This window comes from Hypanus sabinus, chromosome 8 (assembly GCF_030144855.1).
Source record: "Hypanus sabinus isolate sHypSab1 chromosome 8, sHypSab1.hap1, whole genome shotgun sequence".
NCBI lineage: Eukaryota > Metazoa > Chordata > Chondrichthyes > Myliobatiformes > Dasyatidae > Hypanus > Hypanus sabinus.
The window spans coordinates 118,641,119-119,794,551 of NC_082713.1; the positions used below are offsets into that span (position 1 = coordinate 118,641,119).

At 42.5% G+C, this 1,153,433-nt stretch overlaps 4 protein-coding genes across 4 annotated transcripts; 3 read left to right on the top strand and 1 right to left on the bottom strand.

Annotated features, from left to right (window-relative positions):
- Positions 1-40,584: 40,584 nt before the first annotated feature.
- LOC132397661 (cysteinyl leukotriene receptor 1-like) lies at positions 40,585-41,445 on the top strand. Its single transcript, XM_059976428.1, has one exon. The coding sequence runs from the start codon at positions 40,585-40,587 to the stop codon at positions 41,443-41,445; it is 861 nt and encodes a 286-aa protein (XP_059832411.1).
- A 65,238-nt stretch (positions 41,446-106,683) lies between these two features.
- Positions 106,684-107,511, top strand: LOC132397662 (probable G-protein coupled receptor 139). Its single transcript, XM_059976429.1, has one exon. The coding sequence runs from the start codon at positions 106,684-106,686 to the stop codon at positions 107,509-107,511; it is 828 nt and encodes a 275-aa protein (XP_059832412.1).
- Positions 107,512-424,173: 316,662 nt separating this feature from the next.
- LOC132397663 (A disintegrin and metalloproteinase with thrombospondin motifs 20-like) lies at positions 424,174-941,427 on the top strand. Its single transcript, XM_059976430.1, has 39 exons — positions 424,174-424,303; positions 425,105-425,448; positions 471,256-471,421; positions 571,455-571,723; positions 618,060-618,143; positions 620,872-620,996; positions 622,192-622,232; positions 635,187-635,292; positions 639,224-639,370; positions 643,816-643,957; positions 644,875-644,979; positions 672,302-672,447; positions 676,454-676,635; positions 676,722-676,858; positions 678,830-678,947; positions 714,207-714,302; positions 715,242-715,408; positions 715,599-715,728; positions 717,604-717,730; positions 731,432-731,642; positions 733,555-733,719; positions 737,953-738,117; positions 739,545-739,664; positions 739,878-739,985; positions 743,356-743,520; positions 744,916-745,209; positions 749,213-749,374; positions 754,552-754,728; positions 852,402-852,569; positions 861,906-862,079; positions 882,333-882,503; positions 884,432-884,632; positions 887,418-887,547; positions 895,918-896,012; positions 896,917-897,011; positions 900,568-900,701; positions 928,063-928,154; positions 935,640-935,744; positions 939,715-941,427. The coding sequence occupies exons 1-39, from the start codon at positions 424,174-424,176 to the stop codon at positions 939,802-939,804; spliced, it is 5,784 nt and encodes a 1,927-aa protein (XP_059832413.1). The 3' UTR covers positions 939,805-941,427.
- A 40,647-nt stretch (positions 941,428-982,074) lies between these two features.
- htatsf1 (HIV-1 Tat specific factor 1) lies at positions 982,075-1,007,955 on the bottom strand. Its single transcript, XM_059977683.1, has 9 exons — positions 1,007,558-1,007,955; positions 1,004,457-1,004,631; positions 1,000,850-1,000,897; positions 993,898-994,052; positions 991,596-991,759; positions 990,290-990,389; positions 988,834-988,923; positions 988,607-988,744; positions 982,075-984,081 (listed from the first exon to the last, which is right to left on the bottom strand). Exons 1-9 carry the CDS (start codon positions 1,007,714-1,007,716, stop codon positions 983,689-983,691), a joined length of 1,422 nt encoding a protein of 473 aa, XP_059833666.1. The 5' UTR covers positions 1,007,717-1,007,955; the 3' UTR covers positions 982,075-983,688.
- Positions 1,007,956-1,153,433: the final 145,478 nt, after the last annotated feature.

Consider the following 1,153,433-nt stretch of genomic DNA (forward strand, 5'->3'; position numbering starts at 1 on the left):
TAAAAATAGGAGGTTACTAAGTTGGAGTCTGTTGTTACAGAAATTTGATATTAAAATACAACATGTAAAGGGGAGTGACAATATAATTGCTGTTTGTTTATCTAGATATTAACTTGAACATGTATCTGTATTATTTTTGTAGTTAAGACAACAAAATTTTATTTTGTTAAAATCTGTAATTCAGTCATGTGCTTTATTAGTTAATTTTCCCCCTGCTGAAAACTCCAGAAGGATTGGGGTGTTATGGGTGATGAACAGACCTGATGGAGCATGGGGTGAAGAGTTAACCATCCCCCCCCCCCGAGAAACACGAACTATGGTTGCTATGCTGACCATGAGAGAGAGAGATAAAGCCCAGGCAAGAACATGAGCTACAGGTAAGAGGGGGAGAGAGACTGTTGATGTTACTGTATTATGACTTCTGCAAGGGTTATTTTTCTTCTACTATTTTGCCCATGAACATTCCCCAGTGGACTGAAGGCGTGGCCTTATGTGATGGACACAGCCATTCAGGAGTGATGGATATCTGAGTCCCCGTTAGTAGGGATAAAAAAGAAAGATCTGGAGAGACACTCTCCAGACACGCCAGTGGACACTGATTGAGTGTTGGAACCCGCAAGAAAGATGGGGGCTTCGGAGACCGAATCAGGAGATCGGTCAGCAAAGCTCACAGTGTTAAAGCAGGGCCGGTGGAGACTTGTGTGTGTGTCCGCTCATGCCAGAGTGACGAGTCCACCACAGAACAACGGACTACCTGAAGGACGGAGAGGTCATAACTGAATGACCACACCGATACGACGGATTAAGAAAGCAAAGGAAGGTTTGCCTGACTGTAGCTGTTACATCTCGCTCGCTCGCTCTCTCTGTCTCTCTCTCCAACGATTACAATGCAGCAACCATAAGTACATCAACACTTATGAACTGAACAAAACTTTATACTTTTCTATGACAATTTATTTACCCCTAGATATCGATAGAGCTTGTATATTATTGATTATTATTATTCCTACACTTTTAGGTTTATTACTGCTAACTTGATTTACATGTATATTTGCATTATTGATATGATTTTGCTTATTTTTATTAATAAACACCTTTAGTATAGTACCACCAGACTCCAACGAATTCTTCGTTCTCTGCTGGTTAGACACCCAGTTACGGGGTACGTAACAGTACGTTCATGTGTCTATCTAATAGTCTCTTAAATGCCTCTGTTCTACCATATTTGTTTCCACCTAGCAGTCCCTCCTAGCAGTGCATTCCAGGCACCCACCACTCTTTGTAAAAAGAAATGCCTTAACATCTCCTTTAAGCTAACTGTCTCATCTAATTTGCATACCCTTAAGTATGAGACATTTTGAGCCTGGAAGAATGATCCACATTATCTGTTCTGTCTATGCCTCCTATAGTCTAGTAAATTTCTATTAGATCTCCGCTTGGCCTCAACCACCTGAGAGAGAACAACCCAAGTCTGTCCATCCATTAAGTAATTGTGTAGGCCGTGTAAACCTTTTCTGCATCTCCTAAACCATTCCACATGATTCCCATTATGGGGTGACCAGATCTGAATGCAGTACTCCAAATGGGCCCTAATCGAAGTTTTATGAAATAAAGCAGAAAATGTTGGAAACAATTGGATCTGCAGATTTGTCTGCAGCAGTGTGGGAAGAAGAACAGTATTTGTTACAGGTTTATTAACTGGCATCAGAACAGATAGTTCATATTTATTAATGTAGGGATGAATACGGGAGAGAAGGATTGAAGAATGAGCAATTTGTTAAAGTTTACAAGGCGGAGTCAAAAATGGCAATCAAAATCATTGAATGTAATGGACGTGACATGTCAAATGGTGACCTGGTTAAACTGATGATGAGATTGATAGGACTAGCATCAGAATCTGAGGAGGGAGATTATAGTGAAGGGAGCTATTAAAACCCTGGTGGACAGAGATACCGGGTCAAATGTGTCTATTGAACAGTCCATGGAAATTTATTATCAACGTATGTGGATGTCACCATATACAAACTTGAGATGCATTTTCTTGTAGTAATTTACAGGAAAATAAAGGAATACCACACTGTGAACACCAAATTTCAAGAAGAACACAGCATAATGATGTGCAAAAGAAAAAAAAATGCAGAAAAAAGAAAAACCATAAATTATACCGAGAATATGAGTGGTAAAGTCCTTCAAAGTGAGTCTGTAGATAGTTTTGGTTCTGCCTGCTCATGGCACTCCTTCTAAGTGTGCTCAATGGTGTGGATGACTTGTCCTGTGATGGACTGGGCAGTATTCAACTTCTTCTGTAGATAGAACAGCAGTGATCATTGCATATGCCTCACGTTCACATCACTTACACGGTAAAGAGGAGGAACACAATCAGTGGAAGTGGGGTCCAGTTCCAAGGGTCATTAATGCAATGACTTGGAACATAGCTGACTCGCCCACATTTGGTGATTTTCCAGAGATGAGAATTCAGTTCTTTCACCCACATTACCAAGTTCATTCTGCAGTTGTTGGGACTGGAAATGGGGCTGTCATTCCCACGCTAGCACAGGAGCAATATTCTAGAGCAGAAACTGGATTGCTTTCCTCATATTAGTCCGGGCCAAGGTACCTGGCCTGTTATCCAATCAAATTCAGAGTTATTAGGAAACAATGAGGAGCAGGAATTTGAACTAATTGCCCCATCCCAATCAGGGTCAGAGAATAATAACTAATAGAAGAATCCTGGATTATTCTGTCATCGCAACCCAAGGTCACTAGGCAATAACCAGTAGCGGGGACTTGGTAATTTCTCTCATGGTCATTCGGTCATTAGCTAATGATCAGGGTGTAGGCTGGATATTCCATTTGAGTATCCCAACGTCACTGTATAATAGCATAAGTGACCAAAAGTTCTCAGTGAATCTGTTATCTTATTCTTTAACCTCATACATAATCCTCCTGTTTATTTTTCTCCACACAGTGAATTCTGTGACGATTGCGATTCTATCCAGGGGGAAGTGCGGGCTCTCCAAAGTTGTCACTCGCTACCTTGTTGCTATGGCAGCGGCAGATCTTCTGGTCGTTTTTCTCGACCTGATTTTGAGGCAGATTCCGGTTGTTTATAAGAAGTACTTCAGTTTCCTCTTTTCCCTACGCATGTGTCACATCCAGGGTGCCATGCTTTACGCAGCCACCGACTGTTCGGTTTGGTTTACCGTCGCTTTCACATTTGATCGATGTGTGGCCATTTGTTACCAGAGGCTGAAGACTAAGTACTGTACTGAGAGAACGTCGGCAGTGGTCCTGGGGACAGTGACGGCTGTGAGCTGTTTAAAGAATATTTTCTGGTGTTTTATTCTCACAGGTGTGTATGTTGTCGATGTTAACCCCAGATTTTGCGGGACAGCAAATGGTGTTGTGGGCTCTCCAGTCTGGGGAACAATTGCTATCCTGCATTACCTGATCACCCCCGTGGTCCCGTTTGTCTTGGTCCTGCTGTTCAACGCAGTGACCATCAGACACGTTTTGGTGGCCAGCAGAGCCCGCAAGAGACTCCGAGGTTCCGGCACTGGGGAAACTCACAAAGACCCAGAGATGGAGAGCCGCAGAAAATCCCTCATCCTATTGCTAGCAATTTCGGGGAACTTCATTTCCCTATGGGCATTGTTTACAGCAAATTATGTATGGGTCCAACTGATTCAGCTGATGCGGGGGACAGAATTTCCACCTTATTCAATGCAGGAGGTGGCCTACATGCTGCAGCTCCTCAGCTGCTGCACGAATACGGCTCTTTACGCTGTGACCCAGACGCTTTTTAGGGAGCAGCTGAAAAATATTGTGAAATATCCTCTCACTCTCATTATAAAACACACCCAGTTCCGAAGAGGGCCAAGCAATCCGCTGCCTCGTTCTCCCCAACATGCCTAATTTTCCCGCACACCCCTCTCCTTTAACACCGTCTCTGTTCCACTGATACTTGGCAAGGTCCGTGACACATGCTGTTCCCACGGTTTAAGACCTTCGTCGACCAGATTCAGAGTGGATAATGTGCTGGGCTGCTTATCATTCTGTTTGTGTATCATTTGTTTCTATTTAAACGCCATTTTTTCACAGCCAACTAATGGATAATTGTTCTCCTCTATCTAACAGAAAACTCCAATTTATTGTAGATATTGTAGATTTATCAAGGACCTTAAAATGGAAGATACACAAACTTTCTTCAGTTAATTCAACAATTCCTTTTTTCCAATGTAAAAATGGTTGAAGGATGACTTGAAGGAGGTATATAAATTAGAAATTTATAATTATAATTGATAATATAAATTATCAAAGGCAAAGATGTGGTACATAGTCTGTTTTAATGGTTTGGTCTGAGCAAAGTAGGGGTTTGACAACTTTATCATACTTGATAAGTTATTTCATTCATCTTCCTTGCCAGCTCAACAGGATTGGCGAGCTTTGCAAAATGGAGTCTTATAAAATTTTTAACAGTTTTGAACAAAATAAGAATCTGTCTCTACCATTAATTTCGTTGTTACTAATACTACTCTATTATAAATTGTTCAAGCCTCAATAAAGCATATTTGTACAGGTAAATCATTTTCAACCTTTTCTATTCCATGCCTCCTTCTGATCAATCTTTTAAAGGAAGCTTACAATGCTTCCATTTAAGCTGAAGGTGCTATGCTGTCAATTCCCAAAATCACACTGATTTAGCTCCATTGTTGCCACACTAATTTGGCAGTTTCCTTTTGGTCATAATTAAGACACTTAGCATTCTCCGATAACCTAACTGTCTTATACTGTGTATTTCCAGTACCACCTGATCAATAAGGACCAAACTCCAGAATGTATTTATTGCTCAGTACATTTGTCCTGGTATGTTGGTAGCATAACATTTAGCATAATGCTTTACAGTGGAAGTGACTGGCGCTGTACTCAATTCCCATCACTCTAAGTACATTTGCCTGGTTTCAATTCCCATCACTGTATATACGTTCTCCACTTGATGGCATGTTGTTTCCTTTGGGTGCTCTTGTTTCCTCCAACATACCAAAGATTTGGCATAATGGTTAGAGAGTTGTGGTCATGTTATTTTGACAATGGAGGTATGTTGACACTTGCTGAGCTACCCCCAGCACATCCTTGGACTCAGGTCATTGATGCAAATAGCACACACTGTATTTTTTAATACTTCTTAGTGCATTTGACAAATAAGTAAACCTCAGATACAAAAATCAAACTAGTTCAATAGTTATATTTAATATCAGAGAAAGTATGCAATATAGAACCTGAAATTCTTCTTCTTCACAGACATCCGTCTAAACAGAAGATTGTCTCTAAGAATGAGTGAAGGCAAAAGTGTTATAACCGTAAAGTCCTCCACATAAAAGGCAGCAGCAAAGCATTGACCTCCCACATCTACTTCAGCAAAAAATCATTAACACCCTCCACACACTAAGCAAGCAACAGCAAAGCCCAAAGAAAGATCATGATCTACAGTAGAACAAAAACAAATGGTTCTCCTGACACAATTTGACACACTGCTCTCTCTCTCTCTCTCTCTCTCTCTCTCTCTCTCTCTCTCTCTCTCTCTCTCTCTCTCTCTCTCTCTCTCTCTCTCTCTCTCTCTCTCTCTCTCTCTCTCTCCCTCCCTCCCTCCCTCCCTCCCTCCCTCCCTCCCTCCCTCCCTCCCCCCCTCTCTCCTTCATAAAGGGGCAGAGAGGAATCAATTCTCTGGGAGGTGTTAGTTCACTTCAGTTAGATTAATTAATCTAATTTGCTTTGACAGTTTAAGAAATGTTCTCAATCTAGTTGGGTGATCCGTTATGAACTAACTCATTGTGTATTGCTCCAGAGGCCCAGGGCTATGGAGACTGGCCGGGCTCGGTCATCACTCTTTGGAAATTAGTAGACTAAGGGAAGACCTTATGGATGTGTTTAAACTTATGAGAGACATAGATAAGGTGGATGGCCACAATATTTTCCCAGGGTAGGGAAGTCCAAAAAGGAGCATCAATTAAGGAAATGAGGGAAATTATTCTGAGAGGCCCTCAAGGAGCAACATTTCCATGCAGACAGTGGTGAGTAAATGGAATGTTCTGCCATAGGAAGTGGGTGAAGCATAAATGATAGCACCATTTAGGGCCTGGAGGGAAATTAGCTGAATATAGGCTACTGGGACTTGGGTGATGGACAATATGGTAAGCATGGACTCTTTTGTCTAAAAGGCCCGTGCCAATGTTGTATTGCTCTCCGCCTCAATTGTGACAATTAAATGGTCTGCTTAAGTGCACACTTAATTCTGCTGCTTTGTTTTCAAATGAACGATACAGTCAAAATATTCATTTTGTCATGTAACACTGGCCAAACGCTTGATTTTGTGCACCAAAGTAAATGTTCTTTACCCTTCTTTAGATTTTAGAAACATGATACATTCTAGAGTATTTACCAACTTTATTCTCTGCAGGTAATTGATCTAAAATGAAAAATTCAAAGTAGATTTATAATCTATTTTTGTATATAGTATACAGCCCTGTGATTCATCTTCCCACAGACTGCTGCGAGACAAAAACCATGAAATCTATTTAAAGAAACACATCAAACACCAAAAAACTGATCAAATCACACAAACATCAAAAAAAAACCTAGCCTGTACCAGAAAACCAGGTATGATTTGCAGAGGGCTATTTCAAGGGCAAAGAGACAATTTTGAATGAGGTTGAAGGCGATATCAGATGCACAGCAACTTGGACAGGGTCTCCAATATAATACTTTCTAAAAAGTGAAACCCTAAAGTATGAATGGCAGCGATGCTTCACTAACAAATCAGCTCAATGCCTTCTATGCATGCTTTGAAAAGGAGAACACAACTACAGCTGTGAAGATCCCTGCTGCAGCTAATGACCCTGTGATCTCTGTCTCAGAGGCTGATGTTAGAATGTCTTTAAAGTGAGTGAACTCCTGCAAGGCAGTAGGTCCCGATGGCATGCCTAGTAAGGCTCTGAAATCCTGTGCCGGCCAACTAGCTGGAATATTCACGGACATTTTCAACCTCTCACTGCTACGGGCAGAATTTCCCACTTGCTTCAAAAAGGCAACAATTATATCAGTTGCAAAGGAGAATAATGTGGGCTACCTTAATGACTATTGCGTGGTAGTTTTGACATTGACTGTAATGAAATGCTTTGAGAGGTTTGTTATGGCTAGACTGAACAACTGCCTCAGCAAGGACCAGGACCTATTGCAGTTTGCCTATCGCCCCAATACGTCAGCGGCAGACACAATCTCAATGGCTTTCCAGAAGGCTATAGACCACCTAGACAACACAAACACGTACATCAGCATGATATTCATTGACTATATCTCAGCATTTAATACCAACATTCCCACAATCCTGATTGTGAGGTTACAGAACCTGAGCTTCTGTACACCCCTCTGCAATTGGATCATTTGCTTCCTAACCAGAAGACTACTGTCTTTCCAGATTGATGATAACATATCCTCCTCACTGACGATCAACACTGGCGCACCTCATGGGTGTTTGCTTAGCAACCTGCTCTACTTTCTGTATACACTTGATTGTGTGGCTTAGTACACCTCAAATGCCATCTACAAATTTGCTGATGATACAACCATTGTTGGTAGAATCTCAGGTGGAGACGAGAGGGTGTGCAGGGCTGGCATATACCAACTAGTGGAATGGTGTCACAGCAACAACCTGGCACTCAACGTCAGTAAGATCTAAGAGCTGATTGTGGACTTCAGGAAATGTAAGGTGAAGGAACACATACCAATCCTCACAGAGGGATCAGAAGTGGTGCGAGCGAGCAGCTTCAAGTTCCTCGATGATAAATCAAATAAATTGTTGGCTAATCAATTGAAAGCAGCTCTGGTGAAACGTCAGATTAATAAAGTTCATAGAAGGTATGGTGTCTTGATGGTTACTCATGATGAAATTAACAGATCTTTTGAAGAATTTTATACTAATTTATATCAATCAGAATTCCCTGATGATACTACTATAATGAATGAATTTTTAAGGAAACAACATTTTCCGGAATTAACAGTTTTTGAACGTTTAGTATTAGATGCACCCATTACTGAAGAGGAAATAAAGAAGACAATTTTTTCGATAAACTCAGATAAAGCACCAGGTCCATATGGTTATATCACTGATTTTTTAAAACCTTTTCATATTTGCTCTCTCCCTGGTTATGTAAATTTTTTAAAGAAGTTTTATTAGAAGATAAGTTAACACAATCCTTTTATGAAACATCAATTTCCTTAATTCCTAATAAAGATAAAGATCCCACTGATTTACATCATATAGGCCTATATATTTGTTGAATACTGATTCTAAAATCTTTTCCAAAATATTAGCAATTAGATTAGAGAAGGTATTGCCTCAGATTATTTCTGAGGATCAGACAGGATTCATTAAAATTCGTTATTCACATTTCAATGTTAGGATGTTAATGAACATTGTATACTCTACTTCATCTAATACTTCAGAATGTGTTATTTTGCTTGATACTGAGAAGGCATTTGATAGACTTGAATGGGAATATTTATTTAATATACTTGAGAAATCTAATTTCAGTTCAAAATTTATATCTTGGATTAAACTGTTATATCTTATACCCTTGTATTTACCAATTATCAGAGATCCCATTTGTTTGGCTTTTTCGAGGTAAAAAAAAAAACATAGAAACATAGAAAATAGGTGCAGGAGTAGACCATTCAGCCCTTTGAGCCTGCACCACCATTCAGTATGATCATGGTTGATTATCCAACTCAGAACCCTGAGCCTGCTTTCTCTCCATACTCCCTGATCCCTTTAGCCACAAGGGCCACATCTAACTTCCTCTTAAATATAGCCAATGAACTGCCCTCAACTGTATCCTGTGGCAGAGAATTCGACAGATTCACCACACTCTGTGGGAAGACGTTTTTCCTCATCTCGGTCCTAAAAGTCTTCACGTTTATCCTTAAACTGTGACCCCTTGTTCTGGACTTCCCCAACATTGGAAACAATCTTGCTGCATCTACCCTGTCCAATCCCTTTAGAATTTTACACGTTTCAATAAGATAACCCCTCAATCTTCTAAATTCCAGTGAGTATAAGCCTAGTCGATCCAGTCTTTCTTCATATGAAAGTCCTGTCATCCCAGGAATCAATCTGGTGAACCTTCTTTGTAATCCCTCTATTTCGAGAATGTCTTTCCTCAGATTAGGGGACCAAAACTGCACACAATACACTAGGTGCAGTCTCACCAAGGCCTTGTACAACTGCAGTAGAACCTCCCTGCTCCTGTACTCAAATCCTTATGCTATGAATGCCAACATACCATTTGCCTTTTTCACCGCCTGCTGTACCTGCATGCCCACCTTCAATGACTGGTCTACAATGACACCGAGGTCTCGTTGCACCTCCCCTCTTCCTAAACGGCCACTATTCAGCTAATAATCTGTTTTCCTGTTCTAGCAACCAAAGTGGATAACCTTACATTTATCCACATTAAATTGCATCTGCCATGAATTTGCCCTCTCACCTAACCTATTCAAGTGACTCTGCATCATCTTAGCATCCTCCTCACAGCTAACAACACGGCCCAGCTTCGTGTCATCCGCAAACTTCGAGATACTGCATTTCATTCCCCCGTCTAAATCATTAATATATATTGTAAACAACTGGGGTCCCAGCACTGAGTTTTGCGGTACCACACCAGTCACTCCCTGCCATTCTGAAAAGGTCCCGTTTACTCCCACTCTTTGCTTTCTGTCTGCTAACCAATTCTCTATCCACATCAATACCATACCCCCAATACCGTGTGCTTTAAGTTTGCACACTAATCTCCAGTGTGGGACCTTGTCAAAAGCCTTTTGAAAATCTAAATTTACCACATCCGTTGGCTTTCCCCTATCCTCTCTACTAGTTACATCTTCAAAAAATTCCATAAGATTTGTCAGACATGATTTTCCTTTCACAAATCCATGCTGACTTTGCCCAATGATTTCACCTCTTTCCAAATGTGCTGTTATCACATCTTTGAAAACCGACTCTAGCATTTTCCCTACCACAGATGTCAGACTAATTGGTCTATAATTCCCCGGTTTTTCTCTCCCTCTTTTTTTTTCAAAACTGGGGTTACATTTGTCACCCATCAATCCTCAGGAACTAATCCAGAATCTAAGGAGTTTTGAAAAATTATCACTAATGCATCCACTATTTCTTGGGCTATTTCCATAAGCACTCTGGGATGCAGACCATCTGGCCCTGGGGATTTACCTGCTTTAATCCCTTCAATTTACCTAACACCACTTCCCTACTAACATGTATTTCCCTCAGTTCCTCCATCTCACTAGACCCTCGGTCCCCTACTATTTCCGGAAGATTACTTATGTCCTCCTTAGTGAAGACAGAACCAAAGTAGTTATTCAATTGGTCTGCCATTTCCTTGTTCCCTATGATTAATGCACCTGTTCCTGACAGTAAAGGGCCTACATTTGTCTTGACCAATCTTTTTTCTTTTCAGATATCTATAAAAGCTTTTACAGTCACTTTTTATGTTCCTGCCAGCTTTCTCTCATAATCTTTTTTATTTCCTTTCCTAATTAAGCCCATTGTCCTCCTCTGCTGGACTTTGAATTTCTCCCAGTCCTCAGGTGTGCCGCTTTTTCTGGCTAATTTATATGTTTCTTCTTTGGACGTGATACTCTTCCTAATTTCCCTTGTCAGCCACGGGTGCACTACCTTACCTGGTTTATTCTTTTGCCAAACTGGGATGAACAATTGTTGTAGTTCATCCATGTGATCTTTAAATGCTTGCCATTGCATATCCACCGTCAACCCTTTAAGTGTTATTTGCCAGTCTATCTTAGCTAATTCACTTCTCATACCTTCAAAGTTACTCTTCTTTAATTTCAGAAACTTTATTTCCGAATTAACTATGTCACTCTCCATCTTAATGAAGAATTCTACCATATTATGGTCACTCTTACCCAAGGGGTCTCGCACGACAAGATTGCTAACTAACCCTTCCTCGTTGCTCAATACCCAATCTAGAATGGCCTGCTCTCTAGATTCCTCGACATGTTGATTCAGAAAACCACCTCACATACATTCCAAGAAATCCTCTTCCTCAGCACCCTTACCAATTTGGTTCACCCAATCTATACGTAGGTTGAAGTTACCCATTATAACTACTGTTCTTTTATTGCACGCATTTATAATTTCCTGTTTAATGCCATCCCCAACCTCACTACTACTGTTAGGTGGCCTGTACACAACTCCCACCACCGTGTTCGGCCCCTTAGGGTTATGCAGCTGTATCCATATCAATTCTACATCCTTCAGGTACTAGACAGGGCTGTCCATTAAGTCCTTTATTATTTGATATTGCCCTGGAGCCCTTGGCGATTGCTATTTGTGATTCACCTAACATACTTGGCATTATTCATGGGAACGGGACGCATAAAATACCATTATATGTAGATGACCTGTCATCATATATTTCTAACCCAGGGAAATCCATTCCTGCAGTAATAGCTCTACTTGCCTGGTTTCGTAGTTTTTTCTGATTATAAATTGAATCTTGATAAGAGTGTGTTTTTCCAATTAAATATGCAAATCTCTATTTATGGACAATCACCATTTAGATTGGCTACTGATTATTTTACTAATTTGGGGGTTAAAATTACTAAGAAGTAAAAGGATATATTTAAAGTTAACTTTTTACCTTTAATTGATCACGTTAAACAACTGTTTACTAAATGGTCCCCACTGCCCCTATCTTTGATCTGTAGAATTAATGCTATTAAGACGTTTATTTTACCTAAATTTCTGTATCTATTTCAGCCAGTATCATTTTTTATTCCTAAATCTTTTTTGATACTATCGATTCTAAAATTTCTTCATATATATGGCAATATAGAAATCCCAGGTTAAGTAAGAAATATTTACAGAAATCAAAAAAAGGAAGGTGGTTTGGCTTTGCCGAATCTTACATTTTATAATTGGGCAATTAATATTCGATATTTAATGTTTTGGACACAAGAGTTGGATAAAATCGCCACGATGGATGAACTTCGAGCGGGAGTCTGTACCAGGGTTTTCACAGGCTTCTATTCTAGGAGCTGTGCTTTCCTTTGTATTTACTCAACACTATAAACAAATGATAAATCCAATAATTAAACATACAATACAAATATGGTTTCAGTTTCATAATTTTTTGGATTGAACAGATTTATCCTGTCAAGCTCTATTATATCTAACTTTTTCATCCAACCATCTAGAATTGATCAACATTTTTTGTTATGGAAAACAAAATGAATAACATGTTTTCGTGATGTATTTATGGATGATTGCTTTATGTCTTTTGAACAGTTGTCTAATAAATATAATTTGCCTAGATCACACTTTTTCAGATATTTACAGATTAGAAACTTTCTGAATGCCACTTTACCTACCTTTCTGATACCACATCCAATCGAAGTTACAGAAAAAAATAGTGTTTAAACCCCTTTCAGAAGAGCTTAACAGCAATTATTTATGATTTGATTACAAAAAATAAGTCTAAGTACTGCTGATAAAATTAAAAGTGAGTGGGAAAGAAAACTTCAATTATCTTTATCTACAGAGAAATGGGAGAAATTTTTTAAACTAGTTAATACTTCATCAATATGTGCCAGACATGCTTTGATACAATTTAAGGTTGTTCATAGGGCTCAGATGTCAAAGGAAAAGTTAACACATTTTTACTGTCACGTAAACCCTGTTTGTGATAGATGTAATTCTGAAGTAGCTTCTTTGACACATATGTTTTGGTCGTGCCCTCTGTTAAGAAAATATTGGGAAGATATTTTTGATATTGTTTCAGCAGTTCTGCGTGTTGATTTACAACCTCATTCTTCTACTGTAATCTTTGGACGACCAGTGATAGACTCTAGTCATTTATCCTCATCAGTTTGTTATTTAATTGCTTTTGTGACATTAATAGCCAGAAGATCCATTTTATTTAAATGGGAGGTTTCCAACTCACCTACCACATTTCAAGGGTTTTCCCAAAAGATAGAATCTTTAAATTTGGGAATAAAAAATAGGAGCAGTACTATGGACGCTCTGTTAACTTTGAAGAAACTTGGAAGCCATTTATTCAATATTTTCATATAATTCAAATTGACCCTTTCTGAATCCTTATTTCAGTATTTTTTTTAATGTTTAGAGGTGTGGAGTTAATGACAAAATACAATTTTAACTGGTGAATTATGGCAACCCAATCTTTGTTTATTTTTTTAAGTTAGTTTGCTTTAGATTGTTTTTTCTTTCTTTTTCTCCTTTGTTGTAATTATAATTATCTTTTTCATGGTTAATTACTTAGAGATTGGGAGGTTAGACTCCATTTGTTACCTAGAATATGAGCTTCTACATGTTAACCGTTATTAATGTGTTCCTAATCTCTATGTATTAGTATTAATATTGTTTATTGGAAACAAAAAAAAAGATTGAAAAAGAAAGAAAGAGAAAAGTAAGAGAGGAGTGAAGAAAAGTGACATATATAGGATTAAAATGTTACAAGATTGTAAAACCACGGTGAATGTAAGGAACACACACAAAATGCTGGTGGAAAACAGCAGCCCAGGCAGCATCTATAAGGAGAAGCACTGTCGGCATTTCAGATGATTCCCAGATTTTTGATCGTTTTTATTCTCTCTATTGCCTGAGTTGAGTCTGTATTCTCTTATATTGGGTGGTGGCTTTGACTGTTGATTCAATCCAGTTTTGGATGGAACGAATGGAACTTCAAACTAAGTTTGAAGTTATTTCCACTCAACCAATTAAACGCGAACTTCAAGAAAGTAAGAGCTGGTTTTATATTCATGGCGATAAATCCAGTAAATTTTCAGTCAACCAACTAAGACGCTTCGAAGCTAAACAGCACATTACAGATATTTGAATGGGAAATGTAAACATTACCTTGAATCATTCTGAAATCAATGAAACATTTAGGAATTTTTATTCCCGACTCGTTACTTCTGAATCTTTAATTGATAACATCTCGGCCAGGAATTTCGTAAATATTCTAAATATTCCTACACTCTCTGCTGATCTCAAAGCAAATCTGAATGAGCCAATATCAGTAGACGAAGTATCCTCAGTCATTTCTATACAGCAGACTGGTAAATCTCTTGGACCTGATGGGTTCTCTGTAGAATCATATAAATCATTTTCCTCAATGCTTTCACCTCGAATAACATTGGTTTTATCTGACTTGTTTGAACAAGTTAAGTTGCCAGCATCATTTAATGAGGCATGTATCCTTCGTTTAGCAAAAAGAGGCAAATATCCAACAGACTTTTCTTCGTACAGGCCAAACCATTTGCTAAATGTTTATGTCAAAATTTTGGCTGATGTTTTGGCCCGTGAATTGGAGAATATTCTACCCTTAATTATTTCTGAAGAGCAAACTGGTTGTATTAAAATTTGTCTCCCATTTCTCAATATACAGCGTCTATTTAATATCTTATATTCACCTTCAAATGGGATTCCTGAATGTGTTATTTATTTAGACACTGAGAAAGAGTTTGCTCATGTGGACTGGAACTATCTGTTTATGGTTTTAGAAAAAAATGATCCTAGACAAAGTTTTATTACATGGATTAAATTGTTATACTCCCATCCCACTGCCTCTGTTCTGACTAACTCTCAGCAATCCGAACCTTTCAATCTTAAACATGGCACCCGGCAAGGGTGCCCTTTAATTCCGCTAATTTTTGATCTGGCCATAGAGTCATTAGCAATTGTGTTGCATGTCAGTGCTGATCTGATGGGGAGTTGGAGCGGGGTGGTGGTGATCGTTGTTGAGCACAAATTATCTGTTTATGCTGATGATCTTTTAATTTTTATACCAAATCCAACTACCTCACTACCTCCAATGTTTTCGCTCCTTAACAAATTTAGCTAGTTTTCTGGATACAAACTTAATTTACATAAGAGTGAACTCTTTCCAATAAAGAGAGAAGCACAAATATTAAAGTTCACAACTGCCCTTTTAAAGTAGTGAATAATCAATTTACTTACCATGGCATTACAGTGACAAGGAACTATAGGCGCTTTCTTGGGGAAAATTTTCCTAACACCTTAAATCACATAAAACAGTGTCTAGTAGAGTGGTCCTCTCTGTCCATGTCTCTAATGGGTCGAATTAATGTCGTTAAAATGTATATCCTTCCTAAATTTTTATGCTTATTTCAATCTTCACCAGTTTTTATTTCTGAAGCTTTCTTCGACTCATTAGGCCCAATTACTTTGTCCTATTTATGGAAGGGCAAAGATCCCCGACCAAATAAAGCTCACCTTCAAAACCGTAAAAGTGTAGGGTGTATGGCCTTGCTTAATTTCCGCTTATATTACTGAACAGCCAACATACACTGTCTTATCTTTTGGTCTTACTTTCATAATCAGTCTGACTGCCTGATATGGGTGGCAACGGAGTTGAACTCTAATAAGAATTTCTCTATCGCCACACTTCTTGGTTCCGCACTTCCTTGCCATCCACCTAAACCTGTTAATCCTGTTATCAGGCACACTTTGAGAATATGGGCTCAGTTTAGATGTATAATGGTCTTCGCAGTTCCTCTTTTTCTAGTCCTATCCTACATAATCATCTCTTTCGGCCTTCTATGCGAGATTTAACATTTCAACTCTGGCACAGAAAAGGGTGTTAGTGGCTTTGAAGATCTTTTTATAGACAAATACTTTGCACCTTTTGAACAACTGTCTGCAAAGTTCAACATACCCAACATCACTTCCTTAAACAACTCCACATTAGACATTTTATCATCCCTTTAATATCAAACTTCCCTGAAGTATCCAAAAAAAATGGTGACTTCTTTCTTCGCATGATTCCATTGGGTAAAGCTTTACTATCTGCTATTTGATATAAGTCAGTGGCTTTGAGGCAAGCCCCCTCGACGAAATTAAAACTTCCTGCGAGCAAGATTTAAATTTTCCTTTGTCCGATGATGTATGGGATTCAACTCTCAAGTCAGTTAATTTAACTTAGTTATGTGTTCGCCATTGCTTGTTAAAGTTTAAGGTCATACACAGGACTCATATGTCTAAAACTAAATTATTGCGTCTCTATCCAGACATTAGTCCCTGTTGCAATAAGTGTAAAGGGGGCAAGGCTTCCCTTATTCATATGTATTGAACGTACTCTGGCTTGCAGAAATACTGTAGAGATGTCTTTATAACTTTATCCCATATACTTCATTACTATTGGGAACGTAATCCTCTGATTGCCCTCTTCGGCACCTCGGGAGAGGTTGACACGCATCTGAGTCTGACTAAACATCATACACTGTCTTTTGCCTCTTTTTTGGCCAGATGCACAGTCGTTCTTAGGTGGAGAGATGCTGCCCCACCCACTCATGCTCAATGGCTCAGCGACATTATGTCCTGCTTAGACCTTGAAAAGATTCATTATTCAGTTCTTAATTCAGACAAAAATGTCCAAAGACTGTAGGGACCTTTTCTTGAACACTTTCTTAATTCCCCCATAGATTAAAGGTCCACTCTTTTTCCTCCTTACGTCCAACTTCTTTCAGTTAAGATTTATGATTTTTGATGTGTAAACATATTATAGTCCAGTTAGTAGGCAATGTACATTCTTTTTATAAATACAGATCTGTGGAGATAAAAGTTTTGATTAATTCTTCTATATATTGTAAGGTTGGCCTGAAGTCGGACAATGGAAGTTTGAAATGGTAACTAACTATATATGATTCTACCATGGTTGCTATTTTAACTGTTATGAACTCTACATTCGATACCTTTGTATTGCACTCTGCAAACTTCTTCCTTACTGTGATTTTTTTTAATTGTAAAATCTAATTTTATTTTTTTTATAAAGTTACCTCTGTTTGCAGCAAGTGTTGACGACTCGAAGAACTCAGGCTCAAAAAGTTGATGACCTGGAATCTGACCTTCAAACACTGAGGCACATCAGAGAGGGGTTAGTTATCTGGATTCTCTGTTTCAGGAGGTAGTCACACCTATTAGATTAGCTGTGTCAAATTCAGTCTGTGCTCAGGGACAAGACAGTATGATTGTGAGTGAGGTGGGTAGTGGGATCCAAGAGACCGTGCTGGAGTAGCCTCAGCCCCTGAGCTTGTCCAACAGGTCTAAGATTCTTGTTCCCTATGTGGATGAGAGTGAGGGCTGTAGGAAGGATGAGCAACCTAACCGTGACACTGTAGTTCAGGGAGCCATCCAAGAGGCGGGAAGGAAAATAATGTAGTGGTAATTAAGAATAGTATAGTTAGCAGAATGGAGCAGAGTTCTCTGTTGCGAGCATAAAGTGTCTTGAAGGCTGTGTTGCCTGCTTGGTGCCTGGGTTCGAGACATCTTATCTGACCTGCAGAGTATTTTGGAGTAGGAGGGGCAAGAACCAGTTGTCATGTTCCACATAGGTACCAAGGACATAGGTAGAATGAGGAAAGAGGTACTGCTGAGAGAATTTGAGCAGGTAATGACTAAATTAAAAACCAAAGCTAGAAGGTGGTAATTCATGGGTTACGACATGAGCAACGTGCAAATTGGCATAGGGCCAAGAAGACTGGAGAGTTAAATGTGTGGCTCTCGGACTAGTGTGGGAGAAGTGGGCTTGAATTCATGGGAAATTGGCACCATTATAAGGGAAAGAGGGAGCTGTACCAATGGGATGGGCTCCACCTGAACCATGATGGGGGGGAGTAAGGTTCCTGGATCCTAGTGAATTGCATAACTACAGCTGTGAATAGTGGTTTAAACTAGATAGTGGGGGGGGGGGGTTGTTCAACTGATTGGAGAAGTATGGATAAAGTAAATAATGAAAAATGTGCTATAAATAAAAAGCAAAAAATAGAAAGTGAAAAGTAAGACTGGACTAAAGAAAAGTGATGTGCATAAGAGTAAAAGAATACAAGATTTTAAAAGCACGGGGAGTTTAAGGACAGTATTTGAATGCCTACAGTGTTCAAAAAAAAAGTTCAGTGAACTTGTGGCACAAATCGGTACAAAGGGTTATCTCAAAAAACTAAATGATCCATGATTTCCAACTCAATTTCTCTCATTTCTCCACATCTTAATACTCTCCGAATGCAGTAGGTTCCAGTTTCTTCTGATAACCTCCTGTATGGAAATATGTTAAAAGTCGTCCTAAAGTTTATTTATCCATAGCCAGTGTTTCACCCTCAATTGTGCTGCAAGCTACAACATCAAAACACCAACAAGCAGTTAATTGATATTAGCTCAGTTTCATAAATCCCTGTTGAATCGACCCAAATTCATTTTATCACCCTAATTTACTGATACTGATTCTTTCACAACAGAATCTATCTTTCCCATTTAGCGTAGCCAATCAACCTTGACTAAGTTTCAATGGCTTCAGTCTCTGCTGTTAAGTTGTGCTCAGACATATGTATTTTATGTATTTATTTTATTTTGCCAGACTGCATAAACAAATGTGAAGATATCTGATGTGCAGGTACTTGGAACCATTTAGATGCATTAGAATTTTGATTATGAAGTCTTGATATCATCAGTCCTGCTGACTGTGACTGAATGTTTATCTCCCTGGATAACAAGGCTGACATCCATTCGCACTGCTGACCGCAATCTGCTCCTGTTGCGAAAGCCTTCTGGACAGAAAGGGATTCACCTATTTGTTGATTAGCTGCAATTAAGGTCGGTCTCCATGGAGCTGGATTGTGTCACTGATGTATCTCTTTCCTTTATTAATGAGGGTTTCTTTCCATACCTGTTTGCCACAGCAGTTCCATTAACACTAGCAGAGATTAGTAGCACTTGAAGAAGGGAGGGTGAACTCGGTGAACAGTAGAGTGGAAGAGGAACGAGATCCATCAGAATATGAGAACAGCTGTGTTGAATATTCCAGAAATGGGGAGAAATGTATTCTGGGCAGCTCACTATATATTTGCAGATGTGGACTGACTGACAATCGATGACCGGATCTACTATGCATTTGTGACTATTCAACAAATTTACCTTCCCATCTTTGCTATTGTTGCTGATCTTGGTGAGTCTCTCAACTCATTGACGAATTCCAAGATGTGCTTAAATGCCTCACTTTTCCTGAGGGATAGTCTCCCTTCTTACTTTGTGTTACAGTTGTTAATGAAGAAAACTTCTGTGGTTCTAGGAAGTTACTTACTCACCACTGCTACATTGGGTGTGGGTGTTTCAAAAAAGTCACCATTTTCAATTGTCAAAACTGTTATTTTTTTATTGTGTTTTAGTTACTGACTTTTCAATATTTGGACGTTTGTGGGCTATTTTCAGGGTATAAACTCTTGATTCCTGTACGCTCACTCCACTCTCTACCGGATAATACCTGTCACTGAAGGAGAATGTTTTGTCAATCATTTTTCCTCTGGAAATTCAGCCTTTTCACATTTTCTACCTTACGAACAACCCTGACAGCTATCCAAGTCCATTCTGGACATATCTGTTGAAACTCTCCATCATGCCATAATCTTTCCTTGGCATCTGTTGTTAAGAGGCTTGACAAAGAAGAACTCTTCGGAGAATCTGCTGCCTTATACAAATTTAGATCCAGTAGCATTAAGCCCTTTTATCAATTTTATCATTCTTAGCACATTAAGAAGTGAATTCATCCTCTCAGAGAGACACATTTCCCTATATTTTCCCTATAATATTGTAAATGTTTCTGCCTTCCTCCATAATTCAACCACTCCCTCTGTATCTATTTCTGTCTCTTCCTCTTTCACTTTTTGTCATATCTCTCCTGTCTTCCCTCGTTCTCTTCCCCCACTGATCCTTCTGTTCTTTATTGCTCTCTCCTCCATTACTCCCTCCCTCCCTCATCAGACTAAGAAGGGGATAAGACACAGCACACAGCTATATTTTTAACTGGCATTGAGTAGAAAGAGCTATCTCTTCAGGATCTCGCTCTCTCTTTTGTTCCAATCTCTTTTGGTCTCCAATATCTGACTTTGCCAAGAAATCAACTTGACAGATTACACTAAAATCCCTTATGAACTGGAACTGCATAAAATATTATTATGTCTCTGAACAGAGGAATAACACAGTCCTTCATCCATTATAAAATCACTGGTCCCTCTTGTTCATTTTCTCTGAGTGTTTGTGGTGAATGTCGCTGTCCTTGGTGCTGAAATGGATACAACCGTCCAACCAGTGTTCACTGGCCTTAAAAATGATTCCTGGCATTTACAGACTGCCTGATATCTGTATGTGAACCTAATGACAAGGGATTGTTTTTGCATTAAAAACGTAATTCAAAAATGAAAATAGAAAGAAATAGCACAGAAGCAGGTCCCATGGCCTACTATATTGTGCCAACCTAATTAACCTAGAAAGGAGATGTCTAACCAAATTAATTCCCTCTGTCTGCACAACATCCATATCCATCTAATCTCATATATTCATGTGTCTCTCCAATAGTCTCTTTAATGCTTCTCTTCTACTGTATTTGTTTCCACTGTCACTCCTTACAGCGCATTCCTGGCACCCACCACTTTTGTTAAATATAAACACCCAGACATCTACAACTAATTTGCATGCCCCTGAGTATCAGTCATTTTGAACCTGGGAGAATGATGCACATTATCTGCTCTACCTATGCCTATCATAATCTAGTAAATTTCTTTTAGGTCGCCACTTGGTCTCACCCTCTCTAGACAGAACCAAACAGGTCTGCCCGTCCATTTTGTAATAATGTAGGCTAGCTAATCCAGACAGTATCCTGGTAAGTCTCTTCTGCACCTCCTACACCATTGCACATGCTTTCTATTAAGTGGTGACTAGATCTGAATGCAATACTGCAAATGGGCCCTAATCAAATTTTCATGAAATAAAGCAGAAAATGTTGGAAAGAATTGGATCTGCAAATTTGTCTTCAACACTGTGGGAAAGAAGAAGTGTCTTTGTTACAGGTTCATGAACTTGCATCAGAACCGGTAGGTCATATTTACTAATGTATGCATGAATATGCGAGAGAAGGAGTGCTGAACGAGCAATCTGTTAAGGTAAACAAGGTAAATTCACAGATGACAATCAAAATCCGTGAATGTGAAGGACATAACAGGTCAAATGGTGACCTGGTCAAGCTGATGATGAGTTTGATATGACTACCATCAGAGTCTGAGGAGGGAGATCATAGTGAAGAGAGGTATTGATACTTAGATACTAGGTCAAGTTTGTCTAATAAACAGTCAAAGTAAATATATTGTCAACGTATGTGGATGTCACGGTACACAAACTTGACGTTCATTTCCTTGTAGTAATTTACAGGAAAATTAAGAAATACAACACTATGAACACTATACGTAAACAGGAACACAACATAATGATGTGCAAAAGAAGAAAATAGTAGGAAAAATAAAAATAAACATAAATAATACTGAGAATGTGAGTTGTAGAATCCCTCAAATAGACTCTGGAGGTAGTATGGGTGCTGCCTTCTTGTGGTAATGCTCCTTGAAAGTATGTTCAATGTTATCGATGACTGCCTGTGATGGATTGGGCAGTGTTCACCACTTTCTGTAGATATAACAGCAGCGATCATTGCACTTGCCTCACGTTCACATTACTTATACGGTAAAGAGGAGGAATACAATCAATGGAGATGGGGTCGAAGTCCAAGGGTTGACATGCAATGACGTGTAACATGGCGGATTGGCTGACACTGAATAATTATCTAGAGATGAAATTTGAGCTTTTTCATCCACATTACCAAGTTCATTCTCTAACCGTTGGGACCTGGAAATGAGGCTGTCATCCCCACGCTAGCAGAGGAGCAATAGATTGAAGCAGAAACTGGATGGATTTCCTCATATTATTCAGGGACACTAGCGGAAAGGCCAAGATGCCTGGCCTGTTATCGAGACAAATTCAGAGTCAATGGGAAAGAATCAGGAGCATAACATTGAATTGATTGTCCCTCCCCAATCAGTCAGTGAATTATAGTTAATAGAAGGATCCTGGATGATTCTGTCAAAGCAACCAAAGGTCACTAGGGAATAACCAGTAGCAGGGACCTGGTAATTTCCTTCACACTTAACGCAGGATTGAAACCCACTCATGGTCACTGGGTCATTAGCTAATGATCAGGGTGTAGATTGGTTATTCCATTGGAGTATACCAATGACACTGGCAACATATAATGGCATAAGGTAGTTCCGACAACACCACACACACTCGTGTTTCGTGCACAGGAAAGAGCAGGAAGGATTTGAGCTGATTTAACCGCCCACATCATACACAGGCCGCCTCCCCACACTCCCCCAATGACCCAGGATCTCTGGGTAAAGGTCAAAAGATGAAGCATGCATTATTTCTCCCAGCGTCCATAGCTTTTGTTAAATAATCAGGAACACAAAACTGGACTAAGTCCCTCACATTTGCCCAAGGTCTTTGAGTGATGCTGAAGAGCTGAAACAAGTACTCCTACTTAGACATCAGCGGACGGTACTTGCGCATGCTTGTCAGTGGCAACTTATGCTGATTACCTCGTTGATATTTATAACCACAGTTACACTATTATAATGTCCGGGTACATATCTTTACTGTCATGCTATAGCTATTTCATTTAGCAGCTGTGTAACAACAGTCTGTTCTGTGTTCAGCCTGTTTGGGTTATTGCTGAAGATTAGGGATGATTAGGAACCTATGCAATCCAATTATTGGGAGGTTTTCTTGGTGAGGGACAATGGGGCTGGTGATGTGTTCTCTGATCAGCGGGAGATAGAGAGAGAAGGCGCTGGGGAGAACCGATAATTTTTTCATCGTATGCAATGTGCTGTCTTTTATTTCATGCTACAAATTTGTAACAGGGAAGGAAATTACGCAGCATCCACATATATCGGGTATGAGGCGGGATCGGGGAGTGTATTCCCCAGACTTACACGGACAAGAAAACCTGCCTCTTTCACAACTAAACGGACTCAGTGAATCGATTATTTTATTCTTTGTCCTCATGCGTAATCCTCCTGTTTATTTCCCTCCACATAGTGAACATTGTGACGATTGCAATTCTATCCCGAGGGAAGACCGGACTCTCTAAAGTTGTCACTCACTATCTGGTTGCCATCACAGTGGCTGACCGACTGGTCATTTTTCTTGCCCTGATTTTGAGGCAGATTCCGGTTGTTTGTAAGAAGTACTTCAGTTTCCTGTTTTCGCTGCGCATGTGTAAGATCCAGGGTGCCATAATTCACGCAGCCACCGACTGTTCGGTTTGGTTTACCGTCGCTTTCACATTTGATGTGTGGCCATTTGTTGCCAGAGGCTGAAGAATAAATGCTGCACTGAGAGAACGGCGGCAGTGGTCCTGACAAGTGACTGCTGTGCGCTGTTCAAAGAATATTTTCTGGTATTTTATGCTCACAGGCATATATTCTTTTGCTGACAACCCCAGATTTTGTGGGACAAGAAATGGTCTTGTGGGCTCTCCAGTCTGGGGTACAATTGCTATCATCCATTATCTGTTCATCCCACTGATCCCGTTTGTTCTGGTTCAGCTGCCCAATGCAGTGACCATCAGACACGTTTTGGTGGCCAGCAGAGCCCGCAAGAGACTCCTAGGTCCCGGTATTGGGGAAACTCCCAGAGACCCAGCGATGGAGAGCCGCAGAAGGTTCCTCATCCTATTTCTGGCCATTTCGGCGAGCTTCATTTCCTTTTGGGCATTGCTTGCTGTAAATGTTATATGGGCTCGACTAGCTTACTTGATGCCGGATATAGAAATTCCACCTTATTCATTGCAAGACCTGGCCTACATGCTTCAGCTTCTTAGCTGCTGCACAAACGCGGCGCTTCACGTGATAACCCAGACTTTCTTTAGGAAACAACTGAAAGGTATTGTGAAGTATCCTCTCTCTCTCTCTCTCTCTCTCTCTCTCATTATAAGACGCATCCAGTACCTATGAGCGCCAAACAATCCACTGTCACGTTCTGCCTAACATGCGTGACACTCCTGCTACCAGCGCCCCTCCCCTCTCGTTCAACACGTACTCCGTTCCACTTATACTTCGCCAGGTCCTTGTCATCCACAGCTATCTATCAGTTTCAGAGCGGATATTCTGCGGGGCTGCTTATCATCCTGATTGTGAATCATTTGTTTCCATTTCAACGCTATCTTTTCATAGCTAACTGATGGATAATTATAGTTCTTTCTCTGACACAATTAATGCAACAAGTTATTGCAGATTACTAATGAGAGAAAAACAAACTTTCTCCAATTAATTCAACGATTCCTTCGTTCGTTCTAATAGCTGAGAGATAACTTGATAGACGTATTTAATTCTAAAAGGCACCAATATGGTACATAGTTTTTTTTTCATAGTAGGGTCTAAAGCATGTAGAGCATCAGGGAAAAATGTAAAAGGAGATTGAAGGTGTTTCAGATGATGACGAAGCGGAGCACTGAAGTGCAAAAAAATCACTGAAGAGGACAGTTGCCTGAGGACTTCGTGGATACACCACATTTAGGAAAGAAGAACTTGGGCTAAAGTTCGAATGACGGTAAGTGATAATGGGGGGCTGGGGAACATTGTGTCACACAGTAGAGTAAAAGGCCCTATGATGGTCCATTTGACTCTCTTTAATGTGGTATACTAAAAATAATATGCCTGAGTAACATAAACATAGAAACATAGAAAACCTACAGCATAATACAGGTCTTTCGGCCCATAAAGCTGTGCTGAACATTTCCCTACCTTAGAACTACCTAGGCTTCAGCCATAGCCCTCTATTTTTCTATTTGCCATCCAGGAGTCTCTTAAAAGACCCTATCGTTTCTGCCTCCATTACCACCGCTGGCAGCCCATTTCATGCATTCACCACTCTGCTTAAAAAACATACCCCTGACATCTCCTCTATATCTACCTACAAGCACCTTTTTGCCCTCTCATTTCAGCCCTGGGGAAAAGTCTCTGACCATCCACACGATCAATGCCTGTCATTATCTTGTACACATCTATCAGGTCACCTCTCACCCGCATTCGCTCCAAGGAGAAAAGGCAGAGTTCACTCAACCTGTTCTCATAAGGCATGCTCCCCAGTCCAGGCAGCATCCTTGTAAATCTCCTCTGCAACCTGTCTATGGTTTCTACAACATTTCTGTAGTTAAGCGACCATAACTGAGCACAGTACTCCAAGTGGAGTCTGAACAGGTTCCCACATAGCTGCAACATTACCTCTCGGCTCTTGACAGGCATAATACCAAATGGACAATAGTTACGCAAGGTACTATCAAACAATAGCACACCTCATACGGTGCCTTCTCAGGTTTGACAACTTGATCTTCATCTATTATTTCATCTATGGACTAAACCTTCTGAAGAACAGGATTGCTAGGTTTTGCAAAAAGGATTTATAAAATCTGCACCCGTTGTAAACAAAATAAGATTGTTTCTGCCCTTTATTTCATTGTTCTTTGTAACTAAATCTACTCTATTATAAACTGTTCAAACTTCAATAAATCGTATTAATAAATCATTTTCAGAACTTTCTATTCCATTCCTCTTTCTGATCAAAATGTAGCATCATCTTTCCTTTCAAACTGAACTTGGGAATCTTTCAATTCCCAGAATCATGTCCATTTACCCCATCTGTTGCCACACTAACTTGGCAGCTTCATTTTGGTCAAAATTAAACTGAACAGCATTGTCTTGTAGAATAAATGTCTTACACTATGTATTTCAAGTACCACATGATGAATAGGAAACAAACACTAGATTGTTCTTAACACAAAGTACACTGCAGATGATGTGGTCCAATCAACACTTACAACACGCTGGAGGAACTCAGCAGGTCGGGCAGCATCCATGGAAACGAGCAGTCAATGTTTCAGGCTGAGAGTCCTGCTGAAAGGACTCGGCCTGAAACGTTGACTGCTCATCTCCATGGATGCTGCCCAACCTGCTGAGTTCCTCCAGCGTGTTCAACGTGTTGATTAGATTGTGCGTGTTGCTCAGTACATTGGGTAGCATGGTTGCATAACAGCTAGCGTATTGCTTTTCTGTGCCAATGACCTGGGTTCAGAGCCCCACCGCCACACACACAAACAGCAGCAAGGAATCGAAACTCCACTTCTCCCACTTCATCAAAAGAGCATCAACAGCCTCCACTCACCTAGTAAGCAATAGTAAAGCCCTGCAAAAGAGACCATGAGCTGCAGTACAACAAAAACTTATCATTCACCCAACGCTTTGACATACCACAGGCTCTCTTTCTCTTCCTAATAAAGGGGAAGAGTAGAGTCACTTCTCTGCAAGGTGCTACTTCACTTAGATTAGATAATTAATGTTTTTGACAGTTTAAGAAATGTTCTCAGTCTAGTTGGATGAACTGGTATGAGCCAACCCATTGTACATTGCTCCAGAGGCACAGAGTTAGAGAGGTTGACCCGGCTAGGTCTTCACTCCTGGAGGGAAATGGGCTAAACACACGCTACTGAGGCTGGCTTGATGGACAATATAGTAGGCTTGGACTTCTCAGGCTAACGGGCATCTGCCTGTGCTGCATTGCCATCTCATTCTATTGTAACAATTCGATGGTTTACCTCAACTAACACTTACTTTGCTGCTTTGCTCCCAAATGAACTATACAGTTGAAAGACAAACAAGAGAAAATCTGCAGATGCTGGAGTACTGCCAAAGGGTTTTGGCCCAAAACGTCAACTTTAATGGCACTTGCACCAAAGCTAATTTACATTTGCACCCTGCTTTCCCTAGCATGATGCATTCTAGAGTATTTACACGCAATTTTCTCTACAGCTAATTGACATAAATTGTAAGATTCAGAGCACATTCATCATCTGACCAAGGCTCTGTACAACTGCAGAAAAACCCTTTTTGCTCCTATACTCAACTCCCCTTGTTATGAAAGCAAAAATGCCATTAGCTTTCTTCATTGCCTGCTGTACGTGCATGCTTACTTTCAGTGACTGATGAACAAGGATACGTAGATATAATGGTACATCCCCTTTTCCTAATTTGGCACCATTCGGGTCGTATTCTGCCTTCTTGTTCTTGCCAGCAAAGTGGATAAACTCACATTTGGCCACATTAAACTGCAACTGCCATGCATCTGCCCACTCACCCAACCAGTTCAAGTCACCCTGCATTCTCATAACATACTCCTCACATGTCACACGGCCTTCCAGATTTTTGTCATTTGCAAATTTGCTAATGTTACTTTTAATCCCTTCATATGACCCAATAATGTTTATTGTAAACAGCTGCCGTCCCAGCACCGAGCCTTGTGATACCCCATTAGTCACTGCCTGCCATTCTGAAAGGGACCCGTTAACCCTATGCTTTGTTTCCTGTCTGCCAACCAATTTTCTATCCATTTCAGTCCCCTACTCCCAATACCATGTGCTCTAATATTGCCCACTAATCTCCTCTGTGGAACCTTATCAAAGGCTTTCTGAAAGTTCAGGTACAATACATCCACTGGCTCTCCCTTGTCCATTTTCATTGTTACATCCTCAAAGAATTCCAGGAGATTAATCAAGCAGGATTTGCCCTTCATAAATCTATACCGACTGGGACTGATCATGTTACTGATAACCAAACGTGCCACTATTTCATTATTTATAATTGACTCCGGCATCTTCTCCACCACTGATGTTAGGGTTATAGACAGCCATGAGACAAAGAAAACCATGGAAAATATCAAACACCAAAAACGCATAAAAAAACTGAACAAATCTCACAAGCAGCAAAACAAAGGTGTGAAATACACAGAGTAGGAAACACCAAGTCACGAAGTCATCAGTAAAGGCATATTCATTTCAGTTTGATCTCACTATCTATAGATCATAGAGTCAGTCCACCCTCATTAACATTGCACAAAAAAAGGAAGTGACCAGAAATCAGGACATATCTAACATGAACTAGAGTGCATCCACAAAGCCAGTTGACTACACTTTGCTCAAGAAGAACGATTCCAGCAAGATTGAGTGAGAGGGAAAAAGACCATTCATCCACTGCCTTCTTCCTCCAAGAGTAGTGGACGAGCAGGAGAGAGAGAGAGAGAGAAACTGGTTTCGCGTCGGTAGACACCATTGAACACTGCCTTCTGCTCTTGTCAATGATTTCAATCTTCCTTGAAGGTTTAATTGGTGAGGTCAGCAAGAAATAGAGTCAGACAAAGGCTATCACCCAGTCTACAGGCCGTACGCTTTACTGGATACCTCACTGAACCCCCTCCGTGACAGCAAAGTACCTGATCATTCAATCAGCCGAGAAACACACCACCAAACTGTAGATCACAGGCTCCAATCGTAGCATAACCACGCCTGAAAGGAAAAGATTAAGTAACCATAGTGAAAGAAGTAGTTTCATGAACTGCTTGAAGGATGTTGCCCTTGGATGCGTTGTTCACTAGCACAAACTTCAATGATGAACACCAATCAGCTTCACCGGATGCAACTGTCTTCTTCATCCATTTGCAGTATTATTTCTTAAAGACACGTGCAAGTGTTTTACTGCTTTTTGCGTCTTTATATGCTTACGTGGGTTGTTTAAATATATGGGCTATTTACTTACAACATGTGTATATTTTGTCTTTTGCAGGGTGTCTCACACACCATACACTGCAAGTCCGCTGGAAGTTGGAGCAGAGAATTCTGGCCCTCAGAGATTGCGATTGCAAGGATTTCATCTGTCTTCTGTGGGGATAAAAGATATCGTCCTTCTCTGTCATGTATTAAGATGAAACTTAAAGAAACAAATTATCAACAGACTAGTCACAGTCCCTGACCTAACTTTAATTCATGGAACATGTTGTTAACAGCTTGACGGACTTCCATCTTTAATGTCTTAACGATTTCATCTTTTTCACATTGAGCAACTATTGAAACTCAGAGGAAGTTGCCATGAGCAAATGAAAATATAGGAAAACATTATTTTGTGGGGGATCTTGGAGTCCAAGTCAATAGATACTGGAAAGTGACTGCAAAGTTCAGATGGCTCCAAGATCAAATTCACAATCATGATTTTAACTGACAGGGTTTTTGAGCTATTGCAGAGGTTGGGAGTGATCAAGAATAGTCATTGTAGCTTTACCAAAGAACCAAATTAGTGGGGAAAGGCATTAATTCTGGCTCAAGGTCTGTGACCAGTGGTGTCCATTAAGAATCTGTGCAATTATGGTCAATACATATACGGGAAGGAAGTGCCAAACAAATAATCTAGGCAACTGTGCACTTAGAGAGGGTAAATGAAAGGGAAACAGTATACAGTAAAATTCTCTAGCTTTAAGGAATAAGGAAGCAGGTGACGTTTGTCAACTGCAGATGTCAGACAACAAAGTTCCCGGAAGGACTGAGCTCGCTGGATATAGTAACCCCATCTCATTTTTATGTATAAAATGAACACTTTGTAAACCTTATATTAGAGGTCTCCCAGCATCCTAGGTGGGAGTGGAGATGAACTGTCCTGTTGCGAGTAATAAAGGTGTGTGATAAAGATCCTTTCAGTGTCGGTACTGTGTTTTTGAGAGATATGGTTGTCAGAGACGTGACACTTCCCTACCACTGATATAAAAGTCATCAACATATTACTTACTTAAATACAGAACAACAACAGCTACTTGCTCATTTTCCAGGACTTTGCCTGGCTTAAGAAGACCCGGAGTTCTGTATCAAGAATCCAGTAATCTCACCTCTCTGTTCTGTAAAAAAAAATAGGATATATCCGATAAGGCGCTGGGAGATAATCCACCATGGTGTTTCGACACCTGCACCTTCTTCATCTCAAAATGTGCTTGCATATTAATACATTCTGTACTGATCTCAGTGCTCATGAGCAGGTCAACACGCTTTTCTTAGCCAGCAATACAATAGATGCCCTTCTGAGCAGGTGGGAAATTGAACTGCATGTTAACATTTGGCGAGCTTGCTAAAAGAGGAGTTCTACTTTTGTGGATGTAAGGTAAATGGACTGGAGAAGCCAGACACTGTAGGATACATAATGGCACATCAGACTGTACAGAGGTAGCTGTAAAACAACATGACATAATGTAACTAACATCACAGTACATAAAACACTGGCTAAGAATTCAATCTGTGACTCCTGTGTGCTGAGTGGGAATTCTTCCAATGAGTGACCAATAGTGGTAAGTTAAAACTGTGTCCGTATCTGACTATTTGCAGTGAAACAGTTAAATCTGCAGTCAGAATAATGAAAGCAAACATTTCCAATAATACACATTATAAGCCCACGATATCATGCCAACATTTTTACCTAGGCTAAGATCGATCTGACCCCTCCTTTCCACATAGCCCTACATTTTTTTGTAATCCATGCCCTTGACTAAAATGTTATTATATTTCCGTAATATACTTGCATTTACCACCACAGACAATGGTATGTCATATGCTCTAACCACACCATGTTTAAAGATAAATCTCTCCTCTTCTCCACCATAGACTTTTTTCCGATTGCGTTAAAATTGTGCCCCGTATTACTTATTTCCACCCTGGGGGAAAAAGTCTCTGACGATCCATTTGATCAATGCCTCTTATTGTCTTGTACACCACTATCAAAACACCCCTGGAATTCCTTGCCAAAGAGAAAAGCCCTAGCTCACTTAATTTTTCCTTGTAAAATATGTTCTCTATCCAGCAGCAGCCTGGTAACTCATCTCTGCACACTCTCTAAAGCTTCCACATCCTTCTTGTATGAGGAGATCAGAAACATAGACAATATTCCAATTGTGGTCTAACCAGGGCTTCACATGGTTACGTCATGGCCCATAAACATCATTCCCCAGCTGATGAAGACTAACACACCAAACACTTTTTACCAGCCTGCTCAACATACAAAGCAACATTAAGGGATCTATGGATATGGTCCACAAGATCCCTCAGTTCCTCCACACATTAAAGAACACTGCCATGCACCCTAGAAACTGCCCCAAAATCCAACCTTCCAAAGTGAATTATTTCACAACTTTCTGATTTGAATTCCATCTACAATTTCTCTGCCAGCTTTGCATTTTACCCCACCTCAATGTTACTTGCAACAACCTTCTACACTATTAATAATTCCGCCAACCTTCATCTCATCTTCAAGCTTACTAGCATACTCTTTCACTTCTTCATTCAAATCATTTATTAATATCATAAATAGCAGGGATTCCAGAGTAGATGCCTGCAGAAACCCTGCTGGTCAGCAACCTCAAGGCAGCATACACTACATCTACTACCAGCGTTTTCTTTGTTTCTCTCTAGATCCTTCCTTACAGTATTGCTGCTCATGCCATTTAACTGCCTACCCTGAAGAAGTATTAGCTACAATCTTTTCATTGTCTGTTACGCTTCCTGCCTCCTCCTAATGTAGTTTTAACCCTCCCGCTTCGTAGCATGGAGCCTTACCACCTGAATTTTAGTTCCCCTCCAGTCCATTCCTCTTGTACAGCCCACACCTATCTAAGAAGCAATTCCATGACACACAATACTGAAACAGTGTACACAGCGCCAGTTCCTCATCCACACATCCTATGGTTCTATAGTTCTGTTCCTCCCCTCCCCCCACATTTTCATGTGACATTGGAAGTAATCCAGCGATTACTGCACGAGGTCCTCTTCTTTATTTCCCTGTTAACTCCATGTATTCACCTCATCCCTCTTTCTATTTTTGTCATTTATTCCAAAATGTACCGCAACCTCTGACTGCATACGTGCCCCCTTAAGGACATTCTGAGAAATCCCTGATCCTGAAGAATGAGAGCAGCACAGCATCCTGGGAAAGAGCTGCTGTGGTTTCAGCACCAAAATATGAATTCCACAATCAATAATTAGTCAAAGCATAGATAGAATTATTGGAGGGAGATCATGGTACAACTTCATAAAGGTTGATCATAGCAGGAATATTTTGTGTAGTTCAAGTCACTACATTAAAGGGAGGGTATGCTTGCAGAGCAGAGGGTGCCATTTTAAAGGTTCAAGGAGGTTCAAAGATTCATTTTATTGTCAATGCATGTATTAAATTGAACTGAACTGTTTTTTAATTTATTACATACAGCCGTCATGTACATGAGGAGTAAAAATATTTACATTACATTGCTGTCTAAATATGCAACGTGCAATTTACAGTAATTTATAATAAATAGTCTGTACAACAATATAACATAAAAATAAGGTTGTGTCAGCATGAATTAATCAGGCTGATGGCCTGGTGGAAGAATCTGTCCCAGTGCCTGTTTGCCCTGGCTTTTATGCTGTGGTACCGCTTCCCAGATGGTAGCAGCTGGCACAATTTGTAGTTGGGGTGACTCAAGTCTCCAATGATTGTCAGGCATTTTTCACACACTTGTCTTTGTAAATGTCCTGAATAGTGGAAAGGCACATCTACAGAATTATGCTGCTGTCTGCACAACTCTCTAGAGGGTCTTGCATTTGAGGGAAGTACAGTTCCCGTGCCAGGCAGTGATGCAGCCTGTCAGAATGCTCTCAATTGTTCTCCTCTAGAAATTTATTAGGATTTGGGGACCCATATCAAACTTCTTCAAACGTCTGAGGTGAAAGAGGTGCTGTTGTGCCTTTTTCACCTCACAGCAGGTTTGTACGGAGCATTTGAGATCCTCAGTGATGTGTATGCTGTGGAACGTAAAACTGTTCACCCATCCAATCCCAGATCCATTGATTGAAATAGGGGTAAGCCCATCTTCATTCCCATTGCATTCCAATACCAACTCTTTGTTTTTTTCGACATTGAGAGAGAGGTCATTTTTTTCACACCCATGTGTCAGGGTAGTGACACTTCTCTGCAGGACTTCTCTTCATTATTTGAGATTAGACAAATCAGTGTACTTAGATCTGATATTTCTCTACTCTAGATATGCATTAATCACATAATGATAAAAGGTCATGAAAGAAAAGACATCAGTTAACAATTCCACCCACCCCCCCCCCCCACATGAAAAGTAACAATTTCAGTTATGAGGATAGGCTGGACAAGCTGTGCATATTTTCTTTAATGGGGGAAAGCTGATATGGGTTTTGACTGAGGCATGCAATGTTATAAGGGGCATTATTAGAGTTTATGGTAATAAACAACTTCATCAGATCAAAATCCCACCCACATACACAGGTAAATGCATTTTAGATCAGATGTGCAAACTGTAACATTTTTGGAAAGTAAAACCCAGGAAGACTTTTTACAGTCAATGGCAGTGATCTGCAGAGTGTTGTAGAAAAGAGCAACTTTGGTGTGCAAGTATGTCTTTTGCTGAAAAATGGGAGAAGAATTCTTTTGTCATGCTGGCAATCATACGCCAGGGCAATGGTACAAATGTTGTGTGTCATGCACAATACTCTGGTGATGCCGCACTTAGTGTATCTTGCTCAACTATGGTCACCTTGGTATTGGAAAGATTTTATTCCACTGGAAAGTGTATAGAAAATACTTACAAGTATGTTTACAGGACTTGAATGACAGGGATATTGGAAGAGGTTGGAGACATTAGGATTCCATGGAGTGCAGGACAATAATAGGTGATATTATAGATGTCTAAACAATCATGAGGGGCATAGAGTGAAGGTACTCTCTCACTTTTAGAAGGTTGGGAAATCAGGAATTTAAAGGACAATAGGTTTAAGGGAGAAGGAAAAAGATGTCACATGAACTCAAAAAACAATAATTTTTTAACACAGTGGTATCTATGGGGAAGAGGATGTCTGAGAACGGGAGTAATAATGCTTTTAAAAGACACACATATAATGCTGGATGAACTCAGTAGCAGGCGGCGCCTATGGAAGAAAGTAGGGTTGACATTTCCGGCCGAGTTCCTTCGGCAGGACTAGAGAAATAAAATCTAGGAAGTTGATTGGTGAAAGAGACAGAAGGCCATGCAAGAAGAAAGTACGGTGGGTAGGGGAAGAGCACCACAGTGAGGTGATGGGTGGGCAAGGAGGTAACATGAGAGAGGGACAATGGGATGGAAAATGGTGGATTAATGATGGGGTTGGTGGAGGCATGACTGGAAGTCGAGAAATTGATATTCATGCCATCAAGTTGGAGGCTACCCAAATGGAATGTAAGCTGTTGTTCCTCCAACCAATGTGTGGCCTTGTCCCGGCAGAGGAGGAGATCATGGATGGTTATATCAGATCCTTCCTGTTTTGCTGCTCTTGAACACTTAAAAAAACAGTTTGAATGGGAATATTTAGAAGGATATGCATTAAACGCTGGCAAATAGTAGGAGCTTGGATCAGGATTAAGGTCAGCATGCGTTAGTTGAGCCAAAGAGCAACTTCCAACTGAAATGATTCAACCCTCAATATCGGGATGTGAATCAGGTTGTGAGGCTTTGGAGATTTTGAGAGTATCTGAGGAAGATTTTTCTTCACTCAGAGGATGGCTGCACACTAGAGGGCATTTTACCTGTGGGATGGTTCAGGCAAGTTCTCTCACAATGGTAAAGAAGCATAATTATAAATACTTGAATCACTGTTGCATTGTAGGCTGAATCCAGGTACATAGGACTAGTGTGGATGCGGATTTGATGGTTGGCATAGACATAATGCATCAAAGGGCCTGTTCCAGTGCTGAGTGACTCTGTGACTCTACATACTTGCACTAAATGTATTGGAAAATCTCAGTTTACATCGTTAAATCATCCTGCAACTAAGCCAAAACTAATTTACATTATCGATCATATGCTGGATCTCTGTATAGACTTTCTGAGACAGGTAGATTCAGGTGCACAGCCTCCTCTGTAAAAAAGGCAATTGCATCTTATCACTGTGGTATATTAAACTGAAGTACCTTTTCAATGTCAATATGGGTGATCAACATTTATCCACCTACTTTGCCATCTACCACACTGTCGCCAGCTGTGTTAGGTATACTCCACAAAGGCTTTCAGCATCCTCCTTCAAGCTCCATTAATGCAAGCTTAGAGAAAGTATCTCAATAAACTGGTTTGTACTGATCTTCTGAATCAAGTCATGGGCATAAATGGCTCAAGCACATTACAAATCACAATCTCCCAAGAATAAATGATCCATTATTCCCAACTCGATTTTCTCTCATTTCACCACATCGCAATTCTATCTGAATATATTTAACTCCTGCATCTTTTGATAATCTACTGTGTGGAAATATGTTGAAGGTCTTCGTAAAGTTTATTTAGTCATAGTCACTGTTTCACCCTTAGATGTGCTGCAAGCTACAACATCAAAACACCAGCAAGCAGTTTATCAATCGTAGCTCAGATTCATAAATCTTTTCTGAATCAACCTAAATCTGTTTTAATCACTATAACATACTGTTAAAAATTATTTCAGATCAGAATTTTTTTTTTCCCAATTCGGGAAGCTGGTAAAGCTTGTCTGTGTTTCAATGGCTTCACTGTCCGATATTAAGTTGTGTTGAGACATTTGCATTCTATTTATTTATTGTATTATTGAGTGAAACAGGCCCTTCCAGCCCTTTGATCTATGCGACCCACAACCCCAGTTTAACTCTAGCCTAAATCATAGGACAATTTACAATGACCAGTTAAACTGCTAATGCATATGTCTTTGGACTCTTGGAGGAAATCAGCACACCCAGTGGAAACCCATGGTTTCAAGGGAGAAAATACAGGTATTTGATTTGCAGTTACTGGGAACCATTTGACCATTGGAAGCAATGGAATTTGGATTATGTAAGTTTTGATATGATTAGTCCTGCTGACAGTGACTGAATATTCTTCTCTCTGGATAGAAAGGCTGACATCCAATAGCCCTGCTGACTGCTCTCTGCTCCTTTTGCTAAAGCCTTCTGCATATAAGGGATTCAGCTATTTGTTCATTATCTGCAATTAAAGTCAGTCTCCAAGGAGCTGGATTGCATCACTGATGTGTCTTTCTCCTGTATTAATGAGAGTTCCTTTCAATATATGTTTGCAACATCAGTAACAGCAGCTTCTCTAGAACCTGCAGAAATTTGTAGCACATGAAGGGGAGAGGGTGAACTCTGTGAACAGTAGAGTAGAACAGGACAGATATCCATCTGAAGATGGGAACAGATGTGCCGAATATTCCAGGAATAGGGAGAAATATATTCTGGGCAGCTCACTATATTTTTGCAGATGCAGACTGGCTGACACTGGACGACCGGATCTACTATGCACTCCTGACAATTCAACAAATTTACCTTCCTATTCTTGCTATTGTTGCTGTTCCTGGTGAGTCTTTCAATCCGTACTAATTCCAAGATATGGCTAACTAGCTCAGTCTTCACGTAGGTCATTTTTCCTTTCTCATTTGTGTTACAGGTATTAATTAAGTAAACTCTTGCAGTTATTTTAAGTTAATTGCACTCCACAGCATTGGTGGGTGTTTTAATTAAGTTATCTCAACTGTAAATTTGGATTGTGTTTTGGTGTCTGTTGTTTCAATATTTGGAAGTTTGTTGACTATTCTCAGGCTATAAACTCTTGATTCCTGTACACTAACTCCAGTCTCTCCTGTGGCTGAAGGAAACTGTTTTGCACCCATTTTTTTTCTGGAAATTTAGCCATTACACATTGTTTACATTGGCAACCACTCTGACAGCCATCCCATTCCATTCTGGACATGTACATTCTAAGTTACCACTATGCTATCATCTTCCCCTGGCAGCTCTTGTTAAAAGGCTTGATAAAGAAGAACTCCTGCCAGAATTTGCTGTGTTTTACAAATATTGATCCAATAGTTTTTAACATTATTAACAATCTTTTGATTCTGAGCAGTTTACAAAATGGACTCACCCCTTCAGAGAGACCCACTTCCCTAAATGTTCACTACAATTTCATAAATGTGCTGTTTCCCTGTATTCTGACTCTCTCTCAACCTCTCTTTCTCTTTCATCTTTCCCTATATCTCTCCCTCACTACCTATCTCCCTCCCTTGCTCCCTCTCTCACTCCTTCCCTCGCTTGCTCTCTCCCTCATTCCCTCCATCCATCAGTATGAAAAGGGGATAACACACAGCAGAGAATGGCACATAGACATTTTTTTAAAAACTGCTATTGAATAGAACAAAAAACATCTCTTTGGTATTGCACTCCTTCTGTTTCAATGCCTTTGGTCTCCAATATTAGTGTTTACCAAGGAATCAACTTGAATGATTACAACAAATGCCTTTATGAACTGAAATTCAACATAAACTATCATTGCCCATCTCTGAACAGAGAAACAAAGTTCTTCATACATTGTTAAATCTCTGGTCCCACTTGTTCACTCTCCTCTGCATCTTCTCTGAGTGTTTGATGTGATTGCAAAAGTCTTGGCTCTGAAATGGATACAGCAGCCAAACAGTGTTCACCGGCTTTAAAAAATTCATTTCTGACATTTACTTCCTGATGTAACTTGGGAATTTTATGTTCCCAGGGTTGTTTTTGCATTAAGGATGTCATTCAAAAATATAACATGGAACCAAACAGCAAAGAAACAGGTCCCATAGGCCATTATGTTGTGCCAAACTAATTAAACTAAAATGTCTAACTGAACTAAATCTAATCTAATATATCTAACAAAACTGATCCCATCTCTCTGCACATCTATATGGCTCTAATCTAGTAGATTCATGTACTATCTAATAGTGTCTTAAATGCCTCTCTACTGTTCTATTTGTTTCCACTGTCTCTCCTGGTGGTGCATTCAAGGCACTCACATATCTGATTCAAACTTACCCCTCCCACTGGATTTAAATGCCTTTGAGTATCAAATATTTTGAGCCTGGGAGAGTGAGCCCAGTATCTACTCTATCTATACCTCTTATAATTTAGTAAATTTCTGTCAGACCTCCACTTAGCCTCAACCACTGCAGAGAGAACAACCGAAGTTTGTTAATGCTTCTTCTAATAGTACAGGCCCTCTAATCCATACAGCACACTGGTAAGCCTCTTCTGCACCTCCTGCAGAGTTCCACATGCTTCCTATTATGGCGTGACCAGAACTGAATGTATACTCCAGATGAGGCCTAATCTGAGTTTTATTTAAAAAAATAGAAAATGTTGGAAAGGATTGGAGCAGCAGATTGATATGAAGTAGAGTGGGAAAGAACCACTTTCTTTGTTACAGGTTCATGTACTGGCAGCAGAACAGGAGATCATGTTTACAAAGGCATGGATGAATATGGGAGAGAAGGATTGAAGAGTGAGAAATCTTTTAAAGTGTACAAGGTGAAGTCAAAGATGGCATTCAAATTCAGGGAATGTTCAAGACATGACAGTTCAAATAGTGACCTGTTCAAACTGATGATGTCACTAGGTCATCAGCTAATGACCAGGATCAAGACAGGATATTTAATATGAGTATGCCTTGGTCAGTGGCAATGTATAATGGCATAGGCTTGACCTGACAGCATCAGCATACTCAAGTTTAGTGCACAACAAAGAGCAAGAAAGATTTGGACTGATTTCTCCTACTCCCTACATCATAAACAGGCCCCCTCACACACTCACATTAGTGACCCAAGATCACGGGATAAAGTTCAAAAGAAGAAGCTGGCAACTGTTTTCCTCACAAGCCCATATCTTTCATAGGATAATTAAGAACACAAATCTGGGCTGAGTCCCTCACATTTGCTCAAGGTCTTTGGGTGAGGCTCAAGACCTGGACACCAGACAAGTGTACTTGCATATTCTTGTCAGTGGAAACCTATACTGATTATCTGAAGTTGTTATTTATAGCCACAGCAAGTCAGGAACTACTTGAAAGTCAGGAACAGAAACTTTGTCCCTCTCCACTTCACCAGTCCAGTATCAGAGTACTGAGACATGGTTGGTGATATGGTCAGCACTAACAGCTCTGTGTTCCAGGATTTTGTTGTTTTCAATGTGATCAAAGGGAGGTAAGAGAGGGAAACTATCACAAGCTGAACTCAGAAAGAATATACTAGAGGTCTCATTCACAGAGATAGAATGGGCTGAGCTCAAAAATAGTAAAAGTAGAATCACTGTGATGAGATTTATCTGTATTGTATGCATTCTAAAAGTCTCTTGGGGACAGAGGAATGGAAATATTGGTTGATTATGGAATAATATAAAAAAGCGACTGTAGTAATGGTTAATTTAACTACTCTAACATTGATTGGGGCTTGCTTTGTGTCATAGGCTTAGATGGGGACAATATTTGTTCAAGAAACAGTCAACAGCTAGTCCAACAGGAGAAGCTATATTAGGCCTTGTTTGGTCAATTGTCCTTGCCAAGTGATTGGAGTTTCATTGGGATAGCATTTTAGGAACAGTGATCAAAGCTCCTTAGGTTTTTTGATAGTTATGAATAAGGGTAAGTCTGAATTTTGGAGGGAAATGACTGTGCTATTATACAGGAACAAGACAATGTTAATAAGGAGGATTTATTATCAGCAAGTCCACATCTGACATGTGGGAGTCATTTGAATACCAAATGTTCAGAGCTGAGAACTGACATGTTCCAGTAAGGAGGAAGAACAGGGATGGCAAGGTAAAGGAAAGTTAGATGCAGACAGAGGTTGTGCCTTTCATTAAGAGTAAAAGGCCACAAGGTAAGATTTAAAAAGCTGAAATTGGCTTACGCACATAAATGGCTAGAGCGCTGTGACCAGAAGTGTTTCACATTTACATACATTACAGACCTCTACTGTCTGTGACAGATATAAATGAATTTCACATAAACATAGTGGGTGGCTTCATAAATTTACAGATGATTCAAAGATTAGAGGGATTGTGCAGAGTGTCAATGATTGCCAAAAGATACATATTAGTTGCATATATGGACAGAAAAGTACAGATAGATTTTCATTCAGCTAAACGTTGCAATCTGGAAGATCAAATGTAAAGGGAGAGTACACAGTTAATGGCAGGATCCTTAACAGAGATGATATACAGGAGATCTTGGGGTGCAATTCAAGAGCTCCCTTCATAGGTTCATAGGGTGGTAAAGAAGAGATATGGAATACTTGCCTTCTCAGTCAAGCATTGAGACCAAGAAGTGGGATGATACAGCTTTATAAATATTCAGCTGCGCTGCACCTTGAGTATTATATTAAGTTCTGATCACACCATCATAAGAAGAATATAACAGGTTTTGATAAGGTGCAGAAGAGGCTCACTCAGATGTTCCCTAGATTGAAGCCATGTAATATAAAGAGTGTTTGTACATGCTTAAGTTGTGCTCACTGGTGTGAAGACGTTTGTAAGATTATGAGAGAGGTAATCTCAAGAATCACAGGGTTGTTGAGTCAGATATGCTGTGAGATATAACACCGAATTAGGTGATCCCACATGAAGTTATTCATCACCAATAAAAGTAAGGACATGATCGGTGAATTGAGGAAGATGAGTGAGAGGGAATATGCAGCAGATGTGACAGTCAGCAGCTTTAAATTTTAGGGCATCAATATAATAGGGGAAAAATGGACATTTTTTATCCTGACATTATCAGTGAATCTGTTATCAAATTCTTTGGTCTCATATATAATCCTCAGTTTTATTTCTCTCCCCGTAGTGAACATTATGATGATTGCGATTCTATCCCGGGGGAAGTGCGGACTCTCCAAAGTTGTCACTCACTACCTGGTTGCCATGGCAGCGGCAGATCTACTGGTCGTTTTTCTTGACCTGATTTTGAGGCAGATTCCTGTTATTTACAAGAAGTACTTCAGTTTTCTGTTTTCGCTGCGCATGTGTAACATGCAGGTGGTCATGATTTACGCAGCCACCGACTGTTCGGTTTGGTTTACCGTCGCTTTCACATTTGATCGATGTGTGGCTATTTGTTACCAGAGGCTGAAGAATAAGTACTGCACTGAGAGAACGGCGGCAATGGTCCTGGGGACAGTGACCGCTGTGAGCTGTTCAAAGAATATTTTCTGGTATTTTATTCTCACAGGTCTGTATTCTTTTGCTGATAACCCTCGATTTTGCGGGACAAGAAATGGTTTTCTGGGTTCTCCAGTCTGGGGAACAGTTGCTATCCTCCATTACCTGCTCACACCTGTGCTCCCGTTTGTCCTGATTCTGCTGCTCAACGCAGTGACCATCAGACACGTTTTGGTGGCCAGCAGAGCCCGCAAGAGACTCCGATGTTCCAGCGCTGGGGAAACTCACAGGGACGCAGAGATGGAGAGCCGCAGAAAATCACTCATCCTTTTGCTGGCAATTTCGGGGAACTTCATTTCATTGTGGGCATTGTTTACAGTAAATTACATATGGTTCCAATTGTATTACCTGGTGCGGGGGATAGATTTTCCACCTTATTCAATGCAAGAGGTGGCCTTCATGCTGCAGCTCCTTAGCTGCTGCACAAATACGGCTATTTACGCTGTGACCCAGTCGCTTTTTCGGGAGCAGCTGAAAGATATTATGAAATATCCTCTCACTCTCATTATAAAATACACCCAGTTCCGAAGGGAACCAAGCAATTCAGTGACTTGTTCTGCCTAACATGACTGGTTTTCCTGCAGCCTCCTCGCCTTTCAAACTTTCTCCGCTCCCTTGAAACTCGGCAAGGTCCGTGTCACACGCCGTTCCTCCAGTTCATGACTCTCATCGACCAGATTCAGTGTGGATAATGTGCTAAGCTGCTTACCATTCTGTTTGTGAATCTTCTTTCCATTTAAATTCCATCTTTTCACAGATGGATAATTGCACTTCTGCTTAATACAAAACTACAAATTATTGCAAATATTCTACATTAATAAAGGAATTTAAAATGTAAGAAACACAAACTTCCTCCAGTTAATTCAACAATTCCTTCTTTCTAATGCAAAAGTGGTTGAAGTATGACTTGAGGGAGGTATATAAAATATCAAATGCATAGATATGGAACATAATCTTTTTACATGGATGGGTCTGAGCCAAGTGGAGGAAGGTGAGGTGAAGAAATTAAAAAATGGATTGGAAGGGTTTCAGATGACCACTAAGAAGGGAACCAAGGAGAAAAAAGACATCGCTGAGAGGATAGCTGCAGGACACCACAACATTTACAAAAGAAGAACACATGAATTGGTTAAGCTTCAAAGGCTGGCAAGTGGTAATTGGATAGGTAAGAATTTGATGGTCATCATAGAAATTGTGTGGGGTGGGGAGAGAAAAAATGAGTCACACAGCGGGGTTACAGGCCCTGTGATAAGATGGTCCAGCTGACTCTCTTTATCAGTTTGAGTATGACGGGTGCATCCTATCAAACAATTAACCATATAACCATATGACAATTACAGCTTTTAAACAGGCCATCTCGGCCCTTCTAGTCCGTGCCGAACGCTTACTCTCACCTAGTCCCACCGACCTGCACACTGTGCCCATAACCCTCCATTCCTTGCCTGTCCATATACCTGCCCATTTTTTAAAAAATGACAATATCGAAGCTGCCTCTACTACTTTTACTGGAAGCTCGTTCCACACAGCTACCACCTTCTGAGTAAAGAAGTTCTCCCTCGTGTCACCCCTAAACTTTTGACTCATGTCCTCTTGTTTAAATCTCCCCTATTCTCAATGGAAAAAGCCTATACACGTCAACTCTATCTATCCCCCTCATAATTTTAAATACCTCTATTAAATCCTCCCTCAACTTTCTTCGCTCCAAGGAATAAAGACCTAACTTGGTCAACCTTTCTCTGTAACTTAGGTGCTGAAACCCAGGTAACATTCTAGTAAAAGTCCTCCGTACTCTCTCTATTTTGTTGACATCTTTCCTATAATTCGGTGACCAGAACTGTACACAATACTGCAAATTTGGCCTCACCATTGCAATTTTATCATTATAAATTTTAACAATACAATTAGCAAGTATTATATAGTGCTTTCTCTGGGTTGACAACTTTATTGTACTTCATTGATTACTTCATCTATCTTCCTTGCCGTCTCAACAGGATTTATGTGATTTGCAAAATGGTGCCTTATAAAATCCTTACCAGTTGTGAACAAAATAAGATTCTGTTTCTACACTTCATTTCATTTTTACTAATACTACTCTATTATAAACTGTTCAAGCCTCAATAAATTATACTTGTACAGGTAAATCATTTTCAAACTTTTCTAATCCGCACCTCCTCCTGATCAAACTGTTGCAGGAAGCATACAATGTTCCTGTTCAAACTGAAGGTGCTAATCTTTCAATTCCCAAAATCACATCAATTTAGCTCTGTTGTTGCCACACCAATCTGGCAGTTTCGTTTTGGTCAAAATTAAAACAAATAACATCATCCTATACCCTGACTCTATTTCAATTACCACCAGATCAATAGGGACCAAACACCAGAATGTATTTATTGCTCAGTACATTTGTCCCGGTATATTAGGCAGTATGGTATCATAATATTTAGCATAATGCTTTACAGTGCCAGTAACTTTGGTTCAATTTCCATCACTGTAAGTACATTCTCCCGTTGATGGCATGAGTTTCCTTTGGGTGCTTATGATTCTTCCAACGTTCCAAAGATTTAGGGTTAGGGTTCGAGAGTTGTGAGCGTGTTATTTTGGCATTGGAAATATGGTGACACTAGCTGGAGTACCTCCAGCACATCCTTCGACTCTGTTGGTAATTGATGCAAATAACACACACTGTATTCTTTGATATTTCATAGTGCATTTGAGAAATAAGTAAACCTCTGATAAAAAATACAAACTAGTTCAATAGTTATATTTAATATCAGAAACATGTATACAATATACAACCTGAAATTCTTATTCTTCATGGACATCTATGGAAACAGAAGAGTGCAACAAAGAATGAGTAACGGTAAAAGTGCTCAAACCCCAATGTTCCCCACAATCAGAAGCAACAGTAAAGCATTGACCATTCCCCTCCCCCATCTGCTTCCGCAGAAATACATCAACACTCTCCACCCACTAAACAAGGAATAACAAAGTTCCAAGAAAGATCATGATCTGCAGTAGACCAAAAGCTAATTGCCTCCTGACAATTTGACAGACCACAGGCTTAACCTGTCCTTCATAAAGGGGCAAAGATGTGTCACTTCTCTGTGAGGTGTTAGTTCATTTCAATTAGATTAGCTAATATAATCTCTTTTGACAGTTTAAGGAATATTCTCACTCCATTTGGGTAATTGTTATGAACTAATACATTGTGTATTGCTCCAGAGGCCTTGAGTTATGGCCTGGTTAGGTCTTCACTCTTCGTAATTTAGGAGACTGAGGTACGATCATTTCTGCGGCAGTTTGAACGGGGCACGACCGCGAAAGCGCATAAAAATCGGCCTCTGAGATCAGCGGGAGATTTTAAAAAGTGATCAAATTAACGGAGTCAGCGATGGAGTAGAGGGAAACAGAGTAGGAAGGCTTTGGCTCGAGGAGCTTCTGCGAGCTGAGGCTGAGGATGAGCTTGCTTCCAGTCAAGTAACGCCGGGTAAGCTCCTTTAATTAAGTGGGTAATTGAGGCAGCAGTTAGGACAGTTGAGAGCTCCGTTCGCAGTATGTGGGAAGCACCGTATGTGCAAGCACAATTGTCACGATAACTATACCTGCAAAAGGTGCATCCAGCTGCAGCTCCTGACAAACCGAGTTAGGGAACTGGAGTAGGAGCTGGATGGACTTTGGATCATTTGGGAGGCAGAGGCAGAAATAAACAGGAGTTACAGGGAGATATTCACCCTTAAAAATCAGGAGACAGGTAGCTGGGACACTGTCAGGAGAGGGAAAGGGAATAGACAATATGAGCAGAGCACCCCTGTGGACGTTCCCATCAATAATAAGTATACCGTTTTGGATACTGTTGGTGGGGACAACCTACCAGGGAGAAATTGCAGTGGTTGCGTCTCTAGCACCGAGACTGGACCCTCAGTTCAGAAGGGAAAGAGGAAAAAGAGGGGGGTGGTAGTGATAGGGGATTCCATATTTAGGCGGACAGGATAGGAGGTTCTGTGGAAGAGATCGAGAATCTCGGATGGTCTGTTGCCTCCCTGGTGCTAGGGTCTGCGATATCTCAGATCGAGTCCTTAGTATTCTGAAGAGGGAGGTTGAGCAGCCAGATGTCGTATTCGATGCATGGACCAATGATGTGTGTAGGAAGAAGGAGGAGGTCCTGCAAAGAGAATTTAGGGAGTTAGGTGCAAAGTTGAAGGATAGAACCTCCAGAGTTGCAATCTGAGGATTGCTAGTGAGGCCAGAAATAGGAAGATAATGAGGGTAAATACGTAGCTAAGGAGTTGGTGTAAGTGGGAGGGCTTCACGTTTCTGGACAATTAGGCTTTGCTCCAGGGAAGGTGCGACCTGTTCCCACGGGACGGGTCGCATCTGAACTGGAGGGGGGCTAACGTCCTCTCGGGAAGGTGTGCTGGTGCTGCTCTGGGGGGATTTAAACTAGATTTGCATGGGGAGGGGAACCAGAGTGTTAGAGCAGATAGTGAGGTGGAGGAGGATAAAAGTCATGAAGGAGCTGCAAGTATAGTACATGGAGTAAAGCAAGATTTAGCATATAAAGAGGCTTTGAGGAAAGTGAAAAAGAATAAAGGGTGTAAAGGTAGTAAGGTAGAAGGGCTAAAGTGCATGTACTTCAGTGCAAGAAGCATCAGGAACAAAGGTGATGAAATGAGATACATACTTGGAATTACGATGTACTGGCCATTGCATAGACTTGGCTGGCACCAGGGCAGGAATGGATTCACAATATTCCTGGATTTCAGTGCTTCAAAAAGGATGGGTGGGAAGAGGGGGTGGCATTACCGGTCAGGGAGCTGCAGAAAGGGTGGGTAATGTAGCAGGATCCTCATTTGAATCAGTATAGGTAGAAGTCACGACCAGGAAGGGAGCAGTTACTCTATTGGGAGTATTCTATAGGCCCCCTGGTAGCAGCAGAGATACCAAGGAGCAGATTGTTTGGCAGATTTTTGAATGGTGCAGAAATAACAGGGTTGTTATCATGGTTGACTTTAACTTGTATAATATTGATTGGTACCTGACTAGTTCCAATGTTTTTGACTGGGCAAAGTTTGTCATGTGCGTCCGGGACAGATTCCTGTCATGGTATGTTGACAGGCCGACTGGGGGGATGTCATACTAGATCTGGTATTTGGTAACAAACCGGGTCAGGTCACAGATCTGTCAGTGGATGAGCAGCTGGGGGACAGTGACCACTGCTCCCTGTCCTTTAACATTATCATGGAAAAGGATAGAATCAGAGAGGACAGCATTTCTTTTTTAATTGGGGGCGGGCAAATTATGAAGCTATAAGGCTAGAACTTGCGGGTGTGAATTGGGATAATGTTTTTGCAGGGAAGTGTATAATGGACACCTGGTTGATGTTTAGTGATCTCTTGCAGGATATTAGGATAAATTTGTCCCAGTGAGGAAGATCAAGAATGGTACGGTGAAAGAACCATGGGTGTCAATTGAGGTGGAGAAGATCTGATGGAAGAAGGTAGCATACATAAGGTTTAGGAAGCAATAATCAGGTGGGACTATTGAGGAATATAGGATAGCAAGAAAGGAGCTTAAGAAGGGGCAAGAAGGTGGCATAAGAAGGCCTTGGTGAGTAGGGTAGAGGAAAACCCCAAGGCATTCTTCAGTTATGTGAAGAACAAAAGGTAGACAGGAGTGAAAATAGGACCGATTAGAGATAAGGGATAGAAGATATGCCTGGAGGCTGTGGAAGTGAGTGATGTCCTCAATGAATACTTCTCTTCACTCTTTACTAATGAGAGGGAGCTTGATGACAGTAAGCACAATATGAGTGAGGTTGATGGTCTGGAGCATGTTGACATTAAGGGAGAAGAGGTGATGGAGTTGTTAAAATATATTAGGATGGATAAGTCCCCGGGTCCTGACAGAATATTCCCCAGGCTGCTCCATGAGGCAGGGAAGAGATTGCTGAGCCTCTGGCTAGGATCTTAATGTCCTCGTTGTCCATGGGAATGGTACTGGAGGATAGGAGGGAGGCAAAAGTTGTCCCCTTGTTCAAAAAAAAAATAGTAGGGATAGTCCGGGTAATTGTAGACCAGTGAGCCTTACATCTGTGGTGGGAAAGCTGTTGGAAAAGATTCTTAGAGATAGAATCTATGGGCATTTAGAGAATCATGGTCTGATCAGGGACAGTCAGCATGGCTTTGTGAAGGCCAGATTGTGTCTAACAAACCTGATGGAGTTCTTTGAAGAGGTGACAAGGCATATAGATAAGGGTAGTGCAGTGAATGTAATCTACATGGATTTTAGTAAGGCAATTGACAAGGTACCACACGGTAGGCTTATTCAGAAAGTTGGAAGGCATGGGATCCAGGGAGGTTTGGCCAGGTGGATTCAGCATTAGCTTGCCTGCAGAAGGCAGAGGGTCATGGTAGAGGGAGTACATTTGGATTGGAGTGTCATGACTAGTGGTCACCTACAAGGATTGGTTCTGAGACTTCTACTTTTCATGATCTTTATTAATGACCTGGATGTGGGGGTAGAACAGTGGGTTAGCAAGTTTGCATATGACACAAATGTTGATGGTGCTGTGGATAATGTTGAGGATTGTCAAAGATTGTTGAGAGACATTGATAGGATGCAGAAGTGGGCTGAGATCTGGCAGATGGAGTTCAACCTGGAGAAGTGTGAAGTGGTACACCTTGGAAGGATAAACTCCAAGGCAGAGTACAAAGTAAACGGCAGGACACTTGGTAGTGTGGAGAAGAGGGATCTGGAAGTAGATGTCCACAGATACCTGAAAGTTGCTTCACAGGCAGATAGTGTAGTTAAGAAAGCTTATGGGGTGTTAGCTTTCATAAGTTGAAGGATAGAGTTTAAGTGTCGTGGGGTAATGATGCAGCTCTATAAAACTCTGGTTAGGCCACACTTGGAGTACTGTGTCCAGTTCTGGTCGCCTCACTATAGGAAGGATGTGGATGCATTGGAAAGGGTAAACAGGAGATTTACCAGAATGCTGCCTGGTTTTGAGAGTACTGCATGCTTTATGATCAGAGATTAAGGGAGTTAGGTCTTTACCCTCTGTAGAGAAGGAGTATGAGGGGAGACATGATAGAGGTATACAAGATATTAAGAAGAATAGATAGAGTGGTCAGCCAGCATCTCCTCTCCAGGACACCAACTGTTGAATACAAGAAGACATGGTTATAGGGTAAGGGGAGGAGAGTTCAAGGGGAATAGTAGAGGAAGGTTTTTGACACAGAGAGTGGTTGGTATGTCGAATGCACTGCCTGAGTCAGTGGTAGAGGCAGATACACTACTGATATTTAAGAGACTACTAGACGGGTATATGGAGGAATTTGAGGTGGAGGGTTATTTGGGGGGCAGGGTTTAAAGGTCAGCACAAAAGTATAGGCCAAATGGCCTGTAATTTGTTTTATTGTTCTTTGTTCTCTGTTTGGTTCTTTGACGTAATAGATTTGTTTAAAATTATGAGAGACATAGATAAGGAAGATGGCAACAATATTTTCCCCAGGGTAGGGCAGTCCAAAAAGGAGCATCGATTTTGGATGTGAGGGAAATAATATTGAAAGGCCCTGAAGGAGCAAGATTTCCATATAGACAGTGAGTAAATGGAATGTTCTGCCAGAGGAAGTGGGTGAAGCATAGATGATAACATCATTCACAGCGTGGAGAGAAATAAGCTGAACACAGGCTATTGGGACTGGGATCATGGACAATATGGTAAGCATGGACTCTTTTGGCAAAGGGGCCTGTACCAATGTTGGATTGCACACTGCCTCCATAATGACAATTCAATGGTTTGCTTCAGTGCACTCTTAATTCTGCTGCTTTGTTCTCAAATGAACTATGCAATGTAAATATTCATTTTGTCATTTAACACTGCCCAAATGTTTGATTATATACATCGAATCTAATGTTCTTTTGCATCTTGTTGTCCCTTGTTTAGATCTCAGAACTATGATATCTTCTAGTGTATTTAACACATTTATTCTCTACAGGTAATTGACGTAAATTAAAAGATTAAAAGTAGATTTGTTGTCTAATTTTATATGTAGTATACAGCCCTGAGATACATATTCCCACAGACTGCCACAAGACAAAAATCTTGGAACCCATTCAAACAAATACATCAAACAACGATGTGCAAAACACTGATCAAATCACACAAAAATCAGAAAAAGTGAAAAACACAGAATACAAAACACAAAGTCATTGATCCAAGCATATTCTGTTCAATTCAATGCAGTGCCAAATCTCTCAATATCTATGACTATCTGTGGCTTTCAAGACTGGTAATGCAGGCCTGTACTGGATAACCAGGCATGATGTGCAGAGGGCTATTTCAAGGGCAAAGAGACCATTTTGAAAGGGGTTGGAGGCGATATCAGATGCACAGCAACTCTGGAAGGGGCTGCAAGACATTACTTCCTACAAAGCGAAACTCAATAGTTTGAATGTCAACGATGCTTGACTACCAGATGAACTCAAAGCCTTCTGTGCATGCTTTGAAAGAAATAACAAAACTACAGCTGTGAAAATTCCTGCTGGACTGAATGATCCTGTGATCTCTTCGCACTTTCTGGACGCTTTCAACCACTTTCCGCTACGGAGAGAAGTTTCCACTTGTTTCAGAAAGGCAACAGTTATATCAGTGACTAAGAAGAAAAATATGGGCTCTCTTAATAACTATCGCCTAGTAGAACTCACATTGACAGTAATGAAATACTGGATCTTTTACTTCTTAACCAGAGGACAACAGACTGTCCAGATTAGTGATAGTGTGTCCTCCTCACTGACGTTCAACATTGGCACACCTCAGGAGTGTGTGCTTAGTCCACTGTTCTACTCTCTGTATACACATTACTTTGTGGCTAGGCATAGCTCAAATGTCATCTACAAATTTGCTAATGATACAAATATTGTTGGTAGAATCTCAGGTGGTGATGAGAGGGTGGACAAGAATGTGATATGCCAGCTGGTGGAATGGTGTTGCAGCAACAACCTGGCACTCAATGTCAGTAAGCTGAAAGAGCTGATTGTGAACTTCAAGAAAGGAAAGACAAAAAAGCACATACCAATCCTCACTGAGGGATCAGAAGTGGAGAAAGTGAGCAGCTTCAAGTTCCTCAGTGTTAAGTTCTCTGAAAGTCTAACCTTGTCCCAATATAGTCATAAAGACAGTGGCTATACTTTATTAGGAGTTTGAAGAAATTTGGTATGTAAAAAAAATTACTCAAAAACTTGTATAGTTGTCCCGTGAAGACCATTCAGACAGGCTGCATCACTGTCTGGCATGGAGGGGCTACTGCACAGAACCAAAAGACTCTGCAGAACATTGTAAATCAAGTCAGTTCTACCTTGATCACTAGCCTATAAAGTACCAAATGATATATTTAGGGAGTGGTGTCTTAGAAAGGAAGCATTCTTTATTGAGGATCTCCAGCACCCATGGCATGCCTTTTTCTCACTGTTAACATCAGTCAGAGAAACAGAGGCCTGAAGGCATAAACTCAGCAATTCAGGAACAGTTTGTTCCTCTCAGCCATCTCATTCCTAAATGGACAGAAAAGCTTTGGACACTACCTCATTTTTTTGATATGCAGCATTTCTGGGGGGTTTTTTCACATTTTATACAACCTATTCAATATAAGTAATCGATTTACTTGTTTATTTATTATTATGTTTATTTATTTATTACTTGTTTATTTATTATCGGCCCAAAACATTGACAGTGCTTCTTCCTATAGATGCTGCCTGGCCTGCTGTGTTCCATCAGCGTTTTGTGTGTGTTGTTTGAATTTCCAGCATCTGCAGTTTTCCTTGTGTTTGTTTCCCCATTTAGATAATGTTGGATTTTAAAAACTTCCTAATCATCCAACTTCCCATTCACTTTTATACCTTATATACCATTTCCTTGGCTTTTATGCAGTCCTTAACTTCCCTTGTGAGCCATGGTTCCCTACCCCTGCCATATGAGAGCTGCTTCTTCTGTGGGACATATATATCCTGTACCTTGTGAACAATTCCCGGAAACTTCAGACATGTCTGCTCTGCCATAAATTCAGTCATATTATGATCACTGGCTCCGAAGAGTTCCTTTACCTTACATTCACTAATAAGATTTGAGTTAGTACACAACAACCAATCTAAGATAGCCTTTCCCTAAGTAGACTCATGTGCAAGCTACTGAAAAAACAGTCACCTCGTAGGAATACAACAAATTTCCTCTTCAATTTCGACATCAACCTGATTTTTCCAATCTCCTTGCATATTAAACTCCCACATAACAACTGTGACCTTACCCTTATCACATGCCTTATCCAGTTCCCTTTGCAATCTCAACTCCACATCCTGGCTATTATTTGTAGATCTACATGTGACACAGAATTTGTTTTCAACACTTGCAGTTTCTTAACTCCACGCACAAAGATTCAACATTCTCTGACCCTATGTCACCTCTTTCTAAGGATGTAATTCCATCTCTTACCAACAGAACCACTTCACTATCTATGCCTTCCTGCCAGTCCTTATGATACTGTTATGTGGTGGGAAACAATGAATGTCAAATTGAGTCAGGTTTTATAATCAAACATAAACTTTTATTAAACATTGCTCAACAAAAGTGAAAACTAAACAGAATTTAACTGTATACAGCAATTTAACAAACAGCCAGACTCTGGAATAGTTCTTAATAAGGTAAGTTCGAATACCGTATTAAAGTGATAAATTAGAACACAGTCTTAAAGTGGTGAATTTGAAAGTCCAAGTGATATATATACTCAGTAAGGAGAGACTTTCCTGAAGCAAATGATTACTTCAAAGTATTGAGGTTACTGCTTATCCCAGCCGAGAGATGCCCTCTCCAAAGGATTCATAATGAAGGAAATAAACCAGCTTAAAGGAACTGATCTCTTTGCTGGAAGGTGATTACTACACAAAACTTCCTGATCTTGCAGGGTTTATCTCAGATGCAGGCCATTATTCCTGAACAAATATTCAATAAGCTTGATCCTTTACAGAACCACCGAATGACACCAACTTTACGCAATCCTTCGGGTTCCCATACTTTACTAAAGTCTTCACTCTCCAATACTAGAGTTAACAAAGTTGTACAAACAAAAAACAGGCAACAATTGGCAAAACTGCCAGTAATAATGTTTCCATGTTAAAATAGAAAGTAAACTCCACTTTAAAATGAAACTGCATCATGAGACGAATACGCAGCAAAGCTAAGGAATTCACTCACGAACTAGCTCACAACAGGGGTTTCCCCTTATATGCCTGTTGGAACATGCCATCACCTGACTTCACACTGGCCGGAAAATTACATCACAAGACAATTGCATCATGCTCACAAGATACTCAATTACAGCATGGTCATTAGACAGTCACAAGATACCCACAGCGTATGTAACACCTCCCTCGAAAACAGGGAAAATTTTGGTCTGTTATGAGCAAACATTTTAACAACTATTTACAAAAAAAAGACAAATGTATCAAATCTACAACATACACAATATGCAGAGTATTATCATACAGCACCTTATGAACTAATATACAGTAGGAGTGTTACAAATGTTAAAATACCACTCCGTAAAAAAAAATTACATTGTACATTCAACATCTAGATAGACAGTCAGCAATCACATTATTTTTGTCTTTAATATGAGTTGTCAAAATCCTGTAACAATGAACTCCAATTCAGTAACCTATTTTTGTTTTTCATCTTACTGAAAAACACTAAAAGATTATGATCTTTGTAAACATTGTGTGGTTTCTGAGTTGTACCAACATACACATCAAAATGCTGTAAAGCCAAAACAAGAGGAGATAATTACTTTTCTATGGTTGAATAATTCCTTTGATGCTCATTAAATTTCTTAGAAACATAAGCTATTGGATGACCAACCTTGTCACCTTCATTCCTTTGCAGTAATACTGTTCCTGCAGCTTCATCACTAGCATCTACACCTAATGAAAATGTTTTTTTTCAAAATTTGCTGCCCTGAGCACAGGTTGATGACATTGCATAGTTTTCAGTTTCTCAAATGCCTCCTGACAAAGCAGTGCCCATGCAAACTTCTCATCTTTCTTCAGGATGTTAGTTAAGGGAAGGGTAATATTAGCAAATTTTTTACAGATTTTTCGGTAATATCCCATCTTTCCCAAAAATCTTCGGAAAGTGTTTTTTTTTAAACCAGTTGGAGTGGGTACCTCTAAAATTGCCCGAATTTTTGCCTGAACAGGAGTTAATTTACCTTGACCCACAACATATCCAAGGTAGCTCACAGTTGCGTGAACAAATTGACCTTTATCTAAGTTAATATTTAAGTTAGCTATTGAAAGCCTTTCAAATAATTTCTCCACCGCACTAATATGTGCTTCCCAAGTATCATTTCCTGTAACTAAATCATCAATATAGGCATCTATATCTTCAAACACATGAATCAGAAAATTAATCATCCATTGGAATGTACATGGTGCATTCTTCATCCCAAAAAGGAAGAACATTATATTCATATAATTCAGATGTGGTTACAAATGCAGAAATCTCTCTACCTCTATCTGTCAATGGAACACACCAATATCCTTTTAACAAATCAATCCTTGAAGTGAATTTTGCTTGCCCAACTTTGTTAACACAACCATCCACTCTAGGGATTGGATACGCATCAGATTTGTTACAGTATTCACCTTCCTGTAATTAGTTCAAAACCACACAGTACTGTCTGGCTTAGACACCCTAACACAAGGTGAACTCCAATTCAAATTAGAAGGTCTAATAATGTTATTCTCAAGCATGTACTTAATTTCTTCTTCAGCAAGTTCACATTTTTCCATGTTTGTCTGATATGGATGTTGATTTATGGGTTTGGCATCTCCAACATCTACATCATGTGAGGCTACTGTGGTTCTTTTAGGAACGTCTGGAAATAAAGCCCTGAATTTCAAAAATAACTGGTTCATCTGCTGCCTCTGCTCTGGCTGTAAATGAGGTAATTTCTCATCAATATTTTCAGAATTGTTGAGTTTGGTAATATGGCAGAAATAATATTTGGTTTAAAATGAATTTCAGATGAATCATTGAATAAGTCCCTAGTCAGATCAGACTCATTGTTAATGATCGCAACAGTCATATCAGCAGACTGTTTCTCATAATATGGTTTTATCATATTTATATGACCAAACTGGTTTGGCCTTCTTCGATTGGGCATTTTTATAACATAATCCACATCATTAACTTCAGACATAATTTCATAAGGATCATGAAATCTAGCTTGGAAATGATTCATTTGCACTGGGAAAAGAGCCAACACATTATCTTCAGGCTTAAATGACCTTATTCTAGCTTCTTTATCATACCAGGTTTTCATTTGATCCTGAGCTGACTTTAAATTTTCCCTGGCTAGGCAACAAGCTTTATGTAATCTATCCTTAAATTTTAAAACATAATCCAGCAAGTTAGTGTGTACCTCTTTAACAATCCATTGTTTTTTTTAATAAGGCCAAAGGTCCTCTAAATATATGCCAAAATGCATGTTGAAACCGACTAAAACCTAATGATTCCTGTATTGACTCACGTACTGCAAATAGAAGTAGATATATGCACTCATCCTAACCTTTTCATTTTCTACACAATACATCCTAATCATCGTATGGAGGGTAGAATGAAACCTCTCCAAGGCTCCTTGCAATTCTGGATAGTATGCAGACAAGGTAATCTGCTTGGCTTCCAGGTTATAAACTATCTGTTGAAACAATCCAGACATAAAATTTCTACCTTGATCAGATTGCATTTACTGAGGCAACCCAATATAAATAAAGAACTTTATATGAGCCTTTATTACAGTTTTAGCTGTTATATTCCTAAGTAGTATTGCCTCTGGAAGCCAGGACGCTTTGCACATTATGGTCAATAAATATTGAAGGCCAGTTTTTGTTTTTGGCATTGGCCTACACAACCTATAATGGTTTTAGTAAATGGTTCACCAAATGCGATTGAAGTGAGGCCATTGGAGTAACTTGATTAGGTTTACACACAACTTGGCAAGTATGACACATTGTACAAAATGTCGCCACATCTTTTCTCAAACCAGGCAAGTAAAAAAGTTCAAAAACCTTGTTCACAATTATTTTCACCCCTTGAGGTCCACCCGAGGGCACACTATGAGCTAAAGTTAAAATTTCATTCCTATAAGCTTCAGGAACAACAAACTGGTGAACAACCTTCCATTTATCGCTTGCAGGAATTGTAGGTGATCTCCACTTCCTCATAAACACTCCTTTCTCAAAATAATATCCTACAGGCACCTTTACAATTTCACTATCCGATAGAGATTGTTCCTTTAATTCTATAATCTCTGGGTCTTGACTCTACTCTGCTATCATCTCTTTCCAAGACAGAGTCAAATCTTCATCATCAGACTTACTCTAAGAAGTTTGATCAAACAATGAAGGTAAGAAAGTTTCTGACACATCCTTAACATTTGAATCAAGAGTTGAACAATAACATCTTCATCCTGCATATCAAGCTTTTTAGCCATTGCTTGAGTTACAACATGAAAGGAATCTGGGTTACAATTCATCCGTGGTTCCTCTGACTTTATTTTCAAATGCACTTCAGAAAAGACTTGTCTATCTGCTAAGTGATTCCCCAACGATAGAGAAACGTCATTCACAGGTAAGCTGGGTTGTAGACCAATTTTAACTGGTCCTGTTACAAATCGTGACTGTAAATTTACTCCATGCAAATGTACAGGCATAAGGGCACTTCCAACACCTCGTATATTGTATACATCACCAGTCTCAGACTCATAACTAAACTTTAACACGCTAACATCAGCGATTGAGAAGCTCCAATATCACTAAGGATTTTTATTGGCACTGGAGTGGATCCCTCTTTCAAAGATGCGATTTGTTCAGTTATAAAATTATCATATCCCCTCTTAACTTCGTCAAACTCTGACAAAGCTTCATTTGCACTTATTGAACCCTGTGGATTTACAGGTGTTTCAATATGTTGCACACAAGCATCTGGGAATGCTTCCATCTGCTTCTTCTTCTTCAACCGGAAATGGTTATCTATTAGGTGACCAAGTTGTCTTTCCTTCACATGTTTCCCTTCATCCTTACCTTTCTCACTAAGTTCTGATTTATTTTTTGGTTTACCTTGACTCTGTGCTATTTTTCCTTTTAAAAGTTCTACCCTGAGGAAATTTATTCTTATGGATTGAAGCATGTTCATCAGCTAATTTAGCAGACTCATATTATGTAGCGGAGTCCCTCTCACTTAAGTATGTTCCTACTTCAACAGGGATGCTCCTTTTAAATTCCTCCATTAAAATCAACTCTTTCAATTTATTATACTCCTCATTCAAATTTTTAGAGGAAACCAATCTCTCAAAACACACAGCTTGATCGTAGGCAAATTCCACAGATCTTTCCACGGATTTCTTCAAATTTCGGAAACTTTCTCTATTATCTTCTGGAACCAGCGTATACATTTTCAGATTATGCTACTTCACAGTATCATAATCAAGCGCTTGCTCAGCAGTCAAAGCTGTATAATCTTGTTATGCCTTGCCTTTAATTACACTCTGTAACAGGACTGGTCATTTAACTTTCAGCCACTCAGAAACCTCATCAACAGTTTCAAACCGTTGGAAATATTTATCCACTTCTCTTTCATTAAATAGAGGAGCTAATATAACTTATTGACTAGCAACAAACAGTTTCCTAGCATCAGAGGACTGATTCTTGGACCTTAATTTTGTCATCGCAAGTTCAAATTCCCTCTGTTTATTTGCAGCTTCTAACCGACTTAGTTTCAAGTCAGCTTCCAATTGTTTCTGTTTTAACTCACCTTCCATTCTAAACATTTCTAACACTTTACATTGCTCTGACTTCATTCGTTCGATTTGCAACTGCATTGCCAGGTTACCTATTGGAAACATATCTAACACTGCTTCATCAGAATCACCCAACTCTACATAGTTCAACACGACTTTGCTCTGAATTACAGGCTTTGCTGTAGGCATCAAAATTTGGCATTTTATCACATAATCTACATCATTAATTTTAGACATAATTTCATAAGGACCATGAAATCTAGCATGTAAAATGCTAAATATTGCGAAAAGATTAAAACTCACAGAGGTGAAGTCGTCAATGAAAAAGTGGGAGATACAGAGGGCCATAGCTCAGTATTTTGTTAATAAGGAGGTGTTTTCGGCTGAGGTAGTGGAACCTACCCCTGAAAAGGTGCCAGCTAGTGGGATGGTTCAGTTAGAGTTGGAAAAATTGAGGCTAGCTGCGGAAGAGAAGAAGAGGGAGCATAAAGGTGGGTTAAAACAACTGGAAAGAGCTGAAAAGGAGAAGTAGAGAGCTGAGAAGGAGAAGGAAAGAGCTAAACAGGAAAAACAGAGGAAGCATGAGCTGGAAATAGAGAAGTTAAGGTAAGAACGAAGAGCTCAAGGGGCAGACCGAGAGGAGAGGTTTAATGTTAGTAGGGAGTTTAGGCTAGTACCTCCGTTGGAGGAGATGGATGTTGATAGTTATTTCTTGCATTTTGAAAAGGTGGCAGTGAATCAGAAGTGGGCCAGAGATCAGTGGGTGGTGTTGTTACAAAGTGTGTTAAAGGGATGGCACAACAGGCATACGTGGTGTTGTCTATGGAGAAGTCTGAGAATTACGAGGAAGTAAAACAGGCCATTCTTCGGGCCTACGAATTGGTGCCTGAGGCATATAGACAAAAGTTCAGAGATTTAATGAAAGTGTGGAATCAGACGTATGCAGAGTTTGCCTATGAGAAGGGTGTGCTCTTGGATCGTTGGTGTTCGGCAGAAAGGGTGGAAGAGGGTTTTTGGCATTTCAGAGAGTTAATTCTGATTGATGAATTCAAAGGTTGTGTTTCGGATGATATCCGGATGTACTTGAACGAGAAGCCGAATAAGTCCATATCCGAATTTGCCAGGTTCACAGATGAATATGCCCTAACCCACAAGACAACATTTTCCTCGAGTAAGAGTTACCAGAAAGACCGTAGGAATGGTAGAGAAAGCCCGCTGGCTGAGGCAGAAATTCAGCCCGGAGCTAGTGGAAAAAATAAGGAGAAAGAAAGGCAAGCGGGCAGGAGGGTTCCTGGCTTGACCTGCTTTAATTGTGGAAAGGTGGGTCATATTGCATCTAAGTGCTTTGCTCCAAGGAAGGAGACAGGAAAAGGGAACGCAGCAGTCCCTACAGGGTGTATTGTGTCGATCAGCAAATCGATGAGAAAGCCCCATGTAGATAGAATACGAGAGGGGCGTGAGAAATTTATTTCAGAAGTGACCGTGTCTGTGAAAGCGGCAGAAACACCAGTTCCATTGCGGATCTGGAGAGATACTGGAGCAGAGCAGTCATTGATTCTCAGGAAGGTACTAGATGTTGGTCCTGAGACTGGAGAGGTAGCTTGGAGAGGCATAGGAAAAGGGACAGAAGCTGTGCTTTTGCATAGGATCATTATAAATTGTGATCTGGTATCTGGACCAGTTGAAATAGGGCTGTGATCAGAATTTCCGAGAGCCGGCGTGAACGTCCTTCTTGGTAACGATTTAGCATGTAGTGAGGTTTGGTCAGCAATGAAGCTGATAAGCCAGCCTGTAAGTGTTGAGGACCGCCCCTAGATTCCAAGATCTATCCCGAATGCGCAACCATTTGCAGCATGTCGAGAAAGGCAGCTGAGAAAGAGACCAGTTTAAATGAGTCCTGTATCGATTTGGCTGAGATGTTTTACCGATCCTGTACCAACAGGGTTTAGAGGGTGGTAAAATGGAGAATAGGGAGGTGAAAGAGAGTAAAGGAGAGGAGGTAGACCTACCCTTAGCCAGGAGGAAATTAATAGAGGCACGGAGTAAAAATGAGAAACAGATAAGGCTGTTAGAAGGTCCAGGGTTGGACATGGATGATCTGTCTGGTTTGACAGAACTGTTTGAAGAAGTTGAAAATTTTAAATGAGTTCCCGATAATGAAATAAGGGCAGTCCTAGATGAAAAGGATGCCATTACCTTGAAGAAGTCTGCTGGGTTAGCAGATGAGGTTGTTTTAACCAGTAGGGTTGAGCTTACTCCGGAAGGGAGTAACTGCCTATTGAAAAGGCAGTTTCTTGCCCAGAGAGTAACTGGGAGGATCAGGGGAACTTAGAATTTGAAAAGGGGATGGGTATTGAAAGCCTGGAAGAGGCAAATGTCCCGATTGAGTGTGTTCAAGATGTGGATGCAGATGGAACTGAACCTAGTAATGAAACTCAGGAAAAGTCTGAAGTATCTGATGTAGTTGAAAAGGAATCCAGTCCTTTTGGGTCAGATGGACTTGGTTCAGTGAAGAAAGGGTTAACCTTGTTCCTAGTGGGAAGTGAGACTTCCTAGTTGTTTGTGTTAGGAGGTGTGTTAAACGTTAGCGAGGAGATAAAAGGTGGTGATGTGGATATTATTATTGAAAGAGAAGGGAAAATTGTAGTTCCTAAATTGAATGAAGAAAATTTAAAGTCTGGATTGGTGTCAGAAGCAGGAACCAGGCTAAAGGAATAATGGCTTGTTAACAAGGTGCCTGCGAATCAATTACAGTTTGATTTGGAATGTAAAGGTAACCCACTCACTAGTGTTATTCAAGGGTGTGCTGTGAAGAGGCAGAATTTGAAATGTTGTTTGGACAAAGAGGGATCACTTGCAGATGTTAACCTGAAAACTAATAGAATGAAGGGACCTGAAGATAAAACTAATAACTTGCTTAAAAATAAAGAATTGTGTGGAAGTTCAAAAGCTGGGCTAAGTTTGGAAAACATTGTTGATAAAATAACTCCTATGGAAGGAGTATGCGAAAGCCTATTCCACAGTGGTGAGCAAGCTAACCACGTGAGAGTTAAGTGGAAAAGAGGTGAAGGTTAAAAAAAAATGCCACTTTAAATAACAGGATCTGGTTTTAAGGGATTTCGACAAAGCATGTAAATAATAAAGACAACACCATGGAAGATTGTCTGTTAAGTTTAAATGTAAAATAAAGATTAGTATTTGCATAAACTTATGTAACGTACACGTAAGCTAAGATCACAACTCTTTAGTTTCGTTTTGCTGAAGAAAAGGAATAAAAATAGGCGGTTATTAAATTGGAGTCTGATGCTACCGGAATTTCATTAGGTACCAGATATTAGGATATTAAAGGAAGTGACAATGTAATCGCTAAATGTTTAGATGCTAAATTGAATGTATAACTGTATTACTCTGTAGTGAAAAACTCTTGTATTGTGTTAGATTCTGAAATTCTGTAAGATCCTGTATTAGTTAATTTTCCCCTTTTGGTGAAAATTCTTAGAAGGATGGGGTGTTACGAATGAGGAGCAAATCTGATGGGCAGAAGGGTACAGAATCGCCAATGCCCCCTCCCCCCCCCTTTTTGGAGAATCGCAAATCGCTACTATTCCGATGCTGTTATCAAAGGAAATGAGAGAGATAACAGCTCATACAAATTTATGAGAGGGGGCACAGCACAGGTTGGAATGTCTCCTATTGACAAAGAGAGAGATTACTGCTATTGTCTCTTGGAGAAGGAATCCTGTATTGAGATCTGTTCTATTCATTGAAACCCCTCAAGGTGCAACCAGAGTGGTCTGGTTGAGGGATTGCATCATCCCAACCTGATTGACATCTGAGACCCCGTGAGTGGGGATAAAAGTAGGGTCTGGGGAACACCCCTCAGACGCACCAGGAGAGATGCTGCGGGACCGGTGGGGGCTAGTGTGTGTGTCTCCACTCTTGCCTGGGTGATGAGTCCTCCATGGAATGGTCTAGCTAAAGGACGGAGACTGATCAAGATCGTAAAAGGAAAGTCGGCAAGTTACTCTCTCTCTCTCTCCAACAATTGCAACACAGTGAACAACAACTACTACAGCCTGTATGAACTGAACTGAACTTTATATTTCCATCGGACAATTCATTATCCCCTAGACAACGATAGAGCTTATTTCTTATTGATTATTATTATTATACCCGCACTTTTAGGTTTAGTATTGATGACGTAAATTATCTGTATATTTGTATTGATAGTATTTTTGTGTATTTTTACTAATAAATACTGTTAAAAATAGTATCATCAGACTTCAACGGCTACTCCTACCTTTGCTGGTAAGACACTCAAGACTTTACAGGGTTCGTAACACTATGACTGTTGTGGTTAATAATAATGAGTCCTGATCAAACCACCATCTTAATAGATGAATCATCTGAAACTCATTTTAAACCCAATATCATTTCTGCTAGATTACCAAACTGAACAATTCTGGAAGGTATTGAAGATAAACTAGCTCATTTACAGCCAGAGCAGAAGCAGAAGATGAAGTAATTTATTCTTAAATATAGGGAATTATTTCCAAACGTTCCTAAAAGAACCACAGTAGCTTCACTTGATGTATGTGTTGGAGAATCCAAACCCATAAAGCAACATCCTTATCGGATGAACATGGAAAAATGTGAACTTGCTGTGAAAGAAATTAAGTATATGTTAGAGAATAATATGATTAGACCTTCTAATTGGTATTGGAGTTCACTTTGTGTTATGGTGCCTAAGTCAGACTGTAGTATTCAGTTTTGTACTGACTACAGGAAGATGAACGCTGTAACAAATCTGATGTGTATCCAATCCCTAGAGTGGATGATTGTGTGGATAAAGTCAGAAAAGCAAAGTCCCTTGCAATTATTGATTTGGAAAAGGGTATTGGTGTGTTCCATTGACGGATAGAGGTAGAGACATTTCTGCATTTGTAACTCCATCTGAGTCATATGAATATAATGTTCTTCCTTTTGGGATGAAGAATGCACCATGTACTTTCCAACAGATGATTAATTCTGTGATTTATGGGTTAATAGATACGGATGCCTATATTGACAATATAGTTACAGGAAATGATACTTCGGAAACACATGTTACGGTGGTGGAGAAACTACTTGAAAGGCATTCAAAAGCTAATTTCAATATTAATTTAACTAAAAGTGAATTTTGTCATGCCACTGTGACTTACCTTGGTTATGGTGTGGGTCAAGGTGAATTAGCTCCTGTTCAGGCAAAAAGTTCAGGCAATTTTAGAGCTCCCCACTCCAACGGGCCAAACAACAACTCTCCGAAGATTCTTGGGAATGGTAGGATATTAGCAAAAATTTTGTAAGAATTTTGCAAATATTGCTCATCCATTAACTAACCTCTTGAAGAAAAATGAAAAGTTTGTGTGGACAGTGCTTTGTCAGGAGGCATCTGAGAAATTGAAAGCGATGCTATGTCATCAACCTGTGCTCAGGGCACCAAGCTTTCAAAAGCCATTTTCATTAGCTGTAGTTACTAGTGATGAGGCTGCAGGAGCAGTATTAATTCAAGGGAATGAGGGTGACGAGGTTTGTCATCCAGTAGCTTACTTTTCTAAGAAATTTAATGACCATCAAAGAAATTATTCAACCATAGAAAAGTAATTATTATCCCTTCATTTGGCTTTACAAGATTTTGATGTGTCTGTTGCTACAACTCAAAAGCCACTCATAGTTTACATCGATCATAACCCATTGGTGTTTCTAAGTAAGATGAAACACAAAAACAGAAGGTTAATAAATTGTAGTCTGATGTTACAGGAGTATAATATTTTAATAACTCATTTTAAAGGCAAAGATAACGTGACTGCTGACTGTCTAGATGTTGAATGTGCAATACAATTTTTTATGGAGTGATATCTTAACATCTATAATATTACTACTGTTTATTACTTTGTATGTTGTATGATAATATTATGTATATTGTGTATGTACATTTTATACATTTATATTTCTTTAGGTAATTAGTTAATTGTTAAAATTTTGCTCATGACAGACCAATTTTTTGGAGGGAGCTGTTACATACCCCGAGGGTATCTTGTGAATGTCGTCTGACCATGATGTAATTGAGTATGTGGTGAACATAATATAATGGTCTTGTGATGGTGGGGTGATATAATTTCCCGCCAATGTGAGGTCATGTGATGGCCTGTTCCAACAGATATAAAACGGGAAACCCTGTTGTGACGCAGGTTTGTTCATTGTTTGATTATTTATATTCATATAACCCAGATGGGGTTACAAATGCAGAAATCAATTGTCAGTCACTCCAGTATGCTGCGTATTCATCTCACTATGCAGTTTTGTTTAAAGTGAAGTTTTACTTTCTATCTTAAGTCTGAAAGTTTATTGCCAGCAGTTTCGCCAAATGCTGCCAGTTTTGGTTTGATCTACGTTTGCAATTCAGTTGGAGATTGAAGCATTTACCGACGTACAGAAACCCAAAGGATCGAGTAAAGTTGGTGTCATCTGCGGTTGAATACAGGATCGAGCTTATTGGATCTTTGTTCAGGAAATAGTAACCTGCATCTGAGACAACCTCTGCCTGTAAGAGCAGAAAGGGTTAGGGCAGTGTTATTCGCCAAGGAAAAGGTCATTTTCTTTAAACTGTTTTTATTTCCTTCATCTTGAGTCCTTCGGGCAAGGCACATTTTAGTTGGGATCAACAGTAACGTCACATCGTTGGGGAATTTGCTACTTCAGGAAAGTCTCTCCTCATTAACTGTATAAGTCGGTTGGACTTTTGCATTTATCACGTTAAGAAATGTGTTTTCATTTATTGCTTTAAGAACTGATCAAGTTGTCGTATAGCAGTTAACTTCTGGTTAACTTACTCTTCTGCTTACATTTCATTTTTTTGTTGAACAGAGTTAAATAAATGTTTATTTGTTTATAAAAAAAAACCTGTCTCAATTCTATATTCATTGTTGCCGGAGACATACAATAACAATAGTCTTGAAGTGATGAGTTCGAAAGTCCAAGTGATTTATAGTCAGTAAGGAGAGACTTCCCTGAAACAAACGATTTCTTCAAAGTATTGACCGTACTGCTGATCCCAGCGGAAAGATATCTTATTCAAAGGATTCATGACGAAGGAAATAAATGGCTTAAAGGAACTGATATTTTGCTGGAGGGTGAACACTGCACAAATCTTCCAGATCTTGTAGAGTTTATCTCAGATGCAGGTCATTATTCCTGAACAAAGATTCAATAATGTCGATCCTTCACAGAACCGCCGAATGACACCAACTTTACTTAATCCTTCGGGTTCTCATACTTTACTAAAGTCTTCACTCTCCAATACTAGTGGCAACAAAAGTGTACAAACAAAAATTGTCAGCGATTGGTGAAACAGCCAGCAAGAAGGTTTTCCCCTTAAAATAGAAAAGACTCCACTTTAAAATGAAACTGAGTCATGAGATGAATACACAGCAAAACTAACGAACTAACTGTGTCACAATAGGGCTTTCCCCTTATATACCTGTTGGAACATGTCATCACATAACCTCACAATGCCAGGAATATTATATCATGTGATCTCACACTGGCAGGAAGGTTACATCATCCCACCATCACAAGACAATTACATCATGTTCGAAAGATACTGTTACATCATAGTCATAAGGTAGTCAGTAGATACCCACAGGGTATGAAACACCTCCAAATTATAACATTCGATATTCAACTCCCAACTATGGCTTTCTTTCAACCATGACTCATTGATGACCATTACATCATAATGACCAATCTCAAAATGCATCATGAGTTCATCCACCTTATTCCAAATGCAATGCACATTTAGTTACAACATCTTCTCCCTGTATTCTTCATACTTTTATGTTTGCCCTGTTTTTTCTTATTTTATGCTTTTGTCCCAGAGCTGTATTCGAGTTTCTGACATTGCTTATGCCTATTACCCAGTATCTCTTTTAAAGGACCATGTTTAGTCCATTGAATTTTGTGAGCTGGAATGTTAAGGGATTGAACCATCCTGTTAAAAGAAGGAAGGTGTTTTTGCATCTTAAAAAGCTTAATGCATCAATAGACCTTATGCAAGAAACACACTTTCGTAGTTTTGATAACGCTCGTCTCATATCAAGGTGGGCTGAGCAGCACTTGCATTTTATTTTTCAGGCTGAAGCTGGGGGGGTCCCAATTCTCATAAATCCAAATGTTCCCTTTGATCTCCATAAAAAAGTATCAGATACAAATAGTCATTTTATCATTGTCTTGGGGAAATTATAGAATATATTGGTAGTGTTGACTAACGCATATGCCCCTAACTCGGATAATGTCCAGTTTTTTGATCGTTTTCTCTTCTATTGCCGGAGTTCATACTCTCTTATATTGGGTGGTGACTTTAACTGTTGATTCGATCCAGTTTTGGATCGAACATCTTCTATTCCCAGACTACCAGTCAAATCATTAATTCTGGCCTTTCTTTCCAATTATGTTATCTCCAATATATGGCGTTTTCTCCACCCAAATGAGATAGATTTTTTTTCACCCGTTCATCACATTTGTACTGCAAATTGATTATTTTTTAATTGATAATCAGTTGGTCCCATCTGTCCCTTTTTGTGACTATCAGGGTATAATGATTTCAGATCATGGCCAGCCACCCTGTCAATAATTCTTCCTGGTTCTCCACAAGTAAATAAGCATTGGCATTTTAATCCAGCCTTACTGTTAAATAATGATTTTGTAAAATTTATGGAGGACCAGATAATTTCTTTCTAAGTACTAACATATCATCTAAAACTTCAAGTCTGGTTTTTTGGGACGCAAAGAAAGCATACCTGAGGGGTAAAGTAATTTCATACTCTGCGAATTTGAAAAGCAGGACCTATAAAGAGAGATGGGATCTGGTCAATCAAATCAAAGAAACAGACCAACTATATAACTCCACCAAAAATCTGGAGCTGTATAAGAAACTACTGGAACTTCAAACTACGTTTGAAGTTATTTCCACTCAACCAAATAAATGCTAACTTTTGGAAAGTAAGAGCCAGTTTTATATTCATGATGATAAATCCAGTAATTTTTTAGTCACTCAATTAAGACGCTTCAAAGATAAACAGCACATTACAGATATTCGAATGGGAAATGGGAATATTACTTTGAATAATTCTGAAATCAATGACACGTTCAGGTATTTTTATTCCTGACTCTATACTTCCAAATGTTTAAATGACAACATTTTGGCCGAGAATTTCTTAAATACTCTAAATATTCCTACGCTTTCTGCTGATCTCAAAGCAAATCTGAATCAGCCAATATCACTAGACAAAAATTCCTCAGCCATTTCTATACAGCAGACTGGTAAATCTCCTGGACCTGATGTTAGAGTTCTATAAATCATTTTTCTCATTGCTTTCACCTCAACTACCCTCGTTTTTATCTGACTCGTTTAAACAAGTTACGTAGCCAGCATAATTTAAACAGGACAGTAGGGCAAGGTGTCAGTCCAGGCCTCAGTTATTGAGGAGTCTGATAGCTTGGGGGAAAAAATTGTTACATAATCTGGTCATGAGAGCCCGAATGCTTTGGAAGCTTTTCCCAGACGGCAGGAGGGAGAAGAGATTGTATGAGGGGTGCATAGGGTCCCTCATAATGTTGTTTCCTTTGCGGATGCAGCGTATCGTGTAAATGTCCGTGATGGCAGGAAGAGAGACACCGATGATCTTCTCAGCTGAACTCACTATCCACTGCAAGGTCTTGCGATCCGAGATGGTGCAATTTCCAAACCAGGCAGTGATGCAGTTGCTCAGGATGCTCTCAATACAACCCCTGTAGAATGTGATGAGGAGGGGAGTGGGAGATGGACTTACCTCAGCATTCGCAAAATTAGAGATGCTGCTGGGCTTTCTTTGCTATGGAGCTGGTGTTGAGGGACCAGGTGAGATTCTCCATCAAGTGAACACCAAGAAATTTGATGCTTTTTATGATCTCTACCGAGGAGCCGTTGATGTTCAGCGGATAGTGGCCGCTCCGTGGCCTCCTGAAGTCAACAACCATCTCTTTTGTTTCCATTCAGAGACAGGTTGTTGGCTCTGCACCAGTCCATTATCCGCTGCACCTCCTCTCTGTAAGCTGAATCGTCGTTCTTGCTGATGAGACCCACCACGGTCGTGTCATCGGTGAACTTGATGATATGGTTGCAGCACAGTCCTGGGTCAGCAGAGTGAACAGCAGTGGACTAAGTACGCAACCCTGGGGAGCCCCCGTGCTCCCAGTGTGACGGTGTTGGAGATGCTGCTCCTGATCCGGAATGATTGAGGTCTCCCAGTCAGGAAGTCTAGGATCCAGTTGCAGAGGGAGGTGTTCAGGCCCAGTAGGCTCAGCTTTCCAATCAGTTTCTGAGGGATGATTGTGTTGAATGCTGAACTGAGGTCTATGAATGTATGTGTCTTTTTCGTCCAGGTGGGTTAGAGCCAGGTGGAGGGTGAAGGCAATGGCATCAGCTGTTGAGCGGTTGGGACGGTATGCAAACTGCAGGAGGTCCAGTGAGGGGGCAGCAGGGTCTTGATATGCCTCATGACGAGCCTCTCGAAATGCATCATGATGATGGATGTGAGTGCAATGGGATGGTTGTCATTTAGGCAGGACACTGAAGACTTCTTCTGCATGGGGACGTTGGTGGCGGCCTTGTAGTGCGTTGGAATGGTGGTGCTGCTGAGGGAAATGTTGAAGATGTCAGTGAGAACATCTGCTAGCTGGTCTGCACATTCTCTGAGCACTCTACCAGGGATGTTGTCCGGTCCAGCAGCCTTCTGTGGGTTCACCCTGCACAGGGTTATCCTCACATCGGCCACAGTGAGACACGGCACCTGGTCAATTGTAGGAGGGGAGGACTTCTTCGCTGCCACGTCATTTTCCACCTCAAACTGGGCGTAGAAGGTATTCAGCGCATTTGGGAGGGAGGCATCACCTGCACAGTCAGGTACTGTTGTCTTGTAATTGGTGATGTCCTGGATGCCCTTCCTCATGCGCCGTGCGTCGCTGCTGTCCTGGAGGTGACTGTGGATTAGCTGGGCATGTGCATGCTTTGCCCCTCTGATGACTCGGGACAGTTTGGCCCTTGCTGTTGTTAGAGCTGCCTTGTCGCCTGTTCTGAAGGTGGAGTCGCCTCAGTGCACACACTTCTGCGGTCATCCATGGCTTCTGGTTGGCATGTATAGTGATGGTCTTGGAAAGAGTAACATCATCAATGTACTTTCTGATGTAGCTGGACACTGATGCTGTGTATTCCTCTAAGCTGGTAGAGTCACCTTTGGTTGCAGACTCCCTGAACATGTGCCAGTCAGTTTGCTCAAAGCAGTCTTGAAGAGCAGAGATGGCTCCTGCTGGCCAGGTTTTCATCTGCTTCTGAACTGGTCTGAAGCACCTGACAAGCGGTCTGTATGCTGGGTTTAGCATAACAGAGATGTGGTCTGAGTATCTGAGGTGGGGTCAGGGCTCTGCCCGGTATGCGTCAGGGATGTTTGTGTAAACCAGGTCCACACGTTCTCCCTCCTCATTGCAAAGTCCACATACTGATGGAATTTGGGGAGCACTGACTTAAGGTTTGTATGGTTAAAATCACCAGTGACAATAAACAGACCATCAGGGTGTGCCTTCTGCAGTTCATAATAGCCGCGTACATTACACAGAGCGCCTCCTTAGCATTAGCGAGGGATGTAGGGCCATTCCCCTCAGCAAGCCAACGTTGCGTAATTCAGCCAGCAGATCTTTCTGAAGGTTTGTTTTTGGACGATCTCTGTATCATAGTAGTATCTGGCAATGCTAGATAGCGGCTCTGTTATCTATGTTGCCTAATTGAAAAATTGTGTATCAAACTTAAAATAGAAAAATTAAGTTTAAGTAACACGAGGTCTGAAAGGCTGCTGCTGGGTGCCGTGCCGCCTCGTTTGGAAAGATACATAATTCATAAAAATTTGGCTGAAGAATGGAGAAGGAGAAGGGAAAGAACAATGAGTCAACACCCAGGTGTGTTAAACAGGAGGGAAGAAACTGATCTATTTGATGAACCATTTATGTTGGCAGAGATGGTGACAGCAATAAAGAGATCGAGACCAACCTCCTCAGGGAAAGATCTGATATGCTATGTTATGCTAAAAAATCTACGAGAAGGAGCACTCTTGAAGTTGCTGCATCTTTACAACAGAGTGTGGGAGGAGGAAAGATTACCAAGTGCATGGAAAGAAGCAGTAGTAATTCCAATAAGGAAACCTGGTAAAGATCCATCAAAACCTACTAGCTACAGGCCAATAGCATTAACATCAAATATATGCAAGATCATGGAAAAGATGATAACAGAAATGTTATTGTATGTGCTTGAGAAGAGCGGAATGCTGGCATGTTATCAGAGTGGTTTTAGGAAGGAAAGGAATTCCATGGACTATGTGATAAATTTAGAGACAGAAACAAGAAATGTTCAGGCAAATAAAGAGTTAGTAGTTACAGTATTTTTTGACATAGAAGAAGCCTATGACCTGATGTGGAAGGAAGGATTGTTAATTAAACTGCACAAGATGGGGGTTGGTGGGAGAGTTTTTAATTGGATAAAAGATTTTTTGTTTGGTAGAGAAATCAAAGTTTAGATTGGGTCAGAGTTATCAAATCAGTACATAATAGGAAATGGGACACCTCAAGGTAGTGTGATTAGCCTGTTACTTTTCATCTTTACGATCAATAATAGCTTCACAAAGCTACCAGTGGAAATAGGTAGTTCACAGTTGGCAGATGATGGGGCCTTGTGGAAAAGAGATAGGAACATGGAGCATATCATCATGAAGCTACAAGGAGCAATTGATGAAGTGGTGGAATGTGGTTATGATTGGGGATGTAGATTTTCAGTAGAAAAAACTCAAACTGTATGTTTCACTAGGAAAAGAATTAAGGTAGGGAAAAAATTAAGGATGTATGGGATAGAATTAGAAAGGGTTGGATCATTTAAATTTCTGGGAGTTATATTTGATTCACGGTTAACATGGGCAGACCATATCAGGAAAGTTGAGGAGAAATGTGAAAAAAATAATAAATGTGATGAGATGTTTGACTGGTAGGGAATGGGGAGCAAGTTGTTCAACATTGAATTGAATGTATGTGGCTTTAGTAAGATCTCTGTTGGACTATGGAAGTGTAGCATATTGATCAGCAGTTAGGCCTCTTTCAAGGAAACTAGATGTGAATCAGGCTCAGGCTTTGAGAATGTGCAGTGGGGCTTTTAAATCATCACCAATAGCAGCCCTACAGGTAGAATTGGCAGTAATGCCTTTGGAGATAAGAAGGAAGCAATTGATGGCAAACTACTGGGCTAATTTGCAGGGGCACAATGATTCTCACCCTGCAAAAGGAGTTTTGCAGGAGTGCTGGGAAAATGGGAAGTTCCAGAGGGATAACTAGCCAAAGTGTTGACATGCTCAGATTCATCCTCAGTTCTAGCAAATTTAAGGTCTTCTCACTCGAACTGCCAGCAAGATGTACTTTATGAAGTCCTTTAATCAGTCACAAGAGTTGCAATTCAGGGAGGTCAGGTGAAATTTCTATGGGTTCCATCTCATATAGGGGTGAAGGGGAATGAGAGTGTGCATAAGTTGGAGAAAATAGAGGAATGCACATTAGTATCAGCAAAGCAGAGGCTAAGTGTATTATCTGGGAAAGAATTATCCAAATGTGGCAAGAAAGATGGGACAGAGAGCAGAAAGGGAGGCATTTATATCAAAAGAAAAGAGTGTTACAGGTACTAGGGTAGGCAATGGATACAGAAGAGTGGAAACTGTGGACTAGGTTAAGGCTGGGGCACTATGCACTAAACAAAACATTGAAAATGATAGGGAAACACAAGACAGGATTGTGTGAGGAATGTCAGGAAGAGGAGTCAGTAGAACACGTAATTTTGAGTTGCAGTAAGTATAGGATACAGAGAGCTATGAGAATTACTCTAAGGGAAATGGGGGTACAGGAATTAACATTAAAAGGGTTACTGGGCATGGGTGAGAGAATACAGGCAAGGGTGCTTCTAGCTTTCTCAAAGGATACAGTAGTTTATTATCGGATATGATGGATAAGCAAGAATAGGGTACTAGGATGGCCAAAGAAGAAAGGATATAGTGTACATTAAGGTGTGTGAGGGAGAGGGGGAGAGAGAGGGGGAGAGGATCTAGAATGTAAGTCTATCACTGATTTATACTCCGGAGCAGAAGGTACACCGTTAAGCTGGGTGCCAACTGCCGTAAAACACGGAGAAGAAACTTCAGTAATGGACTGTTCCCTTACTCTTCCTTCTGCAGCCTATGCCTGAAACCTTGCCTGCTCAGGAGTCCCGTGTCCTCCCCAAGACCTTGGCTCTGTGTTTCCATTCTCCCAAGACCTAGCCAAATCCAGTCCTGTAGCCCAGCCATGCCACGACCTGTAGCCATGTCTTTTCCTAGCCTGGACCTGGGTTCCGGTTCAGGGTCAAGACACAGGTTCCTAGTTCCAACCAAGACCTAGGTTCTGGGTCTTTGTCCAGGCGCTGTTCGGGAGTTCCGTGTTCCCTGTCCAAATCTGAGCTTTGTGTCTTCATCTAGTACCAGTTCCTCGCCCAGCCTAGGTGTTCCTTGCACAGCCTAGGTATTCTTTGCCCAGCCCTGTGCAGGAGATTTGACATCCTCTGCTGGGGTACCTCGTTATGGCCTGTAGCCACGTCCTGTCATTGGCAAGATCTTAGAACCATGTCCTCACCTGGAACCGGGATCTGAGCCCGAGTCAAGTCCCATGTTCCTTGGTCCCTGTCCAGCCTTTGGCTCCGAGTCCTCGTCCAGGCTCCGAGTTCCAAGTTCCTCATCCCGGTGCCACTTTCCTAGTCTTAGTCTTAGCCCAGGCCCTGAATCCTAGTCTCGTCCAGACCCTGTGTCAATGCCCAGCGTTGTTTTGTCCCCACTTTCCATGCTTTCTTGTCACAACTAGTCCTGTGTACTTTAGTGTCTGTGCCTTGCATTTGGGTCTGCTCCAGCGCATCCCCTATGACACCAAGAGTATAAAAGGAGCAGCGCAGATTGTTCCAGAGAGACATTTCGGTAGAGAGACACTTCGGTGGAAAGTTGTTGTGTTTAAACTGCAGAGTCGTTAGTGAGACTGAAGAGTACAAGCTTTGTTCGAACCCAAAAGGGAGTGGGTAGTTGATAAGACTGTATTTCGGAGCTGTACTGACATTTTGTAATCCAAACATGGATTTTGGCACCCACTTTGCTAAACCCCTGCAGGGTCTTGGGTGTGGTGAGAAGTCCTGCAAAAGGGACATCTGTCAGTTACAAGGTGAAATTCTCACTTTTTGTGGACTCTTCGAAACAGACTGCATCACGAACTCACTTCCACTTAAAGGTACAGTGGCTGTGTTGTGAGATCAGTGTTCGAGAGGTACTGTGTGTCTCTGCTAGGTCGGCTTCGGAAAGGTACGGTGGCTGTTTTTGGTGTATCTCTGCGAGATTCGCCTCTTCCTTGTATTTTAAATCTCCATCTTCAAGATTGTCTCTTTGCTACACTTCGAATCTAAAAGTCTCTCCTAGCAATTCCACCGTGAATCCCTGACACTTTCTGAACTGACATTCTGAGATCGTGCTTCAGTAAGACTCTGTTAAGAATAGTTTCTAGTTTAAATGTTTTGGAGTTAGAGATGCATAGCGCTGTTAACTTCATTTTAAGTTAGTCACCTGTTTAGTTTTCTATGTTTCTGTTAAAATGTTAATAAATTTAGTTGTTTTGCAATAATTCCCCGACTCCATTCTACAATTATTTTTGCTGGTTCGTAACATAAAAATCGGGGGCTCATCAGGGATCAGACAAATTTAGAGATTATTGTTAAAATAATGATTTAATTTGGAGAACGGGAATGCCCAAACCTTTTTGTTCAATGGGTTTCTGTATGCAATTCAGCAGCAATGAATGTTGGGAGCTTTCTGGAATCACCAACCCCTGTGGCATTAGGAAAAGCGAAAAAGTGTGTGGTGCTGGAAATTGGTAAGAAATTGAAACTTACAGGGATAACAACAGAACAGGTGATTAAAAGGAAGATGGCTGAGCACTATGTAGCTACGAATGGGTTTGAAGATGAGGTGTTAGAGAAGTTTCCAGTAAGTAACCTTGATATGCAACAGCAACTGGAGCAAATGAAGTTAGAGAAATTTAAAGCGAAGGTGGCAGAAAGAGATGTGAATAAACAGAGGGAATTTCAGCTACTGATGGACAGGTTAAGGTTCGAGAATAAGGCTTCTGGTTCTAGGAAACGGTTTGTTGCTAGTCACAAATTTAAATTGGTTCCTGCATTGAATGAGGCAGAAGTTGATAAGTACTTCCAATATTTTGAGAATGTTGCTCCCAGTGCCCAAAGGTTTAAAGATAGATGGCCAATCTTTATACAAAATGCAACTAAGTGTGAAGCACAACACGTTTATATAGCTTTATCTGTTGAACAGGCAGCTCATTATGTCTTTGTGAAGCAGGGTATGTTTAAGGCTTATGAGCTTGTTTCGGAAGCTCAGAGACTAAGGTTCAGAGATATAAAGAAATCTGTGAACCAGACTTGTGTAGAATTTGCCTATGAGAAATCTGTATGCTTTGAGAGGTGTTGCACAGCTGAAAATGTGGAAAATGATTTTGACCACTTAAAGGAGGTGATTCAAATTGAGGAATTTAAAAGCTGGTCCCAAATGATATAAAGGCAAATTTGGAGGAGAAGGATGCTGCCGTGTTACGAGAGTCTGCTAAATTGGCAAATGAGTATGCCCTAACCCACAGGGTTAAGCCTACCCCTAGTAACTCATTCCAAAAGAGTTGTGGGGATAGTAAGAGAAAACTAGAAATTAACATGGTAACTAGTGGGAAATGTAAGGAGGAAGAGAAGCAAGTGAAGGGAAAACCTTTTGGTTGTGTTTTCCACTACTGTAGAGAATTGAGATATGTTATGGCCAACTGTTTCCATCGGAAGAAGAAGGAAAAGAAGTCCATTCCAGATGCCTGTGTGCAAAACATTGAAACACTCAAAACACCACAGGATTTGGGATATGTGAAGGAAGTTCAACCCCTGATAGAGATGTCTGACATAGTCAGAACGAAATTTACCCCTTTTATATCAGAAGGATTAGTGTCAGTGAATGAAGGGTCCACCCCATACCAGTAAAGGTTCTTCGGGATGCTAGGGCTTCTCAGTCACTTATATTAGGCAGTGTTCTAAAGTTTTATGATGAAACTGACACCAATGAAGTAAATCTTATTTGAGGTATTGGGTGCAATGTTATGTATGTACCTCTGCACAGAGTAAATTTGAAATCAGGGTTGGTTTCAGAATTCGTTAAAATAGGACTAAGATCTAGTTTACCAGTGGGTGGGTTTCTCCACTGTTAGGAAATCACTTAGCAGGTGGTAAAGTCGTTCCTGCAGTGCAGCTAACAACTAAACCCATTTCGGATGATCCAAAGATAGATTCTAGCATTTATCCCTCATGTGCGGTAACCCGATCACTGACCAAGAAATCTGCCAATGCAGATGGTTCAGTGCAGCATGGTTCTACCCATTTTGATGATTTGTCAATAACTTTTCTACCTTCAGTGTTGGATCAGTAAGTTGATAATGAAGATCTGTCTCTGTCTAGGAAGGAGTTAATAGCGGAGCAGAGCAGAGACCCTGATATTGCAACCTTGAGAGAAACAGCCCTTCCAGATAATGATATTGCAACGGTGCCAATCCGGTATTATTTCAAAAGAGGAGTGCTGATGAGTAATGGAGACCCCCTAAGATTTCTGCAAGTGAGGAGTGGGCAGTTGTTCACTAGGTGGTAGTTCATAAAATCTACAAGAATGAGATTTCAACTTTGGCTCATAGAATGCCCTTTGGTGGCCATCTTGGGGCAAATAAGATTGTGAACAATGTTTCTAAACACTTCTTCTGGCCTGTGCTAAAAAAAGATGTGGCGACATTTTGCCAAACCTGTCACACTTGTCAGGTTTTGGGTAAACGTAATCAAGTTACCCCAGTGGTCACACTGCAACTTGTTCCTGCATTTCGTGATCAGTTTTCTAAAGTTATTGTAGATTGTGTTGGTCTATGGCCATAAACAAAAACAGTCCATCTGTTAAACTGTCCATCTGGGACGTTGGAAATGGACTCAAATGGAAGACACAGTCACAGTTCTACCAGGAACAGGACTCGGTGTGAGAAAGAAGCAAGGGATGTGAGGAAGAAAGGGCACTGGACATGACACAGGCCCCAGCCGAGACAAGGAAACCGGGCCTGGGCTTGGACTTGCCAAGGATGACAGAACCAGGACATGGAACTAGGAACTAGGAGCTTGGGCTTGGACTCCAAGCCAGAGACTGAACAAGAATCCAGAATCTGGGTCTTGACTTGGGCTTGGATTCCAGAACCAGGCAAGGACGAGATATGGTTATAGAATGAGGAGAGGCACAAGACTGAACGTGAGACTCCTGGACAGGACAAAGGAACCCCAGCACCAGACAAGTGAATCCCAGCATTAGGCTGGGCAAGGTACTCCTGGGCTGGGCGAGGCAAATCGACAAGACAAGAACACAGAACCTTGGTCAAGGGAGAACAGGAATGTAGAACACAGACTCGAGGCAGAGACAAGAACATGTAACATGGAGCCGGGACCTGTCCTTAGATTCAGGACATAGGGCCAGGACTCATTATATAGAATGCTGAACAGGACGAGACAGTTCCCAACGCTAGGTAGTGGCAAAATGGCCGGACCTACCTAGTGAAGGCGTGGACATGGAGAGGCAGTTTGCAACCCTAGCTAGCAGCAAAATGGCAAGCCCTCCCTAGCGAAGGTGTGGACATGGACAGACAGTTCCAAACAGGGCAAGGCTCCAGGCAGAAGCGAGGCCAGGCAAGGCTCCTGACATAGGTTGCAGGGCAGGGCTTTGGAGGGAAGGAGGGGAACAGTCCAGCCTCAGGGTAATGGCAATGAAGACCTGACTTAACCAATGGAGGCAAGGACAGGGAAGGATAGATCCCACTGTAGCGTAAAGGTAAAGACAGCCTGACTTACCCCACGGAGGCAAGGACAGGGTACCAACAGGACGAATCCACACAGAGGCAAGGGCAGGATACTGACAAGTCAAACCCCACAGAGACAAGAACAGGATACTGACAAGACAAACCAGCAAACACCCTTGAACCCAGGGCCACTTATATTCCCTGCCCCAAGATGAGAATCAGGTGTCTACAATTAAGCCCCAAATGAGGCAAGGGACAGGTGGAAGACCCGGAGTCTTGAGTCCATGGACGGGACCGTAAGCTGAATGCGGACTTCACGGACTGGACCATGATAGTTACAACCGCCCCACCGTGGGAGCCGCCGAGCGACCTAATAAGCTATCCAGGACTAAGGATGACCTGGGAGGGTGGGGGGTTGTATTCAATCAGAATGGAACCCAGGATAGCAAGAGTTAAATGACAGTGTCTGTGTCGCTGGGTCCAAGTCTGGCTTATTTGTTCTGTGATATGGGGAACATTGGGAGTGGACCCAAATTCAAGACACAGACACTGAACTACCTTGAACAGGACTAGGCATGATAAGGAAGCAAGGGAAGTGGGGAAGAAAGGACGCTGACATGACACAGGCCCCGGACGAGACAAGGAATTCGGACCTGGGCTGGGACTTGAAAGGGATGGTGGAACCAGGACATGGAACTAGGAACTAGAAGTTTGGTCTTGGACTCCGAGCCAGAGACTGGACAAGGATCCAGAACCTGGGTCTTGACTCAGGCTCGGACTCCAGGACCAGGCGGGACAAGACATGGCTATAGGATGAGGAGAGGCACAAGACTGGACGCGAGAGACCTGGACAGGACAAGGGAACCCCAGCACTAGGCTGGGCGAGGCACATTGACAAGACAAGAACACAGAGCATTTATCGATGGAGAACAGGAACACAGAACACAGAGTCTGGGTTGAGGAAGAACAGAAACACAGAACACAGAATCGAGAGAGAGACAGGAACATGGAACACCGAGCCGGGATCCCTCCTTGGGAAAAAGACGTATGGCAGGGACACTTTACACAGAATACAAAACATGACAAGACAGCACACTAGGGCAAAACGAATGAACCTACCTAGCGAAGGTGTGGACATGGACAGACAGTTACAAACAGGGCAAGTCTCCAGACACAGGCAAGGTGAGGCTAGACTCCAGGGAGAAGCAAGGCGTGGCAAGGCTCCAGGCAGAAGCAAGGTGATGGAAGGCTCCAGGTAGAGGTGAGGAACAGTCCAGCCTCAGAGGAACATCAATGAAGGCTTGACTTACCCAACAGAGGCAAGGACCGGGAGGGACAGATCCCACCATAGGGTAACGGCAAGGATGGCCTGACTTACCCCACGGATGTGAGGACAGGATACCGACAGGATGAATCCACACACAGGCAACGGCAGGATACTGACGAGACAAACCCCACAGGGACAAGGACAGGATACTATCAAGATGTCCAGCAACCACCCTTGAACCCAGGGCCACTTATGTTCCCGGCCCCAAAATCAGGTGCCTATGATTAAGCTCCAAATGAGACAAGGGACAGCTGAAAGACCCAGAATCTGGAGTCCACGGAGCGGACCGTGAGCCGGAACGCGGACATCACAGGATGGACTAGGACAACTTCAATATTTGTTAACCATAATGAGTATGGTATCTAGATTCCCAGAAGCCATCCGTCTCAGAAATATAAAAGCTGAAATTGTGTCATAGGCTCTTATAATGTTCTTTACTTCGTTTGGATTGCCTAAGGAGATCCAATCTGACCAAAGCAGTAACTTTATGTCCGGATTATTCCAACAGTTGATTTACAAACTGAGAGCTAAACAGATTACATCATCTACGTTCCATCCAGAATCACAAGGGGCCTTAGAAAGGTTTCATTCCACCATCTAAGCCCTGATTAGGTAATTCTCTGTGGAAAATAGAAAGGATTGAAATGAGGGAGTATATTTTTTTGTTTGTGGTAATATAGTCAGTGCAGGAGTCCCTAGGTTTTAGTGCCTTTGAACGTGTTTGGGCACTGGGCCCGAGGACCGTTTGAATTGTTAAAAGAACGGTGGGTTAACAAAGAGCTACTGGATTTACTGGATGATGTTTTAAAATTTAAGGAAAGACTACAAAAAGCTTGCAGCTTAGCAAAAGAAAATCTAAAATCAGCTCAGGAAAGAATGAAAAATTGGTATGACAAGGAAGCCAAATGAGGTCATTTAAATCATGAGACAAAGTTTTGGTTCTTTTCCCTGTGCAAACAAACCTTCTACAAACCAAATTTTATGGTCCTTATGAAATTGTATCTAAAGTTAATAATGTAGACTAAGTAGTTAAAATACTCCATCAGCAAAGACCAACATAGCTCTGTCATCTGAATGTGTTAAAACCATATTATGCAAAACAGCTCACTGCAGTCACTGTTGTTGTTTGGGAATTATAGATGCATAACATTGTTAACTTCATTTTAAGTTAGTCTCTTGTTTAATTGTTAATTAAATGTCAACAATTAAATTAACATTTGCTTAAATCTTAATGAATTCATTTGTTTTACAGTATGTGCCCGACTCTATTCTATATCTATTGTTGCTGGTTCGTAACATTTTACATATCCTTCACCTTCTGGCTTTTCCAGTCCATTTATCTTACATTCACTAAAGTATAACTCCACTTTTACCAAGCTTGCTATTTGTTAACATGCAGTTCAAATTCCCACCTGCTTCAGAAGGGCGTCTATTGTATTGTTGGCTAGGAAAAGCCTGGTGACCTGCACATGAGTACTGAGATCAGTGCAGAATATACTAATATGCTAGCGCATTTTGAGATAAAGAGGCGGAGGTGTTGAAATGCCATGGTGGATAAACTTCCAGAGCCTTATCGGATATATCCAAAATATTTTGACAGAAGTGAGAGGTGAGATTACTGGGTTCTTGATCCAGATGTCTGGGTCTTCTTAAGCCAGGCAAAGTCCTGGAGGATGGGCAGTAGCTGTTGGTGTTCTGCATTTAAGTAGATAATTAATTGGTGACTTTTATATCAGTGGTAGGGAAGTGTCATTTCACTGTCCACTAAGTCTTACAAAAACATAATGCCAACATTGAATAGATCTTTATCACTTGCAAGATTACTTGCAAGAGGACAGTTCATCTTCCAAGGTAATCATAATCAAGATTACCTTGATTACTTGCAAGAGGACAGTTCATCTTCCCTCCCATCCAGGATGACAGGAGACCTCCAACATACTGTTTTTCAAAGCATTCATTAATACATAAAAACGAGATGAGGTTACTTTATCCAGTGAGCTCAGTCCTTTCTGGTAGCTTTGTTGTAGTATGCCATCTGCAGATGACACACTTCTCCTGCTTCCTGATTTTTCCTTATGCTAAAGAATTTTACTGTATACAGTTCCCCTTTCATTTGCCCTCCCTAAGTGAACACTTGTACACTTGTCTGGATTATTTGTCTGCCACTTCACCTCCCATATAGGTGTTGACCATAATTCCACTGATTGTTAATAACATCACTGGCCACAGACCTTGAGTGAGAATTAATGTCTTTTTCCACGAATCTGCTTCTTTGGTATAGCTACAATGACTATTCTTGATCACTCCCAACTTCCCAAATAGCTCAAAAACCCTGTCCCTCAAAATCATTAATGTGAATTTGATCTTGGAGCCATCTGAACTTTGCCGTCACTTTTCCAGGATCTATGGACTTGGACTCCAAAATCCCCCATGAAATAAGATACTCCTATATTTTCCTTTATTCAGGGCAACTTCTTCTAAGTTTCAACAGTTGCTCAATGTGAAGAAGGTGAAAAGATTATTAAAGATGGAAGTACGTTCATTAAGCTGTTACCAACAAGTTCCATGAATTTAAGGTAGTTGAGGGACAGTGACTGGTCTGTTTATTAGCTTCTGTCAGTTTCATCTTAATGCATGACAGAGAAGGACTATGTATTTTAATCTGACAGAAGACAAATGAAAATCTGCCCTTTGATCCATTCACAATCCTTGAGGGCCAAAAGTCTCAGTTCACACTTCCAGAGGACTAGCAGCGTATGCTGTGTGAGACAGCCTGCACAAATACACAAATGTTGTAAGTAAATAAGCCATCTCACCTATTAAAGCTTTATGGAAGATTGAAATAGTTGAAAAGAGCAGGAGGCAGGTGGGTGTTCAATGGTGTTTACTGGTGCAAGACAGGTTTCTCTCAGCAGGCCATGTAGCATCTATGGGAGAAAGTGCAATAGACATTTCAGTTCGAGACCCTTTGGCAGGACTCCAGCATTGCAGATTTTCTCTTGTTTGTGTTTCAACTGTGTAGTTAATTTGAGAGCAAAGCAGCAAAATATAAGTGTCAGTTGAAGTAAACCATCAAATTGTCACAATAGAACTAGACAGCAATAAGGCACAGGCACAGGCCCTTTAGCCAGAGAAGTCCATGCCTTCCATATTGTCCATCAAACCAGTGCCAGTAGTCTGTGTTTAGACAGTTTCCCTCCAAGACCTCACCCTCCATATAACTATTGGTGTTTCTTCAATGATGCTAGTATACACACTTCACTCACTTCCTCTGGCAGAATTTTCCATTTACTCACCATCCTCCCCATGATGAAGTTGCCCTTGAGTCCTATTTAAAATCATTCTCCTCACATTCTAAACAAATGCTCTTTTTTCAGATTCCCCTACCCTGTTGCCTCATAATTCCTCATAATTTTAATCACATCAATAAGGTCGCCCTTCAGTCTCTCATGTTCCCAGGATTGAAGACCTGGCCAGGTCAACCTCTCTAACTCAGGGCCTCTGGAGCAATACACAATGTATTGGCTCATACTAGTTCATCCAAATAGATTGAGAATATTTCTCAAACTGTCAAAAATATTAATTAGCTAATCTAATATAATTGAAGTAGCACCTCACAGAGAAGTGACACTACAATGCCCCTTTATTAAGGGGAGAGAGAGAGCCTGTGGTACGTTAAGTTTTTGGGTGAATGATTAGATTTTGTTTTACTGCAGATCATAATCTCTCTTGTCAGGCTTTACTATTGCTTACTTGTTGGGTGGAGGGTGTTGATGTTTTTGTTTGCTGAAGCAAGTGGGAGAAGGAGAGGGTCGATGTCTTGCTGCTGTTTCTGTGTGTGCGTGGGGCAGGGATGCATGTGCATTGGCATTCGAACTTTTTAACCGTCACTCATTCTTTAGGGCACACTTCTGCTTTTATGGATGTCTGTGAAGAACAAGAATTTCAGCTTGTACACTGTATACATTCTCTGTTATTAAATGGGACTACTGAACTAATTTAATTATTTTAATCTGGGTTCTATTTATTTGTCATATGCAGAACAAAACTTTAAAACATGCAGTGAGTGCGTGTTTGCATCAATGACCAACACAGTCCAAGGATACGCTGGAGGTAGCCCAACCAGTGTCTCTATGCTTCCAGTGCCATAATGACATGCCCACAACTGACAAACCCTAACACTACTCCTTTGGAATGTAGGAGGAAACAGGAGCACCCAAAGGAAACCCACACCATCAAGGGTAAAACGTCCTGACAGTGGTGGGATTTGAACCCAGGTTACTTGCACAGAAAAGCATTACGCTACCTGTTATGCGACCATGCTGCCCAGTGTACCGAGCAATAAGAACAACCTAGTGTTTGTTCCTTATTCATCAGATGGTACTTCAAATACACAGTATAAGATATTTCTGCTAATGACAATGCTGTTCAATTTAATTTTTACCAAGATGAAACTGCCAAGTTAGCATGGCAACAGGTGGGGTAAATGGAAATGATACTGGGAATTGAGAGATTACCAACTTCAGTTCGAAAGGACAGATGGTATGCTGACTGCAACATTTTAATCAGAAAGAGGAATGGAATAGAAAGGTTTGAAAATGATTTATTAATATGATTTATTGAGGTTTGAACAGTTTATAATAGAGTAGTTTTAGTAACAATGAACAGAGCAGAAACAGAATCTTATTTTGTTCACAACTTGTGAAGGTTTTATAAGACTTCTTTTTGCAAAACCCACCAATCCTGTTCTGTGAAGGTGAAGACAATCGATGAAATAATAAAGGAAGATCAAGTTGTCAATTCTGCGAAGGCACTGTATGATGTGCGTACGTTATCTATTGTTAGATAGAATATACCTATCATGCTCATATTATTCTTAACATACAACATTAAAAAGAATCAGATGTACGGTCGTATCATAAGGCCTTTTTAACTATTGTGTGACTCAGTGTTCCATAGACCCTCTTGTCTATGATGACCATCAAATACTCATACAGATTATTGTCACTTACCAGCATTTGAACTTTACCCTTTGATGCACAAGGGATGATGTGCTCTTCTTACCTAAATGTTGTGGTGTGTCCACGAAGTCCTCAGGCAACTGTCCTCTTCAGTGATTGTTTCCCCAGCAGTTCAATGCTTAGTCATCACCTGAAACCTCTCCAATCTCCTTTTGAATTATTTCACTAATGCTGTATTGTTTTCAGACCCTACCAGGAAAAAAGGAATATGTACCATATTGGTGCGTTTTAGAATTTAAATATCTCTACCAAGTCATCCCTCAGTCATCAGAACGAAGGAGCAGTTCAATTAATTGGAGAATGTTTGTGGTTCTTTCATGATTAATCTGCAATAACTTGTTGCATCAGTAGTGTCAAAGAGATTAGTATAATTATCCATCTGTTTGTTCTGTAAAGATTGCGTTTAAATAGATTTATAAGCAGGATGATAAGCAGTCCAGCATATTATCCTCTCTGAATCTGGTAGATATCTGTAGGAACAGCGGATGACAAGGACCTGGCGAAGTATTAGTGGAACGGAGCGCGTGATGAAGGGGAGGGGAATAGCGCTGATTGCGGGAGAGTCACACATGTTAGGCAGAAAGGGACAGTTGATTGCTTGGCGCTCATAGGTACTGGGCGTGTCCTTTACTGAGAGAGAGAGGGTATTTCACAATATCTTTCAGCTGCTTCCTAAAAATCGTCTGGGTAATCGTGTAAAGAGCTGCGTTGGTGCAGCAGCTAAGAAGCTGCAGCATTTAGGCCAGCTCATGCAATGAATGAGGTAGATTTTCTGTCCCCCGCACAAAGTAACCTACTCGACCCCATATAAAATTCACTGCAAGCAATGCCCATGATGAAATGAAGTTCCCTGAAATGGCCAGCAATAAGATGAGGGATTTCCTGCGGTTCTCCATCTCTGGGTCTCTGTGAGTTTCCCCAATTCCGGGACCTCGGAGTCTATTACGAGCTCTGCTGGCCACTAAAACGAGTCTGAGGGTCACCGCATTGAACAGCAGAACCAGGACAAACGGGGCCACGGGGGTGAGCAGGTAATGGAGGATTGGTAAGCCCAGACTGGTAAACCCAGAAGTCCACTTCGTGCACAACAAAATCTGGGATTATCAGCAATAGCCTGCACACCTGTGAGCATAAAATACCATAAAATATTCTTTGAATATCTCACAGCGGCCATTATACCCAGAGCCACTGCCACCGTTATCTTGCTGCAGAACTTACTTTTCAGCCTCTGGGAACAAATGGCCACACATCGATCAAATGCGAAAGCGACAGTAAACCAAACCAAACAGTCGGTCTCTGGGTAAATCACAGCCTCCTAGTTGTTACACATGCGCAGCGAAAACAAGAACTGAAGTAGGTATCCGCCGGCTCTGAAAATTCGCTTTAAACACTTCGCTTTTATGAAAGACCAACATTAGTACCAGTTTTTGCTAAACGAAAGAAATCTGAAGAAAATTTTCGCTTTTATGCAAAAAGCCGATAAGCGAAAATAATGTTTAGCGTTTGTTTTGCAGCGAACCGCCATAGCTTTGAACTGCGTGAGATTTTCGCTACGATTGACAGTGCTGTAATGGTTGCAGAAAAGTATGACTTTAATTTTGAAAGGACACGTAGGTTTACGGCAGGGAGCAGGATGTTTTGAGTGCTTGCATACAACTGTATAATAGAAAAATGCACGAATCTTCTAGAGTGCTCGCTGTCTTCCCGAAAAGGGAAAGTGGAACTGCACTGTTCATTTCTTCAACAGTTAGAATGGGGCACGACTGCGCAAGTGCGTGAAAGTCAGCCGGTGAGGTAGCGGGAGAATTTAAAAAGTGAGTAGATTAATGGAGCAAGCGATAAAGTAGCGGGAGATAGAGTCGGAAGGCTTTGGCTAGAGAGGTTTTGGCAGGCAGAGGCTGAGGACGAGCTTGCTCCCATTCAGGTAAGGCCGGGTAAGTTCCTTTACTTAATTAAATTACCTTAGGAGTAGGTAATGGAGGCAGCAGTTAGGGCAGTTGAGTGTTCTGTTTGCAGTATGTGGGAAGTCAGTCCCAGCACAATTGTCCCTGATGACTACACCTGTAAAAGGTGCATCCAGCTGCAACTCCTGATAAACCATGTTAGGAACTGCAGCTGGATGAACCGGTTCTTTTGGGAGGCAGAGGCAGAAATAAACAGGAATTACAGGGAGATAGTCACCTCTATGAGTCAGGAGCCAGGCAGCTAGGTGACTGACAGGAGAGGGAAGGGGATTAGACAGAATGAAGAGAGCACCTCTGTGGCCGTTCCCATCAATAATAAGTATACCGTTTTGTATACAATTGGTGGGGATGACCGACCAGGGACAAGTTGCGTCTCTGGCACTGAGACTGGACCCTCAGCTCAGAAGGGAAGGAGGGAAAAGCGGAGAGCAGTAGTGATAAGTAGATTCGATAGTTAGGGGTAGTATAAGAGGTTCTGTTGAAGAGATTGAGAATCCCAGATGGTTTGTTGCCTCCCTGGTGCCAGGGTCTGTGATATCTCGGATCGAGTTCACAGTATTCTGAAGAGGGAGGGTGAGCAGCCAGATGTCGTGGTCCATGTAGGGACCAATGACGTGGTTAGGAAGAGTGAGGAGGTCCTGAAAGGTGAGTTCAGGGAGTTTGGCGCCAAGTTAAAGGACAGGACCTCCAGGATAGCAGTGCCATGTGCAAGCGGGTTTAGAAATATCAAGATAGCGCAGTTCAACACGTGGCTGAAGATATGATGCAGGAGGGAGGGCTACAGATTTGTAGATAATTGGCCAGTTTTCCAGGGAAGGTTGGACCTGTTCCGGCGGGACAGTTTACATCTGAACTGGAGAGGAACAAATATTCTTATAGGTAGGTTTGCTAGAGAGGCTCCGGTGGGTTTAAACTAGATAAAAGGGGTGAGCGGAACCAGAGTATAGGAACTGATGTATGGGAGAAGGAAGAAAAAGTAGTAAAGTTGTTTGCACAGTTAGTGATCAACAGAGATCCTTCCTACAACCGCCACTCTCATCCACAGAGGGATTAAGAATCTCAAACCTGCTGGACAAGCTCAAGCGTTGACTCTCCGCCAGCTCTCCCACTATAAATCACACCATCTTGTCCCTGAACACAGACCAAATTTGAGGCAGCTAATCTAATGGGTGTGACTACCTCCTGAAACAGAGAATGCAGGTAACTATCCCCCTCTCTGATGTGCCTCAGTGTTTGAAGCTCCAATTCCAGGTCATCAGCTTTCAGCCTGAGCTCCTCGAGTAGTCAAAACTTGCTGCACATAGATGTAACTTTCAAAAGGAAGAAAAATACAGGGCTGAAAGTGTTGTATTTAAATATGCTTTGGAATAAGGTGCGCGAACTCATGGTGCATTCAGCGATTTGGAGAGGGAAGTCTGAGAATCAGAACGGGAGTTACAGGAGCCATTTTGATTTTTTTCCTTCTCATCGGGGTTAGGAGATGTGGGAGTGCGCAGGTGTGTGATGTCAGGCAGTGAAGCACCGAAGATTTAAAAGGAACACAGCCTTATACAGCGGGCAGTGGAGTGAGCTGGGAGCAGAGTGAAGGCTTAAGTGCTTTGGCTGAACTGGCTTAGGCAGAAACGGGCAAGGCAAGGTAGGTTGAGTTTTCAATTTTTCCTGTTATTTCAGGAAAGGGGGAATTATGAGGGTGAGATCAGCTTGTTGTTCTCGGTGTCGGATGTGGGAGTTCCTGGAGTCTCCTAGCCTCCCGGACCTCCATATTTGCACCAGGTGCGCTGAGCTGCAGCTCCCAAGGGACAGTGTTGGTAAACTGGCGCTGCAGCTCGATGACCATCGCCTGGTCAGGGAGAGTGAGGAGTTGATAGAGAGGAATTACAGTCAGGTGGTAACATCGGGACCATGTGTGGCAGACAGGTGGGTCGGTTAGGAGGGGGAAAGGGAAGAGTCATGTAATAGAGAGTACCCCAGTGGCTGTACACCTTGACAATAAGTACTCCTGTTTGAGTACTGTTGGGGGGGACAGCCTACCTGGAGGAAACAACAGTGGCCGTGCCTCTGGCACAGAGTTCAGCCCTGTAGCTCAGAAGGGTAGGGAAAGGAAGAGGGAGGCAGTAGTAATAGGGGACTCGATGGTCAGGGGTTCGGGTAGGCGATTCTGTGGACGCAGTCAAGAGACCCGGATGGTAGTTTGCATCTCTGGTGCCTGGGTCTGGGATGTTTCTGATCATGTCCAAGATATCCTGAAGTGGGAGGGTGAGGAGCCAGAGGTCGTGGTACATATAGGTACCAATGACATAGATAGGAAAAGGGAAGAGGTCCTGATAGTAGAATACATGGAGTTAGGAAGGGAGTTGAGAAGAAGGACCGCAAATGTAGTAATCTCCGGATTATTGTCTGTGCCACGCAACAGTGAGAGTAGGAATGGAATGAGGTGGAGAATAAATGCGTGGCTGAGAGATTGAAACAAGGGATAGGGATTCAAGTTTCTGGATCATTGGGACCTCTTTTGCACTTGAATCCTAGGGGGACCAATATCCTGGCGGGGAGTTTTGCTAAGGCTACTGGTGAGACTTTAAACTAGAATGGTTCAGAGTGGGGATCAAATTGAAGAGACTAGGAGAGAGGAGATATTCTCTATTTCACAAATAGAGAAGAATTTTAGACTGTGTGTGAGGGAGGATAAGCAGGTGATAGAGAAGGGAAGTGCTCAGACCGAAGATGTAGGGGAGAAGTAAGAAAATAAGATAGTAAATTTGGTTGCACCATTAGGGATAAACAGAGAGTAAGAGGTGGAGAATTTCTTAAATGCTTTTATTTTAATGCTAGGAGCATTGTAAGAATGGTAGATGAGCTTAGAGCATGGATTGATACCTGGAAATATGATGGTGTAGCTATTAGAGAAACATGGTTGCAGGAGGGGTGTGATTGGCAGTTAAATATTCCTGGATTTCATTGTTTCAGGTGTGATTTAATCAGAGGAGCAAGAAGCGGAGGTGTTTCATTGCTTGTCAGAGAAAATATTACAGCAGTGCTTTGGCAGGATAGATTAGCGAGCTCGTCCAGGGAGGCTATTTGGGTGGAATTGAGGAATGGGAATGGTGTAGTAACACTATAGGTGTGTATTATAGACCACCTAATGGGAGCAAGAATTGGAGGAGCAAATTTGTAAGAAAATAGCAGATATTTGTAGTAAGCACAAGGTTGTGATTGTAGGAGATTTTAGTTTTCAACTGCATAAACACTCGAGCAATCTGGCGTTCTCTTGCTAATTTCCATTTGATAACTTGGTACAACAATTGCAGACCCGGTGGCATCTGTTTTTGGATCATTTGATCCATCCGTAAAAATCTGTACGTCTTTTTCTTTACATTCCCTATACCTATAATATTCACTGAGCATATAAGCCGTTTTATTACTGCATTTAATCTTAAGCAATTCCAAATCCACAGAGGGATTTTCTAATACTCGGAAAGGTCTGACAGGCCACACCACACTTGGACAAAACTCTTTATCATATACACCCATATCTTTTGCTGTTTGCTCTACTGTCCAGCCAAAACTTTCCTTTTGTGTCCTTTCTACCAGCATGTCTCCAAGACCCTTTTTGTAGGATCTCTATCACCATGCCCCCTTAAGTTAATCCAGTAACTGGCCTCCAGCTGTTTACATCACAGCCCCAATGGCGTTTCATTTGCTTCAACCTGGAGTGCACTGAGGAAGTTCTAACTGCTCCCAAGCACACCCTTTGAGCCCGAGCATGCACGATATCCAGTTTTGCTAACTCAGATTTTGCTGCTGACCCATAATCAATACTTCCATAATCTAATCTTGATCTTATTATTGCTACATAAATATACTTCAGTGATGCAAAATCAGCACCCCATTCCAAACCAGCAAGACACTTCATGACATTAGTCACATTTTTACATTTACCAGCTACATATCGAACATGTTCTCTCCATGTTAATCTCAAGTCAAAGTACACTCCCAAAAGCCAAAAACTTTCAACTCTCTCCAGGTTACTTCCATACAGAGTCTAATTAAGACCCCTGAGCTTTTTCCTTGTAAAGAACATGGTTTTTGTCTTCTCCCCTGAAAATTTAACACCCCACTTTGCCCCCACTCTTCAGCTTGATTAATTCTATCTTGCATTTTCATAACTATATGTTCGATATTTCTCCCTCTTTTCAACTAAGCCCCTTCATCTGCAAGCAATGACCTCCCAACAACCATTGGTATATATTTGAATATATTATTTATCTAAATGGAGAATAAAGTTGGACTCACTACACTCCCCTGAGGCGTCCCATTTTCTACAACATACTGGCTTGATAGCTCTGATCCTATCTTCACCTGAATAGTTCTCCCATTAAAAAAGTCCTTAACCCAATTGAACATTGCCCTCCCCCCGATTCCCATTAAATGCAACTTTATTAGAAGCCCCTCATTCCATAATAAATCATAAGCTTTCACAACTTCAATGTAAAGGGTTTTTTTTTCTTATTACTGTGTATGTTAATCAAAATGGCTTCTTTGTTTTGTTAAAAGTAGGAATGCTTCTTTGTTGCGAGAGAGTGCTGGAAGCTTGTTTGGGTTAAAATTTACTGATAACGAGAATTATATTCCTTTGTAAACCAATTGGGATTAATGTTGTTCTTTCTTCTGAGTCTGTAAACTATTGTTGGCGGGCTTTTGGGGAGATCAGCGCGAGGGGTGAGAGAGAGAGAGGGTGCGATGCTGTAAACTGGCCCAAGCGAGGGTCCGAGGCCAGGAGCTACCCTGAGGTGAGGAGATCAAGATAGATGTGCTTGGTTGACCACTTCGGGTGGTCCTGAGCTGCGAGTCGAGGAGTTGGGAGGGGATTGTCTGGTGGCCAGAAGACTTCAGTAATTGAGCTCCAATGGTTGTGCACGAGGTGGTTTGGACTTTGAAAAGTTTGGCGCCTTTTCTTTATTTTCTTTTCCTTCATGTATACTGTATTGTTATTAATTACTTTGTTATCGTCATCTTTATAAATTGTAATAATTTAATCACATATGGTGTCCTGTCTGTTCTTTGGCAAGGAGGGGACATCACACAGCATGCACACAAGCTGATTACCCAGTTAGGTGGGGCCAAAGGCTGCTCCCGAAGACAAGAATGAGCTGAGTGAGCCTGAGGCGACCCAGGGGATTACATTGAAAAAAAAAACTGGAACCACTGTCTCTTTATTTACTTGTGCTTTTCTTATTTTGTCCTCTGGACACACCACTGGATCCATAGTATTGCTTCCTTTCCTGAACCAGCTTTGATACGTAGCCACCATACCTCTACTCTCCAGAAAGTACACTAACCTCTCATTTATCATACGTTCCATAAGTATACATATATGAGAAGTCAAGACAATTGGCCTGTAATTTCCTGGCCTGCAGGCATCTTTTCCAGGTTTCCTTATTGGAATAATTATTGCCTCTTTCCAGCTCCCTGGTATTCTCCCTTCTTCCCAGACTTTGTTATACAGAAGCAGTAGTTTCTCCAGACTTCCTTCACTCAGGTGTTTTATCATACTATAGCATATTTCATCTTTACCTGGTGCTGTCTTTCTTATTCTATCTAGTGCCTTTCTTAATTCTCCCATGCTGAAAGGGAAATCTTGCACACTGTCAAGGTTAGTTTTTCTACATAAAGCCTCCATATTTTCAGCTTTTGTGCTCTCTCAACTACTTCTTCCCTTCTCAACAAAATTATCAGAACTATGTACCATAACAAAAGTACTTGCCAACAACTCTGCCTTTTCCTTATTTGTTACTGCAGTCATATTTCCATCCACCAGAACCGGGTACCTCCACTCTCTCCTGTCCCCTCCCATCCTTTTTATCATCCCCAACAACTCTCCTACTTGGGTTGTGTTTCCAATTGAATCACAATACTTTTTCCAGTGCAACCTTTTAGCATGTCTTACTGTCCTCCTCACTACTGCCTGAACTTGTTTGTACTGAATCGTATGTTAGAACATAGAATAGTACAGCACATTACAGGTCCTTCGGAGCACAATGTTGTGCCAACCCTCAAACACTGCCTCCCATATAACCCCCCACCCTAAATTCCTACATACACCTGTCTAGTAGTCTCATAAATTTCTCTAGTGCATCTGCCTCCACCACTGACTCAGGCAGTGTATTCCATGCACCAACCACTCTGAGTAAAAAATCTTCCTCTAATATCCCCCTTGAACTTCCCTCCCCTTACCTTAAAGCCATGTCCTCTTGTACTGAGCAATGGTGCCCTGGGGAAGAGGCGCTGGCTGTCCACTCTGTCTATTCCTCTTAATATCTTGTACACCTCTATCATGTCTCCACTCATCCTCCTCTCCAAAGAGTAAAGCCCTAGCTCCCTTAATCTCTGATCATAATCCATACTCTCTAAACCAGGCAGCATCCAGGCAAATCTCCTTTGTACCCTTTCCAATGCTTCCACATCCTTCCTATAGTGAGGCGACCAGAACTGGACACAATACTCCAAGTGTGGCCTAACTAGAGTTTTATAGAGCTGCATCATTACATTGTGCCTCTTGATCTCTATCCCTCGATTTATGAAAGCTAACACCCCATAAGATTTCTTAACTACCCTATCTACCTATGAGGCAACTTTCAGGCATCTGTGGACATGTATCCCAGATCCCTCTGCTCCTCCACCCTACCAAGTAGCCTGCCATTTATTTTGAACTCTGCCTTGGAGTTTGTCCTTCAAAGTGTACCAGCTCACACATCTCCAGGTTGAACTCCATCTGCCACATCTCAGCCCCCTTCTGCATCCTATCGGTGTCTCTCTGCAATCTTCGACAATCCTCTACACTATCTACAACACCACCAACCTTTGTGTCATCTGCAAACTTGCCAACCCACCCTTCTACCCCCTCATCCAGGTCATTAATAAAAATCACTAAAAGTAGAGATCCCAGAACAGATCCTTGTGGGACACCACTAGTCACAACCCTCCAAACTGAATGTACTCCCTTCATCATGACCGTCTGCCTTCTGCAGGCAAAACAATTCTGAATTCACCTGGCCAAACTTCCCTGGATCCCATGCCTTCTGACTTTCTGAATAAGCTTACCATGTGGAACCTTGTCAAATGCCTTACTAAAATCCATGTAGATCACATCCACTGCACTACCCTCATCTATATGCCTGGTCACCTCCTCAAAGAGCTCTATCAGGCTTGTTAGGCATGATCTGCCCTTCACAAAGCCATGCTGACTGACCCTGATCAGACCATGATTCTCTAAATGCCCATCGATCCTATCTCTAAGAATCTTTTCCAACAACCTTCCCACCACAGACATGAGGCTCAGTGGTCTATAATTACCTGGACTATCCCTACTACCTTTTTTGCACAAGGGGACAACATTCACCTCCCTCCAATCCTCCGGTACCATTCCAGTGGACAACGAGGACATAAAGATCCTAGCCAGTGGTTCAACAATCTCTTCCCTTGCCTCGTGGAGCAGCCTGGGGAATATTCCATCAGGCCCGGGGACTTATCCGTCCTAATGTATTTTAACAACTCCAACACCTCCTCTCCTTCAATATCAACATGCTCCAGAACATCAACCTCACTCATATTGTCCTCACCGTCAGCAAGTTCCCTCTCAGTGGTGAATACTGAAGTGAAGTATTCATTGAGGATCTTGCTCACTTCCACAGCCCCCAGGCACATCTTTCCACTTTTATCTCTAATCGGTCCTACCTTCACTCCTGTTATCCTTTTGTTCTTCACATAATTGAAGAATGCCGTGGGGTTTTCCTTTACCCTACTCACCAAGGCCTTCTCATGCCCGGTTCTTGCTCTTCTCAGCCCCTTCTTAAGCTCCTTTCTTGCTACCCTATATTCCTCAATAGACCCATCTGATCCTTGCTTTCTAAACCTCATGTATGCTGCCTTCTTCCACCTGACTAGATTTTCCACTTCACTTGTCACCCATGGTTCCTTCACCCTACCATTCTTTATTTTCTTCACGGGGACAAATTTATCCCTAACATCCTGCAAGAGATTCTTAAACATCAACCACATTTCCATGGTACATTTCCCTGCAAAAACATCAAAGCAGTTCACACTCGCAAGTTCTAGCCTTATAGCCACATAATTTGCCCTTCCCCAATTAAAAATGTTCCTGCCCTCTCTGATTCTATCCTTTTCCATGATAATGCTAAAGGTCAGGGAGCGGTGATCACTGTCCCCCAGATGCTCACCCACTGACAGATCTGTGACCTGACCTGGTTCATTACCTAATACTAAATCTAGTATGTCATTCCCCCTAGTCGGTCTGTCAAAATACTGTGACAGGAACCAATCCTGGACACACTTAACAAGCTCTGCCCCATCTAAACCCTTGGAACTAATCAAGTGCCAATCAATATTAGGGAAGTTAAAGTCAGCCATGATAACAATCCTGTTATATTTGCACCTTTCCAAAATCTGCCTCCCAATCTGCTCGTCGGTATCTCTGCTGCTAGCAGGCGGCTTATAGAATACCCCCAGTAGATTAACTGCTCCTTTCCTGTTCCTCACTTTCACCCATACTGACTCAAAAGAGAATCCTGCTACATTACCCACCCGTTCTGCAGTTGTCATAGTACCCCTGAATAGTAATGCCACCCCTCCACCCCACCCCTTTTTTCCCCTCTCTCTATCCCTTTTAAAGCACTGAAATCCAGGAATATTGAGAATCCATTCCTGCCGTGGTGCCAGCCAAGTCTCTGTAATGGCCACAACATCATAATTCCATGTATGTATGTTGGCAGTTATGAGTTATTTTAACCAATTTTTAAGCCTTATTTCTATTTCTCACTGTTTCCTTACAATAATCATCCCACCATGGCTTTACTCTCTTCTTTGTTCCTCCTTTACTTTCAGGAATGAATTCTAATGCAGCTGATGTTATACCTTGTTTTAATATGCTGGCAGTTGTTTCCATGTCCATCTTATCACTGACCCGACTTAGATATCTATCACTTTTCGTCCAGAAACTTCTCCCAATTGGCTTTCTCAAGGATCCATTTCCCACCTATATTCTCTGTGACCCATAAGGCAGAAATATTTATCTTCCACCAGATTGGGTAATGATCACTCCCTACAGTTCCTTCTTGGTACACTAACCACTCACATACTGATGCAATAGAGTTTGATATTAATGTAAGATCAAGCACAGCTTCTTTACCTGTATTAACATCAATTCTAGTACTACTGCCATCATTTAGGCACACTAAATACTTCTCATCTAGCAACTCCTCCATGACTTGACCACTGATGTCTGTTTTGTCACTCCCCCATAATTCATTATGCCCATTAAAATCACCACACCAAACAACATTACTACTATTTTGCCCTTCTATCTCCGCAAGCTTGTTTAACTCTAGCTTTTTGCATGGATTATGATGATTCACAATCACCAACTCTTTCCTTTCAGCCCATACTTTTACTACGACATACTCTTGTTCACTTCCTCTACCTAGTATTCCATGAGGAACACCTTGCTTTACATAAGTTACACATCCCCCTCCTCCCACCTTTCTCTTGTCTCACCTTACTTCCTCATAACCATATAAAACAAAATCTAAATTAGGTTTTAACCCGATCTCCTGGATACACACAACATCTGGCTTTTCTCTTAAAGAGCTATAAACTGCTTGAAACCTTGTCCATTACTAATCAGGCTTATTTCATTCTATTTAAGAATTAGCATTATTAGTAATATCAACCCACACATCCTGTCTCTTGACTGTACTCTGAGTTCATCACTTACCTCTTTCCATTTTAATCCTATCATACCCAAATGGTGCTCTGCAGCTTAAACAATAATCTGAATCCTTTCAGTTTTAGATTTGATCTCACAAGTTGCATTTACCACTCCTGCTATAAAGGTCATCAATTTCTCCTTTCTTTAGCTGCCACTTGCTCTTTGCTATATCCTCCCTCATTCATTTTCTTCTGTCTTGCCAAATTGACTGCCTCAGCATATGAGACTTTTTCCTTCACCCTTATCTTCGGCACCTCCACCTCTTTGTTCACCACTTCAAATCACCTCCACAATTATAGTACTTTGGTCCCACTCCCTCTCCACATTTTCTGTATTCATGTTCCCCACCACACCTTCTCTTTCCTTTGCACACTTTGGCCACATGCACAAACTCCTGGCAATTGAAACATCTCATAGGTTTTGGTATCTATTCTCTTACATTGCATCTCAGAAATCCAAGATATAACTCCTTTGAAGGCACCTTATCCTCAAATTCTACCAGAACAGTTTCAGTCTCCCTTTTCTCTGCACCCCTTGTCATTCTTTTCACACTCTGCACTGAACTATTCCTCACCCTTAAGTTCTCCATTAGCTCCTTCATATTAACACTGAGGGGAACACCAGAGATAACCCTCTTGCAACCATTGACCAACTCTTACAACCCTGGACACTTTGACTTTCCCAACATTAGTCACCTTCATTGCCTTCTCCATCTGCTCTTTAGTTTTACATCCTATCAGCAGGTTTCCTAAAATTCTCACATGGTTCACTTCCCCTACTTGCACTTAAGCAGATTGATGTTCTTTACTCCCCCTTCCCCCTCAAATCTTACCACTACATTTAGCAATTTTGCCCTCGGCTCCTTCTCCTCAACTTCTCTTCCCTCATTTACCAATCCACCTACACTAGACCCACCACCTTTCTTTCTCTTCCAACCCATTACCTTCCTATTCTTAGTCCCTCACCCGCCACATCTTCCCACTCAAACTCCGTGCTGCTGCTGTCACCATCAGTCTCCCTCCCTGCCACCCTATCAGAGGTTGCAAGGGATCAAGTACAAATATCATTTCTGACCTATACAGGCAGTCGGTCAATATTCCCACAGAACGACCCCACAACACCCCAGCAGTTCCTCAGCACCAAGTCCAGCCCAGAGAACAAACTTCAAAACAAGGCAGCCTTTTTCCAAGCCACCCAACTGAAGCTGAACCCAGGAGCTATTTATGTAGACAGCCCAAAATCAGAATCAGGTGCCTCAATGGAGGCACACCAACAGAACAAAGGGAAAACTAGAAAACCTGGAATAAGGATCAATGGACCGGACCATGACCTTGAATACAGACTTCACGGACCAGACCATGACTCTTGGGGTAGGATGTCACGTGACACTCACAGAAACAAAGTCACAGATTCCCAGTACATCTCTTACCATCCCAGGAATTGAAACTGGGATACATATCACACAGATTTCCAGTACATCACCTATCATCCCAGGAATTGAAACTGGGGTTCATAACAAAAGGCACATCAAACTTTACAGATGTAGCTGTAAACCACATGACTTAATGTAACTGATATCACAGTACATAAAACGCTGGTGAGGAATTCAACCTCTTCTCCCATGTGATGAGTGGGAACTCTTCCAATGAGTGACCAATAGTGATAATTTTAAATAGTGCCCATATCCCGCTATCATCAGTGAAGCAGATACATCTACAGTCAGAATAATGAAAGCAAACATTTCCAATAATACACTTTATAATACAGACCTTAAGCCCATGATATTGTGCCAACATTTTAACCTATGCTAAGATTAACCTGACCACTCCTTTCCACATAGCCCTGCATTTTTCTGTAATCCGTGCCCTTGTCTAAAAGTTTACTAAATGTCCCTAATGTACCTGCATTTACCACCACAAACAGCAGTATGTCATGTGTTCTAACTACACTGTGTTCAAAGATAAATCTCACCGCTTATCCATAATATAATTTTCTCCAAGTACTTTAAAAGTGTGCCCCAACTCTGTATTACTTATTTCCACCCTGGGAAAAAAATATCTGACTATCTGTTTGATTGATGCCTCTTATTATCTTGTACACCTATATCAATCCACCTCTGGAACTCCTTGGCAAAGAGAAAAGCCGAAGTTCACTCAACTTCTCCTTGTATGATGTGTTCTCTAATCCAGCAGCAGCCTAGCAAATCTCCTCTGCACACTCTCTAAAGTTTCCACATCCTTCTTATATCAGGAGATCAGAAACATACACAATATTCCAATTGTGGTCCAACCAGGTCTCTATATGGTTACATCATGGCCCCTATTCTTAATTCCCCAGCTGCTGAAGACCAACACACCAAATGCTTACCAAACACTTTTTAGCACTTCCTCAACTTACAAGGCAACATTAAGGGTTCTATGGATATGGTCCATAAGATCCCTCAGTTCCTCCACACAATCAAGAACGCTGCCATGAACCCAATATACTGCCTTCAAATCCAATCTTCTAAAAGTGAATTTACTTCACACATTTCTGGTTTGAGTTCCATCTACCATTTCTCTGCCAGCTTTGTATTTTGTCCCTGCCTCATTGTTACCTGCGACTACCTTGTAAATGATTCATAACTCCACCAACCTTCATCTCATCTTAAAGGTTATTTACCCATTCTTTCACTTCCTCATCCAAGTCATTTATAAATATCACAAATAGCAGGGATCCCAGAGCAGATGCCAGCAGAAATCCTGCTGGTCAGCAACCTCAAGGCAGTATACACTACATCTACAACCACTCTCTACCTTCTCTGGTCAAGCAAATTCTGAATCCGTGCAGCCAGATTCCCTTGGGTACCCTGTCTCCTGATATTCTGAATGAGCCTACCATGGGAAACTTATCAAGTGCCTTCCTGAAAACCATGTACATCACATCCACTGCTCCACCTGTATCAGTGTGCTTTGTTACATCCTCAAAGTATTCAAACAGCTTCATGAGGCAAGATCTATCCATCACAAATCCATACTGAATGCTTCTCCAAATATTCATATATTCTATCTCTAAGAATCTTCTCCAATAATTTGCCCAACACTGAAGTAAGACTCACTGGTTAATAATTTCTTGGGTTATCCCTGCTTCCTTTCCTGAAAAAAGCAATATCATCTGCCTCTCTCCAATCATTTGGTACTATTGCTGCGGCCAGTGATGTTGCTCAGATCATTGCCAAAGGTGCAGCAAACTTTTCCCTCACAACTGGCCGTAAGCTGGGGTATAGACAATCTGGTCTTGATGACATATCTAACCTAATGTTTTTAAAACCTTCCAGCACATCCCCTTTCTTCATGTTAACATAATCTATCATACAACCTGTTTTATGCTGTACTCACAAAGAACAAGAATGCTCACTTGAGAGAATATGGAAGAAAGGAATTTATTAAGAACCTTGAAACTTCTCTAACTACAGGCAGATGTCTTCTCTTCATTCTCCTGTTCTTCATGTAAGTGTAGAATGCATTGGGACATATCTTAATCCTTCTCAGAAAGGCTTCTTGTGGCACCTTCTTGCTCTCCTAAATCTTTTCTTCAGCTCCTTCCTGGCTACTTTATTAATCTATAGAGTCTTGTCTGATCCTTGCTTTCTAAACCTTAAAGAAGTTTATTTTTTCTCTCTCTCTCTATCCTTCCTTACAGTTTTGCTGCTCACGCCATCTAACTGCCTACCCTGAAGAAGTTTTAGGTTCAATCCTTTCATTCTCTGTTATGCTTCCTCCCTCTTCCTAATGTTGTTTTAGCCCTCCCAGATAGCAGCAGGGAGCCTTGCTGCCTAGAATTTGTCGTCCTCCAGTCCATCCCTCTTGCACAGCTCATGCCTATCCAATAAGAGATTCCATGACTCAGAGTCCTGAAACCCTGACTACAGCACTGGATCCTCATCCACATATCCAGTGGCTCTAAATTTCTGTCCCCACCCTCATCTGCACATGACACTGGGAGTAATCCAGAGATTACTGCATGAGGTCCTCTTCTTTATTTCTCTGTTAATTCCACGTATTCACCTCATCCCTCTTTTTATTTCTCTCATTGATTACAACATGTTCCACAACCTCTGGCTGCACACATGCACCCTTAAGAACATTCTTTAGCCACACTGAGAAATCCCTGATCCTAAAGAATAAGAGCAGCACACCATCCTGGGAAACTACTGCTGAGATTTCAGATCCAAAATAGCATTCAATAACCATAACAGTATGCCTTTGGAATGTGGGAGGAAATCGGAATATTCAGGAGGAACCCACAATCTTATTGAGGAGAATGAACGAACTCCTTGCATACAGATGCAGAAATTGAACCTGGGCCACTGGTGATGTAAGGTGTTACTCTGTCTGCTACACTTCCATGCTGTACACTACTAGGATAGTGAGGAAGTAAGGGGAATGAGGATCATCATTCGCCAAAACATAGGCAGTATTATTGGAGGGAGACCATAGTACAACTTCATAAAGGTTGGTCATAGCAGGAATATTTTGTGTAGTTCCAGTATCTACATTAAAGGGAGGGTATGTTTGCACAGCAGAGTGTACCATTTTAAAGGTTCAAAGAAGTTCAAAGGTTCATTTTATTGACAATGCATGTATTGAATTGAACTGAATTGATTTTGAATGTATTACATACATCCTTCATGTCCATGAAGAGTAAAAATCTTTTTTATCTGTCTAATTAAGCAATGTGCAATTTAGAGTAATTTATAATAAATGGTCTGTACAACAATATAACATTGAAATATCCTGCGTCAGCATTAGTTAATCAGTCTGATGGCCTGGTGGAAGAAGCAGTTCCAGAGCCTGTTTGTCCTAGCTTTTATGCTGTGGTACCACTTCCCGGATGGTAGCAGCTGGCACTATTTGTGGTTGGGGTGATTCAAGTCCCCAATGATCCTTCGGGCATTTTTTAAACACCTATCTTTGTAAATGTCCTAAATAGTGGGAAGCTCATATCTACAGATGCACTGGGCTGTCTGCACCACTGTCTGCAGGGTTCTGCAACAGAGAGAAGTACAGTTCCTGTACCAGGCAGTGATGCAGCCTGTCAGCATGCTCTCAATTGTTCTCCTCGAGAAATGTCTTGGGATTTGGGGTCCCATACCAAACTTCTTTAAATGTCTGAGATGAAAGAGGTGCTGTTGTGCCTTTTTCACCTCACAGCATGTATGTATGGAGCATTTGAGATCCTCTGTGATGTGTATGCCAAGGAACATGAAGCTCTTCACCCTCTCAATCCCAGATCCATTGATTGCAGTAGGGCTTAATCTGTCTTCATTCTTCCTGTATTCCACAACCAGCTCTTTGTTTTTGCAACATTGAGAGAGAGGTTGTTCTCTTCACACCAATGTGTCAGGGTGATGACGTCTTCTCTGTAGGTATCCTCATCATTATTTAAGATTAGGCCAATCAGTGCAGTTAGATCTGATATTTCTTTATCCTAGGTAGGCATTAATTACATAACGATAAAGGGTCATGAAAGACATCTACTAACCAATCCCCCCACACACACCCCCCATATGAAAAATAACAATTTCTGTTATGAGGATACACTGGACAAACTGTGCTTATTTTCTTTAATGTGGGAAAGCTGACAAGGGTTCTGACTGAGGCAAGCTATGTTATAAGGGGCATTATTAGAGTTTAAGGTAATAAACAACTTCAGCAGTTCGAGATTCATCCATATACACAGGTAAATGGAGTTTAGATCAGATGTGCAAACTGTAACATTTTTGGAAAGTAAAACCGAAGATGACTTTTACAGTCAATGGCAGTAATCTGCAGAGTGTTGGAATCTGCAGGGCTTCATGTACAAGGCTCTGGTGATACCACACTTAGAAAGCATCTTGCTCAGCTATCGTCAACTTGGTATTGGAAAGATTTTATTCAATTGGAAAGAGTACAGAAAATACTTACAAGCATGTTTCCAGGACTTGAGGGACTGGGATATAGGGAGTGGTTGGAGACATTAGGATTATTTGGAGTGCAGGAGAATGACAGGTGATATTAGAGATGTCTAAACAATAATGAGGGGCATAAAGTGAAGGTACTCTGTCATTTTAACAAGGTTGGGGAATCAGGAATTTAAAGGGCATAATTTTATGGGAAGAGAGAAAAGATTTCATATGAACTCCAAGAACAATTATTTCAATTATTTTCAGCAAACAGTGGTATCTAGGGGGAAGGAACTGTCTGAGAAAGGGAGTAATAATGATTTTAAAAAACACACACAAAATGCTGGAATAACTCAGCTGACCAGGCAGCATCTATGGAAAGCTGTACAGTTGGTGTGTTGGGCCGAATCCCTTCGGCAGGATTAGAAAAAAAAAGCCAGCAAGTTGATTGGTGGAAGAGACAGAAGGTCATGCATTAAAGAACAAAGGTCAGTGCTGGAAAAGCACCAGAGTGAGGTGATGGGTGGGTAAAGAGGTAACATGAGAGAGGGACAATGGAATGGAAAATGGCAAGGAGGGGGGGCGTGTTGGTGGAGGCATGACTGGAAGTTTGAGAAATTGATATTCATGCCATCAAGTTGGAATGGCAATATTTAGAAGAATACATTAAACGCTGGCAAATAGGAGGAGCTTGGATCCGGATTACAGTCAGCATGGGTTAGTTAAGCAAAGAGCAATTTCCATCTGAAATGATTCTGTCCCTCAATATCAGGATGTGAATCAGGTTAAGGTGAGGATTTGGAGATTTGGAGAGTATCTGAGGAAGATTTTTCTTCACTCAGAGGCTGGCTGCACACTAGAGGGCATTATACCCGTGGGGTGGTTGGGGCAAGTTCTCTCACACTGGTGAAGAAGCATCTTTGTAAATACTTGAATCACTGGTGCATTGTAGGCTGAGACCAGGTACATAGGATTAGTGTAGATGTGGATTTGATGGTTGGCATAGACATAATGCATCAAAGGGCCTGTTCCTGTGCTGTCTGACTCTGTGGCTCAATGTCCTTGGACTAAATGTATTGGTGAGATCTCAGTTTACATCATGAAATCTTCCTGCAACTAAGCCAAAACTAATTTACATTACTGATTATATGCTGAATCACTTTATAGACTTTCAGAGACAGGTATATACAGGCACACAGCTTCCTCATTAACAAGGCCATTGCACCTTATCACTGTGGTATATTAAACTGAAGTCCTTTTTCAAGGTCAATATGGGTGATCAACATTTATCCACCTACTCTGCCAACTACCTCACTGTCACCAGCTGTGTTAGGTATACTCCACAAAGGCTTTCAGCATCCTCCTTATGGCCCCATTAATGCAAACCTAGAGAATGTATCTCAAGAAACTGGGTTGAACTGATCTTCTGAATAAAGTCATGGGCATAAATGGCTCAAGCACATTACAAATCACAATCTCCCAAGACAAAATGATCCATTATTTCCAACTTGATTTTCTCTCATTTCACCACATCGCAATACTATCCGGATATAGTGAGTTCCAGTTTCTTTTGATAACCTCCTGTGTGGAAATGTTTTGAAGGTCATCCAAAAGTTTATTTTGTCATAGCCACCGTTTCACCCTAATATGTGCTGCAAGCGACAGAATCAAAACACCAGCAAACAGTTTGTCAATAGTAGCTCAGCTTCATAAATCCTTATTGAATTAACCCAAATCCACTTTAGTCACCTTAGTTTATGGTTACAGATTCTTTCGTGACAGCATCTAGTTTTTCCCAACTCGTGAAGCCAGTAACACTTGACTAAGTTTCAATGGCTTCACTCTCTGATATTAAGCTGTGTTGAGACAATTGCATTCTATTTATTTATTGTATTCTTGAGACACAGAGTGAAACAGGCCCTTTCAGCCTTTGATCCATACTGCCTGCAACTTCAAGTTTAACTCTAACCTAAATCACAGGGCAATTTACAATGACTAGTTAAACTGCTAAACCATACCTCTTCATACTGTGGGAGGAAATCAGCATACTCAGCAGAAACCTATGCTTTCAATGGAGAACATATAGATATCTGTTTTCAAGTACTGAGAACCATTTGGAAACAATGGAATTTTGATTATGAAGTCTTGATATGATCAGTCCTGCTGACTGTGCCTGAATATTCTTCTCTCTGGATAGAAAGGCCATCAGCCCTGCTGACTATTTTCTGCTCCTTTTGCTAATGCCTCCTGTATATAAAGGGTTCAGCTAGTTGTTCATTATCTGCAATTAAAGCCAGTCTCCAAGGAGCTGGATTGTGTCACTGATGTGTCTCTCTCCAGTATTAATAAGGGTTCCTTCCAATATCTGTTTGCAACATCAGTAACAGCAGCTTCTCTAGAACCAGCAGAGATTAGTAGCACATGAAGGAGAGAGGGTGAATTCTGTGAACAGCAGAGTGGAACAGGAAAGAGATTCATTAGAAGATGGGAACAGATGTGTCGAATATTCCAGGAATGGGGAGAAATGTATTCTGGGCAACTCATTATATATTTGCAGATGCGCACTGGCTGACACTTGATGACCGGATCTACTATGCACTCGTGACAATTCAACAAATTTACCTTCCTATTCTTGCTATTGTTGCTGTTCCTGGTGAGTCTCTCAACCTATCTACTCATTCCAAGATGTGCCTAACTAGCTCAGTCTTGTTGAAGTTCATTCTCCCTTCCTTACTGCTGTTACAGGTATTAATTAAGTAAACTCCTGCAGTTCTTTTAAGTTACTTACACACCACTGCTATGTTGGGTGTTTTAATTAAGTTATGTCAACAGTAAATTTCGATTGTGTTTTGGAAGTTTGAGGACTATTTTCAGGGTATCAACTAACATTTCAGGGATCAATTCATATCCACTAACTCCACTCTCTCCTGCGACTGAAGGCAATTGTATTGCACTCAATTTACTTCTGGAAATTTAGCCATTACACATTGTTTACATTAACAACAACTCTGACAGCCACCCCATTCCATTCTGAACATGTGCTTTGGAAGTTTCCATTGTGCTATCATCATCCCCTGACAGCTCTTATTAAGAGGCTTGATAAACAAGAACTCCACCCAGAATATGCTGTGTTTTACAAATTTCAATCCAGTGGTTGTTAATATTTATTATCAATCTTTTGATTCTGAGCATATTGCAAAATGGACTCACCCTTTCAGAGAAACCCATTTCCCTATATGTTCAGTACAACTTCATAAATGTGCTGTTTCCCTGTATTCTGTCTCTCTCACAACTTCTCTTTCATCTTTCTCGATATCTCTGCCTCCCTAGCTATCTCCCTCCCTTATTCTCTCCCTCCATCAGAGTAAAAGGAGGATAACACACAGCAGAGAAAGGCACAAAGTCGTTTTGCTTAAACTGCTATTGAATAGAAAGAACCTTTTCTTTTAGAATGTCTTTGGTCTCCAATATTAGTCCTTGCCAAGGAATCCACTTGAATGATTAGAACAAAAGCCCTTACAAGCTGAAACTCTGCATCTAATATCATTGCCCTTCTCTGAACTGAGGAAAAACTAAGTTCTTCATCCATTATTAAACCACTGGTCCCTCTTGTTCATCCTCCTCTGCATCTTCTCTGAGTGTTTGACATGACTGCAAATGTCCTTGGCACTGAAATGGATAGAGCAGTCAAACAGTGTTTGCAGGCATAAAAAATGTCATTCCTGGCATTTACTTCCTGATGCCAGTGGGTGATTTTTATGTCTCAGGTATTGTTTTTGCATTAAGGATGTAATTCAAAAATGTAACATTGAACCAAACATCAATGAAACAGGTTGTGTTTCCACCTTGTCGTGCCAAACTAATTAAACTAAAATATCTAACTAAACTAAATCTAATCTAAAATGTCTAAATAAACTAAATGTAATCTAAAATGTCTAACTGAACTGATCCCATCTGCCTGCAGAATATCGATATGATTCTAATCTTGTAGATTTGTGTGTCTACCTAACAGTCTCTTAAATGCCTCTCTTCAGTTGTATTTGTTTGCACTGTCAATCCTGGTAGCACTTTCCAGACACTCACCATTATTTAAAAAAATGCCCACACATCTCACTGATACTTAACCCTCCTACTTGATATAAATGCCTTTGAGTATCAAACCTTCTGAGCCTGGGAGAATGATGCCCAGTATCTACGTTATCTATGCCACTTATAATCTAGTAAATTTCTGTCAGATCTCCCCTTAAGCTCAACCACTCCAGAGAGAACAACCTAAGTTTGTTGATGCTTCTTCTAATAGCACAGGCCCTCTAATCCATACAGCACTCTGGTAAGACTCTTCTGCACCGTTAAGCACAGTTCCACATGTTTCCTATTATGGGGTGCCCAGAACTGAATGCAATACTCCAGATGGAGCCTAATTAGTCTTTTATTAAATAAAATAGAATATGTTGGAAAGGATTGGAGCAGCAGATTGATCTGAAGTGGTGTGGAAAAGAACCACCGTCTTTCTTACAGGTTCATGAACTGACAGCAGAACAGGAGATCAGATTTACTGAGTCATGGATGAATATGGGAGAGAAGGATTGAAGAATGAGAAATCTGTTAAAGTGCACAAGGTGAAGTCAAAGATAGCATTCAAAATCAGTGCATGTTAAAGACATGACAGGTCAAATGGAGACCTGGTCAAACTGATGATGTCACTTGGGTTATCAGCTAATGACCAGGGTCAAGACTTATTTGATATGAGTATACCATGGTCAGTGGCAATGTATATGGCATAAGCTTGATCTGACAGCACCCTCAGATTTAGTGCACAACAAAGAGCAAGAAAGAATTGGACTGATTTCACCCAGTCGCTACATGATACCCAGGCCCCCTCCCCACACTCACACTAGTAACCCAGGAAAACTAGATAAAGTACAAAAGATGAAGCAGGCAACTTTTCTCCTCACAGCTCATAACTTTTATAGAATAATTAGGAACACACATTTGCCCAAGGTCTTTGGGTGATACTGAAGTGCTGGAACAAGTATTCCTACTTTGACACCAGCCATGGGTACTTGCACATGCTTGTCAGTGGAAACCTATACTGATTACCTTAAGTTGCTATTTATAGCCACAGAGTTACACTTGTAAACTGCATGACCATCAGGAACAGAAGCTTTAGCCCTCCCCACTTCACCAGTCCAGGATCAGAGTCACTGAGGCTTGGGTGGTGAGAGGGACAACACTGACAGCTCTGTGTTCAAGGATTTTGATATTTCCAATATGATAAAAGGGAGGGAAGGGATGGAAAATATCAGCAGCTGAACTGAGAAAGAATATACTAGAGGACTCATCCAGTGAGGCAGTATGGGCTGAGCTCAAAAATAGTAAAAGTAGATTCACTGCAATGGGATTTATCTGTATTGTATGCCTTCTAAAATCCTCTTGGAGATAGAGGAATATAGATATTGGTAGATTATGGAATATTGTAAAAAAAAAACAGACCTGTAGCAATGGGTAAATTTAACTACCCTAAAATTGACTGGGGCTTACATTGTGTCAGAGGCTTTGATGGGACAATATTTGTTCCAGAAACAGTAAATAGCTAATAAAGGAGAAGCTTTATTAGGCCTTGTTTGGGAAATAATCCTTACCAAGTGATTGGAGTTTCACTAGGATAGCATTTTAGGAACAGTGATCAAAGCTCCTTAGGTGTTTCGATAGTGGGAGTCATTTGAATACCAACTGGTCAGAGTTGAGAACTGACATGCTCCAGTAAGGAGGAAAGACAGGGATGGCAAGGGAAAACAAACTTGGATGCAAGCAGAGGTTGTACCTTTCATAAAGAAGTAAAAGGCCACCTATGTAAGGTTTAAGAAGCTGAAATTGTGTTACTCACATAAATGGCTAAAGGGCTGTGATCAGTCGTGTTCCACATTTACATATATTACAGATTTCTGCTGTCTGTGACTTGGATGAAAACATGGTGGGTGGGTTAATAAACTGACAGATGATTCGAAGATTAGAGAGATTGTGTGGAGTGACAATGATTGCTGAAAAATACAGCTTAGTTGCACAAATGCACAGAAAAAATATAGATAGATTTTCATCCAGCTAAGTGTTTGCAATTTGGAAGATCAAATGTGAAGGGACATTACACAGTTCATGACAGGTTCTTTAACAGAGATGATATACGGGGGATCTTGGGGTGTAACTCAGTAGCTCCCTTCACAGGTTGATAAGCTGGTAAAGAAGAGAAATGGCATGCTTGCCTTCTCAGTCGAGCATTGAGTTCAAGAAGCGGAATGTTACAGCTTTAATAAATATTCAGCTGAGCTGCATCTTGAGTATTATATTAAGTTCTGATCACCCGATCATAGGAAGGATGTACAGGATTTGTATAAGTGCAAAGCGGTTCACTCAGATGCTCCCTGGATTGAAGCCAAGTAATATAAAGAGAGTTTGCACAAGCTTTGGGTTGTGTTCACTGGAGCGAAGGGGTTTGTAAGATTATGAGAGGCACAATCTCAAGAATCATAGGTGCTGATGAGTCAGTTTTGGCCATAAGATAGAACACATAATTAGGTGATCCCACGATAAGTCATTCATACCAATACAACTAAGGACGTGATTGGTGAATTCAGGAAGGCGAGGGAGTGAATATGCAGCAGTCTGCAGTGGAGGATTGGCAGATGGCACAGTCAGCAGCTTTAAATTTTAGGACATTAATATAACAGGAAAAAAAGACATTTTATTATCCTGACATTATCAGTGAATCTGCTATCTTATTCTTTCGCCTCATATATGTTTCTCATGTTTATTTCCCTCCTCACAGTGAACATTGTGACAATTGCGATTCTATCCCGGGGGAAGTGCGGACTCTCCAAAGTTGTCACTCACTACCTGGTTGCCATGGCAGCAGCAGATCTTCTGGTCGTTTTTCTCGACCTGATTTTGAGACAGATTCCGGTTGTTTATAAGAATTTCTTCAATTTCCTGTTTTCGCTGCGTATGTGTAACATCCAGGCGGCCATGATTTACGCAGCCACCGACTGTTCAGTTTGGTTTACCGTCGCTTTCACATTTGATCGATGTGTGGCCATTTGTTACCAGAGACTGAAGACTAAATACTGCACTGAGAGAATTGCAGCAGTGGTCCTGGGGACAGTGACCGCTATGAGCTGTTTAAAGAATATTTTCTGGTATTTTATTCTCACAGGTATGTATTTTCTTGTTGATAACCCCAGATTTTGCTGGACAAGAAATGGTGTTTCGGGTTCTCCAATCTGGGGAATAATTGCTATCCTTCATTACCTGCTCACCCCTGTGGTTCCATTTGTCCTGGTCCTGCTGTTCAACGCAGTGACCATCAGACACGTTTTGGTGGCCAGCAGAGCCCGCAAGAGACTCCGAGGTCCCGGCATTGGGGAAACTCCCAGAGACCCAGAGATGGAGAACCGCAGAAAATCCCTCATCCTATTGCTGGCAATTTCGGGGAACTTCATTTCATTATGGACATTGTTTACAGTAAATTATATATGGGCAGAACTGTACAAGTTGGTGCGGGGGACAGTATTTCCACCTTATTCACTGCAGGAGGTGGCCTACATGCTGCAGCTCCTCAGCTGCTGCACAAATACAGCTCTTTACGCTATGACCCAGACACTTTTTAGGGAGCAGCTGAAAGATATTGTGAAGTATCCTTTCACTCTCATTATAAAACTCACCCAGTTCCGATGAGGGCCAAACAACCCGCTGCCTCTTTCTGCCTAACATGCCTGGTTTTCCCGCACCCCAATCTCCTTTAACACGCTCTCCGTTCCACTGAAACTTGGCAAGATCTGTGTCACAAGCTGTTCCTATAGTTCATGACCCTCGTCAACCAGATTCAGAGTGCTGGGCTGCTTATTATCCTGTTTGTGAGTCAGTTATTTCTATTTAAATGCCATCTTATCATAGCCAACTGCTGAATAATTGTACTCCTCCCTCTAACATAATTAAAGCTACAAATTATTCCAGATATTGTAGATTAGTAAATGACTAAAATGAATGAGCCACAAACTTTCTCCAGTTAATTCAACAAATTGTTCTTTCAAAAGCAAAAGTAGTTGAAGGATGACTTGAGGGAGATATATAAATTATAGAAGGCATAGTTATGGTCCATAGTCGTTCTTCATGGTTGGGTCTGAATCAAGTAGCACAAGGTGAGGGGAAGGAATTTAAAAGAGGATTGGAGGGGTTTCAACTGACCAGGAAGGAAGGAACAAAAAAGTAGGAACATTGCTGAGAGGATAGTTGTGAGAGCACATCAATCGGTTAAGCTTCAAAGGCTACAGTCCAAGTGCTGGTAAGTAGTAATAGGATACCTAAGTATTTGATGGTCATCATAGACATTGAGACATTGAGTCACACAGCAGGGTAAAAAGCCGTAAGATAGATGGTGCAGCTGACTATTTAATGTTATATACTGGAAATAATGAGTATGACAGGCATGTCCTATCAAACAATTAACAGATATTGTGCACATATTATACAGGGCTTTCCCTGGTTTGACAACTTTATCATACTTTAACTTCCTTGTCATCTCAACAGGATTGGTGAGCTTTTCAAAATGGAGTCTTGTAAAACCTTTACCAGTTGTGAACAAAACAAGATTCTGTTTCTACTCTTAATTTCATTGTTACTAATACTACACTATTATAAACTGTTCAAGCCTCAATAAATCATATTTATACAGGTAAATCATTTTTCAACCTTTTCCATTCCGTGCCTCTTCTGATCAAACTGTTGCAGGAAGCATACCATGTTTCCGTTCAAACTGACGATGCTAATCTTTCAATTCCCAAAATCACATCGATTTAGCTCCGTTGTTGCCACACCAATTGGGCAGTTTCATTTTGGTCAAAATCAAAACAATTAGCATGATCCTATACACTAACTGTCTTCTACTGTGTATTTCAAGTACCACATGATCAATAGGGACCAAACACCAGAATGTATTGATTGCACAATACATTTCTCCTGGTATATTGGGCAGTATGGTAGCATAACATTTAGCATAATGCTTTACAGTGCCAGTAACCTGGGTTCAATTCCCATCACTGCCAGTACATTCTGCCCTTGATGGCATAGGTTTCCTTTGCATGCTCATGTTTCCTCCAACATTCCAAAGATGTAGGGTTAGGGTTAGTGAGTTGTGAGCATGATATTTTGGCATTGGAAGTGTGATAACACTGGCTGGTCTACCTCCAGCACATCCTTGGACTGTTGGTCATTGATACATATAACACACTGTATATTTTGAAATTTCATAGTGCCTGGGACAAATGAGTAAACCTTACATAAAGAAAATCAAACTAGTTCAATAGTTATATGTAATGTCAGAGAACGTATGCAATATACAACCTGAAATTCTTGTCCTTCACAAAAATCGATGAAAACAAGAGTGCCCAAATAATGACTGACGCTCTAAGTGCTAGAACCCCAAAGTACCGCACATGCACAAACAGCAACAAAGCATTGACCATCCCCCATCTACTTCAGCAAAAAATCATCAGCACACACCACCCAGAAAGCAAGCAATAGCAACACCCAGCGCCCCAAAAATGATCATGATGTACAGTAGAACATAAACTAATGGTTCTCCTGACAATTTGACAGACTTCACACTCTTGCTCTCCTTCATAATGGGGCAGAGAGATGTCACTTCTGAGATGTTAGTTCACTTCAACTAGATTAGCTAAACTAATTCAGTTTTAGAAATGTCCTCAGTCTATTTGGGTGAACTGTTATGAACTAATACATTGTGTATTGCTCTGGAGGCCCTGAGTTATGGAGTTTAGGTGGGCTAGGTCTTCACTCTTTGGAATTTAGAAAACTAAAAAACGACCTTATGGATCTGTTTAAAATTACGAGAGACACAGATAAGCTGAATGGCAGCAATATTTTCCTGAAGGTAGGCGAGTCTAAAATGGAGCATCGATTTAGGATGTGAGGGAAATGATTCTGAAAGGCCAACAAGGGCAACATTTTCATGTCGATAGTGGTGAGTAAATGGAATGTTCTGCCAGAGGAAGTGGGTGACGCGTAGATGTTATAATTTTGGACCTGGAGGGAAATGAGCTGAGCACAGGCCATTTGGCCTGGGGTGATGGACAATACAGTAAGCATGGACTCTTTTGGCAAATGGGCCTGTACCAATGCTATATTGATCTCCACCTCTATTGTTACAATTGAATGTTTTGCTTAAGTTGACACTTAATTCTGCTGCTTTGTTCTCAAATGAAGTATATGTTTGAAATATTCACTTTGTCATTTGACACTGGCCAAATGTTTCATTTTATGCACCAAAGCTAAGCTTCTTTTGCATCCTCTATTTTCTTGATTAGATCTTAGAAGCATGATACATTCTAGAGTATTTACCAATTTTATTCTCTACAGGTAATTAACATAAATTAAAAGATTCAAAGTAGATTTATTTTGTATATAGTACACAGCCCTGAGATTCATCTTCCCACAGACTGCCACAAGACAAAAACCATTGAACCCATTCAAGATAAAACATCAAACACCAATGTGCAAAAAACTGAAGAATTCACCAAACTTCATAAAAAAGAATAAAACACCAAGTAATTGATCAGAGCATATTCTGTTCAATTCAATCCAGTGCCATATTTGTCAATATCCATGACTATTTGTGGCTTTCAAGTCTGGCAACCCAGGTCTGTACCAGAAAACCAAGTCTGATTTGCAAAGGGCTATTTCAAAGGCAAAGAACAATTTTGAACAAGGTTGGAGGCGATATTAGATGCATGGCAACTCTGGCAGGGTCTGTAATATATTGCTTCCTATAAAGTGAAACCCTACAGTATGAATGGCAGTGATGCTTCACTACCAGATGAACTCAATGCCTTCTATATACACCTTGAAAGGGAGAACACAACTACAGCTGTGAAGATCCCTGCTGCACCTGATGACACTGTGATCTCTGTCTCAGAGGCTGATGTTAGTCTATCTCTAAAGAGAGTGAACTCCCGCAAGGCAGAAGGTCCCAATGGTGTGCCTGGTAAGGCTCTGAAAACCTGTGCCAGCCAACTAGCAGGAGTATTCAGGGTCATTTTCAACCCCTCACTGCTACAGGGAGAATTTCCCACTTGCTTCAAAAAGGCAACAATTATATCAGTGCCTAAGAAGAATAATATGGGCTGTCTTAATGACTATCGCACGGTAGCATTCACATCAACAGCAATGAAGTGCTTTGAGAAGTTGGTTATGACTGGACTGAATTCCTGCCTCAGCAAGGTCCTGGACACTTTATAATTTGCCTATTGGGACAATAGGTCAGTGGCAGGTGCAATCTCAATGGCTCTCCGCAAGGCTGTAGATCACCTAGACAACACAATCACCTACATGAGGATGCAGTTCATCAACTACGGCTCAGTATTAATACCATCATTCCCACAATCCTGATTGAGAAGTTACAGAACCTAGGCCTCTGTACATCCCTCTGCAATTGGATCCTTTACTTCCTAAATGGAAGACGACCGTCTGTGCAGATTGGTGATAATATATCCTCCTCGCTGATAATCAACACTGGCACACCTCAGGGGTTTGTGCTTAGCTCACTACTCCAATCTCTGTATACACATGACTGTGGCTAGGCATAACACAAAGGCCATCTACAAATTTGCTGATGATACAACCATTGTTGATAGAATCTCAGGTGGCGATGAAAGGGTGTACAGGCTTGAGATATGTCAACTAGTGCAATGGTGCCACAGCAACAATTTGGCACTCAACGTCAGTAAGATGAGAAAGCCGATTGTGAACTTCAGGAAAGGCAAGACGAAGGAACACATACCAGTCCTCAGAGGGATCAGAACTGGAGAGAGTAGGCAGCTTGATGTTCCTCAGTGTCAAGGTCCCCAAGGATCTCACCTGGTCCCAACATATTGATGTAGTCATAAAGACAGGGGCTATACATTATCAGAAGTTTGAAGCGATTTGGCATGTCAACAAATATACCCAAATCTTTTATAGTTGTACGGTGGAGAGCATTCTGACAGGCTGCGTCACTGTTTCGTGTGGAGGGCCACTGTACAGAACCGAAAGAAGCTGCAGAAGGTTGTAAACCTAGTCAGCTGCACCTTGAGCACTAGCCTAGAAAATACCGAGGACATCTTTAGGGAGCGGTGTCTTAGAAAGGCAGCATTCCTTATTAAGGACCTCCAGCACCCAGGGAATGCCTTCTTCTCACTGTTACCATTAGTAGGAGCAACAGAAGCCTGAAGGCACACAGTCAGTGATTCAGGAATAGCCTCTTCCCCTCTGCCATCTGATTCCTAAATGGACATTGAAGCTCTAGACACTACCTCACTTTTTTTTTAATATGGTTATTCTGTTTTGGCACATTTTTTAAAAATCTATTCAATATGCATAATTGATTTACTTGTTTATTTATTATTATGTTTTAATTTAATTTTTTCTCTATCTGGTAGATTATGATTTACATTGAACTACTGCTGCTAAGTTAACAAATTTCACATCACATGCCGGTGATAATAAACCTGATTCTGATTCACAAATCCACAAACCATGTCAACAGAACCTTGCCCAAGTTCTAGCAAGAGGGAAAAAATGTCCATTCTTGTGCAGCCACCTTACACTCTTGTCCTTATTGATTTCAATCTTCTTCAATGCTTTAATCAGTGAGATTGGCAAGAAATGGCATCAAACATGGGCTCATGCCTCATCACCAGGCTTCTTGGCCTCCAGGCCATACAGTTCACTTGAAACCTCACTGAACTCCCTCAGAGACAGCAAAGCACAAAATTGCTTGATCAGCCTGAAAACACCAAAATGAAGAGCACAGGCTCCAATAACAGCAAAACCATTATTGAAAGAAAGAGATAAAGTAAATGAAGTGAGGCACGATCTTCAATAATGAGCACCGATCAGATTCATCAGATGTAGCTGACTTCCTCGTCAGGGTTTTACTCTGTCATGGGTCTTTATATACTGATGTGGTCGTCTAACAGCAAATATAGGGTTGGTTAATTATATGGCTTAAATATATGGTTGGTTAAATATACCTATAGACTTGGCCTCCACTGCAGTGTGTGGGAGAGCATTCCACAGATTCAATGCTCTCCAGCAAAGAGAAATCTCCTTACATCTATTCTAAAAGGTCGCTCCTCAAATTTGAGGCATTCCTGTCCAGTTATGGATACCCCAACAATAGGAAACATCCTCTCCACATCCACCCCATCTAGTCCTTTCAACATTCAGTAGGTTTCAGTGAAATCTCTTTACATTCTTTTCAATTCCAATGAGTACAGACTCAAAGCTGCTGAACGCTCAGCATATGTTAACCCCTTCCTTCCCAGAATCATCCTTATGGAGCTTCTCTGGACTCTCTCCAAAGGGAACACATCCTTTCCAAGATGGGGCCCAAAACCATTGACAATACTCCAAGTACAGCCTGGCTAGTGCTTTATAAAGCCTCAGCATTATCTGCTTGCTTTTAAATTCTATTCCTCTTGAAATAATTGTCAACATTGTATTTTCCTTCTTTACCTCAGACTCAATCTGTAAGTTAACCTGGGAGTCTTGCAGGAGGACTCCTCAGTCCCTCTGCAACTGTGATGATGGAACCTTTTCCTCATTTAAATAATGTTTGATTTTACAAGCTTCCTAATCATATAACTCACTTCCTAATCATCTAACCGACTCACTTTTGATTCCTTATATAGGCTTTCCTTGGCTTTTATGCAGTCCTCAACTTACCTTGTGAGCCATGGTTCCCTACCCCTTTCCATTTGAGAGCAGCTTCTTCTGTGGGACATATCTATCCTGTGCCTTGTGAACAATTCCCAGAAACTTCAGCCATGTCTGCTCTGCTGGAATCCCCACCAGTATTCTCCTCCAACCCACCTGGGAAGCTCTTGTCTCATGCATCTGAAATTCCATTTATTCCATTGTGATACTGATACATGTGACTGAAGCTACTCCCTCTCTAATTTTAGTATGAATTCAATCATATTATGATCACTGACTCATTAGGGATCATTTACATTACACTCCCTAATAAGATTTGGGTTATTACACAACACCCAATCCAAGATAGCCTTTCCCTAAGTAGACTCAAGTGCAAGCTACAGAAAAATGCCACCTTATAGGTATACAACAAATTCCCTCTCACAATTCGAGATAGACAGTCATACTTTATTGATCCCGATGGAAATTAGGTTTCATTACAGCCACACAAGAACAGTGAAGAAATATAGCAATATAAAACCATAAATAATGATATAATAATAAGTTAATCATGCCAAGTGGAAATAAGTCCAGGACCAGCCTATTTGCTCAGGGTGTCTGACACTCCAAGGGAGGAGTTATAAAGTCTGATGGCCACAGGCAGGAATGACTTCCTATGCTGCTCAGTGTTACATCTTGGTGGAATGAGTCTCTGTCTGAATGTACTCCTGTGCCTAACCAGTACATTATGGAGTGGATGGGAGTCATTGTCCAAAATGGCATGCAAATTGGACAGCATCCTCTTTTCAGACACCACCGTCAGTGAGTCCAGTTCCACCCCCACAACATCACTGGCCTTACAAATGAGTTTGTTGATTCTGTTGGTGTCTGCTACCCTGCGCCTGCTGCCCCAGCACACAACTGCAAACATGATAGCACTGGCCACCACAGACTCCTAGAACATCCTCAGCATCATCCAGCAGATGTTAAAGAACCTCAGTCTCCTCAGGAAATAGAGATAGCTCTGACTGACTGAATGTTTAACTCTCTGGATAGAAAGGCTGACATCCATTGGCCCTTCTGACTGTTCTCTGCTCCTGTTGTGAAAGTCTTCTATACAGAAAGGGATTCACCTATTTGTTCATTAGCTGCAAGTAAAATTGGTTTCCATGGAGCTGGATTGTGTCACTGATGTCTCTTTCTTGTATTAATGAGGGTTTCTTTCCATACCTGCTTGTAACAGTATCTCCTCTAGCACCAGCAGAAATTTGTAGCACTTGAAGGGAAGGTGAACACTGAACAGTAGAGTGGATGACGAACGAGATCCATCATAATATGGGAACAGATGTGTCAAATATTCCAGGAATGTGGAGAAACGTATTCTGGGCAGCTCACCATATATTTGCAGATGCAAACTGTCTAACTCAGGATTACCAGATCTACTATGCACTCGTGATACTTCAACAAATTGAAATTCCCGTCCTTGCTATTGTTGCTGTTCCTGGTGAGTCTCTCAATTCATTGACTAATTCCAAGATGTGCTTAAATGCCTTACTCTTCCTGAGGGGTATTCTCCCTTCTTACTTAGTGTTACAAGTATTAATTAAGAAAACCCTTGTGGTTCTTGTAATTTACTTACTCACCACTGCTACATTGGGTGTGAGTGTTTCAATGAAGTCACCATTTCCAGTTATTGCAACTGTAAATTTCTATTGTATTTTAGTTATTTTTCAATATTTAGAAGCTTGTGGACTATTTTCAGCGTATAAACTCTTAATTCCTGTTCACTCACTCCACAATGAATTCAAAAATAGAAAATGAAAACAAATAGCATAGAAACAAGTCCCATGGCCTACTATGTTGTGCCAAACTAATTAACCTAGAAAGTAAATGTCTAACCAAACTAATTCTCTCTGTCTGCACAATATCCATACCCATATAATCTCATACATTCATATGTCTATCTAATAGTCTCTTTAATACCTCTGTTCTACTATATTTATTTCCGATGTCACTCCTAGAAGCACATTCCAGACACCCACCACTCTTTGTAAAAAGAAAAATACACCCACTAATCTCCTTTAAGCTAACTCCCTCATTTGATGTGCATTCCCTTGAGTATCAGGCATTTTGAGCCTGGGAGAATGATGCTCATTATCTACTCTATCTATGCCTCTTATAATCTAGTAAATTTCTATTAGATCTCCCCTTGGCCTCAGCCACTCGAGTGAGAACAACCAAAGTCTGTCCATACATTTTGTAATGGTGTAGGCAGTTTGGTCCAGACAGCATCCTGGTATGCCTCTTCTGCACCTCCTACACTATTCCACATGCTTCTTATTATGGGGTGAGCAGAACTGAATACATGCTCCAAATGGTTACTAATCAGAGTTTTATGAAGTAAAGCAGAAAATGTTGGAAAGAACTGGCATCGGAACAGGTAGTTCATACTTACATATGGATGAATATGGGAGAGAAGGATTGAAGAATGAGCATCTGTTAAAGTGTACAAATGGATTCAAACATGGCAGTCAAAATCTGTGAATGTTAAGGACATAACAGGTCAAATGGTGACCTGGTCTTACCAATGGTGAGTTTGAAAGGACGAGCATCAGAGACTGAGGAGGGAGATCATAGTGGAAAAAGTTATTAAAATCCAGGGGGACATAGCTACCAGATCAAATTTGTCTATTGTCAATATATTATCAATGTATGTGGATGTCACCATATACAAACTTGTGATTTATTTTCTTATAGTAATTTGCGGGAAAATACAACCCTATATATAAACAAGAATTTAACAATGATGTGCAATAGAAGAAAATAGCAGAAAAAAGGGAAAAACATAAATAATACTGAGAATATGCATTGTAGAGACCTTTAAATTGAGTCTGTATATAGTATCAGTGCTGCCTTCTCGTGACAACACTCCTTGTAAGTATCCAAAATGCCTTTGCCTGTGATGGACTGGGCAGTATTCACCAGTTCCTGTAGATAGAACAGCAGTGATCATTGCACTTGCCTCACGTTCACATCACTTACACAGTAAAGAGGAGGAACACAATTAATGGAGTTGGGGTCCAAGCCCAAGGGATGCGATGACCTCCAACATGGCAGGCACGCCCACACCTGGTAATGACCAAGAGATGAGAATTCAGCCTTTTCACCCACATTGCCAAGTTTATTCTGTAATCGTTGGGACCTGGAACTGGGGCTGTCATCCCCCCTCTAGCACAAGAACAATAGACTGGAGCAGAATCTCCAGCAGATTGATTTCCTCATATTAAGCCAGGGACACTGGAGTAAAGGCTAAGCTGACTGGCCTATTATCCAATCAAATTCAGAGTCATTGGGAAACAATCAGGAGCAGGAATTTGAATTGATTGCCCCACCCCAATCAGGGTCAGTGAATAATAAATAATAGAGGGATCCTGCATGATTCTGTCATCGCAACCGAAGGTCACTAGTGATTAACCAGTAGCAGGGACCTGGTAACTTCCATCACACTTACCCCTGGGTTGAAACCTGTTTATGGTCACTGGGTCATTAGCTAAAGATCAGGATGTAGATGGGTTATTCCATTGGAGAATCCCAAGGTCACTGGCAATATATAATGGCATAAGCTTGATCCGATAACACCACACACACACACACTCAGGTTTAGTGCACAGTAAAGAGCAGGAAGGATTTGGGTTGATTTACCCCCACACACACATCTTACGCAGGCCGCCTCCCCACATTCCCCCACTGACCCAGGATCTCTGGATAAAGGTCAAAAGATGAAGCTGGCTTTTTTTTCTCCTAATTTCCATAGCTTTTGCTTGCCCAATGTCTTTTGGTGTTGCTCAAGAGATGGAATAAGTGCTCCTACTTTGACACCATCGGAGGGTACATGCGCATGCTTGTCAGTGGCAAATTATGTTGATTGCTTCATTGGTATTTATAACTGCAGTTACACTATTATAATGCCCTGGTTCATATCTTTACTGTTATCCTATAGGTATTTCATTTAGCAGCTCTGTGAGAGCAGTCTGTTCAGCATTCAGCCTGTTTGGGTTATCGTTGAAGATAAGGGATGATGCGGAATGTGTGCCATTGAATTAGCGGGAGGTTTCCTTGGTCAGGGACAATAAGGTTTGTCTTGGTGTTTTTTTTCCAGCGGGAGATGGAGAGAGGAGACACTGGCGAGAACCGGTTATAGGTTACGACCCGGTAGGAGACCTGTTTGTTCGAGATGAATTACAAGCGATGTTCGGAAAGTAGTGTGTACTTTCACACTGACTGAGGGCCCAGCTTGTGAATGACAGAAGTTTTAAATGAGCTCCAACTTGTGCATATTTGACTTTTAAATTAGAGTGGGCCCTTTTCTTTTTTGTTTTCTATACTAACCCTTAAGTTTCATAAATATATTTCCTTTAATTGTATGCAGTGTACTGTCCATTATTTCATGGCACCAATTTGTAATAGGTTAGCCAAGTACACAGCATCCACACAAACTAGGCTTTGGGGCGGGAGTGCCATCGCCGAGGAAACCAGGTGGTTTCACTACTAAACGTTCAGAGTGAATCTGTTATCTTATTCTCTGGCCTCATGCATAATCTTGTTTATTTTCATCCCCATAGTGAACATTGTGATGATTGCAATACTATCCCGGGGGAAGTGCAGACTCTCGAAAGTTGTCACTCACTACCCGGTTGCCATGATAGCACCTGATCTACTGGTCATTTTTCTCAACTTGATTTTGAGGCAGATTCTGACTGTTTATTCAAAGTTCCCCCCGTTATCCAGAAGTGGAGCATTCCTATGAATCCCTTCGTAAGCCCAAATGGCGTAAAGCGAAGAAGCAATTACCATTAATTTATAAGGGGAAAATTTGAGTGTTCCCAGACCCAAAAAATAACCCACCAAACCATACCAAATAACACATAAAACCTAAAATAATTGAACATGTAGTAAAAGCAGGAATTATATGATAAATACACAACTTCTATGAAGTAGAAATAATGTATGTACAGTGTAGTTTCACTTACCATTATCGGGAAGACAGTGAGCACTCTGGAAAGTTCATACATTTTTTTATCATACAGTTGTTTGTAAGCTCTCAAAGCATCCTGCAATCCTTTTCAAAATTAAAGTTATACTTTTCTGCAAACATTGCGTCAATGAACTTTCGAAACTGGGGGATACCTACTTCAGTTCCTGTTTTCACTGCACATGTGTAGCAACCAGGCGGTCATGATTTACGCAGCCACTGGCTGTTTGGTTTGGAACAGTAGCAGTGGTTCTGGGAACAGTGACCACTGAGCTGTTCAAAGAATATTTTATGGTATTTTTTGCTCACAGGTATGTATTTTAATGCTGATAACCTCCGATTTTGTTGCGCACCAAATGGAGTTCTGGGCTCTCCAGTCTGGGGAACAATTACTATCCTCCATTATCTGCTCACTCCTGTGGTCCCATTTGCCCTGGTTCTGCTGTTTCATGCAGTGACCATCAGATGTGTTTTAGTGGCCAACAGAGCCCGCAAGAGGCTGTGAGGTCCCGGCACTGGAGAAACTCCCAAAGACCCAGAGATGGAGTGTCGCAGAAAATCCTTCATCCTGTTGCTGGCCATTTCAAGGAACTTCATTTCATTATGGGCATTGCTTACAGCAAATTTTATATGGGTTTGACTAGGTTACGGTGCGGGAGACAGAAATTCCATCTCATTCATTGCAACAGCTTGTCTACATGCTGCAGCTTCTTAGCTGCTGCACCAATGCGGCTCTTTACGCAATAACCCAGACGATTTTTAGGAAGCAGCTGAAAGATATTGTGAAATACCCCTCTCTCTCATTATAAGACACACCTAGTACCTATGAGCACCAAGCAATCCACTGTCCCTTTCCACCTAACATGCGTGACTCTGCCACGACCAGCTCTCCTTCCATTGATACTTTGCTAGGTCCTTGACATCTGCTGTTCCTACAGATATCTACCAGATTCAGGGTGGATAATATGCTGGGCTGCTTATCATCCTGCTTGTAAATCTATTTAAACACTCATTTTTCACAACCAACAGATAGATAATTATACTCATCTCTCTGACACAGTTGATGTAACAAGTTATTGCAGATTAATCATGAAAGAACCACAAACTTTCCCTAATTAATTGAACGGTTCCTTCATTCTCATGACTGAGGGATGACTTAATAGAGATATGTAAATTCTAAAAGGCACAGAATTGGCACATAGTCAGTTCTTTTCATGGTAGGGTCCGAAAACAGTACAGCACTTGTGAAAGAATTCAAAAGGAGATTGGAGGGGTTTCAGGTGAGGACTAAGCATTGAACTGCAGGGAAAACAATCACTGAAGAGGACAGTTGCCCGAGTATTTTGTGGATACACTACAATGTTTAGGTGATGAGAACATATCATCACTTGAGCACCAAAGGGTAAAGTTCAAATAGTGGTAAGTGACAATAATATAGATGAGTATTTGATAGACATGAGGGGCTGGTAAACATTGAGCCATACAGCAGTGAAAAAGGCCCTATTCTAAGATGGGATGGTCTCTTCAATATTGTATGCTAAAAATAATGTCTGAGTATGATAGGTATATTCTATCAAACAATAGATAAGTTGCACACATCATACAGTGAACTCTCAGATTTGACAACTTGATCCTCCTTTATTATTTCATCTATTGTCTTCACCTTCTCAAACAGGAATGGTGAGTTTTGCAAAAACGAGTGTTATAAACCCTTCACAAATTGTGAACAAAATAAGATCCTGTTTCTGCCCTTTATTTGCTACTGAAGCTATAGTTCATTGTTACTAAAGCTATTATAAACTGTTCAAACTTGAATGAATCATATTAAGAAATCCTGTTCAAACCTTTCTATTCCATTCTTCTTTCTGATCAGAATGTTGCAGGTAGCATACAATCTCTCCTTTCAAACTGAAGTTGATAATCTCTCAATTCCCAGAATCATATCCATTTATCCCACCTGTTGCCACACTAACGTCAGTTTTACCTTGTTCAAAATTAAACTGAACAACATTGTTTTTAGCATAAGTGTCCTATACTGTGCATTTCAATTACCATCTGATGAATAGGGAACAAACACTAGATTCTTCTTATTGCTCAGTACATTGGATAACATGTTTGCATAACAGATAGCGTAATGCTTTTCTGTGCCAGTGACCTGGGTTCAATTCCCAGCACTCAGTACATTTTACCCTTGATGCTGCGGGTTTCTTTTGGGTGCTCCTGTTTCCTCCCGCATTTCAAAGATGTAGAGTTAAGGTTCACGAATAGAGGGCATGTTATTTTGGCACTGGAGGCATAGCAACTCTGTCTGGGCTACCTCCAGCACATCCTTAGACTATGTTGGTCATTTATGCAAACACACACTCACTGCATGATTTAATGTTTCATTCTGCATATGACAAATAAATAAACCTCAGATTAAAAACTTAGTTCTGTAGTTCCATTTAATAAGAGAATGTATACAACATACAACCTGAAATTCTTGTTCTTCAGAGACATCCATAAAAGTAGAAGTGTGCCCTAAAGAATGAGTGACAGTTAAAAAGTTAGAACACCAAAGCGCACCCCTGCCCATACACACAGAAACAACAGCAAGGCATGGACCCTCCCTTTCTCCCACTTGCTTCAGCAAAAAAAAAAGCAGCAACACCCTGCACCCACCAATTAAGCAACAGTGAAGCCCCGCAAGAGAGACTATGATCTGCAGTACTGTTGAACAAAAATTAATCATTCACCCAACAATTTAGCATACTACAGGTGCTCTCCCACTAATAAATGGGAAGTGTAGGGTCACTGCTGTGAGGTGCTACTTCAATTAAATTAGATTAGCTAATTAATATTTTGACAGTTTAAGAAATATTCTCAATCTTGTTGGATGAACTGGTATGAGTCTATACATTGTCTATTGCTCCAGAGGCCCTATGTTTGAGAGTTTGGCCTGGCCAGGACTTCACTCCTGGGAACATGAGAGACTGAAGGGCGACTTTATTGATGTGATTAAAATTACGGAGACAGCAGGGTTGAGGAATCTAAAAAAGGCACATAGGTATAGGATGTGAGGGAAATTATTTTGTTAGGCACTCATTGGTGGGGATGATGCTGGAGTCAATTAAAAAAGATGAAATAGCTGCACACCTGGATAGCAGTACCAGGATCAGTCTAAGTGAGACTGGATTTATGAAGGGGAATCATGCTTGACTAATCTTCTGGAAATTTTTGTGGATGTACCTATGAAAATGGACAAGGGAGAGCCAGTGGATGTAGTGTACCTGGACTTTCAGAAAGTCTTTGATATGGTCCCACATAGGATATTAGTGGGCAAAATTAGAGCACATGGTATTGGGGGTAGGGTACTAACATGGATAGAAAATTGGTTGGCAGATAGGAAGCAAAGAGTAGGGATTAACGGGTCCATTTCAGAATGGCAGGCAGCGACTAGTTGGGTACCGCAAGGCTCGGTGCTGGGACTGCAGCTATTTACAGTATACATTAATAATTTAGATGAAGGGCTTAGAAAAACAAGCAAATTTGCAGATGACAAAGCTGGGTGGCAGTGTGAAATATGAGGAGGAAGTTAGGAGAATGCAAGGTGACTTGGACAGGTTAGGTGAGTGGGCAGATGCATGACAGATGCAGTTTAATGTGGATAAATGTGAGGTTTTCCACTTTTGTGGTAAGAACAGGAAGGCAGATTACTATCTGAATGGTGTCAAATTAGGAAAAGGGGGAAGTACAACAAGATCTATGTGTTTGTGTACACCAGTCAGTGAATGTAAGCATTCAGGTACAGCAGGCAGTGAAGAAAGCTTATGGCATGTTGGCCTTCATAACAAGGGGAGCTGAGTATAGGAGCAGAGGTCCTTCTGCAGTTATACAGGGCCCCGGTGAGACCCCACCTGGAGTATTGTGTGCTGTTTTGGTCTCCAAATTTGAGGAAGGACATTCTTGCTATTGAGGGAGTGCAGCATAGGTTCATGAGGTGAATTACCAGGATAGCGGGACTGTCATATGTTGAAAGATTGGAGCAACTGGGCTTGTATACTTGGGAATTTAGAAGGATGAGTGGGTATGTGATTGAAACATACACGATTATTAAGGGGTTAGACAAGCTAGTTGCAGGAAACAGGTTCACGACTTTGTGGGAGTCCAGAACCAGACGCCACAATTTAAGGAAAAACTTTTTCACCCAGAGTGTTGTGGATCTATGGAATACTCTACCTCAGAAGGTAGTTGAGGTCAATTCTCTGGATGCATTCAAGAAAGAGTTAGATAAAGCTCTTAAAGATAGTGGAGTCAAGGAATATGGGGAAAGGTGGGAACTGGGAATTGATTGTGGATGATCAGCCAAGATCACATTGAATGGCGGTGCTGGCTTGAAGAGCCAAATGGCCTACTCCTGCACTTATTGTCTATTGTCAAGGGCAACTTTATTATATGGAGGGTATTGAATAAATGGAATACGCTGCCAGAGGAAGTGAGTGAAGTGTGTATGATATCATTGAAGTAGTACCAATAGTTAAATGGAGGGTAAGGTCCTGGAGGGAAATGGGCTAAGCACAGACTACTGGGACTGGCTTGATGTACAATACAGTAGGCATGGACTTCTGAGGCTAAATGGCCTGTGCTTTATTGCTGTCTAGTTCTAATGTGACAATTTGATGGTTTACTTCAACTGACACTTATTTTTCGGATGGGGTGGGTAAATACCGTATAAGATGAAACTTAAAGAAACAAATCATCAACAGTCCAGTCACTGTCCCTCATCTACCTTTAATTCATGGAACTTTTTGGTAACAGCTTAATGAACATACTTCCATCAGTAATGTCTTAATCTTTTCACTTTTTTCCCACATTGAGCAACTATTGAATTTCAGAGAAAGTTGCCCTGAACAAACGAAGATATAGGAATATCTTATTTTGTGGGAGATCTTGGAGTCCACATCTATAGATACTGGAAAGTGACTGCAAAGTTCAGATGGCTCCAAGATCAAATTCACATTAATGATTTTGAAGGAAATGGTTTTTGAGCTGTTGCCAAAGTTGGAAGTGATCAAGAATAGTTATTGTAGCTTTACCAAAGAAACAGATTAATGGGCGAAGCCATTGGTTTTGGCTGAATGTCCGAGACCTGTGGTGTTCATTAACAATCAGTTGGATTACAGTTAATACATATACAGGAAGGGAAGTGCAAGACAAATAATCCAGACAAGTGTGCACTTGGCAGGGGTAGGGGGTATAATGAAAGGGAAGCAAATTCGTGGAAAAAGACATTAATTCTCACTCAAGGTCTGTGGCCAGTGATGTTATTAACAATCAGTGGAATTATGGTCAATACCTATATGGGAAGTGAAGTGGCAGACAAGTAATCCAGACAAGTGTACACTTAGGGAGGGCAAATGAAAAGGAAACCATATACAGTAAAATTATTTAGCATAAGGAAAAATCAGGAAGCAGGAGAAGTGTGACATCTGCAGATGGCATACTACAACAAAGCTACCAGAAAGGACTGAGCTTACTGGATAAAGTAACCTCATCTCATCTTTCTGTATTAATGAACACTTTGTAAACAGTATGTTGGAGGTCTCCTGTCATCCTGGATGGGAGGGAAGATGAACTGTCCTCTTGCAAGTAATCAAGGTGTGCGATAAAGATCTATTCAATGTTAGTATTGTGTTTTTGTGAGACTTAGTGGACAGAGAAATGACACTTCCCTACCACTGATATAAATGTCACCAATTTATTACCTACTTAAATACAGAACAACAGCTACTTGCCCATCCTCCAGGACTTTGCCTGGCTTAAGATGACCTGGAGATCTGGATCAAGAACCCAGTAATCTCACCTCTCTTATGTCAAAAATTTTGGATATATCCAATAAAGCTCTGGGAATGTATCCACCATGGCGTTTCAACACCTCCGCCTCTATCTCAAGATGCGCTAGCATATTAGTACATTCTGCACTGATCTCAGTACTATGAGCAGGTCACCATGCTTTTCTTAGCCAACAATAAAATAGATGCAGGTGGGAAATTGAACTGCATGTTAACAAATGGCGAGCTTGGTAAAACAGTTCTACTTTAGGGCCTGGAAAAACCAGAAGGTGTAGGATACATAAAGAGTTACGAACCAGCAACAATAAATGTAGAATGAAGTCAGGGAATTATTGCAACAACTAAATTTATCAACATTTAAGTACAAACATAGAAAATTAAACAAGCTACTAACTTAAAATGAAGTTAACAGTGCTGTGCGTTTATAACTCCCCAGCGGTTAAACTTAGAAACAATTCTTAACAGAGTCTTACTGAAGCACAGTCTCAATGTCAGTTCAGGAAGTTTGAGATTCATGGGGGAATTGATAGGAGAGACTTTAAATTTAGACCATAACTTTACTAATGTATTATGATCGGTGTAAACAATGAGTGGCTTCCGAGTTGTGCAGAGCCAAATTAAGCGATAATAATTCCTTTGCTATTGTTGAATAATTTTATTTGGTGCCCATTAAATTTCTCAGAAAAGTAATCTACTTGATTAAGCTACAAAATTCGTAGCCAACCTTTATCACAATTATCCCTTTGGAGTAACACCGCTCCTGCAGCCTCATCATTGGCATCCACAGCTACGAAAAAGGGCTTTCCAAAGTCTGGTGACCTGAGCACAGGTTGGTGACATAAGGTAGTTTACAATTTATCAAAGGCCTCCTGACAAGGCTCTTTCCAAACAAATTTTTCATCTTACTTTTGGAGGTTAGTTAGTGGGACAACAATCTCAAAGTTCTTGCAGAACTTACGATAGTATCCCACCATTCCCAAGAATCTTCTGAGAGCCATCTTACCAATTGGAGTGAGAACCTTCAAAATGGCCTGAATCTTTGCTTGCACTGGAGCCAACCTGCCTTGACCTACAATGTAACCCAGGTAGGTCACAGTGGCATGGACAAATTCATTTTTAGCTAGTTTAACCATAAGGTTGGCATTTGAGAACCTCTCAAACTACTTTTCCACTGCCAAGTTGTGTGTTTCCCAAGTGTCATTCACTGCCTATATTATCAATATAGGCATCTGTATGTTTTAACCCTTGGATTACTGAAGTCATTTATTGGAAGGCTCCTGGAGCACTCTTAATTCCAAATGGCAAGAGATCATATTCATATAATCCAGATGGCATTATGAATGCACAGATTTCTCTACACTTATCCGTTAGTGGTACACACCAATATCCCTTTAACAAATCGATCTTTGTGAGGAACCTAGCTTTTCCCACCTCGTCCACGCCATAATCCACTCTAAGGATTGCATAGGCATCTGTTTTTGTTACAGCATTTACCTTCCAGTAATCCATACAAAACCAAACACCACCATCTGGTTTAGGGACCATGACACAAGGTGAACTCCAATCTGAAGTAGAGGCTCTAATATTATGTTCTAACATATATTCTATTTCCTGTACAGCCTTTTGACATTTTTTCAATGTCCATTCGATATGGATGTTTTATGGGTTTGGCATTTCCAACATCTACCTTATGGGATGTTACCGTGGTACTTTTTGAAAGGTCAGGAATTAAATCTCTAAATTTCATAATTAGCTGCTTCATTTCCTGTCTCTGCTGTGGCTGCAAATGAGCCAGTTTCTCATTAATATTTTCCAAAGTTGTTGAATTCATTAGTCTGGTGGAAATAATGTTTGGTTTGAAATAGGTTTCAGATGGATCAGCTACCATGTTCCCAGGGAGGTCAGACTCATTGTTATTGACAATAGTCACCATGGTGGGCTGTCTTGCATCATATGGTTTCAACACATTCACATGACAGAGCTATATTGGTCTTCGTTGATCGAGTATTTTAACTATGTAGTCTACATTAACTTTAGATAAGAATTTCATAACGACCATGAAATTTGGCTTGTAGAGGGTTCGTTTGCACAGGGAAAAGAACCAACACTGACTCCTGGTTTAATGACCTCTTTCTGGCTTCCTTGTCATACCAAGTTTTCATTCTTTCCTGAGCTGATTTTAAATTTTCTCTTGCTAAGCTGCAAGCTTTTTGCAGTCTTTCCTTAAATTGTAAGACATAATCCACTAAATTAGTAAGTAGCTCTTTGTTAACCCACTGTTCTTTTAACAATGCTAACAATCCTCAGACCCAATGCCCAAACACAAGTTCAAAGGGGCTTTGAAACCTAGGGACTTCTGCACTAATTCCCTTACCGGAAACAAAAGCAAATATATCCCTCATCCCAATCCTTTCTATTTTCCTACAGAATGTCATAATCAGTGTTTTTGGGGTGGAATGAAACCCTTCTAAGGCCCCTTGTGCTTCTAAATGGAACATAGATGTGGACGTCACGTGATGACGTAGGATCGAGACACTGGAACTCAGCTCTCCCGTAAAAAAATCAATAAATTAATGTTTAAGTGAAGAAAAGTTAATCAATACTTTCTTAAAGTTACTTATAAACTACTCCAGATTGTTTCAAGCTATGCCTCAAAAACAGAAGATGAAGGAAGACAAAGCAACTTGGAGCAGAACCAAGGCCCACTTCTACCAAAGAACCATGGACTCAGGTACATTATATCACCGGCGATACGGAACAGGAAACTGCGGCAACATCGGACATTCCTGAAGGAAAAGACCAACGAGAACTATGCAAGCACAAAGGGGAGCAACCAGAACTACAAAGCCCAGATACGACTGCAACTGAAAGTGAAAGTGAATCTGAGGGAGAGTCAGATTCTCTGGAAAGATCAGACGGAGATGGAGATAAAAGTTCTTCTGGAAACATAGAAAAGACTGAGGCAAATAATGCGTAAATTAGGCACATTAAAAGTAATCAAAAAGAAATCAAAGTAAAATGATAATTATGGAGATTATGTTTGACAAAATGACAAAAACAGGAAAAAATGGAAAAGAGAATTATAGACTTGGAAACTTCAACGGAGGACATGGTTGAAAGAATGAACAAAATGGAAGATGAGAATACTGCTTGGACATCAGAAAGAAAACAATTTATGGAAAAAATTGATAAGCTTGGAAATTTTAGTAGAGGAAACAATATTAAAATTGTTGGACTTAAAGAAGATGAAGAAGGTGATGATCCAATAAGTTTTTTTCAAAAATGGATCCCTGAAAAATTGGAAATGGAAGGAGAAACTCCAATTGAGATATAATGGGATCACAGATCCTTAAGGTCAAGACCTCAACCTGATCAAAATCCACGATCAATTTTGATAAAATGCTTAAGATACCAAGATAAAGAAAAGATCCTGAAGGCGGCTGCCCAAAGAGCCAAACATAGAAACGGGCCATTGATGATAGCAGGGAAACCAGTTCTTTTTTATCCTGATAAAAGTTATAAACTTTTGAAGAGAAAGAAGGAATTTAACCCAGCAAAAAAACCCTTGTGGGAAAAAGGTTATAAATTTATGATGCGTCACCCAGCAACATTGATAATTTTTTTTTGAAGGAGTGAAAAGGAGGATTTTTTTCCAATTATCGAGAAGCGGAGGTATTCGCACAAGAACTTCCATCTAGTGGCTAATTATACATAGAGTCTTCCAAACGTAATAGATTAAAGATGAAGATAGAGACAGTGAACAGAAGTGATGGACATTTAAGGATAATAGAGGAGAAAAGCAAAATTATAGAAACACTAATCGAGAAAAGTATTTTTCTTCTTATGTATATACTTTGTTACGGGGGGGCGGCTGGGGAGCTTTGGACCGGTTTCTGCGGGATTCACGTGTGTAATCATGGCGATTGCCATGACCCGTACACCCGTACAACAGAGGGGGGTAATGTTATGTTTTTTCACAACATTAGTAAGGGGGTATTTTGTTTTTTTTTTTCTTTATATTCTATTTTTGCCTGGATGATTGGTGGGATGCACATAGCAACATAGAGTATTTTAAAAAGATTTCCCAAGATATCAAAAAAGTTGAAAGATTAGGTATTACAGCTTGGAGTAACATAATTAAAAATAATGACTAATTTACTGATTTTTTTAAGTTTTAATGTTAATGGGCTTAATGGACCGGTAAAAAGAAAAAGAATTCTAACATACATTTAAAAAAAAATTAAGATAAATGTGTTTCTTATAAAAAAAGAAAACAGATAAAGAACATCAGAAATTAAAAAGACTGGGTTGGAAATGTTATTGCAGCTTCATTTAATTCAAATGCGAGAGGAGTTGCAATTTTGGTTAATAAAAAATTAACAATTAAAATACAAAACATATTAATTGATTCAGCAGGGAGATACATAATTACACATTGTCAATTTTTTTCAGAACAATGGACTCATGAATAATTATGCACCAAATGAAAATGTAAAATTTATACAAGAGGTCTTTTTGAATTTGGCTAACGCACATGACAAAATATTAATAGGAGGAGATTTCAACTTTTGTTTAGATCCAGTTTTAGATAGATCAACAAAGGTGGTCACAAAAGCAATAGTAAAATTAACTCTATCATTGATGAAAGATTTAAACTTGATTGATATATGGAGAAGAATTAATCCAAAAGAGATTACTCATTTTATTCAAATAGACATAAAACATATTCAAGGATAGATTTTTTTCCTATTATCAACAAATATTCAAGATAGAGTGAAAATGTGGAATATAAAGTGTGAATATTGTCAGATCATTCTCCTTTGATAATGACAATGATAATGACAGATAAAGAGGAATCAATTTATAGATGATTTAATTCAATGTTACTAAAACATCAAGATTTTTGTGATTTTATGAAAAAGCAGATTCAATTCTACTTAGATACAAATTCACATTCAGTTGATGATAAATTCATGTTGTGGGAAGCAATGAAGGCATACTTGAGAGGTCATATAATAAGTTATACTTCTAAAATTAAGGAATATATGATAGAAATAGATCAATTGGAAAAAGATTACAAAATTAGAAAAAGAATCTCAAAGAAATATGACAGAAGAAAAACAAAGACAACTTAATAAGTTAAAATATAATACACTCCAGACATATCGAAAAGAAAAAGCAATTATGAGAACTAAACAGAGATATTATGAACTAGGTGAAAGATCATATAAGGTCCTTGCATGGCAGTTAAAAACAGACCAGACTTCTAAAACAATAAATGCAATTCGAACAACAGTAAATAAAATTACTTATAAACCTTTAGAAATTAATGAAACTTTTAAGAATTTTTATTCTGAGTTGTATAAATTGGAATCACAAAATGATAACGTCAAGATAGAAAGATTTTTTTTATATCACAAATAACTCTTCCAAAATTAAATACGGAAGAACAGAAGGGATTAGATATGCCTTTTGCATTGAAAGAGGTCGAAGAAGCCCTAGGATCACTTCAAAGTAATAAATCTCCAGGAGAAGATGGTTTTCCACCTGAATTTTATAAAAAGTTTAAAGATTTATTAATTCCTCCTTTTATGGAGTTAATACACCAAGCAGAAAGAACGCATAAACTTCCAGAATCTTTTTCGACAGCTATTCTAAAAGTATTGCCAAAAAATGATAGAGATCTTTTAAAGCCAGCATCATATAGACCTATTTGTTTATTAAACACCGATTATAAAATAGCAAAAATCTTATCTAACAGATATCTAAATACTTACCAACATTAATACATATGGATCAAACAGGATTTATTAAAAACAGACAATCGGCAGATAATGTAACTCGGTTATTTAGTATAATTCATTTAACACAAAAGAGGGAAGAAATGAGCTTGACAGTTGCTTTAGATGCAGAAAAGGCATTTGATAGGTTGGAATGGGATTTTTTAATTAAAGTATTGGAAAAATATGGATTAGGAGTATCTTTTATAAAATGGATTCAAACCTTAAATACTAATCTCAAAGCTAAAGCAGTGACAAATGGTCAAATTTCAACACCATTTCAGTTAACAAGCTCAGCTAGGCAAGGCTGTCCTTTATCACCTGCTTTATTTGTGTTGGCGATAGAGCCATTAGCTGAATTAATTAGAATGGACCCAGATATTAAGAGTTTTAGAGTTAATCAGGAAGAATACAAGGTTAACTTATTTGCTGATGTTCTGCTTTATCTAACAAACCCATTACATTCATAGCATAAATTATCCAATAGATTAGAAGAATATGGGAAAATATCAGGTTATAAAATGAATTGGGATAAAAGTGAAATTTTACCTCTTACTAAAGGAGATTATAGTCAATGTCGATTAATAACCCAATTTAGATGGCTGGCAAATGGTATAAAATATTTAGGCATAAGAGTTGATAATGATATAAAGAATTTATATAAATTAAATTACTTACCACTATTGAAAAAAATTCAAGAAGATCTTGATAAATGGATGGTATTACCAATAACATAGGTAGAGTAAATACTATAAAAATGAATGTATTTCTGAGATTACAATATTTATTTCAATCACTACCAATACAAATACCCCAGAAGTTTTTTCAAGAGTTAAATAAATGTGAGGAAATTTCTTTGGAAAGGTAAGATGTCAAGAATATCATTGGAAAAATTGACTTGGAAATTTGATCTAGGAGGGTTACAACTTCCAAATGTTAAGAATTATTAACAAGCAAATCAACTTAGATTTATTGCATCTCTTTTTGAGAAAGATAAACCGGCATGGATTAGAATAGAACTAGATAAAATAGGAGAAAATATTCCAAAAGATTTTATATATAAATGGGAATCTAAATGGATATGGGAAAAGAAAGAATCTCCTATATTAAAACATTTGATTGACTTATGGTATAAGATAAATGTTGACGATGAGATAAAGAAATCCTTATTAGCAAAGAGATCTTTAATTCAAAATAGACTTATTCCTTTTACAATGGATAATCAACTTTTATATAATTGGTTTCAAAAAGGGATTAGATATATAGGTGATTGTTTTGGAGGTATATTAATGTCATTTGATCAATTAAATAAATATAAAGTATCAAACAACACTTTTTGTTAATTTCTCTTAAATAAGCCCTTAGTTGAAAGTCAAACAATGTTATTGCCGAAATCTAATGAAATAGAAACTTTAATTTAAAAAGGAAAGATTTAAAAATTCATTTCTTGTGTATAATTTGATTCAAAAACAGACAATTAAACGAGTCCATAAGTCAAGACAAAAATGGGAAAATTGAAGAAAAAAATTGGTCAAGACTATGTCTTGAGTATGACAAATACAATAAATGTCTGGTTAAGATTAGTGCCATATAATTTTTTTACATCGATTATATATTACACCACAAAAAATAAATTAATTAAACCCAAATTTATCTGATCAATGTTTCCGATGTAACCAAGAAATTGGTACTTTTTTTACATTACTTGGTCTTGTCCTAAAATTCAACCTTTTTGGACAAATTTGAGATTTATTGGAACAAATTATTGGAATACATCTTCCACATAATCCAATATTATTTTTATTAGGTGATATTGAAGGGATAAAACCGATACCCAAATTGAATAAATACCAGAAAGAATTTATAAAAATTGTATTGGCAGTAGCCAAAAAGGCTATTGCAGTTACTTGGAAATCGGATACATATTTAAGTAAAGATCGTTTGAAGAAAAATTTATAGCTGTATTCCACTTGAAAAAATTACTTATAATTTAAGATAAATATGAAACATTTTTGAAAATCTGGCTCCCTTATTCACAAAAGACAGGATTAAATATATAGATGCTCCAAAGATGAAATAATTGGTTATTTGGGGAAAGAAATAAATAGGTATACTAAAGTTATTACAAACTCCGTGGAGCATGTGGGGATCTTCCAATATCCAGGCACTTTTTTTCTTTCTTTCTCTTTTTTTTCCTATAGGGATGCTAGGTGGGGAGGGGGTAAGGGGGGTTGGATAACATACATTTTTTCTCTACTTTTATTTTGTAACTACTTGAAATACAATAAAAAAGTTTAAAAAAAATAAATGGAACATAGATGATGTAATCTGTTTAGCTTCCAGTTTGTAAACCAACTGCTGGAATAATCCGGACATAAAGTTACTGCATTGGTCAGATTGGATCTCCTTAGGCAATCCAAAGAAAGTACAGAAGTTTATAAGAGCCTTGGACATAGTCTTAGCATTTATATATCTGAGTGGGATGGCTTCTGGGAATGTAGATGCCGTACACATTACGGTTAACAAATATTGATGGCCAGTTTTAGTTATTGGCAATGGGCCAACACAATCAACAACTTTAGAGAATGGGCTCACCAAATGCAGGAATAGGTTGCAGTGGGGCCACTGGGGTAACCCGATTAGATTTACCCACAACCTGACGAGTGTGGCAGGTTCAGCAAAATGTTCCCACATCTTTTAACCCAGACCAGAAGAAGTGTTTAGAAACTTTGTTCAGTCTTATTTACCACAAAATGGTCACCCAAGGACATACTATGTGCCAAAGTTAAAATCTCATTCCTGTAGATTTTAGGAACTACCACCTGGTGAACAACTGCCCACTCCTCACTTGCAGGAATCTTGGGGGTCTCCACTTCAACAGCACTCCACTTTTGAAATTATACCCTACTGGCACCTTCACAATCTCATTATCTGGAAGGGGGATTTCACTCAAGGTTGCAATATTAGGGTCTCTGTTCTGCTCCACTATTAACTCCTTCCTAGACAGAGATAGATCTTCATTAATGGACTTGCTGCAAGGAACTTGATCCAACAATGAAGGTAGGAAAGTTACTGATATATCAGCAAAATGGGTAGAACCATGCTGCACCGAACCAACTGCATTGGCAGACTTCTTGGTCATTGCTCAGGTTACCTCACATGAGGGATAAATGCTGCAATCTGTCTTTGGATCATCCAAAACGGGTTTAGTTGTTAGCTGCACTGCAGGAACAACATTACCACCTGCTATGTGATTTCCTAACAGTAGAGAAACCCATCCACCAGTAAACCAGACCTCAGTCCTATTTTAACAAATCCTGAAACCAACCCTGATTTCAAATTTACTCTGTGCAGAGGTACATACATAACATTGCCCCCAATACCTCAAATAAGATTCACATCACTGGTGTCAGTTTTGTCATTAAACCTTAGAACACTGTCTAATACAAGTGACTGAGAAGCCCTACTATCCCAAAGAACCTTTACTGGTGCAGGGGTGGACCCTTCATTCACTGACAGTAATCCTTCTAACATACAAGGAGTAAACTTGGTTCTGACTGTCAGATATCTCTATCAGGGGTTGAACTTCCTTCACATATCCCAAACTCTGTGGGGTTTTGAATGTGGGGTTTTGAATATTTTGCACTTAGGCATCTGGAAGGGCCTCCTTTTCCTTCTTCAGATGGAAACAGTTAGCCATAACATGACCCAATTTTCTACAGCACTGGCAAATAAGACAAACATTTTCCCTTCACTTGATTCTCTTCCTTCTTACCTTTTCCATTAGTTCCCATGTTGATTTCCGGTTTACTCTTACTATCCCCGCTACGCTTTTGGAAAGAGTTAATTGGGGCAGACCTAACCATGTGGGTTAGGGCATACTCATTTGCCAATTTAGCAGACTCTTGTAGCGTGGCAGCATTCTTCTCCTCCAAATATGCCTTTATATCATTTGGGGCCAGCTTTTAAATTCCTCAATTCGAATCAACTCCTTTAAGTGGTCAAAATCATTTTCCACATTTTCGGCTGTGCACCACCTCTCAAAGCATACAGATTTGTCATAGGCAAATTCTACACAAGTCTGGTTCACAGATTTCTTTAGATTTCTAAGCCTTAATCTCTAATCTTCTGGAACAAGCTCATAAGCCTTAAGTATAACCTGCTTCACAAAATCATAATCAGCTGCCTGTTCAACAGATAAATCTATATAAACTAGCTGTGCTTCACCCTTAATTACACTTTGTATGAGGATTGGCCATCTATCCTTCAGCCATTGGGCACTGAGCAAATTTCGCAAAATATTGGAAATACTTACCTTATTAACTGCAGGAACCAATTTAACTTTGTCTAGCAACAAACGGTTTCCTAGAACCAGCAGTCTTATTTTCGAACCTTAACCTCACCATCACTAGCTCAAATTCCCTCTATTTGTTTGCTTCTCTTTCCACCACCTCCACTTTAAATTTATCCGACTTCATTTGCTGCAATTGTAGCTGCATCTCAAGGTTACTTACTGGAAACTTCTCTAACACTTACTCAAACACATTCATAGCCATATAATGCTCATCTATCTTCCTTTTAATCGTCAGTTTTCTTGTAGCCATTGCTATCCCTGTAAGCTTCAAATTCTTGCCAATTTCCAGCACCTCACCCCTTTTTCCGTCTAATGCCACAGGGGTTGATGATTCCAGAAAACTCCCAGCATCCATTGCTGCTGAATTTCACACACACACACCACTTAAACAAGGATTGGGCGTTACCCATTTCCCAATTAGATCGTTATTTAACTAATAAGCTCCAAATTGGTCGGATCCAAGATGAGCCCCCAGTTTTTATGTTACCAACCAGCAACAATAGATGTAGAATGGAGTGAGGGAATTATTGCAAAATAACTATTTTTTTTCTTTCTTTTTCAATCTTTTTATTAAATTTCATATAAGAAAAACATAACATAATATTAAATAGGTTATAAATGCAGTAGACTTAGTTAAATTAGTAATAAGGTAACAATATCTTATTAAAATATCAGCAAAAAAATCATACAATAATCAAACCTATATTGATTATACATGAAAAAGAATAAGAAAAGTCACCAAAAGAAATATATATATATATATAAATAAATATAAATGCAAGAAAAAAAATGTATTAGAAAAAAATAAACCTAAAACTAACATGGGCAATAATAACAGTTTGTGTACATGATAGTTTCAAAAACTCTGGAACTCCATACTAGAACGAAAATAAAAAGAGAAAAGGTCTGGAAGAGGCCAAATTAATTCATATGAAAGTGTCGAATGAATGGTCCCCAAGTTTCTTCAAATTTAATTGATGAATCAAAAATAGTACTTCTAATTTTTTCTAAGCTCAGAAAATAAATAGTTTGCGAGAACCACAAACATGGTAGGAGGATTTACTTCTTCCAATTTTGTAATATAGACCTTCTGGCCATTAATGTTGTAAAGGCGATCATTCATCTAATTGAAGGGGAAAGTCAACTACCATCCTCATTTGGTATACCAAAAATTGCAGTAATAAAATGAGGTTGTAAATCGATATTCCAAATTGAGGAAATGGTAGCAAATATGTCCTTCCAATAGTTATGTAAGGTGGGACATGACCAAAACATGTGGGTCAATGAGGCCACATCTGAATGACATCTGTCACATTGAGGGTTAATATGAGAATAGAATCGAGCAAGCTTATCTTTAGACATATGAGCTCTATGTACGACCTTAAATTTTATTAAAGCATGTTTAGCACATATAGAAGAATTAACCATTTGTAATTTTTTCCCATTTTTCTGTTGATATATTATATTGAAGTTCTTTTTCCCACTCTTGTTTAATTCTACCTGATATTTCTGGTTGTATCTTCATAATCATATTATAAATAAGAGCCACTAATCCCTTCTGACAAGGATTTAAGGTAAAAATCATATCTGAAAAATCTATCAAAGTTGAATTGGGAAAGGATGGTAAAACTTTATATTAAAAATTTCTGATTTGTAAATATCTAAAAAAGTTAGATTTAGGTAACTTAAATTTGTTAGAAAGTTGGTCAAAAGACATCAAACTACCTTCAGAAAAAAGATCACGAAAACATATTATACCTTTCCTTTTCCATATGCTAAAAGCTTGATCTGTTAAAGGTTTAAAAAAGTTAAGTAAGATAGGGCTATAAAGAACAAAGTTTTTCCAGAGTTAATTACAAAATTGAAACCAAATTCGAAACGTGTATTTGACAATAGGGTTGGATATTTGTTTATTGAGTTTAACTAAATCAGCAGGAAGAGAAGAACCAAGAACGGAGAATAAAGAATATCCTTGTGCATCATTACATTCTAAATTTACCCACTGTGGGCACAATGGTGAATCCACATCTAGTTTCCAATATATTAATTTCGAATATTATTCGCCCAATAGTAAAATCTAAGGTTAGGTAAAGCTAAACCACCATCTTTTTTAGATTTCTGTAACTGTCTTTTACTTAACCTTGGGTTTTTATTTTGCCACACAAATGAGGAAATTTTTGAATCAATGTTATCAAAAAAAGATTTAGGAATAAAAATTGGTAAGGCTTGAAATAGATATAAAAATTTCAGTAAAATAATCATTTTAATAGCATTAATCCAACCAACCAATGATAAGGATAAGGGAGACCATCAAGTAGTAAGTTGTTGAATTTGATGAAGCGTAGGTAAAAAATTCAATCTGAATAAATCTTTATATTTCTTGGTAATTTTTATACCTAAATAAATAAAGTTATCAGTAACAACTTTAAATGGTGTCCTGTCATTCAATAAAGTTTGCGCATTTAAAGGGAATAATTCACTCTTATCCAAGTTTAGTTTATAACCAGAAAAACTACCAAATTTAACCAACAAGGATAGAATAGCAGGAATAGACCTATCAGGATCAGAAATATATAACAAGTCATCAGCATAAAGTGATAACTTGTATAACTTCTCATTACGGATAATACCAAAAATATTAGGAGATTCACGAATAGCAATGGCTAGAGGTTCTAATGCGATATTAAATAATAAAGGACTTAAGGGACAACCTTGTCTTGTACCACGAGATAATTGAAAACAAGAGGATCTGTAATTATTTGTAAGAACAGAAGCAACCGGTTTATAATATATTAATTTAATCCATGATATGAAATTAGAACTAAAATTAAAATTTTAAGGCATTAAGTATGTCCATTCAACTCTCAAAAGCTTTTTCAGCATCTAATGAAATAACACATTGAGGTTGTGGGTGAAGTATAAATTATATTAATCAATTTTCTAACATTAAAAAAGGAATACCGATTCCTAATAAAACCAGTTTGATCTTCTGAAATAATCTGTGATAGTATCTTTTCTAACCTAATAGCTAAAATTTTTGTTAGAATCTTAGAGTCTACATTTAATAACGATATAGGGCGATAAGATGCACATAAAGTAGGATCCTTATTTTTTTAAGAATTAGAGAGATAGTAGCTTCATAAAAAGACTGGGGTAATCTCTTCTTAGTAAATGCATCATTAAAGATTTCACATAACCAAAGGGAAAGCAAAGAAGAAAAAGTTTTAAAAAATTCTATAATATAACCATCAGGACCAGGAGCTTTCCCTGAATTCATTGATGAGATAGCCTCTCCTACTTTGGCCATAGAAATAGGAGCGTCGAACAAACTTTGATCTTCATTTGTCAGTTTGGGAATATTCAAGTTGGTAAAAAAGATTATCCATCATGGACAGATCGCCATCAAATTCTGATTGATATAAAGATTTATAAAAATCTTGGAAAGTATTAATTTCTTTATAATCAGTAGTCAAATTACCATCTTGTTTATGAATTTTAATAATTTGTCGCTTAGTCAAAATAACTTTTAATTGGTTGGCTAACAATTTACCAGTTCGATCACTATGAATATAAAATTGAGCCCTGGTCTTAATTAATTGATTCTCAATTGAAGATAATAATAAGCTAAGTTCCATTTGAAGCTCAACTCTCTTCTTATAAAGTTCTTTGGTAGGAGTCACGGAGTAAATCTTATCAATTTCTTTAATTTTATCCACCAATAAAGCTATATCTAAATATCTTTGTTTTCTTTTACCAAAGGAATGAGATAATTTGTCCACAGATAAAAGCCTTAAGAGTCCCAAAGTATTCCTCTGTCAATCTCTTCGGTATAGTTTGTTGAAAAAAACAAGTCAATTTGCTGTTTATGAAAGTGATAAATTCTGGATCTTGAAGCAAAGTAGCGTTGAGCTCCAAGATCTAGTATTAATGGAAGAGTCCAAAATTTTAATAGATAACTTCAAAGGTGCATGATCCGAAATGGCAATAGAATCGTATTTACAATCAGTAACATCTGTTAATATACGATGATCAATAAGGAAATAATCAATTCTAGAATAACTATGATATACATGTGAAAAAAATAAAAATTCTTTATCTTTAGGGTTCAAAAACTGCCATCTTTCAGTCATTCCCAAATCAACCATAAATAAATTAATAAGTAAGGCTGATCTATTTGGAAGAATTCGAATAGGTTTAGATCTATCCATCAAAGGATTCAAACAACAATTGAAATCTCCACTCATTATCAACATATATTCATTTAGATTAGGAAGGGAAGTAAATAAACATTTAAAAATTCAGGGCAGTCAAAGTTTGGAGCATAAATATTAAATAGAACACTTTTCGATTAAAAAGTAAACCAGTAATCAACAAAAATCTGCCCTGTGGGTCAGAAATAATTTCATGTGTAAACAAAATTGAGGGGTCTATAAAAATAGACACACCCCTAATTTTGGCGGTACAATTCGAGTGAAATTGTTGACCCTTCCAGAACCTAAAATCCATTGATTATCCTCCTTCCCAATATGGGTCTCCTGTGCAAAGATATATTAGCATTTAGTCTATGGAATACTTTAAATATTTTTTACATTTAATTGGATGATTTAAACCATTAGTATTCCGAGATAAAATAGACTTATCCATCATGCCAATATTAATTGTATATATCATAAAAGGTTAAAAAGACACTTAACCCATAATTCAGGAAGGAAAAATGATTCAGGAGCAACCGGAGAACATGACACCTCAACAATATTAATAATTTAAAGTCGGCCCATAAACTAAAAGCAAAAAAAATAAAAAGCAAAAGCATGATAAAAGATCCCTACCCCCTCCCCCAACCCCAACCCCTCGGAAAAAAAGCCAAGCGGCAGGCTCACAAACTAATACTAATATTACCCACATTTCAAGATGGCAACTCCATGAAAAGATAAAAAGAGACTATATAACACCCAGATTTAAATACAGGGTTGCAAAAAAAAGAATATATATCAATCAAAATGAAAAAAGTAATATAATAAAGCAAAAGATCATTAATAAAGGATAAACATTAAAGTCTGAAAAAGTGTAATATGCCTTTAAAAAAAGATTCCATATTCAAATACAAAAAAAATGACGTTTCAAAAGCAAAGACATGGAAAGTAGTAAAGACATTTTGAAAAAACCATATTACAAAATATAAATGTAAATTCTCCAATCTATTAAAAAAAATTTTAAAAAAGGTCATCAAAATAGGATTTAAAAAGGATTCAATAATCACTACAATATAAAAAAAGGTCCAAAAATCCAAAACATTCGTCCCATTTTCAAGTACAAGCAAACAAATGAATGCTTACAGAAAGCAAAGTCTTATGGGAAGAAGAAACGACATCTTAAAAAATAAATTATTACAAAATATAAACGTGTATATCTAATTCAGAGAAAAAAAAATTAAGACATTATAGTAAAATTAAAAGAGCATCTATAAACCATAACAAAAAAAAAAAACAGGTCTACAGACCAAAGTAAAAAGCTATAACGCAGCTTCATATGTTAAAGCCCAAAACGAAATGGCATCTTCTCTCCAAAAATTCTTCAACACATAGTTCAACTTATACTAGAAGATCGATATTCTTCAACGAATTTCTTCGCATTTTCCGGAGTATTAAAGAAGTGCTGACTGTCATCACTCAACGTAATTCTGAGATTCGCTGGGTATCTTAAAGCTTGTTTAAATCCAATTGAATGAATCTCTGCCATCACTGGTTTAAAAGCGATTCTCACTTTCATCACTTCAAATGAATAATCTTCAACAATACAAAACTTATCGTTTCTGTGAGAAATCATACCTTTCTGATGAGCTAATCGGATTAAAAGCTCTTTCTCCCGAGGATAATGGAGGCGAACAATCACAGCTCGTGGCTTGTCGCTCGAGACCGTAAATCTCGAAACTCTGTGGGAACGATCAATAGTAGGTTTAGCCTGCAAAGCTTCAGCACCAAAAACTTCCCATAATAAGTTAGAGAAAAATTCAGTTAAGTCACCAGACTCAACTTTTTCGGGAAGCCCGATGATTCCCAAATTCTGTCTGCGAGATCGGTTTTCAAGATCGGTGATTTTAAACTTATAATGCTCTACTGTTTTAGCAGTAGACAGTACCTTCTCCAATGTTTCAATTGTACATATTTTTTCACAAATTAAGTTTTCAAGAATCGTGATCTTGACTTCATGCCGTTGAATATCTGATGCCTGCGATTGAAGCTTGGTATCAACTTCTTCAAGCTCAGACATTTTTGCGGTAATCTTATTTTCCAAACTTGCCATTTTACTTTCCATTTTACTTTCCAAACTTGCAAGTTTAGTAACCAGTTTAGTATCCAGAAGATTAGAAATTGCCTCGAGGGATAAAGACTCTTTAGACGATTTCTTAGCTGTAGCCATTTTAAGTTTGAAAAGATTAGATCAAGTATTGTTTTAGAAAAAAGGTAAATCGTAAATATCAACCCATGTGATTAAGTACAAAAAGATTTGATTATAGGGTGATTATAGTTTAAAAAATGAAGAGCGCCTAAAAGGCAGATGTCTACATCGCCATCTTGAAACTCCGCAACAAACGGTTTCCTAGAACCAGCAGTCTTATTTTCGAAACTTAACCTCACCATCACTAGCTCAAATTCCCTCTGTTTGCTTCTCTTTCCACCACCTCCACTTTAAATTTATCCGACTTCATTTGCTGCAATTGTAGCTGCATCTCAAGGTTACTTACTGGAAACTTCTCTAACACTTACTCAAACAATTCATAGCCATATAATGCTCATCTATCTTCCTTTTAATCGTCAGTTTTCTTGTAGCCATTACTATCCCTGTAAGCTTCAAATTCTTGCCAATTTCCAGCACCTCACCCTTTTTTTCCTTCTAATGCCACAGGGGTTGGTGATTCCAGAAAATTCCCAGCATCCATTGCTGCTGAATTTCACACACACAACACACCACTTAAACAAAAAGGATTGGGTGTTACCCATTTCCCAATTAGATCATTATTTAACCAATAAGCTCCAAATGGGTCAGATCCAAGATGAGCCCCCAGTTTTTATATTACCAACCAGCAACAATAGATGTAGAATGGAGTGAGGGAATTATTGCAAAATAACTAAATTTATTAACATTAAACAATTCATTAAAATTAAACAAGCATCTAGCTTTAAACAAATTTAACAGCACTATGCATTTATAACTCCCAAATGGTTAAACTTCAAAACAATTCTTGAGAGTCTTACTGAAACAGAGTCTCAGAATGTCAGTTCAGAAATTTTCAGGGATTCATGGGGGATATGATAGGACAGACTTTTAGATCTGAAGTGTAGCGAAGAGATGATCTTGAAGACGGAGATTCAATATACAGCAAAGAAGTCTCGCAGATATACACCAAAAACTGCCACCCTACCTTTCCGAATGTGAACCAGCAGAGAGTACTTCTTGATCGCTGATCTCACAAAGCAACCACTGTACCTTTAAGTGGAAGTGAGTTCACTATGCAGTCACGAAGAGTCCACAAAAAGTGAGAATTTCACCATGTAACTGACAGGAGATGTCCCTTTTCCAGGACTGGTCACCACACCCGAGACCTTGTAGGGGTTTCCCAAAGTGGGTGCCAAAAATCCATGTTTGGATTATGAAATGTCAGTACACCTCCAAAATGCACAGTGTTATCGACTACCCACTCCCTTTTGGGTTCAATCAAAGCTTGCATTCTACTCTCACTAATGACTCTGCCGTCCAAACACAACAACTCTCCACCAAAGTGTCCTTCTGGAGCAATCTGTGCTGCTCCTTTTATACTCTTGGTGTCAAAAGGGGGACACTGGTAGCAGACCAAAATGCAAGACACAGGCACAGAAGTACTAGGAACAGGGCTAGGTGTGACAAGAAAGCAAGGGAATTGGGGACGAACAACACTGGACATTGACACAGACCCTGGATGAGACTAGGATTCAGGGCCTGGGTTAAGTCTAAGACTAGGAAAGCAGGACCTGTACAAGGAACTTGGAACTAGGAGACTGGAATAGGACTCCAAGTGAGAGACTGGACAGGGACCCGGAACCTGGGTCTTGACCAAGATGCAGAACCTGGATCCAGGTGAGGACACAGGACTAGAACCTTGGCAAGGACAGGACACGGCTACAGGAGGTACCCTAGCACAGGATGAGGAATTGCCAGCATGGGGCTGGGCAAGGAACTGGAACTAGATGAGGACACGAAACTCAGATTTGGACAGGGAACACTGAACTCCCGAACAGAGCCTGAACCTAGGTCTTTGTTGGAACTAGGAACCTGGGTCTTGACTCAGAACTCGAACCCAGGTCTAAGCTAGGACAAGACGCGGTTATGGGTTGTGGTGTGGTTGGGCTACAATTCAGGATGAGACACATGGACAGGACAAGAACACAAAGCTAAGTCTTGGGAGACTGGAAATTCAGGGCCTGGGTCTTGGGCAGGTCATGGGACTCCTGGGCAGGCAAGGCTTCAGGGATAGGCTGCAGAAGGGAGGGGAAGGGAGCAGTCCAGCACTGAAGTTTCTTCTTGTTTTACGGCAGTGGTACCCAACTTAATGGTGCATTTCCACCATCTTCTGATCTGGAGTGAGAATCAGACAGTAGACTTACATTCTAAATCCCTTCACCCAAACACACCCTAGTCTAAACTTTACCTTTTCTTCTTTGGCCATCCTAATACCCTATTCCTGCTTATCCATCATATCCTATAATAAATGCCTGTATCCCTTAAGAAAAGCACACTGACCTGTGCTCTCCCAGCCATGCCCAGTAACCCTTCTAATGTGAAATCCTGCACCTTCAGTTCCCTTAGATTAATTCTCATTTCTCTCCGTATCCCATATTTCCTGCAACTCAAAATTATACATTCTACTGATTCCTCTTGCTGACATTCCACACAATCCTGTGTGATATTTCCCTATCATTTTCAATGTTTTGTTTAGTGCAGTGTCCCAGCCTTAACCTAGTTCAGTTTCCTCTCTTCTGTATCCATTGCTTACTCTAGTAACCATAACACTTTTGTATTTGATACAAGTACCTCCCTTTCCCTTCTGTCCCGTCTTTCTTGCCACTTTTGGATAATTCTTTCCCAGATTATACACTTAGCCTCTGCTTTGCTGATACTAATGTGTATTTCTCTGTTTCCTCCAACTCATCCACCCTCTCATTCCCCTTCACTCCTACATGAGCTGGATCCCATAGAATTTTAAAGTGACCCCCCCCCCCCCCCTTATTTGCAACTCTTGTGACTGACTGAAGGACTTCATAAAGTGCATCTTGCTGGCAGTTTGAGTGAAAAATGTTAAACTTGCTAGAACTGAGGATGAAACTGAGCATAACATTTTGACTAGTCTAGCTTTTCCCACCAATAGCAACACAACCAACACTGCCACCATCTCCACTGTATACACTTCTAACTTATTAGATGTTTTTCTGTTGATTCCAGTTTCTTTTACTGGTATAACCACCCCAAACCTTGTCACTCCTGTTTCAGGTTGCTTAGCACCATCCTTATAAATCTGAGTATAACCACTATATTTTCCATCACATTATAGTTAAATGCACTTACCAAATCAGTTTTATTTTTTCCTTTCCTTTTAACCTCTAATAAATTCCATTCTATGTCAGGCCTTACAATCTTCCATGGAGCTACAACCAGATAAACTACTAAAGGACTTTTCCTTAGATCAAACAGTCCACATTCTTGAGCAATGTCATTTCTACCTGACTAAAGTTATCCCTCTGGAACTTCCCATTCTCCCAGCACTCCTGCAAAACTCCTTTTGCAAGGTGAGAATCATTGTTCCCCTGCAAATTAACCCAGTATTTTACCGTCAATTGCTTCTTTCTTAGCTCCAAAGGCATTACTCCCAAGTCTACCTGTAGGGCCGCTATTGGTGATGTTTTAAAAGCCTCACTGCACATTCTCAAAGCCTGAGCCTAAATCACATCCAGTTTCCTTATAAGAGACCTTGCTGCTGATCCATATGCTACACTTTCAGAGTCCAACACAGGTCTGACTAAAGCCACATACATTCTCTTCAATGCTGAAGATCTTGCTCCCCATTCCCTACCAGTCAAACATCTCATCACATTATTTTTACAGTTCTCAACTTTATTGATATGGTCTGCCCATGTTAATTGTGAATCAAATACAACTCCCAGAAATTTAAATGATCCAACACTTTCTAATTCTATCCCATACATCCTTAACTTTTTTCCCTACCTCAGCTCTTTCTGGCAAAACATACAGTTTGAGTTTCTTTCTACAGAAAATTTACATCCCCAATCATAACGCCACTCCACCAATTCAGCAATTGCTTCTTGTAGTGTCACGATTATATGTTCCAACCTCTTTTCCACAAGGCCCCATCATCCGCAAACAGTGACCTACCTATATCCACTGGTACCTTTGTGAAGACATCATTGATCATAATGCTGTAAAGCAACGGGCTAATCACACTACCTTGAGGTGTGCCATTTCCAACTATGTACTGATTTGATAGCTGACCCAATCCAAACTTTAATTTTTCTACCAAAAAAAATCTTTTATCCAATTAAAAACACTCCCACCAAGCCCCACCTTGTGAAGCTTAATTAACAATCCTTCCTTCCACATCATGTCATAGGCTTTTTTTGTTTTTAATATGTCAACAAACACTGCAACTGCTGTCTCTTTATTTGCCTGGGCCTCTCTTATTTCTGTCTCTAACCTTATTACCGAGTCCATGGAATTCCTTCCATTCCTAAAACCAGTCTGATAACTTGCCAGCATTCCCTCTTCTAAAGCTCATACGATAACCTTTCTGTTATCATCCTTTCCATTATCTTGCATATATTTATTTAATGTTAATGCTATTGGCCTGTAACTAGTAGGTTTTGATGGATCCTTGCCAGGTTTCCTTATTGGAATTACTATTGCTGTTTTTCATGTACTTGGTAATCTTCCCTCCTCCCACACTGTTGTAAAGATGCAGCAACTTCAAAAGCGCTCCTTCTCCTAGACTTTTTATAACATAACATAGCAGATCCTTCTGAGGTGTTTGCTCTCAATCTCTTTATTGCTCTCATCATCTCTGCCAATGTAAATGGTTCATCAATTATTTCAGTTTCTTCCATCCTGTTTAACACACCTGGGTGTTAACTCATTGTTATTTCCCTTCTCCATTCTTCAACCAAATCTTCTGAATTATGTATCTTTAGAAACGACTTGGCCATGACCTCATCCTTATCACTGCTGTAGACTGCTGCTTCGTCCTCGGGTATCATTACTGGGTATTCCCATACCCTTCTGTCTCCGCTCAACTCTTTAATCATTCCCCTGATATGGTACGTCTCCAGCAACAATGAATGTAGAATTAAGTCAGGTTTTCAGTAAACAAATAAACATCTTATTAAACTCTTCTCAACAAAAATAAGTAGTAAACAAACGACCAACTTAACTGGAAATTAACTGCCATAAGGATGTAACTTTCCTGATGTAACAAATTCCTCAACGACATGACGTTACTGCTGATCCCAGCCAAAATATGCCTTGCCCAAAAGATTCACGACGAAGGAAATAAAAACGACTTAAAGGAACTGACCTTTTCTTGGGGAACGACCTCTGCACAACCCTTTCTACCCTTACAGGTAGGAGTTCTCAGATGCAGGTCACTATTTCCTGAACGAAGATCCAATAAGGTTGATCCTGTATTAAATCACCAAACGACACCAACTTCATTCGATCCTTTGGGTTCCTGTACTTCTGTAAAGTCTTCCATCTCCAATACTTGGACATTAGAATTAAATCAAAGATACATCAAACAACTGGCAGCGATTAGCAAAAAATGCTGGCACAACAACTCTATACCTTACAGTAGAAAGTAAATCTCCTCTTTAAAAGAAAACTGCGTCATGAGACCAAATACGCAGCATAACAGATTAACCGATGTATTGAATGATGACTCAGCACAAAACTCTTCCATCACAGCAGGCTTTCCTGTTTTATACCTGTTGGAACATGTCATCACATGACCTCACACTAGCAGGAAAATTACATCACCCCACCATCACAAGACCATTACGTCATGCCCACTAGATAGATACATCATGGTCATAAGACAGTCATGCGATTCCCATGGGATATGTAACACCTCCCTTCAAAAAAATTAAAATTTGTTCTGCCATGAGCAAAATTTTAACAATTCACTAATTACATAAAATATAAAAGTATAAAATACTATGCATACTGTGTATATTATAGATTATGTATAATCTTTGTAGAACAGAATGATCTAGGATTAATGGTGCATAGTTCCCTGAAGGTGGAATCTCATGTGAACAGGGTGGTGAAGAAAGCTTTTGGTATGTTGGCCTTTATAAATCAGAGCATTGAGTATAGGAGTTGGGATGTAATGTTAAAATTGTACAAGGCATTGGTAAGGCCGAATTTGAAGTATTGTGTGCAGTTCTGGTCACCAAATTATAGGAAAGATGTCAACAAAATAGCGAGAGTACAGAGAAGATTTACCAGAATGTTACCTTGGTTTCAGCACCTAAGTTACAGGGAAAGATTGAAAGATTGAACAAGTTAGATCTTTATTCTTTGGAGTGTAGTATGTTGAGGGGGGACTTGATAGAGATATTTAAAACTGAGGGGGATAGATAGTGTTGACGTGGATAGGATTTTTCCATTGAGTAGGGGAGATTCAAACAAGAGGACACAAGTTGAGAGTTAAGGGGCAAAAGTTTAAGGGTAACACGAGGGGGAATTTCTTTACTCACAGTGGCAGTAGAAGTGGTAGAGGCAGGCTTGGTATTAACATTTAAAGTAAAATTGGATAGGTGTATGGACAGAAAAGGAATGGAGGGTTATGGGCCGAGTACGGGTCAGTGGGACTAGGTGAGAGTTAGCGTTCGGCATGAACTAGAAGGGCCGAGATAGCCTGTTTCTGTCCTATAATTGTTAAGTGGTTATACGGGTATATCATACAGCACCTTACATATTAATATATAGGAGTGTTACAAATGTTGACATCTACTCCGTAAAAAATTTACATTGTACATTCAACATCTAGATAGACAGTCAGCAATCACAATATCTTCGCCTTTAATACGAGTTATAAATATTATACTCCTTAAACATCAAACTCCAATTTAGTAACCTATTTTTGTTTTTCATCTTACTCAAAAACACTAACGTATTATGATCGGTGTAAACTATGAGTGGTTTCTGAGTTGTACCAACATACATATCAAAATGTTGTAAAGCCAAAACAAGGGATAATAATTCCTTTTCTATAGCTGAACAGTTTATTTGATGCTCATTCAATTTCTTGGAAATGTAAGCTACTGGATGATCAAACCCATCACTTTCATTCCTTTCAAGTAATACTGCTCCTGCTGCCTTATCACTAGCATCTACAGCCAATGATAAAGGTTTTTCGAAGTCGGATGCCCTGAGCACAGGTTGATGACATAGCATAGGTTTCAATTTCTCAAATGCCTCCTGACAAAGCACTGCCCACACAAACTTTTCATTTTCCTTCAAGAGGAAAGTTAATGGAAGGGCAATATTATACAGATTTTTACAGAATTTTCAGTAATATCCTACCATTCCCAAGAATCTTTGGAGAGTTTCTTTATTTTAAAACCAGTTGGAGTGGGGACCTCTAAAATTGCCCAAAATTTTGCCTGAACAGGAGCTAACTTACCTTGACTCATAGCATAACCAAGGTAAGTCACAGTGGCATGACCAAATTCACTTTTACCTAAATTAATAGTTAAGTTAGCTTTTGAAATCCTTTCAAATAATTTCTACACCAGTAATATGTGTTTCCCAAGTAACACTTCCTGTAACCAAATCATCAATATAGGCATCCGTACCTTTTAACCCCTCAAATCACAGGATTAATCATCTGCTGGAAAGTATCTGGGGCATTCTTCATCCCAAATGAAAGAACATTATATTCATATAGCCCAGATGGGGTTACAAATGCAGAAACCTCTACCTCTATCCATCAATGGAACACACCAATAACTTTTAACAAATCAACCTTTGTAAGGAACTTTGCTGTGCTGACTTTATCCACATAATTATCCACTCTAGGGATTGGATATGCATCTGTATTTGTTACAGCATTCACCTTCCTGTAGTCAGTACAAATCCAAATACTACCATCTGACTTAGGCACCAAAACACAAGGTGAACTCCAATTCAAATTAGAATGTCTAGTAATATTACTCTAACATATATTTAATTTCTTTCTCAGCAAGTTCACATTTTTTCATTTTCATCTGATATGGTTTTTGATTTATGAGTTTGGCATCTCCAACATCTACATCATGTGAAGCTACCATGCATTATTTTAGGAATGCCTGGAAATATATCCCTATATTTAAAAATAAATTGTTTCATCTGCTGCTTCTGCTCTGGCTGTAAATGAGCTAATTTCTCATCAATATTTTCCAAAATTGTTGAGTTTGTTAATCTGGCAGAAATAATATTGGGTTTCAGATGAATCCCAATATGTTTCAGATGAATCATCCATTAAGGTCCCAGTGAGATCAGACTCATTATTGACCACAACAGTCATAGTAGCAGACTGTTACTCATAATATGGTTTTAACATTTTTATATGACAAAACTGTTGGCCTCTGATCTGGTATCTTTTTCATATAATCCACATCATTAACTTTAGAAATAATTTCATAAGGACCATGAAATTTAGTTTGTAAAGGGCTCGTTTGCATTGGGTAAAGAACTAACACCTTACCTCCATTCTTAAATTACCTAATTCTAGCTTCTTTATCATACCAGGCTTTCATTTTTCCTGAGCCAAATTTAAATCTTCCCTGGCTAAGCTACAAGCTTTATGTAATCTATCCATATTTTATCAGGAAAGAATTTTATAAGATCCTTTATTACAGTTTTAGTTGTTATGTTCCCAAGTGGCATTGCCTCTGGAAACCGAGATGCTGTGTACATGATGGTCAATAAATATTGATGGCCAGTTTAAGTTTTTGGTAACGGGCCTACACAATCTACAATAAGTTTAGAAAACAGTTCACCAAATGCAGGATTAGGTTGCAGTGGGGCCACTGGAGTAACTTAATTAGGTTTAACCACAATTTGGGGAGGATGACACATTCTGCAAAATGTCACCACATCTTTTCTCAAACCAGGTCAGTAAAAATGCTTAAAAACCTTGTACAGTTTTCTTCACCCCTTGATGTCCACCCAGGGCACGCTTCTTGGAGTCAGTACAAAACTGAATACTACCATCTGACGGTTTCATGGGTAAAGTTAAAGTCTCATTCCGATAAACTTCTGGATCTACTACCTGGTGAACAACCTTCCAGTCATCACTTGCAGGAATTGCAGGTGATCTCCACTTCCTCATTAATACTCCCTTCTCAAAATAATATCCTACTAAAACCTTACCAATCTCACTATCTGGGAGAGCTTGTTCCTTTAATTCAATAATTTCAGGGTCTCTACTCTGCTCTGCTATCACCTCCTTCCGAGACTGAGTCAAATCTTCATGGTTAGACTTACTCCAAGAATCTTGATCAAACAATGAAGGTAAGAAAGTTGCTGACACATCCTCGAAATTCGAATCCCGAGTTGAACAATCATGGGCGACAAACTCATCCTGCTCATCAAGCTTTTTAGCCATAGCTCGATTTACAACACAGAAGGAATCTGTGTTAGAAGCCATCAGTGGTTCCTCTGACTGTATTGTCAAATGTATCTCAGGAAAAATGTGTCCATCAGCCAAGTCATTCCCGAACAATAGAGAAACATCATTCATGGGTAACCTGGTTTGTAGTCCTACTTTAACAGGTCCTGTAACTAACACTGTCCTTAAATTTACTCTATGCAAATGTACAGGCATAAGGGCACTCCCATCACCCCGTATATAGTTTACCTTACCAGTGTCAGACTCATCACTAAACTTTACACTGCCTAACATTAGTGTTTGAGAAGCTCTAGTATCCCCAAGGATTATTTTTTGACACTGGAGTGGATCCCTCTTTCAAAGATACAAATCCTTCAGTTATAAAATGATCATATCCCCTCTTAACTTGGTCAGACTCTGACAAAGCTTAATTTGCATTTATCAAACCCTGTGGATTTACAGGTGCTTCAATATGTTGCACACAAGTATCTGGGACTGCTTCCTTCTTTTCCCAATTGGAAACAGTTATGACGTGACCAGATTTCTTACAATAATTACAAATGGGACCAAACAGTCTTTCCTTCATGTTTCCCTTTATCCTCAACTTTCTCACTATCTTCTGATTTATTTTCTGGTTTACCATGACTCTGCTATTTTTCCTTTTAAAAGTTTTACCCTGAGGAAATTTACTCTTATGGATTAAAGCATACTCATCAGCTAGTTTACCAGACTCCTGCAATGTAGCAGTGTCCCTCTCATTTAAATATGTCCTTACTTCAACAGGGATTCTCCATTAAACATTTCTCCATTGAAATCAACTCCTTTAATTTATTTTACTCCCCATTCACATTTTTAGAAGAAACACATCTCTCAAAACGCACAGCTTTACCATAAGCAAATTCCACATACGTTTTTCCATGGATTTCTTTAAATTTCTGAATCTTTCTCTATAAGCTTCTCTTTCAGTACATGCTACTTTACAGTATCATAACCAAGTGTTTGCTCAGCCGTTAAAGCTGTATAAACTTGTTGTGCCTTGTTTTTAATTACACTCCGTAACATCACTGGCCATTTCTCTTTCGGCCACTCTGAAGTCAGAGCAATAGTTTCAAAATGTTGGAAATGTTTATCCACTTCAGCTTCATTAAATGCAGGAGCTAATATAACTTTGACTAGCAACAAACTGTTTCTTAGAACCAGAGGACTGATTCTTGGACCTTAATTTCTCCATCACTAGCTCAAACTCCCTCTCTCTCTACTTCTTTAGCTTCAAATTCCCTCTTTCTATTTTCATCTTCTAATCAGCATCGCTCCAAGTCCTAACATCATTTGTTTGATTTGAAACTGCACCTCCACATCACGTATTCAAAGCAAATCTAACACTGCTTCACCAAAAATCCGAATCTACATAGTGACACAATTTTACTCTGAATTACTTGCTTTGTTGTAAACTTTGAAATACCTTTAAGATCCAACCTGCTAGCAATCTCATATACATCATTCTATTTCACTTTCGCTCATAAATCCGGGTCTGATGATGCCAGTAAGTCGTCAATATTCATTGTGGCCAAATACCACCCACAAACCAATCAATCAAAAGAATCAGGTATTTCCCTTCTCCAAATCAGACTGATTATTAAACACTTAAGCTCAAAAATGTAACATATCCTGGATGAGAGCCTCCAATTGTTTTGGTACATCTCCGGCAACAATTAATATAGAATTAAGTCATTTTTTTATATAAACAAATAATCATTTTATTGAACTCTGCTCAACAAAAATGAAAAATAAACAAATGACTAACTTAACCAGAAATTAACTGCCATAAGGCAACTCTAACAATTCTTAAAGTGGTAAATGCGAACACAGTCTTAAACATGTTAAATATGACAGTCCAAGTGATTTATGCAGTCAATTAGGAGAGACTTTCCTGAAGTAAAAATTCCTTAATGACATGACGTTACTGTTGATCCCAGCCAAAATATGCCTTGCCTAAAGGATTCACAATGAAGGAAATAAAAATGGCTTGAAGGAACTGAACTTTTCTTGGCTAATGAACACAGCAAAACCCTTTCTACTCTTACAGGTAGAGGTTCTCAGATGCAGGTCACTATTTCCTGAACGAAGATCCAATAAGGTCGATCCTGTAGTAAATCACCAAATGCCACCAACTTCACTCAATCATTTGGGTTCCTGTACTTCTGTAAAATCTTCTCTCCAATACTTAGACATTAAAATTAAATCAAAGATACATCAAACAACTGGCAGCGATGAGCAAAAATGCTGGCACAACAACTCTATACCTTACAGTAGAAAGTAAATCTCCACTTTAAAATGAAACTGTGTCATAAGACCAAATATGCAGCATAATGGAGTAACTGATGAATTGAAAGACGACTCAACACAAAATTCTTGTATTACAGCAGGATTTCCCATTTTCTATCTGTTGGAACATGTCATCATGTGACCTCACACTGACAGGAACATTACATCACTCCACCATCATGAGGCCATTACATCATGCCCGCCAGATACTCAATTACATCATGGCCATAAGACAGTCATAAGATACCCACAGGGTATGTAAAACCCCATACCTCTCCCACAGGCATTGTTCTTCCCATTTTGTTGCAAAAACTCCTCCAACTTGCCCTTTTTGCTTGACATACATTTCTTCTCACCACTGCCTGTGCCTTCTTATATTGAATCAAATGCTGCATATTATGTGTTCATTTAACTAGACTGAATGTTCTATTTCTGTTATTTTACAAGCTGACAACATTCCTCTGTCCACCACAGAACCATTTTTCTTTTCATCCTATTTTTACTCCTGGGTATAGATCCTTCTGCTGCCATAATAACTGCTGAAGTCACCTAACTGTTTAATTCATCCATATTTCTAGACTCGTCATCCTTGTCTATGCTTCTTCACTCAACTTCTGTAACTTACCCAATCTGCTTTTCCCAAACACTCACTTTGGTATTCCACCATCGGATCTTACTTCAGTTCTTTCACCCATTTGAACATGAAGCTGGATATTGATCGCCACCTACTGTTGAAGCAGTCCAAACTCCCCAGGTACCAACTCCAGGCAAGGTATTAGACACTAACATAACATCTAATACTGACTCCATTCCTGTTGCTATGTTTATCCTTGCTCCTCTACCATCATTCATACACACCAAATCCTTTTCTTCCATCAAACCTTCAATTACCTTTCCATTTGAATCTGTAAACAAATCCCCCCCATATTGTGCTGTGAGCATTGAAATCTGCAAACCACACTAAATTATGTCCTTTTTGTCCTTGTATCCTTAGTAGGCTATCCAAATCTAACCTTTTACATGGATTATAGTAGTTAATTATAACCACTTCCTCCCTTCTCTCCCACACTTCCACCACTATGTATTCCTGATCATCTCCTTTTCCTGTACGTTTTACGGTATACCTTGTTTGATTAATATAGCACAACCCCTCCACCCCCTAGATTTTAATCTTTCCTTATGATTGTATATCCAGATACCACAAAGTCTAAAGTTGGTTTCAACCAAGTCTCCTGAATACACACTACATCCAGTTTTACAACCATTTCTTTAATAAACTGCTTGAAATCCTGGCTATTGGCCAGCAAGATCTGTGCATTCCATTGCAAAAGAATCACCATAATTAGTATTAACCAGCCCATGACACTTCCTGGTTTGAGTGATTAGTGAGGTTCTCCCTCACTTCTTCACATGTCAGTTCTACTAACCCTAAATGGTTCACTGCTGCTTTGACCACCAGCTGATTTTTTTTCCACTTTTTGACTTTACCTCAGCCGTACTATAAATTACTCCAGCAATGAATGATAATAGTCTTTTTGTCTACATAAATCCAGTCATTTGTTCTTTGTTGCATCTCTCACATCCCTCTTGCTCCCTGCTCATTAGCATTATTCTGGTCTCTTGACATTCTTACAGCTTCTGCATAAGCAATCTTTTCACTCTTATTTCCTGAATTTTATTCTCCTCTCATAACCTCACACACAGTATATGCCATATTATGAGCTCCTCCACAATTACAGCATTTTGGTTGCATTCCTGTTCAACACTTTCCTTACTCATGATCACTCCCACATCTAGCACATCTCCTCTGCCTATTACAATCTTCAGCTGTGTCCAAACCTTTCACAGTTATAGCACCTCAATGTCTTTGGCACATTCAATCTTTCTGGATAACTCATGAAACCCAGGAACACCTTCTTTAGCAATCTTTCTTCTTCAGATTAAATCAAAACTGTTTCACTTCCCTTTTTCACTCCAACCTTTGTTGGTTTCAGTGTTTGAACATTCATTACTTCTCCTTTGAAATTCCTCTTTACCTCATCCATATTAATACACATTGGTATCCCCATGATCACTTCTTTACATCCACCACCATTTCATGCTCCCACGCTCCCTGTGTATTCCAACTTACATTTTCCTATCTCTCTTTATATGAGTGTTTTCTCAAGCTATTCCTCATTCACACATCTTACCAATAGGTTGCCATCATTAAGGACTTTTTGAAATACTATTCCCCCTATCTTATTTCCCAATATTGTTGTTAGCACAAACAGGTTAATTTTCTTCATGTTTCCTTGAGCCTTCTCATTAAACCTTATTATGAGAACACCTCCTCTCCAAACTTGTTCATCTTCCTCACTTTCAGAGGTCTCTCCACTATCATTTCTTATTTTTCACTCTTTGCCTCAGTTTTCATTCATCCATCATCTCCTCATTCCCTTTAATTCTCCCTTCACAACTATCCATTTCTCCCCAGCTGCCTCCACAAAGGCAGCAGTTCAGCAGCTTGCTCAGGCTCTCTGCTAACCTACACCAGAACCACAAGCATACACTCTCAGTTCTACTCTCAAACCAGGAAACAAATTTATCACAGCAGCCAACCCAACACTGAAGCTGAACACAGCAACTATTTATGTAGCCAGCCCAAAATGCAAAACAGATGCCTCAGTTGAGACACCCCAATAGTTCAAAGGGAAAACTGGAAAACCTGGAATAAGGATCGATGGACTAGACCATGAACTGGAATGTGGACTTCAGACCAGACCATGACACTTGGGGTAGGTTGTCGCATGACACTCACAGAAACAAAGTCACAGATTCCCTGTATGTCTCAGACCGTCCCAGGAATTGAAACAGGATACATATCACACAGACTCCCAGTAAATCACGTGTCATCCCTAGAATTGAAACTGGGGTTCATAACAAAAGACTCAAACTTTACAGAAGTAGCTGTAAACCACATGACTTAATGTAACTGATATCACAGTACATAAAACACTGGCGACTAATTCAACCTCTGTCTCCCATGTGATGAGTGGGAATTCTTCCAATGAGTGACCAATAGTGATAAGTTAAAACAGTGTCCATATCCCATTATCAGTGAAGCAGATACATCTGCAGTCAGAATAATGAAAGCAAACATTTTCAATAATACACTTTATAATACAGACCTTAAGCCCATGATATTGTGCCAACATTTTAACCTACACTAAGATTAACCTGACCACTCCTTTCCACATAGCCCTGCATTTTTCTGTAATCCGTGCCCTTCTCTAAAAGTTTAATAAATGTCCCTAATATACCTGCATTTACCATCACAAACAGCAGTATGTCATGTGTTCCAACTACACTGTGTTCAAAGATAAATCTCACCACTTATCCACCATATACTTTTCTGCAATTGCCTTAAAATCATGCCCCACTGTATTTCTTACTTCCAGCCTGGGGGGAAATAAGTCTGACTATCCATTTGATCGATGCCTCTTATTATCTTGTGCATGTCTATCAAAACACCTCCAGAACTCCTCGGCAAAGAGAAAAACCCTAGCTCACTCAACTTTTCCTTGTATATGTTCTCTAGTCCAGCAGCAGCCTGGTAAATCTCCTCTGCACAGTCTCTAAAGCTTCCACGTCCTTCTTATATGAGGAGATCAGAAACATACACAATATTCCATTTGTGTTCCAACCAGGACTCTGTATGGTTACGTCATGGCCTCTATAATTAATTCCCCAGCTGATGAAGACCAGCACACAACACTTTTTAACAATCTCCTCAATTTACAAGGCAATGTTAAGGGATCTATGGATATGGTCCACAAGATCCTTCAGTTCCTCCACACAATCAAGAATGCTGCCATGAACCCAATATACTGCCTTCAAATCCAACCTACCAAAAGTGAATTACTTCACACATTTCTGGTTTGAGTTCCATCTGCCATTTCTCTCCCAGCGTTGTAACCTGTCCCTGCCTCATTGTTACCTGCGACTACCTTGTACATGATTCAAAACTTCACCAACCTTCATCTCATCTTCAAGCTTGGTTACCCACTTTCACTTCCTCATCCAAGTTATTTATAAATATCACAAATGGCAGGGATCCCAGAGCAGATGCCTGCAGAAAACCTGCTGGTCAGCAACCACAAGGCAGAATATACTATCTACAACCACCCTCTACCTTCAATGGACAAGCAAATCCTGAATCCATGCAGACAGATTTTCTTGGGTACCCTGTCTGATATTCTGAATTAACCTACCATGGGAAACATATCAAGTGCCTTCCTGAAAACCATGTACATCACATGCACTGCTCCACCTGTATCAGTGTGCTTCGTTACATCCTCAAAGTATTCAAACAGCTTCATGAGGCAAGATCTATCCACCACAAAGCCATACAGAATATCCCTATGCTTCTCCAAATATTCAAATCTTCTATCTCTAAGAAACTTCTCCAATAGTTTGCTCAACACTGAAGTAAGACTCAATGGTAAATAATTTCCTGGGTTATCCTTACTTCCTTTCTTGAAGAAAGGAATATCACCTGCCTCTCCAATCATTTGGTACTATTGCTGCAGCCAGTCATGATGCACAGATCATTGCCAAAGGTGCAGCAAACTCTTCCCTCACAACCGGCTGTAAGCTGGGGTATAGACAATCTGGTCTCCATGACATATATGCCCTAATGTTTTCCAAACCCTCCAGCACATCCACTTTCTTCATGTTGACATATTTTATCACACTGCCTGTTTTACGCTGTACGCACAAAGAACAAGATTGCTCACTTGAGAGAATATGGAAGAAAAGAATTTATTAAGAACCTTGAACCTTGAACCTTCTACCTTCCAGGCAGATGTCTTCTCTTCATTCTCCTGTTCTTCATGTAAGTGTAGAATGCATTGGGACATATCTTAATCCTTCTCAGAAAGGCTTCTTGTGGCACCTTCTTGCTCTCCTAAATCTGTTCCTCAGCTCCTTCCTGACTACTTTGTTAATCTAAAGAGTCTTGCCTGATCCTTGCTTTCTAAACCTCAATTTTTTTCTCTCTATCCTTCCTTACAGTGTTGCTGCTCACGCCATGTAACTGCCTACCCTGAAGTAGTTTTAGGTTCAATCCTTTCATTCTCTGTTATGCTTCCTGCCTCCTCCTAATGTAGTTTTGACACTCTCAGATAGCAGCAGGGAGCCTCGCTGCCTGGATTTTGGTCCCCCTCAAGTCCATCCCTCTTGTACAGCCCACGCCTGTCTAAGAAGAGATTCCATGATACAGAAACCCTGTCCACAGCAGCAGATCCTCATCCAGTGGCTCTAAAGTTCTGTTCCCACCCTCATTTGCACATGACACTGGGAGTAATCCATCAATTACTGCATGAGGTCCTCTGATATTTCTCTGTTAATTCCACATATTCACCTCACCCCTCTTTTTATTTCTCTCATTGATTCCAATATGTACCACAACCTCTGACTGCACACTTGCACCCCAAGAACATTCTTTAGCCACTGAGAAATCCCTGATCATCAGGAATGAGACAATAGACAGTAGGTGCAGGAGTAGGCCATTCAGCCCTTCTAGCCAGCACCACCATTCATTGTGATCATGGCTGATCATACACAATCAGTACCCTGTTCCTGCCCTCTCCCCATATCCCTTGACCCCGCTATCTATAAGAGCTCTATCTAACTCTCTTGAATGTATTCAGAGAATTGGCCTCTACTGCCTTCTGGGGCAGAGCATTCCACATATCCACCACTCTCTGGGTGAAGTTTTTCAGCATCTCTGTTCTAAATGGCCTACCCCTTATTCTTAAACTGTGGCCTCTAGTTCTGGACTCACCCATCAGCAGGAACATGCTTCCTGCCTCCAATGTGTCCAATCCCTTAATCTTATGTTTCAATCAGATCCCCTTCATCCTAAATTCCAGTGTATACAAGCCCAGTTGCTCCAATCTTTCAACATATGAGAGTCCTGCCATTCTCGGAATTAACCTTGTGAACCTATGCTGCACTCCCTCAATAGCAGGAATGTCCTTCCTCAAGTTTGGAGACCAAAACTGCACACAATACTCCAGGTGGGGTCTCACCAGGGCCCTGTACAGCTGCAGAAGGACCTCTTTACTCCTATACTCAATTCCTTTACTGCCTGCTGTACCTGCATGCTTGCTTTCATTGACTGATGTACAAGAACACCGAGATCTCGCTGTACTTCCCCTTTTCCTAACTTGACTCCATTTAGATAGTAATCTGCCTTCCTGTTCTTGCCAGGAAAGTGGATAACCTCACATTTATCCACATTAAACTACATCTGCCATACATTTGCCCACTCACCCAACCTGTCCAAGTCAACTTGCGTTCTCATAGCATCCTCACCATCCTAGGAAAGTACTGCTGTTATTTCAGCACCAAAATAGCATTCCATTATCAATAACCATTACAGTACACCATTAGAATGTGGGAGGAAACTATTATCCAGGAGGAACCCGCACTCTTATTGCCGAGAGTGAACAAACTACTTGCATACAGAGGCAGTAATCAAAACCAGGCCACCGGTGACAAACTCTTACTCAGTCTGCTACACTTCCACATTGTGCACTACCAGGATAGTGAGGAAGCAAGGGGAATGTGTGTCATCATTCCCCAAAACATAGGCAGTATTATTGGAGGGAGATCATGGTATAACTTCATGAAGGTTGGTCATAGCAGGACTATTTTGTGTAGTTCCAGTTGTTACATCAAAGGGAGGGTATGCTTGCCCAGCAGAGGGTGCCATTAAAGGTTCAAAGGATCATTTTATAAACAATGCATGTATTGAATTGAACTGGATTGATTTTGAATGTATTGCATACATTCTCCTTGTCCATGAGTAAAAATATTTATATCTGTCTAAATGTGCAATGTAGATTAATTTATAATAAATGGTCTGTACAATAACATAGAAATGCCATTGTGTCCGCATGAATTTATCAGTCTGAAGGCCTGGTGGAAGAAGCTGTCCCAGAGCCAGTTGGTCTTGGCTTTTATGCTGTGGTACAGCTTCCCGGATGATAGCAGCTGGAACAGTTAGTGTTTGGAGTACCCAATATTCCTTTGGGACTTTTTTCACACACCTGTCTTTCTAAATGTCCTGAATAGTCAGGTGTTCCCATCTACAGATGCACTGGGCTGTCTGCACCACTCTTTGCAGTATCCAGGAATTGAGGGAAGTACTGTTCCCATTTAAGGCAGTGATGCAGCCAGTCAGGATTCTCTCAATTGTGCCCTGTAGAAAGTTCCTAAGATTTGGGGACCCATACCAAACTTCAAGGGTCTGAGGTGAGAGGTGCTGTTGTGCCTTTTCCTCCTCACAGCTGGTATGCTCAGAGCACTTGAGATCCTCACTGTGCCACAAGGTGGGGACAAAGGTGCTGGGAGAGGACCCACACGCAGGAAACATGTCTTTCTTAGGTACAATAAAATGGCATTTATTACTCGCTACACGGGGGGGGAAGCATGGACAGCCGCCGACCCGGGACTTGGGGACGGGGGAGCATGGACAGCCGCCGACCCGGGACTTGGGGACGGGGGAGCATGGACAGCCGCCGACCCGGGACTTGGGGACGGGGGAGCATGGACAGCCGCCGACCCGGGACTTGGGGACGGGGGAGCATGGACAGCCGCCGACCCGGGACTTGGGGACGGGGGAGCATGGACAGCCGCCGACCCGGGACTTGGGGACGGGGGAGCATGGACAGCCGCCGACCCGGGACTTGGGGACGGGGGAGCATGGACAGCCGCCGACCCGGGACTTGGGGACGGGGGAGCATGGACAGCCGCCGACCCGGGACTTGGGGACGGGGGAGCATGGACAGCCGCCGACCCGGGACTTGGGGACGGGGGAGCATGGACAGCCGCCGACCCGGGACTTGGGGACGGGGGAGCATGGACAGCCGCCGACCCGGGACTTGGGGACGGGGGAGCATGGACAGCCGCCGACCCGGGACTTGGGGACGGGGGAGCATGGACAGCCGCCGACCCGGGACTTGGGGACGGGGGAGCATGGACAGCCGCCGACCCGGGACTTGGGGACGGGGGAGCATGGACAGCCGCCGACCCGGGACTTGGGGACGGGGGAGCATGGACAGCCGCCGACCCGGGACTTGGGGACGGGGGAGCATGGACAGCCGCCGACCCGGGACTTGGGGACGGGGGAGCATGGACAGCCGCCGACCCGGGACTTGGGGACGGGGGAGCATGGACAGCCGCCGACCCGGGACTTGGGGACGGGGGAGCATGGACAGCCGCCGACCCGGGACTTGGGGACGGGGGAGCATGGACAGCCGCCGACCCGGGACTTGGGGACGGGGGAGCATGGACAGCCGCCGACCCGGGACTTGGGGACGGGGGAGCATGGACAGCCGCCGACCCGGGACTTGGGGACGGGGGAGCATGGACAGCCGCCGACCCGGGACTTGGGGACGGGGGAGCATGGACAGCCGCCGACCCGGGACTTGGGGACGGGGGAGCATGGACAGCCGCCGACCCGGGACTTGGGGACGGGGGAGCATGGACAGCCGCCGACCCGGGACTTGGGGACGGGGGAGCATGGACAGCCGCCGACCCGGGACTTGGGGACGGGGGAGCATGGACAGCCGCCGACCCGGGACTTGGGGACGGGGGAGCATGGACAGCCGCCGACCCGGGACTTGGGGACGGGGGAGCATGGACAGCCGCCGACCCGGGACTTGGGGACGGGGGAGCATGGACAGCCGCCGACCCGGGACTTGGGGACGGGGGAGCATGGACAGCCGCCGACCCGGGACTTGGGGACGGGGGAGCATGGACAGCCGCCGACCCGGGACTTGGGGACGGGGGAGCATGGACAGCCGCCGACCCGGGACTTGGGGACGGGGGAGCATGGACAGCCGCCGACCCGGGACTTGGGGACGGGGGAGCATGGACAGCCGCCGACCCGGGACTTGGGGACGGGGGAGCATGGACAGCCGCCGACCCGGGACTTGGGGACGGGGGAGCATGGACAGCCGCCGACCCGGGACTTGGGGACGGGGGAGCATGGACAGCCGCCGACCCGGGACTTGGGGACGGGGGAGCATGGACAGCCGCCGACCCGGGACTTGGGGACGGGGGAGCATGGACAGCCGCCGACCCGGGACTTGGGGACGGGGGAGCATGGACAGCCGCCGACCCGGGACTTGGGGACGGGGGAGCATGGACAGCCGCCGACCCGGGACTTGGGGACGGGGGAGCATGGACAGCCGCCGACCCGGGACTTGGGGACGGGGGAGCATGGACAGCCGCCGACCCGGGACTTGGGGACGGGGGAGCATGGACAGCCGCCGACCCGGGACTTGGGGACGGGGGAGCATGGACAGCCGCCGACCCGGGACTTGGGGACGGGGGAGCATGGACAGCCGCCGACCCGGGACTTGGGGACGGGGGAGCATGGACAGCCGCCGACCCGGGACTTGGGGACGGGGGAGCATGGACAGCCGCCGACCCGGGACTTGGGGACGGGGGAGCATGGACAGCCGCCGACCCGGGACTTGGGGACGGGGGAGCATGGACAGCCGCCGACCCGGGACTTGGGGACGGGGGAGCATGGACAGCCGCCGACCCGGGACTTGGGGACGGGGGAGCATGGACAGCCGCCGACCCGGGACTTGGGGACGGGGGAGCATGGACAGCCGCCGACCCGGGACTTGGGGACGGGGGAGCATGGACAGCCGCCGACCCGGGACTTGGGGACGGGGGAGCATGGACAGCCGCCGACCCGGGACTTGGGGACGGGGGAGCATGGACAGCCGCCGACCCGGGACTTGGGGACGGGGGAGCATGGACAGCCGCCGACCCGGGACTTGGGGACGGGGGAGCATGGACAGCCGCCGACCCGGGACTTGGGGACGGGGGAGCATGGACAGCCGCCGACCCGGGACTTGGGGACGGGGGAGCATGGACAGCCGCCGACCCGGGACTTGGGGACGGGGGAGCATGGACAGCCGCCGACCCGGGACTTGGGGACGGGGGAGCATGGACAGCCGCCGACCCGGGACTTGGGGACGGGGGAGCATGGACAGCCGCCGACCCGGGACTTGGGGACGGGGGAGCATGGACAGCCGCCGACCCGGGACTTGGGGACGGGGGAGCATGGACAGCCGCCGACCCGGGACTTGGGGACGGGGGAGCATGGACAGCCGCCGACCCGGGACTTGGGGACGGGGGAGCATGGACAGCCGCCGACCCGGGACTTGGGGACGGGGGAGCATGGACAGCCGCCGACCCGGGACTTGGGGACGGGGGAGCATGGACAGCCGCCGACCCGGGACTTGGGGACGGGGGAGCATGGACAGCCGCCGACCCGGGACTTGGGGACGGGGGAGCATGGACAGCCGCCGACCCGGGACTTGGGGACGGGGGAGCATGGACAGCCGCCGACCCGGGACTTGGGGACGGGGGAGCATGGACAGCCGCCGACCCGGGACTTGGGGACGGGGGAGCATGGACAGCCGCCGACCCGGGACTTGGGGACGGGGGAGCATGGACAGCCGCCGACCCGGGACTTGGGGACGGGGGAGCATGGACAGCCGCCGACCCGGGACTTGGATACCATGGATCGCTGCAGCCAGAAACGTGGACACAGAACACAAAACACAGTACAAGGAATCTTGAACCAGGACTTCTTCAGATCAGGCATCGAGCCGGGACTCGTCGAGAGGTAAACACAGACAACGGGCAAGAATGTCGAGCCAGGACTCCGCCTTCAGCTCAGGCACCGAGCCGGGACTTTTCGAGGGGTAGACACGGACAAGGGTTATAAAAGTTGAGTCAGGACTCCGCCTTCAACTCACCCCTCGTAGATTGACCTTGCCCGGATCCACTCTGGCGACAGAAGACGAATTGCTGGTACTCCGATGCAGGCTGGATCACTCTGGCTTGTCGCAGTGGCAGCGACTTGCGAAGACTTTTTAACACTCTCGCCCCGAACGGCTAAAGCCAAGGGCTTATAAACTGCCGGTTCAGGTCGAGGGTAGATTACCTTGATTGCGAAGCTCAAGGGACGCGTGAAACGGAATTAGAAGGGAACAAGGCGTCAATGGTCCGGATCGCAACCTAAGTTTAAAGGGGAACCGATCCGGACCACGACACACTGATGTGTATGCCAAGGAATGTAAGGCTGTTCACCATCTCAATCCCAGATCCATTGATGGCAATAGGAGTTAGCCTGTCTTAATTCATCATGTATTGAACAATCAGCTCCTTTGTTTTTGCGACATTGAGAGAGAGGTTGTTTTCTTCACACCAATGTATCAGGGTGATGACGTCTTGTCTGTAGGTCTCCTCATCATTATTTGAGATTTAGCCAATCTGTGTAGTTAGATCTGATATTTGTCTATTCCAGATAGGCATTAATTACAGAATGATAAAGGATCACGAAAGAAAAGACATTGACTAATCCACCTTTCCCCACCCACCACGCCCGCGGCATGAAAAATAACAATTTAATAACAATTTCAGTTGTAAGGATAGACTGAACAAACTGTGCTTATTTTCTTTAATGGGGGGAAGCAGATGAGGGTTCTGACTGAGGCATACAATGTTATAAGGGGCATTATTACAGTTTATGGTAATAAAAAAACTTCAGCAGATCAAGATTCTACCCATATACACAGGTAAATGGAGGTTAAGTCAGATGTGCAAACTGTAACACTTTTGGAAAGTAAAACCCAGGAAGACCCAGGCAGTGATCTGCAGAGTGTTGTAGAAAAAAGCAGCTTTGGTGTGCAAGTATGGCTTTTGCTGAAAGTGGAATCAGAAGTCGTCACGTAAGTGAAAACATCTTTTGAAATGCTGGCCGCCATAAGTCAGGGCATTGGTACAGAAGTTGGGCATCATGTGCAGAACTCTGGTGATACCACACTTAAGTATCTTGCTCAGCTGTGGTCATCTTGGTATTGGAAAGGTTTTATTGAACTCGATAGTGTAACCGAAATCTGCTCTTTTCACCTTTTTCACATTAAGCAACTATTGAAACTCAGAAGAAGTTGCCCTGAACAAATGAAAATATAGGAATAACTTTTTTTTTGTGGGGGATCTTGGAGTCTAAGTCCATAGATCCTGGAAATTGATGGCAAAGTTCAGATGTCTCCGAGATCAAATTCACATTAATGATTTGAGCGACAAGGTTTTTAAGCTGTTGTGATTAAGATTTCATTGAACTGCAAAGTGTACAGAAAATACTTACAAGCATGTTTCCAGGACTTGAGTGATTGGGATATAGGGAGAGGTTAGAGACATTAGGATTGCTTGGTGTGTAGGAGAATGACAGGAGTTATTATAGATGTCTAAACAATCATGAGGGACATAGAGTGAAGTCATTCTGTCCTTTTCACAAGGTTGGGAAATCAGGAATTTAAAGGGCATAGGTTTAAGGGGAAAAGATTCCATAAGAACTCAAAGAACAATAATTTTCAACAAACAGTGGTATCTATGGCGAAGGAGCTGTCTGAGAAAGTGATAATGCTTTTAAAAGACACACACAGAATGCTGGAAGAACTCAGCATCTATGGAACAAAGTACAGTTGGTGCTTTGGGCCGAAACCCTTCAGCAGGGCTAGAGATAAAATGCTAGGAAGATGATTGATGAAAGAGACAAAAGGCCATGGAAAAATGAAGAAAAGGATATGGGGGAAGAGCACCAGAGGGAGGTAATGGGTAGGCAAAGAGGTAAGATGAGAGAGGGAGAAGGGGATGGAAAATGCTAAAGTGGGGTTGGTGGTGGAGGCATTACTGGAAGCTTGAAAAATTGCTAGTTATGCTATCAGGTTGGAGGCTACCCAAATGGAATACAAGTTGTTGTTCCTCCAACCTAAGTGTGGGCTTATCTCCGCAGGGGAGGAGAATATGGATGGTCATATTGTCTCCTTTCTGTTTTGCTGCTCTCCAACACTTTTAAAAGACAGTTGGAATGGCAATATTTAGAAGGTTATGCTTTAAACATTGGAAAATAGGAGGAGCTTGGATCAGAATTAAGGACAGCATGGGTTAGTTGAGCCAAAGAGCAATTTCCACCTGAAATGATTCTACCCTCAATATCGGTATGTGAATCAGGTTAATATGAGGATTTGGAGATTTTGAGAGTATCTGAGGAATATTTTTCTTCACTCAGAGGATTGTTTCACACTGGAGGGCATTGTACCAGTGGGGTGGTTGAGGCAGGTTCTCTCACATCAGAGAAGAGCGTCTTTATAAATACTTGAGACACTGGTACAATGTAGGCTGAGTGCAGGTACATTGGATTGGTGTGGATGTGGATTTGATGGTAGGCATAGACATAATGCTTCAAAGAATCTGTTCCTGTACTGAGTGACTCTGTGACTCTATGTACTTGGACTAAATGCATTGGTGAAATCGCAGTTTATGTCCTGAAATCTTCCTGCAACTAAGCCAAAACTAATTTCCATTACCAATTATATGTTGGATCTCTGCATAGACTTTCTGAAACGGGTATATACAGGCACAGAGCTTCCTCTGTAAACAAGGATATTGCATCTTATCACATTGGTATATTAAACTGAAATCCTTTTCAAATTCAATATGGGGGATCAACATTTATCCACCTCCTCTGCCATCTACCACATAGTCCCCATCTGTGTTAGGTATACTCCACAAAGGCTTCAGCATCCTCCTTGAGATCCCATTAATGCAGACCTAGAGAAAGTATCTCAAGAAACTGGGTTGTACTGATCTTCTGAATCAAGTCATGGGCATAAGCAGCTGAAGCACATTACAAATCACTATCTCACAACACTAAATTATCTATTATTTCCAACTCGATTTTCTCTAGTTGCACCACATCGCAATACTATTCGAATATAATGAGTTCCAGTTTCTTTTGATAATCTCCAGTGTGGAAATGTGCTGAAGGTCTTCCTAAAGTTTATGTAGTCATAGCCACCCTTAGATGTGCTGCAAGCTACAACTTCAAAATACCAGCAAACAGTTTGCCGATAGTAGTTCAGTTTCATAAATCCTTATTGAATCAACCCAAGTCTGCTCTTATCACCATAATTTACTGTTAAAGATTCTTTTACATCAGAATCTATTTTTTCCCAATTTGTGAAGCCAATAAAGTTTGACTAAGTGTCAGTGGCTTTGCTCTCTGATATTAAGCGGTGTTGAGACATTTGCATCCTATTTATTTATTGCAATATTGAGAGTGTGAAACAGGCCATTCCAGCCCTTTGATCCATGCTGCCCACAACCCCCAGTTTAGCCTAAATCATAGGACAATTTACAATGACCCATTAAACTGCTAACCCATATGTCCAGACTATGGGAGGAAATCAGCGCACTCAGCAGAAAACCATGCTTTCAAGGCAGAACATACAGATATCTGATTTGCAGGTACGGGAAACCATTTGGAGCAATGGAATTTTGATTATGAAGTCTTGATATAATCAGTCCTGCTGACTGTGCCTGAATATTCCTCTCTCTGGATAGAAAGGCTGACATCCAACATCCCTGCTGACTGCTCCCTGCTCCTTTTGCTAAAGCCTTCTGCATATAAGGGATTCAGATATTTGTTCATTACCTGCAATTAAAGTCAGTCTCCAAGGAGCTGGATTGTGTGATTGTGTCACTGATGTGTCTTCCTCCTGTATTAATGAGGGTTCCTTTAAATATATGTTCACAACATCAGTAACAGCAGCTTCTCTAGAACCAGCAGAAATTAGTAGCACATGAAAGAGAGAGGGCGAATTCTGTGAACAGTAGAGTGGAACAGGAAAGGGATTCATCAGAAGATGGAAACAGATGTGCCGAATATTCCAGAAATGGGGAGAAATGTATTCTGGGCAGCTCACTATATTTTTGCAGATGTGGACTGGCTGACACTGGATGACCGGATCTACTATGCACTCGTGACAATTCAACAAATTTACCTTCCTGTTCTTGCTATTGTTGCTGTTCCTGGTGAGTCTCTCAATCCATCTATTCATTCCAAGATGTGCCTAGCTAGCTCAGTCTTCGTGAAGGTCATTATCCCTTCCTTACTGGTGTTACAGTTATTAATTAAGTAAACTCTTGCAATTCTCTTAAGTTACTTACACACCACTGCTACGTTGGGTCTTTCAGTTAAATTATCTGAACAGTAAATTTCAATTGTGCTTTGGTGTTTGTCATTTCAATACTTGGAAGTTTGTGGACTATTTTCAGAGTATAAACTTTTGATTCCCGTCCGCTAACTCCACACTCTCCTGTGAATGAAGGCAACAGTTTTGCACTCAATTTTCTTCTGCAAGTTTAGCCATTACACATTGTTTACAATAGCAACAACTCTGACAGCCACCCCATTCCATTCTGGACATGTGCATTGAAAGTTTCCGTTATGCTATCATCTTCTCTCGCAGCTCTTGTTTAGAGGCTTCATAAACAAGAACTCCTCCCAGAATCTGCAGTGTTTTTCAAAATTTCGATCCATTAGTGGTTAACATTTATTATCAAACTTTTGATTCTGAGCACATTGCAAAACCTTTCAGAGAGACCCATTCCCCTATATGATCACTACAACTTCATAGATGTGCTGTTTCCATGTATTCTGTCTCTCTCTGAACCTCTCTTTCTCTTTCATATTTGTCTATATCACTCACTCCCTAGCTATCTCCCTCCCCTGCTCCCTCCCTTGCTCCTTCCCTCATTACGTCTCTTGCTCCCTTCCTGATCCCTTCTCTCAGTCAAAGTAAAAAGACGATAACATATAGCAGAGAAAGGCACACAGCCATTTTTTTTTAAATCTGCTATTGAGTAGAAAGAACCATCTCTTTACTATCGCTTTCTCTTCTGTTTCAATGTCTTTGATCTCCAAAATCAGTCTTTTCCAAGGAATTACCTTGATTGATTACAACAAAAGCACTTATGAGCTGGAATTCTGCATTAAATATCATTGCCCAGTTCTGAACGGAGGAAAAACAAAGTTTTTTATCCATAATTAAATCTCTAGTCTCCCTTGTTCATCTTCCTCTGTCTCTTCTCTGAATATTTGATGTGACTGCCAATGTCCTTGGCTCTAAAATGGATACAGCGGACAAACAGTGTTCACTACCTTAATAAAAATCATTCCTGGCATTTATTTCCTGATGCCAGTAGGTGATTTTTATGTCCCAGGGTTTGTTTTTGCATTAAGGATGTAATTCCAAAATATAACATGAAACCAATCAGCAAAAAAACAGATCCCATGGGCCACTATGTTGTGCCAAACTAATTAAACTAAGATATCTAACTAAACTAAATCTAATCGAAAATTTCTAGCTGAACTAAACTTAATCTAAAATGTCTAACTAAACTCATCCCATCTGCCTGCACAACTTCTATATGACTCTAATCTTGTAGATGCATGTGCCTATCTAATAGTCTCTTAAATGCCTCTCTTCTGTTGTATTTGTTTCCACTGTCACTCCTGGCAAAACGTTCAGACACTCACCATTATTTAAAAAAAAATGCCCACACATCTCATTTAAACTTATTCCTCCAACTTGATTTAAATGCCTTTGAGTATCAAACATTTTGAGCCTGGGAGAATTATGCCCAATATCTACTCTATCTATGCCACTTATAATCTAGTAAATTTCTGTCAGATCTTCCCTTAGCTCAACCACTCCAGAGAGAACAACCTAGGTTTGTTGATGCCTCTTCTAATACTTCAGGTCCTCTAATCCATACAGCACCCTGGTAAGTCTCTTCTGCACCTCCTGCACAGTTCCACATGCTTATGGGGTGACCAGAACTGAATGCATACTCCAAATCGGGCCTAATCAGAGTTTTATGAAATAAAACAGAATGTGTTGGAAAGGATTGGAGCAGCAGATTGATCTGCAGTGGTGTGGGAAAGAACCACTGTCTTTGTTACAGGTTCATGAACTGGCAGGAGAACAGGAGATCACGTTTACCGAGGCATGGATGAATATGGGAGAGAAGGATTGAAGAGTGAGAAATATGTTAAAATGTACAAGCTGAAGTCAAAGATGGCAATCAAAATCAGTGAATGTTAAAGACATGATAGGTCAAATGCTGACCAGGTCAATCTGATGATGTCACTGGTTCATCAGCTAATGACCAGGTTCAAGATTGGTTATCTGATATGAGTATACCATGGTCAGGGGCAGTGTATAATTGCATAAGCTTGATCTGACAGCACCAACACACTCAGGATTAGTGCACAACAAAAGAGCAAGAAAGATTTGGACTGATTTCTCCTACTCCCTATATTATACCCAGGCCCCCTCCCCACACTCACACTAGTAACCCAGGATCACTAGATAAAGTTCAAAAGATGAAGCAGGGAACTTTACTCCTCACAAGCCCATAACTTTCATATAATAATTAGGAACACAAAGCTGGACTGAGACCATCACATTTGCCCAAGGTCTTTGGGTGATGCTCAAAAGTCGGAACAATTATTCCAACTTTGACACCAGCCAAGGGTACTTGCACATGCTTGTCGGTGGAAACCTATATTGATTACCTGAAGTTGCTATTTATAGCCACAGAGTTACACTGGTAAACTACATGAAAATCAGGAACAGAAACTTTGGCCCTCTCCACTTCACCAGTCCAGGACCAGAGTCACTGAGGCTTGGGTAGTGAGAGGGACAACAACGACATCTCTGTGATCCAGGATTTTGATGTTTCCAAGGTGATAAAAGGGAGGTAAGAGAGGGAAAATATTACTAGCTGAACTCAGAATGAATATACTGGAGGACTCATCCACTGAGGCAGAATGGGCTGAGCTCAAAGATAGTACAAATAGAATAACTGTGATGGGATTTACCTATACTGTATACCTTCTAAAAGCCTCTTGGAGACAGAGGAATAATGTAAAAAAAAGGGGATGTTGTAATGGGTAATATTAACTACCCTAAGATTGACTATGGCTTCCATTATGTCAGATGCTTAGATTGGACTATATATTTTTGAAGAAACAGTAAGTAGCTAGTCTAAAAGGAGAAGCTATATTAGGCCTGACATGTTCCAGTAATGAGGATGGACAGGGATGGCAAGGTAAAGCAAACTTCGATGCAAACAAAGGTTGTGTATTTCATCGAGACGTAAAAGGCCACCTACATGAGGTTTAAGAAGCTGAAATTGTGTTACTCACAAAAATGGCTAGAGGGCTGTGACCAGTCATGTTCCACATATAAATACATTACAGGTATCTACTGTCTGTGACAGATATAAATGAATTGGACGAAAACATGGTCAGTGGTACAGATAATACAAAGATTAGAGGGATTGTGGGGAATGTCATTATTTGCCAAAAGTTACAAATTAGTTGCAGATAGGGACAGCAAAGATGTAGATAGATTTTCAACCAGCTAAGTGTTTCAATTTGGAAGATCAAATGTGAAGGGACAGTACACAGTTAATGGCAGGATCCTTAACAGAGGTGATATACAGGGGATCTTGGGGTGTAACTCAAAAGCTCCCTACACAGGTTGATAGGCTGGTAAAGAGGAGATATGGCGTGCTTGCCTTCTCAGTCAAGCATTGAGTTCAAGAAGCAGGATGTTACAGCTCTATAAAAAATCAGCTAAATTCGTCTTGAGTATTATATTAAGTTCTGATTATCCCATCAAGGGAAGGATGTAGAGGGTTTGGTTAAGGTGCAGAAAAGGATTACTCAGATACTCTCTGGATTGAAGCCAAGTAATATAAAGAGAGTTTTGACAAGCTTGGCATGGGTTCACTGGAGGAAAGGAGTTTGTAAGATTATGAAAGGCATAACTTCAAGAATCCGAGGTGATGATGAGTCAGTTATTGGTGTGAGATAGTACACCTAAGTAGGTGATCCCACAATAAGTAATTCACCACCAGAAAAACTAAGGACATGATTGGTGAATTCAGGAGGGTGATGGAGAGTTAATATGCAGCAGTCTGCATTGGAAGTTTGGCAGATGGGACAGTCAGCAGCTTTAAATTTTAGGGCATTAATATAACAGAAAAAAAAAGACATTTGATTATCCTGACATTCTCAGTGAATCTGTTATCTTATTCTTTGGGCTCATGTGTAATCCTCATGTTTATTTCCCTTCCCATAGTGAACATTGTGACGATTGTGATTTTAACCCGGGGAAAGTGCGGACTCTCCAAAGTTATCACTCACTACCTGGTTGCCATGGCAGCAGCAGACCTTCTGGTCGTTTTTCTCGACCTAATTTTAAGGCAAATTCCGGTTGTTTATAAGAAGTACTTCAGTTTCCTGTTTTCACTACGCATGTGTAACATCCAGGCAGCCATGATTTATGCAGCCACCGACTGTTCGGTTTGGTTTACCGTCGCTTTCACATTTGATCGATGTGTGGCCATTTGTTACCAGAGACTGAAGAATAAATGCTGCACTGAGAGAATGGCGGCAGTGGTCCTGGGGACAGTGACTGTTGTGAGCTGTTCAAAGAACATTTTCTGGTATTTTATTCTCACAGGTATGTATTTAATTACTGATAACCCCAGATTTTGCGGGACAAAAAATGGTGTTGTGGGCTCTCCAGTCTGGGAAACAATTGCTATCCTCCATTACCTGCTCACCCCTGTGGTCCCATTTTTCCTGGTTCTCCTGCTCAACGCAGTGACAATCAGACACGTTTTGGTGGCCAGCAGAGCCCGCAAGAGACTCCGAAGTTCCAGCACTGGGGAAACTCACAAAGACCCAGAGATGGAGAGCCGCAGAAAATCCCTCATCCTATTGCTGGCAATTTCGGGGAACTTCATTTCATTATGGGCATTGTTTACAGTAAATTATATATGGGTCCGACTGTGTTACCTGGTGAGGGGGACAGAATTTCCACCTTATTCAATGCAGGAGGTGGCCTTCATGCTGCAGCTCCTTAGCTGCTGCACGAATACAGCTCTTTACGCTATGACCCAGACGCTTTTTAGGGAGCAGCTAAAAGATATTGTGAAATATCCTCTCACTCTCATTATAAAACACACCCAGTTCCAATGAGGGCCAAGCAATCCACTGCCTCGTTCTGCCCAACATGCCTAGATTCCCAACACCCCCTTCCACTTTAATACTCTCTCCGTTCCACTGATACTTGACAAGGTCCGTGACACACGCTGTTCCTACAGTTCATGACCCTCGTCGACCAGATTCAGAGTGGACAATGTGCTGGGCTGCTGATCATCTTGTTTGTGAATCAGCTATTTCTATTTAAACACCAACTTTTCACTGCCAGCGGATGGATAATTGTACTCCTGTGTCTAACACAATTAAAGCTAAAAATTATTGTAGATATTGTAGATTAATAAAGGACTTTAAACTGGAGGAGCCATAAACCTTCTCCAGTTAATTCCAAAATTCCTTCTTTCCAATGCAAAAGTGGTTGAAGAATGACTTGAGGGAGGTTTTTACAGTGGCATGCTGAAGTTTAGGCACCCCTGGTCAAAATTTCTGTTACTGTGAATAGTTAAGTGAGTAGAAGATGAACTGATCTCTAAAAGTCATAAAGTTAAAGATGAAACATCCTTTTCAACATTTTAATCAAGATTAGTGTATTATTTTTGTTATGTACAATTTTAGAATGAAAAACAGGAAAGGAGCACTATGCAAAAGTTTGGGCACCCCAAGAGATTTGAGCTCTCACATAACTTTTACCAAGTTCTCAGACCTTAATTAGATTGTTAGGGCTGTGGCTTGTTCACAGTCATCATTAGAAAAGACCAGGTGATGCAAATTTCAAAGCTTCATGGATACCCTGACTCCTTAAACCTTGTTCCAACAATCAGCAGCCATGGGCTCCTCTAAGCAGCTGCCTAACACTCTGAAAATTAAAATACATGATGCCCACAAAGTAGGGAAGGCTATAAGAAGATAGCAAAGAGTTTTCAGGTAGCAGTTTCCTCAATTCTTAATGTAATTAAGAAATGGTAGTTAACAGGAACGGTGGAGGTCAAGTTGCGGTCTGGAAGACCCAGAAAACTTTCTGATAGAACTGCTCATAGGATTGCTAGAAAGGCAAATCAAAACCCCCGTATGACTGCAAAAGACCTTCAGGAATATTCAGTAACACTGGAGTGGTAGTGCACTGTTCTACTGTGCAGCGACTTCTGCACAAATATGACTTTCATGGAAGAGTCATCAGAAGAAAATGTTTCCTGCATCCTCACCACAAAATTCAGTGTCAGAAGTCTGCAAAGGAACATCTATACAAACCTGATGCATTTTGGAAACATGTCCTGCGGACTGATGAAGTTAAAATAAAAAGTTTTCTTGCAGTGACAAAAAGTGTGTTCGGAGAAAAAAGGGTGCAGAATTTCATGAAAAGAACACCTCTCCAACTGTTAAGCACAGGGGTGGATCAATTAACCTTTGGGCTTGTGTTGCAGCCAGTGGCACGGGAAACATTTCATTGGTAAATGGAAGAATGCATTCAATTAAATGCCAGCAAATTCTGGAAGCAAACATCACACTGTCTGTAAAAAAAAAAGCTGAAGATGAAAAGAGGATGGCTTCTGCAACAGGATAGTGATCTTAAACACACCTCAAAGTCCACAATGGACAACCTCAAGAGACGCAAACTGAAGGTTTTCCCATGGCCCTCACAGTACCCCGACCTAACCATCATCGAAAATCTGCGGATAGACCTCAATAGAGCAGTGCATGCAAGACAGCCCAAGAATCTCACAGAACTAGATGCCTTTTGCAAGGAAGAATGGGCAAAAATCACCCAAAGAAGAATTGAAAGATTCTTAGCTGGCTGCAGAAAGTGTTTACAAGCTGTGATATTTGCCAAAGTGGGTGTTACTATGTACTGACCATGCAGGGTGCCCAAATTTTGCTTCAGGTCCTTTTCCTTTTTTTGTTAATTTGAAATTGTAAACAATGGAAATAAAGAAGAATCCTTGCTTAAAATATTGAAGAAATGTGTTATCTTTGACTTTATGCCTTTTGGAAATCAGGTCATCTTTTACTCGCTTAGTTATTCACAGTAACATAAATTTTGACCAGGGGTGCCCAAATTTTTGAATGCCACAGTATATTATCAAAGTACATTATTTTATCATGGTTGGTTCTGAACCAAGTAGGGTAAGGCGAGGGGAAGGAATTGAAAAGAGGATTGGAGGGGTTTCAGCTGAAGAAAGGAACCAAGGATAAAATAGAACATTGCTGAGAGGATGGTTGTGAGACATCACAACATTTACAAAATAAGAACAAATGAATCACTTAAGCTTGAAAGGCTTAATTGCTGGTAAGTGGTAATAGGATAGATAAGTATTTGATTATCATCATAGAAATTGGTAGGGGAGGGAGACATTGAGTCACACAACAGAGTAAAAGGCCTTATGATAAGATGGTCCAGCTGACTCTCTTTAATGCTGTATGCTGGAAATAGTGAGTGCAAGTATGACAGGTCTATCTGATCAAAATATTAACAGGTATTGTGCTCACATTGTACAGTGCTTTCTCTGGTTTGATGAACCTTGCCATCCTTTATTGATTATTTAACCTATTTTCTTTGCCATCTCAACTACAGGACTGATGAGCTTTGCAAAATGGAGTCTTATAACACGTTCACCAGTTGTGAACAACATAAGATTGCTTCTACCCTTAATTTCATTGTTACTAATGTTGCTCCATTATAAACGGTTCAAGCCTCAATAAATCATTTTGTGCAGTTAAATAATTTTTCAACCTTTTCTATCCCGTGCCTCTTTCTGATCAAGGACGCATACCATGTTTCCATTCAAGCTGAAGGTGCTAAAATTTCAATTCTCATTAAACACCCAAAATCACATCAATTTAGCTCAGTTGTTGCCACACCAATTTGGCAGTTTCATTTTGGTCAAAATCAGAACAAATAGCATTGACCTATACCCCAAATTGTCTTGTACTGTCTATTTCAAGTACACCTGATCAATAGGGACCAAACACAATAATGTTTTTATTACTCAGTACATCTGTCCTGGCAGATTGGGCAGTATGGTAGCATAACATTTAGCAAAATGCTTTACAGTGCCAGTAACCTGGGTTCAATTCCCATCATTGTAAGTACATTTTCCCCTTGATGCCATTTGTTTGCTTTGGGTTCTCATGCTTCCTCCAACTTTCCAAATATTTAGGGTTAGGGTTAGTGAGTTGTGGGCATATTATTTTGGCATTGGAAGTATGGTGACACTGGCTGGGATACCAGCACCATGCTTAGACTCTGCTGGTCATTGATACAAATGACACACTCACTGTATTTTTTTTGATATTTCATAGTGCATGTGACAAATAAGTGAACCTCAGATAAAAAAACAAATTAGTTCAATAGTTATATTTAATATCAGAGAATGCATGCAATATGCAACTTGAAATTCTTGTTCTTCACAGACAACAATGAAAACAGAAGTGTGACACAAAGAATGAGTGACAGCTAAAATGTTAGACCCCCAAGTCCCCCACATGCACAAGCAGCAGTAAAGCATTGACCATCCCCATCCTTATCTATTTCAGCAAAAAAGCATCAACACCCTCCACCCACCAAGCAAGCAATATCAAAGCCCCCAAGAAAAATCATGATCTGCAGTAAAAAAAACTGCTTGTTCTCCTGATAATTTGACTTACCACAGGCTCTCTTTCTCCTTCATAAAGTAGCAGAGAGGTGTCACTTCTCTGTGAGGTTTTAGTTCACTTAAATTAGATTAGCTAATCTAATTTGTTTTGACAGTTTAAGAAGTGTTCTCACTCTATTTGGGTGATTTGTTATGAGCTAATACATTGTGTATTGCTCCAGAGGCCCTGAGTTCTGGCGGTTAGCTGGGCTAGGTCTTCACTCTTTGGAACTTAGCAGGCTAAGGCCTTAGAGATGTATTTAAAAATATGAGAAACAGTTAAGGTGGATGGCAACAATATTTTCCCCAGGGTAGGGGAATCGAAAAAGGAGCATCAATTTAAGATGTGAGGGAAATGATTCTGAAAGACCCACAAGGGGCAACATTTTCATGTAGACAGTGATGATTAAATGGAATGTCCTGCCAGAGAAAATGGGTGAAGCATAGAAAATAACATAATTTAGGGCCTTGAGGGAAATGAGCTGAACGCAGGCAATTGGGACTGGGGTAATGGACAAAATGGTAAGCATGGACTCTTTTTGGCAAAAGGGCCTATACCAATGCTGCATTGCTCTCTGCCTCTATTGTGACAATTCAATTGTCTGCTTCAGTGGACACTTAATTCTGCTACTTTGTTCTCAAATGAACTATACAGTTGAAATATTCATTTTGTCATTTAACACTGACTGAATGATTGATTTTATGCACCAAAGCTAATGATCTTTTGCATCTTGTTTTCCCTTGGTTAGATATTAGAAGCATGATACATTCTAGAGTATTTACCAACTTTATTCTCTACAGGTAATTGACATAAATTAAAAGATTTGAAGTAGATTTATTATCTAATTTTGTATGTAGGATACAGCCCTGAGATTCATCTTCCCACAGACTGCCATGAGACAAAAATCATGGAAACCATTCAAAGAAATACATCAAAAAACTATGTTCCAAAAACTGATCAATTCACACAAACATTAAAAAAGTGACAAACACAGAATACAAAACACAGACTGATAGATCAAGCATATTCTGTTCAATTCAATCCAGTACCGTATCTCTCAATATCTTTGTCTATCTGTGTCATTCAGGTCTGGCAACCCAGGCCTGTACCAGAAAACCAGATATAATTTGTGGAGGGCTATTTCAAGGGCAAAAGACAATTTTGAATGAGTTTGTGGGCAATATCAGATGCACAGCTACTCTGCCAGGGTCTGCAAAACATTACTTCCTACAAAGTGAAACCCAATAGTATGAATGGCAGTGATGCTTCACTACCAGGTGAACTCAATGCCTTCTATACATGCTTTGAATGTGAAAACACAACTACAGCTGTGAAGATCCCTGCCGCACCTGATGACCCTGTAATCTCTCTCTCAGAGGCCAACGTTAGACTATCTTTAAAGAGAGTGAACTCTCACAAGGCAGAAGATCCCAATGGTGTACCTGGTAAGGTTCTGAAAACCTGTGCTGGCGAACTAGCTGGAATCTTTAAGGACACTTTCAACTTCTCACTGCTACAGGAAGAAGTTCACACTTGATTCAAAAAGGCAACAATTATATAAGTGCCTAAGAAAGAATAACGTTGGCTGCCTTAATGGCTATTGCCCAGTAATACTCACATCGACAGTAATGAAATGCTTAGTCAAAAAAAAACAAGGATATTCTGAAATAAATGTAGAAAAATTGGTAAAATCATCATTTTGACTATATGGATGCGACCAGCAAGTGAAAATGTAAGTGGGTTCAATCTACTAAATAAATACCTCATAGAATCTACCAAGGGGACAAAATTAGCTTTATAAAGATCCTTTATATTTTTAGTGATTGTAATGCCTAAATATCTAAAGGAATCTGTAACTTTAAAAGGAGTATTATCATATATAGAAACAGATTAATTTAAAGGATACAGTTCACTTTTATTAAAATTTATTTTATATCTGGAAAAATTTCCAAATTCATTAAATAATTTTAGCAAGGCAGGGATAGGTTCCTTGGGATTAGGTATATAAACCAGTAAATCATCAGCATAAAGAGAAATATTATGAATGGTCTCATTCACAAGAATCCCATGAATATCTTTAGCTTCACGAAGAGTGATAGCAAGGGGTTCTAATGTTAAGTTAAATAACAAAGGACTTAATGGACAACCTTGTCGTCCCCCGTGAAAGCTGAAAAAAGGGGGTCTACAGTTATTAGTAATAATAGTAGCAATAGGAGTTTTATATATCATTCTAATCTAATTATTAAAATTAACACCAAATCCAAATTTCTCAAAAACATTAAATAAATATTTCTAGTTTCACTTGATTAAATGCTTTTGCAACATCCAAAGAGACAACGCATTGTGGAGTTTTAAAAGAAGATGAGGTTATAATGTTAAATAACCAGGGAACATTTGAAAAGGAATAATGACCAGTTATAAGTACTGTTTGATATTTAAAAATAATTTTACCCAAAATATTTTACAACCAATTGGCCATTATCTTTGACAGGATCCTAGCATCAACATTCATTAATGAAATAGGTCTATATGAGGCATAATCAGTAGGATCTTTATCCTTTTAAACAATTAAAGAAATAGAAGCCTCATAAAAAGTAGAGGCTAAATCACCTTTCACAAAAGAGTCCTTAAATATTTCCAACATACAGAGAGAGCAATTTTCCAAATTTTTTATAGAATTCTACAGGGCAGCCATCAAGTCCAGGGGCCTTACCAGATTGCATTGAAAAAAATAGCTTTATGAATTTGGGCGTCAGTAATTTGGGCATCAAGAATATTTTGATCCTGAACAGAAATTTGAGGAAAAGCAATCTTTCATTAAAAAAAAACATTCATTTTAGAAGAACCTACTGGAAATTGAGATTTTTAAAGTTCAGTATAAAAATCTTGAAAAATCTTATTGATTTCTTAATATTTTCAAGCCAGGGTACCATCTTTCCTATGGATTTTCAAAATTTGCCTTTTGGTTCTGTCCGTTTTAATTGAGATGCAAGCAGTTCGTTATTTTTATCTCCAAACATGTAAAATTGACTTTTTAGCTTAAGCAAGTAGACTTCAATAGGATGAGTTAATAACAAATTATATTGTGATTGAAGTTTCTCCCTGTGTTTAAGTAGGTCAATATTAGCAGAAATAGCATAAATATTATCTAAGTCATTAATTTGTTTTGAAATCTTATCTAATTCAACTTTAGTCTGTTTTTTTAAGCTTAGCTGAATAAGAAATTATCAGACAATGTAAAAATGCTTTAAATGTATCCTATATGATTAATTTAGACTTACCCCTTATATCATTAAAAAGAAAAAAATAATTTATCTGGGTTTCAATGAAGCTAACAAAGTCAAAATTCTGCAATAATGTCTGAGATAGTTGAACAAGGTGAGCGAGCAAGGATGACGTCATCGAATTCGAAAGACAAACTCAAAGGTGCATGATCAGATACAGCAATAGCGTCATATTCACAATTCTTAATACTAGACAAGAAGTGAGGGTCAACTATAATATAATAGATCCTCAAATATTTTCTATAAATGTGTGAAAATAATGAATATTTCTCTGTTAACAGGGTGTAAATAGCCCCATAGTTCAATCAATCCAAATTCAGTCAAAAACAAATTAATAAGTGACACAGTGCGATTTGGAAGTCGCTGGTTGGTTGAGCTCTCATCAATCAAGGGATTTAGGCAACAGTTAAAATCCCTGCCCATTATCAACATATATTTATTTAAATCAGGCAGAAAAGCAAATAAATTTTTCTTAAAAAAGAAGGATCATCTAAGTTAGGACCATACAAATTGACCAAGACAACCTTTCTGTTACAAATTACTCCTTTAACAATTAAAAATCTACCATTAAAATCTCACTTAATATCCTCCTGAAGGAATAAAATATTGGACTTAAGAAAAATAGACACTATCCACATGACTTTAGACCACCTAAACAGCACAAACACCTAGGTCAGGATGCTGTTGATAGACTATAGTTCAGCATTTAATACCATCGTTCTCCCAATCCTGATTGAGAAATTCCTGAACCTTAGCCTCAGTACCTCCCTCCACAGTTGGATCCTCGACTTCCTAACTGGAAGACTACATTCTGTGCTGATTGGTGATAACATCCTCCTCACTGATGATCAACACGGGCACACCTCAGTGGTGTGTGCTGAGCCCACTGCTCGAAAATATTTCAGTTTATTCACATTTTTTAAAAACTATTTGAAATATGTAATTGACGTACTTGTTTATTTATTATTATGTTTTATTTCATTTATTTTTTTTCTCAGTCTGCTAGATTATGTATTGAACTGCTGCTGCTAAGTTAATAAATTTCATGTCACATGTTGGCCATAATAAACTGATTCTGATTCTGATATCTGCAGGCCACAGAGCCAGTCCAGCCTGATGAAAATCTCACAAAACAGCAACAAAACAAGGAGTGACCAGAAGCTAGAAGCACATCATAATGTGAACTACAAAGTGCGATCCACAAACCACATCAACTAACCTTTCCCAAGACTCCAGCAGCATCAAGCAAGAGGGAGGAGAAGTCCATTCATGTGTAAGCACCTTCCACTCTTTTCTTCATTGATTTCAATCTTCCTCAATGCTTTAATCAGTGAGATCGGAAAGAAATGGCGTCAATCATGGGCTCATGCCTCATCACCAGGCCTCTAGGCATCCAGGCCATACACATCACTTGAAACCTCCCTGGACACCCTCAAGGACAGCAAAGCACCAGATCACTTGATCAGCCTGGAAACACACTACCAAAATGTAGATTACTGGCTCCAATAGTAATAGAACCACATTTGAAAGAAAAAGATGAAGTAAATGAAGTGAGGTGCAATCTTCAATAATGAACACCAATCAGATTTATCGGATGTAACTGGCTTCCTCGTCAGGGTTTTACTCTCTCTTGGGTTCGCCTAGCTCATTCCAAATACAATAAACATTTAAATACAACACCTTTAGTTCTGTCTTCTTCATCCTTTTAAACGTTGCCTCTGTGCAGCAAGTGTTGACTACTCGAGGAACTCAATCTCAAAGTTGATGACCTGGAATCTGAGCTTCAAACACTGCAGCACATCAGGGAGGGGAAGAATTACCTGGATTCTCTGTTTCAGGAAGTAGTCACACCCATTAGATTAGCTGCCTCAAATTTGGTCTGTGGTCAGGGACAAGACAGTGTGAATGCAAGTAAGGTGAGTAGTGGGATCGAAGGGCTGGAGGAGCCTCAGCCCTTGAGCTAGTCCAACAGGTCTAAAATTCTTGCTCCCTGTGTGGATGAGTCTGAGGACTGTAGGAAGGATGATCAATCTAACTGTGGCACTGTAGTTCAGGGAGCCATTCAAGAGGGGGGAAGAAGAGAAATGTATTGGTAATTGGGGATAATATAGTCAATCAAATGGAACAGAGTTCTCTGTCACAAACATAAAGTGTCCTGAAGGCTGTGTTGCCTGCCTGGTGCCTGGGTTCGAGCATCTTATCTGACCTGCAGAACACTTTGGAGTGGGAGGGGAAAGATCCAGTTGCCATGGCCCATGTGGGTACCAACGCAATAGGTAGAACAAGGAAAGAGGTTCTGCTGAGGGAATTTGAGCAGTTAGGGACTAAATGAAAAAGCAAAACGAAAAAGGTGGAAATTTCTGGGTTACTACCTGAGCCACATGCAAATTGACATAGGGTCAAGAAGATGATAGAGTTAAATGTGTGGCTCAAGGATTGGTTTGGGGAAGTGGATCTGAATTCATGCGAAATTGGCACCAGTATTGGAGTAGGAGGGAGCTGTACCAATGGGTCTTGCTCCACCTGAACACTGATGGGACCTGGATCTTAGTGAAGTGCAAAACTAGGGCTGTGAATAGTGCTTTAAAATAAATGGTGGGGGAGGGAGTTTCAACACATTGGAGAAGAACATACAAAGTAAAAAAAGAAAAATGTGGATAAAGAAAAAGCAAAAGATAGAAAGAGAAAAGTAAGAGTGGAATGGAGAAAAATGATGTGCATAAGAGTAAAAGATTATAAGAATTTAAAAGCACAGTAAGTGTAAGGACACTGTTTGAATGCCTGTAGTGTTCAAAACAAGGTCAGTGAACTTGTGGGACAAATCAGTACAAGGGGGTATCTCACAAAACTAAATGATCCATTATTTCCAAATCAATTATCTTTCATTTCACCACATTGTAACACTCTCTGAATACAGTGAGTTCCAGTTTCTTTTGATAATCTGCTGTGTGGAATTTACTGTTACAGATTCTTTCACAACAGAATCTTTTTGTCCCAATTAGTGAAGCCAGTCAAACTTGACTAAGTTTCAATGGCTCCACTTTCTGATATTAAATTGTGCTGAGACAGTTGCATTCTATTTATTTATATTATTATTGAGTCACCCCATCAGTGTATGTACAGGTATCTGATTTCAGGTGCTGGGAACCATTTAGATGCAATGCAATTTTGATTATGAAGTGTAGATATCATTACTCCTGCTGACTGTGACTGAATGTTTAACTCTCTGGATAGAAAGGCTGACATTGATTAACCTGCTGACTGCTGTCTGCTCCTGTTGTGAAAGCCTCCAAGACAGAAAGGGATTCACCTATTTGCTCCTTAGCTGCAATTAAAGATGTTCTCCATGGAGTTGGATTGTGTCACTGTGTGTCTCTCTCCTGTAGTAATAAGGGTTTCATTCCACTTGTTTGCAACAGCATTTCCTCTAGTACCAGCAGAAATTAGGAGTACGTTAAGGAGGGAGGGTGAACTCCGTGAACGGTAGCGTGGAAGAGGAACGAGATCCATCAGAATATGGGAACAGCTGTGTTGAATATTCCAGGAATGGGAAGAAATGTATTCTGGGCAGCTCACTATATATTTGCAGATGCAGACTGGCTGACACTGGATGACCGGATCTACTATGCACTCGTAACTATTCAACAAATTTACCTCCCCATCCTTGCTATTGTTGCTGTTCCTGGTGAGTCTCTCAATTCATTGACTAATTCCAAGATGTGCTTAAATGCCTCATTCTTTCTGAGGGGTATTATACTTCTTACTTTGTGTTACATGTCTTAATTAAGAAAACCCTTGCAGGTCTTGTAATTTACTTAATCAACACTGCTATTTTCGGTGTGGGTGTTTCAATGAAGTCACCATTTCCAGTTATCACAACTGTAAATTTATATTGTTTTTTAGTTACTGTATTTTAAACATTTGAAAGTTTGTGGATTATTTTCAAGGTATAAACTTATAATTCCTGTTCACTAACTCCACTCTTTACAGGACAATATCTGTCAGTGCAGGAGAGTGTTTTGTCACTCAGTTTTCTTCTGGAAATTTAGCCACTTCACATTGTCAACATTACCAACAACTCTGACAGCCCTCCCACTCCATTCTGGACATGTGTATTTGACCTCTCCATTATGCCATCATCTTCCCCTGACATCTCTTGATAAGAGGTTTGACAAACAAGAACTCTTCCCAGAATCTGCTGCTATTTACAAATTTCAATCCAGTGTCATTAACCCCTTCTTATCAATTTTATCATTCTTAGCACATTAAGAAATAAACTCATCCTTCAGAGAGACCCATTTCCCTATATGTTCACTGCAGCCTTTTCTATTTCCTGCCTTCCTCCATCTCTCAGTCTCCCCCTCTGTATCTACCTATTTCTCTTTCTCTTTCACCTTTCTCCATGTCAATGCTCCCCCTCTTGTTCTCCTCCTCCCTTCATCCCTTGCTCCTTCAGTCCCTCATTGCTCCCTCCTCCTCCACTCTATCCATTCCTCAGTGAGACTAAAAACAGAATAACACACAGGAAAGGCACACAGCTATATTTTTAACTGTCATTGAGTAGAAATAGCTATCTCTTCAGTATCTTTCTCTCTCTCTCTTCTGTTCCAATGATTTTTTTTGTCTCCAATATCTGTCTCTGCCAAGAAATCAACTCAACAGATTACAACAACAACCTTCATGAGCTGGAGCTGCATAAAATATCATTACTGTTCTCTGAACAGAGAAATAACAAAGTTCTTCATTCGTTATAAAATCACTGGTCCCACTTGTTCATTTTCCTCAGCATTTTCTCTGAGTGTTTGATGCAACTGCCACTGTCCTTGGGCCTGAAATGGATACAACAGTCAAACCAGTGTTCACTGGCTTAAAAAACTAATTCCTGGCATTAACTTCTGAATGCCAGTATGTGAATCTAATGACAAGGGATTGTTTTTGCCTTAAAGATGGAATTTAAATATATAAAATGGAAACAAATAGCACAGAAACAGGTCCCGTGGCCTACTATTTTGTGTCAAACTAATTAGACTAGAAAGTAATTGTCTAACCAAACTAATCCCCTCTGTCTACACAAGATCCATATCCATCTAATCTCATACATTCATGTGTCTATCTAATAGTTTCTTAAATGCCTCTGTTCTACCATATTTGTTTCCACTGTCACTCCTAGCAGTGCGTTCTGGGCACCCACCACACTATTTTAAAATAATGCCCACTCATGTCCTTCAAGATAACTCCCACACCTGATTTGCATGTCCTAGAGTATCAGATATTTTGAATCTTGGAGAACAATGTACATTATCTACTCTATTTATGTCTCATAATCTAGTTAATTTCTACTAGATCTCCCCTTGGCCTCAACACTCTAGAGAGAACAACCCAAGTATGTCCATCTATTTCATAATGGTGTTGGCCATTTAAACCAGACAACATCCTGGTAAGCCTCTTCTGCACCTCGTACAAAATTCCACATGATCCTATTATGGGGTGACCAGATCTGAATGCAATACTCCAAATGGGCCCTAATCAAAGTTTTATGAAATAAAGCAGAAAATGTAGGAAAGAATTGGAGCTGCAGATTTGTCTGCAACAGTGTGGGAAAGAAGAACTATCTTTGTTACAGGTTCATTAACTGGCATCAGAACAGGTAGTTCATATTTACTAACATAGGGATGAATATGGGAGAGAAGGATTGAAGAATGAGCAATCTGTTAAAGTGTACAAGATGCAGTCAAAGATGGGAATCAAAATCAGTGAATGTTATGGACATGGCAGGTCCAATGGCAACCTTGTCAAAATGATGATGAGTTTGATAGGACATCGGAGTCTGAGGAAGGAGATCACAGTGGAGAGAGGTATCAAAATCCAGTGGGACAGAGAGACCAGGTCAAATTTGCCTACTGAACAGTCAAAGTAAATTTATTATCAACGTATGTGGATGTCAGCATATACAAACTTGAGATGCATTTTCTTGCAGTAATTTACAGGAAACTAAAGAAGTACAACACTATGAACACAATATGTCAACAAGAATAGAAAATAATGATGTGCAAAAGAAGAAAATGGCAGAAAAAGAAAAAAAAAACAAATAATACAGAGAATATGAGTTGTAGACTCCTTCGAAGTGAGGCTGTAGATAGTCTGGGTGCTGCCTTTTCGTGCCAACACTCCTTGTAGGTATGCTCAACAGTATGGATGACTTTGCCTGTGATGGACTGAGCAGTATTCACCACTTTCTGTAGATAGAACAGCAGCGATCATTGCACTTGCCTCACGTTCACATCACTTACATGGTAAAGAAGAGGAACACAATCAGTGGTGGTGGGGTTGAAGTCCAAGGGTCACCATGCAATGACGTGGAACATGGCAGACTCGCACACACCAGGTGACTATCGAGAGATGAGATTTGAGCTTTTTCACCCTCATTGCCAAGTTCATTCTGTAACCATTGGGACCTGGAAATGGGGCTGTCATCCCCACGCTAGCATAGGGCAATAGACTGAAGCAGAAACTAGATTGATTTCCTCATATTAATCAGGGACACTAAATGAGAGGGCAAGGTGCCTGGCCTGTTATCCAGTCAAATCCAGAGTCATTGGGAAACAATCAGGGGAAGGAATTGAACTGATTGCCCCACACCAAAGAGGGTCAGTGCATTATAACTAAGGATCCTGCATGATTCTGTCATCTCAACCCAAGGTCGCTAGGGAATAACCAGTAGCAGGGACCTGGTAATTTCCCTTACACTTACCACAGGGTTAGTCACTGGGTCAGTGGCTAATGATCAGGGTGTAGATTGGTTATTCCATTGAAGTATCCCAACATCGATGACAATGTATAATGGCATAAGCTTGATCCAACAACACTACACACACTTGGGTTTAGTGCACAACAAAGAGCAGGAAGGACTTGAGCTGATTTAACCCCCCACATCATACACAGGCCACCTGCCCACATGGCCCCCAGAGACCCAGGATCTCTGGGTAAAGGTCAAAAGATGAAGCAGACATTTTGTCTCCTGGTGTCCATAGTTTTTTTTTAAATAATCAGGAACATAAAACTGGACAAAGTCCCTCACATTTGCCCAAGGTGTTTGGGTGATGCTCAAGAGCTGGAACAAATATTCCTACTTTGACACCACCGAAGGGTACTTGTGCATGCTTGTCAGTGGCAACTTATGCTGATTGCCTTGTTGCTATTTATAATCACAGTTACACTATTATAATGCCCTGGTTCATATCTTTACTGTTATGCTATAGATATTTCATTTAGCAGCTCTGTGAGAGCAGTCTGCTCTGCGTTTAGACTTTGGGTTTTTGTTGAAAATAAGGGATTATGTGAAATGTGTGCAATTCAATTATCGGGAGGTTTTCTTGGTGAGGGGCAATAAGGTTAATCTTGGGTTTTTTTGTCAGGTGGATGATGGATAGAGAAGAATCTGGGTAGAACCGATAAATCCTTTAATTGTATGCAGTGTACCGTCCGTTATTTCATGGGACCAACTTGTAACAGGGTAGTAAATTACACAGCACCCACTCATACCGGGGTAAGAGACTGGGCCGGAGAGTTTTTTTCCCCAGACATACGCAGTCAAGGAAACCAGGTGGTTTCACGCCAAAACGTTATCAGTGAAACTTTTAACTTATTCTTTGGCGTCATGCGTAATCCTCCTGTTTATTTCCCTCCCTGCAGTGAACATTGTGACGATTGTGATTCTATCCCGGGGGAAGTGCGGACTCTCCAAAGTTGTCACTCACTACCTGGTTGCCATGACAGCTGCTGATCTTCTGGTAATTTTTCTCGACCTGATTTTGAGGCAGATTCCGATTGTTTATTCGAAGTACTTCAGTTTCCTGTTTTCGCTGCGCATGTGTAACATCCAGGCGGGCATGATTTACGCAGCCACCGACTGTTCGGTTTGGTTTACCGTCGCTTTCACATTTGATCGATGTGTGGCCATTTGTTGCCAGAGGTTGAAGAATAAATGCTGCACTGAGAGAACGGCGGCAGTGGTCCTGGGGACAGTGACCGCTGTGAGCTGTTCAAAGAATATCTTCTGGTATTTTATGCTCGCAGGTGTGTATGTTATTGCTGATAACCCCAGATTTTGCAGGACAAGAAATGGTGTTCTGGGTTCTCCAGTCTGGGGAACAATTGCTATCCTTCATTACCTGCTCACCCCTGTGGTCCCGTTTGTCCTGGTTCTGCTGCTCAACGCAGTGACCATCAGACACGTTTTGGTGGCCAGCAGAGCCCGCAAGAGACTCCGAGGTTCCGGCACTGGGGAAACTCCCAGAGACCCAGAGATGGAGAGCCGCAGAAAATCCCTCATCCTATTGCTGGCAATTTCGGGGAACTTCATTTCCTTATGGGCATTGCTTGCAGTGAATTTTATATGGGCTCGACTATGTTACTTGGTGCAGGGTACAGAAATTCCACCTCGTTCATTGCAAGAGCTGGCCTACATGCTGCAGCTTCTTAGCTGCTGCACCAACGCGGCTCTTTACGCTGTGACCCAGACGATTTTCAGGAAGCAGCTGAAAGATATGCTGAAATATCCTCTCTCTCTTATTACAGGACGCAACCAGTACCTATGAGCGCCAAGTAATCCACTATCCCTTTCTGCCTAACATGTGTGACTCTCCCGCAACCAGCGGCCCCACCCTTTCATCCCGCGCTCTGTTCCACTGATACTTCGTCAGCTCCTTGTCATCCGCTGTTCATACAGATATCCACCAGATTCAGAGTGGATAATGTGCTGGGCTGCTCAACATCCTGCTTGTAATCATTTGTTTCTATTTAAACACTATCTTTTCATTGCCAACAGATGGATACACCGCAACATTTAGGTAAGAAGAACACACAATCACTTGAGCATTAAAGACTAAAGTTCAAATACTGGTAAGTGACTATAGTATAGATGAGTATTTGATGGTCATCATAGACATGAGGGGCTGGGGACATTGTGTCACACAGCAGTGAAAAAGGCCCTATGATAACATGGTCCATCTGACTCTCTTTAATGTTGCATGCTAAAAATAATATGTCTGAGTATGATAGGTATACTCTATCAAACAATAGTTAATGTGCACACAAAGTACAGTGCCTTTTCAGTTTTGACAACTTAATCTTCCTGTATTATTTCATTGATTGGCTTCACCTTCTGAAGAACAGGATTGGTGGGTTTTGCAAAAAGGAGTCTTATAAAATCTTCACAAGTTGTGAACAAAATAAAGTTCTGTTTCTGCCCTTTATTTCATTGTTCATTTTTTACAAAACTACTCTATTACAAACTGTTCAAGCCTCAATAAATGATATTAATAAATGATTTTCAAACATTTCTATGCCATTCCTCTATGATCAAAGTGTTTCAGGATGCATACCATCTCTCCTTTCAAACTGAAGTTGGTAATCTCTCAATTCCCAGAATCATGTACATTAACCCCACCTGTTTCCACACTAACTTGGCAGTTTCACCTCGGTCAAAATTAAATTGAACAGCATTGTCTTGTAGCATAAATGGCTTACACTGTGTATTTCAAGTACCACCTGATTATTAGGGAAATTGATTGTTCTTATTACTCAGTACATTGGGCAGCATGGTAGCATAACAGTTAGGGTAATGTTTTTCTGTTCCAGTGACCTGTGTTCAATTCCAACCACTGTCAGTACGTTTTACTTTTTATGGTGTGGGTTTCCTTTGGGTGCTCCTGTTTCCACCCGCATTCCAAAGCTGTAGAGTTAGGGTTCATGAGTTTTGGGCATGATATTTTGGCACTCAAAGCATGGCGACACTGGCTTGGCAACCTCCAGAACATCTTTGCACTGTGTTGGTCATTGATGCAAAGAACAAACTCACTATATGTTTTGATGTTTCATTGTGCATGTGACAGATACAGTGGCATGCAAAAGTTTGGGCACCTCTGGTCAAAATTTCTGTTACTGTGAATAGCTAAGTGAGTAAAAGATTACCTGATTTCCAAAAGGCATAAAGTTAAAGATGATACATTTCTTTAATATTTTAAGCAAGATTATTTTTTTTATTTCTATCTTTTACAGTTTCAAAATAACAAAAAAGGAAAATGGCCGGAAGCAAAGTTTGGGCACCCTGCATGGTCAGTACTTAGTAACACCCACTTTGGCAATTATCACAGCTTGTAAACACTTTCTGTAGCCAGCTAAGAGTCTTTCAGTTATTGTTTGGGAGATTTTTGCCCATACTTCTTTGCAAAAGGCTTGTAGTTCTGTGAGATTCTTGAGCTGTCTTGCATGCACTACTTTTTTGAGGTCTATCCACCGATTTTTGATTATGTTTACATCGGGAAACTGTGAGGGCCATGGAAAAACCTTCAGTTTATGCCTCTTGAGGTAGTCCATTGTGGATTTTAAGGTGTGTTTAGGATCCTTGTCCTGTTGTAGAAGCCATCCTCTTTTCATCTTCAGCTTTTTTACAGACGGTGTGATGTTTGCTTACAGAATTTGCTGGTGTTTAATTGAATTAATTCTTCCCTCTACCATTGAAATGTTCCCCGTGCCACTGGGTGCAACACAAGCCCAAAGCATGATCGATTCACCCCCGTGCTTAACATTTGGAGAGGTGTTCTTTTTACTCTAAACATACCTTTGCTCACAATGGCTAATAAGTTATGTTTTAACTTCATCAGTCCACAAGACTTGTTTCCAAAATGCATCAAGCTTCTTTAGATGTTCCTTTGGAAACTTATGATGCTGATTTTTCTTTTTTGGTGAGGACACAGGAAAGGTTTCCTTTTGATGACCCTTCCATGAAGGTCATATTTGTGCAGATGTTGCTGCTCAGTAGAACAGTGCACCACCATTCCAGAGGCTACTAAATCTTCCTGAATGTCTTTTGCAGTCAAACGGGGGATTTGGTTTGCCTTTCCAGCAATCCTATGAGCAGTTCTCTTGGAAAATTTTCTTTGCCTTCCAGACATCAGCATGACATCCACCATTCCTGTTAGCTGCCATTTCTTAATTACATTACAAACTGAAAACAGCTAACTGAAAACACTTTGATATCTTCTTATAGCCTTCTCCTGATTTGTGGGCATCATTATTTTAATTTTCAGCGTGTTAGACAGCTGCTTAGAGGTTTCATGGCTGCTGATTGCTGGGACAAGCTTTGAGGAGTCAGGGTATTTATAAAGCTTTGAAATTTGTATCTCTTGGCCTTTCCTAATGATGACTGTAAACAACCTATAGCCCTAACATGCTAACTAATGTGGGTGCCCAAACTTCCGCATGGTGCTCCTTTCCTTTTTTTTCCACTCTAAAATTGTAGAAAACAAAAATAATACACTAATCTTGCTTAAAATGTTGAAAAACTGTTTTATCTTTAACTTTATGACTTTCAGAGATCAGTTCATCTTCTACTCCCTTAACTATTTACAGTAACAAAAATTTTGACCCGGGTGCCCAAACTTTTGCATGCCACTGTAAATAAAGCTCAGATTAATAAATTAAATTCGTTCAATAGTTCCATTTTATAACAGAGAACATTTTCAATATACAATCTGAAATTTCTGTTCTTCACAGACATCCATGAAAGCAGAAGATGCCCTAAAGAAAGAGTGACAGTTAAAAAGTTAGAATCTCAAAGCCCCCCCCCACACACACACAGAAAGAGCAGCAATGCTTCGACCCTCCCCTTCTCCCACTTGCTTCAGCGAAAAAGCATCAACAACCTCCACCCACCAAGTAAGCAATATCAAAGCCCCTCAAGAGTGACCATGATCTGCAGTACAACAAAATTGAATCCTTCACCTAACAATTTGACATACCACAGGTGCGCGCACTCTCTCTCTCTTCCCCCCTCTTCCCCCCCTCTTCCCCCCCTCTTCCCCCCTCTTCCCCCCTCTTCCCCCCTCTTCCCCCCTCTTCCCCCCTCTTCCCCCCTCTTCCCCCCCTCTCCCCCCCTCTCTCTCCTCCCCCCACATATAAAGGAGAAGATTACAGTCACTTGTCTGCAAGGTGCTACTTCAATTAAATTAGACTACCTAATTAATTTTTTTGACAGTTTAAGAAATGTTCTCAATCTAGTTGAATGAACTGGTATGAGTCAATACATTGTATATTGTTCCAGAGGCCCTGAGTTAGAGAGCATGGTCTGGCTAAATCTTCACTCCTAGGAGTATTGGAGGCTAAAAGGCGACCTTATTGATGTGTATAAAATTATGAGAAATTATGGAGGCAACTGAATTTTCCCTAGGGTAGGGGAATCCAAAAAGGAGCATGGGTTTAGGATATGAGGGGAATGATTTTAAAAGGCAATCAAGGGCAACTTTATTATGTGGAGTGTGGTGAGTAAATGGAATATTCTGCCAGAGGAAGTGAGTGAAGTGTGTTTGATGGCATAATTGATGAAGCACTAATGGTTATATAGAGGGTGAGGTCTTGGAGGGAAATGGGCTAAGCACAGGCTACTGGGGCTGACTTGGTGGACAACATAGTAGGGGTGGACTTAGGCTTAAGACCTGTGCCTGTGCTATATTGCTGTCTAGTTCTATTGTGACCATTCCATGGTTTACTTCAACTGACACTTATTGTTTGCTACCTTGTTCTCAAATGAACTATGCAGTTGAAACACAAACAAAAGAAAGTCTGCAGATACTGGAGATCTGCCAAAAGGTCTTGAACAGTAACCTCAACTGCACTTTCTTCAATAGATGCTACCTAGCCTGCTGAGTTCCTCCAGCATTTTCTCTGTGTGTTGTACAGTCAAAATATTCCTTTTGTCATTTAAAAAAACTTGCACCAAAGCTCATTTCCTTTTGCATCCTGCTTTCTCTAGCATGATGCATTCTGGAGTATTTACCAACATCATTGTCCACAGCTAATTGACATAAATTCAAAGATTCAAAGTACATTTATTACCTAAGTATGCATGCAGCATACAGCCTTGAGATTCGTCTTGTCAAAACAAAGAAAACCATAGAAAATATCAAACACGCAAAAAAAAACTGAGCATATCACCCAAGCAGCAAAACAAGGCATGAACTACACAGAGTACAAAATACCAAATCACAAAGTCATCAGTCAAGGCATATTCAGTTCAGTTCAACCTCACTATCTGTAGGCCACAGGACCTGTCCGCCCTGATCAACATTGCACAAAAAAAAACAGGCGCGACCAGAAATCAGGACACAGATAAGGTGATCTAGAGTGCAATCTACAAAGCACGTTGATTACACCTTGCTCAAGACCAAGGATTCCTGCAATATCAAGTGAGAGGGAAAAAGAGAACATTCGTCTCAAGGTTTCTTCCTCCAGGAGCAGTGAATGAGAGGGAGAAAGAGAGAATCTGGTCTCGCGCTGGTAGACACCATTGAACATGCACCTGCTTTCTGCTCTTGTCAACAATTTCAATCTTCCTTGAAGGTTTAAATGCTGAGATCGGCAAGGAATAGAGTCAGTCAAGGCCTCATGCCCAGTCTGCAGGTCATACACTTTGCTCGATATCTCACTGAACCCCCTTGGGGACTGCAAAGTACCTGATTTGTACAATCGGCCCAAAAACACACCATCAAAATGTAGATCACAGGCTCCAATTCTAGCTGAACCACGTTTGAAAGAATAAAATTAAGTAACCGTAGTGGAAGAAGTAGTTTCATGAATTGCTTGAAGGATGTTGCCCTTGGGTGCACCATATTCAATGATGAACACCAAGCAGCTTCACCGGATGTAACTGTCTTCCAGACCATCCTGCTATTATTTCTTAAACACAGGTGCAAGAGTTCTACTCTTTCTTCAGCCTTCATACGTTGACATGGGTTGGTTAAATATATGGCTTATTTACTTAGAACATTTGTATATTTGGTTTTGGTGCAGGCTGTCTCACCCATCATAATCTGCAAGTCCTCTTGAAGCTGGAACTGAGACTTCAGGCCCTCAAGGATTGTGAATGGATCAAAGGGCAGATTTTCATCTGTCTTCTGTGGGGATAATATATATAGTCCTTCTCTCTCATGTATTAAGATGAAACTTAAAAAAAATAAATTAACAACAGACCAGTCACTATCTCTCAACTACCTTTAATTCATGGAACTTCTTGGTAACAGCTTAATGAAAGTACTTCCTTCTTTAATGTCTTAATCTTTTCACCCTTTTCAGATTAAGCAACTATTGAAACTCAGAGGAAGTTGTCCTGAACAAATGAAAATACAGGAATAAATTATTTTGTTGGTGATCTTGGAGTCCAAGTTCATAGATCCTGGAAATTGATGGCAAAGTTCAGATGTCTCCAAGATCAAAATCACATTAATGATTTTGAGTGACAAGGTTTTTGAGCTATTGTGATTAAGCTTTTATTGAACTGGAAAGTGTACAGAAAGTACTTATAAGCATATTTCCAGGACTTGAGGGATTGGGACATAGGGAGAGGTCGGAGACATTAGAATTGCTTGGACTGTAGGTGAATGACTTGTGATATTATAGGTGTCTAAACAATCATGAGGGGCATACAGTGAAGGCACTCTGTCATTTTCACAAGGTTGGGAAATCAGGACTTTAAAAGGCATAGGTTTTAGGGAAGAAGGAAAAGATTTCTTAAGAAATCAAAGAACAATAATTTTCAACAAACAGTGGTATATATAGGGAAAGAGCTGTCTGAGAAAGGGAGTAATAATGCTTTTAAAAGACACACAAAATGCTGGAAGAACTCAGTAGGCCAGGTGGCATCTATGGAAAAAAAAAAGTACAGTTCATGTTTTGGGCCGAATCCCTTCAGCAGGAATAGAGAAAAAGAGCTAGGAAGTTGATTGATGAAAGAGACAGAAGGCCATGGAAGAATGAAGAAAGGGGGTGGGGGAGGAGCACCAGAGGGAGGTGATGGGTGGTCAAGGAGCTAACATGAGAGAGGGACAAGGGGATGGAAAATTATGTAGTGGGAGGGGATTGGTGGAGGAATTACTGGAAGTTTAAGAAATTGATATTGATGCCATCAGCTTGGAGGCTACCCAAACGGATTATAAAGTGTTGTTCCTCCAACCTAAGTGTGGCCTTGGCAGAGGAGGAGACCATGGATGGTCGTATCAGATCCTTTCTGTTTTGCTGCTCTCGAACACTTTAAAAAAGAAACAGTGGGAATGTCAATATTTAGAAGGATATACATTAAACACTGGCAAACAGGAGGAGCTTGGATGAGGATTAAGGTCATCATGGATAGTTAAGCAAAGAGCAATTTACATCTGAAATGATTCTATCCCTCAATATCGGGATGTGAATCAGGTTAAGGTGAGGATCTGGAGATCTTGAGAGTATCTGAGGAAGATTTTTCTTCAATCAGAGGATTGTTGCACACTGGAGGACGTTACTGTTCCTGCGGTGAGGTTGAGGCAGGTTCTCTCATCACAGTGAAGAAGCATCTTTATAAATACTTGAATTCCTGGTGCATTGTAGGTTGAGTGCAGGTATATCGGATTAGTGTGGATGTGGATTTGATGGTTGGAATAGACATAATTCATCAAAGGACCTGTTCCTGGGCTGTCTGACTCTGTGACTCTACTTACTTGGACTAAATGTATTGGTGAAATCTCAGTTCACATTGTAAAATCTTCCTGCAACTAATCCAAAACTAATTTACATTATCGATTATATGCCAAATCTCTGTATAGACTTTCTGAGACAGGTATATACAGGCAAACAGCTTCCTCTGTAAAAAAGGCAATTGCATTTGATCATTGTGGTATATTAAAATGAAGTCCCTTTTCAAAATCAATATGGGTGATCAACATTTATCCACCTATTCTGCCAACTACCACACTATCACCAGCTGTGTTAGGTATACTCCACAAAGGCTTTCAGCATCCTCTTATGGCCCCATTAATGCAAACCTAGAGAATGTATCTCAAGAAACTGAGCTGTTGACTGATCTTCTGAATCAAGTCATGGGAATAAACAGCTCAAGCACATTACAAGTCACAATCTCACAGGACTAAATGATCCATTATTTCTAACTCAATTTTCTCTCATTTCACCACATCGCAATACTACCTGAATATAGTGAGTTCCAGTTTCTTTTGATAATCTACTGTGTGGAAATATGTTGAAGGCATTCTGAAAGTTTATTTAGTCACAGACACTGTTTCACCCTTAAATGTGCTGCAAGCTACAGCATCAAACACCAGTAAGCCGTTTGTCGATAGTAATTCAGTTTCATAAATCCTTATTGAATCAACCCAAATGTACTTTTGTGACCTTAGTTTACGGTTTCAAATTCTTTTCTGACTGTATATACTTTTTCCTAATTAGTGAAGCCAGTAAAGCTTGACTATGTTTCAATGGCTTGCTCTCCAATATTAAGTTGTGTTGAGACATTTGCATTCCATTTGTTTACCATATCATTGAGACACAGAGTGAACCATGCCCTTCCAGCTCTTTGATCCGTGCTGCCTGCAACATCCAGTTTAACTCTAGCCTAAATCATAGGACAATTTATAATGACCAATTAACTTGTTAACCCGTATGTCTTCGGACTGTGGGAGGAAATCAGAGCGCTCAGCGGAAACCCATGCTTTGAAGGGAGAACATACAGATATCTGATTTGCAGGTACGGGAAACCATTTGGAAGCAATGGAATTTTTGTCATGAAGTCTTGATATGATCAGTCCTGCTGACTGTACCTGAATATTCTTCTCTCTGGAGAAATTGGCTGACATCCAATTGCCCTGCTGACTGCTCTCTGCTCCTTTAAAGAAAGCCTTCTGCATATAAGGGATTCAGCTATTTGTTTATTATCTGCAATTAAAGTCAGTCTCCAAGGAGCTGGATTGTGTGATTGTGTCACTGATGTGTCTTTCTCCTGTATTAATGAGGGTTCCTTTAAATATATGTTCACAACATCAGTCACATCAGCTTCTCTAGAACCAGCAGGAATTAGTAGCACATGAAGGAGAGAGGGTGAATTCTGTGAACAGCAGAGTGGAACAGGAAAGAGATTCATCAGAAGATGGGAACAGATGTGCCGAATATTCCAGGAATGGGGAGAAATGTATTCTGGGCAGCTCACTATATATTTGCAGATGCAGACTGGCTGACACTGGATGACCGGATCTACTTTGCCCTTGTGACAATTCAACAAATTTACCTTCCCGTTCTTGCTATTGTTGCTGTTCCTGGTGAGTCTCTCAATCCACCTACTAATTCCAAGATGTGCCTAACTAGCTCAGTCTTCGTGAAGTTCATTCTCCCTTCCTTACTGGTGTTACAGGTATTAATTACGTAAGCCCTTGCAGTTCTTTTAAGTTATTGCATCCCACTTCTGTGTTGGGTGCTTTAACAGTAAATTTCAATTGTGGTTTGGTGTTTGTCATTTCAATATTTGGAAGTTTGTGGACTATTTTCAGGGTATAAACTCTTGATTCCTGTCCACTAACTCCACTCTCTCCTGTGACTGAAGGCAACTATTTTGCACTCAATTTTCTTCTGCAAATTTAGCCATTACACATTGTTTACATTAGCAACAACTCTGGCAGCCATCCCATTCCATTCTGGACATGTACATTGTAAGTTTCCATTATGCTGTCATCTTCCCCTGGCAACTCTTGTTAAGAGGCTTGATAGCAAGAACTCCTCCCAGAATTTGCTGCATTTTACGAATTTCGACCCGGTGGTTGTTAGCATTTACTATCAATCTTTTGATTCTGAGCATATTGCAAACTGGATTCCCACTTTCAGAGAGACCCGACTCCCTTTATATATTCACTACAACTTCATAAATGTGCTGTTTCTCTTTATTCTGTCTCTCAATCACTCCTTCTCTTTCATCTTACTCTATCTCTCCCTCCCTTACTCCATCCATCACTCCTTCCCTCACTTGCTCCCTCTTTCACTCCTTCAGTCAGAGTAAAAAGAGGATAACACACAGCAGAGATAGGCACATTGTTGTTTTATGAAACTGCTATTGAATAGAAAGAGCCATCTCTTTAGTATTGCTCTCCCTTCTGTTTCAATGTCTTTGATCTCCAATATCAGTCATTGCCAAGGAATCAACTTGAATGATTACAACAAAACCCCTTATGAGCTGGAATTCTGCATTAAATATCATTGCCCAGTTCTGAACGGAGGAAAAACGAAGTTTTTTATCCATAATTAAATCTCTAGTCTCCCTTGTTCATCTTCCTCTGTCTCTTCTCTGAATGTTTGATGTGACTGCCAATGTCCTTGGCTCTAAAATGGATACAGCGGACAAACAGTGTTCACTACCTTAATAAAAATCATTCCTGGCATTTATTTCCTGATGCCAGTAGGTGAATTTTATGTCCCAGGGTTTGTTTTTGCATTAAGGATGTAATTCCAAAATATAACACAAAACCAATCAGCAAAGAAACAGATCCCATGGGCCACTATGTTGTGCCAAACTAATTAAACTAAGATATCTAACTAAACTAAATCTAATTGAAAATTTCTAACTGAACTAAACTTAATCTAAAATGTCTAACTAAACTCATCCCATCTGCCTGCACAACTTCTATATGACTCTAATCTTGTAGATTCATGTGCCTATCTAATAGTCTCTTAAATGCCTCTCTTCTGTTGTATTTGTTTCCACTGTCACTCCTGGCAGCACGTTCAGACACTCACTATTATTTAAAAAAAATGCCCACACATCTCATTTAAACTTATTCCTCCAACTTGATTTAAATGCCCTTGAGTATCAAACATTTTGAGCCTGGGAGAATTATGCCCAATATCTACTCTATCTATGCCACTTATAATCTAGTAAATTTCTGTCAGATCTTCCCTTAGCTCAACCACTCCAGAGAGAACAACCTAAGTTTGTTGATGCCTCTTCTAATACTACAGGCCCTCTAATTCATACAGCACCCTGGTAAGTCTCTTCTGCACATCCTGCACAGATCCACATGCTTATGGGGTGACCAGAACTGAATGCATACTCCAAATCGGGCCTAATCAGAGTTTTATGAAATAAAACAGGATGTGTTGGAAAGGATTGGAGCAGCAGATTGATCTGCAGTGGTGTGGGAAAGAACCACTGTCTTTGTTACAGGTTCATGAACTGGCAGGAGAACAGGAGATCACATTTACCGAGGCATGGATGAATATGGGAGAGAAGGATTGAAGAGTGAGAAATATGTTAAAATGTACAAGCTGAAGTCAAAGATGGCAATCAAAATCAGTGAATGTTAAAGACATGATAGGTCAAATGCTGACCAGGTCAATCTGATGATGTCACTGGTTCATCAGCTAATGACCAGGTTCAAGATTGGTTATCTGATATGAGTATACCATGGTCAGGGGCAGTGTATAATTGCATAAGCTTGATCTGACAGCACCAACACACTCAGGATTAGTGCACAACAAAAGAGCAAGAAAGATTTGGACTGATTTCTCCTACTCCCTATATTATACCCAGGCCCCCTCCCCACACTCACACCAGTAACCCAGGATCACTAGATAAAGTTCAAAAGATGAAGCAGGGAACTTTACTCCTCACAAGCCCATAACTTTCATATAATAATTATCTTATGAGCTGGAACTCTGCATTAAATATCATTGCCCTCTCTGAACAGAGGCAAAACAAAGTTCTTCACCCATTATTAAATCACTGGTCCCTCTTGTTCATCCTCCTCAGCATCTTCTCTGAGTGTTTGATGTGACTGCCAATGTCCTTGGCTCTGGAATGGATACAGCAGTCAAACAGTGTTCATTAGCTTAAAAACATCATTCCTGGCATTTACTTCCTGATGCCAGTAGGTGAATTTTATGTCCCCAGGATTGCTTTTGCATTAAGGATGCCATTCAAAAATGTAAAATGGAAGCAAACGGCAAGGAAAGAGATCCCATGGGCCACTATATCGTGCCAAACTAATTAAATTAAGTTGTCTAACTGAACGAAATCTAATCTAAAATGTCTAACTAAACTGATCCCATCTGACTGCATATCATCGATATGACTCTAATCTTGTAGATTCATGTGTCTATCTAATAGTCTCTCAAATGCCTCTCTACTGTTGTATTTGTTTCCACTGTCTCTCCTGGCAGCACGTTCTAGACACTCACCATTCTTTAAAAAAAATGCCCACACATCTCATTTAAACTTACTCCTCCCACTGGATTTAAATGCCCTTGAGTATCAAACATTTTGAGCCTGGGAGAATGATGCCCGGTATCTACTCTATCTATGCCACTTATAATCTAGTAAATTCCTGTCAGATCTCCCCTTAGCCTCAACCACTCCAGAGAGAACAACCTAAGTTTGTCGATGCTTCTTCTAATACTTCAGGTCCTCTAATCCATACAGCACCCTGGTAAGTCTCTTCTGCACCTCCTGCACAGTTCCACATTCTTCCTATTAAGGGGTGACTGGAACTGCATGCATACTCCAGATAGAGCCTAATTAGAGTTTTATGAAATAAAACAGAATATGTTGGAGAGGATTGGAGCAGACAATTGGTCTGAAGTGGTGTGGGAATGAACCACTGTCTTTGTTACAAGTTCATGAACTGGCAGGAGAACAGGAAATCATATTTTCTAAGGCATGAATGAATATGGGAGAGAAGGATTGAAGAGTGAGAAAAATGTTAAAGTGTACAAGGTGATGTCAAAGATGGCATTCAAAAACAGTGAATTTTAAATCCATGACAGTTCAACTAGTGTCCTGGTAAAACTGATGATGTCACTAGGTCTTCAGCTAATGACCAGGGTCAAGACTGATTATCTGAGATGAGTACACCATGGTCAAGGGCAATGTATAATGGCATAAGCTTGATCTGACAGTGCCAACACACTCAGGATTAGTGCATAACAAAGAGCAAGAAAGAATTGGACAGGAACTAGACAAAGTAAGTAAGGAGCATTTGTTATTGGCAAGTCCACATCTGACATGTGGGAGTCATTTGAATACTAACTGGTCAGAGTTGAGAACTGGCATGTTCCAGTAAGGAGGAAGGACAGGGGTGGCAAGGTAAAGCAATGGCATATTTTATTTCTTGTTCCATAATAGCAGCATCTAATACTAAACGTTTATTAGGTGATAATTTCGGAACATTCAATTTCCTTAAGAATTTGTGCATTATAATGGGGTCATCAGAAAATTCTGATTGATATAAGGAGCTGTAAAATTCTTGAAAAAATTTGTGTATTTCATCATGATCAACTGTCATAGTTCCATCTCATTTTCAAAGTTTAATCATCTGTCATTTAGACGAAGTAGATTTCAATTGACTAGCCAATGGTTTAGCAGATTTATCACCATGTATATAAAATTGAATCCTAGAATTAACTAATCGAATTTCAGTCGAGGATGTTAAAAGTAAACTATGCTCCATTTGCAGTTTGACCCTCTTTTTATAAAGCTTCAGACTAGGAGCAATGGAATATTTCTTAGCAATTGCTTTAATCTTATAAACCAACATACAAATCTCCTTATTAATTCATTTTTTCAGTCCAGCAGAATATGAGATAAGCTGCCCACGGATGTCTGCTTTCAAAGTATCCCATAGAACCCCGCTGGAAATTTCTTCTCTTTCTTAATGAAATTCACAAAGTCCAAGTCCTGTAGTAATACAGAATTGAATCAGCATTGTCCAGAGCTTGAGGGTGTATCCATTAATTTAATAGAGAGTGTCAGGGGTGCATGGTCAAAGATAGCAATGGAATTGTAATTTCAGTTAGTGACAGAGGGAATTAAACAAGAGTCAATAAAAAAGTAGTCAATTGTAGAATATCTGTGGTATACATGGGAAACTCTTTATCCTTTGGATGTAAAAACCTCCAAATTTCTGAAATTCCAAAATCAAGCATAAAGGAATTAATAAAGGTAGCCAATTTATTCGGAAGTGCCTGATTAGACTTAAATCTATCCATTGAAGGTTTTAAACAGCAATTAAAATCTCCACCCATTATCAACATATAATCATTTAAATTGGGAAGGGATGTGAATAAGTGTTTAAAAATTCAGGATAGTCAACATTTGGAGCATAAACATTAACTATAACCACGTTTTTGTTACAGAGTAGATCAGTAATTAACAAAGACCTACCGTTCAGATTCAAAATTGTTTCATAATGAACAAATGAAATTGAAGAATCTATAAAAATAGAAACTCCTTTCACTTTAGCCTAAGGACTTGAAACCTAAAAAAAAAACACTGATTGTCCTCTTTCCTCACATGAGTTTCTTATGCAAAGATAATATGGACATTCATTCATGGAATACATTGTTTTTTTTTCCATTTAATTGGATGGTTTAAACCATCTGTATTCCATGAAACAGAAGTAATAATCTTATCCATCATAGTAAAACCAGTAGTATGGTACATGAAGGGTTAACCAGAATACAAACTCATCAACCTGGAAGAGGAAGAAAGGTTCAAGGAGGAACCAGATGTTACAAAATACCGGACATTCCAGTAGTTTCAAAATAGTCCTGGTGAAAAAATCTAATCAAAAAAAGAAATACCCCTTCCCCTCACCCACAAAGAACTGGAAATAGGTCAGAGATTGGCCAAGAGATAAACTAATGCTGAATCTACCCCCATCTCTCCTGATCACAGCCCAAAAGATAAAAGTCTTGAAAGAAAAGCCACCCATAATCCAAAAAATATATGAAGAAATGTATCAAAAAAGAGAACAAGAAAAAAAACTACCACGATTTTAAAAAAGTTTAAATCATAAAACAGAGTACTAAAATACTAGTATTTCAGAAAAAGGAGTAACCAAACACCAATTCATGTTGTTGGTTATTTTCACCATGAACAATTGAAAATGATGCAGCAAGAAAATAAGGTCTTATGGAAAGAAGAAAGCAGGTCATCATAAAATGTAAAAAAAAAGACAGCGAGTGCATTTCCATTCAAAAAAAAGAAATCAAACAAAAAAAGTCTACTAAATAGTTTCAAAAAACAGTACAAAGCCAAAAAATAAAACACTCGCATTCTAATTGACCAAATGAATAAGCTGTTAAATAGCTTAAAAATTTAATTAAAGCCAAAAAAAAGGCAGAACCTTCAATAGGCCGTAGCAGCGGAAGTTTGTTGGTCGAACATTTTTTGAGCTTCATTTAATGACTTAAAGAAACAATGGGAATTATCAGAGAGGACAATTCTCTATCAAGTTGGGGACAGGTGGAATGGTCTGAGACCCATATGGAAGAAATCTGATATCAGAGGCTTAAACGCCATTCATTCCTTCAGAACCTCAGTGCTGAAATCTTCAATGAAGCGGAATTGGAAACCTTTAAATTCGTACATGCATTTCCACCGAGCAAAGCATATCAAACATTCCTTGATATGAACATAATGGACATGAACAACAACTGGACATGGTTTAGAACGATCAGAAGATTTTAGATGTGGTGTGCAATTAATGGAGGGGTGTCCAGAGATTCTGTGCCAAACACATCGAAAAAAAATTGAGAAACGAACTCGATAGGATCACCCTCCTCAACATCTTCAGGGAGACCGATTATCTGTAGATTCTGTCTTCGAGATCGATTTTCAAGGTCGGTAACTTTGAATTTATAACGATCCAGCTGTAGAGACATCGAAGTTAGATTCTGTTCCAGAGTTGTAATCTTCCGATCTCTCTGACGAGCTCCTTTGTCAACTTCCAAAATTGTTGCTTGCTGTAGTTCAAATTCACGTTTGAGTGATCTAAAATTATCCTCAACTGCCTTTAAAACTCCTTCAAAAATGGCAAATTTTTAAGTAAGTTTATCATCTAGAAGTTTACACATTGTTTCAAAAGTAAAAGGAGGTTGCTTAGATTGTTTAGGATCAACATCCTTTTTCCCATTAGGATCCGAATCTTTCCCACTTTTTGCTTCTCGTGATCTGGCATTCATTTCCAGCAACTTAAAGTCAAAATCCAAGAATATGTCTATAACATAAGCCTTTTAGTGTGGGTATAAAACAAAGTAAATAAGGGTGGCTACAGGTAATAGAAGTAAAGGGAATGGAACAAAGCCAAATTGAACCTCACCCCATGAGCGCCACCAGGTGTGAGATAGAACACCTAATTCGGTGATCCCACAGTGAGTTATCACCAATAAAACTAAGGGCATGATTGGTGAATTCAGGAAAGTGAAAGAGAGTGAATATGCACCAGTCTGCGTTGGAGGATTGCAAGATGGGACAGTCGGCAGCGTTAAATTTTAGGGCATTAAGACAACAGAAAAAATGACATTTTATTATCCTGACATTCTGAGTGAATCGGTTATCTTATTCTTTGGTCTCATGCATAATCCTCATGTTTATTTTCCTCCCGATAGTGAACATTGTGACAATTGTAATTTTATCCCGGGCAAAGTGCGGACTTTCCAAAGTTGTCACTCACTACCTGGTTGCCATGGCAGTGGCAGACCTTCTGGTTGTTTTTCTCGACCTGATTTTGAGGCAGATTCCGGTTGTTTATAAGACGTACTTCAGCTTCCTGTTTTCGCTGCGCATGTGTAACATCCAGGCGGCCATGATTTACGCAGCCACCGACTGTTCGGTTTGGTTTACCGTCGCTTTCACATTTGATCGATGTGTGGCCATTTGTTACCAGAGACTGAAAAACAAATACTGCACTGAGAGAACGGCGGCAGTGGTCCTGGGGACAGTGACCGCTGTGAGCTGTTCAAAGAATATTTTCTGGTATTTTATACTCACAGGTGTGTATTTTATTGATGAGAACCCCAGATTTTGTGGGGCAAGAAATGGTGTTCTGGGTTCTCCAGTCTGGGGAACAATTGCTATCCTCCATTACCTGCTCACCCCTGTGGTCCCAATTGTCCTGGTTCTGCTGTTCAACGCAGTGACCATCAGACAGGTTTTGGTGGTCAACAGAGCCCGCAAGAGACTCCGAGGTCCCGTTATTGGGGTAACTCCCAGAGACCCAGAGGTGGAGAACCGCAGAAAATCCCTCATCCTATTGCTGGCAATTTCAGGGAACTTCATTTCATTGTGGGCATTGTTTACAGCAAATTATATATGGGTCAGACTGTCTTACTGGGTGCGGGCGATAGATTTTCCACCTTATTCAATGCAGGAGGTGGCCTACATGCTGCAGCTCCTTAGCTGCTGCACGAATACGGCTCTTTACTCTGTGACCCAGACGCTTTTTAGGGATCAGCTGAAAGATATTGTGATATATCCTCTCACTCTCATTATAAAACACACCAAGTTCCGATGAGGGCCAAGCAATCCACTGCCTCATTCTGCCTAACATGCCTGGTTTTCCCGCACCCCAATCTCCTTTAACATGCTCTCCGTTCCGCTAATATTTGGCATGGTCCGTGTCACACGCTGTTCCTACAGATCATGACCCTCATCGACCAGATTCAGAGTGGATAATGTGCTGGGCTGCTTATCTTCCTGTTTGTGAGTCAATTATTTCTATCTAAACACCATCTTTTCAGAGCCAACTAATTGATAATTGTACCCTTCTGTCTAACACAAAGCTAAAAATTATTGTAGATTAATAAAGGAATTTAGAATGGAAGAACCAAAAACTTTCTCCAGGTATTTCAACAATTCCTTCTTTCCAATGCAAAAGAGGATTAAGGATATAAATTATATAAGGATATTAAATTATATAAGGATATAAATAGTGGGAGGGATATAAATTATCAAAGGGATAGATATGGTACATAACCTTTTTTCATGGTTGGGTCTGAGCCAAGTGGAGGAAGGTGAGGAGAAGGAATTTAACAGCGGATTGGAGTGGTTTCAGCTGACCACTCAGAAAGGAACCCAGGAGAAAAAGGAACATCGCTGAGAGGATAGTTGTGAGACACCACAACATTTACAACAGAAGAACATATGAATCAGTTAAGCTTCCAAGGCTACAGTCCAAGTGCTGGAAAATGGTAATAGGATAGGTAAGTATTTTAGGGTCAGCATAGACATTGGATGGATGGGGGGGGGGGGGGGGGAGGTGGTGCAGAGACATTTAATCACACAGTAGGGTTAAAGGCCCTGTGATAAGATGGTCCAGCTGTCTCTGTTTATTGTTGTATGCTGGAAATAATGAGTGTGAGTATGACGGGTATATCCTATCAAACAATTAAGAGGTATTGTGCACATATTATACTGTGCTTTCTCTGGTTTGACAGCTTTATTGTACTTTGATTATTTCATCTATCATCCTTGCCATCTCAACAGGATTGGAGAGCTTTGCAAAATGGAGTCTTATAAAATCTTTACCAGTTGTGAACAAAATAAGATTATGTTTCTCCCCTTAATTTCATTTTTACTAATACCACTATTATAAACTGTTCAAACCTCAATAAATCAGATTTCAACTGGTGAACCATTTTTCAACCTTTTCTATTCTGTGCCTCCTTCTGATCAAGCTGTTGCAGAAAACATACCATGTTTCCATTCAAACTGAAGGTGCTAAGCTTTCAATTCCCCAAAATGACATCAATTTAGCTCCATTGTTGCGACACCAATCTGGCACTTCCATTTTGCTCAAAATTAAAGCAATTGACATGGTTATATACCCTAATTTTCTTTTATTGTGTATTTCAAGTACCGCCTGATCTATAGGGAACCAAACACCAGAATGTATTTATTACTCAGTATATTTGTCCTGGTATATTAGGCAGTGTGATAGGCTAACATTTATCATAATGCTTTACAGTACCAGTAACCTGGATTCAATTCCCATCACTGCAAGTAAATTCTCCACTTCATGGCATGGGTTTCCTTTGGGTGTTCCTGATTCCTCCAACATTCCAAAGATATAGCATTAGGTTTAGTGAGTTTTGGGCATGTTATTTTGTCATTGGAAGTATAGTGACACTGGCTGGGCTACCTTCAGCACATCCTTGTGCTCTGTTGGTCATTGATGCAAATAACACACACTGTATTTTTTCATGCTTCATAGTGCATTTGACAAATAAGTTAAACTCAGATAAAAAAATCAGATTAGTTCAATAGTTATATTTAAAATCCGAGAATGTATGCAATATACAACCTGAAATTCTTATTCTTCATGAATATCCATGTAAACAGAAGAGTGCCCCAAAGGATGGGTGATGGTAAAGTGTTAGAACCCCAAAGTCCTCCACATGCACAAGCAGCAGCAAAGCATTGACCATCCCCTTCCCCCATCTTCTTCAGTAAAAATGCATCAACACCCTCCACCCAGCAAGCAAGCATTAACAAAGCCCCAAGAAGGATCATGATCTGCAGTAAAACAAAAAGTCATTGTTCTGTCAATTTGACAGACCGCAGGCTCTCTCTCTCCTTCATAAAGGGGCACAGAGGTGTCACTTCTCTGTGAGTGTTAGTTCATTTCAATTAGATTAGCTAATCTAATTTGTATTGACAGTTTAAGAAATGTTCTCAATCTAGTTGGGTGATCCGTGATGAACTAATACATTGTGTATTGCTCCAGAGGCCCTGAGCAATGGAGACTGGCCAGGGTAGATCTTTGGAACTTAGGAGACTAAGGGATGACCTTATAGATGTGTTTAAAATTATGAGAGGCATAAATAAGGTGGATGACAACAATAATTTCCCCAGGGTACGGGAGTCCAAAAAGTAGCATCGATTCAGGATGTGAGGGAAATGATTCTGAAAGGCTCACAAGCGGCAACATTTTCAAATAGACAGTGGTGAGTAAATGGAATGTTCTGCCAGAGGAAGTGGTTGAAGCATAGATGATAACGATTCAGGGCCTGGAGAGAAATGAGCTGAACACAGGCTATTGGGACTGGGGTGATGGACAATATGGTGAACATGGACTCTTGGCAAAAGGGCCTGTATGAATGTTGTAATGCACTCTGCCTCCATTATAACAAATCAGTGGTCTGCTTCAGTGGGCACTTAATTCTGCTGCTCTGTACTCAAATGAACTATACAGTCAAAATATTCATTTTCCCATTTAACACTTGCCAAATGCTTGACTTTATGCATCAAAGCTAATGGCTTTCAGCATCTTCTTTTCCCTTGGTTAGACCTTAGAAGCATGATACATTCTAGAGCATTTACCAACTTTATTCTCTACAGGTAATTGATATAAATTAAAAGGTTCAAAGTAGATTTACTATCTGATTTTGTATGTAGAATACAGCCCTGAGATCTTCCCACAGACTGCCAGGAGACAAAAAGCATGGAACCCATTCAAAGAAAAACATCAAACACCAATGTGCAAAAAATTGATCAAATCACAAAAATCAAAAATAAAGTGAAAAACACAAAATACAAAACACAAAGTCATTGATTAGAGCATATTCTGTTCAATTCAATCCAGTTCCATTTCTCTCAATATCTATGACTATTTGTGGCATTCAAGTCTGGCAACCCAGGCCTGTACCAAAAAATCAGGTATGATTTACAAAGGTGAAGGGACAATTTTGAATGAGGTTGGAGGTGATATCAGTTTCATGGCAACTCTGGCACGGTCTGCAAGACATTACTTCCTACAAATCGAAATGCAATAGTATGAATGGTGGCGATGCTTTACTACTGGATGAACTCAACACATTCTATGCATGCTTTGAAAGGGAGAACACAACTACAGCTGTGAAGATCCCTGCTGCACCTCATGACCCTGTGATCTCTGACTCAGGTGCCGATGTTAGACTGCCTTTAAACAGAGTGAACCCTGGTAACGTGGTGCACCTGGTAAGGCTCTGAAAATCTGTGCCAACCAACTAATGGGATTATTCAAGGACATTTTCAACCTCTCACTGCTACGGGCAGAAGTTACCACTTGCTTCAATAGCCAGCAATTATATCAGTGCCTAAGAAAAATAATGAGTTCACCCAATAGTACTCACATTTATAGTGATGAAATGCTTTGAGAGGTTGGTTATGACTGGACTGAAGTCCTGCTTCATCAAGGATCTGGACCCATTGCAATTTGCGTATCACCACAATAGGTCAGCAGCAGATGCAATCTCAATGGCTCTTCACAAGGTTTTAGACAACCTAGACAACACAAACAGTTACCTGGGGATGCTGCATATCGATAACAGCTCAGCATTTAATACCATCATTCCCAAAAACCTGATCGAGAAGTTACAGAAACTGGGCCTCTGTACCTCCCTCTGCAATTGTGTCCTCGACTTCCTAACTGGAAGACTACAGTCTGTGCAGATTAGTGGTAACATATCCTCCTCGCTGATGATCAACACTGGTGCACCTCCGGGGTGTGTGATTAGCCCACTGCTCTACTCTCTGTATACACATGACTGTGGGGCTAGGCATAAGTCAAATGCCATCTACAAATTTGTTGACAATACAACCATTGTTGGGGGAATCACAGGTGGTGAGGAGAGGGTATACAGGAGTGTGATATGCTAACTACTGGAATGGTGCTGCAGAAACAACCTGACACTCAACATCAGTAAGATGAAAGAGCTGATTGTGAAGATGAAGGAACACATACGAATCCTCACAGACCAATCAGAGGTGGAGAGTGTGAGCAGCTTCAAGATCTCTGAAGATCTAACCTGGTCCCAAAATATCGGTGTAGTCATAAAGACAGCGGCAATACTTTATTAGCAGTTTGAAGAGATTTGGCATGTCAACAAATACAGAAAAACTTCTAAATTTGTCCAGTGGAGAGCAATCTGACAGGCTGCATCACTGTCTGCTATGGAGAGGCTACTGCACAGAACCTGCAGAAGGTTGTAAATATAGTCAGCTCCATCTTGAGCACTAGCCTACAAAGTACCGAGGACATTTTTAGGGAGCAGTGTCTTAGAAAGGCAGCTTTCTTTATTAAGGACCTACAACAAACAGGGCATGCCTTTTTCTCACTGTTACCATCAGTAGGAGATACAGAAGCCTGAAGGCACACACTTAGCGATTCAGGAACAGCTTCTTCACCTCTGCCATCTGATTCCTAAATGGACATCAAAACTTTGGACACTGCCTCACCTTTTATAATATATAGTATTTCTGTTTTTGCACATTTTTAAAAATCTATTCAATATACATAATTGATTTACTAGTTTATTTTTTATTCAGTTTTATTTTATATTATTATTTTTTCTCTCTCTGCTAGATGATGTATTGCATTGAACTGCTGCTGCGAAGTTACCAAATTTCACATCACATGCTGGTAATAATAAACCTAATTCTGATTCACAAATTCACAAACCGTGTCAACCAAACCTTGCCCAAGACCCAGGATTCCAGCAACATCAAGCAAGGAGAAAACGTCCATTCATGTTCAGGCACCTTACATTCTTGTCCCCATTGATTTCAATCTTCCTCAATGCTTTAATCAGTGAGAATGGCAAGAAATGGCATCAATCATTGGCTCATACTTCATGTTGGGGCATGGCCAAGTTGTTAAGGGGTTCATCTAGTGATCTAGAAGTTGCTAGTTCGAGTCTTGGCTGAGGCTGAGTGTTGTGTCCTTGAGCAAGGTACTTAACTACACATTGCTCTGTGATGACACCAGTGCCAAGCTGTATGAGTCCTAATGCCCTTCCCTTGGACAATACCGGGGCATGGAGAGGGGAGACTTGAAGCTTGGGCAACTGCCGGTCTTCTGTATAAAATAACTTGCCCAGGCTTGCGCCCTGTAAATTTTCCAAGGCGCAAATCCATGGTCTATCGAGACTAACGGAGACGTACACAAACCTCATCACCAGGCTTCTTGGCCTCAAGGCCATACACTTCACTGGAAACTTCACTGAACTCCCTCGGGGACAGCAAAGCACCAGATTGGTTGATCAGCCTGAAAACAAACCACCAAAATGTATATCATCAGCTCCAATAGCAGCAAAACCACATTTGAAAGAAAAAGATGAAGTAAATGAAGTTGGGCATGATCTTCAATAATGAGCACCAATCAGATTAATTGGATGTAGTAACTGGCTTCCACATCAGAGTTTTACTCTGTCTTGGATCGTTATGTACTGATGTGGTCTTCCAACAGCAAATATTGAGTTGGTTAAATATATGACTTATTTACTTGCCACATTTGTATATTGATCTTATGCAGGGAGTGTTACACCATACTCTGCAAGCTGCAGCCGAGACATCTGGCCCTCAAGTATTTTGACTGGGTCAAAGAGCAGATTTTAATCTGTTTTGGACCATGAGACAATGAGACAAAGGAGCATAATTAGGCCATTCAGAACATTGAGACTGCGCTGTCATTCTATCATGGCTGATTCTGGATCCCATGCAATCCCATACATCTGCCTTCTTGCCATATCCTTTGATACCCTGTCCGATCAGGAAACAATCAACTTTGACCTTAAATGTACCTACAGACTTAGCCTCCACTGTAGACTGTTGCAGAGCATTCCACAGATTCGGTACTCTCTGGCAAAAAAAATCCTCCTTACCTCTGTTCTAAAGGGTCGCTCCTCAAATTTGAGGCTGTGCTCTCTAGTTCCTCTCCACATCCACCCTATCTAGTCCTTTCAACATTCAGTAGGTTTCAATGAGATCCCCTTGCATTCTTTTCAATTCCAATGAGTACAGGCCCAAAGCTGCCGATCACTCATCATATGTTAACTCCTTCATTCCCACAATCATCCTCGTGGACTTTCTCTGGACTCTCTCCAATGGCAACGCATCCTTTCTGAGATGCAGCACAAAACCATTGACAATACTCCAAATGCAGCCTGACTAGTGCCTTATAAAGCCTCAGCATTATCTCCTTGCTTTTATATTCTATTTGTCTTGAAATAAATGTCAACATTGCATTTTCTTTCATTACCTCAGGCTCAACCTGTAAATTAACCTCCTGGGAGTCTTGAATGAGGACTCCAAAGTCCCTCTGCACCTCTTATGATGAAACCTTATCCCCATTTCGATAATATTGGATTTTACAAGCTTCCTAATCGTTCAATTTCCCATTCACTTTTGTACCTTATATACCTTTTCCTTGGCTTTTATGCAGTCCTTAACTTCCCTTGTGAGCCATAGTTGCCTACACCTGCCATTTGAGAGCAGTTTATTCTGTAGGACATATCTAAAGTGTGCCTTGTGTACAATTCCCAGAAACTTCAGCCATAATCCCCACCAGTAAGCTCCTCCAATGCACATAGGCAAGCTCCTCTCTGCTGCATCTGTAATTCCCTTTATTCCACTGTGATACCGATACGTGTGACTTAAGCTGCTGTCTCTCAAATTGTAGTATGAATTCAATCATATCATGATCACTGCCTCCTAAGAGTTCCTTTACATTACATTCCCTAATAAGATTTGGGTTATTACACAACACCCAAAACTCAAGTGTAAGCTACTAAAAAAAAGCCACCTCATAGGTATATAACAAATTTCCTCTCGCAATTCGACACCAACCTGATTTTTCCAATCCGCTTGCCTATTGAAGTCCCCCTTTACAATTGTGACATTACCCTTATTACATGTCTTATCCAGCTCCCATTGAAATCTCAACTCCACATCCTGGATACTATGAAAATGTTTTTTTTGTACACTTGTAGTTTCTTAACTCCACCCACAAAGCTTCAACATTCTCTGACCCTATGTCTCCTCTTTCTAAGGATGTAACTCCATCTCTTACCAACAGAAACACAACTGCCTATGCCTTTCTGCCAGTCCTTCCAACACAAAGTATATATCCTTTGGTGTTAAAGTCCCAACTATGGCTTTCTTTCAACCATGAATCAGTGATGCCCACAGCATCATACTGACCAATTTCTTAATGCACCATGAGTTCGTCCACCTCATTCCAAATGCAATGCACCTTTAAATACAGCACCTTCAGCCCTGTATTCTTCCTTTTAAAAGTTACCTCTGTGTGCAGCAAGTGTTGACTACTCGAGGAACTCAGGCTCAAAGTTGATGACCTGGAATTTGACCTTCAAACACTGAGCACAGCAGAAAGAGGTAGAGTTACTGGGATTCTCTATTTCAGGAGGTAGTAACACCTATTAGTTTAGCTGTCTCATATTCAGTCTGTGGTCAGGGACAAGGCAGTCTGATTGTGAGTGAGGCGAGTAGTGGGATCCAAGAGAGAGAGCTGGAGGAACCTCAGCCCTTGAGCTTGTCCAACAGGTCTGAGATTCTTGCTCCCTGTGTGGATGAGAGTGAGGGCTGCAGGAAGGATGAGCAACCTAACTGTGGCACTGTGGCTCAGAAAGCCTTTCAAGAGGGGGAAAGAAGAGAAATGTAGTGGTAATTGGGGATAGTATAGTCAGCAAAACAGAACAGATTTCTCTGTCACAAGCATAAAGTGTCCTGAAGGCTGTGTTGCCTGCCTGGCTCCTAGGTTCAGGACTTCTTATCTAACCTGCAGAGGAATTTGGAGTGGGAGGGGAAAGATCCAGTTGTCATGGTCCATGTGGGTACTAATGACACAGGTAGAACAAGGAAAGTGGTTCTGCTGAGGGCATTTGAGCAGTTATGGAATAAAGGAGTGCTAATAGGACTTGATGTTTCAATCCCTATAATAAGTCGGCCCTCATGATATTGGCAGTGGACTTGGAGTGATGATAAGGAGGGTAGGTACCTAATCGGGTCCATCAGGTGGGCACCATCATTCTCTGACATTTCATTGATAAGCCCATGACATCTCTAGTGGGCTGAATGGTGCTACCTGGCATCCCAGATACACCCCTTTCAGTTTCATACCCTCCTGTCATCATCTTGCAGCCCAGTTGTTTATTTCCTTTTAATGCAAATCCAATTACTGCTTTCTTCTGCTGCATTTGACAAATACTTGAGTGCTTGATGGAGTGAGTAACCCCTCACCTGCATCTTCTTCAATAGACTAGTCATAGACGTAGCCACGATTCCCCTGCATCCCACTTCTACAGGGAAAATCTTGGTCTTCCAGCTGTTCTGGGCAGCTTTAGTTGCCAGTTCAGAGTACTTGGTCTTTATCCTCTCATAAGCGTCTTCAACACCATCTTTCCATGGTACTGTCATTTGCAGCACATATGCCAGCTTGGCTGTGGTGGACCACAGGACAGTGTTTGGCCAGAGTGTTGTAACCGCAATGTCTGGCGGAAACACAGGCTTTTATTTTTCCAAGTCCACCCCCATATTCCAATGCTGAGCAACCTGCAGAATGCTTCCCTCTTTTGATGTTATATGGTGCTCTGGAGGATGGCCTGCTGATACAAATCATGTGATGTGAACATTTCTTGCTGATGTTTGTGGGAGATTCTTTGTGGTGATTTGCCTCTGTTCCAAGATTGATGCCACCTGACTGAGAACTTGGTTATGCCTCCAGGTGTACCGCTTCTGGCTGAGGCTCGTGGTGCATCCTGTTAAAATGTGCCTTGGTGATCCAGGTGCCTGACAAAGAGAGCAAGCGGGGTCTTCTCCCCACCACTGGTTCAGGTTCTAGGGTGTGGGTAGGAGCTCATAAGTGGCTCTGATGACAAAACTTAGCTGATTGCTCTCCAATTCCTAGATGTCACACCAGCTGAATTTCTTCTTTTCCAGGTTCACCCAATTAGCCCATTGGCCATGCTTGGCCATTGAGATGGCCTTGGCATGTGGCTCTGCCTCCTCCTGTCTTCTCATCTACTCCTGTCTCTTTTGCACTGATGTTGCCCTGCGCTATTAGGAGCCTTTGGGACGAGCCTGAGTCCAGCTCTCCCAAGTTGGACTTGGCCAACAACATCCCTGAAGTGAAGAGCAGACTTAGCACTCCGAACGGCTTCAGATGGGGTCCACTTCCTCCCCGTTGCCACACGGGGAGAGGCCGCTATTTGAATAACAGTATCTTCAGATTCAGTAAGAGTCATGACCAACTTTGCTTTGGTGCATTTGAATTCTTCCACAAGACTTCCAATTGGTTATTCTAATTTGCCATTCACATACAGTCCAACAGGGCTTAAGCATCGTGGAATTCCAAGTCACTGTTTCACATGTGTACTGATCACTCTATTGAGCTTTTCCACCTTGTTGATGGGGATTTCATACACTGTTAAAGGCTACATGAGTTTTGAGAGTATAGTGAACTGGAAACACCGCAGCTTGAGTTTTCCTGGCAGCCAGGTCTTGTTGATGCAAGCTAGGTACATGATGGTATCCTTTTTGAGTTGTTTAAACTGCTTAGTGTCCTTGAACTTAGCATTATACCATCAGCCTGAGCTCTTCACTGGCACTTCTGAAACAATTGGGACAGGTGTTCCATCAATATAAAATCTTTGATCTGAGTCTTGACCTTTGACAATGGAGATGCTTCTGCACATGCCTACTTCCAAGCTGTAGAGAAGTCTGATATTGTGAGACAAACTTGCAGATCCTGGAAGTTGTGTTATACAAGATTTATTATTGTTGCAGGCACTTGAAAGAATTCAAAAGCAGTCCACAATAGGAAATGAGAAACTGATTCATAGGCATTGGCCAGGTCACGGAACAAGACGTGCAGATCTTTTCCTTCATTCTTAGCCATCTGGATTTGATGCCATATGATGTGGGTATGTTCAAGGCATCCCGAGAAGCCTGCTATGCCAGCCTTTTGGATTGACGTATCTATGAAATGGTTTTGTTTCAGGTACTTTGTAAGTCTTTGTGCCAACACGTTGAAAAAGATCTTGCCTTCTATGTTCAGAAGGTTTATTCAGTGAAACTGTTCAATGGTGGACAAGTTCTTTTCTTTTGGGATCAGAACTCCCCTTGCTCTTCTCCAGGCTTTGGGGATCACTTCCTTTTCCCACACAACCCTCATGTTTCTCCAGAGAAATTTCAGAACATCTGGGGCATTCTTGTAGATGCAATACGGAACACCGTTAGGACTTGGCGCTGATGCAGATCTTATTTTCTTCATTGCCTCTTTCACCTCACTCAGCTTGGGAGAGCTGATATTAAATTGACGTTGTGAGGGTGAGATTGGTGGAATGTCAGCTGGGATAAGTATTGGTTCATCCTTTAGCTCATCAGTGTGGATGGTTCTGAGATGTCTTTCAACCTTTTCTTTTGATACTTTCAAGGATATGCTTTTCTCTTTTGAGAAAATGCCTTTCACATACTCAGAGGGTTCTTTGTAGAAGTCTTCTGTTCATTTTCCTTCTTGTGTCGATTCCTTAACTTCTCTGCTCTGCACAGCTTCAAGACCCTCTGTTTTAGGTCCTCTTGAAGGAGGTCGATGCCCTCCCTTCTTCCGCTGTTGCTTTTTTCCACGACCTCCTCAGGCCTCTTCTTTCTTTAAATAGTTGTTGAATTTCCTGGAGATAGCGGGATTTGGGGGGAGGAGGCATAAGGCCTATTTTTCCTGCTGACATGTTCAGTTGCTCCAAATTTCTCCTTTCCGTAGATGTAAATCAGGTTGACCATCTTCTCCACTTCTTTTCTGCTGATCTCTTCATGCCACTTAAGATCAGGCTCATATCTGCATTGATGGTTTCCAACTCCTTACTGTTAGACTTTGGCCCATTTCACCAACAGCTTACATCCTTGCATGTTCTTTACTTTACGATATGCCTGGCTGTGTGTTGGACTACTGCTTGTGCCTGAAGCTTCTTCCACATTGCGTAGGGTGCTGACACTCTGTGGACTGTGGGTTTCTTCCTGCCACTGAGCTTCATCCGACTGATTTGACCTGCCTTTTAACAGAATCTGGTGAATGCAGGGCCCTGGGTTGGAGATTTACAAGCATTTCTTCCGTCCTTGATGAATTTTAAGACCACAAGTTAATGTTACTTTAGTCTAGCTACACCTACAAGTCTGAAGAACATGTCCAGCTGCTGGTTTCTCAAGAGTATTGCCACTTTCTTGATTCATTGTTGTGTCCATGCCAAGGTTTGTTAGTGGGAGGTCAGTTAGAGAGTCTTCTTGTGCCCACACTCTCGTAGATTCTGGGGTAAACATCTCTTTAAACTTTCCATAGCCAAGTGAGGGTGGCTCTAGTTCCCAGACAAGGTGATGGAGCCTTTTGTTATGGATAGCTAACTCATAACAGCCCCGTTTTGGTGTATTTCCTCCTGTCAGCTGTCTCTCCAGCTGTCACAAGGTCTTTCCCTCATCATCAGCTACACTTCCTTAGAAGTCACTGGTTCTCTCCCAGAAGATCAGTGGAGCAAATAGGATGATGCTTCAGTCCCTAAGGTGAGTCGGCTCTCTCGATGTTGGTAATGGACTAAACTAAAAAGCAGAACTAAAAATGTGGTAATTGCTGGGTTACTACATGAGTTACGTGCAAATTGGCATAGGGTCAAGAAGTTTAGAGAGTTAAATGTGTGGCTCAAGGATTGGTGTTGGAGAAGTGGATTTGAATTCATGGGAAATTGGCACCAGTATTGGGGAAGGAGGGAGCTGTACCAATGGGACAGGCTCCACCTGAATCCTGATAGGACATGGATCCTAGTGATTTTCATAACTAGGGCTGTGAATAGTGCTTTAAACTAAATAGTTGGTGGGGGGGTGTCAGCAGATTGGAGAAGCATGGATAGAGTTATAAAAGGAAAGTGTGGATAAAGAAAAAGCAAAGAATAAAAAGAGAAAAGTAAGAGTGGAGCGAATAAAAGTGACGTGCATAAGAGTAAAACAGTACAAGATTTTAAAAGCATAGTGAGTATAAGGACACTATTTGAATGCCTGTAGTACTCAAGACAAGGTCAGTGAACTCGTGGCACAAATCAGTACAAAGGGGTATCTCACAATGTTAAATGATCAATTACTTCCAACTCAATTTTCTTTCATTTCACCACATCGTAATACTCTGTGAATACAGTGTGATCCAGTTACTTTTGATAATCTCCTGTGTGGAAATATATTGAAGGTCTTCCTACAGTTTATTTAGTCATAGCCACTGTTTCACCCTTAGGTGTGCTGCAAGCTTCAACATCAAATCACCAGCAATCAGTTTGTCCATAGTAGCTCAGTTTCATAAATTGCTGTTGAATCAACCCAACTTTTATCACCATAATTTACTGTTACTGATTCTTTCACAACAGAATCTATTTTTCCCCAATTAGCGAAACCAATCAAGCTTGATTAAGTTTCAATGGTTTCACTCTCTGATATTAAATTGTGCTGATTCATTTTGTCATTCTTAGCACATTAAGAAATGAACTCATTCTTTCAAAGACCAGTTTATCTATATGTTCACTACAGCTTTGTAAATTTCCTGCCTTCATTCATCTCTCAACCTCTCCCTCTGTACCTATCTATTTCTCTTTCACTTTCGCATTTCTTCATATTTCTACTTCTCCCTCATTTTCTCCTTTCCTTGCTCCTGATTTCCCTCATTGCTCCCTCCTCCATCACACCCTGCCTCCCTCAGTCAGACCAAAAAGAACATAACACACAGCAGAGAAAGGCACGCAGCTATATTTTTAACTGGCATTGAGTAGAAAGAGCTATCTCGTCAGGTTCAATCTCTTTCTTCTGCTCTAATGTCTTTTGGTCTCCAATATCTGTCACTGCCAAAAAATCAACTTGACAGATTACAACAAAAGCCCTCATGAATTGGAATTGCATAAAATATCATTACTGTTCTCTGAACAGAGGAATAACAAAGTCCTTCATCCATTATAAAATCACTGCTCCCTCTTGTTCATTTTCATCTGCATTTTCTCTGAGTGTTTGTTGTGACTGCCGCTGTCCTTGGCTCTGAAATGGATACAGCAGTCAAACCAGTGTTCACTGGCTTAAAAAAAAATAATTCCTGGCATTTACTTCCAATGCCAGTATGTGAATCTAATGACAAGGGATTGTTTTTGTTTTAATGTTGGAATTCAAAAATAGAAAATGTAAACAAATAGCAGAGAAACTGGTCCCATGGCCTACTATATTACGTCAAACTAATTAAACTAGAAATTAAATGTCTAACCAAACTAATCCCCTGTGTCTACACAACATCCATATCCATCTAATCTTGTACATTCATGAGTTTATCTAATAGTCTCTTCATTGCATTCCAGGCTCCCAACATTCTTTGTAAAATAAAATGCCTACTCATCTCCTTTAAGCTAAGTCCCTCATCTGATTTGCATACCCTTTAAGTATGGGACATTTTGAGCCAGGGTGAATGATGCACATTACCTGCTCTATCTATGCCTCTTATAATCTAGTAAATTTCTATTCAGGCTCCCCTTGGCCTCAGCCACTCTAGAGAGAACAACCCAAGTCTGTCCATCAATTTTGCATTTGTGTAGGCAGTTTAGTCCAGACAACATCCTGGTAGGCCTCTTCTGCACCTCACACACCATTCTTCATGCTTCCTATTATGGGGTGACAAGAACTGAATGCAGAACTCCAAATGGGCCCTAATCAGAGATTTACGAAAATAAAGCAGAGAATGTTGGAAAGAATTGGATCTGTAGGTTTGTCTGCAACACTGTGGGAAAGAAGAATTGTCCTTGTTAAAGGTTCATTAACTGGCATCAGAACAGATAGTTCATATATACTAACGTTTGGATGAATATGGGCGAGAAACGATTGAAGAATGAGGAACCTGTTAAAAGTTTACAAGGTGGAGTCAAAGATGGCAATCAAAATCAGTGAATGTTAAGGACATGACATGTAAAATGGTGACCTGGTTAAACTGATGCTGAGATTGATAGGACTAGCATCAGAACCTGAGGAAGGAGATCATAGTGGAGAGAGCTATTAAAATCCTGGAGGACAGAGAAACTGGGTCAAGTTTATCTACTGAACAGTCAAAGTAAATTTATTATCAACATATGTGGATGTCACCATATACAAATTTGAGATTCATTTTCTTGCAGTAATTTACAGGAAAATAAAGAAATACATCACTATGAACAGTATATTTCAACAAGGACAGAGCATAATGATGAGCAAAAGAAGAAAATTGCAGAAAAAAAAAGAAAAAAACACTAATAATTCTGAGAATATGAGTGGTAGAGTCCTTCAAAGTGAGTCTGTAGATAGTATCAGTTCCGCTTTTTCATGGTAACACTCCTTCTAAGTATGCTCAATGGTGTGGATAACTTTGCCTGTGATGGACTCGGCAGTATTCAACACAGCAACGATCATTGCATATGCCTCACATTCACATCAATTAGACGGTAAAGAGGAGGAACACAATCAGTGGAAGTGGTGTCCAATTCCAAGGGTCGCCATGCAATGAGGTGGAACATGGCAGACTCGCCTACACCTGGTGATTGTCAAGAGATGAGAATTCAGCTTTTTCACCCACATTGCCAAGTTCATTCTGCAACCGTTGAGATTGGAAATGGGGCTATCATCTCCGTGCTAGCACAGGAGCAATAGACTAGAGCAGAAATTGGATTGATTTCCTCATCTTAGTCAGCGACACCAGAGGAGAGGTCAAGGTGCCTGGCCTATTATCGAATCAAATTCAGAGTCATTAGGATACAATCAATAGCAGGAATTTGAATTAATTGCCCCACCTCAATCAGTGTCAGTGCGTAATAAGTAATAGAAGGATCCTGTATGATTCTGTCATCACAAACCAAGGTCACTAGGAAATAACCAGTAGCAGGGACCTGGTAATTTCCCTTGCACTTACCGCAGGGTTGAAATCCCTCATGGTCACTGCGTCAGTGGCTAATGATCTGGGTGTAGATTGGTTATTCCATTGGAGTATCCTAAGGTCTCCGGTAATGTATAATGGCATAAGCGACTAAACATTCTCAGTGAATCTGTTACCTTATTCTGTGTCCCTATACATAATCCTCCTGTTTATTTCCCTCCCCACAGTGAACTCTGTGACGATTGCGATTCTATCCCAGGGGAAGTGTGGACTTCTCCAAAGTTGTCACTCACTACCTGGTTGCCATGGCAGCGGCAGATCTTCTGGTCATTTCTCTCAACCAGATTTTGAGGCAGATTCCGGTTGTTTATAAGAAGTACTTCAGTTTCCTGTTTTCACTATGCATGTGTAACAGCCATGATTTATGCAGCCACCGACTGTTCGGCTTGGTTTACCGTCGCTTTCACATTTGATCGATGAGTGGCCATTTGTTACCAGAGGCTGAAGAACAAATACTGCACTGAGAGAACGGCGGCAGTGGTCCTGGGGACAGTGACTGCTGTGAGCTGTTCAAAGAATATTTTCTGGTATGTTATTCTCACAGGTGTGTATGTTGTCGATGTTAACCCCAGATTTTGTGGGACAAGAAATGGTGTTGTGGGCTCTGCAGTCTGGGGAACAATTGCTATCCTCCATTACCTGCTCACCCCTGTGGTCCCTTTTGTCCTGGTTCTGCTGTTCAGCGCAGTGACAATCAGACACGTTTTGGTGGCCAGCAGAGCCCGCAAGAGACTCCGAGGTTCCGGCACTGGGGAAACTCACAAAGACCCAGAGATGGAGAGCCGCAGAAAATCCCTCATCCTATTGCTGGCAATTTTGGGGAACTACATTTCATTATGGGCATTGTTTACAGCAAATTATAAATGGGTCCAACTGATTCAGCTGATGCGTGGGACAGAATTTCCACCTTATTCAATGCAGGAGGTGGCTTACATGCTGCAGCTCCTTAGCTGCTGCACGAATACGGCTCTTTACGCTATGACCCAGACGCTTTTTAGGGAGCAGCTGAAAGATGTTGTGATATATCCTCTCACTCTCATTATAAGATATACCCAGTTTTGACGAGGGCCAAACAATCTACTGCCTGGTTCTGCCTAACATGCCTGGTTTTCCCACACCCCACTCTCCTTTAACTCGCTCTTCTTTCGATTGTAACTTGGCAAGGTCCGTGTCACACTCTGTTCCTGTGGTTCAAAACCCTCGTCGACCAGATTTAGAGTGGATAATGTGCTGGGCTGGTTATCGTCCTGTTTGTGAATCATTTGTTTCTATTTAAACACTGTCTTTTCACAGCCAACTAATGGATTGTTGTTCTCCTCTGTCAAAGAGAAAGCTACAAATTATTGTAGATATTGTAGATTTATCAAGGACTTTAAAATGGAAGATGCACAAACTTTCTCCAGTTAATTCAACAATTTTTTTTCCAATGCAAAAGTGGTTGAAGTATGACTTGAGGGAGGTATATAAATTATCAAAGGCATAGACATGGTTGTGTCTGAGCCAAGTGGAGGAAAGTGAGGGGAAGGAATTTAAAAGGGGATTGGAGGGGTTTCAGCTGAGGAGAAATAGAAACTTCGCTGAGAGGATACTTGCAAGACACCACAAGATTTACCTCTCTGGATAGAAAGGCTAACATCAATTGGCCCTGCTGTCTGCTCTCTGCTCTGATTGCGAAAGCATTCACGACAAAGAGGGATTCACCTATTTGCTTATTTTCTGTAATTGCACTGGATTGTGTCAGTGATGTGTCTCTTTCCTTTATTAATGTGGGTTTCGTTCCATACCTGTCTGCAACAGCAGTTCCTCTGGCACCAGCAGAGATTAGTAGCTCTTGAAGAAGAGAGGGTAAACTCTGTGAACAGTAGAGTGGAAGAGGAAAGATATCCATCAGAATATGGGAACAAATATGGGGAATATTCCAGGTAAAAGGATGAATGTATTCTAGGCAGCTGACTACGTACTTGCGGATGTGGACTGGCTGACACTGGATGACCGGATCCACTATGCACTTGTGAGTATTCAACAAACTTACCTTCCCATCCTTGCTATTGTTGCTGTTCCTGGTGAGTCTCTCAACTCCATAGAACCATAGAATACTACAGCACAGTACAGGCCCTTCAGCCCTCCATATTGCGCTGACCCATATAATCCTTTAAAAAAAAGTACTAAACCCACACTACCCCATAACCCTCCATTTTTCTTTCATCCATGTGCCTGTCCAAGAGGCTCTTAAATACCCCTAATGTTTTAGCCTCCACCACCATCCCTGGCAAATCATTCCAGGCACTCACAACCCTCTGTGTGAAAAAACTTACCCCTGATGTCTCCCCTAAACTTCACACCCTTAATTTTGTACATATGCCCGCTGGTGTTTGCTACTGGTGCCCTGGGAAACAGATACTGACTATCCACCCTATCTATGCCTCTCATAATCTTGTGTCCCCTCTCATTCTCCTATGCTCCAAACAGAAAATTCCCAGTTCTGCTAACCTTGCTTCATATGACTTGTTCTCCAATCCAGGCAACATCCTGGTAAATCTCCTCTGCACCCTCTCCATAGCTTCCACATCCTTCCTATAATGAGGTGACCAGAATTGAACACAATACTCTAAGTGTCATCTCACCAGAGATTTGTAGAGTTGCAACATGACCTCTCTACTCTTGAACTCAATCCCTCTGTTAATGAAGCCTAGCATGCCATAGGCCTTCTTAACTACCCAATCAACCTGTGCAGCGACCTTGAGGGATGTATGGATTTGAACCCCAAGGTCCCTTTGTTCATCCACACTCTTAAGTAACTGACCATTACTCAGTCTTCTGGTTTGTCCTTCCGAAATGCATCACCTCACACTTGTTTGGATTGAACTCCATCTGCTATTTTTCTGCCCAACTCTGCAGCCTGTCTATATCCTCTTGTAACCTTCGACTACCTATAGCTCCATCGACAACTGCTCCAATCTTTGTGTCATCCGCAAACTTACTCACACATCCTTCCACCTCTACATCCAGGTCATTTATGAAAATCACAAATAGCTGGTGTCCCAGGACAGATCCCTGCGGCACTCCACTAGTCACCGACCTCCAGGCAGAGTACTTTCCTTCCGCAACTACCCTTTGCTTTCTTCCTTTAAACCAATTCTTTATCCAGACAGCCAACGTTCCACTTATCCTAGCTTCGTGACTTTCTGGATGAGTCTCTCATGAGAGACCTTGTCAAATGCTTTGCTAAAGTGCATGTAGACCACATCCACTGTCCTACCCTCATCAATTTCTTTTGTTACCTCTTCAAAAAACTCAATCAGACTTGTGAGGCACGATCTTCCCTTCACAAAGCCATGTTGACTATGCATGAGTAGACTGTACTTCTCCAAATGCTCTTAGTTCCTATCCTTAAGAATCCTTTCCAGTAGTTTGCATACCACTGACATAAGACTCACCGGTCTATAGTTCCCAGGTTTCTCCCTATTACCTTTTTTAAACAAAGGAACTACATTTGCCATTCTCCAGTCCTCCGGCACTTCCCCTGCAGCCAACGAGGATTCAAAGATCATGGCTAATGCTCCTGCGATTTCTTTTTTCAAGTCCCACAAAAACCTGGGGTGTATCATATCTGGCCCTGGGGATTTATCAATTTTAATGTTTTTGAGAAGATCCAGCACTTCTTCTTCCCTAATGTCCACATTGTCCAGCACACAGGCCCACTCTACTTCAACCTCACCCTGATCAAGATCCTTTTCCCTTGTGAATACTGAAGCAAAATATTCATTTAGGACCTCCCCAACCTCCCCCGCCTTCAGGCACATGTTTCCCTCTTTATCCTTAAGCAGTCCCACCTTAGTTCTCGTCATCCTCCTATTCTTCACATACACATAGAACGCCTTGGGGTTCTCCTTAATCCTACATGCCAAGGCCTTCTCATGCCCCCTTCGAGCTCTCCTAAGTCCTTTCTTTAGCTTCTTCCTGGCTACCCTATATTTCTCATAAGCCCCTCCTACTTCCTGCTTCTTATATTTAACATATGCTTCCTTTTTCCTCTTGACGAGTTGCCTCACATGTTTCATCAGCCATGGTTCCCTTTTCCTATCATATTTTCCTTGCCTCAGTAGGACAAACCAATCCTGAACCCAGCTCAAGTGGTCCTTGAACTTCTCCCACATTACTTCTGTGCTTTCCCCTTTGAGCATCTGTTTCCAATTTACTCTCGCTAGTTCCTGCCTCATCCCTTCAAAGTTAGCCCTTCCCCAGTTAAGCACTTTACCATTTTTGTCTGATTTTATCCCTTTCCATAGCTACGCTGAAGCTAAGGGAGATGTGGTCACTCTCACCAAAATGCTCCCCCACCAAGAGGTTTGTCACCTGACCAGGTTCATTATCCAGAACTAGATCCAGTATAGCCTCTCCTCTCGTTGGCTGGTCCACATACTATGTCAGAAATCCTTCTTGAACACATCTGACAAATTCAGCCCCATCTATCCCCCTTGCATTCAGGAGGTGCCAGTCAATATGAGGGAAGTTGAAATCACCCATAACTACTACCCTGTATTTCCTGCTACATCCTAAAATCTGACTGCTTATCTGCTCCTCAGTGTCTTGAGGGCTATCTGGGGGCCTATAGACTACTCCCAGCACGGTGATTGATCCCTTCCTATTTCTGACTTCCACCCCGACTGACTCCATGGACACTCCTTCTGCAGTGTCCTCCCTTTCTATAGCTGTGATACTATCCCTGACCAGCACTGCCACTCCCGCCCCCTTTTCTACCTCCCATACTATTTCTTTTAAAACACCTGAACCCCGGGACCTGCATCATCCAATCTTGGCGTTCCTCCAACCAAGTTTCAGTAATGGCCACAACATCGTAGTTCCACGTACTAATCCATGCTCTAAATTCATCCTCCTTGTTCCTAATACTCCTAGCATTTAACTGGCTACAATTATGTTCTGTCCCCTGCCTGTCCTTCCTCATCAACTCTGAACTCTTAGCATCATGCTAAGACCTTAATACCTGCACTCACATTCTGATTCCCAACCCCCTGCCAAACTAGTTTAAACCCCCCCCCCCCCCAACAGCTCTATCAAACCTGCCCACCAGAATATTGTTCACCCTGGGATTCAAGTGCAACCCGTCCTTTTTGTACAGGTCACACCCTCCCCAAAAGAGGTCCCAATGATCCAGAAATCTGAATCCCTGCCACCCCTGCTGCAATCCCTCAGCCATGCATTTATTCTCCACCTCATTCTATTCCTATTCTCACTGTTACGTGGCACAAGCAGTAATCCCAAGATTACTACCTTTGAGGTCCTGCTTTTCAACTTCCTTCCAAACTCCCTGCAGTCTTCTTTCAGGACCTCTTCCCTTTTCCTACCTATGTCATTGGTACCCATATGTACCATGACCTTTGACTGTTCTCCCTCCCACCGCAAGTTATCTTGGACATGATCAGAAACATCCCGGACCCTGGCACCTGGGAGGCGAACTACCATCCGAATTTCTTTTCTGCATCCACAGATGCAGTCAACTCATTCACTAATTCCAAGATGTGCTTAAATGGCTCACTCTTCCTGAAGGGTATTCACCCTTCTTACTTGGCGTTACAGGTGTTAATGAAGAAAACCCTAGTAGTTCTAGTAAGTTACTTACTCACATTGCTACATTGGTTGTGGTTGTTTCAATAAAGTCACCATTTTCAATTATCAAAACTGGAAAGTTCTATTGTGTTTTAGTTACTGTCTTTTCAATATTTGGAAGTTTGTGGGCTATTTTCAGGGTATAAACTCTTGATTCCTGTTGACTAACTCTACTCTCTACGGGCAATATCTGTCAGTGAAGGAGGGTGTTTTGTCACTCATCTTTCCTCTGGAAATTTAGCCATTTCATATTGTCAACATTACCAACAACTCTGACAGTGTTCCCACTCCATTCAGGACATGTGCCATCATCTTCCCTTGGCATCTCTTGTTAAGAGGCTTGACAAAGAAGAACTCTTCCCAGAATCTGCTGCTTTTTTACAAATTTTGATCCAGTGTCATTAACCCCTTTTTATCAATTTTATTATTCTTAGCACATTAAAAAATGAACTCATCCTTTCAGAGAGACCCATTTCCTGATATTTTCTCAACAGTTTTGTAAATGTTCCTGCCTGTACATGATGGAGTCAAAGATGACAATTGAAATCAGTGAATTTTAAGGACATGAGAAATCAAATAGTGACCTGGTCATGCTGATGATTAGTTTGATAGGACTAGCATCAGAGTTAGAGGAGGGAGATCATAGTGAAGAGAGGTAGTGAAATCCAGGGGGACAGAGATACTAGGACAAGTTTGTCTACTGAACAGTCAAAGTAAATATATTATCAATGGATTTGGATGTCACCATATACAAACTTGAGATTCATTTTCTTGTAGTAATTTACAGGAAAATTAAGAAATACAACACTATGAACACTATATATGAACAAGAACACAACATAATGATGTGCAAAAGAAGAAAATTGCAGAAAAAAACAAATAATACTGAGAATATGAGTGGTAGATTCCTTCAAAGTGAGCCTGTAGATAGTCTGGGTGCTGCCTTCTTGTGGCAACACTCCTTCTAAGTATGCGCAATGGTGTGGATGACTTTCCCTGTGATGGACTGAGCAGTATTCAACACTTTCTGTAGATAGAACAGCAGTGATCATTGCACTTGCCTCATGTTCACATCACTTACATGGTAAAGAGGATGAACACAATCAGTGAAACTGGGGTCCAAGTCCAAGGGTCATCAATGCATTGAGGTGGAACATGACAGACTTGCCCATACCCGGTGACTGTCAAGAGATGAGAATTGAGCTCTTTTACCCACATTACCAAGTTCATTCTGCAATGGTTGGGACTGGAAATGGGGCTGACATCCCCATGCTATCACAGAAGCAATAGACTGGAGGAAAACTAAATGGATTGGGGAGTTCTCTTGGGGCACTAGATGGAGTAAATCAGATTTTGGCTTTGCTCCGTTCATTGTTCAATCTTTTTTTTTACCACCCTTTCACTATCTATATCAAAGTGTGTATTACATTTTTATATGCTTGAACTTTGATTTTTAATCGCAGCACTGAAGCTAGAGGAAAAAAGGCATCAGATGAAGATAAGGGAGTCGATAATCAAAAGGAGACGAGAGAACGTGATCCTAAACAGTCTCCACTCACTTTAGAAGCTATGTCAAAGCTCCTGGATGATAAACTCGATAAAAGGTTTTCTACTTTGAAAGTAGTATTGAAGGAAATTGAAGGTAGAGGAATGGGAGCACTTAAGCAGGAGACTGAAAAGCAACTTCAACAAATCTCTGAACTCAATAAAGCCAGAAGACAAAGGGATCATAAACTGGACGTGTTGGAATAGGAATTAACTTCGACTATTCAAACAACGGAACAGTATAAAGTCAAGATTATTGACATGGAAAGTCATAGCTGTAGACAGAATTTGTGAATAATAGGGCTCTGTGAAGACATTGAGAGTGGTGACCTTACTAAATTATTTTCTCAATTTTTAATGGACGTGTTCTGGTCTGATGCTTTTTCTACTCCCCCTTTAATTGATCACGGACATTGGGCACTAAGAGTTAAACCCACTAAAGAGCTGAAGCCCCGATACGTGATACTCCGATTCCATCATGTGCATACTAAGGAGCATTTAATTCAAATTGCCCATAGAAAAAGGATTATTCAACACGGGGATTTTAAGTTCCGTTTGTTGGAAGATTATAGTCCAGAGGTAATGCAAGAAAAATCACTTTTTAAACCTGTGATGTCTGAGCTCTATCAAAGAAAATTCCAACCAGTTTGCTATTTCCAGCTCGCCTAAGGGTGGTGCTGCCAGATGAAGCACGTAAATGGCTTAAATCTGTGGATGAAGCTAATTAATTCCTTGAGGATCAACGTTCAACTTCAGCTGTTTCGTAAATTTACTGTTTCTTCATTCTGTGTTCATTGATGACGTATCAGGGACAAGTGGTTGTGTCTCTGGCACCGAGTCTGGACACTCAGCTCAGAAGGGAAGGAAGGAAAAGAGGACAGCAGGAGTGACAGGGGGTTCGATAGGGGGACAGGTAAGAGGTTCCCTGGAAGAGATCGAGAATCCCGGATGGTCTATTGCCTCCCTGGTGCTTGGATCGAGTTCTCAGCATTCTCAAGAAGGAGGGTGAGAAGCCGGATGTCATGGTCCATGTAGGGACAAATGACATGGGTGGGAAGAGTGAGAAGGTCCTGAAAGGTGAGTTTAGGGAGTTTGGCGCCAAGTTAAAGGTCAGGACCTCCAGCAAAGCAATCTCAGGATTGCTACCAGTCCCACGTGCAGGCGGGTTTAGAAACAGTAAGATAGCGCAGATCAACACGTAGCTGAAGACAAGGTGCAGGAGGGAGAGTTTCAGATTTATAGATAATTGGGCAGTTTTTCAGGGACAGTGGGACCTGTTCCGGTGGGATGGTTTACATCTGAACTGGAGGGGGACAAATAGTCTTCCAGGTAAGTTTGCTAGAGAGGCTCCAGTAGATTTAAATTAGATACAAGGGGCGAAGGGAACCAGAGAGTAGGAACAGTTATATGGGAGATGGAAGAAAAAGAAGATAGTAAAGTTGTTTTCACTGTTAGTGATAAACAGAGAGTAATAGGTGGAGAATTTCTTAAATGCATTTATTTTAATGCTAGGAGCATTGTAAGAAAGGTGGATGGGCTTAGAGCATGGATTGATACCTGGAAATATGATGTTCTAGCTATTAGTGAAATATAGTTGCAGGAGTGTGTGATTGGCAACTAAATATTCCTGGATTTCATTGTTTCAGGTGTGATAGAATTGGAGGGTCAAGAGGGGAGGTGTTGCATTGCTTGTCAGAGAAAATATTACAGTGGTGCTTTGGCAGGATAGATTAGAGGGCTCATCTAGGGAGACTATTTGGGTGGAATTGAGGAATGGCAAAGGTGTAGCAACACTTATAGGGGTGTATTATAGACCACCTAATGTGGAGTGAGAATTGGAGGAGCAAATCTGTAAGGAAATAGCAGATATTTGTAGTAAGCACAGGGTTGTGATTGTGGAAGATTTTAATTTTCCACACGTAGACTGGGAAGCCCATACTGTAAAAGGGGTGGATGGCTTGGAGTTTGTAAAATGCGCGCAGGATAGTTTTTTTTTCAGCAATACATAGAGATACCAACCAGAGAAGGGGCAGTGTTGGATCTCCTTTTAGGGAATGAGACAGCTCAGGTGACGGAGTTATGTGTTGGGGAGCACTTCGGGAAGTGATCACAATGCCATTAGTTTCAATATATTAATGGTGAAGGATAGGACTAGACCCATGGTTGATATTTAGATTGGGGAAAGGCTAACTTTGAGGAGATTCAAAAGGATTTAGAAGGAGTGTATTGGGACAATTTGTTTTATGAGAAGGATGTAATAGAGAAATGGAGGTCATTTAAAGGTGAGATTTTGAGGGTACTGAATCTTTATGTTCCTGTTAGGTTGAAAGGAAAGTTTAAAAGTTTGAGAGAGCCATAGTTTTCAAGGGATATTGGAAACTTTGTTCGAAAAAAGAGAGATATCTATAATAAATATAGGCAGCATGGAGTAAATGAAGTGCTCGAGGAATATAAAGAATGTAAAAACAATCTTAAGAACAAAATTGGAAAAGCTAAAAGAAGATAACAACACACACAAAATGCTGGTGGAACACAGCAGGCCAGGTAGCATCTATAGGGAGAAGCGCTGTCGACATTTCGAGCCGAGACCCTTCGTCAGGATGAACCAAAAGGAAAGATAGTAAGAGATTTGAAAGTAGTGGGGGGAGGGAGAAATGCGAAATGATAAGAGAAGACTGGAGGGGGTGGGGTGAAGCTAAGAGCTGGAAAGGTGATTGGCGAAAGTGATACAGAGCTGGAGAAGGGAAAGGATCATGGGACAGGAGTTCTCAGGAGAAAGAAAGGGGGGGAACACCAGAGGAAGATGGAGAACAGGCAAACAACTAAATATGTCAGGGATGGGGTAAAAAGGGGAGGAGGGGCATTAACGGAAGTTAGAGAAGTCAATGTTCATGCCATCAGGTTGGAGGCTACCCAGCTGGTATTTCAGGTGTTGTTCCTTCAGCCTGAGTTTGGATTCATTTTGACAATAAAGGAGGCCGTGGATAGACATATCAGAATGGGAATGGGACGTGGAATTAAAATGTGTGGCCACTTGGAGATCCTGATTTTTTTGGCGGACAGAGTGTAGGTGTTCAGCGAAACGGTCTCCCAGTCTGCGTCGGGTCTCACCAATATATAAAAGGCCACACCGGGAGCACCGGACGCAGTATACCACATCAGCTGATTCACTGGTGAAGGACCGATTCACCTGAAAGGACTGTCTGGGGCCCTGAATGGTGGTGAGACCCAACCAATTCCCCTCTACCACAACTCTTTTTCGTCTAGCGGAATTAGTTCTTACTCTCAATAATTTTTCCTTTGGCTCCTCCCACTTCCTCCAAACCAAGGGTGTATGCATGGGCGCCCATATGGATCTCAGTTATGCCTGCCTTTTTCCTTTTTATTGGCTTTGTGGAACAGTCCATGTTCCAAGTCTATATGGGTATCCGTCCCTCTCTTTTCCTTCGCTACATAAACGACTGCATTGGTGCTGCCTCCTGCATGCATGATGAGCTTTTTGACTTCATTAACTTTGCCTCCAACTTTCACCCTGCCCTCAAATTTACCTGGTCCATTTTCGACACGTCCCTCTCTTTTCTTGGTCTTTCTGTCTCCATCTCTGGAGTCGGCCTATCTACTGATATCTATTATAAGGCTACAGACTCTCACAGCTACCTGGACTATTCCTCTTCCCACCCTGTCTCTTGCAAAAATGCTATCCCCTCCTCACAATTCCTCCGTCTCTGCTGCTTCTGCTTTCAGGATGAGGCTTTTCATTCCAGGACGAAGGAGGTGTCTTCCTTTTTTAAACAAAGGTGCTTCCCTTCATCCACCATCAACTCAGCTCTCAAACTCATCTCTCCCATTTCCCGCACATCTGCCCTTACCCCATCCACCCGCCACCCCACTCAGAATAGGGTTCCCCTTCTCCATACCTACCACCCCACCAGCCTCCAGGTCCAACGTAAATTTCTCCATAACTTCCGCCACCTCCAATGGGATCCCACTACCAAACACATTTTCCCCTCCCCTCTCTTTCTGCTTTTCACAGGGATCGCTCCCTATGCGACTCCCTTGTCCACTCGTACCCCCCATCCCTTCCCACCAATCTCCCTCCTGGTACTTACCCTTGTAAACGGAACAAGTGCTACACCTGCCCTTACACCTCCTCCCTCACCATCATTCAGGGCCCCAGACAGCCCTTCCAGGTGAGGCGACACTTCACCTGTGAGTCGTCTGGTGTGGTATACTGTGTCCGGTGCCCCCGGTATGGCCTTTTATATATTGGTGAGACCTGACGCAGACTGGGAGACCTTTTCACTGAATACCTACGCTCCATCCGCCAGAAAAAGCAGGATCTCCCAGTGGCCACACATTTTAATTCCACGTCCCATTCCCATTCTGATATGTCAATCCACGGCCTCCTCTATTGTCAAAATGAATCCAAACTCAGGTTGGAGGAACAACACTTTATATACCGGCTGGGTAGCCTCCAACCTGATGGCATTCAGGTTGACTTCTCTAACATCTGTTAATGCCCCTCCTCCCCTTCTTACCTTATCCCTGACATATTTAATTGTTTGCCTGTTCTCCATCTCCCTCTGATGCTCCCCCCCCCTTTCTTTCTTTCTCCCGAGGCCTCCCGTCCCATGATCCCTTCCCTTCTCCAGCTCTGTATCACTTTCGCCAATCACCTTTCCAGCTCTTAGCTTCATCCCACCCCCTCCAGTCTTATCGTTTTGCATTTCCCCCTCCCCCCACCATTTTCAAATCTCTTACTATCTTTCCTTTTGGTTAGTCCTGACGAAGGTCAACAGCGCTTCTCCCTATAGATGCTGCCTGGCCTGCTGTGTTGCACCAGCATGTTGTGAGTGTTGTTGTTTGAATTTCCAGCGTCTGCAGATTTCCTCATGTTTGCTAGCTAAAAGGAGATATGAGGTTGCTTTGGCAAGTAAGGTGAAAGTAAATCCAAAGGGTTTCTACAGTTATTTTAATAGCAAAAGGATAGTGAGGTATAAAATTGGTCCCTTAGAGAATCAGAATGGGCGGCTATGTATGAAGCCAAAAGTGGTTGGAGAGATTTTGAACAATTTCTTTTCTTCGGTATATGCTACGAGAAGGGTATTGAATTGTGTAAGGTAAGGGAAACAAGTAGGGAAGTCATGGAAACTATGACGATTAAAGAAGAGCAAGTCCTGGCACTTTTAAGGAATATAAAAGTGGATAAGTCTCCAGGTCCTAATAGAACATTTCCTAGGACCCTGAGGGAAGTTAGTGTAGAAAGAGCAGAGGCTTTGACAGAAATATTTCAAGTGTCATTAGAAACTGGGATGGTGACAGAGGATTGGCGTGTTGCTCATGTTGTCCCATTGTTTAAAAAGGGTTCTACAAATAATCCTAGCAATTATAGGTCTGTCAGTTTGACATCAGCAGTGGGTAAATTAATGGAAAGTATTCTTAGAGATGGTATATATAATTATCTGGATTGACAGGGTCTGATTAGAAAGAATCAACATGGATTTGAGCGTGGAAGGTCATGTTTGACAAATCTCATTGATTTTTTGAAGAGGTTACCAGGAAAGCTGACGAGGGTAGAGCAATGGATGCTGTCTATATGGACTTCAGTAAGGCCTTTGACAAGGTTTCACGTGGAAGGTTAGTTAGGAAGATTCAATCGTTAGGTATTAATATTGGAGTAGTAAAATGGATTCAACAGTGGCTGGATGGAAGATGCCAGAGAGAAGTGGTGGATAACTGTTTGTCAGGTTGGAGGCCGGTGACTAGTGGTGTACCTCAGGGATCTGTACTGGGTCCAATGCTGTTTGTCCTATACATTAATGATGTGGATGATGGGGTGGTAAATTGGGTTAGTAAGTATGTAGATGATACTAAGAAAGGTGGTGTTGTAGATAATGAAACAGGTTTTCAAAGCTTGCAGAGAGATTTAGGCCAGAGAGAAGAGTGGGCTATAAAGATGACAGAAGGAGTTTAATGCTGATAAGTGTGAGGTGCTGCATTTTGGTAGGAATAATCAAAATAGGACACACATGGAAAATGGTAGGGCATTGATGAATGCAGTAGAACAGAGTGATCTAGGAATAATGGTGCATAGTTCCCTGAAGGTGGAATCTCATGTGGATAGGTTGGTCAAGAAAGCTTTTGGTATGCTGGCCATTATAAATTGGAGCAATCAGTATAGGAGTTGAGTGGTAATGTTAAAATTGTACAATGCATTGGTAAGGCCAAATTTTGAGTATCGTGTACAGTTCTGGTCACCTAATTCTAGTAGAGGATGTCAACAAAATAGAGAGAGTATAGAGAAGATTTACTAGAATGTTACATGGGTTTCAGCACCTAAGTTACAGAGAAAGGTTGAACAAGTTAGGTCTTTATTCTTTGGAGCATAGGAGGTTGAGGGAGGAACTTCATAGAGGTATTTAAAATAATGAGGGGGATAGATTGAGTTGACGTGGATAGGCTTTTTCCATTGAGAGTAGCGGAGATTCAAACAAGAGAACATGATTTGAGAGTTAGGAGGGAAAAGTTTAGAGGTAACATGAGGGGAACTTCTTTACTCAGAGAGTGGTAGCAGTGTGGAATGAGCTTCTATTAGAAGTGGTAGAAGCAGTTTCACTATTGTCATTTAAAGTAAATTGGATAGGTATATGGACCAGAAAGGAATGGAGGGTTATGGGCTGTGTGCATGTCAGTGGGATTAGTTCAGAGTAAGCATTTGGCATGGACTAGAAATGCCAAGATGGCCTGTTTCAGTGCTGTAATTGTTATGTGGCTATATAGTTAATAACCAGTTTATAGTTCTGCATGTTTAAAGTTTGAAGAATGTTGCCCTTGGTTTGATAACATTCATACTTTGGCTTGGGGTATGGGTGCTTATCATTTTGTTATGTTAAAGTTTCTTTTTTTCCGTTATTATTTTATTATTTCAAGTGTTCGTGTTTGAAAATAATTAAGAATCTGATTTGCTGGTTGACTGTTTTTTCCTGAAATATTAATAAGATTGTACTTTGTTCCATCTTTCAAGATTTCTCCCTTCAAATTGTTTTGTAAACGGCTGTTTTTTTTAAACATTTATTTGGTCTTCCTTGTGGTATTTTTCTCTGAATGTTTTGGCTAGGGTTGGACTTCGTTTTTTTTTATTATTAATTTTGGAGACTTGCCCTTAAGAGCAATGATGGTGGTATGGTAATATCTAAATGGTTTTTGGGCTGTTCATTGGTCAGGTTTCCGACTGTTGTGGCTGGAGGAGTGGCTATTTTAGTTTAGTTGGTTTTTTAATCTGAGCTGATCTGAAACTACAAATATGTCTGAATTGTCGCAACTTCTGGTTCTTCTTTAAACCTTTTTCCCTCTTCCTGATTCATGAGCTTCCTATGCAGCAAGGTTGACCCTTTCCATACCATATGGTTTATTCAAGTAAAATTAATAATATTATTAACTTTGTTTCATAGAATACGAATGATCTCAATCATCTGATTAAACAGAAGAAGGTTTTTAAAGTTTTTATAGATTGAATGCTCAGATTATCTTTGCTCAGAAGACTCATGTGAGGAAGGAGGATAATCAGCATTTTTTAAGGTTTTGAAAAGGCCAGCAGTTTCATTCCAATGCATAGGCTGAGGTGAAAGACATTTCTATTTCTGTAGATTCCTCAATTTCATTTATACACTATGAAACTATCTCAGACCGGAATGGTAGATTTCTGTTAATTACTGGTTTACTTCATAACCAAAAAATTTGTTATGGTTAATATCTATGCACGTAATACCAACTACTGTGAATTCTTTAAGCATCTATATGCATCTTTTCCCAGTTTAAATGAATATATGTTGATAATGGGCAGAGACTTTAACTGTTGCCTGAATCCATCGATGGACAGGTCTGCGTCCAATCAGGTACTTCCAAACAAATCTGCTATTTTTATCAATTCTTTTTTAGTTGACTCTGGAATTTTAGAGATCTGGAGGGTTTTATATCCTAATGATAAACTGTTCTCATTTGTTACTCATGTATATCATAATTACAAGATAATTGATTACTTTTTTACTGACACTTGATTAGTTTCATCTGTTACTGCCTGAGAGTACACTGCAATCGCCGTCTCTGATCATGCATCCTTGAAACTATCGATCACATTAACAGATGTAGCTTTTAGTGCTAGAGAATGACGGCTCAATTCTACTCTGCTTCAGGACTTAAAATTTGTTAACTTTATTAAACAACAGATTGTTTTTTTTTCTTTTCAACTAACTATACAGACGAAATTTCCAGTGCGATATTATGGGATACTTTTAAATTATAAATCTGTGGACAAATTATTTCATAATCTGCTGGATTGAAAAAAAATTAATAAAGAACTATGTATATTGGTAGATAAGATTAAATAAATTGATAAAAAATATTCTGTTGCTCCTAATTTGGAGTTCTGTAAAAAGAGAGTTGAATTTCAGATCCAACACAGTTTGTTATTAACATCCCCAATTGAAAATCAATTACTTAAAATTAAGAGTCAAATTAATATACATGGTGATAAATCGGGTAAGTTACTGGCCAACCAATTGAAAGTTGCTTTGTCTGAATGTCAGCTAATTAAAGTTCATAAATGGGATGGTATTTTGATAGTCGACCATGAGGAAATTAATAAATCTTTTCAAGATTTCTATACCTCTTTCTACCACTCAGAATTTCTTGATGATTCTACTATAATGCTTGAATTTATAAGGAAACTGAATATTCCAATATTGCTACCTAATGAATATTTAGCATTAGATGCACCCATTATGGAAGAAGAAATAAAGAAAGCAATTCCTTCAATGAATTCTGATAAAGCAGCTGGTCTGGATAGGTATACAGTAGATTTTTAAAAAATCTTTTTTCAACTCTACTTTCTCCTTAGTTATGTAGAATTTTTATGGATGCCTTATTAATTAAATTGCCACAATCCTTTTATGAAGCATCTATTTCTTTAATTCCTAAAAAAGATAAAGACCCTACTGAATGTGCATCATATAGACCTATATCCTTGTTGAATATGGACTCCAAAACTTTCTTCTAAAATATTGGCAATTAGATTGGAAAATGTATTGCCACACATTGTCTCTGATGACCAGACAGGATTTATTAAAAATCGTTATTCATAATTTAATGTTAGGAGGTTACTGAAAATTGTATATACTTCTTCATCTAAAACTCCAGAATTTGTTATTTCGCTTGATGCTGAGAAGGCGTTTGATAGAGTTCAATGGGAATATTTATTTAACATGCTTGTAAAATTTAACTTTAGCCCAAAATTCATATCTTCGATCAGATTGATATATCATACACTTTTGGCTTCTGTACTTACCAATAATCAGAGATCCACCTTTTTCAAGCTTTTTCGAGGTACTAGACAGGGTTGTCCTTTAAGCCTTTACTATTTGATATTGCCTTGGAGCCCTTGGCAATCACTCTTCGTGGTTCATTCAATATATTTGGCATTATTTGTGGGAATAGGACGCATAAGGTATCACTATATGTAGATGACCTTTTACTATATATCGCTAACTCAGAGAAATCCATCCCTGCAGTAATATCACTACTCGCTCAGTTTAGTAGTGTTTCTGGCTATAAGTTGAATCTTAATAAGAGTGAGCTTTTCCCATTAAATATGCAAGTTCCAATCTATAGACAATCAGCATTTAGACTGGTTACTGATTATTTTACTTATTTGGGTGTTAAAATTACTAAGAAATGTAAGGATCTATTTAAAGTTAACTTTTTACCCCTAATTGATCATGCTAAATAATTGCTTACTAAATTGTCCCCATTATCCTTATCATTGATTGGTTGAATTAATGCTATTAAGATGATTATTTTACCTAAATTTCTTATCTATTTCAGGTGGTACCAATCTTCATCTCCAAATCCTTTTTTTTATATTATTGATTCTATAATTTCTTCATATATATGGCTCAATAAAAATCCTAGGTTAAGTAAAATATACTTACAGAAGTCAAATAAGGATGGCGGTTTGGGATTGCTTAACTTTGGATTCTATTATTGGGCAATTAATATTCGATATCTAATGTTCTGGACACAAGATTTGGATGAAATTCAATGTCCACGATGGGTGAACCTCAAATGCAAGTCTGTACAGGGGCTTCTATTTTAGAGGCCTCGCTTCCCTTTGCACTTACTAAACTGAATAAGCAAATGACTAATCCAATAAGTAAACACACAATATGAATATTGTTTCAATTTTGTAAATGTTTTGGTTTGAATAAATTTATCCTATCAAGTCTTATTATATCCATATTTTTCTTTCAACCGTCCAGAACTGATCACGATTTTCTTTTATGGAAAATGAAGGGAATAACATGTTTTTGTGATTTATTTTTGGATAATTGTCTCATGTCTTTTGAACAGTTGTCTAATAAATATAATTTGCCTAGATCACATTTTTTTCAAATATTTACAGATTAGAACCTTCTTGAAAGTAATTTTACCTACTTTTCCAATACCACATCAAAGTGAAATTACAGAGAAAAAAAATTAGGTTTAAACCCCTATCAGACAAGTTTAATAGCAATTATTTATGATTTAATTACGAAAATACATTTAGGTACATCTGATAAAATTAAGAATAAATGGGAAAGAGAAATATAGAGAAATGGGAGAAAATTCTCCAAGTAGTTAACACTTCTTCAATTTGTGCTAGGCACGCTCTGAAGCAATTTAAGGTGGTTCATAGGGCCCATATGTCCAAGGATAAGTTAGCTCGCTTTTAATTGCCATATAAATCCTGTCTGTGATAGATGTAATTCTGAGGTAGCTTCCTTGACACATATGTTCTGGTTTGTCCTCTTTTGGAAAAATATTGGAAAGACATTTTTAATATTATTTTAGTAGTTTTGCATATTGATTTACAACCTCATCCTATTACTGCAATTTTTGGATTACTAGTGATGGAGTCTAGTCATTTATCCCCTTCAGCTTGCCGTTTGATTGCACTTGTTACATTAATGGCCAGAAGATCCATTTTATTTAAATGGAAATATTATAATCTCCCTACTGCATTTCAATGGTTTTCCCAAACTATAACATGTTTAACCTTAGATAAAAATAGGAGTTGTACTATCGATCCTTCGGTTATATTTGAAGAAACTTGGGGGCCATATATTCAACATTTTCATATGATGTAAACTGACCTTTTTCCGAATCCTTTTCAATAACTTTTTGTTTGTGTACAGAAGAGCGGAGTTGATGACAAATAATTATTTTAACCGATGAAACATGGCAGCCCAGTCCTTGTTTTGTTTTGAGGTTTTTTCTTGTTTTTTCTTAGAGTAGGTTGTTTTTTTCTCTTCTTTGCAAACGTCTTTTGAATTTTTTTCAGTTATTCAGAGATTGGGAGGCTTGAATTGCATATGTTACTCTGAGTCTGTGTCTGTGTTATTAATTGTTATCAACATAATCCCAACCTCTTTGTATCATTATCATTGTTATGTATATCAATTTGAAACTTAATAAAAAAGATTCAGAAAGAAACTGGATGGATTTCCTCATATTAATCAGGGACACTGGAGGAAAGGCCAAGGTGCCTGGCCTATTATCCAATCAAATTCAGAGTCATTGGGAAACAATCAAGATCAAAAGATTGAATTGATTGTCCCTCCCCAATCAGTATCAGTGGATAATAACTGACAGAAGGATGCTGCATGATTCTGGCATCATAACCCAGGATAACTAAGGAATAACCAGTAGCAGGGATCTGGTAATTTCCCCCATACTTACAGTGGGATTGGAACCCCCTCATGGTCATTGGGTCAGTGGCTAATGATCAGGGTGTAGATTGGTTATTCCATTCGAGTATCCCAAGCTCACTGGCAATGTATAATGGCATAAGGTAGATCAGACAACACCACACACACTCGGGTTTAGTGCACAGCAAAGAGCAGGAAGGATCTGGGCTGATGTAACACCACACATCATACGCAGGCCGCCTCCCCACACTCTGCTTGTGACCCAGGATCTCTGGGTAAAGGTTAAAAGATGAAGCAGACATTTTTTTTCTCCTTGCGTCCATAGCTTTTGTTAAATAGTCAGGAACACATAGCTGGACTGAGTCCGTCACATTTGCCCAAGGTCTTTGTGTGATGCTCAAGAGCTGGAACAAGTATTCCTACTTTGACATCAGCAGACGGTACTTGCACATGCTTGTCAGTGGCAACTTATGCAGATTTCCTTGTAGCTATTTATAACTGCATTTACACTATTATAATGCCCCAGTTCACACCTTTACTGTTATGCAATATATATTGCATTTAGCAGCTCTGTGAGAGCAGTCTATTCTGTGTTCAGCCTGTTGAAGATAAGGGATGATTTGGAGTGTGCGCCATCCAAATAGGAGGAGGTTTTCTTGGTGAAGGACAATAAGGTTAGGCTTGGGTTTTTTGTTCAGCTGGAGATGGAGAGAGAAGATGCTGGGGAGAAATAATAATTTTCAAATGGTATGCAGTGTACTGTCCGTTATTTCATGGCACCAATTTCTAACAGGGTAGTGAATTGTACAGCATCCACACATACCGGGGTATGAGGTGGGACCAGAGAGTGTTTTCTCCAGACTTATGCAGACAAGGAAACCAGGTGTTTCACAAATAAATGTTCTCAGTGAATCTGTTATCTTATTCTTTGTCCTCATACGTAATCCTCCTGTTTGTTTCCCTTCCCATAGTCAACATTGTGACAATTGCGATTCTATCCGGTGGGAAGTGCGAACTCTCCAAAGTTGTCACTCACTACCTGGTTGCCATGGCAGCGGCAGATCTTCTGGTCATTTTTCTCGACCTGATTTTGAGGCAGATTCTAGTTGTTTATTTGAAGTAATTCAGATTTACACAGCCACTGACTGTTCGGTTTGTTTTACCATCACTTTCATATTTGATCGATGTGTGGTCATTTATTGCCAGAAGCTGAAGAATAAATACTGCACTGAGAGAATGGCGGCAGTGGTCCTTGGGACAGTGACTGCTGTGAGCTGTTCAAAGTATATTTTGTGGTATTTTATGCTCAAAGCTGATTAACTGTTATTTGTGAAGTGGGATGCCATGTGCAATCATAATCAATTGAAAATGGACGTGGGAGCATGCAGGAACATCGGGAAATCTCCAGGAAGACCTTCTTCATTGCTGCTGCTGCAGCTGCTGCTGCTGCTGTGAGGTCTGGGACTCTGCTGGGAAGAACAGGCCCCCAGTCCTCGGGGTCGCATTGCCGATGACCATTGGCAGGGTCGTCTTAATTCGCTCGGCAGAGGATGGTGCTCGGAGAAGCTGCGCCGGAGGGGATGGACGTCGGCTTGGAGATTCGACTGACTCAGAGTCCACTGCGGTCAGGTCGCTTTCAGTGTGTGCTGCATCTGCGAGGCTGGGTTTGATGGAGCATTCTTGTGTGCTGCGTTAGCAAGGCTGAGTCAGGCGGCGCTGTGGAAGTTCTTAGCGGGGGTATTCCCTTCTGCCACTGGTGTGGGATGGCGAGTCTGTCAGGACCCAGGGGACTTGTGGAAACTGTGTTGTGATTTCATTTGAACTTATAGTCCTTTAACATCTTTGGACTATTTTTACTGTGCCCATAGTTCATTTTTTATCAATTATGCTATTGTTTGCACTGTTGTAACTATGTGGTTTTGTGCAGGTCTTGTAGCTTTAGTTTTTGGTCTTGTTTGTCTGGTGGATTTGGAGATCCTTTCCAGGGAAAGGGCTAAGATGGTAGCGTGATATTAATACGCAGCAGCCTCTCCGGACTCTGGATTGGAGATTGCCAAACGTTATGTGGATTTTCTAGTGTAGTCTGTTTTGTCATATGCTTTTATGATATCATTCTGGAGGAACATTATCTCATTTTTTAACTGCATTGCATTTGTGGTTTCTAAATGACAATAAACTGAATCTGAAAGGTGTGTATATTACTGCTGATAACCTCAGATTTTGCAGGACAAGAAATGGTGGTCTGGGTTCTCCAGTGTGCGGAACAATTGCTATCCTCCATTACCTGCTCACTTCTGTGGCCCCATTTGTCCTGGTTCTGCTGTTCAATGCAGCGACCATCAGGCACGTTTTGGTGGCCAGCAGAGCCCATAAGAGACTCCAAGGTTCCGGTATTGGGGAAACTCCCAGAGACCCAGAGAAGGAGAGCCGCAGGAAATCCCTCATCCGGTTCCTGGCCATTTCAGGGAACTTCATTTCATCATGGGCATTGCTTACAGTAAATTTTATATGGGCTCAACTAAGTTACTTGGTGCTGGGGACAGAAACTCTATCTCATTCATTGCAAGAGCTGGTCTAAATGCTGCTGCTTCTTAGCTGCTGCACCAACACAGCTCTTTACACGATAACCCAGACGATTTTTAGGAAGCAGCTGAAAGATATTGTGAAATATCCACTCTCTCTTGTTATAGGAAGCAACCAGTACCTATGAGTGCCAAGTAATCCACTGACCATGGATAATTATACTCCTGTCTCTGACACAATTAATGTAACAAGTTATTGCGGATTAATCATGAAAGAACCACAAACTTTCTCTAATTAATTGAATGGTTCATGCATTCTAATGGCTGAGGGATGACTTGATAGAGATTTTTAAATTCTAAAAGGCACGAGTATTGTACATAGTAAGCCTTTTTTCATGGTATGGTCTGAAACAAGTCTGAGCATCGGGGAAATAATTCAAAAGGAGATCAGAGGGGTTTCAAATCATGACTAAGTGGTGAACCAAGGGGAAAAAATCACTGAAGAAGTCAGTTGCCTGAGGACTTCATGGATAAACCACAACATTTAGATAAGAAGAACAAGAAATCACTTGAGAATCAAAGGCTAAGGTTCAAATACTGGTAAGTGACAATAATAAAAATGAGTATTTGATGGTCATCACAGACATGAGGGGCTGGTGATCATTGAGTCACACAGCAGTGAAAAAGGGCCTATGACAAGATGGTACATTTGACTCTCTTTATTATTTTATGCTAAAAAGAATATGTCTGAGTATGATAGGTATACTCCATCAAACAATAGTTAATGTGCACACATCATACAGTGCTTTCTCATGTTTGACAACGATCTTCCTTTGTTATTTCATCTATTGTCCTCAACTTCTCAAGAACAGGATGGGTGGCTTTTGCAAAAAGGAGTCTTATAAAATCTCACCAGTTGTAAACAAAATAAAATTTTGTTTCTGCCCTTTATTTCATTGTTCATTGTTACTAAAACTACTCTATTATAAACTGTTCAAACCTCAATAAATCGTATTAATAAATCACTTTCAAAACTTTTTATTCCATTCCTCCTTCTGATCAAAATATTGCGGGAAGCATACCATCTCTATTTTCAAACTGCAGTTGGTAATCTGTCAATCCCCAGAATCATGTCCATTAACCCCGCCTGTTGCCACATGAACTTGGCAGTTTCACTTTGGTCAAAATTAAACTGAACAGCATTGTCTTGTAGCATAAGTGTCTTATACTGTATATTCCAATTACCACCTGATGAATAGGGAACAAACACTGGATTGTTCTTATTGCTGAGTACTTTGGACACCATGGCCACATAACAGTTAACCTAATGCTTTACTGTGTCAGTGACCTGGGTTCAATTCTCAGCACTGTCAGTATGTTTTACCCTTTATGGTGTGGGTTTCTTTTGGGTGCTCCTGTTTCCTCCCACATTCCAAAGATGTAGAGTTAGGGTTCGTGAGTTGTGGGCATGTTATTTTGGCACTGGAAGCACATTGACACTGGCAGGGCTACCTCCAGCACATCCATGGACTGTGTTGGTCATTGATGCAAACACACGCTCACTGCTTGTGTTGATGTTTCTTTCTGTATATGAGAAATAAATAAACCTCAGATTAAAAATTCAGATTTGTTCAATAGTTAAATTTAATAACAGAGAATGTATACAACATACAACCTGAAATTCTTGTTCTTCACAGACATCCATAAAAGCAGAAATGTGCCCTAAGGAATGAGCAACAGTTAAAAAGTTAGAACCCCATAACCCCACCACACACACACGCACACACACACACACACCAGCAAGGCCCCTTCTGTCACCTGCTTCAGCAAAAAAACATCAACACGCTCCACACACCAAGTAAGCAATAGTAAAGTCCTGCAAGAGAGACCATGATCTGCAGTATAACAAAAATTAATAATTCCCCAAACATTTTAAGATACCACAGTCTCTCTGTCTCTCTCTCTCTCTCTCTCTCTCCCTCTCCCTCTCCCTCTCCCTCTCCCTCCCTCCCCCCAATAAAGGGGAAGAGTAGAGTCACTTCTCTGTGAGGTGCTACTTCGCTTATATTAGGTTAGCTAATCAATATTTTTTGACAGTTTAAGAAATGTTCTCAATCAGTTGGATGAACTGACATGAGCCAATAAATTGTGTATTGCTCCAGAGGCCCTGAGTTAGAGAAGTTGGCCTGGCCAGGTCTTCACTCCTGGGAACATGGGAAACTGAAAGACAACCTTATTGATGTGTTTAAAATTATGTGAAATTATGGAGGCTACAGTATTTTCCCCAGGGCAGGGGAATCCAAAGAGGAGCATAGGTTTAGGATGGGAGGGGAATGATTATATAAGGCAGTCAAGGGCAACATTATTATGTGGAGTGCAGTGAGTAAGTGGAATATTCTGCCAGAGGAAGTGAGTGAAGAGTGTATAATAGCATCATTGAAGAACTGCCAATAGTTATATGGAGGGTGAGGTCTTGGAGGGAAATGGGCTAAACACAGGCTACTGGGGCTGGCTTGATGGGCAATATAGTAGGCATGGACTCTTAGGCTTAAGGGCCTGTGCCTGTGCTTTATTGCTGTCTGGTTCTATTGTGACAATTCGATGGTTTACTTCAACTGACACTTATTATTTGTTGTCTTGTTCTCAAATGAACTACACAATTGAAACAGAAACAAGAGAAAGTCTGCAAATACTGGAGTCCTGCCAAAGGGTCTCAGCCTGAAACATCAACTGCACTTTTTTCCATAGATGCTGCCTGGCCTGCTGAGTTCCTCCAGCATTTTCTCTGTGTGTTGTACAGTCAAAATATTCATTGTGTCATTTCACAACACTTGCACCGAAGTTCATTTCCTTTTGCATCCTGCTTTCTCTAGCATGATGCATTCTGGAGAATTTACCAACATCATTATCCACAGCTAATTGACATAAATTCAAAGATTCAAAGTAGATTTATTATCTCAGTATGCATGTAGCATACAGCCCTGCGATTCATCTTGTCAAAACAAAGAAAACCATGGAAAATATCAAACACCCAACATGCAAAAAAAAACTGAACAAATCACCCAAGCAGCAAAAAAAGGTGTAAAATACACAGAGTACAAAACACCAAATCACAAATTCATCAGTTGAGGCAGAAACATTTCAGTTCAATCTCACTATCTGTAGGCCATGAAGCCCGTCCGCCCTGATCAATATTGCACAGAAAAAAGGGAGCGACCAGAAATCACAACACATCTAACGTGAACTAGAGTGCAATCCATAAAACACATTGATTATACCTTGCTCAAGACCAAGGATTCCAGCAGTATCGAGTGAGAGGGAGAAAGAGACCATTCTTCCGCAGGATCCTTCCTCCAGGAGCAGTGGATGAGAGGGGGAGAGAGAGAAACTGGTCTCACGCCGATAGACACCACTGAACACCCACCTGCCTTCTGCTCTTGTCAATGATTTCAATCTTCCTTGAAGGTTTAATTGGTGAGCTCGGCAAGGAATAGAGTCAGACAAGGGCTCACACCCAGCCTGCAGGCTGTGCACTTTGCTCGAAACCTCACTGAACCCCCTTGGGGAACAGCAAAGTACCTGAGCATTCAATCAGCCCAAAAACACACCACTAAAATGTAGATCACAGGCTCCAATTGTAGCAGAACCACGTTTGAAAAAAAAAATTAAGTAACCATAGTGAAATAAGTAGTTTCATGAATTGGTTGAAGGATATTGCCATTGGATTGATTGTTCACTGGCACCATCTTCAATCATGAACACCAATCAGCTTCACCGAATTTAACTGTCTTCCTCACCATCCTATTATAATTTCTTAAAGACAGGTGCAAGAGTTTTACTCTTTCTTGAGTCTTGGTATGCTGATGTGGGTTGGTTAAATATATAGCTTACTTACTTACAACATCTGTATATTTGGTCTTGTGCAGGGTGTTTCACACACCATACTCTGCAAGTCCTCTGGAAGCTGAAACTGAGACTTCTGGCCCTGAGGGATTGTGAATGGATCAAAGGGCAGATTTTCATCTGTCTTCTGTGGGAATAAAATGCATAGTCTTTCTCTGTCATGTATTAAGACGAAACTTGAAGAAACAAATTATCAACAGACCAGTCACTGACCCTCAACTACCTTAAATTCGTGGAAATTGTTGGTCACAGCTTAATGAACATACTTCCATCCTTAATGTCTTAATCTTTTCACTTTTTTCACATTGAGCAACTATTGAAACTCAAAGTAAGTTGCCCTGAACAAATGAATATATAGGAATAAATTATTTTTTGGGCGATCTTGGAGTCCAAGTCCATAGATCCTGGAAGGTGACTGCAAAGTTCAGATGGCTCCAACATCAAATTCACATTAATGATTTTGGGTAACAGGGTTTTTGAGCTATTGCAGAAGATGGGAGTGATCAAGAACACTCATTGTAGCTTTACGAAAGAAACAAATTAATGGGAGAAGGCATTAATTCTGGCTCAAAGTCTGTGGCCACTGGTGTTCATTAACAACCAGTGAGATTATGACCAATACCTATCTGGGAAGGGAAGTGCCAGCCAAATAATGCAGACAAGTGTGCACTTGTCTGAGTAAATGAAAGAGAAACAGTACACAGTAAATTTCTTTAGCATAAGGATAAATCAGGAAGCAGGAGAGGTGTGTCATCTGCAGAAGGCAGACTACTGCAAGGGTACCAGAAGGACTGAGCTAGCTGGATATGGTAATCTCATCTCATTTTTATGTATAAAATGAACACTTTGTAAACAGTGTATTTGAGATTAGGCCAATCAATGTACTTAGATCTAATATTTGTCTATTCCAGATAGACATTAATTACAGAATGATAAAGGGTTATGAAAGAAAAGACATCAACTAATCCACCTCCCTGAACACCCCCCTCCCCACCACCACCACCACAGCATGAAAAATAACAATTTCTGTTATGAGGATAGACTAGACAGGTTGTGCTTATTTTCTTTAATGGGGGGAAAGCTGACGAGGGTTCTGACTGAGGCATACAACATTATAAGGAGCGTTATTTAAGTTTATGATAATAAACATCTTCAGCAGATTAAGATCCCACCCATATATGATAGGATATGTCCACATGAAGAAAGGGGATGTGCTGGAATGCTTGAAAAACACTAGGATAGATATGCCATGGAAATCAGGTAGTCTATACTCCAAACACAAGGGAAATCTGCAGATGCTGGAAATACAGTCAGCACACAAAATGCCGGTGGAACCCAGCAGGCCAGGCAGCATCTACAAGGAGAAGCGCTGTTGACATTTCGGGCGGAGACCTGATGAAGGGTCTCAGCCCGAAACTTTGACAGTGCTTCTCCTTATAGATGCTACCTGGCCTGCTGTGTTCCACCAGCATTTTGTGTGTGTAGTCTCTACCCCAGCTTACTGCAGGTAGTGAGGAAAGAGATTGCTGCAGCTTTGGTAATGATCTGTGCATCATTACTGGCCACAGTAATAGTACTAAATGATTGGAGAGAGGCAGATGTTATTGCCTTTTTCAAGAAAGTGAGTAGGGATAAAGCAGGAATTTATTTACCAGTGAGTTTTACTTCGAAGTTTGGCAAATTATTGGAGAAGATTCTTAGAAATAGAACATATGAATATTTGGAGAAGCATAGGGATATTCAGTTTGGCTTTGTAAAGGATAGATCTTGCCTAATGAAGCTGTTTGAATACTTTGAGGATGTAAGAAAGCACACTGATACAGGTAGAACAGTGGATTTGGTGTATAAGGTTTTCAGTTGATAAGGTTCGCCACGGTACACTCTTTCAGAAAGTCAGGAGACAGGTTAAAGTTAAAGTCTGTCCCGAGCCTTATAGGCTCACCAGGCCAGTCCTTATGCTGGTTTCTGTGGCGTGAAGTGACTGAGAGTATGAGACTCTTCCCCCCCCTCCCCCCCCGGATAGGCTGCCAGTCTATCGTGAGTTTAACCCCCCAACATTTTGCCGGTACCCATTTTCAGTTCGGTGGACTGGAGCAATGTGTATTTAAGTGCCATGCTCAAGGACACAACACACTTCCTTGGCTGGGGCTCGAACTCACGACCTTCAGATCGCTAGTCTGATGCCTTAAGTGGTCACCTAGGTGAAGAAGTCTTTTGGCATGCTGGCTGGCTGTCATAAGTCGGGTTATTGGTACAGAAGTTTAGGCGTCATGTACAGGACTCTGGTGAGGCCACACTAAGAGTATCTTGCTCAGCTGTGGTCACCTTGGTATTGGAAAGATTTTATTGAAGTGGAAAGCATACAGAAAATACTGGCAAGCATGTTTCCATGATTTGAGGAGCTGGGATATAGGCAGAGGTTGGAGATATTAGGATTCCTTAGAGTGTAGGACAATGACAGGTGATATTACAGATGTACAAACAATCATTAGGGGCATAGAGTGAAGGCACTCTGTCCTTTTCACAAGGGTGGGAAATCAGGAATTTAGAGGGCATAGGTTTAAGGGAAGAGGGAAAAGATTTCATAAGAACTCGAAGAACAATAATTTTCAACAAACAGTGGTATCTATTGTGAAGGAGCTGTCTGAGAAAGGGAGTAATAATGCTTTTAAAAGACACACACAGAATGCTGGAAGAACTCAGCAGGCCAGGCTGTATCTGTGGAACAAAGTACAGTTGAAACCCTTCGGCAGGACTAAAGCAGAAAAGCTAGGAACTGGATTGGTGAAAGAGACAGAAGGCCATAGAAGAATGAAGATGGTGGGGGAGGAGCACCAGAGGGAGGTGATGGGTGGTCTAGGATGTAACATGAGAGAGGAACAAGGGAATGGAAAATGAAGTGGGGGTGTGGTGGAGGCTTTACTGGAAGTTTGAGAAATTGATATTCATGCCATCAGGTTGGAGGCTACCCAGACAGAATATAAGGTGTTGTTCCTCCAACTGAAGTGTGGCCTTATCCCGGCAGATGAGGAGACCATGGATGGTCATATCGGATCCTTCCTGTTTTGCTGCTCTCGAACACTTTTAAAAGACAGTTGGAATAGCAATATTTAGGAGGATATATATTAAATGCTGACAAATAGAAGAAGCTTTGATCCGGATTAAGGTCAGCATGGGTTAGTTGTGCCAAAGGGCAATTTCCATCTGAAATGATTCTACCCTCAATATCGGGATGTGAATCAGGTTAAGGTGAAGATTTGGAGATTTTAAGAGTATCTGAGGAAGATTTTTCTTCACTCAGAGGATTGTTGCACACTAGAGGACATTAATCTACCAACGGGGTGGTTGAGGCAGGTTCTCTCACCACGGTGAAGAAGCATCTTTATATATACTTGAATCACTGGTAGGCCGAGTGCAGGTACATAGGATTAGTGTGGATGTGGATTTGATGGTTGGCATTGACATAATGCATCATTGGGACTGTTCCTGTGCTGTCTGACTCTGTGACTCTATTTACTTGGATTAAATGTATTGGGGAGATCTCAGTTTATATCCAGAAATCTTCCTGCAACTAAGCCAAACCTAATTTATATTATCGATTATATGCTGGATCTCTGTATAGACTCTCTGAGACAGGTATATACAGGCACACAGCTTCCTCATTAACAAGGCCATTGCACCTGATCACTGTGGTATATTAAACTGAAGTTCCTTATCAAAGTCAATATGGTTGGTCAAAGTTTATCCACCTATTCTGCCAACCACCTCACTGTCACCAGCTGTGTTAGGTATACTCCACAAAGGCTTTCAGCATCCTCTTATGGCCCCATTAATGCAAACCTAGAGAATGTATCTCAAGAAACTGGGTTGTACTGATTTTCTGAATCAAGCCATGGGAATAAACGGCTCAAACACATTACAAATCACAATCTCACAAGACTAAATGATCCATTATTTCCAACTCAATTTTCTCTCATTTCACCACATCACAATAATATCTGAATAAAGGGAGTTTCAGTTTCTTTTGATAATCTCCTGTGTGGAAATATGTTGAAGGTCTTCCGAAAGTTTATTTAGTCATAGCTACTGTTTCACCCTTAGATGTGCTGCAACCTACAACATTGAATCACCAGTAAGCCATTTGTTGATAGTAGCTCAGTTTCATAAATCCTTATTGAATCAACCCAAATCCACTTTTGTCACCTTAGTTTATGCTTGCAGATTCTTTCATGACAGCATCTGCTTTTTCCTAATTAGTGAAGCCAGTAAAGCTTGACTAAGATTCAATGGCTTCGTTCTCAGATATTAAGTTGTGTTGAGACATTTGCATTCTAATTGTTTGGCATATTATTGAGACACAGAGTGAAACAGGCCCTTCCAGACATTTGATCCATGCTGCCCACAACCCCCAGTTTAACTCTAGCCTAAACCATAGGACAATTTACAATGACCCGTTAAACCACTAACCCATATGTCCAGACTATGGGAGGAAATCAGCGCACCCAGCAGAAAGCCATGCTTTCAAGGCAGAACATACAGATATCTGATTTGCAGGTACGGGAAACCATTTGGAGCAATGGAATTTTGATAATGAAGTCTTGATATAATCAGTCCTGCTGACTGTGCCTGAATATTCCTCTCTCTGGATAGAAAGGCTGACATCCAACATCCTTGCTGAATACTCTCTGCTCCTTTTGCTAAAGCCTTCTGCATATAAGGGATTCAGATATTTGTTCATTACCTGCAATTAAAGTCAGTCTCCAAGGAGCTGGATTGTGTGATTGTGTCACTGATGTGTCTTCCTCCTGTATTAATGAGGGTTCCTTTAAATATCTGTCTGCAACATCAGTAACAACAGCTTCTCTAGAACCAGCAGGAATTAGTAGCACATGAAGGAGAGAGGGTGAATTCTGTGAACAGCGGAGTGGAAGAGGAAAGAGATTCATCAGAAGATGGGAACAGATGTGCCGAATATTCCAGGAATGGGGAGAAATGTATTCTGGGCAGCTCACTATATATTTGCAGAAGCACACTGGCTGACACCTGATGACCGGATCTACTTTGCGCTCGTGACAATTCAACAAATTTACCTTCCCATTCTTGCTATTGTTGCTGTTCTTGGTGAGTCTCACAATCCATCTACTAATTCCAAGATGTGCCTAACTAGCTCAGTCTTGGTGAAGTTCATTCTCCCTTCCTTACTGCTGTTACAGGTATTAATTAAGTAAGCCCTTGCAGTTCTTTTAAGTTATTGCATACCACTGCTGTGTTGGGTGTGTTATGCCTGCAGCCCCCTCCTTTGTGAGAATCACAAGATCACTATTGGGTTGTGTCAGGGGACCCAGGAAATGAGAGAGAGATTTGCAGAATGTCTCATTCCCCCGGCAATATAAAGCTAAGGGACATGGCCATTGTCTTCAGAAGGCGGATTTGTGGATTGAAGATTGTACTACGTGGAAGCCCTCAGGCAAAGTGGGCTGGTTGAGGGAGGGATTGCATCACCCCCAACCTGATTGACATCTGCGACCCTGCAAGTCAGGATAAAACAGGGTCTGTGGGAACATCCCCTCAGACGCACCAGAAGAAACACTAGCGATCCCGTGATAGCAGGAAGCCATTTGAAGGAGGCCACATGCGTTCAGTTCCAGTGCCTGGGACTGGAGGCTGGTACCACGGAAAACAGCTTTTAGCCAACAACGGGGAAACCAACTCCCCTGACTCAAAGGATTGGCATCGTAAAAGACCTGGGCTGGTTTAAACTGCCTCTCTCTTAAACCCAAAATGCTGCAGCTTGAACGAACTAACAGTGACTTTTATATTTCCATCGGACAATACATTATCCCCTAGACAACAATAGAGCTATTTCTTATTGGTTATTATTATACCCGCGCTTTTAGATTTAGTATTGATGATGTAGATTGACTGTATGTTTGCATTAATCTTATTTTTGTGCCCCTTTATCAATAAATACTTTTAAAAATACTACCATCAGACTTCAACGGACCTCTCTATCTTTGTTGATAAGTGACCCAGTTATGGAGCTTCGTAACAGGTGCTTTAATTAGGTTATCTCAACAGTAAATTTCAATTGTAGTTTGGTGTTTGTCATTTCAATATTTGGAAGTTTGTGGACTATTTTCAGGGTATAAACTCTTGATTCCTGTCCAGTAACTCCACTCTCTCCTGTAACTGAAGGCAACTATTTTGCACTCAATTTTCTTCTGCAAATTTAGCCATTACACATTGTTTACATTAGCAACAATTCTGACCGCCATCCCATTTCATTCTGGACTTGTGCATTGTAAGTTTCCATTATGCTATTATCTTCCCCTGGAAACTCTTGTTAACAGGTTTGATAAACAAGAACTCCTCCTAGAATTTGCTGTGTTTTACGAATTTTGATCCAGTGGTTGTTAACATTTACTATCAATCTTTTGTTTCTGAGCATATTGCAAACTGGATTCACACTTTCAGAAAGACCCATTTCCCTATAAGTTCACTACAACTTCATAAATGTGCTGCTTCCATGTATTCTGTCTCTCTCTCAACCTCTCTTTCTCTTTCATCTTTCTCTATATCTCTCCCTCCCTTGCTCCATCCATTGCTCCTTCCCTCGCTTGCTCCCTCTCTCATTCCCTCTTTCGCTCCCTCCCTCATTCCCTCCTTCACTCAGAGTAAAAAGAGGATAACACAGAGCAGGGAAAGGTACATCGCCATTTTTTAAACTGATATTGAATAGAAAGAGCCATTTCTTTAGTATTTCTGTCCCTTCTGTTTCAATGCCTTTGATCTCCAATATCAGTCTTTGCCAAGGAATCAACTTGAACGATTACAACAAAAGCCCTTATGAGCTGGAACTCTGCCTTAAATATTATTGCCCTTCTCTGGACAGAGGCAAAACAAAGTTCCTCATCCATTATTAAACCACTGGTCCCTCTTGTTCATCCTCCTCAGCATGTTCTCTGAGCGTTTGATGTGACTGTCAATGTCCTTGGCTCTGGAATGGATACAGCTGTCAAACAGTGTTTATTGCTGTTTACTACCTGATGCCAGTAGGTGAATTTTATGTCCCAGGGATTGGTTTTGCATTAAGAATGTCATTCAAAAATATTAAATGGAACCAGACAGCAAAGAAACAGGTCTCATGGGCCACTATCTCATGCCAAACTAATTAAACTAAGTTGTCTAACTGAACAAAACCAAATCTAAAATGTCTAACTAAACTGATCCCATCTGACTGCATTTCGTCTATATTAATCTTGTAGATTCATGTGTCGATCTAATAGTCTCTTAAATGCCTCTCTACTGTTGTATTTGTTTCCACTGTCACTCCTGGCAGCACGTTCTAGACACTCACCATTCTTTAAAAAAAATGCCCACACATCTCATTTAAACTTACCCCTCCCACTTAATTTAAATGCCCTTATCAAACATTTTGAGCCTGGGAGAATGATGCACAGTATCTACTCTATCTCTGCCTCTTATAATCTAGTAAATTTCTGTCAGATCTCCCCTTAACCTCAACCACTCCAGAGAGAACAACCTAAATTTGTTGATGCTTCTTCTAATACTACAGGCCCTCTAATCCATACAGCACCCTGGTAAGTCTCTTCTGCACCTCCTGCACAGTTCCACATTCTTCCTATTATGGGGTGACCAGAACTGAACGCATACTCCAGATCAAGCCTAATCAGAGTTTTATGAAATAAAACAGAATATGTTGGAAAGGATTGGAGCAGACAATTGGTCTGAAGTGGTGTGGGAAAGAACTACTGTCTTTGTTACAGGTTCATGAACTGGCAGCAGAACTGGAGATCTTATTTACTAAGGCATGGATGAATATGGGAGAGAAGGATTGAAGAGTGAGAAATCTGTTAAAGTGTACAAGCTGATGTCAAGAATGGCATTCAAAGTCAGTGAATGTTAAATCCATGACAGGTCAAACAGTGACCTGGTCAAACTAATGATGTCACTCTGTCATCAGCTGATGACCAGGGTCAAGACTGATTATCTGAGATGAGTACACCATGGTCAAGGGCAATGTATAATGGCATAAGCTTGATCTGACAGCACCAACACACTCAGGATTAGTGCACAACAAAGAGCAAGAAAGAATTGGACAGGAAATACACAAAGTAAATAAGGAGTATTTGTTATCAGCAAGTACACATCTGATATGTGGAAGTCATTTGAATACAAACTGGTCAGTGTTGAGAACTGACATGTTCCAGGAGGAAGGACAGGGATGTCAAGGTAAAGCCAACCTGGATGTAAGCAGAGGTTGTGCCTTTCATCAGGATGTAAAAGGCCACCTATGTAAGGTTTAAGATGCGGAAATTGTGTTACTCACATAAATGGCTGGAGGACTGTGACCAGTCGTGTTCCACATTTAAATACATTACAGACCTCTACTGTCTGTGACAGATGTAAATGAATTGGATGAAAATATGGTGGGTGGATTAATAAATTTACAGATGCTGCAAAGATTAGAATGATTGTGGGGAGTGTCAATGATTGCCAAAAGATACAGATTAGTTGCAGATATGGACAGAAAAATCATAGATTTTCATCCACAAAATGGTGGTTGAACACAACAGGCCAGGCAGCATCTATAAGGAGAAGCACTGTCGACGTTTCGGGCCGAGACCCTTCATCCTGCTGCCTGGCCTGCTGTGTTCCATCAGCATTTTGTGTGTGTTGTTTGAATTTCCAGCATCTGCAGATTTCCTTGTGTTCGATTTTCTTCCAGCAAAGTGTTGCAATTTGGAAGATCAAATGTGAAGGGAGAGTACACAGTTAATGGCAGGATCCTTAACAGAGATGACATACATGGGATCTTGGGGTGTAGCTGACCAGCTTCCTTCATAAGTTGATAGACTAGTAACAAAGCGATATGGCATGCTTGCCATCTCAGTCAAGCATTGAGTTCAAGAAGCGGGATGTTACAGCTTTATAAATATTCAGCTTAACTGCATCTTGAGTATTATATTAAGTTCTCATCACCCCATTATAGGAAGGATGTAGAGGGTTTGGATAAGGTGCAGAAGAGCCTTACTCAGATGCTCCCTGGATTGAAGCCAAGTAATATAAAGAGAGTTTGGACAAACTTGGGTTGTGTTCACTGGAGGGAAGGAGTTTGTAAGATTATGAGAGGCATTATCTCAAGAATCACAGGTGCTGAAGAGTCAATTTTTGATGTGAAATAGAACACATAATTAGGTGATCCCACAATATGTCATTCATCATCAATAAAACTGAGGACATGATTGGTGAATTCAGGAAGGTGACGAAGAGTGAATATGCACCAGTCTGCATTGGAGGATTGGCAGATGAGACAGTCAGTAGCTTTCAATTTTAGGGCATTAATATAACAAGAAAAGAAAGACATTTTATTATCATGACATTCTCAGTGAATCTGTTATCTTATTCTTGGCCTCCTGCGTAATCCTCATGTTTATTTCCCTCCCCGTAGTGAACATTGTGACGATTGTGATTTTATCCAGGGGGAAGTGCGGACTCTCAAAAGCTGTCACTCACTACCGGGTTGCCAAGGCAGCGGCTAATCTTCTGGTCGTTTTTCTCAACCTGATTTTCAGGAAGATTCCGGTTGTTTATAAGAAGTATTTCAGTTTCCTGTTTTCGCTGCGCATGTGTAATATCCAGGCAGCCATGATTTACGCAGCCACCGACTGTTCGGTTTGGTTTACCGTGGCATTCACATTTGATCGATGTGTGGCATTTGTTGCCAGTGGCTGAAGAATAAATACTGCACTGAGAGAATGGCGGCAGTGGTCCTGGGGACAGTGACCGTTGTGAGCTGTTTAAAGAATATTTTCTGGTATTTTATTCTCACAGGTGTTTATTTTGTTGGTGACAACCCCAGATTTTGCAGGACAAGAAATGGTGTTCTGAGTGCTCCAGTCTGGGGAACAATTGCTTTCCTCCATTACCTGCTCACCCCTGTGGTCCCGTTTGTCCTGGTTCTGCTGCTCAACGCAGTGACAATCAGACACGTTTTAGTGGCCAGCAGAGCCCGCAAGAGTCTCCAAGGTTCTATCATTGCGGAACTCCCAGAGACCCAGAGATGGAGAGCTGCAGAAAATCCCTCATCCTATTGCTGGCAATTTCTGGGAACTTCATTTTACTACGGACATTGTTTACAGTAAATTATATATGGGTCCGACTGTATTACCTGGTGCGGGGGACAGAATTTCCACCTTCTTCAATGCAGGAGGTGGCCTACATGCTGCAGCTCCTTAGCTGCTGCATGAATATGGCTCTTTATGCTGTGACCCAGACACTTTTTAGGGAGCAGCTGAAAGATATTGTGAAATATTCTCTCACTCTCATTATAAAACACACCCAGTTCCGACAAGGGCCAAGCAATCCACTGCCTCGTTCTGCCTAACATGCCTGGTTTTCCTGCAACCCCCTCTCCTTTAACACGCTCTCCGTTCCACTAGTACTTTTCAAGGTCTGTGTCACACGCTGTTCTTACAGTTCATGACCCTCATTGACCTAATTCAAAGTGGATAATGTGCTGGGCTGTTTGTGAATCATTTGTTGCTATTTAAGTGCCATCTTTCCACCGCCAACTGATGGATAAATGTACTCCTCTATCTAGCACAATAAAAGCTACAAATTATTATAGATATTGTAGAATATTAAAGGAATTTAAAATGAATGAACCACAAAATTCCTCCAGTTAATTCAACAATTCCTTTTTTCCAATGCAAAAGTGGTTGAAGGATGACTTGAGGGAGGTATATAAGTTATCAAAGGCATAGATATGGTACATAACCTTTTTTCGTGGTTGGGTCTGAGCCAAGTGGAGGAAGGTGAGGGGAAGGGACTTAAAAGGGGATTGGAGGGGTTTCAGCTGACCACTAAGAAAGGAACCAAGGAGACAAAGGAACGTCGCTGAGAGAGTTGTTGTGAGACAACACAACATTTACAAAAGAAGAACATGAATCGGTTAAGCTTTAAAGACTACAATCCAAGTGCTGGTAAGTGGTAACAGGATAGGTAAGTAATGAGTGTGAGTATGACGGGTATATCCTATAAAACAAGTAACAGGTATTGTGCACAGGTTATACAGTGCTTTCTCTGGTTGACAATTTTATCGTACTTCATTTATTATTTCATCTATCTTCCTTCCCGTATGATCAGGATTGGCGAACTTTGCAAAATGGAGTCTTATAAAATATTGCAATATACAACCTGAAATTCTTGTACTTCATAAACATTGATGAAAACAGAAGAGTGCCCCAAAGAATGAGTGATGGTAAAAGTGTTAGAACCCCAAAGTCCACCACATGCACAACCAGCATCAAAGCATTGACCATCCCCTCCGACATCTGCTTCAGCAAAAAAGCATCAACACCCTCCACCCACTAAGCAAGAAATAACAAAACCCCCAAGAAAGATCATGATCTGCAGTAGAACAAAAACTAATTGTTCTCCTGACAATTTGACATACTGCACTCTCTCTCTCTCTCTCTCTCTCTCTCTCTCTCTCTCTCTCTCTCTCTCTCTCTCTCCTTCATAAAGGGAAAGAGAGTTGACACTTCTCTGTGAGGTGTGTCAGTTCACTTCAATTAGATTAGCTGATCTAATTTGTTTGATAGTTGAAGACATTTTCTCAATCTAGTTGGGTGATCTGTTATGACCTAATGCATTGTTTATTGTGTTATGGAGGTTGGCCGGGCTAGGTCTTTGTTCCATTGAACTTCGGGTACTATGGAACGACCTTAGAGATGTGTTTGATTATATTACAAAATTAAAAGCAGCTATTATTTTCTTACAAGAAACACACATATGCAGCTGTGAAATTTTACGTTTTTTTTACCCGGTGGAAGGGTATGCAATTCCATTCTTCGTTTAATGCAAAATCACGTGGAGTTTCGATTTTTGTAGATAACACAGTTTCCTTTGTTCAGCATAAAGTTTTTTTCAGATCCTAATAGTCGATTTGCTATTGTATCAGGGAGTTTAGACAATAAATTGATACTTTTTGCAAATGTATATGCCCCCAACGTAGACAATCCAGGATTCTTTGAATGCCTATTTTTGTTTTTGCCAGATTTGTGTACTTACTTTCTTGTAATTTTAACTGCTGATTAGATCCAGTATTAGATCTCTCATCTGTCAAACCAGCCACACCTAATAAATCAGCTTTGTTTATCCAATCCTTTCTAACTAAATGTGGTATAGTTAATGCTTGGTGTTTTCTTCATCCGACGACAGGGAGTATTTTTTCTCTCATGCCCATCATTCTTATACCAGCATTGATTAATTGTTTTATTGACAGTTGAATTATTCCATTTATTTGATCAATCGAATATAAAGGGGTTGCTATTTCTGGTCACTCTCCTGTGCTTCTATCTCTAAACCTTCCTGGCCATATCCCTATAAGTCGATTTTGGCAATTTAACTTACCTCTGTTATCCGATGAGGACTTTTTAAAATTTATGAAGAATCAAATTACTCTTTTTTTTGAAGGAAACACATTGGAAGAGATGTCTCATCTTATTATATGGGATCCTTTTAAAGCATATAACCGGGGTCGCATTATTTCTTATACTGCAAATATCATTAAAAATCTAACAAAGAGAGAAATGAACTAGTTAATCAGTTAAAACAACTGGATCATAAATATGCTTTTGTATCTGATCCTGAAACATATAAGAGATGTATTGAAACCAGTACTAAATATGATCTCCTTTTAATGTATCCAATTGAAAGGCAGCTATTAAAAGATAGAAGTCAATTTTATATTCATGGAGATAAAACTGGTAAGCTACTGGCTAGTCAATTGAAATCATTCATAGCCAAGCAACAAATTAAAGAAATACGTAAAATTAATGGGGATATGACAACTGATCACTTTGAAATTAATGACACTTTTAGTGTATTTTATTCCAAATTGTATAGATCTGTCTCTGTTAATGATGATATTACAATGAATAATTTTTAGATCAATTAAATATTGCTAATCTTTTGATAGATGATTGCAGGCAATTGGTTCTACCCATTTCCCAGGAGGAAATTTCTCAGGCTATTCGAGAATTGCATTCGGTGAAATTCCCAGGATCTGATGGATTCTCTGGAGGGTTTTATATGGCTTTTTCCTCCTTGCTTATACTACATTTATGTTCTATGTTTACAAATTAGGAAGATTACTACAGTCTTTTTACAAAGCTTCCATTTCGCTTATTCTCAAAAAGAATAAGAATCCTACTGAATGCTCTTCGTATAGACCTATCTCCTTACTCAAATTTGATATGAAAATTTTACCTAAAATTTTATCTAAAGTGTTGGCTTGCGGACTTGAAAATGTTATATCCTCTATAGTTTTGGATGATCAGACAGTACTTATTAAAATCGATGTTCCCATTATAATATACGGTGTTTGTTAAATGTTATGTATTCCCCATCTAAGAAAATATCCAAATATGTGATATCTTTTGATGTGGAGAAGGCCTTTGACAGAAATGAATGGAATTATCTTTTTACATTCCTAGAAAATTTTAATTCTAGACCTAATTTTATTTATTTTAAAATTGATTAATTCTTCATCATTATGTGTTTGTCATTCTTTATTACAATTCAAAGTGGTACATAGAGTTCATATTTTTAAAGACAAGCTCTCTCGTTTCTATGCAGATAATTCCCCTACTGTGATAGATGCACTAATGGAGTGGCCACACTAATTTTGGAGATGTCCGAGCCTTGAAAACTTTTGGAAAGATGTATTTCAAACTTTTTCTGTACTTTGCAATGTTAGTTTTAAGCCCAATCCCTTGACCCCCATGTTTGGTATTGTTGAGGATAGTATTACAAATACTATCTAATTTGTGGGTAATGACCTTTATCTCTCCTATGGATAAGAGGGCAATCTTGCTCAAATGGAAGGAGGCTGTCCTGCTCAATCATTTTCAAGTCAAGTCAAGTCAACTTTTATTGTCATTTCGACCATAACTGCTGGTACAGAACATAGTAAAATGCGACAGTGTTTTTCAGCACCATGGTTTATGTGATACAGTACTAAAGACTAGACTGAACTACATAATAACAAAACACAGAGAAAGCTATACTAGACTACAGACCTACACTGGACTGCATAAAGTGCACAAAAGCAGTGCAGGCATTACAATAAATAATAAACAGGACAGTAGGGAAAGGTGACAGTCCAGGCTTTGGGTATTGAGGAGTCTAATAGCTTGGGGGAAGAAACTGTTGTATAGTCTGGTTGTAAGAGCCCGAACACTTCAGAGCCTTTTCCCAGACAGCAGGAGGGAGAAGAGATTGTATAAGGGGTGCATTGGATCCTTCATAATACTGTTTCCTTTGCAGATGCAGCGTGTAGTGTAAGTGTACGTGATGACGGGAAGAGAGACCCCGATGATCTTCTCAGTTGACCTCACTATCCGCTGCAGGGTCTTGCGATCCAAGATGGTACAATTTCTGAACCAGGCAGTGGTGCAGTTGCTCAGGACGCTCTCAATACAATTCCTGTAGAATGTGATGAGGATGGGGGGTGGGAGATGGACTTTCTTCCGCCTTCACAAAAAGTAGTGATGATGCTGGGCTTTGTTTGCTATGGAGCTGGTGTTGAGCAACCAAGTGAGATTCTCTGTCAGGTGAACACCAAGAAATTTGTTGCTCTTTACAATCTCTACCAAGGAGCTGTCAATGTTCAGTGGGGAGTGGTCGCTCCGTGCCCTCCTGAAGTCAACAACCATCTCTTTTGTTCACATTAAGACACAGTTTGTTGACTCTGGACCAGTCCATTAGCCACTGCACCTCCTCTCTGTAAGCTGACTCCTCGTACTTGCTGGCAAGACCCACCACAGTGGTGTCTTCGGCGAACTTGATGATACAGTTCGAGCTGTGTGTTGCAGCACAGTTGTGGGTCAGCAGAGTGAACAGCAGTAGATTGAGCACACAGCCACAGGGGTGCCCTGTGCTCAGTGTGATGGTGTTGGAGATGCTGTTCCCGATCCGGACTGACTGAGATCTCTCAGTCAGGAAGTCTAGGATCCAGTTGCAGAAGGAGGTGTTCAGGCCCATTAGGCTCAGCCTTCCTATCAGTTTCTGAGGGATGATTGTGTTGAATTCTGAACTAAAGTCTATGAAAAGCATCCAAATGTATGTGTCTTTTTTGTCCAGGTTGGTTAGGGCCAGGTGGAGGGTGGTGGCAATGGCGTCATCTGTTGAGCGGTCGGGACAGTACGCAAACTGCAGAGGGTCCAGTGAGGGGGACAGCAGGGTCTTGATATGCCTCATGACGAGCCTCTCAAAACATTTCATGATGATGGATGTAAGTGCAACGGGACAGTAGTCATTTAGGCAGGACACTGAAGACTTCTTCAGCACGGAGACGATGGTGGCGGTCTTGAAGCATGTTGGAATGGTGGCGCTGCTCAGGGAGTTGTTGATGATGTCAGTGAGAATATCTGCTAGCTGGTCTGCACATGCTCTGAGCACTCTACCAGGTATGTTGTCTGGTCCAGCAGCCTTCCGTGGGTTGACCTGCACAGGGTTCTTCTCACATCGGCCACGGGGAGACACAGCACCTGGTCATTCGCAGGAGGGGTGGTCTTCCTCACCACCACATCATTTTAAATGGCTCTCTGAAATTATGTTGTGCCTTGATCTAGAGAAGATTTGTTGTTCGATTTCTGATTCTAAACATGATTTTCTAATGTTATGGGGACCCTTTCTGAATTATTTTCATAATCTTTGAACTGTTCTTAAAGTATGGATCTGAGTCATTATTAATATAATATTATATGGTAAGGTTTTTTATTCTCTTTTTTTTCACCAACCAGCTCATTTCGGTAGTGGAGGTAGATTGTTTTTAAATAAAACACAATAATTCTATTTCATTTAATTTAATAATTCAGTCTTTTTTTTATATGATTGATTTGGAATATGAGATACTGTAAGCACATTACTGTGATTTTAATGTAATTAAATTCATATTACTTGTATCTTTATGAATTTTGTATTTGTATTCAAGCAATTTATATAATATTAATAAAAATATTGAAAGAGAGATGTGTTTAAAATTATGAGAGACATAGATAAGGTGGATGGCAACAATGTTTTCCCAGGGTAGGGAAGTCCAAAAAGGAACATCAATTTAGGATGTGAGGGAAATGATTCTGAAAGGACCTGAAGGGGCAAAATTTTCATGTAGACAGTGGTGAGTAAATGCAATATTCTGCCAGAGCAAGTGGGTGAAGCATAGAAGATAGCATCATTTAGGGCCTGGAGGGAAATGAGCTGATCTCAGGCTATCGGGACTGGGGTGATGGACAAAATGGTAAGCATGGACTCTTTTGGCAAAAGGGCCTGTACCAATGCTGTATTGTTCTCTGCCTCTATTGTGACAATTCAATGGTCTGCTTAAGTGAACACCTAATTCTGCCACTTTGTTCTCAAATTAACTATATAGTTGAAATACTTATTTTGTCATTTAACACCAGCCAAAGGCTTGATTTTATGCACCAAAGCTTATGTTATTTTCCATCTTGTTTTCCCTTGTTTACATCTTAGAAGCACGATATGTTCCAGAGTTTTTACCACCTTTATTCTCGACAGGTAAATGACATAAATTAAAAGATTCAAAGTAGATTTATTATCTAATTTTGTATGTAATATACAGCCCTGAGATTCATCTTCACACAGACTGCCACGATACAAAAACCATGGAACCCATTCAAAGAAAAATATCAAACACCTATGTGCAAAAAACTGATCAAATCACACGAACACCAAAAAAAGCAAAAAACACAGAATACAAAACACAAAGTCATTGATCAGAGCATATTCTGTTCAATTCAATCCAGTGCCATATCTCTCAATATCTATGACTATCTGTGACTTTCAAGTCTGGCAACCCAGGCCTGTACCAGAAAACCAAGTATGATTTGCAGAGGGCTATTTCAAGGGCAAAGAGACAATTTTGAACGGGGTTGGAGGTGATATCAGCTGCATGGCAACTCTGGCAGGGGCTGCAAGACATTACTTCCTACAAAGCGAAACCCAATAGTATGAATAGCAGCAATGCTCCACTACCATTTGAACACAATGCCTTCGATGCACATTTTGAAAGGAAGCTCAGTGAGGAAGTTGCTGCACCTGATGATCTCTGTCTCAGAGGCTGATGTTTGACTCTCTTTACAGAGAGTGAACCATCACAAGGCAGAAGGTCACAATGGTGTACCTGGTAAGGCTCTGAAAACCTGTGCCAAACAACTAGCGGGAGTATTCAAGGACATTTGCAACCTCTCACTGCTACAGACAGAAGTTACCACTCGCTTCCCAAAGGCAACAATTATATCAATGCATAAGCAGAATAATGCAAGCTGCTTTAATGACGATTGACCAGTAGCACTCACATCGACAGTAATGAAATGCTTTGAGAGGTTGGTTATGACTAGACTGAACTCCTTCCTCAGCAAGGACCTGGACTCATTGCAGTTTGCCTATTGCCACAACAGGTCAACAGCAGACACAATCTCAATGGTTCTCCTCAGGGCATTAGACTACCTAGACAACACAAACACCTACATCAGGATGATGTTCATCAACTACAGTTCAGCATTTAATACCGTCACTCCCACAATCCTGATTGGGAAGTTACAGAACCTGGGCCTCTGTACCTCCCTCTTCAATTGGATCCTTTATTTCCTAACCAAAAGACTACTGTCTCTCCAGATTGGTGATAACCTAACTTCCTCATTGACGATAAACGCTGGCACACCTCAGGCCTCTGTGCTTAGCCCAATGCTCTAATCTCTGTGTGGACATGACAGTGTGGCTAGGCATAGCTCAAATGCCATCTACAAATCTGCTGACGATACAACCATTGTTGGTAGAATCTCAGGTGGTGACAAGAGGGTGTACAGAAGTGAGATATGCCAACAAGTGGAATGGTGCCACAGCAACAACCTGGCACTCAATGCCAGTAAGACAAAAGAGCTGATTGTGGACTTCAGGAAAGGAAAGACAAAGGAACACATACCAATCCTCATAGAGGGGTCAGAAGTGGAGAGAGTGAGCACCTTCAAGTTCCTACTTTTCAAGATCTCTGAGGATCAGGCCTGGTCCCAACATATTGATGTAGTCATAAAGACAGCAGCTATACTTTATTTGGAGTTTGAAGAGATTTGGCATGTCAACAAATACACTCAAAAACTTCTGTAGTTGTACGGTGGAGATCATTCTGACAGGCTGCATCACTGTCTGGTATGGAGGAGCTGTTGCACAGAACCCAAAGAAGCTGTAGAAGGTTATAAATCTAGTCAGCTCCATCTTGAGTACTAGCCTACAAAGTACATCTTTAAGGAGCGGTGTCTTAGAAAGGCACCATTCCTTATTAAGGTCCTTCAGCACCCAGGGCATGCCCTTTTCTCCCTGTTACCATCGGTAGGAGATACAGAAGCCCAAAGGCATGCATTGAGTGATTCAGGAACAGTTTCTTCCCCTCAACTATCTGATTCCTAAATTGACATTGAAGCTTTGGACACTACCTCAATTTTTTAATATAGAGAATTTCTGTTTTTGCACATTTTTTTAAAAAATCCATTCAATATATCTGTAATTGAATTACTTGCTTATTTATTATTATGTTTTTTTCTCTCTCTGGTAGATTATGTAATGCATTGAAATGCTGCTGCTAAGTTAACAAATTCCACTTCACATGCAGGTGATAACAAAGATGATTCTGATTCTCAAATCCACAAACCACATCAAGTAAACCTTGCCCAAGACTGAGTACTCAAATTATTAAGCAAGAGGGAGAAACCATCTATTCATGTGTGGGCAACTTCCACTCTTGTGATCATTGATTTCAATCTGCCTCAATGCTTTAATCAGTGAGATCGGCAAGAAATGGCATCAATCATGGGCTCATGCCTCATCACCAGGCCCCTTGGCTCCAGGCTATACACCTCACTTGAAACCTCACTGAACTCCCTCAAGGACAGCAAAACACCAGATTGTTTGATCAGCCTGAAAACACACCACCCAAAATGTAGATCATAGGCTCCAGTAGCAACAAAACCACATTTGAAAGAAAAAAGGTGAAGTAAATGAAGTAAGGCATGATCTTCATTAATGAGCACTGGTCAGGTTCATTGGATGTAACTGGCTTCCTCATCAGAGTTTTACTCTGTCTTGTGTATATCAGAGAGGGGGGAGAGTTACCAGGCTTCTCTGTTTCAGGAGGTAGTCACAACCATTAGATCAGCTGTCTCAAATTCAGTCTGTGGTTAGGGACAAGACGGTGTGATTGTGAGTGAGGTGAGTAGTGGGATCCAAGAGACAGTGCTGGAGGAACCTCAGCCCTTGAGCTTGTCATTTTTCATTTTTAAAATCTTTTTATTGATGCATAATCTTCTACAGCTATAAAATGAGACAAAACTGCAACAAGTTAATATATATATATATATGTATATATATATATATATATATATATATATATACAATTAGTAAAGCTGAAAAAAACTTATCAAAAAAGGATAATATATGATAATGAAAAAAAAATTTATAAAGAAGGAAAAAAGAGAACCCCAACTTTTTTTGAAAAAGAAACCACACTAACTACAAAAGAAAGAGAAAGAAAAATGAAAAAAAAGCATTAGGTGTCAACTCCTAGAGCAATAACACTTACCATCATCCATATACATAAAAAAGAATCATCAACCACCAATTCATGTTTATTTAAAATAAAATTGAAAGGAAACCATATAAAATAGTTCAAATTAAATGATAATATTTGGCAAAAGAGCCCCATCTTCTCTCAAAATCAAATCAAGGATCAAAAGTTCTACTTCTGATTTTTTCCAAACTAAGACATAACATTCCTTGAGAAAACAAGGTAGGGGCAGAGGTATCTTTCCATTTTAATAAAATAGCCCTTCTTGCCAACAATGTAACTATTGCAATTAATTACATTTTGGTCTGAAGATGAAGTACCCTGAATAAGGTGCAGAACTATTCCAAATGGAACAGTTAATGCATTAGGTTGTAAATTAATTTTCAGAGCTTTAGAAATTGTAGAAAATAAAGATTTCAAAAGGATTTTAATGAAGGACCTGACCATAACATCTGAGACAAAGTGGCTCCTTCAGTTTTAGACCTATCGCAGTAATTGTCTATGTTAGGAAATATTTTAGACAGTCTCTCCTTTGTTAAATGATAACAGTGAGCAATTTTAAAATGAATTAAACAGTGATTGGCACATATTGAAGAAGAATTGACCATTTTCAGAACTTGCAACCAATCTTTGTTAACAAAGGTCATGTTAATTTCCCTCTCCCAATCTTGTTTAATCTTTAGTGAGAGGTTATCTTTTTGTAGTAAAAATAAATTGTAAATTCTACCAATAGAACCTCTTACTAAAGGACTCATATTCAAAATAATATCAAACAAATCAGGTTCTTGCAAATATGAAACTTAGATAAGGAATTTTGTAAAAAATTACTGACCTGAAAATATTGCAAAAAGTGTGTATGAGAGAGAGAATATTTACTAGTTAACTCTTCAAAAGTCATCAATCAACCATCACTAAATAAATCTGCAAAAGAGCAGATCCCTTTATTTCTCCATTGTAGAAAAATGGGATCAGTTATTGAAGATTTAAACAAAGAATTTCGATAAAGAGAGCTAGACAATTTAAATTGTTTAAAATTTTAAAAACTGCGAAACTGAAACCAAATCCATAAGGACTGTTTAATAATAGGGTAGAGATTTAAATTTGGAATTTTGGAGAGATGTAAAGGTAATGGAGCTCCTAATAATCAGGTTAAATAAACTTGTTTGATAGCTTTTAATTCCAAGCTGGTTTTTGGCTCTTGTCAAGCCAATATAACCAAAAACATAATTGTTGAATATTAACAGCACAATAATAGTCTTAAATTAGGAAGTGCAAGTCCACCATCTATTTTAGATTTTTGTAAATGATACTTATTAATTCTTGGTCTTTTATTGTTCCAAATAAAGGACGAAATAATACAGTCAATTTGATCAAAACATTTTTTAGTTAAAAAGATAGGTATATTTTGAAAGAGATATAAAACTCTAGGTAAAATCATCATTTTCATGGCATGGATACGACCTATTAAAGAAAGTGTAAGTGGGTTCCATCTAGAAAATAGTTGTTTGATAAAGTTCATTAAAGGAACTACATTAGCTTTATAAAGATATTTATTTTTTTAGTAATTATAATACCTAAATATTTAAAAGAGTTAACAATTCTAAATAAAATATCATTATATATGGAAACAGAAGTATTTAGTGTAAACAATTCACTTTTATTTAAGTTAAGTTTATATCCTGAAAATTTTCCAAAATCATTTAGTATTTCTAGAAAGTTATGAATATATTCTTCAGGGTTAGAAATATAAACCAAAATACCATCTGCATAAAGAGAAATTTTATGTATAGTCCCATTTATAGAGGTACCATGAATATTTTTAGCTTCACAAAGTTTTATGGCCAAACGCTCCTATACAAGATTAAATAATAAAGGGCTTAATGGACATCCCTGTCTAGTACCTCGTGAAAGGGAATAAAAGAGGACCTAAGATTATTCATAATAACAGTAGCAGTAGGACTCTTATAAATCACTTGAACCCATCTATTAAAGTTATTACTAAAACCAAATTTTTATAATACCTTAAAGAGATATTTCCACTCAACTCTATCAAATGTCCTTTCTACATCAAGAGAAATAACACATTGGGGTTTCTTAGATAATGATGAATATATAATTATGTTCAGTCTCCGAACATGGAGAAAGGGGAATGACCTTTAATAAAGCCTGTTTGATCCATAGAAATAATGTTTGTAAAAATATCCAAACGATTAGCCATGATCTTAGAGAAAGTTTTTTGCATCCACATTTAATAACGAATTCGGTCTATATGATGAACGTTCAGTAGAATCTTTATGCTTCCTAAGGATTAAGGAAACAGAAGCTTCATAGAAAGAAGGTAAGTTACCCTTCTCAAAAGATTCATGAAATATTTCCAAAAGATGTGGAGAAAGTAATTTTTCAAATATTTTGTAAAATCCTACCGAATAGCCATCAAGTCCAGGAACTTTAATTGTTTGCATTGACAACATAGCTTTCTGAATTTCATGCTCAGTGATTGGAGCATCAAGCATCTGCTGCTCTTCAGCAGTAATTTGTGGAAATTTAATCTTATGTAAAAAAGCATTCATTTTAGAGGATTCTGCAGGAAATTGAGATTTATAAAGATTAGAATAAAAATCCTGAAAATTATTATTAATGTCTTCATGGTTACATACTATATCCCCATTCTCTTTAAGAATCCTTAAGATTTGTCTTTTAGCTCTGGCTGCCCTTAATTGGGAAGCAAAGAGCTTATTACTTTATCCCCAGAAATATAAAACAGATTTTTCAATTTAAGCAAATATCCTGTATCAAGTGTAGTGTAGTGTAGAAGTCTGATGTCACTTCACCTCCCAGTTGTGGACATGTAAGACACTGTCACTTTTTGTCCGCCTTTAATCTCTCCCTTTTCTGAGTTAAACTTTGAAATTTCAACTTTATTCACTTGGATCTGTAGAGTAACAATTATAATTATGGCTACTCTCAGAAGCACCAAAAGAAATCCTGATCCAGGCAATGGAAAGCCCAATAAAGCTGATGAATTCTCGGAGGAACCCTCCTGGGTAAAGAGACTAGAATCTCAAGTCAGCAATATCGGCATTGAGATAACTCAATTAAAAGAGAAATTCAAAGGAAAAGTTAACCCTTTGAGCCTTGATCTTAAAGAAGTTAGTCGAAATGCTACTAACCTTTCTTCTCATTTGGGAAAAGCTCAACAATAGATCATTGATCTCAAAGCTCGATCACGTTGGAATAATATTCAAATTCTTGGATTAAGAGAGAAATCTGAACCGGCCGACACACTGGGTCATTTTGCAAAAATGTTTCAGTCTTTATTTCTGGAGGTTTGTTTACAGCCTTCAGTTATTGAAATGGCTCACAGAATCAGCACTTTAAATTTTTTGGATCAAGGCAAAAACAAACATATTGTGCATTTTCTCCATTTTAGAGATAAAGACTATTATTAAGCTTGCAAGAAAAAAAGACTTTCAGTATCAGGATTCAAACATTTGATTTTTGGAAGATTTTCCATATGAAACTGTTAAGAAGTGTGCTAGATTTGCATTGATTATGAAATTAGTGTATGAAAAAAAGCTCTTTCCAATGCATCAATATGCAGCGAAAGGCTTTTTGTCAAAAAGTCTAGCGTTCAGATTTTTGATGATCCAGTCGAAGCATTGAGTTTTGTTAATTCTTTATCCAACGCATCCAATGACGAGTCTAAAGCCTGAAGATTGAATGATTTATAATGGCTTGATTGTTTCGCTGTGTAATTAGTGATGAGATTGGAAGATTTGATGGTTACAGAAGTCTTTACTTTAAAATGCATTTTTATCTCTGAGAAAGACTGGTTTGGATGGCTTCAATTTCAGAAGACATAGAGGGAGAACTGTTGATAGACTGTAATAAGTGTGAACCAGTTAGAATTTTTTTTCTGCAGCATTTAAATTAATTAATTGTTTTTTTTTGTTTTGTATGCTTTTGTAAAGATTTTTAAAGCAATTATTTGGATTTCTTTATGTTTTAAAGATAAACTGTACAATTTAAAGATGGCATTTTTTTTCTTCTGTGCAAATATTTCAAGAATTGTTTTGGATGTGTTTTTCTGCCCTTATCTAATGTTATGAAGGTTATTTTCAAATTGAAGGTCGTTTTGTTTTACAAGAAAACCACTTTCCTTCCAAATTAATTATACTGAGATACATGACGACTGTAATGAGTTTTATGTTTGGTAAAGGGAGACAGTGATTATTTTTTTCTCTTTTTTTTTACTTAGGTAGGTGGAGTTTGTATTTGCATCTATGCTTTTCCTGGGGCTTGCGTCAATTGATATCGAGTTGTTTCCGGGCTTTGTAGTTTGGATGGGATTTTTTTCCCATTATGGAATCCCCGAGCATACGCCAATTATTTTTATTGTTGTTCATCTCCGCCATTTTCAACTACCTTGTCCTGACATGAATCTAAATATTCTTTTTAGATACAACGTTCCATGCTGATATCTAAACAGTTAAATATTTTAATTTGAAATGTTCTGGTTGGAATCATCCTTTTAAGCATTAGAAAACATTTAAAGTTATTAACCGATTTTAGCCTAATATAATCTTTGCTCAAGAAATGCATATCAGGTTATGTGATAATAATCATTTTTTTAAATTTTGGAAGGATCCTCAGTTTCATGCAAACTCCCAAAGTAAAACTAGAGGTGTCTCTATTTTTGTTGATTCCAATATTCCTTTTAATCAGGAGAATATTATAGCTGATATTATTGGTAGATTTTTGATTGTTAAAGGAATAATTTGTAATTGGAAAATGGTTTTGGTTAATACTTATGGGCCAAATGTTGATAAGACCTTATTTTTTAAAAACTGTTTTTGCTCCATTAGCTGATTTAAATGAATCTATGTTAATAATGGGGGTTGATTTTAATACTTCTCTAAATCCTTTAATGGATAAGTCATCATCCAAATATCAACTCCCTGATCGTTCTGCATCACTATTAATTCCTTTTTAATTGATTATGGTTTAATCGAGCTCTGGAGGCATATGCACCCTAGTGATAGAGAATACTTTTTTATTCTCACATGTTCATAATAAATATTTAAGTATCGACTATTTTATAATTGACCCTCGATTTTTATTTAACGTTCAGAAATGTGAGTATGATGCAATCGCTATCTCTAACCAAGCTCCTTTAAACTTAGTATTTGAACTGAAAGATGTTGTTTTTACCAGAACATTTTGGCATTTTCCAGAACATTTATTACAAAGTTCAGAATTTGTTGAGTTTATCGAAGCTCAGATAAAATAGTTTTTTTCTCTTTAATAATATGGGAAACGTCTCTAAGTTAGTAATTTGGGATACATTAAGAGCTTATTTACATGATCAACTTATTTCACATATAGCTAAACTGAAGAAACAAACAAGAATGGAATTAGAAAAAATCTCTAAAAAAATTAAAGAATTAGATAACATCAATGCAATTTCTCCAAATGTTGTTTCATTTACAAGAAGAGTAGATTTACAATCACAGTATAATTTATTACTAACATATCCTATTGAAGGATATTTGCTTAAATTGAAAAGTCAATATAATATTTTCGGGGATAAGAATAATAAGCTCTGAGCTTCTCAATTAAGAGCAGCTAGAACTAAAAGACAAATCTTAAAGATTTGTAAAATTAATGCAGATATAGCGAGTAATCATGAAGAGATTAATAATACTTTTCAAGATTTTTACTCTGATTTTATAGATCTCAATTTCCTGCAGATTCCTCCAAAATGAAAGCTTTTTACATAAAATTAAATTTCCACAAATTTCTGTTGAAAATCAACAGATGCTCGATGCTCCAATTACCGAGCATGAAATTCAGAAAGCTATTTTATCAATGCAATCAGGTAAAGCTCTTGGGCTTGATGGTTATTCAGTGGGATTTTACAAAAAAATTGAAAGATTACTTTCTCTGTATCTTCTGGAAATATTTCATGAATCCTTTGAGAAGGGTAATTTACCTTCTTTTTATGAAGCATCTATTTCCTTAATTCTTAAAAAAGATAAAGATCCTGTTGAACGTTCATCATAGAGAACTATTTTGCTATTAAATGTAGATGCAAAAATTCTCTCTAAAATAGTGGCTAATCGCTTGGAAAATATTTTAACTAAAATCATTTCTATGGATCAAACGGGCTTTATTAAAGGTCGTTATTCTTTCTCTAATGTTCGGAGATTGATGAACATTATATATTCATCACTATCTAAACAACCTCAATGTGTTATCTCTCGATGCAGAAAAAGCATTTGATAGAGTTGAGTGGCCATATTTGTTTAAAGTATTAGAAAAATTTGGTTTTGGTAATAATTTCAATAGATGGATTCAAATCATTTATAAGAATCCTATTGCCAAGGTCATTATTAATAACTGCATGTCTTCTTTTTCTGCACTTCCTCGTGGCACTAGACAGGGATGTCCATTAAGCCCTTTATTATTTAATCTTGTATTGGAGCCTTTAGCTATAACACTATGTGAGGGTAAAAGTATTCATGGTATCTCTATGAATGGAACCATACATAAGGTTTCTCTTTATGCAGATGATCTTTTGGTTTTTATTTCAAATCTTGAGGAATCAATTCCTAATCTTTTGGAAAACTTGAAGATTTTAGTAAATTTTCAGGATATAAACTTAAGTTGAATAAAAGTAAATTGTTTCCATTAAATGTCACGGTTTGTATATATAATGATATTCCTTTTAAGATTGTTAATACATTTAGATGTATAGTTATTATAATTACTAAAAATATAAATATCTCAATAAAGTGAATATAGATCCTTTAATGGACTCCATGAAACAATTATTTTCTAGATGGAATCCATTTACTTTTTGTTTAATAGGTTGTATTCATGCTGTGAACATGATGATTTTACCTAGATTTTTATATATTTTCCAAAATATATAACTAAAAAACAATTTTTGATCAAATTGACTCTCTTATTTCTTCCCTTTATTTGGAACAATAAGAAACCAAGAATTAATAAGTATCATTTACAAGAGTCTAAAAAGATGATGGACTTGCACTTCCTAATTTAAGACTGCATTATTGGGCTGTGAATATTAGACAATTATGTTTTTGGTTATATTGGCTTGATAAGAACCAAAAACCATTATGGGTTGACTTGGAATTAAAAGCTGTTAAACAATTTCATTTAACTTCAATTTTAGGAGCTCCATTACAGCTCTCTAAAATTCCAAATTTAAATCTTTATCCAGTTATTAAACAATCCCTATGTATTTGGGTTCAGTTTGGTAATTTTTAAAATTCTAAAAACATTAACTTGTCTAGTTTTTTATATTGAAACTTTTCATTTAAACCTTCAACAACTGACCCAATTTTTCTCCTATGGAAAAATAAAGGAATCCATTCTTTTACAGATTTACTTTGTGATGGTTGATTGACAACCTTTGAAGAGTTAATTAATAAATTTTATCTCGCTCATACATACGTTGCAATATTTTCATGTTAGACATTTTTACAACAAAATTTACCTAAGTTTCCATATTTACAAGAATTTGATTTGTTGGATACCATTTTGAAATTGAACCCCTTAGTGAAAGGTTCCATTAGCAGAATTTATAATTTATTTTTGTTACAAAAAAATAACCTATCACTAAAGATTAAACAAATTTGGGAGGGAGAACTTAATATGACCTTTGTTAATGAAGATTGGCTTTGAGATTTGAAAAACGTAAATTCTTCATCCATATGTGCCAACCATTGTTTAATTCAATTTAAAATTCTTCACCATTATTATTTAACAAAGGAGAGACTGTCTAAAATATTTCCAAGTATAGTCAACTACTGTGATAGGTGTAAAACTGAAATAGCTAATTTGTCATATATGTTCTGGACATGTTCTTCATTAAAATCATTTTGGAAATCTTTGTTTTCTACAACTTCTAAAGCTTTGAAAATTAATTTACAACCTAATAGATTGACTGTTCTATTTAGAATAGTTCTGCATCATATTCAGGGTATCTCATCTTCAGAGCAACGTGTAATTGCATTTGTTACACTACTGGCAAGAAAGGCTATTTTATTAAAATAGAAAGGTATTGCTTCCACTACATTAATTGAATGGTTTTCTCAATTAATGTTATGTCTTAGTTTGGAAAAAATTAGAAGTAGAACTTTTAATCCTCGATTCGATTTTGAGAGAAGATGGGGTTCTTTTGCCAAATGTTATCTTTTAATTTGAATTATGCTTTGTGGTTTGCTTCCAATTTATTTTTATAAATAAGAAATGGCGTTTGATGACTTTTTTTTATATTGTCACGCAGGTGAGAAGCTGCTAGAAAATTCAGCAGTCTAATGAACAAGGTGGCAATTAAAAGAGAGAGAGGACTCTGACTTGGTTTTGATAACACTTTTAATTGTAACCTTGAGAAAGAGAGTACAGCACCAGCTGAGGCACGAGCTGGGAAGTCGCTATGTAACAGCTCAGAGCGGTTGAGCTAATGGACAGTTGGAATTCCGGATGGAATATAAAAAGTAGAGGCATTGGTCTGATAATGACAGAGGAGACACAACATGGGAGAAGTGCGGAGGGTACCCAAGAAATCACTGGGAGTTTAAGACCACCATGAGGGTGGAGGCCACGGACTGATTAATTTCAACCTGTGATTACTAGTCTGGGTAAGAGCTTGTCGGTGGGGGTCTGCTGGTGGTGAACCCGTGCCGTGGGTTAGTAGACCGTTCCTTAGAAGGGGCTCTGTCCATCTGTGTCTGTGTGGGGTTCACATGAAGTGACTTTAAAGACTTTGGAAGCATGACAAACTAAAGCTTCCAACTTAAACAACAACTCAATTAACTCTCTCTCTCTCTCTCTCTCTCTCTCTCTCTCTCCCTCTCTCCATCAATTCAACTCAACACAACACTAAGTGAACTGAACTGCTTAAGCTTACTTGACACCGTAAGACTGATATCTACCTCTGGGATTATTATCTTTGTATCCACACACACACATTTGCAGATATATATATAATAGTTCATAACCTGTATTGTATTATCTGGTTTTAATGATATTACTTCACAGTAGTAATAAATATAGTCTTAATTTATAGTAAATCAGACTCCAGGTGTGTTCCATTTCTGCTGGTCATTTTCAACTTGACAGAGAATTCATGACAATATTTAGATGATGGTCAAACATATTGCTCCAGGGGGTTGATTCCTAATAGGTTTTTTTTCCCTATTTTTTGTAGTTAGTGGGGTTTTTTCCTAGTTGAATGGGGTTCTCTTTTTGCCTTCTTTTTCGTATATATATATATATATATATATATATATATATATATATAAAATTCTTTTTCCATTTTTATATTTTACAACTAGGTTTTTTTCCTTCAGCTTTGCTAATTGTATATATATTAATCTGTTGAAGTTTTGTATCATTTTATAGCTGTAGAAGATTATGTACCAATAAAAAAATTCTAAAAATGAAAATGAAGTCTGATGTTGTTAGACAAACTTGCAGATCCTGGAAGTAGTGCTTTATCAGATTTATTATTGTTGCAGGCACCTGAAAGAATTCAGAAGCAGTCCACAGCAGGGAATGAGGAACTGATCCATAGGTGTTGGCCAGATCAAAGGAACAAGACATGCAGATCCTTTCCTTCTTTCTTAACCATCTGGATTTGATGCCATATGATACAGGTATGTTCAAGGCATCCCGAGAAGCCTGCTATGCCAGCCTTTTGGATTGACGTATCAATTAAATGGTTTTGTTTCAAATACTTTGTAAGTCTTTGCGCCAACATGCTGAAAAAGATCTTGTCTTCTATGTTCAGAAGGTTTATTTGGTGAAACTGTTCAATGGTGGATGAATTCTTTTCTTTTGGGATCAGAACTCCCCCCGCTCTTCTGCAGGCTTTGGGGATCACTTCCTTTTTCCACACAACCCTCATGTTTCTCCAGAGAAATTTCAGAACATGTGGGGCATTCTTGTAGACACAATACAGAACACCACTAGCGCTTGGTGCTGATGCTGATCTTGCCTTCTTCACTGCCTCTTTCACCTCACGCAACTTGGGACAGCTGATGTTAATTTGATGTTGTGAGGGTGAGATTGGTGGAATGTCAGCTGGGACATGTATTGGTTCATCCTTTAGCTCATCAGTGTGGATGATTCTGAGATGTCTTTCAATCTCTTCATTTGATATTTTCAAGGATCTGCTTTTCTCTTTTGTGAAAATGCCTTTCACAAACTCAAAGGGGTCTTTGTAGAAGTCTGCTGTTCATTTTCCTTCTTGTGTCAATTCCTTAACTTCTCTGCTCTGCACAGCTTCAAGACCCTCTGTTTTAGGTCCTCTTGAAGGAGGTTGATGCCCTCCCTTCTTCCACTGTTGCTTTTTTCCACGACCTCCTCAGGCCACTTCTTTCTTTAACAAGTTGTTGAATTTCCTGGCGATGATGGGATTTGGGGGGAGGAGGCATAAGGCATATTTTTCTTGCTGACCTGTTCCTTTGCTCCAAATTTCTCTTTTCTGTAGCTGTAAATCAGATCGCCCATCTTCTCAAAGTTCTTTTCTGCTGATCCCTTAATGCCACTTAAGATCAGGCTCATATCTGTACTGGTGGTTTCCCACTCTTTGCTGTTAGACTTTGGCCACATCACCAATGGCTTACATCTTTGCATGTTCTCCACTTTACCATGTGCCTGGCTGTGTGTTGGACTACTGCTTGTGCCTGAAACTTCTTCCACCACCCGTAGGGTGCTGACACTCTGTGGATTGTGGGTTTCTTCCTGCCGCTGAGTTTCATCCAACTAATTTGACCTTCCTCGTAACAGAATCTGGTGAATGCAGGGCCCTGGGTTGGAGATTTTCAAGCATTTCTTCTGTCCTTGATGAATTTTAAGACCATGAGTTAATGTTACTTTAGTCTAGCCACACCTACAGGTCTGCAGAACATATCCAGCTGCTGGTTTCTCAAGAGTATTGCCACTTTCTTGATTCATTGTCATGTCCATGCCACGGTTCGTTAGCAGAGGTCAGTCAGAAAGACTTCTTGTGCCCCTGGTCTCATAGGTTCTGGGGGTATACATCTCTTTAAGCTTTCCATAACCAAGTGAGAGTGGCTCTAGTTCCCAGACAAGGTGATGGAGCCTGTTGTTATGGGTAGCTAACCCATAACAGCCCTGTTCTGGTCTATTTCCTCCTGTCAGCTGTCTCTCCAGCTGTCACACTGTCTTTCCCTTGTCATCAGCTGCTCTTCCTCAGAAGTCACTAGTTTTCACCCAGAAAATCAGAAACTTGATGTTTCAATCCCTACGATAAGTCAGCTCTCTTGATGTTGGCAGTGGATTAAACTAAAAAGCAGAACCAAAAAGATGGTAATTGCTGGGTTATTACATGAGCCACGTGCATAATTGTCATAGGGTCAAGAAGTTTAGAGAGTTAAATGTGTGGCTCAAGGATTGGTGTGGGAGAAGTGAATTTGAATTCATGGGAAATTGGCACCAGCATTGGGGTAGGAGGGAGCTGTTCCAATGGGACGGGCTACATCTGAACCATGATGGGACCTGGATCCTAGTCAATTGCATAACTAGTGCTGTGAATAGTTGGTGGGGGCGGGGAGGTCAACACATTGGAGAAGTATGCATAAAGTAAAAAAAGAAAAATGTGGATAAAGAAAAAGCAAAGATAGAAAGAGAAAAGTAAGAGTGAAGAAAACTGAGGTGCTTAAGAGTAAAAGATTACAATATTTTAATAGCACAGTGAGTATAAGGACACTATTTGAATGCCCATAGTATTCAAAACAAGGTCAGTGAACTTGTAGCACAAATCAGTACAAAGGATTATCTCACAAAACTAAATTATCCATTTTTTTCAAATCAATTTTCTTTCATTTGAACACATCGTAATACTTTCTGAATACAGTGAGTTCCAGTTTCTTTTGATAATCTCCTGTGTGGAAATATATTGAAGGTCTTCCTAAGGTTTATTTAGTCATAGCTACTGTTTCACCTTTAGATGTGCTGCAAGCTACAACATCAAAACACCAGCAAACAGTATGTTGATAGAAGCCCAGTTTTATAAATCCCTGTTGAATCAACCCAAATCCATTTTTATCACCATAATTTACTGTTACTGATCCTTTCACAACAGAATTTATTTTTCCCAATTAGCAAAGCCAGTCAAGCTTGACTAAGTTTCAATGGCTTCATTCCCTGATATTAAATTGTGCTAAGATATTTGCATTCTATTTTATTTATATTATTATTGAGATACCGCATGAGTGTATGTACAGATATCTGATTTGCAGGTACTGGGAACCATTTAGATGCTATGGGATTTTGATTATGAAGTCTTGATATCATTAGCCCTGCTGACTGTGACTGAATGTTTAACTCTCTGGATAGAAAGGCTGACATACATTGGCCTGCTGACTACTCTCTGCTCTGATTGTGAAAGCCTTCAAAACAGAGAGGGATTCACCTATTTGTTCATTAGTGGCAATTAAAGTCGGTCCCCATGGAGCTAGATTGTGTCACTGATGTGATCTCTCCTGTATTAATAAGAGTTTTCTTCCATACCTGCTTGTAACAGCATTTCCTCTAGCACCAGCAGAAATTAGTAGCACATGAAGGAGAGAGGGTTAACTCTAAACAGTAGAGTGGAAGAGGAAAGAGATCCATCAGAACATGGGAACAGATGTGTCAAATATCCCAGGAATGTGGAGAAATGTATTCTGGGCAGCTGACTATATATTTGCAGATTCGAACTGGCTAACACTGGATGACCGGATCTACTATGCACTCGTGACTATTCAACAAGTTTACCTTCCCATCCTTGCTATTGTTGCTGTTCCTGGTGAGTCTCTCAATTCATTGACTAATTCCAAGATGTGCTTTAATGCCTCACTTTTCCTGAGGGGTATTCTCCCTTCTTACTTTCTGTTACACTCTCTACTTAACAATATCTGTCAGTGAAGAAGATATTTTGTCACTCATATTTCCACTAAAAATTTAGCCATTTCATATTGTCTACATTACCAACAACTCTGGCAGCCATCCCACCCTATTCTGGACATGTGTATTGAACCTCTCCAATATGCTATCATCTTCCCCGGCATCTCTTGTTAAGAGGTTTGACAAACAAGAACTCTTCTCAAAATCTGCTGCTTTTCACAAATTTCGATCCAATGTATCAATTTTATCATTTTTAGCACAATAAGAAATGAACTCATCCTTTCAGAGATCACTTTCCCTATATGTTCACGACAGCTTTGTAAATTTCCTGCCTTCATTCATCTCTCCACCTCGCCCTCTGTACCTATCCATATCTCTTTCACTTTAGCTTTCACATTTCTCCATATCTCTGCTTCCCTCCCTCATTCTTTCTCTCCCTTGCTCATAATGTCCCTCATTGCCTCCTCCTCCATCACTCCCTGCCTCCCTCAGTCATACCAAAAAGAGGATAACACAGAGCAGATAAAGGCACACAGCTAAATTTTTAACTGGCATTGAGTAGAAAGAGTTATCTCATCAGGATCTCTGTCTCTCTTCTGCTCTAATGTCTTTTGGTCTCCAATATCTGCTTCTGCCAAGAAATTGACTTGACAGATTATACCAAAAGCCCTTATGAATTGGAATTGCATAAAATATCATTACTGTACTCTGAACAGAGGAATAACAAAGTTTTTCATCCATTATAAAATCACTGCTCCCTCTTGTTCATTTTCATCTACATTTTCTCTGAGTGTTTGATGTGACTGCCGCTGTCCTTGGCTCTGAAATGGATATAGCAGTCAAACCGGTGTTCACTGGCTTAAAAAAATAATTCTTGGCATTACTTACTAATGCAAGTACGTGAATCTAATGACAAGGGATTGTTTTTGCTTTAATGGTGGAATTCAAAAATAGAAAATGTAATCAAATAGCAGAGAAACTGGTCCCATGGCCTAGTATATTGTGTCAAACTAATTAAACTGAAAAGTAAATGTCAAACCAAATTAATCTCCTCTGTCTACACAACATCCATATCCATCTACTCTTGTGCATTCATGTGTCTATCTAATAGTCTCTTAAATGCCTCTGTTCTACCACATTTGTTTCCACTGTCACTCCTAGCAGTGCATAGCAGGCACCCACCACTCTTTGTAAAAAAAACCTAAACACCTCCTTTAAGCTAACTCCTTCATCTAATTTGCATACCCTTAAGTATGAGACATTTTGAGCCTGGAAGAATGATCCACATTATCTGTTCTGTCTATGCCTCCTATAGTCTAGTAAATTTCTATTAGATCTCCGCTTGGCCTATCCACTTGAGAAAGAACAACCCAAGTCTGTCCATCCATTAAGTAATTGTGTAGGCCGTGTAGTCCAGACAACATCCTGGTAAGCCTTTTCTGCATCTCCTAAACCATTCCACATGATTCCCATTATGGGGTGACCAGATCTGAATGCAGTACTCCAAATGGGCCCTAATCGAAGTTTTATGAAATAAAGCAGAAAATGTTGGAAACAATTGGATCAGCAGATTTGTCTGCAACAGTGTGGGAAGAAGAACTGTATTTGTTACAGGTTCAGAACAGATAGTTCATATTTACTAACGTGGGGATGAATATGGGAGAGAAGGATTGAAGAATGAGCAATTTGTTAAAGTTTACAAGGTGGAGTCAAAAATGGCAATCAAAATCATTGAATGTAAAGGACGTGACATGTCAAATGGTGACCTGGTTAAACTGATGATGAGATTGATAGGACTAGCATCAGAATCTGAGGAGGGAGATTATAGTGAAGGGAGCTATTAAAATCCTGGTGGACAGAGATACCAGGTCAAGTTTGTCTACTGAACAGTCAATGGAAATTTATTATCAACGTATGTGGATGTCACCATATACAAACTTGAGATGCATTTTCTTGTAGTAATTTACAGGAAAATAAAGAAATACAACACTATGAACACAATATTTCAACAAGAACACAGTATAATGATGTGTAAAAGAGGAAAATTGCAGAAAAAGAGAGAAAAATAATACTGAGAATATGAGTGGTAAAGTCCTTCAAAGTGAGTCTGTAGATAGTTTTGGTTCTGCCTGCTCATGGCAACACTCCTTCTAAGTATGCTCAATGGTGTGGATGACTTTGCCTGTAATAGACTGGGCAGTATTCAACTCCTTCTGTAAATAGAACAGCAGTGATCTTTGCATATGCCTCACGTTCACATCACTTACACGGTAAAGAGGAGGAACACAATCAGTAGAAGTGGGGTCCAAGTCCAAGGATCATCAATGCAATGACATGGAACATGGCAGTCTCACCCACACCAGGTGATTGTCAAGAGATGAGAATTGAGCTCTTTCATCCACATTACCAAGTTCATTCTGCAACAGTTGGGAATTGAAATGGGGCTATCATCCCCACGCTAGCACAGGAGCAATAGTCTAGAGCAGAAACTGGATTGCTTTCCTCATATTAGTCAGGGACACCACAGGAGAGGCCAAGGGACCTGGCCTGTTATCCAATCAAATTCAGAGTCATTAGGAAACAATCAGGAGCAGGAATTTGAATTGATTGCCCCACCCCATCAGGGTCAGTGAATAATAACTAATAGAAGGATTCTGGATTATTCTGTCATCGCAACCCAAGGTCACCAGGGAATAACCAGTAGCAGGGGCTTAGTCCTTTCCATCATGGTCACTGGGTCATTAGCTATTAATCAGGGTGTAGATTGGTTATTCCATTGGAGTATCCCAAGCTCACAAGCAACGTATAATGGCATAAGCATCTAAAAGTTCTCAGTTACCTTATTCTTTGTCCTCATACATAATCCTCCTGTTTAATTTCCTCCCCACAGTGAATTCTTTGACGATTGCGATTCTATCCCGGGGGAAGTGTGGACTCTCCAAAGTTGTCACTCACTACCTGGTTGCCATGGCAGCGGCAGATCTTTTGGTCGTTTTTCTCGACCTGATTTTGAGGCAGATTCCGGTTGTTTATAAGAAGTACTTCAGTTTCCTGTTTTCGCTGCGCATGTGTAACATCCAGGCGGGCATGATTTACGTAGCCACCGACTGTTCGGTTTGGTTTACCGTCGCTTTCACATTTGATCGATGTGTGGCCATTTGTTACCAGAGGCTGAAGAACAAATACTGCACTGAGAGAACGGCGGCAGTGGTCCTGGGGACAGTGACTGCTGTGAGCTGTTCAAAGAATATTTTCTGGTATGTTATTCTCACAGGTGTGTATGTTGTCGATGTTAACCCCAGATTTTGTGGGACAAGAAATGGTGTTCTGGGTTCTCCAGTCTGGGGAACAATTGCTATCCTCCATTACCTGCTCACCCCTGTGATCCCTTTTGTCCTGGTTCTGCTGTTCAACGCAGTGACCATCAGACACGTTTTGGTGGCCAGCAGAGCCCGCAAGAGACTCCGAGGTTCCGGCACTGGGGAAACTCACAAAGATCCAGAGATGGAGAGCCGCAGAAAATCCCTCATCCTATTGCTGGCAATTTCGGGAAACTTCATTTCCCTATGGGCATTGTTTACAGCAAATTATTTATGGGTCCAACTGATTCAGCTGATGCGGGGGACAGAATTTCCACCTTATTCACTGCAGGAGGTGGCCTACATGCTGCAGCTCCTTAGCTGCTGCACGAATACAGCTCTTTACGCTGTGACCCAGTCGCTTTTTAGGGAGCAGCTGAAAGATATCGTGAAATATCCTCTCACTCTCATTATAAAACACACCCAGTTCCGAAGAAGGCCAAGCAATCCACTGCCTCGTTCTGCCTAACATGCCTAGTTTTCCCGCACCCCAATCTCCCCCACCTCCCCACCACTTTAACACGCTCACCGTTCCACTGATACTTGGCAATGTCCGTGACACATGTTGTTCCTACAGTTCATGACCCTTATCGACCAGATTCAGAGTGGGCAATGTGCTGGGCTGCTTATTATCCTGTTTGTGAATCATTTGTTTCTATTTAAAGGAGATCTTTTCACAGTCAACTAATGGATTATTGTTCTACTCTGTCTAACAGAAAACTACAATTTATTGTAGATATTGTAGATTTATCAAGGACTTTAAAATGGAAGATGCACAAACTTTCTCCAGTTCATTCAACAATTCCTTTTTTCCAATGCAAAAACGGTTGAAGGATGACTTGAGGGAGGTATATAAATTATCAAAGGCATAGATGTGGTACATAATCTTTTTTCATGGTTTGTTCTGAGCCAAGTAGGGGAAGGGAAGGAATTAAAAAAGTAATTGCAGGGGTTTCAGCTGGCCACTAAGACAAGAACCAAGGAGAAAAAGGAACATCACTGAGAGGATAGTTGCGAGACAACACAACATTTACAAAAGAAGAACACATGAATCAGTTAAGCTTCAAAGGCTACAGTCCAAGTGCTCGTAAGTGGTAATAGGATAGATTAGTATTTAATGGTCATCATAGACATTGGGTGAGTGAGCAGAGACATTGAGTCACACAGTAGGATTAAAGGCCCTATGATAAGATGGTCCAGCTGACTCTGTTTATTGTTGTATGCTTGAAATAATGAGTGTGAGAATAACGGGTACATCCTATCAAACAATTAAGAGGTATTGTGCACACATTATCTGGTTTGACAACTTTATCATACTTTATTGGTTATTTCATCCATTTTCCTTGCTGTCTCAACAGGATTGGAGAGTTTTGCAAAATGGAGTCTTATAAAATCTCTACCAGTTGTGAACAAAATAAGAATGTCTCCACCATTAATTTCGTTGTTACTAATACTACTCTATTATAAACTGTTCAAGCCTCAGTAAATCATATTTGTACAGGTAAATCATTTTCAACCTTTTCCATTCCATGCCTCCTCCTGATCAAACTTTTGAAGGAAGCTTACAATGTTTCCATTTAAACTGAGGGTGCTATGCTGTCAATTCCCAAAATCACATCGATTTAGCTCCATTCTTACCACACCAATTTGACAGTTTCATTTTGGTCATAATTAAGACAATTATCATTCTCTGATACCTAACTGTATTGTACTGTGTATTTCTAGTACCACCTGATCAATAGGGACCAAACTCCAGAATGTATTTATGCTCAGTACATTTGTGCTGGTATATTGGGCAGTATGGTAACATAACATTTAGCATAATGCTTTACAGTGCCAGTAAGTGGCACTGTACTCAATTCCCATCACTGTAAGTCATTTGCCTGGTTTCAATTCCCATCACTGTAAATACGTTCTCCCCTTGATGGCATGTTGTTCCCTTTGGGTGCTCTTGTTTCCTCCAACATTCCAAAGATTTAGCATTAGGGTTAGTGAGCTGTGGGCATGTTACTTTGGTATTGGAGGTATATTGACACTTGCTGGGCTACTCCCAGCACATGCTTGTGCTCTGTTGGTCATTGATGCAAATAACACACACTGTATTTTTTGATACTTCATAGTGCACTTGACAAATAAGTAAACCTCAGATAAAAAAATCAAATTAGTTCAATAGTTATATTTAATATCAGAGAATGTATGCAATATACAACCTGAAATTCTTATTCTTCATGAATATCCATGTAAACAGAAGAGTGCCCCAAAGAATGAGTGATGGTAAAGTGTTAGAACCCCAAAGTCCTCCACATGCACAAGCAGCAGCAAAGTATTGACCATCCCCTCCCCCATCTTCTTCAGTAAAAATGCATCAACACCCTCCACCCAGCAAGCAAGCATTAACAAAGCCCCAAGAAGGATCATGATCTGCAGTAAAACAAAAAGTCATTGTTCTGTCAATTTGACAGACCGCAGGCTCTCTCTCTCTCCTTCATAAAGGGGCACAGAGGTGTCACTTCTCTGTGAGTGTTAGGTCATTTCAATTAGATTAGCTAATCTAATTTGTATTGACAGTTTAAGAAATGTTCTCAATCTAGTTGGGTGATCCGTGATGAACTAATACATTGTGTATTGCTCCAGAGGCCCTGAGCAATGGAGACTGGCCAGGGTAGATCTTTGGAACTTAGGAGACTAAGGGATGACCTTATAGATGTGTTTAAAATTATGAGAGGCATAGATAAGGTGGATGGCAACAATAATTTCCCCAGGGTAGGGGAGTCCAAAAAGTAGCATCGATTCAGGATGTGAGGGAAATGATTCTGAAAGGCTCACAAGGGGCAACATTTTCAAATAGACAGTGGTGAGTAAATGGAATGTTCTGCCAGAGGAAGTGGTTGAAGCATAGATGATAACATGATTCAGGGCCTGGAGAGAAATGAGCTGAACACAGGCTATTGGGACTGGGGTGATGGACAATATGGTGAGCATGGACTCTTGGCAAAAGGGCCTGTATGAATGTTGTAATGCACTCTGCCTCCATTATAACAAATCAGTGGTCTGCTTCAGTGGACACTTAATTCTGCTGCTCTGTTCTCAAATGATCTATACAGTCAAAATATTCATTTTGCCATTTAACACTTGCCAAATGCTTGACTTTATGCATCAAAGCTAATGGCTTTCGGCATCTTCTTTTCCCTTGGTTAGATCTTAGAAGCATGATACATTCTAGAGCATTTACCAACTTTATTCTCTACAGGCAATTGATATAAATTAAAAGGTTCAAAGTAGATTTACTATCTGATTTTGTATGTAGAATACAGCCCTGAGATCTTCCCACAGACTGCCAGGAGACAAAAAGCATGGAACCCATTCAAAGAAAAACATAAAAAAACCAATGTGCAAAAAATTGATCAAATCATAAAAATAAAAAATAAAGTGAAAAACACAAAATACAAAACACAAAGTCATTGATCAGAGCATATTCTGTTCAATTCAATCCAGTACCGTATCTCTCAATATCTATGACTATCTGTGGCATTCAAGTCTGGCAACCCAGGCCTGTACCAGAAAATCAGGTATGATTTGCATAGGGCTATTTCAAAGGAGAAGGGACAATTTTGAATGAGGTTGGAGGTGATATCAGATGCATGGCAACTCTGGCATGGTCTGCAAATACTGTAAATATGTTCTCCCCTTGATGGCATGTTGTTCCCTTTGAGTGCTCATGTTTCCTCCAACATTCCAAAGATGTAGCATTAGGGTTAGTGAGCTGGGGGCATGTTATTTTGGTATTGGAGGTATTTTGACACTTGCTGGGCTACCCCCAGCACATGCTTGTACTCTGTTGGTCATTGATGCAAATAACACACACTGTATTTTTTGATACTTCATAGTGCACTTGACAAATAAGTAAACCTCAGATAAAAAAATCAAACCAGTTCAATAGTTATATTTAATATCAGAGAATGTATGCAATATAGAACCTGAAATTCTTGTTCTTCACAGTCATCCATGGAAACAGAAGAGTGTCTCAAAGAATGAGTGATGACAAAAGTGTTAGAACCCGAAAGTCCTCCACATGAAAGGCAACAGCAAAGCATTGACCTCCCACATCTACTTCAGCAAAAAATCATTAACACCCTCCACACACTAAGCAAGCAACAGCAAAGCCCAAAGAAAGATTATGATCTGCAGTAGAATAAAAACTAATGGTACTCCTGACAATTTGACGCACTGCTGGCGCTCTCTCCCTCTCCCTGTCCTTCATAAAGGGGCAGAGAGGAGTCAATTCTCTGTGAGGTGTTAGATCACTTCAGTTAGATTTGCTAATCTAACTTGCTTTGACAGTTTTAGAAATGTTCTCAATCTATTTGGGTGATCCGTTATGAACTAACTCATTGTGTATTGCTCCAAAGGCCCTGAACTATGGAGACTGGCCAGTCTAGGTCTTCACTCTTTGGTAATTAGTAGACTAAGGGACAACCTTATAGATGTGTTTAAAATTATGAGAGGCATAGATAAGGTGGATGGCAACAATATTTTCCCAGGGTAGGGAAGTCCAAAAAGGAGCATCAATTTAGGATGTGAGGGAAATTATTCTGAGAGGCCCTCAATGAGCAACATTTCCATGCAGACAGTGGTGAGTAAATGGAATGTTCTGCCAGAGGAAGTGGGTGAAGCATAAATGATAGTATCATTTAGGGCCTGGAGGGAAATGAGCTGAACATAGGCTATTGGGACTTGGGTGGTGGACAATATGGTAAGCATGGACTCTTTTTTCTAAAGGGCCTGTACCAATGTTGTATTGCTCTCTGCCTCAACTGTGACAATTAAATGGTCTGCTTAAGTGCACACTTAATTCTGCTGTTTTGTTCTCAAATGAACGATACAGTCGAAATATTCATTTTGTCATGTAACACTGGCCAAATGCTTGATCTTGTGCACCAAACCTAATGTTCTTTTCCCTTCTTTAGATTTTAGAAGCATGATACATTCTGGAGTATTTACCAACTTTATTTTCTACAGGTAATTGATATAAATTGAATAATTCAAAGTAGATTTATTAACTAATTTTGTACATAGTATACAGCCCTGAGATTCATCTTCCCACAAACTGTTGCGAGACAAAAACCATGGAACCCATTCAAAGAAAAACATCAAACACCAATGTGCAAAAAACTGATCAAATCACACAAACATCAAAAAAAACCTAGCCTGTACCCAAAAACCAGGTATGATTTGCAGAGGTTTATTTCAAGGGCAAAGAGACAATTTTGAACGAGGTTGGAGAAGATATCACATGCATAGCAACTCTGACAGGGTCTCCAATATATTACTTTCTAAAGAGTGAAACCCTAAAGTATGAATGGCAGCGATGCTTCACTAACAGATGAGCTCAATGCCTTCTATGCATGCTTTGAAAAGGAGAACACAACTACAGCTGTGAAGATCCCTGCTGCAGCTAATGACCCTGTGATCTCTGTCTCAGAGGCTGATGTTAGAATGTCTTTAAAGTGAGTGAACTCCTGCAAGGCAGTAGGTCCTGATGGCATGCCTGGTAAGGCTCTGAAATCCTGTGCCGGCCAACTAGCTGGAATATTCATGGACATTTTCAACCTCTCACTGCTACGGGCAGAATTTCCCACTTGCTTCAAAAAGGCAACAATTATATCAGTGCCAAAGGAGGATAATGTGGACTAAATTAATGACTATTGCGTGGTAGTGTTGACATTGACTGTAATGAAATGCTTTGAGAGGTTTGTTATGGCTAGACTGAACAACTGCCTCAGCAAGGACCAGGACCTATTGCAGTTTGCCTATCGCCCCAATACATCAGCGGCAGACACAATCTCAATGGCTTTCCAGAAGGCTATAGACCACCTAGACAACACAAACACGTACATCAGCATGATATTCATTGACTATATCTCAGCATTTAATACCAACATTCCCACAATCCTGATTGAGAGGTTACAGAACCTGAGCCTCTGTACACCCCTCTGCAATTGGATCATTTGCTTCCTAACCAGAAGACTACTGTCTTTCCAGATTGATGATAACATATCCTCCTCACTGACGATCAACACTGGCGCACCTCATGGGTGTTTGCTTAGCAGCCTGCTCTACTCTCTGTATACACTTGATTGTGTTGCTTAGTACACCTCAAATGCCATCTACAAATTTGCTGATGATACAACCATTGTTGGTAGAATCTCAGGTGGAGACGAGAGGGTGTGCAGGGCTGGCATATACCAACTAGTGGAATGGTGCCATGGCATCAACCTGGCACTCAACGTCAGTAAGATCTAAGAGCTGATTGTGGACTTCAGGAAATGTAAGATGAAGGAACACATACCAATCCTCACAGAGGGATCAGAAGTGGAGAGAGTGAGCAGCTTCAAGTTCCTTGGTGATAAATCAAATAAATTGTTGGCTAATCAATTGAAAGCAGCTTTGGCGAAATGTCAGATTAATAAAGTTCATAGAAGGGATGGTGTCTTGATGGTTAATCATGATGAAATTAACAAATCTTTTGAAGAATTTTATACTAATTTATATCAATCAGAATTCCCTGATGATACTACTATAATGAATGAATTTTTAAGGAAACTAAATTTTCTAGAATTACCAGTTTATGAACGTTTAGTATTAGATGTACCCATTGCTGAAGAGGAAATAAAGAAGGCAATTTTTGCGATAAACTCAGGTAAAGCAGCAGGTCCAGATGGTTATTTAACTGAATTTTTTAAAACCATTTCAGATTTCCTCTCTCCCTGGTTATGTAAAGTTATTAAAGAAGCTTTATTAGAAGGTAAGTTACCACAATCCTTTTAAGAAGCATCAATTTCCTTAATTCCTAAAAAAGATAAAGATTCCACTGAATGTACATCATATAGGCCTATATCCTTGTTGAATGTGTATTCAAAAATCTTTTCCAAAATATTAGCAAATGGATTAGAGAAGGTATTGCCTCAGATTATTTCTGAGGATCAGACAGGATTTATTAAAATTCATTATTCACATTTTAATGTTAGGAGATTAATGAACATTGTATAAACTACTTCATCTAATACTTCACAATGTGTTATTTTGCTTGACACTAAGAAGGCATTTGATAGACTTGAATGGGAATATTTATTTAATATTCTTGAGAAATTTTATTTCTGTTCAAGATTTATATCTTGGATTAACCTGTTATATACCCTTGGATGCCATATTTACCAATAATCAGAGATCCCCTTTTATAATGCTTTTTCGAGGTACTAGACAGGGCTGTCTTTTAAGTCCTTTATTATTTGATATTGCCCTGGAGCCCTTGTCAATTGCTACTTGTGATTCATCTAATATATTTGGCATTATTCATGGTAATGTGATGCATAAAATATCATTATATGTAGATGACCTTTTGTTATATATTTCTAACCCAAAGAAATCCATTCCTGCAGTAATAACTCTACTTGCCTGGTTTAGTAGTTTTTTTTGGATATAAATTGAATCTTGATAAGAGTGTGCTTTTTCCATTAAATATGCAAATCCCTATTTATAGACAATCACCATTTAGATTGGCTACTGATTATTTTACTAATTTGTGGGTTAAAATTACTATAAGGATATATTTAAGGTTAATTTTTTACCTTTAATTGATCACGTTAAACAACTGTTTACTAAATGGTCTCCACTGTCCTGATCTTTGATCGGTAGAATTAATGCTATTAAGATGTTTATTTTACCTAAACTTCTGTATCTATTTCAGGCAGTATCAATTTTTATTCCTAAATTTTTTTGATACTATCGATTCTAAAATTTCTTCATATATATGGCAATATAGAAATCCCAGGTTAAGTAAGAAATATTTACAGAAATCAAAAAAGGAAGGCAGTTTGGCTTTGCCGAATCTTAGATTTTATTTTTGGGCAATTAATATTCGATATTTAATGTTTTGGACACAAGAGTTGGATAAAACTCAATCGCCATGATGGATGAACCTCGAGCGGGAGTCTGTACAGAGGTTTTCACAGGCTTCTATTCTAGGAGCTGTGCTTCCCTTTGTTTTTACTAAACTGAATAAACAAATGATAAATCCAATAGATAAACATACAATATGAATATGGTTTCAATTACGTAAATTTTTTGGATTGAACAGATTTATCCTGTCAAGCTCTATTATATCTTACTTTTTTTCCTAACCATCTAGAATTGATCAAACCTTTTTGTTATGGAAAACAAAAGGAATAACATGTTTTTGTGATGCATTTATGGATGATTGTTTTATGTCTTTTGAACAGTTGTCTAATAAATATAATTTGCGTGAATCATACTTTTTCAGATATATACAGATTAGAAACTTTCTGAATGCCACTTTACCTACCTTTCCGATATCACATCCAATAGAAGTTACAGAAAAATTTTGGGTTAAAACCCCTTTCAGAAGAGTTTAATAGCAATTATTTATTATTTGATTACAAAAAATACGTCTAAGTACTTCTGATAAAATTAAGAGTGAGTGGGAAAAAGAACTTCAAATACCTTTATCTACAGAGAAATGGGAGAAAATTTTTAAACTAGTTAATATTTCATCAAGGTGTGCCAGACATGCTTTGGTACAATTTAAGGTGGTTCATAGGGCTCATATGTCCAAGGATAAGTTAGCACATTTTTACTGTCATGTAAACCCTGTTTGTGGGGATGTAAATCTGAAGTAGCTTCTTTGACACGTATGTTCTGGTCGTGCCCTCTGTTGGGAAAATATTGGAAACATATTTTTGATATTATTTCAGCAGTTCTGCATGTTGATTTACAACCTCATCCTATGACTGCAATCTTTGGACGACCTGTGATAGACTCCAGTCATTTATCCTCATCAGCTTATCGTTTAATTGTTTTTGTGACATTAATAGCCAGAAGATCCATTTTATTTAAATGGAATGATTCCAACCCACCTACCACATTTCAATGGCTTTCCCAAACGATAGCATGTTTAAATTTGGAAAAGATTAGGAGCAGTACTATGGACCCCTCAGTTAAATTTGAAGAAACTTGGAAGTCATTTATTCAATATTTTCATATGATGTAAGTTGACCCCTTCTGAATTCTTTTTTCAGTATTTTTTAATGTATAGAGGAGTGGAGTTAATGACAAAATATAATTTTAACCAATGAATTATGGCAGCCCAATCTTGTTTTTTTAAGTTAGTTTGTTTTTTTTTTTCTTTTTCTCTTTTGTTATAATTATAATTATCTTTTTCATGGTTAATTACTAAGAGATTGGGAGGTTAGACTCCATTTGTTACTTGGAATATGTGTTTCTACAAGTTAACCATTATTAATGTGTTCCTAATCTCTATGTATTAGTATTAATATTGTTTATTGGAAACTTAATAAAAAGATTGAAAAAGAAAGAAAGAGAAAAGTAAGAGTGGAGTGAAGAAAAGTTACATGCATAGCAGTAAAATGTTACAAGATTTTAAAAGCACAGTCAATGTAAGGAACACACACAAAATGCTGGTGGAACACAGCAGCCCAGGCAGCATCTATAAGGAGAAGCACTGTCAACATTTCAGGCCAAGACCCTTCATCAGGACTAATTGAAAGGAAAGTTAGTAAGAGATTTGAAAGTGGGGGGAGGGGAACTGCAAAATGATAGAAGACCGGAGGGGGTGGGGTGAAGCTGAGAGCCGGAAAGGTGTTTGGCAAAAGGGATACAGAGCTGGAGAAGGGAAAGGATCTTGGGATGGGATGCCTAGGGAGAAAGAAAGGGGGAGGGGAGCACCAGAGGGATATGGAGAACAGGCAGAGTGATGGGCAGAGAGAGAAAAAAAAGGAAGGGGGAAACACTAAATATATCAGGGATGGGGTAAGAAGGGGAGAAAGGGCATTAATGGAAGTTAGAGAAGTCAATGTTCATGTCATCAGATTGGACGCTACCCAACCGGTATTTAAGGTGTTGTTCCTCCAATCTGAGAGTGGCTTCATCTTGACAGTAGAGGAGGACATGGATAGACATATCAGGATGGGAATGGGACGTGGAATTAAAATGTGTGACCACTGGGAGATCCTGCTTTCTCTGGCGGACAGAGCATAGGTGTTCAGCAAAATGGTCTCCTAGTCTGCGTCGGGTCTCACCAATATATAAAGGGCCACACCGGGAGCACCAGACGCAGTAAACCACACCAGCTGACTCACAGGTGAAGTGTCGCCTCACCTGGAAGGACTGTCTGGGGCCCTGAATGGTGGTGACGGAGGAAGTGTAAGGGCAGGTGTAGTGCTTGTTCCGCTTACAAAGATAAGTGCCAGGAGGAAGATCGGTGGGAAGGGATGGGGGGGACGAATGGACAAGGGATCCCTGCAAGAAGCAGAAGGGTGGGGGGGGGTGAAGATGTGCTTGGTAGTGGGATCCCATTGGAGGTGGCGGAAGTTATGGAGAATTATACGTTGGACCCGGAGGCTGGTCAGGTGGTAGGTGAGGACAAGGGGAACTCTATCCCGATTGGAGTGGTGGGTGGATGGGGTGGGGGCAGATGTGTGGGAAATGGGAGAGATGCATTTGAGAACAGAGTTGATGGTGGAAGAAGGGAAGACCCTTTGTTTAAAAAAGGAAGACATCTCCTTCATCCTGGAATGAAAAGCCTCATCCTAAAAGCAGATGCGGTGGAGACGGAGGAAATGTGAGAAGGGGATAGCATTTTTGCAAGAGACAGGGTGGGAAGAGGAATAGTCCAGGTAGCTGTGAGAGTCTGCAGGCTTATAGTAGATATCAGTAGATAAGCCATCTCCAGAGATGGAGACAGAAAGATCAAGAGAGGAGAGGGAGGTGTCAGAAATGGACCAGGTAAATTTGAGGGCAGGGTGAAAGTTGGAGGCAAAGTTAATGAAGTCAACGAGCTCATCATGCATGCAGGAGGCAGCACCAATGCAGTCGTCGATGTAGCAAAGGAAAAGCGGGGGACAGATACCCGTATAGGCTTGGAACATGGACTGTTCCACAAAGCCAACAAAAAGGCACACATAACTGGGACCCATGCGGGTGCCCATGACTATACCTTTGGTTTGGAGGAAGTGGGAGGAGCCAAAGGAGAAATTATTGAGAGTAAAAACTAATTCCACTAGACGGAGGAGAGTGGTGGTAGAGGGAAATTGGTTAGATATGGAATCCAAAAACAAAGGGAGAGCTTTGAGACCTTCCTGGTGGGGGATGAAGGTAATGTAAGGACACTATCTGAATGCCTTCAGTATTCAAAAAAAGGTCAGTGAACTTGTGGCACAAATCAGTACAAAGGGGTATCTCACAAAACTAAATTATCCATTATTTTCAACTCAATTTTCTCTCATTTCACCACATTGTAATACTCTCTGAATATAGTGTGATCCAGTTTCTTTTGATAATCTCCTGTGTGGAAATATATTGAAGGTCTTCCTAAAGTTTATTTAGTCATAGCCACTATTTCACCCTTCGGTGTGCTGCAACCTACAAATTCAAAACACCAGCAAACAGTTTGTCAATAGTAGCTGAGTTTCATAAATCCCTGTCGAATCAACCCAAATCCACTTTTATCGCCATAATTTACTGTTACTGATTCTTTAACAATAGAATCTATTTTTCCCTATTAGCGAAGCCATTCAACCTTGACTAAGTTGTATTATATTATTTATTAATAATATAATAAATAATATTTATTTATATTATTATTGAGAAACCGCGTGAGCGTATGCACAGGTATCGGATTTGCAGGTACTGGGAACCATTTAGATGCAGTGGAATTTTGATTATGAAGCCTTGATATAATCAGTCCTGCTGACTGTTGCCGAATGTTTAACCCTCTGGATAGAAAGGCTGTCATTCATTGGCCCTGTGGACTGCTCTCTGCTCCTGTTGCGAAAGCCTTCTAGACAGAAAGGGATTCACCTATTTGCTCCTTTGCTGCAATTAAAGTCATTCTCCAAGGAGCCAGATTGTGTCACTGATGTGTCTCACTCCTGTATTAAAAAGGGTGTCATACCATACCTGCTTGTAACAGCATTTCCTCTAGCACCAGCAGAAATTAGTAGCACTTGAAGAAGGGAGGGTGAACTCGGTGAACAGTAGAGTGGAAGAGGAACGAGATCCATCAGAATATGGGAACAGAGGTGTTGAATATTCCAGGAATGGAGAGAAATGTATTCTGGGCAGCTGACTATATATTTGCAGATGCAGACTGGCTGACACTCGATGACAGGATCTACTATGCACTCGTGACTATTCAACAAATTTACCTTCCCATCCTTGCAATTGTTGCTGTTCCTGGTGAGTTTCTCAACACATTGACGAATTCCAAGATGTGCTTAAAAGCCTCACTCTTCCTAAGGGGTATTCTCCCTTCTTACTTTGTGTTACAGGTCTTAATTAAGAAAAGCCTTGCTGTTCTTGTAAATTACTCACTCAACATTGCTACCTTGGGTGTGGGTGTTTCAATGAAATCACCAATTCCAGTTATCGCACCTGTAAATTTCAATTGTGTTTTAGTTACGGTCTTTTCAATATTTTGAAGTTTGTGGACTATTTTCAAGGTATAAACTTTTAATTCCTGTTCACTAACTCCACTCTCTACTGAACAATATCTGTCAATGAAGAAGATATTCTGTCACTCATATTTCCACTGAAAATTTAGCCATTTCATATTGTCTACATTACCAACAACTCTGGCAGCCATCCCAGTCTGTTCTGGACATGTGTATTGAACCTCTCCATTATGCCATCATCTTCCCCTGGTCTGTTTTAAGAGGTTTGACAAACAATGAATCTTCTCAGAATCTGCGGCTTATTACAAATTTCAATCCAGAGTCATTAACTCCTTTTTATCAATTTTTTCATTCTTAGCACATTAAGAAATGAACTCATCCTTTCAGATAAACCTGTTTCCCTATATGTGCACTGCAGCTTTGTAAATGTTCCTGCCTTCCTCCATCTCTCAACCTCTCTCCCGGTATCTATCTAATCTATTTCCCTTTCTCTTTCTCTTTCACCTTTCTCCATATCTCCACTTCCCTCCGTCATGCTCTGCCTCCCTTCCTCCCTTGCTACTAATGTCCCTCATTGCTCCATCCTCTATCATTCCCTTTCTCCCTCAGTCAGACTACACAGAGGATAATATACAGCAGGGAAAGGCACACAGCTATATTTTTAACTGGCATTGAGTAGATAGAGCGATCTCTTCAGGATCTCTCTCTCCTCCGTCCTAATGGCCTTTGCTCTCCAATATTTGTCTCTGCCAAGAAATCAACTTGACAGATTACATCAAAAGCCCTTAGGAATTGGAATTGCATAAAATATTATTACTGTTCCCTGAACAGAGGAATAACAAAGTTCTTCATCCATTATAAAATCACTGCTCCCTTTTGTTCGTTTTCCTATACATTTTCTCTGAATGTTTGATGTGCCTGCCGCTGTCCTTGGCTCTGAAAAGGAGACAGCAGTCAAATCGGTGTTCACTGGCTTAAAAAAAATAATTCCTGGCATTACTTACTAATGCCAGTATGTGAATCTGATGAAAAGGGATTGTTTTTGCTTTAATTGTAAAATTCAAAAATAGAAAATGTAAACAAATAGCAGAGAAACTGGTCCCATGGCCTACTATAGAAAGTAAATGTCAAACCAAACTAATCCCCTCTGTCTACACAACATCCATATCCATCTAATCTCGTGTCTATCTAATTGTCTCTTAAATGTCTCTGTTTACCATGCCCACTCATCTCCTTCAAGCTAACTCCCTCAGCTGATTTACATGCCCTTAGGTATCAGACATTTTGAGCCAGGGCGAACGAAGCACATTATCTGCTCTATCTATGCCTCTTATAATCTAGTAAATTTCTTTTAGATCTCCACTTAACCTCAACCACTCTAAAGAGAACAACCCAAGTCTGCTCATACATTCCATAATTGTGTAGGCCATTTAGTCCAGACAACATCCTGGTAAGCCTCTTCTGCACCTCCTACACCATTCCTCATGCTTTCTATTATGGGGTAACCAGATCTGAATGCAGTACTCCAAATGGGCCCTTATCAAAGTTTCATGAAACAAAGCAGAAAATGTTGGAAACAATTGGATCTGCAGATTTTTCTGCAACAGTGTGGGAAAGAAGAACTGTATTTGTTGCAGGTTCATTAACTGGCATCAGAACAGGTAACTCATATTTACTAACATAGGGATGAAAATCCGAGAGAAGGATTGCAGAATGGGCAATCTGTTAAAGGGTACAAGGTGGAGTCAAAGATGACGATCAAAATCAGCAAATATTAGGGACATGACTGGTCAAATGGCGACCTCGTCTAACTGATGATGAGTTTGATAGGACTAGCATCAGAATCTGGGGAGGGAGATCATAGTGGAGAGAGCTGTTAAAATCCAGGGGGACAGAGATACTAGGTCAAGTTTGTCTACTGAACAGTCAAAATAAATTTATTATCAACATATGTGAATGTCACCAGATACAAATTTTCTTGCAGTAATTTACAGGAAAATAAAGAAATACAATACTCTGAACACTATATTTTGACAAGAACATAACATAATAATGTGGAAAAGAACAAGTTTGCAGAAAAAAGAAAAAAACATAAATAATATTGAGAATGAGTTGTGGAGTCCTTCAAAGTGAGTCTGAAGATAGCATAGGTGTTGCCTTCCTGTGGCAATGCTCGTTGTAAGTATGCTCAATGGTGTGGATGACTTTGCCTGTGATGGACTGGGCAGTATTCACAACTTCCTGTAGATAGAACAGCAGCGATCATTGCACTTCTGTCACATTCACATCACTTACACAGTAAAGAGAAGGAACACGATCAGTGGAAGTGGGGTCCAAGTCCAAGGGTCACCATGCAATGGAACATGGCAGACACACCCACACCAGGTGATTATCAAGAGATAAGAATTGAGCTTTTTTACCCACATTGCCAAGTTCATTCTGTAACCATTGGGACCTAAAAATGGGGCTGTCATCCCCACGCTAGTACAGGGGCAATACACTGGAGCAGAAACCGGATTAATTTCCTCATATTAATCAGGGACACTGGAGTAAAGGCCAAGTGCCTAGACAGTTATCCAATGAAATTCAGAGTTATTAGGAAACAATCAGGAGCAGGAATTTGAATTGATTGCCCCACCCCAATCAGGGTCAGTGCATAATAACTAATAGAAGGATCCTGCATGATTCTGTCATCGCAACCCAAGGTCACTAGGGATTAACCAGTAGCAGGGACTTGGTAATTTCCCTGACACTTACCCCGGGGTTGAAACCCGCTCGTGTTCACTGAGTCATTAACTAATGATCAGAGTGTAGATTGGTTATTCCATTGGAGTAACCCAATGTCACTGGCAACATATAATGGCATAGGATTCATCTGACAACACCACGCACACTCTGGTTTAGTGCACAGCAAAGAACAGGAAGGATTTGGGCTGATTTACCCTCCACCATCTACACAGACCGCCTCCCCACATTCCCTCAGTGACCCAGGATCTCTGGGGAAAGGTTAAAAGATGAAGCTGATGTTTTTTTTTTCCTCAGCACGTCCATAGGTTTTGAAAAAATGATCAGGAACACAAAACTGGAGGAACTCCCTCACGTTTGTTCAAGGTGTTTGGGTGATGCTCAAGACCTGGAACAAGTACTCCTACTTTGACACCACCGGAGGGTACTTGCGGGTGCTTATCAGTGGCAATTTATGCTGATTGCCTCGTTGCTATTTATAACTACACCAGTATAATGCCCAGGTTCGCATCTTTACTGTAATGCTATAGCTATTTCATTAGCAGCTCTGTGAGAGCAGTCTGTTCTGCGTTTCACCCTGCTTGGGTTATTGTTGAAGATAAGGGATGATGAGGAATGTGTACCATCCAGTTAGGGGGATGTTTTCTCGGTGAGGGACAAAAAGGTTGGTGTTGGGTTTTTTGTTCAGCGGGAGATGTAGAGAGAAGACGCTGGCGAGAACCGATAATTCCTTTAATCGTATGCCGTGTTCTGTCCGTTATTTCATGTTAACAATTTGTAACAGGGAAGCAAATTAAACAGCATCCACTGGTATGAGGCTTGACCGGAGGACTTTCCCCCAGACTTATGCAGCCAAGGAAACCAGGTTGTTTCACTAATAAACGTTCTCAGTGAATCTGTTATCTTATTCTTTCGCCTCATACATGTTTGTCATGTTTATTTCCCTCCCCACAGTGAACATTGTGACAATTGCGATTCTATCCCGGGGGAAGTGCGGACTCTCCAAAGTTGTCACTCACTACCTGGTTGCCATGGCAGCGGCAGATCTTCTGGTCGTTTTTCTCGACCTGATTTTAAGGCAGATTCCGGTTGTTTATAAGAAGTACTTCAGTTTCCTGTTTTCGCTGCGCATGTGTAACATCCAGGCAGGCATGATTTACGCAGCCACCGACTGTTCGGTTTGGTTTACCGTCGCTTTCACTTTTGATCGATGTGTGGCCATTTGTTGCCAGAGGCTGAAGAATAAATACTGCACTGAGAGAACGGCGGCAGTGGTCCTGGGGACAGTGACCGCTGTGAGCTGTTCAAAGAATATTTTCTGGTATTTTATTCTCACAGGTGTTTATTTTGTTGACGACAACCCCAGATTTTGCGGGACAAGAAATGGTGTTCTGAGCTCCCCAGTCTGGGGAACAATTGCTATCCTCCATTACCTGCTCACCCCTGTGGTCCCGTTTGTCCTGGTCCTGCTGTTCAACGCAGTGACCATCAGACACGTTTTGGTGGCCAGCAGAGCCCGCAAGAGACTCCGAGGTTCCGGCACTGGGGAAACTCACAAAGACCCAGAGATGGAGAGCCGCAGAAAATCCCTCATCCTATTGCTGGCAATTTCCGGGAACTTCATTTCCTTATGGACATTGTTTACAGTAAATTATATATGGGTCAAAGTGTATCAGCTGGTGAGGGGGACAGTATTTCCACCTTATTCAATCCAGGAGGTGGCCTACATGCTGCAGCTCCTCAGCTGCTGCACGAATACGGCACTTTACGCTATGACCCAGACGCTTTTTAGGGAGCAACTGAAAGAAATTGTGAAATATCCTCTCACTCTCATTATAAAACACACCCAGTTCCGACGAGGGCCAAGCAATCCACTGCCTCGTTCTGCCCAACATGCCTAGTTTTCCCGCACCCCAATCTCCTTTAACACGCTCTCCGTTCCACTGATACTTGGCAAGGTCCGTGACACACGCTGTTTCTACAGTTCATGACCCTCGTCGACCAGATTCAGAGGCGATAATGTGCTCGGCTGCTTATTATCCTGTTTGTGAATCATTTCTTTCTATTTAAATGCCATCTTTTCACAGATAGATATTTGTACTCCTCTGTTTAACACAAAGCTACAAATTATTGCAGGTATTGTAGATTAATAAAGGAATTTAAAACGGAAGGACCATAAACTTCCTCCAGTTCATTCAAGAATTCCTTCTTTCCAATGCAAAAGTGGTTGAGGATGACTTGAGGGAGGTACGTACATTATCAAAGTCATAGATATGGTACATAGTCTTTTTCATGGTTGGGACTGAGTCAAGTAGAGCCAGGTGCTGGGAAGGAATTTAAAAGGTGATTGGAGTGGTTTCAGCTGACCACTAAGACAGGCACCAAGGAGAAAAAGGAACATCGCTGAGAAGATAGTTGCGAGTCAACACAACGTTTACAAAAGAAGAACACATGAATTAGTTAAGCTTCAAAGGCTATAGTCCAAATTTATCGTACTTTATTGAATACTTCATCTGTCTTCCTTGCCGTCTCAACAGACCTGTACAAAATAGAGTTATATAAAGTGTTTACCAGTTGTGAACAAAATAAGATTGATTCTGCCCTTAATTTCATTTTTACTAATACTACCCTATTATAAACTGTTCACGCCTCAATAAATCATATTTGTACAGGTAAATCATTTTTCAAACTTTTTTATTCCATGCCTCTTTCTGATCAAATTGTTGCAGGAAGCATACCATGTTTCCATTCAAACTGAAAAGGCTAATATTTCAGTCCCAAAATCACATCAATTTAGTTCTGTTGTTGCTACACAAATTTGGCAGTTTCATTGCGGTCAAAATTAAAACAAATAACATTGTCCTATACCCTAACTGTATTTCAAGTAGCACCTGATCAATAGGGACCCAACACCAGACTGTATTTATTGCTCAGTACATTTGTCCTGATATATTGGGCAGTATGGTAGCATAACATTTAACATAATGCTTTACAGTGGCAATAACCTGGATTCAATTCCCATCACTGTAAGTACAGTCTCCCCTTGATGGCATAGGTTTCCTTTGCGTGCTTGTGTTTCCTCCAACATTCCAAAGATGTATGGTTGGGGTTAGTGAGTTGTAGGCATGCAATTTTGGCATTGGAAGTATAGTGACACTGGCTGGGCTACCTCCAGCACATCCTTGGACTTTGGTGGTCATTGATACAAGTAACACACACTGTATTTTCTGATATCTCATAGTGCATGTGACAAATAAGTAAACCTCAGATAAAAAAAACAACTAGTTCAATACTTATATTTAATATCAGAGAATATATGCAATATAGAACTTGAGATTCTTATTCTTCATGGATATCCATGGAAACAGAAGAGTTCCGCAAAGAATGAGTAACAGTAAAACTGTTAGAACCCCAAAGTCCTCCACATGCACAAGCAGCAGTAAAGCATTGACCATCACCCTCCTCCATCTACTTCAGCAGAAGGGCATCAACACCCTCCAGCCACCAAGCAAGCAATAGCAAAGCCCCAAGAAAAATCATGATCTGCAGTAAAAAAAAACAAATTCTTCTCCTGACAATTTGACATACTGCTGGCTCTCTCTCTCTCCTTCATAAAGGGGCAGAGAGCTGTCACTTCTCTGTGAGCTGTTAGTTCACTTCAATTAGATTAGCTAATCTGATTTGATTTGACAGTTTAAGAAATGTTCTCAATCTAGTTGGGTGATCGGTTATGTATTACTCCAGAGGCTCTGAGTTATGGAGGTTGGCCGGGTTAGGTCTTTGGAACTTAGAAGGCTAAGGGATGACCTTATAGATGTGTTTAAAATTATGAGAGACATAGATAAGGTGGATGGCAACAATATTTGCTCCAGGGAAAGGAAGTCCAGAAAGGAACATCAATTTAGGATGTGAGGGAAATTATTCTGAGAGGCCCTCAAGGAGCAACATTTCCATGCAGACAGTGGTGAGTAAATGGAATGTTCCATCAGATGAAATGGGTGAAGCATAGATGATATCATTATTCAGGGCCTGGAGGGAAATGAGCTGAATGCATGCAATTGGGACTGGGGTAATGGACAATATGGTAACCATGGATTCTTTTGTCTAAAGGGCCTGTAACCAAAGCTCTCTGCCTCAATTGTGACAATTAACTGGTCAGTTTAAGTGGACTCTTGATTCTGCTGCTTTGTTCTCAAATGAACTATGCAGTCAAAATATTCATTTTGTCATGTAACACTGGCCAAATGCTTGATTTTATGCACCAAAGCTAATGTTCTTTTCCCTTTTTTTAGATTTTAGAAGCGTGATATATTCTAGAGTATTTACCAAGTTTATTTTCTAGATATAAATTGAAAAATTCAAAGTAGATTTATTAACTAATTTTGTACATAGTATACAGCCCTGTGATTCATCTTCCCACAGACTGCTGCGAGACAAAAAGCATGGAACCCATTCAAAGAAAAACATCAAACACCAATATGCAAAAAACTGATCAAATCGCACAAACTTCAAAAAAAAACCTAGCCTGTATGTGCAAACCAGGTATGATTTGCGGAGGGCTATTTCAAGGGAAAACAGACAATTTTGAATGAGGTTGGAGGCGATATCAGATGCACAGCAACTCTGGCAGGGTCTGCTAGACATTACATCCTACAAAGAGAAACCCAATAGTATAAATGGCAGCGAAGCATCACTAGCAGATGAGCTCAATGCCTTCTATGCACGCTTTGAAAAGGAGAATATAACTACAGCTGTGAATATCCCTGTTGCACCTGATGACCCTGTGATCTCTATCTCAGAGGCCGATGTTAGACCGCCTTTAAAGAGAGCGAACCCTCGCAAGGCAGAAGGAACCCATGGAGTACCTGGTAAGGCTCGGAAAACCTGTGCCAACCAACTAGTGGGAGTATTCAAGGACATTTTCAATCTCTCACTGTTACAGGCAGAAGTTACCACTTGTTTCAAAAAGACAACAATTATATCAGTGCCTAAGAAGAGTAATGTGGGCTGACTTAACGACTATCACCCAGTAGCACTCACATCGACAATGATGAAAAGCTTTGAGAGGTTGGTTATGACTGGACTGAACTCCTGCCTCAGCAAGGACTTGGACTCATTGTAATTTGCCTATCGACACAATAGGTCAGCGGCAAATGCATTCTCAGTGGCTCTCCACAAGGCTTTAGACCACCTAGACAACACAAGCACATATATTAAGATGCTGTTCATTGACTACAGCTCAGCATTTAATACTATCATTCCCATAATCATGATTGAGAGGTTACAGAACCTGGGCCTCTGTACCTCCCTCTGCAATTGGATCCCTTACTTTCTAACTGGAAAACGACAGTCTGTGCAGATTAGTGATAACATATCCTCCTTGCTGACGATCAACACTGGCGCACCTCATGAGTGTTGGCTTAGTGCACTGCTCTACTCTCTGTATACACATAATTGTGTGGCTAGGCATAGCTCAGATGCCATCAGCATTGTATAATGCTGATTATACAACCATTGTTGGTAGAATCTCAGGTGGTGACACAAGGGTGTACAGGATTAAGATATGCCAATTAGTGGAATGGTGCCACAGCAACAACCTGGCACTCAATGTCAGTAAGATGAAAGAGCTGATTGTGGACTTCAGGATCGGTAAGACGAAGGAACACATACAAATCCTCATAGAGGGATCAGAAGTGGAGAGAGCAAGCAGCTTCAATTCTCTGTCTGCTAGATTATATATTGCATTTAACTGCTGCAGCTAAGTTAACAAATTTCACGTCACCTGCCAGTAATAGTAAACTTGATTCTGATCCAAAAATCCACAAACCACGTCAACTAAGCCTTGCCCAAAATCCAGCAGGAGGGAGAAAACGTCCATTCATGTGCAGGCACCTTCAACTCTTGTCCTCGTTGATTTCAATCTTCCTCAATGCCTTTATCAGTGAGATCCACAAGAAATGGCGTCAATCATGGTCTCATGACTCATCACCAGGCTTCTAGGCCTCCAGACTATACAGTTCACTTGAAACCTCACTGAACTCCCTTGGGGACAGCAAAGCAACAGGTCACGTGATCAGCCTTAAAACACACCACCAAAATGTAGATCACAGGCTCCAGAAGCAGCAAAACCACACTTGAAAGAAAAAAAGATGAAGTAAATAAAGTGAGGCATGATCTTCAGCAATGAGCACCAGTCAGATTCATCAGATGTAACTGGCTTCCTCATAAGAGTTTCACCCTGTCTTGTGTCTTTATATACTGATGTGGTCTTCTAACAGCAAATATTGAGTTGTTTAAATATATGGCTTATTTACTTAACACATTTGTATATCAATCTTTTGCAGGGTGTGTTACACCATACTCTGCAAGCTGCAGCTAACACGTCTGGCCATCAAGTATTTTGACTGGGTCAAAGGGCAGATTTTAATCTGTTTTGGAGCATAATTCGGCCATTCAGCACATTGAGTCTGCTCTGTCATTCTGTCATGGCTGATTCTGAATCCCACTCAATCCCATACATCCGCCTTTTCGCCATAACCATTGATGCCCCGACCAATTTAGAAATTATCAACTTCAGTCTTAAAGACACTTACAGACCTGGCCTCCACCGCAATCTGTAGCAGAGCATTCCACAGATTCTCTACTCTCTGGCAAAAAAAATCCACCTTACTTCTGTTCTAAAAGGTCACTCCTCAAATTTGAGACTGTGCTCTCTAGTTTTGGATACCTCCACCATAGGAAACATCCTCTCCACTTCCACCCTATCTAGTCCTTTCAACATTCAGTAGGTTTCAGTGAGATCCCCTTGCATTATTTTCAATTCCAATGAGCACAGGTCCAAAGCTGCTGACACTCATCTGACTGTTGCTTTATAAAGCCTCAGCATTATCTCCTTGCTTTTATATTCTATTCCCCTTGAAATAAATGTCAACATTGCATTTTCCTTCTTGTCCTCAGAGTCAACCTGTAAGTTAACCTTCTGGGAGTCTTGCATGAGAACTCCTAAGTCCCTCTGCTCCTCAGAAGATGGAACGTGATCCCCATTTAGATGATGTTGGATTTTGCATGCTTTCTAATCATCCAACTTCCCATTCACTTGTAAAGTTAGATACTCTTTCCTTGGCTTTTATGCAATCCTTCACTTCCCTAGTGAGCCATGGTTGCCTACACCTGCCATTTGAGAGCAGCTTCTTCTATGAGACATATCTATCCCATGGACTGCAAAGAATTCCCAGAAACTTCAGCCATGTCTGCTCTGTCGTAATCCCCACCAGTATTCTCCTCCAATCCACCTGGGCAAACTCCTCTCTCATGCCTCTGTAATGCCCTTTATTCCATTGTGATACTGATACATGTGACTTAAGCTTCTCCCTCTCAAATTGTAGTATAAATTCAATCATATTATGATCACTGCCTCCTAAGGATTCCTTTACATTGCACTCCCTAATAATATTTGGTTTATTACATAACATCCAATTTATGATAGCCTTTCCCCAAATAGATTCAAGTGCAAACTGCTGAGAAAAAGCCACTTCATAGGTATACATCAAATTTCCTCTAGCAATTCAACACCAACCTGGTTTTTCAAATACCCTTGCCTATTGAAGACCCCCATTACAATTGTGACATTACCCTTATTACATGCCTTTTCCAGTTCCCTTTTGCAATCTCAATTCCACATCCTGGCTACTATTGGAGTTTCTTAACTCAACCCACAAAGATTCAACATTCTCTGACCCTATGCCACCTCTTTCTAAGGATGTAATTACATTTCTTACCAATGGAGGCACACCACTGCCTATGCCTTTCAATGCGAAGTATATCCTTTGATGTTAAACTCCCAACTATGGTTTTCTTTCAACCATGACTCAGTGATGCCCACAACATCATACCGACCAATCTCTAAATGAACCATGACTTCGCCCGCCTTATTCCAAATGCTCTCTGGCTATCCATCCCATAGAATGATGATGGTTCCTTTCGGTCAGTTAGTGGGGTTTGAAATGTGCCTCCTGTAGTGGCTGTACAGGCACTGTTTGCCACATACATGGCAGGTGAGGCCTGGAGGGGTAGCAGGGGCAGAAGCTCTGTGGTAGCGCTACCTGTGCCTTTCTTCTGTTGCCTCTTTGAGCTTGTTCTCAGCAGCATCCACATCTTTTCCGATGGCGTCCCTCCACTGTGAGCGATCTTGTGCCAGATTCTGCCATGTTGATGGGGCAATGTCAGCTTTCTTGAGGCTCCTGTGCAAAACATCCTTGTACCGTAGTCACTGGCCTCCTCGTTTTCAGGTACCAGTGCACATTTGGCCATACAAGATGTCATTGGGCAGTCTTCCATCGGGCATTCTGACAACATTACCTGCCCAACGCAGTTGGGCTGACATCACCAAGGTTGAAACTGCTGGCATTCTGGCTCGAGAGAGGACCTCGGTATTGGAGACCTTGTCTCGCCAGGTGATCTTCATCAGAGAATGTAGGTGACGCTGCTGCAGTTGGTTAAGCTGGCGTAAGTGACTCTGATATGGGCACCATGTCTCACATCTGTATAGCAAGGCTGATATGACAGCTGCCCTGTATACCTTGCACTTGGTGGCCAACCTGATGTTCCATGATCAAACTCGATCTTTCAGCTGACCAAAGGCAAAGCAGGCTTTTCTGGTTCTTGACTCAATCTCTACATCCAGAGAAGCTGAGGGGTCTTCCTTTAAACAAGGGTTGATGGTGGTCTCCTCAACCCTTCGAGACTGAGAGCAAAAACAAAAGTCAGGGACATTGTGGAGCATGGGTTACAGTTTGCTGATGACTGTGCACTGGTTGCCCACTCTCTCGATGACTTACAGGAGATCACCAGTCACTTTGCCAGTGCAGCCAAAAGATTCGGACTGACAATCAGCCTGAAAAAGACGGAAGTTTTGTACCAACTGGCTCCTGGCTCAAGCTACGAAGAACCAACTGTCCTCATTGATGACACTCATCTCAAGTTTTGGTACCTGGGCAGTTTTGGTACCTGGATGTAGAAATTGAGTCAAGAACCAGAAAACTGTAAATGCAATGCACTTTTATATACAACACCTTCAGTCCTGTATTCTTCATCCTTTTAAAAGTTGCCCCTGTGTGCAGCAAGTGTTGACTACTCGAGGAACTCAGGATTAAAGTTGATAACTAGGAATCTGACTTTCAAACACTGAGGCACATCAAAGAAGGGGATAGTACCTGGATTCTCTATTTCAGGAGGTAGTCACACCCATTAGTTCAGCTGCCTCAAATTCAGTCTGTGGTCAGACACAAGATGGTGTGATTGCGAGTGAGGCACGTAGTGGGATCCAAGAGAGAGACCTGGAGGAGACTCAGCCCTTGAGCTTGTCCAACAGATCTAAGATTCTTGTTCCCTGTGTGGATGATGGATGAGCAACCTAACTGCGGCATAATTCAGGGAGCCATTCAAGGGGAGGGGTGGGAGAAAAAGAAATGTGGTGGTAAATGGGGATAGCATAGTCAGCAGAATGGACCAGAGCTCGCTGTCATGAGTATGAAGTGTCCTGAAGGCTGTATTGGCTGCCTGGTGCCTGGGTTTGGGACTTCTTATCTAACCTGCAGAGGAATTTGGAGTGAGAGGGGAAAGATCCAGTCATCATGGTCCATGTGGGTACCAATGACATAGGTAGAAAGAGGAAAGAGTTTCTGCTGAGGGGATTTGAGCAGTTAGGGACTAAATTAAAAAGCAGAACCAAGAAGGTGGTAATTTCTGGGTTACTACATGAGTCACGTGCAAACTGGCATAGGGTCAAGAAGATTAGAGTGTTGAATGTGTGGCTCAAGGATTGGTGCAGGAGAAGTTGATTTGAATTCATGGGAATTTGGCACCAGTATTAGGGAAAGAGAGATCTGTACCAATAGGATGGGCTCCACCTGAACCCTGATGGGACCCGGATCCTAATGAAAAGTGTGGATAAAGAAAAAGCAAAAGATAGAAAAGTGAAAAATAAGAGTGGAGTGAAGAAAAGTGATGTGCAAAAGAGTAAGATGTTACAAGATTTTAAAAGCACAATGAATGTAAGGACACTATTTGAATGCCCATAATATTCAAAACAATGTCAGTGAACTTGTGGCACAAATCAGTTCAAAGGGGTCAGATTTAGTGGCCATTACAGAAACGTAGTTGCAGGGTGGAGAGGCTTGGGAGTTAAATATCCAAGGATATCAGGTAAAACAGAAGGTTAGGCAGGAAGGTAAGGGAGGTTGGGTAGCACTCTTAATTAAGGATAAGATCAGGGCAATAGTGAGAGATGATATAAGAGACAAGGAGCAGAATGTTGAAACCATCTGGTTAGACCATATATGTCAAACTCAAGGCCCGCTGGCCAAATCCGGCCCGCGAGATAATATCTAATTACTATTAAAGCTGGCCCCAGTAATCGAAGCGCCTATGGCTAATGCTGAGTTTATTCAGGTACCAGGTTTTCAGGGTTTTTAGTGTTTATTCGGTTTCCCTGGTTTATTTCCTGAATATCATTAATGAATAAATTTTTTTTCTATTAGAGCTGGCCCGTTGGTGTATTTCATGCTCCACTAATACTACAAATCCCACAATGCACTGCCAGAGCATTGCTCATGCTTGCCTTACTCTCTCATCAGCATCCTTATGGCGCTAGTCACGTGTGGTCAACTTTCAGCTATCCCTCACCCCAAAAATGGCTGAACGAAAGGTGGACTTTGAAAACGGGTTTTCAAGGCAGGTGGGAGGCAGAGTATATGTTCGCAGATATAAAGGGCAAACCTGTTTTTCTTGTGTGCAGAGACAGTGTGGCTGTAATTAAAGAATATAACGTAAGACGACACTATGAAACGAAACACCACGACAAATACAAGCATCTGGACAAGAAACAGAAGCCCGCGATGTGCGGTCAAAAGAGTGGATTGGTGGGCAGGATCCGTGAGAAGATGCGGGAGGAAAACAGTGCAGGTGAGCTGACAGCTTATCACTGCATCATACACCAGGAATCGTTGTGTGGCAAAGCCTTGAAAATGGAACATATAATGAGCACCATAACACGAGCAGTTAACTTCATAAGAGCCAAAGGTTTAAATCACCGCGAGTTCAAGTCATTTCTGGAGGAGTTGGTTTTAGAATATAATGATTTGCCCTATCACACAGAGGTGCGATGGTTAAGCCAAGGAAAAGTGCTGAAAAGATGTTTCGAGTTGCGTGAGGAGATCTGTCAGTTCATGGAAAGCAAAGGGAAAGACACAACAGAGCTCCGGGATAAAAAGTTGCTTTGTGAAATGGCGTTTCTGTGTGACATCACGAGCCATCTCAATGCGCTCAACCTGCAGCTTCAGGGGCAGGGTCGTGTGATCACAGACATGTACGCTGCAGTGAGGGCTTTTAAAACCAAGCTGTGCCTGTGGGAGACGCTGATGCAGCAAGAAAACTTGAGCCATTTTCCGTGTTGCCAAACTATGAAAGAGCAGGTTTCTACCGCAGTGTTCCCACGTGCAAAGTTTGCTGAAAAACTTAGCATATTTGGTGCCGACTTCACACGGCGATTTACCAACTTTGAAGCCCAAAAAAGCAGGTTTGAACTGCTCAATAATCCATTTGCAGCTGACGTGGAAAGTGCACCAACCAACATACAAATGGAGCTGATTGAACTCCAATGCAGTGACACACTCAAGGCAAAGTATGACTCGGTGGGTGCTGCACAGTTTCTACGTTTCATTCCCGACACAATGCCCCAGCTGCGTACCCAATCTGCTCAAATGCTCTCTATGTTTGGCAGCACATATCTGTGTGAACAACTGGTCTCTTTGATGAAGATAAACAAAACATCACACAGGAGTCTTCTTTCTGATGAACACCTTCACTCAATTCTGAGGATTTCCTCAGCTCAGAGCCTGACTCCAAACATTGATGAACTTGCATCCAAGATGAGATGCCAAGCATCTGGCTTAGACTAGTGTGAATCACAGAGTATTGGCCTGTGGAAAAATGTTTTCATTAGAAATTACTCCGGAAAAGCTGCAGATAAAGCCATAAGAAATAAATGCAACTGATTTTTTTTATTTATTTAATGTTCAATGTTGTTTTTGTAGGCAATAACCTAAGCTTTGTTAGTTCCAGGTTAATGTGTGTAATAAATTCATTTCAATAAGTTTTGCAATAAATGCTGAACCAGTCCGCCCCTCGACTTGTACCGATTTTTAAATTTTGGCCCACTGTGTATTTGAGTTTGACACCCCTGCGTTAGGTCTACATTTGTGTTTGCTAATGCTTGATTTCAAACAGTTTATTAATGGAAGAGGTATGGCTCCCAAAACAATCTTAGCCGAAATAGCATCGTTTCTTTCTCATTGCCTACTTCCTTGTAATCTACGTCTGTAAGTTAATACCAATCATAAAAAGAATGCTTGCTAGGCAATCTGCTTCATAAAAAACAAGATTCGTAAAGTGAAACAACTTTAGATATAGCAGAGACTGAGACACATGAGAGCAGGTTGAAAAAATGAAGGCAACGAAAGCTGTGGGAGCACGTGCGCGTGCATTCGCGCGTGCACAACTGATCCGGCCCGCATGAAGTCGCAGTTTTTCTCAATTCGGCGCGTGACCTAAAATGAGTTTGACACCCCTGGGTTAGACATTTGGAATAGTAAAGATCAAAAGTCACTGGTGGGAGCTGTCTAACGGCCACTGAATAATAATGTTGCAGTGGCACAGGCAATAATCAGAGAAGTATCTGAGCCATGTAAGAATGGAACAGCAGTTATCATGGGGGATTTTAACTTGCACAGAGATTAGGTGAATCAAGTTGCTCATGGCAGACTTGAGGAGGACGTCATAGAATGCATATGTAATAGCTTTCTTGAACTGCATGTTAATGAACCTACAAGGGAATGTGTTATCTTAGATCTGGTCCTGGGCAATGAGACAGATAAAACTACTGGTCTTGTAGTTAGGGATCCTCTTGAAAAGAGTGATCACAGCATGACTGAGTTTCTCATAAAATTGGAGGGTGCAATAGTTTGATCTAAAATCAGTGTATTTTGCCTAAACAATGGCAACTACAATGGAATGAGGGAGGATTTGGCTACTGTGGACTGGGAGCGCTGGCTGGGATGTTTGTGGAACAGTGGAAGACTTTCGGAGAGATTTTTCATGGTGCTCAGCAACAGTGTATTCCAATTAAAAGCAAAAACAGTAAGGGTGCAGAGAGGCAGCCTTGGGTAATAAAGGAATAAAAGAAGGCATCAAACTAAAGAGTTCCTGCATACTAAGTCACCGAGAGTATTGGGAAGCTGGAAGATTGGGAAAACTTTAAAAAGCAACAAAGAACCACTAAGTGAGCAATAAAAAAAAGGAAACTAGATAATGAAAATAAACTAGAACAAAATATAAAATTGGATAGGAAAAGTTTTTATAATTATATAAATCGGAAAAGTGTTGCTATAGTGAACGTAGTCCCCTTGGAGGAAGAGAAGGGGGAATTAATATTTGGTATCAATAAAATGGCAGAGGCTTTCAATAGTTATTTTGTGTTATTCTTCACAGTGGAGGACATGTCTAACATGCCAAAGAGTGAAGTTATGGATGGTGAGGACCTTGATACAATAGCTATCACTAGAGAAGTGGTGCTGAGCAAACTTGTGATCCTGAAGATAGAAAAGTCCCCTAGTCCTGATGGAATTCATCCCAGGGTATTGAAAGAAATGGCAGAAGTTATAGTAGAGGCTTTGGTGATAATTTACCATAATCCTTTGGACCCTGGGCAGGTTCCAGCAGATTGGAAGATGGCAAATGCTACGTCATTGTTCAGAAAAGGATGTAGACAAAAGACAAGTAACTACAGACCAGTTAGTTTAACATCTGCAGTTGGAAAAATGCTTGAAGCTATCATTAAAGAAGAAATAGTGAAGCATCTGGAAAGAAATTGATCCATCAGGCAGATGCAGCATGGTGTCAACAAAGGCAGCTCCTGATGGACAAACTTACTGGAATTCTTTGAGTCTGTAATGAGTGCAGTGGATAGAGGGGAACAGACGGACGTTATTTACTTAGGTTTCCAGAAGGCATTCAATATGGTGCCACATAAAAGGCTTATCCATAAGATAAGGATGTATAGAGTTGGGGGTGATGAACTAGCATGGTTAGAGGATTGGTTAACTAATAGAAAGCAGAGAGTTGGGATACATGGGTGATACACTGGATGGCTATCTATGGTGAGTGGTATGCCGCAGGGGTCGATGCTGGACCCACAACTGTTCACAATATACATTAACGATCCCTAAGAGGGGACCCAGTGTAGTGTATCTAAGTTTACTGGTGATACTAAATTGAGTGGAAAAGCAAATTGTGTAGAAGTTATGGACAGCCTGCGGAGAGATATAGGTAGGTTAAGTGAGTGGGCAAGGGTCTAGCAGATAGAGTACAATGTTGGTAAATGCGAGGTCATCCAACTTGGAAGGAGAAATGAGAGCAGATTATTATTTAAATGGTAAAAATGTTGGTTAGTGGCATAGTGGCAGCAGCACTGGACTTCAGGGCGAGAGGTCCCGAGTTCGAATCTGGCTGGCCCCCTTGCACACTATCCATCTGTGCTGGGTTAAGAGCTGGTGATCTCTTAAAAAAAAGCTCATCCAACAGAGGGCAAAGGCAAACTACTGCTGTAACTTGCCACGTACATGATTTCCCAATATGTCAGAGCGGCATGGAGGGAAATCGTCAGTCAACAGGAAATTCCAGATGCAACCTACCGACGACGATGAAAAATTGCAGCATGCTGCACTGCAGAGGGACTTGTGAGTGCTTGTGCATGAATCATAAAAGATTGGTTTGCAGGTGCAGCAGGCTATTAGGAAAGCAAATGAAATGTTGGTCTTCATTGCTAGAGAGACTAAACTTAAGAGCAGGGAGCTTATGCTGCAACTTTACAGGGTACTGGTGAGGCCACACCTGGAGTACTGCATGCAGTTCTGGTCTCCTCACTTGAGGAAGGATATACTGGCTTTGGAGGCAGTGCAGGGAAGGTTCACCAGGTTGATTCCAGAAATTAGGGGGTTTGACTATGAGGAGAGATTGAGTCACCTAGGACTGTACTCATTGGAATTCAGAAGAACAAGAGGAGTTCTTATGAAATATGTAAAATAATTATTGAGATAGATAAGTTAGAGGTCGGAAAGTTGTTTCCACCGGTAGGTGTGATGAAAACTAGGAAACATAGTCTCAAGATTTGGAGGACTAGATTTGGGACAGAGATGTGGAGGAAATGCTTTTCCCATAGTCTCTGGTATTCTCTGCCCAAAGAAGCAGTGGAGGCTACCTCAGCAAATATATTTAAGAAAAGTTTGGATAGATTTTTACACCGTAGGGGTATTAAGGGTTATGGGGAAAAGGTAGGTAAGTTGAGATGAGTCCATGGCCAGATTAGTCATGACCTTATTGCATGGCAGACCAGGCTTGACAGGCCAGATGTGCTACTCCTGTTCCTATTTCTTATGTTCTCCATACAATTTAACACTTTGCTTTGTCTGTGTTTGTACCCAGTCATTGGTGTGTCATTCATGTTACATCCATCATCTACCTGTAAACCTGCTGGCTCATCTCCTTCTCTATCATTCTGGTTCCCATCCACCTACAATATTAGTTTAAACCACTTCTAACAGCTCCAGTAAACCTGCCTGCAAGTATATTGGTCCCCCTCGGATTCAAGTACAACCCAACTCTTTTATACAGGTCACACCTGCTCCAGAAGAGATCCCATTTATTCAGAAATCTGAATCCCTGTCCCCTGCTCCAATTCTTCAGTAGCATGTTTCTCCGCCACCTCATTCTATTCTTATCTTCACTGTCGCGTGACGCAGATAGCAATCCTGAGGTCCTTGAAGTCCTACTTTTCAGTTTCCTTCCTAACTCCCTGTAAGCTTTTTTTCAGAACCTTCTCCCTTTTTCTAACTTTGTCTTGGTACCAATATGTACCAAGAGGAGAAAAGATATAGTCCTGGGTCATGTATGAAAATGAAACTTAAGGAAACAAATTGACAACAGACCGGTCACTGTCACTCAGCTACTTTTAATCCATGTAAATTGTCAGTCACTGCTCAACAAACATACTTCCGTCTTTAATTTCTTAATCTTTCCACCTTTTTCGCATTGAGCAGTTATTGAAACTCAGAGGAAATTACCCTGAACAAGCCAAAAAATGGGAATCACTTCTTCTGGGGGGGATCTTGGAGTACTAGTTCATAGATCCCTGAATGTGACGGCATAAGTTAAGATGGCTCCAAGACCAAATTCATGTTAATTAGCTTCAGTGGCAGGGTTTTTCAGCTATTGCAGAAGTTGGGAGTATTCAACAATAGTCATTATAGCTTTGGCAAAGAAGCATAGATTAGTGGGAGAAGGTTTTAATTTTGGCTTAAGGTCTGTGACCAGAGGTGTTCAACTTCTTTTGCTGGTGATGTATATCAAAGATTTGGAAGAAAATGTAGATGGAAGGATTAGCAAGCTTTCAGATGATACCAAGACAGGTGGAGTAGTGGACAGTGTAAAGGAATACAGTGGGATAGTAGACAGTTACCTATATGAGAAGGAAAGTGGCAGACCAAGATAATTCAGGCATCTGTGCACTTAGGGAGTTTAAATGAAAGGCAAAAATGTACAGTAAATGCTAGGTCCTCAAATAAATAGCATTGAGCATCTTGGTGAGAGCACATTTGGGAGTATTATTTGTAATACTCATCACCTAAATATAGGAAAGGTATTATTAAACTGCAAAGGATATAAGAAAGATTCACAGAGGACTGAAGTTCCTGAGTTAAATATAAGGAGAAGCTGGATGAGCTGTGCCATTATTCCCTGGAGCAAAGGAGACTCGTGGATGACTCTTGGAGGTATATAAACTTCATGAGGAGTCTATCAATCTCTGCTTTTTGACTGAAAAATTAATGATTAAGCACACCAAATTCCCTTTTAACACCACACACCATACCCTTTGAAGTGGAGAACACTGGTCATCGAGTGAAAAGGGTTTTCCTCATTTGCGTCCTAAATGGTTTATTCCTTATTCTATGACTCTGACCCTTGGCTCTAGACTCTTTAGCCAAGGGAAACATTCTACTGCTTGCAGTTGTAGAGCACTTTATTGGTATTGGTAATCCTTGATTTATTGTTGTCACATGCAGCAAGATACAATGAAATGTTTGTTTTGCATTTTGCTTATACAGATCAAACCACAGTATCGCACAGAATACTGAGATAAAATTAGGAAAAACAGTAACAATGTAGAATAAAGTGTTAGACACAATAGTGTGAAATTATCATAATAAAAGTAAAGTTCAAGATTGTTTAATGTTATTTCCCTAATACAAGTGTAAAGGAGAGCAAAATAATTGAAAATAATTTTAACTCTGGATCCAGTGTAGCATAAAAGAACACAATAAGGAACACAATAAAAAAAAACAAACACAGTACTGTCCAAAAGTCTTAGATGCTAGATTTTTATTTCAGATGGGGTGGCCTCCACAGAGCAAAGATCTCCACATCATGGAAATTGTCTGGGATTACCTGGAGAGACAGAGGCAAGCGAGGCAGTCAAGTCTGCAGAAGAACTTTGGCAATTTCTCCAAGATACTTTAAACAGTCTACCAGCTGACTTTCTTATAAAACTACATGAAAGTGTTTGTTCCTTCATTTTGTGTTGTGTCATTTGACGTAAGCAATACTAGTCATCCAATGACCATGATTGTTCTTGGCAAATTTTTCTACAGAAGTGGTTTGCCATTCCCTTCTTTTGGGCAGTGTCTTTAAAAAATGAGTGACCCCAATTATTATTTCTTCAGAGACTGTCTGCCTGGCATCAGTAGTCGCATAAACAGGACCTATGATGAACACCAGCTGCTCATATGTCCATCTACAACCTGCTCCCATGGTTTCATGTGACACTGATTAGGGAGCTCAGCAGATGCTACACCTTGCCTACGGGTGACCTGCAGGCTAGCAGAGGAAAGGAGCACCTTCCACCTCTTATGGTAGAGACATATCTCCACTCTGCCACCCAACACGACAGTATAGCTAAGAGAACTGATGCAATTTTAAAGGCAAAGAGTGGTCACACCAAATATTGATTTGATTTAATTTTGTTTTTACTGTTTACTGCTCTTTATAGTAAATTTTCTAATATTTAGAAAAACATTTCATTTTAGAAAGCATCTTCACCTTACAAATGTTTTCTCTGCACAGCACTGTAAAAATATATAAGATAGTTTATATACATTGATTGTATAAAGTGTTAGGTACAGGAGCATCTATACATAAAGTGATTCTGACAGAAATGATGAAGTAGTGGAGGTGCTGGGGTGGACTAGTGAATGAGGTGCTGAATAGCCTCACTGCTTGGGGATTGCAGGTGTTTTGAGCCCAGTGGTCCTGGATTGATGCTGCATTCCTTCCTCCCTTAATGGAGTGGGACAAGCAGTCCATGAGTCCATGGTGGGTGGGATTCTTCATGGTGTTACGGTCCCTTTTCTGATACCTTTCTGTACACGTATCCTTGATGGTGAGAAGACTGGTGCTGGTGATGTGATGGGCAGTTTTGACTACCCATTGTAGAGCTTTGTTGCCTGCCACAGTACCATGTTGTGATACAGCATGTTAGGATGTTGTCTACTGCACATTTGTAGAAGGTTTAGAGTTTTGATGTGCATAGTTTAGCTCCTTCACCCTCCACCGAAAGTAAAGGTGTCGATGAACCAGCTTTCCTTCCAGTCAGGTAGCGGCACATTCAGGATGCCACAGCCTCTTGGGGGGCCAATCACAAGTAGTCTTTTCTTTTAAAAAACCTTTTATTGTGACTGTAGGACAATGCTGGACATTAAGAACTTCAGGTGCTGCTCTTTGTTGGAGGAACTAGGCTCGCTGGGGACTGTGCTTTTGCTTGCTAAAGGAAGGCATTGTAGTTGGTACGCAAAAGCAGTGTATGGTCCAACAGTGAGTGATTCTCCAGGACATTTCTCTTGTGATCACAAGACCCTGTTGGACATTGATAATGTAAAGCAAATGCAAGTCCATTTCCCTTGCTTATTGGTGGGGGAGCTGTGTGGACTCTGTTGTAGCACAGATAAACCTCAAGCCATGGGCAACAGTCTAAGAGAGGGGACACTGGTTAATTACAGCAGGGAGTTCATCTGACAGCCAGTATGACTTTGAGATGTGGAAGAATCTGAAGCACTCCTGAGACCAAAAGACAGAGAAGTAGAATGAAGACATTCAGGCTATTGAGTCTGCTCCTCCATTTCATCATTAATGTTATCCACTATTATTTGGGGCAATGTCATAGCTGCATTATTAATTGGAGACAATATCACAGCTGTACTGAGAGGGGATGTAATGGATGGCTCACTACTGAGTGTGTGGGTGGAACTCAAAATAAGAGGAGTTGTAATCACCCATTGATTATATGACATAGTAGTAGATTACTGCCATTTAGCCCACCAATCTGCTCCTGTTTTCCTTCTCAATCCCATTCTCTTGCTGTTTTCCCATAACCTTTGGTGCCCTTACTAGTCAAGAACCTATCAACTTCAGCTTTAGATATACTCAATGACTTAGCCTCCACAGCCGTCTGTGGCAATGTGTTCCACAGATTCTTCACCTTCTGGCTAAAGTATTATCCTCGTATTCTGAGGCTGTGGCCTCTAGTCTCCCATTATAGGAAACACCTTCTCCATGTCCACTCTGCTGAGGCCTTTCAATATTCAATAGGTTTCAATAAGATCCACCGACCTGGAAAACCTGTATGCAAATTCCACACACTCAGCACCATACATCAAAATCAAATCCCCATCACTGGAACTGTGAGACAGCTGCACTACCCGCAGCACCACTTCACCACAGAATTACCAGTCTCTGTACATTTCCTGATATAAGCAGGGAAAAAAAACAAATTCACTTATTTTTAAAACAATGAGTTATCTTGCTTTTATTTGAGAAGATCACCCAAAGTATGAGAAGATTTGCAGTGTTAGAGGTAGATTATGTTACAGAAGTAGCAATCACTTAGAAAATAAAAAGAGCATTAATCAGCAAGTGATCAGGCCTATTTTTAGAACCTAAGTTCACTAAGACAGCATTTAGCATTCCCTGCCCAAATTTTACATCATTGGTCAGAAAATTATGTGCATTATGCACTGAACCTGTGATATTTCAAGTAGTTGAAGCTTTCAACATGAGACAAAATGTCTAAAGAACACTGATATGATTTCATGGAGAGCATTTTAACTCAGTGCACTGTGTGAAAAGACCATCTGGTGATTGTTTACATAATTAATATCACAGAATTTGTTTCCACTTTATTAGCAAATATTATTTACTTAGGAAGCTGCATGATGTTTATCCTGATTGTATGATGTTTACCCTGATCTACTTGGGATAATCCAGTAGCAGAAACTTGGAATATGGAAATATTCCTGAATTTATCTGTACAAATCCACACTAACAGCAATCTGATACCTTGTATTTAATATTTGACCTTTTTAGATAAATAGATACTTTATTGATCCCAAAGGAAATTACAGTATCACAGTAGCATTACAAGTGCACAGATATACAAATATTAGAAGAGAAGAAACAAAGAAAAAAAAGTTACCTCAAGCAGTGTAACAGGAGGGGGTTATCACTTCATGACTATAGGTTGACTCATTATAGAGTTAAAAAGCCAAGGGAAAGAAGGACCTCATATAGCGCTCTTTGGAGTAGCACAGTTGTCTTATTTTTTTTACAAAAGTGTACCTCTGTTAAGCCAGGGTGGCAGGCAGAGGGGGAGAATCATTTTGAGAGTTGTGTGTATTTTAGCTGATTTGAGGAATAGCTGATTTTTTTTGATTAATTTTAAACTTTTTGTTAAAATGTTCTCCCAAATGTTTAAATTAATCAAGTTTCTTGAAAATATTCTCCTAACCTCATCATAGAACTGCATATTGTTATTTTTAAAAAATTGCTGTTTTATGATTTTATTTTTTGAATTTGGGTTTGAGTAAGATATTTATGATCTGCTGCACCATGAGATGTCTTCCCACCCATTCTTTTTCATCTCAATCTTTTTTTATTGATTTAAAAGAATAAATACAAGTCAGAGGAGAAGTTATCTCAAATACATGTTTCAAAAATAGTACAAAGAAAGCAATACACACTGTCAAAATCATATATAGTATAGTATTAAGCTAATATAAAGAAAAAAAGGACCACAACTCATCTTAACCATTCATAGAAAAAAAGACTCAAAATTTTCTATTATTGAGAGAGAAAAAAAACACTAAACTAACCTAAAACAAAAAAAAAGGGACTGGGGAGTCCATTTTGAGGATACAATTTTAAAAAAAGGAAAAATCCTTCTGGTCAAATCTAAAACTTTGTGGAGAAGAAAAAAAATTAACTGAAAGAGTAAAAAAAATTAGATCATATGAAAATATTGAATAAAAGGTCACCAAGTTTGTTCAAATTTAAAAGATGCAACAAACGTCCAAATTCTAATTTTCTCCAAACTTAAACACGACATAATGGAGGAGAGCCAGAAAAAAAAACAGTAGGTGGATTAGGATCCTTCCAATACAATAGAATAGCTCTCCTAGCCAATGAAGTTGAAAAAGCTGTCATGCATTGAGCGGAAGCAGAAACATTTCCTGCTTCCTTTGGAATAATCCCAAAGATTGCCGTAAATGAATTGGGTTGTAGGTCCAAACCTATGACTTTTGATAACATTCTAAAAATTATTTAACTTTATACGGAACCAAAACATATGAGTTAAGGTAGCCACCTCAGTGTTGCATCTATCACAGTTGAGATTTATACTGAAAAAGTGTGCGCTAGTTTATCTTTTGACATATGCGCCCTGTGTACTACCACTCCCCATCCATTCTTGGGGCTCCAACAGAACTCTTGCTGCCCAACTCACTGCCCGTAATACCTGCTTGCTCTGACATCATTATTCCAGCTACAGAAGACTGAAGAAGTTGAATTTGCAGATGATATCAATATTGTTTAAATTGTGAACAGTATAGAGGATTGCCAAGTGATACAGTGGAATACAGATAAGATGCAGCAATGGTTGGAGAATTGGCAGGTGGAGTTTAATCTGGCTTTGTGACGGTGTTGCAACTTGGGAGTTCAAATGCAAAGGTCCAGTAAAGGCAGAACCATTAACAGCATTTATGTTGAAAGGGGTCTTGGGGATCAAGTCTGTAGCTTTCTGGAAGTGGCCGCACAGGTTTATAGGGCAGTAAAGAAGGTATTTGGAATATTTGCCTTAATTAATCATGCTACTGAGTCCAAGAGTCTTGAGGTTATATTGCAGCTTTATAAAACTTTTGTTAAGCTGTGCTGGGTTCATTGCATTGAATTCTGGCCATGCCATTATATAATGGATCTGGAGGCTTTGAAGAGGATTACCAGGATGCTCTCTGTATTAGAGAGAATGTGCAATAAGGAGAGACTGAACAAAGTAGGATTGTTTCATCTGGAGCAGTAGTGGCTGAAGTGAGAGCTAATATGTATAAGGTTATGAGAGACATTGACAGAATTGTCAGTCAAAATACCTAATATTAGAAGGCAGGCATTTAAGGAGAGAGAGAGTTAAGGTCAAAGGAGATGTACTGGAGAGTTTTGTACACATGATTTTGCATGTAAGGAATGGTTGTGCTGTATATTATTTCAAAGGCTATAAGATAGGCACAAGAATATACAGAGAATGGAGAGATGTGAGCTTTTGTTGGCTGAAGGGATTAGTTAGGTTTTAATTAATAGATTAATTAGCCTGGCACAACAGTGGGTGGAACAATGAGATTTTATTCCTGTTCTGTGCTGTATGTTGTACACCTGAGAGATCTCTGATGCTGTTAAATATCAAAACGTCTAAAAAGTATACATATGGATAAAATGATTATAGATTAATAACTTACACTGATTAAGTGGTGTTACAGCAACAACCTTGCACTCAGTGTCTGAAGAATGATCATGGATTTCAAGGGGAGGAATTGGCAGAACATACATCAGTCCTGAGCAGGGGTGGCAGCAGTGGATAAGTTGAGCAGGTTTGAGTTCATGGATGTCAACCTCTCCATGAATCCATTCTGGGCCCAACTCTTTGATGCAATCATGAAGGAGGCACACTAGTGACTATAATTCATTGGAAGTTTGCGGAGATTTGGTGTATCACCAAAAACTCCAGCACATTTCTGCAGATGGAAGTGGAGAGTGGTTGCAACACCGCTGAGTACAGAGGTGCCATTCTATGGAACTTAAGAGGCAGCAATTGCTGTAAGTTCAGACATCTTCATCATGGCGCAAACCTCCCCACCATCAATGACATCTTCAAAAGACGACGCCTCGAAAAAACTGCATCCTTAATTAAAGAGCCTCACCATCCAGGGCATGCCCTCTTTTCACTAGTACCATCAGGGAAGAGGTACAGGATTCTGAAGACCCACACATCATTTTAGGAACAGCTTATTCTTCTCTGCCAGATTTGTGAATAGTTTATGCGCACTACCTCACTATTCTCCTTTTGCAATCTTTATTTATTTATTTTAATTGTAACTTACAGTAACTTTTTGCATCTAGCACCATACTGCTGCCAAAAAGCAAGAAATGTCACAATTTTTCCAGAGATTTTCAACCTGATTTCAATAGTGTGTGATGAATTGTGCCCTTAATGTGATTACGCTGTTAGACATGCAAATGATGATTCTGCACCATTCCAGTATAATTAGTGTCAAAGTGATGGTGACATTGAACTGGGAGATGGTGCAAACTCTGGTTCTCTTTTTCCCCCCACAGATATGATGGGTGTTGAGGAGAAGGTGGTGCCTCTCCATACCTTAGCCTGTTTGCTCTGAATAGTTCATGTTTCTGAAGTGCTTGGGAGAATGGGGGTCTCATCTGGCCAGAGCATGATGAGCTTTGTGCCTGGTTTGATATCTGGTTGCTCTGTGCCACAGACAGTCAGAGACAGCATTGCTCCACAGGACATAGCATGGAATATCATCATGGATCTTCATGTTCCTTGAGAGCTGTTTTGCAGGTTCTCATTGTGGACTTTTATTGGCAGTGTGGTGGGGCTGATATTTTGAAGTTGGAGCAGATTATAGAGAATATTTTGTGGCTGTTTTGCAATAACAAAGGGGCATCCATTTTCATGAAAGGTGACAAGGAACTTATGTCTTCAGTTAGAGCATGAAAAATTTGTGGAATTAATTGTTGGAAGGGCTGTGGAGGTCGAGACATTGGGTGAATTTAAGGCAGAGATTGAGAAGCTCTTGATTGGTAAAGGGGTTAAAGCGTACTGCAAGAAGGTGGGGTTGAAAATAATCAACTCTGATTGAATGCTAGATGAGACTCAATGGTCTCAATGCCCTGATTCTACTCCTATATCTTGTCATCATATCTTCTTGTATATTGAGGCAGGCAGGTACAAAAGCCCTTTTGTCTGGAATATTCCTTCAGTTAGCGCTGTTGGATAATCAAATGAACAGCTGGGGAAATTCTGTCCTGGTGTTTGTGTCATAACTAATTCTAACCGGGAATTAAATTCATTTAACAGACAGAATTTAATGCAGTCTCTTGTCACTGACAGCAGCTTTATTAACTGTACATAGGGGGAGCTATAGCATTGTTCTTCAAAGGCAGGCATGCGGTACAATGGGTGTAGTGTGGTTTGATGGCCATGGATTGTAAAGAGCAGGCTATTAGAACACACAATTTTATGCCACATTCCACTCCAGAGTAGACTGCCGTCTTGGGATCAGAGAAGTCAGAGTACATTAACAACAACTTCATATAGGAACCGCACTGCCCATGATGCAAAAAATCTGCAGAGTTGTGGGCACAGCTCAGCACATCGTGAAAACCAGTCTGCTTACCATAGACACTGTCTACACTTATTGCTGCTTCAGTAAAGCAGCCTACATCATCAAGCTCCCTACCCACCCTTTACATTTTCGCTTCTCCCCATGCAACCCCACCCCCCCAAAATCAAGCAGATGTTTTAACAGCCTGAAAGCATGTCCCACTAGGCTCAGAGACAGCTTCCATCCTGCTGTAATTAGATATTGAATGGTCCCCTAATATCATGAGGTGAACTCTTGACGCCATAGTTTACATTGTTATGATCTTGTGTCCCAACTAATCCCACTGGGAATAATTAGTTTAACATAGAATAAGAATTGAATGCAGTCTCTCCTCATTCATGGCGAATTTATCAACTGTACCATAGGGGGCGCTATAGCATTGTTTTTCAAAAGCATGTCAGAGAGACAAGATTTCAAATTTCAAAGTAAAATTATGAAAGTACATATCTGCATTGCATACAACCCAGAGATTCCTTTTATTGCAGGCATGCAATAAAACATAACAAGAAATATAACAGAATTAATGAAAGACCACACCCAACAAGACAAGAAACAACCAATGTACAAAATACAACCGTGTTGTGTACATACAAAAGAGAAAAACAAAGAAATAAAAATAATAATAAATAAGCAATAAATAATAAGTGCATTTCCCAAATAATTTCTGGTGTTGTGTGCTTTGATGGACATATAAAGTAAATCTACGATAATATTTGAATATGCCTTATTATGATCGTCCACTTTATTGTCCACACTGTCAAGTCAAGTCAAATTTATTGTCAGTTCGACCATAAACTACTGGTACAATACAGAGTAAAAATGAAACCAAGTTCCTCCAGGACCCTGGTGCTACATGAAACAACACAAAACTACACTAAACTATGTGAGACAGCACAAGGCTACACTAGACTACCTAAAACAACATAAAAACTGCACTAGTCTACAGACCTGCACAGGACTACATAAAGTGCACAAAACAATGCAGGGCTGTACAATAATTAATAAACAAGACAATAGGCACAGTAGAGGACAAATTACAATATAATAATAAATGATGTAGACTTTACAAACAATGTTATGTTGTTAATGAAGACAGTAGTATTTTAATGAGGAAAGAATTGTTAAGAAAAGAACTGAAGGAAGTTGTTTATTTTGGTCTTTCCAATGCAAATGGTGAACTGACTACAACACCACTGCTGGATCCTGACTCAGGCAGTGGGTGCCCACCTGGTCCACTTCACTGCCCTTCTCTTCTGATGAACCAGTTCTGGAAAGGCCAGTCAGCTGTTTCATATCATCTCTACAATTCTAAATGCATAGGTTTGTGTTGCTCATAAATCCATAGAAGGTTGTCATTTTGTTCCCTGTGTCCTTTCCATGGTCCTAGGGAGTAATCCCATTCCCATTCCTCTCCTTTCCTTGTAGCCCTTCCACTTACTCTCCCTCATGTGGTTCAAGTTCGAGTTTAACTTGTGCGTGCATCAACTGCCATAGGTTTCCTTTTGCCTGAGCTTGCAATACAAGGCCAGTTAGTATGTTGTTAGGATATGGGAGAAAATGAAACATACAGAGGAACCCTATGTGGGTGCAGAGGGATTATGCATATTATGCAGAGACAGCACTAGAATTCTGCATTGAAACCTGGGCAGCACCTAGCATAATGTTATTACAGCGACAGTGACTCAGGTTCAGTTTTTGTCACTCTAAGGAATTTGTGCTTTCTTCCCATGATGTCCTCGGTTTCCTCCCACATTCCGAAGATGGACAGGCTAGAAGGTTAACTGGTCACATGTGTGTGATGGGGTGGTGTGGCTCGTTGGGCCAAAAGAACCTGTTACTGTGCTGTATCTTTAAATAAAAACAAAATGAAACATGGTTATGGAAACGAAAAGCAGCAAGATTCATTATCAAACACGAGGAAATCTGCAGATGCTTTAAATTCATTATCAATCACCATTATAAACAGGATTGTCATCATCATGATTATGTGCTGTGTCATAGACAGTGTATTTTTTTAAGATTAATACTCACATGTGGATCTGTTCAGGTCTGTGATCAGGGGATCACAAACTATCAGGGACAATGGATGGTTAAACTGGTAGATTTAAAAGTAGTGGGGTGGGGTGTGTGTGTGTGTGTGTGTGTGTGTGTGTGTGTGTGTGTGTGTGTGTGTGTGTGTGTGTGTGTGTGTGTGTGTGTGTGTGTGTGTGTGTGTGTGTGTGTGTGTGTGTGTGTGTGTGTGTGTGTGTGATCTAAGAGTCTAGACATTTTGTGTTAATTTGGTGAGACAAACACCAGTTGTGAAGGGAGGTTACTGAACAGCGGGATGCATGTATATTCATTCAGGGAACTGCATAGTAGCAGACACATTTGTGAGTGGTTTAAGAATATGTCTGTAACTTTGGTATAACAGTTTTACACACTAAGGAACACAGCAGGCATTATGAGTTCAGACGCACATAAGTGGCATTTTGCATACTTTGTACTCTGCGGTTTTATGTCTGTACTTTTTAATTTTTGTCCATCATTTATATTTTGCATAATGCGGGAATTTTTGTGGTTTTACCCAGATACATCTGTTGGGATGGCACCTATTAATGTCTGGCAATGTCAAGTCGAGAACCCTGATGACCCAAACCAGCCCTTGACCTTGATTATGACCGTCCATAAGCTCTTCACTTCCAGGGAGAAGCAAAGCATTTTGTCAGAGTTGCCTGCACTTAAGGCTCACTTTATGCAGAATTCTGGTGCAAGCTTAAGGAAGTGATTGAAATTCACCAGGTGCACTCTAAAGATAGACATATATTGGTAAAAGCGAAGTGCCCGAGGAACATGTGGGTCAGTATGGCTCAGGGAACGAAGGATGGAACATGGGCAACTACCGGGAATGCCAGCAATGAAGAGAGATATTGCTTCTTTAAGGGGAAAGAGAGAATAACTGAGGAATGATGCTGTCTGTGGTTCAGAGAGCTGATGGGTCAGCCATGGACTTTGCAGAGCATAACTATCGAGCGTATGAGGAGTATTCTGGGTTGGATAATCCAGGGAGGGAAAGTTTGAGGATCACTAACCACAGCAGACTGAATCCACAGCAGCACCTTCTTCCTGATTTGACTGCTGTCCAGATTATAGAGCTGGTGAGGTCAGACAAACAGTTGAAGGCAGCTTCTATTGCCACTGCTGGTCATCCACAGATCTACACAAGGTTCATTCGGGGACCAGCAATATGAAATGTCAGTGAACTGATCTACCCTTGCCCACGACTGGAGAGGCAACTTACATTACCAGTGCAAGAGGTGAAACAATGAGGGTAGAGAGAAGTCAGCCCCAGGTACCTGAGATTGAGGGAGCGCAGCTTCCTGGAGATTTTTGGGTGTGCCCAAACAATGAAGGTACTATCCTGGGAAAGGCAGGTGCTATCATAGACCCAGGAAAAGGAGGAATAACATGGACAAAACAAGAATGCCCAACGTGTGACCCACAAAGCAGCTGACATGGCTCACAGAGAGACAACAGCCTCAAGCAGGGAGAGGAAACAGGGCAATATGTGGGAATCATGTCAGGAGGTCACAAAGAATGGAGCCAAGCACAACCAGGAGTTGTTAGAAATAGGGCAGGTGCTGAGGAGGTAGCAGTGATTACTGTAAAGGTTCACCAGAAAGTAGATAGTAAGGAGCAGGAAGGGAATGAACGGGCAGGCATTAGTACGAGGAGGGAAGTGGAAGAACAAGAAGCAACAGAAATTACAAGTGTACAGGAAAACACCACAAATGCCAAGTTAGTAAGACTACATGGAGGTGTGAAGGAGCACTGTAACCAGTGTAACTCAGTGAGGGATCAAGCAAAGCAGCAGCAACACATTGCAGATCAAAGAGAACACGAGGGAGAAGATGGTCCTCCCACAGCCAAGTGGCCAAGCCATAGTAAGGGAGTTGGCTGAAAAGACGGGTGGATAGAACCATGGATGGTGCTCTGGATGAATGACACCTGTGTTGGTGTACAGTCCTGACGAGGCGGCCAGTGGAAACAATGGTTTCAGGTTACAGCCAGTGGAAACACTGGATTCCAGTTACACCTTATGACCCATCTTCTTGTCACCCTCACAGACAGAGCAAGTGAACAAGTGTACCCCATAACAGTGTCATTGCAGAGTAAAGTGCTGAACTTCAGAGGGCTGCATCAGTTCTGACCAACCATTAGAATCAGACCCACAGCAAATGCAAAGGCAGAGGACACCAAGAAAGCACGATACCAAACCATGAAAAGTATGTAAATGTATAACAGTAACTGTACCCTGTAATGAAGGCTGGTTGCTGAAGGTAGGTGATTGGTTGTATACCTTAGAGTAGAAAAATGTTGAGGAAAATGGATGGGAAAGGATCCAAGTTACAGCAGAGACATCAGGTTCCACAACTTCAATAGCATGGCAGACTGAGAAAGAGAAGAAATTACACACAGTGTCCAAAGGCGGTCACACCAGTCAGAATGGGGAGTGAATGCAAATGAACTGGGCTCTTCCAGTGGTTGGTCCAGTGATTGAATGGACAGTCCTTAAGGGAGTGCCACTGGGGTGAGATCCTTGCAGCTGTTCAAGTAGAGACCACCCCAACCAACCAACATTGGTGAAAGGGCCTGAGAGATTTGTTCATCTAATCTTTCTGACTATGTTTTATCATAGCATGGAATGTGAGCCTGGTACACTTACCTTGCTGGTGCCCCAACCAGAAAGTAACCACTGATAGCCATTGATGAGGTTCAGCTATCAGAGAATGAAAGGGTGAAGGTAAAGAATGTCATTAAACTGCAATCAGACAACATGGAAGGAGGCAACAGGCACACGAAATACAAAGCTGCATTTTAAAAACTGTTGGTCAACTTTCTGGAATAACCTCTGCTTAGAATCTTGCATGTAGCCATCTGCATAGATATAGATGAACATAGGGACATAGGGATATGATAGATAATTGTGGAAAGGGATCCAAAGTACAGGGCATTTTCTGCTGTCCTACTTGATTAGATTCCCCCTTAAGGTTTGGCCTTTGCTAGATCAAAATTATTTTTGTCCAGGAGAGCCAAAAGGAGGGACTATTAGGGTGTATTCTGGAGGTATGGTATATAGAAAACACTAATTTCAACACTAGCCAGTCTTCAGACCTGATTGTGAATTGTAGATTGAATTTAAAATACATCTCTGAGCTATGGGCTTTCTGGAGCTGGAGAAACATTCCATTTGACCAAAGATGTTTGCATATCTATGAATATGGCCTAGAGTCAGTGAGAATTAACATTTATTTTGTGTGTCTAAAGTGTGGGTGTGAAGATGGAGGAGTTTGAAAATTGTATGTAAGTCAAAGGAAGCATTGTAGGTATGGTATGTTATAACTATAGAATTGTCCTGCTGTTACCTTTGATCATATAAAAATGTGATGTAATGTTAGGTCAGGAGGTCTCTCCTCCCAAGAGTGTTTCCTGAATGATGCTTGCTCGTTTTGCTAAATAAAGACTTCCATATCCAATAGCTTCAATGTCTCTCTGGTGACTTTGTTCACAGTCACAGCATCAAGCATCAATTTATGACATGGGATCCCAATTTATGTTGGTGAATTAGACAACTCCTCTTCCTTTCCACAGCAGGAGAAGATGCATGCAAATGGATTGTTGTCATGTTCCACCCTCTTAACTGACTTCCATCTCCTCCAACCTCAATACCCATGCCATTCCATGGCAGTCTGTTTTGGGGCCATTTACAATACCTAGAATGATATCTGAAACACTTGTGACTCTGAAGGAAGGACTGCAGTACAAGAGAGAAGGTGAAGGAGTTTGATCTAATCTGAAACTATATTAATAAGATCAAAAAACTGTCTTTTCAGACAACAGAGTTATCAGTGAAATCCCCTGAAAGCCAATGGCAAATGGAATATAGTGGTGTAAAGTGCATGGTCGTGCGCTTTGGTAGATGTAAAAAAAATAGATTATTTTATAAAAGAGGAGCAAATTCAGAAATCAGAAGTTGAAAGGGACATGGGAATCCTAGTGCAAGATTCCATAAAAGTTAACTTGCTGTTTGAGTCAGTAGTATGAAAGGTAAATGCAATATTAGCATTCATTTCAAGGATGTAACATTGAGACTTTATATACCTTTGGTCAGACCATAATTGGGGTATTGAGAGCAGCTTTGGGTCTCATATCTAAGAAAGGATGTGTTGGTATTAGAGGAGCTCCACAGGGGTGCACAAAATGATCCGAGGATTGAAAAGGTTAATGTATGAGGAACATTTGATGGCTCTGCACCTGTACTTGCCGGAGTTTAAGAGAATGAGTGAGATCGCAGTGAAACACTGAATATTGAAGTGGCTGGATAGAGTGGACGTGGAGAGGATGTTTCTTTTAGTGGGGTAGACTAGGACCAGAGGGCATAGCTTCAAAATATATGGATGTCTCTTTACAACAGAGATGAGGAGGTATTTCTTTAGCCAGAGGGTGGTAAATCTGCAGGATTCATTGGCACAGATGGCTATGGAGGCCAAGTCATTGGGTATATTTAAAACAGAGGTTGGTATGTACTTAATTACTTAGGGTTTGAAAGTATGTGGAGAGAAAGCAGGAGAATGGGATTACGAGGGAAAATACATCAGAGAAGATTGACTCAAGGGACTGAATGGCTCAATTCTGCTCCCATGTCTTATGGTCATATGGAGATGTACATATGTTCCTGTCTGTTCAGCAAACACACAAATCATTGCCAGCACTAAGTAAGGCCTTTGTCTCTCAGGACTAAATACATAAATTTTGACACCAACTGGATACATAAAAACTTGTCTTTCATTGCTTATCTCTCAATAAAAGAAAATTGTAAATTGTTTTAAGTAGGTCTTACACTGGAAAGGGGAACTCTGGTACTTAAAGAGAATTGAATAGCCTGCATTCCGCACCTATGACTGCAAGCTGTTAAGAGCATCATGCACCAGCTTCAGCTAGCACAGTGGAAGTGCCACAGACAATAAAGTTTGTGTGAGTTAAAAGTAATGATACAACACTCACTGAACGTTTAAGGAACACACAAAAAATGCCAGAGGAACTCAGCAAAAGAGGCTGCACAATTTTGTGAATGTTGCTTAAAATTTCCAGCATCTGCAGAACCTTTTGTGTTTATGAACATTTAAGGATTGAGTGGCCTTGATAAAATGCTTTGTCATTGGAGGATTAGTTGATGTCAACCTTAAAAATAAATGAGTAATTTGGGTGGTTGTTCATTGCTTGCTTGAGGCCATGTAATGGCAGCCAGACTTGTGTACTGTACTGGTTCACATAGAACTTTTTAGATTTGTTTACTACCCATCTGAGGCCTGACATTGGCCCCTCCAAATAGAGCCAATTTCACAATTTCAGAAATTGTGCAGGTGCAGGCAAGGCGTCAGCTTGATATTTTTCTTCAATAGTGAGGGGAGGCTGTTGGATTCTATCACTCTATATGGTGACCCTACCCACAGAGTGAACAGTGAAATCCATGAAATAGTTGAGAATAACTGTAATTTCACAATTTACTGTGTTAAAATGCAAGGACTAAAGTTGAAAAGCCATGGTTCTTCTATTTCCAACAAGGATGAATCTTTAATCCATATGGAATATTGAGATGTTGAAAATAAAGATCAGGATATGATAGCAGCTGTATAAAACTCCTATAGAACAAAATTTGGAGTACTGTGTGCAATTTTAGTCACTTCGATACAAGAAAGATGTGAAGGCTTTGGCGAAATGCAGATGAGCTTTGTCAGTCTGGTACTGTATGGAAAGTATTAGCTACATGGAGGGATTGGACAAACTTGTGTTGTTTTCTGCAGATTATTGCAGGCTGGGGACAATCTGACAAAATATAAAATTATGGGAGGGAAAGATAGGTTAGATACTGCAAGTACTTTTATCAGTTGTAATTTCTAAAAGGATTAAAATTTGAGATGGAAAACGTATAAAAGAGATTTATGAGGCAACTTTTATTACATAAAGTGGTAGGAGCCTGGAACATGCAACCAAGGCAAGTGGTTGAAGCAAGCATGATTTGCAACATTCCAGAGGCATTTGAGTACCCTCATGAACAGGCAAGGAGTGAGGGAATATGGATCATATAAGGAGATATGCAATTTAAATCTACAGCCTGCTCAGCTCACAAACAAAGGGCCTGATCCTGTATTGTCCTGTTCTATGTCCCATGTTCTACTAGTGATCACCCTGAAAATCTAATTTTACACATGTGATATTTTATTCTTTTTAAGTAAATTTTAAAGAACAATTTGAAACACAGTTTTACGTGTTCAATCTATCAACATTTTTCTCTATTAATCCCATTTTTTTCTTTGTATTGTATCATGCATTTTCTACTTGATTTTTAATTAAACTCAAATCAGAGAATGGTAAGCAACAGGAAAGGCTCATCAACTTTGCCTCCTACTTCCATCCTGCCCGCAAATTCATGGTCTATCTCCAACACCTCTCTTTGCATTCTTGGTCTCTGTCTTGATCTTTGAAGATAGGTTATCTTCTGACATCTTTTACAAACCCATTGAATCTCACAGTTACGTTGTCTAAATCTCTTCACACTTTATTGCTTCCCAGTCCCATTTCCTTCAGCTCCAATCCAGTTCTCACCTGTATCTCTTCTATTTCCTGCATTTCCATTTCCTCACCCAATCCTACCTGCCCCCTCACCCTGACATACGTACTACCACACGAGCCTCTTCCCCTCCATTCTCTGCTCTCTAGAGTGATCACTCTTTCTGAGATTTCCTTCCATGCTCAACCCTTCCCAATCCAGGTGCTTGCCCCTGCAACCGTGACAAATACTACAACTGACCCGACACCTCTCCCCCACCCCCACCTCCCCACCATTTAGGGCCCTGCACAGTCCTTCCAGACCATGAGTTCCTCGATTACGTTGAGGCTAGGTGCAGATTGGAGGAGCAACATCTCATAAGCCATCTACAACCTGATGGCATCAATATCAATTTATTCAAATTTTTGTATCCCTACTTTTTCCCCCATGTCTCTGGCCTCTTCACTCCATTGACCTCATGAACTACTCATTACTTTCCTCTGGTTCCTCATCCCCTCCCCTTTGTTCTGCTGTCCTTTCCAATAACATTCCTTCTTCTTCAGCCCCTTACCTCTTCTAGCATCACCACCCAGCTTCTCATATTATCGCCCCTCTGCTACCCACTCACCTTCCCCCTCACCTAGTTTCACATATCATCTTCCAGCTTCTACTTCTTCTCCACCCCTCACTTCTCATTTTTGCCCCATTCCTTTCCAGACTTGATCAAGGGTCTTGGCTCAAAATATTGACTGTTCATTGCCCTTCATTGATGCTGCATGAAATGCTGTGTTTCTCTTGTATTTTTGTGTGTGTTTTCGTACATGGATATAGGAGGTTTAGAGGGTTGTGGGCCAAATGAAGACAGGTGGGACTAGTATTGCTAGCAACACCATCTCAAAAAGGCACTAAGGATCCTCACCATCTGGGACATGCCCTCTTCTCTTTTCTACTATCAGGAAGAGGTACAGTACAGGCATCTGAAGACTTACATATAATTATTGAAGAATAGCTGTTTGTCCTCATGTTTCTGAACATCCATGATACCATGAATGCTACCTCATTATTCCTTTTTTTTTGCCTAATTTGATTATCTTAATAGTTTATAGAATTCTAATAATGCAAAACAAAAAATTTCATGCCATATCAGATTACTCTGATAATCTGATTTTATGATTCTGGCCTTCAATCCAGTAAAGTGCGAGGTGTTGCACTTTGAAAGATCAACTGTAAAGGGCCAGTACCATTTAATAGGGTTAATGATTTGTTAGGGATGTCTGTTCTAGTTCAGAGGGGCTTGGGGTCCAGTTCAATTGCCCACTGAAAATGGTTGATATGGTGTAAGAAGGCTTTCATGGTACAATGCTTTTATTAGTTGAGGCATTGAGTTCAAGAGTCAGAAAGTTATATTGCAACTTTATAACACTCTGGATATTCCACATCTTCAGTATTGCATTCATTTCAGGTCACCCCATTGTCGTAGGCTGTGAACATTGGAGAGTGTGCCGAAGAGGTTTGCCAGGATGCTGCCCAGATTAGAGAGCATGTACTATAAGAAGAGGTTGGACAAAGTAGTGGAGTGGCAAAGGCTGAGCAGAGATCTGATAGAGTTTATAAGATTATGAGAAGCATTTGACCAAGCTTTGTTTGATACAAATTTCATTTTATCCTGTTCCATTGGGAATCAATTTAAGACATGCCTACGTTAAAACCACAGTAAAATGAAAGTTGCAGAATTTTATGTTGACTAAGATGAAAGCTAAATGGCCCAGTCATTTTGAGAGATGGAATATTGTTAATCTGTCATCAGGACGTTTCCCAACATCACCCATGAACTCAGATGATGTTTCGATCTTACACTGTATTCTCTCAGGGAGCTCCCAGGAAAGGAAAGGCATTCTCACCACAATCTCGCAAATGACCTTGCTGCACCTAGAGTGGGACTGAAGTTGTTGAAAACAGAGAATGCTTATTGCTGAGGCAATCTTCACTGTTCTCCAGCTAAGGATAGAGTTCATCAATGACAAGAAAGTCAGGGCTTCTGGGTATGCATTCCCATCCAACTGAGTGAGTAATTGCACCGATTGATTTAATAGTGTTTGCCTTTACAGGTTGTGATAAGCATTTGGATTGTCTTAACACAGGTGCCAGACCATTTTTAGAAGCTGTTCTCATCAATTTGACCCTCCTGCCTCCCTCTCCATGACATCCCTGTAATCTAAGCAGAAAGCGCTTGCCATAGTTGTCCACCTTGATGACCTTTTATTTTACAGGGATACGAGGTTGGTATAGCAAGTTTCAGACTTTGACTCAAGAGATTCTGCAATGCTAGGACCCCTGAGCAATGCACAAATACTAGAGGAAATCAAAAGGTCAGGGAGCAAGCTATACAGAGAAATGAACAGTCAACATTTCAGGCTGACACCCTTCATCAGGAAGTTTCAAACTTTACTATGGTATTTAGAGCAATAAGAATGTAGCTATGTATTAAGCTTCTTCAAATTAAGGGAGATTGTTAGAAACCAATAAAATGACAAGTTATTTTCCAAAGGCATAATTAAAGGCATAGATTTAAAACTTTAAATTTCTCAGTCTAAGGAAGCCTGTTAACTCAAAGTTAAACATCTCATCCAGGAATGGAAAGGATTTTTTTTTTTTGTCTCATTGTACATAAACACTGAACAGGGTCATGTTCTGCAAGCCTCCGTAGGGTATCAACCCAAAACAGATAAAATTCCTTTCCCCCCTCAGATGTTACTCGACCTGCTGTGTTCCTCCAGCAGAGCGTTTAATATTTGAAGCCTGCTTATTACAGTTCTGGATCAGAATTTGAATGGAAGTAGATCAAATATGTCTACTTTATCCACGCAGCTAAATATAAGTAAAATCCTCTGTCATTTAGCTACCCAGGGCTATATTGTGGGTTGGTATTTTACTGAGTAAAACATGAAAATAATAATCTGTTTCTGATTATAGATTAATAGACAACTTATGATGCATGATGAGTTGTTTGGCTCATTATGTTCATGTCAGTCAACAACAAGACTACCTATAATTATCTGATCTTCTAGCACTGGGGAGTCTGGAGCCCGCAGGAACACATTTTAAATATGATGAGCAGCTCTGGTTCTATTGACAGTGAGTTAACTCTCTCGGGTGAAAAATCCATCCTCCAATGAATCTGCTAAAGAGATAACTTACTGCCCATTAACCACTGGCATTTGGAGAAGCAATGAAGTTCCTCCATCTCTGGTGATGCTCAGGGCTTCGTTCATCATGTCAGTACCTTCCTCTCAGTTTTCCTCACCATCTGTCATGCAAGTCCCGGCTAGAGCCTTTGGAATGCCAGCGCTTTCAGCTGCAGAAAGATTCTTCATTGCTGTTTCTATAACAATTTTATTTTCGTTGTTGTAGCTATCCCTCAAGGTCGAGGATGATGGTCTTCGTTCCATTGATCTGTAAGATGTGGCCCACAGAGCGAAGACGCCTGTACGTGTATTTGCTTAAGGTGTACTTGATGTTGCTCTCCAAGAAGCACACGATACTTCACATATCAACCAACTTATTCCAATGGCATGGAAACCACAATGATTGGAGCTGATGGATTTGTTGCAGCCTTCATAGCCTTTGAGTTTGAAGAAACTTTGTCCGCCTGTTCCACTGTTGAGGTCTTGGTTGGATTGTTCTTTGTCAGGGACCTCACCTTCGACCTTACCGCCATGGGTGACCCAACCAGGAGCATAGCTCCAGAGGGCATCGCTCTCAGGATCTCAGAATCACACAAGTTTCTCCACCATGACATGGTGACAATCCACAGAGAAGAATTTTATTTTACCAGTCAATGTAGTAAGCCCTAAACTGACCTATGAACCTGGAGGACCACATGTAGTCTAGCCTCTACCCTTTGACCTGTTAGGCTTGTGTGATTCTACCAAGAACTAAAGTATAAAGTCCTGTCTCCAGCCAACACACCTCTCCAGTTCATCTAGACATGCAAGCCTCCAAGCCACAAGAAGGTTATGGTCCTTTTGTAGGTAAAGAGACAATCATGGACTTTAATCTGATAAAATAATCACAATGACAAAATCTGTAAAATTTGTGAAGACAAATTCACAAGGTGCCACACTCCCCTCCACTTAGCAGTGCCCCGGTAACTTTGCATCCTCGCTGCTCATCAGAGCCCCAGTTCCCATGCTCTCTTTAAAATCCCTGGTTCTTTTACCAGTGTTCTTTTTAAATTTGTGTTTTACTGGAACATTTATTATTAATTCTTAAATAACAAGTGAATTAAACATAGAATGAAATAATTGTAGAATAACATCTGATACTCCAAAAATTTCTATTTGTCCAGCCCACCAATGTCCTGAGCATCCTCAGCTAAAGGAGTATTCATGAATCATGAATTGATACAGGAAATAAGTGCAAAGGTGTTGTGCAGTGCAGACATGCCAAAATATCACTGGTAATCTATATCTGCCTTCCAGAGAAAATTGTAATATAAATTATGACACAATGAGCATGAACTACAAATAAACTAAATCACCTTCAGAGATTATGTCAGCAAGAGAGTGAATACTGAATCATGACCTTCTTTCTCTGATGGGCTTATACCACGGGCTATGTCACTCAATTACCAACCTCTCCCCTGCCATAGTCAAAGGGATATGTAGAAACAAATATACTAACAGATTATGAAAAAATGTAGATCAATGTGATTGTTGTAGCGAGTGACCTCAGCTTCTCTAATATACAGCAGACTGAGACCTCTTTGTGCAAGGGTTTGAGATGGGGAAGATTTGTTAGGAGCATCAAGGAGGGCTTCTTAAATCAATATATAGATATTCCAACGAGATGAGGGACCAAACTAGACTTAATATTGGCAAATGAGCCTACTAAGTAATTAATCTTTCTTTGGGAAAACATTTAGGGAACAGTGATCATGACTCCTTAAGTTTTAAGATATGTAAGAATAAGGATAAATACGAACCTTGGAGGAGAGTATAAAATTGGAGCAGGGCAAATTATGAGACTATTGAGCAGGAACTAGGGAGAGTTAAGTGGCAACAGCTGTTTTTAGACGAGTCCATGCCTGACATTTGAAAGATGTTTAAACCCAACCACACAATGGACAAGGCAGGTACGCTTAGAGTAAGAAGGAAGGTCAAGGTGGCAAGGTAAGGTAACATAGAATTTTGTAAGAGGCAGTGAATTTACACAGGAAAGAAAAGGAAAATGAATTGTGTGCAAGGTGTAAAAGAATAAATCAAAATGCACCTTGAGGAAGCCAGGTGTCAGAACACTGGAGCAGGGATCCAATTGCAGACCCAGCACTGTGCACACAGTGATATTAATTGATTAACAAATCCTGAGGTGCAAACTAGGCCAGTGTCAAAGTTCAGGCAGAGATCAAAAAATCCAGAGAAATCCAAAAACCAGAATCGGGAAACAGGCAGAGTCAATATTCAGACAGACAGAGTACAGATACGAATGCTGGAAACCCTCAGAAAAAAAATTAACTGGCACAGTCTGGTGAAAACACAGGACTCAAATACTGTACACTGAGCAATAAACAGAGGCAGATGATAGGTGGAGCACAATGAGACACAGGTGGCAGCAATACAGGTAATAATGAGAGACGGAGTACTTCAGTAATACAGGGGCTGGAGTAGAGCAGGAGTGGGGACAGGAGCACATGGCAATGCAAAACCACAGAGTAACAACTGGGGGAAAATACACAAAAAGACAAAGTTCAACTGGACTTACTGATGGTACCACCACCTCTAAAGACGCCTCCTGGTGTCTTGGCAGGTTGAACTGGGTGCTGGTGATGAAAGTCCCTGATGAGAGAGGGGTCCAAGATGTAATGGGCAGGGACCCAGCATCTCTCCTCAGGACTGTAGCCCTCCAGTCCACAAGGTACTGGAGGCCGCTGCCCTGCCGATGAACATCCAGCAGTTGACGCACCATAAAGGCCTCTGCCCTATTGATGAGCCGTGGGGGGTGGGAATGGGGACAGGACACAGGGGGTGGCTCATGAAAGGCTTGATTCGGGACACAGAAGGTGGGATGAATGTGGCAGAGAGTGGAGGGGAGCTGGAGATGGACAGCAGCAGGGCTGATGACTTTAGCAATGGAAAAGGGACCAATGAAGCAGGGGGCAAGCTTGTGGGAATCCACCCTGAGAGGCAGGTCTCAGGTTGAAAGCCACACACCATATCCATGGCAGTAACATGGGTCCTTGGAGTGACGGTGGTCAGCTTGATACTTGATCCTAGCAGAGGCACAGAGAAGGGCAGAACGAGTGTGCCTCCATGACCGCTGACAATGGCGGATGATTGCCTCGGCAGATGGAATGCCAACCTCCTCTTCCTGGGCAGGGAACAGTGGAGGTTGGTAGCAAAGGCAGCACTTGAAGGACAGACTGGTGGATGAGGACAGATGGGAGTTTATGGTGTACTCGGCCCAGGCTAACCGCTGACTCCACACGGAGGGGTTCTGGGAGACCAGACACTGCAATACTGCCTCTCGCTGTTGGTTGGCCGGCTCGGTCTGCCCATTGGTCTGTGGGTGGAATCCTGAAGACAGACTCAGAGGCACCCAGAAGATATCAGAATGCCCTCCAGATGCTGGATGTGAATTGAGAGTCTGTTGTGTCTGACACAACATCTACAGGTAAACCATGTAATTTAAAAACATGCAGTACTAGTAATTTGGCTGTTTCTATGGCAGAGGGAGTTTAGGTAAAGGAATGAAGTGTACAGACTTGGAGAAACGTTCAACTGTGAGAATAGTGTTGTTACCATCTGATGCGAGAAGACCAGTGACAAAATCCAGGACAGTGTGGGACTAGGGTCTCTTGGAGATAGACAGGGAATGTAACAGACCAGTGGATGACTGGTTAGAGTTCTTGCTTGAGCACAGACCGAGCAGGCTGAGATGAAGTTGTGGATGTCATCTCCCATGGAGGGCCACCAGAACTGCTGACTGATGAAGGCCTGAGTATGTTTGGTTCAAGGGTGACAGGATAATTGGGAAGGATAACTCCACTGTAATGCCTGTGAGTGGACAAAGCTGGGAACATAACCACGGTTAGTGGGGCATTGACTAGGGGCTGTCTCGCTCTGTTGAGCAGCTTGCACCATGGATTCAATGTCCCAATGCACTGCACCCACGAGACAGTGAGCAGGGAGGATGACATCGGGGACCTCGGGAGTCTCAGAGGAAGGAAATCTTCCTGCGAGGGCATCAGGTTTTCCATTCTTGGAACCAGGGCAGAAGGACAGAATAAAATTGAATCTTGAGAAAAACAGGGACCAACGAGCTTGACGGGAGTTGAGACACTTGGCCATATGGATATATTCCAGATTCTTGTGATCAGTCTAGACAAACTATGGCACCCTGGCTCCCTCCAGCCAATGCCTGCACTCCTCTAGAGCAAGCTTCACAGCCAGCAGGTCCCGGTTTCTGACATTGTAATTCCGCTCCATTGGAGTGAGGCAGTGAGAGAAGATGCAGGGGTGTACCTTCTCATCCTTGGCCGAGCGTTGAGAGAGAGCAGCTCCTACGCCAATGTCAGACGCATCCACCTGCACAATCAACTGCTGGTCAGTGTCGATTTGAATCAGGATAGGGGCAGAGGTGAAACATTCCTTCAGGCAGAGAAAGCTTTTTCAGCAGCAAAGGGACCAGAAGAATCTTAAAGCAGATGGGGTAAGAGCAGTGAGGAGTGCAGCCAATGTACTGTAATTTCTGATGAAGCAGTGATAGAAGTTAGCAAAGCCCAAAAAGCGTTGCAACTCCTGATGAGTCGAAGGTTGGGGCCATTCGACCTCCACCTTGACCTTCTATTAGTCCATCTAAACAACGGAGCCACTTGAAATTGCATACCGCAGGAAGGAGACAATATTGCGATGAAACTCACATTTCTCTGCCTTCACAAAGAGCTGGTTCTCCAGAACACACTGCAGAACTCTGCGGGCATGACCTGTGTGTGCAGCAAGGGATTTAGAAAAAAATCAAAATGTCTTCGAGATACCCAAAATCAAATTGGTTCAGTATGTCATTTACCAGGGCTTGGAAGACGGTGGTAGGATTGGTGAGACCGAATGGCATGACCAGATACTCGTAATGGCCTGAGGTGGTGTTGAAGGCCGTCTCCCACTCGTCCCCTTTGCAAATACAGACAAGATGGTAGGCATTACGGAGATCAAGCTTGGGGAAAACTGAGGCTCCTTGCAGTAGTTCAAATACCGAGGTCATGAGTGGAAGAGGGTAACGGTTCTTAACAGTGACTTCATTCAGTCCCCAGTAATCAATACATGGGCGTAAGGAGCCGTCCTTCTTTTCAACAAAGAAAAGAAAACAGCAGCAGCAGGGGAAGAATTCAGCTGGATGATACCTACAGCCAGAAAATCTTGAATATACTTATTCACGACTTCTGTTTCAGGTACGGACAGGGAATACAGGCAGCCCCTTGGGAGAGATGTGTCAGGCAAGAGGTCAATGGCACAATCACATGGATGATGAGGAGGCAGGGAAGTGGCCCGGGACTTGCAGAACACAGCCTTGAGGTCCATGTATTCAGGAGGGATGGCACTAAGGTCCAGAAAGTCCTGGAAGCAGTGGGAGTGACAGAATGGGCTCCAGCCTGCAATCTTGCGATTGAGCTAGTCAATGTGAGAGATGTGTTTAACTAACCAGGGATGGCCCAGGACAATGGGAGCTTGAGGACAGTCAATAACATAAAGGGTTAACTGTTTATGATGGTTGCCAGATAAATTGAGTCTCACCGGGGCAATGACATGAGTGATGTTAGCCAGTCTCTGACTGTTCAAAGTGTTGGCCACCAATGGTGACTGGAGAGCAGACGTGGGTAATCCCCACTGGGCAGCCAAGCCGGAATCAATGAAACACCCCTCCACATCAGAATCAACCAAAATGGAGACAGCTCACAATTGGATGCCCCACTCAGGAGAAGCAGGTATGAGAGTGAGTGGTGTCGAGGAGGGCCAGACAGGGGTCATGCTCACTAATACTCCTTGACCTACTGGTGAGCACTTGGCTTTTGCTGTGCAGATGGAGATGAAATGGTCTGGTTAACCACTGTACAGACAGGAACGGGTGCCAATTCTCCTTTGTCTTTCAGTCAGAGTCAGGTGGGTACAGTCAACCTTCATAGGCTCGGGCTCTGGAAGAGGAATTGTAGATGGGAGCAAATAGCAGTGCAATGTAGACTGACATGGAGCTTGGAACTTACCTGGTGCCCCCAGGGACCCTCTCCGGTGATGCTGAAGGTGAACATCAATACAAATGGCCAAATCCACCAGGGCTTTAAAGGTGGCAGGAAGGTCCTAGGAGACCAGCTCATCTTTGATGTCCTCAGAGAGGCCAGTCAAGAAGGTGTCGTACTGTGCCTCCGAGTTCCAGCCTCCGGAGGTGGCAATGGTCAGGAACTCTATGGTGTAATCTGAGACAGATCTGCACCCCTGCTGTATGTGCAGCATTTCATGGGCAGCCTCTCTCCCATTTTTGGAGCGATCAAGCACTTTTGTCAATCTCCTCAGAAAATAACTGATGCAGGAGGGTGAGCCTACCTCCCAGATGGTCATTCCCCATTCTCTCACATGGCCAGACAGTTGAGTGAGGATGTAGGCCACCTTGGCTCAATCAGTAGGAAAGGTTGTTGGTTGCATTTCAAAAGTGAGGGTGCACAGGGAAAGAAAAGAGCAGCAAGTACCAGGCTCACTTGAGTACTTTTCTGGAGGCAAACAGGGCTCTTGTATGGGAGGGAGCATGCGAGGACATGGAGGGCAGAGCAGAAGATGCAGTCACAGAATGTTGATGGGTGCACTGGGACAGCTGGAGTGACTGAATCTGGGCAAAAAGATCAGCTACATTGGCAGGAAGTGACTGAGCACTGAGTCCAGCTGGTTCTAGTCTCTCCTTAACATCACTCCCTGTTGTTCTATGGCAGCTCTCAAACAACCAGGTTCTGCTGGATCCATTCTAGCTAGCTTGTACTGTCAGGGCACTGGAGCAGGGATCCAATCACAGACCCAGTAATCTGCACACACTGATATGAATTGAGTAACAAATCCCAAAGTGCAAACAAAGTCAGTGTCAAAGTTCAGGCAGAGATCAAAACATCCAGAGAAATCCAAAAACCAGATTTAGGAAACAGATAGAGTCAATATTCAGACAGACAGAGTACAGATACAAATGCTGGAAAGGCTTAGGAAAATTCACTGGCAAAATCTGGCAACAAGCAGGTGAAAATACAGCACTGAAATACACTGAGCAATAAACAGAGAGGCAGATGATAGGTGGAGCACAATGAGATACAGGGGCAGCAATACCAGTAATAATGACAAACAATTAAGAGATGGAGTACTCAGTAATACAGGGCTGGAGTAGTGCAGGAGTGGAAACAGGAGCAAATTGCAATAGAAAACCACAGCTAGGGGAAAAACACACAAAAAGACAAAGTTCAACTGGAGGTACTGACACCAGGAAAGAACTCAAGAAGGGAATTAAGGGAGCTGGGAAAAGGCAATGCAGAGTCTTTGGCTAGTAGAATTAAAGAGAATCCAAAGGCATTCTGCATATACTACAACAGCAAGCGGATGACTACAGAAGTATTGGATTCCGCAAGGCTAAATGTGGAATGTGTGCTTGGAGACGGAAAATGTGGGCAAGGTCCTAAAAGAGAGCCTTGTGTCAGTAGACATTTATCGAAGACATGAAGGACAATGAGATCTGTGTGGAGTATACAAATATGCTAGTGTATTTTGAGATAAATATAGAGGTAGTTTTGAATCTCTTAAAAAACATTATGGCAGAGAACGTCCCTAGGGTTCAATAGGAATTGCCCCAGCTTATTGAGAAAGGCATGAGATGAGATTGTTGTGCCCTTGACCAAAGTCTTTATATCCTCTCTAGTCACAGGGGAGGTCTCAGAGGACAGGTAAGTAGTTAACATCATTCCTTTATTCAGGAAAAGTGTCATACATGCCCGTGTCGGCATCTCCCAGACTCCACCTAGCTAATTGTTCATTGTCCACTTGCTGCTCATTTTGAATTCATCACCTGTAGCCTATAAAACCCCAGTTCTCATACACAGTCCTTGTTCACTTGTCGAGCCTGCTAGAGATAACCAGTTGATGCTAGCCTCCAGTTGCCTCATTGTCTGTTGTGTTTACTATCTGATCTTTCTTGTTTTGTGGCCACTCCTGGCTTGTTATTTTGCAGTCTATCGTTAAAATTATCACTCACTGCTAACCCACCTTTACTGCTCTGCTTTAAGATCAAGCCTCCTCTACAGTTCTTGGCAGGTTGAGTGAGTGATCAATTGTTGAGCAGAGTATGCTCCCCAAAAGGAAGTCATCCATCAACATGAGTACATAATCCAGAAATGCATGAAACCATCTGCTCACCAATCTCTTCCAACTCTCCGTCTCCATCAATCTCAAACACGTCAGTCAATCTCCTACCTCTGAGCCACAGATTCCATTGCCAGAATGCTTCAATGGATCCTCTACGTGACACTGCATCTTCCTGTCCCTGTGTGTCTTAGACTCTGAGCTCCAGCTATCTCTATGTTCGATGGACTGAACCAAGATTACCCTCCTCATTGCTACCCTGAGTGGGCAATCTCTAATGTGTGCCTCTGCTAACTGAGACAATAAAGCCACCATTTGCAACAAATATCAGGATTTAACTGCAGAGAGGTGTTGGATTGTCAACCATTCCTGAAATGGAAGGGAGGCTGCATATTGGATATTTTGCCTATGTCAAGGCTCATGCTCAGTGCTGGTTTACACCATGGAATTCAGGACCAGCGCAACAGAATGTGGCTGGAATGCAGAAGCACTGCTGGCCCATAGCCATCATAGTGTCTCAGAGCACTTGGAAGATGACTTTTCTTCATGGGATTTGCCCACCAATCCCAAAAACCTCATCAATTAAGCCCCCCATATTGCGAAGTGGCTTATTTAATGACGCTCGTGATCATCAACAGGAACCCAAGTTCCATTCCCAAACCTATATCAGGCTGCAGGACCTTCATCATACTTTTTTCAGTACACAGCAAGATTATCGCCATAGTCATTGTCCAATAGATTACAGATGCTGTCAATGAGTACAACCATTGTTAGAATCTCAGGTGGTGATGAGAGGGCGTTCAGGAGTGAGATATACCAACTGGTGGAGTGGTGCCACAGCAACAACCTGGCACTCAATGTCAGTAAGACAAAAGAGCTGATTGTGGACTTTAGGAAGGGTAAGATGAGAACACATACCAATCCTCATAGAGCGATCAGAAGTGGAGAAAGTAAGCAGCTTCAAGTTCCTGGGTGTCAAGATCTCTGAGGATCTAACCTTTTCCCAACATATCGATGAAGTTATAAAGAAGGCAAGACAGCAGCTATACTTTCTTAGGAGTTTGAAGAGATTTGGCCTGTCAACAAGTACAGTCAAAGATTTCTCTAGTTGTACCATGGAGAGCTTTCTGACACACTGCATCACTGTCTGGTATGGATGGGCTACTGCACAGGACCAAAAGAAGCTGCAAAAGGTTGTAAATCTAGTCAGCTCCATCTTGGGTACTAGCCTACAAAGTATCCAGGGCATCTTTATGGAGGGGTGACCTCCAACACCCAGGGCATGCCCTTGTCTCACTGTTGCCATCAAGTAGGAGATATAGAAGCCCGGAGGCATGAACTCAGTCATTCAGGAACAGCTTCTTCCCCTCTGCCATCCAATTCTTAAATGGACATTGAATCTTTGGACACTACCTTATTCTTTTTTATATGCAGTATTTCTGTTTTTGCACTTTTAAAAATCTGTTCAATATACATAATTGATTTACTTGTTTATTTATTATTATGTTTTAATTTAATTTTTTCTCTCTCTGGTAGATTATGATTTACATTGAACTGCTGCTGCTAAGCTAACAAATTTCACATCACGTGCCTTTGATAGTAAACCTGATTCTGATTCTAATTCTGTACTTGAGGAAGCAGCAAGCTGGCTTCAGGAAGAACAGAGGATCTTTACACTGTGTAACATCACAGAGCATTGCACAGAGTGGCAGAGACAACTTATGTAAATTTTGTTCACATTGATAAAGCTTTTGATAGCATCCAAAGGAAGAGCCCCTGGCAAATTCTCAGATAATAAGCGATGCCATTCAAAATTGTGCAAATTATCCGGTGTTTCGATATGTTTTACCTGCACAGTTCGGGACTTTGGTTTGAGCTTTGAAGTCAACACAGGAGTCAGGCAAGGCTGTGTAAAGTCAATGACATTGTTTTAACCTGGTGATTAACTGGATTACGAAGCAAACTAAAGATAAGCAAAAAGGTGAACCTTACAAGACGTTGACTTTGCATAGGGATCGGGGTTTGTGGGCCTCAGGACTCTTATAATGTGATTGTGATTTCGTGGGTGACAGTTAATGAAATCTTTTTACTTAGACCCCATAGTAATTCTGTCTCGTTTGGCTCTATTCATGAGTATTCATATATGGTTAGATGACAATTAAACTTAAATTGAATTGGCCTCTGGAAGATTCTCCATATTTGCTGGCCAGGAAAGATCTCCAACTATGCCACACTCCTTCAGTGTTTTCAAGAGGACATGGCCACAATCATGATGAGGAAATTTTGGAGATGGATTGGGCAAGTGATGAGAGAAGATCATCAAGACGGCACTTCATTAAACCCCTGAAAGGGGGAAGAAACGCAGGAGACTAAAAACAACTTGGTGCCATACTATAGAGGTAAAATGAGGACCATGAACCACACAATAACAAAGACAAGTGAAGACAGAGCTGGAGGGCTTTCACTGCTGACCTAAATGCCTGCATATCACTATATTGAAGCCTCTCCTAGGGAGTTGACAGGACTGAAGATTGAGATGTCAATAGGTGAATATTTTGGGGACAGTAATCATTGTTCTATTAGTATTAAATAAGTTTTAGAAAGAGACAGGTTAATGATCTGAATTTGGACAAGACAAAATTTAATGGCATTAGACAGGAACTTGAAAAAGTTGATTGAAGTAGGTTGCTTGTGGCAAAGGGACCGCAGGCAAGTGGGAGGCATCTAATAGTGAGATATTGAGAGTTCAGGTTCTATATGTTCATGTTAGAGTGAAGGAAGAGGCTGGCAGGGATAGGAAACCCTAGATGAGGATGATTATAAAGTCATAGGTCAAGGAAAATCAGGAAGCATAGGTCAGGTACAGTCAGCTGGGATCAAGTGAGTTCCTGGAGTATAAGGGAGGCAGGGGCATACTCAAGAAGGAAATCAGAAGATCAAAGAAGGGGATGAGATAATGTTGGCAGAAATTGTTAGGGAGAATTCAAAGAGATTTTATAAGTTTATTGAGGGAAAAAGCGGGAGAAAATAGGGACTCCCAAAGCCGAAAGTGGACATTTTTGTGTGTCTGCAGTCCCAATGTATAGGACCCAAGGAGTAGGATATGGGCATGGACATTACATGCAGAAGGGTATTAAGACTTAAGACAATTAATGGGGATGTCTTGGGGATAGTTGGCATAACAGCAGAGGAGTTATTAGCTGTCCTGAAACATATAAAGGTACATGAATCTCCAGTGTCTGTTCAGGTATATCTAATAATACCTTGGGAAGCTTGAAGAAATTGGTGGAGTCCAGGCTGAGATACATGCATCACCCTTAGTAAAGGGGACGTGATGGAGGGTGGCAAATGGTGTGGTTTTATTTATACAACTGAAGAGGATTCTGAAAACTAAGACATACGAGGTAAAAAGGCAAAGATTGATTAATGAATGGCAGCAAGGCTTTGTTCATAGGAAATCATGTCTTACAAATCCAACCATTTTGTTGAAGAATTAACCAAAAAGGTTGATGAGGGTTAAAAAAGTACTGATAAAAATGTTTGGTTTTTTGTCAAGTTTATTGATCAGGAATCTCTGTTTTGGAGCAACACACAAGATGATGGATGTTCTAATGGGGTCAGGCTGGTCTCCTGGGGAAAGTGAGTGCAGTTGTTGTCTCAGAGTGAATCTCTTCATGTAGAATTTTTTGCCCCTAAGACTTCCCTCCACAGTTGCTTCCTGACCTGTTGTGCCTCTGACATCTTGTGTGTTGCTCCAGTTTTCAGCATCTGCCATCTCTTTTTAAGGAGTCTAATCCTTTTGTAGATGATACAATAAAAATTTCAAATTTTATCATAAGTAATTCTAGAAAACTGCTGTTTTACACAATAGAAAGTTGTTGTCACCTGGTCATATTTCAGCTGATGTCTAGACAGGAAGCTGGAGTTTTTGCCTTCCCAGAATGTGTTCTATGAAAGATGCTGTAAACACTTTTGGAAATAGTTTAATTTCAGAAACATCCCTTTAATTAGTCCAGTATAGCCTGATTCCTGATATGGAAGCCCTCTAGAGAAAGCCATGTTTGATATGAGCTTCACCCAGACCATAATAGATAGAAATATTGTGCAGAAAGCATTGGTATAATTCAGACCCAAACTTTGTGCCTACAAGAAGGATAATTTTGATGTTACTTTTTCCTGCTGAACATGATGGCATTTTCTAGAAAATCATTTGGGACAAAAAGCGGTTCCAGAGGAGGTTCAAAAGGATGATTCCAGGAATGAAAGGGTTATCTTACAAGGAATGTTTGATGACTCAGGGTCTGTACTCACTGAAATTCAGAAGGATGAGGGGGATCTCATTGAAACGTTTGGAATCTTGAAAGGCCTAGACAGGATAGATGTGGAAAGGATGTTTCCCATGGTGGGAGAGTCCAGGACAAGAGGACACAGCCTCAAGATAGAGAGGCTCCCTTTCAAAACAGAGATGTGGAGACTTTTTTTTAGACAAAGGGTGATGAATTTCTGGAATTTTTTGCCACATGCAGTTGTTGAGTCAGGTTGTTGGGTATATTTAAGGGAGAGATTGATAGCTTCTTGTTTGGACATAGCATCAAAGGTTACAGGGAGAAGGCCGGGAACTGGGGTTGAGGAGGAGATAGAAAAAATGATCAGCCATGATTGAATGGTGGAGCAGACTTGAAGGGCCAGATGGCCTAATTCTGCTCCTATGTCTTATCATCTTATGGGCTAAGGAAATTAAGCATTGAACAATCTGCATCAGAATTTTCAAGACGAAATGTGGGTAATTCCATTGTTTAATCAGATTGTTTATTATTTCCGAAAGTGCAGGAATTCATAGTCGTACCTTACATGGTGTAACCCCATCCAGTAGCCTCTCTTGCTACCTTTAGAGGCTTCTTATTTCTCACATATCCTCCTCATCGGGCCATCACACCTTTCCACTCTCAGGTCTGATGCAGGAGTTCGACCTGAAATGTGCATAATTCCTTTCCCACTACAGATGCTGCTCGATCCCCTGAGTTCATCCAGCAGATTGTTTGTTGGTCCGGGTTCTAGCATCTGTTGTCTCGTGTATCTCTATCAACAGTTAAATGATTTTTCACCAGAGTTCATTAAAGTTTAGTGGAAACCCCAGCAAAATGCCAAAGAACCTTCCTAGTGCAGAGAGATTGAAGTGATGGCTGCACATTTCAGCCATTCCTGTCTCTGACATTCATTTGTAATGACATATTTCCAATCCTTACACTCCTTCAGTCCTTTACCACTTACACCTGTCACTTCCAGCTTCTTACATAATTTCCAGTTATCCACCCACCCACCTTCCCCCTCACATGGTCTCACATCTCGTAATCATCCATTCCCTATTCCTTGTTCTTAATCGGGTTTCTGCCTCCTCCATTTCAGTCCTGATGATGGATCATGGCCCAAAGAGTTGACTGTTTAATACATTCCATTGAAGCTGCATGATTTGTTAGGCTCCTCTGTCATTTTGATTGAGTTGCCCAAGTTTTGCAGCATCTACCGAATATATTGCGTTAAATCCCAGACATAATTGATCTTTTCTTCCTACTGCTTCAATGATACAGTGAGTGAACTGGCATGATATGTAACTGTGTTAATCTCTGAGCAATACACTACCATAAGGAAAACCACAAACTAGTTCATCAGTTTTAAACTCAAAAGTAAAAGTGCTTCAATTTAATATGAATAAATGACTAACAGCTTAGAAATGAGGTTGAGAGGGAAAATAAATCGGCCATGATTGGATGGCGGAGCTGACTTGATGGTCTGAATGGTATAATTCTGCTTCTGTGCATTATGGTCCTTACCGTCCAAACATTAACAACTGTGTATAATATTCATTACCATACTAGTGCCACATTCTCAGGGCACTTCTTATTGAATCTTTTCTTTCTGTAACTAATTGCCAATCCTTGCCTTATGTGTGATTCTATTTTAGGACTCTACTTAAGGAATCAACGTTCAATCTGGAACTCAAGTGCTGTCTCATTCTTCTTTCCTCTCTGTTTAAAACTTACATCTGGGTACAATTAGGTAAATATCTTATCTGCAAAAATGGATGCAGAGGATGAGGATGCATACATACAATTTATATCACCTCCCTCCCACAGTGTATACATTAATGGGCAGATGTTGAATGGGGAATAATACCTGGATGTCAAAGGTGCTCTATTGAATCATACTTCACTGACAATTTATTTAAATTTTCTGTTATTAGAGTGAATTGGATTTTTTTTGTTTAAACTGCATCAATGTGATTTGATTGTAGACCTGTTATTAAGAAATGAGGCACTGGATAAGTATCTGAAATGCCTGTCAATACCATTTTTGTAGTTTCAGAAATCCATTAATGCCAAAGCTCAAGATACGGAGGGAAGAATTCAAAACTATCCCAGGATGTAATTTTGGGGCCCAAGGGAGATGAAAAGCCAAAGAAAAGATGTGCACACTGAATCAAGTAGCCCATTTACTTCCATCTGGCATTGTCTTGCTTGTGTATATGCTTGCCAACTCTTATACAATTGATATTGCTTACAACATATTTGACAGGGTGATGCTTTTAATGAAGAAAGTGGCTGAACATTTGCTTCAAGCAACTTCTAAAATGAAGGTACAATATGCATAAATGGTTCCTTCTGTGTAACTTGTGTTCTTCTTTTCCTTTTTCAAGTCTTTAAACATCAAGATTTTAAGTAGCATTCCATGACACTGTATACTAGTAGGTCATTCATAATAATTGTCTAGTGCTTTATGATGATTCGATCTGTCTGCTGATTGGTGTGATATTCCATGACACCTTTGCTCCGTCCACCATGAAAGGTGGGCTTTCTCCATTTTACTTCAATTTACCATTCCCATTTCGACATGTTGTTCCATGGCCTCCTCCACTAACATGATGAGGCCACTCTCAGGTTGGAGGACGAATACCTCATATTCCAAGTGAGTAGCTTCCAATCTGACAACATAAACATTTATTTCTCTAATGTCCAGTAATTTCTCTCTCTTCCCCTTTTCTCTTTATCCATTCCCCATTCTGTCTCCACTCTTAACTCTTCTCTTCTACTCACCTGCCCATCATCTCCCTCTGGTGCTCTCCTCCTTCCCTTTTTCCCATGTTCCACTCTCCTCCCTTATCAAATTCCTTCTTCTTCCTCTTACAACATCTCAGCTTCTCTGTTCATTACACTTCCCAATGCACCACTCATTCACCTGGTTTTGCCTATCACCTCTTCCCCTTCTAGCTTGTACTCTTTCCACTCTGCCTACCATCTTATTATTCCCCTCCCTTTCTATTCCTGATGAAGGGTCTCATCCCAAATGTCAACTGCTCATTCCTCTCCATTGATACTTTCTGACCTGCTGAGTTCCTCTGATATTTTGTGTTTGTTACTCTGGATTTCCAGCAGAATCTCTTATGTTTATCTACACTGTATGCTTACACCAATTCATCTGATCTCTATTATGCTTAAGGGAAAAATGCTACCTTTCATTTTGAACACAGGCATCTATTTTTAAATATATTTTAATCATGTTAATGTTTTAATTGCAACATTTTATTAACATTAATTTATTTTTGTGGGCTTCAATTGTCTTAAATGATGAGTGCAATGCTTCATTTGAATTCTAATTCTCATGCTTGCTGCCCCATTTCACTAAATATGTGCATCCTATGGTTCTAGTACTGCAACTTTAAGTGCCTTTGTCCGGAACAGATTGAAACCAGAAATGTAGATAAACAGTGTAATGAACCAGGTGTAAAGTACAACATTTGATTGTTTTGGCTGTTACTGCAGCCAAATTAACACCAACAATAGCATAATGAATAAATATAATTGCTTAAATTTTTAGTTGTCTTACTGGAAAATCTGAGTTTACTTCTTGTGTTCATGTGGTTAGAAGCCTTTTCAAAACACTCATAATAGATATATTGGTTTAAAGTTGCATTTTATTCATAGCACATCGTCCAAAGCCATTATTAAGTGCAAAGATCCAGTTTACTGAAACCAGTTCTATGTAGATCTTTGTGGAATGAAGATTATGATTCAGCTAAAATTGCCAACAAGAGTAGAGCAACGAAATTCTTCTGACGTAATCACATTTTTACGAAGAGCAAAACAAATAAAGATCAAAAATAGGAACACATTTTTTAATTGAGGTACAGTGCATAATAATCCATTTTGGCCCTTTGAGCCATGCCACCCAGCAATCTACCAATTTAATCAGAGCTTAGTTATGGGAAAATTTACAATGTCCCAGAAATGCTGAAGGATTACCGGTATTCTAGTGAAAGGGAAAGTCAAAGAAATCAAAATAAGATCAGTAAAGGAAAAATTAGAGGAATAGAGAAGTTATAAAATCAAGGGCCTAATGACCTACATCCCTAGGTTCTGAAGGAGAATGATCTGTAGTGTGTACAGTGGTAGTCATCTTGCAAATTTTCAGAGATTCTAGAATGGATCCCACAGGTTAGAAGGTGGAAAATATAACCTAACATTGAAGGAGGAAGAAATCCGGGAATTTTAAGGTTAAATGGCCTGAGATCAGTAGTAAATGGAAATGCTGGAATTGGCTAAAAATAAGATAACAGCACTTATACAATACTGTGTAGTTTTAACTTGAATCTGCAAAAAAGAAATCATAATTGATGATTTGTATTTAAAGCAATGACTTCTAGTGTGCACAACAGTGGAATTGGAATTAGAATAGATTTATGTACCAAGGTAGATAACAGGTTTGCCTTGCTTGTTGTTCATACATATCAATTCATCGAAGTAGAACAAGGTAAAACAATAACAATGCTGAATAAAATGCAACTTCTACAGAGAAAGTGCAGTGCAGGTAAACAACAAGGTAGAAGAAAATAAGGTAGATTATGAGGTCGACAGTCCATTGTATTGTACTAGGGAACCAGTCAGTAGCTTTGTAACAGTGGAATAGAAACTGTCCTTGAGCCTGGTGATATGTGCTTTTAGGCTTTTGTATCTTTTTCCCAATTTGTTAGGGGGGGCAGGGGAGGAAGAAGAGAAAATGTCTAGTGTGGATGACCAGTTCTACTTCTGAATTATTTATTTGTAAATATAGCACAGTAACAGGCTCTTCAGGCCCAATGAGCTTGCATCATCCAACTACACCCATCTGTCCAATTAACCTACTAACCCATACGTCTTTGGAATGTGGGAGGACACTGGAGCATCCGGGAGAAATCCAAGTGGTCATGCTGAGAATGTACAAGCTTCTTACATAGAGCAGCAGTACTAAACTGGGATTGTTGTTGCCCTATGATGTTATGCTAACTGCTGGGCTGCCCCAAGTTGATGTGATGTATTGGAACTTTAAGAAATCCTTCGATAAAGATTATGGCCGAAACATAGTGTGCGTCAAAATTAGGGGCTCATTTTTGAGTTGTCAGGGATTGAAGCTTGTGCTCCTGCTTTTCAGATGGCTCTTGGAGTACTGTGTGCAGTTCTGCAACCCATGTCTAAGAAAAATTATATTGCATTGAATACCATCATGAGGTCTACAAGAATGATCCCAGGAATGAATAAGTTGCCAAATGAGGAGTGTTGGTGGCCCTGGGCCTGTGCTTACTGGAGATTAGAAGAATGATGGAGGATCTCATTGAAACTTACCAAATATTGAAAGGCCTAGATAGAGTGGATATGGAGAGGACATTTTAAATAGGTGTGGAACAAAGTGATGACGGTGCTAAATGGTGACTCCTTTGCTTGCATCTTCAGAAATAGCTCTATTTCTATTTTTAGTATCTCTATTTTTCCCTTTCAGGTTTCTTTTGGAGACCCTGACCTGGAGTTACATGCTGGCTCTGGTTCTTTATGGGAGTGGGACCCGCTGTCGGGGTTTCATAACTGGCCGTTGTTCGGGACGCCAAGGGCTCAGCCTAAGAGTTGCGCTCAACTTTGAAGGCTTAGGATCTCAGGGCTCTGGAGATGGGCGGATTGAAGGTCGGTGTCCCAGACTGGTGGTCGTGGGAGCTGGAACATCTTTGGCTGTGTGCCCAGAGACTTGAGATCTTTGGGCACAGAGCTCGAGAAAAAGCGATGGAACGAACTTTTAAGATCGTAAATCAGTGAGTTGTTTGTTATGTCTCTTCTCTCGCTGTGAAACAGAGACATCTCTTTCTCCCTTATTAGGGAGAGAGAGAACCTTTGGTATGTCAAATACCGGGTGAGCAAGTAGTCTCTGCGGAACTGCAAGCCTGTGTCTTTGCTGTTGCTTTGCTCCGGCTTGAGTGTTCGTTGGTGGGTGCCAGTACTTTTTTTTGGGGGGGAGGGAGAAATGTTGCTTGCTGCTGCTTACACGTGGGAGGGAGGGGAATTGGGGGGGCTTTGGGGTTCTAACATTCAACTGTCATTCATTCTTTGGGGCACTCCGCTGTTTTCATGGATGGTTGTGAAGAAAAATCATTTCAGAATGTATTTTGTATACACTTCTCTGACATTAAGTTGCATCTTTGAAACCTTTGAAATATTCTAGGACTATAGGACACAGCCTCAGGGAGAAAGATGTTCCTTTAGAGCAGAAAAGAGGAGGAACATCTTTCAGCAGGGAGTGGTGAATTCATGTTAAGGCCATCATGGGGTATATTTAAAGAGGAGGTTGATAATTTCTTGATTAGTCAAAGGTTGTAGGGAGAAGGCAGAAGAATGGTGTTAAGAGAGAAAGTAACTCAGCCATGATGGACTTAATGGGTCAAAAGGCTTAATTCTGCTCTTACATCTTATGGCCCTTTCAGTTACTTGTATACAGTTTGACCAATCCTGCCAATGAAACAAAACTATTGATGGTATGGGCTGTGGGACAGAAATAGGCCCCTCAGCATCTGCCCAGCCCACGCAGACCACTAAGCATCCACTAACCCTCACTGCAATCAAATTCTCCAGGCTGGGGATAATTCACAGTTGTCAGTTACCAAAATACCAACTGCACAACTTTGGTATGTGAGCAAAATTCACACAGTAAAAGGAAAAACATGCAAGCTCCCTACAGACAGTACCAGGAGATTAAAGCTGAGTCTCGCGCTGGGAGGCAGCATCTCTAGGTGCTGAGAGTAGGCCAGCTTTGATTTGAGGCCAGAGATAAGGTGAGTGGGGTCAGGTATGAGTTAATCCACTATGAATTACAGAAAAGTAAGGCAGAGTACATCTTAAGCGGTGGGTTCTTGAAAGATGGTGTTGTTCTAGGTGAACAGAATGTTTTGCACGCACATCACTTAAAGTGAATGTGCGGCTCCTGCAAGGATTTAGGAAGGCAAACAGTATGCTAGTACTTATTGGAAAAAGATTTGGCTACAAGCATAGAGCATCTTGCTCCAATTATATGGAGCAAAGGAGAATCTCCATCTGGAATATTGTTCTTGGGTTTGGTCTCCCTAATTAAGGAAGGATATGTTTGTATTGTATATAGAACTGTATAATAGTCCCTTCAGCCTATGGATTTGTGCAAAGCTGTGAACCTACTCAAAGATCAACCCAATACTTCCCTCTCACATAGTCCTTCATTTTTCTTTCATCCACGTGCCTACTTGAGTCTCTTAAGATGTCCCTAATACATCCTTCTCTACATCAACCCTGGCACAGTGTTCCTCTCAGGCTGGTCATATTTGGCCAAAAGTGGGATTGTCAGTTGGCTTGTTAAATTTGACAGCAAAAGAATGGACAAGAAACATGGGAAATGTACTTGGTTTCATTTATTAGACACCTCCTGTCTGTATTAAATTGGACACAGAAGGTGTGTTCATGGTTTTCTGCTGCTGCAGCCCATCCACTTCAAGGTTTGACACACTGTGTCTTAGGAGATGCTCTTCTGCACATCACTGTTTTAATGCATGGTTATTTGAGTTACTGTCACCATTCTGTCGGCTTGAACCAGTCTGGTTTTTCTGCTCTGACCTCTGTCATTACCAAGGAGTTTTCACCCAAAAAGCTGCCACTCACTAGATTCACTGGAAACTGTTGTGCACGGATGGATGTCCAAAGCAGGCAAACGTCAGGCTGAGGCTAGACATCAGATAAAGGAGTCAAAGTAAATTATTTTGCCCATCAAGTTGGTTCTACCATACAATCATAAGCATTTTTTTTTCTTTTCTCAATCCTATTTTCAATGCATGCAAGTGTGAGCTGTTGTAATTTGGGAGGATTTACAGAATAGATGGTAGAGCACAGAGGAGTTCAGTAGAACAAAGAGACCTGCACATATAGATCTATAATTCCTCAAATTTGGAATCACAGGTAGATAGGGTAATAGAAAGAGCTTGTGGCACATTGGTCTTGATAAATCATGGTAATGTGTCCAGGAGGTGGGTGTAACATGAAGAGTTAACTTACTTTGGTTGAAACACTGTGCCGATCATTGATTGGCTGACTTTCATGTCTCTGTACCAGCTTCCATTTCTGTGTACCCCAGAGGAAGAACAATTGCACTTGCAAGACACTCTATCTTTCTCTCTCCAACCTCATCTTAGAATGAGATTGCGACAAGTGCTAAAGGACCATTAGGAAAGTGTGCTATAGCACACTCACTTAGATACTGTAAGTACCTGTTGGTTGAATGTATAGTTCTGTAGTTGTGAAACTTGGGAAGACTTAACAAAGTACCTTTTGAGTTAGAAGTGTTACTGAATGTTTGGTGTTGTAGTCTTTTGTAACTCAGGGAGGCTGAGATGAGTGTCTATTTGACGTTTTGTTCAGTGTTCCACTGTTTGTTCATAAATAAATAGTGAATGTGTTTACTTGCAATCAGAGACTTCTAACCTGTGCACCAAATCCATGAATCTGCTTCCTCATAACAATTGGCATAGTCAGCAGGATTCAGTGATGGAACAGAAGGTGAGTATCTTTGGAAGTAAAAATAAAGTAGATAACCTCTTGTGTAAGCATTGCTGAGGGGATCAGTGTGGACCAACAACAGTGTGGGATTTCGGAGTCTTGCCAATCTGCAGGCAGACTATTGGACACCTGTAGACTCTTGCCGGGTAAAAATTGGATACCACATCATGTCCGCACTTAATAAGGCAGGATTCGCCAAGAGGAAGGAGAGACAATGGTATGCTTTCTGGCTGCCGGCAGCCATCATAAAACACTGTCATGAGACAATTGCACAGAGAGAACAGGAGAGGTGAGGTGAATGTGCTGCAGGAATGCTGTACTACCATGGAGAAAGCTGCACACTTCGCACAAATCCATGCCAAAGAGCTGGAAGATAAGTGAATGGAGATAGTCTGTCAGATAGTTGTTGTTCTTTCATATGGCAGATGTTTTTCTCTTCTAATCGGATTTTGTGAAGCCACTGCTCCAGCTCATGCAAAGCCATTTTGGCATGTTTGGACCAGGTGGACAACATCCTGGGTTGGGGCACCACAGGAGCAAGGTGGGTTTGTCAGGTGTCTCATCGGTGTAGTGTTTATCTTGTTTTGGCATGTCAACTTTTGAGTATATTTGCAGCTGTCAAGTTTTTTCTGGTAACTGCAGTAAAGTCTGGGGGCAGTGAAGTGGGGTCATCGTTCAAACCTCTGCTGGTGAGGTGGCCTGTTGGTGTGTCAAGTATTGGTGCCATTCAGGGGTCTTTGAAGTTGGAGAAAGGTTTTCGGGATTTGAGTCGGGAAGCTGGAAGAGCATTTTCAATGAATTTATGAACTGGAATGTTGTTGGATTATCTTGGATAATTATCTTGGATGTTATCTTGGATTTGCCCTGTAGAATTTTGCTGAGGCTGCTCTTCTACAGATCTCCAGGAGTGCTAAGCCACTCGTTGTTGGGAGCTATCGGACAGGTGTGGATTTTAGGATTCCTAGGGTTATTTTCCTAGAAATATTGAGCTGTGTGTTGATGATGTTCTCCTCCTGTCCTGTGAGGATCAGAGGGACCGTGGGCCAAAGCCACTCGTGCTAGTTATGCGTGGTGACCGGTCTGCCCTTACTGTAGGAGGCGAGAGCAATCATTTCAAAGAGGAATCATAGGGCTCTGCTCTACTCTCTTGTCCCCAGACTCACCATCCGGCCGGATATCCCCATCCTGAATCCACGTGTTGGGATCATCTCCCCATAGCTAGTAAAGGCACAGTGACTACATTGCTTGATGGGGTAATTAGTAATTAGAAACTGTATGCCGCTCAGGTCCAAACCTCGATGCCTGCTGAATTCCTCCAACATTTTGCATGTGTTGCTTTGGATTTCCAGCCTTTGCAGATTTTCTCGCATTTGACTCCTCGCCCATAAAGTGGGTGAACCCTGAGGAGAAGCAACAGGTCGGTTCACCGACAGGTCCAGCCATTGATAGGGTGGCAGCTGATCTCCAATCTGTGATGATCAAACTCATCACACAGTGGAGAGAGGAGGTATCCAGCCAACTGGCTGAGTTGGTGTCTGTGACTGTACCCCTCTGAGAGGCAACAGTGTCTTTTGGAGTCTATTCCAAATCCCAGGCAGTAGCCAATTGGCATAGTGTTATGGATGTCTCACTGGCATGAGCTAAATTGGGAGGTGATCTCTCTGGGGGAGCTCCTATTGGAGGGAGACACAGCAGCAGAGGATTATGGTCCATCATGAAGAAGACCACACTCTGGAGACACTGCGAAGACACTGCAGTAGATAGAGTAGTGCACATGAGGATGGCCGCCGTGTGTACCAAGGAGGAGGAGCACAGTTTCCTGGTGAGCTGGGCACACCAGAAAAGTGGGCACTTCAGGTAGCCTGTAACAAGGAAATGGGAGGCTCTAGTTAACTGATGATGAGACCAAAATGGCAGCCGTAAACTGCCCGTGACCTGCCAAAATGTTAAGCCCAGGGGATGGCCAGCAGGTTCTTCAGGACATATCCAGAAGGGTATGGGAGATGGTCAGATCTGACAGATAGATCATTTTGGGCCTCTGCTGCGACAAAATAAAATGCAGTATTTGCTCTCCATGGTTGATACATATATTCTGAAACCCTGGTGACATTGCTGTGTAGCCATGATGACCAAGAAAACACATTAAAATAATTATAAATGTTATCCATGTATGGGAATCCTTGGGAAGTTTAATAAGACAGTGGTCCGCATTTTGCTTTTCTTGTAATCGCAAGACCCTTTTGGACATTATTAATTTAGAATTCTGCAAGCTCCATTCGCTGATTTATTAGCTGACAGCAGGGGTGGATGATGAGGAGATGCCTGGCCTTGACCATAGCAAGGACTAGGCTTCAAGCAGCCACTGGAAAGAGGCGCAGAAGCCAGTGCAAACCATGGGGGTCGGTGTTACTTGGCATCCAGGCAGGAGTCAGTGCTGCTCCCTCAGTGTTCACTCCACAAAAAACAAGCTCTTTTGTGGTCCACCACAGATTTCTCCGGCATTCAATAGACTTGGGGCCTCAAGCCATGGCATCACCTGTTTACAGCTACCAGGAGAGAGACATCAGATCCAGTGTGCTCCACCTGTGGCAGTGTGGAGCAGTGTCCATGTTGGCCCACACACCCCAGCACACCCCCAACCTATCATGGTCCGGTCCTTGGTGTCCGCATTCCAGTTCACGGTCCGGTCCGTGGACTCTGGACTCCGGGTCTTCTGACTGTCCATTGTTTCACTTGGGCTTAATCACAGGCACCTGATTCTCATATTGTGGCTGGTAAATAAGTGGCCCTGGGTTCATGTGTGGTTGCAGGTTTCCTGTCACTCTATGGTGTGATTTGTCCCTTCCTGTCCTTGCCTCTGTGGGGTAAGGTCAGGCTGTTCTTGCTGTTACTCTATGGTGGGATCTGTCCCTTCCTGTACTTGCCTCTGTGGGGTAAATCAGGCCTTCTTTACTGTTACCCTGAGGCTGAACTGTTCCCTTCCTTCCCTCTGAAGTCTGGCCTGTAGCCCTGCTGTTACCCTATGGTGGGATCTGTCCCTTTCTGTCCTTGCCTCTGTTGGGTAAATCAGGCCTTCTTTACTGTTACCCTGAGGCTGACCTGTTCCTTTCCTTCCCTCTGAAGTCTGGCCTGTAGCCCTGCCGGCAACCTCGCCTGTGTCCTTGCCTGTATCACCGTCAAGTTCAGCTGCCTGAGTGAGACCGGAGCCTTGCCCTGCCAACAGAACTATCTAACGTTGAGCTTGGAACTATCTCTTTGTGTCCCTGTGTTTAGTGTCTGTGTATGAGTCCTGGCCCTATGTCTTGTCCCCAAGAAGGGGTCCTGACTGTGTGTAAAGCTCCAGAGCTACGTCCTGCTCCCCAGGAGGGGTCCTGGCTTGGTGTTCTGTGTTCCTGTGCTCCAGCCCAAGGCTCAGTGTTCCTGTGCTCCAGTCCAAGGCTCTGAGGAGGTTCCAGTCTGTGTCCAAGTCCAAGTCGCAGCCTGGGCCCTGAGTCCTGGTCTCGTCCAGGGCTCGTGTCTGTGTCCAGCTATGCCTCTCCCTGCTTCTGCTTTGCTGTCCCTCGACCTAGGCTCTGTGTTCCTGCTCTCCCTTGATCAAGACCAACTCTGAGCTTCATGTCCTCGTCCAGCCCTGGAGTCCCGTGTCCTGCCCCGACATCCAATCCTGTTGCCTTGCCACGTCCAGTCCTCACCTGGATCCAGAGTCCGAGCCTGAGTCAAGACCCAGGTTCTGGGTCGCTGTCTGGACTCTGGCTCTGAGTCCTTGTTAAGTTCCTAGTTCCCAGTTCCTAGTTCCTTGGCCAGGTCCCACTTTCCTACTCTAGTTCCATGCCCTGTCTCCTAGTCTTGTCCAGGGCCTGTGTCTTGTCCAGTGTAGTTTCTTCCCCACTTCCCTTGCTTTCTTGATACACCTAGTCCTCTCTCAAATACTTCAGTGTCTGTGTCTTACATTTGGGTCCATTCCCAATGCCCATCTTATTACACAACCAGTGTTCACTTGACAAAAGACAGGTGGTATCGTGGTTGACTACAAATTTCTGCAGCATTGATGGCTTGAGTCTGAGCGTTTTTATTGTGTTACTGTATCTTACTAATATCTTTCTTGTGGCCTCCATCGGTCGTGGTCGATCATGGGTACCGTGCCTCTGGTAGTCACTGGTTTGCCGAGTAGCATCGACTGTGGCGATTGAGGCCGATCCTGGAACGGCAGACTCTGCCACAGTTGCTGCATGTGTAGGGCGTTGTGGAATTGTTGTCCGCTGTACTTTCCGTTTATCTCTCCCCTCCTCAGACTGACTCAGGATCACTCTTTCGCCTTGCTCTAGGTGTTGTTGAAGAGTACCTCACCATTTGTTGCGGTCTTTATGTGCTTGCTATCTTGCATGAGGTATGTGTAATTTGTGCTACGTATGGCAGATGGTATTGTGTTTTGCACCTTGGCCCCAGGGTGAAGTTGTCTTATTTGGCTGTATTCATGTATGGTTAAATGACAATTAAAATTAAATTGAACTAAATTTTATGGGAGCCAAGGTCCAAAACTGGGTCGCAGAATCTAGCATTTTGTAAGTGTTTCACATCCCATCGCACCTGCAAGAGGTGGGATGAATTGAAAGCATGAATGTGTAGTTGAAACAACAGATCAACAGATAAACAAGTTAGCTCTATGCAAGCCCTTTAATGGTGGCTGGGTGTTCTGCGGCAAACAGTGGACCACCAGAATTCAAAGTTAAAAGTAAATTTATTATCCAAGTACATGCCACCAGATACAACCCTGAGATTCAGCCTTACTGACTCCTAGCAGAGAAAAGGCTTTAAGGGCTGATATTTCCCTCCATATACCTTGTTTAACCCTGACTCTGAAAGTGATTCCCCAGCTGACAGGGCAGGTGACAGGAACAGATCCAACCAGTTGGTGGGACAAAGCAAGTGTGAGCAGAAACTGTATTCTGTGATGACTATCTGCACCGAATGCTGAGTGTGTTAGGGGGCACTTCCTGGACACTGAAAGACACTGACTGAATATGCGGCTCCTGGGCTCCTCACGGAGTGGTACAGCTTCTATCTTGGGTATGTGGTGCTGTACATAAACCACCCCGGTGCCCTGGATGATCACCCTGCCCATGTTGATTGGTTTTGAAAGAGGTCTATCACAAGGGCAGAAAGGTTTTAGATGCTAGCCTTTCCCCACTATGGTATGGCTGGACCACCCCAGGAATTGATACATATGACCTTTCTGATGGAGACACTGGCTAATGAGAGAGCCATAGCTCTCAAGCACATGGAGGATGTGCTGACCTGAGTATTGGCTGAAATGAAACTGGTGGCACTTGTGCTGCTGTTGAGCATCAAAAATACTGTACCTCCCTCCCTGACGAGTCATCACTCACCTAGATGATCATATCCAAGAGACGGCAGGTAAGATTAAGAAAGTGTGTGACCAGTTTCATAACTATTACACTCCAGGGTGAAGTTGATGGCTTTTTAGGGTGCTGGGAAGTTGGTGGTCTACCATTGTACACTGGGTTGTGACTATTGGGCTTAGAGTGCTGAGCATTGTATTTTTGTGCTTTATACATTGTTTAGTGGGGCGGGTGCAGTGGTGAAAATAGCCTGAGGGCTGAATTGTCAAGATGATGTGTCTTTCAAGGGGTGAAAAGTAATGGGAAGGTTTATCGTACTTGCCGGTTAAAAGCCATGTCTGCCATGCTGGTCATTTGAAATATGTAAAATTGGCTGGCATTTCCACCTCAACCCAGGTTTTTGGTTCCAGGTACCCCAGAAGAAAAGAAAAGCACACATGAGGATCTTGGGCCTTTTCAGTAGGGGTTATCTTCAGACTGAGATCACAGCCAGTGCTGGAGAGCCATTGGGAAAGTCTGCTGCAGATTAGGACCATTTTGTTGATTGTTTGGCTTTGTAGTTGTGTAACTTGGGGGGACATAAGGAAATGCATTTATAGTAAAAGTATTACTAAATGCTTAGTGTCATAGTCTTAAGGAACTTAAGGTAGCTTAGATGTTTGTAAATAAATGGTTAAGGTGCTTACTCACAATTAGTGTCTTCTGTCTTACTTTGCAAATCTGGTTCCTTGTAACATTGGATTGTTATGTTGAAGTATTATAAAACATTTTTAAGGCTGAATTTGGAGTATTCTGTGTAGTTTGCTTGCCTACCTACAGGAAAGATGTCAATAAGCTTGAAAGAGTGCAGAGAAAATTTATAGGGATGTCGCTAGGACTTGAGGACCTGATTAATAGGGAAAGGCTGAACAGGATAGAACTTTATTCGGTGAAGCATAGGAGAATTAGAAATATCTTGTGGCGGTCTCCAAAATGATAAGGGGTATAGATAAGGTGAATGCGAGGAAGCTCGCCCCCGCAAAAAAAAAAATTGATTGGCTACGATTAGACTAGAGGTCGTTGGCTAGGGAAAAACGTGAAATACTTAAGAGGAGTCTGAAAGGGCTCAGAGAATGGTGTGAGAATGGAAGTGGTGGATGGGGCTCAATTGTAACACTCAAAAGTTTGGATGGGTATATGGGCGGGAGGGTTCTGGAGATACATGGGCTTAGCCAGATGGCCAGGATGAGCCTGAAGGGACTGTTTTTGTACTGTAGTTCTCTGTGCCCTATGCTCTCCAGCCTGCTCCAAATAACTGTTAACGCATCTAGCAATTAACAATCTACCAGCCTCAGCCTAATGACTTGGCATTCACTGCCATCCAAGGCAATACTTTCCACAATTCAGCACCAGCTGGTCTCATCTCAGCACTAAAGGGGCATCAAATTATTCCCGATCGTACACTCTCCTGCTGAATTGAAATGTCTGCTCCAGTTCTTTTCTGTTCAGGCCATTCAGTATCCTGTGGGTTCCGTCATCTTTCTGAACTTCATTCAGTACAGACACAGAGACATCGAACACTCATGTTACATCAGGCTTTTCATTTCTGGGATTACTTCCCTTCCTTACTACAAACTCAATCTGCAAGTTAACCTGAAAGTAATGCTGAACTGAGACTCTCAGGTCCCCTTGCACATCTGATTTCTGAATTTTCTTCACAGTTAATAAACAGTCTACACCTTTGTTCTGCCTACCAAAGTGCATGTTTCACACTTCCTACACAGTACTCAATCTACCACTTTTTCGCCCACTTTCCCAAACGTCCAAATATTTCTGTAGTCTCCATGCCTTTGAAACACTATCTGCTTAGTAACTTCTGCAAAACTTAACAGCAAAGCATCGGTTCCTTCAGAATCAAAATTGGTTTTAATATCACTGGCATATGTTATGAAATTTGTTGTTTTGCAGCAGCCATTGCAATGCACTAAAAAAAATAAAAGTTACAATAAGTCTATATAAAAAATTAAATTAAATAAGTAGGGCAAATGAGAGGAACAAAAAAGTTAAATTGTTCATAGGTTCATAAATCTGATAGTAGAGGGATAGAAGTTGTTTCTGAAACATTGAGTGTGTGTCTCGTGCTCCTGTACCTCCTTCCTGATGCCTGTAGTAAGAAAAGGTTATGTCCTGGGTGATGGGCATCCTTAATGATGGATGCTGCCTTCCTGAGGCATTGCCTTTTCAAGGTGTCCTTGTTGCTGGGGAGGCTAGGACCAATGATGGAGCTGGTTGAATTTGCAACTTTCCAATCCTGTGTAGTGGCCCCTCCACAAGAGATAGTTGCAACTATTTTATCATGAACCTCCAAGTACCCCTAAACTTCATCCTTAATAAAGGACTCCAACACCTCTCCAACTATTGAAGTCAGGCTAGCTAACCTAAAATTTACTTTCTTCTTCCTCTCTCCCTCCTTAAGGAGTGGATGACATTTGCAATTTTCCTCTCCTTCAGAAAGGTCATTTCTTAATGCATCCATAATCTCTTCAGCATCCTCTTTCAAAATGTTGGTTGTAATCCATCTTGTCCAGTTGATTTATTTACCTTCAGACTTTTCCGCTTCCCAACCACTTTCTTTCTAATAGCATCAACTATACTTCTGCCCACAACATTCTCAAATTTCTGCTAGTATCTTCCAAAGTGAAGAATGATGCAAAATTCTTATTAAGTTCATCTGCCATTTCTTTACCCCCATTACAACCACTCCAATGTTATTTTCCATTGATCCAATATCTACTCTCACCTCTTTTATTCTTTACGTATCTGTTTCTAATATTACTGGCTTGCTTACCTTCATATTTATTCTTTTCTCTCCTTAAGCTTTTTTTTAGTTGCCTTTTGATGGTTTTTAAAAACTTTGCGATCCCCTAACTTCCCTTTTTTTTGTTATATTATATACCCCCCCTTATGGTTTTATGCTGGTTTTGTATTTCCTCAGTTGCCACAGCTGCATCATCTTGCCCTTAGAATAGATCATCTTCTTTGGAATGTATCTGTCCTGTGCCTTCTGAATTTTTCCCAAAAACCCCAACCTTTGTCATTCTGCCATCACCCCTGTGAGTATCCCCTTGGTAATTCCTCTTACTCCATTGTAATACTGACAATTTGGAAGCCTTCATATAGCTTCCACCAGGGTTTTTTTTTACCCTTGTAGTTTCTTAACTCTACTCATAAAAAATTTTACTTCCTATGCAATGTCACCTCTTTCTCAGGATTTTCTCAGGATTTTATTTCACTCTTTTTACCAATTGAGATGCCCTATCTTCTGCTGATCTGCCTGTCCTTTTAATACAGTAGTATCCTTGCATGTTAAGATCTCAACTATAATCTCTTTTCAGCCACGACTCAGAAATGCCTGTAAGTTCCTACCTGCCAATCTCTAACAGCAGTACAAGATCATCGACCTTATTCCATAGACTGTGCATTCAAATATAGTATCATCAGTCCTGTATTCATAACTCTTTATGATTTCTCCCTATGTTACACTTAACTCATCTGACTGACTGCAATTTTTCCCTATCATCTGTCTGTCCTTCCTCTCAGTCTCACTATATACTGCATCTATTTTGGTATCAACTGCTTCATTCTCAAACCTACCTTTCCCATTCCCACCCACCAGCAAAATAGTTAGACATTTTCCAACAACTCTAGCAAAACTGTGAGGATATTGATCTTCACTCTTCTCTCTCTCTCTTTCAAACAGTAGGGTGAATTCCATCATATTGTGGTCACTGTTTCCCTTTCTGCTCCTTCACCTTAAGCTCCCTGATCAAGTCTGCCTCTTTATGTAATACCAGCCCAGAAGTTCCTCAAACTGCTCTAAAAACCATCATGTAGACATTCCACAATTTCCTTTTCTTGGGCTCCACTACCAACCCTATTTCCAATCTATCTGCATCAAAGCCCCATGATCACTGTAACTGCCTTTCTCACATGCTTTTCCATTCTCTGTGTATTTTGCACTCTATATCCTGACTACTATTCACGGGTCTATAGTTATCTCCTATCAGGGTCTTTTTATCTTTGCAGTTCCTGAACTCCACCCAAAAATATTTTATATCATAGAACATAGGCATCTACAGTATATTACAGGCCCTTTGGCCCACAATGTTTTACTGACCATGTAACCTACACTAGAAACTGCCTAGAATTTCCCTGCTGCATGGCCCTCCATTTTTCTAAGCTCCATGTACCTATCTAAGAGTCTCTTAAAATACCCTATTTTATCCACTGCCACCACCACCGTCTCTGGCAGTGCAATCCATGCACCAACCACTTTCTGTATGGAAAAACTTACCCCTGACATCCTCTCTATGCCTACATTCAAGAACCTTAAAACTATGCCCCCTTGTGTTAGCCATTTCAGCCCTGGGAAAAAGCTACATGATCAATGCCTCTTATGATCTTATTCACTTCTATCAAGTCACTTCTCATCCTCCATCACTCCAAGGGAAAAGGCCAAGTTCACTCAACCTATTTTCATAAGGTACGCTCTCCAAACCAGGCAACATCATTGTAAATCTTCGCTGCACTCTTTTTATACTAGCCACATCCTTCCAAGTGGGGTCTAACTAAGGTCTTATGTAGCTCATTACCTCATGGCTCTTGAACTCAATCCCACGGTTGATGAATGCCAACACCATAAGCTTTCTTAACAACACTGTCAACCTGTATAGTAGCTTTGATTGTTCTATGGACATGGACCCCAAGATCTGTCTGCTCATCCAAGAGTCTTACCATTAATACTTTTTGACGACTACATTGGTGCTGCTTCTTGCACCCATGCTGAGCTCATCAGTTTCATTGACTTTGCCTCTAACTTTCACTCAGCCCTCAAATTCACTTGGTCCATCTCGGACACTTCTCTCCCCTTTCTCGATCTCTCGGTCTCCATCTCTGGAGATAGACTGACCACTGACATCTTCTATAAACCCACTGACTCCCATAACTACCTTGATTAAACCTCTTCCCACCCTGGCAAATGCAAAAATTCTATTCCCTATTCCCAGTTCCTCCGTCTCTGCCACATCTGCTCCAAAGATGAGGCTTTCCATTCCAGGACATCCCAAATGTCCTCTTCCTTTAAGAATCGTGGTTTTCCTTCTGCCATCATCAATGATGCCCTCACCTGCATCTCCTCCATTTCCCACACTTCAGCCCTCACCCCATCCTCCTGTCACCACAACAGGGACCGTGCCCCCTTGTCCTCAGCTACCACCCCACCAGCCTCCGGATCCAGCATATTATCCTCTGCAACTTCTGCCACATTCAACAGTACCCCACCACTAAAGACTTCTTTCCCTCTCTACCCCTCTCTGCTTTTTGCAGGGATCATTCCCTCTGCGACTGCCTGGTCCACATGTCCCTCCCCGCAGATCTCCCGCCTGACACTTATCCCTGCAAGTGTAAGTGCTACACCTGTCCCTACGCCTCATCTCTTACCACCATTCAGGGCCCCAAATAGTCCTTCCAGGTGAGGCAACACTTCACTTGTGAGTCTGTTGGTAACCTATTGCATCCGGTGCTCCTGGTGCGGCCTCCTCTACATCGGCGAGACCCGACACAGATTGGGGGACCGCTTCGTCGAGCACCTATGCTCAATCCACCACAACAGACAGGATCTCCCAGTTGCCACTCACTCCAACTCACCTTCACATTCCCATTTGGATATGTCCATACATGGCCTCCTCTACTGCCATGATGAAGCTAAACTTCAGTTGGAGGAACAACATCTCATATACCATCTAGGTAGTCTCCAGCCCCTTGGTATGAACATCGAATTTTCCCGCTTCCGGTAATTCCCTCCCTCTCCTTTTCCCCATCCACTCTGTCTCCTCTTCCAGCTGCCTATCAGCTCTCATGATTCTGCCTTCTACTACTACCCATAGTGCTTTCCCCTTAGATTCCTTCTTCACCTCTCCTGCCTATCCCCTGCCCCACCCCTTGATCTTTCCTCTGATTGGTTTTTCACCTGGCACCTACCAGCCTTCTCCTTCCCACCCTCACTCACCTTCTTTGTAGGGCCCCTGCCCCCTCCTTCTTCAGTCCTGACAAAGGGTCTCGACCTGAAACTTTGACTGCTTCTTTCAACGGATGCTGCCCGACCTGTTGAGTTCATCCAGCTTTTTTATATGTCTTGATTACCATTAATACCGTACTTTGCCTTCAAATTTGACCTTACAAAATGAACCACTTCTCACTTATCTGGGTCAAACTCCATCTACCACTTCTCAGCCCAGTTCTGCATCATATTGATGTGCTCTGATCGTATATTGTTTCTTACATTTGATGTAATTTAATATTTTACCAACAAGGCCACCACTATCCCTCTGCTCACCTGCCTGCCTTTTCAATTGATAAGTGCTCCTGGCTGCTTCACTCCCTGTTCTGATCCACTTTCAGGCATGTTTCCATGAAGCAAACATCAATTTTCATCTGTGCTCCAAATCATTTACCTTGTTACATATACTGCTTGACACCCACAATCCTATATTCACTGCCACCCCTCCCATTTTCAAAGTCATTCCTGTGCTGCCTGGTTAGATCCTAACACTTGCTAAACTCTTTTTTACATTTGTGGACCTGTAGGGAAAGGACAGTTTCCTTTCCCTTCATCCTAAACAAAAGGAATAGTTTGGAATCGCTAATTCTGGTATAGGAGTTGCATTCACCTTGGCAAAAAGGCATTGCACACAGCACTGAAAAAGGTATATCAACACAACATGTTCATACTGAGTACCCAGCTACACCAATCCCAATTTAACTGTTGCATTCCTTTCAATTACACCCACACTCCCCTCCCTTCTCTCCTGCTTCACTCCTACTCCACAGGCAGTTTATAGCAGCCAGTGAATCAACTCATCAATGTGGCATTGGAATGTGGGAGGAAGCAAAAATGTTGGGAAACCCGCACAGGGATAGGGGGGTCTATAAAGCCCAGGTGGACAGTACCCGAGATTGGAACCAAATCCAGGTCCCTGAGCATTATTGGTTTTAATTTGCAATGTGAGGACACAAAAACAGTCCAATAGATATTTAGAACAGTGTGATTAAGTCTGGGGCAATAAATGTTTCACTTAGATCAAGTATAACAAACTTTTATATGATTGTTAATATATAGCAGAAATCATTGGCTGGCAGCATCCTCATAAATATTTTGTCACTCTTGCCAGTTTAACCAATTCTTTCCTTTAACAGAGTAACTAAAACTATACATGATACTCGCAGTGCAGGTCCAGCAACAACTTACATAACTGTGCATTAATGTCCCAACTCCAATACAAGGTGCCCTGGTTGAATGCTCTCATTATAAATACCTCTTCATCACCCTGTCTACCTGTGATACTGCTTTCCACAAACTATGCACTTGTACTCCTGTATCCCTCTGTTCCTTTACATTACACAGTTCACTACTATTTATAGTAAAAATTTTATGCTGGTTTGACTTTCCAAAGTGCATCTTTACACATATTTGTATTGAAATCTAATTACCGTTCCTTCATCCCATTCACTAACTGATCAAGATCCCCTGTAATCTATTATAACCTTCACTATCAATAACTCCTACTTCCATATCATCTGCAAATTTACTGATCAAGCCTTGGTAATTAGTATCCAAATTGTTTCTATAAATAATGAGTAATAACGATCCTAATACTGTCGAAAGTGACACACTATGCATCAGGAGTCATAATTTCGAGAAAGCAAGCTTCATCCATCACCATCTGCTTCTTTTCACTGATCCAATTTTGAATCCACTTAACTAGCTCTTCGATTCTATGGTAACTAACCTTCCAGACCTGCCTACCATGCGGGACCTTGTTGAAGGCTTTGGTGAAAACCAGATAGACAACATACACTGTCCTATCCACATCTATACTTCTAGTTACTGTACATCATCAAAAATTACTAATACATTCCATCAGATGCAAATTGCCATGCAGAAAACCATGCTGACTCCTTTTAAGCAGACTCTGTCTAACCAAGTGCTTGTAGATTCTGTTTCCCCAGAATAATTTCCAGTAACTTGCCCACCAGTGATGTTAGAATGATCAAAAGTGTCTTTGCTACCCCTTTTAAAAAGCAAATCAAATTTACCACATCGGTCTTTGGGAGCCAGACCAGTGGCCAATAATGAAGCATGTATCTCAGCAGAGCCCTCCACAGTTTCCTCTTTAACCTTATACAGAGCCCAGGGGTCACCTGGACAGACTCTGGGGATTTTATCCACCTTAATGAGCTTTAAGTTGCAAGTAGTGTGTCTCCATCCTGGTAATGAAAACATCTCAATGAGTTCCCATTATTTTTTGAACAACCATGATTTTTTTTTCATCAGCAAACATCAGGGAGAAGTATTCATTAAAAGTCTTACCCTTTTCCTGCGCTGAAGACATATACACCCCTGCTGAGGGGACCTACTCTGTCCCAAGTCACCCTTTTACTTTATATAGCTATAGAACCTTTTGGGATTTTTCTTAATGTTATCTACCAGATCCATCTCATACTCTCTCTGTCCCTTCCTGATATCCCTCTTAAGACTGTTCTTAATCTTTTTCTATAGTCATCAGGGGATTCACTGTTCTCTGATCTCCTAAATCCCATTTGTGCTTCCTTTTTTCTTGGCCAGAGCTTCAATATTTCTCATTAGACAAGATTCCCTAATCTTGCCTGGCTTACCCTTCACTCTAACAGTGTTATGCTGCTCTGGGTATGGGATAACTTGTGGCCTGTAATTATTATGACACTTAATCACTTAAGTAACTCAAATGTCAAAAAAGGTTGTCTTACAAACTAGGCCAAAGTACTATAAACCAACTACAATTTCTGAGGAGAAACCTATTTTTATCATGAGAAGCATGTCAGCACTGAAAGAGTTCTAACCCGCAGAGAAGGCATAGGTTATCCAGAGCCATCGTTTCCTCCTTTTAGTTGTAGTTATAAAAAAGCTCAGGTCGTGAAAATATGCTCAACTTGAATGGAATGTAATAATAAACTGTCCTCCTTTGGTTGGCAGTACTCTTAAATAATTAATTGTCCAAAATTTGATCAGTAAACTTCAGAGGGAAAAAAAGAAGTTTTCAATGATATGTCTGTTAATTGCAAAGAATTCCCCCAATACTGCTTTGTTACAGTTTTAAAGCTTTTAAACCACATTGCTGAAGCAACTGCTCCCATGGACTTTTCGTGGTGATGTGGATATTTACGGATCTGCTAGAATCCTTTGATTTAAATTCAGCTTGGAAGTCTTATTCATTAAGTTTTATGGCACAAAAGCAGAGTATTTAGTCCAGCTCCTTCATGCTGACCATGGTGCCCACCTCAGATAATCTCAATTTCCTGCATTTAATTCAAGACCTCTTAAACTTTCCTATCCATATACTTATCCAAGTGTCTTCTAAATGTAATTATCGTACCTGTCTCAATCACTTCCTTTGGTACTATCCATCCCTCTCTCCCTTTTCTCTCCCTCAGTTCTTGAAAGACTGTGATTCCAAATTAAGTGATCGGAAGTCAAATGCATCAGAAACTAAAGATGGTTTATTTCCTGACTTAAAGATAAAAACACTTTTAATCTGTGGCAACTTGTATTGATGGTGAACAGTCTTAATTTAATTCAGAGGTCTAGCAACATAGCACCGTGAAGGGATCGGTTGCTGTGACACTGTACACTTGCACTTTCATGACTGCCAGTAGATGGAGACAATCAAACTTCAAAGCAGATTTATTATCAAAATACATATATGTCATCATATAGAACTCTGAGATTTGTTTTCTTACAGTCATATAATAATCCAAGAAACATAATAGAATTAATGAAAGTGCACCCAACAGAATGAACAAACAGCCAATGAGCAAAAACAAACTCTGCAAATAGAAGAGAAAAATATTATCAAATCAGCATTAAATATTGAGAACATGAGATGAAGAGTTCGTAGGTTGTGGGAACAGTTCAGTGATGGGGAGAGTGAAGTTGAGAGCAGTTATTGCTGCTTGAAGAGACGGATGGCTGAGGGGGCTTTATCTGTGATGTGCTGGGCTGTATCCACTATTTCTGTAGAATATTTCTGTTCAATGTCATTGGTGTTTTCATACCAGGCTGTGATGCAGCAATCAATATACACTGCACCACATATCTATAGAGGTTTGTGGAAGTTTTAGATATCATGATGAATCTTTGCATACTTAAGCGCTACTGTGCTTTCTTCACAACAGAACATGCACACTGGGCCCAGGACAGATCCTCTGAAATGATAATACTGTAGCGGTGTGCTACACGCAGCGCTAAAATTACGACACGGAGTCGGTAACTGCAGTCGAAGGAAAAAACTTTATTCGAAAACTTCAGCCTCACTTTTAAGCCTCTGTCAACCGGCCCCCCATGGCGCAGAGGCTCCAAAGCTCTGTGCTCGCAAACCCCCGTAGGCTATCTAATTGTGAGTCGGTTCAGATACGCTAGGAAATGGGTCGCCACATAACCCCCCCCCCCAGAACCGGCGATACACCCCCCAATGTCCACAGTCTGGGCCAGAACCTGCTTGGGAGGTCGGCCTCTGCGCCGAGGCGCCGGAAACTCGGCCGGTTGCGCCAGGTCCACATGGGCCGGCTTGAGGCGGTCCACCGTGAAAACCTCCTCCTTCCCCCCAACGTCCAGCACGAATGTGGACCCGTTGTTCCGGAGCACCATAAACGGCCCCTCATATGGCCGCTGCAGTGGTGGCCGATGCCCGCCCCTTCGTACAAACACAAACTTACAGTTCTGTAGGTCTTTGGGTACGCAGGTCGGGTGCCGCCCATGCTGTGAAGTGGGTATGGGGGCCAGGTTACCGAGCTTCTCGCGAAGTCTGCCCAGGACTGCTGCGGGTTCTTCCTCTTGCCCCCTTGGGGCTGGTAGGAACTCCCCGGGGACGACCAGGGGCGCGCCGTATACCAACTCGGCCGACGAGGCATGCAGGTCGTCCTTGGGCGCTGTGCGGATGCCGAGTAGGACCCAGGGAAGCTCGTCCGCCCAGTTGGCTCCTCGCAGGCGGGCCATGAGGGCCGACTTCAGGTGACGGTGGAAACGCTCCACTAGCCCGTTCGACTGTGGGTGGTAGGCAGTTGTGTGGTGCAGCTGAGTCCCCAAAAGGCTGGCCATAGCTGACCACAGGCTGGAGGTGAACTGGGCGCCTCTGTCGGAGGTAATGTGGGCTGGTACACCAAAGCGAGATATCCAGGTGGCGATCAGGGCTCGGGCGCAAGTTTCGGAGGTGGTGTCGGTGAGCGGGACCGCCTCTGGCCATCTTGTGAACCGGTCCACGATAGTCAGGAGGTAACGCGCTCCGCGCGACACTGGCAGGGGGCCCACGATATCCACATGAATGTGGTCGAAACGCCGGTGGGCGGGATGGAACTGCTGCGGTGGGGCTTTGGTGTGCCGCTGCACCTTGGCCGTCTGGCAGTGCATGCACGTTCTGGCCCATTCACTGACCTGTTTGCGGAGTCCGTGCCAAACGAACCTGCTGGAAACCATCCGGACAGTTGTCCGGATGGAGGGATGCGCCAAGTTATGAATGGAGTCGAAAACGTGGCGCCGCCATGCTGTCGGGACGACTGGACGGGGCTGGCCGGTGGCGACGTCACAGAGTAGGTTCCTCTCACCCGGGCCCACGGGGAGGTCCTGGAGCTGCAGACCGGAGACTGCGGTCCTGTAACTCGGAATCTCCTCATCCGCCTGCTGTGCCTCTGCCAGCGCCTCAAAGTCTACCCCTTGGGAAAGGGCATGAACGGTAGGGCGAGAGAGCGCATCCGCCACGACATTGTCCTTACCCGAGACGTGCCGGACATCCGTCGTGTATTCAGAGATGTAGGACAGGTGGCGTTGCTGGCGGGATGACCAGGGGTCGGATGCTTTCGTAAACGCAAAGGTAAGCGGTTTGTGGTCCGTGAACGCGGTGAAGGGCCGGCCTTCTAGGAAGTACCTGAAATGCCGGATTGCCAGGTAGAGCGCCAACAGTTCCCGGTCGAAAGCACTGTACTTAAGCTCGGGTGGCCGCAGGTGTTTGCTGAAAAACGCCAGGGGTTGCCAGCACCCCACCGACTGCCGTGTTGGATGCGTCCACTGTGAGGGTGGTAGGGGTGTCCATTCTGGGATGTACTAGCATTGCGGCGTCCGCCAAAGCTTCCTTCGTTTGAACGAAAGCGGCGGCGGACTCCTCGTCCCAGGTAATGTTCTTGCTCGGACCCGACATCAGGACGAACAGGGGGCGCATGATCCGGGCAGCTGAAGGGAGGAAGCGGCGGTAGAAATTGACCATACCTACGAATTCCTGAAGGCCTTTGATCGTGGTGGGTCGGGGGAAGTGGCGGACCGCATCTACCTTAGCGGGCAGAGGGGTTGCCCCGTCTTTAGTAATTCTGTGGCCCAGGAAGTCAATGGTATCGAGTCCGAACTGACATTTGGCAGGGTTGATTGTAAGACCGTACTCACTCAGTCGGGCACAGAGTTGACGGAGGTGGGACAGATGCTCCTGACGACTGCCACTGGCTATGAGGATGTCATCCAAATAGATGAACGCGAAGTCCAGGTCCCGTCCCACCGCGTCCATTAACCGCTGGAACGTCTGTGCGGCATTCTTCAGGCCGAACGGCATGCGGAGGAACTCGAAAAGGCCGATGAGAGCCGTTTTGGGGACGTCGTCAGGATGCATCGGGATTTGATGGTATCCCCGGACGAGATCTACCTTGGAGAAGATCCGTGCGCCGTGCAGGTTTGCCGCAAAGTCCTGAATGTGCGGCACAGGGTAGCAGTCCGGTGTGGTAGCCTCGTTCAGCAGGCGGTAGTCGCCGCATGGTCTCCAGCCCCCCGTCGCTTTGGGCACCATGTGCAGGGGGGAAGCCAATGGGCTGTCAGACCGCCGGATGATCCCCAATTCCTCCATCCTCTGGAACTCCTCCTTCGCCAGTCGGAGCTTGTCCAGGGGAAGCCGCCGAGCGCGGGCATGGAGGGGTGGTCCCTGGGTCGGGATGTGGTGCTGTACACCGTGCCTGGGCATGGCTGCTGTGAACTGCGGTGCCAGAACCGATGGGAACTCCGCCAGGACCCTGGTGAAGTCGTTGTCGGACAGCGTGATGGAGCCGAGGTGAGGGGCCGGCAACTGGGCTGCACCCAGGGAGAACGTCTGAAAGGTCTCGGCGTGTACCAGTCTCTTCCTGGGCAGGTCGACCAGCAGGCTGTGAGCCCGCAAAAAATCCGCACCCAGAAGCGGTTGGGCTACGGCGGCCAGTGTGAAGTCCCACGTGAACTGGCTGGAGCCGAACTGTAGCTGCACCTGGCGGGTGCCATAGGTCCTTACGGTGCTGCCATTCACGGCCCTCAGGGGGGGACCCGGTGCCCTGCTGCAGGTGTCGTAACTCGTCGGAGGTAAAACGCTGATCTCAGCCCCAGTATCGACCAAAAACCGGCGTCCCGACCTTCTATCCCACACATACAGGAGGCTATCCTGAAGGCCAGCCGCCGTAGCCATCAGCGGCGGCTGGCCCTGGCGTTTCCCGGGAACTTGCAGGGCGGGCGACAACGGCGGGCTTCTGCACCCCACCGCTGGTGGTAGAAGCACCAGTGTTCATTGGGCCGGGGGTTAGCGGGCTCTGCGGCAGGGCCTGGACTGGTTTGCTGCCGGGAGCGGGGCTGGGAGATCCGTGCGATGGACCTTTTTGGCGTTCCACAGCAAGTCCGCCCGGGCTGCCACCTTCCGGGGGTCACTGAAATCCGCGTCGGACAGCAGCAGGCGGATGTCCTCGGGCAGCTGCTCCAGGAATGCCTGCTCAAACATGAGGCAGGGTGTGTGTTCGTCGGCGAGAGACAACATCTCATTCATTAAAGCCGATGGAGGTCTGTCGCCCAAGCCATCCAGGTGCAGTAAACGGGCAGCCCGCTTGCGCCGTGAGAGTCCGAAAGTCCTGAGGAGCAGGGCTTTGAATTCCGTGTACTTGCCGTCTGCCGGGGGTGACTGTACGAACTCCGCGACCTGGGCCGCTGTGTCCTGGTCGAGGGAGCTCACCACGTAGTAGTAGCGGGTGTCTTCTGAGGTGATCTGGCGAACGTGGAATTGGGCTTCGGCTTGCTGGAACTATAGGTCCGGGCGCTGTGTCCAGAAACCTGGCAGTTTCAACAAAACCGCATGAACAGAGGCGGCGTCGGTCATTTCTGGTCCAAAAATCGTTTGGACCGTCGGGGTCACCAATTGTAGCGGTGTGCTACATGCAGCGCTAAAATTACGACACGGAGTCGGTAACTGCAGTCGAAGGAAAAAACTTTATTCGAAAACTTCAGCCTCACTTTTAAGCCTCTGTCAACCAGTCCCCCATGGCGCAGAGGCTCCAAAGCTCTGTGCTCGCAAACCCCCGTAGGCTATCTAATTGTGAGTCGGTTCGGATACGCTAGGAAATGGGTCGCCACAATACCAAGGAATTCAAAGTTGCTGACTCACTCCACCTCTGATCCCTGAAAAGGACTGACTCATGGACCTCTAGTTTCCTCCTCCTGAAGTCAATGAACCAAGAATAAAGAAGGTGAGACTGTCAATTCACTGGATTAATAGTTTGCATATATGATAAATGTCTTTCATTGCTCACCAGAGTAGGGCTGTTCTCAGCACCTCATAGAACAACAGGAGCAGGCATACTTTACACAATATTTAGTGTACTCACTCATGATCTCCTTGTACTTCGGAAAGGCTTATCTTCACTTTCTGTTCTTACTACTCAATAGACCCATGACCTTCAATGACTCAACAATATTCACGGTGCTCACTTTTTCCTTGGAGTCACGTGTTCAGGCTCCACAATTCAGGGATGGCATTTCCTCCATCATATCTCTGATCGGATCATGAACCCATCAACAGGATCTAATTGTTCATTCTCTTTTATACTCGTTATTGATTTTGTGATTTTTTTTCTTTTAACTACTGCTGTAAAAAACCAAAGCTCATGAGAAGTGAGAATAAATCTGATTCTGATTCTAATACTCCATTCCATTCCATTCCTGAGTGACCATAATACAGTTGAAAATACTCATTTCAGTTCACAGGTCTCATCTCCCTGAGGGCAGTGCAAGAAACTAAGCAAATAAGCAGAATTAGCCAAATGTCATTCATTCAAGTCATTGTTGGTCTTCTAATTGAGTGTCAAATTCTAACATAGTTAATCGATTCCCTCAATCTACTGAAATCTATTGAATGGAATCAATGGCTAAGCCTCCTCGGCCTTAGGTTCACCACCCTCCTCATGTTACTAAACTGCTTATTCCTTACACTCAAACAGAGCCACCGGCTCCAAGACTCCCATAGCGGAGGAAACATCCTTACTTCTACTGCAATTGCCTTTTGGCATATGGCCTGCCAAGGCCTTTAAGAATGTTGTATTTTGCAATGAGATTTGCTCTCATTCTTCTAAACTTTGAAATGCAGTCCCAGCCTACTCATACAGTAAGCCTGCTGGCCTTGGGACAAGCTGGACCTCCTCATGAGACTCTTTTGGAGGGAGGGGACCGAAAAATGGATACAGCATTCCATGTGCACTCTCCTTGGTCACATGATAGTGTTACGTATCCCGTAATTGGATAACTTACCAGCAAAGATAGAGAGGTCCGTTGAAGTCTGATGTCACTATTTTCAAACGTTTTTATTTATAAAGGGGCACAAAAGTAAGGTTAATACAAACATTCAGATAATGCACGTCGTCAATACTCAATCTAAAGCGCGGGTATAGCAATGTTCATCATTAAGAAGTAATCTCGACTGTTGTCTAGGGGATAATATATTGTCCGTTGGAAATATAAAAGTCACTCAGAAGTCTGCAGACTTTAGCCTTTCGGGGAATCGCTGGGTTTCACGTGTTTTAGAGGGATTGGTGAAAAACGGAAAGAAAACTTGCCTGGGTCTTTATGAAGCCACTCCGTTAAATCAGGGGAGCGTTGTTTCCCCGTTGTTAGTTCGAAGTCCTTCTCAGTATTATCAGCCACCCGCTCCCCAGGCAAAGGAGTTAGGAGCGCACGTGGCGTTGAGTGGCTTCCAGCCACGGGAGCACTGAGCGAGGGTGTCCTTCTGGTGCGTCACTGGGGTCCCCTTTTATCTTGACTTGCAGAGTTGTAGATGTCCATCAAAGTAGGGGGATGCAATCCCCACCCCCACATTGCCTGAGGGTGTCCATATCCATGGTAGCTGTCACGTAGCAGGGACATGCACGTCACACAGGTGTCTCTAAGAACAATGGCCAAAACCGTTGCATTGTCTCTCACTTCCTGGGTCCGAGACCCAAATTAATAGCGATCTTGCGATTCTTCGGCCCCTCAGAGCTGTGGTACATTCATAACAACAGTATTAAAACAAGCACCTCAAACCTCAAAACACGTATTTCATTAAAATGGTCGCTGCAATTCAGAAGATACTTAATGGTTTGTGAAGAATGCTAAATGCAAATATATCTGAGCTAAAGTAATCTCAACTAGGTTCCCAGGAACCTCAATGTGCACTGGCATTTAAACCTTGTGAAAGATACTTACAATAACGAAGTTTTAATGTGTTAAACTTAAAAGTGTAGTTGGTATTACAATAAGAGATGGTGGTGTTTTTTTCTCTCATGTGAATCACTGATGCTGAAAATGGGGACACTAGAGGCGTAGATTGCTATGTTTGGTCATTAATTGCAGAAAAAGATAAATAGAGTGCATTGCTTTGGATTTCCAGCATCTGCACACTTTCCTTGTATTCTGGTCATATCTGTCTCTATTTAATATGACCTGAATAGACCTAGTCTTGACCTTAACACAACATGGCTGGAGATCATACCAGAACCTCCTGTTTCTTATTTGGTCACCAGATCTGAGTACCAGTCATCTGGTCCTCAGCGGATTGTGGATCTCATGCTTCATCCAGTACTTCTGGTTGGGGAAGACACTGAATGATTTTGTGAGTACATAATAATCTACAATTGTTTTATAAAGTCCCTGACAACAAATGATCATCCGATGAGTTCTTGGACATGCCCAATCCACTGTTTTGAAGTAATCCCTTTGTGGCTACTGTGTCTCCTGCAATCACTTTGTTGTCGTATGTCTAGAGCCTTGCTATTTAGCTTCTGTCTGTTGGCAGGTAAAAGGATAGCCAAGTGATCAGATTTCCCAAAATGCAGCTAGGCATGGCATGGTAGGCATTCTTTATTGAAGTAGAGCAGTGGTTGAATGTGTTAGGACCAATAGTGCTGCGCACAGTATGCTGATGATAACTGGGAAGAGATTTCTTCAAATGAGCCGGACTGAAGCCCCTGATCATGATTTAAAATGCATCAGGGTGGGCAGTTTGTTGTTTGATGATGGTCGCATTCAATACCTTGAGTGCCTGATTAATGTCAGCTGTTGGTGGAATGGAAACTGCGGTCAGGAACAAGGAAGAGAACTCTTGGCAAATAGAATAGAGGACTCTTAATCGTTTGATGTTCCACTTCTGGGAGATCAAGTGTTTGAGAAAACTGCCACGCCTGAACACTGTTAGTAAGTTAATTGGCACCTGGGTGTAATTAGGTGAGGCAGGCTTGTTAAGCCAGAAGGGCCCTAACCGTGCTGTATCTCTAAAACAACTTAAAAAAATCATGGAATATCAAGCGTTCTGTCTCAGATGACAGAAGAAAAATTATAAGCATTGCAAAGCCAATTTATTATCCCAATACTGATCAGGTCTGCATGGATTTCAGACGGTATCATTCAATGTTACAGATTCTTGCAACCATCTAGCATGCACCAAGCTGGCATGAAACATTTCCTATGAAAACATCTCCCTGTTCTCAGGCTGTGAAAAATCATTTGCTACATTATTTGGCAGTAATGTATCTTTTATTATGGTTGGTGTGTAAAGAATTGTGAGATGGGCGGCACTGCACACCTGCCAACAAAATTTTTGTGCATACCATCCTGGGCACATAAGTTATAGGTTCACCATCCCTGGATTAGCGATCACTAGTTGCATTGTTTATAAAGTACTGTATGTGATTGATTAGGAATCACTATTTGCATTATGTGCACTGGATTTATTACAGCACAATTATAAGAAAAAGGCATAGGAGCAGAAGTAAACCATATGACCCATCGAATCTGCACTGCCATTCCATCATGGCTGATTTATTATCCCTCTCAACCACATTCTCCTTCCCTTTTCCCTGTGAATTTTGACCCCTCTGACTTGACAAGAACCTATCAATCTCAGTTTTAAATATACTCAATGATTTGGCCTCCATGGCCATCTGTGGTAGTGAATCGGACAGATCCAACTCCTTTTGGCTGAAAAGATTCCTCCCCATTTACGTTCTAATTGGATGTTCATCTATTCTGGGGCCATGCCCTCTGGTCCTAGACCTACCCACGATAGGAAATGCCTTCTCTTCATCCACTTTATCTTGGCCATTCAATATTTGATAAGTTTCAGTGAGATGCCTCATCATTCTTCTAAACTCCAGTGATTACAGGCCCAGAACCATCAATTTCTCCTCGTACATTAACCCTTTCATTACTGAAATCATTCTGGTGAACCTCCTCTGGATGCTCTCCAATGCCAGCACAATTCTTCCTTGATAATAGGCCCCAAACTATTCACAATCATCCATGCAATCTGATGAATGGCTATAAAGCCTCTGCACTACATCCTTGTTCGTATATTCTAGTCCACTCAAAATTAAACCAAAACTTGCATTTGCCTTCCTTACCGCAAACTCAGCCTGAAAGTTAACCTTTAGGAGATCTTGCACAAGGACTCAAATCCCTTCGCATCTGAGATTTGAAATTTCTCCACATTTAGAAAACTGTCTCTGCTTTTGTTCCTTCTATCAAAGTGCATTACCATACACTTCCCTGCACTGTATTCCATCTGCCACTTCTTTGCTCTCTCTCCCAATATATCCACTGTAATACCTTGTACAGATTCATTACTTCCCTAACACAATCTGCCCTTCCGCATATCTTTATATCATCTGAAAACATGGCCACAAACCCATCAATTCCATCATCTGAATCACTGACATAAAATATGAAAAGAAATGGTCACAATGCCAAACTCTGCGAAACACCATGAGTCCCCGACAACCAACCAGAATAGGCCCCCTTTATTACCCCTCTTTGCTTCCTGTCAGTCAGCCAGTATCTTTCTAGTAATACCATCTTGTTAAGCAGCCTCATGTGCAGCACCTTATCAAAGAACTTCAGAATATGTAAGAACACAACATCCACTGACCCTCCTTCGTCTATCCTGTCTGCTATTTCCTCAAAGAATTCCAACAGATTTGTCAGTCAAGATTTCCCCTTAAGGAAACCATGCTGACTTTGCCCTTCTAATCAGGAAAAAAACTGCTTGAGTTTGTCGTTTGAAACTAACTACAACCTGTTCTGCAGAGATGTGAGGTTTCTGTGGAGAGTAAATTATTATATTTTTCCAGAACTATTTGTACATATGGAATCTTCTTCCTGGTGTCATTCACTTCAGCCACATTGAAGCTCGTGTGTTTCAGTAAGTTCACCTCTCATTCTTCCAAATTGTAGTGAGTATCAACTCAATCTGCTCGACTGTTCTTCATGTTAACACCTTGCTCTCCAGAGGCAAGCTGTTTCTTAAATATGGAAACCGGAGCTGTACGTACTCCTCCGGATTCAGGGTCGCCAGTGGTTCGGAAAGTTCTAGCTCCATCTCTAACTTCTGTGCCACAGAATCCCTTGCCACAGAAGACAAACTTTCACAGCTGCAGATCTGTCTAGCACAACATTGGTCCGGAAAAGCAAGAAGCAGTAACAGCCAGGTAACCAACCCTTTTGCAAATAAAGTGACCTTTAAATCCTCTACTATGGGTGTCATCCTTAAGTCTTGAGGAACTGCGAAGAAGATGTTTTCAAAGATTGTATTGATAAGGCTTAAAAATGTTAATTTTAATGCTGTTTCCCTGCATTTTTTCAAGTCGCGCCTTGTGCTGTACTGTTTAATCTTTCCTTGAGATCAACTTCTTTTTGATGTTGGCTGCTTGTAAAATGTTTCTTTTTTGAAACTAAATTGAAACGTGCAGGCGGCATGCCTGCAATTAGTGTCTCCTGCATGGCTGCATAGTCAAAGCAAGCTTTGAAATACCCACAGATCAGGCTGATCTTTACATTTTTCAATAACAAGGCTGCTTGTTCAGCACAATGACATAATCGTACAATCTCTGCAGACAGAGTGACACAAGTTGTTTCAGACCACTCTCCCACTGGGAAGGATAGGCAGGATCTACGTAAGAGCTCAGCTGCTTCTTGTGTCACTGGTCATATTTTACACAATATTCAGTCTTTATCCCTGGAGTTATTCTATCCTAAAGAATAATGCTGCAACACTCCACTCCTTTTGCACTTAACCTCTGGCTGCCTGGAATTTTAAAGTATCTTCCACAAGCTCAGAATCACAAAGCACATTAAAGTACTTCTGGACTGTGGTCACAAGTAATGGAGGCAATAAAGCGACTACATACACTGCACATATCAAAGTCTTACAATTGTCCAAATAACTCTTCTCGCTGATGTCCTTTGAACTATACATATTGAGCAGGATATGGTGGAGAAATAAAATAAAGACAGATAATACTGTATGCACTTGGATTTGGCAGTGTCACTGGGGAAAAGCAGAGCCAATGTTTCGGCCTGATGACCTTTCATCAGAACTCAGAAAATTCTGAAAATGTGTACATATTCCTCAGATGGGAATGAGCATAGAGAGGATGAAGAAAAAGTCTGATAAAGTGATGAAGGAAGCCTGCATCATAGTCCAATCAATAAATCAGAGTTGATGCTCAACCTCCTTACCAATTCTCTTAACTTTAATCCTCTCTAAACCAATGGACTACTCAAATGACATTCACAAATAGATAAGCAGAAGCTTTATCTTCAGCACCCAGAATCAGTTGGGTTTATTGTCACTGACATAAGTTATGAAATTTGTTGTTTTGGTGTGGTAGTACCATGTGCGCATAACAAATGAAAATAAGTTCTGAAATAAATAGTATAAGAGGAATAGTGAAATAGTATTCATGGGTTCACTGACTATTCAGTAATCTGATGGCAGAGAGGATGAAGCTGTTCTTAAAACATTCAGTGTAGGTCTTCAGCCTCCTGCATCTCCTCACAGATGGCAGAAATAAGGGGATGGCATGTCCCAGTTTCTAAGGGTCCTTAATTATGGATGATGCCTTCTTGAGGTATTATCTTTTGAAGATGTCCTCAGTGTGGTGGCTTGTGCCTGTGATGGAGTTAGCTGAGTCTATGACACTCTGAAACCTCTTACGATCCAGTCCACTGGCCCCTTCATACCAGATGGAGATGCAAACAGTCCCAATACTCTCTAGGATGAATCAAAATCAGGTTTACTATCACTGGCATGTGACGTGAAATTTATTACTTAGCAGCAGCAATTCAATGCAATACATAATCTAGCAGAGAGAGAGAAAAAATAATAAATAAAATGAAGCATAATAAATTAACAGGTAAATCAATTACATATATTGAATAGATTATTTTTTAAAATGTGCAAAAGCAGAAATACTGAACATTAAAAAAAACCGAGGTAGTGTCCAAAACTTCAAAGTCCATTTAGGAACCTGATGGCAGAGGGGAAAAATCTGTTCCTGAATCACTGAGTGTGTGCCTTCAGGCTTCTGTATCTCCTACCTGATGGTAACCGTGAGAAAAGGGCATGCCCTGGGTGCTGGAGTTCTTGAATAGTGCACACTGCATTTCTGAGACATCGCTTCCTAAAGATGTCCTGGATACTTTGTAGACAAGCACCCAAGATAGAGCTGACTAAACTTACAACCTTCTGTAGCTTCTTTTGGTCCTGTGCAGTAGCCCCTCCATACCAGACAGCGACGCAGCCTGTTAGAATGCTCTCCATGGTGCAACAATAGAAGTTTTAGAGTGTATTTGTAGAAAGTTGCAAGATGATTTGGTGACATACCAAATCTCCTCAAACTTTTAATGAAGTATAGTCTCTGGCATAGCTGCATCAACATAGTGGGCTGAGGATAGATTTTCAGAGATGTTGACATCCAGGAATTTTAAGCTGCTCATCCTTTCCATTGCTAGCCCCTCATTGAGGACTGGTGTTTGTCCTCCTGATTTACCCTTCCTGAAATCCTCTACCAGTTCCTTGGTCTTGCTGACATTGAGTGCAAGATTATTGTTATGACAACAGTTGACAAGCCAATCTATCTCATTCCTCTTTACCTCTTCTTCCTTTAAACATGAGGATGACCTAAGCCAGTGCCTCATGTTCTCTTTGCAAACACTGTTCCTGTGCTGCCAGATCCATCCTCTCCATAGAAACGGTCTGAAATTGAGACAGACTCTTAGCAGCCTCCATGTCAGAGTTAATTGTGTCAAAAGTTTCACAACTACACAGCCTCTGATGCTGGAAATCCAAAACAGAAACAGAAACTGTGCAAAGTACTCAGATGGTCAGGCAGCATCAGTGAGGGGAGAAGCAGAGCCAGTGTCCACCGAGACTCAAAAGACTCTGCAGATGTTGGAAATTTTGAGCAACACACAAAAAATGCTGGAGTAACTCAGCAGATCAGGCAGCATCTATGGAGGGGAATAAACAGACAACGTTTCGGACTGAGAACCTTCATCAAGACTGAAAAGGAAGGGCCTGAAGCCAGAATAAGCATTTGAAGGAAGGGTGAGGAATGCAGACTGGCAGGTGACAGGCTGAGGGAGGGGTATAATGTGAAAAGCTGGGAGGTGATAGGGTGGAAGAGGTAAAGGTTTGAAGAAGAAGGATTTTGATAGAAAAGGACAGTGGACCATGAGTGAGGTGATCTTCAGGTTAAAAGGGTGAGGGATGTGAGGGTAGAGAAGTGAAGGTAGTGAGGTTCTTAAGTTAGCACATTAATTTGCAGATAATGAAGGATTACAGATATTGTGTAGGTTAAAGGGATTAATTTATTTATGTATTACTAAAAATAGGATCTAGTATTTTCTTCTAGAACATATGATGCAAAAACTCTTGGGCTTCCAGCTGGGTCCAAGTATCGATTTTAACCGACTTTTCAATGACAAACTCTGCCATCTTCATCAGGGATCCCTCAGCATGTCTAGTTCAGGAGTATATATATTAAGCTCCCATCATCCATCCCTCCTTGTTGGTTAGTCCTCAACCAATCAGGTTTCCACTGTTTCACTTTGTTTAAAATCATATTCAAGTTCTTAATTAGAGGGAGAGCTGTGTCTTTGTTGATATTGTTATTTCTAGGTTTTTTTTAATGGTTCCCTTTACCAGGTGGTCCCAAAAGCCATTGGTGTGGCATTGTAGTTCTATACTGCAAAGTCAATCCTATGATCATTGTGTATGCAATGTTCTGTTACCACCATTTTCCCCAGGTAACACAAACAGATTCATCCCAATGATCCTTGATGTAGGTTTGCAACACGCGCCCCCACCTAATTACTAGTTTAAATAGATCAGCTCAATATTTTGGGTTACATGTCTTATTACTATGCTGTACTGTTGCATGTTCTATAAATGACTTGTGAGTGTTAAATTCAATTATGCCCTGAGGGCTTCCAGGTCACCAGGTGACAGATGAATTTGCTGTTCTCTGAACCTACTTTGAGCATGATTGGGGCTTACTAGGAGGTTGAATGGAGAGGTCAGAATAGGAGTTTGATATGGAATCAACTGTCAGGAGGCTGGAAGTTTAGGGTCACAGTGTGGACTGAATGGAAGTGTTCCAGAAAACAGTTAATCCACTTGTAGTGTCTCTGAACTGAGGAGACCATCAGATGTTTTCCATGATAGTGAGCATCAGATTCAATGTGCAAGTAAAATTGTAATTGCACTTATGTATTTAACAATAAAATTGGCTTTGAGCTAATTAACAATTTACCAAATTGCTTTCAGTTGGGTCAGTTGCTTTCACGTCCTTTCAGTTGGGACGTGGTGAGGTAAGGGAGCAGCACATTGAAAAGGCTGGAGGAGCTCGGCAGGTCTACGGAGAAGAATAAACAGTCAACATTTTGGGCTGAAGCAATTCATCAAGACTAGAAAGGAAGGGGGCAGAAACCAGAATTAGAAGATAGCAGGTTGATAGTACAAGCTGACAGGTGATGGGTGAGATCAGCTGAGGGAGACGACAGGTGAGTGGCGGCTGGAGGATGAAGTAAAAAGGCTGGGAGGGCTTAGGTGAAAGAGGTGAAGGGTTGAAGAAGGAACAATCTGATAGGACAGGACTGGGGACCAGGGAAGGAGGGGGAAGATGAGGAGAAGGAGTGAGAGAGTAACAGAATGGGGAATAAAAAAAAGAGAGAAAGAGGGACTGAGGAGTGATTACCAGAAGTTAGAGAAAGTGATATTCATGCCATCAGATTGCCACCTTTGCAATGTGTGCTCAGCCTCATCATGGAAGTAGAGGAGACCACAGACAAACATGGCAGAATGGGAAGTAAAGGTGAAGTGTGTAGCAACCAAAAGATCCTGGTTGTTGCAGCAGATGGAGTGAAGTGGAACAAACTTGTGTTGGATCCACCAAGGTAGAGGAGGCCGTACAGAGAGCACTGAATAAAATAGATGACCCGAACAGACACGCAGGTGAAGTGTTGCCCCACCTGGAAGAACTGTTCGGGGCCTGAATGGGTGTTGATGAAGATGTGAAAGGGCAGGTGGAGTACTTACCCAACTTACAGGGATAAATGCCAAGATGGAGATCAATGAGGAAATACGAGTGAACAAAGTACCATGCACAGACACTTCTTCAATGTTGAGGAGGGAAGGAAATTGGCAAGCAGAGGTAAGTAGGTCTGGAAGTAGGTCTCCTGGTACAAGAAGAGCAGTGAAAGTAGATGATCAAAAATAAAATTATAGAATTGGAAAAGTATGCAAGAGTGAGGGCAAATGGGCTTGATCTATTTTCCAGCTATATAATTCCATAGGTACTTCAGTGTAAGTAAAATGTCTGTGAATTTTCCAAGGATTTCTTCAACCTTGTGGGAGTCTGAAAACGTTGCAGACTGCAGCCAACTTTTCCACTTTTAATCAAGCATCTGCCAAGCATTAAAGGCAAGAATCACGAAGTAGTCAGTGGGTGTGGGCCATTTTCACTTCATCCTGGGTCTGATCAGAGAGTGGATCTGTAACACATCAGGCAGGCTGTTGGAATAAATGATTAGACAATCCATCTTAGCCAACACAATTCTCACCTCTGGCATAATCATTCTTGAGGCCAGGCATTGATGACATCTGATCATAACCACACAATAAAGACTTGTTACTATAAAATGTAACTGATACTAATCTATACATACCAAAAAAAATTTTTTAAAATGGTTACAAATCCTTTTAATGGTCTTGGACTGAAATGTCAACTGTTTATTCTCTTCCATAGTTGATGTCTGAACTGAAGTGTGGGTTTCACTGTTGCATTGTTTTCAATAGGCATTCTTTGGTCAATTATACGCTTGATCTTATCAGGAAGATCACTTTATTTTCGGTTAAAGTTTACTAATCTGTATGCTGAGGGCTGCGTTCTCTAAAACTAAGTGGGTTGAACAGACAATATAAAATTGTCTACCCATTTCTTGTGAGTTAATCAACATAAAGTCAAAAGGCATTGCTGATCAAATTGCTGGACTCCCCCATCACACAGACTGCAGCAGTTCAGAAAGACCCTTCACTGTGCTAAAAATAAGGGCAACAAAGCATGAACAATAATTATCAGTAATACCGTTAAAACATGCAGCCAGTACATGGTACATTCCCAGGAAGGACTTGAGTCTGGAAAAAATGCATTCAGTCAAATGAAGGAGAGGAAGGTCAGGGTTTGAGCAAGACTTCTACTTTAACATGAATGTTTGTTCCTTGGGAAATTACCCTGATTGGATAAGAAGGATTAGTTTTATTTGTCACTTGTACATCGAAACACAGAAACACACTTCTAAATGCGTCATTTGCGTCAATAACAAATGCAGTCTGAGGATGCGCTGGGGAGAACCCATATGTTTTGCCTCGTTTCTATTGCTACCTACAACTTACTAACACTAGCCCCAATGTCTGAGGAAACCGGACACCTGAAGGAAACCCATGGTGTCACGGGGAGAATGTACAAAATCTTTACTGATAACGGTGGGATGTTTGTTAGATTGAAATGCACAGGAGATATTTGCGCGCTTCCACACAGGCGTATTCTTTCTTCTATGGGCTGCTGAATAAAGTCAAACTATGGTCCAAGAAACTTAACATCAGCATTTAAATGGAGAAAGAGAAACACAGCATGCATAGTCATAGAATAGATGCATAAATATAGCTATTGTGTCCAATGCCTTTGGGCTTCACTTATTATTCTGGCCTGACATTCTGGCACAGCACGGAAAATGTGTTGAATTATAAGAGGTGCTTCCTTGTTGATGAAATTTTAACTCAAATCCTTACTGTCTATTAAGTTTAATATTTGTAGATGTCATGGGATTAGTTGAAGCACTTCTGGTGTCCTGGTGAACACACTGATTAGCTAACATAAATATAAGAGACTCAGCAGATGCTGAAAACTCAGAGCAGCTCACACAAAATGCTGACAACCTGACCAGTTCAGGCAGCAGCTATGGAAAGGAATAAAGAGTTGACATTTTGGGCTGAGACCCTTCATCAGGACTAATTAGCTAACACTATATTCCTTGTGAGATCATTGTGTGTAAAAAGAAAGCTACAGTATTTGAAAATAATTAATATTACTCAACACTGACAACATTGGCACACATCAAGGCTGTGTGCTTAGCCCACTATCTCTACATTCACACTGTGTGGCTAGACAAAGCTGAAATGCCATCTATGAATTTGCTGATGACACAACTTTAGTAAGGCATTTGACAAAGTCCCAAATGGGAGGCTGGTCAAGAAGGTTCAGTTGCTCGGTGTTCAGGATGAGGTAGTAAATTGGATTAGACATTGGATTTGTGGGAGAAGCCAGAGAGTGGTAGTGGGAAGTTGCCTCTCTGACTGAAGGACTGCAACTGGTGGTGAGCCGCAGGGATCAGTGCCGAGTCCTTTGTTGTTTGTCATCTACTCCACTGATCTGGATGATAATGTGGTTAAACTAGGTCAACAAATTTGTGGCTGAGACCAAGATTCAGGGTGTTGTAGACATTTTGAAACAGCGATCATGGCTTGCAGAGGGATCTGAATCAGCTGGAAAAATGGGGCAAAAAATGGCAGATGGAATTTAGAATTGTTTCAGACTTACGGAATTATTTGTGCTGAATTTTATTTAAATAACAAAATCATTTAAATACCTGATTTTGTTGAAAGAAATGATGATTTCTTATTCCTCTGTGGTACCATTTTTGTGATGAGGTACACTGATGAGGTATGCTTGCTTTCCATTCCACCTTGTCTTGAGTTATACATTTCTCTCATCATCAAAATGTGTCTGTGTTTTAATCAAGTCATTATTTAGGTACAACGTCCAACTTTTAATAAAGTGCTATTTCTTGTTTGTTGATTGTGCACAGCATTACAAAATCCCATCATCCTCTGCTCTATGGTTACATATATTTTGGCATTTATTGCCTTGTATTGTGGTAACATCCAGTTTGATAAAAGACTGCAGTACACAAGTACATCACTTTGCAACCATTTTTCTCCTTAAGATTTCATTTTTTTTTTCCAAAGCATTCACAGTGTTGAATACTAAAGTGCTTGCCACTGACTGAAATTGCACTTTCAAGCTGCAAATGAAATCTGGAAATACTCTCTTGTGTGTTAGCAATCAGCACTCCTACAACACTGAAGTGCCAGGGGAAAGGGAACATGATAATGTAGTCTGACTTAATAGGTTTCTAAAACAGACTATGGATGCCTTTGAGACAAATCATGTACTTGAGTGGTGCAGGATATAAGGAGCATTTCTAACAGCAGGGCCTGCACTGAGATGACATTTGAAATTGTGCCTCAGCAGTTCTCAGTAATGATTTATAGCTTGCCCTCACTGGTACGTCTCACCCTGGAGTGGTGTTAACAAATACTCAGAAATTTTTGAGCATTTTAAACACTAATTTTTATCCCCTTGCATTGAGCATAGAGCATCTTAGCATCTGCATGAAGTCCAAAAGGGCAAAATGTTTGGAATTTATGAAGATCTAGAATGATCTCACTGCTATAGAATGAGTGTGTAATATATTTTCAAGAGGTGGTTACAGCCACAGAGATACATGGTCATACAAGCAAAGGAGTTCAAAGTATATTTTATCATCAAAGTGCATATATCAAGATTAAAAGAGAGGTGAAAGTGGATATTGGACTGGAAAATGACACTGGAGAGGTAGTAATTGAAAAAGAAGAAATGGTGCAAGAAGTTAGTAAGTATTTTCTGTTGAAAGACACCAGAAGCATGCTAGAACTTTGGGAGTACCAGGGGTAGCAGTGAGTGTAGCTCCTATTACTAAGGAGAAGGTACTTGGGAAGCTGTAAGATCTGAAGATAGAAAAGTACCCTGAACTAGATGGAGTATACTGAAGGAGATAGCTGAAAAGATTGTGAAGGCATTAGTAGTGATCTTTCAAGAATCTCTGGATTGAGAATGGTTCTGGAGGATTGGGTAACTGCAAATGTCACTCCAATCTTTATGAAGGAAGGGAAGACAGAAGAAAAAAAATTATAAGCCAGTTATTCTGACCTCTGTGAAGATGTTGGAATTGATTGTTAAGGATGATGTTTTGGAGTACTTGGAGGCACATGGAAGCGAAAGGCAGCATGGTTTCCTTAAGGGAAAGTCTTGCCTTACGATTCTGTTAGAATCCTTTGAGGAAATGTCAGGCAGCATAGACAAAGGAGAGTCAGTGAATATTGTTTACTTGCATTTTCAGAAAGCCTTTGACAAGGAGCACACAAAAGGCTGCTATACAAAATGAAACTCCATGGTATTACAGGATAGATACTAGCATGGTTAGAAGATTGGCTGACTGGCAGGAAGAAAAGAATGGGAATCAAGGGGGCTTTTATGGTTGACCTCCGGTGACTACTGGTGTTCCCCAGGGTTTGATGTTGTGTCCACTTGTTTTCACATTTCTGTCATTTATTTGGATAATGGAATTTATAGCTTTGGGGCCAAGTTTGTAAATGATACAAATGTGGGTGGAGTAGCAGGTAGTGTTGAGGAAGCTGGGAGGCTGCAGAAGGTCTTTGACAGATTACGAGAATGGGCAAAGAAGTGGTAGATGGAATATAGTGAGGAAAGTGTATGGTTGTGCACTTTGGTAGAAGGAATAAAAGTTGAGTCTGTTTTCTAAACAGGAGGAACATAACAAAATCCAAGGTGTAAAGGGTTCTTGGGAGCCCTCATGCAGGATTCCCAAAAGGTTAACTTGAGGAATGAGTTGTTGGTCAGGAAGACAAATGCAATGCTAATATTCATTTTGAGAGGACTAGAATATTAAAGAATGTAGTGCTACAGCATTTTAAAGCACTGGTCAGAACACACATGGATAATTGTGTGCAGTTTGGGCCCTTCCTCTAGGAAAAGAAATTTTGGCATTGGAGAGGGTCCAGAGAAGGCTCATGAGAATGATTCAGGAAATGACAGGGTTAAAGCATGAGGAGCATTTGATGGCTCTGGGCCTGTACTCATCAGTGTTTAATAGACTGAGTGAGCAGGACCTCATTGAAACCTATTGAATATTGAATGGCCTAGATAGTGTGGATGTGGAGAAGATGTTTCCTGTATTGGGAATATCTAGAACCAAAGGGAACAGCCTGAGAATAAAGGAATGTCCTTTTAAAGCAAAGATGAAGAGGAATTTCTCCATTTTCAATTTTTTTTATTGATGTAAAAGAATAAAGATAAATACAAGTCAGAGGAGGTTATCTCAAATAAATATTTCAATAATAGTACAAACAAAGAAAGGAATATACACTGTCAAAATCATATATAGTATAGTATTAAGCTAATATAAAGAAAAACAAAGAACCAAAACTTCTCTTAACAATCCATAGAAAAAAAAACTCAAAAATTTCTATTATCGGGAGAAAAAAAAAACCCACTAAACTAACCTAAAACAAAAAAAAAAGAGGACTGGGCAGTCCATTTTGAGGACACAATTTTTTAAAAAAAGGAAAAATCCTTCTGGTCAAATCTAAAACTTTGCAGAGAAGAAAAAAGATTAACTGAAAAAGTAAAAAAAAATTAGATCATATGAAAATATTGAATAAAACATTGCCAAGTTCGCTCATATTTAAAAGATGTATCAAACATCTGACTTCTAATATTCTCCAAACTTAAACACGACATAATGGAGGAGAGCCAGAAAAAAGCAATAGGTCGATTGGGATCCTTCCAATACAATAGAATAGCTCTCCTAGCCAATAAAGTTGAAAAAGCTGTCATGCATTGAGCAGAAGCAGGAACATTTCCTGCTTTCTTTGGAATATTCCCAAAGATTGCCGTAAATGAATTAGGAATTTTCTAGTATAAATCTCACCTGTGATAGATGCTACACTGAGGTGGCTACCTTAACACATATGTTTCGGTCCTGTATATAGTTAAATATTTTTGAAGAGATGTTTTTAGAACATTATCAAAAGTCATAGGTTTGGATCTACAACCTAATTCATTTAAGGAATTTCCTTAGCTAGAAGTTGTTGAATCTGTGGGATTCATTCCCACAGGTGGCTTTGGAGGCCAAGTCATTGGGTATACTTAGATTCTTGCTCAATATGGGCATTAAAAGTTATGGGCAGATAGCAGGAGAATGGGCTAGTGAGGGATAATAAATCAACCAATGTGAATCGTGGAGCAGACTCAATGTTCCAAATAGCCTATTGCTGCCCCTGTATCTTTTGGTATTATGCCCTGTGACCCACAATCAGATACTCATCTATATTAATCACATTTGCCACCACTTGGTGCATAGCTTTTTATACCTTGAAGACTCAGGTGCCATATACATTAAAGTTGCATATGTATTAAACATTGTGAGAGTCTCTGCTTTCACCACACTCAGGGAGAGCTTTCCATCTTCCACACACCCAATAGATGAAGTGATTCTTCTACAGATGTTCTCGCCTTGTATCTTAAAAATACGGTTGTATACATTTTAATTTTATATCTGATACTACCTACCTGTTTAAGGTCCTCATAATTTTGCATGATTATATCTCATCCTTCAGCCTGTTCCATAAAAACAGAAGAAAGAGGAGAGGAGTATGCCCTCTCACCTGTGATCCTGCTCTGTCATTCAATAAAGACCATAAGGTATAGGAACGTTTAGCCCATTGAGTCTGTTCCTCCATGGCTGATCCAATTTCCTTCTCAACCCTAATTTCCTCCCTTTTATCTGGTTCTTCTCCACATCCAATCAATCGAGGCCTTTCATCATTCAATAGGTTTCAATGTGCTCGTTCTTCTGAATTCTAGTGAGTAGAGGCCCAGAACCATCAAATGCTCTTCATATGGCAAACCTTTCAATCCCAAAATCAATTTTGTGAAAACCTTTTCCATTGTCAGCATATCCTTTCTTAAAGAATAGGTTTAAAACTGCTCGTAATACTCCAAGTGAGGTCTCACCACTGCTTCATAAAGGCTCAATATTGCATCCTTGCTTTTATTTTCTAGTCCTCTTGAAATTAATGCTAACATCATTTTTGGCTTCCTTACCACTGACTCAACTCAATCGTTTTCCAGTAGTCTAATATCTACTCTCAACTTCTTTTACACTTTCTATACATTTGAACAAACTTTTGGTATCCTCTTTAATACTATTGGCTAACTTAACTTTGTATTCCATCTTATCCTCCCTTATGACTTTTTAAGTTACCTTCTATTGGTTTTTAAAAGCTTCCCAGCCTTCTAACTTCCCACTAACCTTTGCTCTATTATATGCCCTCACTTCAGCATTTGTTTCTGGTTTTAACTTCTCTGGGTCAGCCACAGTTGTGTCATCATGCCTTTAGAATAGATTTTCTGCTTTGGGATGTATATATTCTGCACCTTCTGAAATGCTCCTAGAAATTCCAGCCATTGCTGTTGCTCTGTCATCCCTGCCAGTGTTCTTTTCCAATCAATTTTGGCCAGCTCCTCTCTGATGGCTCTGTAATTCCCTTTACTTCACTGTAATACTGATACATTTAATTTTAGTGTCATGGTCCGGTCTGTTTTATCCGTGGTCTGGTGTGCGTACTCCAGACTCTGGGTCTTCCGGCTGTCCCTTGTCTCATTTGGGCTTAATCGTAGGCACCTGATTCTCATCTTGGGGCCGGGAATATAAGTGGCCCTGGGTTTAAGGCTGGTGGCTGGTTCATCTTGTCAGTATCATGTTCTTGCCTCTGTGTGGGTTTGTCCTGTCAGTATCCTGTCCTTGCTTCTGTGGGGTAAGTCAGACCGTCATTGCTGTTACTCTGAGGCTGGTCTGTTCCTTCCCTTCCCTCTGAAGTCCTGCCTGCAACCTGTGTCTGCAGCTTTGTCCTGCAGCCTCTGCCTGGAGCCTCGCCACAGCCTGGGGCCTCGCCTTGCCACGCCTCTGCCTGGAGCCTCGCCCTGTTTGGAATTGTCTGTCTGTGTCCATGCCTTCGCTAGGTAGGTCCGGCCGTTTTGCTGCTACCTAGCATTGGGAGTTGTCTCGTCATCTTCAGCATTCTGTGTAATGAGTCCCGGCCCTACATCCTGTACCCAATGAGGGTTCCCGGCTCAGTGTTCCATGTTCCTGTCTCTCTCTCTCGACTCTGTGTTCCGCGTTCCTGCTCTCCGTCGACTGAGGCTCTGTGTTCTGTGTTCCAGTTCTCCTTTGACCAAGGCTCTGTGTTCTTGTCTTGTCGTTGTGCCTCACCCAGCCCAGGAGTACGTTGCCCAGTCCGGTGCTGGGAGTCCCTCGTCATGTGCTGCGGTTCCCTTGTCCTGTCCAGGAGTCTCGCGTCCAGTCCTGTGCCTCTCCTCATCCTGTAGCCACGTCTTGTCCTCGCCTGGTTCTGGAGTCCGACCCTGAGTCAAAACCCAGGTTCTGGGTCCTTGTCTTGTCTCTGGCTTGGAGTCCAAGCCCAGGCTTCTAGTTCCCAGTTCCATGTCCTGGTTTTGCTATCCTAGTCAAGTCCTAGCCCAGGCCCGGATTCCTTGTCTCATCCGGGGCCCGTGTCATGCCCAGTGTCCTTTCTTCCTCACCTCCCTTGCTTCCTTCTCATGCCTAGTCCTGTTCTTGGTAGTTCAGTGTCTGTGCCTAGCTTTTGAGTCCACTCCCTTCACCCCCCCTTATGACAGTTAGCTTCTCCTTCTCAAATTGCAGGGTGAATTCTATCATATTATGATCATTGTCCTCCAAGCATTGCTTCACTTAAGCTCAATTCGGTTCATTGCACAACACCTAATCTAGAACAGCAGATCCACTATTGGGCTCAACCTTGAGCTGCTCAAAAAAGCCATTTCATAGGCATTCTAGAAATTCTTCCTCTTCGGATCCAGCACTAACCTGATTTTTCCAATCTACCTGCATAGTAAAATCTGCCATGACTATTGTAACTTTGCCCTTTGGACCTGACATAAAATTGTGGCTGATCTGGCCAAGGAATCAGCTCACCACCTAGCTTTTCCCTATAACCCTTAGTTTCCCTGCTATGCAAAAATCCATCTAACTGAGTCATAAATATAGTTAGTGGGGTAGCATCTACTCTTTCTCTGGGCAGAAATTCTACAAGTCTGCAAGTCTCTGGGAAAAGCAGTTTCTCCTCATCCACTTTACTTCATTACACTCCACAGTCAACAAGCCCAGTCTGTCCATTTTATGTTATATTTAAACTCTAGTCTTACATTTCCCTACATCCATAGCTTCCTCAGCCACACAGTCTTCACAATTTTCTGCACCCCTGCTATTGTGGCCTTTTGAATATCCTTGAATTTGATAGGTCCATTTTTAGTGGCTGTTCCTTCATCTGTCTTCTTGCATAAACTCTTGAATTCAGAGATGCTGCCTGACTTGCTGAGTTTCTCCAGCATTTTGATGCTCTAGATTGCCAGTATCTGCAGAATCCATTGTGGCTATTGCCTTTACCTCCATTATAACAACAATTCTGTTTCCAACATACTACATTTCTGACGAATCCCTTTGGAATGCTCTGACAGGGAGAAGGAGGCATCAGAAGTGTATGCCTTTTTTCCTTCACTGTAACATAATTTGCTGTTTATTAGAATTTAGTAACAAACTTGAGTTACTCTGCTCTGCTGCTTGAGGAATGTAGTGTTACCTCCTCAGGGGCAGAGTTCTAGCTAAAAGTTTCATAACTTATCTTGCATTGTAATATCTTGAACAATCCTCTGAACTTTGAAAATGTTTTTCCCATTTGGGTGCTTAAATGAAAAAAGAAATCAGGTTTTTGAGAATGGAATTCACATCACCAGCTCAAATTCATCTGTTGAAGACATGTATAGTAGGTCCAGTGTTTAGAGCAAAACTTTTAATTGCAACACCACATGCAGAATGATTTTCTCCTTTATTTACGTGGTTTGAGATTTACTAGTTACCGATAGCTGTGCAACTGTTGGTGATTTATCACCTTTTGCCCTAACCTGGCTCGAGTGGATGTTTTATAATATGAGTACCTTGAATGTAAAAACATTGAAGGCAATGTTGTAATGTCAAAAATTTAGAGCACGTCAACACTGAGGGAAGCAACGTCATCTAAATCAGTATCAAACATTCATTCATCTTCTGTTTTTTACCCACTTATAGAGCACAAACAATGACATAGAATCATTAAGCACTGCTGCACAGAAACAGACTCTTTGGCCCATCTCGTCCATTCTGAAATGTTTTTCTACCAAATCCCATCTATCTGCACTCAGACCATAGCCCTCCTTACCTTCTCAGCCATTTATCTATCCTAAAATCTCTTAAATTATTTAATTGAATCTACGTCCACCACCTCTACTGGCAGCTCTTCCAATCTCACTGAGTGAAGAAGTTCCCCCTCGGGTTCCACTTAAATATTTCACCTTTCACCCTAAACCTTTGACTTCTAGTTCTAGCCTCACCCAACCTTAGAAGAAAAAGCCTGCTTACATTTTCCCTATCTACACCCCTCACAATTTTGTATGCATTTATCAAATCCCCTTTATTCTCTTACACTTCTGTGAATAAAGTCCGAACCTACTCAACATTTCCCTATAATACAGGTCATTCCCTAAAACTCATGTTTTGGATATCTTCAACAATGTTTTGTTTTGTTAAGAGTTTCAGATAGCATTTTGCATCTAGGGAATTCTGCAATCTAGTGGGGTAAGTATTTAGATGATTGAGGAAAGGAAACCCACTTCCACTTGAGCAAAGCTAAACAAAGATAAGAAATTAGAAGATTATCTTTACAATGCATGAACAGTGTTCACTCGGTAATTAATGCAAAGACCAAATGTACTAATTAGATTATTGATTTCTATGTTTATTCATTCAAATTCAGATTCAGATTAATTTATCACATACAGTGCAGAGAATTGTGACATTTGTGTTAGCAGACAGCATACACAACAATAAGTTGGGGCAGCCTACAAGTGTCACCGCATTTTCCACACAATTCTCAGCAGAATAGAACACAACAAAACCCAGCCAGTGACAAACAACAGTAACACAAGCCCTGTTTCTCGCTTCCACCCACTCACACATGCACATACAGTCCTCTAATGTCAGTTCAGGTTGGCTTTGTTGTGATAGTTAATGGGTTAATCCTATGCCACATGGGTGGAATTCACATACTGCCAGGAAATGCCTTCTAGCTACTCTCAAAAGTGGATACATCATAATAATCTGTGAGCCACTAGCCTGGGGAAGTGCTCAGAGACACAGACACAGCAGAGAAGTCAGAGAAACCAGTCAGACTCGCAGGGAGAGAAAGAAGGCTGTTGTAGTCCAAATAAATAAAATTAATGAACAAACAGGAAAATGGAGCAAACATCTGCAGTACCTACACCTATTTACCTAATAAAGTCCCCGACGCATTTGATTTCTCTAAACCAGGGTCTTTGAGAGATAGCTCAGACACTTTGAGAGATTTAGGGTTGCAAGCAAATTAACTCAGGCTTTAGAAAATCATCAAGTAAGCACACTGATGTACTGCATGGTGGGCATAGTAAAGGGCATCATGGGTGGATTAGGACTGACAGATGCTCAGGAAAAGGAGTACAAAACAGTGCAGGATGAATTCAAAGAATATTTCACAGGAAAGGGAAATGTGATACATGAAAGGAAGCAAAATGTAATCAGAAAGACTACAGAAAGAGGAGACAGTAGAGCTCAGCTCAGTCAAACAAAACAGTGAAGCAAAACAAAGAGCAGGTAGAGTCCAACTGCAGGAGATGCAGCAAGTCGCCATTTCATGACAAAGAGCTCTGTCTAGCAAATGAAGTGAAATGCCAGCAATGTAATAGAGTTGGCCAACATACGTAAAAGCCAGTGGCACTCAAAAACTGTCCTTCAGGAGATCAAAGAAGACCATAATTTAAATGAAGGGGCTCTAGATTCGAATAGACAAGGCTGGTGCACCACAGTTCAGTTGCAAAATGAAGCAGCGATGTCATAGCCATTTCCGAATGTCAGTTCACAAAACTGGTGAAGTAAAAAGACATTATGCCTAGCCCAACAAAGGAAGTGCTCACAGAACCAGGGAAACGTAAGCTCAGTATGAAAGGAATGTTTACTACTTCCATCCGTAAATGTGTGAAACAGTTAAAAGAGGATGTCTATGTTGTTCAGAATCTCCTCTCACCTCTACCAGGGTGACATGCCATTGAAAAGCTGAACCTCATTGCAAAATTGGATTTGCTAAACAATCTTCAGTGGCAGTAGAAGTACCCAGAGTTGTTCACAGGCCTGGGGATACTGAAGGAAGAAAACTGTATCCAGCTGAGGCCAGAAGTGATGCCCTACTCTCTGACCACAGCAGGGTGTATACCAAAGCTGAACTTGAGAGAATGGAAGCGCTTGACATCATAACTAGAGTGAATGGACCTACTGACTGGTGTGTGGGCATTGTTTCTACTCCCAAGCCAGATGCCACAGTGAGGACTTGCATTGATCTAACAAAATTGAATAATGCAGTGAAGCAGGATAGGTTTATTCTTCCCTCTACTGAGCACACATTTGATATGCTGGGGAAAGCAAAGCTCTTCACCAAACTAGATGCAAACTCAGGGTTCTGGCAGAACTGTTTAGCCCCTGAGTCACAGAATCTCACAAACTTTATCACATCATATGGATGCTAAGCCTTCAAAAGACTCCCTTTTGGCATTTCATCAGCCCCTGAACTCTTTCAGATGAAGGTGGCCCAAATTTTGGAGAGACTGGAAGGAGTAGTCTACCACATGGATGATATACTCATCTTCAGAGACTCAAATTAGGAATACGACAAAAGAGTGGAAGCTGCCTTGGAGAAACTGAAACAGTCTGGAAACACCCTGAACAAAAAGAAATGTGAATTTGCAAAGTTAGAGGTGAAGATCTGAGGCCAACAACTGCCCTCAGAAGGAGTGCAACCTGATTCAGACAAACTGGCAGGAGTTCAGAACATGGAAGAGCCTAAAAATGTATCAAAGATCTGTAGTTTCCTTGGCATGGTAAACCAGTTGGGAAAGCTCAGTCCAGATTTGGCAGAGAAAACAAAGCCACTACAAAACTTTTACTCTCAGTGAAACATTTGGACCTGATTCGCACCACATCAGTTAAAGCTGAGCTTATCTCTCCGCTGACATTGGCATTGTTTGATCTGAACAAAGCAAAAAAGGTCTCAGCATTCGCCTCTTCCTTTGGCCTATGGGCAGTGCTCAGTGCTGTTTGGAAACCGGTGGCTTATGCACCAACAGCACGACTCCTGCTGGGCAATATTATGCCCACATTGAAAAGTAGATGCTGGCTCTCAGGTGGGCTTGTGAACCCTTCATCTGCTACTTGATAGGTACTAAATTCCTACTTGAAACAGTGCACAAGCCACTACTCAGCCCCCTCAGCTCAAAAACTTGGATGACTTACACGCACATCTGCAAAGATTGAGAATGAGGCTGATGTGATACTCTTATGAAATTGAACATGTCTCCAGCACCAGACACTGTTGAGAATGCCATGCAAAAGTGAGTAGATGGAAGTTGATTCCGCCCCCATGGAAGATACCAACATTTACTTAACTCAGGTACATGAAAGCTTCCGTGCATCACAGAGTAAACTAGACAATATTCATGTTGAGTTGAAAAAGGAAAGAGACAAATATTTTCTCCTGAAAAATTGGCCATTTATTCTGCTCTATGGATGCTATTAGACCTGCTGAGTTCTTCCAGCATTTTGTGTGTGCTCCTCATGCTCTGAGTTTCTCTGCTTACCTGTCAATCCTCGAGCATTGAAATAAATGCAATTTAATTGAGTAGATAACCAATGACTTCTGCTGCTCTGGTCACTGTTGTTCACTGAGCCAGCAGAGGTTATTGTTTTTCTGGCATGGACGTGTGTTCCCATCTTAGGCATTTGCCGTTTTGGTTTTTCTGTGTTGATGCAGGGCTGCATGCACAATACATTCATAAGATTTGAAGTAAGTCAATGAAGTTCATGAAGGATCAAGCCCAATCTTCACCTCTGTTTGTATGGTACCTTATAAACTATTGGCTGCAATGAAAACCTTTCTAGGTCAGGGAACATTAAGGAGAAACTTTTGCTAAAAAATAGAGAAGGAATGTCTCACCATCCTGCTTGTAAAATAAGGAAAGGAGGCATAAAAGACTGCAGATACTGGAAATCTGGAGCAACACACAAAATACTCATAGGTTAGGCAGCTTGTATGGTTGTAAATGGATGGTTGGTGTTTGGGGCTGGGACCATTCACCTGGACAGAAAGCTAACAGGGAGATAGCTAGTATAAAGTGGAGGGGAAGGGGTAGAGCAAGAACTGGCAGGTGATGGGTGGATCCAACTCTTGGAGAAGTGGGGGAGAATGGGAATAGTGGCAGAGGCTGGGAGATGGTAGGTGGAAGTGACAAAGAACTGAATATGTTGGAATCTGATTGGAGAAGAGAGTGGACCATGGAATAAAGGAAGGGAAGTGAGAATGAAAACTGGTGGGAAAAGTGTGTGGGCGATAGGCAGATTGAGAGAGTGAAGCAGAAGAAAAAGTTATGCTGATGGCTGCTAGTTTGATCAAGAAGAGATAAGAGAGAAAAGGGACAGAGAGAGAGCAGTTACCAGAAGTTAGAAGATTTGATGTTCATTCTGCTGGCTTGTTGACTATCCAAACATAAAGGAAGATGACCACAGGAATAGTTTGCCGAATTTCACTGTCATGTTTAGACATCGGTTGAATGTTCCAAAGGTTATCTGGTACTGCCAACAACATTGATGATGAACACATCCTGACGAGTTAGGGGACGGTAACAATGATGTGAAGCCCTCTGATCTTGAAGAAGTCATGTCTTTAAACATTAAGGGAATTTGTGGCTTCATGTTAACTCAAAGCGTAGCAGGAGTGTACAAATGCTTAAGTCTGATTCACTGTTAAGCAAACCTTACGAAACAGTGATGGAACCTATAGCCAAACTGAGGAAATTATCTTGCAGCTATAATTATGGCAATACTCTCTGATGTTAAGGAAGAGGTTAGAGTGCAGAAACAGCGATGTCTGGATTCCGAGGTGGTTGTTAGCAGAAGTAAATCCAGCTCTTTGAGAATGACTAAAAATTGCCCTAGCTGTGTCATTGGCAAGTACAGACATGCCAGTGAGACGGCTGTTCGATGTAACAATGGGTAAGTGGGAGATATGGCAACATACACTGTTCTGAGGAAGCTGAGCATCAGCCCCAGAAGGTTAATGAAACCTGCTACCAGCATGGAGGGAAACGGTAGCCGAATGTTTGTGCAAGCATGGAAAGCATTGCCGAAGTGGATCAGAAGTCCGTAATTGCCAAAGCTTGAAGGAGTAAGCATAAAGTGGAGCCCCAATAGCAAAGTAAAACAAAATAATGGAAGCTTCTTAAACTCTGTGGAGTTATTACCACTTTTGCTGCATAGGACAGGAAATAATACAAAAGTTATGGTTACAGTGTTTAATGTAAACAAAGCTGACTTAACAAAGTTAGAATCACTACGTGTTATGATGTATGTTAATGACAGAGGTGTGCAGCATTACACCGAAGAAGCAGAATCAATATGCAGCTGGCTGGTGAGAAAGCAGTGCACCATAACTTCAAACAACATAGGTAATTCTAAAAACAGATGAAAGCATTGAAGTAGTTGGAGGTCGCTGATGTAACTGGATACAAAGGATGAGCTAAATCTTTACCAACAGAAGTCGCTGCAGGCACTGGACTGCATTGCTGAGACTAGGCAGGCTGATAGAAGTTCTCCGAGACTGGAGGAGGATCTGACATTATTAAAGTAGGTGAGGCTGGAATGCTGCAGGAAGAACTAGGGAGGTATGAAAATATAGCAAGAGGTGGATAAGGTGGTAAAGAAGGCATATGGCATTGGTAGGGTGTTGAGTATAAGAACATAAGAAATAGGAGCAGGTACTAGCCATCTGGCCCATGGAGCCTGCTCTGCCCTCAATGAGGTCATGGCTGATCTGGCCTTGAACTCAGCTCCACCTAACTCCCTTTTACCGATAACCCTTAATTTCCTACTAGGTAAAAATCTAACTGTGTCCTAATTATATTTACTAAATATATTTTTTTGCTAGTTCACTGGAAAGAGAATTCCATAGATTCATTACTCTCTAAGAATGGAAATCCCTCCCCATTTCTGAAATAGATCTGTTCCCCTGAATCTTGAGTCTACGCCTCCTACTTCTCCTCTCACCTATGCACAGTTACTACCCCTCAACCATCGGGCTCTTGAATGAAAGGGGATAAACACACTCATTTGCCACATTATTGAAGTGTTCCTACAACCAAAGATCTCACTTACAAGGACTCTTTATCTCATTATCTTGCATTCTTAATATTTATTGCTATTTGTTTATATTTGCATTTGCACAGTTTGTTATCCTTTGTACTCTGGTTGATCTTTCATTGATCCCATAATTGTTATTATTCTATAGATTTTCTGAGTATGCCCACAAGAAAATGACTCTCAGGGTTATATCTGCTGACATATATGTACTTTTGTAGCGGTGTGCTACACGCAGCGCTAAAATAACGACACGGAGTCGGTAAACTGCAATTAAAGAAGATTTTATTCGAACTTCACAGCCTTGCTTTAAAGCCTCCCACATCCCGCCCTCCCCTTCACCAACGAAGGAAAAGCCTGCGGGGGTTTGTGAGTAGGTTCAAGTGCGCTAGGAAGTGGGTCGCCACACTTTGATAATAAAACCTACTTTGAACGTTGAACTTCGTGGAAACAACTTTCCTACCTCTTTGGTATTTATCCTTTTCACAATTTTGTATGCTTAAATAATTCCCTCTTATCCATCTGAAATCATGCTGCAGAATATAAAACTTCAATCATACCACACTTGAAGTTCTGGTCACTCCATTGCAGGAAAGATGTGGAGACTGTAGAGAGTGCCCAGAAAATGTTAACCAGGATGTTGCCTGGATTAGTGGGTACGAGCTATAGGGAACGGTTGGACAACTTGGGTTGTGTTGGAGGCTGAGAGGAGACCTGATATAAGTATAAACTTTATTATGAAAGATATTTAGACAGTAGACAGTCGGAGGCTTTACTTTCGGGTAGAAATGCTGAACAACAGAGGATATGCTTTTAAGTTTAGAGGGGGTAAACTTAAAAATGAAGTGAGGAGAAAGTTCACACAGAGAGTAGTGTGTGCCTGGATAGATTAACAAGGGTGTAGTTAAAGAGCATTTTCCATAGGTATTTGAATATGAAGGAAACGGAGGAATGTGGATGATACACGGGAAGAGTATAGCTCACATAAAATGGCATCAAGATCAGCACAATATTGTGGGCTGAATCGCCTGTCCAGTGCTGTACTGTACTGTGTTCCATATAAGTTTTTAGCAATTAGGTGGACACATAAATCGGCATCCAAACTGCTCAGCTTTTTAATATAACTCAGGCCCTTCAGTCCTAGCACAATTTGTGTCAATATTCTTTCCTGTAACAGGGTAACTGTTCTCTAGGTTAAGATTTTGGTGACTGAAGATTTTGCAAAGTTCCCTCCCCCCACAGTCTGGCTTCTTCCCCCTTGCTTTCCAGAACTGATGAAGGGTCTCAGCCAGAAACGTTGACTGCTTGTTCCTCTCCATAGATGCTGCCTGACCTATTGAGTTCCTCCAGTGTGTTATGTGTTTTACTAACGCACAGATGCCCAGATGCCATTGTGCCCATTCAGGAGAGCCTTGGACAGTTGTAGTTCAATGCCTTTTATGCACACTTTGAAGTGGAGGATAAAACCACAGCTGTGCAAAATTCCCATATTATCAGGAGATCCTGGGACTCCGTCTCCAAGGCTCACATCAGAATATCCTACAAGAGGATGAACCCTCACAAGGCATCAGGCCCTGATGGTGTCCCTGGAAAGGTGCTGAAAAGCTGCACCAACCAGCTAGTGGCAGTATTCAAGGATATCTTCAAACCTCCATTGTTGCAATTGGAGGTTGCCACCTGATTCAGAAAGGCATCAATCATAAGGCCAGAGAAAAGCAAGGTGAGCTGTCTAAATGACTACCACCTAGTAGCACTCACATTCCTGTGAAGAAGTACTTTGAGAAGTTGGTTATACATCCTGCATAAGCAAGGATCTGGGTCTACAGCGGATGCAATCTCACTAGTTCTCCACTCAGCCTAGGACCACCTGGATAGCAGCAATACCAACATCAGGCTGCTGTTTATTGATTACAGTTTGATGTTCAACACATTTATCCCTTCAGTACTAATCAACAAACTTCAAAAACTGTGTCACTGCAAATGGATCTTTGACTTCTTCACTGGGAGACCACTGTCAGTAGAGATTGGAAATAATATCTCCTCCTTGCTAATGATCAACACCAGTGGACCTCAAGGATGTGTGCTTAACCTGCTGCTCTACTCTCTGTACACTCAAGACTCTATGGCTAGCACCATCGATCAATTTGCTGATGACATAACTGTTGTTGCTAGAATCTTAAATGGTGACAAGGAGGTGCAGAGATGTGAGATAGATCGATTAGTTGAGTGCTGAGACAACAGCAACGTTGCACTCAACATCAGTAAGACCAAGGAATTGGTTGTAGACTTCAAGAAAGCAAAGTCAGGAGAACACACACCAGTTATTGTTGAGGGGTCAGTCGTGGAAAGGGTGAGCAGCTCCAAGTTCCTGGGAGTCACCATCTCCGATGATCTATCCTGGCCCAAACAAATTCATACAATCAGGAAGAAGACACGCCCGTGGCTGTACTTCATTTGGAGTTTGAACAGGTTTGGTATGTCATCAGAGACTCTGGCAAATGTCTACAACGTATTCTGACTGGTTACATCACTATCTAGTATGAAGGCTCCAATACAAAGGACTGAAAGAGACTGCAAGGGGTTGCAGATCCAGCCAACTCCATCAGTTATTTCATTTTTACTTATTTAGAGATACAGCACTTAACAGGCCCTTTCGGCACAACAAGCTGCATGCCAAGCAAACCTACAGTTTAACGTTAGTCTAATGACAGGTCAGTTTTCAATTACCAATTAACTTACTAACCGGTACATTTCTGGATTGTGGTAGGAAACCAGAGCACCCAGTGGAAACCAATTCAGTCATGGAGAGAATATACAAACCCCTTTCAGATGACATTCGAATTAAACTCCGATGCCCAGATTTATAATACTATTACACTAACAGCTACACTACCATGGCATAACCCTTCAATGGCAATATCGTCATAAGGCTGTGCTTCAAGAAGTTGGTATCCATCATGAAGGACATCACCATTCAGGAATGCCCTCTTCTCTTCTTCTCATTACTACCATCAAAGAGCAGGTACAGGACCCTGAAAATCCATATTTTAAGAACAACTTCTTCCCCTTTGTCATCATATTTTTGATTGGTCTGTGAACCCATGAACACAGCCCCACTATTCTACTTTTGTAACTTCTAATGTGTAGTCTGTACTGCTCTCACAAATCAACAAATTTCACAATATATATCAATAATATATCAATAAGTCGAAAGAGCTGATTGTGGACTTCAGGAAGGGTAAGCCGAAAGAACACATACCAATTCTCATAGAGGGATCAGAATTGGTGAGAGTGAACTGTTTCAGGTTCCTGGTGTCAAGATATCTGAGGATCTAACCTGGTCCCAACATATCAATGCAGTTATAAAGAAGGCAGTGGCTATACTTTATTAGGAGTTTGAAGAGATTTGGCATGTCAACAAATACACTCAAAAACTTCTACAGTTGTACCATGGAGAGCATTCTGACAGGCTGCATTGCTGTCTGGTATGGAGGGGCTAATGCACAGGACCAAAAGAAGCTGCAGAAGGTTATAAAGCTAGTTAGCTCCATCTTGGGTACTAGCCTACAAAGTACCCAGGACACCTTCAGGGAGCAGGGTCTCAGAAAGGCAACGTCTATTACTAAGGACCTCCAGCATCCAGGGCATGCCCTTTTCTCACTGTTACCATCAGGTAGGAGGTATAGAAGCCTGAAGGCTCACACTCAGTGATTCAGGAACAGCTTCTTCCTCTCTATATCTGATTCATAAATGGACATTGAATCTTTGGACACTACCTCACTTTTTTTAAATATACAGTATTTATGTTTTTGAACATTTTTAATCTATTAAATATACATAATTGGTTCACTTGATTATTTATAATTTTATTTTATTTATTATTTTATCTGCTAGATTCTGTATTGCATTGAACTGCTGCTGCTAAGTTAACAAATTTCATGTCACATGCTGGTGATAATAAACCTGATTCTGATAACAGTAAACCTGATTAGATTGTCCTGAAAGCTCCTGTTGCTCTCCCTCTACCAACCACTCATCCTACTGTGTCCTCCTCACAGTCCTTCCTTACCTTACAAGCTCCCTGTAGGAAGTCCTTCCTCACCTGCTAAGGGCGCCTGCAGGCTAAGGAACTGTAAAGACTTTTGAACAATTCTGGGATAGGTAATAGCCTGTAACAATTAGTTGGCAAGTAACTTACAAAGAACTCTTTAAAAAGCAGCTATACTGGGAGGCTTCTGGTATGATTGAACAAATGTTTTATACTTATGTAGTAACAGGTGACAGATTCCGTCCATTTATCAACTGTAGTAAGTTGGTCTTTATAAACAAGTATAAAATTTCATTACATCGGGTATAAAGAGGAAATGTTTCCTAGGTGGTATATAAAGCTGTCATCAGCTAATGACACCAAGATGATTTTATAGCAGGACCAGGGGGTGATGTGATTTCAATAAGACCTCCGATCAAGCATGGGGCCTGACTGAATCCTCCTTCTTGTCTCATATATCTAGTCACAGATCCCTCCAGACAGCACCTCAATTACCGGCAATTAAGTGGACTCAAATATTTTTTTTCACATTTTTCTTAATTTTGATATTTATTTATTTTTATTCATTTCTTTAGAGATACAGAGTAGAATAAACCCTTTTGGCCCATCAAGCTGCACCAGCCAGCAAATCCCAACAACCCTGATTTAACCTAACCTAGCCACAGGACAGTTTACAATGAATGACCAATTAACCCACCTGGTACGCAAAGTTTCCAAGCCATACAACAAGGTTGTTGTCCCCTTGGAGGGAATTACACTCATGTGACCAGTTAACCTACTAACCTGTACCTCTTTAGACTGTGGGAGGAAACCAGAACACCTGAAGAAATCTCATGCATTCCATGGGGAGGATGTACAGAGGCTCCTTACAGACAGCACCAGAACTGAATCCAAACTGCAATGCCTCAGACTGTAATAGTATAGCACTAACTGCTACACTACTGTGATTGTCTCCATCAGACTTGTTAGAACTAAAGTGTGAGAAGGAAGAAAGCTGTTAGAATATTCACTGTGTTTGAAGGTATAGGCTCCATATTGTCTCCTTCATGTAAGCAATCTCCTTTACAGACCTGGCCACTTCATTCTGAAGATGCAGGGTCGTATCTGATACAGTACTTGGTCTCAGAAAAACTGACATCGGAACCAGTTTATTATTAACAGATGTTACAAGGTGCAGTGAACAGTTTGTCTTGCATACTGCTTGTATAGATCAGATCATTAAAGAGTTTATTGAGGTAGAACAAGGTAAAACAATAACAGAATACCGAATAAAGAGTAACAACTACAGAGAGATTGTAGTGCAGGTAAATAATATAGAGAAAAATTATTAAGGTAGATTCTGTGGTCAAAAATCCAACATCATAATAAGGAACTACACTTCAGTTAGATACATTATTTTATGGCCTCTTTAATAGGCACTCCTGTACACCTGCTTGTAAATACAAATATCTAATCGGCCCATCATATTGCAGAAACTCCATGCATAAAAGCATGCAGACATGGTCAAGAGGATCAGTTGTTGATCAGACCAAACATCAGAACGTGGAACAAATGTGTTCTTAGTGACTTGATCGGGCAAAGATTGTTGGCCAGGTGGAGTGGTTTGAGTATCTCAGAAACTGCGGATCTCCTGGGATTGCCCTACACAACAGTTTTAAGAAAATGGTGTAAAAGCAAACAACATCCAGTGAACGTCAGTTCTGTGGGGGAAACACCTTGTTAATGAGATAGGTCAGAGGAGAATGACTAGATTCAAGCTTCCAGGAAGGCAACAGTAACTCAAACAACTATGCATTACAAAAATGGTGGTCAGAAGAGCATGTCTGAATGCACAGCATGTTGAACCTTGAGGTGAATGAGCTACAGCATGAGAAGACCAGGTACATATACTCAGTGGCCACTTTATTAGGTACAGTAAGTATCTAATAAAGTGTCCACTAAGCATATCTAGTGGTCTTATAACAATGGGATAGAAGCTGTCTGTGAGCTCTGTGATCAGAGCAACTGTGTCACACCATCATTACTGAAGTAATTCAACTACCGCCCATTTCAAGTAATAAAGTGATACAACACAGAAATAGGCCATTCAACCCAGCTAAGTCCATATCCAATTAGATGCCCGTCTTAGTTTACCCCATTTGCCTGCATTTAGCCCAAAATCCCTCTAAATTATTCCTATCCAATGTACACATCCAATGTTGCTATTATATCTGCTTCAGCCACTTCCTCAGACAACTCATTCAATATATAGTGACCACTGTCAGAGAGGAAAAAGTTGCCCCTCGGATTCCACTCAACTTAAACCCGTGCCCTCTAGTTTTTGATTCTTCTTCTTGCGGAAGAAGACTGAGTGTGTGTAACCTATCCATGTCCCTCATGATTCTTACCTCGATAAGGTCACTCATCAGCCTCCTGTATTCCAAAGAATAAAGTCCTTTCCTAGCATCTCGATAGAACTCAGGTCCTTGAGTCCTGGCAACCTGTTTTTTTGTCAGTGATCTTTGCATTGCTTCTAGCTTAAGGATACCTTTCCTGTAATGGGGGAGCTGTTCTCTAGGTACACTTTTCAGTGACTGAAGTTGCGACATACTAGAAAAGTATTTAAAGTGAACAAAATTGAGAACTGAATAAAATTGAATTTGGAAGCACTATTCTGTCTATAGGGGTGCTGATCATTTTGTATGCAGCTCATTTTGCTCAAACATAACTTCCTGTTTGTAAAAAACACAAAATGCTGGCAGAACTCAGCAGGCCAGACAGCAATTATGGGAGGAGGTAGTGACGATGTTTCAGGCCGAAACCCTTCATCAGGAGTGAAGTAACATGGGATGGTCGAGGGGGGATAAGAAGTGGGGGGGGGGAGGGATGAAGTAGAGAGCTGGGAAGTGATAGGCTGGAGGGAAATGGGCAAGGGGGAAGGTGGAGAATTATGGGAAATAAAAGAGAAAGAAAGGTAGGGCTGGGGGAAGATTGTAGTGAAGGGGGAAAAGAGAGAGAAAGAGAACCAGACTAAAATAATAGATAAGGATGGGGTGTGGGGGGGGCAGGGGTATCAACGGAGGTCTGTGAGTTGAATGTTCATGCCAGCAGGTAGGAGGCTACCTAGGCAGGAGATAAGGTATTGCTCCATCGACCTGCGTGTGGCCTCATCTTGACGGTAGAGGAGGCCATGGACAGACATGTCGGAGTGGGAGTGGTCTGTGGAATTGAAGTGTGTGGCCACAGGGAGATCTTGCCACAGCTGGAGGACCGAGCGCCGGTGTTCGGCGAAACGGTTTGTAAGATGTTTTTTCTAATCTTTTCCTGCATGGCTTAGGATTTCAACTTGTAACACATAGAGTAGAAAGACATCTGTCTCCATCCATTGTATTTGTGCTTGAAACAGCAATACCTATGAGTCTTCAGCTTCTTAATGTTGGTAAACTTTAGTAGATGTACCTTGCAGAAAGTACAATGCTTATCATTTATCGCTATTAAACTGTCGTCGTGCCACCAGTTCACTCTAGTCCACAGCATAGCTATAGAATTTTGCACGTGTGTATTACCTTGTCTTACACCCTTCATGAGATTAAATGATAATATTAGTATCTTCAGGTATGTGTTGATTCTGTATTGAATCAAGTATGTGTTTTACTAAATGCTCTGCAGTTCCACAAGGTATTTTTTTTAAAACCCTGAAGAAAGCTTCTGATGTTTTTTAGAAGGTGCTAACTCCCTGCCTAGCTTTGTATGCAATGCATTATGAGTGCAAGAGAGTGAAAAGTTAACTCATCTTCAAAGGCATTAACGTGGATCGGAGACATGTATGAGTGGCGCACGGTGCAATGTCAGTTTCTGACTCTTGCAACATAATCACCAAACCCTGGAAGTCAGATCAGAACCTGATGCATCAATCATGTCTTCGTGACGCTTAAGCAAAACCACACTTAACATAGCTGTAGCATCAGCCCAATCCAGAGCTGTAATGGCAAGGAAAAGAGCAGCATACGTGAAGCGGAAATGCTCATTGAAAAAGCTCATGTAAACATGGAGAAAGCACGTGTAGAAGTTACACTGAGTGTGCTCAAGGAGTGTGAAGCTGAGACTGCCTTAGCATGGATGAAGGTGTATGAAATAGTAGATGACTTAGTGGTAGCCGGCTCTCTAGGAAGGCGACTGAACCATAGAACCATAGAAAATTACAGCGCAGAAACAGGCCTTTTGGCCCTTCTTGGCTATGCTGAACCATTTTTATGCCTAGTCCCGCTGACATGCATCTGGCCCATATCCCTCCATACACCTCTCATCCATGTACCTGTCCAAGTTTCTCTTAAATGTTAAAAGTGAGCCCTCATTTACAACTTCGTCTGGCAGCTCATTCCGCACTCTCACCATCCTCTGTGTGAAGAAGCCCCCCCTCCAATGTTCCTTTAAACTTTTCCCCCTTCACCCTTAACCCATGTCCTCTGGATTTTTTCTCTCCTAGCCTCAGTGGAAAAAGCCTACTTGCATTCACTCTATCTATACCGATCATAATTTTATAGACCTCTATTAAGTCTCCCCTCATTCTTCTACGCTCCAGGGAATAAAGTCCTAACCTATTCAACCTTTCTTTGTAACTCAGTTTCTCAAGTCCTGGCAATATCCTTGTAAACCTTCTCTGCACCCTTTCAACCTTATTAATATCCTTCCTGTAATTCGGAGACCAAAACTGCACACAATACTCCAAATTCGGCCTCACCAATGCCTTATACAACCTCACCATAACATTCCAACTCTAATACTTAATACTTTGATTTATAAAGGCCAATGTACCAAAAGCTCTCTTTACTCCCTATCTACCTGTGGCGCCACTTTTAGGGAACGTTGTATCTGTATTCCTAGATCCCTCTGTTGTACTGCACTCCTCAGTGCCCTAGCATTTACAAGAACCTACCATTGGTGCAAGTCCTCTAATATGAGGTGGTTGCTCAACAGAAGATGAAATCAAAACAGCAGAGGAAGATAGGAACCAGCTTCTTGTCATGCATCACACCAAATTTTTACCCAGTCCTCCTCCTGAACTTGCACCCTCTGCTTCCTCTGCTCCAAGGAAAGATGAACCCTCATTGAAGGTGCAAATTGTGAAGTGTCCAAAGTCAACCACTTACCACAGAAACAAGTGACAGCACAGCCCTCACTCACTGCACCAGGCTGTGGTGATGAATCACCATTGGGCAATAGTTTGAGTGAGATGCCAGAGAAGCCCGGAAGCAGAGTCAGTCAGAATGTGGACAAGATAGTCATCAGGATAGTGGTGGAGAATCTAGGTAGGGTAGAAAGGAGGAATGGAGAAAGAGTATTGAACTGACTTGAATTGACTTTATTTCTTACATCCTTCACATACATAAAGAGTAAAAATATTCATGTTATGTTTCGGTCTAAATGTGCAATGTGCAATTTATAGTACTTTGTTATAAACAGTATGTACAACAGGTCAGAGAAATACAACAGTATCAGCATAAATTAATCAGTCTGATGGTGGAAGAAGATGTCCCAGAGCCTGTTGGTCCTGGCTTTAATGCTGCGGTACCATTTCTCGGATGGTAGCAACTGGAACAGTGTGTGGTTGGTGTGACTTGGAGTCCCAATTATCCTTCAGGCCCTTTTTACGCACTTATCTCTGTAAATGTCCTGAATAGTGGGAAGTTCGCATCTACAGATGCGTGGGGCTGTCCACACCACTCTCTGCAGAGTCCTCAGATTGAGGGAAGTACTGTTCCCATACCAGGCAGTGATGCAGTCAGTCAGGCTGCTCTCAATTGTGCCCCTGTAGAAAGTCCTTAGGGTTTGGGGACTCATGCCAAACTTTTTCAACTGTCTGCAGTTAAAGAGATGCTGCTGTGCTTTTTTCACCACACAGCCAGTATGTACAGACCACGTCAGATCCTTGGTGATGTGTATGCTGAGGAACTTGAAGCTGTTCACCCTCTCAACCCTGGATCCACTGATGTCAATAGGGGTTAGCCTGTCTCCATTCCTCCTGTAATCCACAGCCTGATCCTTCGTTTTGGCAACATTGAGGGAGAGGTTGTTTTCTTGACACCACTGTGTCAGGATGATGGCTTCTTCTCTGTAGGCTGCCTCATTATTATTTGAGATAAGGCCAATCGATATTGTATCGCCAGAAAACTTAATGAGCAGATTAGAGCTATGGATGGCGACACAATCATGGGTCTACAGAGAGTAAAGGAGTGGGCTTAGGACACAGCCCTGAGGGGCTCCTGTTTTGAGAGTTAGAGGGGCAGAAGTGAGGGAACCCACTCATAGAATATATTGCAGAACACAGATGGATATGCACTGCAGCAAACACCAGTGGTCTACAGGGAACTGAGCCATGGACTTATTGACACTTCAGAAAAATTAGACCCAGATACAGCTGTAAATTCAGAGCCTGCACTTTGGGCTTCTGGTTCCAGCACAGCTGCAGCAGAGCATGGTGGAGAGCAAGGTGAGCATCCACCAGATGTGGCTACTTCCCCTCACACTCTAAAGACGTATTCTGGAACATCGGAGGTTACTGGAAGCAGAGCTGATGGATTTGTCATGGAGTCAATAGGAGGGGGGATCTGCTTACCCCTGTCAACTCTTATATTGACTGTGACCATATTCCCAACAACAGGGATGAAATCTCAATTCCTGAAGAGGCACACTGTTAGTCAAACCTTAAGGACATAGCTGACAACATCCCTTCATTTGACTCATCTACTGAGATTCTCCTGTTGCTTGGCAGAGACACCATCTGTGCACATAAGGTATGATGCATCTTATGCCCAACGACTGAACCTGGGGGGGATCATAGCGGATGAAACCTGCCTACGCCTCATAGTGGATGCTCATCAGTGTACTGTCAGTGCATTTTAGACTTAAATCTGAAGAATGGAGATCAACACAGAGGCACGGAGCGACCACTCCCCGCTGAATATTGACGGCTCCTCAGTAGAGATTGTAAAGAGCACCAAATTTCTTGGTGTTCACCTGATGGAGAATCTCACCTGGCCCCTCAGCACCAGCTCCATAGCAAAGAAAGCCCAGCAGCATCTCTAATTTCTGCGAAGGCTGAGGAAAGTCCATCTCCCATCCACCCATCCTCATTACATTCTACGGGGAATTTATTGAGAGCATTCTGAGCAGCTGCATCACTGCCTTGTTCAGAAATTGCACCATCTCGGATCGCAAGACCCTGCAGCGGATAGTGAGATCAGCTGAGAAGATCATCGGGCTCTCTCTCTTCCTGCCATCATGGACATTTACACTGCATGCTGCATCCACAAAGGAAACAGCACTATGAAGGACCCCATGCACCCTCATACAATCTCTTCTCCCTCCTGCCGTCTGGGAAAAGGCTCCGTAGCATTCAGGCTCTCACGACCAGACTATGTAATAGTTTCGTCCCCCAAGCTATCAGACTCCTCAATACCCAGAGCCTGGACTGACACCTTGCCCTATTGTCCTTTTTATTATTTATTGTAATCCCTGCACTGTTTTGTGCACTTTATGCAGTCCTGTATGGGTCTGTCATCTACTGTAGCTTTCTCTGTGTTGTTTTTTTTTAAGTAGATCAGTCTAATTTTTGTACTGTGTCATGTAACACCATGGTCCTGAAAAACATTGTCTCATTTTTACTATGTACTATACCAGCAGTTATGTTCAAAATTATAATAAAAGTGTCTTGACTTGACTTGACTTGAAGTCATTTAAGACCCTGTGGGAATACTGTCTATATGAAGATTGTAGAAGTAGCCAAAGACAGTCTTTGCAGTGGTTGCCACATTTGTAAACAACTTCTCAGCACAGAGCAACTGAGTTATGCAAAGGTTAGATTCCTTGTGTGTAAAGCCAGGTGTATTTGGAAGAAGTGTAGTGTATCACAAAGCAGGAACCTCTTCCAATTCAAAATTACCTTAGTGAACTCTGTCCCTTTCTTGACTCTGAGGGGCTGCTGTAAGTTGGAAGATGTATCAAAAGAGCACGACTCACTTCAGAGGTACCTGACCCAATCATCATTCTGGGAGAGCAGCATGTCACCGGTCGGCTTGTCAAACGTTACCATCTGTCATCAAGGATGACCTTTTTAAAGTGAAAATGGTTAAGACTGTGCAGGAAGACTGTTTCAAAACTAGTCTCTGAGACTGTCTACTTTTTGGTCAAAGATGTAATGAAATGATCAGTTGACTTTTAGTTTTAGTTTTAGTCTGACATCAAGTTTGACATCATGGATGTCAAGCAGGGAGTGTTCTGCCTCGAAAAGTGCTGTTCATTTCATATGCAGTTCATTTTGTAAAACATTAGTTTCTGTACAGAAGGGTTTGGCCCAAAAAGTCAGCTACATTTTTTCCGTAGATGCTACCTGGCCTGTTGAGTTCCTCCAACATTTTGTGTGTGGTGTTTGGATTTCCAGCATTTGCAGATTTTTCTCTAGTTTCTGTTCATAAGCTGTTTTTTATACATCTTTTCCTGCAAAGGTTAATTTGGACTTCAGCTGGAAGCACATGCGCTGGAAACACATCCATCTCCATCCACCCTTTATTTGCCCATGAAACAGCAGTATCTAAGAGTCCTGAGCTTAATATTGGAGAAAATTTATTAGATGTAGTTTGAAGGAAGTATTACATTTATCGTTTATCACCATTAAGCTATCATTGCACCACAAGTTAACTCGAGTCCATAGCAAAGCTATAGAATGTTGCATATGTATATTACCTTGTTTAACACAGAACGTGAGAATAATCAATAATATTAGTATATTTTGGAGCACAACAATTCTGTATTGAATTTAAATCATGTCTCTACAGTTTCACAAATTTTTCTCATTGAAAACCCTGAAGAAAGCTTCTGGCTCGGGTGATTTTTGAGAAAATGTTTAACTCTCTGCCTGCCTTTGCACACATGCACCGTGAGGGCAGTTGAATATGTACTTATCTGTTATAAAACTGCACTTGGGACCTTCATATGTGCAAACTTTTCACCTGTCACCACTTCACCTTACTAACTACACTTCGACAGCACTTAATCAGTAGTGAGCTCTTTTTGATGTCCTATGGTTCTGGGAGATGCTAGAAAGAATATTTTCTTATGACAAGTGAGTGTTAATTAAATTCACCTGTCTCACACTAGCACTGAATTACGAATACACCAAATATGATCAATTAAAGAATGTTTCTACATACTGTGACTGCACAGATTCAGTATTTGTGCAGAAATACACAACATTCCTGATAGAAATTATTTGTTCAAATCCCAAAAAAGCTGAAGTCAAAAGTTCAAAGTACATTTATTATCAAAATACACACGTCACCACATATTACCTTGAGATTCATTTTTACATTCATTTACATTTTTACAGGAACTCACAGAACAAAAATATTCAATAGAATCAATGAAAAACTACACATAAAGACTGACAAAAAACTAATGTGTAAATGAAGCAAAGTGTCCAAATACTAAATAATAATTTAAAAAATAATAATTTTATATACTCGAAACATTATGTAACCCTCAAGTTTAGCCAACTTCTGGCCCTGCCAAACTGAGAAATTTCATTTGTGTGGATGTTGTGTGATGTGTTGCCCGGTTACAAATCTGCACTGCAAAATATCAGACAGTACACCATATGCAAATAAATGATTGAACTTTATGAATCTTAATCTGAATATAGGGTTGGTAATGAAAATAAAAAAGGGCCCATTTTAGGGAAAAAGTCAAAAGTGCATGCACATTGACGCTCACTGATACGGCCATTCCTCAACCATCATCCTCCTCCGAGCATCACTGATCTTCGGACCCTCACTCCCAGTCCACTCCGTCCAGTGGTCTACCAGCTCTCACCACATGCATCTTCCTTCTTCTTCTCTCCCGACAACAGACTGCAAAAATCTCTCTTCCAGACTCACAAGAAAGAACAACATTTCTCTCATTGGATAGCCCCCACATTCCAAAGCCCTGTTATCTCTAGTCATAACCCAAACATCGCTGCTACAGAGAAACCATTACATTAGCAGTGAAACCTTACAGCATGTTGCAATTATATATAATTATCTATACATACTCAGCAGATAATTTATTAGGTACCTACTGTTCTAGAGCCCACTCTATAAATATAATCCATCATATAAATATAATTGTGAAGAAAGCATGACAGTGCCTCTATTTCTTCAGGAGTCTGTGGAGATTTGGCATATTACGTAAAACCTTAGCAAACTTCTATAGATGTGTGGTGAAAAGTGTGCTGACTGGCTGCATTACAGCCTGGTCTGGGAACACCAATGCTTTTGAGTGGAAAATCCTACAAAAGGTAGTGGATTAATTCCAGTACATCATGGGTAAAACTCCCAACCATTGAGCACATCTGCATGAAACATTGCCACAGAAAAGCAGCATCCATCATCAAAGATCCTCACCACCCAAGCCATGACCTCTTCTTGCTGCTGCCATCAGGTAGAGGGTACAGGAGCCTCAGGACTCACACCACCAGATTCAGGAACAGTTACTATCCCTCAACCATCAGGCTGTTGAATAAAAGCAGATAACCAAACTAATTTAAGAACTCCTCTATCTTATTAATTCATGTTCGTTATTTATTGCTATTTATTTATTAGTTGCATTTGCACAGTTTGTTTACAGTTTACAGTTCCTGATGCTTACAGTTTACAGATCCTGTTTACAGTTACTTTTCTACAGATATACTAAGAATGCCCACAGAAAACAGAGTCTCCCAGTTGTATGTGGTGACATGTATGTTCCAAGGTTGTCAAACCGAGGAGTGGTAGTGGGGACAAGCTCCCACTACCTAAAAATGCTCCTCATGGCATGCGCCTCAAATAGCCTCTGACAACCAAGTCCAACTCCTGGCCTTCTCATGTGGCTTAGCCTCTAAGCCCAGTGGAACTGTTTCTAATGACAGGAGAAGGGGTAAAGGCGGGTCCTGGTGCCTTAAAACCAGTGCTTTGGGTAGATGGAACTCATCGGCTGGGAAGGCAGTCCATCTAAGAGAGGGAAAACTCTGACTTCACACCTCTGCTGCCTTGCGGCCATACCCTCTCATGGGAATGGCTGCGGGAGTAAACCCTGAGGACAAATCCGGAGCTGGAGTCCCTAAGGCAGTCCGATGTTGTCTTCAACCTCATTCTGGAAACTCCTGCGACGACACCGGTCCCAAGCTGTATCAGTCCTTGCCCTTCCCTTGGACAATGTCAGTGTCATGGAGAGGGAAGACTTGCTGCTTGGGCAACTGCTGGTCTTCCATACAACCCTGCCCAGGCCTGCACCCTGGAGAGGACACAGAACCATGGTATCACAAGACTAATGGATGCCACCATCTATATACTCTGATAATAAATTTTACCTTGAATGTTGAACTCAGTTGCCACTGAGTGTATGTTCGTGCTCTTTTGCTGTTGCAATATATCCACTTCAGAGTTCAATGTGTTGTGTATTCAGAGATGCTTCTTGGCACATCACTGTTGTAACAGATGGTTATTTGAATTACTCTCAGCTTCCTGTCATCTTGAGCCAGTATGGCCATTCTCTTCTGATCTCTCACAATAAACAGAAGGTGTTGTGCTCAAAATTGCTGCTCACTGGATATATTTTGTTTCTCACATCGTACTCTGTAAACTTGAGAGACTGTTGTGTATGAAAATCCCAGTAGATCAGCAGTTTCTAAGATACTCAAACTAACTCCGTCTGGCAGCAATAATCATTCCACAGTCAGTCACTTAGATCACATTTCTTCCCCATTCTGATGTTTGGTCTGAACAACAACTAAATGCCTGACCATGTTTACCTTCTTTCATGCATTGAGTTGACTACAGCTTGGCATTCATTACTATCATCCCCCAAAACTAATCAATAAAGCTTCAAGACCTTGGCCTCAAAATCTCATTGTGCAATTGGATCCACAAATTCCTCACTTGCAGACATTGGTCAGTGTGGATTGGCAACATCTGCTCCACAATTTTCATCAGCAAAATTGCCCTAAAAGACTGTGTGTTTAGCTCCCTGCTCTGCTCGCTTTCCACTTATGATTGTTTCAAAGGTTTCAAAGGTACATTTAATGTCAGAGAAATGAATACAATATACATCCTGAAATGCTTTTTCTTTGCAAATATCCATGAAAACAGACAATAAAGAATAAACAACAGTTAAATGTTAAAACCCCAAAGTCCACCCCAGCTCCCCTCCCTCCCGCAAGTAACTGGCGGCAGGCAACGATCCCCCCCCCCCACCCCATCGGTAAAAAAATCATTGGCACCCACCACCGAGCACACAAGTGTGAGCAAGGCAACAGTAAAGACACAGACTTGCAGTACCCTAAAGACTACATTGTTCACCTGGTATTCAACACACCATAGTCCTCTCTCTTTCTCCCTAATAAGGAAGAAAGAGATGTCTCCATTTCACAGTGAGAGGGGAGACATAACAAACAACTCACTGGTTTACAATGTTAAAGGTCCGCTGGGTCACTTTTTTTCAAGCTCTGTGCCCAAAGATCTCAGTTCTCTGGACACACAGCTGTAGACCTTCCAACTCCTCCGACGACACACGGATCTCCTGCTGTGACGCCAGCCTTCGATCCGCCAGTCTCCAGAGCTCCAAGATCCTCTGCCTCCAAAGGCAAGCTGAACTCTTAGGCCAAGCCCTTGGCGTGTCAAACAACAGCCAGTTGTGAAACTCCGAGAGCAGGTCCCATTCCCGGAAAGAACCATAATCAGTGTGTAACTCCAGGTCAGGGTCTTCAAAAGAACCTTGAAAGGGAAAAATAGAGATATTAAAGATGGAAGAGCTGTTTCCGAAGATGCAAGCAAAGGAATCGCCATTAGGCACCATTAACCCCCCCTTAAACTCTGCCTCCTGAGGCTAAGTATAGTCACAATGCCATATTTGATTTTGCTGATGACACCACTGTTGTCACTCTGGTGACAAATCAGTATATACGAGGGAGACTGAAAATCTGGCTGAGTGCTACCACAGCAATGACCTTTCACTCAATGTCAGTAAGACCAAGGAGTTGATTATTGACCAGGAGGTGGAAAACAAAGTCTGTGAGTCAGCTGTTATTTGTTTTATTTGGGGGATAAAAGATGGACAGGGTCAGCAACTTCAATTTCTTTGGTATTGTCATTTCAGAGGAGCTATCTTGAAAATGCATTACGAAGAAAGCTTGGCAGTACCTCGGAGGAAATGCACGCATTCCATGGTGACAATATACAGAAACTCCTTACAGAACAGTGCCAGAATTTAACTCTGAACTCTGGAAAGCACTGAGCTGTAATAGCATTGGGCTAACTGTTATGCTACCATAACAGCCTGGCTGTCAATGCCTCTGAAGATCTATCCTGGGCCCAATACTTTGTTGAAGGAAAGGCAGCAGCTATATTTCATTAGGAATTTGCGGAGACTTGGTATGTCTCCAAACATTGATATATTATTGAGATCATTATAACTAGTTGCATCATCATCTGGTATGGAGGGACCACTTTGCACGATGGGAAAAAGCTGCAGGAAGTTGTAAATCCAGCCATCTCCATAATGGCCACTAGGGCATATTCAAAATGCAATGCCTCAACAGGTGGCACCCATCATTAAGGACCTCAATTATCCAGGATGTGCTCTTTTCGGATTGTTACCATCAAGGAGGTGGTACAGGAGCCTGCTGGCACATAGTCAACAGTTGCTTCCCTTCCAGGGAAGGGAATGAGCTATGAACCTATGAACACTATAATATTTTTTTCCTCTCTTCTTGTACTACTTATTACATATATACTGTATAAACATTTACTGTAATTTATTGTTTTAGTATGATATATCGTGCACAAAATAACAAATTTCACAATATTTTACAATGGTATTAAACCTGATTCTGATTTCAGTAAGTAAAGATACTGTAGATAAATATAGTGCAAAAATAAAGTAGTGCAAATGACTCTCTGATATGAAGAATTTTATTCTGATTTAACCCTTGGTATTAATCTGTAATTCTATTCTGACTATGGGTAAGTGTTCATAGCACTGTGAATTTATTTAATCGTTCTTAACTTCTCCCTTCAGTTTCACTACTCATAGGAAATCTAGCATCATCTTACACATCTTCCATGACATCTGGTGAACCAGCCTGCAGCAATGGCAACCATTCACCTTGTTTATGACTCCCTTTGTAAAAATAATACCCTATAAAACTGAAGGAATATAAACCACTGGAAGAAGAATTACATAAAACCACTGAAAGAAGAATTACATCCTTGTACTTAATTGCTGGTCTTACTGTGGGCATTATATGGTACAGCATAAATGAGAGATCACCAAAGAAATTTAAATGTGAATAACTTTTAGGAAACAAAAATAAGAGTACAAATTCTTTGAGAATTTATGGAGAATAATCCATTGTATGGACATGATCAGCAATAGTGAGGTATTTGGAAACCCGATGGAAGAAGGGAAGAAGCTGTTTCTAAAATTTTGAGTGTGGGTCTTCAGGGTCCTGGACCTCTTCTCTCATGGTATTAATGAAAAATGGGCCTATCCCAGATAGTTAGGGTCCTTAATGATGGATGCTACCTCCTTATATTGTAACTTACAGTATTTTTTGTGTCTTACCTTGCACTGCTGCTGCAAAATACAAACATTCTCAATGTTTGTCAGTTATAACAAACCTCATTCTGTTTCTGATCTTGCTGTAGTTTGTTTTCCTTAAGTATGTACTTAAGTTCCTTAAATACTTCACTGACCTGCTTAGTCAAGACAATGGCGGTGCTGTGTGTGAGCAAAGTGAAATTACTTCCTTTGCCACTGCTGTCTACATCAAGTGCTCAAATGATGATATTTGAATATCTAACTAAATCTGTACTTACTTGTCTCATTTGTGTTATTGTTTTCCGCTTTGTCAACAGAAAAATTAATTGGATGCAGTCTACCATCGCTGCAGGACTTACATGTGCCCACCAAAAAGAGGCAGGCAGGGAAAAATCATTATGGACATTTGCCACCTTGCAAACTGCCTTTCCAAATACTCCCTTCTGGAAAGTGCTCTTGGTCTATTAAAACTAAAACTTCACGCCACCTTCGAAGATTCTTCCTTGAGGCAGATAATTTGATCAACCATTCTAGTTAGACTCCTCTACTGCCCTCTACCTAATACCCCATCATTGCATCGTAGACACTTTAAACTATTTTTATAATGCTGTTTACATTGTAAATATATGTTGGTATTTATATATTTATGTGTATTTTATTCCGTATCCGTACTTTAAACACAAACATTATTTTTATATCATTTGTTATACTTGATAATTGTTGAACATTGTCTTCATTGCATATCACACCCTGACCAACACACCACAACAAATTACTAATGCACGTAAACTTAAATGGTGAATAGTGTAGAGACTAGAGTTGATCCTTGATCTGTATTGGTGAAAGAAGGTCCTGTTCTTCACATTGGAGAATAAGATGCTGGCATCCGTCCGTTGGTCTTTCGCCTTGGCTGGTCTCATTTCTGAGTTTGATGATCTCACTCATACTCAGGTGAATTACTATGAGCACACACCATTCCATTCACCTGAATAATTCATTTAGCCCATGTCAGAACTAGAAAACTCCTGATCCTAAGAAAACACTATGCTCCTCAATCTCCCTTCTGCATTTGGGAGAAAAATAAGGTGCCTGGAAGTAGGTGCAAGGGGGGAATGTCAGGGTTAAGTTTTTCTCACAGAGTGGTGAGTGTGTGGAATGTACTGCCAGCAGCAGCGGTAGAGACAGATAAAATAGGGTCTTTTAAGAGACTCATACATGGAGCTTAGAAAAAATAGAGGGCTATATGGTAGGGTAATTCTAGGCAGTTTCTAGAATAGGTTATGTGCTCGGTACAACATTGTGGGCTGAAGGGCCTGTAATGTTCTGCAGATTTCTATGGTTCTATGATTCTATGAAAATGAAGCGCCCCGCTCAGTAGCTGTCTGCAAAACCATATTATATAGAGCATATTGTATCTCAAACCTGCTCTGTCATTTAAGAATCAATGATCAAAGATCAAATTTATTTGCCCTATACACTTACATGTATTAAGGATTGCTGTGGTGTGTTGAGCATGGTGCAGCATGCAACAAAAGTAATAATATTCAACAATTACAAAGAATACAGAATCATATGAAAATTAAAATATATATACGTTTATAAAAAACTAAGAAAGCTTGAGGTTCAAGGATGAATGTGAAATAAACTGATATGATCATGACCTCAACTTTCACCAATCCATGGCTGTCTTTCAACCCTTGCTTACCCAGAATCTGTCTGTCTTTGCCTTTAAAACTCTGCTATTTACCCCATTTCTTTCCTGCTGATTTTGACATCAGTAAATTACTTTTGGCAGTCACTAGTTGGCAACTTGTTTGTAATTAGTTGTCATCCTCGTGGATATAAAGATATATGCCTGGATTACTTAATGTACAGCTGACCAAGCTTCAAAGTTTTTGGATCCAAATTGGTGAATTCAAATACTAGATATGCTTTGTGGTCTTGGCCTCTGAATTCACTATTTATAGGGAGGTTTGAAGTTCAACAGATAGACAATGGTGTTATTATTTTGCAGGATAACGTATACTTGGATGCTGAATATCTGCATTCACTGTTAGTTGTTGGCATTTATATCTAATTCAATTCTGCAGACAGACTTCATTGCTACAATAAAACAAACTCTGCAAAAGTTGTGCTCTAGTCCAAACAGTTGATTGAATTCTGCTCATTTTATGAAGATAGAAAACCACGTTACAGCACAGAGCATCATTTATCAACAAGTCTCTTGAAATTTCATGAGGACTTGAGCCATGATACATCACATTAAATAATCCACACTGTCTGGTCATTTCAAGATTCTGGAGGGATATTCACTAAGAGAAAAAGTGATCAGAATTTAGCTACAACATTATGAAAAATTGAGAACTTGGTTAGAATGCATCTTTCATAACCTTGAGATAGTGCAGCAGTTTGAAGATAATGAGACCATTTTGGCTGTAGATCAAATTCTCTTTCAGATCACAATCCAGCAAAAACAGTGGATCATATATTATTGAACAAAGCAGCACAGGAACAGACCCTTCAGCTCATGATATCTGTTCCATGCTATTTAAGCTAGTGGTATCCAATTCAACCGATCCCTTCTGACTGCACATGGTCCATATGCTCCATATATTCATGTGTCTATCTGAGTGCTTCTTAAATGTTTCCATTGTATCTGCCTCCACCACCACTCCTGGAAGTGTATATCAGGCACCCACTACTCTGTGTAAAAAAAATCTTGCCCCGCATATCTCCTTTGAAGTTTACCCCCTCACCATGATTGCACACCCTCTAGTATTAGATATGTTGATCCTGGGGAAAAAAAGATCCAGACTGTCCATTCTATCTTGCATAATCTTATAAGTTTCTGTCAGATCTCCCCTCAGTCTCTGCTGCTCCAGAGAAAACAACCCAAGTTTGTCCAACCTTGCTTTATAGTGCATGCCATCAAATCCAGGCAGCACCCTGGTAAAATTCTTCTGTACCCTCTCCAAAGCCTCTACGTCCTTTGTGTAATAGGAAGACCAGAAGTAAATGTACTACACCAGACATGACATAATCAGAGTCTTATGAAACGGCATGCTAACTTCCTGACTCTTGAACTCAGTGCTACCACTAATAAAGGCACACACTCCCTGATATCTTCCTTACCACCCTATCAACCTTTGCAACTACTTTCATGGAGCTATGGACTTGGACTTGTACATTGACACTGTTAAGGGTCCTGCCATTAACTGTGCATTTTTCCTCTATATTTAATCCCCCAAAGTGGAACACCTTGCACTTGGTTGGATAAATCGCTATCTGCTATTTCTCCCCCTATATCTGCCACTGATTTACAGCCTGCTGTACCCATTTGCAACCTCCTACACTATCCTTTCAATTAACTCCAAGAGTAGCTCTAAATACACACAGAAAACAAAAATTCAGACAGTAATCACAAACTTAAAGATTGCAGTCGCAATGTAGAAGTTTATATGAACAACTCCATCCTCTAGAGCTCTTTCCTCTCCAGCCAGAAGTGGGGCTAGCTCAGCCAATTACTGGGGCACTTTCAATATGAATGTCAGTGCAGTCTCCAGCCATAAACTATGATAAGCCCTGAAAAGTGACAGGAAAGCCAAGCCCTCCTTCTCCACATTCTCCAGTTCAACAGTCTGGATTCCAGCTTTCTCCCAGTCATACAAGTAATAGAAAAATACAGCACAGAAACAGGCCCTTCCGGCCATTTAGTCCATGGCAAACAATTTCATCTGCCAACTCCCATTAACCTGAACATTGACTATAGTCCTCTATACCTGGCCATCCATGTACCTATCCAAACATCTCCTAAGTGCTGAAATCGAGCTTGTATGCACCACCTAAGCTGGCAGCTCGTTACACACTATCCTGATCCTCTGAATGAAGAGGTTTCTTCTTATGTTCCCCATTAAACTTTTCATCTTTCATCCTCAACCTATGACATCTAGTTATAGTCCCACCCAACCTCAGTGGAAAAGGCTGCTTGCATTTACCCTATGTATTGTCAGATCTTTTTACTTTGATGAAGGTAGACTGGAAGTAGAGAGAATGTTTCCTATAGTGGGGAAAGTCTAGGAGCAGAAAGTATGGCCTCAGAATAAAAGGATATCCCTTTACAACAGAAATGAGGATGAATTTCTTTAGCCAGAGGGCAGTAAATCTGTAGGATGCATTGCCACAGAGGGCTGATGAGTATATTGTGTATGTTGAAAGCAGAACTTGATAGGTTTTTGATTAGTAGGGGTGTCAAAGGTTATGGGGTGAAGGAAGGAGGAATGGGGTTGAGAGGGATAATTAAGAGCCATGATAGAATGGTGGAGCAGACTCGATGGGCCAAATAGCCTAATTCGGTGTCCATGTCTTATGGTCATTCCAACCATAATTGTTCCAATACAAGCGCATTAGATACACTGGGTGTATCTAAATACAGTGAAACGATAGAAATGATTAAGACTTTGGATGAGGAAAATAACCTGTGACATTTTAGGATCTCGGGGTGTAGTTAAAACTTCCCCATTCACCGGAATATTTCATAAAAATCCATGCTTTTGAACGGCACGACTTCCAATGTCATTCCAGTTGGGGTGGGGACGTTCAGTTTATGGTGAACTGGACTGCATGTTTCCTTCTGCAGAAGTCGCCGACCTGTGGACTTTGGGCAGCTGTTCCGAACCAATTGTCTGCTGTATTTTCTACTTTATTGCAAAGACCAGCTTCCCGGGATGTACCGAAGCTGGCGCCATTCGAATGCACGGTTTTGAAACTTGCGACTGCCGGTGCCGTCGCTCAGCGAAGGGAAAGAGCCGCTAAGGGTCCCCGGAGAAAGGGTAACGGGATGATGCTCTGCCTTTGCCTCCGGAACACGGACAAAATCGCCTGGATGCAGTGACAAACTCACCAAGGAACCTCATCGGGGAACTGAACTAAAAGTGATGACACTAAAGTGTAAAAAAGTGATGACACCGTGTAAAGGGAGTTCGCATCCGTTCAGTGGCCGCGTCGTGATGCTTTGGGGGTGTTAAAGGGACTGTCGTTGCCGCGTCTCCCAGTGCAGAGCGGATCGGACCCCCTTGCAGCTCGAAAGGGGTTAAAGTACAGTTGGAAGCCAGAGCAGCGCCTGCCTCTCCCGACAGACAGACGGATTGGTTAGGTCGCGAGGCAAGAGGCGTGTTCCGGCCGTTTGATGTCGGATGGCCGAAAGGATCAATGGAGCGGAGCTCGCACCGTCCCCTGCCGGGTTTGTCTGCCGCCGCTGCCTTCAGCCTGGGTTCGAATGACTGGGAATGGCGAGCGCCTGCCCCAGCCGGCACTTGGTGAGATGAGCTCAGGCGGCAATGGGCGCTCGGGGTATTTGTGCAGATTTTTCCCTGCCTCTGGATGTTACTGCACAGAGCATTTACGTAACCCGCAGCCTCTCCCCCCAACCTCTTCAGCTTCTCCCTGTGCTGCTGGCAAGCCCGAGCCGAGGGTGTTTTGTGTTATACCAGAGGAGCTGGTGACGATTTGAATGCCTGCTACGCCTAGGAGGGAAAAACTCGGCTGCTTCACTCAGGGGGAACCATGCACTCGGTGATCTGGGTGGAAGGGCTCCTGTGTCAACTGTTTGTATTTCTAACTTCATCTCGGGGATTGCGTTTACATCCAAAACAAGGTACAGTGCTGGCACGTTGAAACTTTGCGGGTGCAGATTATGCACATGTAGATGCCTGGAATAGATGTGAGTTTGAGAGAGAGACGTCTCAGACGTCTACACACAATAACCTCTCTAATTTATACTTTCATATACTGGAGTTATTGTGTGTAGACGTCTGAGAAATAGGTTTATTCAGCTGGATACATCTATGCACTCCTTACTCATTTTTATTTAGAACAAGTTTATATGTGCAAATGTAGTTTGCTTGTGTGTTCAGATGGTTTTCTATATGCGATATATGTATTATGTAGTAAATCATCTGTAGCTATTGAACTACAATACTATACAACTATAATACTATACAACACAATATTGTTAAACTATATTACTATGGAAGTGAACAGTTCTGACTTCGTATGACAGAAATAACCCGTGACATTGCGGGACTCGCAGGGTAACCAAACTTTCCTTATCACTGCAGAGAACTTCATAAAGCAGCTAAGATCTTATGAAATAGTCACGCCGACGCGGGTGAACGATTTCGGAGAGGTCTTTCCTCACGCCCTTCACTTCAGGAGGAAAAAACGGAGCTCTGGGCTGGAGCTGTGGACAACCCGGGCTCACTACCAGATCAGCGCATTCGGTCACCTCTACCACCTGAACCTCAGCGCCGACTCCGGCTTTATCGCACCAACCTTCCGAGTCAGTCACCTGGGCAGCGCCGAGCACGGGGAGACGCACTCGGACTTGAAGCACTGTTTCTACGCGGGGCACGTCAACTCTCAGACTGAGCACACTGCCGTCGTCAGCGTCTGCACTGGCCTTGTGAGTATATCCCCGGTTGGGGTCGGGGGGGCGGGGGGAGAGCAGATCATCCATGACATCCTCAGGTTGGCAGCCTAGCAGGTTGAAGTGAGAATGAGAGTTGTGGAGAGAAGGAGCGCGGGGAAATGTCACCCCGGGGATTGCCGCTGTCTGTCACAAGGCAAGATGAGGTGTCGGTTGCTGGAATGGCTGTCTTTGACCCGTGCTCGCTGCCTTTAAAACGAAGGGTTGCTGGGTTGGTCACGTAGACAGGAAACTTAGGTTGAAGAGAAGTTATCAGCTAAGGGGAGAGGGCCGGAACACTCGTCACTGCGGTCCAGGGAAGCAAAGTGAACGACTGAGGTAAAGTGTATAGGGACGATCTGACGCCACGATCCCCGCGAACTCTGTGGCAACGATAGTTGCAGGGAAACCGGTGGAGGGCGGGAATCGACTCGTACAGATGTCAACTTCCTGCAATTCGGAAAGAGGTCAGAGTCAACTAAAGCCAACGTCTGAAAACTATTGTCCCCCTCTTTCACAGCCGTTTCTACTGATTATACGAGCCAAAAATTGAATTTTCACGGCAATTCACACAGTAATTATAGCAGTGATATTCTCAGCCTTCTCAGATATCGCTTTGCCTGTTCTAAGTTACACGTGTTACACGGTTTGAAACCCTACCGCTGCTCTGCTGCATCTCAGAACATGGGGCATGGAAGCGCTGGCAAAGGAGTTGAACTGCATCTGTCAGTGCCCCTGACCCAGGAGACTTCCGTCCCGTGGCTTTGGCTAATTTAAAGAATCGGTCCAATGGTGTTCTCTAAGTGAGGGTGGAATTTCTGATCACGCTAATGGATTTTCATCTGAAAGTTGTTTCTTAAGCAAACATTTGGTGAGTGGAAGGAGCTTTTCCACAAGTGTGGCTGTGCACAACGTGATCTTCATTCAACTAGGCATATTTGGGACAAGACTGGCTTCCATTTTAGAGGAACATAACAAGAGTGCCTATAAGCAGACCTGAATTACTTGACAGCGGATGTGCATCACAAAAGCAAGCATATTAGAGAGCAAAAGATTACAAACACATCAAAGAACATAGTTTATGCACCTCCAGGCCTTGACTTCCCTGGCAGCCCCCGGGCTCCCATTCCACCACCACTCACCAATCCCGGATCTCTCAGGTTCCACCGTCACTTCCTGGGTCCTCGGAGCTTCCATCTTCCTCCCACCCCACCTTCACTAAACATCCCAAACCTCTCCTCTCCTGTAGGAACAGCTTTCCTCTTCCTCCACCATTGATGTTGCTCCCAATTAACCGCGCTCACCCCACTTCCCACCGCCCGAACAGTCATAGGGTTCTTCTTGCCCTTATCTACCACCCCATGGGCCTCCGCATCCAACACATCATTCTCCGCAACTTCCACCATCTCTAAAGGAATCCAGCCACCAAACATAACTTTACCTCTACCTGCCCCCCACCCCTTTCCGCAGATACCGCTCCGTCCGTCAATACCTTTGCCATTTGTCTCTCCCTTTTAATCTCCCTCCCGGCACTTCTCCCTGCTAGTAGTCAGTGCCACACCTGCCCATTCACCTCCATTCTGGGCCCCAAGCAGGCGAGGCAACACGTCCCTGTGAAACTACTGGGGCCGGCTGTTGTTTCCGGTGCTCCCGGTTCTGCCCCTTCTACATTGGTGAGACCCTTTGTAAATTATGGGACCGCTTCGTCCTGCATCTCGCTTCATCCGCCAAAAGTGGAAATCCAGATGGCCAAACATTTTAATTCCAATTCCCATTCCTGTTTTGTCATATCGGTTGATGGCCTCTTCTTGTGCCACCATGATGTGGCGCTCAGCGTGGAGTAGCCACACCTTATGTTCCATCTGGGTAGCCTTCAACCTGATGGAATGAGTATAGATCTTTCCTTCAGGTAATTCTCCTCCTCCCTCTCTCCTTCTATTTCCCACTCTGGCCTCCTCCTTCTCACATGCCCATCACAGCTCCCCCTCTCCGTCCCCTCCTCCTTCCCTTTCTCCTATGGTACACTCTCCCCTCCAATCAGACTCCTTCAGCCAACATAAAAGCCAAAGAGAGGGCATATAATAGAGTGAAATTTAGTGGGAAGTAAGAGGATTGGGAAGATTTAAAAACAAACTGAAAGGAATTAAAAAGTCATTTAAAAATTAAAGATGGAATACAAAGGGAAGCTGGCCAATAATATTAAAGAGGATACGAAAAGTGTCTTCTGATAGATAAAGTGTAAAAGAGAAGTGAGAGTGGATATCCAATTCCTGGAAGATGATGTTAGAGCAGTAGTAATGGGAGACAACGATATAGCGGATGAATTGAATAAATATTTTGCATCAGTCTTCACAGTAGAAGACACTAGCAGTATGGTAGAAGTTCCATGTTTCACAGGAAATGAAGTGAGTGAAATTACCATACCTAGTGAGAAGGTTCCTGGGAAGCTGAAAGGTCTAAAGGTAGATAAGTCACCTGGACCAGATGGCATCCATCACAGAGTTCTGAAAGAGATGGCTGAAGAGGTATTAGCAATGATCTTTCAAGAATCTCTAGATTTTGGAATGGTACTGGAAGATGGGGAAATTGCAAATGTCACACCACTCATCAAGAAGAGAGAGAGAGGCAGAAGAAAAGAAACTATTGGCCAGTTAGTCTGACCTCAGTGGTTAGGAAGAAGTTGGAGTTGATTATTAAATATGGAGGCACATGCTAAGATAGGCTGTCATCGGCATTGTTTCCTCAAGGTAAATTCTTTCCTGACAAATCCATTGGAATTCTTTGAAGAGATAACAAGCAAAATAGACAGAGGAGAATCAGTTGATGTTGTGTACATGGATTTTTCAGAAGGCTATTGACAATGTGCTTAGCAAGCTATGAACCCATGGTATTACAGGGAAGATGCTAGCATGGATAAAGCAGAGGCTGATTGGCAGGAGGCAAAGAGTGGGAATAAATGGAGCCTTTTCTGGCTGTCTGCCAGTGACAAGTGGTGCTCCACAGGGGTCTGTGCTGCCATCGATTCTTTTTAAGTTTTATGTCAATGATTTAGATGATGAAATTGATGGCTTTGTTGCAAAGGTTGCAGACGATATGAAGGTAGATTGGGAGCAGGTAGATTTCAGGAAGCAGAGAGGATACAGAAAGACTTATGCAGATTAGGATAATGGGCAAATAAATGGCAGATGGAATACCGTCTTGGGAAGTGTATGGTCATGCTGTTTGGCAGAAGAAGTAAAAAGCTTGACCGTTTTCTAAATGAAGAGAATATACAAAAAACTGAGGTGCAAAGGGGGTGGCAGTCCTTGTGCAGGATTCGCTAAAGGTTAATTTTCAGGTTCGGTCTTTGGTGAGGAAGGCAATTGCAATTTTAGTATTATTTTCAAAAGGACTAAAAATAAAAGCAAGGATGTAATGTCAAAACTTCCTAAAGCACTTGTGAGGCCTCATTTGAGTATTGTGAGCATGTTTGGGCCCTTTATCTCAGAGAAAAATGTGCTGAAACTGGAGTGGATTCAAAGGGCGCTCATGCAAATTATTCCAATATTGAATGGCTTATCAAAAGAAGAGCATTTGATAGCTCTGGGCCTGTATTCACTAGAACTCAGAAGAATGAGGGGTGACCTCATTGAAACCTGTGGAATGGTGAAAAGCCTTGATAGAGTGGGTGTGGAGAGGATGTTTCCTATGGTGGGAGAGTCTAAGACCAGACAGCACAGCCTCAGAATAGAGGGGCGTCTGTTTAGAATGGAGATAAGGAGGGATTTCTTTAGCCAGGGAGTGGTGAATCTGGAATTCTTTGCTGCAGGCAGCTGTGGAGGCCATCTTTATGTGTATTTAAGGAAGAAGTTGATAGATTCTTAATTGGTCAGGTCATGAAGGGATAAGGGGAGAAGGTAGGAGATAAGGGCTGAGAGGATAATTGGATCAGCCATGATGAAATGGCAGAGCAGACTTAATGGGCCAAATAGCCTAATTCTGCTCCTATATCTTGTGGTTTAATGATTTTACCTCACACTCTCTATCTTTTCTACCCACCTAGCTTCACACGTACCCCACCTTTTTAATCTGGTGTCTTCCTCCTTCTTTTATGGTCCTGAAGAAAAGTCCCGACTCAAGAAAACAATTGTTCATCAATTTCCATATACAGAGGCATGCAAACGTTTGGGCACCCCTGATCAAAATTTCTGTTGCTGTGAATACTTGAGTGGAAGATGAACTGATCTGCAAAAGTCATAAAGTTAAAGATGAAACATTCTTTTCAACATTTTAAGCAAGATTATTATTTTCATTTTGTACAATTTTAGAGTGGAAAAAAAAGGAAAGGAGCACCATGCAAATGTTTGGGCACCCCAAGAGATTTGAGCTCCCAGATAACTTTTACCAAGGTCTCAGACCTTAATTAGTGTGGGGTTGTTCACAGTCATCATTAGGAAAGGCCAGGTGATGCAAATTTCAAAGCTTTATAAATACCCTGACTCCTCAAACCTTGTCCCAACAATCAGCAGCCATGGGCTCCTCTAAGCAGCTGCCTAACACTCTGAAAATTAAAATATTTGATGCCCACAAAGCAGGAGAAGACTATAAGAAGATAGCAATGCGTTTTCAGGTGGCCGTTTCCTCAGTTCATAATGTAATTAAGAAATGGCAGTTGACAGGAATGGTGGAGGTCAAGTTGAGGTCTGGAAGACCAAGAAAACTTTCCGAGAGAACTGCTTGTCGGATTGCTGAAAAGGCAAATAAAAAACCCTGTTTGACTGCAAAAGACCTTCAGGTAGATTTAGCAAACTCTGGAGTGGTGGTGCACTGTTCTACTGTGCAGCGACACCTGCACAAATATGACCTTCATGGAAAACCTTTCCTACATCCTCACCACAAAATTCAGCATCAGAAGATTGCAAAGGAACATCTGAACAAGCCTGATGCATTTTGGAAACAAGTCCCGTTGACTGATGAACTTCAAATAGAACTTTTTGGCCGCAATGAGCAAAGGTATGTTTGGAGAAAAAAGGGTGCAGAATTTCATGAAAGGAACACCTCTCCAACTGTTAAGCACTGGGTGGATCGATCTTGCTTTGGGCTTGTGTTGCAGCCAGTGGCACAGGGAACATTTCACTGGTAGAGGGAAGAATGAATTCAATTAAATAGTAGCAAATTCTGGAAGCAAACATCACACCATCTGTAAAAAATGCTGAAGCTGAAAAGAGGATGGCTCCTACAACAGGATAATGATCCTAAGTACACCTCAAAGTCCACAATGGACTACCCCAAGAAGCGCAAGCTGAAGGTTTTGCCATGGCCCTCACAATCCCCCAACCTAGACATCAATGAAAATTTGTGGATAGACCTCAAAATAGACAGCCCAAGAATCTCACAGAACTAGAAGCTGTTTGCAACGAAGAATGGGTGAAAATCCCCCAAACAAGAATTTAAAGACTCTTAGGTGGCTACAGAAATCATTTACAAACTGTGATAATTGCCAAAGGGGGTGTTACTAAGTACTGACCATGCAGGGTGCCCAAACTTTTGCTTCAGACCCTTTTTTTTTTGTTATTTTGAAACTGTAAAAGATGGAAATAAGGAAGTAATCTTGCTTAAAATATTAAAGAAATGTGTCATCTTTAACTTTATGCCCTTTGGAAATCAGGTCATCTTTTACTCACTTATCACTTCACAGTAACAGAAATTTTGACTGGGGTGCCCTAACTTTTGCCTGCCTCTGTATGCTGCCTAACCTGCTGAGTGGCTCCAGCATTTTGTGCGTGCTGCTTTGGATTTCCAGCATCTGCAGAATTTCTTGTGTTTATAGCTTACGCTTAACCTATCATGTACTGTATCAAGTTATGATAGACTGATAACTTGACATCAGTCCTGCTTCCTCCTTGGTGCAGGGACTAGGAAGAATTTTCTGCAGGAATAGATTCTTTAGTTACTTGTATGAGCCCTTTCTATCCTCTCCTTCCATGTGAGCTAACTTGTTGAACTCAATGTGCTGTCCAAGTGCATTCATAAGAGTACATCATTCACAGTAACCTTTGACGCCCCTCCTAATCAAGAACATATCAACCTCCATTTTAAGTATATCCAGTAACCTGGCTTCCCTAGCCATCTGTGGCAATGAATTCCACAGTTTCACCACTCTTGGTATAAAGAAATTCCTTGTCATCTCTGCCCTAGTCACATCCTTTTATTCTGAGGATGTTAACACTCATCCTACACTCTCCCACCATAGAAAACATCCTCTCCATGTCCACTCTTAATAGGCCTTTCAATATAGTATTCCATAGATTTCATTGAGATACCCCGCTCCCACAATTCTTCTAAGCATCACTGAGTATAGGCCCATGACCTATCAAATGCTTCTCATAAGACATTATCTCTAATCCAGAGAGCATCCTGGTAAACCTCCTCTGCGCTATCTCTAATCATATAAAGTGATAGCCAGAACTGAGAACATATCCAAGTATCTTCTAACAAGTGTTTTATAGAGCTGCAACATTACCTTGTGGCTCATGCTCAATCTCCCGATTAATGTGAGTCAACACACATATGCCTTCTTAATCACCCTATCTAATTGTGCAGCAACTTTGAGGGATCTAAGGACTTGGTCTACAGGATCCCTCTATTTCTCCACGCTGTTCAGAATTACAGAGGCATAATCTTCTGCAGAATTAGCCTGTTCTGATACAGACAGAGAAAGCGAATTAGCTGAAATTGTTGAATTCAATATCGAGCCCTAAAGGTTGCAGTAAGTCCAGATGGAGGACAAAGAGCTGTACTTCAGTCTTATATTGGGGTCTCATTGAAACAATGCAAGAAGCTAAAGCTAGATAAGTCAGCATAGGAGTGGGACAATGAATTATAGTGACAGCTGCACCACACACATTCAAAATGCTGGAAGAACTCAGCTTCTATAAAGAGAGATAAACAGTTGACATTTTGGGCAGAAACCCTTCATCAGGTTAATCCCAATGAAGGGTCTTTGCCAAAAATGTGGACTGTTTATCTCCCTTCATAGATGCTCCCTGACCTGCTGAGTTCCTCTAGCATTTTGTCTGTGTTGCTTAAGATTTCCGGCATCTACAGAATTTCTTGTGTCTCTGTATAGTGATAGGGAGCAGGTGTTCTGAGAGGTAAATGAACCCATGAACACTAGCTCATTATTTCCATTTGCACTTTTTATTTCATTAGTAACCTACAGTCATTTTTATGTTCTGCATTATACTGCTGCTGCAAAACATAAAATTTCATATCGTATGTCAGTGATAATAAAGTTGGCTCTGGTTCGGGTCACCCAAACTGTTCTGTTTTTTCTAGTGCAGAAATGATTCTTATCAACAGTGTCTGACCTGAAATATTCACTTTGTTGCTCTCTCCACCATGGCACCTGACCTGCTGAGTGTTTCAGTATTATACTTTTTATTTCAGAACGATAGCAGGAAAATTATGTTATTGTGGATATTTTTTGCATGCTTGGCCTGGGACTGACTATCTAACTCCCTGAGTTTCTACTTTTCTTTTAGAAAATGGATTTATTGTAACTTAAACTTTATCGCTTCTGTTATTTTTAATCTAATAGAAACTCATCAATCTTGGTGCTGTAGATTTCTATCTACTTAATGCCATGAGTTTTGGTCAGATATTTCCAAGTATCTATGATCTCTTATGGGTAGAAGTACTCTCTAACTTTGTTGCCAAATAGTGTAACTGTAGTTGTAAGGTTACAACCCTTGTCTTGGAATTTCCTCATTAGAGGGAATCATTTGTTTCTGTGAATACCTTAGCAACATTTATCATTCTAAAAAGCTTGGACCTCATCTTTCTAACCTGAAACAAGGACAGCTTTAACCAAGCTGTTAAGATAGCTAATTCCTGTAAACCCTGATATAAATTTGAACTTTGCAGAAAAAGATAGAAGTATTTTATGTTTCTGACGGAGCAATAACTACAAAAGATTCTTGGAAGAAACCTATGTGCATCAATTATGTTATCATAGAAAAGTTTGATTCAACCGAGTTCCATTTGAATTCAGCTTCTATTCCCATATATGTCAGTTGGTCCATGGTTTCCTCTACTGCTACAGTGAGTCCAAATTCAGGTTGGACAATCAGCACCTCATATTCCATCTAGGTATACTCTAACCTTATGGCAGGATCATCAATTTCTCTAGCTTCTGGTAGACACTTCTCCCTCCTCCTCCTCACTTTTTCCATTCCCCACTCTGGATCCCTTCCTCCTTTCTTCCACAGTGCTCTATCCTCTTCTATAAGATTCCCTCTTCTTCAATCATTACCTCTTCCACCTATCACTACGCAGTTTCTTATATCATTACCCCTCCCACACACACTCAACTTCCCCCTCGCATGGTCTCACCTACCATCTGCCAGCTTGTACTTCTCCCTCAACTTCTTAGGCTGGCTTCTGCTCCCATCCTTTCCAGTCGTGATGAAGGGTTGAAGCTCAGAATATCGACTGAATAGACACTGCCTGACCTGCTGACTTTCCCCAGCAATGTTTATGTGTTGCTCAAGATTTCCAGCATTAGCAGAATTTCTTTTGTCTACAGAATACAGAAGTTGGCTGTGTGGTTGATGGCACTGATCCGTTTTATGGGTAATAGGTTGAGATGTTTTGTGGACAGCTGGTGTTATGGGCTTCATCAGCCTGGCTATAAACTGAAGTCCAGATAACTGAAGCATACACTTCAGTTTTACAATTATTTAAAAACATCCCTTTGAGATTACGAGATTGCTCCCTTCAGGCTTAATCCTCTTTAAAGGACCTAATTACACTATATATACGGGTTTCAGAAAAGTGATTTGAAATACAGTGACTGTTTCTATACGGCTAGATTGCTACTGGTTGAGGCAGAAGGATCAACTGAGGGATATCCTTCCACTTTGTGAGACATGACCATGAGTTCTCAAAAGTCTTACAAATCTATCAAGTGAACTCAAAGCAGGTTGGCTTGAACTCTCATCAATTTGAGATTAACTTGAGCCAGCTGTAATCTATTACCTCAGTACAAATTGTTGACCAACTTTTGATATTCTGAATGTTCACAAGTTTATTCAATAATATAGCTATAACAGAACAGAGAAACCAGACCATAGTCTATACTTACTGAATCATATTCATGGAATATGATGTGTCCTAAAGTGTCCCTGACAGTCATCAAATACTTAACCATGCTCCCTTCCAAAATCTGTCTTCTGGAAAGTGCCATAGGGTTACTAAAACAAAAAATTCACACCATTTTGGAAATTTCTTCCCCTAGGCAGTTAATCTGATTAACCATTCTCGTTAGTTGCACAAACCCTCTATTATCCTCTGTCACTGCACTGTAAACACATTAAACTAATTATTTCTGTTTTATGCATATTTTACTCTATATCCATACTTTCCCTTTGTCTTATACAGATCTGTATTCTTTATAATTGTTGAAATTTGGTTTTTTTGCATGTCGTGCCCAAACACACCATAGCAAATGTGGAATACATGTAACTGCATATGGTGAATAAGGTTACCCTTGATCCTGATGTGAATCCAGTTTCCCAGTATTCAGCCCATTGCCTTTTATGTCTTGCTATTTCAAGTGGTCATGCAAGGACTAAAGGTCCCTCCTTGCACTATCACCTCAGGCAATGCTTTCAGATTCCACCCACATTGTCAATGGAAACAGGTTTCCCCAAAACCCTTCTAAATCTCTTACACCAATATTAAACACATGCTTTCTAGTCAGAGACACTTTTGCTAAGGGGAAACGTTCCACACCATTTATTTTATTAATACCTCTAGATATTCTGTATACCTCAAAAGATAACTTGTGAGTATCCTGGTGAATCTGGCCAAGTGTAATTATACCGTTCCTCTAAAAGGGCAACCAGAATTGCCCACACTACTCTATTTGTAACATAATTAACAACATATAGTTGCACTGTCACTTCCCTGCTCAGATATTTTGTCCTCAGCCAATGAAGATAATTGATTTAGTAAACCTCAACCACCTTACCTACATGTATGGTTGGTTTCAGGATTGTTGGATGTGTTCACTGGAGTTTCTTTGTTCCTCAGCTGGCTCTGACCACTAATGCTACACTTATTACACTGAACAACAAATTTTTTTTGAAAGTGTTGCTTCCTCAGAATTATTTTTGTTTATGGCAGACCACTTGAAGCTGAACACAAATATAATTTCAGACTACTTGTGTCACATAGGATTTCGGAGAAACAAGAAATTGACTTATTGAATATAATGCATTTAATTGCATAAAAGTACTGATGTTTTGCAATAATTCAACTAAGCTAAAGATGCTTTGTTAATGCTTTGTTAATGATTTTCTCAATGTCTGAGACTTCTCGCTTAAGTGTCCAACAATAATCAGCCAGCAGTGATGGAATCCATGCTGGACAGTGCTGTGATTTGAAGGGAAGAAGTCTAAATGGGAATGCAGATAATGAATCTTTAGTGACACGTTGCACTTCATAGTGTTGTATGCTTTAAGCATGTTGTCAATCAGCTGCATGTAGTTTGGTACTCTGTAGTTACCAAGAAAATTTCCAACAGTATCTGTGAATGCCTTCCATGTGATTTTCTCCAGTCCTATTAGAAGTTCTTTGAGTTGCCTGTCATTGATGACCTGATTGATTTGTGGACCAACAAAATGCCTTCCTTAATCTTGGCATCAGATATTCCGGGAAACATCTGTCTCAAATATCAAAATCCTTCACGGAAATTTTTGTGCCTGATGCAGCAGATTCCATCCTTGCTGTCTTGAACCCAGTAATTCTGCTTTCGCCTTTGACAAAGCCAAATCTTTGACCAGGTCATTTAACTCAGATTGAGTTAGAGACATAGCTCACTTGAAATAAAGGATTCAAAATCTGTATCAGCATCAGTTTTATTTTCCATTCCTGACTCGGGCATCATGGCATTTTCATCTGCCTCTTCTAGACTCTGTGTCTCTGGTGGCTTCAGTACTAAAAGACTATCATCATGTGTCAGAGGTCTCATGGCTGAAGAGAGATTGGGGTATTCACTTGGCCCATGGAGTCTGCTCAATCATTCAATCATGGGCTGATCCAATTCTTCTAGTCATCGTGGCTCTCCTGCCTTCTCCCCAAATCCTTTGATGCCCTGGCTAATCAAGAACCTATCTATCTTTACCTTAAATATAACTAAGGACTTGACCTCCACAGCCACTCATGGCAACAAATTCCACAGCTTTACCACCCTCCGACTGACGTAATTTCTCTGCATCTCCATTCTAAATGGACTTCCTTCAATCCTAAAGTTGTATCCTCTTGTCCTAGGCTCCCCTAGCATGGGAAATAACTTTTCCATATCTAATCGGTTCAGGCCTTTTAACATTTAAAACATTTCTATGAGATCCCCCCTCATACTCCTGATCTCCAGGGAATACAGCCCAAGAGCTGCCAGATGTTCCTCGTATGGTAACTCTTTCTTTCCTGGAATCATTCTCGTGAATTTTCTCTTAACCCTCTCCATTGTCAGTATATCCTTTCTTAAATAACAAGCCCAAAACTGCACACGATACTCTGTGTGATCTCACAAGTGCCTTAGAGCCTCAGCATCACATCCTTGCTCTTACATTCCATACCTGCAGAAATAAATACCAAAATTGCATTCACCTTCTTTACCACTGACTCAACCTGGAGGTTAACCTCTAGGGTATTCTGCACAAGGACTCGCAAGTCCCTTTGCATCTCTGCATTTTGAATTCTCTCCCCATCTAAATAATAGTCTGCCCATTTACTTCTTCCACCAAAGTGCATGACCATACACTTTCCAACTCTGTATTTCATTTTCCATGTCTTTGCCCATTCCTCTAAACTATTTAAGTCTGCCTGCAGGCACTCTGTTTCCAAAACACTACCTGTTCCTCCACCTATCTTTGTATCATCGGCAAATTTAGCCACAAATACATTAATCCCATAGTCCAAATCATTAACATACATAGTAAAAAGCAGCGGTCCCAACACCAACCCCTGTGGAACTCCACTGGTAACTGGCAGCCAGCCAGACTAGGATCCTTTTATCCCCGCTCTCTGTTTTCTCCTAATCAGCCAATGCTCCACTCACACTAGCAACTCCCCTGTAATTCCATGGGCTCTTATCTTGCTAAGCAGCTTCATGTGCGGCAGCTTATCAAAGGCCTTCTGAAAATCCATGTACACCACATCTACTGCATCTTCTTTGTCTCCCCCTGCTTGTAATTTCTTCAAAATTTGCAGTAGGTTAATCAGGCAGAATTTTCCTTTCAGGAAACCATGCTGGCTTTGGCCTATTTTGTCATGTGCCTCCAGGTACTCTGTAATCTCATCCCTAATAATCGATTCCAACAACTTCCCAGCCGCTGATGTCGGGCTAGCATTCTACGTTTCCTTTTTACTGCCTCCCACCCTTCTTAAATAATGGAGTAACATTTGCTATTTTCTAGTCATCCTGTACAATGCCAGAATTTATCGATTCTTGAAAGATCATTGTTAATGCCTCCTCAATCTCTCCAGCTACTTCCTTCAGAACCTAAGGGTGCATTCCATCCAGGAGATTTATCCAGTCTCAGACCATTAAGCTTCCTGAGCACCTTCATAGTCCTAATTTTCACTGCACATACTTCACTTCCCTGACACTCTTGAATATCTGGTATTCTGCAGATGTCTTCCACTGTGAAGACTGATGCAAAATACGCAACCATTTCCTCTGTGTCTCTCATCTCCAGCGTCATTTTCTATTGGTCCTATATCTACCCTCGACTCTCTTTTACCCTTTATATACTTAAAAAAGCTTTTAGTATCTTCTTTGATATTAGTTGCCAGCCTCCTTTCATAATTCATCTTTTCTTTCCTAATAACCTTAGTTTCCTTCTGCAAGGTTTTAAAATCTTCCCAATCTTTCCACTAGCTTTGGCTTCCTTGTATGCCCTCTCTTTTGCTTTTACTTTGGCTCTGACTTCAGTTGTGAGCCAAGGTATTGTCCTTCTTCCATTTGAAAATTTCTTCTTATTTGAAATATGTCTGTCTGCACCTCCCTCATTTTTCACAGAAATTCCAGCCATTGTTGCTCTGCTGTCCTTCCTGCAAGTATCCCTTTCCAGTCAACTTTGGCCAGTTCCCCTCTCATGCCATTGTAATTTCCTTTATTCCACTGAAATACTGACACATTGGATTTTAGTTTCTCCTTCTCAAATTTCAAAGTGAACTCAATCTTATTGTTATCTAGGTAAATGAAAGGGACCAGGAGTTCCCCGATGGTGTGACATGAGTATCCTGCTTGGCCAAGCTATCAGTAAGGTTACAGCTTGTAGCTTATAAAATTGACAGTGGTAAATACAACAATCAGTTACCTTTCAAAATTGTTTCTGAAACCTGGCATTGTTCCACAGATGAAAGGAGATGGCAAAACCACTCTCCAAGTCTTGCAATCTGGCCTGGAAAAGACTTGCAGGAAAGGATCCAAAAATAATTAAGATTTTGCTTAGTTTTTGAATATTAAAATTCATTTTCCTCTCTATCTTAATAGTAAATGATAAATAGCATTTTTATAGACAGGACAACCCTCCAACTACACTCAATCCCCGAGCCACTTATATTCCCAGCCAAAATGATGAGCATCAGGTGCAAATGCTTAAATCCAAGCCAAAACAACAGACAGCCAGAGGACCCAGAGACCGGAGTTCACGGTCCGGACTGTTAACTGGAATAGGTTCACAAGGCTTGGCTAAAGGCTGGGGGTTCTCGAGGCTTGGCTAAAGGCTGGGGGTTCTCGAGGCTTGGCTAGAGGCTTGGGGGTTCTCGAGGCTAGCCTCTTGGGCAGGTCGCAGGGCACAACCCAACAGAGGCAAGGAACCAGAAGGGACAGAACCAACCACAGGGCAACAGTAACCAGCCTGGCTTACCCAGCAGAGGCAAGGGACAGGAAGGGAGCTTGGTCTGGGTTGTCTTCAAGACTCAAAGCAGTCAGTAACCATCAGCAGGCTACAGAACAGCCAAATCCATTACTCATTGAAAGACCTCACCTTCCACTGGTGGCTTACTCCAAGCAGAAACTGACAGGACAACCCCCCAACTACACACAGTCTCCAAGCCACTTACATTCCCAGCCAACCCGATGAGCATCAGGTGCAAATGCTTAAGTCCAAGCCAAAACGAGGGACAATTGGAGGACCCGGAGTCTGGAGTCTGCGGACTAGACCGTGACAATTTAGTCCAAGCCAACCTGATTTGCCCAGTTCCTTATGCCTGCATCCAAACCATAGCTCCACATACCTTTTGCTTCCAAGTACAGTACCCATCCAAACTTTTCTTAAATGTTATAATTGAATTTGCATCTATCAAGTGTTTATGTCAATATCCTCTTAGTTTCTGTTATGTATTGTTTGTGGTAACATAGAAACGAATGCATGCTCTGACTTTCAGCACGTGAACACTGCAGCACTACTTGTCGTACACATGCCTATGAGTTTACATTAGTTGCTGTGAGTATTTGATGTCTCTTCTCCCACTCGGTATTGAATTTGTACCTTTGAATGTCGGTATTTTCTGTGCGTCTATTTCTGATCAGTCTTTGTCACTGTGTCCTCTCCCTTTCAATAATGTAGTCTTTTGAGGCATTTTGGGACATATAAACATTTGTGGTACAGCTGGTCGAGCCATGGCCTCACAGCAGCAGATTTCTATCCTGACCTCAGGTACTGTCTGTGTCGAGTTTGCATGTTCCCCTTCTGATTGTGAAAGTTTCTTCCAGATGCTCCAGTTTTATTTAGGTTCATTGATCATTGTAAAATGTCTTTCAGTGTTGGTGACTGCAGGAGATATTGATGGAAATGCAGAGACTGTAACGTTAGCTTAGCATTTAACTTTTGCTCTATTCTCTGGGCATTCATGACTGTGTGGCTAGGCACAGCACAAACAACATCTGTTAAATCAGCCATAACACCACTGTTGTTGACAAAATCGCATAATGACAAGGAGGGAAAAGAACAAAATAGATCACCTCATCAAGTGGTGTCACAGCAATAACCTTGCACTCAACACCAGCAAGACCAAGGAATTGATTATGGACTTCAGGAAGGAGAAGTTGGGAGAATACGTACCAGTTCTCACTGAGGGGTCAGCAGTGAAAAGAGTGAGCAGTTTCGCGTTCCTGGGCATGACCATCTCAGAGGATGTGTGCTGGGCCCACCATATTGCTGCAATCATGACAAAAGCTCAGCAACAGTTCTATTTCATTAGAAGCTTGAGGAGGTTTGGTGACACCAGCAAAGACCTGTGGAGGGATAATAATGCTCCAATGCCAACTGCACTCACCTGATAGAAACTGGGCAACAAAGGGTGTGCGACTGGGGTGCTGCTAAAACAACCCCGGGTAATTCACCCTTATTTGGGCTCTGCTGTTTCTTTTCTGCCATGTTCTGATGTTAACCTGTTCTTTCATATGGTGTGCAAGACACCCACAGAAAGGAAAAAGGATCTTCTCACTTTGATATGGGCTGGTAGTGTCCAGTGACATTATCAGTGCCCTATATCTAACTACAGGCTTCGACTTGGAAGATGCCAGAATCTAATTGTCTCTCCATCGAAGCCTGCCGTGTGTTGAGTGTTGTCACAACATGTAAATCTTGTTTCCTTTTTAATTCTATGGGCAAGGAAGCACAATAAGCTCCTCCAGGCATAAAAAGAACCTTTTATCTTCCCTCAGATTGCAGAACACATCTCTTCCATCATAGCAGCAATTCCTGTCTGCACCCAACCTCTTTGGGAAGTTAAGTTACAAAGAAAAATGAAAATAAGTAAGTAAATAAATAAATAAATAAATAGTGCTGAAGAGGAATGATGTGGAAGTTTAGAACATTACGAAATTTGATGGCAGAAGGGAAGAAGCTGTTTCAAAAATGTTGAGTGTGGGTCTTCAGGCTCCTGTACCTTCTCTCTGATGGAAGCAATGAGAAGAGGGCACATAACAGAACTGGAGAATTTTCAACCTGAAAAAAAAGTTTGTAAAAAAATTAATGAGGGCAAGCATCTTCATCAGAAAGGTTAGAAATTTAGAAACTTATGATAGGGTGCAGGGCAGGAGGGATAAAAAAAAACAATGATAATTGTGCAAAACAAAAGGAGCTGATAAAGAGCTTTCTAGCACCAGCAACATGTCTCAAAGTCATAAAGCATGGAAACTGGCCTTTCGGCCCAACTGGGCTATGCTGAAAAGGATGCTCATCTAAGCTAGTACTATTTGATTGTATTTGCCCCATACATACCCTTGTCATATCCATGTATGTGTCCAACTACCTTTTAAATGTTAAATGTATCTACCTTGTCAACTGCCTCTGGCAGCTCATTCCACATACTGACCACCCTCTAAATGTAAAAATTTTCTTTGTGGCTTTAGGTCATGATGAAATTTCCCAAATTTTTGCAATTACTGTGCTGTCCGTTAAGTAAAAGGAGAAGCGTGGATTTCTGAACTTGGATAACATTTTCCAGCCAGTTTTCAATGCTATTTTGATGAATGGTAGCTGTGTTACTTGTGTGCCAGGAAGTTGGCTGGATGTCCACATTGTGCAAATAGAATCTTCTGTTCCTCTCTATATCAGAATGACATCATATGTCAATTCTCTTCACCAATTAATTCAAATGTCACCATTCTGTTACAGCAGAAGGTGGAAAAGGCATCTTGCATGGCCTGCTCTCCTAAATTAGTAGCAAACAAAAACTGAAGTTGTGTACTTGGATGAGAGTTGTAGGTGGAAATACTTGTAAATTTAAATTGGATGATTCAGTCACAAAGATCACGGAACAAGGGGCTTTCATATCCTACTCTATGGGGGTGTTCCATCTAAAAGAGGCCGTTAAGTTCAAGTGTAACTAATGAATACTCTGATGAGGACAGCTGTACTAAAGGAGGCAGGGAAAATAGAAGATATGTCAGCTGTGCATTAAGGATTGAATGAGAGTTAAAGTGAATCAGATTGGAGTGAGCTTGATATGTTAAGCAATCAATTAACTCCTGGCACATGGCCACAATATTCAACAGGGCAATAGGGCAACTGGGCAGGATTGCATGGAGAGTACGTCTTTATGCTGTCTGTCAATAGACTCAATTATGCTGAATAAAAGAGTCTACAGAATCAACATTCTTAATGCAGTTTTCTTTGTTTACACTAGAAGTGATTTGGAAACATAGTTCAAAAGATCTGCATTAGCACCATTAACAAACGACACATTGCTTAGAATGTCACAACGTGGTAATATAATAGTATGGGATAGCTATTGTCATGGGCCACTGGGAAGATAGATTAGTTTGGAATATGCCTAAGGATGATATTCCTCTATACAGATGCAGTAAGTGAGGCTGCCGATTCTAGTTGGAGCATTTCTGGAAGTTTATGTGATCCACAGAACTATATGCCATGGCTTTGGCGGAGATGTTAGTTCGGTGACCTTAAGTAAATCTGAAATTAATGCGTAAGTTCACTTGCATGCTGCTCTCTTTATTAACTTACCTCTGTTTGCCCCTGCTTCTTGTTCCCACCATTAATCCCCACTAATAATGTACACCAACTGACCCTGGGAGATATAAGCTGAATTGGAGAAGATATTGTTTACTGAAACTCTGCGGCAGCTGAGTAATGTGTGATGGGATAATACTGGTGTTTCATTGAGTCTGTGGTTTCTCTCTGCTGGTAGCTGGTACTGATGCAGTGGTGGGTCCTGAGTTGCACAAAGTAGAGTCTGAAAGATCCATTCTGTTGACAATGTTCACCAAACTGATAAGGGATTCCCTTATCAGGGTAAAATTTGAGTATTTTCTGTTCTCCAGTAACCAAACTTATCACAGAAAACTTGAATCATTTTGGAATATCCTACCTGACCAACTTGTTGTTGAGAGTAGTATCTTAAACATACAGTTCCAGTGCATTGGCATGATTAATTAAATTCAAAATTACAGACATTTGGGTTAGATTTGGGGAATTGGTGAGGAATTGATTAGAAAATTGCTATTAGATTGAGGGAGGGAAAATTCAGAAATTTAGACTAGACTCATTAATGTTTGCTCTGGTTCCCAAAAACATGGGCCAGCTATTCAAATAATATCAAATTAAGAGTGGCTGTAGATATACCAAATGTTAATAGGACAAAATGTATAATAATGTGTTCCAAAACTTAATATGGGCATTTAAAGCTCTCTGAGAAAAAAAGGGGGATGACACAACTATTGGTAGGAGGATGAGCCCTGATGGCAAGAAGATCCAGGTTGATTTGGGGAGATGGAGACCTGAGGAGCTCATTGCCAATGCAAGTTCAAAGGTCAAAGTATATTTATTATCAAAGTGCACATATCCCACCATAACTAAGATTCATTTTCTCACAGGTATTCGCAAAGAAATGCAATGGAATCAATGAAAAAGTACACACAAACAAATGTGGAAAAACAACCTATGCACTAAATAACACTGCAAATACAAAAAAAAATGTAAGAAATAATATTTGGAACATGGGTTGTAGAGACTGTGAAAGTGAGTCCATAAGTTGTGGAATCAGTTCAATGTTGAGATGAGTCAAGTTATCTATGCTGGATCAGGAGCTTGGTGGCTGAGGGGTAATAACAGTAACTGAACTTGGTAGTGTGCAGCCTAAGGTTGATGTAATTCTTTTCCAATGGCAGAAGCAAGAAGAGAGCATAGCCTGTATGATGTGGGTCCTCTGGCAGCGACCCTTTTAGATGTGTTCAATGGTGATAGGGCTTTTTCCCTGAATGACTGGGTTATATTGAAAGACTTAAATCTGCTCCTATATCCTATAATCTTATGGTCTAATGGCCCATCAAGTCTGCTCTGCTATTCCATCGTGACAGATTTATTATCCTTCTCAGCTCCATTCCTTTACCTTCTCCCCATAACCTTTGATGCCCTTACGAATCAAGAACATATCACCCTCCGTTTTATATGTACCAATGACATGGCCTCCACTGTTGCATGTGGCAATGAATTCCACAGGTTCACCACCCTCTGGCTAAAGAAATTCCTCCTCATCATTGTTCTAAAGGGATGTCCTTGTATTCTGAGGCTGTGCCTTCTGGCCCTAGACTCCTCCACTATAGGGAACATCCTCTGCACATCCCCTCTATTTAGGCCTTCCAGTATTTGATAGGTTTCAATGAGATCCACCCTCATTCTTCTAAACTACAGTGAGTACAGGCCTAGATCTATCAAATGCTTCCCAGATGTTAACCCTTTCATTCCTGCATTCATTCCCATGATCCTCCTTTGGATCTTCTCCAATGCCAGCTCATCCTTTCTTTGATAAGGGGCCCAAAACTACCTGTGATATATCTAATCCTATATAAATCCTCAGCATCACGTTCTTGCTTTTATATTCTAGTCCTCCCAAAGTAAATGTTAACATTGTATTTGCCTTCCTTACAATTAACTCAACTTGCAATTCACTTTTAGGGAATCCTGCACAAGGACTCCAAAATCACTTTGTGCCTCTGATTTTTGAATTTTCTCTCCATTTAGATAATTAACTATGCCTTCATTCCTTCAACCAAAATCCATGCACTTTTCCATACCTTATTACATCTATCAATTCTTTGCCCATTCTCCCAATGGTCTAAGTTCTTCCGCAGACTCCCTGCTGTTGTGTGCTGGGACAGCAGGCTGAGGGTAGCAGACACCAACAGAATCAACAAACTTATTTGTAAGGCCAGTGATGTTGTGGGGGTGGAACTGGACTCTCTGACGGTGGTGTCTGAAAAGAGGATGCTGTCCAAGTTGCATGCCATCTTGGACAATGTCTCCCATCCACTCCATAATGTACTGGTTAGGCACAGGAGTACGTTCAGCCAGAGACTCATTCCACTGAGATGCAACACTGAGCATCATAGGAAGTCATTCCTGCCTGTGGCCATCAAACTTTACAACTCCTCCCTTGGAGCGTCAGACACCCTGAGCCAATAGGCTGGTCCTGGACTTATTTCCACTAGGAAAAATTTACTTTCTATTATTTAATTATTTATGGTTTTATATTGCTATATTTCTACACTATTCTTGGTTGGTGCGACTGTAACGAAACCCAATTTCCCCCGGGATCAATAAAGTATGTCTGCCTGTCTGTCTGTCAGTACTTGCCACTCCACCTATCTTTGTGTTGCTTAAAAACTTGAGCACTAAGCCATCAATTCCGTCATCCAAATTATTAACATATAATGTGAAAAGAACTGGTCCCAATACCAACCCAACTAGTCACCAGAAGCCAACAAGAATAGGTCCCCTTTATCCTTTATTCCCAGTCTTTGCCTTTTGCCAGTCAGCCAATCTTCTATCCATGCATATCTATATCATTCCTGTAATTCCATGGGCTCTTATTTTGTTAAGCAGCCTCATGTGCAACACCCCGTCAAAAGCTGCCTGAAAATCTGTACACATTTACTGACTCTCCTTTGTCTATCCTGCCTGTTATTTCCTCAAAGAATTCCAACGGGTTTGTTAGGCAATATTTCCCCTTTAGGAAACTATGACCTTGGCTTATTTTATTATCTGCCTCCAATTACCCCAAAATCTCATCCTTAATAAAGGACTCCAACGTCTTCCCAAGCACTGAAACAGGCTAACTGTCCTATAATTTCCTGTCTTTTGCTTCCATCTCTTCTGGAAGATGGTATCAACATTTGAGAGGTGACTTTGGTGAGAAAGCTAAGTTTAGAAATTTGTTTGAACCCATATTAGTAAGAAAGTGACAAGTTCAAACAAAGCAGATTTCTGCACTGATATCAGGAAATTATTTGGTTAATATGTAGTAGACATTCACTCCCAGCACCCATTGGCTAAATAATTTCCTGGTATCAGTCCAGAGATCTGCTTTGATTGAACTTAAACTTCGGGCAGAAAGGAAACAAAGTAAATTTCCAGAGATGTATATTTTTTGCCAATTTGTGCTTGTATGAAGCTCCTAGAATTGTAAAGAAATAATGCAATTGTAATTTATAAATACACGAGATTCAGCAACTGCTGGAAATCTAGAGAAACACATACAAAAAGCTTGAGGATCTCAGCGGGTCAGATAGCATCTATAAAGGGGAGTAAGCAGTCAACGATTTGGGGCTGAGATGTTTCTTCAGTAGTGGAAAGGAAGGGGGGCGAAACAAGAATAAGAAAGTGGGAGGAGGGATGTAATATAAGCTGACAGGTGAGAAGTGAGATCAGGTGAGGGGGAAGGTGAATGGCTGGGGTAGAGGGGTTGAAGTAAGAAGGTAAGGGGTGATAGGTAGAAGAGGTAAAATGCTGAAGAAGAAAGCATCTGGTAGGAAAGGACAGTGAACCACGGAAGAAAGGGAAGGAGAAGGGGAACCAGAGGGAGGTAATGGGCAGATGAAGAGAAGAGAAGGAGTGAGTAGGTAACCATAATGGAGATTGGAAAAAGAGTGAAGGGGTGGGGTATAATTTACCATAAGTTAGAGAAATCGATATTCATACCATCAGATTGGAACCTTCCTAGAAGGAATATGATGTGCTGCTTCTCCAAACTGAGTTTGGCCTCCTCCTGAGATGTTGATGATGAGTTCCTACAGCATTTTGTGTGTTACGTGTAAGTGTAATTTATTGCTGAGTAATAGAGTTGTACTTTTATTCTCACCTATCACTATCTTCTGGTCGTTCATCTTTTGTTAAGGCATTCTACGTGATCAAAGTTGCCTTGTTTCCAGTTCACTTTAGCAGCTTGAGATGGAGGATAAGGATAATGTGAGGAACAAAGAACCTGCTTGTAGAGTGATGGGTGTGCAGATTGTGATTACTTCCCATTACACAGACTCTGCGATTCGTGGTTCTCAATAATAAAACATTATTTCTCCATTGTAAGTGCTCATGGGCCAGAGATTCTCAGAACTCAAGCATGTTATATTTTATCAGGCAGACCCTTGAGAATGTTCTTCAACCGTTTATGTGGTCCACTGTGTAATCTGTGGTCTTGACAAGACTTGGTCTGTTTTGGGAGTAGCTTATTGGATATGTGAGTATTGTGGCTTGTCAAATAGAGCTAGCTGATGGTGGTCTGTCCCCGATGTTGGTGATGTTGGCGTGGAACATTCCATTTACTTATCTGTGTGTGGCTATAGAGTATGTATAATTCTTCAGAACTGCCAAGACTATCTGTGTACCAGACCACCCAAAGACCCTCCCTACTAAGAGCCCAGATTATCATGGACGTAAAGAAAATAAATTGGAGGATGAACACAAAGGGTCAGGCAGCATCTGTGGAGGGAGGTAAAACAGTCAACGTATCAATTCAAATAGCTTCATTTAGACAGGAGTCCAGATGAAGGGTTTCAACCCAAAATGTTAACAGAAATCATTCCATGCTTTTAATGATAGGAGAGGAAGCAACTGTTCCTAAAACAATGAATGTGTATCTTCAGACTTCTGTACCATCTTCCTGATGATAGCAAGCGAATAAGGCATGCCCCAGATAGTGAGGTTCATGAGTATGATCCTGAGAACGAGAAGATTAATGTATGAGGAGCATTTGATGACTCTGGGCCTGTACTCGCTGGAGTTCAGAGAAATGAGGGCCAGATCTCATTGAAATCTATTGAATATTGAAAGGCCTAGACGGAGTAGATGTTTCCTTTAGTGGGGAGTCTAGGACCAGAGGGCACAGCCTCAGAATACAAGGACATTTCTTTATAATGGTGATGAGGAGGAATTTCTTTACCAGAAGGTGGTAAATCGGTGGAATTCATTGCCACAGATGGTTGTGAAGGTCGTCATTACATATAATTAAAGCAGAGGTTGATAGTTTTGTGACTAGTAAAGTTATCAAAGGTTATGGAGACAAGGCAGAAGAATGGGGTTGAGAGTGACAGTAAGTCAGCTGTGATGGAATGGTAGAGCAGACTCAATCTGCTGATTGGACTCACTCTGCTCCCATGTGTTATAGTCCTATGGTGTTATGGTCTTATAATGTAATGCTGCCAAATTCTGAAAGCTAGACTTGCATGCTATCCCACTTCTTTGATCCCACTGTTATCAGTCTCTTTAATAGATCTCTTCTGCACACAGTCTAACCTGTTATGATCTCGCAATTTATCATTTACCTGCACAATATTTTTTTGGTAACTTTTATATTTTATTCTGCACTGTTATTGTTTTATCTCACTACGCTGGAGTAATGGTTTGATCTGCATGAACACTATGCAAGACAAGCTTTTTACTGCATCTGGGTACATGTGGCAATAATAAACCGACACATATATCAGCTTATGTAGCTCTATCCATGGCCTTAGGATGACCCCAAATGACCTCAAAGCAATTAAATGGTTTGAAAATGTCGTGATTTTCATTGTGTGAAAACAGCAGCATCCAATTTGCCTTTTACGGCTCTAATATACTGAAGTTGGGTAGCTCCTCCTTTTGTGGGCAATTATTGCCATGGGTCATTTATCCTCAACTGAGAAGGCCCAATATATAACTAATAATATTTAGAGTGGAGGTTGATACATTCTTGATTAGGAAGGGTGTTAAAGGTTGCAGGGAAAAAGCCGAAGAATGGGTTGAGAAGGATAATAAATCAGCTATGTGGCGGAGCAGACTTGATGGGCTGAATGGCTTGATTATGCTGGTATGTCTTATGGCCTATTGGCCTCAGTCTATCTGGTCTAAAATGTCAGATCTAACAATATTTCATTATCAAATCTCTAAAGTTACTATGCCTTCCAATACAAGACTAAAGTTACTGCAACTTCCATTACAAATCCATCAATTCAAAATGTTTTGAAACTTCATAGATAGCCAATCCTTTCCTAATGTGTGCAGTTCACCTTGCTGAACATGTCAGTGTACTCTGGCATTTCTTGTACATAGATCAAATTGATGCATACTGTGCATCTGAGACACCAGTTACTCTTGCATGTTCTAACATTAATTTTATAACAAGTTGGTGACAATTGAATACAGGAATAAAGAAATTGACCTGCAATAACAGGGTTTGGTGAGTGTACTTTCCATAGAGCAGCAAAGATTCATTGGCCTGCTTTCAAGTATGGTGGGTTGGGCCGTTTGAAGTAGTGAAAGGATTTTATGCTGATTAAATAACGGACATTGATTAGTATGTTTTCAACCACTGCCAAAATGATAAAACAATCTCGAGACACAATATGATCTGCCATTAATGTCATGTAGTAATATCAGTCGGTTGATTTACTTTGTGCTTTATGGAAAACACCTCTAAAATTGTTTTTGTAGATGCTGACAGGAGTAAATATAGAAATGATAAGGATATGGAACTCTGTTAAATTATTTATTGGGTGCCAACTTAAATGAGCACCAAGTCAGGTTGCATCTGGAGGTTCTAGTATTTCTGACACAGCCTTGCAACTTCGTTGAATTGTCAAGTGATGGACCTAATGCAAAGAAGCATGCTCTGTCTTTTAGTCAAATACATGATGATGCTACATATGGAAAAAGTGACCACACAACTGTCCCATGACATGTGGGAATTCCTTCACACATGATAGTTCTATATCTTCTCATATGTTGTTAAGGATTATCTATGATAGGGCCAGTACCATGGGGCACATTAAACATTCCAGCTCTGCATTAAGCGCTATCACAGATAGACCAACATTCACAACGAGCTGGAGGAACTCAGCAGGTCAGGCAGCATCAATGGAGGGAAATATGTGCTCAATGTTTTGGGCAGAAAAGGAAGGGGCAGAAGCTAGAATAACAAGATGAGGCAGTGGGAGAAATACAAGCTGGCAGTGATAGATGAGTCCAAACGGATTCCTTCTCTTCCACCTATCACCTCCAAGCTTCTCACTTCATTCCCCCCTTCCCCACCCACCCACCTTCCCACATTTAGACACATCTATCACCTGCCAGCTTGTACTCCTCCTGACATTTGTTCTAGTCTTTCCCCTTCCTGTCCACTCTGGATGAATGGCCTCAGCCTGGAATGTCGACTGTTTCTTCCCATCCATTGATGCCACCAAACCCACTGAGTTCCTCCAGAATTTTGTGCGTGTTGCTCAAGATTTTCAGTATCCACAGAATTTCTTGTGTCCTAGATATAGAAAATTATAGGAAAAAGGAAAATTAAAATTTTATAATATTATAGAATTTTAGCTCAATGTGTCCATCCAGCAATAAAAGGAATAGCTGAAGCTCCCACTACCCAGCTCTCAATCCACATACCTGATGGTCATAACACATCCATTCTTAGCTAGGTACACGTTAAAGCAGGGGAGGTGTTTCTCCCAGTCTATAATGCACTGTTCCAGACCTCATCCACTATTCAGGCGAAGACAGTATTTCCCAATTCCTTTCTAATCAGAATCAGAATCAGGTTTATAATCACCGGCATGTAACATGAAATCTGTTAACTTAGTAGCAGCCATTCAAAGCAATACATAATATAGAAGAAGAATAAATAAATAAATAAAACTTATTCTGTATACTTAATACAGTATGCATATGTTTAATAGATTAAAATTCTTGCAAAAAACAGAAATACTATATATTTTAAAAAGGTGAGCTGGTGTCCAAGGGTTCAATGTCCATTTAGGAATCAGATGGCAGAGGGGAAGAAGCTGTTTTTGAATCGTTGAGTGTGTGCTTTCGGGCTTCTGTATCTCACAGCTAATGGTAAATGTAAGAAAAATGCATGCCCTGGGGGCTGGGGGTGTTACATAAAATATGCCTCTTCATTAATCACTTTTCTGTTAAGAGAAATAGCTCTGTATTCACATTATAGGACTATACCACACAGAACTTTACTGTTATGGAACACCTCAAACATGCTGAATGTGATCAACATATTAAATTTAGCTACGACCATCGAGCAGTAAGTAAAAGAGCATTAAGTCCCACACCTCCAGTTACAGGAACAGTTACCACCCTACAACAATCAGGCTTCTGAATTCCTCATGGCCGCATCTACTGTCACGATTAGCCCAAACACAGGTTGAAGGAGCAACTTGATGACATGAACATTGATTTCTCAATCTTACAGTAATTTCTACCACTCCCTCTTTTCATTTTTCTGTTTCTAATTCTGGTTACCCTCTCATCCCTCTTTTCTCACATGCTTATTATCTCCCTCTAGTTCCCCTCATCCTGCTCTTTCCTCGATGATCCACTCTCTTCTCCTCAGATTTCTTCTTCTGCTTCGGCCCTTTACCTCGTCCACCTATCACCTATCACCTTCTTACCTCATTCCCCCTCCCCCACCCACCCTCCTTCCCCCTCACCTGGGTCCACCTGTCACCAGCCAGCTTGTGATCCTTCTCCTCACTCTACCTTCTTATGTTGGCTTCTGCTCCCTTCCTTTCTAGTACTGCTGAAGGGTATCAGACTGAAACATCAACTGTTCACTTCCCTTCATAGATGTTGCACAACTTGATGAGTTCCTCCAGGAATTTGTGTAGGAGGCTCCTGTGCTGGGGTGAGCAACTTCATACACCACTACTCTGGATTCATTCTAGAACCTACAGACTTGCTTTTAATGACTCCTTACAACTCATCATCTCAGTATTATATTTATTTGAACCGTTGGTCTTCTTTTCCTTATTGGCTGCTTGTCAGTCTTTGTCTGTTTATGTGTGGTTTCTTGTAAAATTTATTTCTTTTTTTTCTGTAAATATCTGCATGAAAATGGACCTCAAGGCAGTATATGGCAACATATATGTATCTCAATAATAAATTTACTTTGAACTTTCAACATTGATGCCTGTCCACACTAACTCCATTTGCTGCATTAAGCCCAGATCCTTTTATGCCTTTCCTGATCAAATATCTTTTCAAATGCCTGTGACTGCTAAATGTTATAATTGCATCTGAAAAATCTTTCCAATTAACTTTATTTCAGTTTGCAGATCAGAATCAGATTTAGTATCACAGGGAAACGTCATAAAATTAGTTAAATTAGCGGCAGCACTACAATGCAATATATGATAAATATTGAAAAAAAATGTACACTAAGTATATATATGCATATTAAATTAAGAATAGTTGTCAAAACATAAGTAATAAAAAATGAGGAAGTGTTCATGCTATCAATGTCCATTTAGAAACTGGATGGCAGAGGGGAAGAAGTTGTTCCTGAATTGCTGAGTGTGTGCCTTCACATTCTGTACCTCCTTCCTGGCAGTAACAATGAGAAGAGGCATGTCCTGGAAGATGAGGGTCCAAAATGATGGCACTAAAATTAGTTCTGCAGTGGACAGCGAACAGGTTATCTGTGTGATTCATTTTGGGAAGTTAACCCAGGGCAGAACTTATACAGTGAGCATCAGGGTTCTGAAGAGTGCTATTGAATAGCGAGCATTTGGGTTACAGGTAGATTATTTTATGAAAACTGCAACACAGGTTGACAGGTGCTGAGGAAAGGGTATGGTGCATACCCTTCATTGCCTGGAGCACTAAGTATAAGAGTTGGCATGTCTGGATTACAGATGTATGAAACTTTGGTTGGGCTTCAGCTTGAGAATTGTGTGCGTTTCTGGCCACACATGAATGGTTAAGTTAGAGACAACATTACCTGCACCTGAGGCCTTGAATTATCAGGAGAGATTGGGCAGACTCATTCTGTTTCCTCTAGTCTGACAAAGGTTTATCAAATAATGAGAGCTATATATAGGGTAGATAGTCAGAGTTTGTTTCCTATAGTAATTATATCTAAAATTAGAGGGCATAGGTTTAAGGTGAGAGGGAGGAGACTTAAATGAAATCTGCAGCATAATTTTTTAACACGGACACCCAGAGAGGTGTGCAAGGCATAGAGAGATACGGCATCAATGCAGGCAAGTGATTTTAGTATAGATAGTCATAACGATAGACTCAATGGTCCAGCATTATGCAACAGTAACATTTTGAGTCCTCTTATAATTTTATACAAAGGGACATAGAGTCACGCAGTATAGAGATTGGCCCTTCAGCCCAAATGATCCCTTGACAAACAAGATTGCCAACTAAGCTAGCACCATTTGCCTGCATTTAGCCTAACCTCTCCTATTTGTGTACCTGTCCAAGTATTTTAAATACCGTTAAAGCACCTGCCTTAACCATGTCCTCTGGCAGCTCATTTCAAATCTGCCTACCCCCTCAGTGAAAAAGTTGCCCTCCAGTTTTTATTAAAACTCCCTCCTCTCACAATCCCATGTCATCTCGTTCTTGATTACCCAACACTGGGAAAAAGATTGTAGGTTTTGACTCTAGTTATGTCAATAATGTTTTTAAACACCAATAAGATCACCTCTCATTCTCCCATGAAAATATTTCAATCTGCCTAACACCTCTCCATAATTCAGTCTCTGATGTTCCAGCATCATCATGTAAATCTCGTTTGCACTCTTTCCAGTTTAATGGCATCTTCTATATCAGATGACAAAAGCTGAACACACAGTAATATTCAAAACTCAGCCTCACCAGGGTCTTGTACAACTGCAATATAACATTCTAACTTCTGTAGTCAGTGCCCCAACCGATGAAGATGTGTACTTCTAGGTACTTCTGTTCTACAACACTTCCCAAGGCCCGATCATTCACTGTGGAAGAGTTACCTTGATTAGTCTTGCCTCATTTGCCATTCCTCCATCCACTTATCCAGCTGATCAAGAATTTTTTTACATCCTTATAACCATCTTCACTGTCAATGACACCAGCTATATTAGTGTCATCTGCAGACTTATTAACCATGGCTTGTATAACTTCATCTAAATCATTGATATAGCAGACAAATAGTAATGGTCCAAGCACTGAGCACTAGGAACACCACTAGTCACTGTCCTTTAAGCTGTAAAACAACCTTCCACTCTCACCTTCTGCTTTATTCCATCAAGCTAATTGTGTAACCAATTAATAATAATAATAATAATAATAAGTACCTTATGATCCCGAGTTGGAAAACTATTTTGTTACAGCAGTAATGTTTAAAACTACTGGTTCGAGCCTTAGCTGAGGCAGCGTGTTTGTGTCCTTGAGCAAGGCACTTAACAACACATTGCTCTGTGACGTCACCGGTGCCAAGCTGCATGGGTCCTAGTGCCCTTCCCTTGGACAACATCGGTGGTGTGGAGAGGGGAAGGCCTGCAGCTTGGGCAACTGCCGGTCTCCCATACAACCCTGCCCAAGCCTGCACCCTGGAAACTCCAGGCACAGATCCATGGTCTCTCGAGACCGACGGATGCCAACACCAATGATTAAAAACACAATTATCAATAATAATAAATATAATAATAACTTTAATAATTAAGTACAGAATAATAATATACACAATAATAATTTATCAATGTGCAACAATAATGTTTGAAATAATAATACAGAGACTATTGTACTATGACAACACGAGTGAATCGGCAGATGCTGGAAAACCATCCCATGTTACTTCACTCCTGATGAAGGGTTTTGGCCCGAAACGTCGTCACTACCTCCTCCCATTGATGCTGTCTGGCCTGCTGAGTTCTGCCAGCATTTTGTGTTTCTATTGTACTATGATGTGTGTTCTCCCATCATACTGAGATGAACTGTTGTATATGTTTATTGTATTTGGTAGGAAAGATTTTCTGTAACAATCCCTGTGACAGTGCAGCTGAATGAGCCTATTTGAAAAGGTGCTCCTCTGCTTATTCAGTAGATCATTGGAGAGGATATGCCTGATTGTCCATAATGGATAACAGTTTGTTTAGTGACCTCCTCTCCACCACGAATGCAAAAGAATCCAGATTGTAGCCAAGGACGGATCCAGCCTTTCCAATGGGTTTAGCTAGCTCTCCCTAGATCCCATGCAATCTGACTCTCCATAGCAGCCTACCATGCAAACCTTATCAAAGGCCTTAGTAAGGACCGTAAGGACCACATCTACCTTCCTAACTTCATTGAAACCTGGTGACCTAATCAAAAATTCTCAATCAAATTTGCGAGACATGATTTCCCAAACATAAAGCCATGCTGACTTTTCCTAATCAACTCATCTTTCCAAATACATGTATATTTTTTTCACAAAATCCTCTTCAGTAATTTGCCTACTACAGATTTTAATTTAATTGTCCATAGTACCCAGTTTTTTTTAAAGCTTTGCAGCCTTTTTTAAATAAAGGTAGAGCGTTCACCACCCTCCAATCATATGGCACTTCCGCTTTGCTAAGGATGAGTTCAGAATTCCCACAATTTCTTCTCAACCTTCCCACAGTGTTATTGAAAATATCTGACCAGGCCTTGGAAATGCATCAACCTTCATACATTTTAACACATCCGGCATACCCTCTGCTGTAATGTGGACTAGTCACATAATATCCCCATTAACAATCTCAAGTTCTGAAATCTTCATGTCATTCTCTATGATCAAAACAAAGGAGAAATATTAATTGAAGACTTCACCCAACACTGAGACTCCACAGAAAGATGTCCACTTTGGTCTTTTAAGGGCCTTATTCTCCTTCCAGATACACTTTTTCCTTTAAACTACTTATATAACCTTGTTGGATTCTCCTCAATCTTCTTAGCCAAATATATCTCATGTCCCTTTCAGCCTTCTGATTTCCTTCTTGAGTACACTCCTGCATCCCCTTTACTCCTCCAGGGATTCACTTGATCCCAGCTGCCTGGACCCATGCCATCTCATTTATCCTGACCTAAGCCTCAATATTTCTTATCATCCTGTGTTCAAGCCTTGCCCTTCACTTAAAGAGGAACATACAGACCTTGTTCCATCAGTATCTTACTTTTAAAAACCTCTCACTTGCCAGACAACTTACACCAATTAAACTTGGTAAATTCCTGTCTCACACCATCAAAATTTGCCTTGGCACAATTTAGAACTTGAATCTGTGGACCAGGTCTGCCACATTAAAAACTAGTAGAGCTACGTTCACTGGTACCAAAGAGCTCCTCCACTGAGACCTCAATCACATATCCTGCCTCATTTCCTAATCGTAGGTCAAACTATGCCCTCTCCCTAGAAAGCCTCCTTTATGTTGCCTTGTGGCGACCCACTTCCTAGCACACTCGAACTGGCTCACAAATAGCCAGCGCGCCGGCATAAAGGCCAGTCCCAAAAGGGCGCCAGGTTTGCTTCACCAACAAAGGGAAAAGCTCACGCGGGACTGTGAATACGTGCCTCCTATAGCATCCGCGCCCGGGGAGAGGGGGATCAGGGAGGCTTTAAAGCGAGGCCGCGAAGTTCGAATAAAATCTTCTTTAACTGCAGTTTACCGACTCCATGTCGTTATTTAGCGCTACATGTAGCACACCGCTACAATTGGTGACCCCGACGGTCCAAACGATATTTGGGCCGAAGATGAACGATGCTGCACCTGTTCATGCAGTTTCGTTGAAACTGCCAAGCTTCTGGACGCTGCGACCTCACCTGTGGTTCCAGCAAGCAGAAGCCCAATTCCACGTTCGGCAGATAACCTCGGATGCCACACGTTACTACTATGTGGTGAGCTCCCTCGACCAGGACACAGCGGCCCAGGTTGGGGAGTTCGCACAGCCTCCCCCAGCGAACGGCAAGTACAAGGAATTCAAAGCCCTGCTCATAAGGACTTTGGGACTCTCACGGCGCAAGCGGGCTGCCCGTTTACTGCACCTGGATGGTTTGGGGGACAGACCTCCATCGGCTTTAATGAATGAGATGTTATCTCTGGCTGGTGGACACAAGCCCTGCCTCATGTTTGAGCAGGCATTCCTGGAGCAGCTGCCCGAGGATATACACCTGCTGCTGTCCGACGCGGATTTCACTGACCCCGGAAGGTGGCAGCCCGGGCGGACTTGCTGTGGAACGCCAAGAAGGTGAGAGGGGCATCCGTCGCACAGATCACCAGGCCACATTCCCAGCAGCAAACCAGACCCAGCCCGGTCACAGAGCCCGCTAACCCCAGAGGCAGGGGTGGGGAGACCAATGAACAATGGTGCTTCTACCACCAGCAGTGGGGCGCAGAAGCCCGCCGTTGTTGCCCGCCCTGCCAGTTCCCGGGAAATGCCAGGGCCAGCCGCCATAGCCATCGGGATAGCCTCCTGTATGTGTGGGACAAGCGGTCAGGACCACGTTTTTTGGTCGACACCGGCACCAAGATCAGCGTCTTACCTCCGACGAGTTACGACACCTGCAGCAGGGTGCCGGGTCCCTCCCTGAGGGCCGTGAACGGCAGCACAGTAAGGACCTACGGCACCCGTATGGTGCAGCTACAGTTTGGCTCCAGCCGGTTCACGTGGGACTTCACACTGGCCGCCGTAGCCCAACCGCTTCTGGGTGCGGATTTTTTGTGAGCTCACAGCCTACTGGTTGACCTGCCCAGGAAGAGACTGGTCCATGCCGAGACCTTTCAGACGTTCTCCCTGGGTGCAGCACAGTTGCCAGCCCTCGGCTCGACTCCATCACACTGTCCGACAACAACTTCACCAGGATCCTGGCAGATTTCCCATCGGTTCTGGGACCGCAGTTCACGGCAGCCATGCCCCGACATGGCGTACAGCAACACATCCCAACCCAGGGACCACCCCTCCATGCCCGTGCTTGAAGGCTTCTCCCGGACAAGCTCCGACTGGCGAAGGAGGAGTTCAAGAGGATGGAGGAATTGGGGATCATACGGAGGTCCGACAGCTCATGGGCCTCCCCCCTGCTCATGGTGCCCATAGCGACAGGGGGCTGGAGACCGTGCGGCGACTACCGCAGGCTGAATGAGGCTACACCGGACCACTACCCTGTGCTGCACATTCAGGATTTTGCAGCAAACCTACATGGTGTACGGATCTTCTCCGAGGTAGACCTCGTCCGGGATACCATCAATTCCCGATGCATCCGGACGACGTCCCCAAAACTGCTCTCATCACCCCGTTCGGCCTTTTCAAGTTCCTCTGCATGCCATTCGGCCTGAAGAATGCTGCACAGACGTTTCAGCGGTTAATGGACGCGGTGGGAGACGACCTGGACTGCGTTTTCATCTATTTGGACGACATCCTCATATCCAGCAGCAGTCATCAGGAGCATCTGTCCCACCTCCGTCAACTCTGCGCCCGACTGAGTGAGTACGGTCTTACAATCAACCCGGCCAAATGCCAGTTCAGGCTCGACACCATCGACTTCCTGGACCACAGGATTACTAAAGACGGGGCAACCCCTCTGCCCACTAAGGTAGACACAGTCCGCCATTTTCCCCGACCCACCACAATCAAAGGCCTTCAGGAATTCGTGGGTATGGTAAATTTCTACCACCGCTTCCTTCCTTCAGCTGTCCGAATCATGCGCCCCCTGTTCGCCCTGATGTCGGGTCCGGGCAAGGACGTTACCTGGGACGAGGAGTCCGCCGCTGCTTTCATTAAAACGGAAGAAGCCTTGGCAAATGCCGCAATGCTAGTACACCCCAGAATGGACATCCCTACCGCACTCACAGTGGACGCATCCAAAACGGCAGTCGGTGGGGTACTGGAGCAACTCATCGTGGGTCGCTGGCAACCCCTGGTTTTTTTCAGCAAACACCTGTGACCACCCGAGCTCAAGTACAGTGCTTTCGTCCGGGAAATGTTGGTGCTATACCTGGCAATCCGGCATTTCAGGTACTTCTTAGAAGGTAGGCCCTTCACCGCGTTCACGGACCACAAGCCACTTACCTTTACGTTCACGAAGGCGTCCAATCCCTGGTCGTCCCGCCAGCAGCGCCACATGTCCTACATCTCTGAATACACGACGGATGTCTGGCACGTCTCAGGTAAGGACAACGTCGTGGCGGACGCGCTCTCTCGCCCTACCGTTCATGCCCTTTCCCAAGGGGTAGACTTTGAGGCGCTGGCAGAGGCGCAGCAGGCAGATGAGGAGATCCTGAGTTACAGAACCGCAGTCTCTGGTTTGCAGCTCCAGGACCTCCCCGTAGGCCCGGGTGAGAGGACCCTACTCTGTGATGTCACCACCGGCCAACCCCGTCCCATTGTCCCGGCAAACTGGCGGCGCTGTGTTTTCAACTCCACTCATAACTTAGTGCACCCCTCCATCAGGACAACTGTCCGGATGGTCTCCAGCAGGTTCATTTGGCACGGTCTCCACAAGCAGGTCAGTGAATGGGCCAAAATGTGCATGCGCTGCCAGACGGCCAAAGTGCAGCGGCACACCAAAGCTCTGCCGCAGCAGTTCCATCCCACCCACCGGCGTTTCAACCACATTCATGTGGATATCGTGGGCCACCTGCCAGTGTCGCATGGAGCGTGGCACCTCCTCACTACGTGGACTGGTTCACCAGGTGGCCAGAGGCGATCCCGCTCACCGACACCACCTCCGAATTTTGCACCCGGGCACTGATCGCCACCTGGGTGTCCCATTTTGGTGTACCGGCCCATATTACCTCCGACAGAGGTGCCCAGTTCACCTCCGGTCTGTGGTCAGCTATGGCCAGCCGTTTGGGGACACAGCTGCACCACACAACTGTCTACCACCCATAGTCGAACGGCCTGGTGGAGCGTTTCCACCGTCACCTGAAGTCGGCTCTCATGGCCTGCCTGTGAGGAGCTAATTGGGTGGACAAGCTTCCCTGGGTCGTACTCAGCAACCGCACGGCGCCCAAAAACGATCTGCACACCTCATCGGCCGAGTTGGTGTACGGCGCACCCCTGGTCATCCCTGGAGAGTTCATACCAGCCCCAAGGGAGCAAGAGGAAGAGCCCACAGCAGTCCTAGGCAGACTACACGAGAGGCTCGGTGACCTGGCCCCCATACCCACTTCACAGCATGGGCAGAAACCGACCTGCGTACCCAAAGACCTGCAGAACTATAAGTTTGTGTTTGTACGAAGGGGCGGGCATCGGCCACCACTGCAACGACCCTACGAGGGGCCGTTTACGGTGCTCAGGAACAACGGGTCTACGTTCGTGCCGGACGTTGGGGGGAGAGAGGAGGTTTTCATGGTGGACTGACTCAAACTGGCCCATGTGGACATGACGCAACCGGTCAAGTTCCCAGCATCGCGGCGCAGGGGCCGACCTCCCAAACAGGGTCCGGCCCAGACTGTGGACAATGGGGGGTGTATCGCCGGTTCTGGGGGGGGGGGTGGTTATGTGCTGACCCACTTCCTAGCACACTCGAACCAGCTCACAAATAGCCAGTGCACCGGCATAAAGGCCAGTCCCTAAAGGGCGCCAGGTCTGCTTCACCAACAAAGGGAAAAGCTCGCGCAGTACATGCCTCCTACAGCATATGCGCCTGGGGCGGGCGGGATCAGGGAGGCTTTAAAGCGAGGCCGTGAAGTTCGAATAAAATCTTCTTTAACTGCAGTTTACCGACTCCGTGTCGTTATTTTAGCACTGCGTGTAGCACACCGCTACAGCCTGAAGAAACCTTCCTGAACACAGTCAACAAATTCCATCCCATTTAAACCTAGGCCACAGTTGTTGTTAGGAAAATTAATGCCCCTTTCTATGATGATCCTATTATTCATGCAATCTTCTGCAATCTCCCTGCCATTTGTCCTCTAATTCCAGTTGACTATCCAGGGGACTATAGTACAACACCAACATGGTGAGCATCCCCTTCTGATTTCCTCTCTCCTCCCGTAAAAACACACTGGGCGATCGTTCAGTGATTTCATCTCAGACTACAGCCACTCTAGGATGGCCACACTACAAGAGCCAGCCTCCCTTTTGTACCCAAATACTAGACTTAACGCTGCTGGCTCCTCCCTTGACACCTTGACAAAATCATCACTCTGCTTCATCTATTTGTACCTTATAAATTTATCATTCCTTTCAGGATGTTTGTATCTTTCCTCCACAACCATCTAGCATTGTGGTAAAGTTTTACAGTGTTGTGTACAAAGTTTTCTCACTGTGAACTAACATACACCTAATAGGCTTTATTCCATCATATGCAACTTGCTCTTGCAATCTGCATCAAAGCTGATCAAGGGAAATATCTCACACTGTTTTATCTAAAATTAAACCTTTCTTATCAGTCACTTTCCTGATTAATTGATAACATTGAGAAATTCCTTTCAAAGGCAGTTAACAGTGGGCTACTAGTCGCTTTGATGGTCTTGATTTTGCAAAATACACAGCCAGTTCAGTCAGTTTTGTTCTAATATAATGAGTCTCCAGTTGGAGGGTGGAGGTGTGTCTTTTCTGCTTCTGAAAGACATGGTCCCAGAGTAGGAAGGTGAAGAAGATGAGGGAGGGGAAAGAGAAAATGCAAATGAAAGGACCATCTCCTTTAGTTACTAAAGAATTTATGGGACCAAGTTTATTGGAGGGGGAGGTGTTTGTCGACCTTTACCAATTTTTATTGATGCACTGTTGGAAGCATACGAATTGGATGCCTAATGGCTTGATATGGCAACTGCTCTCCACATGATCATAAGAAACTGCAGAGAGTTGTGGACACAACTCAGTACATCACAGAAACCAATCTCCCCTCTGCAGACGCTGTCCATACTTCTCAATGTCAGCTAGCATTATCAACAACCCCACTCAGACATTCTTGCTTCTCCCCTCTCCCAATGGGCAGAAGAAACATAATCCTGAAGGCATATACCACCAGGCTCAAGGACAACTTCTGCCCCACTATAATAAGAATATTAACTGATTCCAAAGTAAAATCAGATTGATGCTTGACTATACTATCTACCTCATCATGGTCATGCACTTTATTGTTTACCTGCATTGCTCTTTTTCAGTAGCTTTTACACTTAATTCCACATTGTTGTTGGTTCACCTTGTTCCACCTCAATGCCCTGAACAGTGATTTGATCTGTAGGAACAATAAGCAAGACAAGTTTTTCACTGTATCTTGATACATGTGACAATAATAAAACAATTCTAATTCCAATTCCAGTACCAAGGTGGAAAGGCAGGAGAATAAGGATTGAGATGCTGGAAGTGTAGAAACGTGCAAAAGGTAATCCTTACTCATTCGGTTGATCCGAGTGCTTGTTTGTTTGGATAGAAATGATCTAGAGAACAAAGTTGGGATCTGTACGTTGAGATGAGTCAAGATTGGTGAGAAGGATATGATTGTGCAGTGGAATGAAGGCATCAGAATTTGAGGTAGAAAAAAATAGATGATAAAGTTAATACACAAAGAACTGTTGTGTGTAGTAACCAAAGCCTAGGAGTGCAAAAGTGCACCTGATTTGTGGAAGAGTATTTTAACTGGTGAAGGACACAAATCAAATTAGGAAGGAGATTATGAATATGAGAGATAGAGATGGCTTGTCATAAACTGAGATTATAGCAATGAATAGGCCATGGAAGTCACAGAGTCAGAATTGAACAAAATGGAAAGAAAACCCTACAGTTCTTATGTCTCCATATCGACCAAGATGTACTGTCGTCATTCACAGACCTATCCACATGGTAATTAAACGTATCTAATATACCCACATCAACACTCCCTCTGGCTGCTGCTGCTTCCATATAGCTACCATTTGTTTCCTATTAAGCTTTTCACTGCAAAACCTAAAATTAGGTCAATAGACAAAAAATTCTACAGGCATCAACTTTTGAAGGTGTCCTCAATGCTGGGGAGACTAGTGGCCATGATGGAGCTGGGTGAAATAATAACTTTCTGCTGTTTTTTCTGATCCTGTGCAGAAGCCCCTCCATTCCAGACAGAGTTGTAACAAGTTAGAAGGCTCTCCACTGTACACCTTTAGAAATTTATTAGAGTCTTTGGTGACATACCAAATCTCCACAAACTCCTAAGGAAATATACCTGCTGTTGTGCCTTCTTTGTAATTGCAAAGAACAGATCTTTAGATAACACAAAGTACACTGCAGAAGCTGTGGTCAAATCAAGACGTACAAAAAAACTGGATGAACTCAGCAGGTCGGGCAGCATCTGTTGAAAGAAGCAGTCAATGGATGCTGCCCAACCTGCTGAGTTCATCCAGCTTTTTTGTAGATCTTTAGATATGTTGGTGTCCAGGAACTTGAAACTGTTCACTCTTTGCACTGTGATTCTCTCGATGAGGAACGCGAACCAGAATCAGAATCAGGTTTAAAAGCACCGGCATATGTCATGGAATTGTTGTTATGTGGCAACAGTACATTCCAATACATAACAATAATGAGGGGAAAATTGGATCAGCCATGATGAAGTGGCAGAGTAGACACAATGGGCCAAATGGCCTAACCATACTGCTCCTATATTTTATAAAAAACTGTAAATTATAGGATATATAACATATATATATACATACACACATGACTCCACTCAACCAGCTGATCTATCTTACTCCTGTATGCTTCTTTATCACCATCTAAAATTATGCCAACAATAGTTGTGTCATCAGCAAATTTATAAATGGCATTTGAGTTGTGCCTAGCCATACATGGGTGTAGAGAGGGTTTTGTGTCTTAAAATTATGATCTCTAATCTTTGATTCCACAACCTTGCATTTGCCTTGTCTATGCCCTCATGATATTATATGCCTTTTTGAGATCATGTTCAGTTTCCTGCTCTCTAGGGAACAAAGGCTCACACTGTCTGACCTCTCCCTATAACTCAGTCCCTCGAATTCTGGCAACGCCGTTGTAATACTCACAAAATGTTGGAGGAACTCAACAGGCCAAGCTGCATCTATGGAAAAGAGTTAACCTTTGATGTTTTGGGCCACGATCCTTCTTTGGGACTGGAGAAAAAAAAAGAGAAGTCAGTGTAAGAAGGTGGGGGAAGGGGAGGAAGATTTACAAGGTATAGGTGATAGGTGAAAACGGGAGAGGAGGAGGGATGAAGTAAAGAGCTGGGAAGTAAATTGTTGAAGGACATCAAGACTGGAGAAGAGGAATCCAATAGGAGAGGATGGAAGGCCATGGAAAAAAGGGAAGGGGGAGCAGCAACACAGTGGGAGGTTATGGGCAGGTAAGGAGATAAGGTGAGAGAGGGAAATGGGAATGGGAAATGGTGCATTGGGGGGGGGGGGAGCCATTACCAGATGTTCAAGAAATCGATGTTCATGCCATCAGGTTGGAGGCTACCCAGACAGAATATAGGGTGTGGCTCCTCCAACCTATGTGTTGTCTCTGCGGCAGAAGAGAAGGCCATGGGCTGACATGTTGGGAATGGGAATGGGAATGGGAAGTAGAATTAAAATGGGTGGTCTCTAGGAGATCCCACTTTTTCTGGTCGATAGAGTATCAGTGCTCAGTGAAGCAGTTTACCTATCTATGCCGGGTCTCACCGATATAAAGGAGGACACACCGGAAGAACTAGATGCTCTCAACAGACTCAGAGTTGAAGTGTCACCTCACCTGGAAGGACTGTTTGGGGCCCTGAATGGTAGTGAGGGAGGAGGTGTAGGGGCACTTGTTCTGCTTGTAAGCGTAAGTGGCTGGAGAGAGATCAGTGGGGAGGGACGAATGGACAAGGGAGTTGCATAGGGAATGATCCCTGTGGAAAGCAGGAAGGGGAGGGGTTAAGGAAAGATGCGCTTGGTGGTGTGATCCCATTGGAGATGGCAGAAGTTATGGAGAATTATGTGCTGGATGTTGTGGCTCGTGGGGTTGTAGGTGAGGGCAAGAGGAACCCTGCTGGGGTGGTGGGAGGATGGGGTGAGGACAGACATACGTGGAATGAAGGAGAGGCAGGCAAAGGTAACATCCTTGTGAATCTTTTGTGTGCTCTTTCCAGTTTAATCACATCCTTCTTTTAATGGAATGACCAAAACAGAACACACTACTGCAAGTGTGGTTTCACCAATGTCTTATACTATTGTTGTCCAAGAAGGCAAAGGCAAAGAGCAGTCATGAATAATGTAAACTTATGCGCCCTTTTACTTGTGCATTGTCCACCACTGATTAATTCTTGCTTATATTCCCTTGCAATGTTTCCTCTCTGTCTTTGTGATGCCAGGCAGAGCTCTTTTGGGTTGCTAATTACTTCCTCCTGACAACGCAAATCTATCTTTTTCACAAAACATAAACATAAACAGCAGACTGAAACTCCTGGTGTGTGGCGTATTGCCTGGGTGTTGATCAAGATAGCTGGAGGAGCAGGTTGTGTTGAGGAAGCAGGGAGTATGTAGAGAAATATTTGATAGCTCTAAGCACGTATTTGCTGGAGATTAGAAGAATGGGGGAGGGGGGGAAGTGGAAGGGATTTTTCCTATAGCGGGGGTGGGGGGGGGAGTCTAGGACCTGAGGGCACAGCTTCAAAATAGAAGTTTGTCCCTTTAAAATGGAGATGAGAAGGAATTTCTTTAGCCAGAGGGTGGTGAACCTGTAGAATTCATTGCCACAACAGCAGACTGAAAAGCTTGAGCATATAGACATTAAGAAAGAGGATGTACTGGAGCTTTTGGAAAGCATCAAGTTGGATAAGTCACCAGGACTGGACGAGATGTACCCCAGGCTACTGTGGGAGGCGAGGGAGGAGATTGCTGAGCCTCTGGCAATGATCTTTACATCATCAATGGGGACAAGGGGTTCCGAAGGATTAGAGGGTTGGAGGTGTTGTTCCCTTATTCAAGAAAGAAAGTAGAGATAGCCCAGGAAATTATAGACCAGTGAGTCTTACCTCAGTGGTTGGTAAGCTGATGGAGAAGATCCTGAGAGGCAGGATTTATGAACATTTGCAGAGGCATAATATAATTAGGAATAGTCAGCATGGATTTGTCAAAGGCAGGTCATGCCCTACAAACTTGATTGAATTATTTGAGGATGTGACTAAACACATTGATGAAGGTAAAGAAGTAGATGCAGTGTATATGGATTTCAGCAAGGCATTTGATAAGGTACCCCATGCAAGGCTTATTGAAAAAGTAAGGAGCAGGGGATCCAAGGGACTTTGCTTTGTGGATCCAGAATTGGCTTGCCCACAGAATGCAAAGAGCAGCAGCAGATGCGTCATATTCTGCAAGGAGGTCGGTGACCAGTGGTGTGGCTCAGGGATCTGTTCTGAGAGCCCTACTCTTCATGATTCTAGTAAATGACCTGGATGAGAAGGTGGAGAGATGGGTTAGGAAATTTGCTGATGACACTAAGGTTGATGATGTTGTGTACAGTGTGGAGGACTGTCAGAGGTTACCGTGGAACATCAATAGGATGCAAAACTGGGCTGAGAAGTGGCTGATGGAGTTTAATCCAGATAAGAGTGAGATGGTTCATTTTCATAGGTCAACTATGAAGGCAGAATGTAATATTAATGCTACGACTCTTGGCAGTGAGGATCAGCAGGATCTTGAGGTCTGAGTCCATAGGACACTCAAAGTTGCTGTACAGGTTGACTCTGTGGTTAAGAAGACATAATATGTGTTGGCCTTCATCAACTGCGGGATTGAGTTCAAGAGCCGAGAGGTAATGTTACAGCCATTTAGAACCCTGGTCAGACCCCACTTGGAGTATTGTGCTCAGTTCTGGTCACTTCACTACAGGGAGGATGTTGAAACTATAGAAAGGATGCAGAGGAGATTTACCAGGATGTTGCCTGGATTGGGGAGCATGCCTTATGAGAATATGTTGATTGAACTTGGCATTTTCTCCTTGGAGCGATAGAGGATAAGAGGTGGGCTGATAGAGATGTATAAGATGATGAGAGGCATTGATTGTGTGTATAGTCAGAGGCTTTTTCCCAGGGCTGAAATGGCTAGCATGAGAGGGCATAGTTTTATGGTGCTTGGAAGAAGGTACAGAGGAGATGTCAGGGGTAATTTTTTTTACATAGAGTGGTGAGTGCATGCAATGGGTCGCCAGCGATGGTGGTGGAGGCGGATACAATAGTGTCTTTTAAGAAACTCCTGGATAGGTACATGCAGCTTAGAAAAATAGAGAGCTATGGGTAACCTGAGGTGATTTCTAAAGTAAGTACATGTTCGGCACAGCATTGTGGGCTAAAAGGCCTGCATTGTGCTGTAGGTTTTCCATGTTTGTAACAGCTGTGGAGGCAAAGTCATTGGGTATACTTAAAGTGGAGGTTGATCGTTTCTTGATTAGTAAGGATGTCAAATTTACGCGGAGAAGGCAGAAGAATGGGGTTGAGAGGGATAATAAATCAGCCATAATGGAATGGCAGAGCAGACTCAGTGGGCCAAATGGCCTAATTCTGCTCCTTCTTGTGTGGCCTTAAAAGTACCAGCTACCTAAGGGAATAAAGCAAAGCAGCATCTTTTTCAGCTGATCAGTATCAAGTTTATTATCACTGATAAGTGTTGTGAAATGTGTTGTTTTGCAGTAAGACTACTGTGCAGGTGTATAAAAATTACTATATGTTACAACAAGTAAATAAAATTAACAGTACAAAAGCGGGCATGTTCATGAGTTCATGGACCTTTCAGAAATCTGATGGCAGAGGGTAGTAGCTGTTCTTTAAACACTGTGTATATCTTGAGGTTCCTGTACCTCTCCCTTGAGAAGAGGGATGGTGAGGGTCCTTAATGTTGGATGCTGCCTTCCTGATGCATTGCCTCAAAGGCATAGAAGATTGACACTCTAATGGAGCTGGCTGAGTCCGTAGCCCTCTGCAGCCTCTTGTGATCCCACACAAATAGGACTCAATACCAGTTGGTGATGCAATCAGTCACCTACAAGAGCCTTTGGTGACATTACAAAAATCCTCAAACACCTAATGAAGTATAGCCACTGTATTCCTTCTTCATGATGACATCATCATGATGTAAGGCCCAGAAAAGATTCTCTGAGATGTTGACACTCAGGAACTTGAAGCTGCTTCAAGTTAACTGTGTGCAGTTATAATTTGGTAATGTATAGCGTAGAGAACAGGGAGGAAGAGACCGTGTGATTTCCATTTCTAGAACTTAAAGTATTGGAGGTCTGCTAGATTTCGAAAATGCTATTTGTCAAGTAATTTCGCAACCTGAAAATTTACATATTGCACCTCTATAGAAGTTGACGTAATTACTGACCCTGACTTGCATTCTTCGAGTTTCTGAGGTTGTGGACTACAGAGTCGCACAGCTAGGAAACAAGTTCTCCAATCCATTGTGTCCATCCTGGCCACTGTAACTATCTATACTAACCTCACTTTATACTCTGTCTCTAGGGATTTTCATGTGTCCATGTCAATAATTGTGAGATAATCTCTTCCTCAAGCAGTACATTCTAGATCTCAGACTTTTAGTAATTAATTACAAATCTCCTCCTCTTAATTTAAACCTCTCATTTGAGATACCATGTCTGAAGGAAAGGGTGAGTGTTCCTTTCACTCTCCTGTCTAGGCCCCTCATGATATTGTAGATCTAATTAGAGTTCCAAGGAAAACAAACTCAGTCTCTGCTCATAACTGAATTGTTCCTTCCTAGGCAACATCCTCTTCACCTTCCCTGGTGTAATCACTTGAAGTATTTCAGCCAGTCTTGTATAAAAGTATTTCTGAAACCCAAAAGTACTTCAATCTGTTTAGAGATAATATGTTGCATTTTCCTGCAGCGTAGAAATGAACTTTATTAGTTTTGGCTGGCTTTCTTAGACAAAAACACTGTATGATTATGTAATTTAACCTTTAAATTGTTTGTTACCAGTTTTCCAGAAGCAATCAGGAGAAAACCACACAAAGCACATTGAAGTAATGGACTTAAAGGAATGAATGCTTTGTCGTAGGTTGTTTAAAAACTTGCAGTGTTAATCAAGTAACTGTCACTGCCTTTGTTTTCTAAGTGGAAATACAGGAATGACTTTGATGTCTACATACAGAATCAGGATCAGAATCTGGTATATCATCACTCACACAGGTTGTGAAATTTATTGTTTTGTGCCAGCAGAACACCATAAGAGTTAAAAAGTACTATAAACTACATGAGTAAGAACATATGTAAATAAATAAATAAAACTTGATGAATAGATAGATAAATAAACAGCACAAAAATAGAATAGTGAGATAGTGATCATCTGGCTGAAAGTGGGAATGGAACCTATTCACTGAGGCTACATTCACACTAGACCAGATAATTTTGAAAATGTCAGTTTCGAGTAAAAATGATAGGCGTCCACACTAGGCATTTTTTAAAAATATCTCTGTCCACATTGAAATGGATATTTCGGTGAATCTCCTCCTACTGTGCATGTGCAGGACTCATCTACCGAAAACAAGCGACATGTTTGGTGTCGAATCTCACTGTGAAAGACTGTGAAAAGACTCACTGTGAAAACACTGTGCGTGTTTGTTCAGTCAGACTAGAAAAACTTAAAAAGATGGGCAGCTGTTGGCTCTCATGCAGGAGGACTTAAAGGTAAAAAAAAGTACTGGAGCATATGGAGGCAACTGACAGGAAGTTCATGGACAGTATGACCTGGCTGACAACGAACATTGAAAAACTGACGAACTCTGTTGCATTAATAAAGCACCTTGTTAAATGTATAAAGCATGTCTGTATCAGTATCATCTTGTATTTCCATACAATGTTACATTAGGCTGTTACACATCTATTGTCAGAAAAGTACTTGCATAAATAGGTAATCAACCTTCATACAAGCAAGGACAGAAAACAGGGCAAAGTGAGTATACTTATTTATTCAGTAAGTTATGGGTCAAAGTATTTGGTGAGTACATTTCTAACTCTTCTGGCTTCAGTCTCGTTGCCATCTGTTCTGAAATTGTTAGGTTGCATTCAAGAAAATGATGAAATGGCACGCGGCTGTCTGACAGCATTTTCAGATTTCTCCGGTTACCCCATCCACACTGATCTGCCCAAGTGGCATTTTCAAAATTACACACCCTGGAGATTGTTTCGGAAAAGCTACGGTTTAGGGGGATGAAAACACCGGTTTAGTGTGGACTGAGGGTAAAAACGAAGAGAAAAAGCTTCGGTTATGGATTTATCTAGTGTAGTGCGGACGTAGCCTGAGAGATCCCAGTGACTGGAGTTTGTAGTGGGAATATCATTAGTTCAGTGAGAATCTTCTCATCACCAGCCTAGCAAGATCTTGGTTCCTGTTTGAATAGTTTTTTTTATTTTTTTTCATTTATTGAGATATAGCATGGAATAGGTCCTCCCAGTCCTTCAAGACACACTGCCCAGCAATCTCTCAATTTAATCTAAGCCTAACTACTGGACAATTTACAATGGCCAGCTAAATCAGCCAGTACATCTTTGGCCTGTGGGAGCAAGCTGGAGAACCCAGAGGAAACTCATGTGGTCATGGGGAGAACATACAAACTCCTTATAGGCAGCACTGGTTTTGTGATGAGGATTTCTGCCAAATGAATTGTACAGGCAATGAACATAATCTACTGTGACATGTTCCCAGAGGTCCTTGTGACTTTATGTGCAGACATCGCCCAAATGATTTTGTTTTATTGTTTTATTTATTGAGCTACAACACAGAATAAGCCCTTTCTGGCCCCTCGAGCCAGGCCGCCCAGCAATGTTCTGATTTAATCCTAGCCTAATCACGAGACAATTTACAATGACCAATAAACCTGCCAACCAGTATGTCTTTGGACTGTTGGAAGAAACTGGAGCACCTGGAGGAAACCCACACGGCCATGGGGAGAATGTACAAACTTGGCCAGGCCCTTCCTTGGCGATGTTGGGGACAGGAAGAACATCGGTATGTGATGGCTGACTGCTCAGCATGATCTGTGTGCTCTGACCATCACTGATGTCCGTTATCAGATCGGGCTCTACCTCCCAGATGCTTCTCTTCTCTGCTTCCCCAGTTTAATGCGCAGTGAATTGATCTCAGCCCTGTCATCGTTCCATTGCAGTGACTGTTTCTTGGTGACCTCCCAGTGTTCCTCAGTGTGGGCTGCACCAGATAGCACTAATTTGCTGACTTCCTCAGGTAATATGTACTCACCAATTTTAATGATCCATGATTGGTTTTAAATATTCATTCTTATTGCTGTCTGTGACAGATGGGCACTTTTCAATCCGCCGATGGACAGTATTTTTTGGAACCTCTCCTGAATCCAGATGGAGACCAGTATGAAGATGAGCACAATAAACCCCATCTCATTTACCAACATGAACCACTGGATAATAACCTCCTGAGGAAACCTTCTCATCCTTGTGCATCTTTAGGTAAGCAAGGAATAATTTGATACACCTTAACTTAAGAAGAAATGTATGAATTTCATGTTATTTCTCTAATTTTTCTACATTTGGACAGTTGGGGGTTGCCTGGTCACTCTGTATCCTTGCTAATGTGGTCATGTTGCCTTCTATCTGAATATATGAAGGGGCTGCTCCTCAAGTTCTGGCTGTACTTCAGCCTCCAGCTCCTGATCTTTGGTCATGCTTTGGGAAGGTAATGGTAGAGGGGGGAAATCCCCTCGTTCGTTTGCTCTTGGGCCTGGCCAAAGTGGCCATTCACATGTCCAGGCAGGAGGGCATTTGAAGATCCTGCCCAAGCTGATTGCCTTCCTCTCTTCTAGGGTTACATACACACCCGTGTGTCCCTGGAGAAGGAGCACACTGTGGCTATGGGTAGAGAGGGGAATTTCCAGCAATGGTAGACACTACAGGACCTGAAATACACTCTGGATAGAGATGATCATGTTAGAATTTGAAACTATGAACAATGTGTCATGGAGCACTGCATCATAGAAATAGGCCCTTTGGCCCATCTAGTCTGTGCCATACTCTTATTCTGCCTAGTCCCATTGACTTGCACCTGGACCATTGCCCTCCATATCTCTCCTACCCATGTACTTATCCAAACTTCTCTTAAATGTTCCAGTCCAACCTGCAACTATTACTTCTGCTGCAGCTCATTCCACACTTGCACAACCTGCTGTTTGAAGATGTTGGCTCTCATATTCCCTTGAAATATTTCAACTACCTCTCATAACCTCTCATTCTAGTCCCACCCCAACTCAGTGGAAAAAGCCTGCTTGCATTTACCCTATCTATACCACTCATGATTTCGCATACCTCTATGAAATCTTCCTCTCTTTCTCCAATGCTCCATGGAGTAAAGTCCAAACCTATTCAATACTTCCCTCTAACTCCAGTTCAGCTCCTGGCAACACCCTTGTAAAGTGCAAATCTCCTGGTCAGTCTGCTCCTGGGCCTGGCCAAGGTTGTCATTCATGGATCATGACAGGAGGGGAGTTGAGGGTTCTGCACAAACCGACTGGGGTAACGTCCATGCCCATGTGTTCCTGGAGAAGGTGCATGCAATATGCACGGGTACAATGGGAGATTTCCAGAACTGGTGGGTGAAACAGGACCTTGGGTACCTTCTGGTTAGAGATTGTCAGGTTGTAATTTGATACTGTAAATAGATTGTATCATGAAGCACTGTATTATTGTAATCCTGTGATACTGCAATCACTGAATAGACCTCGTATGGGAAAGGAAGAATGTGGGCATGTTTAGTCACTTTTCACTTTGGAGTCACTCTTGTGAGCAAGCAGAAGGAGCTGCTGATTAAGGGTCAGCCTTGGAGACTTCAAAGACTTCCTGACTGAGACATTGGTTGAGTTCTGTGCTCCCAGCCGATTACAGACTGAGGAGCTCCATCTTTGCAATGTAATTACTCAGAGACTTCACGGTTTGATTCAGTGGGATTGCCTACAATTTCAGAGGTGGCGAACCTATGACATATGTGGTGTGCCCAAGATGCCACATGCAAAACTTTTGCTGGCATGTGGCATGCAGTGCCATCCCTCAATTCTTTAAGCACCACCTATAATAAAAAGGTATGTAAAGGTCAACTTTACTGCCAAATGATGCAGTGAATGATTTTTTTTTACAACTCGAGAGCAGTGAGATGTTTTCACATGTCATACCAGCTAGATGGCTGCAAATATGTCTCGTTGGATGATAGGTTTTGAAATTCCCTCAGATCTGGTACACGGTAAACTGCTACAATAACAATACTATTTAAAAATGATGTTATTTTTCAACTATCTTTTTAAAAGATTCACATTAGTAATTTTTGAACAGGTTTTCTTAGATGAATCATTTGTTTCATTCTGTCTCTATTATAATTTGATCAATAATAAAATAATCAATATACATAAATAAGCAACAGGACTGAAGTTCTTCATTAAAAATGTCAATAATTACTATTACTAATTCATTAATCAATGATAATCCCTGCTCAAATTTACCATGGCATATGAGAGAATTTTCTTAGAAAATGATCACCAATTTGGGCACACACCTCTTAAAAAGGTTTGCTAGTGCTGGCCCACACCTCACTCTGCAATTGTTATGCCCAGTATATAAAGGTCTCCCTGTCACACATAACGTTAAGAATATATATCAGTGGTATTCTGAGTGTGGGTGATTTATTAAAATAAATGCTGGCTTCTGTATGAATAGCATATGAGTCTTGCTTCTTGCAAAGTGTTTGATCCCATGTCCCAAGCTGTGTCTTGGCATCAGAGGACAATATGTAACATTGGTTATCTCAGATAGACTTACAGGTGGCTTGGACGCAGGTGAGATTTTCTCTTCAGAGAGAGATCACAGACCTATGTAACAATTGACCAGTCTTTTAAATTTAATCTACTAGCAGATTACACTGAGCAAATACAGATTATTTTTGGCAGTAATTTATTGATTTTGGCTCTGAAATTGTGCTAACCTGCAAATGCTGAGTTATGCGTTTTGATGTATATTCTGTTTGACTGTAAACATGACTCACAAGTATATATCTAAATGGGTTTTGAATGGGATTGTGGTGAAACCACACTGAGCAACGCTTCAGATGTTGGTGCCACTGCTTCAAAAATCATCCTTTGATCCTGTACTTGGAAGCAGTCACCATGGAGTTTCCACATTCTTCCTGTGACTGTGAGGGCTTTTACTGGGCACTATGGTTCCCTCCTCTTTTCAAAGATGTAATGGTAAGTTAAACACTTATCACAAATCACTTCTTCATGTAGTTAGTTGGGAGAAGAATCAAAAGAAATGTGAAGGAAAGTGGAAGAAAGTAGATTACAGGGATACCAGAAGAGGGTAATGGGACTGATGAGATTGCTTTGGTGGAACCAGTATGGAGCCAAATGGGCTGAATGGCCTCAAGTATTGTTATTTAGTAGGACATTTGTGAATGCTACAATGAACAATATATTTTAATCAAAATATTTTGCTGTTGGAGTTTGTTTAATTAGTATTAAGTACAGTTGTGTTTTAGTTGTAAATGTCAAATACCCTCCCTGAGTATACAGTACTGTGCAAAAGTTGTAGGCACATACAGTATGTACAGCTAGGGTGCTTAAGACTTCAGTACTCTAATATTGCACTGTACTGCTGCTGCAAAACAAAAACAAATTTCGTGACACATGTGAGTGATGTAGCCTACTGAATGCTGAAAGGACTAGATAGGGTAGATGTGGAGAGGTTGTTTCATCTGGTGGGGATATCCAGAACTAGAAGGCACAGCCTCAAAATTGAAGGGATGACCTTTTAGAAGAAAGGTAAGGAGGAATTTTTTTTTAGCCAGAGAGTAGTAAATCTGTGGAATGCTCTGCCACAGTCTGTGGGTATATTTAAGGCGGAAGTAAAAAGTTTCCTGATCAGTCAGGGCATCAAAGGATATGGCGAGAAGGCAGGTGTATGGGGTTGAGTGGGATCTGGGATCTGCCATGATGGAATGGTGGAGAAGATTCGATGGACAGAATGACCTAATTCTGCTCCTATGTCATGGTCTTATGATAAACCTTATTCTGATATAGGCCTCTATTCTAGATTGAGAGTGGGAAGGGGTAGAGGGAGGGAAACTATGGTTGGTAGAAGGAGAAGAGAAAGAGGAGGAAGAGAGGAGGGAGCAGAAAGCTCCTGAGAGACTTTCTGTAATGATGAATAAATCAATTGTTTGGAATCAAATGTCCTTGCATGGCGTCTCAGGGCTGGGTGTGTCTGCAACCTGCCAGCCCCTGACCCTGGCACTCCTTCTCTGCCACAGTCCCACACTCTTCCTGTGGCACTCCATCCTCACCATTCCTAAAATCCTTTGCTCCCACCAGATTTACATATTTGCTCGCTGCTCCACGTTGATAAATACTGTACTGTTGAAAGGTCTCAGGCACACTGGCTATATATATACACACACACCTAAGTCTTTTGCCAGTACTGTACATGAGGAAACATTAGAATAAGCATACAAAAAAGCATATGCAAATGAGTGATGTGTTTTTGTAGTTATATTTCAAATGAGAACAATTTAGGTACCTTCAGGCAGGATAACAAAAATCTGCCAATCTGGATTTCACCAAACGTAGAATATCATTCATATTAAAACTGAGCATACTGGTCACCTTCTATGTGCAATGATTCTTTGCCCCTTTGTGAGCACCGAGAAATGAACACTGTAGAAAGTTTACAGCAACCTTGCTGACTGAAGTGATCAGTATAAATTGTAAAAGTAGTCAGACAATCTCTGAAACTTCTGATGGAGAAGGCATGATGGTATCGGGGAAAGAATGAATGGCAATTTGTGAGTTGCCAATGAAACAATTGCATGGAAGCATTGAACTTGGACTGAGATCAAAGACTGTCAGCACTTTCAAGAGCAACTATGGAGAAAAACCGGCAATGTGCTTTGCCAGGACAGGAAAGTGTGGAAAAACTATCCAACAAACTATGGTAAGTGTCTTCTCTTTGATATTGTGAAATAATTTTACATTTCAGATCAATAGATACAAAGTTATGTCTGTGTTATCTGAGCAAACTGTGACTCATTGTTAACAATATAAAATTCTATGCAGTTGTGAAGAATCCAAAACACATAATTATAATGATGTCTTTTTAAATTGGTTAGTTTCTTCAACTTACAGTGACTTGAAAGATTCAAAGGTCCAAATTAATGTCAGAGAAATATATACATTATACATCCTGAAATGTTTTTTCTTTGCAAACATCCACGAAAACAGAGAAGTGCCCCAGAGAATGAACAACAGTTAAATATGAGTCCCTCCCCAGCTCCCCCTCCCATGCATAAGTGGCAGCAAGCAATGATCCCTCCTCCCCCCACCAGCAAAAAAAATTGTGCATCGATACCATCACCAAGCCCAAGCATGTGGTAAACAATATCAAGGACACAGACCAAAGTTATCCCAAAGGCTTCGCATTCATCCGACACTCGACAAACCATAGGTTCTCTCTCTCCCTGGCAAGGGCGAGGGAGGTGTCGCCCATTTTCACAGCGAGTGGGAGACATAACAACAACCTGCTGGTTTACAATGTTAAATGGCTGTTTTGTCACTTTTTTCAACTTGTGAACTTATTTGGTTTTGGAACAAATACTGAACTGCAAGCAGTAAGAGGGCCAATAAAAAATTGCATCAAACACATGAGTCAAAAACATCAAATAATGTCTCCATGCACAAGGAATGTGTAAAGCCAACTAATGAAACTAGAACATAGAACATTACAACATAGTACAGGCCCTTCGGCCCAAATTGTTGTGCTAACCATTCAAACCTTGGCAATATCAAACTGACCCTATCCTTCTACATAGTTCTCCATTTTCCTACCATCCATGTGCCTACTTAAGAGTTTCTTAAATGCCGTTATGTATCTCCAATACCACCACCTGTGGCAGGATGCTCCAGTCATTCACAACTCTCTGTGTAAAGACATTATCTCAGCCATCCCCTCTATACTTTCTTCCAATCACCTTAAAATTATGCCCCATTGTATCAACCAATTCCACCCTGGGAAAATGTCTGTCTATCCACTCGACCTATGCCTTTTAAGCTAGTCTGCAGAAATCATTTGAGTGAGTGGGGAAATGTACTGATTCAACTTTCAGGGCAGTGGTATGATTGCAGCTACAAACTACTGGACTTAAGATGGAACACTTCATGTTCCACACATTAGGTTCCTGATCTGCTGCAGCAGGTCTGATCGTAAGGTAAATCTGTCTGCACATTTCAAATGATAGTTGTAGTCATCTATTCTTGAATCTTACATCCCAAAAACAAGCAGTGTAGCCCATCTTGGCCAAACTATCCATGATAACTATCACTTTAATCCCATTTGCCCACATTAGGCCCATATCCATTGAAAGACCATAAGGCATTTGGTCCATCAAATCTGTTCTGCCATTCCATCACGTCCGAGGCTGGTCATGGCTAGAATGAACTTCTGCCTCAGTAAGGAAATGGACCCACCGCAATTTGCCTGTCACCAAAATAAGCCTACTGCAGACAAATCTCAATATCATTTCACACGACCTTCGATCACCTGGACAATACAATCATTTTTGTCAAGATATTCTTCATTGACAATACCTCAGCATTTAACCCCGTCATTCCTACATTCCCACTCAAAAAGCTACTGCCCCTGGGCCTCTGTACTTCCTTCTGCCATTGGATCCTTGACTTCCTGACTGGACCACAATCTGTAATAACATCTCCTCTTCACTGACAATCAGCACTGGTGCCCCTCAGGGGTGTGTGCTTAGCCCACTGTTGTACTCTCTCTGTACCCATGACTCTGCAGTTAGGCATAGCTCAAAAACCGCCAATAAATTTGCTGATGATACCACCATTGTTGGTAGAATGGTAGATGGAGATGAGAGGGTGTACAAGAGTGAAATATACCAGCTAGTTGAGTGGTGTCGCAGCAGCAACCTTGCACTCAAAGTCAGTAAGACGAAAGAGTTGATTGTGGACTTTGGCAAGGATAAGACAAGAGAACACAAACCATCCTTATAGAGGGATCGGAAGTGGAGAGCGGAGCAATTTCAAAATCCTAGGTGTCAATATCTCTGAGGATCTAGCCTTGGCCCGACATATCAATGCAGCTATAAAGAAGGCAAGATAGCGACTATATTTCATTAGGAGTTTGAGGAGATTTGGTTTGTCACCGAAAACACTCAAAAACTTCTACAGATGTGCTGTGGAGAGCATTTTAATAGGCTGCATCACCATCTGGTATGGGTGTGGGGTGCTGTTACTACACAGGATCAAAAGAAGCTGCAGAAAGTTGTAAAATTAGTCATCTCCATCATACTAACCAGCACTGTATCTAAGACATCTTCAATGAGCAGGGCCTCAGAAAGGTGATGTCCATAACCTCTCTTCTCATTGTTACCATCAGGAAGGAAGTACAGAAGCCTGAAGGCACACACGCAGTGATTCAGGAATAGCTTCTTCCCCTCTGCCATCCGATTTATAAATGGACATTGAACCTTGAACACTGCCTCACATTTTTATTATTTCTGTTTTTGCACTACTATTTTTAATTTAACTTTTATATATACACTTACTATAATTCTTTAAAAAATATTTATCATTATTGTATTATACTGCTGTCACTAAGTTAATGAAGTTCAGGACACATGACTGTGATATTAAACCTGATTCTGATTGTGATTTATTGTCTCTCTCTACCCCATTCCTGCCTTCTCACCATAACATTTGACACCCTTACTAATCAAGAACCTATTAGCCTCTGCTTTAAATATACCTAACATCTGTGGCAAGGAATTCCACAGTTTTACCACTGTCTGACTGAAGAAATTTCTCCTAACCTCTGTTTTAAATGAATACCCTTCTATTCTCATCCCAGACTCCCATCATAGGAAACATCTTCTCCTTAACCTCTAGGCCTTCCAATAACACCCCACCCCCAACTGCATGAAAAATACTCTCTGAATGTGGCTACACAGGGTAATAGAGTGGTAAAGAAGGCATGCAACATATTTGCTTTTCTTAAGCATAGAACTGAGCTTGAGTCAAGAAGTTATCGTCCATCTCTGGTTAGGCTGCATCTGGAGAACTGCATTTAATTCTGGTCATCACATTATAGAAAGGATGTGAAGACTATGGAAAGGGTGAAGAAGGATATTGACTGGATTAGAGGGCTACCAGGATGCTGAATGGATTAAAAGGGCTCCAGAATGCTGACTGCATTAGAAGGTTGGACAAACTTTGGTTGTCTTCTCTTGAGTGGCAAAGGTTTATAAGATTAAGAGAGACAAAGAGTAGGCAGCCAATATATTTTTTGCTCCTAGGGTTGAAATGTCTAATACCAAAGGGTGTGCATTTAAGATGAGAAGAGGTAATTTCAAAGGAGATTTTCAGGGCAAGTTTTCTTACGCAGTTAGTGGTGGGCACCTAGAATGTGCTGCCTGGGGTGGTGAGGGAGGCAAATATAATAGGGGAATTCAAGAGGCTCTTCAATAGGCAATGGAAGGATATGGACATTGTATATGCAGAAGATATTAGCTTAGTTGCAAGTTTGATTACTAATTTAATTAGTTTGGTACAACATTGTGCTCTTTACTATAGGGTACTGTTCTATGAATATCCTATCTATGCACCCCATTTATCTCCTTAGCTCCTATGTTCCAGTGAAAATAATCACAAGCTATCCAATGTCTCCTTATGATTAGAATTCTCCATTCCAGGGAGCAACCTTTTGAATCCCTTCTGCACTCTCTCCATTGTTACTACACCCTTCCTATAGTCTGGTTTCCATACATGTATGTAATACTTCAAGTGTGATCTAACCAATGTTTTGAACAGCTTCAGCATGGCATGCCAGCTCCTCAGGCCTATCAAAGCAAGTTTTCTTTACAACCATATCTATTTGTGATGGCACTTACAAAAAAATTATGAATCTGTATTCCCAGATCCCTCTTTTCTACCACACTCCTCAGTGGTCTACCACTCACCGTGTAAGACCCATCCTGTTTGATCCTCCCAAAGTGCAACATCTCACACTTGTCTGCATTAAACTTCATCTGCAGTTTTTCAGCCCCATTTGACCAGCTGGTCCTGATCCTGCTGCAAGTTTTGATAGTCTTCCTCGCTTTCTATTACACCTCCAATCTTTGTTTCATCGCAAATTTGCCAACCCAATTTACCGCATTATCATCCAGGTCATTGATGCAGGTGACAAACAACAATGGACCCAGCACCGATTAGTACAGCACAGCACTAGTCACAAGCCTCCAGTCAGAGAGGCAAGTATCTACAACCACACTTTGGCTTCTTCTATAATGCCAATGTCTAATCCAGCTTACTACCTTATCCAGAAAGGCAAGCGACTGAGCTTTCTTGACCAATACCCCATGTGGGACCTTACCAAAGGCCTTACTAAAGACCATGTAGACAACATCCACTGCCTTGCCTTCATCAACTTGCCTGGTAACTTCCTCAAAAAACTCTATAAGATTGGTTAGACATGACTTCCACACATTAAAGCCATATTGACTATCACTAATCAGTGCCTATCTATCCAAATACTTATATATATGGTGCATTAGAATACCTTGCAATAACTTCCCCACCACTGATGCCAGGCTCACCAGTCACAATAATTTCCTGGTTGATTCTTAAATAACAGAACAATATTAGCTATCCTCCAATTCTCTGGAACTTCACCGGTGGCTTAGTACACTTTAAATATCTGTACTAGTGCCCCTCCAGTTTCTGCACCAGCCTTCCACAGGGTCCAAGGGAACACAGTATCTGGCCCTGGGGATTTATCCATCCTAATCTGCCTCAAGACAGCAAGCACCTCCCCCTCTGCAATCTGTGTAGGGTCTATTATGTCACTGCAGCATTGCCTCACACCTATAGACTGAGTAAATACCAACAAAAAATCCATTTAAGATCTCCCCCATCTCTTTCAGCTTCACACATAAATGAACACTCTGATCTTCCAGAGGACCAAATTTGTTCCTTGCTGTCCTTTTGCTCTTAATATATATCAGTAGAAGTCTGAGGATTCTCTTTTGCCTTGTCTGCTAGAGCAACCTCTTGTCTTCTTTTAGCTCTCCAGATTTCATTCTTAAGTTTTCTTGCATGTCCTATACTTCACAACGGCCTCATTTGTTCTTGCCTGCCTGCACCTGCTCCTTCTTCTTCACCAGCACCTCAACGTTTCTTGAAAACCAAATTTCCCTAAACTGTTGTGCTTGCCTTCTATTTTGACAGGAACATGCAAACACTACTCTCAAAATTTCACATTTGAAGGCCTCCTATTTACCAAGTACACCCTTACCAAAAAGCAACCTGTCCCTATCCACACTTGTCAGATCCTTTCTGATACCATCGGAATTAGCCTTACTCCAATTTAGAATCTCAACCTGAGGACCAGACCTATCTTTTTCCAAAATATCCTTGAAACTAATGGCATTATGATCATTAGTTACGTTGAAGTTCTATAAGACATTGGGGAAGCCTATTTTCGAGTATTGTGTGCAGTTTTGGTCACCTACCTTCAAGAAAGATGTAACAAGATTGAAAGAGTGCAAAGAAAATTCACAACTATGTTGCCGAGTTTGGAAGGCCTGAGTCAAAAAGGGGTTAGGACTTTATTCTTTGGAACGTTCAAAGATTCAGGGGACATTGTTAGAAGTATACAAAATTATGAAGGGTACAGATAGGGTAAATGCAAGCAGGCTTTTTCCATTGAGGTTGGATGTCACTACAACTAGGGGTTGTGGGTTAAGAGTGAACGGTACAGTGGTTAAGGGGAAAATTTCTTCACCCAGAGGGTCATGAAAATATGGAATGAGCTGCCAGTGCAAGTGGTGGATGTGAGCTTGATTTGAACATTTAAGAGAAGTTTAGATAGGTACATAGATGGGAAGGGTGTGCAGGTCGATAGGACTAGGCAGTTTATTAAATGGTTCAGAGTGAACTGGATGGGCCAAAGGGCCTGTTCTATGTAATATTTTTCTATGGCTCTAGATGCAAAGTATTCCCCTACATAAACTTCTGTCACTTACCCTGTCTCATTCCCTACTGGGAGATCTAGTATCACAAATCCAATGTGACATTGAACTTGTTGCAAAGGCAGTCTAATCTTTTGCAGGAGTTTGGAAAATTGCTATGACAATGAAATGCATGGATTCTCCAACAATCATGCCACAGGAAATGTTTTGGGATAAACTGATCTACTCACAAATCTTGAGCAGATATCCCTGACAATATCTTGTATCCATTTAGTTACAAGGAATGGAATGTGAAGTTGGGGGAGATGCACCACAAGCTACTGATGCTCAGGCTCTGCGCGTAGGCACAGCTGACAGTGAACATTTTGTGCTGAGAGTAGGGGACAATCTGATGAGCATCTGTAGCTGTGTTTCAGAGGGTTTTCTACTGAATGTCTCTGCTGATCACATACAGCAATAAACTAGAAACCAATCCATAGGGACTGGCAATTCTTCCACACCACACAAAAAGAGAGTTTTGTCAACTAAGTCCATATTGGATATGCCCATATCAAAATAATAGAGACAGCGGTTTAATTAGAGATCTAGGACCAGAGGGCATAGCCTCAAAATAGAAGGACATCCCTTTAGAACAGAGATGGGAAGGAATTTCTATAGCCAGAGTGTGGTGAATCTGTGGAATTTGTTGCCACAATTGTCTTTGTAGGCCAACTCATTGGATATATTTAATGATGAAGTTTGTAGGCTGCTCTAGGCAGTGGATCTCAGGACTTAATCTGGTTTGGAACACCTTCGTTTTCTTCTATTGTTTGCATGATATGTGTTTTTTCCCTCTTTTTCAGTGCAGTGCTTATGGTTTTTTTAAATTAGGTTCTTCAGTTTTCTTGCTTTGTGGCTGTTTGTAAGCAAACAGAGCTCATGGTGCATAATATATACAATCTTTGATAATAAATGTACTTTGAATCTTTGGATCTTGATTAGTAAGGGCATCAAAGGTCACAGGGAGAAGAGAGGAGAATAGGGTTGAGAGAGATAATAAATCAGTCATGATCGAAAGGCAGAGTAGACTCGATGGATCAAATGACTTAACTCTGCTCCAATGGTGTACGGTCTTAAGGCCTTATACTGGGCCTATGAGCCTGTGCTGCCCATGTGACCAATTATCTTCTAACCCATGCACCTTTGGAATGCGGGAGGAAACTAGCACCTGGAGGATACCCATGTGTTCATGGGGAGAATGTACAAACTCCTTACAGGCAGCAGCGGGAATTGAATCCGGGTTGCTGGTACGATAATAATATTACACTAACAGCTATGCTGCCATGCAGAATTGATTTGTTGATAGTCTTCTTTCTGATAACATTGCTCTGAAGAGCGATATATAAATACAAGTTTTGCTTGACAACAACTCTAATTGTTGGCAACTGATTTTTTTTCTCACACCAAACAGTTAAGTAATATAATTTGTAAATATATGTTATTACACATTTATAAGTAACTGCTAATAGTGCAGACATGTTATAGTCATTCATATAGTACATGGCACACTGGGATAACTCATTCCAGATTCACTTTACATCAGCATGACATCAATTATTTCTTTACCTTCATTCGGCATCAGTCTGTGGGGGGTGTAAAAGGATTCCAGAAAGTTATTGCCATCTCTGATTTGTACTAACCATGTGAGGTATGGCAGTCAAACAGAAGGATGCTGTTTAACTGGGCTAACAAAGGACAGAGGGATCGATGAATAGATAAACACAACTGTTTTATTGCTCCTTTAGTATGCTTTGAATCAGAACCAGGTTTATTATCACGGGCATGTGATGTAAAATTTGTTAACTTAGCAGCAGCAGTTCAATGCAATACATAATCTAGAAGAGAAAAAATATAAATAAAATAATAATAATAAATAAACATGTAAATCAATTACGGTATGCTGTACCTATATTGAATAGAGTAGAAACATGCAAAAAACCAGAAATACTGTATATTTTAAAAAAGTGAGGTAATGCCCAAGGGTTCAATGTCCATTTAGGAATTGGATGGCAGAGGGGAAGAAGCTGTTCCTGAATCACTGAGTGTGTGCCTTTAGGCATCTGTACCTCCTACCTGATGGTAACAGTGTGAAAAAAGCATACCCTAGCTGCTGGAGGTCCTTAATAATGGACATTGCCTTCCTGAGAAACTGCTCCCTGAAGATGTCCTGGGTACTTTGTAAGCTAGTACCCAAGATGGAGCTGACTAAATTTACAACCTTCTGCAGTTCCTCTTGGTCCTGTGCAGTAGCCTCCCCATAGCAGACAGTGATGCAGCCTGTCAGAATGCTCTCCATTGTACAACTATAGAAGTTTTGAGTGTATTTGTTGACATGCCAAATCTCTTCAAACTCTTAATGAAGTATAGCCGCTGTCTTGCTTTCTTTATAACTACATTGATATAATGGGACCAGGTTAGATCCCTAAAGATTTTGACACCCAGGGACTTGAAACTGCTCACTCTCTCCACTTCTCTCCCCTCTATGAGGATTAGTATGTGTTCCTTCATCTTACCCTTCCTGAAGTCCACGATCAGCTCTTTCGTCTTACTGACATTAAGTACCAGGTTGTTGCTGTGACACCATTCCACTAGTTGGCATAACTCACTCCTGTACACCCTCTCATCACCTTCTGAGATTCTACCAACAATGGTTGTTATGGTCAGCAAATTTATAGCTGGTATTTGAGCTGTGCCTAGCCACACAGTCGTGTATATATAAACATCAGTGTGCTGAGCACATGCCCCTGAGCCAGTGATGACTGTCAATGAGGAGAATATGCTTGTTCTAAATATTGTGACATACAGAACACCTGAAGCCACAATCAAAGAACAAATTTTTACACAAGATGAACTCCAATTACAAATGTGGATGTCCTGCATCAGTGGATCCAGACCATCTTTCAAAGAGATTCATTGACTTTGAGGTAAAGTGGCAAGATGCCAGATAGCTTTGGAACATAAAGGTCTTCTGTCTTTACCAGTTAAAAAAAGTGACTTTCTTGGCCTTGTTTTGTATGATGTGATTATGCGATACACCTGATTTTCTGACTTTGTCTGTATAATGATGTTTGTCTGAAGATGAGGTTCCTCTATTTCCCATTATTTATAGAAAACAAAATAATGAGCATGATAGAAATTGAAGGAGATAACAAAGTGTTTCATGCCTACCCACATACAGTAAACATTAGTGAGACAAGTTGTAACATGTTTCAAGATTCCTTTTAGTCTAAACAGGTTTATTGATAAACCATTAATTTGTACGTAATAATTAATTTCATTAATTAGCTTTGAATGGCAGAGCCATACAGCACAGAAACAGGCCATTTGGCACCCCCATATCTAAGCTGAGCATCAAATACCCATTAAACTAAGCCCATTTACCAGCATGTGGGCCATCCATGGCCTTCTATACCTTAGCGATTCAAGGGCTTGTCCAGATACTCATTGAATGTTACGAGACTCTGCATCCACCACCTACTCAGGCAGATTCCAATCACTCCTTGGGTGACAAAGAACTTCCTGAGGCCCCAAGTAAACCTTTTGCCTGCTATCCTAAAATATGTAGTTTTTGGCACTTCTGCTGTGCACTTCTGCTTTTACTATCTATTGCAACAATGTCCTGTGTACCCCTTTCACAACCCCCTCTCCATGCACCTCTGCTTCAGGAACACAAGTTCAGTCTATTCAGTCTCTCTTCAGTGATTTGTCTTCACCTCCATCTACTTTAAACATTGAGAGGCCTACAGTACCATCCCAGCAAAGTGATCCATTTTCCATCAAACCCGCAGACAAGTGGGTGCTGTTATACTCTGGCGGACTGACCTCAACCTTGCTGAGGCCAGGCGGCAACAATCAGACACCTCCTCTTTCATACCCCTTGAACAGAACCCTACTGCCATTTGTCTCCAACACCATCAACAACCTCATCATCTGGAGATCTCCCATTCACTGCCACCATCCTCAGTTTCCTTATCTCACACTGCTCGTTTCTGTCTCCTACCCAAGATCCATAAACCTGACTGTTCAGGTGGCCCTATGTTTCTGCCTGTTCCTGACCCACATAACTTGTGCATGAACGCCTCAACTCCATTTTGTCCCCCTTGGTTCAGTCCCTTCCCAGCCACATCCACGACGTTTCACATGTTCTCGACCTCATCAATCACTTTCAGTTCTCTGCCCTGATTACCTCATTTTCACTATGTCTAGTCCCTATACATGTCTATCCTCCATCCGGAAGGCACTAAAACTCTCTGCTTCCTTCTAGACAACATATCTAATCATTTCTACTCCACCACCATGCTCCTTTGTCTGGGGCAGAACTGGCCCTCACACTCAGTAATTAAAATTTTGACTCTTCCCACCTTCTTTACGTCAAAAGTGTAGCTATGGGCACTCATATGGGCCCTACCGATGTCTGCCTTTTAGATGGCCAATTAAACAGTCAATGTTTCATTGGGAGTGCTCCCCAAATCTTCCTGATGACAATTGCATCATTGCTCCCATTCTGAGTTTATCAATTTAATCAACCTTGCCTCCAACTTCCACCCTACCCTCAAATTTACCTGGTTAACCTTTGACACCCCTCTCCTCTTTCTTATTCCCTCTGCTTCTGTCTCTTAACAGGTTGAGCTTTAGTGAGACCACACCCAGAGCATGGTATACAGTTTGGTTACTCTAGTTAGGGAGGAATACACTTGCTTGAAACCAATTAACCAGACCAGATGCTCAGAAAAATATGACTGCAGTAAAACAATACATTGATTTGGTGAAACTATGCATTAAGAAAAACACACATGATTTGATTGAAAGGTGCAGAATTCTGTGAGGTATGTTTTATTTCAATATTTATTTCATTACATGCACAAAATGCAATCGATGCATGCCTTTCTTTAAATTAATGGTCCCACCAAATAAATGCATTGTTTTACAATGTGTCAGTGCATTCAAGGCCCTCCTTCAGAGTCCTCAATCATCATCATCTGCAAGACCAGGTTTGATACTGATCAAAGCCTGAAAGTCAATTGGAGGACTGGATCAAAGTCCGAAGGTCAAGTGGAGGTTCGAATTGAAGCTCAAAGTTTGATCAGAGTTCTGGATCGAAGCCTAAAGGCTGATCGTAGGACTGGATCAAAGCTGAACAATCAATCAGAAGTCCTTTTAATTGAGCCAAAGCCGAAGCCTGTGAAACTCTGCAAGTCCACTGGGGAAGTCAGATGCCAGTGTCTGTGAATCCAGAAGCCTGCTGGAGGCAGGCAACTGATGGATGTCTGTCTAGGGGTTAGAGGACTGTGTATTTGCGTGTGAGGTGAGGGAGGACTAGGGCTTTTTTTTGCTATTGTTGCTTTGTTACTTGGTATGTTCTGTTTTACTGTGTTGTGCGCAGTTCTGCCAAGCATTGTGGCGTACTATGTTTGGCAAGATGCTCCCAGCACATCCTTGCGTGTGTTGGTTCTTAAATCAAATGACAATTTTCACTGCATGTTTCAATATACAGTACATGCAATAAATCTGAACCTGAATCTCTTTCTGCCTAAACAATATACCAATGAAGTGTTGGAGAGGCAGGCCATCTTGGAAGATTCTGAGGCAAAGTGGTTGATTCCATACTTCTTAAGTTCCACCTTGGAATACAGTAGGAACAGACTCTGCATGCTTTTCCAAAGTTGGTTCAATATTCTTTGGATCCAGCTTGCTTTTGGGACACCGTTAAGAAAGAAAAACCTCTTGAAGGTTACCTTACAGCAAACAAGCATCTAGATGAAGGGTCTCATCCAAAGTTTCGAAAGTCCTTTTCCTTCCACGGATGCCACCTGGCCTGCTGGCATCCAGGTTCCAGCATCTGCATTCTCTTGGGTCGCCCTACTCTACTTATTTCACCAGTACTTCGGGGAGTCAAAGAGGATCCTTATGGTTTGTCATGCTGAATAATCCCTCTGTATTTCCTCAATATTCTCTAGAACACAGCTGAAAATGTAATTTCCACATGCCACTCCCAGCGGTGGGAGCTGCCAAATGGCAGCCACAGTTGGGATGCATGGAAACAGCTGAGCAGACTTGATTGGCAAAATGGTCAAATTCTGCTCCTATATCTAATGCTCTTAGTGTATACACTGATGAGTAGGAGCAGGAGCACAGTGTTTCTGAATTGTTATCTTCACCACAAGGTGTCCCACCAGCAGCCATGTTTGTGACTTCAGTGATGGTGAAGTTCTCTCCACACAGCACAACACTCAGACTGGAGGCATAATACCAGTTGTCCCTGACCACGTTGACAATCCATGGGACCACCTTTATTCGGGACATTTACAGCAGCAGGTGCATTAAAAGGGCCAGGGGGGACTCCAGCTAATCCAACCACAAACTGTTTCAGCTACTTCCATCAGACAAACAGTATGGCAGCATTCAGGCCAGGACCAACAACCCTGGGACAGCTTCTTTCACCAGGCCAGCACATTTATCAATACACATTGATCTGATTGCATATCTGACTGCATATATATATCTACACAAAACAATTTTATTTACAACCGTAGTGTTTGGGCAATATCCTCCCATATGTCCCTTCCTTATTGCTTGTACTTAGCAACGGAGATACAACATGAAGATTTTGGCTCTCTCATGTTGTGAGATGGATGTAAGAAATAAAATTCTAATTCTAATATCCGATTATTGTGGAGGGGTGGTAGGTCGCACTCTCACAGAAACATCACACCACTTTAAACTTTACCAGGTATTCCAAGGTGAGCAAACGTTGTTCAGTTTCTTTCACACCATGCACATTGAATCAGCTTTCATATCCATAGTTTGAAGGCCTGACATTCAAAGTCAGATCACTGTCAATTGTCCTGAGCCTACATGACATGCCCATTGTTTTTGTGCTGAGATATAGACACAATTCTCCCACAGGCTCTGGGTCCTTGTGGTGAATCTGCTGGCATTGTCTTGGAGACCAAGCTGGTTCTGTATGACTGTCAATGTCTCCAGCTGCTTCTGGTCTGTGCAGATGTTCTGGAAGTCCTGGAGCTGGGGAGATTTGGGATCTGCACTGGTCTCAGTTGCTTAGAACTGGGCTATGTTATATCTCGTGGAGATGGGCTGTGCCAGCCCCAGATCAGAACAGTCTTAATCTTACCAAATGATAGAGCAAACCCATGTGGCCACTGGCCAACTCTTGTCCGTATTCCCTATTGTTGAGTGATGGATACAACACTTTGCTTGGGATAGAATGTAACTAGCAGATATCTGCGTGTCAGGATCTGCCCTGATTAGAGCTTGAGTGGAAGGACATTGAAAAAAATTAAAGCAGGACTTCAAAATGGTGGAAGTGCAGCAAAAAGTTAACAATAGAAATAGATATAAAACTTAACTCAGAATGTGGGACACTCTAACAATGGGCTCCGACAGAAGTCAGGTGGAAGTTTGATCTGTCACATGGGTGCAGTCATAGGGGTGGGTTTGTGGATCAAACGGAATGCCTTCAGTTTTTCTGACCTTTAGTTGAAGATGCTGGTGGAGTGACAAAGGGTTGGTGCTGATATGAAGACTTCTCTCAGCATGCGTGTAACTGCAAAAGGCTTGAGACAGTAAATAGAGGTGGAAAGTTCAATAACATGATTGTAAGTGTTGTGACTGACTAAATCTGATCCACATAGAAGCTGAGACACGGAAATATAAAACTTTTGATTTACACAGCAAACCTGCAGGATGGAGAGTTCAATAAAATCCCACTCTCCTGAGACAATGTTTTGAACCCTTTACACAGAAAGATAACAATAAATGATTGACAAGAGTTTCAATAGTAGTGATGAGGTTCTGTGCCACATGCCAGGATGATTTGGCAGATGAATGTGTGGCTGAGAAACTGGTGCAGGGGACAGGGTTTCAGATTTCTGGGTCATTGGGATCTCTTCTGGGAAAGGTATGACTTGTACAAAAGGGACAGGTTACGCCTGGGGACCAATATCCTTGAAAGCCGGTTTGGTAAATCTGTTGGGAGGGATTAAACTAATTTGGCAGAGGGGAACTGAGTGATAGGGCAGCAATGGGGCAGTTGCTACACAAGCAGAGGCAGTGTGTGATGACACTGTCGAGATGGACAGGCAGACGATAGGGCAAAATTGGAATCAGTGGGATGAGTTGCAGTCTAAACAAGGGGACAAAATTGAAAAGGGTGACAAATACGACACTGGAGGTGTTATAATTGAATGTACACAGTGTATAAAATAAGGTAAACGATATTGTAGTACAGTTAGAGTTTGGCACATATGATGTTGTGAGCATCACTGACTTGTGGTTGAAAGTAGATTATAGTTGGGAGTTTAACAGCCAAGGACACACTTTGTACCAAAAGGACAGGCAGGTATGCAGAGGGGTGTCATGGCTGTGATGGTAATAAAATGAAATCTAAATCTTAAAAAGATGTGGCACGGGATGAAAAACTTAAGGTTGTGGTGGGTAGAGTGAAGGGTAAGGGTACTGCAAAGGTAAAAAGACTTGATGGAAGTTATGTACAGGTCTCCCAACAGTAGCCAGGATGTGGGCTACAAATTACAATGGGAGATAAAAAATGCATGTCCAAAGGACAATGTTATGATAGTCATGGTGGAATTCAATATGTAGTTAGATTGGGAAAATCAATTGGTGCTAATTTTGGACCTTGAGAGAAAGAGTTTGCAGAATGCCAACAAGATGGCTTTTAAGAGCAGCATGTTGTTGAGCCAACTAGAAAACAGGTATTCTGAACTGGGTTTTGTGTAATGAACTGGATTTGATCCTGGAGCTTAAGGTAAAGGAACCATTAAGAGAGGTAATCATAATATGATAGAATTCACGCTGCAATTTGAGAGGGATATGCTCAAGTCAGATGTATCAGTATTACAGTGGAGAAAAGGGAATTGCGGAGGCATGAGGGAGGAGTTGGCTAGAATTGATTGCAAAGGGTCACTAGCAGGGATGACAGCAGACCAGTAATGGTTGGAGTTTCTGGGAGCAATTTGGAAGGTGCAGGATAGATACATCCCAAAGAAGATTAAGTATTCTAAAGGCAGGATGACACAATCATAGTTAATTAGAAAAGTCAAAGCCAACGTAAAAGCAAAAGAGAGGGCAAGAAATAAAGCAAAAATTAGTGGAAAGTTCAAGGATTGGGAAGCTCTTAAAAACCAACAGATGACAACTCAAAAAGCCATAAGGAAGGGAAAGATGAAATATGAAGGTAAGCTGGCCAGTAATATCGCAAAAGATACCAACGTTGTTTTCAAATATATAAAGAGTAAAAGAGCGGCTAGAGTGGATATTGGGCCACTGGAGAAAGATGTTGGAGAGATAATACCGGGGGTCAAGGAAATGGCAGATGAACTGTGTAACTACTTTGCATCAGTCTTCTCTGTGGAAGACACTTACAATATGCTGGAGATTCAAGAGTGTCAGGGGGGCAGATGTAAGTGGATTTGGAATTACAAGGGAGAAGGTGTGTGCTTGGGAAGCTGAAAGATTGAAAGGTAAATAAATCACCTGAGCCAGATGGACTACACCCCATGGTTTTGAAATAGGTAGCTGAAGAGATTGTGGAAGCATTAATGATGATCTGTCAAAAATTACTAGACTCTGACATGGTTCTGGAGGACTGGAAAATTGCAAATGTCACTCTTCAAGAAGGGAGAGAAGTGGAGAAAAGGAAATTATAGACCATTTAGACCAAACTCAGTGGTTGGGAAAATGTTGGAATTGATTGTTGAGGATGAGTTTTCAGGGTACTTGGAGGCACGTGGAGGCCAAAGTTAACATGGTTTCCTTGAGGGAAAATCTTGCCTGACAAATCTGTTGGAATTATTTGAGGAAATAACAAACAGGAGAGATAAAGGAGAGTCAGTGGATTTTGGGAACTTGAATTTTCAGAAGGCCTTTGACAAGGTGCTGCACATGAGGCTGCCTAGCAAACTTGGCTGCCAGTGACTAGTGATGTTCCTCAGAGGTTATTGTTGGGATCATTTTTTTTAAAATTTTATATAATGATTTGGATGACGGAATTGATGACTTCCAGGCTAAGTTTGCAGATGATACAAAGATAGGTGTAGGGGCAGATAGTGTTGAGGAAACAGGAATGCTGCAGAAGGACTTAGACAGATGAGAAGCATGGAGGTATTCTAAGCAGTTTTGGACTCCTTATCTAAGCAAGGAAGTGCTGATATTGGAGAAGGTTCAAAGGAGGCTCAAGAAAATGATTCCAGCAATGAAAAACTTATCACATAAGGAGCTTTTGATGGCTCTGGGCCTGTATTTGCTGGAATTTAGAAGAATGGTGGGGGAGGGAAATGTGGAATCTCATTAAAACCTAACAAATATTGAACAGCCTAGATAGACTGAATGTGGAGAGGATATTTCCTAGAGTGGTGGAGTCTAGAATCAAAGGACACAACTTCAGATTAGAGGGAAGTCCATTTATAATTGTGGGATTCGTTGCCACATCTGTCTGTGGAGGCCAGGTCGTTTAGTGTATTTAAGACATTGGTTGATAGTTTTTTTAATAAAAAAACCTTACCAAGAGAATCACCGCTGATCAATTACAGACATCAGTCTACAGGAAAGCAACACACACCGATCATATTCTGAACTTCAATTGCAATCACTCAAAGTGTCACAAACAAAGCTGCGTGAAGACCTTGTTAAAGAGGATTGGGTCACATTGAAAGGCCAGAGACACAAAACTGGAAGAAGAAAAGAGCCTCTTCAAGATCTTACAACAGAACGGAAATCCAATTAGCTTCATTTGAAGGTGCCTCAAGGTCAGAAACCCGAATGATGAATAAACAAATTGTATTGCCGTACATAAAGAATGTCTTAGAAATTACAGCAAGACTGCTTCAACAATGCAACATCACAGTTGCTCACAAAATGACTGCAACTTTGAGGAGGAACCTATCAGAACTCAAAGCACAAGAAAATGTCACTGATAGAACAAGTGTTATCTGCAAAATCCAGCATAGTGACGGTGACAAGTACTACATTGGTCAAACAGGAAGAAAACTATTAACCAGGTGACACGAACATCAGCTAGCGAGTAGATGCACGATGCACTGTTGTTAGTATCAGTTCATGAAGACAAAGAAGGACACCATTTTAACTGGATGACAGCCAGAGTCTTGAGTCAAGCAAGAACAAGAAAAAAATGAGAATTTCTCAAAGCTTGGTTCTCTGCAGAAGGATCCATCAACATAGATCTGGAATCTATCGCCATAGATCTGGAATATGAACCCATTACCGAGAAAAGAGAAACAATGATGCCAACAATTAATGAATTGCCAGTAATCTCGGGATCTGGACAGCAAAGCAAACACTTCCAGTGGACCTCCCTTGAAGCTAGCCAATCAGAATCTTCTACTGTATTTTTAACTATCCAACCAGATCATGACATCTAATCAACATCTACTTGGACCCTGGAAGAGTATATAAGCTGGGATTCAGAGGAGACAACACCCTCAACTGTGCGTTGATGATGGCTTCTTGATTGGAGCCAAAATGTCTGCAAACATTTTGCCTAGCTCGGTGACCAACTAAACTTCCAAATAGCCAACTTGAGCTATATTTCAGATTTTTGATGTCAGGTATGAAAGGTTACATGGAGAACACAGGAGAATGGGGTTGATTGGGAAATACATCAGCCACGATTAAATGGTGGAGCAGATTCCTTTAGTTCATGCTTTTGCTTACACTTTTCATGGGTGTTTATCTTCTGTTCTATTGGGTCTATTCTGACTGTTTCACAATCTTGTTTGTGTTCAAACGATACCCTGGGATCTCCTGACATAATCTATATACACCATCCTGTCTCTGGTGCTCATCAGGGCTGCTGTGAAAATGTTGTCCACTGTGTGAATCTTGTTTGCTGACCCTGACTTGTCCATGTAATCTGTCCCTTCCCTGAGTCTATGACAACACCTGCCTTACTAAGTGCATCTACCCCAGAACTGTGCTCTCATTGTTTGGGCACACCCAGAATTCCACTGAAAAACACGTTCCTTCTATCTCAGGTACTTGAGGCTCACTTGTTTCTGCCCTCATTGTTTTGCCCCCGACACCTGTGAGATAGATAGCCTCTCCAGTTATGGCCAAAGAAAGGTGAGTTATAGATACTGTAGCTCCTCTGTCCACAACATATTCCATTGCTGGTCTCCTATTAAACCTCTTGTGTACATTAAGGATAACAATGGGAGCTGCTGATAGCTCATTGTCTGACTGGATACTGTCTTTACTACTTCTATATTCTGGTCAGCGGTCAATATGGGGCTTCTGCCTGTCCTGGTGGGTGACGGTCACATCTTTGTTCCTTCTTCTTTTCCATTCCCAAAGAAGGGTCTCGGCCCAAAATACAATTGTTTATTCATTTCCAAAGATGCTGCCTGTCCTGCTGAGTTCCTCTAGGGACACTGTTCCTTCTTGGGACATTGCTTCTGAACATGGCCTGACAGGCTACAGCTATAACATGATCTTTATCCTTCTAGTCTGCTTTGGAAGTCCTTCGCTAGCTACCCTGATGCTATCACACAAAGAAAGTCTTCTGTGTCATTGCAGCAGTAATACCCACTACAGCCACATTACTACCCCTCCTCTCTCTCTTTCAGTCTGTTTCCTTGGCCCATGAAACTATTGTGGAGTAGGTGGATGTCACAGTTATCCCCAAGTCTAAAACTTCCTGGTAGTCTGAGTCCAGCTGTTCCTTGAGCATTTTCATGGTGACTGGATCACAAAACTATGCAAACATACTTAAAAAGGGTTTTTGGAGTAATTTTATATTCAGCCTTATGCAAATAAGTAACATTGGATGGAGGCTATGGATTATTTCAGAGTTATGAGATTATCAATAGTATAATAAAAGATTAATTGAAATGAGAATGTCTATTTCCTCAGGAGGCTAAAGAAAGCTGGCAGATCCCTGTTGACTTTCACCAATTTTTTTTTACCAATGTACCACAGAAAGAATTCTATCAGGATACATAATGGTCTGGTATGTCAACTGTTCTGCATATGACTGCAAGAAACTGCGGAGAGTTGTGGACACAGCTCAGCACATCACAGTAAACACTCATCTATTTTTCTCACTGCCGCAGTAAACCAGGCAACATAATTAAAGACCCTACCTACCCTGGACGTTCTCTCTTCTCCCCTCTCCCATCATCTCCCATAAGGCTGAATATAATATTACTCCAAAAACCCTTTTTAAGTATGTTTGCATAGTTTTGTGAACATCTTTGAGACTTATTTGAGTCATGGTGTCATACAACAGAGAAACAGGTCTTCTTGTTCATTGTCCCCATGGCAGCCATCAAGAGCCCATTATACCAATCTCACCAGCACATTGTCCTGAACATTCAGTGACTCTCCATACAAATGCTTACCCTGGCTACTTCAATACTGACTATTAACCATTACATTTTGAAATGATAAAATAATACTTTGTGTGAATGTCATTGGGAGTGCATGCCGGCTCATGACCCCTAGTTCTCCAATGCAATAAGAGGAGTTTGTCAAATCAACAATGTGTCTCATTTTCACCATTCCCACTACATCAAAGAGAGAAGCTGACAATTTAGTTGATTGTTTATCACAGGTAAATTTATAACTTGTATCCAGGAGTCATATGCAGTAGTTTTTTTTTAACATCATCCTTTAAATTGTCACTATCTTCAGCTCCACTCTGCTGTGGAGAAACACATTAATTGTCCAGTGAACTCTACCATGTTATTGACAAATTGGGAGGGAGAGACAGGGTTCAGAGACTGATACTTCGCATAGATAAAACAGTTGCATATCAGAATTGGCCCCACTACATATTAGTGTTTACCTAACAGGGAAGTGGGTGTTGTTAGGAAGTTGTAAATCTGTCCACCTCCTTTAATCAAACAGTTCTTAAATTAGAAGCCAGTAGACTGTAGCAGTAACTGGAAGGTGCATTCACGACCTGAGATATTTTATGTGACTAACATCATTTGATGACCAGGTCCACTTCACAGAGCTGAAGAGAGCCTATGGTAGTTGACATCATCCCTTTGGCTTTGATCATTTGATCTTGTTCTGAATTTGTCAGCTAATTTACATTGAAAGATTTTCACAAGGTGACATGGAAAATTTCTGATCTTCTATTTACAGCCTTTTATTAATCTTCAGTCTCTATTTCAAAACGGAACAAAACTGTTGTGATGATCAGCATGGACTCAATGGGCCAAAGGGTCTGTTACCTCACAATATCTCTTTGTGACTCCATGTTCTAGCCAAACTGTCCCAGTGAGGGTTGCAGCCACATTCACTTTCCATCAGGGCATTCTTTCTGATTGTCGAGTCCTTTAACCAGATCTAATTAAATGATATGGAAGTTGCAAATGTTGATTGCTTGTTTGCAGGCAAAGGGCTGATTAGCCGGTGGGAAGCTTTCAAAAGTGAGATGTCAAGAGTTCCTGTTAGAGAGGAGGACTAGGTTGACAGGCGTAGGGAACCCTCGATGATGAAGGGTATTGAGGCGGTTTGTAGGAAACTGAAGGAGGTGTGTGTCAGGTGCAGGGAGCTGGGATGAAGTGAATCCCCGGAGATGTATGAAGTATGCAGGTGTGTACTCAAGAAAGATATAAGATGGGGCGTGACATAGCTTTGGCAAAGAAAATTAAGGAGAATCTTGAGAGATTTAAAATATACTAAGGATCAATAGAGATAGACTACAATCCCTCAAAGACTAAAGTGGATGACAATGTGTTGAATGAAAGGAGATGGGTAAGACCTCAATGGATATTTTCCCTTGTTTTTACCATGGACGATATAATAACTTCAGAACCTGTGATAGTTAATGGGAATGTCTCGGGGATAGTCTGCATTACAGTTGAGGAGGCGCTGAATGTTTTATAGCATATAAAGGTACAATACTGTTGAGAAGAGTAAAGCACAGACTGTGTGTGTCTATAGCTAAGGCGCCTAAGACTTTTGTACAGTACTGTATTTGTCAGTGTGTAACAGAGAGTAAGTTTTTATCTGGCAAAGGATTTTGGGAATGATGAGGGTCAAGCACCATGAAAATAGTATGGGACAGTTGGCAGAGAAGGAGCGCTGGGGTGGGGGCAGACGCACCCAGCCCTCAGACACCAGGCAAGGTCAGTTAATTCAAAACAATTTATTTATTTATTGATTATAGAATGTTTCTCTGGTGCTTCCCACTCCCTGCCCTCCCCTCTCCCTTCTCTATTGTCCTCCCCTTTTCCCAACCATGATTCCCCTTTCCACCCTCAGTCCACAATAGAAATCTATATCAGAATCAGGTATCTCATTACTCACGTCATAAAATTTGTTTTTTTTTCACAGTAACAGTACAGTGCAAGACATAAAATTATTATAGTACTATGAAAATGTCTAAGGCACCCTAGATATATATATGTGGCTAAAACTTTTGCACAATACTGTAGATGTACCACCAAGGCCTGATCAGGACCATCCAAGAACACTGTTGAAATCTAAAGATATTGTGTGAGTCCTGGCTGAGGTAATATATATGCAAAGGGTAAAGTGTTTGAAAACTGGAATAATGTTGTGCCTTTATTTAAGAAGAGCTGCAACAAAAAAAAATGGGAAATATAGAATAGTAAGCCTGATGTCCATGCCAGGTAAGTTATGCAGGTATTCTTAAGATGTACATGCATTTGGGATTGATTAGGGATGGTCAGTCTGTGCATGGCTCACTAATTTCAGAAGGTCAATGAGGGCAGCCTTTGATAAGGTTCTGATTAGATGCTGCTATGGAAAGTTAGATGGTGTGGGATCGAAGGAGACCTGGCTAATTGGTTTCACAGTTTGCTTGATGATTGAATCAGAGATTGACGGTGGAAGTTTATTTCTCGGAGTGGAGTCCCGTGACTAATGTTTCTCAAGTGTTGGAGCTAGACCCATTGCTATTTGTCATCCATTACAATTACGTGGATGAGAATACACGAGGAAAAGTTAGTATGTTTGCAGAAAACACAAAAGAGATGGTGTCATTGACAGTGAAGATGGTTATGAGGATTTACAGAGGGATGCTGATCAGTTCAATGTGGTCCAGGGAATGGCAAATGGAGTTTAACTCATTAAGTGTGAAGTGTTGCATTTTAGGAAGACAAATGAAGGTAGGAATTTGGCAGTGAAAGGTAGGGCCCTGGGGAGAGTCACAGAACAGAAGGATCTAGGAGTGCCAGCGCTTGATTCTCTGAAGGTAGTATCACAGTAGACAGGTTGTTGAAGAAGGTTTTTGCCAAGTTTGTATCCAACAATCAGACATTGAGCATAGAAGTTAAGATGTTAGGTAACAGTTGTACAAGACGTTGGTGAGGTGCATTTGGAACATTGTGTTCAGGTTGGGTCGTCCTACTCTAGAAAAGACAATAAGAGTGCAGAAGAAACTCTTTTCCCAGAATTCGAAGGACTAAATTATGCAGAGAGGTTGAGTAAGCTGGTACTTAATTCACTAAAGCTAGGAGAATCTGAGGTGACATTATAGCTCATGAGGCACATTGATAGGGTGAATGAATACATTCCCTTTCTCAAGGTTGTAGAATCAAAAACTAGAGGGCATAGGCTTAAGGTGAGAGAAGAGAGATTTAATAGGAACCTGAGAGGAAACTTCTCTACCTGAAGACAGGTCTATGTATGGTCTGAGGCAGATGCATTACCAGCATTAAAAGGTACTTGGATAGGAAAGGTTTAGAGGGAAATGAGCTAAATATGGGCAAATGGGACTAGCTGAGATGGGAATCTTCATTAGCAAGAACCAGTTAGGCTGAAGGGCTTATTTTTGTACCATATGACCCCTTGACTCTATATTACAAGCAGACTACTTGCTTTTCTGTTTTCTTCTTACCTAAATATTTCTGGGAAAATCTTCTGGAACTTTGCCAAATAAGCATTGTTCATGTGTCAGTCCAGATCATGACACTCTCAGTTCTGTGTCTCTTCCGATCTCTGTGCTTACTTGAGATTCATTCCTGCACCTCTTCCTCGCTGCATCACCTGTTTTTGTTTTTGTCTGGTGTTGGAAACCACCAAAAGCTGCTTAAAAATGTGCCCCTTTGGCCAAGTTCTTTGTCCCTGCTCCTTTGTTTCTGTTTGATTTTTTTCCCCCTGATTACTCTCCTTGTAATGTTTTGTAGCATAGGAGGTGATGTATAAAGGCCATTTTGTAGTTAGTGTTGCTGTCTGTTGACAAATTTCAGAGTCAGACCCAATTGTTACTTGGTCATTTTCTGATCTTTGTAATCTCTATTGCATATTCGAAGCATTCTGTGACCACCAGAAGAATGGCAGCACCGTGGGTTAACTATGTGAGATTGTTTCACTGGCTACACCAAGGTACTGCATGCAATTTGAAATACAAATTCATTAGATCATTGGGTGCAGTTGGCATGATTGTTCCTAAGCAAGCACTTCTTTATTAGCTTCCAGCTAATGGATAAAGTGTTGAAAATTAGAAAACAGATCACCGAACATAGAACATGGAAGATAGAACAGTATAGCACAGGAACAGGCCCTTCAGCCCACTATATCATGCCAAATTAATTAAACTAGTCACTAAATGGGTAACTAACCTAATCCCTTCGGCCTACGCTATGTCCACATCCATCCATTCCCTTCAAATCCATGAGCCTACAGTATCCAAGAGCCCCTATCTTATTTGTCTCCACCACCAACTCCACCAGCACACTCAAGGCAGCTACTGCTTGCTGCACAAAAAACTTGCCCCTTACACCTTTTTGAAATTCTTCTATCTCACCTTAAATGCAACTCCTCCTGTATTAGGCATTTCAACCTTAGGAAAATGACATCGGCTATTACAACTATGCCTCTCTAAATATTATTAACACAGGGGTTCCCAACCTGGAATCCGTAGACCTCTCAGTTAATGGTAGGTGTCCATGGCATTAAAAACGGTCACCCCTCAGCCTCTGCTATTCTAGAGAAAACAACCAGTTTATCCATCCTCTCCTTATAGCACACGACGACTAGCATTCTCGTAAACCTTCTTCACCCATCTTCATTGCCTCTACATCCTTCCTATAATGGGTTACTAGTATTGTGTGTAACATTGTGGATGTGGCCTACCTAGAATTTTATAGAACTGCAACACCCTGACTCTTGTACTCAATGTCTCAGGAAATTAAAGGAAAACAAACCACCTTCTTGACCACCCTATCAACCTGTAGTCACTTTCATGGAGCTATGGACTTGGACACCAAAATACCACTGTAAAAAGTCCTGCCCTCAACAGTGTAATATACCTTTACATTTAATTTCTCGAAGTGCAACGCCTCACACTTGCCTATTTGAAACTCCATTTGCCATTTCTCTGCCCATACTTGCAAATGATCTATATCTCACTGTATCCTTTGACAATCTTCTACACTATTCTCTACACCACCAATCTTTGTATCATCTGCAAACTTACATTTGCAGGTGATACAAATTACTTTACTTCCATGCTTTCAACCAAGTCAGTTATATCTATCACAGTCAGCAGAGGTCCTAGTACAGATCTCAGTGGAACACCACTGGTCATGGACTTCCTGCAGAATAAGTCCCATTGATCAATACCCTCTGACTACAATGGGCAAGCCTATTCTTAATTCACAGCCAAATTACCATGGATCTCATCCATCTTATTCTTCTGAATGAGTCTATTATGAGAGACCATGTGAACGCTTTACTAAAATACTCATATACAATATCTATGGCTCTATCTTCATCAATCACTTTTGTCACCTCCTTAAAAAACTCTATCAAATTTGTACTTGCACTGCCCAAAGCCATGCTAACTGCCTCTCATCAGTCCATAGTTGCCCAAATGCTCATAAACCCTCTCCCTGAGGATCTTCCAGTGCCTTGAGGCTCACTGGTTTATAGTTTCCATGATTACCACAATTTCACCTTTGAAATTGCTTTCATTGCGTGCCGTGTCTGCAAGGCTGAGTCGGGCAGCGCTGTTGAAGTCCATAGCGGGGGTATTCCCTTCTGCCGCCAGCGTGGGATGGCAAATCTGTCGGGATCCTGGGGACTTGTGGAAACTGTGTGGTGATTTCTTTTGAACTTATAGTCCTTTAACATCTTTGGACTATTTTTACTGTGCCCATGGTCTGTTTTTTTTAACAATTATGCCATTATTTGTACTTTGTAACTATGTGGTTTTGTGCAGGTCTTGTAGCTTTAGTTTTTGGTCTTGTTTTGTCTGGTGGATTTGGAGCTCCTTTCTGAGGAATGCGCTAAGACGGTAACACGATATTAATATGCAGCAGCCTGTCCGGACTCTGGATTGGGGATTGCCAAACGTTATGTGGATTTTCTGTTGTAGTCTGTTTAGTCTTGTGCTTTTGTGATATCATTCTGCAGGAATGTTGTCTCATTTTTTAACTGCATTGCATTTGTGGTTTCTAAATGACAATAAACTGAAACTGAATCTGAATAATGGAACAAAGTTAGCAATTTGCCAGTCCTCTGAAAACTTGCCTGTGACTGTAGAAGAGATGAAGATCTTAGTCAAGGCTCCAGTATTCTTATCTCTTGTCTCTCTCAGTAACCTGGACTATATCCCAATACATCCTGGATGCTTACATATCTTGAAATTCTTCAAGTGGCCCTTCTTCCATCTATCAAAACGCCCTAGCTTATTAACATGTTCTGCACTGATCTTCTGATCCTCCACATCCTTCTTCCTGGTAAATACTGGCATAAACTACTCATGTACCCAGTGCTGTAGAAGGACATTGGCCCGACATGTTGCTGTTTGTTCATTTCCATAGATACTGCCTGACCTGCTGAGTTTCTCAGGCATTTTGTGTGTGTTGCTTTGGATTTCCAGCATCTGCAGAATCTCTTGTGTTTATCATTTAATACCTTGCTCACATCCATCCACATGCTTTCTCCTTAATGCTTGAGGCGTCCTACCCTCACTCTAGTTAACTTCTTGCTCTTGACATGCATTTCATTCATTGTCACTAAAACAAGTCTCTCAGTAGGGAAAGCTTCCTGTCGTCTCCGCCACTGCTGTGCTCCAGCTCCTTTGGTCCTCAGTCTGCTGACAGGCCTGTACCCTACTGTACTTTAAAGAGGATGTCCACTTGGGCTGCTCCTGCAGGGACTGGGGACTCAAGCATGAATCCCTTCCCCACCTCCAGTCGTTGCGGAGGACCCCCTGTGTCGCCTGACTTTGGTCAGCTGGCTGGGTGGGACAGCTGCTCTGCACTGAGATTTGGGATACAGGGCTGTTCTCTATCCTGCACAGTAAGGTGAGGGTCACTGCAGATACTGGCTGCACCTGCTTGATGTGTCTGTCCCAGCTTGCCTCAGTTCCTGCAGGTACCCTTCATCACCTTCTGCCAGATGTGATGGAAGGTACTGCCTTCTCACCTCTTCAGAGGCTGCCCAGTCCTCCCCAGCAGAGAACTGTCTTTATCGTAACAGATTCAGCTGCAGTCATTGGCTCCCTCTGGACTGGGCAGAGCTGTGGAGTCAAACAGCGGCTTCAAGTTCCTCCGGCAGGTGAGGAGGCAGACCTTAGGACTCAGGCAGTGTTGCCCATCCTTGGTAGTGACCATTCTCCTTGAAAGTCACAACTTAGCACGGGGGGTGGTCTGCAGTGCTCACCGCCAGCCCCAGCACCCATCCTCACCGCGAGCATCTCCATCACGAGTTGTGGGGCCATTTGTTCTCAGCGAAGTACTGAATCTTCCTGCTGAGGGTCCCAACACAGCATGATGTTAGTAAAACATCTCTCTCTCTCTCTCTCTCCCTCTCTCTCCCTCTCTCCCTCTCTCTCCCCCTCTCTCTCCCTCTCTCTCTCTCTCTCTCCCTCTCTCCCTCTCTCTCGTTATGATATCCCCCTTTTAGAACTGACTTAACTCACTCTTTTATTTGTGGAAATACATTTTACATGATGTTATATTGAAATTGTATAAGATATTAGTGAGGCCTAATTTGAAGTGTTTTCTACATCCCCTGATCACCTACCTACAGGAAAGATTGAAAGACTACAGAGAAAGTTAACAAGAATGTTGCCAGGTCTTAAGGACCTGAGTTATCAAGGAAGGTTAAATTGGTTAGGAGTATAGGACAATGGAGTCTTGATAGAGGGTATATAAAAATATGAGGGATATAACTATGGGAAATGCAGATAGGTCTTCTTTCCACTGAGGTTTTGTGAAACTTGAACTAGAGGTCATAGGTTAAGGGTAAAAGGTTATTTAAGAGCAATATGAGAGGGGATCTTCTTCACGCAAAGAGTAGTGAGATTGTGGAATGAACTTCCAGTGGAAATGGGCGATGCATGTTTGATTTAAGCATTTAAGAGCAATTTGGGCTACAACTGTTGAATGAGCTCTTCCACAAAGTTCTGATCACAGATCATAGCAATCTGTCCGTGACTTTCAAAGCACCCACAGATGTCATGGATGAGATGAGTAGCAGGGATATGGTTCAGGTGCAGGTTGATGGGACAAGGAAGAATAATATTTCAGTATGGATAGAATAGTGAAAGGCCTGTTCTGTGCTTTAGTGCTTTATGACTCTTTTCATAAAGAATCTATTGTTATTTATTTGCTCAGCTGTATTCATTCCTAGTCACCTCATTACAGGAAAGATGTGGAAGCTTTAGAAAGTGTGCAGAGGAGATTTACCAGGATGCTGCCTGGATTAAAGAGCATGTCTTACGGGGATAGGCTAAGTGAGTTTGGGCTTTTCTCTTCAGAGCATTGAAGAGTGAGAGGTGACTTGATAGAAGTGCAGAAGGTAAGAGGGATAGATGGAATGGACAGATAGTGACTTTTTCCCAAGGAAAAAATGGTTTCAAGAGGGATTAATTTTACAGTGCCCTGCAAAAGTCTTAGGCAAGTACAAAGAAATTCTGTAAAGCATAGACACTTTCAAAAATAATTAAATAAAAGTTACTAAGTATTAAAACATTTACTGTAAAGTGCAGTAAACTGGAAAATAAATCAAGTCAATATTTGGTGTGACTTTGCATTTAAAACTGCATCAATTCTCTTTGGTATGCTATTGTGCAGTTTTAAAAGGAACTCATAAGTAGATACATGGAGCTTAGTAAAATAGAGGGCTATAGTTTGTCATTTCTAAGGTAGAGACGTGTTTGGCACAACTTTGTGGGCTGAAGGGCCTGTATTGTGCTGTAGGTTTCCTATGTTCTATGTTCATCTGCTAAGTTGTTCTAAGCATCTGGAGAACTTGGCACAGTTCTTCTGCAGTCTTCTGCAGTTTCACTTGCTTCTGTCTCTCCAGGTAATCCGAGACAGCCTCGATGATGTTAAGATCAGGGCTCTGTGGAGGCCATATTATCTGTTGCAGAACTCCTTGTTCTTCTTTTCACTGAAGGTGGTTCCTTATGACCTTGGCTGTGTGCTTGGAGTCATTGGCCTGTTGCAGAATGAAGTTCAGACTGATCAGGTTCTCCCTGATGGTATTCTGTGATGGATGAAAACCTGCTTGTACTTCTTAGTATTGCGGATTCCATTAATTCTGACCAGATCACCATTCCATTTGCGGAAATGCAGCCCAAACTTGTAGGGAAAATCTCCGTGCTTCACTGTTTGCTGCAGACTCATCCATGTAGCACTCTCCAGTTCTTCTACAGATAAACTGCCTCCTGTTTAAGCCAAAAATGTCAAAGTTTGACTTGTCAGTCCTGAGCACTTGCTCAGCTTCTCGGTTTTTGTGCATTAAGTGAGTCTCTTGAATTTGTTTTCACTTCAGACAATTGGCTTTTTGATAGCAACTTTCATGAAGACCACTTCTGACGAGACTTCTCTGGACTGTAGAGGGGTGTACTTGGGTTTCAGTAGTTTCAGTGTGTTCAGAGCTGATGGCAGTGCTGGACTTCTTCCAATTTAAAAGGGACATCAGTTTGATGTACCTCTCGTCTGCTGCACTCAGTTTCCATGACCGACCACTCAACCTTGCCCATTCCTTTGTGCTTCTTCAAAAAAACTTGGAAAGCGCAGCTTGAAGCTCCTGTCTGCCATGAAATTTCTGCTTGGGTGAGACCTTGCTGTTAAAGGGTGGGCACTTTATGTCTTGTTACAATGTTCACTCTTGCCATGGTGGAAGAATTAATGATTTGAAGGTTAAACTGTCACATCTGAACACCCTCACCTTTTAGTTTGGTTGTTCTTCACTCAGTTTGATTCCTTTTACACCCATTTCTGTTTCAGTTAATCCATTCAGCTCCTTCAACTCATTATGTCATTGATCATTATCATCCCATTTATTATCTTTGTTTAATCATGCTCTGGGCTATATACTTACAAAGGAATCAAGTTTTTATTTGAGAAGTGGCCTATTACTTAAAATCACAAACAAGAGAAAATTTGCAGATGCTGGAAATTTGTGCAACGCACACAAAATGCTGGAGGAACTCAGGAAGTCAGGTAGTATCTAGGAAAAGAATACAGTCGACATTTTGGCCCAAACCCTTTGGCAGGACTGTTGACTGGTGGGGTCCTGCCGAAGGGTTTCAGGCTGAAACATTGACTGTACTCTTTTCCTAGATGTTGCCTGGCCAGCTGAGCTCCTCCAGCATTTTGTGTGTGTTGCTATTACTTAAAATGTTACTTTCTTTAACGAAATGCAAAAATTTCTCTAACATTCAATCTCATGGAAAATGAATGTTTGGAAATCTGAACTTTGGTCTGTTCTACTGACACGCTAATCAGGAGAACAGAAAATAAACATCTAAAACAACGTTTATATTTTTAAAAACCTAGGGTGCCTAAGACTTTTGCACTGTTCTGTAGGTGATTAGAGGAATGTATTGTGGGTATGTCAGAGGTAGGTTCTGTACATAGAAAGTTTTGGGTGTGTGAAATACTCTGCCAAGGGGGGTGGTAGAGGCAGATACGTTAGAGGCATTTAAGAGCTAGATAAGCACATGGATGATAGAAAAATGGAGGGCTATGTAGGACAGAAGGTTAAATTCATTTTGGAGGAGGTTAAATGGTCAGCACAACATTGTGGGCTGAAGTGCCTACACTGTGCTGTACTGCTCTATGTAATGTTCTATTCTCAGAATTGGCTCTGGTCTCAATTATATCTGAGTGCAAAAATCTGCTTGTAAATCCTGAATGCAGATCCCATTTAAGGGCTCACTGGGTCGACCATTGTTACTTGTGACACCCCTGCCCAGCCTGAGGCAAAAGTGAGTGTCCTCCTCTATTATTATCTTCTGAAATCAAAGTTAGTGCAGCATGAACTCTGCAATCACTCGGCGGCTAATTGCCTCTTTAATGCTGATATCATATGCTTGGAAAGGAATAACATAATGATCCATGAATTGTGTGAGTCTGTGTGTCTCAAATATTTGTGTGAATGAGCAAATCTAAATCAGCACTGTTCTGAGCATGTTCATAGATGCTGTTTGACTTGCATCAAACATCCTTGGTTGAAGTTGCTACACCTGCAGGGAATCCATTTCACATCGGGCCTTGGTAATGATTCGTTTTTATCCTAACCCAGACTCCAATCTCTGTCCAAAACTTTCAGAAGGTAGTTGAAACAAGTATGTACTTAGAGGACAAACAATTTGTAAATCATTTCAATTCTTTGTGAACTCAATGTACAATGTTGCTCACACACATGGAATAATTCCAAACTAAGCGCAGAATATCTAAAAATTAAATACTCAGGGCTGAAAATTAATGTTTTTGTGATCTGCCTGGCTTGAGAGTTCTAAATGCTAACAAAAAATGTTGGCAATGTTAAGCTGTCAGGATAAAAGTAACACTCTGTCTTGGAGGAGTTTCTTTTGCATTTTCTTCTCTGGGTATTGCTCTAATGGATTCAGTTTCCTTTATGGTTTTGAAAGAGTTGTCATTTATATTTACTTCTCTTTAAGAGACCACGTTTGGTTTTGCCAGTGATACTTAATGCCTAATTATAATTAGTGCCTGTTCTGCAGAGTGAATTCAGTCAGGAGTGTATGGGTGAAGTTTCAAGGTGAGGTCACTAGAGGTTCCCGTGATACATAGATACATAGCTTGGGTTGTGAACAAAAATGAATGTCTTTTCCTTTTATTTATTTATTGAAATACAGCATGGAATAGGTCCTCCCAGCCCTTTGAGCCGTGCTACCAGCAACCCCCAGTTTCACCCTAGGCTAATCATGGGACGATTTTCAATGACTAACTAACTTCTCAATCAGTACATCATTGGACTGTGGGAGGAAACCGGAGCACCCAGAGGAAACCCACGTGTTCACAGGGAGAATGTATAAACTCCTTAGAGACAGTGGCGGGAAATGAACCCAGGTCGCTGTTACTATAAAACTTAGTGCTAATCACTAAGCTACTGTTAGAATTCCATTTTGGGAAAACACCATGGTACTTAATTATGATCAGTGACCTTATGTTAATGTCACTTTGGATGGACATATAATGCAGTCAGGATTATACCTTGAATTTGTGATCCAGTCTTTGGAGTAAGTGTTGAAGTTGGATACTGACTTTGAACGTGCAGTCATGATCATATTGAACCTGAGCAACCAACCCCTGCACCTGTTTTCTGTGTATCAACACAATTATCCCGGGTACTTGGGATGGCTGCTTCCCAAGGCATCACAAAATAAAATCACTCCAGACTTGAGTACTGATGCTGGAAGAATACTGCTTCCATTGCTGCCACTGAAATCTGAGTGATCAGGAAGGGTCGTCTCTATAGTGTGCCTGGTGCGGTGGGGTAGGTCTGACAGTGACACTAATTGGATTTCTCTTTCAGACGCTGAGGACTGAACAAGATAGGCTATTAACAGCTTTGAAACATACATATCATATAGTTCAAGCTTCCCGATGATTAAATCTGGAAAATCCATTGCATTCGTTAAGATCTCATTCTGCTAATGAAATTGGATTAAATTTATCAGCAGTATGGTCAACACACACAAAATGCTGGAAGTACTCAGCAGGTCTGTCTGCGTCTATGGAGAGGAATAAACAGTTGACATCTCAGGCTGGAACCCTTTATCAGGACTGAAATAATAATTCATTATTCCTCTCCATTGATGCCTCCTGCCCTGCTGGGTTCTCCCAATATATTGTGTGTGTAGCTCTGGATTTTAGCATTTGCACCATATGACCATAAGATATAGGAGCAGAATTAAGCTGTTTGGCCCATCGAGTCTGCTCTGCTATTTCATCATGGCTGATCCAATTTTTGTCTCAGTCCCAATCTCCTGCCCTCTCCCTGTATACCTGCATGCCCTGACCAATCAAGAATCTATCAACTTCTGCCTTAAATATACATAAAAACTTGGCCTTCACTGTTGCTTGTGGCAAAGAATTCTACAGATTCACCACACTCTGACTAAAGAACCTGATGGCATGAACATTGACTTCTCTAACTTCCGTTAATGCCCTTCCTCCCCTTCTTACCCCATCCCTGACATATTTAGTTGTTTGCCTGATCTCCATCTCCTTCTGGTGCTTCCCCCCTCCCTTTCTTTCTCCTGAGGCCTCCCGTCCCATGATCCTTTCCCTTCTCCAGCTCTGATCACTTTCGCCAATCACCTTTCCAGCTCTTAGCTTCATCCCACCCCCTCCGGTCTTCTCCTATCATTTTGCATTTCCCCCTCCCCCCCCCCACTACTTTCAAATCTCTTACTATCTTTCCTTTCGGTTAGTCCTGACGAAAGGTCTCGGCCTGAAACGTCGACAGCACTTCTCACTATAGATGCTGCCTGGCCTGCTGTGTTCCACCAGCATTTTGTGTGTGTTGTTGTTTGAATTTCCAGCATCTGCAGGTTTCCTCGTGTTTGCTCTTTAAATTCCTCCTCATCTCAGTTCTAAAAGGATGCCCCTCTATTCTGCAGCTATATCCTTAGATCTTAGACTCTCCCACCACAGGAAACATCCCTTCCATCACCACTCTATTACCATTTCATAGGTTTCAATGAGGTCACCCCTCATTCTTCTGAACTCTAGCGAATACAGGCCCAGAGCTATCAAGCGCTCTTCATATAACAAGTCAGTCATTTCTGGAATCATTTTCATAAACCTTCTTTCAAACCTTTCCTAACGGTTAACATGTGAAAACACATATTTCAAGTAGCAAATGGAACCTAACCTCCCAATCTCTTAGTAATTAACCATGAAAAAGATCATTATAAAAGGAAAAAAAAGAAAAAAAACCCAAACTAAATTAAAAAAAAAGCAAAGATTGGGCTGCCAAATTTCGTTGGTTAAAATTATAATTTGTCGTTAACTCCGCTCCTCTATACATAAAAAATGAGTGAAGAAAGGATTCAGAAAGGGTCAACTTACATCATATGAAAATATTGAATAAATGGCTTCCAGGTTTCTTCAAATTTAACTGAGGGGTCCATAGTACTGATCCTAATTTTTTCAAAATTTAAACATGCTATTGTTTTGGAAAACGATTGAAATGTGGTAGGTGGGTTGGAATCTTTCCCTTTAAGTGAAATGGATCTTCCAGCACACATTGAAGAACTATTAACTAGTTTAAGAATTTTCTCCCATTTCTCTGTAGATAGGTACATGGAGCTTAGAACAATGGAGGGCTATAGGTAAGCCTAGTAATTTCAAAGGAAGGGACATGTTCAGCACAACTTAGTGGGCCTAAGGGCCTGTATTGTGCTGTATGTTTTCTATGTTTCTATGTTCAATGTTAGTCCTGCTCATAATACTGCAAGTGAGGCCTCACCAATGCATATAAAGTTCCAACATTACATTCTTGCTTTTATATTTGAGTCCTCTTGAAGTGGATGCTAACATTGCATTTGCCTTCCTCACTGCAGACTCAACCAGCAAACTAACCTTTTGCAATCCTGCACAAGGACTCCCAGGCCCCCTTTCACCTCAGTTTCTTGTAGGTTCTCTCCATTTAGAAAATATTCAACCCTTTCATTTCTTTTACCAAAGTGCATGATCATATACTTCCCAACACTGTATTCCAATTGCCCTTGCTTTGCCCATTCTCCTAATTTGTCTAAGTCCTTCAGTACCTCTCTTCTTCCTCTAAGCTATTTGCCCTCCACTTGTCGTCAAATCATCTACAAACTTTGCAACAAAGCCATCAATAATCAGTCCCAACACAGACCTCTGTGGAACACCACTAATCACTGGCAGCCAGCCAGAAAAGGCTCCATTTATTCTGACTTTTTGCCTCCTGCCAATCAGCCACTGCTTCATCCATGCTAGAATCTTTCTTGTAATCCCATGGGCTCATAGCTTTAAGTCACCTCATTTGTAGCACCTTGTCAAAGGCCTTCTGAATATCCAAGTGCACAACACCAACTGATTCTCCTTTGTCTATCCTATGGGCAGATGTGTACAAAAATAGCATCTTAAATCTAGCTGTAATATTTAATAAAAGGATGCACATCTGCAAAACTGCAATTTAAAACAAAAAAGGTAGCATAATTCAGAAGTTCACAGAATTTGGAGAGATGAAGCCCCATGAGTGACCATCTGACACCAGACTTCTAGTTAGACTAAGGGCAGTATGCTGTAGCTGACATGAGAGTGACTCAAACCCAGATTGCCAACCTCTACTGAAGATCGTCAGATGGAGTTGCAAAATTAACAATATCTGCATGAAAGCAGCAGTTGTACACTTTTACAAGACTAAAATAATGCTCATTTAGATAGAAAAGAAGAGGAACTAATGTTTTTTCATTGGTTCTTTTATCTTTCACCTCCTTCTCTTCTTTCTTTTTCATTTGTATTATCAGAGAGCTTAGGCAGGTTTGACCTTACATCTTTCCTGCCACCATTCCATCAGTGTGAGATCAGCTGGAGTGGTAAAGCCTAATTCTTCCTGAGAGCAGGCTGTAAGTTCATAAGTGTGTCCAGTGGCAGGGTGTCCCATGGGTACTTTTAGTACTTTTAGTACTGACAGTACTTTTAGCAGGACTTGTGAATCTCTCACTGCTCTCAGCAGAGATTGTAAATATAAATCTTATTAATAAAAAAACTATTGAAATCCAGTTAATTGCTCAAGAACTCATTCCGTCAGATCCATTTTAGACTAAGTTAGGGAACGTGGAGATTAGTAGTGACATCCACATCTTATTAATGTATATAAATAACTGGAAATCTTGCTTTGTGAGGCAGGCCAGGATTCAGCAATGGCTCAGGAGGTTGCTGAGAGAGCGTGCAATGCAGAATAGATTGCTAAAGATGTAGGTCAAAGATACAGACAGTAGTACCTATCTAAAATGCACTTTCAGGGTGGTGGTGGTAGAAGCTGAAATTAGGAACATTTGAAAGAATCATAGATAGGTACATGGATGAAAAGGAAAATAGTCACATGGTTAAAAAGTAGGCACAACATCCTGTGCTCCGTTGTTTATGTTCTATGTTATAACACCATAAACTGCAAGTGTTCTCCAGGATTATCTCTTCCAGATGTGCATTATAAACATTGTTAAAAATTTAGGGCTGTTCTGTCGATGAACCTTTGAACTCAGTTGATTAATATGAGCTCCCTACCTGCAGCAGGATGCTGGTACGACACAGTATTCAAATACAAAATAACCGGAATGTAACAATGTGGGATATTGAGCTAATGCAGTGGGCATTGCTTCATCATGCTGTACTTTGGTTTCAATATTTTCCTGCAAAATATTTATAGAAAAGATAGATGAAAATATTCAGATAAACATGATAATGAAGCTTAGATTTTGCAATACAAAAACATGGGGCTTCAAGCATAAGGATCAGAAGGTTACATGGCAACTGTATAAAACTTTGGTTAGCCCATATTTTGGAGTATCTTGTGCAGTTCTAGTCAGCCTATTAACAAGAAATGTGTAGAGGTGTTGGAGAGAGTAGAAAAAGTTCACTAGGATGTTGCGTGGATTAGAGAGTATGAACTGTAAGGTTACACAGACCTTGGTTGTTTTCTCTGAAGCAACACACGGAAAATGCTGGAGGAACTCAGCAGGCCAGGCAGCATCAATGGAAAAAAGTACAGTCGACATTTTGAGCCAAAACTTTTCATCAGGACTGTAGAAAAAAAGATGAGGAGTAGATTTACAAGGTGGGAGGAATGGAGAGAGAAACACAAGGTGACAGGTGAAACTGGGAGAGGGAAGGATGAAGTAAAGAGCTGGGAAGTTGATTGCTGAAAGATATACAGGGCTGGAGAAACGGGAGTCTGATAGGAGAGGACAGAAGGACACAGAAAAAAGAAAAGGGGGAAGGAGCACGAGAGAGATGGACAGGCAAGAAGATAAGAGGGAAAAGGGGATGGGGAACGATGAAGGGGGTGGGGGGCATTACCGAAAGTTAAAGGTATCAATGTTCATGCCATCAGGTTGGAGGCCACCCAGACAGAATATAAGGTGTTGTTCCTCCAACCTGCGTGTGATCTCATTGCGACAGTAGAGGAGGTCATGGACAGACGTATCAGAATGGGAATGGGAAGTGGAATTAAAATGGGTGGCCACTGAGAAATCCCGTTTCTTCCGGCATACAGAGTGTAGGTGCTCGGCAAAGCAGTCTCCCAATCTATGTCAGGTCTCACTGATATACAGAAATCCACGCCGGGAGCACTGGGTACAGTATATGACCCAACAGACTCAAACTGTCCTTCCAGGTGAGGCAACACTACACCTGTGAATCTGTTGTGTTTCTTCCTTGGCCTTCTGTCTTCTCCTATCAGACTCCCCCTTCTCCAGTCCTGTATCTCTTACACCAATCAACTTCCCAGCTCTTTACTTCATCCTTCCTCCTCCCAGTTTCACCTATCACCTCGTGTTTCTCTCTTCCTCCTCCCCCCCACCTTTTAAATCTACTCCTTATCTTTTTATTTCCAGTCTTGTCAAAGGGTCTCAGCCTAATATGTCAACTGTATTTTTTCCAGTGATGTGGCCTTTCCTACCTAGTTCCTCCAGCATTTTGTGTGTGTTGCTTGTATCTGCAGATTTTCTCTTGTTTGTTTTCTCTGGAGTGTTGTTTGTTGAGGCGGCGACCTCATAGAAGTTTATAATATTGTGAGAGGCATTGACAGATTAGGTGGTCAGAGTCTTTTTTTCCCCAAGCTATAAATATCAAATAATAAGGAGTATTACTTTCATGGAGAAGAGGGAAATTTTAAAGAAGATATATAGGACATTTTCTTTACACAGAGAGTGGTGGGTGTCTGCAAGTTTCTCCCAGAGTAAGTGGTGGATGCATATTTGATAGGAGTATTTAAAAGGCAGCTAGACAGGCACATAAACATTAAGGAAATAGAGGGATGCGTGCAATCAGATGGGATTTGTTTAACTTGATATCATCAACACCGACATTGTGAGCAGAAGAGCCGGCTCCAATCTGTACTGTTCCATGTTCTATGAACTTTCAAGAGAAAGATAGAAAAAGGCAGATCAATAACTAGGTGCTACATTTGTGTAGGTAGAAACCAATTGTTTCAAATTCAGAAATTGTAGCATTATTCATTATAACCTTTTCCTCAAGTAGGAAGTTCTCTGGAACAGATCTCATTTTTCAAAATTCTTTACTTTTGAATTTTTTGCTCAATTGTTGTTGTCTAATACATATCCTTTATGGGAAACTAAATTCTTACTCACTTTGTATGATTGTGTGGTCATACAGTATAGAAATAGGCCATTCAATGAAACTGATCCAAAAGGACCAAGGTTGCCGTCAAAGCTCATCCTGGACAATATCCAGGCTTGGGCTGACAAGTGGTAAGTAACATTTGAGCCAGGTAAGTGCCAAACAATGACCATCTCCAGCAAGAGAGGATCTAACATCTTCCCTTGACATTCAGTGGCATCGCCAATACTGAATCCTGGGAGATTACTATTGACAGGAAACTGAACTGGTCTAGCCATAGAAAACCATGGCTACCAGAGCAGGTCAAAGACTAGGAATCCTACAGAATGTAATTTTCCTCCTGACTCCCCAAATCCTGTCCACCATCTACAAGGCTCAGGTCAGGAGTGTAATGGAATACTTGCCACTCGCCTGGATGAGTGCAGATCCATCAACACTCAAGAAACTGGACACCAACCAGTAGAGGGCAGCCCACTTGATTGGTACCCCTTCCACAAGCATCCAATCCCTCCACCATCGATGAGCAGTTGCAGCAGTGTGTACTATCTACAAGATGCACTGCAGCAACATACCAAAGTTCCGAAGTTCCTAAGTTCCTTCCGGACCCACGACCTCTACAATCTAGAAGGATGAGAACAGCAAATACCCACAAACTCCACCACTTGGAAATCCCCCTCCAAGTCACTCACCATCCTGACTTGGAAACCTATCACCATTCCTTCATTGTCTTTGGGGAATAATCTTGGAATTCCCTCCCTAACAGCACTGTAGGTGTACCTGTACCTCAGGGACTGCAGCGGTTCAAGGAGGCAGCTCATCACCACCTTCTCAAAGGCAACTAGGGATAGACAATAAATTCTGGCTTAGCTGGCAATGCCCACATCCCATATGTGAATAAGTAAAAAAAATCCCATTTGTCTGTGTTTGGTCCATATCGCTCTAAGCCTTTCCTATCCATGTACCTGTCCAAGAGCCTTTTAAATTTTGGTATTGCACCTGCCTCAACCACTTCTTCTTGTTGTTCCTTCCATATAGTGACTACTGTCATAGTGAAAAGATTGCCCCCCAGATTCCTGTTAAATCTTTCCCCTCTTACCCTAAATTGTCATTCTCTAGCTCTTGATTTCTCCAACCCTGAGAAAAAGCTTGTGAGCCTATCTATGGCCCTCATCATTTTATACACCTCTATAAGATCCCCTCTCACTCTCCTGGGTGCTAGCAAATAAAGACGCAACCAACTCAACCTCTTTCCATAAGTCCTGGCAACACCCTCATGGATCTCCTCTACACACTGTCCACTGAAAACCTTTTCCCTTTATAGCACAGCTGTGTGCATGGGAAGGTAGGGTATATGGCAACCTTTGAAGTGCAAGGTGTGTTTCCTCCTTTGATCTGAACAATAGCTGACAGAAGATAGTTACTGTATATCTTTGGCAGCACATTTCAGTGGGCCACCTATGGATTTCAGTGCCAATACAGACTTGGTAATAGTAGGATTATTTACATGTTTCTATTTTTGTTGACAGAACACAAAGTGCAAGCTAGGATGGGGCTTGATTCAGAAAAAGAGCATAGATGCACAGATTAGCAACAACACAAAGGAAGTGAGTGTTGTCTGGCACAGACTGATCTTGCATCTCCATATCTCATTCTACACTTGTACACTTGAGTGCAGTCTGATGCCAACTGATAATGCACGGAGGTGTTCATGCAAAAATAAAAAATCTTGCATATGTGAGGACATGTATAAATACTTTACTGCCAGATAATGACATTTGAATTTCCTCACTGCCTCATTATTCACTTTTCTTGTTGCACTATTTATTTACAAACATTTGTATTTTCTTAGAAACACACCATCATAACAGGTCCATCTGGCCCAACGAGACCCATGACACTCATGTGACCAGCTAACCTGCCTACCCATGCATCTTTTGAATATCAGAGGAAACTGGAGCACCTGGGAGAAACCCAAGCAGTCATGTAGAAAACATAAATCTCCTTATAGATCGCGACGCAACTGAATCAGGCCATAGGTGCACTAATAACATTACACTAACCACTACACTATCCCACGGGATTACTTAACTATTTATTTTGTAACTTATAGTAAGATTATTTACTATACTGTACTGGTGCTGCAAAACTGCATTCACTGTGGCATATTGTAAAAAGTATAAAGGGTTGCAGCGTGGTGTGCAGTAAGGTTGTATTCTTGGCCCCTAGTCTCTGGATCTTTTCCGCAGTACTCCAAAACACAGATTTGAAGGAGGTGGACGATGCTAATTGCCTAAATATAAATTTGGAAGGGTAATTCGTTTCCTGCCAAAACTCAAGGTGAACACTCAAGTGGTTTTTAATGAGTTGTTATACTCTGATCCTTTCTTAATAACCCATGATGATGATCTGCTACAACAACTTACTGATTGCCTTTCAAGAACTTGTCAGACGTTTGCTTTCACTGCATATAGAAAACAGTTGTATGGCTTGCAGAGTTTCAAACAATCCATTAATCACTCTAAATGAGAACCACTTAGAAATGGTTCAAAAGTTCAGCTATGTAGGTAGGTTCTACAATGACCACCAAATGTAAGCAGGATGAAGAATTTAATACTCACATCAGAAAAGCCCCCGCCATCTTCCAGTCATACAGAAACATGAAACGCATCCAGGCTCCTCTTCAAGATCTGATGTTAAAAGGACCACATCAACAGTGCTTCTCCCTATAGATGCTGCCTTGCCTGCTTTGTGACAGAAGCTATTTCACTTTTGCTGTCAGTGCACATGGTCATACTGCTCAGAAACAGCCCAACTAGCCCACACTGATCCAAATTCCCATCAAAGTTAGTTCAATTTGCCCATGTTTGGCCCATATTTTCCTAATTCATTCCGAAAAGGGTGTGTTGGATATTTATTTTTTACATCAGATCTTGAAGAGGAGCCTGGATGCGTTTCATGTTCCTGTTTGACTGGAAGATGGCGGGGGCTTTTCTGATGTGAGTATTAAATTCTTCATTCTGCATCCATTTGATGTTCATTGTAGAACCTACATAGCTGAACTTTTGAACCATTTCTAAGTGGTTCTCATTTAGATAGGCTTCCTATGACTGAAACACAGGCTGGCCTTTGTACCCAAGGTCCCAAATGATGACTATGATGATAAGATTCAGTACCATGGAACGTTGAGCTGTCAGTCCTTCCCCTCCTTCAGCCAACAATGTCATCAGGCATAGATTATCTTTATTACCCATCAGACCTCTTTACAATTGCAACAATATAGTGACGTATAGAACATACAACAATACAATACATTGCAGGCCATTTGGCACACGATGTTATGCTGACCTTTTAACCTACTCCAAGATCAATCTATCCTACCTTCCCACTAAGCCCTCCATTTTCCTTTCATTCATGTGCCTATCTTAAACGTCTCTAATGTATTTGTCTCTACAACCACCCTGACATTCACAACACTCTCTATGTAAAAAATTAACTCTGATTCTCCCCACCCCCCACAACAACTGCCCATCAGGGAGAGGGGAGGGGCCTTCATTGCTGGCACATTGCTCCATGTAACAGCGTGAGCATAAAAGACATTCAGCCTATCAGGAAGAGAGGAGTCACTGCCATTGATGTGCAAGGTGGACTTATAGTCCATTATGGTCTGAATACCCTACTACTTTAGCCTCGTGTCTCTGGCGTGGCTGTAAATTTTCTGTGAATAATCCCATTTTGCCTTCCTGATGGCCTGGGAAAGCACAGCTCTTGCTAGTTTAAGAGCTGTCATATTCCCCAAGCTGAACTTCTGCTGTTAACCTTGGCTTCTGATTTGTCCCCACAGAGATGTGTTTAATTACGGTGACATCCTCAGTGCACTTCTCTATGCAGCGAGTCACAGATCCCACATATTTATCAATGTTAATCTAATGGTCATAGTAGCTGCCTTCCTGTTCCTTGTTCCAATCTGTGCTTTCAAAATGGTTCTGTAATGCTGAGGTTATTCCTTCTGGACAGTTCATTATCTACCTTTGAACTGGTTTGATTCATTTATTCAGTGGTCAGTATGCATAAATCAGCACAATAGATTAGTGGTCGGAGAATACTAGTCTGATGGGGGCGGGGGGGGGGGGTTGTGGACAGACTTGTAAGCATCACAGAAGTAGGTATAAGCCAGGTGTAATGTGTTCTCACCTATGGCAGCTAATTTAACATGCTGATAGAACTTGGACAGGTTTGAAGTTAGCATGACTAAAGTCACCAGCAACAATTAAATCATTGGGGAGTGTGATGGGAGGTCACTGATGGAGCACCTCCCTAACATTAGCGCAGGGGCAATGTAGACAGGCACAAACACAAGGACAATGAAATCCTTTGGTAAATGGAGGGTCTGCACTTCACCATTAAAAAACTCTACCAGAGGTGAAGAGTGAGTTGTCACTACTGAAGCATTCATACACCAGTTCTTATTAACATAGATACACAGCTCTCATCTGCGGGTCCTACCAGAGGTCACAGCGTTTCTACCCACACGAAAAGAGATAAAACTTTCTCGCTGGATGTCCACTTCAGGGGTGATAACCTGGAGCCATGTTTCCATCAGGATGAGCACATAGCAGTCCTTCATCTTATGCTGGCAAAGGTAATCTCATTTATTTTCCAGCAAGTCTATATCTGAAAGTAGAATTCCTGGGAGAGCCGGCCTGCAGGGTTTCACCTTCAGTCTCACATGAATACCAGCTTGCTTTCTGCATTTGTTTCCTTGCACATTCCTTCTTACCAATTATTTGTTCAACACAATACATCTTCCCAACACAAGCTTCAGTTTGAGAGATTAGAAGTTAGTAGTAGGCTTCAGCACATTGACATAACTTTCCTATGATTATGGTGAAACAGTGAAAATCTCTGGAAATAATTCAGACTCTTCCCTGAAGCATGACTGCTTTACATTCTGCAGCCTCAGTAGATGTGCAGTTGGCCTGGTAGAATTGGGAATTTTGCCTCAGTGCTTCCTTACACAAGATTTTCTGAACAGGATGTAATCAGCATTCCTGTAGATTCTGTATGTCCAAACACAACTCTGATCTGTCACTGTGATGATGAAGGTAGCTTTTGTGATCAGTGACTGAGTTACAGGACCTGCAAACTTTATTTCTGAGACAGCCAGAAGCTGTCGGTGTGTTTCTGCTGCATAATCACCTCTTGCAAATAGGGGTGCATGTCAGTACACTGTTGACAATAAAAAAGTGTCAGCAAGCACCGTAGATTCTGAGATCATAAGCAGCAACTTAGAACTAACCGTAATAGATATGATCCTGTTAGTCAGCTCTCTTCCTCAGGATATAGAAAGCCCCTATAAGTAATACTAGAAACATGATGAAACCTGATCTGAACTGCAATGAAGTTACAGCTTACTCCCTCATTAACACAGTACAGAAGAAGGTCATCTGGACCACACCAGCACTGATTTACAGTCCCATTTTCAAGTAGTCTAGGATGTATATCCCTTTCAAGTATTTATATAGCTTCCATTTATAAATGAGACCCTTTGGCCCACCATCATCATTCTGACCATCAAGTCTCATTTTCTATCCCTTGGTTCTTAACCTTTTATCATTTGATGATTGAACTGCTATTCGAGAAGCTTCATAAATATTAATTCAAGCATTTAGCCCCTTTTCCAACAATACTCCACAAAGTACTTCATGATAATGCTGCACAAAAGTAAAAGAATCTTCCTTTGTCTGCTGGAATATAAAAAAAATCCTATTTTAATATGACCATAAGACTATAAAACATAGGAGCAGAATTATGCTGTTTAGCCCAATGAGTCAGCTTTATCATTCTATCGTGGCTGATTTATTAAACCTCTCAAATCCATTCTCCTGCCTTCTTCATTTAACCCTTGATGCCTTTACTAATCAAGAACCAATCAACCTCCACTTTAAATATACCCAATGACTTGGCCTCCACAGCCATCCGTGGTGATGGATTCCACAGATTCAGCACCCACTAGTTAAAGAAATTCCTCCTCATCTCTGCTCTAAAGGGGCGTTCTTCTATTCTAATGCTGTCCCATTTGGTCTTAGGCTCCCCCACTATAGGAAAGATCCTCTCCAAATTTACGCTATCTAGGCTTTTCATATTTGATAGATTTCAATGAGATCTCCATTCGTTCTTCTAAACCCCAGCCAGTACAGTATTGGCTAACTGAATAGGCAGAGTAAGTTCTTTCTCCTGTTACATTCAATCCAAACACTTGAATTATTTCAGCTTAACTGCATCAGGGTGCAGTGAAGTTGTCAGTGAAATTTTCCTTTTGGGACACCATTTGATCAAATACTCAGTTGTGTATCAGTTCAGAGTTCCCATTAGATTGTCCACAATAAAACAGCATATTGGGTACAATGACCTGATTCTGCCTTTTGTTCAAGATCATGATCCCTTATTTTAATTAAGCGCACATTTTCAGCACAAATTTGTTATATTGACACTATAAAAAATTGCAGAGGTTTGGAGTAACATGACTTGTGTGATGCCTAAGGAAACACAGCTGAATCAGCAAGACAGAAAAAGTTACAGACCCAGAGATAGGAAATGGGTCTTGACGGTTAGGGGATGGGTTAGAGCTCAGAGACAGGGGGAGTTAGAGATCAGGGCAGTAAATGAAGAGTCAGAGGCAGAGTCCAGTTCAGAGATCCCCATGGGTGGATGTCAGGTGGGCAGGCACTGAGAACCACTAGCAATCCCCAGTTTAACATTTCCCCAAGGTCAGTAAGTCCTGGGGTCAGAGATTTGTGTGAGCAAGGAGGCACAAGAGCCATTGATCAACTCCAGGTGGGTGAGCCCTGGGGACCCGAGATATGTGCAAGTTTGGAGTTCAAAGTCCCATGCTTGACAAGGCCTGAGATTGATACCAAAGACTGAAACCTGAAGGATGAAAACCAAAGTCAGTAAATCTAGCATTTTGGCCTCATGGTGAAATTCCCTGGGTCGGCATGTTTGGAAGTTGGAAGCCTGATGTCTGCAAGTCTACGAATCTTACCCAGGGATAACCACACCAGGTCATTGTGTCCCAGGGTCAAAGGCCTAAGCAAATCTGGAGTTTGAGGACCAGGGTTTAAGGTCTTGGAGAGTCTTGGAGTCCTTCAGAAGAAGGTCAAAGCGTAAAGCTCAAAGACTGAAGTCAACAAGTCCGGAAGACGAGGCTTGATGGTCAAAGCCCTTGACTCAGACTGTCTGGAGGTCGGAGTCCCAGTGACTGCAAATCTGAGGATCTGGGCAAGGGACTGGAGATTGAAGGTCCGGAGGTGACCTGTCCTGGGGTTGGAGGTGTGTCTGTGTGAGAGAGTGTGAGTGTGTGTGTGTGTTGCTGTTGTTGCTTTTAATTGGGTTGTTGGTGACTCTGTTATACTGCTGAACATTATTGGCATGCTTGACAGGGATTTACGGTTATGGCGCAAGTGTGTAGAGAGCAACACAATCATAGATACACAGTTCGCTGACTTTTAATAGGAACTGGGCAGAAATACACACAAAACAATAAACACTCAGTCAACTGGGCTGCTAACTAGAATTATCAAATGAGAGTAACATGAATACAACGTCTTGGAAGCAGGAGCTTATTACTACATAAATACCTCTCCTTGACAACGTCAGTCTAAATGCCAGCCTTCCTTACCAGAGCCAGGACAGTGGTTAGCAGGGAACATTACTCTACTTAGCATTGTCCTTCTTTTGGTCAAGTCTCGACAAGACTGAAAAGAGAGGAAGGGAGTTAAATACCACTAAGATTAAACTAATTGACTGAGACTTGCATTCTCACAAGCATGATGGCTGAACCTATTCCACAGCCCGCCTGTGAGGGTGCGTAGAACATGGGCAGTGTCCATGATTGTGACAATGCTATCTTTGTGCCAGAATGTGTGACAGTTGTGTGCTCCCCCTTGCACATCTTTAGTTGGCATTAGTTGTTGAAGCAAATGACATATTTCACTGTATGTTTTGATGTACATGTGATAAGTAAGTGAATCCGAATTTGAAATTACCCTTAAACTTCATAGGGTGATTAAGAAGACATGTAGAATGTTGGCCTTCATCAGTCAGGGGAATTGAATTCAAGAGCCACGAGGTAATGTTGCAGCTCTATAAATTCAGTTTGACCACACCTAGAATATTGTGTTCAGTTCTGGTTGCCTCATTATAGGAAGAATGTGGAAGCTTTAGAGAGGGTGTCGAGGAGATTTAACCAGATGCTGCCTGGATTAGAGAGCATATCTTATGAAAGTAGTTCAAGTGAGCTTAGGCTTTTCCTATGGGACTGAGTGGATGGGAGGTGACTTGATAGGTAATATAAATACAACATGAGAGGAGGCATAGACAGAGTGGACAACCTGTGCCCTTTTCTCAGGGTGGAAATGGCTAATATAAGAGGATATAGTTTTAAGGTGATTGGAGGAAAGTGCAGAGAAGATGTCAGGGGTAAGTTTTTGCATAGAAAGTGACTGGTGCCTGGAATGTCCTGCTGAGGGTGGTGGTAGAGTCTGATATATTAGGGACATTTAGAAGTCTCATTGATGGGCACAAAGATGAATGAAAAATAGAGGGATATGGGCTGTGTAGGACAGTAGGGTTAGATTAATTTTAGAGTTGGTAATAAGTGGGTATAACATCATGGACTGAAAGGACTGTACTGTGTATCAAGGCTTTATTTGTTAATTTTGTACTAATTCAAAGAGTTTGTTGGACTATTGTATAAAACATATCCTGCGGTGACTAAATTCTTGATTTCTCAGTATGATTGCATTGACACAGTCATAGAGTCACAGAGGATCGCAATTGCCTCTTTTTCCTCTTACCTTAAGCCTATGCCTTCTTGAGTTCACAACCCTAGAAAATTATGGTACACATTTACCCTACTTACTGTTTGTCCCTAGTGATTTTATTCACAGTGTGGGGGACATTAACTTGCACATAGATTGGATGAATCAAGTTGGTCAAGGCACTGTTGAGGACGACTTCATAGTATGCATCTGTTTAATGATTTCTTGAACAGCATGCTGCTGAACCTACAAGGGAATGTGTTATCTTAGATCTGGTCCTGTGTAACAAGAGATGTAAAATTAGCAACCTTGTAGTTAGGAATCCTCTTGGAAAGAGTGATCACAGTATGAATGAGTTTCTCATACAAATGGAGGGTGCAATAGTTTGATCTGAAGCCAGTGTGTTATGCCTAAACAAGGAAGACTACAACGGGATGAGAGAAGAGATATATAGGGTAGACTGGGAACAGAGGCTATATGGTGGGATGGTTGAGGAACAGTGGAAGACTTTCAAAGAGACTTTCATAGTACTCAAACAAAAGTATATTCCAGTTAAAAGCAAGAACAGTAAGTGTGGGGAAAGCCAGCCATGGATAACTAAGAAAATAAATGAAAGCATCAAACTAAAAGCTCATTCTTACAAAATCACCAAGAGTAGTGGGAAACTGGAAGATTAGGAAAACTTTAAAAGCAACAAAGAACTACTAAGCGACCAATAAAGAAAGGGAAGATAGATTATGAAAATAAACTAGCACAAAACATAAAAACAGATAATAAAAGATTTTATAATTATGTAAAGAAGAAAAGGGTGGCTAAATTTAACATAGTTCCTTTGGAAGACAATAAAGGTGGAACTGATATTGAGCATGCTGTTGTGCAGAGGGACTTGGGAGTGCTTGTGCATGAATCGCAAAAGGTTAGTTTGCAGGTCCAGCAGGTTATCAAGAAGGCAAATAGAATGTTGGCCTTCATTGCTAGAGGGATTGAATTTAAGAGTAAGGAGGTTATGCTGCAACTGTACAGGGTACTGGTGAGGCCACATCTGGAGTACTGTGTGCAGTTCTGGTCTCCTTACTTGATGAAGGATATACTGGCTTTCACCAAAGGGTAGTCAAGTCAAGTCACTTTTATTGTCATTTTGTCCATAACTGCTGGTGCAGTACATAGTAAAAATTAGACAATGTTTTTTCAGGACCATGGTGTTAGATGACACAGTACAAAAACTAGACTGAACTACATAAAAAACAACACAGAGAGAAAAAAAAAAACTGCACTAGACTACAGACCTAGCCAGGACTGCATAAAGTGCACAAAACAGTGCAGGCATTACAATAAATAATAAACAGGACAATAGGGCAAGGTGTCAGTCCAGGCTCTGGGCATTGAGGAGCCTGATAGCTTGGAGGAAGAAACTGTTACACAGTCTGGTCGTGAGAGCCCGAATGCTTCGGTGCCTTTTCCCAGACAGTGGGAGGGAGATGAGATTGTATGACGGGTGCATGGGGTCCTTCATAATGCTGTTTCCTTTGCGGATACAGTGTGTAGTGTAAATGTCCATGATGCCAGGAAGAGAAACCCCGATGATCTTCTCAGCTGACCTCACTATCCACTACAGGGTCTTGCGATCTGAGATGGTGCAATTTCTGAACCAGGCAGTGATGCAGCTGCTCAGGATGCTCTCGATACAACCCCTGTGGAATTCATTGCCACAGATGTCTTTGGAGGCCGAGTCATTAGGTACATTTAAAGTGGAGGTTGATAGGTTCTTGTTTGATATGGACATCAAAGGTTATGCGGAAAAGGCAGAAGAATGGGACTGAGAGGGATAATAAATTATCCATAATGGAATGACGATATGGACACGATGTACTGAATGGCCTAAAAATTCCATGTCTGAAGGTCTTATGGATTTCAAAGGTTTCCACACTGATCCTGTTTTGTATACTAAGATAGTGTAGTCAGACTAACTGATGTAATCTCTGCCTCACCCATTCAATTTGTGGCATAGGAATAATCAAGATGAGAGCTACCGTCATGCTGATAAAGAACAGAATACATCACTGGCTTTGACAATGAATGATTGTATCTATTTAAGATTCAAGAGATGTTAAGAAAAACACATTGTATTTGAGCTTGCACTTGTAATTACTATGCTCTTCATTTGTGGCTAGTACACCAGCAAGCCTCTTTATTCCAAACAATCCCTTAGGATTGATCCCTGGGTTATGGCCTACGTCACACTAGAAGACATCAGGCCACGGGTTGAGTACAGATTAATAAAGCACGCTGCCCTCATAGTGTGAGGTTTCCAAAGGATCACTACTCTCTTGTTATGCCATGTCTGTGCAAGCCACCAAGCACCTGTGCCATGGTCTTGCAAGTGCCCATCTACTGTAAGTATATCAGTGCATCACACATGTTCTGAGAGGGCTCTTCCACCACCGGTCCAGGAGTTCACCCCATGTTTCACCCACCATCTGAGTGACAAATAGCCTGCATCTCCTCTAAATGTTCTGCAACTAAAAGCAATGCCCTGAATGGCTCATTCCTTATTTTGAGGGACTGGGGTCATTCAGTGTGAGGAATGGGGACTGGAGGATTCAGTGTGCGGGGAGGGGGAGGTTGATTAGAGTGCGTTAGTGTGGGTCCAGGCAGTGGGGTGGTTCAGTGTTGAGGTGGGGTACAGGACAATGTGGGATTGAATCTCACTGTCCTCCAGGTCCACATGCATTTCCACTAGTGTCTGTGTAGAATCTTCCACCTTCATTTTGAGGAGGAAGAATGTACCATTTGTGTCTTTTCCTTGGGTTGTCTTCCCACTGACCCTCAGTGGCCACATCGTTCACAAGAAGAACACCGCAGGCCCAAATTTGCAGCCTTTTACCAGCTCTGTCCTGGGAAGAGGCTAACGGTTAGTCAGAAGAAAAGAAATGAAGATTTCCACAAAGATATGCAACACCCCCAGTATCTAGTGGATCCCATAGCCACTCAAAGTGGAGACATGGCACTTGAGATGGAACTGGGAACCATTTGCCCTTGCATCAGGAGCGCACAGAAGTTTGGTAACAGATAGAGCTGTGCCCCTCCTCAAAAGCAAACAACCACATACCTACTTCTCAACCACCATTAATGAACACTTGATCAGGAAACAAAAATATTCAGGTGTTGGTGATTACAATCAAATGAGTCCTTTCAGGCGAGGAGGAAATCAGGAGGGCATAACCAGATAATGACAAATTCTTGACTAAGGAGACTCACAGGTCATTTTATATCAGATACAAGAGGGGAGTAAAGTAGAGGGTGGGTGTCACAAGGTGGCCCAACGACTAAATTGCTGCCTTACAGCACCAGACACCCAGGTTCTATCCCATACTCTGGTGCTGTCCATGTGGAGTTTGCACACTCTCCCCGCATTACCATGTGTTTTCCCTGGCAGCTCTGATTTCCTCTCATGGCCCAAAGACATGGGTTAATTATCCACTGTAAATTCTTCATTTTATGTGTGAGAGAGGCAGAATCTGGAGGGAGTTAATAAAAAAATGCAGATAATAAATGAAGTGGAATGAACAAGAGAAAATCTGCAGATGCTGGAAATCCAAGCAACGCACACAAAATGCTGGAGGAAGTCCTGCTGGAGGGTCTCGGCCTGAAACGTCACTGTACGCTTTTCCATAGATGCTGACTGACCTGCTGAGTTCTTCTAGCATTTTGAAAGTGCATTGGGTATAGGATTTATCTATTTGGGAGGGGACATTGAGGTAGATTTAGGAGGTCTAAGGGACTGTTTCCATATGATCTCTCTATGTGCATTTTGACTCAAAGGGGTAATTTATGTGATGAGCCAGGGTGCATAGGCCACGTCCAGAAAGAATATTTCACATCTACAGTGGCATGCAAAAGTTTAAGTACCTCTGGTCAAAGTTTCTGTTACTGTGAATAACTAAGAGAGTAAAAGAAGACCTGATTTTCAAAAGGCATAAAGATAAAGATGACAAATTTCTTTAATATTTTAAGCAAGATTACTTTTTTATTTCCATCCTTTACAGTTTCAAAATAACAAAAAAGGAAAAGGGCCGGAAGCAAACGTTCGGGCACCCTGCATGGTCGGAACTTAGTAACACCCCCTTTGGCTAGTATCACAGCTTGTAAGCACTTTCTGTAGCCAGTGAAGAGTCTTTCAATACTTGTTTGGGGGATTTTCGCTCATTCTTCCTTGCAAAAGGCTTCTAGTTCTGTGAGATTCTTGGGCTGTCTTGCAAGCACTGCTCTTTTGAGGTCTATCCACAGATTTTCGATGATGTTTAGTTTGGGGGCCTGTGAAGGCCATGGCAAAAACCTTCAGCTTACACCTCTTGAGGCAGTCGATTGTGGATTTTGAGGTGTATTTAGGATCATTATCCTGTTGTAGAAGCCATCCTCTTTTCATCTTCAACTTTTTTACAGATGGTGTGATGTTTGCTTCCAGAATTTGCTGGTATTTAATTGAATTTGTTCTTCCCTCTACCAGTGATATGTTCCCTGTGTCACTGGCTGCAACACAAGCCCAAAGCATGATTGATCCACCTCTGTGCTTAACAGTTGGAGAGGTGTTCTTTTTCTTGAAATTCTGCCCCCTTTTTTCTCCAAACATACCTTTGCCAAAAAGCTCTATTTGAACTTCATCAGTCCACATGACTTGTTTCCAAAATGCATCAGGCTTGTTTAGATGTTCCTTTGCAAACTTCTGAAGCTGAATTTTGTGCTGAGGACGCAGGAAAGGTTTTCTTCTGATGACTCTTCTACGAAGGTCATATTTGTGCAGGTGTCGCTGCACAGTAGAACAGTGCACCACCATTCCAGAGTCTGCTAAATATTCCAGAAGGTCTTTTGCAGTCAAACAAGAGTTCTCTCGGAAAGTTTACTTGGTCTTCTGGACCTCAACTTGACCTCCACCATTCCTGTTAACTGCCATTTCTTAATTACATTATGAACTGAGGAAATGGCTGCCTGAAAATGCTTTGTTATCTTCTTATAGCCTTCTCCTGCTTTGTGGGCATCAATTATTTTAATTTTCAGAGTACTAGGCAACTGCTTAGAGGAGCCAGTGGCTGCTGATGGTTGGGACTAAGTTTGAGGAGTCAGGGTATATATAAAGCTTTGAAATTTGCATAATCTGGCCTTTCCTAATGATAATTGTGAACAAGCCAGAGCCCTAACAAGCTAATTAAGTTCTGAGACCTTGGTTAAAGTTATCTGAGAGCTCATATCTCTTGGGGTGCCCAAACTTTTGCATGGTTCTCCTTTCCTTTTTTTCACTCTAAAATTGTACAAAACAAAAATAATACATTAATCTTGCTTAAAATGTTGAAAAGAATGTTTCATCTTTAACTTTATGACTTTTGGAGATCAGTTCATCTTCAACTCATTTAACTATTCACGGTAACAAAAATTTTCACCAGGGACTCCCAAACTTTTGCATGTCACCTGTATGTTCAACAAGAAATGGAAGTAGGTCATTGAGATTGCTTGGAGGTATTTATTGATCTGTATTAAGAAAGTGGAAGGTTTGGATGTCCTGAGACACATATGGGTGGATTAATCCCCAGGGTGGAATGAGATCTGTCCCAGAATGCTGTGTAAAACAAGCGATGTGATTTATGAGGCACTGGCAAAGATGTTCATCTTTGTTAGCCATGAGTGAGGCATCTGAAGACTGGAGGAGAGCTAATATTGATTTTTTATTTAAGAAGGGTGGCAGGAATAGGTTAAGTAACTACAGGCTGCTGAATCTAAAGTTGGTGGTGAAATCATAGGAGTATACTCCAAGATACAGATTTCACTTGCTTTGGAAAGGCAGAGGTTGATTAGAGATAATTGTCAAAGCTTCGTGTGGGGAAATCCTGTCTGATGGATTTGACTGAGTTTTTTGAGGAAGTATTAAAGGAAATAGCAATTGGCAAGAAATAATACTGCTTAAAATTAAAAAGGAAGTATAATTACTAATTTAAGTTTTGTCAAGTAGTTATTAAGAGAAAGAAAAGGAAAAAAAAAGGCCCATTACAGTCATGACCATTGGAGCTCATCTCTTCCAAAAGCTGAGTAAAACCATTATAGCACTGAACCCACGGTCTGCATGAAAGCACCAGCCACAATCTGAACTTCCCCTGAAGTCCATCTCAAACAAAATGACTCTTTCTCGAGAGTATTGGCCCTCTTCTCATTGAAGTCATTCATGTGCACAAAGCAGCTCTTACAATGGAGACTGTCCTTCCCATGGCATTCTGTGGCTTCTTCCCTTCTGTCCCGCTCTGGAGCTCTCGCCAAACCAGTCTACTGTCCATCACAAATCTCCCTAGAACTTCCACCAAATGCCACCATCATTGATTGGCTGACACAGTATTCCTAAGCTGAACAATAGGGCATCTTATCCTAACCAAAACTAAAATCTCACTTTCCAGCATAGCACACTGTTTTTACAGGAAACCGCTGATATAAACTACCTCACAGCATAGCAGTAGAACTCTTCGCCAAGGCAATACAGATATGATTAGTAAATGTATGCATGATACAAAGACCTGACGTGCTGTTGATAATGAGGAAGGTGTCTAAAGCTACATCAGGACAAAGATCAGATGGAAAGTGTTAGCAGGTCAAACTTAATCCTTACAACCATATAACAATTACAGCATGGAAACAGGCCATCTTGGCCCTTCTAGTCTGTGCTGAATGCTTTCTCTCACCTAGTCCCACCTACCTGCACTCAGCCCATAACCCTCAATTCCTTTCTTGTCCATATACCTATCCAATTTTTTTTTAATGACAAAATCAAACCTGCCTCTACCGCTTCTATTGGAACCTTGTTCCACAAAGAGGAAGGATTATAAGCAGAGGGATTTCAGTTTGGCAAATCCAAGAGAAGTAGAACATATACAATAAATAGTCAAAGGTTTTTTAATGCATCAAGTAATCTTGCCGTTTATATTCCATCGGTTACAACATTCTGACTCTGCTCAGTATTTGGTAAGCACCTTTCTACCACCTTTGGTATTCTAGAATTATTCTAGAATTAATGGAAGTCAAAGACATGTATGCTGGAAATATGAAATAAAATTCAAAGATAATGAAAACAGCAAGTCCAACAGCAAATGAGAAAAAGAAACAAAGTTAGCATTTCAGGGCAAATCTCCATTGTAAGAACTTGAAAGGAAAGGAACAAAATCTGTTGCAGAGAATATTTTGAGGAAGGACTGGATAGGACAAAGGAACATCTGTGTTACTTGAAGCCCAATTAGCTCCTAGACTGATTATACTTCTTTATCTATTGTATGTATAACTAATAAAATGCGCAGTAAGTCATGATGTACTAGAGAAGGAAAAGCTAAGCCAAAATAACACACCCAAAATACTGGAGGAACTCAGCAAGTCAGGCAGCGTCTATGGAGAGGAATAAGACCGAGACCCTTCATTAGGACTGGAAAAGAAAGAGGAAGAAGCCAGACTAAGAAAGTCTGTGGAGGGAAGGAGTACACGATGGTGGGTAATATGTGAATCCAGGCAAGGGAGACGGTGGGTCTTAAGCCAATAACATAGCTGGATGACTTACAGCAGAATTGATCCATTCTGTTACCATTAGAGGAACATTGAGTCTTGCGGGATGAAAGGTGAGATGTTGATCCTCTTGTAGCAGCACTGGAGGCTATAGACAGAGAGGTCCAGCTGGGAGTGGAATAAGGGATTAAAGTGGCAGGTAACAGAAAAGCCAGGGTCATTCCTGCAGACTGAACACAGGAGCTTTGTGTATGATCACCCAGTCACCTGATTCTCTGGAGTTGTGAGATGTTCCAGGGCTGAGTGAAGAACGAAAGACATGGCATCTGCATTAAACATTTGTGCAATGCTATTTCCCCATTTTAGATATTGCGTCACTCCTAAAGAATTGAAATATTCCTTAAGAACTTTTACGTCTTGGACAAGTCCTTTCTTCCTGTTCTCTGGTTTCCTCTCACATTCCCAAGACATATCGGTTAGGAAGGGTTAGTAAGGATTGGCATGCTGTGTTGGTACTGGAAACATGGTGACACCTGTAAGCCACCCTCAGCATAATCCTTGTACATTGCTGCTTGTTGGCATAAACAATGCATTTCACTGCATGTTTTAATATAGCTATAACAAGAAATGTAAAATCTTTCTCAGCACCTTCTCCTGGCATTCAACTCCATGATGGGGCACTGGATTGTCAGGCAGTGGAGATTCCTTCACTGTCCAGTTGGTTTCAGCACTTTTAGTAGTCTGTAGTCTTTATACACATGGCTTTGAGCCTTTAAAGAACCTGTATAGCATTTTCTTCACATCTTCCACTCCTTCAGTAGGATTTTGCTACTGTCTTTTGCACCTCATTTCCACTTGCTTTATACTCATAACTGTGCTAAACATAGTTCCAATGCTATATTTATGTTTGTGGCCGAATCAAAGGTGGTGATAAGTCAACATCTAGGAAGGAGATTGAAAACCTGGCTGTGTGATGCCACAACAATCTCTCACTCAATGTCAGCAAGACCAAGGAGCTGATTCTTGACTTCAAGAGGAGGGCAATGGAAGTCCGTGAGCCAGTCCTCACTCAGGGAATCAGAGGTGGAAATTTAAATTCCTCCATTATCATTTCAGAGGATCTATCGCCGCCCACCATGTAGGTGCCATTATGAAGAAAGCATGATATTGCAGTCATCAGGAACAAGGTACAGGAGCTTCAGGCCCCACAACAACAGGTTAGGAACAATTATTACCCCACAACCATCAAGTTCTTGAACCAGAGTGGATAACTTCATTCAGCTTCATTCGTCCCATCACTGAACTCTTCTCACAACCCATGGACTCACTTTCAAGCACTGAACAACCAATTTTTTCAGTATTTATTGCTTAGTTATTTATTATTATTGTTATTATTCTTCTTTTCTATTTGCACTTTGTTCTGTTTCACAAATTGGTTACCTGTCCTGTCGATGATGGCCTTTAATTGATTTTATCGTGTTCCTTGTACTAACTGTGATTGCCTCAAGAAAATCGGTCTAGGGATGTTTAGGGTGATATAAATACATTTTGATAATAAATTTACTTTAAGCTTTGTAAGTTTGATACATAATTAATTAAATGGGCAGTTCATGGGTTTCTAGCCTAATTATCAAGATTGGGGTAACATTAGAAACAAAATTGAGTAGTAATGCTAAATTTTACAGTAGTTTCTTTATGTTTCTCTGTAGGTTCTTTTTTTTAATCTTTTACACTCTCTGTCCATAAATCTGATTGTACAGGTGCGTGAACAGAATATGAGGAACACTGTGCATTTGAGACAGTGTTACTCGTTTCTGGAGAGTCAATTTTTCTGTACACACTCTGATATTTTAGTCTGCCATTGGTTCACATTCACGCATTAGAAATCTGTTGTATTTGTTCAGAATAGTCTAACTTGCATTTAAGTGGCACACTGAATGTAAAAGAGTGGCAGAAGACCTTCAGCCAGTGATCAGTCATAAATGGGTCAAAGAGAATGGTAATGCAGCTGGAAATTGAGCTTCAATGAAGCTCACCATCTACAGGATCTGTAAGAACTGCCATGTACACTGAATCTGTCCTGGGCCACTGGACAACTTAATATTAGTCAAGGCACAGAGGTCTTGCAGATGCTGGAAATCTTGAGTACCACCTACAAAACACTGGAGGAACTCAGTAAGTAAGGCAGCATCTATGGAAGGGAATAAAAGGTCGACATTTCAAGCCCCAACTCTTCATCAAGTTTGGAAAGGAAGAGGGCAGAAGGCAGAATCAAAAGCTGGGGGGGAAGGAGAGGAGTACATGCTGGTCGGTGATAGCACCAGTTGAGGATGAAGGTAGGTGGCTTTGGGGGGGTGGTTAATGAAGTAAGAAGCTGGAAGGGAATAGGTAGAAGTGGTAAGGGGGTGAAAAAAAGGGAATCTGAGAGGAGTGGCTGTGAAGCATTGAAGAAAAGGAAGGAAGAGGGGCACCAGAAGGAGCTGATGGGCAGGTGAGGAGAAGCTTGATATGGAAAAAACAATGCCAATGAATGGAAAAAAACCTACAAACAAGTGGTGGATACAGTCCAGTCCATCACAGGGAAAAGTCCTCCCCACCATTAAGCACATCTACAAGGAGTGCTGCCACAAGAAAGCGGCATCCATCATCAAGGACCCCACCATCCATAATCCCTTCACACTGCTGCCTTCAGAAAGGAGGTACAGGAGCCTTAGGTTCAATAACACCAGATTCAGAACATGGATGAATGTTTAACCATCAGCCTCCTGAACCAACATGAATACCTTCACTCACCCTGACACTGAATTGCTTGTCCAACCTATGGATTCATTTTCAAGCACTCTACAACTCATGTTCTCAGTTTCTATCTATTTATTTATTTGCTTATTTATAATTTTTTTGTATTTACACAGTTTGTCATCTTTTGATGTAGACTGTTTTTCCATCTTTGTGTGTAGTTTTTCATTGTATTTCTTTGTATCATGTGAATGCCTTCAAGAAATGAATCTCAGGGTAGTATATGGTGATATATTTGTAGTTTGTTAATGCACGAGGGGTGAGAGGTGAACCAGAATGAGGAATGGAAAAATAGATAAGGGAGGTGGGAGGAATTCCAGAACTACCAGAATATGAAGTTGGGGAGAGGGGGAGGTATATGAAGGTGGTGGTTCTGTTGTTAGTTTTTTACCTTTTCCAAAACAAAGTTACAAACAGCTGAGACTACTGACAGTAGGCCCAGCCAAACTGTGTTCAGTGATTGAAAAGCATTCCTCATGTCCTGCTGTTCTCTGCCACCTTGGTGCCCATCCTTGGCCTGTGCTGGAAAGTATCCAGGTTTCAATGCATGTTGTCATCATGTTCCAGTCACTAGTGGTTAGGAGTGCAGAACAAAATTAGATTGTTACGATCCACTTGGATCAGCAAGAGGCATGGGGCAGCGGTAGGTCTCAACACACCTGAACACCATTTATTTGAGTTTATTAGAGATGTTTAATGACTAGTTTTGTCATTAAGCTGTCACTGTGTTTTTGTGATGATTGTTACGTGAGTACAGTTTCTTTATGCTTCTTGATTAGTTTTTGATTTCGACCCACATGAGTCTCCTGTGTTGTACGTTCTGTTTAAGGCTATTCAGGACCAGCACTCTTTGCTGAGTCCTGGATTCAAGTTCTGTGTGAGCTACCATTCTGTGTGTGCAAGTACCAAGTAAGTGAGCTCTTAATTTGACCATTCCCTGTATTATTCTCCAAATAAGTCCTCATCGTTAATTTCTACTGTTAAGTCCTGAGTTTACTCCACACCTAGCTACACTCCTCTCAAGATCATTACATAGCTACTCAGATATTTTCTTCCCACTGTGCAACAAGGATTACTGAGCGTTCTGCCAATCTATGATGTCATCAGAACGTACACCAGAAGGATTTTTTGCATGCCACTCCTTTGTCTGCGAATGCACCACTGCCCTGCCTACCATGTCTTCTTAGTATTAGTTATTGTAGTCCTGCAATCCAGGGCTAACTGGTCATTACAGCTCTTTTGGCAGCGTAGCAATTTTTGCCGTGTATCCCTGAGTACATATTACTGTGGCCTAAACAGCAGAGAATGATATTAAGCAGCTTTGAAGCAAGGAGCTTAGTGTAATTCCCTTATGCTGGAATTAGGATATAAAAAAAAGAATATGTCATTTACTCTAATTAGTTTCAACTGGTAGTTCATAAAATATGATTTGGAATCCACAAATAGCCTTAGCTTTCTGTTAATGTAGTATTGCCTCCTCCCGTTTAAAATTAGATAGTTTCAGATTGACAGAGCTAGAAGTACATTTTCATATTGGGTGGGGCACAAGATATGAAATTGCTGTGCTAAGTGGTTTATCATGCCAAGCCATGTGGAAGTAATGTTAACTGCCCTCATAGGTTGAGGACCACACAAGTACTGCTCTGGGAAAGTCCAGCTACAAACCACTGGTCCAAATAGATACCAATCTCCTTCAACACAAAGTGGAGTTCCCACAATGTCATCACTATGTGGGATGGTGTGACCAGGTGCGTCTAACCTCTTTTAATTGCAATGCTATTTTTCCTCTAGAACCTGCCATCTGTGTGCTTAAGGAGTGAAAATAAGCCTGAGAAAGAAGCAGTCATTTTCAGAATGAAATATTATCAGGCAGATATGTGCAGCAATGAGGTCATAGTGACTGGAAGAAACCTTATCATGAAAAGTTTGAATTGCTTAACCTCAGTGAAGAAGGCAGAGGAGATGAGAGAAAACTGGTATTATTTACTTTGTGCTTTGCTGTTGAAATTCCCAAAATAGTATACTTAATCAAAAGATATATGCAATATTAAAACATCTTAGTAGCTTCTTTAACTTTAGGTATTAGGTACATGTGAAGAGGTAGTAAATGAATTTGTGTATAATTCCTTCTGAGTGTGTTAATAAAACCATACACCTTCCAATAACGTGGCACAGAAATTTAATGTAGATTTATTATACATGTGGCGAAACTCACAACAGTTTTAGAAGAAAATATTTCAATGTATTTCTTCATTATTTTAGCATCAGGATGCATATGTTACCTTTGAATTCTTTTTATTAAGAGTTCTTACAAATAAACATGTTTATATGATCTAATGTCCTGGGTACATTGAATGAGCATTCCAAGCCATCCCATTACTTCATTTATAAGCTCTTCAAATTGAAGGTGTGAGTGCACGATATTCTTTGTATATAAATGTCTGCTAACTGGACTGTGAAGGGGATTTGCAGATCAGCATTCTTACTAAAGGGAGATCTTATAGTAATCTGTTCTAAGCCTAATGACAGTTTTTTGATGACAGCTGAGGAGGGGGTGTTCAAGCTATAGGCTTGCATTGATAGCTTGCATAAATGTCATTAATCTTGAGTTTTATCTCGCTTTGCAATGAAAATAATCTGTGTGAAAGTGAGAGAATTGCTGAATCTGATCACAAAAGTAGCTATGAAAAGGCTGAGATGAAATGGGGGCCAAATTCATGTTAGCCTTAGAACATACTGTAGAGCAGTACTACATTGGACAGGCCATTTGAGTCAAGATGTTATGTTCTTAATGCCCATTTACACTAAATGCCCTCCTCATGTATGTCAAACATAACCCTCTAGATAGATGTGTCCATCCACCAACCTTCCTGCTTCCAATTCTACTCTTCTCGGCTTCTGCCATTTGAAGTACCTACACTTGCTGTGTAAAAAAATCGTCCCTCACGTTCCCTTTAAACTTTCCTCTTCTAACCATAAAAGCATGTCCTCTAGCGTTTGACATTTCTACACCGGGAAATTGATTCCATCTCCCCATCAATGCCTCTCATAATTAAAAAAAAATATCCATCAGGTCTTTTCTCAGCATTCTGCAAGAAAACTGCATTCATTTAAAGCCATCTGAAGGGCAATAAACTCATTCCATTTTATTGATGTGACTTCAACTTCAGAAGCAGAATCATGTTTATTATCACTGACATTCAGTATGTCATGAAAGTTGTTCTCTTATGGCACCAGTACAGTACAAGATATAAAACAAATGTATGCTATAATAAAAACAAAATATGTAAATAATGCAAAAGAAGAATTAGTGTGGTAGGGTACAAGGATTCAAAAGCTATAAAGGATGATGGTGGAGGTGAAGAAATTGTTCCTAAACTGTTGAGCGTGTGTATTCAGTTTCCTGTGTTCTATTTTCCATGATGCAGCATCAGTCAATCTTTGGAGGTATTAATCATATATTAGATCAGCAAGCTGACAAAATATGGTTTTTCTCACTAAGTTAATGGCTTGATGTATGAATTGACAAAACAAAACTTGGACTAAGTTATGAAGGGAACAAATGGTAAGTTGTGTGGGGCCAGCCCAGAATCAGAAGAAATTACATTCTGTAAGTACACACGAGTGAAGGAAGAGAGAGCAGTGCAATGGTGATTGACGAGCAGTCGAGCTTCATCAGGGATGTGGCACAGTTCTGACAAGGCCAATAATGCCCTCAGCTCTGATTTTATCCATCAGCTACAAGTAATTGAGTAGTCAGACTAAGTGGTTTCTGGATGGCTACTGTGCACTTAAACTCTTAAATGTACTTTATACATGAAATAGTGGGCTGAACTTTCAGTTTCTTGCCTCTTTGTTTTATCTTTATTATTAAAGTTGAATTCCAAACTATTTCAGTGATATTGCTTGGTATCAGGTCAAGAGCTGATTGTGGACTTCAGGAAGGGTAAGACGAAAGAACACATACCAATTCTCATAGAGGGATCAGAATTGGTGAGAGTGAACTGTTTCAGGTTCCTGGTGTCAAGATATCTGAGGATCTAACCTGGTCCCAACGTATCGATGCAGTTATAAAGAAGGCAGTGGCTATACTTTATTAGGAGTTTGAAGAGATTTGACTTGTCAACAAATATACTCAAAAACTTCTATAGATGTACTGTGAAGAGCATTCTGACAGGTTGCATCACTGTCTGGTATGGGGAAGGGGCTAGTGCACAGGACCGAAAGAAGCTGCAGAAGGTTGTAAATCTAGTCAGCTCCATCTTGGCCTGAAGCCTTTCCCCCTACACTAGCTTCTCAGCCACACATTTATCTGACATATTATCCTGTTTCTACCCTCACTGGCACACGGCACAGGCAGCAACCCAGAAATTACTATCCCGGTGGTCCTACTTCTCAGCTTTCTGCCTAGCTCTCTAAATTCTCTGTTTGGACCTGTTTTCCTTTCCTTCCTATGTCACTAGTACCAATATGTACCAAAATTCCTTGGACACGATCTGAGACACTGCTAACCCTGGCATCTGGGAGACAGCATGCCACCTTGGTGTCCTGTTCACATCCACAGAGTCTCCTGTCTGTTCCTCTGACTATTGAGTCCCCTATCACTACCACTCCCCTCTTTGTCCTCTTTCCCTTCTGTACCGCAGACCCATGCTCAGTCCAGTAACTTGTTCTCTGCTCATCTCTGCTCATTGGAACTTTATGGTTATTTGACAGAACTATAACTTAGAAGTTTAACTTGCTGTACCATTTCCTCATTTTACATGAAGTTAACTGAAGCATTTTCCAATATGTGTGTGATCTATGGATGTGTGTGTGTGTAGGCCTCCGTTAGTCTCAATAGACCGTGCATTTGTGCCTTGGAAAGTTTCCAGGTTGTTTTTTATGGAAGACCGGCAGTTGCCCAAGCTGCAAGTCTCCCCTCTCCACACCACTGATGTTGTCCAAGGGAGGGGCATTAGATCTATGGATGACCGCAGCAGGTCAAACAATATTTTTGTATTGTTCTGTGTAAAACACAGGCGGCACTTGGACTGTGGGTTATGTAGATTGCTGTCATGGGCTGAGCGTGAGATAGCTGTGTTGCTGGTTGCAGAGTTTTATTGTGATTGTCTTATCAGCACTGATCTGTTGCTTCAAATGTATAATGATGTAAAGGGCATGTTGCACTGGAATGGGTTTAAACATGGGCGAATTCAAGCTGGCAATATTCTATGCTGCACCCTCCCTGAATCCACTGTTTTCGGTGCACTGTGAGGTGATAAAATTGGAATACCATGCACCTGTTCCATCTCCCTCCACTAAGCACAGCAGTTCATGTATCCAGACAAAAGGGACACTGCAGGTCTTGAGCAACACACACAGAATGCTGGATTAACTCATCTGATCAGCCAACATCAATATACAGGAAGATGACAAAGTCCTGATGAAGGGTCTCGACCCAAAATGTTGACTGCTCACTTCAACGGATGCTGCCCGACCTGCTGAGTTCATCCAGCTTGTTTTGTACGTCTTAATTTGACCACAGCATCTGCAGTATACTTTGTGTTTACAGGAAGATATAAACGCTTCGGTTTGAGAGGCTTCATCAGGACTGAAAATGAAGGGAATAAAAACAAGAATAAGAAAGTGCAGGACGAGAAAGAGTACAAACTGGCCGGTGGTGCATTAGACCAGGTGAGGGGGAAGGTGTGTGGAGGAGGGGGATGATACGAGAAGCTGGATAAGAAGGGGATAAGTGGAAGAGATAAAGGGCTGAAGGAGAAGATATCTGACGGGAGAACACAGTGGGCCATGGAAGAAAGAAAAAGATGAAGAGCACCAGAGGGAGATGATAGGCAAGTAATGAGAAGAGGTGAGAGGGGAACCAGAATGGGGAATGGAAAAAGAGAGAAGGGGAGGTGGACAGGAAATTTCTGGAAGTACCAGAATAACAAGATGGCGGAAGAGGGTTAGGTTTGTTATTAAAGGAGCACACCAGAACGCTAGCATGCAGGATACACAGCTGAACGTTCTTGACAACCCTGCTTGTATGGTATATAAACACTTCCTATGTGGGACTGGCTAACTGAGTGATACTAAATCTCCCCGTTATGAAAAAAATATAAACTAGAGTTTTTACTAGGGACGTACATATTCTCAATGGAATGGCATTGAAATTATCATTACTGAAATTGAGTGATTCAGTTCACTTTAGCCATAGCACACAACTTATGTTCCTTAAAAAATGTAAGGAAGTTTTGCCAACATTATAATTGTCTTTCTCTTAGTTTTTACAGTCTCTTACACTCTTTGCATAAAAAAGGAATTGCCAACATTAGAACTGCCTTTCTCTTTGTTTTTAACGGTCCTTCTCTCTTTGTTTTCTTCCTTTTTTTATCAGTTCTTTATTTTAAGAACAGTCTTATTTTGTGAAATGTTTTCAACATTGGAACTTTTAAAGAGACACTAAACCTGATGGAGGTCAGGGTAGACTACCTGACCAGCTCGGCAAAGTGAAAGGATTATTCTGCCTCTTTAGACACTTGCCCTAACCTATTAGGCTAGGGATTATAGCTCTGTAGTGGGACAGATAATGACCCGATATGATACAGGTTCCTGGAAGTGTTGGAGCGGATACAGATTCTTGTCCACCTCAGGTAGTGGTCCTCGTAATAAGGATCAGACCGCCCTATTTCTTTCTCTGCCTTTCATGGACTTTGAAGATGCTCAAGTGCATGCATGTTCTGCCTGATTTCATCTTGTGATGTTTTGATCACAAGTGATCAGTGGCTTGCTTGCTGCCAGGCTATTGTTACTTGCTGAATTGGTCTGGAAACCAAACAGCTTCTCCACTCCTGAGTGGTGACTAGGATTTTGCTCCGTGTCAGAGATCATGCATACTGTTTGTTTTCTCACGCTGTGTTGAGTGTCAAAATTGCTCACTTTGTCTAAGTCTGGTAGTGAGGTTAGAGAAGGGAATGAAGAACAGGCAGAATTGTTCTCAGTCTCCAGCCCTGATTCACAAGAGCTGTGGAGTGATAGGTGAGCAATGCATTGTAGGGTTCATTTGCCTTCAGTAAGAGACTCTTAACAGCTTGCACTGATCTTTCCACTTCTCAGTCTGCCTGTGGGTCCCGTGGACTGCTTGTCTGGTGTTTGAACTCATTGTCCCTAGCAAAGGCTTTGAATTCTGAGCAGTTGAATTGTGAACCGTTGTCCGACACAAGTGTCTCTAGTTTTCCGTGGTGAGTGAATACAGCTTTCGGGTGTTGTGTGACTGCTGCTGAGGATGTAGGGGACAGCTTGGACACCTCAACATTCCATGAGCAGTAATCCACACTGAGAACATATTTGTCTCTTTTCAGCTTGAAAATGTCTGTGCCTGCAATTCGCTATGGAAAGTCTGTGAATTCTGTGGGACAGTGAGGTTCAGCATGATTTTTGTGCAGCTTTCTGCATGCTTCACATTGCTTTACATAATCTCACAGCTGTGTGCTCAGACCAGGCCACCAGACAGATTGCCTTGCTGTAAGGCAACACTGTTCGTTGCCTTTATGTCCTAGGTGGATTTGACTGATGATTTTACCATGCATGAAAGCAGAATTGAGGAGTCAAGGGCCCTTTAACAGCAAACCATCAGGAATGATGAGTGCGTCTCTTTCAAGCCAGTAAAGTCTGAGTTTGTCCGCTTCTTTTGGAACAGCTGGCCATCCATGCTCACAGCATTGCATGAAGTTGCTGCAGGTTTGGTCCTTTTTAACTCAGCACAAGTTTCATCCAGTTTACTCTGTGATACAGGAGAGCTTTTAATGTACCTGAGCTAAACTGAGGGCAGAATCAGCTTTTGTCCATTCACTTCTGCATGGCATCCTCAGCAGAGTGTCTGGTGTCGTAAAAGATTTGCAGGGGACATTTTCAATATCATAGCAGTATCGCATAAGCCTCATTCTGAATCTTTGCAGACATGGAGGTAAGTCATGCAAGTGCTTTGAACTGATGAAGCTGACAAGTGGCTTGTGGTCTGTTTGAAGTAGGAATTTAGTGCCTATGAACTAGTAACTGAAGCGTTCACAACCCCACATGAGAGCCAGTATCTCCTTTTCAATCAGCATGTAATGCTGTTCAGTAGGAGTCAGTGATTTTGATGCAAATGCCATTGGCTTCCATAAGCCACAGCAGTACTGCATGAGCACTCCCCTTGGCCAAAGGAAGAGGTGTCTGCTGAGACCTTGGTTGCTTTCTTAGGATCAAAGAACACCAACTCTTTTAAGTGATGAGAATGACTTCTCCTGTGGTGCATCCCAGGTCAAAATGTTTCTCTGAGAGAGGAGGTCACATAGTAGCTTTGATTTCTCTGCCAAATACAGAATGAACTTACCCAGCTGCTTTACCATGCCAAGGAAGCTGCAGATCTCTGATATATTTGTAGTTGTCCCATGTTCTGAAATCTTGCCAGTTTGTCTGAATCTGGTCATACTCCTTCTGAGGACAGTTGGTGGCCGAAGAACTTCACTTCCAATTTTGCAGCTTTGCATTTCTTGTGTTCAGGGTCCAGTCTATTTCAGTTTCTCCAAGACACCTTCCACTCTTTTGTCATATTCTTCACTTGAGTCTCTAAAGATGAATATATAGTCCATGTAGCAGACTGTTTCTTCCATTCCCTCTAAAATCTGGTTCATCCTCATCTGAAAGAGTTCAAGGGTTGATAAGATGTCATAAAGAAGTCTTTTGAAGGCATAGTATCTATATGGTGTGATAAAGTTTGTGAGCTTCTGTGATTCAGGAGCTAAATGGATCTGCTAGAACCCTGAGTTTGCATCTAGGTTGGCAAAGAACATTGCTCCACACAGCATACCAAATGTGCGTTCAGTAGAGGGAAGAATAAACTTCTGCCTCACTGCTTTATTTAATTTTGTTCGTTCAACACAGATTATCACTGTGCCATCTGGCTTGGGAACAGAAACAATGCCCGCACACCAGTCAGTAGGTCCATTCACTCTATTATGATGTCAAGCACTTCCATTCTCTCAAGTTCAGCTTTGATTTTGTTCATCAATAGGACTGGTACCTGCCTTGCTGTGGCTAGAGTGTAGGGCATCACTACTGGCATCAGGTGGATAAGGTATTCTACTTTCAGTACCCCAGATCTGTGAATATCCCCGGGTACTTCTCCTGCCACTGAAGATTGTTTAGCAAATCCAACCTTACAATAAGGTACAGCTTCTCCATGACACATCACCACAATAGTGGTGAGAAGAGATTCTGATTCTTTTAACTGTTTCTCATTTTTACGGATGGAAGCAGTGAACATTCCCTCCACACTAAGCATATGTTTCCCTGGTCCTGTGAGTGCTTTCTTTGTTGGGTTTAGTGTAATGCCTGTTTCCCTCACTGGTTTTGTGAACAGACGTTCGGGGATGGCTGTGACGTCTGCCCCAGAGTCCACTTTGAACACCAATGCCTTAATTTGCAACTGAATCGTAGTATACCAGCCTTGTCTATTTATCTAAAACCCCAAAGAAAGCTCTCTGTTCATTTGACTCATGGTCATCTTTGATCTCTTGAAGAACTGTTTTTGAATGACACTGGCTTTTATAAAGGCCAGCTCTATTACACTGGTGACATTTCACTTCTTTTTCTGGACTAAGTTCTTTGACATGGATTAGGGACTTGCCACACCTCCTGCAGTTGGACTTTTTACCTGCTCTTTGTTTTGCTTGTCTGTTCTGTTTGAGCTAATCTCTGCTGTTGCCTCTCTCTGTAGTCTTTCTGATTGCACCTTGATTGTACCCTTGTTCTCGTATCACTTCTAGCTTTATGCCAGTGTCGTTTTTATGCCTGAGTTCTGCCCGTTGCTAACAAGCATTCTCACTCTGCCTGACTATAGTAATAGCTTTCTCCAGTGTAAGATTAGCCTGCAACTGAAGTCTCAATGACAATTTAATGTCAACAACAATCCTGCCTCTAATGAGCTCATCACTCAGATTTCCAAATGCACAGTTGTCTGACAGGACATACAATGCTGTGATGAAGTCATTTACACTTCCATCTAGCTCCTGTTTTCTGGATTTGAACTTTTCCCTCTCATATATCAGAATTCACTTTCCTGTGAAATATTCTTTGAATTTGTCCTGCACAGTCTTATACTCCTTTTTCTCAGCATCTGTCAGTCCTAATTCTACCATGATGTTATCAGTGTGCTTAGTTGATGCTCTTCTAAAGCCTGAGTGAGATTGATTCAATCCTAAATCTCTCAAAGTGACTGAGCCATCTTTCAGAGATCATTGATGAACCGCTTCTGACACCATGTTGTGTTCATTATTGAGGGTTAGTGCAGAGCACACCAGGACACCAGCATGCAGGATACCCAACTGAACGTTACTGATAACTCTGCTTGTACAGTATGTGAACTCTTCCCATGTCGGAGTGGCTAACGGAGTGGGATAGGAATAACAATATTAACTATCAGTATGGGTGGGGGGGTGTGGGAGGAGAGCAAAATGGCAGGTGATAGGTGACACCAGTTGAAGGGGGGAAGGTAGGTGTCCCTGTTGTTAGTCCTTCACCTTTCCAGAACCAAAGTTATAAACTCCTGTGAATACAGCCAACATGGGACAAAACCCTTGTTGAGGTTAATTACCCTGGGAGATACTAATGAAGTGTGGTCATGTAAATTGAATAAGGTCGCTGCAACAAAATAATCTGAAATTTTCTCATTTATTCATAAAGTATAGTAATCAATGCCATAAGACCTTATAGAAGTATTATCAAATAAACCATAAGGCAGGACCATTATCAGGACTGGTGTCCAGGGTCTTCAGTAAAGCTGAACCTGAAAAGAGTCCGATAGAACTGTAGTGGTTTAGGTGTGAGGCCCTAGATGGGGGCAGACATAGTCCAACTGAAGTCAGGATTTTGCACCAGAGGCCTAGATTAGAGGAGAAGTGAAATCCTGAAGTACTGAAGAACTGCAGGAGGTTATGGACAGGAAGACACAAGGTTCAGTGGCTTTTGAAAAGAAAGACAAAAACTTTCAAACTGAGATATTGTTAGACAGAGTGCCATTGCATTATATGTTTACATAACAGTCAGAGCCTCTAGGAAATGTGAGTACATAGGTGACCACGTTCTTGGATGGTTTTGAAGACCAAGGTAAATGATCTGGAGCCATGACATCATATCCAATCCTAGCTGCAGGGTTTTTTGATTAAATAGAGTTTCCAGATTTTAAAAAAATTACAGATGGTTGCAGACCCCGCCAGCTCCATCATAGGTACTAGCCTCCCTATCATCGAGGGCTCCTTCCAAAGGTGGTGTCCATCGTTGTGAACCTTCACTATCCAGCACCTGCCCTCTTTTCATTTCTAGCATCAGGGAGAAGGTACAGAAGCCTGAAGACCAATGCTCGTTATTTTAGGAAAAGCTTCTTCACTTCTGCAATCCGATTTCTGAACAGTCCATGAACTCATGAACAGCACCTCACTATTTTGCTCTCTTTTTTATGCTATTAATTTTATAACATTACCGTAGTATTGTACTGTTCTGCTACTGGAAAACAACACACTTCATGGCATACAGCTTGCCAGCTGATCCTGAATCTGACACTGAGAATCCTTGAGTCATGCCACCACACAGTGTAGAAACAGGAACTTCAGCTGAGCGGCTCCATAACGCCCCCCCCCCCCCCCCCGAGCATTGATCTTACCAACACCCATTTATTCCCTTCCCCCAAAATTCCAATCAACTCCCCCTCAGATTTTACAACCCACCAACACACTAGGGATAGCTTACAACAACCAATTAATCCATCAACCAATATTATTGTTTAATTTATGTCGAAGAATATACTCTCCACTGAAGAGGAGGAGCACTTATTTCCCCTGCCTGTTTGCCCTTGAGAAAATGGTATTTCAAGCATTTTCATTAATTATCCCTGTTCTAGAGGTGAAGGCACTCCCTCAGTGCTCCCACTTGCAATGGCAAAGACACATGCGTCTCCAAGGGGAAGCACTCTATGACTTGTGAGAGAGCTTGTAGACAGTTCTGTCAGTGTATCTCTCCTGCTTGTGTTCTTTCACATGGTAGAGGTTACAGGCTGTTGGAGATGCTTTGGTGAGTCAGTGTGCGCAGGAGAAGTGTTTAAGGTAGGATGACAATAAAGTGAGCTCATTTTGGAGAGGAGTTGACCTGCTTAGGTGTTGATGTGTGTTTTAAAATCAACATCATCAGATTTGACCTTTCCTTACACACATTGCATTTATTGTCCACCCCACAACAATTGGCCTGTTCACTGTGGGTCTGCAGTCCTTGGTGGACCAATAAACAGGAACACAGCAAATTTTCTTTGCTTTCAGCTCTTTCACTGTCAACATCAGTGATTCTTGTCCCTGGGTTTCCTGACTTACTTATTAAACAATTGAAGACCCCAAGCTTTCAAAGTGGGAACTAAACATCTGCGGGCACTGGCACTGATTTGAAGGCATAGGCACAACACTGTTCACACTTTGGTGAGTATCCCATTATCCTCCTATCTTGTACTGTGTGCATGGTGGGAAGTATTAGAGAGCTAAGAGCAAAATACCCAGTTCCTTACCTACTCTCATGGTTATGAAGCAGTTCCGGTCAAAGGAAATCCCCAAGGTTTTAACAACAGTATAAATCGCAATTGTTTAAGGTAAATGGTGTGACTCTTACTAGAGGTGGTTTTTGTCTTATAATCATGTAAGTTATTATTTATGTAGGTTATGTATTGCAATTTATTATAATAAATTTATGATAATCATATATTCTTATATGTATAATATTGTACCTATTGCCTGCCAGTTATCAGCCAGTTCCTGAATGTTGTTTAGATCCTGCTGAGATCAGGCCTCTGTAACTGAGGGACTGAATACCGTTGGCATCAAACATGCCAGTCCGAGCAGGACTGAGGGAAGGTCACTGATAACAGAGCTGGAAACATCAGCCTGGGGTACTACCCTGAGAAAATCATGTAGCTATGTCCTGAGGCTGAAATGGATGGGGTTGGGGAAATGCTTGGCATTTAATCCATTTCAACTTTAATGCACAGACAATTTTCCACATGGTTGGGCAAATGCCAGAGTTTGCAGCTGTACTGGAACAATTTGTTCAGAGGAGCAGATGGATCTGAGGCACACATCTCCCACACTTTGTATCAGGAGTAGTGTGATCATTCGAGTTGAGTAAGGAATTGTCTATTGGTGAGTCCTCATCTAGCTATGGAGGCTGTTGCGGGATCCACATATTCTGGTACAGTGTGGGCAAGAGTAGGTGGTGGCTGGTGGTTGGGTCTTAGGGTTGTTCTGATTCTCCTTTTGCAGCTTCCACTTGTTCTCAGCAAGAAAGCAGAGATTATTCTCATGTAGCACAGCTCCCTCTTGAACAGACCTCCTCCATGTCTATCTATTGAGTGCAATGTCTTCCCGGGTTTTAGATGTTATGTTGATTTTCTTCAGGCTGGTTTTCACAACCTGTTCCCTAACCAGCACATTCTCAGCTGCTTCTCGATGGAGCATAGATTGAATCCAGCTGCTGAAGACAGGCGCTGCAATGGCTTCTCCTTTCAAAGGACTTCTGGCTGAACCCTCATCAAATATCCAACTATGCCAACCTGTTCGACCAGCTACACCAATCCCCTTTGCCTGCCATAAGACTGTAACCTCCTGTGCCTTGTTCATTCAAGTGGCTGTCTAAATGCTTTACCATTTCTTCAAGTGAGATATTCCTGAAGCATCCAACTCCTATTAGATATTTAAATAATCATCTTAGTCTGCAAACCCATCCATACTCCAAAGAGAGGATTGTGACTTCAGAAGAACGTTAGGGAACGAAACAGCCTTTCAGGACAATAAGGTGAAACCATGGTTCCATTGCAAGTGCCAGTTTTACGTCTGTGGGGTGACACAGTGGCACAAGTATCAGATCAGTTCTCTCACAACTCCCCAGACTGGGATGAATGGGATCAAACCTGACCTCCGGAGCTGTCTGTGTGGAGTTTGCCTGTTCTCCTTGTAACTGCATGGGTTCCTCCTGAGGTCTCCTATAGCCCAAGTACATGCCACGTAGATCGAATGAGGATGGAAACAGGCCCTTTGCTGTGAATCTCTGATGCGGGGACTGTCTCTGCCCTGTTGTTAGCTGCACATGTTCACTATTCAGTCCCTGAGCTCTGCTGTAGTTTCCCATTTTCTCTTCATCTGTAATTCCAGGCTCTCACAAGTGATGGGACAGTTTCTCCTCAACTAACAGCAAAATGGTTGTTCTGCAACCATCATTCCCCATTTGCTAAACATGCAGCTACTACCAATAAATCACATATATTCTGTCCCCAGATGCATTAATACTTGGATGATATTTCCTGCCGCACACTGGGTGTCTGTGAGTTCCTCAAAGGTGTGTATGCTCACAAAAGCATGAACAGCTTCAACTTCTCAAACATCAACATCTCAAAAGATCTTCCCTGGGCCTACTATATTGATGCAGTCACAAAGAAGGCACTCTGGCATCTATACTGGCTCCAAAGGAAGTGACACGAACCAGCAGCCTCTCCAAGGGAGCGATATGAACTAGGGTCTTCTCTGAGGGAAGCAACCGAACCAGTGGCCTCTCTGAGAGAAGTGACTTGGACCAGCAGCCACTCCGAGGATAGCAACCGAACCAGTGGCTTCTCTGAGAGAAACAACACAAACCAGTGGCCTATCTGAGAACCGCTCACTCTCCTCCCCGTTTGCTTTGACATTTCAATCTTCCTCAGTGCTTTAATCAGTGAGAAATGTAGTCGATCATTGCTCCTTGTCTCGTCTCTGAGCTTCTCCTTGCAGTAGATCGTGCTCGCATTTCTCTCCAGGAGTTGTCATGGGGACAGCAGAGTGCCAGCTCACTCAGTTGAACTACAGACTATAAGTCACAGACTTCAACAGTTTCAAAAACAAAATCAAGATAAAAAGAATAAGTGGGAAGTGTAAAAAAACTGATTGACTATCTGGAAGATGTCATCCGAGGTACAGTTGTTCGCTGGTGCCATTTTGACCGGAACTACTTCTCTGGATTTCTGTATTTTATGGCTACCTGGAGAAGACAAGTCTCAGAGTTGTATTCTGCATACATACATTGATAATAAAATGAACCTTTGAACCTCATTAGGAGTTAGAGCAGTAAAGTGATCACCCTTATTCCTGAATTCTAACCTTATGGTGTCAATGGACGATCACGCCAGGATATCTCGTCTTGACCCTGGTGTTATATTCTCGCCAATCAGTAATGTGATTCCTCCTATTATGTTGTACAATTCTGCCCCTCAGAGTATTAAGGTTGGAAGAGCAACATCACATATTCCGCATGGGTAGCTTCCAACTTGTTGACATGAATATCAATTTCTCCAACTTCCAGTAATTTCTGCCTCTTTTCGACTTCTTTCTTATTCCATTCCCATTTTAGGTCCCATCTGACCCCTTTTCTTCTCAGCTGCCCATCACCTCCACTGGTGCCCCTCCTCCTTCTCTTTTCCCTATAGTCCACTCTCCTCTCCTATCAGGTTCCTCCTTTTCAGTCCTTTACCTTATCCACTTATCACCTCTTAGCTTTTCACTTCAACAACCCCCCATCCATCCACTTTCCCTCACACCTGTTCTCACCTATCGCCTGACAGATTGTGTTCCTTCGCCTCCCACACATCTGTATTCTAGCTACTTCCCGTTTTCTTTCTAGTCCTGATAAACGGTCTTGGACTGTAATGTCAAATGTTCATTTCTCTTCATAGTTGCTGTCCGAGCTGCTGAGTTTCTACAACGTTTGCTGTGGAGTATTTAGCTGCTAGTCCTGCCCTTCCCTTAAGAACCATTTCCATGATTGGGATAATGTCATAATTCCAAGAGATTAGATGACTTATCTGTGAGGCTCTTTGCATTGAGGTAAATGCAGCTGACCCTTCAGCCTTTCCCGTGGTCCCTAAGCTGTCTCAGGCTGCACTAATGGACTGGCCTGATTTACACTCTGCAGCTTTTTCCATTTCATTCTTTAGTTTGGACTGTATTTCAGGATAGTTCTTTATTTTCAAAATGCAGTACTGAGACTTGCTTTTTGCTCAGTTTTTTTTCACAACTAAAATCACCAATTAGGAATTTCAGCCGTCAGTGTACACCAAAAAACACTGTTGATGGAACATTGCCTCAGGCCTGCTCCCCCATCGAATAAGATCATGGTTGAACCAATCACAAACAAGTGATAATCTCAGGCTGCCGGAAATCCAGCAACACACTCAAAATGCTAGAGGAACTCAGCAGGCCAGGCAGCATCTCTGAATATTTCAGGCCCAGACCCTTCCTCAAGAACAGACCTGAAGAGGTGAGTGGCTCCTATTGTTATGTTCTATAAACGGTGTTTCCAGTGATATTTGGTGAATGTACACTGAGGGGTGAAATTTCTAACTGGTGATCTTAGTGGTGCATAAACTAAGCAAAAAGCAATCATCACTTTAGTCAGTGCTACATTCTGAAAATTAAAAAAAATGGGAAATTACCCTGGACTATATGTTGACTACACTCCTTCCCATAGATGCTACCTGGCCTGCTGAGCTCCTTCAGCATTTTGTGTGTGTTGCGTGGTTGAACCAACCATATTTCACAAAGGAGCTAAAATCCCACACCAGCAGCTTCAAGAACAATTGCTTCCCTTCAACTGGGCAGTTCTTGAAGCAATTGACATAGTTAGGGGGAAACTGCTTAGAAAGCTGAAACTTCTGAAGATGGATGGTCTAGGCAGGGTTGTAGACTGGTCATATTCTGCATGGAGGTTGGTGACCAGTGGTGTGCCTCAGGGATCTGTTCTGGGACCCCTACTCTTCGTGATTTTTATAAATGACCTGGATGAGGAAGTGGAGGGATGGATTAGTAAATTTGCTAATGTCATAAAGGTTGGGGGTGTTGTGGTTAGTGTGGAGGGCTTTTAGAGTTTAAGCGGGACATTGGTAGAATGAAAAACTGGGCTGAGAAGTGTCAGATGGAGTTCAACCCAGGTAAGTGCCAGGTGGTTCATTTTGATAGGTCAAATATGATGACAGAATATAGCATTAATTGTAAGACTCTTGGCAGTGTGGAGGATCAGAGTGATCTTGGGGTCCGAGTCCATAGGACTCTCAAAGCTGCTATGTAGGTTGATTCTGTGGTTAAGAAGGCATATGGTGTATTGGCCTTCATCGACCGTGGAATTGAGTTTAGGAGCCGAGAGGTAATGTTGCAGCTATATAGGACCCTGGTCAGACCCCACTTGGAGGACTGTGCTCAGTTCTGGCCACCTCACTGCAGGAAGGATGTGAAAACCATAGAAAGGGTGCAGAGGAGATTTACAAGGATGTTGCCTTGATTGGGGAGCGTGCCTTATGAGAATACGTTGAGTGAATTTGGCCTTTTCTCCTTAGAGTGACAAGCGATTAGAGGTGATCTGATAGGGGTGTAGAAGATAATGAGAGGCATTGCTCATGTGGATAGTCAGAGGCTTTTTACTGGGGCTGAAATGGCTAGAACAAGAGGGCATAGTTTTAAGTGCTTAGAAGGAGGTACAGAGGAGATATTAGGGTAAGTATTTTTTTTTAACACAGAGTTGTGAGTGCATGGAATGGGCTGCTGGTAGCGGTGGTGGAGGCGGAAATGATAGGGTCATTTAAGGTGGGTACATGGATCTGTGAAAAATAGAGGGCTATGGGTAAGCCTAAGTAGTTCTAAGTTAAGGACATGTTTGGCACAGTTTTCTGGGCTGAAAGGCCTGTACTGCGCTGTAGGTTTTCTATGTTTCTAGATAAGTTACTTGGGCCAGATGGACTACACCCCAGAGTTCTGAAAGAACTAGCTGAAGAGATAGTAGAGGCATTAGTAATGATCTTCCAAGAATCACTAGATTTTTGTGTAGTTCTGGAGGACTGGAAAATTCCAAATGTTACTCCACTCTTCAAGAAAGGAAAGAGGCAGAAGGAAGGAAATTATAGGCCAGCCAGCCTGACCTCAATGGTTGGAGAAAATGTTGGAGGCAATTGTTAAGCATGAGGTTTCAGGGTACTTGGAGGCAGGATCACCATGGTTTCCTTAAGGGTAAATCTTGCCGGACAAATCTGTTGGAGTTCTTTGTGGACAAAGGAGAATCATTGTACTTGGATTTCCAGAACACCTTTGAGAAGGTGCTGCAAATGAAGCTGCTTGACAAGCTACAAGCCTGTAGTATTACAGGAGAGTTAATACATGGATAGAGCTTTGGCTGATTGGTAGGAGGCAAAGAGTGGAAATTAAGGGAGCCTTTACTGGTTGTCTGCTGGTGAATAGTGTTCTGCAATGGTGGGTATTGGGATTGATTCACTTTACGTCGTGTGTCAATGATTTAGATGACTTAATTGATGGCTTTGTGGCCATTGTGCAGATGAGACAAAGACAGGTGGGGTGGCAGGTAGTGCTGAGGAAGCAGGAAGGCAGCAGAAGGACTGAGACAATTAGGAGAATGGTAAAAGAAGTGACAAATGGAAGGCAATGCTAGGAAGTGTATAGTCATGCACTTTGGTATTTTCAAAATGGGGAGAAAATCCAAAAATCCAAGTGCAAAGAGATTTGGGAGTCCTTGTGTAGGGTTCCCTAAAAGTTAACTTGCAGATTGAGTTGCTGGAGAGGAAGGCAAATGCTATGTTAGCATTCATTTTGAGAGAACTGGAATATAAAAACAAGAACGTAATGCTGAGGCTTTATAATACATTAGAGAGGCCTCACTTGGATTATTGTGAGCAGTTCTGGGCCCCCTTATCGAAGAAAGGATGTGCTGACTTTGGAGAGGGTTCAAAGGATGTTCACAAAAATGGTTCTGGGAGTGAAACACCTGTCATATAAGGAGCATGTGATGGCTCTAGGCCTGTACTCACAGGAACATAGAAAAATGGGAGGGAGTGGTTCTTATTGAAACCTATTGAATGTTGATAGGCCAAGACAGAGTGGATGTGGAGAGGATGCTTCTTATAGTGGTGGAGTTAGGACCAGAGGGCATAATCTCAAATTAGAGGGATATGCATTTAGAATGGTGATGATGAGGAATTTGTTTAACCAGAGAGTGGTGAACCTGTGGAATTCGTTGGCACATGCAGCTGTGGTGGCCAGGTCTTATGAAGTATTTAAGGCAGAGGGAGATAAATTTTTGATGTCAGGTCATGAAAAGTTATAGGGAGAAAGCAGGAGAATGGAGTTGATAGAGAAATAGATCAGCCATGTCAAATGGTTGTCTCAATGGGCTGAATGGCCTAATTCTGCTCCTATATCTTATGCTCTTAACCCTATTTTCTAAAGTTTAGCAACATGATAAACCACTTTGATTAACTTGTACTAAAATGGTCCTTCAGTTTGTTTTGATTGTGTTCTTGTAATTGTATTCTTTCTTGTAAAATTCTGTATAATTTCTGTTTAATTTATGTTTTTCTAATGAATGCTGCTTATATGATGCTATGCACTTGTAATGCTGCTGCAGTTGTTTTTCATTGCACCTGTACATACACGTACTTGTGCATGAAAAAATAAACTCAACTTCGAATTCTCAATTTTGAACACACCCTCTTGCTGTCTCCACACACCCCTTGAAACTCTTGTAAATTAAATGTCTTTCTATCTCTAAGTACACTCCATGACTCCTCACCCATGGACCTCTGCATTGAGAATTCCAAAGATTCACGAGTGTCTGAGAGAAGAAACTTATGGCCACTCTGTTATTCAGTAACTTTGCCTCCAGTTATAAAATTTTCCATTTGGGGACACATTTTCTCAGCAATCACCCTGCCAGAATCTTTTGCCACTCATTCTTCTAATCTCCAGTGAGTCCAGGTTCAAACTGCTCAACGTTCCTTTATCCAGGAACCAACATTTTGGATCTCACCTGTTCTTTATCCAGAGTGCACTCATCTTTCAGTATAGAGACCAAAGCTGGATGCAAGTTTCACCAGCACCATGAACAGCTGCATCAATATTGCCCACCTTAATTTCCATAATTTGTGCAATAATTTTCTCAAATGACACTCTCACTGCCAGCTGAGTGAAGAATGTTCCCCTTATGTTCCTCTTCCACATGTAACATTTCACCCATAACCTATGATCTCTACTTTCAGTCTCATCTGTCCTCGGTGGAAACAAGCCTGCTTGTATTTACCCTATCTATACTCCTCATGATCTTGTACACCTCTACCTAATCTCCCCTCACTCTCCTACACTTCAGGGAACTAAACTCTAGCCTGTTCAACCTTACCCTTTAACTCCGGCCCTTAAGATCTGGCAGCATGCCATGACATCTCACTCTGTTTAAATAATTATCTGCTTTTTAATTTGTCCTTTCAAAGTCAACTGTTTCCACATTATGCTCCATCACTTGACCTGTCCATATCCCTTCTCAGGCTTCTTTGGTCCTTGCAAATTGATAATGCAGCAGTATTTGTATCAGCACCAAAGTTGTCTACAGTATACGTGGCTCCTTCACCCAAGTCATTGATTCTAAATGGTTGAGCTCCAGCACTAATCCTTGTGGCATTTCACTAGATCCTGACTGCACAAACTAAACAAATGTTTTAACCCAACTCCCTGTTTCCTGGGAGATGGTCAATTCCCTGTCCATGCTGATATACGACCATGAGACCATAAGACATAGGAGCAGAATTATGCCATTTGACCCATCAAGTTTACTCCACTTTTCCCTCATGGCTGATTTATTTCCTCTCTAAGTGCCATTCTCTGACTTTTTCCCCGTAACCTTTGATGCTTTTGATAATCAAAGAACTATCAATCTCCACCTAAATACATCCAATCACGTTGCCTCCATAGCCACCTGTGGCAATGAGTTTCACAGATTTACCACATTCAGACAAAAGAATTCCTCATCATCTGTGTTCTAAATGTACATCCCTGTAGTTTGAGGTTGTACCCTCTAGGTAGATTCCCCCACTTTAGGAAACATCCTCTCCAAGTCTACTTTATCTAGGTCATTCAATATTTGATAAGTTTCAATAAGATCTCCCTTTTATTCTTCTAAACTCCAATGAGTTCAGCCATGTAGCAATCAAGCAATCCACAAACATTAACCTTCATTTCTGAGATCATTCTTGTGAACTATATTAGCCTGCCTACATAGCTTCTTGTGAAGCATTATAGTTTATTATAGAAATCTTGTAGTTCTCATTAACTATATTACCCTGATCTTATCTTGTGCTGTGGCACCTTATTGAATATTAGCTTTCTACCTCCCTACAATCTCTTTTATTATCCATTGTTAAATGGATACTTTTTTGTGACTTCTACCATAAAATCCAATCCAAACTGATTATTTTGAATTCTCATCACTTCTCTGTTCCCTGGTCTCATTCCCTGAAAAAGCATAATTTATTTCAGCTGCTTTCTTCTTTTAAAATTTTCAGTTCACTCTCACACTCCCCATTTTATTTTCTCTAAGCAAAGAAATCCCAGTTCACTACCCAATGATAGTGGACACAAAATCCAGAGATTCAGATCCCATAAATATGAGAACATACTTTGTGATGGTGGAACTGAAAGAATTTAATCTCTAACTGGATAAAGAGCTTTAAATGGTAAATTATGATATTCCTTTTACTGCCTTGCTTGTGATTTTTTTTGACAAATTTAACAAAGAGAATAACTTGAATAAATAGATCCCCTCACTTGTCAGTATTTCTTCTCTGCAAGATACTGTCGAAATCTTTAAACAAAATTGGTCATCTGTTCTTATACCTTCATATGCTTTAGTGCTTTATTTGTTTGTTTTCTTTTGCATGCTGGTTGTTTGTTTGTCTTTGTTTACATGTAGTTTTCATAAATTCCATTACATTTCTTTGTTTTCCTGTAAATACCTGCAAAGAAATGAGGCTTGCAGTAGTATATAATGACATATACTTACTTTGATAATAAAGTAACTTTGACTTTGAATCTGATAAGCTATGCCAAACTTTTATTTCGACCATTACTCCTGTGAAGCTCCTGGGATGGTTTATCTGTGTTAAAAGTACTTTGTAAAAGGAGGTTTCTGTATATTTATTTTTAAATCCACTTGTTCTTATTGAAGATGTGTGAAGTTAGCCAAAAGAGTTCTATTTACATTTTTCTCTCATTAACTAAAAACACTAAGTCTGTCAATTTCAGTTAGCTGCCAGAAGTTTGGCTTTAATTATAATATTACCTGTCTGAATCATTGCAGCTGTTCTTCAAAGACATGTCACTTTGCTCTTGAGTTGGCTGACCCTTGCACTTAGTTCAAACCATTTGTAAGGCTAACACTGAGCTGTATATCTATGTTGATGCGCAAAGCCTACAGAATTGGAAGGGAATTGAAAACTAAAATAAGAGAGGAAAACAGAGTCCACAAGGTTAGATCAGCTGCCAACATAGTTGAGAATCCAAAGGTATGCCAAAAGCATACCTATTATAAAAGGATAAGATTGATGAATGGCAAAAATGGGAACTTGCACATGGGTGCTGAGGGCCCTGTTAAGGTCTGAATGAGTACTTTGCAAATGGGGAAATGGTGCTTCGAAGGAAGGAGAAATTATTCTCTATGTTAGATTTGTTACGAAACTGGTGACTCCTAAAGTATTAGATCAAATTGGCTGATTAGCTGTCCCATTTAGTATGTGACCTATGCCAGTGTGGAGTTCATCTCTTTGTACATCTCAGTGTCCATATTAGGCATTGAACTACTAGCTGTTTTTGTCTCCAAGATGAAGCAGGCATCTTCCTTTAAATGTTTTCTGTGAGTTATTGGTCCATTCCAATCAGTCTCAGGATTGGTCATTTGTGGTTTGAGTTCTAAGCCCTTGCAAAAGCTTTGAGGATTTTGCTCTCTTTATACAGGCATGCCTCTTTAATTGTCCCAACTCATTTAAAATCATCCCTAATCTTTTAAAGAAAGGCAAGTCATTTGTCAAATGGTTGGTTGGGCCTAGAACCTCTCCCTAATGAATACTGGAGCTGAGCTGATTCAAGACTCAAGTACATTTATTAACAAGGAATGTATAATTATATAACCTTGAGATTTGCTTGCTCACAGGTAGCCGCAAAGCAAGAAAGAACCCATTTAAAGAAAAAACAATTAAAATAGAACAACACTCGATATGCAAAAGAAAGGGAAAAAATACAAATCATGCAAACAATTGAAGTGAGCAACATCTGAACCCTCAGATTGAAGCCTCAAAGCCTTGCTTATCAGTTCACCACATTTGCAGCCATAGAGTACAGCCAGGGCAGTCTTCATAGCCTCAGCACCATGGAGATGACCTTCATGGAGAATGAGCAACATCAGCTCTAGTCACAACCAACACCTGTCTTTTCAGACTATCTGGGCCAGCATTTAAATTGAGCAAACAAACTAACAGCAGAAGTTCCAGCGCCCTGGAGAGAGGAGTGGAGAGCAAGCAAAATCAGCTCTCACTTCCAATCTGGGCCGGATTTTACTACTATTATACCCAATATGTTCTAAATATTTTAAGAAACAGTATACCAAATATTAATCTGATAACTTATTAAATTTGGCTCTTTAACAGTACAGTATCAACTAAGAAGTTTTAGTAACCAGTAGAGTATTGTGAAATGTGCTGATATATGGGCAAAACCTTTGATTTTTATGCCATCCATACAGATCATTCCAGAAATAATTACATCAAGGTAATAAACAAAGCAATAACAAACTGCATAACATAGACACAGAGAAAGTGAAGTTCAAGGAGGCAAATGTGGTCTAAAGGCCAGGATGAGGTAGAATGAGAGAACAAGTGTCCATCCTGAGTGTTGAATTGGTCCATTCTTGGGGCTGTACACAAGTCAAGTCACCTTCTGCTTTAAGGGGTAGGGTGGGGAGATAATAACCAGGGTGGTTTTCATTATGTTGGCTGTTTTACTGAGGCATTGGAAAGTGTAGTCTGAGACCATGGAGGGGAGGATGGCTTTTATGAATGTGCTATGCAGTGTTCACAATTCTGCAAATACTTGTAGTCTTGGACAATGCAGTTACCATACCAGGCTCAAATTGGATGCTTTCTATGGTCCGTCTGTAAAATTTGGTGAGGATCAATGTGGAACCTGAGACACTAGTGTGCTTTTTATGGCCGTAGTATGTACATAGTCAGAGCAAGACAAGCTATTGGTGATATTTACACCAAAGCTCTCAGCCACTACCACCTCTCACCATTGATACAGAGAAGGGCATGTGCTCTGCCCTATTTCATGAGGTGGATGACCAGCTCTTTTATTTTAATGGCATCAAGGTTGTTGTCATGACACCAACCCTAGACTTTCTAACTGCTCCCTGTACTCCAACTCACCACTACTTGAGATCCGGCCCACTGCAGTGGAGTCATCTACAAATGTGTGGATGGAGTTAGAGCAGAGTCTAAGTGCAGAGTTGTGAGTGTGCAAGGAGCAGAGTATGTGCCTAAGGACACAATCTTGTGGGGGCACCAGTGTTGAGGGTAATCATGGTGGTGGTGTTGTTGCCTATCCTTAAGGATTGCAGTCTGTTGGTCAGGAAGTCACGGATTCAGTTGCAAAGGGAGTCCTAAGTCTAGGAGTTTGAAAATGAGTTTGCTTGAAATTATAATATAGCAGGCAGAACTATAGTGAAGGAATTCTGGAGTTAAGGGGCAATGGGGGAGCCTTGAGTCTGTCGATCACTGCGAGTCCATTGGGGAAGTTGGGACCCAGTGTTTCTGAATCCATTGGTCCACTGGAGGCTGAAGGAGACAGCCTGTCCTGGGATCAGAGGTCTGTGTATGTGGATGGGTGTGAGGGAGGGAGAAATGAGGCTTGCTTTACTGTTGTTGCTTTGTTGCTTGGTTTGTTCGGTTTTGTTGTGCTCTGCATTGTTCTGCCAAATGTCGTAATCCTGCTATGTTGTCCCAGAATGTGTGGTGACACTTGTGGGGTGCCCCCAAGCACAGTATTGGGTTTGTTGGTTATTAACACAAATGAAACATTTCACTGCATGATTCAATGTAACTGAATCTGAATCTTGAAGACTTGTTCCTTCCCAATGCTATATTAATTATTCACAGTTGCAGAAAGTTAAAGGCATTATCCTAGTTCCCAATGCCCTAGGATTAGAGAAGGGAAAAATCATCAGCATTCTGCATTATTTCAAAATATAAAACATCACCTTCCCTTGGATGGACAATAAGGAAGGATTAAACTTGGCTGTGATGGTCCGGTGGGTTAAATGGCCTGCTCCTCCTTCTTGTACAGCTAACATTCACAGACTGATCTTTCCAGGCAAGGTACAAAAGTACTGTAGCTCCTGCCCATCATGAAGTTCAAACTAGCTTTTGTTCGATTCTGTCCTTGAACATGGTCATCCCTGGCAAAGTCAATATTTGATGATTATCCGGAATTACTTCGGAGAAACCCAAGGTGAGCTGCTACTTTGGATGGCTGTGGCCTGTATGGGATAACTGAATTCCAGGATCTAGATCAAATAATGAAGAAGACTCTGTGATAACATTGAGACAAACTACACAGAAATGTAGAATCCCACTACCCTTCAGCCAGCACATCAGTGTAATAATCACATACACATCCACTCTCAGCGCGTTTGGAGCTGTAGCATTCTATGCCTTGGTGAATCAATTTCTCAGCCAGGTAACTTTTACTGGTATTGGGATTGGAAGAGGTTTATTTTTGTCATTTGTACCAGGATAGCGTGCAAGGCATACCGATCATTACCCAGTGCATAGGGGTAGAACAAGGTAAAACAATGACAATGCAGAATGAAGTGCAGGTAAACAGTAAAGTGCAAAATCATAGCAAGGTAGATTATAAGGTCAAGAGATCATCTTATTATACTGGGGACATCTTTCAAGAATCACTGGACCCATGGAGGATCTCAAATGTCTCCCTCTGTGTCATTGTAAATATTAGACCTCAGGTGTGCACAAGCACAGTAGCTGTGAAATTCCATGCGCTGGTTGTCCTCCATGGGTTAGTGACCTAGATGATTAAACTGCACTCAACAAGTGTGGGATTTTAGGCTTTGCACCTCAAACCTTACTTACAGAGCAGTGTTGAAATGCACAAAACCTAAAACCATGGAGGACTCTAAAGGAAAGAGGAGGATTTTACTGAGATCAATATATTAATAAGATATATTATCCAAGACTCACCTTTAGTGTTACTGAAGCTGCCCGGATCTAATTTGGCACTGGTTCAGTACAGCTGCTCAGAAACCACGTGTGCCTCTTACAGAAATTCTGGAAAGTGTTTGGGAAGTAGCTGATGAAAATGTGTCAGGAGTTAATTACTTCCTTGTCAGAACAAAAAGAATTTCTCATTAAGAATATTTTACTAGCTTGTAAAGTTCCTGGGAAGAGAAACATGTTTATCTTTCAGATCATGATGTATAGTTCTTGTTTATTTCTCAGTCAGGATTACCTGTCCCTATTGTCCTTGAACAACGTGAACTGTCTTGTTAGGAGGGACCAGCAGGGACTGGGTACAGATCAAGTAAGAAAACATCGGATAAGCTCAGGTTGCTGTCACTTGATGTAGAGATCATGAGTTTGAGGGGTGCAGTGTTGGAACACCTTTGGCAGGAAACTGCCTTGCGCTTTGCTGACAATGCAGATTGCAGCAAAGGCCAGGTGACGAAGGGATGAATATTGAATATGGCAGATGGGTTATCTGCAATTTGGGTGGTTCTAACCTGGTCAGAATTGAACTTCTTGAATATGTCTAGGACTGCGCAAATGGGTAGAATCAGTATCTGAATAAGGTTTATTATCACCGATATATGTCATGAGATTTGTTGTGTTGTAGCAGTGGTATAGCACAATGTATAAATTGCACTGAGAAATATATATAAAATTAAATAGGTGATGGAAAAACGAGAGCAAATATTGTGCAGTAGTGTTTATAGGTTCAGTGACTGTTTGAAATCTGATGGCAGATGGCAGTGAACTTAGTGCCCATGTTGGAGCTGGCTGAGTCTATAACTATCTGGAGATTTTTCTGATTCTGTGCAGTGGCCCTTCCATACCAGACAGTGATGCTGTTAGAGCAGACACATTTTAGGTTCAAACGCATGCAGGTGTTGACTGCTTCATCGCTCTGAGTTTGCAAAAGGAGTTAAGCAATTTGCACTCATCAGCAACATCTCCAAAAAGAACATAGGTCATTGATGAAAGAGGTGAAGATGTCCGTGCCTCAGACACAGTCCTGAGGAATTCCTACATTTATAGTTTTTAAAGTGTATCCAGGTGAACTGTTTGAGGTGCAGATAGTCAGTATTGGCCTGGAGCTTCAGCATTGTAGCCAAACAGTAGCAAAATTTTGAGGCGATGGAATATCTCTGTGCTTTCAAATTTTAATGTTTATACTTTTTTTATTAATGATTGTTTGTTTTATTATATTAGTTTTTTTCATTCTGATTGATATATATTTTCTTTTTGCAACTTTATATCTTAATCTGGGTGTTGTATAGTTTTCTTTTAATCTTTTTATAGAGCTGCCATCTTGAAATGGGGGTAATGTTAGTATTAGATTATGTGCCTGCCGCTTGGCTTTCTTTCGAAGGGTGGGGGGAGTGGGTAGGGATCTTTTTTCACGCTTTTGCTCTTTATTTTTTTGCTTTTAGTTTATGGGCCGACTTTAAATTATTAATATTGTTGAGGTGTCATGTTCTCCGGTTGCTCCTGAATCAATTTTCCTTCTTCCTGAATTATGGGTTATGTGTCCTTTTAACCTTTTATGATACACACAACTAATATTAGCATGATGGATAAATCTATTAACTTTATCTCTTGGAATACTAATGGTTTAAATCATCCGATTAAACGTAAAAAAATATTTAAAGTATTCCATAGACTGAACGCTAATATTATCTTTGCACAGGAGACCCATATCAGGAGGGAGGATAATCAACGTTTTTTTTAGGTTCTGGAAGGGTCGCACCGCCAAAATCAGGGGTGTGTCTATTTTTATAGACCCCTCAATATTGTTTACACATCATGAAATTACTTCTGATCCACAGGGTAGATTCTTGTTGATAACTGGCTCACTTTTTAATCGAAAAGTTGTTCTAGTTAATATTTATGCTCCAAACTTTGACTGCCCTGAATTTTTTAAACGTTTATTTACTTCCTTTCCTAATTTAAATGAATATATGTTGATAATGGGTGGAGATTTTAATTGTTGTTTGAATCCTTCGATGGATAGATCTAAACCTATCCGTACTCTTCCGAATAGATCAGCCCTACTTATTAATTCTTTTATGGTTGATTCGGGAATTACAGAAATATGTCGGTTTTTGAACCCTAAAGATAAAGAATTTTCATTTTTTTCACATGTATATCATAGCTATTCTAGAATTGACTATTTTCTTATTGATCATCGGTTATTAACGGATGTTATTGATTGTAAATATGATTCTATTACTATTTCGGATCATGCACCTTTGAAGTTATCTATTAAGATTTCGGACTTTTCCAATAATATTAGATCTTGGAGGCTTAACGCTACTTTGCTTCAAGACCCAGAATTTATCACCTACATAAAACAGCAAATTGACTTGTTTTTCTCAACAAACTATACTGAAGAAATCGACAGAGGAATACCTTGGGACTCTTTTAAGGCTTTTATCCGTGGACAAATTATCTCATATTCTGTTGGTAAAAGAAAACAAAGATATTTAGATATTGCTTTATTAGTGGATAAAATTAAGGAAATTGATAAGATTTATTCCGTGACTCCTACCAAAGAACTTTATAAGAAGAGAGTTGAGCTTCAAATGGAACATAGTTTACTATTATCTTCTTCAATTGAAAATCAATTAATTAGGACCAGGGCTCAATTCTATATTCACAGTGATCGAACTGGCAAACTGTTAGCTAATCAATTAAAAGCTATTTCGACTAAGCGACAAATTATTAAAATTCGTAAACAAGACGGTAATTTAACTACTGATCATAAAGAAATCAATAATACTTTTCAAGATTTTTATAAATCTTTATATCAATCAGAATTTGATGGTGACCTGTCCATGATGGATAATTTTTTTTAACAATCTGAATATTCCTAAACTGATAGATGAAGACCATAGCTTGTTAGATGCTCCTTTCTCTATGGTTGAAATAGGAGAGGCTATCTCATCAATGAATTCAGGGAAAGCTCCTGGTCCTGATGGTTATATAGTAGAATTTTTTAAAACTTTTTCTTCTTTGCTCTCTCCTTGGTTATGTGAAATTTTTAATGATGCGTTTGCTAAGAAGAGATTACCTCAATCTTTTTATGAAGCTAATATCTTTCTAATTCTTAAAAAAGATAAAGATCCTACTTTATGTACATCGTATCGCCCTATATCAGTATTAAGTGTAGATTCTAAGATTCTTACAAAAATTTTAGCCATTAGATTAGAAAAAGTACTATCACAGATTATTTCAGAAGATCAAACTGGTTTTATGAGGAATCGGTATTCCTTTTTTAATGTTAGAAAATTGATTAATATAATTCATACTTCACCACCCACAATCTCAGAATGTGTTATCTCATTAGATGCTGAAAAAGCTTTTGATAGAGTTGAATGGACATACTTATTTAATACATTGAGAAATTTTAATTTTAGTCCCAACTTCATATCATGGATTAAATTAATATATTATAAACCTGTTGCTTCTGTTCTTACAAATAATTATAGATCTTCTTTTTTTCAATTATCTCGTGGTACGAGACAAGGCTGTCCCTTGTCCTTTATTATGTAATATCGCATTAGAACCTTTAGCCATTGCTATTCGTGAATCTCCTAATATTTTTGGTATTACCCGTAATGAGAAGTTATACAAATTATCACTTTATGCTGATGACTTGCTGTTGTATATTTCTGACCCTGACAGGTCTATTCCCGCTATTTTATCCTTGTTGGTTCAATTTGGTAGTTTTTCTGGTTATAAACTAAACTTAGATAAGAGTGAATTATTTCCCTTAAATGCACAAACTTTATTGAATGACAGGATACCATTTGAAGTTGTTACTGATAACTTTACCTATTTAGGTATAAAAATTACCAAGAAATATAAAGATTTATTTAGACTGAATTTTTTACCTATGCTTCATCAAATTCAACAACTTACTACAAGATGGTCTCCTTTATTTTTATCATTAATTGGTCGGATTAATGCTATTAAAATGATGATTTTACTGAAATTTTTATACTTATTTCAAGCCTTACCAATTTTTATTCCTAAATCTTATTTTGATAACATTGATTCAAAAATTTCCTCATTTGTGTGGCAAAATAAAAACCCTAGGTTAAGTAAAAGGCAATTACAAAAATCTAAAAAAGATGGTGGTTTAGCTTTACCTAACTTTAGATTTTATTATTGGGCAAATAATATTCGTAACTTAATGTATTGGAAACTAGATTTGGATTCACCATTGTGCCCACAGTGGGTAAATTTGGAATGTAATGAGGTAAAGGGATATTCTCTATTCTCTGTTCTTGGTTCTTGTCTTCCTGCTGATTTAGTTAAATTTAATAAACAAATATCTAATCCTGTTATCAAACATACATTACGAATTTGGTTTCAATTTCGTAAGTTTTTTACTTTGAAAAACTTTGTTCTTGATAGCCCTATATTACTTAATTTTTTTTTCAAACCTTCCTGGACAGATCAAGCTTTTAACATATGGAAAAGGAAAGGTATAAAATGTTTTTGTGATCTTTTTTTTGAAGATACTTTGATGTCCTTTGACCAACTTTCCAAAAAATTTAAATTACCTAAATCTAATTTTTTCAGATATATACAAATTAGAAATTTCTTACATAAAGTTTTACCATCTTTTCCTAATTCAACTTTAGTGGACTTTTCAGATTTGATTTTTACCTTAAACCCTTGTCAGAAGGGATTAGTAGCTTTTATTTATAATATGATTATGAGGATACAACCAGAAATATCAGTTAGAATTAAACAAGAATGGGAAAAAGAACTTCGATATAATATATCAACAGATAAATGGGAAAAAAATTTAAAAATGGTTAATTCCTCTTCTATATGTGCTAAACATGCTTTAATACAATTTAAAATTGTACATAGAGCTCATATGTCTAAAGATAAACTTGCTCGATTCTATTCTCATATTAACCCTCAATGTGACAGATGTCATTCAGAAGTGGCTTCATTGACCCATATGTTTTGGTCATGTCCCACTTTACATAACTATTGGAAGGACATATTTACTACCATTTCCTCAATTTGGAATATCGATCTACAACCTCATTTTATTACTGCAATGTTTGGCATACCAAATGAGGATGGTAATCAGTTTTCCCCTTCAATCAGACGAATGATTGCTTTTGTAACATTAATGGCCAGAAGATCTATATTACAAAATTGGAAAGAAGTAAATCCTCCTACCACGTTCCAGTGGTTTTCTCAAACTATTTCTTATCTGAGCCTGGAAAAAATTAGAAGCACTATTTTTGACTCATCAATTAAATTTGAAGAAACTTGGAGACCGTTCATTCGACACTTTCATATGAATTAATTTGGCCTTTTCCAGACCTTCTTTCTGCTTATTCATGTTCAGGTATGGAGTTCCGGAGTTTTTTGACACTATCATATACTTGTAAACTATTATTATTGCCCATGTTAGTTTAGTTTAGTGTTTTTTTTCTCAATATATATTTCTCACATATTTTCAAATTTTTTCTTCTTTTGATGATTATTTTTGTTTTTTTTCATATATAATCATATGGACTTGATTGATTAAGGTATTTTCTTTTGTCGATGTTTAATAGGATATTGTTATCTTATTATTAATGTGACTTCAAGTCTATTGTATTCATAATTTATTCATTATTATGTTATGTTTTTTATATGCATATATGAAACTCAATAAAAAGATTGAAAAAGAAAAAAAGGAATATCTCTGTGCATCACAAGGAGATTGGGGAAAGGAGGAGAATGTTCTGGAAATTAATCCTGAATTAGAGTGAGAATCTCATTTCAATGTCATGTTTCAGGACCATGAAGCAGCTACTAATTAAAGTGAAATAATGAGAGATTAAAGCCAAAGTGTTCCCATAAGTGGATGGGGGGAAGATAGTGACAGCGAGCCGAAGGAGCTCTGGTCTCAAAGGATATCGAGGCGTGTATTAGATTCTGAATCAAGTTAAACATCAATGGCATATGTCATGAAATATACACAAAATGCTGGTAGAACACAGCAGGCTAGGCAGCATCTATTGGGAGAAGCGCTGTCGACGTTTCGGGCCGAGATCCTTCGTCAGGACTAACCCAAAGGAAAGATAGTAAGAGATTGGAAAGTAGTGGGGGGAGGGGGATATGCAAAATGATAGGAGAAGACTGGAGGGGATGGGATGAAGCTAAGAGCTGGAAAGGTCCTCTATTGTCAAAATGTATCCATGGCCTCCTCGATTGTCAAAATGAATCCAAACTCAGGTTGGAGGATCAACACCTTATATACCGGCTGGGTAGCCTCCAACCTGATGGCATGAACATTGACTTCTCTAACTTCCGTTAATGCCCCTCCTTCCCTTCTTACCCCATTCCTGACGTATTTAGTTGTTTGTCTGTTCTCCATCTCCCTCTGGTGCTCCCCCACCCTCCTTTCTTTCTCCTGAGGCCTCCCGTCCCATGATCCTTTCCCTTCTTCAGCTCTGTATCACTTTCGCCAATCACTTTTCCAGCTCTTAGCTTCATCCCACCCCCTCCGGTCTTCTCGTATCATTTCGCATTTCCCCCTCCCCCCACTACTTTCAAATCTCTTACTATCTTTCCTTTCGGTTAGTCCTGACGAAGGGTTTCGGCCCGAAACATCGACAGCGCTTCTCCCTATAGATGCTGCCTAGCCTGCTGTGTTCCACCAGCATTTTGTGTGTGTTGTTGTTTGAATTTCCAGCATCTGCAGATTTCCTCGTGTTTGTCATGAAATATGTTGTTTTGAGGAAGCAGGACATTTCAATACATATAATTTTTTAACTATAAATTACAATAAGAAATATATATGTATAAATTAAATTAGTAAGGCAAAAAGGGAACAAAGAAAGGAAAAAAAAACTGAGGTACATAGATTTTTTTGTCCATTCAAATATCTCATGGTGGTGGGGAAGAAGCTGTTTCTAAAACATTGAGTGCGTCTTCAGGCTCCTGTATCTCCTCCCTGATGGTAGCAATGAGAAAAGGGCATGCCCTGAGTGATGGGGGTCCTTAATGATGATTACTACCTTTTCGAAGCATTACCTTTTAAGGGTGTCCTCGATGCTTGGGAGGCAAGTGATCATGGTGTTGCTGGCTGAGTTTGCAGCTTGGTAATTGGCTTATTGTTGTCCCATGTACTATAATGCTGTGAAAACTTTGTTTTCAAAGGTTTCAAATTAATGTCAGCGAAATATATACAATATACATCCTGAAATTCTTTTTCTTTGCAACCATCCATGAAAACAGAGGAATGCCCCAATGAATGAATGACAGTTAGATCTTAGAACCTCAAGGTGCACCCCCAGCTCCCCCCACCCATGCATAAGCAGCAGCAAAGTAACAATCACCCCTCCCCAACCATCAAAAAAAGCATGGGTGCCCCTCACTGAATGCTCAAGCATGCAGCAAAGCATCAGTAAAGACACAAACCTGCAGTACCCAATAGTCTACTCTTTCACTGGGTAATTTGACATACCACAGGCTCGCTCTCTCCGTAATAAGGGAAAAAGAGGTTCAGCATGTCACCTTGACAGATCATTCCAAACACAAGTAGACTGAAGTAGTACAAGGGAAAATTAAATAACAGGGGGAGGATAACGTGTTACATTTACAAGGAAAGTGCAGTACCAACAGTTGCAAGGGGCACAATGATGTAGTGTGAATGATTAAGAGATTAAGAATTTATCTTTATCATATAAGAGGTTCCATTCAAGAGTCTTACTACAGTAGACAGAATCTGTCCTTGAGCCTGGTGGTATTTGCCCAAAAGTTCTTGTATTTTCTGCCTAATGACAGGGTTCAGATAGCAACTTTGGTTATGTTAGCTGTTTTACCATGGCAGTGAGAGGTGTAGACAATCTATGGGGGGTGGTTTCTGTTATGTGTTGAGCTGTGTACACAAGTCTCTGCTGTTTTTTTTGCTGCAGTCTTGGGCAGAGCAATTGCCATCCCAAGCAGTGATGCATCCAGGTGGGATGCTTTCTATGGTGAATTGAGGTACAATGGAAAAACATTGCTTTCCATAGCATTTGTACAGATTATTTCATCACCACAGTGCATTGAGGTCGTCCAAGGGGAAACAAAAACAGGATGCAGAATAAAATGTTATAGTTACAAAGAAAACACAGTGCAGGAAGGCAATAAGCTGCAAGGCCATATTGAGGTAGATTGCAGGTTCATCAGTTCATTTCATTGGAAAGAAAGAATGCGCAGTGTGGGAGGGGTTTCTGATAATATTGATAATGCTTTCCCGAGGAGGCAGAAGCTACAGACGGAGACAATGGACTGGAGCGGGCTTTTACGGTAGACTGGCCTGTGTCCATAACTCTGCAATTTTTCGGTGGTTATGAGCAGAGCAGTTCCCACATGGTGGTTACTGAAGAAAGGGAGGAGCTTCAAGTGCAGTGGGACACTTCAAGAGGAATGCAGGATAGTTACATCAAGAAAAATCCAAAAGATTTTAATGTCTTTGGAGGTAAGTGGGTGACCAGGAAAAGAGTAGGACACACATTGAGAATATCTACAAGGAGTACTGTTGCAGGAAAACAGCATCCATCATCATGGACACCCCCCACGATCCACACCATGATCTCTTCTTACTGCTGCCATCAGGAAGGAAGTACAGGAGCCCCAGGTCCTGCACAACCAGGTTCATGAGCTGTCAGTTCTCTGCAAACATCAGGCTGTTGAACAGGGAGATAATTTCACTCAGCTTCACTCAGTCCAGCACTGATCTGGTTCCATTATCTACAGATTCACTTTCAAGGACTCCAGAACTCATGTTCTTGATATTTATTGCTATTATTTATTTATTATTATTTATTATTATTATTATTATTATTATTATTATTATTATTATTATTATTATTATTATTATTATTATTATTATTATTATTATTATTATTATTATTATTATTTATTATTATTATTATTATTATTATTATTATGGGTTTTGTTTGTCTCTTTTTATTGTTGCACAGTTTATTGTCTTTTGTACTTTAGTTTGCCCATCTTTGTTGTGCAGTTTTTCATTGTGTTTCCTTTTATTCCAAGGGTAGTATTTGGTAACGTATATGTACTTGGATAATAAATTTACTTTGAACTTATTTATAAGGAACATGGCTTTCATCAATGAATACTTCTCATTTGTATTCATGAATTGAAGAGCAATGTAGTCTATTTACAGCCATACAAAGTCTTCAATTAATTCTTCTCATCTGTATTTATTAATAAGAAAGACATAGTAGTTGAAGAATTCATTGTAGCTAGAACAGGAGGAGGTTTGGATAAATACATAGATAGGAGGGCATGTAAAGAGCTATGGTGCAGGTGCAGGTCAATGGGTCTAGGCGGAATAGTTCGGCACAGACTAGATGGGCTGAAGGGCTTGTTTCTGTGCTGTAGTGCTCTATAATTGTTTGATTACATTAAGTGTCTCCATAGAATTGAATAAAATGTACCTCAGGCTGATTTGGAAGATATCTGGATACTGTTATGGTCTTGAGAATGATTCTTAAATTTTCCTTGGCAATGGGTGGGAAAACAACAAATGTGGTAACTTTATTAAAGAAGGGCATCAGAGTGATAATAGGCCTATCAATCCAATCTGGAGAATTACTGGGTAAATATTTCATGGAGCAGGACTGATTTTGGATTCTGGAAGCAGGGAGTGATCAAAGATCGTTAGAGGGAGATCCTGTCTAATTTGACAGAAATTTTCAATGAGATAATCTAACATGTTGACACAGGGAGTGCAGTTGATTTAATCTACATGAAGTAAGGCCAATAGATGGTGACCCAAATGGAAAACTGGTCCAAAAGGCCATGAGATCCAAGTCACAAATAATAGGTAGTGCGGCAAAGTCTGACTGAGTGGAACAAGGCCAGGCCCATCCTACTGCAGCACCAGATACAGATCATGTCTCAAGACTTGGGGTATGCATACTTCAGTTCCACGAACTGCCTAATCCAGCCACACACAAGGCGGCCATAAGGACAAGGGTTAGGATTAGGTGCATTTGTCCTCTTTCTCTGGGGACTGTTCTCCAGGTGAACTGAAGATGGATCAGGTGGCCACAGTGCAGCAGCCCACTGAAAGCACCTTGCACCTCATGACCAGGTTCCCTGCCCACCACGGGGAGAGAATGCTGCCCCATAGTCCTAGCTTTTGCCAAATGTTGCCTATCCACTTCAGATGGTTTTTGATGTACAAACATAGAACATTGTTCAGTACCCTTCAGCCCATGATGTTGTAGTGATCTTTTAACCTACTCCACAATCAATCTGAACTTTTCATCTTCCACAGACTGTAACCCTCTATTTCTCTATCATCCACATGCCTATCTAACATTCTCTTAAATGTCCTTAATCTATCAGCCTCTACCAACACACCAGGAGCCTGATTCACACACTTACCATTTACTGTGTAAAATACTACTTCTGATATTTCCTCTCAACTTCTGAAAAATGTATCCTCTTGCATTAGTCATTGCCAAGCCAAGAAAAGGTGCTGGCTTTCTACTTATGCCTCTTACCATCTTATAAACCTCTATCAACTCATCGCTCATCCTCCTTCACTCCAAAGAGAAAAGCCAAAGCTTGCTAAACCTTTCCTTCTAAGATGTGCTCCATAATCTAGGAAGAAGCCTGGTAAAACTCTGCACCCTCGCAAAAACTTCTACATCCTTTCTATAATGAGGCAAGAAAAACTGCATATAATACTCAAAGTGTGCTCTAACCAGGGTATTATAGAGCTATACTGTTACCTTGTGGACTTCTCTGAACCAGATCTATAGCACCATCATTTGGGTCAGTTACTGAAGAGCATAGCCACGCTTTTCCATCAGTTTACTTTGACCAGTTCCTCAAGGCCAGCTCAAACTGTTTGCAGACGCTTGTCAATCTGACCACTGACCATGGATCTGAGCAGATCACTAGGTGAATGGGAAGACAGCCTGGGTGATTTCCAAGGGGGAGAAGCAAGGGACTGGTTAAACCTGCACTTACTATAGCAGGCCTGAGATGACCTGGTTCCCCCCCAATTACAGAAAAGATCACTTCCGCAGTACCACTTTTTGTTAGACCTGCCCAATCCTCAATTCATGTTACATCTTGGTCCCTCTGACCTAGATCCCCACTATTTTCAAGTAGTCAGGGCTGATAGTGAAGGGGTCATTCAATTGGTTGGGCCAGTTATTGAAGAACATAGACTCACTCTTTCTGTAGTTGACCCTGTACCCAGATGTCAACTCAAAATGCTCTCATGTGCTAATCAATCTGCAAAATGACTGTGAATCTGAGCAAAGACTGTGACCTAGTTTTGACCAAGGTGCCTCCACTACCTGACAACAAAAGCCCTCTTTGGCATTCATCCTTCCCAATGGATTCAATAGAGTGCACTAACAAGATGGGAGTGTGGACAGCTCTGCCTGACTCCAGACAATGGGGAATCTACCTGTCTGCCACCCATCGATTTGAACTGAACTACCAGGATTGGCTACAAAAGGAGCAGCTTCGAGAAGGCAGCATCCATCATACAGAATATGCCCTCTTCTCATTGAGACAGTCAGTCAGGAGCCTAAAGACCAAAACTCAACGTTCTTAGAACAGCTTCCATCCCTCCACCATCAGATATCTGAACAGTGCATGACCCCATGAACTCTACCCCATTATTTGTCTTTTGCACTTTTATTTTGTAACTTATTGTAAATTTATGTCTTGCACTGCAATGCTACCATAAAACAACACATCTCACAACATGAGAGTAATACAACATCTGATTCTGACATTGATTCTGAAGTCATGTTTATATTTTCATGCTGATGTTTCGTCAGCTTTCAGTTCAATTTAATTTTATGAAGTTATTTAAATTTATTATTACATTTATTAGAATAGTTTTAATCAAAGATATTTAAAAACTGTTTGAAACTCTTTTCCTACCCTGAATACTGTTTATATCCAGGATGAATTAATTCATGGAATTAAAAATTATGTTTTCATATCATGGCCTATAATGGTTGGGTTCAATAGTTCTCCAATCTTGGCAATTTACTTACAAACGTTTCGTCACCAGACCAGGACACATCATCAGTGTGCTGTTGATGGTGGCATGTCTTCCAAATGCTTGTCCTTTACTTATTTACCAGTCAGTTGATTGGTCACCACTTCTGAAATGCAATTATGATGCGGAGAGTAAACCTCTTTGCTGATTGGTTGTGTGATGAACTTCATGCTACCATCACAATCAAGTTTCCGAAATGGCAACTAGGAGATGAACTGATCAGGAAACAGGAGACTGAATTAAAAAAAGAGAATGTATTTGAAAGATAGTTTAAAAGAAGTGAATAATCAGATTCTTTGTGGGGTCTTGAGGGCAGAAACCTGATATGGAGCAGCTATGGCAAAAATCAAAGCCCTCCATGTCAGAAAGACCATGATTTGAATGCCAAGCAGAATCTGATGACTTAACTTTGCCTGTTTTTTGTCCATCTTGCAGATCAGAATCATAAAACGAGGAAAAAACACTTAAAGATGCACAATGCTGGCAGTATCAGAGAACACCTCACTAGCTTCCAAAACGTAATTAAACCAACACGTTTACCAACCATGGAACCTGAAACGGGCAACAAAACACAGCATCGTATACGAAAAAAGCGCTTTTTGTCTTATCCAAGATTTGTGGAGGTCATGGTCACTGCTGACAACAAAATGGTCTATCATCACGGGAGGAATTTACAGCACTACATTCTAACACTTATGTCAATAGTAAGTAAGCCTCAGCAATTGACTTTTTGTGTTTGTGTTAATGTGGGAGAAATAGTGAAGTGAAACGATGTGATTTATACCAGTGTTTTGTTTGTAACTGCTGATTTTCTCTTTCCCTTCTCCATTCCCTTCTTTTACCTTGCATCCTCCCCACTCTTTCCCTCAAACCTTTCCTCCTGATGAACTTCCCTCTCCCATTGTCCACCACAGTGTCACCAAACATGGTAATAATGCAATTGTTTCCCTGAATATTGTGTAAAACAGATGTACTGTATATCAAATGAAACTACTGTTAAAATGAAAGCTTCTGCATGTAATGGAGGAAATCAATGAAAATAATTGGTGCTGTTCTGTGTTATGTTGTATGCTCTGTGCTCTCTCTTCCCGTTGTGTGTTTGTTTGATGATGAAGATAATCTGAACCTCAGCAGATTTGCTATTTAACAGATTAAATTACTGTCAGAACAAAACCCTTATACTCTACCACTCAGATGCCATGTTTATCATTAATAGGTGAGACAAATATACAAGAAGATGAAGATGCATAACTGTAATCTATTCTAACTTTACAAAGCCCAGAATTTGCTTGTTCTAACACTTCCAATTGGAAATGTGTGGCCAGCATTGGTCAGGTCTACTGTTTCAAAGGGGCTCCCACCCTGGTATATCTGGGTTAACTTTTGAGTTGATGACCTATAGAATGCCCTACAAATGCCTTGACTCAGTTTGTAAGGATGAAGTGGAATTCCTCTCATTGTTGCACGTGAGTGCTGGGATCTGTGTCCTGTACATGGTCAAATACTTCATCAGTTTGTGATTGGAATTGAAGTTTGTTTAATAGTGTCACATGCACCATGAAACAGTAAGAAGCTTGTCTTGCATACTGTTCATTCAGATCTATTCATTGCACAGTGCACTGAGACAGAACAAGGTAAAACAATAACAATGCAGAATAAAGTGTAACAACTACAGAGTAAGTGCAGGGCAAGTAAATAATAAGGTGCAAGTTTACAATGAGGTAGATTGTAGGGTCAAGCGTCCATCTTATTGAAACTAAGGAATCATTCAGTTGTCTTATAACAGTGGGATAGAAACTGTTCTTGAGCTTGGTGGTACACACTTCTGGCTTTTGTATCTCAATGGGAGAGGGATGAAAGGAAAATGTCCAGGGTTGGTGGGATCTTTGACTACATCAGCTGCTTTACTGAGGCAGTGAGGAATGTAGACAGAGACCATAGAGTGTAGCTGGTACTGAGCTGTGTCTATATCTCTCTGCAGTTTCTTGCTGTTACATGCAAAGCAGTTGTCATACCAAGCCGACTTGCATTCAGATAAGATGCTTTCTATGGGGCATCAATAAAAATGATTTTCCAAGGACTTCTGTGATATCTTTGGAAGATGCAGTGAGTTATTAAAGAAGACCACAAGACTATAAGATTTAGGAGCAGAAGTAGGCCATTCAGCCCATCAGATCTGCTCTATCATTCAATCATGGCCTCATCCAGTTCTTCCAGTCATCCCCACTCCCCTGCCGTCTCCCCATACCTTTTGATACCCAAGCTAATCAAGAACCTGTTACACCTAATGACTTGACCTCCACAGCTGCTCGTGGCCAAAAAATTCTACAGATTTACCTGCCTCTGACTAAAGTAATTTCTCCCCATCTCTGTTCTAAATGGACGTCCTTCAATCCTGAAGTCATGTCCTCTTGTCCTAGACACCCCTACTATGGGAAATAACTTTGCCATATCTAATCTGTTCAGGCCTTTTAACATTTGGAATGTTTTTATAAGACCCCTCCTCATTCTCCTGAACTCCATGGAATACAGCCCAAGAGCTGCCAAACATTCCTCATATGGTAACCCTTTCATTCCTGGAATAATTCTTGTGAATCTTCTCTGAACTATCTCCAATGTCAGTATATCCTTTCTAAAATGAGGAGCGCCCAAAACTGCACACAGTAGGTGTGAACACATTGGCCGTCTCAGTGGATGTCCATCTGGCAGTAGTTGACACTGGAGGGGAGTGTGGGAGTGGAAGATATTTCAGATACAGCACAAGTTTAGGAAAATCCCGTCCCATAATTTGGCTTTTACGGCAAGATTAACTTTCTGTTGTATAGTGGAGCTCTGCAAAGAAGGTTGTCAAACCAGGCTGATTCTACCTAAACCCCAGGTTCCATGCCCTATCTCGGGATGAGATGGCAATCTATTCAGGAGGCTGATCTCTATCCTAAGCAGATGGTCTGTCCTGGAGCAGCAGGCCTACCAGGTTTTCCGAGCTGTTTGGGGTGGGGGTTGTCTTCCAGCAAGGAGGTAATGCAGAGAAAGTCACTTCTCTTTCCCCCGAGCTGGTCCCACTTGAGTACATCATCTGTGCTTCACAATGTCTAGGAAAGGTGATGCCCTGTGACCCCTGAACAGACCTGGTGAGTGTGCAGCTGCCACTCCCACCCCCTGTCCAGTTCCTGTCTCTACTAGGTTTGGGAATTGTCAGATGAAGGCAGATTTCATTGTACTGACTTTCAAGAAAAACATACTTTGTAATGCTTTAACTGTGAAATAGTAACAGCAAATGAAGAAACACTCATCAGGTTAGAGTAACAGAGCTGATGTTTGATTGAAAATGGTAACTCTGATATGCTTTTCATCATAGCTGCCTGACCTGCTGAGCATTTCCAGAAGTTATTGTATGTAATAAACATCAGTTATATTTTTTTAGGTTCCCATCTTTTTTTCAAACTTTATGTTTTTCTTAAAAACCTCCAGAAGTTACCAACAATAAATTCCTCTTCATTTTCTTCTGATGCTTGACTTATTGGTTACGTGTTTTCCAAATAGGCAGCCTGTCACACCTTAAGCATTGTAGACTCTAAGGTCTTAGATAACTTTCTGAAATAGAGTTATGTCTCTGCCTTGCATCTGCTTCAAGGAACTCTTTAAAATGGGGCCTTCTGTCATTTCAGCTGAATTTGTACATTTGAGGCTTATTGGGATGTCATTCAATGCTCTTTGTACAATGGGTTTTGTGAGTCATTTTCATGTGGCTTATGAAATGCAGTCCCCAAGGTTGCAGAGTGTTGTAGACTCAAACAGCTCCATCACGGGTTCACGCCTCCCCACCATCGGAAATATCTTCAAAAGGCAGTGCCTCAAGCACTGGGAATAAATCATGAGGAATCCTCACAATCCAGCATATATCCTCTTCTTGCTACGACCACCAGGGAGGAGGAACCAGAGCCTGAAGACCCTCACTCAATGCTTTAGAAACTGCTTCTTCCCCACCACCATCAGATTTTTGAATGATCCATAAACACTACCTCTCTATTCCTTGAAGGTGGTTAACATAATGTGTTGATGTGTACAGCTCAGTTGGATTGGTCTTCATGCTTTAGTCTCTGTCTTCTCATCAATATCTTCAGGGATGAGGTACAGGGGTCTGACGACCCCTACTCAATGTTTTTGGAACAGTCCCTTCCCCTATGCCATCAGATATCGAAATGATTCTTGAAAATTACCTTGCTATCTATCTATTCATTCATTCATTTATTTATATGTTTATTTATTAATTTATTCACTTATTGTATTTTGTAGGAATTTATTTTAAGTTGTGCACTGTACTGCTACCACAAAGCAGCAAATTTCATGACGTAAGTCAGCGATAGTAAATCCAATTCTGAACTTTACACAACCCGATTTATCTGCCAATTTAAAGTGAATTTGTCATTCATGTCTTTAATGTAGCAATCAGATGAACAAGAAAGTGACACCTTCTGCCTTCATTTCTCCCCATCCTTTCTCACATTACTGCCTCCAGCAGGAGACTTATTCTGCAGCTGTCGTACTAAATCACTTGCTCACCTGCCGTCTTGCTCATAGCCAGTGTGAAGCCTCCAGTGTAATTGCCCAGGATAAACAGGAACACTGACCCGGGGCAAATCGACAGCCTGAGCTTCTGACATCAAAGGCAACATCTCACTACTTCCCAGAAGGAGTCCAATAACTTCCCTCAGTTGAGAAACTTATTTCACAGAATGACACAAATATAAATTTAGGATACAGCAGGTCTGACATTAAGAGGATAGCGTGACCGTATCTCCCAGGAACAAATGTGGCCAAGTCCAGTTCACAAAGCAGCCCTCATCGAGCTTGACCACTTGCCATTACAACATGCTGAAGTGTTAACAGCAGCTTGCACTGTATGAATGAAATGCTGTAAGGTACCTAGTTGGAATTTGGTCACAGAGGTGGACTCCCAGGGTGCATCACATGTGAGTAATTTTAAGATTCAGTAAGTGATACTAAAGCATTGACGAAAACCTGATTTAAGACACGGGAGCAGAATTAGTCCATTCAGCCCATTGAGTCCACGCCATCATTTGATTTCAGTGGGTTTATTTTTGTCTCAACATGATTCTCCCAACTTCTCCCAGTGACCTTTGGCACCCTTACTATTCAAGAATCTACCAGCCTCCACTTATATACCCAATGGCTCGGCCTTCGCAGCCGTCTGTGGTAATGATCTTCAAAGATTCACCACCCTCTGGCTAAAGGAATTCCTCCTCATCTCTGTTCTAAAGGGATATCCTTCTTTGTTGTAGGTATCATCCCTCAACAATAACGATCAGTAAGGCACAGAGAAACTCTGTATTAACTAGAAAGTATTTTTATTGGTTCAGATACCAACAAGCAGGTGAATTTACACAAGTAATACAGATAACCAGCCTCCACTCTATGGACTGTTGGCACTTCTTCCTGTTTTATTAAAGCAGCCACCATAATCAAAGACCGCACCCACTCTGGGCACTCTTTCTCCCCCTCTCTCCAATCAGGCAAAAGATACAAATATCTGAAAACATGTACCACCAGGCTCAAGGATAACTTCTATCCCACTGTTATCAGACTCTGGAGCAAACCTCTTGTAGGATAAAATGAGCTCTTAGGCTCACAATCTACTAGATAATCATCATTGACTGTTTTGTTTACTTACACTGCCCTTCTTCAATAGCTTTTACTCTTTATTCGGCATTGTTACTGTCTTATCTTATTCCAGCTCAATGCACTGTGTAATGATTTTATTTGCAGAAACAATATGTAGTACAAGCTTTTTGCAATATTTTGGTACCTGTGACAACAATAAACCAAACCAAAGGAAAGACAGCCGGATTTACAATCTGACAAAGTGTAGTCTCTCTTGTTCTATAAGAATAAGGAAGGCTGATGATCTGGTTTCAGGAAGGAGGTCTTTGTCAGTCTGATACAAACAATAATTAGAGGAGTGGGTAGCAGCATTGACACACAAAGCCTTGCATGGGATTGGTCTTCCTCTGGGCTGGTCCTGCTTCTGCAGATTTTTTTTCTTGCAAACTGTCAGCTTCACCTCAAATGATTTTTGGTGAAGCTGGTGGGAAGGCAGCAGCCATGGGACATGTATGCTGATCATGGTGTAGCTTTTGTTGGTCTGACACTAGCAACATTTCTGCCGGTGCTGGTTACCAACTGATGGTACCAGGCTGAAACTGTATCTGGAGCTCAAAGGTCCAAATAGCCTCGCAGCTTCTTCAGTGACCTTTCTCCATCCTAATGACTTCTTGTTCGGTGACAAATGGATGATGTTTCTTGCTACTCACAGCTCATCAGCAAAAATGCCAAAGTGTGCAAGGCTTGGACAACATAAGCAATAGTCATATGTACCAATATCACAATGGAATAAAGGGAATTACAGAGGAATGAGAGAGGAGCTTGCCCACGTGGATACCAGCGGGGATGACAGCAGAGCAGAGATGGCTGAAGTTTCTGGGAGTAGTTCACAAGGCATAGGATAGATATGTCCCACAGAAGTTCTCAATTTGCAGAGCTAGGCAGCAGTGGCTGACCAGGGATGTTAAAGGCTGCATAAAAGCCATGGAAATTGCATATGAGGTAGCAAAATTGAATGGGAAGTTGGATGATTGGAAAGCTGTAAGAGTGAAAAGATGAAATATGAGGGCTAACTAACCAATAATATAAAGCAATATACCTAAGTTTTTTTTTCAGTTATATGAAGAGTTAAAAGGATGTGGGAGTTGATATTGGACCACTGGAAAATGATGCTGGTGAGATAATAATGATGGACAAAAATGGTAGATGAACTTAATGAGCACCTTGCATCAGTCTTCACTGTTGAAGACACTAGCAGTGTGCCAGAGGTCTGTGAGTGCCAGAGAGCAGGAGTGAGTGCCATTCCTATTACAAAGTAAAAAGTACTAGGCAAACTCAAAGGTCTTAAGGTGGATAAGTCACCTGGGCCAGATGGATTACATCATAGAGTCCTGAGAAAGGTTGCTGAAGAGATAACAAATGTGTTGGTCATGATTTTTCAAGAATCACTTGATTCTGGCATAGTCCCAGAGGACTGGAAGATTGCAAATGCCACTCCACTCTTTAAGAAGAGAGAAAGGCAAAAGAAAGGAAATATTAGCCTAACCTCAGTGGTTGGGAAAGTATTTGAGTCTGTTATTAAGAATGAGGTTTCAAAGTACTTGGAGACTAATGATAAAATAAGTCAAAGTCAGCATGGTTTCTGTCAAGGGAAATCTTTGCTGACAGATCCGTTAGAGCTCTTTGAGGAAGTAACAAGCAGGGTGGACAAAGGAGAGGCAGTGAATGTCACTTACTTGGATTTTCAGAAGGCGATTGATAAGGTGCCGCACTAAGTGAGGCTGCTTAACAAGATAAAATCCTATGGTGTTACAGGAGAGATAGTGGCATGGATGGCGGAATGGCTGACAGGCACGAAGCTGCGAATGGGAATAAAGGCGGCCTTTTCTGGTTGGCTGCTAGTGACTAGTGATGTTCCTCAGGGGTCAGTATTGGGACCGCTACTTTTCACATTGTTAGTCAATAATTTAGATAATGGAATTGTTGGCTTTATGGTAAAGTTTGCGGATGATTCAAAGATAGGTGGAAGAGTAAGAAGTGGCGAGGAATCCATGCAATTGCAGCAGGACTGAGACAAACTGGAAGAATGGGCAAAAAAGTGGCAGATGGAATACAGTGTTTGGAAATGTACGATAATGCATTTTGGTAAAAGGAACAATAGTGCAGACTATTATCTAAATAGGGAGAAAATTCAAACTTCGGAGGTGTAGAGAGATTTAGGAATCCACGTGCAAGACTCCTAGAAGGTTCATTTACGGGCTGAGTCTGTGATAAAGAAGGAAAATGCAATGTTGGTATTTATTTCAAGGGGAAAAGAACGTAAAAGCAAAGAGATAATGCTGAGGGTTTATAAAACACTCGTCAGGCCACACTTGAGTATTATTAACAGTTTTGGGCCCCATATCTCAGAAAGGATGTGTTGTCATTGGAGAGAGTCCAGAGGAGGTTCATGAGTTTGATTCCAGGAATGAAGGGGTTAACATATGAGAAGTGTTTGGCAGCTTTCGGCCTGTACTCACTGGAATTTAGAAAAATGTGGGGGGATCTCATTGAAACTGACCGAATGTTGAAAGGACTAGACAGGGTGGATGTGGAGAGGATGTTTCCTATGGTGGGGGTATCCAGAACTAGTGGACACAGCCTCAAAATTGAAGGATGACCTTTTAGACAGAGATAAGGAGCAATTTTTTTTTAGCCAGAGTGTAGTGAGTCTGTGGAATGCTCTGCCAAAGACTTATGGTGGAGCCAAGTCTGTGGTACATTTAAGGTGGAAGTTGATAGTTTTCTGATCAGTCAGGGCATCAAAGGATACGGCGAGAAGGCAGGTGTATGGGGTTAAATGGAATCTGGGATCAACCATGATGGTATGGCAGAGCAGACTCGATGCACTGAAAAGGTTAATACTGCCCCTTATGGTCTTATGGTCTGTCATCTGCATGTGGGTTAAATTGTCCAATTGGCAAGGATATTGCTTCTATAACATTCAGAATCAGGTTTATAATCACTGACATATTACATAAAGTTTGTTCTTTTGTGCTAGTATTATTGTGCAAGTCAAAAAGATGATGATAAGTTGCAATAACAAAATAAGTGATTTGGAAGAGGAATAATGTTTTAGTGATCATTGGTTTGTGGACCTTTCAGAAAGCTGCTGGCAGAGGGGAAGAAGCTGTTCTTAAAACAATGAGTGTGGGTCTTTAGGCCCCATACCTCCTCCTGATGGTTGCAGTGAGACAAGGGTATGTGCCTGAATGGGGAGGGTTTTTAATGACAGATGTTTCCTTCTTGAGGCACTGCTTTTTAAGATGTCCTTGATGGTGGGGAGGCTTGTGCCGTGATGGAGCTGGCTGAGTTTACAGCCCTCTGCAGCCTCCTCCATTAGAGTTCTGTGCCTTTATACCAGTGGGTGATGCAGCCGGCCAGAATTATCTTTACAGTACACCTGTAGAAATTTGCAAGAGGCTTGGGTGACACACCAAATCTCCTTAAACTCCTAATGAAGTGTAACTGCTGGCCTGCTGTCTTCATGATTGCAGTAACGTGTTGGGCTCAGGATTGGTCCTTTGAGGTAGTGATGAAGATCACTGACCCCTTCCACCTGCCACCTGCCCAACAGGTCCCACCCATCTGAGAACCAAGAATGAAGGTGAATTTACCAGGTACTAAAGGATAAACTCTGAAAAGTCCATCAGATTAAACATATGGTTGCCCTTGATTCCATTTCACATTAACCTACCTGAGTTGCCACCCTTGTTAATGATTTTATACATGGTGAGAAGAAGTATCAGTCATAAATTCATCACATCACCACACAGTTTTCAAAAGAGAAGGACACAAGGCCAGAAGATGTCAGAGACACAATGCTCATGATCACCTTCTGAATTCTGAAAAATGACTCTGCAGCGTGGTGACTCACTGAACCCACAGTGATTCTTCCTGCTTCTTACTATAGTGGACATTCTCACTGTGCTTCTCTGACTGTGCAGAGAGTTAGAAGCACCAAGTGTCCCTATTGGACAATCTCACTTGGTCCTTTGGCACTACCTCTTTAGTCAAGAAAGCACAGCAGCATCTCCACTTCCTGAGGAGATTGAGGCAAGCAAAGATTTTCCTCACCCCACTACATTCTAACCAATTTTTACAGCAGCATCATTGAGAGAGCCCTGAACAGCTGTATCACTGTGTCTGGATACGGGAATTACAAGTCATCTGATTGCAAGACCCTACAAGGGATTGTGAGGTCTGCTGAGTGAACTATAGGAGTCTCTCTTCCACACATTTGAGATATTTATCTGGAGCATTGTGTACAAGTCAAGTCAGGTCACTTTTATTGTCATCTCGACCATAACTGTTGGTACAGTGCACAGTAAAAATGAGACAATGTTTTATACAAGACACTTAGCATTTTGATGAATCCCTTACATTCATCTCACAAACTCTTTGACTACCCCACACCAACCCCTCCGCCCCCCGCAGCCAACAGGCAGGAGGTAGAGTAGCATTAGGTCAAGGACTGTTAGAATGCAAAGCAGCTTCTTCCCCTAGGCCGTGAGACTACTGAAGTCTCTGGGACAACCCAAGACTCATCATATAGGAAATGCCAGTAGTATTATGCTTGTTATGCTGTTTACATTTTAACTTGTGTTGTAAATGTACCTTAAGCTAAATGTCAATCTTCTGAAATATATTTTATTATTTGTTAACTTACTTGTGGTAATATTACTTTATGGGCTGTGTGTGAGTTGCATGTATTGTGTTATACACCTTGTTGTGGAGAGATGTTGTTTTGTTTGGTGGTACACATGTATGAGAGAATGACAATCAACTTGAACTTGAACTTCTCAAATCACAAGGCGGGGAATGATCTCCATCAAGCAGCAACACTAAAGGAAAGCAGGGAGGAACACCAGCCACAATACAATACCTGGCAAAAGACCCTTACTCTGTCAATCAAGAGGTACTCCAGAGTATCTGCAAACCTGGCCGGATTCTGCAAATGTCTGCAAGTCCGCTGGAGAAGCTGGGGCCCAGTGCCTTGAGCAATGCACACAAAATGCTGAAGGAATTCAGCAGGTCATGCAGCACCTATGGAGGAGAGCGAATAGCCAACATTTTGGGAAAAGACCCTTCATCAGTACTCCAGAAATGCAGTATCCTCAGTCGAAGAGCATTGAGATCTCTCTGAACTGAAAGGGACCCAAATCATATGACTTCTGGATTGGAGACCCCACAGACTGCAGGTTGCTGCTATCTGGAAAATGATAATAAACTGCTGGAGGAACTCAGTAGGTCAAGTAGTGTCCATAGAGGCATAGGGTGACAATCCTGATACACGGCTCAACCCAAAACATTTGAGCATCTTTACGACTCCAGGGATGCTGCCCAACCTGATGAGTTCCTTCAGCAGCTATTTTCTTGATCTAGTTGTAGATGGGATGACTTGTACCCGAGGCTATTCTTAAGTGGATTGTCTCTTGAATTTATTAGTGAGGGATGTAAACTGAGCACGATTAGTAACAGCAAACACGAGGAAATCTGTGGATGCTGGAAATTCAAGCAACACACACAAAATGCTGGTGGAACGCAGCAGGCCAGGCAGCATCTATAGAAAGAAGTACAGTCAGTATTTTGGGTCGAGACCCTTCATCAGGAAAAAAGAGATAGTAAGAGATTTGAAAGAGGGAGGGGGAGAGGGAGACCCGAAATGATAGGAGAAGACAGGAGGGGGAGGGATGAAGCTAAGAGCTGGGAAGTTGATTGGCAAAAGGGATACAAGGCTGGAGAAGGGGGAATATCATAGGATGGAAGGCCTTGGAAGAAAGAAAGGGGGAGGGGAAACACCAGAGGAAGATGGAGAACAGGGAAGGAGTTATTGTGAGAGGGAAAGAGAGAAAAAAATTAAAAGTTAGGGATGGGGTAAGAAGGGGAGGAGCGGCATTAACGGAAGTTAGAGAAATCAATTTTCATGCCATCAGGTTGAAGGCTACCCAGACAGAATATAAGGTGTTGTTCCTCCAACCTGAGTGTAGCCTCATCTCAACAGTAGAGGAGGTCATGGATTGACATATTGGAATGGGAATAGGATGTGGAATTAAAATGTGTGGCCACTGGGAGATCCTGCTTCCTCCGGTGGATAGTGCTTAGGTGCTCAGTGAAACTGTCTCCCATTCTGCAACGGGTCTCACCGACATATAGAAGGCAACAACAGGAGCGCTGGACACAGTAGCTTCACAGCAGATTCACAGGTGAAATGTCGCCTCACCTGGTAGGACTGTCTGGGGCCCTGAATGGTGGTGAGGGAGTAAGTGTAAGGGCAGGTGTAGCACTTGTTCCGCTTACGAGGATAAGTGCCAGAATTAGTAACAGTTTTGTCTTGAGTCATGAAAATGGCTTGTGGCCTACTTGAGAGAATGAAGAACAAAATCTATTCAAAGATCAGTATTGTTAAAGGTGTCATCTTTTGGATGAGATCTTATCAAGTGGAAGGAATACATTTCAAGGCAGAGCAGTGGCTATCTCCAGTGCCCTGTTCTACATTTACAGTATGCCTTAATCAACATCATATAACTTAGTTATTGAGGCATTATCATCAGTGTGAGCTTACTATCTCCAAGTGTTTCATTAATAGTTCATCAATATTATACCTCTTGAGGTAACTTGAGGCCATGAAAGGTACTTTGCAACAGCTTTCTGCTGTCACTGGCTGAGGACAAATCCACATCATTCCATCATTTCCATTCCTTCAACAATACACTGCTGCCATCCATGCCTTCTGCTTGTCCATTCCTTCTCTATCAAAATTCAGCGAAGATATTACCAACACATTAATTATATGCCATGGAAATTAGTTTCTACGCTGCAATCTGCACCTCCCTCTGTTCAACAATTGCAGCACTGTGAGAATTTCTGTAATTACCTTTCCTTTTTATGAGTTACCATTGAGCAAGGCCCAGCAAGGCTGCTGATCTGTACCAAGACCACCACCTCAGACTCTTGCTCCAGGCCAATGCTTCTACCACCTTGTTTGTACATCCAAAACACACAACTTGGCCTCAATGTGGCTACAATTTACTTCCCCTGAGTGAAGTATCGTCAGAATGTTTTGCCTCATGGGCTACTTTACTGCACAGATTTTTAAGACTTCCGAACACAAAACAGTATTACACTGTGTTTTAGTTACCTCATGCTATGTACAATAATTCTTAGGGGATATTATCGGAGGTATCTTGAAATCTGTGAATGCAGAGATTTACTTGTTTACCACTCAGCAATATGCTTACTGACAGAACCGATTTACAACAGATGCCATAGCATCTAACATTCACCAGGCCCTGACACAGCTGGAAAACAAGGACACTTATGTCAAAATGCTATTTCAGTTTGGCTATCAACACTATTGTCCACAGATGCCGGTGAACAAACTCCTACACCTCAGCCTAAATGCACCACCGTTCAACTGGGTCTGGGACTTCCTAACCAATAGATCTCAGATAGTCAGGATGCACAACCGATCCTCCCTCCCCATCATCCTCAACACGGGTGCCCCCCCCCCCCCCCCAATCCCAGGGCTGTGTGCTGGACACGTTGCCGTATAGACTCTGCTCAATCATAACCGCACAGCCAACCACCAGAGTAATCACATTATCAAGTTCACTGATGACACAACAGTGGTGGGGCTCATCGCCAACAACAATGAGGTGGAAGAGCTGGAGGGCTGGTGCCGGTCAAACAACCTATTCCTTAATGTCAGCAAGACAAAGGAAATGGTTATCAACTTCAGGAGAAATTGCACTACTTTTACATTGGTGGCACAGCAGTGGAAGGTGGGACGCACATCTCGCACAACCTCTCATGGTCCCGGAACACATCCTACACAGTTAGGAAAGCTCACCAATGCCTCTACTTTCTGGGGCGGCTGAAGAGAGCTGGACTTTGCACATCCATACTCACATAATTCTACAGATGTGCAGTAAGGAACATCCTAACAAGCTGCATCACTGCTAGGTACGGAAACTGCACTGCGACAGACAGGAAGGCTCTGCAATGGATCGTCAAAACTGTCCAGTGCATCACTGAAATTACTCTACCTGACCTCAAGGACATAGATACAGAAAGGTGCAGGAAAAGGGCCAGTAATATCCTGAAGATCCCACACACCCTGCTCATGCTTGTTTCGCTCCCATAAGGGAGGATGCGAAGTAACATCCATGTCATGTACATTAGACTCAAGAACAGTTACTTTCCCCAAGCAGTAAGACTGATCAACATCTCCACCCACTAATTCACCACTACATTATTATCTCCCGCCTATAGTACAGCCTAGCATCCTGAGCAGCTGCATCACTGCCTGGTTCAGAAATTGCGCCATCTCGGATCGCAAGACCCTGCAGCGGATAGTGAGGTCAGCTGAGAAGATCATCGGGGTCTCTCTTCCTGCCATCACGGACATTTACACTACACGCTGCATCCGCAAAGGAAACAGCATTATGAAGGACCCCATGCACCCCTCATATAATCTCTTCTCCCTCCTGCCGTCTGGGAAAAGGCTCCGAAGCATTCGGACTCTCATGACCAGACTATGTAACAGTTTCTTCCCCCAAGCTATCAGATTCCTCAATACCCAAAGACTGGACTGACACGCTGCCCTACTGTCCTGTTTATTATTTATTGTAATGTCTGCACTGTTTTTGTGCACTTCATGCCGTCCAGTGTAGCTTTCTCTGCGTTGTTTTTTTTATTACGTAGTTCAGTCTAGTTTTTGTACTGTGTCATGTAACATCATGGTCCTGAATAACGTCTCATTTTTACTATGCACTGTACCAGCAGTTATGGTCGAAATGACAATAAAAGTTGACTTGACTTGACTTGACATTAAGGGCATAAAATCAATCCATGTATATAAGCTATCTTATGTATTTATACTTATTGTGTGTGTTATTTATTATTATTATTATTATTATTATGTTTATCTTTTGTGTTTTCTTGTGCTGCACTGGATCTGGAGTAATAATTTTTTTGATCTCCTTGCACTTGTGTACAGGAAATGCGATTAAACAATGTTGAATCTTAGCTTTCATCTATCTTAGCATATGGAGTTTGAGGATAATGCTAACACTAGACACTGCCATAGACATAAGAGATTCTGCAGATGCTGCAAATCCAGAGCATCACACAGAGAATGCTGGAGGATCTCAGCAGATCAGATAGCATCTATGGAAAGGAATAAACAGTTGGTGTTTTGACTAAAAATGAGTCCTGATTAAGGATCTCAGCCCAACTGTTTATTCCTCTCCATTGATACTGATGACTAGATAACACCTTTTATAAGTCATTAAATTACCAATGATTTACTGCAGACCTGAGATGAGAATAGCCTGTTTTGATTAGTAGAGCCAGTCCAAGATTTCTTCATTCACAGAAGACATCTGCACTTAGCTTTCTGTGGCTCCTCAGATTAAAACTAAAATTGTTTAAAAGGAGTTTATCCTGAGATTTCTTCATTCACCAAGAAGAAGATTTGTACTTAGATTTCTGAGGCTCCCAAAATTAAAACCAAAACTGTTTAAATGCAGGTCATCCCAACAAGAAGTAAAATTGTAATGCTACCTCCTGACTCACACATGACGCATTTTTACAAGTAGGGCCTGGTGTTTAAAGTGTTAACCTGTTGCCATGTTCCTGCAGTATATCAACAAAAATGTTAGTAATTCAACACCAGCGATTTCCAATTAGAATTGGCTTTTCAACAAATCACATTTCATTTGTACACTTGTAGAGGTGAAGGGTATATAGTCTCAAGAGCACAAGATAAACTAATTAAAGCTTCAGGGGGAAAAAGTGTCAGGGAAACAGAAACACTCCACTAATGGACAAGCAAACAGTAGTTTATAATTGATGAAAGCATTAAAATTCATACTGTAGTGTTAGGCATGTGTAACAGCTTGTGTTTATCTTGTAATGTGGGGAGGATTCAGAAGTTTCTGTAAGCACAAGAGCACACTGACATATATCAGCATGTGAAAAAAAAATCAAAGTAAGTGTCCACGAACTTGGTTCAAGTTAGAGTTTGAGCTCTTCCCATTGTCAGCACAAGCTAGGAACTGGCCAATCAGGCACATTGACAGCCTTTTGAAGTGTTAAATCCCAGGGCAGCAAACTCTTCGTATGATACCAATGAGACATACTCAACTTTGCAAAGTTTGTTCACTTGGAAAAAAAGAGCCCAATGGGTCGACCAGTGTCCTTGCTGAAAAGTGATAAGGAAGACTGGAGGATGAATGATCAAGCTGTCGGGCAATTCTTGAACTTCACTGAAAGGTTTCTTCTTCAAAATTGTAAACATAACTGGCACAGACACTCCCCCAAGAAAAAAAATAGGCTTTGAAATTAAACACCAGCTGCCTCTCTGGATGTTGGTATTAATTTCTGAGATAAACATCTCAGAGGATCGTGGGCCCAAAATATTGATGCAATCATGAAGATCACCATTGGCTATAACTCATTAGGAGTTTGAGGAGATTTGGTGCTTCTCCAAAGACTAGCAACTTTCCACAGGTGTACCATGGAGAGCATTCTGACTGGTTGCATCACTACCTGATATGAATGCACAGGACTGAAAGAGGCTGAAGAGGGTTGTGGACTCAATGAACTCCATTACGAACATAAGGCTCCTCTCCATCAAGGACATCTTCAAAAGCCAGCGCATCAAAAAAAGCGTATCCACCATGAAGGACCCTCACCATCCAGGACATGCCAGAATTACCATCAGAAATGAGGTTCATAATCCTGAAGGTGCACATTCAGTGTTTTAGATACAGGATATTCCCCTCCAACATCTCATTTCTGAATGGTTTATGAACACGTGAACACTACGTCACTATTCTGCTTTTATAGTAATATTTTTATTTCTTACACTGTACTACTGCCATAAAACAGCACATGAATGACTTTATCAGAGATAATAAACCTGATTCTGGTTCTGAATCAAGAACAAGAGGAAAAAAAATTCACAAAGGCACCAGTTCTGGCTGTGAGGAAGCAGTCCGCCAGTTATTAATCCCAATGCTTGCAGTAATGTTGTAAAATCAGCTTCACTGAGGTGCGATGAGGTTCCTCCAAATATCAAAGGTTTGTGGGGTCTGTCACTGATTACAGCGGGTCAGGAAACACAATATTGTCACAAAGAGCCACACCTTTTGTTTCAAAGCAAAATTTGCAGCAGCCAAATATTTTCTCACCAGTTAGCTCCAGAGCTGTAACCGAAACAGATACGTGGATACTCAGGGGCCAGCACATCACCCATTTTACACCATCCAAGAGACTGCATAACCTGCTGAGTTCCTCCAGTAGTTTTCCTTTCAGAAATGAACCACAAAACCCTAGGAATGGAAATACAAGCCAGAAAGCTGGGATGAAGGCATATGGTATGCTTGCCTTCATAGGTTGGCTATAGACATAAGATTTGAGAGGTTATGTTACAACTTCACAACACAACACTAAGGACATGCTTTTTAAAAAAAAATATTGAGTTTTCAATGATTACAGAAGAAAAGAAAAAAAATTATCAGCCCCTTCCCCCCTCCCCTTAATCCCTCCCCCCTAACATATCCCTATAGAAAGAAAGAATGCCTGGATATCAGAAGATCCCCACATGTTCCATGGAGTTCATAACAGCTTTAGTATATATATTTATTTCTTTCCCCAAATAACCAATAATTTTATCTTCGGATAAGGACATGCTTGCACTGTTATGTGCACATTTGGTCACCACGCTGTGGGAAAGATGTGACTGCTCTGGAATGCAGAGGAGATTGGGCAAGATGTTGCCTCGATTTTTGCTTGCTCTTAAATAAATAACTCCATAGATAAAATTCAGTGTGCACATGTTGTTGTCACTAGGCAAAAAAATTACACAGCACGAAGTTTTTACACACACTGGTCATTACATTGGATGGCATGTGATATCAGGAGAGGTTGGAGAAACTGGGGTTGTTTTCTCTAGAATGACACAGGCTGTGGTGAGACCTGTCAGAAGTTTACAAGATTATGAGAGGCAAAGAAAGAGTAGGCAGCTGGTATCTATTTCCCAGGTTTCAAATCTCTAATATGATAGGGTCTCCACTTAAGGTGAGAGGGGTTGCTCAAAGGAGATTTATAGGTTAATTTTTTACAGTGCCTGGAGTGCCCAGAGGGAGTAGTGAAGGCAAATACGATAGAGGCATTTAAGAACATAAGAACAGAACAAATAGTAGCAGGAGTTGGCCATATGACCCATCAAGCCTGCTCTACCATTCAAAAAGATCATGGCTTCTCTGGCTGTGTACTCAGCTCCACCTACCTGCCCTTTCCCCATAACGCATAATTCCCTACTATGCAAGATTCTGTCTAACTGCATATTAAATATATTTAATGAGGTTGCTTCCACTGCTTCCCTGGGTAGAGAATTGCACAGATTCACTACTCTTTGGAAAAGCAGTTTCCATCCTAAGTGCATTGTACTTCCCTGAATCTTGAGGCTATGTCTCCTAGCTCTATTCTTACCTATCAGCGATTACAACATTACTGCCTTAATCTTATTTATCCCTGTCACAACTGAGTATGTTTCAAATGATCCCCTGTTATTCACCTGAATTGCTGTGCCCATGCTGCGGCTATACAAAACCTGGCTCAGACCACACCTGCAACACTGTGTGCAGCTCTGGATGCCTTGCCACAGGAAGGATATGGAGAGGCTCTAATGTGCAGAAAATGGAGGAATATGTACATAGTGCAGGCAGAAGGGGTTAGTTCAGTTCGACAGTTATTTAGCGCAGAATAGACCCTTCCAGCACTTTGAGCTGTACCACCCCCAAGTAAATCCTCCCCTGAACATGGAATAATTTACAATGACCAATTGACCTACCAACTGGTACATCGTTGGATTATGGGAGGGAACCAGAGCACCCGGAGGAAACACATGCTGTCACGAGGAGAATGTACAAACTCCTTACAGTCAGAGGCAACAACTGAACCCAGGGGACCTGTACTGGAAAGCATTGGGCTAACTGCCATGACACATTATGTTCTATACATTGCGTAGACAGAAGACATTAGCTTAGTTAGCCATTTGATTAATAATTTAATTGGCTAGGCTCAACATTGTGGGCCGAAGGGCCTGTTTTTGTGCTGTACTGCTCAATGTTCTATGTTTAAATAGTACAGCACAACATCATGGGCTGAAGGGCCTGTGTTCTAGGTTCTACAGGTGAATACATTGTCTATTTCAGGACACCATGCTTTTGAAAAGGTTTGATTGCTTTTGGAGCATTGCAGAATGGATACATCGGAATGATTCAACATCTGGACTAGCATGGCAGAGCTGGGATCGGTCTCCATGAAACAAAGCAGCTTGTCAGGAGATCTATTTAAAATTCCAGACCTCCAGACAATGAAGACTGCTCCCTTTGTCAGAGAGGTTAGGAACTCAAAGTTCAGAGTTCAAAGATAATTTACTATCAAAATACAAATATGTCCCTATATGCGACCATAAGGTTCATTTTCTTGTGGGCATACTCAATAAGTCCACAATAGAATAGCATCCATAATAGAATCAATGAATGACTGCACCAACTTGGGCGTTAACCAGTGTGTATCAGACAAGAAACTGTGCAAATGCAAAGAGAAGGAAATAGTAATAATAAATAAATAAGCAATAAAATATCGAGAACATGAGATGAAGAGTGCTTGAAAGTGAATCCAGATGCTGTGCAGACATTTCAGAGATAGGGCAAGTGAAGTTGAGTGAAGTTATTCTCTTTGGTTCAAGAGCCTGATGGTTGAGGTGTAATAACCGTTCCTGAACCTGGTGGTGTGGGGCTGAGGCTTTTCCTGATGGCAGCAGTGAGAACAGAGCATGACCTGTGTGGTTGGTGGGGGTGTGGGGTGAGCATCCCTGATAATGGATGTTGCTTTCCTGTGACAACGATGTGTTCAGTGGAGGGGAAGTCTTTACTGTGATGAACTGGGCCATATTCACAACTATGGAAGTTCGTCAGAGTTTTAGATGTCATGCCCAGGAAGCAAAAATGAACAATCTGCTGAGGGAAAACAATTCACTTTTGCTTCTTTTGCCAGTCAACCTCGCTGTTCCTAACCTCTCTGCCAAAGGGAGCAGTCTTCATTTGTCTACTCTATATGGTTCCTGAGTTTTAAATAGATCTCGTAAGAAGCTACTTAGAAGCATAGAAATATAGAAAACCTACAGGACAATACAGGCCCTTTGGCCCACAAAGTTGTGCCAAACATATCCCTGCCTTAGAAATTACTAGGGTTACCTACAGCCCTCTAGTTTTCTAAGCTCCATGTACATATCCAAAAGTCTCTTAAAAGACCCTATCGTATCCACCTCCACCACCATTGCCAGCAGCCCCTTTCACACACTCACCAATCTCTGCATGAAAAACTTACCCCTGACATCTCCTCTTTACCTACTCCCCAGCACCATAATCCTGTGCCCTCTTGTGGCAACGATTTGAGCCCTGGGAAAAAGCCTCTGACTAGCCACATGATCAATGCCTCTCACTATCTATTTGTTCCGTAGAGATCAATCCCAGCTCTGCCATGCTTTCTCTCAGCAGGTGTTTCAGCACTGGAATGCACTGGCAAAGTTTGAAGCTGATTTTAGTTGGGAATTGGGGACAGAATGCCAGGGTGATAGAGAGAGGGCCGGGGTAGGAGGAAGTGGGCTGTTCTGAGAGAAATCTAGCACAGATCTGCCGGGATGAATAACACTGTCCAAAACACACCTACCTTGAGAACCTATGAGATATTTACCGTGAACCTCCAGCTGTTTGCTGTCACAGGACCTTTTATGTCCAGTGGGTGGGCGGGCCAGTTAGGGCTTCAGTGAAATACTTCCTTTAAGAGATGTCATTCTCTGGTCATGCAGTAATCTCTGATCAGCCTAAACTGTGTGCAGACCATGAGGGAGTATTGGTATTGATTCACTATTATCACATATACTAATTACAGAGAAAAGCTTTTTTTTGCACATGTTCATACAGATAACATCATTATACAGTGCACTGAGGTAGAACAAAGTAAACAATAACAATGCAGAATAGAATATCAAAGCTAAAGATAAAGCAGAAGATCAAAATGAGGCAGATTGTGAGATCAAGAGCCCATCTTATACAAGAGGTCCATTCAAGAGTTTGATAATGTGGGCATTGAAACTGTCCCTGAGCCCAGTGGTACAGTAAATGCTTTCAGATATCTTCTGACTGATGGGAAAGAGTTGAAAAGAGTAGGGAGTGAAATTTCACTCACAACTCTACCTGGAAACTATGGATATCACCACCCGATGATAGGGTTACTATCATCTCAAAATCAAATCGAGGATCAAAAGTTCTACTTCTAATTTTTTCCAAACTAAGACATAACATTACTTGAGAAAACCATTCAATTAATGTAGGGGAAGAAATATCTTTCCATTTTAATAAAATAGCCCTTCTTGCCAGTAGTGTAACAAGTGCAATTACATGTTGATCTGAAGATGAGATACCCTGAATATGATGGGAAACTATTCCAAATATCTTCACTGTCACTGGGTCAAATACCTGGAACTTCCTCCCTAACTGCATTGTGAGCCCTTCCACATCTCAATGACTGCAGCAGGCCAACAAGGCAGCTCATTATCATCTTCTCAAGGGCAACAAGTGATGGGCAATTAACTGCTGGCTTAGCTTATGAATCCCAGACTTCTTGAAAGAATATATATAAAAAATATATGAAATTTCTTCCTTTGCTGTTACTTTGCAGTCCAGTTGGCGCTACTGGTGGAGCTCTGCCTCACTGGGATTCAGTCCTGGCCTCCTGTTAAGGTGTTGGGTGACTCGGAGAAGCTGACCTTGCTGAGGTTCAGTTGCACTATAGTTGGCAGTCAGAATGTTCCTTCTCTAAAACTGTTGGCCATCTACAGGCCAACTGCCTTTGTGATGGTGGAGGTCACAGCACTATCCCATGTTGTCTTTTACACTGCAAGACTATTCATAATATAAAAAAATCTATGCAAATAGAAGAAAGAATTCAGAAAGCTTTTACATTCTCAGTCAGTAGGTTGTATGCAAACTTTAAAGATGGAGGATAAAAAGACACAAACTAGGCACAATTTCCATCACAGTATGTCCTTTCATTGTTTGAGGAGCTTCCCCACTAAACTCCATCCCCACTATGTGCAGTATCAGAAAGAGCCTAGACAACGATCCTTCCCCACAGAAACTTAATGAAAACTGCTCCCGCGAAAGCAACAACTATTCTGTAAAAACACATTTTCATTCCCTGATTCCTCTAATATACAGACACCTCATAGGACCCAAGGGCATCACAGTGCCTTTCTGAGCTTGTGAAGGTTGTAGACTCAACCAGCTCCATCACAGGCAAAAGCCTCTCCATCACCAAGGACATCTTCAAGAGGTGAGATGCCCCAAGAAAGTGCTCTTCATTATTAAAGACCCTTTCCATCCAGGATTTACTCTCTCGTCATTATTGCCAACAGGAATCTGAAGACCTACACTCATTTTTTAGGAATGGCTTCTTCCTCTCTTCCATCAGATTTCTCAATGGTACATGAACCCATTAACACCATCTCACTATTCCTTTTTTGTATTATTTATTTTTTATTGTAACTTACAGCAATGTTTGTGTCTTGTGCTCTACTCTTGCTGCAGAACAACAAATCCCATCACGTCAGTTGTGAACCTGATTCTGATTTCTGAAGTTTTGCACATTTCTTTCTAGCTGTTAGTTGAATGTGTTGAGCGAGCAATAAACTTTCACACTTCAAGCTCCTGGAGGTGTGCATAAATACAGCCTGTGGTGTTTACTTTACAAAATAAACAATGTTGTTGACTTGTTAAGTCAGGTATTTACAGTGGGCATCCAGCTGTGACCAATGAGTTGATCATGTGCCTGAAGCTGTGCTGAGAAGAGTTATCTCTGATCTTTAGATAAAGAATCATCCTTCAAAATAGATTTCATGGGCCAGAGGATTGGTGATAGACACAGGTTACAATGGTGCCTCTTGGATTAAAGGACACGAGAGCTGTAGGGGCTACAGAATTTACCACAGGACCACTGCAACCTTGAATAGATAGTTCTTTGCTCAGTGGATATTGAATTACTTTACTTTATTGACACCAAACAATTGATACTAGAGGGTACAATCATCACAGCAATATTTGATTCTGTACCTCACGCTTCCTGAAGTACAAATTGAAGTACAATAAAAATTTAAATTATAAATCATAAATAGAAAAGGGAAAGTAAGGTAGTACAAGTCAGGTCCGGATATTTGGAAGGTACGGCCCAGATCCAGGTCAGGATCCGTTCAACAGTCTTATCACAGTTGGAAAGAAGCTGTTCCCAAATCTGGCTGTACGAATCTTCAAACTCCTGAACCTTCTCCCGGAGGGAAGAGGGACAAAAAGTGTGTTGGCTGGCTGGGTCGTGTCCTTGATTATCCTGGCAGCATTGCTTCGACAGCGTGCAGTGTAAAGTGAATCTATGGTGGAAGATTGGTTTGTGTGATGTGTTGGGCTGTGTTCACGATCTGCAGCTTCTTCCAGTCTTGGACAGGACAACTTCCATACCAGGTTGCGATGCACCCTAGAAAAATGCTTTCTATGGTGCACCTATAAAAATTGGTGAGGGTTTTAGGGGACAGGCCAAATTTCTTCAGCTTCCTCAGGAAGGAAAGTAAATTATTTGTAAATTATAAATAAACTATTTGTACCTGCATTAATTTGTTTCACAACCTTCATTTCAAAATTGGAATCAGAATCAAGTTTATTAACACCAACATATTTTGTTAAATTGTACATTGAAAAGCATAAAAATCTAGTACAAGTTATAATTTTAAAAATCTTTATTTTTTATAGTAATACAGACAACACTACCATCTAACTACCCATGCCTCACATAATTTTATACATTTCTATCAAATTTCTCCTCTATTTCCAATGCTCTATAGAAAACAGCCCCCATTTATCCAATGTCTCCTCATAGCATATATTCTCCAATCCAGGTAAACCTCCTCTGCACTCTTTCCAATGCCTTCACTACCTTCCTGCAATGGGGTGAACTGAAATGAATGCAATACTCTAGACCAGCAAAAGATCAATAATGCCACATGCCAACAGAAAGACAAGGCAATTTGGGATCAGAATTTGTAAAAGTCAGTAAAGAGGAATTTCAGTTACTAATTCCCAACCTAACTTGCATATTCAGTTACAAGTGCTTGATGCATCCGCAAACTGAACTGTGTGGCTCTGCTCTGCCAGTGCATTACATTCTGCATCGGTAAAGACCCTTCTGGCACCAAAGATGAGCAAATTTCTGCAGATTTGCCATGGAGAGCATTCTGACTGGTTGTATCACCGTCTGGTATGGAAGCTCCAATGCACAGGATCGTATGAGGTTGCAGAGCATTGTAGACTTCGCCAGCTCCATCATGGAGGACGTCTTCAAAAAACAGTGCCTCAAGAGAGCAGCATCCATTATTAAGGACCTTCACCACCCTAGTTATGCCCTCTTCTCATTATTACCACTGGGGAGGAACTTCAGGAGCCTGAAGACCCATACTCGATGTTTTGGGAACAGCTTCTTTGCCTCTGCCACCAGATTTTTGAACTGTTTTTATGAGTACTATTTTGGTATTCCCATTTTGCACTATTTATTTCATTTTTGGAACTTGCAGTAAATTTTTCTGTACCGCTCCCACGAAACAACAAATTTCACAACATATCAGTGATAATCAACCTGATTCTGATTCCCAGCCATTTGCTCGTTGCAATTAAAATGAGCTGACAAAAGTTCAAAGTACACTTATCATCAAATTATGGATACTATATGCAACCTTGGGATTCATCTCCACGCAGGCAGCCACAAAACAAAGAAACCCAACAGATCCCATTAAAATAAGAAGTCTGTCAAACACCCAATATGCAGAAGAAAGAGCAAACCGTGCAGACAATAAAAGTAAATAAATAACATATAGAATTGAAGTTCACAGAATGGAGTCCAGAGCCAAGAAGCCAGTTATCACTGCAGCAATGCAGGAGCCTATTGGTTGGAGACCACAGCCTCAGTTCACTGGAGAGACAATAAGACTCATGGAGTAGCGAGCTGAACACTGGCCCGTCCCTCTCTTTTGGCCCTGACACTCTGCCCTTTTCAATCTGGCCCGGCCCTTAAGTCAGCCAGTGAACATATTCAATGCCACATGCAGGGATTCGGACTCTTCCTACCGATACAGAATACTGACAAAGCAGTGATCCCACATCTGAGCTTGGCTTCCGTAAGAAGATGCACCAAAAATAAATGGATCACCTCTGTCTCCTTGTCTGCAACTCGCTTCTGACAGGAGACCCTTTAAACTTTTGCAGATAGCACCAAACTATGGGACAGAGTGAAATGGTTCTCATTTCTCACCGCCATATAAATTACAAAACGGGTCAGCAGCAAATCTTGTGAGCAGCCTTATACATACCTCTCACATTAGTAACTAAGTTTAGAAATGCTACAGCTCAGTTATTGCAGCCACAGAATATCAATATAGTGTAGTGATAACACAGTAATATGGAGTAATAACACAGCACATATAGTCCATGAACCAGGACCCCAAATTTGGGCCAATTTTATCATCTGGGGGGGAATAATTCTTATAGTGATTTTTGGCAAGGTATACACCCCTAGTGCTAGAAAGTATGTGATAGCATTTCAGGGGTTGTAGCTTTCTGTGTGAAAGGCTTTAGCCACAACCTTGCAGAAAAGTGTAGCAGTAGAAGAGCAACTCCCAGGAAACTCTGCTACAGTGGTTGATGGAATGAACTTGGTCCAAAGAGTGAACGGTGAACAAGTTACTTTCAGAGATGTTGCTTCAACATTTCTGGGTATGGCTCTGAGGGAAGGCAGTCAGAGTAGCAGAATAGATGTTGTGTTCAACACATACAAGGAGAACTCTATCAAGAATAGTTAAAGATCTCTACGGGTGAAGACTGGTCATGAATCACAAGGTATCACAGGCACACAGATGGTGAGGCAGTGGAGGAGCTTCCTGACCAAAGTCAGTAACAAAAATAGTCTCATTAGATTCATAGTCCATGAATGGAGGAAGGCGGAGTACAGACCAAAGCTGCAGGAGAAGATTCTGTATGCAACTGTGAATGACAAAGGTTACAGAATCACATCTCAAAACAGTGAGGAGGTGTCAGCTCTTCAGTGTCAACAAGAAGAAGCAGATGGCCGCCTACTTCTCCATGCTGCCCATGTCACATGAGAGGGTTAGCAATCTGTAGTGAAATGCTCAGAAGACACAGATGTCTTTATCATGTCTAGCATTTTGTGACAAGTTTAAGGCCCCATTGTTCCAGAAGTGTGGCACTGTACAAGGCTTGTAGACATCAGGAAGGTTGCTGCACTGTTGGCATAGAGGTTTGTAGGGCTCTCAATGGTTGTTCAATACAACTTCGTGGGCCGAAGGGCCTGTATTGTGCTGTAGGTTTTCTATGTTCTATATACAGGATGTGACACTGTAAGCGCTTTTGCAGGCGAAGGGAAGACAAGTGCCCTAAAACTTCTGACCAGCAACAGGGAAACTCAGGACACATTCTTAGAGTTGGGCCAGGAATGAGACCCCTCCCCAGAACTGATGGACAAACTTGGAGGCATTTACTTGTCTCCTGTATGCCCTAAAAGCATCGACCACCAAGGTCAATGAGCTCAGATAGTACCTTTTCTGTGTTAAAAAAGGTGAAATCAAAAGTCATCAATTCCCACCATGCAAGGACATGCACAGTGAGCCAACTACCGTTGTGACAATTTTCAATGATGAGGGATCACTGATGACAAAATACCACTAGGTTGAATATATATGTTGTACTTATGTATTGGTCATTTTCCAGAAATGCTTATTTTAGGGTGGTGTTATAAAATAAAGCTACCAATGGTGCAATGCTGTCACATATTTTCTAACTGTAGAGATGTATACCTTGCCAAAAATCATTATGCCCCTCAGATGGTACCAACCAACCCTACTGGCTCACGGACTAATACTTACAGTACATTCATCTAAACAACAGACAGCACCCAAATGCAGGGAAATTTTGGGTAATCCTGGACTTGCCAACACTAGGGATCTAGTGTGGAGCAGGAAAGTGCTTTGTTTTCCCTGCACACATGCTTGGAAACATGCCCAGTGAGCCTGTACCTCTGAGTCATAGTAGCTCCATTCATTAGAATGAAACAGCTTGTCTGTAGCAAAAACAGATTAATAATTCAAACATTTTTATATTGAGATATAATTTAAATATGTTTAATAGTTTAAAATGGTTATCCATGCTTTTGCACTGTATCTTTTGAAATTTATAAAATGTTCTCATTTTTTTAACTTTAATAATTCGTGAAAGTACCTGTTTATAATCCTTTACCCCTCTTCAGATCACCAATCACCTTGGTTCCCTCTCCTCTTTATACTGGATAACTTTGGCCTCCTCTCTCAGTCAGCAACCCCTTCCAACACAGATGCTGCTCCTCCAGCAGATTATTAATTTAGCTCAGCACATCACGGAAAGCAGCCTCCCCTTTATGGACTCTGTCTATGATTCCTCCTGCCATGGTAAAGCCGTCACCAGAGTCAAAGACCCTTCCCACTCCAGGCATTCTCTCTTGGCCTCTCTCCCATCCAGCTGAAGATACAAGTGCCTGAAAGCTCATACCACCAGGCTCAATGAGAGGTTCTACCCTACTTTAATAAAACTATTAAATATTTCTTAAATACAGTAAGTTGGACTTCCTATTGACCTCATTATGTTCTTGCACATGTACTACTCTTTCTCTGTAGCTGTTACACTTTATTCTGCATTGTTATTGCTCTACCTCAAATCAATGTGTAATGATCTGATCTGTAGGAACAGTATGCAAGACAAGCTTCTCACTGTATATGCAACACTGATAAACCAATTTGAATTCCAATTGCTTTTCCATAGGTTTTGTTCAGGTTCAATTTCACTACTGCTCTAGCAGTGGACACGCCTCTCACAGCTGCTTTATTGATGGGTTTGATTTACCCTGGTCATAATGGGTATCCATCACGTTACGTAAGACACCAATGACCTACTCAATTGCTTCCAAGTGGAATGATGTCCTCTTCTCATCTATTCTAAGTAGAGACCAGTAGAGATCCAAATAGAGATCCAGGCTTGCTCTGTACTGACTACCACCATCGGGCAGGAGGTACAGGAGCCGTAGCTCCCACAGAAACAGGTTCAGGAACAGTTATGACCCTACAACCATTCAGGCCTTAATGCTGAACTGATTCCACAGCCTACAGAATCACCTTCAATGACTCCACACCTCAAGTTCTCAGTAGTGTTTATTTATTCATTTTTATTTGCACAATTTGTCTTGTTTTGCACATTGGTTGTTTGTCAGTCTTTATTTATGCAGAGCTTTTCACAAATTATGTTGTATTTCTTTATTTTCCACAAAATGCCTGTAAGACAATGATTCTCCATGTAGTGCATGGTGATATATATACTTTGATAATCAATTTGCTTTGATTTTGAAAATGTATTTTAACTTTGACTTTACGGAAGAGTTTGTATTTCCATTGTGCTCTTGATATCCCATAGCAGCTATTGTTAAGAATCTGTCACAGCTGAGACGTAGGAATTTACAAACTAGCTTCCTGGTAGCAGAACTGTGCACAGTGCAACCCAGTGTTGGGGAAATTAACTGGTTTATGTTTTGGGAGGGAGTTAGTAAAATGTCAGCCAAGACACTGGGAGATGCAGTCTTCTCTTGTAATGATATGATCATCAATTGGTTAATCGTCTCTGGAGAAGGAAACACACAAAATGTGGCTCATTGTCTGAGCAGATCAAATATCTGTCAGTGTCATTAGCTCTGCTGAATTTAGGCTGCAGGGGTTAGCTGGATTAATAGCCTTCCTGTTTTGCTTAGCCCTCTATTACAATTCTTGCAGTATCAGGTAACAGATCAACAGCTCCTGGCGAAGCCTGAGTTCGACATTTATCTTTAATCTTACTTGTACCACACTTAATTCCAGGACCCTTTGTGGCCAATGCACTGACATTGTGACTTAGGATGGAACATTGTTAATATGAGGGGTGATTGATAAGTTTGTGGCCTAAGGTAGAAGGCATCAATTTTAGAAAGCCTAGCACATTTATTTTTCAACATAGTCCCCTCCTACATTTACACACTTAGTCCAGTGGTCGTGGAGCATACGGATCTTGGACCTCCAGGAACATGCAGTTCAACCCTTTGAGCAATTATGCAGAAAGTTTTAAGTTAATAACTCATCAATTAATAATTCATCAAGCGTGATTTATAAGTTTGTGGCCTAAGGTAGAAGGAGATGAGTTATTAACTTCAAACTTTCTGCATGATCACGCAAAGAGTTGACCTGCATGTGCATGTAACGAGAGCTGTATAACTCATCTCCTTCTACCTTAAGCCACAAACTTATCAATCACTCATTTGTGGACACTTGTGGAGGTCCAAGTTCCGTATGTTCCACGACCACTGGATTAAGTGTGTAAATGTAGGAGGGGACTATGTTGAAAAATAAATGTGCTAGATTTTCTAAAATTGACTCCTTCTACCTTAGGCCATGGATATATCAATCACCCCTCATAAGGTTCTCACAAAATGGCTGAATTCTTTTTATAACTTATGCAACCTGTTTTATCCACAAAACCTTGGGAAGGTCACCAACATGATCTCCTCCATATTCTTTGAACAGCTCACCGTGTCTCATTTGGAACAGAAACCATGGAAACGTACAGCACAGGAACAGGCCCTTCAGCTCATCATGTTGTGATAAACTAGTTACACTAGTAATTAAATGCCTTTCTAAACTTATCTCTTTTGCTTATATACAATCCATATCTCTCCATTTTCTGCATGTTCATGTGCCTATCTAAAAGTCCCAGTACAGTCACTTTATATACAGTATATACAATCACGCTATGTATATATGGTTACTTGTACATTGTGTTATTCAAAGGTTCAAAGTACACATTATCAAAGAAGGAATAAATTATATAACGTTGAGATTTGTTTGCTTGCAGGTAGCCACAAAGATAGAAAACCAAAATAATATATAAAAAATAAAAGACCAACACCTGATGCACAAGAGAAGTGGACAAAAAAAATTATAAATCATGCAGATAATTGAAGTGAGCAACAGCATTCTGAACCAAAATGAGTCCTCAGGTCTGAACCCCGGAGTAGCCTGGAGTAGGCGCAAAGCCTCGCATATTGTTCCTGATATTGCTGAGCGTGGAGCACAGCAGCTGGAGCACTCTTTGTGGCCTCAGCATCATGGAAAGAGGAGTGACCATCATGGAGAACGAGCAATATCGGCTCTCGCCTTATACCCCAACTCCCCATCTTCTTAGTCTATCTGGGCCTGCATTCAAATTGACCAAATAATGGAAAAGCAAAATGCTCCAGCTCTCTCCACAGAGGAGTGAATATCGCAGAGAACTTGTGTAGTCGGCTCTCACCTCAGATCTGGGCTGGTGTTTAAATTGTCTAAACGGCGGATCATGCCTCGCACTAGGACCTGGCCGCTGTAAAATGCTTGGGGTTTAGACCATGACTCACTCCATGTCCAGATTTCACTGCCCAGCCCAAAGATGCTCTCAAACTCTTCAAATCAGCTCGGAGCCCAGAGCAATCGAACCTCACACCAGACATCAAAACTCCTCTGCCCTGACCCCAACTTCTCTCTGAATGATTCACTCCATCTGCTTCGATTCTGCAACACACCATCTCGGCTCATTCCCCCAATCTTGCTACACCATTGCTTGCCCCCTCACTGTTCGTTGCGATAATTTAACATACCTCAGAAGAGATTCTTTTAGTGATGTTTTAGTCAAATTTCTTGGCGTTTAAACTACCAGTGAATTGTCACACATGGTCAGTAGCACCAGCTTAATCGGAAGATTGCTTTTATATTTGTAAATACTCCTATCTGCTCCACTTGACGTTTATCCTTGAAGTTACAGTTTCTCAGCCACCAGTCCATGCAGTTTCAATTTTAATCACCATATACATGTATTTGGATCTTTCTGTGGTTGATTGGTTAGGATGCAACATACAACATGGAACAGTGATGTTCAACAATTGTAAAGAATAATTAATTATATAAAAACAAATTTCGATTTTAAAGTATGGTTAGAGATTAAAATGTGCATATCTACATAAATGCCAGCATGCATTGACAATGTAAACAGCATTTTAAAGAGTGGTTTACAAGTGTTTTCAATGCATTACAGTGACTGAGATAGTAGATAGAGGTGGCAAACTTGAGTGGCTGATTAGACCAACTGCCTGGGTGGAGATGGCGTGAAGTTTTGTTTGTTTTTATACCCTTTTAATGCCTTCCAGAAGAAACCTTATGGAAAAGGCAGTGGGCTGGTTGTTTATTATCTGCAATTATTTTTTCCTGGAAATATACAAGTCCTGCAGTGATTGTAGATTTCAGCCAACGACCTTTGGTACTGTCTTCACAGCTCGCTACAGTTTTCATATATTGCGAGAGGCTGTGAGGATGCTCTCTGTGATGGCAGTATAGAATTGCACCAGAGTGTTCTGGAGAAGATGAAATTTTAACAACTGCCTCAAGAAATATATCTTCAGCCAAGCTGTTCTTGTTGATGAAGGAGATATGGTCTTCCCACATGAGGTCCTGAGAAATGATTATGCTCAGGGACCTGAATACTGAAGCAGTGCTAACTATAGAGTTATTGAGTTCTTCTATCACACTGCTTCTTTGGTTACCATGTCTTAGCGTCTCAACAGGTTGTGACCATTCACGTCCTGTGGCCTTCTGCTCCTATGTTATCAATTCCTTGCCAGGGTGTTACAAATAACTTCTTCGGTCAGTATGGTTGTGTAGTGGCTAGTGCAATCCTATTAAAGTGCCAGTGACCTGGGGTCAATATCTGTAAGGATTTTGTACGTTCCTTTTGAGAACTGCATGGGTTTCCCCCAGGTGCTCTGATTTCCTCCCACATTCCAAAGACGTATGGATTAATAGGTTAATTGGTGTAATAAGGCAGCATCAAATCCTTTGTCCCTGCTGTGCAGTTATCTCCTGGTTGTCTGCACATTCCACCCATTCCTCCCCCCTCTTGCTCTTACCCATTCCGGCATCTCCCCAGACACCCTTGCTAGCTCTTTCTTTCTTACGCAGTTTCACTGTGAGATTGGCTCCTCATCCCATTCTCATTTCTACGCAAAGATCCTTGAAGACATCAAGCTCATGTTGTCAGAATGAAGTATTCTGTGAGCCATGGCCTCCGCTGTAGATTCCAGGCTTCCAATCAAAAGAGGCTGCAGAGGGTTGTAAACTCAGCCAACTCCATCAAGGGAACAACCCCCCCCTCCATTGAGAACATCTTCATGAAGATGGCATCCATCATTATATCAATCACCATCGGAGACTTACCTTTTTCTTATTACTACCATCAGGGAGGAAAACAGGAAAATGCACACTCAATAATTAAGGAATAGCTTCTTCCCCTCTGCCATGAGATTTAACATTGGTCCCTGAATCCATGAAATCTACTTTTTCTCCTTTTGCACCATATATTTATTTTTATAACTTACAGTGATTTTGTAATCTATTGCATTGTACTATTGCCACGAAACAACAAATTCCACAACATATGTCAGTGATAATAAACCTGATTCTGATTCTGATTTTGAATATTCATGGCCTCCACCAAGAGCCTTTTGGTTTCTAGACTAGCAGTATTTGCCCTGTCTTCTTTGCTGACTACCCTAGAGGAATTAGATAGTTCTAACTTTAGCACTGAATTCTGTTTGAGCTGAACTTCTGATCCCAATTCCAAGTGATCAAATTTGAATATATTGTCATGTGCACAAATGTGGCGAAGTATTGGTGCAATGAAGGTCTGGTTGCAGCAGCATCACTGGCATGTTGTCAGGCCTATACATGTAGACTCCTCCCAGTCTCCATCCAGCTAATAAGAGTCACCTGCCATTTGTTTCTAACTCATCACCTGCAGCCTATTTAAACCCAGCTCTCATCCACAATCACTCATTGAACCAACCAGCCTCAAGCAGTTGGCTCCTAGCTTTCAGTACCTTGTTGTGTTTAGTTCTCTCTTCTTCTGTGGCCACTTGTGGTTTGATATTTTGCATTTATTATTAAACTTATTGCTCACCACTAAACCGTCTCTGCTGTCTGCTTTGGGTAAAGCCTCCACTACATTTCCTGACACATGTAGATTTGGACAACACAGCAAACATAAACTCTACATATATGATACCATAGAGAAGGAAAAGATTGTGCAAAATAAGACATCAATGTAAAAAGCATTGTTAGAAGCATATCCATAGAAGTGCAAGAGGTGGTCTGCACTGTTCTGTTTCTGGGGTAGTGTTATGGTTGTGCAGGTTGGTTCCTGAACCTGATGGTTGCAGGAAGTAGCTGTTCCTGATCCTGGTGTGGTGGGAATTCAGGCTTTTGTACCTCTTGAATGATGGTGGAAGCAAGAACAGGACATGGTCCAGATGGTGGGATTCATGATGATAGATGCAACTTTCTTAAGGCAATGCCTCCTGTGGATGTTGTCGGTGCTGAGGACAGCTGTATCCATGATGGGCCTAGCTGTGTTCACTACTTTCTGGAGACTTTTGCATTGGAATTGCTGCACCAGGCCAATTAATCAGAATAGACTTTGAATTAGAATACTCTCTGTGGTGGTCAGTCAAAGTGGTTTTGTCGTACTCTTCTTCCTTTGACCTGGAACATCTAACGATTAAGTGCCAACTATTCTACCTACCTACATTTCTGTTCTGTGATTCTGACTGCAGTTTACATGCCGCCAAAAGTCAGTGTTAACCAGGCACTCAAGATATTGAATGCTGCCATCACCAAACAAGAAACAGCCCACCCCAAAATCCTTCAGGTCATAGTTGGGGACTTAAGTCAGGCTTGCTTGAAGAAATCTCTACTCAGTTACCATCTGCATATAACCTACTGCACCAGGTGTCCCAACATAATCAACGACTGCTAATACAATTAGGAATGCTTACCACCCTTCTCTAACCTGCAATTAGGCTAAAGAGCAAGGCTCCCAAGATAAGGACAGCAAACTGGTGGTTGTAGGAGCAGAAGAGCGACTATGGGATTTCTTTTAGTCAGTGGATTGGGGTGTGTTAGAGGACTCATCTGTGGATCTGAATGAAGACACAACGGTGATCACAGATTTTATAAAAACAGACATAGACGAGTGTTTCCCCACAAAATCATTCAGTGTCTTCCCCAACCAGAAGCCCTTGATGAAACATGAGATGTGCAATCTGCGGAGGACCAAATCAGTGACATTCAGGTCTGGCGAACATGTAAGATACAAGAGGTTCAGGCACAATCTCCAAAAAGCCATCTAACATGCCAGGAGTCAATTCCGGACCGAGCTTGATTCACTGAAGGATGTTTAACAGCGGTGGCAAGGCTTGAATAATATTACCTCTTCCAAAGTGAAACTAAGTGACATGGGTTGATACAACACTTTGCTCCCTGAATCAGCTCAGTTCCTTCTATGCTAACTTTAACCATCAAACATGGATGAACTTTAACTTCTCCCACCGCCCCCTATGACTCTGTGATTTCAGTCTTTGAGGCCAATGTGAATGCCAGTCTGGACCAGTCAGAAAGCTTCTGGACCTGGATACCTGGATGAGTACTAAAAACCCAGGTTGATATACTGGCTATATTTAACCTATTGCTTCAGCAGTTTTATGTATCTATCTGCTTTAAGAAGGCTTATTTTATAATGGTGCCAAAGAAGAACATGGTAATCTTGCTCAATGCCTATCATCCAGTATCACTTATATCCACTGTGATGAAATACTTTGAGAGGCTGGTGATGAAATATATCAACTCCTGCCTAAGAAGTAACTCTCCAGTTTGTCTACCACAGATGCCATTTCATTGGCTTTTCACTCAGCCTTGGAATACCTGGACCACATCAGGATGGTCTACAGCTCAGCATCTAATATTATCACTCCATCAAAGTTAATCAAGAAGCTACAAGACTTTGGCCTCAAAACATTTTTGTTCAATTGGATCCTCGATTTTCTCACTTGCATTCCCTAGTCAGTTCAGATTGGTAACAACATCTCTGCCACAATCTCCATCAGCTCAGCTGCACCACAAGGCTTTATGCTTAGCTCCCTGCTCTACTCACTTAACCCTTATGATTGGGAGGCTATGCAGAGTTCCAATGCCACATTTAAGTTGCTAATGAAACCACTGTTGTTAGCTGACTCGCATATAGGAGGAAGATTGAAATTTGGCTGAGTGGTGCCACAGCAACAACCTCTCACTCAATGTCAGGAAGACCAAGGAGTTGTTTATTGACTTCAGGATGAGTAAACCAGAGGTCCATGAACCATTTCTCATTGGGGTATCAGAGGTGGACAGTGACAGCAACTTTCAATTTCTCGGTCTTATTATATCAGAGAAATTGTCCTGGACCCAGCACATAGATGCTATTACAAAGTAAGCACAACAGTGCCTTTATTTCCTTAGAAGTTTGCAAAGATTAGGTATGTCATCTAACACTTAGGTAAACTTTTATAGGTGTGTGGTGTGAGTATATTGACTGACTACACCACAGCCTGGTATGGAAACACCAATGTCCTCGAACGGAAAATTCCACAGAAGTAGTGGATACGACTCAGTCCATCACGGGTAAAGGCCTCTGCACCATTGAGTATATCTACATGGAGTACTACTACAGGAAAACAGCATCCATCATCAAGGGCTGCCACCACCCAGTCCATGCTCTTTTCTCACTACTGCCATCAGGAAGAAGCTACAGAAACATCAGGACTCATTCCACCAGGTAAAGAAACAATTATTATCCCTCAACCATTAGGCTCTTGAACCAAAGGGGATAATTGCACTCAACTTCATCCCATCACTGAACTGTTCACACAACCTATTAACTCACTTTCAAGGACCCTTCATCTCATGTTCTCAATGTTCATTGCATATTTAATTATTACTATGTTTTTTCCTTTGTACTTGCACTGTCTTTTGTCTTTTGCACATAGGTGGTTTGTACATTCAATGATTCTACTGGGTTTCTTCGATTAACTGTGTATACCTGGAAGGAAATAAATCTCAGGATTATACATGGGACATATGCATACTTTGATAATAGAGCTACTTTGAACTTTGATTTCTATGCTGTATGTGTTGAAGTTGGTTGGAGTCCTTCTTGATGATCGCATCTATGTGCTGTGCTCAGAACTGATCATCCAAGATGTTAATGTCCAGGAAATTGTAACTGCTAACTCCCTCTGATCCCCAATCTCTCTTGACTTTTCTGAAGTTAGAGATCAGGTCCTTGGTTTCTCTGATGCTGAGGAAGTGGTAGTTATTACGATACCACTCATCCATGTGTTGTGTAGCTCAACGCAAGGTGTGATTCAGCCAACAGGAATGGTGTCATTGGTGAATTTGTTGATGACATTGAAGTTGTATTTTGTCACACAGTTGATGGTGCAAAGAGAGTAGAACAGGGACGAAGTAAACTGTCTTGAGGTTCAACAATGTTAATGGTCACTGTGAGGAGGAGATGTTAATGATACTGAACAGAATGAGGTCTACTGATGAGAAAGTCAACTATTCAATCACTGAGGGAGCTACAGAGGCCCTATTTTATCAGCTTGTTAATTTAGCTTTGATGCAATGATTATATTGAACAGTACGTTGTAGTCGCTGAACAGCAACCCTATGTATAAGTTTCTGTTGCCCAGACGGTCCTGAAGAGAGTGCAGAGCCAGTAAAGTTGTGCCAGCTGTTGACCTGTTGTGGCAGTAGATAAGTTGAACTGGATCCAGGTAGTCTCCAAGGTAGGAGTATGGTTTGTATCAGAACCAGTCCCTCACAGCACTTCATTATGATTGATGTCTGTGCTATTGGATGGTAGTAATTGAGGAAAGCCTTCCTACTGTTGGGGCACTAAGTGGAGGTCGGATCCACTAAAGGTGGAAACACTGGAGGTCAGAACTAAGCCCAAGTCCTCAGGTCTGTGTAGCAGCAGCTCTGACTACTGGGATGCTTTGCTGATCTGGGTTTCAAAGAAGAGGAGTTAAAAAAGGATCTAGTGCTTACCTAGCGTGTATAATGAATAAACTCTTCTCGGGCTTCCAACCAGGTACAGGTATTTATTATAACCAACATTTCGATAATGAACTCCTCATCTTCATCAGGGAATATGAAGTAATGTTCCTTTTCATTCTGAGTTAGATCTGAACCCAAGTCCTCAGGAGGCTAAGGAAATTTGGCTTGACCCTATCAACCTGTAACCCTCAGGCTCGACCAGCACGTGTTCACCTAGGGGAAAACAACTTCTGGCCCTGCCAAACTGAGAAATTTCATTTGTGTGGATGCTGTGTGATGTGTTGCCCGGTTACAAATCCGCACTGCAAAATATCAGACAGTACACCATATGCAATTAAATGATTGAACTTTATAAATCTTAATCTGGATAGAGGGTTAGTAAAGAAAGTAAAAAGTAAATTTTTACTTTCCCATTTTAAGGACAAAGTCTATTGCGCATCATTGGAGCTCACTATTCACTCATTTATTCCCATCGACCTCCAAACGTAGCCAGCCCTCAGACCCTTGTTCCTCAGTCCACTCCATCCAGTGGTCTTCTGACTCTCTCCATTTGCGTCCTCTCTCTCCATTGCTCCCCGATGAAAGAACGCGAAAATCTCTCTTCCAGACTCACCAGGAAGAACAACATTTCTCCCATTGGATAACATAAGAACATAAGAACATAAGAGATAGGAGCAGGAGTCACATACACATTTCTGCCACATACATTCCAAAGCCCCGTTGTCTCTAGTCATAACCCAAACATCGCTGCTACAGAGAAACCATTACCCTGACAGTGAAGCATTACATAGAAGCCATTACATTAACCTTAGCAGTGAAACCTTACAGCGTGTTACAAACCTTCACCAATTTTTTTATTGCTGCATCTCATCTGGATATATAACAGCTTGGCATGGCAACTACTCTGCACATGACTCCAAGAAGATGCAGAGAAGTTGTGGCTGCAACTCAGCACATCACAGGAAGCAGCATCTCCTCTGTGGACTCTATACTCCTTGTTGCCTCAGGAAAACAGCCAGCATAATCAAATACTCCACTCGCCCTGGACACTCTCTCTTCTCCCCTCTCCCATCGGACAAAAGACACAAAGGTCTGAAAGCATGTACCATCAGGCTGAAGGACAGCTTCTCTCCGAAGATATCAGCCACTTGAATGGACCTCTTGTACAATAAATTGGACTCTTGGCTTCCCAATCTTGCATTTTATCTTTTACCTGCATTGTACTTTTCTGGTAGATTTTTCACTTTATTCTGCATTGTTAATTTTTTTTTACCTTGTTCAAAGTTCAAGTTTTACCATTTACAACTTTGAGATACATCTTCTTGCAGAAAGCCTCAAAAGAGCGAAACACAGCAGAATCCGTTCAAAACCACACACAACAAAAACCAACAAACAGTGATTGTGTGAAAAAAGAACAAATAGAGCAAATAACAACAAAGTAAACAAATAAACACACTGAGCATGAACTGCAGAGTCCCTGAAAGTGAGTCCGGAGCCACGCAGCCAGTTCAGCGCTGAGGCAAGGGCAGTCGGTGAAGTCTCCTGTACCTCATATAGATAGGTATCTTATGGATAGGGGAATCAAGGGATATGGGGACAAGGCAGGAACTGGGTATTGATAGTAGATGATCAGCCATGATCTCAGAATGGTGATGCAGGCTCGAAGGGCCAAATGGTCTACTTCTGCACCTATTGTCTATTGTCTATTGTTATATCTGAGGTGGTAGTGACAAGAGAGGGAGATGGGTCTGACACAAGCAGACAGGATGGGCTCAGGTCAGCCTGTCCTATCTCAATGCACTGTGTAATGATATAATGTGTATGAACAGTATTCAAGACAAGCTTTTCACTGTATCTTGGTACATGTAAGAATAAAAAACTAATTTCAGAGTGCTGTCTTCCAGATCGGTTTACCACCCAGTATGCTATAAGTCATTTCCTTTCAAATTCATCTTTTTGCAATTTTCTGATTATACTTTCTGACAGTCAATAATTTAAGAAAATATTTGAGAAGCACAATCTGAAGTTTTCCTCAAAGTAAGCCCTGTAATTACAGGCAGCAACTATTTTCTTAAATTATTGACTCTGTCATATTTAATCTAGAGCAATATTTAATCCATGGAGCTGTATTTGAGAAGTTGAGGACAAAATTCCATCAAATTTTGCAAACTACAAAAGATTTTTTTTTAGTTATTTTGTTAATTAAGTCAGCCAATCTAACTGAAAAGATCTTTCACTAGTATGTAGGAAGGGAATCCATGGAGGAGGAAGTTCAGTCGAAGTTCTGCCCAGTTCTGCTTTACTTAGTTGCTTGTATATTTTCCAACAAAAGGCGACAGCTGAACAAACCTGGACTATAGCAACGGTGGGCGGTTGCTGCCAAAATTTTCATCAACACAAGGGCAACTATGTAGAACATATGCTCTCTAAAGTCACTGGACCTCTACTAAAAGTTTTTCAGATAGCTTGGAAAGAACATCTTCTTTTAGACGTAACCACATATTGGTCAATACAGCTCAGTGCCATAGTAACTTGGGGGCATTTCCATAGGAATGCATATGACCCACAGCAATGTGCCTCCCTGTTTCCTACTGTGTTCCCTTGTACAATTGAGGAAGTTCCAAGTCACATCAAAGATTCAGTGCGGAGGAACAAAAAACCTGAGAAATTACAGTAAGTCCACTGTTCCTGGCTTGGGCAGGAGAATAAGGCTCCATTGAACTCCTTTTGCAGATAAAGTGTGAACATTACCAGAACAATATTGAGTGCAGGCTGTAATCTGGGACAGACAGTTTGAAGTGTGTGTGGTTTTCCTTTAAGAGATGGAACAGGACAACAAGAAGGCTCCTGAATGGAGGTAAGCCAGCCTCATTTCTGTACCATAGTCCCCACTAACAGCAAAGAAGTACCTGGACAATATCTAAAAATGAATCAGGTTTATTTCTACTAATTTACATCATGAAACTTGTTATTTAATGGTAGTGGTACAGTGCAATACATAAAAAGTACGATAAGATACAAAAATAAATCACGTAAAAGACAATTAAAGATATACAGTCCACTCTCCTTATCCGCGAGGGATTGGTTCCGGGACTTCCAGTGGATGCTCAGGTCCCTTATATAAAATGGAGCAGTATTTGCATATAACCTATGCACATCCTCCCATATAATTTAAATCATCTCTAGATTACTTATAATACCTAATACAATGTAAATGCTGTATAAATAGTTGTTACACTGTCTTGTTTAGGGAATATTGACAAAATAAACTGTACATGTTCCTCTCACTCACAACACAAGCAGCGAACAAACGAGATGCGAGGCGAACAATGATCAAACGAGTAAAACTTGTAATGTTGAGCAACTTGTATAGTAGTTGTTACACTGTCTTGTTTAGGGAATAAGGATGCGTTGGAGGAGGCTCAATAATACTAACATCAGGAACTGTGGAGGTTGAGGGCTGAGGGTCTTCAAGCGTTGAATGTCGAGACTTCAGAATTGCAGAATTGCAGCTCCTCTGGGAACACTGCTGTGGCCTCGGCATTAGCCGATGCTCCTGTGATCTTTACGTTCTTTACGTTCAGAATGCGACATGCCACTTTTCAAAAGATCTAATATTTCTACTTTCTCGGCAAGAGATAGCACTTTACATTCCCTCTTAGCCTTTGAGGAATTGCTTTGACCACCTAATTGCTGTTTAGGAGCCATTTTTTCACAGCAACAAAGTAACGAATAAGTGAGATGCGAGGTGAACAATGCTTGAACAACAAGTGCTGGAAGAGCATTTCCAGGTTTTCTCGATTTGCTGTTGGTTGAATTCGTGCATGCAGAACTCGCGGATAAGGAGGGCCGACTGTAGTGCTCACGGATGGCAGATGGGAAGAAGCTGTTCTTAAAACTGGGTCTTCAGGCTCCCCAATGGTAGCAATGAGACAAAGGCTTGACCTGGATGGTGAGAGTCTTTAATGATGAGTGCCGCCAATTTGAGCACCGCCTCTTGATGACGCCATTGCTGATGAGAAGGGTTTGTCCCATAGTGGGCTGTCTATGATGGAAGTAAGCTCCAGATTAATCCAGTTTTCAGATTAATTCCGACCATTTTTCTCAAATTAATAACTCAGATTTGCTGAAGAAGAAAAGTTTGAAATGGCTTTTGTTGAGGTGCCTTACAGCAAATAGTTTGAAACATCGATTTTAGTGTTTAAATGCATACCACAGAACCAATGCAGTCATCAAAATATAGTGTGCTTTCTGAACCATTTACTGCAAGGCACCACAGCATTAAAATGATTTTAATTTATTTATAGATAATAGTTTGAATGAAATTCTCCAACAAGTTTTTGCATGAAGCATTAATATTCTTTTACTGAAAAAAATCTGCATTTAAATTCTTTCTGCTGTTGAACTCCAGTTATCTGAAGCCCTGGGAACAGATTAAATAAAGGCAAACATTATATGTCAGGACCACTGACGAGGAGGAGTGTGCACCTGCACTCATTCCAATGTAATCTTCTCCTGATAAAACCACTCGGTGAACTGTAGCCTGAGGCCTGGTGATGAGGATATTTGAGGAGGTCTTTTCAGGCTCTTGTTTAGACAGTGGGTATATTCTGTAGCTGGAGTTTGATGCCAATTGACCTTTTTTCAGTCCTTTTTAAAAAACGCCTTAAGGGCTTTCTTCTTTTGGAAGCCTGGAGACCTCTGGAAGGGAAACAAGCAGCTTGCTGTTGATGGTAAAGGTTAGCCTCAGCATTAAACTTTCTGTGGATGGCTGGCACATCCTTGTACATTGTTATTGCTCCAGTTTAATCCTCAGATTGTGTCACCCCTCCATGTATTAAATAATTGGAATCATTAGACAACATACAATAAGACACAGGAGAAGAATTAGGCCATTTGGCCATCAAGTCTGCTCCACCACTCAACCATAGCTGATTATGTGTGATCAGCATGAAACCATCTCCATGCCCCCTCAACAGAAAGCCAATAGTCATCAACCCGAGAAATGTAGATGAGATACAGTCCACCAGGTCCGAGCTGGTATCAGCTGCCGATCAATGGCAGCCCCATTTACCAGCCTACCAGGCCTTGTTGATTCAGGTGCTCAGTTAAATCATTTCAGTATAAGTTGTCATTTTGCAGGCTGTCAAGTTCGGGCAAGCTGATTGTGCTCCTATGTAGCCAGCACTAATTTTCATTGCAACAGAAAGACGAGCATTGATCTAGTGACTCCACAGCCAGTTCAGTCTATTCCAGCCTCCAGTAGACAGGCAAGGCGAGAGTGATCACATGCATCACAGATTGAAGAGGTCAGTTATTGCCTTCCTGAAATGAGTGCAAACCTGGTAAATGCAACATGGGCTGTGCCAAGATAAGGTTCTCCTGAATTATATTTGAACAATTACCATAGTTTTGAGCACAGAGTTACATATTCTGCCGTTGAATGTCAATGAGTAGGCAGGATTGTTGTAAGAGAAGCACACACAAAACCCCATAGTGTAAATTATTGGTAATCAGAACCAAAGGGGATAACACTAAAAGCAGGAGGAAATCAATAGGAGAGAGGGATAAACAGCTGAAATTTTGGGCTGAGACCATTCAATGATTCTGGAAAGAAAGGGGAAAGCAGCCAGAATAAGAAGTAATGGGGAGTGGAAGGAGTACAAGCTGGCAAGTGATATGTGAGGCCAGGTAAGCGTGTTGAAATGAGAAACAGGGAATATCATGCTTTCTTCCCCCTGCTTGCATCAGGAAGAAGGTACAGGCTCAGGACTCACATCAACACGTTCTGGAATGGTGTTACCCCTCCACCCTCAGGTTCTGGAACCAAAGGGGTTAACATCATACCACTTCACTTGCCCCATCATTGAAATATTCTCACAGCCTATGGACTCTCTTCCAAAGACTCTTTATCTCATGTTCTCAATAGTTATTGCTTATTTATTTATTATTATTTCTTTTGCTTTATATTTGCACATTTTGTTGTCTTTTGCAAACGGGCTGAATGCCAGTTAGTGTGGTCTTTCACTAATTCCATTACTGTTATTACTCTATTATGGATTTATTGAGTGCGCGCAAGAAAACGGATCTCAGAGTTGTATATGGCGACATACATGTACTTTGATAATAAGTTTAATTTGAACTTTGATAGGACTTAAAGGTAAATGGCTGAAGAACAAGGAATCTGATAGGAGAGAAGAGTATGGGGAAAAGGGAAGGAAGAGGAGGACCAGGAGGAGGTGATGAGCAGGTAAAGAGAAGGGAAGGGATAAGAGTGGGGCCAGAATGGGGAATGGAAAAGAGAAAGGGGGGAATCAAATGGAAGCAGATGAACTTTTCAGAGAGAATACAGAGACTACAGAGAGAGTGAGATTATCCTGCTGAGAGCTGGAAAACGGTAAACAGTTTGTGCCATTATGGGTAAATATAACTGTGGGGATGTTGCTGTGCACATACTACAACTGAGATCTAATGTTCCCAGCCCAATATATGCAACAGAGAATCTGCAGATGTAGGAAATCCAAAGCAGCAGACAGAAAATGCTGAGGAACTCAACAGGCCAGGCAGCATCAATGGAGAGAAATGAGCAGTTGATACCTCCGGTTGAGACCCTTCATCTGGACTGGAAAGGAAGGGGCAGATGCCAGAATAAGAAGGTGCAGGAAATGAAAGAATACAAGCTGGCAGGTGAGATCAGATGGGCAGGGAAGGTAGGAGAGGGCACGATGATGTGAGATGCTGGGATGTGATAGGTAGGCCAGTTAAAGGGCTGAAGAAAGATGAATCTGACTGGAGAGGAGAGTGGACCATGAAATAAAGGTGGAGAGCCAGAGGGAAGTGATGGGCAGATGAGGAATAGAGAAGGGGTGAGAGAACCACCAGACTGAGAGAAAACAAATAGTTGAGTGTGAGGAACAAGGTGGACATGGTTACCAGGTGTTAGAGAAATCGATGCTCATCCCATCAGGTTGGAGGCTACCCAGATGGGATATGAGGTGTTGTTCTTTCAACCCGTGTTATGAGCTGTTTTAATCCATAGTTATGGTGTCCTGTGGAGGGGTGAGATGGGAGGGATCCGACAAAGTTGAGGCTCGTCTTCCTGTGAGGAGTTTTGTGAACTCTACCGTGAGTAAACTATGGCTGGGCATCCAGCATTCTGAGGGTCACCGGGGAATTTCATTGGCTGTGGCTCCCAATCCATCAGCCAGCCACTATCGTGCAGCTCTTCAATATACCAGGGAAATGAGTCTGATTTCAGCAACAGTCAGGATTTCATGTTTTCCCAAACCATTTCTCAGCATTTTTTTTTCAAATTGATTGAGTGGACAGCTAGTGCCTTATTCCCAGGCTAGCAATTTCGTGTGGATAGTCAGAGGCTTGTCCCTGGGCTGAAACGGTTGCCACAAGAGGACACAGGTTTAAGGTGCTGGGGAGTAGGTACAGAGGAGATGTCAGGGGTAAGTGTTTTACTTAGAGAGTGGCAAGAGCGTGGAATGGGCTGCTGGCAACGGTGGTGGAGAGGAATATGATAGGGTCTTTTAAGAGACTTTTGGATAGGTACATGGAACTGAGGAAAATAGAGGGCTATAGGTAAGCCGAATAATTTCTAAGGTAGGGACATGTTCAACACAACTTTGTGGGCCAAAGGGCCTGTATTGCACTGTAGGTTTTCTATGTTTCTATAATTTTAAAGTGATTAGAAGAAAGCAGGTCAGAGATAAATCTTTATATGGAATGGTAAGTGCACGGTTACACACTGCCTTGTATGGTGGCAGAGGCAGATACATTAGGGAGATTTAAGAGACTCCTATGCACATGGATAAAAGAAAAAAATGGAGGGTTATGTGGTAGAGAAGGGTTAGGTTAACCTTGGAGTAGGATAAAAGGTTGGCACTACATTGTGGGCCAAATGGCCTGTACTGTGCTGTAATATTCTGTTTTCTATCACAACCTGTATTGCAGTTGCTATCTGACCAAAGTGTTGTTTTGGACATGGGCCTTGGTGACTAGTATATTTGACTCCAGCTGTTGGGACATTCACCAAGAACAACCAACCTTTTGACTACTGAGAGGGAGAGGACTTCAGCAAATGTCCCACATGTTGACTGATATCTGTTGATCTTGCTGAGTTACTGCCGAGGATGATTTTGATTCTGATGTTTGAAGTGAGTGAATGTTTATCTCTGCATAGACAGAACATAAATGGGCCCTTCTGCCCACAGTATCCATGCTAAACTTTATGTTCACTCACTTCATTTTGCTCACCTTCTTGGTATTGGTGTTTATAATTGTCATATCTACCAAGGCACAGAAAAAAATTTGTCTTGCGTACTGCTCATACAGATCAAAACCATTATACAGAATAGAGATAGAAGAATGTAAAATAATAACAATGTGGAGTAAGGTGCAGAAAGTGCAGTGCAGTGTATGCTTCTATTTATGGGTATTAAGATGCCTCTTAAACATACTGACTGCATTTGATTTTACCTCTACCTGTGTCAGCATGATCCAATTATCAGGTAAAAAAGAACTTTCCCCTCTGATCCCCTTTATTGCCCTTTCCTCTCACCTTCATCCTCTGCTCATTTGAATTTGAATACCCTAGCATGGGAAGATTTCGATGATCTGCCCTATCTATGCCCCTCATAATACCCATTCTAATGAAAGTTGTTTGACCTGAAATTTTGAATCTATGTCTTTTTCCAGAGATGCTGCCTAACTTACTGTCTCCTTAATTATTGGTGTTACTTTATTTCAGATTTCCAGCATCTGAATTTTTCTTTTTTTGATTTTCATCTCCTATACTTCTATCAGGTCACTCTTTTGCTGCAGGAAAATCAAAACCAGTCTCTGTAGTCTCTTCCCATAAAAGAAGTTCTCCAATCCTGACAACATCCTGGTGAATTTCCTCTGCAACCTCTCCAGTAACCAATGTGGAGCCAGAACTGCATACAAATTTGCTGGGGTATATCACCAAAGACTCCTGTAAACTTCTATAGGTATATGGAGGAGAACATTCTGACTGGTTGAATCACTGTCTGGTATGAAGGCTCCGATGCACAGGATTGTAAGTGGATTCAGAACATTGTAGACTCAGCCAGCTCCATGACCTCAATAAGATGACATCCAACATTAAGGACCCTCACCATCCAGGACATGACCTCTTCTCATTACTACCATCAGGGAAGAGGTATAGCAGCCTGAAGATCCACCTCACTATTTTATGATCAGCTTTTTCCTGCCTTCCATCACATATCTGGATGGTTCATGAACGTATGAACACTACCTCTCTATTCCACTTTTGCACATATAGTAGTTTGTTATCCCTGTACTGCCAAAAGACAACAAATTCCATGACATGTCAGTGAAAACAAAACTAATTCTAATTCTAAACACTGCAAGCTCAGTCTAATGTCCCAAGGCTTAGTGTTAGCATTTAAGTGAAATAATAAAATGCCTGTCCTCCTATGGGCCAGGCAATGGGAGTGCAGAGATGGCACAGAAAGTATGAAAGGAGGTTTTTATTCTATCAGTCTCCTTCACTCATGCATTATAGCTGCGTATTATGTTACTGAAGAATAGAAGCTGCCATGGATACTTAATAGATCAAGATGCATTTGTGGAAAGAGAGTGAGAGTTATTGTTTCGGGTTGAGGACTCCTCACCAAAACTGGAAAAGAAAGTTAAGACGCTTGTTGAACTACAGGGACGTTTGTGAGGGGTATCTCTGATATATTAAAACAGAGGTGACCAATTATTGTATTATCTGCGATTGGACAATTTGGTTCCATCATCTTTCAGTTGCTCCACAGTTAAACCCGCCTGCTCTCATTGAACTTAGCTGTTACCAAAGTAGATACGTTGTAGTAAATAACATCTATCATAGCAATACTCAAACATTAATCATGAAAAAGATGGAAAAATGAAGTATCAGCAACAATATTGGACCCGGGCTTTCATTTTGGAAGATTGTGCAGAAATTTGGTTCTCCTGACATTTAGAGATGAATCATTGTTCCTATAGTAACCTCTCTCACTTGACTCCAATTCATAGTAGTCACTTTGAAAGCCAAATCTGTGTGTTTAACTGTGGGAACGTCAATTCACAGTTTCCATTAAACGTTAACCTTCCTGTATAATGTTTTTTACAACACCACCCGTCTCTTTAATCTGTGCTTGTTTTAGGTGGCTACAATCTACCGAGATTCAAGTGTGGGAAACCTGATCAACATTGTTGTTGTCAAGTTAGTTGTGATTCACAATGAGCAAGTAAGTCAAAGCTTTTGTTAAAGTCTCTACCAAAATATTATTGTTAATTAGTGTAATCCAAAGGTTTGCGTAGATGTAATGTGGATTATTTAGAAATTGGTACAAAAAGATACCCAAACTTAAATGTGCGATGTATTCTTCGGTCATCTTTTGGTTGGTGTGTGTTAACAGGCATCTGGGGCCCATTGCACTATTTTTTCAGATTTGTGAACAGGACATTCCCCTGAATTCATACAAAATTTGTTGTGACAGTGATTCCACAGCAGTCAATGGGTCAGGAATTCCTGGACTCAACCCAGCAGTGAGGGCCTGTTGTGTTTCTGAGCTACTACACCCATTAGATTCATGCAGTGTTGTAATATATATTCTAAATGCAGCTGATTTGTCTGTTTGCCACACCTTACATGTCAAAGTTTAGAGTGATAGTACTCATAATCTTTACAGGATCAGTCATACCTGAGCTCCTTGTGCCCATAAAGGCCAACATTAACCAATCTTGCTGTTTTTATTTGTTTATCTATCTTCTATCTACTATCTATTTGGAGTTACTGTGAGGAACAGGTCTTTCCAGCCCAATGAGCTGTGCCACCCAGCAGCCCACCTATTGACCTCGAGCCTAATCACAGGACAAGTTACAACACCAATTAACCTACTATCTGGTACGACTTTGGAATATGGGAGGAAACCCACATATACACAGGAGAACATTCAACTTTTACAGAGGACAGCGGAATTGGACTCTGAACTCCAATGCTCTGAGCTGGAACAGCTTCAGGCTAACTGCTCGCTGCTATGGCACCTTACTCCCACTCCCAAGTATCTTTTGATTCATATCTCTCTGTGCCTTCACAAGTCTAGGTATTTATTAAATTATAAGAGTACCAATAGCAAGTTCCATCTGTTCCCAAATGTTATTCATTCAGCATAAATGTCCTGTCCTTATGAGTCCTCTGATAAAGGGTCAAGGATCAAGAATCAACTTTATTCACCAGATGCTGTGTTTTACATTATCTCTGGGATATTGGTCAGGCATGACATACGAAACAACATTAACATTCAACAATTATAAAGGTTAGAGAATTACATAAGAATAAAGTTAAAGGTAAAGTATGAATGTGGCATAAAATATTTATAAATACATAAATACCAGCACATAAAGAGCAATATAAAAATGTTTTAAAGTATTGCAGGGTCATGGAGCAATGGGGGTAATAGATAAAGGGGTGTGAGGCTGAATGGTTCAAGAACAGAGGACTTCAAAATTCCTCTGTACTGCAACTCTTCATAGGGTGCTTCCATTCACTGTGAAAGTCCTACCTTGATAGCACTTTCCAAAATGTGACACTTCACACTCAGATAAAATATTAAGATCCATTGCATCTTAATATTCTGGTTCAACCTACCACAAGGGACCATGTCAAAAGCCTTAGTAAAATACATGTGGCCAACATCCACAGCTCTATCTTCATCAATCGCTTTTGTCACCTCCTCAGAAAACTCAATTAAGTTAGTAAGATGTGAATTGTCCTGCACAAAGCCATGCTGACTACAATTTTCCAAATTTTCCTATCTCTAAGAATGCTGTCCAGCAACATTAATACCATTGATGTGCCACTTTCAACCCATAATTTTCTGCTATAATTACTGTTCATTTCATTGGTTGCTGTCCAATCCTCTGGGACATTTCCTGTTGCTATTGAGGAAGCAATGATCTTGGTTATGGCCCAGCAATCTCCATCCTATTATTTATTTATTGAGATACAGATCAGAACAGACCCTTCCTGCCCTTTGAGGGTCACTGCCAATTTCAACCCTAGCTTAATCACTGGACAATCTACAATGACCAACTAACCTACTAACTGGTATGTTTTTGGACTGTAAGAGGAAACTGGAATACCTGGAGAAAACCCACACATTCCATGAGGTGGATGTTCAGATTCCTTACAGATGACATCAAAATTGAACTCTGAACTCTCTGTAATAGGGTTCAGGTTAAGGTACTTGCCTCTTTCAATAATCTAGGATATACCCCATCAGAGCCCAAGGTCTTATCCACCTCATGCTCTTCAAATGTGTCTGCACCAGCTCTTTTCTCTTTCTTGGTCTTAGTGTTGCAATAGCACATTATCACACTGCATATTGATCTCCTTATCCTCCATATCCTCCTAGGTGAATACCGATGCAAAGTATCCGCCCACAATTCCTGACACAAAGCATAAGTTCATTTCTTTATCCTTGGGTAGTCCTACCATCTCCCGAGTTGTACTCTTGTTTTCCATGTGGATGTAAAATTCCTTCAGATTCTCTTTAATCATATTTGACAAAGGACATTTTGTGGGCCCTTTTACCCTTTGCAATCCCATCTTTCCTGCTACCCTTAAGTTCTTCAAGTGTCCATTTGATTTTCACTAGGATGTTCTACTGTGAATGTTGCAAGAAAATATATTTCTAGCTAGTATATGGTGACATATACATACTTGGATAATATATTTATTTTGAATATTGAGCTTTGAACTTTGAAGTGTTGGTATTTGACAATTGGGAGGTAGAGACCAAGAACTGCCTGATCCAGCTGAAGTGAGAACGAAGGTCCCCAGACAAATAGATTTTTGGCCCTAAATGCTAACCCTCCATGGGAATTGCTGCAGAAATTTTATGTATTATTCAAACTGGAAAAATAAAATCCTGCTCCACATTTTTAATGCCCTTTTTCCCCTCGCTTATTCAGGAAGGCCCATCCATCAGTTTTAACGCAGCTACAACACTTCATAACTTCTGTGTGTGGCAGCAGACTCAGAACACCTTGGATGATAATCACCCGTCTCACCATGATACTGCAGTCCTAATGACCAGGTAACTGTGGCACAATAGAGCCATCATCTTTCAGAGCATTGCTTTCCAGACATAGAACATAGAACATAAAACGTTACAGTTCAGTACAGGCACCTTCAGCCCACTACGTTGTGCCAACCTTTTAATCTACTCTAAGATCAATTTAACCCTTCCTTCCTATAACGCCCTCTATTTATCCTATCGCCAAAGTGCCTATTTAAGAGTTTCTTAAATGTCCCTGCTGTATCTACCAATATCCCCACCCCTGGTAGGATATTCCACATACCCACCAATCTCTGTCTAAAACAAAAACTTACCTCTGACATACCCCCTCTACTTTCATCCAATCACCTTAAAATTATGCCCATTCATATCAGCCATATCTGCCCTGGGAAAAAAATCTCTCTTTAACCACTTGATCTGGGCCTCTTATCATCAAACAACTCTATCAAGTCACCTCCCACCTCCCATTCTCCAAAGAAAAAAGATCAAGCTCATGCAGCCTATCCTCATAACACTTTCCCTCTAGACCAGGCAGCATCCTGGTAAAGTTCCTCTGCACCCTCTCTAAAGCTTCCAGAATCTTCCTGCAATAAGGTGACCCTTAGAGAGAAAATCCATACTATTCTAAATTGTTATATCAATTTTTATATGACAGTTTCTAAGATTAGCACATCATAATATACATATATTTGGTAAATATATTGTGTATCAGTGCATAAAATAGGGAAGGTTTCTCCAATGGATAGAATTTCCCTTGGAATATCTAGTTTAATGCATGGGCTGAGTACTGTTAACTTAAAGATAATGATTGGTGTCATCAATTTATTGTGGGGAATGACCTGGAGAACTACCACTGTGATTGGAAGCAAATGTTGCTTCTCAAATATCAACTAGCAGTGAGAATCCAGATTAACCATAGTGTAATATTCATGTATCCATCTTAAGTTCTGGACATGCTGGATTAGGGCAACTCTGACAAGAGGGGAAGAGGTCTTTCTTCACCTGTCTGTGACTTGGACACCTGCCCTATGAACTTCTGGTTCCAGTAGCTTCCCAGTCCAGATCACTCCTAGTTCTTAATAAAGGTTGATGAATGTGTTGTTCGCTAACTTTACCCACCACTAATGCTGTACTTCAATTTCCTCTGTCGGGACTGAACAGATTTTCAATCTGCATTAAAAATTCTTACTTAGTTTAATTTGTTTGATTTTAGGGAAGACATTTGTAGAGCTAGAAACAAGTGTGATACTTTGGGTAAGTGAAACAGACCAACTTTCACAGCTAACTATGCAGAATGGGCATACTGTACATGATTCATGCTATTGAGACGTAGAATGTAATGAGATTCAAATTATTCATTATTGTTTCAGCATAAAACCATTGATCTGACCTTGCTTATTCGGAACTGTAGAACAATACACTGCGATGCACTTCTGATGAAAGGGTTGGATGTTTCACCAAATTGCTCGCCTGAATGTTATCTGAAACTTTGATTGTTTTATTACAATGACTTGCCTTCAGTGTGCTTTCTCTTAATGGTGTTCAACAATATGTCTATGATCACAGAGTGTAAATTTTGAGACATTGTCAAATGCCCCATTTCAAATGAATTGCAGGGTTTTGAACTTATCTATGCAGAAAGCATTCTTGCTTGATTTCACACTTGACTCTTCCTTTACCTGTTCATCTCTGCAGTATTGGCACCTCTCTGTAGCTATTCCTCTCTCTCTGTTTCTCTCTGCCTCTATCTCTGTCACTCTCTCTCAAATAGATGCACAGGCACATCCACATGCAGTATACACTCGTAGACACACACACATATATCATTTTTTTTCTGAGTTGAAGAATATAAATTTACAGTAACAGGATTATCCAGTCTGCAGATACTTTGAATGTTTAAAATTATTCTATTATCAACTATTTTGTGTTACATTATGCTAGATAATGGAATTGTGTTGGAGTGATAGTTGTTTATGAACCTACATATGGATCACACCTCGCAGGAGCAATAAATTTAGCTGAACCTTTTCTGTACACCTTACATAATACTATGTTCTATATACAGTGTGAGTAAAATTAAAAACCAAAGGCTAGATATCAGAAATTAAGACAATAACAGGGTCTATCACAGGCTTGTAATTAGTTAACAAATACATTATATCTGAAGAAGTGGACTGAGGACTGGATAACATGAATATTGATCTCCTTAACTTCCAGTAATTAATTCCCCCTCCCCCTTCTCTCTTCCATTCTCCATTCTGATTACTCTCTCACCCATTGTCTTCTCCTCACCTCATCATCACTCCACTCTGGTTCTCCTCCTCCTTCCGTTTTTTCCATGCTCCACTGTCAACCTTATCAGATTCCTTCTTCTTCAGATATTTACCTCATCCACCTATCACCCCCCAGCTTGTTACACCATTGCCCCTCTCCCGCCCACCCACCTTCCCCCTCACCTGCTGGCTTGTACTCCTCCCCCTCCCCCACCTTCTAATTCTGTATTTTCCCATCTTTCTTTCCAGTTCTGATGAAGGGTCTTAGCCCTTATTCCCCTCCAAAGATGCTGCCTAACCTGCTGAGTTCCTCCAAAATGTTCTGTGTGTTGCTAAAGATTTCCCGGATCTGCAGAATATCTGATGTTTATAATGGACTGGGGAGTTTAGATTGTAGTCACAGTATGTGCTCAGCAGCATCATCCCTGAGGTTGTATGGCATAATTATGGCTCAGATTATTTGGTGTTTTCTAGCTTCCAGTATAACAATGTCATTCCTTCTGTAGTCCTCCAACTGTAGAACTCTCTGGCAAGTTCATCTGTACCCACTTGGTTCCATTTACCATTCGGCTGCACTCTGGGGGTGGGGGGGGGGATGTACAGCCGACTATTAACTATTCAACAATTCAGATTTATTGATTACATGCACTTAAATACATATAGTGAAATGTGCTGTTCGCCTTGAACTAAGGATGAGCTGGGGCAACTCACAAGTGTTGTCACTGATTCCACCATCAATATTGCATGCACACAGTTTTGAACACAGAAAAGCACAAGCAGAAGAAATAAAGACAATAGAACAAAACAAGCCTGGAACATCAAAACAAGCCCCTTTCTCACCTTCTCAGCCTTTCACACACAGACCTCTGATCCCACGACAGACTGCTTCCAAGCCTCTAGTCCTTGGTCCCAATCTCTCAAACTCACAGGCTTCAGGTCTCCAACCTTCAGTCTCTCCTGGACTCCCAGATCTGTAAACATCAGACCTCCATCCTCCAGTCACTGGCCTGGACTCCCAGATCTGTAAACATCAGACCTCCATCCTCCAGTTACTGGCCTGGACTCCCAGATCTGTAAACATCAGACCTCCATCCTCCAGTCACTGGCCTGGACTCCCAGATCTGTAAACATCAGACCTCCATCCTCCAGTCACTGGCCTGGACTCCCAGATCTGTAAACATCAGACCTCCATCCTCCAGTTACTGGCCTGGACTCCCAGATCTGTAAACATCAGACCTCCATCCTCCAGTCACTGGCCTGGACTCCCAGATCTGTAAACATCAGACCTCCATCCTCCAGTCACTGGCCTGGACTTGCATTCTACTTTTGGACTCGCCAACTTTACTCTTCGATGTTTCAGGTTTTTTACCTCATGACTTGCCAAACTCTGGACTTTGACCTTCAGCTTTGCCCTGTGGACTTTCTTGACTTCGGGGTATTGACCCCAGGACTCACGGACCCTCTTGCTTTAATATAATACAAGGCTTTAGGATTCTGTTTGTTCTTGACAGTGTCATCACATGACCCACTTTGCCCACCTAATCTTTTTCTCTTCAGCAACCCAGAGTCAGTGTGGGTGGAAGTCAGAAACAGGAAAGGAGCAATCAGTGTATTACAAAGTATTCTATAGACTCACCCAGTAGCAAAAGACACTGGTGCATATCAGGAGGCAGATTTAAGAATGATGCATAAATAACAGGATTGTTATCATGGGTGATTTCAACTTCACAAATATTTTTTGGCAAAGAGTTTCGATGAGGCAGACTTATTAGGTGTATCGAAGAAGGATTTCTGACCCAATACTGTATGTGAATAGGCTAACTAGATGAAAGTCCATACTGGATCTGGAGCTAGGTAATAAACCTGGTCAGGCGACAGCCCTCTTGATGGGTGACCTTTGGCATGGACAGGAGCAAAGAGTATGGGAAAGTATTTAGTTTGGAGATAGCGAACTACGATGCTATTAGGCAGTGTCTTGGGAACATAAATGTACAGCAGAAAAGCGGAGGCTGTTTAGGGAGCACTTGCATTGGCGGTCCAGAAAGGTTTTTCTCATTAAGGTAGAGAAAGGATGGTTATGGGTAAGACCCATGAATGACAAGTGAAGCTGACTATTCATATAAGAGGAAGAAGGAAGTATACTTAAGGTTAAAGAAGCAAGGATCAGACATGTATCTTGAGAGTTATAAGAAGGGACTTAGGAGAGTAGAAGGGGGCATGGAGAGTAGGATTAAGGAAAAACCCGAGGCATTCTACAATTTAATGAGGAACAGAAGAGTGAGGAAGTGGAAGAGTGATTAGTAAGTTTGCAGATAACACAAATGTTCGTGACATTGTGGACAGTGTAGAAGTTTGTTGCAGGTTACAACAGGGCACTGCCAGGATACAGAGCTGTGCTGAGAAATGGCAGATGGTGTTCAAGCCAGAAGAGTATGAAGTGATACACCTTGGAAGGTTGATCTTTGAGGTAGGTACAAGGATTCTTATCAGTGTGGAGGAACAAAGGGATCTTGGGGATCCACATCCATCGATCCCTCAAGGTTGCCAGCTAAATTTATAGGGTCGTTAAGAAGGTGTCTTTCATTAGATAGGGGTTAGAGTTCAAGAGCCACAAGGTAATGTTGCAGCTCTATAAAATTCTGATTAGACCACACTTAGAATATTGTGTTCAGTTCTGATCGTGTATTGTAGGAAGATTTGGAAGTTTTATAGAGGGTGCAGAGGAGATTTGCCAGGATGATGTGTGGATTAGTGAGCGGGTCTTACAAGGAAAGTTTGTGAAAGCCAGGGCTTTTCTTTTTGGAGCAATAGGAGGTGATATAATAAAGATGTACAAGATGGTAAGAGACATTGATAGAGTGAACACCCTGCACTTTTACTCCAGTAGCAGTGGTTAATATGAGAGGACATACTACTAAGGTGATTGGAAGAAAGTATAAGGGAGAATGTCAGGAGTAAGTTTTTTCACGTAGAGTGGTGGGCGTGTGGAGCACACTGCAATAGGCTGTGGTACAGACAGGGATAGATAGACACGTGGATGGAAAAAAAATGGAGGCCTATGTAAGAGAGAAGGGTCAGACTGATCAAAGAGTTGTTTGGCCCATTAGTCTGCCAGAACATGTGGGCCAATGGGCCTGTACTGTGCTGTAATGATTTACGTTAACCCACCCTAAAACCCAATGTCCTTACACTTACCTTCCTCCGTAATCCTTTGCATTCCTTTAACCTTCTGGACACTCTCCATTCCTCTGACCATTTCCCCATTCCCTCTTCACAGGCTAGTTTGTGGAAACAAGGTTGATCCTGAAACATTTTGTGAATTCACCATGTAGATGAATCTGCTGAAATCAGTTCAGCTGTATGCATAATCACCATCAGAATGACAGAAATATCTAGGAACCTCGTGGCCTATCGTTGCAAATGAAAGGAGTTTGGTTAGCAGTGCCATTGCAGAGGGAGTAAATTGTTAAATTTGCACAACGAGGGAGATACCAGAAATGGTCAGGAAACTCGAGAGTGAGGAGAAAATGGCAAACAAAATTCCCTTTCCAGTTAGTAGATAGATAGTCCATTCTGCAATCCCCTTGCTGTTTGTTCATTTACTATTACTGTATTGAAGGAATGTCTGTGGCTATGTTTCTACCCAGTGTTTTTACATAAATTGTCCTGACTCCAGAAAACCACTTCACTTTGCTCTCTGTGGTCTTCTTTGATGTTTCTCTCTGACTTGTTGAAGCATCAATGCTGAGTGTATGTCGATCATCCATGGTGCATGATTATCAGGACCAGGACCATTTCAAGGGGAATCAATCACTTCTACCCAGCAACAACTACTTTATTTGTAGTGGTTAATTTCTGTCCCTATTTTCTTCAGTCAGAATACATATGGATTGAATTTTTTTTTGTAGTAATTGAATTCCTTGACTGCTGTTCTTAGCTCCATGAAATCTGGGATTTTCACTTTCACTCTGGAGACACAAGAGAAGGCAAAATGGACCAAAAAAAAACAAACTACAGGCGGAACTCAACCGGTCGGCAGCATCTGCAAAATCAAAGGAATGGTTGGCATTTTGTATTGTGACCCTGCATCAGGATTGAGAGCCACGTGCTCAGGTAGACAGGAAAAAGAGCGAATTGAGGAGAGGGTGATGGTGCAGAAGTGAAGTGGACAAGGTTGGTTAGTGGAGAAAGGGAAGGAGAAGGAAGGGTAAGGATGGGGGAACCGTGTGGGGGGAGGGTAACAGTGAGGCAGGAAATAGTGAAGATGGGAAGACAGTGAGGAAGGAGGTTACAGTTGGGAAATTGAGGAGGGGGTCATTGAGGATGAGGGTGGAATTGTGAGGATGGGGGACAGTGAGGGGGTAATGGTGATGAGGTGGTGAATTGTGAAGAAGGGAGACACAGTGAAAATGGAGTGAATGTTGAGGATGTGAGAAGTGATTGGGGTATGATGTTGAGGGAGTGAGCTATGAAGAACAGGGGAATGGTGAAGACGGGGTTGGGGGGGGGGATGTTGACCATGAAACCATAAGATATAATGCAGAATAAGGCCATCTGGCTCATCAAGTCTGCTCTGCCCTTTCATCATGGCTGATCCATTTCCCTCTCTGCCCCAATCTGCTGCTTTATCCTCGTATTCTTTCACACTTCGACTAATCAAGAATCTTTCAAAATCTGCCAAATCTACCCAGTGACTTGGACTCCACGGCAGAATATAGTAATGAATTCTACAGATTCACTGCTCTTTGGTTAAAAAAATCCTCCTTACCTCCATTCGAATGGACATCCCTCAATTCGGAGGCTGTCTTCTTCTCCACATTCACTCTATCAGGGACTCAGCATTCAATAGGTGTCAATGAGATCCCCCTCATTCTTCTGAATTCCAGTGAGCACAGGCCCAGAGCCATCAAACATAGCTCATATGATAAGCCTTTCAATCCTGGAAAAAATTTTGTGAACCTCCTTTGAACCCTCTCCAATGTCAGCACGACCTTTCTTAGATAAGGGGTCTAAAACTACTCACAATACTCCAAGTGAGGCCACACCAATGGCTTATAAAACTACATTATATTCTTGCTTTTAAATTCTAGTCCTCTCAAAATGAAGGGAAACATCATATTTACCTTCCTCACCACTGACTCAAAATCTGCAAATTAACTTTCAGGGAATTCTGCACAATGACTCCCAAGTCCTTTTGCACTTCAGTTTTGAATGTTCTCTCATTTAGAAAATAATCCATGCTTTTATTTCTTCTACTGAAGTACATGGCATTGTCTTCCATCTGCCACCTTCTTTGCCCATTCTCCTAATCTGTCTAAGTTCTTCTGTAGCCTCTTTGCTTCCTCAAAACTACCTACCCTCCACCTATCTTCATATCATTAGCAAACTTGACCATAAAGCCATCAATTCCAACATCTAAATTATTGACATAAAGCATAAAAAGTATTGGTTCCTACACAGACCCCCGTGGAACACCATGAGTCACCGTCAACCAACCAGACAAGGCTCCCTTTATTCACATTCTTGGCCATCTATCAATCAGACAATCTCTATCCATGTTAGTATCTTTCCTGTAACTTGATAAGCACCCTCATATGTGGCACCTTGTCAAAGATCTTCTGAAACTCCAAGTACAACATCAACCAATTTTCCTTTGTCTATCCTGCTTGTTATTTCATCAAAGAATTCCTACAGATTTTTCAGGCAGAGTTTTTACAGAAGGAAAGCATGCTGACTTCTGTTAATGCCTATCTTAACATGTGCCTCCAAGTATCCCAGAACCACATATAACCATATAACAATATACAGTGACCGACTCCAACATCTTCCCAACCACTGAGATCAGAGATCAGAATATAATTTCCTTTGTCCTGCCTCTCTCCATTCTTGGAGTGATATTTGCAAATTTCCAGTCCTCTGAAGCCATGCCAGAGTCCATTGATTCTTGGAGGATCATTACTATTGCCTTCAATATCTTCAGTGACCTCCTTCAGAGCCCTGCAGCTGATTCAGGTGACTTCCTAACTTCAGACCTTTCAGTTTGCCAAGCACCTCCTCCCTAGTAATGGGAACTTCACTAAACTTAAGGCATCCTGTTAGTATCTTCCGCAGTGAAGACTAATGCAAAATAATAATTCAGTTCATCTGCCATTTCCTTGCCGCCCATTACCACCTTGCCATCATCATTTTCCAGTGGGCCAATATCTACACTTGCTTCTCTTTTACACTTTATAAATCTGAAGAAACTTTTAGTGTTCTCTTTAATGTTATTGGTTAGCTTACTTTTGCATTCCTTCTTTACCATCTTAATGACCTTCTTAGTTGTCGTCAGTTGATTTTTAAAAGCTTCGCCATCCTCTAACTTCCTGCTAATTTTGCTCTAATATATGCCCACTTTTTGGTTTTATGTTGGATTTGACTTCTCCTTATAGCCACGGTTATGTCATCCTGCCTTTAAAATACTTCTTCTTTGGTATGTATCTATCCTGCGCTTTCTGAATTGCTCCCAGAAATTCCAGCCATGCTGCTTTACCTTCATCCCTGCTAAGTATTCCCTTCCAATTCATTTTGGCCTGCCCCTTTCTCATGTCTCTGCAATCCCTTTTGCTCCACTGTAATATTGATACATTTGACTTTAGCTTCTCCCTTTCAAATTGCAGGGTGAATTCTATCCAGTAGGCACTACAGGAGCCTCTGCCCCCACACCAGCAGGCTCAGGAAGAGCTTCTTCCCTGAGGCTGTGACCCTGCTGAACCTCACATCACAGCGCTAAACAGTATTGCACCCATATTGTACTGTCTCAGTACTTTTATATTTGTGTGCTGTAGCACTTAGCTTTATTCGCAGTTATTTTGTAAATAACACTATTCTTTTGCACTTCTGGTTAGATGCTAATTGCATTTCATTGGCTTTGTATCTGTACTCAGCACAATGACAATATAGTTGAATCTAATCTAATCTAATTATGATCACTGTCTCTTAAGTGTTCCTTTACTTTAAACTCTGTAATTAATTCCGGTTCAATGCACAACACCTAGTTCAGAATAACAATTCCCTGGTGGACTCAACCATCAGCTGTTCTATCAAGTCATCTCAAAGGCATTCAGCATATTCCCCCTCTTGGGATCCAGCACCAACGTGTTTTTTTCCAAACTGCATTTTGAATGATACCTGCATTTTGAAATCCCCCATAACCATTGAAACAGTGGCCTTATGACATGCTTTTTCTATCTCACATTGTAATTTGTAGATCATATATTTGATACTGTTTGGAGGTCTGTATATACAGTGCCTAGGAAAAGTTTTCACTCTCCGTTGAAAGTTTTCATGTTTCATTGTTTTCCAACATTAAATCACAGTGGATCTAATTTGGCTTTTTTTGACACTGATCAACAGAAAAAAGACATTTCTGTGTTAAAGTGAAAACAAATCTCTACAAAGTGATCTAAATAGATTACAAATATAAAACACAAAATAATTAATTGCATAATTACTCACCTGCTTTAAGTCAGTATTTAGTAGATGCGCCTTTGGCGGCAATTACAGACTTGAGTCTATATGGTTAGGTCTTTATCATCTGGGTACTGCAAATTTTCCCCATGCTTCTTTACAAAATTACTGAAGCTCTTTCAGATTGCATGGGGACCATAAGTGAATAACCCTTTTCAAGTCCACAAATTCTCAATTGGAGTGAGGTTTGGACTTTGATTTGGCCACTCCATTACATTAACTTTGTTGTTTTTAAACCATTTCTGTGTAGTTTTGGCTTTATACTGAGGTCATTGCCTTGCTGGAAAACAAAACTCCCAAGTTGCAGTTCTCTTGCAGACTGCATCAGGTTTCCCTGTATTTTACTGCATTCATTTTACCCTCTACATTTACAAGCCTTCCAGGCCTGCTGCAGTGAAGCATCCCCACAGTGTGTTGCCCCCCACCACCATGCTTCACGGTAGGGATGATGTGTTTTTGATGATGTGCAGTGTTCAGCTTATGCCTAGCATAACGTTTAGTCTGATGGCCAAAAAGCTCAACTTTGGTTTCATCAGACCATAGAACCCTTTTTCAGCTGACATCAGTGTCTCTCACAGGCCTTCTGGCAAATTCTAGCCAAAATGTTAACACTCTCCTATAAAGCTGTGACTGGTGAACCACCTGGGCAACAGTTGTTGTATGCGCAGTCTGTCCCATCTCAGCCACTGAAGCTTGTAACTCCTCCAGAGTTGTCATAGGTCTCTTAGTGGCCTCCCTCACCAGTCCCCTTCTTGCACAGTCACTCAGCTTTTGAGGATGTCCTGCCCTAGGCAGATTCACAGCTGTGCCATATCCTTTCCATTTCTTGATGATTAACTTAACTGTACTCCAAAGGATATTTAATGACTTGGAAATTTTCTTTTATCCATCTTCTGACTTGTGCTTTTCGATATCCTTTTCGTGGAGTTGCTTGGAGTGTTCTTTTGTCTTCATGGTGTAGTTTTTTCCAGGACACTGACTCACTAACAGTTGGACCTTCCAGATACAAGTGTATTTTTACCACAAACTATTGAAACACATTGACTGCACACAGGTCTACAAAAACAGATCTCCATTTAATTAACTATGTGACTTCTAAAACCAATTGGCTGCACCAGTAATGATTTGGTGTGTCATATTAAGGGGGGAGGGGTGAATACTTAAAGCAATCATCTTTTTGTGTTTTATATTTGTAATTACCTTAGATCACTTTGTAGAGATTTGTTTTCACTTTGACACAAAAGAGTCTGTAACCCTCAGGCTCGGCCAGCACATGTTCATCTAGGGGAAGACAATTTCTGGCCCTGTCAAACTGAGAAATCTCGTTCATGTGGATGCTGCTTGATGTGTTGCCCAGTTACAAATCCACCCTGCAAAATATCAGATGGTACACCATATGCAATCAAATGACTGAGCTTTATAAATCTTAATCTGAATATAGGCTTAGTAAAAAAAAAGAAAAAGGGCCCATTCTAAGAGAAAAGTCAAAAGTGCATGTTGGAGCTTACAAATATGGCCACTCATCAACCATTTTCTGTTGATCGGTGTCAAAAAAAAATTCAATGTTTCAAAATGATAAAACATGAGAACTTTCAAGGCGAGGAAGTACTTTTTATAGGCACTGTAACTCTCATCAGGGTTTTTTTATCCTTGCAGTTTTTTTGCTCTCCCCATATCGATTCTACACATTCAGGTTCTATGTCACCTCTTTCTAATTCTACAATTTCACTTTTTACCAACAGAGCCACACCAACCCCTCTGTCTACCTGCCTGTCCCTTCACTATGATGTATTCACTTGGAACCCCAGCTATAATCTTCTTTTATCCATGATTCAGTAATGCCCACAATGTCATACATGCCAATCTCTAACTTTATTGCAGGTTCATCTATGAATGTGTTGCGTGCAGTTAAATGTAACCTTCAGTCCTGTACGTATCACTTTTTTTGATTTTGTCTCCCTTTCATATTGTATCACATCCTGTTGACTGCAGCTTGCCCTGTTATCAGCCTCTCCTTACTAGTAGTCTCAGTATATACTGCCTGCATTTGTAAAATACCCATCCTCAGCACTATCACTCCAGTTCCCAACCACCTGCCAAATTAGTTTAAATCTTCCCAAGCAGCTCAAGTAAGCCTGACCACAAAGGTGTTGCTCCCCTCGAGTTCAAGTGTAACCCTTCCCTTTTGTGTATGTCGTACCTTCCCCAGAAGAGATCCCACTGATCCAGAAATCTGAACCCCTGTCCCCCTGCACCCATTCCTCAGCCAAACATTCATCTATCAGATCATCCTATTCCTACCCTCATTAGCGTGTGGCACAGGGAGAAATCCAAAAATTACTACCCTGGAGGTCTGGCTTTTCAGCTTTCTACCTAGCCCCCGAAATATGTTTTTCAGGACCTCCTCACCTTTCCTACCTATGTCATTGGTGCCAGTATGCACCAAGATTTCTGGCTGCTCACCCTCACCCTTTAGAATGCTATGGGCCTGATCAGAGATGTCCCTGACTCTGCACCCGGGATGCAATATACCATCTGGGTGGCTCTATCGCATTCATGGAATCTCATCTCTTTTCCTCTCACAATGGAACCTCCTATCATTACTACATCCTCTTCGGCTCTCTTCTCTTTTAAGCGGCAGCAGCAGACTCACTGCCAGAGACCCAGTTAATATGGCTCCCCCCAGTAGGTTGTCCCCTTCAACAGTATCCAAAGTGGTGTTCTTATTATTGAGGGAACGACCAAAGGAACAAGTCAACCATTTCCCTCCCTTCTCCTGACAGTCATCCAGTTACCTGCATCCTGCAACCTATGGGGTGACAACCTCCTGTAGCTCTTATATATCATTTCCTCAGTCTCTCATATGAGTCGAAGGTCATGGAGCTGCAGCTCCAGTTCCTTAACACGTTCCCTAAGGAGCTGCAGCTCAGTGCATCAGGTGCGGATGGGGTTATGTCTGTGGCTGGTGGTCTCCCAAAGTTCCCACATCTCACACGTAGAACAAAACGCTGCCCCCGGAGCCATTTTCACTGCACTAAATGTGCCCTAACAGACAAAGAATGAAAAATAAAGAAGTAGAAGAAGAATCTAACCAGATACGTACCTCACCCCAATCCTAATCTTGCCTAAGCCTGATAAGCCAAAGCCACTCCAGCACTGACCCACTCACACAATGGCCAGTCCATTTGCCCCTGCCTTATTTTTATTTGCCCCTTCCCTTTCTGCTTTCCCTTTCTGCTTTCCACAGGGACCCTTCTCTCTGCAATTCCCTGGTCAGCTCATCCCTTCCCAGGCACTCTTGCTTGTACTTCCTCCCTCACTGTCATCCAGGGACTTAAAATGTCCTTCCAGAGGTTTGCATGCACCTCGTCCAAACCTTTCCACTACATTGAGTGCTCTCAATGTAGCCTGCTTTACATTGGGATGACCAAGCACAGACTGCTTGCCGCTTTGACAGGCGTCTAAATTCTGTCCACAATAGCCACCAGAAGCACCTGGTTGCCAACTATTTCATAAAAGCAAGATTTTCTGCAGATGCTGAAAATGTAGAGTAAGGCACGCAAAATGTGTGAGGAGCTCAGCAGGTCAGGCAGCTTCCATGGCTGAGATATGGCCTCTTCTTTCCTCTCCATAGATTCTGCCTAACCTGCTGAGTTCCTCCAGAATTTTGTGTGTTGCTAGCAATTTAAACTCTCCTTCCGATACCCACAACAGCATGTTGGTCCTCAACCTCCTCTACTGCCAAGCCGAAGCAGAGGACAAACTAGAGGAACAGCACCTCATGGTCAGCTGCAATATACTATAGCACCATAAAATCTCCAATTTTAGAGAATCCTCTCCCCTTCTATCTATTTATTACTCCTCCAGATATACCCATGCTGTCTTGCACTACCCCTTCTTTCTAGGGTCTGGAATGTAAACCCGGGAAAAGAGGTTCCTCTGTGGCTGCTCATGCGGAAAGGGTGTGGGAAAGTTAATTGGGGGTTTCACTCAAAGAGAATAGGCAGGAGGTGAGAGCAACCAGTCAGTGATACTCCCAGAAGTCACCAAAGTAAAGATTCTCACTTCTGCTGCTGTCTGGTGGGCGGGTTTCAAGCCAGCCCCACTGTACTCTGCCACGCAGTAGCAGAAAGAGGGACAGCAGTGCTTTCTACAAAGAAGGAACATTCCTAGGACAAGCTCAGTCTTACTCCAACAATTTTGGAGTGACTTTTATTTAAAATTAAGCATGGCCCACCCTGCCAGGTTTGGCACGTTGTACTAAGATGGAGGTAAAGCAGTGCATCTTCAGATTCAGGTTTTTCTGAGAACAGGAAGATTGCAATTGAAGGCAGGAGGAAAGTTTAATTGCCTGTGCTCTACCTGCAATATAAGAATCAACCTACTGTTTTACAGACTCTAAACTGTGCGCTTCTGTTCTTTCCAGGATTAGCAGAACTTGGCACAATGTGTGATCCCTATCGCAGCTGCTCCATCAGTGAGGAGAACGGACTGAGCACAGCTTTCACTATAGCGCATGAGCTTGGGCACGTGTAAGTATGGAGCACTGTTCCTCATCAGGACGAGAGCCGGTGATCAGATACTGCAATCCCACAGCTGAATCTGATCTGGCCAATTTTCTGACATGATGTTCGGCTCCTTGAAATAACATTTCTTTGAGCCTGGTTTACTACGGATGTCTGGATTTATTCTAATCATGAACACGCACATCTGCCAGATTCCAGGCTTATAACCTTCTGATCTTCTCTGTTTAACTTGGAATGTATTGCTCTTATGTTTGTGAACTTTTCGATACTGCCGACATCTCATGCCCACAATACTCAGCAGAACACAGAACATACCAAGCAATGAAGCAAGGTCTCTTCCCTCCTAAACGCATGCACACACCAACACACATACACAGTCCCCTAATCCCAGGACAGGCCATCTTCATTTCCCAGCCTCCAGCAGACTCATGAGTTCACTGGCACTTTCCTCCAAACATCTCCAAATATCACATTCCTGTGTTACCATTTCTGCCTGGGAAAAATTTGCTGGTTGACCACTCTATCTGTGCCTCTGTCAAGTCACCTCTCATCTTCCTTTGTTCCTGATTCCTTCAACCTAACCTCATAAGACATGCTCTCTAATCCAGGCAGTATCTTGATAAATCTTCTCTGTACACTTTATAAAGCTTCCACATCATTGCAAACTGAATACAAAACTCCAAGTATGGTCTAACCGAGGTTTTATAGAGCTGCAGCATTACCTCGTGGCTCTTAAACTCAATTCCCTGACTAATAAAGGCGAGGACAACATTCATCTTCTTAACCACCCTATCAACTTACATGGCAGCTTAGAGGGATCTATGGACCAGGACCCTAGGATTCCTCTTCCTGCACACTGCTAAACATCCTACCACTAACCCTGTGCACTGCCTTTAAGTTTGACCTTCCAGAGTGTATGACGTCACAGTTTTCTGGATTAAACTCCATCTGCCACTTCTCACCCCAGTTCTGCATTATACCAATGCCCGTTTGAAATGTATGGCAACATGCTACTATCAACAACAACATCAAATTTTGTGTCATCCTCAAACTGACTTAGCCACTCTTCCATCTGACACATAAAAATCACAAAGAACAGGATTTCGAGAACAGTTCCTGCAGAACTACCCTCTGCCTTCCATGGGCAAGCCAGTTATGAATCCATGCAGCCAAGTTTCTCTGGATCCCATGCCTCCTGACCTTCTGAATGAGTCTACCATCTCACTGGGTGAGATTCATTTGCATTGTGCTAAGCACTATGATGGTAGCTGAGGTAGTGGTTCACACAATGCTTTACAGTACAGGTGAACTGGGTTTCATTCTTGCTGTTGCTTGAAAGGACTCAGTACATTCTTCCCGTGACCATACGGGTTTCCTCCATGTGCTCCAGTTCCCTTCCACAGTCCAAAGTCGCACCAGTTGGTGGATTAATTCGTCATTTGTAAATTGTCCCATGATTAGGCAAGGGTTAAATTGTGAGACTGCTGGCTATTGCAGCTGGAGGGGCTGGAAAGGCCTAATCCACACTCTATCGCCATAATAAATAAATAAATAATGCTTCTTGTGATGTTCTTACTAGTAAGGACAAGACAATGCAAACTGAAAAACAAAATCTGAGCCAAAGTGGAGAGGGGCAGAAATGTCCAGCTCTAATACACACAGAAACAGTGAGCTGCCTCAAGCTAAGTATTTAAACATTGAGTCCATAAGGCTGCAGTATACCCAGACGGAGATGAGGCGTTGTCTCAAAATTGCATTGGGCCTCAATGTTCCTAGATGGAGATGAGTTGTTGGTCTAAGGTTGCATTGGGCCTCATTGCAGTGCAGTGCAGGAGGTCACAGAGAGAATGGGCAGAATGGGAGTGGATTGCAAACTAAAGTAACAGGGAACTTGAAGCTCAGAGCCACCCCGCTGACCTGAAAATAAATGATCCACAAAATAGATTGCAAAGTTGGTACGACTTTTCTAGAAGTTTGTGAATATCACCTACAATTTTGAAATATTTCTACAGTTGGAATTATCCAAACTGGTTGCATCATGGCCAGATATGGAATCCCTCACACTCAAGAATGGGATGGAAAAAAAACATAGAGCCCAGTCCATCACAAACAAAGACATCCCCACCATTGAGCACATACATTAACACCGCTACAAGAAAGCAGTATCCATCATCAAGGACCCTACCCCTCACCATCCAGGCCATACTACTTATCACTACTATCTGGTAGGAAGTACAGGCTCCTTGGGTTCCACATCGCAAGAATCAGAAACAGTGGTTTCCCTAACAAGAGAAATTCTGCAGATGCTGTAAATCCGAGCAACACACACAAAATGCTGGAGGAACTCAGGAAGCCAGGCAGCATCTATGGAAAATAGTACAGTCGACGTTTCCAGCTGAAACCCTTTGACAGGACTGTGGTTTTCCTACAGACTTCGGGGTCATGAAGCTGTGTGGATAACTTCTCTCACCTTAACTCAGAACTGATTTCACAACCTACAGACTCACTTTCAATAATTCTACATCTCACATTTATTTGCAAATGTTGTCTTTTGCACATTGGTTGTTTGTCAGAAACACAAGAAATTCTGCAGATGCAACACGCACAAAATGCTGGAGGAACTCAGCAGATCAGGCAACAGTCAACACTTTGAGCTTGCTGAGTTCCTCCAGCATTTCGTGTGGGTTGTTTGTCAGTCTTGGTTTATGTGTAGTTTTTCATAAATTGTGTTGCATTTCTTTATTTTCCTGTAAATACCTGTAAGAAAATGAACCTCAAGGTAATATATGGTAACGTATGCAAACTTTGATAATAAAGTTACTTAGACTTTGAAGAGGGGAACCTGGAATGCAGTTCAGTGGATCAGAAAAAGTGCAAGTGAATGACTGCTTGCCTTAGGAAATCTGTTCCCTGGATGGTTGCAAGGGAATAGCTGAATGGACAGGTGATGCATCTCCTCCATTACCATAAGACAGCAACTGGTATTGAACCAGGGAGTTGCAAAGACAATGACTCCTTTGAAATGCTGGAAGTGGAGGGGAAGACATGCCAGATGGTGGGATCTTGTTGGAGATGATAAAAACTGTGAGGGATGATCCATTGAATGTGGAGGCTTGAAGGGTGGAAGGCGAGGAGGGGCCGGGGGAACACTGTATTTGCTCTGTCCAGGAGTTCAGAGCAGAGGAGCAGGTAACAGATGAGATGTGGTCACAAATTTTGCCTTGTGTGGTTGAATGAATGTCATTGTTCAGAAAGAGATTTCAGAGGCACCTTATCTTATCATCTTATCATTGGACAACTGTGACAGAGGCAACCTGAGAATGGAGGCATTGCTGAAGAAATTCCTGACCTGTTTAGCTCCTTCAACATTTTGTGTGTTTTGCCAAAGTTTGGCTGTTTCATACATACCCTAATCTAAAATGAATTTCTACCTCTGGACTTATTAGAGGCTAGACAGAATAAGCTAATTGAATCAGAAATATGCTGATCATTCATACCCTTATAAAGAATGGTATTGGTTTATGATTCTCAAATATATGAAGATACAATGAAAAGCTTGTCTTGCGTACTGTTCATACAGATCAAAATCATTGCACAGTGCATTGATTGAACAAGGTAAAACAATAGCAAACTGCAGCATAAAGTGTAACAGCTACAGAGAAAGTGCAGTGAAGGTGAACAATAAGGTGCAAGAATATAAAGAGGTAGATTGTGTGGTCAAGGGTGCATTTTATTGTACAAAAAAGTTGTTCAAATGACTGATAACAGTAGGCCAGAAGATGTCCCTGAACCTTCTGACTAGAATAACAGTTAAAGTTATTTGTACTGGTCTATATTTTAGCATTTAATGAAATACATGCATGATTACCCTTAGTGTGTTAACCATTTCTCCAATTGTTCAACCTGTTTGACATGCAATGAATTGTTGAGATTTCAGGTTCAACATGCCTCATGATGACAGCATCAAATGCAAAGAGGCTGGAGTGAAGCATCAGTATCATGTCATGGCTCCAACCTTGAACTACCACACCAACCCATGGACGTGGTCGAAGTGCAGCCGCAAGTACATCACTGAGTTTCTAGAGTAAGTTTACTTTGTTGACTTCCCGCACCTTCCTACGCATGAGTGTTGTACCAGACAAGGTATTGTTTAAGGCAGACCTGAGCAAATGCAGCAAACTCAGGTTCAAGGACGCGTGCTTACGTTTCAGTTCCATGGGCTCGGAGGTGGCTGGTGAGATGGCCCTTGGGACCTGCGGCCTCTGCCCATGGGGAGCCAGGAGGTGCTTGGTGTTATGGAGAGATTGGGGGGTGTTGGACTTGCCATTCCAAATACCTTTTTCTCTAATTTTGAGTTGCCAGAAGCCAATGGTGACTGGCAGGCTTGCCTCTAGACCCTCAAACGAACACCAGCTCCATTTTATGGCAAAAGGTAGACAGAGCAATGGAATTCTCAATATCTCCATGAAAAATTAGGATCTCCTTGTTTAACTGTTTGTTGTCAGCAGTATCTGGTGCTACCTCCGGGGTTTCACTTAACAACAAGCAATGGATTTAATACTGACAAAGTCATTTCTGCTGCATGTTTTTCAGAGCAGTAAAGTATCGTAGGCAACATGGCGAACTTTGGTTGCTATGAGGCAGATCGGTGACCACCACCCATCTTTGAAAGCCTCTTCATAATGGGAAATGTCATTTGTAATTAGATTTTCCTCAGACGTGACCCTTTGATCCTTCCCCTAAGCTCCGTCAGTTGTGAACCTTTTACAAAAGCACTCCATGTGAACGAGTGGAACCCAGCATCATTTCATTCCCGCCAGGTCAGCGCCGGGCTGCTTTGTGGCACTTCAGCCACACAAGAACTGAAGTGAGTATTTGAAGTTCTGTAAAGAAAATCAGATGGGAGGAAAATGTTGTGAGCCAACCATTGAGCCCGCTGCCTGTCAGCTGTGGCGCTCTGCAGCAGCATTGCAGGAGGTGGCACCAGTTTGAGAAAGGGCTAAGGGGTGGTACCCTCCTGTCATACCACACCTCTCATGGTGAGTGCGAGGCTGGCCAATGCCAGTGTAGGAATGACTGCTTTTGAGTGTGGGGAATCAGATAACTTGCAATCGTCAACTTCTCGCCCTATGTCAGTGGAAGGCATGGACTGGTAAGGAACTCACGGCTGTACCATGCTGCTGTTGTGCCTCAGGGTGCTCTGACATGCTGTGCCCCAGCTCTGCCCACCCTCATGTTTATGTTAACTCCCAAAAGCTAACCTCCCAAACCTCAAATCTGAGAAGGCTGCTGTGTGCTCCTCGTCCTCTCTATTGTGTGTGATCAGTGACTGCGTGAGCTGGGTTACACACACAGCAACCATTCTTCCTTTGATTGCTTTGGTCAGGTTTTTAAGGTCTTGTCAAGGTCATTGTCATGTCCCAAAATACACTGAGCTACAAGTACAATGAAAATGCAGCAGTACAGGCACTTCGGCACAGACAGATCACGGCCAGTGGGCTTGCAGACAGCACTAAAATAAAATATGTGGTGTCGGAGATAGAGAAGGTTATCAAGACTTACAGTGAGATCTTGATCGGCTGGGTCGGTGAACCGAGCAACAGCAAATGGACTTTAATTCAGATTGGTGCCAAAAGCTACAACTTGTAACGATGAATCAACTTAGGATGTTTACATAGAACAGAAGGTCCCTGGCTCCTGTTGAAGAACAGAAGGACCTCCGAGTACTGGTGCATTGTTTTTTAAAGTGGAGTCACAGATAGACAACTTTAAGCACTTGGGCATTCATCAGTCAGGATGTTGACTATAGAAGTTGGGAAGTTATATTTGATTGTATAAAATGTTGGTGAGGTCACACTTGAAGTATTGTGTTTGAATTGAGGGACTGAGTTGCTGGGAGAGTTTGGTCAAGGTGGCCTTTACTCCTTGGAGCGTAGGAGACTGAGAGGTGATCTCACAGAGGTATATACAATCAACAGAGACACATGGGGATAGGGTGAATACTCTTAGTCTTTTTTTTCCAGTGATAGGGAAACAAAACTAGAAGATATTGTTTTAAGGTTAGAGGTTTGATTATAACTTGAAGGCAGGATTTTCACACAGTGAGTGGTAGATATATGGAACTAGCTGCCAGAGAAACTGGATAATACATTCAAAAAGTATGTGTGCATATATATGAATGATAAGAGATTAGGGGTATGTGGAACATGGATTAGTTTGAATAAACTCTTGTTTGGCATGAACAACTATGGTCTGAAGGGCTTTTTTAACTCTACTGTGACGTTTGCCACAGGATGCCCTGAATTCCCACTAATATTAACCATTTCAGGAGAGTGTAGGATGTTCCATTCATTCCTGTGGAACTTTACCTCAGGCAGGTAATCCTCAGTCTCATGAAATGTAAGGTAGCCTGTGAGGACTTAGCAGGAAGGTCAATAGACATAGAAATTCTAATGAAAGACGATGGATGATCAGACACAGACTTGAAGATGCCATCTTCATACTTGGGGTGACTAACTTCCAAGGGACACTACTTGTGGTGTGGAGGATGTCTCCTGTGCAGATACAAATTGCCTACTAATACCTTTTATAAACATATCGATTCTCACCGCAATCCTGACTATACCTCTTTCCACTCTGTCTCCTGTGAAAATGCCATCACCTTTTCTCAGGTCATTCATCTCCTCTACATCTATTCCCAGAATGAGGCTTCCCTTTCCAGAACATCAGAAATGTTTTCCTTCTTCAGAAAAATGGGGTTACCCTTCCTCCACCATTGAAACTGCCCTCACCTGACTCCCTTCTATTTCCCGGTCATTTATGCTCACCTCATCTTCCTGCCACCTTAACAGTCATCGAGTTCCTCTTCACCTTACCTACCACCCCATGAGCTTCCACATCCAACACATCATTCTCCACAAGTTCTGCCATCCACAGCAGGACCCTACCACCAACCTTTCCCGTACTATCCACTTTCCATAGGGATTTCCCACCATGGTTCCCTTGTCCACTTATCCTCTCCACTAATCTCCCTCCCTGCAAGCGATGGAAATGTTGCACCTACACATTCACCTCCTCCCTCACCTCAGTGAGTCAACCTATAGCCAGGGAAGTGATGACACCCCTCCTGTTAGACTGTTTGAGGTATATTACTTTTTATTCTTCCCTACTTCTTTTCTAATATTTGTATACCTGTGCATGCATTTGTAATGCCACTGTGACACTGTAATTTCCTTTGGGACCAATGAAGAATCTATCTATCTATCTATCTGTCTATCTATCTATGTTTTGTTTATCTATAATAGACCGTAGTGGGTTTGGGCTGTGAAGTCCCAACCATTTGGGCTTCCCCAACTGCAAGTGACCTGCTGGTCTACCAACTGCACACTCTCCTCAGCCAGGAGATGTATCAGCCTCTCTGCAAACTTATCGTGCTGGGACTTTCTGAGCATGTAGTTCCATGGGAGTATCTTCACCAAGTATAACTTACTTTCAAGAAGATCCACTGCATCTTCTCAAGAACAAGCTCGAGCTTTTCTCTTTGGACTGAAGGAGGATCAGAGTCAACTCGAGAGAGATGTACAAAATGATAACAGGCTTAAATAGAGTGGACAGCCAGTGCCTTTTTCACAGGGTGGCAACGGCTAATATGAGAGGATATGCTCTTAAGGAGATTAAAGTAAAGTATAGCGGGGATGACAGAGGTAGAATTTTTACATGGAGAGTGGTGAGTGCATGGAATGCATTGCCAGGGATAGTGGTACAGGCGGATACATTAGGGCATTTAAGAAACTCTTAGATAGGCACATGGGTGAAAGAAAGATGGAGGGTTATGTGAGGGAGGGGTTAAATTGATCTTAGTGTAGTTATAACATTATGATTGGAGGAAGGTGTTGGGGGTGTCAGAGGTAGGTTTTTTATACAAAGAATGGTAAGTACATGGAACACACTGCTGGGGGTGGTGATAGAGGCTGATACATCAGGGACATTTAAGAGACTCTTAGGCACAGGGATGAAAGAAAAATGAAGCATTATGTGAGGGGGGGTTAGATTGATTTTAGAATAGGGTAAAAGGTGAGCACAACATCGTGGGCCAAAGGGCCTGTACTGTGCTGTAGTGTCTTATGTTCTATGTTCAAACTGATTTAGACTTTTTTTTAATTGACAAAATGGTGGAAGCTCCCAAAATCATGTTTTTACTGATATTAGTGGGAATTGTTTGCACAGCAGGTTGTCTTCTTTGGATCCTGACAGGAGTTAATGGTCGCAGGTAAATTCATTAGAGACTGGTATGCACCAATCAGCCAGTTAGCAGCATTTAACAGTGGGCTCTTCAACCTAGGCTGTTCAGCATCTTCTACTGCACAAAGTGTTGATGGTTCTCCTATTCTCCAATCATCCTCTGGGTTCTACAAAAGGAAGGCTTCACTGGGGACTAGACCTGTGAATGGTAACCTGGCAACAAGTCTAAGCTTTCTCTGTGTCAGCGCTCACATTGTGACTTAATGGATCTTTCCTGTGTCCCTCTAGCACGGGTTATGGAGAATGCCTACTTGATGAGCCTGTAGCAAGGAGCTACGACTTGCCTGCCCAGCTACCTGGTCAAATCTACAATGCAAACAAGCAGTGTGAACTGATGTTCGGAACAGGATCACAAGTGTGCCCCTACATGGTGAGCTATTTAGCAACCTTCCACCCGTGAATGTGGTGCCTTGTACAGGAAGTGGAACAGCCTAGAGTTTCTGCCATTTGTCTGTTCATTTATGCAGTACATCCTTGAACAGGAACAGGACATTCGACCCACAATGTCTGTGCCAAATTAAACATGTTGAATCTACATGAGACCATCACAAAGGATAGCATCTGAAAGTAGCTTTCTAGCTCCTGGAAACCAAACTCATGGCTGAAACTCATTGTACTTAAATATAGGGGCACATTCCTGGTTTGAATTATGTTCATCATGTTTTGGAGAGGAATAAAGTTGAAACAAATAGAATCAAATTAAAGTGTTGGACATTTGAAATTAACATAAAAACCATCAGAAATACTCAGCAAGTGAGTATCTAAAAAGAGAGAAAAAGAGTGAGAGATGCAAAAGAGTTAATGTTGAAGAATGATGACCAGTTTTATATTATATTATCTCACGTTACCTTATGATAGAGAAGGAGGATGTTCAGCCCATCAAGTATCTGCTGGCCCATGCAGCAATCCTGTTACTCCCCTTATTCTGATGGCACATTCTTTAAATGTCAGGAGCCTCAAAGTAAATGTGTCTTGCTGGGAAAATGGGCAAGAGTCATTTGCCAAAAAAAAGTTGTCTTTTAAAATATGATTTGGAATTATTCGGTCATGTGACCACATCAACTTGATACAAGTAAATGTACCTTCAGAAGAAAATGGGAAAATCAGTGATGATATTCATTTTATCTTCCCTTTATTCCTTTTACTATGTGATCATAATGAATAATAATCTGATTTTATTTAAATAAGATGAAAACTAAGGAAGTTGATTTGGCAGAGTATATTTTCATTGTTACTACATGGTAATTGAGATTCAACATATAATAACCAAGTTTGCTGTCCACACAGAAACAATGCAAACGGCTGTGGTGTACGAGTGCAGAAGGAGTGCACAGGGGCTGCCGTACACAGCACATGCCTCTGGCTGATGGGACAGACTGCGGCCATGGAATGGTAAGTTCTAGTATGGGGATCTGCTGGGAAAGGAACTGAAGTATTTTGTGGAGTTTTGCTTTTGTTGATAGAACATAAAACATTTAACGCAACAGCAAAGTACAAGTCCTTCCACTATTCACAATGTTGTGCCGACCCTTTAGCTTAAAGATCAATTTACTTTTCCCTCCTAAATAGCAGTCCACATTCCTATCATCAATGTTCCCCTCCAAGAGTTTCTAATGCCCCTAATGTATCTGCATCTAACTCTACCCCAGTAGGGTGTTTCAGGCACCTACCACTATCTGTCTAAAAGAATAGTTCTGACATCCTTGCTATACTTTCCTTCAATCATCTTAAAATTCTGCTATCTCCACCTTGAGAGAAATTCACTGGCTGTCCATTCAATCTGCACCTCTTATTATTTTGTACACCTCTGTCAATTTGCTTCTCGTCTTCCTTTGCTCCTGTCCTTAGGAGACCTGCTCTCCAATCCAGGCAACATCCAGGAATATCTCCATTACACACTCTCAGAAGCTTCCACATCCTTCTGACAATGAGGAGACCAGAACTGAACACCATACTCAGACTGTGGTCTAACCAAAGTTGTATACTGCAACGATGCAACAGTGGAAGGTTGATGTCAGTAATGTTGTTGTCAGCTGGGTCGAAGTTCCCTGTGTGACGATTTCATGGGGCCCAGAGAATGAGCAAAGTTGTACGCTGGCCCAGATTCCGTGCTGCAGCTGAGGGCTGAGGGCTCCTTTTATCAGCTTCAGTGTCCATCGTCTTGCCTCAGCTGTGCATATTGTTATTGTGCCTAATGCATTTTGTTTACTGGGGAGAAGGGGAATGTGTTTGGCAGTGTACAGATATCTTCTGATTAGTGAAGAGGAAACAACCTAAGGTGTATAGAAGAGGCAGAAATTCAAGCCAATGGTGCTGGAAAGTCCAGTCAGCTGTTGCCAGTACATTAAGTGGATATAAATGGAAATCCTTTTTCTTTGTGGAGTTGACTAGATGCACATGGTGGCTTAAGAAGTTAACCTCACAGAGGTTAATAGACATGTTCAGGCAACACAGGTGATTGGGCTTGTGCTTACCTTGTGCCTCTAATGTAGTTTGCAAGCAGATTTAGGTTAATTTTCATACGGTCATAGAGTAACACATCATGAAAACCTTCCCTTCAGCCTATATCATTAGTGCGGACCAGAATGCCCACTTTTCATTTGGCCCATACTCCTCTGAACCCCTCCTATCTATAGACATACCTGACCAAATGTACAATAACTGTTAACAGCTTTCTGCAGCAGGTCGTTTGGGTATATGGACTGCCCTCCCTGTGAAGAAGCTGCCTTTTCAGATCCTCTTTAATCTTTGCCCTCACACATTTCAACATTCTGCCTCAGCAGTTTTACATCCACCCAAAGTTAGGCCAGTGAAAAAAGGAACAGAATCTTTGTTGTGTCCAGCCAGCCAAGCATGCCTCAGCAGTTCCTTTATGCTGTCCTTCACACTGAGGTCTGAGCTCACAGTTTTAAACAAACAAATTAAAATGGCTGAGCAAAGTCTCTGCTATGTCAGACTGCATTTGATGCAGACATTTCACTGAGGTCACAGGTCAGTGATTCCAGGCATTGAGGTCACAGGTCAGTAACACTGCGCACTGGGAAATGCCAATCCTGGCCACTGAAGTCACACGTTAGTGACATAGAGCACAGGGAGTTGATAACCCTGGACACTGAGGTCACAGGTCAGTGACTAGGGCACCAGGAGATGGTGACACTGGCGCTGAATTTAGAAGTCAGTGACTCCAGATACTGGGGTCAAACGTCAGTGACCCTGGACACTAGAAAATGGCAGTCCTGGGCACTGAGGTCACAGGTGAGCAATGGTGAGTATCAGAGTGCTTTGAAGGAACATATGCACATGGCCATTCTGAGGGAGGGTGATGGACAGCAGATAAGGAGACTGGGAAGTGAACCCAAAGAGGTACTTGGAGGATGTGGCCTGACAAAACTCTAATGCTGGGGTCAGGAACGTAATTCATTCATAAATCAGGGACTGGCAGCCATAGGATTAAATGTGCTCCAATCCACAGAGTGACAACCAAATTTAGTGACTCTGGGAGAGTGAAACTTCACTCAGCACCTCAGGCGAGAAAGTGAGATATGACTCCCCCGACTCCATCTGGAAGAGAAAATGACCACCCAAAAATCTGGACAGGGAGTGACTGCCCCTCCCAGTGACTATCTCTCCCAGTGACTCTCTCCTCTCACCAACTCTCCAGTGACTGTCTCTCCCAGTGACTCTCCCCTCTCACCAACTCTCCAGTGACTGTCTCTCCCAGTGACTCTCCCCTCTCACCAACTCTCCAGTGACCATCTCTCCCAGTGACTCTCTCCTCTCACCAACTCTCCAGTGACTGTCTCTCCCAGTGACTCTCCCCTCTCACCAACTCTCCAGTGACCATCTCTCCCAGTGAATCTCTCCTCTCACCATCTCTCCCAGTAAACATCTCTCCTTGTGACTCTCTCCTCTGTCTTTCCATGTGACTTTCTCACAGAGACCATCTCTTTAAATGATTCTCTCCAGTCACCATTTCTCCCAGTGACCATCTATACTTGTGACCGTCTCTCCCAATGATTGTCTCACCTAGAGACCTTCTCTCTCCAATAGACCAACCATCCCAGTGAAAACACATGTCATCCTATACACTTTGTATTGAAAGGACAGGAGGTTAGGCCATGGGGGTGGGTTAATTCTGCTGGTAAAATTAGTAACACAAATCCTTAGAAGGAGGTGACATAAGTTTGGAAGATATAGAATCTTTGTGGGCAGAGTTAAGAAATTACAAGGGTTAAAAAATCCCTCATGGGAATTACAGTACATACAGGCCTCCAAATGGTAGCCAAGATGTGGAATACAAATTACAACAGGCGATAGAAAAGGCATTTAAAAAATCCATTGTTATGATAGTTGTGGTGAATTTCAATATCCAGGTAGATAGGGAAAATAAGGTTGATGCTGGATCCCAGGAGTGAGAATTTGTAGAATGCCAATGAGGTGATTTTTAGAGCTGCTTGTGGTTGAGTCCAATAAGGGCTGGATTCAGTGTTGCGTAATGAACCAAATTTGTTTAGGGAGCTTAAGGTAAAGGAACCCTTAGGAAGCAATGATTACAATATGATAGAATTCACCCTGCAGTTAAGAAGGAGAAGATAGAGTCAGATGTATTTCTATTACAGTGCAATAAAGGGAATTACAGAGGCATGAGAGAGAAGATGGCTAAAGTTGATTGAAAGGGGACACTAGCAGAACAGCAATGGCTGGAGTTTCCAGGGGCAATTCGAAAGGTGCAGAATAGATGAATAGATGAAGAAAACTCTAAAGGGAAGAAGAGGCATCTGTAGGTGACAAGGGAAGTCAACGACTATATAAAAGCAAAGTAGAGGGTATTATGTACAATATAGCAAAAATTAGTCGAAAGTCAGAGGGTTGGGAAGCTTTTAAAAGCCAACAGAAGACTACTGCAAAAAAAGCCATAAGGAGAGAAAAGATAAAATATGAAGTGAAGCTAGCAATTAATATAAAAGACGGTACTGAAAGTAAATAAAGAGTAAAAGAGAGGCAGAAGTGGATATTGGACCACTGGAAGTTGACACTGGAGAGGTAGTAATGGGGGACAGAGAAACAGAAGATGAATTTAACAAGCATTTTGTGTCAGTCTTCACTTTGGAAGGTAGTAACAGTATGCTATAAGTTCGAGAATATCAGGGGTGTGTTGTTGCTATTACTAAGGAGAAGGTACATGGGAAGCCGAAAGGTTTGAAAGTAGGTAAGTCACATGGGCTAAGCGAACTAAACCCCAGGCTTCTGAAAGAGGTAGCTGAAGAGATTGTGGAAGCATTAATAATGATCTTTCAAGGATCACTAGATTCTGGAATGGCTCAAAGATTCAAAGTACATTTGTAATCGAAGTATGCATACAGAATACAACTCTGAGACTCATCCTCCTGTGGGTAGCCACCTAAAAATGAAACACATGGAACCAATTCAAACACCCAACGGGTGAAAAAAAACAAATTGCGCAAACATCAAAAAGCAAACAGACGTAGAATACCAACATCAAACCAGGAGTCCAATAGTATTCAGTTTAGTTCAATTCAGCATTGAACCACTGGCCCACTGCAGACTGCAAGGCAAAGCATTCTGCACTGAAGTGCCCCAGACAGCATCGATCGCCCCGATCAAAACCAGAAAAAATATGAGTAACCAGAATCCAGGAGTGCAAGCAACATGAACCCTAAAGTTCCCCAAAACAATTCACAGTCTCTGCAATTAATCTGAGTAACATGGATCCCAAGACTCCTGCACTTTCCTTCGATAGCAGTTAGTGAGAGGGAGTGGATGACCAGTTAGACACAGGCAGAAAGCGCCCAACCTCTCCTCTCGTCCTCGTTGACTTCAACCTTGCTCAATACCTCAAACAGAGAAAAGCATCAGAGTTGATCATTGTCTCGCACCTTCTTTAGGCTTCCATGCCTTCATATCACACGCTCCCTCAAACACAGCAAAACACCAGATCATTCCATTGGCCCAGAACACACCATTCTGGAGGACTGAAATGCTGCAAATGTCACTCCACTCCTTAAGAAGGAAGGCAGATTGAAGAAGGGATATTATAGGCCAGTTAGACTGACTTTTGTGGTTGGGAAGATGTTGGAGACCATTATTATGGATGAGGGTTCAGGGTACTTAGAGGCACATGATAAAATAGGCCTTAAGCAACGTGCTTTCCTAAGGGAAATCTTACCTGACAAATCTGTCAGAATTCTATGGGAAAGATTTTGAAAAAATCAGGGAAGGTAGACCAAGAAGAGTCAGTGAATGCTGTTTACTTTGATTTTCTGAAGGCTTTTGACAAGGTGCTGCACATGAGGCTGCTTAGCTAGATACAATAACAGCTCATGGTATTACAGGAAAGGTACTAGCATGGATAGAAAATTGACTGCCTGGCAGGAGGCAAAGTGTAGAAAGAAAAGGGATCTTTTCCCCATCCACCTGTCCATTCTGTGGCCGGGAGGAGTCAGTGTACCATGTTTGTATAGAGTGTGACAGGTTGCTGCACAATTTGAAGGGGTTTCTCTTCAAGTTTTGATTGCTCCTCAGCCCCACATGGGCGCCCAGTATGGAAGAGGGTTGGTTGCTCAGAGGATCTTCTGCTGGACTTGCTCCTGGGCCTGGCAAAGATGGTCCAGGCAGTGGGCAGGCAAGGATTCTGCCCGGGTGAATTGCCTGTCCCTCTTCTGGGGACACATTTGTGCCCAGGTGACCTTGGAGAGGGAATACGCGGTCACCATGGGTACAGTGATGTACTTCGAGGAACAGTGGACACCCACCCCCCCCACGAATTTGACTGTTTTATAGACAGCATTAATCTTATTTTAATATAAATTTGTTCACTGTCTTGCAAATAGTTAATGCCTGTATTTTGTGTGTTTTTGTGTGAGTAGTCTGTAGTTTTGGGAAAAAACATATAAAGGGAGCCTTTTCTGGATGGCTGCCAGTGACTAGTGGTGTTCTGCAGGGCTCGGTGTTGGGATGGCTTCTTTTTCATGTTATATGTGCATGATTTGGATGATGCTAACTGATGACTTTGTGGCCAAGTTTGCAGACAATACAATAATAGGTGGAGAGTCAAGTGTTGAGGAAGCAGAGAGACTTATATGGATTTGGAGAATGGTTAAAGAAGTGGCAGATGGAATATAGTGTAGGGAAGTGTATGTTCATGCACTTTGGTAGAAGGAATAAAGGTGCAGACCAAGGGTTCCCATCTTTTTTATGCCACTGACCACTATCATTAACTGAGGGGTTGAAAAAAATCTAAAATCAGATGTGCCAAAGGGACTTGGGAGCCATCGTACAGGATTCTGTAATGGTTGACTTGCAGGTTGAGTCAATGGTAAGGAAAGGATTTGGACATGAAAACAAAAATTTAATGATGAGGCTTTATAAGGCATTGGTCAGGCCACACTTGGAGCAGTACTGTAAACAGTTTTGGGCCCTTTATCTAAGAAATGGTGCTGACATCGGAGAAGGTCCAGAGGAGATTCATGAGAATGATTCCAGGAATGAATTGGGTTAACTTATGAGGAACATTTGATGGCTCTAGGCCTGTACTCACTGAAGTTTGGAAGAAGAGGTGAATCTCATTGAAATCTATTGAATATTGAACATCCTAGATGGACTGGATGTGGAGAGGATGTTTCTTATAGTGGGGAGACTAGGACCAGAGGGCACAGACTCAGAATACAAGGACCTCCCTTTAGAACAAAGATGAGGAGGAATTTATTTAGCCAGATGGTGGTGAATCTGTGGAATTTATTGCCATAGATGGTTGTGGACGTCAGGTCATTGAGTATTTAAAGTGGAGATTGATGGTTTCTTGATCAGTCAGGGCATCATAAGTTATGGTGAGAAGGCAGGAGAATGTTGTTGAGAGACGTCATAAATCAGCCACGATGGAATGGCGGAGGAGACTCAATGGGCCAAATGGCCTAATTCTGCTCCTAAGTCTCATGGTCTATGGTCTTGCGGTCTAGCTGCAAGCTGTTCTTCTCCAGTTTGACACCCTGCAGTCTGACAGCAGTGACTGAGGGAAAAATCACACTCAAACTTCAGGCAGGCTGAAGTCTTTGCTATAGACCGTACTTGTGTTCCATTATGTTAATGGTGGTGGTAGTGTGGAGGGGTGAGCTAGAATCAATAGGCTTATGTGTTGTATCTCTGATTATAGAGCCCACAGTAAAGAAGGCATCTATGTAGTAATGCTATTCACAGTTTGAGTTTAGCTGGAATAAGTAATAGGATTTCATTGTTATTGTTCCCATGAATGTGATCCTTGGTCTGGAATACATTAGCTCACATATCTACAGGCCAATGTGATGATCTCCTGTTCAGTGCATCCGAGTGGACGTCTTTCACAAATCTCAGGTTTTCTTCTACACAAGGCATGGTAATTTCCTCTATTCATCCGTATAAGGGGAGGGTTTAGTAAGGTGTGTAAAACAAGCATGGCCTCTGTTCTCTCTATAAATGTTAATGTACTCAAATGTCGACTAGAGTGTAAGCTTGGATGGTGTGAATATCCAAATCATTAAGCGCTTAAAGCAAATTCAAACAAAGTGGTTCAGTTGTAAACCTTCATTTTCCAAAGTACAGGGTCTGTATTACAAAGTCCACAATAAGGCATTCAGTTTAGAGTTGTCCTAAAGGGCTCTGATTATTCTCAGAAGGGTGATTGAGGATAAATGGCACACATTTGTGCTCAGGTTGAGGAGCAGAGCACAGAGCTATCCATTGAAAGTGTCTGTTCACAGTTCCAGGGTAGGTTCAATTCACTCGCTCTCCCTCATTCCAATCAACTAAATTTTTTACCAGGCCTTCAGCTATTTATCAGATTCTAGATTAAAAAGGAGACATTCTGAATGATAATTAACTATTAAGTATAGGTAGGACAATATATTAATCTATGCTCTTTTAAACACTATTTTAAATTTTCTGCATGCTACTGCCAGAAACCACAGCTCAGCCCATCATGACACCCAACCTCCCCTCTATGGACTCCATTTGCATTTCTCACTGCCTCAATAATGCAGGCAGCATAGTCAAAGATCCCAGCCATCCTGGGCATTCTCTCTTCACCCTCTCCCTCAGGCAGAGTTTAAAAAAGCCTTAAAGTGCATACTACTAGGATGAAGGACAGCTTCTATCCACCTGTTATAAGATAATTGAATGGTTCCCTATTAAGATAAGATGGAGTCTTGAGCTCCCAATCTACCTTGTTATGATCTTGCACATTGATTACCTGCAATGCTCTTTCTCTGCAGATGATACACTTTATTCTGCATTCTGTTTTTGTTTTCCCTTGTTCTCCCTCTGCACTGTGTAATAATCTGATCTGTATGAATGCAGGACCAAGAAGCTTTTCACTGCCAAAATCCTGGAGGAACTCAGCAAGGCTGGCAGTATCTATGGAGGGGAGAAACAGAAGCCATAATAAGTGGTGGGGGCAGGGTGTTAATGGGCATGTGCGAGGGAATAGTTTCCAGGGAAATAGTGGAAGAGGCAGGTTACACAGGTGTTTGAGAAATCTTGGAGGCTTGGACTTGGGTGGGAATCTGGGTTGGGACAATTGCAGAAGATATTGAAATATAGGAAAATTATTTTGAAATCTAAATTGGTAGAATGTGAGGTGGGTGAGGGGGCTGGTTTATAGAGAACACTGAAATGGGAACAAGGGAATCCACATTTGGAGAAATGTTGGGGATTGCTGGGGGAAGGGTGGGAGAGGATCGAGGCAGTGCAGGAGATGAACTCCAAGAATCAAAGTTCTCTTGGATAAGTACATTTGATAGCTCCTTTAAAAAGACAAATGTATGGAAATAGAGGCCTTGACACCAGCCAGGTAACTGAGATTGATATAGGGCCTGCTGAGGTTGTCTGGATGCCTGTCACAAGGAGAGCAATCTGTGCATGTGGAAAAGCTGACTCACATCATGGTGTTGAATGATAGCATTGGTTTGGTTTGGTGTGGTTTATGATTGTCACATGTTTCTAGATACAGTGAAAAGCTCGTCTTGTATACTTTTCATACAGCATCTTCTGTCATCTTACTTGATCTGTGCTAACCTGACTCCATGGAATCACCACAGAAAGCCATTGCTCAGAGCATTAATAATTTGTCATTTAGTTCATCATGAGTTTGATAGAGCCTTCATTGGTGAATTTTGTAAAATCAATGTAAATGTGATTCTATATCAGACATCTGTCCTGATGTTTTATGTTTTATAAGGTTGTTTATGCAGACAGGAAGAATATGACACAATGTCTCTTGTTATGAGTGGTTGACTGGCATAAAGAGCAAATGATATGAGGTTTACTCATCTATTAAAATTTATATATCAACTTGCATTACTGCTCCGCCAGAAGATTTTAGATTCAAGTCTGCCTTCAGAGACACGAGTGCCTCAAGGCTTGGTGAGATAGGTAGCCCTAAAATTGAGAATGTGACACAAATAACCCATCCCAGCATTGCTGATCCGGACAACAGCCAAAATTTCATTTGTACTATTGCTTATATCTTGCAATGTTCTCTTGCAAAACAACAAATTTTATGACATTAGTCAACAAGAATAAATCATCATTTAACAACGGATCATTAATCATCATTAAAGATCCCTATCACTCAGGACATAGTTTTTATTAACCATTGGGGAGGAGGTATAAGGGCCTGAAGACACACACTCAACATATTAGGTACAGCTTCTTCTCCGCCACCATCATGTGAACAGACAAGGAACCAACCCATGAAGAATTCCTCACTATTTTTGCACTATATATATACATCTTATTGTAATTTTTAATTGTAAAAATAGTAGTATTTGTTATTTTATGTACAAAATTATTTTTTATATACTGCTCCTGCAATACAACAATTTTCTTGACATGCGTCCATAAGGCCATAAAAGATAAGAGCAGAATTAGGCCATTCAGCCCATTGAGGTTGCTCCGCCATTCCACCATGGCTGATCCAGATCCCACTCAACATTATACACCTGCCTTCTTGCCATATCTTTTGATGCTCTGACCGATCAGCAAAACGTTCATCTTCTGTCTTAAATATACGCATGGACTTGGCCTCCAGCACAGTCTGTGGCAAAACAGAGTCACTACTCTCTGGCTAAAACAATCCTCCTTACCTCTGTTCTAAAGGGTCACCCCTCAATTTTGAGGCTGTACCCTCTAGTTCTAGATACCCCCAGCATAGGAGTCATCCTCTCCACATCCATCCTATCTAGTCCTTTCAATATTTAGTAGGTTTCAATGAGATCCCCCTGCATTCTTCTATATTCCAGTGAGTACAGCGCCAAAGCAGCCAAACACTGCTCATATGTTAACCCCTTCATTGCTGGAGTCCTCCTCATGAACCTCCTCTGAACTCTCTCCAATGACAGCACATCCTTTCTGAGATATGGAGCCCAAAACTGAAAACAATACTCCAAGTGTGGCCTGACTAGTGTTTTATAAAGGCTCAGCAATATCCCTTACTTTTATATTCTATTCCACTTGAAATAAACGTCAACATTGCACTTGCCTTCTTTACCACAGACTCGACCTGTAAATTAACCCCCTGGCAGTCTTGCATGAGAAGTACTGAGTCCCTTGCACCTCTGATGTTTGAACCTTCTGCCTATTTAGGCAATAGTCCACACTATTGTTTCTTTTACCAAAATGCATAATTATACATTTCCCAATACTATTCCATCTGACGCTTTTTTTGTTCATTCTTTCAGTTTGTCTAAACCCTGCTTCAATAACATCAGCACTATCTACCCCTCCACCTATCTTCATCTCATCTGCAAACCTTGCCACAAAGCCATCAATTCCATTATCTAAATTATTGACAAACAAGTCACCAGTAACTGGTCACCAGCAACCAACCAGAAAAGGTTCCTTTTATTCCCACTCGCTGCCTCCTGCCTGTCAGGCATTCCACTATCCAAGCCAGTATATTTCTTGTAATGCCACAGGGTTTTATCTTGTTAAGTAGCCTCAGAATGGCACCAAATCAAATGCCTTCTGTAAATGACATCCACTGCCTCTCCTTTGCCAAATTGCTTGTTGCTTTCTCGAAGAACTCTAACAGATTTGTCAGGCAGGATTTCCCTTCACAGAAACCATGCTGACTTTGAATTATTTTATGATTAGTCTTTAATTACATCAAAACCTCATCCTTAATAATAGATTCCAACACTTTCCCAACCACTGCGGTTAGGCTACGTGGCCTATAATTTCCTTTGTTTTGCCTGCATCCCTTTTTAAAGAGTGGAGTGACATTTTCGATCTTCCAGTCCTCTGGGACCATGCCAGAATCAAGTGATTCTTGAAAGATCATGGCCAATACATCCATTATCTCTCCAGCGGCGGTTCTCAGGACTTTGGGATGTAGTTCATCTGGCCCAGGTGGCTTATCTTTTTGTTTGCCTAGCATTTTTTCATTTGTAATGTTAATGGCACTCTGCTGCCTGACACTCATGGACCTTTGACACACAGCTAGTGTCTTCCACTGTGAAGACAAATGCAAAGTACCCACAAATAAAAAGTTCATCTGCCATTTCTTTGTCCTCCATTACTACCGCACCCCAGCATCATTTTCCAGTGGTCCAATATCATCTTTCTGCTCCCTTTTTATACAATTGAAAAATCATTTGATTTCCTGCTTTATTAAATTGGCTAGTCTACAGTCACATTTTACTTTTTCCCTTCTTATAGTTTTTTTAGTTCCCTTGTGTTGAATTTTAAAAGCTTTCCAATCACCCAGCTTCCCACTCACCTTTGCTACCTTTTATGTCCTTTCCTTGGCTTTTATGCAGTCCTTAACTTCCTTTGTCACCATGGTTGCCGATACCTCCCATTTGAGAACTTCTTCCTCTCTGGGACATATCTATCCTGCACCTTGTGAACTATTCCCAGAAACTTCAGCCATCTCTGCTCTGCCGTCATCCCCGCCAGTATCCCCCTCCACTCCACCTGGGCAAGCTCCTCTCTCATGCCTCTGTAATGCCCTTTATTCCATTGTGATACTGATACATGTGACTTATGCTTCTCCCTCTCAAATTGCAGTATGAATTCAATCATATTATGATCACTGTTGCCTAATGGTTCCATTACATTAAGATCCCTAATATGATCTGTCAGTGATATTAAACCTAATTCTGATTCTGAACCAGTGTGAACATCCACAGAATGCTTCACAACTACCTCACTACCTTAATGGTTAGTACCAGGTCAAACCTCTTCAGGTGAGATGGAGTATAACTATGGCGTGTACTGGTGGGTGGTTTGCAGCTTCTCCTGACCTGAGAGAGGCCTTGGTTTGGTAGATCACACTACCTTGGCACTCTCTCTCCTTGCAGGTGTGGGAAGTGATGAAAAGACTGGCAATCTCTTTGGTTGCAATGTCAGAATCAGAATCCAAAATCAGGATTATTGACATTAACATTAGTCATGAAATTTGTTATTTTGTGGCAGCAGTACAGTGCATACAAAGCAAATTACTATAGTTACAATAAAAAAATAAAAAGATCAAAAGAGGAATAGTGAGGTAGTGTTAAGAGTTCATGGACTGTTTAGATATCTGATAGCAGAGAGGAACTAACTGTTCCTGAAACGTTGAGTGTCTGTCTTCCAGCTCCTGCACCTCTTCTCTGATTGTAGTCATGAGAAGAGGGCATGTGCTGGATGAGGAGTGTCCTTAATGATAGATGCTGCCTTCTTGAGACACACTGTAGCGGTGTGCTACAAACAGCGCTAAAATTACGACACGGAGTCGGTAACTGCAGTCGAAGGAAAAACTCTATTCGAAAACTTCAGCCTCACTTTTAAGCCTCTGTCAACCGGCCCCCCATGGCGAAGAGGCTCCAAAGCTCTGTGCTCGCAAACCCCCGTAGGCTATCTAATTGTGAGTCGGTTCGCATACGCTAGGAAATGAGCCGCCACATAACCCCCCCCCAGAACCGGCGATACGCCCCCCAATGTCCACAGCCTGGGCCAGAACCTGCTTGGGAGGTCGGCCTCTGCGCCGAGGCGCCGGAAACTCGGCCGGTTGCGCCAGGTCCACATGGGCCGGCTTGAGGCGGTCCACCGTGAAAACCTCCTCCTTCCCCCCAACGTCCAGCACGAACGTGGACCCGTTGTTCCGGAGCACCGTAAACGGCCCCTCGTATGGCCGCTGCAGCGGTGGCCGATGCCCGCCCCTTCGTACAAACACAAACTTACAGTTCCGTAGATCTTTGGGTACGCAGGTCGGGTGCCGCCCATGCTGTGAAGTGGGTATGGGGGCCAGGTTACCGAGCTTCTCGCGAAGTCTGCCCAGGACTGCAGCGGGTTCTTCCTCTTGCCCCCTCGGGGCTGGTAGGAACTCCCCGGGGACGGCCAGGGGCGCGCCGTATACCAACTCGGCCGACGAGGCGTGCAGGTCGTCCTTGGGCGCTGTGCGGATGCCGAGAAGGACCCAGGGAAGCTCGTCCGCCCAGTTGGCTCCTCGCAGGCGGGCCATGAGGGCCGACTTCAGGTGACGGTGGAAACGCTCCACTAGCCCGTTCGACTGTGGGTGGTAGGCAGTGGTGTGGTGCAGCTGAGTCCCCAAAAGGCTGGCCATAGCTGACCACAGGCTGGAGGTGAACTGGGCGCCTCTGTCGGAGGTAATGTGGGCTGGTACACCAAAGCGGGATATCCAGGTGGCGATCAGGGCTCGGGCGCAAGATTCGGAGGTGGTGTCGGTGAGCGGGACCGCCTCTGGCCATCTTGTGAACCGGTCCACGATAGTCAGGAGGTAACGCGCTCCGCGCGACACTGGCAGGGGGCCCACGATATCCACATGAATGTGGTCGAAACGCCGGTGGGCGGGATGGAACTGCTGCGGTGGGGCTTTGGTGTGCCGCTGAACCTTGGCCGTCTGGCAGTGCATGCACGTCCTGGCCCATTCACTGACCTGTTTGCGGAGTCCGTGCCAAACGAACCTGCTGGAAACCATCCGGACAGTTGTCCGGATGGAGGGATGCGCCAAGTTATGAATGGAGTCGAAAACACGTCGCCGCCAGGCTGCGGGGACGACCGGACGGGGCTGGTTGGTGGCGACGTCACAGAGTAGGGTCCTCTCACCTGGGCCCACGGGGAGGTCCTGGAGCTGCAAACCAGAGACTGCAGTCCTGTAACTCGGAATCTCCTCATCTACCTGCTGTGCCTCTGCCAGTGCCTCAAAGTCTACCCCTTGGGAAAGGGCATGAACGGTAGGGCGAGAGAGCGCATCCGCCACGACATTGTCCTTACCCGAGACGTGCCGGACATCCGTTGTGTATTCAGAGATGTAGGACAGGTGGCGTTGCTGGCGGGATGACCAGGGGTCGGATGCTTTCGTAAACGCAAAGGTAAGCGGTTTGTGGTCCGTGAACGCGGTGAAGGGCCGACCTTCTAGGAAGTACCTGAAATGCCGGATTGCCAGGTAGAGCGCCAACAGTTCCCGGTCAAAAGCACTGTACTTGAGCTCGGGTGGCCGCAGGTGTTTGCTGAAAAACGCCAGGGGTTGCCAGCGACCTGCGATGAGCTGCTCCAGCACCCCACCGACTGCCGTGTTTGATGCGTCCACTGTGAGGGCGGTAGGGGTGTCCATTCTGGGATGTACTAGCATTGCGGCGTCAGCCAAAGCTTCCTTCGTTTGAACGAAAGCGGCGGCGGACTCCTCGTCCCAGGTAATGTCCTTGCTCGGACCCGACATCAGGGCGAACAGGGGGCGCATGATCCGGGCAGCTGAAGGGGGGAAGCGGCGGTAGAAATTGACCATACCTACGAATTCCTGAAGGCCTTTGACCGTGGTGGGTCGGGGGAAGTGGCGGACCGCATCTACCTTAGCGGGCAGAGGGGTTGCCCCGTCTTTAGTAATCCTGTGGCCCAGGAAGTCAATGGTATCAAGTCCGAACTGGCATTTGGCAGGGTTGATTGTAAGACCGTACTCACTCAGTCGGGCGCAGAGTTGACGGAGGTGGGACAGATGCTCCTGACGACTGCCGCTGGCTATGAGGATGTCATCCAAATAGATGAACGCGAAGTCCAGGTCCCGTCCCACCGCGTCCATTAACCGCTGGAACGTCTGTGCGGCATTCTTCAGGCCGAACGGCATGCGGAGGAACTCGAAGAGGCCAAACGGGGTGATGAGAGCCGTCTTGGGGACGTCGTCAGGATGCATCGGGATTTGATGGTACCCTCGGACAAGGTCGACCTTGGAGAAGATCCGGGCGCCGTGCAGGTTTGCCGCAAAGTCCTGAATGTGCGGCACAGGGTAGCGGTCCGGTGTGGTAGCCTCGTTCAGCCTGCGGTAGTCGCCGCACGGTCTCCAGCCCCCCGTCGCTTTGGGCACCATGTGCAGGGGGGAAGCCCAGGGGCTGTCGGACCGCCGGATGATCCCCAATTCCTCCATTCTCTGGAACTCCTCCTTCGCCAGTCGGAGCTTGTCCGGGGGAAGCCGCCGAGCACGGGCATGGAGGGGTGGTCCCTGTGTCGGGATGTGGTGCTGTACGCCGTGCCTGGGCATGGCTGCTGTGAACTGCGGTGCCAGAACCGATGGGAACTCCGCCAGGACCCTGGTGAAGTCGTTGTCGGACAGCGTGATGGAGCCGAGGTGAGGGGCTGGCAACTGGGCCGCGCCCAGGGAGAACGTCTGAAAGGTCTGGGCGTGTACCAGTCTCTTCCTGGGCAGGTCAACCAGCAGGCTGTGAGCTCGCAAAAAATCCGCACCCAGAAGCGGTTGGGCTACGGCGGCCAGTGTGAAGTCCCACGTGAACTGGCTGGGGCCGAACTGTAGCTGCACCTGACGGGTGCCATAGGTCCTTACTGTGCTGCCATTCACGGCCCTCAGGGGGGGACCCGGTGCCCTGCTGCGAGTGTCGTAACTTGTCGGAGGTAAAACGCTGACCTCAGCCCCAGTATCGACCAAAAAGCGGCGTCCCGACCTGCTATCCCACACATACAGGAGGCTATCCCGATGGCCAGCCGCCGTAGCCATCAGCGGCGGCTGGCCCTGGCGTTTCCCGGGAACTTGCAGGGCGGGCGGCAACGGCGGGCTTCTGCGCCCCACCGCTGGTGGTAGAAGCACCAGTGGTCATTGGGCCGGGGGTTAGTGGGCTCTGCGGCCGGGCCTGGACTGGTTTGCTGCCGGGAGCGTGGCTGGGTGATCTGTGCGATGGACGCCCCGCTCACCTTTTTGGCGTTCCACAGCAAGTCCGCCCGGGCTGCCACCTTCCGGGGGTCACTGAAATCCGCGTCGGACAGCAGCAGGCGTATGTCCTCGGGCAGCTGCTCCAGGAATGCCTGCTCAAACATGAGGCCTGTATGTCCCTCGGCCAGAGACAACATCTCGTTCATTAAAGCCGATGGAGGTCTGTCTCCCAAGCCATCCAGGTGCAGTAAACGGGCAGCCCGCTCGCGCCGTGAGAGTCCGAAAGTCCTGAGGAGCAGGGCTTTGAATTCCGTGTACTTGCCGTCTGCCGAGGGTGACTGTACGAACTCCGCGACCTGGGCAGCTGTGTCCTGGTCGAGGGAGCCCACCACGTAGTAGTAGCGGGTGTCTTCTGAGGTGATCCGGCGAACGTGGAATTGGGCTTCGGCTTGCTGGAACCATAGGTCCGGGCGCTGTGTCCAGAAACCCGGCAGTGTCAACGAAACCGCATGAACAGAGGCGGCGTCGGTCATTTCTGGTCCAAAAATCGTTTGGACCGTCGGGGTCACCAATTGTAGCGGTGTGCTACAAACAGCGCTAAAATTACGACACGGAGTCGGTAACTGCAGTCGAAGGAAAAACTCTATTCGAAAACTTCAGCCTCACTTTTAAGCCTCTGTCAACCGGCCCCCCATGGCGAAGAGGCTCCAAAGCTCTGTGCTCGCAAACCCCCGTAGGCTATCTAATTGTGAGTCGGTTCGCATACGCTAGGAAATGAGCCGCCACAACACCTTTTGAAGATATTCTCAATGGTCGTGAGCGTTATGCCCTTGATGGTGCTGTCTGAGTCTACAACCCTCTGCAGCCTCTTTTGATCCTGTACATTTGTGCCTCCATACCAGATGGAGATGCAACCAGTCAGTATTCTTTGGTTGAGTGCAAGGTTGCTCTTATGACACCAGTCAGCCAGGCAATCTGCCTCATGCCTGTTCATCACCTTCTGAAATTCTGTGTTGTTTGTGAATTTATAGATAGAGGTTGAGATGTGGCTAACAACATTCATGAGTGTAGGGAGAGTAGAGCAGTGGGCTAAGCATGAATATTTAAGGTGTACCTGTGTTGATTGTCAGTGAGGAGGAAGTGTTATTACTGGCCCACACCGACTGTGGCTTTCCGATGAGAAAGTCAAGGCTGCAGATGCAGACAGAGGTACAGAGGCTCAGGTTTTGAAGGTTGTTGATTAAGACTGAGGAGATGATAATTTTGAATGCTGATGTGTAATTGATAAACCCTTTAAGACAAGCACTTGAATCACCAAGGGTTCATAGGCTACAGACTATGTGAAAGGAAAAAGGATTAGTAATCATGGGTCCTGGAAGTTTGGGATGGAAATGGTCGGCTGAAGGGCCTGTTTCTGTGTTGTACAGCTCTATGACCCTACAAGCCCAACTGATATGACTGGGGTTTTGTGTTCTGCAGCAGGTCAGGCTAGCTGGGGTTCTCAGTAGTGATAGCCATTCATAATGTGGGATTAGAGCCTCCTGCTGGACTTCAGCTGGAGCCTAACAGTGGAGGGAATGGAGACACCTGGCTTCACAGATTTGTTGGAAAAATCTCATTCCCACAGCAAGATGTCACAGAGCCAATAGAGAATCCAACATTAAATTCCCAGCTCAGTTGACGGAGTGATGGTAGAATGTCAATATTATTCCAGCAGCCTGGTCCCAACATTGTTCACAGCAAGGTGTCATTGATTATGGTTATACCAGGCACATGGGGCATTAAATGATTGCAGTGGGGTCAGGAACTGAGACAGTTCTTCAGTCATTATGTACCTGATTTTCCTTATAGCTATTTTCTAAGACTGATCAGAGCTTGCAGTTAAAAGCATAGGGAATTTGCAATCCTTTAAGGCCCCCCCGCCCTTTTTTTATTACAGAACAATCTTCAATAGTAAGTATGCATTGAGAGGCTACCCTTTAATGTCTGGACACCATTCATTTCAATTAGAAGAAGTTATGCAAAATTAAAGTTACTACTTTTGGCTTCAAGGAAACTCTCTTGATTGGACCAAGATCATCTGAGTTCAGCAGACAAATGAGGTGAGTGCAGTCAGTCTCAGCCTAGCAGCAGTTATAATTTTCTACAAGCTATTTGACACACAGAGTTTTTTACTTCCCATTTCAATAGTCGTCAGTTGGCAGGACTTTCGGAATGAGGAGAAGGGCGAACCAGTGTTTAGAAATCTGCTGCCATCTTCAGTCACTGTTTTATAATCCTGTTTGAGGGGATGCCATGGAGATCATATGGTCAAAAAACACACAAAGATCTTGAATGGAGAACACTGACCACATGGAAGGAAGCTATTCAGTTTCCTACGTTTGAACTGGTTCTATGAAAAAGGAATCCAGCCTGTCTCACCCCTACCCATTCCTCACACTATTACAAACACTTTCAACACTTACCCAATTCCTTTTCAAATCCACAACTGAGCCTGCCTCCTTCGCCAACACATTTTGAATCCCCCTTTTCATGTGACGGCCATAACTAGACACAGTTGTACTTGAGATTTGTGAAGATAAATCCTTACTCGTGATTAATGGAGTATAAGATTATGAGAGCTATCGATACATTAGATTGAACAGCCAGCACCTTTTCCCCAAGATGACAATGGCTAATACCAGAGGACATGCCAGTTAATGAGACTGGAGCAAAGTGTAGGGGGGATGTCAGAGGTAGGTTTTTAACACAGAGAGTGGTAAGTGCCTTGAATGCATTACTGGGGCTGGTGGTTGAAGTTGATACATTATGGACATTTAAAAGACTCTTAGATAGGCACATAGATGAAAGAAAAATGGAGAGTATCTGGGACAGAAGGATTAGAATGATCTTGGAGTAGATCGAAAGGTCGGCACAACATTGCGGGCTGAAGGGCCTGTACTGTGCTGTACTGTTCCATGTTCTATTTTCTGAAGATTAGCACTGGTGGATGCTTTCCAATTTCTGTGATTTGAACAGCCTAAGTCTGACACTGCTGACCACTATGGGCACTTTACCAAGTGTGGGGACATAATGTTGGAATCTGGAGCAACAAACAAACTGCTGGAGGACTTCAATGGGTCAAGCAGTGTCTCTGGGGGAGGGTGGAAATGGTAGGCATGGGGAAGGGGGAATTAAAGCCATATAGAGTAATACAGCATGGAAACAGGACCTATGGCCCAACTTGTCTATCCCAACCAAGCTGCCAAGCAAGCTGGACCCATGCCTAGACCATAACCCTCCAAACCCCTTATCTAAGTGTCTTTTAAATGTTGTTATTGCTCCTGCCTTTACCACTTTCACTGGTAGCTCATTCCATATCTGCACTATAAGTCGTCCCTCAGATAAATCTTTCACTTCTGACCTTAAGCCAATGTTCCTTAGTTTTCCATGAGGGGGGGGGGAACTATACAAGTTCACTCTATCTATGCCCTACATAATTTTATACACTTCTTCTCTCACCCTGAATAACATGATACCCAAGAATCTTCATGATCTCAGAATGGACTAGGATATAAAAGCAAGGATATAATGCAGTAGCTTTATAAATCATTGGTCAGACCACACAGAGTATTGTGAGCAGTTTTGGGCCCCTTATCTAAGGAAGAATGTGCTAGCATTGGAGAGGGTCCAGAGGAAGTTCAAGAGAATGATCACAGTAATAAAAGGGCTAATATTTGTGAAGTGTTTGATAGCCTTGGGTCTGTATTCACTGAAGTTTAGAAGACTGAGGGAGAATCTCGTTGAAACCTATCGAATATTGACAGGTCCAGATAGAGTGGACACGGAGAGGATGTTTCCTATAGTGGGCGAGTCTAAGGCCAGAAGGCAAAGCCTCAGTGTGGAAAGATATCCCTTTAGAATACAGATAAGGGGGAGTTTCTTTAACCAGAGGGTGGTGAATCTGTGGAATTCATTGCTACAGAGGGCTGGAGAGGCCAAGTTATTGGGTATAGTTAAAGTGGAGATTGATAGGTTCTTGATTAGCAGGGTGTCAAAGGTTACAGAGAAGTGGGTTGAAAGGGATAACAAATCAGCATGATAAAATGGTGGAGCAGACTCAGTGGATTGAATGGCCTAATTCTGCTTCTATGCCTTATGGACTTATGGACTTAAGTAGCTTCAGTTCTCAAATATAAATCTTAAGCATTTGCTCCAAGTAAGTTGTTGATCTGAAATTGTGTGTTTGTGTATCTTGGTTCCTGTCAGGATGTGCATCAGGCAGAAGTAATCAATATCTGGTTGGTAACAAATGTCTCAGTTACCAGAATGGGGACACTTCTATGTTTTAACCCTTTTGCCTCTCATGTTGATCTGGAAAGCCGCCTTGAGAGCCATGGAGTACATTTCCACCCCAGCACACAAAGTTTTGGAAGTCAACTAATAATCCCCTATCTTCAGTGAAGTAAAGTTGTTACACAAGAGCATTAAGCAAGATGAAATCTGAAATGCTGCCTTCAATTTCATGCTATGTCCTCTTTTAGCTTTAGAATAATTTTGCAGTAGAAATCCAGGTTGCTGCAAATGGTAAACGTTTCAAGTCTTCATTTGGCTTCTCATGAGCAATCAAAGTCAAGGTCAAGTTTACTGTCTTCTGTGCATGTACATGTATGCACAGATGGAAGGACAAACTTAACTTGCAGCAGCATCACAGGTACATAGCATCATATAAGCAATATTCACAAGATAAATATAAATTAATTAAACATAAACGATACAACATTTTGCAATAAAATTGAAACAAAAATCCATTTTAATGTAAAGTGATCAGAGTTTTCAGAGTTCCCAACCTGGGGTCCACAGATCCTTGCTTAATGGTATTGGTCCATGGCATAAAGAAAGGTTGGGAACCACTAGCAGGATTCTCCATGACCTCTGAATGTAGTTGGTGTGTGTGTGTGCATTTGTAGTCTGAGAGTTGTTATTGTTTGTGGTTCTTTCCTGACTTGTGTCTTGTATTGATTAAGGCAGGTTACTGTCAAACCTGCTGTAAAAAATGATTTGGCCCCTGATGAACATCAATGCGCAAAATTATCTGTGACCTCCACATTGAGTAACTTACAAAGTACAGCCCTACTGTACTATGAGTTGTCATCACATTCCTGCAAAGATGCATAGAAAGGAATGCAAATCATGAAATCTTTCAGCTTGTTTGCATATCTTGACTTCTTAGAGAGATAACGTATCTGCACTGTCAGTTACAGTTACCCACTGACTCACAGATAAATAAAACATTGGAACAGGCCACTTGAACCCATCAAGACCACTCTAACTGTCAATTAAAAATAGTTGCTGGAGTTTGTCTTCTCAAATCTTTTGTTACATGATACAGATAGCACAATCTCTTAAATATTCACCTACCTCCATATTTTCTACACCAATCTTTTTAAAGAAAGAGAAACTGAGTTAACATTTCAGTTCTCAAATCCTTTGCCATATATTAACCCTCTCCACAGAATCTGCCTGACCTGCTGAGTGTTTTCAGTATTATGCTTTGATTTCAGACTTCCAGCTTTTTGGATTTTTAGTTCTATTGGAGACCCAATTCAGTGAAAGCAAGCTTACAGAGTGACTGATCTTTTCTGAGGAACATCCACCCAAGTTACACTGGGATATACCCTTTCCACAATGGAAAAATGGTCTTCTGCAGTTAATGCAAAGACATTGCATGTCAAAGAAGCAGTTGAGCTTCTCTTAGTCACATAGTCAGAGAAACAGACCCTTCAGTCTACCAATTCCATGAATATATTAATCCCAATTTTTATTCTCACCACGTTCTTGTCAGCAGAATCTAGATCCAACCTCTCACCTACAGACTAGGAACAACTTACTGTGGCCAATTAACCTCACAAGCCAGGGATCTTTAGAATAAACCTGTGTACTCGTGGTAAGCCGATGTGGTCACAGGGAGGAGATGCAAACTTCAGATAGACGGTGCCAGGTGTCGATTGAACCTGGTTCTGTGGCGCTGTAAGACAACAGCTCTACTAGCCATACCATTATACCAGACTGTGAGCACTGATTCCCTAACTTAATAACTACAAATGCATCTAGTGTGCAGTGTAATTGACATTTCTCATCTGTCAAATGTCACCATACATTCCACACACTAGTACAACAGAATTGAATGCCTCTTGGACCAGTCCAGAATGAGTTTTTCTGCATTCTATATGAGAGTTGTTATTGGTTTATTATTGTCACATGTACTGAGATAGAGTGTAAGGTTGTCTCACATACTGTTCGTACAGATCAGATCACTACTGTACATTGAGGGAGATTAAAGTAGGACTATAACAATGTAGAATAAAGTGCAGTGCAGGTAAGCAATAAAACACAAGATCATAACAAGATAGATTGTGAGGTCAAAACTAGGGAATTATTTAATAGTCATATAACAGTGGGGTAGAAACTGTCCTTCAGCCTGGTGGCACGTGCTTTCAGGCTTTTGTATCTTCTACCTGATGAGGGGGAAGAAGAGAGAATATCCAGGGTAGGTGGGTTTTGCTTTACTGAAGCAGCAAGAAGTACAGACAGAGGCCATAGATGGGAGGGTGGTTACTGTGATATGCTGAGCTGTGTCCACATCTCTCTTCAGTTCCTTGCAGTCATGAGCAAAGTAGTTGCCACACCAATTCATAATGCATCCAGATAGGATGGTTTCTACAGGAATTGGTTGATGGGTTCATACAAAATTATTTAGCCTCCTGAGGAAGTAGACACTTCTGTGAGTTTCTTGGCCATAACATTAGCTTGGTTGGATCAGGACAAGCTGTTAGTGACTCCTAGGAACTTGAGGCTGATGTAGATAGGAGCAGATGCACTGCCCCACTCCCCACTTGCAGAAGTCAGTAACCAGCTCTTGTATGTTCCCCACATTGAGAGAGTGGTTGCTGTCTTGACACTATGTCACTGATTGTGATTCAAACTCAGAGAATTCCACAAAGTTAAGGACTAAGTTCAAATGCAGACACATTTCCCATAACCTGGTGAGTTCAGATGGCAGCGTTACAACCCTGTCATTCTAATCTGTACTCCCACTGAGTCGGGATCTTGTGGGAAGATGGGATGAATTAACCTACTCATTGCCTAACAATTCAGTTCGTCAAACCTCTCAATGCTCTTTGGAGTTTAAGCCCCCGACAGCTGTGTAGGTGAAAACCTTATTAACCCCACTTCAAAGACTTTCCTAACATATTGAAGTGGGATTGTGAGGTGGGATTGTGAGGAGGTTTTGCACTCTGAGGAAATCATTCTTCCAGTGGATTGTGTTGACGGCGGTTATTGCTCTGTGCAGCTTCACACAACAGCAGACTGATCCATGGCTCTAATTACTTCAACAGCAAACAAACAGCAGCCTCATGAGCAGTAATGCACAGAGCAGTTAAGATGGACAGTCCCTGACTCCTTGCATGTGCTCAGAAGGTTCAATGACATTGGGCAGCACGTAGCACAATGACCAGCACCAGCTGGAAAACTGGGGTTCGATTCCTGCTGCTGTCTGTAAGGAGTCTGTACGTTCTCCCCATCACCATGAAGATTTCTTCTGGGTGCTTTGGTTTCCTCCCACATTCCAAGAAAGTATGGTTAGGGTTAGGGAGGTGTGGACATGGCACAATGGCACCGGAAGTGAGGTGACGCATGCGGGCTCCCCCCAGTACAATCTTTGCTGCTTTGACTTGATGCAGACAATGCATTTCACTGTATGTTTCAACATACCTGTGACAGATAAAGCTAATCTTATGATCTTACGTGGTGATTTTATTTTTATTCAGCTGAGGAAACTGCACCCTAAATCACACTTCTGTGTTAATTATCAGACGGCAGATCAGCAAGTGTTCTTATCATTACATGAAGGATCGCAACATCTGACATGCTTGTCTCTCACCCTCCAATAACAACCACAGTTCAGCAAACCTCCTCAACCCCGCTGAAGTTCCCACAGAATTTCTCAGTCTCTTTCTCTCTCTGATGAAAATCAAATCCTGCATGTGTGAGCTGATATGTGCAGCTCTTGTGTGCACTGCTGATGCTAGTTTTAAACCTGTTTTTCAGCTTGACACCTGAACTTCTTTTCTTGTTAAGCAGTGTGGGAATAACAAATTCCTCACACTGTGGATCTTAATAATGCACAGGTTGCCGCACAATAGTTTTGAACCCAGGAATTTAATGTGATCATATTATAAAACCTCAACCGAAATCCAATTCTTTTTTAATGATATTTGCTGTTAAAATTAAACTGTTCAGTCTTTTGCCAGTGTTAATATAGAATTAACATACAAGTGAATAACACAGTAAAAGAATTTTGGCTCACAATTTTGCACTGACTTTTAAACCTAATCCAAAACCAATCTAACTGTTCCCTTCCATATAGCCCCCCATTTTCTTTCACCAATGTGCCTAATGTATCTTTCTCTACCACTACCTCTTGACAATGCATTTCATGCATTTGTCGGTTTCAGTGTGAAAAACTTATCAATGACATTCCCGCTTTACTTTCCTCCAATCACCTTAAAAGTATGTCCTCTCATATTAGCCATGACCACCCAGGGAAAAAGTCTTTGGCTGTTCACTCTATTATGCCTTTTATCATCTCATCCAACTCTATCAAGTTGCTTCTCTTCCTCTTTCACCCCAAAGAGAAAAGCTTTGGCTTGCTCAACCTGCTGTCATAAGACATGTTCTCAGCATCCTGGTAAATCTCTTCTACACCTTCTCTAAAGCTTCCACTTTCTTGTTATAATTAGGTGACCAAAACTGAACACTTCTCAGTAAAGTGGTGCTCTTAAAACTGTGGGGAGTTTTGAAGCCACTTTGAAAGAAGCACCGAATAAAATCTGATAAATAACACCAGCAAGCAGAGTGCTGGGATGTTACATGCATTGTTGGGCTTACTGTAATGCCAGACCTTATAATGAAGTCCCTTACCCGCTTCCCTCTCCCATCCACCTCGACTTGGTACTTTATTCACTGCCAGCTCGAAAGGTCATCAAGACAAATGTACAAATTATCATCTGTCAGGACATCTTAACGTGAGGGGTAAATTCTGTTGAGCAAGGATTCAACTGAGTGGTTTAGGGAGAGTCTGGCTAGATAAAGGAGGCCAGAATTTTTCTTGAAATGCCAGGAGGTAATCTTATAGAGGTATATAAACTCCTGAGGGGCTTAGATAGGATGAATGTACTTCTACCCAGAGTTGGGGAATCAAGAACTAGAGGGCTCAGGTCTAAGGTCAGATCGGAGTGATTCAATAGGAACCCAAAGGGTAAGTTTTCTTCTGAGAGTATCAGTATGTGGAATGGGCTGTCCGAGGAAACTCAGCACCATCATTACAGGTCAAAGCGGGAGGTCCCACACTGCCTGCTGTGGGACCAGGAACCAGCAAGTGGGGGAGACCGGTGAGGCAGAAGGTCAACAAAGAGTGAGGGACTTCATCTGCGATCCTCCCCAACTGTTATCTAGTGGGTCGGACCACCTGCACTCCAGTGGAGTCTTGGCCCTGTGACCGAGAAATGTAGTGCGCAGCAAGTGGACAAACGACCGCAGGGCTCAACGTTCCTAAGCTGAAGCTGAGTTGCATTTTGTGTTTCTTCCCACTGGTGGGAATAGCCGGATTTGTCTTCCTCAAGGAGTTTCTCAGTTCCTGGGAACAAAGCAACTAAAAAGACAAAGTTCACATGAATGGCTAGAGCCCCAGTGGTGATCATTTGAATACTACAGTCAGCACAAAGTTTGAAAGTAAGTACAAAGCGTAGAAATGGAGTTCACAGGGGGACAGGAACACAGCTGAGAGAGAGGAAGAGCTTTTTCTGCCACCACATTGCTCCATGGGGCAGGAACTACCTGGGACTTCTGCCAAGTGGTTGTAGGTCATGAGAAAGCTCCCCAGTGACTGGAACTTCAAAACCTATCCATATATCTTGGCCACTCTGACTTGCCAATTCTACTATAACTGTAAGGAGGCTTCCAGTTTGCTCGGGACATGTGTACAAGGAGTAGATCTGTCAAAATAATGATCAGTTCAGCTCCTCGGTGCTATTTCCTGTCAGAGCAGCAGATTCTGAGCTTGATCTCACATTGGGTCAGTGGTCATGTCCTGCTTTTCCAATGGGTCAGGTGCTGTTCTGTACCATGGTGTATCACCCCCAAAGTGCGGTAGGAACATCAGAAGGTCAGACTGCATCTATGGAGGAGAATAAACAATCAACCTTCCAAGCCAAGACCCTCTGTCAGAACCAGAAAGGAAGGGGGGAAAAGCCAGAATAAGAAGGAGGAGTGAGATGAGTTGGCAGGTGATAGGTAAAACATGGTGTGAGGTAATGTGGGTGGGTGGGGGAGGTGCATTGATTGGGGAAGCTGGGAGGGTTTAGTTGTAAGAGGTAAAGGGCTGAAGAAGAGGGAACCTAATAGGAGAGTGGACCATGACTGAAAGGGAATATGAAACAGGTTTATTATCACTGACCAATGTAAAGAAATTTGTTGTTTTTGTGGCAGAAGTCCAGTGCAAGACATTAAAAAAATTACTATAACTTACAATAAAAATTTAATATTGCAAAGTGGAATACCATGGTAGTGTTCAGAGGCATTCAGAAATCTGACAGCAGAGGGGATGAAGGTATTCCTAAAATGTTCAGTGTGGGTCTTCAGGCTTCTGTTCCTTCTCCCTGTTGGTAGTAATGAGAAAAGAGCATGCCTCAGATAGTGGCAATCCGTGGTGATATATACCACCCTTCCTGAGACACTGCCTCTTGAAGATGCCCTCGTTGGTGAGGAGGATTGAGCCCATGATGGAGCTGGAGGGAGCTGATGGGTAGGTGGTTTGAGTGGGGGAGTGAAGGAGTGAGAGGGGCACAAGAATGAGAGAAAGCAAAAAGGTTGAAGGGAGTGGGTTGAAGGATCTCTGATCAAAACATTAACTCTTTATTCCCTTTCAAAGATGCTGCAGCAGAAAGGGGCAAAGCAGGTCATTGGTACCTTAAAACCAGATGCTTCAGGCAGATAGGGCTTGTCAGCCATCAGCCGCAGATGGCAGCTCATCCAAGAGAGAGAAAACTCTGATCTCAAACCTATTTTGCTTTGTGGCTATACCCACTCACGAGGAAGGCTTCGGGAGTAAGCCCCGAGGGAAAAATCTGGAGCTGGAGGCCCTAAGGCAGCCCGACATTGAGTTCAATGTTGACCGGCAAATCCTGCGATGCTGCTGGTGCCAAACTGTACTGCTCTCTGCCGTCCCTTTGAGTTCATCAGATGCACAGAGAGGGGGAGCTTGCTACATGGGCAACAGCTTGCCCTCCATATGGTACTGCCTTGGCTTGCATATCTAGGCAGCTAGGATGCAACTTCCATGGTCAATCCTGATTGACAGAGGCCTCAGATCCTGATGCTGCCGAACCTGCTGAGTTTGTTTGGCATTTTGTTAGTGTTGCTTGAGATTTCCAGCATCTGCAGAATCTGTTGTGCTTACTGTGGTGCTCCACCCCTTTTTATTAAACACATTTCTTGTTTTTTTATCATTTTGTGTGATGGCAGCATTGTTGGCACGGGCTCTGCGTGAACATGGAGATGGCGGCAAGGCCAGTGGACGGAGCGTGGGGGCCCTGGGGACCGTACGGAGTGTGCTCCAGGCCGTGCGGGGGAGGCATCAGAAACGCAGTGAGAGACTGCAACAAGCCGGAGTAAGCTGCCGACTCGCGCTTTCGAGTGTTCCCCTGCGCCACCTCACACCAGTGAACGGTCTTGGGATTAGCCTGTGGAGAGAGTGCATGCAGGCAGATGTCCTGCTCTATTCCAAAGAATTATTCCAGCTCACCAACCACTGGTGCTAGCTGGAGAGGGTCCAGGTTTCAGATCACACTGTGCTCTAATCTTCATAGTGAAAGACACAGTTGTCACTTTCCTCAATTGTCTATGGTGGCAGAATCCCCTCTGCTGACGTGTCATGATTGAACTGGCACAGCAACAGGCCACTTGGTCCATTTATTTTATGCTCTGATCTCTGCCTAATCCCATCTATCTGCACGTGGAGGGTAGCCCTCCAAAACCCTCTAATCCATGTAAAGTCATAGAATCATAGAACACTACAACATAGAAGCGGGCCCTTTGGCCCATTCAATCCATGCCAACTTGACCTTCAGCACAAGGATCATGGCCCTCCATACCCCTCTCATCCAAACTCACCTATCTAAACTTTTCTTGAATGTTACAATCAAAACCACATCAACCACCTCCTCTGGCAGCTTGTTCGACACTTGCACCTCCCTCTGAGTGAAGAAGTTCCCCCTTAGGTGTCTCTTAAAAATGAACCTGGTCAGGTGTCAGATTTCTCAGTGGGAGAGGATTTTGGAGATAGTGATCACAATTCTATCTCCTTTACCATAGCAATAGAGAAGGATATGAACTGACAAGTTAGGAGTGCATTTATTTGGAGTAAGGGGAGACATGGGGCTATCAGGCAGGAACTTGAAAGCATAAATTGAAAATGGATGTTCTCATGGAAGTGTACAGAATGTTCAGGAGATATTTTTCGTGGAGTTCTGCACAGGTACATTCCAATGAGATAGGGAAAGGATGGTAGGGTACAAGAACTGTGGTGTACAAAAGCTGTTGTAAAGCTAGTCAAGAAGAAAAGAAAAGCTTCCAAAAGGTTCAAAAAACTAGGTCATGATAGAGATCGAGAAGATTATAAGGCTAGCAGGAATGAGCTTAAGAATGAAATTACGAGAGCTAAAAGGGGCCATGAGAAGATCTTGGCGGACAGGATTAAGGAAAAGCCCAAGGCATTCTACAAGTATGTGAAGAGCAAAAGGATAAGACGTGAGAGAATAGGACCAATCAAGTGTGACAGTGGAAAAGTGTCTATGGAAGCAGAGGAGATCGCAGAGGTACTTGATGAGTACTTAGCTTCAGTATTCACTACAGAAAAGGATCTCGGCAATTGTAGGGATGACTTACAGTGGACTCAAAAGCTTGAGCAAGTAGATATTAAGAAAGCAGATGCGCTGGAGCTTTTGGAAAGCATCAAGTTGGATAAGTCACCAGGACTGGACGAAATGTACCCCAGGCTACTGTGGGAGGTGAGGGAGGAGATTGCTGAGCCTCTGGTGATGATCTTTTCATAATCAATAGGGAGGGGAGAGGTTCCTGAGGATTGTAAGGTTGTGGATGTTGTTCTTTTATTCAAGAAAAGGAGTAGAGATTTCCCAGGAAATTATAGACCATCGAGTCTTAATAAGTCTTAATAAGTTAATAAGTTTATGGAGAATATCCTGAGAGGCAGGATTTAAGAACATTTGGAGAGGCGAAATATGATTAGGAATAGTCATCATGGCTTTGACAAAGGCAGGTCATGCCTTACAAGCCTCTTTGAATTTTTTGAGGATGTGACTAAACACATTGATGGAAGTAGAGCAGTAGGTGTAGTGTATATGGATTTCAGCAAGGCATGTGATAAGGTACTCCATGCAAAGCTTATTGAGAAAGTAAAGAGGCATGGGATCCAAGGGGACATTACTTTGTGAATCCAGAATTGGCTTTCCCACAGAAGGCAAAGAGTGGTTGTGGACAGGTCATTTCTGCATGGAGGTCAGTGACCAGTGGTCTGCCTCTGGTATCTGTTCTGGGACCCCTACTCTTCATGATTTTTATAAATGACCTAGATGACAAAGTGGAGGGATGGGTTAGTAAATTTGCTGGTGGCACAAAGGATGACAAGACCATCTGAAAGGCACGAAACATACCTTGAACATAACAGTGCCGTCCATCCTGAAACAGTGGAAAAAATATGAAATCCCAACTATATTGCCCAGGTCAGGACACTTCTCTAGACTTAGTAAAGAATGGCACTTGTAAAAGAGGCTACTGAGATACCAATAGTCACTCTGAACTGAGCTGCAGAAGTCAGTGACTACAAACTGGAGATGAAGTTCATAGCTCCACAATCTCTAAGGCCTTGCACTAAAAGAGTATGTATGGAAGAGTGGCAAGGAAGAAGCCTTGGCTAATGAAAAAGCCTATACTTGCCTGTAAAGACTTTGCAAAGTGTCACTTAGAAGATACTGTAGATATGTGGAAGAAGATACTGTGGTAGAATGAGATTAAAATGAAAATTTAGTGTCTCAACACTAAGCTGTACATGTGGTGTACATTTAATATTTCACATTATGTGAACAAAGGGGTCAGGGCTGAATAATTTTACAAGGCCCTGTATACCAAATCTCCTCAAAGTGATGGGCATTGTATGTCTGAAGCTCCAAGATCCTGAAAACTGAACAAATTAACAAAATTAAACTTGTTTTCATCTAGTGATATATTAATGATTCTGTAATTTTGTTTTGGGCTAGAAGGATTGTTGAAAAGAACTTACTTCTCAGTGTTGTCACTTTTGCCACTCTGCATTGTATGTGTGCAGATACCCCTTCTGACTTTTGATGAAGCAATACCATATCTCCCGCTTTGGTAGCCTCCTACCTGCCGGTATGAACATCCAACTCACAGACCTCTGTTGATACCCCTGCCCTCCCCCCCCATCCCTATCTATTATTTCAGTCTGGTTCTCTTTCTCTCTCTTTTTTCCCCCCTCACTATAATCTCCCCCCAGCCCTATCTTTCTTTCTCTTTTATTTCCCATAATTTTCCACCTTCCCCCGGCCCATTTCCCTCCAACCTATCACTTCCTAGCTCTCTACTTTATTCCTCCCCCCACTTCTTATCCCCCTTTGACCATCCCATATTTCTTCACTCCTGATGAAGGGTTTTGGCCTGAAACGTCGTCACTACCTCCTTCCATAGATGCGGTCTGGCCTTTTGAGTTCTGCTAGCATTTTGTGTTTTTATTTATTTCCAGCATCTGTAGATTCACTCGTGCTGACTTTTTTCACGTTCAGTTTAAGCCATTGTTTTGCATCACCACCCTTAATTGGCTTAAGTTTCCCATTGGAAAGCTTCTCATTGGTGAAGAAACTGAAGAAGTTGGGCTTGGTGCAAGAAATTTTGCTGTCTGCAATACAGAGGTGCCTGAGTTGGTGCGTGCAAGCAAATGATTCTCCTAGTTCCTTTTCTTGTGATCACAACAAGCTATTGGGCATTGGTAATGTGGAATGCTGCAAGTCCAGTTCACTAGTTTATTGGCAGAACCACTGGCAGGGAGCTGTGTGGCCTTGGTCATGGTGAGAACTAGCCACAGTTTGCAGCTGTTGAGAACAAAGGTATCGGAGACAGTGTGGCACAGCATCCTTGCTGGCGTTGGTGCTGCTCTTCAGTGTTCACTCAGTGCAAGACTAGGCCTCAAGACACTTTACTGCCTAACGGCAGGTCCCAGGAAAGGGGTGTCAGAATTGGAGCTGGAGGCAGGGTAGCACAACATCCAAGCTGGCATCAGCGCTGCTCTCCAGTGTTCACTCAGCAGAAAACAAGCTGCATTTTGTTTGACTGCTGTAACTTTCATGAACTCAGGGACTTGGAATATATTCTTTATCTTTGTGATTGTATTTTATTGCTATCTATTATGTGTTATATGTCCCTTGTATGACTGTTGGTACTGTGTTTTGCACCTTAACCCCAGAGTAATGCTGTTTCATTTGACTGTATTCCTGGGTAATCATATATTAAGCTTGAACTTGAAGCTGAAACATGAAGTTTTTTACTGCCCCATGAGTTTATTTTACTGTTTCCTGTCCCGGCTAGGCCCAGGAACGGCGGGAAGTATTGTGTGGGTCGTAGAATGAAGTTCCGGTCCTGTAACACTGAGCCGTGCCCAAAGGGCAGAAAGGATTTCAGGGAAGAGCAGTGTTCAGAGTTCGATGGAAAGCATTTTAACATCAACGGGCTGCCAGCAAATGTGCGCTGGCTTCCAAAATATAGCGGCAGTAAGTATTCCGAGCCATTCTGTGGTGCAGTTGGCTAAAATTCACTGTAATCTGGAGTCAATTTCATTCGTCTGTCTCTGCGTCAGTTCTGATGAAGGATCGCTGCAAGCTTTTCTGCCGTGTGGCTGGGACCACTGCATATTACCAGCTCAAGGATCGCGTCACCGACGGCACTGCCTGCGGCCCTGACACCAACGACATTTGTGTGCAAGGCTTGTGCAGAGTAAGTTATGAAGCGGCACGTTGTTGAAACTGGGGAGGGAGGGGGAGTGTTCCTTTAGATCCGTATGTCAGCTCCCCATGACACCTGAAAACACTTTGAAGGGAACCAGCGCCATGCAGGTCCTGGGCAAGAAATGCACCGGATGCATTTGACTATTTGTTTCAGCAGCTTGGAATTGATGGGGGAAGATTTTCATGGGTGGTGCTGGCCTCGCGGCCAGGAAGCATCTATACAGACTGTAGGATCTGCTTCCCTTCCTCCCATGTTCCTCTGTCCTCTCCTATTAGATTCACCCCTCTTCAGCCCTTAACCTTTTCCACCTATCACCTCCCAACTTCTCACATCACCCTTCCTCTCCAACACACCCGTCTTCCTCCTCAGCTGGTCTAACCTGCCACCTGCCAGATTGTACTCCTTCATCTCTCCCACCTTCCTCTGGTGCCCCTCCGCCTCTCCTTGCTCCTGTGGTACATTTTTCTCTCCAATCGCCTTCTGTCAAACTCGGCCCTTATCGCTTCCCAGCTTCTTGCTTCATCCCCCAGCCCCCACACACATTCCCCCCATCTGGCCTCACCTGTATCTCCTTCCCTTCCCCCCTACCTTTTTACTCTGGCTTCCACCTCTTCCTATCCAGTCCTGATGAACGGTCTTGGCCTGAAACGTCAACTGTTTATTTCCCTCCATAGATGCTGCTCGACCTGCTGAGTTCCTCCAGCATTTGTTACTGGTATTGGTGTTGGTGTTGGCTTACTGTTGTCAAGTGTACCCATACACAGTGAAAAGCTTGTCTTGCATACTGTTCACACAGATCAGATCATTACACAGTGCATTGAGCTGGAATAAGGTAAAACAATAGCAATGCAGAATAAAGCTGCCGAGAGAGTGCAGTGCAGGTAAACAATAAAGTGCAAGATCAGAACAAGGTAGATTGTAAGGCCAAGAATCCATCTTATCTAAGAAGAAGTACTTCCAAGATTCTGAAAACAATGGGATGAGAGTGTCCTTGACCCCGTGGTACATGCTTTCAGATTTTTGTATCTTTTGCCTGAGGGGGGAGAGGAGAAGAGAGAAGGTCCAGGCTGGGTGTGGTCTTCACTTATATTGGCTGCTTTACTGAGGCGTCGAGATGTACAGACAGAATCCATAGATGAGAGGCTGGTTGCTGTGATGTGCTGAGCTCTACAAGGTCTCTTGTGTTCATGTGCAGAGCAGTTCCCATATCAATCCATTACACATCCAGAGAGAATGATTTCTATGGTGCATCGATAAAAATTGCTTGACAGAAACATGCCCAATTTCTTTAGCCTCCTGAGGAAGTAGAAACATTAGTGAGCTTTCTTGATGTGACATCAATCTTTTTGGACTAGGACAGGCTTATGGCAATTTTATTCCATGTAGACCTCTCAGCTAATGCCTCCCCAAGCTAGCTACAAAGTTGGCTCCTCGCACAAGGGTGCAAATGCTTCCTTGATGTCCACACACGTCCTGACAGACTGCCATTCCTGCATCAAGGGCACCATCAGATGTAGTGACCTCAGCCTCTCCAGGTGATTCCTGGCTTGTACTCAGCCTTCGGATGAAGCAGTTGTGTGGGAATTGAGCTAGAGGTCTTCCCTCCTTAGGGAAAAGAAGTTGTGGACAGAGACTGACAATGTGGGGATGGGAACCACGGATTTCAGTACTAAGATAGATTTTTATAGACTTTTTCTAACATTAGCATTTTATTGTTTGTTGACTGTATTGTCCAATTATCAAAGATCAAACATTCAACTAGCAAGGGGTCTGCAACTGACATCACCCCAGTCCTCTGCAGCTGGTGATCACTATCAGATGAAACTGGTTGGATGACCTTTGACATTTACCCTCTACCGCTGTCAGTGATAATATATGCAGCAGGAAATAGCATATACAGTACTGTTTCTTGTACATTAACCAGGACTTAACCTTTAACCTCCAGTACTTGTTTTACAGCAGGCGGGATGTGACCATGTGTTGAATTCCAAAGCAAGGCAGGACAAATGTGGAGTGTGTGGAGGAGATAATTCCTCTTGTCGGACCCTGGCTGGTACTTTTAACAATGCACAGTATGGTAAGTTCTGTACACTGTGTGCACGAACAGCAAACAGTAAAAATGACAAATTCAATGTGAGAGTCATGGAGTAGGGAAACTAACCCTTCACCCAGATGGTCCATGTTGATCAAGATGCCTATCTCAGTCATTTCCACTTGCCTGCGCTCTGAAAATAGCCTTCTAAATCAGGGGTTCCCAACCATTTTTACACCATGGACTTCCACCATTAACCAAGGGGTCTATGGAACCCAGTTTGGAAACTCCTGTTCTAAACTTTTCCAATCCATGCACCTGTCTTTTAAAAGTTGTTTTTACCCACCTCAGTCATGTTCTGACAGCTCATCCACTCATTCCATATATGGATCACCCTCTGTGTAAAAAGGTTTCCCTTGACGTTCCTATTAAGTCTCTCCCCTCTCACCTGAAATTGATGCTCTCTAGTTCAGATGAACAATCACAATCATGTTTACTATCACCGACGTATGCATGTCATGCATTTTGTTGTATGTGGCAGAGTACAGTGTTAAGTCATTAAAAATTACAGTAATTTATCTGATTCAGTTTGGGATTCAATTCGTAAGTCAGTTAATTCAACCTCTTTATGTGCTTGTGACTGCCTTTTGCAGTTTAAGGTTGTACATAGGGCCTATATGTATAAAACTAAATTATCGCGATTTTATCCTGACATTGGTCCTGTTTGTGACAAGAGTAAAGGGGCGGGGCTTCTCTTATTCATATGTACTAGGCTTGTCCTAATGTAGAGAAATTCTGGAGGGAAGTTTTTTTTAATCTTTATCCCATATTCTTAATTGCCACTTAGAACCTAACCCTCTGATTGCCCTTTTTGGTACCTTGGGTAAGGCAGACGTGCATTTGAGTCCGAGTAAATGTCAAACACTATCTTTTGCCTCTCTTTTGGCTAGAGGCTTAGTTCTTCTCAGGTGGAGAGATGTTGCCCCACCTACTCATGCTCAATCGCTTAGTGATATTATGTCCTGTTTAGACCTTGAAAAGATTCACTTCTCAATTTGGACATAATGTTTCACAAGGTGTGGGGACCTTTTCTTGAATACTTTCATAACTCCGCTTTAGATTAAGTTTATTCTTTTTTTCTGTATCATAATCCCTTACTTTCAACTTTTTTTCTGTAAGTTTTACATTTTTTTTAATGGGAATTATATTATAGTTTTGGTAGTAGGCATTATACTTTATATATATATTTACAGCTCTGTAGGGTCAAATGCTTCAATTAATTTTTCTCTTACATATTGTCATGGTCAGCCTGGAGTTTTGTAGTGGGAGGGTGGGGAGGATACTAACTTTATATGGTTTTATTTTGGGTGCTTTTTCCTTATGAAGTATATATTAGATATGTTTGTTTTGCACTGTATTAATCTTCATTTTGTTGATGGTTTTTTTTGTAGTTGTACTGTAGAAATGCATAAAAAAGTAATTTTAAAAAATTATAATAAAATTAAATAAAGTAAACAGTGCCAAAGTAGAATAGCTAAGTACCGTTCATGGGTTCATGCATCTTTCAGGAATGTGATAGCAGAAGGGAAGAAACTGTTCCTTAAAATGGTGAGTGTGGGTCTTCAGGCTCCTCTACCTCCACCCTGAAGCTAATAATGAGAAAAGGGCATGTCCTGGGTGGTGAGAGTCTTCAGTGATAGATGCTGCCTTCTCGAGCCACTGCCTTTGAATGACCTAATTCTGTTTCTGTCTTAATGGTCTATGCTCAATGGTGGGGAAGGCTGTGCCTGTGATGGGTCTTGCTGAGGTAACATTCTTTGGAGCCTCTTTTGATCTATCATATTGAAGCCCCCACACCAAGCAGCAATGCAAGTGGTCAGAATGCTCTCCATTATACATCTGTAAACATATGCTACAATCTTTGGAGACACACTAAGTCTCCTCAAAGTCATAATAATGTTTCTTGATTCCCAAACTGAGAAAAAGACTGAGTGTATTCACCTCAGCCCCGCTGCTCATGATATTTTAACACATAAAGATCACCACTCAGTCCTCTATGATCCGAGGTAAGATGCTGCAAAGTCCGTCAAACCTCCGTCCCCTCCCCCCCCACCCCCCCCCCCCCCCCCCCCATAACTCAATCCTGAATTCCTGGCAACATCTTCATAAATCTCCTCTGCACACTTTCCAGCTTAATATTTTTATTTTCCTATAGCAGTGCATCCAAAACTGTTTGCAATATTCAAAGTGTGGCCTCATCCATATCAAAATAAACTCCCAACTTCTATACCTTGACAGATGAAGATCAGCATGCTAAAATGTTTTTTTACTATCCTGTCTCCTTGTGAATCCACTTACACTCTGTCTGTTCAAGCACACTCCCCAGAGCCCTGCCATTCACTGTGAAAGTCCAACCATGAATTTGATTTGACTTTCAAAAATGTAGCAATATGCACTTATCTGAATTAAACTTCATTTGCCATTCCTCACTCCACCAACCCAGATGATCAAAAAGCCGCCCTGTAATTTTTGATAAGTTCTTTTACTGTCCATGCATCATCTGTATTAGCATCTTCTACAATTGCATTAACATTTTCAGCCTTGATACATTGTCAAACAACAATGGGCCCATGACTGACTCCTGTGGCACAGCACTGGTCACAGGCTTCCAGTCCAAGAAACAACCTCCTACTAGCACTGGTCTATTCTTAGGCTAAAGAAGCCACGTTTTTAAAATATCAACAGATTAAAATAAAACACAGCTCTGCTTTTCAAACACAAGAGTTTCTGCAGATGCTCGAAATCTTGAGCAACACATGCAAATTGCTAAAGGAACACAGCAAGTCAGGCAGCATCTATGGAGGGGAATAAACACTCAATATTTCAGGCCAAGACCCTTCATCAGGACTGAAAAGGAAGAGTGCTGTAGCCAGAATAAGGTAGTGGGATGGGGAGAAGCACAAGCTGGCAGCTGATAGGCTAAACCAGGTGAGGGACAAGGTGGATGGTTGAGGGAAGTGGATAATGTCAGAAGCTGCGAGCGGATAGGTAGAAGGGCTGAATAAGAAGGAATCTGATAGGAGAGGAGTGTGGACCATGGAAAAAAGAGAAGGACAAGGGGAACAAGAAGGTCATAATGGGCAGGTGAAGAGAAAAGAAGTGGTGAGAGGCTAGCCAGAATGGGGAATGGAAAAAAAGAAGGGGGAGGAGGAGTACTTGATGGAAGTTAGAGAAATCGATGTTCAAGCCATCAGGTTGGAGGCTACCCAAATGGAATATGAGGTATTGTTCCTCCAACCTGAGTATGGCCTCATTGTTTCAGTAGAGGAGGCAAAGGGCAGGCATCAGAATAGGAAGGGGAAGTGGACTGATTTTTCAGGTTTTCCTTTGCAAATATGAAAAACAAATTAATAAGTATTGAACTGTTTCTTAATTAGATAAAATAACATGGTACAAAAACTGCATGAAAAATTCAGCCTATGGTTGTAGGATTGTCTATGCTGATCAGAGTTCAAGTCATGCCATTAGTTTTTTTAAAGCTTTCTGTAGAGCCCTTTGCTCTTTAAACTCTTTAAACAGCAAACCAGGAGCTGGACTCCCTCTGTGCCTGGCTGTCGGTTTCACTCTGATGTGATTCTGACTAATTCCCTTCTGTATTGCCCAAAGACTTTCCTTGACTACTTATTTTGGAATGAAGGAGTTAATCCTTTTGCAAGCCCAGTAATCGGGCTTTATTAGGACTTCAGCATAATCTCTCCCTGTAGAAGGTTAAAACCTATGTGCCTACATTGGTGTGTTGCTATCTGTCCATTCGAGGTTTGAGTATAATTTCATCAAGGTCAAAGCTCTAAATCTCACTCAATTAATAAATTTCAGATTAATTCCCAGGTATCCATATCATAAAGGCAACTAGTCAGTACCAAGGCGGAGTATCTCACTCAATTAATAAATTTCAGATTAATTCCCAGGTATCCATATCATAAAGGCAACTAGTCAGTACCAAGGCGGAGTCAGGAATATTGGAAGCATTCAGCAGTAAGGGTGGGAATAGGAAGACGGGACAGGTGAATGAATGACTGAAGAGGAGGGAGGGATTCAGTTTTATAGACCATTGGGATATTTTCCAAGGCAAAGCTGACCTCTAAAAGAGGAATGATTTTTTTTGCATTTGTATTTATTATTTCTTCCATCCAAGGCAGTAAAAATCTTCTGTTGCATCTCCGTTGCAATGTTCAAGCAATAAAGAGGGGAAATGTGGGAGGATATTGACCAAGCACTAAGATTGTACATGCAATTGTTTTGTGTACATCTATGTACAGTCAGGTATGCAATCAGATCAATGTGTATTGATGAATCCGTTGGCCTGGTGAAAGAAGCTGTCCCTCCTGGAACCCCGGATTATTGGTCCTCGCCTTTATGCACCCAAACTAGAGGAAGGAACCAACAGCATCGTGAGGGAATTTGCTGAAGTGAACCAGAAGGGTTTAAATCAATCTAACAGTAGGCTGGAAGATAAACAAAGTGAGATGAATAAGGAAGATGAAGAAGTTCAGTAATTGCAATTGCTAATTATCGTCACATATTCTGAGATACAGTGAAATGCTTTAGTTTATAAGCTATTTGGACAGATCATTCCATACATCCATTGAACTAGTACAAAAGGAAATAAATGGAATGCAGAATACCATTGCAGTTACATTCGGACAAGTAAAGTGGAAGGGCCATGATGAAGTACAGTGTGAGATCAAGAGTTCATCTTTATAGCCTAAGAGCTCTTCTCAAGAGTCTTCTAGAAGCTGCATTTTGGCCCAGGTGTGTGTTCTCTTGCATTTGCATCTTCTGCCCTATGGAATTTGGGGGGGGAGGGGTGGGAGTGTGTGGCAGGAAGAGAGAAGGTACAGGGTTGGAGGATCTTTCATCATGTTGGTCGTCATCCTGAGGCAGGGAAAAATACAGACGGAGTCCCTGGAGGGCCAGCAGGTTTCTGTGATCTGCTGAGTTGTGTTCACAACTCTCTGCATACACTTGTAGTCCTGCAGAGCACAGCTGCAACACCGAGCTCTGATGCACCTGGGGAGGGTGTTTTCTATGTTACAATGATAAAATTTGCTGAGGGGAATATGCTGAAATTTCTTAGCCTCCTGATAAAGAAAAGGTGCTGCTGTGCTTGGCTGTGGTGTCAACGTGATTCGACTGGGACAGATTATTGGTGGTGTTCTTCCTAAAGGGCTTGAATCTCTCAACAAGCAAACTCAGTCATTGATATTGGAGGAACAGGTGATGACGATAACCATGTCACTAGGCTCTCTCTCTCTCTCTCTCTCTCTCCTTCCTGTACTTTATCTCATCATTGACAGAGATCCAGCTGTCTAAGGTCTTGTCATCTGCAAGTTTGTCGCTCGGGTTAAATCAGTCTCTGTTTATACAGTCAGGAATGTGCAGGCGATGAGATGCAGCCTAGCAGAGCACTGGTGTTGAGGATAATCCTGGTGGCAATGTTGCTGCTGATCTTACAGATTATGGTCAGTTAGTCAGGAATTCAAGGATCCAGTTGCAGAAGGACGTGCTGAGTCATAGGTCTAGGAGTTTAGAAATTAGTTTGTTTCGAATTATTGCATGGAAGGCAGAGTGGTAATCAATAAGCAATAGTCTAATGTCCAGATGCTACAGGAATGAGTGTAGGGCCAGGAGATAAACCTGCTTCAGAAGTAGGAAAGTTGTAGTGGTTGAGGTTATCTGGGAGGTTGGAGTTTATATGTGACAGGATCAGCCTTTGTTCATAAATTGTGCTTTCCAATTGTGACAGCTTCCTGATCTCCTCTGCCCCCTCTCTAATGCTTCCACATTCTTCCTATGACAAAGTGGCCACACTGAACACAATATTCCAAGTATGGTCTATACAGAGTATTACAGAGCTACAACATTACCTCCCACTTCTTGAACTCAATCTCCCGACTAATGAAGGGAACACACTGTACAGCTTCTTAGCCAACCTATCAACTTTTGCGGAAATTCTGAGGTATCTATGGACATAGACCCCATGATCCTTCTCTTTATCCATGCTGCAAAGTATCCTGCTTACATGTTTGTCATTCTAAAGCGTACCACTTTACACTTTTCCATGTTGAGCACCATCTGCCACTTCCCTGCCCAGATCTGCCCCCTGTCACTGTTCCAGTAAAACCTTCTATACTATTGACAACTCCACCAACCTTCATGTCATCTTAATCCTTACTGACCCACCCTACCACTTCCTCATCAAAGTTATTTATAAAAATTACAAAGAGCAGTGGTCCAGAACAGATCACTGTGGAATATCACTAGTCATGGACCTCCAGGCAGAATACATTTCATTCTCTACCACCCTCTGCATTCTGTGGGCAAGTCAATTCTGAATCCACACAGCCAGGTTTCCCTGGATCCCATGTCTTGTGACTTTTGGAATGAACTATGCCTATGCATACTCCTCATATAAGACATCATTAGAGAGTATAAACTTAATTTCCTCAGTTATGCAGATGACACACAGCTGTATATCTCAGCTGAGCCTGATGGTGATAACACCCTATCTTCTCTGACTTCTGGAATGGCTACAATAAATGACCGGATGAGCAATAATTTCCTGAAACTAAATAAAGGTAAAACCTTGGGTTGGTCCCAAAGCCGAAAGAGATAAACCTGATAAACTTGGGAGCTTGGCTGCCTTTGTAAAATCACAAGTAACAAGCCTTGATTCCGATTTTAATTTCAAATCCCACACAAAGAAAGTGACAAGAGCACCATTTCTATACTTTAAAAAATTGCGAAGGTATGTTTGTTTCTGACGTGTAACGATGCAGAAAAACGAATTCACACCTTGACATTGATAGACCAGATTACTGCAATGTTCTTTCCACTGGCCTTCCAAAGCAATCTATTGACAGACTTCAGCTCATTCAGAACAATGCTGCTAGACTTTGAACCAAAATCAGGATGGGGGAACATAACAATCCCAATCCACCTGCTGTGCATTTGCTTCCTGCATATATTAGAATTGATTTAAAGTTCTTAATAGTCTGGACTGGAGTACATCACAGAATCAGTTTGTTTTATAATCCTGCCTGAGCTCTTGGGTCTTCTTCCGTCAGTCTCTTAAATTTAAACAACCTTCCTCAAAAGATAATTGGCAAGTCATCTTTTTTGAACTACGCTCCTAAACCGTGGAATTCAATACCTAAAACTATAAGGGATACAGACTCAGTTGACATTTTTAAATGCCAGCTCAAGACATATCTATTTATCCAGAATCAGTATCAGGTTTAATATCACCAACATATGTCATGAAATCTGTTGTCTCTGCAGCAGCAGTACAATGCAATACTAATAACAGAGCAAAAAACTGAGAACTACATTAAGTATATATATATTAAATTAAATAAGTTGTGCAAAAATAAAAATTAAGAAGAAGTAATGAGGTAGTGTTCATGGGTTCAGTGTCCATTCAGAAATCAGATGGCAGAGGGGAAGAAGCTGTTCCCGAATCATTGAGTGTGGGCCTCAATGTATCTCCTTCTGGATGATAGCAATTAGAACAGGACATGTTCTGGGTGGGGGGGGGGGGTTCCCTTAATGATGGATGCACCTTTTTGAGGTAATGCTCTTTGAACATATCCTGGATACTATGGAGACTAGTGCCCATGATAAAGTTGACTAGGTTTACAGCTCTCTACATCTTATTTCAATCCTATACAGTAGTCACTCCCCCCCCCCATATCAGACAGTGATGCAGTCAGTTAGAAAGCTCTCCACAATACATCTGTAAACATTTGTGTGTGTCTTTGGTGACATAAGAAATCTTTTCAAACTCCTAATGAAATATAGCCAGTGTCATACCACCTTTGTAACTGCATCAATATGTTGGGCCCAAAATAGATTCTCAGAGATGTTGACACCCAGGAACCAGAAATTGCTCACTCTTTCCACTTCTATAAGGACTGGTGTGTGTTCCCTTAGCTTATCATTTCTGTAGTCTACAATCAGTTCTTTGGTCTTACTGACATTGAGTACAACATTGTTGCTGCGGCACCACTCCACTGGCTGATATAACTCGCTCCTGTACACCCTCTTGTCACTATCTGAAATTCTGCCAACAATAATTGTGTGGTCCCTAAATTTATAGATGGCATTTGAACTGGGTGTAGAGAGAGTAGAGCAATTGGCTAAGTACACACCTCTGAAGTGTGCCAATGCTAATTGTCATCAAGGTGGAGGTGTTATTTCCAATCCACACAGATTGTGGTCTTCTGGTTATGAAGTCGAGGATCCAGTTAAAGAGGGAAGTACAGAGGCCTAGGTTTTAGAGCTTTTCAACAGAACTACAGGAATGATTGAGTTAAACGCTCTGCTGTAATCAGCCTTGCTTTTAACTAACTGCTTTTTGACTTTTATTTTAATGTTTGCTCTTTATGCCATTGTAAAGCACTTTGTATACATTGTCTGTGTGAAAATAACTTGGCAACTTTCAGACTATTTTCGTGTTACTTGGTAATATGGCTCTGTGGAAATTTACATAAATATTGCTGTGTAGGCCTATTGTTTAATGCTATTGTGTAGTGGCTTTAGGATGATACCAGTTGTAGATATTACTATTGGGACAATGTATACCCTGTTCATGTTCTGTAGTCTTTCAATTTCCTCTTTTAATTTAGCATATTTCTGATGTTTTTCACATTGATTTTTGTATGTTATGTGTGCTTGGAATGGCTATATCTATTAAGTAAGTTGTTCTTACTTGTTCGTTCTGTAATAACATACATCCAGATAGTTATTATGGATTGCTTTGTGCTGATGGATTGGTTCTCAATATAATTGGTAGGACACTGACTCAAAAAAGAGATCAGGCTTGTACGTGTAATAAAGTCTAGTGTCTCCTATGAGCGTGTATTTTAAAGCAAGATTTTGGTGAATGATGTTTACCATTTTATTGTACCTGTGTAAGTAATCATATTGAGTTAAACTGCTACAAGATCACGTAAGGTATTGGATTACTTCTTGTTTTTCTTGCCATTTTCTGCATTTATCATCTTAAATTTATGGTCTTCCATTGTGCATTCTTGACATTTTTTGTGCAAACTACTTGGTCCTGGATTAGATGGGGCATAATTTGGTATGTATGGCCAGGTAAGGTTAACCAAGCAATATACAGATGATCCAACTAGAGAGGGGCAACACTGGACCTCCTCTTGAGAAATGAGGCTGGGAAAATGGTTGATGTTTCAGTGGTGGAGCACTTTGGGAATAGTGGCTATAATTCTATTGGTTTTAAGACAGGAACTTGCAGAAGATGACTTGGAGAAACTGTTAGCAGATAAAGGAAAATCTGACAAATGGGCAGATTTTAAAAGTGGAAGTTTAGGGCCAGCATGTTAATGTTAGAGTGAAGCGAAATGCAGGCTGGCTTACCAAACTTTGGCTGATGAGTGATATTGGAACTCTGGTCACAAAGAAAAGGAGACATATGTAAGATATGGGCTGGGCAGTGCAGTCAAGCAAGGAGTATACCATAAATAAGGAAGGAAAATACTTCAGAAGGAAATCAGGAGAACTAAAAGGAGACATAGGATGCTCTTAGTAGTTAAGTTAGAGGGGAACTGAGTTCAAGAGTTGAGACACCATGTTGCAGATATATAAGGCATTGGTGAAACCACTTAGAAAATCATGTGCAGATTTGGTCAGTGTTTATAGGAAGGACTTAATAAAGCTGGAGAGAATACCGAAACGATTCGCAAGTATGTTGTCGGGGCTGGAGAACTTGAAGGACTGGATAGGCTGGGACTGATTTCCCTGGAGTGAAGTGGTGATCTTATGGAGGCTTTTACAATCATTGGGGCAGTGGGGTGGCAAATGAATAAGCTGGATAGTCCGTTTTTTTTTTCTCTCTGGTTTGGAGAGTCTCAGTAACTTTCAAATCCCTGGCCCTGACCACCTCATCTTCACCATGGATGTTCAGTCCCTATACACTTCTATTCCCCCATCAAGGAGGCCTCAGGGTTCTCCTTTCTTGAAAAACCAACAAATTCCCCTCCATCACCACCCTCATCTGGCTGGCAGAACTGGTCCTCACCTTCAACAATTTTTCCTTCGGATCCTCCCACTTTCTCCAGACTCTGAGGGAGTCTGCATGGGCATCCGCATGGACCTTAGCTCTGCCTGCCTTTTTGTTGGCTCTGTAAAACAGTCCTTGTTCTAAGCGTTCTCTGATAATGCTCCCCAACTCTTCCTCCACTACACTGGTGATGCTCCATGCACCTATTCTGAGCTCATCAATCTTATCAACTTTGCCTTCAACCTTCACCATGCCCTTAAATTCACTTGATCCATCTCTGACACTTCTCTCCCCTTTCTTGATCTCTCTGTCTTCATCTCTGGAGACAAACTGTCATCTGACATCTTTTATAAACCTCTTCAGTGTTGAAGAAGTAAGCTTGTAGACGGAGCCGGTGTTGAAGAAGTAAGCTGGAGATGAAGCCGAAGGGTGTCAACCCAAATCGTTGACTGTGCTTCTTCCTATAGATGCTGCCTGGTCTGCTGTGTTCCACCAGTATTCTGTGTGTTTTGCCTTTATAAACCTGACTGGTTCTCAAGGTTAACTAGATCACTTCCCAACCCATCTCCTCTTCCCTTTTCTCAGTTTCTTCACCTCTACTGCATATATTTTCAGGACGCAGCTTTCCATTCCAGAACATCAGTTGACCTTCTTCAAAGAATGGGGTTTCCTTCCCTCCACTGTAGATGCTGTCCTCACTCGCTTCTCTCCCATTTCCCAAACATCCATGCTCACCCCACCTTCCTGCTGCCTCAACAGTGACAGTTTCACTTGTCCTTTCCTACCACCCCATGAGCCTCTGTATCCAACTCATCATCCCCCGCAACCTCCACCAACTCCAAAGGGACCCCACCATAAAACCTGTCTTATGTAACGAAGGAACATTGATTACTACATTGGTGCTGCTTCCTGCACCCATGCTGAGCTTGCCAATTTCATCGACTTTGCCTTTAACTTCCACCCAGCCTTCAAATTCACTTGGTCCATCTCGGACACTTCTCTCCCCTTTCTCGATCTCTTGGTCTCCAGCTCTGGAGACAGTCTGTCCACTGACATCTTCTATAAACCCACTGACTCCCATAACTACCTTGATTATACCTCTTCCCACCCTGCCAAATGTAAAAATGCTATTCTCTATTCCCAGTTCCTCCATCTCTGCCGCATCTGCTCCCAGGATGAGGCTTTCCATTCCAGGCCATCTCAAATGCCCTCTTTCTTTAAGAATCATGGTTTTCCTTCTGCTGTCATCAATGATGCCCTCACCCGCATCTCCTCCATTTCCCGCACTTCGGCCCTCACCCCAACCTCCCGTCACCACTTCAGGGACCATGTTGCCCTTGTTTTCACCTACCACCCCACCAGCCTCCGGATCCAGCATATTACCCTCCGCAACTTCTGCCACCTTCAACAAGACCCCACCACTAAGAACATCTTTCCCTCTCTACCCCTCTCAGCTTTTCGCAGCAATCGTTCCCTGCGCGACGGCCTGCTCCACGCATCCCTCCCCACAGATCTCCCACCTGGTGCTTATCCCTGTAAGCTTAAGTGCTACACCTGTCCTTACACCTCCTCTCTTACCATCATTCAGGGCCACAAACAGTCCTTCCAGGTGAGGCAACACTTCACTTGTGTGTCTGTTGGGGTCATCTATTGCATCTGGAGCTCCCGGTGCGGCCTCCTCTACATCGGCGAGACCCAACGCAGATTGGGGGACCGCTTCGTCGAGCACCTACGTTCCGTCCGCCACAACAGACAGGATCTCCCGGTTGCCACCCACTTCAACTCTGCTTCACATTCCCAGTTGGATACATGGCCTCCTCTACTGCCATGATGAGGCCAAACTCAGGTTGGAGGAGCAACACCTCATCTACCGTCTGGGTAGTCTCCAACCCCTTGGTATGAACATCAAATTCTCCAACTTCTGGTAATTCCATCTCTCTCCCTTCCACCATCCCACTTTCACTCTGCCTCCTCCTCCAGTTGCCTATCACCTCTCTCATGATTCAGCCTTCTTATATTACCCAAAGTGCTTTTCCCTTACATTCCTTCTTCACCTCTCTTGCCTATCACCTCCCTGCTTCCCCTCCCCCACCCCTTGATCTTTCCTCTGATCGGTTTTTCACCTGGCACTTTCCACTCTCCACCCCCACCTTCTTTATAGAGCCCCTGCCCCCTCCTTCTTCAGTTCTGACAAAGGGTCTCGGCCTGAAACGTTGACCGCTCATTTCAACGGATGCTGCCCGACCTGCTGAGTTCATCCAGCTTTTGTACATATAGCATGGTACAGCTCAGTGCTGACTTTTTAATGTACTCCAAGGTCAATCTAACCCATCGTTGCTATATAGTCTATAAATCTCCATTTTTTCTTTCATCCAATTGCCTATTAAAGAATCTTTAAATACCCCTAATGTACCAGCATCTACCATCACTCCCATCAGTGTGTTCTGGGCACTTACCAGTCTTTGTATAAAAATTCTTCCTCTGATGTATCCCTTCAGTGTTGAAGAGCTGGCTGTGACTGTTTACTGCCACGTTTCAGCTTTTCCCATGGTACATGGGGGGGGAGGGCATGGTAGCGTAGCCATAAACGCAAGATCAGGACTTCATTCCCACTGCTGTCTGTAGACATTTGTACCTTTTCCCCATGACCAAGCGGGTTTCCTCCCACGTTCCAAAGACATGAGTTCGGGGTAGTAAGTTGTTGGCATGTTATGTTGGCGCTGAAAGCACTTGCAGGCAGCCCTGCTGTTTTGATGTAAGTGTGACAAATAAAGCTAATCTTTAATCTTTAAATTCTCCTCCGCTCACCATAAAAGGATGCTCTTTGCTATTAAATGTTGCCACACTGAGAAAAATACTCTGCCTGTCCATTCTGTTTATACCTCTCCTAATCTTATATACTTCTACCTCTCATCCTCCTTCACTCGATGTTTTCTCTACAGATTTTCAACATACGTGTTTTTCTTTTTATTTTCAAGATTTACAGTTTTTCAGAAGTTATGCAGTACCATTATTATAAAGTATTTCGCAAATGGCAATGTATCAGTTTCCCCACAGAAGGAACAGATAAAGCACACACATCATTGGTTGAATGTTATTGTTAGAGTCATAGAAAAGTACAGCACATGAGCAAGCCCTTCAGCCCATCTAGTCTATGCCAAACTATTTAAACTGCCTACTCCCATTGATCTGCACCAGGACCAGAGCCTGGCATATCCCTACCATCCATGTACCTATCCAAACTTCTCTGAAATGTTATAATTGAGCCTGCATACTTGTGCTGGCAGCTCATTCCACACTCTCATGACTCTCTGAGTGAAGAAGTTTCCCCTCATGTTCCCCTTAAACTTTTTACCTTTCATCCTTCACTCATGACCTCCAGTTGTAGTTGCACCCAACCTCAGTGGAAAAGCTTCCTTGCATTTACCGTATCTATACCCCTCATAATTTTGTAAACCTCCATCTAATCTCCACTTAATCTTCTATGTTTCAAGAAATAAAGTCCTAACCCATTCAATCTTTCCTTATAACTCAGGTCTTCCAGACCCAGCACTATCCTCGCAAATTTTCTCTGTACTCTTTCAACCTTATTTATATCTTTCCTGTGGGTAGGGGACCAAAACTGCACACAATGATCCAAATTAGACCTTACTAATGTCTTATCAACATAACATCCCATCTCGTGTACTCAATACTTTGATTTTTGAAGGCCACAGTGCCATAAGCTCTCTTTACGATCCTGTTATTGGTTGAAGGATGAGTATGGGTGGAGACAATTTCCTCCTGTCCATCACTGTCATATTTTATGTCTATTAGAATTTACCAGTTGTATATTTTCAGCTGAAGGCCTGTACCTCTGACATTGGGCCTTCATTGGGGATCCAGCATCAATGGACAAATGCAAACACCAAGCTGGAGATAACAGCAATGATTTGAAATTGGCCTGGCTCTTCACCAACTGATGCCATGTTTAGAGGGGTTCAAAGGAATGAAGGCATTTTTCATTGAAACTTACTGAATATTGAAAGGCCTAGACAGACTGCATATAGAGAGGATGTTTCCTATTGTGGGTCCTATATTAGGACCAGAATGCACCATATCAGAATAGAAGGATGGCTCTTTAGAATAGGGATAAAGAGGAATTTTCTTGGCCAGAGTTTGGTAAATCTGTGAAACTCATAGCTGTGGAGGCCAAGTCACTGGGTATATTTAAAGCAGAAGTTGAAAGGTTCTTGATTTGTAAGGGCATCAAAGGTCATGAAGAGGAGGTAGAAGAATGGGGTTGAGAGGGAATAATGAATCTGCCATGATAGAAGGGCAGAGCAGATTTGATGGACTGAATGGCCTAATTCTGTTCCTATGTCATATGGCTTTATGGGGTTGAGAGAGATAATAAATCAGCCATGATGGAGTGGCAGAGCAGACTTGATGAGATGAATGGTGTAACTCTGTTCCTATGTCTTATTGCCTTATGGGACTGAGAGGGAAAATAAATCAGCCATGATAGAATGGTGGAGCAGACTCAATAGGCTGAATGGCCCTATTCTGCTCCTGTTTATATTTAATTTATTTTGCTTGAGATATTTCGGAATTGCATGAGAACAGAGATGGGAATTTTAATTCAACAATGTGTGTGATGGAAACAACAACACTGACAACTGCTCTGAAAAGCAGTTTTACCTTACTTCTAGGTTCTTTTATAATAGCATTAATTTTAAATGGACCTGCGTAATTGACTTCATGTCAGAGAGGAGAGTGTCTTTGTCCTACCTTCAGGCAGGCTTGGCACAGAGCTGCTTCGAGGCACTTAAGCTTCCAGAGAGGCCATAAAGCACTGGCATCTTCGACAATCATGACTTGTATACTCATAAATTAAATGCAGGGGAATTTATGGTCTTTCTTGAATTTGTCAGACAGCCAATAACTTGAGCTTATGTAACCTTTGAACAAATGATACAGCATGAAGTGATACACTTCAGAAGGTCAAAGTTGAAGGCTGGAGTACAAGGTCAATGGCAAGATTCTTTGTTGTGTGGAGGAACAGAGAGATCTTGGGGTCCACGTCCATAGATCCCTCAAAGATACCATACAGGTTGATAGTGTAGTTAAGAAAGCATATGCTGTGTTGGCCCAGATTAGTCAGGTGACTGAGTGCAGGAGGAGAAGAAAATGCTGCAGCTCTATAAATCTTGTTATAGGAAGGATGTGGAACTTTAGGAGAGTGCAGCGGAGATATACCAGGATGCTACCTGGAAAGGTTGAGTGAGCTTGTACTTTTCTCTTTAGAGTGAAGGAATATGAGAGGTATATAAGATAATGAAAGGCATAGATACAGTGGAGAGCTAGTGCTTTTTTCCTAGAGTGACAATAGCCAATCCCAATGGACATCCATTTAATGTGAATGGAGGAAACATTTAGGGGAGATGTCAGAGGTATGTGCTTTTTTATATAGAGACTGTTTGGTGCCTGGAATGCATTTGTTCAGGGTGATGGTAGAGGATAAAACAATAGGGACATTTCTGAGTTTTGAGGTAGGTGCACGGATGAAAGAAAATGGAGGCTTATAGGTTGTGTAAGAGAGACATTTTGGATTGGTGGTGTCATATGTTTGAAATAGGTAGGCACAAGATCTTGGGCTGAGGGCCTGTACTGTACTGTGCTGTTCTATCAATATTCTCAGTGCAGGTCATAGACCTGCTGCCTTGTAACTTCAGCTGAGGGTAATGTCAATGTTTCATGCCTCATGTTTCATGTAAGCTCTGAGGACTGAAGGGCCTGCTTATCTCCTGCCGTCTCTATGGCAGCCTTTCTCAGGACATCCTTAGTCATCGGAATAAGCATCCAAATGCATGGTCAAAATGGGACAACTAACAGAGGTGAAGGCATTCCGGGAGGGACGTTCAAAAGTGAGCGCATTTGGGGATCTTTCTCAGATCCACCTAACTTGAAGGTAGGCAGCAAGTAGATCTTCTTATCTTCTTAGATATTGAACTACATAATTGTAAAATAAATCTATAAATTACAAGAAATATATATTAAAATTAATTAAGTAGTGCAAAAAGAAAGCAAGAAAAGGTAGTGTACAATGGTTTATTATCAATTCAGATATCTGATGGAAGAGGGTAAAAAGCTGTTATTAAGAAGTTGAGTGTGTCTTCAGGTGCTTATACCTCCTTTTTCATGGTAGCAGTGAGAAGAGGACATGTCCTGGGTGATGGGGGTCCTTAATGGTGGATGCTGCCTTTCTGTGGCATGACCCTTTGAAGGTGTGATCGATTCTGAGGAGGCTAGTGCCCATAATGGAGTGGCTGAGTTTGCGTCTTTCTGCAGTTTTTACAGTTTTGTGATATGGCCCCTCCAAACGGTGATACAATCAGTAAGACAGTTCTTCACGGAGCATCAATATAAATCTGTGAGAGCCTTTGGTGACATATCAAGACTCTTCAATCTCCTAATGAAATGTAACGACTGTTATGTCTTCTTTGTAATTGCATCAATATTTTGGTCCCAGGCTAGATCTTCCAAGATATTGACACCCACGAATTTGAAACTGCTCACACCTTTCCTCTGTTGATCCCTTGATGAGGACTGGTGTATGTTCCCTTGTAATCTCCATTCTGATGTCCACAATCAATTCCTTGGTCCTACTGAAGTTGAATGCAAGGTTGCTATTGCACCACCATCAACCAACTGATCTATCTCACTCTTGTATGCCTCCTCATCACCATCTGAAATTCTACCAACGATAATTGTATCATAGGCAAATTTATAGTTGGCATTTGAACAGCGCCTAGCCGCACAGTTGTGCGTACAGAGCAGTGAGCTAAGCACATATTCTTGAAATTGATTGTAAGTGAGGAGGAGATTTCATTTCCAATCTGCACTGACTGATGAGCAGGTCAAGGATCCAATTGCAGATGGAGGAGCAGAGGCCCAGGTTTTGGAGCTTGCTGATTAGTACTGAAGGTACGACGGCATTGAACCCTGAGCTATAATCAATAAACAGCAGCCTGATGTAGATGTTGTTATTGTCCAGGTGATCCAAGGCTGAGTGGAGAGCCAATGAGATTACATCTGCTGTGGACCTACTGTAGTGATAGGCACCTTGCAGTGTGTCCAGGTCCTTGCTTAGGTAGGAGCTGATTCTGACCATGATCAACCTCTAAACACTTCATCGCAGTAGATGTGAGTGCAAGGTCATATTATTGAGGTGTGCCAGTGATACATCCTAAACAAGGACCCTCTGCAATCTGCGTATTACCACAATAGGTCTGCTGTCATTGAGGCAGCTCACCCCACTTTTCTTGGGCACTAATGTGATTGTTTCCCTTTTGAAGCAGATGGGAAACTCCAAGTGCGGCAGTAAGAGATTGCAGATGTTCTTTAGCACTCTCACCAGCAGGTTGACACAGGTTTCCAGTCCCCTGCCAAGTAAACTATCAGGCCCTGATACCTTGTGGAGGTTCACCCTACATCATATACTACCCTGATTCAATTTCTTGTGGGCATTCACAGTAGATAGAGTAAAACACAATGGAATCAATGAAAAACTGCACACGGAATATGGTCGTGTATACGGGCATACAAAAAAAGAATGTGCAAAAGACAGTGTGGAAATACACAAAAAGAAAAAAAAGTTAGATAAAGTGATAAATATTGAGACCTGAATTGTAAAGCCCTTAAGCGTGAGTCCATATATTGTAGAATCAGTTCAGTTTTGGGTGAGTAAAGTTATCTCCACTGGTTTAAGAGCCTGATGGCTGATAGGTAATAACTCTCCTGAAGCTGGTGGTGTGGGACTCGAGTGTTCTGTACCTCCTTCCTGATGGCAGCAGTGAGAAGAGAACATGCTGAGGGCTCTAGATGATGGATGCTGCTTTCTCGCAACAGCTGTCCTTTTAAATGCGCTCAGTGGAGGGGAGGGCTGTATCCACCACATTTTGTCGGCTCTTCCATTCAAGGGCATTGGTTTTCCCATACCGGACCATGATGCAGCCAGGCAGTATACTGTACACAATGCACCTATAGAAGTTTGTCAAAGGTTTAGATGACATGCCAAATCTGTGCAAGCTTCCAAGAAAGGAAAGGCACTGCCACGCTTGCTTTATAATGGCAGTTGTGTGCTGGATCTGGGCCAGAACCTCTGAATGATAAAGCCGAAGAACTTAAAGTTGCTGACCCTCTCCACCACTGATCCCTTAATGAGGACTGGCTCATGGACCTTTGGTGTCCTCCTCCTCCAGTCAATAATCAGTTCTTTGGGTTTGCTAACATTGAGTGAGAGGTTGTTGTTGTGGTACCATTCAGTTCTGTTTTCAATCTCCCACCTTTGATTCAATCAACAACAATGAACTTCAGTGCTGTGCATTGCTGCCTCCTCAGTCCCTTCTCAGACTGAGGTCTGGGCACCTCACCCACTCCAGCTCACTCATAGACCGAGGTTTCTTAACTTGCTCATAATCATTCTACCAATTAACATATATCTGTGACCTGGAATTACCAGCCTGTTATCACCAAAGCCACAGTCAGAGTGCAATTTCTTTATCTCCAGAGATTATTCACTATTTTGCCAATTTACCTCATGAGAGCTCATGTTTGGTCTTATAGTTTGCCTACAGTAGTGTAGACAGCTGTGGCTGTAGTGCATAAATCTACAGGTTTACATTTCCCTCTTGGTGGGAATGAGCCAACTCAATAAGTTAATTGAAAACCAGTCCTGTTTTACTTCCCCCTGCTTTGTATGAAGAGTGTAGTTCTGTATGGCAGTACTTCCCCGTGTAGTCCAAAACCTAGTCCTGGTAGATTAAGGAGCCGTGTGTAAATTCCCTGAAGTAGCTTGCCCACCATTGTTCATAACACAAAAACTTTGTGGACTTTTTATAGCTCATTGACCTTTCCTCTGTGGTACTGAATGAAAAGTTTGTAGTATTTGACCTATACGTTAACTTTAACTCACTTTGATGGCAAGAGGCAGAAATAAGCATTATGGTGAACTGGGGCCTCACACTTCTCAGTGAGGATTGCAGAGTTATGTCTCCGCATTTGGACAAAGGTTTAGAAATGGGTACCTCAACATTTCAGAAATTCATCTAACCTGAGCTAAAACACCTAAATCTGGAAAACGTCTGTGTGTGTATGAGGACTAGGACTGCCAGATGAGGGGACAGCCTCTTCCCTCAGGCTATGAGACTAATGGGCTATGAGCCCCTGTCACCATTGAGATCTTGTCACTAGGGCAGTGTGTTGTTTACTGTACTGTTTACCTGTGCAGTGCACTACATGCACTTTGAATTATGCTCTATTAAGTTATTTGTGGCAATGTTTTGTTTCATTTGCTGTGTGTGATATATCTTTGTGGCTCCACCGTGGCCCACATCTACGTGTGTGCCATGCACAGGTGTATGAATGTGTTTTATATATATATATATATGTGCATGTATGTGCATATCTGTGTGTTTTTTAGGGCATGTGCATGTGTGTATGAGTGCGTGTATGTATCTCAACCACCGCCCCGTCAGTGTGGTATACAGAGTGACGAGTTACCATTCTCAACTTCCACTCACCTTAAAAAGATGTCCTCTGATATTGGCCATTGGTGCTCTGGGAACAAGGTGCTGGATTCCCACTCTGTCTATACTTTTCATAACCTTATGCACACATTTCTATCAAGTCACCTCTCATTCTTCTTCACTCCACAGAGAAAAGCCTTAGTTCATTCAACCTTTCTTTATTGGGCACGTTTCCTAATCCAGCAGCATCTTGGTAAATCTCCTCTGAACTCTCTCTAAAGTTTCTTAAAGTATAATGAGGTGATCAGAACTGAACACAGTACTCCAAGTGTGGTCTAGCCAGGGTTTTATAGTACTGTATCATTATCTCATGGCTCTTGATCTCAATCCCTCAACTAATGAGGACCAATTTACTAAATGCCTTTTTAATCACCCTATTATCTTTCATTGCAACTTTGAAGGATTTACGGACTTGGACCCCAAGATCCATCTGGTTCTCCACACTGCTAAAAATCTGATCAGTACCCTTGTATTTTACCTTCATGTGCAACCTTCCAAAGTGTATCACTTCACTGTTCAGATTGAACTCCATCTGCCACTTCTCAGACCAGCTCTGCATTCTTTTATATGTCCTGTTGTAATCTACCACGACCTTCTACACTATCATTATCATGCCTTACACTATGTTACCATAGCTTTAGTATTGCTGGTATTATTCTCGTGATGATAGTCTTCAAGTACTTATCAATGACCTCATTTTGTTACAATCTTGCTCTTCTGGATTTTTAGAGTTTTGCAAAGTATTATTTTGTTTCAAGATTGTACCTAGCCAGTTCTGAAAGCTTTCACATTTTCGGCAGTAAATAGACTGCTGCCCCAAGTGGCTCCAGATATTATTACAATTTGATTTAATAATATAAAATCCTAAAATCCTGACTTAAATCCTAAAATATCCTATTTAACCATGAGCATAAACGATCACACACTATAATTAATCTGCATACCAATATAAGAAGCTACTTTTGAAAAGTTGTGGAAATACATTACCCCCGGGATATCCTGGCAGGATGTCCTCAAGTAGTGCCTTTGACCCATCAGTCATCTTCCTACCATCATAAATTTTCCAATGATCACATCATGCACAATTGCATCATAACACCTCAACAAATGAAGAACTTCTGTACTTTGGAGCCTATAAAAATTATTCACCCCCCACACTCCTGGAAGTTTTCATGTTTTATTGTTTTACAACATTGAATTACAATGGACTTAATTTGCCTTTTTTGACACTATCAACTGTAAAAGACTCTTTCATGTCAAAGTGAAAATAGATCTCGACAATGTGATCTAATTACAAATATAAAACACAAAATAATTGATTGCATAGGTATTCACCCCCTTCAAGTCAGTATTTAGTAGATGCACTTTTAGCAGCAATTACAGCCTTGAGTCTGTGTGGATAGGTGTCTATCAGCTTTGCACATCTTGACATTGCAATTTTTCCCCATTCTTCTTTACAAAACTGCTCAGACTGTCAAATTGCATGGGGATAGGCACTGTGCCTCTATGATCAATATCTATCAAAGTACAATAAATCCCAATACAATAAAATTCCCCTTCAGGTCAGATCTAGTTCCAGTCTGGGATCCTGCTGAACTGAATTCAGACAAGTATTGATATTGGTTCATTATTGTCACATGTACCAATATACTGCAAAAAGCTTGTCTTACATACTGTCCATAAAGATTCAATCATCACACAGTGCATTGAGGTAGAACAAGGTTAAACAATAACAGTGCAGAATAAACTGTGAAAGCTACTGAAATAATGCAGTGTATGTGAATGGCAGAGTGCAAGATCAGAAAGGGATAGACTGTGAGATCAAGAGTCCATTTTATTATACAAAGGGTCCTGGAGGCCAAGTCTTAATGTATATTTAAGGTGGATATCGATAGATTCTTCATTGGTCAGGCCAGGAAGGGATTTGCGAAGAAGGCAGGAGATTGGGATTGAGAATAACATTGGATCAGACATGATGAAATGGTGGAACATACTTGAAGTGCCTAACAGCCTAATTCAGTTCCTATAACTTATGATCTCAAAGAGGCTGATAATGGCAGGATAGAAGCTGTCCTTGAACCCGGTGGTATGTACTTTCAGGCTTTTATATCTTCTGCCCAATGGGGGAGGGGGAATGTGAATGTTTGGGGTGGGTAGGATCTGTGATTATTCTGGTTGTTTTACTGAGGCAGCAGGATCTGTGGAGGGGAGTCTGGCTTCCATGATGGGCTGACCTGTGTGCATGACACTTTGTTGTTTCTTGCAGACACATGCAGAGCAGTTACCATACTCAGCCCTTAGGCATCCCCACACAAACTTCAGCAACAGAATTTGCTGGAGGAGCTCTGCAGATCGAGCAGTGCCTAAGCAATGAAAGGAATTGTTAATATCTGACACATGGATGGAAGAAAAATGGAGGCCAATGGGCTGTTTAAGAGGAAAAGGTTAACTTGATCATAGATTATATTAAAAGTTTGGCACAACATTGTGGGCTGAAGGGCCTGTTCTGTGCTGTACAATTCTATGTTCTATAATTTGGTTTGAAATCTAGCATCAGAACTGCAGTAGAAGTTCCTCATCCTCAGATTCTGTCCTTGACTTCCCACCTGGAGAAACATCTTTTGTCCAGCCTGTCAAGCCCTTAACAGATTTTAAAATCCACAGTCTAATTCTCTACATATTGCAAAACTGCCATTCTTGATCTGGTGAACCTCTGTGAAACTTCCTTCAAGGAAAGTGCATCGTTTCTGAGGGAAGGAGTTCTCCAGGTGCAGTCACACCGAGGCCTGATACAACTGGTAGAGGAATTTTTACTCCTGCAACTAAACCACATGTTATTAGGGCTATGTAGCAAATGCCACTTTCTCTCCTACTCTGCTTCCTCAGGAAACTAAAGGAATTTGGCATGTGTCATCAACCCTCACCAATTTTTATCAATGCTCCATAAAGGCAATGCTATCTGGATGCATATCAGCTTGGTATGATAACTACGCTTCACATGGCTGCAAGAAACTGCAGAGTTGTGGACACAGCCCAGCATATCACAGGAAACAACCACCACTCTATCGGCTCGATACTTTTCACTGCCTCAGTAAAGCAGCCGGCATGTTCGAAGTCCCTACTCACTCTGGACATTTACTTCTCTCCTCTCCCCGACTGAGCAGAAGATACAAAAGTCTGAAAGCACATCCGACCAGGCACAGACTATAACATGACCCCTGTGAATAGTGATCTATAAAGCAAGGTCTATACTGAGACCTTTGGTGCTTACAATATAAATGTAAAGGATGGATAAAAATGTGGATGAATGCGTTAGTAAGTTTTCAGGCAATACATGGATTGCTGGCATTGGGGATGGTGTAGAAGTAATGAGACAGCTATGGATGGTGATCCAAAAGCAGAGGATAGTCTAGAATTAATAGGCACAAAAATAACAAGATGACACGAATGAAATCCAAAGGTGAAATCACAATGTACTAGAAATTAAACTCCTACGATTGAGTGCTAATGCTTTGCTTGGCCTTAAAGCCTTAAAGGGACGGCGGCAGTTAACCATGCTCCAGGGAAATGGAGAACCAAAACATGGATGCCTGCTGCTGTTCAGACCGGACCATGACAGCAGCCCCCCCCCCCCCACACACTTCATTCCTAGGGCCAACTCCTGACATCCCAGGGTGCACAGGATGGTGCTGGTGAAAGTCCACCATCAAGGTAGGGTCCAGGATGTCCTGATGTCCAAGAAGGAATCCAGTTTTTTTCTTCTGGGCCATATCCCTCCCAGTCAATGATGAACTGCTTTTTATCTTGAACTATGCAGGTGTCCAAAAAGTCAGTGGACCATGTAGGTGGGTTTTTTCAACAATTCTGAGAGGTGGAGGAGGTTTGGGAATTGGAGGCAAGGAGCTGGCACTCAAGGGTTTGAGGCAGAATACATGGAATGTGGGGTAAGTCTTCATGGTGATTGGAAATTGGAAATGATCAGTAATGGGATGATGCATCTTAGGACTTTGAATAGACCAATGTAATAAGAGGCCAGTTCTCCAGATTCAGCCTGCATGTGGAGATCTCCAGTTGACAGCCAGCACCCACTGACTAGGAAAAAGTGTTGGTCCCTGTCCTCTCTGGCGGTTGGCTTGACCTTGTTGTGGCCAAAATTGTCTCTCTCACCTTAGCCATTTCAGGTGACATCACTGGACCAGTTGTTCCTCTTCTTGTTCCAGGAAGAGTAGATGATGGTGCTCAAACTGGCATTCGCAAGCAGACATCCAAACAGATGAAATGTGAAATGTGCTGTGCGCAGGGTCTGCACAGATCAGGTTGCCACTCCAGGTGGTATGGATCCCCGATGCGAGTCATCTGAGAGTTCTTTCTGGGTCTTGGTTGACCCTCGCCATTTGCCCTTGGTTTGACAATAGACAGTAGGTGCAGGAGTAGGCCATTCGGCCCTTCTAGCCAACACCGCCATTCACTGTGATCTTGGCTGATCATACACAATCAGTACCCCGTTCCTGCCCTCTCCCCATATCCCTTGATCCCGCTATCTATAAGAGCTCTATCTAACTCTCTCTTGAATTCATCCAGAGACTTGGCCTCCACTGCCTTCTGGAGCAGAGCATTCCACAGATCCACCACTCTCTGGGTGAAAAAGTTTTTCTGCATCTTTGTTCTAAATGGCCTACCCCGTATTCTTAAACTGTGGCCTCTAGTTCTGGACTCACCCATCAGCGGGAACATGCTTCCTGCCTCCAGCGTGTCCAATCCCTTAATAATCGTATATGTTTCAATCAGATCCCCTCTCATCCTTCTAAATTCCAGTGTATACAAGCCCAGTTGCTCCAATCTTTCAACATATGACAGTCCTGCCATTCCGGGAATTAACCTTGTGAACCTATGCTGCACTCCCTCAATAGCAAGAATGTCCTTCCTCAAATTTGGAGACCAAAACTGCACACAATACTCCAGGTGGGGTCTCACCAGGGCCCTGTACAGCTGCAGAAGGACCTCTTTACTCCTATACTCAATTTGCAGTTAGAACCCAGATGACAGACTGGCTGAGGCCCAGTGAGCTCACAAAAGGCCTCCCACAATCTTGAGGCAAATTGGGAGTCACGATCAGAGATGACGTCCTAGAGAAAACTGAATCCTGAAGACGTGCTGTAAAAATGAGCTTGGAAGTCTTTGAAGCTGATGGTAGTTTGAGAAGGGATATGAAGCGGCAGGCCTTGGAGAATCGGTGCACGACCATCATGGTTACTGTATTATTACCCTAAGATACCGAAGAACCAGTGACAAAGCCCATAGAAATGTGGGATCGGTCAAGAGTGAGCAGGAATCGGGAGAGGCTGAAGCAGACCTTGAAGCTATGCTTGGGGTTCTTTACTTTGTGCACAGACATCATATGCTAGGACATATTTCCAGGACATCATTATTCATGCCTGGTGATCAGTAACGTATTTTAATTAACTCTTGGGTGTGAGATGCCCCTGGATGCCCAGCAATATTCAGAGTGCCCCCAGTTGAGCACCTCTAAATGAGCAAGTTTAGGAACAAAGATACATCCAGGAGGACCATTCCCAGGATATACCCCATTTTGCTCTTGGGCTCAGCACGCTATCAAGTTTATGTTCCAGCAGATGGATGCCAACACACTAAAGATGGGAATCATAGTTGAAGGGTCCTCTTCCCCTTTTGGAAGAGGGTGTCTTGTTTTTGACTTTTTGATCCTGGGTGGTGAACCTATTAGAGAATAGGGACCAAAATGCCTTACTGGAATTCACCCCTTTTGCATCTTGGATGTAGGCTAGTTTTTTCCTGGTTGGTCCATACCACAAACAGATGTTTGAACCCATCCAAACAGTGCCTCCATTCCTCCAGTACCAGTTTATTGGCCAGCTATTTGCAATGTCGTAGTTTGCCTCCATGGGAGAAAGTTGTCTTGAGTAGAAGGCACAGCGATGCAGTTTGTCATCTGAGCAGGATGTTGGGACAAGATGGCCCCTACTCTCCTACTTTTGTTGACCTCCACTGTGAAAGGCAAGTCCGGGTCCGGTGGAACTGCCTTAGGTGCAGACAGGAACTTTTGTTTCAACTCCACAAAAGCCACTTCAGCCCCTGGGGTCCAGTGGAAGGGCCCAGTAGATCTCTTGGTGGGGTTGTAGAGTAGCGTTGTTACCAAACTGAAATTGCGGATGAACTACCTATAAAAGTTGACAAAACTTCAAAACCGTTAGGAGTTGTTTCATAGAGGAGGGTTGCAGCCAGTTCCGCACAGATTGGGTCTTATCAGAGGGGGGTCCATTTGTAGATTGCTATTAGATGTAATAAACTTAAGGAAGGAGACCATGGATACATGAATTTGCTGTTCTTCAGCTTGATGAATAGTTGATTCTTGAGAAGCCATTGTAGAACCTGCCAGACGTGCTAGAGGTGTTCTTGAGTGGACAAAGAGAAAATGAGTACATCGTCTAGGTAGACAAAAATAAAGTGGTGTAGCATCTCCTGGAACACTCATTGATGAAGGCTTGAAATACTGCTGGAGTGTTTGCCAACACGGAAGACATGACTCGGTATTTGTATTGGCCCATTCGTGTGTTGAATGCAGTTTTCAATTTGGCTCCATCATGAATGCAGGTTAGGTTGTAGGCACTGTGGTGATCCAGTTTAGTAAATACTGTAGTTCCCCAGAGAATCTCAAAGACTGTGCTCATGAGAGGCAGAGGGTACCAGTTTTTAAACAGTGATAGTATTTTGTCTCCTATAGTCTATGCTTACCATCCTTCTTGGCTTCAATAGGAGATGTGGATGGCTGGATGAACCCAGACACCAGGGCTTCTTGGTTGTAAACCCACATGGCTTTTCTCTCTGGGGCCTATAAAGAGTTGAGTTGTCCCTGAAGAGGAAGTATACTGGATAGCAGATCGAAGGTGCAGTCATAGTCCCTGTGATGTGGTAAAGTGGTGGTCCTTTTCTTGCTGAAGACTTCCAGCAGGTCCCCTAGACAAATCAGATACACTGAGGTTAGAGGACGAAGGTTCATGTAATTCAGGAGACATGTTGGAAGTTGTCTCAGAACTAAACTCAGGAGATAGTTTGGGAGGGAAGTTGGGAGGTGTCTTGGGCCCCTTTTGGAGCCAATTCTTTTTGCACTGATTTGATCAGCCCAGAATGATGCTAGTAGTCCAATTGACACTCAGATTGTGGGATGACAGCCAATGAATGGTGCTTCTAGGGACCAACTAAGATGGAGCTTGCTTGATTCCACATGTTGGCCAATCTTGAGCTTGAGTGGAAACGTTTGGTGGTTGACCTGACCCAGCTCCAATGGTCTCCCATCCAGGGCCATGGTTGAGACACTAAAAGGGGGGTTTCAATCTTCTTGCCAATCCAAGAAACTCTCTGCTGCACTAGAGTCAGTATTGAATTGAACTGGCTTTATTACTTACATCCTTCATATACTTGAGTAAAGATATTTATGTTATGTCTCCATCTAAATATGCAATGTGGAATTTATAGTAACTTATAATAAATATTATGTTCAACAGGACAGTCAATATAGCACAGAAATACAATTGTATCAGCGTGAATTAATCAGTCTGATGGCCTGGTGGAAGCAGCTGTCCCGGAGCCTGTTGGTCTTGGTTTTTATGCTATGGTACCATTTCCCTGATGGCAGCAGCTGGAACGGTTTGTGGTTGGGGTGACTCAGGTCCCCAATGATCCTTCGGTCCCTTTTTACACACCTGTCTCTGTAAATGTCCTGAATAGTGGGAAGTTCACATCTACAGGTGTGCTGGGCTGTCCACACCATCCTCTGCAGAGTCCTGCTATTAAGGGAGGTACAGTTCCCATACCAGGCAGTGATGCAGCCAGTCAGGATGCTCTCAATTGTGCCCCTGTAGAAAATTCTTAGGATCTGGGGGCCCATACCAAACTTTCTCAACCATCTGAGATGAAAGAGGCACTGTTGTGCTTTTTTTCACCACACAGCCAGTACATACAGACCACGTGAGATCCTCGGTGATGTTTTCACAGTGAAACTTAAAGCTGTTCACCCTCTCAACCCCAGATCCATTGATGTCAATAGGGGTTAGCCTGTCTCCATTCCTCCTGTAGTCTACAACCAGCTCCTTTGTTTTTGCGACATTGAGGGAGAGGTTATTTTCTTGACTCCACTGTGTCAGGGTGATGACTTCTTCTCTGTTGGCTACCTCATTATTATCTGAGATTAGGCCCATCAGTGTAGTGTCGTCAGCAGATTTAATTATCAGATTGGAGCTGTGGGTGGTGATACAGTCATGGGTATGCAGAGAGTATAGGAGGGAGCTTAGTACACAGCTTTGAGGGGCACCTGTGTTGAGAGTCAGAGGGGGAAGAGGTGAGGAAGCCCACTCTTACCACCTGCCAGCAATCTGCCAGGAAGTCCAGGATCCAGCCGCACAAGGGTGAAGGCCGAGGTCTCTGAGCTTCTTGTCGAGCCTGGAGGGGATCTATGGTGTTGAATGCTGAACTGTAGCCCAAGAACAGCATTCTCACATAAGCATCCCTCTTCTCCAGGTGTGTAAAGTGTCTAGGGAATATTTTTGGTTCCCCATGAAAGCTTCACAGGGAACACCACTTCGGAAGGAGTTAAACTGCGAGTGAGGCTAGCAACCATCACAGTCCGCCCTGCACTGGACAGTCCCATGAGTTTCCTGGCAACTTGGGACTGGAGATCAGATGGTGCCTGGACTCTCCACAGTAATTGCAGCATCTCTTTCCTTCTCTCTCATTCGGCTTGAGAAATCTTGGTCTGGCTTATTTGCATAGGCTTCTTGGAGGCCAAGATTGGCAGTAGTTCAGAGGTCCTGGTCTGGGGAATAGGAGAGAATGAAGGATAATCGGGGGGAAGAGTCTCTTCGGAATATCACCTTCATCCATCCCCTCTTCTTTCCATTACTCAGTTATCAAGTTGAATTCCCAGGTCCTCTCTGAAAAGAGGTCTGTATGCGCACAGACGGGTAACTCATTCTCCCAGAGAGCAGTAGCCTGGGAAAGGGCTTTTCCAGTAAGGAGTGAGATGATAGGAGCTACCATACTGCATTCCAATGCAAATTTGGATGGCTGTATCTCGAAGACCAAATAGCATTGCACCAAGATACCTCGTCATGCTTCGGGGTTATGATCGTATCGCTCAGGAGCCAGAAGATGCAGCAATCCCTTCCGAGTATTGGCGTCTCCAGCTTGAACATGCCCAGAATTGGAAACCGCTCTGGCCCAACTCAGATCGTGCCGATCAGAGTCAGAGTTTCCGGAGAGGGTGAGGATCTCCTGAAGAATGCGGCCACGTCTGCCTGCAGTTGCTCCCTGGTAGGCGAATGCAGTTTGCAGACATTCGTACTCTGCTGTGTTCACGATGGCTCAATCGTGCTGTAACAAGAGAGCTATGGATGGTGGTAAACTCAGTCAACACAAACAAAATCTAAATAACAGATGGATTGGATGGTCCCAAAGGAAACAACAGTGTCACAACAGCTTCACAAGTGCACAGATATACAAACATTAAGAAGTCAAAAAGAATAAAAAAATAAGTTATCTAAAAAACTCTAACAGGAGGGGGTTCATCACTTCCCCAGCTACAAGTTAATTCATCATAGAGCCTAATGGCCAAGGGTAAGTGTGACTTCATAGCACTCTTTGGAGGAGCATAGTTGTGTTAGTCTATTACTAAGAGTGCTCCTCTGTTCAGCCAAGGTGGCATGCAGAGGGTGAGAAACATTGTTCAGAATTGCCAGGATTTCCCATAGGTCCTTTGTTCCGCCACAGCCTCCAGTGTGTCCAGTTTGACTCCTATAACAGAGCCAACCTTTCTAATCAGTTTACTGAGCCTGATAGCATCACCCATGTTGATGCCATTGCCTCAGCACACCACCACATAGAAGATTGTACTGGCGACAACAGACAGGTAGAATATGTGAAGGAGAGACCTGCATACTCCAAAGGACCTCAATCTCCTCAGGAAGTAGAGGTGACTCTGACCCTTCTTGTACACAGCCTTTGTGTTGGTGCTCCAGGCAAGACTGTCATCCGGGTGCACCCCCAGGTACTTGTAGGTCCTCACCACATCAACATCCTCACCATCAATAGTAACAGGCTTAGTCTTCCTAAAGTCCATCGCCATCTCCTTTGTCTTACTGATGCTGAGCTGCAGATGATTCAGTTTGCAGCATTTGTCAAAGTAGGGCCCTTTATTCAGCATGCTGTCCTGCCTGTGGCTACACAGTCAATAGGGTGGTAAAGAAGTCATGTGGAGTGTTTACTTTTATCATTTGAGCCACTGTGCGCAAGAGTAGGGAGGTTATGTTATGGTTTTATAAGACTCTGAGTTAGGCTGCAACTGGAGTATTGCATTCATTTCTGGTCTCCCCATTACAGGAAGGATGTTAAGGGTTTGAAGAGGATACAGAAGAGTTTTACAGGATGCTGTCTGAATTAGAGGGCATGAGCAATGAGGAGAGGTTGTACAAACTTGTACTGTTTTCTCTGTAGTAGCAGAGTCTGAGGAGGGACCAGATAGAAGTTTATATGATGCATATAAACATGTGCATTTAAGATCAGAGAGTAAGTTCACAGGAGATGTGTAGGGTAAGCATTTTACAAATAGTGGTGGGTGCCTGGGATCAGCTGTCTGGGGTGGTGGTAGAGGCAAATATGATAGAGGTGTTACATTGGCTCTTAGACAGACACATAAATGTTCAGGGAATATCGGGATACGGACATTGTGTACGCAGAAAGGATTAGCTTAGTTAGGTGTTAATTTACAGGTTTAATTAGATGAGCACTACATTGTGGGTCAAAGGGCCCATCCAGTGCTGAACTATTCCATTCTCTTTGTAAAGGCATTAAACCCAGAACTCATCAATCTGTGCTACTCCAGAATTTCTGCAGCAAAATGCCCACCAGCTCCATTGGGTCAGTTTTCCTACCACCTACCAGCTTAAACTGACTACATGTCAGAATTCTCCCTATCATCCACCCTTATCCTTTTTTCCAATTACTAATTATCAGGCTCAAGTCTGGCATATCAATCTGACAAAGGCAGTGCCACAAGAAGGTCACATGCATCATTAAGGACCCACACTGTGGGACATGCCCACTTCTCATTACCACCATCAGGAAGGAGGTACTGGAGCTTGAAGACCCACACTCTCCACCAAAAGATTTCTGAATTGTCCTTGAACCATAAACACTACATCACCAGTTCTCTTTTGTAGTATTCATTTCTGGATTTATTTGTAACTTGCATTGTATTACTGTCACTAAACTACAAATTTTATGACTTATGCCAATGACAATAAACCCCATTCTGATTTCTGATTCTGATTCTAATTCTGACACAGCATGTAAAAGTGCACAGTGCATGTAAGGTTCTTTAACTATGATGTCTGTGCCAAGCATGGTGGCAATTTAAGCTAATCTGCCTTCACATGAACCACCTCCCTCCATTCCCTGCATAAGCATATGCCTGTCCAAAAGCCTTGTGTATTCCTCTAGTAGATCGGCTTCAATCCCCACCCTGGCAGCACATTCCAGGCTCCCACAATTCTCCATGTTGACATATCTTCTTTAAACTTTCGCACAAGTAAATCATTCTGATTTTTTAGATGCATCTCACAATCTTAGAAACCTTTATCAGGAAACTCCTCAGCCTCTGACTGAGGAACCAATTCAAATGACCAAACTGTTCTTATAGCAAAGACCTTCTAACTGAGGCAGCATCCTCGTAAATCACTTCACACTCTCCACAATCTCCACATCCTTCCTAAAATGGAACAACCAGAACTACCCACTGTACTCCGTGTGTATAACCAAACTTTTATTCAACTGCATCATTACATCCTTACTTTAATACCCAATGTCCAAATCAATGAAGGCAAGCACACTGTTCACTATTAATCATATATTGAAAAACCTAGACAGAGTGCATATGGAAAGGATGTTTCCAATAGTAGGAGAGACTAGGACCAGAGAGCACAGTCTAACAATACAAGGACATCCCTTTAGATCAGAGATGAGGAGGCATTTCTTTAGCTAGACAGTGGTAAATCTGTGGAATTCATTGCCACAGATGGCTGTGGAGGTGAAGTCATTGTATGTATTGAAAGAAGAGGTTGATAGGTTCTTGATTAGTCAGAGCATCAAAGGTTATGGGAAGAAAGCAGGAGCTTCTAATAGTCTAATCTTGCTCCCCTTGCCTTATTATGGTCTTCTGGAGGCTAAATAAATTCAGTATGCCCCAGTCAACTCTCACCAATTTTTATTGATGCACTATAGAAAACATTCCCTCTGGTGCATAATGGCTTGATGTGGTTGGTGTTCTGCATGAGACTGCAAGAAACTGCAGAGAATTGTGGACGCATGAAAGCCAGCCTCCTCTCTATGGACTCAGTCTATACTTCTCACTGCCTCAGTAAAGAAGCCAACATAATCAAATAGCCCACCCATCCCAGATATTCTCTCTTCTCCCCTCTCCCAAGGGGCAGAAGATACAAAACCCTGAAAGCACATATCACCAGTTTCTATCCCATTGTTATCAGACTCTTGAATGTCTATCTTGTAGGATAAGATCAACTCTTGGACTCATAATTTATCTCATTATAAGTTTGTACTTGATCATTTACTGCCACTGCACTTTCTGGCAGCTTTTACAGTTTATACTGCAATGTTATTTTACTATGTTCTACTCAATGCTCTGTGTAATCATTGTATGCAAGATAAGCTTTTCACTCAGCTGTATCTTGGTACATGTGCCAATAAGAAATTAATTCCAGTACCCTCTGGTAAAGGTACTGTTGGGGAGGGATTTAGACACAGTGACAATGACAGAGCAGTGAAATGTTTCCAAGTCGGAATGGTGTGTGGTTTGAGGTGGCAGTGCCCTCTGCCCTTGTTCTCTTTGATGGTGAAGGTGGCAGATGCAGTCAGTGTCACCTTGCTGTCTTCAACTGGGTGTCCTTCTCCCCAGCCCACACCCTGTTCCCTCTCCTTTCCCTGTTCCCTTTCCACTCCAACCGTCACTGAATCCCATTGGTCTGTGGCTCCCTGCATTCTGAAACACAATTCCCAACATAATTTGTCTGGCAATCCTTCTCATTGTTCCCTGCATTTTCTAATTCTTTATTGATCAACCTGCTCATCATCTCAGCAGCAAGCAGTGACTTCTTCCACTCTTCTTTTACTCCTTTTACGTCTGTTTTTTCAACTTGAATGCGTTCCTGGAACTGTAAGAGCCTGTGATTTCCAGTTTGGAGACGGATTGAGCAATCCAGCGCTTTGCTGTCTCCGAGAAAATCCAGGAAGCAGCGAGCATGAACCTCGAGGTGAAGAAACTATGAGGCCATTTCACCAATTAAAGCTTGCATTATTCACCAATGAAAGCAACGAGGAAGATTGAAAGATCGAGGTGAATGTGGAGGGGGAGCATCAACTGCCTGCCTTCTGATCACTGCTGGGATTGCTCAACTGCCAAGGGGGAAGCCTCTGTGGCCTGTTGCTGTGCCTGAAGTCTCTCTCTTTCAACAATGCTGGAGAATGTTATTGAAATTTCTCCATATGGCTTTTGGGCTTTGGACTGTTTTTCAATCTTTCTTGTTGTTTTTGTGTGGGTACAATTTGGGGGACAATATTCTTGTTGTGTTTTGTGCAGGGGTAGGGGTGTTCAGGGGTGGGTTGATGATCGTGATGGCGGGTTTGCTGCTTCTCTCTGAGCTGTATATATGGAAATATATCGAATGACTTGGCCTCCAGAGCTATCTGTGGCAATGAATTTCACAAATTGCCCACCCTCTGGCTAAAGAAATTCCTCATCATCTCAGTTTTAAAGGGATATCCTTGTATTATGAGGCTGTGCCCTCCGGTCCTCGACATCTTCACTATAAGAAACATCTTCTTTGTGTCCGTTCTATTGAGATATATCTGGATAGGATGCTTTTTGTGGTTTATAAAAATTGGTAAGGATCAATTGGGATGTGCCAGATTTCATTAGCCTCTGAAAGATGGGTTCCTAGAAAACACACCTGAGTTAATGCTATGTGAGGCTGGGTGTGAGATTTCTGGCCTTCCCACTCATCTCTGCTCTGATCAAATCCTCATCTTACTTATCTGATGTCTGTAGAATAGAAAATTCCACCCCGGAAGGAGCCTAGTCTGCCAGGAGAGTGGGTTCTATTGAACTAAATGGTAACTGTTAGCTGTGTTTTTTTTGTCGCTCTGAGTGTGCTCCATTGTGTGTGGATACACTGAGATAATGTGAGTTGATTTTATCCCCAGCTTTTGTACACAACTATAGGGTTGTATAAACAATTTATGCCTGGATTCCCATGCGTAGAATCCAATCATGTGTGAGGCACTTAAGTGTAATCAGAGCTGTTACCCGTGGATATGAGCAGAATCCAGCTCTTATTTCCATCTGCGCTCTGAGAACATGTGGCGGGTTATAGAAAGGTCAGCACTAATGCTGATTAGGTGCAGTTGGCCAGAATAGAAGTGCATCAGGATTGCTGAAAGTGTTGAGAACTGTGCTTAGCATGCTCGGAAAATGGAATGTCAGTTGGCCAATCTTTGCAGCATTCCACCTCAGAAAAATGGGCTTCATTCAAGAATAGTACACTGACAGCACATTAAAGTGCTTTACCCAGGGGTAATATGGCAAGACTCCATGCAGACCAGTGCAGGAACTTGCTATGATGCAATTTCTAAAGATGTAATCATTAGAATTATATCTGAATGGAATAGTTTTATGATTTTAGTAATGCATTCAGCTTAGTAGATACCTGCAACATCAATTCATGAGAATCAGTGATTACTTGGACACATGTTAATCACAATTCAGATCTAGTGAAAATTCATTGACTTAGAACATTAACTATATCATCTCCACTGATGCTATCTGACCTGCTGAGAGTCTCTTATCCTTTTCTGCTTTCAGTTCAGATTTCCAGCATTGTGTTTTTCTTTTGCTTTTAGATTACATGATCTCTTCTCACTACTACTATTGGGCACAAGGTTCGGGAGATACAGGAGCCTTAGGTCCCACACCACCAAGTTCAGGAGCAGTTATTACCATATAAACATCAGGCTCTTGAACCAGTGTTGGTAACTTCATTCACACAACTCTGAACTGATTGTATTATGCTTTAAAAATGTTATTTGCACAGCTTGCGATCTTTTGTCAATTTGTTATTTGTCAAGCTTTCCTTATGCATAGTTTTTCATAAATTCTGTCGTATTTCTTTATTTTGTTTTCCTGTAAATGTCAGCCAGGAAAAAAATGTCACTGTAGTATATGGTGACATATACATCCTTTGATAATAAATTTACTTTGACTTTGAATTTTCTTTTTGTAAATTCATTGCTGTTTATCCCTGGTTAAAGTAATTACACTACATTTAGTTCTGTAGCTGTAATAGGACCCAAAAGAACTGCAGCTTCTTTCCATCTAATCTTTTGTACAATTTGTTGTTGGTAGAGATGAGAGATAAATGATGACTTAGCCAAGACTTAAAAAACAAGTCCAGTCAAGAGTTAGACAGCAGAGGTCAGATCTTAGCTTATGCTCTGAATATTAATGGATATTTTCTTCCAATGCATGTTCTAAAACTATTGATTTACTTAAAGGGTATAATGTAGTCGTACGAATACCTTCAGGAGCCACAAACATTGATGTACGGCAGCACAGTTACTCAGGGAAACCAGAAGATGACAACTACCTTGGTAAGCATTTTGAGTATATGGTGGTTCCGCTGCTCACTGCTGCACAGAGTGTATAATATAATCCAGTTTATATTTAGCCATTCTGCCAACTCCTATACATCATCCATACCTGCTTTAGGATTACAATCATGATTTCCTCCATTGTCCATTACAAGCTGCATGTATTCTTCCATTTGCAATCTGCAATGCAGATGCAGCTTCAGAGAGCAGTGGACCATAGAAAACATAATTAAAACAGAATTTTCCAAGTTGATGAGGGGCCATCAACTGGAATGGACTCCGGCTCTCTTTGGTTTTATTTCAGATTTCTAACATCTGCAGTCTTTTTTGGCTCATCAACTTCTGTTTGTTTCATTCTACACTCTGAAGAAAAAATACCTTTGAACCTAGAGACCTCTGACTTTCCATGATGAACACTGAATAATTCAACTCTGGCCTCATTACAGGGAAAAGCAGATCATCTTGCAAAACAGTAATTGTTTTTTTTACCTTTGTAGAGGAATATTTTGATTTTATTTCCAGGTTGTCTCTTGGAGTATTTTAATTCAAGTCTGGGATGGAGGTGGGTCCAAAGCACAAGCCAGCAATTATGCTCCCATTAAGTGGACATTTTGTACGTCTCAGCCAAGTCCATAAGCATTGAACGCAGCTGAGTGGATTCTTCCTCAGTTCATGCCTTACATGCTCACTTAAACACAATCAATACCCAGCTCTCATTCACATTGTTCATGATTCTACTTGTACATGCCTGGAACTGGCCCCCTCCACTAAAATAGCTCAATATTTGAATGCCCAGGCCCAGCTCTTTCAATACTAAAAATCCATTAAAAACAGGGTGACTTATCATTTAATGTCGGAGGGGGAGATGGGGAAGAGGAAATTTATGCACTGTTTACCTCAGTGCTGCTGCCTTAACAGTACTTCTGGCCTCTCTCTCAGCATTATCTGACAGCCAAGGCGATTTCATCCTGAATGGAAACTTTGTGGTGAGCATGTTTAAGCGAGAGGTAAATGTACAGGGAACCACAATCGAATACAGTGGCTCAGACAGTGACGTGGAACGGATTAACTGTACAGGCCGAATTGAAGAAGAGTTGATTCTTCAGGTAAGGACTTCTGCACTTTTATATAGGTATCATAGGTAACCTTTCCCCAGTGAGGAAATCCCAGCTTCTTCTGAGCAATCCCCATGGCTTTATCATTTTTTCTGACAGTTACCTTGAAGCTGTTTAGTTCCACTTGTAGTTAGCATTAGTTTGGGACATTCACAAATTTTTTCTCTTTAAATACTGCTAGGTTTTGTCTGTTGGAAATTTGTACAACCCTGATGTGCGTTACTCCTTTAATATACCAATAGAGGATCAGCTGGGATTGTTTGTTTGGGACCCGTATGGTTCATGGCAAGAGTGCAATAGACCGTGCCAAGGTAAAATCCAATCAGTTATTTACATTCAAGCTTTCAAACTTTCACTTAATATATAAAAAAAGATGTTTAGCTGTTATTTACAAATGACACCCACACCCTATATCATTTACCTAGGACCCAAGGGTGGCGAACCTTTTTGAGAGTATGTACCCATATTGGCAATAAGCTAAAAAATTCTCTCTTGTGCTGTGGTAATTTTGAGCAGAGATTATCATGGATTAATAAATTAGTAACAAAAGTTATGGAAGTTTTTTTAAAGGAAAAGGATGAGTCCAGTTCCTTATTTAAGTGTGTTAATTTTACTTGTAATGAAGGTGTAACAGAGATAGATTGAAATAAATGAAGCATTTTAGAAACCTGTTCAAAATATTAATATGAACCTTCTATAAAAACAAAGTATTTCTAAATATTTTTGCTATTGTAACAATTTACTGCCTATATGCTGATGTGTACATCAAGACAGGGAGGACTTCAAAACGTATCATCCAGCTTTAGGTGTTCTCACAGCTGTCTAGCTGGTACCAATCCTATGGAAGCATCTCACAACTCTTGGGTTGTAAAGAAAAATCATTGACTGCTTCAATTGACAGCAAAGATAATCATTATGTATCTTTTTATTGTGGGTGGGGTGTAAAGAATCAAGGGGCAGCATTGCAAGCGAGCAAAATATTTGTGTGTGCCATAGGTTCGCCACCCTGAGTAGGCTACTGACTGCTCTCTACCACTGAGCTCCACATATCTCTTTTGAATCCTGTCACTTATTCCAGGCATATTGTGCTAAGTGTGTTTTCATATCTGAGAATTACAGGAAATGTAATTCACAATTTTGCATTTTCAGTTAATCACCCCAAGGAGCTTAATGCATGCCGGTCAATTAATTGGCCTGTTCTTCTTTATGTTTGCTAATTCAGTCCAGAACTTGACTTCAGACCCATGTTTATGAACTCTGAAGGCAAAGTAGAACCTTCTGTATGACTTTACCCACAGTTAATACAAGCAACACAAACTCTGTTCCCTGTCACAAAGGCTTGGTGGGTAGGGTAGCTCGGCATCATTGTGATACCAATTCCACCCATGGGGTGGCAGAAAGGAAAATTATTTCACCTTATTCAATTAGGGCCCTGGAGATATCTTGAGTTTATGAATGTGCCTTCAAACATTATTACTGAGTAGTCTTTGGAATAAGGTTCCCCAGTAGTTTCGCCATTTCTCTTGAAAGTATTCATGGCTCTCTGGCCACAATTCCAAAAGAATTGGGCAATATCCTTTGGTGATCATGAGGAGCTCTTGTCTTTGAGTAACTGGAGATTGAGAAGTGACTCACTCATCATCTGCCCTTGATGAGGAGAAATCCAGGCTGATTTCCTCTTCATAAAGGAGCAGTGATTTGTTGAATTGAACCTTCCTCACACAATCCAGGTGAAGATTCTGCAACTCATCACAGATAGCCAATCAGTTCTTTTTATTTAATCCATAGCTCACCGATGTAACTATTCCATGTTTAATTTACTTATGTGAAAAGTATATTCTGAATTCCAGAATATACAGAAAGTATAATGTCCAAAAGTTAACATTTCAGAGTGCAATGCTCTGTCTATCTTTGGTAATGCTGTGTTGTATAATTCTAAGGTGACCACAGCAACACTGTTTGCATCCTGCAAACAATCCTGCCTAATGTGAAGGGGGAGTGACAATTATTTCATTGGAGTGTATCTCGGTGAAATGGTTCTGTTTTCCTTCCTATCAAAGAGTAAATGAAGAATAATTATATCATTCAGAGAGCTCCTGCCAAAAGGTCAGAGGTGCTGTTGGAGAGATTTGCTGTGAGAGAATTGAGGATGTGAATATTGATGTGCTTCCGTCTAATGCACACAGGGGAACGGAGGAGAAAGGTGGTCTGTGTGCGGAAAGCCGATCAGCTGGTTGTTTCTGACCAACGATGCGAGCACTTACCTCGCCTGACTGCAGAAAGTGAGCTGTGCAATATGGACTGTGAATTAAGGTAAAATATCTTTATGAAACAGAATGTTCAGCAATTCTGTTTTTGTTTCCTTGAGACTGAAGAATCATGCTGCCCTTACAAGGACATAGTTCTCTGAAAGTAGCCTTGGAGGTTGACAAGATGGTGAAGGAGGTGTTGGCATATGGCTCTTGACATAGCCAACAATGATAAGTATCATTCTGCACCTTAAGATTGCAATCCTCACTATCAATAACATCAACTGCAGACATACTAATTTTGTCCTTCTTTCATCTCCCATTGAGCATAAGATACAAAAACCTGAAAGAATATACCAGCAGGCTCAAAGACAGATTCTATCCTGCCGTTATCAAACTCTTGAATAATGAAATCCACTCTCCACCTCACTATCAACAGCACCACCAATTTTCATATCATCTACAAACATACTAATTTTGTCTCCTCTTCCCTCTCCCATCAGGCAGAGGTGCAAAAGCCTGAAAGCACCTTCCAACAAGCTGAACGACAGCCTCTGCCCCACTGTTATCAGACTCTTGAAAGGAACTCTTGTATGATAAGACGGACTCCTGACCATGCAATCTATCTCATGATTTTGCACTTAAGTTTTGATTCACTGCAGTTTCTCTGTAGATTTTACATTTTATTCTGAATTCTTTAATTGTTTTGCCTTGTTCCACCTCAATGCACTGCGTAGTTATCTGATCTGTATGAATACTGTGCACGGTAAGCTCTTCACTGCAGCTTGGCACGTAGAACATTGAACATTACAGAATAGTACAGGCTCTTTGGCCCGCAATGTTGTGCTGACCTTTTAACCTGCTCTGCAGTCAATCTAACCCTTCCTTCCAACAAAACATTTTCCAATTATCCATGTGCCCTCTAAGAGTTTCTTAAATACCCCTAATGTGTAATGTAACTACCACCCGTGGCAGGATGTTCCATACACACAACAATCTCTGTGTAAAGAATTTACTTCTGACATCCCCCACTATACCTTCCTCCAATCACTTTAAAGTTGTCCCCCCTTGTATTTGCCATTTCCACCCTGGGAAAAGGTCTCTGGCTATCCACTATATTTGTGTTCTTATCATGTGACCTGTGACAATAAAACCTAAACAGAAACCAAAAGCCAAAAGGGAAATCCTATATTCACATCCAAATTATTTATTTCTATAATAAAAGTAAAGATTTCAACACCAGTCCCTGTCGCTCTATTGATCAAAGGCCTGCACTCACAATAATTAGTTCTCTGCCTCTTGGCACCGTTCATTGTGGTACCAATTTTCCAACTTTTCCTATGTCCCATTGGCTCAAGAGTCATAGCATAGCCCAGAGTACAGCACTGAAGTGCAGGAGATTGAAAGGTGATCTTATTGAGGTGTATAAAATCATGAGGGTCAGAGATAGGGTGCATGCATTCAGTCTTTTTCCCAGGGTTGGAGAATCAAGAGCATAGGTTTAAGGTGAGAAGGGAAAGATTTAATAGGGGCTTGAGGGAAAGTTTTTTTTACACAAAGAGTGGAGAGTGTGTGGAATGACCTGTTAGGTGGAGTGGTTAAGACAGGTAATTAACAACTTTCATAAGACAGTTGGACAGGTACATGGATACAAAAGGTTTTGAACATCATGGGGCAAATGTGTGCAAGGGTTAGGGTCTAGCTTGGAGGGGCAACTTGATCAGCATAAACCGGAGAGACCAAAGGACCAGCTGTCATGCTGTATAACCCTATGATTCTATGAGAATGGAGAAAGGCCCTTCAGCCCAATCTCATCCATGCCAATTATGATGACCACAACTCAATTCCTATCTACTGGTGCATTCTTCCTCTAAATCCATCCTATCTACGTTCTTATCCAAATGCCTCTTAAATGTGTTACTGTACCTGCCTCAATCACTTCCTCTTGTGGTGTATTCTATATACTCACTATCCTCTGTAATAGAAAATTCTCCTCATTCCCTTTCAAATCCTTCAGCTCTCATCTTAAACCTAAACCCTCCTGGAAAAAAGAATATGTTCATTCATCCCATCTGTACCTTCATGATCTTACACATTTTGATCAGATGACATCTGAGCCTCCTAGGTTCCAAGGAATGAAATTCAGATCTGCTGGTAACTCAGGCCTTGGACTCCTTGCAGCATGCTCCCAAATCTTTTCCACTCTCTTTCCGATTTAATGATATCTTTCCTATAAGACAGTGATCAAAACTACATGCAATACTCCAAGTGTGGTCTCACAAATATCTCGAACAACCACAATATAGCATCCTAACTTCTATACTCAATCTGCTGACTGATGAATGCTGACCTGCTAAATGCCTTTTTCACCACATTGTCTACCTGTGACACTGCTTTCAGTGAACGATGCACGTGTACTCTCTCCAGTGCCTGACCATTCACTATGGAAGTCCCACTCTGATTTGGCCTACCAAAATACATCACTGCGCAGTTAACTAAATTGAAAGCCATCTTGGCCCTGTACCCAGCTGATCAAGATCTCTCTGTAATTTTTGATAACTTTCTTCAACATCTGCGATACCACTTACACAAACTTAGTAACCCACCTTGCTAATTCATAATCAAATTGTTAATATAATAAAACAACAGAGGTCCAAGCACAACACTGATCAAGGCCTCCAGTTTTAGAAATAACTTTTGATTCTCTGCTTCCTACCATTGAGACGAATATGAATCCAATTAGTTGACTTCTCCTGGGTCCTTTGAGGACTCATCTTCCAGACAAGCCTGCCTCCTGGGACCTTGTTCGACACCTTTCTAAAGTACAAATAGATAAACCCTACCCCCATCTATCCTATTGATTACCTCTTTGAAAAACTCCTAAGAGATTTGTCAGGCATGATTCCCCATGCACTAAGATGTGCTGACAATCCTTAATTAGACCTCGTTTATTCAAATGCTATCAAATACTTTCCCACAAATCCACCTCCAGTAACTAACCCACCGCTGATGTCAGACTCACTAACCTATACCGAGGCTCATCTTTGATTTGTATTTTTACAATGCTGTGACAGTAGTCACTTTCCAGACCTGTGAACTTCACCTGTGCCCAGAGATAAAGGAAAAATCTCTGCAAGGGCCTCTTCGGTTTATTATTGATCTTGCCACAAGTTCTGAGAATGCACTTGGTCAGGCCCTGGGGAATTATCCATCTTAGTGTCCTTTAAGGCCTCCAGTACTTCCTTCAAGCTATTTGTATGTGGTCCAAGTCATCACTACTTACTTCTGTCATTTCTTTAGCATCCATTATTTTCTCCACTGCTAAGAAACTGTAGAAAGCCGATGAGAAATATTAATTATGAAGCTCTCCCATCTTCTCCAGCTCTACACAAAATAGAGCATAAAGGGGGACAGCACAGGAACAGGGCCTTCCACTCACAATGTTGGTCTGAACTAATTAAGCTAATGAGACCAACTCATTTCTGCCCACATGTTCCATATCCCTCCATTCTCTGCACATTCATTCTCCTATCTAAACTGCTTTCTTAAATGCTTCTATTGTATCTGCCTACAGCAATAGCCCTGGTAGCTTGTTCCAGCTACATACAATTCTGTGCTGACCTTTCCCTAAATTCTTAAACTATAATGATTTTTTCCCTCAGTGAAGACAGATGAAAAATATTCCCTTAATAACTGTGTTATAGGATAGGATAGGACTTTATTCCCTGGAGTGTAGGATAATGAGAACAAAGAATGTAGAAGAGTACAGCACAGTACAGGCCCTTCAGCCCATGATGTGGTGCCTAGCTTGTAATTTCAAAATAATCTTTCCTTCCCACACAGCTCTCCATTTTCCTTTCATCCACGTGCCTATCTAAATTTTATAGAGATATACAAAATTGCAAGGAGTTAGACAGGCTGAACTCTTGAAGTCCCTTTTCCCCTTGGGGTTGTTCACTATAACCAGAGGTGATACATTTGCAATGAAAAGTGAAATATTTAAGGGGGTAGTGTGAGTGTAGAATGAGATGACAGCAGAAGTGGCAGATGCAAGTTCAATTATAACATTTAAGAGAAGTTTAGATAGGTACGTGTATAAGAAGGGTATGGAGGGCTATGGTCTGGGTGCATATAGATAAGACTGGCAGATGACCAGTCCAGCATCGACAAGATGGACCAAATGAACAGTTTCTGTGCTGTATGAATCTATGACTCTTAAAAGTTCTCTGGGTCCACACACAGATGCCCCTTTAGTTTGCAATGGACTCTATTCTTTCCCTGGAAACCCTCTTCCTCCTAACATTGATATTGGTATTGGGTTATTTTTGTCACATGGACCAAGATGCAGTGAAAAGCAGGAACAACGATAAAGTGCAAAATCATAATGTGGTAGATTGTGAGGCCAAGGGTCCATCTTATCATACAAGGTCCATTCAAGAGTCTAATAACAGTGGGATAGAAGCTGTTCTGAGCCTGGTGGTGCATGCTTGTAGGCTTTTACAACTTCTGCCTGATGGGAGAGGTGAGAAAAGAGAATGTTGGGGGTAGGTGGGGTCTTTGATTATGCCAATATATCTAAAATGCTTCATGATCTTCCTCAAACCTGTTTGCCAGGATACAGTATATCATACCCATTATTTGCCTCCCTTTATATTTTTCATCCCCCACCACCCCCACTCATCACAAGTCCCTGGAAATCTGCCCCTTTTTAGTTACGCTTCTACTGTTTAACTATCAATCCCTTGATATCCCCTAACATGTAGGGTGTCATGAACTTGCTGCCCTTTACACTTCACTTTCAAGGAGCGTGTCGATCCTGAACTCCCTCTATTTCACCTACAAATGATTATCATTCATAAGAGACAGACCTACTTGGAGATCACTGCTTCCAAATCCACATTTGCAAGATCCTGCCAAATGGATCTGAGGACAGCTTTCCCCCACTTCAGAAGTTCTGGTTCGTCCTCATCCCTATCCAAAACTAAGCTTTTCACACTAAGGCATGCCCATCCAAGATCGAGGAAGTCCCTTCCCACTATAAACTCCCTTTGGCTTGTCTCCATATCTGGTCCGCTTGTTGATTGTCAGGAGACTTGTATCCCACCACCCACCCACCCCCACCACACACCTACAAGGTAATTGCTCCATTTTATGAATATGATGTAGGGACTCCTTAATTTCATTAGGCAGAATTCACCCAGACTGTTAAGTTTGCTGTGTATGTTACATTGTACATTATTATGTTTCGGGGGCAGGGTTTTTCTCATAGCTGTATGACATTCCCATTTGTTTACGAGAGAATAAAGTGTATGTTGGAAGTAATTATACTCATGTCGATTTTTGTCAACAATCCTACAGTGACTTCATTTAGATTCCCAGAGTCATAAAGCAATACAGAACCGGCACAGGCCTTTAGCTCAACCATACCATGCCAACCATGGTGCCCACCCAGATAGTTCCAGTTTCCTGTGTTCAGCCCATTTCTCTCTGAGTGCCACCCACCCAGGTACCTATTCAAGTGTTTCTTAAGTGATACTGTTGTACCTGCCTCAACCACTTCCTCTGACAGCTTGTTCCAAATACTCACCACTCTCTGAGTGAAAAAGTTACCCCTCAGATTCCTTTTAAATTACTCCACTCTCATTCTAGATCCATAATTTGGATTCTCCTACCCTACGTCTGTTATGCACATATTTTCTATGCCTTTAATCATTTTAAATACTTCCTTTAGGTTTTCTGTCATTCTCCTCTGTTTCAAGAATTAAAGACCTAGCTAGAATTAAAGAACTAACAAAATTCGTGATCAATGCCCAACTAAACTAATCCCTTCTGCCCATACAATTCCTATATCCTTCCATTCTCTGCATATTGATGAGCCTATCCTGAAGCTTCTCTGTCCTATTTGCCTCCATCACCATCCCAGGCAATGCATTCTAGGCACTCACCACTCTTTATTAAAAAAACTGGCTCCACACATGTCCTTTGAACTTACCCCCTCCCACTTTAAATGCATACCTTTTGGTATTAGACATTTGAGTCCTGGCTATCTACCTATGCCTCTCATAAACATGCAAACCTCTGTCAAGCCTTTGCTGCTCCAGAGAAAACAACCCAGATTTGTCCAAACTCTCTTCAAAGCACGTTCTCTAATCTAGGCAGCATCATGGTAGACATCTTCTGCACCCTATCCAAAGTCTCTGCATACTTCCTACAAAGGGGCGACTAGAACTGAATGTACCACAACAGATGCGGCCCAGTTAAAGTTTCATAAAGCTGCAACATAACTTCCAGACACTTGAACCCAGTTCCTCAACTCATAAAGGCAAGCACCTCATGTGCTTTTTTTTGCCACCTATCAACCTCTGTGGTCACTTTCAGGGACCTATAGACTTGGACTCAAAATCCCTCTGCACATCAACATTGCTAAGGATCTTGCCATTATCAGTGTACTGTTTCTTTACATTTAATCTCCAACAGTGCAGTGCTTCACAGTGGGTCATGTTAAACCCCATCTGCCATTTTTCTGCCCATACCTGCAAGTGATCTAATATTTTGTTTGACAATCTTCTATGTTACGTACAACATCACTAATCTTAGCACAAACAAGAGAGAATCTGCAGATGCTGGAAACCCAAGCAACAGACACAAAACGCTGGAAGAATTCAACAGGCCAGGCAGCATCTATGGAAAAAAATGTATAGCTGATGTTTTGGGCCGAGACCCTTCAGCAGTCCTGCCAAAGGGTTTCGGTCTGAAATATCAACTGTATTTTTTTGTATAGATGCTGCCTGGCTTGCTGAGTTTCTCCAGCATTTTGTGTGCATTACCACCAATCTTTGTAATGTTTGCAAATTTACTAACCAATGCATATGTGTATTCATTCAGGTCAATATATACAATGCACAGAATACAAATGACCTGTCTTGTTGATCACTGCCACCTGTCTTCTATGAGCAAGCCTATTCTGAATCCAAACAGCCATTTCACCATTGATCCCATGCATCTTAACCTTCTGGATGGTCCTCCCATGAGGGACCTTGTCAAATAGCTTACGAAAATCCATGTCAACAACATCAACAGTTCAGCCTTCATCAATCACCTTCATGACTTGCCCTGTCTACGAAAAGCTGACTGATGCTAATTAGGTCATGTCTTTTTCCCAAGTGTGCATCAATTCTGTACCTGAATATTCTCTGCAGTAACTTTTCTACCATTGGTGTGAGACTCAGCAGTCTATAGTTTCAAGGAATATCCCTATTTCCCTACTTGAACAAAGGAACAACATTTGCTACTTGCCAAAGCTCCACTACCTCACCTGCAGTGAAAGTGGACGTGAAGGACTTGGTCAAGGACCCGGCAATCTCAGCTGTTGCTTCTCTCAGTAACCTGAGATATTTCCCATTAGGCTCTGGGGACTTATCCATCTTAATGTTCTGTAAGATACCCAACATTATCTCCTTCTTTATCTCAAAATACTTTAGCATATTAGGATGCTTCTTAAAGATGTCCTTATATTCCACATCCTTCACCCCTTCATCCAGAATGGTCCCACCTGCTCTCCAGGTATCCTCTCACTCTTGATGTATGTATAGAATGCCTTGGGATTCCCTTCTGTTTTTCTTGCCAAGGACTTTTCATGGCCCTTCCTGTCTCCCTTATAATCTTCAAAGGCCCGATTTGATTTTAGCCTCTTATGCCTTACACACACTTCCTTTCTTTTCTTGTCTAAGTTCCCCATATCTCTTGATGTGGGTTCCCTTACCTTGCCACCCTTCTCCTTCTTTCTTAATGGAAGATACCTGTCATGTACTTTGTTCAGTTGCTTTTTAAATACTCTCCGCATGTCGGATGTGGACTTGCCCACAAAATCTGTTCCCAATTAACTCTCCCTAGTCCCTGCCTAATAATTTGCCCTGCTCCAATTTAATACTCTCCCACAAAGTCCATACTTATCCTTATAGCTATCTTAAGACTAGGATTTGTGGTCTCTGTTCCCTAACTGTTCTCCCACCAAAAGGTCAGTCACCTGTCTGTCTCATTACCCAGCACCATGTCCAGCATGGCTCCTCATCTCTTTGCAAGATCTAGATATAGATTTAAAAAACCTTCCTGAATGCTCTTAAGTTCTCCCTCATCTCACCCTCTTTCACAAAGTGGCCACAGTCTCTGCAGAAGTTGAGAACCCTGTTGTTTTAACACTCTTCCCTAACATGCTTGCATATCCATTTCTTCATGTCATGGTAGCTACTAAGGGAGGAGGTCTGTAAGTATAATCCCATCAGAGTTATTGCACCCTTCTTATTTTTACATTCTCCCCATATAGACTCAGCAAAAACCCGTGTGCTGACCAAATACAACACTTAATTGAAGAGCTTCAAGGATATCCACCCTCATTATCACATTGTAGACTCCTTAATGAATATTGCATTGCCATCTCCCATTTTACATTTGTCCTGAACCCTGCCCCCACCTCACTGTCACTACTGTTGTTTCAACACCCTGTAGTGTGGTATTTTCTGTACTGCCCTTCCTTCACCCACATCCCTGATTGCATCATTATATTCCAATGTACTCATCACCCTCTCTGTTCATCTGCTATACAGACAAATACCTTGCATTAAAATAGATGCAATTTTGCCTTGAGTTCCACCTCTGTGCCTTAATTATGTACATGTCTCTGCCTACTGTCTGACTGACTTGGCTCCTATATCTGACTGCATCTCCCAACACCCCCTACCTCCCCACCATACAATTACTCTGTGTCCCATTCCTCTGTCTGTCCAATTAGCTTAATCCTCCACAACAGCACTAACAGAACTCAGCACAAGGATTTTGGACCTGTTCCAGTTTGGAACCAGATGGTACAGATCCCGCCTTTCCCAGAATCCAGAAATGTAAAGCCTGCTCTATACTTTAATTCACAAGCCAGCTCCTTAAATTTACATTGCAGGATGACATGCCCTTTTGTTCCCTTCAAGTTCAAATTCAAGTTTAATTGTCATTCAACCATATCCATGGATAACTCCAAATGAAACAGCATTGCTCCAGGGCTAAGGTGCAAATCACAGTACCAATAGTCGTATGCAGCACGTAATACATATATAGTTACAATAGAAGAAAAACATGCAGTCAGACAAAATGTAGCCAAGATCCTGTGTGTCATGGCCTGTAGATCGATGGTGCATGGGATGTTGTCCTGGAGCCAGCCCTCAGCAGCCCTCATCACACGCTAGTGCAGCCTTGGATGAACACAGTGCAACTCATTTTCCACCAAGTGAGCACTAGAGGGCAGCACTGATGGGAGAGGCTAGTCCGCCAACCCAGCATGAGCTCCAGCTCTCTCACATATGGGCTCTGTCATCTCCTTCTCTGCACAGCTACAATAGGCGACCCCATGGCATGAGGGCCTGGTAGCATAACAACTGAGGCCAGGCGGCTCCTCCCATTGTTGAACCGGTGAAATAGACTCACAGTATTCCACCTTACCAATGTCCAACGGGGCTTTATGATCACAAGAAAAATGTCCAAGCCAATCATTTCCACTGCTCGTTGGACTGCAAACTGCCTCACCCACCACCTCTGACACCACCCTCATTTGCAGCTGTATGCATCGGCAACGCAATGCACAAGTCCAGCTCCACCTGTGGGGTAGACCTTCGGTACTTGATGTACTCCTTATTCAGCAATCACACAAAAATCACAAAGCACGAACAATTACATCTTTGTTTGAACCCAGAGGGGCTGTTGCGACTCAACGTGCCACCATCTTACTGTAATGCAGTTAGTACCAATGTAGACCATGACCTCTGTCTACTATAAGACCATAAGATATAGGAGCAGAAGTAGACCATTTGGCCCATCAAGTCTGCTCTGCCATTCAATCATGAACTGATCCAATTCTTCCAGACATCCCCACTCCCCTGCCTTCTCCCCATACCCTTTGATGCCCTGGCTAATCAAGAACCTCTCTATCTCTATCTTAAATGCACCAAATGACCTGGCCTCCACAGCCACTCCTGGCAACAAGTTCCACAGATTTACCACACTCTGACTAAAGTAATTTCTTTGCCCCTCTGTTCTAAATGGATGTCCTTCAATCCTGAAGTCATGACCTCTTGTCCTAGACTCCCCTACCATGGGAAATAATTTTGCCATATCTAATCTGTTCAGGCCTTTTAACATTCAGAATGTTGCTATGGGATCCCCCCTCATTCTCCTGAACTCTAGGGAATACAGCCCAAGAACTGCCAGACATTCCTCATATGGTAACCCCTTCATTCCTGGAATCAATATTATGCTCCTCCTTTATTAATGTCCTGCATCTGTTCAGTGATATTATTGATCCCAGTACCAAGGAGTTAACACTCTATCTGTATACACGTCAAAGCTTACAGAAACATCTGTCTATCTCCCTCGCTTTCAGGTCTCCAACTACTGTTGCCCTTGGACTCCTGCTTTTCTATCTACGTCCACCATTTAACAATACCTTGGGACATTTATCTAAGAAAGAGTGTGCTGGAAGTGAAAAGAGTCCAGAAGAGGTTCACACAAATGATCCCAGGAATGAAAGGGTTAACATATAGAACCACAGAACCATAGAACATTACAGCACAGAAACAGACCGTTTGGCCCCTCTTGGCTGTGATAAACCATTTTTCTGCCCAGTCCCACTGACCTGCACCTGGACCATATTCCTCTATACCCCTCTCATCCATGTACCTGTCCAAGTTTTTCTTAAATGTTAAAAGTGAGCCCACGTTTACAGCTTCATCTGGCAGCTCATTCAATGTACCCACCACTCTCTGTGAAGAAGCCCCTCCTAATGTTCCCTTTAAGCTTTTCCCCCTTCACTCTTAACCCGTGTCCTCTGGTTTTTTTCTCCCCTAGCCTCAGTGGAAAAAGCCTGCTTGCATTCACTCTATCTATACCCATCATAATTTTATATACCTCTATCAAACCTCCCCTCATTCTTCTATGCTTCAGGGAATAAAGTCCTAACCTATTCAATCTTTCTCTGTAACTCAGTTTCTCAAGTCCCAGCAACATCCTTGTAAACCTTATCTGCACTCTTTCAACCTTATTAATATCCTTCCTGTAATTTGGTGACCAAAACTGCACCCAATACTCCAAATTCAGCCTCACCAATGCCTTATACAAGCTCATCATAACATTCCAACTCTTATACTCAATATTTTGATTTATAAAAACCAATGTACCAAAAGTTCTCTTTACTACCCTATCTACTTGTGACACCACTTTTAGGAATTTTGTATCTGTATTCCCAGATCTCTCTATTCTACTGCACTCCTCATTGCCTTACCATTTACCTTGTATGTTCTACCTTGGTTTTTCCTTCCAAAGTGCAATACCTCACACTTCTCTGTATTAAACTCCATCTGCCATTTTTCAGCCCATTTTCCCAGCTGGTCCAAATCCCTCTGCAAGCTTTGAAAATCTTCCTCACTGTCCACTACACCTCCAATCTTTGTACCATCAGCAGATTTGCTGATCCAATTTACCACATTATCATCCAGATCATTGATATAGATGACAAATAACAATGGACTCAGCACTGATCCCTATGGCACACCACTAGTCACAGGCCTCCACTCAGAGTAGCAATACCACCCTCTGACTTCTCCCATTGAGCCAATGAGTAATCCAATTTACTACCTCACCATGTATTCCTAACAAATGAATCTTCCTAACTAACCTCCCATGTGGGACCTTGTCAAAGGCCTTACTGAAGTCCATGTAGACAACATCTACTGCCTTGCCTTCATCCACTTTCCTGGTAACCTCCTCGAAAAACTCTAGTAGATTTGTTAAACATGACCTACCACACACAAAGCCATGTTGACTCTCTCTAATAAGTCTATCTAAATACTTGTAGATACTATCTCTTAGTACTCCTTCCAATATTTTACCTAGTACTGACATCAAACCTACCAGCCTATAATTTCCTGGATTACTTTTAGAGCCTTTTATAAACAACGGAACAACATGAGCTGTCCTCCAACCCTCTGGCACCTCACTCATAGATACCGACATTTTAAATATATCTGCCAGGGCCCCTGCAATTTCAACGCTAGTCTCCTTCAAGGTCCGAGGGAATACCCTGTCAGGTCCTGGGCATTTATCTACTTTGATTTGTCTCGAGATAGCAAGCAAATCAGAGTAGATAAATTCTCTTCTTCAATCTCCTCCTCTTCAATCTGTATAGGTTCCATGACCTCACTATATGAGGAGCATTTGATGGCTCTGTCCCTGTACTTGCTGGAGTTTAGAAGAATGAGAGAGAAATCACATTGCAACCTATCAAATATTGAAAGGCCTAGATAGACTGGACATGTTGGAGATGTTTCCAATAGTGGGAAAATCTAGAACCAGAGGGCACAGCCTCAGAATAGAAGGATGTCCCTTCAGAACAGAGATGAGAAGGCTGTAGAGGCCAAGCTGTTGGGTATGAGTAGTAAGGGTGTCAAAGGTTAGGCGAGAAGGAGAAGAACAGCATTGAGAGGTATAATAAATTAGCCATTCATCGCACCCTCAGCCCTACTCAACTGGAACCTCAAGCCAACAGGCTCACAGCCAGTGGCAGGCCCAGGTTTAAAAGGTGGTGTTTCTAGTCGAGGGAATGGCAACGTGAGGCTGGTGCATTGAAGCTGAGCTGTTTCAGGCTTACGTACCACATCAGATTGTAAGCCATCTCCAGTGGCAAACACAAGCAGGCAGAGGTTGGAAATTGTTGGGCAGGAACGTTACCAAGCCACCTACCTCCTACCCTTACAACCTGTGGCCTGATTCATTTTCAGGTTTCACTCAGGAGCACTGATCTCTCCAATTGATTTTCTATACATGTTGAACAGAAGGCAAAATCTCTCTCCCCTTCAGCTTCCCCAATACTCCTGACGAAGGGTCTCGGCCCAAAAAGTTGACGGTGCTTCTCCCTATAGATGCTGCCTGGCCTGCTGCATTCCACCAGCATTTTGTGTGTGTAGCTTCCCAATAGTTAGGTCACCATCAGGGCACCTACAACACAGCACATTCTCTCATCTTGTTGCTGCCTCCCGGAAGAAGGTACAGGAGCCTCAAGACTCACACCACCAGATTCAAGGACAGTTATTACTCCTTGCCTATCAGGCTCTTGAACCAAAAGGGATAATTTCACTCACTTATTACTTGGCCCCATCATTGAAATGTTCCCACAAACTAGACTCACCTTCAATAACTCGTCATCTCATGTTCTCAATACTTATTGCTTATTTATTATTATTTTTTTCTTTTAGTATTTGCACACTGGTTGAATGCCAAAGTTGGTGTGATCTTTCATTGATTATATTATTATTCCATTATGGATTTATTGAGTATGGCCACAAGGAAGTGAATCTCTGGGTTGTATATGGTGACATATATGTACTTTGATAATGAATTTACGTGAACTTTGAACTAGTCTACCACGTCATGGCCCTTATATCTTATTTGTCCACCTGCACTGCACATTGTACCTGTAACAATATATTCTGCATTGTATGATTGTGTTTCCCTCGTCCTTCTCAGTGATGCAGCAATCTATATGGATGGCATACAAAACAAAGCTTTATACTGTACCTCAGTACATGAGACAACAATAAACAATTTACTAATTTACTGAAGTGGAGAAAGCATAGACCATGTCCTTATTAGCCATTCCAATCAATGTAACATGCTCATGAAAATTGAATGCAGTTGGCTTTGACCTATGAGCATTTCTCTGTGTTTCCAGGTGGCAAGTATTAGGTAAGAGTGAATGTACGGCACAGTGCGGACCAGGGCATAGAACACAGGATATTCACTGCATGAGGTACATCCACGGGAAAGGACTGAGCGAGTCCATGGATGATAGGTATTGTGCCGATCAACCGAAGCCTCCCAGCCGAGAAGCCTGCCATGGTGACTGTCTTAGGACCAGCTGGCATTATACGTCCTGGTCACAGGTAAACTTCAGTGAGTCGCATTATCGACCAAGCCCAGGTTGTGTCGTCAGTGTTGTCCCGATGCTTATAGTAACGCTTAGACAGAATATTTTCATATGCAGGTTCAGATTCATATTTATTACAAGCACATTGAAACACACAGTGAAATGCATCGTTTGCTTTAACAAACAACACAACTTAAAGATTTGCCAGGGGCAGCCTGCACGTGTTACTACACGTTCTGGTGCCAACTTAGCAGTCCCAGGAGGCTTCTGAGAACAACACAGTATTCAACAAGCAACAAAGCTCTCACACACACACACACACACACACACACACACACACACACACACACACACACACACACACACACACACACACACACACACACACACACACACACACACACACTAAGCCCAGGTAGGTCTCAGGGCCTCCACTCTTCATTCTCCTCACTTCTCTGTTGAGCTTCAACTTCTGGACTTCCAATCGACCTTCGGGTTTTGATCTTCAGTATGACCCCCAAACAAGCCAATGGCGTGGCCTCCAAACTCTGAATTATTCATTTTTCCAATTATTTTAATACCAGTATGACAGAATATTAATTAGAAAGTTATTGTCAGGAACGTGGGGTTCAAAAGGAGAAATGCGACAATAATAAGGAAACAAACAGTGCTAGAAACACTAGTCAGGTAGTACCTGTGGAAAGCAAGAGATAATGAAGTGTATTCTCCGCACCCGCTCTAAATGTTTTATGTACACCAGAACTGAACACAATATTCCAAGCGTGGTCTAACCAGAGTTTTATAAAGCTGCAACATTACCTTGTGGCTCTTAATCCCAATCTGTTCAAAGCAATTATGGTGAAAATTCCTCCTGTCAGCCATTTCCTGGTGTTTGTCTGTTTGCAGATATCCCCAGCAAACTGCAACAGTGAGGATGCAAAGCACAGAATCTTCTTGCTGAAGACTTTTCCCATAGCACAGTTGAATGTAGTAAACCAGATTATGAACTCCATTCACTTGTGTTAAAAACTGTAAAATAAATACTGGGACGTACTGAATGTACAATTGAGAATAATGTAGAAGTTTAAGTAACCACTTATTGAAAAATTGTATGAGCTGAAAACATCTAGGGCAATGTGGGTCACCTTTATAAAATTAAATTTTTAGGACTACAGAGTGTGTTAGGACTTATTTCCTGAAGCAAAAGAGGATGAGGTGAGATTTGATTGAGGTACACAAAATTATGAAAGTTAAATGCAAAAACCCTTTTCCATTGAGGTTGGGTGAGGCAAACTAGATGTCATAGGTTAAAGGTGAAAAGCGAAATATTTAAGGCTAACCTTGGGAGGAGAGCTTCCTCACTCAGATTGTGGTGCAAGTGTGGAACGAGCTGCCAGTGGAAGTGGTGGATGCGGGTTTGATTTCAACACTTAAAAGAAATTTGGATAGGTACATGGATGGGAGGGGTACGGGAGGCTATGGTTCAGGTGCAGGTCCATGGGACAAGGCAGAACTGTAGTTCAGCATAGACTAGATGGGCCAAAGGTGCTGGTTCTGTACTGTTGTGCTGGTTCTGTGAAACTATGACGTTAAATGTTGCTCTGGGGATGAAAAGAGCAACAAAACATATAGGTATATGGTATAGGTATATGGAGGAATTTAAGGTGGGGTGTTATATGAAAGGCAGGGTTTAAGGGTTGGCACAATGCTGTGGGCCAAGGGGCCTGTACTGTGCTGTGCTAGTGTACGTTCTATGTTCTATAGCTTTCAGGCTTTCCCATATTTAATTGTGAGTGTATATTGTGGTCCTGCCACCTCTGACCCGTTCACTTCAAACTCCAGGACGTTGAAATTCTGGCTCGTATTTAGATCGCAGTTATGTGGTCCTGCTCACACCGTCTCAACATCCCGTCCTCTGTTCTCCTCAGTGTTCCAAGAGCTGTGGTGGGGGAGTAAGGACACGGGAGGCCTACTGCATGAACAACCTCGGGAGACGCCTTGTCGACCGAGAGTGCAGCGAGCATCAGAGTGTTACATCTCAGCGATGCAGTGAGTTCCCCTGCCCTGAATGGACAGCCAGCCAGTGGAGTGAGGTAAGTGAACTTGAAGGAATTAAAACCATTGTGCAAAGTTTGCCTCACAAACACGAGCACAATGCCTCAACTAATTCTGAGATATGTAAGACATTATGCATGGCATCTACTTTTAACGGGATGGGAAAGCTTGTGTTTTGGATCACTGGGCACTATATCTGATAGAGATAAATGGGGTGATCTCACGTACTTACTGAATGAGAAGTGAAATTGACTGCGATCTAGGAGCTTGCTGTTGCTGTGTCCCTAGGCTGTATTATGCTGCAGAATCAGGAGGGGAGACTAAAAGGAACTAATGAATTTTCAGAAAGTAATGCTTAAGTTAATGACTAGTTTTAGATCTGGAGATAATATTGCCTAGAATGTTCTTTGGAAGTCAAGACTGAGGTGTAAACCCTGTGTTTACAAGTTTAATTTGGTGTTCATGACAATAACAAGCTCACTCTACCATCAGTATGAACCAAAGAGAGATGACAAAGAAAGAGCAAAGAACAAGGAAGTCACAAAGACTAGCGGCATAGCAGGCCGTGAGGAAGACTGTCAAAGCCTGCAGTGGATCTAGACCAGCTGGAAAAATGGGTGGAGAAATGGCAGATAGAATTTAGAAACATAGAAAACCTACAGCACAATACAGGCCCTTTGGCCCACAAAGTTGTGCCAAACACATCCCTACCTTAGAAATTACTAGGCTTACCTATAGCCGTCTATTTTACTCAGCTCCATGTACCTATCTAAAAGCCTCTTAAAAGACCCTATCGTATCCACCTCCACCACCGTTGCCGGCAGCCTATACCATGCACTCACCACTCTCTGAGTAAAAAACCTACTCCTGACATCTCCTCTGTACATACTCCCCAACACCTTAAACCTATGTCCTCTTGTGGCAACCTTTTCAGCCCTGGGAAAAAGCCTCTGACTATCCACACGATCAATGCCTGTCATCATCTGATACATCTCTATCAGGTCACCTCTCATCCTCCTTCGCTCCAAGGAGAAAAGGCCAAGTTCACTCAATCTATTCTCATAAGGCATGCTCCCCAATCCAGGCAACATCCTCGTAAATCTCCTCTGCACCCTTTCTAAGGCTTCCTGTAGGGAGGCAACCAGAACATTACATACACACTACATCTACTGCTCTTCCTTCATCAATGTGTTTAGTCACATCCTCAAAAAATTCAAAATTTAATGCAGACAAAGCTTGAGGTGTTGCACTTTGGTAAGACAAACCAGGGTAGAACTTATACAGTGAGCATCAGGGTCTGAGGAGTTTAATAGAACAGACGGATCTGGGATACAGATCCATAATTCCTTGAAAGTGAGGTTACAGGTCGGTATGGTTGTAAAGTTTTCATAAATCAAAGTACTGAGTACAGGAATTAGGAGGTTATGTTGAAGGTGTGTAAGATGTCGATGAGGCCTAATTTGGATATTATATGCTGTTCTGTTCACCTGTCATGAGGAAAGGTATCAATAAGATTGAAAGTGTACAGAGAAAATTTTCAAGGATCTTGCTTGGACTTGAAGACTCAGAATGCAGTGTGAGCGCGGAGTGAGCTGCCAGCGGAAGTAGGGGCTTTCAATATGTAAGAGAAACGTGGATAGGTACGTAGATGGAAGGGGTGTCGAGGCCTACGGTCCAGGTGCATGTCAGTGGGACTAGGCAGAATATTAGTTCGGCATGGACTAGATGGGCCCAAGGGCCTGTTTCTGTTTTGTGAGCTTCTATGATTCTATGGTTGTCTCATCCTGAAAGCTAGCTCAAACTAGATCGATAAGAGCAATCTATGAGACATTTCGACTTATGTATGTTATGACATGGACTGCAGGTGAAAAAAACTACAAAATTACTGAACCTGCTGTATGACAAATTAGTGAAAATCCATTGAATATTTACATCAACACCTCAGAGGATCTATCCTGGGCCCACCATATTGATGCAATCATGATGAAAGCATGACAGCAGCTATGCTCATATTGATTCACCGGAGTTCCTCCCATAGTTTGTTTCTTTAGCTCTCCTGTTATGCCTTCCCTTCTCCAAGGGGAGAATTTCCAACACCATGACTCACTGCACCATGACCCTGGTTCAAGTCTGTCCTGTGTTAGCGTCTGTGTGGAGTGTGTGTGTGTGTGTGTTCTCCTGTGACCCCACAAGATGCTCTAGGTACTCCAGCTCCCTCCCAACATCCCAAAGCTGCGCAGGTTAGAAGGTGAATTAGCTGTTGTAAATTGCCTGTAGTGTATAGGTGAGAGGTCAGCTCGGAGGGGTGTTGATTGGAATGTGGGAAGGATAAAATGGGATTGGATGAGGGTTGGAGTAAACAGTGGTTAATGGTCAGTGCCGGCTGAGTGGGTCAAAGGGCCTGTTTCTGTGCAGTATCTCCCTCTGACTCTGTGATGTGATTAATCTCTCCACATAACTGAGGTGCACGCTTCTTGCAATGTTCAATCCGAATCAGATTTATTATCACTGACATACTGTATGCTGTGAAGTTTGTTGTTTGTGGCAGCAGTACAGTGCAAGATGTACAAAGATTGCTATAAGTTGCAATGACAAATAAAATAAATAAACTGTGCAAAAGACAAATATTGAGTTAACGTTCATGGGTTCATGGACTGTTCAGAAATCTGATGATGAAGGGAATAAGCTGTTCTGAAAATGTTGATTGTGCGTCTTAATGATCCTCTACCTCGTTCTTGATGGTAATAATGCGAAGAGGACAACGTCCTCCACATCTTTTGTTACACTTCCCAAAGCTTAGTCCCCAGTATTGTACTCCATTCCATGCGAATTCTAAACCCTCCTTCCTTTCTTGCACGTTTACACTTTTGTCTGACCCAAGACCTTGAGCAGGGAGCATCCAGTGTTTACTGGAGCTGAGCTAAATCAGACTTGGTTTCCACTCGCCTACAGGCAATGGATCCCAAAGCCTATTCCAGCACCTAAATCAACAGAGACCTACACACCCAGCACCTTCTGGTCTGTGGCAAAATGTAGCAGCAGTAACTCCCTTGGTTTTAAACTAAGAGCAGTCGATGGCAGTCAATACCCAAAGGATGGCAAGCCAATATTAAAATGGTGAACTGAAATCTTGAGAGTCTGACAGTCTGACCAACTGTGTAGGGTATGTGAACTCATTCTGGGGCTCAATAAGGTGGATAATCAAGTACTGTTTTCTCTGGGAATGAAATTCAGAAAGAAGGTGGGAAATCCAGAGAGGGCGGTACTTCAAGACTTGGAGCCAGTGCTAGAGTGTCTGGAGGTGCATCCACAGCTGCAATGGGGGATTCCTGGGACTTCTGGGAGCAAAGGAGGGTTGAGTGCATTCTGAATCAAGAGGATAATGTTATAATCAAAAACTATTAACTGTAAATAGTGTGACTGGTGGAGCTGAGGGGTGAATGCATACAGGCTTTTACCTGAGTAGGTGAGACTAGAACTAGGCTAAGGGTGAAAGTTGAAATATTTAAGGGAATCTGAGGGGGAACAACTTCACTTGTGGTGTTGCAAGTGTGGAATGAATTCCCAGCAGAAATGGTGGATATGAATTCAATATTAACATTTAAGATAAGTCTGGACAGATTCATGGATGAGAGAGATATGAAAAGCTATGGTCCAGGTGCAGGTAGGTGGAACTAGTCATAAAAGCAGGCCAGCATGGTGAAAGGACCTGTTTCTGTGCTGTACTGTTGTATGACCCTATAAAACTGTCATATTGAAATAATGTACTGTAATCATCGAATAAACTTCCTCTGCAGCCAGACTGGTCTAAGGATGCAAAGAACACTTTATACCACATACTGGTTCATTTCTGTATCCTAATAGGAAAATAACATCAATTTAAAGGTTAGCTTTATTTGTCACAGATACGTTGAAACACACAGTGAAATGTGTCATGAATCAGACACCAGTGCAGTCTGAGGATGTGCTGGGGGCAGCCGGCAAGTGCTGCCATGCTTCCGGCACCAATGTCACGTGCCCACATCTTATTAACCCTTACTGACCCATGTGTCTTTGGAAGATGGGGGGAGTGGGGAACAGGAACACCCAGAGGAAACCTGCACAGTCACAGGAAGAGTGTACAAATTCCTTACAGACAGAGGTGGGAACTGAACTCCGATCACTGGCACTGTAAAGCGATCGTGCTAACCGCTACATTACCAGGCCAATTGCATTTCCCATTTGGCTTGAAGTTTCCTTCCTAACTAAATGACCACACATGTCATTTGCAGTGTCTTGTCACATGTGGGAAGGGCACAAGGCATCGGCAAGTTTCCTGTCTGCTGAATAACGAACAGCTGCAGGATGAGTTTTGCAATCCAAGTACAAAGCCAGAGAGCACAGACAACTGTGAGCTCCAGGAGTGTGCCTCGTGGCAGGTCGGAGCCTGGGGGCAGGTAAGAACGGATATTTGCTTTCACCTAACTGGAATGACATTACCTGGGCACTGAATCAGAATCAGGTTTATTATCTATTGTATGTTATAATAAACCATACTGTACGTCACAACGTTTGTGGATTTGTGGCAGCAGTACTCTGCAAGGCAGAAAATTATCATTTTACCGAAGTGCTTAAGTAGTGCAAAAGATGAATAATGAGGTACGGTAGTGTTCGTGGGTTCCTGGACCATTCAGAAATCTGATGGCGGAGGGGAAGAAGTGGTCGAGAGCGGCTCTTCAAACTCCTGTGCCTCCTCTCTGATGGCAGTAATATGAAGAGGGCATGTCCTGAATGGTGAAGGTTTAAAATGGAGGGCCCCACCTTCATGAGGCACTGCCTCTTCGAGGTGTCCTTGACAGCAGAGATGGTTTTGCCCATGATAGAACTGGCTGAGCTCTCTGCAGCCTCTTATAATCCCGTGCGTTGGAGGTTGCATGCCAGACCGTAAAGCTACCAGTCAGAATGCTCGCCGCGGTGCATCTGGAGAAACTTGAACAAATGTTTGATTACATATTAAGTCTCCTCAAGCTTCGAATGAAGTACAGCCACTGGCTTGGGCAGGAAGCTTGGGGGCTTTGAGAGAAAGTGTGGTACAGTTAGGAGAAAAATGAGAGAGCAGGCACAGAGTTTATTTTTAAGTTCTGCATCTCATCAGGCAACAAAAAAAAGAGCTGGAAATCTGAAATAACAAGTGGAAATCCTGAAAATACTCAGCAGGTCAGGCAGCATCCGTGGAGAGAGAGAGAGAGAGAGAGAGAGAGAGAGAGAGAGAGAGAGAGTCGGTTCATATTTCAGGTTTAGACTGAACTGAAAAACAGAAAAAGTCAGGTTTAAATTGCAGAGAAGGTTGGGAGGCATTAATTTTCAGAGATCATTGACTCAGTTAGTGAGAGAGGGAAGCGGGAACAGGATATAGGAGATGATGTCCTCTCCTTTATAGCCCCGATGGAGGATTGTTCCCTGAACTGTTTCTCTGAGCACAGATGCTGCCTGACCTGCTGTGGGTTTTTACGTTCCATCTTGTGTGGGATTACCAGAAGCAGTTGTCCACATTGGAAGGCCTCAAATTTATCTAATATTTTTAATGAGCTGAGTAATGACCCTGTTGCCAGTGCGTCATGAAACCATCTTCTCCAAGCATGGATTGTAGAGAGATGGGACTGAGGAAGGCACCGGGTGACAAAGGGGTGGTAATTCAGTAGCCGGGCACTGCTCATGATGTACCAACCTGAATAGTCCAGGGAAAGTGATAATTGCCACTGGCCCAGTAGGGATGTTCTCATGTGATTCCATGTATGAAAGGACTTACGGCATGTATCCAGAATTTCAGTTTTGATGAAATGGCTTCACATAGTGAGTAATCCCTCCTGACTACTCCCCTCAGTGTGCTGTCACCTGTGGCCATGGATATCGGTTGCGAGCCGTGAGGTGTATGGCTGGGACGTTTGGTGCAATTATCGATGACAGGGAGTGCAACGCCGCAAGCCGTCCAACAGATAACCAGGTAAAAAGAAGCTTCTGCGGCCCATGGCTGTGGTACAATATATTGTGGTTTTAAACACCACGGCTAAATTTTCAGCTGTAGGACTGAATTTACAGATTAACCCCATTCCCTTCGTCAGATCTTAAGCCCCTGTTGTAGGACTCAAAGTGTTTGATTTATGTCATCTTCGGACTAAACCACTAGTTGTTTTTACAAATTTTCTTTCCTCTGCAGGATTGTGAGATGCCCCCCTGTTTAGAACTTCCTCAGGTGGTCTCAAGTCCGAGTCCAGCCACTCAGAAGGAGGCAATGGCCCAGTGGAGATTCGGATCCTGGACCCAAGTAAGTGACCATATTCTCAAAAACAAATGAACTCTATCACAGTTCAGGAATAAAGAAATCCAGCTGAGGGAAAAGGCTGGTGAACTGAACATGTATTCGGAATCTCTGAGCCTGCCGAGGTAGCTGAAAGTGCAATACCTGTGCATCTGAGTCGACTGGAGGCTGGAGGCCGAAGAAGCCTGTCAATCTTGGGGTTAGACGACTGTGTATATGCATGCGTGCCTGCTGCTTAGTCCATCTCTCAGCTGCCTGTCAACTCTACTCAGACCCAGAAGCAGAATCAGGTTTATTGTCACTGACATACATGGTGAAATCTGTAGCTTTGTAGCAGCGGTACAGTGTCAGATAAATAAATAAATACACACATAGACAGACAGCCAAACAAACAAACAAACAAATACACACATAGGCAGACAGTCAAACAAACAAACAAATAAATACACACATAGACAGACAGTCAAACAAACAAACAAACAAATAAATAAATAGCTGAAAGGAGAATCGTGAAGTAGTGTTCACAAGTTTATGGACTGCTCCAAAATCTGATGGTGTAGGGGAAGAAGCTGTTTCTAAAACATTGAGTGTGTGTTTTCCTGTAGTAATGAGAAGAGGGCATAACTTGGGTGGTGGGAGTCATTTATTCTGAGAGTTGTGGGTGCTTGGAATGCACTAACTGGTCTGGTGCTGGAGGCAGATATGATAGGAACGTTCAAGGGGCACTTAGATGAATGGGCAGGAAATGTAAGGATGTGTACATCGTGTAGGCATAAGGGATTAGATTAGTTGGGAAATAGATGATTAATGTATTTAGTTTGGCACAGCGTTGTGAGCTGAAGGGCTGTGCTGTTCTTTGTTATGTGTTTTATGTCAGTATAGGTGGGGTCAGGCTGATGGAACCAATTCACTGGAAATTGTGAGCGGTTTCAAACTCCTGGGAGTGCACCGCTTGCACAAGGTCTTGTGGTCCCACAGTACCGCTTCCACAGTCAGTCAAGCCCATCAATGCCTCTCTTTTCTGAGGAGCCTGAAGAGAGCTGTACGACGCACATCAATACTCACGACCTTTTACAGATGCACAATTGAGAGCATCCTAACATGTTGCGTCTCCTTGTGCTATGGAAACTGCACTGTGGCAGACTGGAGGGCCCTTCAGAGGGTAGGCAAAACTGACCCGTGCACCACTGACACCAGCTGGCCCACCACCAAGGACATACATACAGAAAAGTGCTGGAAGAAGGTCGGGAAGGTCATGAAGGATCCAATCCACACCGCTTACCCTCTGTCCCTGTCCCATCAGCATCCATGCCAGTTCTTGCAGACTCAGATACAGTTATTTCCCCCAAGTCATCAAGCTGATCAACACCTCCACTCACTAATCCACCTCACCACAATGCCGCCACCACTTCTTTATCATTTCCTGTCAGAGTCACCGTATATACAGAAACTCCTGTGACTAGCTTCACTTGGTGTGTATATGATCAGAAAATGTATATAAGCTAATCTTCTGTATTTATATGTTATGTTTTAATTGTGTTATTTATGCTTATTGCATTTTTTTGATACTTTATCTTGTTTTCCTTTGCACTTGTGTACTGAAGAATAACAGTAGACGATCTTGAATAAAGAGCTTAGTAGCACGGTGTAAGCATTACTAGTGACAATCAAGGTTATCGGCAGCATTCAGTTTGGTTTGTCATATGTGCACATATTTTAGCATTTAACAGTGGGAAGCTGTTGTAGTCCCCTGCGCAGAGATGTACAGAACGGGCAATTAATTCATCTTACTCTGCAATCAGCCACTGCTGCTGTTGATAGATTTCCAGCATGTCCTGCCCCTCCAGCAGTGATCCGGCCATCAACTACTGATAGCCAAAACATCGGCAGTACTACTGATGGGCTACGAAACAAAGTGATTTGTATCTTCTCGTCCTGTTAGTGTTGTATTTCATTAGAGCCCTGCAGCAGGAACCTCCTGCAAACATTGAGCTGATATATTATACAGTCAGTGAAATGTACGAGTTTGCTGAGAAGTTTACAGGTTTTGCTAGGACCCTTTCCATGATAATTTGTGAGAACATAAAGGTATGATTTAACATAGTCACTGAGTCATTGACTACAACACACGAACAGGGCCTTTGTCATCTAATCTGTGTCAGCCCAGCCTTCTATCTAGTCCTATCTACATGCACCTAGTCCATAGCTCTCCATATCCTTCTCATCCCTGTACTTATCCAAATTCCCCTTCTGTGCAATGGAATTGGCATCCACCACTGGCAGCTCATTCCACACTCACATCTCCCTTGAAGTGAAGAAGTTCCCCCCGCCTCAGACTCCTGTTAAATATTTCACCTTTCGCCCTAAACCTATGACCTCTACTTGTAGCCCCAGCCATTCTGAGGGGAAAAAGCCTGCTTGCATTCACCCTGTCTATAACTAACATAACTTTGTATACCTCTATAAGATCTCCCCTCATTTTCCCACACTCCAAGGAATAAAGTCCTAACCTAGAGTAGTAAACCTGTTGTATTCCTTTCCCAAGATGGCATCCAAAATATTTTTGTTGGTATGTGGCATGGATTGATTTCCCTCAATCTTTAAGCTCCCCCCATAATAAAAAGATGCACAATGATTATCTTTACTGCCAAGTGAAGCCGCGAATGAGTTTTTGTAACCCAAGAACGGTGAGTTGTTTTCACAGGAAATGCTTCACACCGGCTAGATGGTTGGGAGAACGTGTGACAGTGGGTGGTACATTTTTAAATCCTCACAGTCCTGGTGTACCCTGCAGTGTTTGGATAGTGAACAGTTGGACCAGTTGGCATTGGTTTTGCTCTGTTCATGATTTTCCTTCTGTGAGTGAACACTGGACATTCAGTGATAATAACAGTAAATACTGTATGTAGTATAGGGACTACATGAATATTTATTTTTCAATTGTCTTTTAAAAAGATTAATATTAATAATTCTTGATCAGGTTTTCTAAAATGCTTCATTAGTTTCAGTCTGTCTCTGTTATACTTCTATTAATAATAAAACAATGAATACATGTAAATAAGCAAAAGGGTTAAACATTTTCCATAAAACATCCATGATTATTGTTTAAGTTAATGAATCAATGATAATCTCTGCTTAAAATTCATGTGAGAGAATTTTTTTAGAAGATTATCGCCACACTCTCACAAAAAAGTTTTACCCCTCCCACTGCACGCTATTTAAACTAACACTATCACTCTGGTCCAAAGTCCTGCCAAGAATCTACGTAAGTTTCCACGACAGAGATTTTGTTGTTTTCCCCAATGATTGCTATTGTGGCAATCTCGGAGGGTGAAATGTTCTGCAGTGTTTGACCCTTGACGTCTTTTCGTTGCAGTGCTCGGTGAGCTGTGGTGAAGGAACGCGTGCCCGCTACGTCAGCTGCCGGGATGCGCAGGGCGGCGTGGCTGACGAAATGTTCTGCGCTCACTTACCTCGCCCCCCTGAAGCAGCGATGTGCTACAGTCCCTGCGGGAAGTGGCATGCTGGCGAATGGTCACCCGTAAGTACTCCAGCATCCACTACTCCTGGACGTCAGCGATGGAAAAGTTGTGACATTTTATTGTTGGCCAGCTAGAACATATAACCACAGTAGCAACAGATACTGTGGTTATATGTTCAAGATATTCAAGATTGTTCAAGGTTCAAGTGGATACTGTGGTTATATGTTCAAGATACTCAAGATATGGTCAAGATTCAAGATACTCACAGGGTAGATCAAAGTTCAAAAGTTCAAAGTCAATTTATTATTAAAGTATGGATGTGTTAGCAAGTACTATATGAAATCCATTTTCTTACAGAAGTTTACAGGAAAAAGAAGCACAATTGAATTTTCAAAACAATACATAAACAGGCAAAGACTGACAAACAACCAATGTGCAAAAGAAGACAAACTGCAAATAAAAATAATACTGAGAACATGATTGTAAAGAGTCCTTGAAAGTGAGCCTGTAGGTCATAGAATCAATTCAGAGTACTGGTAAATGAAGTTATTCACACCAGGTTGGGAGCCTGATGATTGGAGAGTAATAACTGTTCCTATGCCTGTGGTGTGTAGCTTAAGGTTTTACTACCTCCTGCCTGACTGTAGTAGTGGGAAGACAGCAGGGCCTGGAGGGTGGAGGTCTATGATGAAAATTTAGATTTAGTTGGGAGTGGATGGAGGCTTCTCAAGAGGGAATAATTTCTTCTGCCTTTGGCATCATCTTCTTGGCAGAGTTGTCAATTACCCTGTTGACTGATTCCCTTTCTTCAGCCTTTATAGAGGGAATTGGCTGATGGTTGATGCTGGAACATTGCTAAGTTGTTGACTCCTTCTCACCATCCCACTCACCCTGTTGAGATGGAGACATCAGCAAATAGCCTGTCTATGATTTTCTGTGTTGTTCTGGTATAAGTCAATGTCAACTCTGCCTCCCATACATCTTATTGGCATGATTTTCCATACAAAACACGGGCCAAACTCTTGTACAAGGTATACGAGATTCTGCAGATCAATACACAGAAACCTGGAGGAACTCATCACGTCTGGCAGCCTGTTCCATCTATGACACTTCTATGCCCTTTCTTAATCTCTCTGGCTCCATCTCTGGAGACAGAATTGCAACTGACATCTTTAACAAGGCCACAAAACAAATTGAACACAGAAAAAGAAGTGAGTTTGCAGAAGATGCTTTTGGCTAATCTGTCTCTGGAGAAGGAGAAAAGAGAGATCAGCAAAGGAGAGAGAGAGATGTCAGAGATGGTAGTCAACTGTTTCTTTTCCTTCATAGATGCTACCTGACATGCCTGAGTTTCTCCAGCATTCTGTGAGTGTTGCTCCTGTATGAGGTTGCTGCAGGAGCTGATCTCTCCTCACTGACACCACCAACACCTGGCTTATTTCTCTGGCATACAGTGCTCTGTGACCTGCGGCCCTGGCACGGCCACTCGCCAAGTTGTCTGCATCACCTTTCAACATCAGCTGACGGCTGAGAGCGACTGCAACGCCATGGACAGACCCGCCGAGGAGCAGGAGTGCAGCTTGGCCTCATGCCCCCGCGCCTACCCCCCTCACGACTATCCTGACCGCTCCATACAGCGCGACCACACACCACCCCCTGCGGACTACCCCTCCCACAACGCAGTCAGTCAAAACAGATGGAGCAATCCGTCAGGGACAAGTCAGTGGAGGACAGGACCTTGGGGAGCAGTAAGTGAAGTTTACACCTTTCTTTGCTGTGTCTATTCTCAATTTAATACTCTTTAATCACGAGACATTAGTGCAGGTGGATCAACAGATCAACAGGGATATAGTAGGCAAACAGGCCTGTCTCATGTGGTATGGTATAACTCTAGGAGTCTGAGCAATATTTAATGGAATAGAGCTGACATGATACAGAGGGAACTAAACCATCGCAAATGAAAACAAAGGAGTTGGGGAGATAACCACCAAACTGATGAAGATGGCCATGGGCTTAATTTGGGTTTTCAGAATCAGAATCAAGTTTATTATCACTGATATACATCATGAAATTTGTTGTTTTGTAGTAGATAAACAGAGCAGTACATAAAAAATACTATACTGTTACAAAATAAATGAATTGGGCAAAACACAATTATGAGGTAGCATTCCAAACACGAGAAATTCTGCAGATACTGGAAATCCAAAGCAACACAAAACCAAAGCAAAATGTTGGAGGAACTCAGCAGGTCAAGGAAAAGAGTAAGCAGTCGTCGTTTTGGGCTGAGACCCTTCTTCAGGACTGAAGAAGAAGTGGAGAAGGAAGAGTAAGAAAGTTGAGATAGCATTCATGGATTCATGGAACATTCAGAAATGTGATAGTGAAGGGGGTGAAGCTGTTCCTAAAAAGTTGAGTGTGGGTCTCTAGTTTCTGTACTTCCTCCCTGTTGGTAGTAATGAGAAGAGGGTATGCCAGGTGGTGTAGGTCTTTATTCATGGATGCCACCTTCTTGAGGCTCTGCCCCTTGATGCCCTTGAACTCTTCATCCTCTTGTGATCCTGTGCGTTGGTGCCTCCATACCAGATGATGATGCAACCAATCAGAATGCTCTCCACTATACATCTGTAGTCTTTAGTGACGTACCAAATCTCCTTAAACTTCCAATGAAGTACAGTTGCTGTTGTGCCACCATCATGATTTCATCAATGTGTTGGGTCTACAATCAATCCTCTAAGGTGCAGAAACTTGAAACTTCTCACCCTTTCCATCACTGGCCTCTCAATAAGGACTCACATGTGTTCCTCTGGCATCCCCTTCCTGAAGTCCACAATTAGTGACTTGGTCTTCATGACGTTGAGTGTGAAACTGTTGTTATGACACCACTCAACCTGCTGGTCTATCTCACTCTTGTACGCCTCCTGGTCACCATTTGAGATTCCTCCAACAGTGGTGGTGTCATCAGCAAATGATGACTGAGCTGTTCCACACAATTTAACAGTGTAGAGAGAGTAGAGCAGTGGACTAAGCATGCATCCTTGAGGTGCACATGTGTTGATTGCCAGTGAGGAGAAGTTATCACTAATATGTACCTTTGATGTAACTTTAAGTTTACGAGTCCTCTAGGATTCTTCACATTTTGGAATTAGCAGAAATATTCAGCATGTTTTGATTTGAGGCTAATATTTTATAATGCTTTAGTTCAGCAGTAATGCAGCATTTCTTCACAAGCTGTTTCATCATGTGCTAGCTGTTCAGCCAGTATGAAAGGATTCATTTTCAAGTAATGTGATGTCCCACAGATTAAGTTACAAGAGAAAGTTTAACATTGATAAATTGGCCCTAAGTTCGTTCAATGCTGGAATATACTCTGGTTCAATGGGACCACTTAAATCAATGGATTTGGGATCAGGATCCCCTCCAGAAGACTCAAAGATGTAACGTCAGCTCATGCTGCCATCTCAGCTTCTGAACAAGAGGGGCAAATTTCTGAGAGCAAAACCACGTGAGTCAAGCCAAGAATCGGAGAGGTCAGACCCAGGCTTCCCAGGTACATTATCTTCCTTTGTCCAACCTCCCAACCGATTATGTTTCACTCCATCTCTATCTCTGATCAGTGGACAGGTTTGATAATATTTCTTCAAATTTTATCAGTCATGCGATATTGTAGGTGAAAAAGCAAATCCCGACATCTTGCATGATCAGCTGACTCTGGAGGTTAGTATTTCATTGCATGGGTTCCTGGACTCCTGCTCCCATGTTGGAGCCAATCTGAGCCAAAGGAAGTTAATGTACCTGAGAAAACCTCATCTAAATTCCTTGATTAATTCTCTGTTTCCAACCTGCCATATATTGACCAGCTATCCAAAGCTCACAAGGAATATCCCAAATATTCTCCTCCATCTCCCAAGAGCACTTTATAGTAAAACCAACCTTACTGATGAAGAAACAATATTCACACTAGTACCGACAAGAATTGGGTAATGTGGAGAGCTTCACCAGGCTAGATATATGGAAACTGGAGATGCTAAGTCTTCCTTTCTTTAGGATACAGCTGTCCCAATCCAATTTCTGCAATCCAATTGCAATGTTACAGTCCTGGGGAATGCATTCCACAACTTAGGTACACAAATCACTAAGGCTGGAGTTCAGGGCCTAGTCTTTGGAGTCCCATCATTGTTGAGTCTAGAATTTGAGGCCTGGAATTTAGGTCTTCATCTAGGGCCTTCATTCTTCATCATCAGTGAGTCCTGAGTCAATACTGAAGATCGAAGATTAAAGCTCGATCTGAAGGCCAGAAGTTGAGGTCCAATGGCCAGAACCCCAGATCTGCCAGTCCACTGAGAAAGCTGGGGCCCTGTGCCTGTTGACCCACGAGTCTGCCGGAGTCTGGAGGCCAAAGGCAGCCTGCCCAGGGATTAGAGGACTGAGAATGTGTATGAGTGGGCAGGAAGGAAGGAGGGAGGAATGGGAAACAAGAGAAAATCTGCGGATGCTGGAAATCTGAGCAACACACACAAATGGAGGAATTCAGCAAGCCAGGCAGCATCCGTGGGAAAAAAGTACATTCGATGTTTCAGGCTGAAACCCTTATTGTTTTGCTATTGTTTTTTTGCTTGGTATGTTCTGTTTTGTTGTGGTCTGTATTGTTCTACCTCATTGAAATGTGTGGTGACACTTGCAGGCTGTCCTCAGCATATCTCTGTATGTGATTATATTTAATGCAAACAACACATTTCACTGTAATTTTCAATGTACATGTGAGAAGTAAATCTGTATCTGAGCCTGAACACTATTGGAGAGGGAGTCCCAAGATTGAAACCCATGTGAAACGAAGGAGAATCTGAATCAGGTTTATTATCACTGACATACTGTATATCAAAATGTATTGTTTTGTTGCAACAGTACAGTAAAATACATAAAAATACTATAAATGGCAATAGGAAATGTATGAAAATTTTAAATTATTTAGGTAGTGCAAAAAGAGAGCAAAATAGTGAGGTAGTCTTCATGGGTTAGTTCATTGGCTGTCCAAAAGACTCATGGTAGAGGGGAAGAAGCTGTCCCTAAAATGGTGTGTGCAATACATAAAACATATTATAAATTACAATAAGAAATATATATTTAAAATATGTAAATAGTGCAAAAAGAGAACAAAAATAGTGAGATAGTGTTCAGTTCAGAAATTTGATGGCAAAGGGGAAGAAGAAGATGTTACTAAAACATTGAGTATGTGCCTTCAGGCTCTTGTATCTCCTCTGCGATGGTAGGAATAAGAAGAGACCATGTCCTGAGTGAAAGAGGTCCTTAATGATGGATGCTCCCTTTCTAAGGTACAGCTTTTGAAGATGCCCTCATTGCTGGGAATATATTTCTAAGAGGAAAGGATTTTTGAGGGATTTGATGGAGAACCTGCAGGCAGTGGAGTTTTCTCTGCCTGCTGTCCTCACCCCCCTTGTTGGGACACAGCATGTGTTCAAGATTTGCTATCAAATAGCTTGATGTTGGCCTGGTATTCCAGCTCTAGAAAGTTGCGATTAATGCACACTGAAGTTCCCTTGTAGGTCAACAGATTAACGCTCCCTCTGTCAGCTGACAGACGAGAAAGTCCATTTCATGTTTCAAAAGCTTCAGGTCAAGAATCTAGAGTTGATGATTGATGCAGACATTCTCAGAAGAACTCAGCCCTTGATGTAGAACCCTGAGACATAAATGCTTTCACTGAGTTGCTTACTGACTAACCAAACATTTCAGTGCTCGAGCACTTGCACAGGAGGATTCCAACGTCGGGTCGTAGTCTGTCAGGATGTGGAAGGACGGGGTGTTGACTCCTGCGATGAGAGAGTGAAGCCTGCCGAAACCAGACACTGCGATGCTGGTGCCTGTCCTCACTGGAACTACGGCAACTGGGGCGAGGTGAGTATTTGGGTTTCTCAAAGAGGGTTGATCAGATCAAAAGTTGAGCCCATTGGACTCCAAGCTATCCACAATCTTGGTAGATTAAATTTTATTGATGGTAATTTAAAAACAATTCCAACTGACCACAGTGTCCACTCAGTTATTCTAAATATTATCTGTCCACCTTTCCTTTCTCTCTCTCATTTGCTAAGAGCACTTTATAGTAATACCAACCTTACTGATGAAGAGACAATATTCACACTTGTACTGACAAAATTGGGTAATGTGGAGAGTTTCAAAGGGCTGGAGATGCTGAGCCTTTCTTTAGGATGCAGCTGTTCCTGGCATGGTTTGGACTACAGGAAAATTGCTAACATAGTTAAAGCATTGGCTGATTGGTAGGAGGCAGCGAGTGGGAATAAAATAATTCTTGTCTGGTTGGCTGCCAGTGACTAGTGGCATTCTGGAGGGGTTGGTGTTGGGACCACTTCTTTTTATTCTGTATATAAATGATATAGATGATGGAATAGATGGCTTTGTTGCCAAGTTTGCAGAGGACAAGAAGATTGGTGGAGGGGCAGGTAGTGTTGAGGAGACAGGTAAGATGCAGAAGGACAGAAGAATGGGGAAGAAAATGGCAAATGCAATACAATGTTGGAAAATGCATGGTCATGCACTTTGGTAATAGAAATAAATGTGTACACTATTTTCTAAATTGGGAGACAATCCAGAAATCTGAGATGCAAAGGGACTTGGGAGTTCTTGTGCAGAACACTCTAAAGGTTAACTTGCAGGTGGTGAGGAAGGCAAACGTTATGTTAGCTTTCATTTCAAGAGGTCCAGAACACAAGAGCAGGTTTGTGGTGTCGAGGCTTTATAAGGCATTGGTGAGGCCTCACCTTGAGTACTGCGAACAGTTTTGGGCCCCTCATCTTAGAAAAGAAGTGCTGGCATTGGAGAAGGTCCAGAGGAGGTTTACAAGGATGATTCCAGGAATGAAAGGGTTATCATACGAGGAACATTTGATGGCTCTGGGTCTGTACTTGCTGGAACTCAGAAGGATGAGGGGAAATCTCATTGAAAACTTTCAAATTTTGAAAGGCCTAGACAGAGTAGATGTGGAAAGGATGTTTCCCATGGTGGGGGAGTCTAGGACAAGAGGACACAGCGTCAGGATAAAGCATATTTCAAAACGGATGCGGAGAAATTTCTTTAGCCAAAGGATGGTGGATTTGTTGAATTTGTTACCACATGCATCTGTGGAGGCCAGGTTGTTGGGTGTACTTAAGGCAAAGATTGATAGGTTCTTGATTGGATATGACATCAAAGGCCAGGAACTGGGGTTGAGGGGGAAAAGTAAAAAGGATCAGCCATGATTGATTGCGGAGCAGACTCGATGGGCCAGGTGGCCTAATTCTGTTCCTATGTCTTATGGTCTTATGGACTCTTGACCTAATGTTCTACCTCATTATAATCTTACACCTCATTGTTTATCTGCACTGCACTTTCTCTGTAGCTGTTACACTTTATTCTGCACTGTTACTGTTTTACCTTGTTCTAACTCAATGCACTGTGTAATGATCTGATCTGCATGAACAGTATGCAAAGCAGTATTTCACCGTATCTCACCACATGTGAGAATAAAACAAGTCCAATTTCCAAAAGGCAAGGCATCTCCCCATGTAAATTTGACACCCAATGACCATATGCAGTGTCAACACAGAACATAAACATACAGCAGTACAGCACAGTATAGGTTTTCCAGCCCACAACCTTTTAACATGCTCAAAGATCAATCTAACCCTCCCACACTCATCCATTTTTCTTTCATCCCTGTGCCTATCTGTTAAATATCCCTAATGCATCTGCCTTCTCTACCACCATCCATGGCTGCATGTTCCTTGCACCCACCAACCTCTGTAAAAAAACCTCTGACATTGCCCTATACTTTCCTCCAAACACCTTAACAGTATGCACTCTTGTATTAGCCATTGCTGCCCTGTGAAAAGAAAGCACGACTATACAACTATCTATGCTTCTTATCATGTTGTATTCTTCTCTCAAGTCACATCTCATCCTCCTTCATTTTTATAGAGGAAAGCCCAAGCTTGCTCAGCCTTCCCTCATAAGACATGTTCCCTCATCCAAGTCATCTTCATACTAATTCTCCTCTAAAGCTTCCACATTATTTTACAATGAGGCAACCAGAACTGAAAACATTACTCTGAGTGTGGACTAACCAGAGTTTCATAGAGCTGCAACATTACCCTGCAGCTCCTGAACTCAGTCCCCTGACTAATGATGGAAACACATCATACAATTTCTTGACCACCCTATCATCTTGCCTGGAAACTCTGAAGGAGCTGTGGACTTGGAGCCTACTGCTGAGAAGGTTTCTTCACGCTGCTATTAACTCTGTACTCTACATTCAGGTTTGACCTTCCAAAGTGTAACACAATACTTTTCCAGAATGAATTCCATCTGCAATGTCTCAGCCCAGCTCTGCATCCTGTCAATGTCCCGTTGTAACCTACAGCAACCTTTAACACTATCCACAACACCAACAACCTTCGTGTTCAACATTCCACTCCATGAAGCCATTCACCAATGCTTTTGAAAGTGTGTTTTTGCGGAATCTCAATCCCGTTAATGCTGTATCTGTTTTCAAACTGCTGTCTAAAACTCCCCACAGTAACATCTCCTAATAACCTGTACCACTGGTGATACAAAAGCAGCATGCAATGAATATTTGTCATATTTCTCATAACATTTTAGGAGGCCATTCAGCCCATTGTCAATACTTCAGGTATTCGCATCAATCCCATTCCATAATTCATTGCCAAGATCCTGTTCTCTCACAGACCTTCTGATTCCTCCCAATTTTACCACTGTACAGCTATGCCAAGGGGCACTTCACTGCAGCTATTTAACCAGCTTACACACCATCACAGAGGGAACATGCAAATTTCACACAGACAGCACCAGAGGTTAGGATCGAACCCAGGTGTTCAGAGCTCTGGCATTGATATTAACTCTACAGCAGTGAGCTCCTTTTATCAAATATCCAAAGTGAAAGTACATTTATTATCAAAATATGTATATATCAGCATATACTACACTAAGATGCATTTCTTGCAGGCATTTGTTGTTGTTGAGTGCTGTCGAGTCATTGTCGACTATGGCAACCTTCTGGATAGTGTAGTTCTCCATAGAGTTTTTGTGGCAAGATATGGAAGCTGACTGCTAGGCCTTTCTCCCATGCAGATATTGCTGCTGCCCAGGTTGGGACCCGGCTGGATTTGAATTCAAGACCATCCACCTTGAACACCAGTGCTAATGCCACTACACCATTGGCTGGCAGGCATTCACAAGAAAGTAAAGAAATATATTAAAATATATGAAACAAGTATACATGAATGAAGATTGGCAAACAACCAATATGCAAAAGAAGACAAATTGTGTAAATAATTAGAAATACAAATAATACCGAGAACATGAGTTGTAGAGGCTTTGAAAGTGAGTCTGTATGTTGTGGATTCAGTTCAGAGTTGAGTTGAGTGAAGTTATCCATACCAGCTTAGGAGCCTGACCATTGAAGGGTAATAACTGTTCCTGTACCTGGTGGTATGAGGCCTAGGGCTCCTGTATTCCTTCCTAATGCTGGGAGCAAGAAGAGAGCATGGCCTGGATGGTGGGATTTCTTGATGATGGATGCTGCTTTCTAGTGACAGTGCTCTCTGCAAATGTGCTCACTGGTGGGAGGGTTTTTCCTGTGATGGACTGGTCTGTATCCACCACTTTCTGTTGACTTTTCTGTTCTTGGTCATTGATGTTCCTATATTAGACCACAGAGCAACCAGTTCAGGTACTCTCCAGTGTGCATCTATAGAAGTTTGTCAAAGTTTTAGATGACATGATGAATTTATGCAAAATTCAAACAAAGTAAAGGCATTCTAATGCCTTCTTTGTCATGGCACTTAGGTACTGGTCCCAGAACAGATTACCTGATATGATAACACAACCCTTTCCACCTCCGATCCCCAAATGAGGACTGGTTCATGGACCGCAGGCTTCCTCTTGTACTTCATAATCAGCTCTTTGGTTTGCTGAAGTTGAGTGAGAGGTTGTTGTTGTGGCACCATTCAGCCAGATTTTTAATCTCCCTCCTATATGCTTATTTGTCACCACTTTTCCTCTACATTATGAAGGTAAATAATTTGTCACTTCTGCAATGTTTTTCACTATTCTCTGAAAATGCATTTTTCCCCTCCCTGGACCCGGTCTTACTCTATATGCCTCTCTGCAATGTGATCCTGCTCATCAGCTCTCACATCTCCTTTGAGTCAGGGGTCATATGGCTCTTCAATCCCTAAGTACAACTGTTGTGGTGGCAGCTCGTGTTGTCTCTGAAACAGTTGTGAAACCAGATGATGATCTTTGCGGATTACCCATCCAGCAAACTGCCTTTGTCAAAAGCTCCATTCTCGAAAGTGCTATACAGCTATTAAATTAAACAAAACTTCATGCCATCCTAAAAGTTTCTTTTGCTGGGCAGATATTTTGATCAAACATTCTAGTTAGCACACCCCCTCCCTCTATCTAGTACCTCTCACACTACACTAAACTGTAACCACAGTAAATCACCTTTTATAATCCTATTTACATTGCAAGTACATGTTTGTATTTATGTTTTATGCAAATCTTATTCCAGATCCGTACATTAACATTTGATTAACATTAACATTTGATCCGTACATTTGATTTTTCATATGATTCTGTATTCTTTGTAATTGTTGAATAGTGCTGTTACCTGTTTCATGCCACATCCCGACCAACACACTGCAGTAAATTCCTAATATATCTAAAAGTATACGGAGAATAAAGTTGATCCTTGATCATTAATCCTTTAAAACTTTCTTTGTGACCACATTTGACTTTATAATATGCTGCTAACAAAGCAGCTGAACTATAAAGCTGTTCACACCTCAGTAAAATTCGAACAGCAGAGAGCCAGTGAGTACCAGATAGATTTTCAATATATTTCATTAATGGCTGATTGAAATGTACTGGAGACCACATTGCTAACCTGTTGAGTTTTGCCCCTATGGAGAGATTCCGTACAACTCTCTTGCAGAAGCCAGACTGAGATAATGTTGTTATGTCGGCTCTCATTGTGGTTTCTGGATCTTGCACAGTGTACGCGACCATGTAACAGTGGAACGAGGACGAGGCTGGTTATCTGCCAGCTCCCACAAGGCCAACAGCTGAGTGACCAAAACTGTGACATCTTGGAGAAGCCTCTGGACAGGGAACAGTGCAACATGCAACCTTGCCCCGGCAGTGTCTCGTGGCATCGCGGACCTTGGAACTCGGTACGATAGCATACTCTTTCTCTATTTCTCTAGCATTTTGTGTGTACCCACTCAGAGTCATTTGTGATTAATTTCAGGGAGCTGTAATTGTTTTGATCTTGAATGTAATGTTAGCAATAACTGTGCAAACAATGTAATTTTTTTATGAAGATAAGGGAGAGGATAGAATTCAAACGTTTATCAGGGATACATTCCATGTAGCTGGCCCGTGTAAAGGTCAACAGACTAAGATGGTGCTTTAAAGATGTACAAAAAACAGTTGAAACTCAGTAATTTAAAGCCTTTGAAGAATATAACTTTCAGTGCAATGTAACCTTCGTGACAGAACTTTCAGATATACAAGGGAAACAATTTATGTCAGAAAAAAAATTGGCAATGTATAACTCAGCTTTTATTGGTTTCACTGTCAATAATTTGTAAATTTGTCCATAGGGAGTGTTTTTTTTATTGCAATTCTTCAATACACCAATAAGTGAAAACTAGATAAATTGTATGATAGAACGTGTAATTTTGTACAGAATGTATCTTTAATGTTTGTTTTAATCATGAATGCAGTGAGGAAACTCTTTTACTGATGCACATTTTCATGTGATTTTACTGATTGGTGCTTTAATCCTCTGCAGCCAGACATCAGTGTCTGGCTACAGTCAGAACAGAAGACGCACAACAGGAATACCATGGGTTAGCCGTGATAAACCCCATTCTTATTTTGCAATCTAATATTATAAATGCAGTCGGTGTATGGATATCTGAAATTTATTTCAAAAGAACTTAACTTTAAACATGAAAATTTAGTAGCTGGTTTTTAGAAGTTTCTCACTTTATTAATGAACACACCTTAAGCTGGATATTATCACTTGGAAGGTAGTCTCTGTTCTTTGGTCTCGCTCCTTGTTGGTAATCTCCAGTCACAGTTGATGTACCAAGCGAATCAAAGGCTGAGATACAACTGTCTGACACAATAAAGGCAAAAATTATGAAAGTCCTTGCAGAACGCAGTAAAGCCATTGTTTGTCGATTTTGTCTTCTGGCTTTTGAGTAAGTTGCTTCAGAGTACATTTAATTGAAGAGAGTCAGTTCAGTGCTATAGGGTTTCATTCCCCACAGGGCAAATGACTTACTGACTGTGAGTTTAACCGCGGTTATAGGTTTTCCAGCATTAAACAGTTTATTACCTCTCGACATGCTGCTCCGGTTTGAACAGAGTGGAAAGCAAAGTACCTCCAGTCATCTCTGATGATGCAACTCACTCTCAGACCCTCACTTGTTCACACAATGTGAAAATCTGAGCTTCTTGGCAAGCAGTTTTGTAGGCTGTGATCTGCAGCCTTGTTTACGTTGGTATGTCAGTAAAATTCGTCTGAGCTGTGGCTATCTCATACTCTAGAATTCTCTCACTGGCAACTCGACATGAAACCTTGGCGAGTGTAGCACTATCACTTTAAATGTGGTCAAATAAATTGCATTAAAACATGCTTCAGCCTTTCTCTATTTATAGCTATGTTTCAATAATTAACCAATATAGATGTTTAGAACAACGATATTGTGAGTTCAGGGTTTTAGTTGGCTCATTATCATTTCCTGTTTTTACACAATTCTGGGTATGATTGTCACCTTTCACAGCATCCTTTCATGTTCCTTTATGGCCATTAGATCGTACAACATTCAACATGGGTGGACCCAATCACAGTGCTCTTGATGATGTGCCCATTTGAATTAAGCTTTCATGCCTCGCAGAATTTAAATGTGGCCCCGTTTAATGTGTGGCAGTAGATGTTATTTTGACTGAAAGCTGACCAATGTGAAATAAAAGCAGAGACTCGTGAAAATGCTCAGGCTGTCAGGCTGCATCTGTGGAAAGAGTGTGAGAGTGAGATAGTGTTAATGTTTCAGGTTCAAGATTCCCCACCAGAACTGAGCGTGTACTTGTTATTTACTTCAATAATGTGTTTTTCTTTCAATTTGACCAAACAATTAAAGCTTTAATTGAAAGTAACTGGCCAGTCATTGTGTGGGATGGTCAGAGTGTACTATGGTTCTATGCAGGATCTAAAGCCTTTATTTCCATATCATAAGCCAATATAGAGTGCCCAGGAAACTCGCAGACAAAGGCGTTTATGGCAACTGGATAAAGAAAGAAGAATGGTCTTGGGTCTTAGTTTAGATATCTTCAAGAAATTGTAAAAATCTTAGGGGAAGTTGGCAGTAATTTTAAACTGGGTGAATACAATATGATTTTCACATAAATATTTGGCTGGTGTCATTGGGGCCTGCATAACTATCCAAAATCTGAATTATCTTCATACTGAGGTAACAAAAAAATCTGCTCAAAATACTGTTATTAAGAAAAAAAGCTATAATTAATACTAAATCTGTGAATGGTTCTTAATTATCCACTATCATGCATGACAAAAGGCTGCATTACTGTGTCAATTATTTTTTGTTTGTTTATGATGCAAGTGATGTGAAGGTCTCTTCACCTACTCCATTCTAAACCCAAAAATTAATGATAACTTATCTGGAAATGCTTTGCTACAATTCAGCGTCATTTGAGGTCTTATTCCACTAAAGGTATGTTGCCCATCTGGTATAATGTCGAAATGATTGGCCAACGCCTTTTTCCTGAGCAAAAATACCTTTCCGTTGTCTCAAAAAGTATGCTTTGCATTTTCGGGTTTTTTTCTCTCTGTGTCTTTGGTCAATCATTGTAATCTTGTTTCTTTCTATTTGTTATCATTCTTGTGATCATGATACATTTATCTGTTGGGCCATTCTGCTATTTAATACACTTGTCTTTCACACGGTTTATAATACATGATTTGCTTTGCATATTCTGAACAAGTGCCAACATTTTCCCACTGAATTAACTTAATGAATGGATTGCATCTGCATCATCAGTACTTTATGGTCCTTTGTTTAAAATGTATTTATTTTTGCATTCATTGCGATATTTATTTTAAGTGACATATGGAAAATAATAACCTTGTTCACAAACCTCATTTCATATTGTAAAATATTAAAGAGCACAATATTGTCAAATCCGTCTGGTGCTTTTAGTATGGTGTAAGGATTTTAGATCTATCTAGTTAGCTGAAAATTTCTTCCTAGAGTGTGGACTGTTACTGAACAAGTAGCTGGAAGCAATTTTTACAACTAGTCTCTGATTTCAGCATCTTAGGTTAAGACTTCTGTGTTATCTATATGTATTCCATATGACATGCATTGAATTTCACTATCACTGGGTCTCACTTGTAGCTGTGAACTATAATAATTCTTGAGAACTTTGTAGGAAGTATCCTCAGTGACCAGCTTTACACCTGCATATTAATGCTAATATCCAATCAGCCAATCCTGTGGCAGCAACTCAATGCATAAAAGCATGCAGACATGGTCAAGAGGTTCAGTTGTTTTTCAGACCAAACATCAGAATGGGGACGAAATGTGATTTAAGTGACTTTGTCCGTGGAATGATTGTTGGTGCCAGACAAGGTGGCTTGAGTATTTCAGAAGCTACTGATCTCCTGGGATTTTCACACACAATAGTCTTTAGAATTTACAGAGAATTGTGCAAGAAACAAAAAAGAATCCAGTGAGTACCAGTTCCATGGGGAAAAAACACCTTGGTTAATGAGAGAGGTCGGAGGAGAATGGCCAGACTGGTTCAAACTAATGGTAACTCAAATATCCACACGCTGCTCAGGAGCGGTGTGCAGAAGAGCATTTCTGAACACAAATCACACCAAACCTTGAAGTGGATAGGTGCAGCAGCAGAAATCCACAAATATACTCTCAGTGACCACTTTATTAGGTACAGGAGGTAAGTAATAAACTGGCCAGTGAGTGTATATTCACCTGTACCTGACTGACTATATAGTGAGTGCAATACTCAAGTACCTGAATGTGCAGGAAGTTGATATCAACTTAGTGAACCCACATATAACTACATATATAAGCATATATGTAAGTACAGTGGGTGACTTTGTCTTGATTTAGGGAACTGAGAAGCAAGTGTTAATATTGGTTAAGCACTGGGATGAGTTATTAAACCATCCCCTTGAAATATTAATCAGATTCCTTTCAATTTTAATCAGCATGAAGAGTATTGAATCTGAATATCCTTTGTCTCACTGGAATTGGAATTGGCTTAGTATTGTCTCGTACTGAGGTACAGTGAAAAGTTCATCTTGCATACTGTTCATACATATCAGCTTGCTACATCGTGCATTGAGATAGTGCAAGGTAAAACAGTAATAGAATGTGAATAATGTCCAACTGCTACAGAGAAAGTGCAGCACAGGTAGACAATGGTTTTCTTATATAATTCTTCATAATTGTTAAACCTTGTTTTTATTGTATGTCATCAGCTGCACACCACAGCAAATTTCTAACAGATGTAAATATGCAGTATATGGTGAATAAAGTTGATCCTTGATCCTTGATGCTCTGTAGATTGGTCTAATAATACTTCTCTTCTGTTTGGTAAGGTCTGTTTCAAAGTGCTGGTAACAGTTGCAATCTGCAGCTAGGATCAATAAGTAAAACGAATCCTGATCAGCAAATCGGAATTAAAATGCAGCTGAACTGTAAAATTAATTGGCTCTTTCAACCTGATCTTGGGCTACTGTAAATTGCCTGGCGAGTCCCATCCAATGAAAATCATGGATGCAGCACAGCAATCAGTATGTAACAAACAGAGATTAGGCCTAATGAACACCTTTGGCTCATCAATAACACAATTTACAACAGCTCCAGGAAAGGAGTGAGTCATTACTGACGTTATGGTTAGAACAATCACCTGCACTATGCACTCCATTAACCAGAGGTGCACAATGTGAAACGTGACTTTTTATAGTTTACCGACGTTCAGTCAGGTTTATTATCACCGAAATATGTCATGAAATTTGGCGTTTTGTGGCAGCCGTAAACTGCAAGACACTAAATAGACTATCAATCTTAATAAGAAGTATGCATTACGTATTGCAAAATATAGAGAGCAAAAATACTGAGGTAGTGTTCATGGGTTCATGGACTGTTCAGTATTCTGATGGTGGATGGGAAGACGCTTTTGCTATAATACTGAGTTTGGGTCTTCAGGCTCCTGCACATCTTCCCTGATGAAGCTAATGAGAAGAGGGCATATTCTGTATGGAGTGGTTCTAAATGATGGATGCGGCCTTTTTGAGGCATTGCCTTTTGAAGATGTCCTCAATGATGGGTGGACAGAGACTATGATGGAGCTGGCTAAGTTAAAACAGTCTGCAGCTTTTCCCTGTGATTCATGCGTCTCTCCATTGGTTGAGGTTGACCATGGATGTTGTGTCCTAGCTATCTACATTGTTGGTGCAGTGCTGTCTCTGGCTGACGAGGCCAATGCAAGAGTGGCTGCCTCTATTGCAAAGAGCCCATCTATAAAGCAGTCCCAGCTCTGCTTTCTATGGGCCCGTTTGTCTTCTGCCTCTTTCGGGAATTTTCAAGAATGCCCTGTGATTAGGCTAGTGTTAAATAGGTGAGTTGCTGGATGTCACGGCCCATTGGACCAGAGGAGCCTGTTCCGCACTTTATCTCTAAATAAAATAAAATAAAACTTTTCTTTCAAGAGGTAGAGGGGAGACTGGGCCTCTAACGTAAGTTTCTACACTGTGTTCCATATCAATCTGAAAAAAAAAATTAAGGAAGTCTTGTTTTAGAAGGTAACCATCCTTTAGCAATATAATTACACCTCAAAGAAATTAGAAAAGTAAGTATATATATGTAATAATTAGGAAACCATTGGGAAATTGGAAAAGCAGATACAATGGTGATATTTTAAAGACACTTAAATCAACATATGGATGTAAGGAAATGGAAGGCTATAGACTGCGTAGGAGGGAAGGGTTAAATTGACCATGGAGGTAAGGTACCAGAAAACCATGGGCAAAAAAACCCTGTACTCTGCTATTCTGTTCTATGTTCTATGTTCCAAACAATGGATATACTTTTATTGTAATCACAAGAAATTCTGCTGATGCTGGAAATCCAAAGTAACACACAAAATGCTGGAGGAACTCAGTAGGTCAGGCAGCACCTATGGAAATGAATCAACAGTCAATGTTTCGGCAGAAACCCTCCTTCAGGACTTGAAAGGAAGGGGGAAGACACCAGAGTGAAAAGGTGAGGGGAAGGGGAGGAGGCTCGCTAAAAGTTGATAAGTGAAGCCAGATGGGTAGGAAAGGTAAGGAACTGGAGATGAAGAATCTGATACGGAGAGCAGACTTTCATCATGTAGGCTTGGTTGTACAGTTCTTCCTTAGAGAAGTGAAGCGCTTGTGCTAATCTCGCGTGGCAACCTCATTAAGGCACCACTATTTGCCCCCTATATTGAGCAAAATTTTATAGGGTTTGTTCTGGGATTGCAATTTTTCCACTTTGTGCACAAGTGGAATGGGGTCAAGGGAAGGAGTATAGTAAAGGACTTTCAGAAGTTCTTCCAGTTGATGTGAAGGCAATAAAGTAAATAATTTCAAGAAGCAGGGATCTGTTCCCTTTCACATGACCTTCCCCATAGTACCAACATATGAACTCTTCCGTGCTTGAGTAGGTAATCTCCTCCAGTAGGATGAAATCTGGCATATGTTCCTGTATCCACAACTTGGGTAACTACCTGCAAACCACTTTGTAAACATTCGTTATTGACACCCAAGGCAACAAAGCACTAAAGCTTGGATGAGAGCTTGGTTTAGAACAGGAGAACTGGTGAGGAGGTGTATGGGCAGGGTATTGGGGCTAACAGGGTAAACAGATCAGCCATGATGAAATGGCAGAGCAGACTAGATGGGCCAAATGGCCTAATTCTGCTGCTATATGGTCTAATGGACTTATTCCAACCCTCGGAAAAAGATACTAGCCATGTAGTTTTTCTGAGCCTGTCATACGTTAGAATCTTATATCAGGTCTCCCTTCAGTCTCTGCAGCTCCAAAGTAAACAACCTAAGTTTCCTCTAACCTCCTTATATTGCATTCCCTCCAATCCAGGCAGCACCATCTTCAGCACCCTGTTCCAATTCTCCACACCCTTCCTACAATGGGCTTATCAGAAATGAATGCAACACTCCTGATGTATCCTAACCAGGGTTTTATAAAGCCACAACATAGCTTTCTGACTCTTAAGCTTGATGCAATAAGGACAAACAATGCCATTCGTCTTCTTTACAAACATGTTGACTTAAGCGGCCACTTTCAGTGAGCTATGGACTTGGATCCCAAGACAGTTCTGTGCATTCCCACTGTTAGGGTCTTGCCACTACCTTGTAGTGTCTCTTTACATTTAATCTCCCGAAGTGGAGCAACTCACACTGGGAGAAGATATATATTTATAATAGTGATTTTTACGATATGAAGGTATCCTTGAATATTCCACAGCTCACTAAATACATCTGAAATGTAGATACTGTTGTAATGTAGGAAATAGATTCATGGGCCCTGTACCAATAGTAATGTAATAATCCACTTCAGTGGTGTTGCTAGACAAATGCATGAATGTTAGCCTTAACAAGAGGAGAGTTCAGCCATTGGACATTGATTTAACATCTGAATCTAATGGTGGCACTCGCAGAGAACAACTGTGAAAGCCTGAAGAAAATTCTTTTGGACTGACTCTATCATATGGTTCAGCAGCTGCATCAACTGAAACCTGGTCGACCGTCGTTTCCCAGCCAAGACAGCCAGGTTCCAAAGAGAGTGTGAAAGCTTAGTGCCAGAGTAAAGATATTTCTCAAGATGGTATAGTTCTCCCCCACACTCCAATTACATAGTTGATGTGAATGCAGGCATATATTATACTAAACCATTATGTGCAATGCATGAAGAATTTGATGACCATTCCATGTTAAATGGTATTCTAAAGCCATGCAGTTAATGGTAATTTTTCACATTAATCTCTTTCAGAATGATCGTCGAGCATGCTCTCCTAGTATTCTCCATGATTCAGTGATGTTCCGACTTATTTTTTAAACTTCTGATGACCTTATGGCCTTATCCGATGGGACAAATTTATTTGAAAATGAGAGAGGACAGTTTGTCATTTGCAGGGTTTCTGATTTTAAATAAGATCATAAGCAGCAATAGATTAAAATCAGCAATAAGTTAAATTTGTTTAAATTTACGGATTACCTTTAGAAGGTTTAAGTGCAGAGACACTGTTGTGTCGTGGACATATGGGTTGCACTGCAGACTGTGCACTCAAAATTTAAGATTGTTTATTGTCTGTCTTCAGTACATGAGACTAAGATTAAGATTAGCTTTATTTGTCATGTATATCAAAACATATAGTAAGCAATAGGCGTTATTTGTATCAAATCAAATCAGCAAGGAATGTGTCACTATGCTTCCAGTACCAAATAGCACACCCACAACTCTCTGATCCTAATTATATGTCTTTGGAATAGGAGCAAACTGGAATACCCAGAAGAAGCCCACATGGTTGTTGGGAGATCGGACAGTAGCGGGAATTGAACCTCGATTTTATAGTTGGTGCTGTAAAGCTATGCGCTAATCACTATGCTACTGTGCCACCCTATGTGTAAAGGAGATCAAAATGATTGTATCTCTAGATCCGATACTACAGTAAAAAGCACAATAAGCATAAGATAACATAATAAATATGAATGTAAAGCAATCCTATAAAACATGATGTAAAACTGAGTGTGGCTCCATATACATTAGCTGGTATATTGTACATAAACTGATTGTATGTAAATGAAGCAAGACTGTGAGGTGTGAGAAGTATAAGCACAAAGTGACGGTGCATTGGGTATGAAGGGTGCTGAGGGGCCACTGAGAGGCGTGGTTGATGTGGACGTAGTGAACAACATCTCAGTTACTTCATCTTCTCACAATGAAAGCATTCAGCAAGCACATGGAAAATCAGAATAAAAACCATAGATGGAGCAATTCTGAAATAGAAAGAGAAAATAATGGAAACACTTGGCATGTCATGCAGCATCCATGGGAAAAGAGTTAATCTCTCAAGCTGAAATTGGCTTGATGATAAGAGACAGCTGTTGACAGTGCATGATTGATTAAAAATATTAAAGATGGAAGATTAATTTTATTGAAGGTTAAAGATTAGCTTTATTTGTCACATGTACATCGAAACACCAAAACATACAGTGAAAGTTGTTGCTTATGTCAGTGACCAACACAGTCTAAGATCTACTGGGGGCAGCCCGCAAATGTTGTTATGCTCCCAGTCAACATAGCAACACACGCTAAACGCTGGAGGACGTTCGCAGGTCAGGCAGCAACTATGGAGAGGAAATAAATGGTTCAGAATAAGACCCTTCATCAAGACTCCATAGGCATACACTGTAACCTGTACATCGTTTTTGGAATGTGGGAGGAAACCCACACAGTCACAGGGAGAACATACAGACAGACAGGATGGGAGTTGAACTCCAAGTACCGATCACTGGCACTGAAGTGCATTGTGTTAACTGTGCTGCCAATGGGATTGCTTTTCTATTTGTGAGCCTTATGACCAGTGGAGGGTTACAGGATTGGTTGTGGGACTCTTATTACGATCAATGTAGTAGGTATATATAATAAGTTTGCAGATGACATTAAATCAGACTGTTGTTGATAGTGAGGAGGACAAAGAATAATATTGGTCAGCCAGTGAGTTGGTTAGTGGTAGCAGATGTAATTTAATCCTGGTAAATGTGAGCCCATATGACATGCTTCTATAATTCCCTTTACCCAGCCTTAATACTGATACATCTGACTTTATTGTCTCCCTCTCAAACTGCAGGGTAAATTCTATCATATTGTGATCACTGCTTCCCAAGGGTTCCTTTATCTTAAGCTCTCTAATCAAATCTTGTTCATTACACAATACCCAATCCAGAATTGCCTTTCCCCTAGTGGGCTCAACCACAAGCAGCTCTAAAAAGCCAACTCATAAGCATTCTCCAAATACCCTTTGTTGGGATCCAGCACCAACCTAATTTTCCCAGTCTACCAGCATACTGAAATCACCCATCACTATCATAATATTGCCCTTATTACGTGCCTTTTCTATTTCCCATTGAAATTTATACCCCACATCCTGGCTACTTTTCGGGGACTTGGATGTGACTCCCATCGGTATCTTTTTACCCTTGCATTTTCGTAATTCTACCCACAAGGATTCTACCTCTTCTGATCCTATGTTTCCTCTTTCTATGGATTTGAATTCATTTTTTACAAACAGAGCCACCCACCTAAACCCTTCTGCCTACCTGCCTATCCCTTCAATACAAGGTGTATCCTTGGATGTTAAGCCCCAAATATAATCTTCTTGCATTCATGTCTCAGTGATGCCCATAATGTCATACCTGTCAACCTTTAACTGTGCTACAAAATCACTTGTCTTATTCCCTATACTGCGTGCATTCAAATATAACAACTTCAGTCCTCATAAACTCTTCTCGGGCTTCCAGCTGGGTCAAGATATTGATTTGAACTGACATTTTGATGACAAACTCTTCCACCTTCATGAAGGTGGTGGAGTTTGTCATCGAAACATCAGTCAAAATGGACACCTGGACCCAGATGGAAGCCCGAGAAGAACTTATATGTCATGTGTGTCAGGAAAGAACTAGATCCTTTATCATCTTCACTCTTGTATTCATCATGCTTTTCAATTTTGCCCCCATGTTCACCTCATCCCACTGAAAGCAGTTATGTAAGGTGATACATTTGGTGGGGCTTTATGTCAAGGTAGCATTTACCCCATGAATGGTAGGTGCCTAGGGAGGATTGAGGAACAATGGGACCTTACTGTACAAGTCCAAGCATCGCTGAAGGTAGCAGCACATTTAATTGAGGGAGTTAAGAAGACACATATAGGGTGTTTGCCTTCACAGTTTCTCCTTCATGTCTACACCTCTTGCTGTTTCAGTAAGGCAATCAACATAATCAAAGACCCCACCCCGCCTGAACATTCTTCCACTGGGCAGAAGATGCAAAGCCTGAAAGCACTCCAGGCTCAAGAACACCTCTGCCCCATTGTTATGAGACTATTAATTGATCCCCTAGCATAAGATAGACTGTTGAGCTTACAGTCTACCCAATTATGCCCTGGCATCTAATTCTCTGCCTGCACTGCACTTTAACATTTTGTTTTGCATTCTGTTACTGTTTTTTCCTAGTACCACCTCAATGTACTGTTGTCATGAAACTAGCTGTATGAATGTCATGTAAAACAAAACTTTTTTCACTTTTACTGGGTACAAGGAAGGCATCACGGGCACAATCACAGCACCAGTGTTTCAATTCTAATGCAGTCTGTAAGGAGTTTGCACATTCTCCCTGGTGACCACATGGGTTTCCTGCAAGTGCTCCTGGTTTGCTCCCACATTCCAAAAGACATATTGTTTAGGGTTAGTTAGCTCTGTTGCTGCTGGAAGCATGGAAAGACCTGCAGGCTGTGCCCAGTGTCTTTGTGATGCAAGTGACACATTTCACTGTATGTTTCAATGTTTACACGTGCATGTGACTAATAAAACTAATCCTTTTAAAGTGAGAATAATAAACTAATTTACCAATTTAATTTTGAATATTACAGTAGGAAGTCCTATTCTGAGTACATCTTTATGAAATATTGGCTATTGCAGAGTTGGAATATTTTGTACATTTCTGGTTACCTGACAACGGAGAGTACGTGGCTGCATTGGAGAGGCTGCTGAAGAGATCCACCACAATGCTGCTGGGGGCAGGAAGTTTCAGTTATGAGGAGAGACTGGATGTGCTGGTCTTATTTGCCTTGGAACAAAAGAGGCAGAGAGGGACTGAGGAGGTGTAAAAAATTGCTGAGATTGAGCTAATAGTAAGAAGTTTCCCTCCATGGTTGAGGTGTCCAAGACAGAGGGGTATAGGTTGAGATGAAAGGAAAGAGGTTTAAAAGGGACCTGTGGAAGACGTTGTTCACCCAGAAGAAAGATCCAATCTGGAATACCCTGTCTGAAAAGGAATTCCAGACAGGTAGTCCTATGATAGAATCATAATCAGGTTTATTATCATCGATATACACTGACAAATGTGTTGTTTTTCAGCAGCAACACAGTGCAAGACATGTGTAATGCTCAGAAATCTTACGGTTGTTTTCTTTTGCACAATGCTGACTTCTGCTGGTCCCATCTGCAAGAACCCAGAGCCTCAGGAGGGTTTTTAAAAAAATAAATATTCAAACTTGTTATCTGATAAAGACCTGTGATTTCTGCCCTGTTATCTCTGGAGCTCCGAATGTAAACTGATTGGATTTCACCGTAAAGTGGGTAGAGGCTGCATCAGCTGTGCATTGTCTGTAAATGGTCCCTCTTCCAGGTGTTAGCTTTTGCAGAGCCACTGCAGCCCATTGGAATGCAGACCTGCTGAACCCTGCTGTAAACACTCATTGTCTCTCCTGATGCAGGAACTGTCAAGATAAACTTACCATTCAGAACTTGACATGCCACAGATTCAGCAGCTGCTAATGATTCCTGACGCTGGTAGGGTAGTCGCTGACATGATGGGAGACAGATATCTTCCCTTATCTAATTGACACAAGGGAATCCCTCTTGGCTTTGAGCCTTGCACTAGGCAATTGTTTAATTGGGGCCAAGGCCCTTTAATCTTTCATTTCGGAGGTATAGTTTATGTAATTCCTGCAGGGAATGTTATATCTTATTTATTTATTTTAATGAGAGCTACATCACAGTAACAGGCCTTTTCCAGCCCATGAGCCCACGCTGCCCAATTTCACCCATGTGATCAATTAGCCTATTAACCTGCACATCTTTGGATTGTGGGAGGAAACCCAAGAGCTCACGGAGGGAATGTACAAACTTGATGCAGACAGACGCTGGAATTGAACCCAGGTCACTGGCACTGTAGTAGCGTTGCACTAACAACTACCATGCCATCCGTACTCCACTACCTCAGCCCTACGCTCTAGGCCTCCTGCTCTTCAATCCTCTGTCTCTCCACGGACACCTTTTCTAAGAGCTGCTCTACTTCTACAGAGCTTATCTTTGGAGTGCTTGAATCATAGGGACATGACAGAGGGAGGACCATCTCATTCTTAAACTATTTCATTATCCCCACAGTTTTATTAGGTTCTGTGTCCCCCAACCAGATTCTAGCATTCTCCAACAGAGCAGGAGCAATTTACAGTAGTCAGTCAGACTAGGATCACACACAAAGTGTTGGAGGAACTCAGCACATCAGGCAGCGTTCTGGGCCCTTCGTTGGGACTGGAAAGGAAAGGTGGGCAGAAGCTAGATTAAGATGGTGGGGGGGGGGAAGGGAAGGAGTTCAAGATGACAAGTGATAGGTGAAAGGGGGAATGTAGGTTGGTGGGGGAGGAGAATGAAGGAGAAGCTTGGGAGGTGATAGGTGGATAAGGTAAAGGACCGAAGAATAAGGAACATACATATGGATGGTAAGCAACAGCATTGCCAGAAACATGGTAGAAGAACCAAAAGGAGGTAAGGAAAGGAATGATGCATGGGGAAGTAGACCTTTTACTAATCAATTCTATCTGTTCAGCCACGTTTGTTAGTTATTATTTCTTCCATCGAAGACGTACAGGGTAGTGAGATCATTGTGGAGCATGACAATATGCCAAAGCATTTTGAGGTAAATAAAGAAGCAATATTGGATGTCTTTAAGAGCATTAAGGTGGATTTCTTCCAGGGCCGCAGGTTATTGAGGGAATTGAGAGAAGAGTTTGATGATACCTGACCAAAATCTCTCTGGCCACAAGCAAGGTCCTAGAGGACCAGTGAATAGTTAATATTGCTCCGTTGTTCAAGAAGGGCAATAGGGTCAGACTGGCGAGTCACACATCAGTCTTCCCTGCAGCATATCACTCTGCATCTATGCCCCACTTCTATCGATAAGACTACAAGACATAGGAGTAGAATTAGGACATTCAGACAATCAATTCTGCTCTGGCATTCAGACATGACTGTTGTTCCTATTCACAAAATCCAGCCTTTAATAATAGAGCCATGGGGTCATTTATTTATTTTGTTATTTAGAGATACAGCATGATAACAAGCCCTTCTGGCCCAACGAGCCCACGCTGCCCAATTACACCCATCTGACCAACTAACCTACTAACCCATAAACCCATGCAGTCATGAGAGATGTTACAAAGGGCAGTGGGAATTGAACCTGCATCACTGGCACTGCAATAGCATTTTGCTAACCTCTGCACTATTGTGCCGCTTCATCATATGGCATGGTAAAAGAGCTTTTAGCCAACCATGCTATCCATCAGTCACAATGGCTCATATCCCTCCAGACCACTCCTATCCATGTACTTATCCAAATGTCTTGTGAATGTTGTTAATGCACCTGCTTCAGCCACTTTCTCTGACAGTTTGATCCATATCTGTACAACACTCTGCTTGAGGAAGTTGCCCTTCGAGTCCATTTTAAATCTTAACTCTCTCATCTTAAACCTAGACCCTTGAGTTTTTAGCTCCCCTTCCCTGGGAAAAATTATGTTCATTGACCATTAACCATATAACAATTACAGCACAGAAATAGGCCAACTTGGCCCTTCTAGTCCGTGCCGAACGCTTACTCTCACCTAGTTCCACTGAACCGCACTCAGCCCATAACCCTCCATTCCTTTCCTGTCCATATACCTATCCAATTTTACTTTAAATGACAATATCGAACCTGCCTCTACCACTTCTACTGGAAGCTCGTTCCACACAGCTACCACTCTCTGAGCAAAAAAATTCCCCCTCGTGTTACCCTTAAACTTTTGCCCCCTAACTCTCAACTCATGTCCTCTTGTTTGAATCTCCCCTATGTCTCTCATGATTTTATAAACCTCTCTAAGATTGCCCCTCAGTCTCCTACATTCCAAGGAATAAAGTCCTTGCTTAGTTAACCTCTTCCAATAACTCAATCTTCAGGTCTTGGTATCATCCTTTTAAATCTGGTCTGTACTTTTTCCAGTTTAATGATGTCCTTCCTAAAATAGAGCAACCAAAATTGTACATGATAATCATGGTGTGGCCTCACTAACAACTTGTACAACTTGACAAGATCCCTCATGGTGGGATGAGATCCATGGTGAATTGGATTTCCCAAAGAACACAAAGGGTAGTGGTCAATGGTACTTATTCTGACTGGAGGTTTGTAATCAGTGGTGCTCTGCAGGGATCTGAACTGGAACATCTGCTGTTTGTGGTAATATATAAATGACTAAGATGAAAACATGAATGGAAGGATTAGTAAATTTTCTGGTGACACAACAATTGGGGAAATTGTGGATGATTTAGAAGATTGGATAGACAGGAAATAGATCAGTTGCAGATATGAGTGGAGATATGTCAGGGGGAGGTTAATCCAGTCAAGTGTGAAGTGCTGAAATTTGGGAGATCAAATGTAAAGGGAAAGTTCACAGTTAATGACAGGACACTCAACAGTGTTGATGTACAGAGGATGCTTGGGTTCCAAGACAATAGCTCCCTGAAGGCAGAAGCATAAGTTCATAGGGTGGTAAAGAAGGTGTATGGCATGCTTACCTTATTATTTGAGCATTGGGTTTGACTCTAGTAAGGATGCATCTGGAGTATTGCTTTCATTTTTGGTCTCCCTACAAGTGGAATCTTTGGAGAGATTGAAGAGTGGGTTTTACAAGATGCTGCCCGGTTCAGAGGACATGTGCTATAAGGACAGGTTATATAAACCTGGGTTATTTTCTCTGGAGCAGTGGAGGCTGAAGAGATTTCATAAAAGTTTATATGATTATGAGAAACATTCACAGACAGCTGGATACTTTTATCCCCCAGGTTTGAAATGTCTAACACAAGAGGGCTTGCTTATATGGTCAGAAGGGGTAAGTTCAACAGAGACTACAGAACTTAAGATAGTTAATGAGGATGTCTTGGGATTGCTGTAGTACAGCAAAGGACATGCTGGATATCTTTAAAATGCACGAAGGTAGATAAATCTCCGGGGGTTGATCTGGTAATATCTAAGAACACTGTGGAAAGCTAGAGAAGAAATTGGAAGAACTCAGACTGAGGTATGTGCATCATTATTGGTGATGGGTGAAATGCAGGAAGATTGACCGATGAAGAACGCTGTGTCTTTATTTGGGAAGGGATGCAAAGAAAAGCCTGCGAATGATAGATCAATAAGCCTAACATCTGTGGTAGGGAAGTTATCACTTAGGGAAGTAGGGGGATCCTGATGGAGAAGATATATATGTATTTAGTAAGACTGATGTTGATTAGGGACAATTAACCCAGGCTTGTGCATTGAAAACATGTCTCATGAATTTGACTGAAAATTTGAAGAATTTAAAAGGTTAATGAGGGTAGGAGAATACCCATCATTTATGGATTTCATTATGATCCTTGGTAAGAGTCTGCATGGTAGAATGCTATGGAAAGTTATGTCCATAAGACCATTAGGAGCAGAACTAGGCCATTTGGCCCATCGAGTCTGCTCCGCCATTTCATTATAGCTGATCCAATTTTCCTCTTGGCCCCTTCATGTCCTAACCAATCAAGAATCTATCAACCTCTGACTCAAACATACATAAAGATTTGGCCTCCACAGCTGCCTGTGGCAAAAAAAACTCCATAGATTCACCACTCTCTGGCTAAAGAAATGTCACATGGGATCTAACAAGAGCTAGCCAATGTGATACACAATTATCTTGATGGTAGCATTTAGAGGATAATGGTGGTGTTGGTGGTTGGACTGGAGTCCAATGACTATAGGTTCTCCCCACGTGTCAGTGCTAGGCTTATCATTATTTGTCATCTATATCAATGGTGTGGATAAGAATATGCAAGGAAGGGATGATTAGTAAGGTAAATCATTAGTAATGACTTACGAAGGAATCTTGATCAGTTAAGGAATTAGGCTGAGGAATGGCATATTAGGAAAGACAAATATGAGAGTAGGACTTTTGCAGTAGTTTGTTGGGCCCTGGGTGGTGTTGTAGAATAAGGGGACCTAGAAGTACAAGTCTTCATCAATAATGGCATTGAGAATAGAAGTTGGAATGGTATATTGTAGTTGTACAAGATGTTGGTGAGGCTGAGTTGGGAATACTGTGTTCAGCTTTGAACATCCTGATATTAGGAAGATGACATTCTGGAAAAAGTGCAAGGAGTTTTACAAAATGTTGCTGGGACCTGAGAGGCTGAATTATGGAGAAATAATGGGAAGGTTGCTACCTTTTTCATTGGAGCATTGGAGGTGACCTTATTGAGCTGTATAAAACTACAAGAAGCACTGATAGAGTCAATGCGCACAGTCTTTTCCCTTGGGTTGTGGAATCAAGAATTAGAAGATGTAAGTTTAAGGTGATAAGGGAGATATTTCATAAGAACCTGAGGGGCAACCTTTTCATCCATATGCAATGAGCTGTCAGAAAAAGTGACTGAAGCAGGCAGATTAACAATATTTAAAACTACTTGGACAGGTACATGGATAATTATGTTGAGAGGTATATAGGCCAAATGCAAGCAAAGGGGACTGACTTAGTTAGGAACCTTGGTTGCATGGCCCAATAGGAGTGAAAGGCCCATGTTGAATCTGCATAACTATGACTATGAATCTGTGAGATTGCAGAGAGGAATGTGCTCCAGTGGCAAAGGTGGAGGGAGAAATGATAGTGGCATTTAGGAAGCTTTTAGATAGGCACATGAATATTGTTATGGATAGATCTATTTCTTTCAGAGCAATGACCACCCTCCCCCCTTAGCACTATGTATTGATCTGTTATCTGCTCATGTGCTGTTGTCTACGCATGAACATTGTTCTCTCTTTCGCTGCATTGTGAATACACCAGTTAAAGCCGACTCCCCTGTACATACTTTTACTTAATCGATATGTAATTGTGCATGGACATAACAAATTGGCGATGAGTACAAATGTGAATGTCAGTAAATATCACAAACTGCCCTGACAGTTACAGGATGAAACAGCGAGAGTTAAAACTGCACAAGAAAGCTGTCACGGACTCTAATAAAGGAACATGTGAGAAAGAGTGAAAGACACGCTGAATTTAAAGTGAAAATAATGCAGCAATGGCTTCAGTCAGAAAAGTTGATGAATTTGATAGCACTAATGAAGGCTGGGAGTCATTCATCAAGAGGGTTGAACTGTATTGTAACATGAACAACGTGGAGGAGCAAAAGAAAGCCCCTAAACTTCTTAGCTTATAGCTTAATAGGTGCAAGAATAGGTAGTCTCTTACACAACTTAGTAACCCCTGCAAAGCCAGGAAGCAAGATCTTCAATGAAACTGCAACAATTTTACAAAACCACTTGAGCTCTAAACTGATGGTAATAGCTGTGATATTTAGATTTTACAAAACGAACAAGACAAAATATGAAAGCATTTCTGAATGCAGTGCAAACTTTCCCAGTACTATGACTTTAGAGGTGGACTTTCTGATGGAGTAAAGGATAGGCTTGTATGTGGCCTGCATTGTCAAAGCACTCAAGAGAGGCCACTGTCTGAAAGAGACCTAACCTTAGAACAGGCATTGATCATCGCAACCTCATTAGAGACTGCAGAAAAGGACGCAACAAAACCACAGGAAAAGACAGAAAGCACAACCAAACAGAAAATTCATACCGAGAAAAGAGTCTCACACACAAAACTCAGCAAATGCACGAAGTGACCGAATGTGAAACAGACAACAGGAGTTTAATGAAGATGAGCTTTCATGGCTAGAATTGCACAACATTACTGAAGCAGATCACAAAATCATATGAATCACAATAGATGTGACTGGTGTAAAACTGAAAATGGAACTAGACACAGGGTCAGCTTTGTTTATAATTAGAGGCTGACTGCAACAGACTGTTTTCTAACCTACCATCAGAGAAGTGATGCTAAAGACCTACACGGACAAAAAAGTGTCTCCCAAAGGCAAACTGAAAGTAAAGGTGATGTATGGAGACGAAACACAGCATTTGGAGCTTTATGTATTGAAAAGTGGAGGGCCAGCACTTTTTGAGCTGGTTAAATAGTTAAGAAAAATCCAACTAGACTGGCACTCAATCACAGCTCTCCATGTGGCACTAGCAGACAACAGCAACCCAAATGGTGGTACTAACCAGAGGCTACCACAGCTGGTTAATGCTAATCAGAAGGTGCTTGAGAAGGGAATAGATAAGCTTGGTCAAAACTTGTTTTGCGTGCCAAAGAGTTCAAAGTGCACACCCACAGACACCATTACACCCATGGGAGTGGACGTCTTCACCATGGCAAGGAGTACATATTGACTTTATTGGGTCATTTGTGGATTCCTTGCTTCTGATTGCGGTGGATGCTTATTTGAAGAGGCCAGAGGTTACATCAACGAAGACAACCACCTCAGCAAAGACTGTGTCCGGTCTGAGGATTATCTTCACCAGAAACGGCTTACCCAAACAAATTGTGAGTGACAATACACCACAATACACATCAGAAGGATTCCAACTGTTCATGAAGAAAAATGGCATAAAAAATGGCATTTCATGTCAGTGCCTCACCACCCAGCAATGAGTGGGTTAGCTGAAAGCTTATCCAAATCTTTAAGAAGTCCATTAAAGCAATGGACAAAGAGGACATATCTCTACAGCACAAGCTGGACAACTTCCTTTACGTGTATCGGAAGTCTGTTCATGCGACAACAAATCAAACACCTGCAATGCTGTTCATGAGCAGGAATCTGAGATCTCACATAGACCTCCTAAAACCAGACCTCCAGAGAGAAGTACAAAATAAAATATTCAGCCAGTTGTCAAGTGAAGCAGGAAGGAGCTTGAGATTGGACAGGAAGTCCTAGCACATGATTACCGAGATGACGAGTGGAGATCCCGCAGGATAGCTACAAGAACTGGACCACTGATGTACACAGTGGATGTTGGAGATCAGACGTAGAGACATCATGTGGACCAGATACTGAATTCACCTGAGTCGACTGCATCCAAGAAGATGGACACATTACAGTCACCAGACTTAACTCTCAGTGATTGTGTCACTGACAGCAATATGACACTGGAAACCAAGTTATCCTGGGCCAGACACCTACCAAACCTTATGCCACTCCATAGGTCCAGAGGCACGATGAGAATGTTATTGTTGACAAGACACATGTCAAACCTGATGCCACACCACAGGTCCAGAGGTGTTATCCTGAAAGAAACAAAGCACCACCCAAAAGACTGAACCTTTAGAACTGTGAAGTTAGTTCTACACTGTTATTGTGAAAGTGTGTTTACTTGAAATATGGGTTTACGAAAGGAAAATTGAATGTTGTGTACAGATAGTTTTATGTTGCATTAATCTAAAGGGGGAGGAAGTGTAATGTATGGATCTATTTCTTTTAGACCAATAGCCCCCCCAGCACTTAGTATTGATCTGTTGTCTACATATGCGCTGTTTTCTATGCCTGTGCATGGTTCTCTGTCCCTCACTGCAATGTGAATAGTTGAAGCCATCTCCCACGTCCATGCTTTTACTTAATCGATACGTAGTTGTGCACAGACACAACAGATATGAAGAGAATGGAGGGATATGAACCACTTGCAGGCAGAGGGATTCAGTGTTATTAGCTTAATAAATTCTGCACAACCCCATGGACTTGTGTCCTGTGCTGTACTCATTGGTGTTCTCTGTTCTATGGTCTAATTGCAGCAATGTCTCTCAATTCTATACTCAATGCCCTGAATGATGAAGGTTATGTAACAAACAATTTCATCATCAGTATGTCTAGCTGTAATGCCACTATAAAGCAGACATTGTACTTGTACTCCCTGGTCCACTGCTCCACAGCACTCCCAAGGGCTTGACCATCCACTGTACAAGTCCTACCCTGGTTTCACTTCCAACTGTGCATCACTTAGCACTTGTCTGAATTGAAAGACATGTGCCACCCAATGGCTCACTTAGCCTGCTGATCAAGAAAGTCCAATGATTTTTATAACATTTGTGACATCACCTATTTTAGTGTTAACTGCAAACTTACTGCCAATGCTGTTTCTTAAATTTCCTCTGCGGCTGCTCTGTTATGAAGGAAACAAACTTGTGCAGCCCTTCTCCAGCCATCCCATTCAGACTGTAAATGCGAAACAAGGCAAAAAGAACTGCACGATTAACATAATTTCAGATCAGATGTTTGAGTGGCATCACAACGACAATCTCACACTCAACATCTGCAAGACTGAAAAATTGATTGTAGACTTCAGGAAGTGGAAGACAGGAGAGCCGGATCCAATCCTCAGTGAGGGGTCAGCATGGGAAAGGTTGGGCATTTTTAAATTGCCTGGTGCCAGCACCTCATCCTATCTATGCAGGGCCCAACATATTGTTGCACTCTGAATGAACCTATGCCAGCAGCTCTACTTCATTAAGAGTTTGAGGAGATTTAGTATGGCACCAAAGACTCAAACAAATTTCTACATATGTACTGTGGAGAGCTTTCTGACTGGTTGCATCATCCTCTGGTGTGGAGGCACCAATGCACACTGTCATAAAAAGCTTCAGATGGTTCTAGATTCAGTTAGCTCCATCACGAATGCAAAAATCCCCACCATCAAGGAGATCTTCAAAAGGAGTCGACATCCATCACTCGGAATCTTACCACGCAGGACATCTTCTCATTAATACCAACAGGAAGGAGGAACAACACTCTCAGTGTTCTGGGAACAGTTGCTGCCATCAGATCTCCAAATGGTCCATGAACTTGTGAACACTACCTGACTATTCCTGCTTTGCAATACTTACTTGTCATAACTTGCTGCCATAAAACAACAAATTTCACAACTTATGCCAGTGACAATAAACCTGATTCTGATTCCGAAGTCTTTTGTTTCAGTTGAACTTCTATTCTCTGAAGTTGGGTGAACAAACATTTTAGTCCTTCTCTCTGCTCAGTAGGTTGTGTAAGATTGTTGAGGTATGGTCTCTTTATTACTTAGGCCTTTAGGCTCCAGCTAGATTGCAATCATGTACATTTGAGAATAAATCCAATAGTTTTATTTAGTGAATCATCAGTTTGAAAATAGACATCTGGCCAAATAATGTCATCGATGTTCGCAAGGTCAGCATGAGAAATTACTCCACTCTTGTTTCCACCTTCAGTGCTGAGCTGAGACACCAATAAATGCCCTAAGCTTTGCTGCTGAAGCAGCACTAGTTTTACATAACCTGTTTATCATACTTTATAATTAACATTACTCTAAGAAAAGTCATCTCAAAATGATGTGATTTTAAGTTGAAATAGGCACACTTTTGCTCTTCAAGCTCTGAAATGTGTTAGTTGTGAAGATTCCTCTAATTCCACCGGAGTGCTTCTATTTCCTTTGGAGTCTGCGGAGATTTGGCTTGTCATCAAAATCTCTGACAAACTTCTATAGATGTGTAGTGGAGAATGTATTGACTGGCTGCATCACAGCCTGGTATGGAAACATCAATGCCTATGAATGGAAAATCCTACAAGAAGTAGTGGATTTGACCCAGTACACCATGGGTAAAGCCCTCCCAACCATTGAGCATGTCTATATGAAACTCTGTCATAGGAAAGCAGCATTCATTATCAGAGATCTTCAAGCCTCACCACCTAGTCCATGCTTGTCATTGCTGTCATCAGGTAGAAGGCGCCAGAGCCTCAAGACTCATACCACCAAGATCAGGAACAGTTACTATCCCTCACTTGCCCATCCAATGAGATGTTCACACAAGCGATGAACTCATTTCAAAAACTCGCTATCTTGTTATTTCATGTTCTCATTATTTATTGCTATTTATTTATATTTACATTTGCATAGTTTGTTGTCTTCTGGTTGATCTTTTATTTATTTTGTTATAATTACTACTCTATAGATTGTGTGCCCACAGAAAAATGAATCTCAGGGTTGCATGTAGTGAACTGTATGTACTTTGGTAATAAAATTTATTTTGAACTTTGAACCTTTTAACCCTTAACTATCCAGTGGTTAATTAATGAGGAGCAGGGATACAATTTCAGGTTGTATGCATTGCAATATGGATTTAGAGTTAATCGTGAAATGACTCCAGCTGCTTCCCCGTAACAGTGAACGGAACCAAAATGGTGCATGCAGTATGATTCAAGTGTTTCATCGTGGAAGCACCTCAGGAAATGACATTCATTTCTCTCATTCTTCACCCAGATGTGCAGCAGACTCGCGTATCTCAGATTTGGTTGTCCCAGACATTCTGAGTTAGGGTGCAGGACCATTCATAAATGTTGGAAGCTGCAGTAATGAATTTATCATGGTACTACGGTCCGATGAAAAATGAGAGAGGATGTAACAATCTGTTCAGCAGAGAATACATTAAGGGAGACTGATGGGAAAGAGTGTGCTTAGGAGAGGCACAGTTCTTCCTGCCAATGGCTGCCTGCAGCTGACAGAGGCAGACTGTGTCTTTAGACTTTGTGAAGGAACTTTGTACTGTCTTTCCAGTCTTTCTGATTATCTCCCCTTCTGAAATCCTACTTAGATTTCAAGTGAGGAAGCTGAGATTACCTTCTGGACTGGTGCACTGAACAGAATCAATTACTCAGATTCAGACGCATTTATTGATCCCCATGGATTATATATTCAAGTCAAACACAATCTAACCTTCAGTTGCACCTCCCTCCATCCCAGCAGGGTTTGTTGCAATGGGAAGTCTTGATACTGAATTTTCCACCTTGCTACCTGCATGTTGCCCAAGGTAATGGCCATTTCTGAAACTGTCCTACAACTCAGGTTGGAGAAGCAACACTTAATATTCCATCTGAGCCTTCAATTTAGTGGCATGAACTTTAATCTCTCGGATTTCCAGTCCCCTCACCTCTTCTCTTTCCACATTCCCCATTCTGGCTTCTCTCACCCTTCTCTTCTCCTCACCTGCCCATCATCTCCCTCTCTTCCCCCTAGTTCTTCCTTTTCTTTCATTGTCCACTGTCATCTCCTATCAGATTCCTCCTTCTTCAGCCCTTTACCTTTTCCACCTATCACCTTCCAGCTTCTCACAACACCACGTCCTCCTCCAGCCTCACCTTGATCCACCTATCACCTGCTAGCTTGAACTCATTCACCTTCCCCTCCCACCTTCTTATTCTGGCTTCTACCCTGCTTCCTTTCCAATCCTGATGAAGAATCCTGGCCTGAAATGTCCACTGTTTATCCCCCTGCATAGATGCTGTCCGACCTGCTGCATTCTTCCAGTATTTCCAGTGTATGGCTCACATTTTGCTGCCCTTGGGCAACATTTAGATATCTTAGAGAGGCTGTGTTTGTATTCCCTGGAGCAGTGTAGGCTTAGGAGAGGGACAGAGGAACACAGCATTGTGAGGAGTGTAGTCAGAGTGGAGTGTTAGGAACTCTTCCTCATAAAGGAGACATCTGAAGCTAAAGGTTTAAGCTGAGGAGGAGGAAGAGGTTAGTGAAGACCTGCCAAAAAAAGTGTTTTCCCACCGAGGAAGGTTACAATCTGGCCGAGGAGGCAGGTAATCTCATAACATCTAAACAACACCTGAATGTGCACTTGACTTACCAGAAGACAGTAGGCTAGATGCCTACCACTGGTAAATAAGATCAGTAGAGAAGGGTACATGGTGGATCACATCATACACAGATAATGCATAACGTTATCTATACTTAACTAAAAACCTATATAAGTGAAGCATGGCATTTACTCTTAGTCGTGCAGAAATAAAAGATAACATTCTGATACCTTTCCGAACTACTTGATGTAACTACATTCTAGTTGATAGTGATTCTGCACTGGGTCATCTGGATACTTCAGTATTTTTTCACCATTAGGTTAAATCTTATGTCCCATTTTCTACATTATCCTTCACATACCAGTTCTTTGCTCCCTCAATCAAACCACCCACATTCCTTTGCTGCTTTGGTCTGGGAAGGCAGAAACAAACACATGTCTTATGAATAAAAATCAGCAAACACAGCCTTTGGCATCTTCACCTATGTTCAACCAATGAATTGCAACATGCACAGGCCTGCTCCCTGCAGTACAGTACTCATTACAGATAAAAAGATCGACTAATGCCAGTTCACTCTTTGGGGTTAGCCAGCTTAACTTTAAACCATGCCCATGTGTTACCTGGTAAAAGTGAAGGCGTCACACTGGTAAGTGAGAACAGAACAGAACAAGGGAACATAACCTCAAGAGTCGGGGAATAAATTTATGATGAAAATGAGGAGAAACTGCTTTTCCCAGTGTGTGGTGATTCTGTAGAATTCTCTGCCCAGGGAAGCAATAGAGACTACTGCATTAGACCACAATATATAAGACATAGGAACAGATCTAGGTCATTTGGCCCATCAAGTCTGCTCTGCCATTCAGCCATGGTTGATCTATTAGCCCTCTCAAACCCATTCTCCTGCCTTCTCCCTTACTGACCAAGAACATATCAACCTCTGCTTCAAATGTACCCAATGATTTCTCATGAACCTCCTCCAAAGCCAGTGCATCCTTTCACAGATAAGGGGCCCCAAACTGCTCACAATACTCCAAGTGTGGTCTGAGCAATTTATTATAAGGTATCCTCATTGCATTGTTGCTCCTCTGTTCTAGTCCTCTCGAAATGAATACTCACTTTGCATTTGCCTTCCTTATCGCTGACTCAATCTGCAAGTTAAATTTTAGGAGCTCCACACGAGGATTCCCAAGTCCCTTTGCTCCTCTGATTTCTGAAATTCTCCCCATTTAGAAAATATACTGCACCTTTATTCCTTCTACAAAAGTGTATGACCGTACACTTCCCTACACCATATTCCATCTGCCACTTATCTACCTTCAGACATATGATCCATATCTAGATATCTTTTGCATTGCAGAGGGTAAGAGTTATGGGGAATAGGCAGGTAGATGGAAGTCTGCATAGATGATTCCAGACCAGCTACAAAATAAGGAACCCCATTCCACAAAACCCCTGTAGTACAGAAATGCCAACAGAAGCTCCAAACCCTTCATCCCTAGGTGAGGAAGGTCTACACCTGGGGACAACTTGAAAGACTGGCTCAGAACAAAGGACTCTGCCCCAGTAGGGGTGATGGGCTAAGAAGGAGAATAAAAAGCAGGTAGGTGTAGCTGAGTCAGCCACGGTCTTCTTGAATGATGGGGCAGGGTCAACGGACCAGAAGGCCTACTCCATTTCCCATCTCTTGAGTTCTGACGTACTAGTGAGCTTTTATGATACAGTGAAAGAGTCTGAGGCCGACCAGATCAGGGTGCTGACTGATTTCAGAACAATAATCAAAAGAATACATCAAATGAGGGAAAATCTGAAATAAAAACCTTGTCAAAAGCTCCAGACCAAAAGTATTCACCTATTCTTCCTCATATAAACTTTGACTGCCCCTCAGTGCACATGGAAAATTGATTTTGCATCTCTTCTGCTCTTACTGAGTTAGGTATAAAAGTGGAGAGGTTTGAGTTTGTCTCTACAAGCTGGCAAGACTTTGGTCTTTAGGAGAGCATGCCCTTCACAAACTGTCCGGTCAATGTCCTCGAGCATGAACCATTCTGTGGCCTTTCATGGATATGCAAGTTGGTGGCGAAACGGGAGTGGAAAATATTGCGAGAAAATTGCGGTTAGCTGTACAGGAATGATTGTGCTTGGAGAGCTTCTAAAGGTGGCTACTGCAGTAATAAAAATAGACACTTATTAAAAATAGTTTTCTGGGCTATCAATGAAATATTAAATCAAGGAACATGATGAATAATTGGACTGAATGCTGTAGGTCCTAACTGAAAGACAAATGATGATTTGCATGATAAGTTGATGGGCTATTTTGGCAGCAGATAACAGTGCAAAAAGCTACCTCAGAGATTCTATAAATCAATATATATCATTATAATTCAAGACTGACAGCTTGACTGTGCTTTGAAGATGTCATGGTCAAGCTCATCAATGCCTCTGTTACCTCAGGAAGATGAAGAAATTAGGTATGTCCGTGACAACCTTTAATTTTTATCGATGTACTGTATAAAGGATCCCACCTGAGTGCAAACAGCTTGGTATAGCATCTGCTCAGCAAGAAACTGGAGAGAGCTGTGGATGCAGTCAGCACATCACAGGAACCAGCCCATCCTCCATGGACTATCTATATGCTGGCTCAGTAAAACAGCCAGCTTATTTAAAGACCCGTCTTACCCTGGACACTCACTTTTCACCCCCATTCCACTGGGCAGAAGACTGAAACTGTGTACCAACAGCCTCAAGAACACCTTCTATCCCACTGTTTTAAAACTATTAAGTGAATTCCTATTACAGGTCCACAATCCCTTATCCAAAATTCTGAAAACCAAAAAGTTCCGAAAACTGAAGTTTTTTCACCAACAGCTGACGTCACTCAGGTGTGACATGACAGCACTAGCAGAGGCCGCCAGATGTCGGCTGTGGCTCAGCACTCGTACTGGTTACACGTGCATTTGCTGTCCGCTGATATTTTGTGTTCACTGTTGACTTTGCGTTTAATTTCACTGTGAAGATGTCAAAAAGAGCTGCAGATACCCCTATGGGTAACAATGAGAAAAAGAGAAGGAAGCATCTATCATTATCAGTAACGCAGAAAGTGGAGTTATTGCAGAAGCTTGATCGTGGTGTGTCTGTGTGGCGTCTTACTGAAGAATATGGTGTCAGAACTACCACTGTATGTGATTTAAAGAAACAGAAAGACAAGTTACTGCAGTTTTATAGTGACAGTGACAGTGACAGTTCTACATTTATTCCAATACGTCATTTACTATGTGTTTGATTAGGTTCATTAAAAGCTGTATATTTTTATGTTTTATTGAATGTTTTTGTTGGAAATAATTTTCTTTCTTGTCATCATTCCCTAAACAGTACAGTATAACAACTATTTATATAGCATTTACATTGTATTAGGTATTATAAGTAACCTAGAGATTATTTAAAGCATACAGGAGGATGTGCGCAGGTCTGAACCTCCATCAGGTCCTAAAGTCCACCCACCCTGAGACAGGTTAAATAAGGGACTTGAACATATGTGGTTTTTCATATCCACAGTGAGTGGGGGGTGGGGGACCCTGGAACCAATAAGGAGGGATTCTGAAATCTGAAAAATTCTGAATTCCAAAATGTAACTGGCCCCAAGGATTTCATATAAGGGATTGTGGACCTGTACAATAGATGACCACACAATTATGATCTTGGACATTATTGTTTACCTGCACTGCACTTTCCCTATAACTGTGCACTTTATTCTGCATCGTTACTGCTCTACCTTGTTCTATTGCAATGTAATGATTTGATTTGCCTTTCACTGTATCTCAGTTCATGTGACAATAACAAACCGATTCCAATCCCAAGAGTTGTACTACTGTCCATCTTTAAAACAGTTAGATCCCATTTTAATTAATTTGTTGTTTTGTTTTAATCTGTAAGTAATACGATAGTTGATAAATTTTGGTTAGTCCAATTAAATATGTAAATCTAATAAGGGAATAGAGTGTACATTTGGAAGAGATTGTGGACACCGAGATTGTGCAGATTTTTGAAATCTTAAGCAACATACACGAAGAGTTGGAGGAACACAACAAGTCAGACAGGTTTTATCTCAGTCCAAAGCACTGATTGTTGATTCCTTTCCAGCATCTTGTGTGCATTGTGATGAGGTGTGTTATTTTGGGAAAATGAAAGGTTTGAGTGGTTTCTACACACAGGTGCTCTTGGCACACTGTTCCCTACAGCACATGACGTCAATCACACAGAAGCATCCGTGGGAACAGATCTAGGTCTAGGACCCTCTGCTCTGATGAAGGACTATTGACCTAAAAATATAACTCCCTTTCTCTTGTGACAGATGCTGCCTCACCTGCTGAAATGTTTTCAGCTTTTCCTGTTCTTATTTCAGATTTCCAGCATCCACAGTTTTGTGATTTTGATTTGCAGGAAGTCATTGACAGACCAGGTAGATCTGTGAAGATGTAATTTATCACAGGGTGCAGTTTCATAGCAACAGTGATTAAAGGATTTACAGTCGAACTGTTGTTGCTTTAGGCAAATGGCAGGCACTAGTTCTGCTCAGTCAGTCCCTTGGATAATTCATGTTGCAGAGACAGGGAGACTGGGCACAAGCATGCATTAATCTTCAGAGGTGCTGAACTGAGCTAAGGGGTTGCTACAGAAGCACATAGGATTCAAATAGACCAAGGTTCCTAAAGCAGGAGAGTTATACTACATCCAAACCAACAAGGGTCCCACCTGTCTTTTATAATGTCCGAGTCTGCAGAGTTTAGGGAGGAAGTCAGGCCCTTGAGTATTTTTGGAGATGTTTATTGGACTTCGGTGAGTTGAATGTCTTTATTTAACATAGAATACCCAACAGCACAGGAACAGACATGGTAGTGTAGTGGTTAACACAATGCTTTACAATGCAGGAGACTGGGGTTCAATTCCCGCCCCTGCCTATTAGGAGTTTGTATGTGTGGGTTTTCCCCATGTGTTCCACTTTCCTCATACAGTCCAAAAAATTGTCCCATGATTAGGCCAGGGGAATGCTGGGCAATGCGGCTCGAAGACTAGAAGGGCTATTCCATGCGGTATCTCAATGAATAAAAAATACAAAAAGAATTCTACACCAAAAACTACCTTGGGGAAGTTTCTTTCCCTCTTCCATTAGATTTCTTAATGGACAGTGAAACTATAAACACTACCTCATTATTTTGCTTTCTTTTTGCATTATATTTATAGTAATTTTAATGTCTTGCACTGTACTGTTACTGCAAAACAACAGATTTCACAATGTATGTCTGTGATAATAAACCTGGTTCTGATTCTGAACAATGCTGAATTAAACTAATTATCTTCTGCCATATTGCTCCATTCTGTGGCTATTGGTCAAAGACATCTACAGCATATCTGCCTCCATCATTACCCTTGGCAATTCACTGCAGACACTCACCTGTCTCTGTGTAAAAAAAAATTGGCCAGCATATCTTCTTTGAACTTTTCCCTTCTCACCTTAAATGAAAGCCATCCAGTACATGATATTTCACTGGAAAATGATTCAGACTGTCTGCCCTATCTATGCTGCTCATAATGTTATAAACTTTTATCACTTCTCCCCTCACCCTCCATCACTGCTGAGAAAACAACCCACGTTAACCAGCCTCTCCTTAAAGCTGGTACCCTCTAATCCAGGCAGAGAAGGAACACTAGCAGTGGGAAGCTGTCCTTGAGCCTGATAGTATGTGCACTCAGACTTTTCTGCCCAATGAGAGAGGGGAAATGAGAGGATGTCCACGGTGGATGGGTCTTTGATTATGCTGGTTGCTTTACTGAGGTAGTGTGAGGTATAGACGGAGTGCAGAGTGCATTGAGGGGAGGCTGGTACCTGAGCTGTGTCCACAACAGTGCATTTCTTGTGGTTACATCACTTCTAGAGCAGTTGCCATACAAGTTGTGATGCATCCAGATTGAAAGCTTCCTACAGTGCATCGATAAAAATTGGTAACAGTCAACAGGGACATACCAAATATCGTTAGCTTCCTGAGGGAGTAGAGGCGATGGTGAGCTTTCTTAGCAATTACATCAATGTGGTTGGACCAGGACAGGCTATTGGTGATGTTCACACCTAGGAACTTAAAGCTCTCAACCTTCTACAACCACCACACGATTGACACAGACAGGGGTATGTGCACTGATCCACTTACAGAAGGGAATGACCATTACTACCAACAAGGAGGAGGTACAGGATCCTGAGGAACAGCTTCTTCCCCTCTGCCATCAGTTCTCTTAAACGGTTCATGAAATGATGAACATAGAACATTGAACAATACAGGCCTCTATTTCCCTTTAATCCATGTGCCTAACTAAGAGTCTCTTAAATGTTCCTAATGTATCAGCCTACACCAACACATTTGATAGAACATTGCATGCACCTACCCCTTCTGTTTAAAAAAACCTACCTCTGGCATTCCCTGCATACTTTCCTACAATCACCTTAAAATTAAACCTTCTCATATTAGCCATTTCTGCCCTGCAAAAAGTCTCTGGTTTTACACCCTATCTATGCCTCTTATCATCTTGTACACCTTTATCAAGTCACCTGTTCTCCCTCTTGACACTAAATGAAAGGCCCTAGCTGAATCAACTTATCCTTATTAGACATACGTTCTAGTCAAGACAGCATCCTGGTAAATTTCCTCTGTGCACTCTAAAAAGCTTCCACTGCCTTTCTATAATGAGGTTTTGGAACTGAACACAATGCCCCAATGTGGTCTAACCATGGTTTTATATTGCTGCAATATTACCTCATGACTCTTGAACTCAATACCACAACTAATAAAGGGCAACAGATCAATACTTAACAAACTTGAGGGATCTATTGACTTGGATGCCAAAATCCCTCTGTTCCTCCAAACTGCTAAGAATTTACCACTACCACTGTATTCTATCTTCACATTTGACCTTACGAAGTGAATCAGTTCACATTGTTCTGGGTTGAACTCCATCTGCCACTTTTCAGTCCAGCTCCGCATCCTGTTAATGTCCCCTTGTAACCTGTAACCTTAAATATTATCCACAACGCTGCCAACCTTTGTAAAATCTGCAAACTTATTAACCCACTCTTCCACTTCCTCATACAAGTGGCTTACAAAAATCACAGAGAATAAAGGTGCTAGAACAGATCCCTGCAGAACACTACTGGTCACCGACCTCCAGGCACAATACAATACATCTACAACCACCCTCTACCTTCTATGGACAAGCCAATTATAAATCCACACAGTCAAGTTTCCCAGGATCCCGTTCCTCTTGATTTTCTGAATAAGCCAACCATGGGAAGCTTTATGAAACTGAATTAAAATCCATATACACCACATCCACTGCTGTACCTTCATCAATGTGTTTTGTCGCATCCTCAGTGAATTCATTTCAGGTCATAAGGTATGACCTACCCCTCACAAAGCCATGCTGACTATCCCTTGACAGACAATACTTCTCAAATGTTCATAAATCCTGTCTCCAAGTAGCTTCTCTAATAATTTGTCCATGACTGAAGTAAGACTTAATGGGCTATTATTCCCAGCATTATTCATACTCCCTTTCTCCTGTAATAATCTGGAGAATATCCCATCTGATGTGAAACATATCTATCCTAATATTTTGTCAAAGGTTCCAGCGCATCCTCTTGCTTAAGGTTGACATATTCTATCATATCAGTCTGTTTCCTTTCCATATCTGTTCCTCTTGAAATATGCTCTCTTCACAAATTTCAAGGCCCCTCATACTGGTGAACAGTGAAAGAAAGAATTCATGATGGACCTCCCCCTACCTCCTTAGGTTCCAGGCACTTGTTTCCTTTGCTATATCTGATCAGTCCTACCCTCACTCTAGTCATCCTCCTGTTCTTCACATAGAACACCTTATCCTTCCTCCTGCTCACCAAGGGCTTTTCATAGCCCTCAATGTCTCACTTTTCTGCTCTCTGGCTATAGGAAGGGGTTTTGTAAATGCCCCAAACAGACTGCTGCTCCCTTCCGCTTTCTGACTTTCACCCATCTGATTTGGTGGACAATTCGTCCACGATGTCCTCCCTTCATACAGCTGTAATACTATCCCTGATTAGCAATTCCACTCACTCACCTCCTTTACCCCTCTCTGTTCCTTTTGAAATATTTAAACCCTGAAACATCCAGCCCGCCTGTGGTGAACTACATATACCTGTCTGGACACGCCCCCCTGCTTGACTGCTCCTGTGGCTCCTCCCACGGACCCCTGTATAAAGGCGATTGAGGCCTGAGCCCGGCCCTCAGTCTCCAGGATGTAGTATGGTGGTCAACTACTGCTTGTTCTTTCTTCCAGTCAATAAAAGCCGATATCTCGCCTTCACGTCTCAGAGAGTTATTGATGGTGCATCACCGCCCCCACTCCTGCTCTTCTGACAGTCCTGTCTCCGTACTGGCCACAATATCAAAGTTTCATGCTCTAAGTTCATCACCCTTGTTCCTGATATTGCTTGATATAAAACAGACACACTTTAACTCCCTGCACTGACTGCAACTTTGCCTATCAACTGCCTATCATTCCTCACATTTACTAGGCACTGCTTCTACCTGTGTACTAATTGTCCTAAGCTCTAAGCTTTCATCTTAGTCCCCCCCCCCACCAAACTTGTTTAAATCCTCCCCAAAAACTCAAGCAGATCTGTCCACAAGGACTTTGGCCCCCCTCAATTTCAAGTGTATCCTAATCCGTTTTGTACAGGTCGTACTTTCCCCAGAATAGATCTTGACAATCCACAAACCTGAAGTCCTGCTTGCTGCACCAATTCCTCGGCCACAAATTGACCTGCCAAATCATCCTATTCTTACCCTCACTGATGCATGGCATAGGCAACAATTCTGAAATTACTACCCTTGAGGTCTTGCTTTTTAGATTTCTACGTGACACCCTAACTATTTTCTTAAAATAGTTGATACCTTTTGCTATCTGGGTTATTGTTCCAATACATACCATTTCTGGCTGATCACTCTCCCACTTTAGCGTTCTGTGGACCCAATTGGAGACACCCCGGCCCTTGGCATCTGAGAGGAAACATACCATCTGGGTGTCTCTTCATGTTCAAAAAAGTCTCCAGTCTGCTTCCTTACCTAATAAATCCCCTATTTCCTCTGCACTCCTCTTCTTACCCATCCCACCCGTGCCAGGCTTAGCACCATTGATTTGATCGTTGTGGAATTTCCTTGATAGCTCACCCTGCACACCTAACAGCAGGCATCAAGTGGCATATCTGTTATTGAAGGGAATGGCCACATGAGTACACTGCACTGTCTACCTATTCCCTTTCTCTTTCCTGACAGTCACCTTGTTGCCTGCCTCCTGCAACTTGGGAGGTGTCTACCTTTCTGTAGCTCTTATCGATCACCTCCTCAAATGATCCACAGGTCATCAAGCTGCAGCTCCAGTTCCCAAACATGGTCTGTAAAGAGCTGCAGCTGAATGCACTTCATGCAGATGTGGTTATCAGGGAGACTGGAACTCTTGCATCTCACATGAATAATACACCACTGACACTAGATCCCTTCTTACTACTCTAGATAGGCACTAATAGACAAAGAAAGAAGGAAAGTTACCAGAAATATACTGAAGTGTTTGTCTCTCCTCGCTGAATCCTCTTGAACCAAACCCTCAACCTCTCCATTCCAGCATGCCCACATACCATGGCAGCTGCCACAATGGCCGCTGCACTTAAATCTCATTTCTTTGAATAGGCCTTCGCTAAGAGCATAATGTAACACAAAATCTCAAATCTGCCGAAAATTTCCATAAGGGCCTTCTCTCTTTTTTTTTATGTCGCACTCACTCACCTCAAAGCACGTGGAAATTACCTTCCAAATTGAGTCACGCCACATGTTTCCAGATTGAGGTCTGCCTGTCACTTCTCAGCTCAGCTCTGCATCCTACAATTCTTACTTTGCAACCTGCAACAACCCACAACACCAGCAACCTTCCTAGCACCTGCAAACTTACCAATCCACCCTTCCACTTCCTCATCTTGTTGCAAGGACGAGGCTGAGGACGAACCCATGTGTAGCAAACAGGCGTGGAGGCAGAGTAATGAGGCGTTAGCACCATCGTGAACAGGGAACCGGTATCCAGGAGGGTCTTTACACAGAGACAAGGTTTACGTATAGTGTCCAGGAAGTGATGTGGAGCTTAGAACTGACAGTCCTAAGGAATCAGGAAACACGGTTTACTCACACTAGAATGACCAACAAACATAGCCGTGACACCCGAGTTTTATCCTATGTTCGTTAATGGGAACCAGGTGTGCTGTAATTAGTGGAAATGGGAATGATTGGAAATCAGATGAGGGGAATAAGGCCCAAATAAAAGTAATAGCAAGATGGGGAATTGCCAGACGGGACCATGACACATCTAAGTCATTTCTAATGGCAGGGGTCCCAAGACTGAGCACATTCAGTAACCTCCAGGTAAAATATGCTCCATTCACTACCACCTTCTGTCTTCTGTGGGCAAGCCAATATCCACATACCCAAGTTTCCTAGATCCCATTCCTTATAACATTATGAATGAGTCTATCATTGGGAACCATGTTAAATGCCTTACTGAAATCCAAGACCACATCCACTGCTCTACCTTCAGTTTGTTTTGTCACCTCCTTGGAGGCTTATGAGACATGATCTGCCCCTCTCAAAGACATGCTCACTTTCCCTAATCATCAGACTACACTTCTCCAAATGCTTATAATCTGGTCTCTAAGAACCCTCTTCAGAAGTTTGCTCACCACTGATGTAAGACTCACTGGTTTATAATTCACAGGATTATCCCGAGTACCTTTCCTGAACAATGGGATAAGTTTGGCCTCGTTGATGTACAAGCTGACAGGTGATATGTGAGACCAGGTGAAGGGTAAGTTAGGTGGGGAAGAGGGAATGTACGAAGAAGCTGAGAGATGATTTGTGTAAGAGGTGAGGAGCTGAATTCTGATAGGAGAGGACAGTGGAGCATAAAAGAAAGGGAAGGAGGAGGGGAACCTGAGGGAGGTAGTGGGCAGGTGAGGAGAGGAGAAGGTGTAAGAGGGGAGCCAAAATGGTGAAAAGAAAAACAGAAGGGGGAAGAAATTACCAGAAGTTAGGACAGATGTTCATGCCATCAGATTGGAAGCCACCCAGATGCAATATGAAATATTGCTCCTTTGATCTGTGAGTGGCCTCATCATTGCAGTAGAGGAGGCCATGGATAGACATGTCGAAATAGAAATGGGAAGTCAATTTGAAATGGGTGGCACTGGGCAATCATACCTTTTGTGGTGGACGGAGTGAAGGTGCTCGATGAAGTGATCCCCAATTTACGACATGTCTCATCGATGTAGAGGAGACCTCACAGAAATACTGGATACAGCATCCATGCTGAGCTCACAGTTTCATCAACTTTGCCTCAGACTTCCTTTCCGCCCTCAAATTTATTTTGTCCATCTCTGACACCCATTACCCCTTTCTCCATCTCTGGAGGTAAACTATCTACTGATAGATTTAACAAAACTACTGACCCTCGCAGTTATCGTAAATATACTGTTTTTCACCTTGTCACTTGTGAACAGACTACTTCCTTTTCTCAGTTGCAGTGGCTTTGTTGCATCTGTTCTAAGAATGAGGCTCTCCTTCCCAGAACATCTGAGATATCCATCTTCTTTAAAGCATGGAGTTCCCCTTCCGCTATGTTGTTGCTGCCCTCTTTCACCTTCTCAATTTCCTGTACATCTGCCCTCACCCCATCTTCCTGCCACCATAACAGGGATAGAGTTTCACCTTGTCTTTACCTACCATAAATCAGAAACCCTGCCCCCTGCATCAATTCTTCAGCCATACTTTCATCTGTCATATAATCTTGTTTTTTACCCTTACTGGCACATGACTGTTATGATCTGCACCCAACCGTGCCAGGTTCCAAGACTTCGATGCTCTGACTCTCCGGAATATGGATAGCTGGTGCAAACCCTTTAAAGACTGAGGCTTTCCTCGCTAATTGGCGGCCATGTTTTGGCAGCAGGACTTTAATATTAAACAGCACCTGAACTGAGGTTTGGAGCTCAATAGAGAGCTCAACTTTGGATTCTCGTCTAGCGTCTAATTTAGAACCCTGCCTTCATTTTGGTCTCGTATCATGTCTCAATTCTAGTCTTGGATACTCCACCAGTTGGGTCCTGACCATCCTCGTCTATGTTTCTCATCACAATCGTATAGGTCATACTCTAGAGATCATTATCACTGAGGTCCTGTTTTTTAGCTTCCTAGCCAGCTCCCTATATTCTCTCTTCAGGACCGCACCCTTTTCCCTATCTGCTATATGTCATTGGTATCAATAAGTACCGTGACTTCTGGCTATTCGCCCTCCCCTTTTAGATGCTGTGAACTCCATCTGTGACATCGATGATCTTGGCATCTGAGAGGCAACACACCATCTGGGAATGTCTATCACAATGTACTGTCTAACTTTTAAATCGCCTACCGCTGCTGTTTTCCTCTTCCCCCACCCCCTTCCCTTCTGAGCCACCGGGCCAGACTCAGTGCTCCCCTTGGTAGGTCGTCCAACTCAACAGTATCCAAAGCCATATACCTGTTATTGAGGGGAGCAGCCACAGGAGTACTCTGCACTATCTGCCTACTCCCCTTCCCTCTCCTGACGGTAATCCAGCTACCTGCCTCCTGTAGCGCCTACCTGTCAACTTCTCATTCTCCCAAATGATCTGTAGGTCATCTGGTTCCCTAAACCAGTGTATAAGGAGCTACGGCCGGATGCACTCCTTGCAGTTGTAAACATCAGGGACACTAGAGGTTTCCAGACACTCCACATTGTGAAGAGTAGAGTAGTTCTCCACTACCCTAGGATCCAAGCAATAATAATAATGAAAGAAAGAGGAACTTACCAGAATCTCACCTTGACCGACATCATTTCTCGCCGAAGCCTCACCATTCCTTGTTTGCACTATTTATTTATCTGTTTACTTTTACTGTTAACAACAAATTTCAGAATTTATGTCAGTGGCAGTAAAGCTGTTTCTGATTCTGATTCTAATGGTATTCTGTTATGAAGGATGTCATTCAACCATCGTGTCCTTGCCAGCTCCCAGAGCAATCTCACAGATCCCATCCCACCCCCACCCCCCATTTCTATCCCTGTAATCTCTTCACTTTCTTATGCTCGTCAGCTCTTGTCCAGATTCCGCCAATCACCTGCACACTGGGGATGGGTACATCACCAACCCAGCCACACATGCTGGGGACGTGGGAGACAGACCTGAGCATCCTGAGGAACCGTACATGCAAACTCCATAGAGACAGCAGCGGGGATCAGGATTGATCACGAGCTGACAGGCAGAATCTCCCTTGCTGCGCACTCCTGCACTACTGTATACGTCAATATATTGCATAGCCTCCAGGAGGGCAGGGCTCCATCGACAAGATTAGGAGATGCTGCCCGCCAGTATCTTTTTCCCTGGGTCGGAATGTCTAACCAGCGGACATGCATTTATGCTGACAGTGGGTAAGTTCAAAGAAGATGTGCGAGACAGGTTTTTTTTTTATGAAGAGTGGTGGGTGCTTGGAAAGTGCTGTTAGAGATGCAGAAGGAGGAGGTAGGTACAACTCAGGCATTTCAAAAACTCTTAGATAGGCAGGCGGAAATGCAGAGAAGTCGGGGTGTGAACATTATGTAGTCAGATTGGATTAGTTTAGTTCATCATTTAATATTAGTTTGGACTGATGGGTATGTTCTTATATTGTATTATCGTACGTTCTATGTTCACTGCTGCCGTACCCACCTCCTCCCACACCCTCACCCTCTGTAGGCTATGAACCTGGCACTTGTTCTGAGCTTTGATATTCAGATACCGTTTTCCTCAATCGACTGAATATGGTACATTGAAATGGCTGGTGGATCTCATCAAGCACAGTCTGTCTTTACTGAGACGGGGTCACTGAGACAGAGAATATTGTCCTCACTCTAGAGCAGGGATTCCCAGCCTGGGATCCATGGACCTCTTGGTTAATGGTAAGAATCCATGGCATAAAAAAGGTTGGAAGCCTCTGCTACAGAGAATTTCAGCATCTGCTTTACTGTTGGGGGCCAAGTTGTTCAGTGCGGGTCGAGCAGACGCAGAGTGCAAACACTGTCCTCTCCGCAGACGCCGGCTGTTCCCTCCAAGTGAGGATCAGCTCCACCCTTGCAGGAAGTTTGTTAAAAGTGTTGTGAAACATTGCGGCAATTAAATTGGACAGTCAGAATTGATTCACCATGACAGCGTCTGTGGACAGTGAGGTTGTAGAACAGTGACAGAAGCTCCTCCTAACTGAGCTTTTGCTGGGTTGCTGCCTGCAATCTTTTACCTGGCTTATGGCCTTTTTGTCATTCAGGAGCTGGGATGAGGCTGGACTACACAGAATACTATGGGACAGTGTCATAGGCTCTCACTCACATGCGGAGCTGCGCTGGCGGAGGTTCTTGATGCTCCTTCCAGTGGGAGCTGACACTGCTCCATCACTGATGAGTTTGCCCTGTCCCTGCTCCCAGTGGGCATTCAGTATTTGGGTGTTAGATGGCTGCTGCAGGGCTGAAGCTGCTGTGCAGATCACAGCTGAGTGCGCTGCACACTCCCCACCCCACCATTCTTTCTTTACACCCCAGGATTTCTGTGGGGCCTCAGACTTCTGGTGCCAATAAAGCTGTTCTTTCCCCCTGAGGAAAGGTAGAACTTGCAGCTCATCAGCACATTATGTTTCCCACCGTCAGTCTCCTCGTTATTCTAAAGATAAAAAATAAAGGTTAGTTTTAATTGTCACAACATTGAAGCACATGTTCCTTGTATCAAATCAAATCAGTGAGGATTGTGCTGGGCATAGCTTGCAAGTGTCGCCACACTTCTGGTGCCAAAAAGGATGCCCACAACTCACTAACACATGTCTTTGGAATGTGGAAGGAAGCCCACACTGTTCCAGACAGAACATACAAACTCCTTACTGACAGTGGTGGGAATTGAACCCCTGGCTGCCCTGCAGCATTGCACTAACCACTGCGCTACCTTGCCGCCCCTCAAACCCCTCCTTGAAACTTCTTTGTGGAGGAGTCAAGAACCTCTTCAGAGCTTCTACTTATGGCAAGCAAGTGCTCCGGGGTCCTGTGATTCTCTGGCCCAAGTGCAGCCCAGAGCACCGATATGATCACCGGCAGCTGTGGTGCGACAGCCGGGCCTGCTTGCTGAGTCAGTGGCCAGAACGTCAGTCAAATTAAATTTATTATCAAAGCACATATATGTGTCACCAAATACTGCTTAAGATTCATTTCCTTGTAAGCATTTCCAGGTAAATGAAAAAAATAGAATCTACGTTAAAACAATACTAAGACTGACGAATATCCAAAGTGTAAAAAAAAGACAAATTGTGTAAATTAAAATTTTAAAAATAATGCTGAGAATACGAGTTGTAGAGTCCTTGAAAGTGAGTCTGTTGGTAATGGTGAGTGAATTATCCACTTTGATTCGGGAGCCTGATGATTGAAGGGTAAATAGGTCCAATACTCTATTACCTCCTGCCTGCTGGCCAAAGCGAAAAAGACAGCACAGCTTGGGTGACGGTGCCCTTGATGCTGGATGCAGCTTTCTTGTGGCAGCCCTCCCTGTAGGTGTGCTCGGTGGTAGGAAGGGATTTTCCTCTGATCGACTGGGATATATCCACCAGTTATTAGTCCTGGTAACTTTCAGAACTTGCTACGAGGGAAGGTTTTACAGCCCTCCATAATGTAAATGTGGTTTTCATATTTCTGTCGTTTTCTTGACACATACTGGTAGTTTCGTAAAGGAAAGGGTCACAGACTGAAAATATTTATTGTTTCCCCTTCCACAGGCACTGCCTGATCTGCTGGGTTCTTTCCAGTGTATCCTGTGTTCCTTTTGCCAGTGATGAATGCTTCATTTACCAGGAAAAACTGGAATGGGTAGGGTTTGTAATCCTTGGAGGAGCCTGCGGATGGAACCTGATACACAGTTATGAGAGGCATAGAAAGGGCAGTTGGTGAGAAATCTTACCCCAGAGCAGAGGCATCTAAAACAAGAGGGCATGTGTTTAGAGTAAGGGGTAGGAGGTCCAGAGGGAATCTAAGAAAGACTTCTTTTCCACCCAGAGGATGATAATAATCTGGAACACCCTACCTGAGGGGGCAGAGATGTAGAAGAAATAGCTGGATTAGATTAGATTTATTTATTGGTCACATGTGTAACAAGGCAGACATGAAATGCATCATTTGTGCTAACCTAATCCGAGGATTGGCTGAGGGCAGCCACAAGTGTCACCGCATATTCAGCCAACAACTTAGCAAGCAGGCAAGGACCGTCAGAACAACATGCAGCCAACATACAACAAGCAACAGCAAAACAAATCCCCGGCCCACACCCATACACACACACAAGGGCCTTCAACCAGAAGACAGGAGGCCTCCAGGCCTCTGACCTTCGGGTGGTGGCCCCGGACTCGCTGCCATCAGGCCTCTGACTCCCAGATGTGCCAAAGAGCACTGGGATTGTCGTGGCATAGAAGTGTGGGCAAGTACAGACTGGGACATCGATGGTCCTGTTTGTATGCTGGATGACTTCATGACTTCACGTATGCAGTGATGAGCTTCAACACCCCTGGGCCAGGAGAAGTGGAGATGGGTGGAAAGCAACAGTGCCCCTGTTCTTGATTAGAGTTCTGGTACTGCTGCCAAACCGCACATGTGTGTGCATTTATTTCGTGTGGGATCTGTTGCCATGGCTTCCAGAGAAAAGGAAGAAATGGACTGTTTCCAGCTCTGGTGATAATTCTCCCCTCCACAATATGCCCATTATATTTCACTATGGATGACTGCAATGGGCAGTCGCATTATATCTTTAAATTGTTGCAGACAGATTGTCGAAACACTCGCATAAAGATTTTGTATTGGTTCTGATACTTAACAGACAGCCCAAATTACAGGGAACTGATACCTCAGACAAATATGTTGATTCCAAGAACCAAATGTGCAGAGTTAAAGCAAGCAGTAATCCTCAACGAGGTTGTGCTGCATATAAGATATTGTGAAGTTTTACTAACTGTACTCATTAATTCTTTAAGTAAAATGTTCATAATGCTGGAGGAGCTCAGCAGGTCAGGCAACCTCTGTAGAAAGGAATAAATAATCATCATTTTAGGCCAAGATGAAGGGTCCTCATGAAGGGTCTCAGAATCAGCCTGATTTGCTGAGTTCCTCCAGCATTTTGTGTGTGTTGCTCTGGAATTCCAGCATCTGCAGAATCTGTTGTGTTTAGTTTTTTAAGTAGGTAGTCAGTGTTTCTACAAATATCTAGATTAGCTATAATATTGAAATGGATCATTATAATAACTCACCCCCTTATCTCCTGGTAGGAAATAAATTATCTTTGCATCCTTTACAAACATGAAAACAGTTTGTGTCTGATCATCCACAAAGTATAAATTCATGTCTAATTCAGCTTCATTTAGCAGAGATTTTATGTCTCAACCAACTCTTGTTTATGGAACCTACTTCTGCTTGACTGAGATTTCTCTGCTTCAGACAAAAGTTTACTGGTTTCCTGCTTCTATGTATAATATTGTATAACCCCAAGTCCCCCTCAGTCTTCTCTGTTTCAGACAAAGGAAAGCCAGTCCACCCAGTCTCCTCTCACACTGAGGTATTCCATCTGACAGAGTCTCAGTGAGTCTGCTCCTCACTTTCTCCAGTGTAGCCGTGCCAACATGACCAAAGGTGTACACAGAATTAAATGTAGAACATAGAAAAGGAAACATAGAACGGATTGTTGTACTGCTAACAGACTTTTGGCGTATGATGTTGCAAGGTTAATCTAACCATTCCCCCACATGGCTCTGCATTTTCTTTCTATGTGACTATACAAGAGTCTCTTAAATGTCCCTAATATATATGCCTCCAACTCCACCCTAGCAGTGTGTTCTATGCACTTACGACTCCCTGAATGATCAAAACTACCTCTGATACCCCCCACCCATGAAAATTTCCTCCACTCACTCTAGAAAGCATCTCCTCTGGTAATGGCCATTGCAACCTTGGGAGGAAGGTATTAGTTATCCTTACTCTCTCATAATTTTATATACATCTATTAAATCATCTTTTATTCCCCCCTCACTCAAAAGAGAAATGCCTTAACTTGCTCATCTTTTCCTCATAAGACAAGCTATCTAATCCGGGCAGCATAGTGATAAATCTCTTCTGAACTCCCTCTAAAAATTCTACATCATTCCCATGATGAGGCAGACAAAACTGAACGCAATACTCCAAATGTGATCTAACCAGAGTTTAATAGAGCTACACCATAAAACCAAGGATGACTTCGATGCGAAAGGCAGTTTCCCAGAGCAAACAGCTTTAACCACTTTGTGTCCAGATATAATTGTATGGTCTGACACCAGTAGAGAAGTGGTTATTGGTGAACTCACAGTCCCCTGGGAAGACAACATCGATGAAGCCCATGAGTGCAAGTTAACCAAGTATTCAGAATTAAGGTCAGAGTGCAGAGACAGAGGGTGGAAGGTCTCATGCTAGCTATTCAAAGTAGGGTGCCATGGCTTTATTGTGTTCACTTTCCAGAAGTGGCTGCATGACCTTGGCTTCACTAGAAGAGAGATCAAGTCAACCAGCAGGGCTGTAGCCGAGGCAGCAGAGACAGGATCATCATGGGTGTGGACTAAATACGTCCAGAGGGGTAGATAATTGGACAGCGTATCCATCTTTTGCAAATTCTTCAGTAGCTGCATAGATACCTGAAGAGTAGACTATCTGTTGGATGGAAGCAACCAACAACTCTGATAGAGGCAGATGCCAAGTTGTTAAGCTCACCAGTGGGAGGTGGTGCTTTAGCACTGCTGGCCCACCACCTTGAGGGAGTCTTGATCATAAGCGGGCCGAAACTCCTGAAGACAGGTGGCAGATCAACTGATGATCTCATTGATGATAGCACAGGACGTCTTAGTCCACGTGTATTTTCAATTCAATTCTCATGGCTCTTGTACTTAACCTCCTGACTAATGAAGACCAACACATCATGCACCTTCTTAAAAACACTATCAACAAGACAGCAGCTATACTTTATTAGGGGTTTGAAGAGATTTGGCATGTCAACAAATACATTCAAAGCATTCAAATACATTCTACTGCTCAGGACCAAAAGAAGCTGCAGAAGATTGTAAATCAAGTCAGCTCCATCTTGGGCACTAGACTATAAAGTATCCAGGGCAATTTTAGTGAACAGTGTCTCAGAAAGCCAGCATCCATTATTAAGGACCTCCAGCACCCAGGGCATGCCCTTTTCTCACTGTTACCATCAGGTAGGAGGTACAGATGCCTGAAAGCACACACTCAGTGATTCAGGAACAGCTTCTTCCCCTCTGCCATCCGATTCCTAAATGGACTTTGAAGCTTTGGACACTACCTCACTTTTTCTAATATACAGTATTTCTGTTTTTGCATATTTTAATAAAATCTATTCAATATATATAATTGATTTACTTGCTTATTTATTATTATATTTTATTTATTATTTTTCTCTCTCTCTGCTAGACTATGTATTGCATTGAATTGCTGCTGCTAAGTTAACAAATTTAATGTCACATACCGGTGAGAATAAACCCGATTCTGATTCTGATTCTGAAATTGCGCGGCAACTTTGAAATGATTATTTCTGAGGTGGGTATCTTTGATTATGCTGGCTGCTTGACTTCCCAAAGTCCAAGACTTTGCACTTACCAGGATAAGATTCCACCTGTATGTTCTCTGTCCATCACTCATTTGATCTATAGATTTAGACAAACTTTTTCGATATCTTCAACACTTCCAATTCTGTGCCATCTGCAAAAAATAATCATATCACATATTTTTTTCTTCTGAGTCATTAAGCTATTGTTAGGTGAGATATTTCCAAAAGGCTGTATACATTGAGGGGATGACCAGGGAGGAATTAAAAACCAGAACAATTTCGATAGACAAGTTTACATATTATTATCTGTCTATAACTGTAACACTGTAATAGAACTACGACAAGTATCTTGTTGAAAAATATTGAATATCGAATGGCCTAGATAGAGTAGACATGAAGAGGACATTTCTTAGTGTAGGACCAGAAGGCACAGCCTCAGAATACAAGGCCAGCTCTTTATAACAGGAGTTCCCAACCTGGGGCCCACAGACCCCTTTAGTGGTAGGGGTCCACGGCATAAAAAAGGATGGGAACCCCTGCTTTTAAACAAAAATGAGGAGGAATTACTTCAGCCAGACTGTGATGAATCTATGGAATTCATTACCACATACGGCTGTGGAGGCCAAATCATTGGATATATTTAAAGCAGGAATTTAATAGGTTCTTGATTAGGAAGGGGTTGAGAGAGATAATCTATCAGCCATTTAGTAGGCCAAATGGCCTAATTCAGCTCCGGTGTTTTATGGTCTTATTTTGCATTCTGTTATTCATTTCTCTTGTGCTAGCTCGATGCACTGATGTGATGAAATGATTTGTATGGATGGCATGCAAGTAAAGTTTTTTACTGTGCCTCAGTACATATAGCAGTAATTAACTAACTTACCATGTTTGACAATCTCAACCTATGCACAGTTATTCAGTAGTGCGGGGACCATGTTGCATTTTCTGCAAATTGGTGTTTCTCTCAGAAGTTTGTTCTCCAGCCTCCCTCTCCAGCACAGTAAGTGCTAAGTTACTGTGCCTAAAATCACAAAGCAGGATACTAAAACGTAATGAACAAACACCATAAGACATTAAGACTATAAGACATAGGAGCAGAATTAGGCCATTCAATCATGGCTGAACTTTCTTTTTCCTCCTCAGCCTCACTCCCCAGCCTTCTCTCCATAACCTTTGATGCTGTGGCCAATCAAGAACCTATAAATCTCTACCTTAAATACAACCAGTGACCTGGCCTCCACAGCTGCCTGTGGTAACAAATTCCACAAATTCACCACCCTCTGGCTAAAGAAATTTCTCTGCATCTCTGTTTTGAAAGGGTGCCCCTCTATCCTGAGTCTGTGCCCTCTTGTCCTAGTCTCCCCCACCATAGGAAACATCCTTTCCACATCTTCTCATCTAGGCCTTTTAAATTCCAGCGAGTACAGGGCCAGAGCCATCAAATGTTCCTCATATGATAACCCTTTCATATCCGTAATCATTTTTGTAAACCCGCTCTGAACCCTCTCCAATGCCAGCACGTCTTTCCTTGGATAAGGAGCCCAAAACTGTTCACAGTACTCAAGGTGAGACCTCACCAGTGCCTTATAAAGCCTCAGCATTACATCCCTAGTCTTATATATTAGACCTCTTGAAATGAAAGCTAGCATTGCATTTGTCTTCCTCACCAACAGCTCAACCTGCAAGTTAACTTTTAGGGTGGTTTGCACAAGGACTCCCAAATCCCTTTGCATCTCATATTTTTTGATTTTCCCCGTTTAGAAACTAGTCTGCACGTCTATTTTATTTGTCACTCTCTTGCCCATTCTCCCAATCTGTCAAAGTCCTTCTGCAGCCTTCCTCTTTCCTCAACAGTACCTGCCCCTTCACCATCGACAAACTTGGCGACAAAGACCTCTGTCTCATCTTCTAAATCATTTATATACAGCAGAAAAAGAAACAGTCCCAACAGCAACCCCTGTGGAACACCACCAGTTTCTGGCAGCCAACCAGAAAAGCATCCTTTTATTCTCACTCGCTGCCTTCTACTAATCAGCCAATGTTCTAGCTATGCCAGTAACTTTCCTATAATATGATGGGAACTTAACTTGATACATAGCCTCATGTGTGGCACCTTGTCAAAGGCTTTCTGAAAATCCAAAATTTACAACATCCACTGCATCCCTTTATCTATCCTACTTGTAAATCTCCTCAAAAAAATCCATCAGGTTTGTCGGGCAAGATTTTCCCTTAAGGAAACCATTCTGACTTTGTCCTATCTTGTCCCGTGTCACCAAATACTTCATTACCTTATCCTTAACAATTGACTCCAACATCTTCCCACCAACTAGTCTATAATTTCCTTTCTGCAGCCTCCCTCCTTTCTTAAAGAGTGGAGTGGCATTTCCAATTTTCCAGTCTTCCGGAACCATGCCAGAGTCCAATGGTTCTTGAAAAATCATTATTAAACCCTTCATAATCTGTGCTGCTACCTCTTTTAGAACACTAGATTTCAGTTCATTTGGTCTGGATGACCTATGGACCTTTAGGTCTTACAGCTTTTTGAGCAACTTCTCCCTTGTAATAATATCTACACTTATTTCTCTTCCCTCACACCCTTCAACACCTGGCACACTGCTAGTGTCTTCCATAGGAAGACTGATGCAAAGTACTAATTTAGTTCATCCTCCATCTCCTTGTCACCCTTTAGTCTTTCCCTGGCCTCATCTTCCAGTGGTCTTATATCCATTATCTCTCTTTTATTTTTACATACTTGAAGAAGTTTTTTCTATCCACCTTGATATTGTTTGCTAATTTGCTTTCATATTTCATCTTTTTCCTCTTAATGCCTTTAGTTGTTTTCTGTACATTTTAAAAGCTTCCCAATCCTCTATTATTTCCTGCTAATTTTTGCTTTGTTGTATGTCCTCTCTTTTGCTTTTACATTCACTTTGACTTCCCTTGTCAGGCACAGTTGTACTATTTTTGCCTTTTTAGTATTTCTTTGTTTTTGGACCTTCCTCATTTTTCCCAGAAACTCAAGCCCTTGCTGCCCTGCTGTCATCCTTGCCAGCATCTCTTTCCAATTTACTTTGGCCAACTCCTCTCTCATACCACTGTAATTTCCCTTACTCCACTGAAATACTGCTACAGCGGACTTTACTTTCTCCCTATCAAATTTCAAGTTGAACTCAATCATATTGTGATCACTGTCTCCTAAGGGTTACTTCACTAAGCTCCCTAATCGCCTCTGGTTCATTACATAGCCGCCAATCTGGTATAGTTGATCGCATAGTAGACTCAGTGACAAGCTGCTCTAAAAAGCCATCTCTTAAGCAGTCAACAAATCCACTGGCTTGAGATCCATTACCAACCTGATTTTCCCAATCTACCCATATGTTAAAATCTCCCATGACTGTCATAGCATTGCCTTTTGACCCCCGCCTTTTCTGTTTCCTGTTGCAATCTGTGGTCCTTATCCCAGCCTGTATATAACTGCCAACAGGGTCCTTTTACCCTTGCAGTTTCTTAATCAACCCACAAGGATTCAACATCTTCCAGCCCTATATCACATCTTTGTAATGATTTGATGCCATTCTTTACCAGGAGAGCCACTCTACCCCCTGTGCCTACCTTCCTATCCCTCCGATACAACGTGTAACCTTGGACATTCAGCTCCCAACTACAAACATCCTTCAGCCATGATTCAGAGATGGCCACAACATCATACCCGACAATCTGTAAAAGTGCATCAGGATCATCCACCTTATTTCTTATAGTCTATGCATTGAGACATAACATTTTTGCCACTCTTTTTGATTCTGCATCCATAATGCACTGATACTCACCCCGTTGGCTGCAATTTTGTCCTATCATCTGTCTGCCCTTCCTGACAGTCTGACTGATGCTATCTTTTTTTTAACCATCCATCCCATGCACAGTCCCATCACTCCAGTTCCTATCCCCCTGCCATATTAGTTCTAACAAACCTGCTCATGAGAATATTGGTCCCTTTGGGTTCAAGTGCAACATGTCCATTTTGTACCTGACCCTGGCACCTGGGAGGCAACATACCTTTCATTCACATCCACAAAATCTCCTGTCCATTCCCCTGACTATTGAGTTCCCTATCACTACCACTCCCTTCTTCTCCCTCTTTCCCTTGTGCGGCACAGACCCATGCTCAGAATCAGAATCAAGCCATTTGGCCCATTGAGTCTGCTCTGCCATTCCATCATGGCTGATTTATTATCCCTCTCAACCCCATTCTCCTGCCTTCATCCTGTAACCTTTAAATCTTTTACTAATCAAGAAACTGTCAACCTCCGGTTTAAATATGCGAAATGATCCTACACAGCCATCTGTACCAACAGATTCCACAGTCACCGCCCCGTGGCTGAAGAAATTCGTCCTTATTTTTGTTCTAAAGGGATGTCCATCAATTCTGAGCCTGTGTCCTCTGATCCTAGCCTCCCCCATTATTGGAAATATCCTCACCACAGCCACTCTATCTAGGACTTTCAATGTTTGACCGGTTTCAATGAGATCCCCTGCAGTTGGAGAATCAAGTGCTGAGGGGATGCCATTTCTCAGCCCCTGGTTGGCACATGCAAATTCAAGAATGTAACATATTTCTGCAATTCCTAACTCTGCAATGAAGATTAACACAATGTTCTGAAAACCATTTCTCTTCCACTTCCCCTCTAATGTCAACTGTACCAGGTCTATATACTTTATTCATTACAGGCAAATTATTTTACTAAGCAAACACGAGGAAATCTGCAGACGCTGGAAATTCAAACAACAACACACACAAAATGCTGGTGGAACACAGCAGGCCAGGCAGCATCTATAGGAGAAATACTGTCGACGTTTCGGCCTGAGACATTCGTGATGAAGGGTCTCGGCCCGAAACGTCGACAGTACTTCTCCTATAGATGCTGCCTGGCCTGCTGTGTTCCACCAGCATTTTGTGTGTGAAATTATCTTACTGTTGCTGCTCATCAGACTTTGTACATTACATGCCAAATCCTGGTTTCCTAGGTAGTTTGTTTGGTATCAGATGTAACTGAACTGTATATACTTTTGAAGGCCAGTGAACGGCAAATTCCACCAGAGAACAGTTGAAATTTAAATTCACTATTTATAATCAGGAAATTAAAAAACAGCACCTGTAAAAAACAGCCGTGAAGCCTGTGATTTATTATGAATGCTCTGACAAACATCTTCAGAAGTACAATGGAAAGCATTCTGCCTGTTTGGCATAGAGGCTCTAATGCACAGGAAAGTGAGAGGCTGCAGAGTAGTGGGCTCAGCCTGGTTCATCACAGGGACAGCTCTCCCCAACATCAAGGACATCTACAAGAAAGACAACATCCATTGTCTGGGTCCCCCCATCATCTGGGCCACGGCCTCTTCTATTTGCTGCCAAAAGACAGGAAGTACAGGAGCCTGAAGCTGCAATCTCAACCGTTCAACAGCAGCATCCTTTTCACTGCCATCAGGTTCCTGAATTGACATGAAAAACGCTAATTCAATGTCACAGTATTTTTCTCTGAAACTCTCCTAAAGTTTGTTATTCTTGCTTATTGCATCATGTGAGTTTTGTATAATTTAGGTTACTTTAAGTTTATGTATGTACATTAGTCACATCTGCAGTGTATCGTGTTACTGCTGCAAAATGCTTGTTTTCATGGCGTTTACATCCCGGGCACGTCTACCCTTGACAATAAAGTTGAACTTGAATACACTTGACCTTGTACAACCAATGCTTAGGTGAAGCCTCTGTCTCGCAACATCAGTGACCTGGGTTCAATCTTGTCCTCAGGCACTATCTGTGTGGAGTGAGCACACTCTGCCTGTGACCCTAGCGGTATTCTCTGTGTGTTTTGCTTTCCTCCCAAGTCCCAAAGACATGCGTTGGTGGGTTAATTGGTTGTAGTGTGTAGGAGAGCAGTGGGAGAATCAGCAGGGAAGGGTGGTGTGGTGGGGTAACGGTAGATGGGCATATGGGACTGTATATGCTGCAGAAAAAGAATTCATGGATTGCATGGGATTGAACAGATTACTGGCAGATCCGGTGAGCTGAGTGGCCTATCTCATGAGAAACCTTTACACACTTCGTAAGGCAAGGGAGGCCTGCATCTGGAGCTAATCCAAAACTCACATTACACCAGATTGTTAACCTGTTACTGCCCTCTGCTCTGACCCAGCAATAATGCCATTCATCAAAGTACTGACTGAAGGGTTCATCTTTACAGATATTGAGAGAATAGGTAGAAAGCGCGCATACCAGCAACTTCCATTGTCAAAGATTAACTCCACAGGTTAGGAGCTGAGCACTAAGTTCCTGCGGTAATATCCAGGAGATAAATCTTGCTTTAGAATCACCTCATCATAGTTCAATCAGAAGTAAATGAGCTGGCATAATAATCTGCCTCATGTGTGTTTAACAATTTACAAATCATATATTTTTATTAAAGTGTTATATATTTCTATTAAGGTGTTGTCTGCTTAAGTTGTGTTGTATGAGGTCAATATAACTGCAGACCTGGAGATCGTTAACATGCTGTACATGCATTAAACTGTTCTGATTTTGTGCTCACTCTGAAATCATTTCAGGTACAAGTGTGTTTGTCATTCACAGTTTCATGTTTAGAAGGTGGTGGTGAAGCATTGCCATTGAAAATCTGATCACCTTATAGTTATAGTGTTCTGGAATTCCAGTATTGAAACCCAGCAATGGTAGCTTGGCCTTCTCAATGGCGGAGGCCATTCAGCTGGAAGGGACTGATGAAGAAAATGTGAGGAGTCTGAATCAGCTTTATTGCCATGAGATCTGCTGTTTGTGACAGCAGTGCAGTTGAAGATATTAAACAATTACTCTGTTACAATGAAAGAAGTATAAAGTGCAAAACCTGAGTAGTGAGGTGGTGTTCATGGGTTCATATACCATTCAGAAGCTATTTCTACAGTTTTGTCTGTGGTTCTGCATGCTCCCCTGCCTCCTCCCTGATGGTAGTAACAAGAAGAGGACATGTTGTAGGTGGTGAGTATCCTTAAAGATGGAAGCTGCCTTCTAGAGGCACCAGCTTTTGAAGATGTCCTTGACGGTGGGGAGGCCTGTGACCGTAATGCAGCTCGGTGTCTAGCACAATCTGAAGCCTCTTTCAATCCTGTGCATTGGAGCCTTCATACAAGGTGATGATGCAACCCTCCACATTATATCTTCAGAAATTTCCTAGAGTCCTAGTGACATACCAAATCTCCTCAAGCAGCTAATGAAGTATAGCTTCTGGCATGCCTTCTTCATGATTTCATCCATGCGTTGGGCCCAGGATAGATGCTCTGGGATGTTGACAGTCAGGAACTTAAGGATGCAGCTGCAAATGCTAGGGAGAAGGTGTTCAGGAAGCTGAAAAGTCTGAAGGCAGATACAGGTAAATACAGACAGGTTTTTTGTCCTGAGCTTGGGTGAGACTAGAACTATAGGTCATAGGGTAAGGATGAAAGGTGAAATATTCAATCAATAGATGCACTTAATGTCAGTGAAATGTATGCAATATACATCCTGAAATTGTTTTTCTTTGCAAACATCCACAAAATCAGAGGAGTGCCCCAAGGAATGAATGACAGTTAAATGTTAGAACCCCAAAGCCCCCCCACCCCAGCTCCCCACTTGTATTTAAGGGGAAACCAAGGAGGAACTTCTTTCCTCACAGGGGGTGCGAGTGTGGAACAAGCACCAGCGGAGAAGATGGATGTGGTTTCAATTGTAACATTTCAGAGAAGTTTGGATAGGTAAATGGATAGCAGATGCATATTGAGCTATTGTTTGGGTTTGAGCAGAGGAGACTAAGCAGGAAAAAAATGGGCCAGCATGGACAAGATGGGCCAAAGGGCTGCAATGCTCTATAACTGTGATTCTAAGAAGTTCACCAGGACATTGTCTGGATTATCGAGTATTGGCTATAAGGAGAAGTTGGACAAACTGGGGTTGTTTTGCCTGGAGTGTCGGAGTCTGAGGAGAGACCTGAGTTTCATAAAATTATGAGAGAAATACATAACAAAGGGTAGATAGTCTAATTCTCGTTCCCAAGGTGGAAATGTTGTATACTAAATGTTTAAAGTGAGAAGGGAAAGCTCAAAGAAGATTTTTGCACAGAGACTAGCGCATGGAGAGGAGCCTGGAACACAGGCGGTGGAAGCAGATCTGATAGGAACATTTACGAAGTAGTTGAACAGGCAGGGAATGGAGCAGCAGAGGCCCTGTGCAGGCAGGTGGGATTCATTTGCATTAGAACAATGGTCGGCACAGGAGGCTGTTCCTGTGTGGTACTGTTCTGTGTTCTATATTCTTCCAGACAGAGCTTGGCGAAAGGTCACCCTGAATGTCAAGAGTTATCAAGGGTTTGATAAAGACGAGAAGGTAATATATGACAGGTATAACTGCAAGCAGGTGAAGCCTTTCAGGAATATCAAATGTGCGGGGATGGTACTTACTAAAGAAATTAGAATGGCAAAGAGGGGCCTCAAAATATCGCTGACAGACAGGATTAAAGAAAATCCCAGGGCATTATTTATCAATGATAAGAGCTAAAGGGTAATCAGGGGAAATGTGGGGCCCATTCAGGCGTATTTGGTGTAGGACTATAACTAACATACATGGTGGGGTTAAAGATGGATAAATCCCCACGAGATGTAATCACATCAAGAGACTGCTGAGGCCCTGGCAAAGATATTAAAATTTTCATTGGCCATTGGTGAGGTGCCAGGCAATTGAAGGACAGCAAATGTGGTGGCTCCTTTATTTAAGACTGACAGCAGGAATATGTCTAGCTCAATAGTAGGCGAGCTACTGGAAAAGTATACCTGAAGCACAGGAGTAATCTACACTTAGAAATCCTGTTGGACTAATTTGATTGGTGGGGCATAAGTGGAGTGTATTGGTGTGGGGCTTCTCCCCCCCCCCCCACCATAACAGGTATGTGGAAACACAGAGGTTACTGGATTAAAGTGGAAAGCCAGAGGCTGAGTGGAGATCTGAGGAAGAATTTCTTTTCTCCAAGAAGGTGGTTTGGAATGCACTGCCTGAGAAGGTGAAGCGGACTGATACCCTCCACATTAAAAAGTACCTGGACAAGTACTTGTAGGCTACGTGCTGACAAGTGGAATTAATATTGAAAAGTAATTAATAGACAGCATATACATGCTGAAGGACATCTAGCCTTTTGTTCCTATGACTGTTCAAATTAATTGTTAGAAAATGGAGGTTTTTCAAAAAGATGCCATGTGTTGGTCAGTAGTAAGTGAAGTGGTCCCTGCTCTCCCAAATGCCCCATAGTAGTTTAATTTCCCACTGTAAGTGCCCTTGCCTAAGCAGACGAGCAGTTTGTAGCAGATTTATACAGATGTGCAGTGGAGAACATTCTGACTGGTTGCATCGCCCTCTGTCCCTCTGTCCCTCGGGCCCTCTGGCATCGCCCACAGGATGGAAAGAGGCTATAGAGAGCCAACTCCATCACAGGCACCAGCCTCTCCACCATCAAAGGCATCCTCAAAAGGCAGTGCCTCGAGAAAGCAGATCCATTATTAAAGAACTTCACTGACTGGGATATCCCCTCTTCTCATCAGGGAGGAGGTATAGGACCCACACTCAACGATTCAAGAATAGCTCCTTTCCATCTACCATCAGATTTCTGAACGGCCAATGAACCAATGACCACTACCTCACTATTTTTCTTTTGCACTATTTATTTTATTTTTATTGTAACTCAAAGTGAATGTTTAATGTACTACTTCCACAAACCAGCAACTTTCACAACATGTCAGTGATAATCCAGCTGATTCTGATTTTGACGGCAAGGTCATGAGGAAGCTGCTGAAGCATGGGCAATGGGGAATTCCGTGTCTAAATGGGCTTGAGGGGAATTCGCTGGCAGCTGACGTTGGCATTGAGCAGAATGTCTTCTCCTTGTGTGAACTGAGAAGTCTCAGCTATCAGTTGTAACTCAGCAAATAAGATGGATAGTGCACAGTTGTTGGCCTATGAGCTGACAAACTTCTAATTAGATCTTCCCGCAGCCATTACGTGATTGGATAGAACTGAAGCTGGATTTGGATTTCTTGTTGAGCTATCTTTGTGAGTCCTTGAACTAAGTTAATTGGCATCAATTGTTAAATATGGTGTTGGATATATCTTTATTCTGAATGCCACAGTCCCCAAGTAGACATTGGATTGTACAGCAGGAGAGACAGTTCAAAAGAAGTGAGCGGGGCAATTGGGAAATTCTGCACGCCACTCTCCCGAGGAGACATTGGATTGTGCATAACTAGGCACTTAGCAAGGGGAAATAAAAAGAAGTTAGATTTAAGTGGCCATTGTGGGAATGGCTATTGTGTGTGTTAGAGTGGGCAACTCTGACTTTAGCTCATATGTGCTTCAGCAAGGAGAAATAAAAGCAGAAGGTAGTTTTTTTTTGTTTAAATTTTTCTTTCTTTCTTCTTTATTGCACAGTTAGAGCAGTGGGGATGCCAGGCAGAATAGTGGAATACTATTATTGTGGGATGTGGGAAGGCAGGGAGAACTCCGGTATACCTGATGAATACACCTGCAAGAAGTGCATCCAGCTGCAGCTTCTTTCAGACTGTGTTAAGGAGTTGGAGCTGGAACTGGATGATGTAGTTACACACAAGGTGAAGGACACTGGTCACCGGGTGATCGGGTCAAGAGCGGGAAAGGGGATTGGCAGTCAGCGCAGAGTATCCCTGTGGACATTTCCATCAACAGCAGGAATACTGCTTTGGATACTGTTGGGGGATAAACAAGCAGAGGAAAGCTGCAGTGATCAGATCTCTGGCACTAAGTCTGGCTCTGTGGTTCAGAGCAGAGTGGGGAGAAGAGAAGTGCAGGAGCAGCAGTTCTGTGGAGATGATAAAAATACATAGATGGTATGTTTCCTCCCAGGGGCCAGGGTCAGGGATGTTTCAGAGGTACACAGCATTCTGAAGAGGGAGATTGAGCAGTCAGAAGTCATGTCACAGTATATGGTATATTAGTACCAACAACATAGGTAAGAAAATGGAGGAAGTCCTGAAGTCAAATTATAGGGAGTCAGGTAGAAAGCTGCAAAGGGGACCCCCAGGGTAGTATTCTCTGGATTGCTGTCTGTTCAATGTGACACTATGGGGAGGGTTTAAACTAAATTGACAAGGGGAAGGGAACTGGAGTGATAGGACAGAGGATGGGGATGTCTGGTGTACTAGTAGATACGGCGTATAGTGAAACCATGGGGAAGGACGGACAAATGACCGGGCAAGATTGCAGTCAGGGTAATAAGCTGAAGTGTAACATGCGAGCAAAGTCAAAAAGAGTGAATAAAAGAGAGGGCATATAATATAGAAAAAATTTGTGGGATAGAAACATAGAAAAACTACAGCACAATACAGGCCCTTCGGCCCACAAGGCTGTGCCGAACATGTCTTTATCTTAGAAATTACCTAGGATTACCCATAGCCCTCTATTTTGCTGAGCTCCATATACCTGTCCAGGAGTGTCTTAAAAGACCCTGTCGTATCTGCCTCCACCACTATCGCCAGCAGCCTAGTCCAAACACTTACCACTCTCTGCGTAAAAAACTCACCCCTGACATCTCCTCCGTACCTGCTTCCAAGCACCTTAACACTGTGCACTAGCCATTTCAGCCCTGGGAAACAGTCTCTGACTATCCACACAATCAATGCATCTCATCATCTTATACACCTCCATCAGGTCACCTCTCATCCTCCGTCGCTCCAAGGACAAAAGGCCGAGTTCACTCAACCTATTTGTTAGAGGAATGGAAAGCTTTTTAAAGCCAGCAAAAGCCATAAGGAGAGAAAAGATGAAATATGAAGCTGAGCTAGCCAATAATATAAAAGAGGATACCAAAAGTTTTTTCAGATATATAAAGAGTATATATTTATATACCTTATATAGCGAGAGTGGATATTGGACCACTGGAAAATGATGCTGGAGAGTTAGTAATGGGGGACAATGAAATGGCAGATGAACTTAATAAGTATTTTTCATCAGTCTTCACTGTGGAAGGCACTAGCAGTTTGCCAGAAATTCAAGAGTGTCAGGGGGCAGTAGTGAGTGTATTACTCAGGAGAAGGTGTGCCTGATTAGCTGCCAGTGTCTAGTGATGTTTTGCAGGTATCAGTGTTGAGACTGTTTCTTTTCATGTTATATATAAATGATCTAGATCAGTGGTTCCCAACCTTTTTTTGGCCATGCCCCACCTAATCACCTCTAAAATCCTGATGCCCCCTGTGGTGATATATAATTCTTATTATTCAAAAAGTGAACTCCTATTCAGCTGGAGGAAGCCTAAAAGACCATTAACTTGGTTTAAACAAGTTTCCAAAGAACATGGCATTCATGAAAGAGAAAAACAAAAGAACCAAAGGACTGTTAAAGTTCTGAGGAAGAAATTACTAAGAAATTGTAAAAAAAAGAACATTAAGTGATATTAAAATAATAATAATAATAAATAAATAAAACAATGCCGATTCGTTTCTACAGCATACAAAGACATATACACCATTTAAAAGAGATGACGCAATGTACACACCTTCACACCACCAAGAACCGAAAGCTACTGCAAAAAGTAGCATTGGCGCGACCTCGTACGAGTTTCTTACGCGTTTGGACTTGTTCATTCGTTCCTTCCTACATCAGTCAATTCGTTAATTTAATTATGAAAGCCATTTGTTGGTTGTAATGATGGTGATACACTATATATACAGTACATACGCAATTACACATGTACATACACACGTATTTTTATGTATGCATACTGTATATACACATATGTATTAACTCGCACACACACTCATACTCACACAGACTTACTAGAAAAAATTCACTGTTAATAACTCATTCTCGAATTGCCCCCCCTTAAAAATCAAATTACCCCCCTGTGGGGGATACGCCCCACGTTGAGAACCACTGATCTAGATGAAGGGATTTATGACTTTGTGGCCAGGTTTGTAGACAATATGAATATAGATGGAATGGTAAGTAGTATTGAGGAAGCAGGGAGTCTGCAGAAGGACCCAGGCAGATTGGGAGAGTGGGAAAAGAAGTGGCAGATGGAATACAGTGTAGGGAAGAATTTGGTCATGCACTTTGGTAGAATTAATAAAGATGTAGACTATCAAAAATTCAAAAATCAGAGGTGCAAAGGGACTTGGGAGTCCTTGTGCAGGATTCCCTAAAGGTTAACTTGCAAGTTGAGTCAGTGGTAATGAAGGCAAATGCAATTTTAGCATTCATTTCAAGAGGAGAAGTATATAAAAGCAAAACTGTAATGCTGAGATTTTATCAGGCTCTGGTCAGACTGCATCTGCAGTATTGTGAGCAGTTTTGTGTCCCTTATCGAAGGTAAGATGTGCTGACATTGGAAAGGGTCCAGAGGAGGCTTACAGGAATTATTCTGGGAATTAAAGGGTTAATCTATGAGGAGTGTTTAATGGCTCCGAGTTTATGCTTAACAGAGTTTAGAAGAATGAGGGGAGATTTCATTGAAGCCTATTGAATATTGAAAGAGCTAGATACAGTGGATTTGGAGAGGACGTTTCTAATAGTGGGGGTAGTCTAGGATAAGAGGGCACAGCTCAAAATAGATTGACATCATTTAGAACAGAAATAAGACAAAACTTCTTTAGCCTGAGTACAATGAAACTGTGGAACTCATTGTCACAGATGACCTTGGAGTCTAAGTCATTGGGTATATTTAAAGTGGACATTGATAGGTTCTTGATTAGTCAAGACATCAAAGTGTGGAGAAGGCAAGAGAATGAGGTTCAGAGGAATAATAAGTCAACCATGATGGAATGGCAGAGTAGACTTGATGGGTTGAATGGCCTAATTCTGCTACTATGGTCTTATGGTCTTCAACAGGTGTTAAAATGCCATTTTTTGGCAAAAGATCATAATGCTATTCGTTTCAAGGTAGTTGCGAGAAATATTGGTCTGGTCCTCTGGCTGTGATTCTAAATTGGAGAAAGGCCAATTTTGATGGAATCAGAAAGGATTTTGCAGGTGTGGACTGGGACTGGCTGTTTCTGGCAAAGGGATGCCTGGTAAGTTGGAGGCCTTCTATAGTGAAATATTTGCATGTTCTGATAGAATGAAAGGCAAGGCTAACAGGCATAGGTACCTTGGTTTTCAATGCACGAAGGAACAAAAGGAAGAAATGTAACAAACTACTTAAGAAGGAAATAAGGAGGGCTAAATCAGGGCATGAGGTTGTTCTCGCAGACATGTTGAGGGAGAATGCCAAGGGCTTGTACAAATACATTAAGAGCAAAAGGATACAGTAGCATGCAACATAATTGGTCCATTTGAAGGCTGGCATGGTTATCTATCCATGGATCCAAAAGAAACGGGAGAGATCCTAAATAGATTTTTTGCACCCACATTTACTCAGAGATGGACACAGTGTCTATAGAACTGAGGCAAAACAGCAGTGAGGCCATGCACCATACCTGGATTATAGAAAAGGAGGTTCCTGCTGTCTTGAGGCAAATTAAGATGGATAAGTCCCAAGGGCCTGACAAAGGTATCCCCTTGGTTCTTGAGGGAGGCCAGAGCACAAACCACAGAGGCATGGGCAGAGGTTTTTAAAATGTCCTTAATGACAGGTGAGGTGCTCAAGGACTGGGAAACATTAAACTCTCACTCATGTGTCACCCTGAGTGCTTGATACTTGTTTCAAAAAAGCAGACTGCTGAAGCCAACTGGCATCATTGGAGGCAAAAGGATGGTCCACATTTTGGATTAAGCCCATGAATCAGGACAGAGGAAGGAGAGGGGAGGTAGCCAGTGCAAAGAGGTGAGAGGGAGGGTGAGACAGAGGTTGGCGGGTGATTGGTGAGACCAGATGAAGGAGAAAAGATCCTGCAGATGGAATATGGCAGAGAAGATAGGAAAAGGGCAATGAATTCCACAGATTCACCACTCTCTGGCTACAGAAATCCTACCTCATCTCAGTTCCAAAGGGACGTCCTTCTATTCTGAGCCTGTGTCTTCTGGTCCTAGACTCTCCCACTATTGGATACATCTTCTCCATGTCCAATCTATCTAGACCTTTCATTATTCAGTGGACTTCAGTGAGATTTCCTCTCATTCTTCTAAGCTCCAGCGAGTGCAGGCTCAGAGCCATTAAACGTTCCTCATACGTTAACTCTTTCTTTCCTGGCAACTTTCTTGTGAACATCCTCTGGATTCTCTCCAACATCAGCACACTTTTTCTTAAAATAAAGGGTCCAAAACTGCTCCCAGTACTGCAGATGTGGTCGGTGTAATGATTTATAAAGCCTCAGCTTTACATCCTGACTATTACATTCTAGTCCTCTGGAAAGTGCATTTGCCTTCCTTACTACCGACTCAACCTTTAAGTTAGCCAGAAGAAATGCAGATGGGTAGGGATGTGAGTGATGGACAGAGTGAACCAGAATGAAAGGTGAAAGAGGGTGATGAGTCTAGTCAAAAAGAGTGAGGAGTTGGAAGGGAAAGGTGAACAGAAGGAGAGGGGTTGGTGGGAGAGGAGAAGGGTCAGGAGGAATGGGTTACTGAAACTGAAGCATTCCATGTTCGTACCCTTGGGCTGGAGTCTACATTACCGTGGTGCGTTTGGTCTCTCTGTACCAGTGGAGAAGGCCAAGGGTTTATGGGTTGCTGTTGCAATGGGAAGTGGAGTTGATATGACGTGCAACTAGAAGCTCAAGATGGCCTTTGATGATGGAGACTAGGAGCTCTGCAAAACAGCAGCCCAGTCTACATTCAGTCTGACCTATGTAGACCAGAGCATATTGGGAGCAGTGAGTGCAGTAGACGAGGTTGGAGGTGGAGCTCGTGACACCTGCTTCACCAGAAAGGGCTGTTGGTTAGGTTCCTGGATGATTGTTTAGGGAGGTGTTACGTCTGCTACAGTTGCTGCAAAGAGGGGTGGATGGGATGAGCTGACCAGGGAGTTGGCCCCAGGGAAAGCAGAACACGGAGGTGATGGGTGAGTGGAGAAGATGTGACTGTTGGTGGATGTGGAGCCTGATAGAATGAAAGGTGAGACCAGAGGAACTCTGCCCTCTGTTCTATCTGAGGAGAGAGGCAAAGGGTCAAAACAGATGTGCTGGAAATGACAAAAGTGTGTGCAAGAACTCCACCAGCTATGGCAGAGTGTAAGATACAGTATCTGAAACTTGAGGACAGATGTAGCAGAGATGGAGAAACCAACAGAATGAAAGGATGGCATCCTTCTAAAGGCCAGGAGGGGAAGAGGTGCAGTCTGGGAGCTGTGGGAGCCAGTAGGTTTATCATAGAAGATAAGTGGATGGTATTTCCCCTGAGACAGAGAGTAGAAAAGGAAGAGAATGTCAAAAACAGTCCATAAATTTGAGAGCAGGATCAAGGCTGGTGGCTAAGGTGAGAAAACCTATGTGTTCTACACAATTGCTGGGAGTAGTCTGATGTAGTTGATGTGTAGTCAAGAGAGTATTGTAGGGGGAGATGTGCCAGAGTAGGCTTGGAACAAGAACTGCTCCATTTACCCAATAAGAAGACCCGTGCAGCTGAGGGCCAGGTTGATGCCCATTTGAGGAAAATAGGAGGATTTTAAATAAAGGTCATGGAGGGTCAAGCCAAGTTCTGTCAGGTGGACGAGAGAGTTAGTAGAGGGGAGCACAATGGGTCTTTAGTTCTGAAGAAAGTGGAGGGGCGTTAAGAGAAAGAAGATAGCAGTACCAGTTTGGATCTCCATCGGGGTTGGAAGCTCAGGGAGAGAGATCTCCTGATTTGATGAGATTGGTAACAATCCAGGAGACAGCAGTCCAATGATCATTGGTGGGGTCATGACCCAATGGTCGGTAAGAGGAGATGCCCGAGAGCAGAGATCAGTGCCGTTGATGTCCTACTTCAGATTTTCTGAAGGATAAGATGTTGCAAGGACAAGGCTGAGGACAAAGCCAAGTGCAGGACACAGGTGCGGAGGCAGAGTTGTGAGGTGTTAACACAGTCACAAACCAGGAACCAGTATCAAGGAGAGTCTTTACACAGAGATAAGGTTTACGTAGAGTATCTAGGAAATGATGTGGAGCTTAGAACTGACAGTCCTAAAGAATCAGAAAACAAGGTTTACTCACACTAGAGTTGACCAACAAACTGGCAAAGTGTGGCTGTGATGCCCAAGTTTTATCCTGTGTTTGCTAATGGGAACCAGGTGTGCTGGAATTAGTGGCACTGGGAATGATTGGAAATCAGACAAGGGGATTAAGGCCCAATTAAATAGGTAATAGCAAGATGGGGAATTGCCAGATGGGACCATGACATAAGACGGACACTTTTGGAAGACAGGCAGCAGATTCCCCATAGATAATACTAATTCTTCACCAAATATTAATTGAACCAAATCTCTGATCATTTACCTTGTTGTTCCTGACACTCCCAGGCAGAAGGTTGTTTCCCAAGTTTGCTGCATATCAGAAAGCCTGAGGTACTTCCTTGGCTCTGATGCACTTCAAGATTTGCTGGGAATGCATGAGATATTCCTGCAAACAAGATCAGCGGAGATTAGTCGCTCATTTCTGTTGTTTTCTATAGATGATAGGGTTAACATATGAGGAGAGTCTGATGACTCTGGGTTTGTACTTGCATTGGTTTAGAAGATCAAAGGGGGGTCTCATTGAAAGCTATGAAATATTGCAAGGCCTAGATAGAGTGGATGTGGAGAGGATGTTTCCTAAAGTGATGGAGTTTAAGACTGGAGGGCATAGCCTCAGAATAGTGGGGCATCCCTTTAGAACAGAAATAAGAAGGAATTTCTTTAGGCAGAAAGTGGTGAATCTGTAGAATTCATTGCCACAGAAGGCTGTGGATGCCAAGCCATTGGGTATATTTAAAGTGCAGATTGATAGGTTCTTAATTAGTAAGCACATCAAATGTTATGGGGAGAAGGCATGAGAATAGGATGAGAAAGATAATAAATAAGCCATGATGGAAGAGGGGAGTAAACTTGAATGAACTAATCCTACTCCCATGTCATATGGTCTTTTAGTCTGATGCCTGCTGTTCTCATTGGCTGCCAAATTTGTGTACATAGCCAACTCTACACTTCAGCCATAACACATTGCAACCGAGGCCTATTGATATGTGTTAGCTAGTGATGTAAATGTAGTTACATCGTTGGGAGCATTTTTTCTGAATCTTAACTTCCTTGTAAAATCGGAGTATTTCATTGAAGAATTCTGCCAAACACGGGTTCCTACTGGAAGCATTGTATATGACCATTAAGCTGCATAAAATGATATTGTGAAGGCTGAAAGAAAAAGCTCAACAGAAAGAAAGTCAAACAGGCTATGGAAAGGAGGAATTAATGACAAACACGAGTCATTTGGCTTTCCATTGTTATCCAGCAATCTTGTTATGTCAATACCTTACTTCATCATTGTTAAAGCATTTCCCCACCCAAAAGCTTGGCATTTACTATGTGCACAAGAAAACAGGGGCAGTAGTAGGCCACTTGGCCCCTCAACCCTGTAACACCCTTTTATAAGATCATTGCTGATCTGTCCTTAGCCTCCTCTCCTCGTCTCTGCTGATTTCCCACACTCCTCAACTCAGTGATCTTTTAAGAATGTATCAATTTCTTCTTTAATCACCCATAATGATCCAGTTCCTTCCTATAATGTGGCAATCAGAAATGAATGCTATGTTCAGAATATAGCCTAACCAGAGTTCTATATAGTTGCAACATAACTTCCTGACACGTAAACTCAGTTCCTCGACTAATAAAGGCAAGCATGCCATATGCATTATTTACCACCCTATCAACCTACGTAGAAATTTTCAGGGAACTATGGACTTAGACCCTAAGGTCTGTCTGTGCATCAGCTCTGACAAAGATCATGCTGTTAACTATCCCTTTACTTTCGACAATGCCACCAATCTTTGTGCCATCTGCAAACTTACTAACCACACCCATCTGTTTTTTCATGAGTAAGTTATGTATCTGACAAACATGGAGGTCCCAACCCTGCAGATCACCTCCGGTCACAGACCTCCAGCCAGAATAAGTCTATTCAATCACTACCATCTGTCTTCTGTGGCCAGGCTAGTTTTGAATGCAAACTACCAAGTTACTGTGGATCTGATGCAGCTTAATCTTCCAGATGATTCTGCCATGAGGGACCTTGTCGAACATCTTACTAATATCCATGTAGATAGCATCCATTGCTCTACTATTATTGATCTCCTTCATCACCTTCATCAGGTTAGTAAGATACAGAAACAGAAATTCATTCAGGCTGCTCCGTGTACTCAGAGAAAGGAACATAAAGAGTGTTAACTTTGCTCTGAATTTACTTCCTGTTACACATCTTTGACTTTGTATCATTAATTTTCATTTTCCCCATCACTGTCCCATATTGCCTTCCTCTTATTTCAACTTTCCATCAATAAAACCCCCGTCCCCAAACAATGTTAATCTCTGATTCCACTACTGATCAGGGCACTGATCTCAGCCTGGTTCGTCAAGCTCTTCCTCTTCCCCCATTACTGGTACAGTGCCCCACTATTGGAATTATGTCTCCCATAGCAGTCTTAGAGCCACATTTTTCCCTCTGATCTTATTTGCCCTCAGCCAATTTGCACATGGCTCAGAAATAATCAAAATATTACCCTTCTTGTCACCATGCTTTTCAACTTTGTCTCAAGATGCTCATAATTCCACAGTGGAGCCTCTGACCTTGCCCTTTCCTTTATTTTTAGCTCCTCTATGGATCCCCTACCTATCCCCTATGACCGCTACAGTACTTTTCCTCTCTGACGCTAGCCAATAATCACCCATATGACCCCACTTGGAGTACTGTGCTCAATTCCAGTTGCCTCACTAGTGGAAGGATGTGGAAACCATAGGAAGGGTGCAGAGGAGATTTACAAGGATGTTGCCTGGATTGGGGAGCATGCTTTATGAGAATGGCTAGAGTGAACTCAGCCTTTTCTCCTTGGAGCGACAGAGGATGAGAGGTGGCCTGATAGAGGTGTACAAGATAATGAGAGGCATTGATCATGTGGATAGTCAGAGGCTTTTTCCCAGGGCTGGAATGGCTAGCATGAAAGGGCATAGTTTTAAGATGCTTGGAAGTAGGTACAGAGAAGATACCAGGGGTAAGTATTTTACATAGAGAGTGGTGAGTACGTGGAATGGGCTGCCAGTGGTGGCGGTGGAGGTGGAAATGATAGGGTCTTTTAAGAGACTCTTGGATAGATAAATGGACCTTAGAAAAAAAGAGGGCTATGGGTAAGCCTAGGTAGTTCTAAGGTAAGGACATGTTCAGCACAGCTTTGTGGGCCAAAGGGCCTGTATTGTGCTGTAGGTTTTCTATGTTTTCTATAATATAAAAGAAGATACAGAAAGTGTTTTTTTAGATATATAAGAAGTAAAAGAGGGATGAGAATAGATATCAAACCGCTGGAAAATGATGCAGGAGGCAAAGAAATAGCAGATGAACTCAGTAAGTATTTGCATCATCTTTCACTGTTGAAGACACCAGCAATGTTCTAGAAATTCAAGATTGTCAAGAGGTAGAAGTGAGTTTGATGATATTACTATGGAGTAAGTACATGGGAAGCTGAAAGTTCTGAAGGTACAAGGTAGATAAGTCACCTGGACCAGATGGACAACACCCTAGAATTCTGAAAGGCATAGCTGAAGAGACTGTGGAGACCCTTAGTAGTGATGTTTCATGAATCACTATATTCTGGAATGGTTCCAGAGGACTAGAAAATTGCAAATGTCAGTATGCATCAATGACAGTGATGGCTCCCTTCTATGCATGATCTGATGCAAGAAATGGTGTGACATCAAGGAAAAGCCCCCTCTCCCCTTGAGGAAGAGGCATCATTTCTGGCCACAGCCAACATAAAATCGTTCAAAGCTGTGGGGCTGGACAACAACTAGTTAGATGCTAAAGGATTGTGTGGCCCAGCTAACAAAAGTCTTAACGGACATCTTTAATATCTCTCTGAAATTGTCCACTATACCTACAGGCTTCAATGCAGCCACCATTGCTCTGGTAGCAAGAGAGCAAGGTGACTGGACTTAGTGATTACCCCCTATAGTACTAACCTCAACAAGCATAAAGTGCTTTGAGTGGCTGGTAATGGTTTGTATAAAATCCCACTTTCCATTGGACATTGTACCCTTTCCAGTTCTCCTACCACTAAAACCCAGAGCACTGATGATGCCTTAACCTCAGCCCTGCACCCTGTCCTATCCCATCTAGAAAATGATGCCTCATTCAACAGGTTCTTGTTCATTGACTTCAGCTCGTCATCTAACGTGATCATCTCTCAGAGGCTGGTGAGTGAACTGTCTTCGTTGGAACTCAATACTCCTCTCAGTATTCCCTTCTTGAAGGAAAGACCCCAGTCAGTGCAAGTTGACAGCAGCATCTCAAACTCTATCAAGTGAGTTGTGGTGCCACCCACCTACCCCCAGGGCTGTGCGCTCAGCCTGCTGCTGACGCACAACTGCACTGCCAGATCCAGCTTAAATCATATCATCAAGTTAGTGGTTGGCCTCATCAGCATCAATGATGAACTTGCACCCAGAGAGGAGGTAGAGAGTCTCATCAAACAGAGTGAGAACAACAACTTGAATCTCAAGGTGGACAATACAAAAGAGATGATTGTGGACTTCGGGTCAAACACTCTCTATTACACATCAATGGCTCTGCCGAGAAGAGAGTGAAGAGCGCAAAACAAATGATCTAACCTGGACCCACAACACCTCCTCATTGGTCAAGAAGGCACTGCAGCACCTACACTTTCTGAGAAGACTGAGGCATGCAAGGCCCCCCAACCCATTCATCGAGAGTGTCCTGTCTGGCTACATCATGGTGTGGTACAGAAGCTGCAAGGCATCAGACTGCAAGACCCTACAGAGGATAGTAAAAACCACCAAGAGGATCATCAGTGACCACCCCCCAGCTCCCATCACACTAGCATCTGCAAGGAGGTGTAAGAGCATCAGGCTTAGGACTGCCAGACTGGGTAAAACCTGCTTCCCTCAGGCTGTGAACTAATGGATACCCTGCCACCACCAACATCTCATCACTAGGACAATCAGTTCTTTACTTTTTATTGTTTACTTGTGCTGTGAACCACATGCATTTTGAATGATATTTTATTGACTTATTTGTGGTTAAATTTTGTTTTAGGTGCTGTGTGTGATATATGTTTTGTGGGTGCACCCTGGCCCGGAGGAACACTGTTTTGTTTGGTTGTAAACATGTTGAGTCAGATGACAATAAACTTGAACTTGTACAAATGGCTGAATTCTTCTGCAACATTGTATTCTATTTAGGGAATGGCTGTGTCCTGGTGCTATGGACAGTTTGGACATCCTCCCAAGAATCTGCAGCCCCATCCAAACAGGGAGCAAGGTTTCTCATTGACAAGGGGAAGTGCAGAGGCATCTCCAAGACCCTTAACTGCCTCTTTTGGAGTCACACCCTCCTGTCTCTGACTACTGATCAAACTTGAGGAGAATGCCCTATGAGATGTGGGCTGCCTCCTCAAACAGGGTCTGGGTCCATTTTCCTCTGAGTTTGAAACTAAGGCTGCAGCTCATTAAAACTCAAAATAAGTTTCTCAAGCAGCCACCTCCTTCTGAAAATGTGGACTCGTGAACTGGAGCGGGGACGGGGGGGGGGGGGGGGTCAGTTCCCTTACATTACAAATGTAACACATCGACTGTCCAGCCGACACCATTAATGAACTAGATTAAAAAATTAAATCTACTACACTTTGCATATTATGTCAGTTCTGATCGCTTCATTAAAGGAAGGATCTGGAGGCTTTAGAGAGGATGCAGAGGAGATTTATCAGGATGCTGCACAGATTAGAGAGCATGTCTTACGAGGAAAGTATGAGTGAGCTGGGGCTTTTCTCTTTAGACCAAAAGAAGGATGAGAGATGACTTGATAGAGGTGTAGAAGATGATAAGAGGCATAGATAAAGTGGACAGCCAGAGACTTTTTCACAGGGTGGAAATTGCTGATATGGGAGCATAATTCTAAGGTGATTTGAGGAAAGTGTAGGGTGGATGTTGGAGGTAGTTTTTTTTTCACAGAGAGAGTGGTAGTTGCGTAGAATATACTGCCGGGGTAGTGTAGGGGCAGACAGATTGGGAAATTTAAGACACTCTTATATAGGCACATGGATAATAGAAAGGGGAAGGAAGGGTTAGATTGATCATAGAGTAAGTGAAAAAGTCAGCACATGATGGGCCAAAAGGCCTGTGCTTTTCTATACTGTTCGATGTACTATTTATTATTCTCCTTGACTACAATAATATTTCTGATTTAAGCCTCTTGGCCAATCATAATAGACTTAGAAGAAAAACTCACCTGATATCTGTGCACTGATCTATTGTAGAGTTATAAGGCATCCAATGTACTGAGGTAAGACCAGGTTCATTTTCCTAATCAACTGCTACAGAACATATGGCTTCTCCTTAGCATCAGTGTCACAAGCACACCCTGACATCAACCATCTAATCATGAACCTAGCTCACACTCTAAAACAACTAAAGTTAGGAACAAATTATTTGAAAACAGAAAGAGCACTGTTGCGGGCTGTGAACATTATTGCAGTCATTCAGAGACCAGTCCTTGCTGTGAGTCATTGTACAGTCTCCCTGTTTGACTTCATTGGAGCTATCCCACTGAATTATCGCTTTGAATCTCACTGCTGGCTGACCATTACCCCCTGTATGGTTTCATGGGCACAGCTTCATTTCGACAGGGTGTGCTGATTGCAATGAATGACTGAAGCCCCTTTTCAAGGAGGAAGAATTCCTGCAGATGTACAATATCTTTCTTCATTTTAAATCCCACTTTTTTTTAGAAAGTCACTCAAACTGGAAGGTCCTCTCAAAGCTTCGAGAGACACAGCCGCACGTTTCTCTTGTTCAGGGTGGTGACAACCAGTTGATCTTCAGATAAGGAAAATATGTCAGGGAAACAAAAGGGTAGCCTCTGATCTCTCTCACATCAGTGGGAGGGAAGAGTGAGACTGATTTTAAGGCAGGTTAAAAGGTTGGCCCAACATTGTGAATTGAAGAGCCTGTACTGTGCTGTACTGTTCTATGTTTTTACATAAAATCATTGTCCTGAGGTTTTTGTAGTCGCAACAATAATCATTATTTCTATGAACGCATGAGAGAGTTAAAAGGGTGATAATGATCGGCTGTGTTAGGCTTACCTGGATGAAGCATTGTCTTAACTGTGAGAACGCATTGCTCAATCACTTCTTTGCCTTTGGAGGTAGTCTGTAAAAAGTATCTTTCACGGCAGCAGGCAAGGCTCAGTCTTGCTGAGAAACTGTGGGTATGAGTTCAGGAATTATTTGGTTACGGTGCTGAAATGCGATTAACCGTGCAGAGGAGAGAGGTGGCTGTCTTTCCAGTACCACTGCAAGGAGGTGGAAGGAGTTTTCCCCTCCACACTTCATCAACATCTCCCTAGTATCGTGCTCAGCTGATTATGCCAGCAAATACTTGGCCCTGGATACAGACTAAATAGAACACATCTGGAGGAAAGGTCGTGCTCCCATGAGAAGATTAAAAGTGTTGATTGAAAGTACGCTGCTTACCTTGTGAGCTGCTTTAGCTGGTCAGTGCCTGCATTTTCCCTGCAGCTGATTATTTTCTTTTCGAAATAGTGAGATGTTTTTAATTTTGTATTGTAAATTAGTTGTCAACAGGTAGAATGGTTTACAACCCCTCAGTGCATCTGTCCACCTCTGGCCAGGCTCAGCATACATTCTGCCGCTTGGGACGTTTGAGAACAATGTGGGGGTTTTTTGCACACTGTTTGTTCCAGCCAAATTCAGACAATTTCACAAACATTATTGATTGCAGATTGCATAGTGCTTCCTGTCATAAATTGATGGCCTACTACCAAAGGCTTAAGCAATGATTTGTGCATTTATTGGAACAGATAAGAATCTCCCTTATGAGTGTGTGTGTGTGTGTGTGTGTGTGTGTGTGTGTGTGTGTGTGTGTGTGTGTGTGTGTGTGTGTGTGTGTGTGTGTGTGATATTATATGTTTGTATAATGATGTGTATCTGTCAGTGTGAGAGTGAGTGTATGTGTGTGTTTGTATTTGAAGCAGAGATTGACAGATCCTTTACTGTTCATATTTAGGGATACAGAATTGGAACAGGCCCTTCAGCCCATCGACCCCGTGTTGCTTATCTACATCAGGGTGACCAATTTGCCACCTCATCCGTACATCTTTGAAACATGGGAGGAAACCGGAGCACCTGGAGGAAACCCATACAGGCATGGGGAGACATAAACGTTCCTTACAGGCAGCCGCAGAATTGAACCCAGGCCACTGGCACTACACTAGCAATATGCTGACCACTTCCACCCCAGTTCAAACCCATGCCTCCGTGGAGACTGGAGGATAATTGCAGCACCTTAGAACACTTACTACATTTGGATAAGCGGGTGGAGAGTGACAGAGAGAAGGTGGAAGAAGTTAATTATAAAAAGATCAGGCATGATCAGAAGACTTAATGGGCCAAATAGCCTCATTCTACTATATGTTATGATCTTTATGGGACCATCAGTTAGGCTACCGTTTGCCTGCATGAGTCCACTGCTTTCCCCGTGTGTCATTGTACAGCTTCAGGGCTGAGTTCAGCACATGGCAGTTCCTACCTTGTTATTCTGACTTCTCCCTTCCTTTGCAGTTCTGATGAAGGGTCTTGGTCAGGAACGGCATCTCTATATCAATGCTGCCTGACCTGCTGACTTTCTCCAGCATTTTGTGTGTGTTGCTCTGGATTTCCAGCGTCTGCAGAATCTCTTGTGTTTGTGTATGTGAGACAGTATGTATGTGAGGGTGCACACGTGTGCTTGTAAGAGTGTGCATGTGTGAGAGTGGGTGCTTGCATGAGTTGGCATATGTGTGTACATGAGACTGTGTGCGTAGGTGTGAGCGAGTATGTGCACTGGAAAGAGGAGGCTGGGGGTTGCAGTTGTCACAAGTGAGAGCTGCTGAGTAAAGGCCAAGTTTTTTCCCCCACAGAGTGGGAGGTGAAATTCAGAAGGTGAATTGCTGCCTTGGGCTGCTTGTCCACAAGAGATGTGCTAACAGCTGCTTGAAGGCAGACAATTCCCTGCCCATCAAACTCTCCCAGGCCAGGATGAGCTACAGAGCACATTACACATTAAATTAAGAAAAACTTCAAAAGATCTGTACCCTCTTCTGGGTTACGCTTAACAAAAATAATTACCAACATTTTCAGATCTAATGCCGACAGCCGTAACTATAGTGAGTAAGGTTTAGTTCCCAGACGACAGTGAGATTTACGTCCTTAGGTGTGAAATGCATTACCCTTTTACACCGAGGTCTGTGTGTGGGTTGAGTAAGTGTTATAAGCACACAGTCAGGCATTTTACTCCCTTCAGGTTCCTGGTGAGAGTTACTATTTAACTGATTATCATCTTGCTTGAACAGATTTAACATTGCTCCTGAATTCTGGTGAATATAGTTTTAATCAGGGGATGCTCTGGCTTTTAGAGCATACGTTTCTGGCATTTCCACCAGTTTCTCAAACCTAAATAAATGAATTGTAGTGTTTCAGTCAGCAACTATAACTGCTTTACATTGTAATCCAGAATCAGATTTATTATCACTGATACATGTTGTGGAATTTGTTGTTATGAGACAGCAATATCGTGCAAGGCATGAAAGTTATTATAAGGTACAAAATAAATAAATAGTGCAAAAAAGGAATGTCGAGGTAATCTTTGAAAGGTGATGAGTCAATAAAGTGGCATCCATCATTAAGCACCCTCACCACCCAGGACATGCCCCCTCCTCGGTACTACCATCAGGGGTGAGGCAGAGGAGCCTGAAGGCACACAGTCAACGTTTTGGGATAGGGATTGGGAGAACTTGCCATCTCCAACGCAATCCCACCACCATGCACATCTCTCCCTCCCCCGCTACTTTCTGTTTTCCGCTCCCGATGTGATCCCTTGTCACCGATCTCCCTCCTGGCACATATCCTTGCAGCCGGAACAAGTGCTACACCTGCCCCTACACCTCCTCCCTCACTACAATTCAGGGCCGTAAACAGTCCTTCCAGGTGAGGCGACACGTCACCTGGGAGTCTGTTAGGGTCATCTATTGTATCTGGTGCTCCTGATGTGGCCTTCTGTATATCGGAGAGACTCTACATACTTTGAGAGACTTCATCGAGCACCTACACTTCGTCTGCTGAAAAAGCGGGATCCACTTAAGATGGCAGCCATCTTAATTCCACTTCCTGTTCCCATTCCAACAGGTCTATCCATGGCCTCTTCCACTGTCGGGATGAGGCCACACTCAGGAGGAGGAGCAACACCTTATGTTCCGTCTGACGGCAAGAATATCGATTTCTCAAACTTTCTGTAATGCGCCCCCCCACCCCATCCTTCTCTATTCCCCATCCCCTTCACCCTGTTGTTCTTATTCTTTTCTCTATTGATAACATGATTGTCTTGGGAAATGTTTCTAAAGAAGTGATTTTCCATTGCCTTCTTCTGGGCAGTGTCTTTACAAGATGGGTGACCCCAGTCATTATCAATGCTCTTCAGAGATTGTCTGCCTGGTGTCAGATGTCACAACTGCTCATATGACCATCCACCACCTGCTCACATGACCCTGATCACTAGGAGGTCTAAGCAAAAGCTAAATCTTGCCCAAAGGTGACCTGCAGGCTAGCAGAAGAAAGGAGAACCTCACACCTCCTTTGTTAGAGGCATATCTCCATCCCACCACCCATTTTATAAATGTATTTTAATGTATAGTATATTTATGTATTGCACTATACTTTTGCTGCAAAACAACCAATTTTATGACATATGGCAGAGATAATAAACCCTGAATAAAGGTTCGCAGGTTCAGGGATCTGAAGGTGGGGCGGAAGAAGCTGTTCCTACAATGTTGAGTGAATTGTGACCACATGTGATTGATTTGTAACTTGCAACCTCTGGCTGCTGCTGAGCTGATCAACATTAATTCTGTGGGCATTCCTGGGAGCTCCAGTCTCTGACCTAGGCTACGGAATCTTCACAGAAAAATGCCCTTGTGTGGACAGACAGAGGTGTGAGAAGAAGAGACGGAGGCTAAGTTGATTCTATCAAGTTTTTCTCTCTATCCTTACTATTACATATGTAAAGCAGCAAGAATGATAAAGATTAGCTCAATTTGTGACATGTGCGTTGAAATGTATAGTGAAGTGCATCAGTTGCATCAAATCGAATCAGTGAGAATCATACTGGACAGCTCACAGATCTCACCTTGGTTCCAATACCAATATGAAATGCCTACAACTCATTAACCCTAGATGGTTGCCTTTCTGACTGAAGGTCTGTGACTAATGGCGTGCTGCAGGGGTCAGTGCTGAGTCCATCGCTGTTTGTCATCCGGATGATAATGTGGTGAACTGGATTAGAAAATTTGTGGCTCACACTAAGATTGGGTCATAATGGATAGCAAGGAAGGCTATCAAAACTTGCAGCAGGATGTAGACCAGCTGGAAAAGTGGGCTGAAAAATGGCTCGTGAAACTTAATGCAAATAAGTGTGAGGTGCTGCACTTTGGGAAGACAAACCACAGTAGAACATACACAGCGAATGGTAGGGCACTAGGAGTGTGGTACAACAAAAGGACATGGAAATACAGATCCATAATCCCTTGGAAGCATCATAGGTAGATAAGGTCATAACATCTCTTTGATATTAAATGGAACTATTAAACTATTGAACAGAGCACATTAGCCTTCAACAGCCACATATTCAGTACAGAGTCAGGATGTTATGTTGAAATATACAGTGCCATAAAAAGTGTTCACCCCCTTGGAAGTTTTCATGTTTTGTTGATTCACATTGGATTTAATTTGGCTTTCTTGACACTGATCAACAGAAAAGACTCTTTAATGTCAAAGTGAAAACAATTTTCTACAAAGTACAAATGTAATATAATTATTAAATACAAAAATATTGACTACATAATTACTCACCTTCTTCAAAGCAGTATTTATAGATGCACCTTTGGCAGCAATTACAGCCTTGATTCTATGTGGTTAGTATCAGCTTTGTACATCTGGACACTGCAATTTTTCCCCATTCTTCTTTATAAAAATTGCTCAAGCTCTGTCAGATTTCATGGGGATCGTGAGTGAGCAGCTGGGGCAACGCTAGAGGCAAGTACATTAGAGCCACATAAGAGAACCTTAGGCACGTGGATGACAGAAAAATGGAGGGTTATTGGGATGAAAGTGATAGATTGATCTTGGAGTAGGTCAACGCTACATCGTGGGCAAAGGGCTTGCGCTGTGCTGTACTGTTCTATGTCTGAGGAAAGAAATAGGAAGAGAACTTTGGGAAAATTAATTAATTCCTTAACTTGTCAATGGCATATTCCATTTACTCCCATAGGTTATGAAGGTAATTCAGATCAGATGGCACATTGGGGTGGGGTAGATGTTGGAATCTAGAGCAAAAAGATAAGTAGAGGGTGTAGTGTTAATGTGACTCGGACCCCGCAGTATTAAACACACAAGTTTGTTCACCAGACTTCCATTTTACAAAACCCTGCGTTCTGACGTCATACGCACTCTGACGTACGAATACTCACATAATACATTACAGAGGGTTAATTAAATCAAGGATTGAATTAGCCAAGAATGAGTTTATCTCACAGTCCCAAAAATGAACAGACTTTAAATAGAAAAGGATTGCGACATACACAGAATGATTTTGGAACTGCACTCATTACACATTATAATACACAACAGCCTCCTCAGTTTCACATTCACAGCTGTTATATTTTACTGAGGAAGACCTGATTCTGCACTCTCTGCCGTTCTATGTCAACAAAACTAAATCTATGGTCATTGCTTTCAGGAAGAGGGGTGCTGCACATGCATCAATGAGGCTAAGGTTTACAGAGTTGAGAGCTTCAAGTTTCAAGAAGTAAATATCATTAAAAGCCTATCCTGGTCCAAACACATAGACACCATGTCCAAGAAAACTCACCAATGCTTCTACTTCCTCGGGGGACTAAAAAATTTGGCATGTCCCAGCCAACCTTTACCTTTGTCAATCACCATAAACAACAACCTGTGCAGATGCATTGCAGATTGGCATGGCAACTGCTCTGCACGTGACTGTAAGGAACTGCAGAGAGTAACAGACACAGCTCAGAACTTTGAAAACTTTATGATATGAACACCGTCCGCCTAAGATGGTTGTCGCCGTGACGCAGCTGTACAAACCGGAAAAGGAAAGGTGAGGTGACGTAAGTAAGTGACATGCATTGTAGTATTTGAAAAACCGACTAACTAGTTAACAGAAACATTTAGCTAAAAGATTATTTTTAGTAAGTATAATTATTAATTACTACATTATTTTAGGTAACTGACCTTTTGTGTGCACATTAATTTCCTTTGCTTGCTGGTTGAAAAACGCGTGTGCACGCGTACATGTACATAGCTTAGAGGGAATATAGCTCCCAAACGAACCTCCCCTCTTGGACTCTATCTATATTGTTCACCACTTCAGTAAAGCAGCCTACAGACCCTACAGACCTCGAGAAATCTCTCTTCCACCTCTTCCATCGGTCAGAAGATACAAAGCCCCAAAAGCATGTGCCACAGTGCTCAAAGTCAGCTTCTACCCCACTGTCATACAGAACTGTGCCAAAGTCCTAGGCACATACGTATGCTATATAGCTAGGATGCCTAAGACATTTCCACAGTACTGTAATAATTTTATGGATTGCACTGTACCACTGCTGCAAAAAAAACAAATTTCATGACATGTGTGAGTGATGATAAATCTGATTCTGATATGGGTCTCTATTGTGGACTGAGAGTGGGAGTGGTGCAGTGAGACGGGAATCTCGGTTGGGAAAAGGGGAAGGGAGAAGGAAGGAACAGGAAACACCAGAGAGACATTCTGTAATGATAAATAAACCAATTGTTTGCATCAAATGACCCTGCCTGGTGTCTCAGGCTGGTTGTGTCTGCACCTGTACCACACCCCCCCCCCCCCCCCACCACTCCCAGCCCTGGCCTCTGGCAATGCCTAACACCCTTTATTCCCGCCAGATTTACTAACTCACTCCCCACGCCATGGTGACAAATACAGTATGTGCAAAAGTCATAGGCATCCTAGCTGTGAATGTGCCCAAGACTTGGTAGAGTACAGTAAGAATATCAGATAATTTCCTAGTATGATAATATGGACTGTTGATGTCACAGTCTACCTCGTTATGATTTAACACCTCATTGTTTACATGCACTGCACTTTCTCTGTAGATTTCACGCTTCATTCTCCATTGTTATTGATCTACCTTGTTCTGCCTCAGTGCTCCGTGTAATTCTTGATCTACATGAACAGTAGGCAAGGCAAGCTTTTCACTGTATCTTGCTACAGGTGACAATAATAAACCAATTCTAATTCAAAATCACAATGAGCATGATAGAACGGATGCACAAAACATAGGTAACTAAGAACAGTGCACATAGATTTCTGATAAGATTGCAAAGACTAGAGGGGGAAATTAGGATTTTTTTTCCCAGAGCATGGCAGCCATCTGGAACACACTGCCCAAGGGGGGGTGGTAGATAAGAGTCAATCATGATATTTACAAGGTATCTGTATAAGAACTTGCATCACCCAAAGTACACGAGTCTATGGGTCAAGTGACAGGGAATGGGATTAGGGGAGATAGATATGAGGTGGTTGGTTCAAAATTCAAATTAAATTTATTATCAAAGTATGTATTTGTCGCCATATACAAACTTGAGATTCACTTTTTGCGGGCATTCAAAGTAGTACAAGAATATACATTGGAGTCAGTGAAAAACACACTCAAAGACTGACCAACAACCAATCTGCAAAAGAAGACAAACTGAACAAATACAATAATAAATAAGTAATGAATAAGTAAAGAGACAGATAGATAAATAGGTAAATAAATAGACATAGGGTTAGAAAGATTCATAAACAAATAAATGTATTGATTTATTTGATTGATTGATTGCCTAATTGATTTGAAACCATGAGTTATAGTGTCCTTGAAAGTATGTGTACAAGTTGAGGAATCAGTTCAGTGTTGAAATTATCCACACTGCTTCAGGAGCCTGATGGTCGAAGGGTTATACTTGTTCCTGACGTTGATGATGTTGCAAATAACATATGCAAATGGTGGGCCTAGAATGGTGTTCCTGTGCTATATGACTCTCCATCTTTATGGCTCTGTTTTCGATTCAAATGTAGAAGAAGATTCATTCTTGTCGGCAGGAGATGTAGTTCAGTGATGGTCATTGTCAGCAGAGGCTGCATTGAACTGTCACCAGTAATTTGTCACTTACAACGCTTGCATTTACAGCTGGAGTGAACATTAAAGCAGAAGCAGATTTTTCCCCCCAGCCTAGATATAGGCTGTCTACAAAGTGAAGTTTGTGTGATGCATGAGACAGTTAAGTCACTGTTATTTTCCTGGTGAACCACTTTTTACTGGGCCTTAAACTTTAGATTAATCTGATAACAATCTCAGACTATGACTGGTGTCAATGAGAAATGCAAGGCTTTTGTCAAAGGTTTTTGGGTGCCATCTTCAGAATATCCAGACCTTATGTAACAAGAAACCGTTTATTCAACACTCAGATCCCAAGAGGTTCTGTCAGTTGCTTAAGCATCAACAGTCTTCAAAGGAGGGTAATGTAAAGAGCTCACCATCTTAACCCGCTTACCAAGGTAATCAGATGAGCCCAGTTGCCATAGCAACAACTGAATCCCAAAGAAAACTAATGAATTCCAGGTTATTCACAGCAGTTTATTTTGTTCTTCTGTGTTCAGAAGTCAAACATCTGGTGCAAATAACACTAGCTGAGCCTTTGTTTAGGCAACTCAGGATATAATGTATATATTTTCTCTGTCCGAGACTGAGGGAGATTTCTCTGCAACCTGTTGCATGCTTTGGCTCAAGTGATCATTTTTCTAAAGAGTTAATTCTGGTAAGGATAATATGATAACCACAAATCCTCAGTGTAAAACCCTGAAACCATTATAAAACCCTCTGTTAAATAATCCATGCGTATGAAGAAACACAAAAAGTTATAAAATCGTTGAAGTATTTGTTTGATGTAGAGGACACGGAATATCACAATAAAGTGTCAGATGTTTTCCCACAAATATTCCTTGGAGTAGTTCCATTCACCCTCATGGTCATGCTGGCATCAAGCTCTCCCTCAATACAGATTGAGTTCTTGCACAGACTGCTTATGAATGGCATTTTTCCACCGACCCTTCCCGTTTTATCAATGCATCATAAAATGCATCCTACCTGGATGCATAATAACTTGCTACGGCACATGAATGCAAGAAACTGCAGAGAGTTGTGGATGGTGCTCAACATCTCAGGAAAACCAACCTTTCATCTATGGACTCCAGGTATAGCAGCCAGCATAACCAAAGACCCCACCCACCCCTCACATTCTGTCTTCTACCCTCTTCCTTAAGGAAGAACCTTCAAAAGCCTGAAAGCACACACCATCAGGCTCAAGGACAGCTGTATCACTGTCATAGAATTATGAAGTGTGGACCTCATTAAAACCTACTGAATAATGAAAGCCTAGACAGAGTGGATGTGGAGAAGATGTCTCAATAGTGGAAGAGTCTAGGACCAGAGGGATCCATTGCCACAGATGTCTGTGGAGACCAAACCATTCAGCATATTTAAGGCAGAGGTTGATAGGTTCTTGATTAATAAAGGTGTCAAAGGCTTTGTGGAGAAGGCAGGAGAATAAAGTTGAAAGGGAAAATAAATCAGCCATGATGGAATGGTGGAGCAGACTCGACGGGCTGAATTACCTAACTCTGCTTCTATGTTTTATGGTCTTAGTGTCAGATATAAATCAGGCTTTTGACCTCACAATCTACTTTGTTATGATCTTGCGCATTATTGATTATCTGCAGTGCAGCTTCTCTGTAGCTGTTACACTTAATTCTGCATTGTTATTTTATTATGATATTCCAACTCAATGTACTTTGTAGTGACTTGATTTGGCTGAGTAGTATGCAAGACAAATTTTCACTCAGTACATGTGACAATAAAAAAAATACCAGTTGCAGTTCCAAAATTCATGTGTCACAGTCAGAAAGGCAGTATCTGTGTTGTCAGAAGTCCGTATATGTTCTAACGTCTACGTATTAAACGAGTTGGATTGTTCTGGTGACAGTGCATAACACTGGTGACAGATTCTGGTCATTAAGAACAGTGATAATCCAGTCAAAGTGAAACACATTCTTGTCACTCAAATATCCCGCAGGAAGTCCCATTTTATGATTTTCCCTAACATGGATCTTCCAACTCTAGGTTTAAACTTATCCTTGGTTATACTTTATGTTGTAATCTTTTGCAATAATTTCTTTTGAACTTTGTTCATAGAGTTTTTACAATTCTTTATGATAATAAAAAGATTCATAAAGGGATTGAATTGTATATATCAAAATCAATTAGCCATTCAGCAGACTGAATGAGAACAAAGTTATAAGGGCGAACTGTTGTGCAGTAAGGAACAGTTTGTTTGTATCAGAGATGTGGAAAATGCAGAATGCTGCCAGAATTTCCCTCAAAACAGTGCAAGATCACAGTGATGTCAACAAGGATGTTGCTGGGTAATTAGTTTTAATGATGGTGCTTGATGGCTAAAGAGTGACCAGGACACAAGGGGAAATCTCCTCTATTCTTCTTCTGAGTGATCCTCTGGATCCTTAGGGAGAGCCGGGCTCTGGTTCACTGTCCCATCCAGAGGGGCCTCAGACCCTCTGGTTCTGAGTTTGAGATTCACAAGCAAGAGTGCTACCACTAAACCAAGGATTGCACCTGGCTCTCAGCTTTAAATATTACTCGACATTTAAAGCAAACTCCTTTGGGGAGCTCAACTTTCAAATGTACCACTGTGGTCACAGCGGCAGCATGGTTATTTTTCTCTACCCCAGGATGGCCTAAGTGGACACATTGATGGATTTGTGCTTCTTGACCTACTGGTGACAATGGAAGTCTACTGGAAATGCAACCAGCTCTCCGATTGTAAGGTGTGCACAGTGGCACCAACTGACCAGATGGCACAAAAACAAAAACTTTTCACTAAACCTTGTGATTCGTCAAGCACCTTCCCTTTGTCTGCCACAAAGGGCAACATTTCTAGTGGTCACAAACACGAGGGCATCTGCAGATGCTGGAAATTCAAGCAACACACACAAAATGCTGGTGGTATGCAGCAGGCCAGGCAGCATCTATAGGAAGAAGTACAGTTGATGTTTCGGGCCAAGATGAAGGGTCGACTGTGCTTCTTCCTATAGATGCTGCCTGACCTGCTGCATTCCACCAGCATTTTGTATCCCTAGTGGTCACCCTTTACAATTTTATTTCCCAACCTTATTCTGACATGTCTGTCCAATCATAGTCTGGTGGAGCGAACACCTCATATCCCACCTTGACGTTCTCCAAACTGACAGCACCAACATCAATTTCTCTAACATCTGGTAATTACTCCCTCCTCCATAATTCCCCACTTTTTCCATCTCCCATTCTGGTACCCCCTTCACTTGGTACCTCTTATCCTCACTGTCTATCACCTCCCCTGGTGCCCCTCTTCCTTCCCTTTCCTCCATGATCTTCTCTTATCAGATTCCTTCTTCTTCAGCACTTTACCCTTGCTACCTATTCCCTCCCATCTTCTCACTTCATTCCATATCCCCCCACCCATTCACCTTCCCCCTCACCTGGTCCCATATATCACCTGCCAGCTTGTACTCCTACGCCTCCCTTCACCTCCTTATTCTGGTCCTCTGTCCCCTTTCCCTCCAGTGCTGATGAAGAGCCTCGGCCTGAAGCAGCGACTGTTTCATTTGCTGAGTTCCTTCTGCACTTTGTAAGTGCACTAGATCTTCTGTACTAGATCTCCAGCACTTGCAAAGTCTCTTGTGTCACTGTACCTTGGTACACGTGACAATAATAACTCATAACTGAGTCTCACGATCAAGTAGGGGTTATTATAGATTAGAGATGGACTGTTGGGAACCAGGTGCTCATCAACACTTGCCCAATGACTCCCAGAGCAACCCTGAACCTACCCCATCCCAAACACAACTGAACATTTTAGAGGTGGCACGGTAACATAACAGTTAGCAAAATGCTCTAGAGCGCCAGTGATTAGAAGTTTGTGTTTCAATTCCCATCGCTGTCTGTAAGAAAATTGCGTGCTCTCCCTGTGATTGCATGGGTTTCCTCTGGGTGTTCCGGTTTCCTCCCACATTTCAAAGACATTCGGGTGATGGTTAGCTTGCTATGCTTTTGGGCTTCCTCAGACTGTGTCAGCCATTAATACTAATGGCACATTTACTGTATGTTTCAATGTACATTCCCAAATAAAGCAAATCTTTTATCTTTAATTGGACCAAGGACTCTACTTACTTAAGCACCTGTTCATATTAAATATGTATCTAAGTGAAAGGAATTTATTAACATTTCTCCCCTCTTGATAATGATAAAGTAAGTTTTATCTCTGAACAGAAGGTATACAGTATCATACAAAAGTCTTAGGCACCTGTATATAGAGCTAGGGTGACTAAGACATTTGCACAGTACTGTAGTAATGTTACATATTGCACTGATTCTGATACGGGTCTCTATTGTGGACTGAGAGTAGGGATGGGCAGGGAGAGGGGAATCATGGTTGGGAAAAGGGGGAGGGAGGAGAAAGCACCAGAGAGACATTCTGTAATAATCAATAAACCAATTGTTTGGAACCAAATGACCTTGCCTGGTGTCTCAGGGCTGGGTGTGTCTGTAATGTGCCACTCCCCGCCCCTGGCACTCCTCTGCCACCTGTCACACGCCTCTCCTGTGGCACTCCCCCCTTGCCATTCTTTGCTTCCACTAGATTGACAAACTTGCTCTCTGCTGCACGTTGACAAACCCAGTACTGTGCAAAAGTCTTAGGCACCCTAGCTATCTATATATACTGTATGTGCTTGTAAGACTTTGCACAGTACTGTACCTAAACTTGAGCCTGTGCAATATTGCATGGTCTCCGGTGCCCCTTCTAATGAGTTGTGGGTGCTAACTTGATGAGCGGCTGCATATTTAATTGTGGTAACCAGAGTAGGTCATCACAAGAGGGAGGAGAGGGAACACAGTTAGAAAATTTAACTGGACATCTAAGTTCCTGAGGCAGAGAGGCCAGCAGGGGCTTCTATTTATTTATTTTTATTTAGAGATACAGCGCAGTAACAGGCCCTTCTGGCCTAACTTGATGATTGTTGTGCCCTGCAGTTGCCTGATGGTGGGAGGTGAACTCCAAAGACTTTGCAAGTCCTTGGGCAGGATTCCCTGAAGGTTAACTTGCAGGTTGAGTCAGTGGTAAGGAGGCAAATGCAATGTTAGCATTGATTTCAAGAGGAACAGGATATAAGAGCAAGGGTGTAATGCTGAGATTTTGAAAGGCATTTGTCAGACTGCACTTGGAGTATTGTGAGCAGTTTTGTGTCCCTTATCTCAGAAATGATGTGCTGGCATTGAAGAGATTCCAGGCGATGTCCAGAAGAATGATTTCGGGAATGAAAGGGTTTATGTGAGGAGAGTTTAATGGCTCTGGGCCTGGACTCACTGGAGTTTGGAAGAACAAGGAGAATTTCATTGAAACCTATCGAATATTTAAAGGCCTAGGTAGACTGGCATGGAGAGGATATCTCCTATAGTAGGGGAGTATATGACCAGAGAGCACAGCCTCAGAATACTAGGACTTTCCTTTTGAAAAGAGATGAGGAGGAATTACTTCAGCTAGAAAGTGGTGAATCTGTAGAATTCATTGGCACAGTTGGCTGTGGGTGACAAGTTATTAAGTATATTTAAAGTGGAGGTTGATAGATTCTTGATTAGTAAGACATCAAAGGTTACAGGGAGAAGGCAGAAGAATGGGGGTTGAAATGGACAATAAATAAGCCATGATGGAATGGTGGAGCAGAGTCAATGAGCCAAATAGTCTAATTCTGATCCTATGTCTTATGGTCTTATGGAGATCTCAGAGGACCTTCTTCTTCTGATAACTCATTTTCTTGTCGGTGCATTTCGTCTTTATAGGAACTATGCCGCTTTTCAATGGAGCTGATAACGCGTTAATCATCAGATTGGTACTTGACTGAACGAAACGCTATTTCACTCTGTTGTGCTCAGCCAGGTGATGTGGAATTAATAAGTGGAAGTGTCTCTGTGAATTACTTTAAAAGTCTGGATTCCCTGCAGGTAAACTTCCCGAGAGAAGCTAATCAGCCCGTGTGGAGCCTGCATCACCCTTAGCTTCAAGGGTCTTACAGCTTGTAATTTTTATTGGTTTTAATCATGGTGATGAGATTCCCCAAACACATCTGCAGTCATTCCTTTTTGGTCATTATTCTCAACTACAGCCTTTCAACAGGGAGCACTCGAAGCTGTGGTGTTTGGCTGAAGCCCACTTTCACATTCAGAACACTAAAGATGCAATGGGCCCTCACAGAGCAGATTGATTGATAGGAGGACAACTGAGAGAATCTCCAACACGTGTCCTCAGCTGCTCACAGCTGGCAAGGTGAAACATGTGCCAGAACTTTCAGCATCCAAATCAGGCTTACAGCCGCTGACATTAGTCATGAAATTTGTTGTCTTGTGGCAAGACTGCAGTGCAGGACATTTAAAAAGATGCTATGAGTCACAATACAAATGAATTAATAAATAGCGCAAAAGAGGAACAGTGAGGTTGTTTTCATTGGCCCATGGACCATTCAGAACTGATATTGGAGGGGAAAAAGCTGTTCCTAAAACTTTGAGTGTGTGTCCTCGCGGTCTAGTACCTCCTCCCTAGTGGCAGGAAAGAGAAGAGGGCATGTTCTGGATGGTGAGGGTATTTCATGTTGGATGCCTCCTTCTCGAGGCACTGCCATTTGAAGATGTCTGAGATGATGGGGAGGGGTGTGCCCATGATGGAGCTGGCTGAGTCTACGTCTCTGTCACCCTGGGTATTCCCACAGCCGAGCTTACGGAAGCATGTTCACAGTGCAGTCCGTCCATCCAAGGGGAATATAATCAATAGTGCTGGGATGTTGGATGGGACAGCACTCCGGCAAACGGTTCTCTCATCCTGCCAGTAGATTTGGGGGATTTCACAGAGACAACAAGTATAGGTGGTCTTCCCGTATCACTCAGCTTGGCAATTTCTGCACTCCGCTGATCCCCGGCTCTTCCATGGCCAGCGGCTCCATCGCCAACCTACACTCACACAGCTTCTAGTGAGCTGGAGTTTCCCACAGAGCACTCTCAAACATCTAGCCACTGCAGGAGAGAGGAGCAAAGAGATCGGGAAATATGGTGGAGATGCTAATGAAAGGAATTCTGGGGCATTGGGTCATACCACACGGTGGCACCGTGGGAGGTGGGGGGGAGGGTTACTGTTAGAGAATGACCACTGGAGAGACAAGGAGGAAAAGTGTGAAAAGCAAATAAGGTGGACTCAGCGGTCTCACACACACACACACACACACACACACACACACACACACACAATGCTGGAGGAACTCAGCAGGCCAGGCAGCATCTATGGAATGGAATAAATGGTGAATGTTTCAGGCCAGGGCCTGAAATGTTTCAGGCCGATTTAGTTAAGGATGAACAGCATCTGCAGAATGACATCTGTCTACGATGACAAGCTGAGCAAGTAATAGAAAGTTGGAGGAAGGAGAAGGCTGATGAGAAGACTTTCAAAACGGGGTGGGTGAGGGGAGCATGTTTCCATTGAGGGATAATATAAGGGTTACGAACATATAGTAGACAAAAAAATCTAACGGAATTTAGGAAAAACTTGATTCAGAAAGTGGTGACGATATGGAATACAGAATATAGAACAGTACAGGCTCTCAATATTGTGCCAAACTAAAGAAGCTAATGGCACCTCATCCGTATTGCCTGCACATGGCTCATATCTACCTAGGGGAGTGCAGAGGAAGATGAAGTTAAGGAATTAACACAATTGGCCAGTTCCCCTATCTACCCGTCCTGTAATTTTCTAACTGGTAATTGACTCTTGAGCTTCAGGACAGTATCAGCATTGCTATATCATGTCACCGCAATCACTTGGCTTGGTCCGAGTCTGTAGATGGAATTACAGAGCCAGCTCACCATGCAAAAACTTAAGATTGTGCAGACTGAATAAAGTAAAGCAAATGTGGAAAGAGGGTTCTGACATCTCTGGTATCTCTCTGAGCCCGACTCCCATTCAGAGACAGTGTTCGGAGGGGATTTATTGAGAGAAGTTGCAAAAGCATGTCCAGATATACAGAAGTATTTGTGGTTGTTTGCATTTCAGACTGGACCCATTTCCTCAGGGGGCAAAGTAATTTGTCTCTTCCACGTTACGCAGCAGTGAGTGGAACACAGCTTTCAAGGGCTGGTTACATCAGAATTATATGAGATCACCAGGCAATGTGGGGAGAGAATATCTGAGGGTCAGGGTGTGAGGAGGATGGCTATGGGGGAGAGGGGATGAGGAGGGGGGTGCTGCGTGAGGGAGGGGAAGGCAGAGGGGAATGTGTGTCAGGAAAATTGTAATGGCAGAGGTTGTGATAGGGAGGAGGTAACGGGAGAGTGGTAAAGAGAATGACTGGAATTTGTAAGGAACATGGTAGGAAGATAGTGACCAAATCACCAGCCCCAGGTCATCACAACGCCAACTCAGAGAAACACGTAACTGCCCCCTGATCACCACATCACCATCCCATCATCACACTATCACAATTCTCTACCCCTGTATGAAATGAAAATTGATATTTCCTGAGGTCAATTATATTTTGTTAACTCTCCTCAAAATAGACATAACCAGCATGTGGAACATTGACGTCTTTGAACCAATATCTCCCTGGCATGTTGTCGTGGTTTCCCATATCCAATTGCAAACCCACTCATCGTTGAGATGGTGCTGCTGGCCCCAGCATTTTCTACCTTGGAGCCAGCATTTCACATCATTCACTTCCATCCCCTCTCCCCAACCCCCACCTCGATTCATCTATCACTTACATTGTCTCAAGAGTTTCTGCAAATGTTGCAAATCATGAACAACACGTGCAAAATGCTGAAGTTCAGGTAGCTCTATGAAGGGCTCAAATTGACAGCCGTCATCAGAGCTTTATAGGTGCTGATGATATGCCTCTACCCTAAACATTGTCTGTTTATTGCCCATCATAGATGCTGCCTGAAATGCTGACTTCCTCCAGCATTTTGTGTGTGTTGCTCAAGTCCATAACCCTCCAAGCCCTCCATTCCATGTATCTATCCAAATTCCCCTTCAATGATGCAGCTTTGACCCCTTCCTCTAGCAGCTCATTCCAGATACTCAATTCCCTCTGAGTAAAGAAGTTACCTGTCAGGTCGCTTTCAATCTTTCCTTAATTATCCATACCCTCTGGTTCTGGACTCCCCAACCCTGGGGTAAAAGCAAAAACTGAGATCATCTGCCTTATCCATGCCTGTCATGATTTTATAAACTTCTATGAAATCGAGAAAGGATCTATTGTTTTCCTGGTGTATGTGATGAATAATCTCTTCTCAGGCTTCGAGCCAGGTACACATATCAATTATATCGAAACCAACGTTTCGATGACGAACTCTGCCATCTTCTTTCAAAATGTCGGTTATAATCAATACCTTTTCCTGGCTTGAAGCCTGAGAAGAGTTTATTCATTCTATGAAGTTCTTTATTCCCTGCACTCCAGGGAATAAACATTAAGCATGACCACTCTCATCCTGTAATTCAGCCTTCTAGTCCAGGCAGCACCCTCACAACTCTCTACCATATCCACTCCAGTTCAACAAGGTCTTTCCTATAACAAGGGAGGTATCGGATGGTGAAAACTTTTGCAGCCTCAATGGTGACCAGTCCTGAACCTGGGCACTGTTTGTCTGCGTATGAACACATCACCTAGGCAATGAGCATCAGCGATGGGCATGCTCCATATTATAAAAATTCAGATATAATCAGCAAGCACAAAGGGTAAGATTAACAGGAAGTGCTAGCTATTAGCATTTCAGCTATATTATATTATGTCTATGTATATTATGTCTCACTATGTATACACTGTGAGAAATTATTATTTTAAGAATATATAGAACATAGAACATTTTAGCCCAGTACAGGCTCATTGACCCATGACATTGTGCCAACCTTTTAACCTACTTTAAAATCAATGTAACCTTTCATAGCTCTCTGTTTTTAATTATCCATGTACCCATCCAAGAGTGTATCTGCCTCTACCATCACCCCTGGCAGGTCGTTCCATGCACTCACCACTCTCTGTGTAAAAAAATTACCTTGATATACCCTCCTATACTTTCCACCATACACCTTAAAATTATGCCCCATGGTTTTAGCGATTTCAGTACTGGGAAAAGTCTCTACTCTATCTATCTATCTATCTAGCTAGCTATCCACTCTATCTATGCCACTTATCATCTTGTACACCTCTATCAAGTTCAAGTTCAAGACATACATGAATACCCATGGCTACAGCCAAATGAAACAGAGTTACTCCCGGGCCAAGGTACAAAACACAATACCAACAGTCATACACAGCACAAAGCACCTATAGCACATATAAGGTAGCAGTAAAATACAGTCTCACAGTAAAATATAAAGTCCAAGTCCCTGAGTCCATGAATATTACAGCAGTTTGCAGTGGTACACAAACCAGTTTGTTTTCTGCCTGGGGGGCAGCATCAGATCCAGCATGGATGCCATGCCATGCCTCTGGCACTCTGGTGGAGCACCTGACTCTGACTCCTCCCCCACAGCTCCGCAAACATGCTTAAGGACTAGTCCTCTCTATGACTATGCAGCACCCTCACCATCCACCCCACCATTCACCAATAAATTAATAAATTCAACTTGCACCTCTAATGTCCAACAGGGTCTTGCAATCACAAGAAAAGCAACTAAGATGATCACTCATCGTTAGCCTGCCGACATCCTTTATGTACCAATGCCTTCCTGTCGTAGGCAGCATCATGATCTCTATGAAGTCCAACTCCTCCAGTTTCTCTGCCAATGAGCAACTAGCTGGTGGAGTAGGCCTGCAATCCTTTTAAGTTCTTAGTCTCATGCAGGGTTCTGCGACTGTAAAAGACACTTTTAAGGAAGACAATACACCTTAGGTTGACCCCGTAGCAGCCAATTCGGCCAAGTGTGCTGCCATCTTACTGAGCTTATCAAGTCGCTTCTCATCTTCCATTGCTCCAAAGAGAAAAGCTGTAGCTTTCTCAACCAATCCAATTTGCCTCTGTATTTTCAGCTCTTGTGTGGACTTTATAAGCTGAGAAAGCTGCTATAACATATTGCAAGAAATCAGTCTTATGTTTAAGATTTTGTCAAGAGTTACACTCCATTCTAATACATACTACCTTTTGATTTCTGTAAAGTAATGTTACCTACTGGGGAACTCAGTTGTTTAGTCACTGTGTCATAGCTCCAGACACCCAGGTTCAATCAATGTACTGTACCTGTAACAAATAAAGCTTATCTTATCTTTATCAATCCTGACTTTGGGTTTTGTCCGTGTGGAGTTTGCATGCTCTCTCTCTGTCTGCATAGGTTGCCCCCAGGGATTGCTGTTTTCCTCCCACGTTCCAATGAGACGTAGGCTGGTGGGTTGATTGGGCACTGTAAGTTGTTGGAATTGAGGGAGTGAAATACGATCAGAGTGGGATTGATGTAAGGTTGGTGCTTGATGCTTGAGATGGTTGCTGGGACAACGGGCCTGTTTGGTTTGGTTTATGACTGTGACAAGTGGAAAGCTTGTCTTGCTTACTGATCATGCAGATCAAATCATTACACAGTGCATTAAGGTAGCACAAGGTAAAACAATAACAGAATGCAGAATAAAGTATAGCAGCTGCAGAGAAAATGCAGTGCAGGTAAACAAAATGTGTCTATTCTTGACCTATAATTCTAATGTCCATGTGCTGTTTATGCCAAAATGTCTATATCTGTGTACTTATGAATATCTACTCCAGAGCCAAGGCAAACAACCAGGGCAAGGTGAGGGAGCTAAAGAACTCTTAGTAGACTGGGAAAGCCCTGGAAATCCAGAGATTGGCAGACTCTGGTCATGTGAGAGGCTTCTTCAATGCCACCAAAGAAGTCTATGGTCCAAGTTACTGTGGATTAAACCCCCTGCACTCAAATGGCAGGAAGAACTTGCTAAAGGATCAGAAAGATATTAACAATTGACGCAGAGAGCATTTTAAAGAACTTCTTAACATCAACAGCATTGCTGAACCAGAGATCACTAACCAAATCCTCCAGAAACCTGTGAGAGAGGACATTGGGGAACCTCCCCATATGAAAGAGGCTCATGATACCATCAGGGGCTTGAAAAGTTACAAAGCCGCTTGTTCTGATGGAACCTCAGCAGAGACCCACAAGGAAGGTGGACCAGTGCTCCTACAGCATATACATGCCCTGCTGCTGAAGGTCTGGGGAAAGGAACGACTGCTCTCAGAACTCAGGGATGCTCTAATAGTGACCATATTCATGATGGGAAGACATTGCAGTTTGTGGCAATTATAGAAGCATCTATCTCCCCCTGTCAACAACAGGCAAAGCGCCTGCTACTATCCTTGCCCACTGACTCATTCTGCGATCTGAAGAAATAATTGCTGAATCACAGTGTGGTTTCCATCTACTTAGAGGTACCACAGACCTGATTTCATGGCATGGCAATTACAAGAAAATGCCAATGATAAAGGCAACCTTTGCACTTGGCTTTCCTAGATTGACAAATGTACTTGATACAGTAGAGCACCAGGCTCTCTGGCATACACTATCAAGAGATGACTGCCCTGACAACTACATATGAATACAGAGGCTACTACTTGATGGCATGTCAGCCATGGAAATCGCAGCACTGAATCAAAACCCTTCAAACAAGGCTGTGTTCTTGCACCTAGGTTATCTCCCATCTTTATTGCTGCCATCCTTCCACCTCAATGGCCAAGACCTGCACACAGAATCCCAATTGTGATATAATGGACGGCAAGCTTTTCAACCTGAACAAGTTCAAGGCCAAGAACAAGGTCAGTACTGGCATTACCATGAAGCTTCAGCATGTAGATGATGCCATTGAAGCACATTGAAGATCTTCAGTGTATCCTGACTGCCTTTGCCAAGGCATATAGTGAGCTGGGTCAGCCCATATCAGCCAACACTCAACCAGCCCTCCATAAAAATTCAAGATAGCAATCTTGAAGCTGTCAACCACTTTCCCTACTCTGGCAGCATTCTCTCCTCAAAAGCAGACATCGACTCAGAGATTAACCACTGCTGAGTAGTACTTGAGGAGCCTCCTCATGATTAAGGAAAACTGTCTCTTGAGTACTTACAGGTCCAAACAAAACTTTTGGGTCTATGGAGCAGTCATCCTTCCTACATTATTATCTCGAGCTGAATCATGGACTGCCTATAGCAGGCATCCGAAACCCTTGGAACAATACCACTGATGAGTCTTACAAAAGTTTTTGAGGATCATCTGGAAGGACAAATGCACAAACTCTAGCATGCTGAAGCAGGCCAACATTAACAGCTTCTCCACCATGATAAAGCAAATTCAGCTCCAATAGAGAGGTCACGTCATCCATAAGCCTGACTCACGTCTCCCCCAACAGATCGTTTATTCCCAGATCAGTGAGGCCCTGCTGGGCAAAGGAAATCCTTCAAAGATAACATCAAAATTAGCCTGAAGAAAGTCAACATTACGTCTGAAAACTAGGAAGGCATTTCACTCAGAAAGTAAACCTGGAGGAGATCTTTCCAAGAGGGAGTTCCACATGAGAATGATCTCCACTGTTCCAGAATAAGTGAGTGACCTCTACGAAAAGAGAGACTAAATAACTAAATGTCCCAACCACTAAACACACCCACCGTCTAATTGTGTCCACACTGCAGCAGAATATGTGGATCCCATATCAGCCTCTACAGCCATCAGACCCACCAAAAGGCAATCCCTGAGGAGAACACCATGCTTGACTTGAGTGACGAATCAGAACCAGAATCATGCTGATTATCACTGACGTATGTCGTGAAATGTGTTGTTTGTGGCAGCAGTACAGGGCAGTACATAAAATATACTATAAATTTCAATAAGCAAGGTATATTAAAGTATTGAATAAGTACAACTAAAACAGCAAAATAGTGAGGTATTGTTCATGGATTCACAGACTGTTCAGAACTCTGATTGCAGGAGCAAAGAAGCTGTTCCTCAGACATGTTCCTGAAGACAGAATCAGGATCAGGTTTATTATCACCAACATATGTGGTCTTACACCAAGTGAAATTTAATCTAATTACAGTATAGTGAAATTACTCTAAGAATAGAATCTCCCCTCTCATTGCTACCATCAGGAAGGAGATACAGGAGCTTGAAGACACTGTTCCTGATTCTGATACGGAACAGTGCATATTGAAGAGGCGAGACGTTTGTCAAAGGTCCGCTCACGTGCAATGATTATCCTTTGACTTCCACTGAAATAAACTGCTTAGCTCCATTTCTACACTACTTCAATCTACCGCCACGTGCTTGAAAGATTGCTGCAATGTGGAAAATCAAATAGCAAACATAATAACGATTACCTGAAAATGACTAGATTGTAACTTGATCTAAGGTCAGATAATGGCAGATTGCTTGAGATTAAGTTCACGCTGATCATGGTGTCATCTGAGGTCATCCAAAATGACATATTATGGCCTCCCAGGTGTATCTGTTAACCTTCAAAAGCTGAGAACATTTGAAAAAGGCAAATTGCCGAAAGCATTTTCAGAACGGAGATCAGATTAAGATTATTTTTTTCTAAAACTCCTAGGAACAAGATTTGACATTCTGAATACGTTTCTCTTCCTGTACATTTTGCTGGAGTTCTAGCTGAAAGCTCATAGATGGTTGTTAGTGAAATTCTATCAAATGTTACTTTCCGTGTAATTTGTTGCAGTGAATGCATGATTACTGCCATGAACTAGATTTATGCAATGACTGATTTTTGAGGGGTGTCGATGTAGGGTGTATTTCTCAGAGCATTTTGAAACTTACAGTCATTTTCCATGTCTGAAATTCATTTTCAGATTAATGACGATGTTCAATAACTTTCAGCCATAAGTTAGGAAACAGAAAGCTATAGCTTTTGTTTCCTTCTGCTTATAAACACGTACTCTTACATTTACTGTAATATTAAAGAATGGAAAATCAACAAAGAAACTTGAACCTACCTGATGTTGTTTTTCTCTGTAATGATGCATGGAGTATTCGCAGGGTGAAGGCAAACAGTACAGTCTCGTGATACTGTAAATACATCAGAGAGAGGAATTCAGAGGAAGTGTGTGTGAGAGAGAGAGAGACAGACAGACAGATAGACAGAGGTAGAGGTAGTGGGGGGAGAGAGAGACAGACAGACAGACAGAGAGAGAGAGAAAGGCAGAGAGAGATCGAGATAGTGAGAGAGAGAGGGGGAGAGAGAGATAGAGACAGAGAGAGATAGAGAGAGAGACAGAGAGAGATAGAGAGATAGACAGAGACAGAGACAAAGACAAAGACAAAATGAGGCAGAGAGAGAGGGAGAGGGAGAGAGAGAGAGAGAGAGAGAGAGAGAGAGAGAGAGAGAGAGATTGCTGCTCTTTCCCTGGAAGGATTAACAATGTTGATTAACTCTTTCCCAGTGGATGAACTCTGTGAACAGGAGCAGTATGTTTCCATATGGATGTGATATACCACACTGTTATGTAACATATGCTGTGGTTGATGATGTAATCGAGGAGGCATGGTTATCTGGACCGAAGAGCCAATTTACTGAGATAAGAAATCACTTTCTTACACATTTAGGGTTTTCTGCTACAAAGTCTACCTTCAAAGTACATAAAAGCTCTTCAAACCAAAACACTCATTATGGCAGAGCAGACCCTGTGATAGTGGCCCGTTCCAGCGAAGATTTTCTCAGAATGCTTTGAACTCCTTGTCTGCTGACAGCTCACCCTGCCTTTGAAATGCCAGTGTAATTACTGTGTTTATGGAAGTTTTAGCTTGCAAATACAGGACAGCAAGCAGCAGTGTGCTTGTGAACAGTGTTTGAGGGCCACTCCAGTGTTTCTAATTGACTCAATGTAACTTTAGAACACTGGGCAAGTTCTAAAGCTCCCTGAGATATGGTAATTCCTCCTTCAATGATGAGAACTAAGAATCTATTGAGTCTTATTGCAAATGAGCAGACACAGCTAGTTTACACCATGCTGAACTGAGACTGAGTAAAGGTGATCTATGACTGCCACTGACACATGATGTGGCTGGAACTTTGTCATGGATACCGAAGAAACTTTGGCCTTCCTATCACTCCATAATTAACATTCTTATAGTGTGGAATTACTTATTTTGAAGTTAATAGATAGTTTGTATGTATATAATATTTCAGAACAGATTGTATGATTGCTGTGATCAAAGCAGTGGCCTTCTAATGAACCGTTCAAAACTTCAATTCCAACTTGAGTAATTCCGCAAAAAAAAAAGCTTTATAAAGACAAATTGAGCTCAGATGTGACAAAGAATTGGGCTTTGATGCTGTTAACCTAATCGCTATGTCTCTCAGCTTCTCTGCACGTAACTGGTTGAGCGGAATTTTCTTTCAATACTTTGGACTTAACACAAGTAATTGTCTGGCATCATATTCAAGATTCGAGATTGCTTGATGTTGCTTCCAATACACAATTGTACAGGAGAAAAAAATAATTGTTACTCCAGATCTGATGCAGAACAAAAAGAAATACAAAAGATAAAGAACACAATAATAATAAAAACACAATGAATATAAATACATAAGATCATTTATAGATTGATTCTATGACCATAAAAAGATGCTAGGCTGTACATAAGATGACTGACAGGAAATAATAAAGTAATGGTGGAGACGTTAGCCAACATTACTGCTTGGGAAAAGTTTTGTGTCTGCAGAGTGCACCTTTGCATGCATCAGTTCAGATTGTACCAGTTCAAACACCCCGTAACACAATGAATCCAGATAAGAAGCTTTCACATCCATTGATATTTCTTACCCTTATATTTAAGTAATCAGCAAGGGAAATGTCACATTTATTTTAATTTATCTTTGTCCAGTGCATTTTCCTTCATGACCCTGGATAGGGTAAGAAGCTTTGTCCGGAATTGCCAGAATTTTCTGTATGTTCCTTCGTTCTACCACAGCGTCCAGGATGTCCAGTTTGACTCCTATAACACAGCCAGCCTTTCAGAGCCTGTTGTCATCACCTGTATCAATGCCATTGCCCCAGCTCACCACTGCATAGAAGATTGCATGTGAGGGAGAGGCCTGAATACTCCAAAGGACCTCAGTCTCCTTGGGAAGTAAAGGTGACTCCAACCCTTCTTGTACCCAGCTTCTTGTGTTGGTGCTCCACTCAAGTCTGTCATTGAGATGCAGCCCCAGGTACTTGTAGGTCCTCACCAGATCCATTTATCACCATCTACAGTAACAGGGAGCAGTGCAGGCTTAGTCTTCCCAAAGTCCATCACCATCTCCTTTGTCTTACTGATGTTGAGCAGCAGATGATTCAGCTTGCACCGTCCGACCATTTGATGCTGGAAATACAAAGCAACACACACAAAATGCTGGAGAGACTCAGCAGACTAAACAGCATCTATGGAAGAAAGTAGACAGGTCTTGGCCTGAAACATCAACTGCTTGCTCTTCCCCACAGATGCTGCCTGGCAGCTCAGTTCCTCCAGCATTTTGTGCCTGTTGTTATATGAGGAGGGTTTGACCACACTGGATCTTTATTCTTTGGAGCATAGAATGATGCAAGGTGACTTCAAAGAAATTTATAAAATTGTGAGGTCTGGATAAGGTGGACAGTCGTAGTATATTCCCCAGGGTTGGGGAGTCCAAAACTATAGTGGTCAGAGGTAGGAAAGAGTTAGCTTCTTTAGCTAAATCTGAGAGGTACAGTCACTTCTTTGCATTGAGGGTGATGAGTACCTGGAATGAGTTGCTAAGGGAAGTGGTCAAGGCTGGTAGAACTGCAACATTGAAGCGACATTTGGGTAGGTATATAGAGAGGAGGGGCCTGGAGGGTTTTGGGTCAAATGTGGGTAAATGTAACTAGCAGGGAGGATGCTGTGGTCAGTATGGACCAGTTGTGCTAAAGGGCCTGATTCCATTCTATATTAGTCTCTGACTCTACTTGAGAAGTAATTCAGAAATACGACCACATTGTGATCTCAAGCTACATGGCATTCTCATTTTCTTCAAGTAATGATGAGAAACCCAAACTTACTTCTGTTTAAAAAGTATTACAGGCTCTTTAAAATCCACATGGTATAGTGAAGCATTGACCAACCTTTAGGGACTTACAGCAAAGAAAACTTGCTTCAGTAGAGCAAATTCAGAATATCACAGTGATGGTGGAAAGTGAAATATTTAAGGGGAACCTAGAACGTAAGAATATAAGAAATAGGAGCAGGAGTAGGCCATCTGGCCCGCCGAGCCTGCTCCACCATTCAATAAGATCATGGCTGATCTGGCCATGGACTCATCTCCACCTACCTGTCTTTTTCCCATAACTCTACTATGCAAAGATCTATCCAATCTTGTCTTAATTATGTTTACTGAGGTAGCTTCCACTGCTTCATAGGGCAGAGAATTCCATTGATTCACCACTCTCTGGGAAAAGCAGTTCCTCCTCATCTCCATCCTAAATCTACTCCCCCGAATCTTGAGGCTATGTTCCCTGAAGGGGAACTTCTTCCCTCAAAGGGTGGTGCAAGTGTGGCACAAACTGCCAATACATGTAGTAGAGGTGTAGGTTCAGATGTAACATTTAAGAAGTTTAGATAGGTATATGGATGGGCGAGGACTACAGGTGGATGAGAATAGGCAGAAGAGCAGATCAGCGCAAAATAGATGGAGTAAAGACCTGCTTCTGTGTGGTGATGTTTGGTGATTCGATTAGTCAGCTACACAAGAGAGTTAAAATGCACATTCGTCAGGTACACATCAGTGTCAGTAGCATATTGAAAGGGATGATAATAGGTGCCAAAATGAAACAGCGTTTGGACAAATCAGTTGTTAAGAGTTTTGGATTGTGGAACATGTCTCAATGACATTATTGGTAGATTATTAGCAGAACAAAGGGATCTGTATGTAGCAGAATGATCTACTAACAACCACTGGCTGGAGATTTATTCAAGTTTGAATCATCTATCAATGTACTAGCAAAGCAGTTATGTTACTGCACCAGTAACCCAGTGGTCCAAACAATCTTGTAAGCTCAGATCAAACCTGGACAATTTAAATTTAGTTCATTAACAGCTTAAGGAAATAGGAGTAAGAGTAGGCTGTTCAGCCCCTCAAACCTGGCCTGCAGTCAATATGACCATGGCTGATCTGCCTCATATTTCTTTCTGTGCCTGTTCTCCAATCTTTCGAACACGTTACCTACTTCTTTTTCCATACCCACCCCACTGCCCCACAATGACCTAGCAACCCTCTGGGGTAAAGAGTTCCAGTGATTCGCCACTCTCTTCTTCAAGTTCCTGTATCCTCTGCCTTTTAAGCTATTGCCTGCTAATCTTGTAATGGCTTTTTCTTGTCCACCATCCAATTTCACAAAGATCACAACTACATTAATATGGAGTTTAAAACCATTAATTTATAGATTTTCTGTTAAAAATCCACACTGGTTCTGAGAAAGAAGCTATTGCCATTGTATGGGAATGCTTCCTCGTGTCAGTTTGTGGTGTTTATTTTCTTTTTGGACAGAAAAAATAATAAAAGACTATGCTCAGCTCTGCTTGTCTCATTATAGGAAGGAGGTGGAAACTTTAGACAGATTGCAGAGGAGAGTTACCAGGATGTTGCTCTCCACTGGGCATCTGTAGAAATTTGCTAGTCTTTAGTGGCATACCAAAACCAAATCTCCCCAAATTCTCAATGAAGTGTAGTCACAGGCATACCTTAGCCATGATTGCATCAATGTATTAGGCCCAGAGGAACTTGAAATTGCTACACGCTGCATCCGCAAAGCAAGCAGCATTATAACATCCCTTTACCCCCACAATCCCTTCACCCTTTAAACACATGGCCCCCACATCCCTTCACCCTCACAGTCCCTTCACCCTTTAAACACATGCCCCCCCACATCCCTTTACCCCCACAGTTCCTTCACCCTTTAAACACATGGCCCCACATCCCTTTACCCCCACAGTCCCTTCACCCTTTCAACACATGGCCCCCACATCCCTTTACCCCCACTGTCCCTTCACCCCTTAAATACATGGCCCCCACATCCATTTACCCCCACTGTCCCTTCACCCTTTAAACACATGGCCCCCACATCCCTTTACTCCCACTGTCCCTTCACCCTTTAAACACAAGGCCCCAACATCTCCTTAGCCTCACAGTTCCTTCACTCCCATTAAACTCATGTTTCCCTCACTCCCTTCAACCTCACCTGCCTCTATTGCCCATGTTCCCCTGGAAATCAGCACATTAAATTACCCACACTCTCTCTTATGGTTTGGTTTCAATGGAAATTCTTCTGTTTTACTGTATAAGATGGTAAGAAGCATCGATAGAGTGGACAGTCGGCATCGCTTTCCTAAGGTGGCAGTGGCTAAGAGCAGAGGACATCCTCTTGAGCTGAGTGGAGAAAAGCAGAGGGGGAGATGACAGGGGTACGTTTTTGTTTACAGTGAGAATGGTTCGTGCATCGAGCACACTACCAGCAGTGGTGGTAAAGGCAGATGCATTAGGGACATTTAAGAAATTTTAGATAGGTACATGGATGGAAGAAAAATGGAGGTCTATGTGTGAGGGAAGGGTTAGATTGATCTTAGAGTAAGTTAAAGTGTAAGCAGAACATTATAGATTGAAGGACCTGTACTATACTGTTATATGTTCTTTCAACAAATTGTGAACTAAAAGTGTTGAATATCATCTGGTAGTTTGAAAGATCTTCTCATTTACTGCCACTAAAACTCTGAGTATGCTGGATTAATGGAGTTTCTTTCTATATTTTCTGCCTTTGCTACAAATATCCAGAGTAAAAGTATGTTAGACATTGTTTCTAGCCTCCTGCCTGGTGACACTTTGCTAAATATTCTCCATTTAAAACAGATTTTACTGAGATCTCCCTGACGGAGTGAGCTGCAATGAGTTGCTCACCATTAGTTGCTGTGCTTTGCTCCTAGTGTTCTGTGTCGTGTGGAAAGGGAACCAAGCACCGGGAAGTTGCCTGCATTGACACGGAGCAGGTGGCTGTGGACCACAAGCACTGTGAGCACCTGAAGAAGCCTCGAGTTTACAAGCGTTGCCGAGCAGGTCGCTGCCCCAGCTGGAGAGCCACCCCATGGAGGGAGGTAAGGCCTGATATGGTTCTTTATTGTACTGAAACACAAGGAGCTCTTCGGTTTGATTCATAAGACCATAAGATGTAGGAGTAGAATTAGGCCATCTGGCCCATTGAGTCTGCTCCGCCATTCAATCATGGCAATCCTTTTTTTCCTCCTCCTCAAACCCATTTGCTGGCATTCTCCCCGTAACCTTTGATGCCATGTCCAATCAAGAACCTATCAATCTCTGTCGTAAATATACCCAACGACCTAGCCTCCACAGCTGCAAGTGGTAACCAATTCCAGAAATTCACCCTCCTCTGGCTAAAGAAATTTCTCCACATCTGTTTTGAAAGGGTGCTCCTCTAACCTGAGCCTGTGCCCTCCTGTCCTAGACTCTCCCACCATGGGAAACATCCTTTCCACATGCACTCTGTCTAGGCCTATCAATATTCGAAAGGTTTCAATGAGATTCCCCTCCTCATCCTTCTAAATTCCAATGAGTACTGACCCAGAGCCATCAAACTTTCTTTTTAATCTAGGAATCATCCTTGTGAACCTCCTCTGGACCCTCTCGAATGCTAGCACTTCTCTTCTAATATGAGGAGGCCAAAACTGTACACAATGTGAGGCCTCACCGATGCCTTATAAAGCCTCAACATCACACCCCTGCTCTTGTATTCTAGACCTCTTGAAATGAATGCTAACATGGCATTTGCCTTCCTCACTCCCGACTCAACCTGTAAGTTAACCTTTAGGGTGTTCTGCACAAGGACCCCCAAGTCCCATTGCATCTCAGATTTTTGGATTTTTCTCCCCATTTAGAAAATAGCCTGCACATTTATTTCTACTACCAAGGTGCATGGCCATGCATTTCCCAACATTACAATTCATTTGCCACTTTCTTGCCCATTCTCCTAATCTGTCTAAGTCCTTTTGCATCCTGCCAGTTTCCTCAACACTACCTGCGCCTCCACCAATCTTCTTGTCCTCTGCAAACTTGGCAACAAAGCCATCTATTGTATCATCTAAATTATTGATATACAGCATAAACAGAAGTGGTCCTGACACCGACACCTGCAGAATACCACTAGTCACTGGCAGCTAACGAGACAAGGATCCTTTTATTCCCACGCGCTGCCTTCTTCCAATCAGCCAGTGCTCTAATCATCTTCGTAACTTTCCTGTAATACCATGGGCTCCTAACTTGCTAGCAGCTTCATGTGTGGCACTTTGTCAGAGGCCTTCTGAAAGTCCAAATATATACTATCCCTTTCTCTATCCTACTTGTAATCTCTTCAAAGAATTCCAACGGGTTCATCAGGCAGGATGTTTCCTTAAGGAAACCATGCTGACTTTGTCCTATCTTGTTCTGTGTCACCAAGTATTCCACCCTTAACAATTGACTCTAATATCTTCCCAACAATTGAGGTCAGGCTAATAGGTCTATAATTTCCTTTCTGCTGCTTTTCTCCTTTCTTAAAGAGTGGAGTAACATTTGCAGTTTTCCAGTCCTCTGGCACTGTGCCAGAGTCCAATGATTTTTGATCATTGCTAATGCCACCACAATCTCTAATGCTACCTCTTTCAGAATCCTAGGGCGCAGTTCATCTGGTCTGGGTGACTTATGTACCTTTAGGTCTTTCAGCTTTCTGAGCACCTTCTCCCTTGTAGTAGTAACTGCACCCACTTCGCTTCCTTTACACCCTTCAACACCTGACACACTGCTAGTGTCTTCCACAGTGAGGACTGATGCAATGTATTCATTTAGTTCACCTGCCATCTCCTTGCCCCCGTTATTATTTCTCCTGCCTCATTTTCTAGTGGTCCTATATCCACTCTCATCTCTCTTTTATTTTTTACATACTTGAAAAAACTTTTACTATCTACTTGATATTATTTGCTAGCTTGCTTTCATATTTCATCTTTTCCCTTTCAATGATTCTTTTAGTTGCTTTCTGTAGATTTTTTAAAAATTCCCAATCCTCTATCTTCCCACTAAGTTCTGCTTTGTTGTAAGCCCTTTCTTTTGTTTTTACATTAGCTTTGACTTCCCTTGTCAGCCATGGTTGTACTATTTTGCATTTCTTGTTTTGGGATACATATGTTTTGCACCTTCTTCATTTGTCCCAGAAACACATGCCATTGTTGTTCTGCTGAGTAGGATAGCCACACCACTCCCTCTGCCTACCTTCTTATCCCTCCATTATAACGTGTAACCTCGGACATTCAGCTCCCAACTACAACCATCCTTCAGCCACGATTCAGTGATGGCCACAACATCACACCTGGCAATCTGTAATAGTGGAACAAGATCAACTACCTTATTTCCTATACTCTGCGCATTGAGATGCAACACCTTGAGTACCGTATTTGCTACACTTTTTGATTTTGCGTCCCTAATGTAGTGATATTCACCCTTTTGGCTGCGACTATATCCCATCCCCTGCCTGCCCTACCTGACAGACTGACTGCACGCTATCTTTACTTTTTTACCATCATCCTATCCCACCACTCTGGTTCCCACACCCCAACACCCCGCCAAATTAGTTTGCTGCTCCAGATCCCTAATGGCGGCCGGATGCACCATGCAGATGTAGTTCCCTGGGAGACTTTGGTTCTCCCAGGACTCCAACATCTGGCATGAAGAACACACAACCATCATTTCCTTTACCAGGCACAGTAAGAGTAAAGCAAAAAGAAAACCTTAACAGAAGCCCACCCAGAGCCAACTCCTCCTCCGAGCCAAAGCCTCCTTTGAGCCAAAGCCTGGCACTTCTACTCTCACCTCTGGCCTACTCCCGACAATGGACACTCCACTTGTCCCTCCTGTACTTTTCAAACCTGCATCTCCATTTTCTTATGTTGCCATGAGCCAGATTTCCTGAACATAAAGGGGTCTATTTCAGCCCTTCCACAACATCGCCTTCCCAATTGTTTTCCAGTGGCAGACACTTCCCATGTTCTCTGACTCAGAATCAGAATTGGAATCACAATCAGTGATATACAGAGCCAGGCATTAAAAAAAGTACTAAAAGTTACAACAAAATATAAAATAAATAATCCAAAGGCGAAATAGTGAGATAGTGTTCATGGGTTCATGAACCATTCAGGAATCTGATGGCAGAGAGGAAGAAGCTGTTCCTGAAATGTCGAGTGTGGATCTTCAGGCTCTTGTGCCTCATCCCTGATGGTAGTAATGAGAGGAGGGCATATCCTGGGCAAACGGGGTCCCTATGCCTGGTTTTTGAGGCATTGCCTTTTGAAGATGTCCTTGATACTGGGGAGGGCTGTGCCCATGATGGAGCTGGCTGGGTCAACAACTGTCTGCAGCTTTCTTTGATCCTGTGTATTGGTGCCTCCATAATAGATGGCAAAGCAACCAGTCAGCATGCTCTCCACAGTACATCTGTAGAAATTTGCTAGAGTCTTTGGAGGCATACAAATCACCTCAAACTCCAAATGAAGTATAGATGCTGGTTTGCCTTAACCCCTCCAGATTCTACCACTTACTTACACTCTACGGGGCCAATTAATCTCTTGAAATACCAAGCACTGGGACAGTCCTAGAGAAACACAGAGGGATACGACACGGAGACAGGTCCTTCAGCCCACTGAGTCCGTACTGACCATCAACCAATCGTTTACACCAAACCTTCATTAATCCAATATTACTCACATGCTATTCTCACCTTTTTCCCATTAACACACCCACCCCTCGCACCCCCCCCCCCCCATCCCCCAGATTCTACCACTCACCTATCCATTGGGTGATTTACAGTGATCAGTTGACTGAAAATCCCTCACGTCTTTGTGACAGAGGAAGAAACCGGAGCACCCGGTGGAGTCCACATTGTAACAGAGAGAACATGCAAAGTTTGCACAGATAGTATCTGGGGTCAGGAGTGAACCCACGTCCCTGAAGCTGTGAAGCAAAAGATTCAAAGTACATTTACTAGCAAAGTATGTACACAGTTTTCAACCCTGAGATTCATCTTCCCACAGACAGCCACGAAACAAAGTAACACCATGGAACCTGTTCAACAAAAACATTATCACCCAACGCGCAAAAAAAAGAACAAATTGCGTGAACTGCAAAAAAAAGACCAAAGAAACACAGAATATAAAGCATCAAAGCAGAGTAATAGAAGCAGTTCAGGAAATGTTCAGTTTAGTTCAGTTTGGTGCAGTTTATTTTAGCATTGTGCCATTCATTTACTGCAGGCTGCAGAGCCAGTCTGACCCAACCAAAATCACACATAATAGCAAAAAGGAGTAAAAAAGTCAATAGCTCTACCAAGTATGCCGCTGTTCTGCCCACTGGAATGTTGTGCAGTAAAATGGAACATAGAAGGTTCAAACAGCAGGTGATTGAAAGAGTACAGAAAAAAAAATTACAAGGACATTGCCAGGACTTGAGGACTTGCGTTATAAGGAAAGATTGAATAGGTCAGGGCTTTACTCCCCGGAGTGTAGGAGAACTAGTGATTTGACAGAGGTAAACATAATTATGAAGGCTATAGTTAGGATCATTTCAATCAGGCTTTTTCCACTGAGATTAGGTGAGACTAGTATTAGAGGTCATATGTTTAGGGTCAAAGTAGATAAATTTAAGGAAAACTTAAGGGGTAAACTGCTTCGCTCAAAGAGGGGTGTGAATATGGAACAAGCTGAAGTGGTACATGCAAGGTCAATTGTAACAGTAATGTGAAGTTTGGATAGGTACATGGATGAGAGGGCTATGAAGGGTGATGATCTAGTTGGGACTTGGCCGGCACCAACTAGAGGGGCTGAAGATATGCTGTAGTGCTCTACGATTCTAAAACCTTTGATCAGGTGCTCCATAAAGGATTACCAGAAGATTTGAAACATAGAGGATTAAAGGAACATTTTAGCTCACATATGAGGTTACCAAGCATTGTTTTCAGACTGGGCAAAGGTGAATAGTGGCTAACCCAGAGACCAGTGTTGGGTTCAGTTGCTTTTTTGATCTATAGTGAGGACTGAAGTTTGGGGGTGCCGTTCACAATTATTAACTTTGTGGATAACGCAGCATTTGGTACTGCTGTAAGCTGAGAACAGGGATGAATTGCAGCAGGATATAAACTCCTTGCAGATAGTGCAAGGAGTTTATACGCTCATTGCGTGACCACATGCGTTTCCTCCTACATTACAGAAACCTATGGCTAGGGTTAGGATTAGTCAGTTGTGGGCATGATACGTTGGTGCTGGAAACATGGCAACACTTATGGACTGCCCCAGCACAATCTTCAGACAGTGTTGGTCACCAAAGCAAAAGTGACACATGTTACTGCAAGTTTCAAAGTACTGCAACAAACGAAGCAAATCTTTAATCATTTAGTCCTTTGAAGGGTTGTGATTGCTTTCCTTAGATCTGATAGAAGGGCATAACATAATGAAAGGTGTGGACAGAACAGGCAATGGCAGATTAGTTATGTTGATTGCAGGTTTGAGGTCACAGCATAAAAACAAAGGGCCAGAAAAAATTAACAAATTATTTAGCAAATACTTTGTTGTATAGTGTGGTTAGAATCTGAAATGCATTGTCTGTTTGGAGGTTTCACTGTGGTCTTCAAGGTGTAACTGGATGAATCTGTGGTGAAGAAAAGCTTGCAAGTTTACAGAGAAAGAGTAATGCTTGGAACTAGGGAGTTTTGTGGTAGGGAGCTTGCAGAGACATGATGGACTGAAAAGCCTCCTGTACTGTGCTGTTCTGTGATTCTGGGAATCCATTCCGTGTGTCTGGGATTTTAACTACAATGGTTGCCAACTGAAACATGAAGAAACTAATTTAAAATTAATTTAATAGCTGATATATTACAAAGATGATGTAGAATTAGCATCCATCCATTTTTAATAAGTAGAATTTGAATCCATTTGGCTACCTGGATGTACTTTAATCCATTTAATGAATTCAAAGTGATCCTCCTTCTGATCTAAAATTACCTGTTTCCTCAAGCTTTGGTGAGCTACCATTCCCAATTTCATTAAATCGAGGTGCTGTCATTCAAACAGCGCTCTGCTGACATTTGTGTAACCTGTCAGCTAACCTCAGAGGGGACAGGCATGATGTTTTATGAACTTTTAAACACTGTGTAAAGGAAACACTGATCTAAAGGTTTAGCTGGGAAAATGTGGTATGAATAAAGCAAATGGGGGAACACTTTGTTAACCACCTTTTCTCTGCCTGTTGCAAAAGGCAGGATCTACTCACTTCAGTTTGACTTCTCATCCCCGTTCTAACGTGTTACTTGATGACCAACTCTACTGCCACAATGAGACCATATTCAGGTTGAAAGAAGAGAACCTCCCATCCTCGCTGAATAACCTGATGGCATGAATTTTGCTTTCTGTTACTTCTGGTTAATTGCTCCCCACTCCCCCTTCTTACTCCATTCACTATTTTGGCTGCACTCTCACCCCTTCTTCTACTCCACACCTATCCATCACCTTTCTCTGGTTCCCCACCTCCTTCCCTTTATTCCATAGCCCATTGTCTTCTTCCATTACATTCCTTTTTCTCTGTTCTTTGCCTCTTCCATCTATCACCTGCCAGCTTCTTACTTCATTTCCCCTGAACCCACCCCCACCCATCTTCCCCCTTACCTGGTCTCACCTGTCACCTGCCAGCTTGTACTCCTCCCACCGCCACCCATATTCTTATTCTGACTTGAGCCCCTTTCCCTTCCAGTCCTGAAGAATCATCTCAGCTCAAAATGTCACCTATTTACTCCCCTGCAGAGATACTGCCTGACTTGCTGAGTCCTTCCAGCATTTTATGTGTGTTGACTAAAGTTTCTCTCAATTTTTGTCAACTGATCAAGTTGATCAAGTGCAGAGTGGAGTGTGGGATATTTCCCAATGGAATGAGTTATAACCAGGATAGTACCTGAATAATTTACAGTCAACTGGGGTGTTCAGTTTTAAGACATGCCAACATTAGATTGGCAAATTGCAGGGTAACTGGTCCTAAAAACACTGAAGAAGAGAGTGTAAATAGTCTGCTGTTACCAGAAATAATCAATATCCACCAAGTTCATCAATAGATTATCATCTGCATGTGTCTCACAACATCTTTGGGTAATTGCTTGGATAACACTTCTAAAACAAAATTAGTTCATAACTGAGTCGAAGTAAATTCAAAGTCAGAGTTAAAATAAATTTATTGTCAAAGTACGTAAATGTAACCATATGCTACCTGGAAGAAGAGAAAATTGGCAGATGTTGGAAATCTGAGCAGTACACACAAAATGCTCGAAGAACTAAGCAGGCCAGGCAGCATCTATGGAAAAAAGTAGTCGACTGTTTGGGCCAAAGCATTTCAGGCCTCAAATGTAGACTACCTTGAGATTCATTTCCTTGCAGGCATTTTCAGGCAAATAAAGAAATAGAATGGAATTTATGAAAAAAAACCTACATAAATAAAGACTGACAAACAGCCAATATGCAACAGAAGAAAAATTTTGTGAATAATACATAGTGTATCGAGCATATATAAATAATACTGAGTGTATGAGAAGTAAAGTCCTTGAAAGTGAGTCTATACAGTCAGTTGTGGAACCAGTTTACTGTTGAGGTGAGTAAAGTTACCCATGTCAGTTCAGTGCCTGGTGGTTGAAGGGTAATAACTGTTCCTGAACCTGATGGTGTGGGACCAAACACTTCTCTACCTCCTATTCGATGGCAGTAGCAAGAAGACAGGGTGGCCTGGATGGACTGACTGTAGCAATGTAAAGTACATTTACTGCAGTAGTTACTTTAGTGTTGCAGATAGAAGTTAACTTGAATTAGTGTGGAAAGATACATTAAATCTGTCTCACTGCCAGCTTTCCCACAAGGTATGTCTTGTACTAAGTATTGATTAATTTGTTCTTGCTTACTGTTCAATCTCGGACTCTTGGGATTTCTTTGATTTTGAGCTGGATAGATACGCTTCAATGATGGGGCATTATATGTTCCCAAACCTTACAGATCAATGTCCGATACATCGGGGATCTCCCTTTGTGACATACAGTCAAGTTAATCCACTTTTTATGAACTGCTTAAAGCAATTGAGTTTCTAAGTTGTGCATGATTTTCTAATTTTCCTGAAAGCCTTTCTTCAGTTGAGCTATTCATGAAACCAGCACTTGTAAAAACAGTCCTAAGTAAGGGATTGTGCTTTATAGGCCTGCCAATCTCAATAATGATTTCCCTTATCCAATCCATTTCCATTAACTTTCAGTAGGTCTCAGTAATGTCCATCAGGTCCATCTGCTTGAAAGATCAATGTTGGTCCTTTGAAAGTTTCATTGCTCTTGAAAAGCAATCAGTGGGGAGTGTTGGGAATATTTGCTAATGGTCACCTAATTGAGAACGTTGATTGGGTTATTATAAATGCGTGAATTGTTTCACCATTCTTAAAAGTGACTTAAAGAGTAACTGACCCAAGACAGTGGACTTTGTTTGGTGGGTGAGGCGAAGCTGCAGTAAAAGATTTTTGAACTACTCAACAGAAGATGTGCCTCTTCCCCTGATGCATCACATGCCTGTTCATTCCACATCAGGAGTGTCTTTAGCTGTTTCCCACACTTCCCCTATCTCCATCTGCAAATCTCTATGTCTTTTGGAATGTGAGAGGTAACTGATCTTATCACCAACATTAGTGGAGCATTGGCAGTGAAATCAAATTGAAAGTGCCGATACAAGGAGCCGCAAATCCCGGGGGTGGGGGGGGTGTAGACCGCATCAGATTCCAGAAATTCAGTGGCATATCTTAACAATACTTAATGATAGCCTTCCTGAAAAATTCCTCGACACACATGCTAACAATGAGGGTCTCTGGCAATTAGCTCTTCTCTGGAGGAACTCAGCAGGTCAGGCAGCATCTATGGAGGGAAATGGACCATCAACATTTCAGGCTGAAACCCTTCATCGGGATTGTAAAGAAAGAGGGAGATTTTCACTCTTCATCTACAATATTCAGTTTTAGTCTCACCTAACCTGAGGGGAAAAGCCTGCACATACTTACCCTATTTATACTACCCATAAACATGTATACCTCTTTAAGATTCTCCTCATTCCCATGCGCTCCAGGGAATAAAGTCTTAACCTACTCAATTTTGCCCTGTTATTCAAGTTTGCCTCGAGTCCGGGTGACATCTTTGTAAATGTTCCCAAAACTACAAATATACACAGGTATTTTAAATATACACAGCAGAATGGGACAATTGTTACTTAAAACACTAAGAAGCCTTAAAAAGCATTTAAAGAAACCTGCACATGATATTGGTGCATACATGAATAATTTTTTGACGTTAGCTGCTAATTCAGTTTTTACCTGTCTTTCTCTGGCCTTGCCAGTGCTCAGTGACCTGTGGAGCTGGGATTCAGCGAAGGGATGTCTTCTGCAGGCTGAAGGGCTTTGGTCGGGTCAGCGAAGAGGTGTGCGATCCATCCGCTCTCCCAGCCGCCACTCGGCAATGCAGACTTCCTGACTGTCTACACTATGAATGGCTCACGCAGGAATGGCAAGATGTAAGTACAGCCTGATAAGATGAAAAAGTTAACTTCAGGAAAGACAGAGGGATTTCTTTCATGGTGTTTCCTCTTTAGTACAGACTTCATATAAATGTTTGCATGTTCTGGCATAAATAGTGCCTAAAGTTATTTGACCAGGTTCCAAACCAGATATGCACTCAAAAGGAAGCTGCAAACTGTGTCTCCAAAACTCCAGACAGTATTGTTAAATATACCTTTCAATCTGGTCACAGAATTTTAACCCTGTAATGTGTTCCATTCTGAAAGTCCCACTGACATGCTGCAAGCTTCATATTTCAGTCAGTTCCAAATTAGCATCACAAATACTTCCAATAATCTTGTTAATCAATTAAAATCTGTTCTGACCATTAACCACTTGGAGAGAGAAATGGTTTGGACAGCAATCAATCCCTATGGTAGCTGCTATAAACACCCCTATTACAAAATGTAGATATCATTCTCTTTTACATTTCAGGTGACCAATTCAGCAGTATTAATTTGATTAACAATATTTCATATCTAGATGAAATCTTCTACAACAGCACTGTTAAATCGTTTTGAGAAGATGTGCCCAAATTAGTAGTAATCTAAAAAAATCTTTTATATGATGTGGTAATTTTGAGCAGAGATTATCACCAATTAATAAATTAATAACAATAATTATGGATTTTTAATGGAAAAAGGATGCCTGGTGCTTATTTCTGGTTTTTCATTATTTTACTGTTATTTAAAGTATAATAGAAACAGATTGAAATGAATGAAGCATTTTAGAAAATCTGTTCAAAATGATTAATAATAATATTTGAAAAAGACAATTGAAAAATAACATAATTTCTAATTATATTTGTTGTTTTCACCAATTAATATCAAAATACTGATGTGTACATCAGGTCTGTGAGGATTTCAAAATGCGTCATCCAATGTCATTTATTCCCGCAACCATCTAGCTGGTGCCAAGCTGGCATGAGACTTTTCTTGTGAAAGCATCTCACTGCTCTCGGGTTGAAAAACATTATTCACTGCTTCATGTGGCAATGGAGATAACTGTATATATTTTTAATTTGGGTGGGATTTAAAGAATCGAAGGGCAGCTCTGCATGCCGCGTGCCATCTAAATTTTTGCAGGTGCCATAGGTTCACCACCTCCATTTAGGTATGAGATGAGGTCATTCCATTGTAATTTGAACTGGACATGACCACCTCACTCTTCATGGTGGAAATTGTTCAGTGAGGAGCACCTTGCTGGGTGTCAGTGTTTCATAAGCATGCTGATCAAATACATTGTTGAATCAGTGTGGTATACTCTATCTCTGTATGACAATACCAAGGCACATCATACTTGCTTGTAATGGTGGATTGATTTCCTGGGCACAATCATACATCTGAAGAACTTGGTTGATGAACTCCAAACTTTTACAGCCACTCAAGATATCTTGCTGAGAAATAAGAGCTGGGACGTACATGTGGAAGCTGAATAATCAGAACTGCTATGAAATTTTGGGCGTTTTGACATTACTTATGTAGTGGGTGAGGGGAGGCAGGTGGGAGGAGGGGAAGAGGGTTTGTGTTCCTGCTTTGCTGCTGCTTGTGTGTGGGAGGGGGAGGGAGGCTTTGCGGTTCTAATGATTTTCTGTCATTCATTCTTTGGGGTTTTTCTTCTGTTTTAAGGATGTCTGTGAAGAGAAAGAAATTCACGTTGTATATTGTATGCATTCTCTGATATTAAATGGAACCACTGAACCATTGATTAGGCAGAAAAGCAGGCTGGCATGGACAAGATTCTTCTGCACTGTAGGCTCATGACTCTATAAGCGTTACTATCTACCTTGTCTATATGTCTCATAATTTTAAGCAGTCTGAAAAGGATGTCTCTGAATCTCTTACATTCCGGTAAATAAAGGCCCAGCCTGGCCAACCTCTCTCTATAACTCTGAAGCTCTGTTTCTTGAAACATCATTATAATTCTTCCCCGAACTCTTTCCAGTTTAACCATATCGTTCCTATAACAGGTTGATCAAAATTATTCTCAGTTCTCCAAGTGCAACCTTACCAATCTGATTGAATTTCCTTTCACCTGTAGACCTCTTGAGAGTAGGTGCAAAATCCTTTTGACCTAAATTCCTCCCACTGTTGTACAGTACTTTCTTTTGCATTAATATCACTCCAAGTCTTGCTTTTGCCATTCATTTGTCCAACTGACTATCTGTATCTTCCTGTGGTGTGAAGCCCACCTCTTCACTGCAGAACAGTTTTTTATGTCAGCTGTAGATGCCCCTATTATACCCCTAGATACATATTTTCAGATCATTTATGGGTGTCACTGGAAGCAACAGACTGAATACTGGATCTAAATGAACCTTATGGTAAATGCCGTCTGGTTGAAGATGCACCAGGTGATCACTACACTTTACTTCCGGCCACTAGGCCTACTTTTGCCACTTTTTCTGGATTCCATGGGGCAAATCATTTTTCACGAAGGTCTTCCTACTATCCCTGTACATGACCTCAAATGCACTTAACTCACCCTCAAAGTAGAATATATCTTTGTGTTACCTCATCAAAAAATAAGTTCCTCAGTCTAGCAAAATGGAAGTGTTTCAGAACTGAATCCAGCAATTTATGGGCCTGTATTTTCTTGAATTGTCCATTCAGTCCTTTACTTGACAACATCCTCTTTCACCAGGGTGATGAGAAAAAGTTGGACCTGCGCAGTTATCTTCCTTGCCCCCTTTACAACTGCGGAATATTTTATCTGACTCAGCCCCTATTTATCGACTTCCAAAGAAGCTAAATTTCCTCTCTTACCATGTTTACACCCACATTATATTTTGCCGTTGGTGTAGCCTCCTCTCACAATATACAGAAACTACAGTGAACTCTCAGGTCAGCAGAAAAAGCTGCAATCTAACATCACTTGTATGTGTCCATTACAAAGAAGCAGGCAGGGAAATCATTATGGACACTACCCAACCTGCAAATAGCCTTTTCCAAAGTCTCCCTTCTGAAAGTGCCATAGGGCTATGAAAAAAAAAACTTTACATCATCTTAAAGGTTTCTTCGCTCAAACAATTAATCTGATTATCCTTTCTCGTTAGACCTCTCACCTCCTTCTGTCTATCTGCACAGCATTCACTACACTGCACTGTAAACACATGAAGCTTTTTATATTACTGCATACACAGTAAACACATGCTGGCATTCTGTATTTATGCACATCAGTAATTTAACCTCTACATTTTTAATATAATTCCCAACACTTCATAATTGTTGAAAGTTGTTGTCCTCTGTTGCATGTTGCACCAACACACCACTACAAATTCCTAATAAATATAAATGTATTTGGTGAATAAAGCTGATCCTTGATCCTTTTTAATACAACTGACATTGTTCTTATTTGTCTTTTCTGCTGCCTACACATACAGGCTCCCCTTTTGGTCCTCAATAGGCCCTGCCCTTAATCTTACATACTCTCTTGCTCATCATGCAGAAAAAAAAACATCTTTGGATGTTCTTTGGTTCTACTTGTCAATATTTTTTCAACACCTCATATTTTTTGTCTAATTTTATTTTTATTTCAATCCATTTCAGTGTTTGTAGCTGTAACTATAAGCTTACAACTCTTGGTTTCTGAAATAAGTTTGCCCTTTGTTATTCTGAACTCTGTTATCCAGGGAACACACACAAAATGCTGGAGTAACTCAGCAATCAGACAGCAGCTATGGAGAGGAATAAGCAGTCAACGTTTCAGACAGCAAACCTTCATCAAGACAGGAAATGAAAGGGGAAGAAAGGCTTTAAACGTTTGCTCTCTCAGTCAACTCTCTACTATCTGTACATTGGGAATGACAGCCACATTAAAGCTCTTGTCTATGTTGCTGTTTGCATCCCAGATATTCCCAAATACCTCCATCTCCAGCCCCAAATCCTTCATGCAGTCAATCAGGAGCTTCAGCTGGGAGCACTTCCTACAGGTGAAGTCATTTTCGATACTGGCAATATCCCTGATTGCATACACCCGGCAGAGGGAATACACTGCAGCATGAGCTGCCATCCCAGCTACTCTAAAAGGGAAGGCCACTCTAAGGAAACCATTACTTGCCCTTATCCATTCCTCTACTGAGCCTCCTCTCGAACCTCACAAACCAAAGCCACAGCTTGGCATGGCACTGACAGCTCAAAGTAACACACACAAAATGCTGGAGAAACTCAATGGGTCCGACGACATCTATGGTAAGAAATAAAGAGTCGACATTTCAGGCTGAGACCCTTCATCAGTCTGGATCAGAGTCTGATACCCACCTCTGTCTGTGAGGAGCTTGTACACTCTCCCCATGCACGCATGGGTTTCCTCCGGGGTCTTCGGTCTCCTCCCACTTACCAAATATGATTGGATAGGGTTAGTGAGTTGTGGGTACATTATGTTGGCATGGGAAGCGTGGCAGCACTAGCAGGCTGCCCAGCATAATCCTTGCTGATTTGATTTGATGCAAAGATTGCATTTCACTGTATATTTTGATGTACCTGTGACAAACAAAGCTAATCTTTAATCTTTGATGTCATTGCACACACCTGTAACTGATACTGGAACTAAAGTCAGCAGCCTCCTTTATGTTCTCTCTCGAGCTCATCTGAGAAACCGACCACCATCTGCCAGACCTACCCCACGTAGAGCCAGGTTCCAGTAGGAACTGAGTTAGCACTCTCTCCATCATGATGCTCCTTGCGTTTCATCACCTGCCATTGAGTACAGCCAGACTGATATTTTAGTTACTGTATCTAGTCCAGCCTTTATTTTCCTGCCTTCCAAATGCTTGAACTCATTTACTGTTGCAGTTCTGTTCTTTATCTTTTCTGAAGCTATTCTCAGCTTCCCGCACCCCCCCCCCCCCCCGCCCACCAGTCTGGATTAAGCTCTTCCCGATCGACTGATGAGGAAAATTATCTTCCTCGGATCCCGTCTACTTGTTTCACTCCTCTCTGCAAACGTGCACTTAGTCTTAGACACTTTTGCCATGGAGGTGAGTTTCTTATGGAGGTAGAAAGAGGTGTATGAGATGATGAGGCATAGGTTGAGTGGACAGCCTGAAACTCTTTCCCAGGGCTGAAATATCTAAATCAAGAGGACAATATTTTAAGGACATGGAGGGAAGTATGGGGGGGTGGGTGTCAGAGATATGTTTTTTATACAGTGAGTGGAATGTCCTGCTAAAGGTCGTGGTAGAAGCAGATACATTAGGGGCCTTTAAGAAACTCTTAGATAAGCACAGAGATGAATGAAAAATGACAACTGTATAGGAGGGAAAGCTTAGATTGATCTTAGAGTAGGTTAAAAAGTTGGTACAACATTGTGGGCTGAAGGGTCTGTTCTGTATGGTGATGTTCTACATTCTATATTCTTACTATTTGCCCTTTCTATGTCTCTCATAAGTTTGTGCATTACTGTGCAAAAGTCTTAGGCACATATGTGCAGCTAGGGTGCTTAAGACTTTTGCAGGTACTGTAGTAATGTTATGCATTACACTGTACTGCTGCCACAAAACAAAACAAATTTCATGATTTACATGAGTGATGATAAACCTGATTCTAATATGGGTTTCTGTTGTGGACTGAGAGTGGGAAGGGGGCAGGGACAAGGGAATCATGGTTGGGAAAAGGGGAAAGGAGAGGGGAGGGAGCAGGAAGCACCGGAGAGATATTCCGTAATCAATAAACCAATTGTTTGAAATCATATGGCCTTGCATGGTGTCTCAGGCTGGGGGTGTCTGCATCTGTGCCACTCCGGCACTCCTTCTCTGCCACCTGCCCCACACCCCTCCCACAGTACTCCATCAGCACTATTACTAACATTCTTTGCTCCTGCCAGATTTACAAACTTGCCATCTGCTCCGTATTGACAAATACAGTACGATACAAAGTCATTGGCACCCTAACGATATATATGTGCCCGAGACTTTTGCACATTCCTGTACCTCTATCAGTTATCCCCGCCCCTCCACCCTACCCCAAGCCTCTGCTTCCTCTACTCCAAAGAAAACAAGCCCAGCCTCTCCAGTCTCTCTTCCTCTATGAAACATCCCAGCACAGGCAATAATATGCCATCGTCTATTTTTCAAGACAACTGAAGCTTTTAATACATTTCAATGACATCAGTCCTCATTCTTCCAATCTCAGGAGAGCCTAAACTCAGATTGCCTCATATTTCCACAAAGAGCACACACCACGCATCATATCAAAAATAACTCAGAGAAGCTTCTACAGCAGTTGATGGCAGGCTAACGGTAAAAAGCGTAGACTCCAAAATTCAATGAATAGTCAGGTGAAAACCAATTGTGTCTGAGAAGTGAAAGCATTGCTTGTACGTGGAAGAAGAAATTCTTTTATAAATTGTGAACCTGGCTTATCTCCAGGGTTGATATAGTTTGCCCACAACTAGCAGGATACTGGTAATGGTATATCTAAATATGGCAGCACTAACGTTACAGAAACTCCACATTGCAATAACAGAGTGTCATGAGGTTTTGTGGCCAGGATCCCAATGAATCTTCTCTGCACCCTCTCTAGTGTAACCACATCCTTCCTACCATTTGGAGACTAGAGCTGTCACAATATTCCAACTGTCACCTAGCCCACGCTTGTAAAAGTCACACCAAACCTGTCTTATATTCAATACCCTATTACTGAAGGCAAGCATCCTGAAACCTTCTTCACTGCCTTGTTTGCCTGTGCTGCCACCCTCAGGAATCTTTGAACTTGTAAAAACTTCTGGTAATTGCTCCCCTCTCTCTCTCTCTTCTCTCTTTTTCTCAATCCCCATTCTGGCTCCCATTTTCCCCTTTCCTTTCTCCTCACCTACCTATCATCTCCCTCTGGTCCACTCCCTCCCACTCATGGTCCACAGTCTTCCCCTATCAAATTCCTTCTTCAACAATTTACTTTTCCCACTTATCACCTACCAAGTTCTCTCTTCATCACCACTCCTCCGCCCACCCACTTTCCCCTTCACAACTTGTACTTCCCCTCTCTCCAATTCATTCTTCCAGCTTCTTCCCCCTTTGCTTTCCAGTCCTGGGTGAAGGGTCTTGGCCTTGAACACATCAACTGTTTATTCTTTTTCTTAGATGGTGCCTGGCCTGCTGAGATCCTCCAGCACTTTGTGTGTGTTGTTCTGGATTTCCAGCATCTGCAAAATTGCTTGTGTTCACCAATGTAACTTTGCTTCTTCGTACTTCCAAGGACATAATTTATGTCTTACCTTTATAAGTCCCCCAAAGCACAACACCTCACACTTTTCAGGATTAAATTCCATCTCTATCGCCATGGCCAATTTGCTAGCTGGTCAGTTTCATCGCAAACCATAACAGAAGCCTTCTTATTATCAGCTATAGCATCTTTTTTTTCATGTCTTGTGCAAAATTACTAATTATATCCTTTATATTCATATCCAAATTGTCAATGTTTATGTGAAACAGTACGTGTCTGATATCTGTGGTGTACTATTGGTCACTGTCCTACCAAAGGGTTTCGGCTCAAAACATTGACTGTACTCTTTTACATAGATGCTGCCTGGCCTGCTGAGTTCCATCAGCATTTTGTGTGCTTTGCTCGCATTTATGGCATCTGCAGATTTTCTCTGGTTTGTGTACTGATGGTCTCAGGCTTCTTGTCACAAAAAAAACACCCTTCACCCTTTCCCTCTCCCTCCCTACATTTAAGCACAATTTGCCAATTGCTCTAGACCCCACAAGCTTTAACATTCTGTCCATTTCCTTACTCCAACCATGTAATCGTTTTCAATCTATTTTATTATCTTACTGAAAAATAAAGTCAAATTGGTTCAACAGGTCTTCCCCTAAGCCATGCTACATCAGTCTCACCGAGGTAGAGGGAGCACCAAACACAGTAGATGATCCTAGTAGACTCCTGGGTGAAGTGTCACCTCACCTGGAAGATCAGTTTGGGGCCCTGAATAGTGATAAGGGGGGAAGTATAGGAGCAGGTGTAGCACTTGTCCCGCTGGTAGGGATAAGTGCCAGGAGGGAGGACTGTCACGATGTGCGCTGACAATGTCGGAGCCCAAGTGCAGAGGGAAGACAAATTCTAATGTCAAGACAGTGACCAGAGTTTAATTATAAGAGTTCCAACAGAATGTCAGTGGCTCAGCAGAGTGACACCACGAGATGTAACATTCTCAAAACGAGGACCCCACGGTTAGCACAAATCAGGCATCCACTTAAATAACACAACTACCACAGAATCCCTGTTTCAACAGAAAGCACCAGGAAACCACATGACAAAAAGTGAGTCAGTTGAGAGAAAACACAAGGAACTCTAAAGGATTAACGACTCTTAACTGTCAACCTATTCAGGTGCTCTTAAACACCTTGGAGCCCAACGCTCTCTGGCTCGCTGCACAAACCCAAAGAGCTCATTGTAAGAACAGCGGGGAAGGATGAATGGTCAAGGCTGTCGTGCAGAAAGTAACCCCTAGAGAAAACAGATAGGAGGGTGGGAGGTCTGGGAAAGTTATCCTTAATGGCAGGATCCACTTGTAGATGACCAAGTTATGGAGAAGGATGTACTTCTCCATAACTGGTGAGGTGTTAGATAGGACAAGGGGAACTCTTTTCCCAACATACATGTCTGCGACAGTAAACCTGTTTCTGATTCTCTTTCTGATCCATTTGTTTCCTGTCAGTCTTGTAGCAACTCACCAATGCCAAAGAATCTTTGTCAAGCCCATGTACCCCCTTGCCTCTTAAAACATCCAAAGGCATCTCCCTTCAAGCCCTGGTCATTTAATACTTCCTTAATAATGACATAGAATTTCATTGGCACCCCCTTGTCCTGGGTAAGATCCATCAGAGCCTCACCAAATCCAACCCCTGGTTCTTTCAAACCACCTCCCTACTCCTTGCATTGACTTTTCTCTGTAAAGCTCCTAAAAATACCAAAGCAAAATACACATGCTGGAAATGTGAAATGAAAAGAGAAGAGACAGTAGATGGTATTCAGTTGAAAAAATGGTACACTTTGGAAGGATTAACTAGGGAAAAAAGGCATACATAATGAATGGTAGCTTCATAGGAATTTCCGAGGAACAGAGATCGTACCTTGCATGTCCAAGGATCTTTGAAGGCAACAATAGAGAAATAAAGTGATTAAGGTACAGAGTATCAGAGGCAACATACAAGTGCTGGAGAAACTCAGCAAGACAGGCAGCATCAATGGAAAAGAGTAAAAGTGTCGATGTTTCTGGCCGAGGCCCCTCATTGGAGAATGAGAGCATAGGGGATATAGTAAGACTAGTTAGGCCACAGCTGGGGCATTGTTCGTAGGAGGAACGATGTGAATTCACAGGAGGAGTGGGGTTCAGAGGAGATTCACCAGGATATTGCCAGGGATAGAGAATTCCAGCTTTGTGGAGAGTCTTAATAGGCTGAATTTATTGTAACAAAAGAGGCTGTGGGGAGATCTGATGAAGGTATTCAATATTATAAGAGCAGTAGGTGGGGTGGATAGGCATAAATATTTCCCTATGGCAGTGACACCTACAGCACTGTGCAAAAGTCCTTGGCACATGCAGTATATATAGCTAAAGTGCCTAAGACTTTTGTACAGCACTGTACAACCAGAGGACATGGGTTCAAGATAAGGGGGAGGAGATTTAGAGGGAACCTGTGGAAGAGTTCAGTGACCCAGAGGGTGGTTAGAAGATTAAAATCTGGAATGCACTGCCTGAGTGGGTGGTGGAAACAGAGACTCACAAACATAGAAGTTCCTTCAGATCTCCTCTCACCATCTTCTCCTCGCCTTGATCCCATGCCCTCTAATTTTAGACAACGCTGCAACGAGGATGTGTTTTTCACTATTCACCCTATATGCCCCCTCATAATCTGTGCAGATGAGGAGGTGCAGGATATAAACATCCCAAAGAGGAAGAAGATGACACAGCAGTGGCTGACAAGGGAACCATAGCCAACATAAAAGCCAAAGGGGGAGTATTCAATAAAGCAAAAATTAGTGGGAAGCTAGAGGATTGGGAAGCTTTTAAAAACCAACAGAAGGCAACTAAAAAGTCATAAAGGAGGAAAAGATGGAACATGAAGGTAAGCTAACCAATAATATTAAAGAGGGTGCTTCAGATACGAGGGGTGATTGATAAGTTTATGGCCTAAGGTAGAAGGAATCAATTTTAGAAAACCCAGCTTGTTTATTTTTCAACGTAGTCCCCTCCTACATTTACACACTTAGTCCATCAGTCATGGAGCATATGGATCTTGGACCTCCAGAAAGTGTCCACAGATGGGTGATTGATAAGTTTGTGACTTAAGGTAGAAGGAGATGAGTTATACAGCTCTCATTGTATGCATGTACAGTTCAACTCTGAGTGATTATGCAGAAAGTTTGAAGTTAATAACATCTCCTTCTACCTTAGGCCACAAACTTAGCAATCACCCCAATGAGTTATTAACTTCAAACTTCCTGCATAATCACTCAAAGAGTTAAACTGCATTCATTTCAAGAAGGCAAGAATATGAAAGCAAGGATGTAATGTTGAGTCTTTATAAAACACAGCTGAAACCTCAGTTGGAGTACTGTGAGCAGTTTTGGGCCCCTGATATAAGAAATGATGTGCTGACATTGGAGAAGGTTCAGAGGAGGTTCAGAAATATGGTTGCAGGATTGAAAGAATTGTCACATGAGGAGTGTTTGATGGCTCTCAGCCTCTACTTACCGGAATTCAGGAGAATGAGAAGTGACCTCATTGAAACCTATCGAAAGTTAAAAGGCCTCAGTAAATTGGATGTGGAGAGGATGTTTCCTATGGTGGGGGAGCCTAACATCAGAGGAAACAACTTCACAATTGAGGGGTGTCCTTTTAGAATGGAGATGAGAAGGGATTTCTTTATCCACAGAATCTTAGGATTTGTTGCCACGGACAGCTGTGGAGGCCAAGTCACTGGGTGCATTTAAGGCAAATATTGATAGATTCTTGATTAGTCAGGGCATGATATCAGAGATATGGGAAGAAGGCAGGAGACTGGGGCTGAGTGGGAAAATGGAACAGCCATGAAAAATGGTGGAGCAGACACGTTAGGCCAAATGGCCAAACTCTGCTCCTAGTGTGTGGAGGACTATGGTGTGGGTGCAAGTAGATGTGATTGGGCAGAAAATCAAGATGACACAGTCTAGATGGACTGGAGGATCTGTTTTTGTGCTGTAGCATTTTATTACTTTATGACTAGAAATGACAGCAGCTCTGAGGTCCCTCCACAGGCAAGGTTTCTGTATCTCAACTGCACTGGTTTGAAAACTCAGTGCAAAAAAAAAAGAAAATCTTTGAAGTAACAACTACCTCAGGTAAATATGAAGCAACATCCATGTAATTTTCCCAGAAAATGTTATGCTTTGTTGCAAGAGCTATAATTGCTACTCCTCAAAAACACTGGTCCCAGTGTGGTTAAGAACGTGGATTATGATTTCTCCAGAAAGATATTTGAAAAACAACTGGATGTTATAACCTTTTTTTTATTTTAAATGTCCTCACCATAATCTTATATGTATATTCCATTTTATATATACTGTTTGCAATATGTCTGGAATGGTTAAGAAGTGTCCATTTTTCCTCCTGGTTGGGTGTTCATGAGAATTTTTCTGTGTAACTGACTGTTTCATGTCAGTGCAGTTTCTGCTCATCAGAGATCCCTTTAAATTGATGAATGACATCAGAGAAGGGAAGAAAACTGCACCACAGAGATTGTAAGATCACGGTGGGAAGTTTCCCTCAAGGTTTATGGCATGTGCACACTCCAGGCCAGGCTCTTCCATCTCCATAAAATCTTCCTGGTGATACAGTGTCCCAGCCACCCAGCGACGCCTGGATGATGTGCTGAATGCTTCTGTATGACGGGGGAATTCAATCCCAGTCAAAACACAAAACATCTTTCTTTATTTAGCCAGCAATTCCACACAGGAGATCGGCATGGACTCTAATTTACCACTGTTCAAGTTCTAGTTTTTAAATGAAAGAAAGGCCTTGTAAGCTGTTTGTGTTTCTGGAAACCAGTTAATTTTAAAGTGTTTTGTGCATCAGACTCCATAAGTGTGTATTAGCATCATGAATGTACTAGTGATTCAATTTCTCTTTTCAATGCTCTTAGAAATCTTAGCAAAGGTTTTTTTCAGATGTCTAGTGTTACTGGAACTTCTTTTCTTTTTTTTTAACCCCAGATTGGAAATCTTATGAATATCCCAGATGATTTAATGCATGCAATTAGAGCTGAAGACAGATCCCCTGCTGTATAAGGTAGTCGTGTATTTATGGGCCATTGTAGGCACATTCACTGTACTCATTCAATCTCCGAACACTCTTAACATTAATTACCATGTTACAGGCTCAGATGTCAAACTGTGATGGAGTATTGCTGGGTACAGTAAGATTCTGTGGAAAGAATACCAGGACACAATCTGAGTTTAAACTATTAGTACATTTCCACACCATTTTACACAGACAGGGTTAATTTGCTGCAGATGCTGGGGGATATTATACAATGGGACATACTTTCATAAATATTGTGCACTGTATAATAAGCATCAATTCTGATAGGGTATCAGTTTATAATAATCCCAATTTCTTTCACAGAAACTGGGCAACTTAAATTTAAATATTGAGATATATCCAGTGTTTAAAACTAATGTTAATACCAGTGATCAGGAAATCAGTGATTGTAACACACAGGAAATGCTGAAGGAACTCAGCAGGTCAGACCATTATTCCTCCATGGAGATGAATAAACAATCAATGATTTGGGCCAAAACTCTAAATTAGAACTGGAAAGGAAGGGGCAGAAGCCAGAAGGTGGGGAATAGAAGGAGCTAAGCTCGCAGGTGAAAGATGAGGAGGGAGGGAGGATGAAGTGAGAAGCTGGAAGCTGGAAGCTGATAGGTGTAAAAGGTTAAGAACTGAATAAGAAGGAACCTGATAGGAGAGCAGAATGGATCATGAAAGAAATGGAAGGAGGTGGGGCATCATAAGGAGGTAATAAGCAGGTGAGGAGAAGAGAAAGGGTAAGGGAGAGGCCAGGATGGGGAATAAAAAAGAGAGAAGAAGGAGGGAGAGTTATTACTGGAAGTAGAGAAGTCGATGTCCATGCTGACAGGTTGGAGGCTACCCAGAGGGGATATGAGGTGTTGCTTTTCCACCCTGAATGTTCAGATGGTTCAGTGGTTCCATTTAATATCAGAGAATGTAACAGTACACAACCTGAAACTCTTACTCTTCACAGACATCCACGATAAAACAAAACAGCCCCAAAAGAATGAATGACTGAAAAACGTTAGAACCCAAAGCCCCATCCCCATTCCTATGAACCAACAGCAGCAAAGCATCGACCTCCCACCTTCCCACCCATTTCAGCAGAAAGCGTCAGTGCCCACCACCCACCCAGTAACAGCAAAGCCCCCAAATAGAGTCCATGATCTGCAATCAACAAAAACTATTGTTTACCCAAAGATTCTGCACTCCACAGGCTCTCTCTCGCTAACAGGGAACAGAGAGCTGTCACCCATTTCACAGCAAAAGGAGAGACCACCAGACACTCACTGCTGTGTTGTTACAGACTGCCATGTCACTTCCTATTCTGAGATTCTCCAAGTTGACAATTGGCAGCAAACTCTCCCTACCATCAAGAGAAAGTGAGTGAGAGAGAGGGAGGGAGGGAGCGGTCGCTTGCCGACTGAGACCTCTGTCAGCAGCATGTGTCACTGTGAAATCCCGATCTTCCTTCTCTCGGAATGCCTCAGTTGGCAGCACTGGCCCAGAATCAATCTGCACCCCAGTGTCTTCCATGAAGAATGTCGGAAAATGGCCGGTCGGATGGTGAACTCCAAGAATGGGAACCGCAGTTTGAGTGCTGTTGCAGATCAGGGACCTTGATAAAATCCCAGCCACCTTGAAAATGGAAAAAGAGATGTTAGAGGGAGGAATTTTAGTTGTTGTCCCAGATGAGCTCAAAGAGGCAGCCATTTGACCTCATTATTGATTGTACTGTGAGAGTTCACCTAACTGATCCTTGGAACAGAGGTTTCTACTGTGAGCAGAGACTAAGAAGACTGGAGTTGTAAAATGTAAAGATTAGCTTTATTTGTTACATGTACATTGTTCCAGGGCTCTCACCAGGGCTTGTATACAAACTCAGCTCCTTAGCTAACTCTGCTAACAGCCACGTGACTCAGCGGTGAGAAGGCCACCTTTCATAAACAATATACATCTAGAGTCAGTATGATTTGGGGTTCAACCAAACAGGAACATTGTGTTCTTCCGATTAAAGAAACCTCAATTTGAGCAAATGCTGTGTAAATGCTACCCATACACAATTGTCAGTCAACAGATAATAACAGAACGTACACCAGCATAAAATTATAAAGTCAAGTCAAGTCAACTTTTATTGTCATTTTGACCATAACTGTTGGTACAGTGCATAGAAAAAATGAGACAATGTTTTTCAGAACCATGGTGCTACATGACGCAGTACAAAAACTAGACTGAACTACATAAAAAAAACAACAACACAGAGAAAGCTACACTGGACTGCATAAAGTGCACAAAAACAGTGCAGACATTACAATAAATAATAAACAAGACAATAGGGCAGTAAGGTGTCAGTCCAGGCTCTGGGTATTGAGGAGTCTGATAGCTTGGGGGAAGAAACTGTTACATAGTCTGGTCGTGAGAGCCCGAATGCTTCGGTGCCTTTTCCCAGACAGCAGGAGGGAGAAGAGATTGTATGAGGGGTGCATGGGGTCTTTCATAATGCTGTTTGCTTTGCGGATGCAGCGTGTAGTGTAAATGTCCCTGATGGCTGGAAGAGAGACCCCGATGATTTTCTCAGCTGACCTCACTATCCGCTGCCGGGTCTTGCGATCCGAGATGGTGCAATTTCCGAACCAGGCAGTGATGCAGCTGCTCAGGATGCTCTCAATACAACCCCTGTAGAATGTGATGAGGATGGTGGGTGGGAGATGGACTTCCCTCAGCCTTCGCAAAAAGTGGAGACACTGCTGGGCTTTCTTTGCTGTGGGGCTGGTGTTGAGGGACCAGGTGAAATTCTCTGCCAGGTGAACACCAAGTAATTTGGTGCTCTTAACGATCTCTACCCAGGAGCCATTGATGTTCAGTGGGGAATAGTCGCTCCGTGCCCTCCTGAAGTTAATAACCATCTCTTTTGTTTTGTTCACATTAAGAGACAGGTTGTGACTCTGCACCAGTCCGTTAGCCACTGCACCTCCACTCTGTAAGCTGACTCATCGTTCTTGCTGATGAGACCCACCATGGTCGTGTCATCGGTGAACTTGATGACGTGGTTCGAGCTGTGCGTGGGTCAGCAGAGTGAACAGCAGTGGACTGAGCACACGGGGGGGCCCCCGGGCTCAGTGTGATGGTGTTGGAGATGCTGCTCCCGATCCGGACTGACTGAGGTCTCCCAGTCAGGAAGTCTAGGATCCAGTTGCAGAGGGAGGTGTCCAGGCCCAGTAGGCTCAGCTTTCCAATCAGTTTCTGAGGGATGATTGTGTTGAATACTGAATTGAAGTCTCTGAACAGCATCCGAACGTATGTGTCTTTTTTGTCCAGGTGGCTTAGGGCCAGGTGGAGGGTGGTGGCAATGGCGTCATCTGTTGAGCAGTTGGGACGGTACACATACTGCAGGGGGTCCAGTGATATGCCTTATGACAAGCCTCTCGAAACACTTCGTGATGATGGATGTGGGTGCAACAGGATGGTAGTCATTTTAGGCAGGACACTGAAGACTTCTTCGGCACGGGGATGAAGGTGGCGGCCTTGAAGCACGTTGGAATGGTGGCACTGCTCAGGGAGATGGAAAGGAAGTATATTTACCAACTTCAGCTTTATCAAACAGTTAATAGGAAAAAGAAAAGGAAAAAAATGTAAAAGGGCATTACAGTTAAACTGGTCCAAAGTGCACATAACCATTGGAGCTCATACTGGAGTACTCAGGGGATGTATCTCTCACTCACGTGCTGGACCCGCAGTCTGCATGAAAGCACCCACCACATTCCGAACTTCCTTGAAGTCCATCTTGAACAAACTGGCTCTCTTTCAGGAGTATTGACCCCTCCTCCTTGGAGCCATTCATCTGCAGAAAGCTCTCCTTCCAATGGCATCTTCCCTTGTCACTTCTCAGGCATCATCAGTCTCTCAAAACACTTCATCACTGTGGATGTAAGTGCTTCTGGATGATAGTCATTGAGGCAGGTTACTACGCTATTCTTAAGCACCGGTATAGGTGAAGCCAGTCAATTGGCACAGGACTTAGTACTTGGCCAAGTACCTCGTCTGGGCTATGTGCTTTTTGTGAGTTCACCCTCCTGAAAGATGTTGCATATCAGCCTCAGAGTCAGATTTTACAGGACTATTGGTGTCTGTGGGAAATTATGAAGCTTCCTTCATGTTGATACTGAAAGTGAGTATTGAAGGCATTGAGCTCACCTTGAAGCAAAGATCTGATGTCGCTTGATTTTACTTTATAAGAGGTGATAGTATTCAAGCCCTGCTACAACTGTCAACTATCCTTATTGAGTCAAGCAGTGTTGATGAGCAGAGGGATCTTGGGGTTGAAGTTCGTAGCTCCCTGAAAGAGGCTACACAGGTTGATAGGGGGTTAAGAAAGCAAATGGCAGGTTTGCATTTATTAGTTGAGGCACAGAGTTCAAAAGCCAGGAAATTATGTTTCAGCTTTATAAAACTCTATTTAGGCTGCATCTGGAGGATTGCATACTGTTCTGGTCGCCCCATTCTAGCAATGACCTCGAGAATTTCGACAGAGTGCAGGAGAAGTTTACGAGAATGCTGCCTGGATTAGAGGGCATATGCTATAACGAGGGGCTGGGCAAACTTGGGTTATTTTCTCTGGGGCAGTGGAGGCTGAGAGGAGGTCTGATGGAGCTTTATAAGATTATGAGAGGCATAGATAACCCACGGATAACCCACCCTGGGTCAATCCACAGAAGACTGCTGGACCAGACAACATTCCTGGTAAAGGATGTGCAGACCAGCTAGCAGATGTTCTCACTGACATCTTCAACATCTCCCTGGGCAGTGCCACCATTCCAACGTGCTTCAAGGCCGCCACCATCGTCCCCATGCAGAAGAAGTCTTCAGTGTCCTGCCTAAATGACTACCGTCCCGTTGCACTCACATCCATCATCATGAGGTGTTTCGAGAGGCTCATCATGAGGCATATCAAGACCCTGCTGCCCCCCTCACTGGACCCCCTGCAGTTTGCATACCATCCCAACCGCTCAACAGATGACGCCATTGTCACCACCCTCTACCTGGACAAAAAAGACACACACGTTCGGATGCTGTTCATAGACTTCAGTTCAGCATTCAGCACAATCATCCCTCAGAAACTAATTGGAAAGCTGAGCCTACTGGGCCTGAACACCTCCCTCTGCAACTGGATCCTGACTGGGAGATCTCAGTCAGTCTGGATCGGGAGCAGCATCTCCAACACCATCACACTGAGCACGGGGGCTCCCAGGGCTATGTGCTCAGTCCACTGCTGTTCACTCTACTGACCCAGAACTGTGCTGCAACACACAGCTCAAACCACATCATCAAGTTCGCCGATGACACGACCGTGGTGGGTCTCATCAGCAAGAACGATGAGTCAACATACAGAGAGGGGGTGCAGTGGCTAACAGATTGGTGCAGAGCCAACAATCTGTCTCTGAATGTGAACAAAACAAAAGAGATGGTTGTTGACTTCAGGAGGGCACGGAGCGACCATTCCCTGCTGAACATCGACGGCTCCTGGGTAGAGATCGTAAAGAACACCAAATTTCTTGGTGTTCACCTGGCGGAGAATCTCACCTGGTCCCTCAACACCAGCTCCAAAGCAAAGAAAGCCCAGCAGTGTCTTTACTTTTTGCAAAGGCTGAGGAAAGTCCATCTCCCTCCACCCCAACCTCATCACATTCTACAGGGGTTGTATTGAGAGCATCCTGCGCAGCTGCATCACTGCCTGGTTCGGAAATTGCACCATCTCAGATTGCAAGACCCTGCAGCAGATAGTGAGGTCAGCTGAGAAAATCATCGGGGTCTCTCTCCCAGCCATCATAGATATTTACACTACACGCTGCATCCGCAAAGCAAACGGCATTATGAAGGACCCCGTGCACTCCTCATACAATCTCTTCTCCCTCCTGCTGTCTTTGAAAAGGCACCAAAGCATTCGGGCTCTCACGACCAGACTATGTAACAGTTTCTTCCCCCAAGCTATCAGACTCCTCAATACCCAGCACCTGGCCTGACACCTTGCTCTATTGTCTTGTTTATTATTTATTGTAATGTCTGCACTGTTTTGTGCACTTTGTGCAGTCTTGGGTAGGTATGTAGTCTAGTGTAGTTGTGGTGTGTTTTTTTTTCCTGTGTGTTGTTTTTTACGTAGTTCAGTCTAGTTTTTGTACTGTGTCATGTAACACCATGGTTCTGAAAAACGCTATCTCATTTTTACTATGTACAATACCAGCAGTTGTGATTGAAATGACAATAAAAGTTACATGACTTGACTTGACTTGAGATAGAGTAGACAAGCTGTATCTTTTCCCCAGGGCTGAAATGTCTAGTACCAGAGGACATGCATTTAAGTTAGAGGGGATCATTTCAAAGGAGATGTCAGGGGGGCAAGTTTTTAAGCAAAGACTGGCAAGTGCCTGAACTGCCTCGGGTAGCGGTGGAGGCAGATACATTAGGGACCTTTAATAGATGTTTAGACAGGCATACGAATGTGAGAAAAATGGGGGAATATGGACATGATTAGGCATGTTTAGTTGGCTAACTAATCACTAATTTATTTGGTCAGCACAACATTGTGGGCTGAAGGGCCTGTTCCTGTGCTGTTCTATGTTCTAACTTTATATAGCATCCTGAATGCAATGACTCATCCCAAGACTAGTCATAGGAACATTATGATACTATATCCAATTCCACATTTTGCGGAGGTGCGAGCGCTAACAACAAAGGTTTGGCCAGAAAGGTTTCTTTGAAAGATTGATCCAGAGAAGATGAATACTGAAAGAACCACAATGATTTAGCCAAGAATAATTGAAGGAAATTACCATCATATCTGCTGAAGGTCTCTTTGAGTAAAGTATTGGTTTTGAAAACTAGTTAATGTGGGTAAAATCCATTTGCTTCTGGTTGGATGAGGAAAGCTTTGGTGAAGAATATGGCTTGTCAGATTTATCCATCTCTGCTCAGCTTGTTTTCTGACACAGTTTACATTTGTCATCTGACCTCCAGCAGAAATCGTAAATGCCCCTTGCATCAAGTCACACCCTTTTCTGTCAAAACACGCAAACATTCTTATGACAGTTTATTGTCTTTGAAGTAAGTGGACATATTATTGCACATAGACAGCCCAAAGAGGCTATATAATGGTAAACAAAACTGAAGCTAGTTTACAGCAAAATGATAGTGACCTTGGCCAATGCAAATCTGTGTCAGAGGTAATTATCTGAGGTAGCAATGGTCAATGTGAATTTAGCCTGAAGAAAAGATGTTCAAAGTTCAAGTTTGAAGTAAATTTATTATCAAAGTATCTATATTTGTCTATATACTACCTTGAGATTAATTTCCTTGCAGGCATTTCCAAAGAAAAAAGAAATACAATAGAATTTTACAAAAAATACTTTGCATTAGCAGACAAAGACTAATGAAAAACAATGTGCAAATTAGACAAACTGTGCAAATAAAAATAATATCGAGAATGAAAATTGTAATGAGTCTGTAGGTTGTGCAATCAGTTCAGAGTGCTGGTGATGGAATATATCCAAGTTGGTCAGGAGTATGGTGGTTGTAAGGTAATAACTGTTCCTGAACCTGGAGGTGTTGGACCTAAGGCTTCTGTACCTCTGCCCCATGGTGGTAGCAAGAAGAAGGAATGACTTGGATGGTGAGACTCTTTGATGATGGATGCTGCTTTCTTGTGACAGCATCCATGTTAGATGTCAGATCATACAGCAAACGCTCTTTTTCTACCGAAATGTACATCCAGCAACTAGACTGGTGTGGCATCTACAGTATCACCCTCCATTCGGTGAGGTGGTTCTGTGACTGATCGGTAGTGTTGGCATTTAGATTCCTAATCTCGTTTTACCTGTGGATGGCCTGGCGCTTCCCCGGCCGTCTGCACACACCACTGAGACTGTGCCTCTTCTTGTTCCAAGTGCTCTGTGTCATGCGGCGAAGGGGTGCGAAGGCGTCGCGTTCAATGTGTCAGCCGCACCCACGGGCAGATGGATGACGAGTATTGTGACCGCCCATCCAAGCCCCCTGCCATACAAAGCTGCTCTGCTGCGCCTTGTGAACGCATCTGGATCGCAGGGGAATGGTCACAGGTAAGGCTGCAGGTATCTGTAACGCTGTGTGGGCAATCAGGTTCTCCCAGTTCCCACGACAGTGACCCTGCTGGGTCACACTACTTAGAGTCATAAAGCACTACAACACAGAAGCAGGTCCCTTCAGGCCAACTGTCCATGCCAGCCTAGTCCTGCCTCCATCACTCTCCCACCCATGCACCTATCCAAATTCCTCTGAAATTTTACAATTGAACTCATATCTAACACTCACACACTCTCTCCACCCTCTGAGTGAAGAACTCCCTCCTCAGAGTCTCCTTCAATATTTTGCCTTTCACCCTGAATCCGTGTCCCTAGTGCTAGTCTCGCCCAGCCTGAGCGGGAAAAGCCTGCATGCATTCATCCTTTCTGTACTCCTCACAATTGTATACGCCTCTAGGAGACCTCCTCTCATTCTCCTGTGCTTCTGGGGATAAAGTCCGAGCTTATTCAACCTTTCCCTGTCTCTCAAGTCCCAGCAATATCCATGAAAAATTTCTCTTCACTCTTTCAATCTGGTGACTAGAACTGCACACAATACTGCAAATCTGGCCTCAACAACACCTTTTACAACTTCAGCATGTCAACTCCCGTGCTTAATGCTTCGATTTATTCAGATTCAGATTCAGTTTATTGTCATTTAAAAACCACAAATGCAATGCAGTTAAAAAATGAGACAACGTTCCTCCAGAATGATATCACAAAAACACATGACAAAACAGACTACACCAGAAAATCCACATAACGCTTGTCAATCCCCAATCCAGAGTCTGGAAAGGCTGCTGTGTATTAATACCGTGCTACCATCTTAGCACTTTCCCTAGAAAGGAGCTCCAATCCCACCAGACAAACAAGACCAAAAACTAAAGCTACAAGACCTGCACAAAAAAACATATTTACAACATATAGTTACAACAGTGCAAACAATAGCATAATTGTTAAAAAAACAGACCACGGGCACAGTAAAAATAGTCCAAAGATGTTAAGATGTTAAAAGACTATAAATTTAGTGTGTGTTGGCATGTTGGCCTTATGAAGGCCAACATGCCAAAAGCTCTCTTCATGACCCTACCTACCCATGAGGCCACATTCAAGGGAATTCCCAGATTCCTTTGCTCTGCTGCACTTGCCAGTACCCTACCATTCACTGTGTAAGTCCTACCCTGGGTTGTTCTGCCACCTTTGATGCCACCATTTTGTGGCACCGGACCTGGTATATGTTTTGGGTTTGAAAGAGTTTAGAAGAAATTGACATTATCATGGCAAAGGTGGCCAGCTGACAATTGAATGTTGGGATAGCTAGCCGGGTCTATAACCATTTGCACTATCCTCCTTTGGCCCTTTGAATGATGAGCATTGTAAAGTAGGGGACTATTCTACACTGATGTTGTGGATATGGAGCCTGATCGACAGTTGGCCTCATATCCTCCATTTTTGTTTCAGATTTCCAGCATCTGTAGCATTTTGCTTTTCAGTTTTTATTCAGTCTATTTTAGCCTGCCAACAAAGCCAAGTTCAAAAACGAATTCCATTACTCACAAAGTGATGGAGGAACTCGGCAGTTCAGGCAGCAACTATGGAGGGAAATGAGTAGTTGATGTTTGAGGCCGAGACCCTTTACTAGAACAGGAACAGAAGGGCAAAGGAGCCAAGAAAAGAAGGCGATGGGAGGGGTAGCAGTACAAGCTGGTAAGTGATAGCCGAATCCAAGTCTTATTCTGGCTTTTTCCCCCTTCCCTTTCAGTCCTGAGGAATGGTCAATTGTCCATTCGCTTCCATCGATGCTGCCTGACCTGCTGAGTTCCTCCAGCGCTTAGTGTGTATTGCTCAAGATACTTTTGTGTTCATAATTCATGTTTTATAAATTAAAGATGTGTTTGATATTGATTATCAGTACCCCTTAAAGTGCATTCACTTTAACCACACAGTGTTCGGCAAGCTGCGGCCCAGGGTATCAACGTCGGATAGTTTACTGCAGCGAGGTGCACTCTGGGCAAGACCTTTATTCATATGGCCTACCAACAACCTCAGCAAGCCGCTGTCCAATGCCGCCGCCTCCCAGTGTTCACGAGTGTAATGTCCAGCAGTGTCATGCCTCCGCCAGCTGGAGGGTGGGAGCCTGGAGCAAGGTATCTTCCATGCATATACATCTGCTGTTACAGTAAAATGGCGAAGATGACTGTATTTTGTCAAGTGATTATTCTGACAGAGTCTTCATGAAAACTTTTAACAGCTCTGTGGTGACATGCCAGCAGCTCGGACAACATCCCTGGGGGAAGGGAGAAAAGAGAATGTCCAGGGTGCGTGGGGTCTGTGGTTATGCTGGCTGCTTATCGAGTGGTCCGGGCTAGAAAGGTTCCAGTGGCTTGCTTCTCAGCCTGTGCTGTGTTCGTTGAACTCCTTTCAGAGGAAAGAGTCAGAATCACACCCCCCGCTGATCAAATCGGCTTCTGACATTGGGATTGATACCTGTTTATTATTGTCACCGCCAAGATACAGTGAAAAACGTTTCGTGCAGATGAAAGCGCTACCTAGTGCATTGAGCTAGAGTAAGGTAAAACAATAAAAATGCAGAATAAAGTGTAAGAGCTGAAGAGAAAGTGCAGTGCAGGTGAACAATAAATTGCACAATGATTATGAGGTGGATTGTGAGGCCAGGACTTAATCTTATCATACAAAAGGTCCATTCAAGAATCTGATAACAGTGGGGTAGAAGACGTCCTTCTTGAGCCTTGTGGTATGCACTTTTAGGTCTTTGCGTTTTCTGTCCGATAGGGAAGGGAGAAGAGGGAATGTCTGGGGTTAGTTGGGTCTTCAATTACACCGGCTGCTTTGCTGAGGCAGTGAGAAGTATCGACAGAGTCTTTGGAGGGGAAGCTGGTCACTGTGACATGCTGAGTTCTTCCATAACTCTCCACAGTTTCTTGTGGTCACGTGCAGAGCAGCTGCTACACTGAGCCACTATACAGGGCGGCACGGCAGCGTCGTGGTTAGCACAATGCCTTACAGTGCCAGCAAGCCAGGTTCGATTCCCGCTGCTGTATGGAGTTCGTACGTTCTCCCTGCAACCGTGTGGGTTTCCTCTGGGTGCTCCAGTTTCCTCCCACAGTCTAGAGACGTACCGGTTGGTAGGTTAGTTGATCATTGTAATTTGTCCCATGATTAGGCCGGGATTAAATCTGGGGATTGCTAGCTGGTGTAGTTCAAAGAGCCGGCAGGGCCCGTTCCATGCTGTATCTCAATAAATAAATAAAAATTAAATTATACACACAGGCAGAATGTTTTCTATGGTGCATTGATAAAAATTGGTAATGGCATTCATTGTGACCACAGCTGGAGCTGGATTCGTCAAAGAGTCATTGTGTTCAGAAGTGAAAGGATAGAAATTGGACAGAGACCAAGTCAAACATTTTAGAAGTAGACACAGAGCAAAATCAGTATTCACAAACTAATGACACAAAGGAGGCCATTCAGCCCACTGAGTTTATGCCAGCTCCCAGTACAATTATATGTACCAGCTTAGTAAGCTGCTCTCCCACAGATGCCTATAAACAACCCTGTCGCCACAATTCTCCACCACCCATCACAACTGGAGCTGTGAAGTAACAAATCAGCATCTACACGGTGGTCGTCTGCAGTAGACAGGTAGTCAAAAGCAGGCACATGCTTGGGATGTGGGAGGTGTCCAGGGAAGGGGTGGGGCCGGGGACAGGGCGATGAACCCACATAGCGGCATGCAAACTCTACTCAGGCAGCAGTGGAGGTCAGGGACACACTGGGGTGTTTGGAGATTATGCTGTGCCACTGTGTTACCATTAGTTTGTAATGATCCAGGTCTGTTTTCCACCATACAGTCAGTGCATCTTGCTCCATTTGAGTCAGGAATCATGGAGCACTATAGCACAAAAAAGCAGGGTCTTCAGCCCATCTAGTCCTTGACAGCCTAGTTTTGTACCTAGTCCCATTTATCTATATCCCGACCATAACCTTTCATACCTTTCCCATCCAAACTATCTATCAGCTACTTACATTGCAGTCCTAGCATCTCTACCCCGGCATGGATCAGAACCGAAGAAGGCTCTCAGATGAGTGGTGAAACGTCTTCTATACAACGGAGCAAGTCTAGTTGCCTTGATTTACCACTGCTTGATACACAATGACCTGGATGGGTGAGAACCTTCATAGACCATTCAGATTGTGAACTGGTCCTGAAGTTAACTCACTAACCTGGCAGACGTTTCATGTTTCAACTATAGCCCCCACACCACCCCACCCCCTTAGATACAAATGGCTGATTTATGCACACCCTGTAGATAATCATGACCTAGTGTTTGGGAAACCGTGCGATTGATGGGAGTGGGATTGCGGCCACACTGGAGCTCCAGGCATCTTCTGCCAGTTGCGAATGAAACATTTCCACCTTCCTTATCTCCCATACACTCCCCCAAAGAAGCCGCAACAGTCGGGGTGGGGGGCAGAGTGAAGCCAAGCAGAGCTGGGAGCCACCAAGCAGGCACCCTCCCTCACTCACTGGAGGCTGCTCCATCTCTGTTGTTCCTGCGAACTTCTCCCCAACACTTGCTGTCAGTCATCTCTGACTCAGGAACACAATCTGGGAACTGACCGCATTTAATTAAATAACACCCTTCAGACAGCAAGGACATACTCTTCTCTTCAATTTGTGTTAATATTCACGTCTTATACTATAATCAAGTCTAGCAGTACTGAAAGCTAACAGCTGATAAACTATAAACTATCAAGATTACTAGGTAGCTATCTACCAATGAACAATTGGAATTATTAGTCAATAATGTATTGAATCAAAAGACTCAACATGAAATAACTTTTTTTGGGCATAGTACTTAACAGTGACTTGTCTATCTTACATACCGAATTGTTTTGAAATGATTTCAGTGCACTGTGACCTGTGGCGTGGGTACAATGGAGAGGAAGGTGCAATGCCTCACTGACGACGGTCTGCCCAGTGAACTGTGCAAACTCAGCCAAAAGCCTCAGCTTCACACCCCCTGCTTCACCAATGCTTGTAAGTAGTTGTTGAATCTGGAGACTGGTATTGGTACCACGGTACAGGGAAAAGCTTGTCTTATATGCTGTTCATACAGACCTGATCATCACACAGTTCACTGAGGTAGAACAAGGTAAAACAATAGCAATGCTGAATAAATTGTAAAAGCTGCCAAAAAAGTGAAGTGCAGGTCAATGATCTGTTGAACCTATCAACCTCCAAAGCAGTTCATGCTGATGAATTCCACAGTTTCACTACTGCCTGGCTAAAGAAATTCATCCTTATATTTGCCCTTCTGTTCTGAGCCTCTGCCCTCTGGTCCCAGTTCACCTACCATAAAAGACATCCTCTTCACATCCACTCTTTCTAGGACTTCTTAATATTCAGTGGTTTCAATGAGATAGCCCCCCCCATTGAAACCTCAACTGAGTACAGGCCCAGAGCCATTAAATGCATCTCACGCATTTCTCCTTTCATTTCCACGATCATTCTCATGAACCTCCTTTGAACCCTCTGCAATATCAGTGTAGGTTTTCACAAATAAAACGATGTGAGGTGTTTTATGTTTAAGAAAAACCATAACATTGTACTCCAACACTGAACACAATGCATGCTAAAAGTACTTTACATATAATTACATCACGCCAGACCAGCCTCTTAAAACAAACCCAACTTAATGGTTTCATAGTTCAGTGGTTGTGAATTATGTACATTGCCATCAATTACAGTACCATTATAGGCACCCCCAGAATTCACTAAAACTGGCATTGTGAACCTGTCTGTTGCTTGGACGAGCCACCCGGCTCGGGTCCTCTGTTTCATGGGTCAAGAAACAGCAGAGGCTTCTAGCTCATCCAAAGATGAGTTAACATGCGTGTCATGATGCCAGGGGCATAGTAGCAGAATTTGACAGTTTTGGTGGGCCAGTTTAAGGTAATCTACCAAAATACATTCAAGTTTACCCCCGCCCCAACTTATCTATGCTTAAAAGATTTTTCTCTCTGCTCCAATAACGTGGAATAAGCTAATGTAAGGGAGCCTAAGAGGATGTCAGTGTCAATCGTGGCAGACGAAAATAAACGAAGTGGAATGTAGGTCAACAGGAACCCAAGAATGTTGTATGCCATAGTGGGAGGTAGGAATAGATGTAGAAATTTACTAAGGAGGGTGCGATGCTGCTGAAAGGCCAACCAGGAGGTTATGCAGTCAGGAATAACATCACCTGGCACTTGTAATGGCTGCCCGTATACCAACTCAGCCATAGTCAACCCCTATGTGTATGGCTTCAACGGCTGGCTGTGAGAGGCAATCAGACATGGGATTATTTTTCCCCTTAATATATTGTAAATCAGTTGTGAACTCTCATATGTAGGCCATTGACATTGCTGCCATGCAGACCAAGGCTCTGATATTTTGCATATTGCACGTTAGAAAGAGCTCGTTTGGTATCGTCAAATGCTTTGGTCACGTCCGTTGTTTACTTAAGCATGTGATTAGAGATATTGTCTTTAAGGCACTACACAGGGGAAGCATAAGTTCAGCGGCTCATGGAGTGAAGCCGTGATAGAAATTAACCTTACCTAAAAAGTAGCATAGAGCAGAGTGAAGTCCATTATAATAGGTATCTTTGATAGGAGGGGTTTCAAACCTTCTGCAGAGATGCAGTAGCCGAGAACGTCAATGGTTGACAACCCAAACTGGCATTTAGCAGGGTTAACAATCAACCCATGTTGGCTTAGGCACTCGTAAAGTGTGCAGAGACCCAGATACATGTTCAGATTTCAATACATTGGCAACAAGGATGTCATCCAGGTAACAAAAAGAAACTGTAAGTCTTCTAATATGGAGTCCATCGGCTATTGGAAAGTCTGTGCTACATTGTTCAACCGGAAAGCACGAAAGCTCAAGAAGGCCAAACCGGGTTATCACAGCTGTTTTGGGAATGTCCTCTGAGCACACAGGTAGCCTCTAACTAGATCGACTTTGGAAAAAATTAACTTTCTGGCTAAAGTCTCGGATGTATGGGACTGGGTAACAATTGGGGGTGATGGCCTTGTAAGGCATCTGTAATCACCGCATGGGCGGCAACCAGCATCAGACATAGGGACCATACAGAGGAGTGAAGCCCAGGGGCTATTCAACCGGTGTATAATGGTAATTCTTGCCCTGTTGGCAATCTCAGCTTTCGAGGTTGCCAGTTTTTCTGGGTCCAGTCTACACACACAGGCATGAACTGGTGGGCCAGTTTTAGAAATGTGGCACTCGACCTGGTGTTTTGTGACTGTAGTGGAGAACGTGGACTTGGTGAGGTCTGGAAATTCGCCCAGCAGTTGAGTAAACTCACATGCATACTCTGTCACACACTCTCACAGAGTCCCACACTCACACACACACACACACACACACACACACACACACAGAGTCATTGTGTGAACTTACTGGGGGAGCAGGGTAACGACCCAAAGTCCTTAACATCCATAAGCCAACAGTTCTTAAGGTCGAATAATAGTCCTTGGGCACACAGGAAACCTACACTGAGCAGAGGTATATCCAGGACAAAATGCCATGCGTAATGTTGCCCACCAAAACAGACCAAAATCACCCATTCTGGCCCATAAATCTGGCTCCTGCTGCCATTGGCAGCCTGCAGTGAGGTTTCATCGCGCTTTGTCTTGTCATCAATACTCACTCGAGTACCCGTGTCACAAAGGAAGTGTTGCCCAGAAAGGGTGACTTTAAACAGCAGTAGACAACCCTGGCAGCTGGAAGCCATCGTCTCCACAGACCTTTGATGTCCCCCTCCACTGGCACTGTTGAAGTTGCAAGGCGGTCTGCACCTACTGGCATTTGTACCAAAGCGATCTTGGTAATAACACAGACCTGGCATTGGCTGCTTTGCAGGGGCAGGGCATCCTTATGTTGGGGGATTTGCTGACTGGGCTCATTGAGGTAGAGAAAGGAGGAGGAATGAGGCACCACTGCCTCACTGAGTGTAGACTACCAGCTAATTTGGCAACTTCCTTGTAAAAGGTGAGCTTTCAGCGATCGTTATTCATCGTGTTCAGGAGGGTGTTCGAGTGCCTCACCACTTTTGTGGCAGTGGGGTTCCTGAGTGGCGCTACCACATGGTAGAATTTGGTGTCATCGGCGATAATTTCTCACAGCGTGAATTGGGCCTCAGCTTGTACAAACAAGGCAATGGCATTTTTCTCCAAAACTCTGGCAGTTTCAAAGTGACTGCCTTGTCCAACGTGTTGAATAACTCTGGAATCATCCTAGACCTTCAGGGTCACCAATGTAGGTTTTCACAAATAAAATGACGTGAGACATGTTATGTTTAAGAAAAACCATAACAACTCAATGTTGTACTCCAACATTGAACACAAAGTGTGGCAAAAGTGTTTTATGTAATTACATCATCATTTCAGACCAGCCTCTTAAAATGAACCCCAACTCAATATTGGTGGTTGTTAATTGTGTACATCTCCACCAATCACTTTACCCTACACCAGTAAAGCCTTTCTTAGATAAGTGGCCTAAAGCTGCTCACAATGATTCCAAGTGCAGTCTGACCAATGCTTTAAAAAGCCTCAGCATTATATCCTTGCTTTTATAATCTAGTTTTCTTGAAATGAGTGCTAACATTGCATTTGCCTTCTGTACCATCGACTCAACCTGTAAGTTAATCTTTTGGGAAATCTTGCACAAAGACTTCCAAGTCCTTTTGCACCTCTGATATCTGAATTTTCTTCCAGTTTAGAAAATAGTCTGCACCCTTACTCCTTCTACCAAAGTGCATGATCATACAATTCCCCGTACTCCATTTCATCTGCCACTTCTTTGCTCATTCTTCTAATCTGCCTGAGTGCTTCCACAGACTCTCTGCTACCCAACTTTCACTAACCATCCTATCATCCACAAACCTGGCCACAAAGCAATCAGCTCTGTCATCCAGGTCATTGACATATAACATGAAAGAAGTGGCCCCAACACCTCATCTTGCAGAACCCCACTAGTCATGGGCAGCCAACCAGAAAAGGCCTCTTTTATTCCCAATCTTTGCCTGCTGCCAGTCAGTCAATTTTCTATCTATGCTGGTAGGTTTCCTGCAGTACAGCCTGTTATTTAGGGTTAGAAGCAAATCAACAAGTTACTAAACATACAAGCAAGCATGAAGAAAGCTAAAACTAGTAGGAAATAAAAGCAGCAATCTGGATGCTTTTCCACTGCAGTTTGGTTCCAAATCTGGCTGCTGCGTGGTTGTTATACGTGTCTGTAATAACTTTTATTGCTTGTACACCTCCTAATTGGAAAGTTTCTTATTCCACCCTTTAAATTGCGAGGAAGTCATCTAAGCTATACATTTTTGTGTCACTGAATCGCACATTGTGGGAGGGCTTTGCACAAAGCTGTGCTCAAGAGTTTGATTCAGTCCCTGCCCCCACCCCCTTCTCCAGTGTATGAACAGAACACCAGCACAAATTCCCTGCCACACAATTACTTGGCCAAAAGAGCCAACTCAATACATAATGCGAGGGCAGTGGACTGACCTGCCAGCCAGTGACCACAGCAAGATGAGGTAATGACCGTCCAATCGGAGCCCTGCCAATCACAGCCTCTTGCTGCTCTATAGCCCATACCATAAGAGAATGACTGCTGGTGGTCTCGGTTCACAGGCAGTGGAGCTGGAACGAGTCCTAAACATGAGGACCACACGGCTGCTCAAGCCAAGTTCATTGTTCAATAAGCTATGCACTGCTTATGAATTCCCACAGCCGGCAGCCTCCCTGAACATATTATTCATAAGGAAATGTGTACCAACAGACCTTTTGTTAATAAAATTATTAAAACAGGAATTGGAATTGGTTTATTATTGTCAGGTACCAAGATACGGTGAAAATCTTATGTTGTATTCTGTTGATACAGATCAAATCATTGCATGGAGGTAGGACAATAACAATGCAGAATGATGTGTAACAGCTACAGAGAAGTGCAGGGCAGATGAACATTAAGGTGCCAGATTATAATGAGTTAGATTGTGAGATCAAAAGTCCGTCATAACTTACTAGGGAACCATTTGATATTCTTTTAACAGCAGTGTAGAAGCTATCCTTGAGCTCGGTGATACGTGTTTTCCATGATGTAATGAGCTGCGTCTACATCTCTGCAGTCTCTTGTGGTCACATATAGAGCAGTTGCCATACCAAGTCATTATGCATCCAGCTAGGATGCTTTCCATGGAGAATCAATAAAAGTTAGTGAGGGTTGACAGAGACATACAAATCCTAAGGCGGGTACAGCAGTAGTGAGCTTTATAGGCAATGGCATCTATGCTTACTTTGTAAAATTCATGTTGGGACGGAAACATAACAAATGTGTCTCAGGGTGTACGGTTTGAACTCTCCTTAAATCCCACAGAAAACAAAAATACCAGAGGTCCCTACGTATTACAGGGGAGTGTGACAGAAATTCTTAGCTGCTTGGCTTTCTCCATAAGTAACCATATAACAATTACAGCACAGAAACAGGCCATCTCAGCCCTTCGTCCGTGCCAACGCTTACACTCACCTAGTCCCACTGGCCCACACTCAGCCCATAACCCTCTATTCCTTTCCTGTCCATATACCTATCCAATTTTACTTTAAATGACAATACCAAACCTGGCTCTACCACTTCTACAGGAAAAGTAGTTGGCAATACTTTGCCATATATTAGCAGAGTATGCTGGTCATTATGTCCTGCAACGCATACCCTGGTCACTTCCAGGCTGATAGTGATGGTGTAAACTCAGCTAGCTCCATCATGGGCACAAGCCTCCCCACCATTGAGAACACCTTCTTTCGGTGCCAATCCCACCCTTTTCTCGCATCGTCCCATGCCTGATGCTTCACATTGAGGATAATTCAGAGATACTTCAGTAGCAGTAAAGGTAGTGCTGGTGAAATGCAGAGACAGGTGCCACATAGTTACAGATATCATTGGTGCTGCTACATGTGTCCATACTGAGCTCATCAATTTCATCAACCTTGCCTCCAAATTCACTTGATCCATTTCTGACACCTCTCTTTCCCTTCTTGATCTCTCTGTATCCATCTCCGGAGACAAACTGTCTATAGTTTACAAACATACCAGTTCCCACTCTGTCTCCTAGAAAACTGCTATTCCATGTCCTCAGTTCCTTTGTCTCTGCTGCATCTGTTCCCAAGATGAGGCTTTCCTTTCCAGGACATTGTCAAAGAATCTGGTTTCCCTTTCTTCACCATTGATGCTGCCCTCAACCACATCTCCTCAATTTCCCAGATATTCATGTTCACCCCATCTTCCCACTGCCTTAACAGGTATAGAGTTCCTCCTTTCCTCACCTCCCACCCCATGAGTCTCCGCATCCAATGTATCATTCTCCACAACTACTGCCACCTTCAAGGGGACCCAACCACCAAGCAGATGTTTACCCCATCACCCACTTTCTACTTCAAATGGGAATCGCTTCATGATTCCTTTGTCTATTCATCCCTCACCAATAGTCTAATCTCCCTCCTGGTGCATATCCCTGCCCATTTATCTCTACCTTCACGTTCATTCAGAGCCCCAAACAGACTTCCAGATGAGAAAGTTCTTCACCTGTGAATCTCTTCAGGGTTGTCTACCATATTCTGTGCTCCTGATGGAACCTCACTACTTGGGCAAGACCTAACATAAATTGCGTTGCTGAGCGCCTCCACTCATCTGCAAAGAGCAATATTTCCTGGTGGCCAAGCATTTTAATTCCTATTGAGACAAGTTGATCCATGGCCTGCTCTTCTGCATTGATGTGGCCACTCTCAGGTTGGAAGAGAAACACCTCAGAGTTCATCTAGATAACCTCCATCCTGATGGCATGAATTTCAAATTTCCCCTCCTTCATGCTTCCTCTATTCCACCACTCTAGCCCGTTGCTGTACTTCTTCTCCAATCCTACCTATCACCTCCCCCTTGTTCTCCTCCTTCCCCCTTCCTCCCATGGTCTTCTCTCCCCTCCTATCAGAGTCTTTCTTCCCCAGCCCTTTGCCTCTTCCACCAATCTCCTCTCAGCTTCTTACTTCACTCCTTCCCCCACCCAGCTGGCTTCACCTACCACCTTCTAGCTTGTCCTCCTTATCCTCTCCCCATCTTTTTACTTTCACATCTTCCTCCTTCCTCTCCGGTCCTGATGAAGATTCTCAGCCTGAAATATGAACTGTTTATTCATTTCCATAGATGTTGCCTGACCTGCTGACTTCCTCCAGCATTTTATGTGTGTTGCTTTGGATTTCCAGCATCTGCAGATTCTTTTGTGTATATATTTTTTTACGCTTTTAACTCAATTTGTAACCCCCCTTGTCATCCAATGTTCCTGGGACCTGCCATCCTTCTAAGTGAGGAATCAGGAAGCTACCAATCTGCCTAGCCTAGTATTCAGCCGTGCCCCTACTTAGATGGTCAAACTAGCACTGGCTTGTGATGTTCATTGAAGCTGTAGCTCAGTTTTAGCTGTTTTCATCATTTTTAGGGGGGTTGTGGGGATGGTTTTAGGGACAGAGAGGAAAGTTAGGGGTCAGGTTGCATTTAGAGATTTAGGGACAGGAATGTGGCGGAACTAGAGGAATTAAAGGACAGGCCAAAATCTTAAGTCTCCGCTCTGCACTTAAAGAACAGCAACACAGACATGAGATGTCCACAAACTGGGCCGCAATGTCAGACCTGGTATTGGCTGACAGACCAGTGTAGATGAAGCCTGGTGTCTCCCCGAGGACCAGCAAATTGTCAGTGGGTTCTGGAGTTGGATTTCTGTGTGGGCAGAAGGAATGAGGTCCACTGACCCTCTGGGTTCCTGAAACGGTGTTTGGGATCCCATCATCAGCTAGTCCGGAGTTTGAAGCTTGGTGTTCAGTGATCAGCAGGTCGAAGCTGAAGATCAAGGCCCAAGGCCCAATCACAAGATCAGAAATCGAGGCCCATTGGCCAGGGCCCTGAGTCTGTGAATCTCCACAAAACCTCTGGGGTAGTCAAAATTCCAATGTCTGCTTGTCCATGTCCAAATCTGAGTTGAGACTGGAGGCCAATAAAAAATGCTTGTCTTGAGATTTGAAGACTGTGTATGTGTGTGAGTGGGAGGGAGGAAAAGGGATTGTTTTGCCTGTTGTTGTATTGCTTGTTGTGTTCTGTTTTGTTGTGCTTGCTATTCCGCTGAGCATTGTAGGCATGCTCTGTTGATGTCTGAATACATGTGGTAGGCTCCGTTGTTTTGGGTGTTAACAGAAACAATGCATTACACTGTATGTTTTGGTGTACACGAGGTAAATAAACTTGAGTCTTGGATCTAGTGTCCCTGTGGATGACACGTTAATGTTAATGTTTAATGTTTTAAAGGCAGTGTCTCAGCGAGTTGCAGTGAAATCCAGAAGACAAAAGAAGTGCAGAGCGACGGAGAGTACCTGCTAAACATCGAAGGCAAACTCATAAAGGTAATGGGTCTTCTAGTGAATGGCAGGGCCCTGGGGAGACGGAGAGTTGCGGACAGAGGGATGGAGTGAAAGGTCCCTGAAAAAAGCATCAGAGATGGACAGGGTGGTGAAGATGTCTCATAGCATACTGGCCTTTGCAATTCAAGGCAGTGAGTACAGAACAAAAATTGGGAGGTTATGGTACAGTTGTACGTGACATTAGTGAGAGCACACTCAGTGTTGTGTTCGGTTTTCTTCGCTCACCATGGGCAAAGTGATATCAAACTGAACACAATATAGAAACGACTTACAAAGATATGAGGGACTGAATTATACTGAAAGCTTGGACAGTCTAGGCCTTCACTCCTTGGATGTGTACAAAATGAGAAGCATAGATAGTGTGAATGCACACAGTCTTTTTCCTGGGGTTGGGGTATCAAGAATTCGAAGGAGCTCTGAGGAAGAGCCACAGCCCAGAATGTCGACTGTCTGTTCTCCTTCAAAGGTGCTGTCTGACCTGCTGAGTTCTTCCAGCATCTTGTGTGTGTTGCTGAATATTTCCAGCATCTGCAGAATATCTTCTGTTTCAGAGCTAGAAGGCACAGGTTTAAGGTGAGATAGGAAAGCTTAAATAGAATCTTGAGGGGCAACATTCTCACACAGAGGGTTGTCATATATAGAATGAGGTGTCAGAAGAAATGGTTGAGGTGAGTATAATAACAGTCGGATGGGTACATGGATAATAAGTGTTTAGAAGGCTGTGGGCCAAATGCTGGTAAATGAGACCAGATAGATGGGCTTTGTGGCTGGCACAGACCAGGAGGGCCGAATGTCCTATTACCATGCTTTATAAGTCTCTACAAACCGATCACTGTTCACTCAGAATCAGGAAAGAATGTCATTATATTAATGGCTTGACTTCCAGGTATACTGTGCAGGAATGCGTTCTGATTATCCTCGGGAATATGTAACACTATCCAGTGGAGAGGCAGACAATTATTCTGAAGTTTATGGATACAGGTAAGTTTTTGTCTGATTTACTAGCAAAATGTCACCTCACTCTGTGTTCATGTAATCTGAGTGTTTCGGATATCCTCCCAGATGGGACAAAGGAAAACAGGCATTTGGAGTACTTCCTTTCACTTATCTAGGGTGATGCAAACCCTTTTTTACCAACATTAAAATACACCACTTGCATCACAGACAAATGCAAGTTATTGACACAGGTACCAAAGTACAGTGAAAATATTGTCCTGCATTATGTTCATACTGATCCACTCATTGCAACAGTGTATTAATGTAATACAGAAAAGCAATAAGAGTGCAGAATAAAGTGTTACATTTACAGAGAAAATGAAACGGTACACTAAAGAGATCATCTTGTGCACCATAATGGAATATTTCTTCAATTTAAATACAATGGATTCCAGTTAAGTGGGCAGCTGCTCATTTGGGACAACTCTTAAAGAACAAAAACTAATTGAGAAAATTGCCAAGATTCCCTTAGTTTATTTGGGATACTATGCCACTCAATTGGGGCACCAGCCTTGCTGAACAGTTTCCAACTAGCGTCATTTGCACGCACTTGAATGGTCATTAGACGCTACACTGTACTTAAAGCAAACAGTTTTGAAATAGCATGTGTTTGCATTCAAAAGCAATGATTTTTGTCACTGGCAGTTGGAGAAAAATAAGCAGTAAGGCAATTCAGAGCTGTTTCGCTCACTGCGGTTTCAAGCATTCACGTTTGGAGATGCCAGAAACGGCCTGAAGTGAAACTGAAACAATTCCACTACTTCAGTAGGTTAGGAACTACGAAGAATTTGAAAGTATCGACAATCATCTTGAATGTTACAATGAAAATGAAGATTTGGAGGATGCAATCTTTGATAACATTGTATGAAGGCAGTTCATTGTCTGCACTAGGTGCTCCTGATTTTGTTCACTTATGGTCAATCAAAAGAACATGTCAGCATACACAATGGATTCCTCCATCGATAACTATTAGGAACTAATACACAGTTTTATATGTAGTTCTGTAGTACTATTTGTAGTGTTCTAATTTGTTCTGTATTTCCTTTAAATACATGACTTGTTACTCAGCTTGTCTTGTTTATACCTTTTTAACCATTCTCATGAAAATTCAGTTAATTGGGATGCTCTCTTACTGGGCCAAAACGTACTGGTCCACTATGTCCAGAGCCCACAGTATATACATTTCTTATTTTAGTTCATTGTACTGCTGCCATGAAATAACAGATTTAATGACATATTTCAGTGATCATAAAGCTGACTCTGATTCTAATTCTGATTATCTGATATTAATGTCGTTGTTTGACCGCAGCAAGAACAGACACCAGATTCTATGTGACGTTGAGGAATGCATGTTCAGCAGTCCAGCAGTGTGGTTGTATATGAGAACTGAATTGCACAGTTTGGTCCTGAGCACCATCTCCTAAGTGGTACCGGACTCCCTTCAGCCTATCAACTGGAAGCCAGCCTTCCTGCAGCACAACATCCCCTGGTCCATAACTTTGCTGTCTCCAGAGTTCACTGTAGCAGCCTCTCTCATTCTATGGCATAGGAAGTGCAGATCGACATGAACTGTTACCCCTCACCATCCTAACTCATGCTTAATTATACATAGAGCCCACTGGTTAGCATAGACAAGATGGGCCAAAAGGCCTGCTTCCTTGATCTCTCTGGCATCATTTTCCAGTGGCCTGATATCTAATCTCACCTCTCGTTTACAACTTACATACAAGGGGTGATTGATAAGTTCATGGCCTAAGGTAGAAGGAGTCAATTTTAGAAAACCTAGCACCTTTATTTTTCAAGAGTCCCCTCCTACATTTACACACTTAGTCCAGAGGTTGTGGGGCATATGGATCTTGGACCTCCAGAAAGTGTCCACAGCAGGGGTGATTGATAAGTTTGTGGCCTAAGGTAGACAGAGATGAGTTATACAGCTCTCATTACATGCACATACAGTTCATCTTTTTGAGTGATTATGCAGAAAGTTTGAAGTTAATAACTCATCCCCTGCTACCTTACACCACAAACTTATCAATCACCCGGATGAGTTATTAACTGATGAGTTATTAGATGTAGGAAGGGACTATGTTGAAAAATAAATGTGGTAGATTTTCTAAAATTGACTCCTTCTGCGCTGGGCCGTGAACTTATCAATCACCCCTTGTATGTCACCAAAGACCCCAGCAAATTAATACAAATGTACTGTGGAGAGCATTCTGACTGTTTGCATCACAACACATTTCACTGTATGCTTCAATGTGCACATGATAAACAAACTTGAATCTTGATTTTGGACCTTGAATCTTGTGCTGGTACAGAGGTACCAGTGCACAGGATTGAAAAAGGCTGAGGGGGTTTGTAGACTCAGCCAGCTCCATCACGGGCACAGCCCCCCCCCCACCATCAAAAGCATCTTCTAAAGGCAGCGCCTCAGGAAGGCAGCACCCATCCTGAAAGGCTCTGACTACCCAGGCCATGCCTTCTTCTCATTACTACCATCAGGGAAGAGGTACAGGAACTTCAAGATACACACTGAACCTTTTTGGAACAGCTTCTTCCCTTCCACCACAATTCCAGTGCCAACATAGCATGCCCACAACTTATTAACTAACAAGATGTATTTGGAACGTGGAGGGAGGATGGAGCAGTCACAGGGAGAACATACAAACTCCTTACAGACAGTGGTGGAAATCAAGCTCCAATTGGTGATTGCCACTGATATATCGCTGTTGTGTTAAATGCTACACTGCGTGGTCGTTATGTGTAAATTGGCAGCTCAGGCATCCAAAGAACTTCACCGTTAAGAACCCGCTCTTCTTTCATTGAGGTTTGATTTGACATTGGCAGCCCTACCATAATACCATTGGCATGTGTGGTTGTTTTCATCTAACATGTTATAGTCGGGAATTTGGCCTGAGCCATTGTCATGACATCATCGCTTGAGAACACAAGTGTGTTTGTGTGTGTGTGTGTGAGTGCACTCAAGCACAGAGTTGGAAGTGCTGGAGGAACTTAGTAAGTCAGGCAGCATCAATGGAGGGGATTAAACAGTGTTCCAGGCCAAGACCTTTCATCAGGGGTGAAATGGCTTGGGTGGGAGAGGAAAAGCTTTAGTTATTGTGGAAGTATACCATCCCAGGGGGCCATATGAGAGGCAGCAGTGTGAATGTAACAGAACTTTACGGAGAGCATTGACTATCAATGTAAAGAATGAAAAGGCATTGCATGGCTTATACTTGTAAATAATTGTTATTATGAATAAAGTTTACTTTGAGAAAAAAGGAGTGAAATTAACAGCTGACTGAAGTATCGACTGTTTATTCCTTTCCATAGATGCTGCCTGAACTGCTGAGTTCCTCCAGCATTTTGTTGTGCTGCTCAAGATATCCAGCATCTGAAGAGTATTTCACATTACTGCTGTCTCATGAGATAGATTATGTCATTTATAAAAGCCCTGAATGATTCCAAATGCAAAGGTCAGCTGATGGCCTGAACATCGGTGGGGCAGGAGAAAGATTGCTAACAGTTGTTTCTGCTTCAGGCTGAGAAACCCTTATGAATGTCCTTACAATGGACACAGAAGAAAGGACTGCTCCTGCAGAAACGATTACCTGGCAGCGGGATACACAGTGTTTCGCAGAATACGGATTGACATCAGCTCAATGCGTGTCATAAGTAAGTACTTTGCTCATCAAACATATTGCTGGAAAATCTATCGTTTTACAGGATGGAGGAAAGACCAAGCAGAAAGCAATGGATTGGAAATGATTTCTGAAATGGCAGGCAGGTGTTATTTTCCATGAAGGGAGGTTTGATTAAACAGTGTAAAATATAACCAGCTGAGATGGGGATAGGTTCAAAGGAGATGAGCAAGTCAAGTTATTTTACACAGAGACTGGTGGATGCTTGAAATCCGCTACTAGAGGAGGTGATGAAGGCAGATACAATAAATGCATTCAAGAGGCTCTTAAATAGGCACATAAAAATGGTAGAACATAGAACAGGACAGTACAGGACAGCACAAGTTCTTTGGCCCACAATGTTCTGCTGATCTTTTAACCTACTCTAAAATCAATCAAACCTTTCCATCCCACATAGCTCTCCATTTTTCTATCATTCATGTACCTACCTGAGAGTTTCTTAAGTATCCCAAATGTATCTGCCTCCAATATTGCATTCCGCACACACACACCACTCTCTGTGTTAAAAATAGGAGGGGTGATTGGGAAGTTTGTGGCCTAAGGTAGAAGGAGTCCATTTTAGAAAACCTAGCACATCTATTTTTCCTACATTGACACACTTAGTCCAGTGGCCATGGAGCGTACAGATCTTTCTTTGTAGAAGTCAGCGTCTTGGACCTCCAGAAGTGGTCCACAGCAGGGGTGATTGGTAAGTCATGGCCTAAGGTAGAAGGAGATGAGTTATTAACTTCAAACTTTCTGCATGATCACTCAAAGAGTTGACCTGCATGTGCATGTAACGAGAGCTGTATAACTCATCTCCTTCTACCTTAGACCACGAACTTATCAATCGCCCCTCATATATACCCCTGACATCCTCCTTATACTTTCCTCCATTCATCTTAAAATTATACCCGGGTATTAGCCACTTCCACCCTGAGAAAAGGTCTCTGGCTGTCAACATACAGAGGATAGAGGAATTATGGACGTCAGCAGGCAGATGGGATTTAATTACTAATTTAATCAGTGCAGCACCACATTGTGGAGTGAAAGACCTGCTCCTGGCCTGCACGCTTCTATGTTCTATAGGCTATAATTGGTGGAGTGCAGTGGTGCAAGAAATAATTGCCTCCCCTTGAAACTCAGTGGCTAAAGAGTGAGGGAAGTCACTTGTACATTGTGGAAGCAATGGGAGAAGAAATGGAGAGCTGGGGAGTGGGATTAGTCGGAATGGTTTTGTCCTGCTGGCGTGAACATGATGGACTGAGTGGCCTTCTTTGTCAAGAATTTTGATAGTCACAGATCTAGTAGAAGTGTTTTTAATAACAAACATAGCTTGCCGCCTCTGCTGAATTAATGAGAGGCAAAAAGGTGTGAGTACTGTAAAAGGTGGCGGGTGCTGTGAGGATTACAGCTGCTTTCAACGTGAAATTAGGAAGTGCATTACACGACCTTGTGACACCAAAAATGTTTTACAGCCAATAAACTTATAAAATATAGTAACTGCTCTACATAATGTTGTCAATTTGGGTCATATCCTGCAGCCCACAACATGATAAGAACATGTTTCAGTGCTTAAAGAAATTGCTCATAGTCTGTGGTTGTTACTGGAGGTGGGGAGCAGAGCTGGCCTTCCTCACTGCTCCTCCATGGTGGAGATCTTGCCGAGTACCTAAACCAGCAGGTGATGAAGGAATAATGAAGTTCTGTGATATTAAGAAGGTGTAATCCTAATATTCCTTTCATAGAATCACAAAGCACAATAGAACAGAAACCCTTCAGCACATCTAGTCTGTGCCAGCCTGGTCTTCTGCCTAAAACTACCTGCGCTTGGATTATTGCCCTCCATAACCCTTGCCATCCATGTACCTATTCAAACTCCTCTCAATTGTTACACTCAAATCCATATCCATCACTTATGCTGGCGGCTTGTTCTGCAGCTATCCTGCTCTCTGAGTGAAGATGTTCTCCCTCATGTTCCCTTGAATTCTCCATTTTCACCCTAAGTCTATAACCTCTAATTGTAGTCTCAGCCAACCTGGGGAGAAAATGCTTGCATACATTCACCCTATCATTACCCCTCATAATTGTGAGTGTGCCTCAATAAGAGCGCCACTCATTCTCCTGCACTCCAAGGAATAAGATCCGAACATGTTCAGTCTTTCCCTACAACTCAAGTCTTCACATCCTGGCAAGATCCATGTCAATTTTCTCAGTATTCTTTCAAGCTTATTGATACCTTTCTTGTAAGTAGGTGACCAGAACTGTACACAAAACTCCAAATATGGCCTCACCAACCTTGGAAATAATCAGTAGTTCAGACAGGGTGAGAAGAGAAAGAGAGTTAATATTTCAGTAGAAAGACCTTACTTCAGGTTTGATCCAGAATTATCCAAGTGGAGAATGGGACTGCCTTGGGTCTGAATGTCATAATGGCTTTAAGAGGGTTTTTTTTAGCTACATTTATCCAAGCAAGTGGAGGTTAATCAGTCATACTCCTGAGTTATAGATGGTGGTAACGTTCTGTGGAATGAGGAGGAGAAGGGCACACAGTCTTTGACTTGCCCTGCATACCTGCTAGCTTGGATTGTTTCTCAGGGTTGGTTTCTCCCAGAAATTTGACAATAGGTTCTCTAACATTGGCCAAGTGAAGTGGTTGGACTCTCTGCCTGTCGATTGTTGTCGGTGGTCAGTGCCTGGCACTTGCGTATCCAGTTGTTTCTCACCACCATCCACCATAGCTGTCACAGGGAGCCGATCAGAACTGCTGCCTTCTCTGAGGAGCCAAACAATGTGAAATTATGAGCAAACTTAGCTCCCAATGGAAGGATCGAGGAGAAGCTTTATTTGCTGAATACATTTACATGTATCAGGAATTTGCTGTGGTGTGTTGGTCAGGGGGTGACCAGCAACTTAAAACAACAATATTCATAAAGAATATAAAGTATAAAGTCAGAGGTTATATGCATAAATACTGTACATAAATGCCAGCATGTACATTATTTACAATGTAAACAGCATTCTAAAATGTGGTTTAAAGTATTTACAGCGCAGTGCAGTGATGGGGCGATAGATAGAGGGTAGCAGGGTCCAACTAGGATGGTTGCTCAGAATCACTGTCCAGGGGAAGAAACTTTGAAACTGGTATTAAGTGTTTGCTTTAATAACCTTATAGTGTGTTCCAGAAGAGCGCTTTTGGAAAAGACAGCTTGCAGGGTGGGTGGTGTCCGCAATGATTTTTCTCACCCACTTCTTTGTGGTGGACACATACAAATCCTGCCGAGTTGGTAGACTGCAGAGACGGTGACCTGTCCTGCTGCCCTGACAGTTCGCTGTAGTTTTTGCATATTGTGAGAGGATGCTTAACCAAACCAGATAGTGATGTTTGATGTCAGGATGCGCTCTATGATGGCAGTGTAGAACTGCGCCCGTATATTCTGAGGAAGGTGGTATTTTACCATCTTGGAATGGACTCCCTCCTGAAGGCAGTGTACTGTGCCAGAGAAGATTAGCCTCTAGAAGCTGAAGGATTAGAATACACTCCAAGTTTCCCTCCAGCCAGTGGTAACTTTTTTTTCTCTGACTTTGAGTTAGTTAGTTTTTCAAGAATGCTTTTTGCCTATTCATTCACTCTCTGCGTTCTCCTCACTACTCATCCTCTGTCATCAGCAGACCTGGAAAGTGGAGACATAGCCTTGAGACAAGGTCTTGAACTGAAATGTTGACCATCTCTCGGCCTCCATAGGTGCTGCTTGACCTGTTCAGTTACCCCAGTTTTTCTGCTACAAAACTGAGAAAGTTGTCCTTGTACCAACTCTTGACAGAAGTGGGCAGCTACAAGCTTACTGTACCTGTGAAATTCAGCTCTTTGGGAGGTGTTTGAACAAATGAGAACAAGAGCTCTCACTGATGGAACCTACATTGACTTAGGGGAATGTGTCACTAGTCTTCAAGTACCACATACATCACTACAGGCAGTCTCTTTGGGCTTGCCCTCACATGTCCTTTCTCACCACCTGGATATTACCTTCGGACCTGGTCAAGGTGTTATGGGGCCACAGTCTCATGGATATTTCTGGTCAAGATGGAGTAGTGGCAGCTCTTTGGGCAAGGGAGGGTGGAAAGCAGTAGTCAATAGTTTATTTTTCCTTACCTGAATGTCACTGGCATCAATAAATGTTGAGGATAAACACAGCCATGTTCTTCCATCTATGTTGCCTCTTGTGGTGGCCTGCCCAGAAACTGAAAACAAGCAAATTGACTGTGGAGTTGATATGTTATTCAAAAGGTTTGATTCACCACATTCTCCAGCTTTCTCAGCTTTGTAACCAGATTTGTTGTTGATGGAAAGAGTTAAGAGAGCTGAGAAGAAGGTGCGAAGAGTGCAATGAGTCTAGATGGGCTGAGTGGGGGACAAGAAGTTGACAGATGAGGGAAAATGTGAGGTTATCAAATTTGGAAGGAAGAATGAAAAAAAACAAAGGAAAATATTATTAAGCAGAGTAAGTCTGCAACAGTTGCAGTACAAGAGGATCTGAGGGTCTCCAAATATGAAGCACTCAGATGCAAGTCATTGGGAAGAGGAATGAAACATTAGAATTGATTCAAACAGAATGGAGTGTAAAAGCGGAGAATTTTAACGCAAGTGAGACTGCACTTGGGAGTACTGGGGACAGGTTGGTATTCCTATTTAATATTTGATGGAGATTTTCTAATCTCCATCAGCGTCGCCATTACCTGCTCCACCACCTCACATCAACCCCTTAGGTGACCCATACCTGCCTGCACTGACGTGCGAAGAGAAGTGGATCAGGTAGTATAGACTCTGAAGGAGATTAGAAGAATAAGAGGTCATCTTATCAAAATATAAGATTCAGAGGGGGAATGACAGGGTGAATCCTGATGTTTTTTTTTACCCTAATGAGGATACAGGAACATGGCATCAGTATAAAGGGTACTGATGTTAAACGGAGGTGAAGAAGAATGTGTTCTCTCGGCGGATGGTGAATTTTTCAAATCGTGTACCCCAAAGGGCTGTGGCACCATATTCTGTATGGAGATTGATGAACATTTGAAATACAAGGGAGTTGAGGGTTTGGTGGGGAGGGAGGAGGGGTAGATCAGGAAGGAGGTGTTTTGGCCAAGATTGGATCAGCCAACATACTTTGAATAGGGGAATAATCTCAATGGCTCAAACGGCCTCCTCCTGCCCCATTTTTTAATGTTCTAATGATTGATGCAAAGTCCCTTACGAAAAGGAAGAGCAGTTTTTAGGGAGCTGGACAAGGTGTTCCAAAGCCGGAATTCACATCTCACTGGAGTCTCGTCTCACGTCAGTTGAGCCACAGCTGCTGGACGTGGCAATTTCACTGTTAACAGTCACATTCATTAAAGGATCTGCAATGCTTCCTCAGCTTCACATAGGCGCGTGAACCTCAGATGTGCGTTTAGGACTCCAGAATGCACAGCCAGACTGAGAGAACAGTGGTGTCACCACACAGAACACATTCCAGCTGTCAATGTTGCTGACGCTGAGAAAATTAAAATAAAAATCCAGACAATGCTCCATGTTCAATCCATATTCTAGGATTGCAAACGGAACCTACAGCTACCAAATCCCAACAGTTTTGGGATCCCCTCACATATTCCTTCCCTAAACTTCACATGTGCCCCATGAAGTACCATCTTTCATCACCTCCTCCAGCTTATTCATCCTGATCACCTATATCACATCTTTACACCTCCTTCCGGACCATACTTTCTGGTCTGTCCGCATGGCATCAACATCTCTAGTCCCATTACTCTGAGCACTGGCGCTCTCCAGGGCCATGTGCTCAGCCCGCCGCTCTTCACACTGCTGACGCATGACCGTGTCGCAGGATCCAGCTCAAACCGTGTCATCAGGTTTACGGATGACACAACAGCGGTTGGCCTCATCAACAACGATGAAGTGAGGAAGTGGAGTGGCTGGTGGACTGTGTGAGAAGAACAACCTAAGCCTGAATGTGGAAAAAAACTAAGGAATTATTGTGGACTTCAGGAAAGTGCAGATGAATCATCCCCTTTTGCACATACATGGCTCCTCCGTAGAGAGAGTTAAGTGCGCCAAGTTCCTGGGAGTTGGCTTCACAGACAACCTCACCTGGTCCCCCAATATTACCTCCCTGAAAAAGAACAGACAGTAGTGCCTCCATTTCCTGAGGAGTTTGAGGCAAGTGAGGCTTACCTTCCTAAGTTATTGTGTGTGATGTGTAATACTGTGCTTTCCATCCTGGTTCAGAGAAACATTGTCTTCTTTGGCACTATACACATATTTTGAAAACAGTGGAGCTGGGGAGGGGGGAGTGGGGAGGTGAATGAAGGAGAGAGTGTGAGAGCAGAAGGGGAAAGAGTGGGTAAGGAGGCAAGAAGGGAGAGGAGGGTAGCAGCAAGCTGGAGGAGGGAGAGGAAGTGAGGGAGGCAAAGTCAAAGCAAATTTATTATCAAGGTACATGTACATCACCATATAAATCCCTGAGGTTCATTTTCTTGCGGCGTTCACAGTAAAATAAAGAAATATAATTCAATTTATGCAAAACTATACGCAATCTAAGACTGACAGGCAATCTGCAAAAGAAGATGCATCGTACAATTAAAAGATAAATAAATAAATAACGCTCCACTTAGCCATCTATCGTGTTGTTTATTATTCATTTACTAAGATGAAGGAGATGGGTAGAGAAAACTGAAGGGGAAAGAAGAGATTTCCAACATTTCTGTTACCAGGACTAACATCATCACCCATCCCAGCCTTTCCCTGGGCGCTGTTCAGCCATCCTTTGGGCTTAGAGATCCCCAGTGGCAGTAACCACATTTAAAACTTAGATTGCCTGTTAATACATTAATTTGGACTTGTGTAAATCTACACCCCAAACCTAAATGGAAGCAAGTCCAATATTGAAGAAGTCCAATATCGTCAGCTGTGAAAGCACCCCTCCCCCATCACCACCAGTTATGTGAGAGTTATACTGTGACTGGATGTTGTTGAGGGTCCGCACTAATTAACCTTAGGGCTTGGCCACAGAGGATATGAGGATCTACCTTTGTCACTGGGGATGGTGAGGGCTGTAGGCACAGTACAGGCCGGGCAAATCCCTTTCCCGCAACTATTTTGAATTAAGCAAATATTATCAATTACTTCTGACTTTGCTTCTTTAAGTTTGGTTTTGGTATGGCTTTATTATTGTCACATGTACAATGAAGAACACTGGAGACGCTGCAGATGCTGGAAATCCAGAAAAAAAGAACACAAAATGCTGAGGGAACTCAGCAGATTGGGCAACATCCATGGAAAGGAATAAACAGTCCAAGTTCTGAGATTCTCCAGCAATTTTGTATATGTTTACAGTGAAAAGCTTGTCTTGCATACTGTTCATACAGATCAAATCATTAGACAGTGCATTGAGACAGAGGAAGGTAAAACCGTAAACCCAGACTATAATGCTAAAACTACAGAGTAAGAGCTGTGCAGGTAAACGAAGTGCAAGATCATAACGGGATAGATTGTGAGGCCAAGTTATCTATTTTGTACAGGAGTCTGATAACAGTGGGATAGAAGTTGTCCTTGAGCCTGGTGGTATGTGCTTTCAGGTGTTTGAATAATCTGCACGAGGGGAGATTAAAGAACATTTCTGGGTGTGGTCTTTGATTATATTGGCTGCTTTACTGAGGCAGTGGGAAGTGTAGACAAAATCCACAGAGGGGAGTCTGGTTTCTGTGGCAAGCTGAGCTGTGTCCACAACGCTCTGCATTTTCTTGTGGTCACGTGCAGAGCAATTAATCAAGCCTCAATAACTTAAAATTTAAAATAATTGAAAAGAAAGCAGATAATTTGAGTACACTTTGAATGCAGGACGATCAGATGATGCAGGGCCTACGTGGAACATCGATCACAGATGATACCTGGCCTGCTGTCCCTTCAGCAGTTTGTACCATGCTTTGGATCAGTCTCTCATGTCCCCAACTGCTCTCAGCGACCCTCTTGGTTTTCATAGACGGCAAAGCTCATGGTAGGAGACTTGACTTCTCAGAGTCAATCAAGGGGTATGGGAATTGGGGTGAACTCTTGCTGCGTGCCCCTGGGGGTACTGTCATGGATGGAGGGAGCCCAGGATGTCAACATTTAAGAGAAGTTTAAGTACATGGACCTGAGAGGTATGGAGCGCTATGGTCCAAGTGCAGGATGATGGGATTAGGCAGTTCAGCACAGACTAGATGGGCTGAAGGGCCAGTTACTGTGCCATAGTGTTATTGACCCGTGATCTATGTCACTGGTTAGTGGGGCTAATTCTTCCATCTGTTACCTGTATGGTGGGAGTGAGTAAAGGCCAGGGTTTCCAATAAGACTGAGCCCAGTACTGAGGAAGGGTGTATTTACGATAGAGGAGGTTCACAGGGAATAAATCTGTTTACTGCAAGTAGAGAATTTTAGCTGAGTTAAACTTGAATTCTCAGTGGTCTCAGACCCTGTGCTATTTCCTCAGCTGGGCTTTTCAGCTCTGCTTTATTGGAGCCACAGGATTCGAACTTCCCTTGGGGAAGCCTGGCAACTGGTTGAGCTGACCTTGCACCAACTCTCACCAGCCCCTTCTCAGACATTCCTGTCGCAGCCGCGGTGTTTGTCTGCCAGCACTTGGCGTCCAGGAGCACGGCAAAACTATGCTGCTCATGTGTTACACTCCTTCTGCAACATAATGGCTTCAAGATGGTCCGGGGATTACGCAGATGCTCAGAACTGCACTGCACTGTAACTTTCCAGCCAAAGCAGCTTTTTTTTTGCTAATTAGGAAGCATTCATCCGACCAAATTAAATTTGCAGAATAAAGACTAATCATTTCCCTTAAAAAGGGCCAAAAATTCTTATAGAGTCTTGCAGCTCTCTAAGCTTGCAGAATGATTATAGAACAATATATATAAGGGATACTGCAGATGCTGGAAATCGACAACAATACACACAAGATGCTCGAGGAACTCAACAGGTCCAGGAATAAATAGTTGACAGTTTGGTCCAAGACCTTTCATCAGGACTGAAAAAGAAAGGAGAAGAAGACAGAACAGGAAGGTGGGGAAGAAATACAAATTAGAAGGTAAAAGGTGAAGTCAGATGGGTGGTGGAAGGGAGGGGGGGGGATGAAGTGAGAAGCTGGGAGGTGATAGGTGGAAAAGCTAAAGAGCACAAGAAGAAGAAGGAATCTGATAGGAGAGGAAGTGAACCACAGGAGAAAGGGCGGCACTGTGGGGAAATGATGGGCAGATGAGGAGAGGCAAAGAGGTAAGAGGGAAGCTGGAGTGGAGAATAGAAGAGGGAAGAGGGGGGAATTATTGGAAGTTAGAGAAATCGATGTTAATCAGGTTGAAGGCTACCCAGACCAGAAGATGAGGTGTTGATCCTCGAGGCAGGAGAGGAAGCCACAGACTGACATCTCAGAATGGGAATGGGGATGGAATTAAAATAGTTGGCCAATGGGAAATCTGGCTTGTGGCAGATGGAAGATGTTCAACAAAGCTGTCGCCCCAATCTACGTCAGCTCTCACCAATACAGAGGAGGCTGGAGCAGGAGCACCAGATACAGTCGGCAACCCCAAAACATTTGCAGGTGAAGACTTACCTCACCAGGAAGGACTGTTTGGGGCCCATTTGCTACTGTTGGCATGAAACCGCAGAGAGTTGTGGACACACAGAAACCAGCCCCCACTCTATGGACAACGCACACAAAATGCTGGTGGAAGGACAAAGGGTCTGGGCCCAAAACGTCGACAGTGCTTCTCCCTATAGATGCTGCCTGGCCTGCTGAGTTCCACCAGCATTTTGTGTGTTGTTTGAATTTCCAGCATCTGCAGATTTCCTCGTGTTTGCCCACTCTATGGATTCTGTCCACATTTCAGTAAAGCAGCCAGCATTACAAAAGATGCCACCCACTCTGTATATTCTCTCTACCCTTCTCCCATCAGGTAGAAGTTACAGAAGTCTATAAGCACATATCACTGGGCTCAAGGACAGCTTCTATCCCACTGTTATAAAACCATTGAATGGTTCCGGAGTATGATAAGATGGACTCTGGACCTCACTGTCTACAGCATTATGATCTTGCACCTTACTGTTACCTGCACTGCACATTCTCTGTAGCTGTGACACTTCATTCTACATTGTTATTATTTTACCTTGTTCTGCCTCAGTGCACTGGGTAATGAACTGATCTGAATGAACAGTATGCAAGACAAACTTCTCACTGCATCTCAGTGCATGTGGCAACAACAAACCAAATCGGATTCCATAAGGCCATAAAACCTTAAAAATAGAATTAGATTTAGGCCATTTGGCCCATTGAGTTTATTCCACCATTTGATCATGGCTGATTTATGGCCCCATTCTCCTGCCCCCTCCAGGTAACATTTGATAGGGTGTAAAATATTAATCAAACACCAATGAAGGGTCTATCAACCTCCACTTAAAACATACCCAATGATTTGGCCTCCACAACAAAGAGTGTCTATACATAAGGTGATTGACAGGAAATGATAAAGTTAGTGGTGGTGGGGGAGAGGTGTGATGGGATGTGTTAATGGGTGGAGGCGATGATCAGCCTTACTGCTTGGGGAAAATATCTGATTTTTGAGTTCTGGTGGTCCTGGCATGGATGCTGTACAGCCTCTTCTATGATGGGACTGGGCCAAACAGTCCAGAACAGGGTGGGTGTTTTTCACGATGTTACTGACTGTACATTTCTCCGAATGTTTTCCATCTGCTACTTCTCTGCCCATTCTCCTAATTGATTGAATTCCTTCTGAAGAATCCTTGTTTCCTCAACACCACCTTCCCATTCACCTATCTTCATATTGTCTGCAAACTTCGCCACAAAGCCCTCAAATCCATCATCCAGATCATTAACAAATTACATGAAAAGACGTGGTCCCAAGTACGACCCTGCAGAACACAACTAGTCACCAGCAGCTGATCAGAAAAGGCCCCCTTTATTCCCACTTGTTGCACGCTGCCAGTCAGCCAATCTTCTATCCATCTTTAAATACTTCCATATAATATCATAGACTCCATTAACAGGGACCCCACTGTGATGGACAGGAGGGCTCTCCAACTATTAGTTAAAACTGCCCACAGCTTCACCAGCACTAGCCTACCCACCATCAAGGACAGAATGACCATAAAACACTGGAGGAGAATTAAGCCATTCAGCCCATCGAGTCTGCTCCACCATGGCTGATGTATTATCCCTCCTCACAGCAGTCCACGGCAATGAATTCCACAGATTCACCTCCCTCGGGCTAAAGAAATTTCTTCTCATTTCTGTTCTAAGTAGATATCCTTCTATGCTGAGGCTGGGCCTTTTGGTTTTAGTCTTTCCCACTATAGGAAACATACCCTCCGCAACAACTCTATCTAGTCCTTGCAATGTTCGATAGGTTTTAATGAGATCCCTGCTCATTGTTCTGGACTCCAGTGAGCACAGGCCCAGGGTCATCATATGCTTCTTCATGCATTAATTCTTCCCAGAATCATTCTCATGAGCTTCTCCAATGCCAGCATATTCTTTATTAGACAAGGGGCCCAAAACTGCAGCCTGACCAATGCCTTATAAAGCCTCAGCATTACATCCTTGCTCTTGTATTCTAGTCCTCTTGAAACGAATGCAAACAATGCATTTGCCTTCCTTACCACTGACTCTACCTGCAAGATAACCTACTAAGTTCCTCTGCATTTCCTTACACTATATTCCACCTACCACTTATTTGTGATTTCCCCAAACTGTATAAGTCCTTACTTCCTCAACAGTACCTGCTCCTCCACCTATCTTTGTATCATCCGCAAACCTGGCCAAAAAGCTGTCAATTCCTCCGTCCAAATCATTGACATATAACGTGAAAGGAAGAGGTCCCAACAGTGACTCCTAGTCACCACTAGTCACCAGCAGCCAACCAGGGAAAGCCTTCTTTATTCCTATTCTTTGCCTCCTGCCAATCAGCTAATCTTCTATCCATGCTAGTATCTTTCCTGTAATACCATGGGCTCTTATCTTGTTAAGCAGCCTCAAGTTGTCACCTTGTCAAAGGCCTTCTGAAAATTACAATAAATGGCTTCCACTGACTATCTCATGTTTTTCCTGCCTCAAAGAATTCCAGCAGACTTGTTGGGCAAGATTCTCCCTTAAGGAAACCATGAAGACTTCGGCCAATTCTATCATATGCCTCCAAGTACCCCAAAGCCTCGACCTAAATAATATACCCAACATCTTTACAACCACTGAAGTCAGGCTAACTGGCCAATAATTTCTTTTCTTCTGCCTGTCTCCATTCTTAAAGAGTGGAGTGACATTTGCAATTTTCCATTCTCTGAAACCATTCCAGAATATAGTGATGTTTGAAAAATCATTATTAATGCCTACACAGTCTCTTCAACTACCTCGTTTAGAATCCTGGGGTGTAGCCCTTCAGGTCCAGGTGACTTATTTACCTTCAGACCTTTCTGTTTCCCAAGCTTCTTCTCCTTACTAGTAGTAACAATCATTTCTGTCCCCAGACACTCTCGCATTTCTGTAATTCTGCTGGGATCTTTCACAGTGAAAACTGACACAAAATACGAATTAAGTTTGTCTATCATTTCTTTATTTCCCATTACTACCTCCCCAGCATCATTTTCCAGCTGTTCCATATCCACTCACTTCTCTTTTATGCTTTATATATCTAAAAAATTATTTTACCATTGTGGCGACCCATTTCCTGGCACATCCGAACCGGCTCACAATTAGATAGCCTACGGGGGTTTGCGAGCACAGAGCTTTGGAGCCTCTGCGCCACGGGGGGCAGGTTGAGAGAGGCTTAAAAGTGAGGCTGAGGATTTCGAATAAAGTTTTTTCCTTCGACTGCAGTTACCGACTCCGTGTCGTAATTTTAGCGCTGCATGTAGCACACCGCTACACCATCCTCTTTTATATTATTGGCTAGTTTACCCTGATAATTCATCTTTTCTCTGCTTATGGCATTTTAGTAGCCTTCTGTAATTTTTTTAAAAACTTACCAATGCTCTACCTTCCCACTATTTTTTGCTATATTATGTGCCCTCTCTTTGGCTTTTATATTATCTTTGACTTCCCTTGTCTGCCACTGTTGCATCTTTTTCCTTTTTGAATGCTTCTTCATCTTTGGGATGTATCTTTCCTGTGCCTTCCAAATTTCCCCAGAAACTCCTGCCATTACTGTTCTGTCATTAATCTTGCTAATGTCCCTTTACAAACAACTTTGGACAGCTTCTCTCTCATGCCTCTGAAATTCCCTTTATTCCGCTGTAATACTGATGCATCTGATTTTAGTTTCTGCTTCTCAAACTGCAGGATGAATTCTATCACATTATGACCATGGGCTCCTAAGGGTTTCTTTACCTTAAGCTCCCTAATCATATCTGGGTGATTACTTAACAACCAATCCAGAAAGCCTGCCTCCTGCACCAACTCTCCAGCCACATATTCAAGTGCCAAATATCCTATTCTTGCCTTCACTGGCATGTGCATAAGCAGCAATCCAGAGATTATTACCCTGGTGGTCCTGTTTTTCAGCTTTCTGCCTAACTCCCTATATTCCCTCTTCAGGACCCCTTTCCTTTTCCTATCTATGTTGTTGGTAGCAATATGTATCATTTCTTCCAGCTGTTTACCCTCCCCCTTTGGAATGCCGTGGACCTGATCCGAGACATCCCTGACTCTGGCACCTGGGAGGCAACATAACATCTGTTTATCTCTTTCATGTCCACAGAATCTGCTGTCTGCTCCTCTAGTTATGGAATCCCCTATCTCTACTGCACTCCTCTTCTCCCTTTCCCTTCTGATGCACAGAGCGAGTCTCAGTGCCAGAGAGGTTACTGCGGCTTCCCCCAGCAGAACCTATCCTCTGCCCCCACCCCAACATTATCCAAAGCAAGAATAATAAGTATATTATCATTGAGTGGAATGGCCACAGGGTTACTCTGCACTGCCTGTCTCTTCCCTTTCTCTCTCCTGACCGTTATCTTCCACCTGCAACTTAGGAGTGACCACCTTCCTGTAGCTCCTATCTGTCACCTCCTCACTTTCCCATATGAGCACTAGCTATGTACTTACAGAAAAAAAATCTTACTCAGGATTTACTTAGGACTTCTGCTTACACTTGCCCAAGCCTGTTCTCACCTAAGTCTGTTGAGCCAAAACCTGACCTCTGTTCATTCAGAAAACAGCCACTCTGCTTACACCTCTCTTCTATTTATTAGCTCCATGCTCATTGCAGCCTGCCAAAAGCGCCCAAGCTCTTTATAAACCTCGCACTGCATCACCATTTAATGACCTCTTGCACTGTTCTTGTTTCATGAATGCTGCTTATTCTCAGCTCCTTGAACAATATAGACCTGTACACGGTAGAGGTTTCTGCATCAACATATTTCCTCCTTCTTCCCGAGTATCATTACCCCTGCCTCAAGGCTGCAAGGAACTCACATTAGCTACGGCTAACTTTTTTCACATATTGAAGTTTTTGCTTCCATTTAGCTGTCCCACTGGGTTGGTGTCAGGTTCTCCTTTGCGGTCCCTGATCAGTGAGGTCCTGCAAGACGCAAGGATTTGGTTTTAAGCACTAAGAGCTGTCAGTACATGGAATAGCTCACAAGATTCCGTAGTCATAATGTCACAAGAGCAGAAAATGGCTAAACTTTGAAAAAGCGTAAAACAAAGTGATGAAGGAGTGCAGGGGGTGCAAGTGTTCTTGGCAGGAAAGTCAAAGTAAATTTATTTTCACAGTATATGCAGGATATGTTACCATACCATTTCTTTGCAGGCATTTACAGAATATGAAGAAATGCAATAGAATTTAGGAAAAAAATGCACAAATAAGGACTAAGAAACAAAGAAACAACCTCTCCACTTAGTGAGAGGCTGGGGAGGAAATGCATGAGCCGAACTCTGCTCTGAGATTGTATAATGGTGCATGTGGAATGTAGGAAACACACAGAGGTGAGCAGACACCTTGTCAATGATATACAGTAAGATATAGGAGCAGAATGAAGTCATTTGGCCCATCGAGTCCACACCACCACTCAATCATAGCTCCTTTTTAACCTCCTCCTCCCCCCACCTTCACTATGTAACCTTCAACTCCATTGACCAATCAAGAACCTGTCAATCTTTGCCTATTGTATACCCAACTGACTCTGAAGCAGTGAAGTCCACGCTCTCACTGAAGAAGTTCCCCCCTCACTTCAGTTTCAAAGGGACATTATTCTGAGTTTATGCTCTCAGACTGTCCCACTAATGGAAACATCCTTTCCATATCCACTCTATCCAGGCCTGTCAGTATTCAGTAGGTTTGAATGAAATCCCCCTTCACTCTTTCAGAGTTAGGAGTATCAGTGTATTAGCTAGTATATCGGTAATGGAGTAGGGCTGGTGTTAACAGTGCAGGACAGCTGCATGGGGTGCAGTGAAAGGCGAGATACTTTGGTTTGGTGACAGTAAACCAGGTAGTCAATTGAAAGGTCCATCCTGAAGAAAGATACAAAATGTTAACCAGTGCTGAGGACCATGTGACAATCTCTACTAATCCTTCAAACAACACACACAAAATGCTGGTGGAACACAGCAGGCCAGGCAGCATCTATAAGGAGAAGCACTGTTGACGTTTCGGTCCGAGACACTTTGTCAGGACTAACTAAAAAAAATAGTAAGAGATTTGAAAGTAGTGGGGGGGGGGAGGGGGAAATGCGAAATGATAGGAGAAGACTGGAGGGGGAGGGATGAAGCTAAGAGCTGGAAAGGTCATTGGCGAAGGTGATACAGAGCTGGAGAAGGGCAAGGATCATGAGACGGGAGGCCTCGGGGGAAAGGGGGAGTGGGAATGCACCAGAGGGAGATGGAGAACAGGAAGACAACTAAATATGTCAGGGATGGGGTAAGAAGGGGAGGAGGGGCATTAACGGAAGTTAGAGAAGTCAATTGGTGGAATTGACAACTGGTGGAATTCTTTAAAGAAATAACAAGCAGAATAGACAAAGGAGAATAGGCTGATGTTGTATCATTGGATTTTCAGAAAGCCTTTGACAAGCTGCCACACATGAGGCTACTTAACAAGCTACAAACCCGTGGTGTTACAGGAAAGATTCTAGCATGGATAAAGCAGAGGCCGATTGGCAGGAGGCAAGGAGTGGGAATAAAGGGAGCTTTATCTGGTTGGCTGCCGGTGAATAGTGGTTTTCCACAAGAGTTTGTTTTGTGACCAGTTCTTTTTATCATGTGTCAATGATTTGGATGATGGAATTGATGGCTTTGTTGCACAGTTTGCAGATGATATGAAGATAAATGGAGGGGCGGGTAGATTTGGAGGAAAAAGGGAGGCTACAAGGACTTAGATGGATTCGGAGAATGGGCAAAGTGACAGATGGAATAGAGTACAGGGAAAGTGTGTGGTCATGCACTTGGTAGAAAAAATGATTGCTTTCTAAGTGAAGAGAAAATACAAAAACCTGAGGCACAAACGGATGTGGGTGTCCTTGTGCAGGATTCCTTAAAGGTTAATTTGCAGTTTGCGTTTGTGTAAAGGGAGGCAAATGCAATGTTGGCGCTCATTTCAAGAGGCCTAGACTATAAAAGCAAGGGTGTAATGTTGAGACTTTATAAAGCACTGGTGAGTCCTCATTTGGATTATTGTGAGCAGTTTTGGACCTGTAATCTTAGAAAGGTTGTGCTGACACTGGAGAGGGTTCAAAGGAGGTTCACGAAACGATTGCAGGATTGAATGGCTTGTCATATGAAAAGCGTTTGATGGCTCTGACCCTTTATTCAGTGGAATTTAGAAGAACAATAGGTGACCTAATTGAAACCTATTGAGTGGTGAAAGGCCCTGATAGGGTGGATGTGGGGAGAATGTTTCCTATGGTGGGAGTGTCTAAGATCAGAGGACACAGCCTCAAAGTAGAGAGGTGTCCTTTTAAAACAGAGATAAGGGGGAATTTCTTTAGCCAGAGCAGTGAATCTGTGGAATTTGTTGCCACAGGCAGCTGCGGAGGCCAAGTCTTTATGTATATATAAGGCAAGGCAGAGTTTAATAGATTCTTGATTGGTCAGGGCTAGAGAGATACCGGGGTAAGGCAGGAGATTGCGACTGAGAGGAAAATGGATTAGCCATGATGAAATGGTGGAGCAGTCAATGGGCCATATGGCCTTATTCTGCTCCTATATCTTATGGTCTTATGGGATAGCACTAAAACCCAGGAAGTTCCTTCAGGACCGGATAGGCAACCTACAGGGAGATGTTCCTGACACCCACTGAGTCCAGATGCTGGGTTGAAAGTGTCAGGATAAGGAGGTATGCTCTTTAGAACTGAAGACGGTGGTGAAGATATGGAATGCTTGCCAATGGGGGTGTGGAAACCACATCGTTAAAAATGTTTAAGGAAGTGGTAGAAAAATACAAACATAGAAAATAGGTGCAGGAGTAGGCCATTTGGCCCTTCGAGCCTGTACCGCCATTCAGTATGATCATGGTTGATCATCCAACTCAGAACCCTGTACCTGCTTTCTCTCCATACCCCCTGATCCCTTTAACCACAAGGGCCATATCTAACTTACTCTTAAATATAGCCAATGAACCGGACTCAACTGTTTCCTGTGGCAGAGAATTCCACAGATTCACCACTCTCTGTGTGAAGAAGTTTTTCCTCATCTCGGTCCTAAAAGGCTTCCCCTTTATCCTTAAACTGTGACCCCCTCAGTCTGGACTTCCCCAACATCAGAAACAATCCTCCTGCATCTAGTCTGTCCAATCTCTTTAGAATTTTATACGTTTCAATAAGATCCCCCCTCAATCTTCTAAACTCCAGTGAGTATAAGCCTAGTCGATCCAGTCTTTCTTCATATGAAAGTCCTGCCATCCCAGGAATCAATCTGGTGAACCTTCTCTGTACTCCCTCTATGGCAGGAATGTCTTTCCTCAGATTAGGGGACCAAAACTTCACACAATATTCTAGGTGCAGTCTCACCAAGGCCTTGTACAACTGCAGTAGAACCTCCCTGCTCCAGTACTCAAATCCTTTTGCTATGAATGCCAACATACCATTTGTCTTTTTCACCGCCTGCTGTACCTGCATGTCCACCATCAATGACTGGTGTACAATGACACCCAGGTCTCGTTTCATCTCCCCTTTTCCTAATCAGCCACCGTTCAGATAATAATCTGTTTTCCTGTTCTTGCAACCAAAGTGGATAACCTCACATTTATCCACATTAAATTGCATCTGCCATGAATTTGCCCACTCACCTAATCTATCCAAGTCACCCTGCATGCTCTTAGCATCCTCCTCACAGCTAACACCGCCGCCCAGCTTCGTGTCATCTGCAAACTTGGAGATGCTGCATTTAATTTCCTCGTCTAAATCATTAATATATATTGTAAACAACTGGGGTCCCAGCATTGAGCCTTGCGGTACCCCACCAGTCACTGCCTGCCATTCTGAAAAGGTCCTGTTACTCCCACTCTCTGCTTCCTGTTTGCCGATCAATTCTCTATCCACATCAATACCATACCCCCAGTACCGTGTGCTTTAAGTTTGCACACTAATCTCCTGTGTGGGACCTTGGCAAAAGCCTTTTGAAAATCTAAATATACCACATCCACTGGCTCTCCCCTATCCACTCTACTAGTTACATCTAGTAAAATCTATAAGATTCGTAAGACATTATTTTCCTTTCACAAATCCATGCTGACTTTGTCCGATGATTTCACCTCTTCCCAAATGTGCTGTTATCACATCTTTGATAACCGACTCTAGCATCTTCCCCATCACCGATGTCAGACTAACCGGTCTATAATTCCCCGGTTTCTCTCTCCCTCCTTTTTTAAAAAGTGGGGTTACATTTGCCACCCTGCAATCCTCAGGAACTAATCCAGAATCTAAGGACTTTTGAAAAATTATCACTAATGCATCCACTATTTCTTGGGCTATTTCCTTAAGCACTCTGGGATGCAGACCATCTGGCCCTGGGGATTTATCTGCCTTTAATCCCTTCAATTTACCTAACACCACTTCCCTACTAACATGTATTTCCCTCAGTTCCTCCATCTCACTAGACCCTCGGTCCCTTACTATTTCCGGAAGGTTATTTATGTCCTCCTTAGTGAAGGCAGAACCAAAGTGGTTATTCAATTGGTCTGCCATGTCCTTGTTCCCCATGATCAATTCACCTGTTTCTGACTGTAAAGGACCTACATTGTCTTGACCAATCTTTTTCTTTTCACATATCTATAAAAGCTTTTACAGTCAGTTTTTATGTTCCCTGCCAGCTTTCTCTCATAATCTTTTTTCCCTTTCCTAATTAAGCCCTTTGTCCTCCTCTGCTGGTCTCTGAATTTCTCCCAGTCCTCAGGTGTGCCACTTTTTTTTTGCTAATTTATATGTTTCTTCTTTGGACTTGATACTATCCCTAATTTCCCTTGTCAGCCACAGGTGCACTACCTTCCCTGGTTTATTCTTTTGCCAAACTGGGATGAACAATTGTTGTAGTTCATACATGCGATCTTTAAATACTTGCCATTGCATATCCACTGTCAACCCTTTAAGTATCATTTGCCAGTCTATCTTAGCTAATTCACATCTCATACCTTCAAAGTTACCCTTCTTTAAGTTCCGAACCTTTGTTTCTGAATTAACTATGTCACTCTCCATCTTAATGAAGAATTCCACCATATTATGGTCACTCTTACCCAAGGGACCTCGCACGATAAGGTTGCTAAATAACCCTTCCTCTTTGCTCAATACCCAGTCTAGAAAGGCCTGCTCTCTAGTTGGTTCCTTGACATGTTGGTTCAGAAAACCATCCCGCATATATTCCAAGAAATCCTCTTCCTCAGCATCCTTACCAATTTGGTTCACCCAATCTATATGTAGATTGAAGTCACCCATTATAACTACTATTCCTTTATTGCACGCATTTCTAATTTCCTGCTTGATGCCATCCCCAACCTCACTACTACTGTTAGGTGGCCTGTACACAACTCCCACCAGCGTTTTCTGCCCCTTAGTGTTATGCAGCTCTACCCATATCATTTCCACATTCTCCAGGCTAATGTCCTGGTATATGGTAGACATATAGAAGTGACCTGAAAGAGTTGTACAAGATGATAAGAGGCATAGATCGAGTTAACAGCCAAGAGACTTCTGCCCAGGGTGAAAATGGCTAATAAAAGGGGTCATAATCTTAAGATGACTGGAGGGCAGTATGGGGGGGAATAGCAGAGGTAAGTTCTTTAGAAACATAGAAAACCTACTGCACAATACAGGCCCTTCGGCTCACAAAGCTGTGCTGAACATGTCCCTACCTTACCTTAGCTAGGGCTATCCATAGCCCTCTATTTTTCTGAGCTCCACGTACGTGTCCAGGAGTCCTTTAAAGACCCTATCATTTCCATCTCCTCCAGCAGGCACTCGCTCACCACGCACATTCCATGCACTCACCACTCTGCATAAAAAACTTACCCCTGACATCTCCTCTGTACCTACTTCCAAGAACCTTACTGTGCTATCACATGCTAGCTATTTCAGTCCTGGGAAAAAGCCTCTGACTATCCACATGATTAATTCCTCTCATCATTTTATACTCCTCTACCAGGTCACCTCTCATCCTCCATTGCTTGAAGGAAAAAAGGCTGAGTTTACTCAACCTATTCTCATAAGGCATGCTCCCCAATCCAGGCAAAATCCTTATAAATCTCCTCTGCACCCTTTCTATGGTTTCCACATCCTTCCTGTAGTCAGGTGACCAGAACTAAGCACAGTACCCCAAGAGGGGTTCGGCCAGGGTCCTATATAGCTGCAACATTAACACTCAGCTCTTAAACTCAATCCCATGATTGATGAAGGACAATGCACCATATGCTTTCTTAACTATAAAGTCAACCTGCACAGCAGCTTTGAGTGTCCTATGGACTCGGACCCCAAGATCCCTCTGATCCTCCACACTGCCAAGAGTCTAACCCTGAATACTATATTCTGCCATCATATTTGACTTACCAAAATGAACCACCTCACACTTATCTGGGTTGAACTCCATCTCCCACTTCTCAGCCCAGTTTTGCATCCTATCAATGTCCGACTGTAACCTCTGACAGCCTTCCACACTATCCACAACACCTCCAACCTTTGTGTCATCAGCAAATTTACTAACCCATCCCTTCACTTCCTCATCCAGGTCACTTATAAAAATTACAAAGAGTGGGGGTCCCAGAACAGATCCCTGAGGCACACCACTGGTCACCGACTTCCATACAGAATATGACCTGTCTACAACCACTCTTTGCCTTCTGTGGGCAAGCCAGTTCTGGATCCACAAAGCAATGTGCCTTTGGATCCCATGCCTCCTTACTTTCTCAATAAGACTTGCACGGGGTACCTTGTCAAATGCCTTGCTGAAATTTATATACACTACATCTACTGCTCTACCTTCATCAATGTGTTTAGTCACATTCTCAAAAAATTCAATCAAGCTTATAAGGCACGACTTTCCTTTGACAAAGCTATTGTGACTATTCCTAATCATATTATGCCTCTCCAAATGTTCATAAATCCTGCCTCTCAGGGTCTTTTCCATCAACTTACAAACCACTGAATTAAGACTCACAGGTCTATAATTTCCTGGGCTATCTCTACTCCCTTTCTTGAATAATGGAACAACATTTGCAACCCTCCAATCCTCCAGAACCTCTCCTGACCCCTTTGATGATGCAAAGTTCATCGCCAGAGGCTCAGCAATCTACCCCCTCACCTCCCACAGTACATCTCATCTGGTCTCGATGACTTATCCAACTTGATGCTTTCCAAAAGCTCCAGCACATCCTCTTTCTTAATATCTGCATGCTCAAGCTTTTCAGTCTGCTGTAAGTCATCCCTACAATCACCAAGATCCTTTTCCATAGTGAATACTGAAGCAAAGTACTCTTTACGTACCTCTGCTATTATCTTCTCCAGTTCCATACACATTTTTCTACTGTCACACTTTATTGGTCCTATTCTGTCACGTCTTATCCTTTTATTCTTCACATACTTGTAGAATGCCTTGGGGTTTTCCTTAATCCTGTCCGCCAAGGTCTTCTCATGGCCCCTTCTGGCTCTCCTAATTTCTTTCTTAAGTTTCTTCCTGCGAGCCTTAAAATTTTCTAGATCTCTATCATTACCTAGTTCTTCGAACCTTTCGTAAGATCTTCTTTTCTTCTTGACTAGATTTACAACAGCTTTTGTACACCACAGTTCCTGTACCCTACCATTCTTTCCCTGTCTCATTGGAATATAGTACCTTACAGAACTCCGCGCAAATATCCCCTGAACATTTGCCACATTTCTTCCGTACATTTCCCTGAGAACATCTGTTCCCAATTTATGTTTTCAAGTTCTTTCCTGATAGGCTCATATTTCCCCGTACTCCAATTATATGCTTTCCTAACTTGTCTGTTCCTATCCCTCTCCGATGCTATGGTAAAGGAGATAGAATTGTGATCACTTTCTCCAAAATGCTCGGTCACTAAGAGATTTGACACCTGACCAGGTTCATTTCCCAATACCAGATCAAGTACAGCCTCTTCTCTTGTAGGCTTATCTACAAATTGTGTCAAGCAACCTTCATGAACACACCTAACAAACTCCACCCCATCTAAAATTCTCGCTCTGGGGAGATGCCAATCGATATTTGGGAAATTAAAATCTCCCACCACAACCCTGTTAGTATTACACCTTTCCCGAATCTGACTCCCTATCTGCTCCTTGATGTCCCTGTTACTATTGGGTCTATAAAAAACACCCCGTGGAGTTATTGACCCCTTCCTGTTCCTAACTTCCACCCACAGAGACTCCATAGGCATTCCCTCCATGTCTTCCTCCTTTTCTGCAGCCGTGACGCTATCTCTGATCAACAGTGCCACACCCCCACCTCTTTTGCCTCCCTCCAAGTCCTTTCTGAAACATCTAAAGCCTAGCACTTGAAGTAACCATTCCTGCTGCTGAGCTATCCAAGTCGCTGTAATGGCCACAACATCATAGCTCCAAGTACTGATCCACACTCTAAGCTCATCTGCTTTGTTCATAATTCTCTTTGCATTAAAATGGACACATCTCAAACCATCGGACTGAGTACATCCCTTCTCTATCACCTGCCTATCCTTCCTCTCGCACTATCTCCAAGCTTTCTCTATTTGTGAGCTAACCTCCTCCTCCTCTGTCTCTTCAGTTTGGTTCCCACCCTCTAGCAATCCCAGTTTAAACTCTCCCCAATAGCCTTAGCAATCCTCCCCGCCAGGATATTGGTCCCCCTCAGATTCAAGTGCAACCCGTCCTTTTTGTACAGGTCACACCTGCCCCGAAAGAGGTCCCAATGATCTAGAAATCTGAATCCCTGCTCCCTGCTTCAATCTCTCAGCCATGCATTTATCCTCCACCTCATTCTATTCCTATACTCACTGTCACTTAGCACAGGCAGTAATCCCGAGATTACTACCTCTGTGGTCCTGCTTCTCAACTTCCTCCCTAACTCCCTGTAGTCAGCTTCAGGACCTCCTCCCTTTCCCTGCCCATGTCATTGTTACCAATATGTAGCATGACCTCTGGCTGTTCTCCTTCCCACTTCAGGACTCGTGGACATGATCTGAAACATCCCAGACCCTGGCACCTGGGAGGCAAACCACCATCTGTGTTTCTTTCCTGCAGTCACAGAATCGCCTGTCTGATCCCCTATCTATAGAGTCCCCTATCACTGTTGCCATCCTCTTCCTTTCCCTACCCTTCTGAGCCACAGGGCCGGTCTCTGTGCCAGAGGCCCAGCCACTGCCTCTTCCCCCAGGTAGGCTGTCCCCCCCCAACAGTACTCAAACAGGAGTACTTATTGTCAGTGGGTGCAGCCACAGTGGTGCTCTCTAGCCTCTGACTCCTGCCCTTCCCTCTCCTGACTGCTACCCACTTATCTGTCTCCCGTGGCCCCGGTGTGACTACCTGCCTATAACTCCTCTCTATCACCTCCTCGCTCTCCTTGACCAGACAAAGGTCAATGAGCTGCATCTCCAGTTCCCTAACATGGTCCCTAAGGAGCTGAAGTTTGACCTGGTGCAGATGTGGCCGTCCCGGAGGCTGGGAGTCTCCCAGACTTCCCACATCTGACACAGAGCACAGAACATCGGCCTCTCACACATTCTTCCTCTCTGTATTCTACACAGATAATCTGCCTTGCCTCAACCATTTATCGCCAAAGCCCTGTTGAGCCAAAGCCTTCTTACTCGGTCTCCCTCTACTCCGTCGCCCGCTCCTCTGGCACACGCTCAATGAGGTGCCTCCTTTTAAACTCTTCTCGCTGTTCTCACTGGCTGACATGCACATGCTTGCGCAGTCTTAAAGAGCAGGGAGTTCATCAAAAGCCCTGCCAGGGATGGTACATTTGAGGTATTTAAGAAACTCTTAGATAGGCACAGGGATGATAGAGAAATGGAGAGATATGCAGGAAGGAGGGGTTAGGTTGATCTTAGAGTAGCTTAGAAGTTTGGCACAACATCATGGACCAAAGGGTCCGTATTCTGCTGTAATGTTCTATATTCTACATATTTCTTCTCGCCAAAGGGGAGAAATTGTAAATGGTGCAGGAAAGGATGATCAACTCTGATCATATCAAATGGTCTAGCAACTAAAATGACCTCCTCTTCTTGGCATGTTTGGAAGCTAGAGATAAGCCTCACCACCCAGGAGCTAACCCTGTCTGTGTCCCACCCTTTAGCAATAACCAGTGCTCCAAGTATGTCCTAATAGAGAAGATATTTTACGCAGTAAGCGGTAAAACAGAGGGATCTATGAACACTGATTCCTAATTCTTGTAAAGAGGCATTGCAGAAAAATAGGGTTGTAAAGAGAGCTTTTGGCACAGTGGCCTTCAATAATCAGAGCATTGAGTACAGTATCTGGGATGTTATGTTGAAGTTGTGTAAGATGTTGGTGACACCTAATTTGGAGCATTGTGTGCAGATCTGTTGATCTCTCGCCAGGCAAGACATCAATGTGCTTGATGAGTGCAGAGGAAATTTACATCGTTGTTGACAGGACTCGAGGATCTGAGTTATAAGGAATGGTTGAATGGGTTAGGACTTTATTCCCTTATGTGGAAGGTTGAGGAGAGATTTGATGGAAGTGTACAAAATTATGGAGTGCATTCATTTATTCATTCAATATCTGCTATGTTATATGACATGAGTGATCATGGTCTCATGGCCATGGTTGTTCGTAACAAGTTTTTCTACAGAACTGGTTCGCCACTGTCCTCTTCTGGGTGGTGTCTTTTCAAGACAAATGACCCCAGCCATTACCAGTACTCTTCAGAGATTGTCTGCCTGGCGTCCGTGGTTGCACAACCAGGACTTGTGATGTGCACCAGCTGCTCATAGGACCATCCACCACCTGATCCCATGGCTTCATGTGATTCTGTTCAGGGTTAGGCAGGGGGAGCTAAGCAGGTGTTACGCCTTTCCCAAGGGTGTCCTGAAGACTAGTGGAATAAAGGAGCACCTTACACCTCCTTTGTTAAAGACATATCTCCACCTGGGCACCCAATTGTGTGTACAGATAGGGTAAATGCAAGCAGGCTCTCTCTCTCTCTCCACTGAGGTTGGGTGAAACTAGATCTAAAGGTCCTGAATTAACTGAGAAAATTGTAACATTTAAGGGGAACCAGAGGCAGAACTCTTCCACTCACAGAGTGGTGCAAGTGTGGAACAAGTTGCCAGTGGAAATGGTAGACGTGGTTTCAACTGCAACATTTAAGAGAAGTACATGAATGGGAGGGGTATGAAGGGCTATGGTTCTGCTGTAGGTTGATGGGACTAGGTAGAATAATAGTTTGGTACCAAAGTTTCTGTGCTGTAATGCTCTATGAATCAATGACTCTATGATTCTATGGCTAACACGATACAACTTCCTAGAGTCACAGTGGAGAAATAGAAAAAGATGTATTGCAGAAATATAAATGTCTGCAGATGTTGGAAATTTGAAATAAAAACAGGAAATGCTGGGAAGACTCAGCAGGTCAGGCAGCATCGGTGGGAAAAGATGTATGCTGTCTGAAGTCTGAGAACTGCTGAGAACACACACCAGTCATCATCAAGGGATCATCAGAGGAAAGGAAGAGTGACTTCAAGTTCCTGGGTGTCCACATCTCAGAAGATCTATCCTGGGCCCAACATATTGAGACTTAGCATGCCATTAAAGATTTCAGTAAATTTCTGCAGATGTATGGTGGAGAGCATTCTGACTGGCTGCATCACTGTCTGATATGGAGGCTCAAAAGCACAGGATCAGAAAGATATGCAGGCTGTTGTAGCCTCAGCCAGCTCCATCTTGGGCACTAGCCTCACCACCATTGAGGACATCTTCAAATGGTGTTGCCTCAAGAACCTCACCCAACCAGGAAATGCTCTCTTCTTATTACAGGTGGCCCCCGTTTTTCGAACACTCCCTTACGACAGCTTGCTTTTACGAAAGACCTACATTAGTACCTGATTACACTAACCAAAGAGGATTTTTGCTTGTACAAAAAAGAAAGACGCCCACTTTATACGTGTGTTTACCCCAAGAAAGACTACCATGACCGTGAAGCCTTGCGCGGGCAGTTGTCTGAGTATGCGTGTACGTGCCGATTTTTTTTCTCCAAATCGATTTCAGCTCGCTGTCTTCCCGAGTTTCATAAGTGAAGCTACACTGTACATACATTATTTCTACTGTATATAGGCTGTATATTTATCACATCATTCCTGCTTTTACTATATGTTAGTATTATTTTAGGTTTTATGTGTTATTTGGTATGATTTGGTAGGTTATTTTTTGGGTCTGTGAATGCTCAAAAATTTTTCTCATTACATTAATGGTAATTGCTTCTTCGCTTTACAACATTTCGGCTTACAAACGGTTTCATAGGAATGCTCTACCTTCGGGTAGTGGGGGAAACCTGGTACTACTATTGGGGAGGAGAGACTGGAGCTGGAAAACCCAGACTCAACATTTTAAGAACAGCTTCTTCCCCTCCATCGTCAGGTTCAGAATGGTTCATGAATCCATGAACACTACCTTGTTCTCTTTTTGCGCAGTCTATTTTTTATATTTCTTATTGCAACTTGCAGTCATTTTTCTGTCTTGCAACTGTACTGCCACAAAACAATAAATATCAAGGCATACATCAGTGACAAATAAACCTGATTCTGATTTTAAGTTTTGGCAGTGTCTTTGGTTTTACTTCCTGAACTGTGAAATGTGCTTCTGAAACATTGTGTTTCTCCAGTTACAGACCTGCAGTTCGCGCGGACAGTCCACGGAAGAGCAGTGCCCTTTGCAACGGCGGGAGACTGTTACAGTGCGGCCAAATGTCCTCAGGTCAGTGACCCACTGCCCGAGTGCGATTTACTGATCGTTGGCTTTCCGGGGCTACAGTACTCAGCTGTAGATTCAAGTACAAATGCAAACCAAGGGAGAAACGCAGTCACAGTCTTGCAAGATCAGGTCTGGTCATTCCTATTCCCTGATGAACTCCAGGACCAGTCCGTCTGTGGGGTTGGTGGCCAGCGGTCAGGCTGGGCAACCGTCAGTGAGCAGGCCTCTTTTCACTTGGTCGACCACACACTGAGCTGCAAGGTGCATTAAAGAGGATAGAATAAATGTCTTCACTCACAGGATGGTGATGCGGAAGCTCTGTCACTGAATATATTCCAGGGAACAATCCAATCGACGTTGGGATATTTTGGGAATCCAAGGATATGAAGTTGGTATGGAAAAATATTGCTGAGGTAGAAGATCAGCCATGAACTTTGTGAATGATAGCAGAGGCAAAAGGGGCAGAATGGCCTACTTCTTTGATGCAAAATAGCCAGATCATAATCAGAATATTTCATGACATATGGAATGGCATGAAATCTGCTGTTTTGTGGCAGCAGTCCAGTGCAATATGTAAAAGAAGACTATAAATAAATAAGGATAGATAAAGAAGATGGACGAATAATGAGGAATAGAGCATGGGTTTATGGAACATTCAGAAAACTGCTGGTGAGGAGGAAGAGGCTTTTCCTAAATCATTGAGTGTGGGTTTTCAGACAATCAAATGAGGTATACATTGGGGTCTACTGGAATACCCATGAATTTTAATTCATTGTACTTTAGTGCAATTTATATTGGGAGTAGTTCAAACAGGAATGGATTATGGGATCATTCTGTGAAGTGTCAGATGTGAGCGTGGGCCTCACTTCTAAGGCACGGTGGCACTTAGGTTACGATTCAGCTCGAAAACAGAAGCCGTGAATTGCCGGATGCTGTACGTGGAAACGAGAATCAGCTCTTAGATTTTAAAAGTGTACTCAGGACGGTTCCCAGCATGATGGAATTAGATGTCAGAGGGCAGTGTGGTTGCAGTCTGCGGGGAACACAAACCACAATGCTATTTATTTGATAAAACAGATAACAAAAGAGGTGTCTGATGGAATTGGTCTTTATCTTTGCAAGAAGACACCCGCTGGGGGCTCTAATGAAAGGAAAGCTTTTAGAGGTGACCAGTTTACTCCCTGCGGGGGTTGACCTGCAGGAGGTTTTAAAGTAATGTCAGGTCAGCAGCTGAAAGCCCCCACAGCGAACTCACATCCCCATCAATTAAATACAGCTCCCAGAAACAATACAACTGCAATGCTGTGCAAATACCCTTATTGTGATAGCACTAGTTAAAAAGAAATGAAGAATATAATATTTTAGAAGTTTATTTGTTCTAGCCCTCTGTCTGAGGATGTGACCCAGTTCCACGTTTTAGGAATATGGTGGTGTGCAGCATTCAGCACGGCGTGGGACAAAGGGGCTTGGTGACACATTTATTAACTGGTCATCTTGTTTTACAATCTGCTGTGGATTTTCTAGCCTGAAAATAAAGTGACTTGGCTCTGAATGGGATGAATGAACCATCTCTGCTAATGCAATTAGATTTTAGTCTGAGGACCCCAGCTGGAAACTGCTGGGAAATTCCGTTCCAGAGCGTTTTCCCAGACAATCACAAATACCCCCACCTCACTAACGACTTCACACCCAGACCTTTGGGAGCGTTTTAATCTCCCTGTTAAAAGCAGAGTTTGTTACAGGTACTAGTAATGAATTTCTAACCATTTTCTCATCATAGTTGCATAAAATCACGCAGCTGCTCAGTATAAACAGTTACAACGCTCGCCGCCAAACTAAGGTCAACTAATGATTGTTGGGAGCAGGAAGTTTTCAATGAACAAAGGTGAAAAAAATGTGAAGTTATTTGTGGAAATCTGAAGGATTTGATTTTAAATGACATCTTTTCAGATGCTGGTTCTGGGTTAGTTAATTTAACAAATATACTTGAAACAGCCCAGAATATTCACCCTGACTGTAGCAAGCAACTTGGATTTGGCAATGTACACATAAACATTGGTCTCTGTAAAAATGCCGTGGATTTGTGTAGCGATGGGTTTTGTCCAGTTAACTTCTCAACCTTTCCCAATCATAACATTTCACAATGGTAATGCCTCGTACAGCTGACCAGGCCACTTTATATCTATTGTCAGATCTGGACAGCAGCAAAAAAAAAACAACCATTTAGGAGTCCACACTAACTACTGCCAGGCAGTTCGGTGAAGAATACTGAAAAAATACTTTGTCTTATCTGGCTTACTCACTGTCTTGGTACAGTGTTGGTATAACAGAATACCGTATTGGTATTGGCACCCTGTGAGTGAAGACTACATGACATAGGAGCAGAATTTGGCCATTTGGCCCATCGAGTCTGCTCTGCCATTCCATCATGGCTGATCTAATGTCCCTCTCAACCCCCTTCTCCTGTTCTCTCCTTGTAATTTCTGATGCCCTTGCTGATCAAGAATCATTGCTTTAAATATACCCAATGACTTCTTCTTCACAGCCATCCGTGGTAATGAATTCTACTGATTCACCACCCTCTGGCTAAAGAAATTCTCCGTTATTTCTGTTCTAAAGGGACATCCTTGTATTCTGAGGCTGTGCCCTCTGGTCCTAGACTCCCCCACTTTTGGAAAAATACTCTCAATCTCCACTCTACCCAGTTCTTTCAATATTCGACAGGTTTCAATGAGATCCCCCCCCCCCCCCACCCATCATTCTTCTAAACTCCAGTGAGTACAAGTGCAGAGCTATCAAATGTTCCTTATATGTTAACCCTTTCATTCCCAGGAACATTCTCATAAACCTCCTCCTGACCCTCTTCATATCTTTACTTAGATAAGGGGCCCAAAACTGCACAACGTACCCTAAACAACCTGAAATACTTCAACCTCCAACTTTATGTTTTATCTAGTTCTTTATAATTGTTGACTTTTTTTCCGGTTGCACTTACCAATACACTACATCAAATTCCTAATGCTTGCAAATGTTTATGGCAATTAAAGTTGATCTTGATCCTTATAATGCGGTCTGACTGATGCCCTACAATGCCTGACCCTTAATTTTATATTCTGGCCCTTTCAAACTGAAATTATCTCAAGATACTGAAGTAATTATGATTGCATATTACAAATTACCTCCTCCTAATGTGGGAGTTTTATTTTCTGGATTTGATTCGCTCTCTCCAGTTGAAATACCTAATCCCTCACGATGATTATTGAGGCTCTGTACCACTACATCCATTCTGCAACTTATGCTTTTAATTTGAGGTACTTAATTGCTGGGAAGCCCATTTCCTGAATCCACATGTGTGCAGTGTCCACAAATAGAGGGAATTATTTATGCCTGACAGCCCTTGGACACTGTGAGACAAATCTACAGTTGGCAGATTGTTGTTTCCGTAAATTATAAAAGTCGAGTTTATTGTCATTTGTCCAAGTGCACATACAAGAAACTAGAACCAGAGGTCACAGGTTTAGGGGTGAAAGGCGAAATATTTTGAAGGGATCTGAGGAGGAACTTTTTCACTCAGAGGGTGGTCCGAGTGTTGAATGAGCTCCAGCGGAAGTGGTGGACGTGGGTTTGATTTCAAGATTTAAGAGATGTTTGGATGAGTATATGAACAGGAGGGTTATGGTCGATGGGACTAGGCAGAATAACAGTTTGGCATGAATTAGATAGGCTGAAGGGCCTGTTTCTGTGCTTTACTGCTCAATGCTTTTATCTCAATGATTCCCTGACTATATGTGTGTGAAGTTGCAATGAAAGCCAACCTGCAGCAGCATCACAGGCACATGGCATCATATAGGCAGCGTTTATAAGAAATTATAAATTAAAAATAAATTATATACATTTTTTACAGGAAAGAACATAATTTTAAATATGTCTGTTTTAGAGAAAAATGGTCATAGTAATTAGCGTTGTGGCAGTCAGTTCAAGAACCGAGTGGTTGTAAAGTAGTAACTGTTCCTGAACCCGGTGGTGTGGGACTTCAGACTTCTGTGCCTCCTGCCCACTGGCAGCTGTGAGAAGATGGCATGGCCTGGATGGTGGGGATCTTTGATGATGAATGCTGCTTTCTTGAGCAGTGCATGCGTAGCAATCTCCCTAGCTAAATTCACATAATCTGATTCACACCTTGGAAAAGCAGGCAATGAAGAATCATTGTATCAGTTTTAAGAGCGATTCAAATAAGCGGGAGTAACAATTCTGATGAAAGATCGTCAATTTGAAACACGAATCGTGCACCACAGGTGCTGACTGGTCTGACGAGCATATTTCACATTATCTGTTTTTATTTCAGGTTTTCAGCATCTACTTTTTTTTTTGCTTTTTGATAGCAGACATTTTTCTGTCATATTAGTAAAGTTTAAACTGCAGCAGGACTGGGCCAATAGGAGCTGATGCCTAATTGTACAGCAATCCCAGACTGGGGAAGTCTGTGGTTGGCAATCCCCACAGGTCAGCTGGCCACCCTGTAGATCAGAGTTGTGGGGCAAAGTGCAGCAGACAGCAACTTCCATCGCACCCAATGTGGATAAATTATGGAACAGGGATTGGAACTGGAATTGGTTTATTATTGCCATATGTAAGGTGATCAGTGAAAAGCTTGTCTTGCATGCTGTTCCCACAGATCAAATCATTACGCAGTGCATTGAGCTTGAATAAGGGAACACAATAACAACGCAGAATAAGGTGTAACACAACAGAGAAAGTGCAGTGTATGTAAACTTAAGGTACAAGGCCATGACGTGGTAGATTGTGAGGTCAAGAATCTATGTTATCGTACTGGGACACCATTCAATAGTTGTAGAAGCTGTTCCTGAGCCTGGTGGTACATGCTTACAGGCTGTTGTATTTTATGCCCAATGGGAGAGGGAGTAGACAAAATGTCTGGGGTAGATCAGGTCTTTGACTATTCTGTCTGCTTTACCAAGGCATCGAGAACTGTAGTCTGTATCCATGGAGGGGAGGCTGGTTCTGCGATGTGCTGAGTGGTGTCCATGACTCTCTGCCAGACAGACCCCAGTGATCTGTCGACACAGGGACCAGTGTCCAATAATGATTCACACTCACCGAGCTGGTCTCGAGCCCCACACTTCAGTCCCCGGTAATCACCCAAACCCTCATCGCCCATACCACCATACTGTCTTTGTGACCCACTCTGAACCAAGTGATGTTGCAAAGGCCTCTTTCCGATCCATAACAGGAAGGACGGCAGGTGGTCAAACCCAAGTCGCAGTGTCAGTGACAGTGTGGGGGGGGCTCACACACCAGAGTTGCCCCGTTGTCAGTGACAGTGGGGGGGGGTGTCACACCACGGTTCCAGTATCAGTGACCATGGGGGTGTTACACCAGGGTCCCAGTATCTGTGACTATGGGGGGGGGAATTCAGACACCAGGGTCCCAGACAGTGGGGGGGGGGTGAAATCAAAGACCAGGGAATAGTGGGAAGGGAGGGGAGCAGACACCAGTATGAGCATCATGGGTGAGGGGTTTACCGGACAGTGCGAATTGGGAACCGCAGTCTCCCACCCCATGGTCTCACATGGTCAGAACACAGTATGTGATGCCAGCTGACCCCACCGCTCCCCCATTGACACCTTCCCCATGCTTCACTCACATTCAAATTCACCCAGAAAAATATTACAATTGAAAATTTAAAATAAAAAATATTTACCTTAATGCTACAACTAAAACTGTGAGGCTAGAGCTAAATAACTGGGAAAGGAACAAAGATCTAAAGTCCCTCATAGGTCGAGCGGCATCTGTGAAGGCAAAGGGTGGGTCGACATTTTGCATCAATCAATGGTCTCCTGGATCCTGTGCTTCAGGTCGCACAGTAAGTGTGGAACTTGGCATGTGTCTGAAAACCGAGACATATTGGTATTCAAACAGATGAATATTGAGACCTGTCTCAGTGACATGTCCTGTTATGTGTTGAATGGGATAGGTCAGCATGGAGAGGCTGAAGGGACTGTTTCTGGGCTTTGTGTGTCTAATGTTGATTTATCCTTCTGAGTCTGAGGCCTCCGTTGGTCAGAGTCAACCATGGGTGCTGCGTCCCAGCTGTTTAGATACGCAAGCATGGGGAGAGCAAACTGTTGCCCACGTGGCAGCCTCCCCCTCTCCACGCATCTAATGAACGCAAAGGAACGGCAAAGACTGACACAGTTTGATACCAGCAGCGTCGCAGGAGTTGCCAGTCAGCATTGAGTTCACTATAGGATTGCCTTAGGAAATCCAGCGCCAGATTTTCCCCCCCTGGGGTTTACTCCCGAAGCCTTCCCCATGAGTGGGTATAGCCGCAAGGCAGCGGAGGTTTGAGATCAGAGTTTTTCTTTTTCTAGGTGAGCTGCCAACCGCGACTGACGAGCCGCATTTGCCTGAAGCAACTGGCTTTAAGGTGCCAGTAACCCGCCTTTGCCCCTTCTCCTGTCAGTAGAAACCTTTCCCCCGGGCTTAGTAGCAAAGTGACACGTAAAGGCCAGGAGCTGGACTTGGTTGTCAGAGGCATTTGAGGCGCACACCTTTGGGAGCACTTAATAAGCAGTGGGAGCTTGTCCCCATTACCCCCCCCCCCCCCCGGCTATTACAACCTTAATTAAAATGTATTTTATATTTATTTGGTTTTCTTTCAGCATTCCGTCTCCAATGAGGATGGTTAACCATCCCTGAAATGGAGAGATGGATAAATAGAAGAAAGCATTAGGTTGGTCTGTCAGGAGAACAACTTCCTGTTGTAAATCACAGACATTTGAAAAGCAAAGTCTGCAAAGTGAGATTCAATGAGGCTGTGAAGATCGAAGTAGGAAAATCTATCGGTGCAGAAAAGATGCAAAATTCAGTAACTCAGCAATGAAAAATCAGGCAAAAGGGATGAAAATGACCAACCAGAAAACTCACCTCCCTTGCCTAATGCCGAAATTCTTTCAGCTCACATTAGTCCTGGCATAGTCAGGCGGGAGGAAGTACAGAGCTACTGCTATTTGTTCTGGCTCAAGATTCGAGATCAAGATTTAAATCTATTTATCACGTGCACATCAAAGCATACAGTGAAACACATTGTTCATGTAAGCAATCACCACACTCGAGGATGTGATAGGAAGATGCACAGTAGACGTTTTGGGCTGAGACCCTTCATCAGGACTAACTGAAAGGAAAGATTTCAAAACTCTTACTATCTTTCCTTTCAGTTAGTCCTGACGAAGGGTCTCGGCCCAAAAAGTCGACAGCGCTTCTCCCTATAGATGCTGCCTGGCCTGCTGCGTTCCACCGGCATTTTGTGTGTGTTGCTATAATTAGGGCACCTCATTGTGATGGAACTGCCTGGAAAAATAATGATGGAATTTAAAGTTGATAGACCTTTGCAGTTTATTGATAAGATGCTTAGTTAAAGGTACATTGCACCCAGCATGTTACTGAGTTTGAGGAATTGTTTTCCAGGGCCGATTTAGCATTAACTTAAGTGGGACTGGGCTGAAGGCAGCAGAAGCTTCAAAATGGATTGCACAGGGAAACTACGCAACGGTCAACGTGCAGAGGTCGCAGGTAAGTGTCTGGAAATAGCTGGATATTTTATATTTAATCAAAAGCAGAGTGATAAGAGTTGTTTCTTTTTGATACACATTGAGATTTTATTAAAGAAATAAGAAGTAGATAAGAAGCTGAATTTGAAATGCTGAAGCCACTTCTAATCTCTTGAGGAAACCAGGTAAGATCAATGCTGAGACACAAGAGAGTGCAGGTGCAGGAATCTGCAGCAAAGAATGTACTGGAGGAACTCAGGAGTCAGGCAGTATCTGCGGAAGGAAATGCACAGTCAATGTTTCAGGTTGAGACCCTTCATCTGGACTGAGAGGTAGAGGGGATATAGACAGAAGCTGGGAACTGATAGGTGGATGCAGGTGTGGGGAGGGGTTTGATAATCAGGTGGAGCCCAATCGGAGAAGGGAGAGTGGAGACAGAGACATTGGCTGTGAGGTCATCGGTGGAGGCAACAAGGAGTGAAATTGGAGATTTCATGATCAATGTGTTCTGCTACATTTTGGCTGAATCCATGGTCTTTGGAGTGCAGTTTGTGTGATAGGATGCTGAAAGGAGGGAAATCAGGTTAGAGAAGGTGCTTCTGCAGAGGGCTGCAGACTCACCTTGCTCCATCAGGGGCACAAGCCTCCCCACCATCGTGGGCATCTTCAAAAGGAGGAGCCTCAAGAAGGCAGCATGTATCGTTAAGGAGCCTCACCATCTGGGACATGCCCTCTTCTCATTACTATCATCAGGGAGTAGGTACAGGTGTCTGAAGCCTCACACTCAACATTTTAGAAACAACTTCTCCCCCTTTGGCATCAGATTTCTGAAAGGTCCGTGAACCCACAATTCCTACCTCGCTCTTTCTGTTTTGCACCGTTCATTTTCTAACATTATATCTTGCACTGGACTGCTGCCACAAAACAATGTATTTTATGACACAGACCATGACAGTGATAATAAACCTGATTCTGACCCCAGCAGCTCCTTTCAGTTAATCTGGCAGTTTTCCGTGATCCCAGACTGTCTTCTATGGTTAGACAGTTCCAATCCTCACTAGACACTATCAACACCTCTGCTTTCCTAAGTCCAGCAATATATTTCAGTGTTCACCAGTCTCTAGGTAAAAACAATTCATCCCTTCTGTTCACCTTTAAATCACTTACCCCTTTATCCTGTATCTATACCTTTCAGTCTTTCTCCCTCTGTTATGGGGTAAAGTTTCCTGCAGTCCACCCTTTCCAAAATCTCATATACCTCAATCATGTCCTCCTGCAGTTCAGGGACAACAGTCTCTCTTCATAACTGAAAATCTCCACCCAGGCAACTTCCTCTACACCCTCACCAGAGTTATCACATCCCTGCTCGATGTCGTGCAGAACTGCATGCAGTACGCCAAGCGGTGGTCTTTCTTTTTCTTTTTCAATCTTTTTATTGAATTTCATATATAAAAAAAACATAATATAATAATGAATAGGTTATAAATGCATAAGACTTGAAATTGAATTAATAGTAGGATAACAATATCCTATTAAAATATCAACAGAAAAACATAGTACATTATCAATCAAGTCTATAATAATTATATGAAAAAAATAAAAATAATCAAAAGAAAAAGAAAAAAATATAAAAATACAGGCAAAAAATATAAAAAAATACTAAACTAAACTAACATGGGCAATAATAACAGTTTATTTGTATATTATAGTGCCAAAAACTCCGGAACTCCATACCTGAACAAGAATAAGTAGAGAGAAGGTCTGGAAGAGGCCAAATTAATTCATATGAAAATGTCGAATGAACGGTCCCCAAGTTTCTTCAAATTTAATTGATGAGTCAAAAATAGTGCTTCTAATTTTTTCCCAACTCAGAAAAGAAATAGTTTGAGAGAACCACTGAAAAACGGTGGTCTTATAACATTCAACTTACCAACCTTGCTCTGGTATTCAAAATGATGACAATGGAAGTATTGTAGCGGTGTACTACACGCAGCGCTAAAATTACGACACGGAGTCGGTAACTGCAGTCGAAGGAAAAAACTTTATTCGAAAACTTCAGCCTCACTTTTAAGCCTCCCTCAACTGGCCCCCTATGGCGCAGAGGCTCCAAAGCTCTGTGCTCGCAAACCCCCGTAGGCTATCTAATTGTGAGTCGGTTCGGATGCGCCAGGAAATGGGTCGCCACAGTATGGAATTTCACGTGCATTCTTAACCACTTTATTGCCCAGCACTGCCACCTCAAGGATCTTTGGATATTCCGAGGTCCCTGTGTTCCTCAGTATTCTCACGAACCCTACCATTCATGGTGCAGGTCCTAACCTTATCGATCCTTCCAAAATACAGAGGTGTTTACTAGAATGTGCAGTCCAGCTACACTGTCTGAATTGTCAGATGTCCTTCCGTTGTAGAAGGTTTGCTTTGTCCACGAGCTCCCCTCTTCAGCCATGGGACAAATTTACTCCGGATCAAAGCATTACCCAGTGCATTGAGGTAGAACAATAGCAAAGTAGAATAAAGTGTGAAAGCTACAGAGAAAGTACAGCTGAAAGATAAAGTGCAAGTTATAACATGGTAGAATGTGAGGTCCAGAGTCCATCCTATTTAATTTTATTTAGGGATTCAGCACGGTAAATTGCCCTCCCGGTCCAATGAGCTCATGCCACCGAATCTCACCCATTAGATAGATCAATAGCTACTTCATTGATCCCCAAAGGAAATCACAGTGTCACAGTAACATCACAAGTATACAGATATACATATTAGAAGAGCAGTAGAAAGAATGAAAAGTAAGTTTCCGCAGTCTAACAGAGGGAGATCATCACTTCTCTGGCTGTAGGTTGACTCATTATAAACCCTAATGGCTGAGGGTAACAATGACCTCATAAAGCACTCTTTGGTGCAGCTCTTTGTGCATAATTGGTTAACTATGACCAATTAACCTACTAACCCATATGCTTTTGAAATGTGGGAGGGAACTGGAGCACTTGAGGAAACTCATTCGGTCATGAGGAGTCAAACTCCCTGGAGGAAATGGCGGAACTGAACCTGGGTCACTGGCTCTATAAGAGTATCATGCCAACCACCACACTACAGTGACAAGAGGTCGGTTAAGAGTCTATGCATCATTAGATGAAGGGGCATTCAGTGAGATTGTGAGTGATATTTTACCCCAGCACCACTGTCCTGCATTGACCCTGTATCCCTGGATAGTCTTCATATCCAAGAATCTACTGATCGCTATCTTGAGTCCACTCAGTGAGTGAGTCTCCACAGCTTTCATCAGTCTCATATTCAGAAACAACTCCAGGTGAAGAAATCTCTCTCTGTCTCAGTTAACTTCTCATTTTGATTGTGGTTCCTCATACTCGATCCTCCCCCCAACCCAGCCAGGGATAACTGCAGCAAGACATTTCAGCTCCTGATGATCCATCCATCAATGTTCCGCAGTCGAACCACCCTCTGAGCAAAGTAGTTGCCCCTCAGATCCCCCTCAAATATTTCACCATTCACCCCATGACCTCTAGTTCTAGTCTCACCCAATGTGAGGGGGAGAAAGCATTCACCTTATTGATGTTCCACCTTTATTTTGTGCCTTGTATAAGATCTCCCCTTATTTTCCTCCATTCCACATTGTAGGCTCATGGCTGGTTCTAACTATTGCAAGGCACCATCTGGAAAGAATCTTGGGTGTTATCTCCAGTCCCAATCAGCTTTTATCATGATTCCCCAGTTTCCTCCCAAATCCCAACAGGGTATTGTTCAGTTTCCCCTCATATAGTTAGTTCAGGAGTTAGTGTTGGGGTGGGATCCTGATGGGCAAGTGAGAGGAATGGATTCTTGATGCTTAGCATGGTCACAATGGGCTGAAGGGCCTGCTCCTCAGCCTCTCCTGAATCTACACCCTTTATATAACCATGGCTGTGCTTCACAAGTGTCTTTGGAGAGTGTGATGAACACGACATACACAGGCAATCTTTCTCTCTTTTTGAAAGGACGGCACGAAGATATCCGGGAAGTGCGGAGGTTACTGTGGAAAATGTGTCCCCCAGACCAGCACCGGTCTTCGGCTACAAGTACAGTGAGGCCCAGGCATCGAGAGGGGACAGCAGCAACACCAAGAAGTTCAATGCTCTCAGTGGAAGTCAGACTCCACGATGGGGAGGACCGCCGGCTAGATGTCAGCATTGTCAGGTGCAGCAAAGATCTGTAACAAGTTTGAGATCAGCCAGGAGTAACATTATTTCTTTCTCTTCCATTGGTCATCCACTATTGGCTGGCACAGGAACAAAACCAATGGATAATTACTTTGGAGCATGTTTGGAGTGAAAACCCAGTGTGCATGTGTAACACTTGCTTTTTCCAATTCCTGTAACTTTGCAAATCATCCCTACCCGAGACCTTTGCATACACAGAATCTATGGACCATTGTCCAGTCAGTGTACCAGGCCAAGACTGCCACGCTGTTTATGAACTCATACTTGGTTAAAGCGGTCCAGGTATTTACATCCAAACTTTTCACAATACAAGAGATGGCTGTGGTCAACACCACACTTCTCCCAGATCTCTTCAGCCACCCATTCTGCATTGCTCAAGGCATTAACTCCTTTTGGCCCCTCTTGCAGAGGGGAATTTGAATTCGTACTTGCCTTTCCCTGTGATAGAACCAAGCCCTGCAGTTGGAGGGAGAAAGCGATGGAATTGGAGGTGCACTATACCAGCAGGCCATTAGCTGGTACACTGCTGATACATCTGTTGGGTTCCCTCTGCAGTTCAGTTTATTTACCACATGTACATCTGCGTTAACACCTGAGAGTAGCCGTAAGTTCATAATATATCTTCAATGCTCGGCAGAACAACACAGAACACAACAAACAAGAAAGAAAGCCTCTTTACTTCCCTCCCACCCAAGGGTATACACAGTCCTCAGACCCCAGAACTTCTTCAGCCTCCAGCCTGTGGCATACTGAGCTTGGACTTGGCTCACAGACACCGAGCAGTTTTGCTGAGATTCACAGACTTGGGGCTCTGGTCAATGTTTCTGATGTTGGGACCTGTCAAAGGCTCCATATTTTTTCATTACTTCATCAGAGAAGAGTCACAAGGATTTAAAAAAAACACACTCTGAGATATTCTTTGTCAGAAAATTCACACACTCTAAACCCTTCCCATATTCAGTTGGAAGTGGCTTCTTTAGAATTTAAACACTAATTATATTGGAAGTTGCTGGGTTACATCACCTCCTGTGTTATAAACTAAATACCTGATGGTGCTCTCCTGGGAAAAGTCTGAAGTTTTCATTTCACTAAAGTAACATTTAACTCCTGTAGTGAAGCAGTTGCCAGGAGAATGTCAAAGCTGTCAAGAGTCGACAGTGAACACTGGCTACCTCTCAGCACAAGATGTATAAAAGAGATATATTTTATTATGTTGTAAAATATTTATGCACTGTTGTATTTATTACCTGATATCTTGTATGTACCCTTTTAACTACTGAAATAGTCTCAGATAAGGACTACTGTCCTCCCACCACCATAGCTATTACAGAATTTTGTGAACACGATATTGAAAAGGGAGGGATGCCTTATCTCAGGGGTGGCGAACCTTTTTTAGAGCGTGGGCCCAAACTAGTGATAATCTAAAAAAATTCTTGCATGTACCATGATAGTTTTGAGCAGAGTTATCTTTGATTCATTAATTAATTAATAGCAATAATTATGGACTTTTTTAAGGAAAAAGGATGGATCCTTTTGCTTATTTATGTGTATTCATTGTTTTATTATTAATAAAATATAAAAGACAGATTTAAATAAATGAATCATGTTAAGAACGGTTCAAAGTTATTAATATTAACATTTTAAAAATACAATTGTAAAATAACATAATTTCTAAATAGTATTGTTATTGTCCCTCATATATGACACAAAAAACATGAATGTAACATTATAAACTTTGGTGCTTTAGTGTTGGGTTTAAAGAATTGATGCACGGCATTGCATGCATTGTGCCAACATAACTTTGCATGTGCCATCTTGGGTACACGTACCATAGGTTCGCTGCCTCTGCTGATCATCACAGCTTTGTAACTGAACACCACAGTATATCACACTTACTAGTATGCATTCTGCAACATTAGGTGAAACAACATACTGTGTCATCTGTTTACATCACACACACACACACACACACACACACACACACACACACACACACACACACACACACACACACACACACACACACACACACACACACACACACACACACACACACACACACACACACTGAACTGGCCAGTATATCAACATACCTGTTACTGCTAGCTAGTGACCACTACAATATTTTTCACATGGATATGAAGTAGTGGTCCTAGATTACATCAGCTTTAGGAATCTACTGTAGAACACTTGAAAAAACAGCCTCTAATTGATACTACTCAGTGAGAACAAAACTGAACCTATAAAAGCAGCGTATCCCCTCTGTTTACATGGAGAGATTCTATTGGAATTTTTGTGCTGGAATTTACTACATCCTTTGTCACTATTCTGATCTCCTACCTTCATACCAGAGTAACGTTGGCACTGGACTATCTTGCTATGGGACTGGAGGTACATGGAAGTTCTTTCAATGTGTCGGTTGTCACCTCAAGAAGCAGCTTGTGAACTTGAACTGGAATTGAAGTCAAGACACTGCCCATGCTGGAATCTGGGGCAACAAGCATTCTTGCTGGAGGACCATGAAAGGGCTGTGTGGAGGGAAAGGGGTGGTCAACGTTTTGGGTTAAGACCCTGCATCAGGTGCTATCAAATGTCACGTAACCCTCTGCCTCAATATCCTGACCCTGAGTTTGTTTGTCACAAATGAAACGGAGTCAGATTTACACCTTCTCTCTGCGGCCTTCTGAAACACCTACTGTTATCTATTGTTTGCCCAGTCAACAGACACATTCAAGCCCTAGGTATTCCGCCCCCTGAGGGATACAGGCACCCTAAGAGCCAGTGGACATTAAGACAGTTAATAGGTCCATGTTATTTAAACAGGCAACACCAGAGAGCCAGATCCAAGCATCTCCTCATTGACCATACTTCAGCAAAGGCCACACCAACTGGAGCCAAGCCTACCTCAAGCACAGCTAATCTACAGCCTTGGTCATGTGACATTGGTCATGTGACAACTTGACCAATACGTGGCTTAGAACCCTGCCGAGACACTGAGCACCTGAGTCTGCTTGGCAGAAAGGGATTTTGCTTTGGAGGTCTTTGGGCTGACGGAAGATGCTGGGAAGTTGTTTTGCTGGTCTATAACTTGTAATGAGCTGATGGCTACTAATGACCTCTGATTTCTCATGTACATAGCCCACACTGCAAAGGCAGACCGCTATTCATCACACTGATTCCAGGTGTCAGATATTCACTGGCCCTGGAGAAAGTGGAACTTCTGCAAGTTCTAGCTGTTGATTATAAGTTGCGTCTCGCTAGGCACATTATACCCAGAATGGAATCAGGTCGTAGTCTGGGTATACTTTCGTTACAGTGCTCAGGAAGCAGGCATGCAAAACATATTCAACATTTCTTCAGCAATTATGATATAGCTTGGCAATTAACTAATGAATCTAATCTTTGTATGACAATCTCAGTCAGTTATTTTAATTATGGTATTATTTATTTAATTGGGTTCATACTTGCCTCTAAGGAGAGCAGTACAAATATGAACCATTTGGCTGTTTTTGTGTCTAGTAATGAATTGGAGTACATTTTAAAATGCCAGATACAACTGAACATGACCTTATTTTTAAATGCATGCTGGAAAAGCATTGAGCCGTATAGATTCAGATGCCATGAGAGCAATTTAACTGGAAGTCACGTTGTGCCTTTCCGACTGTAATCAAAACCAATGCACTGTGAGTCCTTAATTCAACTACTCCCTCAGTGGCGTTGCCCTCAGGAAATGGTGTGGACCTGTTGCCTTGCATAGCCAGGCATGCTGCTGTTGTTTCCTCTTTGGCAGGCCTCTGGAGGCTGAGGGTGACTTGTTTCCACTCTGGGTCTGTGGGTTCTGAAGTGTCTGTGTCAGGATGGGACCAGTAGACCAGGGGTGGGGGGGAGGAGGGGGTTTTGTGTAGTTCATGAGCTGGTGCTCTCAGTCCAGCTAGGCCTCCGTTCTCAGTCCCATCACCCAAGCTCCAACCCACATGCTGTATTCATGGGCCAGGAACTCCTGGCAGACATTCTGGATGTCAGACATTTGTGAAGAGGCTTTGAGGATAACTTTAAATCATTTATTCTGCCTACCTCTCAATCTTCTGTAGTGAAGTAGATTGAAGCAGAGTGTTTTGCTTGGGAATCCGGGAAGATATGACCCGCCCGATTGTTGTCAGCCAGTATGGGCTTCTCGGTCTGCCAGTGAATCTGAGGGGTTGTTGGTGGTATCACACCAGGGTTTGAAGGTGGACCAGGTCTCTGATGCATAGAGGAGAATGGTCCACTGGATAATAGGTTTTACTCAATGTTTGAGGGGAAATCTGTGAATGCTCCTTCCTCGAGGCAAGAACCAGAGGTCAGAGTTTAACAGTGAAAGGTGAAATGTTTAAAGGGAACATGAGGGAGAACTTATTCACTCAGAGGCTGGTAAGAGTGTGGAACGAGCTTCCAATGGAGTAGTGTTGTGGGTTCTATTTCAACAGTTAAGAGAAGTTTGGATAAATACAAAGGGTATGGTCCAGGTCGATGCAACTAGGCAGAATAATAGTTTAACATGGACTAGATGGGCTGAAAGGCCTGTTTCTATGCTGTAGTGCTCTATGACTTGAGTGCCTAAGGACTGTGGTCATGCATTGAATTTCAGCAAGGATGTCTGTCCTTGTGGGGGTGGATGGTTTCTGAAAAGAAAAGGGATCCACACCTTCCCGATCCTTGTTGCCGGCCATTCGTACTGGGTGCAGCCGTGGCAAGCAGCGAGAGAACCTGACTGCCGGGTGGGTGTCAGGATTGGTTTCGTGAATGTCCAGTGCAAAGCCTGTCAGTAAGTAAGCTGATGACCTGCAAACCAGCTGGCAAGTAGCCATTGTGAAATCTTTGCATGTGACTGAGGCTGGAACAGTGATGTACTTTCCCATTTGTCCCGTTGGTCAGTTCTCCCCCAGATGGAAGCGTGTTGGGGGTTAGTGCAAAGAACTGCGCGACTCTGAATTTCAGAAATTATATAGTCCTATTTATAACTTCAGAACTTCTTGAAATGTACTTTGTAACAATCTGCTGCCATCATTGTACTGGAACCTGGGCTGTTCAAAAATACTGCTGATACAACAGATTCTACAGATGCTGGAAATCGTAGCAACCCACACAAAATGCTGGAGGAACTCAGCAGCATCCACAGAGGGAAATGAACAGCTGACTTTTCAGACCGAGACCCTTCGCCCTGCCTTAAAGTCTCGGATGTCTCTTGTCTAACATCTTTGTTGCAACAACTTTTATCAATCTTCCATTGCTGCCCACTATTCTATTCGGACACACAACGAGCTTAAACCCAACTCAAAGTTTAAAAGCAGCTGACCTGCCTCTCTGCACAAGATGGATCGAAAGGCACAGGTGCTAAAAGAAGTTCATTTGGAAGCGTAAGTCACCACAGGCCAGACAGAGTCCTTGATATGCAGTAAGTGCCTTTACTGTCTATGGTAAGAAGAAGGCATATTTTATATACACATAGCAAGAAAAATAAATGTAAACATTTATTTCAGTAGTTTTGAATGTTTTAAATGATTTACCCACATAACCAAATAATGGTAAGTTTTCCAACCTTGAAGCAGGGACTACTTAAAGAATATGAGATATCAGCCCTTTATTTTTAAACATCCTGGGACTCATGTAAAGTCACAACCTCCATTCTGAAAAAACTGTTATGCTCTGCTTCATAATACTGTACATAAAAGGAAAATCATGACAACTTAATCATCAGACACAAAATGCTGGAGGAACTCAGCAGGCCAGGCAGCATCTATGGAAAAGAGTATCTGCAGATTTCCTCTTGCTTGTGACAACTTTATCATAATGTGTTTACAAGGGTCACTCACAAAGGTTCAGCTGCTGGTCATGGCTCCATGGGTTCTGCACTGTGGAGCACAGAAGGATTGGTAAGCCATGCAGCGCTTACAAAAAAGCATGCAGTGTTGTGTAGAGTCAAAGAAACACTTGTAAATGAGTTTGGTGCTAGAACTGTATATCTCCTCTTGTACTTCAATGATTATGCTCTAATGTACTGATGCAAGTCAAAATAATGGCTTTAAATGGCAATATTCCCAAATAAAACTCTTTTAATTAACATGCTTCTCATAAATATGTTTTTTTTTATTTTGTCAATTAATACATAAACTTTGACTTCAATAGTTCATATTAAACCTTTGCCTTGCAGATGGCAGATTGGATGACAATCCAGAGAAGGTAATGGCCAGTGCAGATTCCAGAGTGGGAGTTGAGTGATTTAGGCGAGAAGGGATCACACTGTCTATCCTGCAGACCCACACATACACTCCGTCCGCTCAACATCAGCCAATTCCCATCCACAACGCTCAATCACAGTGCCATGAGGCAGGTAGATCCTTCTCATGAGACTGGGATCACAGAAAAGGCCCACCGCAGTTCTACCTACCCCTCGCATTGCTCTTCGTTCACTTCACACATGACACAACCAAAAGTCACCCGCTGTTTCCTGCTTAGTTATTGTGTTTCTCGAGCAACTCACACAAAATGCTGGAGGAACTCAGCCGGTCAGGAAGCATCTATGAAAATGAATAGGCAGTCGATGTTTCAGGTTGAGACCCTTCTTCAAGGCCGCAAAGGAAGGGGGAAGGCACCAGAATAAAAAGTTGGGGTGGGGGAAGAAGGACAAGCTAGAAGGTGATAGGTGATACCAGGTTGGTGTGAAAGGTAAAGGACTGGAGAAGAAGGAATCTGATCGGTGAGGAGAGTAAACCATGGGAGAAAGGAAAGAAGGAGGGGCACCAGGGGGAGGTGATACACAAGTGAAGAGATGAGGTTAGGAGGCCAGAATGGGGAATAGAAGAAGAGGGAAGGGGGGATGGGGAAAGGAAAAAAAAGAAAAAAAATTAACAGAAGGAGAAATTGATGGTGGAGGCTACCTGGACAATATGAGATGTTTCCCCCTGAGAGTGGCCTCATTGTGGCAGAGGAGAAAGACATGGATTGACATGTCAGAATGGGAATGGGGGAAGGAATTACAATGGTTGGGGTAGGCCACCAGGAGATTCCACTTTTTGCGTATGAATGAAGGCACTTGACAAAGCAGTCCTCCACTTTACATTGGTTACAATGTAGAGGAGGCTGTATTAGGAGCACTGAATACAATAGCGACCCTCAACAGCGGGCAGGTGAAGTGCTTTTCTAGGAAGTGTGCAACTGCAGATGCTCCCATATTTTGCTTCATTGTCATAGAGCACTACAGCACAGAAACAAGCCCTTTAGCCCATCTAGTCCATACCAGACTAGTCATCTGCCTAGACCCAGTACTTGCATTTGGAGCATAGCCCTCCATGTCCCCCTCATCCAGGTACCAATCCAAACTTCTCATAAATGTTACAATTGATGTTGCATCTATTTGCAGCTTGCTCCATATTCATACCACTCTGAGTGAAGTTTCCCTTCACGTTCCCTTTAAATGCTTCATCTTTCTCCCTAAACCTATGCCCTCTGGTTCTAGTCTCATCCACCCTGAGGGGTAAAGGCCTGTTAGCATTCACCATATCTATAACCATCATAATTTTGTATAGCTCAATAAGGACATATACCTCTATAAATACCTTTGTTTCTGCTGGGCTCAAGTGAATAAAGCCATAACCTATTCAGCCTTTCCCTGTAACTCAGATCCTCTAATTCTGGTAAACTCCTTGTAAATCTTCTCTGCACTCATTCAAGTTTACTGATATCTTTCCTGTAGGTAGGTGAGCAGAACTGTTGTAGAGTTTTCCATTAAATTCTATTGCATTTCATTTTTTTCTATAAATGCCTGCAAAACATTGAATTTCAAGGCAGTATACGGTAACATATACATACTTCATTAATACATTTACTTTGAACTTTCATTCAACATTGAGTTCATCGATTTCAAATAACCAGACTGTGCCACATCTGGCCGGTTTTGATGCAACACCTACAACATAGCCTCACATTCCTCTCTCCACAGAAGCTGTCTGATCTGCTGGACATTCTCCTTTTGTTCCGGATTTCCAACAGGCCACTTATTTTGCTCCTGGAAGTCACGATCATTGGTTGCTGTGACAACGCTGGTCTGAATACATCACAGGCTTTTCCCATCTCACTTCTCTCCCTACTTGCAACATGAAACCCATTTGTTTTTTTTTCCACTCTGCCTTCAAAAGGCAACTGGTCTGAAATGTCAACTGCTTCTCCCAGCCGGTCAGGTGAGTATTTCTCCTGCTAATCCTGCATTCTGTATTTATTTCTGCTTCTCTGTTTGCAACTTCTATTCAACCTGATTCACCATATACATACACTGCATTTACTTAATGAAGTTCAAACAACTGATTTCCAAACAACATTCATATCTGTCAACAAACTAGTGAACACAGCCCTCAGCACAGGCAAACATGTCCTGCATGAACTATTTAAAAGATGCTAGCTTCAAAGCACCATTGAATTTAGGATGCTATTATAAATTAGGATCAAGGATCAACTTTGTTCCCCATATGCACTCAGAGGCCACTCTATTAACTGCATCTGATCGTTAGTGTAAGTATCTAATCAGCCTGTCATGTGCAGCAACTTAATACATAAAAGCATGCAGACACCTTCAAGTGGTTCTGAAGCTGTTCACACCAAACATCAGAATGGGGAAGAAATGTGATCTAAGTGATATTGACCATGGAATGATTGTTGGTGCCAGATGGGGTGGTTTGAGTATCTCAGAAACTGCTGATTTCCTGGGATTTTCACACATAACATTCTCTAGCGTTTACAGAGAATGGTGTAAAAACAAATAAGCACCCAGTGAGCGGCAGTTCTGTGGGTGAAATTATTAATATGATGAGAGAGGTCAGAGGAGAATGGTCAATCGGGTTCAAGCTGACAGGAAGGAGGCAGTAACTCAAGCAACCACACACTACACAGTTGTGTGCAGAAAAGCATCTCTGAATGCAGAAGACATAGAATTTTGAAGTGGATGGGCTGCAGTAGTAGAGGGATACACTGGGTTCAACCCCAATACTAAAGTGGTCACTGAATGTACATTTACATGTATCAGGAATTTGGTATGGTATGCTGGCGTGACATGCAACAAAAACCAATTTCAACAATTATAAGAATAATATAAAACATTAACTTAGAGGTTTAAGTATGGATATGGAAGAAATATACATAAAATACCAGGATTTATTTACATTATAAATAGTGGTTTGAATTGTTTACAGTGTTGTGCAGTGACAGAGGGGGATGGGGCTAATTAGGATGGTTGATCAGAATAACTGCCTGGGGGAAGAGACTTTTGAGACAGCAATGAAGTTTTTCTTCTGAATGCTCTATAGCGCTTTACAGAAGGGAGCTTTTGGAAAAGGCAACTTGCAGGATGGAAAGTGTCTACAATAATTTTTCTCGCCTGTTTCTTTGTCCTGGACACACGTAAGTCCTGCGTTGATCATACACTGCAGCCACTGACCCAACATTCGCTGAATTTTTGCATATTGTGAGGGGATGGTGCATCACAGTAAAAGTTAAAATAAATTTATGATTGAAGTATTTATATGTCACTATATTCTACTTGAAAATAATTTGACCTTGCAAGCATTTGTAGGAAAAATATAATAAAATTTATGAAAACTATGTACAGTGGATTCTGATTAATTGGGCCAACTCTTAAAGAACCAAAATTAATTGAGAAAATACACGGGATTCCCTTCATTTATTTGGGACACTACGCTGCTTAATTGGAGCGGGGGAATGTTTCCAAACAGTTTCTAACTTGTGTCAGTCACGTGTGCTTGGCTGGCTGTTAGACATTACACTGTGCTTAGCGTGAACAGTTTTTAAATAGTGTCAGCTGTGTGTGTCTGTGTTCAAGAAGCAGCAATTTTTATTACTGATAGTTGGCGACAGATAAGCACTGAGACAATTTAGAGCTGTTTTGCTCAATGTGGTTTTAAGCATTCAGACTTGGAAATGCCAGAAATAGCTGGGAGTGAAAATGAAACAATTTCACTACTTCAACAAGTTAGGGACTACGAAGAATTTGAAGGTATCAACAATCATTTTGAATATTGAACTTTTGTCCCCACTGGACTCTCAGCTCTCACTTGAGGCTTCAATTAGTTGTTTACATGTGACAGCAGCCACACCCTGGTACTCTCCTTCAACAAGTCGGCTAAATCGGTCTCAAAAGACATAATATTTATTATAAATCACTACACATTGCATATTTAGATGGAGATGTAACATAAAGCTTTTTACTAATCATGTATATGAAGGATATAAGTAATAAAGTCAATTCAATTCAATTCAAGACAGTGACATTCCTGTCCTAGCATGCAAAATCAGATCTGGTGGCCTGAGTGGATGAGATTCAGCAGCCAGGAAGACAGTTCTGCAAAGCTACATGGAGAGCGAAGGGCATGTCTAGGCACAGAAGAAACCATGGTTCCCCTGGTTCCACTGCAACCAGGAAGACCCCAGATGTGACGTCAACTTGTACAATGGGCACAGACTTCCAAGGTTGAGAGAGTGAAACGGCCCCTGTGCAATTAATGGCTTTCCCACGTTAAAACTCTCCCGCACAGGTTTCCTGTGATCGTCAGTTCTAGTTTGTACTGTATTTCATTTAAATACAAAATTCATTACTCAGTTAAATGAAACTTTGTCTTTTTTATATTTTTTTAAACTATTTCCATGAAACTTCAGCTAATTAGAGCAGCTGCTTAATTGGCCGACATGTACTGGTCCCAGTGTGTCCCAATTAACTGGAATCCACTGTACAAACAAAGACTGATAAACAAGCAATGTGCAAAACAAAACAAATCGTGCAAATAATACCGAGAAACTAAGTTGTAGAGTCCTTGAAAGTGATGAAACTGGTTCCCTAACCATGGTATTATGTTACATCACTGTCTCCTAACCCCTCTAACCTGTTAAATATATTCTTAATATTAATTTTGTTGATTCCAAGTTCCCCCTTCCAGGGTCACATTGGCTCTGCCTTGTGAAGTCACAATTTCCAATGTTTCAATACTATCTCCGTAATGACGCACAGCAGCATCCGACTAATTGCCGTTCAGTACTTACTTATATTTTTCTGCTCCCACCAGATCTGTTGGGATTGGTCCAGAATCAAGGAAATTCTGGAAAGTCACTTCCAACGGATCTGTAGTCTTTGCAAACTCCATTTCTAGACCTTGGGCTGCAATAACGGGAAAGGCCATGAGCACTACAACTGGCATCATAGTTTGTGGAGATGGACGGGTCAGCTGCTGGAAGCTTTGCATCAACAAACCCAGTACTCTACATAATCCAGTAATTGCAGAGGAAAGCTGCCCTTTTTCAGTAGAATTCACAAGGAATTTTTCTGCATTTCCAAAATAAAATCAAGTCGAGATTATCATCATGTGAAAATGTATGGGCATATGACCATGTTCATGACACGTAGGAGCAAAATTAGGTCATTTGGCCCATCGAGTCTGTTCCACTATTCCATCACGACTGAGTTATTATCCCTCTCAACCACATTCTCCTGCCTTCTCTCTTTGATGCCCTGACTAGTCAGGAACTAACCAACCTCCACTTTAAATATACCCAATGGCCTGGCGTCCACAGCCATCTGTCATGATGAATTCCACAGATTCTAGCTAAAGAAACTCCTCCTCATCTCTGTTCTAAAGAGGCATCCTTCTATCCTGATGCTGGGCCCTCTATTCCTCGACTTACCACAGAAGAAAACATCCACTCTGTCTTGGCCTTTCAATATTTGACAAGTTTCAGTGAGACCGCCCCCCCCCCCCCCCCGCACAATATATTGAAACTTCAGCAAGTACAGACCCAGAGCTATCAAATGCATGTCGAACATTAACCCTTTCAATCCCAGGATCATCCTTGTGAACGTCCTCAGGACTCTTTCCAGAGTCAACACATTCTTTCTCAGCTAAGGGGCCCCAAAACAGTTCACAAGTGCAGCCTAACAATCCCTCATAAAGCCTCAGCATTGGATCCTTGCTTTTGTATCCAGTCCCTTCAAAATGAATGCCAACATTACATTTGCCTCCTTTTCCACCTATCTTTAGGGAATCCTGTACAAGGATTCCCAAGTCTCTTTGCACCTCTGATTTCCGAGTTTGCTCCCCATTTGGAAAATATCCCTTTATTCCTTCTTCCAAAGTGCACGACCGTCTACTTCCCCACCCTATATTCCATCTGCCAATCTTTTTGCCTATTCTCCAATCTAAGTCCTTCTGCAGACTCTCTGCTTGTCCCTCTATTTACTTCATATCATCCACAACTGTGGCGACAAAGCCAGCAAATCCATCACCCAAATCTTTGATACATTATGTGAGAAGAAGTGGTCCCACACTGACCTCTGGTGGAAAATCACTAGTCTTAAGAAGCCAACTAGAAAATGTCCCCCTTATTCCCACTCCATCTCCCCTACCAGTCAATACATCTTCTATTCATGCTAGTATCTTTCCTGCAGTACTGTGGTCTATCTTCTTTATGTCTGGGTACAGGTACAAGAAAAGGTTTGCAGCAGCATCACACAAACTTAGGTACAGACTACATACAGAAAGATAAAATATAAATTATATATCAATTACACAAGACAATAAAGAGGGAGAAAAAAAAGACTGTACAAAAACAACACCTTTATGCAAAATAAGAAACACAATCGGATACCAGTTCATGGAAGTGCAAGACGCAGTCGTAGTCCTTCGTTCCTGAGGCTGGGATAAGATTGTGCAGGCCTGTTCAAGGCCCTGAAGGTGTGGAAGGATTTAAAATCCTGGCGAATAAGGAATGTGGGTGAATGATTGACTGTCTGCTGTATCCAACAATACCTGCTAGATCTCAATAGTTCTTTAGACGAGGTGAACTGCACAGTGAAATCTGAGCAGCAAAAATTTAAAAGTGGAAAAGCTGTCGCACTGGCTTGACATTGGAAGTCTGGATCCAGGGCTGCTACAAGTGGCCTTCTTGTAATAAACTGGGGACTTCCTTGCTTGCAGTATATCACCATGATTTCTCTTGTGCCTTATCATGCCTTTCACTCTCCACGAAGCGTTGCAGAACCGCCTTCCTGGCTGTTGATCTGCATCGCCCAGTCCTCCAGAGCTGACTTTGCATTGCTAGGACAGGCACGTCCCTCTCTCATCAGGGTTTGAGGCCCACTGGCTACCCTCACCTGTTGAAACAGTGCAACAGGGTGTGGCCACTGTCACGTGCAAACAGCCACTTGGAGCCACAGGTGAGAGGTGAGTTTCCAGTGGCGAGCTGTTCCAGAATGGACACAACAAGCCCCTTCATCAGAGGTGCTCTGGGTAAACCCTACACCCATGCAGCCCAATGGGTAACAGCAGGTAATGATGAAATTGTGTTTACTTTCAATGTATGGTTCAAAGTCAAAGTGAAAGTCACTTTACATTTATTCTCAAAGCACATACACAATGTTACCCCACATACTAACTTGAGATTCGTGTTTTTGGAGGCACTTACAGGAAAAAAGACTCATTGGTTTAAAATTCTTAGCATTAACGTATCACAGAATCGGACCTCGGACTAGTGCATAAGTGTTAACACAAAGAAGAGATGACAATGCCTCAAGTTTCTTAGAAGTTTGCATAAATTCAGCATGTCACCAAAAACTTTAGCAAATTTCTATAGATGCGTGGTGGAGAGTATCTTAACTGGTTGCATCACGGCCTGCAAATATCCAAACACCAAATGTCCAGGAACGTCCAGCTATACTAACCCTATTTACCTGCACGTCATCTGTAGCCTTAGTAATTCGAGACATTTATTAAATTTTATTCTTAATGTGCCATGCACAAATCCATTGTGCCCATGGGAAATATGTTCATGATCTAGCATCTGGTCCAAATTAACAAGCAAAATTAAAATACGTGAATTGTATTTGGCTTGCAGAAGTATTTTCAGCTGTTTTTTTTCTGGAGAAATCATGAACTTTGTTTCATGCTATATATGTTTTTGTTTAGCAAAGGCTTACATTTCTAAACAGACCAACAAAATTACAACAAAAAAAAAATCAAAATTCACACATGACTCCTGATGGATCTGGTTCAAGAACTCCCTCAAAGCAGAAACAACAAAGTCGACCCTTGATTAGGACAGAAACATTATTCAGTGCAGTCAATGAAACAATTTGATTTAAATCATCTATGCCCAAAATATAGCAATTGATTTCAGCAAATTATCAGCAACAATCTAGGAATCTAAATTGTGCATTTTGTTGTTGAAGTCTCCTTGAAACTATGGAGCGTGTAAAGGTTGCTGCAGAGTCTCAGACGTGCCTATAGAACAACCTTTGTACAATTCAGTGTTGTGGTCTCCTTTCCAGTGTACAAAGGAATCATTCCCTTTACCATTCCCTCTCCACAGAGTAAGAATCAAGTTTATTATCACTGACATATGTCATGAAGTTTGTTTGGCAGCAGTAGTACCAAGCGAGACATAAAACACAGTAAAAGTTACAATCCGAACGATCTGCTCAGTGGCCACTTAGGTACATTACATTAGGCACATCTGTTTGTTAATACAAATAGCCAATCATGTGGCAGTAACTCAATGCATAAAAGCATGCAGACATGGTTAAGAGATTCAGTTGCTGTTTTGAACGAAGATCAGAATGAGTTGGAAATGAGATCTAAGTGACTTTTACCCTGGATTGATTGTTGGCGCCAGACACGGTGGTTTGTTTATCTCAGAAACTGCTCATCTCCTGGGATTTTCACAGACAATAGGCTCTCGAGTTTACAGAGACCGATGCAAGAACAGAAAGCATCCAATACAAGGCGATTCTGTGAGTGAAAATGCCTCGTTAATGTGAGAGGTCAGAGGAGAATGGCCAGACTAGTTCAAGCTGACAGGAAGGCGGCAGTATATCAGATAAACAGGCCCTACAACAGTAGTGTGCAGAAGAGCATCTCTGAAAGCACAACATGTCCAACTTTGTAGTGGATGGGCTACAGCAGCAGAAGACCATAAATATCCACTCAGTGGCCACTTCATTAGGTACAGGAGGGATCCAATAAAGTGGCCACTCAGTGGTGTGCATGTATATATAGCCTATAAAATAAAGTAAATAAATAGTGCAAAAGAGTGCAACAATAGTGTTCATGGGTTCATGGACCATTCAGAAATCTGATCAGAGACGGGGAGAAGCTGTTCCTAAAACATTGAGTATGAGTCTTTGGGGTCCCGTACCTTTTCCCCAATGGTAGCAATTAGAAGACAGCATGCTCTGGGTGGAAGGTGTCATTAATGATGGTTGCTGCCTTCTTGAAGCATTACGTTTTGAAGATGTGTTAATTGGCGGGGATGCAAGAGATCATGATGGAGCTGCTTTCTTAGAAGTTACTCTCCACTTCCCAACAATCCTATGAAACTAAATGTAAAATAGTCGCAAAAAGACAATTTATATAAATAGAGTCATAAAGTCTTGCAGCACAGAACAGGCCATCATGAAGGACACTCACTATGCTCTCTTTCTATCCAGTCAATCTAAGCCTCTTATCATCTTGTACACCTCTATCAGTCACCTCTTATCCTCCTTCACTCCAAGGAGAAAAGCCTCAGCTCCCTCAACCTATCCTCATGAGATATGCTCTCTAATCCAGGCAGCATCCAGGTAAACCTCATCTGCATCCTCTCTAAAGCTTTCAAATCTTTCCTATAATGAGGTGACCAGGTGCTGTTTAATTAAAGTGGAATTTATCAATGTAAATGTTAAGAACCACACTGCTCTATAGTTGCTGCAGCTTCTGGCCAGTCCTTTGTTGGAAACTATGGTTTTTCTCTCGGTACATCAGCATCTGCAAGGCTAGAAGCCCAGAGCTTTGATGCTAAGGTACAGCAAAGTCTCTATATAATTGTAATGACATTCATTTTTGTACAATTAAGTATGGCTCTTCTCGGACAACTTAAGTCAAGTCCCTGGCTTGAATGCCTTTTCTAAAAGCTTCCTTCTGGAAAGCAGTTTTAGATTATTTAAAAAAAACTTTATGCCATCTTAAATATTTCTTCTCCCAGCAGTTAATCTGATCAAACATTCTAGTTAGCTCCCTCTATCTATTACCTCAGTCAATGCACTGCTCTGTAAACACTTTAAAAACCACTTTTTATATTGTTAATACATTTGTACATGTGTGTGTTTATGTATTTATGCATATTTTATTCTATATCCATCTTTTAACCTCTAACATAATTTATTATATAATCCTTTACAAATTATGTTTGTTGAATGTTGCACTATGTTGCAGTCATGTTGCAAGTTGTGCCAATACACGTGAAAATGTTTATGGCGAATAAAGCTGATCTTCGGCATTGATCACATGATGTAACAGTATCCAGTTGGCCAAAATCCCCCTGCACATTCTCGCCAGCAGGACTGGCGCAGATCGGGGCCTGAAGACACGAGATTCCATAGATGCTGGAAATGTTGAACAACACACACAAAATGCCAGAGGAACTCAATGAGTCACGTAGTACCTAAGAACAGTTGATCTTTGGGCTGAGTAGTTGGGCCAATTTTTGAACAGGTCATACAGGTGAATATGTAAATGCTTTGTTAATAATTCAAAAGGCCTTTGCTCTTTTTTTGAGCAATAAATTATGTATTTAAGTGAGTACAGAATGAATCAGAATACTACCAATACTACCACCATACTATAAAACTGTATTAGTTCCTAATACTAATTGACAGAGGCCTTTGCTCTTGAGGTGAATAATTTTAAAATGTGCCTTCTTTGATATTTCCAAAAATTGGACTGCTAACTAGTACCTTCTGACTAAAAATGAATTGAAGAAAAATAGCTGACTGGCTACTAAAAGATCTCTGCAAATCAACAGAAGCCTTCACCTAGAGTTTATCCAAATCACGATTCACCAGAAACACAAGAGTCTAGTTTCTGGAAATCTTGAGCAACACGCACAAAATCCTGGAGGATCTCAGGAGGACAGACAGGCGAATGAACAGTTTTGGGCCGAGACCCTTCAGCAGAACTGGAAAGGAATGGTCCAGAGGCCAGAATAAGGAGAGTGAGGGTAGGACTACAATAGAGCAGGTGATAGATGAGACTAGGTGGGGGTGGGGTGATGAAGTAAGAAGATGTAATATGATAGATGGAAAGAGGGAAGTGCTGTAGAAGGATAGGGCAGGACAATGGACTATGGAAGAAAGGGAAGGAAGAGGAGAGCCAGAGAGGGGTGATGGACAGGTGAGGAGAAGAGAAGGGGTGAGAGGGTAACCTGAAAGGGGAATGGATAAAGAGAGTGGGAGGGAATGATTACCAGAAGTTAGATAAATAGATGTTCGTGCCATTAGGTTGGGGCTACCCAGTGTTCTACCCCTACCTTTACATTCCTGATGAAGGGTCTCTGTCCAAAACATTGACTGTTTATTCCCCCCCACAGAAGCTGCCTGACCTGCTGAGTTTCTCCAGCATTTTGTGTGTGCTGCTTGCTATTCACCAACACTTGAAATTTAGCATTTTTAATGGGCATTTGAGGAAGATCTCACCTCAACTAGCTGACCCAGTTTGGGTGGCTGTAGGATTAGGCATGCTGCTGAGTATTTCAGAGTGCAGCTACAACACTTCACATGAGCAGAACGGTGATTGAATAAGTTTACCTGATGCTGGGCAAAAATATTCTGCAGGATTCCAACTTGCTTTGAGTTCGATGTTGTTCATTGAGACCTAAATTTGAATTTGTTGGCAACTCAGCTAAGGTGACAGTATTTCAATGACATTAGATAAAACACATTAGTTTCTTTTATTTTTAAAGTAAATTGCATTTTAGCATCAGTAAATTCCCTTAATTTCTTCCTGTTCAAAACTGTAAGGACATTTTAGTTTTGGTGAAGAAGTAGACAAAGAGGTGAAGCATAATGTTGATGAAGACACGAGACAGTTCAGTAATTTGTTTCTGAGGTTGTTGAATGGAGTTCTAAAGGCCGCAGCTCAACAGGGACAACGACCCTTCATGACCCATCGTTCTGAGGTTGTGGAAGGAAGTGGCAGCTTGACAGAAATCCTTGGAGTTTAAAGAATGGAGACCAAAACCTAAAAACAGAAATGAAAAGAACAGCAAGTACTCCCCCACCCCTTCTCTTCTTTTCCCTTGCCCATAACCTTCTTCCATGGTCCACAATCCTCTGCAATCAGATACATTTTTATCAGTTTTTACCTCTTTCACCTATCACTTCCCAGCTTCTTACATTATCGCTGCCCTCCCCTATCTGCCCACCTTACCCCTGAACTTGCCTCACCTGCCAGCTTGTACTCCTTCCCCCCCCCCCAACATTCCATTTAGGATTTTGCCACATCCCTTTCCAGTCCTGATCTAAAACATTTTGTTTACTCCTCTCCATAGATGCTGCCTGGTCTGCTGAGTTCCTCCAGCAGTTTCTGTGTGTTGCTCTGGAGTTAAAGCCTCTGCAGAATCTCTTGTGTCTAAGTTTACATGTGAAGTTGGTGATTTACTGCTTATCAAATCATAGAGCCAGAAAGAGACACACTCCCACACCTGAACTAACCATCAATAATCCAGCATTAATCCCACCATACACCAGGAAAACCAACTTCTTCTCGTTCTGATGACTCAGCAGCCCTGGGTTACGGGCCCAAACCCTGTATAAATAACAGCTAACAAGGTCTGCATATTCACCACAGACTGGAGCAAGAAACCATATAATGATAATTAATTGTTTAATTATCTCCTCCTAATTAAACAATGAGAACAAGATGGATACAGTCTCAGAGCCTGATTAATCCTGAATTCTTCACACCCCCTTGTTCCAAACAAATGAGTTTAAAGTGGCAAAAATGGTTTATTATTGTCACATGTACTGAGATATATTGAAAACCTTGTCTTGTATACTGTTTATACACATCAAATGATTACACGGTGCATTGAAGCAGAACTAGAGAAAATGCGGAATAACACACACAAAATGCCGAAGGAACTCAGCAGGTCGAGCAGTATCTATGGAAATGAACAAACAGTCAACACTTCCGTCCAGGATCCTTCTTCAGGATTGGAAAGGCAGGGGGAAGACACCAGAATAAAAAGATGGAGGGAGGGGAAGGAGGATAGCTGGAAGGTGATAGGAGAGGCCACATGGGTGGGAAAGGTAAAGGGATGGAGCGGAAGGAATCTGATAGGAGTGGAGAGTGGACCATAGGAGAAAGGAAGGAGGAGGGGACCCAGTGGGAGGTGATAGGCAGGTGAGGATAGTTAAGAGGACAAAGTGGTGAATAGAAGAAGAGGCGAGGAAGAAGGAAATTGTTTTTTAATGGATGACAGAATATCAGGTTATTAGGTTTTGGTCCTCCACCATGAGGGTGGCCTCATCGTGGCACAAGTGGGGGCCAAGAACTGACATGTCAGAAAGGGAATGGGAATTGGAATTAAAATGTTTGTAAGTTCCACTTTTGGCAGATAGAGCAGAGATGCAGAGATTAGTGGGGAGGAACGAACAGTCAAGGGAATCACAGAGGAAGAAATCTCTTGTGGAAAGCAGAAAGTTTGGAGGGGAGATGTGTAAAGAAGTGGTAGGATCCCTTTGGAGATGGTAGAAGTTGTGGAGAGTGATGTGTTGGATTTGGATGTGTTGGATAGGGTGGAAGGTAAGGACAAGAGGAACTCTATCACCGCAAAGGCGGCAAGAAAATGGGCTAAGAGTGGATATCAAGGGAACTAAAGAGATGTGGGTGAGGGCAGCATCAATGGTAGAGGAAGGGAAACTTCATTCTTTGAAGGCAGAGGACATCTCTGATGTCTTGGAAAGGAAAGCCTCATCATAGGAACAGCTGCGGCAGAGACGAAGGAAATGTGAAAAGGGAATATCATTTTTACAGGGGATGGGGTGGGATGAAGTTTAGTCAGGGTAGCAGTGGGAATCGGTAGGTTTATAAAAGATGTCAGTCGATAATTTGTCTCCGGAGATGGAGACAGAGATCAAAAAGGGGAGGAACGTGTCAGAAATCGACCAGGTGAAGTTAAGGGCAGGGTGGAAGTTGGAGGCAAGATTGATGAAATTAACGAGCTCAGCAAGGGTGCATGAAGCAGCACTAATGCAGTCAGCAATGTAGCAGGGAGCGTTACCGGGAAGGCTTGGAACATGGCCTGCTCTATGTAGCCAATGAAAGAGCAGGCTTAGCCAGGGCCCGTATGGGTGCCCACGGCTACCCCTTAAGTCTGGAGATGGTGGGAGCAGCTGAAGTAGAAATTATTGAGGGTGAGGACCAGTTCTGCCAGACGGAGGAGGGTGTTGTTGGAGGGGCACTTATTGAGGAAGAAGCAGAGAGCTTTAAGTAGCTTCTTGATGGGGGTTAGAAGTTACAGTGACTGGTGAAAATGAGGCGGTCAAGGTTGAGGAGTTGGAAGTTAGTGAGGAGATCGAGAGTATGAAAAGTGTAAGGTGGTAATGGAGTTGAAGTATGCAGAATAATTTGTAGAAGCTATAGAAAATGGAGCGCAGGTCAGCAATAAGGTGGGAGGTTATGGTGAGGCAGATTGAGGCCAAGATCTGCCTATACCAACAGAGGGAGTGATGAATCAACAGTGGTGTATTGTGTAGGAACCTTCCACTCTGCAGTTTTTAAAAGATCCCATTGAACGCTATCACCTGCTCTGACTGCAATAGTGTTCAGATAGCAGATACCCTTCTAGTATTATCCGTCCCCAAAGACACTTGTCAGTAACCTGGCTCTCCTCAAAGTCAGAGTGCCCTTATACTTACCACATCTCTCTCTCAACCTTGCTTAAAGGTTCAGCATGCAGATACACCAACACTCCTTGATGTTTCACCATGATGGCCTTTGTCATTACGTGCAAGGGAATAGTTGGTTTTCTGAGGATGAGTATGTAAACATAGAACACAGAAATCTACAGCACATTACAGGCCCTTCGGCCCACAATGTTGTGCCGACCATGTAACCTACTCTAGAAACTGCCTAGAATTTCTCTACCGCACAGCCCTCTATTTTTCTAAGCAAGTGTCTATCTGAGAAGATCTCTTAAAAGACCTTATTGTATCTGCCTCTACCACCATCGCTGACAGTGCATTCCATGCACCCACCACTCTCTGTGTGAAAAAATGAGGGTCTCAGAACAGAATTTAATCCAACTCTCAACCAAAGCACAAGGCTCTGACTACATGACCTCTGTGATCATAGAATCCTACAATAGTACAGCGTGAAGACAGGGCATTAGCCCAACTCATCTATGCTAACCGGTGGGGGGTCCTTCTGTAATAATCACTCCATCTCACAGTGTTTAGAACTCTGTGACAAAGTGATTAGAGTGTTCATAGAGACAGTTCTTAAACGTTGTCAGTTACCCTGCTTCAACTGCTTTCTCGGGCAGTGCATTCCAGATACTCACCATCTCTGTGTGAAGATCCTCATCATATCCTCTCAATATCTCTTCCTTCTACTACAAAGCTGAGTCCTCCTAGTTACATCTACCTCTACTAGGAGAAATTTTTCCTGTAGTCTACCCTATCTACACCGTTTATAGTTATCTATATCCTCAATCTATTAACCTCTCCACTCCAGGAAGAACAGTAGAATCCTCTCCTGTCCCATCACAACTAAACATCTTCATCTTAGGCACCATCCTGGGGAATCTCTTCTGCACCTTTTCCAGAGCTAACACACCCTTCCAGTAGAGTGGTGATCAGAACTGCACACAATACTCCAAGTGAGGTCTGACCAGGTTTTCTCTTTGGTAGCGAAGGAGGATGAAAGGCAACGATAGAGGCATGTAAGATTAATTATTAGGTATGCCTGCTCGTTCATGCAAACATCTAATCAGCCAATCATAAAACTCAATGCATAAAAGCATGCAGACATGGTCAAGAGGTTCGGTTGCTCAGATCAAACATCAACATGGGAAAGAAATGTGATCTATGTGACTTTGATCCTGGAATGATAGTTGTTGCCAGACAGGGGAGGGAGCGTGGTTTGAGTATCTCAGAAATTGCTGAAACCCGAAAATTTTCATGCACGATAGTCTCTAAGGTTTACAAAAAATGGTGTGATTTTATTTTTAAATCCAGTGTGTGGTAGTTCTGTGGGCAAACATACCTTATTAATCAGAAGGGTGAAAGGAGAAAGGCCAAGCTGACTGGAAGGTGACAGGTAACCACGAGTGACAACAGTGGTGTGCAGAAGAGCATTTCTGAATGCACAACACATCTAGCCTTGAACTGGATGGGATACCAAAGCAGAAAACCACAAATGTACACCCAGTGGCATGAGGCATACGTATACAGAGTAGACAACCTGTGCCTTTTTCCCAGGGTGGAAATGGCTTTTAAAGTGATTGGAAGAAATCATAGGGAGGATGTCAAAGGTAGAATTTTTCTCCCCACAGAGTATGGTGAGCGCTTGGAACACTTTCATGAGTGCTGGTAGGTGAATACGGATCGGAAGCATTTAAGAGACATAAACAGGCACGTAGATGGAAGAAAAATAGAGGACCTTATGGACTTTAGGGTTAGATTGATCTCGCAGCAGGTTATAAGATCTTGGAGCAGGTAACAAAGTCAACACAACATAGAACGTAAAACATTACAGCACAGTACAGGCCTTTTGCCCTGTGATGCTGTGCCAAACTTTTAACCTACTCTAAGACCAGTCTAATGCTTCCCTCCTACATCATCCTCCACTTTTCTATTATCCATGTGTCTAGCAAAGAGCTTCTAAAACATCCCTAATGTTTTGAGCACCATTTGTGGCAGCACATTCCATGTACCCATCACTCTGCACAAAGAACTGACCTTCAACATCCATCCAATCCATTCCTCCAATCACCTTAAATTATGCCCCCTTACATTAGCCACTTCCAATCTGGGAAAAAATCTCTGACTATCCACTCAATTTATACTTCTTACCTTGTATAGCTCTCATCCTCTTTTGCTCCAAAGGGAAAAGCTCTAGCTCACACAAGCTATCTTCATAAGATCTGCTGACTAGTTGAGACCACATTCTGGTAAATTTCTTCACCCTCTCCAAAGCCTCTACATCTTTCCTATAATGAGGCGACCAGAACTCAACAGTATATTTCAAGTGTGGTCTAACCTGGGTTTATATCTATATAAAGCTTTAACATTACCTCACAGCTCTTGAACTCAGTCCCCTTCCACCTTCTTAACCACCCTATTAGCATGAATCCCAAGATGCCTCTGTTCTTTCACTCTGCCAAGAAACCTGCATTCTGCTTTCAAATTTGACTTCCCAAAATTAATCACTTGCCAAGTTGAACTCCATATGCCGCTTCTTAGCCCAGCTCTCCATTCTATCTATGTCCCACTACAATCTACAACAACCCTCCACACGATCCACAAATCCACCAACTGTCACAACATCTGCAAACTTACTAACCCATCCGTACACTTCTTCATCCAATCGAAACCACAAAGAGCAGGAGTCTTAGGATTGATCCCTACAGAGCACCACAGGTCACTGACCTCCTGGCAGAATACACTCCATCGACTACACCCCACTGCCAGTTCTGTATCCACACAGCCAAGTTTACCTGGGTCCCAGGACTCCTGACTTTCTGAATGAGTGTCTCATGGGGAATCTTATCAAATGGCTTACTAAAATCCAAATACACCACATCTATTGCTCTACCTGAATCAATGTGCTTTGTCACATCCTCAAAGAATTCAATACAACTCACAAAGCCAAGCTGACTATCCCGAATCAGACTATGTTTCTCCAAGTGCTGTTTAACAGTATTCGCATCCAAGGTTGGATGACAATTAAACTTGAACTTGAAATGCTCGTAAATCCTGTCTCTAAGAATCTTCTCCACTGAAGTAGGGCTCACTGATCTATAATTCCCAGAGTTATCCCTACTCCTCTTCTTGAACAAAGGAATATATTTGCCATCCTCCAATCATCTGGTACTACCCGTGTGGCCATTGAGGATTCAAAGATCATCATTGGTACTGCTAGCTCTTGCCTTGTTCCCTGAAGTAACCTGGGACATGTCCCGTCCGGCCCTAGGAACATTTCTATCCTAATGTTTTACAATAGTTCCAGCACATCTTCTTTCGTAATCTCCACATGTTCAAGCATGTCAGCCTGCTTTGTGCTCTCCTCACAGACAGTCCCGTTCGCTGATAGTACTGAAGTGAAGAACTTACCTTCCCTCCTCTGACTCGAGGCACATATATCCTCTACTATCACTGAATGGTCCTGCCCTCACTTTGGCCATCCTCCTGTCATTCAAGATTCAAAAACTTTATTGTCATTCCAGCCGTACATCAGCTCTGCAGGGCAGAATGAGACAGCGTTTCCCAGGAGCAGTGCAATCATAACATAACAAACACAACACTAAATAATAAACATAACAATAAATGGTAAAACACAACAGCCACATGTCAGTTAAAAACAAGTTATAAGTGTCCAGTGCAAGTTAAAAGTGTCCAAAGCAGAGACAGGTAGAGCAGCTATTTAGCAGTCTGACTGCCTGTGTGAGGAAGCTGTTTAGTAGCCTTGTGGTTTTTGTTTTGATGCTCCTGTAACGTTTGCCTGATGGCAGAAGAACAAACAGTTCACAGAGAGGGTGTGAGGGGTCTTTAATGATGTACCGTGTCTTCTGGAGGCATCGACTCTGAAAGAGGTCTTGGACAGAAGGTAGGGAGACCCCAATAACCTTCTCTGCTCCCCTAACCACCCTCTGCAAGGCTTTTTTGTTGGTAGCACTGCAGCTGGAGTACCAGGTTGTGAAGCAAAAGGTCAGCACACTCTCAAACACGCCTCTGTAGAATGTAGTTTAGTGGGGAGTGATGCTTGTTTAAGCTTCCTCAGAAAGTGCAATCTCTGCTGGGCTCGTTTCACAATCCCAGTGGTGTTTCTGGACCAGTTGAGATTGTCTGAGATCTGTACCCCAAGGAACTTGATGTATTCCACTCTCTCCACTGTGGAGCCGCTGATGCTGAGGGGTGTGTGCTCAGGCTGAGACCGTCTGAAATCGACGATCATCTCCCTGATGTTGGTGACATTAAGCATCAAGTTGTTGTCACTGCACCAGCTCTCTAGGTGTTTAACCTCCTCCCTCTATGTTGTTTCATCATTTTTGCTGATGAGCCCCAGCACTGTGGTATCATCAGCAAATGTAATGATCAGGTTCTCCTTGAATCTGGCTGCACAGTCATGTGTTAGCAGTGTAAACAGCAATGGGCTAAGCACACAGCCTTGTGGGGATCCAGTGCTCAGTGTGATACAGTCAGAGATGTTCCTGCCAACATGGACTGACTGTGGTCTCTCTGTCAAGAAATCCAGAATCCAGCGACACATGGCAGTGTTAAGGCCAAGCAGCGACAGTTTCTCCACTAGTCTCTGCGGGATGATGGTATTGAATGCTGGACTGAAATCATTGTACAGGATTCTGGCATAAGTGTCTTTGTTGTCCAAGTGAGAGAGAACTGTGTACAGTGTGGTGGATATTGCGTCCTCCGTAGAGCGATTTGGATAATAAACAAACTGTAGAGGATCCAGCGATGATATTCAGATATATAGAGAACACCTTGGGGCTTTCCTTAATCATACTCATGCCCCCTTCTAAGTCCATTATTTAGTTCCTTCCCAGCTAGAACCCTGTCTAATTCTTACTTCCTAACCCTCAAGTATGTTTTCTTTTTCCTCTTGACTAGATGTTCCACCTCTCTTGTCAACTATGGCTCATTCACCCTGCCAGCATTTCCCTGCTTCAGATAGACAAACCTCTCCAGACCCCATGCAAGTGCTCCCTAATTAACCTTCACATTTCTCTGAATATATCTGTTTCCAATTTATGCTTGCCAGTTCCTGCCTAATAGCATCATAATTTCCTCTTCACAACTAAGTACTTTCCGTACCATCTGCTCCTATCCTTCTCCAAGACTATAGTGAATGTCAGAGAGTTGTGACAACAGTTTTTCTGAAATGCTCTCCACTAAAAGATCTAATTCATTGCCTGGCACCAGAAGCCACTTCTCTAGTCAGCCTGACTGCATACATATTTTGTCAGGACACATCTAACAAATTCCACCCCATCTAAACCATTTGCACTGCCAATCAATACCGGGGAAGTTAAAGACCCTAAGATGACAACACAGTTACTTTTGTACCTTTCCAAAATCTGGCTCCTGATCTGCTCCTTAGCATCTATTGGAGGCATGTATAGAATACTCCTGATAAAGTGATTGTTCCCTTCCTGTTTCTGACTTCTACTTAGACTGACTCAGTAGACAACTCTTCCATGATATCCCCCCTTTCTGTAGCTGTGATACTATCCCTGACTTGAAATGCCACTCCCCCACCTCATTTACCTCTGTCCCTGTCTCTTCTGAAACATTTAAACCCTGGAACATCCAGCAGTCCTTCTAGCACACCAGCCATTCCATGATGGGCTGAAGGGCCTGGACTGTTCTAAGTTCTATATTCTCTTGGTTCGCAACTGATAGGTCCCATTGGCAACTGGGCTCAGTGTTGTGAGAAAGTCTGCTGCCGGAAATGCCTTGAGACACTTTACTGTGCAGGCTGAGCCAGATAATATAGTAAGCTGGCAGCAAATTTGCAGATGACCCCAAGATTGGGGGCGAAATGGACAGGGATTATGGCCATCAAAGTTTGCAGCAGGATCTGGACCAGCTGGAAAATGGGCTGAAAAAGGGCAGGTGGTACGTCATGGAGACAAGTGTGAGGTCTTGCCCTTTGGGAGGACAAACAAGGGTAGGACTTGCATGGTGAGCAGTAGGACACTGAGGAATGGAGTAGCACAGAGAGATCTGGGAACACAGATCCATAATTCCTTGAAACTGGTGTCACAGGTAGGTAGGATCATAAAGAGACCTTTTGGTCATTTATCTTCACAAAACCAAGTAATAAGTACAGAAGGTTGGGATATTATGTTGAAGTTGCAGAAGACAATGGTGACACCAGACTTGGAATATCGTGTGCAGTTCTGGTTACCAACCTACAGGAAAGATATCAATAAGATGGAAAGATTGCAGAGAGCATTTACAAGATGCTATTTGGACTTGAAGATCTGAGTTTTAGTGAATGGTTGAATAGGTTAGGACATTATTCCCCAGAACATTGGAGAATGCGGGGAGATTTGATAGAGGTGTACAAAATTATGGGTGTGTAGGTAAGGTAAGTACAGGCAGGCCTTTTCCACAATGGTGAAATGAGAACTAGAGGTGATAAGGAGGGTGAAAGGTGAAATATTTAAGAACACATTGGGAACTTCTTCATTCAGAGGATGGTGAGAGTATGGAACGGGTTGCCTAAAGAAGTGGTGGATGGGAATTGATCTTAATACTTAGGAGAAGTTTGAAGGACCAGGAGGGAGGGGATGGAGGGCTATGGTCCAGATCGGAGACAATGGGACCAGGCAATATAACAGTTCAACATGGAATAGATGGAACGAAGGGACTGTTCCCGCGCTGTAGTGCTCCAAGACTCTCTATGACTCTATTCGGAGAAATTTCTTCTCCCAGAGAATCAGAATCAGGTTTATTATAATTTACACATTTCGTGAAATTTGTTGTGTTGTGGCACAGATACACTACAAGATATATAAAAAGAATATTCTAATATTTTTACAATAAAAATATGAATAAGTAGTGCAAAAATTAAAGGTGAGATAGCGTTCAGGGACTGTTCAAAAGTCAGACTGGAGAGGGGAAGAGGCTGTTCCTAAAATGTTGAGTGTGCATCCTCAGGCTCCAGAGATTGGTGAAACAGGAATTCCCTCCTGTAGGATGCAGTTGAAGACAGATGGTGAAAAAGTAAGCTCACAGGGCTGAACAGGTATACTCCCATTTTCTAAGCTTCCTGAAAGTTTTCTTGAACTACTTATACTTCCTGATGTTCCTGTGAAGAAATCATAAATCACATGAGATGTCTTGAGTGCTTGCAGTCGTGTTCTTTGGCAGTGAGGATGCCCCATTTGAGTGTGCTAAGAGCACCATCATGTGGACACACTGTGTTGGTGCAGCCAAGGCTTCCCTCACAACATCGGTACCAATCTGTGCTCTACAAAGATCAGATGAATGTCCCTAAGACATGGGAGCAGAATTAGGCCATCATCTCTCTCAACCCCATTCTTCTGCCTTCTCCCCATAACCTTTACACCTTTACATCAAGAACCTATCAACCTCTGTGTTAAGTACAGTGGATTACAGTTAATTGGGACAAATCAGGACCAAGTAACTGTAATCCACTGCACTTAACACAGAGGTTGATAGTGTTACGAACCCCGTAACTGGGTCACTTACCAGCAAAGACAGAGAGGTCTGTTGAAGTCTGATGGTACTATTTTTAACAGTATTTATTGGTAAAAATACACAAAAATAATATCAATGCAAACATACAGATAATATACGTTGTCAATACTAAATCTAAAAGTGTGGGTATAATAATAATCAATAAGAAATAAGCTCTATCGTTGTCTAGGGGATAATGTATTGTCCGATGGAAATATAAAAGTCACTCAGTTCATTCAGGCTGCAGCCTTTGGTTGGAGAGAGACAGATTTTAGAAACTTGCTGGCTTTCCTTTATCCGATCTTGATCCGTATTCGTCCTTTAGCGAGGCCGTTCCGTGGAAGACTCGTCATCCAGGCAAGGATGGACACACAGGAATCCCCACCGGTCTCATGCGTTTCTCCTGGTGCGTCTGAAGGAGTTGTTCCCCAGACCCTCTTTTATCCTTACTCACAGGGTCCCAGATGTCAATCAGGTTGGGATGATGCAATCCCTCAACCAGCCCACTCTGATCATTCCCTGAGGGCTTCAATGAATAGTACAGTACTCAATACACAATTCCATCTCCAAGAGACAATAGCCGTTATCAGTGGTTCTGCCTTGCTGAGGCCAGAACACATTCCAAACCCTGTGTATTCCGGACATCTCTCTCTCATTTCCTGGGTCCCAGACCCGAATTAATAGCGATCTTGCAATTCTCGAAAAGGAGGGGGCTACTTTGTACCCTTCGGCCCCTCAGAGTTGTGGCATATTCGTAACACCCCCTTCCTTCAAAGCATTTTTACCATCAGCAAAACCGAAGTAATACAGGGTCTTACAGGATTTTAGAATCTAACACAATACAAAAGAGTTTTTTTCACTACAGAGTAATACAGTTATACATTCAATTCAGCATCTAAACAGTTAACGATTACATTGTCACTTCCTTTAATATCTCAACATCTTGTACCTTAATAAATTCTTGTAGCATCAGACTCCAATTTGCTAAACACCTATTTTTATTCCTTTTCTTCAGCAAACAAAAACTAAGGAGTTGTGATCTTAGCTTACGTGTATACCACAAAAGTTCATGCAAATATTAATCTTTATTGTTACCTTCAAACTGAACGGTCAATCTGATGGGGGTTGTCTTTATTATTCACGTTTTGTTGAAATCCCTTAAAACCGGATCCAGTTAGTTAAAATGGCATCCCATCAACCCTCGCCCCTTTTCCAGTTAATTCCCACGTGGTGAGCTTGTGCGCCATGGCGAAATAGGCTTTCGCCCGCTCCTTTCGTAGGAGTTATTTTATCAACAATGTGTTCCAAACTTAGACCATTTTCCGAATTTTCACACAATTCTTTAAGTTTAAGCAAGTTGTTAGTTTTCTCTTCAGGACCCTTCATGCTATTAGTTCTCAATTTAAGATCTGAAAGCGATCCCTCTTTGTTCAAACAGCATTTTGAATTCTGCTTTTTCACACCACACTCTTGAATAACAATAGCGGGTGGGGCACCTTTACATTCCAACTCAACCTGTAATTGATTCGCAGGGACCGTGTTACCAAGCCATTGTCTCTGTAGCCTGGTTGCTGCTTCTGACATCAATCCAGACTTTAAATTTTCTTCATTCAATTTTGGAACTACACTTTTCCCTTTTCCTTCAATAATAATATTCACCTCACCACCTTTTATCTCCTCACTAACTTCTAACACACCTTCGAACACAAACAACTGGGAATTCTCACTTCCCACTATTACCAAGGTTAACCCTTTCTTGACTGAACCAAGTCCATCTGACCCACAAGGACTGCATTCCTTTTCAACTGAATCAAAGACTTTTTCTGAGCTCCATTACTAGGTTCAGTACCACGTGCATCCACATCTGGGACACACTCAAACGGGACATTTGCCTCTTCCAGGTTTTCAATACCCGTACCCTTTTCAAATTCTAAATTCCCCTGATCCTCCCAGCTACTCTCTGGGCAACTCCCTTCCGGAGTAAACTCAACCCCACGGGCTGAAACAACCTCATCTGCTAACCCAGCAGACTTCTTCAAGGTAAGGGCACCCTTTTCATCTAGGACTGCCCTCATTTCATTATCGGGAACACCTTTAGAATTTTCAACTTCTTCAAACATTTCTGCCAAACCAGACAGATCATCCATGTCCAACTCTGGACCTTTTAACAGCCTTATCTGTTTTTCATCTTTACTCCGTGCCTCTATAAATTTTCTCCTGGCTAAGGGCAGGTCTACCTCTTCTCCTTTACTCTTTTTCACTTTCCTATTCTCCGTTTTACCACCCACTTGGTACAGGGTCGGTAAAAACATCTCGGCCAAATCGATACTGGCCGGATTTAAACTGGTCTCGTTCTCAGCTGCCTTTCTCGACATGCTGCGAGTGATCGCGCATGCGGGATAGATCTTGGAATCTAGGGGCGGGACCTCAACATTCGCAGGCTGGCTCGTCAGCTCCATGGCTGACCAAACCTTACCACTGGCTAAATCGTTACCCAGAAGGACGTCCACATCAGTTCTCGGAAATTCTGATCGCACCCCTATTTCAACTGGTCCAGATACCAGATCACAATTCAGAATGATCCTATGCAAGGGCACCGCTCCTGTCCCTTTTCCTATTCCAATCAACATAAAGTGCTTTGAACTGCTGATAATGGCACATATCAAGAACAAACATTGCTGCCATATTGGACACTGCTCTATGAAAGATGCCATAGGATCTGTCATGCACCTGGCCCTGACACTTATGTCAGAATGCTGCTTCCAGATTTAACTTCAGCATTCAACACTATTGTTCCACAATGCTCAATGCTACCATTCCTGTCTTGCGACCAAAATCCAGTACCTTACTGCTACTCAACGACAGTTCAGCTCCCGTGTCTCTCCAGATCCGCACTGGAACTGGTGTGTCTCCCTTTCTCACAGACACAGTTCGTTTTGAAATATATTTCTCAGACCCTTCTCGTACTCTGTCTACCTGGGGCTCTCTCGTCGATTTACTGATTACCACAGCACATCCTATAGGGACTGCTGCTTTCCATTTTCCTGTCTCCTTTTTTGGAGCAAGGCACCTAGATGCAATATGTCCCCCCTTTCCCCAATTAAAACAGGTCAAGCCAGGAACTCTTCTGCCGTCTTGCCTCTCCTCCTCAATCTTACCACTAGCTCCTGGTGGGACCTCTGCCTCAGCCGGCAGGCTTTCTCTACCGTTCCCACGGTCTCTCTGGTAACTTTAATTCGAGGAAAACTTTGTCTTGTGGGTTAGGGCATATTCATATGCGAACCTAGCAAATTCGGAGATGGACTTATTCGGCTTCTCGTTCAAATACATCCGGATATCATCCGAAACACAGAATTAACTCCCTGAGATGCCAAAAATCTTCTTCCACTATTTCTGCTGCACACCAACGATCCAAGAGCACACCCTTCTCATAGGCAAAATCGGTATACATCTGATTCCACCCTTTAAATTTCTGAACTTTTGTCTATAGGCTTCAGGTACCAATTCATAGGTCCAAAGAATGGCCTCCTTTACTTTCTCATAATTCTCCGACTCTTCCTCCTCCATGGGCAACGCCGCATAAGCCCATTGTGCCTTCCCTTTTAACACACTTTGTAACAATGCCACCCACTGCTCTTTGGGCCACTTCTGATTCACTGCCACCTTTTCAAAATGCAAGAAATAACTATCAACATCCGTTTCCTCAAACGGAGGTACTAACCTCAACTCCCGACTAACATTAAACTGCTCCTCTCGGTCTGACCCTTGAACTCTTCACTCTTGCCTTAACTTCTCCATATCCAAGTCATGTTGCCTCTGTTTCTCCACCTCCCTCTCCTTCTCGGCCCTCTCCTTCTCTTTCTCAGCTGCTTCCAGCTGTTTTAACTGAATTTCATGCTCTCTTTGTTTCTCAGCTCTTTCCTGTTCCCTCTTCACCTCTAACTCCTTTAGCTGGAGTGCATACTCCCGTTGCTTTTTGGCTCTTTGCTGCTCTTTTTCCTTTTCGGTTCTTTCCTTTTCTCTCTCGGCCCTTTCTTTCTCTTTCTCGGCTCTCTCCCTCTCTTTTTCAGCTGCTTCCAACTGTTTTAACTTAATTTCATGTTCCAACCTTAATTTCTACAACTCTAACTGAGCTGTCCCACTAGCTGGTACCTTTTCAGGGATATTTTCCTATACCTCAGCTGAAAACACATTCTTCACAATTAAATACTGAGTTATGGCCCTCCACACCTCCCGCTTTTTCATCAACAGCCTCACCTCTGCAAGGTTTAGTCCTTTTGCAATATTTATCAAGTCCGACTTTGTGGCCGCCTCCAGAGTCGGGTTTTCTATAAATTCCTCCACATCCATCTTTGCTGGTTTCCCATCTGGCTACCCGCGCAACCAGATCCAAGTTTGGACTTACAAGCCCGATTCACTGGCCCTCCAATTTGGTATCAAATCTCGAGACGAGATCCCCAAGTTGTTACAAAACTTGTAACAACTTGTAAAACTGGGTCACTTACCAGCAAAGATAGAGAGGTCCGTTGAAGTCTGATGGTACTATTTTTAACGGTATTTATTGGTAAAAATGCACAAAAATAATATCAATGCAAACATACAGATAATATACGTTGTCAATACTAAATCTAAAAGTGCGGGTATAATAATAATCTAAGAAATAAGCTCTATCGTTGTCTAGGGGATAATGCACTGTCCGATGGAAATATAAAAGTCACTCAGTTCATTCAGGCTGCAGCCTTTGGTTGGAGAGAGACAGATTTTTGGAACTTGCCGGCTTTCCTTTATCCGATCTTGATCCATAATCGCCCTTTACTGAGGCCGTTCTGTGGAAGACTCGTCATCCGGGCAAGGATGGACACACACATGAGTCCCCACCGGTCTCATACGTTTCTCCTGGTGTCTCTAAAGGGGTTGTTCCCCAGACCCTCTTTTACCCTTACTCACGGGGTCTCAGATGTCAATCAGGTTGGGATGATGCAATCCCTCAACCAGCCCACTCTGGTCATCCCCTGAGGGGTTTCAATGAATAGTACAGTACTCAACACACAATTCCATCTCCAAGAGACAATAGCCGTTATCAGTGGTTCCGTCTTGCTGAGGCCAGAGCACATTCCAAACCCTGCATATTCTGGATGTCTCTCTCTCTCTCATTTCCTGGGTCCCAGGCCAGAATTAATAGCGATCTTGCAATTCTCGAAAAGGAGGGGGCTACTTTGTACCCTTCGGCCCCTCAGAGTTGTGGCACATTCGTAACAATAGGTTCTTGATGTAAGGGTGTAAAGGTTTATGCGGAGAAGGCAGGAGAATGGGGTTTTGGCCCAATTAGGCTCCAATTAGCTGAAGTTTCGTGAAAATAGCTAAGAAGGTATAAAAACAGAAACTACCATTTGACCAAATAATCATTCTGTATTTAAATGAAATACAAAACAGATTAGAACTTCAATGCTACTGCAGTATTATAAAGCTGTATATTAATTCCTAATTGTTTTCAGTGAAGGAATTCATCCGGTGTACCTGCAAGCTGCTGGGTTGTTTTGACTGACTATAAACAAACAAAATGAACTGCTCCTAGTGTGTATAATGGACAGCCTTCATACAACGCTACTGACGATTGCATCCTCCAAATCTTAATTTTCATGAAGATTTGTAACATTGAAGATTGTCTTCCTGCTAATTTCTCACCAACTATCAGTAACAGCAATCACTGCTTTTTGAACACAAGTGTGTGCAACTGACGCTATTTAAAAAGTGCTCACTCTAAGTGCATTGAAGTGTCTAACAGCCACACAAATGCATGCGTCAGGCACTAGTTAGAAACTGTTCAGCAACAGGCTCCAGCTCCAATTAAGCAGCATAGTGTCTCAAATAAATGAAAGGAATCCCAGCTAGTTCCTCAATTAGCTTTTTCCTTTAAGAGTTATCCCATATAAGTGGCTGCCCCAATTAACCGATGGCACAATTAACAGAATCCACTTTAAACCCAATGAGTTAGCCTCCACAGCTGTCTATGGCAATGAATTCTACAGATTCACCACCCTCTGTCTGGCTACAGACACTGTTCTGAGTCTGTGCCCGCTGATCCCAGACTCACCCACTATAGGTAACATCCTCTCCACATCCAGTCTATCTAGGCCTTTCAATATCCGATAGGCATTAATGAGATCTCCCTTCATTCTTCTGAACTCCAGTGAGTACAAGGCCACGACCATCAAACGCTCTTCATTTTCATTTATTTTATTTAGAGATGCTGCACAAAACAGGTCCTCCCAGTCCAATGAACCACACCACACAGCAACCCACCTAATCACAGCACAACTTACATTGATCTGTTAACATACTAACCAGTAAGTGTTTGGACTGAGGGAGGAAACCAGAGCACCTGGAGGTCACAGAGGAGTTACAAATGGCGCTGAATTGAACTCTGAAATTCGATGCTGCAAGCTGTGATAGCATCATGCTAAACTTGCCATTCATCTCCTGATATCCCTTGGAGCCCCTCCAATGCCAACACATTTTTCTTAGCTAAGGGGCCCAAAGTTGCTCACAATACTCCAAGTGTGGGCTGACCATAAGATATAGGAGCAGAATTAGGCCATTTGGCCAATCTAGTCTGTCCCCCATTTTGTCAAGACTCATTCATCTCCTTCTCAGCCCTAGTCTCTTGATTTCTCTCTGTACCCCCTCCTGCCCTGACTAATCAAGAATCTATACACCCAATGACTTGGCCACCACAGCCACTTGTGGCAATGAATTCCATAAATTCACCACTCTCTGGCTAAAAAAATTCCTCCTCATCTCTGTTCCTCGGAAGCAGTGTCCGCTGGTCTTAGACTTCCCCACTGTAAGAAACATCCTTTCCAAAACTACTCTATTGAGGCCTTTCAACACTTAATAGGTTTCAATGAGATCCCCCCTCATTCTTCTGAATTCTGCTGAGTACAGGCCCAGAGCCACCACACACTCCTCATGTGATAAGCCTTTCAATCTCGGAATCATTTTTGTACATCTTCTTTGAACCATCTGCAACGTTAACACATCCTTTGTTACATAAGTGGTTCAAAGCTTCTCACAATACCCTAGATGAGGTTTCACCAGAACATATAAAGCCTCAAAATTCTTCACCACTTTGGTCTTCCTACCAAAGTACATGAGCATACACTTGCCATCACTGTATCTCAGCTGCCACTTCTTTGCCTATTCACCAAGTCCCTCTGCAGCCTCTTTCCTTCCTCAACAGTACGTGCCCTTCTGCCTTTCTTTGTATCATCTGCAAACTTGGCCACAAAGCCATTAATTCCTTCATCCAAATCATTGACTTATAATGTAAAATGAAGCGGTCCCAACACAGACCCCTGTGGAACACCACTAGTCACCGGCAGCCAACCAGAAAAGGCTCCCTTTATTTCCATTTGTTGCCTCCTGCCAATCAGCCACTGCTTTATCCATGCTAGTGTCTTTCCTGTCGATATTAGCAAGGCCTTTCACTATTCGATTGGTTTCCCCTCATTCTTCTGAATTCCAGTAAAAACCGGCCCAGAGCCATCAATCGCTCTTTATCTGACAAGCCATTCAAGCCTGGGTTTTTTTTGTGAATCTCATTCGATCACTCGCCAGATTCAGCATGTTCTTTCTAAGATAAGAGACCCAAAAGTGCTCACAATATTCCAAATGAGGCCTCACCAGTGCTTTGTAAAGACTCTGCATTACATCCTTGCCTTTATACTCTAGTCCTCTTGAAATGAATGCTAACATTGCATTTGCCTTCCTCATCACAGACTCAACCTGCAAAATAACCTTTAGGGAATTCTGCACAAGGATTCCCAAATCCATTTGTGCCTCAGCTTTTTGTATTTTCACTCCATTTAAAAAATAAAAATGTTTTCATTTCTTCTGATAAAGTGCATGACCATACTCTCTGACACAATTCCATCTGCCATTTCTTTGAGTATTCTCCTAATCTGTTGAAGTCCTTCTGTAGCTTCTCTACTTCCTCAAAACTACCTGCCCCTCCACCTATATTCATCTGCAAACTTTGCAACAAAGCCATTAATTCCATCATCCAAATCATTGACATACAACTTAAAAAGAATCGGTCTCACCTCAGACTCCTGTGAAACACCATTAGTCACTGACAGCCAACCAAAAAAGGCTCTCTTTATTTCCACCCTTTGCCTCCTGCCAATCAGCCACTGCTTTATCCACACTAGAATTTTTTTCTGTAATACCATGTGCTCATGGCTTGTTAAGCATCTTGTCAAAGGCCTTTGGAAAATCCAGTTACTCATCATTAATGGATTCTCCTTTGTCTATACTGCTTGTTATTTCTTCAGAGAATTCCAACAGATTTGTCAGACCAGATTTCCCTGGAAGAAACCATGTTGACTATGGCTTGTTTTATCATGTATCATGTTTTATCCCAGTACCCTAAGACCTCATCTTTAATAATTGACTCCAACATCTTCTCAACCTCAGAGGTCAGACTAAGAAAAAGAAGAAAGCCCTTGACTCTGAGAGGAGTCATTGGGACACCATCATGGTGACATTTTTTTTTTAGCAGACTTTCTTGTTTTTACAAGGGCGAGTTACTAGCTTGACGCTCAATCCAACATGGATGGAAAACATGTAAGGGAGCTGGCTGGATTCAAACTCGGGAGCCTTTACTCCAAAGCCCAGTACTGATGCCACTACGCCACCAGCTGGCCACAGAGGTCAGACTAACAGGCCCATAATTTCCTTTCTTCTGCATCTCTCCCTTCTTGAAGAGTGGTGGAGTGATTCTTGAAAGATCATTATTAATTCCTCCACAATCTCTTCACCAACCTCTTTCAAAACCCTGGGGTGTAGACCATCTGGTCCAAGTGACTTATCTACCTTCAGACCTTTCAATTTCCATAGAACCTTCTCACAAGTTATAGTAACTTCACATACTTCATGACACCTGGAACTTCCACCCCACTGCTAGCGTCTTCCACAGTGAAGATTGGTACAAAATTCTTATTCTGTTCATCCCCCATTACTAGCTCTCCAGCATCATTTCCACTGGTCCGCTATCCACTCTCGCCTGTTACCCTTAGGTTCTTTTTCACCTCCTTTAGTATTACGCACGTTGTGCTCTTCACGTGGTATTTGCAGGATGCCTAATCCTCAGGAGAATAGCAACAGGACTGAGTTTCCTCCATTCATAAACTATTTTTTCCCTGTGAACTGATGAACACTCAGGTCTTTAGAAATGCTGTTGTAGCCTTTTCCAGCTTCATACATTTCTACAATTCTTCTGCTAAGGTCCTCTGAAAGTTGTTTTGATCGAGGTATGGTGCATGTGAACAGATCTTTCTAGGGAAGAGCAGGCTCTGACAGTAACCTTGACAGTGTATCTTTTTTATAGGGCAGGGCACTTCCACAATCCACCCCTCCATTCGTATCTCATTGATTGGAACACCTGACTCCAAATAGCTTTTGTAGAAGGCATTACCCAGAGGTTCACATATTTTTTCCAACAAATACAGGCAATATTGGATAATTTTTCTCAATAAATAAATGAACAAGTATAATGCTTTTGCATTATTTATTTAATTGAGTTCTCTTCATCTAGTTTTAGCAATTGCATGAAGATCTGATCACATTTTAGATCATATTTATGCAGAAATAAAGTACAGACAATTCTATGAGGTTCACAAACTTCCTCGCACCATTTCTTCCTCTTTGGGATGTATATATCATGTGCCTTCTGAATTGCTTCCAGAAATTCCAGCTATTGCTGCTCTGCTGTCATCTCTCCTAGTGTTCTTATCCAATCAATTTGGCCAACTCCTCTCTCATACCAGAGCAATGCCACCCCCTCTGCCTTCCTGTCTGTTCTTTTGATACAATGTGTACCCTTGGACATTAAGCTTGCAGCTATAACCTTCTTTCAGCCATGATTCAGTGCTGCCCACATCATACACACCAATCTGTAACTGTGCTACAAGTTCATCTAACTTATTCCGTACACTGTGCACTTTCTAATATATAACCCATTTCACAGCTTGTGAACGCTTTCTGTAACCAGCTAAGAGTCTTTCAATATTTGTTTGGGGAATTTTTGCCCATGCTTCCTTGCAAAAAGCTTCTAATTCTGCGAGATTCTTGGGCCATCTTGCATGCGCTGCTATTTTGAGGTCTGTCCACAGATTTTCGATGAAGTTTAGGTCAGGAGACTGTGAGGGCCATAGCAAAACCTTCAGCTTGCACCTCTTCAGGTAGTCCATTGTGGATTTTGAGGTGAATATACGATCATTATCCTGTTGTAGAAGCCATCCTCTTTTCATCTTCAGCTTATTTTTTCCAGACAGTTTGCTTCCAGAATTTGCTGGTATTTAATTGAATGCATTCTTCCCTCTACCAGTGAAATGTTCCCCGTGCCACTGGCTGCAACACAAGCCCAAAGCATGATTGATCCACCCCTGTGCTTAACAGTTGGTGAGGTGTTCTTCTCATGAAATTATGCACCCTTTTTTTCCCAAACATACCTTTGCTCGTTACGGCCAAAAAGTTCTATTTTAACTTCATCAGTCCACAGGACTTGTTTCCAAAATCCACCAGGCTTGTTTAGATGTTCCTTTGCAAACTTCTGATGCTGAATTTTGTGGTGAGGATGCAGGAAAGGTTTTCTTCTGATGACTCTTCTATGAAGGTCATATTTGTGCAGGTATCACTGCACAGTAGAACAGTGCACCACCACTCCAGAGTCTGCTAAATCTTCCTGAAGGTCTTTTGCAGTCAACTGGGAGGTTTTGATTTGCCTTTCTAGCAATCCTACCAGCAGTTCTCTCGGAAAGTTTTCTTGGTCGTCCAGACCTCAACTTGACTTCCACTGTTCCTGTTAACTGCCATTTCTTAATTACATTACGAACTGAGGAAACGGCTGCCTGAAAACACTTTGCTATCTTTTTATAGCCTTCTCCTGCTTTGTGGGCATCATTTCTTTTAATTTTCAGAGTGCTAGGCAGCTGCTTAGAGGAGCCCATGGCTGCTGATTGTTGGGACAAGGTTTGAGGAGTCAGGGTATTTATAAAGCTTTGAAATTTGCATCACCTGGCCTTTCCTAATGATGATTGTGAACAAGCCATAGCCCTAACAAGCTAATTAAATTCTGAGACCTTGGTAAAAGTTATCCGAGAGCTCAAATCTCTTGGGGTGCCCAAACTTTTGCATGGTGCTTCTTTCCTTTTTTTAAAACTCTAAAATTGTACAAAACAAAAATAATACACTAATCTTGCTTAAAATGTTGAAAAGAATGTTTCATCATTAACTTTATGACTTTTGGAGATCAGTTCATCTTCTACTCACTTAACTAATCACAGTAACAGAAATGTTGACCGGGGTGCCCAAACTTTTGCCTGCCACTGTAAAAACCTCCCTCAAGTCATTCTTCAACCACTTTTGCATTGGAAAGAAGGAATTTTGGAATTAACTGGAGAAGGTTTATGGCTCCTCCAGTTTAAAGTCCTTTATTAATCTACAATAATTGTAGATAATAATACAACTGTCAGCAAATGTGTTGTTTCGTGGCCATACAGTACAAGACAAAAAGTTGCTGTTAGAATAAAGAGTGAATAACGCAAAATAGTAATACTGAGATACTGTGAATGGACCATTCAGATGGCAGAAGGGATGGAGCTGTTCTTAAAGCATTGACTGTGGATCTCCAGGCTCCTGTACCTCCTCCCTGATGGTAGCAATGAAAATAGGACATGTACCAGATGGCGAGGGTCCTTAATGAAGGATGCCACCTCGAGTCACCGTCTATAGTTGATGTCCTCAATAGCAGGGGGTATTGTGTCTCTGATTGATCTGGCTGAGTCTACAACCCTCTGAAGCCTGTTTTGATGTTGTGTATTGGAGCCTCCACACCAGGCAGCCATGCTGTTTTCTATCTACCTGTATTTGGCTTTTTTGTATTGTCATTTTTTCATATGCATGGGAAGCGCATTGCAACAAAATACTTCCTGGCCGGTATAAGTTTTGAGAAAGTGGGATCCTAGATGTTCTTTGGAGGTGCAGAAATGTGTGCAAAAGGAAGCATGCTCCAGAGGAAATGGCTCTGGGATCCAGGAATAATCCTGGGAACCTTCATAATGGCCGAAGACTGGAAAACAATACACATTATTCTAAGAGCTACACTGAGTGAGGGAAGCACCACTCACCATATTAAACCCTCATTCACCAGATCAGGAGGGAGAACATGGGTACATTTGTTGGATAGATTGGTCTACAGTCATTAAAAGTGCTTTACCTCACGAACTTTACCAACGATGCCAGATCTACAGTATCTGTAGTCCTTGCAAATACAAAAAATAAACAAAATAAGCTATTTATATCGAGAACATGAGATAAAGAGTTCTTGAGTGAGTCTATAGGCTGTGGATACTGTTCAGTTATGGGGGTGAGTGAAGTTATCCCCCCCAGTTCAAGAGCTTGATGGTTGAAGTGTAATAACTATTCCTGACCCTAGCGGTGTGGGTCCCTGATGATGGATGCTGCTTTCCTGTGACAGAACTCCGTGAAGATGTGTTCAGTGGTGGGGAGGGCTTTATCTGTGAAGAACTGGGCTGCATCCACTACTTTTTGTGGGACTTTCTGTCCAAGGGTATTGTCCATACCAGGCCGTGATGCAACCAGTCAATAAACTCTCCAACATACAACTATAGAAGTTTATCCAAGTTTTAGATGACATGGTGTATTTAAAGTTTCTGCACCCCAATCTCCTGATGAGGACTGTCTCGTGGACTTCTGGTTTCCTCCTCCTGATCAGCTCCTTAGTCTTGCGAACATTGAGTGAGAGGTTGTTATTGTGGCACCACTCAGCCAGATTTTTCAAACTCCCTCCTATACACTGAATCACCACCACCATTTATTCGGCCAACAACAGTGGTGTCGTCAGCAATCTTAAAAATGGAATTGGAACTGTAGTTAGCCTCACAGCCACAACTATAAAGTAAGTCGAGCAGAGGGCTAAGCACACAGCCTTGTGGTATACATCTGTGCTGCTGGAGATTGTGGAGGAGATAAAGCAAGAAATGTATTTAAAATAATGAAATTATGGTGGCATATTGCTATTGAGGACATTTTGGAGATTACTAATACTGAGCATTAATGCAGGAACTGTGAAGATTGCAGCTCAGCCCAGGATTTACAAGTTTAAAGATTAAAAGTATTAAAAACAAATAGAAAGTTAGTAAGTTTTGCCATTCAGGACCAGGAAAGAATAAATCACTAGATTAAACCAATATGCCTAAATCAAAGTTGTAAGTAAAGTTATATCAGAGTCACCATACACTACCCTGAAATTCATTTTCTTACAGGCATTCACAGTAGAACAAAGAATAAAATAGAACCAAGGAAGAACTACACAGGAACAAAAACTGATGAACAACAACCAGATGACAAATCTGTGAAAATACACAACACAAAATAAATATATAAATACCAAGAACCTGAGTTGCAGACTCCTTGAAAATGAGCCCATAGGATACGGAATCAGTTCAGGCTTGAGGTGACTGAAATTATCCACACGATTCAGAAGTCTGGTGGTTGAAGGGTAGTAACTGTTCCTGAACCTGGTGGTGTGGAACCCAAGGCTCCTGTACTCCTTCCCAATGGCAGAGCAAGAAGAGAGCATGGCCTCGATGGTGAGGATCCTTGATAATCGATGCTGCCTTCTTGTGGCAGCATTCCTTGTAGCGTGCATTCAATGATGGGGGGGGCTTTGCCTGTGAGGGACTGGGCTGAACTTGCTTGTTTCAGCAAGATTTGGGGGGGGGGGGCTATTTGGAAGAGGGATGATGTAAGATAGGAGAAATTAGATGGGATCACAGGAAAACTTTAGTGGAGCAACTAGCTATCAGTAAAACAGTCAATCAATTTTCTAGTTGGCCAGCTCCTGATACTCAATGATTATTGTTTATTTATTTTATGGTAAAATAGCCATTTACATTTCAGCATTAGACCACAACAGGTTGGGTTTCAGATGTGTTGCCAGTACTAGATACCCACCAGGTGCTACGCCACAAACATTCTGGCAAGAACATGGTGCCAGCAGCAACAGTGATGCAACCATTCCAGAATTATAATGATCTACCAAGAGTCTGGACTGAAACACACTGTAAATAACCCAGAATACCTGATATTTAGCTTTCATTTAGAAATTCAAAAGATCACCAATAATTATTTGGCATTGACATCCAAATCTTTTATTTCTAAAAGTTTTCAATTGCTTTTTAAATTTCCTTTAGTATCAAAACATTTTAAACTTCACACAACAGTATCTGAAGAAATTTATGCAGACTGGGTGGTATCAGGCACACCAAATTGCTTCCAACTGTCATCTCAAATAGCATAGTTAAAAACAAAAACACATTAATGTCCCTAACAGCACGCCAGAACAGGCTAATGCAAGTGTTTATGAAGACCACTTTGAATTAAATCACACACAAATTGAACACACTGCAGAACAAAACATGGGGTGGAAATTTAAGATCAGAATAAAACAGATGTTACATGGACATGAACAATCACTTACAAATTTCAGAGGAGCTGTAGGGAAACTATTCCAAAATATGTACCCACTCAAACAGGAATACTGGATAATTTAGCTGCATAGACCAGTGATTATTTTTATTTCAAACCATTTTGTTAATGAAAACATGAAGACAATTATCAGAACTGGGCTTACCTCACCTTTCAGACACCTCTCTAATGAGCAAATACCCACAATTTCCAAGGATGCAAAAAAAAACCTGGATCTTAATACTTTTCCAATTTCAGTGACTCAACACAAAGATACATACTTAACAGTACTACTCTGTATGGAGCTGTAATCAAATCAAGAACTGGCCAAGTTTTTTTTCTTTCTGGAGCTGACTGTGGATCTGATCAGTGAGCAACAGGAGTCCACTGCTGTTGGAACTGATCCCGTGCAGTGAAATCAGTTGTATATAGAGTTTGTTTTGAAAACCTTGTTAAAAGGTGAAAGAAAACTCTCTTGGTATTCACTTAGGAAAAATATTACCAAATAAAACCCTGCAAAGGAATTAATGAAAAGTGTGCCTGTTGTAGATCAGCTACATCCCAAAACATCCCCTCAGAAGTAGTTTGTACATTCTATCTTGTTCACCCCCAGGTTAGAAACAATGGTCATATCAGTTTAATTAAGCAGCCCCGTTTGTCTATTCCCTATCTCTACCCCACAGCCTGAGTTTTAAATGAGTGTCTTGTTGTGCTCTCTTTCAGAAGGCTTTGTGACAGGATGTATGTATATTTTGTCATCAGCAAAACGTCATGACCACGTGAAGCAGCCTGGCTGGACTAGTTTTTTTTTACTGCCCGTTATTACCACATGCTTGGAACAATGGGACCTTGTTTTACATAATCTTCCAATTAAAAATAATTTTCGCCAGAAAGCAAAATCCTTTTAGTATTCATGGTTCCTCATCCGCACTATCACTTTCATCAATGCTGCTGTCTGTTGATAAGGTTTCCTCATTCTGGTTTTCTTCTGGCTCCTCAGGAGTGGTCACACCTTGCTGTTTACTGCTCTCTGATGGTGAACAGTCTACTGACAGAGCCGTGGAGTCCTTCAAGGGTGCCGAACAGGCCCCTAATGAAGCTCCAGAGTCCTGTCCGGGTGTTGTAGAGTCTACTGATGGAGCCCCGGCATCTCCTGAAGTCGTCCTATCCTCCTTGGGAGCAGACGGTCCAACAGGAGCCTGCTCTGTCTGCTGGTCATCAGACTTTACTGCAGGTGGTGCGCCTTCCAAAAATGTCTCCCAGGTTTTAAGTCGATACTCTCTTTCCTTCACAGTCTCTTCAATCTAGAATTGAAAGCAATATTTATCAAGCTTTTGCTGACTGGTTAAGTATGACAGTCCCACACTTTATTGCAAGATATTTAGATGGATTGTCCACTGTGGAGATCCACAGAGCTTGTTAAACACTTGACTGACTGAAAATATTTATTTATTGAGATAGGGTCAGGCCCTTCAAGCTGTGCCACCCAGCAACCCCCGATTTAACCCTACGGGACAAATTACAATGACCAATTAACCCACCAACTGCTATGTCTTTGGGTTGAGGAACCTGGAGGAAAGCCCTCATAGACAGCAGGAGGAATTGAACCTAGGTCACTGTGTGCTACCACGCTGCCACTGTAATCCAGGATCACAAGTGAAGGGTCGCTGTCTTCTGCTCCAGTTAACAGCCTTAGCTCTCAGGCTGGGAAAGTTAACAAAGTTAACATAGAACATCTAACAGTACTGCACAGGAACAGGCCACTTAGCCTGCAATGTTGTACCGAACCAGCTAAAAAGCAAATCAAATCCACTCAAGCATTAATCCCTCCTACCTACACCATGTTCATATCCTTCCATCTTCCTTACTTTCATGTCCTTATCCCAACGTCTCTTAAAAGCCTCCAATATATTTGCCCCTACCACCATTCTAGGCAGTTTAAGCAACTAATTTCACAATACAGTCTCTATCTGATTGTGACCAGACTAGTACCCCAGAAGCAAACTTGTCCTGAATAAACTATATAAAACATGCTCATTTCAAAGCACTATGTCCAGTGGCTTTATGATGCTGTTACAAAATAGTTAAGGATCAACTGTATTCACCAAGTATATTTACAGGTGTTAGAATTTTGCTGTGGTATGTTGGTGTGACAAGCAACAAAAATAACAAGGCTTGACATTCATAATTATATTAAAAGAAAACTTAGAAATACAGGTATGTAATAAAATGTGCATAAATACCAGCATGTATTTACAACGATAAAAAGTGTTCTTCAGTGCAGTGCAGCAGTGACAAAAGAGGGCAAGGGTGGCTAACTAGAATTGTTGATCAGATTTACTGCTTGGAAGACGAAACTCTTCCTTGTAATAATACAAGACACAGGGTTTATGATAAAATAAACAGCTGGAGGAACTCAGCGGGTCAAGCAGCACTGGTGCAGGCAGAGTGGTTGTTGCTGACTCCTCTGCCTAAACCAAGCTACGAGCCCACAGTATTACAGGAAAGATTCTATCATGGATAAAACAGCAGCTGATTTGGCAGGAGGCAAAGAGTGGGAATGAAGGGAGCCTTCTCTGACCGGCTTCCAGTGACAGTGGTGTTCCACAGGGGTCTGTGTTGGGACCAATTCTTTTTGTTATATGTCAGTGGTTTGGATGATGGAATTGATGGCTCTGTTGCAAAGTATGCAGACGATATGAAGATAAGTGGAGGGACAGGTAGTTTTGAGGAAGTAGAGAGGCTGCAACTAGGCAGATTAGGAGAATGGGCAAAGAAATGGCAGATAGAAAGTGTCATGAAGTGTATGGTCATGCACTTTGGTAGAAATGCAAGTCTTGACTATTTTCTAAGTGGAGAGAAAAAAATACAAAAAACTGAGGTGCAAAGGGACTTGGGAGTCCTGATGCAGGATTCCCTGAAGATTAATTTGCAGGTTTGAGTCTGTGGTAATAAAGGCAAATGCAATGTTAACATTCATTTCAAGAGGACCAGAATATAAAAGCAAGGATGTAATGCTGAGACTTTATAAAGCACTGGTGAGGCCTCACTGGAGTATAGAGAGCAGGTTTGGGCCCCTTATCTTAGAAAGCATGGGCCAAACCTGGAGAGGGTTCAAAGGAGGCTCATATAAATGATTCCAGGATTAAATGGTTTGTCATATGAAGAGCGTTTGATGACTCTGGGCCTATCTTCACTATAGTTCAGAATAATGAAGGATGACCTCATTGAAACCTATCATATGTCAAAAGACCTTGATAGAGTGGATGTGGAAAGGATGCCTCCTATGGTGGAAGAGTCTGAGACCAGAAGACACAGCCTCAGAATAGACGGGTGCCTTTTTAGAACAGAGATGAGGAATTTTTTTAGCCAGAGAGAGGTGAATCTGTGGAATTCTTAGCAAAAAGCAGCTGTGGAAGCCAAGTCTTTATGCATATTTAAGGCAGAGGTTGATATATTCTTGACTGATCAGGGCACGAAGGGATATGGGGAGAAAGCAGGATATTGGAGCAGAGAGGAAATTTGGATCAGCCATAATGAAGTGGCAGAGCAAATGCGATGGGGGCAAATGGCCTAATTTTGTTTTTTTATGTTATGGTCTCATGATTCAGGCGAAGACTCTATATTGGAACTAAGTGTAAGGGGAAAATTGAGGGTATAAAGAGGTGACAGGCAGGGGAGAGGTGGGGACTGGCACCAGCTGAGGAGGAAGAGGAGGATAGGCAGATAAAGCCACGGCAGAGGGGTGGTAGAGGCTGAAACCTGAAGGTGACAAGCAGAAATAACAAAGAGCAGCAGAGTCCAGAATCTGAGAAGAAAGAAAGGTAATAAATTAGTAAGAATGAGATGCGGAAGGATACTGGATGGACAGAACCAATGGGGGGGGGGGGGGGGGGGAAGAGAGAAAGTGTTAATGGGGACTGGGTCCTGAGCGCATTGTTAAGAAGGGAAGCAGGGGTTGGTGGAAAAACCTGGCTCAATCCGGAGAGTGAAAGGAGAAGCGGGGGAGTGGCTCACCAGAAACTGGAGAATCCAATGTTCATGCCACTGGGTTGTAATTAACCAGCCGAATAGGAGGTGCTGCTCCTCCAGTTTCAGCTCAAATCTCCTCCACTGCTAGGTGACGCCAAGGACAGGCAGACCAGTGTGGGTAAGGGTGCGACGTTGGGGGGGGGGGGGGGGGTGTTCAATGGTTTGGAAACAGGAGCTCGTGATGGCCTAGTCAATACAGGAAGCCATAGAGAGAGCACAGAGTGCAAAAGGTAAGGGCAGAGGGGGTGCAGGTGAATCCCCACCTTACCCAGGATGTCTGTTTAGGTTACTGGATGTTGGCAAGGGAGGTGATGCTGGAGTAGGTGTTACACCTGACTATTAAAGGGAAAAGCAGCAGGCATCAGGGAGGGATGAGACACCTCAGGAGTAAGATCCATAATTCCTTCAAAGTAGCATTACAGGTAGCTAGGATCATAAAGCGAACATTTGGCACACTGACCTCTATAAATCAAAGTACTGAGTACAGGAGTTGGGATGTTATATTGAAATTGTACAAGAACCTGGTGACTCTGAACTTGAAATATTGTCTCCAGTTCTGGTCACCCAACTACAGGGAAGATATTATTGAAAGGGTACAGAGAAAATGTACAAGGATGTTGCCGGGATGAGGACCTGAGTTACAGGGAAAGATTGAACAGGTTAGTACTTTATTCTCTGAAGCATAGGAGAATAATGGGAGATTTGAAAGAGAGATACAAAATGTGGGTTATAGATAGGTAAATTAAAGCAGGCCTTTTCCATTGAGGTTGGGTTAGTAGAGGCCATGGGTTAAAGGTGAAAGATTTAAGGGGAACATTGGGGGGAACTTGCTCACTCAAAAGGTGTTGCGAGCGTGGAACAAGTTGTCAGTGGAAATGGCGGATGCAGGTTCAATTGCAACATTTAAGAGAAAGGTGGACAAGTACATGGATGGGAGAGGTATGGAGGGCTATGGTCCAGGTGCAAATTCGTAGCACTGGGCACAATAATGGTTCAGCACAAATTAGATAGGGTAAAGTGCCTGCTTCTGTGCTGTAGTGCTTGCTGGCTGACTGATGAAGAGAGTGGTCCCTGAGAAGAGCAGGAACTGGTGAAACTGGCAAAAGTGAGAGAGAGAGATATCCTGGATGCAAAGGCCAGCAGGGTAAAATGGAAAGGATCAGGAGACCATGCTCTCTTGAACACCTGCCCCATGGAACATCTCCAGACTGGACAGAGATGTTTGTAATGATGGAGTGGACTGGGGGGAACCCAGAATTCTGCACAGCTCTGCCCACAAGAAGCTCTCTAATCCTGACATTTACTAGATCATGCAAATTAACAGCAACTCAACAGCAAACCATGAGAGGGGAGGGAGACTGAGAGGATGCATGAAGAGGTACAGCTCAGTCTACAGGTCACCAAGTTCAGACAGTCCTGGAAAACAAGCTCAACTTGTACAGCAGAATGTAAAACAATTTAATTCAGTCTCCATGACGAGTCTTGGCCCAAACTGCCAACTGTTTATTCCCTCCATGGATGTTGGCTGGCTTACTATGGTCCTCCAGCACTTGTGCGTGTTGCTCAAAACTTCCAATAGCTGCAGAATCTTGGTTTTAACCTTTGCAAATGGCTGGCCGAGGACTCAATCATAAAGATTATGGGAAATGGGTGAATGGGAAAGTGAGCCTGACCTGTCTGATCTCACTGAGTTAAGCAACTGGCTGGGCTACTCCCGATTTTCTTTTATACGCACCGTTATACAAGGATGATAAAGTACACGTGTAACGTCACTTCGCACTGTACTTCCTTTCATACCTGGTAATCAGTGACGCCATCCCATGTCTCAGCAGTTATCTGGCGCCCACCAAACCACCTTCCGTTAAGGGCCAGTTTACACTCATCCGCTTGTTCTGGCTCTTTAAATGCCACGGAGGCCAATCCATCAGGGTGTCTCTGAAAGTACAAGCCCAGGATTAAAACTCTGCTGTGCTTTCATTAAACTACACAAGTAATTCTTACGGTTGAACACAATAAATACTCACATCAAATAGAAGCACTTTTTTGACCTGGCCAAATTTTTCACATTCCAGTCGAAGATCATCCCGGATCTCATTCAAAATCATTGGATCCACCTATAAAAAGTTTAAATATTAATATATTTGGCATTTTTTTTGCCAGGTAGGCAGTGCTTTTATATGGAACATGAAACATCTTGTGATAGAACTGGACACTTCTCCCCATCCCATCCCCGTGCAAATATCACACCGTCAGACAACCTGATGAGAGCTCTGTCAACTATGGCCATCTGGTGTTTCTGACTACCATCCATTTTGATTTCCTCCCCATTCTTACGCTGACCTAGACCTCCTCCACTGCCAAGGAGAGGCTAAATGTATACGCGAGGAACAGAACCTCATATCCCACTTGGATGGTCTCCAAAACCAGCATGGGTAACTTCACTCACTTCAACTCTGAACTAACTCCACAACTTAGACTCACTTTTAAGGACTTTACATGTTCTCAATATTATACTTTTATTTACATAATTTGTCTTCGTTTGCAAATCAGTTGTTTGTCAGTCTCTGTTATGTATAGTTTTTCATAAATTCTATTGCATTTCTTGACTTTCCTGTAAATGCCCGCAAGAAAATGAATTTCAAGGTAGTATATGTGATATAGTTTGATAATAAATTTACTTTGACTTCAAGTAATCTATTTCTTCCCTCACTACCCTGTCTCTTTTCCCTCTCCACTTGAATTGCTCATTTCCTTATACATACTTCCAACCAGCACCTGATCACCTTTTCTTTCTCCTCCTCCACTCATTCCATCTGTCTGTCACTCACACACAGTTCCCACTTGGCACCTCATTGCCCTTACTGTATCTGGTTCTGTGCTCTACCTTCCTCTTCTATCAGATCCCACCATCCGCAGACTTTTGCTGCCCCCACCTATCACACTGCAGCCTCTGTCACTAGTTCCACTCCCCGCACCTGCATTTGCCTGTCAAATCCCCCGCCTAACTTCAACAAGAACTTGAGACAGGGTCTGAGAAATATTTACTGGAATAATTCTGGGATGAGGGATTAGTAACTTGAGCAGAGTTGAAGATACAGGATTGTGCTCCTTGAGCCAGAGTTGGTTGAATGGAAATACAAGAGTTCAAAAACAAATAATCACAGAAAGTGTTTGAGAAGAAAAAAAGCTTTCTTCGGGTCAAAAACAAGTAGAGTTATATTAATCTGCACGAGCATCAATAGTGCCAATGCTTGCTTATTTTACCAGTGGGGGGACGGGGGATTGTTATTCGCTGCCGCTTATATGTGGGAGGGGGGAGCTGGGTGGGGTGGGGGACTTTGGGGTTCGAACATTTAACTGTCATTCATTCGTTTGGGACACTTCTCTGTTTTCGTGGATGTTTGCGAAGAAAAAGCATTTCAGGATGTATATTGTATATATTTCTCTGACATTAAATTGTACCTTTGAACTCCAACCCACCTCAAAATCCTTTGGATGAAACATGTGCTTAAGAATCACAACTCTCTCATAACGTAATCGAGATTCACCACATTTCTTCTCCGGTCTCCAATCCAGCTGCCTTACAAAAACAAGTTAAAAAATAGTTTTGTAAATGAAGTTTTAACTTAACTTGAAAACTGACAGAGTTCTATATCCATAGGCAGGTCAGGACAATGAATGAACTACTGTATTATATTAGTAAATCTCCTAAGGTTCAGCCCATTGCAAACTGAAGGGTAATGATCTCTAATAAAAGGAGCATTTTATTTATTCCTTCACTGTTAAGAGTTGTCATTACACTCTTCAAATCTCAAGTTAAAATCAGATACAGAAAATGCTGGAAGTACTCAGAATATCAGGCAACATCTGTGGAAAGGGAATCAAATGACATTTTGGGTGGAAAGCCCTTCATGAGAACTGATGAGATCTCAACCTAAAAGGTTAATCCTCATTCCCTTTCCATAGATGTTGCCTGTCCTGTTGAGTGCTTACCACATTTTCAGTTGTTAACTGCATGAAACAGCTTTTGGTGAAGTTGGTCAGAAGACTATTGGTAGAATTGGCAACACGCAATTACAATTCTATTTCAAACTAATCCAAGTTAGTTATCAAGTATATGTTAAGATAATGCTCCACTTGGCTATAAAATAGCATCGGTGTTTCTCCTGAAGCCTAGGCTGTTTACTGTAGTGCCGTAAATCCCTCGGCAAGCAGATCCTTGATTGCTGATTAACCGGCCACATCATAATGGATAGGCAGCCACACTTCCGCCACTATTGTCTCAACATTGGTGTCCCTCAAATCTTAACCCTCACCCTCCTGCTCTACTCCTTATACACTCACAATGGTCTCTGGCTAAAGTCCGCTCCATCTATAAGTTTGCAGATACCCGTTTTAGTGGGCTGGATCTCAAATAAGGCAGAGTACAGGGAAAAGATAGAGACCTTTGAGGTGTCAGAATAGTCTTTTCTTCAACATCAGCAAAACAAAAGAGATGGTCATTTGCTTCAAGAAGTGATAAAGATAAAACCCTGACCTCACAATCTACCTTGTCATAACTCTTGTACATTATTGTCTACTTGCTAGTTTCTTTGTAACTGTAACACCTTGTTCTGCATTTTATTATTATTGCTTTTCTCTTGATACTACCGTGACATACTTGTGTCTTGAAATCATCTGTATGGATGGCATGCAAACAAAGTTTTTCAATGCATTTCAGTACATGAAAATAATAATAAGCCAATTACATGAAATTAAGGATCAACAGAACTTAATTTTAGGATACTTTTTTTGCAGGAGCAATTTCTTCTTATAATCTCTGCTTTTCTTCTTCTTTTTGCTGGCATCAAATTCCCCTTTCATTTGAAACTTGGCAATTTCTACATGCAGCTTATATCCCCTCACTTCAGTTTCATCCAGAAATCTGACTGCAAGGTCTATGGATTCTTTCTGCAACACAAACAGAAAATCACTTGTAAAGAAAGGGTAGGTAGGTCACAAGATACAAGAAAATAGGAACAAGATTGGGCTACCTGACTCCTCAAGGCAGCCCTGCCTATCAATATGATCCTGGCTGATTGATTTTAGTCTCAACTCTTCTGTGCCGGATCCTCATGGACTGCCAATTCCTCCAAATATTATCTCCACTTCCACCACCACCTGGGGCAGAGATTTCCTGAGATTAATTACCCTATGATAAAAGATCATGGCTTGAAACAGACCACCGTTTTAAACAACAGTATTAAATGCAGCAATGCTCCTTGTCTGTGACTCACCCAAGAACGTTATATGCTTGAATAAGGAAATCTTTAATAAACTACATTTCCCAGGAATGCAGACCCAAACTGCCTTGCCCCAGAGATGAATTTGGTGAATCTCATTGGGATTGCATCCAATGCTACTACACCCTTCCTGAGGTCAGGAGACCAAAAGGATGAAAACTATTCCAGGTGTAGCCTCATCATCACACTAGGAACATATAGGGGAGATGTCAGAGGGAAATCCAATAGTTTTACTGACCAACTTAATTGCATTTTGTAAATATACACAAATTTAGAATTTGATGGCTGCAACACACACAACAAAAGTTGGGACAGAGTTAAAATAAGATTGAAAAGTGCACAGAATATTCAAGTAACACCGGTTTGGAAGACTCCACATTAAGCAGGCTAATTGGTAGCAGGTGAGGTATCATGACTGGGTATAAAAGTAGCGTCCATCAAAGGCTCAGTCTTTGCAAGCAAGGATGGGTCGTGGCTCACCCCTTTGTGCCAAAATTCATGAGAGAATTGTTAGTCAGTTCAAAACGAACATTTCCCAATGCAAGATTGCAGAGAATTTAGGTTTTTCAACATCTACAGTACATAATATTGTGAAAAGATTCAGAGAATTCAGAGACATCTCAGTGCGTAAAGGGCAAGGTCGGAAACCACCGTTGAATGTGCGTGATCTTCGAGCCCTCAGGCGGCACTGTCTAAGAAACAACCATGCTACTGTGACAATTATAGCCACCTGGGCTCGGGAGTACTTCGGAAAACCATTGTCACTTAACACAGTCCATCGCTGCATCCAGAAATGCAACTTGAAACTGTATTACGCAAGGAGGAAGCCATACATCAACTCTATGCAGAAACGCCAGCGAGTTCTCTGGGCCCAAGCTCATCTCAGATGGACCGAAAAACTGTGGAACCGTGTGCTGTGGTCAGATGAGTCCACATTTCAGCTAGTTTTCGGAAAAAACGGGTGTCAAGTTCTCCGTGCCAAAGATGAAAACGACCATCCTGATTGTTATCAGCGAAAGGTGCAAAAGCCAGCATCTGTGATGGTATGCGGGTGCATCAGTGCCCACGGCATGGGTGAGTTGCATGTATGTGAAGGTACCAGTGACTCTCAGGCGTATATTAGGATTTTAGAGAGACATATGTTGCCATCAAAGCGACATCTCTTCCCGGGACGTCCATGCTTATTTCAGCAGGACAATGCCAGACCACATTCTGCACGGGCTACAACAGTGTGGCTTTGTAGACACAGAGTGCGTGTGCTTGACTGGCCTGCTGCCAGTCCAGATCTATCTCCTACTGAAAATGTATGGCGCATCATGAAGAGGAGAATCAGACAACGGAGACCACAGACTGTTGAGCAGCTGAAGTCTTCTATCAAGCAAGAATGGACAAAATTTCCAATTGCAAATCTACTACAATTAGTATCCTCAGTTCCAAAACGATTAAAAAGTGTTATTAAAAGGAAAGGTGCTGTAACACAATGGTAAACATGCCTCTGTCCCAACTTTTGTTGAGTGTGTTGCAGCCATTAAATTCTAAATTTGTGTATATTTACAAAATACAATTAAGTTGGTCAGTAAAACTATTGGAAATCTTTTCTTTGTACTTTTGTCAGTTAAATAAAGGTTCACATGAATTAACATATCACAGATTTTTGTTTTTACTGCATTTTGGAAAATATCCCAACTTTTCTGGAAATGGGGTTTGTACATATTAACTTGATCAATCTTGCTATTAATTCGCTAACTAAAACTAGTAATGTGGCAATAAATCAAATTTGCAGGTAATGAGGAACTGGTTGTGTACCTTTAAGTATGAACAGAGTCCATCTCCCTTGAGATTTCCTTCTTTGTCCTTGTACAATTTAATTTTATACTCTTCTGTTTCAGGGTTTTGCATGATGATCCCAAACTTCGACATGAGCTCCACAAATTCATCAGGTGTAATGTCTGGAGGCAATCCTACAAAGAGAAAATAACATTTATTTATTTAGAGATACAATGTGGAATATTCCCCTCTGGCCCTTTGAGCCATGTCGCCCAGCAACTCCCAACTTAACCCAGATCTAATCACAGGCACATTTACAAAGATCTGTTAACCTGCTAATCGGTACATATTTAGACCATGGGAGGAAATCAAAGCACTGGGAGAAAACCCACACATGGCAAGGGGTGAATGTATAGACTCCTTACATATCGGAATTGAACTCTGATCTCCCGAGCTTTAACAGCATCACATAACTGCTACATTACCGTGGTCACCCATTGATCATATTTGAACATTTCCCATTCAAAGCATAGTCAGACAGACATACTTTATTGATCCTGAGGGAAATTGGGTTTCATTACAGCTGCACCAAGAAAAGTGAAGAAATGTAACAATATAAAACCATAAATAATTAAATAATAATAAGTTACTCATGCTAAGTGGAAATAAGTCCAGGTGTCTGACACTCCGAGGGATGAGTTGTAAAGTTTGATGGCCACAGGTAGGAATGACTTCCTATGACGCTCAGTGTTACATCTCGGTAGAATGAGACTCTGGCTGAATGTACTCCTGTGCCTAATCAGTACATTATGGAGTGGATGGGAGTCATTGTCCAAGATGGCATGCAACTTGGACAGCATCCTCTTTTCAGACACCACCGTCAGAGAGTCCAGTTCCACCCCCACAACATCACTGGCCTTACGAATGAGTTTGTTGATTCTGTTGGTGTCTGCTACCCTCAGCCTTCTGCCCCAGCACACAACAGCAAACATGATAGCACTGCCCACCACAGACTCGTAGAACATCCTCAGCATCGTCCGGCAGATGTTAAAGGACCTCAGTCTCCTCAGAAAATAGAGACGGCTCTGCCCCTTGTTGTAGACAGCCTCAGTGTTCTTTGACCAGTCCAGTTTATCATCAATTCGTATCCCCAGGTATTTGTAATCCTCCACCATGTCCACACTGACCCCTTGAATGGAAACAGGGGTCACCGGTGCCTTAGCCCGCCTCAGTTCCACCACCAGCTCCTTAGTCTTTTTCACATTAAGCTGTAGATGATTCTGCTCGCACCATGTGACAAAGTTTCCCACTGTAGCTCTGTACTCAGCCTCATCTCCCTTGTTGATGCATCCAACTATGGCAGAGTCATCAGAAAACTTCTGAAGATGGCAAGACTCTGTGTTGTAGTTGAAGTCCGAGGTGTAGATGGTGAAGAGAAAGGGAGACAGGACAGTCCCCTGTGGAGCCCCAGTGCTGCTGACCACTCTGTCTGACACACAGTGTTGCAAGCGCACGTACTGAGGTCTGCCAGTCAGCCGGTAGTTGCATAATATCAAAGCAATTATCAGTTCAGCATCACTGTGTCTAAAAATTCTAAGAAGTCTTCCTGTCTGAAGAGGACGTTAGGAGAATACAGGGAGACTTGGATAGGCTGGGTGAGTGGGCAGATACTTGGCAGATGTCATTCAATGTGAATAAATGTGAAGTTATCCACTTTGGAAGCAGGAACAAGAGGGCAGAGTATTGTCTGAACAGTGTAGAGTTAGGTAAGGGAGAAATGCAAAGAGACCTAGGAGTCCTAGTTCATCAGTCAATGAAGGTGAATGAGCAAGTGCAACAGGCAGTGAAGAGGGCAAATGGAATGTTGGCCTTTATTACAAGAGGAATTGAGTACAAGAGCAAGGATGTCCTTTTGCATTTGTACAGGGCCCTGGTGAGACCACACCTGGAATATTGCGTACAGTTTTGGTCTCCAAGTTTAAGGAAGGACATTCTGGCAATTGAGGAAGTGCAGCATAGATTCACTCGGTTGATTCCTGGGATGACAGGGCTGTCTTACGCAGAGAGATTGGAGAGATTGAGCTTGTACACACTGGAATTGAGGAGATTGAGAGGGGATCTGATTGAAACGTTTAAGATAATTAAAGGATTTGATAGGATTGAGGCAGGAAATACGTTCCAGATGTTGGGAGAGTCCAGTACCAGAGGGCATGGATTGAGAATAAAGGGTCAGTTATTTAAAACAGAGTTGAGGAAAAACTTCTTCTCCCAGAGAGTTGTGGAGATGTGGAATGCACTGCCTCGGAAGACGGTGGAGGCCAATTCTCTGGATGCTTTCAAGAAGGAGCTAGATAGATATCTGATAGATAGGGGAATCAAGGGATATGGGGACAAGGCAGGGACTGGGTATTGATAGTGAATGATCAGCCATGATCTCAGAATGGCGGTGCAGACTCGCAGGGCCGAATGGTCTACTTCTGCACCTATTGTCTATTGTCTGTTTCACCTCTATTAATGATTAATCATCAATAGCAAATTTCAATGGCCTTGTAGGTTTTCACAAGAAAGGGAGGAAAGTAGTGGAAAATATCTTTTAAGTCAAGGAATATAAATCTTTGAGTGGTATTAAAAGTAAAATGATTATCAGCACTAACAAGAACCTTGTGGTTTGTCACAGTGTCATCAAATTCCTTGAATTAACAAAATATTCTCACAGTTTCTTACGACATTCATAGTTCCAGGAGCTATTAAACCCACAGTCATGACTGGTCAGGCACAGCTCAAACGGCATGTCAATTTGCCAAAGATTCTGACAGAATCTCAGATAGCGACAAGGAGACAAACAGATCAGTCGGCTGACTGAATGATGTCACAGCAACAACTTTGCATTCAATGTCAGCAAGACCGAAGTATTGATTGTGTACTTTGAGAAGGGGAAGTTGGGGAGTCCTCATGGAGGGGGTCAGGAGCGAAAAGGGTGAGCAGACTCAAGTTCCTGGCTATCTATGAAGATCTAAATTTGGCACAACATATTGATGTAATTATGAAGACATACCAGCAGCTATATTTCAATATGTCACCAAAGATTAGCAAATACCTACATTTACACCAGGTAGAGCCTTTTGACCGGTTATATCACAATCTAGTATGAAAGCTCCAATAACATGCTTCAGAGAGTTGTAGCCTCAGCCAGTTCTGTCACAGGATGCCTCAAGAAGGTGGCACCTTGCACACGCCCTCTTCTCATTACTAATAACAGGGAGAAGATACAGAAAATACATGCCCTCACTCAACAGCTTCTTCCCCTCTGCCATTAGATTTAAGAACAATCCATGAATATTACCTCTTTATATCACTTTTGCACTGTTTTTCATTGTGATTTATAATTTTGTTATGCCTGGAGAAACACATTTCAGATATTATAATAAACCTGATTCTGATGTCTATGGTCTCTCTCAGCAATCAATCCTGTTTCCCACTGATGAACCTGTAATCGATTGTTCTATCATCTTCAGCCACTCCCCACAATTCTTCTGCCGCTGCTCTACGATGAGAACGATTTAGCGATCCAGTGAACCTACCAGCAGGCCTCTGAGAGGGAAAACTCACTCTGCCACAAGGGGTGTTCGCAAACTCCACACTGAAAGTGCTGGGGATCAGGATAGAAACCAATTCCCTGAGCAGGGGATCTTAAAAACCAACCGCTTCGAGAAAGTGTTGGATTCTATCTTCCAAACCTACTGCACAAGTAACAGGTTTCTCATCGGTCACATCATGGGAGTTTGCAAATAACCCTAATATCCTACAAATTACAAGTTAACTTTTCATAATATTTCATAGGCACATTACCTTAAGGAATGTGCTACAGCTATCTGAGAAACAGCCACCATACTCAACAGCACTTGAATGCTATTTATAGCAGATTCAGTAGCACAAACTGTTTAATGTCATTCAGACAAATTAAGAGTTCTCTCTCAGGCTCAGCTTAACACAGGATCCAAGAGCAGATTTCCAGCTTTAAAGGCTGAGAAACTCAGAGAGCCCCTGCTCAGCTACTGTTCTCCATAGAAAATCCAGCACGAGGGCTTAAAGTTGTAATTAGCAGTAAGACATAGGAGCAGAATTAGGTCATTTGGTACACTGAGTCTGCTCTGCCATTCCATCATGGTTGATAGGGCTAAGGATGGAGTAATTGGTATACAAGTAAATGCATGGTGTAATGACTCTGAGAGGACAAACAGGCAGATGATAGGATGGAACTATAGTCAGCGGGGTGAGTTAAAGTGTAACAAGGGGCCAAAATCCAAAAGGATGATGAAGGTATATTTCAATGCACTCAGTATGCAGAATAAGCTTGCTGTCCCTGTAGTGCTGCTAAGAGTTTCATAGATATGATGTTGTGGGCATCGCTGAGTTGAGGCTGAAAGAAGATAATAGTTGGGAGCTTAATATCCAAGAATACACATTGTATGGAAAGGATAGACGCTAGGCAGAGGGGGTGGAGAGGCTCTGTTGGTAAAACAAAAATCAATTCATTAGAAACAGGGGACATAGGATTAGAACATGTAGAATCCTTATGAGTTGGGTTAGAAATATTGCAAGGGTAAAAAGACCCTGATGGGAGGCACACAAACAGAAGCCAGGATGTGGGCTGCAAATTACAGCAGGAGATACAAAAGGCATGTAAAAGGGTAATGTGATAGGCATGGGGATTTCACTGCGCAGGCAGATTGAGAAAATCAGTTTGGTGCCGGATCCCAAGAGAGTTCCAATGAGATGGCTTTTAAATCATACAGGTGCAGCAGAAAACACTAGCTAGTTAAATGCCAGGAAAACCTGTGAAGTGACGATCAGACTAGAGTAACACAACACTGGATGCCACTTTAAAATCTCCAGTCCTTGAATATTATAATGATCGCAAAACAACAGGAAAAACGCTAGGAACAAGTCCACTCTGTGGACACAGAGTGCACACCAACCAATGCACCCTCATCCTACATTAATTGCATTTGTTTTTATTCTTTCCACATTCTGCTCAACTCCCCCAAATTCTACCACTCACCCACGCACTGGGACAATTTAACCACCGTCTCCCACGTCCTCGGAAATGGGAGCATTTGGAGAAATTGCAAGCAGGGTCACGGGAATAATATGCAAGCTCCACACAAAGGCAGAACCCAAGGTCAGGACTAAACCCTGGTCCTTGGCACTGTGAGGCAGCTGCTGTACCAGCCGTGCCACTTGCATTGTCTGTGTTTATTCTTTTGGAAATAGGGGTGGTATGCACAGAAAATAGGGTGCCATCTGATCCAAGCTGTCTGTACACAGAATAATATTTCAGATGCAAGCCACTGGTTTATCTAGAAGCTATTCTAACTTTCCATTCAACAGTTTTAACACATTTGTTATAATATTGTAAGAGTCTTTGAAAATTTCTCAAACTTCATTGAAGCTTTTTGCGAACTTTCATCTGTACACTGTCAGAGGCAACCTGCTCTGCACTTCCTACTTCCTAACCAAGGCATCATTATCCCCCAACAAACATCCCTAAGTATCCCTAAGCCTGTTAGCCTTGCATCTTGTTCTAACAGGAATATATAAACTCTATATTCTCAGTATTTCACCGTAGAAGGCCTCTCACTTACCAAGCATCCCTTTGTCAGAAAACAACCCATCCCAATCCTCACCTGCCAGATTCCTTCTGATGCCAACAGAATTGGCCTCTCTCCAATTTAGAATCTCAACCAGAGGACCAGTCCTATCCTTCTTCATAATTATCTTGAAGCTAATGGAATTATGATCACCAGATCCAAAGTGTTTCACTACACACACATCTATCACCTGCCCTGTCTCATTCCCTGACAGGAGATCCAGAATCACACCCACTCTACTTGGAACTGCTATATATTAAGGAAACGCTCCTGAACAATTTGACAAACTCTGTCCCATCCAGCCCTTTTACAGTACGAGAGTGCCGACCAATACTGGAATCATATATCACCATTTTATTTTTCTTCCAACAATCTGCTACCTCCCAATAAATTTGTTCTTCTTAATCCCACTGACTATTTGGTGGGATATAATATATTTTCGTTAATGAGGTCACCCCTTTCTTTTTCCTCAGTTCCACCCATACAACCTCAATAGATGAGCTCACCAGTCTGTTCTGTCTGAGCACTGCTGTGACATTTTCCCTGACTAGTAATGCCACCCTCCCCCCTGTAATACCCCCCTTTATCATACCTAAAACACAGAACAGTGAGTTGCAAATCCTGCAACCAAGCCTTACTAATGGCTACAATATCATAATTCCATGTGCTGTCCATGTTCTGAGCTCATTTGCCATACCTGTAACACTCCTTGCACTGAAATACATACAACTCAGAACATTAGTCCAACCATACCCCAACCTTTCAGTTGTCTTTATATGTAGGCTTAACATCTATTTTCCCCACAACCTCTCCATGATCTAGCCAGGCACTGGTTCCCAACTCCCCTGCAAATCTACTTTAAACCCTTCCACCATTTAGTAGAGTTACAAGGAGATACTGGGGAACTATAGGCTAGTCAGACGATATCTGCCGATATTTGACTATCTTGGATAGTCGAAGCCTGATCAGGAATAGTAGGTATGGCTTTGTGCATGGAAGGTCATGTGTGATGAATCTATCAGAGATTTTTTTGAAGAGGTAACCGAGGGGACAAATGAAGGTAGGGCAGTGAACATTTTCTATAAGGACTTTAGTAAGGCCATTGACAGGGACTGAAATGCCTACTTTTGTGCTGTTTTACTCTATCAAATTTCAGCTGACTATCCAGTTATATGAATACACATGTTGTTCAGTCTGCTGCCCAGTGTATTGGGCTATACTCCAGTTCACAAGAGCAGGGTACTGGCTGTGCATGGATGGACATTTGAACTACAATAAGCCAGACACAAAAATCGCAGCACAATTCACTTTGTTAGTAAATTCTGCAATCTGGTACTTACCAGTGACATACACACTTGTATTCTTCTGTTCTTCAACGTCAATCCAGCCTGTAAGAGAAATATTGTTAAGTACGAATATAGATCTACACTACAAACTTCCAAAAAAAATCAGCATGATATGGCTCTGTGCTGAAGGACAATAGTGTTCACTTAACCACGTGAACATAATAGTGCCACGTTATACTGTCTTTAAAAAAGATCCTCTGTGTGGGGGAAAAACTCCAAGCAATGTTAGTATGCTTAGCAGATCAAATAATTAGAGGCAACGACTATAAATAAGAGCTATACATCTCCCCCACTCCCTTCCTACTTATGGAGGCTCTGAGTCCACTACTTATTAATACCCTAAACAATTCTTAATTCAGGTTTCCTTAGAAGTGACACAGCAGTACATTTTGTTTCAGTGAACAAGATGAGCTTAAAGAGAAAACAGGAAACTACACCCATTAAAATTAAAATATGCAGAAATTAAATATGCCCCCTAGACCCCAATGAGTTTATAAGGAACTTGGGACCAGGGCCTCAGTGAATTTATAAGAAGCAGGGAATATATCATCTGGCACACCAGATGCCAAACCACTGGGATTTCTGACCAAATGCACATCTTTTTAAGTGGATAAAAGTTTAGAGTAGAAGTCAAAGATAGTTTTTTTAAAATGCAGAGTAGCAGGTGCCTAGAACGCACGGCCAGGATTAGTGGTAGAGGCCGACACACTAGGGACATTAAAGAAGCTTAGATAGGTACATGGATGTCAGAAAAAAATGGAGGGTTATGGGCTGTGTAGGAGGGAAGGGTTAGATTGATCGTGGAGTAGGTTAACCAACATTGTGGGATAACAGGCCTGTACCGTGCTGTACTGCTCTATGTTCTAAACCGACAGAAAAGTCTCACTGTGCTGGGAGCAACTTCCACTGTCACTGTCATGCTCATCCTACCAACCTATCAGAATCATCCTGGAGCCCAAGATGACCCTCCTCTCAACAGCATCACCAGTTTTGGTGTCATCTGAAAACTTACTAAGTGTATGTCCCACATATTCAGTGTCACTCACTCACATTTATACAAAGCAGCAAGTCTGTGATAGACCATGGATTACAGGGAAACAATCACAAGATCACCCTCCATCACCACCCTATCACAAACCAAGTTTGGATCCAATTTTGCCAACATTCATAGACCCCCACGTGCCCTACTTAAACCCACATAAGCAGCAGCAACTGCACGGTCCTCACTAATACACCCTGTCCCTCTTCAAACAATCCGAATTTGTCAGACGTCTTCCCTTAATAAGCTCGCACTGACTATCTAAGTTCAAAGTAAATTTATTATCAAAGTACATATGTGTCACCATATAGAGCCCTGAGATTCATTTTCTTGAGCGCATTCACAGTAGAACAAAGTTGTTCAATAATCAATGAAAGAGTACACACAAAGACTGAATAGCAACCAATGCGCAAAAAGCGACAAACTGTGCAGCTATAAATAAATAAATACATAAAACTGAGAACAGGAGTTGTAGAGTCCCTGAAAGTGAGTCTATAGGCTGTGGAATCAGTTCAGCGTTGAGGTGAGTGAAGTTATCCACACTGGTTGAGCAGCCTGATGGTTGAAGGGTAATAACTGTTCCTGAACCTGATGGTGTGGGAAACTAAAGCTCCTATAACTCATTCCCGTTGGCAGCAGCAAGAAGAGATCATGACCTGGATGGTGGACTGGCCTTGATTAATTGATCTTGCAAGTGCAATGTAGAAACTTTGGGAGCCAACTTACACAGATCACACACTACAAGCACAGTAACAACCAGCAATTATTTTTGGGGAATATATATCGGGGCAGCAAATGGAGTAAAATTCCCTTCTTTTGTTTTGAAGTAACACATTGTATCTCTCACATCTGTCAATGCACACGGGCAGAACCTTAATCTGAAACGAATTATGCCTCAATAATGCAGCTCTTCCTCAACCTAGATTTTATGTCTAGTTAAAGCTACAGTGGGAATATTGCTAATGATACAGGTACCATATTTGCTGTTGAGAAGAATTCAATTATCTATACTATGTCGTTACAAAGATGAATTTCTCCCCCAAATGCAAGACAGAAGGAAATTTATTCCTTAGTTAGTGTTTCATCATCGTCACAAACCAGAAGAGTAAATGACCTATCATTTTCAGTCTGTGATGCCACTTGGGGGATTCAAAGGTGCAACTTGTTTATCATACACTATAAACATCAATTAGCTTCTGAAAAGGGAAGAATATTCTAAGCAGAGCTCAACATTGCAGATGACAAGAGGATGCATTCTTTAGTGGAAGCATCCAGGGCAAGAACTCAGGAAAATTCTCTGTCTCTGAGTCTGGTGGGTGTCCAGTGATCAAGTACGGTCAGGGTTTCAAGGACACTGAGAAAATCAAGGTGGGGAAATGGACTCTGGGCAAGTAGATTCAGTTTTTAATCAAAGATACATCAAAACACACAATGAAATATACACGTGTGTGCGTTGGTTGTTAACACAGTCAACACCCCACAGGCTGTGCTGGGGGCAGCCCGCAAGTGTTGCTACACATTCTGTCGTAGGCATGCTGTGGTGCCGATGTTTTGCAGAACAACACAAAACAGAACAAAGCAACAGCTAAACAAGGCCCTTTCCTTCCTCCAGCTCCAGTCGCCAGCCAACGGGGTTCGAGCTCCGATCTGTTTACAATCTCCAGACTAGCCAATAACAAGGACCCCGAACTCGGAGCACGTCGAACGACTGGCCTTTGTCTCTCCAGCTTGCAGGGACCCAACCAAACCCGGGACAGCCTGACAATCTTCATCAGCCATCCACGTCACTGGTCTACAGCGCAGAACGGAGGCACAGACTCCAGATGTCCTTTGTCCCATGTCCACATTGCTGACTTTCAAACAAAGAGTGAAGACATAACGTCTAACCCCTCCACCTCCTGGTCTCTAAACCCTATTCTGACCACTAACTCCCCCACATCATTGACTCTAAACCTAACCCGACCCGTGACCCCAAAACCATCCTAGTGATGTCATTGAATAGTGGAGGCTATATCTCGACATTTCAATAAAACAACACCAGCAACATCTCACTGAACCTACATCACCCCACCCAGAAGAATGAATGACAGTAACAGCAGAACCCCAAACACCCCCTCCCTTACACAAGCAGCAAAAGCACTGACACTCCTCTCCCCCCCCCCCCCCCCCAATTATATGTGCCTTGTGCTGTGTTTTGTCCTTGGTGTCCTGGAGTAACGCTGCTTCATTTGGCTGCTTTCACGGGCATTCATATATGGTTGAATAACAATGAAACTTCAACTTGAATCATTAGGCAGGAAAAGTGACAAGCCAGGGAAGAAAATTCAGCGTATTTCAGAAGAAAGTAAACATATGAAGCTCGTGTGTGAACTTCCCACAGCAAGCTTCAGCCATACGATAGGTACATGATTTTATGAACAGAAAACCTAAATCTACCCCCACCCCGTGGCCATTTCACTCAGTGCATCTTTAAGAGCAAAATTCACATCCTGCAGATAACTGATCTCAAAGACCTGCATTGAAAGTGTGTCAAAAATAAAGACAAGTGAAGAACTAAATTACCTGCATCAGCTTTCCTTTTTTCCCCTTTAGCATCTTTCTGCGATGTACTGACTCCGGAATTCTTCCCTGCCGCTCCAGTCTTCTCAGAGTTAATGTTGTCACCTCCAGAATTAGCAGAGGTTTCTTCAATGAATCCATAGCTTGCATGGTAGGTTGCCAGAAAGTCTTCAGTTATCTAAAGTATTAAGACATGTATAGAAATGCATTTATTTACAGCATGGTTGAGAATAGGGTTACAATGGAGCCATGCGCTATAAAAGTAATACTCAGATACGTCTCCTCCTATAAGGAAGTAGACTCGAAAAACTTTGGACTGACCATGACACTAATGAATGGTGAAGAGGATAGTTGTACAAGATCTACACATAGCAATGGCAGGGAAGATTACCACTTACAACTACACAGGAATACAGAATACTGTTGTGTCATAGGCTGACGCACTGCACCTCACAACTACCCCCAGCCCAAACAATCGGATTTCTCTCCCCTTGCCAGTCCCAGACACATCTCTCCCATTAGTATAAGACCAACCCCCCACTGCTAGTCTTTGGTTCAAGACCATGATGTTTGAGGGTATTCCAGACAGCAATAGCAATAAGAGAGCACGGCCTGGATTGTGGTGGGTCCTTAATGACAGCCCTCCATGTAGATGTGCTCAATAATTGGGAGGGTTTTACCCATAATGAACTGGGCCAAACTTAGCAGAAGTTTTCATTCAAAGATACTGGTGTTTCCATACCAGAGGCATACCATCAATATAATCTCCACCACACATGTATAGAAGTTTATCAAAGCTTTAGATATCATGCTGAATCATTGTAAACTTCTAAGCAAGTAAGAGGTGCTGCCATGCTTTCTTCCTATTGGCACGTAAATGCTGGACAAAGGGCCGAACCTCTGAATTGACAACACTGAGAAATTTCTGACGAGGACTGGCTCATGGACCTTCGGTTTCGTCCTGAAGTCAATAATCAGCTCCTCGTTTTTGCTGACATTGAGTGAGAGGTTGTCGTTATGGCACCACTCAGCCTGATTTTCAATCTTCCTCCTAAATACTGATACGTCATCACCTTTGATTCAACCAATGGCAGTGCTATCATCAGCAAACTTAAGTGTGGTATTGCTTAGCCTCGCAGTCATGAGTATAAAGCAAGTAGAGCAGAGGTCTAAACACAAAGGTCTGGGGTGCACATGTGCTGATGGAGATTGTGGAGATGTCCAGTTGTACTGGGGGAGGGGATTGAGACCAAGGTCTTCAAGCTTAGTGGTTAGTTTTGAGAGATGATGGTATTGAATGCCAGGCTATAGTCGACGAGGAGCATCCTGATGTATGCATTTTCGCTGTCGAGATGTTCCAAAGTTGAGTGAAGATCCAATGAAATGGCATCAGCTGTGGGCCTTTTGTGACAGTGGGCAAACTGGAGTGGGTTTAAGTTGCTTTTCAGGCAGTTGATAAGTTTCATCATTAACCTTTCGAAGCACTTCATCACAGTGAATGTAAGTGCTTCGGCACAATAGTCATTGAGGCAGGTTACCACGTTCTTCTATAATTGAAGTCTCATACTGCCGAAATGAGAGGTTAAAGATATCAGTAAAAGGCTTTAGTACTTGGCCAGGAACCCCATCTGGGCCAGATGCTTTCCACAGGTTCATCACCAGCCCCCCCACCAACCAGGATGCTCCAATTGAGACTGAAATCACAGGGTCATCAGGGGCTTTGGGAGTTTGTGAAGGTTCTCCCATGTCTTGACAGTCAAAGCCAGCATAAAAGGCATTGAGCTCATCTGGGAGTGAAGCTTGGTTTCAGTTCGTAAGAGATGATTCCATTCATTCCCTGCCACAGGTGTGGAGCATCCTTCAGCGATTCAAGTTTGGTTCAGAATTGCCATTTCTGGAGATGGCGTGTGGCCCTCTTGTATCATATTGGTTGCCGGGCCTGAATGCCACTGATCCAGCCCTCAGCACGTTGTACACCCCACTTTTCATCAAGGGCTTCTGGGTGGGGAAGACACTCATCTACGACTGTGTTTATAAAGTCTGTGACAATCTGGTGTATTCGTTCAGATTCTCTGCTGAGTCCTTGAACACAAACTTGTCCACCAATTTGAAACAATCCTGTAGCCCGCTCCTCCGCCTCCCGCAATCACTTCTTTGTCGTCCTTATCTCTGGAAACGTTCTTTAGTCTCTGCTTGTATGCAGAGTGCTTTACGCTCACCTCCACCGGGAGCTGCACGCTGTTCTCCTACAGCCACCCCAGGAAGCTGCCACGCCCCCCCCCCCCTTCTCACCCCAATGGCATGCTGGCTTTTATAACAAGAGGAATTGAGTATAGGAGTAAAGAGGTCCTTCTGCAGCTGTACAGGGCCCTGGTGAGACCCCACCTGGAGTATCGTGTGCAGTTTTGGTCTCCAAATTTGAGGAAAGACATTCTTGCTATTGAGGGAGTGCAGCATAGGTTCACAAGGTTAATTCCCAGAATTGCGGGACAGTCATATGTTGAAAGATTGGAGCGACTGGGCTTGTATACACTGGAATTTAGAAGGAGAAGGGATCTGATTGAAACATATAAGATTATCAAGGGATTGGACACACTGGAGGCAGGAAGCATGTTCCCGCTGATGGATGAGTCCAGAACTAGAGGCCACAGTTTAAGAATAAGGGGTAGGCCATTTAGAACAGTGATGCGGAAAAACTTTTTCACTCAGAGTGCTGGATATGTGGAATGCTCTGCCCCAGAAGGCAGTGGAGGCCAAGTCTCTGGATGCATTCAAGAAAGAGTTAGATAGGGCTCTTATAGATAGCGGGGTCAAGGGATATAGGGAGAGGGCAGGAACGGGGTACTGATTGTGTATGATCAGCCATGATCACAGTGAATGGCGGTGCTGGCTAGAAGGGCCAAATGGCCTACTCCTGCACCTACTGTCTATTGTCCTACTAGAGAGCTGACCCCATGTTCTCTCCCCAACCCTCCTCCCCAGGGAGCGGCCCGATTCTCTCCCCGCCCACCCAGTGAGCAGCCGCAGGTACACACTCTCCCTCCCCCTGGAGCTGCCATCGGTTCTCTCTCTTCCCCAACCCCGATTCTCATCCGTCTCCGCACCTTGGGAAACCAGGCCCTCTTCTCCTCGTCCCATTCGAACTCGGTTCCATCCTCATCCACATACGTGCCGCCGCCCGCCGTCTGCCCCCCGCCGCCTTCGTGCAGCTGCTGCAGGCGAAGTTGCTCGTAAAACTCGGCATTGGCGTCGTCGCTGCTCATACCGAAGGTGGAGCCGGAGCTGCCCCGCTGCTCCCCCAACCCAGGACCTGGCCCTCCTGGACCCGGTCTGTATACCAGCTAACCCCACCTCAATCGGGCCGCGCCGCTCGGCTCAACTCTGACCCCGGTGCCTCATTTCCGGCGGAGGTGTGCACGGTCGCCGGTCCGTCCTCGTAATGATTCCTCCACCACCCTTTGGCAATTTCTTCTGAAGCACCGCACCCCGAGTCTTCATGCTCAAATCCCCCGACTCTCACCGGGCTCTTCTCAATACCACCCCACCCGAGTCCTCCCTCAAATCCCCCGACTCACCCCGGGCTCTTCTCAATACCACCCCACCCGAGTCCTCCCTCAAATCCCCCGACTCACCCCGGGCTCTTCTCAATACCACCCCACCGAGTCCTCCCTCAAATCCCCCGACTCTCCCCGGGCTCTTCTCAATACCACCCCACCGAGTCCTCCCTCAAATCCCCCGACTCTCCCCGGGCTCTTCTCAATACCACCCCACCCGAGTCCTCCCTCAAATCCCCGGGCTCTTCTCAATACCACCCCACCGAGTCCTCCCTCAAATCCCCCGACTCACCCCGGGCTCTTCTCAATACCACCCCACCGAGTCCTCCCTCAAATCCCCCGACTCTCCCCGGGCTCTTCTCAATACCACCCCACCGAGTCCTCCCTCAAATCCCCCGACTCACCCCGGGCTCTTCTCAATACCACCCCACCCGAGTCCTCCCTCAAATCCCCCGACTCTCCCCGGGCTCTTCTCAATACCACCCCACCCGAGTCCTCCCTCAAATCTCCCGACTCTCCTCGGGCTCTTCTCTGTACCACCCCACCCAAGTCAACTGGACAGTTTTAGGGTTAACGGTGAATGTATAATTTGGTTAAGGATTTTTTGTTTGAGGACTATGCAGGTCATGATGGGGAAGGAGCATACTAAGGTTTATGCTATAGATAATTGTACTCCACTGGGAGAATTTGTAGTCCTTTCTTGTTCAATATTAAGATGAATGAACTTTATTTTTATAAAGTTGATCCTGGCATTCCTGAGTCTTTGTTTGCTGATAATGGACTGTATAGAAAAGGGCCAGGAATCTAAATTTTGTAATTAAGCTTCAGGAAGTGAAAAAAAATGAAGTGAACAGTGGGGGGTTTTCAGCAGCAAAAACTCAGGTAATTTGTAATAAATGGATCAGTGGACCCAACAGGAGAAAATCTGCAGAAGCTGGAAATCCCAACACCACAAAACGCTGGAGAAATTTACTAGGTCATGCAGCATCTATGGATAAGAGTAAACAGTCAACATTTCTGGCCGAGACCCTTCTTCAGGATCAATAGTCCCACTGTTGACCTTAGACTATACGGATAAATGTTGGTACAAGTATCAGGTTCCTCGGTATGTGGATGGCTGTGAACCTTACCATGGAAGCGTCATGTCAATAAAATACTTAGGAGATGGCAGGCTGTCCTTAGTGTGCTTCAGATTTCAGTGGGATATGACTGGGGGTCTAATAGGGTAACTATGATTACTTTGTACTATGCATTGATTAGAGCAGTCTTAGATAATGGTTGTGTTGCATATGGGTCTGCTTTTGAAATCACTAGATGTTATCACCAGGCTTCATGACTGTGTTGTGCTGTTGAGTCTTCTGTTTCTGTTCTGCAGCAGGAAAAGGGGTCCGATACCATTGTATTTGTGAAGATTGCAGATGGCTATGAATTATGGGGTACACCTCTGGTCATGAGGATAATCATCCAACTAAGAATATTTTGTAAGATTATTGGGAACATCAAGATCGTAAGATTTGCAGTTGTGGGTGGGAAGGCAATGATGAGGCAGAGAACGTGCCTCTGTCTAATATGACCTAAGCTCCTTGCTACTAGTTTGGCTTTGAACATTATTCCTCCCTGGCTATCTTCTACTCCTAGAGTAGATTTGACTCTTTGGGAGAGGCTGTCAAACATGCCTAGTGTATCTGAAGATGTAACTTCATATGCATCATCAATATTATGGAATGTTTCCAATGTTTACAGAAGATTCTAAAGACCCAAGTGTTTCATAACACTGGTGCAGCGGTCTCTATATCACAATTTCAGGAGTCAATTAGAAAAAGGTTAACTAATTCCAGTTTATACTGTTGAAATGGTGGAAATCCTTGCATGCAGTGGACAGAGGATATACAGCCTAACTGTTGCTGTCTGTTCTGATTCCTTCTCTATTGTGTCATCTTAAGGTGGGTGTGTCCAATATCTGTCCAAACATTTTGTTGGAAGTTAGGCAAACGTTATTTCAGCGAGTCTGTCTGCTTTTTGTGGATCCCAGCTCACGTAGGGGTGGGAGGAAATGAAGGACCCAATAGGCAGCTGAACAATCTGTGAAGGTCAGTGTTGTTGATGTTCCACTAAGGGGGAAGCAAAGGTTTTAGTTGAGGACCATGTTCTCTCAATCTGGCAGGGGCTGAAGGGAAGACATTATGTGGAATTCAGAAAAAGGTTATTTCACTCTGGAGGACAGGAGGACCCAGAAGGGAGGAAGTTTACAATTACTCATCTTATACTTGGCCATACAGGTTTAAATGGCACATTGTTCAGACTGGGCAAACATACTCCAGGTGAATGTAGACGGTGTGAACTTCCAGAGACAGTTTCATGCGAGTCGTGGGAATGTAGGACATATGAGTGGGAGAGAAAGTAGACCCTGGGAAGTTTGATGGAGTATGGGCAAGAAGCACGAGAGAAGCATAGACAAGTATTTAAATTACTGAAATGTGTTATATATTTATGTATTTATTTACCATCCTTATTAGTATTATTTTGTCTTGGGAGTGGTGGTGGTAGGTGCTAGGATCACTCTTCTGAATCCTCTTCACACTCTAGTTCAGTAGGTGGCAGTAATGCACCTTTTTAGTTGGCCCATCAACCGTCAATAAAGAAAACTTTAAGAAGAAAGAAGCCTCCTCAATTCTCCTGACACTCCCCAAGAACCACCTCAACACCCCACACCTGACACGCCCAGGGACCCCCTGCCTTTAATTCCCTGGACACTCCCTGTGACTCTTCAATACCATTGACACTCCTTGAGACTCTCCTTAATATACCCCCAGACACTCCCCGGGACCCTCTCAATACCTTCTAATGGTCCTTGGAACCCTCCCTATCCTGATCCAAGCACTCTCCATCTTCACCCTCGCCCCCACCCTGAGCATAATTCCACCTGCTCCCACAGTAGCCTCACCCAGTCACCCTGGGATATTTTAATCGATGGGTTGAATCAAATGTTGATGTCTTTGCCACTTATACAATGATTACATAGCAAACCAATTCCCTCGTTAGGAATACGGACACTTTATGGAGCTCTCTAGTATGTGTATTAACAATTGTGTTATGTACCAGCAGCAATAGATCACAAATGAGTCAGGTTTTAATGTTAAAACCACTATAATTTATTAGTATCTACTCAAAAGTATAGAAAATTAAGCAAAATAAACAGGAGTTGACAGTGTTATGTGTGTGTGGCTCCAAAACTGTCAAGCTTAGGAACAGTTCTTAAAGTCTTAAGATGACAAACTAGAAAGGTCCAGTGGGGGGAGGGACTGGTAAATCCACAGTAAAATGTAGAGAGGAGGCGATCCACAGGTTCCACGCTGGGAAAATGAAGTGACAGTCGCCGAAGAACTTATCAATCGAGTCATCCCGAAATCCATGTAAAAATATCACAAGGTGACGGTCACATATCCAATATGCACTGTGGTGCTGTTAATCAACCCAATCTTTTGGGCATGGGAAGGTATCAGACTTTACCCATTGTCGCAGCAAGCTCCTGCCAGCAGCTTGCAGTCCAAGACTTCCACCCTCTCTCTCCTCTCCGAAAGTCCCAGCGGTCTGCCACAGCTTGTTATACTGACCTCATCCAGGCGTTTTAAAGTGGCGCCCACAGTAAACGAAACCGTGGTCACGTAACACCTCCCCCCAAAAAGGGAAAATTTTGATCTATAAGAGCAAAATTTTAACTGCAAACTACACTATGTGAAGCAATACATGTACGATTACCATATAGCATACTACAGACTAATGTAACATATTGCAGAAGTGTATACAAATAGTAAATTCCACTCCACTATTAAAAGTACATCACAAGCTTAACATCTGGAAAGGCAATTGGCAATTATATTATCCTTGCCTTTAGTGTGAGTTATCATGAGGTCATACTGCTGCAAAATCAAACTCCAATTCAATAACCGTCTATTTTTGTCTTTCACCTTACACAAAAACACCAAGGGATTATCTGTATGAACCACAAGTGGTTTCTGAGCTGGGCAAACAGACACATCAAAATGCTGCAAAGCCAGAATAAGTGATAATAATTCCTTCTCTATGGTGGAATAATTTCTTTGATGCTCATTGAATTTCTTTGAAAAGTAAGCCACAGGATGGTCAACATCATCACAATCATCCCTTTGTAGTAACACTGCTCCTGCAGCTTCATCACTGGCATCCACAGCTATGGAAAACAGCTTTGCAAAGTTGAGCACAGGTTGGTGACATAAGATGGCTTTAAATTTATCAAATGCCTCCTGACAAGGCTCTGTCAAACAAACTTCTCACCCTTGTTCAGGAGGTTAGACAATGGGAGAGCAACATCAGCAAAGTTCTTACAGAACTTGCGATAATATCCGACCATTCCCAAGAATCTTCTAAGAACTTTTTTACTGGTTGGAATTGGAACCTCAGAAATTACCTGAACAGGAACCATCCTGCCCTGACCTACAACATAACCAAGATAGGTCACGGTGGCATGGCAAAAGTATGAATACAATGTTCTGCCATTTGGGATGAAAAATGCTCCAGGAACCCACAGTAAACAAAACCGTGGTCACGTAACAATTGACACTTCAACAGGCAATGTAGAGTTGTACACCATCCTACTGCAGGCAATTGGCATCAGTGTAAATGGATAAAGAGGCTAGCATGGATATGGTGGGCCAAAAGGCCTGTCTATGTGCTCTACAACTCCACAAATAAACCTCGTGCAAATAATTTCATAGCTGCAAGGTGGCAAATATTCTTCCAGCCCATTGCTTGATAGTGATGGTGTTGCATATTTTATTTTTAGTGATTGCTATATTTTAATTTTAATATATCCCATGCGCTTCTAGAGTCAGAGTATTGCAGCAATGAAACAGGCCCTTCAGCCCATCTAGTCCATGCCAAACTATTCTGCCTAGTCCCATCAGTCTGCACCCAGACCATAGCCCTCCATTCACCTCCCATCCATGTATCTATCTAAATTTCTCTTAAATTATGAAATCAAACCACATCTACCACTTCTGCTGACAGCCCATTCCACACTCTCACTGCCTTCTGAGTGAAGGAGTTCCCACTTATGTTCTCTTTAAACATTTCACCTTTCACCCTTAACCTATGACCTCTAATTCTAATCTCACCTAAACTCATCAAAAAAGGCTGCTTGCAGTTACCCTTTCTATGTCCCTCAAAATTTTGTATTCCTCTATCAAATCTCCCCTGATTTTCCTACACTGTAGACAACAAAGTCCTAACCTATTCAACCTTTCACTATAACTCAGATGATCAAGTCCCTATCAACTTGCTTGTAAAGTTCCTCTGTACTCTTTCAATCTTATTGAGATCTTTCCTGTAGAAACATAACCAGTACTGCGCACAATACTCCAAATTAGGCCTCACCAATACCTTGTACAACTTCAACGTAACATCCCAACTCCTGTTCTCAAATTTGCTGATCCAGTTTACTACATTATCATCCAGATCATTGATATAGATGATTGAGAAACAACAAACCTAGCTCCAATTCCTGTGGCACACGACGAATTGCTGGCCTTCAGTCAGAAAGGTAACCATTTACTATCACTCTCTGGCTTCTCCCGTGAAGCCAATATCTGATCCAATTTGCTACCTCAACCTGAGTGTCAAGCGACTGAACCTTCTTGACCAATCTCCCATGTGGGACCTTATGAATAGCCTTCCTGAGGTCCATGTAGACAATATCCAATGCCTTGCCTTCATACACTTTCCTGGTAGCTTCCTTGAAAAACTATAAGATTGGTTAGACCAAACCAACTACACACAAAACCATGTTCACTATCCTAATCAGTCCCTGTCTATCCAAATACTTATGTATCTGATCCCTTTGCTTACTTACTCCTGACATCAGGCTCACCAGCCTATAATTTCCTGGCTTATTCTTAGAGCCTTTTTTAAACAATAAAACAAATTAGCTATCATCCAATCTCTGGTACCTCACCCATTGCTAAGGACATTTTAAACATCTCTTCTAGAGCCCCTGCAATTTCTGTACTAACCTCCTACAAGGTTCAAAGGAGCATCTTGTCAAACCCTTGGAGACTTTTGCCTCAAGACAACAAACACCTCTTTCTCTGTATTCTTTATACAGTCTATGACCTCACTGCTGTTTTGCTGCACTTCTTTTGACTCTGTCCATCTCCTGAATAAATGCACATGCAAAAATCTGTTTAAAATTTCTCTGATCACTTTTGGCTCCATGCATACATGACCACTCTGATCTTCCAGAGGACCAATTTTGGTACTGCTGTCATTTTGCTCAATTTATCTGGAGAAGCCCTTGGTATTCTCCTTCATCTTGTCCACTTGAGCAACGTCATCCCTTCTTTTAGTCTTCCTCATTTCCTTCTTAAGTAGTCTCCTGGATTTTTTATTCTCCTCAAATACCTCAATTGTTCCTTCCAGCCTATATCTGCTATGCATCTTCTTAATCAGGACCTCAATATCTATTGAAAATCAAGGTTCTCTAAACCTGTCATCCTTGCTTTTCATTCTGACAAGAACCTACAAACTCTGTAATCTTAACATTTTACTTTTGAAGGCCTCCCGCGTACCAAGCACACCTTTGTCAGAAAACAACCTGTCCCAAATCACACTTGTCAGATCCTTTCAGGTACCATCAAAATTGGTCTTTCTCCAATTTAGGAATCCTGGAGAACAGACCTATCTTTTTCCATAATTATCTTGAACCTAAATGCATTATGATCGCTAGATCCAAAGTGTTCCCTGCACAAACTTCTGTCACCATGATATTCTATGTTACATCAGTGCAGCCCCTGAAACAAGTATCAATTTTGATAAATTTTGATTAATAAACTGCTCAATTTATACTCTCATGATAATATGTGCAACCAAAATAGATTTTACTCCTTTGGACTTGACTAGTTCAAAGCACTCTGAAATTTTACAGAACACAGAATGTTCACCTGAGCAGAACTGATTATATTGAAAGAAGTCTTAGTTGATTTCTGCACCCTTTGTGAACCAAGTTCTTTCCTCTGATGTGTGCAGGAATTTTGGCACAATCAGTATGTTTGGAACATTTTTTTAAATGGTTTACACAATTTTTGTAACTTAATCTAATTTTTATGTCTTGCATTGTACTACTGCTATAGGACAATGAATTTCACAAAATATGGCAATGATAATGAAGCTAATTCTGATATGGAGATATTGGTAAAAATTTGTGCAAGCTGCAAATTTCAGAGGTTTGATTTTATGTTTTTGATTTTGTCTAGAATTTGAAAGTAGTGTTAAGCACATTTTGGAATTTGATGAAAGATGTCTTATAATAATCTGATGATTTCTTACAGAGCATAGAACAGTAAAGCACAAGAACAGGCCTTTTGACATGCACAATAAACACTGGCATTCATTCATTCAATCAATCATTTCTGAATGAATGAATGAAAGAGACAGCTCTCTAGACCAGTTCTAAGTAAGCACCTTCAATAATCTGCAAGCCACACATCAACAATCAGTGACCTCACATGTGATCGAGGCCAATGAATAGAGTTTTTGATGCCATCCTCCACAACCGTGATGCAGATACAGCACCTCGGCCCCTCAGATGGTTAATGTTACTATAATTGCCTCATCCACCACACCAAAGCTTCACTCCTTTCCTCAGTGTCTACAGAGTCTATGAGAATCTGGAATGGTTCCAGTGGACTGGAAAATTGCAAGTGTCCAGAAGGGAGGGAGGAAGAAGCAAGGAAATTATAGGCCAATTAGCCAGTCCTCAGTGTCCAGAAGGGAGGGAGGAAGAAGCAAGGAAATTATAGGCCAATTAGCCAGTCCTCAGTGTCCAGGAGGAAGAAGCAAGGAAATTATAGGCCAATTAGCCAGTCCTCAGTGGTTGGGAAGATGTTGTTGTCCATTATTACAGATGAGGCACATGGTAAAATAGGCCAAAATCAGCATGGAGGCTGAAGGGATTCTTTCCAAGGTTGAGTGGAGTCCTTGGGCAATGCCAGTCATCCCAGTAGCCAAGAAGAAAAGATCTGTCAGGATCGGTGGCAATTTCAAGGTCATCATCAACCCAGTACTGAAAGCAGATCAAAGCCCCCTACAAAGGAAAAAGGATATCTTTGCAAACCCTTCTGGAGAAAAATACTTCAGAGTGGACTTAGCTGAGGTCTCCTTGTAAATGGAGATGGAAGAAGAGTCTAAAGCGTTTCACACCATAAGCACTCACAAGGGTTTTACCAATATAATAAGCTTATTTGTGGAGTAACATCTGCACCTGTACTCTGGCAGAAAGCTATGGACCAGTGCTGCAAGGCTGCCCACCTACTCAGTGTTACCTGGATAACATAATTATTACTGGTAAGGATGACAAGGAATATCCCCAAAACTCAAGACAGTGTTAAAGAGATTGGAAGATTATCTGTTCAAAGCATGATGCAACAAATGTGGAGAATTTGAACCAAGCAACACTTACTGTGGTCACACAATTGACTCATAAGGATTACACAAGTGTCCTGAGGACATTCAAGCAGTGGTAGATGGCCCAAGGCCAAAGGATATGTCACAATTGCAGTCCCTTTGAGAATTTGTCAACTACTATAACAGGTTCCTACCAACCCTGGCTACTGTGCTCCACTCCTTGAACTCATTACTGCAGATCATGAAGAAATGGCAGTGGACAAAGCCATGTGAGAAGGCTTTCAAAAAAGGTAAAGGAAATGATGATGTTAGGCATTGTACTGACACATTATGATCCATATCGTCCAATGAAGCTTGCCTGTTATGCCTTGCCTAATGGTAGGTGCAGTCTTGTCACGTTATGAGTGATGGAAGTGAATGTCCCATAGCATTTGCGTCATATTCCCTCATTGCTGCAGAGAAAAATTATGCACAGATTGACAGAGAGGCCTTAAGTCTGGTTTGGGGTGTAAAACATTTCCATCAGTACTTAAATCAAGTCAAGTCAAGTTTATTGTCATTTCAACCGTAAAACTGCTGATACAGTACACAGTAAAAATGAAACAAAGTTTCTCCAGGACCCTGTAATATGTAGTGGGGGCTAATCCCCACAACCACCCCTGGCTATTACAACCTTAAGGAACCTAGACACTCCTCTTGACGTATTCTCCCTAACGCAAATCGCAAGTCTTCCTATTATGCCAGAGACAATCCAAAGGGAAACCAGAAAAGATCCCACACCATCTCAGGTCTACATGGCCATGCAAAATGGCTGTAAAGTGCAACAGAAATCCCATTTCCCCATTTTTACCAGCGCCAGGATGAACTTGCCCTTGAAGGGGGTTGACATGTGGGGATTGTGAATTGTTGTACCATCCAAGCTGAGAGCTAAAGTGTTGGAGGAGCTATAAGCCAATCATGTAGTTGTGGTTGAAATGAAAGTATTGATACAAAGCTTTGTCTAGTGCCCTGGGATAGATCAGCAGATCAAGCAACTTGCCATGCATTGTAGAAGATGCCAACATGTCCAGAACATGCCGGGATCAGTGCCTCTTCATCCTTGGCAATGGCCTACACTGCCCTGGCAGTGGATTCATGTGGATTTAGTCAGACCACTCACAGGCACAGATTTCTTGGTAGTAGTGGATGCAGCTACCAAGAAGCCAGGAGTGTTCCCAATAGCCTCCACTTCAGCCTTGCACATTGTTGGTCTATTGAGAAGCCTCTTCGCAAGGACTGGTGTTCCAGAACACATAGTCAGTGACGATGGACCACAGTTTTCTGCAGAACAGTTTTAATCATTCCTAAAAATGATTGGAATAAGACATATTACATCTGCACCGTGCCATGCAGCTGCAAATGGCTTGGCGGAAACGTTTGTCCAAAGTCTAAGGAATGCACTGTGAACAATGTTAGCAGAATACACTACACTAACACCAAACCAAAAGCTGGCCAAGTTTCTCCTTGCATATCGTAATGCAACACACTCCGCAACCAACAACTCTCCAACTGTGCTGTTCCTGGGTCATCCCTTATGTTCATGCTTGGATCTCCTCAAACCCAATCTCAGAAGGAGGATCCAGGACAAACAGCTGAGACAAATAGGCTCCTCGATCAAGGAGGTTCAATGTTTTACTCGTGGACACACAGTCCTCATGAGGGACTACAGAGATGATCAAAAGTGGATACCCGGAATGATTAAGGACAGAACTGGACCACTCTCCGACACAGTGGAGATTGAGTCTGATATCATCTGGAAATGGCACATTAATCAGCTGAGGAACTGAGAGTCAATTGAAAGAGAAGAAAGTTGGCTACCACTATAGAACCTCTTCCTGCGATCTCAGTCAACTCCTAAAACAAACACGGAAGAGGCCTCAGAACCTGAGATAGATTCACAGCCATAAGTCTCACCTGCCAAACAGAGTGACCCCCTTGTCAGGAAAGACATCATCCCACAAGAGTAAGAATCCTCTATAACAATTACATCTTTAAGCCTAAATGAGACGACTTAACATGAACTTTCCTGTGGATCTCTGTATACAGTAGTTGTATTATATAATATGGGGTGTATGGGGAGGGGTAGCACCTTTGGTGAGGGGCTTGCCATGCCCTTTTCAGGGCATCTCATCCACCTTTGGTCCCCACCTGGCACTCAGTTCTCACCTGTGGCTCCAAGTAGCTGTAACACGCGCACGCCACACCCTGGTAAACCGTCTCGGCAGACGGGCCAAAGCAGGTGAGGGTAGCCGACGGGTCTTCGATCCTCGGTGAGGGAGGGGATCTGCCTATCCCAGCGTGTGAAGTCTGGCCCTGGCAGATTGAGCAGAGGAGACCGAAGGCAGGCCAGCAGGCGTTGGTGGAGCGCTAAGACATCCTGGTCATCCACCGCAAGAGGTGGTAACTCTTTAAACTCACCGGGCAGTAGGCAAAGGCAAACCACTGCTGTAACCTGTTGAGTACATGATTTCCCAATATGTCAGAGCAGCGTGGAGGGAAATCGTCTGCCAACGGGAAATTCCAGATGCGACCTAACGACGACGATTATATAATATACTGTATATATAGTTGAGATGCATACTCTATTGAGTTGGAGTTTATAGTTAAACAAGGAGGAATGTTGTGTATTTAATACTTCAATGATATTTGAGTAATCTTGTGCATACAGTATATTGGTTGATTAAGCATTCCTGTTTGGTTAAATAATTCATTGGGGTTATATGTATAAACACATGAATTACATATGTCATCACGCTACTACGTGATACAGGGGCGCCTCGTTTAAAGTAAAGACGGAGATATACCCACATTTCAGACTCTTGAGTCTTCTTTGAATTAGTTTAATGTTTTGAAGTTACAAAACATACACCAATCACCCCAGACTTTCTTCACCACTCTTCCAATGGGCAGAAGATACAACAGCCTGAAAGCTCGTACTGCCAGTCTGAAGGATAGTTTCTACCCTGATGTTATCAGAGCCTTGAAATGAGCTCTTTTATGATAAGATGAACTCTTGACCTCACAATCTATCTCGTTATGATCTTACACCTCATTGTTTACCGGCACTACACTTTCTCTGTAGCTGTTACACTTTATTCCGCACTCTGTTATCGTTTTACCTTTTACTACCTCAAGGCACTGTGTGATGATTTGATCGGTATGAATGGTATGCGAGATAGGCTTTTCATTACCTCAATACATGTGGCAATAAACTAATTCAAATTCCTAGATCATGAGGGGTGTAGATAAGGTGAGTGGTCACAGACTACCCCCCACCCTCCCAGGTAGGGGACTCTAAACCTAGAGGCATGAGTTTAAGATGAGAGGGGAATGATTTGAAGGGAGTATGAGGGGCAAATTTTTCATACAGAGGGTGGTATGAATATGTAGTGAGCTGGTAAAGGTGGTTACAATTACAATGTCTGAAAGGCATTTTGACAGGTGCAGTACATAGGTAGGAAATAGTTAAAACGATTTAAGCCAAGGCGGGCAGATAGGAGCAGTTCAGGGTGACAGCTTGGTCAACTTGGACCAGATGGGCCGTAGGGACCAATGGGACCAAACTCGCAGCAGACGAGCAGGGAGCACCCACAGGTGCAGCAGCTGCAAATTTTGACCCACAGCGAGCAGATGCAGAGCATAACTGAAGCTGACACTTGGAAGTCTCTTGAAGAATCTCTGACCAGACACATTAGCTCTGCTTCCCTTTCTACCAGACTTACTGATAGTTTGCTGAAGGATCTGTATTTGAGACTAGGTGTGCTGTGGTTGGGCTCGGACTGGCAATGATGTGCTGCAGCCTAACTTTCCTTTTCTTAAGATCATAAGACATAGGATCAGAGTTAGACCAGCCATTTGACACATCGCATCTGCTCCACCATTCCATCATGGCTGATTTATTATCCAACTCAACCCCATTCTCCTGCCTTCTCCCCATTATCTTTGACGTCTATTGGCCTTCACTTTAAATATACCCAAAGACTTGCTCTCCACAGCTGTCTGTGGCAGTGAATCCCACAGATTCACCACCATCATCTGGCTGAAAAAATTTCTTCACATCTCTGCTATGAAGGGGCACCTATGTATTCTGAGGCTGTGCTCTCAGGACCTATACTCCCCAACTAAAGGAAACATCCTCTCCATGTCCACTGTCTCTAGACTTTTCACTATTCTATATGTTTCAATGATATCCCCTTCATTCTTCTAAGCCCCAGTGAGTGCAGACCCAGAGTTATAAAAAATTAACCCTTTTTTTCCATATTCCCCTTGCACCCCACCCCCATCCCAACACCTGTTCTGTGCCACAGACTGCTGACGATGTCCGCCAACATCTCTCACTGTGCAGCCTCCTCTCCCCTGAACACTGGTCCTTTCCTATGGAACTTCAAGACAGCTCAGCAGCAAGGCAGCAGAGATGAGGGCACGTCGCCTCACACTTGGGCTTCCACTGCCGACTTCCGAGGACGGACTACAGGTCAGGATCTGCCAGTGTGACACAGCACAGTTCAGAACAGGAACAGGCTCTTGTCAATGCTGAGCAGGATATAATATTAAACTAATCCCTGCACCCTGCACATGATCTGTACCCCTTCATTCCCTGCATGTTCACGTACCTCTCAAAAACCCTCAGAAATGCTCCCTCCAATCTGCCTCCACTTTCGCCACTGGCGGCAAATTCCAGGCTTCTATCTCCATGTAAAACGACCGCGCTAACTGCTACCCAATGCTCGGTGCAGTGAATGAGCAAGGCGTGTGTGACATCACTGTGATGTCATGGGTTGGTATGGAAACACCAATGCCCGGGAACGGAAACATTTACAGAAAGCAGCTCAGTCCATCATGGGCAAAGCTGTCCCCACCACCGACCCATCTCACAAGGAGGGCTGCCACAGGACCCCCACCATCCAGGCCATGCTCTCTTTTTGCTACTACATCGGGTAGGAGGTACAGTCACCTTTGCTCCCACACCACCAGGCTCAGGCACAGTTACTACCGTTCAACGCTGGCACTTGCCACTACTCTGAACTGATTCTGACTCAGGCTCATGTTCAGGGACCCTACAACTCATATTCTCAGTATTTATTTATATATTTTTATTTATTTAGCGCAGTTTGTCTTCTCTTGCACGTTGGTTCTTTTTTCAGTCTTTGTGTGCATGTATATTCTTCAAATTCTATTGCATTTCTTTATTTTCCTGTAAATGCCTGCAAGGATATTAATCTCAAGGTAGTATATTGTGATATACCGTATACTTTAAGAATAAATTTACTTTTATATCTGTTTGTCAGACCAAGGGCAAACTGCTGAAGGGGAGTAGTATGTTCTCTGGCATTGGCTGGTCAGTCAGTGTGAGGGAGCTTTGTGCGGACATTTCAGTAAGACAAGGGTTAATACGATATTCTGACAGAGACAGTGTGTAGACGTTGTACAGTCACCCGGGCTGAACATAGCCCTTAAGAATCTAACATAAAATATTTGCACAGCCTCTTTGTTCAAGCCCGGGGCCCAAGTTCACCAAGCATACCAAGACAAGATAAGAATGCACATGAAAGATATCAACACGTTGATGAAATCTAATCTTAACAAAGGCATGCCAGCAGCTATGCCTCACCAGGAGTTTGAGGAGACTTGTTATGTCACCAAAAACTCCAGCTAATTTTTACAGGTGTACAGTGATTTGCATTCTGACTGGTTGTATTGCTAACTGCTTATGGAGGCGCCAATATACAGGATTGTAAGGGGACTCAGAGGGCTGTAGTCTCAAGCAGATCCATTACAGGCACAACCCCTTCCCACCATCGAGGATTTCTTCAAACATCAGTGCCTCAGGAAGGCAGCATCCATCATGAAAGGCCCTGACTACCCAGGACATGCCTTCTCGTCGCTACCATCAGGGAAGAGGTACAAGAGCCTAAAGGTGCACACTCAATGTTTGCTCCGCACTGCCATCTGAACAGTCCACAAATTCATGAACTTGCTTTTTCTCTTCTGTATCATTTAACTTCTTTGTTGTAACTTAAAGTAATTTGTTACGCCTGCTCTGTACTGCTGCCGCAAAATAACAAATTGCATGACAATTGTCATGAAATAAACCTGATTCTGATAGATTGTAGGGCACTCTTGCTACTGGACAATTTCTTTAAGTAACCTAAGATATTACAGTCCATTATTGCGTGGATTGTATTGGTTATTAACATCTGAGACATATATGTGATTGGTACTTATATACAAAAATAATGGAATTAGAAAGTGCAAAAAGTTTAAATTGTCTCAACATTTGTATACAATTGGAAAACTGAGCAGCTTTCAGAAAAATCAGAACAACTCGGTTACAGAGGCTGAACTGTTCTTCTATGCGTAGGTAAATAATGTGTGATTGGGAAATGGGTGCAAGTTGAAGAGCTTGGTTAAGAGGATACTGGCACACGGATCTGAGTGGAACCAGTTCATTCTTTGCCATATGAAAACCATGGGGGATACAGCCATCACACAACCCCTGCTGTTTGAGGCTCGGGCTTTCACTACCGCACGCATGGGAGGCACACCCCTCCCACTGCCATATTTGGATGCCGCTGCCCAAGTTGGCAGGACGCCCTGGTACTCCAGCACTTGGGATCCACGGATTGCCAAGTTTGAGGAGGCTCCTTGTCGAGAGGCATTAACTGCGTGAGGTGAGAACCAACAGCTCCCCAGCCAAGCTGGCTCAGACAACTGCAGGTAAAGGGGGCAAATTGCCAGCCCCACAATTACCACATTGCACCTAACACCACCGTTCAATCCAAAAGAGATGGGCACTGACAACAGGAAGAAGGGGTGGTGATTATGCACTGTTGAGGTTCAGAGGATTGAGAGCTCCAAGTTCTTAGGAGTCAACTTCAACAATAGCCTGTCCTTCTCCAACCATGCTGATATCATGGCAGCAAGAAAGCTCACCAACACCTCTACTCCACAAGAGTCTAAAGAAATTGGCATGAGTCTGTCAACCCTCACCAGGTTTTATCAATGAATCATAGAAAGCATTCTGGTCCAGATGCATAACAACGTGATACGACAGCTGCTCCGCACATGGTCACAAGGAACTACAGAGTTGTGGACACAGCTCAGCGCATCAAGAGAACCAGTCTCTCCTCCATGCACTCTGCCTATGTATCTCACTGCCTCCATAAGGCAGCCAGCAAGATGAAAGACCCCAGACACCCCAGATGTTCTCTCTTCCTCCACTGGGCAGAAGATACAAAAGTCTGAAAGCACATCCCACCTGGCTCAATGGCAGCTTCTCTCCCACTGTTATCGGAGGCCTGAACAGCCCTGTGCACGATATCAGGGGCTCTTGACATCACAATCTACCTCATTATGATCTTGCACTTTCTTGGTTACCTGCACTACAGTTTCTCGGTAGCTGTTACCTATAAGATATAGCAGAATTGGGCCATTTGGCCCACCGAGTCTGCTCCACCATTTCATCATGGCTGATCCATTTCCCTCAGCCCCAATCTCCAGCTCCCCATATCTCTTCATGCCCTGACTAATCAAGAATCTATCAACCTCTGCCACAAATATACCCAAAGACTTGGTCTCCAGAGACACCCGTGGCAATGAATTCCACAGATCCACTGTGAAGAAATTCCTCCTCACCTCTGTTTTAAATGGACGTCCCTCTATTCAGAGGCTGTGTTTTCTGGTCTTCGACTCCTTCTCCATAGGAAGCATCCTCTCCATATCCACTCTATCGAGGCCTTTCAACATACAATAGATTTCAATGTGATCCCCCTCCCTCATTCTTCAGAATTCTAGTGAGTACAGGCCCAGAACCATCAAACACTCCTCATATGATAAGCTATTCAATCTCAGAATCATTTTTGTGAGCCTCCTTTGAAACCCCTCCAATGTCAGCACATCCTTTCTTAGATAAGGAGCTCAAAGCTGCTCTCAATACTCCAAGAGGCCTCAACAATGCCTTATAAAGCCTCAGCATAACATCCTTGCCTTTATACTTCATTCTGCATGGTTATTGTTTTACTTGTTCTATCTCAGTGAACTGTGTGATGATTTAATCTGTATGAACAGTATGCAAGACAAGCTCTTCAGTCTATCTCAGTACTTGCAACAATAATAAACCAATTTCAATGTCCCTGATTATTTTGCCCTCAGTCCAGTAGTTATTGCTAAGGCATTCTTCCATAATGTCTGTGCAGGTTGTGTGGCTTGGAACGGCCTGGTCTTCTGAATGATGTGGACCTAATGGCTCGTATCTGTTGTCAGTGAATTCCGAGTTCACTGTGCTGAAGCCAACAGTACAACCACCTTCAGGAACTTAGCTGCCACAAAAGCCTCCTCACAGACATCGACCCACTACTTTTCTTTTCACATCCTAAAACAAGATTTGTCGGTGGGGGGGGGGGGGGGGTGGTGGAGAGTGAAGATTCTTTCCTTTTCCTTTATTTTCTGTCAGGTGAGCAGGTTGCCTCACCCACAATTCAATTCAATTCAAGTTTAACTGTCATTCAGCCACACACGAATACCCATGAACACAGCCAAACAAGAAAGCATTACTCCAGGGCCAAGGTGCAAAACAGCAGCAGTCCCACATAGCACATACAAGATAGCAAACACTTGTAAGATATCAGTGAAGTACAGCCATGCAAAAAAAAAATCCAGATACTGAGTCCATGAATGCAGCAGTCGACCACAGTACAGCTTGTCTATTGCCAGCGAGTACTGGGAGGGAATGGGGGCAGCACCAACGCCCGAGCGCAGCACCCCCGGTGGAGCGGACCAGCTTCGATGCCTTTCTCCTGGCGGCTGTAAACAGGCGCACTGCAGCTTGGGGCCTGATCCTCGCTATGCCCAAGGCCTCGCAGCTTCCCCACCATCCATCAATGAACCGAGCTCGCAGCATTCTACGTTAACATGGACAAAAGGCTCTTACAATCACAAGAGAGGCAACTTAGATGGAATGATCCAACATACCCACACTCAATGATTCAGGAACCGATTCATCCCCTCCACCATCAGATTATTGAATAGTCCATGAGTACCCACCTTGTAATTCCTGTTGCTTAGTGCTATAAACTTATTTTTTAATTTATAATAACTTTATATCTTTCCACTAATCTGCTGCCACAAACCAAATTTGACATCATCTAATTCGGTGATAATAAATCTGATTCCTGTGGTCAGAACATGATTGGACAGACTTCGAGAAGCATGCTGCTGTAAGACACTCGTGTAATTGTTCCTGTTGTAAATAAAAGTTCTAGTTATGTTCTTCCAGAATACGTTTCTTTATGAGTATGTATAAAGAACACAACAATTCTGATCACCCTGATTCTGAGCTTTAGTTTGTTGGCTCGGACCTTTGGACGTGGGTTTGCATGTTACCACTCTGTGGTGGTATAGTTGTACTAACAGGCAGAACATTCACATTCACCAGGCATTCTCAGAGCAATCCAATTAGCAGGGATATTTTAGCTCAGGCACAATTATACCCTGGGTTTATTTTTCTTCAATTACGCAGTAGTGATTAATGGATCAGAGTTTTTCCATATTGGGGTGATTGCTTTAAGCACAATAAGGTCCATTTTGACAGAAGGCCACACAGAGTGTCAACACTGACGTTGAGATATTGCAACCTAAGTAAACACACGCTCAGCTTTGTGGATTGCCGCTCAGCATTGGGCAATCTGTCTTCAGTTTTAATAACCCTTCAAACTCGTGTGTGGAAGTGATCAGAAGTCAAAAGAGTGTCTGAAACGTTTCCTGGTGCTGGTGCCTGTGCCAGGCCTGAACGAGCCCATTCATTCCTTATCTTTCATCTTCAATGGCTACGACACCACCCACCATTAGACTGGTGGTCATCAGAGCCAGGCTAAGCAGCAAAGGCTCACAGGCACACAGAGGAAACGGCCTAACTACCTTGGAGACAAGGGGGCAATGGCATGCCTGCTCTCACAACGAGACGTGGGAAGGTTGTACTGGGGGATAAGTGTAGAAAAAGGCATGGAAGAACCGGGAATTAGTACAGAAATTCTGGTGGGACCCGTCCTCCCTCATCTCCTTCCCTCTTTTCTCTCCTCTCATTCCTCCTGTGTATTTTTCCATGGCCCTGCTCCCTCCTGTCAGGCCGTCCCACCATCTTAGTGTGCAGTTTGAAGTTTGGTGAGGTGCACACTGTGTGTCTCTCGTTGGTACATCATGGGCAACTGCAACTCCCACATGCTTCCCCCGTACTAACTGGTCAATAGAAAGGCTCAGGCAGGTCAGGACAGTGGAGCAGTGCCCAGAGTTACTCCCACTCACTACTGTCTTCATTGTGTCAAGAGAGCTTGGAAAGCAGAGCAGCTATATCTGACACTCTGTTTGTCCAATTCAGTTTGTATCTCTATGTGTCTCTAATTGTGTGTGTCTGACTCTATATGTGCATCTACGTATCTCTCTAAATGTTTGTGTCTGACTCTGTGTGTCTCTCTGTGAATGACTGTCTCTGTGTGTGCCTCTAACTGTGAGTATCCGACTCTGTGTGTCTCTCTGTGAATGACTGTCTCTGTGTGTCTCTCTAACTGTGAATGACTGTCTCAGTGTGTCTCTAACCGTGAGTATCCGACTCTGTGTGTCTCTCTGTGAATGACTGTCTCTGTGTGTGTCTCTAACTGAGTATCCGACTCTGTGTGTCTCTCTGTGAATGACTGTCTCTGTGTGTGCCTCTAACTGTGAGTATCCGACTCTGTGTGTCTCTCTGTGAATGACTGTCTCTGTGTGTGTCTCTAACTGTGAGTATCCGACTCTGTGTGTCTCTCTGTGAATGACTGTCTCTGTGTGTGCCTCTAACTGTGAGTATCCGACTCTGTGTGTCTCTCTGTGAATGACTGTCTCTGTGTGTGCCTCTAACTGTGAGTATCCGACTCTGTGTGTCTCTCTGTGAATGACTGTCTCTGTGTGTGTCTCTAACTGTGAGTATCCGACTCTGTGCGTCTCTCTGTGAATGACTGTCTCTGTGTGTCTCTCTTACTGTGAATGACTGTCTCTGTGTGTGCCTCTAACTGTGAGTATCCGACTCTGTGTGTCTCTCTGTTAATGACTGTCTCTGTGTGTGCCTCTAACTGTGAGTATCCGACTCTGTGCGTCTCTCTGTGAATGACTGTCTCTGTGTGTCTCTCTTACTGTGAATGACTGTCTCTGTGTGTGTCTCTAACTGTGAGTATCCGACTCTGTGTGTCTCTCTGTGAATGACTGTCTCTGTGTGTGCCTCTAACTGTGAGTATCCGACTCTGTGTGTCTCTCTGTGAATGACTGTCTCTGTGTGTGCCTCTAACTGTGAGTATCCGACTCTGTGCGTCTCTCTGTGTCTCTCTTACTGTGAATGACTGTCTCTGTGTGTGCCTCTAACTGTGAGTATCCGACTCTGTGTGTCTCTCTGTTAATGACTGTCTCTGTGTGTCTCTCTAACTGTGAATGACTGTCTCTGTGTGTGTCTCTAACTGTGAGTATCCGACTCTGTGTGTCTCTCTGTGAATGACTGTCTCTGTGTGTGCCTCTAACTGTGAGTTTCCGACTCTGTGTGTCTCTCTGTGAATGACTGTCTCTGTGTGTGCCTCTAACTGTGAGTATCTGACTCTGTGTGTCTCTCTGTGAATGACTGTCTTTGTGTGTCTCTCTAACTGTGAATGACTGTCTCTGTGTGTGTCTCTAACTGTGAGTATCCGACTCTGTGTGTCTCTCTGTGAATGACTGTCTCTGTGTGTGCCTCTAACTGTGAGTATCCGACTATGTGCGTCTCTCTGTGAATGACTGTCTCTGTGTGTGCCTCTAACTGTGAGTATCCGACTCTGTGCGTCTCTCTGTGAATGACTGTCTCTGTGTGTGCCTCTAACTGTGAGTATCCGACTCTGTGTGTCTCTCTGTGAATGACTGTCTCTGTGTGTGTCTCTAACTGTGAGTATCCGACTCTGTGTGTCTCTCTGTGAATGACTGTCTCAGTGTGTCTCTCTAACTGTGAATGACTGTCTCTGTGTGTGTCTCTAACTGTGAGTATCCGACTCTGTGTGTCTCTCTGTGAATGACTGTCTCTGTGTGTGCCTCTAACTGTGAGTATCTGACTCTGTGCGTCTCTCTGTGAATGACTGTCTCTGTGTGTCTCTCTTACTGTGAATGACTATCTCTGTGTGTGTCTCTAACTGTGAGTATCCGACTCTGTGTGTCTCTCTGTGAATGACTGTCTCTGTGTGTGTCTCTAACTGTGAGTATCCGACTCTGTGTGTCTCTCTGTGAATGACTGTCTCTGTGTGTGCCTCTAACTGTGAGTATCCGACTCTGTGTGTCTCTCTGTGAATGACTGTCTCTGTGTGTGCCTCTAACTGTGAGTATCCGACTCTGTGTGTCTCTCTGTGAATGACTGTCTCAGTGTGTCTCTCTAACTGTGAATGACTGTCTCTGTGTGTGTCTCTAACTGTGAGTATCCTACTCTGTGTGTCTCTCTGTGAATGACTGTCTCTGTGTGTGTCTCTAACTGAGTATCCGACTCTGTGTGTCTCTCTGTGAATGACTGTCTCTGTGTGTGCCTCTAACTGTGAGTATCCGACTCTGTGCGTCTCTCTGTGAATGACTGTCTCTGTGTGTGTCTCTAACTGTGAGTATCCGACTCTGTGTGTCTCTCTGTGAATGACTGTCTCTGTGTGTGTCTCTAACTGTGAGTATCCGACTCTGTGTGTCTCTCTGTGAATGACTGTCTCAGTGTGTCTCTCTAACTGTGAATGACTGTCTCTGTGTGTGTCTCTAACTGTGAGTATCCGACTCTGTGTGTCTCTCTGTGAATGACTGTCTCTGTGTGTGCCTCTAACTGTGAGTATCCGACTCTGTGCGTCTCTCTGTGAATGACTGTCTCTGTGTGTGCCTCTAACTGTGAGTATCCGACTCTGTGTGTCTCTCTGTGAATGACTGTCTCTGTGTGTGCCTCTAACTGTGAGTATCCGACTCTGTGTGTCTCTGTGTGAATGACTGTCTCTGTGTGTGCCTCTAACTGTGAGTATCCGACTCTGTGTGTCTCTCTGTGAATGACTGTCTCAGTGTGTCTCTCTAACTGTGAATGACTGTCTCTGTGTGTGTCTCTAACTGTGAGTATCCGACTCTGTGTGTCTCTCTGTGAATGACTGTCTCTGTGTGTGTCTCTAACTGAGTATCCGACTCTGTGTGTCTCTCTGTGAATGACTGTCTCTGTGTGTGCCTCTAACTGTGAGTATCCGACTCTGTGTGTCTCTCTGTGAATGACTGTCTCTGTGTGTGCCTCTAACTGTGAGTATCCGACTCTGTGTGTCTCTCTGTTAATGACTGTCTCTGTGTGTCTCTCTAACTGTGAATGACTGTCTCTGTGTGTGTCTCTAACTGTGAGTATCCGACTCTGTGTGTCTCTCTGTGAATGACTGTCTCTGTGTGTGTCTCTAACTGAGTATCCGACTCTGTGTGTCTCTCTGTGAATGACTGTCTCTGTGTGTGCCTCTAACTGTGAGTATCTGACTCTGTGCGTCTCTCTGTGAATGACTGTCTCTGTGTGTCTCTCTTACTGTGAATGACTATCTCTGTGTGTGTCTCTAACTGTGAGTATCCGACTCTGTGTGTCTCTCTGTGAATGACTGTCTCTGTGTGTGTCTCTAACTGTGAGTATCCGACTCTGTGTGTCTCTCTGTGAATGACTGTCTCTGTGTGTGCCTCTAACTGTGAGTATCCGACTCTGTGTGTCTCTCTAACTGTGAATGACTGTCTCTGTGTGTGCCTCTAACTGCATGTGTCCAGATCTCTGCCTGTCTCTAACTCTGAGTGTGGCCTATTCTGTGTGAGCATGTGTACGTCTGACTATGGGTGTGTCTAGCTGGGTGTGTTGGACTCTCTGTGTCTGTCTCTAAGTGTGTGTGTGTGTGTGTGTGTGTGTGTGTGTGTGTGTGTGTGTGTGTGTGTGTGTGTGTGTGTCTGTCTGTCTGTCTGTCTGTCTGTCTGACACATGGGCTGGCAGGTTGATTGACTAAATTGTCCCTAGTGTGTAGGTGCGTGCGGACATTCTGAGAACTGGGGGTTGGTGACGAGTTCTTCATTATGTGGGGAGAGTAAAATACAATCAGAGTAGGACTGTAGAAGGGAGGGTTGGTGAGGGGTCAGTGGGCTGATAGGTCCACTCTGAGCTGGACGACTCCCTGGCTGTCACACCATGCCTGATCAAGTCAAGTCACTTTTTATTGTCATTTTGACCATAACTGCTGGTACAGTACATAGTAAAAATGAGACAACGTTTTTTCAGGTCCATGGTGTTACATGACACAGTACAAAAACTAGACTGAACTACATAAAAAACAACACAGAAAAAAACTACACTAGGCTACAGACCTACCCTGGACTACACAACGTGCACAAAAACAGTGCAGGCATTACAATAAATAATAAACAGGACAATAGGCCAAGGTGTCAGTCCAGGCTTCGGGTATTGAGGAGTCTGATAGCTTGGGGGAAGAAACTGTTACATAGTCTGGTCGTGAGAGCCAGAATGCTTTGGTGCCTTTTCCCAGACGGCAGGAGGGAGAGGAGTTTTGTATGAGGGGTGCATGGGGTCCTTCATAATGCTGTTTGCTTTGCAGATGCAGCGTATAGTGTAAATGTCCATAATGGCAGGAAGAGAGACCCCGATGATCTTCTCAGCTGACCTCACTATCCACTGCAGGGTCTTGCGATCCGAGAAGGTGCAATTTCCGAACCAGGCAGTGATGCAGCTCTCAATACAACCCCTGTAGAATGTGATGAGGATGCGGGGGTGGGGGGGGGGGGGGGTTAGGAGATGGACTTTCCTCAGCCTTTGCAGAAAGTAGAGACACTGCTGGGCTTTCTTTGCTGTGGAGCTGGTGTTGATGGACCAGGTGAGATTCTCCGCCAGGTGAACACCAAGAAATTTGGTGCTCTTAACGATCTCTACCGAGGAGCAAAATTTTTAGGTACGTTTATATAGCTTGGATGACTAAGACTTTGGTTCAGTACGGGTATTGTATTTGTCAACATGGAGCAGAGAGCAAGTTTGTAAATCCGGCGGGAGTAAAAGATGTTGGGAATAGTGCAGGAAGGAGTTCTGCAGGAGGGGTATGGGACAGGTGGCAGAGAAGGAGTACCAGGGGAGTGGGTGATGAGGATGCAAAGACACCCAGCCCTGAGACTCAAGGCAACGTCATTTGATTGCAAACAGTTGGTTTATTGATCATTACAGAATGTCTCTCTGGTGCTTCCTGCTCCCTCCCCTTTTCCCAACCATGATTCCCCTCTCCCTGTCCCCTTCCCACTCAGTCCACAATAGAGACCCATATCAGAATCAGATTTATTATCACTCACGTATGTCATGAAATTTGTTTTTTTTTGCAGCAGTACAGTGCGATACATAAAATTACTACAGTACTGTAGTAGTACTGTGCAAAAGTTTTAAACATCTGAGCTATATATATACGTGTGTGTGTGTGTGTGTGTGTGTGTGTGTGTGTGCGCGTGTGTGTGTGTGTGTGTGTGTGTGTGTGTGTGTGTGTGTGTGTGTGTGCGTGTGTGTGCATGCATGTGCCTAAGGCTTTTCCACAGTATTTTATGTTGTGAAATTTTTTGTTATGTGGAAACAGTACAATGCAATATATTAAAAAATACTACAAGTTACAATAAAAAACTAAAATAAATAAATAAGATGAAAAGGAACGGTGAGGTAGTGTTCATCAGTTCATGGACTGTCAGAAATTTGATGGCAGAAGTGAAGACGCTCTTGCTAAAACATTGAGTGCGGATCTCCAGTCTCCTCGCTGAACCTCTGATTTCGGGCACATAATTTTTAACATCCAAGGAGGACAACTTGGAACAGTCTTTGGGTGCTGAGAGGCATTGGCCAGGCTTGCCTCAAGCCCCTAAGAGGTCTGAATGGCCATTGGGATAAAATTAATGAAAACTGCAAACCAATTCCAAAGGGTACAAAACAATAATGAATGAAATCTTTTCAGGCCACGCAAGGTCCCATAAATATAAACAAAGTTCAGGAGTGGTAGAAGTGAAGATAAAAAGTAATGGAAGTTATGGATTGGGAAGGTGCATCTATCCAGGGATTGTGGCTTCAAGCAGAATGCCGTATCTGGCCCTGTTGGTACGTAGCTCCAGCTATATTAATTACTTGTTACCATTAGAGAGAGTGATAGCTTTGTTTTAAGACAGACTGCACCAACAAGGAGTCCACAGCTCCAACCTTCTCAGGATCAAAACTGTGCATCAGAGTGATGTTAACTCCAGCCATTGCCAGCCTTGAGACAAGGGGGAACTGGCACTCCAGCTGAAACTTGTTGGTGTCCAAGCACATCGAGGAGTGCTGCCAATGGACACGTTCCAGGCTGTAGGAGTACGTACTGATGTACACACCTAGCTCGGTGTGACCACCGCAAGGACTCGGTGGGGTAGGACCACAATCCAGGGGTCTTTTGCTCCTTGAGGGGCTGAGTCAGGTGGGGAGGGTCCCAAAATATTGTATTGGTGCACCACCCCAGGGTGCCCCATGTGCAGCATTGGTGCTATCAGTTTGAAATAATACGTTAACATGACTCAATGCATTTTCAGAAATGAAAAGCTTTGCATGGTTTATTGTAGTATATTATTTTTATTGTGAACAAAGATTATTTTGTTAAAAATCATTTTTGCTTTCCTTTAGAAAAGTGCTATGCTTTTAAGCACATAGACCATAAGAGCGTAACACATACTTTAGGATCAGAATTAGGCCATTCGGCCCACCGAGACAGCCTCACCATTCCAACATTGCTGATTTATTATCCCTCTAAAGTTCATTTTCCTGCCACCCCCCTGTAACATATGATGCCCTGACTAATTAATTCCCACTTTAAATATTATCAATATTTGATAGATTTCAATAAGATCTACCCTCGTTCTTCTAAACTCCAGCGAGTACAGTCCAAGAGCTCCTTTCGTTCTGTAAATCATTCTCATGAACCTCCTCTGGACCTTCTCCAATCTAGCACATGTGTTCTTTGATAAGGGGCCCAAAATTGTTCACAATACTCTAAGTGCGTTCTAACCAATCCCTTACAAAGCCTCAGCTTTACATACTTGCTTTATGTTCTAATCATTCAAAATTAATGCTAACATTACATTTGCCTGCAAGTTAACATTTAAGGAATTATGTACAAGGACTCCCAGGTCCCTTTGCACCTCTGATTTTTGAATTTATTTCCCTTCTAGAAAATAGTCTACACATTTTTCCTTCTAGCAAAGTACATGACGTAACATTTCCCTGCACTATATTCTAACTACCACTTATTTTTCCATTCTTCCAATATGTGTAAATTCTTTTGTAGAGTCCTGGGCTTGCTCAAATTAATCTGGTTCTCCACCTATGTTCACATCATCTGCAAACTTGGCCACAAAACCATTAATTTCATCATCCAAATTATTGATGTAGAACATGAAGAAAAGCGGTCCCAACACTGACTCCTGTGCAACGCCATCAGTTGTCAAGCCTGCACAGCAAAGCCCTCCCATTCCCCACCCAGATACAAGCAGTAACCTGCAGCCTATTTAAACCCAGTTCTCATTCATAGTCCTTGTTCACCTATCCAAGCAGCCAGCCTGAAGCACTTGCTCTTAGACTTCAAGTTTTTTTGTTGACTCGTGTTAAGTATCCACTCTCTCTTGTTTTTTGGCCCCTCATGGTTTGTTATTTTGCAATTTATTATTAAAATCATTATTTATTGCTAAAATGTCTACACTGCTCTGCGCTTGGGTTAAGCCCCTATTACATTTGTTGATAGGATGGGTGAACCAGTGACTGAACCAGCAGAGTTTTCTTGCCTAAAGGAAGTAATTCGCTGACATGAGAACTGCACACAATCCAGAAACAGCAGGAAGTCATTGAACATCTGCTCAGCACTCTCAACCAATTCTCCATCTCGTTATAGCCACCAAGTGTCAGTCAACCTCCTCACTTGGGGCCCAGGATTCCGGATTGATGGATCTCCAACACAATGCCTCATCTTCCTGTCCCAGTGCACCTTGAACTTGGAGCTGCAGCCATTTCTGTATTCCATCGACTGAGCCAAGATTGCCTTCGTTATATCTCTCTCTTGACTAGGCAAGCTCTGACCTGGGCTGCCGCTAACTGGGACAATAAAACCACCATCTTCAGTAAACAGGAGGAATTCACTGCTGAAATGCACTGGGTTTTTGATGATCTGGGAAGTGACAGTTGATTAGACACTTCGCCCACGTCAAGGCTCACGCTCGGTTCTGGATTACACCATGGAATTCAGGACCATTGTGACAGAGTGTGGCTAGAGTGTAGAAGCCTTGCTGGTTCATTATCATCTGAGGTGGGTGCTGGGGCTATCCTATCCCAGCAAGGAATGGATGGAAAGACATACCCTTGAGCCTTCGTCTCACACAAGTTCAACTCTACACCACAATGTTTTGGAGAGGGAGGCAATGAGCTACTCGCTACTGGAAAACACCAAGCCCATCCTGATTTTGACAGGCCATTGTAACCTCAAATCTATTCAGCAGACCCACCAACCCAATCCATGTTTGCCTCACAGGGTCTTCTTTAAGCAATTCAACTTCAACATCTCCTACCGAGCCAGCCCAAGAACATTAAGGCAGATGTCCTTTCACAACAGTTAAACCCGACTGAAACAGAGATTGACCCTCAGCCCATCATTCCATCCGTGCAAATCCTCACCTTGATCATCTGGGTGTTTGCTGTGCCTGGTTGACTGGGAAGGGGGGGGGGGGGTCAGGTGCTGCCCAGTATCATCTTGGATTTATCACTCATCGAGGAGTTCTACTAGACCCATCTGGATCATACTGGGCTGTCAAGTACTGGACATGGGGGTGGGGGGAGGAGAGGTCCCTGCAGACCTGTACAGTCACGTAACTCCCAGTCTCTACCCAGCTAAAAGGAGTCACTTGCCTCTCATTTACAACTCATCACCTACAGCCTATTAAAACCCAGCTCTCATCCACAAACCTTGTTCACCAATTGAACCAGCCAGCCTCAACCAGTTGCTCCTAGCCTTCAGTTACATTGTCATTGGCAGCCCTCCTTTATACCCACACTTTGCCTCCTGCCAATCAGACAATCATCTATCCATGTTAGTATCTTTCCTAGAATACCAGGGGCTCTTATCTTATTAAGCAGCTTCATGTGCAACACCTTGTCCAAGACCTGTTGGGGAGGGTTTAAACTAATTGTGCAGGGAAATGGGAACTGGAATGATATGACTGAGAATGGAGAGTTGGTATGCAAGTACTGTAAGTGCATTATGTGGTGAGAAATCCAGAGATTACTACTGACTGTCATATGTTGAAAGATTGGAGCGACTGGGCTTGTATACACTGGAATTTAGAAGGATGAGGGGGGATCTGATTGAAACATGTAAGATTATTAAGGGATTGGATATGCTAGAGGCAGGAAACATGTTCCCAATGTTGGGGGAGTCCAGAACCAGAGGCCACAGTTTAAGAATAAAGGGAAGGCCATTTAGAACAGAGTTGAGGAAAAACTTTTTCACCCAGAAAGTTGTGGATCTATGGAATGCTCTGCCTCAGAAGGCAGTGGAGGCCAATTCTCTGGATGCTTTCAAGAAAGAGTTAGATAGAGGTCTTAAACATAGTGGAGTCAAGGGATATGGGGAGAAGGCAGGAACGGGATACTAATTGTGGATGATCAGCCATGATCAGATTGAATGGCAGTGCAGGCTCGAAGGGTCGAATGGCCTATTCCTGCACCTATTGTCTATTGTCTACTCTAAAGATGCTGCTTTTCAGCTTTAAACTCTAAATCAATATAGAATTAATTTCAAATTATTTACATTATACTATATAACATAACTATTATATAGTCATCCATATCAGAGTAAATTTTAAATTGCGCAATTCAGGCCTAAAGATTTAATTGTTGTGGAGGATTTCTTACTCTTGAAGGAGAACGTCTTTCCTGACAAGGGGAGGGTGTCACTCTTCTTGGCAGGTGAGACTTGTGAAAACACTCTCAGGTTCTGGGGCCTCCTCCATGGAGGTTGTAGCAGTTGACTTTGGGACTGCAGGACACCTTTCTTCTCTAACAATTGACTCAGGCAGGGCAATACAGGCCATTCCCAGGGATGGCGAGGCGCTGCTCTTGGCATCTTCTGGACATGTTGACATCCAAAACAGTGCATGGCAAGCTGCTTGATCTGCTGAGCTATCCCATAGCTTTAAGCCAATGTTTTCATTTTGACCACGCCTAGATAACTGGCTTATAGCTACCCCAATACTTTGACTCTCCGCTTGGATAGAACAACTCTCAATCCCCACATAAGACAACCTCCATCAAGGGCAAGTTCATCCTGGCACTGGGGCAACTGGGATTTCTACACACTTTCCAACCATTTTTGGCTGCCATGAGACAGTATGTAGTCTTTTCTGGTTTCCCTGCAGATCATCTTGGGCACAATAGGAAGACTTTCCATTTTTGTTAGGGAGAATATGGCAAGAGGTGAGTCCTCTTTAGTACACTTTTCAGGTATAGTATTTCCATCATGAATCATCCTTTTGAATTCAATTTTAACTTGTGTCCTCCAAGAAACAAAGCCCATCTCTGCTTTCATGCTGCTGCTGGTTGTGGAACACCCCTCTATTGATTGAAAATGTTCACCAGATGATCAGTATTGAGGGTAATCTCTCTCATGCAAGTTCTAGTTGAAATGTTTTACACCGCAAACCAGACTCAAGGCCTCTGTCAATCTGTGCGTAATTTTTCTCTGCAACAATAACATCACTCATAACATGACTGCACTTATACCAGAAGGCCAGGTGTCACAGGCAGCCTCATTGGATCATGTGGATCACAATGTGTGACTATAGTGTCTGACGACACCATTTCGTTTACCATTTGGAAAGCCACCTCACACTGCTTTGTCCATTGCCATTACTTCCCGATATATATGGTACTGTGTTCAGTGGGTGAAGAACAGTAGCCAGGTTTGGCAGGAAGCTGTTTTGGTCATCGACAGATCCTAAAAAGGACCACAACTGTGACACATCCCTTGGACTTGGGCATCCACCACTGCTTGAATTTTCTCTGCACGCTTGTATAATCCTCATGTGTCCATGGTGTGACCACAGTAAGGGACATGTGGTTTGAAGAATTCACACTTGTCTCATCATGCTTTGAAACCACAATTTTCCAATCTTCTTAGCACTGCCTTCAGACTCTGGAGATGTTCCGTATCATCCTCACCACTAGCAAAGATGTCATCCAGGTAACACTGAGTGCCTGTACAGTCTTGTAGCACCTGGTCCATAGCTTTCTGCCAGAGTGCAATTCCAGATGCCACTCCAAAAATAAGGCTATTATAGCGATGAAGTCCTTTGTGAGTGATTATGGTGAGAAACACTTCAACTTCTTTTTCCACCTCCATCTGTAGGTTGGCATCAGCTAAGTCCACTTTGCTGCAGTGTCAGAAAGGTTTGCAAAGATATTGTCTATCCTTGGCAGAGTGTACTGATCCACTTTCAGTACTGGGTTGATGATGACCTTAAGATCATCACAAATCCTAAAAGACCTATTCTTCTTGGCTACTGGGGTGACTGGCATTGCCTATGGACTCCACTCAACCTTGGGAAGAAATCCTCCAGCCTCCATGCAATCTATAATGGACTGGACAGGCTTTGTAAGACTTGGGAACAGCATTTATCTTTAACACTATTTTACCCTTGAATTGTTTGAGTTTTCCAGTGCTGTCTTTGACACTTCTGTGGCATCATCCAGTACCTTTCTTAATTCACTTTCAGTTGACTCTATTGCAGGGGATGTGGCATGCAGATGGTGGATGGATCTCCAAGTTATCTTTTCTTAGTTGGATATCCGCAGTCTTCAGTTCAGTGTCTTTGAAATGCCATTCAAACTCATTTTCTGGAATGACTGAAACAGCCGAAACAATGTCCTATTCCATTTTAATTCATTTCTGGTATAATTCACTTCTGGTATAAACCATATTGCTGCTCCTTTGTTAGTTTCACATTGTAAATCTCAAGGCTACCCATTCCTGGGCCTTTCTCACGATTATCAGATTTTTCATTGAGGCCATGCAAATCAGAGCTCTTTTTGGAACTGCAACCTGACCCATTTTTGTGTTTGCCTGACATGCTCCTTTTATGTGTCCTACTTTGTGGCATTTTCTACAAGTTTCACCTTTGAACTGGTTGCTAGCCACAAACCAAGAAACATGTAATCCATGTAAAACCCTACACCAAAGACCATCCAAAATCCAATGTGCAAAGACTAAATCGTGCAAACAATACAAATAGTACACAGAACATGAACTGCAAAGTGATTTCATAGCACTGAGGTGAGTGTTGAGTGGCTCTGAGAGGATTTAATGGGAATGTGGAGAGAATAAGATGAGCTGGCAGAGATTGTGTAAACAGATATCTACTGATCTGTCAGTAGGCTGAGGAGCTGGTTTCTGTGGCTCAAGGTACAAAGGGAACAGGCAGGATGACCATTGGAGTAGACACGATGGGTTGATTGGCCTAATTTTGCTCCTATGTCCTTTCCAGCGGATACACAGAAGCTCATCTGATTGAAGTTAAAGTCTGGGCAGTGGCCCACTTGGAAAGCATCTGCTGAGTATATGATCAACTACCTGTGGCTGGCTGGACAGTCCAGCAACACACAAGATTAAATCTCACACACTCCTGGTGGTCACTTGGGAGAGGCAGAAACCATTATTAGCGTTAATAATGGTATTGGTTTACTATTGTCACACGTGCCAAAATACAGTGAAAAGCTTGTCTTGCACACTGTTCATACAGATCAAATCATTAGACAGTGCATTGGGCTGGAATAAGATAAAACTATGGCAATGCAGAATAAAGTGTAAAAGTTACTGAATAAGATGCATTGCCAGTACACAATAAAGTGCAAGATCATAACGTGGTTGATGGTGAAGCTAAGAGTCCGTCTTATCGTAAAAGAGGTCTATTCAAGAGTCTGATAACAATGGGATAGAAGCTGCCTTGAGCCCGATGTACATGCTTCAGGCTTTTGTATCTTCTTTCCGATGGGTGAGGGGTGAAGAGAGAATGTCCCAGGGTAAGTGGGGTCTTTGATTATGCTGGTTGTTTCACTGAGTCAGCAAGAAGCCCACAGAGGGGAGGCTAGTTACCATGATGCACTGAGATGTGTTCACAACTCTTTGCAGTTTCTTGCGGTCACATGCAGAGCAGTTGCCACACCAAGCCATTATACATTGAGGCAGAATGCTTTCTGTGGTGTGTCGATAAAAATTGATAAGAGTTGGCAGGGTCTTGCTGAATTTCTATAGTTTCCTGAAGAAGTAGAGGTGTTGCTGATCTTTCTTAACCTTGCCATCAGCATGGTTGGACCAGGACAGGCTTCTGGCAACTTTTACACCTAGAAAGTTGAAGCTCCCAACCCTTGCAGAGTTTCATTCTAAAAGGTAATTAATATCACATCTTGCCCTTTATTTGCTCAGGTGGCAAAGGGATTTGTGAACAGTAACGTTCCCTTAAAGAGAACTGTTAACTCCGTCAACTTCTGGATCAACAGGATGCTAAAGCCCTTGAGTATACGGAGGAGAGAATAAACAGAGCACAGAAGAGACTGCTCTCCGTCTCCTGCTGATGTTTGCAGTTTCCGTTTTGTTATTGATACTTTCTGTCACCACTCTGATTTTTCACTTGATTCACTGCTTTTTTATCAATGAGGAAAAGGATTCTGCATCCCTGCCGTAGAGTGGTGAAAAGTCCACCAGCGAGGAACCAGCCACCGCCACTTCCAGACACAAGCAACAGATGGCGATCCTGCACCTTGGTATTTTCCAAATAATTTCTCTCATCCATACAGAAAACCCTTCGTATTTCACCACCTCTATTTAAATTTCATGTCGAAGTTATCCCAACTGGTACTATGCCGCTGTTCTCCAGAAGTTGAGAGTAGCAGAGTGTTGTCAAAGGTACACAAATATATTTATCAGATCTGTAGTCTTCATCTGTGTGGTAATTACTTTTAAACAGGGAAATGCAAGATGATCAGAATCAGACTCCGGTTCATTGGCACAGATACATGTTGAGACAATTGCTGCTTAGTGCCAATGGTACAGTGAAATACATAACATATACTCTAAGTTACTTAGGTTCCAGCTGCTGGTGTAGTGGCATCAGCACTGGACTTCGAGACAGATGGTCCGGAGTTCAAATCTGTCCTATCTATCCAGAGTGTCTATCTGTGTAGAAGAAAGGCCAGGCAGTTTACTTCCATACGTAAATCCATACTTCCAACACATAAACCCCGTGGATAACCACGCTATCTACAGGGTGGCCATGAGTCAATGATGACTCAACGGCACTCAATACCAACAAGTCACATAAATAAATACATATTGCAAAGGAGGAATGGTGAGGTAATATTCATGGGTACATGGACCTTTTAGAAAGCTGATGGCAGAGTGGAAGAAGCTGTCCTTAAAATGTTGAATGTGTGTCTTCAGGCTCCTGTACCTCCTCAGTGATGGTAATAATGAGGAGGGCACATCCTACGTGTTGAGGGCCCTTATGATGGACGACGACTTCCTGAAGCTTGTTGGAGATGGTGCCCATGATGGAGCTGGCTGTGTCTACCCCTCTGTAGCCTCTTTTGATCCTGCGCACTGGAGCATCCATACTAGGCAATGATGCAACCAGTCAGAATGCTTTGCTTCCATAGAAATTCACTAGAGCGTTTGGTGACATACCATGTCTCCTCAATCGTATAATGAAGTATAGCCACTGGCGTGCCTTCTTTGTAACTACATCAGTGTACCAGGCCCAGGATAGATCCTTGAGATGTTGAAGCTGCTCACCCTTTCCACCCTCTTCACTGAAGACTGCTGTGTGTTCTTCACTTTCCTGAAGTCCAAAATCAGTTGCCTGGTCTCGCTGATGTTAATCACAAGGTTGTAATTACAACGCTACTCAACCATCTTACTTATCATACTCCTGAATATCTACTCATCACCAACCAACAATGCCGTCAGCAAAGGTGTCATCTGTGAACTATTAGATAGTATTAGATAAATGCCACAGGTATAGAGTGAGTAGAAGAAGAAGAAAGCCCTTAACTCTGAGTGGAGTCATCAGGATGCCATCGTGATGGCGTTTTCTTAGCAGGCTTTCTTGTTTTTACGAGGCCGGGTTGCCAGCTGGACGCTCAACTCAGTACGGATGGAAAGCTTGCAAGGGAGCTGGATGGATTCGAACTCGGGAGCCTTCACTCTGAAGTCCGATGCCGATGCCTCTACGCCACCAGCTGGCAAATAGAGTGGGTAGAGCAGGGGTGTAAACATGCAGCCCTGAGCTGCACCTCTATTGACAGTCAATGAAGATGAGAAGAGGTTTCTGCTCTCTCATGAGGTGAGATTTCCTGCAGTCTATGCTGTTTATACCCATCTCAGTTTTGTATATCCCAATCACATCATGGAGAAAGTGAGTTGAGTTAGTTCAACTTCTGTACATTCCGGTACTCTCTGTGTAGAGAGAGTGACTGTGAATACATAGTTTTTTCTGGGTTCTCCACATCCCAAAGGTTTAGGAGGTTAATTGAGCTGCCTATTGCCTTGTGTGTAGGTGAGTGGGAGAATCTGGGGCAGCTGACAGTAATGTGGGGAGACTAGAATGGGATTGATGGTAATAGGGCTGCTATACCTGAGTCACAAGACACACCCTGGAGAGAGAATAAAAATCAGAGACACAGGAGATTCTGCAGATGCTGGAAATCTTGAAGGACACACTCAAAAATGCTGGAGGAACCCAGTAAATGAGGTAGCATCTATGGAGAGGAATAAACAGTCCTTGTTTTGGGCCAAGATCCTCCTTCATCAGGACTGGAAAGGAAGGGGACAGAAGCCAAAATAGCAAGGTGTGAGGAGGAGTGGAGCACCTGTTGGCAGGTAATAGGTGAGGGCAGGTGAGGGAGAGGATGGGTGAGTGGAGAAGAGGTAAAGGGTGGAAGAAGAAGGAATCCAGTAGAAGAAGACAGTGGACCATGGAATAATGGGGAGGAGGTGAGGAACCAGAGGGAAGTGATGGGCAGGTTATGAGGAGTGGGGAGGAGAAGAGAATGGGTGAAAGGGCCCCAAAAGAGGGAATGGGAAAACAGAGGAGGCCTAGGGTTAGCTATATATATGAAACAGAGGAGAGGAGAAATCAATGTTCATGCTATTGGGTTGATGGCTACCCAGCCAGGATTCCCATTCCTAACTCTTGTCCAAAATGGGCTGAGGTATGTGTGGATGGACATCATAGGGTCACAGTGATGTATAGCACAGAGATGGGTCATTCAGCCCACCATGCTCAGTCTGACATCTTTGCATGACACTAATCCCGTTAGCCTGCATCCTAGCTATATCCTTCTGTATCTTGCTGACTTAATTACAATTCTAAATGCCTTTAAGCACAGTTGTTGTATTTGATTCCAGCATGTCTGGCAGCACATTAGCCACTCCGTGTAAAAACACTTACCCATTACATCCCCTTTAAAACTCATACCTTTCACCTTAAATCTAGCCCTCTGCTTTTTAGATACCCCTAGCATAGGAGCAAGAGTCTGACCATCTACCCTGTGTATGCCTTTGATGCATCATATGGTATTGAGATTAACTCTAATGGTAGCCAGCATTATATTGCCAACAAAATAACTATCCTGTTCCTCCCTGGAATTTTTCCCCTTGGATGTAATAAGCAACACTTGAACTTGAAAAGCACAAATCAGACTGTTACTCTGCAACTAATTGTGTTTCATCCGGGCTGGGGGAAAAGCAATTGGTTTTACTTTACAAGATAAATTGCTTTGGAATCAGGCTTCACACTGAAATATTTCATCAGTATAACTCTGACAACAATATGTTTGTGTTCAGGCAGGTCCAGGGATCTGAAGTGCTGGTCTTCAGTGTGCTCCCAATACTCTCACGTGTAACGCCAGAGAACTGGACACCGCTGCCTGTCTGAACATTTTGATCACTTGCACAAAGGGAAAAAGAGAACTGCAAAATGCCCTCAACATAAACTCACTTGGCTACTCCCAAGTTTGGCTTCATGCACAAAATGCTGGAGGAACTCGGCAGGTCAGGCAGCATCTACGGAGAGGAATGAAGTGTTGTTTCAGGTTGAAACCCTTCATCAGCTCTAGAGAGGAAAGAGGAAAAGACCAGAATGAGAAGGTAGAGGGATGGAGAGGATTACAAACAAGAAGGTGATAGGTGAAGTCAGGTGAGAAGGAAGGTAGGTGTGCAGGATTCCCCCTCACCTGACTTCACCTATCACTTTCAAACTTGTTCACCTTCTCCCTCCACCCCCAAACTTCTTATTTTGGCTTCCATTACTGTTCTGAAAAAGATCTCCGCCAAAAACTGTTTATTCATTTCCATAGACGCTGCCTAACCTGCTGAGTTCCTGGAGCATTTTGTATGTGTTACTCTGGATTTCCAGCATCTGCGGAATCTCTTGTGATTATGATGTTTGGCAGCTGCACAAAGCACAATAAGGAATGTGAGAAGAGCTTTGTTCTGTAGAAACAAACTAGGAGCTGGAACAATCGCAAAGTTTGAGATTAATGTAACTGTTTAACGTAATTCCCTTGTCAAGTGGACTGAAACAATCATCTCCTCCAGCCAAGCTTCTCCAACCATTACCATAAACAGCAGAGATTCTGCAGATGCCGGGAATCTCGATCAACACACACAAAATGCTGGAGGAACTCAGCAAGGCGGGCTGCATCACTGGAAGGGAATAAACAATCAACGTTTCAGGCCAAAGCCTTTCATCAGGACATCCAACTGTTACCAACCCATCAGGCAAACCTTCAGAAACACGAGCCACCAGCTCAGCTACGGCTGTGGTCACGCCCATTGTATGGGCATCTGTGCTGATCCACCAGCCTTATCTCTGCTGACACTCCTTGGCAGCCAAAGCTCTTGCACTCTGACTACAAATCCCCTTGTGTATTTGGAAGTGTCTCTGTGCCTTTCTCCAGCAAGCAACACACCAGGCGGTCCTCCTGCCCTTCCTCACATGCAGCAGTCTCCAAGCGATCTATACTGTAATGGTCTTGCTTCTTATCGCTCACCTGCACTGCACTTCCTCTCTAGCTGCAATATTACTGTTTTACTTTATTCTACCTGAATGGTCTGTGTAATGATTTAATCTGTGTGAAAAGTATTCAAGACAACCTTTGCACTTTTTCTCAGTACAATTGACAATAATGAACCCATTCCAATTCCGGATCCACTTCCATTGTTGACAGAGGCATCGCTCGCCTCCATTTGCCACCCGTTTTTGTTTGGCATTGCATCATTTGCAAAGAACGTAACAACATAAGGAAAGCAAGCAGGAGTAGACCATTCAGCCCTTCAGGTCTGTTCTGTAATTCCATAGGATCACAGCTGATCTGGTCTTGACCTCAGCTCCACTTTCCACCCTGAATCCCATCACCACTGGTTTCCTATGCCTGTCTCCACCCTGAATGCACTCAGTAATTCTACCTTCTCAGTTTTCTAGAGAAAATAATTCCCCGGGTTCCCAACCATCTGAGAAGAAATTACTCCTGAAGTAAGTGCCCCTTCATCCTACAATGAGAGGCTTATCGTCACGTCAAAGGAAGGGAATGTTCACACAGCATCAACCCCATTAAACCTCACCCTGGATCTCACGTTTCAAAAGGAACACCCTCACTTTTCAAACTCCAGCTCAACCTTCTCTCACAGGACATCCTTTCATTCCAGGAACTACTTCTGGTGCAATTGAAACATTTAGTTGTTACAATAATCCTGAAAGCAATCTTTGTAAAAATTAGGTGAGTCTATTTTTTTCCTGATCTGGGAGCTATGAGCAGCTGCAATATTCACATAGCACCTAACCTCAAGATGTGCCAATTTAGACATCATCTTGATAGACCTGACCTGTGGCTGTTAAGTGACAATCCAGTTTAGAGGCAGCTGTACCTTAACAGCTGAATACAATGATTCACGGTCCAAATCTCAAACTCTCTGTCAGCAATGTCTCAAGAGATAATTTTATGCAACCGAGTTGTTTCCACATACAGTTTAATGCATGAGGCAAGATTTCTTCAACTTGTCACTCTCAATTACTGTAAAATGAATGTGACAAGGAATGGCTATTCTGACCGTACTCAGCTTTGCAAGGAGTGTGAGATCAGACCGGACAGAATAGAGCTCTTCAAGTGATGATAATAATTGTTCCTGTTCCTCATATTAATAGAAAACCCCTCATTAGACTGGAAGCTGACACCAGCTGGGAGTAAATGTGCAGTGTAAAGTGTACACTGTACAATGGAAACTGTTGAAAAAACTCCAGCAAGTGATGGATACAACCCAGTGCATCACAAGCAAAGCCCATCCCTCTATTGAGCACATTTACAAAGTGCACTGGCACAAGAAAGCAACATCCTCATCAAATACACAAACCGTTCAGTCCATGCCCTGTTCTTGCTAATGATACTGGGAAGGACCCCACACCACCAGATTCAGGAACAATTATTGTCCTACAACCATCAGACTCTTGAACTAATGTGGATAACTTCAAGCACCAGCACTCTGAACTGATTCTATGACTACAGGCTCACTGACAAGGACTGTTTACAAGTCATATTCTCAGAAATATTTTTATTTGCACAATTTGTCTTCTTTTGCACACTGGTTGTTTGTCAGACTTTGTTTATTTATGTATAGTTTTTCATAAACTTCTCTTATATTTCCTTTTTCAATAAATAACTGCAAGAAACGAATCTCAAGATTGTCCATGGTAACATACACTGTGATTATAAATTTACTTTAAACTTAAAGTGGATTCCAGAAGCGAAGTCCCCATGAAGTGAACGCGCTGGAGCACATTCAAGAAGAGTGAAGCAGCTTGGATCTGTGAAGATAAAAATTTGTAACTTATCCTCTGGCTGTGTGTCTGCATGGAAATCATACCCACTACTGGATGACCACGCACAAAACTCAGCAGGTCTTGATGATATCCTGGATGCAGGGGAGGCTAGTGCCCATGATGGAGCTGGCTGAGTTTCTAACTCTCTGCAGCTTTTTCTGATCCTGTGCAGTGGCCCATTGGTGATGCAATGCTGCCCACAGTACATCTGTAGAAATTTGCGAGTGACTTTGGTGACATATCAATTCTCCTCAAACTCCGAATGAAATATAACCAACATTGTGCCCTCCTTGTAATTGCCCCAATACGTTGGGCCCAGGCTTGATCTTCAGAAATGTTGACACCCAGGAATTCGAAACTGCTCACCCTTTCCAGTTCTGCTTCCTCAGTGAGGACTGGTGTATGTTTCCTTGACTTCCCCTTCCTGAAATCCACAATCAGTTGCTTGGTCTTACTGATCTTGAATGCAAGGTTGTTGCTGTGACACCACACAACTAGCTGATCTATCTCACCCTTGTATGCCTCCTCATCACATCTGAAGTTCTGCCGACAATAGTTTATAGATGGTGTTTGAGCTGTTCCTAGACACACAGCCATGGGTGTAGAGAGAGTAGAGCAGTAGGCTAAGCACACATCCTGTAGGCTTGCTAGTATTGACTGTGAGTGAGGAGGAGATGTTATTTCCAGTCTGCACAGACTGTGGCCTCCCGGTGAGGAAGTCAAGGATCCAGTTGCAGAGGGAGGTGCAGAGGCCCAGGTTTTGGAGCTTGTTGATTAGAACTGAGATCTAAGTATTACTGCTATCCAGGTTACCCAAGGCCGAGTGGAGTGCAGTGAGATCACATCTGATGTAGACCTATTGTCATGATTGGCAAATTGCAGCAGGTCCAAGTCCTTGCTTAGGCAGGAGTTGATTCTAGCCATGACCACCCTCTCAAAGCATTTCATCACAATGGATATGTGTGCCACTGGGTGATAGTCATAGAGGCATAATAAACACGTACAAACAAGCTGGATGAACTCAGCAGGTTGGGCAGCATCCGTTGAAATGAGCAGTCAACATTTCGGGCCGAGACCCTTCATCAGGACTGAAGAAGGACGGGGCAGGGGCTCTATAAAGAAGGTGGAGGGAGGGTGGAAGGTGCCAGTTGAAAAACCAATCAGAGGAAAGATCAAGGGGTGGGGGAGGGGAAGCAGTGAGGGATAGGCAGGAAAGGTGAAGAAGGAATGTAAGGGGGAAGCACTACAGGTAGTAGAAGAAGGCAGAATCATGAGAGAGGTGATAGGCAGCTGGAGGAGGAGGCAGAGTGAAAGTGGGATGGGGGAAGGGAGAGGGAGGGAATTACCGGAAGCTGGAGAATTCAATGTTCATACCAAGGGGCTGAAGACTACCCAGACTTCTTGGGTACTGGTATGATCATTGCCCTTTTGAAGCAGGTGGGGACCTCATGCTGCAGCAGTAAGAGGTTGAAGATGTCATTGAACACTCCCAAAAGCTGATCTCCACAGCTTTTTAGAGCCGCTCCAGGTACACCATCGGGGCCTGACACTGTGTGAGGTTTAACCCTCTTGAAGGATGTTCTGACATTGCCTTCCAAGCCAGATCCCAGGGTCACCAGATGTTGCAGTGATTTACACAGGCGTAGTTGTATTCTCCCTTTCAGAATGTGCGTAAAGTGCATTGAGCTCCTCTGGCAGTGAAGCATCACTGCTATTCATGATGTTAGGTTTCGCTTTGTAGGAAGTAATAGGCTGTAAGCCCTGCCAGAGTTGACGTGCCTCTTACATTCCTTCTTCACCTTTCCTGCCTATCCCTCCCTGCTTCCCCTCCCCCACCCCTTGATCTTTCCTCTGATTCCTAAACTTAATTGCGATTGCTTTCTCGCCCTTAGTAGGTCATACCTGGACTTTATCTATTGCTCTTCATCACCAGTCTTGAATGCCACAAAGCTAGCCCTCAGCAGACTGTGAATCTCGTGGGTCATCCATGGCTGTGGTTCTCAAAGGCACACACTCACCCACACAGATCTTGATGAAGTTGGTGACAACTGTGGTGTGTTCATTCAGACTCGTCTTGAACAACACAACTAAATGCTGGAAGACCTCAGCAGGTCAGGCAGCATCTAGGGAGGGAAAGTGGAACAGCCGACAATTCCAGTCACAAACCGTCCTTCCAGGTCTGGTGACACTGTCATGTGCTCCTGGTGCATTGATCTACATTGATGAGACCTAACGCAGATTGAGTGGACCACCTTATCAAACACCTTTACTGTCTTCAGCAAAAGGCAGGATCTTCCAGTGTCTACCATTCCAGTTTGGCTTCCTATTCCCATATTGACATGTCTATCCGTGGCTTCCTCTACTGCTGCAGGCAGGCCAAACTCATGTTGGAGGAACAACGCCTTATACTTCATCTGGATAGTCTTAAATCTGAAGGCATGACCATCGATTTCTCGAATTTCCTGTAATCATCCCCTCTTTTTTCCCCATCCCTTCTCTCTTTCCCCATTCCTGTCTCTGGTTTTCCTCTCACTTCTTCTCTTTTCCTCTGCAATCATAATTATCCATCACTTCCCTCTAGCTCCGCTCCTCGTTCCCTGTCCTCTTCCATGGCCTACTGTCCTCTCCTGTCAGATCCCTTCTTGAAACTCTTCCACCTATTACCTCCCAACTTCTTGCAACATTGCTCCTTCCCACCCATACACCTTCTCCCCCCCCCACATCTCTCACCGGCTAGTTTCTAATCCTTCCCCTCCCTCCACCTCTGGCCTCTACCCCCTTCCTCTACAGTCTTGGCTCGAAATGTCGTCTCTTCATTTCCATTGAAAGACGCTGCCTGACTTGTTGAGTTCCTCCAGCATTTGTTCAGCGATAAGAAACAGAAATTTAATTTCCTCATTACAGTAACAAACTGTTTTTTTAATTATAATAATTTGAAGATGATTTACTGTACAATTTATCAGTATATTAATTTACCGTGCGTAGGACATAGGAGGAATGGCATTCAAAAGTTCAAATGTTTTGTAATGTAGGCTATAATTTGGTATTTTACGCACCTCTGCAAAAGCCTGCCAAAGGCTTGAAAGTACATGTTACTCCTTCCCTTCTGTGGAATTCTGCTTTCTCGAGCCAGCATCCATTGGAATAGTCATGGGAGCTTTGATGAGCAATGCTAGAGCATTGTGCCATCTTAGTGTGGCATCTTTAGCACACTTGGTGAGCTTTGATGGATAGCTTAATCTTTTATTTGCTTAAGCAGTAGGGTCTCTATACTCACTCCATGCTACAACACTGAAATAACAAGAGCAGACAATTCAGCCCCTGAGCAGAGTGCCCCACTTTGACTGACCTGTACTCCAGCCAAGCACAGTTGCTTTATCTCCCACGATACATTCATTTGGCAAAAATACTGATTATTTTAGTATTAAATTTTTCAATTGTTGCAGCTCCCACAGGCTCTTGTGCAACAGTCTGGAAAAAATGTATTTATTCTGATTTTACTCCAAAATGGCCTTGCTTTCTCTTTGAAATCCCATGACAAGAAGAAGTAATTTCCCTCTATCCACTGAGCCTTTTCTCATGTCAAAACATTTGAAAAGAATCAACACACACAAAATGCTGGAGGGACTCAGCAGGTCAGGCAGCATCTTGGCTTAGGCAGTCAATGCTTCAGGCTGAGAACCTCATCTGGACTGGAGAGTAAAGGGGGAGAAAGCCCGTACAGAGGAGTACGGGGAAGGGAAGATCACGAGCCAATGGGCAAAGATGACCAGGTAAGAGACAGGAAGGTGGGGAAGGGGTAAAGGGGAAATCAGAATCAGAATCGGGTTTATTATCACTGACATAAATTTGTTATTTTGCAGGATTAGTACATAAAATATACTATAAATCACAATGGGAAATATATATATATGTCATTTATTTGGAGATATAGCACAGAATAGGCCCTTGTGGCCCTAGAAACATGTTGTTCGAGCAATCCCCAACAAACCCGATTAACCCAAACCTAATCACAGGACAATTTACAATGACCAATTTATATATATATATAGATAGATAGATGTGTGTGTGTGTGTGTGTGTGTGTGTGTGTGTGTGTGTGTGTGTGTGTGTGTGTGTGTGTGTGTGTGTGTGTGTGTGTGTGTGTGTGTGTGTGTGTGTGTGTGTGTGTGTAAATTAAATAGGGAGTGCAAAAAGAGCAAAAATAATGAGGTAGGGCTCATGGGCTCATTGCCTGTTCATAAATCTGATGGCAGCGTGGGGGAAGGTGCTCTAAAATGCCTCCCTGATGGTGATAATAAGAAGAGGGTATGTGCCGGGTGGTGGAGGTCTGTAATGATGCTGATGGTGCTTTCTTCAGTCATCACCTTTTGAAGATGACCGATAGTGGGAAAGGCTGTGCCCATGGTGGAGCTGGCAGCCTATAACCCTCTGAAGACTTTTTTTCTTATCCTTTGCAGTGGTACCTCCATACCAGATTCAGCAAAGGGCTGGAGAAGAGGGTATCTGATAGCAGAGGACAGTGGATCGTGGAGAACCTGAGGAAGGAGTGTGAAGATGATGGGTAGGCTGATCAGGCTAAGGGTGAGGGAATAGATCAGCACCCAGAGAGCAGGAGGGAGGTTGCTGCAGGCTGACCTCTCTGTGAAATCCCCCGGTTCCATACTATTGAATCTGGACTTGCACCTTCAAGCGGAGAAGCCTTGGCCAGATTGATGACATGAGCGCCCAAATAGTCCTTCACTTCATTGATAAAATGACAAATTTTCCAATTGTTTTCATGCTAAAGACTTGTAATAAGCTGTGCCCAATATAGCAAGGTCTATTGGTCCCCAGTCCCTATGAAGAAAGTATTCTGACGTTCTTTTCTTGGGCACCAAGTGAATGATCACCACATTTTCCTCTCACTAGGATGGGTGCCAGACCAGCTTTCAATGAATAGGAAGTTGTAAAGAGACGCTGAAAAATAAATGAGCATAAAACTTTGTGGAGGAAAGAAAATGTGAGATTGTCCACTTTGAACAAAGAGAACCAGAGCATTTCTTTTTCATTCTGAGTTGTTTGAGGGATCACAGAGATCACTGAAAACTGGTGGAAGATTTCAAGCAGTGATCAAATGCCTCATGGAATGTTGGTCTTTACCTCAGGGTGGGTGGCAGAAGCTGTGTCTGAATGATATACGTTCTGGTTAGATCGACAGTGCAGCAGTTTACAGCATATCACCACATCACAGAGGGGTTCAATTCCTGCAAAACCCACATTGTTGTAATTTTTAATTGCAGTAACACTTGACAAAAATTGACACCGTTTGTTTCATTTGCATTTTGGTTACTTTTCCTCACATACAAGGATAGCTTTTTTATTCTGTATCTCATAGTTTTTGTTCGTGATCTATGAATTACATAGGGCTGCATATCCTTTACCCAGAGTCCTGTAATGTACACTGCGTTTGGCTCTGGGCACCTTTTTTTAGACAGGTTAAGCTTAGTCCACAAAAACCCTCAGTCTCTTTAATGATCAATGATCAAGAATCACAGATCAAATTTATCAGCCAGAAACATTTACCTTTATTAGGAATGTGCTGTGGTGTGTTGGTCAGTGTATGACATGAAATGAAAATTCAAATATTCAACTATTCTAAAGAATAAAGAATTATATAAATATAAAGTTAGAGGTTAAAACATAGAAACATAGAAAACCCAAAGCACAATACAGGCCCTTTGGCCCACAATGCTGTGTTGAGCATATACTTACATTAGATATTACCTAGGGTACCCATTAGCCCTCTATTTTTCTGAGCTCCATGTACCTATCCAGGAGTCTCTTAAAAAAGCTCTATTGTATCCACCTCCACCACCATCGCCGACAGCCCATTCCACACACTCACCACTCTATGTAAAAAACTTACCCCTGACATCTCCTCTGTACCTACTCCCAAGCACCTTAAAACTGTGCCCTCTCATGTTAGCCATTTTAGCCCTGGAAAAAATCCTCTGACTATCCACACGCTCAGTGCCTCTCATCATCTTATACATCTCTATCAGGCCACCTCTCATTCTCCGTCACTCCAGGGAGAAAAGGCCGAGTTTGCTCAGAGCTTTAAGTGTCCTATGGACTTGGATCTCAAGATCCCACTGACCCTACGCACTGCCAAGAGTCTTACCATTAATACTGTATTCTGCCATCATATTTGACCTACCAAAATGAACCACCTCACACTTATCTGGGTTGAAATCCATCTGCCACTTCTCAGCCCAGTTTTGCATCCTATTGATGTCCCGTCGTAACCTGTGACAGCCCTCCACACTATCCACAACACCCCAACCTTTGTGCCATCAGCATATTTACCAACCCATCCCTCCACTTCCTCATCCAGGTTATTTATAAAAATCACAAAGAGAAGGGGTCTCAGAACAGATCCCTAAGGCACACCTGAGGTAAGCCAATTCTGGATCCACAAAGCAATACCCCCTTGGATCCCATGCCTCCTTACTTTCTCAATAAGCCTTGCATGGGTTACCTTATCAAATGCCTTGCTGAAATTCATATACATTACGTCTACTGCTCTACCTTCATCAATGTGTTTAGTCACATCCTCAAAAAATTAAATCAGGCTCGTAAAACACGACCAGCCTTTAACAAAGCCATGCTGACTATTCCTAATCATATTATGCCTCTCCAAATGTTCGTAAATCCTGCCTTTCAGGATCTTCTCCATCAACTTGAAGTAAGACTCACTGGTCTATAATTTCCTGGGCTATCTCTACTCCCTTTCTTGAAGAAGGGAACAAACATCTACAACCTTCAAATCCTCTGGAACCTCTCCTGTCCCCATTGATGATGCAAAGATCATTGCTGGAGGCTCAGACATCTCCCTTGCCTCCCACAGCAGCCTGGGGTACATCTTGTCTGGTCCCATTGGTTTATCCAACTTTGAGAAAATCTGCAGATGCTGGAAATACAAACAACACACACAAAATGCTGGTGGAACACAGCAGGCCAGACAGCATCTATATAGATGCTTCTCCTTATAGATGCTGTCTGGCCTGCTGTGTTCCACCAGCATTTTGTGTGTGTTGTTTGACTTATCCAACTTGATGCTTTTTAAAAGCTCCAGCACATCCTCTTTCTTAATGTCTATATGCTCAAGCTTTTCAATCCACTTTAAGTCATCCCTACAATCACCAAGATCCTTTTCCATAGTGAATACTGAAGCAAAGTATTCATTAAGCACCTCTGCTGTCTCCTCCGATTCCGTACTCATTTCTCCACTCTGACACTTGATTGCTCCTATTCTCTCATGTCTTATCCTCTTGCTCTTCACATACTTGTAGAATGCCTTGGGGTTTTCTTTAATCCTGCTTGCCAAGGCCTTCTCATGGCCCCTTCTGGCTCTCCTAATTTCATTCTTAAGCTCCTTTCTGCTAGTCTTATGTAACCCAGTGACCATCAAATCTTATTCATTTTCGTTAAAAGTGTACTTGGGCATCCAGCTGGATAATGCTAGAATAGTTATCTGTGCTTTTAAGTGGAGATGGTGACGCCATTACGCACCGCGGGATAGTCGGGAGACCATTTTGTTTTCTGCAGAAGCAGCTGGTGGGGCTTTGGGATTAAGTTCCCCCCAGAGATACTGGGCATTATGAGGAAAAGTGAGTAGTAATTGATGATATCCATGTGAATTCTTTTATGCTTGTTGGCAAATCGAGGATATCGGTAATTTAACATGTTTTACATGTGGATGCTTTAGATATTCACGAGTGAAGTCATCGGCGCTGGATAACGTGGCTTGTGCGAAGTTCCTCATCGGCCAAGTAGGTCAGACTTCCTGTAATTTGGCAATATCTTGTAAAAATTGTGCCAAAGTGTACCTTTTGTCTAACTTTATTGATTCATGACTGATTGTGAATGTAACAGCATAATGTGAATGTTTAATCTCTGTTTGGAAGTTAAGCATGTGTGGGCTTACATTTTTTGCTGCGATGTGTAAGGTACGGAGTTGGGGGGATTCTAATGTTGTCTGTATTGTGTTCTTTCAGAATTGCCACTGCTGTAAGCAGTTTGCTTTATGTATTTTTATACTGCATACGCAAACTATAGATACACAAGGGTGTGGATCAGAGGTTAAACTGAGATTGTAATGGCAAGAACTGCTTGTAAAGTCATTTGTTTGTTTTAAGACCCTCCTCCGGCACTAAAACATCTAAAACAGATAAAGGAATTAAAACCCGAAGAAGTATTTATTGTCCTGAGTGTATACTTTTCCCCAGGCTACAAAACTTATAATCTTCTAGATCTCTCTCATTCCCTAGTTCTTTGAACCTTTCATAAGCTTTTCTTTTCTTCTTGACTAGATTCTCAACAGCCTTCGTACACCACGGTTTCTGTACCCTACCATCCTTTCCCTGTCCCATTGGAACGTACCTGTGCAGAATGCCACACAAATATCCCCCGAACATTTCCCTGAGAACATCTGTTCCCAACATATGCTTCCAAGTTCCTGCCTGATAGCTTCATATTTCCCCTTACTCCAATTGAATGCTTCAACTTGTCTGTTCCTATCCCTCTCCAATGCTAATGGTAAAGGAGACAGAATTGTGATCACTATCTCCAAAATGCTCTCTCACTGAGAGATCTGACACCTGACCAGGTTCAGTTCCCAATACAGCCTCTTCTCTTGTAGGCTTATCTACATATTCTGTCAGGAAACCTTCATGAACACACCTAACAAACTCCACCCCATTTAAACCCTTCACTCTAGGGAGATGTCAATCAATATTTGGGAAATTAAAATCTCCCACCACAACAACCATGTTATTATTACACTTTTCAAGAATCTGTCTCACTATCTGCTTCTTGATGTCCCTGTTACTATTGGGTGGTCTATAAAAAACATCCGGTAGAGTTATTGACCCCTTCCTGTTCCTAACTTCCACCCACAGAGACTCAGTAGATAATCCCTCCATGACTTCCTCCTCTTCTGCAGGCATGACACTATCTCTGCGCAGCAGTGCCATGCCCCCGCCTCTTTTGCCTCCCTGTCCTTTCTGAAACATCTAAAGTCTGGCACTCTAACCTTTCCTGCCCCTGTGCCATCAAATTCTCCATAATGGCCAAGACATCATAGCTCCAAGTACCGATCCACGCTCTAAGCTCATCCGCTTTGTTCATGATGCTTCTCGCATTAAAATAGACATATCTCAGACCATCGGTCTGAGCGTATCCCTTCTTTATCACCTGCCTGTCCTCGCTCTCACACTGCCTACAAGCTTTCTCTATTTGTGAGCCAACAGCCCCTTCCTCTGTCTCTTCAGTTCAGTTTCCATCCCAGAGCAATTCTAGTTTAAACTCTCTTCAATAACCTTCGCAAACCTCCCTTCCAGGATATTGATCCCCCCTCAAATTAAAGTACAGTCCATCACTTTTGTACAGGTCACACCTGCCCCAAAAGAGGTCCCAGTGATCCAGAAATCTGAATCCCTGCCCTCTGCTCCAATCCCTCAGACACGCATTTACCTCACTCTACTCCTATACTCACTGTCACATGGCGCAGACAGTAATTCCGAGATTTCTACATTTGCAGTCCTGCTTCTCAACTTCCTTCCTAACTGCCTGTAGTCTGTTTTCAGGACCTCTTCCCTTTTCCTACCTATCTCATTGGTACCAGTATAGGTACCACGACCTCTGGCTGTTCAATTTCCCTCTTCAGGGTATTGCGGACACAATCAGAAACAGTCCAGACCCTGGCACCTGGGAGGCAAGCTACCATTCGAGTTTCTTTCCTGTGTCCACAGAATCGCATGTCTGACCCCCTAACTATAGAGCCTCCTATCAGTACTGCCTTCCTCTTCCTTTCCCTACCCTTCTGAACCAGGGGCACAGCCACTGTTGCTTCCCCTGGGTAGGCTGTTCCCCCCCCCCCCCCTCCAACAGTACTCAAACAGGAGTACTTATTGTCAAGGGGTACAGTCACAGGGGTACTCTCTAGAATCTGACCCTTGCCCTTTCCTCTCCTGACTGTGACCCACTTATCTGTCTCCCCAGACCCTGGTGTTATTGATATGCAAAAATGTGCATAAATACATCAATGCCAGCATGTATTTACAATGTAAACAGCATGATAAAAATAGTTTAAAGTGCTTGCAGTGATGGGAGTAATAGACAGAGGAGGCTGGGGAGGAGGAACTAATGGAACTAATTAGGCTGGTTGATCAGGTTATATGCCTGAAGGAAACTTTTAAGATGGTGTGAAGTATTTGTTTCAGTAGCCTTACAGTGCTTTCCAGAATGGAGCTTTAAGAAAAGGTAGTTTGCAAGGTGGGTAGTGTCCACAATGATTTTTCTTGCCCGCTGCTTTGTCCTGGACACATAAAAGTCCTCCAGCGATAGAAAACTACAGACTATGACTTTAACTTAAGACTCTGCCATGTGATATAATAGCAATCAAGAGAAAATCTGCAGATGCTGGAAATCCGAGCAGCACTCACAGAATGCTGGAGGAACTCAATAGGCCAGGCGGCATCTACTGGAAAAAAGTACAGTCGACATTTCAGGCCGAAACCCTTTGGCAGGACTGGAGAGAAATGTTGAGTAGATTTAAAAGGTTGGGGGAGGAGGAAGAAATGCCGGGTGATAGGTGAAACAATAGACAATGGGTGCAGAAGTAGACCATTCGGCCCTTTGAGCCTGCACTGCCATTTTGAGATCATGGCTGATCAATTACTATCAGTACCCTGTTCCTGCCTTGTCCCCATATCCCTTGATTCCCCTATCCATAAGATACCTATCTAACTCCTTCTTGAAAGCATCCAGAGAATTGGCCTCCACTACCTTCCGAGGCAGTGCATTCCAGACCCCCACAACTCTCTGGGCGAAGAAGTTTTTCCTTAACTCTGTCCTAAATGACTTACCCCTTATTCTCAAACCATGCCCTCTGGTACTGGACTCTCCCAGCATCTGGAACATATTTCCTACCTCTATCTTGTCCAATCCCTTAATAATCTTATATGATTCAATCAGGTCCCCTCTCAATCTCCTTAATTCCAGCATGTACAAGCCCAGTCTCTCTAACCTTTCTGCTTAAGACAGACCAGACATTCCAGGAATTAACCTCGTGAATCTACACTGCACTTCCTCTACAGCCAGGATGTCCTTCCTTAACCCTGGAGACCAAAACTGTACACAATACTCCAGGTGTGGTCTCACCAGGGCTCTGTACAAATGCAAGAGGATTTCCTTGCTCTTGTACTCAATCCCCTTTGTAATAAAGGCCAACATTCCATTAGCCTTCTTCACTGCCTGCTGCACTTGCTCATTCACCTTCAGTGACTGATGAACAAGGACTCTGAGATCTCTTTGTATTTCTCCCTTACCCAAATCTACACCATTCAGATAATAATCTGCCTTTCTGTTCTTACTCCCAAAGTGGATAACTTCACACTTATTCACATTAAACGTCAACTGCCAAGTATCTGCCCACTCACCCAGCCTATCCAAGTCACCCTGAATTCTCCTAACATTCTCATCACATGTCACACTGCCACCCAGCTTAGTATCATTAGCAAATTTGCTGATGATATTTTTTATGCCTTCATCCAAATCGTTAACGTAAATGGTAAACAGCTGTGGTCCCAATACCGAGCCCTGTGGCACCCCACTAGTCACCACCTGCCATTCCGAGATACACCCATTCACCGCTACCCTTTGCTTTCTATCTGCCAACCAGTTTTCTATCCATGTCAATGTCTTCCCCCCAATGCCCTGAGCTTTGATTTTACCCACCAATCTCCTATGTGGGACCTTATCAAATGCCTTCTGAAAATCGAGGTACACTACATCCACTGGATCTCCCCCATCTAACTTCCTGGTTACATCCTCAAAAAACTCCAACAGATTAGTCAAGCATGATTTACCCTTGGTAAATCCATGCTGGCTCGGCCCAATCCTATCACTGCTATCTAGATATGCCACTATTTCATCCTTAATATTGGATTCTAGCATCTTTCCCACCACCGATGTCAGGCTGACAGGTCGATAGTTCTCTGTTTTCTCCCTCCCTCCTTTTTTAAAAAGTGGGATAACATTAGCCATTCTCCAATCCTCAGGAACTGATCCTGAATCTAAGGAACATTGAAAAATGATTACCAATGCATCCGCAATTTCCAGGGCCACCTCCTTTAGTACCCTAGGGTGCAGACCATCTGGACCTGGGGATTTGTCAGCCTTCAGTCACATCAGTCTTCTCATCACTGTTTCCTTCCGATTGTCAATCTGTTTCATTTCCTCTGTTACCCTATGTCCTTGGCCCATCCATACATCTGGGAGATTGCTTGTGTCTTCCTTAGTGAAAACAGATCTAAAGTACTCATTAAATTCTTCTGCCATTTCTCTGTTTCCCATAATAATTTCATCCAATTCATTCTTCAAGGGCCCAACATTGTTCTTGACTATCTTCTTTCTCTTCACATACCTAAAAAAGCTTTTGCTATCTTCCTTTATATTCCTGGCTAGCTTCCGTTCGTATCTCATTTTTTCTCCCCGTATTGCCTTTTTAGTTAAGTTTTGTTGTTCCTTAAAAACTTCCCAATTATCTGTCCTCCCACTCACCTTAGCCCTGTCATATTTCCTTTTTTTAAATGCTATGCAATCTCTGACTTCCTTTGTCAACCGCTGTTGACAAAACCTGGAGGGGGTAAGGATGAAGTAAAGAGCTGGGATGTTGATTGGTGAAAGAGACAGAAGATCATGGAAGAAAGAAAAAGGAGGAAAGGAGCACCAGAGGGAGGCGATGAGCAGGCAAGGAGATGAGGTGAGAGAGGGAAATGAAGAAGGGGTGTTGGGCGGGGGGTAAGTTTGGGGCATTACTGGAAGTTTCAGAAATCGATGTTCATGCCATCAGGTTGGAGGCTATCAAAAAGGAATTATAATGTGTTGTTCCTCCAACCTAAGCATAGCCTCATCACAACAGTGGAAGAGGCCATGGATGGACATATCGGAATGGGAATGGGAAGTGGAATTGTAGTGGGTGGCCACTGGGAGATCCCCTTTGTTCTGGCAGACAGAGTGTAAATGCTCGGCAAAGAAGTCTCACAATCTACACCGGGGCTCACTGATATACAGGAAGCCACACCGGGAGCAGCGAACACAGTATATGACCCCCAACAGTCTCACAGGTGAAGTGTCATCTCACCTGGAAGGACTGTTTAGTGCCCTGAATGGCAGCGAGGGAGGAGGTGTAGGTGCAGCTGTAGCACTTATTCCACTTGCAAGGATAAGTGCCAGGAGGGAGATCCGTTGAGAGGGACAAATGAACAAGGGAGTCGAGTAGGGAGCAATCCCTGTGGAAATCAGAAAGTCGGGGGGGGGGGGGGAGAGAAAGATGTGTTTGGTGATGGGATCATGTTGGAGATGGCGGAAGTTTTGGAGAATTATGTGTTGGACGCAGACGTTGGTGGGGTGGTAGATGAGGATAAGAGGAACCCTATCCCTGGTAGGGTGGCAGGCAGATTGAGTAAAAGCAGGTGTGCATGAAATGGAAGAGATGCAGTTGAGGGCAGCATTGACCGTGGAAGAAGGGAAGTCCCTTTCTTTGAAAAAGGAGGACATCTCCTTTGTTCTAGAATGAAAAGCCTCATTCTGAGAACGGATGCAGTGGAGACAGAGGAATTGAGAATAGGGGATGTGATTTTTCCAAGTAGCAGGGTGGGGCAAAGTGTAGACTAGGTAGCTGTGAGATATAATAGATTGGGTTTCAGAGGCATCAAAATACTTCCCAGCGGTGTGATCTCAGTGAGGTACAATTTCAGCTGAGGATACTACCGACAGGTAAAGAGAGCTCACAGGATTAGAATTCTTTGGATCTCAGAATGTCCAGGAGTGCTTCATAGCAAATGAATTCACTGCAGGAAGCACAACAGTCAAGTTACAAACAGCGAGAACTCATTGAAAACACTGCACTTAATAACCAGGCAACTTTCAGTGAATGCTGGTTGAGGGTTAAAGACATAGCAGAGCACAGGGGAACAATTCCTTGCATTTCCAAACAATGATATTGAATCTGTTGTGTCAGCCCAAGAAGGGCGGCATGTCTTTGTGTCGGTAAGCCATCTATAAACTGGACCCCAGATCATGAAGGACACCTTTGGACCTGCATTGTTGTACCAACCAGGCAAAGCTAGGCCTAATCCAATAAGAACACTGCAGGCATGCTATGTTAATACTGGAGGCACAGCAACACTTGCTGGCTGCCCCAGAACATTCTCAGACTGTATAGGTTGTTAACGCAAACAACTCATTTTGTTGTATGTCTCAATGTACATGTGTCTAATAAATCTAATCTTCAAGCTTGAATCTTTAATCTTGGAAGCAGCTCAGGGCTGCTACTTCATTACTATCTTGGTTCCAGCTCAGTGGAGGGGAGAGTTCAGGAAGGCCCCCTAGAAGGCAATTAGCAGAACACGCTACCGATTTTATTTGAAGTTTCAAACAGAGACACATTACTGCCAAAGCTACTTACCTAACCCAATGGAATATTTCCAGCTACTTTGAAGTCTCATCCCAAATACTTTATATTGGAATTGGTTCAAAAGGGGCAGGAGTGACAGTCTTCAAATGAAGTGTATGATTGTTTTTACTCAATGTTTCTCTGGGGGACGCCTTTCAGGATTTATACAGGAGTTCCCTCAGGCACTTGCCGAGCATTCTTTTTGGGAAAAGACACACTGTACACATCCACATCTGTTCTATAAATTAATAGTTCGCATAGACATGACCAGTTCTGACTCCAGACTCAATGACTCATCACACACCAACCAAAACCAATGCTTTATAGTGCTCGGAAATCATCCTGGTAATCCCACACTCCAGTGTACAGGAATAGTTCAAGAGAACAAAGAGTTGAGGAAGTTGACCACTGCATATTGACTATTTCTGAGCCTAGGGCCACTTCCAAAGATGTTCTGGGGTATGGATTATGAAGTCCATGAGATTTGTCAGACTTTACCCCCAGTGTTAGGGAGTATTTTGGAGTTACAGGATGTGAATATAGCAGATAATAATTCAAGCAAAAGCCAGTCTTTAGTTCTTAAAATAGATCTTAAATTGTAATCGGTAATTTGAAATTAGAAGCACAACTTTGCAAATAAACAATACTGTCTGTGAAGCACAGATTAAAAGTTATTGTTGGCAAAATAGTGATCATGAGATGTTTGCAGATGCATCAGCCAAACATTAAGGCAATGGCGTCGTGTCAATTGACCCATATCAATCCAGGTAGGCAACTATGATTTAAGTAATTTGCACCAATGTAAACAAGTCCAAGGAAACTTGCAGACCAGGCTGATACTATCACTTAGCTCTATCAATAGTTGTGCGTCTGGATCTCTATCACCAAAAGTTTTTAGAATATCTGTGAAAATGTTTTCTTCCAGAAAAGGTGTTTGAACCTTCAAAGGTGCCTTTTCAATTACAATGTGCTTCCACTGTAAATATGTACCTCAACGGAATAATGCAAAATATTGAAATAAACAATGTCATTGGAGCAATTGAAATTGTATCAAATATTGTTGCTTTTGATCTTAAGGGATAAGAACGTGAAGAGCTTGTGGGATTCTACCATGTCTTCACAAGGATGCCTGCTTATTGTGATGAATAAAGACTTTCATATCCACAACTCCAGTGTCTCTCCAGTGATTTTGATCATAAACACAACACAGCAGCCCCCCTATTATATGACTGAGTTCCGCAACATTCCTGGAAGATTATTTGTGTCACCGAGTGAAAGGGGATTATGCCCACAAGTGGGCCCTTCAACCCACTGCTAACCAAGAAGCCCACCCACACTCATACCATTGCCTGCATTTGGCCCATAACATAAACCTGTCCTGCCCACATACCAATCCAACAGTCTTCTAAATGTCGTCGATGTACCTCCCTCAAACATTTCCACTGGCAGCTAATTGCATATACACTCAGTGGTCTTCTGCTGTTGTCGCCTATCCATTTCAACATTTGATGTCTTATGCATTCAGAGGTGCTCTTCTGCACACAAATCTGTGTAATACGTGGTTATTTGAGTTACTGCCACCTTCCTGTCAGCTTAAACCAGCCTGGCCATTCTCCTCCGACCTCTCATTTGCAAGGCATTTTTGCCCACAGAACTGCCACTCACTGGATTTTTTACCTTTTCTTTTTGTACCATACTCTGTAAAGTCTATAGAGTGTTATGCATGAAAATCCCAGGAGATCAGTAGTTTCTGAGATACTCAAAAACCCCGTCTGGCATCAATGATCCCACAGTCAAAGTCACTGAGGTGACAATTCTTCCTCATTCTGATGTTTGAACTGAACAACAACATAACCTCTTGACCACATCTACATGCTTTTGTACATTGAGTTGCTGCCGCATGATTGGCTGATTAGGTATTTGCAGTAAAGAGCAGGTGTACAGGTGTACCTAATAAGGTGACCACTGAGTGTGTGTACCACGCTTTGGGCAAAAATAGTCAAGTTCCTATTAAATCTCTCCCCTCTAACCATCAACCTCTTGTTCCTGATGCCCCAACTCTGGGAAAAGATTGTATGCATTCCTTCTGTCTAAGACCCCTATGATTTGATACATCTCCAAAAGATCCAAGGAAGAAAATCTTATCCTCTCCCATCTCTCCCTATAACTCAGTCCCTCAAATTCTGACAAGATCCTTATAAATCGTTATTGTTCCCAGTTTAATAACATCTTTCCTGTTGCAAGGTGATCAAAACTGAACATAATGTTCTTAAGTGCAGCCTCACCAGCATCCTGTATATCTGCAACATAACCTTCCATCCCTGCCTGACCAGGATGAATGTTTCAAGAGTTTTCTTCATCCACCATCTCTACCTTCAGAGAACCATGTGCTTCTACTCCAAGGTTCCTCTGTTCTACAACATATCCCAGGGCCCACCATTTACTGTGAAAGTTCTACCTTGATTTGACTTCCCAAAATGAAACACCTCACGCTTACCTGAGTTAAACTCCATTTGCCCTTCATTGGCCCACTTACCCAGCTGGTCATGATCCCACGTTAATTCATAATAACCCTCACTGTCAACAATGTGAACAATGTGTTGTAGTATGAAGAAAGAGTCAAAGTTTGTGTTCAATTGTTCTGTTATTTCAATGTTCCCAATTATAATTTGTCCTGCATCAGATAATGGGGGAGGGGAAAGTGTAGTATATTGTCTTCACTAGCCTTTTTATTTCACATACTTGGCCAAACACAGATAACAGAAGTGGTGAGGCCCAGGAACAGGATTCCAGAGATAGCTGGAGGATGCAAGTGTAGTTGCATCATTACTAAGTTTGTAGATGCCGATAAATTTGATGGTATCGTAGACACTGAAGAAGGCTGTTGAAAGTTACAATGGAACCTTCATCTGCTGCCAAGAAATAGCAGGTGGAGTTTAATTCAGATTAATGCAAGGAGTTGCAATTTAGTAAGACAAACCAGGGCAGAAAAACATACTTGCAGCAGTATCGCAGGCACGTTGCATCAAATAAACAATATTCAAAAGGAAAACACAAACTGAGCATAAATTGTACAAGAAAGAATACGACCAGAGTAACAAAATCAAAGATCAAAGTGTAGTGTTGCTATACTGAGGCTGCGATTACGATTGTGCAGGTTGCTTAAAGAACTGAATAGCTGAAGGGAGGTAGCTGCTTCTAAACCTAGTGATGTGGAAATTCAGGCTTTTGTACCTCCTGCCTGGTGGGAGCTGTGAAAAGATGGCATGGTCCAGTAGTGGGGTTCTTTGATGGTAATGTTGCTTTCTTGAGGCAGTCTCCCATGAAGGTGTTTCCTTTGGTGGGGAGGGATGTGCTAATGATATATTGGTCTGAATCCACTACTTTCTGCAACTGCCTACATTCCTGTGCCTTTGAATGTCCACACCAGACCACAATGCACCAGTCAGGACAGATCAGACAGCAAGTCCATGGAAGTTTGTTAGGCTTTCGGTAGCAAGCTGAATATCCTTAACTTTCTCAGTAAGTAAAACCTCTGGTACATATAAGTGGTGGGGCCATGGGGATGGTTGTATGGTAGAAAGGCCAAGGAGTATAGGCACATTATTCTTCAAAGTGGTGAAATAGGTAGACAGGGTGGGGAAAAAGGTGTTTGGCATTCTTGACTTCGATTACAGGGGTGACTATGTTATGTGTTGGATGAGGGTCTAAGTGATCATTTTCTTATAGTTTAACCTTCCTTCTATGTTTGAATAATTACCTGCTTGTCTGTAAACATTTGGCAGATTTTTAGTAATTTGTGGTATAGCTGGTTCTGTATTTTTGTAATGTCTTTGTCTGCAGCCAAAATCACACCATAAATTGAGCTGTCTCATAGACTGCTCCTGTCAGAGACTTCCTTATCTGTCTACTTTGCACTAGTTTTCAGTATCAGACAAAGACAACTTCTTTGTCTGTCTTTATCCTTACTGATATAGAGTGTGTGGTTACTATTATTTCTTTGTTATGAACATCTGATAAAACGGCTGTGACCACAAGATTTACGCCTCATTCTTGGCATCTGAAGAACCTTCTGGACAACATCATCTCCAGATCTAACAACTGTTACAGCTGTACGAGATGCTGGTAAAGTGTCCTTTGGAGTTCTGTGTACACTTCTGGTCATCCTGTCTTTAAGCAGACGAGGGTGCAAAAAAATCAGGAGAATGTTATTGGGTTGGAAATGTTTGTAAAGAGAGACTGGATGGACTGGGGAACTTTTTTCCCTGTAGTGTAAAATGCATAGAGGTGATCTTCTGCAAGTTTGGTATTGATATTGGTTTAGTAATGTCACGGGATAAAGTGAAAAGCTTGTCTTGCTCACTCTTCATACAGATCACATCATTACACAGAGTATTGAAGTAGAACAAGGTAAAGCAATAATAATGCAGAATAATGTGTAAAAGGTACCAAAAGAATGGAGAGCAGGTAAATAATAAAGTGCAAGAACTTAACAAGGTAGATTGTGAGGTCGAGTCCATCTTATCATACAAGCGGTCTGTTCAGGAGTCTGATAACAGCAGGGCAGAAGCTTTCCTTGAGCCGGATGTTGCATTTTTTCAGGCTTTTGTACCTTCTGTCTGATGAGACAGGAGAGAAGAGAGAAGGTCTGGTGTGGGTGGGGTCTTTGATCATGCCGGCTTCTTTACCCAGGCAGCTTGAAGTATAGACAGACACCATACACATTCTCAATGTGTGCTGAGATGTGTCCACAACTCTCTGCAAATAAAATCATGCCGGGTGTAGATCAGGTGATGGTTCCAGTATTTCACGTAGGCTGGGGAGTCTAAAACTGGTGGCACAGGTTTAAGGTGAGAAGGGAAAGATTTAGAGAGGAGCAGAGAGACAACTTCTTCACAAAATGGGTGATAGGTACAGTATATGGAATGAGCTGCCAGAAGAAGTGGTTGAGGCAACTTACAAAAGACACTTGGATGAGTGACTCAACATTTAAAAAGTACATGGATAGGAAGGGTGGTTTAGAACAGGGTTTTCCAACCTGGGGTCCACAGATCCCTTGCTTTATGCTCGGGGTCCATGCCATAAAAAAGGTTGGGAGTCCCTGGGTTAGTGGAATATGGACCAAACAGAGACCAATAGGACTAGCTTAGATGAGCAACTTGGTTAGCATGGACCAGATGTGTTGAGGGGTCTATTTCTGTGCTGTATGACTCTAAGAAGACATGATGCCTGAGGATAAGGAAAGTGGGAGGCAAGAGTTGGAGGCACACCAAAGCCCTGAAGGGTCACGTGGAGGTTATCTCCAACAAGGATTAAGTTGTGGAAGAAATTAAACACAAGGATGAGCATTTTCTAATTAACAGAATGGATCAGGAGTCAATACACATCAGCAAGCACAGGAGTCTTGAGTGAACAGGCCGAGGCACAAGTTAAGGAATGACCCTCAAGGCTTTGGATGAGCACAGATCTACAAAGAGTGGAAGAACTTTGGAATGGCTGATCAGGAAGTAACAGCATCGTAACATAGAATTCCCTACAGTATCACCTTCAGGCCAAACTGTCAATTAAATTGAATTGACTTTATTTCATACATCCTACTTATACATGAGGAGTAAAAATCTTTACATTACGTCTCTATCAAGGTGCAATTTATAGTTAATTGTAATAAACAGTATGCACAACAGGACAGTCAATATAGCATAGAAATACAGTTGTATCAGTGTGAATTAATCAGTCTGATAGTCTGTCCTGGAGCCTGTTTGTCCTGGCTTTTAGGCTGTGGTACAGTTTCCCACAGTAGCAGATGGAACAGTTTATGTTTGGGGTGACTAGAGTCCCCAATGATCCTTCAGGCCCTTTTTATGCACCTGTGTCTGTAAATGTCCTGAATAGTGTGAAATTCACAACTACAGATGCGCTGGGCTGTCCGCACCACTCTCTGCAGAGCCCTGCGATTGTTCCTGTACCAGGCCGTGATGCAGCCAGTCAGGATGCTCTGAATTGTGTCCCTGTAGAAAGTCCTTAGGATTTGGGGACTCATGTCAAGCCTCTTCAACCACCTGAGGTGAACAAGATTCTGTTGTGGTTTTTCACCACAGAGCCGGTACATACAGACCACGTGAGACTCTTGGTGATGTGTATGCTGAGGAACTTAAAGCTGTTCCCCCTCTTATTTGTAACTTTGATTTAGATACAAATCAAACTGCATAGAACATGGAACATAAGACAGTGATACGGTTTGGAAAAGTTCACTTCAGTGAAGTGTGAAGTGATACACTTTGGATAGCTGAACCAGAAGGCAGAGTACAGGAATAATGACATGAGTCTCAGCAACGTGGAGAGACAGAGGACCTTGGGATCTGCGTCCATAGATCACTCAAAGTTGCTGCACAAGTTAATGGAGTGGTTAAAAAGGACTATGGTGTAGGCCTTCTTTAGGGGGTAGAGCTCAAGAACCACGAGATAATGTTACAGTTCTATAAAACCCTGGTTAGACCATACGTTGGAGTATTGTTTTAATTTCTGGTCACTTCATTATAGGAAGGATATGAAAACTTTGTGGAGTATGCCATGGAGATTTACCAGGAAGCTGCCTGGATTAGAGAACCTGTCTTATGAGGAAATGTTTAGTAAGTCAGGGTCTTTCTCTGTGGAAGGAAGGAAGATGAGAAGTGACTTGATAGAGGTGTAAAAGATGATAAGAGTGGACAGCCAGCACCTTTTTCCCAGAGCGGTAATGCCTAATATGAGAGGGTAGAATTTTAAATTGATTGGAAAAAAGTATGGTGGGATGACAGAGGTAGTTCATTTTACAGAGAGGTGGTGGATGTGAGGAACGGTCTGCAAGGGATGGCGATAGAGGCAGACACCTTAGGGACATTTCAGAGATTCTTGGATTAGTACATGGATGAAAGAAAAATGGAGGGCTAAGTAGGAGAGAAGGGTTAGATTGATTTTGGAGTAGGTTAAAAGTTTGGCACAACATGGTGGGCCAAGCGGCCTGTACTATGCTAGTATTCTTCTGTGTTCTATGCTCTGTGTAATCATATTGCACAACACAGCCCATGATGTTGTCCCAACCTATATAAAGGTACTCTTAAATCAATCTAACCCCTCCCTTCCACACATCCAAAATCCTCCACTTTCTGCTTACATCCATGTTCCTATCCAAGAGTTTCTTCAATGTGGCTATTGAATCAGCCTTGACCAACACCTCCGGCAGGGCATTCCAGATACCCAGCACTTCCACTGACAGGAAAATCAAACCACCAAGTTACACTTTTGAACCTTGGCCATGTTGCTGTGATGGTCAAGGGAAAAAAACCTTAAATCAGCAGCGTTAATGAAAGTATAGTTTGGCCATTTATAAGGAGGAGGATATGGGGTGGGATAGAGTCACTGAAAGATTTTCAGACAAGAGTGAACGGTTCAGAGTTTACAGTCAGAAGGGGTGGACACTTCCTGAAGATGAATCAGTCATTGCAACATTATTTGCAGTTTATTTAATGAAAACAGAACACTTTAAACATTTTAACAGAAAATTGCTTGATTGTACTTTGCATAAGACCATAACACCATCAGACATATGTGACCTGTATTGGCATTCTTGGCACAATTAGAGATTGGTTGGTATGACATTGTGGGCATCACTGAGTCGTGGCTGAAAGAAGGCCATAGTTGGGAGCTTAACATCAAAGGAAGTCCTGCTTGGTGGCGCAATAATATCAGCCCCGAACTCCAGAGCGAAGGTTCCCAAGTTTGAATCCAAGTCAGGTTGAGCGTCGAGCTAGCAACTCGGCCTCGTAAAACAAGAATAGCTTGCCACAGAAACATCGTCATGACGGTGCCCCAGTAACTCCACTGCCGAGTTAAGAGCTATTCTTCTTCATCTTCTAACGTCAAAGGATACACTTTGTATCAAAAGGACAAGCAGGAAGGTATAGGTGGTGGTGTGGGTTTATTGGTAAGAGATTGAATTACATCTTTAGAAAGAGGAGACATAGGGTCAGAGAATGGCAAATCTTTGTGGGTGGAGTTAAGAAACTGCAACGGTAAAAAAAGACATTATGGAAATCATATATAAGCTTCCAAATAGTAGCCAAGATGTGGGGTTGAGTTTGCAAAGGGAGCTGAAAAAGGCATGTAATAAGGTTAATATCACAATTGTAATGGGGATTTCAATATGCAAGGGTATTGGGAAAATCAGGTTGGTGTCAGATCACAAGAAAGGGAATTTGTTGAATGCCTACGAACTGGCTATTTAGAGCAGCTTGTGCTCGCGTCTACTAAGGGGAAAAGTGTCTTAGATTGGGTGTTGTGTAACAACCCAGATTTTATTAGTCAGCTTAACGTGAAGGAACCCTTAGGAGGCAGTGATCATAATATGATTGAATTCATACTGCAATTTGAGAGGGAGAAGCACAAATCACATGTATCAGTATCACAATGGAATAAAGGGCATTACAGAGGCATGAGAGAGGAGCTTGCCCAGGTGGAGTGGAGGAGGACACTGGTGGGGATGATGGCAGAGCAGAGATGGCTGAAGTTTCAGGGAATAGTTCACGAGACACAGGATAGATATGTCCCACTGAAAAAGTTGTTCTCAAATGGCAAGGAAAGGCACATGTGGCTAACAAGTGAAGTTAAGTAACTGCATAAAAGCCAAGGAAAGGGCATATAAGGTAGTAAGAGTGAGTGGGAAGTTAGATGATTCAGAAGCTTTTAAAATCCAATAAAGTCAACTAAAAAGGTATAAGAAGGGAAAAGATGAAATATGAGGGCAAACTAGATACTAATATAAAGCAGGATACTAATAGTTTTTCAGTTATATAAAGAATAAAAGAAAGGTGAGAATTAATATTGGACACTGGAAAGTGATGTTGGTGAGGTAGTAATGGGAGACAAAGAAATGGCAGATGAACTTAATAAGTACTTTGCTTCAGTCTTTACTGTGGAAGTCAAAAGCAGTGTGCCAGAAGTCCATGAGTGTCTGGGAACAGGAGTGAGTGCCATTGTTAATACAAAGGAAAAAGTGCTCGGCAAACTCAAAGGCCTTAAGGTGGATAAGTCACCGGATGGACTACATCACAGAATCCTGAGAGAGGTTGCTGAAGAGATAACAGATGCATTGGTCATAATCTTTCAAGAATTACTTGATTTTGGCATGGTCTTGGTGAACTGGAATATTGGAAATGTCATTCTATTCTTTAAGGAAGGAAGAAGACACAAGAGAGGAAATTATAGGCCAGTTGGCCTAACCTCAGTGGTAGGGAAAGTGGTTGGAGTCTATTATTAAGGACAAGGTTTTGAGGTACTGGGAGACTAATGACAAATTAAGTCAAAGTCAGCAAGGTTTCAGTAAAGGGAAATCTTGCTTGACAAATCTGTTAGAATTATTCAAGGAAGTAACAAGCAGGATGAACAAAGGAAAGGCTGTGGGTGTCCTTTACTTAGATTTTCAGAAGCAATTGATAAGGTACCACGCATAAGACTGCTTGAAAAGATAAAATCCTATGGTGTTACAGGAAATATACTAGCATGGATAGAGGAATGGCTGACAGGCAAGAGGCGAATGGGAATAAAGGGGGCCTTTTCTGGTTGGCTGCCAGTGACTACTGGTGTTCCACAGGGGTCTGTATTGGGACCATTACTTTTCATATTGTTTGTCAATACTTAGATAGTGAAATTGATGGCTTTAGGGCAAATTTGTAGATGATACACAAATAGGTGGAGGGTTAGGTAGAGCTCAGAAAGCAATGTGATTGCAGCAGGACATAGACAAATTGGAAGATTGGGCAAAAAAGCGGCAGATGGAATACAGTGTTGAGAAATCTATGATAATGCCTTTTGGTAAAAGGAACAATAGTGAAGACTATTATCTAAATGGAGAGAAAATTCAAACATCAGAGGTGCAATAGGACCTCATGCAAAAATCCCAGAAGTTTAATTCTCACAGCTCTCACAGCTACCTGGACTATTCCTCTTCCCACCCTGTTACTTGTAAAAATGCCATCCCCTTCTCTCAATTCCACCATCTCCGCTGCATCTGCTCTCAAAATGAGGTTTTTCATTCCAGGACAAAGGAGATGTCTTCCTTTTTTAAAGAAAGAGGCTTCCCTTCCTCCACCATTAACTCTGCCCTCAAACTCATCTCTCCCACTTCCCGCACATCTGCCCTCACCCCATCCTCCCACCACCCAACTAGGGATAGGGTTCCTCATCTTCACCTATCACCCAGCCTCCGTGTCCAACATATAATTCTCCTTAACTTCTGCCATCTCCAACAGGATCCCACCACCAAGCACATCTTTCCCTCACCCCTACTTTCTGCTTTCTGCAGGGATCACTCCCTACATGACTCCCTTGTCCACTCATCCCCTCCATCCCTTTCCACCGATCTCCCTCCTGGCACTTATCCTTGTAAACGGAACAAGTGCTACACGTGCCCTTACACTTCCTCCCTCACCACCATTCAGGGCCCCAGACAGTCCTTCCAGGTGAGGAGATACTTTACCTGTGAGTCGGCTGGTGTGGTATACTGTGTCCAGTGCTCCCGGTGTGGCCTTTTATATATATATGTGAGACCCGATGCAGACTGGGAGACCATTTTGCGGAACGCCTACGCTCTGTCTGCCAGAGAAAGCAGGATCTCTTAGTGGCCACACATTTTACTTCCACGTCCCATTCCCAATCCAATATGTCAATCCATGGCCTCCTCTACTGTTGAGATGAAGCCACACTCAGGTTGGAGGAACAACACCTTATATTCTGGCTGGGTAGCCTCCAACCTGATGGCATGAACATTGACTTCTCTAACTTCTGTTAATGCCCCTTCTCCCTTTCTTACCCCATCTCTATTTATTTATTTATTGATTTGTTTGTTTGTTTGTTTTTATTTATATATTTTTTTCCCTTTTCTTCTCTCTCTTCCCTTCTCACAATAACTCCTCGCCTGTTCTCCATCTTCCTCTGGTGCTCCCCTCCCCCTTTCTTTCTTCCAAGACCTTCCGTCCTATGATATTTCCCCTTCTCTAGCCTTGTATCCCTTTTGCCAATCAACATCCCAGCTATTAGCTTCATCCCTCCCCCTCCTGTCTTCTCCTATCATTTCAGGTCTCCCCTTCCTCCTTTCACTTTCAAATCTCTTACTATCCCTTTTTTCAGTTAGTCCTGATGAAGGGTCTTAGCCCAAAACGTCAATGGTGCTTCTTCCTATAGATGCTGCCTGGCCTGCTGCATTCCACCAGCATTTTGTGTGTGTTCCCAGAAGTTCAATTCACAGGTTGAGTCTGTAGTAAATAAGGCAAATGTAACTTTGCTATTTATTTCAAGGAGAATAGAATATAAAAACAAGGAGATAATGCTGTAGGATTATTACCAGTTTTGGGCTCCTTATCTCAGAAAGGATGTGTTGTCATTGGAGAGAGTCCAGAGGAGGTTCCAGGAATGAGAGGGTTAACATATGAGGAGCGTTTGGCAACTTTGGGCCTGTACTCACTGGAATTTAGAAGAATGTGAAACCTACCTAACATTGAAAGCACTAGATAAGGTAAATATGAAGAGATTGTTTTCTCTGGTGGGGGTATCCAGAACTAGAGGGAACACCGTCGAAATTGAGGGGTGACCTTTCAGAACAGAAGTAAGGAGGAATTTTTTAGCCAAAGAGTTGTGAATCTGTGTAATACTCTGCCACAGACTGTGGTGGAGGCCAAGTCATTGGAAATATTTAAAGCAGAAGTTTGGTAGATTCCTGATCGGGAATATAGGGAGTGGACAGTTATATGGGTTTGAATGGGATCCTGGGTCAAGCATGACGCAATGGTGGTGTGAGCTTGATAGTCTGAATGGATTAATTCTGCTCCTATGTCTTATGGTCATGTGGTCTTATGGACATTGAAGCAGATCTAGGCCATTCGACCCATTGAGTCTGTTCTGCCACTTGATCATGACTGATCCATTTCCTTCTTAACCCTATTCTCCTGCCTTCGCCCTGTAACATTTCATGCCCTGACCTATCAAGAATCTATCAACCTCTGCCTTAAACACACTCAATGACCTAGAATTAGAGTCACAGCAGTAACCATCACCACCACACGTATTAATGTAATGGAAAAAAGGCTTAATCAGGGATGAGAGATAGATTAGAAATTGTTGAAGGTGGAGATAATTGATGTAGATTAGGGAAGGATGGTCTCCTGGTTTAGTTTTTAATTACCTAAAGGCTTTGTTGTGTCTATGAACTACCAAAGGTTATGGGGAAAGTGTAGAATGGTGCTGCCACAAGCGCAGTTGGATCAGTCATGGTTTCACTGGGTGGTGAAGCAGGACAAAGGCCTTATTGGCCAATTGCTTCTTACAAGGATTAGGGATCAAATTTACTTGTCATATACAGTGCATTTGCATGTTCAAAGTTCTTCTTTGTACATTTATTACCAATGTATGTACACATTATACAACCTTGAGATTTGTCTGCTTACAGGCAGCCACGAAACAAGGCACGAAAACCAGTAGAACCTGTTAAAAATAAGAAGACCATCAAACACTCAATGTGCAGGAAGAAAAACAAATTGTGCAAACAATAAAGGTAAGCAAATAACATTCAGAACTGAAGTTCATGAAAGAGAGTCCAACCAGGAAGCCAGTCCCAGCCGACCCAGGAGCCTGTTAGTTGCAGGCCAGATCATCAGTTCAGTGTAGAGATGAGTAAACCTCGCTGCGCAGCAAGCTGAACACCAGCCCATCCCTCACCTCCAGCCTTAAAACAATAGAGTAGACAATAGACAATAGGTGCAGGAGTAGGCCATTCGAGCCTGCACTGCCATTCAATCTGATCATAAAACACAACCATTCTGATCTGTCCTGGTGCTTAAATCTGCCAAATCTCAGGCCACACCTTGCTCTTGGACCCGGACCCTGGCCCCACCACCTCAACCCTGCCTCGCCTCCGCATGTATTAGAAATTTGCAGTGGAGTATTAGTCAAGGTATTTCATGCAACACAAAACAACAACATTCAACAATTATAAGAAGTAAGAATGATATAAAAATAAAGTTAAAGGTTAAAGTATGGACGTGGAATAAATATGTATAAGTACATAAAGACCAGCATGTATCTGCAATGTAAACACCATGAAAAAGGTGGGTTTAAGTGTCGTGACTAGGGTGATAGAGGGGTTGGGAGTGTAACTAGAGTGGTTGATCAGAATAACTGTCTGGGGAAACAAACGTTTAAGATAGCATGGTGGTTTTTTTTTGTTTGTTTTAATAGCTCTGTGACGCTTTCCAGAAGGGAGCTTTTGAAAAAGGCAGCTTGCAGGATGGGTAGAGTCCACAATAATTTTCTTTGCTCACTTCTTTGTCCGGGACACATGCAAGTCCTGTATTGGTGGTAGACTTCAGCCAATAAGCTGACCTGCTGACCTAACCTTTCACTGGAATTTTTGCATATTGTGAGAGGGTGCTGCTCCAAATCAGGCAATAGTAGCTGATGTGAGGATGCTCCCTATAATGGCAGTGTAGAATTGTGCCAGTACGTTCTAGAGAAGAGGGAATTTTACCAACTGCCACAAGAAATATATCGCTTGGCTGAGGCTTTTTGTCAATGAAAGAGATATGGTTCTCCCACACGACGTACTGTGAAATAATGATGTCCAGGAACCGGAATGCTGACTATAGAGGGAATTACCATATTGTACTCCCTGTCAGTTCATCTCCCCCAGGTGCTGCATTGGCTTTTAGACAGCTTGTTAAGTGTGTAAAATTGAGGAACTATGATTCTGTGGGTCAGTCTAGAGGACTTCCTACTACCTCTCTCTGTAAGGTTAGTATTTGACATTGGAAAGACTGGCCTGGGCCATACTCTGTTGGACAACAATGAAAATGGAGCAAAAAGATCTTTTGGAGCAAAAAGGGGTTAGAGAAGCCATTTGGTGGATAGCAAATAACAGCTATAACTCGCTCCAGACATTGTTTTGCTTTGGTGGAGGTTTGTTTTGGACAGTGTAGCCAAGACAGGGAACTGACTGCAGAGAGTTATCCAACTGGTGCACAGCCAGGAAAGCTGTGGGTGTTCGCTTGAGACCTAGAAACCACCATGTGTGGTAGCTGTCAAAATCTCCCGGTGAGGATCTCTGCGGGACTCCCGATTGTGGGTCAGGAGAGGACCTCCTGGAAACCAGATGTAGGGAGTTGTTAGTTGTCAGGGAAAAACTTATCACATCACTGTTATGGAGTTCAAAGCTGCGGCCTGTGAGCCTCGAGTGCAGAAGTGAGGGGGAAACAAAAATAACAGGAAACTTGATGAGCTGGCAAGGGAATAAAAGTTGCATGGAATACTTTGCTGAAATCTTTGGGTTGTGCCCTCCATTTTAGTTCAGTTGTCTCCAGGCAAAAAAGAGGATTAAGGTGAGGGGGAAAATTTAAAGGAGATTTGTGTGGAAAGTTTTTTCACACAGAGAGTAGATGCCTGGAATGCACTGCCAGGAGAGGTGTTGGAAGCAGCTATGATAGCAAAGATTTAAATGCATTTAGAAAGCTATAAGAAAAGACAGAAGATGGAGGGATGTTGGCCATATGCAGTTTAAATAAGTATCGCGGTCATCAGAGACATTATAGGCAGAAGAGACTGCTCCTTTGCTATGCTGGGCCATGCGCCATGTTCAACAGATTGTCACTCTTTAATGTTGTTGCTTCAAATCCAATCCTCAAATCCGATCTTACAAAAACTCAAAATGGGTCACTGTCAGCCAGTAATGAGGTCATACAGAGCTCCGACTGTAGCCAGCTTTCTACCAGCATTTTATGTAGCATTTAGTAAAACGACACTATCCAATCTGTCTCCAGACAGCAATGTTTTACAGAGAGTCACTGAACTGAAGTGAGTGGTACCCAGGCTGGTGAAGGGAAATGACACAGGGAGCCTCAACAAGATAAACACAGGGAAAGGTTTGAGGGGAGATTCAGCATCAACACTGGGAAAGGTTTCAGTGGAGTTTCCGGACCAACACTGGGAAAGGCATGATGGGAGTTTCCGGATCAACACTGGGAAAGATTTGAGTGGAGTTTCCGGATCAACACTGGGAAAGGCATGATGGGAGTTTCCGGATCAACACTGGGAAAGGTTTGAGTAGAGTTTCCGGATCAACACTGGGAAAGGCATGATGGGAGTTTCTGGATCAACACTGGGAAAGGTTTGAGTGGAGTTTCTGGATCAACACTGGGAAAGGATTGAGGGGAGTTTCCGGATCAACGCTGGAAAGGTTTCAAGGCAGTTTCCGTATCAACTCTGCGAAAGGTTTGAGGGGAGTTTGCGGATCAACACTGGGAAAGGTTTGAGGGGAGTTTCCGGATCAACACATTGAAAGGCTTGAGTGGAGTTTCCAGATCAACACTTGGAACGGTTTAAGGGGAGTTTTTTGATCAACACCGGGGAAGGATTGAGGGGAGTTTCTGGATCAACAATGGGAAAGGTTTCAGGGGAGTTTCAGGATCAACACTGGGAAAGGTTTGAGGGGAGTTTCCGCATCAACACCGGGGAAGGATTGAGGGGAGTTTCTGGATCAACAATGGGAAAGGTTTGAGGGGAGTTTCAGGATCAACACTGGGAAAGGCTCGAGGGAGTTTCCGCATCAACACTGGGAAAGGTTAGAGGGGTGTTTCCGGATCAACACTGGGAAAGGTTTGAGGGGTGTTTCCAGATCAACACTGGGAAAAGTTTGAGGGGAGTTTCAGGATCAACACTGGGAAAGGTTTGAGGGGAGTTTCCAGATCAACACTGGGAAAAGTTTGAGGGGAGTTTCAGGATCAACACTGGGAAAGGTTTGAGGGGAGTTTCCAGATCAACACTGGGAAAGGGTTGATAGGAGTTTCCGGATCAACACTGGGAAAGGTTTGAGGGGAGCTTCCGCATCAAGACTGGGAAAGGTTTGAGGGGAGTTTCCGGATCAACACTGGGAAAGGGTTGATAGGAGTTTCCGGATCAACACTGGGAAAGATTAGATGGGAGCTTCCGCATCAAGACTGGGAAATGCTTGAGGGGAGTTTCCGGATCAACACTGGGAAATGTTTTCGGGGAGTTTCCGGATCAACACTGGGAAAGGTTTGATTGGAGTTTCTGGATCAACACTGGGAAAGGTTTGAGGGGAGTTTCCGGATCAACACAGGGAACGGTTTGAGGGGAGTTTCCAGATCAACACTGGGAAAGGTTTGAGGGGTGTTTCCGGATCAACACTGGGAAAGGTTTGAGGGGAGTTTCCGGATCAACACTGTGAAAGGTTTGATTGGATTTTCCGGATCAACACTGGGAAAGGTTTGAGGGGAGCTTCCGCATCAACACTGGGAAAGCTTTGAGGGGAGTTTCCGGATCGACACTGGGAAAGGTTTTCAGGGAGTTTCCTGATCAACACTGGAAAGGTTTGAGGGGAGTTTCCGGAACAACAATGGGAAAGGCTTGAGTGGAGTTTCCAGATCAAAACTGGGAAAGGTTTGAGGGGAGTATCCGGATCAACACTGGGAAAGGGTTGATAGGAGTTTCCGGATCAACACTGGGAAAGGTTAGATGGGAGCTTCCGCATCAAGACTGGGAAATGCTTGAGGGGAGTTTCCGGATCAACACTGGGAAAGGTTTGATTGGAGTTTCCGGATTAACACCGGGAAAGGTTTGAGGGGAGTTTCCGGATCAACACTGGGAACGGTTTGAGGGGAGTTTCCAGATCAACACTGGGAAAGGTTTGAGGGGTGTTTCCGGATCAACACTGGGAAAGGTTTGAGGGGAGTTTCCGGATCAACACTGTGAAAGGTTTGATTGGATTTTCCGGATCAACACTGGGAAAGGTTTGAGGGGAGCTTCCGCATCAACACTGGGAAAGCTTTGAGGGGAGTTTCCGGATCAAAACTGGGAAAGGTTTTCAGGGAGTTTCATGATCAACACTGGAAAGGTTTGAGGGGAGTTTCCGGAACAACGCTGGAAAGGTTTCAAGGCAGTTTCCGTATCAACTCTGTGAAAGGTTTGAGGGGAGTTTCCGGAACAACAATGGGAAAGGCTTGAGTGGAGTTTCCAGATCAAATCTGGGAAAGGTTTGAGGGGAGTTTCCGGATCAACGCTGGAAAGGTTTCAAGGCAGTTTCCGTATCAACTCTGCGAAAGGTTTGAGGGGAGTTTGCGGATCAACACTGGGAAAGTTTTGAGGGGTGTTTCCGGATCAACACTGGGAAATGTATTCGGGGAGTTTCCGGATCAACACTGGGAAAGGTTTGAGGGGAGCTTCCGCATCAACACTGGGAAAGGTTTGAGGGGTGTTTCCGGATCAACAATGGGAAAGGTTTGAGGGGAGTTTCAGGATCAACACTGGGAAAGGTTTGAGGGGAGTTTCCGCATCAACACCGGGGAAGGATTGAGGGGAGTTTCTGGATCAACAATGGGAAAGGTTTGAGGGGAGTTTCAGGATCAACACTGGGAAAGGCTCGAGGGGAGTTTCCGCATCAACACTGGGAAAGGTTAGAGGGGTGTTTCCGGATCAACACTGGGAAAGGTTTGAGGGGTGTTTCCAGATCAACACTGGGAAAAGTTTGAGGGGAGTTTCAGGATCAACACTGGGAAAGGTTTGAGGGGAGTTTCCAGATCAACACTGGGAAAAGTTTGAGGGGAGTTTCAGGATCAACACTGGGAAAGGTTTGAGGGGAGTTTCCGGATCAAGACTGGGAAAGGTTTGAGGGGAGTTTCCGGATCAACACTGGGAAAGGGTTGATAGGAGTTTCCGGATCAACACTGGGAAAGGTTTGAGGGGAGCTTCCGCATCAAGACTGGGAAAGGTTTGAGGGGAGTTTCCGGATCAACACTGGGAAAGGGTTGATAGGAGTTTCCGGATCAACACTGGGAAAGATTAGATGGGAGCTTCCGCATCAAGACTGGGAAATGCTTGAGGGGAGTTTCCGGATCAACACTGGGAAAGGTTTGAGGGGAGTTTCCGGATCAACACAGGGAACGGTTTGAGGGGAGTTTCCAGATCAACACTGGGAAAGGTTTGAGGGGTGTTTCCGGATCAACACTGGGAAAGGTTTGAGGGGAGTTTCCGGATCAACACTGTGAAAGGTTTGATTGGATTTTCCGGATCAACACTGGGAAAGCATTCAGGGGAGTTTCCGGATCGACACTGGGAAAGGTTTTCAGGGAGTTTCCTGATCAACACTGGAAAGGTTTGAGGGGAGTTTCCGGAACAACAATGGGAAAGGCTTGAGTGGAGTTTCCAGATCAAAACTGGGAAAGGTTTGAGGGGAGTTTCCGGATCAACACTGGGAAAGGGTTGATAGGAGTTTCCGGATCAACACTGGGAAAGGTTAGATGGGAGCTTCCGCATCAAGACTGGGAAATGTTTTCGGGGAGTTTCCGGATCAACACTGGGAAAGGTTTGATTGGAGTTTCCGGATCAACACTGGGAAAGGTTTGAGGAGAGTTTCCGGATCAACACTGGGAACGGTTTGAGGGGAGTTTCCAGATCAACACTGGGAAAGGTTTGAGGTGTGTTTCCGGATCAACACTGGGAAAGGTTTGAGGGGAGTTTCCGGATCAACACTGTGAAAGGTTTGATTGGATTTTCCGGATCAACACTGGGAAAGGTTTGAGGGGAGCTTCCGCATCAACACTGGGAAAGGTTTTCAGGGAGTTTCCTGATCAACACTGGAAAGGTTTGAGGGGAGTTTCCGGAACAACGCTGGAAAGGTTTCAAGGCAGTTTCCGTATCAACTCTGTGAAAGGTTTGAGGGGAGTTTCCGGAACAACAATGGGAAAGGCTTGAGTGGAGTTTCCAGATCAAAACTGGGAAAGGTTTGAGGGGAGTTTCCGGATCAACGCTGGAAAGGTTTCAAGGCAGTTTCCGTATCAACTCTGCGAAAGGTTTGAGGGGAGTTTGCGGATCAACACTGGGAAAGTTTTGAGGGGTGTTTCCGGATCAACACTGGGAAATGTATTCGGGGAGTTTCCGGATCAACACTGGGAAAGGTTTGAGGGGAGCTTCCTCATCAACACTGGGAAAGGTTTGAGGGGTGTTTCCGGATCAACACTGGGAAAGGTTTGAGGGGAGCTTCCGCATCAACACTGGGAATGGTTTGAGGGGAGTTTCCGGATCAACACTGGGAAAGGTTTGAGGGGAGTTTCCGGATCAACGCTGGAAAGGTTTCAAGGTAGTTTCCGTATCAACTCTGCGAAAGGTTTGAGGGGAGTTTGCGGATCAACACTGGGAAAGTTTTGAGGGGTGTTTCCGGATCAACACTGGGAAAGGTTTGAGGGGAGCTTCCGGATCAACACAGGGAAAGGTTTGAGGGGAGTTTCCGGATCAACACTGGGAAAGGAATGATTGGAGTTTCCGGATCAACACTGGGAAAGGTTTGAGGGGAGCTTCCGCATCAACACTGGGAAAGGTTTGAGGGGAGTTTCCGGATCAACACCGTGAAAGTTTTGAGGGGATTTTCCAGATCAACACAGGGAAAGGTTTGAGGGGAGTTTCTGGATCAGCACTGGGAAAGGTTTGAGGGGAGTTTCAGGATCAACACTGGGAAAGGTTTGAGGGGAGCTTCCGCATCAACAATGGGAAAGGTTTGACGGGTGTTTCCGGATCAACAATGGGAAAGGTTTGAGGGGAGTTTCAGGATCAACACTGGGAAAGGTTTGAGGGGAGTTTCCGCATCAACACCGGGGAAGGATTGAGGGGAGTTTCTGGATCAACAATGGGAAAGGTTTGAGGGGAGTTTCAGGATCAACACTGGGAAAGGCTCGAGGGGAGTTTCCGCATCAACACTGGGAAAGGTTAGAGGGGTGTTTCCGGATCAACACTGGGAAAGGTTTGAGGGGTGTTTCCAGATCAACACTGGGAAAAGTTTGAGGGGAGTTTCAGGATCAACACTGGGAAAGGTTTGAGGTGAGTTTCCAGATCAACACTGGGAAAAGTTTGAGGGGAGTTTCAGGATCAACACTGGGAAAGGTTTGAGGGGAGTTTCCGGATCAACACTGGGAAAGGGTTGATAGGAGTTTCCGGATCAACACTGGGAAAGGTTTGAGGGGAGCTTCCGCATCAAGACTGGGAAAGGTTTGAGGGGAGTTTCCGGATCAACACTGGGAAAGGGTTGATAGGAGTTTCCGGATCAACACTGGGAAAGATTAGATGGGAGCTTCCGCATCAAGACTGGGAAATGCTTGAGGGGAGTTTCCGGATCAACACTGGGAAAGGTTTGAGGGGAGTTTCTGGATCAACACAGGGAACGGTTTGAGGGGAGTTTCCAGATCAACACTGGGAAAGGTTTGAGGGGTGTTTCCGGATCAACACTGGGAAAGGTTTGAGGGGAGTTTCCGGATCAACACTGTGAAAGGTTTGATTGGATTTTCCGGATCAACACTGGGAAAGCTTTCAGGGGAGTTTCCGGATCGACACTGGGAAAGGTTTTCAGGGAGTTTCCTGATCAACACTGGAAAGGTTTGAGGGGAGTTTCCGGAACAACAATGGGGAAGGCTTGAGTGGAGTTTCCAGATCAAAACTGGGAAAGGTTTGAGGGGAGTTTCCGGATCAACACTGGGAAAGGGTTGATAGGAGTTTCCGGATCAACACTGGGAAAGGTTAGATGGGAGCTTCCGCATCAAGACTGGGAAATGTTTTCGGGGAGTTTCCGGATCAACACTGGGAAAGGTTTGATTGGAGTTTCCGGATCAACACTGGGAAAGGTTTGATGAGAGTTTCCGGATCAACACTGGGAACGGTTTGAGGGGAGTTTCCAGATCAACACTGGGAAAGGTTTGAGGGGTGTTTCCGGATCAACACTGGGAAAGGTTTGAGGGGAGTTTCCGGATCAACACTGTGAAAGGTTTGATTGGATTTTCCGGATCAACACTGGGAAAGGTTTGAGGGGAGCTTCCGCATCAACACTGGGAAAGGTTTTCAGGGAGTTTCCTGATCAACACTGGAAATGTTTGAGGGGAGTTTCCGGAACAACGCTGGAAAGGTTTCAAGGCAGTTTCCGTATCAACTCTGTGAAAGGTTTGAGGGGAGTTTCCGGAACAACAATGGGAAAGGCTTGAGTGGAGTTTCCAGATCAAAACTGGGAAAGGTTTGAGGGGAGTTTCCGGATCAACGCTGGAAAGGTTTCAAGGCAGTTTCCGTATCAACTCTGCGAAAGGTTTGAGGGGAGTTTGTGGATCAACACTGGGAAAGTTTTGAGGGGTGTTTCCGGATCAACACTGGGAAATGTATTCGGGGAGTTTCCGGATCAACACTGGGAAAGGTTTGAGGGGAGCTTCCGCATCAACACTGGGCAAGGTTTGAGGGGTGTTTCCGGATCAACACTGGGAAAGGTTTGAGGGGAGCTTCCGCATCAACACTGGGAATGGTTTGAGGGGAGTTTCCGGATCAACACTGGGAAAGGTTTTCAGGGAGTTTCCTGATCAACACTGGGAAAGGCTCGAGGGGAGTTTCTGCATCAACACTGGGAAAGGTTAGAGGGGAGTTTACGGATCAACACTGGGAAAGGCTTGAGTGGAGTTTCCAGATCAACACTGGGAAAGGTTTGAGGGGTGTTTCCGGATCAACACTGGGAAAGGCTCGAGGGGAGTTTCTGCATCAACACTGGGAAAGGTTAGAGGGGTGTTTCCGGATCAACACTGGGAAAGGTTTGAGGTGAGTTTCCGGATCAACACTGTGAAAGGTTTGATTGGATTTTACAGATCAACACTGGGAAAGGTTTGAGGGGAGTTTCCAGATCAACACTGGGAAAAGTTTGAGGGGAGTTTCAGGATCAACACTGGGAAAGGTTTGAGGGGAGTTTCCGGATCAACACTGGGAAAGGGTTGATAGGAGTTTCCGGATCAACACTGGGAAAGGTTTGAGGGGAGCTTCCGCATCAAGACTGGGAAAGGTTTGAGGGGAGTTTCCGGATCAACACTGGGAAAGGGTTGATAGGAGTTTCCGGATCAACACTGGGAAAGATTAGATGGGAGCTTCCGCATCAAGACTGGGAAATGCTTGAGGGGAGTTTCCGGATCAACACTGGGAAAGGTTTGAGGGGAGTTTCCGGATCAACACAGGGAACGGTTTGAGGGGAGTTTCCAGATCAACACTGGGAAAGGTTTGAGGGGTGTTTCCGGATCAACACTGGGAAAGGTTTGAGGGGAGTTTCCGGATCAACACTGTGAAAGGTTTGATTGGATTTTCCGGATCAACACTGGGAAAGCTTTCAGGGGAGTTTCCGGATCGACACTGGGAAAGGTTTTCAGGGAGTTTCCTGATCAACACTGGAAAGGTTTGAGGGGAGTTTCCGGAACAACAATGGGAAAGGCTTGAGTGGAGTTTCCAGATCAAAACTGGGAAAGGTTTGAGGGGAGTTTCCGGATCAACACTGGGAAAGGGTTGATAGGAGTTTCCGGATCAACACTGGGAAAGGTTAGATGGGAGCTTCCGCATCAAGACTGGGAAATGTTTTCGGGGAGTTTCCGGATCAACACTGGGAAAGGTTTGATTGGAGTTTCCGGATCAACACTGGGAAAGGTTTGAGGAGAGTTTCCGGATCAACACTGGGAACGGTTTGAGGGGAGTTTCCAGATCAACACTGGGAAAGGTTTGAGGGGTGTTTCCGGATCAACACTGGGAAAGGTTTGAGGGGAGTTTCCGGATCAACACTGTGAAAGGTTTGATTGGATTTTCCGGATCAACACTGGGAAAGGTTTGAGGGGAGCTTCCGCATCAACACTGGGAAAGGTTTTCAGGGAGTTTCCTGATCAACACTGGAAAGGTTTGAGGGGAGTTTCCGGAACAACGCTGGAAAGGTTTCAAGGCAGTTTCCGTATCAACTCTGTGAAAGGTTTGAGGGGAGTTTCCGGAACAACAATGGGAAAGGCTTGAGTGGAGTTTCCAGATCAAAACTGGGAAAGGTTTGAGGGGAGTTTCCGGATCAACGCTGGAAAGGTTTCAAGGCAGTTTCCGTATCAACTCTGCGAAAGGTTTGAGGGGAGTTTGCGGATCAACACTGGGAAAGTTTTGAGGGGTGTTTCCGGATCAACACTGGGAAATGTATTCGGGGAGTTTCCGGATCAACACTGGGAAAGGTTTGAGGGGAGCTTCCGTATCAACACTGGGAAAGGTTTGAGGGGTGTTTCCGGATCAACACTGGGAAAGGTTTGAGGGGAGCTTCCGCATCAACACTGGGAATGGTTTGAAGGGAGTTTCCGGATCAACACTGGGAAAGGTTTTCAGGGAGTTTCCTGATCAACACTGGGAAAGGCTCGAGGGGAGTTTCTGCATCAACACTGGGAAAGGTTAGAGGGGAGTTTACGGATCAACACTGGGAAAGCCTTGAGTGGAGTTTCCAGATCAACACTGGGAAAGGTTTGAGGGGTGTTTCTGGATCAACACTGGGAAAGGCTCGAGGGGAGTTTCTGCATCAACACTGGGAAAGGTTAGAGGGGTGTTTACGGATCAACACTGGGAAAGGTTTGAGGGGTGTTTCCGGATCAACACTGGGAAAGGTTTGAGGGGTGTTTCCGGATCAACACTGGGAAAGGTTTGAGGGGAGTTTCAGGATCAACACTGGGAAAGGTTTGAGGGGAGTTTCCGGATCAACACTGGGAAAGGGTTGATAGGAGTTTCCGGATCAACAATGGGGAAGGATTGAGGGGAGTTTCTGGATCAACAATGGGAAAGGTTTGAGGGGAGTTTCAGGATCAACACTGGGAAAGGTTTGAGGGGAGTTTCCGCATCAACACCGCGGAAGGATTGAGGGGAGTTTCTGGATCAACAATGGGAAAGGTTTGAGGGGAGTTTCAGGATCAACACTGGGAAAGGCTCGAGGGGAGTTTCCGCATCAACACTGGGAAAGGTTAGAGGGGTGTTTCCGGATCAACACTGGGAAAGGTTTGAGGGGTGTTTCCAGATCAACACTGGGAAAAGTTTGAGGGGAGTTTCAGGATCAACACTGGGAAAGGTTTGAGGGGAGCTTCCAGATCAACACTGGGAAAAGTTTGAGGGGAGTTTCAGGATCAACACTGGGAAAGGTTTGAGGGGAGTTTCCGGATCAACACTGGGAAAGGGTTGATAGGAGTTTCCGGATCAACACTGGGAAAGGTTTGAGGGGAGCTTCCGCATCAAGACTGGGAAAGGTTTGAGGGGAGTTTCCGGATCAACACTGGGAAAGGGTTGATAGGAGTTTCCGGATCAACACTGGGAAAGATTAGATGGGAGCTTCCGCATCAAAACTGGGAAATGCTTGAGGGGAGTTTCCGGATCAACACTGGGAAATGTTTTCGGGGAGTTTCCGGATCAACACTGGGAAAGGTTTGATTGGAGTTTCTGGATCAACACTGGGAAAGGTTTGAGGGGAGTTTCCGGATCAACACAGGGAACGGTTTGAGGGGAGTTTCCAGATCAACACTGGGAAAGGTTTGAGGGGTGTTTCCGGAACAACACTGGGAAAGGTTTGAGGGGAGTTTCCGGATCAACACTGTGAAAGGTTTGATTGGATTTTCCGGATCAACACTGGGAAAGGTTTGAGGGGAGCTTCCGCATCAACACTGGGAAAGCTTTGAGGGGAGTTTCCGGATCGACACTGGGAAAGGTTTTCAGGGAGTTTCCTGATCAACACTGGAAAGGTTTGAGGGGAGTTTCCGGAACAACAATGGGAAAGGCTTGAGTGGAGTTTCCAGATCAAAACTGGGAAAGGTTTGAGGGGAGTTTCCGGATCAACACTGGGAAAGGGTTGATAGGAGTTTCCGGATCAACACTGGGAAAGGTTAGATGGGAGCTTCCGCATCAAGACTGGGAAATGCTTGAGGGGAGTTTCCGGATCAACACTGGGAAATGTTTTCGGGGAGTTTCCGGATCAACACTGGGAAAGGTTTGATTGGAGTTTCCGGATCAACACTGGGAAAGGTTTGAGGGGAGCTTCCGCATCAACACTGGGAAAGCTTTGAGGGGAGTTTCCGGATCAAAACTGGGAAAGGTTTTCAGGGAGTTTCATGATCAACACTGGAAAGGTTTGAGGGGAGTTTCCGGAACAACGCAGGAAAGGTTTCAAGGCAGTTTCCGTATCAACTCTGTGAAAGGTTTGAGGGGAGTTTCCGGAACAACAATGGGAAAGGCTTGAGTGGAGTTTCCAGATCAAATCTGGGAAAGGTTTGAGGGGAGTTTCCGAATCAACGCTGGAAAGGTTTCAAGGCAGTTTCCGTATCAACTCTGCGAAAGGTTTGAGGGGAGTTTGCGGATCAACACAGGGAAAGTTTTGAGGGGTGTTTCCGGATCAACACTGGGAAATGTATTCGGGGAGTTTCCGGATCAACACTGGGAAAGGTTTGAGGGGAGCTTCCGCATCAACACTGGGAAAGGTTTGAGGGGTGTTTCCGGATCAACACTGGGAAAGGTTTGAGGGGAGCTTCCGCATCAACACTGGGAATGGTTTGAGGGGAGTTTCCGGATCAACACTGGGAAAGGTTTTCAGGGAGTTTCCTGATCAACACTGGAAAGGTTTGAGGGGAGTTTCCGGAACAACAATGGGAAAGGCATGATGGGAGTTTCGGGATCAACACTGGGAAAGGTTTGAGTGGAGTTTCCGGATCAACACTGGGAAAGGCATGATGGGAGTTGCTGGATCAACACTGGGAAAGGTTTGAGTGGAGTTTCTGGATCAATACTGGGAAAGGATTGAGGGGACTTTCCGGATCAACACAGGGAAAGGTTTGAGTGGAGTTTCTGGATCAACACTGGGAAAGGATTGTGGGGACTTTCCGGATCAACACAGGGAAAGGTTTGAGGGGAGTTTCCGCATCAACACTGGGAAAGGTTTGAGGGGAGTGTCCGGAACAACAATGGGAAAGGCTTGAGTGGAGTTTCCAGATCAACACTGGGAGAGGCTTGTGGGGAGTTTCCGGAACAACAATGGGAAAGGCTTGAGTGGAGTTTCCAGATCAACACTGGGAAAGGTTTGAGGGGAGCTTCCGCATCAACACTGGGAAAGGTTTGAGGGGAGCTTCCGCATCAACACTGGGAATGGTTTGACGGGAGTTTCCGGATCAACACTGGGAAAGGTTTTCAGGGAGTTTCCTGATCAACACTGGAAAGGTTTGAGGGGAGTTTCCGGAACAAAAATGGGAAAGGCTTGAGTGGAGTTTCCAGATCAACACTGGGAAAGGTTTGAGGGGTGTTTCCAGATCAACACTGGGAAAGGCTTGAGGGGAGTTTCCGGAACAAAAATGGGAAAGGCTTGAGTGGAGTTTCCAGATCAACACTGGGATAGGTTTGAGGGGTGTTTCCGGATCAACACTGGGAAAGGCTCGAGGGGAGTTTCCGCATCAACACTGGGAAACGTTAGAGGGGTGTTTCCGGATCAACACTGGGAAAGGTTTGAGGGGAGCTTCCGCATCAACACTGGGAATGGTTTGAGGGGAGTTTCCGGATCAACACTGGGAAAGGTTTTCAGGGAGTTTCCTGATCAACACTGGAAAGGTTTGAGGGGAGTTTCCGGAACAACAATGGGAAAGGCTTGAGTGGAGTTTCCAGATCAACACTGGGAAAGGTTTGAGGGGTGTTTCCGGATCAACACTGGGAAAGGCTCGAGGGGAGTTTCCGCATCAACACTGGGAAAGGTTAGAGGGGTGTTTCCGGATCAACACTGGGAAAGGTTTGAGGGGTGTATCCGGATCAACACTGGGAAAGGTTTGAGGGGTGTTTTCGGATCAACACTGGGAAAGGTTTGAGGGGAGTTTCCAGATCAACACTGGGAAAAGTTTGAGGGGAGTTTCAGGATCAACACTGGGAAAGGTTTGAGGGGAGTTTCCGGATCAACACTGGGAAAGGGTTGATAGGAGTTTCCGGATCAACACTGGGAAAGGTTTGAGGGGAGCTTCCGCATCAAGACTGGGAAAGGTTTGAGGGGAGTTTCCGGATCAACACTGGGAAAGGGTTGATAGGAGTTTCCGGATCAACACTGGGAAAGGTTAGATGGGAGCTTCCGCATCAAGACTGGGAAATGCTTGAGGGGAGTTTCCGGATCAACACTGGGAAATGTTTTCGGGGAGTTTCCGGATCAACAATGGGAAAGGGTTGATAGGAGTTTCCGGATCAACACTGGGAAAGGTTTGAGGGGTGTTTCCGGATCAACACTGGGAAATGTATTCGGGGAGTTTCCGGATCAACACTGGGAAAGGTTTGAGGGGAGCTTCCGCATCAACACTGGGAAAGGTTTGAGGGGTGTTTCCGGATCAACACTGGGAAAGGTTTGAGGGGAGCTTCCGCATCAACACTGGGAATGGTTTGAGGGGAGTTTCCGGATCAACACTGTGAAAGGTTTTCAGGGAGTTTCCTGATCAACACTGGAAAGGTTTGAGGGGAGTTTCCGGAACAACAATGGGAAAGGCATGATGGGAGTTTCGGGATCAACACTGGGAAAGGTTTGAGTGGAGTTTCCGGATCAACACTGGGAAAGGCATGATGGGAGTTTCTGGATCAACACTGGGAAAGGTTTGAGGGGAGTTTCCGGATCAACAATGGGAAAGGTTTTCAGGGAGTTTCCTGATCAACACTGGAAAGGTTTGAGGGGAGTGTCCGGAACAACAATGGGAAAGGCTTGAGTGGAGTTTCCAGGTCAACACTGGGAGAGGCTTGTGGGGAGTTTCCGGAACAACAATGGGAAAGGCTTGAGTGGAGTTTCCAGATCAACACTGGGAAAGGTTTGAGGGGAGCTTCCGCATCAACACTGGGAAAGGTTTGAGGGGTGTTTCCGGATCAACACTGGGAAAGGTTTGAGGGGAGCTTCCGCATCAACACTGGGAATGGTTTGACGGGAGTTTCCGGATCAACACTGGGAAAGGTTTTCAGGGAGTTTCCTGATCAACACTGGAAAGGTTTGAGGTGAGTTTCCGGATCAACACTGTGAAAGGTTTGATTGGATTTTCCGGATCAACACTGGGAAAGGTTTGAGGGGAGCTTCCGCATCAACACTGGGAAAGTTTTGAGGGGAGTTTCCGGATCGACACTGGGAAAGGTTTTCAGGGAGTTTCCTGATCAACACTGGAAAGGTTTGAGGGGAGTTTCCGGAACAACAATGGGAAAGGCTTGAGTGGAGTTTCCAGATCAAAACTGGGAAAGGTTTGAGGGGAGTTTCCGGATCAACACTGGGAAGGGTTGATAGGAGTTTCCGGATCAACACTGGGAAAGGTTAGATGGGAGCTTCCGCATCAAGACTGGGAAATGCTTGAGGGGAGTTTCCGGATCAACACTGGGAAATGTTTTCGGGGAGTTTCCGGATCAACACTGGGAAAGGTTTGATTGGAGTTTCCGGATCAACACTGGGAAAGGTTTGAGGGGTGTTTCCGGATCAACACTGGGAAAGGTTTGAGGGGAGTTTCCGGATCAACACTGTGAAAGGTTTGATTGGATTTTCCGGATCAACACTGGGAAAGGTTTGAGGGGAGCTTCCGCATCAACACTGGGAAAGCTTTGAGGGGAGTTTCCGGATCAAAACTGGGAAAGGTTTTCAGGGAGTTTCATGATCAACACTGGAAAGGTTTGAGGGGAGTTTCCGGAACAACGCTGGAAAGGTTTCAAGGCAGTTTCCGTATCAACTCTGTGAAAGGTTTGAGGGGAGTTTCCGGAACAACAATGGGAAAGGCTTGAGTGGAGTTTCCAGATCAAATCTGGGAAAGGTTTGAGGGGAGTTTCCGAATCAACGCTGGAAAGGTTTCAAGGCAGTTTCCGTATCAACTCTGCGAAAGGTTTGAGGGGTGTTTGCGGATCAACACTGGGAAAGTTTTGAGGGGTGTTTCCGGATCAACACTGGGAAATGTATTCGGGGAGTTTCCGGATCAACACTGGGAAAGGTTTGAGGGGAGCTTCCGCATCAACACTGGGAAAGGTTTGAGGGGTGTTTCCGGATCAACACTGGGAAAGGTTTGAGGGGAGCTTCCGCATCAACACTGGGAATGGTTTGAGGGGAGTTTCCGGATCAACACTGGGAAAGGTTTTCAGGGAGTTTCCTGATCAACACTGGAAAGGTTTGAGGGGAGTTTCCGGAACAACAATGGGAAAGGCATGATGGGAGTTTCGGGATGAACACTGGGAAAGGTTTGAGTGGAGTTTCCGGATCAACACTGGGAAAGGCATGATGGGAGTTTCTGGATCAACACTGGGAAAGGTTTGAGTGGAGTTTCTGGATCAATACTGGGAAAGGATTGAGGGGACTTTCCGGATCAACACAGGGAAAGGTTTGAGTGGTGTTTCTGGATCAACACTGGGAAAGGATTGTGGGGACTTTCCGGATCAACACAGGGAAAGGTTTGAGGGGAGTTTCCGCATCAACACTGGGAAAGGTTTGAGGGTTGTTTCCGGATCAACACTGGGAAAGGTTTAAGGGGAGCTTCGGCATCAACACTGGGAATGGTTTGAGGGGAGTTTCCGGATTAACAATGGGAAAGGTTTTCAGGGAGTTTCCTGATCAACACTGGAAAGGTTTGAGGGGAGTGTCCGGAACAACAATGGGAAAGGCTTGAGTGGAGTTTCCAGATCAACACTGGGAGAGGCTTGTGGGGAGTTTCCGGAACAACAATGGGAAAGGCTTGAGTGGAGTTTCCAGATCAACACTGGGAAAGGTTTGAGGGGAGCTTCCGCATCAACACTGGGAAAGGTTTGAGGGGAGCTTCCGCATCAACACTGGGAATGGTTTGACGGGAGTTTCCGGATCAACACTGGGAAAGGTTTTCAGGGAGTTTCCTGATCAACACTGGAAAGGTTTGAGGGGAGTTTCCGGAACAAAAATGGGAAAGGCTTGAGTGGAGTTTCCAGATCAACACTGGGAAAGGTTTGAGGGGTGTTTCCGGATCAACACTGGGAAAGGCTTGAAGGGAGTTTCCGGAACAAAAATGGGAAAGGCTTGAGTGGAGTTTCCAGATCAACACTGGGATAGGTTTGAGGGGTGTTTCCGGATCAACACTGGGAAAGGCTCGAGGGGAGTTTCCGCATCAACACTGGGAAACGTTAGAGGGGTGTTTCCGGATCAACACTGGGAAAGGTTTGAGGGGAGCTTCCGCATCAACACTGGGAATGGTTTGAGGGGAGTTTCCGGATCAACACTGGGAAAGGTTTTCAGGGAGTTTCCTGATCAACACTGGAAAGGTTTGAGGGGAGTTTCCGGAACAACAATGGGAAAGGCTTGAGTGGAGTTTCCATATCAACACTGGGAAAGGTTTGTGGGGTGTTTCCGGATCAACACTGGGAAAGGCTCGAGGGGAGTTTCCGCATCAACACTGGGAAAGGTTAGAGGGGTGTTTCCGGATCAACACTGGGAAAGGTTTGAGTGGTGTTTCCGGATCAACACTGGGAAAGGTTTGAGGGGTGTTTTCGGATCAACACTGGGAAAGGTTTGAGGGGAGCTTCCAGATCAACACTGGGAAAAGTTTGAGGGGAGTTTCAGGATCAACACTGGGAAAGGTTTGAGGGGAGTTTCCGGATCAACACTGGGAAAGGGTTGATAGGAGTTTCCGGATCAACAATGGGGAAGGATTGAGGGGAGTTTCTGGATCAACACTGGGAAAGGTTTGAGGGGTGTTTCCAGATCAACACTGGGAAAAGTTTGAGGGGAGTTTCAGGATCAACACTGGGAAAGGTTTGAGGGGAGCTTCCAGATCAACACTGGGAAAAGTTTGAGGGGAGTTTCAGGATCAACACTGGGAAAGGTTTGAGGGGAGTTTCCGGATCAACACTGGGAAAGGGTTGATAGGAGTTTCCGGATCAACAATGGGGAAGGATTGAGGGGAGTTTCTGGATCAACAATGGGAAAGGTTTGAGGGGAGTTTCAGGATCAACACTGGGAAAGGTTTGAGGGGAGTTTCCGCATCAACACCGCGGAAGGATTGAGGGGAGTTTCTGGATCAACAATGGGAAAGGTTTGAGGGGAGTTTCAGGATCAACACTGGGAAAGGCTCGAGGGGAGTTTCCGCATCAACACTGGGAAAGGTTAGAGGGGTGTTTCCGGATCAACACTGGGAAAGGTTTGAGGGGTGTTTCCAGATCAACACTGGGAAAAGTTTGAGGGGAGTTTCAGGATCAACACTGGGAAAGGTTTGAGGGGAGCTTCCAGATCAACACTGGGAAAAGTTTGAGGGGAGTTTCAGGATCAACACTGGGAAAGGTTTGAGGGGAGTTTCCGGATCAACACTGGGAAAGGGTTGATAGGAGTTTCCGGATCAACACTGGGAAAGGTTTGAGGGGAGCTTCCGCATCAAGACTGGGAAAGGTTTGAGGGGAGTTTCCGGATCAACACTGGGAAAGGGTTGATAGGAGTTTCCGGATCAACACTGGGAAAGATTAGATGGGAGCTTCCGCATCAAAACTGGGAAATGCTTGAGGGGAGTTTCCGGATCAACACTGGGAAATGTTTTCGGGGAGTTTCCGGATCAACACTGGGAAAGGTTTGATTGGAGTTTCTGGATCAACACTGGGAAAGGTTTGAGGGGAGTTTCCGGATCAACACAGGGAACGGTTTGAGGGGAGTTTCCAGATCAACACTGGGAAAGGTTTGAGGGGTGTTTCCGGATCAACACTGGGAAAGGTTTGAGGGGAGTTTCCGGATCAACACTGTGAAAGGTTTGATTGGATTTTCCGGATCAACACTGGGAAAGGTTTGAGGGGAGCTTCCGCATCAACACTGGGAAAGCTTTGAGGGGAGTTTCCGGATCGACACTGGGAAAGGTTTTCAGGGAGTTTCCTGATCAACACTGGAAAGGTTTGAGGGGAGTTTCCGGAACAACAATGGGAAAGGCTTGAGTGGAGTTTCCAGATCAAAACTGGGAAAGGTTTGAGGGGAGTTTCCGGATCAACACTGGGAAAGGGTTGATAGGAGTTTCCGGATCAACACTGGGAAAGGTTAGATGGGAGCTTCCGCATCAAGACTGGGAAATGCTTGAGGGGAGTTTCCGGATCAACACTGGGAAATGTTTTCGGGGAGTTTCCGGATCAACACTGGGAAAGGTTTGATTGGAGTTTCCGGATCAACACTGGGAAAGGTTTGATTGGATTTTCCGGATCAACACTGGGAAAGGTTTGAGGGGAGCTTCCGCATCAACACTGGGAAAGCTTTGAGGGGAGTTTCCGGATCGACACTGGGAAAGGTTTTCAGGGAGTTTCCTGATCAACACTGGAAAGGTTTGAGGGGAGTTTCCGGAACAACAATGGGAAAGGCTTGAGTGGAGTTTCCAGATCAAAACTGGGAAAGGTTTGAGGGGAGTTTCCGGATCAACACTGGGAAAGGGTTGATAGGAGTTTCCGGATCAACACTGGGAAAGGTTAGATGGGAGCTTCCGCATCAAGACTGGGAAATGCTTGAGGGGAGTTTCCGGATCAACACTGGGAAATGTTTTCGGGGAGTTTCCGGATCAACACTGGGAAAGGTTTGATTGGAGTTTCCGGATCAACACTGGGAAAGGTTTGAGGGGAGCTTCCGCATCAACACTGGGAAAGCTTTGAGGGGAGTTTCCGGATCAAAACTGGGAAAGGTTTTCAGGGAGTTTCATGATCAACACTGGAAAGGTTTGAGGGGAGTTTCCGGAACAACGCAGGAAAGGTTTCAAGGCAGTTTCCGTATCAACTCTGTGAAAGGTTTGAGGGGAGTTTCCGGAACAACAATGGGAAAGGCTTGAGTGGAGTTTCCAGATCAAATCTGGGAAAGGTTTGAGGGGAGTTTCCGAATCAACGCTGGAAAGGTTTCAAGGCAGTTTCCGTATCAACTCTGCGAAAGGTTTGAGGGGAGTTTGCGGATCAACACTGGGAAAGTTTTGAGGGGTGTTTCCGGATCAACACTGGGAAATGTATTCGGGGAGTTTCCGGATCAACACTGGGAAAGGTTTGAGGGGAGCTTCCGCATCAACACTGGGAAAGGTTTGAGGGGTGTTTCCGGATCAACACTGGGAAAGGTTTGAGGGGAGCTTCCGCATCAACACTGGGAATGGTTTGAGGGGAGTTTCCGGATCAACACTGGGAAAGGTTTTCAGGGAGTTTCCTGATCAACACTGGAAAGGTTTGAGGGGAGTTTCCGGAACAACAATGGGAAAGGCATGATGGGAGTTTCGGGATCAACACTGGGAAAGGTTTGAGTGGAGTTTCCGGATCAACACTGGGAAAGGCATGATGGGAGTTGCTGGATCAACACTGGGAAAGGTTTGAGTGGAGTTTCTGGATCAATACTGGGAAAGGATTGAGGGGACTTTCCGGATCAACACAGGGAAAGGTTTGAGTGGAGTTTCTGGATCAACACTGGGAAAGGATTGTGGGGACTTTCCGGATCAACACAGGGAAAGGTTTGAGGGGAGTTTCCGCATCAACACTGGGAAAGGTTTGAGGGGAGTGTCCGGAACAACAATGGGAAAGGCTTGAGTGGAGTTTCCAGATCAACACTGGGAGAGGCTTGTGGGGAGTTTCCGGAACAACAATGGGAAAGGCTTGAGTGGAGTTTCCAGATCAACACTGGGAAAGGTTTGAGGGGAGCTTCCGCATCAACACTGGGAAAGGTTTGAGGGGAGCTTCCGCATCAACACTGGGAATGGTTTGACGGGAGTTTCCGGATCAACACTGGGAAAGGTTTTCAGGGAGTTTCCTGATCAACACTGGAAAGGTTTGAGGGGAGTTTCCGGAACAAAAATGGGAAAGGCTTGAGTGGAGTTTCCAGATCAACACTGGGAAAGGTTTGAGGGGTGTTTCCAGATCAACACTGGGAAAGGCTTGAGGGGAGTTTCCGGAACAAAAATGGGAAAGGCTTGAGTGGAGTTTCCAGATCAACAATGGGATAGGTTTGAGGGGTGTTTCCGGATCAACACTGGGAAAGGCTCGAGGGGAGTTTCCGCATCAACACTGGGAAACGTTAGAGGGGTGTTTCCGGATCAACACTGGGAAAGGTTTGAGGGGAGCTTCCGCATCAACACTGGGAATGGTTTGAGGGGAGTTTCCGGATCAACACTGGGAAAGGTTTTCAGGGAGTTTCCTGATCAACACTGGAAAGGTTTGAGGGGAGTTTCCGGAACAACAATGGGAAAGGCTTGAGTGGAGTTTCCAGATCAACACTGGGAAAGGTTTGAGGGGTGTTTCCGGATCAACACTGGGAAAGGCTCGAGGGGAGTTTCCGCATCAACACTGGGAAAGGTTAGAGGGGTGTTTCCGGATCAACACTGGGAAAGGTTTGAGGGGTGTATCCGGATCAACACTGGGAAAGGTTTGAGGGGTGTTTTCGGATCAACACTGGGAAAGGTTTGAGGGGAGTTTCCAGATCAACACTGGGAAAAGTTTGAGGGGAGTTTCAGGATCAACACTGGGAAAGGTTTGAGGGGAGTTTCCGGATCAACACTGGGAAAGGGTTGATAGGAGTTTCCGGATCAACACTGGGAAAGGTTTGAGGGGAGCTTCCGCATCAAGACTGGGAAAGGTTTGAGGGGAGTTTCCGGATCAACACTGGGAAAGGGTTGATAGGAGTTTCCGGATCAACACTGGGAAAGGTTAGATGGGAGCTTCCGCATCAAGACTGGGAAATGCTTGAGGGGAGTTTCCGGATCAACACTGGGAAATGTTTTCGGGGAGTTTCCGGATCAACAATGGGAAAGGGTTGATAGGAGTTTCCGGATCAACACTGGGAAAGGTTTGAGGGGTGTTTCCGGATCAACACTGGGAAATGTATTCGGGGAGTTTCCGGATCAACACTGGGAAAGGTTTGAGGGGAGCTTCCGCATCAACACTGGGAAAGGTTTGAGGGGTGTTTCCGGATCAACACTGGGAAAGGTTTGAGGGGAGCTTCCGCATCAACACTGGGAATGGTTTGAGGGGAGTTTCCGGATCAACACTGGGAAAGGTTTTCAGGGAGTTTCCTGATCAACACTGGAAAGGTTTGAGGGGAGTTTCCGGAACAACAATGGGAAAGGCATGATGGGAGTTTCGGGATCAACACTGGGAAAGGTTTGAGTGGAGTTTCCGGATCAACACTGGGAAAGGCATGATGGGAGTTTCTGGATCAACACTGGGAAAGGTTTGAGGGGAGTTTCCGGATCAACAATGGGAAAGGTTTTCAGGGAGTTTCCTGATCAACACTGGAAAGGTTTGAGGGGAGTGTCCGGAACAACAATGGGAAAGGCTTGAGTGGAGTTTCCAGATCAACACTGGGAGAGGCTTGTGGGGAGTTTCCGGAACAACAATGGGAAAGGCTTGAGTGGAGTTTCCAGATCAACACTGGGAAAGGTTTGAGGGGAGCTTCCGCATCAACACTGGGAAAGGTTTGAGGGGTGTTTCCGGATCAACACTGGGAAAGGTTTGAGGGGAGCTTCCGCATCAACACTGGGAATGGTTTGACGGGAGTTTCCGGATCAACACTGGGAAAGGTTTTCAGGGAGTTTCCTGATCAACACTGGAAAGGTTTGAGGTGAGTTTCCGGATCAACACTGTGAAAGGTTTGATTGGATTTTCCGGATCAACACTGGGAAAGGTTTGAGGGGAGCTTCCGCATCAACACTGGGAAAGTTTTGAGGGGAGTTTCCGGATCGACACTGGGAAAGGTTTTCAGGGAGTTTCCTGATCAACACTGGAAAGGTTTGAGGGGAGTTTCCGGAACAACAATGGGAAAGGCTTGAGTGGAGTTTCCAGATCAAAACTGGGAAAGGTTTGAGGGGAGTTTCCGGATCAACACTGGGAAAGGGTTGATAGGAGTTTCCGGATCAACACTGGGAAAGGTTAGATGGGAGCTTCCGCATCAAGACTGGGAAATGCTTGAGGGGAGTTTCCGGATCAACACTGGGAAATGTTTTCGGGGAGTTTCCGGATCAACACTGGGAAAGGTTTGATTGGAGTTTCCGGATCAACACTGGGAAAGGTTTGAGGGGTGTTTCCGGATCAACACTGGGAAAGGTTTGAGGGGAGTTTCCGGATCAACACTGTGAAAGGTTTGATTGGATTTTCCGGATCAACACTGGGAAAGGTTTGAGGGGAGCTTCCGCATCAACACTGGGAAAGCTTTGAGGGGAGTTTCCGGATCAAAACTGGGAAAGGTTTTCAGGGAGTTTCATGATCAACACTGGAAAGGTTTGAGGGGAGTTTCCGGAACAACGCTGGAAAGGTTTCAAGGCAGTTTCCGTATCAACTCTGTGAAAGGTTTGAGGGGAGTTTCCGGAACAACAATGGGAAAGGCTTGAGTGGAGTTTCCAGATCAAATCTGGGAAAGGTTTGAGGGGAGTTTCCGAATCAACGCTGGAAAGGTTTCAAGGCAGTTTCCGTATCAACTCTGCGAAAGGTTTGAGGGGTGTTTGCGGATCAACACTGGGAAAGTTTTGAGGGGTGTTTCCGGATCAACACTGGGAAATGTATTCGGGGAGTTTCCGGATCAACACTGGGAAAGGTTTGAGGGGAGCTTCCGCATCAACACTGGGAAAGGTTTGAGGGGTGTTTCCGGATCAACACTGGGAAAGGTTTGAGGGGAGCTTCCGCATCAACACTGGGAATGGTTTGAGGGGAGTTTCCGGATCAACACTGGGAAAGGTTTTCAGGGAGTTTCCTGATCAACACTGGAAAGGTTTGAGGGGAGTTTCCGGAACAACAATGGGAAAGGCATGATGGGAGTTTCGGGATGAACACTGGGAAAGGTTTGAGTGGAGTTTCCGGATCAACACTGGGAAAGGCATGATGGGAGTTTCTGGATCAACACTGGGAAAGGTTTGAGTGGAGTTTCTGGATCAATACTGGGAAAGGATTGAGGGGACTTTCCGGATCAACACTGGGAAAGGTTTTCAGGGAGTTTCCTGATCAACACTGGAAAGGTTTGAGGGGAGTTTCCGGAACAACAATGGGAAAGGCTTGAGTGGAGTTTCCAGATCAACACTGGGAAAGGTTTGAGGGGTGTTTCCGGATCAACACTGGGAAAGGCTCGAGGGGAGTTTCCGCATCAACACTGGGAAAGGTTAGAGGGGTGTTTCCGGATCAACACTGGGAAAGGTTTGAGGGGTGTATCCGGATCAACACTGGGAAAGGTTTGAGGGGTGTTTTCGGATCAACACTGGGAAAGGTTTGAGGGGAGTTTCCAGATCAACACTGGGAAAAGTTTGAGGGGAGTTTCAGGATCAACACTGGGAAAGGTTTGAGGGGAGTTTCCGGATCAACACTGGGAAAGGGTTGATAGGAGTTTCCGGATCAACACTGGGAAAGGTTTGAGGGGAGCTTCCGCATCAAGACTGGGAAAGGTTTGAGGGGAGTTTCCGGATCAACACTGGGAAAGGGTTGATAGGAGTTTCCGGATCAACACTGGGAAAGGTTAGATGGGAGCTTCCGCATCAAGACTGGGAAATGCTTGAGGGGAGTTTCCGGATCAACACTGGGAAATGTTTTCGGGGAGTTTCCGGATCAACAATGGGAAAGGGTTGATAGGAGTTTCCGGATCAACACTGGGAAAGGTTTGAGGGGTGTTTCCGGATCAACACTGGGAAATGTATTCGGGGAGTTTCCGGATCAACACTGGGAAAGGTTTGAGGGGAGCTTCCGCATCAACACTGGGAAAGGTTTGAGGGGTGTTTCCGGATCAACACTGGGAAAGGTTTGAGGGGAGCTTCCGCATCAACACTGGGAATGGTTTGAGGGGAGTTTCCGGATCAACACTGGGAAAGGTTTTCAGGGAGTTTCCTGATCAACACTGGAAAGGTTTGAGGGGAGTTTCCGGAACAACAATGGGAAAGGCATGATGGGAGTTTCGGGATCAACACTGGGAAAGGTTTGAGTGGAGTTTCCGGATCAACACTGGGAAAGGCATGATGGGAGTTTCTGGATCAACACTGGGAAAGGTTTGAGGGGAGTTTCCGGATCAACAATGGGAAAGGTTTTCAGGGAGTTTCCTGATCAACACTGGAAAGGTTTGAGGGGAGTGTCCGGAACAACAATGGGAAAGGCTTGAGTGGAGTTTCCAGATCAACACTGGGAGAGGCTTGTGGGGAGTTTCCGGAACAACAATGGGAAAGGCTTGAGTGGAGTTTCCAGATCAACACTGGGAAAGGTTTGAGGGGAGCTTCCGCATCAACACTGGGAAAGGTTTGAGGGGTGTTTCCGGATCAACACTGGGAAAGGTTTGAGGGGAGCTTCCGCATCAACACTGGGAATGGTTTGACGGGAGTTTCCGGATCAACACTGGGAAAGGTTTTCAGGGAGTTTCCTGATCAACACTGGAAAGGTTTGAGGTGAGTTTCCGGATCAACACTGTGAAAGGTTTGATTGGATTTTCCGGATCAACACTGGGAAAGGTTTGAGGGGAGCTTCCGCATCAACACTGGGAAAGTTTTGAGGGGAGTTTCCGGATCGACACTGGGAAAGGTTTTCAGGGAGTTTCCTGATCAACACTGGAAAGGTTTGAGGGGAGTTTCCGGAACAACAATGGGAAAGGCTTGAGTGGAGTTTCCAGATCAAAACTGGGAAAGGTTTGAGGGGAGTTTCCGGATCAACACTGGGAAAGGGTTGATAGGAGTTTCCGGATCAACACTGGGAAAGGTTAGATGGGAGCTTCCGCATCAAGACTGGGAAATGCTTGAGGGGAGTTTCCGGATCAACACTGGGAAATGTTTTCGGGGAGTTTCCGGATCAACACTGGGAAAGGTTTGATTGGAGTTTCCGGATCAACACTGGGAAAGGTTTGAGGGGTGTTTCCGGATCAACACTGGGGAAGGTTTGAGGGGAGTTTCCGGATCAACACTGTGAAAGGTTTGATTGGATTTTCCGGATCAACACTGGGAAAGGTTTGAGGGGAGCTTCCGCATCAACACTGGGAAAGCTTTGAGGGGAGTTTCCGGATCAAAACTGGGAAAGGTTTTCAGGGAGTTTCATGATCAACACTGGAAAGGTTTGAGGGGAGTTTCCGGAACAACGCTGGAAAGGTTTCAAGGCAGTTTCCGTATCAACTCTGTGAAAGGTTTGAGGGGAGTTTCCGGAACAACAATGGGAAAGGCTTGAGTGGAGTTTCCAGATCAAATCTGGGAAAGGTTTGAGGGGAGTTTCCGAATCAACGCTGGAAAGGTTTCAAGGCAGTTTCCGTATCAACTCTGCGAAAGGTTTGAGGGGTGTTTGCGGATCAACACTGGGAAAGTTTTGAGGGGTGTTTCCGGATCAACACTGGGAAATGTATTCGGGGAGTTTCCGGATCAACACTGGGAAAGGTTTGAGGGGAGCTTCCGCATCAACACTGGGAAAGGTTTGAGGGGTGTTTCCGGATCAACACTGGGAAAGGTTTGAGGGGAGCTTCCGCATCAACACTGGGAATGGTTTGAGGGGAGTTTCCGGATCAACACTGGGAAAGGTTTTCAGGGAGTTTCCTGATCAACACTGGAAAGGTTTGAGGGGAGTTTCCGGAACAACAATGGGAAAGGCATGATGGGAGTTTCGGGATGAACACTGGGAAAGGTTTGAGTGGAGTTTCCGGATCAACACTGGGAAAGGCATGATGGGAGTTTCTGGATCAACACTGGGAAAGGTTTGAGTGGAGTTTCTGGATCAATACTGGGAAAGGATTGAGGGGACTTTCCGGATCAACACAGGGAAAGGTTTGAGTGGTGTTTCTGGATCAACACTGGGAAAGGATTGTGGGGACTTTCCGGATCAACACAGGGAAAGGTTTGAGGGGAGTTTCCGCATCAACACTGGGAAAGGTTTGAGGGTTGTTTCCGGATCAACACTGGGAAAGGTTTAAGGGGAGCTTCGGCATCAACACTGGGAATGGTTTGAGGGGAGTTTCCGGATTAACAATGGGAAAGGTTTTCAGGGAGTTTCCTGATCAACACTGGAAAGGTTTGAGGGGAGTGTCCGGAACAACAATGGGAAAGGCTTGAGTGGAGTTTCCAGATCAACACTGGGAGAGGCTTGTGGGGAGTTTCCGGAACAACAATGGGAAAGGCTTGAGTGGAGTTTCCAGATCAACACTGGGAAAGGTTTGAGGGGAGCTTCCGCATCAACACTGGGAAAGGTTTGAGGGGAGCTTCCGCATCAACACTGGGAATGGTTTGACGGGAGTTTCCGGATCAACACTGGGAAAGGTTTTCAGGGAGTTTCCTGATCAACACTGGAAAGGTTTGAGGGGAGTTTCCGGAACAAAAATGGGAAAGGCTTGAGTGGAGTTTCCAGATCAACACTGGGAAAGGTTTGAGGGGTGTTTCCGGATCAACACTGGGAAAGGCTTGAAGGGAGTTTCCGGAACAAAAATGGGAAAGGCTTGAGTGGAGTTTCCAGATCAACACTGGGATAGGTTTGAGGGGTGTTTCCGGATCAACACTGGGAAAGGCTCGAGGGGAGTTTCCGCATCAACACTGGGAAACGTTAGAGGGGTGTTTCCGGATCAACACTGGGAAAGGTTTGAGGGGAGCTTCCGCATCAACACTGGGAATGGTTTGAGGGGAGTTTCCGGATCAACACTGGGAAAGGTTTTCAGGGAGTTTCCTGATCAACACTGGAAAGGTTTGAGGGGAGTTTCCGGAACAACAATGGGAAAGGCTTGAGTGGAGTTTCCATATCAACACTGGGAAAGGTTTGTGGGGTGTTTCCGGATCAACACTGGGAAAGGCTCGAGGGGAGTTTCCGCATCAACACTGGGAAAGGTTAGAGGGGTGTTTCCGGATCAACACTGGGAAAGGTTTGAGGGGTGTTTCCGGATCAACACTGGGAAAGGTTTGAGGGGTGTTTTCGGATCAACACTGGGAAAGGTTTGAGGGGAGTTTCCAGATCAACACTGGGAAAAGTTTGAGGGGAGTTTCAGGATCAACACTGGGAAAGGTTTGAGGGGAGTTTCCGGATCAACACTGGGAAAGGGTTGATAGGAGTTTCCGGATCAACACTGGGAAAGGTTTGAGGGGAGCTTCCGCATCAAGACTGGGAAAGGTTTGAGGGGAGTTTCCGGATCAACACTGGGAAAGGGTTGATAGGAGTTTCCGGATCAACACTGGGAAAGGTTAGATGGGAGCTTCCGCATCAAGACTGGGAAATGCTTGAGGGGAGTTTCCGGATCAACACTGGGAAATGTATTCGGGGAGTTTCCGGATCAACACTGGGAAAGGTTTGAGGGGAGCTTCCGCATGAACACTGGGAAAGGTTTGAGGGGTGTTTCCGGATCAACACTGGGAAAGGTTTGAGGGGAGCTTCCGCATCAACACTGGGAATGGTTTGAGGGGAGTTTCCGGATCAACACTGGGAAAGGTTTTCAGGGAGTTTCCTGATCAACACTGGAAAGGTTTGAGGGGAGTTTCCGGAACAACAATGGGAAAGGCATGATGGGAGTTTCGGGATCAACACTGGGAAAGGTTTGAGTGGAGTTTCCGGATCAACACTGGGAAAGGCATGATGGGAGTTTCTGGATCAACACTGGGAAAGGTTTGAGTGGAGTTTCTGGATCAATACTGGGAAAGGATTGAGGGGACTTTCCGGATCAACACAGGGAAAGGTTTGAGTGGAGTTTCTGGATCAACACTGGGAAAGGATTGTGGGGACTTTCCGGATCAACACAGGGAAAGGTTTGAGGGGAGTTTCCGCATCAACACTGGGAAAGGTTTGAGGGTTGTTTCCGGATCAACACTGGGAAAGGTTTAAGGGGAGCTTCGGCATCAACACTGGGAATGGTTTGAGGGGAGTTTCCGGATCAACAATGGGAAAGGTTTTCAGGGAGTTTCCTGATCAACACTGGAAAGGTTTGAGGGGAGTGTCCGGAACAACAATGGGAAAGGCTTGAGTGGAGTTTCCAGATCAACACTGGGAGAGGCTTGTGGGGAGTTTCCGGAACAACAATGGGAAAGGCTTGAGTGGAGTTTCCAGATCAACACTGGGAAAGGTTTGAGGGGAGCTTCCGCATCAACACTGGGAATGGTTTGACGGGAGTTTCCGGATCAACACTGGGAAAGGTTTTCAGGGAGTTTCCTGATCAACACTGGAAAGGTTTGAGGGGAGTTTCCGGAACAAAAATGGGAAAGGCTTGAGTGGAGTTTCCAGATCAACACTGGGAAAGGTTTGAGGGGTGTTTCCGGATCAACACTGGGAAAGGCTTGAGGGGAGTTTACGGAACAAAAATGGGAAAGGCTTGAGTGGAGTTTCCAGATCAACACTGGGATAGGTTTGAGGGGTGTTTCCGGATCAACACTGGGAAAGGCTCGAGGGGAGTTTCCGCATCAACACTGGGAAACGTTAGAGGGGTGTTTCCGGATCAACACTGGGAAAGGTTTGAGGGGAGCTTCCGCATCAACACTGGGAATGGTTTGAGGGGAGTTTCCGGATCAACACTGGGAAAGGTTTTCAGGGAGTTTCCTGATCAACACTGGAAAGGTTTGAGGGGAGTTTCCGGAACAACAATGGGAAAGGCTTGAGTGGAGTTTCCAGATCAACACTGGGAAAGGTTTGAGGGGTGTTTCCGGATCAACACTGGGAAAGGCTCGAGGGGAGTTTCCGCATCAACACTGGGAAAGGTTAGAGGGGTGTTTCCGGATCAACACTGGGAAAGGTTTGAGGGGTGTTTCCGGATCAACACTGGGAAAGGTTTGAGGGGTGTTTCCGGATCAACACTGGGAAAGGGTTGATAGGAGTTTCCGGATCAACACTGGGAAAGGTTTGAGGGGAGCTTCCGCATCAAGACTGGGAAAGGTTTGAGGGGAGTTTCCGGATCAACACTGGGAAAGGGTTGATAGGAGTTTCCGGATCAACACTGGGAAAGGTTAGATGGGAGCTTCCGCATCAAGACTGGGAAATGATTGAGGGGAGTTTCCGGATCAACACTGGGAAATGTTTTCGGGGAGTTTCCGGATCAACAATGGGAAAGGGTTGATAGGAGTTTCCGGATCAACACTGGGAAAGGTTTGAGGGGTGTTTCCGGATCAACACTGGGAAATGTATTCGGGGAGTTTCCGGATCAACACTGGGAAAGGTTTGAGGGGAGTTTCCTGATCAACACTGGAAAGGTTTGAGGGGAGTTTCCGGAACAACAATGGGAAAGGCTTGAGTGGAGTTTCCAGATCAACACTGGGAAAGGTTTGAGGGGTGTTTCCGGATCAACACTGGGAAAGGCTCGAGGGGAGTTTCCGCATCAACACAGGGAAAGGTTAGAGGGGTGTTTCCGGATCAACACTGGGAAAGGTTTGAGGGGTGTTTCCGGATCAACACTGGGAAAGGTTTGAGGGGTGTTTCCGGATCAACACTGGGAAAGGGTTGATAGGAGTTTCCGGATCAACACTGGGAAAGGTTTGAGGGGAGCTTCCGCATCAAGACTGGGAAAGGTTTGAGGGGAGTTTCCGGATCAACACTGGGAAAGGCTCGAGGGGAGTTTCCGCATCAACACAGGGAAAGGTTAGAGGGGTGTTTCCGGATCAACACTGGGAAAGGTTTGAGGGGTGTTTCCGGATCAACACTGGGAAAGGTTAGATGGGAGCTTCCGCATCAAGACTGGGAAATGTTTGAGGGGAGTTTCCGGATCAACACTGGGAAATGTTTTCGGGGAGTTTCCGGATCAACAATGGGAAAGGGTTGATAGGAGTTTCCGGATCAACACTGGGAAAGGTTTGAGGGGTGTTTCCGGATCAACACTGGGAAATGTATTCGGGGAGTTTCCGGATCAACACTGGGAAAGGTTTGAGGGGAGCTTCCGCATCAACACTGGGAAAGGTTTGAGGGGTGTTTCCGGATCAACACTGGGAAAGGTTTGAGGGGACCTTCCGCATCAACACTGGGAATGGTTTGAGGGGAGTTTCCGGATCAACACTGGGAAAGGTTTTCAGGGAGTTTCCTGATCAACACTGGAAAGGTTTGAGGGGAGTGTCCGGAACAACAATGGGAAAGGCTTGAGTGGAGTTTCCAGATCAACACTGGGAGAGGCTTGTGGGGAGTTTCCGGAACAACAATGGGAAAGGCTTGAGTGGAGTTTCCAGATCAACACTGGGAAAGGTTTGAGGGGTGTTTCCGGATCACCACTGGGAAAGGCTCGAGGGGAGTTTCCACATCAACTCTGGGAAAGGTTAGAGGGGTGTTTCCGGATCAACACTGGGAAAGGGTTGAGTGGAGTTTCCAGATCAAAACTGGGAAAGGTTTGAAGGGAGTTTCCGGATCAACACTGGGAAAGGGTTGATAGGAGTTTCCGGATCAACACTGGGAAAGGTTACATGGGAGCTTCCGCATCAACACTGGGAAAGGTTTGAGGGTTGTTTCCGGATCAACACTGGGAAAGGTTTAAGGGGAGCTTCGGCATCAACACTGGGAATGGTTTGAGGGGAGTTTCCGGATCAACAATGGGAAAGGTTTTCAGGGAGTTTCCTGATCAACACTGGAAAGGTTTGAGGGGAGTGTCCGGAACAACAATGGGAAAGGCTTGAGTGGCGTTTCCAGATCAACACAGGGAGAGGCTTGTGGGGAGTTTCCAAAACAACAATGGGAAAGGCTTGAGTTGAGTTTCCAGATCAACACTGGGAAAGGTTTTAGGGGAGCTTCCGCATCAACACTGGGAAAGGTTTGAGGGGTGTTTCCGGATCAACACTGGGAAAGGTTTGAGGGGAGCTTCCGCATCAACACTGGGAATGGTTTGAGGGGAGTTTCCGGATCAACACTGGGAAAGGTTTAAGGGGAGCTTCGGCATCAACACTGGGAATGGTTTGAGGGGAGTTTCCGGATCAACAATGGGAAAGGTTTTCAGGGAGTTTCCTGATCAACACTGGAAAGGTTTGAGGGGAGTGTCCGGAACAACAATGGGAAAGGCTTGAGTGGAGTTTCCAGATCAACACTGGGAGAGGCTTGTGGGGAGTTTCCGGAGCAACAATGGGAAAGGCTTGAGTGGAGTTTCCAGATCAACACTGGGAAAGGTTTGAGGGGAGCTTCCGCATCAACACTGGGAAAGGTTTGAGGGGTGTTTCCGGATCAACACTGGGAAAGGTTTGAGGGGAGCTTCCGCATCAACACTGGGAATGGTTTGACGGGAGTTTCCGGATCAACACTGGGAAAGGTTTTCAGGGAGTTTCCTGATCAACACTGGAAAGGTTTGAGGGTAGTTTCCGGAACAAAAATGGGAAAGGCTTGAGTGGAGTTTCCAGATCAACACTGGGAAAGGTTTGAGGGGTGTTTCCGGATCAACACTGGGAAAGGCTCGAGGGGAGTTTCCGCATCAACACTGGGAAAGGTTAGAGGGGTGTTTCCGGATCAACACTGGGAAAGGTTTGAGGGGTGTTTCCGGATCAACACTGGGAAAGGTTTGAGGGGTGTTTCCGGATCAACACTGGGAAAGGTTTGAGGGGAGTTTCCGCATCAACACTGGGAATGGTTTGAGGGGAGTTTCCGGATCAACACTGGGAAAGGTTTTCAGGGAGTTTCCTGATCAACACTGGAAAGGTTTGAGGGGAGTTTCCGGAACAACAATGGGAAAGGCTTGAGTGGAGTTTCCAGATCAAAACTGCGAAAGGTTTGAGGGGAACTTGCGGATCAACACTGGGAAAGTTTTGAGGGGTGTTTCCGGATCAACACTGGGAAATGTATTCGGGGAGTTTCCGGATCAACACTGGGAAATGTTTGAGGGGAGCTTCCGCATCAACACTGGGAAAGGTTTGAGGGTTGTTTCCGGATCAACACTGGGAAAGGTTTAAGGGGAGCTTCGGCATCAACACTGGGAATGGTTTGAGGGGAGTTTCCGGATCAACAATGGGAAAGGTTTTCAGGGAGTTTCCTGATCAACACTGGAAAGGTTTGAGGGGAGTGTCCGGAACAACAATGGGAAAGGCTTGAGTGGAGTTTCCAGATCAACACTGGGAGAGGCTTGTGGGGAGTTTCCGGAACAACAATGGGAAAGGCTTGAGTTGAGTTTCCAGATCAACACTGGGAAAGGTTTGAGGGGAGCTTCCGCATCAACACTGGGAAAGGTTTGAGGGGTGTTTCCGGATCAACACTGGGAAAGGTTTGAGGGGAGCTTCCGCATCAACACTGGGAATGGTTTGAGGGGAGTTTCCGGATCAACACTGGGAAAGGTTTTCAGGGAGTTTCCTGATCAACACTGGAAAGGTTTGAGGGGAGTTTCCGGAACAAAAATGGGAAAGGCTTGAGTGGAGTTTCCAGATCAACACTGGGAAAGGTTTGAGGGGTGTTTCCGGATCAACACAGGGAAAGGCTCGAGGGGAGTTTCCGCATCAACACTGGGAAACGTTAGAGGAGTCTTTCCGGATCAACACTGGGAAAGGTTTGAGGGGAGCTTCTGCATCAACACTGGGAATGGTTTGAGGGGAGTTTCCGGATCAACACTGGGAAAGGTTTTCAGGGAGTTTCCTGATCAACACTGGAAAGGTTTGAGGGGAGTTTCCGGAACAACAATGGGAAAGGCTTGAGTGGAGTTTCCAGATCAACACTGGGAAAGGTTTGAGGGGTGTTTCCGGATCAACACTGGGAAAGGCTCGAGGGGAGTTTCCGCATCAACACAGGAAAGGTTAGAGGGGTGTTTCCGGATCAACACTGGGAAAGGTTTGAGGGGTGTTTCCGGATCAACACTGGGAAAGGTTTGAGGGGTGTTTCCAGATCAACACTGGGAAAAGTTTGAGGGGAGTTTCAGGATCAACACTGGGAAAGGTTTGAGGGGAGTTTCCGGATCAACACTGGGAAAGGGTTGATAGGAGTTTCCGGATCAACACTGGGAAAGGTTAGATGGGAGCTTCCGCATCAAGACTGGGAAATGCTTGAGGGGAGTTTCCGGATCAACACTGGGAAATGTTTTCGGGGAGTTTCCGGATCAACAATGGGAAAGGGTTGATAGGAGTTTCCGGATCAACACTGGGAAAGGTTTGAGGGGTGTTTCCGGATCAACACTGGGAAATGTATTCGGGGAGTTTCCGGATCAACACTGGGAAAGGTTTGAGGGGAGCTTCCGCATCAACACTGGGAATGGTTTGAGGGGAGTTTCTGGATCAACACTGGGAAAGGTTTTCAGGGAGTTTCCTGATCAACACTGGAAAGGTTTGAGGGGAGTGTCCGGAACAACAATGGGAAAGGCTTGAGTGGAGTTTCCAGATCAACACTGGGAGAGGCTTGTGGGGAGTTTCCGGAACAACAATGGGAAAGGCTTGAGTGGAGTTTCCAGATCGACACTGGGAAAGGTTTTCAGGGAGTTTCCTGATCAACACTGGAAAGGTTTGAGGGGAGTTTCCGGAACAACAATGGGAAAGGCTTGATTGGAGTTTCCAGATCAAAACTGCGAAAGGTTTGAGGGGAACTTGCGGATCAACACTGGGAAAGTTTTGAGGGGTGTTTCCGGATCAACACTGGGAAATGTATTCGGGGAGTTTCCGGATCAACACTGGGAAATGTTTGAGGGGAGCTTCCGCATCAACACTGGGAAAGGTTTGAGGGTTGTTTCCGGATCAACACTGGGAAAGGTTTAAGGGGAGCTTCGGCATCAACACTGGGAATGGTTTGAGGGGAGTTTCCGGATCAACAATGGGAAAGGTTTTCAGGGAGTTTCCTGATCAACACTGGAAAGGTTTGAGGGGAGTGTCCGGAACAACAATGGGAAAGGCTTGAGTGGAGTTTCCAGATCAACACTGGGAGAGGCTTGTGGGGTGTTTCCGGAACAACAATGGGAAAGGCTTGAGTTGAGTTTCCAGATCAACACTGGGAAAGGTTTGAGGGGAGCTTCCGCATCAACACTGGGAAAGGTTTGAGGGGTGTTTCCGGATCAACACTGGGAAAGGTTTGAGGGGAGCTTCCGCATCAACACTGGGAATGGTTTGAGGGGAGTTTCCGGATCAACACTGGGAAAGGTTTTCAGGGAGTTTCCTGATCAACACTGGAAAGGTTTGAGGGGAGTTTCCGGAACAAAAATGGGAAAGGCTTGAGTGGAGTTTCCAGATCAATACTGGGAAAGGTTTGAGGGGTGTTTCCGGATCAACACAGGGAAAGGCTCGAGGGGAGTTTCCGCATCAACACTGGGAAACGTTAGAGGGGTGTTTCCGGATCAACACTGGGAAAGGTTTGAGGGGAGCTTCTGCATCAACACTGGGAATGGTTTGAGGGGAGTTTCCGGATCAACACTGGGAAAGGTTTTCAGGGAGTTTCCTGATCAACACTGGAAAGGTTTGAGGGGAGTTTCCGGAACAAAAATGGGAAAGGCTTGAGTGGAGTTTCCAGATCAACACTGGGAAAGGTTTGAGGGGTGTTTCCGGATCAACACAGGGAAAGGCTCGAGGGGAGTTTCCGCATCAACACTGGGAAACGTTAGAGGGGTCTTTCCGGATCAACACTGGGAAAGGTTTGAGGGGAGCTTCTGCATCAACACTGGGAATGGTTTGAGGGGAGTTTCCGGATCAACACTGGGAAAGGTTTTCAGGGAGTTTCCTGATCAACACTGGAAAGGTTTGAGGGGAGTTTCCGGAACAACAATGGGAAAGGCTTGAGTGGAGTTTCCAGATCAACACTGGGAAAGGTTTGAGGGGTGTTTCCGGATCAACACTGGGAAAGGCTCGAGGGGAGTTTCCGCATCAACACTGGGAAAGGTTAGAGGGGTGTTTCCGGATCAACACTGGGAAAGCTTTGAGGGGTGTTTCCGGATCAACACTGGGAAAGGTTTGAGGGGTGTTTCCGGATCAACACTGGGAAAGGTTTGAGGGGAGTTTCCAGATCAACACTGGGAAAAGTTTGAGGGGAGTTTCAGGATCAACACTGGGAAAGGTTTGAGGGGAGTTTCCGGATCAACACTGGGAAAGGGTTGATAGGAGTTTCCGGAACAACAATGGGAAAGGCTTGAGTGGAGTTTCCAGATCAAAACTGCGAAAGGTTTGAGGGGAACTTGCGGATCAACACTGGGAAAGTTTTGAGGGGTGTTTCCGGATCAACACTGGGAAATGTATTCGGGGAGTTTCCGGATCAACACTGGGAAATGTTTGAGGGGAGCTTCCGCATCAACACTGGGAAAGGTTTGAGGGTTGTTTCCGGATCAACACTGGGAAAGGTTTAAGGGGAGCTTCGGCATCAACACTGGGAATGGTTTGAGGGGAGTTTCCGGATCAACAATGGGAAAGGTTTTCAGGGAGTTTCCTGATCAACACTGGAAAGGTTTGAGGGGAGTGTCCGGAACAACAATGGGAAAGGCTTGAGTGGAGTTTCCAGATCAACACTGGGAGAGGCTTGTGGGGAGTTTCCGGAACAACAATGGGAAAGGCTTGAGTTGAGTTTCCAGATCAACACTGGGAAAGGTTTGAGGGGAGCTTCCGCATCAACACTGGGAAAGGTTTGAGGTGTGTTTCCGGATCAACACTGGGAAAGGTTTGAGGGGAGCTTCCGCATCAACACTGGGAATGGTTTGAGGGGAGTTTCCGGATCAACACTGGGAAAGGTTTTCAGGGAGTTTCCTGATCAACACTGGAAAGGTTTGAGGGGAGTTTCCGGAACAAAAATGGGAAAGGCTTGAGTGGAGTTTGCAGATCAACACTGGGAAAGGTTTGAGGGGTGTTTCCGGATCAACACAGGGAAAGGCTCGAGGGGAGTTTCCGCATCAACACTGGGAAACGTTAGAGGGGTCTTTCCGGATCAACACTGGGAAAGGTTTGAGGGGAGCTTCTGCATCAACACTGGGAATGGTTTGAGGGGAGTTTCCGGATCAACACTGGGAAAGGTTTTCAGGGAGTTTCCTGATCAACACTGGAAAGGTTTGAGGGGAGTTTCCGGAACAACAATGGGAAAGGCTTGAGTGGAGTTTCCAGATCAACACTGGGAAAGGTTTGAGGGGTGTTTCCGGATCAACACTGGGAAAGGTTTGAGGGGTGTTTCCGGATCAACACTGGGAAAGGTTTGAGGGGAGTTTCCAGATCAACACTGGGAAAAGTTTGAGGGGAGTTTCAGGATCAACACTGGGAAAGGTTTGAGGGGAGTTTCCGGATCAACACTGGGAAAGGGTTGATAGGAGTTTCCGGATCAACACTGGGAAAGGTTAGATGGGAGCTTCCGCATCAAGACTGGGAAATGCTTGAGGGGAGTTTCCGGATCAACACTGGGAAATGTTTTCGGGGAGTTTCCGGATCAACAATGGGAAAGGGTTGATAGGAGTTTCCGGATCAACACTGGGAAAGGTTTGAGGGGTGTTTCCGGATCAACACTGGGAAATGTATTCGGGGAGTTTCCGGATCAACACTGGGAAAGGTTTGAGGGGAGCTTCCGCATCAACACTGGGAATGGTTTGAGGGGAGTTTCTGGATCAACACTGGGAAAGGTTTTCAGGGAGTTTCCTGATCAACACTGGAAAGGTTTGAGGGGAGTGTCCGGAACAACAATGGGAAAGGCTTGAGTGGAGTTTCCAGATCAACACTGGGAGAGGCTTGTGGGGAGTTTCCGGAACAACAATGGGAAAGGCTTGAGTGGAGTTTCCAGATCGACACTGGGAAAGGTTTTCAGGGAGTTTCCTGATCAACACTGGAAAGGTTTGAGGGGAGTTTCCGGAACAACAATGGGAAAGGCTTGATTGGAGTTTCCAGATCAAAACTGCGAAAGGTTTGAGGGGAACTTGCGGATCAACACTGGGAAAGTTTTGAGGGGTGTTTCCGGATCAACACTGGGAAATGTATTCGGGGAGTTTCCGGATCAACACTGGGAAATGTTTGAGGGGAGCTTCCGCATCAACACTGGGAAAGGTTTGAGGGTTGTTTCCGGATCAACACTGGGAAAGGTTTAAGGGGAGCTTCGGCATCAACACTGGGAATGGTTTGAGGGGAGTTTCCGGATCAACAATGGGAAAGGTTTTCAGGGAGTTTCCTGATCAACACTGGAAAGGTTTGAGGGGAGTGTCCGGAACAACAATGGGAAAGGCTTGAGTGGAGTTTCCAGATCAACACTGGGAGAGGCTTGTGGGGAGTTTCCGGATCAACACTGGGAAAGGTTTGATTGGAGTTTCCGGATCAACACTGGGAAAGGTTTGAGGGGAGTTTCCGGATCAACACAGGGAAAGGTTTGAGGGGAGTTTACGGATCAACACTGGGAAAGGTTTGATTGGAGTTTCCGGATCAACTCTGGGAAAGGTTTGAGGGTAGCTTCCGGATCAACACAGGGAAAGGTTTGAGGGGAGTTTCCGGATCAACACTGGGAAACGTTTGATTGGAGTTTCCGGATCAACACTGGGAAAGGTTTGAGGGGAGCTTCCGCATCAACACTGGGAAAGGTTTGAGGGGAGTTTCCGGATCAACACCGTGAAAGTTTTGAGTGGAGTTTCAGGATCAACACTGGGAAAGGTTTAAGGTGAGTTTCTTGATCAAAACCGGAGAAGGATTGTGGGGAGTTTCTGGATCAACGCTGGGAATGCTTTGAGGAGAGTTTGCGGATCAACACTGGGAAACGTTTGAGGGGAGTTTCCAGATAAACACTGGGAAAGTTTTGAGGGAAGTTTCAGGATCAATAATGGGAAAGGCTTGTGTGGAGTTTCCAGATCAACACTGGGAATAGTTTGAGGTGAGTTTCAGGATCAACACTGGGAAAGGTTTGAGGGGAGTTTCCGGATCAACACTGGGAAAGGTTTGAGGGGAGTTTCCAGATCAGCACTGGGAAAGGTTTGAGGGGAGTTTCTGGATCATCACTGGGAAAGGTTTGAGGAGAGTTTGCGGATCAACACTGGGAAAGGTTTGAGTGGTGTTTCCGGATCAGCACTGGGAAAGGTTTGAGGGGAGCTTCCGGATCAACACAGGGAAAGGTTTGAGGGGAGTTTCCGGATCAACACTGGGAAAGGTTTGATTGGAGTTTCCGGATCAACACTGGGAAAGGTTTGAGGGGAGCTTCCGCATCAACACTGGGAAAGGTTTGAGGGGAGTTTCCGGATCAACACCCTGAAAGTTTTGAGGGTAGTTTCCAGATCAACACAGGGAAAGGTTTGAGGGGAGCTTCCGCATCAACACTGGGAAAGGTTTGAGGGGAGTTTCCGGATCAACACCGTGAAAGTTTTGAGGGGAGTTTCAGGATCAACACTGGGAAAGGTTTAAGGTGAGTTTCTTGATCAAAACCGGAGAAGGATTGTGGGGAGTTTCTGGATCAACGCTGGGAATGCTTTGAGGAGAGTTTGCGGATCAACACTGGGAAACGTTTGAGGGGAGTTTCCAGATAAACACTGGGAAAGTTTTGAGGGAAGTTTCAGGATCAATAATGGGAAAGGCTTGTGTGGAGTTTCCAGATCAACACTGGGAATAGTTTGAGGTGAGTTTCAGGATCAACACTGGGAAAGGTTTGAGGGGAGTTTCCGGATCAACACTGGGAAAGGTTTGAGGGGAGTTTCCAGATCAGCACTGGGAAAGGTTTGAGGGGAGTTTCTGGATCATCACTGGGAAAGGTTTGAGGAGAGTTTGCGGTTCAACACTGGGAAAGGTTTGAGTGGTGTTTCCGGATCAACACTGGGAAAGGTTTGAGGGGAGCTTCCGGATCAACACAGGGAAAGGTTTGAGGGGAGTTTCCGGATCAACACTGGGAAAGGTTTGATTGGAGTTTCCGGATCAACACTGGGAAAGGTTTGAGGGGAGCTTCCGCATCAACACTGGGAAAGGTTTGAGGGGAGTTTCCGGATCAACACCCTGAAAGTTTTGAGGGTAGTTTCCAGATCAACACAGGGAAAGGTTTGAGGGGAGTTTCCGGATCAACACAGGGAAAGGTTTGAGGGGAGTTTCCGGATCAACACAGGGAAAGGTTTGATTGGAGTTTCCGGATCAACACTGGGAAAGGTTTGAGGGGAGCTTCCGCATCAACACTGGGAAAGGTTTGAGGGGAGTTTCCGGATCAGCACTGGGAAAGGTTTGAGGGGAGTTTCAGGATCAACACTGGGAAAGGTTTAAGGGGAGTTTCTTGATCAAAACCGGAGAAGGATTGTGGGGAGTTTCTGGATCAACACTGGGAAAGGTTTAAGGGGAGTTTCTTGATCAAAACCGGAGAAGGATTGTGGGGAGTTTCAGGATCAACACTGGGAAAGGTTTGAGGGGAGTTTCCGGATCAACACGGGAAAGGTTTGAGGGGAGTTTCCGGATCAACACTGGGAAAGGTTTGAGGGGAGTTTCCAGATCAGCACTGGGAAAGGTTTGAGGGGAGTTTCTGGATCAACACTGGGAAAGGTTTGAGGGGAGTTTCCGCATCAACACTGGGAAAGTTTTGAGGGGAGTTTCCGGATCAAAACTGGGAAAGGTTTGATTGGAGTTTCCGGATCAACACTGGGAAAGGTTTGAGTGGTGTTTCCGGATCAACACTGGGAAAGGTTTGAGGGGAGTTTCCAGATCAACACTGTGAAAGGTTTCATTGGATTTTCCGGATAAACACTGGGAAAGGTTTGAGTGGAGTTTCCAGATCAGCACTGGGAAAGGTTTGAGGGGAGTTTCTGGATCATCACTGGGAAAGGTTTGAGGAGAGTTTGCGGATCAACACTGGGAAAGGTTTGAGTTGTGTTTCCGGATCAACACTGGGAAAGGTTTGAGGGGAGCTTCCGGATCAACACAGGGAAAGGTTTGAGGGGAGTTTCCGGATCAACACTGGGAAAGGTTTGATTGGAGTTTCCGGATCAACACTGGGAAAGGTTTGAGGGGAGCTTCCGCATCAACACTGGGAAAGGTTTGAGGGGAGTTTCCGGATCAACACCCTGAAAGTTTTGAGGGTAGTTTCCAGATCAACACAGGGAAAGGTTTGAGGGGAGTTTCCGGATCAACACAGGGAAAGGTTTGAGGGGAGTTTCCGGATCAACACAGGGAAAGGTTTGATTGGAGTTTCCGGATCAACACTGGGAAAGGTTTGAGGGGAGCTTCCGCATCAACACTGGGAAAGGTTTGAGGGGAGTTTCCGGATCAGCACTGGGAAAGGTTTGAGGGGAGTTTCAGGATCAACACTGGGAAAGGTTTAAGGGGAGTTTCTTGATCAAAACCGGAGAAGGATTGTGGGGAGTTTCTGGATCAACACTGGGAAAGGTTTAAGGGGAGTTTCTTGATCAAAACCGGAGAAGGATTGTGGGGAGTTTCTGGATCAACACTGGGAAAGGTTTGAGGGGAGTTTCCGGATCAACACTGGGAAATGTTTGAGGGGAGTTTCCGGATCAACACTGGGAAAGGTTTGAGGGGAGTTTCCAGATCAGCACTGGGAAAGGTTTGAGGGGAGTTTCTGGATCAACACTGGGAAAGGTTTGAGGGGAGTTTCCGCATCAACACTGGGAAAGTTTTGAGGGGAGTTTCCGGATCAAAACTGGGAAAGGTTTGATTGGAGTTTCCGGATCAACACTGGGAAAGGTTTGAGTGGTGTTTCCGGATCAACACTGGGAAAGGTTTGAGGGGAGTTTCCAGATCAACACTGTGAAAGGTTTCATTGGATTTTCCGGATAAACACTGGGAAAGGTTTGAGTGGAGTTTCCGGATCAACACTGGGAAAAGTTTTCAGGGAGTTTCCTGATCAACACTGGAAAGGTTTGAGGGGAGTTTCCGCATCAACACTGGGAAAGGAAATCTCCGCTTTTAATCAACGAATAGATGGAAGTCTTTGTGCAAACACCTCCGCATCTTGATAGTCAGAAAAAAATCTTTTTCCTTCCTCCAAAAAAATTATCAGTGTTGCTGGGTGACGCATTGAAAACTTATAACCTTTTTCCCACAAAACCTTTTTAGCTGGGTTAAATTCTTTCTTTCTCTTCAAAAGGTTATAACTTATATCAGGATAAAAAAGAACTGGTTTCTCAGCTATCATCAACGGACCTTTTCTTCTTTTAGCACCCTGGGCAGCCGCCCTCAAAATCTTTTCTTTATCCTGGTATCTTAAACATCTTATCAAAATTGATCGCGGATTTTGATCATCTTGAGATCTTGGTCTTAAAACTCTGTGCACCCTTTCAATCTCAATTAAAGGTTCTTCTCCCATTTCCAATTTTTCAGGAATCCATTTTTGAAAAAAATTTATTGGGTCTTCTCCTTCGGTACCTTCTTTAAGTCCAACAATTTTAATATTGTTGCGTCTACTAAAATTTTCAAGTTTATCAATTTTATTCGTTGATTAAAAGCGGAGATTTCTAAATGTAATGGTTAAAGACGAAGACAGAGAAAGTAAATGGAACTGATGGACATTTAAGGACGATATAAGGGAGAAAAGTAATATTTTAGAAATATTAATTGAGAATGGTATGTTTTTTTTTATATATATATATCTTTCATGTTGCGGGGGGGCTGGGGAGCTTTGAATCGGTTACTACGGGATTCACGTGTGTAATCATGGCGATTGCCATGACCCGTACAATAGAGGGGGGTAATGTTGTGTTTCTTTTTTTTCACAACATTAGTAGGGGGGTATTTTGTTTTTTTCTTTATTTTCTATTTTTCTTCTATTCTTTTGCCTGGATGATTGGTGGGGACACACATAGCAACATGGAGACTTCTAACACTGGGAAAGGTTTGAGGGGAGTTTCCGGATCAACTCCGTGAAAGGTTTGAGGGGAGTTTCCGGATCAACACTGGGAAAGGTTTGAGGGGAGTTTCCGGATCAACACTGGGAAAGGGTTGATAGGAGATTCCGGATCAACACTGGGAAAGGTTAGATGGGAGCTTCCGCATCAAGACTGGGAAATGCTTGAGGGGAGTTTCCGGATCAACACTGGGAAAGGTTTGATTGGAGTTTCCGGATCAACACTGGGAAAGGTTTGATGGGAGTTTCCGGATCAACACTGGGAACGGTTTGAGGGGAGTTTCCAGATCAACACTGGGAAAGGTTTGAGGTGTGTTTCCGGATCAACACTGGGAAAGGTTTGAGGGGAGTTTCCGGATCAACACTGGGAAAGGTTTGAGGGGAGCTTCCGCATCAACACTGGGAAAGGTTTGAGGGGTGTTTCCGGATCAACACTGGGAAAGGTTTGACGGGAGCTTCCGCATCAACACTGGGAATGGTTTGAGGGGAGATTCCGGATCAACACTGGGAAAGGTTTGAGGGGAGTTTCCTGATCAACACTGGAAAGGTTTGAGGGGAGTTTCCGGAACAACAATGGGAACGGTTTGAGTGGAGTTTCCAGATCAACACTGGGAAAGGATTGAGGGGTGTTTCCGGATCAACACTGGGAAAGGTTTGAGGGGTGTTTCCGGATCAACACTGGGAAAGGTTTGAGGGTTGTTTCCGGATCAACACTGGGAAAGGTTTGAGGGGAGATTCCAGATCAACACAGGGAAAAGTTTGAGGGGAGTTTCAGGATGAACACTGGGAAAGGGTTGAGGGGAGTTTCCGGATCAACACTGGGAAAGGGTTGATAGGAGTTTCCGGATCAACACTGGGAAAGGTTTGAGGGGAGCTTCCGCATCAAGACTGGGAAAGGTTTGAGGGGAGTTTCCGGATCAACACTGGGAAAGGGTTGATAGGAGTTTCCGGATAAACACTGGGAAAGGTTTGAGGGGAGTTTCCAGATCAACACTGTGAAAGGTTTCATTGGATTTTCCGGATAAACACTGGGAAAGGTTTTAGTGGAGTTTCCGGATCAACACTGGGAAAGGTTTTCAGGGAGTTTCCTGATCAACACTGGAAAGGTTTGAGGGGAGTTTCCGCATCAACACTGGGAAAGGTTTGAGGGGAGTTTCCGGATCAACTCCGTGAAAGGTTTGAGGGGAGTTTCCGGATCAACACTGGGAAAGGTTTGAGGGGAGTTTCCGGATCAACACTGGGAAAGGGTTGATAGGAGATTCCGGATCAACACTGGGAAAGGTTAGATGGGAGCTTCCGCATCAAGACTGGGAAATGCTTGAGGGGAGTTTCCGGATCAACACTGGGAAAGGTTTGATTGGAGTTTGCGGATCAACACTGGGAACGTTTTGAGGGGAGTTTCCAGATCAACACTGGGAAAGGTTTGAGGTGTGTTTCCGGATCAACACTGGGAAAGGTTTGAGGGGAGTTTCCGGATCAACACTGTGAAAGGTTTGATTGGATTTTCCGGATCAACACTGGGAAAGGTTTGAGGGGAGCTTCCGCATCAACACTGGGAAAGCTTTGAGGGGAGTTTCCGGATCGACACTGGGAAAGGTTTTCAGGGAGTTTCCTGATCAACACTGGAAAGGTTTGAGGGGAGTTTCCGGAACAACAATGGGAAAGGATTGAGTGGAGTTTCCAGATCAAAACTGGGAAAGGTTTGAGGGGAGTTTCCGAATCAACGCTGGAAAGGTTTCAAGGCAGTTTCCGTATCAACTCTGCGAAAGGTTTGAGGGGAGTTTGCGGATCAACACTGGGAACGGTTTGAGGGGAGTTTCCAGATCAACACTGGGAAAGGTTTGAGGTGTGTTTCCGGATCAACACTGGGAAAGGTTTGAGGGGAGTTTCCGGATCAACACTGTGAAAGGTTTGATTGGATTTTCCGGATCAACACTGGGAAAGGTTTGAGGGGAGCTTCCGCATCAACACTGGGAAAGCTTTGAGGGGAGTTTCCAGATCGACACTGGGAAAGGTTTTCAGGGAGTTTCCTGATCAACACTGGAAAGGTTTGAGGGGAGTTTCCGGAACAACAATGGGAAAGGATTGAGTGGAGTTTCCAGATCAAAACTGGGAAAGGTTTGAGGGGAGTTTCCGAATCAACGCTGGAAAGGTTTCAAGGCAGTTTCCGTATCAACTCTGCGAAAGGTTTGAGGGGTGTTTCCGGATCAACACTGGGAAATGTATTCGGGGAGTTTCCGGATCAACACTGGGAAAGGGTTGAGGGGAGCTTCCGCATCAACACTGGGAAAGGTTTGAGGGGTGTTTCCGGATCAACACTGGGAAAGGTTTGACGGGAGCTTCCGCATCAACACTGGGAATGGTTTGAGGGGAGATTCCGGATCAACACTGGGAAAGGTTTGAGGGGTGTTTCCGGATCAACACTGGGAAAGGTTTGAGGGTTGTTTCCGGATCAACACTGGGAAAGGTTTGAGGGGAGATTCCAGATCAACACAGGGAAAAGTTTGAGGGGAGTTTCAGGATGAACACTGGGAAAGGGTTGAGGGGAGTTTCCGGATCAACACTGGGAAAGGGTTGATAGGAGTTTCCGGATCAACACTGGGAAAGGTTTGAGGGGAGCTTCCGCATCAAGACTGGGAAAGGTTTGAGGGGAGTTTCCGGATCAACACTGGGAAAGGGTTGATAGGAGTTTCCGGATAAACACTGGGAAAGGTTTGAGGGGAGTTTCCAGATCAACACTGTGAAAGGTTTCATTGGATTTTCCGGATAAACACTGGGAAAGGTTTGAGTGGAGTTTCCGGATCAACACTGGGAAAGGTTTTCAGGGAGTTTCCTGATCAACACTGGAAAGGTTTGAGGGGAGTTTCCGCATCAACACTGGGAAAGGTTTGAGGGGAGTTTCCGGATCAACTCCGTGAAAGGTTTGAGGGGAGTTTCCGGATCAACACTGGGAAAGGTTTGAGGGGAGTTTCCGGATCAACACTGGGAAAGGGTTGATAGGAGATTCCGGATCAACACTGGGAAAGGTTAGATGGGAGCTTCCGCATCAACACTGGGAAATGCTTGAGGGGAGTTTCCGGATCAACACTGGGAAAGGTTTGATTGGAGTTTCCGGATCAACACTGGGAAAGGTTTGATGGGAGTTTCCGGATCAACACTGGGAACGGTTTGAGGGGAGTTTCCAGATCAACACTGGGAAAGGTTTGAGGTCTGTTTCCGGATCAACACTGGGAAAGGTTTGAGGGGAGTTTCTGGATCAACACTGTGAAAGGTTTGATTGGATTTTCCGGATCAACACTGGGAAAGGTTTGAGGGGAGCTTCCGCATCAACACTGGGAAAGCTTTGAGGGGAGTTTCCGGATCGACACTGGGAAAGGTTTTCAGGGAGTTTCCTGATCAACACTGGAAAGGTTTGAGGGGAGTTTCCGGAACAACAATGGGAAAGGATTGAGTGGAGTTTCCAGATCAAAACTGGGAAAGGTTTGAGGGGAGTTTCCGAATCAACGCTGGAAAGGTTTCAAGGCAGTTTCCGTATCAACTCTGCGAAAGGTTTGAGGGGAGTTTGCGGATCAACACTGGGAACGGTTTGAGGGGAGTTTCCAGATCAACACTGGGAAAGGTTTGAGGTGTGTTTCCGGATCAACACTGGGAAAGGTTTGAGGGGAGTTTCCGGATCAACACTGTGAAAGGTTTGATTGGATTTTCCGGATCAACACTGGGAAAGGTTTGAGGGGAGCTTCCGCATCAACACTGGGAAAGCTTTGAGGGGAGTTTCCGGATCGACACTGGGAAAGGTTTTCAGGGAGTTTCCTGATCAACACTGGAAAGGTTTGAGGGGAGTTTCCGGAACAACAATGGGAAAGGATTGAGTGGAGTTTCCAGATCAAAACTGGGAAAGGTTTGAGGGGAGTTTCCGGATCAACACTGTGAAAGGTTTGATTGGATTTTCCGGATCAACACTGGGAAAGGTTTGAGGGGAGCTTCCGCATCAACACTGGGAAAGCTTTGAGGGGAGTTTCCGGATCGACACTGGGAAAGGTTTTCAGGGAGTTTCCTGATCAACACTGGAAAGGTTTGAGGGGAGTTTCCGGAACAACAATGGGAAAGGATTGAGTGGAGTTTCCAGATCAAAACTGGGAAAGGTTTGAGGGGAGTTTCCGAATCAACGCTGGAAAGGTTTCAAGGCAGTTTCCGTATCAACTCTGCGAAAGGTTTGAGGGGAGTTTGCGGATCAACACAGGGAACGGTTTGAGGGGAGTTTCCAGATCAACACTGGGAAAGGTTTGAGGTGTGTTTCCGGATCAACACTGGGAAAGGTTTGAGGGGAGTTTCCGGATCAACACTGTGAAAGGTTTGATTGGATTTTCCGGATCAACACTGGGAAAGGTTTGAGGGGAGCTTCCGCATCAACACTGGGAAAGCTTTGAGGGGAGTTTCCGGATCGACACTGGGAAAGGTTTTCAGGGAGTTTCCTGATCAACACTGGAAAGGTTTGAGGGGAGTTTCCGGAACAATAATGGGAAAGGATTGAGTGGAGTTTCCAGATCAAAACTGGGAAAGGTTTGAGGGGAGTTTCCGAATCAACGCTGGAAAGGTTTCAAGGCAGTTTCCGTATCAACTCTGCGAAAGGTTTGAGGAGTGTTTCCGGATCAACACTGGGAAATGTATTCGGGGAGTTTCCGGATCAACACTGGGAAAGGTTTGAGGGGAGCTTCCGCATCAACACTGGGAAAGGTTTGAGGGGTGTTTCCGGATCAACACTGGGAAAGGTTTGACGGGAGCTTCCGCATCAACACTGGGAATGGTTTGAGGGGAGATTCCGGATCAACACTGGGAAAGGTTTTCAGGGAGTTTCCTGATCAACACTTGAAAGGTTTGAGGGGAGTTTCCGGAACAACAATGGGAACAGTTTGAGTGGAGTTTCCAGATCAACACTGGGAAAGGATTGAGGGGTGTTTCCGGATCAACACTGGGAAAGGTTTGAGGGGTGTTTCCGGATCAACACTGGGAAAGGTTTGAGGGTTGTTTCCGGATCAACACTGGGAAAGGTTTGAGGGGAGATTCCAGATCAACACAGGGAAAAGTTTGAGGGGAGTTTCAGGATGAACACTGGGAAAGGGTTGAGGGGAGTTTCCGGATCAACACTGGGAAAGGGTTGATAGGAGTTTCCGGATCAACACTGGGAAAGGTTTGAGGGGAGCTTCCGCATCAAGACTGGGAAAGGTTTGAGGGGAGTTTCCGGATCAACACTGGGAAAGGGTTGATAGGAGTTTCCGGATAAACACTGGGAAAGGTTAAATGGGAGCTTCCGCATCAAGACTGGGAAATGCTTGAGGGGAGTTTCCGGATCAACACTGGGAAATGTTTTCGGGGAGTTTCCGGATCAACACTGGGAAAGGTTTGATAGGAGTTTCCGGATCAACACTGGGAAAGGTTTGATGGGAGCTTCCGCATCAACACTGTGAAAGGTTTGAGGGGTGTTTCCGGATCAACACTGGGAAAGGTTTGAGGGGAGTTTCCGGATCAACACTGGGAAAGGTTTGATTGGAGTTTCGGGATCAACACTGGGAAAGGTTTGAGGGGAGCTTCCGCATCAACACTGGGAAAGGTTTGAGGGGAGTTTCAGGATCAACACTGGGAAAGGTTTGATTGGAGTTTCCGGATCAACACTGGGAAAGGTTTGAGGGGAGCTTCCGCATCAACACTGGGAAAGGTTTGAGGGGAGTTTCCGGATCAACACTGGGAAAGGTTTGAGGGGAGCTTCCGCATCAACACTGGGAAAGCTTTGAGGGGAGTTTCCGGATCGACACTGGGAAAGGTTTTCAGGGAGTTTCCTGATCAACACTGGAAAGTTTTGAGGGGAGTTTCCGGAACAACAATGGGAAAGGATTGAGTGGAGTTTCCAGATCAAAACTGGGAAAGGTTTGAGGGGAGTTTCCGAATAAACGCTGGAAAGGTTTCAAGGCAGTTTCCGTATCAACTCTGCGAAAGGTTTGAGGGGTGTTTCCGGATCAACACTGGGAAATGTATTCGGGGAGTTTCCGGATCAACACTGGGAAAGGTTTGAGGGGAGCTTCCGCATCAACACTGGGAAAGGTTTGAGGGGTGTTTCCGAATCAACACTGGGAAAGGTTTGACGGGAGCTTCCGCATCAACACTGGGAATGGTTTGAGGGGAGATTCCGGATCAACACTGGGAAAGGTTTTCAGGGAGTTTCCTGATCAACACTGGAAAGGTTTGAGGGGAGTTTCCGGAACAACAATGGGAACGGTTTGAGTGGAGTTTCCAGATCAACACTGGGAAAGGATTGAGGGGTGTTTCCGGATCAACACTGGGAAAGGTTTGAGGGGTGTTTCCGGATCAACACTGGGAAAGGTTTGAGGGTTGTTTCCGGATCAACACTCGAAAGGTTTGAGGGGAGATTCCAGATCAACACAGGGAAAAGTTTGAGGGGAGTTTCAGGATGAACACTGGGAAAGGGTTGAGGGGAGTTTCCGGATCAACACTGGGAAAGGGTTGATAGGAGTTTCCGGATCAACACTGGGAAAGGTTTGAGGGGAGCTTCCGCATCAAGACTGGGAAAGGTTTGAGGGGAGTTTCCGGATCAACACTGGGAAAGGGTTGATAGGAGTTTCCGGATAAACACTGGGAAAGGTTAAATGGGAGCTTCCGCATCAAGACTGGGAAATGCTTGAGGGGAGTTTCCGGATCAACACTGGGAAATGTTTTCGGGGAGTTTCCGGATCAACACTGGGAAAGGGTTGATAGGAGTTTCCGGATCAACACTGGGAAAGGTTTGATGGGAGCTTCCGCATCAACACTGGGAAAGGTTTGAGGGGTGTTTCCGGATCAACACTGGGAAAGGTTTGAGGGGAGTTTCCGGATCAACACTGGGAAAGGTTTGATTGGAGTTTCCGGATCAACACTGGGAAAGGTTTGAGGGGAGCTTCCGCATCAACACTGGGAAAGGTTTGTGGGGTGTTTCCGGATCAACACTGGGAAAGGTTTGAGGGGAGCTTCCGCATCAACACTGGGAAAGCTTTGAGGGGAGTTTCCGGATCGACACTGGGAAAGGTTTTCAGGGAGTTTCCTGATCAACACTGGAAAGGTTTGAGGGGAGTTTCCGGAACAACAATGGGAAAGGATTGAGTGGAGTTTCCAGATCAAAACTGGGAAAGGTTTGAGGGGAGTTTCCGAATCAACGCTGGAAAGGTTTCAAGGCAGTTTCCGTATCAACTCTGCGAAAGGTTTGAGGGGAGTTTGCGGATCAACACTGGGAAAGGTTTGAGGGGAGCTTCCGCATCAACACTGGGAAATGTATTCGGGGAGTTTCCGGATCAACACTGGGAAAGGTTTGAGGGGAGCTTCCGCATCAACACTGGGAAAGGTTTGAGGGGTGTTTCCGGATCAACACTGGGAAAGGTTTGACGGGAGCTTCCGCATCAACACTGGGAATGGTTTGAGGGGAGATTCCGGATCAACACTGGGAAAGGTTTTCAGGGAGTTTCCTGATCAACACTGGAAAGGTTTGAGGGGAGTTTCCGGAACAACAATGGGAACGGTTTGAGTGGAGTTTCCAGATCAACACTGGGAAAGGATTGAGGGGTGTTTCCGGATCAACACTGGGAAAGGTTTGAGGGGTGTTTCCGGATCAACACTGGGAAAGGTTTGAGGGTTGTTTCCGGATCAACACTGGGAAAGGTTTGAGGGGAGATTCCAGATCAACACAGGGAAAAGTTTGAGGGGAGTTTCAGGATGAACACTGGGAAAGGGTTGAGGGGAGTTTCCGGATCAACACTGGGAAATGGTTGATAGGAGTTTCCGGATCAACACTGGGAAAGGTTTGAGGGGAGCTTCCGCATCAAGACTGGGAAAGGTTTGAGGGGAGTTTCCGGATCAACACTGGGAAAGGGTTGATAGGAGTTTCCGGATAAACACTGGGAAAGGTTTCAGGGGAGTTTCCAGATCAACACTGTGAAAGGTTTCATTGGATTTTCCGGATAAACACTGGGAAAGGTTTGAGTGGAGTTTCCGGATCAACACTGGGAAAGGTTTTCAGGGAGTTTCCTGATCAACACTGGAAAGGTTTGAGGGGAGTTTCCGCATCAACACTGGGAAAGGTTTGAGGGGAGTTTCCGGATCAACTCCGTGAAAGGTTTGAGGGGAGTTTCCGGATCAACACTGGGAAAGGTTTGAGGGGAGTTTCCGGATCAACACTGGGAAAGGGTTGATAGGAGATTCCGGATCAACACTGGGAAAGGTTAGATGGGAGCTTCCGCATCAAGACTGGGAAATGCTTGAGGGGAGTTTCCGGATCAACACTGGGAAAGGTTTGATTGGAGTTTCCGGATCAACACTGGGAAAGGTTTGATGGGAGTTTCCGGATCAACACTGGGAACGGTTTGAGGGGAGTTTCCAGATCAACACTGGGAAAGGTTTGAGGTGTGTTTCCGGATCAACACTGGGAAAGGTTTGAGGGGAGTTTCCGGATCAACACTGTGAAAGGTTTGATTGGATTTTCCGGATCAACACTGGGAAAGGTTTGAGGGGAGCTTCCGCATCAACACTGGGAAAGCTTTGAGGGGAGTTTCCGGATCGACACTGGGAAAGGTTTTCAGGGAGTTTCCTGATCAACACTGGAAAGGTTTGAGGGGAGTTTCCGGAACAACAATGGGAAAGGATTGAGTGGAGTTTCCAGATCAAAACTGGGAAAGGTTTGAGGGGAGTTTCCGAATCAACGCTGGAAAGGTTTCAAGGCAGTTTCCGTATCAACTCTGCGAAAGGTTTGAGGGGAGTTTGCGGATCAACACTGGGAACGGTTTGAGGTTAGTTTCCAGATCAACACAGGGAAAGGTTTGAGGTTTGTTTCCGGATCAACACTGGGAAAGGTTTGAGGGGAGTTTCCGGATCAACACTGTGAAAGGTTTGATTGGATTTTCCGGATCAACACTGGGAAAGGTTTGAGGGGAGCTTCCGCATCAACACTGGGAAAGCTTTGAGGGGAGTTTCCGGATCGACACTGGGAAAGGTTTTCAGGGAGTTTCCTGATCAACACTGGAAAGGTTTGAGGATAATTTCCGGAACAACAATGGGAAAGGATTGAGTGGAGTTTCCAGATCAAAACTGGGAAAGGTTTGAGGGGAGTTTCCGAATCAACGCTGGAAAGGTTTCAAGGCAGTTTCCGTATCAACTCTGCGAAAGGTTTGAGGGGTGTTTCCGGATCAACACTGGGAAATGTATTCGGGGAGTTTCCGGATCAACACTGGGAAAGGTTTGAGGGGAGCTTCCGCATCAACACTGGGAAAGGTTTGAGGGGTGTTTCCGGATCAACACTGGGAAAGGTTTGACGGGAGCTTCCGCATCAACACTGGGAATGGTTTGAGGGGAGATTCCGGATCAACACTGGGAAAGGTTTGAGGGGAGTTTCCGGATCAACACTGTGAAAGGTTTGATTGGATTTTCCGGATCAACACTGGGAAAGGTTTGAGGGGAGCTTCCGCATCAACACTGGGAAAGCTTTGAGGGGAGTTTCCGGATCGACACTGGGAAAGGTTTTCAGGGAGTTTCCTGATCAACACTGGAAAGGTTTGAGGGGAGTTTCCGGAACAACAATGGGAAAGGATTGAGTGGAGTTTCCAGATCAAAACTGGGAAAGGTTTGAGGGGAGTTTCCGAATCAACGCTGGAAAGGTTTCAAGGCAGTTTCCGTATCAACTCTGCGAAAGGTTTGAGGGGAGTTTGCGGATCAACACTGGGAACGGTTTGAGGTTAGTTTCCAGATCAACACAGGGAAAGGTTTGAGGTTTGTTTCCGGATCAACACTGGGAAAGGTTTGAGGGGAGTTTCCGGATCAACACTGTGAAAGGTTTGATTGGATTTTCCGGATCAACACTGGGAAAGGTTTGAGGGGAGCTTCCGCATCAACACTGGGAAAGCTTTGAGGGGAGTTTCCGGATCGACACTGGGAAAGGTTTTCAGGGAGTTTCCTGATCAACACTGGAAAGGTTTGAGGATAATTTCCGGAACAACAATGGGAAAGGATTGAGTGGAGTTTCCAGATCAAAACTGGGAAAGGTTTGAGGGGAGTTTCCGAATCAACGCTGGAAAGGTTTCAAGGCAGTTTCCGTATCAACTCTGCGAAAGGTTTGAGGGGTGTTTCCGGATCAACACTGGGAAATGTATTCGGGGAGTTTCCGGATCAACACTGGGAAAGGTTTGAGGGGAGCTTCCGCATCAACACTGGGAAAGGTTTGAGGGGTGTTTCCGGATCAACACTGGGAAAGGTTTGACGGGAGCTTCCGCATCAACACTGGGAATGGTTTGAGGGGAGATTCCGGATCAACACTGGGAAAGGTTTTCAGGGAGTTTCCTGATCAACACTGGAAAGGTTTGAGGGGAGTTTCCGGAACAACAATGGGAACGGTTTGAGTGGAGTTTCCAGATCAACACTGGGAAAGGATTGAGGGGTGTTTCCGGATCAACACTGGGAAAGGTTTGAGGGGTGTTTCCGGATGAACACTGGGAAAGGTTTGAGGGTTGTTTCCGGATCAACACTGGGAAAGGTTTGAGGGGAGATTCCAGATCAACACAGGGAAAAGTTTGAGGGGAGTTTCAGGATGAACACTGGGAAAGGGTTGAGGGGAGTTTCCGGATCAACACTGGGAAAGGGTTGATAGGAGTTTCCGGATCAACACTGGGAAAGGTTTGAGGGGAGCTTCCGCATCAAGACTGGGAAAGGTTTGAGGGGAGTTTCCGGATCAACACTGGGAAAGGGTTGATAGGAGTTTCCGGATAAACACTGGGAAAGGTTAAATGGGAGCTTCCGCATCAAGACTGGGAAATGCTTGAGGGGAGTTTCCGGATCAACACTGGGAAATGTTTTCGGGGAGTTTCCGGATCAACACTGGGAAAGGGTTGATAGGAGTTTCCGGATTAACACTGGGAAAGGTTTGATGGGAGCTTCCGCATCAACACTGGGAAAGGTTTGAGGGGTGTTTCCGGATCAACACTGGGAAAGGTTTGAGGGGAGTTTCCGGATCAACACTGGGAAAGGTTTGATTGGAGTTTCCGGATCAACACTGGGAAAGGTTTGAGGGGAGCTTCCGCATCAACACTGGGAAAGGTTTGAGGGGAGTTTCCCGATCAACACCCTGAAAGTTTTGAGGGTAGTTTCCAGATCAACACAGGGAAAGGTTTGAGGGGAGTTTCCGGATCAGCACTGGGAAAGGTTTGAGGGGAGTTTCAGGATCAACACTGGGAAAGGTTTAAGTGGAGTTTCTTGATCAAAACCGGAGAAGGATTGTGGGGAGTTTCTGGATCAACGCAGGGAATGCTTTGAGGAGAGTTTGCGGATCAACACTGGGAAACGTTTGAGGGGAGTTTCCGGATAAACACTGGGAAAGTTTTGAGGGGAGTTTCAGGATCAACAATGGGAAAGGCTTGTGTGGAGTTTCCAGATCAACACTGGGAATAGTTTGAGGGAAGTTTCAAGATCAACACTGGGAAATGTTTGAGGGGAATTTCCGGAACAACACTGGGAACGGTTTGAGGGGAGTTTCCAGATCAGCACTGGGAAAGGTTTGAGGGGAGTTTCTGGATCAACACTGGGAAAGGTTTGAGGAGAGTTTGCGGATCAACACTGGGAAAGGTTTGAGGGGAGTTTCCGCATCAACACTGGGAAAGTTTTGAGGGGAGTTTCCGGATCAAAACTGGGAAAGGTTTGATTGGAGTTTCCGGATCAACACTGGGAAAGGTTTGAGTGGTGTTTCGGGATCAATACTGGGAAAGGTTTAAGGGGAGTTTCTTGATCAAAACCGGAGAAGGATTGTGGGGAGTTTCTGGATCAACACTGGGAAAGGTTTGATTGGAGTTTCCGGATCAACACTGGGAAAGGTTTGAGGGGAGTTTCCGGATCAACACCCTGAAAGTTTTGAGGGTAGTTTCCAGATCAACACAGGGAAAGGTTTGAGGGGAGTTTCCGGATCAACGCAGGGAAAGGTTTGAGGGGAGTTTCCGGATCAACACTGGGAAAGGTTTGATTGGAGTTTCCGGATCAACACTGGGAAATGTTTGAGGGGAGCTTCCGCATCAACACTGGGAAAGGTTTGAGGGGAGTTTCCGGATCAACACCGTGAAAGTTTTGAGGGTAGTTTCCAGATCAACACAGGGAAAGGTTTGAGGGGAGTTTCCGGATCAGCACTGGGAAAGGTTTGAGGGGAGTTTCAGGATCAACACTGGGAAAGGTTTAAGGGGAGATTCTTGATCAAAACCGGAGAAGGATTGTGGGGAGTTTCTGGATCAACGCTGGGAATGCTTTGAGGAGAGTTTGCGGATCAACACTGGGAAACGTTTGAGGGGAGTTTCCGGATCAACACTGGGAAAGTTTTGAGGGGAGTTTCAGGATCAACAATGGGAAAGGCTTGTGTGGAGTTTCCAGATCAACACTGGGAATAGTTTGAGGGGAGTTTCAGGATCAACACTGGGAAAGGTTTGAGGGGAGTTTCCGGATCAACACTGGGAAAGGTTTGAGAGGAGTTTCCAGATCAGCACTGGGAAAGGTTTGAGGGGAGTTTCTGGATCAACACTGGGAAAGGTTTGAGGAGAGTTTGCGGATCAACACTGGGAAAGGTTTGAGGGGAGCTTCCGCATCAAGACTGGGAAAGGTTTGAGGGGAGTTTCCGGATCAACACTGGGAAAGGGTTGATAGGAGTTTCCGGATAAACACTGGGAAAGGTTAAATGGGAGCTTCCGCATCAAGACTGGGAAATGCTTGAGGGGAGTTTCCGGATCAACACTGGGAAATGTTTTCGGGGAGTTTCCGGATCAACACTGGGAAAGGGTTGATAGGAGTTTCCGGATTAACACTGGGAAAGGTTTGATGGGAGCTTCCGCATCAACACTGGGAAAGGTTTGAGGGGTGTTTCCGGATCAACACTGGGAAAGGTTTGAGGGGAGTTTCCGGATCAACACTGGGAAAGGTTTGATTGGAGTTTCCGGATCAACACTGGGAAAGGTTTGAGGGGAGCTTCCGCATCAACACTGGGAAAGGTTTGAGGGGAGTTTCCGGATCAACACCCTGAAAGTTTTGAGGGTAGTTTCCAGATCAACACAGGGAAAGGTTTGAGGGGAGTTTCCGGATCAGCACTGGGAAAGGTTTGAGGGGAGTTTCAGGATCAACACTGGGAAAGGTTTAAGTGGAGTTTCTTGATCAAAACCGGAGAAGGATTGTGGGGAGTTTCTGGATCAACGCAGGGAATGCTTTGAGGAGAGTTTGCGGATCAACACTGGGAAACGTTTGAGGGGAGTTTCCGGATAAACACTGGGAAAGTTTTGAGGGGAGTTTCAGGATCAACAATGGGAAAGGCTTGTGTGGAGTTTCCAGATCAACACTGGGAATAGTTTGAGGGAAGTTTCAAGATCAACACTGGGAAATGTTTGAGGGGAATTTCCGGAACAACACTGGGAACGGTTTGAGGGGAGTTTCCAGATCAGCACTGGGAAAGGTTTGAGGGGAGTTTCTGGATCAACACTGGGAAAGGTTTGAGGAGAGTTTGCGGATCAACACTGGGAAAGGTTTGAGGGGAGTTTCCGCATCAACACTGGGAAAGTTTTGAGGGGAGTTTCCGGATCAAAACTGGGAAAGGTTTGATTGGAGTTTCCGGATCAACACTGGGAAAGGTTTGAGTGGTGTTTCGGGATCAATACTGGGAAAGGTTTAAGGGGAGTTTCTTGATCAAAACCGGAGAAGGATTGTGGGGAGTTTCTGGATCAACACTGGGAAAGGTTTGATTGGAGTTTCCGGATCAACACTGGGAAAGGTTTGAGGGGAGTTTCCGGATCAACACCCTGAAAGTTTTGAGGGTAGTTTCCAGATCAACACAGGGAAAGGTTTGAGGGGAGTTTCCGGATCAACGCAGGGAAAGGTTTGAGGGGAGTTTCCGGATCAACACTGGGAAAGGTTTGATTGGAGTTTCCGGATCAACACTGGGAAATGTTTGAGGGGAGCTTCCGCATCAACACTGGGAAAGGTTTGAGGGGAGTTTCCGGATCAACACCGTGAAAGTTTTGAGGGTAGTTTCCAGATCAACACAGGGAAAGTTTTGAGGGGAGTTTCCGGATCAGCACTGGGAAAGGTTTGAGGGGAGTTTCAGGATCAACACTGCGAAAGGTTTAAGGGGAGATTCTTGATCAAAACCGGAGAAGGATTGTGGGGAGTTTCTGGATCAACGCTGGGAATGCTTTGAGGAGAGTTTGCGGATCAACACTGGGAAACGTTTGAGGGGAGTTTCCGGATCAACACTGGGAAAGTTTTGAGGGGAGTTTCAGGATCAACAATGGGAAAGGCTTGTGTGGAGTTTCCAGATCAACACTGGGAATAGTTTGAGGGGAGTTTCAGGATCAACACTGGGAAAGGTTTGAGGGGAGTTTCCGGATCAACACTGGGAAAGGTTTGAGGGGAGTTTCCAGATCAGCACTGGGAAAGGTTTGAGGGGAGTTTCTGGATCAACACTGGGAAAGGTTTGAGGAGAGTTTGCGGATCAACACTGGGAAAGGTTTGAGGGGAGTTTCCGCATCAACACTGGGAAAGGTTTGAGGGGAGCTTCCGCATCAACACTGGGAAAGCTTTGAGGGGAGTTTCCGGATCGACACTGGGAAAGGTTTTCAGGGAGTTTCCTGATCAACACTGGAAAGGTTTGAGGGGAGTTTCCGGAACAACAATGGGAAAGGCTTGAGTGGAGTTTCCAGATCAACACTGGGAAAGGTTTGAGGGGAGCTTCCTCATCAACACTGGGAAAGGTTTGAGGGGAGTTTCCGGATCAACACCGTGAAAGTTTTGAGGGTAGTTTCCAGACCAACACAGGGAAAGGTTTGAGGGGAGTTTCCGGATCAGCACTGGGAAAGGCTTGAGGGGAGTTTCAGGATCAACACTGGGAAAGGTTTAAGGGGAGTTTCTTGATCAAAACCGGAGAAGGATTGTGGGGAGTTTCTGGATCAACGCTGGGAATGCTTTGAGGAGAGTTTGCGGATCAACACTGGGAAACTTTTGAGGGGAGTTTCCAGATAAACACTGGGAAAGTTTTGAGGGGAGTTTCAGGATCAACAATGGGAAAGGCTTGTGTGGAGTTTCCAGATCAACACTGGGAATAGTTTGAAGGGGTTTCAGGATCAACACTGGGAAAGGGTTGATAGGAGTTTCCGGATCAACACTGGGAAAGGTTTGAGGGGAGCTTCCGCATCAACACTGGGAAAGGTTTGAGGGGAGTTTCCGGATCAACACCCTGAAAGTTTTGAGGGTAGTTTCCAGATCAACACAGGGAAAGGTTTGAGGGGAGTTTCCGGATCAGCACTGGGAAAGGTTTGAGGGGAGTTTCAGGATCAACACTGGGAAAGGTTTAAGGGGAGTTTCTTGATCAAAACCGGAGAAGGATTGTGGGGAGTTTCTGGATCAACGCAGGGAATGCTTTGAGGAGAGTTTGCGGATCAACACTGGGAAACGTTTGAGGGGAGTTTCCGGATCAACACTGGGAAAGTTTTGAGGGGAGTTTCAGGATCAACAATGGGAAAGGCTTGTGTGGAGTTTCCAGATCAACACTGGGAATAGTTTGAGGGAAGTTTCAAGATCAACACTGGGAAATGTTTGAGGGGAATTTCCGGAACAACACTGGGAACGGTTTGAGGGGAGTTTCCAGATCAGCACTGGGAAAGGTTTGAGGGGAGTTTCTGGATCAACACTGGGAAAGGTTTGAGGAGAGTTTGCGGATCAACACTGGGAAAGGTTTGAGGGGAGTTTCCGCATCAACACTGGGAAAGTTTTGAGGGGAGTTTCCGGATCAAAACTGGGAAAGGTTTGATTGGAGTTTCCGGATCAACACTGGGAAAGGTTTGAGTGGTGTTTCGGGATCAATACTGGGAAAGGTTTAAGGGGAGTTTCTTGATCAAAACCGGAGAAGGATTGTGGGGAGTTTCTGGATCAACACTGGGAAAGGTTTGATTGGAGTTTCCGGATCAACACTGGGAAAGGTTTGAGGGGAGTTTCCGGATCAACACCCTGAAAGTTTTGAGGGTAGTTTCCAGATCAACACAGGGAAAGGTTTGAGGGGAGTTTCCGGATCAACGCAGGGAAAGGTTTGAGGGGAGTTTCCGGATCAACACTGGGAAAGGTTTGATTGGAGTTTCCGGATCAACACTGGGAAAGGTTTGAGGGGAGCTTCCGCATCAACACTGGGAAAGGTTTGAGGGGAGTTTCCGGATCAACACCGTGAAAGTTTTGAGGGTAGTTTCCAGATCAACACAGGGAAAGGTTTGAGGGGAGTTTCCGGATCAGCACTGGGAAAGGTTTGAGGGAGTTTCAGGATCAACACTGGGAAAGGTTTAAGGGGAGATTCTTGATCAAAACCGGAGAAGGATTGTGGGGAGTTTCTGGATCAACGCTGGGAATGCTTTGAGGAGAGTTTGCGGATCAACACTGGGAAACGTTTGAGGGGAGTTTCCGGATCAACACTGGGAAAGTTTTGAGGGGAGTTTCAGGATCAACAATGGGAAAGGCTTGTGTGGAGTTTCCAGATCAACACTGGGAATAGTTTGAGGGGAGTTTCAGGATCAACACTGGGAAAGGTTTGAGGGGAGTTTCCGGATCAACACTGGGAAAGGTTTGAGGGGAGTTTCCAGATCAGCACTGGGAAAGGTTTGAGGGGAGTTTCTGGATTAACACTGGGAAAGGTTTGAGGAGAGTTTGCGGATCAACACTGGGAAAGGTTTGAGGGGAGTTTCCGCATCAACACTGGGAAAGGTTTGAGGGGAGCTTCCGCATCAACACTGGGAAAGCTTTGAGGGGAGTTTCCGGATCGACACTGGGAAAGGTTTTCAGGGAGTTTCCTGATCAACACTGGAAAGGTTTGAGGGGAGTTTCCGGAACAACAATGGGAAAGGCTTGAGTGGAGTTTCCAGATCAACACTGGGAAAGGTTTGAGGGGAGCTTCCTCATCAACACTGGGAAAGGTTTGAGGGGAGTTTCCGGATCAACACCGTGAAAGTTTTGAGGGTAGTTTCCAGATCAACACAGGGAAAGGTTTGAGGGGAGTTTCCGGATCAGCACTGGGAAAGGCTTGAGGGGAGTTTCAGGATCAACACTGGGAAAGGTTTAAGGGGAGTTTCTTGATCAAAACCGGAGAAGGATTGTGGGGAGTTTCTGGATCAACGCTGGGAATGCTTTGAGGAGAGTTTGCGGATCAACACTGGGAAACTTTTGAGGGGAGTTTCCAGATAAACACTGGGAAAGTTTTGAGGGGAGTTTCAGGATCAACAATGGGAAAGGCTTGTGTGGAGTTTCCAGATCAACACTGGGAATAGTTTGAGGGGGTTTCAGGATCAACACTGGGAAAGGGTTGATAGGAGTTTCCGGATCAACACTGGGAAAGGTTTGAGGGGAGCTTCCGCATCAACACTGGGAAAGGTTTGAGGGGTGTTTCCGGTTCAACACTGGGAAAGGTTTGAGGGGAGCTTCCGCATTAACACTGGGAATGGTTTGAGGGGAGTTTCCGGATCAACACTGGGAAAGGTTTTCAGGGAGTTTCCTGATCAACACTGGAAAGGTTTGAGGGGAGTTTCCGGAACAAAAAATGGGAAAGGCTTGAGTGGAGTTTCCAGATCAACACTGGGAAAGGTTTGAGGGGTGTTTCCGGATCAACACTGGGAAAGGCTCGAGGGGAGTTTCCGCATCAACACAGGGAAAGGTTAGAGGGGAGTTTCCGGATCAACACTGGGAAAAGTTTGAGGGGAGTTTCAGGATCAACACTGGGAAAGGTATGAGGAGAGTTTCAGGATCAACACTGGGAAAGGTTTGAGGGGTGTTTCCGGATCAACACTGGGTAAGGTTTGAGGGGAGTTTCCAGATCAACACCGGGAAAAGTTTGAGGGGAGTTTCAGGATCAACACTGGCAAAAGGTTGATAGGAGTTTCCGGATCAACACTGGGAAAGGTTTGAGGGGAGCTTCCGCATCAACACTGGAAAGGTTTGAGGGGTGTTTCCGGATCAACACTGGGAAAGGCTCGAGGGGAGTTTCCGCATCAACACTGGGAAAGGTTAGAGGGGTGTTTCCGGATCAACACTTGGAAAGGTTTGAGGGGTGTTTCCGGATCAACACTGGGAAAGGTTTGAGGGGTGTTTCCGGATCAACACTGGGAAAGGTTTGAGGGGCGTTTCCAGATCAACACTGGGAAAAGTTTGAGGGGAGTTTCAGGATCAACACTGGGAAAGGTTTGAGGAGAGTTTCCGGAACAACAATGGGAAAGGCTTGAGTGGAGTTTCCAGATCAACACTGGGAAAGGTTTGAGGGGAGCATCCGCATCAACACTGGAAAAGGTTTGAGGGGTCTTTCCGGATCAACACTGGGAAAGGTTTGACGGGAGCTTCCGCATCAACACTGGGAATGGTTTGAGGGGAGTTTCCGGATCAACACTGGGAAAGGTTTGAGGGGAGTTTCCAGATCAACACTGGGAAAGGTTTGAGGAGAGTTTGCGGATCAACACTGGGAAAGGTTTGAGGGGAGTTTCCGCATCAACACTGGGAAAGTTTTGAGGGGAGTTTCCGGATCAAAACTGGGAAAGGTTTGATTGGAGTTTCCGGATCAACACTGGGAAAGGTTTGAGTGGTGTTTCGGGATCAACACTGGGAAAGGTTTAAGGGGAGTTTCTTGATCAAAACCGGAGAAGGATTGTGGGGAGTTTCTGGATCAACACTGGGAAAGGTTTGATTGGAGTTTCCGGATCAACACTGGGAAAGGTTTGAGGGGAGTTTCCGGATCAACACCCTGAAAGTTTTGAGGGTAGTTTCCAGATCAACACAGGGAAAGGTTTGAGGGGAGTTTCCGGATCAACGCAGGGAAAGGTTTGAGGGGAGTTTCCGGATCAACACTGGGAAAGGTTTGATTGGAGTTTCCGGATCAACACTGGGAAAGGTTTGAGGGGAGCTTCCGCATCAACACTGGGAAAGGTTTGAGGGGAGTTTCCGGATCAACACCGTGAAAGTTTTGAGGGTAGTTTCCAGATCAACACAGGGAAAGGTTTGAGGGGAGTTTCCGGATCAGCACTGGGAAAGGTTTGAGGGGAGTTTCAGGATCAACACTGGGAAAGGTTTAAGGGGAGATTCTTGATCAAAACCGGAGAAGGATTGTGGGGAGTTTCTGGATCAACGCTGGGAATGCTTTGAGGAGAGTTTGCGGATCAACACTGGGAAACGTTTGAGGGGAGTTTCCGGATCAACACTGGGAAAGTTTTGAGGGGAGTTTCAGGATCAACAATGGGAAAGGCTTGTGTGGAGTTTCCAGATCAACACTGGGAATAGTTTGAGGGGAGTTTCAGGATCAACACTGGGAAAGGTTTGAGGGGAGTTTCCGGATCAACACTGGGAAAGGTTTGAGGGGAGTTTCCAGATCAGCACTGGGAAAGGTTTGAGGGGAGTTTCTGGATCAACACTGGGAAAGGTTTGAGGAGAGTTTGCGGATCAACACTGGGAAAGGTTTGAGGGGAGTTTCCGCATCAACACTGGGAAAGGTTTGAGGGGAGCTTCCGCATCAACACTGGGAAAGCTTTGAGGGGAGTTTCCGGATCGACACGGGGAAAGGTTTTCAGGGAGTTTCCTGATCAACACTGGAAAGGTTTGAGGGGAGTTTCCGGAACAACAATGGGAAAGGCTTGAGTGGAGTTTCCAGATCAACACTGGGAAAGGTTTGAGGGGAGCTTCCTCATCAACACTGGGAAAGGTTTGAGGGGAGTTTCCAGATCAACACCGTGAAAGTTTTGAGTGTAGTTTCCAGATCAACACAGGGAAAGGTTTGAGGGGAGTTTCCGGATCAGCACTGGAAAAGGTTTGAGGGGTCTTTCCGGATCAACACTGGGAAAGGTTTGACGGGAGCTTCCGCATCAACACTGGGAATGGTTTGAGGGGAGTTTCCGGAGCAACACTGGGAAAGGTTTGAGGGGAGTTTCCAGATCAACACTGGGAAAGGTTTGAGGAGAGTTTGCGGATCAACACTGGGAAAGGTTTGAGGGGAGTTTCCGCATCAACACTGGGAAAGTTTTGAGGGGAGTTTCCGGATCAAAACTGGGAAAGGTTTGATTGGAGTTTCCGGATCAACACTGGGAAAGGTTTGAGTGGTGTTTCGGGATCAACACTGGAAAGGTTTAAGGGAGTTTCTTGATCAAAACCGGAGAAGGATTGTGGGAGTTTCTGGATCAACACTGGAAAGGTTTGATTGGAGTTTCCGGATCAACACTGGGAAAGGTTTGAGGGGAGTTTCCGGATCAACACCCTGAAAGTTTTGAGGGTAGTTTCCAGATCAACACAGGGAAAGGTTTGAGGGGAGTTTCCGGATCAACGCAGGGAAAGGTTTGAGGGGAGTTTCCGGATCAACACTGGGAAAGGTTTGATTGGAGTTTCCGGATCAACACTGGGAAAGGTTTGAGGGGAGCTTCCGCATCAACACTGGGAAAGGTTTGAGGGGAGTTTCCGGATCAACACCGTGAAAGTTTTGAGGGTAGTTTCCAGATCAACACAGGGAAAGGTTTTGAGGGAGTTTCCGGATCAGCACTGGAAAGGTTTGAGGGGAGTTTCAGGATCAACACTGGGAAAGGTTTAAGGGGAGATTCTTGATCAAAACCGGAGAAGGATTGTGGGGAGTTTCTGGATCAACGCTGGGAATGCTTTGAGGAGAGTTTGCGGATCAACACTGGGAAACGTTTGAGGGGAGTTTCCGGATCAACACTGGGAAAGTTTTGAGGGGAGTTTCAGGATCAACAATGGGGAAAGGCTTGTGTGGAGTTTCCAGATCAACACCTGGGAATAGTTTGAGGGGAGTTTCAGGATCAACACTGGGAAGGTTTGAGGGGAGTTTCCGGATCAACACTGGGAAAGGTTTGAGGGGAGTTTCCAGATCAGCACTGGGAAAGGTTTGAGGGGAGTTTCTGGATCAACACTGGGAAAGGTTTGAGGAGAGTTTGCGGATCAACACTGGGAAAGGTTTGAGGGGAGTTTCCGCATCAACACTGGGAAAGGTTTGAGGGGAGCTTCCGCATCAACACTGGGAAAGCTTTGAGGGGAGTTTCCGGATCGACACTGGAAAGGTTTTCAGGGAGTTTCCTGATCAACACTGGAAAGGTTTGAGGGGAGTTTCCGGAACAACAATGGAAAGGCTTGAGTGGAGTTTCCAGATCAACACTGGGAAAGGTTTGAGGGGAGCTTCCTCATCAACACTGGGAAAGGTTTGAGGGAGTTTCCGGATCAGCACTGGGAAAGGCTTGAGGGGAGTTTCAGGATCAACACTGGGAAAGGTTTAAGGGGAGTTTCTTGATCAAAACCGGAGAAGGATTGTGGGGAGTTTCTGGATCAACGCTGGGAATGCTTTGAGGAGAGTTTGCGGATCAACACTGGGAAACGTTTGAGGGGAGTTTCCGGATAAACACTGGAAAGTTTTGAGGGGAGGTTCAGGATCAACAATGGGAAAGGCTTGTGTGGAGTTTCCAGATCAACACTGGGAATAGTTTGAGGGGGTTTCAGGATCAACACTGGGAAAGGGTTGATAGGAGTCTCCGGATCAACACTGGGAAAGGTTTGAGGGGAGCTTCCGCATCAACACTGGGAAAGGTTTGAGGGGTCTTTCCGGTTCAACACTGGAAAGGTTTGAGGGGAGCTTCCGCATCAACACTGGGAATGGTTTGAGGGGAGTTTCGGATCAACACTGGGAAAGGTTTTCAGGGAGTTTCCTGATCAACACTGGAAAGGTTTGAGGGGAGTTTCCGGAACAAAAAATGGGAAAGGCTTGAGCGGAGTTTCCAGATCAACACTGGGAAAGGTTTGAGGGGTGTTTCCGGATCAACACTGGGAAAGGCTCGAGGGGAGTTTCCGCATCAACACTGGGAAAGGTTAGAGGGGAGTTTCCGGATCAACACTGGGAAACGTTTGAGGGGAGTTTCAGGATCAACACTGGGAAAGGTATGAGGAGAGTTTCAGGATCAACACTGGGAAAGGTTTGAGGGGTGTTTCCGGATCAACACTGGGAAAGGTTTGAGGGGAGTTTCCAGATCAACACCGGGAAAAGTTTGAGGGGAGTTTCAGGATCAACACTGGGAAAAGGTTGATAGGAGTTTCCGGATCAACACTGGGAAAGGTTTGAGGGGAGCTTCCGCATCAACACTGGGAAACGTTTGAGGGGTGTTTCCGGATCAACACTGGGAAAGGGTTGAGGGGAGCTTCCGCATCAACACTGGGAATGGTTTGAGGGGAGTTTCCGGATCAACACTGTGAAAGGTTTTCAGGGAGTTTCCTGATCAACACTGGAAAGGTTTGAGGGGTGTTTCCGGATCAACACTGGGAAAGGCTCGAGGGGAGTTTCCGCATCAACACTAGGAAAGGTTAGAGGGGTGTTTCCGGATCAACACTTGGAAAGGTTGAGGGGTGTTTCCGGATCAACACTGGGAAAGGTTTGAGTGGTGTTTCCGGATCAACACTGGGAAAGGTTTGAGGGGCGTTTCCAGATCAACACTGGGAAAAGTTTGAGGGGAGTTTCAGGATCAACACTGGGAAAGGTTTGAGGAGAGTTTAAGGATCAACACTGGGAAAAATTTGAGGGGAGTTTCCGGAACAACAATGGGAAAGGCTTGAGTGGAGTTTCCAGATCAACACTGGGAAAGGTTTGAGGGGAGCATCCGCATCTACACTGGGAAAGGTTTGAGGGGTCTTTCCGGATCAACACTGGGAAAGGTTTGAGGAGAGCTTCCGCATCAACACTGGGAATGGTTTGAGGGGAGTTTCCGGATCAACACTGGGAAAGGTTTTCAGGGAGTTTCCTGATCAACACTGGAAAGGATTGAGGGGAGATTCCGGAACAACAATGGGAAAGGCTTGAGTGGAGTTTCCAGATCAACACTGGGACAGGTTTGAGGGGAGCATCCGCATCAACACTGGAAAAGGTTTGAGGGGTCTTTCCGGATCAACACTGGGAAAGGTTTGACGGGAGCTTCCGCATCAACACTGGGAATGGTTTGAGGGGAGTTTCCGGATCAACACTGGGAAAGGTTTTCAGGTAGTTTCCTGATCAACACTGGAAAGGTTTGAGGGGAGTTTCCGGAACAACAATGGGAAAGGCTTGAGTGGAGTTTCCAGATCAACACTGGGAAAGGTTTAAGGGGAGATTCTTGATCAAAACCGGAGAAGGATTGTGGGGAGTTTCTGGATCAACGCTGGGAATGCTTTGAGGAGAGTTTGCGGATCAACACTGGGAAACGTTTGAGGGGAGTTTCCGGATCAACACTGGGAAAGTTTTGAGGGGAGTTTCAGGATCAACAATGGGAAAGGCTTGTGTGGAGTTTCCGGATCAACACTGGGAATAGTTTGAGGGGAGTTTCAGGATCAACACTGGGAAAGGTTTGAGGGGAGTTTCCGGATCAACACTGGGAAAGGTTTGAGGGGAGTTTCCAGATCAGCACTGGGAAAGGTTTGAGGGGAGTTTCTGGATCAACACTGGGAAAGGTTTGAGGAGAGTTTGCGGATCAACACTGGGAAAGGTTTGAGGGGAGTTTCCGCATCAACACTGGGAAAGGTTTGAGGGGAGCTTCCGCATCAACACTGGGAAAGCTTTGAGGGGAGTTTCCGGATCAACACTGGGAAAGGTTTTCAGGGAGTTTCCTGATCAACACTGGAAAGGTTTGAGGGGAGTTTCCGGAACAACAATGGGAAAGGCTTGAGTGGAGTTTCCAGATCAACACTGGGAAAGGTTTGAGGGGAGCATCCGCATCAACACTGGAAAAGGTTTGAGGGGTCTTTCCGGATCAACACTGGGAAAGGTTTGACGGGAGCTTCCGCATCAACTCTGGGAATGGTTTGAGGGGAGTTTCCGGATCAACACTGGGAAAGGTTTGAGGGGAGTTTCCTGATCAACACTGGAAAGGTTTGAGGGGAGTTTCCGGAACAACAATGGGAAAGGCATGAGTGGAGTTTCCAGATCAACACTGGGAAAGGTTTAAGGGGAGTTTCTGGATCAAGACTGGGGAAGGTTTTAGGAGAGTTTCCGGATCAACACTGGGAAAAGCTTGATTGGAGTTTCCGGATCAACACTGGGAAAGGTTTGATGGGTGTTTCCGGATCAACACTGGGAAAGGTTTGAGGTGAGTTTCCGCATCAACACTGGGAAAGGTTTGAGGGGAGCTTCCGCATCAACACTGGGAAAGGTTTGAGGGGTGTTTCCGGTTCAACACTGGGAAAGGTTTGAGGGGAGCTTCCGCATCAACACTGGGAATGGTTTGAGGGGAGTTTCCGGATCAACACTGGGAAAGGTTTTCAGGGAGTTTCCTGATCAACACTGGAAAGGTTTGAGGGGAGTTTCCGGAACAAAAAATGGGAGAGGCTTGAGTGGAGTTTCCAGATCAACACTGGGAAACGTTTGAGGGGTGTTTCCGGATCAACACTGGGAAAGGCTCGAGGGGAGTTTCCGCATCAACACTGGGAAAGGTTAGAGGGGTGTTTCCGGATCAACACTGGGAAAGGTTTGAGGGGTGTTTCCGGATCAACACTGGGAAAGGTTTGAGGGGTGTTTCCAGATCAACACTGGGAAAGGTTTGAGGGTAGTTTCCAGATCAACACTGGGAAAAGTTTGAGGGGAGTTTCAGGATCAACACTGGGAAAGGTTTGAGGAGAGTTTCAGGATCAACACTGGGAAAGGTTTGAGGGGAGTTTCCAGATCAACACTGGGAAAAGTTTGAGGGGAGTTTCAGGATCAACACTGGGAAAGGGTTGATAGGAGTTTCCGGATCAACACTGGGAAAGGTTTGAGGGGAGCTTCCGCATCAACACTGGGAAACGTTTGAGGGGTGTTTCCGGATCAACACTGGGAAAGGTTTGAGGGGAGCTTCTGCATCAACACTGGGAATGGTTTGAGGGGAGTTTCCGGATCAACACTGTGAAATTTTTTCAGGGAGTTTCCTGATCAACACTGGAAAGGTTTGAGGGGAGTTTCCGGAACAACAATGGGAAAGGCTTGAGTGGAGTTTCCGGATCAACACTGGGAAACGTTTGAGGGGTGTTTCCGGATCAACACTGGGAAAGGCTCGAGGGGAGTTTCCGCATCAACACTGGGAAAGGTTAGAGGGGTGTTTCCGGATCAACACTTGGAAAGGTTTGAGGGGTGTTTCCGGATCAACACTGGGAAAGGTTTGAGGGGTGTTTCCGGATCAACACTGGGAAAGGTTTGAGGGGCGTTTCCAGATCAACACTGGGAAAAGTTTGAGGGGAGTTTCAGGATCAACACTGGGAAAGGTTTGAGGAGAGTTTCAGGATCAACACTGGGAAAGGTTTGAGGGGTGTTTCCGGATCAACACTGGGAAAGGCTTGAGGGGAGTTTCCAGTTCAACACTGGGAAAAGTTTGAGGGGAGTTTCAGGATCAACACTGGGAAAGGGTTGAGGGGAGCTTCCGCATCAAGACTGGGAAAGGTTTGAGGGGAGTTTCCGGATCAACACTGGGAAAGGGTTGATAGGAGTTTCTGTATCAACACTGGGAAAGGTTAGATGGGAGCTTCCGCATCAACACTGGGAAAGGTTTGAGGGGTGTTTCCGGATCAACACTGGGAAAGGTTTGAGGGGATTTTCCGGATCAACACTGTGAAAGGTTTGATTGGATTTTCCGGATCCACATTGGGAAAGGTTTGAGGGGAGCTTCCGCATCAACACTGGGAAAGCTTTGAGGGGAGTTTCCTGATCGACACTGGGAAAGGTTTTCAGGGAGTTTCCTGATCAGCACTGGAAAGCTTTGAGGGGAGTTTCAGGAACAACAATCGGAAAGGCTTGAGTTGAGTTTCCAGATCAAAACTGGGCAAGTTTTGAGGGGAGTTTCCGGAACAACAATGGGAAAGGCTTGAGTGGAGTTTCCAGATCAAAACTGGGAATGGTTTCAAGGCAGTTTCCGTATCAACTCTGCGAAAGGTTTGAGGGGAGTTTGCGGATCAACACTGGGAAAGTTTTGAGGGGTGTTTCCGGATCAACACTGGGAAATGTATTCGGGGAGTTTCCGGATCTACACTGGGAAAGGTCTGAGGGGAGCTTCCGCATCAACACTGGGAAAGTTTTGAGGGGAGCTTCCGCATCAACACAGGGAAAGGTTTGAGGGGTGTTTCCGGATCAACACTGGGAAAGGTTTGAGGGGAGCTTCCGCATCAACACTGGGAAAGGTTTGAGGGTTGTGTCCGGATCAACACTGGGAAAGGTTTGAGGGGTGTTTCCGGATCAACACTGGGAAAGGTTTGAGGGGAGCTTCCGCATCAACACTGGGAAAGTTTTGAGGGGTGTTTCCGGATCAACACTGGGAATGGTTTGAGGGGTGTTTCCGGATCGACACTGGGAATGGTTTTCAGGGAGATTCCTGATCAACACTGGAAAGGTTTGAGGGGAGTTTCCGGAACAACAATGGGAAAGGATTGAGTGGAGTTTCCAGATCAACACTGGGAAAGGTTTGAGGGGAGCTTCCGCATCAACACTGGGAAAGGTTTGAGGGGTCTTTCCGGATCAACACTGGGAAAGGTTTGAGGGGAGCTTCCGCATCAACACTGGGAATGGTTTGAGGGGTGTTTCCGGATCAACACTGGGAAAGGTTTGAGGGGAGCTTCTGCATCAACACTGGGAATGGTTTGAGGGGAGTTTCCGGATCAACACTGTGAAATTTTTTCAGGGAGTTTCCTGATCAACACTGGAAAGGTTTGAGGGGAGTTTCCGGAACAACAATGGGAAAGGCTTGAGTGGAGTTTCCAGATCAACACTGGGAAACGTTTGAGGGGTGTTTCCGGATCAACACTGGGAAAGGCTCGAGGGGAGTTTCCGCATCAACACTGGGAAAGGTTAGAGGGGTGTTTCCGGATCAACACTTGGTAAGGTTTGAGGGGTGTTTCCGGATCAACACTGGGAAAGGTTTGAGGGGTGTTTCCGGATCAACACTGGGAAAGGTTTGAGGGGCGTTTTCAGATCAACACTGGGAAAAGTTTGAGGGGAGTTTCAGGATCAACACTGGGAAAGGTTTGAGGAGAGTTTCAGGATCAACACTGGGAAAGGTTTGAGGGGTGTTTCCGGATCAACACTGGGAAAGGCTTGAGGGGAGTTTCCAGATCAACACTGGGAAAAGTTTGAGGGGAGTTTCAGGATCAACACTGGGAAAGGGTTGAGGGGAGCTTCCGCATCAAGACTGGGAAAGGTTTGAGGGGAGTTTCCGGATCAACACTGGGAAAGGGTTGATAGGAGTTTCTGGATCAACACTGAGAAAGGTTAGATGGGAGCTTCCGCATCAACACTGGGAAAGGTTTGAGGGGTGTTTCCGGATCAACACTGGGAAAGGTTTGAGGGGATTTTCCGGATCAACACTGTGAAAGGTTTGATTGGATTTTCCGGATCCACATTGGGAAAGGTTTGAGGGGAGCTTCCGCATCAACACTGGGAAAGCTTTGAGGGGAGTTTCCTGATCGACACTGGGAAAGGTTTTCAGGGAGTTTCCTGATCAGCACTGGAAAGGTTTGAGGGGAGTTTCCGGAACAACAATCGGAAAGGCTTGAGTTGAGTTTCCAGATCAAAACTGGGAAAGTTTTGAGGGGAGTTTCCGGAACAACAATGGGAAAGGCTTGAGTGGAGTTTCCAGATCAAAACTGGGAATGGTTTCAAGGCAGTTTCCGTATCAACTCTGCGAAAGGTTTGAGGGGAGTTTGCGGATCAACACTGGGAAAGTTTTGAGGGGTGTTTCCGGATCAACACTGGGAAATGTATTCGGGGAGTTTCCGGATCTACACTGGGAAAGGTTTGAGGGGAGCTTCCGCATCAACACTGGGAAAGGTTTGAGGGGAGCTTCCGCATCAACACAGGGAAAGGTTTGAGGGGTGTTTCCGGATCAACACTGGGAAAGGTTTGAGGGGAGCTTCCGCATCAACACTGGGAAAGGTTTGAGGGTTGTTTCCGGATCAACACTGGGAAAGGTTTGAGGGGTGTTTCCGGATCAACACTGGGAAAGGTTTGAGGGGAGCTTCCGCATCAACACTGGGAAAGTTTTGAGGGGTGTTTCCGGATCAACACTGGGAAAGGTTTGAGGGGTGTTTCCGGATCGACACTGGGAATGGTTTTCTGGGAGATTCCTGATCAACACTGGAAAGGTTTGAGGGGAGTTTCCGGAACAACAATGGGAAAGGATTGAGTGGAGTTTCCAGATCAACACTGGGAAAGGTTTGAGGGGAGCTTCCGCATCAACACTGGGAAAGGTTTGAGGGGTCTTTCCGGATCAACACTGGGAAAGGTTTGAGGGGAGCTTCCGCATCAACACTGGGAATGGTTTGAGGGGAGTTTCCGGATCAACACTGGGAAAGGTTTTCAGGGAGTTTCCTGATCAACACTGGAAAGGTTTGAGGGGAGTTTCCGGAACATCAATGGGAAAGGCATGAGTGGAGTTTCCAGATCAACACTGGGAAAGGTTTAAGGGGAGTTTCTGGATCAAGACTGGGGAAGGTTTTAGGAGAGTTTCCGGATCAACGCTGGGAAAAGCTTGAGTGGAGTTTCCTGATCAACACTGGGAAAGGTTTGATGGGAGTTTCTGGATCAACACTGGGAAAGGTTTGAGGGGAGTTTCCGGATCAACACAGGGAAAGGTTTGAGGGGAGTTTACGGATCAACACTGGGAAAGGTTTGATTGGAGTTTCCGGATCAACACTGGGAAAGGTTTGAGGGGAGCTTCCGGATCAACACAGGGAAAGGTTTGAGGGGAGTTTCCGGATCAACACTGGGAAAGGATTGATTGGAGTTTCCGGATCAACACTGGGAAAGGTTTGAGGGGAGCTTCCGCATCAACACTGGGAAAGGTTTGAGGGGAGGTTCCGGATCAACACCGTGAAAGTTTTGAGGGGATTTTCCAGATCAACACAGGGAAAGGTTTGAGGGGAGTTTCCGGATCAGCACTGGGAAAGGTTTGAGGGGAGTTTCCGGATCAACACTGTGAAAGGTTTGATTGGATTTTCCGGATCAACACCTGGAAAGGTTTGAGTGGAGTTTCCGGATCAACACTGGGAAAGGTTTTCAGGGAGTTTCCTTATCAACACTGGAAAGGTTTGAGGGGAGTTTCCGCATCAACCCTGGGAAAGGTTAGAGGGGTGTTTCCGGATCAACACTGGGAAAGGTTTGAGGTGTGTTTCCGGATCAACACTGGGAAAGGTTTGAGGGGAGTTTCCAGATCAACACTGGGAAAAGTTTGAGGGGAGTTTCAGGATCAACACTGGGAAAGGGTTGATAGGAGTTTCCGGATCAACACTGGGAAAGGTTTGATTGGAGTTTCCGGATTAACACTGGGAAAGGTTTGAGGGGAGCTTCCGGATCAACACAGGGAAAGGTTTGAGGGGAGTTTCCGGATCAACACTGGGAAAGGATTGATTGGAGTTTCCGGATCAACACTGGGAAAGGTTTGAGGGGAGCTTCCGCATCAACACTGGGAAAGGTTTGAGGGGAGTTTCCGGATCAACACCGTGAAAGTTTTGAGGGGAGTTTCCAGATCAACACAGGGAAAGGTTTGAGGGGAGTTTCCGGATCAACACTGGGAAAGGTTTAAGGGGAGTTTCTTGATCAAAACCGGAGAAGCATTGTTGGGAGTTTCTGGATCAATGCTGGGAAAGGTTTGAGGAGAGTTTCCGGATCAACACTGGGAAAGGTTTGAGGGGATTTTCCGGATCAACAATGTGAAAGGTTTGATTGGATTTTCCGGATCCACATTGGGAAAGGTTTGAGGGGAGCTTCCGCATCAACACTGGGAAAGCTTTGAGGGGAGTTTCCTGATCGACACTGGGAAAGGTTTTCAGGGAGTTTCCTGATCAGCACTGGAAAGATTTGAGGGGAGTTTCCGGAACAACAATCGGAAAGGCTTGAGTTGAGTTTCCAGATGAACACTGGGAAAGATTTACGGGCAGTTTCTTGATCAACACTGGGAAAGGTTTGAGGGGAGTTTCCGGAACAACAATGGGAAAGGTTTGAGGGGAGTTTCTGGATCAATACTGGAAAGGTTTGAGGGGAGTTTCCGGATCAACACTGGGAAAGGCTTGAGGGGAGTTTCCAGATCAACACTGGGAAAAGTTTGAGGGGAGTTTCAGGATCAACACTGGGAAAGGGTTGAGGGGAGCTTCCGCATCAAGACTGGGAAAGGTTTGAGGGGAGTTTCCGGATCAACACTGGGAAAGGGTTGATAGGAGTTTCTGTATCAACACTGGGAAAGGTTAGATGGGAGCTTCCGCATCAACACTGGGAAAGGTTTGAGGGGTGTTTCCGGATCAACACTGGGAAAGGTTTGAGGGGATTTTCCGGATCAACACTGTGAAAGGTTTGATTGGATTTTCCGGATCCACATTGGGAAAGGTTTGAGGGGAGCTTCCGCATCAACACTGGGAAAGCTTTGAGGGGAGTTTCCTGATCGACACTGGGAAAGGTTTTCAGGGAGTTTCCTGATCAGCACTGGAAAGCTTTGAGGGGAGTTTCAGGAACAACAATCGGAAAGGCTTGAGTTGAGTTTCCAGATCAAAACTGGGCAAGTTTTGAGGGGAGTTTCCGGAACAACAATGGGAAAGGCTTGAGTGGAGTTTCCAGATCAAAACTGGGAATGGTTTCAAGGCAGTTTCCGTATCAACTCTGCGAAAGGTTTGAGGGGAGTTTGCGGATCAACACTGGGAAAGTTTTGAGGGGTGTTTCCGGATCAACACTGGGAAATGTATTCGGGGAGTTTCCGGATCTACACTGGGAAAGGTCTGAGGGGAGCTTCCGCATCAACACTGGGAAAGTTTTGAGGGGAGCTTCCGCATCAACACAGGGAAAGGTTTGAGGGGTGTTTCCGGATCAACACTGGGAAAGGTTTGAGGGGAGCTTCCGCATCAACACTGGGAAAGGTTTGAGGGTTGTGTCCGGATCAACACTGGGAAAGGTTTGAGGGGTGTTTCCGGATCAACACTGGGAAAGGTTTGAGGGGAGCTTCCGCATCAACACTGGGAAAGTTTTGAGGGGTGTTTCCGGATCAACACTGGGAATGGTTTGAGGGGTGTTTCCGGATCGACACTGGGAATGGTTTTCAGGGAGATTCCTGATCAACACTGGAAAGGTTTGAGGGGAGTTTCCGGAACAACAATGGGAAAGGATTGAGTGGAGTTTCCAGATCAACACTGGGAAAGGTTTGAGGGGAGCTTCCGCATCAACACTGGGAAAGGTTTGAGGGGTCTTTCCGGATCAACACTGGGAAAGGTTTGAGGGGAGCTTCCGCATCAACACTGGGAATGGTTTGAGGGGTGTTTCCGGATCAACACTGGGAAAGGTTTGAGGGGAGCTTCTGCATCAACACTGGGAATGGTTTGAGGGGAGTTTCCGGATCAACACTGTGAAATTTTTTCAGGGAGTTTCCTGATCAACACTGGAAAGGTTTGAGGGGAGTTTCCGGAACAACAATGGGAAAGGCTTGAGTGGAGTTTCCAGATCAACACTGGGAAACGTTTGAGGGGTGTTTCCGGATCAACACTGGGAAAGGCTCGAGGGGAGTTTCCGCATCAACACTGGGAAAGGTTAGAGGGGTGTTTCCGGATCAACACTTGGTAAGGTTTGAGGGGTGTTTCCGGATCAACACTGGGAAAGGTTTGAGGGGTGTTTCCGGATCAACACTGGGAAAGGTTTGAGGGGCGTTTTCAGATCAACACTGGGAAAAGTTTGAGGGGAGTTTCAGGATCAACACTGGGAAAGGTTTGAGGAGAGTTTCAGGATCAACACTGGGAAAGGTTTGAGGGGTGTTTCCGGATCAACACTGGGAAAGGCTTGAGGGGAGTTTCCAGATCAACACTGGGAAAAGTTTGAGGGGAGTTTCAGGATCAACACTGGGAAAGGGTTGAGGGGAGCTTCCGCATCAAGACTGGGAAAGGTTTGAGGGGAGTTTCCGGATCAACACTGGGAAAGGGTTGATAGGAGTTTCTGGATCAACACTGAGAAAGGTTAGATGGGAGCTTCCGCATCAACACTGGGAAAGGTTTGAGGGGTGTTTCCGGATCAACACTGGGAAAGGTTTGAGGGGATTTTCCGGATCAACACTGTGAAAGGTTTGATTGGATTTTCCGGATCCACATTGGGAAAGGTTTGAGGGGAGCTTCCGCATCAACACTGGGAAAGCTTTGAGGGGAGTTTCCTGATCGACACTGGGAAAGGTTTTCAGGGAGTTTCCTGATCAGCACTGGAAAGGTTTGAGGGGAGTTTCCGGAACAACAATCGGAAAGGCTTGAGTTGAGTTTCCAGATCAAAACTGGGAAAGTTTTGAGGGGAGTTTCCGGAACAACAATGGGAAAGGCTTGAGTGGAGTTTCCAGATCAAAACTGGGAATGGTTTCAAGGCAGTTTCCGTATCAACTCTGCGAAAGGTTTGAGGGGAGTTTCCGGATCAACACTGGGAAATGTATTCGGGGAGTTTCCGGATCTACACTGGGAAAGGTTTGAGGGGAGCTTCCGCATCAACACTGGGAAAGGTTTGAGGGGAGCTTCCGCATCAACACAGGGAAAGGTTTGAGGGGTGTTTCCGGATCAACACTGGGAAAGGTTTGAGGGGAGCTTCCGCATCAACACTGGGAAAGGTTTGAGGGTTGTTTCCGGATCAACACTGGGAAAGGTTTGAGGGGTGTTTCCGGATCAACACTGGGAAAGGTTTGAGGGGAGCTTCCGCATGAACACTGGGAAAGTTTTGAGGGGTGTTTCCGGATCAACACTGGGAAAGGTTTGAGGGGTGTTTCCGGATCGACACTGGGAATGGTTTTCTGGGAGATTCCTGATCAACACTGGAAAGGTTTGAGGGGAGTTTCCGGAACAACAATGGGAAAGGATTGAGTGGAGTTTCCAGATCAACACTGGGAAAGGTTTGAGGGGAGCTTCCGCATCAACACTGGGAAAGGTTTGAGGGGTCTTTCCGGATCAACACTGGGAAAGGTTTGAGGGGAGCTTCCGCATCAACACTGGGAATGGTTTGAGGGGAGTTTCCGGATCAACACTGGGAAAGGTTTTCAGGGAGTTTCCTGATCAACACTGGAAAGGTTTGAGGGGAGTTTCCGGAACATCAATGGGAAAGGCATGAGTGGAGTTTCCAGATCAACACTGGGAAAGGTTTAAGGGGAGTTTCTGGATCAAGACTGGGGAAGGTTTTAGGAGAGTTTCCGGATCAACGCTGGGAAAAGCTTGAGTGGAGTTTCCTGATCAACACTGGGAAAGGTTTGATGGGAGTTTCTGGATCAACACTGGGAAAGGTTTGAGGGGAGTTTCCGGATCAACACAGGGAAAGGTTTGAGGGGAGTTTACGGATCAACACTGGGAAAGGTTTGATTGGAGTTTCCGGATCAACACTGGGAAAGGTTTGAGGGGAGCTTCCGGATCAACACAGGGAAAGGTTTGAGGGGAGTTTCCGGATCAACACTGGGAAAGGATTGATTGGAGTTTCCGGATCAACACTGGGAAAGGTTTGAGGGGAGCTTCCGCATCAACACTGGGAAAGGTTTGAGGGGAGGTTCCGGATCAACACCGTGAAAGTTTTGAGGGGATTTTCCAGATCAACACAGGGAAAGGTTTGAGGGGAGTTTCCGGATCAGCACTGGGAAAGGTTTGAGGGGAGTTTCCGGATCAACACTGTGAAAGGTTTGATTGGATTTTCCGGATCAACACCTGGAAAGGTTTGAGTGGAGTTTCCGGATCAACACTGGGAAAGGTTTTCAGGGAGTTTCCTTATCAACACTGGAAAGGTTTGAGGGGAGTTTCCGCATCAACCCTGGGAAAGGTTAGAGGGGTGTTTCCGGATCAACACTGGGAAAGGTTTGAGGTGTGTTTCCGGATCAACACTGGGAAAGGTTTGAGGGGAGTTTCCAGATCAACACTGGGAAAAGTTTGAGGGGAGTTTCAGGATCAACACTGGGAAAGGGTTGATAGGAGTTTCCGGATCAACACTGGGAAAGGTTTGATTGGAGTTTCCGGATTAACACTGGGAAAGGTTTGAGGGGAGCTTCCGGATCAACACAGGGAAAGGTTTGAGGGGAGTTTCCGGATCAACACTGGGAAAGGATTGATTGGAGTTTCCGGATCAACACTGGGAAAGGTTTGAGGGGAGCTTCCGCATCAACACTGGGAAAGGTTTGAGGGGAGTTTCCGGATCAACACCGTGAAAGTTTTGAGGGGAGTTTCCAGATCAACACAGGGAAAGGTTTGAGGGGAGTTTCCGGATCAACACTGGGAAAGGTTTAAGGGGAGTTTCTTGATCAAAACCGGAGAAGCATTGTTGGGAGTTTCTGGATCAATGCTGGGAAAGGTTTGAGGAGAGTTTCCGGATCAACACTGGGAAAGGTTTGAGGGGATTTTCCGGATCAACAATGTGAAAGGTTTGATTGGATTTTCCGGATCCACATTGGGAAAGGTTTGAGGGGAGCTTCCGCATCAACACTGGGAAAGCTTTGAGGGGAGTTTCCTGATCGACACTGGGAAAGGTTTTCAGGGAGTTTCCTGATCAGCACTGGAAAGATTTGAGGGGAGTTTCCGGAACAACAATCGGAAAAGCTTGAGTTGAGTTTCCAGATCAAAACTGGGAAAGTTTTGAGGGGAGTTTCCGGAACAACAATGGGAAAGGCTTGAGTGGAGTTTCCAGATCAAAACTGGGAATGGTTTCAAGGCAGTTTCCGTATCAACTCTGCGAAAGGTTTGAGGGGAGTTTGCGGATCAACACTGGGAAAGTTTTGAGGGGAGTTTCCGGATCAACACTGGGAAATGTATTCGGGGAGTTTCCAGATCTACACTGGGAAAGGTTTGAGGGGAGCTTCCGCATCAACACTGGGAAAGGTTTGAGGGGAGCTTCCGCATCAACACAGGGAAAGGTTTGAGGGGTGTTTCCGGATCAACACTGGGAAAGGTTTGAGGGGAGCTTCCGCATCAACACTGGGAAAGGTTTGAGGGTTGTTTCCGGATCAACACTGGGAAAGGTTTGAGGGGTGTTTCCGGATCAACACTGGGAAAGGTTTGAGGGGAGCTTCCGCATCAACACTGGGAAAGTTTTGAGGGGTGTTTCTGGATCAACACTGGGAAAGGTTTGAGGGGTGTTTCCGGATCGACACTGGGAATGGTTTTCAGGGAGATTCCTGATCAACACTGGAAAGGTTTGAGGGGAGTTTCCGGAACAACAATGGGAAAGGATTGAGTGGAGTTTCCAGATCAACACTGGGAAAGGTTTGAGGGGAGCTTCCGCATCAACACTGGGAAAGGTTTGAGGGGTCTTTCCGGATCAACACTGGGAAAGGTTTGAGGGGAGCTTCCGCATCAACACTGGGAATGGTTTGAGGGGAGTTTCCGGATCAACACTGGGAAAGCTTTTCAGGGAGTTTCCTGATCAACACTGGAAAGGTTTAAGGGGCGTTTCTGGATCAAGACTGGGGAAGGTTTTCGGAGAGTTTCCGGATCAACGCTGGGAAAAGCTTGAGTGGAGTTTCCTGATCAACACTGGGAAAGGTTTGATGGGAGTTTCTGGATCAACACTGGGAAAGGTTTGAGGGGAGTTTCCGGATCAACACAGGGAAAGGTTTGAGGGGAGTTTACGGATCAACACTGGGAAAGGTTTGATTGGAGTTTCCGGATCAACACTGGGAAAGGTTTGAGGGGAGCTTCCGGATCAACACAGGGAAAGGGTTGAGGGGAGTTTCCGGATCAACACTGGGAAAGGATTGATTGGAGTTTCCGGATCAACACTGGGAAAGGTTTGAGGGGAGCTTCCGCATCAACACTGGGAAAGGTTTGAGGGGAGGTTCCGGATCAACACCGTGAAAGTTTTGAGGGGATTTTCCAGATCAACACAGGGAAAGGTTTGAGGGGAGTTTCCGGATCAGCACTGGGAAAGGTTTGAGGGGAGTTTCAGGATCAACACTGGGAAAGGTTTAAGGGGAGTTTCTTTATCAAAACCGGAGAAGCATTGTTGGGAGTTTCTGGATCAATGCTGGGAATGCTTTGAGGAGAGTTTGCGGATCAACACTGGGAAAGGTTTGAGGGGAGTTTCCGGATCAACACTGGGAAAGTTTTGAGGGGAGTTTCAGGATCAACAATGGGAAAGGCTTGTGTGGAGTTTCCAGATCAACACTGGGAATGGTTTGAGGGGAGTTTCCGGATCAACACTGGGAAAGGTTTGAGGGGAGTTTCCGGATCAGCACTGGGAAAGGTTTGAGGGGAGTTTCTGGATCAACACTGGGAAAGGTTTGAGGAGAGTTTGCGGATCAACATTGGGAAAGGTTTGAGGGGAGTTTCCGCATCAACACTGGGAATGTTTTGAGGGGAGTTTCCGGATCAAAACTGCGAAAGGTTTGATTCGAGTTTCCGGATCAACACTGGGAAAGGTTTGAGGGGTGTTTCCGGATCAACACTGAGAAAGGTTTGAGGGGAGTTTCCGGATCAACACTGTGAAATGTATTCGGGGAGTTTCCAGATCTACACTGGGAAAGGTTTGAGGGGAGCTTCCGCATCAACACAGGGAAAGGTTTGAGGGGAGCTTCCGCATCAACACAGGGAAAGGTTTGAGGGGTGTTTCCGGATCAACACTGGGAAAGGTTTGAGGGGAGCTTCCGCATCAACACTGGGAAAGGTTTGAGGGTTGTTTCCGGATCAACACTGGGAAAGGTTTGAGGGGTGTTTCCGGATCAACACTGGGAAAGGTTTGAGGGGAGCTTCCGCATCAACACTGGGAAAGTTTTGAGGGGTGTTTCCGGATCAACACTGGGAAAGGTTTGAGGGGTGTTTCCGGATCGACACTGGGAATGGTTTTCAGGGAGATTCCTGATCAACACTGGAAAGGTTTGAGGGGAGTTTCCGGAACAACAATGGGAAAGGATTGAGTGGAGTTTCCAGATCAACACTGGGAAAGGTTTGAGGGGAGCTTCCGCATCAACACTGGGAAAGGTTTGAGGGGTCTTTCCGGATCAACACTGGGAAAGGTTTGAGGGGAGCTTCCGCATCAACACTGGGAATGGTTTGAGGGGAGTTTCCGGATCAACACTGGGAAAGGTTT

What these genes read in the sequence shown, in the direction of transcription:
- htatsf1 (XM_059977683.1), bottom strand. Translation starts at nt 1,007,716, where the DNA reads ATGAGCAGCGACGACGCCAATGCCGAGTTTTACGAGCAACTTCGCCTG. An exon ending in AGAGGGCCTGGTTTCCCAAG is followed by an intron (nt 1,004,632 to 1,007,557) that starts GTGCGGAGACGG and finishes TTAATACTTTAG; the next exon opens with ATAACTGAAGACTTTCTGGC. An exon ending in AAATTGCTCCTGCAAAAAAA is followed by an intron (nt 990,390 to 991,595) that starts GTATCCTAAAAT and finishes TGTTTTTGTAAG; the next exon opens with GCAGCTGGATTGGAGACCGG.
- LOC132397661 (XM_059976428.1), top strand. Translation starts at nt 40,585, where the DNA reads ATGGCAGCGGCAGATCTACTGGTCGTTTTTCTTGACCTGATTTTGAGG.
- LOC132397662 (XM_059976429.1), top strand. Translation starts at nt 106,684, where the DNA reads ATGGCAGCAGCAGATCTTCTGGTCGTTTTTCTCGACCTGATTTTGAGA.
- LOC132397663 (XM_059976430.1), top strand. Translation starts at nt 424,174, where the DNA reads ATGTCGGATGGCCGAAAGGATCAATGGAGCGGAGCTCGCACCGTCCCC. An exon ending in GCGCATGAGCTTGGGCACGT is followed by an intron (nt 635,293 to 639,223) that starts GTAAGTATGGAG and finishes TTGAGATTTCAG; the next exon opens with GTTCAACATGCCTCATGATG. An exon ending in GTGTGCAAGGCTTGTGCAGA is followed by an intron (nt 676,859 to 678,829) that starts GTAAGTTATGAA and finishes CTTGTTTTACAG; the next exon opens with CAGGCGGGATGTGACCATGT.